The sequence below is a fragment of the Mesocricetus auratus genome, unplaced genomic scaffold (genome assembly GCF_017639785.1).
Source record: "Mesocricetus auratus isolate SY011 unplaced genomic scaffold, BCM_Maur_2.0 Super-Scaffold_100004, whole genome shotgun sequence".
NCBI classification, from domain to species: domain Eukaryota; kingdom Metazoa; phylum Chordata; class Mammalia; order Rodentia; family Cricetidae; genus Mesocricetus; species Mesocricetus auratus.
The window spans coordinates 58,785,985-59,895,321 of record NW_024429189.1 but is presented as its reverse complement, the minus strand read 5'-3'; the positions used below and the strand labels follow the sequence as shown (position 1 = coordinate 59,895,321).

General features: G+C 45.3%; 25 protein-coding genes, 3 long non-coding RNA genes, 3 other non-coding genes and 3 pseudogenes across 163 annotated transcripts; 16 read left to right on the top strand and 18 right to left on the bottom strand.

The window, feature by feature from the left end:
* Positions 1-93,751: 93,751 nt before the first annotated feature.
* LOC121140428 lies at positions 93,752-98,825 on the bottom strand. Its single transcript, XR_005877259.1, has 2 exons — positions 98,579-98,825; positions 93,752-95,021 (listed from the first exon to the last, which is right to left on the bottom strand). It is a non-coding gene; the product is annotated as an uncharacterized LOC121140428 (long non-coding RNA).
* On the top strand, positions 97,076-99,970 carry LOC121140429. The gene is made up of 2 exons (XR_005877260.1): positions 97,076-98,370; positions 98,822-99,970. It is a non-coding gene; the product is annotated as an uncharacterized LOC121140429 (long non-coding RNA).
* A 33,407-nt stretch (positions 99,971-133,377) lies between these two features.
* On the top strand, positions 133,378-175,392 carry Creb3l1 (cAMP responsive element binding protein 3 like 1). Its single transcript, XM_005064904.4, has 12 exons — positions 133,378-133,503; positions 156,027-156,255; positions 162,658-162,839; positions 164,884-164,962; positions 166,942-167,099; positions 167,683-167,832; positions 167,979-168,037; positions 168,185-168,253; positions 170,559-170,658; positions 171,406-171,532; positions 174,182-174,449; positions 174,672-175,392. The coding sequence occupies exons 1-12, from the start codon at positions 133,402-133,404 to the stop codon at positions 174,706-174,708; spliced, it is 1,560 nt and encodes a 519-aa protein (XP_005064961.1). The 5' UTR covers positions 133,378-133,401; the 3' UTR covers positions 174,709-175,392.
* A 5,670-nt stretch (positions 175,393-181,062) lies between these two features.
* Dgkz (diacylglycerol kinase zeta) lies at positions 181,063-222,827 on the top strand. 17 transcript variants are annotated; one of them, XM_005064907.4, is made up of 31 exons: positions 181,066-181,637; positions 210,665-210,773; positions 211,031-211,126; positions 211,386-211,460; positions 213,443-213,499; positions 213,782-213,850; positions 214,809-214,880; positions 214,970-215,086; positions 215,165-215,236; positions 215,497-215,592; positions 215,810-215,892; positions 215,991-216,051; positions 216,138-216,251; positions 216,337-216,477; positions 216,935-217,013; positions 217,169-217,224; positions 217,345-217,407; positions 217,500-217,573; positions 217,655-217,766; positions 218,094-218,293; positions 218,536-218,636; positions 218,737-218,816; positions 218,904-218,973; positions 219,094-219,134; positions 219,691-219,830; positions 220,571-220,602; positions 220,846-220,889; positions 221,375-221,495; positions 221,567-221,600; positions 221,803-221,902; positions 222,121-222,827. In XM_005064907.4, the coding sequence occupies exons 1-31, from the start codon at positions 181,426-181,428 to the stop codon at positions 222,235-222,237; spliced, it is 2,838 nt and encodes a 945-aa protein (XP_005064964.1). In that variant the 5' UTR covers positions 181,066-181,425; the 3' UTR covers positions 222,238-222,827. The 17 variants fall into 17 exon arrangements, with proteins under 17 accessions (XP_021087406.1, XP_005064964.1, XP_012976360.1 ...); XM_013120906.3 differs by lacking the exon at positions 181,066-181,637 and adding an exon at positions 190,653-190,843 and having other exon boundaries at positions 211,383-211,460; XM_005064910.4 differs by lacking the exon at positions 181,066-181,637 and adding an exon at positions 192,498-192,891.
* Positions 222,828-223,153: 326 nt separating this feature from the next.
* On the top strand, positions 223,154-225,685 carry Mdk (midkine). Of its 2 annotated transcripts, none has more exons than XM_040745855.1 (5): positions 223,154-223,643; positions 224,131-224,207; positions 224,350-224,517; positions 224,594-224,755; positions 225,374-225,685. In XM_040745855.1, the coding sequence occupies exons 2-5, from the start codon at positions 224,132-224,134 to the stop codon at positions 225,397-225,399; spliced, it is 432 nt and encodes a 143-aa protein (XP_040601789.1). In that variant the 5' UTR covers positions 223,154-223,643; position 224,131; the 3' UTR covers positions 225,400-225,685. The 2 variants fall into 2 exon arrangements, with proteins under 2 accessions (XP_040601789.1, XP_005064611.1); XM_005064554.4 differs by lacking the exon at positions 223,154-223,643 and adding an exon at positions 223,782-223,886.
* Chrm4 (cholinergic receptor muscarinic 4) lies at positions 225,681-236,250 on the bottom strand. The gene is made up of 2 exons (XM_005064914.4): positions 233,376-236,250; positions 225,681-228,176 (listed from the first exon to the last, which is right to left on the bottom strand). Exons 1-2 carry the CDS (start codon positions 233,822-233,824, stop codon positions 226,721-226,723), a joined length of 1,905 nt encoding a protein of 634 aa, XP_005064971.2. The 5' UTR covers positions 233,825-236,250; the 3' UTR covers positions 225,681-226,720.
* Positions 236,251-238,111: 1,861 nt separating this feature from the next.
* Ambra1 (autophagy and beclin 1 regulator 1) lies at positions 238,112-434,597 on the bottom strand. 7 transcript variants are annotated; one of them, XM_040745845.1, is made up of 19 exons: positions 434,401-434,594; positions 390,758-391,011; positions 390,137-390,195; positions 389,330-389,513; positions 388,051-388,223; positions 385,713-385,779; positions 384,299-384,445; positions 382,989-384,025; positions 355,086-355,172; positions 350,082-350,258; positions 337,007-337,087; positions 336,169-336,269; positions 282,193-282,303; positions 271,411-271,599; positions 270,439-270,593; positions 256,276-256,415; positions 246,711-246,803; positions 245,600-245,793; positions 238,112-239,626 (listed from the first exon to the last, which is right to left on the bottom strand). In XM_040745845.1, the coding sequence occupies exons 2-19, from the start codon at positions 390,890-390,892 to the stop codon at positions 239,130-239,132; spliced, it is 3,627 nt and encodes a 1,208-aa protein (XP_040601779.1). In that variant the 5' UTR covers positions 390,893-391,011; positions 434,401-434,594; the 3' UTR covers positions 238,112-239,129. The 7 variants fall into 7 exon arrangements, with proteins under 7 accessions (XP_040601779.1, XP_040601775.1, XP_040601780.1 ...); XM_040745841.1 differs by having other exon boundaries at positions 382,989-384,445; positions 434,401-434,597; XM_040745846.1 differs by lacking the exon at positions 355,086-355,172.
* Positions 416,864-416,978, top strand: LOC121140592. The gene has a single exon (XR_005877516.1). It is a non-coding gene; the product is annotated as a small nucleolar RNA SNORA31 (small nucleolar RNA).
* On the top strand, positions 434,585-440,433 carry LOC121140426. Its single transcript, XR_005877256.1, has 2 exons — positions 434,585-434,721; positions 439,681-440,433. It is a non-coding gene; the product is annotated as an uncharacterized LOC121140426 (long non-coding RNA).
* Positions 440,434-442,910: 2,477 nt separating this feature from the next.
* Harbi1 (harbinger transposase derived 1) lies at positions 442,911-457,989 on the bottom strand. 6 transcript variants are annotated; one of them, XM_040745837.1, is made up of 4 exons: positions 456,583-456,755; positions 456,165-456,328; positions 453,963-454,764; positions 442,911-443,562 (listed from the first exon to the last, which is right to left on the bottom strand). In XM_040745837.1, exons 3-4 carry the CDS (start codon positions 454,630-454,632, stop codon positions 443,156-443,158), a joined length of 1,077 nt encoding a protein of 358 aa, XP_040601771.1. In that variant the 5' UTR covers positions 454,633-454,764; positions 456,165-456,328; positions 456,583-456,755; the 3' UTR covers positions 442,911-443,155. The 6 variants fall into 6 exon arrangements, with proteins under 6 accessions (XP_040601771.1, XP_040601773.1, XP_040601774.1 ...); XM_040745839.1 differs by lacking the exons at positions 456,165-456,328; positions 456,583-456,755 and adding an exon at positions 457,779-457,989; XM_040745840.1 differs by lacking the exons at positions 456,165-456,328; positions 456,583-456,755 and adding an exon at positions 457,511-457,739.
* Positions 457,032-495,362, top strand: Atg13 (autophagy related 13). 10 transcript variants are annotated; one of them, XM_013121892.3, is made up of 19 exons: positions 457,032-457,228; positions 457,785-457,835; positions 476,250-476,331; positions 478,307-478,387; positions 478,988-479,107; positions 480,670-480,716; positions 481,694-481,834; positions 483,665-483,705; positions 484,339-484,435; positions 484,781-484,879; positions 485,455-485,545; positions 487,237-487,335; positions 487,992-488,102; positions 488,419-488,555; positions 489,652-489,766; positions 490,138-490,215; positions 490,593-490,709; positions 491,135-491,263; positions 493,693-495,362. In XM_013121892.3, the coding sequence occupies exons 3-19, from the start codon at positions 476,263-476,265 to the stop codon at positions 493,768-493,770; spliced, it is 1,650 nt and encodes a 549-aa protein (XP_012977346.1). In that variant the 5' UTR covers positions 457,032-457,228; positions 457,785-457,835; positions 476,250-476,262; the 3' UTR covers positions 493,771-495,362. The 10 variants fall into 10 exon arrangements, with proteins under 10 accessions (XP_012977346.1, XP_021087468.1, XP_012977330.1 ...); XM_021231809.2 differs by having other exon boundaries at positions 457,721-457,835; XM_013121876.3 differs by having other exon boundaries at positions 457,032-457,364.
* A 2,526-nt stretch (positions 495,363-497,888) lies between these two features.
* Arhgap1 (Rho GTPase activating protein 1) lies at positions 497,889-538,868 on the bottom strand. Of its 2 annotated transcripts, none has more exons than XM_040745834.1 (13): positions 538,845-538,868; positions 515,863-516,034; positions 515,558-515,653; positions 506,875-506,962; positions 501,797-501,928; positions 501,542-501,628; positions 501,304-501,402; positions 500,905-501,012; positions 500,742-500,818; positions 500,513-500,590; positions 499,965-500,093; positions 499,683-499,786; positions 497,889-499,540 (listed from the first exon to the last, which is right to left on the bottom strand). In XM_040745834.1, exons 2-13 carry the CDS (start codon positions 515,993-515,995, stop codon positions 499,352-499,354), a joined length of 1,320 nt encoding a protein of 439 aa, XP_040601768.1. In that variant the 5' UTR covers positions 515,996-516,034; positions 538,845-538,868; the 3' UTR covers positions 497,889-499,351. The 2 variants fall into 2 exon arrangements, with proteins under 2 accessions (XP_040601768.1, XP_040601769.1); XM_040745835.1 differs by lacking the exon at positions 538,845-538,868 and adding an exon at positions 519,561-519,682.
* Positions 519,668-525,455, top strand: Znf408 (zinc finger protein 408). Of its 2 annotated transcripts, XM_013126695.3 has the most exons (6): positions 519,668-519,776; positions 520,026-520,166; positions 520,467-520,744; positions 521,469-521,530; positions 521,701-521,960; positions 523,899-525,455. In XM_013126695.3, exons 2-6 carry the CDS (start codon positions 520,121-520,123, stop codon positions 525,392-525,394), a joined length of 2,142 nt encoding a protein of 713 aa, XP_012982149.1. In that variant the 5' UTR covers positions 519,668-519,776; positions 520,026-520,120; the 3' UTR covers positions 525,395-525,455. The 2 variants fall into 2 exon arrangements, with proteins under 2 accessions (XP_012982149.1, XP_005088078.1); XM_005088021.4 differs by lacking the exon at positions 519,668-519,776 and having other exon boundaries at positions 519,783-520,166.
* Positions 533,904-546,606, top strand: F2 (coagulation factor II, thrombin). Of its 3 annotated transcripts, none has more exons than XM_040745831.1 (14): positions 533,904-534,002; positions 534,358-534,521; positions 535,103-535,127; positions 535,330-535,380; positions 537,881-537,986; positions 538,081-538,217; positions 540,461-540,778; positions 540,998-541,111; positions 541,188-541,443; positions 542,091-542,258; positions 542,669-542,842; positions 543,051-543,232; positions 546,145-546,215; positions 546,348-546,606. In XM_040745831.1, exons 1-14 carry the CDS (start codon positions 533,924-533,926, stop codon positions 546,486-546,488), a joined length of 1,986 nt encoding a protein of 661 aa, XP_040601765.1. In that variant the 5' UTR covers positions 533,904-533,923; the 3' UTR covers positions 546,489-546,606. The 3 variants fall into 3 exon arrangements, with proteins under 3 accessions (XP_040601765.1, XP_005064977.1, XP_040601766.1); XM_005064920.4 differs by having other exon boundaries at positions 533,905-534,002; positions 541,188-541,314; XM_040745832.1 differs by lacking the exon at positions 533,904-534,002 and having other exon boundaries at positions 534,227-534,521; positions 534,991-535,127.
* A 2,979-nt stretch (positions 546,607-549,585) lies between these two features.
* On the bottom strand, positions 549,586-644,063 carry Ckap5 (cytoskeleton associated protein 5). 5 transcript variants are annotated; one of them, XM_040745823.1, is made up of 45 exons: positions 643,958-644,063; positions 619,459-619,552; positions 614,070-614,263; positions 611,908-612,114; positions 607,157-607,328; positions 606,023-606,155; positions 604,683-604,783; positions 602,159-602,272; positions 598,875-598,979; positions 596,497-596,586; positions 596,226-596,390; positions 595,244-595,372; positions 594,156-594,338; positions 591,559-591,672; positions 591,193-591,303; positions 589,369-589,461; positions 587,708-587,893; positions 586,855-586,949; positions 584,237-584,294; positions 584,022-584,147; positions 582,789-582,928; positions 582,188-582,362; positions 580,799-580,912; positions 579,367-579,495; positions 578,327-578,521; positions 577,500-577,635; positions 572,698-572,786; positions 571,657-571,782; positions 571,192-571,341; positions 570,698-570,901; positions 570,375-570,510; positions 569,652-569,845; positions 565,785-565,957; positions 565,542-565,565; positions 564,028-564,201; positions 563,679-563,799; positions 558,830-559,009; positions 557,532-557,719; positions 556,865-556,940; positions 555,196-555,384; positions 554,976-555,113; positions 554,485-554,568; positions 553,727-553,886; positions 550,666-550,817; positions 549,586-550,284 (listed from the first exon to the last, which is right to left on the bottom strand). In XM_040745823.1, the coding sequence occupies exons 2-45, from the start codon at positions 619,513-619,515 to the stop codon at positions 550,042-550,044; spliced, it is 6,123 nt and encodes a 2,040-aa protein (XP_040601757.1). In that variant the 5' UTR covers positions 619,516-619,552; positions 643,958-644,063; the 3' UTR covers positions 549,586-550,041. The 5 variants fall into 5 exon arrangements, with proteins under 5 accessions (XP_040601757.1, XP_040601759.1, XP_040601758.1 ...); XM_040745825.1 differs by lacking the exon at positions 643,958-644,063 and adding an exon at positions 643,728-643,844; XM_040745824.1 differs by lacking the exon at positions 643,958-644,063 and adding an exon at positions 637,086-637,136.
* LOC121140603 lies at positions 570,036-570,145 on the bottom strand. The gene has a single exon (XR_005877527.1). It is a non-coding gene; the product is annotated as a small nucleolar RNA SNORD67 (small nucleolar RNA).
* An 8,174-nt stretch (positions 644,064-652,237) lies between the features above and the next one.
* Positions 652,238-705,395, bottom strand: Lrp4 (LDL receptor related protein 4). Of its 4 annotated transcripts, none has more exons than XM_040745829.1 (39): positions 705,145-705,387; positions 693,004-693,150; positions 691,107-691,223; positions 690,739-690,852; positions 690,229-690,345; positions 689,605-689,733; positions 689,258-689,377; positions 688,802-688,927; positions 687,481-687,606; positions 687,156-687,290; positions 686,650-686,775; positions 686,119-686,349; positions 685,058-685,214; positions 683,358-683,575; positions 683,023-683,199; positions 682,494-682,616; positions 678,854-679,062; positions 678,658-678,739; positions 677,552-677,657; positions 676,126-676,327; positions 673,955-674,144; positions 673,737-673,868; positions 672,267-672,407; positions 671,920-672,006; positions 671,644-671,815; positions 670,666-670,828; positions 670,326-670,551; positions 669,675-669,978; positions 668,208-668,426; positions 667,908-668,042; positions 667,054-667,162; positions 664,138-664,282; positions 663,812-663,925; positions 663,285-663,420; positions 660,665-660,732; positions 659,306-659,393; positions 656,973-657,114; positions 655,895-655,953; positions 654,452-654,586 (listed from the first exon to the last, which is right to left on the bottom strand). In XM_040745829.1, the coding sequence occupies exons 1-38, from the start codon at positions 705,194-705,196 to the stop codon at positions 655,909-655,911; spliced, it is 5,430 nt and encodes a 1,809-aa protein (XP_040601763.1). In that variant the 5' UTR covers positions 705,197-705,387; the 3' UTR covers positions 654,452-654,586; positions 655,895-655,908. The 4 variants fall into 4 exon arrangements, 3 of the variants coding, with proteins under 3 accessions (XP_040601762.1, XP_040601763.1, XP_040601764.1); XM_040745830.1 differs by having other exon boundaries at positions 655,895-655,950; XM_040745828.1 differs by lacking the exon at positions 655,895-655,953 and having other exon boundaries at positions 652,238-654,586; positions 705,145-705,386.
* A 12,898-nt stretch (positions 705,396-718,293) lies between these two features.
* Positions 718,294-878,866, top strand: CUNH11orf49 (chromosome unknown C11orf49 homolog). Of its 3 annotated transcripts, XM_040745820.1 has the most exons (10): positions 718,320-718,445; positions 750,156-750,295; positions 750,484-750,586; positions 788,523-788,653; positions 852,317-852,401; positions 870,463-870,548; positions 872,897-873,092; positions 873,664-873,773; positions 876,468-876,531; positions 876,781-877,507. In XM_040745820.1, the coding sequence occupies exons 3-10, from the start codon at positions 750,507-750,509 to the stop codon at positions 876,953-876,955; spliced, it is 927 nt and encodes a 308-aa protein (XP_040601754.1). In that variant the 5' UTR covers positions 718,320-718,445; positions 750,156-750,295; positions 750,484-750,506; the 3' UTR covers positions 876,956-877,507. The 3 variants fall into 3 exon arrangements, with proteins under 3 accessions (XP_040601753.1, XP_005064982.2, XP_040601754.1); XM_040745819.1 differs by lacking the exons at positions 750,156-750,295; positions 876,781-877,507 and adding an exon at positions 878,595-878,866 and having other exon boundaries at positions 718,294-718,445; XM_005064925.3 differs by lacking the exon at positions 750,156-750,295 and having other exon boundaries at positions 718,294-718,445.
* Positions 747,283-748,180, bottom strand: LOC121140422 (40S ribosomal protein S2-like). Its single transcript, XM_040745821.1, has one exon. The coding sequence runs from the start codon at positions 748,156-748,158 to the stop codon at positions 747,283-747,285; it is 876 nt and encodes a 291-aa protein (XP_040601755.1). The 5' UTR covers positions 748,159-748,180.
* LOC106021682 lies at positions 748,344-748,650 on the bottom strand (annotated as a pseudogene).
* On the top strand, positions 792,311-794,269 carry LOC121140423 (60S ribosomal protein L23a-like). The gene has a single exon (XM_040745822.1). The coding sequence runs from the start codon at positions 793,693-793,695 to the stop codon at positions 794,125-794,127; it is 435 nt and encodes a 144-aa protein (XP_040601756.1). The 5' UTR covers positions 792,311-793,692; the 3' UTR covers positions 794,128-794,269.
* LOC106021685 lies at positions 822,485-826,431 on the top strand (annotated as a pseudogene).
* Positions 860,741-861,115, bottom strand: LOC121140424 (annotated as a pseudogene).
* On the bottom strand, positions 878,796-891,570 carry Arfgap2 (ADP ribosylation factor GTPase activating protein 2). 4 transcript variants are annotated; one of them, XM_021231861.2, is made up of 17 exons: positions 891,417-891,570; positions 891,131-891,249; positions 890,523-890,595; positions 889,225-889,356; positions 889,063-889,143; positions 888,049-888,130; positions 887,779-887,835; positions 887,159-887,200; positions 886,763-886,842; positions 886,212-886,348; positions 885,995-886,126; positions 882,324-882,452; positions 882,110-882,244; positions 880,858-880,984; positions 880,609-880,702; positions 880,392-880,510; positions 878,796-879,961 (listed from the first exon to the last, which is right to left on the bottom strand). In XM_021231861.2, exons 1-17 carry the CDS (start codon positions 891,486-891,488, stop codon positions 879,941-879,943), a joined length of 1,632 nt encoding a protein of 543 aa, XP_021087520.1. In that variant the 5' UTR covers positions 891,489-891,570; the 3' UTR covers positions 878,796-879,940. The 4 variants fall into 4 exon arrangements, with proteins under 4 accessions (XP_021087520.1, XP_005064979.1, XP_012976807.1 ...); XM_005064922.4 differs by having other exon boundaries at positions 886,763-886,815; XM_013121353.3 differs by lacking the exon at positions 887,159-887,200.
* A 591-nt stretch (positions 891,571-892,161) lies between these two features.
* On the bottom strand, positions 892,162-900,713 carry Pacsin3 (protein kinase C and casein kinase substrate in neurons 3). 6 transcript variants are annotated; one of them, XM_013122250.3, is made up of 11 exons: positions 900,545-900,713; positions 896,926-896,989; positions 896,610-896,700; positions 896,305-896,461; positions 895,451-895,686; positions 895,195-895,350; positions 893,979-894,154; positions 893,745-893,865; positions 893,444-893,589; positions 892,965-893,086; positions 892,162-892,670 (listed from the first exon to the last, which is right to left on the bottom strand). In XM_013122250.3, the coding sequence occupies exons 3-11, from the start codon at positions 896,661-896,663 to the stop codon at positions 892,555-892,557; spliced, it is 1,284 nt and encodes a 427-aa protein (XP_012977704.1). In that variant the 5' UTR covers positions 896,664-896,700; positions 896,926-896,989; positions 900,545-900,713; the 3' UTR covers positions 892,162-892,554. The 6 variants fall into 6 exon arrangements, with proteins under 6 accessions (XP_012977704.1, XP_005064987.1, XP_021087539.1 ...); XM_005064930.4 differs by lacking the exon at positions 900,545-900,713 and adding an exon at positions 899,976-900,131; XM_021231880.2 differs by lacking the exon at positions 900,545-900,713 and adding an exon at positions 899,976-900,128 and having other exon boundaries at positions 896,926-896,985.
* An 18,886-nt stretch (positions 900,714-919,599) lies between these two features.
* Ddb2 (damage specific DNA binding protein 2) lies at positions 919,600-944,761 on the top strand. Of its 2 annotated transcripts, none has more exons than XM_040745816.1 (10): positions 919,600-919,912; positions 921,977-922,113; positions 922,774-922,965; positions 937,921-938,066; positions 939,288-939,387; positions 939,470-939,647; positions 939,922-940,049; positions 943,745-943,909; positions 944,049-944,094; positions 944,366-944,761. In XM_040745816.1, the coding sequence occupies exons 1-10, from the start codon at positions 919,786-919,788 to the stop codon at positions 944,407-944,409; spliced, it is 1,263 nt and encodes a 420-aa protein (XP_040601750.1). In that variant the 5' UTR covers positions 919,600-919,785; the 3' UTR covers positions 944,410-944,761. The 2 variants fall into 2 exon arrangements, with proteins under 2 accessions (XP_040601750.1, XP_040601749.1); XM_040745815.1 differs by having other exon boundaries at positions 919,603-919,912; positions 939,907-940,049.
* A 108-nt stretch (positions 944,762-944,869) lies between these two features.
* On the bottom strand, positions 944,870-953,397 carry Acp2 (acid phosphatase 2, lysosomal). Of its 2 annotated transcripts, none has more exons than XM_040745814.1 (11): positions 953,377-953,397; positions 952,404-952,499; positions 951,762-951,848; positions 950,400-950,552; positions 950,202-950,300; positions 950,033-950,122; positions 949,455-949,587; positions 948,596-948,678; positions 948,379-948,485; positions 948,101-948,276; positions 944,870-945,760 (listed from the first exon to the last, which is right to left on the bottom strand). In XM_040745814.1, exons 3-11 carry the CDS (start codon positions 951,840-951,842, stop codon positions 945,627-945,629), a joined length of 1,056 nt encoding a protein of 351 aa, XP_040601748.1. In that variant the 5' UTR covers positions 951,843-951,848; positions 952,404-952,499; positions 953,377-953,397; the 3' UTR covers positions 944,870-945,626. The 2 variants fall into 2 exon arrangements, with proteins under 2 accessions (XP_040601748.1, XP_040601747.1); XM_040745813.1 differs by lacking the exon at positions 953,377-953,397 and adding an exon at positions 953,079-953,243.
* A 2,551-nt stretch (positions 953,398-955,948) lies between these two features.
* LOC121140647 lies at positions 955,949-956,051 on the bottom strand. Its single transcript, XR_005877564.1, has one exon. It is a non-coding gene; the product is annotated as a U6 spliceosomal RNA (small nuclear RNA).
* A 5,568-nt stretch (positions 956,052-961,619) lies between these two features.
* Positions 961,620-970,717, top strand: Nr1h3 (nuclear receptor subfamily 1 group H member 3). 9 transcript variants are annotated; one of them, XM_021231934.2, is made up of 10 exons: positions 961,620-961,689; positions 962,889-962,968; positions 963,828-964,010; positions 964,827-965,093; positions 965,480-965,688; positions 965,794-965,973; positions 966,151-966,250; positions 969,701-969,814; positions 970,033-970,127; positions 970,342-970,717. In XM_021231934.2, exons 2-10 carry the CDS (start codon positions 962,926-962,928, stop codon positions 970,486-970,488), a joined length of 1,338 nt encoding a protein of 445 aa, XP_021087593.1. In that variant the 5' UTR covers positions 961,620-961,689; positions 962,889-962,925; the 3' UTR covers positions 970,489-970,717. The 9 variants fall into 9 exon arrangements, with proteins under 9 accessions (XP_021087593.1, XP_040601746.1, XP_005064991.1 ...); XM_005064934.4 differs by having other exon boundaries at positions 961,630-961,757; XM_013122422.3 differs by lacking the exon at positions 961,620-961,689 and adding an exon at positions 961,774-962,070 and having other exon boundaries at positions 970,050-970,127.
* A 1,046-nt stretch (positions 970,718-971,763) lies between these two features.
* Madd (MAP kinase activating death domain) lies at positions 971,764-1,016,895 on the top strand. 50 transcript variants are annotated; one of them, XM_040745779.1, is made up of 37 exons: positions 971,764-971,918; positions 975,294-975,435; positions 976,385-976,981; positions 977,519-977,822; positions 978,317-978,448; positions 978,841-978,954; positions 980,509-980,589; positions 983,956-984,134; positions 984,456-984,691; positions 984,835-984,991; positions 986,937-987,040; positions 987,124-987,314; positions 987,668-987,792; positions 988,163-988,302; positions 989,213-989,314; positions 990,792-990,851; positions 991,202-991,304; positions 991,996-992,182; positions 992,278-992,428; positions 992,677-992,883; positions 994,522-994,575; positions 995,535-995,635; positions 997,111-997,182; positions 997,462-997,620; positions 1,000,218-1,000,320; positions 1,000,775-1,000,837; positions 1,001,085-1,001,205; positions 1,001,310-1,001,415; positions 1,002,884-1,002,994; positions 1,007,591-1,007,698; positions 1,010,933-1,011,097; positions 1,011,345-1,011,417; positions 1,011,535-1,011,641; positions 1,013,542-1,013,550; positions 1,013,735-1,013,804; positions 1,015,578-1,015,624; positions 1,015,928-1,016,895. In XM_040745779.1, exons 2-37 carry the CDS (start codon positions 975,377-975,379, stop codon positions 1,016,030-1,016,032), a joined length of 4,803 nt encoding a protein of 1,600 aa, XP_040601713.1. In that variant the 5' UTR covers positions 971,764-971,918; positions 975,294-975,376; the 3' UTR covers positions 1,016,033-1,016,895. The 50 variants fall into 50 exon arrangements, with proteins under 50 accessions (XP_040601713.1, XP_040601710.1, XP_040601697.1 ...); XM_040745776.1 differs by having other exon boundaries at positions 997,111-997,194; XM_040745763.1 differs by having other exon boundaries at positions 987,668-987,921; positions 988,190-988,302; positions 997,111-997,194.
* Positions 1,016,896-1,018,131: 1,236 nt separating this feature from the next.
* Mybpc3 (myosin binding protein C3) lies at positions 1,018,132-1,034,680 on the bottom strand. 6 transcript variants are annotated; one of them, XM_040745757.1, is made up of 35 exons: positions 1,034,536-1,034,680; positions 1,033,323-1,033,589; positions 1,032,617-1,032,733; positions 1,032,429-1,032,536; positions 1,032,194-1,032,342; positions 1,031,816-1,031,933; positions 1,031,377-1,031,425; positions 1,031,188-1,031,217; positions 1,030,979-1,031,032; positions 1,030,639-1,030,641; positions 1,030,348-1,030,359; positions 1,030,007-1,030,170; positions 1,028,995-1,029,127; positions 1,028,758-1,028,760; positions 1,028,528-1,028,652; positions 1,028,343-1,028,448; positions 1,028,094-1,028,260; positions 1,027,620-1,027,785; positions 1,026,994-1,027,100; positions 1,026,805-1,026,834; positions 1,024,687-1,024,826; positions 1,024,403-1,024,483; positions 1,023,755-1,023,914; positions 1,023,179-1,023,283; positions 1,022,904-1,023,092; positions 1,021,888-1,022,022; positions 1,021,602-1,021,769; positions 1,020,411-1,020,499; positions 1,020,060-1,020,255; positions 1,019,744-1,019,883; positions 1,019,422-1,019,581; positions 1,019,190-1,019,326; positions 1,018,717-1,018,903; positions 1,018,493-1,018,530; positions 1,018,132-1,018,412 (listed from the first exon to the last, which is right to left on the bottom strand). In XM_040745757.1, exons 1-34 carry the CDS (start codon positions 1,034,558-1,034,560, stop codon positions 1,018,520-1,018,522), a joined length of 3,831 nt encoding a protein of 1,276 aa, XP_040601691.1. In that variant the 5' UTR covers positions 1,034,561-1,034,680; the 3' UTR covers positions 1,018,132-1,018,412; positions 1,018,493-1,018,519. The 6 variants fall into 6 exon arrangements, with proteins under 6 accessions (XP_040601691.1, XP_040601690.1, XP_040601688.1 ...); XM_040745756.1 differs by lacking the exon at positions 1,034,536-1,034,680 and having other exon boundaries at positions 1,018,132-1,018,306; positions 1,018,401-1,018,412; positions 1,033,323-1,033,782; XM_040745754.1 differs by lacking the exon at positions 1,034,536-1,034,680 and having other exon boundaries at positions 1,018,132-1,018,306; positions 1,033,323-1,033,782.
* Positions 1,034,681-1,037,693: 3,013 nt separating this feature from the next.
* On the bottom strand, positions 1,037,694-1,070,638 carry Spi1 (Spi-1 proto-oncogene). 2 transcript variants are annotated; one of them, XM_021231955.2, is made up of 5 exons: positions 1,070,525-1,070,638; positions 1,053,866-1,053,962; positions 1,040,007-1,040,194; positions 1,039,078-1,039,243; positions 1,037,694-1,038,363 (listed from the first exon to the last, which is right to left on the bottom strand). In XM_021231955.2, exons 2-5 carry the CDS (start codon positions 1,053,891-1,053,893, stop codon positions 1,038,044-1,038,046), a joined length of 702 nt encoding a protein of 233 aa, XP_021087614.1. In that variant the 5' UTR covers positions 1,053,894-1,053,962; positions 1,070,525-1,070,638; the 3' UTR covers positions 1,037,694-1,038,043. The 2 variants fall into 2 exon arrangements, with proteins under 2 accessions (XP_021087614.1, XP_005064995.1); XM_005064938.4 differs by lacking the exon at positions 1,070,525-1,070,638 and adding an exon at positions 1,056,371-1,056,649.
* Positions 1,070,639-1,082,460: 11,822 nt separating this feature from the next.
* On the top strand, positions 1,082,461-1,092,447 carry Slc39a13 (solute carrier family 39 member 13). Of its 10 annotated transcripts, none has more exons than XM_040745751.1 (11): positions 1,082,461-1,082,543; positions 1,083,339-1,083,544; positions 1,086,066-1,086,374; positions 1,088,412-1,088,525; positions 1,088,747-1,088,937; positions 1,089,319-1,089,420; positions 1,089,521-1,089,610; positions 1,090,603-1,090,653; positions 1,090,872-1,091,004; positions 1,091,120-1,091,219; positions 1,091,295-1,092,447. In XM_040745751.1, the coding sequence occupies exons 3-11, from the start codon at positions 1,086,074-1,086,076 to the stop codon at positions 1,091,386-1,091,388; spliced, it is 1,176 nt and encodes a 391-aa protein (XP_040601685.1). In that variant the 5' UTR covers positions 1,082,461-1,082,543; positions 1,083,339-1,083,544; positions 1,086,066-1,086,073; the 3' UTR covers positions 1,091,389-1,092,447. The 10 variants fall into 10 exon arrangements, with proteins under 10 accessions (XP_040601685.1, XP_040601684.1, XP_021087624.1 ...); XM_040745750.1 differs by having other exon boundaries at positions 1,082,462-1,082,543; positions 1,083,409-1,083,544; XM_021231965.2 differs by lacking the exons at positions 1,082,461-1,082,543; positions 1,083,339-1,083,544 and adding an exon at positions 1,084,157-1,084,496 and having other exon boundaries at positions 1,090,872-1,091,000.
* Positions 1,092,448-1,095,572: 3,125 nt separating this feature from the next.
* Psmc3 (proteasome 26S subunit, ATPase 3) lies at positions 1,095,573-1,101,352 on the bottom strand. Its single transcript, XM_005064943.4, has 12 exons — positions 1,101,045-1,101,352; positions 1,100,740-1,100,823; positions 1,100,125-1,100,250; positions 1,099,500-1,099,604; positions 1,099,346-1,099,408; positions 1,099,067-1,099,204; positions 1,098,136-1,098,279; positions 1,097,878-1,098,026; positions 1,097,064-1,097,160; positions 1,096,748-1,096,893; positions 1,095,868-1,095,949; positions 1,095,573-1,095,751 (listed from the first exon to the last, which is right to left on the bottom strand). Exons 1-12 carry the CDS (start codon positions 1,101,126-1,101,128, stop codon positions 1,095,641-1,095,643), a joined length of 1,329 nt encoding a protein of 442 aa, XP_005065000.1. The 5' UTR covers positions 1,101,129-1,101,352; the 3' UTR covers positions 1,095,573-1,095,640.
* Between the last annotated feature and the right edge of the window lie 7,985 nt (positions 1,101,353-1,109,337).

Sequence of the window (1,109,337 nt, the reverse complement as noted above, 5' to 3'; positions counted from 1 at the left end):
GCTTTTCGATTAGATAAATCTCTATACCTGTGCGTTTGTAAAATGGCGGCAGCTAGTCCTGCATTGGTTAGGGGTCCCCCAGCTCCCTGCACACTCTGAGCCAATCTTGTAAACCTTTGCTTTTGCGAGGGGCGATAGCCGCTCGACATTCCTGGGTTGCTTGTTCATAGACAAGTTGCTCAATCAGGGGCATAGCTTGTTCTGAATCACCAAAGATGCGACTGGCGGCCTCTGTCATTCTGGCCACAAAGTCTGAAAATGGCTCTTGGGGTCCTTGGACAATCTTTGTAAGGTGTCCACTGGACTCTCCCCTTTTGTGAGGGCCTTCCATGCTTTAATAGCGGCGGCCGACACCTGACCATAGACGCCCCAGATGTAGTTGGTTTGATTAAGGGCATGTTGACCCTGACCTGTCAGCATTTCAAATGTCCACTGCCTCTGATTCTCATCTTCAGCCGTGGCATTAACTCTAGCTTGTGCCTGGGCTGCATCATACCAGAGAGCCTTCCATTCCATGTATTGTCCCATGTTGGGAAGCACTGCTTTCACTGTCGTTTGCCAGTCAGTGGGAGTCATGGCAAAATTAGCAAGCCTTTCCACCTGTAATGTGGTAAAGTTAGCATTGACCCCATAATTACGAACGGATTCGGCCAATTCTTTAATTTGATTGTAATCTACGGGGGTATGTACTCTTCCGCCTTCCACATTCTCGAATACTGGAAAAGCCATTTGTATTTTTCTCCGTTCCTCTAAAGGTAAAAAGGAGTCAGTACCAGTATTCAGCCGAAGCTCATATGGCGGAGGCGCTGAGGGGCGTGAGCCCGCCGGATTTATAGGCGGTGGCCTCACATTCATTTTTGTTTTCAGTGGCCGGTGTCTATCAGGGTGATATCTTTTTTCCTCATACCGTGCCACCTCCTCCTCTAGACCACCTTCTTCGCTAGAATCCAGAGTGTCAGAATCAGAATTATCTAGCTCCAAGGCTTCTAGCTCTACTGCAGGGTATAGACTAGATTCTGGCTTTTTCTTTTTCTTAGATTTGTTAAGGGGTGAATGATAACTCCCTTCTTTCTCTCCCCTTTCTTAACTTCCTGGGGAGGGCCTTTTTTCTTAGACATGTCTTTTCTTTTGCGAGCTCCCATTCTCTCACTCCGTTCAGTTTCTGACATGCTATCCTGAACTTCCTCTAAGGTTCCCTGACTTTCTATTATAGCAGGGTGACAGGCCTCATCCTCCAAGCAGTTTTTAACTAGCTTCCAAATGGCTTTGGTACCTAAGCAGAGATCTCCTTCTGCATGCTTCCTGTCTAGTTCTTTACCTAGCTTGTTCCATGAGGCCACAGTGAGGGACCCGGAACAAGCATACCATGGTGCCACTCTATCTACCTCCTTCACAAAATTTTGAAGTGTTCGTGGTGCAATTTTAAGATCTCTTTGTTTTAGCACAGTCTGTAAGGCTGTAACCACTGACTGTGACGACCCCATCGCGCTGACAGCTTATCTAAAAACGCGCTCAACTCCGTTACCAGACTGACAGCACCAGACTGACAGCACCAGACTGACAGCACCAGACTGACAGCGCCAGATGGACAGCGCCAGATGGACAGCGCCAGACGGACAGCGCCAGACGGACAGCGCCAGATGGACAGCGCCGTTCTGTCAGCACCAGCCACGATGAAGGAGAAGGACAAACAGGACTAGCACCAAAGCCTCCACTGACCCGTCCCACGGTGATGACAAACTAAGGCCAAAGTCGAGAAAAGGGTTGTTCAGGATAAAGCATACCTCTCTGAACCTACGTCCCTGCAGTTCTGAATCCGCCCCGTTTTCCGAGGGGTCTCCCGCGGCGCCGGCGATGTTGAAGAGTTCCCGGGTTTCGGCACCAGATGTCCCGCGCTACCGTCTCGCCAGCAAGAACGACGCAGAACACTCGGATCCTTCTGCAGTAAAGCTTTAATGCATCTTGAGAGATAGATGATCAGCTTCTTAGAGGGAGACCCCAAGCTAAGAAACCCAGCCCCTTATATAAGCCTAGGAGCTCCGAGTGAGATGTGTAGAGCCGGGATTGGTGGTTTGCACATCACCCCAGATGACGTCACGGGAGAGGCACAGTTTAAACGGTTAACTCCAACTGACAGCGACAGTTAACTCTAACTGACAGCGACAGTTAACTCCAACTGACAGCGACAGTTAACTCCAACTGACAGCGACAGTTAACTCCAACTGACAGCGACAGTTAACTCCAACTGACAGTGGATGTCAGCGCCATCTTCTAACGGCAATAGCGATAGCGAGGGCGGCTCCTCACAGCTGTGTACTGTAAACCCCACGTCCTCGCTCAGTTTACATACCAACCCCGCCTCCCACCTCCTTGTTCAGCTGTATGTAATAACCCCACATCCTTGTTGCTGTGTATAATAGTCCTGTCTCCTATTCAGCTGTATGTAATAACGCCACCTTTCCGTTCAACTGTATATAATAAACACGCTGAGCTTCCAGGGCACGTCAGCTCCTCCATCAGAGAGTCAGTCCATTTGAGCGCAGCTTTCCTGTGTCTGTGTATCTGACCTTCCTTGGTTGCTTTGCCACTCCAGTGAAGTCAATACCTAGAGCTGGAATGACAGAGCAGGGCTCACTCACTACAATGAGCCTGGCCTGACCCATCCTTATTATTGTTTTACAGTACTCTCAAGTCATGGTCTCAAGCATTTAAGGCAAGAGCTTGAATCACTGACGCATTATTAACTTAAGCAAAGTTCACACTTTATTCAAATGTCCCTAGTTTCCACTTATACTCCCTTTGCAGGACAGCATATTGTATTTAGTCATGATGTCTCCTCTTGTCTCCATTAGGCATCTCTTGGCTGTGCCATTTTCTCAAACTTTCCTGGTTTCAATGACCTTATACTTGTTCTTCGACAGTTTCATACATATCAACAATGAATGCCTTTTGATCCCGTGAGTCCCAACTCCTCTCCCATTCCAGGAGCACCGAACTCCTCCAGGCAACCCCAGAACACCCTCTCCTAGCACGTCTTCTCCTTTATTTTGTCAATAACCCACAGAGTCCAATTTATTCTGCCTGTTGGAACTTGACATTTTTTAAAAGATTGATTGATTGACTTTCTGTGTATGAGTTTTGCTTGCACGTATGTATGCATGGACCTGATGAGGTCAGAAGGGGGTTGTAAGAGCTCCTGGAACTGGAGTTATACATGGTTGTGAGACACTATGTGAGTGCTGGGAACTGAACTTGGTTCCTCTGCTAGAGAAGGAAGTCCCTTAAGCACCGACCAAGTCATCTCTCCAGTCCCAGAGTCCTGACAGTTTTGAGAGTACCCCAGTCAGGTATTTTGTTATATGTTTCTTACGACTCACCTGGGGCTGTGAACTGGGGACATGGGGGGGATTGCAGAGGCAACTCTTGAAGATGGAAGTTTCTGTCCTGTCTGGTTTTGCAGCCATTTAGCCCCAAATAAACACACAAAGACTTATATTAAGTATAAAACTGTTTGGCCAATGACTGGCTTTTTACTGTCTTAATGATTAACCCATTTCTATTGATCTATGTATTGTCACAAGGCTGTGGCTTACCCATAGTCCAGCATGTCACTCCTTGGACAGCACAGTGACTCTTCCTGCCCCCTCTCCTTCCTCCCCCCAGCCTTCTCCTGGTCTGGTAAACCCCACTTATCCTTCCTGCCTGGCTATTGGACAATCAGTGTTTTATTCATCAACCAATAAGAGAAGCATATATACAGAAGGACATCCTCCATCAAACTATCCTTTCCCTCACAGGCTCTCAAGGTCACAGTCTACCAGCATCTTTCTGATGCTTGGGTGATGCTCCTTAGCTTTCTCTGTGGGGTGCTACTTTGCCCCTCCCATGCTGCTTGCTCTGGAAGGAAGACACTGAGGACAGCCCTCCCTGGAGTAGGGACTTAACTGAACCTGCAGCAATTATTTGACATCTTCCTCAGTGGGAGGTTTCCCTCAGCTCTCTCACTCATATTTATTCACTCAATCATGAATTCCATACTATACAATACTGATTTATCTTGCTGCTCCAGCCTCCCACAGTAGGCTTTGGAGTGCTATCATTTGGCTCCTGAATCCCTTCAACATACTCCTGTCACTGTGGGGTGGGTGCCTGACTGAGTGTTGCTCCCTTACTTCCTGACATTACAAGATGTAGCAGTCACCTTCCTCTCTTCAGTCATTATCCTAGAACCAGGAGTCGATTCAGTTTTGATAATGGGAATCATTTCCGTGCATCTACCCCCCCAACACTTTTTTTTTTTGAGAGAGGGTCTCATTATGTAGCTCTGGCTTGCCTGGAACTTACTAGGTAAACAAGGCTGGCCTTGAACTCACAGAGGTCTGCCTGCCTCTGCCTTCTCCAGCCTTTCCTACTATTTCTACAATGACATCCATTTTGAGGAATGCATAAATAGATGTAGTCACTTGCTGTAGGAGTTGTGAATGGACAGAACCTGGAACCAGGCAAGGCTAATGAGTGGATTTAGACAGAACCAATCTTTGTCCAGCAGGTCCACTGGCCTCCTCTGGAATTTTGCACTGAGTGGAGCTGGGTAGTGCAACTCTCTGTAAGTCTATTTGCATATACAATGAAAAGTTGCAAACCTGGCTGTGAAAACACACCCTAGCTGACCGCAGTGAGCACTGCTGAGGATACAAGCGGGAACGTAAGCGGGTAGAACCACTTAACAGTTTCCTGGTTTCTAAAGCTATTTTCATTTCCTCAGACTGTCACTTCCAGTCCCAGGCACTTAGGACAAAGAAAATTAAGTCCACAAAACATTAGCGCACCATATTTACAGCAGCATGATTTTCAATAACCCCAAGCTGGATCCACCCAAATCTTCATCAGTAAGCAAATGGACGAACAAATTGTGGTGGATCCAAATAGTGGAAGACAGCTCAGCAGCATGAGAAGGAACTCCCGAGGCATGCGATGTCCTCGAAGACTCTCAGCAGTAACGCGCTGAGAAAGAGGAGCCAGGCACAAGAGAACACAGCAAAAACGACAGCATGTATGGGACCTGCACAGCTGCTGCAACTAGTCTGCAGCTACCAGTGTGGGGCGAGGCAGGGTTAATGGGGCAGATGGATTACCAAGGGGACTTTCTGTGGAGTCTTAACTGTGTTTCTGGTTACATAGGCTTCAAAACTGTTTGAACTATATGATTTAAAAAACAAACAAGGAAAGGATCCCACCATGTAACCCAGGCTGACCGTAAACTCATGATCCTCCTGCCTCAGTTGCCCCAAGGCTGAGTCACAGGTATGTACCACTTTACCTGGTTAAATTGTCGTCTTTCTTTCTTTCTTTCTTTCTTTCTTTCTTTCTTTCTTTCTTTCTTTCTTTCTTTCCTTCCTTCCGTCTGTCTTCCTGCAGGTGCATTTTAGCAAATGTATATTATAGTTCAGTAACTTTTTCGAGTGTACATGTGTGCACATGTGCTTTCATACATGTTGGAGTGTAACAACCCTCGGTAGCCATGTCTGTCTTGTTCATTTGTTCCTTTGTGGTTTCTTTGTTTCCCTGTTTTGAGACAGGGTCTTTTGCTGAGCCTGAGGTTCTGAGATTAGGCTAGGCTAGATGGCTAACAAACTACAGCTTCCATCGCTCCAGTACTGGAATTATAAATTTATACCTCCAAACCTGTCTTTTTACTGGGAGATTGGGTACTCATGTTCACATGGCATGTTCTTTACCATCTGAACTATCTCCCCAGCCCTCAGGAAAGTTGATTGAAGAAAAAAAGGCTGTGTACCTGTATACACACCCCAAACATAATAAATATATTAATTTATACCTTACATTTATATAAAAATGTGAATGTATCTATGCATACAATATATACGTGCACACTGAACTATAATATACATTTGCTAAAATGCACCTATTTGAATAAAAATTCAAATAAGAAAGAAAAGAAGAAAGTAATATATATATATATGTATATATATATATATTTTTTCCTCCTATGGAGGAGCAAGGCTTTTTCTGGACATCCCTAAGCAGAACTGGCTTAAACTTCTCCAGCGCAGTTCGCCTCTGCTCTTAGACCCGACACAGAGTTTGTTAACCCCAAGATAAACCTGGTGAGCCTGAAAATTACAGATGATCAGAATAGAGTGAAAAGGAAATCGCTGCTAGCCTGAGGCTCTATCAGCTTCAGGTGTGGCAAATTCCAGCGAATTGCTTGTTTTGTGTCTTTACATACATATGGAGTGAACCACTTCTCACAACTGCTCTTTTTTTTAAAGTGTGTCTGTCTGTGTGTCCGTCCGTCTGTCCGTCCGTCTGTCTGTCCGTGTCTGTCTGTGTGTCTGTGTCTGTGTGACAGCTCCATGGCATGCTTAGCAAAGAATGAAACAACTTCTCAAAGGAGTCAGCACTCTTCTATCATGCTGATCCTGTGAGTCAAACCAAGGTTGTCAGGCTTGGCAGCAAGTGCCGGTACCCACAGAGCCACCTGGCCAGCCCTCACATCCCTTCACATTTCCAGCGTCTCAAGGTCTCCAGCCCCAGCCATCCACCTCAGCAGTTCTTCAGACTTCACGTTTTAAAAATGTGCTGCTACTCCTGCCCCCATTGCCACCCTCACTGGCCAGACGACCCCAGCAGGGATTTGTCCAGAAAACCTGTCTGAGTTCCCCACAGGTAGGCTGTGAGTGACAGTTTTGTTTAGACCTATTAAGAAGAGTGCAGAAGATGGGGAGGCTGGGGGGGATGGCTCAGTGGGTAAAGAGCTGGCCACATGGGGGCCTGAGTTCTGATCCTAGCATCCATGTAAAAAGTTCACTATGGAGTGGGGGTGCTGGATGCCGGTATGACACTTTGTAATATGGTGCTGGGGACAAGACCCAGGGTTCCATGAATGTCTAGGGTCACAAGCATCAGTCCAATCTCTATCCTTAAATTTCCCCATATAACAGGAGATTCAGAAAAACCCTGGCAAGCAGATGCTGAGCTGGACTGAGAAGCTCCCATGAATAAACACATTCACACACACTCCTTCCCTCCACAAACACTACAGACAGAGACGAGGGATGAAGAATCATATTGTGTGCAATGTACTTTCAATAAACACAACAGTTAAAATTATGAAAGTGTTCAGTGCTGGGGATTGGCAGAAAGGGGAAAAAACAAAACAAAACAAAAACCAGGAACAGGCTGATTCTCCCATGCAAAGGGGCCAGGGCTGGTCCTGAGCGCATTAGCAGCCCTCTCAGATACTGAGTCCCTGGAAAAGGAACCGGACAGCCCCGTGGCTGCCTCATTACCAGACAAACGTAGAGAAAGTGGCAGGTTAGGGAAAAACAAGAGTGATTAAGGAATGAGAGAATCCATGAGTAAAGATGAAGAAATAATTACACACAGTTCAGCTAACTCATAAATCAAGGGTGATCACTCCATTTATAAACACAGCAAGGTGAAAAGAATCAGAGAGAACGATGAGCTATTTAATGTGCATTTTAAAGTGAAACAATGGCTAGAATTAAGTGAGTACTGAAAGCTGAAAGTCAGGAACAAGCGATCCACCTCCCGAGGCAAAGCCCTGTAGAGGCGGGGAGCCGGTTTACAAGAAAACTGGACAAAAATCTTACTGAAGGTGTGGTGGGGAGGGCGGCCTGCGCTGGTCCCAGTGGGAGTTTGAGACTGATTTCTGTTTTCCTCAGCTCCCCCTACCCCACCCCCATCGCCGGAAGACAGGATGGCAATCCAAGGAGGGAACCGATGTCAACAAACATTGCAAGGTGTCATAACATAAACCAGGCTGGGTTTGACCTGGGGCTGTGGCAGAGGAGCCTAATTATCCGAAGAAAGCAGCCCCAAGGCAGAAGCAGTCCGGGACAGCACAGCCCCTAAATACCTTTCCCCTGGAGCCCTGAGGGAGATGCCTGACTTCTTTACCCAACCTCAGCCATGGAAGCGTTAACTGCAGGCAACCACAGCCTCTCCACTGCAAGCTTCGGTTGGGGACAGACAGGCCCCTTTCAACACTGAGTCACTTACTCCAGTGATGGTTCTTGTTTGTTTTTCTTTTTTGTTTTGTTGGAGAAAGGGTCTCACAATGGCCTTGAACATGCTAAGTAGCTGAGGATGACCTTAAACTTCTGACCCCCCTGCCTCTACTCCAAGTGCTGAGATTACTTACTGGCTTGTGTGCCTGCCAACTCTATTGGTTTATGGGGCACTGGAGTCTCAGACACACTAAGCAAACACTTTACCAACTGAGTGGTACTCCCAAGCTGGAGGAGTTTTCTTTTAATAATATTTGAAGTTGCCTTAGAAGACTGGGCACTGTTGCCCAGATGGAAGAAGACCAGGGTTTCTGTCTTTTTGAGATAAAAACATTTTGCCTAACCTGTGAAGAACCATTGTTTTCATTAGAAATGTTTAAACTTACACATATTTATTTGTGTGTGCATAAATATGCGTGTGGGACTCAGAGGGCAATTTCCGCAAGTTAGTTCTCTTGAGGGTCCTGAGGCTTAGCAGCAAATATCTTTTACTGGCTGAGCCATCCTGCCCCCTCCTTTTCTGTTTTCTTTCTTTTTTCCTCTGTCCCTTCCTCCTCTCCCCTCTCCCTCCTCTCCTCCTCTCAGCCTCCTTCTCTTCTCTTCCCCTCCTCCCTCTCTCCTTCCCCCTCCTCCTCTTCCTCTCGTGCTCTTCCTCTTCCTCCTGGGCCTCCTCTGAAACCTCCTTCTCCTCCAAGAGCTGATGCTTGTCCTGAAATTCTTCATGGAGGGAAAAGGGTCAAATGGAGCTGGAGCTGAGAATCAAATGTAGGCTTAGGAAATGTCCAACATAAACAGCCCTGACTTACATGGATCAATTTAGGATTTTTCTGTTTTACAACAATGTGCTGAAGGTGGTGGTTGATGCCTGTAATCCAAGCACTTATGAAGGCTGCCACAAATTCAAGGTCAGCCTGGATAGAATGACACCTTGTCCCCCCCCCCAAATCAAGGCAAGAATGGAATACTCATATGTTGGATTTGTGCATATGTATGTATCTGTATTTGGATGTGTGTCAGTGGGTGTATATGCACATATTGTTGGGCCCCAGCCCCTACAGTGTCTCTGTGAGTTGCTTGTCAGCCAATAACCACTGTTCTCTAGTCCTGGTTTACAGCCCCAGCCTTGCCCCACTGGCATCAACCTCTAATTATGAAAACATGAACTCTTACACCTGGGATTTCTCTACTGTGCTGTAAGTCTGTATACAAGGCTGCTCCCTCCTTGCAATACACACACACACACACACACACACACACACGTACACACGCACTCACGCATTCTCTTAGCACAACATTTAAATCTCCAGGCTTTTGTCGGATACCTTAGATTTGCTCGTGGCACGGGTGCCACACGTATATATGCACAAGAATGACCTTGCATGTCATTCTTCAGGGCCATTCATCTTAGTGTGGTGTGGTGTGTGTATGTAGACATGTGGGGGGAGTACATATGTGTACATGTGCATATAGAGGCCAGAAGTAAACCTTGGGTTTAATTCCTCAGAAGCCGTCTACCTTATTTTTCCAGACAGGGTCTCTTATTGGCCTGGCGTTCACAGATGAGGTTGGCTGGCTGGGCAGTATGCCCAGGGACCCACTGCTCCCACAGTGCTGAGATTACAGGTGCCTGTCTATTTATAGGGGTCCTGGAGGTGAAACTTAGGGTCCTCTTGTTGGTGCAGCAAGCACTTTACCAACTGAGTTGTCTCCCCAGTCCTGTACTTCCAATTCTGAATTAAGAGTTTGTCCTAAGCTGGGCAGTGGTGGCGCACGCCTTTAATCCCAGCACTCAGGAGGCAGAGGCAGGGGGATCTCTGTGAGTTCGAAATCACCCTGGCCTACAAGAGCTAGTTCAAGGACAGCCAAAGTCACAGAGACCCTGTCTTGAAAAACCAAAAAAAAAAAAAAAAAAAAAAGAGTTTGTCCTAGGCTAGTCATGACAATGTATCTTGGCTTGATCACCCCAGATCAGGAGCATGACCATCTGAGACTCCGAGTGTGCCATGTCAGCTAGGATATGATGCAGGGGCACTGGCTGCATCTTCTAAATATGATCTTTCTCAACATGGAATTGTGCTGGCTATTTTTATGTCAACTTGACTCAGGCTAGAGTCATCTGAGAGAGGAGAACCCCAATTGAGAAAATGCCTCCAAATGATAGAGCAATAGGCAAGCCTGTAGGGCATCTTCTTAATTAGTGGTTGATGGGGAGACCTGAGCCCATCAGGGATGGAGCCACCCCTGGGCTGCTGGTCCTGGATTCTGTAAGAAAGCAGGATGAGCAAGCCAGTGAGCAGCACCCCTCCATGGCTTCTGCATCAGCTCCTACCTCCAGTTTCCTGCCCTGTTTGAGTTCCTGTCCTGACTGCCTTCAAAGATGGACTACAGTGCAGAAGTGTAAGCCAAATTAAACCCGTCCCTCCTCAATTTGCTTTTGGTCATGGTGTTTTTCCACAGCAATAGTAGCCCTGAGCCACAACACAACCCTATCATAAGTTAAGGAGCCTCTGTGCTTTGGAGGGGATTTGAAAGAGGAAGGTGGCTCCTTCTCTTGAACTGAACCTCAAGAAAAAACAAACAACCCAAAACAATAGATAAGCAGAAAAAAAACCTAATCAAGCTTGTCTTACAAGTCCACTGGGACCTTAACTCCAAGTTTCTTACGTTATTATCAGTGTTCCATAAAGGTTCAGCAATTAAATAAATATAAGAACGATGTGGAGGAAAGAAGACCCTGTGGGAGACTAAGCTAAATAAAGCACATGGCATAAATTATAAGCTTATTGAGGGCAGGAGCCTTGTCTACACATTGCGCTCAGTTTTCTCTACACAGTACTCCAAGCATTCAAGGGATAAATGACTCCTGCCCCAAAGTCAAGCATTTTAAAATAGCGCCAATTCCCACAGGCTGTGCTTTACTCCTTTTTCAATTTCTCTCCTTACACTCGTAGTGATTTTCCCCTCCCCCATCAAACAAGCACTCCAAGTTTCTCATCTGCCATGCATCTCAGAACTGCCTGTTGGCTTTAAATGAGCTAAGGGACACACTATAAGGCCAGCTGTGGACCATTAGGCTCAGCTTTTGAGTACATGGCTGAGGGGCCTGACCGGAACGTGCTGGAAGCCTCAGCTCAGCGTCTTGGGGGCCACCTTTTATGTTTGTGTTTGTTCACTGGACCAGCGTAGATGACAAACACAGACTGCGGACAAGGCCCCACATAGGCCAGCGAAGAAGAATGACAATCCACAGGACTCTAGAAGCAGAGGCCTTTCGGGCACGCAGGGTACACTACACAGAGCCACCGGTCCAAATAATGTTTCAGTTAGCAACAGATTTTAAGCAGTCCCACACGATTACGTGGACAGAGTGCCCATGTGTCAGAATGAGTGTGGGTGAAAACACTAGGAGCTTGAGTTTCTGAAGGGACTTTAGGTTTCTGTAGGGCAGGGTTTGGCACTGGAAAGTTAAAAGAAATTCCTCAGTGCACAGGATTCTTACACACAAAACAACCCCTGTCTGTCTCAGCAGGCAGACCATATGCATGACATTCGTGCAAAAAGATTTTTTTAAGGCTTTAGAACATTTGAAGAAAAAATTTAAAAAATCAGTGCACCTGAGCCAAGCCCTCTGGCTGAGCTGGGTGAAGTCAGTCCTCAGATGTTTATGGGCAAGTTCTTTATGGGGACACTATGCTAAGCCCTGGGGACACAAAGAAGATGTGGTCTCCACTCTGAAAGTACAGCCCAGGCTGGCCATCAAGATGAGCACTATAGACAAAGGGGATTTGCAGAGGAGGATATAGTCTGGCAGCCAGCCAACCCTTGAGGGGCTCAGCTCCCACAGGCTTCCAGTGGCCTTCTAGAAGCTGTCTGTTCTCCACCTGCCTATTACCTATTAGTCAGTGTATGGAGGGAAGATCAGAAAGGAAAGGCCATTCAGTGGCCAGCAAAGGAGGAAGAGGTTCCTGCGAAGATAGATGTCATTGATCTGCGTTTCACAATGGTAGCAAATTGGCTGGACGACTGTAAAGGCATGACATTGACCAAGAAAATTACAGATCAAGAGCTGGTCATAGTGCAGCATTACAATAATCCCATGGGAAGCTGAGGCAGGAGCATCCAGAGCTGTAGGCTAGCCTGGGCAACATATGGAGACACAGGATAACAGAGAGAGAGAGAGAGAGAGAGAGAGAGAGAGAGAGAGAGAGAGAGAGAGAGAGAGAGAGAGAGAGAGAGAGAGAGAGAGAGAGAGAAGAGGGAGGGAGGGAGGGAGGGAAAAGAGAAATCAGAGGTCAACTTCATCTATGTACTCAGAAGAGGACGCTCTAGAATCATGTTCAGCAATGTTGAGGATAACCTTTTTGTACACTATGAAGATGTATCTATGCCAAGGCACCATCTCATTATCTCATTGGTTTAATAAAGAGCTGAACAGCCGATAGCTGGCAGGAGAGGATAGTGGGACTTCCAGAGATAGGAACTCTGGGAAGAAGAGAAGCGGGGAATTTGCCAGCCAGACGTGGAGGAAGTGGGATACACAGTACTGAGCGGAGGCAACGAGCCACTTAGCAGAACTCGGATTAATATAAACGGTTAACTTAAGACTTAAGAGCTAGTTGGGATGCCGGGCAGTGATGGTGCATACCTTTAATCTCAGCACTCAGCAGCAGAGGCAAATGGATCTCTGTGAGTTCGAGACTAGCCTGGTCTACAGAGCAAGTTCCAGGACAGGCTCCAAAGCCACACAGAGAAGCCCTGTCTCCAAAAACCAAAACCAAAACAAACAAACAAAAAAGAGCTAGTTGGGAACAAGGCTAAGCTAAGATCCAGCTTTCAAAATTAGTAAGAAGTCTCTATGTCATTATTTGGGGGCTGGCGATCCAAAGAAAGTCCAACTATATTTGGTGCCCCATGTTTGGCACCAAATGTTTTTCTGTCAGCTTAGCAACTGCACCTGGATCTATTGATATTTTAACTACTGTCTTTGTCCCATGACCCTACAGGCAACACTCAACTACTCAGACCGTGTCCTGGCATGATTTCTGGTCCCATTGACACTAGTTTGGCCACAGCCACCAAATACAGGTTTTAACTAAGTCTCTATTGTTCTATTTACCAATAAAGGCTCAGGGGTCAGATACTGGAGTGAAAACATGCTAGCTCAGAGAAGCCGAGAAGCAACCAGCTGACCTTCCTTTTTTGCCTGAGTCCCAGCAAAAGAACCTCTTTCTACTCTTCCCAAACCAAAAAGGACGGAGAATCTCTAAGTCCCTCCCTACTCCTTCCTGTGCTTACCTTTCTATGAGTATTCCCAGTTGCTCTGTCCTCTTTGTGGCTAATTCCTGTCAACTAGTCGCCAGCTCTACCCCCAGATCCAAAGTTAATTTTATTAACACAGTTTCAGAGTTTCACAATGCAATCAAATATCCCACAACACAGCAATGTTTTAAAGAAGTACTATATCACGATCAACTTGTGCTAAGTATAGAAATGGCAGTGTGATTAAACAATGGAAAAGCATACTAGCTGGTGTAATGGCACTTACCCGTCATCTCAGCATCCTGAAGCTTGAAGCAGAATTCCCAGTTTTAGGTCAATTTGAGACACAGAGTGAGTTTGAGGCCTGGACTATGTCTCACAAAAAAGAAATAACGATTTATAATTAGCCACATTCGTACAGACAAAGGAAAATAAAATCACGTGATTAAATGACCACAGAAAAAGAACATTTGCTTTCCTATTACCAATTCACCCTATTCCCGGGCCTCGAGAGAGGGCTCAGTGGTTGAGAGCACTTTTGCAGAGGCCTGGGGTTCAGTTCCCCAGTTCCCAGCACCCACATGGCAGCTCACAACTGGCTGTAACTCCAGTCCTGCATGGTGCACAAACATACATGCAGGCAATACACACATATAAAAATAAATGAACCTATAAAATTTCTACCTGGTAGTTTTTTAAATGATTGTAAATCGTGTGTGTGTGTGTGTGTGTGTGTGTGTGTGTGTGTCTGTGTCTGTGTGTCTGTGTGTAGGTATATGCGTGTGAGCGCCTTCAAACTCCCCTGGAGCTGAAGTTACAGCCAGCTGTAAGCCACCTGACATGGGAGCTGGGAAATCAACGTGGGTCCTCAGCAAGAGCATTACATTCTCTTAACTACTCAGCCCTTTCTCCAGTCCCTGACAGAATTTTTACAAGAAAAAAATCATGGTAAGTGTGAGTCCCCAAAATGAAATTTTAGGACCATCCCTTTAAAACCAGGAACAAGAGAAAAAGTCCACATCAATCCCCTCTCTCCTGGGGTGAGTCTATCTAGTGCAATAAGAAAAGAAAATCTTTTTTTAAAAAAGATTTATTTATTACATGTATAGTGTTCTGCCTACATGCCAGAAGAGGGCACCAGATTGAACTGTAGATGGTTGTGAGCCACCATGTGGTTGCTGGGAATTGAACTCAGGACCCTTGGAAGTGCAGTCAGTGCTCTTAACCTCTGAGCCATCTCTCCAGCCCCAAAAAAGAAAATCTTAAGTTTGGGAAAGGAAGACATAACAGTGACTTCTATTGGAGTTAGTGTAAGTATTTAAACATGATCAATTTTGTACATAAGTTGCTAGAATTAATTTTAAAGTTTTTAAATTAAAATTTGACAAGGTACATGGAGAATAGAAAATAGTTATATGCCCCTTAAGCAATCAGAAAGCAGAGTTTTGTGTTTGTTCTTTTTTGTTTGTTTTTGTTGCTGCTGTTGTTTTGTCTTGTCTTGAGACAGGGCTTCTCTGTGTAGCTTTGGAGCCTGTCCTGGAACTCACTTCGTAGACCAGTCTGGCCTTGAACTCATAGAGATACACCTGCCTCTGCCTCCTGATGCTGGGATTAAAGGCATGTGCCACCACTGCCCAACAGAAAGCATAGTTTTAATAGCTGCCATTTATAGAAAGTACCAGTAATTAAAGTGTTTAGGAACCAACATGATATAAGATGCAGAGGACCTTTGTCAAGAGAGATAAATTAGCCTCATTGAAAATATGAAACAATATTTAAATATGTAGAGAAAAGAGCTGTGTGCTTAGATTAAACACTGTAGTTTAAAGGAGTCACTTCTCTTCACATTTATCTGGATTCAAGTAGAGTTCAGTCAGGCATCCCAAAGTGATTTTTGAGTAATTGGACAAGCTGATTCCAAAGTTTATATGGAAGGATGGGATCTGAAAAGTACCCAGGGCTTTATCGATAAAAAGAATGAGGTGCAAATCGAAACTGCAATGAGCTAGATGTGGAGGTGCACAGCTGTACTCCCAGAACTTAGGAGGCTGAGGCAGGAGGATGAGTTGGAGGAACTTGGGCTACATAACCAGAACTTGTCTCAAACAAACAAACCACAATTCATAGTAAGATTCACTTACCGAAAATAGAAATACAACAAGCTCTGGTGAAGGCTTGAGGGAAGGAATTTTTTTACGATGTTGATATGAGTGTAAATCGACACAGCCATTATAGAAAACAATATGGACATTCCTCAAAATCCTAAGAACTTCCATATGATCCAGCCATTCCAGGCTTGCATATATAACCGAAGGAAATGGAATCAGCTTACCAAGAAATACTGTCATCCCCATGTTTACTGTAGCACTTTGAAATCACCAAGATATGGAAAGAGCTTAGGTGCCATCAACAGACAAAGAGATTATGAAATATATACACAATGGAGTATGCCTTAAAGAATAATTAAACCTCACCATTTATAGTGAAATGGATGAAACAGAAGGACACAGAGTAAGAAAAATGAGTCGGATATGAAAATTGGGTAGTGATGATTGAGGGTTGGGAAGAATGTGAGAGTGGTGTGGGTAAGGGGAGATTGGACTGGATCAATACAGCCTGGATACATGTATAGACGTGTCACACTAAACCCCACCATTAAAACACTAATACGATGGCGGAGAGGCCTGTCCTACTACACATAAAAGTCTATAAGCCATAGTAATCAATCCAGTATAGAAGGTACAGAGTGAACAAATGGGTCAATGGCAGTAAGCAAACTGCTTCAAAATAGAAATAACCACACACATATATGGATACCTGACCTGGTGGGCCATGAGGAATAGAATAGGTTATCCAGTGAATGGTGTCGACAACTTGATATTTTTATGGGAGAGGCTGGTAGAAGATTGATTTCCTATGTCACTTTATCCAAAGTGATTTCTGCAGGAATTAAAAGCAAAAGTTGGCAAGGCAATGCTTTATAATTACATAACTTGTTGCTGTGAGAACCAGCCTTCAGCAGCTCAGGAACTGAAGGGAGCCGCAGAGTGGTGGACTAATCACTCAGTTTGACTCTTCTGTCTGAGGGAGTAAAACTCAATTCTCTGGGGCTGGCAAAAGGTGGAAAGACATACGTACATACTAGGGTCTTTCTATCATCTCTTTATTTCTTTTCTTACCTCTATCCAGATGTATTGCTTCTGTCCCTTCTTAATTTTCCCTTACAGCTTATTTACCCCAGCAAAATCTTTCAAGCAGCATAAAAATTACAATGTGGTTACATTCTATTTCTAACTGAATAAATGTTAAAAAACACATGTTTTCATATCCCTTACATGATGAAACATTTTATATATTATTACGGGTGAAAAATAAATCATACCCAAGAACCCACATACATTCATAGATTAACAGGGTGTAAGCAAGCAAGTTCTTTTTCTGAGAGGCTGCATTTTGCAGTTATAAAGTAAGGATCAATCACTTTATTATTTATCTCAAAAGGTAATCTTACGAAAAATCTTAAAAGAATACAAATCTAAGCTTTTATGTATGAAAACTATCAGTCATCTCTAGTTTAAGTTCTCAGGGTGCATACCTACTCAACAGTTTTCTTGTTGTTGTTAATGCATTTCAGGAAGTTGAGGGCAGAAATGGGTACTAGGAATTAATCATCACCTTGGATCACCAACTCATCCTAGCAAGAAAAGTACATCAACTAGCAATAGGTAGATTGCAATTGTTTTGTTCTATGACCTCAATGAATCCCTCACTCACCTACTAAAAGTTTACCTTCCTAAACTTTAAATTGTTCCCCAATATTTTCTACCTCAAAGCCATCAACAAAACATCTCACCCTAACCTTACTAACAATTCTACATGTCTAAATTCTTTCTAAGGGTGGTGGTTGAGTCACTAATCTGCTCCAGCAGCAATGCTTGGAAAAAGTCAATCACTATTATTTTCAGTACCAGTAACACTGCCCAGTGAGGAGCTAGAAACCCCTCAGAGTTTTCATAGATTATAAAGGATGTGGTGACCACTAAGGCAACAGCCAGAGCTATGCTCATTAACAGCATGAGGTCCTCAGGACACATAATCCTCAGGGTTTTGCCTCCCCAAGGCTAACTCAGGCATGGCTCTGTCAACTGCCCAGCTGTGTTCCACGAGTTCCAAAGCTGCCTGTTGGTCCCCTTGCCTGACCCCTGACAATAATTTATATTATGAACATTTTTTTTCGAGACAGGATTTGTTTGTGTAGCCTTGGATGTCCTAGAGCTAGCTCTATAGACCAAGCTGGCCTCAAACTCACAGAGATCTGCTTGCCTCTGTTTTCCAAGTGCAGGGATTAAAAGCATGAGGACCTGAACTTGGATTCCCATAACCCACATAAAAGCTGGATGTGATAGTGTGCCCCTGTAATCCTAGCATTGCTACCACAAGATGCAACAGGAGAAAGGACTGACCTCCCTATCAGGCCATGGTATGATGTACACACATGCGCAGATACAGTGTGTGTGTGTGTGTGTGTGTGTGTGTGTGTGTGTGTGTGTGTGTCTGTGGCAGTTTCTATAAACTCGCAAATGAGGCCAGGAATTTCAGCCTGTTTTCTTCATAATATATAATACAGAAGAGAGTACCTGGCACATGGTAGTTGTTTAATAAATATTTATTAACTCAACAAAATTCCACAAATCAATAGTAAAAATACCAGCAACACAATAGAAAAATGAGCAAAAGATTTAAGCAGTCATTTCACAAAGTGAAAAAAAAAAAGCTGGTCAATAAACATACCAAAGGAGGCTCGAGTTTATATTAATAAACAGAGAAACGCAAAATCAGACCAAGAAAGAAGATATTAGTTTTCATCCAGAAGACTGACATGACAGCCCTGGCAAGGCTGAGGGGCAGAGGGAGCTCCCAACACACCTGCTGGCTGCAGTGGCAATTGGAGCAACCTCGAGATTATCTTGTAAAGGTGACCGTGTACCCAGCCCATGTTTCCATTAAGGTATTATTAGATTTATAATCTGGAACAATGCTACTCAAAGTGCAAGGCATGGACAGGTGCCAGTATGTGAATGATCTTACAGAAGCATAGAAATTCAGACTAATCACTAAAAAGAAAAAAAATATCAGTATATAACAGCCTGACATGCTACATTTATTTTTACTCTTTAGATACTTTCATCCCTGTGATAAAATACATATAACTTTAAATTGACTGTTTTAATCAGGTAAAGCATATTAGAGGCACTAATTATGTTAATATTGTAGTGCAACCATTCCTATTATCCATCTCTAGAACGGTTTCTGTCTCCCCTGCTCCTAAATTCCATAGCCAATAACTCATCTCTCCTTCCCCCAGAGCCTGGCAGTTGCCATTCTCTCTTCCACTGTAATTTGGATTACTCTAAGTGCCTCATACAAGTGGTATTATACAGTATTTGTCCCTTAGGGGCTGTTTTATTTCACTTAGCATCCTGTCCTCAAGACTCCTGACACTGTCACACTTCCTTTGCAAAGATGAACCAAATTCTATACCACATTGCATTTTTACATTTATAAATCTTATTTTAGTGTGTGTGTGTGTGTGTATGTGTGCACGTGCGCATGCGTATGCACACATGAGCGAGTGTTATGGCAGGCATGAGGAGGTCAGAGGACAACTTTGTGGAGTTGGCTCTCTTTCCACCCTTACATGGGATCTGGGCATTGAACTCAGGTCATCGACCTTTGTGGCAAACTGTTTCCCCCACTGAGCCATTACATCACCCCACACCCTGCATCTTACATATCCATTCATCCACCAATGGACACTTTAGTTGCTTCTTCATGGAGTCTGCTGTGGAAATGTTGCCATGCCGTGTTTACTGAATTACAATTCACATAAATTAGACATAGTAACTAAAACTAAGCTCATCTTTGATGGGTTTTGGTTTTCTAAAATTTCATTTTCCAAGCAGTTAATTTTTGTTACATTTCACAAAAGGTATCAGTCTGTGACAGATTGTGAAACTGTTCAAATCCACCATGGATAGTAAAGAAACACCCCACCCCCACAGCAAGACCTTTTAAACTTTTCCAGGAACCATCAAATGAAAAACTCTCCACATCCCAACTCCAGAAATTTCTGCTTCTTCTTTTCTCATTTATTTAGTGTGTGTGTGTGTGTTTGCAAGAGCATATATGTGGAAGCCAGAGGTTCGTTGAGAATCATTCCCCAGGAGCCATCCACCTTGCTTTTTAAGGCAGAGCCTCTCCCTGGTACCTGGAACTCACTAATCAGGCTAGGTGGGTTGGTAAGGGAGTCTCAGGAACTCACCTGCCTAGTGATGGTCAGCACTGGCCACCACATCTTTTTATGTGGGTGCTGAGGTTTGAACTCAGATTCTTCTACTTGTACAGCAAGTACTTTACCAACTGAGCTGTTTTCCCAGTCACTTCATTTTATTAAAAAAATCTTTACATGATCTATTAAAGTTATCTCACCACCTACTAAAATTTATCAATCCCAGAGAGAAAACCAATGCTCCTCAGAAATTATTGCTCAGATAGATCACAAACCACGTAAAAGAGTATTCCTATCCTCCTATTCATAAGCAAAACAAAGAAAGAACAACCTAAATGTCCTTTAGTCGGAGACTAAATAAGTAAATTGTGATAAGGTCATCTAGTGGAATATTATGTGGGCCCAATCACTACTTACTGAATGACTTCCTAATATGCAGCTGCTAGAGAGATGGCTAAGTTGTCAAAGTGCTTGCCATGCAAGTGCAAGGATGAGTGTTCGGATCCCTGGAACCCACTGCGCCAGTGGGTGTGGCAGCACCTCCTAATTTCAGAACTTGGAAGGCAGAGACAGTTCTGCCCAAAGCAAGCTGGCTACCTAAGCAATTCCACTGAGCTCTGGGTTCAATTTTAAGACCCTGACTCAATAATAGAGCAGAAAGCAATTGATGGATAGTCCATCAGGCCTCCACATGCATTGGGACAAATGTGCATATGCACGCACATAAACACACACACACACACACACACACACACACCACATACATATGCATGTCAATGAATTAATGAGCAAATAGATGTAAAAATTAAGTAGAGCCACTGAGAATGTCTAGATGAATCTTACTAACATGTGATGTAAAAAAAAAAGTCACTGTTAAACTCTGTATTGAACACAACTGCGCACAGATGGTGTGAAGATATCAAAAGCAAGACAGTCCACACAAAATTCAGGACAGTGCCCTGGGGGAGTAAAACAGGGGAGGAGCTCACAGGTAGCTAGCGGCATTGGAATGATGGTCAATTAGCTATTTATTGTCTTAGTTACTATTTATTGTCTTAGTTACTATTGCGGTGATGAAACAGCATGACCAGAAAACAAGTTGGGGAGGCGAGTGTTCATTTGACTCACACTTCCACATTGTAGTCCGTCACTGAAGGAAGTAAAGACAGGGCAGGAACCTGGAGTCAGGAGTTGATGCAGAGGCCATGGAGAATGCTGCTTACTGGCTTGTTCCCCTTGCCTTGCTTGGCCTGCTTTCTTATAGAACCCAGGACTACCAGCCCAATGATAGTATCACCCACAATGAGCTGGGCCCTCCCCATCAATCACTAAGTAAGAAAATCCCTTATAGCTGGCATTATGGAGGCATTTTCTTAATTTAGGTTCCCTCTTTTCAGATGACTAGCTTGTGTCAAGTTGTCACAAAACTATCCAGCATAGCTATTTACAAGCATCCATATTATTATGTTTGGTACTTACATATACATATGTTCTTTTAGCTAATCAAGCATTTAAAACAAGTTGCAGTCATTTATGTTGTGTGCATGTATGTGTGAGCATCCTGGTGGGTCAGAGGACAATTGTGGACATTGATTTTCTTCTTACACATGTATATCAAACTCAGGTCATCAGGCTTGAGGGCAAACCCCTTTACCTGTTGAACCATCTTGCAATCCCTCAAGCAGTTTTGTTTTGTTGTTGTTATTTTTATACATATAAATGAAGTAGATGAAATTAGAGAACAGAGAATTGAATATATATCGAGCAAGTCACCTTGATACACTAAATTATACATTGATACACTAACATATCAATAAAATAGCATTCCCTATGGCTGGGTGGTGGTTGCACACATTTTAATCTCAGCACTTGGAAGGCAGAGGCAGGCAGTTCTCAGTGAGTTCAGGCCTGCCTGGTCTACAAAGTAAGTTCCAGGACAGCCAGGACTGTTACACAGAGAAACCCTGTCTTGAAAAACCAAAAATAAATACATTTTAAAAAAAGCATCCCCTAGTTTTCTACAAGACTGTGTGTGTGTGTGTGTGTGAGAGAGAGAGAGAGAGAGAGAGAGAAAGAGAGGGAGAGACAGAGAGAGAGACAGAGAGAGACAGAGAGAGACAGAGAGAGAGAGAGAGAGAGAGAGAGAGAGAGAGAGAGAGAGAGAGAGAGAGAGAGAGAGAGAGAGAGAGAGAGAGAGAGAGAGAGAGAGAGAGAGAGAGAGAGAGAGAGAGAGAGAGAAACTTCTAAAAAGTATTTAAAAGTCAGGTTAACAAAGGTGCCTAGGCCAGGTCTTTAAATGGGAAACATTGTTTCCCTTGCAGAGTAACTAATTGCTTTGTACTCTTCTAATTCCTACCCAGCAGCCCTAACCAACCACACTTCAACTGCTTCTCTAGTGTGGTGGTTTGAAAGAATATTGTCCCCATAGGGTCACAGGGAATGGCATTATTGGGGGGTGTGGTCTTGCTGGAGTAGGCGTGGCTTTGTTGGAGGAAGTATGTCACTGCTACTGACTGAGGTTTCAGAAGCTGAGGTTTCAGGCCTAGTGTAGCATACAGTCTATTCCTGCGGCCTGATGATCAAGATATAGAGCTTCTAGTACCTTGTCTGCCTGCCCGCCACCATGCTTCCCGCCATGACCGTACGGGACTAAACTGCACCGCACTTTTTCTTTTCAGTCACAACCAGCTCACAATGCTCAGCCTAGCTTAGGCACATTTCTTGCTAGCTCTTTTAACTAAATTAATTTAACCTGTTTCTCTTTATCTACTTTTTAAAAATTTATTTAACTTTATTTTATGTGCATTGGTGTGAAGGTGTCAGATCCCCTGGACCTAGAGTTACAAATAGTTGTGAACTGTCATGTGGGTGCTTGGAATTGAACCCCGGTCCTCTGAAAGAGCAACCAGTGCTCTTAACCTCTGAGCCATCTCTCCAGCCCCTCTTTATCTACTTTTTGCCTCAGGGCTTATTACCTTTCTTACTTCTGTATATCTTGCTTTCACAGCTTCATTTGTGTCTGGCTAGCTGGTGTCTGGCTGGCGGGAGTCTGCCTGACTTCTTGCCCTGGGCATGTCCCTCACTCTCTCCTCCTTCTCTCTCATTCACCTTGAGCCTAGACTTCTCCTATTTATTCTCTCTCTCTCTCTGCAAGTCCTGCCTACCCTTTTCATGCCTAGCTATTGGTTGTCCAGTTTTTTATTAGATCAATCCCGTGCATTAGGCAGCCAAGGTGAAACAAATGTAATACATCTTTACATAATTAAACACAATCCTTACATCATCAAACAAATGCAGCAAAAACAAATATAACACATCTTTATGTAGTTAAAATAATATTGTACAACTCTAAACCTCTGAACTGTAAGCCAGCCCCAATTAAATGTTTTCCTTTGCAAGAGTTGCCATGGTCCAGAGGCAGGAGGATCTCTGTGAGTCCAGCATGGTCTACAGAGCTAGTACCAGGATAGGTTTCAAAGCTACATAGAGAAACCCTGTCTCAAAAAACCAAAAAAATAAAAAAGACTTGCCATGATCATGATATCTCTTCACAGCTATAAAACCTCTAAGACACCTGGCTGTCAAGGATCTTAAAGTTCTAGACTTGGGTTTGGAAGGAGGCAGTAGAAGTGACCAGAGATGAGAGGGAGAGTAGCTGTTTCCAGAACAGTGAGTGGTTGAATGAATGAATGAATGAGTGAGTGAGTGAATGAATGAAGCACTTTGCTAAAGAATAAGTGACTTGCAGTGAAGTTGAGGATGCTGTACCATTCCTGTCAGCGTGGATGTGTGTGATTGTTTTCAGCTAGTCTCACTGAGGATCTTACCTGGATCACAGCGATGGCCATGGCCTCCCAGAAAGCACCTGTAAACTGAAGGGGAAGGTGAGATGAAGTCATGGTAGTGGGAAAGCAACTGGTGTGAATTTTAAACATTTTTAGATTTGGCCTGCATTTATGTCTGTGTACTGTGTGTGCCTGCTGTCTGCAGAGATCAGAGGAGGGCGTCAGGCTTCCTGGAACTGGAGCTACAGATGGTTGTGAGCTACCATGTGGGTGCCAGGAATGAAACCTGGGTCTTCTGCAAGAACAACAAATGCTCTGAACCACTGCTCCACCTCTCCATTTCCCTGGCTTTACAATTGAGAAGGAGGAGGAGAATGGGAAGGAGGAGAATGAGAAGGGGGGTGAGAATGGGAAAGGAGGAGGAGGAGGAAGAAAAGAAGGAGCAGGAGGAGATGATGATCTTGAGAACTGGTGAAACCCGTCCTGACTAACCAGTAAGCTGGTACACTGGTTAGTTTTAAATGTCAACTTGCCACAACTTAGAATCACCCTGGGGAGAGAGCCTCAATCAGGTTAACCTGTGGACATATCTCTAGGGAATTGTCATGATTGCTGATTTATGTGAGAATATCTTATCCATTGTGGGTAGCACCATTCCCTAGGCCAGGATCCCCCAGAACTCCAAAGAGCAGGAAAAGCTGAGTAGCAAGCAAGCATGAGTGCGTTTGTTTCTCTCTGCTCGTGACTGTGGATGTGATGTGACCAATTGTCTCAAGCTCCTATGTCTATTAAGTTCTGTACAATGATAGACTGGAACCTGGAACCACAAGCCAAATAAACCCTTTCCTCCCTTTAAGATGCTTTTTAATTACAACAGCAGAAATGAGAATAGAACCGATGGTTACTGTGATTTGCCTCACTTTATCCTAAGCGTGAAATATCTTCAGCAGTGCTCAGTGGTTAGCAACAGGGAAGGGGGAGGCACTGCCTGGATTCAGTTCTAGTCCCTGTACTTCCTGAGTGATGCACTCCCTCCAAATCCATCTGTGGAACCCTGACTTGGTGGTATTAGAAGACAAGGTCTTTGGTAGGAGAAAAAGTCAAGAGAACGGAAGCCTCCAGTGGGATCCTCCAGAGAATCCATCAGTGTAGGAAGTTCTTGCTCGGTCTCTGCTCCATGAAGAAACAGAGAGGTCAGCCTCTTGCAGTTCAGAAGTGGGCCTTCACCAGAGCCCGACCATACTGATCGCAAATTTGTATCCCTTGGAACCGTGAGAAATAAATCCCCATGGTTTACACGCCATTCATCTTATTACATTTTGCTATGACATCCTAAGTTGGCCTGATACTGGGTAAGCTTGGACAGATGACTCACCTTCTCTGTTCCTCAATTTTTCTATCTGAGAAATACAGACAGCGAGATAGCTAATTCACGGAATCATGACAACGAATGGTTGAGTTGAAATTCATAAAGAGAACAGTGCTGGGCACGCAGCAAGGCCCCTGTCCATGATCCATGTTGCTAAATATACTCCTTACTAGGTTCACCAATGCTTACTTACTTCTGAGTCTGCCTGCCCTTACACATGGTGTTGGTTGTATTGGGATGACTCAGATTTCCATTGTGGGAAAGCAATTTCTGCTGATTCCCATGCAAATCTCCTAAGAAGCCTCATCTTTAGGGAGCTTGCTGTAAGTCCCCTAGTTTAACACACTTAAAATCATCTATGTTGATGTCTTCCAAGATGAATGCTTTTAACATACATGATTCCTGACATGCTTCCTATATAATGCCAGTGTCTTATAGTTACTTTGTTGTAACAAAGTACATGACAGAAGAGAATTTAGGGAGGAGAGGTTTCTTTTGGCTCAAAGTTCAGGGAATATCGCCAGTTATGAAGAGGAAGGTGGTGGCAGTTTGATCCACGAAGGCAGGAACTTGTAAGTACTCATTGTTTGCATCATGGCGCATGAGGAAGCAGACAGCTCAGAACAGAACTGGAAGGGTTATCATCTTTAAAGCCCACTTTTAGGAACCCATTGCTGCTAGCTAGGCCACAGTCTCAAAGGTTCTGTGACCTCCCAAAATAGATCACCAGCTGGAGACCAAGCATTGAAAGGCATGAGCCTGTGGGGACATTTTACATCCAAACCGGAATAGTCTAGCCCAGCATTCTCTTTTCATTCTCGCCGGCGTGCTTCCTTCCATTCCTGGTTCCTGACAATAGCCTCCTACCAGATTTTCCCGCTTCATTTCTGTTTCTGCCAGCTCATCCGCGGTCCTTGGAGAACACAGTAAATCTTCCTCAAACAACCCTTTGGACGCCATCCCCACTCACGGCTCAGCTCAGAACCCCTCCCTTCCATCATGACTGCATACAGAGTCAGTTCAGACTCTAGCTGACTGTCCAAGACCTGCAGACTTGACTCAGCCTTGTTCTCTCTCTTGATCTATCTCTACTTGTCTTTTCAAACTCCTTTCCCCCAGCCAATGGGCTCGTTGCCTCCTCCGGGATCATGCCTATGCCCACCCAGAGAGCATCATTTTCTCCACACCCAGGTCTGGAATGCGCTTCTTGTTCCCCAAGGTCTGGCAAAGGGACTCTCAAGAGTGAGAAAAGGGCACCAAAATGGAGACTGGGAAGTAGCAAAAATAGACTGGGTGTTTTTAAATTGTTCTTTGCCTTGGCAGCGATCCCGGGCACGGAGAACGATTCTCTTCCTCCTCCTTCTGAGGCATCAGAGCACAACTGGGCTCTGGTTCTGTTGCTTCTGAGATGGGGAAGTTCCTCATATGTTCTGGGCCTCAATGTTACCCATTGGCAAAAGAAGGATGATAACATCCAGGAGAGTGGGCATGGGCATATGCCCCCTCACCATTCTCTCAGTGGCAAGGACCCCTTTCCAGAAATTGCCATAAGATTCTTTGACCAAAAGATGATGGGTTTCCCAAAATGCTGTTCTCTCTGTGCGGGCAATTGCCTTCAGGATACAAAATCCTGGCATCCCCTGTTTAGATTGAACAGGGCCAACCCAGCTTCTGACCTCCCACAAAACCGACTTCAGCTTCTGTGGTGACTGTTAGCATCTCTCTCCACCCAGTCCAGCTGCTTTTCCTTCCCCTCACGGGTATTACTCTCCAAACTACTCCTCCTTAAACTGCCTGCACACCAGTCCCTGCTTGGAGTCGGTTTCCCAGGAAACCTGACTTACCACAGTTGGGTGACCTAAAGGAAAAAGTTTCCAAAATGGCATTTGGGAGCTGTATAGCTTGCTGGCTGAGTGGTACTGAGAGCCACTACTAGAGTATGGGGGACACGGGGGGGGGGGGCTGGCACTGTATTATTAGGATGTCCCCTAACGGTACATAACACAGGTGGGAGCCAACGCACTTCGGGGTGCAGTCCGCCAAGCCTTGGATGTGTCTGCATACATAGTATGTGTAAAGATTAGAGTGAGGGGGCTAGGGGATGGCAGCAACACTGGCTCATTCAAGAAAGACAATAAAAGGCCAAGAATGATTAATTGCTGATATAAGGCAAAGTGTAAACGCTTGAGGGCATCTTAGGCAGCATATGAAGGAGGTGTCATCTGCACCAGAGGGCAGAGAAAGCTGAGGACCAGAACTTAATTGTAAGAAGAACTGGGCTCCGGGGGAAGCCTGAATTCTCAACTCTAGCAGTTTGCAGGCCGAGGTCAGGGACCCAGTTGGAAAGAATGGAGCCCCGAGACTGTAAGGAGGTGACAGGCAAGGTATCAGTCACGTTGGCTGTCGACTGGAGGTTCAACAAAGACAGAACATCTGCTTCCAAGATCGCTCTGGTGGCTGCTGCAGGCCTCAGAGGAGCTGCCTTTGAGCTCTTCCTGCAGTTGGGGGAGACCCTGGGACCTCCCCATGAGTGCTGAGCTCCCTCTCGAAAGCAGCTGGTTATGATAAACAGTCAAGACGAAGACACAGCCTTTCATACTCTCATCTGAGAACTGCCATCCCATAGCCACTGGCATATTTTATTCCATGGAAGTTTCCAGACCCACACCCCACTTAAGAGAGTGAATGTCAGAGGAAAGGGATCCTTGGAGACTGTCAGAGAGTCTGCCTGTCACAACCTGGTAGACCTTTTGAGGTTCCAGAGACACTGTGATCAATACTTGTCAATACTGTTTTAATGACAAGGAAGGCTGTGAGCTTCCAGTGGTGGTCCAGGGTGAGAAGGAACTCTGTGGATGGTGCAGCCTGGGTCACAGGTGGCCCCAAATATTAGCCAGCAGCATCTGTACATGGAATGACTGCACAGTCAGAGCTACCAATTCCCGTCTAGTCTCTGCCAGACCCACCAAGTCATAAAGTTATATGGACTTAGACATACCCCATCCTAAGATGGAGATGATACTCTTGTTATAGTTTGCTTTCTACAGCTGTGATACAACATGGACCAAAAGCAGCTCGGAGGAGGAAAGAGCTTATTTGACTTCCACATCCGTGTCATGGTCCTGCTTGAGGGAAGCCAGAGCAGGAACCTGGAGGTCGAAACTGAAGTGGAGGCATGGAGGAACACTGCTTACTGGCTTGATCCTCCTGGCTTTCTCCGTCTGCTTTCTTATTCTACACAGGACCACCTGGCCAAGGTGACACAGTCCACAGTGAGCTGTGCCTTCCCACACCAATCATTAGTCAAGAAAATGCCCCCACAGACTGGCCTACAGGCCAACATGACGGAGGCATTTTCTCGGTTGAGGTTCTCTTTCGCAGATGACTCTAGCTGTGTCAAGCTGACTATTAAATAAATAAATGGCCATCGGGACCTACCCCGAGCAGACAGTAAGGGCACATATAAACTGCATGAACAGGTGGTCACGCTACTGCACCACCGGCCACTTGAGTGCCAGTCCTCTCCCTCGGCCCTCACAGATGGCTGCATGGGAGCCTCCACAGACAGCTAATGAAGAAGGTCAATGGCTGAACGTGGCTCACAGATGGATCAACGCAGTATGCCCAAGAAAACTGCAAACATGGCTATGGGGTTCCTGCTCCACTCCGTGAGGGAGACACAGCGTTGGGGGATGGTTATAAACGGGGCCCCTTAATATGTGGAGTTTTAGACAATGCACCTAGTATATTAGTCAGGGTCTCTAGAGGAAGAGAAAAGATGAATAAATATACGTTATACAGAGTGGTTTATGCAGCTGAGGAGATAGATGGCTCATTGGTTAAAGACACTGGCTGCTCCTGCAGAAGACCCCGGTTCAGTTCCTAGCACCTGCCAGCACCTAGGTGAAGTGCACGTGGCATCTCATAACCATCTGTAACTCCTAGTGATCTGATGCCCTCCTCGGGTCTCCATGGACACTGCACTCACATAGTGCACATACACACATGCAGGCAAACCATTCACATATATAAAATGAACATATATATCACACAAAATAGATAAGGCAGTTGCAGGAAGTGCTTAGAGAAATAATGAGGAGTTTCTTAGATTGGCTTATGTCAGTAGTTTTCAACTTGTGGGTTGTGACTTCTTTGGGGGTCAAACGACCCTTTTACAGAGAATTGCCTAAGACAATCTGCATATCAGATATTTGCATTACAATTCTTAACAGTAGCAAAATTACAGTTAAGAAGTAGCAATGAAGTAGTTTTATGGTTGTGGCCACCACAACATGAGGAACTATCTATCAAGAGGTTGCAGCGTTAGGAAGGCTGAGAACCACAGCCTTGCACGATAGTGACCAGGTTGTTCAGCAATAACTGTCTGCACACTAGAGAGGCAAAGAACCTGGTAGGTGCTCAGTCTATGAGCCTAGAGGCCTCAGAAGTCCCCATCTGGTGCTGAAGTCTTGAGGATTCCTGGAAAGCTGCTGGTCTTTAGTCCATATTGAAAGGTTTAAGAAACTGAGCTCTTATACCCGCCAAGGCTGCAGCAGCAGCAGCAGCAAGAGAGTAGATGCATTTCCCAGCAAGAAGAGAAGGCAGACAAACAGTACCACTTTTCCCTTTGACTCATCAATTCTTCTTTATGTCTCAGCCTGCTGGAAGGAGTCCTCCACTGTGGGAGAGAGATCTTCCCATTTCAGTTCATTCTCCTGGAAAAACACTCACAGAGCTGCCTAGGGGCCTGACTCTTAGGAGAGTTCAGATCCAGTTGTGTTGACCATCAGATTAAGCATCGCACTTCACCATCTGTGTGCAAAGGAAAACAGCTAAGAGCAAGAATGTACAGAATCCTAGGCAGGAATGGTTGGCCCAATCTGTGGTCCAAGTCCTAGAAGGAAAAAGATGGGACAGGATAATCTGGGAAAGAGGCAAATAGGTGAATCTATGCATGATACAGGAGAAACTTACAGGGCTAACACTCAACCAGGGGAACCAACCCGGATCAGACACCAAATCATAGAACTCATGGAGAGTGGAAGAGCGAGGCTGGGTCACCAATTCTGGTAAAATGATGCATGACTAGAGTAGCCACAGTGGCAGGGATAGAAGCCGTGAGCAAAGAACACAGCAAGGCTGGGTCTACTTACTGCTGCCCACCAGCAGCACACACCATTGCTAAGCACTTCCATGACATATATATTGGTTATTTTTCTGTTGCTGTGATAAAATGCCGTGATCAAAAACAACATAACAAAATATAATTTATTTTGGTTTATGATTCCAGAGGGCTAGAATCCATGATGGTGGAAAAGCATGGCATGCTGATTGGAGCAGGAAGATGGCAGACCACATTTTTATCTATTTACAGGAAGCAGAGAGCAAACAGAAAGTCAGGCAAGGCTATACAGCCTCAAAGCCTGCCCCCAATGACACACTTCCTCCAGCAAGGCTCTGTCTTCTAAAGATACTACCTATCTACCATTCAGCATTGAAGTTACAGGCATGGGTGATGGGCACTGAACTCAGATCCTCATGGTTGCACAGTAATCACTTTACCAACTGAGCCATCTTCGCAGCCCTAAATTATCTTTTCCTTTGAATTTTTATTACATCCATTGATTGATTGATTGTGCATCCCTGTGAGTTCACGTGCAAATGCATGCACTCCTGTGCATTCACTATGACACTTGAGTGGAGGTCAGGGGACAACTTGCAGGAGTTGGTTTTCTTCTTTCACCATGTGGGTCCCAGAGATCAGACTCTGGTCTCCAGGCTTGGTGGCAAGTGTGTTTACTCACTAAGCACTAAACCATCTTGCTGGCTCCCTAAATTATGTTTTAAAGGTGCAGCTCAAGCATCTACTTTGAGATGATGTCCTGCAAAGATGAAATTCCACCTTTAGGACACAGTTCAGACCCAAAATCATATATTATATGATTCTGTGCCCTAAGTAGGTAGACTATATCTGGAGACAGCTAGTGGAAGCAGGGATTGCTCTATTTGTCAGTACTCCCAATGGTCTCAGCTCCAGAGGCCCAGTAGCTTTGGTTCTCCAAGTTTCCTCCTATCAGCAACACAGTAAACCAATTAAACTTTAAGCTTTCTGTTTAGGTGTCTGTGCCAGGGGCCATCAGGCAAAGAAAGGTGTCACCTAGAAGGCAGGAGCAACTGACCGTAGCCATCAGCAGGAAGTTGGACTGTTGTAAAATAGTTACAAAGAACAATGTAGTTCGACCAGAAGTTTCCCTGGGATCCTTTCTTCAAACTCTCTGTCCAGTGTGGAGGTAAGTGGACAAGCACACCAACCACAGCCTGAGCCAGGCCAGCAGCCGGGCCAGCAGCAGTACCAACCAAGAGAGAGAGGAACAGGCGACAACGCGGAAAGTTGAATGGGGATTGTTTCTCTTACCACCTCACTCTTTGATGTCTGCTCACACTGAGAGTCTTGGAGCCACATCCAGAGGACGCCGACATATGTTTCCAGCATGTGGATGTGAACGGGGATTGTAGTGGACACTGGGGAGGACACACTGCAACTGCATGTGGATGTGACCGTGGACTGTAGTGGACACTGGGGAGGACACACTGCATGTGGATGTGAACGTGGACTGTAGTGGACACTGGGGAAGGACACACCGCATGTGGATGTGAACGTGGACTGTAGTGGACACTGGGGAGGACACACCGCATGTGGATGTGAACGTGGACTGTAGTGGACACTGGGGAGGACACACTGAATGTGGATGTGAACGTGGACTGTAGTGGACACTGGGGAAGGACACACCGCATGTGGATGAGAACGTGGACTGTAGTGGACACTGGGGATGACACACTGCATTTGGATGTGAACATGGACTGTAGTGGACACTGGGGAGGACACACTGCATTTGGATGTGAACGTGGACTGTAGTGGACAGTGGGGAGGACACACTGCATGTGGATGTGAACGTGGACTGTAGTGGACACTGGGGAGGACACACTGAATGTGGACGTGAACGTGGACTGTAGTGGACACTGGGGAGGACACACCGCATGTGGACGTGAATATGGACTGTAGTGGACACTGGGGAGGACACATGCTTCCTTGCCCCTCCCAAGTGGAAAAGCTTTTGTTCTCCCATGTTCCAGAAGAGTTCCTTGCTAACCACTCACAATTCAGCTCCTCTCCTGGCACTGCCCTTAGAAGCCAGAAGTCAGAAAGAGGTGTTTTACCCAAATTTGTGCCCATCCCTGGAAGAAGGACTGCATTCAAGGTTTGTTAATGAAGAGATAGTTTAGCCCCCTGAAAAGTTAGGACAGCTCTAAAGAGCCATCCTGAAAACAGAGCTGCTGAACCTCTGCTGTAATCTTTTGACACTTCAATATTTCTACAGAACCTAACACTTCAACATAAAGCTGTTATAACAATTCAGTGAAAGGAATTGGAGAGATGGCTCAGAGATTAAAAGCACTTGTCACTCTTTCAGGGAACCCAGGTTCAGTTCCCAGCTCCCACATGATTGCTCACAATCATTCCCAACTTCAGTTCTAGAGAATCTGAGTCTCTATGTGTCCATTACACAGAGGTGAATGTGCCCACTATGTGCAGGTTGCACGTGTATATGCCCATTGTATGCAAGTGCAGGTCCCCATCAAATGCAGGTCTTTGCCTATTCATGCAGGTGTGTGTCTTGCATGTAGGTGCAGGTGCCCATCACATGCAGTATGTATCTATGCATGCACACGCAGATGCTAGATATCAACGTCTGGTGTCTCCCTGTATCTCCACATTATTGTTTGAAACAGGTCCCTTACTGAACCTGGAGCTCACTATTTCAACTAGATTGGTTGGCCAACAAGTGCCTGTGGTCTACCTGGCTCCACCCTGTGTGCTAGTCAGTTTTATGTCAATTTGATGCAAGTTAGAGTCATTTGGGGAGCAATCTCAACTGAGAAAATGCCTCCATGAGATGGGTAGTAGGCAAATCTGTAGAGAACTCTTGAATAATGATTGATATGGAAAGACCCAGCCAACTGCAGGTGGTACCACAAAGGCAGGTCCTGTGTTCTATAAGATGCAGGCTAAGGAAGCCATGGAGAGCAAGCCAGTTAGCAGTAATTCCTCCACAGTTTCTGCTTCAATTCCTGCCTCGAGTCTCTGCCCTGACTTCCTTCAGGAAGTGTGATGTGGAACCATAAGCTGAAATAAACCCTTTCCTCCCCCAATTGCCTTGGTTATGGTGCTTTATCACAGCAAAAGAAACACGAAATAATACGCACATACCACCATACCTGGCTTCTACCTTTTACATGGGCACTGGCTCCAAACTCAGGTCTTCACACTTGCACGGCAAACACTGTACCCACCCATCCATCTCCCCTGAGCCCAATTGTTCTTTTTTTTTTAAATCTTGTTTTGAAGCAACTTTAGAATCACAGTAAGTTGCAAAGAAATGTTCAGGGAAGCCTCACGCAGCAGCCACCCAGTTTCTCCTTGTTGTTATCTCACAGCAGCACTGAATCAAACTAAGAAAGTGGTAGGTAATGCTCCACAGGATTCACTGTTTCATTAGCTTTTTAAGTTAATAGAGTGTGTGTGTGTGTGTGTGCGCGTGTGCGTGTGTGTGTGTGCGTGTGCGTGTGTGTGTGTGTGTGTGTGTGTGAATATGTGAGCATTGCCGAGCTGTCCCTACCGCCAAGGTTCTCTACTGCTTCATCACCTCAGGACTCTCTGCTGTTGCCCAAATTTTGATACACTCATCCTGTCTCCATCACCCCTAAATTCCTTTCCACTTTTAGAACTTTGACTTTTCTAAATGTTTGTATTATATATGCTACCTTTTGGACTCATTTCTTTCCCTGGGTGTAATTTCAATTGTGTTCACCCAAGTTGGTGTATATTATCAACCATTCATTTCATCCTGTTGTGTCTGTGGTGAGGATGTACCATAATCAACATAACCATTCATGTCTTTGGCAACATCTGGCAAGCTTCCAGCTTTCTGACTATGATGCACAATATTGATATGAATATTAGTGTATAAAAAAAGAAGTCTCTTTTCTTGTAATAAATGCCCAGGCAAGCAATTGAGGCTTTGTATGTTAAATCTGTTTTTAGCATTGAGAATAAGCTGTCACAACATTTTCAAGAATGGCTCTACAACATTACATCCCCATTAGCCATGGATAAGTGACTGTATTTATCAGCATCCCTACCAGCATTTGATGTTGTCCCTACTTTTCATTTTATCCTAACTCACTAGCATGGCTATCTGAAACATAGAGCAAATAACACTTGTTTTGTTTTTGCAGCACTGACATGAAATTTTATTTTAAAATAAAATTATGGAAGTGTTGAAAGTAAGCAGACTGGATGGAGAATATTAAGTAATAGTTCTAATGCCTCTGCAGGTACAAAAAGCCATGATTTAATGCTTTAATATGTGAGTTTTGGAAGCCCTCCCATTTGTGTTATGGATTAAGCAAAATTTTTATGGGCCGGCCATTTGACTTATGAAAAAAAGGTGGGGAGCAGTAACTTGTGAGATGGGCCAGTAGTTAAGAATGCACGCTGGAATTCATACAGGAATGCACACAGGAATTCAATTCCCAGATTCATGTTGGATGGCTCACAGTAACTTTAGTTCCAAGGGATCCAGCACCCTCTTCTGGCCTCCATGGGCACCTACACTCACATGCACTTACCCCACACACATGCATGCAATTAAAGATTAAAAATAATTCTTAGAGGCAGGTGATGGTGGCTCACTAGCTCAATTCCAGCACTCAGGAGGCAGAGGCAGGTGGACCTCTGAGTTCGAGGCTAACCTAGTCTACAGAGCGAGTTCCAGGACAATCAAGGCTATACAAAGAAACCCTGTCTTGAAAAAAACTAAATAAATAAACAAATAAATAAATAAATCTTAGGGTATAATGACCCACACTTTTAATCCCAGCACTCAGAGGAAAGAGCAGGTGGATCTTTGTAAATTTGAGGCCAATCTGATCGACATAGTGAGCTCCAGGACAGCCAGAGCTACGTAGTGAGACCTTGTATCAAATAATAAGTAAATAAATCTTAGAAAATATTAGAAACAATGAATCCACAGTAAAATTGTAGAAAACATAACCTTGTGCTGGGATAGGTTGCTGTTTTCTTTCAAGACATGTTCTCTCTTATCCACTGAGCTAGAAACACCACACATGCAGGGATCCTGTCTTCAGCCTCTCAGGATTCAGCATCTGATATATCAGTAGACACTTGAGGGTCATGTGCATGTGTGTGTGTGTGTGTCTGTGTGTGTGTGCGTGTGTGTAATCCTGAAAAATCCTTGTACCCAGGTACCATCATGGACTTCTGCATTGCAGGCCTCTGCTGGACTAAGCCAGCCTCCTGCTGTCCAAGATCTGGAGGAATACCTTACCACACTGACTTGACACATCTTCAGTCTTAGACAGGAGCAACTGTGGCACAGGCAGAGGCTAAGTAAGCCTGCATACCAGGTCTTGTCTTCTTGATATCCCCTCTTGGACCCAAGCCACTGTACAGTAGACTATCCAGGATAACCTTCTTGGTAAAAAAACACCATATGTAAATGTGCTAGAGATACTACACACAGAGAAAGGTACCCCAGCAAGTACACAGCTAAATCCAGGCATGGAATGACAGCTGACATGTTGAGCAGGACTTCTGATGCACACTGCATCATGAGAAGTGAATTTTTACTTCTTGGCAATGGAGAACAGTTACACGGAGTATGTCTAGGCTAGAAGAAGGGCATCCGTTAGCAGCCCAGCCAATTGATCCAGGAAGACAGATTTTGGACAGTAGAGAAAACATAGATATAACTAGAAGAAAAGGATATTTATGCATGAGTTCAAGGTGTTTAAATTAAGGAACCATGGCATTCATCAACCTAAAATACTTTAGGATCATGGGAGTCACTAATATGTGTTCCAAAGGTTGCCTTTCTTCCTTTCCTGGACCATGAAGACATCACTAAGCAAACACAATGAAAGGTCTCCCAGTGCAGACTTCCTGGGAACCACTAAGCAACTGCTAGCACAAAATGTGTAACTGTTTGTCATCTCCAATCTCTCTCATCCTGTTATCAATAAATGGACTCACCTCATCTGTTATCAATAAGTGGACTCAGAGCTTGAGGGGTTTATTTACGGAGCTGTCTCAGAGGTAGTAAGTGGCAGAATTAGAATTAAAAGCCAAGACTGCCAAAGAGGTGTGGAATCAGCCATGTCATGTGCTAGCCTTGTGATATAGTTTAGATAGGAATTTAACCTGTCAGGAACTTGGTTTCCTCATCTGCAAACAGGGATAAGGTTTCTATATCACAAGCTGCCATGTGAATTCAATGAGTGCCTGTGTTCTGTGTTCCACATGAAGATGCTGACTGCCACCACTCACCAGTTCAGTGGGAGAGAGAGAGAGAGAGAGAGAGAGAGAGAGAGAGAGACAGAGACAGAGACAGAGACACAGAGACAGAGACACAGAGAGAGACAGAGACACAGAGAGAGACAGAGACAGAGGGAGGAAACATCTGAGAGAAAAGGCTTCCTGTGTTCTGAGGCGAGAGTGAGCACTCAGCGACTTGCCTCCAATCTGCCATCTGTAATGTGTCTGGTCATTTCATCATTTATCCAAACATGAAAATCAGGACTGAGCACATGGCAAGCTTGGCCTTTGCAGAATGCTCTCTGCAAAGCAAGGAGCTCTTTTTCTTTTCTCGGTTTGGACACGTTCTCTCTGACTAGGATACATCCATAGCATCCTTAACAGTCCTGGAATCTCCTTGTCTCTTTTCTAAGATCTTAAGCAGATCCACAAAGCCCCGTTTCTCTCACAGCCTTCTCAGCCTGAGCCTGATACGTTGAGTAGACCTATTATGCATAGAGCACCCACTTACCCCATCTTGTCTTCATGGGAGAGGGTCCCAGTCTCACAGGAGATCAGCCTCCCATAATTCTTCTCTGCTCTGAGCTGTGTTCCTTGGTTTCACGCAATAGAAACAAACCTTGTCTGATTTGATGAGGAAAAGGTGGATCAGCTCACAGAATCAAGAGCTACTGAGAAGCCGGGCGTTGGTGGTGCACACCTTTAATCCCAGCACTCGGGAGGCAGAGGCAGGCGGATCTCTGTGAGTTCGAGGCCAGCCTGGTCTACAAGAGCTAGTTCCAGGATAGCCTCCAAAGCTACAGAGAAACCCTGTCTCAAAAAACCAAAAAAAAAAAAAAAAAAAAAAAAAAAAGAGCTACTGAGAACAAGTTAGGCAGAAGTATAAACAGCTTAGATGTCCTGGAAGGGGGGTAGTCTGCCATCTTATTATGGCCCTTCCTCTTCCTCCTTGCCCTCCTCCCCCTCCTCTTCTTTGACAGAATTTCATTTTCACGGGCTGGCCCCAAGCTTGTTTTAGAAGAGAGCATGCCCTTTGACCTCTTGATCTTCCTGCCTCCTCCTTGCCAATTGGGATTGCAGGTATGTGCCACCATGCCTGACTAGAACGCTGAATTTTGCACAGCCTTTGTTCATCTTCTGCCGCTGTAACTGAGATTCCTCATCCATGAGTCACATTGGTTTGGCTTGAATGAAACACCATCTGCCCTCTTCTTTGTCACCTTGACTGACAGCTAAGCAAAGCCTTCAATCAATAAAGGAAACTCAGACTGTCATCGAAAGGAAGGTGGAGCTGCACGAAGCTCAAACACACCCCATTTCTCCCCATTCACACAATGTGCACAGCCAAGATTTGAGTTTGTGGGACTGTACATTAAGCTGTTGCACACAGCACCTGACTGGCTGAAAGACTGACCAGCTTGTTCTGGCAGTACCATTACTGTGGACTCTGCGTCTTAGTCTGGACATTAGAGTACTCCATGTCCTGACCAGCAGGTTATTGTGAGCATCAGAATGGAAACCATTCACAATAGCCATGAAATCAGCGTCGGTGTCTATCATGAAGAAATTGTGACAATCACACACATGCACACACAACCCCCCATACACACACAAAAGGAGTACTACTCAATCATAAAGAAGAATGGAAATCTTGCCATTTGCAGGAAAATGTGCAAAACTGCCCATGATTGTGTTACATGGAGTGTGCCAGAGTCAGAAAGACAACTATTGAATGTGGAATCTGCTTGAAAGGGGGCAGGTAATGAAAGTAGAAAGGGACTATTAAGAAAGAGGGTGAGGATCAGAGGGTGTGGGAATGGGGGGGTGACCAAAGTAATATGCATATATGAAAATGTCACAAAGCAACTCATTAGTTTGAACAGTTGGTATGTATCAATAAAGCATTGAAATAGATAATGTACTTGAAGCACTTAGGAGGTTATAAAACATGCAAACTAGTGGAATAGTATTGGCTTTTGGGCTTTGTAGTATTTTTAAAGATCGTATCACATGGACTACTTAACCTGAGATTGAATTTGGCCAAAAGCAGTTTCGCTCTGACCTTAGCGGTCAGACAAACAGCAGTGAAGCCAGAGTAAGAGAAGTGGCCCCTGCAGGTGACCCCATGGATGGGCAGTCTCCTTTCAGCCCATTTGGCAATGCAATGATCTTGAGGAACGATTAGGCTACAGTTCATAGAGAGTTCTTCCTAACTCAGGAAAATCAACTCCAGCAAGAGCCAAGAAATGGAAAGCTGCCAGAGTGTAGGAAATAGCTGTTTGGAAGAACACGTCGGATATTCAATATGCAACATGAAATTGAGTGGCAATGTAGCATGGTCGCTCAGCACACAGCTTTGCATCAGGGAGACCTGAGTTTGAACTGTAACTGCGTCTCTGGCCTCATCTATGTAAGTATGGTAATCGTCCATCCACCAAATGCTGTACAGAGACTTACACATTTCTGCCACTGAGTGAGCAGCACAGATTTAAAACCCCTGCCCTCCTGGGCCTTCTGTTCTGGTGGAGAGGGAAGACATGAGGTTTTAAAGGTAAAACATATGGTGTATCGGATAGTGGGGGAAAAATCAAGCAGGGAAGGGAGCCAGTGGAGTGGCTAGGCAGAGTTACTGCTATCTATACTGGGATTAGAAAAAGCCTCATTGAACCTAGAGCTAAAGGAAGGGAAAGGCTAAATTAAACAGAGGAAAGACTGTTCCAGGCAGTGGGAATGGCAAATGCAGAAGTAAAAAAGCACTTAGAAAATTCAAGGAGCAGTAAGGCAAGATGCCAGGGAGGAGGGAGGTCTTGCTGTAAGACCAAGTCAGGACTGGGCACAGGAACTAGCGGGTAGCTGTAGGCAAAGGGCCTCTGAATTCCACGATCTCCAGTACACACAGGCTGGGCTTGGTGGTGCACACCTTCAACCCCAGCAGTCAGGAGGCAGAAGCAGGAGGATCTTTGAGTTCACGACCAATTTGGATTTCAACCAGCCAGGGCCACAAAGCAAGACTCTGTCTCAAAAACTAAAGCAAACAAGTGAACAAGCAGCTGGGTACCGCAGCATGCACCTGTAGTCACAGTGCTGGGGAGACAGAGACCGGGGATCCCCAGGACAAGCAGCTGGGCATGGCAGCATTCACCTGTAATCACAGTGCTCCGGAGGCAGAGCCTGGGGATACCAGGGCTCTCTAGCCAGCAAGCCTAGCCAAATTAGTGCATTCCAGATACAGTGAGAGACCTTTTTAATCAAAAAATAAAGTGAGGAGGGCTGGACAGAGATCTCAGAGGTTAAGAATGCTTTCTGCTTTTGCAAAAGAACCACGTCTCGGGGCTGGAGAGATGGCTCAGTGGTTAAGAGCACTGACTTCTCTTCCAGAGGACCCAGGCTCAGTTCCCAGTACACACATGGTAGCTCACAGCTGTCTGTAACTCCAGTTCCAGGTGATTCAACACCCTCATATGGGCATACATGCAGGCCGAACACCAATGCACATAAAATAATGTAAAATAGAATAAGATAAAAAAGAACCAAGTTTGGTTCCCAGAGCCTACATCAAGCAACTCATAACTACCTGAAACTCCAGCTCCAAAGGGATCTGACACACTCTTCTGACTTCTATGGGCCCCTACACACACACACACACACACACACACACACACACACACACACACACACTCTGCTGGAGATGGGACAGATATAGAGCTTCCTATTTTAACTTTTACTTGGAGTGACACGGGCACTGGAGGATCTTGACCCGGAAAGTAACACAACTTGGTTATTCCAAGGTTACTTGTGTTGTGTGTAAAGACAGGAAGGAGAGTGATAGCAGAAGCTGGGGAGACTTCTGGCTTCTGCTCTAGGCTGCAAAATGTTTGGAAGTTGCCACTCCATCCTCACAGCAATCCAGGGCTGAGCAAACCAGAAAATCAACTACTCTTCCTAGCTGTTGGAAAAGAGGTCACGGGGCAAACTGCCATCCCTAAGACTTGGAGAGATACCCAAGTGAAGACAGAATCAGGAATCATGGGGCTGTCCTCTGTGGAACCCAGCACTCGGGTAGGAAAACCAGAATAGTAATTGCTGGAGGCTCAGCGTGGAAAAGGCTAATTTAAAAGCCTGGGGAACCCCAGGCACAGAAGAGGTCCCTATAGGTTTCCACAGTGAGCACTAGAATTTAAAACCCTGTTGCAGGAGCTAGAGGGATGGCTCAGTGGGCAAAAGCACTTGCTGAATAAGTATGAGGAACTGAGTTCAAATCCCCAGCATCCATGTGAAAAATCTAGGCATGACTGCATGTTTATGTAACCCCAGCCTCTCGTCATGGAGACGGTAGGATAAACAATAGCTTAATAGCAAGTGGGCCTCACTGCCAGGATGAGCTTCAATGAGAGACCCTGTCTCAAGGCATTAAGGCACAGAGCTAAAAAGAAGACACACTACATACCCTTCTGGCCTTCGAATTCATGCACATGTACCCATATACATGTGTGTACACACACATGCACATGAAACAAAACAAAAACACCCATTGCTTCTGGCCTGGAAATTGGACATTCTGAAATAGGCCCAAGTACCCTGTTCTTAGTGAGGTCTATCCCCCAGATAAGCTGTTCCCCAGAGCCTGAAACACTGAGGTTCAGGGAAGGGAAATACCCAACTTCAGCTCACCCTGGTCATTTTTTCTTACCTAAGGGGACAGGGTTATAAGAAACATTGTAAAGCCGGCACACGGACTCACTAAAACACTGAGGCCCAGTCACAGCACTGCAGAGCTTCCCCTTCCCTCCAACCTTACCAGCCCAGTGCTGATGACACTTTGCCCCAGTCCTTTTACCCAGTGCATCCTATCAGGCTACACCTGAGAGCAGCTGCTACTGTTACAAAGACCAGAACTCAGCTCCCAGCACCCACATAGTGGCTCACAACCTCTATAACTTCAGTTCTAGGGACACCCTATTGTAGCTTCCGAGGAATGGGGAACATACGTGATGCACATCCATACACGCAGACAAAACACTCACACAAATAAAATGATTTTAAAGCTTTTAAAAATATGCTAAGAACTCTAATGGGTAAACAGCATGCAAAACAAAAAAGACAATAAAAGCAGAGAGAACTTCCAAAAAGAATAGAAGATAAACACTGGAAGTCAAGAACAGGGTCTTCATTTATGACAGATTCGCAAGTAGACCAGGTGTGGATAAGGAAGGAGCCAGGCTTGACGGCATTGCCATAGAACTTGAAAACTGGAAAGCAAAAACAAAAATCAAACAGAACAGAGTGCCTAAGAGCTGTGGGACAGCTACGAAGGGTAGGACCTATAATGATGGAGACGCCAGAAGGACGACAGAAAAGAGTACGAGAAATGTAACTGAGGATTTCTCCACAATTGTCAAATATCAGACCACAGATTCAGGATACTCACAAGATAAATGTCACAAAAAAGTAAGTAAACAAAGTGTTTCATGCCAGTGCTGTCAGCACTTGGGAGGCCGAGGCAGGAGGATCACCACAAACTCAAGACCAGCCTATGCTACTGAGACTCTGTAAAAACAAAACAACAACAAAAGCCCAGAAAAACAAAACCTCCAAATAACAACAACAAAAAGAAATGAAAGTCTCAACACCTCAGGGGAAAAAAATACAAAAACCCCCGAAGGTAAACAGAAGAGAAATGAGTCTTAGAGAGAAACAAAGATAAGAAATATATCCAACTCCCCTACGGAACTATAGAAGCAACCCTAGAATTGTGGACTCTGAACAATTATCTTTCAGAAGTTCAGGACAGGGCTAGGAAGACCCTCAGTTGGCAGAGTGCTTGCTGAGCAGGCATGAGAAACTGGGTTTGATCCCCCAGAACCTACATAAATAGCCTTATATGGCAACCTGACAGTGGTCCCAACACTGAGGAGGTAGAGATGAACCTTCCTGGGGCTCACTGGTCATTCAGTCTAGCTGAATTAGCTGCCTACATACATAAGGCTAGAGGAGGGTATGCAAGTTGCTGGAGAAGAACTCATCAGTAGTCTCACACAGCTGTGAACCCTATGAGTTGCAATACTAACCTGCCATACGCGGTGAGTCGGGGGGAGCGGCATAGCTGTTACGGAGGTAACCAAGCCTTCTCTGTTTAGACTGAAGCTTGCTCTACAAGAGGGAACTCATGCCGGGTACTGTAAAACCTAGTCAAAAACCTCATGGCTGGGGAGATCATAGACCCTATGAAGAAACTCACTACTGTTCTTTTGTAATTTGACAAGACATCAAACTGCCTTCTAAATGTTCATCATTATAAATAACCTTGGAAAAACCTTACTTTTGACCTTAATTAGAGAAGCTTCTCTTTGCAGTGAATATCAGTGAACATCGGAACTCGTGGTTGATCAAGGTACTCAGAGAGACTGCTTAGTGCTCAGCCCTAAAAAGGACATTCATAGCACCCCTTTAAGGTTCAGGGGACATTGCAGAAGAAGAGACAGAAAGAGTGTAAGACCCAGAAGTCTGGGAGAAGGGTTGTGAAAGGCTGTCTTCTAGGCAGTATACAATTACTGTAATTATGATCTCACATGGAGCATGTACTAGATTGCACCCATCAAAGGTCAATCATGGATTGGAGAGGGTCTCACAGGGTCCTACTCCTCCCCACCAAACTGTTGACTACTGATGGATTCTAAGGGAAGGGCCCCCGCTGTCTTCAATTGTGTAGCCAACAGAATCAAGTGCATGGCTGGGGCATGAGTGGCCAAATTCACCAATTAAAAGACAAAAATTTTAGATCTGGGGTGGAGCTCAACGGAAGAGTGCTTGCACAGGAAGCACAGTACTCTTGGCTTGATCCTCAGCACCAAATAAACAGTAAACAAAGAAGAATTCTCTGAAACTGTCTGAAATGTGGCAAAGACAGTTATCGGGGATCACAGATATCAAGGAAACAAAAGGGTGTTTCATGTTTAAAGGGTCAGTTTTCTAAGAAGGTATCAATCCTTAATATGTGCCTACCAACTGAGTGCAAAACACATAAAGCAAAAATGGGTAGATTTGTAAGGAACAGAGCCAGCAGACAGGCCATCAGCAAAGATGTCATTGACTCAACACCACCATTGATTCAATGGTTATAATTGATATGATTAACAATTTCATCCAGCAACCACAACCACATATATTCATCTCAAGTTCATATAGAGCATTCATCAAGGTTAGCCACATTCTGGGCAACAAAACACACCTCAACAAATTTAAATTTAAATATATGTGTGTGAATATATATATAATTATATATCTACTCTCAGAACCAAATGCAGTTGACCCAGAAATTTTTTTAAAAAGAGAAAGGTTATTGGAAAAGTTCCTTAAACAAGTGGGAATTAAATAACATATTTGGTAATACATGGATCAAAGGAAAAAACCTCAAAAGAAATTCTAAAAATTGTTTGAACTAAATTATAATTAACATACCATCTATTAAAGTTGTGGGATGCAACGAAAGTAGTACCCCAAGAATATTTATAGCATAGCATGCATAGAAGAGAAGAAAAGGAAGATCTAAAATCAAACATCTAATGTTCTACCTGAGGAAGCAAGGAAAAGAAGAACAATTTAAATTCAGAGTAAACAGAAGGAATGGACCAGCTAGATGACTCAGGGGGTAAGGACACTCGTTGACAAGTGTTTATTATTAAAGACAGAGCCTTTTTGAGATAATCAGAAAGAACCAACAAAAGATTCCCATAATCAATAAGGGATAGCAGTTGAGCCGGGCGGTGGTGGCGCACGCCTTTAATCCCAGCACTTGGGAGGCAGAGGCAGGCGAATCTCTGTGAGTTCGAGGCCAGGCTGGACTGACAGCCTCCAAAACAATACAGAGAAACCATGTCTCATAAAAACCAAAAAATAAATAAATAAATAAACAAATAAGGGATAGCAGTCAAGGAGCGGGACACAAGGTTAACATACGAAAGTCAACTGGGCTTTTAACCACAACAGACTAGTGAACCTTGATATTAGAAACACAATAGTAATAATACCAACAGCTCCAAAATAAAGTATGTAGAGATAGAACTAATGTAATGTGAATAAAACCTACTTGAGAAACAGTACAAAACTCTCTCAGAAGAAATAGAAGCTGAACCAAATGAATAGAGAGATAGTCTATGTCCATGAAATGGGAGACTCACCATTTTCAGGTTGTCAATTCTTCTCTGTTTAAACTGTGTATTCAGCACAGCACTGACAAAAAGACAAACAAATTATTATGTCTATACAAAATCAACAATAGGTATGTTTGGGAGCTAAAGGTCTCAAACAGACCGTACAATATTAAAGGAAAGTAGAGCTGGTGTCCTGTCCACTTTGGCATGTTGTTGGTGTCATCCTTGTTCAGCGCATGTTTGGGCAGTCATGTTGAAAGATCTCTATAGGTATGGCTTCTGATATTATGAGGAGACATAATCCACAGTAAACTTCCTGATCTCCTGGCTCTTACAGTCCTTCTGCCCCTTTAATCACAATACTCTCTGAGCCTTAAGCATGAAAGTTTTGTAGGTGTATCCATTGGGACTGGGCTCCACAACTCTACATTTTGACTGGATGTGGTTTTCTGCAGTGGTCACTATCTGTTGCAAAAAGGAGTTTCTTAATGAGTGATGAACACTACTCTTATCTGTGGGTATAAGGACAAATGTTTATAGATTGTTGTTAGAGGTTATTTTGGCTTAGTAAAGTAGTGGTTATAGATTCTCTTCTAATAACCATGACTTAACTATCACTGAGTAGTAGTTAGCCAGGTTTCCTGTACAAGCATAGTCTTCCTCTCATTGAGTAGGTGTTAAGTCCAATTAGAGAGGTGTTACTAATCACCAAGGTATGTGTTCCTCTACTGCACCATTAGAGCTATCATGTCATGCTGGCTGTTAGTGTGGCTCACAGGTGTCATAGCTGGGTAAGACTATTAGTCTAACACAAGTTAGAAGCTTGCTTGGTGCCTCCTGGTACCATGAATGACAACCTTGGTTTGAACAATGACTTTTTAGATATAATTCTAATGGTACAGTCCATTAAAAAATAAATGATAAGATGTACTTCATTAAAAGGAAAGATATCAAAATGTCAAGAGAATGATGGCTTGGAGGAATTATTTGCAAATATATCTAATAAGGAGTTGCTGTAAGTAATACAAAAAGGATATACATGGGACTGGAGAGATGGCTCAGCAGATAAAAGTGTGTATCTCTGTTACATTGGACCAATGTCCTATGCACCCATGTCCAACACCTGGCAACTGCATATAACTCCACCTCCAGGGGCTCTGACACCTTCCTCTGGACTCCATGTACACTTGCACTCACAAATGCACAGACACACATGGACATCACTTAAAAATAAAAACAATTTTTTAAAAATTTAAAGAATATTTAAAACATACAAAACATGGGCTACTCTTGACCTTAGTCAGAGAAGTTTCTCTTTGGAGTGGGAAGCAGTCAATGGAAAGAGATTCTTCTGAACGCCACACAGTCTAAATGAGGTATCCATATTAACCCCACCACTACCAGGGCTCACACTGTAGAAGAGGATATGGAAAGAATATAAAAGACAAAACATGGGGTGGCGTGCTATGAAATGCTGTCTTCTGAACTTGACATAGCTGTAATAACCATGAATTCACAGCAACTGTGGTTACTTGTAACATGAAAAATAAATGGGCCCAGTGATTGATATTGGGATTTAGCCTGAAGATCAGAGAAGCAAAGCAGCTGGCCACTAGCTTCTTACCTCTGCCTCAGGCTGAAAGGACTGATCCTTTCTCCACGAGCTCTCACCAAGCTCAGACTGTAACCTCTCCTCAGCGTGACTGGAGACTGAATACCTCTACTCTTCAGTGTGGCTGGAGAATGAATGTCTCTCTCAGACCTTGCTTCTGTCTTATACTCTTCCCTAATGTTGGGATTTAAGGTGTGAGCTATAATTCTCTTTTAGACTTATTCACTCTTGTGTAGATCTGGGTGGTCTCGGACGCACAGAGATCTGTCTACCTCTTAATCCTGAGTCCTAGGATCAAAGGTGTGTGCCACCACCTCCTAGCTTCTGGCTGCTAGGATCAAAGGTGTATGCCTGACTTCTATAGCTTGTGGCTTATTTTGCTTTCTGAATCCCCAGTCAAGCTTTAATAAATAATAAATAATATATCACTACAGTTATTTCTTAAGACCAACACAAGATCAAGCCAGTCAATGTCCCAGTCTAGATGGGGCATGGATAACCTCCAGGTTCCACCACTTACTGAGGAGCTAATGACAGTGAATGGTTGTTCAGGTACAAAAATATTCTCTTTTATCTGTGTTTGTTTGTTTGGTTTATTAAGACAAGGTCTGTCTACATTACCCTGACTGTCCTAGAACTCACTATGTAGACCAGGCTGGCCTGGAACTCAGAGATCTACCGGCCTCTGTCTCCTGAGTGCTGGAATTAAAGACATGAGCCACCATGCTGGACAATGAGAGAATCGGTCTTTATTTATGAGATTGTGACCACTTGTAGGCTTCCCACACTCCAGTGGACAGCATCAATCCCATGCACCTATGAGCATTCCTAAGAGGACTTAGTGGGTTGTTAAAAAAGAAAACATAAAGTTAGGAGGGAGGGATACTGAGTGGCATGGGGAAGCTGAAGGAGGAAATGTGGGTAAATAGATTTCATTATATGGTCAGGGTTCTTTCTCTAAGGATCTAAACTTAGAGAATGAATATATGTATGAATGGTATTGATTAGACTGGCTTATAGGCTGTGGTCCAGCTAATCCAACAATGACTGCCTACCAACGGAAGGTTCAAGAATCCAGTAGCTGTTCAGTCCTTGAGGCTGGATGTCTCAGTTAATCTTCAATACACACCAGGATTCTGAGGAAGTAGGCTCTAAGGCCAGTGAAGGAGTGGACTAGCCATCAAGAGTGAGAGCAAGCAGATAAGGAGAGCAAGCTTTCATCTTCTGCATCCTTTATACAGGCTGCCAGCAGAAGCCGTGGTCCTGATGAAAGGTAGATCGTCGCCCCCCCAAAGGGCTGGATTAAAGGTCTATCTCTTCATTCCAAAAGATCCAGTTTAAAAATGGGCTTCCCATTTCAAATGATTTAATTAAGAAAAAAATCCCTTACAGGTATACCCAGCCACTTGGGTTTAGTTAATTCCAGATATAGTCAAGTTGATAATCAAGAATAACCACAATATTCAAGTATGAAATTCTAAAAAATAAATATTTTTAAAGGGAAAATAGCTCTATTGTAATGGAGGCTGTGATGTGTGACTCAGTGGGTAAGAGTACATGCTGTACAATCATGAGAACCTGAGTTCAAATCCCCAGTACCCACATAAAAAGTCACCCAGCCCTGGTAGGCAGAGACAGGAGGACTGCCAGAGCTTGCTGGCCACCAGCCTAGCTAAAGATTCAGTGAGAGGCCTTGTCTCAAATGGAAAGTGATAAAGCAGGACACCCTACCACTTCCTCCAGCCTTCAGACAACACTGCTGCTACCCACACAAGTGCATGTGTGCATCTATGTATACCTGCACACAAGTATGCATACACCACACACATACACACCAGTGTAGGCCAAAGGCCTTAAACAGCTCACCAAAGAATATGTGCTAATGCAAACAGCCACGTTTACTCCCTCTCCTTTGCCGTTAGGGGAATGCAAATGAAAGCAACCAGCAGGCTGTGCACCACTACACACTTAAGAGAATGGCCAGAGACCAGAATACTGACAACACCAAAAATGTCAAGGATGTGGAGCCATGAGAGCTCCACTTATTCCTGCTAGGAACCCCAAATTGCAGAGCCAGACTAGAGCAGGAGTTAGCAGTTTCTTTCCAAACAAACGGACTCTTACCATACATACACTCTAGGAATCACACACACACACTCTTCGTACTTACTTAAAGGAATAGGAAGTTTGCAGGAAAACCCGCAGCAAAGGGTAGAGAGACAGTCCGTGGTGGAGGTCCTCGCTTTGGTCCCTTGTGCCTCCCTGCCACCCTCCACCACACAGGCATATGAACATGCCTTCACACACATACTCATGCTTACACATAGGGAGAAAAATCTGCAGAGACAGCTGGGGCTACTTTAATGTTCATCAAAATCATGGAGTGACCAGAATGTCCTTGTTTATGTGACCTGGTAAATAAACTATGGCAATGGAATAGTCAGTGCTGAAAAGAAATGAGCCCCAGGGTATCTGATACCTTCTTCTGGCCTCCAAGCGCCCAGGCATACACATGGTGCACAGACTTAAGACAAAACTCCCAAGCACATAAAATGAGTAAAAATTTAAATTATACTTAAAGAAATGAACTACTAAAATCATGAAAAGATTCAGAGGAAGCAATTGTGTATGACTTTTCTGGCTAGTTTTATGTCAACTTCACATAACCTGTAGCCACTTGAGAGGAGTGAACTAAATTGAGAAAATGCCTCTAGAAGATAGGGCTGTAGGCACGCCTGCAGGGTGTTCTATAAAAAAGCAGGCTGAGCAAGGTGTGAAGAGTAAGGCAGTGAGCAGCTCTCCTCCACGGCCTCTGTGTCAGCTCCTGCCTCCAGGCTCCTGCCTTGTTTGGGTTCCTGTCCTGACTTCCTTCAGTGATGGATTACTTTCTGGAAGCATAAACCAATCAAACCCTTCCCTCCCCAGCTTGCTTTTGGTTATGGTGTTTCATCAACACACAACCCTAAGCAATTGCTGTGCAGTTATAGCAATAGTAACCCTAAGATAATCATTAAGTGGAGGAAGCTAACCTGGAGAGGCTTCTTGACTATATGACTCTGGAAAAATAGAAACTAGCGAGCTAAACAAATGGTCAGTGGTTGCTAGAGGGAGAAGTGAGAGAGGGAGGGACAGGGGGAGCATTTTAGGGATTCTTTTTGGCAGTGGAAATGTGTTAGTGATGCTATGATGGCAGATGTGTGTGAGTATGTTTTCTCCTCCCACAGACGGTGAGACAACCAAGAGTAAACTGGCCTTTGATGATAATGGAGTGTCGAAGCAGGGTCTTTGATTGCAGTGAACACAACCATTCCGGTGAGGTGCTAACGAGAGAGGCACACTTGTGTAGAGGAAGGGGCTTGCAGGGAATCTCTACTCCTCCTGCTGAGCTAGCTGGGGGACTGGGTTTGCTGGCAATGTCCATAGCATCAGTCACTCAGGAGGCTGGGCCAGGCGGAGCCATTGAGTCCAGGAGTTCAAGACAGCCGAAGTAATCTAGTGAGATCCTATGACAAAATGCAAACCAAAACAACAACCAAAACTGGAAGGGTGATGCAGGAACATGTTCGTGAGTTTGAAATCAGTGTTGACTCTGTAACAAGTACCAGACTAGCCAACTACTACACATGGAAGGGGTAAACGGAATAAAGGGACCAGGCCCTTACTCAACCCCCTGCTTTAGTAACCATGACAGGCTATAGAACAGACACATAGGCCTCTGAATCAAGGAGATCCCAGATCCTCTGGCCTCCCAGAGTCTAGGGCCAACCAGGACAATGCCATAGAAACCACTGACCAATGAGAATAATGGGTACACAGGTCTTACACACCAAAAACATGACTTTGAAAAACTAGCAGCAGACAGGGGACTTCACTGCCTCTGGAGGCTGCTGTGTCAGCTTGCCAGAGGGTGTCCCTGTCATGGTTGATGAACTATCATTAAACCTTGCTTTTGCAGTTTAGTGGGTCTGTCTTCCTGGTGGTCTCTGGGGACTTTGCAACTTGGGCACAGCACATAGTAGCACAGTAATATCTGTCTTAAACGGAGGCCCCAGTGTGCCTCAGCGGGTAGGTAAAGTGCTTGTTGGGCAAACCCGAGGACCTGATCCAGTCATTGGAACATACACAAAGATAGACAAAGAAAACTGACTTCACAAAACCATCCTTTGACCTCCACATTCATGCTGTGATGCGCACATCACACATTCAGTAATACATTTTAAAAATTTTTAAGACTTGCTATGAGGCTAAAGTTGCTTTAAAAATAGTTGTTTGATTAAAAAAAATCCAGGTGAGAGATGATGGTGGTTTGAGCAAGAATAGTAACTGTGAAGTAAGGGAGATGATTTCATTTTGGTTACATTTTCAAAAGAAGAGTCCAGAGAAGTAGTCAGCGTATGGGATGCTGGCTGTAAGGGCAATGGAAGCTCCAGCCTGGATCACATAAGGCAATAGGAAAAAAGGACCTAGGGCTGGGGGTCAGTGGTAGGGTGCATGCTTAATTAGCATACACAAGGTCCTGGGTTTGATCTCCAGCAACGACACACACACACACACACAGTGCTAAGCACATAAAAATATTGATTTTATGGTTGGTGTTGGAGCTATTAATCCCAGCACTCGGGAGGCAGAGGTAGGTGGACTTTGTGAGTTCGAGGCCAGCCTGGTCTACAGAGCGAGTTCCAGGATAGCCTCCAAAGCTACACAGAGAAACCCTGTCTCAAAAAAAAAAAAAAAAAAAAAAAGAGTGCTGGCAGCTTTTGCAAAGGACCCAGGTTTGGTTTCCTGCACTCACATGGTGGCTCACAAACCTTCTGGAACTCCAGTTACAGCGGTTCTGTTGCCGTCTTCTGGCCTCTGAGGACACCTGGCATGCGTGTGGTACATGCATGCATACATACAAGCATATTGCATACTCATACACATAAAAATAAAATTAAGTAAATCTTTTGTTTTGGTTTTTCAAGACAGGGTTTGTCTGTGTAGCCCTGACTGTCTTGGAACTTGCTGTATAGACCAGGCTGGCCTTGAACTCACAGAGATCCACCTGCCTCTGCTTCTCAAGTGCTGGGATTAAAGGTGTGTGCCGCCGCCGCCGCCACCACCACCCAGCAATAGATCATTTTTTCAAAAAAATATTTATAAAAAGTATTCTGGATGGTTTGCTGGTGGGACATTGGAGCTTGGCCTCCAATTCTAGGTCCTCCTGAGTCAGCCTCCCGAGCCCTGGGGTCCCAAGTGTGTATTGTGCCATCATACCCAATTCATACAGATAAACATCACACACCAAAAAATAAAAATAAAATTTCCAGAGAGAAGATGGCCTTCTTGAGGTCACATGCCAACAAGGACAGGGGTTGGGTACAGGGCACACAGGGTACCAGGAAAGGCTGGCTAATTTCTGCCAGCTCCTAAAAGCACTCTTCTGTATGTTCTGCCTTCTTGTCAGCATCTCGGGTCTGGAAAGAGCAGATAAACTGTGTTCAGTACAGAGAAAAACAAGAATGACTCATCCTGAGATGAGTACAAAATAATAAAGCCACAGGTAACACTCTGTAATCCCAGAGACGAGCTAGGCCAGCTTCCTTCCTGCAGCGCTGTTTACCTGAGGCCCAATCGCTGCCAGACTCTGGCTGAAGCATTCCTACCATGTGTTTATTTGTTTAACGTGTACACATGTGTGTGTCTGCATGAGTTTATGTACACCATGTGCATGCAGGTGCCCCAGGGGGCAGAGGAAGAGGTTGGACTCTAGAGATGGAGTTACGGGACAGTTGTGAGCTGTCTCATGTAGGTGCTGAGACCTGACTGGGTAGAGCAGTAAGTACTCTTAGCTGCTGAGCCGTCTTTCTAGCTACTCCTATCATTTTTAAGCCTTGTTTGTCCATGGATATACATGCTGAAACGTCTCTATTTTCTCTACTTTGCTAAAGCAAAGTTGGTATTACTGCATCCATTTTACAGATGGGAAAAGTAAAGTATAGATAAGGAAAACGTTAGAAAACGAGTCTTAGGTATGGGCTGGGCCCAGGCTGTGTGCTACATTGCCCACGTACCGTCTGCCACACCGCACCGCCTCACCTCTGCATCGCCAATGACAGTCGGCCTTGCTGAGCTCCTCTCCGTTTCACAACCGTCGATCAGAAATGCCCAACCTACCTTACAAACGAGGAAATGAAGGTCTAGAAAACTAAAGAAAGCCACTAGGGATCCCTTAGCTGGTGAGCTAACATACAAGCAATGTGGTCTCAGGTCCCAGGCTCCAACAGCAGCATGTATTCCTAGCAATAATTCCAGAAGCCTTACCAGAGGTGCTGGGGACATAGTTTGGTTACCTAGCATGCACATGCCATGCGTTCCGTCCCTAGAACTGAAGAAATTGCAGTGGCACACACCTGAAACCCCAGAATCTAGGAGGTCTGAGGGTCTGAGGTCAGCTATATAATAAATTGGAGACCAGCCTAGGATACACGATATCCTATCTCAAAAAAGGAGGGGTGGGGGGAGTGACAGAAAATCTCCAGCCATTGTAGTTCACACCTGTCATCCCATCATTTAGGAACCTGAGAAAGATCAGGAATGTGAGGACAACCTGAACTACATGAATTCAAAGCCAACATGGATTACAATAACAAAGCCTGTGACAAAAAGAAATAGTAACAATTCACACTCCTTTCCTGAGACCACCACCTGCTATGGTTTACATTAGAAGTGTCCCCCTGCAGGCTCATGTGAGCTGACCAACTGGTTCTGCTTTGGAGGGGTTATGAAACCTTTGGGATGGATGACCCAATGTGCCATAAGGGCCTTCCAGGTCAAAGTTACTTTTCTTGTTCCCTGTGGAAAGACACCTTACAAGAAGCAAGTGAAGGGAGGAAGGACTTGTCTGGGCTCGTACTCTGAGGACACAGGTCATCTCGGTGGGAAAGGCATGGTGGCAGAGTGGTCTTACTGTGGCAGCGAGGGTGTGAGCATGTGGCCACACTGTGTGCACGGACGGGATGGAGAGATGAAGCCGTTGCTCAGCTCCCTTTCTTATTCGTTCTTGTGCCAGAGTGCAGCCCACATTCAGTGTGGATCTACACTCCTCAGATAATCCTGTCTGGAAACGCCTCCACAGACACGCCTAAAGGTGTGTCTCCCAAGTGAGCTGAAAACCAGTCCAGTTGGCAGTGAGGGTCAGCTGACACAGAGGGCTGTGCTTCTAGTCTCATTTCTCTGCCGCCTGACTCACCAAGATGTGACTAAAAATCTCTGCAAGCCCCCATCACTGAGCCACCCCAGTCCCTTTGCTTCCCTACAGTCATGTCCCCAAAGTCACCATGTCCTCACAGTCACCATGTCCTCACAGTCACCATGTCCTCACAGTCACCATGTCCTCACAGTCACCATGACCTCAGTCACCATGACCTCACACACAGTCACCATGACCTCACAGTCACCATGACCTCACAGTCACCATGACCTCACAGTCACCATGACCTCAGTCACCATGACCTCAGACACCATGACCTCAGTCACCATGACCTCACACACAGTCACCATGACCTCAGTCACCATGACCTCACAGTCACCATGACCTCACACACAGTCACCATGACCTCAGTCACCATGACCTCAGTCACCATGACCTCAGTCACCATGACCTCACAGTCACCATGACCTCAGTCACCATGACCTCACAGTCACCATGACCTCACAGTCACCATGACCTCAGTCACCATGACCTCACAGTCACCATGACCTCACACACAGTCACCATGACCTCACACACAGTCACCATGACCTCACAGTCACCATGTCGTCACAGTCACCATGTCCTCACACACAGTCACCATGACCTCACAGTCACCATGTCCCCACAGTCACCATGACCTCAGTCACCATGACCTCACACACAGTCACCATGACCTCAGTCACCATGACCTCAGTCACCATGACCTCACAGTCACCATGACCTCAGTCACCATGACCTCACAGTCACCATGACCTCACACACCGTCACCATGACCTCACAGCCACCATGCCCACACCACCAGGGAAAACCATACCACTTGAAACTGTGAACCAAAACAGACATCTCCTCCTCTGAGCTGTCCTGTCAGGCTCTTTGTCACAGTCGTGCGGGAAGTAACCAACATACCATGATTTCTGCTCTGCTGAGTGACACTTTCATGTGTTTTCTATACACATGTATACATGTTTTTAATAAAAATAAGATCATATTATGTTTGCTTTCAACCTATCCTTCCCACTCTCTCCCTTAGTAATATGCTGTCAACATCTTTCTGCTTTAATTACTTCCTACAACAGTGACTGTTTTGCTGTCTTGGATTGTGTCCCTATTTGAGAATCTCTAAGAAGTATACATAAGATTTCAGAAATTCCCTGAGCCATGGACCTTGGCTGAGAGCCCTAATATTACAATATCATTTTTAATGTCTGCATGACATTCCGTCTCCGAAGGATGCTGAGTAAGTTCTGAGACCAGTTTTAATCAGTCCTTTCTGATTGGACATTTAGATCATTTCCAGGTTTGTTTTTTTATTGCTACATACAGCACTGAGGTTACTACTTGTATGGATAAATCTTTGAGCTTAGCTCAGTTTATTTCCTTGGGATCAATTCCAAGAGTATGGTCATTTTTAAGACGTTTGATTGTGGTGTTTTCTGTTAATTTATTTATTTCGTTACTTTATGTGTGTGTTTTGCTCACTGTAGTTGGAAGTTTTTTGTCTCACCCCACCCCACTGGACTGGTTTCTCTCCCACGCTCCAGGTCCCCATAGCCACTTATGAGATAACTACTCAGAGGCTAATGTATCAGTTACAATTGTTTGGTCAATGGCTCATATGTATTATTTGCTAGCTCTCTCTTATTAATAACTTATTTCTATTATTAAGTATATTGGCACAAGGCTGTGGCTTACTGGTAATGCTCCAACATGTTACTCCTTCTCTGACTACATGGCATCTCCCTGACTCCTTCCTTTTCTCAGCGTCTTTATTTGGATTTCCCACCTAGCTATATTTTGCCTGGCCATTGATCAAAAACAGTTTTATTCATCAACCAATAAAAGCAGCACATATTCGCAGCATGCAGAAGGACATCCCACAATCACTTCCCATTTTCTGTCTAATTAAAAAAGGAAGGTTTTAACTTTAACACAGTAAAATTACATATAGCAAAACAGTTATCAAGCAAGAATTACAGTTACAATATTTAGTCTATTTGCTTTTGGCAAAATTAAAGAAAATACTCTATCATCTATCTTATCTTTGTGAGTCTAAAGTTTTATATCTAATTTATCTTTTATCATAACTAAGGAAAACTATAACCATCTGTATTCAACTCCATCAAAGACCTCGGAAGGATATCATATTATCTATGTAAACAGGAAGTGCATTGTAAGCAACTTCCAAAAGTCTAGAAATGACAAAGACACCTGACTGCCTGGACAGTCACCCAGAGTTCCTCTGCAATGTTGGTGCATCCATCTTCAGCCTACAGGCCTAGAGTATCTGGCAGATTTTTCAATGAGGCAGGAAATTTGAAGATCTGCTTTGCCTTGTTCTGGCAAAGTTCATCAGTTGCTTTCTTCTGTGTCCCATAGAATGTGTTGGGGCCCATTGCTACTGACTCCATTCCATCTTGACTTAAAGTCAGAGAGTTCAAACCAATGCTTGCTCCTCAAGGTTAAACAACAGGATGTTTGGCCTAAGGTGTGGCTACTGGATTTCTTGACCCTCAAGACCAAATTACAGGATGTTTGTCTTAGGGCATGATTACCAGATGCTTTGAGAATTAAGGAGGTAATTATGTTTGTTTGTTCCTTGTATCTTGGTAAGGAAGTCTTTTGACCTCCCCTTTTGCTTGGAGTACATAAGGGCTATGAGTAGTAAACTTGGGGTGTCAGCAGTGTTTACTGAGAGCCCTCCCAACTCTTCTGTCTTCTGTCTCTTTTCTCAGTCTTCTCTCCATTTCAGTCGCAGGTTGGCTGGTTTCCTACAAGGATGTCAGGCAGATTCTTCCATGAAGCAGGAACCCTGAAAGACTGTCCCATCTTGTTTAGCAGGCATTTTCTTGTGGGTCCTGCATGTCCAGTTTATACAGCATACAGTCAAGCAGTTCAGGCAAGAGCAGTTTCTTGCCCAATTGGCTAACTTTTGCCTTAAAGAAAACAAACTCCATATGATGTTCAACTTTGTTGAAATAGATTGGAATTGCCAGGAGCAGACATGTCTCAGTGCCATGAAAAGCCTAAGTTCTTAAAACATTTTAAATGCCATTTTAAAGTGTTTGGAACATTACCTATCATCTGAAATATCTCTGTATATCTAGAAAACCTAACTAACATGACTGTAAGTTTGACTATTATAGATGACTATCTATTAATCTGTATTTCTTAATTATACATTACATTTTTAATGAGCTGTATAAACATAATACCTTAAATAAGAGTATAAATATATACAGAATAACAAAACTGTCCTTAAATTTGTATCAGTAAACCAAAACCCATACCAATGTAAAGTATTCATTTCTCGGTCCTCCACCGTGTGCTTCCAGAGGTCAGGTGCTCTGGAACTAGAGTTGTGGGTGCTGTGAGCTGCCGTGAGGGTTCCGTGGAAGATCAGCCAGAGTCTAAAGCGCCGAGTCATCTCTTCAGCTCCGGTTTTGTGCCTTTTTAATGCTGGCTAGGAACTTTTCTTTCTCTTTTTGCTGTCCTGGAGGCAAGGATTTCTCCTGGTCCAGGTTGGGCCTGTTGGAACTGTTGGCTTTCCCTCCTCAACACAAATCCTGAAATCTAAGTTGCCCAGATTTAGCCTAAATTTTTTTTGGTTTTTGTGGGGTTTTTTGTTTATTTGTTTATTTGTTTTTCAAGACATGGTTTCTCTGTGTAGCCTTGGCTGTCATGAAACTAGCTCTGTAGACCAGGCTAGCCTTGAACTCATAGAGATCTATCTGTCTCTGCCTCCCATGTGCTGGTATTAAAGGCATGTGCCTCCACCGCCTGGCACCTAAGAACTTTTTGAGAGAGGGATCTAAGTATTCGTTTGTTTTTGTAGCAGGTAAGGAGGGCATAGCATGGTACATATGTACAGTCCGAGACTGCTTCTAGGAACCAGGACTCCTACCAGGCTTGGTAGCAAGTGACTTTACTCGCCCTCTCCCTCCCCCCAGCCATTGCTTCACCCCTAAGACCTTTCTTTGAAGATTTCTTTGCTCTGCCAGAAAAACCACCATAGACAATTTAAAAAAGAAAAAGGGAAAAAACAAAATAAAACCCTTTTGTTGATTTTCATTTTTAAATTGTAAAGTTTTGGTACCCAAAGCAAATGGAAGCTCCCTTTTACCCATGGTGATGCGGTAATGTGGCTGTTCCCTCAGCCCTACTTTTAGACAATCAAATCAAATTTACCAGAAGGAGGAATAAAAAAAAAAAACTCTGAAGTTCAACATAAGTTATGTGCAATGGAGTTTATAAGGAGAAACCTGCACATAATGGGCACTTGATAAATGTCTGTTGAACTCTGCTGCAAGTTCAAGACACGCAGCCTAGAGGAAAAGAGGATGCCAAGTGCGTGTTTAACTGCAAAAGCTTTCATTAACTGCGGCAGTGTTAAATACAGTAGGCACTAACGAGGGGAGGGTGACCTGAATACACCAGAACAGAGAACTCCAAATGAACTCTGTGAAGTCTTGAAACAGTCCACTGGCTTTCCCAGTAACAGATGTAACCTTTCCGGTTTTGTTTGGCTTAGGCAAACACTGCAGTAAATTCGTCCTCCGTGAACCCATGAAGAGGATACGCTGGGCAACCAAGTTTCCTGGTGGGATTTAAAAGTCATCAGGGAGCTGGATGTGGTGGGTACACCCCTAACCCCAGCTCTCAGGAGGTGGCCGTAGAAGGGTTTCTCTGAGTTTGAAGCCAGCCTTGTGTACATAGCAAATTCTAAGGAAAAGTGAATAGAATGCAGTGGTTTGAAAGAGTGATCCCCTGTAAGTCTACAGTTAGCTGCTATTTGAAAGGAATTAGGAGATGTGGCCTTGTTGGAGGAGGTGTGTGCCTGGGGGCAGGCTTAAGGTTCCATCCTCCTTAGGTCTCTGATTCCTGCTTGTGGACTGAGATGGAGGCTCTCAGCTGCTGCTCCCACACCACGCCTGCCCCCCGCCGCCGCCGCTGCTGTGCTCCCTCCGTGGTGGTGATGGACCCTTGTTCCTCTAGAACTGGCCATGGTGTGTTACCAAAAAAGAAAAGTAAGGCATATTTAAAAATATCAAGAAATTAGCCAGGCGGTGGTGGCGCACGCCTTTAATCCCAGCACTCCGGAGGCAGAAGCAGGCGGATCCCTGTGAGTTCAAGGCTGAGCTGGACCGACAGCCTCCAAAACAATACAAAGAAACCCTGTCTCGTAAAACCAAAAAAAAAAAAAAATCAAGAAATTATTATTTATTGAATTGGCCATGTATCTCAATGGGAGAATTCTCACCTTACAAAAACAGTTGTTGCCCCCACTTTATTTAAGACAGGGTCTCTCTGTGTAGCTCTGGCTCTCATGAAACTCAATATGTAGACCAAGCTGGCTTCAAACTCACAGTGATCCACCTGCTTCTGCCTCTCAAGTTCTGGGACTTCACTACAGTCAGGCATGTAGAAAAGATTTTATTATTTTTGTTTAACTCATGACTGTCCTGTGTTCCTGGACATCTGCTTCAGAGAGACCCCTCCCTCAGTCATCGCCACATGAAAGCAAACACCGAAGAAAGCATCCTGCTCAGAGAGTGGGATGGGGGAGGGAGGGGCAGGAGCTCCGCAGAACTCATCTCTCAGCTCAGGAGTCTGAGCTACTTTCTGTTTTATGTGACTCAAGAATATTGAGGAAAAAAAGTGTCTCCTTCTCGCAGCCAGGTGGCCGGTAGAACAGACTATGAACCCAGGTGTGTCCTATGTCAAGCCCACACTGCTTCTCCAATCCAGGGGTAAGAGGCCCAGTTGAAATGGCTCCTAAGTCCTCACTTCCCCTTCTCTGCCTTCCCATTCACCTGTGTCTCTCTGCCCATGTCGTCTACCAAGTCACCACTGCAGGCATGGAGCAGCACCTCCTCTTTGGGGACACATGACCCCAAGTGACCTCTTTAATGCTCACCCCTAGACTTACAAACTGTAGGGGACACAATTACCAGCCTCTCACTGCCTCTCTGCAAACAGAAAGACACTGAGGCTGGGAGGTGCTTGCCCCTCAAGCATGAGCTCCTGAGGCTGGATCCCCAGTAATGAAAATTATAAGGACAAACAAAGCAGAACAACAAAAAATGGCCCTGGTGGTCTCACATCTGTGACCACACCACTGAGGAGACAGAGGACTCTTTCTCTGAGGCACTCAGGCCAGCTAGCCTCACTGAATCAATGAGCCCTGGGTTCACTAAGAGATCCCGTCTCAGCCGCCCGGTGACGGGTTGGTGGCACATGCCTTTAATCCCAGCACTCGGGAGGCAGAGGCAGGCGGATCTCTGTGAATTCGAGGCCAGCCTGGTCTACAGAGCAAGTTCCAGGACAGCCTCCAAAACAATACAGAGAAACCCTGTCTCGAAAAACCAAAAAAAAAAAAAAAAAAAAAGGAGAGAGATCCTGTCTCAACCAAATAAGGTAAAGGACATTGACATAGCTCACTGGGTATGCACTTGCCACACAAGCATGAGGACTCGAACTGAAAAACATAGAATCCACGGTGGAAGGAAAGATCTGATAACCTGAAGTTGCCCTCTGACTTTTAAACACATGCTGTAGCATGTGCACAGCCACATTCACTCACATACACACATGTGTACACATATATAGCAAACAATAAATAAAATAATGATCAAAAACTAAGGAGGAGAGTAACTGAGGAAAACACCCACCATCAACCTCTGGCTGTCACATAAACAGGTCCAGGTGCTCAAGCACGTGTGTATATGCACAGACACAAATAAGAATAGATTAATACTGAAGGGGGAGCATGAGCCAAGTCTAAGCCCCAGCCTTTAAGAAATACCACTCTAAAAACAATAATCTAGTAACACGGCGACAGTCACCTAGGCCATCACTGCTCTTTTAGTAAGGTTTTTATGTGTGGGTGTGGTGTGTACCGTGTGTGCAGGGCCCATGGTAGCCAGATAAAGTGTCCAATCCCCTAGAACTAATTTTACAGCCCATTGTGAGCTGTCATGTGAATCCTGGGAACTGAACCTGGGTCCCCTAGAAGAACAGCCAGTGCCTCTAACTTCTGAGCCATGTCTCCAGCCCCTGCCCTCATTGTTATTACAAGTCTGGTAGCTACCATCAGTCTCTTAGAGTACCGTGTACTGTTCTAATCTAGAATGTGTTAGTACTGAAAAAGGATGGATTACAAGAGAAATTTGCAAGAGCCTCCAGAGTACCAAGAAGACTAGAGGCTCTGCAGTCAGAGACCAGAGGGTCACTTATCTTTCCCCGTCTGTGAAGAGGAAGAGAGTCAAACTCACAGAGTCCCTGACGTGACTGCATGAGACGGCACACTGTCGGAGCAACCCTGCCAGCACTTCCCTTCCTAAATAATACGGGGCAGTTGAAAGCTTCCGTCTATTTTTAAAGATCTCCAAGGAAGGAGACCATAGCATCCCTGGGTAGCTGGTGCCTGTGTTTAAGAACCCACTTACATGATGTGTGAATATAGCACAGAGGCCCACATCCAAGGAGGCTGACAAGGCTGGGAGGCATGCCAAGCAGCCTGCTGGACTGCCACCATCCCGTACCTTCCCCCGCCATATATATATATCCACATATGTATATGGATATATATATATGTATGTATGTATATATATATGCACACATGCTTAGCCATCCTTCTCCAGCCAGCCTCCAGTTCCCTGGTCTGGAAGCTTTTCAATCTCCTAACCACTCGAACACCTGTTGAGTGTGACACTCTTCAGGTATTTGCCAAAAAAGACTGGTACCATAACTGGTGAGTTAATTCATTAGTTACTTCAAGACCTACATACAAAATGTTTTCTGCATCATCAGTGTCCTAGGTACAGGGCATGCGACAGTCAAAAAACCCACGGGTCCCTCTCCTTACAAGGCTCACACCCTTGCGAGGGAAGGTGGGGACAGAAAATGAATACATAATGTGTCAAATGATGAAAGCCTCTATGGAGGAGCTGGAGAGATAGCTCAGTGGTTAAGAGCATGTACTGCCCTTGCAAAGGACAGGGTTCAGTTCCCAGCACCCGTGTCAAGCAGCTCTAACTCCAACTCCCAGGGATGAGGCACCTCTGACCTCTGTGGACACTCTCACTCATGTGAACATACACCAATAGACACACATATACATGTAGTTTAAAATAAAGTATTAAGTGCTGTTTTGGGAGTGGAGAGGACTGTTCCATACAGAAGGGATGACCTCCATGAGGAAGGCACGTTCCAGAGATTGAATGGACTGAGGGAACATTTGCATCTCACTTCTCTGGAGAACCACAAGCTGTTGGGGGCCAAGGGCAGGCTACAGGTGCACTCTGGGCTCAGGTTTAAGGCCCTGAGCCCACCACACCTTAGCTGAATGACAAGTGTCTAACTTTCTGGAGTCTCAATCTCTTCCTCAGGAAAGGGAAGTCAGGACAGTGTTAACCTCATAGTACTGTGATGTGTCATGCGGGGTTGGCCATCAAAAGAAGGCCCTCCCCGATAGGAACCATCTGTTCCTCCTATTCCTCCCTGGGGAAAGGGAGGACAAAGAGACAGAGACACAGGAATGTAAGCCTTCTCAAGGCTCTCACAGCATCTCTGGCCATGGGTCTACATGGTCACGTCTTCTTGCAAAGCACACCAAGAACCACCAGGTAAGCCTATTGTCTTTTTGCACAATGGCTTCCCTTCAATGACCCATTTCCCCCTATCAAGCATCACTGGAAAGGACACAGTCCTTTCCTTAATGATTCTGTGATCTTCTTAAAGTATGTCTTTCCAGGCTCTATAAGACTCAAGCCTCTGCCCGGGCGGTGGTGGCGCACACCTTTAATCCCAGCACTCGGGAGGCAGAGGCAGGAAGATCTCTGTGAGTTCGAGGCCGGGCTGGACCGACAACCTCCAAAAGAATACAGAGAAATCCTGTCTCATAAAACCAAAAAAAAAAAAAAAAAAAAAAAGACTCAAGCCTTGTAACACTCAAGAATATTCTCCACCCTGAAGCAAGGCTGCAGTCGGCATGGTGCTCATGCCTGGCAGTCTGCCTCTAGGTCTAGCAGAGGGCAGGCACTTGGGAATTCTGTTATGAATGAAGGAATGTTGGAGCTCACTAGCTTCAGAGGGCAAGAGACCTTGAAATGCCAAACACCCCTTTCAGGTTGTTAGAGAGAACTGTCAGGAAAGCAGAAATTTCTGGAGTCTACCCTCATTAAGAAAATGAGGATAGAGTGAGCAGTGGTCAGGAAGCCCAGACCCACCCTTTGGAATTCCATGGTCACTATTCACATCGGAAGATTCTATTAGTTGTTTAAAGTCTCAATGTAGCCCTGGCTGGCATAGAACTTACTATGTAGACCAGGCTGGCCTTGAACTCAGAGATCTGCCTTCCTCTACCTCCTGAGTGCTAAGATTAAAGGTGTGTGCCGCTACACACGGATGAGAATCCAATTGATTGATGTGTGTGTTCTGTGTGTGTCTGTTTGGAGGGGAGTACACACCTACATGAACGTGTGTGTATCCACCAAAGGGTAACTTGGGGATTGTTCCTTGGGTGCCAGCAACCTTATTTTTTGAGACAGGATCTCTTCATTGTTCTGGAGCCTGCCGATTATGCTGGAGTGACTGGCCCGTGAAACCCATCACTGGGACTCTAAACTGACATCACCATGACGGGGTTCTGGAATCAAGCTCAGGTGCTTGTACTCCCCTGGGAAACACTATTGGCTGAGCTGTCTCCCCGGCTATTCATCTTAGGAGCTTGCTGGTATCCACTGTTGTCCAAGGTGTGCAGAAAGAAGCATCTGATTCAGGACAGCACACCTCAGATAGGATTCCCAACCCTAAAGCCTCGTGCTCAGAGATCAGGGTCTTCCTGGGTCAACAGGACAGCTGGCCACAGAATCTGGTGGCCCTCACATTTAAACTGAAAAACTTGAAATCCACATCCGGTGTGGGAATGGGTTTCCTCCCTGTGGAAGAGACAAGCGGCTCTTGGTTTCAGGGAAAAGCCTGTTGTGATGGCAGTTAAGAACAACCTCTCATTTCCCAGTCCACAGAGGGGAGTGTGACTCCCTGACATGCCCAGCTCTGACAGCTAGTTTTGCCACACATCCTCCGGTGCCTGGAGGCTGCCCCACTTCTTTTCGCCCCTTCTCCAGAAAGCCACCCTCTTTTCTCACTGCTCCCCAGGAGAGTTCTAGGGTCTCTCAAACCCATCAGTCAACTGGCAAGGTCACACCTTGTCACTCACTCCCAGGCTTGCCAGTCTCAGAAGAGGCCCTGGTTTAGCATCGTCATCTGTGCCGTGTGTTCCTTTTTAAAAATTAGCTTTGTTTTTAGAAATAGAATCACATGTATTCCAAGCTGGCCTCAAACTTGCTATGTAGCCACGGATGACCTTGAACTTCTAATCCCCCTGCCTCCGTGCCCCCAGCGCTAGGATCACGGACATGCACCCACACAGCTGGTTTTGCGTGGGGCTAGAGACGGAAGCCAGAGCCTTGTGCGTGCCGGGCAAACGCTCCACTAGCTGAGCTAGATCTCCCCAGTGCCTTTCCTAAACAGAAAAACCCGTGTCCTTCCCTGAGTTCTAATTTACAGCTGACAGCTCATTGAAGGAACACTCACTCAGAGAGAACGGATCCTGGGCCCTGGGCCCCTCAAGGGTAGCGGTCTCAGACCTTCCTGCCCACTCTCTTATATGAGTCAGACCCGGAATCACAGGAAAGGCACTCCGTTTTTCTAAGGGATAATAACTTTGGTTGACTTGTGATAGATTGAACTTCCAGCCTCGGAATGTTAGCACACATAGCTCTCTAAAGAGTGGCGGGGCCTTGGAAACCTTTTCTCTAACTTTCGGCAAGTCTCGATGGCAGAGCATGTTGTGGTGTCTTAATTGAGGCCATTTGTCAAATGCATAATTAAATGTGATCAGAATATGTAGCTTTGTGTGTACTTTTTAAATATCCTTTGTCTGACCATGTGATCTGACTTGGGATTCAGGGGACAGATCCTCTAAGAAGAGTGTACTTTGTCTTCATATCTGGCAGCCTTTGCTGATGGATTCAATAAACAGGCAAGCATGGAGGATAGGAAAATATGTTTTGTACTATACAGACGCAAGCATTTTCCCCCACCATCATTAGCAATGATAATTGGATATGGGGAGGGGCTTTCCAAATGTCAGTTTAATCATGTCTTGCCTTGTGGCCAAGGATTTCCTCTGCTGTTATGACCAAAGACAGAGCCTGGCTGTGCTCCCTCAGACTCTGCAAGGCCTAGTTCCTGCTTCCTCTAATGTCTGTGCTCCAACACTGGCCCTCTCTCAGCTTACCAAGTTCAGCATCCCCCTCGGTCTCAAGACTTTTGCACATGTCTTTTGTCAGTATGCTAGCTAGTTCCATGCCAGTTTGCACAAGCTAGAGTCATTTTGAAATAAGGAACCTCAGTTGAGAAAACGCCCCCACCAGACTGGCCTGCAGGCAAACCTAGGATGCATTTTCTTGACGGGTGACTGATGTGAGAGGGCATAGCTCACTGTGGGCGGAGCCATCCATCGCTGGTCTGACGGTCCTGCGTGCTGCAAGAAAGCAGACTGAGCAAGTAATGAGAAGCAAGCCAGGAAGCAGCATCCTCCATGACCTCTAGGTTCCTCTGGGAGTTTGCATGTAATTGACCCCCATAAGCTCATAGGAAGTGGCTTTGTTGGAGTAGTTATGGTCTTGTTGGAGGTAGTGTGTCGCTATGGGGGCAGGCTTTGAGGTTTCATTGCTTTATTCAATGTCACAGTCAACTTCCTGTTGCCTTCTGGTCAAGATGTAGCCAACACCATGTCTGCCTGCACACTGCCATGCTCCCCGCCATGATGATAATGGACTGAATCTCTGAACTGTAAGTCACCACTGCAAGGAAATGTTTTCCTTTACAAGAGTTGCCACTGGAATGGTGTCTCTCCACAGCAATAGAAATCCTAAGATAGTTCCTGTCGTGAGTTTCCTGTGTTCCTACCTTGACTTCCCTTCATGATAGACTGAGAGCTGAAAGAGGAAACCAATTCTTTCTTCCCAAAGTTGTTCTTGGCCTTGGTACCTGAACCGCAGCCTAGGGCAGTCTAGAACACCTGATCCCACCAAACCCATACTCTACCCTTACCAGGTTGAATCTATTTATTTAGACGGCATACAGAGAGACCCTTTTTCAGAGCAAATAAACAAGGGTACAAAAGTATAAAATAAAGCAAGCAGATACTTCTCAAAGAGTACATGAAAAAATTAGTCAGCATCTTTAGTCAAGGAAATATAAATCAAAACTATGTTGAGATGATGGAGAAATAACATATTCGGTAAAGTGCCTATCAAGGATGGGGACTTGTGTTTGCATCCCCAGCACCAATATAAAATCCATGCATGGTGACAGGCATCTGTGACCCCAGTACTGGGAGAGGCAGAGGCTAGTAGATCCAGAAATTACTGGCTAGCGAGCCTACTTAACCAATAGGTCCTGGGTTCAGTGAGAGACACTGTCTCAAAAAATAAGGTTGAGGGGCCAGGGAGATGTCTCAGAGGTTAAAAGCACTTGCTGTTCTTACAGAGGACCTGAGTTCAGTCTCTAGCACCCACATGGTGATTCACAACTGGGGCTCAGATCCTGGGAATCTGATTCCCTCTTCTGGCCTATGTGGGAGAAAACACATGGTACACAGCCACACATATAGACAAACACTCATACAAATGAAATAAATTAATTAAGATATAAAGTGGAGAGCATCAAGGAAGATACAAGATCTGGAGGCTGGAGAAATGCCTCAGCAGTTAAAGGTGCTTGTGGCTCTTCCAGAGACCCTAGTTCCCAGCACCCACACTGAGCAGCTCGCAACTGCCCGTAATTCCATCGCCAGCATATTTGATGTCTTCTGGCCTCCATGGGTACCCCACACATACACATAGGTAAATAAAATAAAGTTTTTTGTGGATGAAGACAAACAATATCATCCTTTGACTCACACACACACACACACACACACAAGCATGCACACACACACCAATAATAATAATAATAATAATAAAGATAAAAAAGAATCAAAGAGAATGGTGAGAATGTGAGGGAAAGAGGAGCCCTATGGACTGCTGCTAGAAATATAGACTAGTTTAATCTATGGACAGCTGCTGGAAATATAGACTAGTTTAACCTATGGCTGCTGCTGGAAATGTAGACTAGTTTAACCTATGGATATCAGTATTGAGTTTCCTCAAAATTCAAAACTAAGGCTGCATAGGATCCCAACAAAATCAAGGTCAATACTAATAGAAACACAATACTAGCTGGGCTGTGGTGGCAGGTACCTCTAAATCCCAGCACTTGGGAGGCAGACCTCTTCGAGTTACAGGACAGCCAAGGTTACACAGAGAAACCCTGTCTCAAAAAACAAAAGAAGAGGAGGAGGAAAAAAGGAGAAAAGAAAGAGAAAAAAGGAGGTGGGAAAAGGAAGAGAGAGAGTTTACTGAGGCAGCGTACACCATCGCCGTCTGTGGAGCCAGCTTATAGCCCTAACAACACTAAATGGATGAAGAAGACGCAGTGTGTATACACAATGAAATACTAATTGGCCGTGGAGAACAAAGCCACGCGATTATCAGGAAAACAGAATGAGGTAGGGGTGGTGGAATTGTGTTAAGTGAAAAAGTACAGACACAGAAAGGTAAGTTCTACTCAGTCTCTCTCCCATGTGGAAATTTCTAAAAGCCAGCCTGAGAGTAAAATGAGGACAGGTGGGAAAGTAATGTTGAATTTGTTAAGTGAGAGCTGTGTGCATGCATAGGATCCCCTTAATATGTATGATTAGTACCCATTCTATTTTTTAAAAAACAGTCAATGAGAAAAACAAATCTGACCAAGGGTTGGTGTGGTGTCAAAAGCAGCGGGGTGGTGAGTGCTACATACAAACACAGGCCGCAGAGGACGCCTGGGGGGGGCAATAAAATGGAGACCTTGGTGAAATGACGGAGCAAACCATGTACGGTCACATGGAGACACTGACTATTCTAGAAAACAGGAACCAGGAGAGCAAAGACCCTGAGGAGGAATGAGCTTGGCAAATGCAGCCCAGGAAAGCGGTGTGGCTACTGGCAGATGGGCAAAGAGGTTCGGTTAGATGGCACGGAGACCACTCTTTTGAAGAATTTTGCCATAAGATGTGGAGAGATGGGCAGGAGCCAGCAGAGCAAACAGCTTGCCATGGAAGGTATTCCTGCTGTTGGTTGTTTGTCTTTTAACATGGGGAGCATTTCACCACACACTGAAGAGAAGCCTCCAATAGGGGCTGGTAGAGAGACAGTCACAGTTAAAGCCCTTGGGGGTGATGGAGAACCAGATTCAGGGCCAGGGGAGAGGTGGACTCTGGCCAGACAGAAGCACAGACGGTGTGTAATTTGCTACAGGAGTGAGGGAGCCGAAGGTACTGAAGCTGAAGGTCATTCGGCTTAGTGGAGAGTCACACTGAGTGTGGCAACAAGCCTCCGTGTCCCAGCACCCCTACGGGGACATGGGAGGCAGGGAGCAGAACCCACAGAAGCTCCTGGGCTAGCCTTGCGTACACACCAGAGCACAGCAGACCCTGTCTCAGACCCCGTCTCAGACAAGGAGGAAGATGAGGGCTAGCACCTGAAGCTGTCCTCTGATGCCCACCCGTGCACCATGACACACGCATGCCCACACTCACACATGAACACACAAAGATTTAAAAACTCTGTGCTCAGCAGGAAGCATGCAGGAGAAGGGTGCAGCAGTCAAGGAGGGAAGGTGCAGCCAGTCACCCTGCAGGAGGCAGAGCGTACAAGTCACAGAGGAAGGCTCGCCCACTGGTTTGCAGACTCCGTTGCAAACCAAGACCCATCTGGATGACAGTGAGTGCTTCTGCCAGCCACAGCCTGTGGCCAGAGTCAAATGGAAAGCTTCTGTCCCGTTGGCTTCACCAGAGCTGTATTGGGGCAGGTGAGCGGAGCTGAGCAAAGTGTCATGAGACAATTATGATAGTAGGCCGTGGAACCCAGGCTGGGTGAAGAAGAAGATTAGGCCTTGAATCAGGATGGACCATGAACTAGAGGTGAAGAGCCAGCAGGCTGAAGGTGCCAGTAGGGCCAGGGAATTGCTGGAATGGAGTCTGAGGGCAACGCAAATATAATAGTGGCATGACTTCAGAGGCACCATGACTCTGGTTAAGGTGCACTGGATGAATGGGTTACGAGGGAATCATTGCATTGAGGAACCCAGAAACCGGAAGCCCGGTGATAGATGGACATCTATGTGAACATTAAAATCATCCTGGCAATGGAAAGTCAGGAAAGTCAGGAAAGGAGGGAGCAAGGTGACCAAACTGTCAATAAACACATTAGCAAGATGTAGGCCAAGAGACACTTCAGCGACATGTTCATAGGATTGCTTGGTTAATACTAAGTCAGTTAAAACCATACCTTTGTTTTTGTTTTTGTTTTTGTTTTTTAGAGATAAAAACACATTTAATTTTATTTCCAGTTTAAATTTAGATAAGAAACAAGGTTGCTTCACAAATCAGTTCCAGGTCCCTTTCCCATTCCCTCCCTTCCTCCCGTGCCCTCCCCCCCTCCCTCCCCCCCCTTATCCCCCTCATTCCCCCAGGGAGGGTGAGGCCCTCCATGGGGGTGTGCATAATCTGTCATTTCATATAGGGCAGGGCCTATACCCTTCCCCAAGAGTTCAGGGTGAGAGTGCACCTCACATTGTTCTGTGGGAGTCCAAAGTCCGTGTGTATACTTGGGATGGGTACTGATCTGCTGCAAAACCATACCTTTAAGGGTGGGCTATGTACACTTGTGTTACTGTTAACCTCAGCGTCTAGATAAGTACCTGAAAAACCTCATTGAATGAGTGAGTGAGTGAATGAAGGAATGAATGAATGAGTAAATAAATGAATGTTTTGGGGGAAACAGAGATGAGGGAATGAAAAAGCCAATAACTTGCTCCTCCCCGAAGTCCTAAACTTCAGAAATGATAGCCAGTGGTCATTAAGCTAATGCCAAAGTTCAACGTCTCTAAGTGCCAGGCCCTGTGGCTGATGCTCTGAAAAGGGGTGAACTATGAGTGTAGCCTGGCGATTTCAGAAAGTAGGAAGACGTGTCAACAGGCAAGAACACCAGGGAAGCAGATAGAAATATGAGAAAAGTGCTCCCGAGGTTGGACGGCCTGGAGGGGAGGGGAAGGCTGTGCGCACAGATAGGGCCTGGAGGGTGAGGACATCAGCCACGAGACCAGAAGTCAGGCAGAAGGCAGCCTGAATGCTTGTATAGAGAACGGACCAGATGAACGGGAGCCTGAAGCTACAGTAAAATGCCAGTCTGGAGAGAAGGCTCTGTGGTTAGGAGCAGCTGCTGCTGTTACAGGAGTCCAGAGTTCGAGTCCCAGCACACTGGGAAGCTCACAACCACCTGTCACTGGAGCAGAAGACCTAACGCCCTTTTCTGGCCTCTCGGGGCACTGTATTGTACATGTGCAAATGTGCATGCAGACACACATAAAATAAAAATGTAAAGCGGGGTGTTGGTGGCGCACGCCTTTAATCCCAGCCCTCGGGAGGCAGAGGCAGGCGGATCTCTGTGAGTTCGAGGCCAGCCTGGTCTACAAATCGAGTTCCAGGACAGCCTCCAAAACAATACAGAGAAACCCTGTCTCGAAAAAAAAAATGTAATAAAATAAAAATGACCTTTATGTATGTCAACTGATTTGTGACAAGGGAGTGAAGATAATTCAGTGTGGGGAGGGAGAAGGAATAGTCTTTTTTACAGTGTTTGACCCCTGGGAAAGAAAGAAGGTGGACACCTATCTCACCAGACAAAACAATTAATTCAGAATTACTCAGAGATTTGCTCGTGAATGCTAAAACTACAAAATGCCCAGAAGGCAGCATAGGTGCCCATCTTCCTGACCTGGATTAGGCAAACGCCTGTTAAATATGGCACAAGAGCTCACACTAAAAAGAAAAAAGTGCATGAGCTGGACTTCATCAGATTCTAACAGATCAAGGGAGTGACCCCGCTACAGTGGTGCACACTTGGAATCCCAGTGCTGGAGATGGGGAAAGGAAGGCTGGCAGTTCAAAACTAAGACTGTCTGCACAGAGAGTTGGGCCACAGAGATAGCTCAGCAGACGCTCACTATGCAAGCCTGAGGGTCCTGGAACTCACGTCATGGATGTGCAGCATGCATCTCTAATTCCCGAACTCTTGTGGGGTGGTGGGAGACAGAGAAGGAGAGCTGGCCAGGAGCTCACAGGCCACCGAGTTTCGAGTACATACTACAGAAACAGAGAGGCTCTGCCTCAGAGTCAGGATGGAAGGGTGAAAACCAACTCCCAGAAGCTGTTCTCTGACCTCCACATGTGTGCCATGGCACAAGTGTGTGCAAATAAATAAATAAATAAATAGTAAAATACATAATAAATGAAATGCACCAAATGTAACTGCGTTGGACACACTTGTGTTTTTCATTGTTGTTGTTTTCCCGTTGGTTGGTTTTGTTTGATTTTTGTTTGTTTGTTTGTTTGTTTGTTTGAAACAGGATTTCTCTGCATAGCCCTGACTGTCCTGGAACTCACTTTGCTGATCTCGAACTCAGAGAGATCTTCCTGTCTCTGCTTCCCAAGTGTTGGGATTAGAGGTATGTGACACCACTGCCTGGCTGGTACACACTTGTAATATTGTAATACTAGCACTTTGGAGTGGAGACGAGAGGATTGTGAATTTGAAGCCACCCTGAGTCACAAAGAAAGTTCAAAGCTAGTTTGGGCTGCATAGTGAGATCCTGTCTATAAACAAATAAGTAAATAATTAAATAAAGCAAAGGATTTAAACAAATATTTCCCCAAAGATGTACTGATGACCAATGAGAACATGAGAAGACACCTGGGGAAGAAATGACTGATGCCATTATACTAGGGAACTGTAAATGTAAACCATTTTACACCAAAATGGCTATTGAATAAAAAAAAAAGGCAGACATTAACAAGTGTCAGGGAGGATAGAAAGAAACTAGAATCTTTTTGAATCATGAATGGGAATGTAAGCCAATGTAGTTGCTTTGGAAAACAGTCTCTCAAAAAGCCAGACATTGAGTTATCATATCACCCCAAAAGCCACTCCTAAATACAGACCCAAGAGAATTGAAAACATATATCCATGCAGGCATGGTAGCACACATCTGTAATTCCAGCATTTAGGAGGCTGAGGCAGTAGAAGCTCCCTGGGAGTTGCAGGCCAGCCTGGGCTTTGTAGTGAAACCTTGTCTCAAAAAAGGAAGAGGGAGATGGAGGAGGAGAGAGAGGAGATGGAGGAGAGAGGAGGAGAGAGAGGAGGAGAGAGAGGAGGAGGTAGCAGCTATTGCCATGCAAAACTGGCAACCAGACTGTGGGCCTAGAGCCCACCACATAGAAGAGGAGAACTCCACAAAAGTTCTCTGACCTCCACATGCACACGTGTATGCGCAGGCACACAATTAAAAAGAAGAAAACACATGTCCATACAAAAATTATACATAGGTGTTGTTAGCAGTGTGAATTATAATAGCCAAAAAGTTCATCAAGTGAATAAACAAGGTGTGGCACATCCATTCAACAGAATGTTTGCTGCTCAGTAGTAAGAAAGAACTCGTCCATGCCATCACATGAATGAACCTAGAAAACATTCTGCTACAAAAAAGAAGCCACGCACAGGAACACATATCCTTTGATCCTCCAAAGAGTCCGGAATAGGGAAGTATATCACAGACTAGAATATTGGCAGTTGACAAGGCTGTGGCCAGGGAGGAATGGGGAGTGACTGCTAATTGGTAGCAAGTACAACTTTGTGAAGATATTAAAGCCACTGAGCTGTACATATGAAAGGGCGGGTTTTTTAGATGTGCATTGGTGTTCTGGCTGCATGTATGTCTGTGTTAGGATGTCAGATCCCCCGGAGCTGGAGTTATAGACGGTTGTGAGCTGCCATGTGGGTATTGGGAATGAAGCTGGGTCCTCTTGAATGACTCTTAGCCCCTGAGTCACCTCTCCAACCCTGAGAGGGTGGATCTTATGGTATTTGGGAAGGTAGTATGGGGTTGTGGTGTATGTGTGTGTGTGTGTGTGTGTGGTGTGTGTGTGTGTGTGGTGTATGTATGTGGTGTGTGTGGTGTGTGTGTGTGTGTGTGGTGTATGTGTGGTGTGTGTGTGTGGTGTTGTGTGTGGTGTTGTGTGTGGTATTGTGTGTGGTGTGGTGTATGTGTGTGTGTGTGCGGTGTGTGTGTTTGTATGTGTGTGTGTGGTGTGTGTGTGTATGGGGTGAGATATGTAGGGGTGTGTTGTGTGTGTGTGTGGTGTGTATTTGTGTGTGTGGTGTGTATTTGTGTGTGTGTGGTGTATGTGTGTGTGGTGTCATGTGTGTGTATGGGGTGAGATATGTAGGGAGTGTTGTGTGTATTGGGATATGTGGATGTGGTGATGGGTGTAGGTGTGTGTGTGTGTGTGTGTATGGGGGGGTGAGATATGTAGGGGTGTGTTGTGTGTGTTGGGATATGTGGATGTGGTGATGGGTGTAGGTGTGTGTGGTGTGTGTGTGTGTATGGGGTGAGATATGTAGGGGTGTGTTGTGTGTGTTGGGATATGTGGATGTGGTGATGGAATAGGTGTGTGAGTGTGTGTGTGTGTGTGTATATGGGGTGAGATATGTAGGGGAGTGTTGTGTGTGTGTGGTGTGTATTTGTGTGTGTGGTGTGTATTTGTGTGTGTGTGGTGTATGTGTGTGTGGTGTCATGTGTGTGTATGGGGTGAGATATGTAGGGGTGTGTTGTGTGTGTGTGTGGTGTGTATTTGTGTGTGTGTGGTGTATGTGTGTGTGGTGTCATGTGTGTGTATGGGGTGAGATATGTAGGGGAGTGTTGTGTGTATTGGGATATGTGGATGTGGTGATGGGTGTAGGTGTGTGTGTGTGTGTGTGTGTGTATGGGGGGGTGAGATATGTAGGGGTGTGTTGTGTGTGTTGGGATATGTGGATGTGGTGATGGGTGTAGGTGTGTGAGTGTGTGTGTGTGTGTGTATGGGGTGAGATATGTAGGGGTGTGTTGTGTGTGTTGGGATATGTGGATGTGGTGATGGGTGTAGGTGTATGTGGGTTTGGTGTGATATGTGTGAGTGTACAAGAGTGTGCACACATGTCAGAATGCAGGTGAACAAGCCAGTGCTCACGCATGCAGAGGCCAGGGCAGGAGTCATTTGTCTCTGCAGTATTGTCCGGAAACATGGCATCTCACTGAACCAGAAATCCACCATTTCAACTAGGCTGGCGCTCAGGGAGCTCTTCAGATCCCCTTGTCTCTGGCCCCTTAACCCGAGTTATAGGTGCATGCTACCATGTCAAACTTTTGTCACTTGGGTACTGTGGATTTGAACTCAGGTCCTCAAGTGCTCTTACCCACTGAGCCACCTCCCCAGCCTCTTATATCTCAAGCTTTGAAAGGTCATTGGGGTTACTGTGAGATGTGAGGGAAGTGAATTAGATCCTGAGGACAGTAGGAGGCTCGGAGCAATCACGATGGTGAAATGGGCACACCCACGCCCGTGATGGTGAAATGGGCACACCCACGCCCGTGACGGTGAAATGGGCACACCCACGCCCATGATGGTGAAATGGGCACACACACGCCCGTGATGCCATCACACAGAGGATGTCACTTCGTTTATCTACATGTTCGTTTGTGTTTGTGCTCAGACTGTATCTTATTTACAATTTGGTATAAGGCTGGGATTTTTTTTTACCCTCTCTTTTACCAAAAACCTATTCTGAACATCATTTAAAAATAACTTTCTCATCTAATTATAGTAGTGATTTATTGTAGAAAATTTGGAAAATATAGGAAATTACGAAGAAAGAAGAAAATTAAAATCATCCATAATCCCTCTAGCTGGAAGTAACCACTGTGAGCATCCTACTGCTGTTGATTTCGCCTCTCCTCCTGCGAGCGAGCGCCCTTTTTAGTAGCTGTTCAACAGGCACACGGCATCAAATTACTTCTATTGTAATGTAGTTAGATGATTTCTAATTTTTTCTTATGTAAATAATGATGTAATAAATAAGCTTTTATAAAAGCATGAAGCATTTTCATAGATGGGTTATTTCCTTAGCTTCTCAGAAATGAAACTATTGGGTCAAAGGCTGAATATATCTAAATTCTTAGTATGCATTCCTAAATTGTATTCTAAGGGGTTTGGCAAGTGGAACTTCTGACGGTGAGTCAGTGTCCGCTCAGCAACAGCCTCACCAGCACTGAGAAGTACACTTTTTTAAACTCCCTGTTATTTTCATTTTGGGTCTTTTGTGGTTAATTGCTTATTTTTGTCTTGAGTTTGGAGACAAGGTCTCACTATGCATCTAAGGCTGGACTACCACTTGTGAGCGGTGCTTTTGCCTTAATCTGCTGAGTGGAGGATTACTGAAGTGTGGCTTCCATTTTATTTTCACTCTAACAGAAGTTTCATAAGCAAAGGAAGGAGAGACTGAGTTTCAAGGGACCAGGGTGAAGGTGATGTTGTGTTTGTCTGTGAAGGAGAGACGAGTACCTGGCAATGACAGTGGCAGTAGATTTATACAATTGAGATTACACAGGCGCTGAGTGTGTGCTCGTGAGTGTGCGTGTGTGTGCGTGCGTGTGTGTGCGTGTGTGCGTGTGTGCGCGCGCGTGTGTGCGTGCGTGTGTTGTGTGTGTGTGTGTGTGTGTGTGTGTTTTCAGGCAGAGTCTCTTTACACAGCAGCTCTGGTTGTCCTGGAACTCACAAAGATCCCCCTGCCTCTGCCTCCTCAGCTCCTCAGTAGTGTGATTGAAGGTGAGCACCACCACAACTGGCTCAGACATTTCTAAGGAAAATGGGAGTTTTTTGTTTTTTGGGTTTTTTCTGTTTTGTTTTGTTTTTCGAGACAGGGTTTCTCTGAATTATTTTGGAGGCTGTCCTGGAACTTGCTCTGTAGACCAGGGTGGCCTCGAACTCACAGAGATCCACCTGCATCTGCCTCCCGTGTGCTGGGATTAAGGGCCTGCGCCACCAACACCCAGAAAAGTGGAGTTTTGACTAAGGCAACCAGTGCAGGGAGGAAGGGGGAAGTGTTGAGGTTGCCTCTGGAGGTATCGGGGCACAGAGAAGATCAGGGTTAGAGGAAGAAAGGTGCCCTGTTTGCAACCTGTCTCTTCAGGTAACCAGGGAGGTTCAAGAGGAGGCTGGAAATGCTGGTCCCAGGCTGAAGTGTGGAAGAGAAGGGGGATGCTGGGAAGAGAAGGGAGGATGGTCATGAATGAGATCCCAGGGGAGACAGGAAAAGTGTGGAGAAAGCTGCTTTGCGAGCAGCCAGGGACCAATAGACAGTGTCCAGGTCAAGGGAGAAGCTTGAGAAACGGGAATGTGGGATTAGAGATATGGCTCAGCAGTTACTCTTGCAGAGGACCCAGGCTCAATTCACACCACCCACATAGCTGCTCACAACCACCCACAACTCCAGCTCCAGGGGCTGCAATACCCAAAGAGCTCTCTAACAGGCAGGAGAATGGCAAATATGGTGCCAACAGGTTTTCACCTTTCTCCTGCGCCCCCCCTTGCTAAACTGTAGGATTACACGGCTAAAGCTAGCCGCCAAGGTCCAGTCCCTCATTTGGCCACTACTGACTCATTCCTGAGACAAAACAAACACTTTCTGACTTTGTCCAATGCAGTGGCAGCCCCCTCCTTTACCCCTCCAGCGTAATAAGCGTCCTTCATGCTGAGAGGCTGGTGTCTGGCTGTATTCTGAGTTGACTCCAAGCAACCCCAAGTGCCTTCTGGCCTCTGGAAGTGCCAGCTCGCACACCATGCAAATATACATGAAAGCAAAATAGTCACACACAGGAAACAAAATAGATAGATAGATAGATAGATAGATAGATAGATAGATAGATAGATAGATAGATGATAGATAAAAGGATTTAGGGGGAAAAAAGAAATGGGATGTGAGCAAAGCCCAGGGCTTCTGGAAGTCAAGCAGGTGGAGGTCAGCTGGAGCCGGCCTCAGGGAGGGCCCTGGGGCGGGAATCCTGGACCACATCTGGGAAGGATGCTAAACTGAGAGTGTGAGGACAGTGGACGCCCAGCTACAGGGCACTTCCTACAGTTTCTCTCTTGCTTCCATCATGGCAAGAGCTGGTCTACACCTTGTTCCCTGCTCACCTGAGCCCACTCTGGGGCCTACCCCGGGACAGTAGCAGTGAACAGGGGAGGCGCTTGGGAGTGAGTCTGCATGGGGCGGCACATAACTGCAGTAAGCAACAAGCAGAAAAGATGGCTCAAGCAGTCTTTTGTTTTGTTTTTCCTTTCATGGAAGAAGTTAAATGTATGCAGTTTAAAAGACTCTGCCGTAGGACTGCTGAAATGGCTAAACAGGAAAGGCACTTGTTGGCAAGCCTGACAATCTGAGTTCAACTCCCAGAATTCACACAAAGGCGAAAGAAGAAAACCAGCTACACAAGATGCCCTCTGACCCCCACATGTGCACCGTGGCATTCAGACACACACACGCAGACACACACACACACACACACGCAGACACACACACACACACACGCAGACACACACACACACACACACACACACACGCCATTCTTGAAAATCTTTTAATGACTGTCTCATATTTGAGACTTTAATTCCTGCCTTTGGTGTGTCTGTGTATGTGACGTAATAGTGTGAGTTGAGCCCCCTCCCCAGAGTTTCTTTGCCGTGTCTTCACATGGTGCGTAAACAGCTGCATAGGCTACTGGCCCACAGATTTGGTTTAGGAATGTCACTGATTCATGAATTGCGAAAGGGCAGGAATGAATGGCCTAGACATTTTCTAGAGCTTGCATTAGTTGCTAAATTACCTGGAATGGTCAGATTTAGGGAAGAAAGACTGAATCTGACTCTCAGTTCACGGTCACATGACCTTTGTGCTGGATGTGGGGTGGTGATGGGGTGCTGTTCACTTCATGGTCAATCGGCCTACCAGGAAGCAGTGGGAGGTGCAGGCTGGAGCCAGGGGTGATGCTCCTGCTGCAGACTGACTTCCCCCTGTTGACCCCACTTCCTGAAGTTCCCTCAGCCTCCCAACACAGCCACATAAGCCTGCGGACACACACCATTCAGTCCCTGTCAAGGTCCCCTCCTCCAAAAGTCAGACTCTGCTCCTCTGAAGATCATCTGAGGATGATGGTCCATCGAGCTGGTGAGAGGGACACCAAGCACCCCTCCCCCACCAGAGCACAGCACACAAGCCTCCAGTTTGGGCCTTTGCCACATGCCAATGAGTTCCCACATCCCCATCCCCCCTACTCCATCTGCTCTGTCCATCTGGCCACTGAAGCCCAGCAATAGACCAATCCAACACTTCCGCAGCTCAATACCAGGCTCCTTCCTGCACACAGTAGGTACTCAGTAAATAGCTGCTGAATAACTGAATGAGTTCCCACTTTAAAGGTGAAGAAACATCCCTCCTCAACTCTCAAGCACAGGATGGTTGGCATTCGTGGTGTCTAACGTTAGCCCTGGTGGTGGGAGCGTGGGGACCTGAAGATGTGTTATTTTCAGTAGCCAGGCATGGGGGTGTACTCCTGCACACCTGTACTCCTCATGTCTGGGGGGTGGGGCTGGGAGATCAGGAATTTCAGGTCATCCTTAACTAAGTAGTGAGTTTGACGGAGACCTAATTCTGTCCCAAACAAACAATTGGTTGGGCTGGGTGATAGCTCAGTTGGTCAAGTGTTTACCTGGTAAGGATAAGGGTCTAAATTCAATCCCTAGAAGTCATGTTTTTTGTTTTTGGGGTTTTTTGTTTGTTTGTTTGTTTTTGTTTTTGTTTGTTTTGGGTTTTTTTGGTTTTTGTTTTTGTGATTTTTTGTTTTTGTTTTTTTGTTTTTTTGAGACAGGGTTTTTCTGTGGCTTTGGAAGCTGTCCTGGAACTAGCTCTTATAGACCAGACTAATCTCGAACTCACAGTGATCCACCTGCTTCTGCCTCCCGAGTGCCGGGATTAAAGGCATGTGCCACCAACTCCCGGCAGAACCCATGTTTAAAAAGAAAAACAATCCAGGTTTGGCAGCACAGCTGTAATTCCAGTGTTCAGAGTAAAAACTAGTGAATCCCTGCAACTTGCTGGCCTGTCATACTAGCCTGCTTGGTGAGCCTCAAGCTCATGAGAGAGTGTATCTCAAAAAAAAAAAAAAGAAAGAAAGAAAAAGAAAAAGAAAAGGAAAAAACCAACAAACACCAGACCTTGAGCAGAGACCCACTTCCCCTTCTGCCTGGGAGTTGGCAGCTGTAAGACAATGTTTACTAAAGACATGTTTACTAAAAACAATACAATGCCTGGGGGCATTAAGTTCCTGGAAAAGGCCTGCCCACAGAAACCACCCTGAGCTCGACCTTGTCCAGAGACTAACCGCCTCTTCTGCCACGCCCAGATCAGTTTCTGGGGTCAGAGCTGAACCAGCCAGGGTAGAGGAGAGAGCAGAAGCTTCTCTGGTGGGAGCCTTTCTTAGGAAGATTTCTTGAACCTTTTTTAGCCTGCTTAAAGTTTTCTTTACATCATTGAACGAGTCTCTGTGTTGTCAATCCCCGACACCCTCCACACGTTCTCGGACACAGGCCGCGCAGCAGACGCGACAATTGGAGGTCCTACTGAGATCGTGAAAGCGAGGTAAGTGGACGGGGTCGTCCCTTTTTGCCAGCTAGGGACAGATGGAGGAAAATAGGAAAAGAAACAATGGGAAATAGTCCCTGGAAGTTTAAATTACAGTATCACGTAAAAAAGTTGCTTGAAGAACAGGGGACTACAACCATGGCAGGCTTTTTAAAATGGATTGAACGAGGGAGCCCATGGTTCATTACTGGGGAAGGCTTAAATGTCCCAGATTGGGAGGATGTTTGCTATGATATTCAGAGAGCCGGGTGTTGGTGGCATACGCCTTTAATCCCAACACTCGGGAGGCAGAGATAGGAAGGAATGAGGCCATCCTGGTCTATAGAGCAAGTTCCAGGACAGCCTCCAAAAGGATAGAGAGAAACCCAGTCTCAAAAAAAAAAAAAGAAAAGAAAAGAAAAAGAAAAAGAAATGAAAAAAAAAAGGGTAAAATAAGAAATAAAATAAAAAATCTCCAGTCTTCCACCTGATCCACTGAGGTCAGGAACGTAAAGGGGAACTGAGAGATCTAAAAGGCTAGCCAGTAAGGCTATGTGGATGTGTTAAAAAGGGGTACCAAGCTAGGGGTACCGGATTAAATCTCCAGGCCTTCGCCTGACAAAGGTCAGGAAAGTAAGGGGACCATGAGAGATGGCCCTCAATTGGAGGGTGGATTGTGTAAATCTTAAGGCTTTTTGCATGAGGGAATATCCTGGGTTGAAAGTTGGATTGAAAATGGGTGAATAGCCGGGCGTTGGCAGCACACGCCTTTAATCCCAGTACTTGGGAGACACAGGCAGGCAGATCTCTTGAGTTCAAGGCCAGCCTGGTTTACAGAGCAAGTTCCAAGACAGCCTCCAAATAATACAGAAAAAAAAATTGGTAACAAGCCAGGCGTTGGTGGCACACGCCTTTAATCCCAGTACTCGGGAGACACAGGCAGGCAGATCTCTTGAGTTCAAGGCCAGCCTGGTTTACAGAGCAAGTTCCAAGACAGCCTCCAAATAATACAGAGAAAAAAAAATTGGTAACAAGCTGGGCGGTGGTGGCACACGCCTTTAATCCCAGCACTTGGGAGGCAGAGGCAGGCAGATCTCTGTGAGTTCGAGGCCAGGCTGGACTGACAGCCTCAAACAATACAGAGAAACCCTGACTTAAAAAAAAAAAAAAGGGAAAAAATTGTAACAGTAAAGAGGTACTGGTATTAAGTAAAGAAAAAGAAAAAGACAAAGGTATATGGAATGAAAAATTGTAGTTTACATTTAAATTCTATTTTGTGAGTCATCTCTAAAAACTTTTGGCCAAAAGCTTGGCCTCTCTACCTTGCATCTACAGTTACAAGGAGTAGGTACAGCTGTACCCCATGACTGTAGCTCAAATGGAGGAATGATAAAGAACATACAGGACTTTTTAACCCTTTTAGTTCAAGGATTGGCTGGAGTTGTTCTTTTACATAGATTTCAATTAAGGAAGCTTCATTGCAACAGACTAATCATGACCTAGGGAAAAAGGATGACTGAAAGATGCATGTATGTTCTGAATGTATGGTGTGGCCACACCGGTATGTATGAAATGTGATTGTGAATGCATGAGTGTGAACTGCTTATATGATTAAAAGGATACTTAAATCTCTTCAAAAATAGTTCAGAAGCTACATAGATTGCTTTATATATAGCTAAAAGGAACATCCAGCCAGTCTGTTAATGTTTTAACAGAAAAATTTAAGATACAAATGAGGCCTTGTCAGCTAGTGAGAGCTCTACAGGTTAGATTGGGAAAGACTGCTCACAGACTTCAAATAATTTTAAAAAGTTACTTGGACACAGTATAGTTTACAATCTTTGAGTGATTTTCAGAAGTTTTTGGGAAATATTTAATGGATATGTCCTTTTTAATGGGCATCTACAAATAATCTAAGTAGTAATCCCAATTTACCTAGATAGTCAACCAAGGAGGGTAGACAAATCCTTCTACTATTACGGTCCAGCTTCAACAGTTCAAAAAAAATTTTTTTAGAAAATAAAAAGGGGAATAATGTCCCCAGTCCCCATATGACTCATCAAATAATACACTCCTCATTTAAAAATTTTATAATGTGAATGCCAGTGAGCTTCAGACAGATTCTGGCATGATGGAACTTGAGCAACCATTGCTCAGGTCAAATGGAGACATCCATGCACTAGACAATGGAGAAGACCCTAATTTGGGGTCGAGGGCATGTTTGTGTTTTCTTGTAGGAAAAGAATAAAAGCTTCGGCATGGAGCAGAGAAAAACTGGACCTGAGACCATGGGAGTCTACCTAAGCCAGTTTGAGTGAGATCTCCTAAATCAGTGTCCCTGACCCTTGCTGTCATCGAATCTAGAGCCCAAGAAAGAAAGAAAACAGTCGGTTCGAGATTTCCAGTTTCTCAACAGACCTGCTGCATCAACCTTCCGGACCAATGAGTTTTCATCGTGAAGCCAATAGAGAAAAAAGGACCCATTTAAAACATTTGGACATTCGTATGGACTGTGATGAGGGGCAAAAGCCTCTTTTCAGTAATTGAACAGGACATGGTCACTTGAAATATCAGACTTGATGGTTCCTGTTTCTGGAATCACGACTAGGCCAGTGTATTTTTCTAGAGAGATGCAACTTGTCCTAATGCGACAAAAAGGAGACTTTGACTCAAGTCGCATAATCAGCTGACGTTAAATCAACAAACTGCATCACCACAGGAACAAATTGGTGCTCTGTGGATAGTGCAACAAGCCTATTGTTCATATTTTTCATAATGCTACATGTGTAACATCAATGATTGTACCTAATGTATCTGTGCAAGTGCACTTTCTAAATGCTTTCCTGAGCAGATCTTGGAACAATTGTAAACTTCATCAAATTGTAAATGTAAATCACATGCGGGTTACCCTTGTAACAGAATGTAAATCACGTGTGGGTTACCCTTGTAACAGACGAAGGCTGGTAGAATGTTATGGCCCAGATCTGGTGATGGGTACGGTGATGGAGAGGCGCTATGTCAATGGGGGTCCTGGAAATGGTGGCAGTGGCGGTAGGCATTCTGGCTTTATGCCGGGCTCAAACGTGCCTTGTTCCAGAGGCAAGAGATCCGTAACCAAGTATTGCTTAGCCTAGCCCATGGCAATCCCGATAGCCATGAAGGTTGGTTACAGATGATTTAAAGTTGGGGTGCTCTGATGACGGGCCACCTGTGGGAAAGACCCCTCCCACCTAAGACAGGGGTTCAAGGTCCCCCAAGGACGGGAAAGGGAGGGTGACCCTACTTGACCTAAGCCAGGAGTGCCTCATTTAAAAATAAAAAGGGGTGAATTGTGGGAACACCAGACCTTGAGCAGAGACCCACTTCCCCTTCTGCCTGGGAGTTGGCAGCTGTAAGACAATGTTTACTAAAGACATGTTTACTAAAAACAATACAATGCCTGGGGGCATTAAGTTCCTGGAAAAGGCCTGCCCACAGAAACCACCCTGAGCTCGACCTTGTCCAGAGACTAACCGCCTCTTCTGCCACGCCCAGATCAGTTTCTGGGGTCAAAGCAGAACCAGCCAGGGTAGAGGAGAGAGCAGAAGCTTCTCTGGTGGGAGCCTTTCTTAGGAAGTTTTCTTGAACCTTTTTGGGGCCTACTTAAAGTTTTCTTTACATCGTTGAACAAGTCTCTGTGTTGTCAATCCCCGACACCCTCCGCACGTTCTCAGACACAGGCCGCGCAGCAGACGCGACAGTGGACAGCACCTGAAAAACAATAGGAGAGGCCTTTGCCTGATCTTCACAAGTATGCCCACATGTGAACATGCAGGTAAGCACACACACACACACACACACACAGGAATGCATGCACACATGTACACAATAGCATATACATGTATATACACACATAAAATTTTAAAATAATAACAAAGCTTTCTGACTTGAGAAATGTTTAAATGAGATTTAAAACTACGTACTTTAACTGAGTTCATTACCCCGCCCCCAACAGTAGGGCATACTTCATCGTTCAGACAAGGATAGCCTTCCCAGTAGCGATTTTGTTCTGGTCCCCACTAGCAGACCTTGGGAACTGAGAATGCCGACCTCACATCAGAGCTTTCCAACTTCATTTTGGTGTGTCTCAGAGTGATAACCGTACTTAGAGGGAAGAGTTGTGTCGCGTCTGCTGCGCGGCCTGTGTCTGAGAACGTGCAGAGGGTGTCGGGGATTGACAACACAGAGACTCGTTCAATGATGTAAAGAAAACTTTAAGCAGGCTCCAAAAAGGTTCAAGAAAACTTCCTAAGAAAGGCTCCCACCAGAGAAGCTTCTGCTCTCTCCTCTACCCTGGCTGGTTCTGCTCTGACCCCAGAACCTGATCTGGGCGTGGCAGAAGAGGCGGTTAGTCTCTGGACAAGGTCGAGCTCAGGATGGTTTCTGTGGGCAGGCCTTTTCCAGGAACTTAATGCCCCCAGGCATTGTATTGTTTTTAGTAAACATGTCTTACAGCTGCCTACTCCCAGGCAGAAGGGGAAGTGGGTCTCTGCTCAAGGTCTGGTGTTCCCACAGAGTTGGGTGTGCTTTAGGATTACAGGGATGTGCTCCCGTAATCCTAGTACTTGGGAGATAAAGGTAGTTCAAGGTCAGCCTCTGCTACTTAGTGACTTCCAGGCCAGCCTGGGCTACATGAGGACCTGTCCAAAGGGGAAAAACAAAACAAAAACAAAAAAAAAAAGTCAAAGAGCACGGGAGACATTTTATTCTACTTTCTCTTGACCCCAGAGTGATTTATATCACTGTGTTGAACATGTTTTCTGGTGTTTACCTTCCTGTGTCTATAGACAGGCGTGAACCCTGCCTACTCTTGTCATGTACCAATGATGAGTAGCTTTTCTCCTCTACCCAATGGCTATGACTCGTGCAGAAATTAACAGCTAATGTTTTCCACAGTGGCACTCTCTCTCCCTCCCTGCCCCTACTCTCCAACCCAGTGCCTGTTGCATCATGCATGCTAGGTAAGAACTCCACCACGGAAGCCCTTACCCTTTCTGGGGAGCGGAGGGGGAATGGAGTGGAGTAGGGGGTTGGAGGGATTGGAGGACAGGAGGAGGAGGGGAGGGAGAGGGAACTGGGAGAAATGTGTAAAAAATTTAATAAAAAAATATTATTAAAAAAAGGACTCAACCACTGAGCCACAACTCCAGCCTGAATATTTTTTGTTGTAACTGAAATCAACAATGAACTATGTTTTTAAGGATTTATTTTCTTTGCAATTTTGCATATACGTGTGTGTTTGTATACCTGTGGCTGCAGCTACCCACAGAAGCCAGAAGAGAGCATCGTCCCCCCACCCCACCTCCCAGTACTGGAGTTATAGGTGGTTGTACGTCACCTGATCGGGATGCTGGGCACTGAACTCCAGTCCTCTGCCCAAACAGTCTTCTAAACTCTTGAGCCTGCTTCTCCACACCCTGGGCTACTGGTGGTGATAGTTTGGCTTTGTTGTGGATTTTTTGCTTGATATTCTGGATGTCAAACAATTGTCTTAGACTTTGCAGCAGCCTCAGTATTTCCACCCACCACGGAATTTGGGTCATTCACCCGGGCCATCTTTTCTCCAAGATCTCCCATCTCCCTCCATCCCCTACAGTCCAGGCTGGCTGCTTCACTTTCTCATGTCCTAAGGCTTTCTTTTGTTACTTGCCCAGTTTGGGGTTCCCTGTCAGCCTCTTTCTTGATTTATTCCCAGAGAGAGAGAGAGGGCAAGTCTTTTGAGGAACTGCATGTTTAAAATTCCCTCCTTTTCCTTGCGGTACTTCATTGATAGCTGAACAGAGAACAGGATGACAGGGTGGAAGGTAGGGGTATCTCAGGGTCAGCCTCTGCTATTTACTGAGTTCCAGGCCTCCTTCTTGGGGTTCTGGGACTTCACACTACTTTCCTAAATGCTTTTGTGGAGCAGTCTGAGGCCATTGTGAAAGCTGATCCTTTAGGGAAAAAAATCGGGACTGTACTTTTGGGGAAGCTTTTAGGACCCTTGCCCTTGAGTTCTGAAACTTCACAATGGCCTTGGTGGTGTCTCTTCTCTTCACTGTGCATCGTGAGACTCAAAGGGCTCTTCAGTTCTGGGGAAAGTTGCTGTATTACTTATTTCAATTTATTCTCAACTCTTCGTCTCTGTTCGTTCCTACTGAAATAAGGCAGAGTAATAGAGATACTATTTTAGAATTACTGGCCAGGAAAAGCCTTTCTGATGAAGTGACATCTTGGCAGAAAGATATATATGCATCTTCTCACTTCTGTGGAAAATTATTTTTCTTTTGTTCCTTGAATGGTATCTTTTCTTTTTGTCCATTTTTATTTTAGATAGGGTCTCATCTCATGTATTCCAGGCTGGCCTCAATCTCAATATGTAGCCAAGGATGGCGTCAAAGGTCTGACCCTCTGCCTCCATCTCCCTGGCTTGGAGGCGTGTACCACACCTGGCTGGAGATGAAACTCAGACTTTTAGCCATGCTACACAGGCATGCCAGCCACTGGGCTGCATCCCAGCTCTCTTTGTCCACTGTTTCTAGTCTCTTTCTCAACACAGAGCTCTCCTCGTATGGCTGGTGAGTCCTGGCTTAGCAGTCTAAGAGAGGGTGATCCTAGAATCTGGTGGGACACCCCTGGGTCTGGGTGACAGTGGAGGGTTTGCCACCTGGTGCCCTCTCACTACTCAGAGCTGACACGATTGGAATGCATGTAGGCTTTTGCACCAACGGACAACATCCTCAGGGTTTGCTAGGTACTGGCTCACAGAAGCTTCTAGTCTCCCACCAGGGAGCAGAGGGAGTCTGGTGGGAAGAGATACCACCATGCATGCATTCATTCGTCATTCATTCATTCACTCAGACTTTGGTTAGGTTGCCCCCACTCTGTTGTCAGGGATCCTCTGAAAGTCCTAGGCCCTTCTAGGATCCAGGTAAGACACACTTGTTACATTCCAATGTACACATCTCATTTCCAGTCTGTGGTTTCTTTCTACCGCCCCACCCCCAACAACGTAGCCCAGGTTGAGTGGGGAGGGCAAGATGGCTCAGTGAGTAGAGGTGTTTCTTACCAAGCTGGCAACCTGAGTTGGACCTCCTGAATCCACATGGTGAAAAGAGAGAGCCGGCACAGACAAGTCTCTCTGTGACCTCCACAGCCTGGGGCATGTGCTCAGAGCCCACTTTATAGAAGAGGAAAAAATAATTAAGTAAATTTGCAAGAAAACCAGAAACACCCTCCACACACACACACACACCACATATACAAAAACACAAAATTGTAATATTTACCAGAAACACTCCCTAACTCAGAAATGGAATAATTTACCAGAGTACCCATACACACACACACACACATACACACCACATATACAAAAATACACAATTGTAATATTTACCAGAAACACTCCCTAACTCAGAAATGGAATAATTTACCAGAATACCCCTACACACACACACACATACACACCACATATACAAAAATACACAATTGTAATATTTACCAGAAACACTCCCTAACTCAGAAATGGAATAATTTATCAGAATACCCATACACACACACCACACACACACAATCACACACAAATGTAATATTATTTTTTAAAACATTTTTTAATTTCTTGCCCAAAATGGCAGAGTTGGAGCCCTCTGGCCCCCACTTGCAATCCTGTGCCCTCCTTGAGTTTGCTGTCCTTCCTAGACCTCGAGCAGGAGCAGGAAAACCCTCCTGAGCTTCTCACACAAATGCCTCTCTGGCCTGTGGGGCAGTCTGACCGGCTGGTCCTTTCTGGAGAGGAACCATAACCATGAACTGGCTATTGTTTCTCAGCAAGACCTGCAGTGTTCATAGCGAACTAGACAGAGACCATTTTCTTAGGACAGAGTCAAAACAACAAATCCACCTTCAAATAAACCTTAAGCAGATTACCAATTAACACCCAAATGTATTTAAGCAGAAATAAGTTTAATTGTCTAATTAATTTTTCACCAATTAAGTCCATTTTTTTCATGTTACATTTTTACATTGCTCTGGCAATGAAAGTAATTGGATCCCTTTATAACCATTTTCCACTTCCTGGTTTCCTAAGTAGCTCAATGTCTCTGTCTATAGGAGACATAAATCGCCCCAAACTGGCCACATTGCAACTTACCAAGTTCATAAAGGAATCCTATTTGGAGGGTAAGGAAGTGGGGAGACAGACAAGATGCAGAGAAGATGTGGATGGTCCAGAAGAAAAGGCACCCATGGGGAACCCTGAAATGGTCCCCAAGGAGCCCTGCCACCTGGCATCCACAGCCTTGTGAGGTCCTTCTCAGTGAGTGGAAGCCGGGCCTAATGACTTCTCTAACGAGCAGAACACAGAAAGACTGATGCAATGCTGCTTGCAAGAAGAGATGATACAAAGATTGCATTTTTTTATTTTGTTGTTGATGATGTTTGAGAAAGGGTTTCTCTGTGTAGCCCTGGCTGTCCTGGCACTCGATCTGTAGACCAGGTTGACCTCACACATCTGCCTGCCTCTGTCTCCCAAGTGTTAGAATCAAAGGTGTGAGCCACCACCCAACCAACACATTTTTTCTATATTCTTTCTCCTCTCATTCACCATCTCAAACTCTCTTCCCTTCATCCCAATCACATTATATGTGTGTGGTGGGGGGTGGCATTAGAGTGGAGGTCAGAGGTCAGGCTAAGTTGTGACTCTTCCCCTCAACCATTACACACCTTGTCTTTTGAGGCAGGGTCTCTCACTGGTACTCACTAATTAGGCTGGGCTGGGTGGCGATTGAGCTCTAGAGATCTACCCATCTCAGCCTCTTTAGTCCTGGAATTACAACATCCCTCCACACTCGGCTTTTGTTTTCTTTTGTTTGTTTTGAGACGCCGTCTCTCTACATCATCCTGGCTGTCCTGGAAGTTGCTATGCAGACCAGACTGGCCTCTAACTCGCAGAGATCTCCCTGTCTCTGCCTCCCAAATGTGCTACCACACCTGGCTCATGCCCACCTTTTTTATGTGGATTCTGGGGCCAAGCCACAGAGCAAGTGCTTTAACCCAACCCCCAAGTTTCTGAGTTTGTGCACATTCACTGAATCCCTTAACCCTCTCTCTCTCTCTCTCTCTCTCTCTCTCTCTCTCTCTCTCTCTCTCTCTCTCTCTCTCTCTCTCTCTCTCTCTAGACAGGGCTTCTCTGTGTAGCTCTAGCTCTCCTGGAACTCACTCTGTAGATCAGGCTGGCCTTGAATGTACAGAGATCCGCCTGCCTCTGCCTCCCGAGGGCTGGGATTAAAGGTGTGCACCACCACCTTGTAAGCTCTCTAACCTCTTTCAATTATTGGTTTCCTGTCCTGTAAAGTGGGTGTTCTGAGCACACATACCCAACAGGGTTACTGTGAGGTTCAAGGAGGAGACCCTTGTGTCTACATCATTTCATTTCTATCATATCTCAAATAAAATAAAAGAATGCACCCTGTGAACTGATCCTGCACACGGGGACGCCATGCCAGCATTATTAAAGCCAGCTTACTTTATGATTTATTAGAACATTGTTTAACTCAATACCAATCTTGGATCAACCTTAAATAAACCATATGTCCTTAAGAACTCATGGGTTTTAATTAGTTTCTTAATTAGCATGTGAGAAGTTTGCAAGCCTGTTCGCTTTGCCGTCCAAATCTGAAGAACAAGCGCTGTATGACTCTCACATGGGAAGCTGGGGTTGAGCCCACAGGCCGTTGAGTTAATGACTCCCAGACAACTCTGCATTAGTGACACCCCCTCCCACCTGCTCTACTAGCCCTATTCCCCCAAGCACCGCCTCCTGAATCCTCCCTTTCCAACCTTTGATCCCCACATTCTCTAACCAAGATGCTCCAGTCTGTCAGTAACCTTTCCCCCCTCCACTGTGCTAGGCCAAGTGCATCCTTCACATTCACTCATTAATCCAGTATCCATGGACAGTGCATCTAGAAGCTAGCTCTGCACAAAGATGTCAAGGTTAATCAGATCCATAGGCCTCTAACAGACAGCTTCCTTCAGCCTCAAAAAAATTCAGCAGAGCCGGATGAATTGTAAGAAATGGGCAACCTTTGTCTAAATCTCGAATCCCAAGCACTGTGTGATCTTGGAGAAGTTTGTTCACCTTTCTGTGCTTCCCTTTTCTCAACTGAAAAAACAGTTGTAGAGATAACAACAGTTAAGAGTTTTTAAAAGATTTGCTGATTTGTGTATGTATATGGGAATTTTGTCTATATATACAACTACACACCAGAAGATGGCATCAGATTCTATTATAGACAATTATGAGCTGCCATGTGGTTGCTGGGAATTGAACCCGTGTCCTCTGGAAGAGAGCAGCCAGTGCTCTTAACTGCTAAGCCATCTCTCCAGCCCCAGTTAAGATGGTTGTAAATGCTTAGAACAGCATCTGATGACCTCAAATTTCAGTTGCTCTTATATTCAGTCTGTAATTTATTGTCTCTAATACCCATCTTCCCCTGGCCTTTCCACCCATGGCTAAGAAAGGCAGGCCAACACAAACTCCTAAAATATTAAGAGGTTGTTCTGTGTCCTTTTTTAATAACTCAGTCATTCAGTTCTTGATCAGGAACTTTGTGGTTAACAATGCTGTGTCTCAATGTTGGGTTAGATATACCCCAAAGCTGAGGCCTTGCTATGTTCTCAGGAGTTCCTTGTTTTCCTAAGGAACCATGAGACAGTATCATTCTCCTTACAAATGCTACTGGTCTATGCTTTGCATGACCCACCCATCTCCCCATAACTCCATCTCCCTACACCCCCATCTCCTTGCACCCCCATCTCCTTGCGCCCCCATCTCCCTACACCCCCATCTCCTTGCACCCCCATCTCCTTGCACCCCCATCTCCTTGCACACCCATCTCCCTACATCTCCATCTCCCTACACCCCCATCTCCTTGCACCCCCATCTCCTTGCACCCCCATCTCCCTGCATCCCCATCTCCCTGCATCCCCATCTCCCTACACCCCCATCTCCTTGCACCCCCATCTCCCTACATCTTCATCTCCCTACACCCCCATCTCCTTGCACCCCCATCTCCCTGCATCCCCATCTCCCTACACTCCCATCTCCTTGCACCCCCATCTCCTTGCATCTCCATCTCCCTGCACCCCCATCTCCCTACGCTCCCATCTCCTTGCATCCCCATCTCCCTGCATCCCCATCTCCCGACAGTTCCATCTCTGGCCCACCTCTTTCTTATCTTCATGCTCCTGATTTCCTGAATGTCTTACCATCCCCCAAACATGCTACTCTGAGCCTAACCCCATGATGTTAATCGATATCCAGCAGAGGGGCCAGGCTGATTTAACAGATCTTGGACGAAAGATGGTGGCAAGCTGTGAGCTCTTTCAAGCCTTAAGCAATGGCTGTTGAAACATACAAAACAGTGCTGGGAGTTGCCCTTAACTCACTGGCTGTGAGTCACTGGACAATATAGCTGATTATCACCTGGTTATGATCAAGAAAGATCTGAATACTGAAAAGATGGGTCAGTGGTTAGAGCACTGGCTGCTCTTCCGGAGAACCTGGGTTCAAATCCCAGCACCCACATGGAGGCTCACAACTATCAGTAACTCCAGTTCCAGGGGATCTGATGCATGTAGGTGTGCTGAAATTGACCTGTCCACACAGACATCCTTAGTAGACCCAACAGTCTTTTTGCTGTGTCCAATTACAGCAAAACCTTAGCCTGGTGTGGTGGGGCACACCTTTAATCCCAGCACTGGGGAGGCAGAGGCGGGCTGTGCTCTGTGCTCCAGGACTGCCTGATTTAGAGTGAGTTCCAGGACAGCCAGGACTACAAAGAGAAACCCTGCCTCAAACAAATCCAAAGTGGGGGAGGGGGTGAAAGACTATCTGGAAGCAGCATAAATGGCTACTATTAGGAGTTAAGTAGATGGCGGCTTATTCTCGAAGCCTAGTGATGCGCTGCCATGAAAAATCATCTCCTAGAAATTCATGTTGACTCTTTCTAGCGTTCTCGACATACACTAAGAGGGAAAAACAGGTTTCAAAACAGTGCTATGCACAGAATGATCCTGTTTTGTGATAAAAATATAAATGTTTATGTATGCAGAGAAAGATCTGGAAGGGCCCAGTGCCTGTTTCTGGGTGGGTGGAATTTGCATGTCTCTTTTTGTTCCTTGTACTTTGTATGTATTTTGTGATTTTTCTATAATGAGTATAAATTACTTTTGTAGTAAGAAAAAAAATTGTAACTACCAAAAATTGTTTTTCTGATTGTAATACATTTTCGTTGTAGAAAATTTGCAAAGCCTCAAAAGTATAAAAAAAAAAAGAGAGAGAGAGATAATTATGCATCTTGTTCTACCTAGAGAGTCAGCTAACATTTTGGTAAAATTCTTTCTAGTGTTGTTTCTAATGCAAGTATGAATTTTTAAACTACTGGAGATCAAATTAAATTATAGTTTAAAATTTTGCAATTTTTTACTAAATTGTGAATATTTTCCAAAGTTATTTCAAATTCTAAGTATTACATATCTCATGGTGGGCTGGAAAGTCAGCTGTCACATGGCAGAAAAACTAAAACGTTAATGGCCTCCAACCACAACACAAAATATCTTAAAGACTTCCCTAAGCTCTCCAGAAGCCTCTGTCTCATGAAATAGTTTAAAATATTCCACATTAACTATTTTAACTGTAAAACTTTGAAAAACCTTTTTCTAACTGTGCTATTGTTTTTTTATTTTATTTATTTATTTATTTATTTTTGGTTTTTACGAGACAGGATTTCTCTGTATTGTTTTGGAGGCTGTCGGTCCAGCCCAGGCTTGAATTCACAGAGATCTTCCTGCCTCTGCCTCCCAAGTGCTGGGATTAAAGGCGTGCGCCACCACCACCCGGCTCTAACTGTGCTATTGTATTTGACTAAACACACTCATTTAGCTCACAACTGGCAAACAAGTCTCTTCATTTACAATTGGTGATAAATTTCTCAGTAATTATTATGCAAATCTGGGCACTCTTGAAAACAGAGAAGAATCCAATCTACAGGTTGTTTTTAAATCTAGAGAAAACATCAAGGAACTGGGCGTGGTAGCTCCTACCTTTAATCCCAGAATTCAGGAGGTAGACAGAGCCTAGTGAATCTCTGTGAGTTCAAGGCCAGCCTGGTATACATAGTGAGTTCCAGGGCAGCCAGAGCTACATAGTGAAACCCTGTTCAAAACAAACAAACAAGCAAATAACATTAAGGGCATATGTCTGACATTCTATCACTCCAAAGAAGGAAAAGGGGGACAAGAGGATTGTCACACATTCAAGGATAGCGTGGGTCTCAGGTTCCAAAAATAATCAAATATTAATGAAATTAACACAATATCATGCTTTGTAAACTTCTTTTTTTATTTATTCTTCTCTCATATATTACGTCCAGACCACAGTTTCCCCCCTTCTCTCCTCCTGCCCCCCCCACGCCCCCACCCTCCATGCCTCCTTTCTCATCAGAAAAGGGCAGGCCTCCCAGGGATAGCAACCAAACGTGGCATGTCAAGTTGCAATAAGACTTTTAGCCAGACATTCTAGCTTTAAATATTTTCTTTTTGTGTTTTGGAATCAGTAAGCTTTCCAGCCCTCACTGAGGAAGCACAAAGCCCCAGTTTCCTCCAGGAAGGAGGTGTCCTTCTCCAGGCCTCTGGCAAGGCTGTCAGAAAATGCCAGAAATGTCCAGGGAAGGGAGAAGCCAGGGTATTCAGTACAGTGGGTGTCTCTGAGCCAGACTCAAAACAGAGTGTGCACAAACAGGACAAAGTTCTTAAGTAGAAGCAAAGCTGAGGCGAAGGAGAGGAAAGAGGAGAGGGGGGGAGGGGCCAGGCAGGCAGAGCCAAGGGAGTTGATGGAGGAGAGGAAGGGACCATTCACGGATGGCTTGTTCATACCTTGCGCTAAGCTAAGGGTTTTCAGTACTGTGTCTCATTTGGCTCTTACTCAGTACTCAAAACAGAAAAGCCAGGTGTGGTGGAGCCCACCTTGAGGCAGAGGCAGTTGGTCTCTGTGAGTTCAAGGCCAGCCTGGCCTACAGAGTTCTAGGTAAGCTAGAGCTACACAGTGAGACCCTGTCTCAAAAAATCTAAGTTATCGTTTTACAGATAGGACTCCTGAGGGTCAGAAATGTTATGTCATTTGTCACACAGCTAGAAAGTAACAGAACTAGCTAACCTGAGGTTGTTTCTCTGTCGTGGGGCTTTTCCTAACACAGCTCCTACATCTAGAACAGACTTGAGGCCAGAAAAGACCTCTGAGGTCAGCTCAGGCTCCTGACACAGCCCCCCCCCCACACACCTCCCCAGCCCCTGTTTCCGGTTTACAGGGTCAGCATCGAGAATCACAGTCACAGTGCTTGCTGAATGAATGAGCTGTGAGTGTGCCTCCCTGTGGAGCAGTCATGGACCAGGCAGGGACAGCAGCCTCTAGATATCATCCCTGAGTCTTCCCCCCCTCCTATTCCCCCAGCAGGCACTGTTTGTGTGTCACCAAACCCAAGACCACAGCGACAACAGCAAGAGAGACAAACACTCCCTTGTGACTCTGTACGTGCCTCTCAGACACCATCAAATGCAAACTGCACCCCTAGCTCCTGAATAGAGTGTGATGTTGTTGAGATTGTGTGCACGCCTTTAATCCCAGCACTCGGGAGGCAGAGGCAGGCGGATCTCTGTGAGTTTGAGACCAGCCTGGTCTACAGAGTGAGTTCTAGGACAGCCTCCAAAACTACACAGAGAAATCCTGTCTCAAACTCTCCCCGCACCCCCAAAAAATATTAAGGGTCAAGTTTCGGTTTTTTCTTTTTCTTTCTTTCTTTTTTCTCTTCATCCCCTCTTTTCATTTTTTTAGTGTGTGTGTGTGTGTGTGTGTGTGTGTGTGTGTGTGTGCTCACCTCTGCATGTGCATGTTGGAGGCCAGCAGTGAGACCCTGTATTTAAAACTTAAGTAAAAAGAGGGTTGGCAGTGGAACTTAGCAGTACAATGCTTATCTATCAAGCTCAAGGTCCTGGGTCAGAACCCAGTACCACAAAAAAATTTTTAATTTAATTAAAGGAAGTAAAATGTAAAATGTGCTCAGTTTTAACGGAGTTTTGAGCTTATAAACACTGGCCATGAGGTCCCCAGTAACCCTGACAGATTGGTGTCTTGTCCTGACCCACAGCTGAGGCCCTGAGGCTGACAGGGTTAGTGAAGGGGTTCTAGCAGTGAGATCTGACTGGATGGCTCTCTCCTCAGTCAGCACACACACTCCGTTGCTGCTGCTCCCTCCGGTACAGAAGGGACAAAGGCCATGTGTGCCCTGCGTGAGGTGGCCCTGCAGTGTGTCTGTGCTCTTTGGGTCCCTTTCCCAGATGTCTGTGTGAGGAAAGGCTCAATTTCCACAGGGGCTTTTTGAGTCCCGTCCACCTTCTCCTGACACACGTCCCAGGCCTTTCTGGAAAGAACCTATGCCAGGAGTGCTCATGGCTGACGGCTCACTCTGGAGGGTTCTTATCACAGTGAGCTCAGTGAAGACACCTGCTTTCCTCCTGCAGGGATGAAGCCCTGAAATAACAGACCTCCCAGGATGTTCATCGTCATCAAATACGGCTGCCCAGAAACGGGGGGCCCTTCATGCAAACTTCAGGCTGCAGGCAAAGGGAGTCAGCCAACTGCTTGAGCTCACCTGGTCTGCAGGTGACTTACAACTGGTGGTATTACGTTGTAGGAGGCTAGATCCACTCTCCTAGGTCTTGTATTCTGGCAAAACAGTACACATCTATGTCTGCGGGGACATGTACCTTTGGGAAGCTCTGTTTAAATAAATGCCTTTCATGTCAAGGATCCCAAAGACTTTTCAATGAGTAATTAATGAATTTTAACCATAAAATCCTTGCCCCATAAAAAACAAGTTATTGTCTTCATTTTACAAATAGATCAAAGGTCATGCCGTCAGTGCTGATGTGGGAAACAGACGAAAGAATTTTGTTTTGCTTTTGTCCTAACAGCAGCTGCCTGGGACCGGCTCCAGCGCTGCCTCCTTTCTGCTCTCTGACTTCTGCAACAGACACAGGACTGGCCTTTATGTGTCCTCTTAAAGGCTGGGCTTCTATGCACAGTTCACAAGCTTTGATATACCTGGAATTTAGAAAAGAAAGGCAGAAGAATGTTATTTGATGCTTTTCAGAGTTCGCATTGGAACCAAGCCTTCATTTTGGGTCAAATGCCAATAAAAGGAAAGAAAAAGAAAAAAGGGAAAAAACTCGGTCACCACATCTTTAGGAGTATTGCTTTTATTCTGTCTCTGAAAAAACCTTTCCGTTAAAACTAATGACAGTGTATCTTTAGTGACCAAAATGATTGTCACTATTTATCGAAAGCTAAGTGTTAGGTATTTCATTTTTTGCATATTAATATCACAAATACACATGATGTATTTACTATTTATTCCTTTTGCAGGGCTATAACTGGACTCAGAGATGGAAGATGACCTGAGAAGAATGAAGGAGAAAAATAGAAAGAAAAATCATGAAGGAACTTAAAAACCATTGGATGCATGCTCTGGGATCAAAGCACTGTGTGTCAGTTAAATAAAATATCACCAGATCCCTACTCTCAAGCATCTGAGGGGAAAAGCTAGAGGAAGGAAAGAAAATACATAAATAATATTAATAATAATGATGATGTCAGTTATCAACACATTTCAGTCAAAAGAATTTATTGACTTGCCAGCATGTATTAATATTGTACTTATTACAAGGGACAGTCCTTCTTCTCATGGACTTATTGTCTAATAGGAGAATCAGACATTCATCAAATAATCACATCAATTTAAAATTGCAATTGAATGGAATAAGACACCAAATGGGCCACAGACTGACAAAGGATTAGTACCCAGAATATATAAAGAACTCCTACACATAATAAGATATGACCAATAGATGCACTGTCAAATAAACCAATGGCCAATTTAAAAAGAAGAAGAAGAAGAAGAAGAAGAAGAAGAAGAAGAAGAAGAAGAAGAAGAAGAAGAAGAGAAAATGGCCAATAAACAGAAAGTATGCTCCTGTCTCTCTCACTTGTAAACAGGGAATTGCAAATTAAAACATTGAAATGCCATTTCACACCCATCAGCTTGGCAACAACTTTAAGGTTTGACATTAGCAAGTGTTGAGGGTGTGGAACATGGGGGAATGCTCACAGAACTGTGAATCAGTACAACCCATTGAGCCATGCCCAACAACGCTGCCAGGTTCCGTGTCCTGAGCCCAGAGGCTCCACATCCAAGTATCTACTCAAGTCTGCTTTCACTCCAGGGAATGGGATTTTTTAAAAAGCTATTAGAGCATTGTTTCTAACAGAAAAATAAAGTGAAAATGAGCTAAATATCTTCCAGAAGGAGGCTGGAAAGTAAAGCGTGCTGAATTCACAAACTGGGCCCCTCATCAGCCTAGGAAAGGTAAGATCCAGAAACACATACATTAATGAGGGTTCATGCTTGCCTAGTCGAAAAAAAGCAAGTTACAGAATTATATGATCAGTCTAATAGCATCTCTTCAACGTTTAAAATAATTCCAGGTGACTCCTTCGAAGTGCCTACAGGCACCAAGATACGGAGTAAAAACACAAAAGCAGGCATGGGAATGCAGCATCAACGCGCCAAGGTGATTCTGTTAGGAAGGCACAGAGATTGGTTCAGAGGACTCTGTCCAAATCCAAAGGGTTTGTCTCCTTTTAAGAAACTCTGAATTGAATAGGGGAAACGTTAAGTTTTAACAGAGGGGAAAAAAAGGGTGATACAGTGTTCGTAAGCTTATAAATGCAGTTTTTGAAAGCTTTAGATTTTTTTAAATTGGCCTTTGACCTATCAAAGGAGTGCTTGATAGGTTGGGGTGGGGTGGGGAGAAAGCTGGTTGTGTGTGTACGCGCGCGCGCGCGCGCACGCGCGGGGGGGCGCCTTAAGATGGGGGAGGCGAGTGAGGAAAGGAAAATGAGTGGAAAGGTGTTCCAGGTGAAAGAGTCAAGCTCTGGGAAGAAGGGAGTGGAGTGGGGGTGGGGAACAGACATTTGGCCACCTAGAAAGGTCATGTGTTTCCTCCGAGCTTGACAAAATCGTGGCCCAAAAACATTTGACATAGCCGGAACAGGAATAGGAGGAGCGGACACCCTTGAAGGGCGGGGGGGGGGGGGGACTCCTGAGTTCAGGAGAATAAGAGGAAGGTGGCGGGAGGCGGAGTAAGTACTGAACTCCTTAAATAGTGCGCGACCCAGGCAGGATCTACACTGGGACTGGCTTGTGAAGTGTTAGAAAATGGCAGACCTGCGCGCCCAGGAAGATGGGGAGGGCCTGGAGCGCCAGACCTCCCTGCCGAAGCTGCAAGCCTTGTGCTGACTGGAGTGCAGGAAGCTCGCGGCCTGCAGGAAAAGGGATCTGAATGAGGCAGGAGGACAGACTCAGATCTTACAGAGAAACATGTTAATAGCCAACGCAGTGGACGCACTTTACAAGGTCACAGACAGAGTGGCTTTGGCTGGAGTAGCCACTGCTGGGAAAAGCATCCAGGACGCATTTCGAGTGATCGTGTGGGCGGTGTCACCTTCACTGCGATGTAGAGTAACAGGGATAAATAAGATGCGGCGAGTTGGAGATGCGTGCATGGCAAGCTAAGTGGACCTGCGGGGCGTCCTCCCAGCGCTGCGGGCGAATGGGAGGCGCCAGAGACCAAGGAGGGGTCGGTCAGAGCCAGCGCGGAGCGAGCAGAAACTGAGCTGGGGCCCTGCAGGATGATGAGGAATGGGTTTCTGGAGGATGAAGGACCGGGACAGGGAGCATGCAGAGCAGCCTCCAGGAGGCTAGCAAGTACGCCAGGCTGGGCGGGGCCGGGACACCCGAGCAGGGGTTGGCACCTCCAGCCTCTCGGGTGCGCCCCGCAGCGGCAGGCACCGGGCCGCGGACCCAGGCAGGCTCTCCCTTGGTACCTCGGAGAGCTGGGCACCAGAGCAGCTGGAGTTCGGCTCTGAGTACCACCCGACCATCCCTACTACCACAGGCGCCGGGCGAGCGCAGGCCGCGCCTCCGGGGCCCGAGGGCCTGGCGACGTCACCAAGGCTCTGACGCGCGCTAACCCCGGCGCGGGCTTCCTACCGGCAGGTCCGAGTCCTTGAAACCCACCACCGCATCCTTGGCCCTCCTCCCGGAGAACCTAGATCTTGCTAATTCGGGAAGACTCTTAGTTCTTCAGGAACTGATAAGGACGCGAGCTAATAGTTTATATATAAAATAATAATAAAGATTTTTAATAATGCCAGGAAAGAAATACCCAGACCCAAGAAACAGACTAATAATAACCAGCCAGCTAAATCCCTGCTCCCGTGCTCAGCACTCTAACGAACAATAATGACGACAACAGCCATAATAGCCACAGTTTATTGAGCGCTTACTCTGCCACGGCAGTGTTAAGCGCTTTGCAGGCAACAACCCTCGGAGGTAAGTACCGTACGATCCCCATTTTGCAGGAAACCAGAGCAGAGAGGTTAAGTAGCCTTCCCTAGGGCACACAGCTAGCTGGTGTCAATGCCAGAATCCCAACCTAGGCTGGCTGTTCTCGTGTAATCCTCAGGCCAACCCGTTAAGATCGGGAGCTTTCTCTCCATCTTAAAGATGAGGAAAACAAGGCACATGGAAATTTAAGTACCTTGCCCAAGGTCACCTAGCTGGATGAGGCAGAAAGCGAACCCAGGGCTCCTCTCTGTCCGCAGAACCCTCGGTCTTGACCATAGGCGATGCCACTTCCAAACCACCTCCGACCGCCCCGAAGGCTTCTGCCCGGGTTCCCGGGTGGCAAAAGCAGCCTCAGGTGGGTTTGGGTAGGTTTCTGCAGCCTCCGCTCTGCTGACGAACCAGGTGTCTTAGAGCAGCGTCCTTGCTCTGCCTTCAGGCGCAGGATGGGGATGCCTCTCCTGGAATCCAGTCCCAGACCAGGCTGCGCGATCACGGAAGGGACGGAGCGGGGGCGGAGGCAGCAGTAGGGATCCGGAGTCCCATTTGACCAGCCGTGGGGCCAGGCTCCAGATTTGCCCCCCGAGGCCGGCAGAGGGCGCTGCCGCACGCGCATGGAGTTTCACTACTGTCAGCTCTGCCTATGCACACCTTGCAATGGCTTTTCTTCTTCAGGTGAATCCCTCCATCCCCGATCTTAGACCTGCTTCTTTAGACTGAGCAATTGCTATCCCTTCAAGGCTTCCCAAGCCCCAACCGGCTCGCCCTTGTTCTGTAAAGGCATCCATTCCGTTAAAAAGCCTAGGTATTCCAAATTCAGCGCGGTCTGGCCTCCCCTTCTGGTGAGTCTGTGAGAGATGTAAAATGGAGGTAGATCCTCCACTTGAAATAGATAACGAATTTTCTTTCCTTTCCAAAACGGGAAATGAAGACTATAGAAGGAGCCGACAGTTGAAACGGTCTATTTTCATAATAGTCACCGCCTATTGGTCGCTCCTTTTGCTCCAGGACTTTTTAGACCTTGGCTCGCTATGGCCTGAACATTGTGAATCATGATTCCCATTGATGTAAATCCCGAAAACTAATAAATAATGAGACCAGGATTTGATCCAGGAGCTCTACACTTAAAGCCACATTCCCAAAACCAAAATGCACAAGTGGTTAATCCCAGCACTCAGGAGGCAGAGGCAGGAGGATCTCTGTGAGTTCGAGGCCGGGCTGGTCCGACAGCCTCCAAAACAATACAGAGAAACCCTGTCTTGTAAAACCAAAAAAAAAAAAATGCACAAGTGGACAACTGATCCAAAGGGGTTGGTTATAACCCAAATCTAGGGTGCTTAGCAAAACCCTACCATGAATGGAGTTTGTCCAGCTTTTTTTTTTTTTTCCCTGAGACTGGGTTTCTCTGTGGCTTTGGAAGTTGCCCTGTCCTGGAACTAGTTCTTGTAGACCAGGCTGATCTCGAACTCACAGAGATCTGCCTGCCTCTGCTTCCCCAGTGCTGGGTTTAAAGGCATGTGCCACCAGTGCCCGGCATTAGTCAAGCTTTCTGAAGTCCTCTTTAAAATAAAGGCTAAAGGTACCATGAGAGAGTCCACTGGAGTCTTTTTTTGCTTAGTCTGGAAGAACATCCAATGTGGCTCATTCACTTTCTGTGTCTGGGCTCTGAAGAAATAATAGTGGGTCTAGGAAAGTCTGAAAAACACAGAAGGGAATGGGAAAACCCTTTCTGTGGTTTTTACTTTAAATCAAGTCTCGTTTTGCTATTTGTGCTATATTTTTAAATTAATGTGGCTCTCCCCACCCTTGAAGTTGGCACACAAATAGCAAAAACAGAAGGAAAGCCAGCTAGCAACTTTAAATGTGGTTCTCAAAAAGGAGGGACCTGACTTAAAAAGGAAATGGGAATTAAATGAGGTGTCTTGGTGTCTCAAAGACAGACTTTCCACGAGGAATTTCAATCATGGCCCTTAGAACAGGCGCTTTGTCTGGGGCTGGGCTGGGCTCCTATGAAGAGACCAAATCATGCTTTCCTACTACGCTTGCATCTCTGGCCATCGGGGTCTAAGATACAGTTTTCAGGGGGGAGTTTTCTGCTCTCTTGATCTGTAACTTGGACCCCTTACTTTTCCAGAGGTTTGTTTTGGAAATCCAAACCAGGTGAGGCTACCAATGATCACATCACTAGGTGTGGCTATGTAGAATGACTGCTTGACTATAGCATTACCAGCTGGTGGCTTTTCCAGACAGGGAAAGCAGTGCAGAAAGGAGCTCATGAAACTTGTCACTTAATAGCTGTCCCTATTGCACTATGTCTTTAAGTCAGAAGAATTAGCCCTCTTCACCCAAAACAGGAGGCCCCAGGTTGTCCTCAGCTGCCTCCTGCAAAAGAGTGGGTTTCTTTGTCCTTCCTTCTGTCAGTGTATTCCCTCCATAGACATGTGATGACAGCCTGCAGCCTTACTGATGCTAGGGGTATAGCAAAGACCCCAGCGTGAGCCCAAGGCTACAGCTTTCCTGCCTGGCTCCAGGATATTAATAGCCTGCTTCTCCAACTGCTGGCTTGTGACTCCCATTCCTTTGGCTCATAAGAGTGTTGCTACTCAGCCTGAAACAAATCGGGTCATATTTATGAAGCACGTATTACAATGAAAATCCCAAACTGACACAGTATTCCACTGCTGACAGGAAAATGCTACTTTAAACAGCATTGGCTGTTGGGACACATTGGATAAAGCTTACCAGGCTTTCAGTCATTTTTAAAAATCGCATCTTGGAATTAAGTGAGTCACAATAATCAGAGGAAGGAAGAACACTGGGCTTTTGTTAACTTTCAAGATTATTCAATCAAAATATACTTTCAACATCCACACCCTTAAAAAGACAGAATACTTGCTGGGCAATGGTGGCGCACGCCTTTAATCCCAGCACTCAGGAGGCAAAGGCAGGAGGATCTCTGTGAGTTCGAGACCAGAGCCTGGTCTACAATGCGAGTTTCAGGACAGCCTCCAAAGCTACAGAGAAACCCTGTCTCGAAAAAACAAAAAAGACAGACTACTTAACGTAAAATGCCAGGTTTTTTTTGTTTGTTTGTTTGTTTTTCTGGAAAATCTATCAACATTGAGCGATCATGGCCTTGACCTATTTTTAAAGATGAAAAGAACTGGAGGTAAGATTCAGACCGTCCTTGAAAATTCCTAACCGTACTCTTAGTTTGTGCTAGGATTGGCAGCCGGGGTATGCGTGCGCGCTAGGCAAGCACTACCTACTGAGCCACATTCCCAGACCCCCTAGTGTCCTTAACATTCCACTCCCCAACCCTTCCAGATGCTGCATCATTTCCTTCCCTTTGAGGAAGGCAGCGGGACTAGAACCTGAAAGAGTAGGGAGAAGCGAGAGGCACTTTTTTCTTCAGTCAGGAGCGCTTGGGCCATTTGAGTCAAGGAAACTATGTAGGCGCCGCCTATGCGTGAGTGTATGGTTCTGCATTCTCAGTCTGAGGCCCCAAAACTCCATCACACTGGGGCCTGCGATATGCCAAAGGTAGACCTGTCTGGGAAGGACTATGTCTTCCTGCAGAGACGTTCAGAGTGGCCAGGGGACCTCCTTTCTAGCTCAGGGTTGTCTGCACGTTCAGCTGCCCAGGGTACAGAGCTGGAAACTCTCCCAGCGCATTCCTGCTGGGAGCTTGCCAAGCCCTTTGGGGAACCGTCTGCAGCGCTTAATCTGGGGAAATGAGTTTTGCACTTTCACAGAGTGTGAAATTCCTCAGGGGCATTCTTGTACTCGGAAAGAGAAATCAAACCCAGCTCCTTCCCTCAGGGTCCTTGCCGTTAAGAAAGTAAACCCAATACAGTTCAGCGGGTCCTGCCTGCGGCCGGCCGCGGGTTGGGGCAGGAGCAAGAATCCCTTGGATATCACCCTGACCCGCAAGCTTGAGATTTTAGGGCTTGTGTTGCTGGCATATATACACAGGGAGGGACAGACAACTCGCCTAAGCCACCAAGGAGGAGCTCAAAATCTCGTTATCTTCCTAGAAACCTTGGCGGCCAGGCCGCCGCTTGCTGTCTGATGCAACAGTTTGCAACGCGGTTCCGGGAGTGGAGGCCTGCGGTGCGGCACACAAGCTCCGCCAACGCGCATGCGCAGACTGCGCCTTGTCCCGCCCCGCGGCGGGAAGCTTTTCTCCAGATGTGCGGGGCGGGGATGGGGGCGGAGCCAGAGGCGCAGAGACCTTTGGCAGCTCGCGCCTGCGATCTGAGCTGAATTAGACTTCTCCGGAGGCATTGGCTGACTGACCCAGTGATCCAAAAAAAAAAAAAAAAAAAAAAAAAATCAGAGAGGCCGAAATCCGAAATCGCCACAAACGTGCCTGGAGAGAGAAGTTGAAGAGCTGGCTTTTGAGTCGGCCTCCCTTTCCGAGCCTCCGGATCTCTGATGCCTATCTTGCCCTGAACCTTTTATTTGCGGGAGGGAACATGTCACGTCAATATGTTGACAAAAATTGGCAGCTATCACGATTGTCTCCCATATCCACATTGGTCCTGTATTATAGATTTTAATTGACTTTTATTTTATTAACTGTTTCTCTAAATTAACTTTAAATTGATTCCCTTTTTTATGTATCCTTGCCCTAAGCAATAACATTAGAGAAACCACAGACTGAAAATAAACTCAGAACTACTCAAATAAAAAATGTTTTTGTTAGCTAAAATTGGCTTACCTACCATATCGGGTGTCTAGCAGTAATAATGACCGTTGTATTAAGACTTTGTCAACATTCCCGGGAATACTCTAAACACTGTACACATTCTGTCATCTTGTGATGCCTTAGGAAGTGGTTGGTTTCTAGATTTTTTACAGAGAAAAAAAGGAAGGCCCAGAGAAGTTAAGAAATTTTCCCGAGATCACAGAACCAGGAGACAAACTCCATTAGTCTGATTCCAGAGCCTCCCTTCAAAAGCCCAATACAAGAACCCAAGGATTTCTGCAAATTTCACCCCTCTTTCAAAGTCAAGCTTAAATGTCAGGGTCTAAATGAAGGCCTCCAGGAGGCTCACCTTAACCAGATTGCAGTACTAGCTCTGCGCTTAATAGCTATGATTGAGCCTTTCCTTGCCTTAACTGCAGAATGACCATAGCAATAGCGTCTTTCTTCTTTCTTTTAAAGACTGGTTAATCTATGCAATCATATCGCCTTACAGTTTTCTTTGTTTTTATTTTATGTATGTGAGTATTTTGTCTGTATGTATGTCCGTACACCACTCTGAGACCAGAAGAAGGCGTCTTATTCCCTAGAACTAGTGTTGCAGATGGATTTCAAACTGTTGTGTAGGTGCTTGGAACTGAACCCAGGTCCTCTGGAAGATCAGCCAGTGCTCTTAACTGCTGAGCCATCTCTCCAGCCCTAGTAATAGTTTCTTCCCACAGTTTTGTTTTCATTTTGTTTTGTTTCGAGACAGGGTTTATCTGTATAGCCCACCCAACTGTCCTGGAATGAGCTCTGTAGACCAGGCAGGCCTTGAACTTACAAAGATTGGCCTGCCTCTGCCTCCTGTGTGTTCTTCCCACACATTTGATCTGACCAACTCGGTACTCATTTCCCAGCCTAGAAGACTCTTCTTTAATGGGCTTCCTTTCTTCTAAGGTGAAGTAGGTTTCGGGACTCCACACCCAGTATGTTCTGACTTTGGCGCCTGTGTGGCTTGTGGCAGTTAGCACCACTGTGCTGCGATGACCTGCTCCCACACTGGACCAAAAGCTGCTCCAGAACACAGACTGTGCTGGTTTGCCTCTGTATCTCCAGTGTCTCTCTCTCAGAACAAGAGACATCAGGTTGAAAAACCAGAGTGAAGGCTCTTCCTTCGCAGTCCCAGAGGGATGAACACACACACACACACACACACACAGAACACACACACACACACACAGAACACACACACACAGAACACAGGAGGAGCCTCTAGCCAGTCTGAGGCTCCTTCCCCAGGTATTACGACTCCAGAAAATCAGTGGGCTAGCTCTGCATCCCTACAGGCTTTTGGCTAGTGACACGTAAGAAGCAGAAATGATGACAAGGGCAAGGATCCAAACACTGGAGTCTCTCAGCCCCCAGGTCCCCGCTGCTCTCCCGCTGCAGCGCGCCTGAAGCATCAGTTGCTTAGTAGGTGCTGTGCGGAGTCCATCTTTACAGCCACAGGAAACCCCACCCTGCTCACCTTAGTGAGGAAACGGAGAGCCAGAGACACTTAGCTGCCATTGGAGGTCCACCCAGGGATTTAAACTGTCTGGAATTAAACTCCAGAAATAAGCTTTTAACAAATATGTAGAACTATTCCACTTTCCAAAATTCACCTCATGCAGCCTTCTCCCCTACTCCAGCCTCCTTGGAAATCCCATAGGGGCGTCCAGTTAGTCCTCACCTCATCCCTACAAACACCCCCTCCACTCGTCAAGGGTTAGGACAAGGTTGTCTATCTTTGCTTTTTCATTTTCCTCTCTGAACCAAAGTACCCCATAAATCTATAATTTCCCCCAAAGAATCTTGTGTGTGTATGCCAGTGTGTGTGTGTGTGTGTGTACATGCATGCACAATGTTTGCACATACATGGGTGTGCATGTGGAAGCCAGAGGTTAATATCAGGTGTCTGCCTCAGTTGCTCAATCTCTCCACTATTTTTTCTTTTCTTTCCTTCCTTTCTTCCCTTCTCTCTTAATTTGTTTCCATCTTTTTTTTTAGTTGGGGTCTTAAATTGAACCTGGAGCTTGCCATTTTGGCTGGAGTGGATGGCCAACAAGCCCCCAGGATCTTTACCCCTAAATCTAGGACCACAAACGCATTCTACCACAGCCAGATTTTTACTGGTGCTGGATAGCCAAACTCGAGTCCTCATGCCCACACACGCAAGCACTTGACCCGGCAAGTTATCTGTCAGCCCTTTTCCACTCTCCTCTATTGACCATGTAATCCATCAGAAATTCCACCTACCAATCTGGAAACTACATATCCCAGAATGCTGCTCTCTCCTGGAAAGAGAACAAAAATCCTATGTCAACCATGTGTCTCCTATTTTGGGGTCGGAAAATTTGGTCACTAGCTTGGATAAAGATTGGTATGCCCATAGACTTAATTCTTCTGGCCCCAGGCAGACATGGACTTCCCAGGCCTCGAAGATCAGGGGAGGGGATAAGTTATTACAGCAAACAGAACCTTCAATTAGAAGCATGCATGAAGACTTGGCACACAGCTTCTGGAAGAGTGAGGGAGGACCCCAGTCCAGGAGGCCTAGTACCACCAGAACCCCTTCACCCTCTTCACTTTCTTTCTTCCAGATTCTTCTCTTAATTGTACCACTGGGCCACTCCCTTGTCCTCGTCCCCACCCCCATACCCACACCCATGCTTTAACCATTTCGTATAAAATCCAGCCCACCAGACTGAGGTTTCCTTCCACCCAAATGTTATTTTCAGAAGGAGCCATTGAGGTTGGTGAGTAATTGCAGCGTTGGACCTCTGCAAGCCAAGCTGAAAATAATCAGCGAGGCATACGGGGTGGGAAGAAAGTGGTACCCTTCCACTAAAGAGTGGGAGAAATCCAAACGGCTGAGTCAGAGAGAGGCAAGCGCCAGGCTAGGCCGGCCGGGCTGATGGCCTGAAGTTCAGTTAAGGGGAAACCGCCCAAGGTGGGCCTTCCACTGAGGCTCCATCCAAGGTGGCTCCTGGCTGCACATCACAAGTCCATATTTCTTGTGACAGCCACTATGCTTCTGCTCTTACTCACTTGGGCCATCGCAGCCAGCAGGCCACACTGGAACTTGACTGTGCCAGCTGACTAGCCTGTCTCTCCAGGCAGGCTTCTCAGCTTCAACACTATTGACACGTTGGGCTGGCTAACTCTTTGCGGGGAACTTCCCTGGCCTGGAAGGATGTTCAGTAGCATCTCTGGTCACCCCTCCTTTGATGCCAATAGCATGCACACAATCAGTCATGACGATCAAAGATGGCCAGTGTGTCGCTGGTTCAAAACCACTCATCTCGTGGGCCTGGATCCGAATTATCAGTGAACTCTTATTTCCAGGTGCAGCTGTGAATACCCCAAGCCCAGTGTGAGTACCTACTGTGTGCTAGGTTCTGTCCTCAGTTCTGCGACTAGAGCAGGAAGCTAGGCAGACATGGGTCCTGCCCTCAGGAAAATGACAGTCTTTCTGGGACAGCAGTCACTTTCAGGGAGACATATGGAAAAGAAAGACAAGAATCTAGAAAAGGGTTCTGACCCAGATTATGGGAATCAAACGAGGCTCTTGGAGAAAATGAGGATTTAGCCAGCTGGAGATGGGGGAGGGGGAGTCTGCAGAACAGAGATAGAGTTCGGATGCCTTGAGAGACAGCTGTACATTTAAAGAGCCCAGAGAAGGCTGCAGCGGACTGGGTTTGGGACAGTGGGAAGGCGTCTTCTCCTCTCATCCCCCAAACTTGCTTTTCCTGTGTTCTTTTTTCTGTGTTCCCAGCACAGGCATGTAAACTCAGGATCATATTTAACCATCTTTCAACCACCACCCCCGCGTCCTTACTCAACCTCTTCAGTCAACTGGTTACCAAGTTGTGTCATTCCACCACGAGATAGAATGCAAACTGTCTCAGAGCCTCCATTCCCCCAAACCCTGATGTGATGTAGGCTGTCTTCTTACTCACTCAGATTCATGAAATAGCTTCCTGACGAGTCATTCTCCGGTCCCTACCTCGGAGAAAGACATGAATCTGATCACATCTCTCCGTCTTGACCCTCTTGACTTCCAAAATCTGGTCACACAGCTTGCCTTCTTCTGGGGGCTTTTAGATGCCCCTCCTTGACCAATGCCAACAGGCCTCTAGCTTGCTGCACTCTGACTACACAAAGCCACTAGTCACACCCTGAGAGCCTCCACACCTCCACAGTTTTCTGCTCTGTCTAAACACCCTTCACAACCAAACATTTGTGAAATTCTTACAAACAACTAAGACCCGGCTGAAAGACACTCTCAGCACTCTCCTCCTCTCTGAAGATGCTTCTCTCAGTTCCCGACCTGTTTTCACTGGGCATTTTATTACTCTTATATGACACTATGTGGCCCGTTGTCATGTTGGCCTACAATTAACTCTTTAAACCTGTCCCTTCCTTTGGGGTCTGAGGAGCTCATAGGCAGGTACTGAAGTAAACTGTGCTGGTGACTGACTATGGAGTGATTGCTCCTCCTCTCAGCTTCCTCAGGGAGCCGAGGAAATGCAAAACTCAGTGTGTGATTTCCAGTAGCAGTTAAGCTGCTGCAGCAAGCAGACAGACCCCTGAGCCTCCATAGACATGACCCTTCACATAACTCAAGCATGGGCCCCCAACCCTATCAAAGCCTTGACTGAGAAACTCAGGCCTGAGTTAGCTAGTGTGCACCAAAGACTTCCTAGATCCACAAATATTCATCCTCCCCTTCTTTAAGAATAAAACTGGGGGCTATGGATACTGCTCAGTGGTTGGAGCACTGGCTGCTCTTCCAGAGGACCTGGGCTCAGTTTCCAGCACCCTTGTGACAACTTGCAACTATCTATGCCTTCGCTTCTAGGGAATATGACACCCTCTTCTGGCCTTCTTTGGTACGAGGCACACAAAAGGTGCACACACGCACATGCCCACACACACACACACACACACACACACACACACACACACACACACGCATAACACTCATGCACATAAAATAAATTTAAAAAAGAATAAAACTGAGTTTTGACTGAGCAGATGGCTGGTTTGGTGAAAACTACATTTTCCAGACTCCCTTGCAGCTGATCGTGGACATGCATCTAAGTTCTCACAAATGTACAATGAGTAGAAATAATTGTATTGTTTCTAAGTTGTGCCCTCAAAGGGAATGTATGCTGCTTCCCAAACCCTTCTCTTGTTTTTCTCCCTGACTAGGAGGTGACAGATATTGAATTTATCTCTTCAGAATTAAAAGGGAAACTTTATACAGATGACGGTTGAGCCTCCCATCAGTCTTGAACTGTTTTTATCTAAACTCCTACATGAGGCAGACATCTTTTTTCTGTTTTGCTTGTACTTCTGTATTCAAAGGCAGCTTTTCCAATACTCTGTAAACACCTGGCCCTCCAGCTCTGAGGAAGGGGCTCAGGACCGAGCATGTGCACTAGTTAGGGCCAGTAAACAGAAGGGAAGTACGGTGAGAGCTTCTAGAGCTAATGTTCTTGTGTTTATGAGAGTTTCAGAGAACACCCTTCTCTCTCACCAGACACTGTTGAGTCTGGAACAGCTCCAGCCTGCGGACAGAACTACATATGGAGGAAGGCAGAAAATGACGGCACAGTCCAGGGGTGAGCAGAGGTTTCTTTCCGAAGGGAAATATGCCCATGGACAGTAGGAGTCTGCCTACCAGCAAGCTCTTGGCAGGTGGGAGTGGTCATGGGAGCAGGACATAGCAAGGCCTTGGTCCCAGTATGTGCTTTGTAGGTCACATTCATTCCCTGCCTCTCTCTACTCGACACCTTGGAGACAATTTTCACACCTCAGAGCTCCTTGCCCACTTACTTCTGACTGGAATTACTCCACGGAAGGTGCTAGAGGAAGATGGAAGCAGGAAGGTGAACAGTCTGGTATTTTTCCCAATCCCTGGGATAACTGCTCTTGGTGGCAGCCCCAAATATTGAGCTCTTGGGCTACCACCTCTTCCCTTTATGCAGCCTGAGGGGCAGAGAGCTCACAGCTACTCATAGCCTGCCTGCCCTCTCCCCTCAGGCCTTCACTTCCTTTTAACTTGTCAACCATGCCTTTCATTGAACCTGGACTCTTGTGCCCTAACTGGACCCTGCCTGTCCCAGATTGGTAGGTTGCTTCCTACCCTGCTGGATCTGGGCAGAACCTTACAGGGCAAAGTGCTAGGTAAACACCACATATGAGGGTGACTAGGCCCTCATTCTGCGACTAGGCCACCACAGTACCCCATGGGTGTTCACTCAGGAGGTCACACTGGTGGCTTCCAGACCCCATGGTGTTCCATACCTGAGTCTTGGCAATAGGAGAGTCTGGGATGCCTTCCTATTCATTGTGTTTTACTTCCACTCACATTCTCCTAGCCTTAGTAAGAATCCCAGCAGGGCTACTTCATATCTGTAGCATCAGAAAATAACGTAGCCTCTTGGTACTTCAGTTCTTCATCAAACTGTGGAGAAGATTGTCATGGTGGTGACTTATGACAACTCTAGGCACATTGCCTGCCATAAAATAGTCAGTCAATGGGACCAGCCACCAATGATGATGATGATGATGATGATGATGGTGATGGTGATGGTGATTGATGACGATAACAGCCCGGGCAGTATGACAGACAGCAGTAGCCTACCTCTGAGAATATTCAGGAAGCAGGGACAATGGAGGAAGGGAGCCCAATATGCGGTCACTAAACTGGAAGTGCAAAGACGTGGGGTGTATGAGTCTAGGCCCACGTGCTGGTCTCTCCACCCCATGGACTGGCTCCATTTCCCCGGCATCTCAGACTCATCTGTACATCTCCCTCCACCCATCCTCCACTATCCTCTGTCTCTTGTTGCTTATCAGCTGCTGCCACATCCCCATCAGTGCTCAGCAACCCAGGAAGGAGACAGAGGCTCTGTGGCTCCTCTGCCACTAGAGACCCCAAGACTGGATCTAAGGCAGGAGGGGCCTGAGGGTAGACACCAGCTTCAGGTGTCCTGACCTCACATTGCTGCTGCTTGCCTGAAGAGTGCACCATGCATAGTCACTTGTGGGACACCATCGTGTTTTGTTTAACCCTCAAGTCACCAGACAGACAAGACATGCTCCTTTGCTGGCACTGTTGATAGCAGTATCCCAGGGTTTGTTTGTTTTTTAATGTATTAATTTTCAGTTTTTGAGACAGGGTTTCTGTGTAACACTTCTGGCTGCCTTGGAACTCACTTTTCAGACCAGACTAGCCTTGAACTCACAGAGATCCACCTGCCTCTGCCTCTGCCTCCACCACCACCTGCATCATTCCAGTTCTATAAAGGCATTAATCTTTGGTGATGTTAAGGAGCCTCCCAGAGGTCACACAGACTGAAGGTGGCAGAGACAGAATTTTAACCAATCTAATATGATGAGAGATGCAGGCAAGCTAGGCAGTGGTGGCGCACGCCTTTAATTCCAGCACTCCTGAGGCAGAGGCAGGTAGATATTTGAGTTCAAGGCCAGCCTGGTCTACAGAGTGAGTTCCAGGACAGCCAGGGCTACACAGAGAAACCCTGCCTCAAAAAACAAAACAAATGCAGGCTACCCAGAAGGACTTATTGTGACTCTCAGCCTGTGGCTATGCATGACAGTCAGTCCATGGGTGCTGGCATTTGAAGCAAGGAGGTGAGACCCAGTCTGCCTCAGTGAGGCCTAGTCGGTCTCAGGGACCATGCCAGATGTCAAAAGGGCAGAGGATTCGGCAGGTCAGGTAGGCCCAGCACTGGGTCAGCTACTCTCATCCCCTCTCAGTCCCGGGAAACTATTTTCCTGGAGAGCAGGCTGTGAACCCTGAAAGTCTTGTCCTCTGCACACTCAGGAAAAGACAGACACCCTCGAGTGTCTCATCCCCAGACACCCATCTCCTGGAAAGGTGTCTCCAAATGTCCCAGTCTTGCTGCAGGCTGAGTCTCTCTCATGACAGCACCACAGGATGCCACTATCTGGTGTGATATCAGCAGCCCCAATCTGGGAGTCAGGATCGATCCCAACCTGGCTGACTGGAGCCAGGAGGCCATGGACAAGTGCATTCATTTGTTCTTCTGCGCTCTGGTTCCTCCTCTGTCCAGTGGCCTTTGTATGGGCAGGTGTCTGATAAATGTGACAGAGTCCACCTCCTTCCTTCTGGGTCCTCACAGCCTTCCCTGACCATTTAATCACCGTTGGAGGTGGGGGTACTCTTTCCCAGAATTCTCCCCACACTGTGGTCTCTGGGCCTGCAGGAGACGGTGGTTTCCCCATCCTCTGTGGCCTGCCCAGGACCAGCTCCCCTGAGAGCAAAGGGCTCAGAGCCGGAGGCACAGGCCCCACCCTGAGTGTAAACACTAGTTGGGCACCGGCTGACCTCAGGAGGGAAGTGCTGGCTGCTCGCGGCCTCTCCCACTGAGGTTCCAGAGGAAGTGCCAGGCTAAGCTGGCGCCCTGGCCCCAGGCTGCCTCCGTCCTGGAAATAGTCACTAAGAGCCAAGTCTCTAGCTAAAGGTGGACAGAAGTTAAAAATTCCTAACCATGGCTTACCAGGCCTGATCAGGAGCACCCATGTGGACTGTCCCCTTGAGTCAGGTCTCTCTAACTGACATAGTTTCTGTGATCATATTCATAAATGGAATTCATAAATGGAATCTGCTTATTTCTTTAAAATACAAACCTTAGCGACATGTAATAAAATATTAGTAGTTTTAATGTTGTGTTTTATTATTGTCTGTGAAGTGCTTTTCTGTACTGATAACATTTCTTTAAGTAAAAGTGTTCCTAAGTAAATAAGAGAAGGGGCAGAGGTGCAGGTGAGTGGTGAAACACCAGCCTAGGACAAGGAGCTTCTCCACACTGAGGTAAAACAAGACAAGCATAGTTTCGCTGGGGATGAGAGTCACAGAAATGCATACTGAGGCCTCTCTTCTAGAACCAGGCCATTGGTGTATTAATATATTTCCCTGTAGCGTATATTTATGCCATGTTTTCTTTTTGTGCAAGAGAAGAAATCATCGAGCTGGGAAGAAGCAGTTAGGAGCACACAGGGTTCTTGCAAAGGATCTGAGTTTGGTTCCTAGCATGCACATTTGACCTACAACCACTTGTAACTCCAGTTCCAGGGTGTCTGGTGCCCTTTTCTGACCCCTTTGGGCTCCTGCATATACATGGTGCACATAAACTCTCACAGGCACACATTCATACGCACAAACACACAATCAGCAAATGAATTCTAAAAGGATTCATGTTTGCAAAGCCACTTCTCCTTAACAACATATGTTGAACAGTTTCTTGTGCTCTGATTTACTCAGGTATGCATCTTCTAAGGGAGTTTTCCTGGTGCAACCCGAAGGCTCTGATTCTATTTAAAAACAGACAGACAAGGTCTCACTACACATCCCAGACTGACTGAAAACCAGTTTACTCTCAGGTGCCGTCCACATTCTTCTCCTGAGACAGAGTTCCTCACAGACCCGATGATTGTCAGTCAGGCTAACGTCGACCAGCAAGCCCCAGGATGGAGCTGACTCCACCCTCCCAGGGCCAGGATTGGATTGCCAGCATACGCCACTGCGCCTGGCTTCTTATGTGGGAGACAGGGACTGAACTCAGGCACCTGACGCTTGGGTGTCAAGCCCTTTACCAGAGAGCCACCTCTCCAGCCCTGCTGATAAGGTGTTTTTACGACTGAGATTCAGGTGGGTCATAGTAAAATCACAACATGCACTATGTATCCGGATCTTTGCTTACTTAGAAAGTAAGTCTACATTTGCTGTTGAAAAACTAGAAATAGAGATAAATAGAAGAACATGTGCACCTCTGTAACCTCACTTCCAGGAAATAGCGTCTGCTGGTATTTTCACTTTTAGAATGTCTATCTACTTTTAAAATAAAAATTGGGGGCCAGCCAGATGGCTTGATGGGTAAAGAGCCTGCTGTGCAAGCCTGTCAGTCTGAGCTCTCCTCATGGGGCCCACAGAGAGGTAGAAAGAGACAACTAACTCCAAAGTTGTCCTCTGTCCTTTCCATGTGGGCTGCAGCGCAACACACACACACACACACACACACACACACACACACACACACACACACACACACACACACACAGAGTAATAATAATAAATTTAAATTAAACTTGCCGAGTGTGGCGGTACACAACTTTAATCTCAGCACTCAGGAGACTGAGGCAGGTGAGTTTCTGTGAATGCAAGGACTGCCAAGGCTACATTGTGAAATTTTGTCCCAAAAAAAGAAATACAATTTATTATTACTACTACTATTAATAGAAATAAATACTTCTGAGAGGAAAAAATCTAAAGAGACCCCAAGCTGCCCGCTGCATTTCGGGCTCCCACCTAATAGACCTGAAGACAGGATACTGCCTCTTCCTCCCTTCTCTCCGTCCTGCATGCTTTCTTTTTCTATCTGTCTTCTTTTTAACTTTGGCAGGGCCTCACTCTGTAGCCTACTCTGGCTTTGAACTCTCAATCCTCCTTCCTCAGCCTCCTGAGTGCTGCGTCTCACCACGCCCTGGCAAACCTGCTTAGGGACTGAGTTTCTTCCTGCTATCAAAATGTATCCCTTTAGCAACAAGGGCCCTGCTTTGCCCGTTGCAGGAGAAGTTGCAGACGTGGACAGGACCTGGCAGACAGGACCACCCAGGAGAGGCAGTGGAGAAACATGGAGTGTGAAGGACTTGGGGTGCCCATTCGCTCTACAAATGCCATCAGGCCCTTACCTTGGTCACATCCTTGCTAGGCCCTGAGAGCATCTCAAAGAAGACATGGTCCCCACCCTCAGGAGTTCAGGTAACTAAGTTCTCAGGTGTTAGCTCTTTACCATTTGTCTACGGTCCTGCAGCCTGCACCTCTAAATCTGAAACTACAGATGCTACTGGACTAGAATCATTCAGTCTCCTCAGACCATCAGGGAGCCATTTAGGGGAAGAAATATCCGTCAAGGCTCCTGGAGAACTTTAAACCAGGCAGTCTTGGAAGCTCCATCTATTGAGGCCAGAACTTGACCCTAACGGAGCCATCCATCGGCAGTCACAAAACAACAGAGACACAGAGCACACTCAGTCCTGAGCTTCACCCTTCAGTAAGTGACCTTGGGCAATTAATTCACCTCTATTAATCCCAGTCTACTCATCTGTGAAACAGGGGTAACCATATGTGTTCTGCTTGAAATTAAACATTAACGTGCTTGAAGCAGTGTCTGACAAGCCAAGTATGCTACACATCACAGTTACTAAATGAACTGAAACTCATTTAAACCATCACTAGGTAAGACGTTACAGTGAGGAGCTGAGAATAAGATGCACAGGATATTGCATTCCATCAGACTGCTGGTAGGTGTGCAGTCATTGCTGTCATCGTCACCATCAGCTTCTGTGTGTTATTTGAATTCCAGGCCTCAGAATCGATGCAGTCTATCCACCATACAACTTTAAGAATGGCAGCCATAGCCGGGCGGTGATGGCGCACGCCTTGGGAGGCAGAGGTAGGCGGATCCCTGTGAGTTCGAGGCCAGGCTGGACCGACAGCCTCCAAAACAATACAGAGAAACCCTGTCTCATAAAAACCAAAAAAAAAAAAAAAAGAACAGCAGCCATAGACTTTGGGGCTCCAGAATGGGCTTCATACCCACGCTTAGTGCCTGTCCCAGCATGAAAGAGATTCCTGGCCCCCAACCCCTTCCAGAAGGACTTCCCAGTGGTAGGCAGGTTGGACACGGATGCATAGTTTCAACTTTCTGCATTTGGGAGGGGGTGTGGTCCAGGCCTGATTCGTTTACCCAGCCTTAAGGGTCAGAAAGCCGTGGAGACTCCAAGGCTGTTGCTGTGAGGTGAGAGGGGACAAGCAAGGTCTCTGCTGATGATGACGTTTCCAAGTGCTCACGGATGGCTCTGTTGCCATGGAGACACTGAAGGTACTGAGCAAGCTGTCGCCTCTCCTGAGTCGTGAGTCAGGTTCCATTTTATTTATTAAAAAATAAAACCAGCGCCCTGACCTACAGAAGGCAAAGTGAAGCTCCAGAGGCAGGTCGAGATGTCTGCTGTCTGGGGAGATGAATCAGCTGAGTCTCGCACAGTACCGGGGTCTCCTGACGTCAGCCAGTCCCTAGAAACATTCAGCAAAACATAGATGGGGTGGCAGCGGTACAAATGGTGGCCTATGGAAAGCACAAACAGAAACCACACAGCCGAGTGGAAATTGTGTAGCAGGGACCAGGCCTATGTTCTCAGCTCTGGCCCGTGGGGACTCTGCCCTTTTCAGATACCGGAGTCCCCAGACCCCAAGGAACTCACAGGCCAACCTTAGACAAGTGAAGGCCAGACTTGACCAGGAGATGACCAGACTGAGCTGGGCCACCCACATGTGACACAATAGGAGTGTCCTCCCCATCCAGGTTGATTCTTCTGAGAGGGACAGACTGCTGGAAAGACAGGCAGGCCACAGAAACCCTTTGAGGATCTTACTGTAGGGGATGTGCCCTTCCCCCGGGGCTCCTGCAGAGGAAGGATAGGCAATGAGGACTTCAGCCTCCATGGGCATTCCTGATGACCCTCACCTTGATCATCATCTCCTGGGAGGATCCTTGTAACACTAAGTGACACAGGAACCCACCTCTGGACTTGGAACCAGTTCCAGAATCCTAGACCTGTAGCAGAAGGGACAGGAAACCTGCTCATTTGTCTGGATTCACTGTTGATCCCAGAGACTAAGTAGGAGGATTTTGTTTCTTCCTCTCCCCGTGACGTTGGAGTGGGCTCTCCTCCTAAACCAGCCCTTGACTCCACCCACTGTCTTCACAACTGCAGACAAGCACAGAGAGTGCTGAAGACAGGACAGCTGGGTTTCAGCTATGTGACTGGGTCCCCCTTCCCGATATGAAGAGGTAACAACAGAATAGTAGCAGCATTGCCACACTAGAAAGGTTTATTTACAATACAAATGGCAAGCTGGGCTTAGTGACTCATGCGTGTAATCTCAGCACTCTGGAGGTAGAGGCAGGAGGATTGTCACACATTTTTGGCCAACCAGGGCTATAGAGTAAGACCTTGTCTCAAAAGGCAGAACGAGATAAAAAGCAATGTCCATTGTGTGGCAGTGTCCCATTTGGCTTCGTGCGGAATTGTGTAGGGTTCTGTTCTGGTTTTTATTGCTGTGAGGAAACATCACGACAAGAGCAAGCTGGGGAGGAAAGGGGTATTACACTTCCATGGCACTGTGCATCACTGGAGGAAGTCAGGACCCACTCTCAGACAGGGCAGGAATCCGGAGGCAGGGACTGAGAGAGAAGTCAAAGAGGGTGCTACCTCCTGGCTTGCTCTCGATGCCTTGCTCAGCCTGCGTTCTTATAGAACCCAGAACCACCAGTGCAGAGGTGACCCCACCCACAATGGGGTCCACCCCCACCACTCACTAATTAAAAAAATGTCCTCCAGGCTTGCCTGCACTCAGATCTTATGGAGGCATTTTTTTCAACTGGGGGTTCCCTCCTCTCAGATGACTATAGTTTGTTTCAAGTTGGCCTAAAACTAGCCAGCACAATGCCCTTAGAGTGGCCTACAAGGTTCCACAAGACCTATGGGTTGGCTGCCCACTCCAGCCCTGTATCTCCACACCCTCCACACCTGAGTAAACTTCAGCCATAATTTCGGAGGTGGGGTGGTGTTTTTGTCTGTTTGCTTTTGGTGTGTGTGTGTGTGTGTGTGTGTGTGTGTGTGTGTGTGTGAGTGTGTTTCTTTTTGTTCTGATTATCTTTTCTTTTTTTTTTATCAATTTAAGAGACACCTGCTTATCTTTTAAGACAGTCCCAAGAGCCCTGACCAACTGGAGAAAGGGTTCAATAGTTAAGAGTACTTGCTGTTCTTTCAGAGGACCTGGGTTAAATCCCCCGCACGCATGTGGTGACTCACAACTGTCTGTAACTACAGTCTCAGGGGATCTGATTTCCTCTGGCCTCCATGAGCACCAGGCACGCACACAGTATACACAGACACACATGCAGACAAAGCACCCCTACACATACATTACATACATTTTAAATGTTTTTTAAAGGACTTTAACCCTCTGGAACTGTGTCGAGCAAAGCATATCCGCCTTTGAACTACCTGGGCCTCCCCATAAAGACAACTACCACTTGATGTCCAAATATCGGCAGTCCATGTTGGCGACCCTTCTCAGCTTGTTAGGTTTTATTTTGTTTTTACTTTCTTATGCATGTGGATATGTGTGTGCTCACAGTGTACATTTACGTGTGTACATGCAAGTGTGTGCACATGCGTATGGAGACCAGAGGACAATCTCAAGTACTATCCACCTCCTATCTCTCACTGGCTTGAGGCTCAACAAGTAAGTTGACTGTCTGGCCAGTGAGCCTCAAGAACCCTCCTGTCTCTGCCTCCCCGGGGCTGGATTGCAAGTGTATGTCACCACAACTGGCCATTTTATGTGAATTCTGAGAACCAAGCTTGGCTCTTCATGTTTGCAGAACAAATGCTTTCCTGGTTGAGTTTCTTAAGGCTAGTGGTGATTCTAAGTAACCCGCTGCCCTGAAACATGTCCGACTGCCACAATCAGAGTTGACTATGACTAAACAAAGACAAGAACTCCATTTGCAGAGGAAGAAGATGAAAGCCAGATAGGAACAAGAGATGTGGTTAGAGAAGAGTCCAGAAATCTCCCATCCAAGCTACCGTGGACCATCATCTATGCACAAATCAGTGTGTATACACATCAAATACCGAGCACTGCACTGTGTCCCGGGGCGTAAAGGAGTTGCAACCTCAGGAATCCAGGATGATAGGCGTGTAGACAACCCCACACCTTTCACCACTAGATAAAGACGTAGGAATCCCCGGCTCCTAGTCAATGAGAGTGGAAGGAAATCAGTTGCTATGGTCTAGATGTTTGGATCCTGTCTTACCCCCCCAGGTAAAATTCATATGTTGAGTCAGTCACAGTGCCATGCATGCATAATCCCAGAACCTAAGAGGTAGAAGCAAGAGGCTCAGGAGTTCATCTTCTGGTTCATAGCAAGTTCTAGGCCAGCTAATAAGGCTAATAAGACCCTGTCTCAAAAAGCACAACCCCTGCAAAAAAATTGTATGCTGAATCTTCAAGATGGTATTAAGAGGTTACTGGGAGCTGATGAGGTAATAAAATGGTAGTGTAAGCCATGGTGAATGGGGTTTGTGCCCTTAGGAGAGGTTTGAGAGAAATCTGTTCCTCCCTTGCAGGCACAGAAAAAAAAAACAGACTAAAAACAAACAAACAAAAACATCTATGAACCAGAAAACAAACCTTTGAATCAATTGGGTTCTTAACTTGGAGGTGTGGCCATCAGAGATAAATTTTGATGTCTAGAAGCTGTGCGGTCTCTTTTGATACAGCAGCCCAAATGAACTATCTCCACATCTCCATTCCCTCTCCCCCATCTCCTGAGGTTAATTTCCAGGCCAAGGCAGCTGTGCTGTCTGCATGTGTTGTCAAATCAGAACACGCACAAGACAGATGACATAACCCTACAGATTAGGACAGGTGATCACAGGAAATGTCTGAGCCTCCAAGCAGTCAGGCCAAGGGCCAGGCATAGAATAGAGCCACGAAGTGAGAGTCACCTGACACTGCGCACGCATGGCCCCTCCACTCTAGACCTCACCTGAACCGCACCAGCAACAGCAGTTTCTTTGCCTCCCACTTCCCACAGATGAGAAGTGGGGCCCAAACTTGCTGATAAGCTCTGCCCCCTCTGCTTGGAGTGTGAGATCCTTTCGTCAGCTGGATCAAGCCAGGCTCCTGCTCAGACCTTCTAAAACCTCCCATCAGCCCAGAGTCAAACCCAACTCCTTAGCAGAACCTCATCCAACTCAGCTACTGGTCCCTCATTAAGCCCATTTCTTCTCTCCATTCATCCCAATCCTGCCCTCCGTGTACTGGTTTTCTAGATGTGCCTGGGTGATGGCAAAGTCCTTCAACCTGCCCTCGCCCTTCTCTTATTTTTCCAGAGCACTATCTAAAAGGGTACCTGTCTGTCTCCTGCCACTCAGGTCTGCAGTGGCTAGCCCCATCATTCCTGATTTGCTCTTTTTCTATATAATATGACAAACTGGGCATGGTGATGCATGCCTTTAATGCCAGAACTTGGGAGACAGAAGCAAGCAGATCTCTGAGCTCAAGGCCAGCCTGGTCTACAGAGCAATTTCCAAGGACATTTGACCATTTGCTTATGATGGGCCCCTCATACTAGAACGTGAGAATAGAAATATGCTCCTTTTGTTCACTGTGCTACCCACAAGGCAGAGAGAGTACTTAGCACATAGTAAAAATTCAGTGTGGTTGCCAGGCGGTGGTGGTGGCGGACGCCTTTAATCCCAGCACTCAGGAGGCAGAGGCAGACGGATCTCTGTGAGTTTGAGACCAGCCTGGTCTACAAGAGCTAGTTTCAGGACAGCCTCCAAAGCCACAGAGAAACCATGTCTTGAAAAACCAAAACCAAACCACAACAAACAAGCAAAAATCCCCTCAGGATGTCCTTGTGACATGAATGAGTGAGCGGTCCTTTTAAAAATAATGCCTACAGGGGCTAGAAAGTTTGCTCAGTGGTTAATAGCACTTTTTGTTCTTGCAGAGGATCTTGGTTCAATTCCCAGCATCCACATGATAGCTCAGAACCATTCATAATTCCAGTTCCAGGAGATCTGATGCCCTCTTCTGACCTCAGGCACCAGGCATCCATGTGGTGCACAGACAGACACACATGTGGTCCAAACACTCATATATATATAAAATAAGATAAATAAATATTTTTAAAATGATGCTTAAGGCCATTCGTTTGTAAAGATTCAATAATATTTAAAAGGGAAGATAAACTGTTCATTGTGCTACATGCCTGTAATCCCAGTGGCTTGGGAGAGTAAGGCAGAAGGATCCTGGTTTTAAGGCCAGCCCAGGCTACATGGCATGACTCTGTCTCCAAAAATTAAATAACTGTCAGTGAGATGGCTCAGTGACTAAAAGCACTTGCCATGTAAACATATAAACCGAAATTCCACCCCAGAGCCCTCACACAGAATCTGAATTTCGTGTACTAGGAGAAAGCACTCCTTCTGAAGCAGGAGATGCTCCCAGAAACTTCTGGGCCAGCTAGCTTGAGGCACACAGCACAGAAAAACAAGACAGACCCTGTTTCAATAGAGGAACGCAGACTCAGCATTCTCAAAGCTACCGTCTGATCTGCACACTGTCAGCTGCCACCACCATTGCTATTATTGACTTTAGTTTTGTTCGTTGTCTTACAAAAAGATAATTCTAAAAGCAAATTACTGGGCTATGGATACAGCTTAGTATTAGAGCACTTGCCTAACATACACAAGGCCTGAATTCAATTCTCATACAGTGGATGGATGGATGGATGGATGTCATATAATCCTCAAGTCTCTACTATATAGCCCTCTACTCCACTTTGGGGTTCAAGTAGCAACCCCTCCATATCCCCATGAGTTAAGCGACAAGCCTTTGTCCTGTGTGCTGAGGTCACCCTCAGGGCCTGTCTCTGATGGTCAGGAGACCTCCAGTCCTGGCCTGGGCAAGGGGCTGTGGGCAGAGCCCAGACAAGGCCTCAGAAACCCAGTGATTACCCCCTAGAGCAGGTCCCACATCAAAGTTGCTCTGAGAGGGGCGAGGCCTCTAGATAAATGAAAGATTAAAGAAGACGTGGTCTCCACAGGCCACAGGGAGAGGCAGCCCACAAGTGGCCACAGGGGGGAGGCTCTGACAGCTCTGGCTGTGCCCACTTTGGAGGGCAAGAGTGAGGTACCCAGACTCCAGATCCAGGAAGGGAGACTTGAGGACAGGTAACTTGCATGGACATGAACTCCTATTAGTTCAGGTCAGCCTTTCCTCCCAGCCCAGAGCTGCTACTTAACCTTTTTCCCAGTCAGGCAGCAGCCAGGAGGCTCAGTAGCCAGACCCTGGGTCTTGCAGAGATCATGGTCATTGGGTTTGGTCATTGGGGTTTGTGCCCTTCAGCACGGGAGCCTGTAATGAGGAACTCCTGGCCCCAGCCTTCCTCCCCAGGGAAGGTCTGTAATTAGCGCAGGAGGCCAGGCCGGGGACGCTCAGACAATGTCATTTGAACCAGGATGAGACAGGACTCAATTGCTAGTCTCTACTTTTTTTTTCCTGGTGCAATTTCATATATAAAATTCTGGCAAGCTTAACCCTTTCCTGTTTGGGCCTTGGTGCTGAGATTTCAGCTTGGCATACCATCCATTCTGAGACCTAGTCTTTGCAACCCCTGATGTTCCTACACTCCAGTGGGGACATCCCGCACATCCACCAGCCATCCTTGCAAGTCTTCACTGAGCCAAAGGTGAATCTCCCCACCAGCAAGGAGAGTCCATTCCTGAGAGGTAGAAGGTGCATGCTAGAAGCCATTATTGGCAAATGATCCAGTGCAGGATAGAACAGATTAGATGGTGAGGACCAGCAAGGGTATGGAAGAGTGACCGAGTGACCGGCACGCAGCGAGCACTCTGTAAATAGGTTCTGGGGGAGCCATCTTCCTGAGACATTCTCTGCCATCTGAGCAGGTGGCTGAAATCGCAGGGAGAGGAAAGGTGAGAGAAGCTGCCTTAGGTGGTGACAGATGGGAGAGCAATTGTGACCAGAAGGCAGAGGGTGCTGCTTCCTCCATCGTGTCCCTGAGGCACTTATTCTGAATCCCATCACTACAGTTCGCAACAGACTACAACCTGCCTGGTGCCCCTGGAGTGTGAACAGCTATGGTGTCTCTTCATCGCTGCTCTCGGGAGCATCCGTACTGAGATGAGATACAAAAGGTACTCAGTGTGTGCTAATTGGAGCTGAGGCAATCGCTCGGTGGTCAGAGTGCTAACCTGTCATATACAAAGCCCTGGGCTGGATCGACACATCACATACATCAGGAGGCGCACACCTATAATCTATGCACCCAGGAGGTAGGGACAGGAGGATCAGAAGGTCATCCTTAGCTACGTAGGGAGTTGGAGACCAGCCTGGGCTACATGAGACGATACCCTTAAAAAAAGTGTTAATTAGTTAATGTCAGGCTTCAATAAAAGGATGTATTTTTACAACCATCCCCAGAAGGGATTTGGAGTGTGGCACCAGGACATTGAAAAATACATCAAAATCTGTCTGGCAGATAAAGAGCTTCTAGAAATCAAATAAGATCAGACCAACCACTAAATATATATATGAATAGAGTCTGCAGACATGAAACAATTTGTTCTAAGACATCTGAAAAGATACTCAATTCTACTCAAGAGAAATGAAATTTAAAGCCTGCTGAATTCCAGCACTCAGAAGGCAGAGGCAGGCTGATCTCTGAGTTTGAGGCCAGTCTGGTCTACTGAGTGAGTTCCAGGACAGCCAAGGCTACACAGAGAAACCTGCTGGGGGTGGGGAGTATGCTGGGCAGACAGCTGAGATGCTTAATGGATCAAAGCACTTTGCCAGGCAGACCTGATAGCCTGACTTTAATCCCCAGATTCCACAATGGAGAGAGAGAACCAACTCCCAAGGGTTGTCCTCTGACCTCCGTGTGTGCCTCAGCACTCATGCACCCCCCCCTCTCTCACACACACACACACACACACTCACACACTCTCTCACACACACACTCTCTCACACATACATACTCACACAGACACACACACTCTCTCTCTTTTTAATTTCTCACGTTGTCTGCATGTATGTCTGTGAAACATGTGCTTGCCCGATTCCCAGAAGTCATAAGATGCATCCAGACCTCCTGGAACTGTCTACAGAGGGTTATATGCCACACATGGGTGCTGGGAATTGAACCCAGGACCTCTGGAAGAGCAGCCACTATGCTTAAACACTAATCCATCTCCCCAACCCCAAAATAAAACGTTTTAAAGAACCAATTGGAGCCAGATGTAGTGGCCTTTTAATTCCAGCATTCAGAAAGCTAAGGCAGGTGGATCTCTGTGAGTTCAAGGCTAGTCTGGCCTACATTGTGAGAACCTGCTTCAAGAACAAAGTAAAAATGAAATAACAAAAACAAACCACTGGAAGGCACCTTAAAATCTGAAAAAAAAATATAAAATTCTGATGACTTTCTGTTTGAGAGACTAGATAAGCCAGTAACTCCATCCATTGCCACTGGGGGTATAAACTGGTCTAGGATACTCGATATTCAAGAACACCTTTCAATAGTATAAAGGCAGGTTCTCTTTGACTCAGTCCTTTGGCTTCTGGGAACCTATCCTATGAACAAGCAGAATTTGAGGAAGTCTATCACTACATCATTGTTTCTTAGAGTGAAAAACTGGCAACCATCCAAATATCCACCAGCCGGGGACAGGTAAATACATTATGGCCCATTCATGCAATGGGTGACTGTGCCACAACTGCGGAGAAGACATTCTCTGTGTGCAAATACAGGAAAATCTCCAGGACAGATTGAAGGAAAACAGCAAACATGCAGTGTGTATAATAACTGGGGGCAGGGGTCCCTTGCCTCAATCTATACACATGCATATACACAGCAAAAAAAAAAGCCTAAGAAAGTGATAAAACTGTTACATGTTCATCGAGGAGTGAGATCCTTGTAGGTCGCTACAAGATGTAGGATTCGGAGATGAGACGGTCACTCTTCATTATATTCCCTTTCTACCTCTGAGTTATCTCAACTCGTTTATCTACTCAACAAAATGTAAAAAAAAAAAACAGTCAAGTGTTGTGATACACACCTTTAATCCTGGCACCTAGGAGGAAAGGTAGCCAGATCTCTGGAAGTTCAAGGCCAGCCTGGCTTATGTATCAAGTTCCAGGACAGCCAGGAGTATATAAAATAAAACCCTGTTTCAAAACATTTTAAAAATCAATAAAACAAAGTAAAACGCCTCTACCCAAGACCAGGTTTGTCTGTTTCATCTCTCTTGGTTGCCTGTGTGTGGTTTCCCTTCCTTGTTCCCATTAGGTTCTCTGGAGAACCTGGATTCTAGTAAATGGTACTATTGTTCTACCAACACATGCCTCAAGAGCATGGACTAGGAGCTGGGTGGTGGTGGCGCTCGCCTTTAGTCCCAGCACTTGGGAGGCAGAGGCAGGGGAATCTCTGTGAGTTCTGTAAAGCAAGTTCCAGCACAGGCTCCAAAGTTACAGAGAAACCCTGTCTCAAAAAAACAAAAACAAAACAAAACAACAACAACAAAAAAGCATGGACTAGGAAATCAGATTAAAGATGCTGTGTGACTTTAGAGAAGATAATGTATCTCTCTGAGCCTAGAGACAGCAGTGTAATTTCAGTGTCTGCCTCTGTGGGTCGTAGTAAAGTACAAATGAACTTGCCAGAACTGCTCAACCCGTCCTTGGAACATGATGAATCCATGCTGTGAGAGCACACCCAATTCAATGCTTGTATTCCTTGCACTGCTGTTATTGGACTGCTGGCATTTGCTGTATTGACTCTAGGAGCTCCTTATGGATTCAGAAGATTAAGGCACACATTGCACCCTGGTAAAGCCCTGGAAGGCAACAGGACCACAGTAAAGGGAAGTTTATGAATCCCCCTTCACACGTGTGCACGCACACACACACACACACACACACACACCAAATTTCTGCTCTGCACCATGCATGTTGATGTCTGAAGGCATTCCATATTGAAGACCTGGGGCTCATCTAGACAGCTCCCCAAGAAATCATTGCCCACTGGTGCTGAATCTCTGCATTGTCCCCTGAGCTATCAGAGATTGTCCCTCTCTGAGACACATCAAGCTGCTGCAGATAACTGACACTCCCATCTGCTCTGGATGGGTTCATTCTCCCTGACTTCTCCTGAGTCCCCAGGCTGCGGGCTACCTGCATAGAGCCAGTCTCCATGAGGAAGGGCTTCACTGGGCATAGTGGTACATGTGATCCTAGCGCTCAGGAGGCTGAGGCAGGAGAATAGTGATTTGAGGCCAACTTAAGGTACGTAGATATCTATTTATTTTTTAAAATAGGCTTACTATGTAGCCCTGGCTGTCCTGGAACTCACTATGTAGACCAGGCTGGCTTTGAACTCACAGAGATCTGCTTGCCTCAGCTTCTGAGTGCTGAAATTAAAGGTATATGCCACCAAGCCTGGTTCGCAGCTGTATTTTTAAGCAGACAGGCAGAAAGAGAGGCAGGGAGGGAGAGGGAAAGAGGGAGGGACGGAGGGACGGAGGGAGGGAGGGAGAGGTATTTCCATTTCATAGCACATGGAAGGGTCTCCCTGGGAAGCCCTGAGTCCTCTTCTGGTGAGAAAGAGACTCCAGGTGGTTGGCCTAAGAGGATGGCACAACACTGACTGAGCTACAGATTGTACACAGTGGGCATGGGCACCGCACCTTACTCTCTGAATACATGATGCCGTCTTGCCACACCGTCACAGACAAACATATCCATTCCATCCATTACTCCCTACGGAATTGGTGCCCTCAGTTCTGGGTTTCCATAAACATCTCTCAGAACATCTGGAAAATATATTTGACTCTTTAGATGTTATTGTTGTTGGGTGGTTGGTTGGTTGACTCAATATTTTGAAGAAAAGGCCCCATGTAGCCTAGGCTAGCCTCAAACTCACTAAATAGCCAAGACTGGCCTTGAACTCCTGATCCTCCTGCCTCTGCTTCCTGAGTGCTGGGATCACAGGCATGTGCCATCACACCTGACTTTAGAATATGTATTTCCTTTTTATGATGATTAGCAAGGCCAAGCCTGCTGAGTTTCTGTTTGTTCTATTCAGCAGCAGAGGTTAGGGCTAATCTCTAAAGATGAGGTATGCCCAAGGTGCATAAGGTATCCTTGATGCACATTCGACGAAACCTCTGCCTGGACCTACTTCTCCAAGGGTAAAGTCTAGGTGAACACTGCAGGGAGGTAAAGGCTGCATCTGCCAAGGCCTTGGGCCCCTCCGAGCACTCCAGGAAGACTCCTGATTATCTGTAACTTGTCCAATCCTAGAGGTTAATGCAGCAGAAAAATGACATTAAGATCAAATTTCCACCTCTCCTGTTTAATATCTGGGCGGCCTTGTACAAATATAACCTCGCCAAGCCTCCCTTTCTTCATCAGCGAAAGTAAAAACACAGGTGTCTCTCTGTCTCACTGCTAAAGATGTTGGAGAATTGCTGCAGACGGCAGAATCTGATGGGCTTTGTTGTTTAAAAGATTTATTCTTATTATTTTCAGCTGTTCTTATGTGGGGGTTGAGTGCATGTCTGTGTGAGCAGACGCCCCCAGGAGGCCTGAAGAGACCACTGGAGCATCTAGAGCTGGGATTCTGGGATTACAGGCAGATTTGAGCTGCCCACTGTGGGTCCTCTGTACGAGATATCTCTCCAGCTTCAGATGGTTTTTAATAGACAGAAAATGACAAGGAAAAGAGAGACGAGACTAGTGTAAGATGAAGGCAGAGTATAGTCAGTGTGTAAACATGCACCCTCTGGTGGTGCATGCCTTTAATCCCACACTCGGGAGGCAGAGGCAGGCGGATCTCTGTGAGTTCGAGGCCAGCCTGGTCTACAGAGCGAGTTCCAGGACAGCCTCCAAAGCCACAGAGAAACCCTGTCTCGAAAAACCAAAAAAGAAAAAAGCATGCACCCTCAAAGGGTTCTGTTGCACAAGGCAGATCTCAGCAAATTCAGCTCAAAACTTCCATGCAGTCAAGACGACAAGGAAGGAGACATCCGGGGCTTCACGATTCATTTGATTAAACATAGACCCAGGCTCGACAGAAACAATCTTGTGCGGGCCTTCTTAAGTCCAGGTAAGTTGCAAAGTTGGGATGAATGTTATAGGCTTGGAGGAGATATCTCTCCGTAGAGGTCATGGCATCATCTGTGTTCTTGGGGGTTACAACAAATTTAAATGCTTGACAATGGCCATCAGAGTGACTGACATTCAATAAGTGCTTTGTACCTATTTATTTCTTCCTCCCTCCTCCCTCCCTCCCTCCCTCCTTCCCTCCCTCCCTCCCCCTTCCCTCCCTCCCTCCTTCCCTCCCTCCCTCCTTCTGCCCACTCTATCTTCCCCCTAGAAGAATTGTTGTTAGACCTTACAGACAAATGAGGATTCTCCACTCACTGTTCAGCAGCTTGTCCCCTCTGGACTGCTTCCATGTTAGGACCTGTGATTCTGTGTGGGAGCCCCTGTAAACTTGGCTGTGTCCGCTGATCTTAGGTCTCAAGAAACCCTCACCCACCCACCAGCCACCTGGGCTCAGCCTCCACCTCAGCACAGACATAAATCCCAGAAGCTCTGAAGCTGTGGCTTCCTCTCATTCCCCACATAGCTCCAGGCTGCTCCCTCCGACCACCACATTCATGGAACCCAGCCACGTGCAAAAGCACAATTAATATTCCACTCAGTCTCCCCCAGCCCTGCTGCATGTTGGGAGAAGACGGGAACCAGATCTGCAGCCACACACACTGGCAGGAGCACGTATAAAGAGGTGAGAGCTGGGGCCTCCTCCTTCACAGGCACACACACACACACACACACACACACACACACACACACACGAGTGCACATGCAAATGCTGAAAATGGCAGAAGCCCCTCGCTTAGGTTTAGGACAGCGCCTTCCCGACCGTGGCTATCTTTCAGCAATGTGTGCGTGTGACAGCACACCGTGGGTCACACGCTCAGCTTCCAGCTAATCACAGCACTAGGATCCTTGCACACAGGGTCATATTTGTATTCTGGAGAGAGGGAGCTCAAGTCAGCATTGCCTCCCTCTTGGAGGAAACCAGAATCATCCTGTATTACACACTCATTTTGCGGGGAGACTATGGCAAGAGCTGGTGTCACCTCCTCTGCTCACAGGCCCTGCTGAACTGTTTCTGGACAGGATTCTGGTGAAGCCTTTGATCTGAGAGCCTGAGATTACCTCTCAGTTTCCTGGTTACAAGCCACTTCAGTCTCACTAGAGTTTGGGGAAACTGAGGCCTGGTCAGTGTTAGAGATCACAGGCAGAGGCAGGACCTCCAAGTCTCCATACTCTTGCCCTTCCTCTTAGACCCACAGTTGCGGCTCTGCAAGCCCTAGGTGGGGCAGGGTTTCTGGGGAGTGTCCCTTATGGGACAGGAGGAAATAACCGGCTCTGTTGATTTTTCTCTCCAACAATTTAGACTTGGAGAGTAAGGCGGCTGGAAGAACCAGAAGGTTTCAGTGGATGTCTTTGAGAGACTGAGTCAAGTGGTTGACTATACAGCATCTAGGAGAGCTGGGACAGGTGGTGCAGGGGAGAGTGAATTCAGAGCTGCAGACCAAAAAGGAAGCGGTGGCGCTGTTCCCAGGGCAGCGGGCAGACAGGGAGCCAAGGGCGGACTTGCCTCCAGTCCAAGATGGGACAGTAGAGCAGAAATCCAGCAGAAAAAAAGGAAGTCAATTACCAGGAAAGGTTTTCTTAGTCCTCAAAGAATGTCAGCCTTCAGAGACTTGGAAAGAGGGAAAAGACCTATCTTTAAGGCCGTTCTGTTCATCCCAGCAGCCTGTGACTCACAGGCTGCCCAAGATGCTAGCCCACTCTCCTCTGAACTCAGCCTCCCCTCAGTGAGCAAATGCAGCTCTTCGGATGAGTGGAAAGGCCGCAGGCTAACAGTCCCAGTTCTGCCTCTTGAGATAGGAACCCAGGTGTGGCCCCAGGCCCCAGTTACCTAGAAAAGGAGGGAAATAAACTCCCTGGGACTTGCTTCCTCATCTGCACATTAGGCATGATGACAATATCTTGTTTCCCTGAATCTAAGGTGGCACCAGTGTTATGAAGAGCCATTATCTTTAATACATTATTAGGGAGCTCGTCCACCGACTAGACTGTGACGTCATCAGTTAAAAGACTTCAGAGGTGTTAACGTGTGCAAAGAAACAGGTAAGTCAGAATCAGGAAGCCCCAGAACTTGTCTTACAAGGTTGTCTCAAGAATTAAACCGAATAACACAGCTAATATACTTAGTGCCTGACACAGAGGAAGACGTCAGTAAATGTCAGGGGAATGTGTGGGTCAGGATGGAGGGGGGCAGGACACGGGCGGAGAGTGGTGTAGGGAATGAGTGCCAGGGTTGGAAGCCACCCTCCCTTCCTGGCAGGGTGCCACTCCAAAGCTCCAACTCAAGCCCCTATAGGGGACAGAGGAAGAACAGCAATGCAACCCATTCTAGGGAACCACAGAGAACAAAGGGCCCCCATCTGCACCCCGGAAGTCAGCCTAATCTCCAGGATGAATATGTTTTCATTCCCCAGAAGTTCCTGTTCAAGTGTGCCAAAACGTTTTTCCTTTATGATCCAGGCAAACAAGGCAGGTTTACTTTGGGTGACCTTCTCACCACCACCCAAGGCCTGCCAGCCTCGGGTAAACACCCACTTTCCACCCTCCAAGTAGCTCCTGGTAGGAGTCTAGAAAGAAGTCAGAGTACCTAGGGTCAGGCTTGGCTTAGCTGTCTGGGTTTCCAGGTCCCCATTTGGATGACCCCAGAAAGACCCTAGGAGACATCAGTGTTTTGTCCCCCATCTGACACATGTAGAACCTGAGGCTCAGTGAAAGACAGTGACATTCCGGAGTATCTGTATGACAACACACATATGCGCACGGACACACACACACGCACACACAGGAACACACACTCGCGCATGCACACACAGCCTGGCAAAAGTCTCACTCTCCACCTGACCTTCAGTGCCTGGGACAGACAGGAGGCTTATCTTTGCCCTTTCCTCCCATGCGTCACTGTCACTGTGTAGAGATGTCATTATGCAGGAGGCTTCACAGCTGGAGCAAGCACAGCAGCCAGGCCTTTGCAGGAGGAGCTGAGCTCAGTGGTGAAGGGTTTACCTAGCACTCACAGGTGCTGGGGTCCACCCAGGCCAGGTGTGCTTCGGACCACCCCCTCGCTGGACTGGGGCGGGGGAGAAAGGGTCTGCTATCCGAAGGGTTTTCACAGACTAGAGCCTCAGTGTAAAGGGCAGAAGGGATTTGTGTCCATCGAGGGGCTCCGCGCTCACCTGCACCACTGCCTGTCCCACCCCATCAAGCCTTTCTTTCCCAGCTGCATCGTGTTCTCCCAGTGCCTGGAATATTTTTCCTTACATTTTGCCCCTGAATGTCCTAAATTCATGATCAGGATCCCAGTTTGCACTGCTCAGAGAGAGACCTTCTTTACCCACACAGTCGTGGCAAACCATTTTATTTCTTCACAGTGCTTTGCAATGCCTCCTAGGATTACACCCCCATGGGTCTCAAGTACCTAGACTAGGGGGTGTTAGAAAGCCCCTGTGACACTTACAGGATGTGTGTGAGTGGCCAGGCACTCTTATCTGTGCCATTCCTTTTATTCCAGGAAGCTATGCTTATCCTTTGTTCCAGGCTCCCCTTACCCTTCTCTTCTTACCCCCCTCCCCACTTTGCCCCCAGCATTTCTCTTGGGAGACCTTGCTTCTCAGACTCCATTGGAGGTACCGGAACCAGAAAACCTCCCCAGGATTATTTTCAATGGTTTCCTAGGGTGTTCACCTGGATAAGAATAAGGAGAGACAGGGCACTTTAATCCTACTTATCTAAAACTATATAATCTTCCCCAATCACTTAAATGGTACCTATGTCTCTAATTACAGAGCAGGCTGGGGGTAACACTGGCACAACTTCCAGCCAACCTCAAGAAAAGGGACTCTCTGCCCCTCCTGGGAGCCCACAGGGGTTCTGGCTCAGGAGCCAGGACTCCAGACACCTGCTGCCACAGACCCATCCATGAGAGAGTCTTGTCTCCCCAGACAGGGACACTCCCCTTTTCCTGAGAAGGGTCAGTCACTCCTGTTTTAGTAATGCTCAACTGACCCATGACCCCACTTAACTCTGTCCACCACTGTGGGTAGAACTGATTTCTTTCGGGCTCAACCTAACTTTTCAGGGTAGCGTTGGGAGAGAGCAGGTTCTGGAACATAGGCTCTGAGACCAGTTTCTCAGGAACAAACTCTGTAGGAAGCCTTGAAGCCAACAGTCATGTGACAGGCCTGGTCATAGCTTCACTGTCCAGAGCTAAGTCATCTGGGTCATGAGATGGGAGTCTTTCTAGCCTGCGTACCAGCTCTTGGCTAGCAAACAGCTTTAGTCTCAGCTGGTGATTTTCAACAATAACTACGACTGAGCTGTGATGATATCTCTGCTTCTTAAAGACCTTTTAGGTCCTGAGCTAAACACTCAAACAAGGAGGACACACGTAATCCCTGCCATGACTCTGGGCAGGAAACAGTGGACCCAGCCCTCTAGGGAGTGCCTTTCTGAGCCATTTTCCCTATTCAGGTGCCGAGAGGTTGTTTATCAACCCTTTTAAGAGATTAAGTTGTCGAAGCAGCAGGCTACTCAAGTAATGCGTCCAAGGGGCCCAAGTGTCAGGTGACTGGACCAGCACTTTGGCTCACCAGACTCCAACATCCTGCTCTAAAGAAATCTAGAGGCTTAATGGTGAATGAGAGACTCTACTCATCCCTTGCTGTTCAGGCAGCCCCTCTGCCTGCAGGACAGCTGGGTTTAGTGTTTGTTCGAGGGGTTTTGGAGCCCAGCAGGGTCCCAGTCAAGTGAGTGTCCCCGTGTCCTGAGTATATTTAAGGATGGTTACTGCTCCCATCTGGGACTTCAAGGAAGGCTCCCTGGAGAAGGAGACATGGAAGATGAGGGCTTGGTGATGAAGAATAAAGAAGCTGCAAGTTGGGAATTGAGGTGTGGTTCAATTGGTAAAGAGGCAGAAGGCTCCAAATGTAATCTCCAGAACTACATAAAACTAGGTGTTACTGGGCACTGATGGCACAGGCCTTTAATTTCAGCATTCAGAAGACAGAGGCAGGTGGATCTCTGTGAGTTTGAGGTCAGCCTGGTCTACAGAGCAAGTTCCAGGACAGCCTCCAAAATCACAGAGAAACTCTGTCTCAAAAACAAAAACAAAAAAAGCTGGGTGTGGTGGTTCATACATCTAATCCCAGCTGGGGCTACAGGAGGTCCTGCCCCACAAAAAGAAAGGTGTGTGTGTGTGTGTGTGTGTGTGTATGTATGAGTGTGTGCAATCCCCATTGTGGGAAGATATTTTGTGAGTCCTGGGAATGAAACTGAGTCCTCTGGAAGTCATCTTGAGTCATCTCTCCAGCTTCAGGGAGAGTTTGACAAAATTTCCTGCCTTTGTTTGGCTCAGGGTTTAGTAGCAAGCTAGAAAAAGCTCAGCATGCACACACAGAAACAAGAGGATCTCTGTAAGTTCAAGGCCAACCTGGTCTACAGAGAATGTTCCAGGTCAGCCAGGGCTACATAGAGAGATTCTATTTCAAGAAGAAAAGAAGAAAAAATGAAGGAAGAGGAGAAGAGAAAAAGGAGGAGGAGGAAGAGAAGAAGAAGAAGAAGAAGAAGAAGAAGAAGAAGAAGAAGAAGAAGAAGAAGAAGAAGAAGAAGAAGAAGAAGAAGAAGAAGAAGAAGAAGAAGAAGAAGAAGAAGAAGAAGAAGAAGAAGAAGAAGAAGAAGAAGAAGAAGAAGAAGAAGAAGAAAAGAACTTGGCTTCCTAGTCAGTCTTCAGTTTTTGGAATCGTGGCTGGTAAAGCCTTCATAAGCCACCCAGGCTTCACGAAGCTTACAATTTCCAGGATAGTTTTGCCTTCATCCCCTTATTTGAGAGTTCAGAAAGCTGAGCCTGCCAAGGAAGCCTAACTGAAACATGTCTCTTTAAAAGAGGGAAGACGATGCCACAGCCACGCCCCCTACTCATTAATATTGAGTTATCGTGAATATTGATGTGGGGGCGTGGCGCCCGGGCCAGCTGGGCTAACCAGCCCGGAGTTCCAGGTTTCAGACCCAGGAAAGTGACAGAAGCTGTGCCTAGGACGAGACCCAGAGAGATCGCTGCGACCCGGCAGCCATCCAGTCTCGGGGGAGCATTGAGCTCCCCCACCCCCGGTTCCCACCCGGCCCGGGGGGTTCCTCCAGCATCGGCCCCACCCCCGGGGTCCCCATGGAAGCCAGCTGCGCCCCGGGAGGAGCTGGAGGAGGAGTCGGCTGAATGCCCACGGTGCCTTCGGCGCCACTGCCCTAAGGCCCCCCAGCGCCCCCGACCCGCGCCACCCCCGCCGCTCCTCCCCCGGGGCTCGCCGGGACCTGCCCCCCGGGCCGTCTGCCCGGCCCAGCCGCAGCTCGGTGCGGGGATCGCCGCCGCCCTGGAGTGAGGAAAGCGGAACCCGAAGGGGGTCTTCTGGAACCCGGCGCGATGGATGCCGTCTTGGAACCCTTCCCGGCCGACAGGCTGTTCCCGGGATCCAGCTTCCTGGACTTGGGAGACCTGAACGAGTCGGATTTCCTCAACAATGCGGTAAGAACGAGAGGGTCTCGGTTCCCCTTTGCCCATAACTCTCACCCCTCTCCGCTGCGCTCCTGGAACCCCGCAAAGATCCCTTAGAGTCAAGGAGGGGGCTCGGCTCAGGGTCTCCTGGACGGACACGTGCTTAGGGCTTTAGGTTGGGGCATCTAGGTCCCTGGATTCCCCTCTAAGACAAGGACCCTACCTAGGCTCGCAGCTAGCGCCCCACGCCACTTCTGAGAATTCAATCACAGAGCACGTTGGCCTCAGGCTTCTATGGGAAAGGGACATGGAAGCATCGAGACCACCCGAACCTCGAACATGAACTCAAGACACACCAATCCCTACCCCCACCTCCACCCCCACCGCGGGTGCCACACACTGCCACGGTCTTCCATCCGCCCTCCACCCACCCCAGGGTTCTAGGACCAGATTGGGCGCAGAGTGGAGGAGCTCTGTCCTGCGTCCTCTTTAGGGCCTCGGCGGCTCTGAGGCTGTGTCTCCGCTTGGGGGCGCACAATGGAGCTTTCCCAGGCCAGAGGCCCGAAGCTTCTTGGGGGTCCGAGCCAGACCCAGATACCGAGCCAGACCCAGAAACTGAGGAACACTGTCCTGACCTCCCGGGAAGGGAACTGAGGGTGGTGGGTCAGGGCAGCACCGGGTGACAACGTTTCAGGAGACTATTTTTTGTATCTCTTGGCCACTGTGCTTCCTGTCCCTTAGTTCCCTGTGGTTCTGCTGAATTTGTCTCTCCTGTGGCTTCAAGACTGCGACAGGCTGTGAAGTTGCTTTCCCCTCCTCTTCTAAGGAAACAGATTCTCTCTTCGTTCTCTCAGCCCTTAGGACTCGATGGGAGAAGGGCATGTCTTGGGGGAGGGGAGAGAGTGGGTCCCATCCTGAAGAAATGTGGACTGTGGGAACCCACCGCCACCGTGAAATGAACCATAGTTTACTCCCCTCCACCCACACTCACCAGAAGGCTAAGCACACGGGGTTCCCACCTGTTAGCATTGACCTCCTGTACTAACAAAAACTTCAGCAGGCAAAGGCCAAGTCCTTGAAGGACTTAGGTGTCCTGCACTTGGCCTAGAGTGTCCCAAGCAGCTTGATTGATGTCACCATAAGTCAGGAAGTCATAAGGTGTCAGTCTCCCAGGCCTTCCCCAAGCAGCTTGGCCAGGTCTTGCTGTCTGAGGAAGGCTGTTCAAACCTTAATCTCCCATGTCAGATCAAGGGTTTAGGAACAATGGGAACCGTAGCCTCGTCCTACCCGTTTCTCCTGTGAGCATGGGCCACGCCTCTGTCTTCCCCACACAGGCCTCCGTTTCTTCATCTATAAGAGGAAAGCTGAACCAATGTTTTTCTCAAGGTGGTTCTAGATGTTTCCCAGGAGCAAAATAACAGAGTTTGGAGGGTCAGAGTGAAAGAAGTCTGTTGGGGCCCAGGCTCCTTGAGGCCCTCCTGCAAACGTGACACAGCTGGGACAGACTGAGCTGGGCTTTCTTCTCAGTGAGCTGTACATCCTGCCTTCCCTGCTCACAGCTGCTCCTCTGAGCCCTGCTCAATGCGGGAAAGAAGCCCTGATAGGCAATGGGACACCAGAGGGCAAGCATCTTATCTAGACCAGGGTCAGACAGGCGTGGGGGAGGGGTTTCTAAGAGGACAGAGCCCCTCCCCTGGCTAGGGATTGAGAATTCTGGAGGTGGCTATGGTTCTGCCTCAGCTAGTGGGACAGTTCAGCCTAGTGACTTCTTTTCTTTGGGGCCTTGATTTCCTTATCAGGAACTGGAGACCATCTTTCCCGGTAGCATTATTCTAAGGATTTGTCGAGATTACCATAAAGGTGAATGCAGCTTAAGGCCTGGCAAAGAAGAGACCACAGTTGACTTCTTCCAGGCACTGGATTGGGGAGGCAGAGAGAAGCACTCAGCAGGGAGCTGTGTGTGACCTTGAGCAAGTCCTATTCCTTCTGGGGGGGGTCTTCTATTTCCATGCCTAGGTTCCTTACCGCAGCAACAAACACCCCAACTTCCTCTTCACTCTGCATAAAGGAGAGAGAGGGTTCTGGGGACGAGGATGGGACGAATGTGTCTATCTCAAGAAGGAAAGTTGCATCTTCGCTGTCCTTAAAAAAAATCCCAATGCGGGCCATTAACGCTGCATCGGGACCCCATGTAACTCAGCCTCACTAAAGCAAAAAGGCAAAGCTAGCTCCTCCTGACTGTGGCTGAGAAGACCTTGCTCCCTCTGCTAGAGATGGGGTCAGACCATGTGAACACGTGGAGTGTGGCAGGTGTGCCTAGAGGTGGCTGAGTGCTTGCCTTGCCCCTGGGGAGGCCCTCCTGCTCTTCCTGTGGTGCTGCCTGTGCAACTCTAGAAGCACCCCTGAGAACACAACAGCTGTCCTTCCTCCCAAAGATGTAGGGCTTCTCCTCCTCCATCCTCTCCGTCTTCCCACAGCTCCTTGAGCTCTCTTGCGTTGCACGCTATTGTCCTCCAGCCCTGTGCGTGCAAGAGAGAGTCTGGGCACAGATAACAGGGATGGAAGAGCAAGAGGAGAGAGGGTCTGTGTGTGTCGTGTCTCTTTCCTCTGGCCAGGAGAAAGGGATCTCTCTGGTTGCTCTCCAGGGAACTGACTCAAGAGTCCAGAGAAACCCCAGCTGGGAGGTGTGGGGAGGAGGAAGAGGGGGGGTTCTGTTGTCTCAGAGGGGAGCAGCAGGAAGTTGCAAGGATATTTGCTCAACACACCCATGCACCTCAGCAGCTGGGGAGGCCAGGTTTGGGGATGAGGGGACCCCAGGACCAGCCCGGAGGAAGGGCTTAGGAGGGGGTGAGGCTGATTACTGCCCCCCAGACCTCCAGCCTGACTTCTGTGAGAATGTTAAAGTGGAGCCAAGAGGCCCCCACCCCCAGCCTTTGGAGGATTTGGGGAGATTAGAGAAGTATGTGTATTTGAATGTGCCTGTGTGGGTGGGCTTTTTCAGCCTCCACAGTGTGTGTGTGTGTGTGTGTGTGTGTGTGTGTGTGTGTGTGTGTGTTAATTCAAACAAACAACATGGGCCAAGGCACTATGGCCTAAGAGGAACCCATCAGAAAAGAATGAATAAAGAAAATCTCATTGGGGAACTAAAATCTCAGAGCTCTTACTCAAAAGGGAGAGCTCTCCAAACACGCCACCAAAACACTGAATTTGGAGTTGAGGGTTTGCTTATTTTTGCTTTCTTTCCTCCCCCACTTTTGAGGAAACAAGTTCCTGAGAGCTGGGACTTCATCTGTCTCCTTGATTCCGGTGCCCAACAGCTCCCTACAGGGTGTGGTTCAACCACTGACAGATGCATGCATGCATGAATGAATGAATGAATGAATGAATGAATGAATGAATGAGTGAGTGAATGAATGAGGAGAGAGAGAGAGATTCAGGTCAGGCTCCAATATTTTTAGTGTGTATGTGGGGGAGTGTGCAGGTGTGTATTCGGGCGTGTGGAGTGAGAAGACAGACCTCTCAGAAACACCACCTTCCTTTTGAGACAGTATCTATCTCTCACTGGCCTGGGGTTCACCAATTAAGCCAGAATGGCTAGCCAGCCCCAGGGATCCTTCTGTCCCCACCTCCCTGGCACTGTGATTCAAAGTGTGCACCACTGGACCTGCCTTTTCACATGCCTTCTGAGAATCAGGTCCTCAGGCTTGTGTGGCAAGGACTTTACTGACTTATCCATCTCCCCCAGACTCTCTAAGCTTCAGAGAAGAAAGTGGAGGATGCTAAACTCACCTGCTCCCAGCCATCAGAATCCTGCAGCCAACACTGCCTCACGGCTTTACAAAAGCCATCGCCATGATTTCCAAAGAGTAGTGATTATTTCCAGCCGTTGTCATACTCTGCCCTAGGTCCCTGCAGGCGCTAGTCCAGGACAGTCTAGAGTGAGCTGACCCATAGGGAATTTGAACCTCCAGCTCTTGTGCCAGAACTCGAGCCTGGCTTGTCCTGAGTCTTCTTTCTTAGGTTGTTCTAGGCCTCTTAGAGAGAGCTGCACTCGGCCACCTTGAGCTGTCGTCCTTTTGCGGGGCCACCCCAGGGCCTTTGCACCTGCTGTCCCTGCCACTTGAATCGCTCTGCTCCAGACCTCCTGTCCTCCCACCCCAGCTCCCGGCTCTCAGCTCAAATGCCTGGGGCCTCTGCTGTTCTCCTTTGGATTCCTCTCCTTTGGATCCCAGTTTTGCAGCTGTTTTATTGACTTTTTATATATTTCCTCCATGAAAGAGTTCCATAAAAGCAGAGACCATATTTTACACATTGCCGTAAACCTAACATAATATTGTGACGCAAAATAGGACTGACTATAGTAAAATTCTACAATAATGTTAAAGCCAACCTACCATTTTCAAATTAGGTAAAACGTGGAGTTATGTGTTTGTAGAGTCGGTGAAAAGTGATATATTTCTGGTGGGCGGACCTTTCACTAACAGCAAGAGTAATGGCTGCACATCAAGCTGAGAACGCCCCGCGGGAGAGGGCTACCTGTTGCTGAGCCAGCCCCACAGACATGGAGATCTGCCCACTTTACCTGAACATGAGGCAAGATGTTCTTCATACTACAGAGGATTTTGCTCTGGTCAAGAATTTACTGTATTTATAGAGAAAATTCCTTTAAGGGAAAGGAAAAGTGTTAAAAAAAAAAACAGTGAGAACAAACCAGACCTGAGTATTTAAGAGGTACGCAGGAAATTCCAGAAGGGCCCTGGAGCCTCAGGGTCCTGACCTGGCCAACTCCGAGTGTGGTGCATATGCCCACAGAAGCCTTACCGGCCCCTAAGCCTCCCTGTATCTACCAGGCATTCTTTTTATTATTCATTAATATACATACCCATTCCTTTGATGGGTTGGTGTTGGAGAAGCATGTTGGCGGATCCTAGGGCTGCCTGAGTGAAAGAGACCCACCCAGGTCTCCAGCTACCCATAGCTAAATGAGAAACTGAGAAACAAATAGCAAGGATACCACGCTCTGCGTGGCTCCCCAGACTGACCTAACTGGGCCAGGGAAGAAATGAAGAAAGGACGATACATGAACACAGAAAAGCTGGGATTGGATGGGTTGGCTCTCTGAGGAGAAACTGCAATACCCTGGAAGCTCACCGTGTTTATTATATACAGTTATCGGGGAAGCAGAGATATTGCACACAGATGAACAAGGAGACAGGGTTGTTACATACAGCTGAACAAGGAGGCGGGATTATTATGTACAGCTGAATAAGGAGGTAGACTTAGTTAATCTTGTAGGAAAGCAGTCTTCAGGCTGCAAACAGCCAGGTGGAGTACACTACACTGGATATTTTCTGCATACGTTATTAACATTCGTACTCTGACCCAAGGAAGGCTTTGCCATCCCTCTGAAACTTACCTGGGAAAGACTTTGACATTCCCATGGTGCTGAGGCATTTGAGTCCTTGACATGGCCATGTCAACAACATACATTCACCCAGGACTTCACTCTCTTCCTACACATGGACACTGACAGACACCATGATGCAGCAGATCTTTGTGGGGAATAAGTTAAGAGGTTTTGCAAGGTGATCCTTCACCCCCTCCCCAATGTCTCTCACCCCTGGTGGTGAAGGTGCTATTGAGAAGCAATTCAGTAGGCAGCATAGCTGTCTTCTCTACCCTGAGCATCCAGTCAGCATCTCCACCCTCTATGCAGATGAGGAAAAGGGGCCTTAGAGAGCGCATGCAACTCTCCCAGGCAAGAATGCTCCAGGGAATCTGAGGGCAGAGAGAAATAGCTAGACCAGTTCTCTTGCACACTTTGTTTTATGTCCAAAAGGTCCTCCCTACATTCTCTCCAGCTGCCATCCTTAGGGCACCATGGATACCTGGAGTCTTAGAGACACAGCTGGATCCCCTGGACAGTCCCCTCTTCCCCTCTCTCTATGTCCACTCTGGGTTCTCCCAGTCCTTTGGGGAACTCGTACCTTTGCTCTCTAGAGGACCCACAGAGGACGCCTCCCACCTTGTGTCCTCTCCTCCATCCACGTACCTCTTGCAATCCCTATACCCGGGGCCTCCTGGAGCGCCTCTCTCAGGGACCTGGCTTGCCCTTGAACCTCTCTCAAGAAACCAGTTCCAGATGTTGGAGAACAGGCTGTTCTTCTGGAAGTCTCAGCACTCCAGGGGGGCAGAATGGAGGAGGAAGATTTGGGTGGAGTTGAGTCAAGGCTATGAGCATTGCTTTGGCTGGAAGTCTGTGTAACCCCCTTGAGCAGACCCTGTGAAGCCACAGTCAGTGGCAGGACCCTGAGCCAGGAACAGGAAAAATGTGGAGGTGGGAACGTCTGGTTCAGAAGCTGGGAGGAGCAGAACATGGTCCAGAACCTTGACCTGCAAAGGAAGTGTGCCGGGAATACTAGTTTCCCTGCAAAGTCAAAGCCCTTGATTCCCTAGTACAGGACACACCATATCATCAATGAGATTAGCTTGACTTTGAGTTGTGAGTGGATTCCCCTGTTGCAGGCTCAATCTGCTTCTCCCCCAGCTCTCCGGAGACAGAGCACTCAGTGATGCTTCCTTGGCCCTTGGCTGTTAGCCCAGAAACCATTTCACCCTTCACAAAGAGGCTGACACATCTGAGCAGGGATGTGTGGTCTGACATAACAGCTGGACAGCAGCAGCCACTCCCTCCTTCCCCTTCCAAAAGAATAACAAAACTGAAAGCAGCAGAGACATGAGGCAGGCCCTTAAGGCCCTCCTGGAGAGCCTGGAGGTGGTTCTCAGGCAGTGACTACAGAGCTCAAGCCGAAGAAAGCTGTACTCAGCCTGCTCCTGTGGGTTCTGCTCTTCCTGAACCGTCCTCACCCTTCAATCACCTGATTTCTCAATTTACCGTGTGATCTTAGGCAAAGCCCTTTCCCTTTTCTGGACCTTGACATTGCTAAACCAGACTAAGGGTTTCTTGAAAGCAGAGGGTGACTTCATTAATTTTGACTATTCTCTAGTTATAGCTATAATGCTTAGGAGATATGTATTTACACTATAGGCTGACAGATGGATGAGTGGGTGGGTGGTTGCATGGATGGATGGATGGATGGATGAACGGATGGAGAGAATATTGAAAGAAGAAAGTAAAGATGATTGAAAGGAATAAAGGAGGGAATGGATGAGTGACTGGTGAGAGGAAAAAAATAGTGCAAATAAAGGTTGAGTAGGGCCGCAGTGGAGGAGGAATACGTACGTAGATGGATAATGAAAGAAAATACCATAAAACCTCCAACTTTGATGGTCCTTTTAAAAATATTTTTATTCATCCATTTGTGCATATATGCATGCATTCAAGTATTGAACCGTACGTCTCACCTCAGCCTTTCCCTTTATCATGATGGCCTTTGGGGTGTGTGTGTATGTGTGTGTGTGTGTATGTGTGTGTGTGTGTGCATTACATGTGTGTATCTATGCATGTTCACATTTGTGTGAGCACACATGTATGGACATGTATGCACGTGTTGACATGGAGTGTCCTTCTCCACCTCCGTCCAACTTCAGTTACTGAGGCAGGGTCTTTCACGAAGCCCAGAGCCCACCAGTCCACCAGCCTAGCTAGTGATTTGTCTCCACCTGTGGAATGCTGGGATTGCAGGCTTACCACTGTGCCTGCCTCACTTTTATGTAGTGTGGGAGATCTCGACTCATACTTCATGCTTGTGCAGCAAGTATTTTATCCACTGAGCCATCCCCAGCCCCCAGATGACTTTTTCTAATGTAAAATACTAGAATATAAGCAATATGTATCTGTGAACTCTACAGTATAATAGAAATAGCTACCTGGGAATCTACCAGCTACCTTTAGAAACATCTGGTCTCCAAAACTGCACAAGTTTGGTTAAGAAACAAGTGAAATTCTCAAATCTACTCACTTGGACAGCAGCTCCAAACCCCAAAAACCCTCAGACCAAGGGATGGCAATAAGGCCCAGTCTATACAAACAACTGGTTCAAAATCAGGTGGCAGAGAGCTGGACAGGTCCTGGGCAGCTGGGCTATGCCTGAGGTGAGGGTGAGGTGACCATCCATGGTCAGCTTCTGTACTGAGGTGAAGGTGAGGTGACATCCATGGTCAGCTTCTGTACTGAGGTGAGGGTGAGGTGACCATCCATGGTCAGCTTCTGTACTGAGGTGAAGGTGAGGTGACATCCATGGTCAGCTTCTGTACTGAGGTGAGGGTGAGGTGACCATCCATGGACAGCTTCTGTACTGCTAGCTCTAGGAACAAGCTTGACTGTCCTCAGCTGCCAGGACACCTTCCTGACTCCTTCAGACTTATTTTCTTCCTCCCTAAAGTCAGGAAGATGGTCAAAAGTAGGGTTCTCATGCAACCTCAACTAGACTTTCTCTCTGTGTGTGTGTGTGTGTGTGTCCTCTCTCCCTCTCTCTCCCCCTCCCTCCAGCTCCCTCCCTCCCTCTCTCTCTCCTCTTCCCTATGTCTCTCCCTTCCCCTCTCTCTTCTCCCCTCCCTCTTTCTCCCCCTCCTTCTCTCCCCCTCCCTCTCCCTCCCCCACCCCCCACGGCCCCGTGTATGCCATGTGAAGGTCTACAAAGACCCAGTGTCGGTTCCCTCTTTGTACCATGTGGAGTCCAGGGATCCAACTTGAGTTGTTAGGTTTGGCATCAAGCATCCTTACCAGCTCAGCCATCTTCCTGGCCCTCAACTAGGAAAGCACAAAGCCTGGTGCAAAATATGCCCTCTGTGGAACACTGCTGCTGTCACTGATTGCTGCCATTGTCTGAAAAGAAAGACGTTAGCACTTGGCCACTACCCTGGGGAACAGCCCACCTTCCTCAGTTCTGTGTGGAAGCCTTTTTTATGTATGTACTGAAGACTGGACCCAGGGCCTTGCTCAAGCTAGACAAGTGCCCTACCATTCAGCTGTATTTTAAGAGAAGGTCTCTCTAAGTTGTCCAGGCAGGCCTTGGACTCACTCTACAGTCCCCGCAGGCCCTGAACATGTGATCTCCTGCTTCACAGGCCTGCGATACCAGACCTCCATAGAAGGCCTTTTCTTTGGGTTAAGCCCCTCAGAGCTCTGTGTTCCTATGTATCAGGATATACATAGCCTGGAAAGGAACAAAGCTGGGGCCCTGAGTGGAGACTCCGTGTCTGGAGTCAGGGCTGAGTTCAAATGTGACTTGTCCAGCCATGAGCAGCATGAAGCTGGGGGATGCTTCTCTCTGTGTGTGCCTTGGTTTCTTGGTTTGTAACGTAAGGCTCTAATAGTACCTACTTTATTTCCTGAAGCTTAAATGATACCCTAAAGGCAAAGATGCAGACAGGGGCTGGCACACACAGGTTCACCATTATTATTATTGTCAACTGTACGGTGAGGAATCCCACTTGGTCTCATGCTCAGGGGCTCTGTTTAGAAGGAGACTTGGATCCCATTGTGCACAGAGTTCAGTACATGGCATTAATCGGTAGCCAGCAGCTTGCATGCTGTGGTAGCACAGCAGAAATAGAATTCTTGGAGCTAAATGACCCAGGCAGGTTTCCTGGAGGAAGCAGCATGTACGTTGTGTATTAGAGGAGGGAGGAGTGGGGATGAGAAGATAAAAATAATTCCAGGCATAAGCAAAGGAAGTGACAATCTTACTAGTTTAAGTGAGGAGAAGAGGGACCTGCTATCTTAGACCTTTGATATGCTGCTAGGGAGCTGCCAGGGTTTTGGTGGTGGTGGTGGTGGGTTTTGTTTTGTTTTGTTTCCAGCAGGATTCAGGGAGTCAGTGATAGTTCTGGCCTGGACAAGGTGATGGCCCCAGCAGCTTTAACCTTTCTTGGTGCTGGAGGTCCAGAGCCCATTAGAGTATGTTAGCTATCAACCTGTCTGAATGGTCAGGCGACAGAGCACTGGCTTTCCCAAACGAAGCCCAGGGTAGCATGAGGCAGCAGTGAGCAGGGTCCTTCACCTCTCCAGTAATCACAGCCCCACTCCTAACTCTGTGACCTGATGTGACGCTCCCCTGGGACAGGAACACCAGTCCCTAGTTCCTTTGGCCCTTTCATCACACCAGGACCCAAGACAGCTCCACCCTTGCAGGGGGATAAGCCATCTCTCTTTAGGGCTGGGGTCTCTCCCAAGTCATGCCCTGTCTCTTGACCCAACCTCAGGACTCTAATGGCATTATCTTTCCTGTCCAATAACTCCAATGTTAGACAATGCATGTCCCTGTGAAGCTGGGGACTGGAAGGATCTGAATCCCATCCTTGAGCCAAGCCCAGCCTGGCACACCACCCTATTGGCTCTCCCAGCCCTCAGCTGGGACAAGATGCCCAGAGATCTTCTCCAGAGAGGACGCCCAGCCCTACCCTCTGCCTTCACCCCTCTCCAGCACTGCAAATCAGTTCCACATTTGGGGTCTGGCATGCTGTATCCACCCAGAACTCTCCCCTCCCAGACAGCCTGGGCTCCCACAAGGTCAACCCAACCCATGGGGGTCTGTGGAGAAAAGAACCCTTGCCTTTGACAGCCCCTGAAGAAGACTGAGGGGCTGGACTGTGGTGCGAGGATCGGAAGGATGCCAGGCTCTCCAGAAAAGGATGAGAAAGGGTAGGGGGTAGGGCCGAGGCCTAGCCCCAGAAAGCAGATGCAGGGTGAGGGAGGGGTGGGGGTGGTGAGGGAAGCTGAGAGGTAGTTCCCAGCTCAGCACATTCCTGAGACATCTGGCTGAGCTGGAAGAGCCCCAGCTGGCCTGGAAGCTGCTCCAGTTTCTTTACTCTGATGTCAGGCAGGACCCACACTCCCCACCCCTCACAGAGTCCTACTGGCCTGGAGTCCATGAGACTCAGTTCTGGGGCCCCTCCGATCCAAGACCCCAGCACCAGAAAGTTCCCTGGTGCAATAGAAGGAAGAGTTGGCCTGACTAGGGTGCTGGGGGTCACCATGGAAGGCTGAGGACCTACCCATCTGACTGACTCAAGAAAGTCCTTCCATTGGCAGTGGTGGCTGTCGCCTTTAATCCCAGCACTCAGAAGGCAGAGGCAGACCGATCTCTGTGAGTTCAAGGCCAGCCTGGTCTACAGAGTGAGTTCCAGGACAGCCAGGGCTACACAGAGAAACTGTCTCAAAAAACCAAGGAAGGAAGGAAGGAAGGAAGGAAAGGAAGGAAGGAAGGAAGGAAGGAAGGAAGGAAGGAAACCCCTTTCTTGGCTTTATGTCAGTCCCTCCCTTTCCCTCGGGAGGAAGAGAGAGATGTATAATGCTGCACTACGTGGCTTGCCTTGAGCTGTGTGACCCTGAGCAAGTCCACTCCATCCCTGCCCCTGCAATTTTTTCACCTGCCATGGCTACATTGAGTGGGTATCTTAGGTATTCTCTGCACTGTTGAAAGCACTCTACAGATGTTTTCTCCTTCACTTCTCCTAGCAACCTGGTGCTGTAGATAGAAGTACCCTGCTTCATAGCTGACTAAGACAGACACTTAGAGAGATGAAGTACCCCTGCTCCATAGCTGACTAAGACAGACACTTAGAGAGATGAAGTACCTGGCACCGGCTACACAGCACATAGCAGATAAGGCCTGTCTGTCTCCTTGTTCATAACCTCTGAGCTGCATCACCCTGACAATAATAGGAGGCGGGCCTTACGGTGCTTCAAATTATGATTCCTTTTGGCTAGAGCGATGCTCTTCAAGAAGGACAAGGGTAGGCATTAGTCACACACTGGGTGGAGAAAGAAGGCAGGGCAGCTGGCTTGGGTGCATAAGCTGGGTTAGGAGTCTCCCCTTGAGGGCCTACAGAAATCCAAAACCCCAACACTGAAGCCATAGCCTAATTCCCAGGAGAACCCAGGAGTCCCACACCTTCCCAGAAGGATGGGAGGATATAAGGAGAGAAAATGCCACTTGTTCCAAAAATAAAACCTGAGGACAACTCAGACAGGCTGGGCCTCGAGGAAGCCAGAAGCTGAAGAGTGAGTATGCCGAGGAGGGGGAAGAGGCCAGGAGAATTGCAGCCAGAGCCAAGTGCTAGGCTCCAGCCTAGAAGACCTTCCAGCTGGTCAGGAACCAAAAAGGAGCAGATCCAGCTAGCTGACCAGCAGGCCCCGTATATACTCATAGACCTGCCTCTCCAACACTGAGTGGGGTCTGTGTACCCTACATAACTTCTCTGTCTTGGCTTAAACACAAAAAGGTCTTAGGCCAGAACAACGTGAAAAATAGTATAACACACCACCACCCCTTCCCCCAGGGAGGAACCCAAGGAGGGAGTCCAGGCCAATGGAAACTCTGCCTGGAGCAGGAGTGGTCTGGCAGCAGAGCAGAATTCAGGACACTCATTCCTAGATGCTGTACTGCAGAAGAAGGGCCCTAAGTCCATTAACTTGTTGACACATGCCTTCATTCACCCACACAGCTAGTCTCCAAACACCTGCATTCTCCCTGAGCATGCAGGCATTGGATACACCCAAAAGAACTGAGCCCAGCAGGCTAGGCACAGGACCCCATGCCTATAATCCCAATACTCGGGAGGCTGAGACAGGAGAATTGCAAGTTTGAGGTCATCCTGGGCTACATATCAAGACTTGGTCTGGAAAGTGGATGAGGGAAGGATTGCACACAGCCAGTCAGAGGCAACGTGAATGGGTCATTCCAAGCTACCCTATGGAATTTATGGATGGACATTGAGCAGGGGAATGACATGATTGTTTTAGGGTCTAGGCAATCACAACTATAGAAAGTGATCACACTTCCAAATACAGACCTACTTCCATGTCAGAAAGTCTTTCTGGAATGGGAAGCTGGCCTTCTTGCTCATCTCTCAGTCTGCAGAGCTGAACACAGTGAGAATTCAGTAAAGGCTGGACGAAGGTGTGTGTGATGGGTAATGAGGGTGACTGCTTGCCTTTATTCTCCAGAGCTCCGAGTGCCAACTCCAGCACTTGGCTCTCAGTGTCCTGAGCTGTCCCGAAGGCATCCTCTATCTAATACACATGCTCCAGCCTCTCCAGTAGCCAGACCGTAAGCTCTCATGCCTCAGTGGTGCTGGTCACAGCTAATCTGAGCCTTGGGCAGTATCCTCACTGCTATAGCTTCCTCCTGGCACCCGCATAAGAGTTGGGCCACAGCAAAGGGCTGCCTTGTCAGATGATGGATGGGGTTGACTGGGAACCTGAGGATCTGTGGTCTAACCAGGGCAGGTTACTGGTGACAGGAGGGAAAGGTAGATGACTAGATGACCAGGCGGAGGACTGCAGAGGTGGTCTATGCCCTTCTTTTTTTTTTTTTTTTTTTTTTTTGGTTTTTCGAGACAGGGTTTCTCTGTATTGTTTTAGAGGCTGTCCTGGAACTCACTCTGTAGACCAGGCTGGCCTCAAACTCACAGAGATCCGCCTGCCTCTGCCTCCCGAGTGCTGGGATTAAAGGCGTGCGCCACCAACGCCCGGCGGTCTATGCCCTTCTAGGACCTTGCTTGGCATAGAAGTAGCCTGCAGTGGGTGCCAGCTTACCCACTCTCTTTTTCCAGCGTACACTGGCACGAAAAAAAGGCTCCAGTCTCCACAACAGCCACTCCTCCAATACCAGCTGCTACTGTCCCAGCCCCAAACAAACCTGGGACTCCCAAACCTCTTGCTTGGGCTCACGTGATTCGGTCAGCTCAGGCACATGGCCTAGTGGGCTTTTAGGCCTGGGAGCATGTGAGATGTGGCATGTGACCATGTGTCTATGTGAGCCTGTAAGGGATGACTTCACACGTGTGTGTTTCTTGTGTTGTGTTTCTTATTGTTTTGGTTTTTGAGCTAGCTCACTTTGTGTAATCCTGGCTGACTTTAAATTCACAGAGATCCACCTGCCTCTGCCTCCCAGGTGCTGGTATTAGAGGTGTGCATTGCCACACTTGGTCCTTGGTGGCTTTGTGGTACTGGTGATTGAGCCCAGGGCCCCGTGCACACTTAAATGCTCTCACCCCGAGCCACATCCCAAGCCCTGTGAATTTCTGTCCATCTCATCCCGTCTGGTAAATGTCCTCACTGAGCTGTGACTGCCTGTTGTGTACACCCGTGTAAACTGGGGTGGTGTAGTGTGCATATGATTGACGCCGTGCAATACAAGTCTCAGTGCATCGGCTGTGGGCATGGGGTCGTCTGCATCTCTCATTTGTCATGTCAGAGAAATGGAGATTTCCTGGGTGGAACCCTCCCCCGTCACCAGGTCTGTGTCGCAGTGCACACATAAACAGGTGTAGACATGTGTACTCATCATGCACTCACAGAAGCATCCCTGTTTATTTGGACTTAGGTTGCATGGTTAATAGGTCAATAAGGGAAAAACAGGACAACTCAGCACTCTCCTTCCTTGACTTGTAGAAGAAAGGTTGATAGTGAGGGTAATTAGAATTACAGACTCCCTGTAACTCTCACACCTGCCCGGAGGGCTCCAGGAAGGGTTTACCCCTTCTAGGCCAGAGAAGCTAGACAAAGACAAACTGACTCTTAACTGCCCCCTAACACCTTACTTCAGGAGGGACACAAACTATAACCCAGTAGAAACCTGGGCAATCCACCTAACATTGCCTGGGCCTCAGAACAGAGCCGGGTAGATAGATCTCCTTCTGGGGCCTCCTGAATTTGGGCCCAATGTCTATTCCCTTTTGCCAGGCAGCCAAGAGCCTAGCCCTTGAAGACAAGTTCTTAGTCTCCTAGGGCCCCCAAAGACCTGGATGGCGATGGCTTAAGGACAAAGAGATGTCCTGACAACTGGGGGCCCAGGAGCCCACCCCTCTCTGCAGTCCTGGCTGTGTGCACCCTCACCCAACTCCCACCCACACTCACAGCGGTGACTCACAGCGGTAGCCCTTGGGCTTGAAATGGAGACAATTATCTGGTGGTCACTAGGCAAGTAACCGTCCGGGAATGTATGGGTCAGTGTGTTAGGGGACGAGAGGCGTCTGCCACAGCAGCCCTCCCCGGGAAGAGGGGAACGTGAGAGAACTCCCCTCCCATCTCTTCCCAGAGCTCACTCTCTCAGAAGGAATGTTCGCTGGGGATTTCCCCCACCCCTGATCCCATAGCTTAGTCTGGACCAATTCAGGTCTCCCTACCCAGCACAGACGCAATCTGTCTGGACCAGGTGTTGGGGTAGAAACCAGGACTGGGTGCAGGCGTCAGAGGACGAGGGGCTTGGGGGAAGGGACGCACGAGTGGCAGTTAGCGCGTACTCCAGCCGGTCGCTGAGCCCAGATACCTTTTCTGTCTGCACTGACCCCTATGGGAAAGGTTAAGGAAAAGGTCGCGTAAAGGAACGAGAGTGGTACAACCCTGGGAACGTCCCCTCTCACACCAGGGGCTGGTGCCTTGCGGCCCCTCCGTGCTACCCACTGGTAAGATTACTGGGAGAGGGGGTGGGGCAGAGCTAGAAGTGAGTTGCTCCCTCCCCATTCGCCTCTCATCACGGGTGGCCACGCGACTGATTAGGGTCTCCGGATACCGCAGAACTACCATCTCCGCTCTGCCCCAATCACAGACCAAGACCAGGCTGTACTCCCCCCCGCCTCAGGCAGGCTTCCCGGTCTAGAACCCTGCTCTGCGCAGCCGCGCTCTGAGCCAGGCGGGCGGTGGCTCGCTGTCTCCTCTCATTGGCCAGGAACTTCTCCTCTCTCACCAATGAGCAAGCGAGATTCCCGCGAGGGGCGGGGCCCAAGAGGCCAGTTTAGCCACGTAATTGCTGCGCGGGGCAAGCTGGACCCCTTATCCACCTCTAAAATTTAAAGGGCGGGCGGTTGAGCTGCGGCTCCAAGGGGAGGAGCAGCAGCCGGAGAGGTGGGGTGCGGGCCCGAGAGCCAGAGGCCTGGGACCTCTCCTTCCAGAGAGTAGAGCCGGCGCCGGCTGCGCGTGGCGGCCGAGAAGGAGCTGATATTGGCACTAGTGTAGGAAAAAGTCTTTGAGGAGGAGGGAAATGTCTCCTTCCCTGGCTTCCCACTCTTGTTGCCTGTATGAAAAGGCACCCCCGAAGGCTGCCCACCCTAACAGAACACTGCTCCCCTCAAACGTTGGCATGAGACCCTCTATGAACTCCTGGCCACCGGCCTTTCTTCCCCAGCTCCACCCCCAATTTCCATCAGACAGTCTAAATCTGATTCTTGTGTGTCTGTGTTAGCGGGGTGGGGGTGGGGGGCTGGCTAGCGAGAGAGCGTCTAGGGCCAGAGCTGGGGAGGTCTGAAGTCTCTAGAGAGGGCTTTGCGGGGATGGAGGGAGAGAACACAGGGGGAACCCCCCCCCGGGCGCAATCCCAGAGTGGCGGAGACCCCCGCCCGAAATATTGACTACTCACTGTGTGACTATGGTAAATGGCTTCCTCTCTCTGGTCCTTAGCTTTCTCATTAGTAAAATGGGTTGAGGGACATGGACCATTAACTTTCTCAGGTTGTCTGCTTCCTGCTGTCTCGAACCATAACTGATCTGTATGTCCGAGAGGTCAGACATCAAACAGAAACAGGCTACAGTATTCAGTGAGCAGCTACTGGTGGCCATGCTTCCATGAGAGACAGATGAGTCTAGGTGCGATGTGACACGACCCCCATCCTCCCAGCACTCCAGGAACCCTGGAGGACTGAGCGCGGAGCGTCCTCCACCCCACCCTGCCTGCCCCTTGGCCGCCCTCCTCTTCTGCTTGGCTCCCACGGCTCGGGAAGCTCCAGCAGGCTGAGCTTTGGCTGCTGTTTCTAGCAGGTGGGGTGGGGGCGCCTCATAACACCCGGCCGACTGAGGCCCCTTAGCAAGTTCCTTTGGGTATCCCCAAAAGGGGGTCATTCTCGTTCATCTTCCTGAAACTGGAAACTGCAGGGACCCCTTTCCCAGACTGGAGGGTGCTGGCTCTCCTCTTCCAGGCCCCCGGGAAGGGGCTTGGCAAACCCTTATCGCCTGCGGAGCAGCTGCTGGAGAAATACTGTAGCCGCTGACTCACGGCTCTTCCAGCTCTGCGCAACCCCCTCCCAGGGGCCCCACCGCAGCTTTTGAGAGAGTTCCCCACGCACGCCGAGTTCGGCTGGAAGGAAGCGCCCCCAGCTGGGCTGGCCTGGTTCTGCCGCAGATGTGGACCGCTCAGTGCTGGCTGGGCATGATGGTTGTTGGTGATGGAGCATATACCATCCTAAAGCGTTTCTGTGTGGATTCTCGGTTGTAGAGACATGTTCAGCCCCTGATCTCTCTTACCGCACCACCCAAGCGCTCCTGAACAGCTAGTCCACCAGCGGTCTTGCTCTGAGACGCAAGGCTCTGCCCCTGCATCTCTATTGAATGAGTGTCTGGCAGGTGAACAGGGCACAGTCGGGCAGAAGTCAGGCTATTTCCAAACAGGAAAAGGTGTGTGGTGACTGGAGAAGATCTGGGTAGTAAGGACCATGGACAATTTCTGGTTTTGTCTGGCAGCTCCCGGGCCCCAGATTCCCTATCGTCAAATACCTTTACTCCTTGGGGAATGGTGCCACTTAAATGAAATGAAGGCAGGAGTGGGTCGTGGCTCTGTTGGTGAGGGTGGCTGCCTAGAATACACAGGGCCTTGGGTTCCAACCCCAGCACTCCGTGGAGGCAAAAGGATCAGAAATTCAAGGTCATCGTGGTTACAGAGGGGGTGGGGATATATGAAAACACTTTGGAAGATTTAAATAAAAACAAATGTTTAAATGATTCCTGGGAGAACAGAAGTGGGAGGGCAGACTATACCAATGGCGTCTCTGGATTTGTTTTGTCCTGGAGTCTCTCACCTTACTTGTTCAGAGGAGACACTCAAGCCATCTCCCTCTGTAGACTCTAAGCTCACGCCCAGCGTTTAGAGGCTGCTGTTTCATAGTAATAACTACCAAGTGTTGAGCACTTACTACCCACCAAGTGCCGTTCTGAGAGCTTCGTGTGTATTCATTCTCTTTATCTCATAATCATATGAAGCGAGTACTAAGCATGTGGCCCACACTTGATCCCCGTGGCAATGCTGCAGGTGGGAACTATATTTCCCTCTTCTGGATGAGGAAACTGAGGCACAGAAAAGTTAAAAAATCAGCATGAAATGGAGCTAAGAGTTGAAAACAAGTTTACATGGTTGCAGCTCATTCGTTCCTGGCTCCTCAAAGACAGTTCATCTGGTGCTGAGCCTTTTCCTGAAGCAGAAGGCACTGGACACCCCTGCCTCCTAGGGACAGGCTCCTAACAGTTCAGGACACAGAAAGCTGATGACTCGACATGGAGCCAATCCCACAGAGCCAGCACTTTGATTGACCAGGTGGCAATGCAGAGCTGAAGCAACCCCCACCCGTTCTCATTCAGCCAACCCGCAAAACCATTCATGAACAATAGCCACACTGTGTTGCACATCTATGACTCATCAAAGGGAAAAAGCATCTACTATGTGTTGACCCTGGAGTGTTTTATTAATGATATGACCTTTGTTGACTTATGACAGTTTGAGAAACTGTCCTAAACCCTTACTCATATGTGGCTTAATTCCCACAATAACCTTAGCAAGGGAAACTATTATCAGCCCCATTATGTACAGAGGAGGTTAAAACATGGGTTAACTAGGGGCTGGAGACCTGGTTTCGAGGTTAAGCGCTCTGCCTGCTCTTCCAGAGGACCCAAGTTCAATTCCCAGCACCCACATGGCAGCTTTTTTGTTTGTTTGTTTGTTTGGTTTTTTTCGAGACAGGGTTTCTCTGTATTGTTTTGGAGCCTGTCCTGGAACTCGCTCTGTAGACCAGGCTGGCCTCGAACTCACAGAGATCCCCCTGCCTCTGCCTCCCGAGTGCTGGGATTAAAGGCGTGTGCCACCAACGCCCGGCTAGCTGTTTATTTCTGAGAAAGGAATTTGACATCTTTATCAAGTATATGCATAGCTGAAGTTAATATTTTGCCAGCTTTTTTGCTTTGGTATGTGTGGTGCATTCTGATCCTTTCTACTTATTTTGTATTTTATTCTGTACTATTTTTTCTTAAATTATGGTCATAAATGCCCACGTGAACAGGGGGCCAGTGTATATAATTTAGATCTTACAAAGCACTTGCTTAGCATACAAAGCACCCCAGATGAAAATTAAAATCATGCTTTACCTGTGTGTAGAAGCTTAAAGAGCTGATTGGTGGAAGCGGCTTGAGCTGGCAGAGGAAACGGGCTGGGGAGAGGGGTCGTGGGGACAGGCAGTGACAAAGGAGTGGGAGCTAATGTTTTGTAGCACAGTGGGGCTGCTGTGGTTGACAACGATTAATTATATGCATCAAAATAGCTAGCAGACAGCATTTTCAGTGCTCCACCAAAAAAGGATATGTGTTTAAGGTGATGGATATGCCCCATTAACCAATCTGTGCATTGGCACATGTAATGAAATGTCAAAGTCTGCCCCACAGATATGTACTATTATTGTGTGTCAAGGAAAATTTTCTAAGTATATTTTTTAAGTTTTGGTCATGGCCCACTAAATTGATTTTGTAAGCTATTAGTGAGTCACCCCTTGCAGCTTACACAAATGGAGTCAACAGCTAGAAGGATCGAGGCCAGGATTCAAACCTCAGTGAGATGACTCCACAGCCAGGCCTTGGGATAAAGTACAGTTTGGGTAGGCGTGGCCGGTGCCTGAAACTCAAGAGACTCAGATCATGAGGTTTTTTGTTGTTTTTATTTTTTATTTTTTTATTTTTTTGGTGTTTACGAGACAGGGTTTCTCTGTGTTGTTTTGGAGGCTATCGGTCCAGCCTGGCCTCGAGCTCACAGAGATCCTCCTGCCTCTGCCTCCCGAGTGCTGGGATTAAAGGCGTGCACCACCACCACCGCCCGGCCAGATCATGAATTTGAAGCCAACCTGGACTACATAACAAGACCCTATCTCAAAAATAGACAGGGGGCGGGGTGGTGGTGGTGCACGCCTTTAATCCCAGCACTCTGGAGGCAGAGGCAGGCGGATCTCTGTGAGTTTGAGGCCGGGCTGGTCTGACAGCCTCCAAAACAATACAGAGAAACCCTGTCTCATAAAACAAAAAACAAAAAACAAAACAAAAAAAACCAGACAGGAGAGATGGCTCAGAGGTTAAGAGCACTGGCTGCTCTTCCAGAGGACCTGAGTTCAATTCCCAGCAACCACATGGTGGCTCACAACCATCTATAATGAGATCCAGTGCCCTCTTCTGGCATGCTGGGATACATGCAGATAGAGCACTGTATACATAATAAATAAATCTTAGAAAAGAAACTGCTCCCCCCCCCAAAAAAAAACCCAGACAGGAGGGCTGGAGAGAGGGCTCAGCAGCTAAGAGTACTTGTTGCTCTCGAGGCAGGCCAGGTTTAATTCTCGGTGTCCATATGGGAGCTAGCAACTGTCTGTAACTCTAGTTCCAAGGGATCCAAAGCCCTCTCTGGCACCTCCTTCAAGGACACCAGGCAAGTACGGAGTGCACGTACATACATGCAGGCAAATCACCCACATACATAAGCTAATTTACATAAAAAGGCAGGCAGGTGGTGGTTGGGGAATAACCAGAAAGACTTGGTCCTGAAACCTGGGCTAGGAGTAAAAGAGCAGATGACAGAGACAGACAGTGGAGCTGGGCAGGATCAGGTGGGGTTTTGCTCCCGTTAGGGCTGTAACCTGAAATCTCAGTGTGTTTGTTATGCACAGCACGGGGAGTCGGGGGAGGTCAGCTAGTCTGGGAAGGAGGGGTCTGCAGGTTTCTTAGGGAGCAGTCTTAGAATGTAACATCTGGAGGAGGAAGCCACAGTCGCTAGTCTTTGTCCACACTGATCAATAACTCATAATTGCTTAAACCCAGACTCCATAGAAAAGCTTTACACTTTCTTTTGAGCCTTTGTCCATTGCCACATGGGACTCAGGTCTTGAAGTCCATGCCAAAATACACATTCAGTCAGGACTTCACTCACTCAGGGCTGTCTCTATTCCTACTTCAGTCAGTAACATTCATGAGGACCTGAGTTAAATCCCTTCAGCTCCCTTGAAAGGGGCATGGTACCTCATGCCCATAATCTCAGAATGGGAAGGCAGAGACAGGAGAATTGCAGCAGGGCTAACTAGCCTAGCCCACTTGGTGAGTTCCAAGCCTGTATCAAAAATCCAGGTGGTGGGAAAGGGGAAGGGGAGAGGCTGGAGAGATGACTCAGCAGTTAAGACCACTGGCTGCTCTTGCTGAGGGCTCCAGTTTGGTCCCAGTACTCATATGTGGGCTCACAATCATCTGTAACTCCAGTTCCAGGGGACCAGACTTCCATGGGCAACGGGCATACATGAGGTACACGGGCATACATGTAGGCAAAAGACTCATATATACAAAATAAAAACAAAGAAAAAATTTTAATCTAGGTGGATGGAACTGCAGGCTTCCAAGGTTCCCTGTGACAGGCAGCAAAACTTGGGCTCTTGTCACATTACCTCTGCTGCCTGAGTCTATTTTCCAGTCCACCCATGTCCTTCATAGGCATTATTTGTGACTTTTGTCCTGTCTGTCTGTTGGCACCCCTCCCCAGGTGTGTGTGTGTGTGTGTGTGTGTGTGTGTATGTGTGTGTGTGTGTGTGTGTGTGTGTGTGTGTATGTGTGTGTGTGTGTGTGTAGGCCAGAGGGCAACTTGATTTTTCAGGTTCCATCCACTTTGATTTTTAAAAATGATTTACTTGTTTTTATTTAATGTATGTGAGTGTTTTGCTTTCATGTTTGTATGCGCACTATCTGTGTGCTTGGTTCCTATGGGTCAGGAGAAGGCATCAGATTCTCTGGAGCTGGAGCTACAGATGCTTGTGAGGAGTCACCATGTGGATGCTGGGAACCAAACCTGGATCCTCTGCAAGAACCGCAAATGCTCTTAACTGCTCAGCCATCTCTCCAGACCCTAATTAAAAATAAACAAATACAAATGTTAAACGTGAGGACGTTGATGAGATTGTTCAGTGAGTAAAGTCACTTGTCTACATGCCTAGCAGTCAGAATTTACTTCTACAATCCCACATAAAGAAAAGAGGAATGGGGGGCTGGAGAGATGGCTCAGTGGTTCAGAGCACTGCCTGCTCTTCCAAAGGTCCCAAGTTCCATTCCCAGCAACCACATGATGGGACACATGTGTAATGAGATTTGGTGCCCTCTCTGGCCTGCAGGCACACATATAGGCAAACACTGTGAACAACCCCTCAAAGTTATCCTCTGACATCCACACATATATATGCTGTGGTGTGCAAGTCTACATACCCTATGATGATGACAATTGCTTTTTTGAGAAGTGTCTCTATATAGCCCTGGCTGTTCTGGAACTCACTCTATAGACCAATCTATCCACAAACTCACAGAGCTCCACCTGCCTCTACCTCCTGAGTACTGGGATTAAAGGGGTGTACCACTATGCCCAGCAATAAAAAATTTAAAAAGAAGAAAAATGAGAGAGGAGCTGTTGAAGTTGGTCATAGGGAGAGTGGTGGTGACGTAACCACATGAATGGCAGGGAGAAAAGAATGAAGGGGTGACTATCACAACCGTACCCCCTCTCCAAGCCAAACTGAGTTTTCCCCTCCCTCCCCAGCACTTCCCGGAGCACCTGGACCACTTTGTGGAGAACATGGAGGACTTCTCCAATGACCTGTTCAGCAGTTTCTTTGATGACCCTGTGCTAGATGAGAAGAGCCCTCTACTGGACATGGAACTGGACTCCCCTGCTCCAGGCATCCAGGCTGAGCACAGCTACTCTCTAAGTGGGGATTCTGCACCCCAGAGCCCCCTTGTACCCATCAAGATGGAGGACACCACCCAAGGTAAGATGAGCAAGAGCCCAAGAGGGAGGAAGTTTCTGGGGGGACCAAAGCAGCCCAAGACTCCCAGGGCATCTGCCTACAAAACCCTTCCAGCAGGGTGCAGTTCCTGACCTTTTGACCCCCTGAAATCAAAACCACTTGGCCATTTCTAAGGGCATGCCCTGGCTTCAGTCAGCAATCAGTTCACAAAGATTGGTCCTTAGGCATCAATGTCACTAACAGCCTGTTCAAATGTAGAGCCTGGGGCTGCTGGGGGTGACTTAGGGGCTAATGTGCCTGCCACTCAAGCCTGAGGGCCTGAGTTTGGATCTCCAGCAACCACATAAAAGCTGGTAGTGGTGGGTCCTGTAACCATAGGGCAAGTGCATGGAGGAAAAGAACAAACTGGGAGACAGGTAGATCCTAGAAGCTTACTGACCAGAGAACTTCAGATTCAGAGAAACTTTGCCTCAAACAACACTTTGGAGATCAATAGAGGAAGACACATAACAGCCACCCATCTCTGTCCTCTGTAGGCACAAACACACACACATGAACATGTACCGGTGTCCCCTCCTATACATAAAATAAAATAAAATAAAACCTGGCTGTAGTGGTGCACACCCTTCATCTCAGCACTCAGGATAGAGACAGTCAGATCTCTGTGAATTTTAGCCCAGCCTGAGTTACATAGTGAGTTCCAGGACAACTAGAGCTACATATAGAGACCCTGTCTTAAAAAAACAAATAAAATAAACCACAATAATGATAATAAATGCAGAGCTGCAGCCAGTCCAGCATGGTAGTGTGTGTTGGTAACAGCATTTGGGGCTAGATAGGGTGGATGGTAAGTCTGAGGCCAGTCTGGTCTGCATAGTGAGACCTTGTCTCCAAACACATAAACTACAAACAAGTGAGGGCTGGAGAGAAGGCACAGCCACTCCTTCTGGGTAAGAGCTCTGGCTGCTCTTCCAGAGGTCCTGAGTTCAATCCCCAGCAACCACAAGGTGGCTCACAACCATCTGTAATCAGATCGGATGCCCTCCTCTGTTAAGCAAACAGACATGCAGGCAGGGCACTTATACATAAAGAAATAAATATTTTAAATGAAATTCAGTTACACAGGAGACTGAAATAGGAGTATAGAAGGTTCAAAGTCAACCTGGATACCTTAGTGAGATCCTATCTCAAACTTACCAAAAGAAAAAGTGCCTGGAGATAGTGGAGTCATGGTCCATGGTTCCCTACTCTGTAGAACACACTAGATTCAATCCTAAACAAACAAAAACCCAAATTGCATCCCCCACTCAGCCCCACCAAGTCTGAAACACTGTAGATGGGACCCAGCATATCAGGGATGCTGAGAACCACTGATTTAGAGCCAATAGTGGGGTAATTGAATAATAGATGAAGCTTGGCATGATGGCATAAAAACCTGCGATCCCAGCACTTGGGAAGCTGAGGCAAGGAAGATTATGAGTCTGAGGCCAGGACTGGCTACATAGCAAGTTCCAGAGCAGCTTTGGATTACAACACAGACCTACCTCAAATAATGACCATAACTACAAAAATCGTCATCCTGAATACGGACAAATTACAAAGAATCCAGAGTCTCCCATCTCCTTATACTAAGACAGGAAGGTAGTCCTGGTCCTGTCATTTTTCACTGAGCCTCTTTTTAAATTTTATTTATTTTTGTTTTCTGTCTATGGTTGTTATGTTTACATGTATGTATGTTAATCACATCCATTCAAAACGGGTGACAAACTCCCTGGAACTGGAGTTATAGACTGTTATGGGCTGCCATGTGGGTGCTAGGAATTGAACTCTGGGTCCTCTGAAAGAGCAGCTAGTGCTCTTAACCACTGAGCCATCTCTCCAGCCCCCAGATCTGTCTCTTAACCTCTAGAAGACCCAGTATCTCGGTATTCTTTGGGACCACAATAAATGTGTGCAGAGTATTCTGTTTCCATGGTGCCTATAGGTTCCCTGTTTGGTTTTACCTCACATTTGACCCATAAGGGAAAGACTCCATGAAAGTAGAGCTGTCTGGTTCACACTAGCAAACAGATACAGAATACAGTGCTAGAGCTAACCCTCTGGTTCTACTCTCTGCTCTTGCTGTCTTCCAGCCTTGGGAACAGCAAAGGCTGCTGGGTTGAGAACTCAGTAGGATTTTATGTGTGACCTGGTATTCCCATTAGCTTATGGGTGACCTTGAGTAAAGTCTTTAACTTTTCTGGACTTCTATTTCCTCCATTATAAGATGAAAATAGGAGCTAGAGCCAGGCGGTGGTGGCACACGCCTTTAATCCCAGCACTTGGGAGGCAGAGGCAGGTGGATCTCTGTGAGTTCCAGGCCAATCTGGTCTAGAGTGAGTTCCAGGACAGCCAGGACTGTTACACAGATAAACCCTGTCTCGAGAAACCAAAAAGAAAATAGGGGCCAGATAGATGACTCCAGCTAAGTGTGCATACTGCTCTTGCCTAGGACCTGAGTTCAGTTCCCAGCACCTGAGTAGGACTGTACACACTGCCTTGTAACTTAGCTTCAGGGAGACCTAGTGCCTCTGACCTTGAGGGTAGGTACCTGCAGTCCCACACAGTACTCCCACTCAGACACAGACATAGACATAATTTAATTTTTAAATCTAGGGGGAAAGTCTTTTTCTTTTCTTTTTTATTTTTTAAGGTTTATTTATTTTATGTGAGTGCTCTATCTGCATGTACACCTTTATGCCAGAAGAGGGCATCAGATAGATGGTTGTGAGTCACTATGTAGTTGCTGGGACTTCTGGAAGAGTAGCCAGTGCTCTTAACTGCTGAACCATCTCTCCAGATGAAAATAATATATACCTGAGAGTTCTGGACATGAATGAAAAAAAATAACCATAAATTTCCCATCTCCAGGCCCACGTGGGATATACATCAACAACCAGCCACTGGTTTTGGGGGGGAACATTAAAGTACCATTAATCTAGGAGTGGCTAGACCAATGAATGGAATTTGTTCATCTTCCTTTCCAGGGGACAGTGGCCTTGGGTGTGAGTTCTTGATTGTTCCATCTATTAAATGGGGAGAAAATGGTGCCTTCCCAGAGTCGTCGTTAGCTCATGAGCATTGGGGTCTTTGTCCTCCCTGCCAAGAAAGAGTTGTAGAAGGGTCCATGGCTTGGGACTGCTGAGATCCCAGATGCTCCCCGCACCTCAGCATCTGCCAAGTTCCTGGACCTCTGGGAGGTCTCAGACTCCAGCCTGGGAAGAGCAGGCATCTGATTTGGGCCCCTCTCATCCCATGACAGAGTCTCCATCCACCCTGCTGGCTGGCTCAGCAACTCTGCAGCCACCAAGGTCTATTTTTAAAGCAATTTGTCTGTGGCCCTTTGCGGGGGCAGCCTCCCAGTCAGCTTGGCTCTGTAATTTGAAAAGACTGTGGGTGTTCCTGGACCCTGGGGCTGCCTGTGGCCCAGGGCTGGGTTCTCAGTCTCCCAGCAGGAAGGAGCCTGCCCTCTGAGGTGGGACCAGGCAGCCTCTACCCATCTCCCCACCCATAGCAGACCTCAGAGTCCCCACCCTTCCCCCCCCCCACTCCTGCAAGCTGACCTCCTGGCTCATGCCTTACTGCTGCTTCTGCTGCAGTACTCCCTTGGAGTGGGAGACACCCGTGGCCCACCAGAAGAAAGATGAGGCATGCCAGCCCTTCAGCCCAGGTGAGGCCAAAAGACCCGCTCCATGACTGCATGTTAGGAGGTGGACTCTGCCATGGGAAAACCCAAGCATCCTCCTACTTCCATGAATCCCCATCACGGAGTCCTGTGGACTCACCCTTTGAACTTCGTTTCTGATGTCATGTGTGGTGGCCACCATGGAGAAAGCTATGGGTTCCATCCTCAGCACCAGCATAAGCTGGGCACAGTGCCCCACACCTGTAATCCTGATGCTTGGGAGGTGGAGGCAGGAGGACCAGGGTCATCAAGGTCATCCTCAGCTGCATAGCAAGTTCAGAGCCAGCCTGCACTGCTTGAGACCTAAAAAACAAGTATGTAAAAGGGGCTACAGAGACGGCTCACTGGTTAAGAGCACTGGCTCCTCTTCCAGAGGACCTAGGTTCAATTCCCATCACCCACATGGCAAATCATGACAGATCACAGCTGTCTGTAACTCCAGTTCCTGGGGATCTGACACCCTCAGACATACATACATACAGGCAGAACACCAATGTATGTGAAATAATTTTCTTAAAGCAACTTTTTTCTTCCAAGTCTTTCCTCTCTGTTCCCACTGCCTGCTTTGTCCAGGTCTCATCTTCTCTCTCCTGGACTGTTTGGTTCAACAGCACCCCCCCCCATATACCTCCCTGCCCATCTTGTCAGTCCCTGCCCCCACACCAGGAGATATAGCCAATCTGTTTGCTCCTTTTACGCAATTCGGTTTCACAGCTCACATGCAAATCTGAAAGTGACAAGCAACTGGGCAGTTCTTGAGGCCCCCAAATCTATGAAATTGATAATCTGGGGGTGTACATGGATGCTACTGCTTTTTGTAGAATTCTCTATATTGATTTCATCAGAACAGGAGTTCCTCTTAGCCAGCCTTCAGTCCATCTTGGCACAGAGGGTGGGGTGGAACGGTTCATGGTGGCTGAGTAGCAGTCGAAAGAGCCAGAGTTATTGTTGTAAATTGTTTAAAAAGTGGTGTGAGAGAGAAAGACACCGTGCAGCAGAGTTCAAGCAGAGGGGTTTTTATTAGGGAAAAGGGATTGTGAAAAGGGGAGATGGGAGGGGGAGACTGGACTCCAGGAACAGGAGCAGTGGAAGAGAGGAAGGAGGGAGGGACAGACAGATCGAGGGAGAAAAAGAGAGGAGGATGGGGGTGGGCAGGGCCTTTTTAAAAGGGAACACAGTCAATATGCACAGGTGGTGCTCTTAGTGGCTGCAGCTGAGGGTGTATCCTATCAGAAGTCCAAGGGCAGGCCAGTACAAATCCCTAAATACTAACTGTTACGTCTTTTAAATGACTAAGCCAAGGATTGGGCTGGAGAGATAGCGCAGAAGTTAACAAGCCCTTCGTCCCAGCACTCAGGTGGCACGGGCGGGCAGCTCTCCTCGAGTCTGAGGCCAGCATGGTCTACAAAGAGAGTTCCAGGACAGCCAGGCAGGTTACACAGAGAAACCCTGTCTCGAAACACTGGTTGCTCTTCCAGAGGTCCAGAGTTCGATTTCCAGCAACCATATATAAGGGCATTTGATGCCTTCTTCTGGCAAGTAAGCATATATGCAAATAGAACACTCATATACATTTAAAAACTACATAACTATATAGTAATAATTTTTTAAATTTTTTATCTGCAATACTTAATTTTTATTTATTTATTTATTTATTTATTTGGTTTTTCGAGACAGGGTTTCTCTGTGGCTTTGGAGGCTATCCTGGAACTCGCTCGGTAGACCAGGCTGGTCTTGAACTCACAGTGATCCGCCTGCCTCTGCCTCCCGAGTGCTGGGATTAAAGGCGTGTGCCACCAATACCCGGCATCTGCAATACTTAAATTTTTTAAAGATTTATTTATTATGTATACATTGTTCTGCCTGCACACCAGAAGAGGGCACCAGATCTCATTATAGATGGTTGTGAGCCACCATGTGGTTGCTGGGAATGGAACTCAGGACCTCTGGAAAAGCAGCCAGTGCTCTTAACCTCTAAGCCAACTCTCTAATCCTTAACACAATTTTAACATAATTAAACTAAATTCATGAATTCCAGCATGTTCAAACCCCTCTGTGGTTCCTCATCACGTTGGGATAGAGGGACATCTGCAGGACAGCTCCCAAGGCTGGATGTTAGGTGTCTTCCTCAGTCCCTCACCCATTAGTTTTAGACAGGGTCTCTTACTGAACCTGGAGCCCACTGATTGGCTAGACTGTGTGGCGAGCGAGCCCTGAAGGTGCTCTTGTGTCCGTCCCTCCATCACTGGACTGATAGGCATACGCTGCTGTGCCCAGCTTTTTATATGGGTGCTGGGGATGTGAACTAAGGTCCTCATTCTTGCACAGCAAGCCCTTTTGTGGGCTGAGCCATCTCCTCGGCCCTCCTTTCCTCATCTTAAAGATGAGGAAGCTGAGACTCGGAGAGGGTAAGCTGCTTGCCTAAGGTCACACGTCAGCGGGTCAGGGGAGGTCTAGGAGCTGTGGTCAGTGAGTGAGCACTGTTCAGTGAGCATTTAGATACAAAGATGCTCTGGCCACTTCTGGTTCCAGCCCACCCATCTCACTTCACCAGAGTGCCCCAGCTTTCCTGGCCACACCCAGATGGGCACTCCGACATCACTCCTCTGTCTGGGGTACTCACCAGCAAGCAGAAGTTGGTCAGAGCGCTCTGCTCTGGGAGCCCCTAACCGAGTCCTTCCCATTTCACCTTCCCCCAGATGTGGAGCGTGGAGCGTGGGCACTGGGACACAAGCTGTGCTCCATTATGGTGAAGCAGGAGCAGAGCCCGGAGCTGCCTGTTGACCCTCTGGCTGCCTCCTCTGCCATGGCTGCTGCCGCTATGGCCACCCCACCACTGCTGGGCGTCAGCCCCATCTCCAGGCTGCCCATCCCTCACCAGGTGAGCCTAGGGACTACTGATGGGGCTGAGGGGAGACAGAGGGGAGTGACACCCAGAGTCCTGGACTCCACCCCAGGACCCCATGAGCTACGAACCTTGGGGACTGAGGGCTCTCTGCCTCCCACAGTGACCACCCCTTCACCATCCTCCAGTAGGCACAAACAGCAGTGACCACCAAGCATGCTGGGCCCTCCTTGCATGCAGAGAAAGCTTGCAGGGCACCAGGCAGGGCTGAAGCTAGTTTTGAAGTCAAGGGCATCTGAAAGGGAAGGGAAATAGCCCAGGGTACTTCCTTGCCTGTTAAATTTCAGGATTTGGAGAAAAATCAAGATGTAAATGCAAAAAAATAGTGTTACATTTTAGTTTGTATTTAGATTAATAAGCCATGCTCATAACAAACCCTACCTCCACTTCTAGAGTGTATAGGTAACAGCACATTGTCTTCTCTCTTTTTTCTTCAGCTTCCTTCCCTGTAAAAGGTGCAAGTCACAGGCCTAAAATTCTATAGTTTAACAAATAAACAAACATTAATTCCTAGGCAGGAGCGTTGCCTCCTGCTGGCCACCTGGGTTCAAAGTAAGCAGTCATAAGCAAGAAGGTCACCCTTCCTGCTCCCAAGGCTGATGGACAGCCAGCTACATCCTTAGAGATTCCAGAACTGGCTCAGCCAAAATCAGGGGGAAGGAAATGGAGGCTCCCAGGAGTGAAGCCCCAAATCACAAAGTCAGAAATCTCGAAGCTGCTTTCCCAGCTTGGCCTGTCAGACCCTGGAGTGGAGGGTTTCCACTCTAACCAGTGCGGGGCCAGTCTGTGAGGTCATCTGAACCACTGGAGTGCCTCGGCCACTCTCCATCAGTCCTCTCATGTCCCCTCATCTGTAGGGGTGTAGACCAGGGAGTGGCCAAGCTCCTGGACACCTGCACTCCCCTGACTCGTCTTCACTGTCCTACGTTCAGCGCTTTCCCACACAGTGTGGTGGTCTCTGCTGCCAGCAGACCCAGTGGGGAGAGACAGTCCCGAGAGCCACACCCTCCTCACTGAAATCACCACTTACGTGCTATGTTGGTGAAGTTCACATGTACAAAACCACGCATGTTCCTGAAGCCCTTTCTGAAACAATGCTTTGGAATTTAAATAAATAGGAATACATGCTTGTTAAGAACACACATCTGAGCCAGGCCTTGGTGGCACACGCCTTTAATCCCAGCACTCGGGAGGCAGAGGCAGGTGGATGGATCTCTGTGAGTTTGAGGCCAGCCTGGTCTACAGAGCAACTTTCAGGACAGCCAGGGCTGTTACACAGAAAAACCCTGTCTAAAAAACAAGCAAACAAGCCGGGCGTTGGTGGCGCATGTCTTTATTCCCAGCACTCGGGAGGCAGAGGCAGGCAGATCTCTGTGAGTTTGAGGCCAACCTACAAAACAATACAGAGAAACCCTGTCTCGAAAAACCAAAAACCAAACAAACAAACAACCAAACAAAAAAGAACGTACATCTGGTCTCACCTGTGCCTTACTTAAAGCCCCTCAAGGGCTCTCACCGCTTCAAGCTTCCTTGTGTGAGCTCGACTCCCATTTGTGCCCAGGAACCACGTCACATTTTAGCTTCTCTGAGCCTCGGCCAGTTAGTTCCTCCTGAACTATTGTTCTCATTCATCCAACAGTTGCAGTGGGACTAGCATGACCTCCTGTCCTTGTGGCAACCACACACCAAGGCCTGCATGGCTTTCTTAGCTGGTGAAGGGGCAGCCTCTACATGGAAGGTGGCATGGCCCCAGGTGCCACAGGAACCATCATGCTTCCTGAGAGTCAGTTCTCCCCTACAGTGTGTAGCCACCATTCTCTGCTCTTAGGTGTAGTACGGCTTGTCCAAGCATGAGAACTTGCCTCTCTGTTCTTTCTGGGCTGAGCCCAGGACACCCGAGACCAGCCATTGTTCCAAATATGCAGGGAAGAGCTCCAGCCTGAGGGAGGGAGAAGGGTGAGTAATATGATAGGATTCTTCCCCTGGGAAGGTGATGGAGCTGAACCTGTGTCTTCCTCAGGCCCCAGGAGAAATGACTCAGCTGCCAGTGATCAAAGCAGAACCCCCAGAAGTGAGCCAGTTTCTCAAAGTGACACCAGGTAAGTATACACAAGAGACTCTGATCACAGACAGGAAGCATCCTACTCCCTTTGTCCAGACCATCCCTGTCCCTCAAAACTGCCACTTCTCATCCAGATGGTCTCCCCTTCCCAGTCTCTCTCTCTCTCTCTCTCTCTCTCTCTCTCTCTCTCTCTCTCTCTCTCTCTCTCTCTCTCTCTCTCTCTCTCTCTTCTCTCCCTCCCTCCCTCTCTCTTCTCTCTCTCCCTCTCTCCCTCTCTCTCTCTGCTCCCTCTTTTTCCTCCAATCCTTCTTTACCCAGCCTTTAACTGTCATCATTCCACCAGCACCACTCCATTTGCTGATCCTTCTAACATCCACTCATGAACTGAAGGCCACTTTATAGTCACCAGTCATCTTTCCATCCATCCATTCATCCATCCATCCATCCATCCATCTATCCATCGCTTACTCAACCATCTACTCATCTATTTATCCACTCACCCATCTACCCACTTACCTTTCCAAATATCTGTCCATCCATCCATCCATCCACCCATCTGTGTATCCAACTATCCATTGATCTATGAATCTATCTATCACTCTACTACCCACACATCGATTCATTCATCTCCACATTCATCCATCCATCCATCTAACTAACTAACCATCTGTATGCCCATCTGTCCATCAAACCATCCACCAAACATTTCATAAATTCATTCATCTATCCATCTAACCATCTACCTAAACACCCACCCATTTATCTATCCATCCAACCAAGGTTTATTGGATACCATCTTAATTGTCCCAGGCATTGCCAAAGCAAAGAGAGAAGACAGTCTCTGTACCAAGTAGATCGTAGAATTCCTAGGGTCACAGACTCAGCAGTGATATGGGTGTGCAGATAGCAAATCCACAGGGAGCCTGTACAGCCCGTTGGGCCAAGAAAAAGGGTAGCAGAATTATTCCAATCCCACCACATTAATTTGTGAATACTGATTCAACATCTATATACATGTGTCAAGGCCTGGGCTAAGTACCATAAAACTGGACATATGAATAAGGTACCAGTGGTGCTTACATGTTGAAGAGAAGCCAGAACTCAGACAAGGCTTGAGAAGGGACTTGTGTTAAGACACCTTGCACCGTGGAGTTCCTAAAGCATTTCCCCCACTTACTAGCTCACTGCACCCATGCAGTTTGGAGCAGAGTCATTTCAACCTTATTCAATAGATGAGGGAAGTGAGGCTGGGGAGCTCACAGACCACATGTATTGGAGACATTACAGTCAGGGCTTGATCTCAAGTCTGTGGACCCGAGCCCAGCATGCTTTTCAGAGTGGGATCCATAAGAGACATATAAGCATCAGAGGAAGGAGAGAGGCCTGCTGTGGTGCCAACCCGTGCCAAACCCCACACTCCATGGCTGTGGAGCCCAGGTTTCCACACCTAGAGCTACCTGGGAGTAATGTGCCATCCCCGGAACTTTCCCAGCATCTCTGCTAGCTGCTGAGCCTGAGACCCCTCTTTCTGATGCTCGCTCCCTCCGTGTCAGTCTTCCTGCCGCTCTGGCCATGAAAGGGTCAGTGTGGAGGAGGAGCATCGCTCCTCACTGCTCTCCTGCAACCCCAACGCCGACATCCTGTCCCTGAGACTGGATCAGTATTTAGAGTCAGGGGAAGGGGAGGACACTGGTCACACTGAGTCCCCTGGATCTGCTTGGGGACCTTAGTCGTCCCTCTGGGCTTAGAGAGAACCTGAATCTTGCAAAGCCACAGGTAGGGGAGCATTGAGGTTACAGGGGCTTCCTCTGAGTTGTCAGAGATAGGCAATACTCAGCAGTCATCTTTCTGTGTGCCAGATGTCTTCCTGGGACTGTCAAGGGAGGGCCTTCTGATATCCCAGCTGAGGTTAAGGGCCTGTCGGCACATTTCCTTTGGCCCATGCTCAGCTGAACTCACAGTGTCAGAGCAGGCATGCGGTGCAACCCTACTAACCTAACCCTCTACTTTTTGCAGAGGACCTCGTACAGATGCCTCCAACACCCCCCAGCAGCCATGGCAGTGACAGTGACGGATCCCAGAGTCCCCGCTCTCTGCCCCCCTCCAGCCCTGTCCGGCCCATGGCCCGCTCCTCCATGGCCATTTCCACTTCTCCGCTCCTCACTGCCCCTCACGTAAGCAACTAGGGATGGGCTGACCCTGGAGGTGAGATAGTGAGTAGGTTCACCCGTGCCCTGATCAGGGAAGGCGTCAAGATGCCCCATGTCTGAAACTTATCCCATCAGATAACAGGGAAATGCCCATCTGGCAAGTGAGAGGGGGATTTTTCAGTTCTGCCTCAAGATGACTAGAAATCAAAGGTAGAGAGACAAGATCCCAAAAGACCTAGAAGCCACACTGTCACGGAGCTGAGAACCTGACATTTCTGAGCCCTGGCAGTGGCCCAGGGCTGTCTCCAAGGAGCACTGTTTGGGGGCAACATTGAAAGAGACCTCAGCCCTGGGGGGCATGGATCCTCCTCCTAAATTGAGGTTGTGGGGAGGGACCTGAGGGAGGTGCCGTTTGGGGAGGGCCTGGGCAAATGACCGTGAATTCTAGTATAGGACAGGGAAGGGGCCTCCCAAAGCCATCCTGACACCGGATGCATGTTACTGGGCCTAACTCAGATGCTCCCCCTTTCCAAGGAGTAACTGAGGTTCAGAGAGCTGAGTACACAGTAGTTCTCAAATCTGAACCCCAATGGCCTGTTTCCTTCAGAAGCTACAGGGGACATCAGGGCCACTGCTCCTGACAGAAGAGGAGAAACGCACCTTGGTTGCTGAGGGCTACCCCATCCCCACCAAGCTCCCCCTCACCAAGGCTGAGGAGAAGGCCCTGAAGAGGGTACGCAGGAAAATTAAGAACAAGGTAAGGCTGAAGCCATCGCTACCCTAAGATTCTGGGGACCTTTCCACTGAAGGGTCCTCTGTCCCCTGGTGACATCGGTTCTGAAACTGGGGACCACCTAGGAAGTGGATGCATGGTAACCCTTGTTTTGGAACTCCCTCCCTTAGATCTCCGCCCAGGAGAGCCGTCGCAAGAAGAAGGAGTATGTGGAATGTCTAGAAAAGAAGTAAGTGTTCCGGAATCGGCAGGGCTGGGACCCCAGCCTGTGTGCGGTGCTCAGTCAGAGGCCCCGCTGCAGGCAGAGGCTGGAGTGGGGGGGGGGGGGCAGGTGAGGCTTGGGAGGCCTTCAGCCTGTGCCTGCTTGGCCTTCCAGGGTGGAGACATATACATCAGAGAACAATGAGCTGTGGAAGAAGGTGGAAACCCTAGAGAATGCCAACAGGTGAGTGGTCGCCCCCTGTGTCCCACCTATCCCACTGAAGATGGTGGCTGGCTCTGGGAGGCAGGAGAGGAGAGAACCAGGTCAGGATGATGCTCCAAAATGTTCCCCAAGACTGTCCTGCCAGCCCCTGGGCTCCCAGCTGTCCTTAACTGCCCATAACTCTAGACATCTGGCAGGCTGCTGAGATCTCAAGAAAGGCTATGCAGGGCAGAAGCTCTCCAGATGTGCTCCACCACATCAGCATCGCACTGTCTCTCAGCTTGTTAGAAACGCTTATTCTCTCTTACAGGGCATGGCTGGCCTCGAACTCACAGAGATCCACCTGTCTCTGACTCCTGAGTGCTGGGACTCAAGGTGTGCACCACCATGCCTGACTCATGCCTGGCATTTTCACACTGGGATCCAACTTCAGATCCTCAGGCTGGGGTGATCACTTCCCCGCTAAGCCCTTTCTCCAGCTCCCCAACTGCTTTTTTAAAAGCAGCCTGGGCAACTGCATCGTACTTTGTTTGATAAGCATTGATGCCAGGGACCCTGCCTGACACCTGGCATGTAACCTGAAATCACCACCCTGGGCTCTAGGTTCTTGCTTCACTCTGCTATTTCTTGTGAACTCTGGGCCTCAGTTTTCTTGGCACCAGAGATATGACAGAAGTGGCTTACAGACACAACGACTGTTGTGTTGCATTAAAGAATGCTTACCTGGCTGGCGGTGGTGGTGCACGCCTTTAATCCCAGCACTCGGGAGGCAGAGGCAGGTGGATCTCTGTGAGTTCGAGACCAGCCTGGTCTTCCGAGCGAGTTCTAGGACAGCCTCCAAAACCACAGAGAAACCCTGTCTCGAAAACAAAACAAAACAAAACAAAAAAACAAAAAAAAACAACAACAACAAAAAAAAGAATGCTTACCTGGCTGGACAGTGGTGGTGCACAACTTTGGTCCCAGCACTCAGGAGGCAGAGGCAGGTGAATCTCTCTGAGTTCAAGGCTAGCCTGGTCTACAATGTGAGTTCTAGGTCAGCCAAAGTTACACAGAGAAACCCTGTCTCAAAAAGCCAAACAACAATAAAAGAATGCTCACCTGCAGATTTTGCCCTCTTTTTAATACTGTTTCGAATTCTAGATAGTGCCCTGAGCTATGAGCCCACAGAAGTGTTTAGTATTATTTTCTAGACGTGATTACAAAAACATAAGCAACAGCGTTTAGTGGGAACCTAACGCACGACCATCCCCCAGCTATGCTGAGAATTGAACCCAGTACCTTTGTGCACACTAGACAAATGCTTTACCGAGATACTAAGTGCTCTCGTTTTGTTTCCGATTTTTTGTTTGTTGGTCTGTTTACACTTTTCTTAAAGTTTTAAGTTATGTTTGTTTGTTTGTTTGTTTGTTTGTTTAGTATGTGTGTGTACATACCATGGTGTACCTGTGCAGGTGAGAGGGCAACTTACAGGGTTTTTCTGTGTTGTAGCTCAGCCCTGAACTTCCTATGTACCCAGAAAAGGCATCCTCCTCTTCTGCCTCGGGAGACCCTCGCTACATTTTTCTCCTTTCCTTCCTGTGACCCAGTTTCTCAGGCAGAGCCCAGCCACTGCCCTGATTGGCTTAAAGAATCTGCGACTCCACCCCTACTCCCAACCAGGATAGGGGCGGAGCCTTCAAACTTCATCTAGCTACCTCTGCCTCTAACTATCGAAGACCTTTAGGGATATTTCGCCACCTGCTGTTCACTTTAGGAACTGCATAAGCCCAGTTGAGTGGAAAAGTGCAGTATTAACTGCTTAACACTTGTGTGTATATCCAAAGGATTCAGTCCTGGGTAGTACCCAGTTCTTGGAGATTGACATGGAAGTCTACAATTAAAGCTAAAGTGTTACAGGTATTGCACTAATAGTAAAAACAGCAATAAAATTAACATAAACAATGGCTACCATTTACTGACTTCACTACCACTGTGCCAAGAGTCTTTCTGGTCAAATCAGGGTGCTGTGGGGTACAAAGGAGGCAAGTTTATGTGTCTGTGAGTGGTTTTGGGTAAGAAAAAGAAATGTAGCCTTTCCTGGTAAGAGTCAGGACACTCCCTATGTTTCTCCAGGGTGACCCAGCTTTCCACCATGAGGCAGGCCCCAGATAGCCAACCAGGCTGCAAAAGAGCCAAGCAGGAGGTGACCTTTTGTGTCTTGACTAAAATGGGCACATAAGCATGGAGGCCCAGCCGAGAGAAGGGCAGACCCCCTTAGGAGAGGACAGGGTGTAGACACGGTTGGCCTGCTTGGTCCCCCTGATGACTACTGTGCCTTCCTCAGGACCCTGCTCCAGCAGCTACAGAAACTGCAGACTCTGGTCACCAGCAAGATCTCCAGACCTTACAAGATGGCGGCCACTCAGACTGGCACTTGCCTCATGGTAGGTGCTGCTCCCTAGCACAAGGCCATATCGGGTAGCTCCTCTCAGGGCCTGCTCTCTGGGACAGTAAGCAGAGCCTGAAGGGGCCAGTGGCCTGAGCAGGCCGGTCCTAACAGATGTGAGATGGGTGCCACTGAATGCAGTGAAGGGCAGGTCCTTGGGAAAGTGGCTTCTTCGGATGCGGGGAGGGTGGTTCTTTTGGGAATGGGTGATGGGGAGTTCCTGAGCCCCCAAGGGACACCTGGGACATGCTAGGCCTCTGTGTGGCCCTCTTCCATTAGTCTGTCTCCTCTCCAGTGCACACGTGTAGCCTCTGAAACCCTGAGGGCAGGACCTCACTGGAGCTGCCCAGGAACTCTTAGCTCCTTCTTGTCACCTTCCTGGGGCTCAGGCTGAGAATGTGATGTGAGGATATGTCCCTACCCTGGTCACAGTTGCGACCCTGCCTTTCCCCTTCCCCTTCCTTCCCTGACTTCTCTCCCCTGTGGGTGGAAACCTCATAGAACCCTCCCTGCTGGCTCGGATACTGCTTTTCATGCTCCTGGGGTCCAGTCCAGGGTGACTGAGCAGCCTTCGCTTTCAGGAGGGCAAAAGACTCACGTCTAGGAGGCAGGCAGCTCTGGAGAGGCTTTCTTGGGAAAACACTGAGCCTTTAGCCTCCAGCAGTTTGGGATGAGGAGAGACGGGGTGGTCGGTCTGGCAGGCCCTCCCTGCCTCAGATCTGATGGCTGCTCTGCCCCCTACTAGGTGGCAGCCTTGTGCTTCGTCCTGGTGCTGGGCTCCCTGGTGCCCTGCCTCCCTGCTTTCTCTTCCGGCTCAAAGACTGTGAAGGAAGATCCTATTGCAGCTGACAGCGTCTACACAGCCAGCCAGAGTGAGTCTTTCTAGAGTTCTGGGTGGGAGCCAGATACAAGAGAGAAGTCACGCCAGATGTACCGGCAAACACCTTTGATCCCTGCACTCAGGAGACAGGGGCAGGAGGATCTCTGTGAGTTCAAGGCCAGCCCAGTCTACAAGGGGAGTTCCAGGCCAGTCAGGGATACATAGTGAGACCCTGTCTCAAAAAAAGTTTGGAGGGCTGGAGAGATGGCTTAGGGGTTAAGAGCACTGGCTGTTCTTCCAGAGGACCCGGGTTTGATTCCTAACCACCCATGTGATGACTCACAGTCACTGGTAACTCCAGTTCCAGAGGATCCAGTGACATCTTCTGGTCTTTGAAGGCACCAAGCACACAATTGATGTGCAGACACACAGCAGGCAAAATGTCCATACACATTACAAAATTAGAAATAAATAATTTTCAAATAGTGAGGTTGGAAGCAGGACAGTGGCGGCCTAGCACTCGGGAGGCAGAAGCAGGGGGATCTCTGTGTTCAAGGCCAACCTCCTGGTCTACAGGGAGAGTTTCATGACAGCCAGGGCTATACAGATAAACCCTGTCTCAAACAAACCCAGAGAAAAAGACTGGGGTTGGTGTTATCTCATTCTACACTTTAATTTTGCAGATAGAATAACTGAGCTGAGGGACTATGATGCATTTAGTGTTAATGGTGGAATTGGGACCACACTCTAATCTGCCTCTCTGAGATCCATTGGTGTGACTGGGAGGAGCCAGCCTTAGAGGTCAGTCAAGCATTCTAGGCCTAACTCCGCCTATGAGGGTGGCAGTGGTTAGGATGCATTGACTAACCCTGTTTGTGTTTTGGTACTGGGACAACACAAGAGTGTCCACCTCCAGTCACTTCTAATGTGGCAGCGACTGCCCGACACACAGAATTAAGAAAGATTCTGAGTCACACAGGACCCATTGCTAGGTGTCAGGACTCTGCTGGGAGCGCCTACCCCTGGCGAGAGTGGTAGTGGTGTTACCGGTGCCACCCTGTAGAGTACTGTGCGGTCCGATGGTGCAGAAGCAGTCCCAGCTGGTACTGCTGTTGACTGGTTGTGTGATGTCTTGGGCTCTCTAGATGTTGATTTCTGGAACCCAGAAGCCGCTGTCTTTATATGCACAGTGGTTCTGGTGCACAGTAGGTGAGCATAAGCCCTGCCTTCAGGACTAGCTCCTGACATGAGCGCAGGAACAGCAAGGGAGAGCGTGGTTTTGGAGGCAGAAGTCGCCTCAGGTGGGCCCATGGAGGAACTTGCAGGCCCTGCTTCATACGCCAGAAGCGTGAATCAGACATGGCAGAAGAGAAAGAGGAAACAGAGAAGAGGTCAGAGAGAGGGGAGAGCAGGGAGGAGTGTGTTAGGGGGAGGGGTACCGCAGGAGGATGAGCAGGACACTGAGGGCCTGGAAGGGAGGAAGAGGAAGAGGAAGGGGATTGGAAGCCACCCCGGGGAGGCTGTGATGGGTAGGATGGGGGAGTGCCTAGACTCTGAGAGGCCCGAGGGAGGACTGACTACACACCAGGGGGGGTTGGCGCGATGGACCCACGGAGGGGAAGCAGGGTGTGAATGAGCCTCTGGAGTGAGTGCAGCACAGGGCAGGGCATGTCTGAGGAAGGAGGTGGCTTGTTGAGCAGGCTGGTTTCCGGACTGCAGAGTCATACAATGCCAGGGGCCGCCTTTTCCATAGATTAGACCCTGCAGGGGAAGCTGGGAGGCAGCCAGCAGACTCTGGAGTCAGGAAGCCAACTCTGGGGACCCTTGATGATGAGCTCTGGGAAGCAGGGCTTAAAACACCTTACTTCCAAAGCTTCATGTGAGATCCAGTTTGCTGTAAGTTGAGGATTTTTGTATAATGTCTGGCACAGATATCCAACAAATGTCCATTTTCCTCACCTTGACTTCTCTGAAGAGTGAACTTACCTAGAAGTGAAAATAAAAAGTTTCCCTTAAGTATCCCAGTAAATAAGTGGCATGGTAGGATTAGAACCAGCTCTCAGCAGGTCCTGAAGGTTTAGGCCTGTGATCCCGGTTTCTCAGGTCAAAACAGGGAGAGTTCAAGTTTAAGGGTTACCCAGTCTATGAAATGAATTAAAGACCAGACAGAGCAACCCAGAGAAACCCGATCTCAATAAAAACTTGGGAGAAAGAGAGGCTGGAGGGTGGGAAGATGGGCAAGCCAGCTCTAAATCCTGATGGTAGAGTCTTGGTGTAGCAAGCCTGAAGGTCTGGGTTTGATCCTTAGTACCACTGAGGGTGGGGGGGTGGGGGAACCCCAGTTTTCAGTAAGCAAACCAGCAATCTTCTCTTAGAAGTGTTGCATTTTTGTGATTGTGTGACTTGGCTGAGCACAGTTTCAATCCCTTACACTGTAATACTCATTAAATCTTTGAATCTTCACGAGGTTGGTTCCACTATTCCCATTTTACAGATCGACAAACTGATGCTCGGCAAAATCAGAGTCGAGTGTGTGACTAACCTGAGATCACACAGCCAGGAATCCTTAGGGCTGGGATTAAGAGTCAGGCCTGTAAGACTGCAGAGCCTGTACCCTTCAAGTCTAGCACATGAATAGGGCTATCTGAGCAGAAGAGAACCCTAAGGAGCACCTATGGCTCACCTTGTTCTTTTCCCCCAGTGCCCTCCCGAAGCCTACTGTTCTACGACGACGGGACAGGTTCGTGGGAAGATGGCCGAGGCGCCCTACTGCCTGTGGAACCCCCAGAAGGCTGGGAGCTCAAACCTGGGGCCCCAGTAGAACCAAGGCCCCAGGACCACCTCCGACATGACTATATGGACAGCACCCATGAGACCATCAAGTACTTGAGTGAGACCTGGCCAGAGGATGCTAATGACAATGGCACCAGCCCCAACTTCTCCCACCCCAAGGAGTGGTTCCGTGACAGGTGGGTAGAGGCGCAGGCTCCCAGGCGGCTGCACTACCCTGAGACACATCTTCCCAGAGGAAGGGCATTCCCCGGGGGGAGGGGCATTCCCCAGGGGGAGGGGCATCTTCCTGGGGGAGGAGCATCCTCTCAGGGAAGAGGCTCCCCGGTCTAGACCCAGCTCACAGCTGACTTAGGAGCATCTCAAAGCAGATTCATCCCTGAATTGTCTTCTCTTCCCAGGGATCTGGGCCCCAACACCACCATCAAACTCTCCTAGGCGTCTCCGACACCCAGGACACAGGACGGACACCCTGGCACCCAGAAGAGGCGTTCTCTTGCTCACTGACCCAGACTCAGCGGCCACCCTGCCCTGGGACCGTCTGCCCCAGGAGAAAGGGTCTTTCTTCTCCCCGGCTGGAGTCCCGCTATGTCCCCAGACATTTGGACTGCTCCCCTGGGCCAGCCACTCTGTTCCCACTTTTCCCTCCACAATCATCCGTCCTCTCCAATAAACCACTCACTGGGCCACTCCTGTGCCTTTTCCATAGTGACCAACACGACCACTGTTCCCGGCCCCCTACACACACACACACACACACACACACACACACACACAGTCACACACACACACAGTCACACACCCCCACCTCCTACTGTACAGAGATCAAGAACAGAAATTGTTTGTAAATAATGAACCTTATTTTTTATTATTACCAATCCCCTAAGATATTGTATTTTACAAATCTCCCTTCCGTCACCTCTCCCTTATTTTGTATTTTATGAAGTTAGCGCAGGCTTTGCTACCCCTTGTCCTGGGACAGAGGGACACCCCACCCTCACCAGGCTTCCCCATGCCGCTGCCCAAGCTGCTGGGCCTTTCTAATTGCCAAACTGCTCCCTCCACCAGCTCAGCACATGCTTTAAGAAAGCAAAATTAAAAAAAAAAAAGATTCAGCATCAATCTTGACTTTGTGCCTTCTTTGCTAGGGGTCCAGGAATAAGATGAGGAAGCTTATTTTATATTTCTGTGGGGGGTAGGGAAGGGCGCCTGGTGAGAAAGCCTGTCTGTCTGGAGACTTTTGTCCAGCCAGTCACTGGATTTGGACTGGGTAGCTTAAATCCAATACCAAGAACTACATTAAAAAAAAAAAAAGCAGCTGGGCGTTGGTGGCTCACGCCTTTAATCCCAGCACTCTGGAGGCAGAGGCAGGCGGATCTCTGTAAATTCGAGACCAGCCTGGACTACCAAGCGAGTTCCAGGACAGCCTCCAAAGCCACAGAGAAACCCTGTCTTGAAAAACCAAAAAAAAAAAAAAAAAAAAGCTGGCCAGTGGTGGCACATGCTGTTAATCCCAGTACTTGGGAGGTAGAGGCAGGTGGATCTCTGTGAATTCAAGATCAGCCTGGTCTGCACATCGAGTTCTGAGACAGCCACAATTATTACACAGAGAAACCCTGTCTCAAAAAAAAAAATCAATGCAGTGTTGTACACCTGTAGTCTCAGCCAAAATGGGAGACAGGACACAGGAGAATCTCTTGGAAGCTCAGCTCGCAAGACAATAGCATACAGCAAAACAAGAGAGACCCTACCTTGAAAGTCAGAAGGCACAGGGCATGGTGGTGCAGGCCTTTAATACCAGCACTGTGGAGGCAGAGGCTGGTGGACCTCTTAGTTCAAGGCCAGCCTAGTCCACATATGGAGTTCAAGGCTACACAGTGAGACTCTGTCTTAAAAAAGAAACAAAAACTAGAAAAAGTCAGAAGGCAAGAGCATTTCTGAAAGTTGTCCTGTGACTTCTACATGTACAGCATGGATGCAAGCACACAAGCACGTGCAAAAGAAGAAGACATGGAGGAAGAGGGAGAGGGGACCTAAAGCATATAAATCTGTACATCTAAGGCTGAAGAGAAAGGGCTCACTGCCGAGGTCAGGAAAAGCCAGCATCTGGGTGATGCCAGAGGCTTGGGTCCACAGACAGCAGAGGTAGGAACTGAACACCAGGGAGGACCACAGTGAGGAGGAGGAAGCAGAGTGAAGAAAGAGACTGAGACAGAGTGAGGGAAAGGAGAGGGGATGGAAAGTGAGTGTCCAGAAACAGAGAAGACAGCTTTGCTGGTGACGGAGCAGGCAGAGGCAGGCGGCTCTCTGAGTTCAAGGCCAGTCTGGTCTACCGAGCAAACTCCAGGACACCCAGGGCTACACAGGAAAAACCCTGTATTGAAAAAAAAACAAAACAAACCAACCACCCCCCAAAAAAAACCTGAGAAAGGAGAGAGAGAGAGAGAGAGAGAGAGAGAGAGAGAGAGAGAGAGAGAGAGAGAGAGAGAGAGAGAGAGAGAGAGAGAGAGAGAGAGAGAGAGCGCAGCTTTAAGACAGGGTGGGGTGGCCAGAGTGCCACATGCAGCTGATGAGAAAGCAGAAGTGAGAAGGTCACAGTGCCCTGGGGAGGAGCTCGGGCAGAGGTGAGGTGGAGGTGAGAAACGGGAGGGATGGAAATAAAGGCTGGGAAGATGGATGGGGGCGGGGACAAGGAATAGAGCAGGATGGAGGGGCTACCCAGATAAGACCAGGAGCAGTTCAGGCTGTTTCTCACTCAAGGGGAGACTGACCGTGATTATTTCTAAAAGACAGACAGCAGAAGAAAGGATAAATGGTGAATGGGAGCCAGAGTGTGGGGGCCAGGGGGCGTTCTTGTACCAAGAAGACGTGGTAAGAAGGGGCAGATGTTCTATAGATGCAGAGCGAGGGGGGAAGGAAATTGAGGGACCTTTAATAACTGTGAGGCTTGGGCTAGGGCAACAGGGAGTACTGGCATGAAATGAAGACAAAAGGACAACTTGGGGCAGTGCCATAGAACAACAGGGTCTCCCCTCCCCCACTCTCCCTGTCACTCACTAGCTTTCCTGTGTTGCAGTCTCCTGTTCCTCACTCACACGGAGAACTGTGCAAATAGTCCTAAGAGAACCCCTCCCCTCTACGCAGGGCCCAGAATGAAACCCAGGGCTTTTGTACCAGTGTTCAGCCCATGACCTACATTTCCCTAAAGGTTTTTGGTTTGTGTTTGTTCATTTGTTTTGAAATAGACTGTAGCCCTGACTGACCTGGAACTTACTACAAAGGCCAGGCGGGCCTCAAACTCACCAGTAGCTACCTGTCTCTACCCCCTGAGTGTTGTGTTAGAGTGTGCACCACCACACTTGGCCAAGCAGGGCACTTTACAGATGAAAACAACAACAAACCAATGTTCGGGGCTGAAGAGGTGTTCAGCAGTTAAGAGTGTGTGGTGGTGGCATGGTGGCACACCTTTCATCCCAGCACTGGGGAGGCAGAGGCAGGCGGATCTCTGTGAGTCCAAGGCCAGCCTGGTCTACAGAGTGAGTTTCAGAGCAGCCAGAGTTACACAGAGAAACCCTGTTTGGAAAAAAAAAAAAAAAGGGAAAGAAAGTGTGCTGCTCTTGCAGAGAACCTAAGTTCGGTTCCCTCCCACCTCTCCTGATTTCCACAGGCTCAGGCACTCATGCACAGAGGGCAAGGGGAGAGGGAAAGAGGGAGGGAGGGAAGGAGAGAGAGAGAGAGAGAGAGAGAGAGAGAGAGAGAGAGAGAGAGAGAGAGAGAGAGCAAGGTTCAAAGAAATCACCTCTGAGCCAGCCGTTTGAATACCAAAGCTGCTATGTAAACACGTAAACTCAGGTCTACTGGCTTCACCACAGTTCCTAGCTCCCCTCCTGTTCCCCCTTCCTCCTCTATGACCATACAAGGGACTTGACTCTCAGGGTTCCTGAATCCTGAATCTGGGGTTAGCTCCTCACGCAGGTCTATTTAAGATGTTTGCCCAGCTTGAAGGTTAATCCCTTCCCCAAAGTCACCTACAGACTGTGTTTCCTCTGGTGTGTCCTGCCCTTAAGGGGGTGTATCCAGCAACTGAGCAATAGTTTCACATTTTGTTGTCAGTCCTGGCAGCTGGCATCCTGCTTTGACACAGACCGTGTGACAGCTTTGACAATGCCAGTTATCCTGACTCAGTGGCCACAACAAATCCTTTGTTATAGCTAGACACCAAAGCTCTGAAAACAGGGTGAATAGATGAGGGTGAAACCATAAACAGAGATGGGCCAAGCAAGGCTCTAGACCCAGGAGAGCCAGACTGGATCAGGAATCATCGGACCAAAACGGACACCTATCTGGTGTAGGTAACAAGTAACCTGTGGGTCTCCCTGGACATGGAGGAAATAGGCCAGGACACTCAGCTTCAAATCAGTCCAAGTTGCTTGGTCATCCGAGTGGCTAAGTACATGGTCTCTGAAGGATGTGCCCTAATCTACCTATTGTCTCCAAGCCCCACTGAGCTCATCTGTAAAATGGTACCCACCCTCCTAAAGCTGTTTGAGAAGTCAATGAAAACTTGCCAGGAAAATGCTTAGTGCCAGAGCCATTATGCAGTAGACACCAGTAACTGTTCTCTGGGTGGGCTGGGACCGGAGGAGTAAGATACAAGGACAAAAGGCTGCCGAAGGTGGTGAGGCTGGCCAGGGAGAGCTTCATTTTTCTCTTCTTGGGAAGGAAGCCAAGCCCTAGCTTAAAGATAATGCAGCCAGCAGCTAGCCCTAAGTAGGGAGGTGTGTGGATGATGGAATGAAGCCCATTTTAAAAAGCGCTAAGTGGGGGAAAGCTCTGCAGGAAAGAGCTAAACAAAAACCCAACCCAGGAACCCAGCAGCTAGGCAGCTGGCGAGTGAATGTCAAACCCAGCCAGCACTACCATAATTCATGGTGTAGGAGGCTACTCTGGGCCAGGTTGCTTGGAAATCAAAGCCCAGAGTCCTAGAAGGGAAGGCTCAAGGGCAGCTGGGGTCCAAAGGTGGGCTTCCCATCCTCCAGCAGCAGCGTTCTTTATAACTTGGCTTTGGGGAGAAAGCAATCCTTTGTGGCCAAGGAAGTTTAATCTAATTCCTTTATCCAAAAGGGGCTTGCTGGGCCACTAAGATGTGGGAAGCTAAGTGGTAGCAGACCTTTGGAAGTTTATAGAGCAGAGAGGAGGGAGGGTTTCCTTTCCACAGCAGCGGAGGAAAAGGACATGAGTGCTGGTACCAGAGGCCTGGGTTTAAATCCAAGTGCACTGCCACTCATCATGAACTATTTTGAGCAACTAAATCATTGAATGTCATTTCTGGATCCTTCTCTACAGCATGGAGGAAGTGATAATACCTACCACCCAGGGATGTGGTTAGGGATAAATGAGATGGTCACTATTGCTAGTGGGGATGACGACTTTGGAAATGGACTTTGAAGGAAGGATGTGCTTCCCGTATGAGAGACAGAGAAGAGAACAGACTCTAGGCAATGGGTAACCTAAGCAAAGGCATAGAGCAGGACAACCACAGCCAGGATGGAGAATATCAGAAAATCCCAAGCAGCCCAGTCTCTACCTATGTGAGTCTGGCTTCTCCCACTTTCCCACACTCACAGCAGGAAAGACAGAGACTACTAGACATCTGCACAGAGGCCAAGGAAGGCTAGGAGGACGCCACTCACCTGGGTCAACCGAGGAGCCATTTTGGAAGAGAAAGCTTTTAAGGGAGCCTCAGAATGTAAAATCTACACTCAGAAGTACATTTCAGGTAGAGGGGACAACCTAAATGATGCTGTGAAGAACCAACCAGTTCCAGAACAAAATGCCTAAGAGGAAACGGCTGGATGGAGCTGGATGGGGCTGGACGGTGGGATATGAGCCTTGAATGCCAGGCTGGAGTATAGGCAAAACATAGCCATTAAATACTGCATGGAGGGGGATCTGTGGTCATAGGTCAACTTCAGCAGGATAAAGTCTGGGTCACAAATAGACATTAGATCTTAGGACTCACCCAGGATCTGCAATGGTCCAAATGAAATGTTCACTTAGTGAACACCCCCAAGCCCAAGAGGAGATAGTATAAAGGCAGGCATGGAACTAAGAAGCCAGGGAAACCCAAGAGGAACCATATGGAAGCCTCTAGCTCTTTTTGGCCCCCTGCCTCCTCCCCTCTCCTAAAAGCTTCTGTCCTAGAAGATACTGATTTAGCTCTCTAGGATACCCTGAATCCAGCAGCTTAGAGGACTTCCGGGAGGCTGAACATCCCAGGGTTGAGAGCTATGGCTTTACACACATCTCACTTTGATCCAGCTTAAGCCCTGGTCCTGAGAGCTCTAGGCCTGGAGACGGAGTTCCCACAATTCCGAGATGTACCTAGAGATTGATGTAATCTGCATGTTTCCTGTGCCCCTTCCTCAATCCAACTTGATCTCTACTCCCACAGCACCGACAGGGTTAAAGCTGCCTCGTGTCACCGCCCCTGTCCCCCCCCCCCCACCTGCCTACAGCAACAGCGAATGCAAAGCCGGAAAACGCGGGACAGAAGGGGGGGGGTGCATCACTGAGGCTGAGTGACAGGTGGAGCTATGATTGGCAGGTGCCGTGTAGCCGGTACCAGTGCCAGGGCAGGGGCGCAGAGGTAAGCCGGGGCAGCGTCCGGCACCCAGGCCTCGAGTACCCAGCGAGGTTGGTGACCGCGGCCGGCTGCACCGGTCTCGCTCTCCCGGGACCCCGGGTCGGTCAAGCGGCGCTAGGCGACGCCCGCCCCTCGGACCCCACGGTTTGCCAGTGTCTCTAAGTGACACTCTGGTGCAGGCGTCTGCAGCTACAGAGCTCCGACTAGGCTTGTCCTGCGGCTCCGGCCGTCCGGGGTTCACTCCGGCAGCGCTCCACGCAGCATCCCTACCCTTCCAAGGACACAGTCTCCCCAGGGCTCAGGAGCATCTCCGCCGGCCTTTCTCAGGCGCGGCGCCCCTCAGCTTCGGGACCCTGTCGTCTGGGCGCAGCGTCGCAACTGACGTGCAAGATCTATCTCCTCTTTGCCTTTCTCCCTGCCCGGCGCCCCCTGCCCGGGAGCGCTCGAGACTCTGAACTTTGGTGGGATCCCTGCCAGGCCTCGGGAGCACGGACGCGGGCCGCTGAAGGATGGCGGAGGGGCCAGGGGGAGGAGGACCGCACCGGGAAAGGGCCGCCGGCGCCCGGCCTGTGGAGGAGGAGGTGGTGCGGCGACGCTGCCGGCGAGGGGAGGAGGCGGAGGTCTTTCAACCCTGGCCCGAGGGTAACCGAAGTGTGGCTGCAGGACCCCTAGTGGAAGAGCGATTCCGCCAAATGCACCTCCGAAAGCAGGTGTCTTACAGGTAAGGAGGATGGGGACCGAGAGGGCATGGCGCGGGGACCACCCCGAAATCAGCACTGAACTACCAGAGTTCACGATGCACCCACCTGGCGCCTGCCTGGTTCTGCTGTAGGGGCTGGGAATTCAGAAGGGATGCAGGGGTACCCTCCCTTACCGAACTGTGAAAGATCTGTTCGTTCAGCATCTAATTACTGAGTGACAATTGTGTGCCTAGTGCTGTGTCTCTGTTCTAGGAGAAAGTCCACCAAGATTAGTCCTTACAAATCTCTATGTGCTGGGGAGAGGAGAGATGTCTTCTGGTCTTTCTCCAGAAGAAGCAAGCAAGCCCTGTGCATTCAGCCTCCCTCCTCTGGGCCCTCCTGTGGACTGTCCCTGTGCTAAGCACAACTGATGGATAGGAAGTGCCCTCTGCCACAACAGCTAGAAACCGACCGCCCAGAAATGGGGAAGGCCACTCCCACCAAGCCCCCTGTGTCACAGGAGGTCTACATTAGCATCCACTGTCCAGACACCCCACCCCCATTGTCCAAACAACATATTAGTTAATCTATCATCTGCCTATGTAAGATCTCACTTCCCTGGTCCTGCCATCTCAGTTCAAAGAATCCCCTGTCAGAAACAGCTGGAGTGGGTCCCAGAGGCCATTGTAATGACCTGGAGTGAGATGTTTGTGAGAGAGTGTGCTGTTCCTCACAATAAGGGTGGTCCCCAGGTGGAAGGGAGGAAATGGGCACACCTAGAACTTGCTTCCCCCATCAAGCCTTGGCACAGAGTGACTTTCTTTGGAGGGTCCAGTAAGGACATCCCAATGTGCATCTGCATCCCTTAAAGCCATTAACCTGATGGAAGGAGACAAGTCTACTGGCAACCACAAGGGGCTTGGGTGTGTCTGACACTGCCCTGGTTCTCCTCCGACCTCTGGGAAGAAGGATCATAAAACTGGCCCAGCCCTGAGAACTGAAAGGGCCTTAATGGCTATGAAGCCATTAGGTCTCCATCACTCGAGGGAAGATGGAGAGGGAACTATCACCATCCTGAAGTGGGATGCTCAGAGGAAATGGTTAGGTTCCCAAGGGCCCTACCTGCACTCTGAGAATCATGAGCATACTTGGCTCCATTACCAAGCTCTTCCAGAACCCTGCTAAAAAGAAAGTATCCTCTGCTGGGGCCTCTAGTTGAGCTAGAGGAGTTCCTGAAAGTGCCTCTGGGGGTAGAGCAGACCATGCAGAATCCCGGAAGAAATATTATTGATTCGGGAGTCAGGAGATCTGATCAAAGAAACACATGCTTAGCTGTCTGGGCTCATACAAAAAGCACCATATTAGGATTTTCCCTAGATACAAGTCAGGGAAACGTAGCCTGTCTGCTGGAAAGCAGGCCAGGCACGGCTAGAGGCCTGGAGAACCGTGAACCCGAGAGCATCGTTAAAAGACTGATACACAAGATGCTCTGTGATGAACACACATAGGGTGGGGAAGAGCTGTAAGGACTGAAACTCCCCCATGAAGAAGCTCCTCCATGGGCCAGCACGGAGGCCCCAAGCCATCAAGGATGCAGAGCAACCAAGTTGGGTCTCTTCTGAGGACTGTACCAGGGCAGGACCCATTGTGCGGATGCTCTTCACATGCTGAGGTCAGCCAGGCGTCTAGTCTTAGCACTAGAGCTGGGCAAGGCACTAAGGCAAGGAGAGACCCCAGGTAGAGGCCTGGAAGGAGGAAGCAGCTCTGGGCCCTTTGAGCCTTTGGAGGAGGAGGAGAGGGAGGGGGAGACAGAGGAAGCAGCTAACAGCCATGTGGGAGGTCTTGAGAGGCCTGCTGGCCGGTGCTGCCATTGTCCCTGGGCTCTCAGGAGCTCAGGCGTCTACTGTGGCCCTTTTTCACATCCTCTGCCTGCCACAGTTCCATAAAGCTCTGGCTCACAGCTAACCCTCCAATCCTGCTGTGAGGAGTTGCTAAGAAAAGCAGTTGAAAGCCCTTCACGGAGAGAAAAGGCTTTCAGGCAGAAGCGGGGGGGGGGGGCATGGAAATATGAGGGCAAGAGAGGGGGTGCAGGCTGAAGCAGGACAGAGGCCCGGCTGCTTCTGAGGCAAGTGAGGACCACAGGGGCTTTCAGCAGGACCAGCAGAAGCTTCTAGGGAGGAGGGGCCTGCTGGGAAGAAGCTCCTGTCGTCTCCCAGTGTCACCCTCCCAGCGTCACTGCTGGAACACAGAGCCGGTTAGAACTGGAGTGGGGAGGTTTCTGTTTGGGTTAGAAAGGACCTGATTTCCAATAAATTCCCATCAAAAAGAGCAGGACAGAACATAGAGCCCTCATGCCGCACATCTGTGTCTGGGTTGGGGATAAGGTATTCCCCAAACACTGGCAGGAGTCCTAACCAGTTAGGGTTGGGTTCAAGAGACTTGGAGTGGTAACCCAGCTAAGGAAGGCAGCAGGGTGTGAGGGATGCCCAGTTTGTTGTCCGTGGGCTTCCTCTAACTGTTATGCCTAGTAGTTACCAAGCCAGACCACCTGGGCATGTCATTTCAAATGAATTTTTAAATGTTTTTTAAATTTATGTATATGTGTGTGAACCTGCACACCAATTGGGGTATAGAATCCTAAAGAGTCCAGAAAAGGGGGTCTGATGCCCTGGAATTGGATTTACAGGTGAGTGTAAGCCACAGCATGTATACTGGGAACCAAACCTGGGTCTAGGACAAGACCAGTAGAAGCTCTTAAGCCATCTCTCCAAGCCACATTTTTAAGGCTCAAGTTGTAGCTAAATGGCTGAGTGCTTGGTTAGCATGTGTGGCACTCTAGGATCAATCCCTGGTAAGACATCAAGAAAAACAATGAAACAATGGAGTAGGGTTTCTTAAACCCTACCCTTGGGCTGGGTGGTGTTCGTGGACGCCTTTAGACCCAGCAGTTGGGAGGCAGAGGCAGGCGGATCTCTGAGCTCAAGACCAGTCTGGTCTACAAGAGCTAGTTCCAGGACAGGATCTAAAGCTACACAGAGAAACCCTGTCAAGAAAAACAAAAACAAAACAAAACAAAATCCTTACCCTTGGACATCCTCCTCTGGGCCAACTGGAATTAGAGTCTAGATCTGTAAACCTCTCCTATAACTCTGGTAGTTCAGCCAGTTTGAAAACCACTAGTCTCACCTATGGAGAAGTCAAAGAGAAAGATTCTGGATAAAAAGAGTAGAACAGAGATGACTTGCTGGGTGTGGCTCACAGCAGGTGTCCCTGTACCTGCTGTCATGGCTGTGGAGTTCTGACCCTGCCCATACACTGCCTGACTTGGACTACGGGGCTCAGTCTTTTTCCTTGACAAGAGGATCTTGCACAAGGCCAGACGGTAAATATTTTAGGCTTTACAAGTCATGAGCTCCCTCCTGTCACAGCTACTCAGCCCTGACAGTGGTACAAAAGCAGTTGTAGACAATGTGTAAACGAATAAGTGTGCCTGGCTTCCTCTAAAGCTTTACTTACAGACCCTGAACTTTACACTTCATATAATCTCACTGTCACTGAATATTATTCTTTGGCTTCTTCCTGTTTCGAGAAATGGAAAAACCATTCACAGCTCGCAGGATCCTATACAATCAGGCATTGGGCCAGATGCGGCCCAGCAGCCAAGCACTACCCCTGAACCAGTAGATGGGACTGCACACCTGTACTGGAAGCCCACTAATGCACCCATCCACCTCAGCACAGAGACATAAGGTGTGGATCCTGCATCCCACTGGCTTGGGGGCTGAGAGTCCCAGCGCCTTCTGAGTTGTGAAGCTTTCACCTCTAACCCTGTTTCCACATATGGAAAATGGGAACAATGATACCCACTTTATAGTGTGGCTTGAAGGACGACACAGGCAATGGACATACAGTTCCTGACTCCAGGGAAGTAGTGAAATGCCAGCTAGATCTTTCCTAGGGTTGGACCGGTTAGGGGATTCCAGGAAGGATGGTGGAAGCTGCCTGTGAGCAATGCCAAGTAGTGGGAACTGAGGATAGCAAAGCCAGCCGACGCTAAGAGCAGGAACTGAGCGTGTCCCAGCCCCCACTGCTCCCTTATCCCTCCACCCTCCCAGGACGCTAGTGGCGCCAGTTGGCAGGGAGGGTGCCCCCCGCGGCGGGCACACAGCCGCGGGGACACAGCTCCTCGAGGGAGGGGCACCTGATCCTACTCTCCCTGCTGCTATTTACCAGAAGCTAAAAATAACTCTGGAGTGACTGGGAGATGGGGCCGATTTGTAATTTAAATAGCAACAGGATAAAGCAAGAAGCTTGCGAGAGATCACATTCTGTCCCGAATTAAAAATGCAAAAACCGGGGGCAGAGAGCTGAGCTGTAGCAGGGGAGCCAGAGGAAGCCGGAAGTTGGGGGTCCGTCCATTTTCCTTCCTTTGTAAGAGCAGGAGCCCAGGCCATGACCGGAACTCCTTCCTCCAGTTGGAGGTTCTCGCAGAAGAGGGAGTGAACGGCCAGGACCCGCAGAGCCAAAGGCGGGAACAGACTCATTCTAAGGCCTTCGAGTAGCAGTTGGCAGTCCGGAAGAGGGTTTCATCAGACTTCATTTTGACATAAGGAGTTTGGGATGTGTCCCCAGCACACCCTAAGCTATTTGGGTATGTCCAAGGTTGCTAAGAGGTAGCTGTGGTCTTGAGGAGGTTCCCAGGGGTGTTGGGAAGAAGTGAGGGCATCAGAAAGTCTCTTGTTTTTGTCGATACATATTCACAATAGGGCTTTCAGAAGAGCCCCTAAGGGCCACCGCCCAAGGACAGGGGTCCATGCAGGCTGGTAAACCTCTCTAGTGGCATGGAAGGGAGCGGGGAAGAGACTAGGATTAGATTCCAGGCTTTTGAGTGCCACAGATGACCTGGGAACGAGGTGTGCAGAGTAGAGCTGGAGTTCCCTCAAGGTCACTGACACAATCTAGGAAGCTTCAGAGGAGTTAAGCAATGTCTTAAGACCACACAACAGGAAATTTAATCTGATCTATTTCATTCCAAAGCCCTCAACCTCGTGGGCTTCCAAGGGTCTGGCCTGTCATTGGAGGTGACCTTTCTTTGGGCTCCATACCGAGTGCTGACATCTGGAGGGGGTGTGGGGGGGTACTGACAGTTTTCTCTGTATTTCAAGCTTGTGACTCCACCAGGGTGTGGGAGGATTGTCAGGTACCTTTCTGTCCTGACCTAGGGGTTTTGTATAATCAACTGGGGGCAAAAGGGAACTGTCTCTAGAGGCAGATCCTGCTGAAGCTAAGAGAGAACCATCCAAGCTCCCCTCTTACCTTCAATGTGGGGATCGGGAGGGAGCCAAAGGGTGACTTCCAAATGATGATGGTCCGAAGAGCTGCCTTTGACTGCTAAGCGCCCATGCTGGGGCTGTACCCCCTGGCCCAGGGGGAAAGTCCCACCCCTTCCATGTCTACACTCTGTCTGCTCACAGCTTCCACGAAGCCACCCAGGGGGAGCTTCTTCAAATCCCATCTGTCACCAACAGCACTGGGATGGATACACAGTAAGTTTGAGGTTACCATGGGCAACAGACTGAGACCTTATCACTCACTACAGGGGTAAGGGCATAGCTTAGTGTGGTAGAACAGTAGCATGCAAGAGGACCTAGGTTCATACCCCGGGACTGGAAAAACAAATATATAAACATCATAAAATAGAATAGAAAGGAATCAAGTCTTAGGTTAATGGGATGAAGTGCGAGTAAGGGACTCTGTCATGAGCTCTTTCCACTCTCAGCTCTGTTGCTTGGGTTGGGGTCTGAAGGATGAAGACTCCAACTGACAAAACGACAAGGACCACCATGACAGCAAGATAGTACAATCAGCATACTGCTCAGGCAGGAGGAAAATCAGGGGTCAGGTCCACTATTGAGAGAGCATGAAAAAAGCAGGGAAATTTTGTTTGTTAAGCATCTACTACAAAAGCACACCCTTGCATAATGTAAGCTGAAAGAAAACCTCCATAGGGAAAGTCTGGTCAAGGAGGTAAGAAAGCAAGAGAAGTCTGGATACAAGAAGCCTGAAGGTCAAGCCAAGGAGGAGGCTTGGCAGGTTTTGAGGGCAGGGGATGTCCAGGTCATGGGTTGAGCATTTGGTGGCCTGGTACATTTCTTTTCCCCAGCTCCCACTTGCTCATCCAGGCCACAGAAAGTGGAACACCTCATCCTCAGGGGCTTCAGCAAAGCCCAGAATAATTTCCTTACCCAGATTCCTCTTCCTGTGTGTACCTGGGTGTGTTCTGAGGGGTCCCCAGCATCCCAGTGCTGGCACATATCCTAAGAACTACCAAGGGCAGATATCTTCTAGTCCTGTACACCTGTGCCTCCCAGCCTTGTCCTCCCCACCCAACCTGCTGCTATTGACAGCTTTGTAGTATGAGCCCCAAGTGGCCCTGGTCGCATAGTCATAGTTATCCTGCAACTCAAAGCCTCTGGCCGCCTGGCTTCCCCTCCAGGAGCACCATTTCCTGCTCTCTGCTGTCCAGATGGAAAACAAGCCCAGCCCCATTTCCTCTGTTTAACTGCTAGAGCTCCTTGCAGAATGCCTGGGAGAGGAACGCTGGGCCTTGCCACAGCCTCCTTCTAGAATAGACCTTGGTCTGGTGGGTCAGGTCTCTGAGAGGCCACACCACAAAGAGCCTTTCTTGAAGGACTCAGAGGGGCTATGTTCCTGTTCAAGGGACAGCAACTGAGAAAACGGGTGCAGAGAATGACCATGCATTCAAACCTTAGAGAGGCAACAAGAGAGCTTAGACCTGTGATTGTTTTGTTCAGGTTTTTGTTTGTTTGGTTTTTGTTTTTTTTTGAGACAGGGTTTTTCTATGTAGTCCTGGCTGTCCTGAAACTCGCTCTGTAGACCAGGCTGGCCTCAAACTCAGAGATTCACCTGCCTCTGTCTCCCAAGTGCTAGAATTAAAGGTGTGTGCCATCACCACCACTGGCTAGATTCTTTTTTTTTTTTTTTGTCTATTTTTTGTTGAGAGGTTTAGATTCGTAATCTCAATACAAGAAGATCTTAGACTAGTAAGATTGGCAGCTCTGTGCCTCTGTTTCTGCACACAGGCTCAGAGAGCAAAGATGCTTGCTGTAAACCTAATGCCATGAGCTTGATTTTCAGGATTCACATGCTGAAGGAGAGAACCAACTCTCACAAGCAGAGTCTTCTGCCCTCTACACATGTGGTACAAGTACACACACACACACACACACATGCACATGTACAAGCACACAGAAATAATTGTAGTTTTGTGTGTACGTGCTTTGTTGTTTTGTTTTTAAGACCAAGTCTTACTATGTAGCTCTGGCTGGCTTAGAACTTGCTATGTAGAAAAGGCTGGCCCTCACAGAGATCCACCTGCCTCAGCTTCCCAAGTGATAAAACTAAAGGCATGCACCTTCACACTCAGTTTCATTTTTTTTTTATTTACAAAGAGGAAAATAACAAGCTATACCTCATAGGGTATAATTAAATAATTCAATGAGATAAGTATATATTCAGTAAGGTTTCTGACATTGAAGTGCTTATTAGAATGAGTATTAATTATTCAAGGTATGCATTCCTCAGGTAAGTTATTGAAAGCTACCATGTTCTAGTCACAGGAATACCAGGGTAAAGCCCAGGTCAGGTAGCACTGTCAGCAGACTCTGCAGCGTTCATGCTTGGTGAGCTGACACTGCTTCTGTCCTCAAGAAATTCACAGACATACACACAACCAAAGAACTAATGAGAAGGCTGAGTGACTCGAGTTCTTGGGAAAGGCTCAGCTCCGTCCCTCAGACAGCCTGAAGCTTTGGCCCTTACAATGTTTGCTAAGCCTCCAGGGTAGCCTTGATCTCCGGGCAGTCTGGCCTCAGGGGACTTTTCCAGACCTTCCAGCATCCTCGTGCCTTCCAGTTCTTCAGCCATAAAGCCTCTTGCTTTACTGAGCTTCACTCCACATCCACAGATGTCGCATGGTCCACGCTCATGATCCTGATCCGTTTGGGTCTATTCTCAAATGTCACCTCCTTGCCTGGTCCCCGATTATCACTCTCTTCCCCCTTCATCATTTCGCATCTCTCTCTCTCTCTCTCTCTCTCTCTCTCTCTCTCTCTCTCTCTCTCTCTCTCTCTCTCTCTCTCTCGCCCCTCTCTCAGTTGCACATCTCATTACCTGGCATGCATGGAATGCTTGTTTCCTGACTGTTTTCCCCTACTGGGCTCAGTTCCGTGAAGGTAGAACTTGCTTCCTAGCTCCCTGCTCTAATACAGTGCCTCATGCATAACAATGCACCAATAAATATTTCCTAAATAGTATATAAACTCTTTTACCTCTTAATTCACTTACAACCCAACGAGTCCAATTTATAGTCCATTCTACAGATGAGAAAACTGAGGCTCCCCAAAACTCTCTGACAGACGTATTCACTGGTTTATTGTTTATAGCCTTGTTCCTAAAAAAAAAAAAAAAAAAAAGTAAAGTGACTGTAGAAGATTTATGTCTTGGTCCAGGTCACACTGCTAGCAGATGGGAGAAACTGAACATTAACTGGCCTCGTCCAGCTCCCTCCACAGCCCTTTTCAATACACCACCACGCTGTGTGCATAGTTCTGTCGTACGGTGTCGTGCATACAAGATGCTAAGAGAGCCGGATACAGACAGGCTTGGTACCCTGGGGCCAGCGAGCCTGGAGCTATGTCATAAAGTAAGAGACCTTAACAGGTTCAAGAGATGAAACTCAGAAGTTGTTTGGAAAGGAAAGGCATACTGGAGCTGGGATGAGATTCCAGCCCAGGCAGGTCTACTGGCTGCCTGGCAGCTTTTGACTCTTGCTTGGGGGTTGTCTCTTGACTGCTAGGCTGGGCTTGTCCCCACCTGCCCCCTGCACTCCCGTGCAGCTCTGTGCCCCTGGCCAGTCTTCTGCCCCAGTCAGCGGAAGGCGCCGACAGGCCCTGTGGTCCTAGGCTTCGGCCTCCGGCCGGCCTCTAGCAGCCGCCCCCGGCCCCCCCCAGTCAGGAAGTGCGGAAAGAGGAAGAGAGTCGCTGGGCAGGATGAGCGCACCGGGGGCTGGCCACAGCGCTGGGGGAGGCTGCGATGCGGCTGCAGCTCTGGGCCTCGCGAAGGTGCTGGGGACGAAAGAGGCCGAGCTGCCGGGGGCACTGAGGCAGATGTGGCGCTCCCGCTCCTGGGACGTGCCACAGATCCCTGCTGAGGTTCCCCAGACACAGTAGGTACAAGGGTGGCCTGGGTTGGGCACAGATACCTCCATTTCTCTATGAACTTTCTCTCTGGTGTGGAAGGATGGGTGGGATCACCCATCCGTTTCCCAGTAGTTCCACGGAGCCACAAGCACCAGAGGTGTGAGGACAATGCTGATGTTTCCAGGCTTGCGTGGAATACGGCTTCTCTCCAGAATGGGAGTAGAGAGAGAATGGCAGGGGTGTCAGGAAAGAAGCCCTCCCAAGACTGTGGTACTCAATGTGATACTACAGTTTTCCCTGTGCCATCCAAGACCTGCGTAAACTCAGCAGGATCTTCAGCTGCCCCAGTTTGTGCCACAGAGCTTGGTGATAACCACCCGAAGACCTCCTCAAAGAACGCATATATGCCCCAGGAAGCCAGGGTCCGGCCATCTTCCTATCCACCCAGACCCCCGTGGCTGGCTGGAGATCTGGAGTCCAGCGTCTCCATGCCTACGGGAAACTCAGTGTATCAGAGAGGGTGCTGGACTCTGGGTGTTGGCTGTTGCTCAGAATCACAGGCTTGTTGGTGGGTCACAGCCCCCTAAGCTTTGGCTGTTTGTGGTAGGCTCAGCATGGAAAACAGGCTGCCGGAGCCCCGGAGGAGAGGGTGAAAGTGAGGGCAACACAGGATGTGGCTTTCTAGAACAGAGGGCAAACTTCCAGGGCAGGCATTAGGGCGGCATGGTTTGGAGCAGAGGTAGACCAAGGTCTCTGGCTTCTAGGCCTCCCTGCCACAGCCCTGCGGTGTCTAGAGGCCACCTGAGTTGTGGATCCCCAAACATGTGTGATGGTGTGTTTCCTGGTGACTGCTGGTTCCACTTGGTCTCATTTCTGGATGTGTGTATGAAAGAGAGATGAGGTCCTGTAACCATTGCCCTCGGAGATATCTGTCTAGGAGACATTTTGTTCAGTGCATATGTGAACGAATGTGTAGGTAGCAGTGCTGTCCTTATGCACATTTGAATGTGTAGGAAGTGCATGGGTCATCCCTGTGGTATGACCCATCAAGGGTTGTTGGACGTTGTGCTGGGAAGAAGTCCATACCTTTGAGTGTGTGCAGGACTGAAGCCATTGTGAGCAGCTGTGGCGGGATGACACTGAGGAATACTGAAGTTCTTTGTGAGTGTGTGCAGGTCACTGAAAGACTTTGGTATCTTGGATGTGACAGGAAAGTGTGAGTTGAGTAACGACTGAGGGTAATTAGATGTGAGGGGGCGTGTCTGCTGTTGCAGGGAGAGCTTTGTGTGACTTTTGTTGGTGGGTGTGATATGGAGAGGCAAGGGGGTAACAGTGGCTGTGTGGGTGCGAAAGAGCAATATATAACTTGTGGATGCGGGAGAAGAGGTGGTGACAGGCGCCCTCGCGGGAGTACGCTTTGATCATGTAGGTTGTTTGGTGGAGGAGGACTAAAGGGAGCGGGAGGAGACCGTACATCTGGGAACAGCTTGAGCGGCACAGGCCAGGAAGTCAGTCCCATCTAGGCATGCTGGCGGCGGAGCTGGGGGTGGTACCTTAGTAAGTCCCGCCCCGAGGCCACCTCGACGGGCTTGAGACCCGGCCTGAGGCCGGCAGAGGGCGCCGTAGGGCGAGTGCGGCTGTGCGGCCGAGGGGGCGTGCTCGGCGGCGGGCGGGCAGGCAGAGGCCCGGCCAGCTATGCGGGGTCCTGCGGCCGCGGCTGTCGGCACTTCCTGGAGCGGAGGCCGCTTCCCCGGCACCTGGGAGTGGGGCGCGGGGACGCGCAGCACAGGGCGGGCGGAGCGCGCGCTCGCCATGAGCTCGGCAGGCGGTGCGGAGCGGGCGTGCTGAGCCCCGGCCGCCGGCCCGGCATGGGCGTCTCCCGCGGGCCCACCGCCGGCCGGGGCTAGGGCCGGATGGAGCCGCGGGACCCCAGCCCCGAGGCTCGGAGCAGCGACTCGGAGTCGGCCTCCGCCTCGTCCAGCGGCTCCGAGCGCGACGCGGGTCCCGAGCCGGACAAGGCGCCACGGCGCCTGACCAAGAGGCGCTTCCCGGGGCTGCGGCTCTTCGGGCACAGGTGAGCGGGGCGGCGGCGGGACGGGCTGTCCCGGCGTGGGCATCCAAGTGCCTGGCACAGTCGGTCCGGGTGGTGCGCGAGCTGGCACCGGCTGTGTCGTGCGCTTCGTCCTTAGTGCCTGGATAGTGTCAGCTCCTAACCTTCCCGCAGGGAGACAAGAGTGACCTCAACTCCTTGACACCAGCAGTCAGGAACCCTACGACTGGTCACCACTCTTTTTGACGGTCTTCCTGAGCCTCCTTTTTACCAGCGCGGTGGGGGCGGTCATGCCGCCCTTCGTGCTTCTCTGGTACCTGCCTGCCAACTACCACGGCTTGGCATCTGCTGATTGTGGTCACTGTGATTTGCCATGGCACATGTCTGTCCCCAGGTCACTGATTAAATTACACAATGTTTTAAACTTCTTGGGACTGTTGGTGCCTAGCGTTTTGCTCTAATTTCCTCTTAAATAGCATGAAGATACCTACTTCTCCCACACCTTCTTCTAGCTCTTGCTTTGGAAAGGGGCTGTAGTTTTGAGTTAGGGTTGGCTGTTCAATCTTCATCTTGCCCCCCTCTCCAGACATTCTCTCACCGTATTGTATCCGTGACAGAGCTTTGACCACGACTGTGCTGAGAAATTGGGGGAAGGGTGCAGCCCGCCGCATGTGTGCTCACCTACACCTACCCTGAAAGCTTTGGTATAAGGTACCACCCAGGAGTATCCCACCTGATCTCTGATCGGTTTTCTTTCTGACCTCTGAATTTCTGTGGTGGCTGAATAGCTTGCAGCCAATCAGCTAAGGACCCTAGAGCCTTAGCTGACTGGACTCTGACCTCTTGGACTCTGCCCAGGACCTCCCTCTTACTTTTTGTGGCTGGTTTAAGGCTTTGCTGCATTTGGCCCCTTCTGAGCTTTGCCTGGGCTCTTTCCAGGGTAGATTTACCTGCTAATAACCTGTGTGGTTTTCCTCTGTTGTGGGGGTGGTGTGCCTGTGGTGCTGACCCATGCCCTCTGCCTGGCTCTCCCTAGCCAAGGCCCTGCTCTCTGCACCTGCAGTGTGTTGCTGAGCACACACCACACACAAGAGATCTGGATCCTTGCACTGGCAGATGGAGCTCGGTGGGCTTTTGTGAAGCCTCTCAGGCTTCAGTATCACATAAGACAGGGCAGGCAGGAAAGCTTCCAATACCTCAGTCTTGTTACTCAGCCCTGCAAGATCAGAGCAGTTTACACCCAGCTCTGCAGGATGTAGCCTCCAGTGTTCACAGGCTCCTGAGGGGGAGGGAGGGGCTCCTCTGAAGGCTTCCTGTTGCTGCCCTTAGGGCACCAAGTGTTGAGTGCTTCTGACCTGTGGCTGTGCCCATTTTGAAGAGCACACAGGCTTGTGGATGCAGGGATGAGCCTTGAGCACGTTCAACAAGAAGAGCAAGCAGAAGTGATGAGTGCCTTTATATAATTCTCTAAAATATGCAGGATAGATTCGATTTTTCCATTTTTATAGGTGAAATAAACTATCAGAGAGGGGAGCCATTTGCCCAGAGTCACACAGCACATAAGAGGCCAAGACACACAGCCATTTACACTCAGGATGGTCTAATTCCAAAATCTACATTCTATACCGGAATTCCAAACACACCACAGAGGCCAGGAGAGCTACAAGATGGTCAGATTCTTAGACCTTACCATTGGCGTGTCTGGCTCTTTGGCTCTAGAAGTGAGCCTGGGCGTTTTTCTAGAATACACAACTGGAGAGACACAGGGTCACACCACCCTGGGATGGGAAGTGATCCTCTAGGGTGCTTATAGGGAGGAAAAATCAGGACGCCTCTAGAGGCATGGATGCAGTGGATGTGCTTTGGAGCACTGTACCAGGGCAGCAGTGCTTTCAAAGACTGAAGACACTGGGGGTCATAGTGGGTGAAAGGGCTCCTTTGGCAGACTTGGGTGTTTAGGATCTGTGCCCAGTGGGGCTGGCCTCCTTTCACTTCACTCGATGGCCAGGTGGCAGGATGAGTAGACATTTGGAATAGTGCCTCTGCTCTAGGTTCTGTTCTTTTAACTAATACTGCTCATGTAGTTCTGCCCCCTTTGCTGGCTGCTGCTAAGTCTAAAGTGCCCCAGATAAAACCATCCCTCCATCTTTCCCAGGCTCCATGCTCATTCATAACCCAGCTCTTATTTCTTCTTGGACGTTCAGCCTCTGCATTTTACCACACTGCTTCTCCTACCCCACTTACACTTAACCCTTGGGGCTGATGGTACTCATAAGTGAATGGTCCAGAAGACACGGTCATAGATGACAGCCTGATGGGTGGGGACTGCTGAAGCAATGTTGAAATCTGTATCTGGACCTTGGCTGGCTTGCAGAGTCCACCAACGCTTAGCAGTGTCTGCTGTGGGCTTGGCAGGGTGGTGGTGACTGGGCCACACACGTGTGCCACTTGTGGTCAAGTCAGGAAGAACAGTGTCTGGTGTCTCCCCTCAAGCCTGCCCCTGCCCCCCATGCAGTTGGCATCACTGGGTGGGGGTCTAGGGAGCAGTTTGCCATCTCCTCCCTCTTTGTAGGCCAGTGAGACACAGAGCTGAGCTGTGACTTCCTCAGTTTATAGATTCTTCCCATCTCCAAGTCCATCCCACTCCACTTGTTCATGCTGGGAACTGTCAGCCCCTTCTTACAGGAGGAGGGGGTCTGCTATAACCCAGGCTGTCCGGCTGTTCTCCACCCGAGTGGACCTAGTGGCATCTTTACATGCAGGCTCTCTGAACCCAAGAGTTGATCAGTCTCTGGTGGGAGGACAGTTTCCCAGAACCAGCCAGATCCAAGCAGAGGGAAGGACTCACCCCCTGGCCTTTTGCCAGCAGCTTGGTCCTAGGCAGGTCACTTAGCTTGTTGATTATTTGGTTTTGCGCCCCAGGGGCATCAGAAATTTCCTGGCACCACACACGTTTTCGACAGAAGGAGCTTTGGTTGTCCAAGCCCCTGGGAGCCCGTGTGTCTGCTCTGCCATCCTAGCCCTTCATTAGTCTCAAAGTCATAAGCTCCCGGAGGGCAGGGGACACCTGCGGAGCAAGCTTGACACAATAGGTCTCATTTAGAGGCCATGCCACACGGGCCTGTGAGCCTAGTCCTGAAGACAAGGCTGGCAGAGGTGCCTGCAGCATGAGCAGAGACAGCCCCTGTTTGGGGTGGTTTTCAATGAATGGAGAGACACACTGAGGGATGCCTCTCTTTCCAAGGTGAGAACCCTGTCTGTGGCGCCAGGATGTCTGGGGGCAAAAGGAACCTCTCTGAGTGAATCAATTGTCTTGCTCAGGCTAGTGCTGGGAACAGTCCAGGTGGCTGTAGAAGCCCTTGGGTTCTCGCCAGCTTGGGGAAGAAGGGACCGCAGTGCCTTAGCTGGGGGCACCCTGCTCTTTGCTCCCCTCTGCCATGTGCTCAGATATGGAGCTGGCTCCTGTGTAAAAAGAAGGACGAGTTCTCTTGGTCCCTGTCACATGGACCAGTTTCTGGCTTGCTGGTCAGGGGAGGGAATGGGCCTTGTCTGTCTGTCATTTTGTCACTGTGGCAAAAGTAAAATCCCAGCGTGCGGACTGACCAGGATTTGTACTTACTATGAGAAAGTGTGAGAGAGAGAGAAGGTGTCCTTTCAGTCAAGGACCGAGGAAGGACTCTGATCCCTGAGCAGAGAAAGCCTAGGCTTGGGAGCTGGGGTTGGGCATGAGAGCCACAGCCAGCCTTCATCTTCCTGGAAGTCTTTCCAGAATTCTCCACGTTCCCCCAGACAGAGGGGAGGAAGTTGATGGGCAGGCTGGCTAGCTTTGAAGCTTGGGCTGAGCTGGTCTCTTCATCTGCCTTAGAGGGCCAAAGGGCTTCAATGTTCTTGAGCTGCCCCAGGGACCTGCCAGTAATATCTGTGACCAGCAGGGGACCAAGACTACTGTGGGGAGGACAGCAGGCCAGGAGAATTTCCTTTTGCCGGGCCACTTGCACCTGCTGTGGGTGGACCCATACTCCTTCTGCTGGTGAGTTACCTGAAGACTCTAGCTGCCCAGTGAAGCCAGTAACCAGGGGTGTGTATTTCCATATCACTTGGCTCCACCCTTCTCTGTCCCTGAAGGTTGAGGCAACCGTGACTCAGCCAAGGTCTCATAGCCAGCCAGGGCCATGTTCATTTGCGTCACATTAGGACCCCAAGGCCTACCTGCTTTCTGAGATCCTCACCCAGCCCTCGAAACATGCCGCCCACCCCCTTCCTGCCTCTGTCAGCTTAGGGAAGGGACCCTGTGTTCAGGAAGGTGAAATACTACTCTTGCCTCTAGGCCAGTGGCTCTCAATCTGTGAGTCCTGACCCCTCTGGGATTGACTGACCCTTTCACCGGGGTCCACTAAGACCATAGGAAAACACAGAGATTTATATGATTCATCACAGTTAGCAAAATTACAGTTATGAGGTAGCGATGGAAATAATGGTTGGGGTCACCACAATATGGGGAACTGTATTAAAGGGTTGCAGCGTTGGGAAGGTTGAGAACCAGGGCTCTAGGCTCGCAGTTCCCCTCCCTGGAGCCATTCCTGTGCTATTGTCTCAGTCACTACCTCGTGTTTCATGTAAGGTCCCTAGAAGCCCTCAGAGTGTCAAGGTCTCTATAGTGTGGCTGTAGTGTGGTCTCCCACCCTCTCGGCTCTCAGCCCAGAGCCTGGCTGGCACTCATGCCCAGGTGGGAAAGCCTAGGCCAGAGCATAGACCAAATGCCTGATGCCTTACCCTTGCCCCTGCCTCAGCCTAGAGCAGGTTAGAGCAGGTTTGTGACACCTCGAGCTGTCCACAGCAGGGAGGGTGTGTGAGAGAACTGAGAAGAACACTCATGCTGTCCCTCTCCACTCAGCTGTGTCCAGGTGAGTGATACCCAGGCCATCTTTCTTCTGGCCACTAACGGGTGCTATAAGCTCATAAGCCCTTTGATTCCGTAGAACGACTCAACAGTGACCTAGGAGGTTTTGCTTCCATTTTATAGATGAAAAAGACCAAGGCTCAGAAAGGTCATGAAGTTCACCCTGGAGCTCAGCCCAAAGCCTACCCTGCTTATTAACCCTCCCCTTTGTGTACCCTACAGAGCCTCAGATAGTCTGTGGGTTTGGTGAGAGGTTTGGACCTCACAAGAGAGTTGCCATAAATGCATGAGGTGCTCTGCCCCCGGAAAGTGGCCCTCAGGGTCCCTTCAGCAGGTGCAGCTACCTGTAGAAATCCTGGTAGGCAGCCTGAGCCTGAAAAACATCCATCGTGATTCTTAATGGCCGGACCTAGAGAAGAGGGGTACATCTGTGATCTTTTATTAGGTGCAGGGGAAAAGTATTCGGAAGATGGGTTCAGAGGACCCTTTGATAGCCTGGGTTCAGTGAGTGGACTCCCACTTGTACCCAGCACCCTCTCCCTCTACTTGCAGAAACCTGCTCCCCCTCCCTTCTGGCAGAGTGCCAATTTGGAGCTCCCACAGAGAGGCCTCTCCCCTGCCAGGACTGAACACCATCATAGCACATGCCAAAATAGCTGTCTGGGAGCCTGGGCCTGCACCACCCACGCTCCAGCATCTTGCGGGTTAACAGCTTGCCTGTCTCTCCGCCCCCCTTCCCTAGCTTGCTGACATTTTACAGAGAGAGCCGGGGGTGGTTGTGAAAGGGGGCAAGTTGGTTCCTGCTCCCTAGGCCACATAAGACAGCCCACTGATACAGCCTGCTGCTGCCCACCTACCTCTGGAAGGCATCCCATAGGAGAGCCCTGCCGTCTGACCTGCTGGGAGAGCAAGGCTGAGGTCTGCCTGTTATGCCACAGTATGAGTGACACATTGTTGAAACCAGACAGGGGAGACCAAGACAACACTGGGCAGCTGGCCACCCTCTCACAGCCTGTTTTAGTTTTGGGGGCGTTGGGGAATGAAGATGGGGGTTGAAACAAGGTCTCATTCTATAGCCCAAACCTGCCTGGAATCCATGGCTATCCTCCTGCTGTAGCTCTTGAGTGTTGAGATTAGAGACATGCACTACCACATGCAGCTCCTCTGGAAATCTTTTAAAGAGACCAAGACTCCTGTAAGCTGGCGCTAGGGTTTGTAAACAGGCGCTTGTGTTCACACAGTAGACACTTTACCAACTGAGTCATTTCTCCAGACTGTCTGTTTTTACTTGATTTGAATGGCGTGCCTTAGTTGGACATAGTGGTACATGGATGTAATCTTAGTCTTAGACCTTGGAGGCAGGGGCAGGAGGATACAGAGTTTGAGGTCAGCCTGGGCTACATAATGAATTCTAGGCTAGATAGCCAGACCATGTCTCAAAAAAAGGGGGGGAAAAGATAACATTGGGGGGGGTGTTGGTTTGTTTTGTTTTGTTGTGAACCTCTGTCTTTAACCTCCCAAGTGCCTAGGTATGAGCTGAACATTTTCAGTTTTTCATGGTTGCTTGTGCCCACCAGAGATTGCTTCTATGTGTGGCTCCCTGAGTGTCCCTCTCTACCAGTGTTCTGACCCTGGCCCTTGTCTCTTGACTTAGATAGATGTTACCAAATTGTCTTGCTAAGCATTATCCTAATTTTTAGGCCTCTGGAGGTATTTCCTTTCTTGAAAGGCTCATTAAACTGAGGAAATATTTACCACGAACACTTTCTCTTTCTAGCCCACAGCAATCCCTAGAGCCTCTGGAGCCCCAGTTATCAGATGGGAAGACTGAGGCTCAGACAGGTGAAGCACTTTATTTAGCCTGAGGTGGTAGAGCTGGTCAGAAACAGAACTCCAAACCTTTCCAAACACATGGTGGCTGCTGCCTTTGTTCTGGCAGAGTTCTTGCTTTAGCAGTAGGAAAAGCCCGGGTAGCAGTGGGCCTGGGAACCAGGCAGGGGTCTAGAAGCTGAGAGCTGATTCTGTGCTGTGTTGTTTTGTTTTTTGAGACAGGGTTTCTCTGTGTAACAATCCCGGCTGTCCTGGAACTCACTCTGTACACCAGGCTGCTTGAACTCACAGAGATCCTCCAGCTTCTGCCTCCCAAGTGCTGGGATTAAAGGCGTGCGCCACCACTGCCTGGCTTGCGAGCCGATTCTAAGCATTCTTTGACATTATAGTATAGGAGCCATTGCCCACTCCATGTTCTCAATGGCTTTCCTTATGAAACGCCAGACAGAGGGGCTGGAACCCACAGAGTCACAAGGTGAAGGCGGTGTGAGGTTAGGGGGACTGTGTTGGATATTTTGGACTGGGTAAGCGTGTTCAGAGGTTATGAGATGTTAAAATTTGAGTGTAACTAGGGGGTCCATCTCCAAGCAGATGGGCCATTGGAATTTGCTGCAGACACTAGAGAAGGCAATGGGTGCAACAAAGGCGCCCCACTGGGAGAGCTGGAGGAAGACACATCAGCATTGCTGTTGGGATCAGCCTCAGGGCTCAAAGCACAAGGTTTGTCTACCCAGTGCTAGCAGCAGGGCCTCAGGAGGAGCTGGGCAGCCAGCCTGAAGCCATCTGCTGTCAGCCTGACAAAGCTCAGGAGGGACCATTCAATAGCCCTCTCTTCACTCTTCAGACCATGCCCAACACTTGGGGATTACTAGTGATACAAGGCCTCAGGGTCTGTAGTCTTGTGGGGAATGTAGCCTTGCAGGTCAGTGCTGCTGACCCAAAAACCAGGAGAGGTTCTGAGTGTGGGAGCAGCTGACCCCCTCCCCTGGGAGATGGTCCTAGGGAACACTTCTGGCAGACACAGTGTCTGAGTCAACTCTTGAAGGTGAGAAGGAAGAGCAGAGTTTGAGGTCAGTATGCAGAGGATGTCCGATTTCCACTGTAGAGACTCCCGTTATAGGTGCCAGCCATAGAGGAATTTGTGTGCCAAAAGCAACCAGAAGTAGCAAACATGGCTTTTCACTGAAGCTCTGCCACTTAACAGCTATAGGCCTTGGGCTAGCCACTGAACTCCACTGTACCTCACTCCCTCATCTGTAATGTGAGGATAGACCATGGGGATGAATAGTGCCAACTGTTAATTCAGTCAGCATTAATAGGGTAGTATTTGCCTAACCTGGTATGGTAGTGATTGCCTGTAATCTCCAGCACTAGGGAGGTTGAGGCAGAAGGATCAGAAGTTCAAGGACATCCTGTGCTAAATGAGACACTGTCTCAAATAAATAAATCAATGATCAAGTGAAGTATGTATTTGTTAAACATATAAGAATAGGAAAATGGGCCAGAGAGATGGCTCAGAGGTTAAAGGTGCTTGCTCTCAAGCTGGTGACCAGAGTTTGAGCCTCAGAACACATACGATAGGAGAGAGCCATCTCCTGAAAGTTGTCCTCTGATCTTTACATGTGCATTGTAGCATGATGATGCATATGTGCCCACACACATTCAAGTGAGGGTCTGTGTGTGCTCACACACAGTACATGTTTTTTATTGTTTTCAAAGGAAAAGAAATGAGAGGGAAAGCTGTTGGTTGCAGGCCCAGGTCCTGTCGTTTGTCAGTGGGGAGCAGTCATGCATAAGTGAGTGCTTCCAAATGGTTCTGGGGGCAGCATGGGGCTGAAGAGGAGACTAAAGGAAACAGTTGGCCAGTTGTTGCTGCTTCTCAGGAGCCCAGCAGACCCTGAGGTGGGTGTTCTCTCAGAACATGAAGGAAGAGCTGGGGACATTTCACTAAGGAATTCAAGGTCTGGCCTAGCCCCCAAGCATCTGGGGGTCCCCTCCTCCCTTTGCTGTCTCTGTTTTAAGGAAAGCCACAGAGAATGTGGAGTAAGCCGTAGGCTCCCCAACCTGGAAAAGGGCCTCCAGGTGTCACTCACCGGATCTGGATCTCCCCAAGAGGAGAGGAGGTGGCCATTAAAACAAAGGCCAGTTACCATTCTCTTGTGCCCAAACAAAGAGAAGTGGCCTGGGCCTGTGGCCAGCCATTGGTGGGGAACGCAGGAGGAAGCGCTTCCCATCCTGAAGACTCTGACCCCTCCCCCACGGAATTCCCTATTCCTTCCTCCTGAGCTGATGCACAGTAAACATAGCCCCTGCCAGCCCTGTGCTGGGCATACCACACCCTGATATACTCACTGGGTCCCAGCCCCCAGGAGCTGGTTGCCTGGTGGAAGAATAAGGCACGGGGACCTGAGAAAATAGGCCTTCCCGGGTTTCTGTGGCTAGAGAACCAGACAGGTGGTCATCTGGAGTGGGATGGCTGGCTGGGCAGCTGTGAGCAGGTGGACTCTAGGTGGCAAGTGAGGAAGGCTGGCAGGGAGGTCAGTGTTCCAGGCAGAAGGTATGTCAGGTGCAGGGACACAGCACTGAAGGTTGGCTCCCTTATAGTTTCGGGTTAGTGCCATCGTGTAGGATCCACATCTGCCAGGCTGTGAGAATTCACTCTGAGTCAGTGGTTCTCTAAGTGTGGTACTGCAGACTGCGGAGAAAGCGATTGTCATAGGAACCCTTTCTGAGCTGCCCTGGTGTGCGCCTGTTCACTGTGCTGCTGTCAGCAGAGGCAGATAGGAAGCATTCAAGCCAGTAAGGCCCCTACTGTGTGCTAATGTTTCTCTAGAAAAAAGCTGAGAGAATTGGGCTGGGGAGATTGCTCACCCAACCTGCCTAAGTCCTAGATTTGATTCACAGCGCTCCATAAAGCAGGGGTGGTGGGCGGCACGGCTCTGTAGTCACAGCACTCAGAAGGTGGCCACATAGAGCTTTGAGGACAGTCTGAGCTGTGCGCGACTGGCTGAGAGAGTGATGGAAATTGGTGATTTTACATGCTGGATGCTGCAATCTAGCCTTGAGGAAGCTGAAACTGGAGGGTGATGTTTAAGACCAGCCTGAGATACACACAGATCCTTGTGTTTGTGTGGTTAGTATTTTGTGTGATGAAGTGGAGTTTAACTAAGTTACTTTTGTTGCCAGCCAAACTACAATGTGCTAAAACTCTCAGCTAAGTCCAGGCTGTGCTGTTAGTGGCTTGGTCATTCCCCTATTTTTGAGACTGGGTCTCTCTACTACATAGCCTTGACTGTCCTAGATGTCCTAGAACTCACTCTGTAGATCATGCTGGCTTAAACTTCTCAGAGCTCTGCCTGCCTCTGCCTCCTGAGTGCTGGCATTAAAGGTGTGGGCGTCTACATCCAGCCTGCCAGCCGCAACCTTTGTACTGAGCACCTGACAGAAAAACTAGTCAGACTCCAGACAGCTTTCCAAATATGAATGCGGTGAGCCTACACCTCAAAAACAGTGTCAACATTGGTGGCCAACAAGAAACTGGTGAGTTTTGAGAAGGACTCAGAATTTTGGAAACTTTGTATCTACCTTCTGCTGGAGGGAGGGGCTTCCTAGGACAGGAAACTGTTGAAAGCATGAAGATAGCAAAGGTGATGTTCTTTTGATGTTCTGTGAGGAAATGTGTCAACCTTTGGAAAGTCTGCATAGCTCAGTGTCACAGTATACACTGACACTTGCTGTTACAAAATGCATTCTAAAGCTGGGCAGCGGCTTTTAATGCCAGCACTCGGGAGGCAGAGGCAGGCAGAGCTATATAAGTTCGAGACCAGCCTCGTCTACAGAGCGAGTGCCAGGACAGGCTCCAAAGCTACACAGAGAAACCCTGTCTTAAAAAACAAACAATGCATTATAGCCCTGTAGCAGTGCAAATCTGTGTCCCTGCCTGTTCAAGAGGTTGAGGAGGATGTTCACTTGAACTTAGGAGTGCCAGACTAGCCAGAGATACCTAATGAGACCCCTATCTCAAAGACAGGTAACCCTTCACCCCCGAAAAAGAAAAACAAAACCTTACAAGACTTCAGGTTCAGCCACATAGTGGTGATGCACACCTTTAATCTCAGCACGTGGGAGGCAGAGGCAGGTGGATCTCTTAGATTTGATGAGCCTGCTCTACAGAGTGAGTCCCAGCTACACAGAGAAACCCTGTCTCAAAAAACCAAAAAGGAACAAAGAAAAGAAAGAAATACCACTTGTCATATTTTCAAGTGAGACCATAGAAGAATAGCCACAATTACCTGGAGCCTTGGTGTGCTCTCCGTCCCTTCTCTAGCTCCACATGGCAAGGTGAAGTGCATCCCCACATGTTCCTCCGCCAGAATAACCTGTGGTAACTCTGCAGGGGTGAATGCTTCATAGGAACCAGTGCTGTTTGAAAACCAGACGTTAGAGTTGCAGAACCATAAAACGAGCCAACAAGATGGTCAGCAAGTGAAGCACTCGCCTCCAGGTTGGACTGTTGGATTTGACCACCGGGACTCACATAGAGGAAGGCGACAACTGGCTCACGTGGTGTTGGCTCTGACGTCCACATACACTGTGGGACTCGCAAATACACACAAAACACATGTGCTTTTTAAAAGTTAAACGATGCCTTTGCACAGGTTCTTTATTGTGTTTTGTGCAATATTGTTTGTCCTCCCTCCCTCCCTCCCTCCCTTTCCCAGAGACAGGTTCTTCCTATATAGCCCTTGCTGACCTAGAACTCACCATGTAGACCAGGTTAGCCTTGAACTCAGAGATCTACCTACCTCTGCCTCCAGAGGTTTAATTTAAATTGTAGTTGGTTAGATGTTAGAAGGCCCCAGACAAAATTATTTTGGGAGTTTCAGTAATTTTTTTTTAAGAGTAGAAAGTGGTTCTGGAATCAGGAAGTTTGATAGCTGCCATTCCCTAGTGAGCATGGCAGGAACATGAGCTGGGGAGGCAGGTGTTGGCAGGCCAGGTTGTGACACCAGGTGACCTCCCCTAAATATTCTTTAGCTGGCGTGAACCCAGGCACTCAGAAAGACTCCTGGCCCCTTTGATAGGGCCAGAAGAGCCAGGCTGTGGCGGCCCAGCTCAGCTACTCCTGAGACAGGAGTCACAGGCTCCTGGGAGTCTGAGGTGTCCATCTGTTCAGCAGGGACAGTAAGCCTCCTGCACAGGGGAATTACCAGTCTCCTGGCTAATAATGCTGGTGAGAAAAGGCTGTCTAAGTTGTGAAACACTCCATAGATAATTATTTTGTAGTTGTCTTGTCTGGAACCACTATGCTTAGCTGCCTAAGACCCCATAAAAACTGTCCCATACAGAGCACAGTAAGTGATTGTCCCCCTTTCCTTAAAAGGGACCCCACTCCTACCCTTCTGTGTACCTTGTCTCCCTTTTCCAGACACGGTATGGGCTAGCCTGTTACTCTGGGAGAGTGCATTGATGCTGTCACTCTGCCTAGCTTGGGACTTGAGGAAGAGGTGCCAGGAGGCCAGGCTCCTGTGTCTGTTCGTGGCCACCGCCCACTCACCCACCGCCTGCCTGCCTGCTGTAGGGCCAGGAGCCACCACTGGGAGAGGAAGTGCAGTCGGTTACCAATTGGGCTATTTTCATAACGGCTGTCTCTGTCTCCGGCTTGAGGGAGGAGGGTGGGGAGGGGGAGGGGGCAGAGGAGCAGCCGCTGCAGCTAGCTCTCCAAACTAGGACTTGCTCAGTAGAGTCCGACAGCCAGAGCAACCTGGAGCAAGAGCCGAGGCGCCTGGGACCCCAGCCCCCCACCTGCTTGTCCACCTCTTGCCTGCTGCCTTGCCTTCCAGATCAGGTCAAAGGGGGACTCCCCTCTCTTCCTTACCTCCTGTTCTCTCCTACGACTGTCTGGGTGGATTTGGGAAGGGTAGATCAGGGTAGGCCCAGGTACTACCATCCCTAGATGAGGGCCTCCTCTGCCAGCCCTACCCCTATCTGTTAGAAAAGGAACAGGGCCTGGAGGGCCCACTAAGTCTGGGCAGAGTCTGAAATGGCTGATTGGCTATCAAGCCACACTCGTGTCCTCCAGTCCTGGCCCACCTGTTCTATGTGTGCTGTCCTTGTTTTGTTTGGGCAGAGTCTCTTTAGTGAGGACACTTGGTAAAGTCAGCACCCTGCCTAACCAGCTCAGGCAAGCCTAGGTGAGCAGGCTGCCCTCCCAGCCTTTTCTCCTTCCCCAAACCTGGGGTTGTAGGAGCTGAGCGACCAGGGGTGCCTTCTAGCAAGCAATCCCCCTGACCCAGGGGGGCCCTCTCTCTGGGACTTGTAGAGTACAGGTGCCCTACCCCAGGCCCAGCCTTCATGGGACAGAGGTCTGTGGGCCCTTCCCGTGGCATGACGTAGCCACTGTAGCAGGACCCATCTGGTGTCCTGTGCAGGTTCCTCTGGAGGCAGAGGATTCCCTGAGGACCAGCCTGTTGCCAAGTGCAGAGGGCACTCCCCTTGAGGAGCAGACACCCAGGTGCGTGTTGTTCCTCATGTGGTGAGTGGTGGCCTGGTACTCTTGCTTCCTTTCCTGGGCTCCCACCCCTGCTATGGGCAGAGACAAACCTCAGGAGGTGGCCCGACCATAGGCCCTGAGGTTCTTTCATCCCCAGGTCTGCCAAGTAGCACCGGCCTCTCCGTGCTTCGTCTCAGTGTCCCTTGTGCTGGCCTCTGAAGTTGGGGCATGTGACCCCATCTTGTGCATGGGAAAGTAGATTTGGAATGGCTAGGTGATCTGCTGAAGGGCGTGGTGGCAGATGCTAGGTTCTAAAGTTCTAAAGTTTGTATTTATTTACAAACATGTTTCATGTAGCCCTAGCTGACATTGAACTTGCTGTGTAGTCCAGGATGACTTTGCTGTGTAGTCTGCCTCTGCCTCCCAAGTACTGGGGATTACAAGGTCGCACCACTATACCAGGTTTTCCATCACCCCCTTCCTAGCTGGTGGCTGAGGAAGCCCTGGGGTCCATGAATCAATCCCATGGGTAACTCCTGCCTTAGCTTGGCGGCTGCAGGTCTGCTCAAGGGCGCATGGCCTGGTACCACCATGCCTGTCTCCATCATGGCATCCCCCTCTCTCCCATCGACTCTGTCCCGTCCGGATCCTGGGCATCAGGTGGAGATTAATGGGGTCCTCTGAGCCATCTTTTTTTTGTTTTGTTTGTTTGTTTTGTTTTGTTTTTCGAGACAGGGTTTCTCCATATTGCTTTGGAGGCCAACTCACAGAGATCCGACTGCCTCTGCTTCTGAAGTGCTGGGATTAAAGGCTTGCACCACTGTGCTGGGCTTTATTATTATTTCTATTTCTTTTTAAGACAGTTATATACTGTAGCCCAGACTAACACGGAATTCGCATGTAGCCTAGGTTGGCATCAAACTTACAGCAGTCTTCCTGTCTTAACCTCCCAAGTGCTGGGAAAATAGGCAGGAGCTGCCAGGCCCAGCCCAGCCTCGGCCTCTGATTAGATCCTGGAGAAGCCTCTGCAGAGATAGCAAGTGAGGAGTCAGGCCATCTTGGGCCAGTAGACCAAAGTTTCTATGGAGATGAGATGAACAGGAAACATGGGACCAGCAGGAGGGGCTGTGGGAGGCCAGTGTTGTTTGGGGATGGTAGTGTCTGGCAGGGGAGCTTGTCCTAAGATGCCAAAAATTCTTAACAGTCTTCTTAGACAAACAGGGAAACGGAGGCCCAGGGTGTGTGCTCATGCATTGACTTGGCTTTGTGCTCCACGGGGCGGCTGCACCCGGGCAGCTGAGGAAACCTTGTACAAGTGTGTCCTGGAGCACCCCGGCAGTGGGGTTCTGCAGTTGTGCGTGTAAGCTGCCGTATGTCCTAACAAGAGCTGCTTCCTTCATGCAGGTCTGGGACAGCAGGGAGGCCCAGCCTTTACCACTGCCCAGAGTGGTAAAGCACCTCCCCCACACCCACTGTGGCCTTTTGTTTTCTGGGTGACACTAGCATCAGGCGGTGTGATGTGTCCGGGTGACTAATCTCCTCCAGGCTGGGCAGCTGTCACAGTGGCCTGAGCAGAGTGATGGGGAAAGCTGACACCCTAGGGAGACCTGGCAAGTGAGGCAGCTAGACCTGCAGGCTCCTCTTCCTGGGGTAGAAAGTGGACCCTAACCCAAGTAGCCCTGGGCACAGGACCTGCACTTTGCCACTGGTTGGCTGTGTGACTCTGGGCATTCTCTTACCACTGTGAACCTCATCCTTCTTTGTATAATGAAGCTGTTGGTCCTGCCTCCCTCAGAGTCTGTGGTAGGATCAGTGAGGGGTAGAGGGTTTACCCCAGGCCTGCCACAGGGTAGGTGCTGGTAAATAGGATGAGTATTAATATTATGGGCCCTTTCTCTAACCCATCTGCCCTCCATCCCAGGGTCCAAGAGGACCTTGTACTCCACCCGCCCCTGGGGACAGGTCCTGGGTCTGCTCTATACTGTCTGCCTGTGGGCTTTGTGTATGCTACCCTTTTATGCCTTAGTTTCCTCATCAGGCACTGTGTGTGTGTGTGTGTGTGTGTGTGTGCGCGCGCTCGCGCGCACGCGCGCGCGTGCGCCCACGCACACGTAGTGGACTCAGGAAACGTTAGCTGGATGACCCTGACTTTGGGAGGAAACTGGCCCTCTTCTGCCAGTGTTTCTGGAACTCACCTCATGTCCAGTCCCGGTGTTGTTTTCCAGTACAGCTACCTCCCTGTTCACTGATTGCAGGAGTTGTCTCCTGGGCCCACTTCCTTCTCTGTCACACTCTATACTGTCCCTGAAGCTACCTGCCCAACCCATGGCAAGGATAGATGGAGGGTTGAGATCAGGGGCTACATAATCAGGTGGGACTAATGCCCCCCCCCCCCACTACCCTCTTTCTTGCCTGTTGATGGTTAAGAGCACCTCACCTCTGTTCTGGACTTCAGCCAGGCCCTCAGTGGGCAGAAATTGCCTGCCAACCTAGTAGTACTCCTTTATGCTGTAATTTGTTCCATGGCTGTGACTTGGAGCTACCAACCTCAGCTGACTGGGGGCTTCCTGCCATTCCTCAAGTATAGAAGAGATGTGAGCAGAGGAAGCTGATCCCAGTAGCCTGGGAAGGAGGATAGAACAGGGAAGTAGGTAAAAGAGAGAGCCTCTGGAGAGCTTGCATGGCCTGGCATACACACCGAGAATGGAGACCAAGGCCCCTGCCCTCGCCTCAAGATTAGAATTGAGTCTGAGGCTTCAAGCTTTGGAGTCCAGGGACAGTGTGACGCACTGTGTCCTTCTACAGGAAGGCTTAAGGAGTTTTCAGGCTTCACACCTTGGGCTGTCCATACTCTTCTGCTCTTCAGAAAGGTGAATGATGAGACGGAGCCACTCAGTACCAGGAAGTTCTTAGAGATGTGTACACATGGCATACAGAATTCAGAAGGCTTTTCTTGTAGCCTAAGCCTCTTACTGCATCCCCAAGTTAAGACAAGAGCACTCTTTCCTGGGTGGGTGGGTGGGTGGGTGGGTGGGTGGGTATGCCTTTCCAACTCTCTAAAGCCTGGTTTCCCAGTGTCTGAACCCAGGTTGGGACTGAGTATAGGGATCCTATCAGGACTGAGGTCCTTTGCGGAGAAGCCTGAGTCTGTCTGTCTGTCTGTCTGTCTGTTTTTGTTTGCTTAGTTGCACTGTATCCCAAGAGAGGAACCCAACCTGTTGCTTCTGGGGCAAAAGGGAGTTCAGATGAGAGAGAAAGGCTCCAGGGTCCTGTGGTCTAACCTAGGCAGAGTCTGGTTCCCAGATAGCTCTTTGTTTTCATTTCTGGCAAAGTCTCTGTAGGTTGTAGTCCCTAGGCAGATAAATCCCCATCTCCTGAAAACTCCTGGGTTAGAATTTGGGAAATTCTAGCTGGGAACAGTGTCTGCTCTCCAGTAGCTGTAAGCCTGGGCTTGCCGCTCTTCCTGGTACCTGCAAGCACTTTAGTGGAGATCAGAGTGCCCTCTCCCTAGCACCTAAGTGCGCCTTCTTTGCTCAGCTCCTGACACTCCGAGTCTGTGTGCCCAACAGCCCCTGGCATGGAGACCTTCTTTAGGAGGCATTTCCAGCGGAAGGCACCAGGTCCCGGAGAGAGGCTGCAGCGGTCCAGTGGTGTGGGGCTGCCCACAGGCAAGGCTCGACGCCGCTCCCCTGCAGGGCAGGCCTCCTCCTCCCTGGCCCAGAGGCGCCGCTCCAGTGCACAGCTCCAGGGCTGTTTCCCCAGTTGCGGTGTGGGCACCCAGAGGGCCAGCCGCAGGCGCTCCAGCACTGCACCCCCTACCCGCAATCCCCGCTTCGTGGTGGATATGGTGCCCACCCTACAGCCTGCCACTGTTGGGGCCCAGCTTCTGGGGGCACCCCTGCTATTGGCTGGGCTCGTGGGCATGAAGGAGGAGGTGGAGGGAGATACCAAACCAGGCACCGGGACACCAAGGTCCTCCTCACACCAGGGCACCTGGCCGTTGCTTCCCATGCCCCTCTGCCTGCGCAGAGCCTCCTCCCATCTGCTTCCTGCTGATGTGGTATATGGCCATACTCTTTGGGGCCTGCATGGGCACTATCGTCGCCTCAGCCAGCGGTGGCCCTCAGGCCAGCACCCAGGTCTTGGGAGCCGAAGCCAGAGAGCCTCGGGCACTACAGCAGGCCCCATGGTACCTGCCCGCATGCACCCACTGTCTCGCAGACGCCAGGTAGCTCTAAGGCGGAAGTCAGCTGGACCCCAGCCCTGGAACACCCTGCTTATGTAGGTATAGCAGCGGTCAGTAGGGCGTGTGCTGTAGCTTCCTTGGGGCCTGGCTCAGAGTGAGGACTTTGAAGCTCTGCCTAGCCTGGGGGTGGCCCACTTGGAAGAAGCTCTGGGTATCACGTGGAGAAATGGCCTGAAGAGCCTCGGGGCAGCTAAGCCCCTGTGGGCTTCTCTATCTTGTACTTTGTGGGAGTCTCGGGAGGCAGCTTTTCTGGGTAGCGGGGAAGGAAGTAGCGTCTGTCAGCAAGCTCCCAGAGGCCCTGGACCTTCAGTCATCCTCCTTTCTGTAGGAAAGCCATCACCAAGTCAGGCCTCCAGCACCTGGCACCCCCTCCTCCCACGCCTGGGGCCCCGTGTGGTGAATCTGAGCGGCAGATCCGGAGCACGGTGGACTGGAGTGTGAGTATCTGTACTAGGCAGGGCAGGAAGCTCGAACACTACTCAGGGCCCAGGGCTTATGGGCAACTGGGAGAGAAGCCCACATGTCTGGGCAGACTTCCAAGGGGGAGGCAGCAGCCTTTGAGCCAGGCTTAAAGCAGTTTGGAAAAGGAGAGGAAAGATTGTGGGGGCTTATAGCAGACTTTGTCTTGGGAGGTGGATGATGGGTAGGGTTGGGCCAGCAGTTAAGCACTAAGCCTGCTCATCCCATGGGTTAGGAGTCAGCAGCGTATGGGGAGCACATCTGGTTTGAGACTAACGTGTCGGGTGACTTCTGCTATGTCGGGGAGCAGTACTGCGTAGCTAAGATGCTGGTGAGTGATCTTGGTGGGACCTGCTGCCCCCTGGTGGTGTAGACCTGCAAGGCAACAGCTGCAGCCCTTGGTAGGCACTGCTCTCACCTGGTTGCACTTGCTGTGGGCTGCCCCAGGGGGAGGGGGAGGGGTTGTCTGATGACAGGTGCTGGGACTGGAATCCCCATACATAGAACATACTCTCTGCTTGCCCTGAGGTGGCATCTAGGGTGGAGTTTCCTGGTGCCTCAGGGCCTCCCCTCTTTCTGTCCTGCAGCAGAAGTCAGTGCCCAGAAGAAAGTGTGCAGCCTGTAAGATTGTGGTACACACCCCATGCATCGAACAGCTGGAGAAGGTACGTGTAGCTGCTCAGCCTCTTGTGCCCTCCTCTTGGGATACCGAAGCTTTCTTGATAGACACACATGTGTCTCCATGCACATCCGTGTTACACAAGCACAGCTTGCCAGGAAAGACCCAGCAAGCACAGTAGCGAAGCCCCTGGGTCAGATGCTGCATTTAACCCTGCCTCTCCCCGTTTGTTAGCTTTTGTACCTTACTCTGTAGAACGAGCATGGCCTAGAAGTGAGGTTCATTGAATATTACCTAATGGTGGTGGCCAGTGTGCCGTTTTACTGCCTAACATCCAGAAGAGCCATTGGGGGCTGGGGCAGTTGTAATGCCCTAGCTTCAGTCTCCAGTTCCAGAAAATAAAAACACAACAGCTGGGCTGGAGAGATGGCTCAGCGGTTAAGAGCACTGACTGCTCTTCTAGAGGACCCAGGTTCAGTTCCCAGTACCCACATGGCAGCTCACAACTGGCTGACTCCAGGGTCTAGCACACTCACACAGAGATACATGCAGGCAAAACACCAATGCACATAAAATAAAAATAAATTATTTTTTAAAACCACAACTGTCAAACTTGCGAATGCTCAGCTCATCTGTGACTGGGTCCATTTGTGTAAATGCTGCCTCTGTAAAGATATTTCCCAAGACCATTTTCCAAGCAAGCATGTCTTTTTTTTTTTTTTTCCGAGATAGGGTTTCTCTGGTTTTTTTTTTTTTTTTTTTTTTTTTTGGTTTTTCCAGACAGGGTTTCTCTGTAGCTTTGGAGGCTGTCCTGGAACTCGCTCTGTAGACCAGGCTGGCCTCGAACTCACAGAGATCCGCCTGCCTCTGCCTCCCGAGTGCTGGGATTAAAGGCGTGCGCCACCAACGCCCGGTTTCTCTGTATTGTTTTAGAGGCTGTCCTGGAACTCGCTCTGTAGACCAGGCTAGCCTCGAACTCACAGAGATCCACCTGCCTCTGCCTCCAGAGTGCTGGGATTAAAGGCGTGCGCCACCAATGCCCAGCCCAAGCATGTCTTTGGAAAAGGGGAATGTCAGGCCAGGTACCGTCAAGACAGGGACTGGGCCTGGTATGGAAGGTACAAACTCTTGTTTTCAAAGTCCAGGCCGTCATGTGACAAAGTCTTTAAGAACAGAAATGCCCCCAGCAAGGCTAGTTTGGGCTGATTTCTCCAGTCCCTGAGTTATACAGTGAGGCTTTCCTGTGACTCTTCTGAGACTGAAGCAGACACTGTTGGGGAAAGAAAAGTAGGAATGTATCCCTGGCTGGGCATAGTGTGGCATGCCTGTAATCCCAGCATTTGGAAGGCAACATTCTCTTCAAGTTCAGAGCCAGTCTGGTTTACGTAGAGTTCCAGGACAGTCAGGGCTGAGTGTGAGAGTGTGTGTGTGTGTGTGTGTGTGTGTGTGTGTGTGTGTGTGTGTGTGTGTGTGTGTGTGTGTGAGAGAGAGAGAGAGAGAGAGAGAGAGAGAGAGAGAGAGAGAGAGAGAGAGAGAGAGAGAGAGAGAGAGGAGGGAGAGGAGGGAGAGGGAGGAGAGGAGGGAGAGGGAGGAGGAGAGAGGAAGAGAAGGAGAGGGAGGGAGAGGGAGAGAGAAGGAAAATACAGCCCCATCATGGAAGGTGACCATGAACCTGGGTTTAGCACATTGGCTGAGGGACTCCAGGGGTCAGACTGTACAGCCACAGGGAGGATTGGTTCCTGCCTTCACTTGACCTGGGAATGCTGGAGGGTGAGAAGTAAGTAAGTAAGATGGGCAAACAGTGCCCCCACAGCGTAAGGAGTCCCACCCCCACCCTAGCGTCTCCATCCCTGAGTCCTAAATAAAAGAAAACAAGAAGAGGAAAGACCACTTCTGAGATGGGCACCCCTGCTCCAAGGTGCTCCTGGGATGACTTGGGACTCGACTTGCCTGTGAGCTTGACTCTAGGTGACCTTGTCCAAAAAAAAAAGGCTGTGACGTTTTTCTGATCACTGCAATATTTCACAGATCAATTTTCGCTGTAAGCCATCCTTCCGTGAATCAGGCTCCAGGAACGTCCGTGAGGTAAGAGTGCAGGACAGCAGTGAGCAGGGAGGCCCAGGCTCCTGAAGTCCTGGGGAGTGCCACCAGGGGGTTCAGCTTCTGGGCTAAGGTTTTGGGGTTACCCAGAGAGAAAGTCAGCTGTCCTGACTGCAGAGGGGTAGGGTTCAGCCTTCCCTCAGACCGTGGAGAAAAGTCTTCAGTCCCTTTATCTGCCTACACGGTTATGAGAGGGCTTCTTGTAGACTTAGAGTGAGTTCAGGGCTGTACCTGTGTAGCCCCTCACTCCTTTCTCCCCTCCCCCAGCCAACCTTCGTAAGACACCACTGGGTCCACAGGCGGCGCCAGGATGGCAAGTGTCGGCACTGTGGGAAGGTAAGAGCGCTGTCTGAGGGCACCAGCTACATGCTGCCCGCTGGCCCTGTGTATTCAGTGGGACACTGACAATAGCTCCAGAGCGAAGTCTCGGGTGTTTGCCTGTGAGTTAAGCAAAGGAGGGAAGATGATTTTCTTCTGATGTGGGGTATCTGACCTTTGAACTTGCAAGAGACCCTTTGAGAACTGTATTGACTTCTCACTAATTAATTCAGTAGTTTCTTTCTTTCTTTTTTTTTTTTTTTCTTTTTCTTTTTTTGGTTTTACGAGACAGGGTTTCTCTGTATTGTTTTGGAGGCTGTCTGTCCAGCCCGGCCTCGAACTCACAGAGATCTGCCTGCCTCTGCCTCCCGAGTGCTGGGATTAAAGTCATGCGCCACCACCGCCCAGCCCCGTAGTTTCTTGGGAGCTGTTGTGTTTGACATCCTGAGCTAGGCAGCAGTCGCTCTGCCTCCTGAGGACAGTGACTTGTGGCCTGACTGCTGGGGACATCTTCCCCACACAACACTGTTGCTCACCCACTGCTGATCGCTTCTCTGTCTCCCTCAGTAAGACAGGCTCTCAAGAATGCGGGCTCATCCCGCTTTTGAGAATGCTTCACGGACAGGGCACAGATACGATGGTTCAGTAAGGAGGCAGCACAGAACTTTCATGAGGCCTGTCTAGGTCAGGGGGCAGGGAGGAAGCCTGAGTTAGGCAGATCTCCAGAGTACACTCGCAGCACTCTGCAGTCAGCTGAAGTTCTTGTGGGCTCTTTGCCAGGCTTCCCTGCTCTGCCCTTAGGCCTTATTTTATATTTTGAAGTTTTGGGGTGTGCGTGCGTGCGTGCGTGCGTGCGTGCGTGCGTGTGTGTGTGTGTGTGTGTGTGTACGCACACATGCACATTTTCCTGGGTTGGGAGGGGTTGGGGGCAGCAGCATAGCCACCTTGTGCCCTAGTCACCGTGTCCCACCCACAGGGCTTCCAGCAGAAGTTCACCTTCCACAGCAAGGAGATCGTAGCCATCAGTTGCTCCTGGTGCAAGCAGGCTGTAAGTGGCCTCTGTGCCTGTGCTGGGCTTCTGGTGGGTCCCCAGTCTCATCCTGGCCTGGCTCAGCCTTGCTAATGACTATCTTCCAGTACCACAGCAAGGTGTCCTGCTTCATGCTGCAGCAGATTGAGGAGCCCTGCTCCCTGGGGGTGCATGCAGCTGTGGTTGTCCCCCCCACGTGGATCCTACGGGCCCGGAGGCCCCAGGTGAGTCCTTTACTCTTAGTGCCTCTCCCCATGGGACCCTCCCTTCCCATGTCACCCACACGCCTGATTCCTTTGCAGAATACCCTCAAGGCCAGCAAGAAGAAAAAGAGAGCATCCTTCAAGAGGAGATCTAGCAAGAAAGGACCCGAGGTTAGACCTGGGCTGGGGTGATTGGGCCCAGGAACTAGAGAGGGGAATCTTTCTCTCTCCAGGACCTTTGGACCATACTGCCAGTTTAGCCTGGCTCAGGTTGGGCTCTAGGGGTCTGAGGAGGTGGGAGATCAACTTAATGAAGTTGTGGACAGGGCCATGTCGGGTCTGCTACATGAGGGTGTGCTCACTTGTGGCAGGGGCTGTTAAGTTTGGCTCTCCAGGACAGGAAAGCACCTTACAGGCTTTCTGTCCCCCAGGAAGGCCGCTGGAGACCCTTCATCATCAGGCCCACCCCGTCCCCCCTCATGAAACCCCTGCTGGTGTTTGTGAACCCTAAGAGTGGGGGCAACCAGGTAAGCATGAGCTTTCTACCCACGAGCCACGGGTGAGGAGGTAGCCGGTGCTACCCACGGGCCTACAGTTGTTGTCAGCCACCATCTGGGCCTTCACCTGAGAGGACACGGTCTCACCTCACCATTTATTATGTTAGTTCCACAACCTTATCCCCTCTCTGTGCCCTGACCCCCGTTCCTTCATACCTCCCTCATTGTCCCTCGACTGTTCCTGCAGGGCGCTAAGATCATCCAGTCTTTCCTGTGGTATCTGAATCCTCGACAAGTCTTTGACCTGAGCCAGGGGGGACCCAGGGAGGCGTAAGTTCTCCAGCAGGTTCTCTGAGACACTAGGGGCTTGCCTCGTTCTAGCTGTGTCACATGTCTCCTGACTTTGTTCCTGTCCTCCCCTGGCCTAGGCTGGAAATGTACCGCAAAGTGCATAATTTGAGGATTCTGGCTTGCGGGGGTGATGGAACGGTGAGTTCTGAGGGTGTGTCTCGGGCTTGACGCACTACTCCCCCACCTGGGGCCTGACTGACCCACTTTGCTCTGCCCTCCTCCAGGTTGGCTGGATTCTCTCCACCCTGGACCAGCTGCGCTTAAAACCACCGCCCCCTGTGGCCATCCTGCCCCTGGGTACTGGCAATGACCTGGCCCGCACTCTCAACTGGGGTGGGGTAAGTGCCCTTCAGAACAGGGATGCCGGGAGGAAGGGCATCCTTGGACCACAGGGAAAGCTCAGTTTCAGCCTCCTCCTACCAGGGTTACACAGATGAACCTGTGTCAAAGATCCTTTCCCATGTAGAGGAGGGGAATGTGGTACAGCTGGACCGCTGGGATCTCCGAGCGGAGCCCAACCCTGAGGCCGGACCCGAGGAGCGAGATGACGGAGCCACTGACCGGGTAGGTCAGCCAGGGCTTGGGCGGGTTCTCAAGGACCTGGCTGGACAACTGCTACCTGGTTCTGGGCAGCTGAATCCCCAGGTTTTCACATTCCAGCCTCTTTCTGTCCCAGGAGCATACTGGTAACATTACCAGGTGGTTTCTTACTCAGCCTCCTGGCGCATGCTAAGTGAAGGCGGCCTCCAGCATGCCCGGCTCTGCCCTAAGTCCCTATTCCTGGGGTTGGTGCAGTATATGGCATGTGGGGATACAGTGTTGTAAGGGCCCAGCAGATCCTCCAAGGAGCTGCCCTCCCCTTTCAAAGCTGGAAGAGTAGGGCCTCCCAAGCAGTGCTGCAGGGGTGGATGGGGAAACACATTGTTTACTTGCCTTTAAAAGTAGATGGCCTGAGTAAGGGCCTTGGGAAGAGCTGACACCCAAGTCACCTCCTCATTTCTACACCTTGACATTTTTCTAGCTGCCCCTGGATGTCTTCAACAACTACTTCAGTCTGGGCTTTGATGCCCATGTCACCCTGGAGTTTCATGAGTCTCGAGGTTAGCATCCTCCTACTAAAGGATCCTTGGGAGGCCAGGGCAAGAGTATCCCAAGGAGGGCCAGACCTTCCTCCCTTAGTCTTCTTCCCCACCCTAGCCTGCTGGGAAGCAAGACCAGCAGGTCGACTGACATCACCACCCCCTGTTTCTACTAGAAGCCAACCCAGAGAAGTTCAACAGCCGTTTCCGGAATAAGATGTTCTATGCTGGGGTGAGTCTGGGGCCAGCCAGCCTCCAGCCCACTGTGTGCAGTTCACAGGAGCCCCGTGACACAGTGGTGAGGGAAGACCCCTGTCACAAGTTGATGACAGACACCTTCTGTCTCCTACAGACGGCCTTCTCTGACTTCCTGATGGGCAGCTCCAAGGACTTAGCCAAGCACATCCGAGTAGTGGTGAGGAGGGCTGACTGACACAGCGGAGGGCCCAGTAGGAGGGAGGCCATCCGGGTACGTGTGTTCTCCAACCCTCCCTGTCCTGTGTCCAGTGTGATGGAATGGACCTAACCCCCAAGATCCAGGACCTGAAGCCGCAGTGCATCGTCTTTCTCAACATCCCCAGGTGAGGAAGCTGGGCTCCGTGGGCTCTGCTGTCCCACCCTGCTGAGTCCATGCCAGAGCCCATCTATTGCCCTCCTGGTAGGTACTGTGCAGGCACCATGCCCTGGGGCCACCCTGGGGAGCACCATGACTTCGAGCCTCAGCGGCATGATGACGGCTACCTCGAGGTCATCGGCTTCACCATGACATCCTTGGTGAGTTGGTCCTAGTCCCAAACTGTCTCTGTCCTTCCCTTCACGAGCCGTGGTAGAGTGGTCACCTAGGCACCTTTCTCGGCCTAAGGCTCCATGCCCTCTGTTTCCTAGCTGGACAGTGACTCTCAGCCTCCTTCCTCAGGATGTAGCTGAGGGCGTTTTTACTTCCCATCTGATGCGGGAATCGTCAGTGCCTCTGTCTTGTCCATCCATTCTGCCTTCTGTCTGGGGTTCCCTCTTGTGCTATCCATAACCTCACCAGAGCATCGCTGGGAAGAGCAGAGCTTGCCCCTCCCACCGCCTGACCTGAGCGTTCTGTGCCCACAGGCGGCGCTGCAGGTGGGTGGTCACGGCGAGCGGCTCACCCAGTGCCGAGAAGTGCTGCTCACCACGGCCAAGGCCATCCCTGTGCAGGTGGACGGTGAACCCTGCAAGCTTGCAGCGTCACGCATTCGAATTGCCCTTCGCAACCAGGCCACCATGGTGCAGAAGGCCAAGCGCCGGAGCGCCGCCCCACTGCACAGCGAGTAGGTCCTGCGTTAGCCATCACGGGCTGGGGGCCTGGGGTCAGGCGCCGCTTTACTTGAGTTTTGGTTTCCTGACCGGCAAAGGGGAACTTGTAGATGAGAGAGCAGTTACTTAGCATGCATGAGGCTCTAGGTTGCCCTGGCATCCAGAATCAACAGCTTTGGGACGGAGGCAGGATGCCCCTCTGAGTACCTGGCCTTGTTCCCTTGCTGAGTTCCCTGTCACTGGCCCCACCCTGCAGTCAGCAGCCAGTTCCCGAGCAGCTGAGGATCCAGGTGAGCAGGGTCAGTATGCACGACTATGAGGCTCTACATTATGACAAGGAGCAGCTCAAGGAGGCCTGTGAGTGGCAGCAGGGCTGGGGCAGGGAGGGATGGACAGCTGCTGGGCTGCCTGCAGACATGCCGCAGGGCCATGCAGCTGAAAGGCCTCTGTCCTGCAGCTGTGCCTCTGGGCACCGTGGTGGTCCCTGGAGACAGTGACCTAGAGCTCTGCCGTGCCCACATTGAGAGACTCCAGCAGGTAAGCCGTGCGAGCAGGAGCAGGTGGGACACCTGGTCTTCCATCCCAGACTGTGGCCCACTCTGGCCTTTGCTACTGTCTCCACAGGAGCCCGATGGCGCAGGAGCCAAGTCCCCGACGTGCCACCAGCTGTCCTCCAAGTGGTGTTTCTTGGATGGTGAGTCTGCCTCGAGGGCCAGTTCTAGGCAGCCTGGGCTGTCCTGCTGGTCCTCCTCTGGGGGACCCTGGGCTGGGACAAGGACAAGGACGTGCTTCATGCTCAACCATCTCTCTCTAGCCACCACTGCCAGCCGCTTCTACAGGATCGACAGGGCCCAGGTGAGCACCGCAGGCTTCTCCAGCCACAGCCAGTCTCTGTGCCCCCCACTCAAACCTGGAGGCGAGCCTCAGGGTTAGCGGCACAGCCAGGCATGCTTACCACAGCCCCATGGCCGTAATATACTCACATGCCTGTGGCTGTGGATCACATGTCCCCACCCTCCAGGAATGCACAGGGATGGTGCCAACAGAAAAAGCTGGCACACCCAGAAAAGGCTTTCTGGGTGGGTGGAAGGGAGGGCCTGGAAGCACAGTGCTATCCAGGGAAACAGAAGAAAATAGCCAGGGCTGGATCACCTGGCCCTGCAGTGGGAAGTGGTTGTTGAGCTGGTGAATGCCGCATGGAGCCGGCAGGGACCAGGGGAAACAACCGTGGATGTGGGCGGGAAGCAGGACTCCCACTCTCTCTGCTGCCTCCCCCTGATGTTCCTGCTCTGAGAGAGGCCTCCCTAGGTCTGCTGCCTTGCTTTCGGCCCCTAAACCCCGCCCTCATTGCTGGGGACTAAAGGCCATGTGTCTGGCACTGACCCTCAGTTCTAACCCCTCCCCCCCACAGGAGCACCTTAACTATGTGACGGAGATTGCCCAGGACGAGATTTATATCCTAGACCCTGAGCTGCTGGGGGCATCAGCCCGACCTGACCTCCCCACCCCTACCTCCCCGCTCCCTGCCTCCCCCTGCTCCCCCATACCCCGGTGAGTCTAAGAGCCCCCTAGCCACCCCCTAAACCCTGTCTGTTGGCTGCAGGCTTGGATCTGGGTCTTTAGTCGCAGCATGAGCGCTCAGGAGCCCCAGGCTCTGTCCCTCTACCGTGGTGCTCCCCACCATCTGCGCCCTCCTCCCCCTCTGCACTCTGCTGCCTCCAGGCCTGTTACTCAGAGTGCCTCAAAGTGCAGGTCCAAACAGGCCACTCCCCGGCCTCGAACCTCTCTTCTCAGCAGCCCTTCAGTCCCAGGCCTCTTGGCCTCTCTGAGCCTAGCCTCTCTCCCTGCCCTTACTTACCACAGTGCCTCAGCCCAGGTCCCTTGAGGTCCCAGACCATCCTCTGGACTTTTGCCCCTGCTGCCTCCCACTTGCCCCTTCTCAGACACCCCCAGCGTCAGCTTGGCTTTTCTCTCTCAGAGGAATTTTTTCCAGGAATGCCACCTAAAGGTTGGAAAGTGTCCAGTGTTCAGTCCCCAGCTGCTTGGTCACACTGCCCTGTTGTGTTTTAATAGCGCTTCCAAATTCCTTATTTATTGGTTGGCTTGTGTCTCTGAACTAGGATGTAAGCCCCATGAGGGCAGGTCTGTCTGGCTCCTGCTTGTACCCCACAGTGTGTGATGTGCAGGAGGCACTCAGTCAACTTTAAAAAGCGAAGGCCACCATGGTTGGGGCCAGGGAAGGTGGTCAGCTGGGTTGAGCGGGGCCACAACTCACCCTGTTCTATTTGTAGGTCGCTGCAGGGAGATGCTGCACGGCCTCAAGGTGAGGCCTCTTCCTTCCCCTGGTGTGTGTGAGGGAGGTTCAGTGGGGATAGGGTCACATAGAGTTGACAAGCACAGCCATTGAGGCCCATGTGATCACGTTCCTGTACAAGCCCAGCCTTGAGCATGTATGCCCCAGCAGGCTCCTTCCATGGACAGTGGCCCAGCATCACACATACTGTTCACACATGAAGCCATGCCCAGCATCACACCTCAGGGTCTGATAGACAGATGTTCTGTGCAGGTGAAGAGCTGATTGAAGCTGCCAAGAGGAATGACTTCTGCAAGGTACTGGTCATAGCTTAGCCTTGCCCCTTGAGCCCCTGGGTGGTCTTAGGCTCTTGTCATCTGTCATCAGCTGGTCCTCCTGTCCAGGTGACTTATTACTAGGGGCTACCTCACCCAGTCTTCCTTCCCTGGTACTTAGAAAGGGGTCAGTCTTAAAGGAACCAAGGCTTGGCTGGCTGTGCATTTTAGGGGAGTCCCTCACATGTAGGATGATAAAAGACTTGTGTCTCTAATGACACCCAAAGAGACCCTCAGAAGCCGGGTGTGGTGGTGCATGCCTTTAATCCCAGGACTCAGGAGACAGAGGCAAGGGGATCTCTCTTGAGTTCAAGGCCAGTCTGGTCTGTGTAAGTGAGCTCCAGAACAGCCAGGACTACATAGAGAGAACCTGTCTCAAAACAACGAAAACCCTCAATGGCTCCTAGCGTGTAACTTGTGTGAGCCTGTGCCTGGGTCCATGCTTGTGCCCTGCCCATTGCCCTCAGCTCCAGGAGCTACACCGAGCAGGAGGTGATCTCATGCACAGGGACCAGCAGAGCCGTACGCTCTTACACCACGCGGTTAGCACTGGCAGCAAGGAAGTGGTCCGCTACCTGCTGGACCATGGTGAGCTGTGCTCCTGGGGCTGGGTGGGAAGGGGGGACTGTCGGGTTCTTAGTACCCTTTCCCTCCTGCAGCACCACCAGACATCCTTGATGCTGTGGAGGAGAAGTGAGTATCTGGGACATAGACCCCGGGTTCACCTCAAAACCACCTTCCCTCAGTCCCAACCATTTGGTCACCCAGAGTCCAAGAACCCTTTCTGGCCAGCATGGGGCACCCCTCCCCCTCTGGCCAAACTCCTTTCTGATGGCTGCTGGGAGACAGCTGGGCAGAGGACTACAAGTGTCCACAACCAGCCCCTGCTTCCCAGCGGGGAGACCTGTCTACACCAGGCAGCCGCCCTGGGTCAGCGCACCATCTGCCACTACATTGTGGAAGCCGGGGCCTCCCTCATGAAGACAGACCAGCAGGTAAGGTGTCTGGCGAGCACAAACCCACCACCCTTTGCAAAAATTGGGGGCAGGGCTAGGAAATTTGAAGCTGCTCTGAGCCAGCACAGTCCAGGCCCTGAGAAACCTGAGCCAGTAGGGGAAACCTTGTGACCTGTGAGGTTATCCCTCCCCCACAGGCTGGGTAGAAGAGCCCTTGCCCTCCCCTAAGGCCTTGGGGCCCCTGTCCTCTTCTCCAGGGCGACACCCCCCGGCAGCGAGCTGAGAAGGCTCAAGACACAGAGCTGGCTGCCTACCTGGAGAACCGGCAGCATTACCAGATGGTCCAGCGGGAGGACCAGGAGACTGCTGTGTAGTTAGGGACCGTGCATCAGCGGGAGGACACTACCAGAGGACCAGAACTCCTCTCCTTGCCACCTCACTGCCACATTCCTGCCGGGTGGCCATGGGGGGACCCTGCCCCAGGGAAGGAGCCCCATGCCACCCCCCAGAAGCCACTCAGATCTAGGGCTGGACTCAGGAGCTGGACTCTCGCCTGTCCCTGGGTTCATGGGGAACAGGAGACTGGCTGGGCTGGCTGGGTCCCTTCAGGGCAGACTTCCCCTCACCACAGCTGATGGAAGGACAAGCCAGGGGAGCCCAGCAGCGACAGGGAGGCCTGCTGTCAGCAGGCTGCTTGGGAGCCACCTGGTCCTTTGGACTGTCTGGAGGCTTCTGGGTGCCTGGCCCTCCTATCTGACCCACCCACTCTGGGCCTCCCTAACTCAAGAGCCTGCTGTATTCATCTGCCCGCTGCCCTGCTTGGCACCTCCCCTGGTGATCCTCATGTACCCAGTCATTTCATTTCGGACTGTATGGCCTGGGGCGGGGGGGGGGGTGTGGGGCTACCACGGTGACTTGTTTACAGCTGGGTGTGACTCAGTAAAGTGAATTTTTTTTCCTTGTTTTCTTTTTTCTTGTGTGGGTCTCTGATAAGCAGCGTCATATGCTGGGTTAATTTAGGAGTGGGGGAGTGGCAGCCGACATCTCAGACAGTTGTGGGGTCCCTAACTGCAATGAATGTGCCCGGCTCCTGACCTCTGCCTAGCAGCTTAGGCTCGCAGGACCAGAGGCGGAGCTGATTGCCTCTGCTTCCCGCTCCCGCTGGGATGATAACAATGAAAGTAAAAGGTGGGCGGGGCCAGGCGTGGGTTCTTTAGTCCCTTGGCCCTGTGCCCTGGAGCAGTCCCCTCCCCCTGGCCTGTGCTGGGGATCTGGTGGAGGTGAGCCTGAGGCCCCAGGGTCAGGGGTGGGCGGTCATCACCTCCGGCAAAGCCCGGTCTGGAACTCCTCCCGACAACCTGTGTCAGCTACAAGGTTTACCAAACTCAGGCCTGCGGGCCTCCCCTCCCTCCTCCAAACCTGCACTAGAAAAAGGGTCTTGAGAGTTGCTCGCCCCCGGACACCTGGGGTTCCGGGTACCCAGCTCCCGGACACATCAGAGCCCTTCCTTGCCCTCTGAGTGAACTGATCCCTAACAAGTCGGAGATGAGCCAGGCGTTGCAGGGAAGGGTCGCGGGTGCAGAGGCCTCCCGGGGCCTGTGACGCCAGGCGAAGTGGTGACCTGAGAGCTGTCGCGGCTGCGGGAGAGGAAAAGGGACAGAGGAGGGCTGCAGGCAAGGGGGAGGAGGTAAATGCTGGGGCTCCAGAGCCGGTGAGAGGACTTGAGCCTCGAGTGGACGGGCAAGACGGGGCCCCGGGGCCGGAGACCCAGAGATCAGAGGTGAGGGGCACAGGCGCAGGAGCCCCGGCTCGGCAAGGGGAGGGAGGGGAGGCGGGGACTAGGGGGTCTGAGGAGGTGCGGGTTTGAGGGGAGGGGGCGGGTCCTTCCATGGGGTGGGGGGAGGGGCGGGGGCCCATGTGACCGGCTCAGACCGGTTCTGCAGACAAAAGGGGCCGCAGCGGTCTTAGCGGGACGGGACCGGCGTAGCGGGAGGGAGCGAAGCATCGCACCAGCAGTGAGCGAGTGAGCGCGCACAGTAGCCGTGGCCTCAGTGCCTCCAGGCTGCTGCCACCAAGGGGGGCTGAGGCCGGGGGTGGGGGGCGACCCTGAGGCCCGGGATAGCGGCTTCAGGTCCTCTCCCGTCGCCCCCCTTGTCGGCCCGACCCTTTGGGCCTGGAAAGTGGGCCAAGTCGGGGTGGGAGGTCTTTCCCGCGGTCTCCAGCGGGCAAGGGAGTGAGCGAGAAACTAACGCAAGCCTTTCCTTTAGGATGCAGCACCGAGGCCTCTTCCTTCTAGCCCTTCTTGCCCTCCTGGCACTCACGTCCGCTGTGGCCAAAAAGAAAGGTGATGGGGTAGGGCGGGCTCGGTGGTCAAGGAGAGGCCGGGGACGGGCAGGGGGCAGGTGAGGCCGCGTGACCCAGGAGCTGGTCTCCGAGGGAGTCTCCGGGCACGCCACGTCCTTAACTCTGCTCCTGGCGCCTTGTAGACAAGGTGAGGAAGGGCAGCCTGGGGAGCGAGTGTTCCGAGTGGACCTGGGGGCCCTGCACCCCCAGCAGCAAAGACTGCGGCGTGGGTTTCCGCGAGGGCACCTGCGGAGCCCAGACCCAGCGCATCCATTGCAAGGTGCCCTGCAACTGGAAGAAAGAATTTGGAGGTGAGGTGGGCACAGGAGGGCGGGGGGCAGCCACGGCGCTCCCCATTTCTCACTCCATGGCCCACTCTCCCGTCAGCCGACTGCAAATACAAGTTTGAGAGCTGGGGGGCGTGTGATGGGAGCACTGGCACCAAAGCCCGCCAAGGGACCCTGAAGAAGGCTCGCTACAACGCCCAGTGCCAGGAGACCATTCGTGTGACCAAGCCCTGTACCTCCAAGAGCAAGTCGAAGGCCAAAGGTCAGTGAATACGGTGCAGTTATGGACCTGGCTAGTGACTTCCTGCCATCTCTTCAAAGCACTCTTAGAATTGGGAATGGGCAGGCACCTGAGGGCCACTCCACGAGGTGCTAAACCCTCTCTGCCCGAGTAGGAACTACTCTTCCTGTTGGCTCATCCGACCTGGGTTCCTGGAAAAGGCTTGCCTTTGTCACCTGAAGAGGTGCTGTTAGGTTGGGTCAGGGAGGAGTTCCCCGTGCCCGTAAAACTATAGGAAAGATGTCCCAAAGGGCCATGCTGCTGCCTGACCCACAAAAGCCATTGGGGCCAATGGGGCAGAGGTCGATCGGCCCACCTCCCAGGTGAGGGTCATACTCGGATCCTGACTGAAAATAGAAAGCTGAAAGCCAGGCATGGTGACGCTAGCCTGTAATCTGAGGGCTGAACAGTAGGACTGCCGTGAGTTGGAGGCCATGAGTGAGGGACTAAGAAAGGACTTGGTGTCACAATGGCTGCCCTTGCAAGTTAACTGGTCAAAGACCACTAGGGGGCAGAATTTTCTCTCCTTAAAAGACGTACTTCACTGTTGTGGGTGGGTCTCAGCCCCGGTCACAGACGCGTTTCTTTCTTGTTTTCCAGCCAAGAAAGGGAAAGGAAAAGCCTGAGGTCGGGACGCTGGAGAGCCTCTGACCTTACCTGGGTCCCGGAAGGAGCCTTCCTTTCAGCGGGCCCAAAACATAACCAGTGCCTTTTGCCTCTCTGTCAGCTTTGCCAATCACGCCTCTGCTCTCTCACGCCACACCAAGTGCCCAAAGTAGGGAGGGACCAGGGATTCTGGGAAGCTTGCGCCTCCCCACAGAGGGATCCGTTCCCAGCACCCCATTTTGTTCTCCCCGCCCTGATACCTGTTACTAAGAAATGAATAAAATGAGCTCACATTTTTTTCTTCAATAAAAGCTTCTTTTTTAATATATAAAAGCCCCTTCCCAGGGAGTTTGCCATGGAATTTTGTTGGGGGTGGTGGTGGACTGAAGGGAGTTGAGGGTTACCAGGAAGTGCTCCCAACAGCTCATGGAAAGAGCAGAACATTTATGAAAATGTCTTCCAGAGTCCTCTGGGTGCCATCTCTCCCAGGGACCGGGTTAGGGAAGAGAACCCAGATTGAACTCTGCCTCTTGCGGGTGCCTGGCTTGCCTCCCCTGCCACTGAGGCCTGCATGGGTCACCAAGTTCACACATACACACACTTTTTCTTTCCTTGGGTCCTCCGTCGTGCAGAGGTAGAGGGGAGTATTGTCCGTCATCTGATGTGTGACCTAAGAGGCTGTGTTCTCGACAGTAAGGTCCACCACTCTGACTCAGTCTTGGTCCCCTGGAGTCAATTAGCTTCTCGGCTTGGCTTCCCAGATGCCCAATCCAGCTGTGACTAAAGTGTCAAAGGGTACCTCAACCCGGCTTTCCCCCACCCAGAGCCTGGCTGAGCAACTATGGCAGGGAAATCTCTCACCCTGGAGTGGGACCTGGGGGAGGGGAAGGGCTGAGCCTACATGCAGGGGGAGGGGTGCAGGGAGCCAGAAAGCACCGATTACAGCAGAACGGGGTACCCCACCCTTCCAAGCCTGGCTCCTTTGATCCTCTCGAGATGCCCCTGACCTCTGCTCGCCTAGCCATTCTGCCTCTGCTGATGGTTGGCCTTGACGGAGCAGCTGCCTACTCCAGCCATTGTCCCCATCTTCCTGAGACAGGACGACAGAGAGGGGACAGGTGGTGCCAGTTCGCACCCTCCCTGGGCGGAGCCTCCTGGGTTTCAGTAGAGATCTGCTCTCCAAACCTAGCAAAGAGCCTCTTGTGCCTCTCTGTCTAAGAGACCTGTTCTCTTTAGCAGATGCTCAGAATGGGGCCACCTACTCTCTCCTCCACAGCCGGTGAGCCCATGTGGTTCCCCGGTACACTCATGACACCAGCACCTCCTAGGACACCTGCCCGTCTACCTGGCTGTGCCGATGTTCCGATACTGGCACAGCAGGAGGTGTCGGAAGGTCTTTTTGAAAGTGGCATTGCAGAGTGCATAGCAAGCAGGGTTAATGGTGCTGTTGACGTAGCAGAGCCAATAGCCGATGGACCACACCCTCTCAGGGATACAGCTCTGGCAAAAGGTGTTCACCAGGACCATGACATTGTAGGGTGTCCAGGTGAGGATGAAGGCGAGCAGAATGGCAAAGATGGTCCGAGTCACTTTGCGCTCCCGGGCCGCCATCTGTCGCTTCTTGCGCACCTGGTTGCGAGCGATGCTGGCGAACTTTCGGGCCACATTGGCTGCTGGGCGCATGCCAGCTGGCGTGGCGGGTACAATCTCGATGGCTGTCACACACTCATTGCCTGTCTGCTTTGTTACAATCTGAATCTTGGACCATTTAGAGGCTGGGTTGAGGGTTCGTGGCTGCAGGGTAGGGGCGGGCAGGGCTGGCGTGGCCTCTGTGGTGGACAGTTCTGTGGGTGGCCGTTCCTTGGTATTCTGGGTGGCACTGCCCGAGCTAGACTCATTGGAAGTGTCCTTGTCGGCCACTGGGCGTGGAGGCGGGGGCAGGGCTGGCGGAGGGGCCTCTTCTAGCTTCCCGTTGCGCAGTTCCTCTCGAGAAGCGCCCCCTGGTGGAGGTTTCTTGATACTCGGCTTCATCAGGGGGCTCTTGAGGAAAGCCAGCGTCTTGGCCTTCTTCTCCTTGGGACCCTCAGGCCGATGCTTGTGGACTCGACTGCGACTTGCCAGTGAGATGTGAATATACAGCACAGTCATGATGACCACGGGCAGGTAGAAGGCAGCAATGGCTGTGCCAAAGGTCACTGCCGGGTTGGACAAGAACTGGATGAAACACTGGTTGTCAGGCACCGTCCTCTTGCCCACCACAAACTGCCAGAACAAGATGGCAGGGGCCCAGAGCACAAAGGACAGGACCCAGGCAGCAGCGATCATGAGGCCTGCCATTTTAGTCGTGCGGCGGGCGGGGTAGGTGAGGGGTTTGGTGACGCAGAAGTAGCGGTCAAAGCTGATGATGAGAAGGTTCATGACGGAGGCATTGCTTACCACGTAGTCTAGAGCCAGCCACAGGTCACAGACCACTGCGCCCAGGGGCCAGTAACCCTTGATGATGTACACGGTGTAGAGGTTCATTGAGAATACGCCTATGATAAGATCGGCACATGCCAGGCTGAACAGGAAGTAGTTGTTGACTGTCTGCAGCTGCCTGTTGACCTTGATGGACAGCATCACCAGGATGTTACCCACAACCGTCACCAGGCTCAGCGAGCCCGTCACCGTGGCAATGAACACCATCTCCACTGTCTCCAGGTGGTTGTGGGATGCTGTGACCAGCCGCACAGACTGGTTGGCTGAGCTGCCATTGACCGGGGTGAAATTCGACATGCTGGGTACGGGCAGGCAGTGGCTGCAGGAGGAAGGAGACAGGGAAGGGGTTACGATGAGGATGCGGGGTTACGCAGAGGCTAACTGACATCACCGTGGCAGGAGGAATTCCATCCAGGAAAACGTCAGGGTTCTCTAACCCACGGCTCCTCAGTTTTCACTCCCTTAGCTGAGAGCCTCACAGGGGCCGAGTGCTGTGGTCAGCCCGGGGCTGAGGTTACGGGAGCTAAGGAAACACATGGTTCCTAGCTCAGAATGGACAAGAGAGAAACGTGAGGGGGAAAAAACCGCAAAAAAGGAAAAGAAGGCAGAGTGAGGGTGAGGGCGGTGAGTCAGAAGACGGGCCTCACCCTGCCAGTGAGCACGGGCCTCTCCCGGGAGATGATGGGACGGTGACAAAGAGGCAGCCATGTGAAGAGCTGTGCCACATGGCTGGGATAACGGCAGACCCAGTGACCTGGACAGGCCAGTGTAGACGGAGCCCAGTGACCTGGACAGGCCAGTGTAGACGAAGCCCAGTGACACGGGCAGGCCAGTGTAGACAGAGCCCAGTGACCTGGACAGGCCAGTGTAGACAGAGCCCAGTGACCTGGACAGGCCAGTGTAGACGGAGCCCAGGAAAGCAAGGGGCAGCGGGAGGCGTGGTCCCAGAGGCTGGGAGGGGGAGACCAGAGAGAAGTGTTCATTTGCTCACTCAGTCACGTCCTTCCCCATCCTTGCTCCTTGGGCACTGAAGATGGTACCAAGGTCACACATGGCAGATATATACCACACACATGTACCTCTGAGCTACATATTCAGTTCTGCTTGGTCATTTCTTCTCTTTCTTTCTTTCTTTTCTTTTTTTTTTTTTTAGATAGGGTCTTACTGTGTAGACCAGGTTGACCTCAAACTCAGTTTGATCTGCCCACCTCTGCCTCTAGGTCTGGAATTAAAGGTATATACCACCATATCCAGTCACCTGTGCATTTCTGAACTGAACATCACCAAGCTCCAGAGACTTGTTCTCCTGTCCCTACACCCCTACCCTGCAGACAGAGGCAGTGGTGCAGGGGTGTGCATTAGTAGCTGGCACCAATCGTATCAAGTCCCTCATAAACCTGAGGCGGATATTGAGGAAACAGGCGCAGACGTGTTAAATAGCCTCTGTGATTATTTAAATAAATGGGGCTCCATGCTTCCTTGATGTCTGGTTGCTGGTAGAGTGCATCTGGGGAGCAAAGACGATGGTCCTAGAGCTAAGACACGGGATCTGATGGTTCTAAGGGTTAGGAACGTTACCCACGGGACCAGAGGAGGCGAGGCGAAAGCCAAGCCCCCCAGAGAAGGAAAAGGAATGGTTCGATGACTCAAGTTCAGCTTTGCCTCCCCAGCCCAGTCCCAGGGGATGAGTGGACAATGCAGGCCCAGCTACAGGCTGTCAGCTCCCCAGGGCTCCAACCGCAAGAAATCAGAAACCTAAAAGCAGGCGTGGAAGCTCAACCTGACTTCCTAAGAACCAAGACCAGTCTAACCTCCCTGGTGGACCCAAAAGGTGAGGGAATTACCCCAGAGAGAACCCAGAGTCAGCCTCCCAGACAGCCCCACAGGGAGGATGCCCCACAGGGAGGATGCCCCACAGGGAGGATGCCCCACAGGGAGGATGCCCCACAGGGAGGATGCCCCACAGGGAGGATGCCCCACAGGGAGGATGACCCACAGGGAGGATGCCCTACAGGGAGGATGACCCACAGGGAGGATGTCCCACAGGGAGGATGCCCCACAGGGAGGATGTCCCACAGGGAGGATGCCCCACAGGGAGGATGTCCCACAGGGAGGTCTGGCAAGGCCCCTCCCCGAGTCTGCCTTTCCTCCCACCAGGCTCCCTACAGCTCTCTCCCTCCCCTTCCTCTTCCATACATGTGAGGGAGGCCCACGCCCAGCACGCTGTGCCCGGGCTCAGCCCAGCCTCCTTCACACCCGCCAACACACAACCATTCCACATACGCACACAGGCCCATCTCATCCATACGCAGGTTGTATACGCAGTTCTGTGTGTGTGTGTGTGTGTGTGTGTGTGAGAGAGAGAGAGAGAGAGAGAGAGAGAGAGAGAGAGAGAGAGAGAGAGAGAGAGAGAGAGAGAGAGAGAGAGAGAGGAAAAGAGGGCACAGCAGCCGGATGTGGAGGAAAAAGCACAAATCTACAGCCTCGCTCGGTTCAACAGGAGGCCAGCAAGGTCGAGCTGTACGATCTAAGGAGGGTCATCTGCCCTCTGGTACTTAGCTCCCTCATTTACAAAATAGAGGATCTTGTCCCACCACAGCCTTTGAATAGCCAGGTGATCCAGTTAGCGCCTCAGCTTGCTCTCCAAGTGGAAATGGCACTGCAGGCTGCAGACACATGCCAAGCTTGGCCCCGGTCCTCCAGCCCAATCATAGCAGGCACTGGACCCTGCCTTCTGGCTTCAAAGTTAGCTTCTCCTGTGTTAAACCCTTGGGTCAAAGGAGGACAGGAGGAGAGGGGGTAATGATACCTCCAAGGTCACCCAAGGAGCCAAGGGCAAAGGAAGACCGTCCTTTCAAGAGTTTCCACAGGGCTGTTCAGCTCTGAGAGCCTCCAAAATGGAGCCTCAAGCGTCAGCCTCTGAGCCGGGATACTGGTAGCACAGAGGCCACCTTTCCCGGGACACTCACTGGCAGGGGCAGAGGTAAGCCAAGGAAAACCCCACTTTAGTCTCCCAGGGCCCCAACAGAGCCAGCAGCCAGCAGGATAAGAAGGGGTTTGGGGTGGGAAAAGATGTGTGATAGGAAAATACAACATGTCTTGTTTATTGAGTGTTAACTTGAGTCAGGAGTCCCTTGTTGCTTTTCCTATAGATCATCACGTTTAATGCCTATAGCAGCCAGAGAAGGTGTTGCGCTATTGCTAGCCTCATCTTACAGATATAAATGTCCCCTTCTGTAGAAGAGCTTCATGCTGATGAATTTGATGAAAGTCATTCAGTTTGTAAGATGGGGGTGGGTTGGGATGCTAATCCACACCAGAGAGAAGCCCACCAGATGCACCTTAGGTGCGGAACCCTCACACCCCATCCAGCTCCCTCACTAGGATTTGACCTTTTGTCCTCCTGGCACCAGAAACAGCCTTGACAAGTAAGTGACCAGATGAATGGTGGGTGGCTTGGTCTTCTCGGGGCCCTGCCAGATGCAGACTGGGTAAAATTCAGTTTTCTCAACTCGGTCCCAGTTTTCTTTCCGGGACTCTCTGATTCTCTCTCAGACGTTCACACCGCAACACCCGCGGACACAATTTTCCCCGGAATCCGGACCCACTAGGATCTGGGAAGGTAAGCAGCCTTCGCCCTGACCTGTGCGCGCCACTAGATGGCAATGTCGGTCCCCGGGTGCTAGCTCCGGACCTCGAGACAGGTTCACCATGTCCCCAAGTCCCAGTGCAAATCGCGAATACAGAAAAGCCTCAGGGCAGGGCTTCTCCTACAAGGGACCAAAGGCAGGGGGACACCGACAGACTTCGTGGCCTTAAACTGCCACGAAGATTCCCTAGGTTCGGCCAGGGGCTCGAGGATGAGAAACTTTAGGGCGTCGGGATTCCTTCCACCAGCACCTCGCAAGGCACCCATCAGGGAATGTGTAGGTGGGAACGTGAGTGCAAGTTCTGTTTGTGTATGACTACCCGAGAGCGCGAGTAGACACTAGTAGCTTCCTGCATGTGCCAGTGTGTGCACCGCCACGCCTGGATACCGGTGCGCCTTTGAGCGCGTGAGCGTGCCACGCCATGTGGACACGTGCGTGTGCATGTGTGTGCAAGCCTGAGGTGCTCACGGCTTGGGTCGGTCTACCTGCGAACTTGTGTGCTGGACCATTAGCGAGTGACCAGCCACATCAAATACCTATGGCGGGAATCTCCCGGCTTGCGGGGTGGCGAAAGGGTTGAAAAAAGACCAGAATTTTGGCTGCGAGGAAACCCTTACTTTGAAACCATGTCTTAGCGGCCCGGGCATTCTCAAGAATTGAGAGCGCACAGTCCCAGCGCTCGACTTACGTCGAGAAGCCGCTGTGGTAGTCGCCCAATCGAGCCGTGAGGGTCATGGGGCTCAGTTCGGAGTACCCCATGCATTGAAGGCAGGGGCAGAGCCTTCAAACGGGGAGCCCAGTCGAGGCTTGGGTCGAGTGTACGATTGGTCTCCTTCGCTCTTCAACCTGCACCCACTGGAGAGGCCCTGTCTAGTCCCATCAGCCAAAATAGGCACCGAGTTCCCAAGCTGTGGAGTCAGTGTACCTAAAGGGCCACCTCAGGGCTTACCCTTGGCCCACCTCGCATCTCCTCCATGTCTGGGTCCAGGTCGAAAGGGCCAAGGCTGTCTGATGCCCCGCCCTCCCATCAACCCCCAGCCACGCAGTTCCTGTAGTCTCTGGGCGTGGGCACTGTGCTTCAGCGGGTCCTCGAGCCCCTTCCCCTGCTGGGGACGACGGGAAAGGGTGCTCTGGGCGCCCGTGGGGATGGCTCGTGGGGTACGTTTTCGATTACTAAGCGATCACTTTAGGAAAGCTATGGCCCCCGATCTGTCCCTGGGGTGAAGAGAGCCTATGTACTTAAGGGAAAGGGAGAGGGGCGCAGGATATTGGGCCAAGTCATTGTGCCCAACACTTCCTCTGAGAGCTAGAAGGGTGGGGGACCCGGAGACTATCTCCCGGGATGGGTAAAAGCAAGGGTTAGTCCTGGAGAGGGGGAAGGGTGCCAGGAGAGAACAGGGGTATTTTCCGTCGGGGCTCAAGGTCGCGTACAGAGGACTCCACGGGCTAGAGCTTGCTGGCAGATCCGGGTGGGCCAAGGTGGGAAGGGAGGGCAGAGAGACGGGCGGGAAAAGGGCGCTTTGGGGCTTCATCTTCCGGCGCCCTATAGAGCAGCCAACCGGAGGGAGTGAGGGAGTGTGGGTCCTGACCCGACGGCTGCCCAGCTTTGGGGCTGGGGCTGTGGGCTCAAACTCTTCTGTCCTAGCCGCCTGGATGATCACCCATCTCTGGAGGCGCACCTGGAGAAACCTTTCAGGACCCGGGATCCTTCTTCCAGAGGGGTCTCCCACCCCTAAGCTCTCCGCCCCTTCCGCACCGTGCTCGCCCCTTGAAGGGTCTGGGACTCACCTCTGGAGACCCCCAGAGGGTCCCGGGGCCTCACCTCCTCGCCTTGCATAGGAGCCCCTCACCCCCGCGGAGTTACTCACCAGCTGCTTTTCTGTCTTGCTCTGCTGCGCGGGACAGACGGCGGGACAAGCCAGAGGGCTCGGGAGTCGGCGGGGTGGGTGACTCGGCCGTGGGCCGGGGGCGGGGACGGGGTGCCAAGGGGCGGCCCCTGCTTCGCCTGCAGCTCCCGGCGCTGTGGCTCCGACTCGCGCTCACGCTCGCACTTTTCCCCGAGCCGCGTGATGTCACAGGGAAGCAGCCAATCGTGGTGGGGACACACCACCCTCTCGGGGCCGGTCACCCAGCGGCGACGCGCGGGGGTCAGCACCTGGAGTGTCGGACACCCTTGATGCTTGCGCCCCTCCTGGGAATTGGTCGGCGACTGGGGGCTCCAGCATCGAGGGCACCACCCCCAGTCTCCTGGGCGGATTAGCCTCGGGCGCTGCCCTCCGGGCGGGGGAGGGGGTGGAGGGGCTGTCCGCGTTGTCATGGGGACAAGGCGCCCCCTCGCGGGCTTGGGAGGAACAAGGCGGCCAAGTCTGGCTACGCGCCCCGCCTCAGCCCTAACCACACACTCTAGACCCCGAATTGTTTTCGCGCCTCTCCATGGCTTCGGCCCCTTGGTTGTCCGGCTTGCGGTTTAACCGCGGTCTTGAGAGTTTGGTCCCAACAGGAAGTGGTGTGTGGCGGGGAGGATTCGGCCAACATGCTTCTGTTGGCCGCCGGGCAGCCAAAAGATTGGAGCCGTCGGGGCCTGAGAAAGAGAATGAGAGAAAGGACAGGCGAGCGTCTAAGGTGGCAGAAGACCAGGTCCCTTTCCAGGCCCGGAAAGGGTCGCGCACCAGTTGCGAGACCGAAGATGGCACGAGCCTCCTATCCAGCCGCGACACGAGGAATGAGTTCACCGCTGCCTACGAGGAGAAGCCCGGTGCCCAAGGTCACCTGGGACAGAACAGACCCCCAGGGCGACCCGGGTCTCCCAGACCTCCTGCAGCACACAGTATTAGTGAAGGCCCCAAGTAGGCAGATTCAGGACCTCGGACAGCTCTGCCGTGGCCTGGGCGCTTGGGTCGAATTGCGGGCATCTCGCACCAGCGCTTGTTCTTCCTGAGCCAGCCAGAGTTGGACGCGCCCGTCCGCGCCTGGCCCCGTCACCCACAAAGCTTCTTGAGTGTCAACAGCCGACTAACCTTAAGCCAGCTGACTCCTTTTCTTGGAAAAACAACTTGAGTCCCGCCTCTCCTTTACCCTCTCACAAGGACCGGTAGGGACTCCCGAGGGGAGTGGCGGTGGTGGGAATAGCTCTGGAGAAAGAGGTAGGGTGTTTTCAACAGAGAAGGGGTGGGTACCTGAGCTAGAGCTGGTGAGATGGGGTTTCTGGGGCAGGCTTCTCCATGCTGAGGGGAGGTGGAGGTCAGCTCTGGTCAGAGTTGAGGGCTAGAGTTGGCTGGGCGGGCCGGTGTGAGAAGCCGTCTTCCTGCCCATGGGCGCTTTAGTCTCCCATGACCCTCATTAGGGAAGATGAAGAGTGCTATTGCTCTTGCCCCAATCACAGACGAGAAGAGGCTCAATTGATTCGTATGACTTTGACTTCTTCCACTTTGCCACAGCCCTCTCCCTAGGGCCCAGGAGCAGAGCCCTTCCAGGATAGTGGAAGTGTTGTGTATGGGAGAAGGTGGACCGTTAAGCAGTCACATGAGGAAAGCAGCTGGGCTTGTGAAGGACAGGAGGTTCCAGAAACCAGAAATGCTTCAAGCACAGTCAGCCAAGTTTACAGGCCTTTACCTTGCCCACCCGCATCTCGGCACTCTCGGCACTCACAGACGAACCTTGGAAACTGAACCGGAACTAGGGGACCCAGTTGAGTGGCTCTGCTCCTAACGGCCTCTGAACATTTTCCTTATCTCCGAAGGGACTGCCAGTCTTTGCCTTGCAGGCACCACGCTTGTGTTGTGTAAGGGGCCCGGAAAAGGTTTACCACTGAGGAGGCTCTCCCTGGGTGTAGACTTCCTAAGGAAAGGAACTGGTGTGCAGACAAGCTGGTGTGACCTGCCCATTCTTGGCCAGTCAGTAGAGGTGGATAAGGCATGCTCACATTTGATAATTGGACTGCTTTATCCCAAGCCCTCTTCACATTCTTGTTCCCAACCAACTAGAGAGCATGTCCAGATCCCACTCAGTTTCCCGATGCCTTGACTTTTGTGTTGGTGACAGTGGCTGTTAGTCATATGGTCTAAGGTAACTGAAGTAGTCACCTGAGGTTTTTTTGAGGGGCAGATTGTTCCCATGTAACACATAGTTTACACTCAAATTCAATCTCTACTGTCAAACTAAGTCATACTTCTTCCTGTTTGCAGTAGTAGTAGTAGGTGGGAAAGACCATATATGTCGGGGGCCATGCAAGGGGACCAAACAGGAAGCACTGGAACTCATGGAACAAGGTTGAGCAGTTGGCAAAGCCCCAAGGACCAAGTGTTCTGAGGACCACATGCTGTTACTGAGCACAACTCTGATTGTTGTCTTCATGGTCACCGTGTCCCTCATGATCTATGGGTTGTATGAAAAGTCTCAGGGGTTTCTAGCTCTCACTGGGCAGTGTTACTGGCACTTACAACAGTGACTGACTTTTTCCAAGCATTGCTGCTGGAGCAGATTAACGATTCAACCACCAACCTTAGAAAGAATTTAGACATGTAGAATTGTTAGTAAGGTTAGGTTGAGATATTTTTGTTAATGGCTTTGTGGTAAAAATTCTTGGGAAACTAAAGTTTAGAAAGATATACTCTTCAATAGTTGAGCAAGGGATTTGGAACAAAACAGTGGCAATCTACCTATTGCTAGCTGATGTACTTTTCTTGCTAGGATGAGTTGGTGACAAAGGTGATGACCAATTCCTTGTACCCATTTTGGCCCTCAGCTTCCTGATATGCGTTAACAAAAAACTGTTGAGTGGGTATGCACTCTGAGTACACTAGTGATGACTGATTGTTTTCCATATATAAAAGTTTATATTAGTGATTCTTTTAAGATTGTTTGTAAGATAACCTTTTGAGATAACTGAGAAAAATGCCTTATTTGCTTACACCCTGTTAATCTGTAACAAGTTGCTTGGACATGAATGTATGTGGGTTCTTGGGTAAAATTTGCTTTTCATTCACTTATAATACATAAAATATTTAATCTGCCAGGTGGTGGTGGCACACATTGTTAATCCCAGCACTTGGAAGGCAGAGGCAGGAGGATCTCAGTGAGTTCAAGGCCAGCTTGGTCTACAAAATGAGTTCCAGGACACCCGGGACTGTTACACAGAGAAACCCTGACTTGAAACCCTCCCCCAAAAGTTTAGTGATGTAAGGAATATAAAAAAAAAACATGTTTTCTTTTTTTTTTTACTTATATTCATTGTAATCATTCACTAAAAAATAGATTGTAGCTACAATGTAATTTATACAGCTTGAAAGATTTTGCTGGGGTATATAAGCTGTAAGGGAAAAATTAAGAATAGATAGAAGGAATACATCTGGATAGAGATAAGAAAAGGAAGAGATGAAAGGGAGATGACAGAAAGACCCTAAAGGTAGCTAGGTAGGGGTGTGTGTGCGTGTATAAAATTTCCCCTTTTTGCCAACTCCAGAATTAAGTTTTGCTGGACTTTCTGGCCCCAGAGAATTTTTACTCCCTCAGGAAAGTCAAGTGATTAGTTCACTGAGTCAGTGACCCCCCTCAATCCCTGAACTGCTGAAGGCCAATTCTCACTACAGCTATAAGAATAGGCTTTGAGCTGGGCGGTGGTGGAGCACACCTTTAATCCAAGCACTTGGTAGGCAGAGGCAGGCGAATCTCTGGAGTTTGAGACAGGGCTGGACTACAAGAGCTAGTTCCATGACAGCCTCCAAAGCCACAGAGAAACCCTATCTTAAAAAACAAAAAAAAAACAAAACAAAAAAAAAAGGCTTTGCAGTAGGGTATCCCTCTCCCTTAAAGGAAGGTCAGTCTCATATCTGTGCTCTGTGAGTTGGAATGGTTTGAGACTACAGGGCTGAAAGTAACTTGAAGCAGTCCCTTAGTGCACTCCTACAAGGGGAATCAAAGCTCACGAGAGTCGAATCCTTGTTCTAAGTCACAGTTAGCCAGTGTCCACTGATACAGCTCATACACTCTTTAGAAAACGTGTGCTCCTATGGAACCTCAGTGTTGGCTTGCCCATTTATGGTTTTGCCTCTGTTGTGACAGAACCATTTTCACCATCCCCACCACCACCTCCTTCCAGTATCCTACCTGTGGTAGTCCAGGTTGCTGGCAAATGCCCCAGAGTTACTCAGCTTTTCCATTAAAGAGGTTTACATTAAGGCCTCTCTCACTTTCTAAAGACCATGGCAGGGCAGGTCTTCCAGCTAACCATGGCACCTTTAAGGATACTTGCAGACAAGCCTACGGTCTCCTCCCAGCTGCCCAGAACCTGCTGTAGTGGTCTCCAGGACTGGAGAGTGCAGCTTTTCGTCATGTAATCATCACTCAGGCCCACAGTCCTGAACAGCTAGCAATCAGGATGACTTCCTCCATCCTTCCTGCCTAGCCAGCTGCCACTGAGAAGCTGCCCCGTCTGCATCAGGTCCTACGAAGCAACCCTCAAGCTGACTTGGGTTAATGCGTTGGAGAGGACTCCACTCCTAGGTCCACTGAGATGCCTATGGAAGTCCAACTGCCCAGTTTGATGCCTTCCACACCCCAGTCCCAAACCTTCCTCCGTCTCCATGGAAACAAACAGGAGCCTGACGAGGGGCATGTCATCATTTTAATGATGTAGATCTTTGGTGTCCCCCTCATTAGCAGTAGACTATCCCCTCTCCTCCCACCACAATATTTCTATGATGAGTGACAAACAGAAAGGAAATCACATTTTCATACTAAAAACAAAATGATCAGAGCCTTGATTTCTCCACTAAAAACTACACGTACAGTTCAGGATTCCACATGCAACACCTCAGATCACAGAGCAAGACCCCACATTCTGACCTGGAATCTCTCCCTCCAGCCTTGGGCTGGCTTTGGCCTAGGCTTAGGTAATACTGACACCTATAGGTGCTGCATGGAGGGCTTTGGGGTAGGGTGGGGTTGGTGGACAAGCTGGGGGTGGGCCAGCCTACACCCCCACTCCTCAGGACCTGCCCACCACCGTTGACTGCACCCTGTGTCAGGCAAGCAGGTCGCTTCCGTCACTCCACAGGCGTCCCCACTTGTAAGTATAGGAAGTCCCCACATGGAAGCTGCGCCCAACTTTTATGTCTTTGTGTGCTGAGAGGATAGACAAGCTGGAACTCTAGAAGACTTAGAGTCAGAAGCAATTGGGAATAGGGGTAGTCTGCTCCTTTTCTCCTGGTGGCTGTGTCCCCAGGTTGGGAAGGAAGAACTGCTCTACTGTTCTGTCCAGGATGGTGTGCTCTACATCTGGAAGACTTCACTCTTCTGGGGCACCTGCCCAGGGCCGAGTCCCCTAGGCCAGTGACCCTAGGAGAAAGGGGGATTTGTGGCACAGATACCCACTTGCTTCTTCATTCACACCAGGCCCAGCAGTGTGGCTCTTCTGGGCTTCAGATCCTGGAGGGCTCTAGTCCCCCAGGCCAGTCTTGCCCCCTTAGACTGCCTCTTATCTACTGGCTCCATGCCCCACCCCCTGATTCTTCCTGTTTCCAGATGCAGGCATCAACTCTTCTGTGTGTACAGTTCCCAGCCAGCTGTGAGGTTCAGCTTCTATTCAGTGGCTTGAGGGGAGGCACCAGTGCCTGTTTTGGATTCTACCGGTTCCGTGGCTCCCCACTAGGGCCTGCAGCTTCCCCTCTGCTGTTGCCATCACCCTCAGGAAGGTGACTGTTATTGGTCACATTGCAGTGCATGGTTGGTCCCTCATTGCTGGCAAGGGGGACTGGAACGGGGGTAGGGGAGGAAGACGGCGGGGCTGGCTGAGGTGGTTCCCTCCCAGAGGTACTAGGCTGGTCCCAGGAGGCTGTCCGGGGGCTCAGGCCTCGCTCTGTCAGCTGCCCAGGTTCTGAGAGCAGTCCCCGAGAGGTGGAGGGCTGGGGTGAGGAGGTACGAGCAGCCCCTGACTCCGTGCCTGTCTGGGAGCTGCGGTGAATGCGGTGGCTGACGATGATGTTGTTGCCGAAGCCACCCATGGAGGCCATGGTGGTGCTCTGTTCTCGTTGCACCACAGCTGTCATGCCACCCTCAGCCATTAGCCTCTGGATCCGACTGAGGGCATCTTCCCCACTGCCAGCATATTCGGAGCCCTCCCCTAGAAGATACAAAGCAGAGCAAAGAAGGCATTAGTTGCTGATCTGAGCCTGAGTCAGGCAGCAGGAGCCAGCAGATGCTCGAGGATTCTAGTCGAAAAACAGGAATAAGAGACCAACATCACCACTGTGAAAATTGGGAGCCATGAAAGCAGGACAAAGGTCCTAAGTATTACTGTTCCTTCCTTGTTTTACCTGGGAGGAAGCGGCCAAGGCTACTACTCATCTGTTTCAAGGCAGAGATGGGCCTAAGGCAAGTGCTTACCTTTAATTAAGCCTTTCAGCCCCATGCAGAGTGCAGGTTGCTTTGAAAGAAGGCAGAGAGGACTGAAAAGCTTGCTTTGTCTATTCTCTCCCCATCTGTGATGACTTTCAGACCTGGTCCTGGAGTGGGATATGTGCCCTGCAGGGTGTGGCTCAAAGGCAGTCTGCCATGCTTTATTTCAGCACTATCTTCCTTTAGCTGTGTTGTTGTTTCTTTACTTCCTAAAGCCTGGCTTTAACTGTTCCTTAGAAGTCCTCTCTCCTGTCCTCTACCTTTATGCATGGGTCACAGCTCTCCCTGGGATACATGTCTGATACCATAGCTGAGAACTGGCTGCCAGTCTGGGCCTGTGAGTCCACCCTGCAGCTCTAAGTAGGGGAAGCATGGGTCTGTTCCCCAATGAGACATGGACATTCCCTGCAAGACAGACAAGATCTGGGCTCAAATCACACAGCTCTACCATTCATTTGGTGCTGGCTGGACTTGGTTAAGACTCTTAGCATGTGCATAGTGCTGGAGAGGAAATGAGAGCCCACATAGCAGGGCAGCAGCAGTAGCTCTGCCCAAGACTTCCCAACTCCTCACCAAGCTCAGCAGCTCTGGTCAAGGCTCCCACCTGTCAGACACAACTCCACTGAGTGCTGATCTATCTCCATTGGCAAGATCCTGTCCAGTTTTGGATTCTTTGGTTTTGGTGTACTCATGGATGAGTTATTTATTTCAAGGTTACTTGTCAATAGCTGTTTTTACAAGGCTTTCTTTGTCCCCTGCCCTGCGTCTGTTATGGCTTGCTTGAGTCAGACTTCCAGGCAGTCACTTTTATGACTTAGCTGTGTCTGAGATCCCATCAGATCCCCCTTGCATGAGACTTGGCAAGTACTTGCCCATGTTTTCCCTCCAGGTCCTGACCCGTTTTTCTTAGTACTAAGTAGTGAGGATTTTACCCAGGCTTTGTCTCTTAGCCAGTTGGCTTTCCATGAGGTCCCTGGGAAACTCTGCTCTTAACCCCCATGATGGCTGCTCTCACCTACTCTATCCTGAACAGTTAAGCTTCAGCTTTGCACACAAAAGACTGAGAACCTGAAGGGCTCTGAGTCCCAAGGGCCACACCTTCAAGCAGCAGGGCATGGCAAGAGGGATGACCAACCTAGGACCTCAGTGTCACGAGACAATCCCCACTGCTTCCCAAGAGCTCTCTGGGGACCTCGCCTGCTCCTTGGGGGTCTGCAGTGATCTTACCTGGGTCCTGTGTGCATTGAGCCCATCATGTCAATTGTGTCTGCTCACCTCCCAGAACATCCCAGTGGTTGTTTCCAGGGAGGGAAAGCTACCTTGGAGCCCAAAGGTGCTATACAGCTCAGTCCCAGAGTGCCCTGTGGCCAGCACTCAAGTCTGAGATTCTGTCTCCTTCAGCTGTCTGCCCACAGTTCTGTATGCCCCACCCTAAACCCCACACCTCTGATTCGGCTATTTCCTAATTTGGTCTCATCTCTCTTCCCAGCCTATCTCCATGTTGTTGCCATTACTATTCTAATGCTTAGTTAACTGAGCTCTGGTTAAGTCCAGATCTTGCTCAAAGCTCAGGAGTTCCAGAGCTTCCAAAGTCCCTTTGACAGTTGAGGGCCTTCTGACTAGGCCCTAGCCATTTTCTTTACTAAATCTGCCCAGCTCTGCTCCCTGCCTGTGCATATTGAGACACATTATACAGGCTCTCACCTATCCCTTTGGTCTCAAGTCAACTCGGGCTCAGAGGCCAAGATACATTCTACATCCTTCACTCAAGAGTAGACGCTACAGCACTTGGAGCTCTAGTAGTGCTACATACTTCTCTCTAGCTCAGTTACTAGAGGCTACAACATCTCTTGCTGGATCTACCTGGAGGTTTATTCATCTCTGGGCAGTGTAACACATGGTCTGGGATGAAATACTTATTTGCTGAATGCATGTATGGATGACTAAAAATGGGCTCCCAGGCTGCATACAGGAGCTCCAGCTTCAAGGCCACTTTGATAACTGGCTCTTACTCTGCTTCAGACGAAATCTTTATATGTCTGTTTACCTTATGGACTAGCCCTATGAGGAATGAGACATAGTAGCTTCATCACGTGATTCTCTTTCTAAAACTTTTGGGTTGGGCAGTGGTGGTGCAAGCATTTAATCCCAGTACTCAGGAGGCAGAGGCAGGTGGATTTCTGTGAGTTCAAGGCCAGTCTGGTCTACAGAGTGAGTTCCAGAACAGTCAGGGTTGTTACACAGAGAAACCCTGTCTTGAAAAACCAAAATAAATTAATACATAAACAGGTAGGTAGGTATAATAGTAATAATAATAAAAACCTTTGGATTCACAGTGCCTCATACAATGTGAGACATGGTGCATGCTGAAAAATAATGGATGGGAGATTCAGAGATATGCGTAAGACTGGCTTCTGGGGCTGAGTGTGAATGGCCTTAGCTTAGAACCCTGAGCTGTGCTTGTCTCCTAGAATGCTAATCCGAGGCTAAGAGTCACTGGAGGCAGCTGGCATATTCTCAAGAGGAGAGAAACACTGAAGCCCAAGGGATATAGATCCAGGAGCAGCAGTGACCACAGTGGGTAACTCTGCTGCCTCCTCCCCATAGCTGGAGTATTTCTTTTAGAGTTTGAAAAACAGGAGAATGGTTTAATGCTGTTGGCAGACTGTTTCCTTGGCAAGTTCTAAGAAACATTCTGAATGCAGAAGACAGGTGGGATCAGCAATTTCCCACAATGCCCTTCAGCTGCATTTAATTTTGGGGGTTTTATTCTCCAGAAGAGAGGAGGAAGTAAGGACCGTGTACCTTCCCCCACCATTTCCCATGTGTGTGCGCCCATGTACGTGCTGTGTTCCAGTTCTTCCATAATGGTACTTGTTTTCCCCAGGCTTGGGGCCTGAGCTGTGGCTGCTGTTCTAACTTCTGTCTTCATATCAGAAAGAGGCCCAAGGCAGAGCCACTGAGTAGTCCCAGAAGTAGGGAGGCAGGGCCTCCCTTGGTTCTATTCATTTGTTCTATATACTTCTGGTATAGGTATGCTTTGTACCACTGCTGGGAGCAACAATGAGCTCATCTCATTTTCTGAGCTGCCTCCTGTTCAGAGTGTAGGGCAGCTTGTGGCAGAGTCACATTCGTGTCCTAGTGCAGCTCAAACTTCTTCTTCTTTTTCTTTCTTTTCTTTTCTTTTTTTTTTTTTTGGTTTTTCAAGACAGGGTTTCTCTGTATTGTTTTGGAGGTTGTCCTGGAACTCGCTTTGTAGACCAGGCTGGCCTGGAACTCATAGAGATCCACCTGCCTCTGCCTCCCGAGTGCTGGGTTTAAAGGTGTGCGCCACCAACTCCAGGCTCAAACTTCTTGATTAAAGCCTGAGAAGCATAAAAGAAAGATGAACAAATCCCCCTGTGGAGAAGTAGCTGAATGGCTGTCCGTCATTTGGAGAGGTGGAAGTGCAGGCGATTGGGCCAGGACTGCAGACATGTGCTCTACCGCTGAGCTACATCACCAGTCTTGGAGCTTAAGAAAAAGAAAATCAGAAGCAGGCTGGTGCTGTTGGGCTTATACTAAGTAAGTAAGGGTGGGCTACAGGACAATGATTACTATAGTCAGACCTGGTTCTCAAACTATCAAATAAGCTCAGGCCCTGGTGGTAGAGTGGGGGGAACAGCCAAGCCCAGAAGGGCTAACCTCAGCTAGACTTCTCCTATGCATGCTCCTGGACACCTGGTTACTGGTTCAGTCAATACAAGGAGCCTCCTTTGTCTGCCTCTGGATGAGAAAGTGTGGACAAGGAGAACCCTGACAGCTGGTCTTCCAGCAAGGCGTCTGGCATCAGCACCATGGGATAAACACCTGGGTACAAGGCGCCAGAAGAGACAATAGTGACTAATTCTTCATCCCCTCCTACAACCCATACTTCCACTTTTGTCTGTTTTTGAAAGGGAATACTATCCATGGGAAAGCTGGGGGGGGGGGGGTGTCCAGAGTTCTGAGAGAAGTGTGCAGGGCCACCCACAGAGCATCGAGCTGTCCCTCACTACTCTGTCAGGACTTCTGATGCTGCTGCTCACTGGCCTTTTTGACTAGCCCCCCCCCCCCCCATTACCTGCTTTGCTTTAAGAAAGCCAGGGAAGGGAAAAGAAATGAGATTTCCTAGAGTGTAAAAAAAGACAGTTTCTGTCGCTCTGCCCACTCTAGGTCCCCAACTCTGAAACCAGAAGAACTGAACTGCAGTCTAGTAGCAGCAAGGCAAAGACAGGGTCCTTTGGGAGGTGAGACTCCACAGGGTACGCATCTCCTCAGCAGATGTGCTCACAGAGACACTGCTGTACTTCACCTTTGGAGGGCCTCTCTCTACCTGGGAACCCTAGAAACAACCCTGCCCATGCAGCCAGCAGCCTCAGTTCTCAACATGTGCTAGGCTGTCCTCAAACACACACCTGCTGGTGGACCTCTGTCCACGTGTCACAGTTTTAACTCAGTGCTCTTACACATGCTGAAACACTGCTGCCAGCCCATTCTGACAAACACAGCTGGCCTGAGGACTCAGCTTAGGGCCACCTCCTTGGAAAGCTTCCCTGGCTCTTCCTTGGCCCTCCTGAGGTCCCCATCACACTGATGCTGCCAGCTGCCTAGCTGTCAGCTCATTCTTAGAATCTCTTTCTTGTGGGTAAACATCCAGGACACTGCCTCACCAGGTCCTCTCAGAGGCTACTGCCTTGCTGAGAGAAGCTTTTTCTGGCTCTGCTGGGGAAGCAGTGGTTCCCCAAGCAGTTAGGACTCAGACTTCTTGTAATGAGCTTCACAGACTCCAGGGTGGCTCAGAACTCACAAACCCCTGTAAAAATGGGCCTGAACAAAGCAGAATGCAACTTCATCTGTCATCCCCTCACTGAGACTCAAAGCTACAGCTGGGAACCTCAGCTGACATCGCCAGCTGCTCATGTCCTCAGCAGGGTTTCTACTCCACAAAGAGCCTTGGATCTTAGATGTAGGAGATGGGCTGGGCTGCAGACCAAAAAGGAGTTAACTCTGAACATTTCAGTTCATGGCAGGGAGATGGAAACTGCCCCACAGAGAGTTGCAGTAAGGAAAGCCGTTTCCTGACGACAACATAAGCAAATTTGTTACTCTTAGCCTGATGCACATCAGGGCTCCTCCTTCCATGGTCTTTCAAGAAAATGGCTCAACCAGACCTAAAAAAGTTTGTTTAGATGCTGCCTTGTTTGGAGCTAGGAGCAGCATGGGGGCTGGAGGTAGGAGGTAAGGAGAGTGAGAACAGCCTGCTTAACAGAGCTGCTTATGGTTCCAAAGTGGCTTGAGCCCTACCACTGGGAAGTGTTAATTGGTTCTTTAAAGTGTGAGGCCAGCAGAGAGCCAGGGCCGAGACAGGCAGTGTCATACCTGAAGTAGGTGAGAGGAAGGACTGCTGGTATGCCCAGATGTAGCCACAACAGCATCAAAACACTGGTCCAAGAGGAGCACTAAGACAGCCTTGCTTGCAGCAGTCCTAATATGGAGAGAGAAACTAGAGGCCCAGGGTACCTAGCTCAGCTCTGGAAGGGGCACTTCCTATGGAATCTCACTTTCCATGCACACTCTTTGGTAAACAGTCTGGGTCCTCTAGGAACACAGGTCTAACTTGCCCTGAGAAGGCAGGTTTCTAGTCACATGCCCCCTGCTAGCAGTTCAACGCTCCCACCTTCACCAGGACCCGAGGATGCTGTCCCTGGCTCCTCCTCTTCTCTCTCAGTCTGTGTTTCAGCATTTTGCAACTGGAGGGCCAGAGTCTGTGTGCCCTGAGACGTCACAGAGGTGGTAGGGTTCCGAGGTTGCAGCCCGATTGCATTCATCAAGCCCATGTCTCTGTCTGTCCGCCATGTGGCTCGACTGGTTCTAAGACAAAAAAGACAGACTGAAGTTAGGAGGCCTTTGGACAGGCCAGAAGACTTAAACTCCACACCAATTCCAGTGCCACAGCTTAAAAAGGGAGGGCCATGACACTACAAGTGCCCTCCTCATGGTGGCTATCAATAAAGAACCTTGTAGGTTGGGAGTATAGCTGCCGACAAGTGAGGCCCATGCCCAAGGCCAGTGACCCTCTTTCCTCCGATATTCTCCAGACACAGACTTCTAGGATAGCCAGGACAGGCAGCAAAGCTGAGTCCCCGACTTTTAGCGTCTTCCGGGATTACTGCTCCAGCCTGTGCCCTGTGATTCCTACAGGAAGCAGGACCTGCCTTAGGTCTCCAATTGAGCAGTATTTTGTTTTTACAATGCTCCAGGTCTCATTAGTGGTTGAAGTGAAAAAGCAAGATCAGAGCCAGATTCCTATTCTCAGTGGCTCCTGGGCTACAGCCATTGGCAGCTTGATCCCTGTGGCCCTAGGCATCTGAACATATCCAACTCCATAATTCTCTATGGGCAACAAAGAGTTCATGGGGCAGCATTTTTCTCTCTCTTCTTACTGCAAGTATGCGCAGACGCCATGGCCAGAATGAGAGAAGGTATGTGTTCTATGATGAGACTCCAAGAGCAAGGGTTTTATATTCTTTTGCAATTCTGTGATGTGTGTATCTGTGTGTGAGTGTGGACGTGTGAGTGCCCAGAGACTAGAGGCATCAGACCCCCTGAGAGATGAGGTTGCAAGTGGTTGTGAGCTGCCTGATCTATAGAGGTTGGGAACCAAACTCAGGTACTGCTTAAGAGCACTATGCACTCTAAAAGCAATCCTTTTAGCCCCTGAAAAGCTGTTGTGGTTGAGGAAAGACTCAAAGACCCTCAAACTCAGGAGTCTTCTGACATTAGCTTACCCAGGCCGCTCGCTGCTTCTGCTGTTTGAGTGGACGGTGAAGACCGTCTCATTTAGCTGGTCCCAGTAGTACTCAACACCAGAGTTTAAGGCCCTGAAGATCCATTGGGAAAGGTGAGAAATAGAAGGTGAGAGGTGTTAGAGAGATGATTAACAATTCTTGACAAGTTCTGGGCTTGGGGACTGTGGCGGGGCACATCCTGTACCTCTTCTGGAGAGACGAGGTTCAGAAATGCTCCCTCATTAGGGTGCTCAATATTGGAGCATGTAGTAGTAGTCTGAATGTAATTGACCCCCATAAACTCAAACGGAGTGGCACTATTAGGAGGTGTGGCTTTGTTGAAGTAGGTATGACTTTGTTGGAGGAAGTGTCTCACTGTGGAGGTGGGCTTTGAGGTCTCACATATCCTCAAGTCATGCCCAGTGTTTTAGTTCCCTTCCTGTTGACTACAGGTCCAGATCTAAGAATCTCAGCTCCCTCTCCAACATCTGCCTGCACACCATGATGATATTGGACTAAACCTCTGAAACTATAAGTCACCTCACTAAATGTTTTCCTTTGTAAGAGTTGCCATAGTCATGGTGTCTCTTCACAGCAATAGAAACCCTAAGACAGAGCATCTCAGGCATTTTGAATATCCCAATGCCTTCAGTATGCTTCCCTTAGAGCCAAGCGGCAATAGAAAACAATACCAGATAGGCAGCAGGTTCCATGTAGTCTTCAGACCTGCAATAGTGAACAAGAGGCTAGAGGCTAGATCGAGACTTACTGGAAAGACATGTACCATGCACAGCTGCCAGAAGGGACTACACAGTCTTCAAAAGCAGAGGCCCATGCCCTGAATCCTTTCCTATTGCCAAGGTGCCACGAGGAGGAATGGAGATAACTCAACATTCCTATCTGCTTGGAGCTGAATGGCCATACCATTTTCTTTTCTGGACTTATAGCCTCATTGGCCAGGGTCAGCAAGAAGGGAGCAGTAGTTCAGGCAGACCTTCTGCAGTGTTCTACCTGCTGAGGTCCCTGGGCTGCCAACTTTTATTAGGCAGCTTCTCCCCATGCCAGAGGGAAGCAGTGGTCACTTTATCTCTCTTCACTGACTTGTCACCACAAGCTACAGTCCTGGATAACAATGTAGATCCCTAAACAGACCTGCTGCTAGGGACTCAGTAAGACAAAGTACCTATCTAGCATGCATAATGCCCTAGATTAAATCTCTAGCACCACAACACAAGACCATTTTGCTTTTGAAGATTCCTCCCTATATAGACAAAATGGCAAATACTTACTTTAGTGCTAGCAACTTGAGAGATAGAAGCAGAAGGATCAAGAATTGAAGGCTAGCCAGGAGGCAGTGGTACACGCCTTTAATCTCAGCACTTGGGAGGCAGAGGCAGGGGGATTTCTGTGAGTTGAAGGCCAGCCAACTACTACAACACGAGTTCCAGGACAGGTTCCAAAGCCTGTCTGGAAAAACAAAAGAGAGAGAGAGAGAGAGAGAGAGAGAGAGAGAGAGAGAGAGAGAGAGAGAGAGAGAGAGAGGGAGGGAGGGAGGGAGGGAGGCAGGGAGGGAGGGAGGCAGGGAGGGAGGGAGGCAGGGAGGCAGGGAGGCAGGGAGGGAGGCAGGGAGGGAAGGAGGGAAGGAGGGAGAGAGAGAGAGAGAAATATTGAAGGCTAGACTAGGCTATGTGAAACTCTGTCTCACAAAGCAAATAAACAAAACATTAAATAAAGACCCTTCTCTGATAACGCATTGCCTTGTAGCAGACACTATGGTTCAGAATAAGGTGCTGGTGATTGCTGTGAAGTGTGGGGACAGGAAGTGGTAAGGAAGAGGATTTGTCTTTAAAGATTTATTTGCTTTTGTTTTATGTGTGTATGTCAGTACTTGCAGGTATGGATGTGCACCAAACGCATGCTTGGTGCCTGTGGAAGCCAAACAAGGGTGTTTGATCTTCTAGAACTGGAGATACACATTGTCAGTTATCAAGTGAATGCTAGGAATTGAACCTGGATCCTCTGCAACAAAAGCAAGTGAACCCATCAAGACATGTTGGTGCAACCATTCTCTGATTAGATTTAGTCTACCCCATGAAATGTAATCCATACCTGACACTACTAGGGTAGCCACAAACCTGAGACTGGATAGGTCATGGGCCTAGAGGAAAACAAACACTATTGTTCTGTTAAAGTAACACAACAATAAAATGGCGCCTAATGACATTCTCCTATACCTATAGATCAGTGCTTTACTCTGCCATCATCAGAGTAGCTTCTTGCAGGAGATGGTGATTAACAGAGAGACCCACAACTAGACAGTGTCCAGAGAACCAGAGACTTCTGCAGTACTCCATCTTAAATGGGATGTCTTCATTAAAGCCCTCCCTCCCCTTAGGGCTCAGAGAGCTCTGCAGAGGAGGAAGAGTGTAAGGGCCAGAAGTGGTGGATGACTTCAAGGAAACAGTATCTTGCAGACCTCACAGGAGTAATGCACAAATAAACTCACAGACTGTGGTAGCATGAGCAGGGTCTGTGCAGGTTGGAGCTAGATGGGGTCCCAGTGCTAAGAGGGAAAGTGGACATGTCTAACCAGGAGGCCACCTGCAATTGATACCTGCTTGCAAAGGAAAAATTGATTTTCTACATGAAGCTAATCACACTCCAGGGTAGAGCCCCATGTCCAGGAATAGTTGGCCAATATAAAACAAACTCAATGGTATTTTTGTATACTTTTGTTTCATATTGCTTTGTTTGGTTATAATTTTTTGTTTTTATTGGTCTTTTGCTTGTATATTCTGATTTTTATTTATGTCGTTTTGTATGTGTATGTGTTTTCCATTTTTGTTTTGCTTTTTGTTTTTGAAGAGAGAGAAAGAAAGGGCATGGAGAGGATCTGGGGTGAGTTGGGGGAGAGGAAAAGTAAAATCAGAACATATAAAAGATTTTTTCAATTAGAGGGGAAAAAAGGAACAAGTGTTCTTAACCACTGAGCCATCTCTCCAACATCTCCTAAAACAAAACATTTTATATTTATTAAATATTATTAAACATTTAGTTAGTGGTGTGTGTGTGTGTGTGTGTGTGTGTGTGTGTGTGTGTGTGTGTATGATATGGTACAGCAGGCTTGGTCCATCAATCTAACCAAACAACAGTTTGGAGTTCACTAGTTACATCCAGTAGATAGCTTAAGTGATATCTAAAACATCTCACAGTGCTCCAGAAACCCACATATTGAAGAGCTTGGGCTAGAAGAGCTCTGTTCTTCCAACTTTATATTCTTAGTTCTAACACCAGGATGGGCCTTAACCTATTAGAACTATGGTCTTACAAGAAGAGGGAGAGAAGACTCTTAGAGACACGGTCATGGCACAGTGAGATGGCAGGCAACTATAAACAAGGAAGACAGCTCTGATCTTGGCATTCCAGCTTCCAGAACTGGAAGAAAATAAACATTTGATGTTTAAGCTACTAGGTCTACGTGTTTTGCTAAGGTAGTTTAAGCAGATTATGACATATTCTAGCATGTCAGTTTGCAATCTGGGTCCTGTGTCACTCTCCTTTGACAACAGGACATTCCCAGGGAACAAGAGATGGAAGTCAGCCAGAAGAAGGCGGGTTTGGAGAGAAGATAAAAGGAGCTCCTTTTTCAGTCCTGGACTGCAGTGGGAGTCAGGGCTGCCTTGTGTAGAAGGCAGCAGAATTGGGGAAAGGCCCCAGATCTAGCTGCACAGAGCCTGTTATTCTGGGTAGATGTTTCACCTGAGAGAATGTTGGCTTCCTCTTTCTCTGCTCTCCTATCTGCATGCAGATCTCATGGTCACATGACTCTTACTCAGGCCTCCTTTTTACAGTGTACACTTTCCCTCCTTGAAATAGTTATTTCTGTGGGGCCTAATTAGGCTACTGGAGGGCAAAGGCGAGAGACAGCCTTTTATTAGGGAAAGGCAAATTTCCAGAAGCAAACTGCAGAGCCTCCCAAACAGCACTTTCTGGTGAGCAAATCCTGGCAGCATTATGTCTATGTGAAGTCAGCTGCCAAGAAGCATTTGATTTACAAACTTGTCAAGATTTATTGACAGGTTGCAATACCATGTGGGGCTCTGCCAAATCCCGCCTCTGTAATTCCTGTTACTCAGGGCTAGTTAGTGACAACAAACTGTTCACAACTAACCTACAACAAACCATGAACCGTGTAACCAGGAACCTTCTTCCTATCTCAGAGCAAAACCTTTAGAAGAACCAGTCTTTTCTGGGACCATCAATAGGATGCCAAGGGTAAGGCTGGAGGATCTTGAGTTTGAGCCCTGGCTATACTGCTGTTTCTGTGGCCAGTGAGCCTGACAATGGCAAGGCAAGTCTTGGATTCAATTTCAAATCTGGGTACTATACTGTACTGTACTAAATGATCAGAGCTGAAGATACTCTCTCTGGTGACTAAATGTCACTGATTCTGCCTTTAAGTTAAAAGAATGATTTGCAGTCATTATCTTTCTTTCTTGGGACTTGGTATGGACGAAGGAGTCACTGCCCTGGGTTCTTTCTGGGAGCTAGACAAACATACAAAGGCATAAAGACTGGGAAGGTCAACGGGAGGCAGTGTTTCCAATGGGCTTCGACACAGCACCTGACTCTTCAGCAGCCTCTCTCAGCTGTGCTTCGGGGTGTGGTTCAATCAGTCCCACTGCTGGAACCCTCCTGGACTCCTTGGTAGAGCGAAGAGCCAGTCTTGCTTTCTCCATGGTCCCAAGGTTCTGTCCACACAATCTGTGGCTCTGAGCTTCCTAACTTCTTGAGAACACTCCTCATCTGTGGGGCTAAGGGTTGTCTCTGAGGACCATTTCCAGGAGGACTGACATTTATCTGTACCATCTCTACAGTGAGGGAAAGAGCTGGCATCTGGCTTTCGTGAGGATGGAGTCACTGTGGCAGTTCTGGCTCCCCTTTGCATTCCAAAGTGTGCATTTCCCCTGCTTGGTTAATGCTTGATTATAATTGCCATTTACACTGGCAGCTAGCTCCCTCTGAGGGACAGAATTGGGGTTTTGTAAGGAGTGCCACCCTTGGCCAAAGTTCTAGGTGCTCCATGCTCAGGCACTTTTCTTCTGCCAATCTCTAGTCTGCCTTCTGAGCTGACTCTGGAAGCAGTGGTCTAGTAACACTTCTCTGCATCCTCATTAGCAGGGAAAACATGTGAAGTCAGTGGTCCTTCTCACCCCCTGTGAGGATCAGTGGTGGTGGCCGAGCTGGCATCACCAGAGGCACAGCAGCATGCAGCTGTGAGGTAGTGAGGTAACCTCATTACTAGGAAGGTGGCAGGGGATGATTACTGGACTATTGGTCACCATGGTGTGATAGCCTGGTACAGGGACAGTCTTTTCACTTGTCCTAAGAGTTCTTTCCCAGGGTAAGATGGGATATTCTTTAAAGCCTTTGTCTACTGTCAAGTGGGGATTTACAACCACCAAGAGATACCCAAGGAGCTTGTTCCCAGTCTTTGTGCTGGCAAGAGTGCTGAGGCTGAGACAATGGAGGAGAATCAAGACCAGCATTGAGAGTACAAAATGCAGTGCAGCTGCCTGTGCCTGGACAAAGGCAGACAACCACCTGTTTTGGGGGAGGGCTGCAATCTTGGTCCAGCTGGTGGGCTGGATTCTGTGCCCTTGGGAATGGGTGTGCCAGGGAACTACGTCACCCAGGACAGGCAGCAAGCCTTAAGCAGCTGCCTATGAAACAGAAAGGCACCCTAAGCTCCTGCTTTTCTGTTTTCAGTGTAGGCACGAGGCCTATCATAACTGTCAACACTCTGGCTTACCCTCTTATTTTCCAATGAACCAATCACCTGATTCGCCTAAACAGGACCTTGGGAGTCACAAAAGCATATGTGTGTTCCTGTAATATACTTCTATGCAGGAGAGAATATGTTAACTTTCTTCACAATCAGAGAAACAGCAACTTTTATAAAACACATTTATTCTGTGTACACGTGTGTGATGCTCATTGGAAGTCAAAAGGACAACATCAGGGAGTTGATTGTCTCCTTCTCCCATGTGAGTCCTGGGGAATAACTCAGGTCATCACACTCAAAGGCAGGGCCTTTACTGTCTGGGCCATCTCAAAAGCCTTGCTTTATTTTTCATTTTTTTGAGACAGAGTCTTGTTACCTAACCCAAGGTAGCTTCAAACTCAAGATAATCTTGCCTCAGTCTCCTGAGATTAGAGTCATGCGTCACTATGCCCACCTACAGAGGAACTTCTTTTGATGGGGGCTAAATATCAGTTATAGGAAAGAGATCTGGATTGGAAAATCTAGAGGCCCAATTCTAACAGTGATTTGTTCTAAAGGAGGCCTTAGAAATTGATAATTTTCTTATCTTGCCTGAAGTAAAAATAACAGATGTGAAGGTGGTTGAGCTTTAAGCTTGGCACAGTGGAAAGAGCCTGTGACGTTGAGTGTGAGGGAGTCCAGGCTACAAGGTATGTCAAGGTCAGCCCTGGCTACACAGTGAGACCTTGGGAAAACTTTGAAGAACCTAAGACAAAGTCTCATCCATTCCAAATTTATAACAGACCCTAAATCTCCTGCTTTAAGGCTATGGGATCCCAAGAAATCAGAATAAATAGAAGGCTGATGGGCTAAATTACCTCCAGTTGGCCTAGGAGGGACTGGCCCATGGCCCAGTGCCCATTTTACTTAGGGAAGAGAAGAGGCTTGAGTTTCCTAGGAGCCCAGGATGGCTTAGGCTCAGTGAGACTCTAGGATGCTGACAACAACATATGGGGAGAAGAGAGAAAATAGAGGCCAAAGCCACCTTCATGTTTGGCTGAGGAGTCTGTGACTCACACCAAATACGTGGGCTAGGGTTTGAGACATGACATCTGGGAGGAGGGATGACAACAAATTGGGTTAGAGAGTGCCTCTGGGAGGGTAGATTACTTTGTAAAGGAGAGGACTCGAGTACTTTGCCAGGGACAAAGGTGAGTGTTGAGAGCCACGGATAAAACAAGACTGTGGAAGAATGAGGTCTCTGAAAAATAGGAAAGAGAAAGTCCTATAAGTATAGTGTTGCTATGAATAAAATTATGGTCCAGAATCCTATACCAATTTTGGAAAAGATGTCTACTACATTTCTCTTAGGAATTCCTAAAAAGAAGAAATAAGATAATAAACATGTTGTTTGGGGAGAAGAAGTATTTGAGTACCCACACAGACCCTAGACTAGGGACAGCACAGAGAAAGGGCAGAAAGTGACAAGTCCAGATTCTGGGCTAAAAATGGCACTTATCAAAGAAGTAGGCTATGCTCTGGAAAGACACAAGGAAGAAGTGAGAGAGGTTTCCTGAACACAGAATCTTAGGAGCAAGTAGCTACCAGAACAAGGCCCCTTCCCTGCTCCAAAACCAGCTTTACTGGGTCAGACTTTTTAAACAGCAGCCTCTCTTTGGGAGGGTATCCAAATACTTCATATGGAATGAAGGCACTACTGGTTCTAATGAACCAGGTTTTCTCTCCCAAGTGCCACTGTACTAACTTAGTTGAGAGCTGACAGGGTCAGCCAGCAGTCACCTACCAGACCACAAGAAAAGATCCAAATACATACTCAGAAAAAACACCAAGGCTCCATCAAAGCCCAAATAAAGGCATCTGGAAATTGGGGATGTAGATTAGTTGAAGAATGCTTGCACAGTAAATTAATATGCATAGCCCCGGACTCAACCCCCAGTACAGCATGAACAGGGTGTAATGACACACGGCTATAATCCCAGCATCTGGAAGGTGGAGGCAAGAGGATCAGAAGATCAGAAGTTCAAGATCCTCCCTGGCAATATAGAAATTCTGAGATACAGAAGATCTTGTCTCCAAAATATAAAATAAATAGAAATAAAGATAATGTAGGTATATCCAAATGCCAAAGACTTTGCAAGACAAGTCACAACATGTAGTCTGGTGTGTACAATACTCTAGAAAACTGCACCAAATAAAGAATAGAATTAGGGCAGCCTGGAGGCAGAAGTGGCATTTAGTCAGCTGGCTCCCCATAGTGCTCCACACAGCAATCAGCCTGATCTTCAGTGAAGCAGGGCTTCACACTCTCCATTTGACTGAGTCTAGAAACTGATAATAAGGCAGGCTGATTTCAAGGTCTTGAGTAAGTGCTCGGAGAGACCTTTATCACCCAAAAAGCCAGAGGAAGGGAAAAGGCATCATTAGGACAGAAGTGTCCTTGCTCCTCTTCTCTCCCTTGCTTCATCCAGATAATAATCACAGTGACTTTAAACTGAGCTTTCCAATCTGCTTTCACTATTGAGCTAGAGCTTCAAGTAAAAAGGAACAGAGGCAGGACACAGAGACAGGCTCTTAGAGATCAGTAGTTTGACCAATGCTTATTTTATTTTATTTTTTTGAGACAGGGTTTCTCTGTATTGTTTTGGAGGCTGTCCTGGAACTTGCTCTGTAGACCAGGCTGGCCTCGAACTCAGAGATCTGCCTGCCTCTGCCTGTGCCTCCTGAGTGCTGGGATTAAAGACATGCGCCACCAATGCTCGGCTGTTTATTTTATTATATATTATAAAATATAATATTATAGATCTAATATAAATAATAAACATGCTATTTATAATTGTATTAAATATAATACATAATAAAAATTTTATGCGTGTTTGTCTGCATGTATGTATATGTGCCATGCTTATCTTGGTACCCATAGAGATCAGAAGAGGGAATCAAATCCTCTGGAACTAGAGTTACAAATGGTCATGAACCACCATGCTAATATTGGGAACCTAACCTGGGTCTCTACAAGAGAAACAGTGCTCTTGATTGCTGAACCATCTCTCCAGGTTCCCAAATTGGGGTTTTAACAAGACTGTTTTCAATTTTATTCCCTAAGTTAATGTTTGTTGCATTTATATAAACATGAGATCACTTGTTGAATTTTTTCCAAGAAAGGTTTTAAAAAGAACCTTTGATATCCATTCTTTTGTCTGAGGGCACTTTACAATCACTAGGGAAATACAACACTGTCTAGATTCAGGAAAGCAGACTATCTGGTATCTGGATTTTTTTGTGCTTTTTTGGCAGTGCCAGAGATTGACCATAAAACCTTATATATGCTAGCCTCTACCACTGATCGGCATTCTCAGCCCTCTGTTACTTTAAAATTGGAGCTCACTATATAACCCATGCTGGACTTGAACTCATGATCCTCCTGTTTCATCCTCCATAGTTGGGTTTATAGGGTACCACACCATACCTAGCTACTAAAGCAGTCTTTTGACAACATTTGGAATGAAGAGCTAACTCTAGCCTGAGAGAAGTAGTAGCCTGGGAAATTATGGTGAGGACAATATGAAAACACAGTAGGCCTCTTCCCTGTGTAGTTGAGGCTAGTTTTAAACTTTATCCTTTTGCTCATGTCCTTCATGTACTACCTCCAGTACCTCTCTAGCAGGATTTGGACTGTTCTTGTAAAAGGCCCTACCTGGTTGGTCAGACCCACATGTGAGCACTGCTTTGTGTAGGCCTCTGTTCAGCTAGTGCCCATACCCACCCCCTTGAGGAACTTACTCTGGTCGGCAGATCACCAGGTCTCCTTTGTTGGTGCCATAAGCCAAACCAAGCCCTGGCTCAGGTAGCCATCGGGCAGAGTTGATGCTGACATGTCTCCGCTGGTCAGCAGGCATGGGGTAAAGGACGTTGAAAACTCTCTGGGTGGGAGACAGAGAAAAGAATGCAAGGAGAAACAATTCATTACCAAAAATAACAAAACCCAAGGAAGATCAAATTAACTGCAGGGAGGGGAGGAGACTTTAGGCTGGAAATGGTTTGACTTTAAACTCATCTAAGACCCTGGGAGTGGGAGTGGGAGCCCTCTTACTTTCCAGACAGCTAGGTCTCTTCTAGGAGCACACTTAACATTCTTAACCCTCTCAGCACTCCTTATCCCACTGCTCTGACATCAGGATCAGAAAGGCCTCACTTACAACCCACCATGGAAAGGAATGGCCATACTTTCCCCTGACCAGCATATCACCAGTGAAAGGCAACCTGTGCTGGTAGTATTGTTACTATGGAAACCCCAGAGCTTTCACAGCAATGGGGAATTGGAGGTGATAGGGGGGCGGGAGGGGGTGATAACATCAGAGAACATTCTTAATTCATCTAATTAAAAGTACTGTTAAAACTGCTATTGTTCAGGAAACCCAAAAGGTATATTCAGATGTGGGGAGCAGGGCAGAGGGGAATCTTCATCTTGCAGGCCCATGACTTCCTTCTGGCTTATATAAACCACCATTAGATCCATCGTCTCTCTCAAAGGCCGATCCCCCTTTTAGGGACTTCAGTTGTCTTCCCAGAAGCTACATTGTCTAGAGGGTGACCTGGCTTCATCTAGATTTTGGGCTGAAGGGAAACCCAGTGACAAGGTCTCTGACACTGACCTGAGAATCAATTCAAAAGCACCTCTGGTCAGAGGTTGGGACAGGGAAGAGAGAAATGAAAGACAGGGCATTTACTTGAACTTAACTTTGAACTCTGATGCAACCGCTTAACAACTTGTCTAGATTGTCTATGTGACATTCTATCTCAAAAAAGAAAAAATGAAAAGAAAACTGAGATGCAATGTGCTCTCACTGGTGCACTTGCACAGCACACCAAAGCCCTGGATTTCATGCTGAGTACTACAAATGGCAGGGGAATGGGGGAGGGGGACACGGAAATGACCATCCAACCACCACTAACAACAACAAAACACATTCAAAAAACTAGGAACATTTAAGAAATGAGGGAAATAGAAATTACCTGGCATGGCATAAGCTTATAAATGGTAGCTGTTGACACTGTTTCGAGGAACCTGCTTTTAGGATCTTTAAAAAGGGCCTGTGAAAGGGCAGGAATTGAGACTCCTCATTTCTGTTTGCTTTTGTTCTCACCTTCTGATTTTAAACTGTGAGGTGGGGATGGGTTTCCTCTGCCTTTACTTGCTTCTAGGGATGACAGCAGGGTAGTTGAGAGTATGGTTCAGAGAGCAATACATGTATACTGAATTTAAGGTGATTTGATAATTAAAAATTATTATTTTGAAGTTGAGGTTTTGCCCAAACTGCTCTTGAATTTTTAGGTTCAAATGATCCTTCCACATCAGCCATATGTAATTTGATAATTCTTTTTCTTTCTGTCTTTTTTTTCCCCCTGAGACAGGGTTTCTCTGTGTAGCCTTGGCTATCCTGGAACTCCCTTTGTAGACCAGGATGGCCTCAAACTCAGAGATCTGACTGCCTCTGCCTCCAGATTTCTGGGATTAAAGGTGTGTACTACCATATCCAGCTGATAATTATTTTTTCTGATTATTCTAATAAGAAACTAAAAGGGGGAGAGAAAACAATATGCTCAAAATATTTTGTATGAACACTTAAAAAATTTTAAAAAGAGACTAAAAGAAACAAGTCTTGTAATTAAAAACTTGGGTGGTGCAGCCTTGTAATCCTAGCCCTTGATGCTGGGCAAGAGGACCTTGGTTTTGAGGTCAACTATATGGTGTGACCCTGTCTAAATGCCCCACTCCAAAGAAATAAAAATCCAACTAAGGATTTCTTCCATAATCTGCTCAAAGCAAGTAGTCTTGGATTTGAGAATATGGATACATGTGCCTTGGGTACCAACTGGAAAGGCCTTCAGGAAGACAGTGTCTACAATGCATGCACATTCCATATATTACCAGACAAACACAGAATCCTGACTGCTGTCAGTAACTTTTTAGAAATGTGTCTTAATAGCTTTGGGTACTATTCTAGAATCGTTTTGCTAAGGTCCTCAGGTTGAATGAGCCTTTACTCATACAGAAATGGCTTTGGTTTGAATCCTAGCTGTGCTTCTTAGATAAAGAAACTCCTGGCCTGGCATGACAGAACAAGTGCTGGGATTCTAGCACTTGAAAGTTGAGGCAGGAGGATCCGAAGTTCAAAGCCATTCTAGTTCAAGGCCATTTTGAGACTATCTTGAAACAAAACAAAAAAATCAAAGGCCACAGAGATGGCTCAGCCAGCAGAGGAACTTGCACACAGGCCTGATGACCTCCATATCCTAAGGTGTCAAGAGACAAGTGACTCCTGAGAGCTGTCCTCTGACCTTCACACATGCCATGGCATAAGTGTACCAACACACACACACACACACACACACACACACACACACACACACACACACACACACACGACTAACAAACAAAACCCCAAGCTAAACCAAAACAACACCGATGAAAAACCTCCTGTGTTGGACTGTTAAGATGGACCAGGAGTTAAAAGCACTGGCTGCACAAGGGCCAGGGTTCAATTCCCAGCATCCACATGGTGGCTCCCAACCACCTGTACTCCAGTCCTGGGATCTAACATTCTCTTCTGGTCTTCTTTTGATCTGCTTTGGGAATAAGACATACATGTGGTACACAGACATATATGCAGGCAAAATACCCATACACATTAAGTAAATATACATATTTGTTAAAAAAAAAAACCTTCCTGTGAGATTCAACTCAAAAGAATTAGCCAGGGCTCACAAAATTTTCTATCTAAAATCCAGCCCAATGATGTCAGTACAGTGGCACATACCTTTGTAATCATAGTGCTTAAAGGAGAGAAGCAGGAGTATTTCTTCAAATCTGAGGTGAGCCTGGGCTACATAGGACCTTATCTCAAAAAAAAAGAAAAGGGAGGGGGGAGGCCCACAGGAAATTATGAACTTCAGTTCTATTCATCCAGAATATGGCTGCCTGGCCTGTGGATTAAATTCATACCAACATATTTGGCAAGAGCATTGCATTCATTCAGAGCTGCTGATGAGCACTTGGCATACCTGGTTGATGACTTAACAGGTGGCAATATAATTATTTTTTTCTCTGTTCCTAACCAAGTCTTTTCCTTTGAATAAAGAAATGTGGGGGCTAGGGACATGGCTTGGTGGCTAAGAGTGCCAGCTGTTCTTGAGGACCCAAGTTCAGTTCCCAGCATGCATATCTGGTGGCTCACAAATGCCTGTAATACCAGCCCCAGGAAATCTGGCATCTCTGGCCCCCAAAACACATGTACTCACAATGTGCATACCTACACACAGGCATACATGCTTATGCATAGTTAAAAATACAGCAGAATCTTAAAAACAAACCAAAAAACCACCAAGATAATCAATGTTGTCTTTTCTAGTCTAAATACTCCATCATAAATACAATGCAGCATGTATAACAGGACAGCTTGGTTGTAATCACACAATGTGGCTAAGACATTTACTCTGTATAAGGAGAATGAGAGTATATTTTTAGTAAGGTAAACACAGGGAGGAAGCCCTGGGGTCAGGCTTGTGCAGCTCTGTAGGGCTTCACTGAAAATTTCTGATAGGAATCTCAAATAATTAAAACAAGACAAACCTCTCCTAGAAAATTTCCAGACCAGGAAAAGCAGCAAGCACATCTACTATATGTCACAACTTTACCTTTAATTGTTGTTGCTGCAGAAGGATTAAACAAATATCATCAATTTCCTTCTTACAATAGCAACTTGCTTTGGGGACAAAATTCCCCAAAAGGCCAATATGGCAGGTTAACCCATTTTAGGACAGACAAGGATTAGGATAGAGGGACAGTAAAAGAACTAATAATTAAAGGTGGAGACTCCTTAGACCTTACTAGCCAGGTCACAAGAGTCATGGGGATGTGGATTTGTCCACTGTTTCTAGCCTATCGTTCCCAAGTTTGAGTCCTTGGGCAGAGCTGAAGGGGCAGCTCCAAGGCCTGGCCACTTGCAACATTTGGTGATTAGGCTAAATTCTAATTGGTGGGAGGAAACCTGAAGAATGCCCTGTGAATTGCAGCATTCCTGATCGGCTCTTGCTTCCTCACCACACTGAAGAATGAAGGTAAGGAGAAGGGAGATGAGCACAGACAACCAGAGGGAGGTGAACACCTAGAAAATGTAGGTGCATGGGATCACTGGCTCTTAGATATGTGTGCAACCCAAGGGCCCTTCTGCAACAAGCACCTGGCACAATCTAAAGAGTATTAGGGTTTTCTACCTCTTTCCTTGGCCAGAGCTAGACAGCTCTCAGTGTACCTCATGAGAGGAAATGCATCTTCCAAGTTGTCAGCCCTGGAGATGAGAAAACTATCTGAGCAAAAATTTCCCCAATACTAACAGAAGGTTAGGTAGCTCCAGCTACTCCTGAACCATGTATGATTTCAGCCATTAGTCTATATAAACCAGAGACCAGGTTGGCTGTGAGGCTTTTCCAAAACTGCAATGGGGACTACAAGGGGGATCAAGTTCATCTGCACCGATAGGGCATCTCAGTGTAGGTAGGGGACAGTTTTGCCTCAGCTAAGGTTCCACAGATACAATTTAAAGAAAGGATTCCAATGTGTGAAAAGTAAAGCCAGCAGACTGCCAACTTCCATGACCCCATGACAAAAGTGACTTCCCATGAACTAACTACACTACAGAATTCTAGGACACTGGAAGAGAATTATGAGGACCTAGGGACCCCAAAGCAAGGCTGAATACAAAACAGAACCACTGACTCCTGTCTGTAAAGTCCTGGTTTCACCTGCTTTAGCTGTAGCTAATGCCACAGGGACTAATAACACATCTCTCCTCCCGAAGTACAGCAGTCTCATTTTGTCTATCACCTATAAAGGGAATGAGAATCAATATGATAGAAGGAACAGATTTTAGCATCCATTCAGTCTCAGCATATCACTAGGTCAAGTCACCAAATCTTCACGGTTCTTAGGGAGTAGAGGAAGATCATATTTCTGCTTCCACTTCTAGGGTACAACACAACCCCTCCATGCTTCCCTCTTAGGGTCCTCTGCTATGGGATAATGTTCTTGTATACTATAAAGATTTGTCACTCATACTGGTTTAATAAAACAATGATTGGCCAGTAGCCAGGCAGGAAGTACAGGCAGGGCTACCAGACTAGAAGAGTTCTGGGAAGAGGAAAGGCAGAGATGAAGTTGCCAGCCAGACTCAGAGGAAGCAAGATGAGAATGCCTTGCTGAGAAAAGGTACCAAGTCACGTGGTTAAACATAGGTAAGAATTATGGGTGAATTTAAGTGGTAAGAGCTAGTTAGTAATAAGCCTCAGCAATAGGTCAACAGTTTATAATTCCCCAATTGGGAAGATGTCAAGTTTGAGGCTTGCTCTAGAACTCTTAGAGAAGCCTAGGCTCTAAAAGCCTATCCCAAAACACAATACAACACAGGAAAAACATGCTACAGTCTTCAACAAGATCCCTTCTTTTCTAATGCATGTCAATGAAGCCCAGGCCTTTAGGCCCAGTCACAAACTGCACTGCTCAGAACCAGCAGTTAAGAAGCTAGCAGAAAAAACTCTGTGGTTTTATGTACATCATCTGTGAAGCTGAAACCTTGAGCTTGCAGCGATGGCTGGAGGTCTAGTGCAGCTAGGAGGTTTGCTTTGCCTTAAGACCACTGAAGCTGGTTTGAGAAAGGAAAAGAGAGGCTAGAAGGGCCCTGGGAGGAGGTGAAAGGCACACCATGGTGCCCAGAGGAAGAAAGGGCAGTAAGGATGGAAAACCCATTAGAAAGCATGGGAGGCTTTAAGTTTTCATAAGAAAGTGATTAGAAGAAAACCAATTCTCTATGAAAATGGGAAAGATTAGTGGAAAGTAGATGGCAAGAAACAGTTGATTGTTGCACTGAAAATAGATGGGCACACTTTATCAAAGGCCAAGAAACACATATTCCAGGGCAGGCAGGGGGCGAACGATATTGTTATTTTACATTTTGGCACAGGTCTGACCTTGTTATACAGCCTAACCTGGTGTAGATTAAATTTTTCCTTTATACACTGTGTGTGTGCATGTGCTTGCATGCATGGGTGTATGTGTACATATTCATGCATGTTATGGCACATAAGTGTAAGTCAGAAGCTAACTTGTGGGAGGCAGTTTTCTTTTTCCATCATGGGGATTCCAGGGATTGAACTCAGGTCATTAGGTTTGTTGTGGAGCCTACTCAATAAACCATCTTGCTGGCTCAAGACTTTTTTTTAAAAAAAAGACATATATATATATTTTATTTGCACACATATGCATGTATGTGCAGGTGAGTACGACTGCACATGTGTGCATACATGAATATGTCATGTGTGTTTGGATGCCCTCACAGGCCAGAAGAGGGTGTTGGATCTCCTGGATTGAATTCACAGGTACTTGTGAGCCATCTGACATGGGTACTAGGAACTGAACTCAGGTCCTCCTAAAGAGCAGCAAATGCTCTTAACTGCTGAGCTATCTCTCTAGCTGTCGTCCCCCCCATTTATTACTTATTTGTGTTTGCGTGTGAGCTCTAATAGGCTAGAAGAAGACATCAGATCCCCTTGAAACTAGAGCCACAGGTGGTTGTGAGCCATCCAGTATGGCTCTGGGATCTGAACAATGGTCTTCTACAACAGCAAAACGTACTCTTATACCAAGCTAGTTAATTTTTCTCTTTTTATTTGGTCAAAGCATGAATAGCAGAATCACAAAAATGAACAAGAAACTCCCTATTTTCAGAAGGAAGATCCTTATTACTGTCTTTGTTCAACGTGGTTTACTGTGTACACTGATGGTGGTTAACAGACTGTATGTGCACGTAGGGCTGGGGAAGCACATAGCATACAGAATTCAATGTAACACACACTCATGAAGCCAACAACTCATGTTTCCTGGGGAAGCACATAGCATACAGAATTCAATGTAACACACACTCATGAAGCCAACAACTCATGTTTCCTGGGGAAGCACATAGCATACAGAATTCAATGTAACACACACTCATGAAGCCAACAACTCATGTTTCCTGGGGAAGCATATACAATAAAGATTTTGGAGACAGAAGTGACAAGACCAGTCAAGAATCAGGTCTGGCATGGCAGGGCATGCCTGAAATCCCAGAACTTAGGAAGCTAAAACAGTAGGTTCCTGAGTTCAAGGCCAGCCCAGGCTATATAGTAAGGTGGTCTCAACCACAACCCCTGCCACTAAACAAACAAACAAAAACAGCAGCAGCAGCAAAGCATTAGACTGAGAAGCACAGAGGTCTCTATTCACTGCTGTATGCCAAATCCAGCAAAGTAGCTGAACCTTGACAGAAAAATTCTGAGATGTCCTAAATTTAATTCAAAGAGTGGAGGGTAGAGGAGGGAAGTGATGAGAGACATTAATCAGACACACTGAAAGACCTTCTTTTCACATTCCTGAATGTATATTGAAACCATGACTCAGTTCTTATACATGGGACATCAAGGTTATCTATCTTGACTACATAGAAACACCCCTGGCCACTGATCCCTCCAATCCAGATGCAACAGCCACTTTCTAGTTTCACAGCATAATTCTGCCCCCAATATTTATAAATATAGGTTCAATGGTGGTAGAAACATACCCTGCCTCCCCTTTCACTACTAGCGACTGAACCCAGGGCTACTCACATGCTAGGTAAGTGCTCTGCTATGGAGTCACATCCCCAGTCTAAATAAATTCTTATTTCAGAGCTCCCTGGGTCCCAAGAGTTTCAGTTGAATGCCTACACGAGGCACAAACGGAATTCTTTTGTGAACAGTCACACAGCTCCGATGAGCCCTCTCCCCCTGACCCTCATCCCGCCCCAGTGTCCTTTTCTTATTTTGTTTTTAAGAGACAGGGGGGGGAGGGGGAGGGGGGGAGGGGGATGGTGATGGCAGCAGTAGCAGCAGACATCTAGCACTTGGGAAGCAGAGGCAGATGAATCTCTGAATTCCAGGCCAGCCAGGTCCTCGGAGCAAGTTTCAGAACAACCAAAGCTACACAGAGAGACCCCTGTCTTGAAAACAAACTAAGAAAAGGACACTGGGTGGGATGAGGGTCAGGGGAGAGGGCTCATCGGAGCTGTGTGACTTGAATGAACAGCTTTGATGGCGGTTCTAATGTTATTTTTAATTCTGTATTTTGTTCCCCCTTCCTCTGACTTTTAAATTGCCCCCCCCCTTTCTACAATGCTCTGAAGAAAGGAACTTCCTGAGGATAGATGCTTTGTGCTACATCACAGAAGTCAACTTTAAGATAATTGCAGCGGAAGCAGCTTTTAATCAACTGACAGGCAGCTTTAAGGAAATTAATGAGGACAGAAACTTGGGAAGGAGTAAATCATTTCTGACAACAAAGCCGTTTTGCTTCTGTCCCAATCTCCCCTTGAAGAAATGGTACCCTTCTAAAATATAAAACTAAAGGGTCTGCAATTTCAGTATTCCCCACCACCAACTAAAGACCTGCTTCCCTAAGATTAAGAAATAGCTAGGACCCCTGGGCCTTCTGAGCACTCTTCACTTTTGGAAATTGAAGCTTTAAAATCCAGAAGTACAGAGATGAGTGTGATTATACCACAAGGCAAGGGAGGGGAAGATCTTAGTGAAGATTAGACACATTAAAATAAAAGTGGGATGGTTCAGAGGAGCATATATCTAAGCAGTTATATATAAGTGCTGACCAGGACTGATGACATCAGGTACCCACCAAGATCTAGGATCTAAGTTACAGGAAGATGATACTCTGCACAGTGTATCTTTGCAATTGTTCATCTCTGTTGTTGTTGCTTATATTATTTTGCTTTTTGAGTCAGGGTCTCATATAGTCTAAGCATGTTTTAAACTCATTAAAATATTCTTACATTTATGAGAGTAAGAGAGAGAGTGAGAGAGAGAGTATGACATGGTATATTTGTAGAGGTCTGATAGCACCTTTTGGGAGTCAGTTCTGTTCTTCTATTATGTGGGTCCCAGGGCAGGGCCAGACTTAGTGGGAGGTGCCTTTACCTGTTGAGCTATTTCATAGCCTTGAACTCTTGATCTTCTTACTTCTACTTCTGAAGTGCTGGGTTCAGCTGTGCACCATTCCTGGCTCAGTTCTAGTCTTTAAGCTTTCTAAGGCACTATCACTAGGATGATGTCTAGCAAGACCCAGAAAGTTTAGGATATGGAATATCCATCAATTTCTTAATTGTTTGGAATTATATGAAACATGGTTAATAGAGCCATAGAAGTAAACCAGAGAAGAATTCACTACTTAACAGCAGAACTCATGAAACCAAGAAGGGATGGAGTGTGACTCAGAGGTAGACTGCTTACTTTGCATGTGCAGACTGTGAGTTCTGGGTCCAACCTCTAGCTAGCACCACAAACAAATGAAAAACACAAACAAAAATTTCTAGGGCTGGGGATAAAGCTCAGTGGTAGGGTGCTTGTCTAATGCAAGGCCCTGAATTCTATAAAAATACAAACAAGCATTCTATTACATCTTCCACATTGGTAACTTGTCTGGGCAACATTCAACTCTTAAATATAGCTTTACTGTATAAAGAAAAAAATTTCAATAAATGGACTGATATTTCCCTAAACAAGTCAATTGATGGTAGAGGAGGTGGTGTGTCCTAGAGCCTCCAATGTGCTGAGAATCATGTTCCAGTTCTTGTGGTGTCGGGGATGGAGTCTGGTCTTGCTCATGCTAGAAAAGCACTCTACCACTGAGTTTTAGCTCTAGACCATTTGTTTGCCTAAAATCTCCATCTGTTGGGGGAAGGAAGCATGACATGTTAACTCCCATTTGGAAGACACTAATCCTTGTAGCTGAGAATGCCTAGCTCATCTCTTTTCCTTGAGGCCCCAGCCCCAGCCCTGACTTTGTATTCTTTCCCTAAGTAACATAGGGATTGTATGACACAAACTAGAAGAGCAGTTTGGTATATGAGTATTTCTGGCTTCATTAGTAATTTTGTTATTATGCTTTCACTTGGTTACAACCAAAGTTATTATAATGTGCAAGTTGACACTATTTTAGAAAATTAATTGCAGTTTTCTGTTACAATATTGTGCCTTATTCCAATTAGAAAATGAAAGCTGAGCAGGAACACAGGCAGTTTAGTGTTTTGGGAATTCAGCAAAACTTCAGCTCAGCAATCTCTAAAAGCCTAACTTAAAACAAAACAGAAATTAACAAAAGCCCTCACTGGCTCTAGTGAAGGGAATCAAAACAGCAAAGAAGACGGAGTCACAGAGCGCAGCAACACCAGCTTCGAAGTTCTCACTGGTGGACAGAAAAGGGAGGAAACAGGAGCCTGGGCCGTCCCTCCTGCTCTGCCAATTATTAGAATTACAAGGAGTCTCAGAAAGCAGAGAGGAAACACTAGAAGAATCCTATGTCCTAGGAATAAGGACAAAACTGAAAATGACTCAACATGAGGAAGCAAAGACTTGACGAAGATTAGACAGGTAAGAGAGAGGTGTGGAGAACAGCAACAACCGAAAACAGTCAGGAGGTGAAGCATAGGCACTCAAAAGGATGAATGTGGGCCTCCTGCCACGATGGACAGAGGTCAGCTCTGAGACCAGGCTGGACTGGGTGGCAATGTTGTTAAAAGTCGTTTTGGTCTTTATCAGCTCTATTCTACCAAGCTACACCAGAAGTATATATAAACAGCTGAAGATATAAAGGAAATAAAATTGTCTTGTAAAATCTCAAGCAAAAGGGCAGGGTGATGCCAGGTGGTGGTGGCCCATGTCTGTAATCCCAGCACTCGGGAGGCAGAGGCAGGCAAATTTCTATGTGTTCGAGGCCAGCCTGGTCTACAGAGCAAGTTCCAGGATACCCAGGGCTACATAGAGAAACCTGTCTCAAAAAAACAAACAAACAAAAAAAGCCCACCTCCCTCCAAAAAACAAAACAAAACAACCAAAAACCAAAAGACCGAAACAACAAAAAGAAAAGCAAACCCACCAGATATGCACTATTGTCATACCTTTTAAATACTTTTTCTTTGGAGACAAGGTCTCATAATAGACCAGGTTGACCTCAAACTCACAATCCTGATTCAGCCTCTGAGTACTTGGGATCACCAGAACTCATTCTCTTCTGACTGTGCATCTAAAGTGAATCTGCATTTAAGAGGACATGTGTGTTACCCAGGAACTATAGTTCCAATGTCCAAGGACCACTGTCATGACTCACTAATCCAGAGGTATGAAGAACTGCTAGAATAAGCACACCAAGGCTAGTAGCAATTAGCAATTAATTTACAGAAGAGAATTCATAAGGGATCTTATAAGAGATCATCTGGGAGAAACATCACTTAGTGAGAAATAAAATAAATCAATACTCCAGAGGATTTTCCCTTGGGAATATCTGATGGTACAACACATTCACCTCTTTGAATATTATCATAGTGAATCCAGAAGTAATTCCAAAGATGAGGGAATACACGGCAGAGAAGCTCTAGGCTCCTTTACCACACACACAAGCAAGTTTCAAGGGCAAAGCTAACTTTCAGACAGAGAAGCACCTATGCAAATCTATGCACAGAGGGAGAGACTTCAGTACATTCAACAAAATTCCAGCACTTTAAAGGATGACATAGCTCAGCTAAAGGAATGCCAGGTTGCCTTGGGTATGTGAAGCCCTGAGTTCAAAACCTAGCAATGCACATGCACACACACACACATAGCCTTCTTAGCACTGAAGACATCAAACACCAGCAAGCAGAGTCAGGGGATGTCAGATTGAACAAAATCCAGTTGAAATACCTAATCCTCTTGGTGAGAGGATAGCTTCCTAATGATATTTTTCCAGTCACTTCAGTTTTCTCACCTAATGATAGATAGTACTTACTGAGAATCAAAAAACCTCATTGGGGGTTGGGTGGCATGCTCAGAAACAGCTGTTTGCATAGGCACACTGCTGGCTAGCTGCCATCAGTCCCTCGGCAAGACAGCAGTGGACCAATGGATCATAGTATCCCCTCAGCAATATCCTCCAACCAAATTCCCTCAGCTCCAGCCTCACATGACAAAAGACACCTCAGTTTTTGCTTATATCTATTTGACCTTAGGTATTTCTGGATCTTTACAAAAAGGATGGAGAGCTGACAAGCTTTGCCTAGGACCTGGGCAAGAGGTATGGCTTGAAAGTAGATGGAGATGTCTATTAGGCATTACTGCAATAAAATCTATAAAGAATTTTATTTTTTAAATTAGTTAGAAGAGCTGTTGGGACCAGGACGTAGATGGTTAAAAGCAAACACCAGGTGCTTTTACTGTCTGTGTAAGACCAGCCAAAGAATACTACACTAAAACTCCACTTCAGCCTCAGATACCATAGTCTTCTCTTTCTCATCCATACAGAGCTTGAGCACCAGAATTCTCCTGTCATGGTAGCAAAAGCAGAGTGCCTTTCTGCTGCACCTTTCAGAGGTTTTCAAGGATGTCACTGGTTCTCAAAGTTACCACCTGAAAATGATAAGGGGTAACGATGCTTTATTGAGATTCTCTTTTATCCATTTAGTTTCTACTTGTATTAGGTTCTCTACTAGGTACTTAGATTTCATAAGAGAAAACAAACATGGTCTCTGCTCTCTGAGGAGCATATAGAAACAACTGCAGGTTGGTGAGATGAAGATTAGCACAATGGTATGTACTCAGCAGAGGGGAGAGAACAATTAGTTCTATAAAGACAGGTGCCAAAGGAGAGGACAAACTTGAAGGCAGCTGGAGATCTGGAGAAGGAAAACATCCTAGGATTTAAGGTGTCCCGGTAAGAAAGAGACTTATCAGGTTCAGGGAGTTTGGAAAGCAATTCAGTACAGTCAGCCAAGAGATACTATATACAACTGAGAGACCAGAGGAAGTACATATAGGTCGGTAAAGGAAAGACTACACCAAGCACATCCTTCCATCACTTGGCATGTCATAGTCTTATCTCTAATTATTTACTTGACGACAAATGTCTCCTACCTCAAACATTAACAAGCCACTACAAGCACAGCACTAAATAAAGGACCCTGGGAACTATACTCAGAAGGAACTTACACTGAACCTAGCTGGGTCAAACCAACCACACACAACTAAAAGGAACAACAAAAAACGAAACAAACAAACAACCCCCCCCTGCAACCACAAAACTATAAATGGTACTGACTATATAAAGTACTGAGTAATTAATTCACTGGTTCTTAGGTCAGAACAGAGCTTAAATACTATCTAATTAGAAGTGTTCAAATGCTTGATTCCCCTTGACAAATCCTAGGTAAATAAGCCCCTACAGACATGGGAAGTTCAGTCAACCACACTAGTCAGGTTGAGTCTAGCAACTAACTAACTAACTAACTAACTAACTAACTAACTAACTAACCAACCAACCAATTCTTGTATGGCTTTCATGGCTATACAAGAGAAGGATGCCTTAGACATGGGATGTTGGTAAAATGGATGTGTGACAATTCAAAGCTACCCAAAGCCTCTGGGCAACCCAGCTTATAATCTTGGCGGTGACAAAGTTCCTGACTTGTGTTTGTTAGTGCTGGGGAGTCTCTCTCACACACTAGGCAAGCACACTACCAAGATATAACTTCTCATTGTCTGTTTTATTTTAAGGCAGGGTCTCATTAAGTAGCCCAGATGGCCTTGAACTTATAATCTCCTTGTCTTGGCCGCCTGAGTAGCTGAGATGATAGAACATCGTAAACAGGCACTGTCATAAGTTCCTGACTTGCAATAGTTCTGATCTTTTAAAGGAGAGCTATACTGCTCATGGGCTACCTGGACTGCAGCATTTCTTTAGGATCATGATGGTGCTGGTCCTGATTGGAGGATCATATTACAGCCCCTCAATACCCTGCCTGCCAAGTTTAGGAGAGATGTAAGTTTGGTACTCACCCTCATGGAGGTCTCGCCACCATGGGCCTGTTGCAGCCTGAAGACCTGGGCTACCATGTGCTCTGTGGAGGGGTGCAGCAGGATCCTTCGTGAGGCCAGGCCCACCATTACATACCGGCCCATTGGAGACAGGCTTACAGAAATGGCATTGGGACCTGAGGGCCAACACAGGAGAGTCACATTTCCCAGAATTCTTGCCATCCCATGGAGACAACTTTTATGCAGTCCTTTCTCCTTTTCTCCAACTTTTCTATTTTTTTTAATCGTGCTCAGGTAATCATCTAGGGTTGCAGTGAGCAACAACAGGAAAAGGTGTGCATGCAGTGAGTGAAGTTCAGTGCACACAGCACTGCTGAATATTAGTTATGGCTCTTATATGGCCTGATTCACAAGGCTGCTAGTATATCTAAGGACTGTTCTGAAACAATGTTTATAAATGTTTTCCATCATTAAATAATATTTAATGCAGTTTTAAAGCTAATGTATGTTATCATTGTGCAGACACTTAAGCTACTCTTTAAATAAAATGGGTGTAGACATCCTTGTATGTAAATCTTTGTAGTTTTCTGATTATTTCTTTAGAAATGCATATTATTTCCTTAGGAATAAAATTTTTGGATTAAGAACATACATATTTGGAAGGTTTTTAAAACACAAAGCCAAATTGCCATGCAGTATATGTTTGCCCAGCTCTCCATGCCACAAGTAAAAAGCCCCTTCCTTCTTGCTGCCTTTGTAATAGATGTACACTGGTCACACTACTGTGCCAGGGAGAACTCTTACTGTGACTCTTCTGTAACGCTATAGCCAGGATTCCTGAAAGGCAATCTTTCTTTGGCCTGTGCCTCAGTGAAGGCAGAGGTAGTATATAACCAATTACTCTCACCCATGCACGCCATGCCTCACCTACGAATGCCTATGCCAAGGCATCAGCGTCAACTCTGCCATTAGGTTGGGCTTCCTATCCCTTACCAAATCGCTTGGTGTAGAGCATTTCCCCCAAGTTATGGGGGGCCAGGGAATACACTGCCAGGATGCCTTCATCAGGAAAGCCCCTTTGGCTGCTTGGGATGAAAGCTGCCAGGAGCTGGCCATCTGCAGAAATGTCACAGCTGGCATCATTGTAGATCTTGCAGTTCTGTACCAGGACATTCACGGAGGCTGCATTGGACAAAGAAAAGAAAGGGAGAAGTTTAAACACCATGCTGTTAGAAATTCTGAGACTAAGATGTTGTTGGGCCTTTTAAAGGGTGTGAATTCTCTTTAGAAATGGGCAAGCTGCCTTACTTAAATTAAAATGTTGGGAAGCAGGAACCAGGAGCCAGGAGGTAGGAAGGACCTGTGCATCTACCACTTAGTAGGAACTATAGGACAATCCATTATCACCACCACCAGCAGCTGGGTCTTAGTTCACACTTGATTAGGTAAGGAAAAGGTTACCAACAAAAGCCCTGAGAGCCACCCCACTGCTGTCTTCCTTCCTTTTTTTCCTTTCTTTCTTTCTTTCTTTCTTTCTTTCTTATTTTTTTTTCTAGACAGGGTTTCTCTGTGTAGCTCCAGCTGACCTAGAACTTGCTCTGTAGACCAGGCTGGCCTCGAACACACAGAGATCCACCTTCCTCTGCCTCCCGAGTGCTGGGATTAAAGGTGTGTACCAGCTCCACTACTGTTACTGTTCAAAGTATGACACAAAGATAAATGAAAACACAAGTCTGATTCTAAAATAAAGGGACACAGGCAGAGCACAGGACACAGGCACCAACCCTTCTCAGAATCTGCTATGTGATCTCAGAGAGAAGGAAGTCATTTCAGAAACTTGCATCTATCTCTCCAGGAACACTAATCCACAACTCCACATAGAGGAAAAAGAAAAATAAAGCCAGGCTCAGATCAAACAGTGGGAGTTCTGTGCTCTTCTCTCTGGGTCTCTTAGACACTATGAACCAACGTCCCCAGGCAGTCTTTACCTATGTCTACAGTTACCAAGAATAAAGCACTGAGCTGGCTAGGTAGGAAACTGGACCTGCTGAGGCTAGAGATGGGGAGGAGACCCCACTCGGACGGGACTAATGAGATATTAGTGTGCTAGCTTTGGTTTGCACTTGAACTCTCTGTGTTTGCACTGTGGGATTCCCTGCTAAGGGGAAATGGTTTATCCTTGATGTGAGGCTGCAACAAAAGGGTCCACCTACCACCCACACAAGGAGAACAGTAGGACACAGGTAAACAGGTCAACTTCCCAAGTGTTGTTTCACTTAGCTCTACTCCATGTGAGCTGACTTTATACTTGTTCTCTTACTTGAAAGAGATGTCCACCACTAGGGGTAGTAAAGTTAAAAAGTAAGTTAAGAGCAAAGCCAGGCCAAGCTTAGCTGTCCTTATCAGATCTACGTAATGTATTCCAGTAAGCCAAAATATAGAAGAGATGGCAAGGGAAACCAGTCAAGGAAACAAAAGATGGTTTTGAAGACTTATGGGACTGGAGATTGAGAGTGATTTGTAAAACTGTGTTTGTTCCCCTTTCCCTGTGTGTTGCTAACAGAGCTACAGATATAACAGAGCAGATAAAAAATGACATCAGAACACAAAGATTATTAGGCTGTGGTGCCAATCCCTGGGGGCTGACACCTACAGCACCATTACACATAAAACTGAGGCTGGTTCTGTTTGCTAACTAATAAAATAATGACAACCAAATACTACTGCTATCACCATTAGGCCTCTCTGCTGCTCAATTCCCAATCTACCATCTGCTCCAGCCTGTATGGCTAGATTTATCTAGTTAGCATGGGACCGTCTGCTCCTAACACAGGGTCCTAAGCCCTTTGCCAAAAACATGGCAATCTCCTTCTCTGGAACTACATGATTCCAGTCAAGGATAAGACACAAAATAATGATACAAAGTTTCAGTAGTGAATTCATTTTTTTCCTTTCTCTTTTGTTTTGTTTTTGTTTTCAAGACAGACTCTGTGTAGCCTTGGCTGTCCTGGAACTTATTCTGTAGACTAGGCTAACTTTGAATTTACAAAGATTTGCCTGCCTCTGCCTCCTGAGTGCTGGTATTAAAGGCCAACACCACCCAGCTACCAGTTTGCTTTTCTAATCTTGATGTAGACCTAATCCTCAGTAAGATACAACAAAATTAAGAATATGGACCTTTGCCACCAAAGGCAAGAATAGGTAATAACAAATATTAAGTACAAGGACTGGAGAAATGGCTCAGCAGTTAACAGGTCTTCCAGAGGACTCCAACTCCTGAGTTTGATTTCAGAACCCACGTGGTGTGGCTCACAACAACCTCTAATTCTAGCTCCAAGGGGTCTGACATCTTCTCCTGGCACCTGCATGCTTATAAGCATACATACACAAATACATATGAATAAAAATAAAATAAATCTTAAAGATGTTAAGTAGGACTTGAGAATAGGAAGGCAATATAGGATGCTGCAGACTGTTTTGCACAATTATCACTGTACCTATACTCAATGTCCCCAACACACATGATGGCTCATCTGTCTTGTTGGTACAGAGATCTAGCTTTTATATACTAACATGCATTTTGGGTAAAAACAGAAGTCTACAATGAGCTGGCCCTAGTCTGTACCCCCAGCTACTCAGAAAACTGAGACAGAAGCATGGCAAGTTCAAGGTTTGCCTGTGCTACAGAGAGTTCAAGGCCACCCTTGACAACTTGGTAAGACCTAACTACAGAAAGTAACAGAGAGGGATGGAGATATCACAGTTGCAGAACACTGGCTGTATACATGATACCCAGGTTCAATCCCATTACCACCAAGAGGTGGGGAGGGACCATAAAGACGTTAAACTACTAACATCTTTTACAAAGTACCTAACTGATTATAAGGATGAGAATGGGGAAGAAAATAAGGTTTATCATCTGGAAAGCTTTGGGCTCAAAGCCTGTGAAAACTGGGCAGACGGACAAAAAGCATTCTGTTAGTCTCAATTCCAAGCCACTATGTTTGTGTGTGTATTATCTTATGATTCCAAGTCAATGGTCACATCTCAAATTTCTCTCCCTCTTCCACCTCCACTAAATTTCATCACAGTTCCTGGTCACTGTAGTGAGCTCAGAAAAACAGCTAGTGATCCATTTATCTGGGCTTACATTGCAACCCTTGTAAAGGCATGTGGGCAGGCACAGAGGAATATGGCAGCTCCATTATAAACAGCACCTGGCAGTAGTTTTACAATTTTATTTTTATTTCAAAGCTCCAGTTAGCAGCTTACATTTGTTGTTTGTTGCTTAATAATTTCCAATGTGGAAACAGAAATAATTATAATGGTCAGTGGTCACTACTTTAATTCATGTGTGCAGCTTGCCCTCACAAGGCTGAAATTTCAGAGTCAATACACAAGAACAGTTCTTGGACCACTGCTACTTTTCTTGGGTGGAGAAAAGTAATGCTCCAAAGATAAAGAACAACTTATACCTTTTTGGAATCAGCAATAAGGTAAGTAGCTAGGAAGAAAGAGGTGAGTGAAATTCAGCCTGAGCCACTGTCAGCTTGCAGAACTGGGAACCGTGCCGATGCTCCATACCTCACTCTGCCATGGTAGTTCACTAACTGCAGCAAGCATCAGTGACCTTGAAGAATGATGGGCAGAGTCTGAGAGCCTGCCTTCCCAGCAAGGCCCTAGATGTCTCTGATGCTGTGAGTCTTGAACCACAGTTGAGAACTCAGCAATTGGCTGTCCCTTAGTGGTGAACAGGAAAGGATGATGGAACAGCTAGCTTAAGAACTGGGGATGTAACTCATAGGAGAATGTTTACTTTACATATGTTAGGCTTTGAAAGCAACCCTAGTACAGAAAGAGAATAAGCAAAACCAAAACCGCTTTAGAGGTTCAGGGGAAGCCAAACACAACAGTGTACATCGGTACTCACTGCACTGGGTTGGGGTGGGTAACATAGGCAGAAAGAAAGAAAAGAAAAAACAAAAACAAAACAAAAAATCTAACAAGTTCAAGGGCACCTTCAAGGGGGAAAAAGTGATGAGGAGGATAGCAAGAAGCCATGTTTTAGATTCTGCAATACAATATTGTCTCAATTAGAAATTATTTCCAAGTGAAAATACCTTAGCAGGGAACAGGAGGAACTAGAAATTCTGCCTGAAGAAGCAGATGGCTCTGCCTTCCTATCTGATCCATAAATTATAAATAAAAACCTTGTACAAAGATCCATGGGTAGCCTGTTGCTGTCCAGATGAGGCCATGGGAGTGACTTGCAGCTGCAGTATTTTACAAATACATCACACACAGATTTGGAAAACCCAGGAGGGTTTAAATCAGAAGCAAATTTCCTCTTGGCTACATCTCTGAGTCCCTCCAATTACAGCATCAGATCAGAGTCCAGATGGCATTATAAACACACCTTACAGGTATCAGTTACCATGTCCTGTGTCTGCCACTGAATCTTAAGGTCTCTGCCTCCAGGATACCTTAGTGATCAAAGCCATTCACCAACGTAGAGTTTATTCTCAAAAGTCAGAGTGAGCTGGTTATGATGGATCACACCTTTAATCCTAGCACTTGGGAGGCAGAGGCAGATGGATCTCTATGAGTTCAAAGCCAGCCTGGTCTACATATTTCCCATGGTAGTCAGGACCAGGGTATAGAGACTTTGTCTCAAATTACAAACAAAAAAATCCCGAGTGAAATTTAATTGGCTTCCCCCCCAAATAAAGTAGCATAAAAAGCTTACATGAGGGGCTAGAGAGATAGATGGCTCAGTGGTTAAGAACACTTGCTGCTCTTCTAGAGGGCATGGATTCAGTTCTTAGTGTGTGTGTGTGTGTTTGCGCGCGCGCACGCACACACACACACACACACACACACACACACACACACACACACACGTCAACTTATAACTTCCTGGAACTCTAGGTCCTGGGGATCCAGCACCCTCTTCTGGCCTTTGCAGACACTTAAACACACAGAACATATACATACATAGACACACACATAAATAAAAATCTGCATGGGGTGAAGCTTTACTTACCAAGTTCTAAGCATCTAGCAGGTAAGAATTCATTAGATCCCTAATCTCAACTGAAAGAAAACAAGTAGCAAGAATCATCAACTTAAATCAAAAAAGAAGGTTAAATGAGGTGCAGAAAGGTACCTGCTGAACCTAAAACTAAGGGTCAAAGGCTTCTAGGCAGGGACATAGCTTTAAAACCAAAAGCTGCCCTCTAGTAGGAGGCAGATAAGTTGGAAAAATGAATCCTACAGCAAATCAAAGTCCCAGTTTACTGACTAAATCCATCAAAAGTAAAAAATCAAGACTATAACTATACATGTGTGGTACAGTTAAAACAGCTAAAAGTAAAAACTAGGAACCTGCTGGGTGTTATGGTTCATCGCTTTAATACCAGCAGTTGGAAGAGGTAGGCAAATCTCTGTGAGTTCAAGGTCAACATGGTCTACACAAGAGAGCTTCAAGACAGCTAGGGTACCTTGTAGTGAGATATTCACTCCCACATCTTCCACCCTCCCTCCACCTATAGTGCTGACCATGCCTGTTTGGGCGTGGCCACAGGTGAGGACTTGACAGAGGGTAGGGCTAGGTCTGGGGTCTGGAGCCCAGTTTGCACTCTCTCTCTGTTTTCTGGTGGTGTCACCGAGAGCAGTCTGGTGTGGATCCTTGGAGCAGGCACTTGTGGCCGCCATCTGTTTCTTGTGTAAGTGATTTCTTCCCAAATAAAATTATATTAGCCTATATTGAGTCTAGTCCAGTAAATCTTGATCCATACATCCATAGTACATATTAATACCTACCCCCAAATAAAGAGGGCTTTAATGCTCATGTTGAAAGCATGGCAGTTGGTCATCTGGAACTAAGTTTCCTAGCAAATCAAAGATTTCAATGTATAAAACTAAAATATAAAAGTGGGAAATGATCCTGATGACACAAAGCCTAAGAACCATAAAAGGAAAGGCGTATAATTTTGACTTAAAATAAGTGCTATGACAAAAATAACCTTCAACAAAGTCAAAAGAAAAATGACAAGAAACTCCTATTATAAGTTAATTTTCTAATTTATTAAAAAAAACTTCTGCAGAATTACTAAGAAAAAAAAAAACAGTAACATGCAGAGAAAGGGGTAAAAGCACACGGGCAGCCAAGATAAGGCAGTACCATCAAGGATGTGCAGAAACATAAATGGTCTCATAGTAGTCTTTAGCCTACCAAATCCACAAATATCTCAAACTTTGGTAACACACTTCTTCAGCAACTGTTTATAAGATCGAGCACTCTGAAAGATTATGGGATTGGGGAGGTAGGGCAAGTATGGTGGCTACCTGTAATTACAAGCATTCAAACAGGCCAAGGCAAGAGGACTGCTCTGAATTTAAAGCCAGTATTAGTTAGAATGAGAACTTGTTTGGCAGGGGGGAGGACAAACAAAACCTATAGATGAGATTATTACTTGGCACATTCTGTATAAAGGGTGATAAGACAATATCTATCAAACCAACACATGTACCTTACTTTTCTTCCCTGCAGCTGTATTTCAAAGTAGTTATCTTATTGACATGAACATGCAAAAGACAATCTGTAGCAGTTGTACAGCAAGACTGGAAATACCAAAGCCCTTCAACAGGACACTGGTTACAACGAATTACTAGGTAGCTATTTTTTCAAAAGAGAAAAGGGTGCTGGGCAGGGAAGGAGGAGGAGTGGCAGCTGTGGGGGCTGCTTACACCAGCAGCAATAGCACAGCAGCTGCAGCTGCCACTGGGAGTGATAGCTCATGCCTATAATCTCAGCACTCCAGGAAGCAGGGGCAAGAGGACTGCTGCAAGCTCCAGGCTAACCTGGGATACAAGACAAGAGGAACTAGAGACAGCTCAGTGTGTAAGAGCATCTGTCCTTTTATAAAAGCATGGTAACTTGACTTTAAGTCCCCAGCACCCAAGCAATATGCTGGTCATGGAAAGGTGCACTAGAACCACAGCATTACGAAGTGGAGACACGAAGATCCTGAGAGACTTGGCAGAAATAGTAACTGTCTCAAGGCAGTAAGAGGGAAAGCAATAGAGAAAGACTATTGACATCTTACTCAGGCCTCTGTATGCACGTAAGCACGCACACAGAAAGAGAAGTGCAGAGCGTATTATATAGCATGTTTCATTTGGATAACATAAAAGGTGGAAAGCACTATTCTGCATTTGCATACACATAAATACAGTACTTTCAAAAGATGTAAGCACTGAAACTGATGGCGGCTACCTACTGAAACTTCTTTTTTGTTTGTTTTAGACAGGGTTTCTCTGTGTAAAACTTCCTGCTGCCCTGGAATTTGCTTTAAATAGACCAGGATGGCCTTGAACTCACAGAGATCTGTCTGCCTCTGCTTCCTGGGTGTTGGGATTAAAAGCATTTACCACTTTGCCTGGCTGGAAACCTATTATTGTATATCCTTAAATAAGTTTTGAGTGGCGACTATATTATCTAATTTAAATAATAATAAAGTAAAAATCAAAATAACTGTAAACTAGGGCCAATATGATATGGGTTAGAAATCTACAGATGAAAATGCAAATAAGTTTTCAATAAGGGAAGGGCAAACTGTATTGGATTCTTTTTTTTTTTTTTTTTTGGTTTTTCGAGACAGGGTTTCTCTGTGGCTTTGGAGGCTGTCCTGGAACTCGCTTGGTAGTCCAGGCTGGCCTCGAACTCACAGAGATCCGCCTGCCTCTGCCTCCCGAGTACTAGGATTAAAGGCATGCGCCACCAACGCCCGGCTCTTTTTTTTTTTTTTAAGATTTATTTATTTATTACAGATACAGTGTTCTGCCAGAAGAGAGCACCAGATTAAATTGTAGATGGTTGTGAGCCACCATGTGGTTGCTGGGAATTGAACTCAGGACCTCTGGGAGAGCAGTTGGTGCTCTTAACCTCTGAGCCACCTCTCCAGCCCCTGTATTGGATTCTTAATAGAGGTGAAGAACAGATTAGTGTATCAGCCAGCAAGATGGCTCAGTGGGGAAAGCACTTTGCCTCACATGCATGATGACTTGAGTACGCCCCCAGGACCTCAAGGTGGAAGAGAATTGATTCCTGAAAGCTGTCCTCTGACCTCTACAGGACTGTGTGCATGTGCACATGCCTGCGTGTCTGTGTGTGTGTGTGTGTGTGTATGCAAGCACATAAGCAGAGTAATAAAACAAAATAGACGATTAGACATGTGGTTTATAGGTACTTAGAATAAAATGGATGGTTGTTACTTAGGATTCACTAAGAACAAAGCATGAAAAATTAACCTCATTTCCCTGATAGGAATACTAAAGCTGGCATTCATGAAATGATAAAAATATCTTAATTATTTAGAGTTATCTATAAACTTTTATAATACTTTAAAACACTTTACATGAGACAGAAAACAAGAGCATCACACACACACACACACACACACACACACACACACACACACACACACACGCACACACACACACTTATTTATTTTGGGGAGAGGAGTTCTTGAGACAAGTCTCTGTGTAGCCCTGGCTGCCTCGGACTTGTTCTACAGTTCATGCTGGACTTGAACTGAAGAGATTTGCCTGTCTCTTACTCCCAAGTGTTGGGATTGAAAGGTGTGTGCCACCATGCCTACCCATGTGTATATTTTGTGTGAATGTATATCATGTATGTATGGATGCCCTCAGACACCAAAAGAGGGCATCAGATCCCCTGGAGTTATAGGCACTTGTGAGTTTCCCATGGTGCTGGAAATGAAGTCTACTCCTCTGGAAAATTAGCAAGTGCTCTTAACTGCTGAGTCATCTCTCCAGATCCTGTCTTTAACAGGGAAGAGCTTTAGATGTGAAGACCAAGTACTAATAATTCATGTTCCAAAACTGCTACAGGCAAAGTCCAAAAACATGCCACAAGGCTTAATGGAATTTCCTGACCGATTCACCATTTTTGCTAGTAATCTGGAGGAAGACTGAAAAAGGATGTTTATCAAATTAGCAGGCGATCCCTAAGACCGAAAGAGGACAGCAGATCAAAGTTCACAGAGATGCTGCAAGGCAGGAACCAGAATTGCAATGACAGGAAGGTAATATAAACTGGCATTAGTTTTCAAAAAATCCAAGCCACACACAAGTAGAGAATGGCTGAATTTTGGCTTACTAACAATTATCAAGGAATTTTAAGTTATTGCAAATCCAACAGTAACTGTATTATGAATTTTCTGATCTGTTTTGCTTCACCCCACCACCAAAGTTAAAGGGGGAGGAAGAGCAGATTGGAAATCACATTAGAAAAAAAAGGAATCTACAGAAATTTGGCCTGAAAGGCAAGATGTAGTGGTAAAGGGCATCGGACAAGCCAGGCGGTGGTGCCGCACACCTTTAATCCCAGCACTCAGGAAGCAGAGACAGGTGGATCTCAGGAGTTTGAGGTCAGTCTGGTCTCAAATCAAATTCCAGGACAGGCTTCAAAGCTACAGAGAAACCTGGTCTTGAAAAATAAAACAAAACAACAACAAAACCCAAAATAATAGCAAAAACAAAAGGCAGCAGACAGATGATATGATGATGCAGCAGCAGATACAGGACCAATGAGATGAAGTAACATCAAAGGAAAGAAACAATGGTAGCTTGGTACAAGCAAGGATGGGGGCTGGAGAGATGGCTCAGAGGCTAAGAGCACTGATTGCTCTTCTAGAGGTTCTGAGTTCAATTCCCAGCAACCACTTGGTGGCTCACATAATGAGATCTGGTGTATAGGCAAATATGCAGACAGAACACTGTATATGTAATAAAAATAAGTAAATAAACTTAAATAAAAAGAAAGAAAGAAGGCCGGGCGGTGGTGGCACACGCCTTTATCCCAGCACTCGGGAGGCAGAGGCAGGCGGATCTCTGTGAGTTCGAAGCCAGGCTGGACTGATAGCCTCCAAAACAATACAGAGAAACCCTGTCTCATAAAAACCAAAAAAAAAAAAAAAAAAAAAAAAAAAGAAAGAAAGAAAGGAAACATAACAGTGATGGTGAGGCGATCATTAGAGGCCAACAAGCAAGGGCTGACTACCACTTCCCAGAAATGCGTAAGTCTTATATTAGGCAAAGGAAATGTCTACAGTGCTGAATAATCGGGGCCATAGGACATGGATTTCTTTAAAAGGAAACATTTACCAGTCAGAAACTTTTGTAAATAGGGTATTAACCATAGCGCTCATTTGGGTTGTTGAGATGTGGATTTGTCAGTAAGTCTAAAATCACTACACTTTTTTTTTCAGGGTCACAGATTCAGCTCATTCACTCTTTCTTTCTCTTAGCTCCATCTATCTTTTTTTTTTTTTTTTTTTTTTTTGGTTTTTCGAGACAGGGTTTCCCTGTATTGTTTTGGAGGCTGTCCTGGAACTCACTCTGTAGACCAGGCTGGCCTCGAACTCACAGAGATCTGCCTGCCTCTGCCTCCCGAGTGCTGGGATTAAAGGCGTGCGCCACCAACGCCCGGCCCTCCATCTATCTTTTGGTCTCTATGAACTTCTCCAAAATTTTCTCAGGAGAGATGGACTCTGGACATTTTCCCTGTACTGTTTTCTGAATTGCTTAACTAGTAGCTGAGGATATAAGCTTAGAAATAGTGTGTGGCTATCAACAACTCCATAAGAGATGTACAGTCCAGTGCTACTTCCATTTGTTTTTGGTTTTTAAAGTTCTGTTTCAGTAGAAACACATCTCACCCACTACCGCTACAGTTTTACATTGACTCACCATTGCTGATTTCTGGAAGGTCAAACTTAGTGAAGTCCCACCACTGAAGCCGGTAGGTAGTATTGGCAATGTTACTGGCCACGGCAGACTGTCCATCTCCAATCACTGCCCCTGATGACAGAGAAGACAAATAGAGCACATTAGATTACCTTTCATTCCTTTTCTGTATGTTTCCACTGCAGAATGTAATGAAACACAGGAATTAGAGGGAAAAGGTGCAAGAAAGTGGAGAGATCTGAATGGCAAGTCACTGAGAAGAGAAACATGACACAACCTTTCACAAGAAACAATTCTATGTGGAAATGGAACCTCATTCATAAGCCTTTCCTGTATTACTTAATATGTCAGGTCCTGAATATACACTAAGATATGTTTATCATTTGAAAAGACAAATAGGTTTTCATACAAATGTGGGCAAAGGAATCTGAAAACAAAGAAAACAGAAAAAGAAGATGAATTTCAGTTCTGAAGGTCTTGGTAGCATGCAGTGATCTTTGGAGAAGCAGTTTCTCCTTTGTAAATGACCTTTTTCCTATAAAGGGGTGCTGGAGGAGGCAGTAAAGAACAAATGAGGTAATATTTGTTAATCTCTTTTGAAACGCTGGCATATAACACAGCAAAAATTTATGAGCCTACCTTTGTAGCATGAGAATACTTTTATTAAGGCAATTTTTAAAATAATTCCCCCCTCCAAGAACTTCCTTGAATTCCAGATTCACTTGTAATATTTCAGCTTAATTTTCCCTAAGATATACACTTCAGTATGACATTTTTTTCCTTGGTAACCAATTAAATAAAAAACTGATTTTTTAACAGGGTGACACTTTAATTTGCAGTTGTATTTCATTTACATGAACATGTCATTTCCTCCTCCTCCTTCTGAGGTGCATTTCATACACAACCACCCTTTTGATCAGACAGAACCAACCCTTCTTAGGAGAACAGAATCTCTGCGTGTAAGACAGGCTAGAAGGTATTCTCAGTTGCAGATCTGTTAGTGCTGACCAGCCTTGGGACAATGCGGTTTTATGCCAAGATGCAGCAGCATCATCTAGCCTTTACTCTTCAAATATCACTGTGAAAACATCTCTATTTGTTTCTTTTATAGAGCTACTTTTACCACTCTGCTGCTTCTAGTACTTCTCTACTCTTTCCTCAAATGATCAAGAGAGAAACTGCCCTCTAAACAACCATGAAATATAGGAAACTTACTCCTTTTCCTTTTATTCAGTGGCTGTAGGCCACTGTACCAGAAGATATTTTTCAGCCTTAGTTTATTAACAGTCCCTGTCTCAGTTTTCAGTTGTAAGAAAAGATACAAATAACAGTTCATTTCCTAGATGATGACACTTTTAGGTTATGTGGTTTCAACATGGCCAATACGAAATAAAAGCCTCTAGGTCAGGAAGACAGTTCAGCAGACAAAAGTGCTTACCATAAAAACCTGATGAACTCATCAATAATAATAAAAAAAGGTGGCTCGAGTAGTATCACCTGTAATCCCAGCCCTCCTACAGCAGCAGACTAGGCAGAGAGAATTGCATGGAAGCTCCTATACACAGCATAGCACCAGAAATAAGACCCTGTCTCAAAAATAAGGTGGAAGGAGGGAACCAACTGACAACGAAGTTTTCCTCTAACCACACACTTGTGCTCTGGAGTATGTGTGTGCTCTCATCTCTTCACCCCTCCCCACACATAAATAATAAAAACACAAGAGCCCCGTAAATTTAGTATAATCTCAAATACATGGATACACATTGTGTGCGTGGGGGGGGGAAGGGGAATAAAAAATGCCTTGGGAGAAAGATAATAAAAGTTGAAAAACACTATTGTAGAATAAACAGATAGCCCTAAAAAACTTAAAGTCTTGCAAAATCAAACATACTTCCAAGCAGTAAAAGCACGAGAGCATGAGAAACACAGCATTTGCAGGTGTTAATCAATGTGCCCGCTGACCTTGAACCCCTACTAATGACTCTGTGATTATACACACACACACACATACACACACACACACACACACACACACACACACACACACACACACACACACACCCCATCCCATTCATACAAGCAACAGGCACATTTACCCCTCCTTTAACACAGGAAATCTTCCTTCAATAACTGTATCTGGGAGCTGGTGAAGTGGCTCATCAGGTAAGCCACTTGCTGCTAGGGCCAAAGGCTGGAGTTCCCAAATTCACACAGTGAGAGAACTGACTCCCACAAATTGTACTCTGACCTTCACATCTGTGCTGTGGCATTCGTGTACACACACACACACACACACACACACACACACACACACACACACACACACACACACACACACAAGCGCATGAAGTAAAAGAAATGTAAGGGGCAAGAGGGGGAATAAGGGCCAATTGAGGAGTCATATGGAGACCTAATAAGGAAGAAGCTTCTTAAACCATATGCATATATAAAAGAAATACAAATGGAATCACCAAATAACAGGGAGACAAAGACCCAACTAGACATCTCTAGCCACCAAATGAAACCTGCTGCAAAAGAGTTACATCTAATAGAGCTGTTGGCCAAAGGAGCCCCATGGAAATCCCAAACAAGCCCGGCTATTGGCAAAGCTAGTGGTTGCTCTCCACAAACTGATAAGGCCCTACTGCCGAAGACAGCCCCTACATAACTCAATGAATATGGAGAAGTCGAATTGGTGCCTACCTAGGGCCCTCAGCCTACTGAACAGTGTTCATGCACTGTATGGCACTCTGCACGCTCCCAGAGGAGAAAGGTAAACACCAACCCAGCCACAAACCCTGCGATCTACAGTGGTACCTGCCTGCAAGACACACGGGTGCAGCCGTCGCACAACAGCTGCGGGAGTCACCACCACCATCTGCCTAGATTTAAAGACCACTCCATGAGATGGAACCCTAGACTGGACAGGCCACAGCCCTAGGGGAAAACCAATGCTACTGTTGTGTTAAAGAAACATAGCAACAAGATGATTCCCAACAACACTCTGCTACATTCATAGATCAGTGTCTTGCTCAGTCATCAGCAGAGAAGTTTTCTCCTGCAGTATATGGGAACAATGTGCAGAAAGTGAGTCTCACTAGATATACTAACCACACTAAAGGGCAGGCCCCACGCCCAGCAATAGATGGCTGACACAAAACAAGCTCAGCTGTGTTTTACGTTTTTGTTTTGTTTTTGTCTCAATGTTTTGTGTGGGTATTTTTCTGCTTTACAGGTCTTTTGCTTATATATTGTGGTTTCCAAGCATCTCTATATATGTGAATGTGTGTGTCTCTACATCTCTACGTGTTTCTTATACTTATTCTTTGCCCCCCCCCCCCCCATTTGTTTGTTTTGTTTTGTCCTACTCTAGTTTGTTTTTATTTTATTTTGGATGCCTGTTTTTTTTTTTTTGTTTGTTTGTTTGTTTGTTTGTTTTGATAAACAGTTTTTCTGTGCAACAGTCCTGGCCATCTACTTAGAACTCAATTTGTAGAACAGGTTGGCTTCCAACTCACAGAGATCCACCTACCTCTGCCTCCCAAGTGCTGGGATTAAATGCGTGTGCCACCACCGCCATCACCTGGCTTGGATGCCTGTTTTCTCTTTCTTCTTTCTTTCCTTCCTTCCTTCCTTCCTTCCTTCCTTCCTTCCTTCCTTCTCCCTTTTTTTTTTGTTTTTTTGTTTTTTTTTTTCTGAGACAAGGTTTCTCTATGTAATAGCCCTAGTTGTCCTGGAACTAGCTCTGTAGACCAGGCTGGCCTTGAACTCACATAAATTCCAGAACTCACATAAATCCCAGCATTCGGGAGGCAGAGGCAGGCAGATCTCTGTGGGTTTGAGACCAGCCTGGTCTACAAGAGCTAGTTTCAGAACAGCCTCAGAAGCCACAGAGAAACCCTATCTTAAAAGAACTGTGCTCAGATTTTCTTGGCCTCATTAATGACATAAGTCATTTAAACCATTTTACTTAGAAGGTCTGACACTTCCCTAGAAGGAATTACTCTTCATTTTGATATAGACTCCATTCCACTACACTTCCAAATTGCTCCCCAGGCTTGCAAATCTATTGTCTAGATCACTGACATCTTTAATAGCTAGTCTCAAATTGCTTTAGTTGCTTATCATTTCTTCTAACTTACTAGAAAAGCATTATATCTAACCACAAATGGAAGGAGGTGGTGAAGTGGTTTTCTTCATGTATGATGAACTAAACACTAGTTGCTATGAAAGAATGAAGAAACAAACAACATTCTGGGGAGAGGACTAGACCTACAACCAGGGAAACAGTCCAGGAATCCACATGCTAGCTTTGTAACTAGGAACACAATGATTTCGGTTCTAGCCCCAACTTCAGAAGCATTTTGTACAGTCCATGCTTCTGAAAAACAGCTGTGCAATAAATACACGTGTAGGGTGGTACTGTGAAGACTAGAGAGGGGTTCTCTGCCAACAGTACCAGAGCACTGCACAGAAACAGAGCTTGGCATCAGTGAGTCAATTTTCAGTGCCATGTAAATACAGATAGGGAGTGAAAGATGCCAGCAACAGATTAGAGTATTGTTACCAGGTTCTCTTTTGCAAGAACTGCTAGCCAACTAAGCCTGTCTCTTGGAAACGTGAGGAAGAAAAAGTATTGTCCTGTTAAAAAAAAAAACAACAACCCCCCCAATCCAAACCACCATTTAGCAGCTCTGGCTGAAGATGCAGGAAATGTGCCAGGGCCAGTTAATGGACTGTGCCGTGGGATATTTACAGAGGTGGGCTTCAGCCTCAGAACCAAATCCTGACAGACAGCTAAAGGATGTCTAAGGCATAAAGGTTTTCACATCTAATAAACTAGACTCAGTATTTTTTCTTAAAAATAATTTTATTTATTTTGGGCGGTAAGGTCTCACTATGTAGCTCTTGGCTATCTCAGAACTCACTATGTAGACCAGGCTGGCCATGAACTTATAGAGATTTGCCTGCCTCTGTTTCCAAGTGCTGGGATTAAAGGTGTGCACCTTAATTTCTGGCTTTATTTTATTTTTTAAAAATTTATTTTTGTTAGGAGTAGTGGTGCATGCCTTAATCTTAGGATTTGGGAGGCTGAGGCAGGCAAATCACTGTGAATTCAAGGCTAGCCTAGACTACATAGCAAATTTCAGAACAGCTAAAACTATATAGAGACCCTGACTCAAAAACACTTTCAAAAACCCACAAAAATGCATTTTTTAAAACTTTATGTGTTTGGGTATTTGTCTAGGTGAATATATGTACCCCATATATGTGCCTAATGCCTGTGGAAGACACTTTGAAAATGGAGTTGTCATGTAGGTACTGGGAACTGAATCTGGGTCCTCTGGAAAAGCAGCCAGTACTCATAACTGCTGGGTCATCTCTCTAGCCCTAGAGTCAATATTTCTTAACCTCCACACTTACTGGTATTCCAAGTCAGATCAATTATTAGGGAAAGAGGCTTGTGTATTGGTAGCCTCTCTGGCTTCCACCCATGAATACTGTCCCTCTACACATCTGTGACAGAAAATTCCTCCAGACATCACCAATGTTCCCTTCAAAGTATAACAAGTAAAGTACCTCATGTTGGAAAGCTCCACCCAACCCTGCTCCTCCCATTCTAGACCCCGCCCCCCCAAAGCCCACCATCCTTGGCCCCTCTCCCTGAGATGCTCAAGACCAAGGCCATGGACCCTGACCTGCCAAGTGGTTCTCCCTCGTGGTTTCTCCTCTTCCCCTAAGTCCACTAGGGAATGCTTTGCTCACTAAACCTGTCCTATTAATTTACTCTGATCTGATTTATTGTATTGGCAGAGAGACTTAATATTGAAGTGCAGAAACTTATCACCTGTTACACATTTCAAAGTTCATGCTAGATTCCTAGCCCTTCTCACCCCTTCCTGTCCCCTAAACTCCCTCCAGTTCACAGGCTTCCCTTCTCCAGCTACCCTTATAATTCTGTTATTCTCAATATGCTCTCTTTACGCTCTGCTCCTGCTTCTCTCATTATGTGTTCTCTATTCTCTATCCCCTGCTATCGCCCCCTCTCTTGCAGACGGATAGCCCTGGCCATGTCTAGTTTGCTGGCCATGTTCAGTCTACTTCTTTCTCTCTGCTCTGTACTCTTCCAGATGCCTCTGGGCTTTCTTTTATATCTATAATAAAAACTATGGAGCAGTTATGTCAGTTTATACAGAAGGAAATTGATAAAAGGCACAGGATGGTTGATGTAGATACTTCTTAGCAAACCATTTCTACCTTTGATTGGAGCTGGCTTAGAGCAGGATCTTACAGTTTGTACTTTGTTTTTATTATGGTTTCAGAAAACACAGGTGAGTCAAACAGACTCACTTGTGTGACTTTTTGTAAATTAATCATTTGAATCCAGGTTTCCTTATCTGTTAAAAAAAAAAGAGCATGTAATAGCTTGGCATGGTGATGCAAGTCCATAATCCCAGCACTGGTGGTATAGAAATAATATGCCTTCTCACTGAGAAATCACTCCATACACTTAGACATGAAGGAAAGCTCTTTACTAAAGCACCTCTGGTTAGTAGTGGCTAACAGCCCCCTAAAAGAGTTAGGCCTCCATTACAAGACTTTATTAATTTATATACATTTTAGGCTTATGTATTCCACAAACGCCATCATCCTTAAAACTCTTTTGAGTACCGGGCCCAGCTCACACTTCAAACTATCTAAACAGAGACAGGAGACTGTAAGTCTGGCCACTTAGGCAGCTAGGAGATTTACACAGCAAAGACATTACATATTGCCCGAATTATTTCAATTACATCAGTGTTGTTCTTTTTGAATAGTTGTTACCCAGGGCCACCCCCATTATGTTTTTTGTGATAAAAGCACAGGGAATTTAATGGCAGATCAGAACCTATCTCATGATGGTTGTGGCCATAGCATGCGCTGCCCATTAGAAGTATGTCTTCTGTTGTGGAAAGGCAAGGAGGCTTGATGGCTGGTCAGATATGGCAATTAAACATTTACATCCTAGCATCCTAAATTTCACATACTGTTAGCATACTAATTTATCTTTGAGGTATTTTAGAGACAATGTTCCCTTAAGTAAATTCTACTTGTGTTTCTTAATATCTCTTGTGCCAATCTATTTTTTTTTTTTTTTTTTTTTTGGTTTTTCGAGACAGGGTTTCTCTGTATTGTTTTAGAGGCTGTCCTGGAACTCGCTCTGTAGACCAGGCTGGCCTCAAACTCACAGAGATCCGCCTGCCTCTGCCTCCCGAGTGCTAGGATTAAAGGCGTGCGCCACCACCGCCCGGCTGTGCCAATCTATTAACACATCCTTTAAAACATCAATCCTATTACTGTGAGTTTCTTCTACATTATTCAGAAGGTAGAAACAGAAAGATCATGAATTTGAGGCCAGTCTGGAAATAAAAAACAAACAAACAAAAAATCAAGCAAGAAAATAAACAACAAACCTCTTAAAACTAAACAATAAAAAGCCCAACAACCTGATTTTCAAAATGAGCAAAGAACCTGAACAAACAACTCAATGAAGAAGTTGTACAGATAGTAAATATGCACATGGTTCCAGGCCAGTCAGCAGAGTAGCGAACTTAAATTACAAAGAGAAATTATTCCTCAGGTACCAGTACGACAACATTCTAAAGCAGTGATAACTCATATTGCTGGCAAGACCTGGAGTAACATTCTCTGCTGGTGGGAATGTAAATGACACATCTACTTTAGAAGACAGTTTGACATTCTCCTGGAAAACTGAACACACTCTTAACATATACTCAGTGACTGGGTAAAAGTGTGCAGAGGTTCCTCAACCTTGTATTCCTGTTAAGGTCACTTCAGGGTTAGCTAGAATTTGATGTCCTTGATAGAGGATCCTGTGGAAAATCACCCAACTCTACTCTAGACACCAGAGGTCAAGATACCCCAACAAACTTAGCTTCTGACAGTCTCTGCTTGTGCGAACATCCCCCTGCTGCTACTGAGTGAGGCAACAGAATGTGTTTTTTGCCTTTATGAGCTCCTTGGTCTAAATGTCTAATACACACACCCCCTCCCCAAAACCTAAGTACAGTCTTAGCCAGCTGAATAAAGACTTTCAATCGGCTATAAACTGTGTCTGACTGTCATCGCTGGTGGCTCCCTGTAATATAGATCCAGCTCTCCTGCTCTTTTGGATCTATTCAAAACTTATTTCCACACAAAAACCTACATATTGATGTGTACAACACTTTATTCACAATCCCCAGAACTTGGGCAAGTCAGAAGGTCCTTCAAGCTGGGTAGTAGGGGCATACAGCTTTAATCCCAGTATTCGGAAGGCAGAGGCAGGATTGGATCTACACAGTGTGCTTCAGGACAGCCAGGGCTGTTACACAGGGAAGCCTGTCTTGAAAAAATCAAAAACCAAAACCAAAACCAACAACAAAAAACTCAAAACTAAAACAAACTCTACCACGACAACCTGGATCTTTTAAAATTCAAGGCCAGTTGTGAGTTCCAAATCACCCTGAGTGACACAGTGAGCCTGTATGTATGTGTATAATATGATCACTAAAATATTGTGAAAAGATAGTAACTGTGTGCGTTATTAGTGAAAGAAGTCCAAAGGCTAAAAAATACATGATTGCAACTAAATATAACTAAAAACAGAATATTCCTAATCTGAAATGAAAAAACCAGAATGGTAGAATTACATATGTATACAACCATGCTCAGCTTCAAAATCTGAAAACTTTCTTTTCTTTATAATCTCTTAAATCTGTAACTTGTAGAGTACAGATGTTTGAAAGTCAGCAAGCAGTTAAAAATGCAGGCTGTTTTTGGAGTTCAATTCCAAGCACCCATAGCAGGCAGCTCATAATCTAGCAGGGAATTCAATGCCCCTGCTTTGGCTTCCACAGAGACAGACACACTTAAATAAATCTTTTTTTTTTTTTTTTATGAGACAGGGTTTCTCTGTATTGTTTTGGAGGCTGTCGGTCCAGCCCAGCCTCTAACTCACAGAGATCCGCCTGCCTCTGCCTCTGGAGTGCTGGGATTAAAGGCGTGCGCCACCACTGCCCGGCTAAATAAATCTTAACAAAACAAACAAACAAAAAAGTGCAGTATCAGATACTGGGACATTTTGAATTTTGAATATTTAGATTTATGGATGCTCAGTCAGAAAAGTCTAGAAGTACAAATATCACAGCCATAATAGTTACTGGGTGGGCCTCTAAGTCTTAAAACCTGCATGCATCTCTGCCTCTGTTTGTCTGAGACTCAAGTCTACTGTTGCTTAGAAAGGAAAATTTGGAATCTTTTTCCAAGACAGCTTCTTAGTCTATCTCCAAGATCTGTTCTAGGAACAGGAAAATGAAGAGTATGATTCAACAGTTCAGTAAGACTACTGAACAATGGGAATCATTAGCAAATCTATCAGAAAAGCTAATTTGGGGAGGGTAAAAAAGGGCAAGCTGCAAAGAAGGAAACGTTTAAATTACATTTTGAGTCCTACAAAATCTGTTTCATTGGAGATTGCATAATTTAGAATGGCCATGTGCTGCTGCTGGGAAAATGGAATAAGAATGGGGCTGGGGGTGTAGCTAAGCAGCAGAACTCAGTAGCAGAACCAAGCACAAGGCCCTAAGTTCCATCCCAGCAGTAAGAGGAAACAATGTGGATGGGGATGCAAGTGCACCACAAAATGACTCTTTCTGCCTGGCTGTCCATCATACAGGAGCTTAGAGTCAATCTGCTACAAGGTTAGTAAGGCAGGTCCAAGTGAGCAAATTCAACGGATTTTTAGAATTCTTTTTAGAAAACCATATATTGTAGAATCTTATTTACATGAAATACCTGAAAGAGGCAAAGCCAATAAAATGGAATGCACATTAATGGTTGCCTGGGGCTAGATAGGAGTAAAGAAAGGGAAAGGGGAGAGAGAAAAGTGGCTGTGAGTATCTATGGGTTGTTTTGGTGATAAGAATAAGTGGAGCTATATAGAAGGTATAAATGGTTGTTTTACTTTATTAAGAACCACTGAATTACATACTTAAAATAGAGTACATGATAGGTGAATCACATCTCAGTGAGGCTATTTACAAACTAGCTGAAGCCAGGCTTGGTGGTACACGCCTATAATCCTAGCATTTGGGAAGCAGAGGCAGGTGGATCTCAGTGATTTTGAGGCTGGCCTGGTCTACATTTAGAGTTCTGGGTAAGCCAGAAGTATGTAGGCCAAAATTAAACAAAAACAAACAAAAAACTAGCTGAGGCAGGAGAACCATGGGTTCAAAGCCATCCTGTGCTATTTGTAAAGAGCCAGGCTAGACTGTACATTAAGAGACAAAAAAAAAAAAAAAAAAAAACCAAAAAAGTCTTCAACATAAATTTCAGCCAAATTATTAAAGGTAGCCTTATTTTCAGTACCTGTGTATACTTCTTAATAACGCTGGTGGATCTAATCATCAAAGACTGACTGGATCATGAGTACTCTGACTTAATTAGTGGATTAACCTATTGATGGCTTCACATTTTGATGGCAATATTGGGAGGTGGTAGAAACTAGGAAGGGGGCCCTTCCTGGGAGCCTGCCTTGGATGGGCATAATTTGTTTCTGCCCTTTTTTATTTTTCTATCCACTGACGCCATATTGTAGATAGCCTCTTTTGTCACACACCTACCTCCATGATACTCTGCTTTGTCATCATACAAAGCAAGGGAGACAGCCAACCTTAAGTTGCAACATCTGAAACTATGAGCCAAAATGAATCTTTCCTCTTTTTAAGTTGTTAGCTCAGATGTGACAGCTATGGAAAATCTGACCAACAGTCTTCTTTACTAAAACATCATTTAAATACATTCCTTAAATCTGTCCTAAGAAAGGGACACCACTATGTACTCAGACACATTCTGTCACCATTTAACAAAGATCAAATAATTTCAGATGTACAATAAGGAAATGTTCTGGGAATCACAACACTGTGAATATACTTATATATAATATAGAAACTGTTTTACATTATGTACTTCATTTTTTTTTTTTGAGAGAGAACACTTCTCTGTAGTTTTGGAGACTGTCCTGAACTCTCTTTGTAGACCAGGCTGGCCTCAAATTCAGAGATCTGACTGCCTCTGCTTCCCGAGTGCTGGGATTAAAGGCATATGTCACCACCACCTGTCTAAAATATATTTATTTTCTAGACCATAAACCTGAAAGAATTCCTAATAGCAAACAAAACTTCCTCATTGGTAAATGTCACAAGTTCCCTGAGTTCCCACTCACGGTTCTGACACTGAGGAAAATGGCCAAACATGTATATACACATTTGTTTAGAATTAAAGTTTTATGAAGATGAAGCAAGGATTCATATAACCACATACTATTTAAATAACACAGGTCAAGGACTGTTAATATATTCACAGCATCAAATCAATTTTGCAACCATTGTTGCCATCTCTAATTTCAAGACATTTTTATCTTCTCTCTAAAACTGTACTCATTAATAGCCAATAACTCTTCATTCTGCCCCATTCCCTTTCTAGCCCTTAGAAGCCACTAATCTGTTTTTCCTCACTATACTTATGTTTCTAGTACATTTCATATAGTAGAAATCACATGGCACGTAGTCTCTTGTGTTTGACTTCTTCCATAGACATAACGCATAGACATGTGATAGTATGTATTAGAATATTCCCCCCCAACCTCCACCCCCGCCTCTCTGTTTTGAGATAGAATTTCTCTGTGTAGCCTAGTTGTCCTGGAACTCTGTAGACCAGGCTGGCCTTGAACTCACAGAGATCTGCCTGCCTCTGCCTCCCAAGTGCTGGGATTAAAGATGTGTGTCACTACTGTATGACAGAACTTCTTTTCTTTTTAATGGCTAAAATAATATGCCATTGTATGCTTAAAATTAAAGCTCAGGTTCATATGAGAATTAGACAATGCTTTTTTATTTTAGAGAAAACACATGACATGGAAACCCAGCAATCACAAAAGTGCTTGAGGGAAACGGAACGATTCCTTTGGAAGAAAAAAAGTCAACTTTCAAAGCCCAATTTTGAGAATATTACCAACAATTAAAACTGAGTCTGTTTCTCCACCCTGATGTCAACATAAAAATACAAGGAATGTTATGGAACATCATTTTAGCAAAACCCCAAAAAGGTAGCATATGGGTTTCTACAATTCTAGCATAGACAATGTTCTAAGTTAGGTTTTAGATAGTATATTGAATTTAGGCTGTTTAATAACTACTCAACTGGTTGTTTATCCAATGTCAAGATTGATCATTCCATAATACTTAAAGGGCAAATATTTTGTAAATACAGATTTAATAACTTACATGTACTTCTTTGCAGGAATTGTGCCCCTAAGTTGGTGAGTATTTATTGTGAATACTTTAAACTAAAGTCCCTGCTCTAAAGAACAAGGCCATAACACTCCACACCCAAAGTGAGGACTTCAGGAACAGAATGAAGAAAGGTATTACTGAAGCCAATAAAACAAAAACCAGTGTAAGGGCTCAACTGGAGACAAGTAAAGGAAAAGAGGCACTGAATATTTCTACATACCACAGCTTCATTCTCAGATACCTCAAAGAAGGATTGTATAGCTACAACAGAGTACAACTTTGAGGAGGATCAACAGGAGAAAGAAGAAACAAACCTGTCATTCACAGCAGTAGGTATTGCCTTCCCAGAGCCAGCATGTGATGGTTATTCTGTCTAAAGGTCAACCTCTAAGCACACTTGGAGGAATTATCTAAATTAGCATAGTCTCTGAGCATGCCTGTGAGAAGATTATCTAGATTAGGTTAACTGACTGGGCAGATGAACGTTAACTGTGGGTGGCATCATCCCCTGGTTTAGGGCTTTGGAGTGATTAAAAAGGAGGAATCTAGCCAAGCACCAGCACTCATCATCCCAGTTCTTGACTGTGGATGCAACATGACTAGCTGCTTCCAGCTCCTGCCGCCTGGACTTTCTAGCCATCAACTACTTTCTTGAACTATAAGCTGAAATGAGTTGCTTTTGTCAGTTTCATCCTAGCAATGGGAAACATAACCAATTCAGAGTGTAAGCAGTACCAAGAATCTGGTATTGGCTTTAAAAAAAATCATAGTAAAACAGAACATAACATAAAAACAGTTTTTATGTTAAAGTATATTCACCGTGTTGTAAAAAAATCTCCAAAACATTTTCATATTGTACATATGAAGTTTTGCAGCTATTAAACAATTTCCTTTATTATCCCTCACCAACTTTTACAACCATTACTTGATTTGTTTCTGTTTAGCTAGCTCACCGATGTAGAATCATAGGGTACTAGTATTGGCTTTTTAGAATATACCTTGAGAGAAGAGAGTAGAGAATATGTACACAAAGCTATTTACCCACATGACATGAAACTGTCTGCTAAATACAGCAAGGTGGTTAGTTCTGATTTGAAATCAAAACTCTAGAGAATTAGCATGCCCATTCTTCCCAGAAAACAGGTCAAACAAAGGAGGACTCATGCTGTCATAACTTGTAATCTACTGAAAGCCTGAGGTAATGAGGCTGCCATTTGACTACTGTGATTCAGTAACACTGTTCTGAAAGTACCAATGTCACCTGGGGTTCACCTGGGCAGGACAACTGGCAGTTCCTGGATCTCTGAGGTCTGAGGTCAAACTAAGGCACATTTTCACCACCACCTAGTAGTCCTACCTTCTTTCTATATGTCCTAATGAAACAATTAATTGCACTTACACTAATGATATAATTGGGGCAAGTAACTTTGAAAGTAGAATATCCATTTTGAAAGAAATGAGAATCATTACCTTTCTTCCACCCACAAACATTTAAGACAAAAACAAATAAGCTCACAAGAATGCATGCTCCTCTAACAATTATTAGGAACAACACTCCAAAAACCCACAGCATTTAAGGAAAATGGGGGAAGGGAAGCCTCATAAAAATATCCAAACAAAAAACACTTAGCAATCACTCCCACCAGGCAGGAATTTCCTCAAAGTCTTTACCTCTGATAGAAGATAAACAGGTTGTTAAAATTATTAAGACTCACACTACCACCCTTTTTACTTACACAACGTTTACAGCCTAGCATCTCCTATATTTAGGTCCCAGAGACAAAGGATACTGGCTTGGGGGACTGGTATAGACAAAATCAGGAGAGCGATCATCCTCTCATCATGCCTCAGTAGCACAAAGATAGAAAGGAGAGGCTTAAGAAATGGGACTGAGGGGGAAATATGAAAGGAAGATAAAGAATGTCTTGCTGATCCACTGAATAGCTCTCACCAATCATTTGTCTTGAACTCTGGAGACTCCTGCAGCTTTTATTATTTGGGGTAAGCACAGTGAGTGGAATTGGACCAGAGGGTCTTGGGCTTGTAAGCAGCAGGAGGCAAACAACCTTTATTGCTGCAAAGAGGATGCAGATTTCAAAAGCCTAAAATTTGCAATGAAGGGAAATGGAAATGTGCTGAACGTGGGTTTGACTGGCAGCTTTCCTCATCTGTCGATCACAGAGTAATAAACACTGGAAGATGGCAGAAATGAAGATAAATGCTTTCAGCAGCACCAGTCCCCACCCTCCCCTCCTCTTCCGCCCCCACTCAGCACATGACAAGAGAGTTAAAGCAAAAAAATAAATCAGCTTCTTAACCAACTCTTTTGTTAAAACTTTCCTTACAGGCCACCTACACATGAATTACTGCTCTATGAGCCTACATTCTCATTAGGGGGCCCAGTTTTTAGGGTGAAAAGCTCCTGTCAAATGAGAACCTGTACCTGTCAGGATACTGCATACACAGCCAAAGCAGCAGAGCCAGCATGCAAAAAAAGAGTACAAACAGGACAGACCCAGAATGCCTAAGCTTGCCCAACATTCTAATTAAAAGCCTGGCTCCCAGGGCCTCTAAGGAGAACAGTGTCATTTTACACTACCGCAGTACCCAGGGACAGAACTGCTCAGCAAAAGGGCCAACAAAGACCCTTGGAGCTTAGAGGCCAAACATGCTTCAGGTCAGAGCTGGGCCCCAGATACAACACCCAGTCTTGCTTCCTCACTTCACACAGAGGTGAAGGAAAAACGTGTTCACAGGTCATGATCTCACAAGTGTTCCGCAGTCTGGTCTAAAAGGAATATCATTCTGAGCCATGTGACACCGAGACCCCCACAGGCTCATATATTTGAATTTTTAGTTACTAGGGAGTGGGACTCTTTGACAGGATTAGAAGGATTAGGAGATAAGGCCTTGTTGGAAGGTTGTGACTGTTGGAGGAAGAGTGCCACTGCCCCTTCCCCACTGCCTGTAGATCTGGATGTAGCTCTCACAGTGCTCCAGTGCCATTTACTCCACCACACTCCCACCATGATGAAACCCAATCAAGTGCCTTCTTTTATAAGCTTTGCTTTGTTCATAGTGTCTCTTCACAGAAACAGAACTAAGACAAATGGCTTCTTTTCTTTAAAGTAAAACCAAACGGTTGGCAATTCCTAATGCAAGAGAGGTAGCATGTGGTAGGTAATAAGATGCCTGGGGCCAGGCGTGTGTGCTTGGGATCCTAGCACTATGGAAGTGGAGGTAGGATGATCAGAAAGGAGTTTAAGGCTAATCTCAGGTACATAGTAAATTAAAGAGCAGAGTGGGCTCTAACACTCCTACTTAAAAAAAAAGACAAACAAAAAACTCAAAAATACAAAAAACAAAACCCAAAGATAGCTTCAGATTCTGCAAAAGCATACTGATTCTGCTGAGTAGGCTTGAGTAGTACTGGTGACCAGAGAGGCTTTACAGACATCGAGAAGACACTCTGCCTACTGCATTAGCCAGTATTTTCCTTCAGATACCAGAGTGGGGAAAAAAAGAAGTTGTTCTAAAGTGCAGATATCCATCGGAAAATCTGGAGCAAAAATAGGAGAGAACACGGTGAGTGAATGGGTCAGTTTCACCACAGGCTGTTCACACTTGAGAATCGCCAGAACCACACATATGTTGTGGATCTTGGGAGAACAATACTTGATTTAAAATACTTTCTAATTAAAACCCACTGTTCAGTCATCAATACCAGGCACACAGCAGAAAAGCTTAGCAAGCCATTTCTGTGACACAGCCAAAGGCTGCCCCCTGAAAGTCAACAGGCTCTATCGGCCTCTTCAGTCTCAAACCCAAATAATACTGGGCACAAACCTGTATCTTGGATACAAACTGAGTACAAGCCAGCCAGGGCTACACAGCAAAAACCTATCTCAATAAAACCAAAAAGGGTCAGCAGGGCGTTGGTGGCGCACGCCTTTAATCCCAGCATTCGGGAGGCAGAGGCAGGTGGATCTCTGTGAGTTTGAGGCTGGGCTGGACAGACAGCCTCCAAAACAATACAGAGAAACCCTGTCTTGTTAAAAAAAAAATCAAAAAGGGTCTGGGGAGATGATTTGGTGGGTAAAGTGCTTGCTGCCAAATGTGACAGACCTAAGGTTCAGCTATCCAGCACTCGTGTAAAAAGCTATGCACGCCAGCACATGCCTGTAAGCACAGTGCAGACAGATCCTGGGTGCTCAAAGGCCTGCCAGTCTAGATGAAATGGAGAACTCAATGCTCAGTGAAAGACCCTGGCTTAATAACAATAACTAGTAATAAACAGTTCTTGAGTGATAAAACTGACTGACTTCTAGTTTTACTTACACACACACACACACACACACACACACACACCAAAAAGTCAAGACTCAAACCCCAAACCAAAGCAAACCAAAATAAGAAGAAAAACAAACACAAAAAGCCTCTTCCCAAAAGTGTCCTGAATCCTACTGGTTATTTTCACAACATGAAACACTTGTCATCTGTCTGGGTTCCTGGCTATCAGCAATCATATAGTTTGATTTCAAGTGATTCTCTGTGTGCACTTAGTCATCAATTTTTCAGTTGACATTAAGTGACTGTTTCTTCTTGAAATGGAGAACTACTTGGAGAGCAAGGGGTCAATTTCCCTTTCTTCTTCTTCTTCTTCTTCTTTTTTTTTTTTTTTTTTTTTTTTTTGGTTTTTACGAGACAGGGTTTCTCTGTATTGTTTTCGAGCAATTTCCCTTTCTAATATTAAGGGTCACATAGCTGGGTATGCTGGTATACTTGTAGCCTCGGAAGACTAAAGCATGTTCCATGGAGGTAATGAGTTGAAGGACTGGAAAAAAAGTCTTTGGCCCTAAGATCGGAAAGAAAGTCATAAATCTCAGGCTCTTTCTGTCAGTAGAATCAGATTAGTACCCTGAGATGCCTTTCATATGTCCAAGGAATTGGGCTCATATAGCCTAGGGTGACCTTAAACTCTCCATATAGTTGAGGATGACCTTGAACTGATCCTCTTGCCACCACCTGCCAAGTGCTAGGATGATAGGCATTACAGCATGTGCCATCATGCTCAGATTTACACAAATATCTCTTAAAGAAAACAGCAGATTAATGTGTCCTTCAGATTTCTGTCCCCTTGCCAGTGGTGCCAGGGTGGCCTCCCAAAACTACGAGCAAGTACTGTCTGCAAAGGAACTGAGTACAGCACTGGTGCCTGGGGACAATAAGTTCTATTCAACAGGAGCTGTTGGCCTTCATGATGTCTGGTAACAAAGAAATTGCTGCTTTCCCTCAGTCAGACAATCTTTTCAAACAGATAAAGATCATCAATTAAGTTATTGCTAGATGTGGTGGCATATATCTTTGATCCCAGTATTTAGGAGGCAGAGGCAGATGGATCACTGTAAATTGGAGGCCAATCTGTTCTACATAGCAAGTTACAGGCCAACTACAGCTACATGGTGAGACTGTCTTAAAAGAAAAACAAAAACAAAAATTGGAGCTGGAGATAAGTTTAGTGATTAAGAGTACTGTCTGCTTTTCCAGAGGAGCCAGGTCTGGCTCCTAGCATCCATATGGTGACTCACAACCATCTGTAATTCCAGTTCTAAGGGATCCAACATACTCTTCTGGCTTCCTGGGGCACCAGGCAAACATGTGGGACATAAACATACATGCAGGCAAAATATTCATACACATTTAAATAAATAACATATCTATGGGGAAGTTCCTCATATTCTGCTACTATCTACCCCAATGTGGACACTCTAAGAAAGATCTGTCTGGACACCTTCAAGGACAAGTGGTCACCTCTACAACCTTCTTGTTCTCCAACCTGCTGGGAGAATCAAACACTGATAGTTCTTTGAACACAAGCTGCCAAACTCTGGAAAAGTCCTACTGCTTATAAGGAGTAATTTCAAGAAACCTGCTAAAGGAGGGGAAGAGAGCAATGAGATAGCTTGGCGATATTTGTCACCAAGTCTGATGATCCTAAGTTCAATTCCTGGGACCCATATGATAGAGAGAATCAACACCCACAAATTGTCCTCTGACCTTTACACAAGCATGTGCACTCCTTTCCACACTAAAAACAAACACATATAGTTGGAAGAAGAGGAGTAAGAGGAAGAGGAGGTAGCAGAGGCAGCTACCCTTGTTTACTCAAAGCAGGACCCTAGCCAAATCCTGAACCTGGCTGTCCAGCGTCTCTTTAGGCCAACCCAAACTCGGTTACCAGCAGGTTGTGATCCTAAAGGTATTCACAGAAATGAACTTTTGCAAATGGATGTACTTCACTTCCTTTTATATCTACCTGTGCTAATTTACTTGTATCCGCCCTCATGGGTGGATAGCTTTGTGGGGTTCATTCCTACAGCCAACTTTATAGCATTTCCTTAAATGTGTCCTTTCCTTGAAGGACTATGTACCTTTAGCAGTGGTATTACTTTTGTTTAATTTATATTTTTAAAATTAAGTCCATGTACTGTATATTAAATTAATATTTGGGTTGTCTTTTGTAGTAAAAAAGCAAACAAAACAAAACAACAACAAAAAACCCAAAGAAGCCCAGAACAGAAAATGCTACCTTATTAACACTTTAAGTTATAAAAGATGGAATGCAACCATTCAAATAATTGATAGGAGCTGCCTTTTTGTGAAATGAGAAAGTCTAATTAAGGAAGTTCAATGAACTTCAAGTTTACCAGAAATTTATTTATTTAATTTGCCGAGGAGAGAAGAAGGCGTGGTGGTACAAACATATAATCTTAGTATTTGTGAGCCTGAGGGAGCAGAATATGAGTTCCAGGCCAGTCTAGGCTACCTAGTAGGACCCTGAAAAGGTAGGCTGTGTGTGTGTGTGTGTACATGTGCTATACTGAAGGTAAAAAATAAAAATCTCAACTTGCTGAGACAAGTAAGACAAATTGCTAGCAAGTGGATGCCCGAATGTCTGTTATATGTGCCTGTACAGGTGCTCGTGTTTTGTTTGTTGTTTTGCAGGAATGGGATTGAACCTTGGACCTTGTACACATTTCTTCCATCTTTAGAATTTCTCACAAAAAGAAAGAAGCAATAAGCAACTAGGAACAAAGGCAAGAGCCTTACAGTCTCCCACAACCTTCAGCCTTGCCCAGTAAGCTGTGGGGAGATAGTAATAAGCTAGAGTGACTATGAAGACGTACTAAATTCCCAAGCAGGCAGAAAGGCTATACTCTATTTACTTGGAATTCCTCACAAAAAGATTACACCCACTGAAACACATCTTTAATCTTCAAGTATCAAATTTATGCCACACGAAGCTTGAGCTACTGCCTTGGTACACTGTGAATGGCATACTGTCACGTGGGTTTTTTACAGCACAAAAGCTGAGAGTCTATGGCCATGGGCTTCAGGGCTTAAACTAGAAGTAGTCTGTCTGACTGACCAGATGAAACATGCATACACATGCCCGATCAGATGCTATCTTATACCATATAACATCTTACCTTGAAGACAAGGAAAGTTTATTTTAAACGTCAGGTTAGATAAATGTCGAAGAAAGCCTGGTGGCAAATTTCTATCTTTCAAAAAAGAGACATTTTATAAAAGAAGGCAAAAGGAGAAGATGTATTTTTGGTACCTTTTTTTCTACCAGGGCTGTTTATATACACCACTCAGGAGACATGACCTGCTACCAAGTCAGGAATCCCTGTGGATCATGGTATGGCAGAATCTGCCTTTTCAAGGCCACTCTTAGTTACCATAAAGAAAGCTGGAAACATGCAAACCTCTCTTAGAGTAATGGAACATCACAAAGGAATCTTATAATTCTAAATTATGGACCCCCACCTCTAAAAAACTACCTATTTCTCTGTACTCTATCTTTCAATGCTAGATGGATTATTTATATTTATTACATTATATAATTTAAGGACAGGATCTTCACTGTGTAACTCTGCAAGGCCTGGAACTTGCTACACAGACCAAGTTCACCTCAAACTTGAAATAATCCTCCTGCCTCTGCCTCTTATGTGCTGGAGTTATAGGCATGTAACACTATACCCAACTGCAAAATAGATTTATTTTATTATTTTTAGGCTTATTTACTTAATTTTATGTGTATGAGCATTCTGCTTTTGTTTTCTGTATATGGACCATGTATGTGGCCTGGTATCCACAGAGGTCAAAACGGTTTTGGATTCCCTGGTTGTGAATCACAATGTAGGTGTAGGGAACCAAATTCAGGTTTTCTGGAAGAGCGACAAGCACTCTTCACTACTGAGCCATGTATTGCCTAAGATGAGGAAGACCACCTGTCTGGTATTCAGGGTCCTCAACAATCTCTCTGAAACCTGCCTCCCGTCACTCACATTTATATTTTGGTTACACTAATTCTACTATGGATATTCTCCCCTCTCTCCCCTAGTAAATGCCTAGTAAAATTCTTTGATCTCTTAGCTCCTGTCTAAGGACTCTCATGCCCCTTTCCTACTAAATCTTTTCTAGCCTCACTACCCTGACACCATCTTCTCTTTGGAAGACCCACAGCATTTGCTTCTCTCTTACTCTGTTATATCCTTCTGCTCAAGACTCCCTGCCCAGGTGAGTACAATGCAACCTGGATAATATGGTCATGAAAAAATATCTTGTAATTAAATGAGCTCCTCCACTGCAAAATCATCCGTCTCCCTCTAGTCTTCTTACTACACACTTTCAATGTCAAATAGATTGTTTTTGATCCTACATGCATGTGCATGCAAGAAAAAGGAAAGGAAGAAGAAAGGAAGGAAAGAGAAGCTAGCTGTGATGGTGCATGCTTGCAATCCCAGCACTGAAAAGGCTGAGGCAGGATTACCATGAATTCTAGGATAGCCTGGGCTGAAGCCTAGGTTACTTTCCAACAAGTTAGATGGCAGGAGGGTGTGAGGGAAGGAAGAGAAAAGGGAAGAAATTGATGGTTTCATATAGGGGAAACATTCCAAGAATTAACTTCTTTCATAACTGCAGCCAAAACAAAGCTGGGGTGGGCAGGCTTCTCGCTGCAAGTTGGTAAAATGTGGAAGTTTCCTCTTGTGGCCTGTGGAGGATGCATGCTGAGAGCATGCCTTCTCTTTGTTGAACCTCTGCAGTGGCTTTTGCCTCAAGGCCAACAGGATTAGCACTGCCATTTCATGCTCTGAAAAGTCAGAAAAGGAAAGATGGGAGCTTTTCATTCTAGGAAGTGCCTAGTAGTCAGAGACAGTTCTGTTTCTGATAAGCAGGGATGCTGAGGTTAAAAAGCAAAATTCCAACAATGGTTAATGAAAGGTTTGGAAACAATGTACAGAATTAGGCAATGGGATCAACTCCAAGAAGAGAGGAGCAGGTGCCAGAGCAAAATCACAGCAGAGACTCAGCACTAGACATTTTCATGCATTCAAAAATTTCCATGTATTTAAAATGTCATCAGGAGGCCCTTCGAGCAGACTGATGCAGCAATTAGGAATGTAGGCTTAGCCTCTTGGCACAAAATACTCACAAACAAGCTCCTCTTCGAAAGTCACAGGGAAGTAGAAGGGAAAGCTTTACCATGAAGTTGAGCAGTTGCTACACTCTCTTCACTTTAACAGATAATTAACTAGAAACCTTTTTTTCTTAATGAGAGAAACTTGATTCAAATTCAACATCCAAAGATGCTGGATCCAAGTTAGGACTTCAAGAAGATCCAAGTAAATTAATGTGCAATCAAATACACTTTATACTTATGTTTGTGATGATAGTGCACTAGTTATATTTTTATTTTTATTTTATTTTTATTTTTTGTATTTTGAGGCACTGACATCTTCAGGTCTTATAGAAAAAGACATGATTCTCCCAGGGCTAATGTCAAGAGAATGCCTTTAATACACAAACCAACCATAGAGAGCCTTTAACCCAGGGCAAGGTATAGACTAACAACCTCTCTTACAGTTTAGGGTCCAAAATTATTGAAACTAATCTAATTCTAAACTTTACTCAGCCCACCTACTCTACCTCAATCATTTCCCCTTTGGTAACCCATGCTTTCCCCTTACTTCCTTTTGGCTTCCTGGTATTTTCCCAGGCGGCCCTGTGTTATGGGCTGTGTAGCACCCTTTTTCATTCCCTTGGAAATCCCTCTTTTGGGAACTGTAACAAACTATCTGTTTAGTGGGAAGAATCTCACTTGTTTTTACAATACTTGAATAAAATAAAAATATGCCCATTTACACACATATCCCTCTTCCCTCTTGCCCCAGGTCTAGTTTATGTAAACCTGGGCTCCAGCTCAAGAGTCAAGGATGCATGACAAATGGCATCTCTCTACAAAGCCAAGTGGTTGTCTAGAGAATGCAAAGGGAAACAGTGGAGATGGAAACAGAGGACATAGGGGTGAGATGCTTACTGATTCCTCATTTTCCCAGTTCTTTGCAGCAGAGGATTATGAAAGCAAGGCGGGATAGAGGAAGAACATTCAGAGTTGTTTACAGTAGTGATGTTATAGTAGTATTCCTCTGAAATACTATTTCTGAAATGCATACGTACTTTGAAAGATAGAAATTGCCCATATTATAGTCCATAAAAACAACTGACACACTGAGCCAACCAATGACAGTATCATTAGCAAAGAGATGAAGTCCTGGCCTTCAACCTCATTATGGCTGACAAAGATAGAGATCTAAACTAAAGTACAAAGTCTTGAAACATGTCCAGAATAAAGTATTTGTGATCACAAAACAAAACATTTTTTGGACAGCTGAATGAGAACTGAATATTAAATAGATATTCATCAAACACAGATCTGTGAAAGATGTCTATAAAATGGTAATAAGATGTACTCCTTGCTTATTGGAGATGAAAACCTAGTTAGGACGATAAGATTTCCATAAAAAACATTGCACACAAGAAATGGAGCATGAGAGTTCTAATGAAGAGACAGACAGCTAGAGCCACAGCTGTTTAGAAGGGAGTCACTTAGTTTTTGTCTCCAATTATCTCTCCCCTATTTTTTTGCAACAGGGTTTCTCTGTGTAGCACTGGCTGTCCTGGAACTCCCTCTGTAGACCAGGCTGGCTTTGAACTCAGAGACTGCCTGCCTCTGCCTCCAGAGTGTTGGGATTAAAAAGGTATGCTGGTTATAAAATCCCCTTTAAAAGACTTGGAGGTTTGGTTGTTGTTTTTATTAACTTGACAAAAGCTAGAGTTATTTGATAAGAGAAAATCACAATTGAGAAAATGCCTCTATATTGGTTGGCCTGTAAGAAAGCCTGTGGGTATCTAAAAGACTGTTTTTATCTTATGTGTATGGGTGTTCTGCTACCATGTGCCTGATGACCACAGAGGGTGCTGGCTCCGTTGGAACTGGAGTTACAACAGTTGCTAGCTGCATGTGGAAGAACAGCTCATATTCTTTACTGATGAACCATCTCTCTGTCCCCCACCCCTTTAGTTGACTGTGGGTCATTTTCTTGATTGATATGGGAAGGCCCAATTTTTACTGTGGACCCTGCTACCTCTGGGCAAGTGTTCCTTCTTGGCTTATATAAGAAAGCAGGCTAAGCAAGTCAGGGGGATCGAGCCTGTAAACAATGCTCCTCCATGGTCTCTGTTTCAGGTCCTGCCTCCAGGTTCTTATCTTGAGTTTCTGCCCTGACTTTCTTCAGTGATAACCTGTGACATGGAAGCATAAGTTGGTCATGGGTTTTATCACAGCAATAGAAACTAAGACAGTGGGAATGTAGATCAGTGAAGTATTTGTTAGTATGTTAGAGGCCCTGAGCTCAATTCTCAATATCATCCCACCCACCCCCAAATTACAAAAAGAATATAGGAGCCAGAAGTATTGAATCCTTAGCACTCTGGAAGGTAAAGGTTACAGGCTAGCTAGCCTGGGATACAAAGTGAGACATTCTATCAAAAAGTAAGAAAAGAAATGAAAACTAAGCTAAAAAAGATCTGAAATTAGCCAGGCGGTTGTGGTGCACACCTATAATTCCAGAACTTAGGAGGCAAAGGCAGGCAGATATCTGTGAGTTTCAGGCCTGGTCTACAGAGCGAATGCCAGGATAGCTAGGGCTGTTACACAGAGAAACCCTGTCTAGAAAAGCAAACAAACAACCCCCCCCAAAAAAAAAACCCTGAAATTATTATCCAGATAATGGATGTCTTAGTTAGGGTTTCTACTGCTGTGATGAAACACCATGGCCAAAAAGCAAGTTGGGGAGGAAAGGGTTAATTTGCCTTACACTTCCACATTGCTGCTCATCACTGAAGGAGAGGACTCAGGGAGAGGACAGAATCCCAGAGGTAGGAGCTGAGGCAGAGGCCATGAAGGATGCTGCTTACTGGCTTGTTTCACATGGCTTGCTCAGTCTGTTTTCTTGTAGAACCCACGACTACACCAGCCAAGGGATGGCACTATCCACCATGGGCTTCATTCTCCCCATTGATCACTAATTGAGAAAATGCTTTACATGGAGGCATTTCCGCAACTGAGGCTCCTTCCTCTCTAATGACTCTTGTTTGTGTCAAGTTGACATATAAAACCAGCCAGTAAAACAGGAAACAGAAATCCTTTGAGGTTTTATTGAGTAAAAGAATTACAAAGTAGACAATGTTTAGCTTTTGCTATTTAGAAATATGACCTCTCTATAGATTGGGCTGGCCTGGATTTCTCAGAGATCACCTTGGGATTACAGGCATGCACCACCACACAAATTTAGTTTTCGATCCCCCTCCTCCCAATACCACAAACACATAATCTTAAAAAAAAATATATATATACACATACATACATACATACATATATATATATTGGGTTTTTGAGACAGGGTTTCTCTGTGTAGCTTTGGAGCCTATCCTGGCACTCTGGTTTCTCTGTATTGTTTTGGAGGCTATCCTGGCACTCGTTCTGTAGACCAGGCTGGCCTCAAACTCACAGAGATCCACCTGCCTCAGTCGCCCCCCCTCCCCCAGTGCTGGGATTAAAGGCGTGGGCTCAAATTCTTGTATTTTTAAGTTTTTTTGAGGCAATGTTTTAAATAGCCCAGATTGATCTGGAACCCCTCAACTGTCTACTTCTACCTCCCAGGTGTGTTGAGATTACAGCTGTATTGCTACCACACATGGCTTTAAGACTTACTCTGACAAGAGACCGCTGCCCCCACCATCCCACACGGCAATGGGTGACAACTGCAAAAGCAGGTACGCCTGACACGCAAAACAGGGCCAGAAGGAGGCAAGCATACGCGGTGACCCAGCATTCTCAAGATACTGCAGGCCCCATGGCGAGGACCAGAGGGACTCCAACAGCCTTGTTGGAAAAAAAGCAGGAGCCCGAGAGAACACAGTTCTTTAATGTCACCCACTTTTTTGGCAGCATGTCAGCTCATGTGTCCATGGCAAGGGGAGGGATGCTCTCTCAGCCTGGACTCTTAGGGGAGGGCATGGACCCTGCCCTGAAGGAGATGACAGACTCTGGATATCCCGTGTGGAGGGAGGTGGGAATGGGGTGGGAGGCCGGGAGGGATGGTGGGGGGGTGCGGGAGGAGGGGAGGGAGAGGGAGCTGGGATTGACATGTGAAGCAAGCTCTTTTCTAAAACAATGTAATAAATTTTTTTTCTTGAAAAAAAAAAAAAAAAGACTCTGTAGCCCAGGCTGGCACCAAACTTGTCAATACTTCTGTCTCTGCTCACAGTACCAAGATTATAGGTATAAGCTTCTATATGTCTGGCTTCTTATGATATCTTTTTGTGTTAGCTGTTGTATTTCTGTTGCTACTGACTTTTCAATGTTGGCTATTACCTATTAGATTCGCATGATCCTATGGTAGATGAAATACATAGATACTTGATGAAGGGGAAACATTCTTTTTCTTTAATCTGTTTCCTTCTTATTCTTCCAAACTAATTAATCACTTTTTAAAAATGAATATTCATTATTTATAGCATTATATAAACCCAAACATACCTTCCTTTTTCTCTTGGGAACTATAAACAATAAATTACATTTTCAGTGGCAATATTTCCGTACCTATTGCCCTTGTATTTCCTTTCAGATACACTTTCATTCATCTACAGGTTAAAAAAATGTTCTAAGGGCTAAAAGAGCTGCTTAAACATTCACCCTAACAATGTACTTTTCAATTGTCTCTTCTAGCAATTTGAATTAGCTCTAAAATCACATTGGAGGGGAGGGACTGAAGAAGTTTTCTTAGCTCTTAACTAATTAATTAAAAAACATGGATTTAGAGTGATTATAGTGTATAAATACAAGACTTTATTCAAAATGTAAAATTTTATAACCTGAATTAGAATTCAATTATGAATAGCAATTTGATCCTAATGTTGGATCATTCAATTTACTTAAAAAAAATGGTTACCATATCTCCTGGGTACAAGCGACATGGAATGTAGCTATGTGACTTTCAGTCATTTGATTGGTTTTAACTGACAGGATATCCCTATGTTATCTAGGTCTGTCTTGAACTCCTGGGTTCAAGTAATGCTTCTGCCTCAGTTTCCACAGTAGGTATGGGTGAGTGTTACTGTTCCCAGCAAGTCGGTTCAATATTTCTTGAAAGAATGGTCACAAAGCAGTATTACCTTCTTTGAGTGTTTTTATGTACTATAAGAACCTCAAATGAGTAGAACATGATGGTGTAGGCCTGTAATTCTAGCACTGTGGAGGCTGGCACAGGAGGATCCCCATGAATTCTAGGCCAGTCTGGTCTACAAAGGTGTGCTAAAGGTGATGAGCATATATAATAAGCAGTTCTAGAAGAAAAAGAAAAGCCTGCATCTAGACCTAGTCACATATCATATTTATGAATCTGGCTTTGTTCTAATGCCTAACACTTTAATAGAAATTGCCCCAATGCTGAACTCTCTAGCTCCTAACCTTTCCCTCACTCTAAACTGGCATCATTTTTACAACAGACTTTTTTTTTCCTGTGAATGTCCTAGAAATACAATCATTACATTACACTGAAACAGGCTGTAATGGAAAATTTTACATCAACTTGACATAAGCCAGAGTCATCTAAAAGGAGGGAACCTCAATTGAGAAAGAAGCATCCACACGATCTAGCTGAAGGGCATTTTCTTAATTAGTGATTGATGAGGGAGCCCAGGCCCTGGGGTGTTGGTCCTGGGGTTCTATAAGAAAATGGGCTGAGTAAGCTACAAAGATCAAGCCAGTAGGCAGGACCCCTCCATGGACTCTGCATCAATCAGTTCATGCTTCTAGGTTACTCCCCTGTTTGGGTTCCTGTTTTGACTTCTGCAATGATGGACTACAATGTGGCAGTGTAAGCCAAATAAACCTTTCCTCCCACACTTGTTTTTGGTCATGATATTTCATCTCAGCAATAGAAACCCTAAGACAGTAAGTATGAGTAAAGAAACTGAGGATGACTCTGAATTCCTTTCTACTCTCCTGCTAAGTTCTGAGGTTACAGGTGTGTACCACAACACCTAGTTTTGTTTTGTTTTTAAACTAGTTTATTGGGGCTAGAGAGATGGCTCAGAGGTTAAGAGCACAGACTGCTCTTTCAGAGGTCTTGAGTTCAATTCCCAGCAACCACATGGCTGCTCAGCAACCATCTATAATGAGATCTGGTACTCTCTCTGGCCTACAGGCATATATGCAAGGAGAATACTGTAAGTATAATAAATAAATCTTTTAAAAACTAGTTTATTTAAATTTATGTTATGTGCATTGGTGTGAAGATGTCAGATCTCCTGGAACTGGAGTTACAGACAGTTGTGAGTTGCCATGTAGGTGCTGGGAATTGAACCTGGGTCATCTGGAAGAACAGCCTTGTTCTTAATCGCTGAGCCATCTCTCCAGCCCCACACCTCATTTATGTGATTCTAGAGATTAAACTTGTGACGTCCTGAACCTAGTCAAGCAACCATTCTACCATCTGAGCTGTATCCTCAATCCAAGACAAGACTCTTTTTTTTTTTTTGAGGAGGGTTTAACTGTGTAGTGCTGGTTGTTCTGGAACTCACAGAGATCTGTCTGCCTCTGTTTCCTGAGTGGTGGGATTAAAGGAGTGTGCCACCAATGTATGGCCAAGACAATACTCTTGACTTGAGAAGACTAACAATCTAATAGGAGAACAGAAATACATAAATATCAAAATCAAAAGGAAGAAGATTCAGGCAGTACTTGTAATGCCAGTATTTTCAGGTAGAGACAAAAGTATTGACATTGAGTCCATTCTGGATTGCACAGCGAGTTTCAGACTAGACTGGGCAACACACCAGGACTTTGTCTACTAAACAAAAGGGTGGGGGTGATGGAGAGATGGTTCAACAGTTAAGAGCACTATACAGCACTGACTGGCTGCTCTTTCAGAGGATCTGGATTCAATTTCCATTACCTACATGGTGGCTAACAACTGTCTGTAACTCACCCTCTTCTGTCCTCTGCAGAAGGATGATCTTGGATTTCTGGACCTCCTGCTTTCACTTCCAAGTACTAAGATTACAAGGTCTCATTTATGTGGTGTTCAACGATTGAACTCAGGGCCTTGGGCATATTAAGCAGCACTCTACCAACTGAGTCCTGTTTTGTTTGTTTTTGTTTTCTTGAGATGGTTTTTGGCTCTCACTGTTTAGCCCAGGCTGGCCTAGAACTCATGCCATAGCACAGGTCAGGACGGACTTGCGGTGATGCTCCTATCTCAGACTCCGAGGGGCTAGGATAGGATTACAGGTGTAAGCCACCACACCTGCCTGGACAAGTTATTTCCTGCCCAAGGGTGTCTAGCATTGTTTAGATGCTCCTTAGCAACTACCTTTATTAAATTCACCTGAAGATGTCTCTTAAGGCAAGAAGGCCCTCTGACTGAAACTTCTAAACTTGGCAGCCCAGCTTGCTTTTGTCATGTAGCTCAGGTACCACAAACAACCTGGATTAGCATATAGAGGTAGCTACTTTGATTCCTTCTAGCTTCAGACAAACAGCTTTTCAAAGGAAGGCAGGGAACTTTAGCAGTTGTCCTTAATCCTGGAAGGAACATGGAAGTAAGCACACATTGTCACCTGTCAAGCAGACAGAGATTAAATGACTCACTCAAATAATTCAGTAAAATCACTGAGGGAGCTAGAATGAGAACAAATGGGCTGTCAATTTCTAGTTCATTTACTAAACACAAGATCAGTACTTCTAAAGGTTTTTTTTGTGTGTGTGTGTGTGTGTGTTCATGACATATAATTGGAAACTATATTTCTTAATAATTTATCAAAAGACAGGAAAAGACATAAAACAACAATAATAAAACCACAACCATTATTATAGTGAGACATGGCCCCACAGTCCCCATCTGGCAGCATGTTACTGAGCAGAACTGTTTTTTCTGTCCTGGCACCAGGTAAACTTCTTTTATGCTCTAGGAAACACAAGCTTGCTCTGTGGAGCCACTTATCACATATGCCTCCCAACTTTGTGTTCTACTCTAGAATATACTATGTGACTCCTTCAACCTCAAGATCAATATAATGCTGTACGTTTTAGTTAATGTTCCATTGCTGTGAAAAGATATCATGACCGAGGCAACTCTTACAAGTAAAACATTAAATCGGGGGCTTGCTTACAGTTTCAGAAGTTTAGTCCAGTATCATCTTGGTGGGGAGCATGGTGCCAGTATGCCGGCACTTGTGGCACTGTAACAGTAGCTGAGAGTGACATCCTATTCCACTGACCAGGAGGAAGAACCAGGCCTAACGTTGGCTTTTGGAACCTCAAAGCCCACTCTCAAGGACACACTTCTTCCAACAAGGCCACACCTACTCCAAAAAGGCTATACTTTCTAATCCTCAACAGTGATGACAAAGTATTCAAATACATGAGTCTGTGGTGGGCATTCTTATTCAAATTATCACACTGCAGTAAATTCCAGTAAAACTGCAAAAATCAAAGTTTGTAATAGGAGGTATGAAAAATGTCATGATGAAACCCTTTATTTTGGCAGTATTGGAAACTGAACCTAAGACTTCACGCAAGCAAGGTAAGCACTCTACTACAGAGCTTCAACCTCAGCCCTTGAAACCATTATGTATACATTCACTAAGGGTATGGATCTCTTGGAAATGGAGTTATAGACAGGTGTGATCTGCCATGTGGATGCTAGGACTTTAACTTGTTCCTCTGGAAGAGCAGCCAGTGCTCTTAACCACCAAGCTCCAATTGTTTTTTTTTTTTTTTTTTTAATGTGATAGAAAAACATTGTGCTAGGTTGTACAAGATGTCACCTTGCCCTCAACAAAGAAAAGCCTCCTCAACTATGAGGGTAACTTGTTAATACTTTTTCATGCAACATTAAGAGAAAATAAGCAACTGACAGGAGTGCCAAGGGCACTCATTAAAGACTATGGTCTTCTGTGTCATGTCAGAATGACAGCCTCTGTGATACCCAGGAAGGCACTGACCTCATCTCAGGAAACCAAAGCTGGAGGCTTTAACTCAGGTCTGGATGGTAGAAATTTCAGGTGTGATTAAGAGACACAGGGAGTCTTGAGTGATGGTTTATGCTTTATGCATATAATTGCAGCACTCGACAATAAAAAAGAAGGGAGAAAGGGAGGGAATGGGGCAAAGAGACAAGCACGAAAAAAAAAAAAATCAAAACCCAGCACTCAGGAGGCAGAGGCAGGCAGATTTCTGTGAGTTCCAGGCCAGCCTGGTCTTCAAAGAGAGTTCCAGGACAGTCTCCAAACCTACAGAGAAACCCTGTCTTGAAAAACCAAAAACCAAAAAAAAAAAAAAAAAAGAATCAAATCAAACCAGAGAGGTAATAAGATGCATTCCTCTAATAGTATGAATATTCCATTGATATCTTTGAGTAAACCCTGTTATAAAACAAAGTTAATCATCTTACTTGTCAGGGACATTGCAAGAGAGTGATATAATGATGTGTGTGGTGGGTAAGGAATCAGACAGATTCTGGACTTCTGAGTACAGAATAGCAATAGTAATTAAGCTCCTGAAAAGGCAGAGAAACAATAACTCAACCTAGAAATTTTCTTAACATATACATAAAGGGCTGGAGAGATGACTGAGGACCAGCATTCAGTTCCCAGCACCTACAGGGGACAGCGTACAACTGCTTTTCACTCTGGCACCGGAGAATCTAATGCCCTGTTCTTGCCTATGTGGGTACCTTCACACCCAAGCACTCACACAGACACACACTTAAATAAAAATTAAAAACAAATACACACATCTGAATATAATGCTGCATGCCTATAGTCTCAGCTATTCAGGAGGCCATAGCAGAAAGATTATTTGAACTCAGGAGTTTGAGGCCAACCTGAATATGATCCTGCTTCATTGTTTATATTCATATTACTGTTGTTATATTTCAGTTTTTCTGAGACAAGATCTTTTTTATTTGCTTTAGTTTTCTTTGAGGTAGGCTCCATGTGGCCCAAGTTGACTTAAAACTTGCTATGTAGATAAGGATAACCTTAAACTTAGGATTCTTCTGCCTCTATTGTTCAAGGCCTGGGATTACAGGCATATACAACTAACAGTTAATGTAGTATAATAAATAAAAGACTCAGAGACAGACATTAAGGTTCAAGCTTCAAGCTCAGGATTAGAGAAGCAAAGCAGCCAGCCACTAGCTTTTACCTCTTCATCAGGCTGAAATGGCAATCCTGTCTCCACGAATCCTCAGAGGCAAAAGTTCCTGTTTCATTCTGCCTTTTATTCCTTTTCCACCCAGCCATATCACTCTTATCACCTCCCTAGTACTGGGATTAAAGCTATGTGATCCCAGGTGCTGATCACCTTTGTGTGAGCTGTTTCTTTTAGGACTGGATCAATTTTCTGTAGTCAGTGTGGCCTTGAACTAACAGAGATCCATCTATCTCTTAATCCTGAGTAAGGGGATTAAAGATGTGTGTTACCACTGCCTGACCTCTATAGCTTGCAGTTGACTCTGCTTTCTGAATCCTCAGGTAAGCTTTAATAAATCATAAATAATATACTACCATAAGTTAAGAAAGAATAAAATTTTTTTGGAGACAGGTTTTCTATCTGTGTAGCCTTGCTGATCTGAAACTCACTTTGTAGATCAGACTGGCCTCTACCTCCTGAGTACACGGATTAAAGGCATGCACTACCACTACCTGGATGAAAATATTTTTTAATGGCTTCAGAAATAAGTAAACAAATAATTGCTTGAAGGTATATATTGCTATGCATATCTCAAATACAAATAGAGACCATGTTGTTTAATGCACAAGGTACAGACTGAAAGCATTCATTGGTGCTCACTCTACAGAGTTGATCCTATTTCTGACATACGAAGATTAGGTTCAAGGAAAGAAATGCTGTGCTGATCAATGATGACACCTAGGCCATATCTGCAAAACCCATACTATAGGTTCAATTCCAAGAAATGAAGGAACAAAGTGTTCTGTGGAGAAATGGAAAGTTTACAAATCAGCTTGAAAAGCTCCATAGAATTTTGTAATATGATGAAGACAACTGCATCATATTCCCTCAGGACCAACTGGAGTTCCTGGAGAGTAGATAAAGGAGAAAACTGATTGGGCAGATTGAATCTTTTACTTATTTTGGGACAAGGTCTCACTATGTAGCACTGGCTGGCCAGGCTGGCCTAGAACTCACAGAAATCTATGTCTCTGCGTCCTGAGTACTAGATTAAATTGTTTAAGTGGAGGGAAAAAAGAAAAGAAGGGTGAGTGGAAGTGAGGTGGAAAGAGAAGGAGGATGGATTCATTTCCGGTCCTTTTACAAAGCTGAATCAAACAAGTAACTTCAAACTGTAGCCAGGCTATCTGTCAGAGCCCAGTGTTACATATAATTTGTAATACAAAGCACACATTCATTTTGGAGCTCATAAAGTATCAAACTACCACCATCAAGAAAGCTAAGCAAACTACGTCCTATGCAAGGGAAGACCTGAGTTCCAGCTTCTCCCAGCCATTGCTATAAGAAAGCAGCATGGAAATAGGGAATGCTGGTTCATACTTATAACCCCAGCACTTAAGAGGTCAAGGCAGGAGTGGTATGAACTTGACACAGCCTATACATACTGTGACCCAATCTGGGAAAACCCATTCTCCAAAAAGAAAGCATCACAGCTGCACTGACTAGATATACAAAGGACCCTTGCCATAGTTTCCAGGAACTTTTCTTCTAATTCACTTCTGATAAAGGAGCTGTGGGTTATAAATGAGACCACAAATACAGGTTCACTTACAGACAATTTAGTAAGTGCTCCCAGTTAATTCTGTCAGTCTTCCTCCTACACAGAAATACACGTGGCCTCAAGGGGCCCAACCACCCACAGAGAGAGCTCTTTTGCACATCTTTTTACCCTCAAGCACACAGAAGTACAGGGCTATATCCTAGCAAACACCCAAGGAAAAAGAAAAGGTAGTTTCTCTGAAATGCTATGTCTAGAAAACCAGAACTACCTTCTTATTGGGATGTCATTTCTAAATTCAAATTTCTGTGAATAATAATAAAAATGATGTAAAAAAGATCTCTTATGCATGTTTCAAATCTACACATCTATATTTTTCCATATGCAGTGCTTTCCCTCATTATGGGTAAGGAAATTACAAAAGTAATTGTTCAGCATGAACTGTCAGGTTACTTAGCATTCCCAAACCTATTTGGGGTAGAACATTACAACAATGACCCATCACGACACAGGTTTTCCAGTATCTGTGCCTTTAGACTGTCCCTCTCCAATATACCAGGAACACAAGGAACCAGGTATATTGGTACATGCCTGTAATCCTAGCACATGGGAGGTTGAGACAACAGGATTTTCACAAGCTCAAGGCAATATTCTAGGCTATCTAGCAAGCATCAGGACCATTAGGGCTAAGCCAAGAACCTGTCTTAACAACAACAAAAACATAAAAAAAAATCCACAAGACAAAAGGAGACGTTCATTGTGTCTTGGAGTCTGACCTGTCCAGTCTATGTTTAGAAAGATGGAACCCCGCTTAGGGACAGTAAAGAGGCAAGTTTACTGACGAATGGAGGAAGTCAGCCCTCCTGCCAAATCCCATGTATGCATGTGAAGCCAATTACAAAGAACTTCCTGACTTAATCAATGCAAATTTATTATCTTTCTACTGTAGGTTTAAAGTTCAAACAGGGTTCCAAGGAGTTGGCAGGTCTTTTTTTCTAGGTGTCATGGGAAGAATTCTGTTCCAGATTCATATAAGAAACTGAAGCTTCTGGTTCCTTTCTATCAGCACAGAACCATTCCTATCTTCATTACTACATTTTACTTTTAACAGCTGACGTAATAAGAGACTATGCAGACAACCCAGGACAACCCTCCCGTGATGGTTAATTTTGACTGACAACTAGACTATGGAAAAAGATCTCTGGGCAGGCCTGTGGAGAACTTTATAGACAAGGCTAACTAAGGTTGAAAGACTCACCCTATAATGTAGGCAGCACCATTTGATAAGCTTGAGTCCTGGACTGACTAACAGGAAGAAAGGGAACTAAGAAGCAGCAGCATTCACTGCTCTTTGGTTCCTTGATATGGATGCAGTGTGACCAGATGCCTCAAGTTACCACCACCATAATTCTTTCCATGATAATTATGTCTCCAACTGTGAGCCAAAATAAACCCTCAAACTTTTATTTTATATTTTGTCAAGACAATAACTAGTACACTCCCCAATGTAAGACCTATACCCCCCCAAAGTTCCACAAATAACTTCATCATATCTGCAAAGTACCTTCTGCCACATAGAGTAGTAAGTAGCATTATGTCCCTTGGGGACGAGGACAGGTATCATTTGGAAGATCATTTGTAGAATCTAAGAATACCTAGCCACATTATCAAGTGACCATGAAGGACTGCTAAGAGGCAAAACCTACCAAAAGGACTGCACACACAGAATTATAAAGGGGCGGTGAATAATTTTAAGCCATTCAACTTTGGGATGATTTATTAATCAGCAAACTGATACAATGGCTGAGGCCAGACCATGTCCGAATGCAGTATAATTCTCAAGCCAATAACACACATCTTATCCTACTCTGCCAGTTTAACAAACATGACTATGAGGTCACTCAGTCTTCTGTTCTCTGATTCATAAAACAAAACAAATTGGTTGTACTATTTACTCTTGTTCAGATCTAAAATTAATTTCATTCATTATCTCAACCCAACCAGAGAGGGGCTTTTTGTTCCACAACTAGAAGCAATATAGATGAAAAAATATACATAAAAAGATTAAAAGCAGGGCTAGAGAGATGGCTCAGCAGTTAAGAGCACTTGCTGCTTTTATAGAAGACCCAGGTTTGGTTCCTAGCACCCACACAATGACTCACAACCACCTTTTCCAGGGACTCTAATTCCTTCTCCTGACCTCCATAGGCACTGCACACACATGGTGCAAATACACATATGCAGGCAAAGCACACATGCACATTTAAAAATGCACCTGTAGAAAGACTAAAAGGATGGAGCATCTTTTGACAGACCTAAAGCTGCTGATGGGAGGGGAAAATTCATTGCTACCCACCATCTCTCCCATTGTGCACAATGACCAGTGAGAGTTAAGACTGAAACAGGGGTCTCTGGCCTGTCATTAGTCAAACACATGCTTTAAAGAGGCACTATCTCAAATTTGCTGATACGTGGGAGTATGGAAAACTTCAGTGGCAGGAAAACACCAGTAGCAGGCTAATGTCCTCTTAGCTCTTTTGGCTGACTTCCCTGTGCCTGGGTCTTGACTATTAATTGAATGCTATTCAGATTCCATCTCAAAAACAAATGAGGATGGAGACCAGAGGCCTGCTTTCTCCAGACTGATAAGAGCAGCACAGTGCAATTATACCCGAATAGCTTTGTTTTGGAATGTAATCACCGCCCCAGCCTTCTTCCCAATGGGATGGCAACAGTGTAATTACCTCTTCAGGATTCATTGTTTGGAAATGTAATTCTCATACAGTCCTTCTTTCTAGGGGAAAGGAGTTACAAGAACAATCTATAGCTACAAGAATGTATTTCCTCAGGAGCAGTTTTGTGAGTCCAGCAAGCTATATTTGTTTTCCTAAAATCTGAGTATATATTTCAGCCTGTTTTCCTACCCGTGAAAAAAAAATATTATTCAAACATCAGTACAGTTCTGCTTGAAAAGTGCCAATCTAGAGTTGACTGCCTGAGTTCCAATTCTAGCTCTGTTAAGTATCTGCTTCTTTTGTTTCCTCTATACAAACAAAACAAAACAACAACAAAAACCCACCAGTAATAATAGTACATCATAGAAATGTGAAGATTAGAGCCGGGCGGTGGTGGCACTTGCCTTTAATCCCAGCACTTGGGAGGCAGAGGCAGGCGGATCTCTGTGAGTTCAAGGCCAGGCTGGACCGACAGCCTCCAAAAGAAAACCCTGTCTCGTAAAAAAAACCAAAAAAAAAAAAAAAAAAGAAAAAAGAAATGTGAAGATTAGTATATCAGGAATGCTTAGAATTTATGCTTGTTTGTCTGAAATAGGATCTCATGTAGTCTCAGGCTAGTCTCAAATGTATACTGATGATGGTCTTGAATTCCTGGCCTTCCTGCCTCTATCACCCAAGTCCTGAGATTACCAGTGTATGGCACCATGCCCACGATTATGGCTGGAGATCAAAACCAGGGCTTTATACATGATTAGTCAAACTCAACTGAGCCACATCCCCAACTCCTGTTTTGTTTTTTTTTTTTTAAAGCATGTTTGAAGCTAGTGGTATGAGCACATACAATCCTAACACTTGGGAAACTGGCAAGAAAATCACGAGTTTGGGGTCAGCCTGGGCTCCAAGACAAACAAAGTAGTTTGAAATATGATATTCTACAGTCAACAAATTTGGAAATATCATAGCTACGTTTGGGTTCCCTATTTTTTACAACCTCTCTGTCAGTTTGTCATGATGGGCAATGTTTATGGATAATTTCAATGCTACTACAAAACTGTCAAGAGACCCAGCCAGAATGAAATGTCACTCTAATAAGCAGGAGTGACTATACACATCCTCACTTTTTTTCCTCATTTTTTTATTTTTACGTTACTACTCAAAGAGAAGCTATCAACACAGTGTTGTAAAATCTTTCTGTGGAGAAGTCAGCAAATACTATAAAAAAACAACCATTTGCAATACGTGGTTAAGGCAAATTGTAGTGACAGTTCACCATTCTAGCCGTTTTTTTTTTTTTTTGATACATTTTTCTTTAAAGGTCTATTGTGCAACCCACTTCTAACTGGAAATTTGAACTTTCTAACTACTGTCAAAATTTCTCTCTGTTCCTTTATAGCCCAAACCAGTTAAATCCTTTATTATGGTAAATGGTTTTCGGGTTGCTGTTGTTATTGTGTGTGTGTGTGTGTCTGTGTGAGTGTGTGTTGCAGAATATGTCTTTACACTGTATGAAGATGTGTCATTATGACTGGTTTAATAAAGAGCTGAATGGCCAATAGCTAGGAAGGAAGCAGTTAGGCAGGACTACTGGAACAGAAAGGTCTCCGGGGAAAAGAAAGGCAGAGTCACCAGCCAGAGACGAAGGAAGTACGATGAGTAAAATGGAGATGAGGTAATAAGCTTGTGGAAGAATGTAGATTTAAAATATGGCTTAATTTACGCTGTAAGAGCTAATTAAAAACAAGCCTAAGCTAAGGCCAAGCTTTCACAATTAATTGTAACATGAAAAATAAAAGACCCAGAGACAGATATTGGGGTTCAAACTTCAAGGTGAAGATCAGAAAAGCAAAGCAGCCAGCCACTAGCTCTTACCTCTACCTCAGCTCAGACCAAAGGGGCGATCTTCAGACTGCTCCCAACTTCACTGCTCCTCAGATTCACTAAGACTGCTATGCTCTCCTCAACGTGACTAGAGACTAGTTCTCAGACTGAATGCCTCTACCTTTTATACCTCTCAAATCCTGGGATTAAAGGCGTGAGCTCTGATTCACTCTCTGATAGCCTAGGGTGGTCTTGGACTCAGAGATCTGTCCACCTCTTAATCCTAAATCCTGGGATTAAAGGTTTATTCCACCATAGTCTAGCTTCTATAGCTAACCAGCGTGGCTGCTTTGTTATTTTGATCTCCAGTGGCTTTAAAAAAATCACAAACAATACATCACCACAATTAATAAGTACATGTCTTTTTTTGTGAGCTGGCAGACCCAAAAAAATCCTTCTACGCATGTTGCCCAATTTCAGGCCACATATATCTACATTAGGCCTAAGAATGCTTTTTTAAAAAAAGTTCAGAACATGGAGTCAAATGCAGCTTCTTGATGACTGTGGTCTCTAGCGTAAGCTCAGCGGCAGCAGAGAGAGATATGGTACCAATCACTGCCTGCAGGCTGGCTGCTGACACAACAGTTTAAGATTTGTTAGAGACCTCTACAGGCACTTAGTAAAGCCAGATCAAGACACAGAAAACCTATAAAAAGCTAGGATATGTTTTAAAATGTGCTTAGAAGCTAAAGAAAGAAAAGAAGATGGGTACAGTCATAAAAAATAGTTTAAAAATAAGTTTTTAAAGAAAGAACAAAGCCGGGCATTGTTGGTGCACACCTTTAATCCCAGAACTCGGGAAGTAGAGTTAAGAGGCTCACTGTGAGTTTGAGACCACAGTGATCTACAAGTTCGAGACCATTGGTCTACAAGGGCTAGTTCCAAGACAGTCCCCCCAACAACAACAACAACAAAAAACCAAAAACCAAAAGCCAACCAACCAACCAACCAAACAAACAAAAACCCACCAAAACTAAAGAATAAAGTAATATAAAAATAATATGCCATGTAAAGATGGAAAATACACAGAGTGTCTTGATCCTGTATGTTATTTTGCTGACTTTGAATTTTTAAATGCTAATGTACAAAGAATATCTTTATTCAGAATTGAAGTCAAAATATACGTTGTGTTGGGGGAGAGGTTATGGCTTTGTTTCCAAAGGAAACAAAAAGTTATGGTTCCCTTCAAAGTTATAGAGATCAGATTTAATTGGGGGAGATCTTCTAAGAAGCTTGGCTGCAGACAAGAGGAAAAAAGACAATAAAGACTACAGGAGAGGCGAGATATATGCAGATCCCTCTACTATGGTAACAGCTCTAAGACTGGATGAGACATGATATGTGGGAACACCAGACCTTGAGCAGAGACCCACTTCCCCTTCTGCCTGGGAGTAGGCAGCTGTAAGACAATGTTTACTAAAAACATGTTTACTAAAAACAATACAATGCCTGGGGGCAATAAGTTCCTGGAAAAGGCTGGCCCACTGGAACCGCCCTGACCTCGACCTTGTCCAAAGACTAACCGCCTCTTCTAACACGCCCAGATCAGTTTTTGGTGTCAGAGCAGAACCAGCCAGGGTAGAGGAGAGAGCAGAAGCTTTTCTGGAGGGAGCCTTTCTTAGGAAGTTTTCTTGAAACTTTTTGGGGCCTGCTTAAAGTTTTCTTTACATCGTTGAACAAGTCTCTGTGTTGTCAATCCCCGACACCCTCCGCACGTTCTCGGACACAGGCCGAGCAGCAGATGCGACAATGATAAATGTTATTATCCACAGAATTCTCATGATTTACTACTACATGTCATCTTTTCATACAACACAGATGGAAATTTATATTACAGTTTGGTTATACAGTCCACACAGACTTATAAAGTTGACATGCCTTTTACCTGCTCAAACATAGGGGAAAAAATCACCTTTAGCCGACTTGTGCACATTACACATTCTATACTCACATTAATGCAGATATATATGTTACCCTTCAAAGTTTATCTTTTCAGAAAAGAAAGGAGCCAGACACCAATGAAGACAAGTAGCTCAGGTGATCCAATCTCTCACAACACCAACTCTTTTATAGTTTCCTCAAAATTCTGCATCCACAACTTCAAAGCTATCCAGTATCACAGACTATCCAGTTGAGACTTCAGATAAGCTCTGCACTTTCCCATTACACAGAAACTCAACAAAAAAATAATACACTAGCTCTCCCAGTACTTGACCACTATCCCGATTTTCTCAAGAGTCCCCTAGAGATGCTAGCACCCTCAGACAGGAAACAGTCTAGAGAACATGATGCTACATTCCCAAGAGGTAAGGTGGATGGTTTTTGGTCATTTTGTGGGCTATGCATGTTTGTCATCGTTTAGGGGGGTGGTTACAAGTTGTAGGTTACAATCAGGAAAAAAGCTGAACAAAGGAGATTAGATGCAGAGAACTCTTTCTGAAGAGAAGGGGGGATATACATAATATAGAAATGATGTGATAAAAGGGTAGATTGTTGAGTCTACTTTTGAACAATCACTAATCTCTATTTTACACTGGCATGGATATTTGTATACATTTATAAATGTTGATATAAATTCAAGGTTATTTTTCTTATATTGTATGTTTCTACCTTGTTTAAGATATTGTACCTATGTAGCTCATTTAAAAATGTAATGTAAAGTTTTAGTTCTTGAAAGCTATTTATGATAATAAAAATAAAGACAGGCTAGTAGCCATCCAGAACAATCAAACTTATAGTCATGTTAGGTATGTTTGCAAGGTCAAACAGATATACCTACAAAATATGGAATTTAAAATGTTTTTATAACATATGGATTTTCATGACACATTTGCTCTTGGCAGCACCAATTTACTTCAAAACAGGATGATGGGCATCGAAGAAGCTCCACATGGAGTTTACTTTCAATGTGTCAAACCTAGATATGTGGGCAAGAAACTGCCCTGCCTTGACTCCTGACAGTACACTGTCCAAATTGGACAATCAGGATGAACTTTGTAAGACAAGGTGGTACAGTCCTTCAAAATTCCTACTTTACTGTCAGATACTATAGGTCTGCAGGTCAAAGACGAATACCCCAATGTTGCAGAGGAACCTTGGGTGACTGTCCAGACAGTCAGCTGGTTCTGTCATTTTTCATAGTTTTGGAAGTTGCTTGCTCTGCACTCTGTTTATTCAGGTAATATTATATCGTTCTCGGGTCTTTGATGGGGTTGAAGATTAGTTATTCCTTAGTTATGACAGAAAGATAATTAGGTACAAAACGTTGGACTCACCAAGATTAGATAATGGAATATTTTCTCTGAATTTGCCAACTACAATGGACTGGACATTGTAAATATAATTCTTATGTGACAACTGTTCTTTTTTAACTTTATGTGCACTGGTATTTTGCCTAAGTGTATGTCTTGTGTGGTCTGAGGGTGTTGGACACCCTGGAACTAGAGCTGCAGATAGTTGTCAGCTGCCATGTGGGTGCAGGGAATTGAATCTGGGTCTTCTGAAAGAACAGCCAGTGCTCTCACTACTGAGCCATCTCTCCAGCCCCCTATAATTGCTCTTATTGTTTATCATTTTAGTATGCTAGAGTTAAAACCTTTCCTTTTTACTTAGACAAAAAGGGGGAAAATTGTGGGATATTTCTTTACACTATGTTGAAGGTGTGTCGTTGTGATTGGTTTAATAAAGAGCTGAATAGCCAATAGCTTGGCAGGAAGAGGTTAGGTGGGACTTCTGGGGACAGAGAGGTCTCAGGAGAAGAAAGGTGGAGTCACCAGCCAAGTGCAGAAGAAGGAGTATGGGCAAAATGGAGATAAGTAACGAGCATATGGAAGAATGTAATTTAAAAATATGGGTTAATTTAACTTATAAGAGCTAATTAAAAGCAAGCCTAACCTAAGACTGAACTTCATAACTACTAAGTCTATGTGTCATTTTTTTGTGAGCTGACAGCCCAAACAAAATCCTTCTACATGTGTGTGTATGGTTTGTTTGATTTTTGTTTTTTGAGACAGAGTTTCTCTGTGTAGCTTTGGCTGTCCTGGGATTAAAGGTCCAAGCTCCACAGTTGTTATTGTTCACTACTACCAGCTGGTTTTTTTGTTTGAATCTGCTATAATAGTTCTGAACCACAAAAGTAAAGAACATGAGTTTCTTTCCGGGTAGCTTTGAAGAATTCAGTCGCATAGCTCAAAACAAGGAAATGAAGGTGGGCCCCTCCTGCATGGCATACAGCTGCAGTAGATTGGGCTGATGATAAAATGGGGACTTACTTGTATCACCCTTAAAAAGAAACAATTGGAAGGGCAAGCATACTGGCATTGTTTCAGTAAATGACCATGTCAAACTACCTTCTGAACATATATGTTTATACCTATAGGCTAGTTTTGATCACAGCCTCAGTCAGACAAGCCTCCTCACTCCTCAATGAGTAGTATTAATTGCAGAGACTCATCACTGATCAAAGTGCTGAGAATAAGAAATAGTGAGGGCCCAGCTACAGATGGGTCATTTATATTACCTTCTCCCCATCCGAGGCTCAAGAAATATTGTGGAAGAATAGGTGAAAATAATGTAAGAGTTGCAGGATGGTGAGGAAAACTGTGAAATGCTGTCTTCTGGACATGGCATGGTTGATGCACACACAACTTGCAGTGGCTGTAGATGTCTTGAATAAGACATGAACAAGAATACGCCAGTAAAAATTCCAGCATGAGTAAAGAAGGAGCTCTTAAGGCTCCGATCCTAGCTGAGGGAAGAAGAACCACTTGTCTTTAGGAATATGACCACCACTAGTCTGCTCATGCTCCAGTGGATAGCTCCACAACCTTGCCCACATGGTGTGTACTAACTGGACTCAATGGGACGGCACTAAGAGGACAGGATTCCAGGAGGGAGACAAGTTTGTGTAGAGGGAGGAGTTGGAAGGAGGTAAAGGGGGTAGAGAACATTAAAATATATTATATAAAAATAAAAACTCCAAATAAACATACTGCATACAATTTTCAAAGATTAAAAACCTACACTTTGGGGTACATGAAAAGGGAAAATGTAACTTGACCCTGAGGTTTTGTGTGTGTGTGTGTTTAAGATTTATTTATTTTTATGTATACAGTATTCTGCCTGCTTATATCCCTACTGGCCAGAAGAGGGCACCAGATCTGATTACAGATGTTTGTGAACCACTATGTGGTTGCTGGGAAGCGAACTCAAGAACCTCTGGAAAAACAGCCAGTGCTCTTAAGCTCTGAGCCATCTCTCCAGTCCGTTTAAAAAGAAGTGGTAGGGGGTTGGTGAGAGGGCTCATCAGGGAACGGCACTTGATATTCAAGCCAGATGACCTGGGTTCGATTGGCAGAACCAAAGCAAAGGCAGGAGAGAACCTGATCTTCACCTCTACCATGTGCTGTGCACATGCACCAGCAGCATCGTGGTGGATACAGCAATAACAACAACAAATCATTTGTAAAACAAGCGGTGGGTAGTCTACATGGGCTGTTACCTTCCTGCATGCATACTTATCACTTTTGGGCAAAAGCTGATAGAGAAATTAGATAGCAAAAGGGTTGTTCTAAGCCCTTCCTGGATTTATAATGGATTTCTGCTCCCAGAGAAAGTTTAAAAATTAAGAAAAGAAAACAAAGAAATGAAGAATTCCCCCTTAGTTGGGCAGTGGCAATGCACACCTTTAATCGCAGCACGGGGGGGGGGGGGCAGGCGGACCTCTGTGAGTTCGAAGTTAGCTTGATCTACAGAGGGACTTCCAAAGCTACACAGAAAACCCTGTCTCAAAAAACAAAAGAAAAAAGAAATAGAAATATGGATTTTGACCTCATACTTGGGTTTTACCTTCTTTACATCTGAGCAGATTTCTAGGTCATTGGATTATTTGTTCTAGGGGATACAAACATACCAAAGCACATACAAATCATATCATAAACAGAGAAGTAAAGAACTCTGGAATTAAAGTAGGTAGTTTCAGGTTATAGGACATCATCAGCAAACACAATCAAAATGAGTAGTAATTCTAAGAAGTACGTGCCTTAGGATTTCTATTGCTGTAATAAAACACCAAGCATTTTCCTCTCAGGGAGGAAAGGGTTTATTTGGCTTACACTTCTACATCCCCAATGAAGTTGGGGCAGAAACCAGGAGGCAGGAACTGATTCAGAGGCAATGGAAGAACACTGTTTACGGACTTGCTTACCATGACTTGCTCAGACTGCTTCATAATAGCACCCAGGATTACCAGCCCAGGGGTGGCAACACCCACAGTGGGCTGTTTCCTCCCACAGCAATCACTAATTAAGAAAACGCCCTACAGGCTTGTTCATCGGCCAGTCTGGTTGTAGTGACATTTTCTCAATTGAGGTTCCCACTTCCCAAATGACTAGCATTTGTCAAACTGATATAAAACTAGCCAGCAAAGATCACAATCACTGGACTTAAGCCTTTATTTAGATCATGTTAGGTCTATGGAAGTTCCAGAGGACAGAGAACTCAAAATACAAGTCACCAATGGGGTCTCATCCAAACATGATGAAGTTAACTATTTTTAAAGATTTATTTATTTATCTATCCATCCATCCATCCATCTATCTATTATGTATGCAGTATTCTGTCTGCATGTATCCCTGTAGGCTAGAAGAGGGCACCAAATCTCATTATAGATGGTTGTGAGCCACCATGTGGTTGCTGGGAATTGAACTCAGGACCTCTGGAAGAGCAGCCAGTACTCTTAACCTCTGAGCTATCTCTCCAGCCCAACAATTTTTTTAAAAAGGAAGAATCATGACAAGTTTTTTTAAGTAGGAAGAAAGATGAAAAGTTGGACGAAAGGTTTGTAATGGTTACTTTTCTGTTGCTGTAGTAAAAACAGCATGACCAGAAGCAACTCATAGAAGAGTTTATTTTGGCTTATGGTTTCAGAAGGAGAATTCAGAATGGTGGGAAGACATGACAACAGGCAACAGGCATAGTGTGTGCAGCAGGAAAACAAAAGGTCACATCTTCAAACACAGAGAAGAGGAAGGAAGGGGAGGGGAGGGGAGTAGAGGGGAGAGGAGGCAGGAGGGAGAGACAGAGGGGGGGGATAGGGCAAGGCTATATACTTTCAAAGCCCACCCTCAGTGAGTTCCAGGCCAGTCAGAAAACTTCAAAAAGCAAAGTAAAACAAACAAACGTACAAATGTCTGAGTCCTAAAACCAGAGTGTCTGATTCAATTTGTCTGGGGTATATACTAGGAATTTGCATTTGTTGTAAGTTCTTAGGTAATGTTGATACTAACTGTGGATCCTATGTTGTCCTTGCTACATAGCAGCAAATAATTACACTTTTGAACAGATTATTTACTTCATTAGCACAGAAAAATGTTTTCAAATGCTAACTTTGTGACTTTGAGTAAAATAGCTACAGACAGCAGTATACACACTGAACTTTTAAGCCCTCCATTTTACCCACACATTGGTACCCTAGAGTAATCCCAGTATTCAAGGTTTGAGGCAGGACGATTATATATTCAAGGAAATTCAATGCTACTTAGTGGGTTTGAGGGTAGCCTGAACTAATAGTTCCTAGGTCGCCTTGGGATAGGGGTTGGGGAGAGGCCAGTAAGAATAAAACAGTAGTAAAGAAGACACTAATTTATACAGGGCCGAAATTTTATAATGAAACCTGAACCCAGAGAGTAGACCAGGCATAGTGGCACTCTGACAGCAGAAAGAGGAGCACTATGGTGAGTTTGAGGGCAAACTGAGCTACATTGTGAGCTCTAGGCCATCATGGGCTATAGAGCAAGACTCACCTCAAGAAAAACAACCTCCTAACCAGACAAACAAATAACAAAGCTACAACAAAAACCTCACATAGTAAAATAACTAATATCAACTGAGTCACACAGTATTATCCTATGTACTTCACATACATGATTTATTATCCCCTGTTTGAAATTCTGAACTTAGAAGTATTCTCAATTTCAGACATCCCTCCCTTGAATATGGATTATTAGAACCCAACTGAAATACAAAACTTATATTTCATGTACACATGGTCTAAAGGTAATTCATATAATACTTTAAATAATTTTATACATAAAACAAGGTAGTGTTTGTGGAACTCTCCCCTGCATTGTATATAATGCTCAAAGTGTTGGATTTTTGAGCATTTCAGACTTTCGGATTAGGAATGATTCACTTGTTAATTCATTTAACACTTAATTTTATATGCTAAGCCGTATTCTTAAATTTATTACACAGGTGAGAAACCTGAGTCCCAAAATTAAACAAATTACCTAAGATTAAACTGCTAGAAGGGGCAGAATGAATATTTAATTATAAATAGTCATGCCCTAAAACCTACCTGTGAACAGACTTACTCTGCAAATGGCAGTTATCCTTCTATGAGGCCCCACTAGAACAATGAATTGGGACACACAATCCATGCTTTTTATCAAATTAGAGTAAAAGTCATACAATAATTTTTTTTAGTGGCAGGGCCCAAAACAAATAAACAAACAAAACCAACCCCACAAAAACAACACAGAAAACCAAAATCAGGTCACTCCCTGGCTAGACTATAAACTCTCTGGAGGCATTTACTTCTCTATTAATACCCCAAGTACCTTGGAAACAACTAGCAATAAACATTTATAAAGTGCTGTGTATTTCAAAGTGACAGTACAAAAAAGACTCAGGAGTAAAGCCACACTAGGAAAGAGCAAAACTCAGAAGAACCAAGTCTGAAATATTAAAGGGACAGCAAAGTTTATTGACAAGGCCGATATTTTCCCCTAGAAAAGCCTGAAGAATACAGGGAATGAAGCATAAACACTTCAAGGCCAGTTGTTCTCAATAAGCACACCTCTCACTGGTGTTCTAAGAAGATTCTAGGGAGAGGCTGAGACAGAGTACTAAATGTAACAATGGCTATGCATACCAAAATAAGCAAAAAGCTTTACCTGGTGCTGGCCAGCAGCTGGGACTGTGTTCTCAAGGAGTGCTACATTTACTATTTCCTAGGCAACCAAGCCAGCCCTTTATCATCCTCACTTTCATCGCTGGAGCAGAAGGAAAGGTAATTGGGTTAATTATTAAAGCAGCACTAGTTAGTACCACCACCACTAACTGTCCATTTATCTGGGATTATAAACAGTCACCTTAATTGATGTTGAGTTGGAATGTGCTACTCACTTTACTTGCCTGGCCACAGGGTCCCAGAGGGGTACAAAGCAGAGAGAAAAAGAATACAAAATCAGTATTTCTTTCTATTTGTACTTCATACCAAGATGACCCAAATGTATTTATTATCACTCATCTTTCCCAGATTTGATAATTCAAGTGGAGAGCTGACACACAATGAATAACAAAGCAATTTGTTGTACTAGACAATTATGCTACTACCAGGTTGTTAAATTAGGATAATTCCTAAAAAATCAGAAAGCCCGAGGCCCCAGATGTCCACTGAGATTGACAAAAATAGACTAGAAAGACCCTGATAGGAACTCCCTAACAAACCAGGCAAGTGGAAGATATGTAGAGAGAGGGCACTGGTATTTTATAGGTAGTAAGAAGAATGCCAGCACTGGTAATACAATATCAGTAATTCTAGCACTTGGGCAAGCTGAAGCAGGATTGCAAGTGTAAGGCCAGGCTGGGCTCCACAGTGAGACCCTATCTCAAAGAACAAAAATAACCAAATGAGAAATAGTGTGTGGAAGGGGACTAGAAAAAAAAAGCTAATGAGGAAAAACAAATTATTGTAAACAAAGAGATAGCTCTTTCTTCCCCAAACTAGTCAATAAACAGAAGAATGTTAGGAACATAAGAGTCCATAGAGCAACTAGATTGTTGTGTCTGGAGTATCTCAGGATTTAACACATATGTCAATGACTGCACAACAGTGGGGAAAGACAACAGAGCTATGATGGGCAAGGTCTACCTATCTGTATAAATATAAATCTGTATAAATACATTCTAGTAAAATATTCCTTGGAAATCAGTAAAGTTATGGTAGATACTCATGTAATACAAAGTCAGTACAGGAGAAATCGGACCAAAAACAAGCAAACAAACACTAAAGACACAGAAAACAAACACCAAAAAGGCAGACAAAAATCCACAATAACAACTTTAAATGTGAATTAACTAAATAATCCAAAGAAAGAGATTGTCTGACTCAAGGTAAGATGTGGCGCCATTGAGAAGGCTCAGGAAGTAAAAGCACTCACTATGTGAACTGGAGAATCCAAGTTTGATCCCTAGAACCCATGGTAGAAAGAAATTACCAGATCCTAAAGCTGTCCGTTTACTCGGAGAACGTTATTAGTTGTATTAAACAGTGCATGGCACATGCAAGTCCACACGCACATTCACATATCATGTACATACAATAAATAACAAATACATTTTTAAAAATGAAGGTGTAACCATATTCCTTTCTTTTGTTTTTTTGTTTTTTTTTTTTTAATGTGTAAACAAGTCTGGGCCTTGGTGGCTCACGCCTTTTATCCCAGCACTCTGGAGGCAGAGACAGGCGGATCTCTGTGAGATCAAGGCCTGGTCTACAGAGCGAGTTCCCGGACAGGCTCCAAAGCAACACAGAGAAACCCTATCTTGAAAAATCAAAATCCAAAACTAAACAAAAAGTGTAACTAAAAGACAGTCATAGTGGCATACCCATGGGAGGCTGAGTCCTGGAGGCTCACTATGTGTTCCAGGGTAACCTAGGTTCAAGAGTAAGTTCCAGCCTGAACTACACAGTGAAACTATGCCGACAAACAAACATACAAAAAACAACTAAGTTGAAAATAAAGAATGGAAAAAGATAAATCATGTAATCAGAAACCATGAAAGAATTAGACTAGCTATACTAATATTAAAGTAGAGACATTTTATAGTATAGTTAATTTTAATTCATCATGAAGATATAAAAATTATGAACATATATGCATCTAATAACAATGTCAAAAACACTTTAATAAAAAAGTAACCAAGGAGAAATACACAATTCAGCAATAATAGTTTTTTCAATATCATTTTGACAATGGACAGATCGAGACCAAAAACCAACAATGATTTACAAAGCATCAACACTATTAACCAAGCATCTGGACTTCACCTAACACTAACAGAATACACATTCTGATCAAGCACATTTGCTATGTTAGCCTATATGCTAAGCAAAAAACAAGTTACAATAAATTTAAAATAACGGAAGTCATACAAAGTATGTTGTTCGTAAGCCACACCAAAATTAAATACGAGATTAAAAAAAAGGAAAATAGTCAACTATTTGGAAAAAGAAAAACACCCTAAACAACTAAATGAGTGGTTCTCGACCTTCCTAATGCGGCAATCCTTTAATACAGTTTCTCATGCTGTGTGACCCCAAGCATAAAATTAATTTTGTTGCTACTTCATAACTGTAGTTTTGCTACTGTAAATATCTGTAAATATAATGTTAATATTTTCTGATGGTCTTAGGTGACCCCTGTGAAAAGGTCAATCAATAACCCCCAAGGGGTCATGACCCACAGATTGAGAACCAAAGGATTAAAGTTCGAAAGGAGAAACAAAGATGACTGGGCACAAGGCCATCTCTAATCGAGTACATCTGACTAGATTCCAATGACCTGTGGGTAAGAGCAAGAAAAACCTGACACTTCCCATTGATTTTAATCAAAATAGTGAATTAAGTACATCAGACTCACATCTGCCAGGAACAGATGCTCATTAGGATGAAAGTCAAGAGGATTATGCAGGGCAGATAACATACCCTACATCATTCAGGCCCTATCTTCAGAAGATTTTTGTTCTTCAAGTAATTAAGAGGAAGCTGTACTGCGCCAGGACTTCTCATTTCACTTCTCTGAGGCCTCAAACATGTCAAAAACTATTATAAGCTTAAGAACCTTTTGGGAGATACTCCCTACTTGAATTCAAGCAATATGGCTCAGAAGATAGAAGAGGGTTCGGCAGACCAATTTTTTTTTTTTTTTTTTTTTTTTGGTTTTTTGAGACAGGGTTTCTCTGTATTGTTTTGGAGGCTATCGGTCCAGCCCAGCCTCGAACTCACAGAGATCCGCCTGCCTCTGCCTCCCGAGTGCTGGGATTAAAGGCGTGCGCCACCACCGCCCGGCTTCGGCAGACCAATTTTAATCTCCCAACTTTACCTCTCCATAGTACTACGCTAGGTAAATGATATACTTCTCTGAACTTTGCTCTTCTTCCCTGCCAGGTAGGAATGCTAACACAAACACCTACTTCACAGGGTTAGAACAATGATTTACAGAGACAGTGTAAAGGAAAGTACTAAGGACTACACCTAGTCTACTGAGGCAGTGGCTACATTCGTTTCAGCGCTTGTCTACTAAAAAATCAGCTAGGAGGGCTTTCTAGACTGGTACATGCGCTTCACCCCCAATACACATGTTAAAGATTCAATAGCACTTAAGGGTATGTATATTTCTTTAAGTATGCGTCCAGAATCTGTGTTGCCTTGGGTTGACAGGTGGTTTGAATCCAGTAGGAACGTACAGATTTTGAAACTGCACCAAGATTAAAAAAAAAGAGGTAAAGATGAACAAAATACTAGCACTCTGGTGCAATGGCTTCATTTGTCCCAGGTTCTAGTGGGAGAAAACAGATCGAAAGGATCTTAATTTCCCACAAATCTACTTTTACTGATGTTTCTGAATAGATTGATTGAGAGCCACTGGAGACTCATCTGCCACCATAGTACTGGTCACGACTCTAAAACTGCAGCTGTGTGCTCACTCTGTCCTTCTATATCTGCCATATTTCTTTGCAAAAAGCCAAAAAAGTTCTACTTATATTTGGAACCAAGAACTGAGCAGCACTTTAAGGTATGATCTAATGCCAAGACTCCAAGATACAGGAGGGCAGGGATTCAGTCTGTTTTGTTCACCCTGCAGTCCACTGCATGGACTGGACAATTGCAGAACAAGTGCTTGCCAAGTGTACCTGTTCTGCGACCATCACAGTCTTGTTCCAATCATATAAGAGAAAGTACCTTTCCAGGAAAATTGGGAATGTTTACTGTTAAAAGACCAATCAATTTCTCCTGCACTCTGAAAGCCATTATTATAGCACTTCAATTACATAGTCGCAAGTTTGATAAAAAGCAAAATATCTATATCTAGGAGAACAAGAAGGCTCAGAGATAAAGCTATTATTATGTATTAAGATTTCCCGCAGCAATCTCCACTTAGGTATAAAGGGTCATGCCTAGGAACCACTATTTAAAACAGAAAAAGTGAGTAAGAAAAAAACGCTTTGACAGTCAGTAAAAGATTCCTGGGAATCCTTTCTGTGTTAAGGTCTTGGCAAATGAATTCTATGCTGATGCTTTGTATTTTTAAAGTAACTGTGGGACAGCAGACTAGGAAAGTAGCTTAGAGTTGAAGTATTCAAGTCCACTGTCTGGGCTCAGTTCTACCTCTTCTACTCTCTAGCTTTATGGCTAAGGCCTGTCCACAGTCACCGGTATTCCCTCCATCATTCATTATATAACACCAGTTGACTCAGAACTATTGCAGGATTGAAACAAAACTTTTCGAAGGCACTTAAAATGCTTCCTAGTACATAGTAAGTAATACACATTCTAGTTTTTGTTGCTGTTACTATTAGCGCTGCAGTTTTCTAAAGGAAAGATAAAGAAAAATGACATAGCTGTTAACAGAATATGGATGGACATCCAAGTATCTACACATGATGACAGTTTCACAAGAAGTCACAATAGGCATGCTAATATTGCTATTGAGAAAATGGTATTAACGATGAATAGAAACAATTGCTAACTCAGGCATGAGGTTCAAGAGTCTAGATTTCCTTCTCTTGGTGGCATTTACAATCATTTGATAAATTCTCAATAGGTTTCAAACCTATATATAACCTAGAAAATGCCACTTACAGTCGAAGGCATCTGTAAGGACAACCAAGCCTGCAGTTGTCAGGACATTTGTTAGAAAGTAGGGAATGAAAAGTAAAGGTGAAAAATTACTAGAGCAAAGGAATAAAAGAAATAACTATATAGCTGTTATTTTAAAAAAAAAGCCTAATGTCAAGGAAACAGAGATTTTGCTGGCAGCAGAAGAGGAAGATGTGCCATGTGTAGAGGCAGATGTCTGGAACAAAAAAGGGAGCAGAGGAGCTCTTTGATATCATTGCCTGGTAGCAAGTGGTTATCTGTTACAAGCCTTCAGACAATCCACATAGCAGTGTCAGGCAAGGAGAGGTGCAGATTCCCTCTCTTAACAACTGGGGCCAGAGTCCTCTTCCGGCAGCTATCTGGAGACAGGCCCTATGAAGTTCTAGTGTCTGGCTGAGAAACTCCTGTGGACTGTAGGATTCTGGACTTTGATGTTAAGTCAAGGGTTTTACTTTGGGGAGGACCAGATTCCATGGCCTGCCAGTTGCCACAGTAGCAACATTAAAAATTCTAAAACAAAGCTGGCCTTGGTGGCTCAGGCCTTTAATCCTAGTCTCGGGAGGCAGAGGCAGGCAGATCTCTGAGTTCAAGGCAAAGCTGGTCTCCATGTTAAGTTCTAAATCAGTCATGGATAGATAGTGAAACCTTGTCTCAAAACAAAATTCCATAAATATTGGGGTTTTGGGTGTACACTTTCACACCTTTGATTTCAGCATTTGGGAGGCAGAGGCCAAATTCCAAGCCTGGGGTACACTGTGAGACTATGTTGCCTCCCTCCCCCCAAAAAAAAGAAAAAGGAAGAGAGAGAACCTAAAACAAAGCTGACAGCATGTGACACTCTCATAGCCCTCAAGTGCTATCTTCACACCAGTTGCTTTTCTACCTTTAACCACCACATGACCCAGATTTCCAAAAACCACAATGCCATCTTAAAGACCCCTTTAAGATATGCCTAATACAAATGAAGTTTTATACATTTTAGACATAATTTTATAAGTTGGCAGTGCAAGTGATGGGAAGGAGGGCAAAGAATGTAATGAGGAAATAACCATCACAAAAAAAAAAAAGGATTTCTGCTGTATTCCCTTTTTTTTTTTTTGGAGACTGTCCAGAAGTAGATGCATACATGTCTCAGAACATGGTCACATCATGCCTCAGAAACCCAAAGCGTGGGTCACTCATCACAGACCACCTCAGCATCACCTAACCAGCCTATTTTCTACCATGTGAGTTCTGAGCTGGCTCCACAAGTCTCTCCCCTCCTCCTTCCTCATGAGATTCCAGTGCTGGCAGAAGCAAAGGGGTGAGAGGTTTGTATTAAGCTCTTAATTAAAAATCACAGGATCTAGCTCATGAGTATCTCACCAACTGAACCATGAGCAAGATACCTTTATCATTTGATTAAAGCACAGTCAAGATTTAGTTACCTATATTAAGATACAAAAGGCTTTAGATTTTTTTCCTTCCTTCCAATGGTGGGGATGGGGGGTGGAGGATGGGGGTGGGGGTGGTGTAGTGGTGCATGCCTTTAATCCCAGCATTTGGGAGGCAGAGGCAGGCAGAGAGAGCTCAGTGAGTTTGAGGCTCAGTGGTCAAAAAGTGAGTTCTAGGACAGCCAGAACTATTACACCAAGAAACCCTATCTCGAAAAACAAAACAAACAACAAACAACAACAACAACAAAATTACTTTTCGTTCCCCTTTCTTTACAAAAGGACCGAAGGAAGTAGAACTAGGAAAGGAACAGTTTCTCATCCCTACTGATTCTTGTCTAGAAGTAAGAAACTGCACAGAGGGCCAAACAAACAAACATTCAGAAAGATGGTAGGAGACTATCATACAGTACAAGGGAAAGAGTAAGAAGTTTTAGCTTCTTGCCTTTCACAATTCCAAAACCCAAAGAACTGTTTCCTTACCTGCCAGGACTCTGTTAACCGAAGAGTGAGTAGCCAAGCCAGGCTGTCCACGTTCATGAAAAATCCCAGCATAAGGCAAGTACTCAGGCAGCAAAAAACGCCTGTAAGAAGGAATCACATGTGAAAAGCCAACTAAATACTACCGAATAACAAAGAGATACCACAGAGTTGCAAAATAATTGGCTAAGTAAGGCTAGGCATAATGATGTACAACTATAATCCTAACACATGGGAGGCTAAGGCAGGAGGATTGCAAATTCAAGGCGAGACTGAGCCCAGAACATAAATTGTAATGTAATATAGCCTGAAGGAACACTAACCTAAAAATCCACTGAAGCTCAAAAAGGTGTAAAAACGGATGTATCCTTTTGTAAATTTGTAACTCCTTATTGCCCCTTTTCTAAGTAAAGTAGCCAGGTGTGGTGGTATATGCCTTTAATCCCTGTATTCACAGGCATAGGTTGACAGATCCCTATGAGTTCCAGGCCAGTTACAGCTATATAGTGAGACTCTACCACAAGACTTCTACCTATGAGCAATATGCTCTTGGTGCCATATTTCAATGCACTGTGTCTAATTATCTCCCATGAAATGTTTAGAGGCATGACTAGAACACAGACTCATTAGGAAGTAATTCCATACATGGGTAATCCAAAAGCCAAAGATTAAACTAAGTTCTAAAGGTTTATGTGGTGTGGCTCAGTGGCAGAATGCTTCTCTAGCATGTGCCAAGACCCTGGGTTCTAGTTCTACAACTGTAAAAGCAAGTTAAATCAAACAAAAATGAAATCCTAGGCTTTCATCAAGGATCCTTCTATGCTTACAATCCAGTTCTTACCTTGGGACAAAGCGTCCAAGTGAAGGTGCAGACATTCGGGCATTTCGGGGAGCACGGTGCCTAGATCTGTCACCATTGTCCCTGGAGAAAACAGAGAGACTACACATAAGACAGTGACTGAAGCAGACTCATTCACCTGCCAAACATAAGTGCCTGCAAACAAAACTCCTACACTCAGGAGAGGCGGCCAAAGGCAGCAGTCTTCTGTTGGCTAATTCAGAACCCTCAAGCGAGCTCTGAAAAGACTTTCTTGAGTCAATGCGGTTTTTGAATCCCGTAGTATCTGAAAGTGAATTCAACTTTTCTTTAATTTTTCAGACAGGGTCACTCTAAGTCTTCGTTGTCCTGGAACTCACTATGTAGACAAGGCTGGTCTCAAACTCATAAAGATCCACCTGCTTCTGCCTCCAGAGTGCTGAGATTAAAGGCATTTGCCACCACATTTGGTTCAAGAATGTCTTTTTCTTCATTAGATCCCCTTGGCAGATAGAGAGAGACTGAGTTTGGGGGGCTAGATATATAACTCAGTGACACAGCCCTTATCTGTCTGGCTCATTCCTTAATATTACAAAAAAAAAAAAAAAAAAAAAAGGCAAGCAGACAGAAAGACAGGGACAAGAAAAAATTCTTAGTTCCTTCTTTGAAAAACTGGAAAATTGACAGTGATGAAAAATATTACAAATGAACTCCTAAACCAAGACAAATGAGCTTTTTTATTTTTTTAAAAGGTATTTTATTATAGATTATTGAAACAATAGTAATAAAATTAAGTACCTGCTAAGTTAGTTCAAATGTTAATGTTATCCTACTTAAATCTCTCTAGCTATCCCATGAGGTATTATTAGTCTGATTTTACATAAGGAAACTAAGAATCAGACAGGCAAACCAAGGTCACAGGCTAGAAAAAGGTTGAGGATTCAAGGAAGGGTTAACTTAAACCTTGGGCTCTTTTCACTGTGTTTCACTGCTTCCTACAAGGAAAGAAACTTCACGTGGCTTAAGTTTCCAACACATCAAAGAAACAGTAAGTCAAAGGGCACTGACTGGACCAAACAGTTAATTAGCTGCTTAGACAACTCCAGGAAATAAATGAACCTCTGAGAGCCTGATTTGGGAGATCAGAATTCTCTCTTTGGATTACCTTCAGATCAATGAGATAATCTTCAAACTAGTCCTGGAACCAAAGTTAAAGAACATTTTGGCTTTTAAGTGGCCCACTGGGACCTGTACCAGTCAGAAACAAAAGCCTTTAAAGGTTTTATGTTAGGTAGAATGGGCTTCTGAGCATTAAGCAAAATCAATACCAAGGCTATTGGAAGCTGATCCAGTATCAGTATTTGGGTTCCCCCCCCACAAAGAAAACATACACTGTTGTTTTCCTAAGATATTGTATTTTGTTGACTTGAAACTCTGGGGATAAAAGGAAAGATAAGGAGAGAGATATAAGATTACATAGGTAGTAAAAAGGAAGGTGGGGGGTAAAAAACAATTTATAAGAGGGATGGTTGGGAGTCTGGAAAAATGACTTACTGGATTACAGTTTGCCATGTGAGCATCAGAACTGGAGTTCTGATTCCCAGAACTCATATAAAAGCTGGGCTGGCATGGGAGCAGCTTGTAATCCTAGGAGGCAGACACTATGTAAGGAAAGCTGGCAACCTAGTTAGGATAGCCAGAATCGGGGAGTTCATCAAGAGACCCTGCCTTAACACATAAAGTGAAGGAGAAATCAAGGAAGATACTCAACATCAACTTCAAGCCAAGTCCACACTGCACCCACGTCCACATGCACGTCCACACAGGCACATCATACACATGTCCACATATACACATAAGCCACACACACATACATGCATGGACATGTACGAATATATCAGAAGTGGCTAGCCAATAAAATGCAATTACTGAAGAGTTCTTCACATGCACACAAACAAGCTGAATATATAACAAATAAGCTAGCTCTGAAACTAAACATGCTGCTACTTTTCAAATATATGGTTTTGGCTGTGACCAGTTAAGGAATTAATTTTAAAGTAAAACTAAAGTCATAACTTTTCATTATTGTGCATTTATCAGTGAATGTAACTAATTATCATGAAAGGAGTTAGAAAACATTTAAAAATTTTAAAATTCCTATGCAAGGAAAAACAGAGGCCCCCAGGCCCCAGGAAAAATGAAAGCAGCATTACAGGACAGATTCTGTCCCACGGCTCTGGACTGAGCTATTCTTCTAGAAACCCCTTGTGGAGTTGATACATGCTTCTTCAAGCCTACAGATCATCCCCTTCTATTAACATGGAATACTAAGGATTAGCAGCTAGGAAGGGCAGGGTACTACACAGTATTGGTAAGGTGCTGATACTTTAAGATAACATAAACCCTGGTGAGAGGACACTGGATGACAAGTGACAACAATGAGTGGGGAGAAGTTTGACTCCCACAATATATATCACAATCCTCTTCTTGCTGTTTTAAAGCCTAAAAACAGTATTTTTTTTCCAGCCTGGTGATGGTGGCGCATGCCTTTAATTCAAGTACTTGGGAGGCAGAGACAGGTGGGTCTCTGTGAGTTTGAGGCCAGCCTCGTTGACAGAATGAGTTCCAGAACAGCCAAGGCTACACAGAGAAAACCTCCCCCCCAAATCAAAACCAGTATCTTTTGCATTTTAAATGAAAAGGGGCTAAAATGGTAACTTATTGTATAAGCACCAACACACACACACACACACACACACACACACACACGTGCGCATCCCAATTGAAGAAAAAGGGAGAGCAGCTAAAATGTCTAATGATTATTGAAACATGATATATATAGGAAAATAAAAATAAGATATGGTGACACACATGTAGTGTGTCAGGAGACTGAAAGCCTGGGCTGCACAGTGAGAACCAATCACTAAAGAGAAACAGAGAGACAGACAACAGGCATAGTTGGCTCAGATATAAGCAAACTCTGAAATGGATGGCACCACAGGAAGACTAACATATAAGTGAGTAGAGATGTCTATGCTGGCCTTAGCATCTTGACTAAGGATGGGTAAGGAGGAGCTGAATAGCATCTCAATAACATGCAGATAAGCCTCTGAACTCAGTGTTAAGACTCTAGCAACAGGAAAACGACAGGACAAGAACAATTAGGGAAGTATGAAACGTGGGAAACACACAAATGAGATGCTGTCTGAGAGAGAAACCAGCAAAATCCTCTAAGAGAAAACAGCATAACAGAAAAGCATCTTAAATGTTTACTAACCAGGAAAAACCTTGAAAAGAAGAATGTGTCAAGGTAGCAATGATCAAAATGTCCAAAAGCCAAATTGGGTGACAAGAGGAGGAAAATTTGGTACAGTATACGAAAATCACCTACAAAGGCACAGCTCCAAATAAGTTCAAGGTGAGAAGAATAACTGACTTTACTGCTTATAAAAAGTGGATCTGGAGATGACTGAAGCTGGGAAAACAAATTTCAGTGCATGTGAGATTTGGGAGAAAGAAACAATGGTAAGAGTTTCAGGAAAACACCAAAGGAGTTAGAAACACTTAAAGTAATGACATATTCAGAAGACTAGGAGACTGCTTTTCACTCACTGCTAACACAAGGTTGTCAGAGAGCAAGATGCGTGAGTTAGAAGACAGTGAAATAAGTCAAAAAGAGACTGAATATGATGAGCAGATCCACAGTAGGTTGACCTTAGCAGTAGTGGAAAATTACTAAATACCAGCCGCTAACACAATATAGCTAACAACATTTTATGGAAAAGAAGTAAAGAAAAGAATATGCAAATATGTTAATGCTATCTCTCTATCAAAAAGGAATACTTTTTAAGGGAACACCCAAGAAATCCTCATCAATTTTAACAGCCGGAAGCTGCCTTTAAGTCAGCAGGACAGAAACAGTCTGCGTTATTAATGGCTTTTCCAGTAGTTGAACTCTGTGTATCTCTGATTAACTCTCTAAGGGGTATTTGGAAGGATAGATAGTGGGGGAAAACTAAAATTTTGCCAAAAAATGATTTTATAAAGAAACACCCTTCAAACAAGCTTCTAAGACAAACATTTCGTGAAAGACTACACAACTCCAGAACAGCGGAGAAACACAGTGGCAACTCTGCTATATGTCCAAGTCTAGGACTAGGATCCTCAGAGAAAGGCCACGATTTAAAGAAATGAAAAATACACCTACAGACTATTGTCTGAGCCCTGACTAGACAGTCAAGTTGTCATTATTCCTCAGTGACAACAGCTCTGACATGAGCCTTGAGGAATGAATCTCTTGCATCAAAAAGCTCAAAAGGCCATTGTCTTCTTGACAGTACAGTTGATTTGGTAAAGACTCAAAAACAAAAACAAAAAACAAAAAACAACCTTGTCTAAAAGCAATACCTTGTTTCCCTTTAACTCTGTTTGTATTCCTCTCCAGACAATAGAGGCCTAGTTTGCATTCCTGTCTCTGAATGGCACATTGACTGGTCAAGTCCTTTTCTTCCTAGCTGCTATTAGAAACTGAGGCTCAGTCTTTATTTCCAGGGATTGCACTTAAGTACATTTTAAATTTTTGTCCCAGATGATATCCCGTGTAAGAAGCCTAACAATGTAGGTCTCCAGAACAACATAACCTCAATTTTTCTTCAAAGAATACTAATATGAGGTAATTATCAATTTCAAATTCTTGTCCTCCCTTATTCTATCTCCTAATTTCATTTGCCTACATTATGTAAATAATTCATATTGTGCATTTTTTTTTTTTGGTTTTACGAGACAAGGTTTCTCTGTATTGTTTTGGAGGCTATCGGTCCAGCCTGGCCTCGAACTCACAGAGACCCGCCTGCCTCTGCCTCCCGAGTGCTGGGATTAAAGGCGTGCGCCACCACCGCCCAGCTTCATATTGTGCATTTTCTGATAAAACAAACAAATAAATCTAAGTGGCAATGCTTTTCTCCCTGTACCTTTTGACTGTTTAAATTCATTCCTTCTGTATTTTCCCATTTTTAGCCTAGGAACAATCTATATATATTCTACTTTCCTTCTCTTCATTTCTTCTTTTCCATTACCCAAAATAAATACTTACCTGTACTTTATTTGCTCATGGAAGAGTAAAATTTCTAAAGCTGCCAAGCAATGTTACACATTTCTAAGGAACAGGCCATAACCCTTGGTAAAGAAGTAGTATTTATATAGGTAGTTATTTTATAAATATATTGAGGCTTGACAAATATCAGATAGGCTTTTCCCCCTCTTCAGGAGGTCTCTTTACTTCCTGAGAATTTTCGCTACTCTCTCTTTGCTGAGTATGAAGGACAACCTTCTAAGGCAGTTAACACCAACAGAAATCCAAGAACCTTAGGGTTAGAAGAGTGTCAGTATGGGGGCTGGAGAGATGGCTCAGCGTTTAAGAGCACTGGCTACTCTTCCAAAGGACCGGGTTCAATTCCCCACACTCACATGGCAGCTCACAACTGTCTGTAACTCCAGTTCCAGCAGATCTGACACCCTCATACAGACATACATGTAGGCAAAATCCTAAAGTACATTAAATAATGATAAATAAATCTTAAAAAAAAAAAGAAGTGTCAGTTCTGTCCAATTTGCTTTACCATCAGACATCAGGACCTGGGGAAAAAAGACTTGTTCTCAAACCATTTCTCCTGCATCAGTACACTTGTCAAAGTAGATTCCTTTAACCAAGGATTTTTAGAGTTGGCTATCTAAACACTGTCTAAACACTGAATAACAGCTGCCCCCAATACACACAAGGTTTATATTTCCCAGCTAGGTGTCCTAAGTTCTCCACAGCCAGACTCAACCAAGACTAGAACCCAGACAATAGAGATAGCAGGTAATGACAAGAGACTCTAATTCCAAGCAATGCTGTTCTAGGGGTCAGCTGTTAACTTACAGAAATTTACTTCAATACTGTCTCCAGTAACAGCAATCAAAGATTGATGAAGCATTTTATTTGGTATAGTAGATGAGATGGTCATCTTCTCAAGAACATCCACAAATAGGCCTCAGTCTTGGAAAACATCAAGGAGGCTTGCAAAATGACATACATTTGTAGTGCTCCTACTCAGGGAAATCAGGTAGGTGGATCATCTGAGCCCAGAAGTTCAGGTTCAGCCTCAACAACATACAAAACCCAATTTTGAACAACAACAACAACAACAACAAAAAAATGACATCTAGCTAGGCATGGCAGTAAACACCTTTAATCCCAGCACTCTAGAGATAGAAGCCAGTCTGACCTATGTAATGAGTTTCAGGTCATACTATATACTAAAACCCTGGTTTTGTTTTTGTTAAAAAGGCATCTATGAAGAAAACACTAAGGACTTTAACAACAAATACTTAAAATCCAACACTCAAAATATCTCCTCTATATACCTATCACTACTCAACTAGTTCTTCTGTATCAGTTGACTTATGAGTCACATTACATCACCTTAACCAGGGCTGTCAGAGTTAGCTTCCTAAAGCTCATGTTTAATAATGGCTGCCTTTGATAAGCATAAAGTCAGACATTGCAAGCCTTGATAGTTCTCAATTTTCTGATCTTTCTCATATCACCAACACTCCATACCTCTAGTCAGAGATCTATTCAGGCTTCTGAATAAACCCTGTGAATCTGTTTCTGAGCTTTTGGTTGTCATTCCCTTTATCTAGCATCTCCTTCCCTATGTCCATTTCTTCACAGATTCATCTTTCTAAGTTCAGGGGCTAGGGAGATGGCTCAGTGGGTAAAGTATTGCTGTGGAAGCCTGACAACCCGACTTAGGATCCCCAGAATCCATGTAAAAACTAGATATAATTATGACCGGTCTGCAATTCCAGCATACCCCTTTAGGGAGATAGGCAGAGACAAGAGAATTCTCAGAAGTCAAGCTGGTCATGCAACAGGGAACAAAACTGACATTGTATCAAGTAAGGTGTAAGGTGAAAACCAATACATCCATTCAGTGGAATGCAACTCTTCCTCACCTTGTCACCAAACTCCATACAACTTAAAAACAAGTAAAACAAAAGTAGTTCTATTCAGTCTTCAAAACCAAGCTTAAATCATGGAGTGTCAAATTTCTCCAAAATCTGTTCTTTCTTCCCACAAAGCTGTCTTAATACTTTAATGGAAGTATCACAGTCTATCTTTTCACATTTTATTTACTTTGTATTTTATTATATAATGTGTATTGGTGTTTTGCCTACATGTATGTATGGGCACTGTGAGCATGCAGTGCCCACAGAGGCCAGTGAAGGTACTGGATCACCTTGAACTGGAGGTATAAACAGTTGTGAACTGCCATGTAGGTTCTGGAGGGGTCCTCTGGAAGATCAGCCAGTGTTCGTAACTGCTGAGCTACCTCTCCACTTAATATATAAAATTCTGATCATTTATTCTGTAACTAAAATGTTTTAATGTCACCCTCATAACAGGATGAAGCTCATCTTCTTGCAAGACACATAAGCCTCTTAATATCTGCGCGTCTCTGATTCGCAGGCCTCATCTTTTTACATAGATTTGAACTTTACAATGACACCTACCAAGAAAAGTCAACTGTCAAAACAACTATGCATCTAGTTGTTTTGTTTTATTCCCCCCTTCTAAGCTCAACTACAGAAAGACCATATTTTAAGACTGTTATCTAGCGAGGGATGTAGTTTAGTGGCAGAATACTTGCCTAGCAGCCTGCAAAGAGAACAACATCTGTTTGTTTGGTTATTTTTTAATTCTGTTCATTTAGTTGTTTTTTATTTATTTGTTTGTCTGTTTGTTTGGGTTTTTCAAGGCAGGGTTTCTGTGTATATCCCTGGCTGACCTAGAACTCCCTCAGTAGACCAGGCTGGTCTTGAACTCACAGAGATCTACCTGTCTCTGCCTCCTGAATGCTGGGATTAAAGGCATTTGCCATCATCTTCTAAAGTCTGTAAGTGAAAGGAAGAAACAAAGACAAGTCCTTTTTAAAATGATGTAGCCATCTTTCTCTCTCTGAAGATTTCAGATGGCAAAATCTGCACTTCTCTTTTTTGGCTACAGTTTACATATTTGTTATTAGAGATAAGTCAAGGAGTCTTGCAGAAATCCTGTAACTTCCTAGCTCAGAGGAGAAAGCATGAGCATGCACTACTGAGGATATGAGGCTTCCCTACTGGAACTTCTAGGCAGGACTTGAAGTAAATGTCTCACTCAGGATTATTATTTATCTGGTTTTTAACATATTTCCTTCGCCATGCGCTGAACTAAATCTGTTACATCAAAAGAGTAGAGGAAGAATAATAAAATGTAAATTAAAGAGAGGGGGGGACTAAACACTTATAGGCATAAAACAAAATAAATAAATCTTTTACAAGTATTTATTTAAAAAATAGTTTGATACGGTGGTACATACCCCTATAATCTTAGTACTTAGGGGGTTGCAGCAGGAGAATCATGAGTTACAGGCTAGCCTGGGCTACACAGTGAGACTCTGTCTAAAAATAATAACAAAGGAGCTGTTCAAGATCCAGTGGCTTGTGTAACAAGCAAGAGGCCCTAGGTTCAATTCCTAGTACTACTCCCACACTACCCCAAAAGAAAACAAGGAAGGGAGGGAGGGGAAACAACTTTAACTAACCTGAACACTACATCTTAAACTGAAAGACTAAGATTCTCACTGAGATTTTTCCCAGGCAAAAATCCCAAATACAGCCCTGTATCAAAACCAAGAATAAAGGAAGGGTGTATTCTCTTCCATGATAGGAACAATCTTTAAAGTGCTGAATATAATTACCAGTGGCTGTATATGTGGAGGAAGTATTTGTGGCTGATCTAATCTGAAGCATCTTTCGTTTTATCTGTTATTAACAAGTATTGGCTCAGGCTATCTATCCTTTGCTTCTTCAGATGGCTAAGCAGCTATAGAAAGAGGCAGGGAGGGCAGGGACATGAGCTGGGAAAGATTCTAGAATCATGATTAGAATAGCAGCCAAAAAAAAAAAAAAAAGGCACAAGACTAGCTAGAATCAAGGGTCACAGAGATAGTTCAGCATGTAAAAATGTTTGCCATAAAAGTCTGACATTGAGTTTGATTCCCCTATTCTACAGTAAAAGGAGATAAAAAAAGAGAACTGCAACTGTCTCTCCTTTTATCCCGCCCCCCACCCTTGAGACAGCATTTCTGGGTAACTAAACTGCCCTGGCTGCCCTGGAACTTATTATGTAGACTAGGCTGGCCTCAAACTCACAGAGATCTGCCTGCCTCTGCCTCCCAAGTGCTGGCATGCACCACCACTGCCCAGACCCTCTCTTTCCTTCCAATAATAATTTTTTAATTAAAAAATAAAGACTAACTAGAATAGAACTGTCTTAAACACACACACTGTTTCTCTTACAGGTCTTAGCAGTTACTGAACAAAGCACTTTTCTTGGATTTTCATTAAAAATTAAAATAAGAGTTTTGCTATGTTTATATAAATAACATCTACATTCAAGTAAGTGGTCTGAGCTCTAATACAGGCAGACAGTAATGTCAATGGGCAGACACACTTGTACCCTGCTTGTGAGCATTTTTATGCAAAAACAGCTGTCTGAGGGCTTCAGAAGACACCTACTGACAGCAGGTTTCTGGATGTACTGTTTGTACATTTTGATAACACTGGGTTCCTGCCATTTCAATCCTTACCACAGACAGAGATGAATGAATGGCAGGAGAAAATGTTTGCCTAGGAAGATGGTCACCAATCTAGACTACAAAAGAAAATTTAACCTGACCAACTTCCAAGGGCATCCTCCCTGAAGATAAATCTGAAAGGTCTTCTTCTATAATGAATATATGAAAGGACCCAAATATGATTGTACATCACTATTAAAGGACTTTACATCTGAAGACAATAAATACACTGATTTCTGTTCTCTAATCTGAGACCATCTCTAGTATGGTAATATCCTCAGTCAGAGAACAGATAAGATTGAGTTATTAACCCTGTTGTTTGGTCATTATAAAGATTAAATAAAAATTTAAAGTCATTATCTATTTGTAAATAAGCTACATTTGTATTTAAAGTATGGTGACTTCAGCAATTGGCACATATATAGATAAAGATATGAAGTTGTCACTTTGGCATACAGACTATAAACAAAGCTAATAACAACCATACACACATGAAAAACATACTATAGTAGCTGATACCTTTTATTCGATCAATGATAAAAGAGACGCAAAGAAAACATGATCTGGTTTTCTGGGGATTTTTTGCATCTGGATGAAAATTGCTCAAGAACAGTAAAATGGATCTATGACTTAGAAAAGGGAGAGTGGAAAGACCCATGTAAGGCCTCATAGGCAGGACTGTGATGTGCCAAGGAGATATGGAAACACACTATAACAGTGTCCCTTAATGGTGTCCTCTTAGGCAGACTCCTGATCACATAAACTTTACCCGTTTCTCTCTACTAAAGGAAGTATAAATTATGGCTATGTCACACACACACACACACACACACACACACACACACACACACACACACACACACCTTCCTCTTCCAAGAGACTCAGGTTCAATTCTAAGCACCTACATGGTAGCTCACAACTGTTTGTAACTCCAGTCCCAGGAGACTTGACACCCTTGTCTGGTCTCTTGGGTTACCAGGCACACAGTGGTACACATACATACAGGCAGGCAAACACCCATACACATAAGATAAAAATTAATTTAAAAAATTAACATTCTAGTTATAAATGCTAAGGAATAGGATCATGGCAGCCTGATAAATTAGAACAGAGGCTAAATTCCCTAATCTCACTCTCTCCTCTTCTGAGTAGTAGAGATTAAAAGGAGTAACTACAATCAGTACTCAGCTTAAAGGACCAGGAGGAAGAGAGAGGAGCTAGAAAAAGAAGGAACAATTGGCAAGTCAGTATCTACCCCTTTCACTAGAAGACCTGGACTACTCATGTTAAGATCCTTAGCTGCTATCAAGAGCAAGATTATGATTTGCACCAGAACTACCTTCCTCCAAAAGACAAACATCTAGGAAAAGATTTATGAGTGGGGCATTAGGGAAATTAGCCCATGGCTAATAAAAACACCTAGGGAAAAAACACTGGTAAGCTAATGAAGGAAAGGTAAAGACAATAATGTAAAATGAGGTCATGCTGAAGCCCAGGGAGATGATGAGAGCACAGGTGGGCTGGGGGAGCACACACAGAAGGCAGTCTGACAGAGGAAAATCGAGGGGGAAGAAAGGGGAGAGGGAGGAGGTGGCATCAGAAGAAAGGGAAGGTAAAATGAGAACAGAACATTTTAAACTAACCCAGAACTCCATTGTGAAGGACAAGTCACGAGGCAGAGTACTGCTGAAAGGCTTGATCCCCACATCACACCACTGGTAACAGATAATTTAGACTTCCAAGCATACATGGAAGAGGGTAGGCAAGTCAGAGTCCTAAATCCCAGAGCACTATAGGACAAATGAGCTAAAGTCACCCAGGTTTTTTAGTAGCACTGCAATGCCAGTATCCTCAGTATGTTTCTCTCTCTTCTCTACTCCTCCACCCCACACCGTGTGTATGTGTGTGTGTGTGTGTGTCTGTGTGTCTGTGTGTCTGTCTGTCTGTCTGTCTGTGCGCACAGTACTAAGGAGTCCAACACAGGACCTTACATACTAAGCAGGTGATAAGTCCATTGGCATGTATGTTTATAATGCTTCCTTGAATGGGCCCTGGTGCTAGAAAAAATTATTATATCTCCAGGACAACATGTGTCATCATAGGCATCTGTCTGGCTCCTTTCACTGTTATATGCAGTCATCTTGCCCAGGAGAACAGATAGGCAGAAAGAACCCCACGCTGAGAGCCAGACAGGTGTTGGGCTCTTCACTGATTGCTGACATAGGACCACCACACGTCTGCTTCATGCTACCCTTGCATTTACTGAACATTTAAGTCTTTTTCAGACCACTCTATGAATTCCTTTTGCTTCCCAGGATTCAACTGTTCAAGTGTTCAACAAAAGCATCAGAAGGCAAGCAGGCACAACAGTTATTCCACTTTATCATTTCTGGCAAAGATCGAGCATACCCTACAGCTCGCTCTATTGCAAGACAGCTTGTAGGGAGCTAACTATGCAGCTGACAAGATGCTGGGGGAGAAATAACAAGTCTTAAGATCCCAGGTCTACTAAGGCATGTCAAAAAGGGCAGAAGAGACTGTCATATTCCAATAATGCCATCAGGAAAAAGACAGGGAAATGTGTCTTTTTCTTTTGCATGTTAAAGAACGGCAAAACACAAAAATCAAAACAAAAGCCAAATGTCTAATTTGATACAGGGCAGAAAAACTCAGTTTCAGGCTGGCAGCTCAACAAATGGCTAGAAGGTCAAGAATAGAATGTCTGAGAGGCAAAATTCAGCAGTAGGTTGGAAAGCTTGGACCCTGGAGCTTGGGGCTGATTCTGTTCTCTGGCCTCATTCCCACCCCATTCAACAACAAGAGCAACAACAAAAGAAAAGAAAGGGAAAAAAGGAAGAGGCAGTGCCATCAGCTGCAGCTGCGGTTGCAGTGGGGGAGAGGGGTAGCAGCAGCAGAAAGCAGTCAATCCTCATCCCACTACATTAATCGGGCAGGTGACAGTCAAAGGGTTACTGGTGGGACCAGGAACAGGAAGACGATTAACTTGAGGCAAAAGAGTCAGATCTCAAGGAATTAGTTTATTCAAGTTATTGAGACAGAAGATTTACTTTAGGAAAACTAACACTTAAAATGAAACTTAATCTTCACATCTACTCCAGTTAAGAGAAAAAACTTCCTGCTTCCTTTGCCCTGTGACGATAGCCTAAGATAAGAATTTTCATCATACACACCACAAGGAGACACAAATGTGGCCAGGAGAGCAACAGCCATCCTTTCCCACTCAGGTCTGGGGCTCAATGGACTGCCAGAAATGGGAGTGCTCTGGGTCCCTGAGGCCTCTGCTCCTTATCCCAGTCATAGGTAACTTAGGGGTTTGGGAGCAAGAATGCTCACCACTGCTATAAAAGCAGTAGTCAACTTGGAAGCACTCTCAGACTGGGAGGAAGAGTAAGGAAGCAAACTAAGAATATACTTACTCAAAGTCCTCAAATTCCAAGTCGGTTCCCTCTACTGATGGACCCTGGTTGTCTGAGGAAGAAGAGGTGGAAGAACGAAGACGATTCTGTTGGTAGCGCATGGAGCGCTGGCGAATACTGTCTCTCCGTGAGAGATACTGGATCATCCTCTGGGCGTAGTATGCAGCAGGAGATAATCTGAGAGAGACAGAGATGGACAAACACAAACTAGCACTAATTTGGGGAAGACTGTGAAAGACAGTAAAGCCAGCTCTCCTATGGCATCTCCCTGCTGAGACAAACTCCGGATACACAAAAGATACAGGCCATTTTTAACTCACCTCCCAGGAGGTTTATGCTGCAGAATATGTGTACCAGACTATCCCCAATGCGTCTATTCTGAGATAAGGCAAATAGGCAGTGTAATCAGTCATCTTCTGGTCAAGTGTGGCCCCTTTCCAAGAGAACAGCACTGGGCCTTTCTTCTTTCTTAGGCTCTATGGAACCTGGCTTAGCTTTTCAGGGTGTCCTTAAATAGCTCTTCCTTGTTCCCCATCCATACACAAAATTTATGAAATGAAAGTGACCTTAGTAATCAAGTCTGAGCAAACAAGTCAAAAGATGATAACACTTAGATGATTAATGAAGACACCCATGGGTATCCTCTTTACCAGAACTTCCTTCTTCAAACACACACAGCTAGTTTTTAGCTAGCTCTTCATAATCATCTCTTTGAAACTGGTATCTCCTTCCCTCACAGATTAATCATAGGTATTTATGTACAGAAAAGTATAAAGGACAGGGATTGAGAGTTATTGTGTAGTTGGGAGAACAGAAAAAAGAATTTCCTATTCGTAGACTTACAACAATGGAGGCTACATCTGCTTTTCTAGAGTTCCAATAAACCATTAGACTAGACTCCAGGTGAAACCAAGGGCCTGTCTTAAAGCTTGCTACCAATTTTTAATATATCACACAATTCTACACATTCCTTCCTCTTCTTAAAGTTTTCCTCCATCTTTATAACATTGTTCTATAATTTGAGGCTACAAACTGAGAACATGTGAGAATAATGAAAAATATCTTATAATGTTAAGTGATTGCTAAGCCAACTGCAAGACTTAAAATTTGAGGAACACACAATGATTCAAGTCCTCTAGGAAATTATACCCCACAGAAATACAGAAGAATACAAATGTATACATGAGAAAGTTAATTTGCAATACTGTCATCATTCAGGAAAACCTGGGAAACAAGCCAGAAGCAGAAGCCCAGCAACAGATTAAATAAATTATATCTATACTGAGACACACTATAAAGCCATTACAAAAAATAAATTGGCTGGTCACAGTGACACAGGCCTATAATCTCAGCACTAGGAAGCTAGAGGCAGATGGATCAGGAGTTCAAGGTCAGTCTCAGCTGCAGTTTCAGCTATGAGACTCTGTATCAAAAATTTAAAGGGGGTATGTATGTGTGCAACAGTTATCCCCATCTGCTCATAAGGAAACTCTTCTAAAAGAAAAGTTTAAGGTAGAGAAAGGGTTATAGAAAGTGTGTGTTTGTGTGTGTACATATATTATATATAAATACTTCTGTATTTAAGAAAAACCAAAGTCATAAATCTAGAATCACAAACCTGAGAGTTTTTTTTAATAAAGTTTGGATATTAAAAGGAAAAAAGCTTGTTCTGCTTTTATTGAGGATATTGAAAAAACTGATTGAGAATAGTTGTATCTAAATGATAGAAAAATATTTATTGCTGGGACTATGACTGTAAAACTTGTAAATTTGAGGCCAGTTAGGCAACTTATATTAGTAAGAGAGTCATTGCATCTCCAAACAACACCCCCACCCCTGCAAATTGCAAACATCTTGCAGTATGACTTTCAGCATCTTTGATATTTTGTTCTCAGGAAGTCTACCTTACTAGGCCAAGAGGTCTTGTTAGTCAACTTCAATGGGACCTAAGGCTGTCATCAAAGTTATCCTTCAGGTAAGTCATCAAATGGAATTCCCAAGGAGCTGGTTGGTAATCATTAGAACTCAAAATGTTTCTGAGTTACAATATGCTAGACTGAGCATGTTGAATCCAAATTACCTTTGTACTGTGGGTGGGCATGGGATACACAGAAGTAGAAGCCTAGATCAAAATAATCAGAAAATATGAACTATTTCCCCAAAGCTTCAACTCATGGTATTTTCATTATTTATTTGGGTACCTGTTGCCAAGAATTCAATCAGTGAACACCAAAATTTGGACAAAGTCAGTGTTTTTGTGCTGCTTTTATTGCTACCTAATATATCAAAATCTTTCAGCAGTCAGGGAGTGGTGGCGCACACCTTTAATCCCAGAACTCCAGAGGCAGAGGTAGGCAGATCTCTGTGAGTTTGAGGCCAGCCTGGTCTACAAAACTACACAGAGAAACCCTGTCTTCAGAAAACAAAAACAAACAAACAAACAAAATCTTCCAGCAGAAATCAAACATGGATTAAATTCAAAGGATTAGACCAGAGAAGAAAATACATAACAGAAGAGAATTTTCAAGAGAAATAATCTGGAAGATATCATAAGTGACTTACAAGTGCACCCATTTCTCAGATTATATACAACCAGAAATAATAGAAAAAATGTATTGTTATTGATAATAGTAGTATAAATAATGTTGCTGATGATAATGAATAAAGGCTATCCTTTTAGCATTGCATTATTCAAGTTGTTTAATTTTACTACAGGAATTATCTAAACTATGAAACTACATTATTAGTGGTTACAAAGAAAGAAAGAAAGAGAGAGAAAGAAAGAAAGAAAGAAAGAAAGAAAGAAAGAAAGAAAGAAAGAAAGGATTCCTGACATCATAGACTTTCCCTCTTATGTATCTAGGGGGAAGCTAGGTTTCTGCATGCTTTAGAAAATGTCCCTTAAAAACCTTGATCTATTCATATAATACAGGACACAACTAAGAGGAAAAAGAAATGAAGCAGCCTGTGAAGAGATGATAACAAATGCCCTCCTACTGAGAAGCTGGCACAATCTCAAACACCCACAAAGTATCCCAAGTGAAAATCAAGTGTTTAAGAAGCCTTGCTTCTTGACCCTTCACTAGTAAAGAAATTAGAGTGGAATAAATAAGAAATTGTATGAAAGGATAACATCTATAACCTCTGCATTCTGAGGCAGGAAGATCACAAGTTTGAGGGCAGCCTTCACCTGCTGCACAATGAGGTAGAGGTCAGTCCAGGCTGTACATTTGGCCCTGTCAAAAAAAATGAATCACTGAACTTGCCTAGTCTGAAATTTCTGAGGATAAGATCCTACTGTTGTAGGAAAAGAAACGTTTCTTTGTTTTTGCTTTTCCCTTTTCTTTTCTTGAGACATACACTTAGTCTCTCTATGTAGTCCTGGTTGAAACTCCCTCTGTAGACCGGCTGGCCTCAAACTCAGAAAGAGATGCACCAATCACTGTGATTAAAGGAGTGTGCTGCCACGGACAACCTAAAAAGAAACTGTTTTATCACTAGAAGTTGTATTGAGTATTTTAAGGTTCTTGAAAATGTGAAACTTTTCTTTCCCTTTTCAAGGGCTTATATATTTTCCATAATTAGAGAGCCTGTAAGTGCCCTTGCTGCAATCACCATCTGAATTGCCTACCTATTTTTAAAGTCCTCATCTCTACTGTCTGGATCCTCAGATTTACTACCTCTAGGATAAGGAAAACAAAAAAAGTACCTTGGGGAGAATGTGCACTATCAAGAGAAAACTGTGGCAACAACAACAACAACAACAAAATCATTTACTATCCCTGGAGTCAATTTGGTGTCTAAAGGTGTTTCCAGGTAGACAGGAAAGCCTGAAAACTCATTTAGTTTTATCTGAGCTATACTGCTGGCTTTTCAAACCTACCACTGTAAAATATCCTTTTCTTTACAATATTTTCTGGTATTATTTAAACAATAATCAAGTTAGCCCTTTTCAGATCTCTAACAGTCATCAAATTCAGCTATGCCAACACAATCACATGGGGCTGCTCTCTACTGACGAATGAATATAACAACTCAATATTCTACCCTTAGTGTTGTTATCAGCACCATCATCAGCACTAAGGAATTCAAGATGGTCCCTTAAGCACATATGAAAAAATGCCCCCCCACTTCTAAAAATTTCAGGTCTAGGGAAATAAATATTTGGTTGAATGGATAAGTGAGGTTGCCATAAAAGCAAAAGAACCTGAGTTCAACTCTCCAATACCCGTGTAATGTGTGGGCATGGCCCAAGTACCTACAACTCCAGTACTGTGGAGTAGAGAACGGTAGATCCCAAGTATACCTAGATATGATGGCAAGCTTCTAGTAAGAGATACTGTCTCAAAACTTTAATAATAATAATAATGTGGAGAACAATAGAGGAAGACTCTAAAGTCTTCCTCTGGCCTCTGCATGTACCCACACCACAAACATAAATGTGCATATAACACACACACATACGCACACAAAGTCTTCAATAATCTTTCAACTATCTTCTAAAACAGTATAAAGCAAGCACTTCAGTAGAATGACAATTCATCTCATTCAATTATTCTTCCTTCATCTCTTCTTTTGGATAGTATCCAAAAACTGGCTTGATTTTTACCCTTTTGATATTCTAAATTTGTTTAAGTATTTTCCCTACAAATAAAATGTTCAAAACTTTGGCTCTCTTTTTGGCTGTCCATCTGATGGGCAATAGCCTCTTGAGCATCTGGAAAAAAAAACCCTAAGGCCTCCACAGGTACTCCCTTCGGTGCCCTACTGACAAATGGTGAGTCCCAAAGAACCAGAGCTCAATTGTAATCCTCTGTCACAGAGATGCTGTTCACTTACTTACCTGCAACAATTCCCAAACACCTGAAACACCTGCCTTAACCCTGTAACTGAAGAGTGAAAGAGCACCAGGACCAGAGAGGCACAGGTGGGGCTTCCCCCAACTTGGCAACCCCAAGGGCCGCCCCTCCCCCCTCCTAGTGCCATTTCTCACTTTGGCCTTACCTCGCTGGGTCTGGGTAAATTGGGTGCTCTCTGGATCCTGCTCCATCATAACGGGATAATGAAATGAGGGAAGACTCCAGCAGCCTCCTAGCAGAGATTAAAAAAATGGCAATAATCCCTGTCAATTACCAACTCAGAGGTCAATCATAAGGGAAATGGGGGGAGAGGTAAATAACATCCCCCTTTGCAGCCAGCTAGCCCCTATTATCCGGGGTCTTACCCTTCCAACAACCTAACTATATAGAAACATTAATAAATGAAAGCTACTACAGAGATCCCATACTGCATGTGACCACTGTATTATGCTGAGTACTGCTCTTCAGTGAGACACAAGCAAATGCATCAGAAACATCATCTCCTATCTCTTTACAGCACCTCCAGCAGACAAACAGGAGGCTAGAAGCTACATACAGGAAATGAGGCATACACCACACACTTATCCTGGCAATCAGCTCCCGTACACTATCAGTCCACATACCTCATTTTCCACTCTTTGTGCTCTACCCACACCCTTTTTGTAAGAAAGAGTATACATACCCAGGACTCGATTAATAATTGGCAAAAACCTTTCCTTCTATCATCCAGCCCCATCATAAGTTCAGCTGATAGTAACACATTTTATTAGGCAGTTTTTGGGGCACCATGCCTAAGCTTACCCACAAGATGCTATGAATTACTACTACATATACAAGAATGCTGGGACTAGAGCTTTAAGTATATAGGCCCATGACACACAACTGTTAAGGATTCCCATGAAGGCCTATCTAAATTCCCAAATGCTTTACTTCTCCATGTTGTACTACACAACCTTCCAGAGGCAAGGTAAGAAACAAGCACCTACTGCATCTAGCCATGATGAGCAATGGCTACTAGCAAACAGGAAGATTAGGATCCTATCACTCAACTGCAGTCAATTATTACCATGCTACAAGCTAGGTATTGCTGCCTTGTCTGATTTTGTAAAATCAGAAATCTGACTCTGCATGAAATTTCATTGTTGTTTTAGTGAACTTCCCCCTCTAAATACAACAAAGGCTATTTATTTAAATAAGACACATCCGATAACAGGTGTGGTTCAGGGGCTTCCTGGTCTACCATATTACTTCCCAACTCATACATGGTTGGCAGCCAGTCATACTCCTAGCAGAGAACACATCTCAAAGGAAGTGGTCTCAGAAAAAAAGTGCATATTGTTCCTCTCCAGCAGCATCTTGCCTGGCTCTCCCAGGAACAGGTCTCGGGCTCCCTGCCAGATTCTTCCTTAAACAGATCTGCAGGATAAGAACAGCAGCTACCCTTCTTTCCCAATTGAGTTAAAACAATTCAGTGTTATTAAAACCAGCTGGCTTTAGGTATAGTCATGGACAGTCACTATCTCAGCATCTGGACAACAATAGCATTACCAGTCACAGTAAGACAGAAACAACTGTTGCCCCATTACCTCAGCTTTACCCTTCCTGCCTGGGCAATCAAGCATTAAAGTATTTTTTGACCAAGACAAGGACCACCCACATGGCCACACTTCGAACAACAACCCCCCCAGCCCCCGCACCCAAATGGAAAGAATACCATATACCCAACTAAGAATAAAGTAATACACGTTCTCTCTGGCAATATCATTGTTTGCAACACAGAAATGTTATACTTTATTATTTTAAAACATACTTTTTCTCACAATCCAATATGTCATAAATTGGGATATAGCTTATGTGATACAGATTACTTGGCATATTTCTTTTTTTCCTTACCATCACAACAAAATTAATGGCATATCTAGGTCTTCTAAATACAAAATGTTTTTGATAGGTAGAGAAAGTGTGAAGCATCAATACATAGACTAGACAACAAAGAACAGTCAGTTTGTGAGAAGCTTATTGTATAGGTAAATTACTTCCTCTTTTTAAAAACTTACTTCTTAACTGACACATAAAAACATAAAATTGTACAGGGTACTATGTGGTATCTCAATGCATATATACACTATCGTTTTTTTAATCAGGCAAAACATGTTTATTTCCTCAGATATTTTATCATTTACTTTCCAGTTTTTTTTAAATATACAGTATATCATTTGTTATTATAGTCACCTCCTCTGCAACAGCATGCTTTTTATTTTTGTTGTTGACACAGGGTCTGTAATCCATGCTGATCTAGAATGAGAAATTTTCCTGCCTCTGGCCCTAAAATGCTGTGGTTACAGACATGTTTCACAAAATCCAGCAAAAACTTTCTGTTCTTCCAGAGGACCCACGTTCAATCAGCATCCACATGGCAGCTCACAACTCTCTGTAACTCCAAGACCTGACACCTTCGCACAAACATACATGCAGGCAAAACACCAATGCACATAAATAAAAATAGATAATTTTAAAAGCTCATGGATCAACCTATGTCATCTATACAGTACTAACAAAATCATTTCTCCGAGACCAGGGTGAGAACTGAAGAATGAAATCAAGGTCTAGGAGAGCTGTCTGTCTTCAAAACCCTGGAAGATTGTTCACTCTGATACTAAAGTGCTCTGCAGGTGCTGCTGAGAACCCCTAAGCTTTGTTACTCTCTTAATAGCTGCTTCGTAAGGCAGATACCCTTTGGTGAAGACAGAGTTCAGAGTGACCTGCTTCAGTGTGTTTGTGCAGAAAACGAACCTGATAAGTTAGGAAACAAATATTGCCCACTGCAAACTATATCAGGGCAGTGACAGACCTCAAGAGAGGAATGAGATGCTTATCAGAGATGCTAAAAGAAGATTCCTGAACTAGAACAGTCTGGATTAGACGACTTCAATTTTAGTGACTCCATTTGATATCTCGCATACTCCAGCTCCCACCCTAACTTTCTATTTTAATCAGGAAGGCTTCTTGAAATCAGAATAGCATCAAAATGTTAAGCTTTGTCTCTGGAGAGTCCTTGATGGGGGTTCTCTTGGAACATGCATCCCTTATGCCTACTTATTCTAGAATCCTTGTGTACCAACAGTTCCTCTGACAATGCAATGGGACTGGCTAACCAATGCTTGCACATTTGTATGTACATGCATACATACATACACACACATGTGTGAGATAGAGATTTTAATTGCTAATAGGAGAGACAGAGATTGAGATTTAACTGCTACTGCATGAAATTAAAAGATAAACAATGTTTCTCCACATCCACAAATAACGGATGAAACAGAAATTCTCTGAAAGGAATAAAAATAGGCCTCTCCAGTTGATATAAAATAAAGAATGAACTGGAGCCATGAGATGATAAGCAGACATCATCACTACCTCGCTTAAGATCCTCTAAGTATTTTCCCTCCTAGTACCAACTGTTTGCAGGGAGAAGGAATGGAAAACGGCATGAGTAACGGATGAGGGTAGCAGCTGCGCACCTTCTGCTCTGGTACACACAAATCTGACTTGACTTAATGATCTATCATGCAATTTGATAATGTGAAATCAGGAAAAGCTGAAGGAAGGTTCTGCCAAATTTGTTCAGGCTTGAAGTTGCCATTTCTTTCTGACTTACTTCAATTTGGAAATATTTTAGAGAGGTACCAAAACTCTGACAGAAACAAACAAACAAAACCCTCTTTTCTCTAACAGCTTGCCTACTTAATTCTCTATACCAGTTGTAATCTGGGTGAAGTACAAGGGCCATGTTACTTTAACTCACTGGAGACCAGGAAGAAAATACTATAATTTATTCTTTATATGTAGCCATGTATGTTAGCTACACAAGGATTATTTAAAAGCCTCACTGCTCTATCAAATTTGAAATTATTCAATATTTTAAAAACTCAATAGCCACAAATGTAAAAATATAAATATAACAACCATAATCAGCTAAAAAGAAGAATCATATTTACATATAGATGGAGTAAAGAGAGTAACAAAACAGATGTGGCAAAATGCAAATATTTACAGAATATGGGTAAAAAGGCATTTGAGAATTCTTTTTACTATTTTTGCAACTTTTCAATAAATTGAAATTATTTTAAAATAAAATAAAACCTAGCTATGGTGGCTGGCACCTGTGATTCCCAACCATTGCAAGGCCGAAGCAAGAAAACTGCTATGAGCTGACTGGGCTTCAGTGTGTGAGGCCCTGTCAAATAAATAAACTAAATTAAAAGCTAGACATAGTGGCTCAATTCTGTAGTTTCAACACTAGGAGGCCGAGGCAGGAGAACTGTTGTTGAATTGAAGACTAGCCTGGGCTTCAGAGTGAGATCCTTTCTCAAAAACAAAACAATTATAAAAAAACAAAAAATAAATAAAAATAAAGTCAGGCAATGTGGTGCATGCTTTTAATCCCAGCACTCAGGAGGCAGAGGTAGGAGGATCTATGTGTGTTTGAAACCATCATGATCTACATAGCTAACTCCAGGACAACCAGAACCGCATAGAGAGGTCCTGTCTCCAAAGACAAAAACCAAAGAAACCCAAACCCCCAAAACAAAAAAATACAACAAGATATAACCATGGTGGAGCACACAATAATATCAGCATTTAGAAATTGAAGTTAGAAGGATCAGGGTCACAAGACCCACCATGGGTCTACATAATGAGTCCAAGATTAGCAGGAAACCCTGTCTCAAAATGAAAATAACAAGTTAAAATATCCAATATCCAAGGGTCTGAGGATGTAATCCAGACAAAATGGCTAGGAGTAAAGGCACTTGCCCTCAAGCCTGGTGACCTGAGTTCAATTCCCAAGGACCTACATGGTCGATGAGGAAAAGTGACTCACAAGTTGTCCTCTAACCTCCACCTATGTGAAGGGACATGTATGTGCATATACATACATACAAATAAATGTAACTTATAAATTGAATCAATACAGAATAAACCAACAATCATCTTTCACTTTAAATTTAATAGACATTAGGATTTGCGAAGTAGAAAGTCTAGGCAGTAGTCTAGTAAGAATACACAAACCAGTGACAACACCTCTTTACAAAACAATTATACCCTAAGGATCCCTGTTGTCAGATTACAGAGAAAACCAATATCCTAAAACAACAAACATGTTCAGACCTTCTCTAACCAGTGTCAGAGCTGTGCAGCCTCTGCAGACAGAAGAGCTCACATCAGGAGCTAAGGTGCCACTAGAGCCCCATGCCTTAAGGGATAATTCCCTTGCCTTATCTGTGTGACATCTACTGTTTAAATTAGGAGCCAAATCCAAACCAACAGCATCCTCATGCCTAGAAAATCAAATTTAAATGCTGTAGCTTGGCATAGAAAGTTTTGCAGTGAAACTTCTCTTTCCTTTTAGATAGTCTATTCAGAAGTTTTCACACTTTTGGTATCAGAACTCCTTCAAAACCACAGAGCCACTAGACTTTTGTTTATATGGGATCTACTGATACTAAAACTTATTTGAAATTACAAATAATAGGAAGCGCATATACACAGCAATAGTGGTCAATTATATAATATCATCACATGTCCTGTGGTCTACAAATCCCCACCACACCTCTGTGAAAGAATGAGGTGAAAAGACAAAGGACATCTCAACATCCATAGGAACCACTAGACTTCTGGGTTTCCCTATCATATTTTGAGAATCCGTGTACTAGATAAACTTATACACTCCCTTGTTATTCTACATTTATTCTCTCTAGAACATTCCCTTGAGGCTGCCCATAAAGATCCTTCAGAACTCCACCAGTATTGTGGCACCTCTCTTAAGAGACTAAGATCTCTTGGGGTTGGTCATGGTGGTGCACACTTTTCATTCCAGCTTTAGGATGACAGCTAGATTTCTGTGACTTCGAGACCAACCTGGTCTACATTGTAAGCTTCAGGCCAGCAGTGTTACATAGACCAACTTAAAAAAAAAACAAAACACCTTCTCCTTGTGGTTATTTATAAACATGTCTGTGTCTGCTTTTAGACTTACAAGCTACATAAAAGCTAGTATTGGTTCCAAGTCATCTTTTTATCTCCATCAAAATTCACATCCTAATTAACATGTAATGGGAGACAAATAAATATCCAAGCCCATGAATCAGCAGGCAGTCTAACTAGACTGGGAAAAATACGAAAGGAAGCATATCTGATTGTTCTTTACTGACCCCATGAGTCTGAGACAAGATATGAGACTTTGAAAAACACACAGTAAAAAAATTCCTGGAGGAAGGTGGTTTTCAGAAACTGTTTACATCACCCTTTATCTTTTGGATCACTTAAGCCACGACATAGTTGTCCTATAAATAAGCCTGGTTCCTTGGAAGCTCATTAAATCATAAAGTCAGAGGCTGTCTTCTTGCCTAAGAAATGACCATTTATGCTCCTAGACTGTATGTTGCCACAAGATCTCATAAGGAAAGAGGGCAATATTTGGAGGGGGTAAAGGGACAGTAGGTCAAACAAACTTGGATATATCGTTGCTTGCTTCATTTCTTAATCTTGCTCTGCAAGCTCCAGATCTTGTCTCAGCGCATGCCCAGGATGTGAGATGACAAGTCCTTATTCTTTGTAAAAAAAAAATAATAATAATTGTGTGTTCTGAAATGACACCTCTATTATGATTTCCAAGTTGACATCTCTGATTTAAAGCAGAGGCATCAAAGCCTCCCTATTTCACACACTAGCAATTATCATTTAAGTTATCCAACGATAGGTATTCATCTGATCACTGCAGGGCCCCACAGTTCTAAGGGTGCACTCCCATTATGTGGTGCAGTTGCCAACAGAACCTGACAGACAATTCCTGTCCCTGTTGTGTGGACCAAAACAGGTTAACAGCTAAAAGGGTGATGGGGGTGTGGTGGGGAATCAGACATACTAGAGAAAGAGCTCATTTGTGGTATGGATCAGCTTTATTTTACTATGACCACGCATAAACAATCCAGGAGACTCAAAACAATGATTGTCACCAGAAAAGCACAAAGATTTCTTTACCAAACATTAGTGTATTCTTCAATACCTCTGGGCAGTAAGCAACGGGTAGTGAAACATCAGAGCATAAAGTAATATAGTACCAAAACCAAAGAGAATATAAACCAAATTTGTACCTGAGATAGTTTGAATGTATTTGGCCCCCATAAACTCACAGGGAGTGGCCCTTATTAGGAGGTGTGGCCTTGTTAGAGAAAGTGTGGTCTTTGTTGGAGGAGGCTGGATGACACACACTTTTTTAAAATACAGACCTTGAGACTGGAGGGCACACCTTTAATCTGAGCCATACTTTCTGTTGGAAGTGTGTCACTGTGGGGGCAGACTTTGAGGTCTTTTTCTCAAGCTTCATTTAGTGTGACAGTCAGTCGACTTCCAGTTGCCTCTGAGTCAAGATGTAGGACTCCAGCACCACATCTGTCTACATGCCACTATGCTCCCCATCATTAATCATAAATGGACTGAAATTGTAAGCTAGTCACCCTCAATTACATGTTTTCTTTATAAGAGTTGCTGTGGTCATGGTGTCTCTTCACAGCAATAAAAACTCAAACCAAGACAGCACCTAATATGTAATCATGGTCTAGATAAAGCCTTGCCTGAAAACTCAACCAGACACCTTTGGGAACATCTGACCCTCTGTTCTTTGTTAGTCAGCTATTTTTCCATACCTTTCAAAAATAAATGACTCAGTTGCTACAAATCCTCCACATGTTTTATATTTGTCAAACTTCAATCTATAATAAAAAAAATCACTTTTGTATACATGTACCTCAAACGCACAAAGTGATCTATACAGTGTCTCTGGGAACAGACCCCAGACCTGTTTTAAAATCAGGAATTTAGATCAGAGACGTTTTCACTAGATGCTACATGAGAGCAGATCTATAAACGAAACAAACACCTGACACACAGCCAGTTAGTTCTATATATTTACATGCGCATCCCACAAGCTGCAGCTGGAACATACCCTAATTTCAAGGCAACATAGACACGGAGGGAAGAGGCAGTGCATCCTAACTCATTCCCCTAAAATCATGAAGTGATTTACAGAATTTCACAATTCTGACGTCTGGGTTAACTTTATTCAGAATAATAGATAAATCCTAGAAATCTACCTCAAAGCCCGTTACTTCTACAAAGAACATGTTTGATAGAACCAATACCAAGAAACATGTAAATATCATCCAAGCTGTTTTTTCACATCTCTACTCTTAAACTAAATACCTAAAAATTCTTGACTAAGGCCAGTCATTAAAAAGTAACCACCAGGGCTGGAGAGGTGGCTCAGCAGTTAAGAGCACTTCATGTTCTTCTAGAGGACCTGGGTTTCATTGCCAGACTCATATTGTGGCTTAACCTATAACTCCAGTTCCAGGGGATCCAATGCCCTCTTCTGGTCTCCATAAGCACTAGGCATGCACAAGGTACACAGAGATACATGCAGGCAAAACTACCATATACATAAAATACAATGATCAAACTTTTGTTTTAAGTAGCAGGCCTTGACTTGACTGTTACATAGCAAAAACTCTAACAGGAAGAAAAATCTTAAAGCCCCAACCAAAAGGGCAACGAGAGGAAGTCCATGGAGCCTTACAGGAAAATGTAGAAAAAGGAAGCAGAGTGAGCTGGGCTTTACTAACCATCACAGAGGCAGCCTTCCCAGCTCAGATCTTCATGTAATGCATTTCTGAAGTCTGTAGAAACAGACAAGAGGGCAAAGACTCCAGCTGGGTCTCAATAGTCCATTGTTAGTCCTTGAGCTCACACAAAGTACAATCACTTTCTTAAATCTGAAGTCAGTTCTGACTGATTCTCTTGTGACATTTGACATTACTGACTTGCCTCTAGGGATGTACCACTCTGCCCTGCCACCCTGCTCTTGATTAGCAACTACCATGAGTCTTTCTGGATTCCACATATGAGAACCCATTGGAATGATTTCTCTACCATTTCCCTCTGCCTAGACAACATGAAATTGTCATAAGTGACACCTCAAGTACAATTAGTAGAGAAACTGCAATTTTCACTCCCTTCCTCTGTTCCTTCAAAGAGCTGCACATTAGCGTCCTCCAGTATATCAATCATACTACCCTGATGAAGGTTAACTCTGTGGACTCTGGAAGCCATTTCATTTCCAGCTTGCTAAAAATTTTGTAGCCCCCACTATAATTAGAACATGTAAATTGCTTTCTTTTTACTAGCACTAATGGCTATAATTGAAGTGATCTGAATGTCTACTGAATGGATACCTGCTTTTAAAAGAATCCTTATAAATACCACTTTATCCAGCTGTATTTTATTTAGGAAAATCACAAACAAAAGAAAAAAGACAAAAAGGGGAGGAGGAGCAATGAAAAGCATGATTCAAGACCACCAGAACCAGGGCTTTTGTAACTACATTAGAAGATATTTTGCAGCCATTGTCAGTCCCTTTCAAGATGCCTCATTAAAACAGCAGACAGATCAACGGACAACAAATCATGAACTACTTTACCAGTGTTTCTGGAGGAGGGTTCCCCAGGGGACACTTGACGATTTCTGGAGACATTTTTGGTAGTTGCAACTGGTTTGGGGGAGTGTTACTTATGTAACAGCAGGAATACTACTAAACACCCTTCAAGGCATGAGACAGCCTCCCACAATGAAGGATTATCTAACCCAAATGGCAAGAATGCTGTTGCTGTTAAACTTCCCTGACATACTTAAATGGTCTGAATCTAAGCAACAGAAAAATGGACACAATGTGGTATCTGAGTTTCAGAATCAGGCAGACATCAATTTCAGCTGCACCAGCTCTTATGCTTTGTGACTGTGAGTTTATTCTCAGTTTCCATATTTGATATTTTTATGAACTAAGAACACATGTAAGGCTGAGAATGTAGTTTAGTGATAGAGTGTAGTTGAATCTAGCATGAGTAGGATCCTGGGTTTGATGTCTAACATAAAATAAAAAAAAAGAAACAAACAATATTAAGCAAACAGTCCTATGAAGTCCAAAATTCAAACAATTTTTTTCTTCCTTGAATTACAACTACTATATGTCAGGAATATATAATATGGTGCCCATTTAAACCATCAAGTCTAAAAGGTGTTTTGTCAGAAAGTTATTTTGAAGACAAATACTATAAAAGTTTAAACATAGGTACATGAACCCTGAGAGTCACATGTACCACATCCAAATAAAACCTTGTAAGAGCAACAATACACACTATAAATACCAAGTTCTTGCCACTGGCTACATTATCAGTACAGTCTGGAGTATCCCTTATCTAAAATGCTTAGGGTCAGGAATACTTCTAAATTTGGAGACTCTCAAATTTAGGAATATTTACATAGACTTTATGAGTTAAAGAATCTCAAGTCTGATGATGACACACATCTCTAATCCCAGATCATGGGAAGCAGAGGCAGGCAGATCTCTGAGTTCAAGGCCAGTCTGGTTACAGGGGGATTTCCAGTATAGCCAGAGCCATACAGAGAAACGCTGCCTTGAACCACCATCACCCAAAAAAGTCTCAAATCTAAAATATGAAAAAAGAATTTTTTTGAGAAACAAGTTTCCCTAGGTAGTTTAGGCTGGCCTTTTACTAAAGATCCTCCAGAAATACATTAAAACAACAAACAAGTGTGATACCACATGCATATCTCTAATTGCAGAAGAACTGCTGGAAAAGAGGAAAGCTGACTAGAGTCATTGGCCAAGAAGGGACACTTTGAAGTATCTGAAAGTGGGTGACCTAGGACTCAGTATAAAGGAGAGTAGGGAAGGTTATATGGGAAGGTTTGAAAGGAGGAAAGGGAAGGGATAAATGTAATTATATTATAATCTCAAAATATATATAGCAAGTTCATACAACAGAGTTTTAAAATTAAGAGAAGTTAAAAAGGAAATGGTTAAGGAGACAGTTCAAGGGGTAAAATACTTGCTACACAAGCATGGGACCTGAGTTTGATACATCAGAGTCCTTAAAAAACAAAACAAAACAAAAAAACTGTACATGACAGTATGCATCTTTAATCCCTGAACTAGAGTGGTCAAGACAAGAAGATTCCTGGGGCTCAATGGCGAGCCAGTCTAGCTGAATCAAGCTCCAGGTTCAGTTGAGGGACTCCCTCTCAAAAATTAAAGTGAAGAACAACCAATACCTGAAATCAGCTTCTGGCCTCCATAAACATGGACACAACACACAAAAAATAAAAATTAAGAACATTCTCAACACATGGTACAACACAACAAAGATAAGCCTTTAAGATATGATGTTAAGTGAAATAAGCCAAGCACAAAAAACAATTCTTGTAGTATACTTACAAGAATTATATTAGACACTAGGCATGATGATACACACCTACAATCCCAACTAAAAAAGCTAAGAAAGAGGATTAGGAGTTCAAGGCCATCATAGGCTACAAAGTAAGACCCTGTCTTAAAAATAGGTATCTTGGAGTGGGGGGTGTAACTCAGTGATAGACTACTTGTCTAGCATATGTGATTCCCTCCCTAGATTCAACTTCCAGCACTAAAAAACAATGTATGTGTGTGTAGCCTAACAAGACTCACAAAACACAAGGAGAATGGTAGCTGCCAGGGACTCGTTGAACATAGAATTTAAATCATGCAAGATGAAACACTTCTCAAGATTATTGTGCAAGCCAGGCCCGGTGGTTCAAGCTTGTGATCTGAGCTATTCAGGAAGGTAAAGAAAGACTACAAGTTCAAGGACAGCCTGGGCAACCTCAAGAGACACTGCTTTAAAATAAAAAACTAGGGTCAATGAGATGGCTCAACAGGTAAAGGGGCTGAGCACAACAACCTGAGTTAGATCCCTGGGACCCATTTGATGGAAGGAGAAACTGATTCCCAAAAGTTGTCTTCTGACTTCCAAGTATGTGACACCATGGCACCCTTGCTCCATCTATCAAGATAAATAAATGCAATTAAAAAAATTTAGTAGTCAGGTAGTGGTGACTCACACCTTTATTCTCAGCACTAGGAAGGGAAGGAAGGGCAGAAGGATCTCTGAATTTGAGGCCAGCATGGTAAACAAAGAAAGTTCCAGGACAGCCAAAGATGAATGAATGAATGAGTAAATAAATAAATAAATGGATGAATAAGAGCTGTCAAAAAAAAAAAACCCTAATAGTTGAATAATGGTGAGTCACGCCTTTGATCCCAGCACTTGGGAAGCAGAGGCAGGCGGATCTCTGTGAGTTCCAGGCCAACCTGGTCTACAGAACTAGTTCCAGGACAACTAGGGCTGTTACACAGAGAAACCCTGTCGTAGGGTGCGGGGTGTGTGTGTGTGTGTGTGTGTGTGTGTGTGTGTGTGTGTGTGTGTGTGTGTGTGTGTGTGTGTGCGTGTGCGCGCAGAATATTTTCAAGGTTCCAATCCTCAGTACCATCTCAATCAATATGGCTACGTGCATATAGCTAATATTACACTATATACTTGAAAATTCGTTGAATATAATCTATGTCACATATTTGTAGAGGAGTCTATCAGCCTCCAGAACAAAAAGAAAATGATAACAAGCCACCTTACCAATCAAAGTGAATAAAAAGGACAGCAGAAAAGGAAGTTGCAGAAGCTGGGATACCCATGTGAACATGAGGAGAAAAAGGGAAGAGGCAGAAAGATGCGTGCTTACACCTTCTGATGCAGCAGAGCAAAAGGGCATAATGTCAACAAGCTCAACTATCAAAGACAAGGTCATAATTTCAACCTTGGAGTCTTTTATTAACACAATTTTCCACTTTTGCTCTCACATGATTTTAATTTCCTGGCAGGTAACAACCAAATCATGTGCCCATCCCTGTCAGAGGTGGTCTGTTCATAAATAGAGAATATTTTATGTAGTTTACTCACACAGTCCAAAAGAAGGTAGCTCTTATTCTATGCAACTTCACAAAATGGAGAACAGCTCACTCAAGTGAGCCTCATCCAGCAAATCAGCTTGGAACCCTCCCTTCTTTCCCCTCTGGAAACAGAGGAGGAGTCTGTTAATTGTTGCTATTAAAAAATCAGGCAGCTTCTTAGGTGAGGGTTGTCAGCATGTCAACCCACAGTCAGCAGGGAAGCCTCTGTGGCTCAATTAGGTAGGACAGATCTAGTAGGGGCAACCATACTAACATTCAGTGCCTCCCTTAGGCAGAACTGCATGGGGAAGCACGTAGAAAAATGCTACTGCACCCTTAATCACCAAAATGATGCAATGATCTCCACATAAAATTGACAAGTAGGAACCATGAAGTCAGCCTAGTGTGGACTAAGGCAAAAAAGCTCATGCCAAACCATATATAGTAGTGCCCATTTGTAAATCAAGCACTGGGAGGCACAGGCAAGAAAATCAAAGTCATCAACAGCTACACAGGCATCTGAGGCTAGTCTGGGTTACATGGAACCGTCTCAAAAGAGAGAAAAGAAAGACAAAGTCTTATGCTTTTCTCCAGCGTCCCTAAAATACCAAATTTAGGGAGGGAGGTAGAGGAAGCAATATGGAAACTTCAAGGCCAGGACAGGTATGCCTGCAATACCCGCACTGGTGAGACAGAGGACAGAGGATCACGAGTTTGAGGCCTTCCCAGTCTTGACTCTATAGCAGGCCTCTGACAAAAACAAAAAACAAAACAAAACAAAACAAAAACAAAGAAAAAAGAATTTATGTCTTGATTTGAGGAACAACCATTCAACTCCTGCTGATTATTGAGTGGAAATGAATATCAGTATTGCTATATTGCTATATTTTATGCTTTTCTCAACAAAATTCAGAATTCCAGGTTTATGTGAGAAATTGAAATTTTTTGAAACAGCTTAATGGCCAACCCTACCTTGAAGACTATTTGTCATCTCCAGATTAATTTCACAGACCCACTCACTGAAGCACTGAACAGATTCTGTGACTCTGTTCACAGAAAACATCATCAGAAAGGAGCAAAAATAGGGCCAGCGAGACAGGTCAATGGTTAGGGCATTACTGCTCTTACAGAGTTCATAGTTCCTTCCTCCCACTTACATCAAGCAGCTCACAACCATGTATAACTACTGTTTTAAGGGATTTGGCACCTCTGAACTCCACAGGTAGGTGGGATCATGCACACACATACACACACAAAATGTTTTTTTGAAAAAGGCAAAAACAAAATTACTGGAACACACCCACCCATCAACATACATATACACACAAATGCAAGAGAAATCCAAGAGGGGACTATTGCATATCTCTACCCATACAATAAGTAAAATATACTGTGCTAACAGAATCCCTTATACCTGGTATTATGATCTTGAAACACACTGCAGTGTATCCTTCAGAATGTTTCTCTGAATAGACAGTAGAGAGAAGGACTAGAAGGAGGAAGGATGAATACATGGGAAGTTTCAGTGTATTTTCAGCTCACATACAGATCTCACCATAGTTTCCTTGACACTCCATTCCCTGAGCTGACAGAACGATTACATCTTTTCAGTTTGGTGTACACAAACATATGGCCTGCTCTACACCATTCAGACTCAGAGATGGAAGAGGGATAATTTAGTTCAACCCTACCAGGTGCTAATCTGATCGGCAGTGAGAAAAGGGAAGGGCTGCCTGTCAGGCACACTGCCTGGAAGACCTAGAGACTCATCTCTTCCCAAGCTGCCTCAATGACACAAAATTCCCAAACAGACTTAGTGAGGCTAGATGAATGCTACAAGGTGGATAATACAAGAAATAAGAAATTCTCAGTCACTTATGCCTGCTCTTAACCATCAAGTCTCACAGTAGGTACTGGGGATACAGCTCAGTGGATAGATGTATAGGGAAGCTGAAGCACGATCTTTTATCCTGGGAGACACAGAGACCCTGTTTTATAACACACACACACACACACACACACACACACACACACACACACACACACACACACACACACCAAAAACAAACAAAAGATAGAAATCTACCATCTACAAAACTCAAAATATTTACCTTGTCAATGTTTATCTTGTCCTTTGCACAAAGTATGCCAACCCTAATGTACAGGAAGGGAAAAGATCACACCTAGAATTCAGACTGATTAGGAGGTAGGAATATAGTTTAATGGTAGAGCATCTACTTCTCCAACAGGGCGTTAGGATCAGTTGCCAGCATTTGTCCCCAAAAGTAAGGTGTTCATACTGGCATGAATCTGTAAACCTAAAACTTGAGAAAGTAAGTCAAGAGGCCAGCCTGGCTAGTTTCTTGCTATTTTTTTTTCTTTCTTTCTCAAAAACACTGAACAAGTCGGTGTGGTGGCACACACCTTTAATCCCAGCACTTGGGAGGCAAGAGGCAGGCGGATCTCTGTGAGTTTGAGGCCAGCCTGGTCTACAAAGCTAGTCCAAGGACAGCTTCCAAAGCCAAAGAGAAACCGGGGGTGGGGGGGTGAATCACTGAATAAACAAACCTCAAAGTAAGTGAATAGAAAAGGTGAGAAAGGAGAAAGAGTAACATCAAACTGTACCTCTCTTCCACTCCACTTATTCTTATATTCATATTACCAAAGAGCAATGGATTGCCTAACTAATCTGGCTGACACCTCAAATATCTAAGTACACTGTCTTATAATTAGCAAACATTGCCTGGATGTTCCAGTCATTTTATAAGACACAAAGACCATGTGGTCTGAATGTCAGAAATGCTATACTTTTCTCATATGAACATGTGAGTAAGGAAAGTATATAATACCTATATTCTTGACTTAAGCTTCTGAAAATCCAATGATGGGAGAATTTACTACTATGAAACTTCAGACTATGGAGCAAAAAGAATTAAGAGTACTGATCTTTGAAATTAATTCAATAAAATAAAACAGGAAATAAGGAATATTTTATGCCACCTTAAATTAGTGATACTGAACATGCTATAATTTTCATTTGCCATTAACAGTTATACTTATTGGTCCTGGCAATCCCACTTCTAGAAATTCATCTTCTGGAAACATATGCATGAACATACAAAAATGTTCCAGCAATACAATACAGAGACAGAAACCATCCAGATCAGATCACCAGGGAACAACTAACTATGACTAGAATATTGTGCCACTGTTAAAAAATATCGAACATGGAAACATGCCCATGACAGTATGAGAAGTAAGTAAATTGAAGAACAGACCAGGCATGATCTCATTTTCACAAACTGAGGGAAGAACTGTATTCATCTACATAGAGGACAATTGGAGTTACACAAATGGTTCACAGTGATTATCTTTCAGCACAGGCATCACAGAGAACTTCACATTTTATAACTGCACATTTCTGAAATGTTTTGTTTTTTGGGGGGGGGTTCAAGACAGGGTTTGTGTATGGCTTTGGAGGCTGTCCTGGAACAATCTCTTGTAGTCTTAAACTCACAGAGATCTGCCTGCCTCTGCATCCCGAGTACTGGAATTAAAGGCGTGCGCTACCACAGTCTGGCTATGTTTTGATTTTTTAACAAATAAATCTACATTAGTTCTTTAAGCAACAGAACACAGGCATTTCCACTTATGAAGCTTTGTTCTGTATAAATTTTCCAGGTTCTCCCTTCTGTATAATTATAATAATACATCTTCTGATTTGGGGATTGTGGAGTAGCACTGTTGAAGATGATTGACTCTCTCATTCATCCATTCAGCAGCCCTTCCCACACATACTCAAAATCTTCCTATTTTTCCCTTTTCCTTTTTTTCTTCTCCTCACTCCAGTATCGGGAATTAAAGCCAAGGCTTGACACTTGCTGGGCAAGTACTCTACAACAGTGCTATATCCCTGGCCCGTAAGCCTTTCTTATTCTGACAGTTGGTAGCTCTTGCCTACTGACTTTCACCAGCCTTAAAACACAAAATAATCTACAGATGTGTGAGCTGGCATAATTTAAGTTACCCCACTTTTTGGTCTATTCTCCACCAGCAGCCAAATAATCTTTTTAAACAAGGTCTTCAGGAATATGATAAAACATTTGCTTAACATGTAGAGGATGCCTTTGGTTTAACCCCCAGCACTAACCAAAAATAACAATAATATCAGATCTCTCTCTCTCTCTCTCCAATCTGAAGGTTTCTTATCAGACACAGGCAAAATCCATTAAAAGGCTTAGAGCCTATATAGCATCCCTGTCACTTCTGCAACATCATCTCCTATTAAACAGGGAGACATCTTTTTTTTTCCCTCAATATGTGTTTTTATTTAAATTAGAAACATGCATGCTTCACATGTCAATCCCAGCTGCCTCTCCCACTCCTCCTCCCTTGTCCCTCCACCAGCCCTCCCAGCCCCCACCCCAATCCTCATGTCATTCCCAGAGAGGGTGAGCTCTTCCTTGGGGGGGATCTCCAGAGTCTGTCATTTCATCCAGGGCAGAACCTGGGTAGGCCCTTCCCCGTGTATCCAGGCAGAGAAAGCATCCCTCCATGTGGAATGGGCTCCATGATGCTCTTCTTCCCAGTGTTGACAGTTTGTTTCTATAATTCCCTGAGAACACTGCTCAAATGTTATCCTATCAAACTTCCTCTAATCACTCTGTCTTAAGCTGCAACCATCCCCCATACCCTACATCCTTTTATGTTCATCCATTTTTCTCCACAGAACTTGTCACCATCTATCATTCTACCTACTTTTGTTTATTGTTTCTCCCATTAGAATGAGAATTCTATGTTGATAGTTAAAACAGTATCTGGTAAACCTAGTATCTATTAACTGAATAAATGGCCTTACCACCCTGATGCATGCATAAGTGAACAGAGATCTTAGTGTGCTTCACAAGCTTGTCATTCTGGGTTATAAGAGTTACACAAGGGAGTCTTCCCTTATCTTCAATTTCTTCCTCCAAGGTCTGGGTTTAGCTTCCCTTTGTGTCCCATAAACTATGCTGCTTAATTGTACCATAGATTGTGTTCCTGGTTCTCATTTTTTCCCAGAATGAAACAACTCAACGTTTGTCCATTCCCAAAATGAAATTCTCTTGGTTGACCGTTCTTTGTTCTGAACTGCCAAGCTTCTGAGTAATAATTCAAAAGTTTATTGTACCTTGAGTAAAAAAGACCACATCTTTACCAGTTGTTTGTAGAGCCAACCTTCTGTATTCTTAGAGATTGAGCAAAAAATACTATATAAGGATTCTGCATCCTCATAAGAAAATAGTAACATCAACCAAAACCTAGGATCGTCTCAATATTTAAAAGGCAGTCTGATGGACTGGCAAGGTAGCTCAGTCAGAAAAGCCACCTAATACCAAAGCTGATGACTTGAGGAAAGTCCAAAGCAGAAGATAGACATGAATCTCACGAATCATCCTCTGACCTCTGAGCACCCCATGGCATGTACATACCTCCCCCAAATAAACAAATACATTTGTTTAAAAAAAAAAAAAAAAGATGGGGCATAGGTACAGTTCAGTACTACACTACACATAGGAAGAGATCTTGGGTTCTATCTCCAACACTACAAAAAAATAAAACCGACTCATTATAATGATGTTCAGAACCTCTTCCTGCCCACCCCCAAACCAACGAAATACACACTTTCTCAAAACCTGAACAATCTACATCTGAACAAATTCAGTATTTTCACAAAAACTAAAAGAAAAATAAAACATGAACAGAAAACAGAACCTTTACACATTTAATTTTGAACTTTATCAAGTATATCTTCATTGAGATCACAAATATAGCCCCTACAATGGATTGCTCTGCTCCAAACAAAGTTGGGCTCAGGCCATACTGAACATCATCTGTTTGTTTGTTTGTTTATTTGTTTTGAGAGTTTCAAGTAGCCCAAGCTAGCCATCAAAGGATGACCCTGAATTATATATAATCTTCCCATTTCTATCTACTAAGGGCTGGAATTACAGATATGTACCACCACATATTTATTCAGTGCTGGAGATACAACCCAGGGCTTTGTGCATGCTAGGCAAGCATTCTATCAACTAAGAAATATCTTTAAACAGAAAAAATTTACAATAGCATTGACCAGCAGAGATAACAGTTATCACTGAGATGCTAAACACCAAGATCAAAGAATGCCCTCAGTCATCAGAGGGCAATCAATGTGAAGGGCATCTGACTAAATGCTAGAGACTTCTTACAGGCTTCAGCACAACCAGTAGATGATTAGGAACGCTGTACCATAGTGAAACAGAGGAACAAATTCAAGCCATCTGAGAGCATTGTGTAAAGTATATCTTTAAGTAATACCACCTCATTTATTCAACATGTATTTATTGAACCAAGGATTCACTATAAGATTAAAAGATATGAGCTGAACATGTTACACATCTGTAATTGCAACACTTGAGAGATGGTGGAAGAAAGATTATGAATTCAAGGCCAGCCTTAAGCTATTTTGAGACCAGAGTGAGACACATACTACTATGTCTCAAAAAAATGATGATGATAGTCAAGCAATGGTGGCACAAACCTTTAATCCCAGCACTAGGGAGGCAAAGGCAGGTGGATCTCTCTGAGATCAAAGCCAGCCTGATCTACAGAGTGAGTTCAAGGCCATCCAGAACTACAAAGAAAAACCCTATCACAAAAAAAAAAACCAAAAAGAAAAAGAAAAAAAAGTGATGACAATAAAAAGAATATGATATAATGGATCTTATCCTTTTTTAACCAAAAAGGGCAAACAGGATTAATATTTCACACTAAATTATAAGGAATGTAAGTTGGGTACCATGGTTCGGGTATGTAATTGAAACTCCTAGGGAATAAGAGAATAGGACAACATGGACTACAGTGAGCTTAAGGACAGCCTAAGCAAATTAGCAAGAAACATACTTTCTAGATAACCCTAATGACCCAAGTTCAATTCTTGGAAGAAAAGGAGATAACAGACTCCCAAAATTTGTCTTCTGACCTCCAAAGACTCACTATAGCATGTGTCCCACCCCACAAGCATTCATGCATGTACACACAATAATAACATAAAGATTATTTTAATTAAAATTAATTAATTAACAAAAAGACTGGAGATGAAGCTCAGTGGTTGAGGCTTGCCTAGTATACTCAAGGCTCTTGGTTCAATCACTGATATCACACACATAAAAAAGTAACACAATTTCAATTCAAATTGCTCAATTCAACTACTGAAAAACAGGTGGTATTCAAGAGATAGCAGACATTCATACATAATTACTACTTTTAGTGGGCTCATGACAGAGAGGTAATCAAATACACCCAAGTCTACATCATGTGCTTCTAATTCTAGTACTGGAAGGCAGAGACAGAAGAATCCTAAGAGCTTGTCCAGCCAGCCACTCTATCCAATTAGTTAGTTCTGATTTCATAAGACTTGTGTGAAAATGAAAAAGTAAGGCAGAAGCTGGGTGTGTGGTGGCTCACACCTTTAATCTCAGCACTATGAGACAGAGGCAGGTGGATCTTTATGAGTTTGAGGTCAGACTGGTCAACACAGTGTTCTAGACCAGGCAAGACTTCATAGGGAGACCTTACTTCAAAAAACATAAATAAATAAGGTGGAGAGTCAGGAAAAACTCACATAATGTTGACCTCTAGCATTTGCATCCACACATATGGACAGACACACAGACAGAAAAGAAAGGGGGTAAGAATAATTGCCTCTCACCAGTGAAATCAAGAAGTATCTAGTACCCAGGCAGCACAAAGGAAGGAGTGATTATCTGGGGCAGTCAGGGACGGTTTCTCCAAAGAAAGATAGATGAGGGCGCATGGGGGGCGGGGTGAGTGGTAGAGCCTGTGTACTATGTACACATGTGGTGGAGATCACAGGATAACTTTTGAGAGTTCTTTCCTTCCACTGTATGTTCTGAGGATTGAACTCAGGTCATCAGTTTTGCATGGCGTTTACCTGCTTTTAGCTTTGTATTATGTTCTGAATAACAAGTTGAGGATGTTCTCCATCTAAAGAAGCTGTCTGTTACAGTCTGAAAGTGAAACACCTTCAAAGGGTCCTTGTTTTTGAATAGTTGGTTCCTAGCTAGTGACACTATTTGGGACCTTCCAGACATGGGGCCTGTAATCCAGCTGACCTAGGACCTTATGAGTTCCAGCATGTTCAAGTTCCGGTCAAGGTTTTTGATTCCTGATGGGCACCATGTAATAATCAGCTGCTGTACACAATATTATCATACGGTGTGGCCTGTTGTTATGCCTTCTCCACCATGAGGAACTGTGTTCCCCAAACCATGAGTCAAAATAAGGTGTTTCTCCTTTAAGTTGTTTCTGTCAGTCATTTGGCAACAGCGCCAAAACCAGTTAGGTCACTGCACAAAAGAAAAGAAAGTTGGACCCCTTTCTAAATTGTATTTGCCTAATTTCTAGATTGCTTTCACCCTCTTGTAGACCTATAACTAGTTTATATATCAATTTATTTCCCTTTAGATATGGTGTTTGGGCTGAAGGCTCCATGGAAAAATCCCATGTAACTGACTGGAGTTGAGTGGCTCACAGAACATTAAGGGGCTTCAGCCTGCAATCTCCAAAACAACCTCTTATAAAAGTCTAAGAAACCTGAAAGTCCAATGAGGGTTATCTAACTCTAACCTTTTTGGTGTTTTAGACTAAATTTTAACTCTAAGGGCATCACCATGCTTCTTGGTCTTAATTCATCATCAGAAAAAAGTAAAGATCAAAAGGATCAGTTCTCAGAACACAACCTTTTGTTTTTAAGACAGAGCCTTAAATAAAGTGCAGGGGCTAGGGATGCAGGTCAGTGGTAGAGTGTTTACTCACCATTTAATAACCCCTGGGTTTGCAGCCCAGCTAGCTCAGTCAATAGAGCATTAGACTCTTAATCTCAGGGTCATGGGTTCATGCCCCACACTGGACATCAAAATGTAATGGAAAATTGTAGTAAGAGTCCACGAAAGCCCAGATAAAGGGAAGTCAGGTATTTATTGGGGAAACACTCACAAATAACAAAATTAGGCAGAAATGTGCCAAGATCCTTGCCCCAAGTACTGGAAGCTGCCATCCAAGCAGAGATCACCATCCAAGAAAATGAGAGAACTTGCCCCCAGTCCACACGAAATGACTGGGACCCTTTCCAGAAGGGGCTGTTCCTCAGACTAAATGAGTTCCCACAACACAGAACCATATAAACTGGGGTTGGTGGCACACACCTGTAATACAAGCACTTGGAGAGATAGGTACAGGAAGATCAGAAATTCATGATCATCCTCCCAATATATTAAAAGTTCTAGGCCAGCCTGGGCTATGTGAGATCCTATCTATAAACAAACAAGTGAAGGAAAAGGTATCCCTTTCAGGATCTCAGAGTTCAAATCTCACCTCTACTCAGTACCTCTTTGCTTAGTATGCATTAGTATGCATGAGGCCCCAGGATGAATCCCTAGCACTGAAGGAAATGAGAGGAACGGGGGAGGCTGAACTAGTACTTCTGGTTACTTCTAGTTTCAAAACACCATTTCAAGCTGTCATGGTGACATATACCTTTAATTCCAGCATCCAGTAGGCAGAGAAATATGGATCTCAAGATTAGCCTGGTCTACTTAGCAAGTTTCAGTCTATTCAGAGCTTAATAGTAAGATCTTGCCTCAAAAAATAAATAAATAGATAGATAGATAGATAGATAGACAGATAAATAAATGAATAAATAAACGGGTGGCATTTCAAAGGCCAAAGGTTCTCACAATGCCCTGATCTCCTAGACCAAAAAAAAAAAAGATGTTTCTGATGGTAAAAGGCTTACCACCCAAGGAGTAAGATGGAATCAGACTACATAAACAGCCGGCCCTCCTCTGCCCACAAGAAAAACGAGACACCCTATGAGCTGATTACTACCGCTCAGCAGCGCAGAGCTCTATTGGAATACAGATGTGCTTAGTAATACATTTGCACACACAGCAATTATCCCTGTAGCACGAAGAGAGCAAAACATATCTCCACAGCCCATTTCTTACTAGGAGGCCAAAAAGCAAAACCTTCCATCTTCAAGTACAATCACCTTTTATGAACTCCATGCACTTAGCAACAATAGTCACCTATAAAAATGGGCTTTGTTGTAAGATTTTACCTCCTACACAGACCATAAGAACACTTTTTTCTTCCCTGCCAGACAAACCTAGCAGGAGCAGCAGCCCAACAGTGACATCTGCTGGAAAACAGAAGCATGAGCTGGCACACAGGTAGACAATACAGCATCTTTAGAAGGCAGTTTAAATGAGGGTTTAGCTAGCACAAATTTATATTTGTAATTTATACCAGAATGCAACCATTAAATTTGTAAGTAATGGCTCCACTTTGACAGTGTACTCTTAAAATATTTCACAATATGCCTCATTTCTGAGCCAGCTGTCATTCCTCATAATGTACTATATTCTAGCTCAGGTAAAAGGATTCCCTAAGTAGTATCAATATCATTTTAAAATGAGAATTATGTATTATTTGCATGCCTTAAAAGAAAAAAACTTAATTTGTCACAAGGTGACAAGACTGTACACAAGTGCGTGTATACACATGTGTCCCCTAGTGCTGGGGATTGAGCGAGCCTCATGCATACTATGCAGGTGCTCTACTACTACTTAACTGCACTCTTTTTAAAAGTTTGATATCATTTAAGTTACAGCACAAACTGCTTTTTAATCACTAAGAGAAAAAAATATTAAAACAAAAGTTTCTGATAAATCCTTAAGAGTTTCTAGGATTTTAAAAGCCTGCCAATAAATGATTAGCCAATGACCACAAGATGACTCAGTGGGTGAAGGTGCTTGCTACCAATCTTAGAACCCAAGTTCATTCCCAGGACCAACATGGTAGAAGAGAACCAACTCCAGAAAATTGTCCTCTGACTTCCACAGGTGTGCCACCTACCCACACCCACACCCACACCCCAATATATAAGTATAATAAAAACATTATTAAGTCAGGCTTTGTAGTACATACTTTGAATCCCAGCACTCAAGAGACTGAGGAAAGCTTGATCTCTGTGAGTTCTAGGCCAGATTGACCTATAAAGATAGTTCCAGGACAGCCAAGGCAACACAAAGAAAACCCTGTCTCAGTGGGAGACAAAAAAGATGCAGGGGAATTTTCTCATATTAAAGATCATCCTGGGCTTCAAAGAAAGCCCATGTCTCAAAACATGTTTTTCAATGTTAACGTCAAGATGGCTCAATGGGTAACAACATTTGCCACACAAACCTGGTGCCCATATGAAGATGGAAAGAATACAGACTCCATAGAGTTGTCCTCCGACCTCCACACATCCACTGTGGCATGCACACACAATATTCTCTTTTAATTTTAAGAAATTATAATTAATATTTTATGTGTGTCATGTGATAGTTACTAACCACATCTGTCTACTTAAAGTAATTGAAATTAGGCCCAGAGGTACTGGCTCACACCTTTAGTCCCAGCACTAAGGAGGCAGAGGTAGGTGGATCTCTGTGAGTTCCAGGACAGCCTGGTCTACAGAGTGAGTTCCAGGACAACCTGATCTACAAAGAGAAATTCTGTCTGGAAAAACCTAAATAAACAAATAAATAAATAATTGAAATTGGTTCCTCAAAAACTAACAGTCACATTTCAGTTACTCAATGATCATATTGCTCATGGCTACTATGTTTACAAGCACAGATACATTTTCATCAACACAGAAAGCTTCACTGAGCCTTGTTCTGGAAACAATGAAGTATTTATAGACAAATTATATGCTATCTGGGTTTGGGTAGCATTTAGGGATATAGACAAAAGAAGAGGGGAAAAAACTAAAATGGCAGCTAGCTAATACTTGATGATTTTTAATATGAAATGATAAGATACATAGGAATTAATTTATTATTCTTTTCACTTTTATATTGGAACAGTTCCATAGTAAAAAAAAATTAAAAGAGAAAAATAAATAGTTCACTTAAAGCTAAGGTTATCAGGACAGTGAGATACTATCTCAAAAATGCTTAATTTAAAAATGAGTAAATGAGCAAATTAAAAAACAAAAACACTAAGGCACTAAGGTTCATCAGGCTGAAGAGATGGCTCAGTGAGTAAAAGGTACGTGCCACCATGCCTGATGACCTGAGCTTGATCCCCTGAACCTCACATGGTAGAAGTCATCCTCTACCCTCCACATGGGAACACACATATGTATACATACACACTCATAAATGAATGCAATAACAATAAAATGGGCCAGGCGGTGGTGGCATATGCCTTTTATTACCAGGTCTCAGGAGGCAAAAAGAGGCAAATCTCTGAGCTGTTGGCACTGGTTACTGGTCTGTAGCCAGGCTGGTTCTACAAAGTGAGTCCCAGGACAGTCAGGACTACACAGAGAAACAAAAACAAAAACAAAACAAAACAAAGCTAAAAGACAGAAGGAGGAGGGTAGCTGGAAAGATGGCTTAGCAGTTAAGAGAACTTGTTCTTGCCAAGGACCCAGATTCCTAGCACCCAGAGAGCAGTTCATAGCCATCCGTAACTCCAGTTTCAGGGGATCACGTTCTCTTCTGATGTCCATGGGCACCACCTACATACATAGCGCACATGCATGCCAAACATACATACACATAAAATTAAATAATCTAAAATAATAATAACAACAACAGGATTATCATATTAAGGAACATGCCATACGCTGACAACTGGATAAAGCTTTAGTAATGCATACTAGTTTAAATCTTCACTCTGACCTACTAAATGATATTTTCTTTTTTGTTTTTTGGAGTGTGTGGGATATTTGCGTGTGTACATACATATGTCCACATCCAGAAATCAGAAGTCCTGCTTTACTGCTTTCCACTTTATTCCTTTGAAACAAATTTCTCACTGGACCAAGAGCTCATAATTTTGATCAGCAAGCCCCCTAAAGTCTTGATGAGGTTGCAAGCATGCATACCACATGTACCTTTTTATGTGAGTACTTGGAATTTGAACTCAAGTCCTCGTACTTACATATGTGTTCTTAGTTACTGGGCCATCTTCCAAGCTCCAGTCCTAAAGGACCTTCAACAAGAAATTCTGACTTCTCTAAGGGACTCACTTTTCTTAGAAATTTAATACCTGCCTTGCACAAAGCTGTTGCAGAAATCAGAAGTTATGTCTCCCAGGTTCCCCCACCCTCTGTTCCCAATTACCTCAAAGCAAGCATATGGTGGTACCTTACATAGTAGGACCTCATTAGCTTCTATCTTTAATGCTCTGCATACATTAGGAGTTTATTTTAAGCCTTTTTGAAATTACTCAGTAGAGTACCACAAGAAGTACTGCTAACGCAAGATGTACAAACACTGACCAAAGGCTCAGTTATTTTGGAGGCAAGAAATGATAAGCTTCTAATGTCAGTAGTTGAAGACAGTCCTTGCCTGGCTGCTTTTAATAAATTCTGAGTACCAACAACATGTCAGGCCCTGTTCTTGCCTCTCAAGAAGAACAGGGCCCTTAAGCAAAGGTAAATATTCCAAGCTAGGAATTCAGAGCTTCTCCACAAAAACAATTGTTAATTTGTCTATCTTTGATGCCCAGCCAGACTCCCTGTCCCCATTATTATGCATGCATCATATATTTTCTTCTTGAGAATGTACTATTACCCTAAAAGAAAAAGGTCTTTCCTTCTCCAAGTTTTACCAATCTTTCATTATTGGACATTATATAGCTTTTGTTTTGGTAATAGTTCACTTTTGTTAACATTAAACCAGTTTTTTTCTTTTTTTCTGCTTAGACTCCATTTACTATCAGCACACAAAGAAGCACGAGATTGGAGATGGTGAAAAGGCTCAGTAGGCTAAAGGTGCTTACCACCACGCCTGATTTCACCAGAACCTACATGGTGTAAAAAGATAGCCAATTCCTGAAAGCTGCCCTCTGACCTCTATATATGTGCCCTGGAATACATACCGTCCTTGTGTACACAATAAATAATGATGTAATTTTTAAAAGTTGTACCAGATCACCTACACTTTTGATAGATGTAAATATGCCTTGCCACCATAGTAATACTGTATACCCTAGTGGGTACAGTGCCTAGTACAGTGTTGGAAAACACTGTAACCATTTCATTAACGTTTATTGACTAAATGACTGAATAAAGCACCCTCTAAAAATAACAAGTACACGATATGCACAATCCATATTCCCACCCTTCTTAGCTTATGCTAGAGAAATTTTAGTTGCTTCAGCAGAGGATATAATGTAGAGTGATATGCTGTTTGGCTCCAATATTATAGTAGTTAGTGATTACACTAGATTTGACCTTTACATAATTACAGAAAGAAAACCCTGATAAATCAAGATAAGTGTGCACATAACCATTCAGGGAAGATGAGGTTTATTACTCCTACTCTTCTTTCATGAGAGCTGTCTGGGATGTCAATTCATGTATGGAGAGGCCTTCCTTCCATGAATTCTTATCTTCCCCCACCCTGAGGTAAACAGCCATCTGGAAGGTCCATTCAAAGAATTTTGGAAGTAGAAGTGTATTTATAAAGCTCTTAGTTCAATCTCTACCACCACCAAAAACAAACCAAACAAACAAAAAACCCTAAATGGGCAGCTGAGGTGCTGTCCAAAAACATAAATCTGATTTAAAACAAACAAACAAACAAAAAAAAAAACACTTTCCTTGATGTACATATATTCATGCACGCATTTCTTCAGCTCCTTACTGAGCTGGTTCAAAACAATACATTCAAAGAAGAGGCGGCACAATGAGCTAAACAAAACATCTCTGGACACTTTATACTCTTAACAACCAGTCTATACCTATAATAATTTCAAAGTCAAAAGTTGAGGCAAGGAAAATCAATGATTCTATCTCCTCATGCCACTCTAACCCAATCTACACTCCCCTTTCAAGGCTAAAGTCAGAGTCTTGGGCTTAGACAAAAATAAACAAGTACAGCAGTTGACTCACACCACCAGGCCTGATCCTATCTCTGCACCACAGCAAGATTCCCCAAGATGATGCATGGGTCCTAGACACTTCAGATAAAGCCACAACATCACTAAGACTGAAGGACAATGGATAGAAGAGGAAGGAAGGTAGAATACAGGACAGCAGTTGCTTACCTCCTGAGGGAGTCTTCCTCAGAACTTTCTTCAGGCATGTCTTGATGTAAGGCCTCCTGTGACACAGTTCCAGATCTGGTGGACTGGGTATAAATTCGTTCCCAGTGGCCTGTTTCCTGGTTAAAGGCCACCCCCACAGTCCTCTCCTCTTGTGGACTAGCTGAGCTGCTCAACTCCAGCCTGCTGGAGCTAGGTGTTTGGCCCTCAGTCCGCTCAAGAGGTGGCAACTGGTTGCCACTTGGTGGCATGCCCTCAAAGGTGGTAGAGACATGCCAGGAAGAGTTAGCCTCGCCAGATGAATAGTTAGGTGTGGTTCTTTCCCAACGCAAGGTATCATTGTTGAAGGTCAGAAGATTATGGCAAGCACGGCATCGATTAAGGTGGCCCCGAGATAAGTTGGAGTTGTTCTCACTGCTGTGTGGGGTGGGCTGATGGGAAGGGCCTGGCCTCTCAGATTCAATGTTATTGTTGAGCATTTCCTGGGCCTGTTGGGTTTGGGGAGCTTCCCCACTCAGGCTCTGGTCCAGTTCCTGCAGCCTGTCATACTCCAAAAAGAAGCGTCTCAGGTCACATTGAAGCTCATGGCGAATGTTACCCGAGTTGTTTTGACTAGAACCATTCCCTCCATCTGACTCAGTAGCCAGCCCTGATGATGGAAAACCCCTTCCTTCTGTGGCTGAAGTATACACAGATGCCTGAGAGCCACCTTCCTGCTGTCTCAGCACAGACAGCAAACTCACTGAGGAGGCACTGGTCCTGGGTGGGGGCATAGATTCTACCTCAGAGCGTGAATTCAGAGTGAGTACTGTCCGGGTCCACTCAGAACCTGTCAGCCCAGGAGCTAGTTCTCTGTGATACCTAGAAGGATGGCTAGACAAAGGGCCCCCCAAGGAGCGACGGGTAGGACCCAGACTGAGGTTGCGGAGCGTGTTGCCCGCAGTGCTGCTCTGGACTGTACTGAAGGCAGATGGCCGGTTCAGGAGGCCCTGGTCCTGCTGCGTTGATGAAGCCTGCTCCGGGGGATGGAAGGGCTCGGTCTGTACAAAAGAAAAGGAAGGGGTAGTAGCCCTGGCAGAAGCAGGGGGGACACTGTCCTGGTGTGGCAAGAGGGAAGGAACTCGAGTGCCAGCACAGCGGCTGCAAAGGCACAGGATCCCAGGGTGCTGGCAGCACTCGACTGTAGTGGGGTAACTGACCCGCTGTCGGAGCCTGATGTAAGCGGAAGTCCTGGGACGCTCCGTGGAGGGCTGAGGGGGAGGCGGTGGGGGTGAGGGGGTAGCAGAATCTTGTACTGTGCTTTGCTCTCCCACCTGGATGCCAGAGGAGCGGGAGGACAGCATATGCAGGAAATTGTGGAGGAGAGGTGTCCGGCGAACTGGCTGTGATTGCAGGAGGGCACGCTGGCGGTAGTGAGATAATTCTGTTCCATCTATAGGAATTTCTGGTTCATCGTCACCCTGCAACATGGACCAGTAGGAGGAGACGGTAGAGCAGGACAATTAGGTAGAACCTCCAAACACATCAAGAGAAACTTAAAACTGGAATCATCCAAGGAGAACCGCCTCCATAGATAAGCAAAATCTTTCTCCCCATAAGGCACTTAAACTAATCAGCTTCAGGTTAAAAACCATCATATGGTATTAAATTATTCATTTCCAAATGGCAACATATCTGAATGAGTACAGCTGGCATAAAAATTATTTCATAAAAGGCATCTCTGTGACACAGAAGCAGTGAGGGGAAACAAAAGTTCAACCAGCCAGAGACACATGAGTGACATACATGATGAAGACAAGTTCGTTCTTTCTTTTTTCTTTCTTTCTCTTTCGTTCTCTCTCGCTTACTTACTTAAATTTATTTTATTTTATATCTGAGTGCATGTATTTAGGTGCACCACATGTGTCTGGTGCCCATAGATCAAAAGAGGGAGTCGGATACCATAGAACTGGAGTTACAGACAGTTGTGAACTACTACATGAGTGCTGGAAATAAAACCGGGAACCCTGATAAAACAAAATAGCAAGTGCTGAGCCATTTCTCCAGCCTCTGGTTATTTCTCTTTTTTTAAGATTTATTTTTAGGAGTTAGAGAGATGGCTCAGGGGTTAAGAATATCTGTTGCTTTTGCATAGGCTCACAATTGGCTGCAATTCCAGTTCTAAGAGATCTAATGTCCTCTTCTTGTCTCTGTAGTCAAAGCACACACACAGTACACAGACACACATTCAAGCAAATTATCCACACAAAATTTAAGACACATTATGGATATTATATGTGGGTCCCTCTCTGTGTACATGGGAATAAGCCAGAAAAGGGCATTGGATCCCTTGGAACTAGAGTTATAGGCAGTTTTCAGTAGCCCAACATGGGGGTTGAAAACGGAACTCAGTCATTTTTAGTAGCATTTAATGGCTGAGTCATTTCTCCAACTCCGACAAGGTTTATTTTTCATGATATAGTAACAAGGGCTAGAAAACTAACTTTCCTGTCAAAACTATGTCTGTAACTTTTGATGATAACATCAGAAATTTAACTAAAATATTGACTGGGGGAAAAATACCTACTGGAGTGTTAAGAATTAAAATATAATCAGAATTATATTTTAATAATAAATACAGTTATAATATATAATAGACATATAATAATAAAGTATAATATCAGAACTAGAGCTCTAGTGTAGGAATAACTCCCAGTTCAGATGGAGTTGGAACTGCTGGACTCTTACCTGCTGATTAGAAGGGTTAACAATTGCTGTCAGTAAGTAGTGTCCAAGTGGATCAAATCTCACTAGACTGAAACCACAAAAGAAAACAGAAAAAAAAAAACAAAGACCATGTTAACTGAGAAATGGATACTGTCAGATGACTCATTTCACACTTTCAAAACTCTTTCTTTTCTTTCTTTTCTCTCTCTCTCTCTCTCTCTCTCTCTCTCTCTCTCTCTCTCTCTCTCTCTCTCTCTCTCTCTCTCTCTCTCTCTCTCTCTCTCTCTCTCTCTCTCTCTCTCTCTCTCTCTCTCTCTCTCTCTCTCTCTCTCTCTCTCTCTCTCTCTCTCTCTCTCTCTCTCTCTCTCTCTCTCTCTCTCTCTCTCTCTCTCTCTCTCTCTCTCTCTCTCTCTCTCTCTCTCTCTCTCTCTCTCTCTCTCTCTCTCTCTCTCTTTCTCTGTCTCTCTTTCTCTGGATATAGTCTACCTATGGAGCCCAAATCAGATTCAAACTCACATATGTTCCTGCCTCAGATTCTTGAATGCTGGGATATATAAGTATATCACCACACCTATCTCGCCTTTCAAAAAATTTTAAAGACATTAAAATAAGGCTTATGTTGCTTCCTAATGTTTAGAAATAAGTATTAAGAAAAGGATTTCACTTTGATATTTTGCCTGCCATGTATGTCTGTGTGAGGGTGTCAGATCCCCTGGAACTAGAGTTACAAATAGTTGTGAGCTTCCATGTGGGTATGAGCCTGGGTCCTCTGGAAAAGCAGCCAGTGCTCTTAACCACTGAACCATCATCTCAGCCCCTCACTCTTTTTTTTTGTTTTTGTTTTTTCAAGACAGGGTTTCTTTGTGTAACAGTCCTGACTGTCCTGGAACTCACTTTGTAGGCCAGACCAGCCTAGAACTCACCGAGATCCTTCTGCCTCTGCCTCCCAAGTGCTGGGATTAAAGGTGCCAACGCCTGGCTACTTTTTCTTTCTTTTGAGACAGGGTCTTATACATTGCAGGCTATCTTACAAGTCAACATGTAACTGTAGATGATCTCAAACTGTTGATCCTCCTGCCTCTATCCACCCAGAATTGGAATTACAGGTGTGCACCAACCCACTCACCTTGTGTGGTACCAGGGATTAAACTCTGTGCTTCGTTCATGCAAGACAAGCCACTCTACCAACTGAACTACATCTTCAGGCCATGATTTCAGTTTTGAAAAACACACAGGCTTGCATCACACTAAGCAGCTACATTGAACATATATCTGTTCAACATGTAAGAGCCCATTTAAATGGTAAATCAGAACGCTTCCACACGGATTCAGGTAACCCTTCACACAGGGGTTACACTGACTGGCAAAAACATATGTACTACAGTGACAGTAAAGTATCAGTATCAAGTGATATGGCTAGAAACTGGAAAGTCAGTCTATATTCAGCCATAATACTGTCCAAAGCTCCCAAAGAAAACAATGCATCCAGTCTAATTTAGGCAATACATGTCTTGCTTTTGTAGTGCTTAGAACTGAGTCCAAGGCCATATATGTAATAGGTAAGAGCTGTACAATCTCACTAAAAGCCAGCTCAATTGTGGTTTTGGTATTTCTGGGTTTTTTGTTTCTTTCTTTCTTTGTTTTTCAAGACAGGGTCTCACTATGTAACTCTGTCTATCCTGTAACTTGCTATACAGACCAGGCTGACCTTGAAACCACAGAGATCCATCTGCATCTGCCTCCCAAGTACTGGAATTAAAGGTGCACATCATTACACCCAGCCTGGTAGTTTATTTTTTGAGACAGGGTTTTGCTGACTAGTCCAGAGATTCCCTATGCAGCCCATGTTGGCTATGAAGTCATGATATTCCTACCTTAAATACCAGATTCCTGAGATTTCAGATGTGTACCACCACACCTGCAAGCCACCAAGTGTGTTTTGATCTCAAAGGCCAAATAAGTATAGTCAGCAGATATGATACAAGTTTATATTTCTATTTTTCCATTTGATAAATATAAATAGCCAATAGTGAGCAATCAGCCACCAAGCTATGTAAAAACCACCCATATATTTTTTAAAGTCTTCCCAAAGGGTAACCCCACTGCAGACAGTTCTGAACCTAAATAAGATTCTACCTCATAACCCTGATTTGCAGAGATCACAAAATGAGGCCAATAAAGAGCAAGCAATAAACAAAATAAACTGCTTCTAGGCTAGTGGTGATAACAAACTACCCTGACAGGACTAATGACTTCCCTAAGTGGGGATAAACAACCTGTCTCCTGAAATGACAGTAGTTGTAAATGTTCTCTCATGGAAGTCCGGTGCCTGACATAGTTGATAGAACACAGCACTCACCGGACACGTTCCATCTCACTAGCTGTCTTCACCACAGCAAAGGGCTCCCGCCGACTCCAATCCCAGAAATGAATTTCATTGGCAGTGGCAATCAGTAGGAGCTGAGCCGTAGGATGGAAAGCCAAGGATGCTATGGCATTGTTGCTATCTGTGAACCAGCTTTCACTGCCACCCTGCAAATGAACCAATCCCAAATACTCTCAGATCATAAATTGCCAACAGACTGGGGAGTCCACTTCAAGAAAATTACATTGAAGAGCTAAGTATGATGACTCATACCTGTAAATAATCCCAGCTAGAAGACTGCCACAAATTTTGACAACAGACTGTTCTATATATTTCTAGGCCAGACTGGACCATATAGTGACACCTTCTCTCAAAAAAGAAAAAAGGAAAGGGAGAGAGAAAGGAAAAGAGAGAGAAAAAAGAAGGAAGGAGGGAAAGGAGGAAGGGAGAGAAAGAGGGAAGAAGAGAAAAAGGGAGAAAAGTCCTATATGAAGTTATATAGCTCAGTGGTAGAGTACATGCTGTATATGGATGAGGCCCTGGGTTTGGTCCCTAGGTCCTATCTCCATTTGCAGCTACTATCTTTATCAGAGCACAGTGGTCCATGCCTTTAATCCCAGCACTCAGGAGTCAGAAGCATGTGGATCTTGATGAATTTGGGGGTGCCCTTCTCTACACAGTAAGTTTCAGACCAACCAGAGTTATATAGAAAGACCCTGTCTCTAAATAAATGATTTCCATTTAAGGTAAAATTAGTTCTTAAAGGGCTTACTTTAAATATGTCTTCCATAAAATGATGTATAAGAACAGCAATATAGGAGTGCCAATAATTTATAAGACAAATATTACTGTCTTCAAGTCAATTATAAAGCCTCCTCTCCATTCCTGCTTCTGACACCTGTGAAAAGTCCAGCTTGGTGCAAACATACTGCAGAGCAACTCACTAGCTAGTCATTGAGACAAGCAGCATCTTGCTTTGATGATCATGAGTGGAGTACTCTAGGACAATGGAAGTTCATACTGAACTCATTTTAGAGTGTCCTCCTATACAATGTTAAATAGAACAGGTGGAAGAAGGCTTAGTATGTTTACTCTATAATGAAGTATGAACTAGCACGTCCATCCATCAAGTGAGCAATGACTACCAGATACTGAGATTACGTCACAAGAAAGTGGTTAGTTAGTTTCTCTGCCAGATCTAAGAATTCAATGACAAATAAGTCTCTGTGTCTAAAATACCAAAGAAAAGAAAGCAGCCCAAGAAAATACTTACATGTAAATCCCAAATCCTAACTTCCCCATCTAGGCAGCCAGAAGCAATAAGGCCAGAGATGGTGGGGTGAAAAGTGACACACCATGGAGTACGGCGGTGTCCAATCAAAGAGTGGACACACTTGCCAGTCTTAACCTCTGTAATGTAGATGTTATGGTTCACATGTGTGGACGCCAAAAGAGTCCTAGGGAATCAAAATGTAGGCATAATTAAGAAACATGTAGCAGGGAAACAAACTTTACCAGCTTTAGACAACAAAAATCTGACACTATTCCCTATCTACAAATGGAAGAAATTAAGACATGCCCGTTAGGCAATTTATCTATACACAACAGAAATATTCTGATTTTTAAAAGCTTCTGATTTCCCCACACTGTCCCCAAATGACACATAGTGCCTTCAGAGAGTAATTTTTCCATCTCAGAAATTCATCATGCCATTGCTGGTCAGAAAAAAGCAATGTTACTGAGAACCGAACCTTGACTTTCACCATTTTCTGTATAAGTATCATTATTCTTCTGGTTGGCATTATTTGTCTTCTTTCTTTCCATTTCGTGTGTGTGTGTGTGTGTGCATGTGTGCGTGTGCGTATATATACATCCAACAGCAAATAAGCAGTTAAGTACCCATGGCAGGAGTACCCCATTCATACACATGTAAATGCATATAACACATATATGCACACCTTCATATATTCATCCAGTGCTTCAGAAAATCTATATGGATTATCATGGATGATCAAGGTAAGCCAACAGTAGAGAAAGTCATGTCATCACAAATCTCAAGCTATAGCTAAGTATTCGGTACCTGTCTGGGCTGAAGGCCAGTAAGAAGGTCGAGCGTGGACTATCAGGCAGTTCTACTCTCTGGGAGAAAACAAATAAATAAATAGATAAATAAATAAATAAATAGGCAGACAGATAGATGGATAGCATGATTTATTTTTATTTATTTATTTTTTGTTTGTTTGTTTTTTAAGACAGGGTTTCTCTGTGGCTTTGTAGGCTGTCCTGGAATTCACTTTGTAGACCAGGCTGGCCTCGAACTCACAGAGATCCGCCTGCCTCTGCCTCCCGAGTGCTGGGATTAAAGGCGTGCGCCACCAACGCCTGGCTCATGATTTATAAAGTAGGGCTTACTCTAACTCTAAAGCACAGAATCCATTCTAGATTACTAGACTAAAACTATGAAAACAATGGTCAAGCTATGAATCAAGTTAAATCTAAATTCAGGAAAAATATCTACTCTACAGGAAAAACTATTTCTAGTCTTAGCTTTAACAATATAAACCAACTTCCCAAGTTAGCTATATCAAGTCTCACAAACAAGATAAGTTCATTCTCACTCTCTGCCATTAATCTACTTTAAGGTGCCTAACACTCTGTTGTCATCCCCACAGACCCTATGTCAAAAGTCCTGTTTTCTTACCTTGCCCTCCCATTTCATCCATCGAGTCTTATCTTCCACCAGCTCCTGCAGAAGCCGCTGAGCACCCATGGCACGAGTGCCCCGTTCTCGGCCCCAGAGGATCCGTACAGCATTCTTCTCTGGGACAACCTTCATGGTGCTCAGGAGCCACTGTCACACCAGGGATCAGAACTGAAGGAGCAAATAATAGCTCCACACACAGAAGAAGCTAAAATGAGGCCATTCAGGTCCTTGTCAGCTGTCCTCATGGAAATCTAAGGAATGAAGAATAATACCAAATAATGCCTATTCTGCACCAGAGAGGCTCCCATTGCAAATACAATTCTATCTCAAAGGAGCAAGTGTTCTTTTCCTATTTAACTATGGTTGCCCAGAAAGGAAACTTCTAGAATTTTTCTTTCAAAAATATTTCATCTTGTCATATTCCTTCTATAGTCCTACTTTACATATGAAAAAACTGAACATTTCTACCAAAACTATTCAGTTCTTATTCTTTTATAAGACAGAAAAAAATCTTTGTTCTTAATAAAAATGCCTAAAATAAATCTGCTTGGAAAACAAAATGTGTGGTTATGGGTATGGCCTAAGGGTACAGGCCCAGGGCTCAATCCCTAGCACAACAAAAAATAAACAGCTAAGAAGCTAGGGAGATGGCTCAGGGGGTAAAGGGCTTGCTGCCCAAACATTAGTTCAGATCCCTAGAGCCCAGGTAAAAAGCCAGGTACAGCACTACACTACCTGTATCCTAGCACTGGGAAGTAGAGACAAGTAGATTTCTGGAATTTGCTATCTGGCTAGCCTAACAAAACCAGTGAGCTCCAGATTCAATGAGAAGCCCCGGCTCAAAAATAAGGTGGAGAGAAATTGAAAACAATGCCTAGCATCTACCTCTGGTTTGAATTAGAGTGGGCCCCAAAACTCATATATTTGAATGCATGGTCCCTAGTCAGTAGAACTATTTGGGGAAGGATTAGGAGGTGTAGCCTTGTTGAAGGAAATGTGTTATTGGTAGTGAGCACTGAGCTTTCAAAAGTCAATTCTAGACGAGGTACACATGAGCTCACTCTCCCTGTCTCTCTGCCTTGTGCTTGTAAATCAGATATAAACTGCCTGGTGCCATGTTCCCCACCACGATGGCCATAGACTCAAGCTCTGAAACTGTAAGCAGGTCCCCAACTGAATGCTTTCTTTTATAAGTTACTTTGGTCATGTATCCCTTCACAGCAATAGAACAGGGACTATGGCAAACATGTACACAAACACATACACCATGTATACACAGCAAATAAACATAAATAACTAGGCTGGGGTGGAGCTCAGTGACAGAGCTCCTGTTTAGCATTAAACGCTGTATTCAATTTCTAGCACTATCAAAAAATCAGTAATATTTTAAAATACTTTGGAATACTAGGGCACAGTGACATAGACAAAAATTACACAGAAGAGCTGTGGTGGGGCTGGTGTGTAGCTCAGTACAGAATTGTAGCCTAGCATTTTTAAAGCCCTTGGTTTTGTCTTTAGCACAAGAAAGAAAAGAAAGAGAGAGTAAGAGAAAGAACAAGGGAGAGAGGAAGGAAAGAAGGAAAGGAGGGGGAAAGAGTTTTTTTAAAAAAAGGTATTTCTGGGTGGTAGCTTAATGTAACATTTTTTTAGACAAAATTCATATAGTTCAGTCTGCCCTGTATGTGGCTTGAACATCTGATCCTCCTGCCACCACTTCCATAGGGCTAGGATTACAAATCTGTCACCACGTCTAGTTATGGAGCTGGGAGCTGAACCCAGGGCTTCTTTTATCCCTAGGCAAGCATTCTACCAACCAAGTTATATCTCCAGCCCTTTGGCTTGATAATTTTAAGAGGTGGTTTCTACTTTCAGTTTTTTGTTTTGTTTTGTTTTTTTTGTTCAAGGCAGGGTTTCTCTGTGTAGCCCTGGCTATTCTGGAACTCACTTTGTAGACCAGGCTGGTCTCGAACTCTCAGATACCCGTCTCTGCCTCCCCGTGCTGGGATTAAAGGCATGTGCCTCCAAGTCCAGCTCTACTTCAGTTTTTTAATCAGGGTTTATATAGCCCAAACTGGTCTCAGATTCTTGTTCCTACTGTCTCTGCCTCCAAATAATGGGATTTTAGACATCAATAAGTCACTATACCTGGTTTCTTTTTACTTTTTAAATTTGCTTTTTAACTTCAAAAGTAGTAACTGTCAGAGTGGGTCATGGTTGCAGTTCTAAGGCTGAGACAAAATGATCAAGGTTTTGAAGATAGACCAAACTACATCACAATTCCAAGACATCCTGAGCTGCAGAGCAAGGCCCTGTCTTAAAACAGAAGGAGAGGAAAGTGGAAAGACGGCTCCGCAGGTAAAGCACTTGCAACAGAGACCTGAGTTTCATGTCCATAACTATTGTAAAAGGAGAAGGAAAAAGCCAACCCCACAAAATTGTTCTGTGACTTACACATGCACAAAATAAAAACTTTTAAACTAAAATAAAACAAAGGAAGAACTACTTATTATAAGAGTCAAACAATAACTTCCTCCTTCCATTTCTCAAAAAGCCGCAATCTAAAAAGCACACAACCAGATCCATCCAAATACAGACATAAGGAAAAATATTTATAGCTTGTGCTGAAGGAGTTTTCTTCCTGAAGTATAAAATGGATAAGGTCAGAAAGATTCCAGACTAAGGCAAGCCTCAAGTTCGTAGGCCTATAAAGTGAGTTCCCTACAAGTGTCAAACATAAAACTTTGACTCATTCTCATGCTACCATGCTTGGTTTTATTTTGTTTGCTTTGCTGTGTTTGAGTGCTAGGGCTTGAAGTCAGGACCCTAAGTTTGCTTGGCAAGTACTATACTACCACAACACACACCTAGCGTCTCATTACCAACTATTAAACCACATAAATATGTATACAGTGAAAATGTCAATCCAGAGTTGTAGGCCAACCTCCAGAGTAGGCTACAGCTCAATAACAGGAAGACATAATCTCTTTGCAGAACTCCACAACTCAGATTAGAAACAAAATTCTGGTGTGAAACTGCTCCAGGCTTCCCTTTGTTCAAACTAACAAATCCATTTAGTATTTCTTACCTTTTACTACTAACCAAGAAGGTTTGAGAAAAACAGTTCCTACCAGTTCACCTTAACTCTGTACTGAAACTATAATTCTTTTCTTTACCTAACATAAAGAGCTTCAGAAGAAATACTTTGAAAATCCTTTGACCTAACAAAGCAACACAAAGTACACTTAAGTCATTTATAATCTCAAAACAATGTGTGTGTGTGTGTGTGTGTGTGTGTGTGTGTGTGTGTGTGTGTGTGTGTGTGTGTGTGTGTGTGTGTGTGTTTGTAGGAGCACACATCAAGTCACAGGATAACCTGTAGGAGTCAGGTCTTTCCTTTATTTAACCATGTCAGTTCCATTAAGTAGCAAGTACCATTATCCCTTCAGCAACCCCACTGGTCCAGGTTCTTTCTTAAAAAATAAAATAAAATAAAGGGGCTGGAGAGATGGTTCACCAGTTAAGAGCACTGGCTGTTTCCAGTGGACTCTGGTTCAGTCTCCAGCACCCACATGGCAGCGCACAACTGTCTGTAACTCCAGTTCCAGGGCTTCTGACACCCTCACACAGACATACATGCAGACTAAACACCAATGAACACAAAATAAAACATTTTTTAAATAATCAAATTTTTTAAAAAATCTGCCGTTCAGCCGGGCATTGGTGGCACATGCCTTTAATCACAGTACTAGGGAGGCAAAGGCAGGTGGATCTCTGTGAGTTCAAGGCCAGCCTGCTCTACAGAGCGAGTTCCAGGACAGTCTCCAAAACAATACAGAGAAACCCTGTCTCAAAAAACAAAACAAAACAAAAAACAAACAAAAAAATCTGCCTTTCTCCTATAAATCAAAATGAAAAACAAAGTACAGTTTACAAATATTGTATAATCCAAAGAACTATGATATAAGATTAATTTCTTACAGGAATAAAAAAAAAGGAGTTCTTACAAATATCATCATTAAGACAACTAAAAAAAATAAGCATCAAGATTACTAAAAAGACCAGGCAGGGGAGGCAGAATTCAAGGTCAGTCTGCTCTACAGTGAGTTCCAGGACAGCTAGAGCTACACAGAGAAACTTGTCTCAAAATAAACAAGCAAAAAAACAAATAAATAAGAATATTTATTACCAAAAAGCATGTCTATCAATTTCCAAGGACCTAAACTCAAGAGTTCAAACCAGCAACATCTTACTGACTGGTGGACAGAACTTAGAGGCACCAAAACAATTACATCTCTCTCTAATATACGTACTGTTGTTTAAAAGAAAATGGATCTTTTTTGTTAGTAGTGGTATATTTGACCAGGGTTTCTCTGTGTAGCCCTAGCTGTCCTGGAACTCTTTGCAGACCAAGCTGGTCTTGAACTCAGATATCTGCCTACTTCTCTGTCTCCCAAGTGCTGGGATGGTGGCATGCCCCACCATGCCCCTACCATTCCTGACATGTTCTTAACAGCCATAAGATAGATTTTGCTGCATCCCTCACAACCAAAAGAAGCCAAATTAAACTAAAGTCAAATAGGTCTGTGCCTAAGGAGGCAGTGTCAGTCAGGTGTTTTTCATTGCTGTTTTTAAAAAGGAAGAAGAGGCAAATTTCCCAGTCTGTCCCTTACAGTAAAACAGACAGGGACACAGAAAGTCTAGAACAGCCTCTCCTCTAATGCCATTGTGAAGTTCCCCCAAATAAGTGCTTTAGTCATGAAAAGCTGCATACAAGTACAAGAAACAGGACATGACAAGAATATATATACAAAATCAATGTCAAGATTCTACCCCATTTACCTAAACATATAAAACTAATCACTCCAAAGAGACAAAGTGAAAGGAATTACCTTCACAGATTTACTCTGATATCTAATATGTAATTATATTTAACTGCTCTACACAAAATCATCTAAAATATAACACAACTTACTAAGAACTAAAAGTTACAGGTCCTTCTTGCAATTTGATCACCTACACCAACTGTTTTCTTCCACCTACTAGTTAAGATTTTGGCCGGGCGGTGGTGGCACACGCCTTTAATCCCAGCACTCGGGAGGCAGAGGCAGGCGGATCTCTGTGAGTTCGAGGCCGGGCTGGACCGATAGCCTCTGAAACAATACAGAGAAACTCTGTCTTGTAAAAACCAAGAAAAAAAATATTTGGGTGGTGGGTGATGGTGGTGCACACCTTTAATTCTAGCTCTCAGGAGGCAGAGACAGGGTTTCTCTGTGTAGCCCTGGCTGTCCTATTACCTGCCCTGTGAATTCAAGGCCAACCTGGTCAACAGAGCAAATTCCAGGACAGCCAGGGCTACACAGAGAAACCCTGTCTCAAAAACAAAACAAAATAAGACAAAAACAAAAATAAGCCGAACTATTTGGTGAGACTATTTCAAACCAACCAATCAAACCAACTGAGGGAGGGGGAAAAAGAAAAGACTTTGGGTAAGTCACCTAACTCCTTGGAGATTCAGGATCTTCCTCCTCTGCTTTGTAAGATTGCTGTAAGGCTCCAGACCCGTAAGGAGCTGTGGAAGTGCTAGGTTTCACTATTACTGTTGTCATTATTAGTGAATCCTCCTGAGTTCACGATGGTTCCCCTCACTAAACAATAAGGCCAACTAAACCCACAGGTGCCACAATTCCTAAAAATAGCAAATTTATAAGAAACATTTCAAAAGCAGTTAGCAAACAACAACTGTTAGCAAAGCAAAACATATTCAGGGGGAAAATAAAATGACTGTGTAGTAGCCAAGCAGTGTTGGCACATGCCTTTAATTCCAGCACTTGGGAGGTAGAGGAAGGTTAATCTCTGTGAGTTCCTGGCCAGCCTAGTCTACAGAATGACTTAAATTTGTTGTAGGGCAGTCCAGGCTACGCAGAGAAACCCTGTCTTGAAAAACCTAAAAAAAAAATTGTGTGGCCTAAATAATCAAATGCAACTGGAACTATCTCCACATTCATAAAATGAAGCAAGCAGAACTTACTATTCTCTAACATAATAGTAGAGAATATGTGTTTAGCATGCTAAAAGAACCAGGTTCAGTTCACAGCTACAAAACAAAACAAACAATAGAAGCAACAACTTACAACTACAACCTAACTAATAATTTAGACAGACAGACACACAGACACAGACACAGACACACACACACACACACACACACACACACACACTTCTTTAAAAAAAAAAGATTTGGGCTGGAGAGATGGCTCAGCAGTTATGAGCACTGGCTGTTCTTCCAAAGGACCAGGTTCAATTTCCAGCACCCACATGGAAGCTCACAAGTGTCTGTAACTCCAAGATCTGATACCCTCACACAGACAAACATGCAGACAAAACACCAATGTACATAAAACAAGAATAACTGAATTATTTTAAAACAAGATTTATTAGCCAGGTGTGGTGGTGCATCCCTTTAACAAAAGAATGTGGGAGGCAAAGGCAGGTGGGTCCAGGCCAACCAGGGTCTCAAAAGAAACCCTCTTTAAAAAGTTAAATTAAAAAATTATTTTAAATATGTCTTTGTGTGTGTGCAGGAGCATGCATGCAAGTAAGTGCAATTGCCAGTGGAGTCCAGAAGAGGACATCATATCCTCTGGAAGTAGAATTTGCTTGGAGCTGAAGCAGGAGGTTATGGGTCATCTCATAAGCACACAGGTGCTCAAAACTGACATTAGGCCATATGCAAGATTAGTATGTCCCCTTAATTGCTGATCTGACAAGCTGATCTTCTCTCACAGCATTTGGAGAATGTGATTCAGAAAATTAAGACCTCTTCAGTTGTTTGCAAACACATCACTCCAGCTCCCCATGGCCAAGAATGACCTCAAACTTCTGATCTTCCTGCCTCCACCTCCCCAATGTACCAGCACACCCAGTTTTCAGTGCTGGGAGTTAAACCTAGGGAGAGCTTCAAGCATGTTAGGCAACCACTCTACCAACTCAGCTGCATGCATCCCAGACCCCTGCTTAGCTGTTAATAGAGTTCCATTTCCTCATTTACTTAACTGTTATGTGTCTGCCACCTGAGTGTGTACATAAAGACAAATATCTAAGAATAAAATCAGCAATGAAATACTGAATCTAAGATTTAACTCTTGGGAAAAAAATAATAATCATTACCTGGGGCTGATGAGATGGCTCAGCACTTAGTGGGTAATTTAGCCAAGTCTGCAACCTGAGTTCAATTCCTAGTACCCACAAAAGCTGTCCTCTGACCTTTACACATATGCTATAACATTCACATGTGCAATCATATATACAATGCATAAATGATGTAATAAAAATTATAAATCTAGGCTGGAGAGATGGTTTAGTGCTTAAGAGTACCAGTGGCTCTTCCAGAAGATCTGGGTTCAATTACTAGCACCTACATAATAGCTCACAACTGTCTGTAACTCCAGTTCCAAGGGGTCCAATGTCCTTTTCTGACATACTCAGGCACAAGGTACACACAACATGTACTGACATATTGAGACAAAACATTCATGCACATAAAATTTAAAATGAGTAAGTAATTAAAACCCCTAAAGCCAGCTGGGTGGTGGTGGTGCACACCTCTTAATCCCAGCACACGGGAGGCAAAAGCATACAAATCTCTGGATTTGAGGCCAGCCTGGTCTACAGAGTAAGTTCCAGGACAGCCAGGGCTACACACAGAGACCCTGTCTTGAAAAAGAAAAAGAGAAAATCCTAGAACCAGGCTCACATCTGTAATTTCAGAACTCAAGACACAGACTGATAGACTGGAAGTCTTTAAAGAAGATTGGATCTTAAAAAAAAAAAAAAAAGAACAGGGGGGAAGGGGTAGAGAGATGACTCTGAAATAAGAGGACTTGCTGTTCTTCTAGAGAATACATGTACAGTTCCCAATTACCTATAACTTAAACTATAGGGCAATGGTTCTCAACCTTTCTAATGATTAAATAGTTCCTCATGTTGTAGTAACCCCCAACCATAAAATTATTTTCATTGCTACTTCATAAGTGTAATTTTGCTACTGTTATGATTTGTAATAGAAATATCTGTGTTTTCCATGGTCTTAGGTGACCCTCTTAAAGAGGCTGTTTGACATCCTCCAAAGGTTGCGACTCACAAGTTGAGAACCACTGCTCTAGGTACTCTGGTGTCTTCTGGCCTCCACTGATGTACACAAACCCACACAGCATACACTTACAGAGATAACATACGAAGACCAATAATAAAATAATCTCTTTTAAAAAATCTTGAGATGGGGGCCGGGCTTTGGTGGCCCAGGCCTTTAATCCCAGGACTCGAGGGGCAGAGGCAGGTGGATCTTTGTGAGTTTGAGGCCAGCCTGGTCTACAAGAGCTAGTTCCAGGACAGGCTCCAAAACAATACAGAGAAACCCTGTCTCGAAAAACCAAAAAAAAAAAAAAAAAGAAAGAAAAGAAAGAAAAAATCTTCAGCTGGTTATATGGTTCAGTAACTGTGCAGAGACATTCATGAACCTGTGGGTTGATGTCCAGTACCATCAAAAGAAAGATAAATTTTTAAAAAACCTAAGATCACTTGCATAACTAAAGTTCTCCCAACAATTGGAAAATTAACTACAAAATGTCAAGTCTTAAATTAGAGGCCTAAAAGTGGCCTACTGCTTTGCATAAACAACATGTGGGTGGAATTTCGACACACAAGTTTTTCTATAATTGGAAGCTTTGTTTTCATCAACAGGATCTTACTATAAGGTACATTATAGGACAATTCAAACGACACTGTATGAAACCAAAATCTAAAAAACAAGCACCAAACCCCTAGTAACCATACCTGTCTCCATACAGCTCTTACTGGTCTCTTATACTAAACTAAATTCAGAAGGGAAACAGAATTTTGGGAAACACCACAAATCAAAACTATAAACAAGTAAACAAGTAGCAAATTCTGAAGGCAAACTCACCCAGAAACAGGAAAACCATTATTATGAACTGTGTTTCTACTCTGTGTCGACTATAAAAGACATTTTAGGATGTGACAAAATATTAACTGTGATTGAATCTAAATGGAAAAGTTATATGTAATGTTTTTTAGTCATAATTTCTAAGTTAGCGACAGAATGGTATGTATGTATGTACGTATGTACACACACACACACACAGCAATAGCTTATTAAAACCTAGCTCTAACACTGGGGATGTGATTATCTCAATGCTATTACACTTTCCTGCTGTGCATGAAGTGGCACCAGAAAAAAAAAAAAAAACATGGGGGTGGGGAGTCAGCCCTGTAATTCCCAGCAGATGGGGGGGGGCAAAGTCTGGTGGATATCTGTGAGTTTGAGGCCACCCTGGTCTACAAAGAGTTCCAGGACAGTCAGAACTGTTACACGGAGAAGTTCTTAGGGTACTTGGGAAGTAGGATCAGAAGAATCAGGAGTTAAATGTCATCCTCAGCTACAACAATGAGGTTGAGATCAGCCTGTGCTACATAATACTCTGTCTCAAAAAACAAAACAAAACAACAACAGAAAACAGCCCAACTCCATTTCTCCATCATTTATTTCCTACTGATCACTATGAAGCACAGGCTAGTCTGATTTGCAAGCCTCTAGCCTCAGTTTAACCAATGTTCAAGTGTGAATGTGCACCACCATACCCTATCCATCATTTTCTTAGCATACTAAAGTTTCCTGATAATTATAATTACTTAACCTCCCTGTACCTTAGTTTTCTCATTCATAAAAATGTAACTACTATAGTAGTATACATCTTTTAACCAAAAGGGTTAAAAGATTTAGCATGTGAAAATTGTTCACTATTACATACTTACAATGTTTTGTAGAACAACAACCCCACTCTATAATGAAGAATAAAGCATAAATCTTAATGTATGCAACAAAATAATTTTAGATCACAAGATCCTGTAAAGCAAATTAAATTCAAAACAAATTCTAAGCTAAGTATGGTGTCTCATACATGTCATCCTAGCACTAAGGAGACAGCAAGGATGGGGAGAGACAAAACAAAAACAACAGGCTTCTCTGAATTATAACCCAAAAAACTGCAACTTCTCCCACCTCAAAATTTTTTATTTGCTTTGTGTGTGTATAGGGGGAGGGGTCATGCACACACATATGCAAATGCAAAATTGTTAGTAGACTTTCTTTGAAACTATGAACATTATTATATTTTCTCTAAAGACCCCTCCCCAGTACAGCTCCTTACAGCCCTCTCCTGTGCAGCTTTCCTAGACCCTAATTCGAAAAGCATGACTTTCTTCTTCTTCTTCATTTGCCTCCTCTTGGAAAAAAAAAATTAAAGAATGATACTAGATGGCCCATACCTGTCATCATGACAAGCCAAGCCTGAGTTACATTTATGAACAAAACAAGGCCTTGTATCAAAAAGAAAAACAGAAAATGAAACAAATAATGCTGAGAAAAAAATGAAAATCATTCTCTTGCTCCCTTACAAAAACTCAGGTACACATTACATTTTACCAAAAAGTAATCTGACAATGAGAAGAGATCATAAACTATTTCAGAGTATTTGTTTACATTGTATGAAGATGTGTCGCAGTGGTTGGTTTAGTAAAGACCTGAATGGCCAATAGCTAGGCAGGAGAGATAGATGGGATATCCATGGAGAGAGGAAGAGGAGTAAGAATCCAGGTACGCCGGGCGGTGGTGGCACACGCCGTTAATTCCAGCACTCGGGAGGCAGAGGCAGGCGGATCTCTGTGAGTTCGAGGCAAGGCTGGACTGACGGCCTCGAAAACAATACAGAGAAACCCTGTCTCGTAAAAACCAAAAAAAAAAAAAAAAAAAAAAAAAAAAAGAATCCAGGTACATCGATTATGCCAGACATGCCAGAGAGACACTGAAGAAGTTGGACGTGGATACAGAGCAGAGGTAACCAAGTCACATGGCAGAACATAATTTAATAGAAACAGGTTCATTGTAAGAACTAGTGGGACTAGCCTAAGCTAGTGACCAAGCTTTTCTAATTAGTGAAAAGTCTCCATGTCGTTATTTAAAGGGTTAGCAGTACAAAGATATGCAACAATAAAGTTTACTACATTTGGGGCCCAATTCATGGCATGTAAATCCACATAGGGTCTGAGAAAGCTGGGAAAAATCTGAGTGGGTTTGGTGCTCCTGGAATACAAAGGTGCCCCTCTTTTAAGAGGCCCTGCTACAGAGCACTTGAATGGGGTTTATGAACAGCTGGCAGTGCACCACTCAGTGGCAAGAGACTCTATAGAAAGACCTACCACAGCATGGACCCAGAAACCTCCCAGAGCTGGGGTGTTTAGACCAGCTAGCTCCTGGCTGGGCATCAGCCACCATGAGGCTAGGTTCTCAGGAACTGAGGGGGTCAGAGCCACCAGTGCAGAGTCATGCAGCAGAGGACCTAACAGGTTAAGGTATAGCTCATGAGGGCAGAAATATGCATAAAGTCAGATCCATGCCAAGAAAACCTCTGAACAAGTTACAGTGTGCTTAAAAAATGTGCTTTGATGCTGAAGAAAGAAAAGACAATGGATATAGTCAGTCATAAAAAAAATATTTTAAAATAATAAAGTGAAGTCTTTAAAGAGCATAAAGTAATATAATAGGACTACGCCACATAAGCATGGGAAATACCACAACTTAGGGTATGTGGATCATATATAGTGCTTTGTTAACTTTAAATATTTTAAATGATAATGTACAAAAAAGAACAGCTGTTGAGAGATATTGGCTTGGGGGGGTGACTGCTGAATTAAACCAGCCTATACATTTTAAAGATGTTTTAACTTTAGAATGGAAGTCAGGGAATTGGTTGCATTAGGGGAAAGGTTACACCTTTGTTTCCAGAGGAAACAAAAAGCTATGGATTTCTTCAAAATTAATAAAGATCAGATTTGATTGGGGAAACCTCCTGAAAATTTAGGTGACAGACATGAATGGGGAAAAAAACAAGAAAAAGTACAAGACAGGAGATATATAAGCCGATCTCTTGACATGAGAACAGCTCTGAGACTGAATGAGACATAATAAATCTTATTGGTTACAGAATTATTATGACTTATTACACGCCACCCTTTCATTTAACATGGATAGAGATTTATATTACAGTTTGGTTATACAGTCCAAACAAACTTACAAAGTTAAAAACTGCCTTTTACCTGCTCAAACATAGAACAAAAAAATCTTTAGCTGACTTATGTACACTGTCCATTCCATACTTGTGTTAATGCAGATATATGTTACCTTTAAAAGTCTGTGTTTTCATAAAAAAAAAAAAAAGGACCAAAGGTCAATAAAGACAAGTAGCCCTGGTGATTCAGCCTCTCAGAATGCCTCTGTTGCAGTTTACTAAAAATTCTGCATCCAGACCAACTTCAAAGCTGCTAGCTGAGATGGTCCAGCCTCACAGACTACTCCAGCCAAGACTTAAGATAAGCTCTACACACATCACACAGAGACTAAACAAAAAATAATGACTTGATCATTGTCCCAATTTCTTAGGGTCCCCGAAAGTTGCCATTGCTACTAGACAACAGGATGACCTCATTTACAAGAGGTGGGGTAGCTGTTTTTTGATCTTTCGGTGGGTTATGGATGTTTGTCATTATTTAGAGGTTTGGATGCAAGCTGTTACTAGGGGAAAAGCTGAGCAAAGGAGATTAGCTTTGGGGATCTCTTTCTGAAGTAAAGGGAGGGAGCAAAGTATAAGAATGATAAGATAAAGGGTAGATAATTAAATCTATTTTTAAAACAACTATTAGTCTCAAATATTTTACATTGGCATGGGTTTTTGTATAGTGATACAAATTTAAGGTTATTTTTGTTATACTATATATATGTTTCTACTCTTATTTAAGATTTTGTACCTATACAGCTCATTTAAAAATATAATGTAAATTTCTAGTCCCTGAAAGTTATGATTACAAACTATTTAGGGTAATTAAAAAATACAGGTTTGGGCTGGAGAGATGGCTCAAAGGTTAAGAGCACTGACTGCTCTTCCAGAGGTCCTGAGTTTAATTCCCAGCAACCAAATGGTGGCTCACAACCATCTATAATGAGATCTGGTACCCTCTTCTGGCCTGGAGGCATACATGCAGACAGAATACTGTATACATAATAAATAAATAAATCTTTAAAAAAAATACAGGTTAGTAGTTAGTCATCTAACAATCAAACTTACAGTCATGGAAGGTATGTTTTCAAGGTTAAACAGATATTTTAGATGTTTGATCTTCAAGCACTTCAGAGACCCACAAAATATGGCATTTAAGATGTTTTAATAACATAAGGCTCTTCATGAGAGTGAGACATGTCTGCTCCTGGCAGCACCAATCTACTTCAAAAAAGAATGATGGGTATAAAAGAACCTCCATATGGAATTTGATTTCTTTGTGGCAAAAGTTAGCCAGTGGGCAAGAAACTACCCTTGCTTTAACTGCTGACAGTATGTCCAAACTGGGCAAACAGGACACAAAAGAAGGCAACTGACGAACTTTGCCAAGATGAGGTAGGACAGTCCTTCAAACTTCCTGCTTTACTAAAAAGTCTGTCAGACATTCTAGGCTTGTAGGTGAAAGATAGATGCTCCATTGTTGCAGAGGAACCTTGGGTGACTGTCCAGACAGGCAGCTGTTTTTGTCATTTCTTATAGTTTTGGAAGTCGCTTGCTCTATTTCCTGTTTACTTAGATAATATTATATCCTTCTGAGATCTTTCATGGGGTTGAAGATTAGTTATAGTTACAGTTTATCTTGTTACCAAATTCAGAAAAGAAATTCACAAAAGAGGTGTAAAGTTTATAAGGTTGAGAAACACAAAAGCTCAAGTTGTTTATCTAAGATGTTTTAAGGTCTAAAAAGATATTTTTAGGGTGGTAATGCAAATTATGATAGAGAGTTGTTTAGGTACAAAACTCTGAACGCATCAAAATAGGAAAGATAATAGAGTAATTTCTCCAAATTTGTTAAATACAAATGGACTGGACATTGTAAATGTAACTCTTACTTGATAATTGTTTTTATTGCATATAATTTTAACGTATTAAGAGTTAAAACCTTTCCATTCTATTTAGTGAGACAAGAGGGGGAAATGTGGGATACTGTAGATTATATGAAAATGTATTGCTGTGATTTGTATAATAAAGAGCTGAACGAAGCCGGGCGTTGGTGGCGAACGCCTTTAATCCCAGCACTCTGGAGGCAGAGGCAGGCGGATCTCTGTGAGTTCGAGGCCAGCCTGGTCTACAGAGCAAGTTCCAAGACAGCTTCCAAAGCCACAAGCCACAGAGAAACCCTGTCTCGGGGGGAAAAAAAAAGTCATTCTTGAGTCAAGTGTGGTAGCACTTCAGAGGTTGTGGCATGAGAATGGCTATGAGTTTGAAGCTAATCTGGAATAGAGTTCAAGGCCATCCTGAGATGAAAGAGATAGAGAAAGGAAGAGGAACTTCATCCAACTGTGGTGCCACACGCCTGTAATACTATCTCAGGAGACTGAGGAAGGACGATTGGTAACCCAGTTTGAGGCCAGCATAGACTACATAATGAGACCTTGCTAGTAAACAAACAAGCAAACAAAAAGGCTACAAAGATGGCTAAGCAGTGAAGAACAAGTACTGCTCTTGCAGAGGGCCCAAAGTGGTTTCCAACACCTGCATGAGAAAGCTCACACCATATCTCTAATTCCAACTCTAAGTAATTGGATTCCTTTGGCATCCATGAGAGCTGCACTTAATGTGCAATTCTCTCTCTCTGTCTCTCTCTCTTTCTCTGTCTCTCTCTCTCTGTCTCTGTCTCTCTCTCTCTCTGTCTCTCTGTCTGTCTCTCTGTCTCCAGAAAAAAATCTTTAAGAAAGAAAACTGAGAGAGCTAACAATATGGGTCAGCAGGTAAAGGTGCTTGCTGCCAAGCCTGACAACCTCAATTCAATTCTCTGGACAAATGGTGGAAAGAGAGAACCAACTCCTGAAAGTTATTTTCTGACCTCCACATGTGTTTATAGCACATGCCCATGTCTCTATATATAAAAATAACAAAAACAGTTTTTAAACTTCTTTTTCTAGAAGGCTCTCACTGTGTGACTCTGGCTCTAGAACCTATTATATAGACCTCCAAGTCACAGAGATCCACCTGCCTCTGCCTTCCTCCCAAGTGCTGGGATTAAATGTACCACTAAGCTTAGTCTTAAAAAAAATTAAAGAAAATCAACAAAACAAAAAGCCGAAAGCACAGAAAAAAAATTGCTGCTAGAGCCTGCATCTTTACTGCACACTGCAACATAATTTACCCTGAATTACACCAATCTAATACAGGTGGTCTACATCTAAATAGAGTAGAAGATAATACTGAATCAAGAATCTGGCACTGGTCAGGCAGTGGTGGTCTTTAATCCCAGCACTCAGGAGTTAGAGGCCCAGCCTGATCTACAGAGTGAGTTTTGGGACAGCCAGGGGTACACAGAGAAACCCTTGTCTTGAAAAACCAAAACAAAAAAACAAACAAACAAACAAAAGAACCTGGCACAAGGCCAGGTGTACTGAAGCACTTGGGAAGGAGAATCAGATGGGTAGATCTCTGTAAATTCAAGGCTACTCTAGTCAACATAGGGAGCTCTAGGACTATAAGTGAGACCATGTCTCAAACACACACACACACACACACACACACACACACACACACACACACACACACACACACTAGCAGTTGGACTAGAGTAGCAGCTCAGGATAGAATAGTTTCCTAGCATATGCAGAGCCCAGAGCTCCAGAGCTCAGGAGGTTAGGAAGGATGGACTTGGCACAAACCAAGGATGGTGGCCAACACCTATAACCCCAGCACTCATGAGTCTGAGGCTGGAGAATTCCAAATTTATGGCTAGCTTGAGCTACAAAACTACATTTGTCTCAAAAAAGGGTAGGAGGGACACAAGCTGGGGATACAGCTCAGTGCAGTGCACTTGTTCATCATGCCCAAAGCTGGGTAAATCCCCAGCACTGCTAAGGAAGGAAAGGAGGAAAAGGAAGAAGGGGAGAGGAGGGAGAGGTGATAGTGGGGGGAGAGGGGAGGAAGGCATGGAGGGGAAGGAAAGAGAGGAAAGGGAAAAGAGGAGCACCTAGTACAAAGGTTGCTAACCAAATTCAAGAGCCAAAGAATGCACAGCCTCCTTTTCTCTTTCCTAACCCTTACCCCACGTGTTTTACATGTAAGTTCAGTCGAGGTTATATTGCAAGTGGCCTAACAACTTGACAAATTCTCTGACGATACAAACACCACTGTCATTTGACTCAAGTTGTGCTTACTAGAGCTTCTCCTTAAAGTAACTCACAATCGTGGCTCCTAATTCTGAAGCACAGGAAAGCTTTTGCTCAAAACAAAGTGTGCTCAAAACTGGAAATAGAATGCTGTAAGATCCAAATTGGAGAGTGACGATTTTCCTTACTCCCACTTACCTCAGAAAAATGAAGAAGGGAAAAAAAACTGGAATTTTATTGGAAATTATTCTGGGGAACTTGTGCTAAGAACAGAAGAACTCCTGAAAACTAGAGGCAGAGCAAGGAAGGATAAAGCCACTTAATTGAGAAGAAACTGAAGCTCAATTTTCTGGAGGCCAGAAGCTACCAAAAAGTAAAAGAAAGGGGCAGGAGATATGGCTTAGTGGTTAAGATCACTGACTGCTCTACCAGAGAACACAGGTTCAATTCCCAGATGCCACATGGCAGCTAACAACTGTCTGTAACTCCGGATCCAGGGGACCCACACCCATGGTAAAACACCAACACACATTTTTTAAAAAGTAAAAGAAAAAAAATCTATGAGACCAAGAAGTCTATCCTTAAATACACAAAAATGGCAAGAGATGTTCCTACTTGCAAGCAAAGAGGAAAAAAGGTAGCTTCTGATGGAGGAATAGCAAAGATAAACACAGCTTATCCTGGGACACAGGCCCTGAAACACCTGCCTCAAACAGACAGTCCTAACGTCTTCAGCAGCAATATACCCTGTATCCATCAACAACCCACTGCAAATCATGAAAGATCATATCTTCTTATCTTCTGCTAACCCACGGGAAAGAGTGCAACTAACTCTCCTTGGGGCACCACACAACCTCCAATTCTTAGAAACCCCTGGATCTAAAGCAATAGCATTGTGAAAAACTTTGAGAACATTAACCGAGGAATCCTTACCAGCCCTAGAACAGTTGGGGTTATTAAACAGACAAGTAAGAAAAACAAAGCCTGGAAGAAGTTAAGAAATTCATCTAGGTTTATCATATGAGTCAGGAGCCAGAGTAAGATTTGAATTCAGCCTTAGCCTTTAGACAGTATCAGAAGCAGACTTCCAAACCTTGGCTCAGTGGATACTGAGTTCACTGTTCTTCAATCTTAGAGTCAGCCCAGGTCAATTTCTTGGCTGCACAGAATAAGGAAAGAAAAAATTTCCCTTAAGGCTTCAGGAAAAGAAGTCAAAATATAGAGTTCTTAGGCTAAAAGAACCAAATGCTCCTCTACCCTGCCAATCAATTTCTCAGCCAGGCAAAATAAGGCACTGCATTTAAGAACCTAGTCATTTTTAGCTCTAACTAGAAGCAAAATTCTTCTTGCCCAACATTCCAAATTAAGAATACTTGGGGCAGACAAGATGGTTCATTGGGTAAAGGCACTTGCTGTCAAGTCCGACAACCTAAGTTTGACCTCAGAACCACATGGTAGAGGAAGACAACTGACTCCCTCCCACAAGTTGTCCTCTAACTTCTGCCACACACACATACACACATGAACCAAAATCAATACATAAATGTAATAAAGAAGAGGAGAGGGAAAATTACAAAAGCCAGTAGCCAATGAATATTTACTGAATACAAGTCAGCACAGTTCTAAGCACCAAAGATAGAACAGGAAGAAAAACATTGCTGTCTTTAAGAAGCCATGTGACATGACAACTAGAACCAAGCATTAACACTTAAGTACATTCTAGGAAGAAAATATACATGATAAGGGGGAAAAGTCACTCATACTTTTCAATACAAGGCAGTTGGAGGAGGCCTCTGAGATAACAATGGAATTTAGATGGCATCTTGAAGTAAAAGTATAAAAAGAGAAGTAAAAGAATATAAGGAAGAAAAAGCAAGTACCAACTGTCCTTGAAAGTTAATTAACATGTGTGAGGACCAGTAACTGCGATTAAAACACAACTGACAACAGAGAGAAAGAGCAGGCGGATACTAGGTTACCATTCCAAGATTTGGATTTTATTAAGTGTAATAACTTACTATTAAAGGATTTTAGTCAAAGAAATAACAAGATAATGGAAATTGGGACAAGGACAGAAAAATGTAGGACATGATAAGCAAATTGAGAAAATGTTCTGAAGAGACAGCTAAGAAGCTGAGCATGATGACAAACACCTGTAATCTAGAACTCAGGAGGAGGGAGTGGTGGAATGATCAGGAGTTCAAGATCAGCCCAGGCAATTCAAGACACTGTCTCAAAACACACAAAACAGGACTGGAGAGATGGTTCATTAGGTAAGAGCAAATGCTACAGAGGTGAGTTTAGTTCCAAGCATGATTGTTCTGCCTGTAACTCCAGCTGCAGGGGATCTGCAGTCTCTGGCTTCCACAGACATTTGCACTCACATGCACATATGCACAGACACACACACACATACACATAATTAAAAGTAATAAAATGGCCGGGTGTTGGTGGCGTACGCCTTTAATCCCAGCACTCGGGAGGCAGAGGCAGGCAGATCTCTTTAAATTCGTGACCAGCCTGGACTACCAAGCGAATTCCAGGACAGCCTCCAAAGCCACAGAGAAACCCTGTCTCGGAAAAAAACAAACAAACAAACAAACAAAAAACAAACAAACAAAAAAAGTAATAAAATGAAAATATCTAAAGAAATTGATTGAGTCCTAGAACCAGGATGTGGCAGCACATACCTTTAATCATAGCACTTGGGAGGGATAGTCAGGCCAGTCTGGTCCAGGGCTACACAGAAACCCTGTCTTGAGTGAATCCTAGAAAAGTATGATGGTGACTAATAATCTTAGGTGGCTTAAGGCAGGAATATTTTTAAAAAGTGATTCCTAGGCCGGGCGTTGGTGGCGCACACCTTTAATCCCAGCACTCAGGAGATAGAGGCAGGCGGATCTCTGTGAGTTCGAGGCCAGCCTGGTCTACAAAGTGAGTTCCAGGACAGGCTCCAGAGCTACACTGAGAAACCCTGTCTCGGAAAACAAAGTGATTCCTAGGTTTGTGGCTTAAGTCCCAAGTGAATACTGAAGCTATCTGCTGATGAATCTGAACCTTACTGGTGTGTGTGTACTACTAAAGGAGGAAGTAATAGTTTAGGAAGATTTTCTATTTTCCTATAAATGTGAGCCTGAGAAGACATGAATAATCCAGAAGAGACTTTTATATAATACTAAATTTGAAACAGCCTTCAAGGAAGCATCCTGTAGAGAATAAATATAGTTCAGTGGTAGACTTGGTAGAGTCCTTGTCCTGTGTGCTAGGTCTGAAGTCCAATATACAGTACCACAAGCCAAAAAATTTTTTAGAATAAAAAACATTAAAAAAAAAAAACTAAAGCCGGGCGGTGGTGGCACATGCCTTTAATCCCAGCACTCGGGAGGCAGAGGCAGGCGGATCTCTGTGAGTTCGAGGCCAGGCTAGACCGACAGCCTCCAAAACAATACAGAGAAACCCTGTCTCGAAAAACCAAAAAAAAACCACTAAAGTATCCTTACCTCGGAAATAGGATCAATATGAGTCTGAAAAGTTAGTTCAGTCCAAAGCCATTAAAGTATGAGGCCAAAGGACCATCCTCATAACTCATGCAAAAAAGGCATGGGGGTGCATGCTTGTAATCCCAGTGCTGGGAGGAGGACAACTGAGTCCCTGGGAGCTGTTGAGCAGCCTGCCTAGCTTAGTCAGCAAACCAAAGTCAGTGAGAGACCCTGCCTTGAAAAAAAGCATGGTGGCCAGAATAATACCTAAGCCAAATTTCTGGCTTCCACATGGATGTACATACATGTATGCACACACATATACACACAATCACACAAAATAGCAATATGAAATCATTCTATATATAATTATCTGCCAATTGATAAAGTTATAGAATATATTTAAAACATTACTTCACTTACTTCACTCTAATTTTTTTTTTTTTTTGGTTTTTCGAGACAGGGTTTCTCTGTGGCTTTGGAGGCTGTCCTGGAACTCACTTTGTAGACCAGGCTGGCCTCGAACTCACAGAGATCCGCCTGCCTCTGCCTCCCACTTCACTCTAATATTAACTGAATATTTGCCACATATTAGATAGCACTCAGTGCTTTTCAAACACATTTATTTTTCACAAAACTATTAAGATAGTTGTTGTTGTTATTATTATTATTATTATTATTATTATTATTATTATTATTCCCATTTCACAGATAAGAAAACTGAGTCTAGCCCGGTGGTGGTGGCATACACACTTTAATCCCAGCAGAGGCAGGTAGATCTCAGTGAGTTCAAGGACAGCCTCTAGTCTACAAACCAAGTTCCAGGACAGCCAGGACTGTTACAGAGAAACCCTGTCTCGAACGAGGGAGGGAGGAAGGAAGGGAGGGAGGGAGGGAGGGAGGGAGGGAGGGAGGGAGGGAGGGAAAAAAGAAAAGAAAAGAAAGAAAAAAGTATGAGACTTAGAAAAGTTAAGAAAACAAGATCTGGTAGCTCTCACCTCTAATCCCAACACTGAGGTTGAGGCAGGAGGATTGCTGTGAGTTTGAGGTCAGTCTGGGCAACATGCCTCAAAAACAAAATCAAAATAGGTTGGGGAACAGCTCAAAAATTGTCTGTCAGCACCTCATAAATCTACATATAGTAAAATATCCCTGTAATTTTGGAATGACACAGATAGATCAAAATTTCAAGTCATCCTTTGTACCTTAAACAAGTTTAAAGTCAGTCTGGACTGTATGAGACCCTATCTCAAAACATCAAAAGTTGACTCAGGAGATGGAGACAGGGAAAGAGAATATCTGAATATGACTCAGAACACAGTGAGCCATTGGATAACCTTAAGCAAATTGCTTGACACTCAGGCCTCCCCACCTATATATAAGAAAATTAACTTGGAGAAGCCAACCATTATCAGTCAGGTATGGATGTTTAATTAACATTTGTAATACATATACAGATCATTAGATCAGCAAGACAAAGTTGAAGCAACAGCAATGTCACCAGCACCATTGTGATGATGTGCAAATCACCAGAAAACACTGTAAATTATGAAAGCAGATGTGGAGCTGGCATCTGTAATCCCAGCAGGTGGAGATAGGAGGACTGGGTTTCCAAAGTTATCCCCAGCTACACACTGAGGGCAACCTGAGCTACAAAAAAAAAAAAAAAAAAAAAAAAACTGTCTCAAAAACAAATTTTTTTAATTGTACACACCAAGAAAGAATGTGAGTACCCTCAAGAGAAACTGTGTTTCTTTTGCCTTTATTTTTCAGTTAAAAAAATATACCTCCCATATAGCCCAACAATTGCATTTCTGGATACTTATTGTAAAGAAATAAAAAATTAAGTTGCATTCACACAAAAATTCAAACACAAAAGGATCCCTGGGACTTGCTGGCCAGCCTGTCTAGCTGAATCAGTGGTTTGAATCAGTTCAATGAGGAACCCTGTCTCAAAAACTAAGGTGGAGAGAGACTGAGGAAGACAATGCCAAATCTCACACACATATGTGCATACACACACACACACATCAATATGTACACACACATTAAAAAAAACTTGGACACAGATATTCACAGTTGTTTTATTCATAATAGCCCCAAAACTGGGAGGAAAAAACAGGAATCCTTCAACAAATACTGATACATCTAAACCAAGATTTATGAGGTTTTTGTTTGTTTGTTTGTTTGTTTGTTTAGAGACAGGGTTTCTCTATGTAACCTTGGTTGTCCTGGAACTCACCCTGTAGACCAGGCTGGCCTTGAACTCACAGAGATTCACCTGCTTCTGCCTCACAAGTGCTGGGACTAAAGGTGTGCGCCACTACCGCCTGGATCTCAATCACTTTTCTGTGTTTGATTTTGAGACAGTCTCACTAAACTCTCAAGCAAGCCTGGAACTTATCATCCCCTAGTTCAGCCTTCTGATTAACTGTGAGTGCAGGCCTACATCACTAGGCCCCATTTGTATAACATTATTGAAAGGAAAAAGGGAAATACGTTAGCGCCTGCTGGAGAGTTCTGATGAGTTGACAGTGTTGGAAGCTGACACACCTGCTCCTCTAATTGCTCTCTCCCAAGTCTCCAAACAAAGCTTTATTCTTATTTAGCCCTCTACATTGCCAGCTTAGATACTATAACTTGGAGACTAGACAGAGACTGAAGGAATCCTGATAGTAACAAAAATGACTTGTATCAATATCAATATTCAGTCTGTAAGAAAGTACTAGGATTTTTCAGGATGTGCTCACTGGGGAAAACTAGGGAAAGAGCCACACACAATGGATGGATGGATGGATGGATGGATGGATGGATGGATGGATGGATGGATGGATATCAGTCTTCCACCACTGCCTGGCTTATTTATTTGAGGCAGGTTTTTTTTTTTGGTTTTTTTTTGTTTGTTTGTTTGTTTGTTTTTTTGGTTTTTACTCGACAGGGTTTCTCTGTATTGTTTTGGAGGCTATCGGTCCAGCCCGGCCTCGAACTCACAGAGATCTGCCTGCCTCTGCCTCCTGAGTGCTGGGATTAAAGGTGTGAGCCACCACCGCCCGGCGAGACAGGGTTTTATTTACTATGTTTCTAATAAAGCTGTTATTCTGAAATGTCTGGCAGTGGAAATTCTTGAGCACAACTAGTCAAATCATGGATGTTTAAGAGTTGTGACTTGGGCACATACAAAATTCACCCATTGTTACATCTGTTCAGTTTCGAAACACAAACTAAGCTCAACTCTTTTGCACTCAATTCTTTAACTGCCATACTGCCAGAAACTTTTAACTACCATACTGAATAACAGCAAAAAAAAAAAAAAAAGCAAAAACACCAAAACCTTTTTTGTACAACTGAAGGTAAACATGCAATGGTGCCAAAATAATTTAATTTTTTAAAGTAACATTTATTCCTGGTAACAAGTTTTTTTAAATACACTACTTTTCTTCCTCCTAACTTTTATCAATCCTATATTCCTAAAGCCATAATGACTCATAGGACATGCAGCATGCATTCACCAAAGTTTTGGAGTTTTGTAATAAAATGTGATCATACATACCATCTATTACCCTTCAATCTATCTTTTATTTTTCAAACACTAAATCATAGAAAGGAAAAATATATGAATCTTTTCTAAGCACCAAGCAAGATGGCAGGTACAGGACACTTCCTGCCTGGAAAAAAACTGGCAGATGTTTACCATACTAATGTAGACAGTTGAGTGAGTCATTCTGCCAGAGTGAAAGACAGAACACAGGGGAAGAAATACACATTATATTTTAGGAGAAAATTGCAAGATGGGTCTGGTATGGTGGTATGCACCTATAATCCTAGCACTCAGGAAACAAAGGAGGGGGGATTCCTGCAAGATCAAGACCAACTTGGGATACAGAGTTCCAGATCACCCTGAACTACACAGTGTGACCCTGTCTCAAAAAAAAAAACAAAAAACAAAAAACAATGGACTGGAGAAATAGCCCAGTGATTGTTCTTCCAAAGGATTAGGGTTTGAGTCCCAGGACCCATGTGGCAGCTAACAACAGTTTGTAACTAGTTCCAAGAGATCTAGTGCCCTCTTTTGTCCTGTCTGGGCATGACACACATGTGGTGTATACACACACACACACACACACACACACACACACAGGAAAAATGTCCATTCATGTCAAATAATAAAAACTAAAAACAAAAAAAAAACACCACCATACTACACATGGTGTCTTACACCTTTAATCCCAACACTCAGAAGACAGAGGCAAGTGATTCTCTATGAGTTCAAGGCCAGCCTGGTCTACATACTGAGTTCCAGGCCAGCCAAGCCTACATAGTGAAACCCTGTCTCAACAAACCAAACAAATGTGTTGAGTATAGTGGTGCATGCATTCAATCCCAGAACTTCTGATTCCTAGCACTCATGAGACAGAAGCAGGAGGCTCTCCAGGCCAGACTGGTCTACATAAAGAGTTCCAGGCCAGCCAGGGCTACATAGTGAGGCTCTGTCCTATAATTAAAAAAGAAGGAATGGAGAGATGGCTCAGAGGTTAAGAGCACTGACTGTTCTTCCAAAGGTCCTGCGTGCAATTCCCAGAAACCACATGGTGGCCCAAAACCATCTGTAGTGAGATCTGGCACCCCCTTCTGGACTGCAGGCATATATGCAGACAGAACACTACATAATAAATTTAAAACCAAAAAAATAATAATTAAAAAAAAGAAAAAATGGTGCTTTACATACTCCATCTCTGTAAATCTCCTCCCAACCCATCCCTAATTTACAGGCTCAATGTGAAATCACTCGCCTATGATCACGCAGTCAATAAACGTTCAAGTTGAAGTTCAAAACTGCAAAATCAGTTTTCTTCCTTTCTCAGGTCTTTGTTCCCATTTAATCACAGAAGATATTTTAACAAATATTGTTCAGCACAAGCCTATATACATAGGCTTAAGTAGAGAGACACATATAAGCTGACTTTGACTGAACTTACTTTTATTTATCATATTTTTGGAGGACTTCATTGCTATGTAGGAAGATGACAGGGAACAAAGAATTGAAAACAAAGAGTTTTCAGTGTAGGGAAGAGACCACAGCTATGTACACTGAAACTTTTAACTGCCATACTGAACAACAGCAACTTCCCTTAAGGAAGTACAAAGTGCTGTGGTTTGAAGATTCCTGCCACTTTCCCCAGAGCAAAAAGACAATCTCTAACATTAGCTTCCTTCTAACTGGCCTGGTTTCAATTCTGTAAGCAGTTTCAATTTCCCTTCTTGATCCCTATATGAACCACTAAACTTGACAACCTCAATTAGGTGAACAAGCCTACAGGCTCGTGTCAGCAGAAAGCTCCGGCTCCAAAACAATGCTGTCATTCTGGGATGTCTGGCAATGGAAATTGGTCAAATCATGGATGTGTAAGAGTTGTGTGAGACTTGGGCACTCACAAAAATCACCCATTGTTATAAGTATTCAGCTGTGAAACACAGACTAAGCTCTTTTAACTCTTTATATGGGGTTCCTTTGCACTGCTGATACTTTAAGTCCAATAATGACAAGCAGAATGACATTCAAGTTTGCTCACTTCATCAATAGTAAGTGTTCTCACGAACAAACAATCATAACGACTTTGGGCCTCTTTTCTTCTGTTTTTGTTTTTGTTTTGTCACAGTCGTTTGTCTTTATAATGCTAGGGATTAAAACCAGATGTGTGTTTAGACAAGCATTCTACCACTGAGCAACCTCCCCAAAGCACACAGCAGTTTAAAGATTAACTTCATTAAAAACATGCTAAGCCGCCAGGCTGTGGTGGCGCACGCCTTTAATCCCAGCACTCGGGAGGCAGAGCAGGCGGATCTCTGTGAGTTCGAGGCTAGGCTGGACTGACAGCCTCCAAAACAATACAGAGAAACCCTGTCTCATAAAAACCAAAAAAAAAAAAAAAAAAAAAAAGTTGTCATTAAGTGCCAGGTGAGGTGAAACACATCTTTAATCCCAGCACTCAGGAGACAGAAGCAAATGAATCTCTGTTCCAGGTCAACTTGGTTCGCAAAGCAAGCTATAGGCCATCCAAAGCCACATAGTGAATGAGAATGAGATCCTCCTTCTCTCTCTCTCTCTCTCTCTCTCTCTCTCTCTCTCTCTCTCTCTCTCTCTCTCTCTCTCTCTCTCTCTCTCTCTCACACACACACACACACACACACACACACACACACACACACACACAAAGTTATTAATGGCTAGTGAGATAACTCAAAAGTGTTGCTATAGAGACCTGACAACCAGAGCTTGACTCCCAGAACACACAGTGGAAGGAGAGAAGTCATTATAAAAAGTTGTTCTCTTACCTTCACACATTCATCGTTGACAGACCACATATGCATACATACACACATTAAATACATAAATGTAAAATGCACTAGGATGCAAAAGAAAATAATCTCTGTACTTTCCATCTTTGTGGCTGCCCACACTGAATTGGGGAGTACATAAAAATAAATAATGGAGCTAGCGAGATATTCAGCTGGTAAAGGTACCCCGCCACCAAGCCTGACGACCCGAGTTTGAATCCTGAAACTAACATGGTGGAAGGAAAGATATGACCTCAGAAAGTTGGCCTCAGGCTTTGACTTGTGTGTTGTGGTTTGCAAGCCATCAACCTACCTTCATACACACATATAAACAGATTTAATTAACACGTAAAATAAGATGAAGTAAATAAGTAAAAGCTGCCATCAGAGCATCACCAACATTTCTGTAACAGCTGTTATCTTGTGTGTGTGGGGGGGGGGTGCTCTGACTTAGAAGCCTTCTGTATCATTTCAGACCTCTACAACCACTCTTGACTGGTGGGTACTGTTGGGCAGCTGAGATTAAAGGCAGTGATGGTGCACACCTTTAATATCACCACTAGGGAGGCAGAGACAGGTGGATCTCTGAGTTTAAGGCCAGACTAGTATCTAGAGTGAGCTCCAGAACAGCCAGGGCTACACAGAGAAATACCATCTCGAGACACATAGGTGGGTGCTGTCATTCATTGTCCATCTGTGGCCTCTGTGTCTGGAAAAGTATTCCCATACTCAGGAGTAGCCTAGAATTCAAAATCAGTGTTCATACTCTTTTGCTACAAGAGTTTATTCCCTAAGAACAGACCTATGACTATGGCTTCAAGTCACCTCAAACTTGAATATAACCCAGATATGTTTCCAATCTTTAGGGTGAAATTTAGCCTGGTAATTGTGTTATTTCACAATCTTTTCAATATCTGGTTGGAGAAAGCGAAGTCTTTTTTTTCCAAATGAAGTTTTCTTTATACAGAACAGGTTGAACAGTGTGAGAGTCAAAGCTCTTCCTAATTCTGAGATGTCCCAGGAATGGTCCAAAACTAGTATAAGACGGGAGCTCTGCTTCCCCATTGCAGTTCCACCACTAACCAGCTGTGCTCTGAGATTTGTTCTGTTTTGAAGATAGGGTCTCACTATGTAGCTCTGGCTGCCCTTGAACTTGCTATGTAGATAGACCAGGCTAGCCTCAAACACACAGAGCTCCACCTACCTCTGCCTCCTGGGTATTAGAATTAAAAGTGCACACCACCACACCCTGCCTGTGTTCTAATTTCACAAGAAACCACATTTTACTTTATCATATTGTTTACAAAAGAGATACCACCATTTTATAGATCTGTGACCAGTACTACATGGAAGAAAAATATATAAGGTCTAAGCAACATGGTAAATATTGATAATCACAGAACTCAGAAAGCTGATGCAGAAAGATCCCAAACTAGAGGCAATCCCAGGCTTTATCTCAAGATCCTTTCTCAAATATTAACTTTTGTCTATTACTAATAATGTATTTTTGTTTCTACACACATAGCTATAGGCCCATATAATTTTTTTCAGATAGTCTCCTTTGAACTCCTGGTTCCCCCTGCCTTCATCTCCAGATTATAGGCAATGCCACCTAACTGGTTTATACAGTGCTTGGGGATCAAACCCAAGTCTTCCAGTAAGCTAGAGAATCACTCTATTAACTGAGCTACACTGGCAGACCCCTCAACTAATTGTATGCAGAGACCAAATGGAACACTAAGTATCTTCTCCCATGCTCTATACCTTCTTTCTTTCTTTCTTTTTGTGGGACAGTGTCTCACAGAACACAGAACCCTTCAATTAGGCTGACTGGGTGACCAATAAGCTTCAAAAGTCCATGTGTCTCTGCTCCTACAAGATGGGGTTACAGAAAGAAGAGTGGCACCTTTCTTTTACATGAGTGCAAGAAACCCAAACTCCAGGTGGTGGTAGTGCATGCCTTTAATTCCAGAACTCAGGAGTCAAAGGCAGGCAGATCTTTTCTCTGTGAGATCAAAGCCAGCCTGGTCTACAGAGCAAGTTCCAGGACAGCCAGGACTATTAGAGAAACCCTGTCTCAAAAAACCAAAAAGAAAAACAAACAAACAAACAAACAAACAAACAAACAAACCCAAACTCAAGTCATCACACTTGCAAGGCAGGCACTTAACTAACTGAGCCACCTCACCAACCCCTCCAGCAATTTTTACAACAAAGAGATTCTCTAACCCAAGTAAGCCTGAGGAATAAGTTCATTGTCTCAGCACTTGATAGAGGAAACTTCCAAATAACACACTGTATGGAAGCTGTTGGTGATGGCTTTGATCTCTGTTGTTAAGGAATAATAATAATTCACATATAGCAGAAAAATAGTCTCCTTTGATAAGGGAAAGCTAGCAAGGTAGCTCAATGGGCAAAGGCACCTGCCACCTGATGACCTGAGTTCCAACCCCAAAATACATATGATAGAAGAATAGACTTTTGAAAGTTGTCCTCCACAAGTTCAACATGGCTCTCATACAGAACCCATCCCACCCCCATTATCATAAAAGGAAAAAAATTTAAGGATGAATGTTCATGGTTCATCAAGGATATAGGAGAAAAGATTCAGAATACCAATACTGTATTTCACCAGGCTTCTTAACCAATACTTATATACTCTCTCTTTCTTTCCTTCCTTCCTGTCTTTCCTCTCTTCTTCCTTCCCTTCCTCCCTCCTCCCCCCCCCAAATACAGGGTTTCAAATAGTCCAGGCTAGCCTCCAACACACCATGCAGGCAAGCTGGCCTTTAAATTCCTGGTCCTCCTGCCTCCATCTCCAAACTATATGTATTACAGACATGCCCAACCACCCCGGCTCAATTCACCTACTCTCTAGAGTGTGTGTGAATGGGGATAAGGAGGGTACATGTGAATGTGAAGACCAATGTCAGGTGTTTTTCTAACAGCTCTTCATTTTGGCTTTTTAAAGATTTATTTTTATGTGTATAATTTTTGGTTTTTGTTTTTTCGAGACATAGTCTCTCTGTAGCCTTGGAACCTGTCCTGGAACTCACTATGTAGACCAAACTGGCCTTGAGCTCACAGAGATCTGTCTGTCTCTGCCTCCTGAGTGCTGAGATTAAAGCTGTGCGCTGCCACCCAGCATGTATAAATGTTTTACTGTAAGTGTGTGCACAACATGTATGCCTGGTGCTCAAAGAGGTCAGAAGAGGGCATCAGATACCCTGGAACTGGAAATACAGGTGGCTGTGAGCTGAATGCAGGTGCTGGGAACCAAACTCAGGTCCTCTGCATTTTAGTTCTTGAGACAAGGCCTCTCAGAGAACCCTTGGTGTCCCAACTTGGCTTCACTGGCTGGCCAGCAAGCTCCAGGGATCGTCCATTCTCCCCATGCCCCAACCCACCCCAATGGCACAGGCCACTACATCTAGCTTTCACATATGAGTACTAAGAATCTGGGTACTCGTGCTTGTGCAGCAATTACTTCACCAGAAGAGTCATCTCCACAGCTCCAGTTCATGCACTCTCTGTTGATTATTTCTTTGAGAAAAAAAAGTGAAAATATACTCATTAAAGATGCCAGGTGAGAACCGGGCGTTGGTGGCGCACGCCTTTAATCCCAGCACTCAGCAGGCAGAGGCAGGCGGATCTCTGTGAGTTCGAGGCCAGCCTGGTCTACAAGAGCTAGTTCCAGGACAGCCTCCAAAGCCACAGAGAAACCCTGTCTTGAAAAACCAAAAAAGATGCCAGGTGAAACCCTGTCTTGAAAAACAAAAAAAAAAAACAAAAAAAAAAAACAAAAAAAAAAGATGCCAGGTGAAACCCTGTCTTGAAAAACAAACAAAAACAAAAAACAAACAAAGATGCCAGGTGAGCCAGGCGTGGTGGCACACGCCTTTAATCCCAGCACTCAGCAGGCAGAGGCAGGCGGATCTCTGTGAGTTCGAGGCCAGCCTGGTCTACAAGAGCTAGTTCCAGGACAGCCTCCAAAGCCACAGAGAAACCCTGTCTTGAAAAACCAAAAAAGATGCCAGGTGAAACCCTGTCTTGAAAAACAAAAAAAAAAAAAACAAAAAAAAACAAAAAAAAAGATGCCAGGTGAAACCCTGTCTTGAAAAACAAACAAAAACAAAAAACAAACAAAGATGCCAGGTGAGCCAGGCGTGGTGGCACACGCCTTTAATCCCAGCACTCAGGAGGCAGAGGCAGAGGCAGGCAGATCTCTGTGAGTTCGAGGCCAGCCTGGTCTACAGAGTGAGTTCCAGGACAGCTTCCAAAGCCACAGAGAAACCCTGTCTCAAATAAACCAAAGGGGAAAAAAAAAAAAAACAAGACGCCAGGTGGTAGTGGCACTCAGGAGGCAGAGGCAGGCAATCTCTGAGTTCCAGGCCAGCCTGGTCTACACAGTGAGTTCCAAGACAGCCAGGGCTACACAGAGAAACCCTGTCTCAAGAAACCAAAAATAAATTATTAATAATAATAGTAATAATTAAAATTAAATTTAAAACATAATAAAAATACTGTTTTGGTTAACTATTAAGCAGTTCTGCCCTGAGGTCACTAGGGATCTCGGAATGCCAACTTCACCATCTCCCTCATTTTTAAGTGAGTCTGTACCTACATCATTCTGAAAAGGTGATTATTAAATTTTAAGGGATAATATTTCAAAATCACCCTTGGCAATTGTCCAGTATCCTGTTGTCAGGAACTTCTAACATATAATCCATATCCCTTCTGTTGCCAATTAAAATATATTTCCTCTTGTCCTGTTCTCTATGGAAAGAGAACATCTGCTTAATACCACTTGAACAATATCCCTTCAAGAGACTATAAACTATAGAAAGTCCATTTCATACAGCTTCGTGTAAATGCAATATAGCTTTATATGGGTCACCTTACACAAAGAACATGATTAAGAGTCTTATATCCCTAATTCTATCACTGACTGACTCAAAGATGACAGGAAATGAAAACCACACAGATGCTGTGCTTCAATTATCCCATCAGTAAAATGCAAATAGTTAAAACCAGATTGCTAGAAGAACCTAGTTCCTCAAAAAGCAATATATGCAAGAGAATCTAGTGGAAGCAGGAAGATTCAAAGTAATCCTCTACAGAAAATCCAAGGCCAGCCTGGGCTACATGAGACTCTGTGTAAAGTTTTTAAAAAATTATTCTGAAGTCCCAGTTTTGGCCCACCCAACAACTCTCAAATCACATGCTCTAAGGAAGCTACAGATGTTTGTTGTGATCTCTGATTTAAGAAGAATCATTTTGGACTGGAAAGATGGCTGAGCACTTAAGAGTACCGTCTACTCTTCCAGCAGACGTGGGTTCGAGTCCCAGCACCCACATGACAATTCACAACCTAAACAACACCTTCTTCTTCCACCTGTGGGTACCAAGCACACATATGGTACACAGACAGGCAAGACACCCACACATACATATAAAATAAAAATTCTTTGTTTTTTAAAGAATCATTTTGTATTTAAGATAAGATCTCCTCTTGTTGCCTAGATTGGACTTCAACTTATAAATTAATTACAGGCATAAGCAACCATACCTGGTTTGGAAAGTAGTATTTTTGTTTTTGTTTCTGTTTTGAGACAGAGCTTGCTATGTAGCCCCAGCATACCTGGCACTTGCTACAGCACAGGCCAGCGTTAAATTCATGGTAATCCTCCTGCCTTAGTCTCCCAAGTACTGGGATTATAGGCATGCACCAATACATTCAGCAAGAATCTTTAACAATAAAACATGACTAATATATTGCCATAAGACTCCTAGGCATATAGTTAAATAGCTGAGAATATATCATACACATATAGATTCACAGCAGCACTATTTACACAAAAAGAAATGAAGGTGAAAAAAGTTCAACTGCTCAAAAAGGGTAAATGGATCAATCATGATACTTATACAATGGAATATTATTACTCAACCATTAAAAGGAATAAAGTACTGACATGGTACTCCTGTAGCTAAAAAAGCCTCCAAAACATTATGCTAATCGAAGAAGCCAAAGATAAAGATACAGTCAGTAAGTAAAAAGAATGCTAGGAGAACTAGAAGCTGGGCACAATGGCAAAGTCATTGTCTTAGCACTCAGGAAGCAGGGCAATGTCAGGTCGGAGATACAGTGAAAATCTCTCAAGAGAGACAAGGACAGAGAGAGAAAGAAAAGAAAAACAGCTATGCCTTTAATCCCAGCACTTGGGAGGCAGAGGCAAAAGCAGGAGGATCTCTGTGCCTTTGAGGCCAGTCTGGTCTACAGAGCAAGTTCCAGGACAGGCTCCAAAGCTACAGAGAATCTCTGTCTTGAAAAAAAGAAGGAGGAGGAGGAGGAGAAACAAAGAAGGAGAGAAACAAAAGCAATAAGGGAAAAAATAAAGGATGAACTTTAAGGTTCAAGACACACTGGGCAGGAAGATGAAAAGAAAGTTCAAAGATAGTAAAGGTTTAAAGTACATAGAAAGAAAAGCCTCTACCCTCCAAGGCCAACATTTAGTGATCGTGAGAATCATTTCTCACGCCATATGACAACAGTTCCTCCTACCCTAGCGCAGCCCCCCTCTTTCACAACCTCCTAGCAAGACAAAGACAAAGAACAAAAAAATGAAAGCACCAGCTACAATCAAATGTGAAGGCCATTTCCACTTCTTCCCTCCCATTCCTTTAACCCATTTCTATCTGGCTCCTGACCAGTAGTTCTCCACCATTGTTCTTACTAATATCATCAATGATCTGTGTTGCTAAACCCAACAAAATACAGCTGACTGTCTCTTCCTTGAAATGGGCTGTTCTCTGCTTCTAAAATAGCAGCCTTTTAGGTTTCCTTAGCTTCCTTAGGACTCAGTCCTGAGCTCCCCTCACCCTACTCTCTTCTCTTCTCTTCTCTTCTCTAGGGAGCTCATCCATTTCCTGGGTTATAAACATACTCTACCTACCAATTCCATCCAGATTTCCCTCCAGCACCATTTTCTGCATCAGCCCAAAGTCACTTACTCAAAGTCTCCATGTGTGCTTCACCAGCATATCATGCCTGGTGTGACTAAAGCAAAAGTCTTCATTCCGCTCTTCAATTCATCAAAAACTGCTCTTCTGCCTGTGTCCACGTGAAAAGTGGCGCCTTCATCTACCCAGATGCTCTCAGTAGAAACCTGGGCTCATACTTGACACCTCCTCCTCCCACAGATCTAGTACATCATTAGGTCTTGTTTGTCCTGATTCTGAAATACTATTCTAAAATATTAAAATACTAAATGTCTATTTACCATCTACAGTCTAGTCTAAACTATCATCAGCTTTTGCCTGGGCTACTAACTAAATTGCTTCCCAACTATGCTTCCCCCATTTCTTTCTTTCCAAACCACTCTTCACATGGAAGCCAGCACAATGTTTTAAAAGCATATATTAAGTCATGACATTCATTCAAAAGCAGGTCATGATAATGTATACTTGTGGTCTGAAGTCAAAGCCAAAAAACCACTTGAGTGAGCCTAGGAGTTTGGGCAAGCCTAGACAATATGTTGCAAGACCCCCCCACATGCCAAAATAAATTGGCCTGATGGTCTGGTGATATAAAATTCAGTACTCGGGAGGCAGAATCAGGCATGGTCTACATACTGAATTCCAGGACAGCCAGGGATACACACCTTTTCTTGGGGAGGAAAGAAGGGAGAAGAATCCTATAACCTAGGGGCAAGAACAGGAAATGATGGTACCAAGCTGCTCAAATCCTCAATATTAACTAGCTGTATACCTAGAGGAAACTGCTTCACGTCTGTCACCAATCGTCATACCTATAAAATGGTGAGATTAAGAATACATACAGCTAGCCAGGCGGTGGTGGCACACTCCTTTAATATCAGCACTCAGGAGGCAGAGACAAGCGAATCTCTGTGACAAGGTTTCTCTGTATTGCTTTAGAGGCTGTCCTGGAACTGCTCTGTAGACCAGGCTGGTCTTGAACTCACAGAGATTCGCCTGCCTTTGCCTCCCAAGTGCTGGAATTAAAGGTTGTGTGCCACCAATGCCCGGCGGATAGAGTGTATTTTTTAAACATTGATTTGAAACATTGAATGTCCACTTGTATAAGTGATGAGGATCCCATAATACTGGATTCATAAACTGGCTTTTGTTTGTTTCTTGTTTCTCAGGTATGGACTATTTTTTTCAGAAATCCATTACCCCCATTACTAGGGATTGAACCCAGGACCTTGCACATGTTGGACAAATACTCATCACTAAATTTTATCTCCACTGCTAGAATTATTTCTTGATTATAACTCAGTTTAAACCCTTACCTTTTCAGACTTGAGTTCATTTAGTGAATATTGGTCTTAGAACCAATGTATACTGAACACTCTGCCCAATGGCACAGGAAAGGTTCTGTGTCATTAATTCATTCTTTTTGTTTGTTTTTTTGTTTTTCGAGACAGGGTTTCTCTGTGGCTTTGGAGGCTGTCCTGGAACTCGCTCTGTAGACCAGGCTGGCCTCGAACTCACAGAGATCCGCCTGCTTCTGCCTCCCGAGTGCTGGGATTAAAGTCGTGCGCCACCAACACCCGGCTAATTCATTCTTTTGTATTATACCTTTATGATGTAGCTACTCTATTTTTGTTTGAGATATGGTCATGTTATGCAGTCTAAGCTGGTCTTCTGATCCTCCTGTCTCAGCCTCCTGAGTGCTGGGATTAGAGGCTAGCCATAGGTAATCTTCCCCGCTTCCCCCCAAGACAGGATTTCTCTGTGTAACAGCCCTAGCTGTCCTGGAACTTGCTCTGTAGACCAGACTGGCCTCAAACTCACTGAGATCCACCTGCCTCTGCCTCGAGAGTGCTGGAATTAAAGGCGTGCACCACCAACGCTCGACAGTCCTTACCATTTTATAACAAATACATTAATTATTCCAGTTTATCTAAATAGGTTTGGTAGCTCTGATTCTCCCCTAATACTATTTTTCATTCATTTAATCACCTTCTTCTAAATCATTCAGCTTGAACTGGTCCAAACAGCAAAATTCAGATGCTTACTAAGATGTTTTCTACCTTTTTACAAAGGAATGAATGCTCTATCCTAAAATAGACCTGGCCTGTTTTACTACAACATCTCACAAAAATTTGTCATCTCTCTTACATCTGGAACCCTGTTCCCAATACTGTTGCTTTCTAGACTTCCCTCACCCAGAAAAGATTCATCATTTGGTTAATTGAAGGGTACTGGGAGAAGGAAGCAGCAGATTTGAGGTTGTACCTCCCTGTTCCCTGTTAAATTTTTCTCCAAAGCTTCAACACTTCAAACTACGAATCACTATTATTTCCTCTCCCTGTGGCTGCTCCTCCTCCTCTTACAGAGTCTCACTATGTAGCCCTGGCTGGCAGGAAAGTCAATATGTAGACCACGCTTGCCTGGAACTCACAGAGATCCGTCTGCCTCTGCCTTCCAAGTGCTGGGATGAAATGCGTGTGCCACCATGTCTGGCCTGTTTATTCTTCTTTTGAAGAACATATATAATCTTCAATTGATTGTACTAATGGTTATGATAAGTACTGTCATAAATCAAGCGATTTGAAGTACTCTGCACAGTAATTTAATTCTCACAACTGTGTATTTTAACAGATGAAACTGGGATTAAGTAACTTGCCTTGAGAGCTACTAAATAGGGGCTGGAGTGATGGCTCAGTGATTATAAGCACTGACTGCTCTTCATGAGGACAGGGGTTCAATTCCCAGCAACCATATGGCAACTTACAACTGTCTAACTCCAGTTCCAGGGGATTTGACATCCATGGCAAAACACCAATGCACATGAAATTTTTTTTAAAAATATTTTTTAAAAAGAGCTAGTAATAGTAATTCCGAGATTTATAACCAAGCTATGTAGTTAACAGAAGCAGTAACAACAGGATGACACTAAAGAGTTTGAGCTGGATGTGGTGGTACTTGCCAACACTTGGGAGGTCAAGGCTGGATCACAAGTTCAAGGTTTATCTGTACCACACAAGAGACCATGACTCAGTGAAGGAGAAAAAAAAGGCTTGGAAAAGATATTTGTTTTCTACTGTTAGAACAAAAGCTCATGCAGCCTAAGATGACTTGGAACTTGCTTATGTATCCTGATCCTCTTGCCTGTACCATCTAAGTGCTGGGATCACAATCATGTACTACTACAACAGGTATTGACAGGAGCTTTTCCATGGTCAGCTAGACCAAAATTCTCCAGCTGCTTCTCAAATCAAACACCCATGTGCCCCACAGCCAGGAAAAACACACACTTTATTCAGCAGAGCAGAATAAACAAAAATGACAAAAAGTAAATTTTTCTCAGTCAGTTTTAAAAAGAGAAACACAATTTCAATAAGCAATAGTAAAACAACCTTTGCAAAATGTTTCTACTTTTTTGGCAGAAGGAACCCAAACAAGATAGAGGACATCCGCTGGGCGTTGGTGGCACACGCACCAACACTTGGGAGGGAGAGGCAGGCGGATCTCTGTGAGTTCGAGGCCAGCCTGGTCTACAAGAGCTAGTTCCAGGACAGCCTCCAAAGCCACAGAGAAACCCTGTCTCGAAAAACAAAACAAAACAAAACCAAAAAAAAAAAAAAAAAAAAAAAAGATAGAGGACATTCAGAGAAACCCTGTCTCGAAAAACCAAAAAAAAAAAAAAAAAAAAAGATAGAGGGCATTATTTTATACACATACAACAAGGACCTAAATTTTCCTTTCAATGTCAGAAGTCTACACCATCTATTTCCTAACCTGCATGTTTCAACTTACTCTCTGGTACAAATGCAGCTAAAGGCAAATATTCTGCACTCAAATTAAACCTCTAAAGAATATGTAATTGGAAAAAACTAACAAATGAGAAATAACTTCAAGTTACAAGTAAAAAAGTTAAAGTCATAATCAAGAATGCTAATGTCAAAACTAATGTCACCATTCAGTACCAGACAAATAGTACACATGCACCAGCCTTAAGTGAAAATTTCTAGAGTAGGCAGGCAGTGTGGGGCAGCCTGTAACCCTAACACTTGGGAGGCTGAGGAAGGAGGATCATGAGCTGGAGTTCAACTTGGACAACACAGTTAAGATCTATCTCAGAAAAGGGAGGGGGAAGATTTTCATTGTGATGGCAGGAAAAGAATTGATAAAATTATGATATCTTGACTGCAGCCTTTCAGGGAGATTATGGATGCCATGAAAGGAACACAAATGCTTACCTCAGTCCTTCATCTCTTTACCCATTTGTTTTCCTCAGCACTGTTTCAGCCTAAATTCCAACCCTTATCAGATTCCTAGTCAATTATACTCTCACTGGAATTAAACATATCGTTGATCTAATGTATCTAACGAGCTTTCAAAAAATATTTCCAGAAAATAGGCAAGCCTGAAAGTTAAGTGTTGAAACATAGTCACAACCAAAAAACAGCTTGATGAGGAGCTAGGGATATAGCTCAGCCGACAGAGTTCTTGTCTAGTGAGCACAAAGCCCTGATTTGCACTCCAGCACTAAATAGACCAGGTGTATTAGCTCATGCTTGTAATCTCAGGACTCAGAAGGTAGAAATAACATAATCAGTTTAAGGACATTGTAGACTACATAACACCTGTCTCAAAATGCAAAAACAAAACAAGTTTATCTAGAAGTTTCTTATCAATTCTAAAAGCAAAAGAGACAGAAAAAGTCAGAAAGTAGTTAACACTTACCAACAAACACAAAAACTAAGACTAAACTCCAAGGAGAGAGAGGTCTGCAGCATCCAAACCAATCACTAGCAGTTCCAAACACATGCCTGCCTACATGTACACTGGAAGGCAAAAATTCCATCACTGAACCACCAATGCTCTACATGCACAGTGGGAAGCTCATCCTGGGCTGGCTCAACTTCTATCTTCCTTGACTGCCACAAGGGTGCCTTGAAAGTAGAAAGACTACTAACCTAAATGGCATCTAAAATTGCTTATCTATGAAACACAGAAGTAACACATGAACACTTTTTAAAATATTTTAATAAAAAAAGTTCATGACTAATTATTATTAATTATTATCACATTTATTTGTTGGCAGGAGAAAGAAACCATAAATAATCCATACATTAATCAACATATATATGACAATTAAAGACAAGGTGCAAAAGCAGGTTCTCCCCTTCTACCTTGTGGGTCCTGGAATGGAACTCAGGTCATCAGGTTTAGTACCTTTACCCTTACTATCTTACCAAGTCTTTTTATTATTATTAATTTTGTTTGTTTTTCAAGACAGGGTCTCTCTGTGTAGCCCTGGCTGTCCTGGAACTCACTCTGTAGAGCAGGCTGGCCTTGAACTCGGAAAGTCTACCTCTGGCTTCCCAGTGTTGGGATTAAAGGCAGTCTCTGCTGCCACCATCACCACCACCAGGCTCTGTCTGAGTTTTTATACACAAATGCTAAGGAAAGCCTAACAGTGGTGGCACACACCTGTAATCCCAGCACTCTGGAGGCAGAGGCAGGCAGATCTCTGAAAGTTCAAGTACAACCTGGTCTACAAAGTGAATTCCAGGACAGCCAGAGCTGTTACACAGAGAAACTGTGTCTCAAGAAACCAAAAAGAGCCGGGCGTTGGTGGCGCACGCCTTTAATCCCACCACTCGGCAGGCAGAGGCAGGCGGATCTCTGTTAGTTCGAGGCCAACCTGGTCTACAAGAGCTAGTTCCAGGACAGCCTCCAAAGCCATAGAGAAACCCTGTTTCGAAAAAAAAAAAAAGAAAGAAAGAAACCAAAAAGAATGATACTAAGGATTGGAATCCTCGAGTCCTTGCTTACCCACTGAACCATCTCCCAGTCACTAATTTTAACTTCTCAAATGAAAAAAAAAGACAGTTCTGGTCTGTGTTTTTTATGAACTTGATACAAGCTACAGTTATCTGAGAAAAAGGAAGAGAAAATGCCTCCATCAGATTGGTCTGTAGGCAAAGCCTGTGGGAGTATTTTCTTTATTAATGACTAAAGTGAGAGGGCCCAGCCTCTGCGGGAAGAACCATCTTGGGATGTTAAGAAAGCAAACTGAGAAAGCCATGAGAAACCAGTAACGAGCTCTCCTTCAAGGTCTCAGCTTCCGTGTCTGCCTCCAGGTTCCTGCCTTGAGTTACTGTCCTGATTTACTTCAAAGACGGACTATGATGTGGAAGTATAAGCTCAAATAAACACCCCAAATTGTTTTTGGTCATAATGTTTTAGCACAGCAAAAGAAACTCTAACTAAGACACGATCTCTGTGGTCTCATTAGCAGAAGGAAGATGACAAAGGGAACATCATTGGATGTCATCATAAGATACACATTGTGCCACTGTGGCTTTAAGGGCCTCAGCCTTCACAAGTCAACCTGTTGCAAATGTAGCTGTTTGCCAGGCACAAGTGTGACTGGAGTGCCAATCAAGGCTAAGAGGTGAAACACTCAGGACTAGGCGAATAAGGCACTTAAATTTGTCTATTGCAGATTCAGACAAGAACTCCATAAAGGAATAATAGCTAAACCCTAGAGGGAGGTAATATCCAATTCCAAACATGTATCCTTTCTACATGCACTCATCCTAAGCTAGCTCAATCACAAAAAAGAAAAGGAAAAAATTTCTAATGCTCTAATTAACCTGAGAGTGAGAAGCTAAAAAAGAAAAACATAAATTATAATTCCAAAAATAAACAAACCAAGAACAAGAAAAGAAAACTGGAAGTCACCCAAAGCTAGGGCATACTTCTGGATAAGTAGGGATCATAACAAGAAACTGAAAGTACCAAGCTTATGAGGAACTGAAGAAAGAAATAAGGATAATGATGACTAAAGGCACTTCAGTTTGTTATACTATTGTGTTGGTTTGGTTTTGTTTTTGGTATGCTAAACCACGGGGAAAAATATTTATATCTTATACCAAAATAACTCTATCAAAGCTAAGACAAAAAAAACCTTGCTATGTTAACAGTACTTTTGTTTCTAATTTCTTTAAAAGTCAGATTGATAAGGAGATAAGTTATTGAGTTAAACTGTCCTATTCATGATGATACTGAATTAAGTCCATTAAAGTTTGGATTTAGCATTAATAAAGCAGGGTAAATAACTTCACCAAATTTCCTTCACACACACTGAAAATACATTACAAACTATACAGCATAAAAACATAAGCTTTTAGCTGGGCAGTGGTGGAGCAGGCCTTTAATCCCAGCACTGGGGAGGCAGAGGCAGGCAGATCTCTGTGAGTTTGAGGCTAGCTTGGTCTACAAAGCTAGTTTCAGGGTAATCAGGGCCACTACACAGAGAAACCCTGTCTTGAAAAACCAAAGGGAGAAAAAAAAAAGGATTTTGTTCTTTTAGTAAAAAAATAAGCAGTTTATTTCACTACCTGTGGTCCAGGTCACAGTCCAGAAAACATTAAAGACTTTCATCTTTTTTGTTTTGTATTTTTTGCTTTTTTGTTACTGTTGTTCTTTTCTCTTTCTTTCTTTCTTTCTTTTCTTTCTTTTTATTTTGGTTTTTCAGACAGAGTTTCTCTGTGTAGTCCTGTCTGTCCTGGAACTTGCTTGGTAGACCAAGCTGACCTTGAACTCTCTGAGATCTGCCTGCCTCTGTCTCCCAAGTGCTGGGATTAAAAATGTGGGCAACCACTGCCCAATTGTTCCTTTGTTTCTTAAGGCTGCCTTAGGATTTAACTCAGGCTGATCTAGAGCTCAGTATATAGACCAGACCATGCTAGAACTCACAATCCTCCTGCCTCAGTCTCCGGAGTGTTGGAACATAAGTATGTACAGCCACACCTATTTGAAGCCTGTATCTCTTAATTATCTAAGAACCATCTTACCAAAATATAGAATAATTCAGTCAAATTGTGAACATTTCTGAAATGTCAGGAGACAGCCCATTTGATGGATTCCCAAGATTTAGCTTCAGAGAGTGGTTCACACTGGTGTTCTCAGTACTTGAGATAGAAGCGGGAGGGAGGATCAAGGGGTCCAAGGTCATCCTAAGTAACACAGTAAATCTGAGGCTAGCATGGGATACAAGAGATCATGCCTCAAAAAAACAAAACAGCAGCAAACAAAAAGCACATAGGAATTAATAAGTAAAACTTTCAAAAAAAAAAAAAAACAGAGAAGCCTGATTCTCAGCCCGTTATCTCGCTCATCACCAAGTTCTTTATCTGCCTCAGTTCAACATAACCCTCCACTGATTATTTTTAACTTACTGATTTTTATTTTATGTGCATTGGTGTTGGATGCCCTGGAACTGAAATTACTGATAGTTGTGAGCTGCCATGTGGGTACTGGGATTGAACCTGGGTCATCGTCCAGTTGACCCCTGAGCCAACTCTCCACCTTCCCATTATTTCTTACAGAAACATTATAAAATGTTTCCAATCTTTTCTTTTTTTTTTTTTTTTTTTTTTTTTTTTTGGTTTTCGAGACAGGGTTTCTCTGTGGCTTTGGAGGCTGTCCTAGAACTCGCTTGGTAGTCCAGGCTGGTCTTGAACTCACAGAGATCCGCCTGCTTCTGCCTCTCGCGTGCTGGGATTAAAGGCGTGCGCCACCAACACCCGGCTCCAATCTTTTTCTTAATGATATACACAGCACTTTCCATTTCTTATTTGGCATTCATTAAGAGTCACTAAGATACCACTTACAACTACAAATTCCACGCAGGATATAAAGTCTAGTGAACAATGTTACTTCTGCCTCTACATTCCTTACTTTGGTATACATTTTTCCATCATAAAGTTTATTTCAAAGAATATATAATCTTAGTTTAATTATCCAATCTACTGTCTACACACAAGACAGTCTAGTGGGTCTTCACTAATCCCTTATAAAAAGTACCAAGGTCCTGGTAACTAAGAAATTGCTACTGATCAAAGGATTTGATGTTCATGGACCAGCGAAATGGCTCAGAAGATAAAAGAGGATTGTCGTCAAGTCAGACAACCTGAATTCCCTTGGGAATCGTGTGGTGAAAAGAGACAGCTGACTCCTGAAAACTGTCCTCCAACATCTACATGCATGGCATGGCATGCCCATTTCCAAAGAATGACAGACACACAATAAAATTAAATAAATAACATCCATTTAAGTCTCGTTGATCTCAGGGCTAGGAGTGTAGCTCCATGACAGAGCAAATGCATGAGGCCGGGGGCTCAGAATTCCCAGCACTACAAAAGAAGGAACTTTACACACACATCTAAAAAATTAGAGAAACAATACAATTCTATTATCATCTTTCTAAAATCCATTAAAAAGGCATCCTAAAATTGTGTAGAAACAGACTTTCACAATCTTTATAAAGTCACTCTCCTATGACAAATCCTATATACTGTGTAAACATAAGCCTAGAATGACCTCCAAGCCTTTCTTTCTTTTTTTTTTCAAGGAAGAATGACAGATTAGGATCATGACACTTGATCCAATGAAAATGAAATTAACAAAAACACTTAGACCTTAATGTTTCCAAGTTGGGAAAGAAAAAGAAACATTATGAATATCAAAAAAAGATTCATCTTCAATTTAATATCTATTTGAATAATTTCTATACACAGACTTCTGAACACTTGAATATGAAATGACTAAACCACTAACCAAATAAAAACAGCAAAACCGAAACTGTTTCAAAAGAGACTCCTTGAATTCCCTTTGGATACCTCCTAGAAAAGACCCTGACAAGACAACAACCAGAATTAAAAGTCTTAAGCGTCTCCCATGAGGCACTAAGACAACCCCATAACAGAAAGAATTCCAAAGAGGGCTGAAGAGTGGATCAGGAGCAATCAGAAGGAAAATGGAGGCGAACAAAATTATCCTTGCTACTTTTGCTAAAATGATACAAACTTCGAACAACCAAATTCAGGGGGGAAAAAAATCACTTGTTCCCTTAACTTCTGAAGCCTCCAATGACACAATATATATTCCTAAGAAGGAAGAGTTCCAAGCGATCAAATGAAAAAATTACCGCATGTAAAAAGTGACCATTTAAAATGGGAGAAAGAGTAGAGTGAACCGTTAAAGACAAAAAGAAACTAACAGTGCATTAAATGATTTGTCGGGACCGTAGGTTAAAGTCATGTCCTACACCTCAGCCTGTTCCCCCACCCCAAAAAGGCTAGAACCTGACATTTCGTTCCAAGGAGCCGGGGGGCCTTGTTTCACAACCCTCCACCTCCTCAAAGGGGCCTCGGAGGCTGCACTCAGGGGGGTCCCCAGAGCAACTGAGGTATGACATCCCGAGTCCTGACCTGGGAAAAGGAGAGAGGGAGTAGGGTCCAAGAGAGCTCAGCTCCCACAATCTAGGGGTGACGACACTCGTCCAGGACCCAACATCCCGTCTCTACAGAACTCGACCGGCATCCTCAGCATCTCAGATCTCTCCTTCCGGCTTCTTGCTGAGTTCCGGGCCGCCCTCCGGCCGCGCCCCCGAACGCAACCCCCTTCACTCCCAGCCGCCCGACCGTCCGCGCGCTCGCCCACCGGCCAGCGCCAAGGTCTCCTCCTGCCTGCAGCGGAAGGATGCCGGGCCGGGCCTCCCAGGCTCCTCCCGGGCCTACCTGCGAGACGGGTGAGAGCTCGGCCCGAAGGCCAGCGGGCACAGCGAACCACGGACGAAAGCGGCAAGAGGCCGCAGGAAGCGAGGGATCCGCTCGACCGACCGGCGGGAGAAAGCAGCAAGAGCCCGAGACCTCCGGGATAACTCAGTTCAGAACCTGGCACCGCCGCCGCCGCCACCGCCGCTCTGGAGACATCAACCAAGAAGACGCCGCAAAAGATCACAGAACACACGAACGCCCAGACATCAAAGAAAGAGCGCCCCAGCAATCGTTCAAGGAACTGCAGCAGAGTGCCGAATCATTGCTCAGCTCTTGATGCAGGTCTGGCTGCCGTCCTAGGCATAAATAAACAAATCCAGATCATAAACTTCAGCGTAGAATAAGCTATGTTTCTGCCATTTACTGTTGGTGGCCGGGTGTTTAAGTAATTTAGAGAACTAAAGGCTTGAGACCGGTGCACGACTGTAATCCCAGCATTTTAGGAAAAGGAGATATGAGCATTCGAAGTTCAAAGTCATCCTCAGAGTGAGCGCGAGGCCACCCTCGGCTATATGGGACTTTGTCTTAAGTGAAAAAAGAATTAGTCTTTTGTGAGCGCATTGATTGAAGATCAAATCATAGCAGAATAAAACTCATCTTAATAGTTCAAGTGCCTTACACTTAAGACTTCTCACTTAAGACTTCTCAACAAATAAATGGCTTGGTTCTTGGTTTCCTCTCAGAGCTGTAAAGTGCATGAAATGAGGGCCGAAATGAAAAAAACAAACAGTGAACAATCTCAATGAACACTCCAGTTTAGCTTTACAAGCAAATCCAAGAGAAGATGGGGAAACCTTAAGGTGGGAGAGGAAAAAAAAAGTTCCCGTATTGTTTTAAGTATCTCTGTCTCAGTCTGGCGTTGGTGGCGCACGCCTTTAATCCCACCACTCGGCAGGCAGAGGCAGGCGGATCTTTGTGAGTCGGAGACTAGCATGGTCTACAAGAGCTAGTTCCAGGAAAGCCTCCAAAGCCACAGAGAAACCCTGTCTCGAAAAACAAACAAAAAGTCTCTCTGTCGCCCTCTCTCCCTCTTTGTTTTTTTTTCTTTTTTAACCCTGCCTGTCCTAGTTCGAAACTCACAGAGATCCACCTGCTTCTGCCTCCCAAGTGCTGTAATTAAAGCCGTGTTTATTCTATTCTTTCTTAAAGAACACATATTTCTATTTTCTTACAAATATCTAAACCACAAATGTGCTTTTAATTAGCTAACTAGCTAGTTAACCAACTTATTTTTAGAGACAGGATTTCATGTAGCCCATTCTGGTCTTGAATTCTGTGTAGCCTGGTCTTGAATTCTGATGCCTTTGCTGCAAATTACAGGGATGCACCAACCTAGTTGGTTTGTGGTGCCTGAGGGATTGAGACAGCTTTCACGCCACTAGTTAGCCTGGCTGGCTTGAAACTCACCATGTAGCCCAAGTTGGCCTCAAGCTCAAAGCAATTCTTTTGCCTCAGCTTCCTGAGTGCTGGGATTATACGCAACCATGCCTGGCTTGCTTTTTGTTGTTGTTGTTTTTCAGACAGAACCTTGCTATGTAGTCCATATTGCTTCAAACTCATTATCTTCTTCCCTCTGCCTACCCCTGTAACTGTTGAAATTACAGGGATGTAGGGGCTGAAGAGATGGCTCAGAGGTTAAGAGGTCCTGAGTTCAATTCCCAGCAAGCATGTGCTGGCTCACAACCAACTGTTGTGAGATCTGGTGGCTTATTCTGGTGTACAAGCATACATGCAGGTAGAACACTGTATGCATAATAAATAAATCTTTTTTTTAAGGAGGTGGGGTGGTGGTGATGTACACCTTTAATCCCAGCATCCCAGAGACAGAAGCAGGAAGATCTCTGAGTTTGAGGTCAGCCTGGTCTACAGAGTCTCCAAAGCTACAAACCCTGTCTTGAAAAACCAAAAAAAAAAAAAAAAAAAAGAAAGAAAGAAAGAAAGAAGAAATTACAGACATGTGCCACCGTATCTGATTAATAGCTGCTTGTTTCTAACTATTGTACTAGCCAAATTCCATACTGCAATATTGTTTGTAAGTATTGTTCATGTGATAGGTATTTGTTACTCTTGAGAAAAGGCAGTTATAACATTACTATTTATGATTTAGCCTACTGGACATAAGCAAACAAAAAGAATAAAAGACTAGAAATGATGATACATACCTTTAATCCTAACTTTCAGGAGGCTCACAACTTTAATCCCAGTACTGTGGTGGCAGGGGCAGGTGAATCTCTGTGAGTTTGAGAGGCCACACCGGCCAATGTAATGAGTTCCAGGACAGCCAGAGCTACATAGTGAGACCCTATCTCAAAAAAAAAAAAATCCAGACATGAAACAAGGTACAGGTTTACTTTTCAGCCATATAAGAAATCCAGAGATGTATAGTTTAGAGTAAGTCAGGCTACATCCAACTTCTAAGACTAGGTTCCTTCTTGGTGCCTTTCAGTGTTCAATAAATGGCTTTTACCTGTTTCCAAAATAGCTATTGAAGACCAGACTTTGTATCCATATCCCTTACCCAGTCCAGTATCCATATTCCAGCAACCAAAGCTGAAAAAGCAAAGTTAAGTCCCTGTCATTGGGCACATCATAGGACTTTCCCAGTTAAATTCTACTGGCCAGAGCTTAGCTACTTAGCCACACATGTAGAACTTTGCTCTCTGGGCATGATATACTGTTGCCATCTTGAAATAAAGCAGCTCTAATTATCTGCATAAGACCCTCATTAAGATTTGGCCCACTGGTGGATAATGTCCCCTGGTGGAAAAGGAGGACTCAGGAGTCACTGTACCCTTCCTCTACTCAACGATGTAAAAATAGTTCATTGCTGGAGGAGGGCGGAGACTTGAGTGGTGTAGCTGCCATCAATTGCCCATGCTCCTGTGAGTAATCTCACTGTGTCTCCTGTAAGCAACCCTCAGTTAAACTCATTGGCTCCAGTTAGACTCGGGTAGAATCATTTATTTAGTCTGTTAGTCTGCCATTGATGTGTTATTCAGGATGAATAGGTGTTTTGTTTGCATCTTCCCAGGAATAGTCACGCAGCACCTGCTTCCCAAACAGTTGATATAGAGAATCACAGATGAGTTTCTGAGCAAATTGTACAGTTGCTGCTGTGGGTGATCAGACCTGCAATTGAAGCTAAGCCATATGAGGGTAGGGCTGGCCTGGGGGCAGTTCTGATATGGCCATCCTTCCTCCTGGGGTATGAAATGAAATGTCTTCTTGATATGGTGCTATTGCTTTGTCCCTGCTGTGGGTGATGTGACATGTAACTGAGCTGCTGCTCCCTGTGGAGTATTTGTGGAAGAATCCCTTGGTGACTGTCTTTAGGTCAGCGGTTCTCAACCTTACTAATGCTGCAACCCTTTAATATAGATCCTTTTAATACAGATCTTCATGTTGTGGTAACCCCCACCATAAAATTATTTTTGTTCCTACTTCATAACTAGTTTTGATGCTCTTATGAATCATAATGTAATTATCTGTGTTTTCCAGTGGTCTTATTTGATGCCTGTGAAAGGGTCATTCAACCCCAAAAAGGGTTGTGACTCACAAGTTGGTAACTCTGACCTGTATGGTAGGGAGTACATATCTCCTTAATAAATGAGGCCCAGTATAGGAACACTACTCTCCAATGGCTGACACAATAGAGAATATATATATATATATGCATATATATTATAAAAATTTATTTATTATGTATATAATGTTCTGCCTGCATGTACACTTATATGCCAGAAGGGGCACTAGATCTCATTGTAGATGGTTGTGAACCACCATGGTTGCTGGGAATTGAACTCAGGTTCTCTGGAAGAGCAGCCAGTGCTCCTAACTGCTGAGTCATCTCTCCAGACCAAATAGAGAAAATATTACAATCTCTGAAACTAGAACGCATGGAATGGGGTTGTAAACACACTGTGGCATCAGCTATATGTACTTTGTCGTAAGACATGCAACTGAGGTCCAGCTATCTTCTCAGAAAGGAGGTACCCACATAAGGGAAGACTTTCACTAGCTTCTAAATTATCAGGGAAATTTAGAGTAAGATGTGGCAGTGCATGCCTTTGATCCCAGCACGAGGGAGGCAGAGACAGGCAGATCTCTGAGTTTAAGACCAACTTAGTCTATATTTTGACTATATATTTCAGATCAGCCAGGGCTACATAGTGAGTACCAGTGGTTTTTTTTTTTTTTATGTTTTCAAAGCTGGGCAGTGGTGGCATACACCTTTAATCCCATCACTCGGTAGGCAGAGACGGGTGGATCTCTGTGAGTTCAAGACCAGTCTGGTTTGGTGGGGGGGGGGGGAGAGATGATGAGATGGAGTTCCAGTTTTCTGTTTCTTCCATAAGGGAAAGAGTACAAATTAGATTGTGGTAAAGACTGTCTTCTAAGATCTAAAAACTTAAAATCCATGGGAATAATTGGACAGTGGGGGAGGTGGGTAGAAGTAACAGAAAATCCCTGTGAGGCTCAACATTTAATACAGAGGAAAAGAAAATGTATGATTCAGCATGCAGACAATGGCCCAGCATAATCAGGAACTACTCTGCATCTAAACTGCCCAAATTGGGTAAGACTTCTTTAATGATTTATTTTAGCATGTGTATATGTGTACACCTCATGCTTATAGGTGCCCAGAGACCAGAAAAAAGTGCTTGAAATGCCCCCTGGAGCTGTAGTTATAGATGACTATGAGCCTTCTGATGTGGATGCTGGGAACAAAATTTTGGTCGTTTTGAAAATTGATTTTTCTTTCTTAATTATGTGTATATGAGTGCTGAATATGGGTGTATACATGCACACAAAGAAGGTGGAGGTATTGGAGCCCCTGGAGCTAGAATTACATAGAGTTATATAGCAAAACATCTGACTGAATCAGAGCAAGCCAGTAAGTGGCATTCCTCCACAGTCTCTGCTCCAAGTTCCTACACTACACTGACTCCTGTGTGGGATTAACTCAATGATAAGAGTATAAAGTGTAAAATGAAATAAATCCTTTCCCAGGTCGTTTTTTGGTCATGCTGTTTATCACAGCAATAGAAAAACACACTAGAACAAGAGGTGGGGGGACAGAGAGGGAGGGAGGAAGAGAGGGAAGGAGGGAGGGAGGGAGGGAAGGAGGGAAGGAGGGAAGGAGGGAGGGAGAAGAAAAAGAAATGGCTTCATCTTGGAGAAGTTTTTCTGAGTGTAAAATTAACCTTCAATTTGACAATAAATGACTGCTTGTTCTTACAGGTAAGTTGGTTGGCTCAGACTGAACAACAGAGATCAGAGTTGAAATCCTCGAGCCTCTAGGATTCTTCTAACACTGGAGAAGAACCTAATTAGAAACCCAGTGGGCAGAAGTTGAGATCAACCTGGGATGTGCTGATGTCCTTCTCTACACTGGCATGAACACCCAATGACTCATTATTGTGTTGGTTGTAACTGTTGTATTCTAGTAGGCTCTCCTTGTAGAGATACTCCCCTGAAGGTAGTAGGGTAATGATCTCCCAAGTTTCTTCCTGTTATAATGATCAGCTGGACACGACTTTCAGTGCTAAAATTGTGACAGCCCTGAGCAAACCAAGATAGTTGTCCTAAAAATAGACCTTATCACTGTCAATCACAGGGAAAGAATTTAGAAAGACTAAACAAGGAAAAATGGACTGAAGAATGTTAATTTTGAGTCTGTCATCTTTTATACAATTTTGTAAAATCTTGGTAGAATCCAGACAATAAAACAGGCCCAGGGATGTGGACACGCACACCGAGTTAATAGCTTCCTGTTTCTTTTCTTTTCTTTTTCCTAGCACTTAGAAGGCTGAGGCAGGCAGGTGGCAAGCTTGAAGATAATATAGGCTACATACCTTATGAAGGAAACAAAACAGTTTTTGTTAAGTTTTGCAGAATATGAAGTTATAGCTCCAAGTAGAATGCTTGCTTAGTGTGTGCTAGGTTCTGGGTTTGATTTCTCAGCAATAAATAAACAAACAAAACAAAAGCAAACATAGTGACACATGTCTTTAATCCCAGCCCTTGGGAGGCAGAGGCAGGTGGACCTGAGTTTGAGGCCAGCCTCATCTAGAGTGAGTTCCAGGACAGCCAGGACTACACAGAGAAACCCTATCTCAAAGAACCAAAACAAAACGAACAGGTGGCTGGGTGTGACCTTTAATCCCAGCATTCCAGAGGCAGAGACGTGGGTGGATTTCTATGAGTTCAAGGCCAGCCTGGTCTATAGACTGAGTTCTACCTCAGATATGGCTACAGTCAGACTGTCTCAACTGCCCCCTACAAAAAAACACACAGAACGGTACAGTGGCACTTGTCTGTCATCCCGTACTTGGGAGGCTAAGATAGGAAGATTGCTGAATTTGAGGTCACCCTGAGCTAAACCGTCAGTACCAGGCTAGTATGGCAGCATAATGAGATCTTATCTCAAAATAAATAGAAAAAAAATGTAGGAAGAACAAAATGTGATAAAGTCTTCCTGGTGTAATGCTCAAACTAGTTTCCCATCAACTATTTACCCTCCCCCCTCCAGGACCCCCTTGTACTGGTTGAATTCACTCTCCTGCCAACAAACCCACTCCTCACTGGGGAAGATAAGGATGAGAAATAAGATAGCATTTGGGATGGAAATAAACAGCAGACAATAATCCATAATTGTTTTTTAATCTTGAGGATGAGTCACTCTCAATTTCCACATTTCTCCTGTCATCAGCTGTTCACTTTGAAAATCACCAGATTAACAGTGCCAAAGGCAGGTAGAAAATGATCCAAGAGGCCAATTCAGAGGTGTCACATGACGGACTAGTGGCTAAGAAACTGGGAACAAGTCAATCCTCAAGAAAATCTCGTTTTAGTCCCAGCAAAGACACTGATGTGTGAACCTAATTCACACTTCTATTATCCCTATTAGGTTATTTTTACAACAGTGAAATTTTAGAACAAGAGTTGTTAGGGGATTATTTATTTCCTGGGAAGTTCTGCCTATCACTCTGCATATAATATTCTAAAGTCTAACTCCAGAGTTTATTTCAAGCCATGCTTTGAACTTCTGTTTTTTAAAGATGGGGCTCCCACTATGATCCAGGCTAGCCTGGGATTCACTATGAGGTACAGGTTGACTTTGAAATCACAATATAACCAGTTCAGCCTCCTGAGTGCTGGGATTGCACGCATAAGTCACTATGACTGACTCTGAGACCCTTTTTGTCCCCAGAATTATCTTCTGTTCAAAAGGATTACAAAATAGACTACATAAATATTCTCACACCATAGTCATAAGAAAAATAACCAAGGCAGGTCTAGTGGTATAGGTCTATAATAACAGCTACTCACGAGGCTGAGGCAGGAGGATTACAAGTTTAAAGCCTGTCTAGGCTAGTGAGTTCAAGGCCAGCTTGAGCAACAAAGTAATAAAATGAAAAAAAGAAAAGTGAGCCGGGCAGTGGTGGCACATGCCTTTAATCTCAGCACTCGGGAGGAAGATGCAAGTGGATGTCTGGGAATTCCAGGCCAGCCTGGCCTACAGAGCTAGTTCCTGGACAACCAGGCTACACGGGCAAGATACATCGGCATGTAAAGGTGCTTGCTGCCAAATCTAATAGGAGTTTAATCTCTAGGACTCACAAGGTGGAAGAAGAGAAATGACCCGCACAAGTTGTCCCCTGACCTTCACACATGTGCCATGTACCACACACATACAAAATAAATGATTAAGTACTATTTTAAAAAAAGAAATAGCATAGCTACATGTGACTTTTGTGAACTTGTGGGACTCTCTTGTTCATTGAACTTCCAGGGTCTTTAGATCCTCTGTAAAAGTGTAACCGTGGTATTTTATCTATATTAGAATTGCCTTCTTCAAGTTGACTCAGTCCTTACCCCCACTTACTCTTTATGACTCAAGGGCGAACTGGGACATAGAATTAAGATGTTTCCTCTAGGAACTAGATCCAAAACATAGTCCAAATAGTGCAGGCACACTAAGGATGGTGGCTTCCCACTGTCCTTAATGTCCTCTTCAAAACAATCCTGCACATGCAAACTAATAATTCCTTTCTCTTTAATTTTTTTCTTTTCTTTCTTTCAGCTATAGGGATCAATACCTCACACATCCTAGGCAAGTGCTCACTTATATATCTTCTATCATTCCTCAACTAAATTCATTCTTTCTTTTGCCTATATAGAGAGCAAAGGAGAGAAACAAAATCAGGGTAGCAGCCATGATGACTTACACTTGTAATCCCAGCACCTGGGAGGCTGAAGGAGGACTGCTCCAAGTGTCAGACCAACCTGGCTACATAGTGAGCACCATATGGAAAAACTGTCTCAAACAAACCAACAAGAAAGGATGAAAGGAAGGAGGGAATGAGAGGGAGGGAGGGGAGAAGGGAGGAGGGAAACAGAAAAAAATCAGGATCAACACTTTTCATTTGAGATCTCCAGATAATTGAACAACAACAAAATGCTTTGGATATGTGCTGCTTTCTCCTTTATTATGATTTTACTGTTGCAACCAGTGAACTTCAGTCTAGTTGACAAAGTTGCAAGGGCTGGTATACCTACCCCCACACCTTCTCCTTCTAAAACATTAAATGCTAGCTTATGACAATAGTGCACATTCAGTTACACTAGATGACAGACTTGGCCATGGGCTGGTGAGGGGGCAAGTTCTCATACTTCATTATGGAAAGTCTTCCTCCTTCCTCCACCTTGCACACTAACTAAAATGAGTGAGCATTAGCTCCTGCCGGATTCGGTCAGCCTCTAAGTCTAGGGACTCCATTTGCTCATACTCGCCCTCAGGTGGCTGTTCAATGGGTTCAGTCACTGGAGAGGACCAAACATCCATCCCGTGTTCCAGGGAAATGTTGTGAAGGACACAACAAGCCAAGATGATGTTGCTGGATTTCTCCGGTGAGTACTGCAGTGCTCCCTTCGATCCATCCAGGCATCGGAACCTAGAGCAGAGGGTTCGCAAAGTCTTCTCAATCACACTGTGAGTTGCAGAATGGGCCCTATTATAGCGATACTCCGCTGGAGTTTCAGGAATATGAAGTGGAGTCATGAGCCAGGTACGGAGAAAGAAGGAACTGTCACCTGAATGAAAGGCCAAAGAGAACATGACTGTGAATGGATTACAAACAAGAAGTGAAATCCCAGCACTAGGGAGGCAGAGGCAGGCGGATCTCTGTGAGTTCGAGACCAGCTTGGTCTATAGAGCAAGTACCAGGACAACCTCCAAAGCCTGACTGGAAAAACCAAAAAAAAAAAAAAAAAAAAGGAGTGAAATTCAGGCAGGATGTGGTGGCACATGACTGTAATCTCAGTGCTCAAGATGTTGAGGCTAGGAGGACTAACTTAAGTCACAGGCCAGTCTGAACTACACATGACACCTGTCTCTTGGAACAAAAATGGTGAATATGTAAGGAAAGACAGAAAAATACAACAGCCTTTGGTGCCAAAGCATGCCATACCATAATAACCAAGAGAAATATGCTGTCATAAGAAAGTATGAGGAGGGAGTTGGGCATTGGTGGTGCACACCTTTAATCTCAGCACTCGGGAGCCAGAAGCAGGTAAATCTCTGTGAGTTCCAGCCCAGGGAGGTCTACAGAGCGAGTTCTAGGACAGTCTCCAAAGCTACACAGAGAAACCCCATCTCGAAAAACCAAAAGAATAAAAAAATTAAAAAAACACAAAAGAAAGTATGAGGAGGGAACAAAGGAGATGATGGCTCAGAAGTTAAGAGTATGTGCTGGGGGCTGGAGAGATGGCTCAGAGGTTAAGAGCACGGACTGCTCTTCCAGGGGTCCAGAGTTCAATTCCCAGCAATCACATGGTGGCTCACAACCATCCATAATGAGATCTGGTGCCCTCTTCTGGCATGCAGGCATACATGGAGGCAGGATGTTGTATTCATAATAAATAAATAAATCTTAAAAAAAAAGAGTATGTGCTATTCTTTTTTTTTTTTTTACAGGCTTTGCTTTTTATTCCATCAGTGCTACAGGAATGTCTGTAAGTGAATTATCTCACATATTTAAAATATTTTAAAGCATGTAAAATACTCTAACTCATATAATTTAACCTGTCACAATCCTATATAGTGGTTATTGTCATTTTGTGTAACAATGCATTCAGAAATTAATTATACACTAATTCAAGGCTATTCGTCCAGCAAATAAGCACACCCAATTTCCCAAAACACAAAATTCTTCCTGATACACATCTGTTTAGCAGGAAGCAATTATCCACATATACATTTTTTGAGTATGTGCTATTCTTGCAGAGGACCTACATGTGGCTTACAAAGATCTACAAGGGATCATTACAACAATCCATCTCCAGGGAAATAAATACTTTTTTGGTCTCCAAGGATTCCAGGGACACACACATAGTACACATACATATATGTAGGTGAACTCTCATATACATTAAATAAAAATAAATACTTTCAAATAGAAAGCATGAACTACTACTGATTGGGTCCTGCCCCCTCCTTGAAGCTCATTCTCTGCCCATAGTTCTTCATCCCTCCCTCCCTTTTCTCCATGGTGGCAGTGAGGAGGGATGATGAATGTCAAGGCTACAAACCAACCCCAGTATAGGTGGCACGAACCAGTAATGCTTGCACTTGGGAGTCTGAGGCAGGAAGATGCCCAGTGAGGCCAGCCTGGCCTCAAAACATGTCTCAAAAACAATAAAGTGCATCACTGTTAGACGCATAAGGCAGTGTTGACTGACAATACCCTTGACTAAAACCAGTAAGAGAAAAGCTAATAGCGCATGAAATCCAAGTCTGAAAGCATCTGTGGGAATGAAGTAGAAACACAGGAATCAAATCCTTGGCTTTTTCTTTCTTGGGTTCTTATTTTTAGCCATGCTGGGGGTGGGGGTGCGGATTCAGGGCCTTGCACAAGTTAAAAGGGTCTGTGCTATAGCAATAGCCCTCAAAATTCCCTCTTTTTTTTTTTCTTTTCTTTTGTTTCAGACAGCTTCATGTAGCCCAGGCTGGCCTGGACCTTGTTAGGCAGCTGTGGATAACCTTGAATTCCTGATCATCTTTCTTTTACCTCCCAAGTGCTGGAACTATAGGTGTGTACACCACCATTCTCAATGAGTTTTCAAATTCAGAGATACTTTCTTTCATAGTAAAGGGTCAGACGTGGTGGCATTTCTCTTTAATCCCAGCACTCAAGAGGGAGAGCCAGGAAGATTTCTGTGAGTTTGGAACCAGCCTGGTCTATATATGGTAAGATACTGTCTCAGACAAACAAATAAACGACCACCACCACTCCCCCTCCAAAAAACATTCAAACAGGATATCAATTTTACACAGTCTCTAAAGAGTTCAAGAGAAAAAGAAATTCTAACAGGATATCTAAAAACATTCATGAAGAAAATTTCTAATTTTACTAATAATAGCTTTCATGTCTGAAAGCATGACCTAGGGATTTCACACCATTTCACAATGCTCTATCCTCCCAGTGCTGAGAAGAATAAAACCTGTGTCTGCAGTAGCCATCAGAACTCAGTGGTGCTGCATTCCTGGATACTGTATCACATAATTATGCTTTTGTAACAGAGAAGCTGGAGGAACATGAATATGATGATTCAAGCAGTAATAATGGGAAAGAATCAGAAGTGCATTCAAATAATAAAGAAAGCATTTCCTTTAAGTGACTTCCTTATCAAAGGATCCTGGGAAGTCCTAAGAAAAGCAAACAAACTGGGGAGCAAAGTCCTAGTTCAACAGCAATGTCTATAATGTTTAATTGTCCTGACTCATCACCTCACACAAACAAAGCTGCTCACACAGAGGCTTGGCTCCTTTTTTCCCCTCCAGACTGGGTCTCATTACATAGCTCTGTCAGAACTCTCTCTGTAGATCAGGCTGGCCTGGAATTCACAGAGATCTGCCTGTCTCTGCCACCGAATGCTGGGATTACAGGCATAAACTATCATGCCTAGAAAGGTGAAATGTTTTATAAATCCCAGACACTGGGCCCTGAGTACCAAAGTAAGCATTATATTCCTGATCTATCATCAGGTTCAGTAAATAGTCATATGGTTACGACAGAGATGGCCACTGTTCTAAAAATAATAAAAGACTTCTTCCATTTAGAAGCTTATGTTTCTAAGACTGGATTAGCTGAAAATAACTGAGATGTCTCACAAAAATTTAAGGTTTATATTTAGTTAGTTTTCTTTTTTGAGACAGCCTCATTCTGTAGACCTAAAACTCCCTATGTAGCTCAAGCTGACCTTAAATTCACAGCAATTCTCCTGTCTCAGCTTCCCAAGTACTGGGATTACAGGCATGAGCTACCACATCTGGCTTTCTTCCCCACCACTTCTGTTTTGTTTTGAATCCAGGGTCTCATGTAGGTCTGGCCCCTGAACTTCTGATACTCATCTCTACCTCTTAAATGTGGGGTTGTAGGCGTATACCAACTCCACTCTTCTTTGAACTCACTCTTCCTAAAAACTGAATTTTTAAAAATGGTGTAGAACAGGCTATGATAGTATACATGTAAGCCACCACTTGCAAGGCCAGTTTAAGGCCAGCCAGGGCAAAAAAGAGAGGGTGGGGGAGAAATGATGCTGGATCCCAGGTGGCTCAAAATAAAAGTATTTGACACAAATGAAAACCCTGAAGACCCAGGTTTGATTCCTGAAACCCATCTGTGAATGGAGAAAACTAACTCCTCCACATAAATATAAAAATGCTTTAAAAGGACATTATAAACAATAATGGAAGTAACATTTGTAACAGACTTAACAATAACACCTGTGGCATACTGAATTTCTACTATGTAGTAGGGATTGTAATGGGTGAAAAGCACTTTTGGGCTCAGAGTAAGACACCTTCTCAAAAAAAAAAAAAAAAGCCAGCAGCTGGACAGGATGGCTCAGTGGGCAAAGCACTTGCCACATGAGCCTGACAACCTGAATTCAATTCAGTTCCTGGAACTCACATAAGGGTAGAAAGAGAGAACCAATTCCACAGAGTTTTCTGACCTTCACACTAATGCTAAGGGATGTATGCACCCAACACTTAACACATCTCACACACACACACACACACACACACACACACTAAATAAAAACAGCTCCATACTCACTAGCTGCATCACTGGAAAACAGATACTCACGAGGGGATTAGGATCAGATGGGGAAGGGATTATAAATGCTTATGTGGTCACTCAATCACCCATAAGACATTCTGAGAGATCTTACCCAAAGCTGCTTAACAGCACTAGCCTAAGAGCTGAAGGCGTGAGAACTCAAGATGAACTGTTTAGAGAAGTGGTGTGTGGAGACTAGGAATTTAGGTGATACACCTATAGGGACAGCTAAGAATGAGAACGGGAAGGAATGGCTCAAAAGGATCTTAAAGTGGAGTGTAATGGAATGTACCTGTAATCGCAGGTACTTCAAGATGAGCCAAGAGGATCAGGCTCCTGAAGTCAATCTGCGAAACAGTGGGATGCCTGTCTCAGTTAAAAAAAAAAAAAGCATAAATAGTCTGTGCTTCCCAGTTTCCTCTTTTGTAAAAAATTATTGATATTATTTAGCTTTTGTTAAAGCCGGGTCTTTTGTTTCCCTGGCTGGCCTTGAATTTCCATGTAACACTAGCATTCAGGAGACAGGCTGGTGAGTTCAAGGGCAGTTTGAGACCAGACTGGAAGACACATGAAATCCTGTCAAGAGAAAAATAAAAGTACCAGTAGGTGTTGCATGGAACATCAAGCTGGAAATGCATCAGTGTGCTGACAGTGTGCCCTCTAGGAACTGGGGAGGTTTCTCTTTAATGGAGAATTTAAACATGAGAGACAGGTATTTCCTGAGCATCTGCTACATGTTAAGCACCTCACTTTGATCACATGCTATACAGATATGATTAGTGATTTTCCACTAATAGTGAGGTATTCCAACACTAGATAAATTTTTTCCCAGTAAGTTCTCACTATGAGTTTTTTGTTGTTTTTTTTTTTGTTTTGTTTTGTTTTGTTTTGTTTCTCCAGTCAGGACTTCTCTGTAGCTTTGGATCCTGCCCTGGAACTCACTCTGTAGACCAGGCTGGCCTCGAACTCACAGACATCGAGTGCCTATGCCTCCAGAGTGTTGAGATTAAAGGCATTCACCACCATCACCCAGCCAGTTAATGCTGTCACAACTCTGCCTTAGCATCTTTAATCTTTCATACATGTTTCTTTTTCTCCTTCTCTTCTTGAGACAGGATCTCATGTAACTTAGTGTAATGTACATTATACTGGCAAATTATCATATGCTACATTTGAGCTCATTGTAAAACTCACTTTAGCTGGGCGTTGGTGGCGCACGCCTTTAATCCCAGCACGCGGGAGGCAGAGGCAGGCGGATCTCTGTAAGTTCGAGACCAGCCTGGACTACCAAGCGAGTTCCAGGACAGCCTCCAAAACCACAGAGAAACCCTGTCTCGGAAAAAAAAAAAAAAAAAAGAAAAACTCACTTTAGAATGGAGGGTTCCTCCCCCAAATTCAGGCCCAAGTTGTCTCTCTGTTTTCCAAGTCTCCCTGTCTGGGGATGGGCTGCCTGCTCCAAACTTTGTGATATGAGAGAAAAGAACAGCAAAACAGCTCAAGAGTGAAAACATCTTGTTCTTGAATTGGCTGGAAGTGGAGCCATGTTAACAGATCTTTCTGTTATTTAGCCCATGATATAAAAGTGCCTACAGTGAGAAAGACAAGCTGGAGGAAGTTCAGCCTGGAAAGAAAGCTCATCCCAGAGGAATTTCAGCTGACTGCCTCAGTTTCCCCAGTCACTTTCTACACAATGTCTGTAAACCCCTGATTTAATGATATCACTCTCTCCCCCCTTCCCCCCCTCACACACACACACACACACACAATTTATCACTTGCTACTTATTCTTTCACTTTTGTTTGCCATATATTTAATAAACTCACTCATTTAAAAATGAAAGCATAGTTCTGGACCCCACAGAAGACCTAGGTTGGCCATAACATTAATGAGTAGCAGAGGGCTGGAGGGATAGCTCAGTCATTAAAGGCTAGGCTCACAACCAAAAAAAAAAAAATGAGTAGCAGAAACTGGTCTTGAAGTCACCTTCCTGCCTAATCTCCCAAGTGCTTTGTTACAGGTGTACACTGCTATGCCCGGCTCTTTCCTTTCCGTCTAGGTGAGAACTCCTGGGCTCAAGTGATCCCTTTTGCCTTAGTCTTTGCAATATTTGACACTACAGGCAGGAGCCACCATGCTCAACTCTAATGAATCATTCCACTCTTAAACATGATACATGGTGCAGGCATGGTGGAGCATGCCTTATAATCTCAGCACTCAGGAGACAGAGGCAGAGGCAGATTGATCTCTGAGATTGACCTCAGCCTGGTCTACAGATTTAATTCTTGGACAACGAAGGCACATAGACACCCTGTCTTGAAATCAAAACAAACAAATAAAACATAATGTGTTGTACATAATATGTTGCTTATCTAAGAGTAAACTTAAGGGGCTGGAGAGACGTCTCAGTACGTAAGAGCACTGGCTGCTCTTCCAGGGAACCTGAGTCTGGTCATCAGCATAGCTTCTCACAACCATCTGTGACTCCAGCTCTAAGCCATCTAACACCTTCTGGTCTCTGCAGGCACCAGACACACACAAGATGCACAGACATACAAAACACCCACACAGATAAAATAAAAAGAGTAAAGCTCAAATTAATAAAGCTCCCAGGCTCAAGGGTTTCATTGTTACTAACAGTATTCTTCACAGCTGCACAGTCACTTTGGTTTATACTGCTTGATGGTCCCATTCAGACCAATGAGTCAGCCTTTAAATAAGGCTTAGCAGATACGAGCAGAATGGAGAAGCAATTTCTTTTGTTGTTGTTGTTTTGTTTTTCAAGCCAGGGTTTCTGTGTAGCCCTGGCTGTCCTGGAACTCACTCTGTGGACTACGTTGGTCTTGACCTCAAGGATCCACCTGCCTGCCTCCTGAGTCCTGGGACTAAAGCTGTGATCCACCACCATCCACAACGAAGCAAGTTCTTACAATAAAAATTCTACCTCAGCTAGCCTGGGCTACATGAGACCATGTCCCCCTAAAACAAAACAAAGGAAAAAAAAAGGGGTCAGCAAGATGATTTATCCTGTAAAGGTACTTGCCACCAAGCCTGAAGACTTGAGTTCAATCCCTGGAACCCACATGGTGAAAGGAGATAACAATTCCTGCAAATTGTCCTCTGACCTCTACACATTTGCCATGGCAGTCATGCCGCCCCCATATATATATATATGTGACTAAACAAATTAATTGGAGCTGAGTAATGGTGGTGCACACCTTTAATCCCAGCACTCAGGAGGTAGAGGCAGGCGGATTTCTGTGTGTCTGAGACCATCCTGGTCTACAGAGCAAGTTCCAGGACAGCTAGGGCTGTTACACAGAGAAATCCTGTCTTGAAAAATTAAAACAAAAACAAACAAACAAACAAACAAAAGTTAGCTGGGTGGTGGTGGTGCATATCATTGATTCCAGCACTTGGGAAGCAGGGGGAAGAGGATCTCTGTGAGTTTGAGGCCAGCCTGGTCTACAGAGTGATTTGCAGGACAGCCAGGATCATACAGAGAAACCTGTGTCTCAGAAATAAAAAAATGTTTAAATGTTACATGGTCACAGCGGCACTGGAAAAGAGAGGCAAGATGATCATCTTAAGCCAGCCTGGGCTACAAATGACACCTGTGTCAAACATACAAACCTGCCTATGAGCTGTCTACTACCATTTTCATGTAGATATCCCAGCAATAGCAGCAGTGTTTCACATTTGGTACTTCGAAGTTAGTATATAGTGAATTTTGAAATGTACTATGCAATCCTCACAATAGGCATTACTGCCACTTGCCACTGGCTTTATATTCACCATTTTGAGATGATAGCAATTATTGCCCCTACTGGTTATACTATAATTAACAAGCCCTGCACTGGTATTTTGGAGAAACTGAGATTACTTTTACAGGATTAGTGTGTATGTTTGTGTGTGTTTTGAGTCCAGAGAGTTGAGGCCAGAGGTCAACTTACAGTGTTTGGGTACTGCCTACTATGTTGCTTGAGATGGGGTTTCTCCTTGGGCTGGAGTTCAGCTCCAAGATCTGCCTATTTCTGCCTCTCTAGTACTAGAATTTTAAGTGTGTGCCACCACAGCTGGCTTTTTTTTTTAAACATGAGTTCATACTTGAATAGTATCAAACTCAGGTCCCAGACTTGAATGGCAAGCACTTTACCACTGAGCTATCTCCCAAGTCTCTACAGCAATGGTTCTCAATTTGTGGGTCATGACCTCTTTGGGGATTTCCAAGACGGTTGGAAAACACAGATATTTACATTACGATTCATAACAGTAGCAAAATTCCAGTTATGAAATAGCAACAAATAATTTTAATTGGGGGTCACCACAACATGAGGAACTGTATTAAAGGATCACAGCATTACAAAGGTTGAAAAACCTACAGGGTTGTTTCTGTAGATACTATTGGCAATGCAAATTCTCGTGATCTTGTTTTTCTGTTTGATTTTGATTTTTGTCTTTTGATGAAGGGTCTCATGTAGCCTATGCTGGTCTTAAACATCGTATGTAAACCAAGAATGACCCTGAATCCCTGATCCTCCTGACCCCTCCTCCCACGTGCTGCAATTCCAAGCTTCTGTCACCACACATCTTATTTTACATGTTCATGAACATACAACCAAAGATTAATTCTTAAAAGTAAAATGAGGGCAAATAACATTTGTTAGTTCCAGAGAATGTGCTTTACTGTAATTATTACTCTTTAAAATTTGTGTGTGTGTGTGTGTGTGTGTGTGTGTGTGTGTGTGTGTGTGTGTGTGTGTGTATGTATGTACGTGAGCCCATCTGGGTTCAAGTGTCTTCTGGAGCTAAAAGAGGGTATGAAATCCCCTAGAGCTGGAGTTACAGGGAATTGTGAGCTGCCCAATGTGGGTACTGAGAACTGAACTCCGGGTTTCTGTAAAAGCAGGAATTGCTCTTAACCTCTGAGCCATCTCTCCATCCCCTTGTTTAGTTTTTGAGACAAGAGGTCATGTATCACAAGCTGGGCTCAAACTCACCTTGAACTTTTCTGATCCTCCTGCCTCTCTACCTTCTGAGTACTAGGAAATAGTTGTTATGCAGTGATGAGAACCTAACCGAACCCAAGGCTTTGTACTCTACCAATTGAGTTACTTTCCTAGTCCCTTATTTCATTTTTGAGACAGGGTCTCCCTCTACTCCCAGGTTGGTCTGGAACACGTTATAAAGCCCATGCTGGGAGTTGGAGAAATGGCTCTGAGGATAAGAGCACTGAATGCTCTTCCAGAGGCCCTGAGTTCAATTCCCAGCAACCACATAGTGGCTGACAACCACCTTGAATGAGATATGGTACTGTCTTCTGGCAGGCTGGGCATATGCAGGCAGAACACTGTATACTTAATAAATAAAAAATAAAGCCCAGGCTGTACCTAGAACTTCAGAATTCTACCTCAACCAACACCCAGCACTAGGATTACAAGCATATAAACACCCAGCTTAGATAGTTTTTGTTTAAAAATTTTTAACATTCCTTTAATTGTCTGGGTGTTATGCCTGCATGTGTATGTCTGTCTGTATACCATGTGCATGCCTTGTGTTTTAGAGGACAGATGGCATTGGGTCCCTTGAAACTGGACTTGTGGGTGTTAGGAATCAAATCCAGGTCCTATTTTGTGGGAAGGGGTTGAGATAGGGTTTCTCTGTCCTGACACTTGCTCTGTGTACCAGGCTTGCCTCAAACTCAGAGATCCACCTGCCTCTGCCTCCTGTGTGCTAGGATTAAAGGTGAGTACCACCACCGCCTGGCTCAGGTCCTCTTCAAGAACAAGTTCTCTTGGGCTGGAGAGATGTCTCAGAGGTTAAGAGCACTGACTGTTCTTCCAGAGGTCTTGAGTTCAATTCCCAGCAACCACATGGTGGCTGACAACCATCTACAATTCAATCTGGTGCATATGTAATAAATAAATAAATCTTTAAAAAAAAAAAGAACAAGTTCTCTTAACCACTGAGTATATATATCTCTTTATCCCTTAAATACTGATTTTTTTTTTTAATCATGGAGCAAAGGTTGAAGGTTCAGTGTTAGAATCCTTGCCTGGCATTCCCAAGCCTTGGGTTTGATCCCTAGTACAAGAATAATAATGAAAAGAACTGTGAGGGTGTGGTGGTATACACCTTTAATCCACCACACGAGAGGCAAAGGAAAGTGAATGTTTGAGTTCAAGGCTAGGCAGTCTCCATAGCAAGTCCTTATCTCAAAAAGTCTCTAAAAAGTAATAATAATGACAGGGGGAAAAAATGAATGCTCAGAGAGTTTTCACCTGAGGTTTCACAGAGTAAGAGAAAGGACAAAGTAATACTAGCAAATCTTAGATCTCACCACTCTACAGCATAACTTTTCTATGGGTATAAACTCAATATTTACACTTGCAAACTTACCAAGAAGCCAGCTACCTTTGTGCATCCCAGTTTCAAACTGACTGCTTAGAGAAGACTGCTGTAGCACAGCACAGTCCTGGAGGCTACCTGGCCAGCTCGTCTCCACAGTCATTAGTGCCCCTCTGATGTCACACACTACCAGACAGTTCAGAGAATGCAGACCCTTGCGGTTCACATAAGAGAGGTCTTCCGCATTGGGTGCCTTGATTGCCACGTGGATACAGTCAACCACCCCTATCACACCTGGCATCCCTGCCAATCCATAGAATTCATCCTTTAGAGACTGCATGGCAGCTTCGTCAGCTGGGAAGTGGATAAACTGGGAGGCCCTTTCCACAAGGGCTTCGGTGACATTGGCAACACATCGGCTCATGGAGGCTTGACTAATTCCAATAGCATCTCCCATCCGAGTCTGGAAGGAACCTGAGGTATAAAAGCCCAACGCTGCCAGGATCTGTGTCTCTGGGCTAATAGCCCTAGATCGCTGAGTAGGTCGTGAAAGACTTGCCCCCAAGAGTTCCACTAAATAGTAAATGAATTGTCGGGGAAATCCATACATGGACATCAAATATTCATCAGTCACATCATCCAACTTAAACCGGTCCAAGGTCCGGTGACCTCGGCCATACAGCAAGAGATCACAGTCAAGTACTGTTATTGGTATAGCCATAGCCAATGAGGATACACACTTATATCTGCTTGTTCTGAATTTCTCCAATGAAGAAGTTGGCACAAGAAGGAAGTGTCAGAATTCAATAGCTAGACCATCAGTTAAATAACTCTGGCATGTATAATCTTCTTTCTGAAAAGTAATTAAAAAAAAAAACAATTAGAGCGCCGGGTGTTGGTGGTGCACACCTTTAATCCCAGCACTCGGGAGGCAGAGGCAGGCGGATCTCTGTGAGTTCGAGGCCACCCTGGTCTACAGAGCAAGTTCCAGGACGGCCTCCAAAACAATACAGAGAAACCCTGTCTCAAAAACCAAAAACAAACAAACAAACAAACAAAAAAAACAATTAGAGCTGGATAGTGATAGCAGCAGCAGCAGTGAACGCCTTCAATTCCAGAACTCAGGAGGTAGAGGTAAGCAAATCGCTGAGTTCCAGGCCAGTCAAGGCTACACAGAGAAACCGTCTTAAAAAACAAAGACAAGAACAAAACAGAAAAATTAGATCATCCTACTAAAACCATACCAACTGATTCAAAACCTACAATACTTTTTCAGACATTCTTTTTTTTTTTTTTTTTGGTTTTTTTTTTTTTTTTGAGACAGGGTTTCTCTGTAGGTTTGGAGACTTTCCTGGAATTCTCTTTGAAGACCAGGCTGGCCTCCAACTCACAGAGATCCACCTGCCTTTGCCTCCCGAGTGCTGGAACTAAAGACCTGCGCCACCACCCCCGGCTAGCAATTCACTTTTTAACTCTGGATTTTCGACCGGCAGTGGTGGCGCACACCTTTAGTCCCAGCACTCGGGAGGCAGAGGTAAGCAGACGCAGGCACATCTCTGTGAGTTCCAGACCAGCCTGGTTTACAAGAGCTAGATCCAGGACAGGCTGCAAAGCTACACAGAGAAACCCTGTCTGAAAAAAGAAAGGAAGGAAGGAAGGAAGGAAGGAAGGAAGGAAGGAAGGAAGGAAGGAAGGAAGGCAGGCAGGCAGGCAGGCAGGCAGGCAGGCAGGCAGACAGACAGACAAAACAACAACAAAACCCTCTGGATTTTCTCCACTAACTCATCCATATGATAAATTTGGTCTGATTTGAAGACAATTGGAGTGGCTCATTTAATGCCTGGCATTTCAACTGAGAACAGCACAAGAGGTGATGGTGTAACTATTCACAAGCTAAAAGAGGTCTATGGCGGCCATGAAGCAACTAACAAGTCACAAACACCTAAACACCTTAAGGATTAGTCATGGAAGCTTGTTTTTCAAAGCCCTATGGCTCCACCTTGCAAGTACAAGACCGATATGGGAGTGCTCAAACCAGTCTAACTAAGAAGCAAAGAGGAAAGAAAAGAGTCCATGACCTGCCTGGGGACCTACACTGTCTGCTGTAACAGACTTTGCCTCTATCTCAAGAGGTCCAAATCCTGAGGCTGAAGGCTAGAAAGGAAGGAAGAATAGCCAGTATGAAAAAGAAGGAAAGGAGGAAGAGGCTGAGAGAAACAGATTTGGAACGCCTGGGTCACTTTTACAACCCACCTTCAAAATATCATTAAGGGACAGAGAGAGGGGTCCGAGAGCACTGGGGTGGCTGCAATGTCTGGTGAAATGCGTTGGTTCCTGAGACTCACATGGTGGAAGGAGACAACTGTCTGACGCAACTTGTCCTCTGACCTCCACATCATTGCCAAAGCACGCCCCTCCTCCAAAACATAAACATAACGTTCTTAAAGGGTGGAGGCAAGAGCATGAGGTCGAGACAAGCCTGAGCTACAAAAGCGCCGGTCAAACAACAACAAAAACAAAACAAACTCCCAAGGCTGGTCGGAAAGTTAGCATTCTGGAAGCTGGGCCGCGTGTTCCAGGACAGCTTGAGCTACATACAGTACATTCTAGGATAACCTGAGTTACAAAGCGAGACCTTGTCTCAAAAAAGCAAAATACCAAAGTCTGATACCAAAGTCTGACTGCTCCGACACCCTGAGTCAGCGAACGTTGGTCCCTATCTCGCCGCAGCGGCCGGGTTACCGGGAGCACACTGAGCCCTCCCAGCCAGGGCAGGCCCTCCTCCGGAACCCGCTGCGGCACTCGGACCGTCATGGTGCGCAACAACGGCTCCGCCCCCTCCGCGTCAGCGCCCGCCCCACGCCGCGTCCTCAACACCGCGGCCGCCGCAACCTGAGCTTCGCTGCCGAACATTCCACACGAAGCCCAAACGGTCTCGAGCTCGCAAAATCCCTCTCCATAACTTTTCCCTTTCTTAAGAGGATTTAAAATTGAGCAAAAGGATTATTTCTGGAAAGAAAGCAACTTTCATGGAGACTCTGAGGTGCGGAAAGACTAAATAAGACACCTGCGGTGTAGCGAAAGTGTAAGTATAGTTTGGCAGCTGCATTTCCCCCATAGCGCTCGCTCTCCCCACCGCCAGCACCGAAGCGGATGAAAACAAACACTGACGATGGCGGCGCCGGGGAGCGAGTGGTTGCTGGCTTAGGGCGGGAGAGATCGCTTGACGCGTGAAGAAGCAGCTCTGAGGAAAACAAGTCGACATCGGTCTGACAGTTTTCTCAGTTCTTGGAGCCAGGAGCCTCGTCAAGCGTGAGGTATCTCTCTGCGAGCTGAGCTGTCAATACCGCCCCGGAGCAAGGAACCCTCAGCCGGGAGGCGCGGTTGGCCGGCTCCAGGCCCTGGCCTCCGGAATGAGAGCCCGGAGCCACTCTCTGTGCCGTAGCTTCCCAGGTACTCACTTTAGGGGGTAATAACCCCCGGATCTTTCAGCGCCCCCGAGTGGGAGGTCACTGATCTGCGTCCTCTCGGCCACCTCCTTGTGAACGCCCAAGCCCACCAGTCGAGGTTCAGCTCCCTAGCCCCCTCATTAGGTTTACCTACGGAAAGTTGGGTTGGTGTAGACCCTGTTGGTTCTTCAGAGGTCCCAACCGTTACAGATGTACCTCGAAACTTGCTTGCTACTTTCTTAGCTCTTTGGGTTAAGTCAAGAAGTTCGGTTGGGGATGATTTGTAGGGCCGTACGTAATTCGGGGGTTTTCATTCAATCAAAAAAAAAAATGAGTGCCAAATATGTACTCCGCGTGTAGGTGAGGGTGACTGTTGACTAGTGAAAAGGGGAGCCAAAGTTCACGACAGTCTTCTTACCGGCAGTGGATCGACCTGTGGAAACCTGCGGCCCGTCCTCATTGAGTAAATCTCTGGGTAAGTGGCTAAGCACCTTCGTGGGCTCATCACTAACGCATCTCAGCTTTCAATTTCCCAGTCAGTCACTTAGCTCCCAGTTAATCTGCTCAATTCAGCCTTAACATTTCTTTTTGCCCTCCTTTCTCTCTCCCCAGTGAACGGTCTTACCACGTGGCCCCCTCCTGCGTTTCAGTTATCCTGCCTCAACTTCCTCAGTAGCTGGAAATACCGACCAGGTCTAGGTTGGGAGAGTTGATACAAGAGCCCAGCCATGTAGCTTAGGATGGTCTTGAATTCCTGCTCCTCCATCCCAGTCAAATTCTGAGACTGTCAAACATGTGCCACTTTGTCTGGCTCTTGGAATCATCCTAATTAATTTTGTATGTGTGTATTTATATGTATACATACATGTGTGCATTTATATACTAATAATACACATACACTGTATGTTCTTGAGATTGAACTTAGCAATTTGCCTTGTCTGCTACAGAGCTTATCCACAACTGATGATACCTCTGTAAGTGTCTGCATTTTGACACAGGGTCTCATTGCATATTATATCTGGCTCGCCTGGAACTCACTATTGTAGACTAGGCTAGCATTGAACTTGAGCTAGCATTGAAATGCAAGACCGGTCCTCTTGCCTCTGCCTTCCTAGTGTTGGCATACAGCATCATGGGCAGCCAAACAAACTTTTATTTGTTTATTTTTGCTTTTGTTGGTTTTGAGGCAGGGTCCTTCTGTACCTGGGGGTGACCTTGAACTCCTCAATACTGGGGTTATAGGTGTGAACCACCATACTCAACGATAAAGCTTGAGTTTAATTTTTTTTGTGTGTTTTGTTTTTGTTTTTCGAGACAGGATTTCTCTGTGACTTTGGAGGCTGTCCTGGAACTAGCTCTTATAGACTAGTCTGGTCTTGAACTCACAGCTATCTGCCTGCCTCTGCCTCCTGCATGCTGGGATTAAAGGTGTGTGCCACCATGCCCGGCATGAGTTTAAATATTTTAAAGGCTTGTATGTAAGTCATTACATTATTTCAAATTCATTTTAAATACCTATTTTTAACTGTAGAGCTCATGTGTATCAATTTATTCTCTGTCTTCTGAAGGTTAGTGTAGGCTTCATAGGCAAGTTCTTCTAATGGAGTCCCTTATGTGCTTTGTCACAAGAGAAGGGGTACTTCTACTTAGAAAAACAACTTGGTGAACATGAACAATTGATTGTTAGTACAAGTAAAAAGTCATAACAATTACAATTTGGAAAATGCTGCTTCCACTTTGGTTCGCCATATGTTTGAATAAAATGCAGAGTTAAGAGTCATTTTACCGCTGGGTGGTGGTGGTGCATGCCTTTAATCCCAGCACTCGGGAGGCAGAGGCAGGCGGATCTCTGTGAGTTCGAGGCTGGGCTGGACCTACAGCCTCCAAAACAATACAGAGAAACCCTGTAAAACCAAAAAAAAAAAAGTCATTTTACAGTCTTTGTAATTTTAAATAGTTTCAGCTCCTTCCCAGAACTATTAATATTGCTAGCAGCTCTTAAGTCATTTAAAGATAATTTAAGATGGTATTAAGATCAGATACTTGAGGCCCACCTAGTGTTGCACTTCAATCCCAGCACTTGAGAGGCAGAGGCAGGCAGTTCTAGGCCAGCCTGGTCTACAGAGTGAGTTCCAGGACAGCTGAGATACATAATAAGAACCAATCTCAAAAAAATTAGATACTATTTAAAAATAACTTAAGCATTTATTATTATATTTACCTTTAATCTATCTTTAGTGTGTTTGCACACAGGTTTGTGTGTCTGTGTGTTTGTGTAAACAGGCATGTGTGAAGGTCAGAGAACAACTTGTGGGACGGTTCTCTCTTTACACCATGAGGGTTAAGGGATCAAACTCATGTCATCAGCCTGGTTGCAAAGACCTCTACACACTGAGCCATCTCATCATCCCTCTAGGAATTTTTGCCCCATATATTTTGTCTATGTGTTACTTATTGTGTAAATATAAATGGTTATTATATTTCTAGAGATTAAATCTAATTTTTCCAGAAGAAATTCTGATTGTGTGTGTGCACTCCAGAGTACATTCATGTATGCTCTTGCATAAAGGCTTACACATATATACCAAGGCATGCACATCTGAAGTCAAAATCAGGTGTCTTCTTTTACCATCTTATATTCTAAGACAAAGTCTCTTGCCAAACGTGGTGCTTACTGCTTTGACTGGACTGGCTGGCCAACAAGCTTCCCACATTCTCCCCCAGGAATAGTTTAGAGAACATTCTTTATTGCCTAGCATTTACATGGGTGATAGGAATGTAAAGGCATGTCCTCATACTTGCATAGTAAAAATTTTACCCATTGAGTCATTTCTCAGCCAAAATGTTTTCACTTTTCCCCATTGTTTCCTTTTTTAAATTAATGTGCATTTTATTTGTTTCTCATAATTTATTTTTATTTCATGTGCATTGGTATTATGCCTGCTTATATGTCTGTGTGAAGGTGTCAGATCCAGCTTCGTGTGGGTGCTGGGAACTGAACCCAGGTCCTCTGGAAGAGCAGTCAGTGCCCTTTACCACTGAGCCATCTCTCCACCCTCTTGTCTTCTTTTAAAAAAATAATTGTTGGGGGTATATTCATGTCATAGTGAGTAAGTATGTGGAGGTCAGAGGACAACTTTGTGGAGTTAGTCCTGTCCCTCTACCTTTGTGTTCTAGGTATTGAATTCTAATCTAAGGTCTGCAGATTACTGTACAGCAAGTGTTAGTACTCAGCCATGTTGCCATTCCTTCCATTGTGACCTTATTGAAGTAGCACTTCTATTGATACTGAATAACTTGGAAAGCCATCAGATCTGATGCAAGAGTTTTTATGTACAGCTGGTATTTGTTGCCAAGCTTGATGACTTGAGTTTGATCCTGGGGACCAAGAAAATAAATGACTCCCACAAGTTATCCTCTAACTTCCACACGTGAAACTTTGTCTCTGACCAGCATCTCTTTTACAAGGGTGGGGTTGAACTTTGCATTGATAAGAACAAGGATTCTCTGGTGACCAGCCCTAGCCTAAGGCTGCATGGGCCCACACTAAGGTGCTCCGTAATATAAACAACTTTATTTGAAAAGCAAGACATTTCACTCAAAATTTCTAAAATGTTTCAAGCTCAGTGACATCCTGTAATAACTTAAATGTTAAAACAAAAAGACACCTGTAATCCCAGCACTTAAGCTGGTTTACGCAATATAGTAAGACAATTCCTCAAAAAAGCAAATCTGGCAGGAGAAATATGTATAGTGCCTGAAGATGGTTCAGTGGTTAAAAGCACTGCTGTTTGAGGAAACTCATATTTGATTCCACAAGGCAGCTCACTGTAACCCCCTTTCCAGGGGCTACATTACTCTCTTTATGGGATCTGTATGCACAAGGTACACAGGCAAAACACTTTTTTTGAGACAAGGTTTCTCTATGTAGCTTTGGAGCCTGTCATGGCATTGGCTTTGTAGACCAGGATGGCCAGGAACTCACAGAGACCTGGCTACCTCTGCCTCTCAAACGCTGGGATTAAAGGTGTGCACCACCAACGCCCCTCAGCAAAACACTTAAAATAGAAGTAAACATCACAGAAATCACAAAACTAATCTGGGTGGTGCCTGAAGTCCTTTAACCCCATCATTGGTAAATTAAGATCTAGATAAGATCTGGAGTTGAAGGTCATCCTCAACTGTTTTTTCTGATCAATCCCTGGATACCTTGAGAAACAAATGAACAAAAAAAAAGGCAGATGATGAAAGAGTTAGCAGGACTGTGCCATCTCCCCCGCCCCCAGATAGGGTTTCTCTGTATTGTTTTGGAGGCTGTCCTGGAATTCACTTGGTAGACCAGGCTGACCTTGAATTTACAGAGATCCACCTGCCTCTGCCTCCTGAGTGCTGGGATTAAAGGCGTGCACCACCACTGCCCAGCCTTTTTTTTTGTTTTTTGTTTTTTTGAGACAGGGTTTCTTCTCTGTATTGTTTTGGAGGCTGTCCTGGAACTCTGTAGACCAGGCTGGCCTCACAGATATCTGCCTGCCACTGCCTCTGCCTCCCGAGTGCTAGGATTAAAGGGGTGTGCCACCAACGCCCAGCTTGGAATGTGCAGTCTTATAGCTCCTTAAGAAATGGAATTTAGAGCCAGGCAGTAGTGAGTGGCACATGAGTTGAATTTATGAGTTCAGGGCCATCCTGGTCTACAGATCCAAGTTCTAGAACAGCCAGAACTACACTGAGAAACCCTGTCCTGAGAATTTAAAGAGAAATGAAATTTCAAATTAAGTGGTTTAGTAACTTCACTTCTGAGTGTATACTTAGGAGAATTGACAACGGTGGTTATGTCAGCATTGTTTAATAGAGTTAAAACAGAAACAACTCAAGCCAGTATATCAGTGGGTAAATGGATAAGAAAAATATTCATAGTAGGCCATATTATGTAATTTTTAAATTTTTATTTATATTTTATGTACAGTTCTCTGCATGGATATCTGCATGCCAGAAGAGGGTATCCAATCCTTTCACAGACCATGTGGTTGCTGGGAATGGAACTCAGGACCTCTGGAAGAGCAGCCAGTGCTCTGAACCACTGAGCCATCTCTCCAGCCCTTATGTAATCTTCAAAAGAAGAAAATTCTGAAGTAATCTGGCCTAGTTAGCATTCGTTGTCAGCTTGCCATGGCCTGGAGTCACCTAGAAAGGGAGTCTCAGTCTAGTGATTGTCTTTATCAGATTGGTCTATGGGAGACTTTTGCTTACTTAGTGAAATAGGTCTGTGGACTGCACTATCTCTAGGTGTTTCTGGGCTGTGCAAAGAAAGCTACCTAAGCATGAACTTGTGTATGAGTTAGCTAGCAAGCAGCATCTTCCATGATTCCTGATGTACTCCTTTACCAGTGAGTTCCCTGGTCACAAGCAATTACTGCACTTCAGGTTCCAGCTTTAAGTTCCTGCTCTGATTTTCAGTTTGGACTGGAAGTATAACATGAAATGCCTTCCATAGCTTTTTTTTTTTTTTTTTTTGAAACGGTATCTTACATGTAGCTCTGGCTGCCCTGAACCTCTCAATGTAGACCAGGCTGGCTGCTAACTCAGAGATCTGCCAGCTGGGATCTGGAGTTATTTGCCACCATGTCCACTCCCAGTGGCTTCTGGTCATAGCATTTGTCACAACTAACAAAAAGGAAACTAGAACATATGCTATCATATGAACAAACCTTTAGGACATTATGCTAAGTGAAATGAACCAATCACAGCAGATAAATGCTGTATCATTTCTACTTTAAAATACTGTATGGGGCCTGGAGAGATGGCTCAGAGGTCTTCCATAGGTCCTGAGTTCGATTCCCAGCAACCACATTGTGGCTCACAACCATCTGCAATTAAATCTGGTGCCCTCTTCTGGCATGTAGGCAGAACACTGTATTTTTAATAAATAATTTTTTAAATGAACATAGTAAAACCAACTTTAATGTGTTTTCTAGGCAAGCACTCTTGGATTTTGTTTTGTGTTTGTGGTGTTTAGGATAGAACTCAAGACCTTGTCATATTCTAGGCATGTGCTCTACCAAGGAGCTCTATACCCCAAACCTCCCAAGATGGTTTTTGTTTGGGGGGGGGGATGAGGTTTGAGACAGGATCCCAGTGTAACCCAGGCTAGTCTTAAATTTAGTATGTTTAGCCAAGGATGAGTTTCTTCCTACATCTACCTCCCACATGCTATGATCACAGACCAGTTTGTCACACCAGGGTTGTTTTTGTTTTTACAATAATATCTTGTTGGGATTATGGGTGAATAACCATGCCTGGTTCAATATGATATTTGGGGTGGCAGGTGGGCAGTGAATATAATATCCATGTTCTAGAACCTATGTGCAAAAGCCAGAGTAAGACATGGCCTTCTTCCTTTGTGGTACTCACTGAACCTGGAGCTCACGCCCACTGATGCTCCTTTTCCCATATAGCCCCATCCCCTCACAATTCTGGGATCACAAGGCTTACACAAGGCACATCCTTTTTACATGAGTAATGGGAATCTAGACTCCAGTCCTCGTGTTTGCACAGCAAGTGCTGTTAGCCACTGAATTATCTTCCAAGCCCCAAGGAAAAAAAAACATTTTATGCCATTTATACTTTACCAAAATAAAATAGAAAAAGAACACTTGTTGCTTTTGCAGAGGACCCTTTGTGGATTCCCAGTACCCATGTGGTGGCTCACAAATATCTGTAACTGCACTTCAGGGAACCTAATGCTCTTTTCTGATCTCTATAGGCACCAGGCATACATCTTGTACACATACATACATGCAGGCAAAGCAGTTCTACACATAAAATAGACAAATATTTTTAATTAAAAAATATGGGCTGGAGAGATGGCTCAGCAGTTAAGAGCACATTCTGCTCTTGCAGAGAGCCTGAGGTTGGTTTCTAGCATTCGTATCAAGTGGCTCACAACCACTTGTAACTCTAACAGGGGATCTGATGCCTCTGCCCTCCTTGGGGACCGGCACTCACATGTACATACCTCCGCATAGACATGAACATATACTTAAAAGTAAGATACATCTTGGGACTGGAGAGATGGCTTAGCACTGACTGTTCTTTGAGAGGACCTTGTTCAAATCCCAGCATGCACATGTAAAACAAGCTATTTAAAATTAAAATAAAAAAATTAAAGAAAGAAAAAAAAATCCCAGCACCCACATGCAACTCAACACTGTCTCTAACTCCAGTATCTGACACACTCACACAGATATACCTGGAGGCAAAACACCAATGCACATAAAATAAAAGTAAATAAATTGGGGCTGGAGAAATGGCTCACAGGTTAAGAGCACTGGCTGAATTCAATTCCCAACAACCATATGGTGACTCACAACCATCTATAATGAATCAAATGCCCTTTTCTGTCCTGCCTGCACACATGCAGGAAGAACACTATACACATAATTAATAAATCTTTTTTTAAATAAATAAGCTGGATTGTACTTTAATCCCACTACTCAGGAGGCAGAGACAGATGGATCTCTGAGTTTGAGGCCAGTCTGATCCACAAAGCAATTTCCAGGAAGCCAGAGCTACACAGTGAAAACTTGCCTCTAAAATCTGATAAAAGTAAATAAAAACTTATAAAGTAAGATAAATCTTTAAAAATATATTGAAAATTTAAAGTAATATAAATTATTATGTAATGGTATTCTGAAAGGAATTATTCAGTTTTTTGTTTTGTTTTTTTGGAGACAGAGTTTCTCTGTAGTGTTTTGGAGCCTGTCCTAGAACTCCCTCTGTAAACCAGGCTTGGTCTCGAACTCACAGAGATCCACCTTCCTCTGCCTCCTGAGTGCTGGGATTAAAGGGGTGCGCCACCAATGCCCAGCCATTCAGTTTTATAAATTAAAAAAACATGGCAGAGGTATAATAGCTAAATTTGATGTAGTGAATTTTTAAAAATAGAACAGAGGAACTGAAAGGGGAGATTAGAAAAAAAGAAAGATCATATATAATGTCTGTTCCTATGTTCTCATTTTATTCTGTTTTTGATGGGTTTGTTTTATTTTGTTTTTTCGAGACAGGGTTTCTCTGTATTGTTTTGGAGCCTGTCCTGAAACTCGCTTGGTACCGAACTCACAGAAATCCGCTTAAAAAAGAAAGAAAATAATTTTGTAGTCCCATCAAAAGTTAAATGTTGAATTTCTGTGTGAGCCTTGAGTTTTACTTTTAGGCATAGACCTAAGAGGATTTGAAATATTAACATAAATACTTGTACACTTTTTTAAAGCAGTATTAGTCTTAGCACCCTAAAAGTAACTCATGACTGGCAGTTGGTGACTAGGTAACTTCAGCTAGCCTGGACTGGCAGTTTTCTTGCCTCCACCTCCTGGCTGTTACAGGGATACACTTTGTTGTATGTCAAAACTTTTCCAAACACTACAGGAAATGTGATAAGATTGAGCCCAAGCCAGGCGGTGGTGGCACACGCCTTTAATCCCAGTACTCGGGAAGCAGAGGCAAGCAGATCTCTGTGAGTTCAACACTAGCCTGGTCTACAGAGCAAGTGCCAGGACAGGCTCCAAAACAATACAGAAAAACCCTGTCTTGGAAAAAAAAAAAAAAAAGAAAGAAAGAAAGATTGAGCCCAAGATTTATAATCTATAAACGTAGTCTCCTGTGGGCTATACTGAGAGATATGTCTCTAAAACCAGGAAAAAAGTAAATAAAACTGATACTGTCAGTTCAGGCCAACCTAATGTTAGAAGTATTTCCAGAGATGTTTGCTTGCTTGTTTTTGAATCGGGCTCCCAGTGAATCCTGTGCTATCCTGGAACTCACTGAATAGTTAAGACTGGCCTCAACTCTTAAGTAATCCTCCTGCCTCAGTCTCTGAAGTTCTGAGCCAACTCTCCTGAAAGATTTCAACTTATGCCGGGCGTTGGTGGCGCAAGCCTTTAATCCCAGCACGCAGGAGGCAGAGGCAGGTGGATCTCTGTAAGTTTGAGACCAGCCTGGACTACCAAGCGAGTTCCAGGACAACCTCCAAAGCCACAGAGAAACCCTGTCTCAAAAAACCCAAAAAAAAAAAAAAAAAAAAGATTTCAACTTATGTTTGTCATGGCACACTACGCAAATCTTTTTGCCACTTTGACTCAAGGATATCCTGAGGTGGAATCTTCAAAGTACTGCTAGAGCAGTCCTTCAGACTGCTTCAAAGCCTGTCTGACATGCTGGGGATTTAGTCTAATGTTAGAATGCTTAGCTAAGTAGCACAAAGCCCTGAGTTTGATCCCAGCACCAAAACCCCCAAAACATTACAAAAACAAAAATAATTGTTTTGAGATTGGTTCATCTCATTTTAGGGAACCTCTGGGTGAAAGCTAGTTAAGCACTCCAAACTGTTGTAGAATATTTGATGGCAAGATTTTTGTCTAATGATTGCAATTATTTATTGTTGCTTTATAAAGCATTTATGGCTGGGCATAGTGTCTTTTAATCCCAACACTTGGGAGGCAGAGACTGGCAGATCTCCTTTAGTTAGAGGCCAGCCTGGTCTACAGAGTAAGATCAAGGACAGGCTGGTCTACAGAGTAAGGTCAAGGACAGCCAGGAATACACAAAGAAACCTTGTCTTGGAAAAAAATGTGTTTTTAAAATATATTTTATTTATTATAATTGTGTGTGTATGCCACAGTGCATGTGTAGAAGTCAGAGAACAATTTTTAGAAGACTGTCGTTTCAAAGCATTTTGTATGCTACAAGTCTATGCATGTTTTCTATACCTTAGGCATCTCAAAATGTTACTTGTCATGAATTTATATTAGTGAAAATGTAGGGAGAATGTTACAAAACTGGAATTTTCTACTTAACAGCTAATACACTATTTTTGCTACTTATTATTTGTCTAAGTATCAAAGAAAGGTCTTAATTAATTGAGAGTACTTCTCAGACAAAAGCTCCAAGTGGCAAGTCATGGGCAAAGACTGAAGTATGTTCAATGATAGTGTACTTGCCTAGCAAGATGGCAGTGATGGAAGTTTCATTGGTGACTTGTACCCCAGAGTAGCTTTTTAGTTCTCTTATATGTGTTTTTTGTTGTTCTTTTCTGTTTATTTGAAACTGAGTTTCTCTGTATAACCTTGGCTGACCTGGAACTCATATAAACCAAGTTGACCTGGAACTCAGAGATCCACCTGCATCTGTCTGGGTGCTGGGATTAAAGGTGTGTGCTGCCGTGCCTGTTATAATTGAGATATATCACACATAGTTATATTCTACCTAATTAAGATGTATTAGAAACAGTGATGCTGGATCAATTTAATCAAATATATGTGAATGAGAACCACAAACATTTTTGAAAAATTATGCATAGTAATGGGTTATGCTCTTAGGGCAAAAAATTACTGAAAGGTGTAAGTAGTCCAGATAAACTCACACGTTGTATAAGCATATTACCAAGAAAGGGTCAAAACTTGAGAAGTAGTTGGAGAAGATTCAGTACAGGTGAGACATGGAAATGCTCTGTGATTGAATGGCCTTCATTTAAGCCAAGGAGTAACCCCAAACCCTGTAACTTTGGCCTAGTTCTCTTACAAAAATTATATTGTCTTAAAATTCATCTCTCAGGGACTCTCCATCTTTAATGTAGGTAGTCATTTTAAAAATTAAAATGTCAGCCGGGCGGTGGTGGCACATGCCTTTAATCCCAGCACTCAGGAGGCAGAGGCAGGCGGATCTCTGTGAGTTCAAGGCCAGGCTGGTCCAACAGCCTCCAAAACAATACAGAGAAACCCTGTCTCGTAAAACAAAACAAAAAAAAATTAAAATGTATTGGTCATGGTGGACTTAAAACATGGCAGTGGAACTGGAGAGGTGGTTCAGCAATTTAAGAGCACCAGCTGCTTCTAGAGGACCCAGGTCCTAGCACCCATTCGGTGTTCACAACCATCTGTAACTCCAGGTCCAGGGAATCTAATGCCCTCTTCTGATTTCTGTGGACCCTGCACACGTGTAATATCTAGATACATATGAAGTTTCAGAAAGCACACATACATGTAAAAATAAAATAATTGAAAATTTAAAACATGGGCAGTAACTGCATTCATAGTGTAAAATAATGAAAGTTAAAACTGTACATTGTAAGGAAGAAGACTCTAGATGGGTATCTGTGTTTGTTGTTGTGGCTTATTTGTCTTGAGCCCAGGCTGTCCTGGAACCCATGATCCTCCTGCCTCAGTTTTCCAGTGCTATGATTAGACTTTTCATAGCAGAAGTCCAACTTGTGTGCCTCTCTGTTAGTATTTCCAGAATTAAATGTTAAAGACCAATGTTCAAGAGAAGGGAATTGGAATCAGATGCTGTTAGGGTTGTATAGCTATAGACTAAGGTAAGTAACAGGTATTGGTGGGAAGGAATCAGATTTATTCAAGGGCCAATATTTTGTAAAGATAGTAGGGGCTGTTCCTCAGAGCTCCATCTTAGGGGATGTGCAATGGATGTGTGTAGAGAGGAGCAAGGTCAGGTAGCCAGCATGTCAAAGTAATTGCTCAATAAATAGCCTCTCATATCAAAAGAAGAGTCTCTGCTATAGGAAGGAGAATGTGACATTTATAGTGGGGTGATTGCAATTAACCGTCTGTTAATGATTTAGTTTCCCCAAGTGCCCTTATTTTAGGAAAGGCAGCATACATATTACTTGCACTTCTATTTGCTTGGCTGTCTTGTTTTTCAGCAAGTTGGAATTGTTAATTGTTCCTTATAACTAATATTGTCCTCAAAACCCTGACTGAACTAATAGAACTAGCATGTATCCCATTCTGGACTTGACTAAAGGTCACTACTTACCACATTCAGTGACTAAGCTCTGTCTTGAAGGTACCAGTAAGACCTGTTACCTTTTCAGAATCACTACCCAGTTTCTATGAAAGTCATCCTGAAGAGTTCATCAAAACTTGTGGCTCATAAACAGTCTGATGACAATGCTTTGCTGTAATTAGTCCCTCAGTGGTCTGCTTGAGCTTTACAGACTAAGCTTGCAGAATGCAAAGTAACCATCTTGTCTTTTAGACAAAAAATACTGGCTGCATTACTGTGATAATTGTGAAAAAAAAAAGCCTAACAAACAGATTTTCCACAGCAGCATTTAATAACTGACCATGGTAGTAAAGGAAAGAAGAAAAGTTCAGTTGGGATGTTTTTATTTTTTTATATTTTTTTAAAATTTTTTTTTTAGTTTTTCGAGACAGGGTTTCTCTGTGGCTTTGGAGGCTGTCCTGGAACTCGCACTGTAGACTAGCCTGGACTCGAACTCACAGAGATCCACCTGCCTCTGCCTCCCAAGTGCTGGGATTAAAGGCGTGCGCCACCAACGCCCCGCTTTATTTTTCTTTACTCTGTTTGAGTGTGGGTAGGTGCCGGTGGCACATGTGGGAAGATTGGCAGTCTTCCACTTGCACCTTGTTTGAGATAGGGTCTCTTGTTCAATGCTGCATTCTTCAGGTTGGTGAGCCCTTTGTTTTCCCGGGGTTCTCCTGTCTCTGCCTCTGTCTTCCTGTAGGAGCACTGGGATTACAGATGGATACTACCACCCCCAGGTTTACAAGAGTTCTTGGGATTTGAACTCAAGTCCTCACATCTGCCCTCTCGGCCATCTCCCTAGCCCCATGGCTCACCAAGTTTTGCTTTTTATTCTTAGGGTAGTCAAAAGAGCAAAACAAAAAATAAAACTACTGTCTGTCTTGCAAAGGCAAATTTAGTGTTTAGGAAGCAGGTGTAAGGAAGCAGCAGACACTGCTGCCCTAGAGATAGCTTTTTCCCATGGGGGATCAGCACCTTTTGAACCTCAGTAATTGTAGCTATCCAGTTGTGCAGAAAGTCACAAAATCCATAATGCATATACTGCTAGTTCTTGTGGCAAGAACATAATAACTGTCTCCTTGAGAGTAAAGAATAAGGGCAGTGTAAGCCTGCAGTGCATTTTTATCTCCTGTCCATTTCTGTATTGCTTCAGAACTGTGAGGTGGTGACCCCTGCTAAAGGACAACATTACAGTCGCTTACAGTTCCAGATGGGTTTTATTTTAGATCCACAATTGGACAGCTAGGAAATAAATGTTCTGATGAGCTGAGCAAGAGTGTTTATAGACAGAAAAGGGCTCAAGAAAGCAGACAGACACATACAAAAAAGATTTGTAGCTTCATTCTGAGCCCCGTGTTTTTGAAGTCATATCCAGAAATATCATTGCCCAAACCAATGTCATGGAGTTCTTTTGTCGGTTTCTTTCAGCACTTTCATAGTTTCAGGTCTTAAACATTAAGTCTCTAGCCCATTTTTATATAGTGAGACATAAGCCTCTGGTTTAATTTTATATATGAACATCTAATTTTCCCAACACTGTTCATTGACGAGACTGTCTTTTCCTTTTCTGAACTTTTTGTACCTTTTTCAAAGTCACTTGACAGGAAATGTATGGGTATATTTCTGGGCTTTTTATATTTCTGGGCTTTTTATTCTGTTCCTTTAGTCTATGTCTATTTTATGTCAGCACCCTACTGTCTTGATCATTCTTTGTGTATTTTGAATTCAGATCGTGTGATAATCTGTTTTTATTCTTTTTGTTCAAGATTGCTGTGGCTCTTCAGGGAGTTTTTCTGATTCTATACACATTTTAGAGTTTTTCTATTTCTGTGATTAATGTCATTGGTATTTTGACAGAAATTGGGCTGACCCTGTAGATCAGTTTGAGTAAGACAGTTTTTTGTTTGTTTGTTTTGGTTTTTTGAGACAGGGTTTCTCTGTATTTTGGAGGCTGTCCTGGAACTCTGTAAACCAGGCTGGCCTTGAACTCATAGAGGTCCATCTGCCTCTGCCTCCGCCTCCCCAGAGCAGGGACTAAAGGCCTGCACCACCAACATCCAGCGAGTAAGACAGTTTTAAGATTCTACTCCATGAACACAGAATATCTACTTACTTATGTCTCTTGATTCCATTTTGATTGTTTAATAAATTTCAGTGCTAAAATCTTTCACTACTTTGATTAAATTAATTCATAATAGCCTTTTTATAGCTGTATATAGGGGATATTCTCTTTTCCTATTTATATAGTTTGCTGTTGGCTTATAAAAGGCTATTGATTTTTGTATTTTGATTTACATCATGAAATTTTACTGGATTAAAAATTTAAATCTAATGGTTTCTTTGTTAAGAGTCTTTAGGGCATTGGTTCACCACTCTCCTAGTGCTTCAACCCTTTAATACAATTTCTCATGTTGTAACCCCAGCCATAAAATTATTTTCATTGTTACTTCATAGCTGTAATTTTGCTACTGTTAAGAATCATAGTGAAAATATCTAATACACAGGATAACTAATATGCAACTCCTGTGAATGGGTTGTTCAACCTCCAAAGGGGTCATTTTTTGAGACGGGGGTCTCTATAAAACCTTGTCATAGAGCTCTCTATGTGAACCAGGTTAGCCTTGAACTCACAAAGATCCTCCTGCTTCTGTCTTCAGACTGCTGGGATTAAAGATATGTGCCACCATACCCAGCTGTTCTTTTTTTTTTTAACTTGTAAACTTGTTCTCTGCAAACAAGAGTGGTCTTCAGTTTTGTTTTAGTACTAGGAATTAAATCTAGGACCTCACACATGCTAGTAAGCCCTCTACTACTAAGTCATGCCTAGGCTTCCTTTTACTTTCATTTTGAGATAGTCTCATTGAGTGCCCAGGCAAGGCTCCAAACAATCCTTCTGCCTTGCCTTCCAAGTTATCAAGTCATAGGTGCATGCTGTCATGTTTGGCTTTTAACTACTTCTTTGCCATTTTTGTGCATTTCCCTTTTTCTTTTTTTAAAATAATTTATTTAACTTTATTTTATACGAATTGCTGTGAAGGTATCAGGTCCCCTGGAACTGAAGTTACAGACAAGTAACTGGAATTACTGACAGTAAGCTGCCATGTGGGTGCTGGGAACTGAACCCGGGACCTCTGGGAGAACAGCGGGTGTTCTTAACTGCTGAGCCATTTCTTCAGCCCATCCCTTTTTTCTTTTTTCATGTTTTTGTGCATGTGTGGGAGCACATGTGTATGCATACATGTATATGTAAAGGTGTATGTAAAGAGTTTGATATAAGGTGTTTTCAATTACTTTTCACCTTATGTATTGAGGCAGGGTCTCTCTCTTTTTTTTTTAATTGAGCTATACATTTTCCCCCACTCCCTTTCCACCCTGATCCCTGATTCCTGCTCCCCACAACTACCAGTTTACTCATGAGATCTTGTCTTTTTCCCCTTCCTTGGTGGATCCATGTGTGTGTCTCTTTTAAGGTCCTCTGTTACTTAGGTTCTCTGGGGTTGTGACCTGTAGGCTGGTTGTCCTTTGCTTTATGTCTAATATCCACTTATGAGTGAGTATATATTGTATTTGTCTTTCTGCATTTGGGTTACCTCACTCAGGATAGTGTTCTCTAGTTCCGTCCATTTGAGTAAGGATCTCTTACTTGAACCCAGAGCCCATCGATTTGTCTAGTGCAGCTAGCCAGCTTGTTCTGGGAAAACAGATGTTGTTAAATCCATCTAACATTTATGTGGATTTGGATGGTTTTGTTTTTAATTTATGTGAGTGTGCATGTGTCTGGTGGGGGATATCCATGGATGCCGGAAGAGTGCCTCTAATCATTTGGAGCCAGAGATACAGTCAGCTGACATTGGTGCTGGGAATCCAAATTCCTGTCCAGCAGGAGCTCCTCCCCTCCCAACAGGGTTTCCCTGTGGCTTTGGAGGTTGTTCTGGTACTAGTTCTTGTAGATCAGGCTGGCCTCAAGATCTCACAGAGATCTGCCAGCCTCTGACTCCCAAGTGCTGGGATTAAAGGTATGCACCACCACTGCTTGGCCTACCAAATGCTCTTAACTATTGAGCTATGTCTCTTGCCCTGTGGATGATTGCTCTTATAAACCTGTTATTCCCTGAATTACAAAAATAATGGTGGTCATGAGGCTTCAGAAACAGGCTGAAGAAGCAAAACGTTTCTGTCTTTGACCTTTTGTTTTTATTTATAGCCCAGAGAGACTACTAAAATGACCATTTTTCTTGGGCTGAGATTGCTTAGTTGTTAAAGTGCTTGGTGAGTGTCCCATCCCCAGAACCTACATAAATATAGCTGGATATAAAAGGTCTACTTGTAATGTCAGAACTGCTGAAACAGCCATGTGGATCCCTGGGGCTTGATGGCTACCCAGCCTAGTCTGCATTGTGAGTTCAAGGTCAGTGAGAGACACTGGACTGTGTTAACTGTGTTAACATTGTCCTCTGGCCTCGCAAAGTTTTCTCTATTCTTTTGCTGCTATGAGACACTGCCCATAAAGAAATTCAGCTGCCTTACCTTGTATGGTAGGACTTCATAAAACTATTTATAAAACAACTCGCCCCCATTGCTGAAGGCTTCTAGCCCTCCGCCATCCCTTTTGTTTCCTCACCTAGTCTGCTAGCATTAGTTCACGCCCTCTTTATCCTCTTGCTCATTCATGTGATTGCACAACTTTCAGTCATGACTGTGCCATGAAGTCTAGCTTCAAACTGATGGTCTCTGTTTTCCCCTGCTGCCTATACATTACATGGAAGATTTCAGGTGCCTTCAAGATTTAGTTCCACCCTTAACCCGCCTTCATGGTCAGGGAAGGTAACTGCTGATGGGGTGGTTATTAATACTTTTTGTCTTAGATACTTTTCTATTATTGTGATAAAGTACCATGAGCAAGGTAAGTTACAAAGTGTTTAATTTGGAACTTACAGTTTCAGAGCCTGAGTCCATGACTATCATGTGGGGAGCATGGCAGTGGGCAAGCAGGCACGGTTCTGGAGCAGCAGCTGAAAGTTCACATCTTGATTTCACAAGTCTGCAGCAAAGAGCTACCTGGGAATGGCTTGGGCTTTTGAAGTCTCATACACACCTCCAAGAAGGCCATACCTCCGAATTCTTTCCAAACAGTTCTACCAACTTGGGGCCAAGTATTCAAACATGAACCTATAGGGACCATTCTCCTTTCTTTACCCATTTTCTTGAAACCAGTTCCCCTTTTGGCTTCTCTGTATGTTGTAAAACAGTGGTTCTCAACCTATATCAACCCCTTTGAGGGGTAGAGCAACCTTTTTACAGGAGTCATATAAGACCATCAGAAAACACAAATATTTACATTATGATTCATAAAATTACAGTTATGAAGTAGCTACACGAGGAACTCTATTAAAGGGTCAAAGAATTAGGAAGGTTGGGAACCACTGTTGTAAAATGAAATCTCATTAAATCTTACTAAATTTGCCAGGCAGTGGTAGTGTATGCCTTTAGTCCCAGCACTTGGGAGGCAGAGGTAGGCGGATCTCTGTGAGTTCGAGACTAGCCTGGTCTACAAGAGATAGTTCCAGGACAGCCTCCAAAGCCACAGAGAAACCTTCTGTCTTGAAAAACAAACTTACAAATTTGCTTTTCAGTTACCTCCTTGTAAGCGCTGACAACTGCGTGCCCTTTCTACAGTGGGCCTCTAGTCAGCTCTGCCTCTAGAGTGTCTCCACAGGCTGTTTCCCCCCAGGCAGTGCTGGAGCTGGAGCCTTGCCCACAGCTTGATTCTTGCCAAGGACCTAACTGGTTTCCTTGCTTCTCATTCTGCAGAATCAATCTGGGTTATACCAGTCAGTACTATTATCTCTCAGGTGAAGTGCTACTCCTGAGGGCTGGAGGAGGCTGTGTCTTTGGCACAGTAGATGCACATCCCACTGTGGTCTTCGCAATAGCTGTTTTACTTCCCTGTCCATTCATAGTTACAAACATCTTTTCTCTCTGCTACTAACATGGCAGTCATGCTCTTCTTTCCCCAAATATTTTATTCTTTATTATTTAGTCGTCTCAAACTAGTTCATACCAGTTCACTCTAGGATGGAAGAGAGGGTAGGCACCCATGGGCTTTGGAAATTTATGAACTTCCTCAAGATTTAAGTGTTCCCATATGAGTTTGTTATTCTGAAGAAAGAACTTTTCAAGTCACCAGTTTCTCAAAACAGATCTGGAGCCTTAAAAAATGAGATTGATCAGTGACCTTTTGAAGTAATGTAGATTAACTCATTTGTGTTAACAAAATTTCTCATTAAAATTAGGTAAATTCTATTTAAAGCTCAAAGTTTCAGAATCTGGCTAGGGTGATGGCTCAGTGATTGTTGGTGGTGCTCAGTACAGGATAGTGAAGTGCTTATTGTGCAAGTTTGAGAACTTGAGTTTGAATCCCCAGAACCCATATAAAGCTAGACATAGTCATGTAGATCTGCATGCCCAATGCTCCTATAGCAAGGTCACAGTGGAGACTGGAGAATCTCCAGAAGCCCACAGGCCAACTAGCCTGACAAGTACAACAGCAAACAGCAAGTGGAAGATTAGAGTTTGTCCTCTGACGTCTGCATGTGCCCACACTCACGTACACATCATACTCAAAACTTCAGAGTGAGTTAAATTGACCTCAGTGTTTCCTAGGTTCCTAGATATGGCTGTTTGTGTGGGATTCTTTTCTTCAAGAGATAGTGTTTTAATATTTTCTCCTTTGGTATCTTTTTTTTTTTTTCTCAAGACAGGGTTTCTCTGTATTGTTTAGGAGGCTGTCCTGGAACTCACTCTGTAGACCAGGCTGGCCTCGAACTCACAGAGATCCGCCTGCCTCTGCCTCTGCCTCCCAAGTGCTGGTTTTAAAGGCATGTGCCACCAACGCCCAGCTCCTTTGGTATCTTTAACTGAAAGAAATTTAAACTCTCCCACTCCCACGTGACTATTGTACAGCTAGTAGGCTCCCGTCTGTGCTCTGATGTGATCTGTTTTTAAAAAGATTAGTCACATTTGTCATCACTTCTCTTCTTTTATTCTCTTACAGGTTCCGATAGGCAATGGAAACTGATCTCAGTTCCCAGGACAGAAAGGACCTGGACAAGTTTATTAAATTTTTTGCACTCAAGGTATTGTGTCCATTCTCTTGGGCTGGGAACAGCTAGAAATATAATCCATGATTCTCCTTTAGAGAGCCTCCCTTGGAAATGTAGCATAACAGCTTGCAGCTTGCCCATTTTCAGGGATACTTCTGTCTGTTGTAAACCAAACTGTGAAGTGTGGGGGTGGAATTGGGGGTGTAAGTAAAAAGTAGCTTCCAATTTTCCACAGCTACTTGTTCAAAAAAACTTTTGTAAGGCTATCTGTAGAAATGTCAAACTGTTATGCCAGGTTATTGGCACAGTATTTTCCTTTGGGATGGGAACAAAGACTGTGAACTGGAATGGGCAGCCTTTTAGCATCTTTCCCACAGTTTCCACTAACACTAGAACTCTCAGTGTATTAGTTTCTTTTCTCATTGCCGTGACCAGATTTTTGACAGGAAACAAGGTAAGGGAAGCAGGGTTTGTTCTGTCTCACAGTTCAGAGGATGTAGTCCACTATGAATGCTGGAGGCTGCTTCCTCACATCACACTGGGTCAGGAAGTAGAGAAAAGAAAATTCCAGTGCTCATCTGGTTGACAGTTGTTTTGAGATAAGGTTTCACTTTGTAACCCAGGCAGACTTCAAACCCATGGCAGTCCTTACATCAGCCTTCCAAGTGTTAGGATTACATGCGTGAGCACTGCTGCATACGCCTTTTTACTGTTTCACATTGTTGTTATATATTTTCTGTGGGGGTGGGGGCACACACATTACAGCACTTGTGTGGAGGTCAGAGGACAACTTGCAGGAATCTGTTCTCTCCTTCCACCACGTGGGTCCAGGTTTGCTGGCAAGTGCATGATTAATTCACTAAGCCATCTTGCTAGTCCTTAAATGTCACTCTTCTGTGTGTGTGTATATAAACTTGTGCTCAGATGGAAATGAAGAGGATGTTGAATCCCTCAGAGCTGGAGTTAGAGGCATTTGTGGCATACCTGGCTCTGGTGTGGTGGGTCCTGGCATCCAACTCCTGTCCTCATGATTGTGCAGCCAGCATTCTTCACTACTTCAGCTTCCTTCCCCCTTTTTATTTGCTCTAATACTCTAGCCCATTGAGTGGGATGGTTCCACCCACATTCACCATCATAGACATACCCAAAGACATATTTTACTAACACTATGTAAATAATTTTTTGTTGTGCTCGCTTTATTTATCTATTTGTTTACTTACTTGCTTATTTATTTATTTATTTTTGAGGCAGGGTTCTTGCTATGTAGACCAGGCCAGCCTGGAACTCGTAAATCTCTTTATTTCTGCCTCCCAAGTGTTGGGATTAAAGGTGGGTGTCACCACCACCCAGCTTAATTTTTTGCTTATTTTATGACAGGTTTCTAATGCAAAAATTGACAATTAAAATTAACCATGCTAACAATTTTTATGAATTTCTTCTCTTTACAGTAAGTGGAAAATTCCAGTTCTAATTTGAATATTATGTTTTTCTGAATCTAAAAGTCATTTCTACCTGTATCATTCCTTCCTTGCAACAATTACTGTGCAAGCCACACCAACAATTCTGATGGTAAAATGATCTGGAAGACAGACACAAGCCACACGAGCAAAGCTGGGTGTATAATTGTGCAGTTCTTGTTTTAAATCTATCATGATGACCCAGATTTGTGTCAGTGGATATTTAGTAACATCATGGCTACCTACCATGTGCAGTTTTCCTTCTGCCATGTGAGATGACTCTACAGTATAAGTTTCAAACTGCTTTTTACTGGCTGACACCACCCTCAGGAATGCTTAGAGTATTGTTGTGTGCTCACTGTCTTTCTGTCTACTCTTATGCTTCTGCACCTCCCTGGGGTAGAATTATGACTTAGTAGAATTAGCTAGCCTTATTTTAACCCTGTTTTGGCAGAATTTTAACCCCATAAGGAGGTAAATCATTTTCTTTTTCTCTCTCTTTTTTCTTTTCATCTCCCCCCAAATCATTTTTATTTGCATTTTGTTTTCAGACTGTCCAAGTAATTGTCCAGGCTCGACTTGGTGAAAAGATTTGCACTCGTTCATCTTCTTCCCCAACGGGTTCAGATTGGGTAAATTCCTATTCTTTGCTAATGACTGTGTATATTGTGGTGTCTGTCAAGAGGAATGAATATAAAATGTCCTGCTGCCATGTAAGGTGTACTGCTTATGGAGTTGCTAATCAATTGACCCATTTGTATAGAAAGTATATGCATTCTTTATAAAAATTAGTCCCCTATTTATTTGGACCTTGACTTTCTGCTGTAACATGGCAAAATACAGTTCTTAGGAGATAAAATAGTATCTTGGTAGCTAATCTGTGTAATTGGTAATTATCCTTTTTGCCTAAAACTTGGGACTTTGGTGCAAGCTGCTCCCCATAGGGAAGGAAGAAATGGCTTGGTGTTCCCTTTTTTTTTATTTTTATTTTATGTGCATTGGTGTTTTGCCTGCATGAAGGTGTCAGATCTTGTTACAGACAGTTGTGAGCTGCCATGTGGATGCTGGGAATTGAACCTGGGTCCTCTGGAAGACCAGTCAGGGTTCTTTGAGCCATCTCTCCAGCCCAACTTAGTGTTCCTAATCAGCTAAAAGCAATACCTGCATACACTGCTCTGTGTTCCCATAATGCTCCTTGAGAAGGTTTCACACAGAAATCTCCTGGTTTTTAGTTCAATTTAGCAATCAAAGACATCCCAGAAGTCACACATGAAGCAAAGAAGGCCCTCTCGGGGCAGCTGCCTGCAGTGGGGCGCTCTATGTGTGTGGAGATATCACTCAAGACTTCTGAGGTAAGACCATGTTGGACTTGGTCATCATCCTCTGCTTCCAGATCATTTTTAGCTTTATTCATGTTCCTTTTCTTTATTAATTTCTCATCATTTTTTGAAGGAATTAGAGATGGGGGGCAGGGGGAACAAAACAGGGTATCTCTGTGTAGCCCTGACTGTCTTGGCACTAACTCTCTAGTCCAGGCTGGCCTCAAACTCGGGGATCTGTCTGCCTCTGCTATCCGGGTTCTGGAATAAAGGTGTTTGGCACCACCGACTGGCAGAATTGGGGATTTTTATTTAAAAAATTTTTTTTGCTATGCTGGGGGTTAAACCCAAGTGTTGCCTGTGTTCATAGAACACAATAATGGTATAAAGCTGAGGAATTATGAATTTAGTTTTTTCTTACCCACTTGTTCAGAATAATGCACAAAGTGATGGTTAGGCTAATGTTATCAGCTTTTTTTTTTTTTCGGATTGAGACTCTTAGTTCCAGTTTTAATATATGTACAGCCAAAGTGAGCATGAAACTGTCTCAAAAAGCAAAGCCTAGGGTTGGTAGGATGGCTCAGCAGGTGAGGTCACCAAGTCTGATGACCTGAGTGTGTTCCCTGAATACTGTGTGGTAGAAGAGAACCAATGCCACCACCACACTAAATAAATAAATACAATTAAAGAAAAAAGTTTTTCTTGTAGTGGTAGAAAAATTGGAAATATGTAAAAAAATATATGAGGCCTGGATAGATAAAATAATAGTCACTGCAATTTAAGAAAAGCGGTGCATGAGAGAAAGACGCCATTCAACAGGGTTCAAGCAGAGGGTTTTTTTGTTTGTTTGTTTTTTGTTTTTTTGTTTTTTTTTAGGGAAAGGGATAAAGAAGGGAAAGGAAGGGGGAGACCAGTCTCCAAAGAAGGATGGGAGGTGGGCAGGACCCGTTTAAAAGGGACTGTAGTGAATGTGCACAGGTGGTGCTCTTAGTGACTGCAGCTGAGGGCGTATCCTGTCATAACCCCAAGGACAGGCCAGTACAGATGCCTGAATACTGTCATTGGATACAGTATAGCAATGAACAGTGGCTAGTGTAGATTTCTGCTAGTGTAGCTGAGTAGTAGATTCATAGTGAATACCAAGCCTAGAGCTAATCCCCAGTACCACAAAAGAAAATAAAAATCAGGCTCTCTCAATCAATCTTTCTCCCTCTGTCTCCCCCTCCTTTCTGTAATTTTTATTTTATTTTATTTTGGTTTTTCGAGACAGGGTTTCTCTGTATTGCTTTGGATAGCCTGTCCTGGAACTGCTTCATAGACCAGGTTAACCTCAAACTCACAGAGGTCCGCCTGCCTCTGCCTTCCAAGTACTGGGATTAAAGGCATGCACAACCAATGCCGGGCTGTAATTTTTAGTTAGAAGGAAAATTCCATGATATGTTTGTTAAAAAATAGATAAAAACAGTATATATAGCATGATCCAACTTTTAGAAAAGCTGCTTTCTAAATTGTTCTTTTTTATGTATTTGTAGTCTCCAATATTTCTTATGATTGTATGATGACAATTCAGTGTATTTCTCCTGTCTCCTCTGCAGGGAGATTCCATGGAGTTGGAGATTTGGTGTCTTGAAATGAATGAAAAGTAAGTTTCTGTGTTGGGCTCCTTGGTGTGGTAGCTGAGGATAAGCAATGACATCATGTGAAAGCAGGCTTTGTTGTCAGCCACAGAGACACATTCTGACCCGGCAGCAGAGCCAGCAGGCTTTGCTATGATTTGCGTCATGCTTGGCTTCCAGCCTAGGCACAGAGATGACCTTCAGAGCGACTCACTCACAACTGGGAAAGGAGCAGCAACAAGGCTGCAAAGGATTTGTTGTTCTCTGATTAGGCCCCCTTGTGAGCTCCTGCATGGTAGTCTGTGGGGCAGCTATCTGGGGAAATCTCCCCGTACTGCTCTTTTGTACACACTATGATGGCTTGGAATGTTACCTCTTTCTCCTGTTGTGTCTTTGAAGGCAGATTAGCTCACCGCCTGTCTGAAGCTTGGGTTTTTAAAAAGAGCATGTGTTGGGCATGGACATTTGTTTTTCTTGAATAGAAAGCATCTGACAGGTTATCCAAAATTTTTGTAACAAATACATTTTTTTCTCCAAATTTTCTATATAGGATTAAATAGCTCCTAAGACAGAACCTTAAAAATAAACAGCTGATTGAGTATAATTTGCAATATCATTAGGTTGTTTCTAAGTGTACTTTTTTTTTAAGTAGATACAAACAGTAGGTTCTTCTGGTGCTTACCTATGTCTAATGTGAAAAAAAAAAGCATACTATGGCTTACTTCAGCAGTTTGTTGGTAGAGCTCTTCATTTTTTTTTTTAATACGGTTTTTCGAAATAGGGTTTTTCTATGTATCCCCGGGTGTCCTAGAACTTGCTCTGTAAAGCTCTGGCCTTAAACTCACATTGATCCACCTGCCTCTGCCTCCCAAGTGCTAGGATTAAAAGCGTGTGCTACCACCTCACAGTGATAGAACTCTTGAGTGTATCTATAATTTAGAATGTGTTTTGCAGAGTTGAAGCATTCCATAGCATAGGCTAACAGTGTCTTTTTCTTCCTCAGGTGTGATAAAGAAATAAAAGTTTCCTACACTGTATACAACAGACTGTCACTGCTGCTTAAGTCTCTTCTCGCTATCACGAGGGTGACACCAGCCTATAGACTCTCCAGAAAACAAGGGCATGAATATGTAATATTGTACAGGTAAATATCAAGGGTCTTGGTTTACTCACCAGTCCTTGCAGTGTACATAGCTGTCTGGCACTCACGTGTTCTGATTTTGTTTTCATACAGACAGTTGACTCTAGTATTGTTTCTGTAGTTTTGCAGCTTCCCTCATGAAGCCCAGCTTTTAAGACTCACCAGGCCCACTGTCCTTTTGTCTCTGTGCAGTTGCAGCTCCTGTTGAACGGTTGCTGAGGTCCTGCAGACATACATTTCAAAGCTGGAAAGGGAGTTTCAAACAAGCTTTAGAACTGGGGAGATGACTTAGTAGTTAAAGTGCTTGTCATGCAAGCATTGAGAACCAAAGTTCAGATCCTCAGAAGCCATGTAAATGCCACGTGGGCACAGCAGCCCTTCAAGTTAAGGCCAGCACTGGGAAGGTGGGGGTGGGTGTAGACAGGTTTTTCTTCTGGCTGCCAACTCACAAAAAAAAAAAAAAAACAACAGACATATTTATAAAAGCTCAGCTGATAGCTTAGGCTTGTCCTGCTAGCTCTTATGACTTAAATTAATCCATTTCTATTCATCTACATGTTGCCGTGTAACTCGTAGCTTTTACCTCTCCTGCATGTCTGGGTTTCTCTATATGGTCCTGGCTGACCTGGAACTCACTCTGTAGACCAGTCTGACTTTGAACTTACAGAGATCTGCCTGCTTCTGTCTCCCAAGTGCTAGGATTAAAGATGTGCACCATCATGGCCAGCAAGTGTTTTTGTTTTAAAGGAGGAAATTTGATACATGTGATATACGCATAAGCACAGTACTCCATGGAGAAGCCCTTAAGAGAACACAGAAAAGAAAAGCTTTCCCTGGAGTAAGAAGGAAAGCGGGCCTCTCGGAGGAAGTGATATTGAGCTGCACAGAGGCAAACACAGTCTTAGCAAGTAGAAATGCAGGAAAATGATCACTGACTACACATAGAGGGGACAGTAGCTGACCAGGCAAAGGTGGGTAGGTGTGGTATCAGAGCAGTCGTCATTTTATTTTGCATAATGGGCTTGAAGGGAGGAGTCTGGGAGATTAAAGTATGAGTCAGAGCTCCTGAATCATCCAAGAATGTTTTGTGTTGCACATTAGCTGCTGGTTTAGCCTTTGTCGAATGTAGTGCTGACTTGTAGAACTAGCATATTAGTGTGGAGGGATTGAAGAGACTTGGCAGTTATACTGAAATGATCCTAGACAGAGAATATTTGCAAAGTCATCCTTAACTTTTTTTTTTTTTTTTTTTTTTTTTTTTTGGTTTTTACGAGAAAGGGTTTCTCTGTTTTGTTTTGGAGGCTGTCGGTCCAGCCCAGCCTCGAAATCTGCCTGCCTCTGCCTCCTGAGTGCTGGGATTAAAGGCGTGTGCCACCACCGCCTGGCCATCCTTAATTCTCTTAACAATACCCTAACAACCTATGTCTTTTTGTCTCAGATGCCAGGTTGAGTGTTGAAAATTCCTAGACTCTCATTTGACTATAATAGATTTCTTTCTATTCTTCACTCATTTCTTATTGTGTCAGTTACTTTTCTTGTTGCGACCAAAAACACTTCAAGAAAGAACTTAAAGGCAGATGAGAGGGTTTATCAGGTAAAGGACTTGCTGCACAAGCTTGGGTGTTTGTGGAGGTGCTGCGGATGTCTGCCATCTCAGCCCATCTCCTCATCTCTTCCTTAGCCATCACCATATGGTGTTCATGCCCGAGGCTCAACTGAAGAAAAGTGTCCATGCAGATAAGGGAAGCGGGCATGCTTCGGCTGTTTCTCGGCATTTTAGACATAGTCTTTATGGAGAATGGGCTGTCATTTATTTTTCTTTCTTCCCTTCAGGATTTATTTTGGTGAAGTTCAACTGAATGGTTTAGGAGAAGGTATGTATGTATTCGGGCCAGAAACATTTGTAATGCTAAGAGCTGTACTAACTTGAAAGATGAACTCAGTTGCTACTTAGATTCATGACTAACCTTGTATAAACATACCATAGCTTCAAAATGTATAATACAGTAAGGAAAAGGTTAAGGAGCCTGGTCAGTTGTCAAAGGAGCTACGAGGGTTGACAGAATAATTTTTCAGAAGTTCCTGCAGGAATTCATTGCTTGGGTTTTCTCCCTCTCCTCTGTCTCCCTTCTCCCTCTTCATGATAATTAAGCTGTGTACTTTTGAACTCCCTACCCAGACCTTTTGTGGTTGTTTCTCTTTTGCCTTTTGGTTTGAATTGGGTTTTTTGACTTGTGGTATTTTTGGTTGGTTGGTTTTGTTTGCTTGCTTGGTTTTGGTTTTTGTTGTTGTTGTTGTTGTTTGGTTGGGTTTTTTTTTTTTTCAAAGAAATAGCCCTAGCTGTCCTGGAACTGCTCTGTAGACCAGGCTGGCCTCAAATTCACAGAGATCTGCCTGCCTCTGCCTCCTGAGTGCTGGGATTAAAGGCATGTACTACCGCCCCTGGGCATGGCTCGGGGTTGTGTCAGCATCGTCTGGGAAAAGAGCTGATATTTTCTCTCTTCTAGGCTTCCAGACAGTTCGAGTTGGAACAGTGGGCACCCCTGTTGGCACAATCACTCTTTCCTGTGCTTATAGAATTAATTTGGCATTCATGTCTACCAGGTGAGGAAGAGGCTTGGAGTCCATAAGAGCTGTAGCCCAACGATATGAAAGCTTCTGCTTCCCCAACCAAAGCTCCAAGACTACAACTACAGTTCACATTACTAAAAGCCACCCTTTCCAGAAAAGTGCAATTGAGAGTGAGAGAGCGTCACTGTCACACTTGGAGATTTCAAGTGTCCCCAAGCCAACCTGTCCAGAAATAGAGTCTGTGGTTTATATTTAGAGGCTGCACTGTTAAGGCTCTGGTAGACCTGCTGTAGCTATGAAGTGAGGGGCCCTCTGTAGACTTGAAGGTGACTGGGAAGAAATTCTAACAAATACTGCAATGTGCTTATTGCATTACAGGCAGTTTGAGAGGACCCCACCTATCATGGGGATTATCATTGATCACTTTGTTGACCGTCCCTATCCCAGCTCCTCTCCCATGCACCCCTGCAATTACAGGTAAGGACTGGGAGATGCTCCCCCAAGTGGCAGCTAAGCAAAACATCCACTGGCCATGTGGGTAGAAATGAAAAGGCTAGTTCTTTTCTTGCTATTGCCAATTTGGTACACCAAGGCTTGAGCCAGTGTCTCAGGAGCTTACTGAGTGTTTAGGATCAAGGCTGTGATGTCACTTTCTCTCATAGCAAGTTATTTGGAGACTACATAAATACCAGTAATTTGTGAATTATGAAAAATGGTTTTCGGGGGGGGGGGGGGGGGGGCTTGAGAGATGGCTCAGAGGTTAAGGGCACTGGCTGCTGTTCCAGAGGTCCTGAGTTCAATTCCAAGCAACCACATGGTGGTTCACAACCATCTGGAACAAGATCTGGTGCCCTCTTCTGGCGTACAGGCAGAACACTGTATACTTATAAAATAAAAAAAAAAAGAAAAATGGTTTTCGGGTTGCCATTTGGCCTTATGAACTCTGCCTAAAACTTGACACAACTGTAGGCCTTTTCTAACCACTGTTTGTATACTTTCTGGAGTTGGCTACCATCATGATAAAATTCATTGTCCTTCCTCCTCCGCTACAGAACTGGCGAGGATGCTGGAGTCACATACCCGTCAGTGGAGGACTCTCAGGAAGTGTGTACCACCTCTTTTTCCACCTCCCCTCCCTCCCAGGTAGGGAAAGGGTTGTGGGCTGTTGTGTGTATTCCTGTGGGCTTTAGGGAATGTTGTCCATATTTAGCTACAACCCCTTTGGTGATTGTGGTTATTTTGAGGAGTAACTGAGAGCCTTCTCAGCAGTAAGATTGCTTGTTCCCAGGCTAACCATTCTGCTGTCATCCTCAGATCCCTAAGCCTCAGTCACAGAACTCTACCGCATTCTGACACCAGACAAGCACTCAACCTGCAGGTGTTGACTTAGTTGTTCCTTTCGGGGGAGGGTCTTTAAAAACAGGGTTTCTCTGTGTTGCTTTGGCTGTCCTGGGACTCACTCTGTCAACATGGGTCCACCTGCTTCTGCCTCTACCTCCCAAGTGCTGGGACTAGAGGTGTGTGCCACCGCACCTGGCAGCACTGCTTTACTTAGTGGCTGACACAGCTCTCCATCTGCCTGTCCACATTCTCTGTCCAAGCATTTCAGCCATTAACTTCCCTCATTAGTGAGTCTAGAGTGGCAAACCCAGTTTCAGTAATGCACTCTGATGCCAGCATCCTCAGAGGATGCATCGCCTCCATCTGGTTTAATAGGCATGGATTGAGACCATGGCAAGCAGTCATAATCTCCTCTGACTGGATTTCATGGACACTTAATTATCCCCCAAACTCCTCATTGCCTTTTCCTCTTCCACTTGGACTTCAGGTTTTTGTTTTTGAAATGGTGACTTTGTTTATTCTTGGCTGACATAAAACACACTATGTAGACCAGGCTGCCTTCGAATGTTGAGAAGGCCCAAGCTTTTATTCTCAAATTCTCCCAACTGCAAGACTATCTGAATACACACAAACTGCACTCACAATCACTTCAGGGATGACATACGAAAGTGTGCACCTGAGCATGCTAACAATCTGGCCAACAAATTTTAGCTCTTTAAGCCTGTCCCAGGCTGGAGAGATGACTCAGAGGTTACTGGCTGCTCCTCCAGAGGTCCTGAGTTCAATTCCCAGCAACCACATGGTGGCTCACAAGCATCTGTAATGAATGGTGCCCTCTTCTGGTGTATAAGTATACATGCAGGCAGAGCATTGTATGCATAATACATACATTACAAAAAAACCTGTCCCTTGGGCGGTGGTAGACCAGCACTTGGGAGGCAGAGGCATAGGCAGGCGGACCTCTGTGAGATCGAGGCCAGCCTGGTCTACAGAGCAATTTCCAGGACAGCCTCCAAACAATACAGAGAAACCCTGTCTCGAAAAAGGGGGGGAGAAAAGCCTGTCCTGCTGGCTGAGGGTTTCCTGATTAAGCCAGTGTCCTCAGTTCTGAAGTTGACCTCCATTCTGCTCCAGGCCCTCCCCAGTTAGAGCTGTTCCCTCACTTCCTCCCACACCTTTCCAGATGACGACAGACTAATGCTTGGTTTGGGTTTCTGTTTTGCCATGTCATTCCCACTTGAGTCAGTGCATTTTCCAGCTGCCTGTCAAGGAGACAGGCTTGCAGGGCATGCCCTGAGATACATGTCACGTCTAAGCACCCTCCTGGTTGCTGCTTTGGGAAGCCAGCATGCCTGTCCCTGCCTGTCTCCTGAGTCGCCACTCTCTGTCCAGCCTCTCACTGCTGCCCCTTCTGGAGGTTTTTTCCCACTTTTTTCTCAAGTCCCTTTTCTTTTTTTCTTGTTTCTCCTGTCTCTCTGTGTGTCTGTGCACAGTGTGTGTTTACTGTCACAAAGGCACATTTTCAGACCCCTACTCCTGTGGTGACGGACACTCTGAGGGTCCCTATGGCAGGACTGGCCTTTTCCCATCAAGTGAGTTCATAATGGGAAGAAGGGGATATGATCAGATGGCTTCTTTCTACGTAAAAGAAAAAAAAAGGAGTACAGAGTATAGTTATTTGGTCTTCAACTGTTCTGTGGGATTATTTTAAGTCTTGGTAATTGATTTGAATAGGATACAGCCACAGCCCAGCAACCCAAAATAGTGGTTTTTATTTGCCCCTCCTCCTTTATGTGAAAAATACATGGAGCTATTTATATCAGGTTTCCAAATAAACAGTCCATGACTGGTAATCTTTCTCTTTTCAATATAAATAGGAGCCGTCCATCCCTGGGGCGATAGAGGTGTGATTGGAGAAGATAGTTTTAGTTTCAAAGGGATCTCAAGGACAAAGGAGAAAATAGGATGATATGGGAGATTCAGCTCAGGATTGTGCCCAGGAGATCTACTGAGCTGGAAAAAAATAGGAAACTAAGGAGCCAAGCACTCAGTGGAGGCCTTTGGGAGGCTCTAGAGCTAATCCCAGATCAAACAAGTCTCTGTTTTCTTAAAGAAAAAGGCCTGGCCCACCCTTGCCCCTCGGTCCACTGGGATCTGCTCCTGCCTTTCGGCTGAGTTCCAGCCTGAGTCACATGCTAGGTTCCCTTTTCTCCCTGCCTTTCCTCTGCCTTGTTTTTCTCTTGCTCAGCTCTCAAGCTCTCGCCTTTCCTATCAGCCTGCTGTCCTGGGCCTTGGATCGGCTGACCTGGCTTATCCAGTAGTGTTTACTGCTGGCTTAAACACTACACACACTCACCAGGTACCTTTCAGGGCGGGGAGGATCACGGGCTTCTCAGGGCTGCCTCCCTTCCTTATGGGCAACTAACATGACTTTCTGAGGAGGTGGATCCTCTGATCTCAGAAGGGAAAGAAAGACCTTGCCAGGGTTTCTCTCTCTCTTCCCTTCTCCCTCTGTAGTCATGACCACAAATGTCTTCCAGTAGCCATATCCCAAGAGAATTAAGGTCCAAGATGGCTGCCCACCTGGTAGAGGCATTGATGATGAAAAAGCTTATGAGGTTCACCTACTTCGTGGCACTGCTCTAGTTCATTTTGTCTTTCCGTTCCCTCCAAAGCTGATGGTTCCTGGGAAGGAAGGTGGAGTACCTCTTGTTCCCAACCAGCCTGCTCAAGGCACCCAGGCGGATCAGGAGAGAGTGGTGACTCACACACCTTCTGATGGGATCCACTGCGCTGCCACACCCTCTAGCAGGTAAGTTTCCATTATGGCTCTGCCATTGCTAAGGCCATCCAGGAACCTGAATACCCTGATACACAGACTCCCAAGGGGAAAGCCTTAGAGGTCTCTGATAAGAGTCTAATATTGCAGCTAGTATATGAGGAAGCTCTCTGGGTCTTAGCTGCTGAGAGGAAATTGCAGGGCTTTCTTAAGTTATTTTTACATTGTGTGTGCGCATGTGTTTGGCATGTTCCTCCACCAAAAAACTTTCTCAGTAGAGAAATTCCTGACGTACTTTTTCATTGGCACAGTGGAGTGGTGGGAGTAGAAATCTTTGGAAAATAACTTATTCTTTTCCTGTCTTTTCAAATGTTGATCCTGTTTCTCCCCCATCCCCAATCACATGATCAAAGGAAGATCTATTAGTCACTTAGTGGCCCTGTTTTCTGACCCTGGGCTCCTCCCCATAATGGGTAAAGCTGAAGATTGTGGACGCTGAATAGTGAGGGCTCTGAGAGTCAGGTCGTATGAACTCAGAAGCCTTCTCGGTGCTGGGATTAAAAGCATGTACCACAAAGCCCAGCTTTAATCCATAGGGTCTTATGGTAGTTTTAGTTCATCAGACTGATGGAGGCGTGCTAAAGAGACTGGAAAGATGGCTCAGTGGTTAAGATCACTGACTGCTTTTCCAGAGGACCCCGGTTCAATTCTCAGCACCCACATGGAAGTTCACAACTGTCTGTAACTCCAAGATCTGACACCCTCACACAGACGTACATGCAGGTATAACACACATAAATACACATAAAAAATTTTTAATAATTAATTTTAAAAGGGGGCTAAAATGTGAGGTGAATACTAACCTGCAGCTTTGTGAGAGCTGCTTACTGTGTCTGGCTGCCATGTGTGGTTGTCCTTGACATTTCTGATAGGATTTTATGAACTCACACCATTACAGTGTGACATCTCATTCACATATGTGGACATTTTAGTTGGTCCAGCAAGTCTACCCAAGCCAAAAAGCAGGCAGTGGTAACATCTGGACTTCTTGCCCAGGCTCCAGCTTCACAGGAAGGTGGACTCAGTGACTAGAGTTGTTCCGTGGTTTGAAACTTTCTCTTTCTTTTAGTGAGGACACTGAGACTGTATCTAACAGCAGTGAGGGACGGGCCTCACCCCATGACGTCTTGGAGACTATCTTTGTCCGAAAAGTGGGAGCATTTGTCAACAAACCCATCAACCAGGTGATTTTTCTGCCACTGCTCCAGTGGATGTCTGTGTTCTTAGAGTAAGGTCCCCTGCACCAGTGTCCTATGGGACTGCTGAAATTGCTTGCAAAATTTGTGTGTGCTAGCTTTCCTTTGAAGAGGATCAATAACCAGTGGACCCTGGGACTCGCTGTGCCTCATTTACTATGTCTAAGCATTCCCAACCATATTCCTCTAGTCCTCTGCTGTGAATGTATTTGGTTGGAGACAGGGAGGCAAAGAGGTCAGCGCAGCATGATTGGCCTAGCTGTGGAAAGCTGTTGGATCTCCAGGCTGCTGTCAGCCTGTTAGAAATAAGTATGCTAGGGGAAGTCAGGCAGGAACACTTCTCTCCTTTATCTCTTCAGGTGACCCTGACAAGTTTGGACATACCCTTTGCCATGTTTGCTCCCAAGAATTTGGAGCTGGAGGATGCTGATCCTATGGTGAGCCTACCAAGTGCCTACCAGTTTCCAGTAGCTGCTACAGTGGTCATCCTCCCCAGGCAGTCACTAAGTCCTCCATAGGACTTAAGCCAGGCTCCTTGGCTTATGGATTTGCAGCCAGCATTGTCCCCCCCCCCATTTGTTTTGAGACAGGGGCTTGCTACAAAGCCAAAGCTGGCCTGGAACTTTGTGTAACCCATCAAAATCTCCAACTTGAAGTTCTCTTGCCTCAGCCTTGGCCTCCTGAGTTCTGGGATTACAGGCATGCATTTCCATGCCCAGTGTGGCTGTATGTTTCTGCCATAACTGTGAGACAGCTCACAGTAATCCATATCCTACTCACAGAGTCTGCATTGACTTGCCTTATTCTGAATTAGGTGAATCCCCCGGACTCCCCAGAGACCACGTCTCCCCTCCACGGCAGCCTGCACTCAAATGGCTCCAGCGGTGGCAGCAGTGGCAATACACATGACGACTTTGTTATGATTGACTTTGTAAGTTACAGTCACTACCCTTGATCTTTGCTGTTCTCTGGAAAGTAAACCTAGAAACATCAGCTGCCTGTGAACAGATTTTCATTTCAGATGGGGTGGTGCACAGGCTGCAAGGGTACTCTGGGGAGACATTTGGAGTCCTGTGAACAGCAAGGCTTTTAGTGTCGTGTCTTTAGTTGAAATTGGGTGTGTGTGGGGTTTCCCAAAAGCCCTTTGCTTAGGAGGTGTTGGAAGGGAAGGTTAAAAGGAATGCCATCATCAGGCTAGAGTATAGGCCAGACAAGCAAGGTACAAGGACTGATGTTCTCCCTTAGATGAGTCTAGAAAACACTTTTCTTAGCTAATTCCTGAAACGAAAGAGTCTTGTTTTGATTTTTCTTCATGGTCCAAAGATGAACTAACTTGAGTTTGTGTTGTTTTTAAAGAAACCCGCTTTTTCTAAAGATGATATTCTTCCGATGGACTTGGGGACCTTCTACCGTGAGTTTCAGAATCCACCTCAGCTGAGCAGCCTCTCCATAGACATTGGAGCCCAGTCTATGGCGGAAGACTTGGTATGGAAACTCCTTCCCTCCCAGAGCTCTTCCTCTTGCCTCCTATCCTCATGGTGGCCATTCGTGTGCCACAGGCCTAGAACTTTCTTCCTGTTACTCCATCCTGCTCCTTTGCCTTCCGTCTTTGCTGAAAAGAAGTATGTTAGCTGTTGGTCACTTTTGGTCCCACTTGGCATATACATGGTGCCTGGCAGTTGTCTTGAATTGCCTTGACTCGGTTTTCTTTTTTACAGCACTTTAAAAATGTTTACTTACTGTGTGCTTGGCATAGGATGTGGCAAGAAGGGGTCATATTCATACCACAGCATATTTGTGCCATTCAAGATCAGAGGACTAATAGCCGGGCGTTGGTGGCGCTCGCCTTTAATCCCAGCACTCGGGAGGCAGAGGCAGGCGGATCTCTGTGAGTTCGAGGCCAGCCTGGTCTACAGAGTGAGTTCCAGGACAGCCTCCAAAGCCACAGAGAAACCCTGTCTCGAAAAACCAAAAAAAAAAAAAAAAAAGATCAGAGGACTATTGTGTAAAGTTGCTCTCCCCTTCTGCCTTTATCTGGATTCCAAGGACCAAACACATGTTAGGGTTGCACAATAAGTGCTTTTACTCATGAAGCCATCTCACTGGCCTTTTTCTGCATTTTCTCGGTGGGGCTCACAGTGCTGGGCCTGCTGTTCACTGCCAAAGGAACACATAGGTCCTGAGTAAGGGCCAGTGTTCTTGTCTTTCTTGGAGGGCTTCATTCTGCATCCAGCCCTTCTTAATTTCTGGGCCAGATGTACTGAGATAGACTGTGATCACCACATTTGTGCTTAAAGCATTCCAAGCAGAAGACTGCCCCAAGCAAACCATAGACTTGGGGCACTCATGCTACGACGTGATAAGGTCTTACTGTCTGAGGTAGCACTGCGTCCCCAGCAGAAATCTTGGGCCCCAGGAAGTGCTACTCTTAGTTTGCTTTATCAGGAAAGTGTGCCCAAGAATAACAGTGCAGGAAGAAAACTAGTAAACTAAGTTTTATTTGTGGTTTTTTTTTTTTTGTTTTTTTTTTTTTTTTTTGCTAGTTTATGTAGCCCTTGCTGTTCTGAAACTCACTGTGTAAACCAGGCTGGCCTCAGACTCAGCTGTTCTCCTGCCGTTGCTGAGATTAAAGGTGTGTGCTTCCATCCCTGGCCCTAAGTATTAAATGGGGCTGTCTAAACACTAAACTAGCACACACACATTCTCTCGCTCACTCCCTCCCCCATGTAAGGCAAGTGCTCTACACTGAGCTGCACACCCACACCTACCCCATTCTTCAAAACATAGCTAAAACTAAGTGCTTTAGCAAGAATCTTATAAAATGGGTTTTCATGCTGTCCCATACAGAAGGGAACAGTCCAAGTTTTGATCCCAAAGTGGGAAGCGCCTGAGCTTAGCCCTCTGATCACTGGCATGTACTCAGAAGGAAATGAGATCCAAGAGTTCTACTTGTGATCCCTTAGCCAGTGCTAGCTGAGGCTTGCCTTCTACCTGGACAGTGGCCACCAGACTTGCCTCAGTTGTTAGGGTGTCCAAACCACTTCAGTGTCTATCACACCAACTTTCCCCAGGCCCCTTGTGCATTGTGAAGGTCTCTCTTCAGTTTAAAGCCTTCTGGTGTAGTTTGTGTTGCTTAGCTCTGATGGAGGACCAGGTCTCTATGGCACTGCAGGACAAGCTGGCAGCATATGGTTGTCTTCCTGATTCTTTTGTAATGACTTTCAGCCACCCCACACCCCCAGCCAGTCCAAAGATGCAGGTGTCCAACCTCCCACCGACCTGTGTCAGACTTAAAAGTACAGTGGCTGCCTTGTCCCTGTTTTCCCAAGGCCTTTTGACTCCCACAAAGTACAGGAGGGTTCCCTTTTAAAACTTCCTCAGACCAAAAAAAAAAAAAAAAGAGAGAGAGAGAGAGAAAGCCGAGCGTTGGTGGCGCACGTCTTTAATCCCAGCACTCGGGAGGCAGAGGCAGGCGGATCTCTGTGAGTTCGAGGCCAGCCTGGTCTACAAAGTGAGTTCCAGGACAGCCTCCAAAGCCACAGAGAAACCCTGTCTCGAAAACCAAAAAAAAAAAAAAAAAAAATTCCTCAGTTCACTGAGCTCTAAAGATGCAATTTGATTCTAGTGTCTGCTCTGTACAAAGGATATTTCATGTTTTTTACTGTCATGTTTTTTGTCGTTGTTTACCTGTCTTGTGAGCTGTGGTTCACTTTGATTCATCAGGCTACTGTGCAGCCTAGTGACACCCCTCCAAAACTTGGAGGACATGTCTCCTCCTTCGTCCCAAAGTCTGCTCAACTGCCCTGCCTTTCAGCCAGCCTGGCACTGCCCAGTTGTCTCGCTTTTTCCACACTGGCAGACTGGCTGCCTCTCCCAGGCCTTCTGGAGTAAGCTCTCTCCTGTCCTTGCTACAGGACTCCTTACCAGAGAAGCTGGCTGTGCATGAGAAGAATGTCCGAGAATTTGATGCCTTTGTCGAAACCCTGCAGTAAAAGTGTCCTGAGTATCCATCTGCAGCATCCCCTTCCTGTGGACCCAGCAGAGAATTCCTCCTCCTCAGCAGCTCCCTGCTGCCTTCCTGTGTTTTTGGCCAGGTGAAAGGCAGGGTGGTTCCCTGTGGGACCTACAAGTCCCTGCTTTTGGACCTCCTGGTAGCAGTCAGGCCCAGTGCCAGACGTTGGGCAGACTCTGGCGTAACAGAGGAGCTTCAGCAGGGACCATCCTCAGCTGCTTCACAAAGGGTGTCATCCTGTTCTGTCGGCTCCAGCCTCCTGCCTGATCTGCTCTGCAGCTGACCCCTGCCTGCTTGTCCCTACCATCAACCACCTGACATTCCAGCTGGTGGCCGGGACACTGGGCAAGGCAGAAAGAGCAAGGAAACCAAGCAGGGCAAAGGAGGGCTGTGTCACCAATAGTTCCTGGACCACCCTTTTCTCCCCTCCTCCTCCCCCTCCTATCCCTCCGTCTTTCCTCATGAAAGTCACAGAAAGGTTCTTTCCTCCCCATCCTCTCAATTGCTGCTGCTTGGATATAGGACGTGGTAAATATTTATTACTTTCAGAGAAATCAGATATTTTGGGAGTTAGCAGTGTCACTGGGGAAGGAGGAGGTCCTCCTGTGAAGATTCCTCAGAACTTGTGCTGCTGCTCTGGGGATCTACTCTTGCATCTAAGGAGAGATCAGGAATGGGGCTAGCAAGGGCAGAGTACCCCCTCAAGCTGTGCCTGTGGAACTGTACTGACATCAGGGTTCCTTTACACACTGAGTGCATCTTCTCTTGTCACAAGCATCTTGACTGGCTCTATTCTAGCTGCCCAGGAAATCTCAGCTATGTTCAATGTGATGACTCCTCAAGACACATGGTGCCCAAGGGAGCATTGTCTGTCCTGTTCGAGTCCCTGAGACCAGAGCAGGACTGAGGAGCTATTCCCCACCCCTACCCCCAATTCCAGAGTCTGTATATGGCCCTGGGTTTACAATCTGGATTGGTTCCCTTTTAAGAAACCAAAGCTGAGCTTGTGGTTGACTTAAACCTTCAGGTATTGTTGCTTGAGTAATAAGTCAAGTGCCTCTGCCAGCCTGCCCTGTTCTTCTGGTCCCTGATTTTCACTGGCAACAGCTATTGTTCATTGGAGCAGGTGGCTCACAACTGCGTGCTAGTAATCTGCATGTTACACTGGAGCCTTTCCCCTGTGTATGCGTCTGCTGCCACAGAGAAATGTGCTCAGCAATGGTAGCCACATGACACTGCAGCCTTTGGATCAGGCAGATTTGCTCCCAGAGCCAGCACTGAGTGGAGTGAGAACATGGCTTTTTGGCATGGCTCAGCTAGTGGCCTCTGTAGGCATCAGCCTTTGTGTCCCAGACCTGTCAGAGAAGAGACCAGGGAAGCTGAGCAGAGCATCCTTCAGGGTGACCTGTACTCTTCAGCTCTGCATAATGGAAAAGGTAGTCTCTAGACCAACTCCTGCAGCCAGACTTGGGCTGGGACCAGGTAGCTATGAGGCCCCTTCCGTGCTTTGTTGGGAAATGAGAGGTTGGAAATATAATCAAGAGATTTCCAATAAAAGTTTTCTGTACTTTACAGTTTCCTATTCCAAATGTCTAAACAACCAGTCGGCCATTCTCACCTCTCTGTAGCGCTGGGCCACCATCAGGTTCCATAAGAAGGGAAGGGTGGAGCCTGAATTTCAGAAAGCCTTGAGTCTGTCATGGCTGCTTTGAGTCTTGGAGCTTGGCCAAGTACCTAACAGACTTGGCTCCCTAGAGCCTTGTATCCCTAGGGCCATGTGCTTGAATATTCAGTGACACAAAGTGCATGAAAAACCCTTGTAAAATCTTTAAGGGTGGGCTGTTATCACCACCATACCTGCAGGACATAGAATAGCCATGGAGAGAGACATGCAACAAGAAGTGGTGGCTGATAGAGTGAAAGGGGTTGTGTCTGAGCAAATGAGGAGTGGGGGTGGGGGACGTCAATGACCTGTGCACGTTCAACTACTCCATCTGACAGATTGCAACAAGGGTTAGGCCTCACCCACTCATTCGGCCCAGCTGTGACTACAGTCTTCAAATGTCTTATAGAACCAGCAACTACCTCCTAGTGCACATTGCAGAGTTGAAAGTAGAGCCCATGTACAGATGGTTCTAGATGCAAAAGTGAATTAGATAATTGCTGTATGCACCCCAGAGTCAAGTCAGGCCCAAGGACAAGAATGGGACCATCAGGAAATTCTAAGTTAGTCCAAGAGTAGGGCTGAAGAGAATGGAGTCAGCTCACTCTGCCAGTAAAAGCCTGGGTGCCTTTGTAAATTACATCTGATATAGGCTATAACATGAGAACACAGCTGTCCAGCTCTGGGTCAGAAACAACATCCTTGCTGAGCCACCTTTGGCTAGAGTCTCCAAAAATAGTGCTCAGCTGCTCCATGACAGCAATGTGTCTCATTCTTAAAACACCCTGTACCTGAGAGACCTGCTGTTGCTAAAGTTTTGTTTAGCAAGCACCTTAGTAACTGCACGGCCCTGCCAGGAGCCCAACCCAAATAAATAGCTTTCGCTGTCTCTGGCCCTGCTGTTTCCCTAGCTCACCGCCTTAAGGTTCCAAACAGTGTCACCCACCTTACAGCTGAGCCGAGCTAGCAAGAAAGGAAACTGCTAAAGTCTTTCGTCTCAAGGCACCTGGATCAAGGCCACAGCTGTGCACTGAAGCTGCTTCCTTGAAGCTTAAGTGTTTATAACCACCATCTTAACACTGTTAGAACCAGCAATTCTGGCTGGGCTGCCTGCCCAATAGGAAAAGCAGGACTATCCTTGCGCCACCATAACCTCATAGGCAGACATCTAGAACCTGCCCTCAAAAACCGTGACAGGTACAATTCTGTCCTCCCAGTTGCAAGCCATTGTCAAAAACACACATGAAAGACAAGTGTGAGCTAGGCAGTGGTGGTGCACGCCTTTAATCCCAGCACTTGGGAGGCAGATGCAGGCAGTTCCTGAATTCAAGGCTAGCCTGGTGTACAGATCGAGTGCCAGGACAGGCTCTAAAGCTACACAGAGAAACCCTGTCTCAAGCCCCCTAAAAAATTCAAGCCCTAATATAATTGTAAAATCCATCCCAATGACCAATGTTGTTCACTCTAGTTCTCCCTTTTAAGTTTCCCTCACACAATCAGCTAGGAGAGGAGACCCTTGCCCTATGATATAACTTAAGGTAACCAGTTGGAATGCTGCTGGTACAAATAGAATGGAGCACTGTCTTCCAGGCATAATCGAATTATCTTTTTTTAATGAAATAGATATGTATGGATATATGTCTGTAGAATGTGAGTGTGCTGGAGATTGAACCCAGGTCCTTTGGAAGAGCACCAAGTGCTCTCAACAGCCCTCTAGCTCCCAGCCCTTACTATTTAATCAGAGCAGCTGTTACTGCATACATGAGCCCTTTAACACAGTAGAACCTTAGGGTTAGAGAGATGTCTCAACTGAAGTGTTTACTACACAGGAGGATCTACATAAAAGGGGGAAGGAAAAAAAACAATTCACGCCGGGCGTTGGTGGCGCACGCCTTTAATCCCAGCACTCGGGAGGCAGAGGCAGGTGGATCTCTGTAAGTTCGAGACCAGCCTGGACTACCAAGGGAGTTCCAGGACAGCCTCCAAAGCCACAGAGAAACCCTGACTCGAAAAAAACAAAAACAACAACAAAAAAAAAACAATAAAAATAGTAAAAAGTTGGGGGTCTTTTAAAGTAGAGGGTCACAGTAAGAGGGAGTAGGTAGGGTCATTAAACCTTCTCTGAAAACCTACATCTGCTCACTGTTCACTATTTAAGTTCTGTCTCAGTTGCATGTAATCTTGGAAGGTACTAGACTTAAGTAAATAGAAGTGGAAGATTGACTGGAGAAAGGGTCCCATCTATACAGTTTCCCTTGCTGGGGTGAGGCTCTGATACAGCTGCTTGGGGAATTATTTTTCTTTGGACTTTGTTTATATTTCCCCAGGAGAATTAAGATGGACTGAAGAGGGAACTTCCTGAGGCCCTCTTTCTCAGCCACACACACACACACAAAGTTCTGACTTCGGGGCCTTACTTCCTATACAGCCAGATGTACATTTTCCACTTCCATTTTTATTTGTTTATTGAAATACAAAAAAGTGCAAATGGTGAAATACATGATTGGTGCCAAGGAAATCATGGTAAATGTGAACCCTGGATTCACAGTAAGAACGCCCCAGCTACGGGCTGAAAAGGCAGGGGCAGACGGAGGACTAGTGAGGTCCAAAGGCTCCTCAGTAAATGAAGTGTAGCACACTTGATACAAAAGGTGGGAGGAAGCAGAATGGCACGAGGCCTGGACTGACAGAAGCAGCCTTCAGGCACAACGGGCCTGACCCGGTGCAGGAAAAAGCCAATGAGGTCAGGCCTGCTGCGTCTGCAGGATGGTCAGTGCAGATCCCACAGTACCCAGTACCATCTCTGGAGCTGTCGTGCCTGGCCACACCTGGGGGGCAGGATCACTGCGGGTAATTCCCTATCACTAAGGGGCAGACTTCTGGAAGAGAGTCACAAGTTTTCATTAGGAGTAGAATGAAAGCTATCAATCATCACTGGGGCTCAGGCTTTCTGAAAGACAACAGGGCCCTGTGGCCATCATACTCCCTCAAGGGAGTTGCTATAACTTTCCTGACAGGGTGACTTTAGTAAAACTTATGCCTCTCTTAGGGGCTTCTGAGCCACAGTGGATCCTGAAGCACTGGCACCTCTGGTCACCACAGGGACAGACTCCACACCAAAAAGATGCATCCCAGCCATTGGCTGAGGCTCTGTGCACTTGAGAACAAAGAGAAGGCATGGAGGGCCAAGACTGCCGTTGCTGATATTCCTGACACTAGGGCTCTCCCTGGGAGTGAGAGGACCATTTTAGCAGATGTTCAGATTCTGAGTCTTGTTAGCCAAGATGCCAAGTGTGGCAGCAATGGGGGAATAGGACACACTGGGGGCAGTACCACTCGGGAAGGCAGAAGTGACAAGCCAACTCTGGTCTCGTCATCCCTATTAGCAGGAAGGGCAGGCATAGAGAACCTGCACCCAGGCCAACACTCCTAAAAAGCACAGCAACTGACCAGAAAGGGAGGTACCCAGCACAGTCAGTGCAAGCCAAGGAGCTCAGCTGTCCCATTTCCTAGCAATCAGGAAAGAGAGGACCAGCCCCCAATACCAGCACAGCTGGCAGTGATTTAGTCTTCTACAGTTGCCAGGGAAACAGGCAGGAAAGAGGAAAAGGGTTACTGGGGTTCAATCCTAGGAGAGCCAAGCCCAGTTCTGGAAGGCCCAGCAACCAAAGAGGCAGTGAGAGGTATAAGGCAAAGAAAATGTCTTACAATAACAGAGGCCTCCAGGGCTAGACAGAGGGAGAGGAGGAGTTGCCCAGTTGTGGGCTCCAACTTCCATCTTCTGGGGCTTCAGGGCCCCTTCCTAGGCAGGAGCCCTGGACTCTAATAAGGTTAATACCAGGAGGACAAGTCCAACTGAGGCTGCCAGAGAAGGGGCTGGAGGTGGGGGGGGCTGAGCTCAGACGCCCTGGACATCTGTGCTGGGGAACAACTCCCCTTGATGATCCAGGAGGAACTTAGTGAAGGTGTTGATGGGATTAATGGCCTTGAGAGTAATGGCAGCGTCCTTGGCCCACAGCAGGTTAGGGCCAAAGACTACAGCCAGGTTAGTGTTGGTCATCTTGTTCTGGTCACAGTGGGCAGATATCTGTGGAAGGAAATGGAGACTACAGCTAGACTCTATGACCCCCTGCCTCTTACTCCTAGCAACCACATCCAGAGCATCTAAGCAATGACAAACCACCCTCTCCCTTCAATAGGTGAGCAGTGGAGGTCAAGATAAGTCTCACCTGCACCAGGAAGGCAGTCAGGAAACGAAGCACCTGGTAGTTCTCCTCTGGCAAAGTTTGGAGAACCTGCTGCGTCACCTCCACCCTCTGGTTTTCGTCAATATCTGTGAAGAGTGGAGGTCCAGGTTACAGAGACATAGGACTAGCTCAGGAAGCCCAATAGGAGACTAGTGGGGAACCCCACCTGAACTTCCAGGGAGCAGCTTATGTACAAGCCTGCAGGGCAGGGTGGGTAGATGTATGGCAGAGGATTTGCATAGTTGGGGAGGAAAGAGAACTCACTGAGGAAGCCCACGACGTGGGGGTAGAGGTCAAAGGTTAGCAAGGGCTCAGGAAGTTCCCGAAGGAAGGTCTTGAGGATGACTGCTGGCAGGTGCAGTTCATTGTATTGGTCAAAGTCCACTGTCAGCCCTTCATGGGGTGAGAAAGGATGAGAAACACTAGGCCAAGCAAGAGGCCAGCAAGCCCCCCACACACCCCTACAAGCTGCCTTTTCCCAGGATCCCCTATTGCATCTGCCTCTTCTCTTCCTCTGTAATAAGGGGATACAGGCTAAGACCATCTGGAGAACACGAGGACACAAGTTATTCCTTGTCTCTAAATGATCTTGAACCCAAGGCTGCAGCTCCTGGGACAGCCAGGCAGAAGTAGGGTCTATGTGGTCACACCAAAGGACATGGAAACTTCTGGTAAGGAGAACCTGGGACCTGTCTTACAGCCCCTCACAGTTACAACATGCTCCATGCCCTCTCTTCCTCCCTCCCTCTCTTCCTCATACACATCACTGTGCACACACGGTCTGGACTAGCTCTATGGTCTGTCGCACTCACCCATGTTGTATTTCTGCTGCACCTCCCGTACAACCTGGGTGTTGGCTGATCTCCGGAAGATGCCCTCAGTGGTGAGAGCTAGGAAACAAGGGGGCCTGGTGAGTTTCAGAACTCTGGGTGATGATCACTTCCCTGCCATATCAGCCTTAGAGTTCCAGAGTTTCTCAAGAACAGCTTGGGGACAGCATGGCTTGGAAGGTCAACAGGCCTTGGGCACCATAGCACTCACCATGAGCCTGCAAGTAGGCAACTGTCTCCCTGAGCACGATAGGAATGGGCACTTGGTCTGGGTTTTTCTCCTGGAGGCTATGAGAGCAAAGGGGTGAGCTGGGACTCTGCATGCTGGTCCAGCCCCCATCAGCCCCAGACCTGCCTAACTTTAGCATACTCACTGCTGCAATGAGACCCCAAACTGCTGATTTGGCAGTGGGGGGCGTGGTGGCATGGGCTTGGGAGCTGTCGCAGGGCTCTTTTGTGTGGATTTGAGGAAGTCATCGTACCTGGGAGAGTACATGGAACAAGGGTTAAGCATTTTGACTCTGCAGTCTTGTAGCCAATACAGCCCTACTTAATGGTAACACAGTGGAAAACAAACACTAAAGAGATTCAGTCAAAACCTTGTGACAGAAATGGGGTTTGATTTGGCTCTATCTACTGTTGCGGGATCTTGACACCGCCTTATTTCCCGGGGGTCTCCAGGTTCCCACTCCCCAGTTTTCTCTGCCTCCCACACAACACACCCACAAATGAGCACACAGGGGCGCGCCTGTGAGTCCATCCAGCTGTCTCACTTGAGCACTTGGCGAGGGATCCCCAGCTGCTCCAGCTTCACGTGCTCACTCAGCTCACTCAGATAGTTCACATAGAAGATCTTCCGTCCAAACTTGAAACTAGAGGCAACGGGAAGACCTGGGTCAGGCTGGGCCCCACGGCAGGCCTTTGATCTCCCTGCTGACAAACATCACCCCAAGCTGGACACCCTGGGTATCCGCTTGGTGTGTGAGGGGTGCACTCCTGTGGCCTGCTCACCTGATGAGGGGCTTGAAGAGGATAAGAAGGGTCTTGATGAACATGGTTGGGTGTACGATGTACAGGGCCTTGATGTTTTTCTTGTACCTGCAGGACAGTTGGGGAGGGTGGAATAAGGGGCAGGGTTGCTGGGGGCCCTCCCTCCATTGACATGGAATAAGCTGCTGAACAACCCAGAACAACCCAGAGACCAGAGAGCTGTCGCCTAGAGCCACCATGCTAGGCTCTGATGCCCACCCCCATGTCCCAACCCACTTGCGGTCAAACTCCCGGTAGGCATCCCGTAGCCAACTGAGGGAGGGCTTGTTGTCACTGGTCAGGCCATGGTGCAGGTACAGCAGTGTGTAGTCACTCTCCACATACTGGTCCAGTGTGTGTTTCAAGTACCTTCAAGAGAAATGCCCGGGGCTGGGGGTGTAGCTCCATAGTAGAGTAACATGATCTATCAACACCCAACATCATAAACACATAAAAAGCCCTGTTCAGACCTGTCCTCTGCACTATTGTGACCCCTGTTACAATAGAAACCAGTACCTGCATTATGGCTTCCTTCTTTACAGACCCTCCCTGCTGTCATTTGGCTATGTAACCCACAGCCTCTTTCCTGGGAGGGGGCAGAGGGTAGGGGCTGGGCCTAATGGAGAAGTAAGTATGCACACAACTCTCATTTTGAACAGCACAATCAGTAGACCTAAGCTCCAAGCTGGGCTGTGCACTGCAGTTAAAAGCATTTAACATTTTTTTCTCAGGATCACCCTAAGTCAGTAACAAGGACAGTCACTGGTTATTGGTTAAAGCCTTTAGTGTCTGCCAAGTACTTCCAATACATTACCTCATTCTTCCCTCATAACAACTGAAGCTGAAGTTAACCCGTTTTACTAATGAGAGCAATCAGCAGAGGGCAAGTACTTAGCCAAGGTTTCAGTTTATGGCAGGGCATAGTGGTGAGGTGTCCAACTCCAAGACTGCATTCTAGACCTTGGACCAGTTTTGCCTTTTGTATGTGATTTGTGGTATAGTTTGTAAAACGCTGTGCCCCTGAAAGGACATCAGGATGGCCAGAAGGTCAGTTGTTCCAACTCCTCAGGAACCTATGTTTATAGCAGGGTATGTACCACCCCAGCACACATACACACATGTTGAACACACTGGGAAGTTTAGAAGTGACCAACAACAGGAAGAGGGCAGAAAGCCCAGGGTCAGACCTCTGACAGGATGGACAATCAGTCCCTTGGCTCTAGAAGGGATGCCACTCCAGGCTAGGCAGGCTAACACTAAGCACATCTGAGAGGAGGGAAGTGTCTGTCTGAGGGAGTTCCCAAAGACTTGACTAAGTGCCCAGATGAATGATCTGACCTAGAGACAGCAGCCTAATGACCAGGACCAGGGTGCAGAGCTGGGCCAGCACAGGTAGGCAGGGCATAAGTGCTAATGCTAAATTTCTTATGGATTCTGCTCATTATTTAAGAATAATTTAGCTCTTATCCACACTAAGCACTTTGTTGTTTACAAAGGACTGTCACATAATAAGATGGCATTTTACAGCTGAGCGGTGGTGGCACACACTTTTAATCCAGCACTCAGGAAGTAGAGGCAGGTGGATCACTGTCAGTTAGAGGCCAGCCTGGTCTATAAAACAAGTTCCAGGACAGACAGGACTATTACATAAAGAAACCCTTTCTCAAAAAACAAAACTGTAATAACAACAAGAAAAAGATGACGTTTTGCAATCAGGAAAATAGCAAAGATTACAGTAAAGCAGACACTCTAATCCATGGATGCATGCCATGACCTTTGGAGTGAAATAAAGTGATGCCTATCAGAAACTGGGCATGCTTACATTCTCTGACCGTGTAAAAGCAAGTTCAAGAATATTTACTAAGGAAATGGAGAGAAGCAGAAACATTCTTGTAGGAGACTGTTCATTCCAGAGCTTTATTATGGAAAAAACAACAAGTGAGCAGCCAGCAAATTGTCCAGTATCAGGAGGCTGGCTAAAGAAATCATGGGACATCTATAAATAGACAATCTCACAGGATGCCTCTACAGACAGGATTCATCTGTGAAGTCAAGCATCAGAATGGTGGTCATCCTTAAGGCAGACAAGGTCCCATTGTGTAGCTCAGGCCAGTCTGAAACTCAAAAGCCTTCAAAAGCCTTCTAAGTGCTGGAATTGCAGACATGCATCATTAAATTCACCAGAAACTGGGTGTAGTGTTATATGTACATAGTTCCAGATACTCAAGAAGCTGAAGCAAAAAGGTCACTTAAGCCTAGGTGTTTACAGTAAGCTTGGGCTACAAAATGAGAGCAGTCTTAAAAGAAAAAATAGTACACATTTTTTTGCTTTCATATATGTATACTATAGGTAAATATCATGTTTTGTTTTCTGTGGGCTTGGGGGGGGTAGGAAAGACATGGTTTCACTATATAACATGGTCTGTCCTGGAATTCCTATGTAGACTAGGCTGACCTGGAACACACAGAGATCCAGGTCAGAATGCTAAAAAGTTTTTTTTTTTTTTTTTTTGGAGATAGGGTCTCTATATAACCCTTGACTGTACTGAAATTCAATATGTAGAGCAGGCTGACCCAGAACTCAGAGATCCATCTACCTCTGCCTCCCAAGTGCTGGGATTAAAGGCATGTGCCACCAACGCCTGGGCGAAAAAACAAAAGGACATCAAAGGATATCTTTGAGGAATGTTTTATTCCCAGAAGATGAAGGAATTATCCAAGATATCAAACTAAATATAGAATTGCACATATAGAAAAAACACAAAGATGTAGCAAGATACAGTGGTTTTCTTTCTGGGTGTCAGATCTGTGAGACTTCCTGCATAACTACTTACATATTTTTAACCTCTCAAAATTGTAATACTCTAAAAAATGTATGATGGAATTCCATTATTACCCATAATATCTCTGTGAGGACACAGAGAACTCAAAGTTCATATAGAACTCAAAGAGACTTGCCTCCAAGCACATAGCTAGTTAAAATTCAGAGCTCAAATTTAACTGGTCTTCTGATTCCAAGCTTCAAGCATTTTTCCATTTCAACCCCCTAGATCTGGGTGGGGAATGAGGAAAAGCCAAGTCTGATGTAATCTGACTGAAAACAGGACAGACAGAACCAGTGGAACCACAAGTCTGGTCTCAGGAGGGACGATGACCAGGTGTGGTGTGTGAGGGATAGAGGGTGGGACAAGGTGGGGGGTGTCTGGGAAGGGAAGGAGGACCTGCAGCAGCAAACTGCCCAGAGCTTCTTGAGCCTGGAGGAAGACTCAGATAGACACAGCTTCCTCAGTAACTGCTCTTAAAAAGTAGGTGCTTTCAAATTACCTATGAGTTCCTCTCACTGGACCTACACCTGGCCACAAGTCTGCTACTTGGTCCATCAGACATGGCACAAAAGCTAGAGTGGGGGATTGTGACTCAGCCTCCTCAGGCTGAACTCTATGGTGAATATTTCTGGCTGGACACATGGTGGGTCCCTAACAAGACCCTGCTTGCTCTATTTAAGGAGCTGTGGAAAGAAGTCACAAGGCCAGAGAAAGACCTTACAGACTCACTACAAGGAATGAGCCTCTGCCTCTATCTCAGCAGAGACCAACAGAGACTCCACACTCAGGCCTTTGCCTTTCTTCTGTGGTCCTCAAGCCTATCCCTAAGACACAACCCTGCGTGTGCACAACATTAAGGATCTCAAGGAGCTGCCGTAGCTGATATACACATTTTATATTTAGAGAGTACTTTATACTGGTCAGGAAAAAGAACAAACTGAGGGTGATTCTGCTCTGTTTTTATAGAACACCCCACATGCCTTGACAGCACACTGGTCCCTCTGGCACCTAGTGCCAGCTCAATGTAAAAGGTCAGATGAGTGTCTACTTAACAGTGTGGTGGTATGAATGAGAATGACCCCATAGGTTCATACATTTGAAGTCACCAGAAGTGGAAGTGTATGAGGAAGATTAAAAGGATTAAGAGGTGTGGCTATATTGGAGGAAGTGTCATTAGGGGTGGGCTTTGAGGCTGTGTGTGTGTGTGTGTGTGTGTGTGTGTGTGTGTGTGTGTGTGTGTGTGTGTGTGTGTGTGTACGTGCCTGTGTATTCCTGCTGTTTGAAGATCTACTTCGCCAGCTCTAGCACAGCACCATGCCTGCCTACGTGTGACAATTCTCCCTTCCATGACGACAACAGACTAAACCTCTAAAACTAAGCATGTTCCCAGTTAAACTCTTTCTTCTATAAGAGCTACCTTGGTTATGGTGTCTCTTCACAGCAATAGGACAGTGACTAAGACAAGCAGTCTTTGGATTTATGCTAGGTGATATTTCTAACATACACATTTGGTTGCAGAAACCCCACAGGTACAGAAACCATTGAAACCAAACTTGGCAAAAAGTAAGATAATGTTAATTATGATTATAAATAAAAATGATTAAGAATCACGGGGCTGGCCGGGCGTTGGTGGCGCACGCCTTTAATCCCAGCACTTGGGAGGCAGAGGCAGGCGGATCTCTGTGAGTTCGAGGCCAGCCTGGTCTACAAGACCTAGTTCCAGGACAGCCTCCAAAGCCACAGAGAAACCCTGTCTCGAAAAAACAAAAAACAAAAAAAAAAAAAAAAGAATCACGGGGCTGGAGAGATGGCTCAGAGGTTAAGAGAACTGACTGTTCTTTCAGAGGACCCATGCTCAATTCCCAGTACCCACACAGCAGCTCACTACTATAACTCCAGTTTCAGGGGATTTTACACCCTCTCACCGATGCACATAAACTAAATTATTTTTTTAAAAAAGAATCATGATTATGCCCACTGGTGGTAGTGCATATCTTTAACCCAGCCCTTGAGAGGCAGAGACAGGTGGATCTACAAGTTTGAGGCCAGCCTGGTCTAAAGAGTAGGTTCCAGAACAGCCAGGGCTATATAAAGAAACCCTGTCTCAAAAAAAAAAAAAAAAAAAAAAAAAACAACCAAAAACAAAAGAATCACGATTACATCAGATATACTGTACAGTTGTACATATTTGGAAAGTATTTACTTTCCAAGATTATTTTCTGGTATGTTATCTCACTCCTGTCAGAGGCCACATGCTTCATTGTCTTCTTTGAAAAATGAGAAAATAAGGCTCTGCGATCCTTGCCAAAGTCATAGTCTCTAGGACTAGAAATCAGGTCTGATTCCTTGCCTAGTGTTCATCCCCACATCTAAGGGATGAGTGACAACAAGGAAGATAACCTGGTGCCCACGGTGAAGGAGAATGCGGAGAACGGCTCAGGTTACTAAGGGTCTGGAGCAGCCCCACCCTACTTCCCTGAAGGTACTCACCCCAAGAGCTTGCTGTGGTCCAGCTGATGGCTAGGGGGCATTCGACAAGCACTAAAGACAATGATCTTCCGCCCATATTTATCATCACCTAAGTGAGAAGAAAGATGAAGTACAGTTGGTGAAAAATGAACCAAAGTAGAAGGTAGAGCTTAAAAAATACTAACCTGGAGCAGGGACTTGACTGACCCAGGTCCATTACTCAAGGGCACGCTGGGTACAGTTTTTCCGGGGGAATTAAATTGGGACACCCCCCAAAAAACATTTTTTTCCAGACAGGGTTTCCCTGCATAGCTTTGGAGCTGTCCTGGAACTCGCTCTGAGACCAGGTTGGCCTCAAACTCACAAAGACCTACCTGCCTTTGCCTCCCGAGTGCTGGGATTAAAGGTGTATGCCCCTACCACTCAGCTTCCCACAAAAATTTACCTTGTTTTTTAAACCAGTCATGGTGACACACACTTGTAAACCCAGACTTTGTTGATAGAGTCATGAGGATCAAGTGTTCAAGACTACTTAATAGGTTCAAGGCCAGCTTGGGCTAGATGAGATACAGTCAAAAAAAAAAAAAATAGAAAGAGGGCTGGAGAGATGGCTCAGAGGTTAAGAGAGCACTGATTCCTCTTCCAGAGGTCCTGAGTTCAATTCCCAGCAACCACATGGTGACTCACATCCATATATAATGAGATCGGGTGCCCTTTTCTAGTGTGCAGGCATATATGGGGGCAGAATGCTGTATACATAATAAATAAATGTTTAAAAAAAAGAAAGTAAAACAGTAATAAACTCACTCTGAGGAGAGATACAGTGTTGAATGCCTTCAATCCTGGCACTTGAGAGGCAGAGGCAGAGACAGAAAAACTGAGTCTAAGGCCAGCCTGGTCTACATAGCAAGTTCCAAGATACCAAGGGCTACATAGTGAGACCCTGTGTTAATAACTAAGTAAATAAAATCACATTGAAAGAGTAACACCTGTGAAGACAGCGTACATTCATCAGTAGATAAACATATGTGGATGTAAAGCAGTTGGTAGAGTCCTACTTAGCTTAGTACACAGGAAACCCTGGGTTTGATCCCTAGAACCAAATAAACCAAAAGTATAGTAACAGTACTCAGGTGCAAGCAGGGAGATCAGAAGTTCAAAGTTATCCTAATCTACACTAGACAAATTTGAGGCTAACCTGAGATACAAGACAGTCTGTATCAGAAAAAAAGTATATTCAAGCCAGGCGTTGGTGGCACTCAGGAGGCAGAGGCAGGGGAATCTCCTGTGAGTTCAAGACCAGCCTGGTCTACAAGAGCTACCTCCAGGACTGCCTCCAAAGCCACAGAGAAACCCTGTCTTGAAAAAAAAAAGTATATTCATGCAACATAAGTTTGGTCATAAAAAGGAAGAAAGTACTAAGAGATGGCACAAATGAACCATGAAATATGCAAAGTGAGAACAACCTGGCACAACAGGGCAGCTATTACAGGATTTTCTGAGAGAGTAAGACAACTGTACTCAACTGTGGGTCACAACCCCTTTGAGGTCAAGTGACCTTTCACAGGGGTCACAATTCAGGTAGCCTGCATATCAGATATTTACATTACAGTTCACAACAATAGCAGAATTACAGTTATGAAGTAACAATGAAAGCAAGTTTTCAGTTGGGGAGGTTCACCACAACATGAGAAAATGTCTAAGACCACAAGTCCATATAGTCGCTGAGAGGAGGGGAAAGGGAAACACTGCTAAATAGGTATAGGGTTTCATGTGTATATGAACAATAAAAGTGTCTTGATGGGCTGAGACACTTGCCACCAACCTGATGACCTATTTCATCACATGGTGGGACCCACATGGCAGAAGGACCTCCATGTGTGTGCCATGGCTTGCACATACATGTGCATGCACACACACAAAATAAATGTAATTTTACTAAGAATTTTCTTAAGTGGAGCTGGAGAGATGGCTCAGCAGTTAAGAGCATTGCCTGTTCTTCCAGAGGTCCTGAGTTCAATTCCCAGCAACCACATGGTGACTCACAACCATCTGTAATGAGATCTGGTGCCCTCTTCTGGTGTGCAGGCAGAACACTGTATACATAATAAATAAATAAATCTTTAAAAAAAAATTTTCTTAAGTGCTCTACTTGGTGCATACCTGCAATCCCACCTTGGTGTTCCAGAACACCCAGGTTCATTTCCCAGCACCCACATGTCAGCTCAAAACTGTAACTCCAGTTCCAGGGGATCTGACACCATCACACAGACATACATGCAGGCAAAACACCAAATGTACATAAAAGTAAATAAATTTTAAAAATGTATCATTCCCATTAAAGATATTTTGAAGAACATGAAATTCAGGGGAGTTTGTGAAGCTATGGCAGAATCCTACCTAGGTATTTTCTCTCAGAGGTATTTGTCCCAAACATTTAACATGATGGTCAGGGGGCTGTCAAAAAGTCAAAAGGCTCTTAAGACACGCTATTGCCCAAAAATGAAATGCTCTTCCAGGGTCAGCTGAGACAGGGGTCCTTAGGAAAGCTCAGTGGTGATAAAGCCCCCATGTCCTAAGTCACCTTTCCAGAGACAACAACTGTACTTGCTTCATCTCCACTGCCTGAGAGGCAAAGGAGAAGCAACACAGCAGAGTAGAAACAGGCGGTACAGCCCGTTAAATGCAGGCAGTCTGCCTTCTGCTCCACTTCAGCCATAAGGCCATTCTCCCTTGGTGAGCCCACCATCCTGCTCTGTCTATGATGAATGTTGTGAAATATTAGTTTAAGGTGTGTTATATTTGTTTATGCTGTGGAATATTTGTTTAATGGTGCAAAGATGTGTTGCATTCTTTTATGTTGTATGTGTTTAACTCTGTGAAGCTGTGTTACTATACCTTTCTAAAATACCTTATTGGTCTAATAAAAAGCTGAATGGCCAATAGCGAGGCAGGCAGGAGAGAGGGATAGGTGGGGTTGCCAGGCAGAGAGAATAAATAGAAGAAATAGAATCTCAGGAGAAGAGAAGAGGGAGGAGGAAGAAAAGAAGGAGAGAAAGATTCCAGGGGCCAACCACGAAACCACATATCCAGCTATGGAGTAAGAAGGCAAGAAAGATATAGAATAAAGAAAGATTAAATGCCCAGAGGCAAAACACAATTAAAGAGAAATGGTATAATTTAAGTTAGAAAAGTTGACTGGGAGCCAGGCGTTGGTGGCACACACCTTTAATACCAGTACTGGGGAGGGAGAGGCAGGCAGATCTCTGTGAGTTTGGGGCCAACCTGATCTACAGAGTGAGTTCCAGGACAGCCAGGGCTGTTACACAGAGAAACCCTGTCTCAAAAAAACTAAAAGGAAAAAAAGAAAAGCTGACTGAAAAGAAGCCGAGCTAAGGCCGCACTTTCACAAGTAAGAAAAAGTCTCTATTTGGGAGCTGGGTAGCGGGCCCCCAAAGAGTAAAAACAAAAAGCCAACTACAATGGATCCTAAGGGCTGGTCCTTTTCAGAGTGCTCTGAAGCATCTCAGTCTTCTCTAGGCTGAGGCAGGGTTACTGGGAAAGCAGAGGCAGCTTCTCAAGTGTGCTGTGACAGCCCAGTCCCTAATGGATGAATGCCCAGACCCCAGCAGCCTCTTCACCCTCCTGTCTCCACCCGAAGCACTGTCTGGCTTTGTTAGGTCCAAAAGAGTCTGGTCAGGGTCCTCCAAAGAACTTCTATGCCAGTATCTGAGGTCCAGCCCACCCAGCCCAGAAAGCTCTGTCTTGCCTCTTAATCCTCCTTAGTGTCCAACTGAGGGTTATAAACACCTACTGCCCCCAACTCTACTTTCACAGCACACCCTTCCCGCTCATTCCCACCTTACAAAAACACCTGCAGACCAAGGCCTATAAACATTCCTTAAAATGGAAGCCAAACATGACAGCACACATGTGATCCTAATGAGAGACCAAGAATAGCAGACTCCCTAGGAGGCCGAAAGATAGGGAGTGGCCATGGGTAGGTAATAAAGGTGGTGAATTTCCAAGACAGTCAACTTCTTCCTCACCCTCCTGACTGGAGCTTAAAACTGAAGCCTTGGAGGCTTTTGTGTCCCATCAGCAGGCAGATGGAGCGGCTCAACAAGCTGGAGGCCTGCTCAGAATTCAACAGTTGTGGGCCAATCAACCATTCCGACCAACCCTAAATTCGGGGAGGAAAACTCTTCAGTCTTAAAAACCTGAGCCCTGGAGAAGACTGGAATTTACAGTTTTCCTGCTCCATCTGCTCTGCAGAGGCTCTTTTTCTCTGTGTGTCTGCTGCGTGTTTCCTCACTCCCAACAGACATGCTTCTTCAATTGCTGATTCTGTCTGCAGCTGTCTGCAGTCTTCCAGATTCCTCCACTGCCATCAGTCATGCTAGAGATTTTTCCTGCCTTTTAATTCTTTAATTGGCAGGAAAAAAAAAACAAATCTGATCAAGACCCCTAAACTGTATCACTATCAGTAGGAGGTAGAAGCAGGACAATCAGAAGTTCAAAGCAAGGATCAGCCACATAATAAGTTCAAGGCCAGGTTGGGCTTCATGACATCCTGTCTCGCTTATATAGACAGAACTTTCTCTGGACAGTTCTGTTCCAAAATGGCCACTATGGACCTGGAGGACTCAAAACACACACAACTGCCTCCACCTTCCCCCAAACAGCTGAGCTGGCTCTCCCCATGGCTCCCTAAGTTTCTACTGTCCGGTGTAAGTCCATGCTCTGTCTCCCACCGGCTCATGAGCAGCCTGAAGGCAGGGACTGTTTCCTATCTTTGACTTGGTCCGAGTCAGCCCACTCATGTCAGGCATTCAGTAAGTGCTGGTATCCTGGTGCAGTGATACACACCTATGATCCCAGCTATTAGAAGACCGAGGTGCAAGAGTCACTGGTGCCTACCAGTTCAAGACCAGCCTGGGTACAACAATAAGATCCCATCTCAAGTAATAAGTGCTAGTAGCCTTCACAAAGATGCAGGTCATATGACATGCAGTTTCACTTCTGAACTTGTATTTGATAGTTAAGTGACAAATTAGAGTGTGTTAGGCAGTAAGTTTCCTGAAGCTGGAGAAGAGGTTTTTCCAAACAGAATTGTTACCATGCAGCTGTATCAGCAACAGGTTTTTGCTTGTTTGTTTGTTTTTGAGACAGGCTGTCAATATGGAGCTCAGGCTAGCCTAAAACTGAAGCTCCTCTGAGTGATAGAATTTGGTATTTTTGTTTGTTTTTATCTTCTGTTTTTACAAGACAGTGTCTCATTATATAACTCTGACTGTCCTGGAACTTACTATGTAGATCAGGCTGGACTTGAACTCATAGAGATTCCCCTGCCTCCCAAGTACTAGGATTAAAGGTATATGCCACTATCCCCAACTTCCAAATTTATTATAGGTATGTGCCTATCACATCTGGAAGGAGGCAGGTCCACTTTGAAGGCCTGGGTGCCACCAGCTCTCTGGACTCTGAGGTGCGAGGGTTTTTTTTTGGGGGGGTAGCTGAGGTGGCTCAGAGCTAACTGCCCTCATTTACTTCCCGTTGGCTCTGTTGGGAAGGGTAAAGGAACACAGCAGGGGCAGAGACACAGGCTTAGAATGGCAACCCAGGCACACAATCTGAAGCTCAGAAATCCTGGGACTTCTGCAAAGGGAAGCATCACCTGCCTAGTTCCATGTAAGCAGAAGGAACGCCTGGAATGCAGGTGCAAGGCTGAAGTGGGGCCTGGGAACCTTGAAGTCATTATTTGAAGCTCCTACCCCAGGGATAAGGGACCCTCACTGGCTGGAAGGGTTGAGAACTGAGCCAAGGGAGAGGGTCTAAGAGCTCTGGAATGCCACTAAGAGGTTAAGGCTGCTGGCCAGGACCACACTGTTCTACCTCTCAGCTGGTCACAGACATGGGGAGTAGAAGCCTTTCACCCATTCTTTTGTGAGGAGCCCTAATAAACTCACTGGTTCACCAAAAAAGAAAGGAAACTATGGTCTACAAAATCCAGTACAGCCGGGCGTTGGTGGCGCATGCCTTTAATCCCAGCACTCGGGAGGCAGAGGCAGGCGGATCTCTGTGAGTTCGAGGCCAGCCTGGTCTACAGAGCGAGTTCCAGGACAGCCTCCAAAGCCACAGAGAAACCCTGTCTCGAAAAACCAAAAAAAAAAAAAAAAAAAAAAAATCCAGTACAAAGATACATGCTTTCTCTAGAGAAAGAAATTTACACCCTGGTGGCCCTAAGAGGGTCATAAAGGACTATGACTAGTTTTAAGAACTATTTCACTGGACTGTTAGGTTCCTTTTTATTGTTTTAATTTTCCCAGTACTGAGGCTGAAACCCAGTACTTGCAGTAGGTGAGAACTCTACCACTGAGTCAAACCCCAGCGTGTGCTATAAGCTTCTAGGGAATGGAGGGTGTCTCATCAAGTGGGTGTTGACTATGCCGCTGCTATAGTAACACACACTGAAAAGAGCCCAGGGAGCAAGGAGGTCAAAGGGTAAGTCAGGAGATGGAAGGCAAGCATAGGGCGAGGGACAACAGCCCTAGGGTCTAGGCCTTGTCCTCTGACTCCCCAGAAGTGGGGTCCCCTCACCAAGTCTGCAAGCAAGCAGGGTGGCTGCTACAAGAAGCTCACAGGAGGCCGGGTGTTGGTGGCGCACGCCTTTAATCCCAGCACTTGAGAGGCAGAGGCAGGCGGATCTCTGTGAGTTCGAGGCCAGCCTGGTCTACAAGAGCTAGTTCCAGGACAGCCTCCAAAGCCACAGAGAAACCCTGTCTCGAAAAGCCAAAAAAAAAAAAAAAAAAAGAAGCTCACAGGAACTCCCTCCCTGCTCTCAGAAGGGGTGAGAACTGACTCTTGCCCACCTGGCATCTGTGGTATCTCTGGGGTGCTGAGGAGAGCGCCTAACGAGGAAGGGTGTAGTAGGAAAAGCCTGAGAGCCAGGCCCTGCATTCCCCAGATACCAACCAGGGCCTCTCTCAAGGCAGCATGCGTGGTCATCAGCACCAGCACCGCTGCTCTAGCAGGCCTTCTGGGTACTGCTGACCACAACCTGCAGTGCAAGGACACCTGCAGGTTTCAATTTGTTGAATAGTTCTATTGTCAGGAATTTTGCAAGTCAGTTGGCATTATGTTGGAAGCTTGAAACCAGCTGTTATAGAAACTGAAAAGGTTACAAGTACTGGTGTTTCTGTCCCTTTCGGAAGAATCTACTGTTATCAGTACAACACTGCAAAGACCCTACTGGGACCAAGTCAAAACTGAATGAGGTCCATGACAGCCCTTGAAGGCAGGAACACCCACAGGCTGTAGAGGAGTTGGGAGCATTGCCTACTCTCCTTTTCATACCACTGGATCTTCAAACAAGCCTCAGCAGCAAGGCAGGCACACAGGCCCCCACAGCAGCATGCTGGCCAGGCCTTGTCTCTACTGAGAGCTTCCTGAGGCACAGCCCCTGGAGCTTTCTCCTGGGCTCTGGGTGTGTCGCCACACTACCTCTCATGCCTCTCAGAATCTCTGCTATTTCCTCCTTCCAACGCCACCACTAGCTCCCAACTTCCTAGAATGGAGCTGCAATTAAGCTGGTCCCACTGGCCACCACCAAGAGCCCTTTCTGATTCATAGAGCCAGAGGCCACAGCCAGGAAAGGCCAAGCACAGATAGCCAAAACTGACACCTACCTGGCTGCGCCCCCTCCAGCTCATCACATTCTGAAGAAACAAACAAATAAATAAAATGCTGCAAGACAAGGGGACACCCACAGAAGTGGGAGGACCAGCCTCCACCTGCTGTCTTCTGACTGACCATTAAGTCAGGAGGCTGTCAGGGTAGACATTAGACACCCTGACACCTCACTCAGATTCCAGGCTCAGACCTAAGCCAGAAAGGAGCTCTGCCTTGCTTCTGAGAGTTAAGAGAAACCATTCAAGACCCCCAACACAGACCAACATAAGCATCAGAAACACAGGCACCATGGGAATGCCTTAGACATTATGGGCTCTTCTAGGCCTGACAGCAAGAGCCAGCTCACCAAGGCTCACTGCTCCCCTGCTCCAGTCTCTCCTGGGGCTGGCTTTATGAACATAAGGGAAGAACTCCCTGAAGCAGAGACCCTGAGGCTTCCTGCACTCATTCTCAGCATGGCAGCACTTGACGTTCCAGGGAGCCAGGTGGCACTGTGCATTTTGAAGGAGGCTCTGCCCATTCCAAACTCCCAGAAGCAGGGTGTCATTATCCACATCTCCAGTGACTAACTGGGGAAAGCAGATATCAGGGCAAGGGAAGGGAAGAGAACATATGAAGAAAAAGACAAGGGCACTTATTCAGAGCAAATTATGTTCTAGCTCCCAGGAGGTTGGCGTACGAGCATCACAGTACTCCTCTCAACACTGTGAGGGAGGAGTTCAGAGAGCATAGTTGGATCAAACTCAACTTTCCAACTTCAAAGCTGTTAGGCCACAATGCCTCCCACATTAGGACTGCAGTGGGAGACAATGGAACTGTAGGTCAGGAAGCAGTGGCAGGTGACTATATTACATGCCAATCAAAATCAACCCATGCTCATAAGAGAAGTACATATGCCCAAGAGCAGACCAGAGATAGGCACAAAATGTCCGCTTTCTGGCGACAAGAGAGGCTGGCTTCTCTAAGCCAGGAGCACAGAATATGAGGGAGACACAACACTGGGTATGCTCACCTGCTACTTCCACAATCTGGTGCCGGGCGATGTCATAGTAAGGGTCATCCCACTTCAGGTGTGTGACAGGTTCTGGAGAGCTGCTTTTAGAGTCATCTGAGGAATATGGCAGAGGCAGAGTCACCCTGGGGGCTGGCCTAGCACCTTCTCCATGACTCAAGCTCTCTGGTCTGCCCCCAGTGAACTTATGTTCCTGGCTGTACCCTAGGACTAGTCTAGTCTCCTTGCCCCAACCTTACCCCCTGGAGATCCCCCAGCAGGAAGGGGCCTCCTCTCTGTGGTGTTGCCTGAGACACTGTGCCCACCTGACTTGGGAAAGTCTGGCATTTCATCAGAAGGCCAGTTCTTCTCATCAATGGAGGCTAGCTTCAACTGGTTCAGAGCTTGGCTGGTATCATCCAAGGTCAGATCATCTTGCAGTTCCGAGAGAGGATCCATGGCTAAGTCTGCTCCTTGCAGAAGAACTGGACGAGAAACCTGGGTGGGGAAGGGAGAGAAGGTGGGTGGGTCAAGCTTCTGTAATTCTTATAGAGAACCCTTCTGTTCCCTCCTTTTCTCTTCTGGCATCCTTGTCCCTATTCCTCAACAGTCCTCATCCTGCCAAGAGTTCCACAGAGATGGTGCCAGAAAAGGCAGCTGGGGCAGTGGATGGCACAGCCCAGCATCTTCCCTTCAGGTCCTCAGCTGGGCAGTAAGAGCCATGCCAGGTTTCACACTGCATATCAACTGACCAAGTAATGCAGTCCCAGTTGCCAAAGGGCATCTCCTCAGAGGTTGCAGAGTGCAGAAGCCTCGTGCCAGCAGTTACGGGGATAGACATTGCAAGAATCTGAGGAATCCAGGGGCTTCCAAATGTCATATCTGAAAAAGGCCAGCTGGGGCCCTGGCTGTTCTCCCCATCTATTCAGACCAGAGATGATAGGGTCCCAGGAAAAAAGGCCATGGCCGAGGTGCTCAGCTTGGTTTACCTGGGACAAAAACCAGTAGCAGGGGATGGAATGTATCTGCCAATCCCTGCACACCCCTTGCAGCCCTAAGGTTCCCAGGCCCTCTCTAACCCTGTAGGGGTTCCCAACAGTGGTTTCACTGTGGCAAAGTCAACAGATTACCTAAGGATGAGAGGGCCCAGAGGGAAAACGCTGCTCTTACTATCTAGTGCATGGAGATAAGGCCTGAAGGACAGAAGAGTCAGCACGGGAACCAGACCTAGGACCTGGCCAAAGGAGGTGGCACTTTCTGCTTTCGGCTCCATAAAAATACCTCCCTCGAGCTTACGAGATGGGTGAAGAAGGAGGTTTCAATCCAACACATTTGCCCAACCCTAAAGAAGCAGCTGCATTCCTGATGCCAGAAAAAAACGACATATATGGTCAGAGAATTAGCAGGGCAGATAAGAGGAGCAGAAAGGGCCTGGGGAAAGGAAGAAGAAAAAGGCTGCAGCATGAGACCCACGCTGTGGCTAGGAGGATCCTGACAACCTCCCCTCCCGCACACATTTCAGCCTAGGGCTCTAAATGGTGAACTAGTTCCCAGAGCCTGAGCAACAACTGCCTTGTTACCATGACAACATACTGAGTCAGGAGGAGATTGGTTTTGTGCTTTCCTTGCTCTTTCTCCTGTCCCTTGGCCTTACCCATGAATCCAGCTGGACACCAAAATATGGATCCCTCCCTAAGAACACGAAGGGCAAACCTCTCTCATTTGGGAATGCATTTCTCTTAGTGGGCAAATTTGCCTCTGCCCAGAGCCCAGATCCTCACTCCCACTTCACCCTCAGTCCTCCAACTAGATAACCTTCCATCTTGAGGAATTTGCCCCAACCCATCTTCTCTCCCCAATTCAACCAGGACGTTATAGGGCTGCTTCTCACAGGATCCTCTAGCTTAGTGGTTCTCACTCTGTGGGTCAAAACCTCTTTGGGGGCCAAACAACCCTCATAGGGACCACCTAAGACTATTGGAAAACACAGATATTTGTATTATAATTCATAACAGTAGCAAACTTATAGTTACGAAGTATCAATGAAAATAATTTTATGGCTGGGGGGGGTCTCACCACAACATGAGGAACTGTATTAAAGGGTTGCAGCATTAGGAAAGTTGAAAACCACTGACTCATTAAAGGACAGATTCCAGATCAAAACATCCTCCTGCCTGAGCCTTCTCTCCATCCCTATCATCGGCCAGGTACAGGAATTCCTTGACACCCCCACCTCACAGCTATCCAAGAGAAATCTTTTAGTACACAGTAAGTAGCTGGTATGACAGAAACAGCATGAAATCAAATATATAAAAACTGTCTTAAGAGTCCTGTCTCAACCAAGGACTGTAAAGATCCCAGGCAAGTGCCTTTCCTGTCTGGACCTTAAATTTCCTTATCTACAAAAGCCAAGGCTCCTCCCAGAAATATAACTCTGCAGTGTTCAGCAGCACTTGCACGGAAGCAAACAGGGTAAAAAGTAGCAGCTAGAGCTGAGCTATGTGTGAGGGAGTGAGGGAGAGGGAGACATAAGAAGAAAGCAGAACTGGACTCCCAGCGCTTTCCCAGGAACCTCGCTCCTGGCCCTTCTAGACCTTACCTCCTTCAACTCCCACACAGCCTCCTTCACAGCAAAACTAATTCCGGTAGTGCCCGGCTCCCTGGCCTCTCTCACTCCCTTCTGTTGCCTTCTCTGAGCCAGGTGTTTATCCGCTGTTTAGTGGGAGATGAGGGAAGCCTGGGAAGGGAAATTCTAACACAAAATGATAGAAATGAAATATATCAGCCACCTGTGAGACCTAGTCCACCCTGCAGAAACACTCTCAGATTAATGTTCTGAGCAGGTAAACATGTACCTTCAGAATGTGTTTGAAATAACTAGGCAAAGCCTTTGACTTTTACAAAACAGTCAAGTATCTCTAAAATTCTGACACTTGTCAACTTTTCTCTAAGAAAAATGAACAGATCCAAGAAATCTTGCATGCAATTTTAAAGGCTTCACAAGCCCTCTGAGAATTATTGCTTAAGAGCCTATTCCAAAGGCTAAAGTTATAGTCAGTAGTAGAGCACTCTCTTGCACACACTGGGCCCCAGATTCTCTCTGCAGCACAGAAAGACAAAGCCACCTATTCAGAACAATGCCTAGCACACAGTAGGCACTCCATCATTAGTTGAATGAATGATTTTTCTAAGTGGAGAAGGAAACAAACATTTGTGGAAAGCCAATATAGTGCCATAATCTGGGCACAAATCCACCTCACAACTGCACTACTAGTTCAGCATATGCTATCAAAGCCATTGACAGTTTGAGCAAACTGGGGGAGGGGTGAGCAAGTTGCTAAAGGTCATAGAACCCAGAGGCAAGATTTTTATCCACAAGGACCAGTTTGAGGTGGTCTCTTAGTGAAGGTCAACCTTTCAACAACTCTCACGTGACTATCAATCAAAGTTCACAGGGCTCAAGGAAGCGCCACAAAGGGGCATTCAGAACTTTTCATATCAAGGCAGAACAGAGATAGCAACCTGAAGTCACAGTATTTGCAGGCCTTGGAATCGGACTGCTGTGTGACTCCGGAAAAACAAAAAATCCTACATGACAGTAACTCAACTATTAACACGTTTGCATAGTCAAAAAAACAAACGACAGGTTGAGTGCATTTCATTGCACAAGAAAATGAGAAGAAAGCATGAATTATCCAGTGGCAAAGTCTATCACTTCCTCCTAATTTCTCGCTCTCAGTGCTTTCCCTGTCAGGGAGACTTCTCCCTCCCGCGGGTGTGTTCGGTATTGGCCTGTGCCTGGGAGAGGGCAGGAAGAAGTCAGAGAAAGTGGCTGTCTTCTCACTGCAGACACCGAAGCGGGGCAAGACCCCAGCAGCGGAGAGACCAAGGCCCTCAGGCCCAGTTCCACCCCCGCGCCACTGCCTCCGATTCTCCCCTTGAGGACCTAATCCCTTCAGACGACCGGAGCAGCTCGTTCCATTCCCCCACCACGCCCAGCGAGACCCCGCGCTCCGCAGCTCACCGCGCTCCGGCAATGCTCCCTCTGCCACGCCTGTCAAAGCTCGGCAAACATCCGGCTCCGAGGAAGACCGGGAACCGCCCCCTCGGGGGCCCTCAGCTCCCCAGCCACTTCCGCCACATCTTCCTCCTACTTCCGGCTGGCTGCCCGGTCCAAACATGCCTTTCCTGGAGCCCCGCCCACTTCCGGCAATCACCTGCCGAAATGCCCGCCTAAGAGGTTAGACAGTAGAACTAACTGTCCGGCTTGTCGCTCCCCCCCAAAGGAGGGTGGGTTGGGCATATTGGTTCCGCTTTTCCAGATACTGGAAAGTAGCGTGCCTCGGGAATCCTGGGTTCGTATCGTTCTCGGACAGACTTTTGTCTGACCAGTACTTCTAAACTCCCAGTCCTGTGGTCCAATGATGCATAACCATCAAGATTCTTTCTTCTTTCCTTTTTTTAATTTGGTTCTGAATTCTTTCTTGAGCGTAAATTTGGACGTCAAGGACTGTTTCCGAGAGGAACCGGGACAAAACGCTCGCTTCCGGCGGAGGGGTGGTGGCGGGAGCTCTCTGGTCCAGTATGAAGGAGGCGGAGGAGGTGCTCTTGGGGAAGACACTGCCGCTCCGTGAGTGACCTGCGATGTCTGCGACCCTCAGCCCGGGACTAGATGGCCCCAGCGTTTTCTAGTCAACGCCTCCTCCCTACATCCCTTTTTCTCTCTAGCCTGGGGTCCTGCCCCGGTGCCTTCCAATCATCTGGGGTCTAAGAGCCTAGGCTCCCTTCCAACCTTGCAGGGCCTGGGGTAGAGCCTTGCTTAGCCCTCAAACCGCTGAGGCATAGCTGACCTTGCACTTTCCTCCTGCATCTTTCCCCAAACCCACGCCCTGGTGGGCCGCTCCTTCACTGCCTTCCCGTCTCCTTGCAGCCCCCAAGCCGAGCCTGGGCCAAGACTCAGGATGGAGCCCTTCTGGAGAAGGCTTTGCCCAGGGCCTCAAAGACTTCCCGCCTGGTTCGAGCCCTGCCATACTTGCTCTAAAGACCCTCCCCCAGGGCTTGGCCGTGGGCCCCTCTAGCGCCAGGAAACAGCACTTGGGGGTCTGGTGTGTCGGAGAGCCCCTGCAGCGCGGACTGCATTGGGGACCTCTGGAAGTGGACTCCGTCTTGGACGAGAAAGGCGAGGGAGATAAGCCACCACATGAGGAGGTACTGAAGAATAGTGCGTCTCCTGTCTTAAAGTTTGGGGGAAGTTCATGTATTTCCTGACAGCTCTTCCAGTTTGTTAGAAGCAGGGTATTTAAAGCGCTGGGAAGTCATTTTTGTCCCTTTACTACAGGAGTGTCTTACCTAAGCTGCAGTAACGAAGGAATGCAGATGCAAAAAGTTGTGAGCTGAATTCCTAGGGTGTCAAAGGTCAGAAGCTAAGGGTACCCGGATCAGATTTGAGCCTCATCAACTAGTTAACGAAATTGCTTGTAAAAAGAAATCAATGAGCCGGGTGTTGGTGGCAGCACGCCTTTAATCCCAGCACTCGGGAGGCAGAGGTCAGCCTGATCTACAAGAGCTAGTTCCAGGACAGCCTCCAAAGCCACAGAGAAACCCTGTCTTGAAAAGACAAAAACAACAACAAAAAATGATTGTTGTTTTTCTGCAGGGTGTGGTGGTACATGCCCATTAGTCCCAGCACTCAGGCAGAGGCAGGTGGATCTCTGTGAGTTTGAGGCCAGCCTGGTTTACAGAGTGAGTTCCAGAACAACCAATGCTACACAGAGAAATCCTGTCACAAAAAAACAACAGAAAAGAGTTTCATCTTAGAGTTGGCCCAGAAAGGTTGCAGCCAGACTTGATTTTGTTTTGTTTTACTACTTGAGAAACACCCCACCGCCACTGCCAAAGGCAGTTTAAAAGGGCTTTCATTGTTTTATTCCAGAACCTGTCACTGGGCCAGTGGGGAGCCATGTGCACCTCGAAGCAAAGTTCGGCTTGGATCAGGTAAGTTACACAAGTGTGCATACAGACTATGCTTGGCTCGGGATGGAACCTGAAGCCAATTCTAGATGTCTGGTGGGGTCTTTTCCAGTGTGCCCTCCCAGAGGCGTGGCAGAGGGGTCAGGAGACCTGCAAGAAGACCTGTCAAGCCAGCTCTTGCTCTTACTTTGCAGTTTGGTGCAACGAGCTGGGCTGCGGCGTGATGGAAATGTGTGCTTGGCTTGGGCAGGGGAGGAGCCTCACCTGCGGGTGTGCCAGGTCGTGCTGCCAGGCTCTGAGCTACTGCTGTGCCCACAGTCACCCCCAGAGAGCCTAGGTGTCAAGCACCCCAGGCTAGAGGAAGAAGCAGCTGGAGCGGCGGTGGCAGAAGAGGAGTCTGCCCTACAGGAAGAAGTGGCCTCCCCACGAGAGGGTGCAGCAGAGTCTTGCACAGGTACGTGTCCACTAAGCTCTAGTTCAGGGTCATGGTGGCCACATAAAAGACTGAGGCCTTCTGGGCTATATGTGGCCCTATCTCAAAACAAGCAACCAAGGGTGGGAAATGCCTGGTTAGTTAAAGCACTTATGCACAGGCATGGGAACCAGACTTTGGATCCCAGCATCCTTGTAAAAGCTGATTGTGAGGGTGGGAGAGACAGCTCAGTGGTTAAGAGCACTGGCCATTCTGGCTGCTCTTCCAAAGGACCCAGGTTCAATTCCCAGAATCCACATGGCAGTTCACAACTGTATGTGACTCAGCCGGGAATTGGTGGCACAGGCCTTTAATCCCAGCACTCGGGAGGCAGAGGCAGGTGGATCTCTGTGAGCTCGAGGTCAGCCTGGTCTGCAGAGCGAGCTCCAGGACAGCCTCCAAAACAATACAGAGAAACCCTGTCTTGAAAAACCAAAAACATAAAAACAACTGTCAGTAACTACAGACAACACTCTCACACAGGCAAATTATCAAGCACACAAAATAAAATTAAATATTTTAAAAAATGAATACTAAACTGGGTGTGGTGATATGTTCCTATAATCCCAGCACTCAGGGCAGAAAGATCATCAGCCCAGGTTACATGCAAAACTCCAACTCAGAACAACAGCAGCAGATACTGAGCAGTAAAAAAGAAAACCTACTTTGAAAACGACAGAAGACATGAATAAACATTTTTCTTAAGAGACAAATGAGCTCATGAAGGTGAACATTATTACCTATCATAGAAAAGTTAAAATTGACCTAAGGCTGGGCATGGTGGCATACACATAATCTCAGGATTCAGGACACTGATACAGGAGGATTACCATGTGTTTCAGTCAGCCTGGACTATAAAACAGAGAAACTATAGTAAGGTATCATCATATAACAACCTGAGTTGTTAAAGTAAGAAATGGTGGTTATTGCCGGGCAGTGGTGGCACACGCCTTTATCCCAGCACTGGGAGGCAGAAGCGGGCAGATCTCAGTGTGAGGCCAGCCTGGTCTATAGAGGGAGTTTCAGGACAGCCAGGGCTACACAGTGAAACCCTGTCTCAAAAACACCTCCCCCCCCCCAAAAAAAAGAAAAAATATGATTATATTGATGAAGATAGGAAACTATACAAAGTTTCTCGTTTCTTGACATTGTTATACATTTAAAAACTTTAAATTTCTAATGGCTGTTTTGGGTTTGTTTGGTGTGTGTGTGTGTGTGTGTGTGTTTTGGTGGGAAGATGTCGAACTAGGAGATTCACCTGGTTTGGTCTCCCAAAGCTGGGACTAAAGTGTGTGCCGCCACCTGGCCGTTATTAGGACATTATTAATTCGGGTGCGTGGGTATTTTGCCTAAGTTTGTGTACCACATTGTACAGTACTTGAGGGGTCCATAAGAATGCACTGGATCCCACTGGAACTGGAGTTACAGAAGGTTGTTAGCCACCATGTGGATGATGAGACTTGAACCCTAGTCCCCTGCAAGAGCATTGTTCGTAATTTCTAAGCCGTTCCTCCAGCCCCATCTTGCCCTCTCTCATTCCCAGGCCCTAGTACCTTTCATCTTCCCAAACAGTACACCTTCTACTTTTGGGTCTTAGCCCCAGTTGGGCAGGGTTTTTCATTTTATTAACAAACTCAGCCCGGGAGGTGTGAGGGTCCAATCCCATGAGTGTCTCCAGTGAGAAGAAAGCCGTTACTCTAGAGTGGCCTCCGTCTAGGGTTAACAAGGTGGCCACCTTGATGTGTTTCCCCTGAGATTGGACAGGGAAGAGGAAGAACAGCTCTTGCCCAGGGAAGAGATGTGTGTAGGATTTTCCACTGAAGAGTAGGTGCCGGGCAAGAAAACACATGGAGTATAACTCCCCAGTAATACTGTCTGCTACCAAGCTTGGCTAACCCTTATACCCATCTCTTCCCTCAGATCCTGGTCATGAGTCACCCCATAGTATCCAAGGAGAAAATATGATAGGTTCTGAAACTGTAGCCCCAACTCAGAATCAACCTTTCAAGGATAGCCAACCCCTTGGCATGTTGCTTCAAAATGACAGCATGGATAAGGAGTTCCTGCCACAGACACCACCTGAACCTCAGGGCACCTCAGCTGCCCAGAAGAGTGTAGAGAGCCATGAAGCCAGTTTATTAACTCCCAGAGGGACCCAGGTGCAAACCTGCCCAGCTAAGAGCTTACATGTCCCCAGCAACGGATGCCTGCCTACAGTAAAGACCTCAGAACCCAGAACCCAGCTCCCTAACTTCCCTGTACTGCTCTGCAGCCCTCCTCACCCAGAAGAAAGCTCAAAGCAGGGGCGACGACACCGGTGTGGAGAGTGTGGCAAGGCATTCCTGCAGCTATGCCACCTCAAGAAACACACATTTGTTCACAAAGACCACAAGCCCTTCCTGTGCACCGAGTGTGGCAAGAGTTACAGCTCCGAGGAAAGCTTCAAAGCCCACGTGCTGGCCCATCAGGGCGTGAGGCCCTTCCCTTGCTCGCAGTGTGACAAGGCGTATGGTACCCGCAGAGACCTCAGAGAGCATCAGGTGGTCCATTCTGGTGCCCGGCCCTTTGTGTGTGAACAGTGCGGCAAAGCCTTTGCTCGCCGACCTTCCCTGCGGCTACACCGGAAGACGCACCAGATGCCAGATGCCCCTTCCCCGTACCCATGCCCAGTGTGTGGCCGGCTCCTGGCCACCCAGGGTTCATTGCGGAACCACATGAGGCTCCACACTGGGGAAAAGCCATTCCTGTGCCCACACTGTGGCCGAGCATTCCGCCAGCGGGGCAACCTCCGAGGACACTTGAGGCTGCACACAGGGGAGCGCCCTTATCGATGCCCACACTGTGCCGATACTTTCCCTCAGCTTCCAGAGCTGCGGCGCCATCTCATCTCCCACACTGGTGAGGCCTACCTGTGCCCTGTGTGTGGGAAGGCCCTCCGAGACCCACATACACTTCGTGCGCATGAGCGCCTGCACTCAGGGGAGAGGCCCTTTCTGTGTCCCCAATGTGGCCGAGCTTACACGCTGGCTACCAAGCTGCGCCGTCACCTTAAGTCCCACATGACAGACAAGCCCTACCGATGCCCTGTCTGTGGCATGGGCTATGGCTTCCCTCAAAGCCTCAGGCGGCACCAACTCAGGCACCAGCATGGGGTTTCCGCCAGCCCTTCTCTGCCCCCGGCTGCCTCTGAGCCCGCAATGGCACTCCTACAAAGTGAACCAGAATTGCTGGACACATGCAGCCAACAGCAAGCGCCCTCAAATGGGGGTATTGTGGAGGTTACCACCTCTGAGAACCAGGGAAAGTGCTTTGTGGTACCCGAGGGGCCCACCCCTTCCCCAAACCTGGTGCTGATCCATAAGGATGTGGGCTTTAGTGACTGGACTGAGGTGGTAGAGGTAGAAACTGGCACTTGACACCTTCCCTGTGTCCGCCCCACCCCGACAAGAGCTCTCCATAAAGACTTCCAGCAGATTATGTCTGTATGTCATTCTCTTTGGGTCTCCTGATGGGTGCAGGAACCAAGTTGACTGGCTCTTACAGCTGGGAAAGCTCAGCTGTCAATCCATCCGTCATATATCCTCTGTAGTTCAGATTTTAGTTAATTTTGGGTGCTTTTCACAGTATCTAAAGCAGTGGTTTTCAACCTGTGGGTTGTAGCCCCTTTGAGCATGGAACAACCCCTTTCACAGCCTAAGACTTAGAAAACATGCTTAAATTATTATTCATAACTAGCAAATTTACAGTTACAAAGTAGCAACAAAAAGTTAGGGTTGGTTCTCACCACAACACATTAAAGGGTTAAAATGCTAGTAAGGTTGAGAACTACTGGTCTAAAGGTTGTGAAAGCTGAATAATGTGGGTAATGGGTTGGGTGGATTTGTGTGCGTCTGTAGGCTTGGCCCACGGGAAGCTAAGAGGAATTACATAGTTTGCTTTGGCTGTGAGCCTTGTCAGTGTGAGATGTTGGGGATGGACAAACGGGTAACTGGGTGTGGCACACAGGTTGAATCCCAGCACAGTGAAGGAAGGGTTGCTGCAAGCTTGAGGCCATTGTGCGCTACATACAGGGACCGGTCTCAGTTGGTGGTTCGCTGAGCTGTGGGTGTGTCGGAAATTACTCGGGAGGCTGGGTATAATAGCTCACACCTGGCATCCCTGTCCTTGGAAGCATAAGCTGGAGGCCCACCTGCCCCCACTTTAGGAAGAAGACTCGTTAGATAGGAGTTCAGAGGGGCATGTTAATTGTTTGGTGTGTGATGTGGTCTACGTGCCACCCAGGGCCTCCCCAGGGACAAGAGCACACCTTGATGGAAGTCCAGGCTTTGTGTGATCTTAGCCATGTTGTAAGTAGTATCTTTTTTTTTTTTTAACAAATAAAGGAGTAAAGTGCTTTAAATATTCTGCCCACAGCCACAAAGCTACCTGTGGACAGAGTTTAGAGTCTACCTGTTCTACTTTATGCTGTAGGTAGGCTCCCAGTATCAGTACTATACTATCTTGGTTCCCCCTGATTTGGTAGATGAATGGGGGTGACTGCGGGGATGGAGATCAGGAGCCATCTCTAGTGAAGTGACAAGCAGAGTGAATAGCAGTGGGTAATGGGAACCTGCCAGAAGAGTTAGGTGCTAGGCAGAGGAAAGGACAAAACCCAGTGTTGCCACCTAAGAACAAGGTGCAGAGGGACCATGGTGGACCAGGGATGGTTATTGTGGGTACAACTGTTGATTGGTTTCATAAAGAGCTGAATGGCCAATAGCTAGGCCAGGGTATAGGCAGGACTTCTGGGCAGAGAGAGGAAGTAGGAGGTGAGTCTAGACCCCCAGGAGACTCTGAGACCTAGGACAACTTGGACACACAGAATGGGATAATGGTAAAAAGCCATAAGGCAGAAATGTAGATTAGTAGGAACAGTTAATTTAAGTTACAAATACTAGCTAAGAACAAGCCTAAGCTTTAGGCTGAGCTTTCATAATTAGAAGTCTCTCTGGGTGGTGGTGGCACATGCCTTTAATTTCAGCAGTTGGGAGGCAGAGACAGGTATGTCTTTGAGTTCGTGACCAGCCTGGTCGACAGATAGGCACCAAAGCTACACAGAGAAACCCTGTCTCAAAAAAAAAAAGTCCCCATGTCATTTGGGAGCTGGCTGGTGGGACAGGGAAAGACTAGCTACAGGGAGAAGACAGGTGTAGGTGGAAGTGAGTGACTTTTGGATGGGTGTGTTTTCTGGAGGCACAAGTGATGGAATTCAGACAGTTACTGAAGGAGCAATTATGAGTTAGGTTCCTGAGACTCAGTCCACATTTTCCATTTGTGGTGAGGTAGGCCTTGAGAGCTATGAGAAACAAGCAGTTGGGGAAAGGTGCCAGGTCACTTAGCAAATAGGAACCTTGAAAACGATGAGAGCAGCAAGGAGGCCTCAAAATGGCCAAGGTCATGAGGTCAGTCAATAGCAGAGCCAGGACTGACTGCAGACTCCTGATGCCTGGCCTAGTGCTCCTGCAGCTTCCATGAGTGGGATGTCCTTTCTTGGAAAGACTGATTGTTAGTGTTGTTTTGATTTGAGACAAAGTGTCAGTGCCTGGCTGGTGCCTGGAACTCATTGTAGTCCAGGTGAGCCTTGAATTTATAACAATCTTCTTGCCTTAGCTCCCCCTCACCAGATGTTGAGATTATAGTTAGAAGCCATACAACTGTCACGTGATTCTTAATAATTTGGTGTATAGAACCAAACACAAACTGGGTGGTGGTGGCACATGCCTTTAATCCGGCACTTGGAGGCAGAGGCAGGCAGATCTGAGTTCAAGGCCAGCCTGGTCTACAGAGTGAGTTCTAAGACATCCAAGGCTACACAAAGAAACCCTGTCCTGAAACCCCCATCCCCACACACAAAAGAACCAACCGTGACTGGAAAAAAAAATTAGAAATCAGTGAAATGATTCCTAATGATATTCTGCTATACTCACCTAGCTCTCCTATACTCATAGATTGGTGTCTAGCTCAATTGTCATCAGAGAGTCTTAATATGGCAACTAATGGAAATATGCAGAAACCCACAGCCAAAATTAGGCATAGCTCAGGGAATCCTGAAGAAGAGGGGGAGGAAAGATTGTCTGAGCCAGAGTGGTCAAGGACACCACAAGAAAACCCACAGAATCAACTAACCTGGCCTCATAGGGCTCACAGAGACTGAACTAACAACCAGGGAGCCTCCATAGGATTGACTAGGCCCTCTGATATGTTGCTGTAATGAGTCTCTGTCCCGCCAGTCAGCTTCTAGATCATGACATGAAGACTTACTAATTATGAAAGCTCGGCCGATAGCTTAGGATTGTATCATTAGCTCTTATACCTTAAATTAACTCATGTCTATATATCTACATGTTGCCACATATCCTGTGGGTTTTACCGCTCCTCCTGCATGTCTGCTCCCCCTGTGTCCACTGGTGACTCCTCCTTCTTCCCAGCATCCTCTGTGCCTGGAAATCCTGCCTAGCTATTGAGTATTCAGCTTTTTATTAAACCAGAGTGACACATCTTCACAGTGTACAAAATGATTCCACAACATGTTACAGCTGTGTAGCTAACAGTGGAGCAGGGGCTGTCTCTGATTCTTGTGTGGAACTTGGGGACCCTTATCCTCATACTGGCCTGCCTCATCCAGCCCTCAGCTTGACATGCCGCGTCTGGTTGACATCCCTGGGAGGCCTGCTCTTCTCTGAATAGAAGAGGGGGAGGCAGAGGAGAGGCGGGAGGGGGGAATGGAAGGAGGGAAAACGGTGGTTGGGTTCTAATAATAAAAATAATCTGGTGTATACTGTATATACTGAAATAGAATGCTTCTTGCCATAGGACAGATTCTCTGAAAGCAATGTTGGATACCTTTTTATAGATTCAAGCTATAGAACCCCAAATCAGAAAGTGGGGTTGAAGCTGGATATTGTGCTTTTTCCCTATAGCCCCAGCACTTGGGAGGCTAAGGTAGAAGAATTAAAGAGTTTAATCCTCAATTGATCTACATGCTCAAAAAAGAGGGGGTCCTACAACAATAAATAGGAACCCCATTTAGAGACATTAGATGCCACAGAGCCTTCTGACCAGAAAAGAGCCTGGTGGTGAGACGGACGGGCTCTGCGCTTCTTTTTTTCTTTCTCGATCTTTTTTCTCTTTTATTATTATTTGGGGGAAAGGTCTGCGCCTGCTGCTGTGTGCCTGTGGAGTCAGATGACAGCTTCACCAGTCAGCTCTCCTTTCACCTTATGAGAGCTCTGGGAATCAAACACAGGTATTTTCACCTGCTGAACCATCTTGCCAGCCCTTTAAAAGTTTTTTGTTTAGATTTTATTTTATGTGTGTGAATCTTTTACCTGCAAATATGTGTGTGTAGTTGGTCTGTGCCTAGTGTCCACAGAGGTCAGAAGAGAGTGTCAGAGCCTTTGGAACAGGTGGTTGTGAGATGGGTGCTGGGAACTGAATCAAGGTCTTGGGGCCAGGCCGTGGTGGCGCACGCCCTTAATCCCTGCACTCAGGAGGCAGAGGCAGGCAGATCTCTGAGTTCAAGGTCAACCTGGTCTACAGAGTGAGTTCCAGAACAGGCTGGAAAGCTACACAGAGAAACCCTGTCTTCAAGCCCCCCCCCAAAAAAAAGAACAACGAATGCTCTTAACTGCAGAGCCTAACCCTTTAAAAAATAACATGTCTTAAGTTTTTAGATGAAGGGAAGCATTACTGTGTGTCATCAGGCTTGTGCTGTATTGATGGTTAGTTTTAGTTGTCAACTTGACACAATCTATAGAGAATCTCAGTGGGGGATTGTCTAGAGAAAGTTGGCTTGTGGGCGTGTCTTGAGGGGAGGTTATCCTGGTTGTGTTGAGACTGAAAGGCCTGCCCACTGTGGGCGGCACCATTTCCGCAGATGGGATCCCTATCTGTGAGAGCAGATAAAAATGAGCTGAGCACAAGTGTGCATTGACCCATTGTTCCTGACCATGGATGCAATGTGGCCAGCTGTCTCAAGCTCCAGATGTGTGGCTGCACCTCAGTGATGGACTGTGACCTGGAGCTATGAGCTAAGCAGACCCTTTCTCTCCTAAGTTGCTTTTGTCAGGATGCTTTATCATAGCAACAGGAAGGAAGCTGAGGCACGTGGCAAGCGCCTTTGCCTGTTGAGCCACCTCACGGCCCCCTTTTGTTCTTTAGTTCATTTTCAGCAGGGTCTCACTCTGCAGCTGAGGCGGAAAGACTCCAACCTCTGCCTCCTAATCCAGATATTCACTCCATGCCCACCTTATAAGGTGACATCTTTTTACCTATTCACTAAACAGCACCCCCAAAGAGGGTGGCAGACAGAATAGGTGCAACGCCATCAGTTAACAGGGAATGGAAGTAAACACCTCAATGACACACTTACCCATTCATTAAATGCTTCTTATAAAATGAAAAGCATTGTTAAGGATACAGACAGCTGGAACCCTCAAACCTCATTGGCTGGAGTGTAAACTAGTACAACCATTTGGAACAGATGTTTAGTTACTTAATAATACTGTACCTACTTTGTGCCCAGAAAGTCCCATGCCCCGGGCATTATCCAACAGAAGTGAGTTACACAAAAACATGTATTTGCCGGGCAGTGGTGGTACACACCGTTTATCCCAGCACTCTGAAGGCAGGGACAGGTGGATCTCTGTGAGTTCAAGGCCAGCCTGGTCTATCAAGTGAGTGCCAGGACAGCCAGGGCAGTTACACAGAGAAACCCTGTCTAAAACAACAAAACCATGTCTTCAAGAATACTCATAGGGGCCCAGTGAGATGACAAGAGGTTGGAAGCACTTGCCATGCAAGCTTGACCTGAGTTCGATGCCCGGAACACACAAGTGGAAAGAGAGTTGAGTCACAGCAGTTGTCCTCTGACTTTCACACGCACACTATGGCACACGCCCATGTGTTTTCACACACACACACACACACACACACACACACACACACACACGCACAATCAAATCAATCAAATTAGAAACACCTGCTCATAGAGCCCCCAAACTGTAAGCTCATTCAAATGCTCACTAATAGGCAAATTATAAAAATAAATCTAGGTGTGGTGGCACACATGATTGCCTTGGGTTCAAGGTCAGCTCCAGCTATACAGGAAGACTTTGTCTCAAAAACAAACAAACAGCCGGGCGTTGGTGGCGCACGCCTTTAATCCCAGCACTCGGGAGGCAGAGGCAGGCGGATCTCTGTGAGTTCGAAACCAACCTGGTCTACAGAGGGAGTTCCAGGACAGCCTCCAAAGCCACAGAGAAACCCTGTCTCGAAAAACCAAAAAAACAAAAACAAAAACAAAAAAAAACAAACAAACAAAAAACCCACCTCAGCACCTACAGAAGGGACAGATTAGTAAAATATGCAATATCCATACAAAGAACTGCACATGTGATGAGCACGGATGGCTCCACAGAACCATGCGTGAGCTAGAGGAGACAGACACAGTGTTCAAAGGTAGACAACGCTGGTATGTGTCAGGATGGTGTCACTAGAGAGGGCAGCTGCAGGCTGACAGCAAGAAACTTTGGGGACTGGTCGGATACGGTGCACATGAAATATGGAATTAGGCAGGGCACGCCTTTAATCCCAGCACTCGGGAGGCAGAGGCAGGTGGATCTCTGTGAGTTCAAGACCAGCCTGGTCTACAAGAGTGAGTTCCATGACTGCCTCCAAAGCCACAGAGAAACCCTGTCTTGAAAAACCAAAAAAAAAAAAATGTGGAATTAAATGATTATGATTTGTAAATTTTTTTTTGGTTTTATGAGACAGGGTTTCTCTGTATTGTTTTGGAGGCTGTCGGTCCAGCCCGGCCTCGAACTCAGAGATCCGCCTGCCTCTGCCTCCCGAGTGCTGGGATTAAAGGTGTGCACCACCACCACCCGGCGATTTGTAAATATTACGCAAGCCTTATTTTAAGAGGCATATATGATATAGAATTACGCATTTGTTGATGGGGAAAGGGCCATCAGTATGGCTCCACAGTTAAGGCACCTGTTGTGAAACTTGACCTCCTGAGTTCAGTCCCTGAGTCTCACAGGTAGGCGAGCACTGCCCTCACACGTGTGCCGTGGGGAATGTGCACACACAAATAAATACATGTAGCTTCATGTTTTAAAAAGAGGCATATGTTTGTTGATTTGAGACAGGGTCTCTCTATGCAGTCCTGATTGTCCTGGAGCTTTCGATGTAGGCCAGGTTGGCCTCAAAATCATAGTAATCCTCTTGCTTCTGCCTCCCCAGTGCAGGGATTAAAGGCATACACCACACTCAAATGTATAAATTTTTGAAAGTTTTTTTTTTTTTTTAGCTGAGCAGCAGTGGTGGCACAGGTCTTTTTTTTTTTTTGTTTTGTTTTTTTTTGTTTTTGTTTTTGTTTTTCGAGACAGGGTTTCTCTGTGTAGCTTTGGAGGCTGTCCTGGAACTAGCTCTGTAGACCAGGCTGGCCTCGAACTCACAGAGATCCGCCTGCCTCTGCCTCCCGAGTGCTGGGATTAAAGGCGTGCGCCACCAATGCCCGGCTTTTTTTTTTTTTTTTTTTTTTTTTTTTTTGTACTGCTTTTTCAGAGGAACTAAGTTTGATTCCCAGCGCCCACAATGGGTGGCTCATAGCTGCCTGTCACTCTTGGAGATTTGGTGGGGTACCAGCACACACACACAGACATACCCATATACAAAGGTAAAAATAATACATTTAAAAAGGGAAAGCTATGTGGTGTGTGTGTGTGTGATGTACATGTATGAAAATACATGGAAGGGGGCTGGAGAGATGTCTCAGTAGTTAAGAGCACTGACTGCTCTTCCAAAGGCCTCTGATTCAATTCCCAGCACCCAGATGGCAGCTCAAAACTGTCTGTAACTCCAAGATCTGACACCCTCACACAGACATACACACAGACAAAACACCAATGCAAATAAAATAAAAATAAATAATTTTTTTAAAAAAGAAAGAAAATACATAGAAGTGAGCCACTCGGGAATTAAGCTAACTGTGGAAGACCCAGTCCCCAGTTCTCTGCCAACCGCGTTTCTCTCCAGACTGCACATGACCCCAAACAGCTAGCCTTGGTGAAGTCAAGGGTCCCTTAATTCCCGGGTGTACGTGCTCTTTGTCCCTCTGTTCTATTTAGACCCAGGACTAATATTTACCTTGTAAACAGGAAATGAGGGAGGGGGAGGGGAAGGCCCAGAGCTGCTGTGTAGAATTGGAAACCTCTGGAGGCTGGCCCGGTGCAGACAGGTTGGGAGGGAAGGGCTGTGTCAGGGAGACCCAGAGTCGTGGGCCAGCTCCTGTTCTGGGGCAGGAGACCGGAGAAGACAGCCTCCGTTCACAGCACCCGACAGGATAGCACCCTTAGAAGGGAAGAAAGAGGAGTCAACCCTGGCTGAGAGTCGCTCTGTCTCTCTTGTGGTTACCCCGTGCAATGCGGAAGCTTTCACCTGGGCACACCCATCTCCGTTCCTTACGTCTGCACGCATCTGCTAGTCAGTAGGTGCTCTACACTGACAGCCTCCCCTAGTTCTCACAGCGAAGTGTTATGCCCGGTGCGCAGATTAGGGGTCTGTGGTTCTGGTGTGTGGAAATGGAGAGTTCTGGCACCATGCCCGTTGGTTGGGACTAGCAGGATCTCTGGAAGGATTCGTGGATCCACGTTCTCCCACTTAATAAATGGTGGAAGGGGTTGGATGACAGTCTTTTCTATGTGATTTTCTCCCTAAGAACACCCATCCCGGGAGAACCTGTCCTCTGGGATGGCGGGGGGTGGACCCTAGAACTATCTACCCATTTGTCCCCAAGGCCCTGACCCCCTGACCTCTCCCTTGCCACTGATTTCTTCACGTTGGTTCAACATTAACTCAGAGAGAGTCGGGACAATCCCTCAGATTCCAGGAGCTGACACACTATGTTGCACGTCCGAGGCCTGGGGCTACCTGGCTGCCTGGCTCTGGCTGCCCTGGTTAGCCTGGTACACAGCCAGCATGGTAAGGGGCCCTTGGAGGCCTGGACATGATGGAGGATGTGGGATAGGCCTGTGGGTTGGGGTTTCCTGGCTAAGACCAGATAACACAGGAACAGTCAGCCCCCAGGTGGACCTCAGACCTAGCTTAGAGGAGTCGGGTGCATGGGGCAGGGAGGGGCGCCATTCCAGAATGGCGTGTGCACGGGGGCAACCAATGAAAGACCGGCAACTCACAGTGGCCTTCTGGGTACTTCTGCAGCCCCTATGTCCCCTCTTGGAAGCCAGCTGGCTAGGCCAGGTTTGCTTCCTACGCCTTAATGGCTAAAATAGCCAGGCTTTCCAGAGACCCGTTTCCCATGCTCCACCCGCCACTGCAGTGTTCCTGGCCCCCCAGCAAGCCCTGTCGCTGCTCCAGCGGGTCCGGAGAGCCAACAGCGGCTTACTGGAGGAGCTAAGAAAGGGCAACCTGGAGCGGGAGTGCGTGGAGGAGCAGTGCAGCTATGAGGAGGCCTTCGAGGCCCTGGAGTCGTCCAGCGCCACGGTGAGCCCACACTGGCTGCCGGGAGGAAGGGCGGGTGGGCGAGGAAAGGCCTGGACTCCCTTAGCAGAGGAAGGCAGGGTCCGTGGGTGACACGAGCAGGAGACATCTGGATCTTTCCTGCTCAGACTTCCACTTCCATTCTGACCCCCATCTCCCTGGGGTGCAAGATGGGCGCCCAAAGTCACCAAGACTGTAGCCCAGGCCTACACTGGGCTGTCACAGTGAGGCTCGTGACATCAAGGGACCTCTTTAGCTTCGGCAGTCGGCTATACTGGGGCTGGCTGAGTTGCTTGCTTAAGCCTTCCTGGCATTTCCGGCACCGGGGCTCTCTCTACTGCAGCCCATTCCTTGGCGGGGGCCGAGTGGGGATGGGGGGAGGGGGCTCTTCTATCTTCTCCAGCCTGGAGGACACCCGTTCATTCATGTGTGCTGGGGGACTCTCTCTCTTCACATTCTCTCCCTTTGGAAGCCAAAATGGGGGACTAAAGCCGGGCTGCGGTGGCGAGGGAAGGGCATAATGTCTACTAACAGAAGCAGAGCTCTGCCGGGCTGGAGTCTCACCCGCAGCCCTTGCTTTGCAGGAGGTGTTCTGGGCCAAGTACAGAGGTGAGCGGCCAACACGGTTTGCCCTGGGAAGGGAGGTTGGGGGACTCGAGGCAGAGACTGTCCTCTCCTACAAATTTTCCGCTGTATACCACACCCAGGGGTCCGTTCTCTCTCCTGTCTCCTTCCCATCTGTTATCCCTGCTTCTATCATCCCTCACCTGTCCCCACAGCAACACCTAAGGTGTTTCTGCTTTTTTTCCAGTCTGCGATTCAGCGAGGAAACAGCGGGATACTTTCATGGACTGTATGGAAGGTGAGGGGTGGACTTGGGTGGGTGAATGGTGGGGAACCCTGGCAGAAAAGGGAAACTGGTGACTGGTTAGCTGGCTGAAGTGGTGTCTCCGATGCCTGACGTTGCTTCTTTGTTCTGTGGTCAAGGATGTTTTTGCATGTGTCCTCATGTCTGGCAGTCAGCCAGACTGTCAGAGGAATGGAGGGATGAATGGATAATTAATTAGTCTGGGGGGGGGCTTGCTCTTCATGCCTGACTAGGCCCCTGTCCACCCTGTGTCAGAGCTCTGACTGGTTAATTCATTCTCCAACATTTTTTGTTTTGTTTTTGAGACAGGGACTCCTGTAGTCCAGGGTGGCTTTGAACTTGCTAGATGTTGAGGGTGACCCTGAACTCCTGATCCTCCTAATTCTACCTCTCCAGTGCTGGGGTTGCAGGCATGTGCCGCCATGGCCAGCTTCCATTCTCCAATGCTGCTAATGATTCCCTATTATCCACAGGCTCTCAGTCAGGAAATAGTTGCATCTGTGGCCTTGACTCTCTTCTAGACTCCCAAGCTCTCTTCCTACACTGACAGCAATCTGATCTGGACCCTGTCCCTACATTGATAGCGAGCTGGTCAAGTTCAGCAAACATGTCAAGAAGTCTCAACCCTTGCCTACTTTGTTACTTTCCCTTGGAGGAGCCAACACTCCCCACTGAAAACCCTGTGCTTCAGGGACTCCTCAGAGCCTTCAGGGAGAAGCTTCCATCCATAGCATTCTGAATATAGCTTTAGTCTAGCAACAGGCTCCACTGTCGTCAGGGAACCCCTAAGGGCCATAGCTTCCTTCCTCCCCCTCCTACTTCCCTCCCTCCCTCCCTCCGTTCCTTCCTTCTATCTCTCTCTCCTTCCTTCCTTCCATGGTCTAGGCTGACTTTGAACTCCTGATTTCCCACCTTTCCACCCCATGTAGCCTTGGTTGTCTTTTTTTTTTTTTTTTTTTTTTTTTTTTGGTTTTTTGAGACTGGGTTTCTCTGTGTGACTTTGGAGGCTGTCCTGGAACTCGCCTTGTAGCCCAGGCTGACCTCGAATTCACAGAGATCCACCTGCCTCTGCCTCCTAAGTGCTGGGATTAAAGATGTGCATCACCAAATATGTATGAGTGTTTGCCATGTACATCTGTATACCACTTATATGTCCTGGTGCCTGTGGAGGCCAGAAGAGAGCATTAGGTTCCCTGGAACTGGACTCCTGTGAGCTGTCATGTGGGTGCTGGGAATTGAACCCAGGTCCTCTAGAAGTTGCAGCCAGTACTCTTAACTACTGAGCCATCTCTCCAGCCCTCATACTTACATTACTTACTCAAAAAACAAATTGTGCTAAACCTTCAGTGTGTGCCAGGCACTGTTGTTGTGGGGTTTCTCCCACCAGCCTGGTCCAGCAGCTGCCTCAACCCCAAATAAGCACACGGATGCTGTAGTAGTTATAAAACTGTTGGCCAAATGACTAGGACTTCTTATTGGCTAGCTCTGTCTTTTTTTGTTTTGTTTTGTTTTTCAAGACAGGGTTTCTCTGTATCGTTTTGGAGGCTGTCCTGGAACTCGCTCTGTAGATCAGGCTGGTCTCGAACTCACTGAGATTTGCCTGCCTCTGCTTCCCAAGTGCTGGGATTAAAGGAGTGCGCCACCAATGCCCGGCCAGCTAGCTCTGTCTTAATTATTAACCCATTTCTATTAATCTATATATTTCCACGTGGTCTTGGCTTACCGAATGCCTGTCCTGTCCTATCCTCCTGGTCTACATGGTGACTCTGCTGGCGGGCTCTTTCTGCCTACTTTTTCCAGAATTCTCCTCATCCTAGTCCCACCTATCTTCCTGCCTCATTGGTCACAGTATTTTATTCATTAACCAATAAGAGAAACATATATACAGAAGGAAATCCCCCATCAAGGCACTGTGTTGGTGCTGGGTGCTGGGGCTTTCTTTGTAGGTAGGATCTAAGTGCAGATGAGCTGGCGTTGAACTCGGCATCTTGTATTTCAGCTGGCTGAGCTCTAGGGTTATAGAGAGGTGCCACCACACAGGTGCTGGGGACTTTAAGAGCACCAAATAGTTCTGGGATTTACTCACAACCTCGGGTAAACAGAGATACCAAACATTGAGGAACTCTTGGAAAAGCCAGGGAAGAGCAGAGGGACAGTTGACTTGTCAGTGGAATCAGAGATGACGTCCCAGAAGAGCTGTGTACCCTGGCCTTGTGGCAGGAGTTGGTGAACAAATCTGAGGGAATTCTAACCATGCAGGGTGTGTGCAAAGGCTACGATAGGAGGAGCAGGGAGACTGGGCCCAGCTGAGCATTGTGCCTGTCACCCGGTTGTCACATGGATGAAGTGGAGTGGATAGACCTATTGTAAAGGCACGTGGGTTACAGACGGTGGACCAGAGAGAGCCTGGAGCGGGGAGATAGACAAAGTGTCAACAGAAGATCTGGGGACAGTTCTCAGAGGCCGATGCAGACTCAGGTGTGTATCCCTATAGGTCACTGTGCTATGGACCTGGGCATGAACTACCATGGGACTGTGAGTGTCACCCACTCTGGTATCGAGTGCCAGTTATGGCGGAGCCGCTACCCACACAAGCCTGAGTGAGTGCTGGGCAGGCCTGTCTACCAGCAGACCCGGAGGGGGAGCAGGGCACACTCGGGACGCACAAGGTCCCTGCGCACCCTTCTCTTCCAGCATCAACTCCACCACCCATCCCGGGGCCGACCTGCAGGAGAATTTCTGCCGCAATCCAGATAGCAGCACCAAGGGGCCCTGGTGCTACACCACAGACCCCACTGTGCGAAGAGAAGAATGCAGTATTCCCATTTGTGGTGAGTTGGGGCCTGGAAGAGGTCTGTGGCCAAGGCCCAGGGGTCTTCAAAAGTCCTGGCAATCTTGAATGGGCATCCTAATGCTGGCCACCTTCAGAGCAAGTGGTTGTTACAAACTGAATGGGCCTGTTAACCAGGGCATGTGGGAGACCGGGCAGGCTGCCTGTCACCTCCTTTTTTTTTTTTTAACTTATGTGCAAAGTTTATTGGGAGAAGGTAAGGGAGTAAGCAAAGGGAAGAGAAAAGAGAAAAAGAGATAGAGAAGAGACAGAGAGACAGAGATTTGTCTGCCTCCTCAGAGAGGTGGCGGGAATAGAAAGCCTGTCTTTTCACCTTCCCTGTCTTGGTTCTCTCATGCTGTGGCTCATTTCAAACAACTTTTTGTATCCTGTCAAGGTTCTCTCCCCCAGGAAAGTCCTCCTAGATCACTTCAGTCACATGCCTTTTCCAAACACCACAGAGTAAGCATATAAGGCTCTGTCCCGGGTTGTGATTAGTTCCCATGGTTACCCAGCGCCAGTCACAATAATGCTGCAGAACCCACACCCTTCCCTGAGGAGCGTGCCACAACAAGGGTTTATTTCTTGTACCACTGAGGCCTGGCTGGGATGCTCTGAGCTCACTCACCTGGGTGCATGACTGGGCTGGGGAGAGTGTCCCGTCCATGTGTGCTGGGCCTGCAAAGTTACTGTGCTGGGAATGATGGGTTCCTTGCTCCACTTGTACTCCTGCTGGGGCTGAGAAGGTCCTTGAGAAAGTTCCTCCCACCCCTGGTGATGGCAGCCATGCAGAACAATGAACACAAGTGTTGTCTGAAGGCCCATTCAGGGTTGGCAGCCAGCCTGCCTGCGTTCCATTGGTAGCACTGGCCTGCCAATGGGCCATCGGTCACATGTGCCACATGGCCAAGGCCAAAGTCAGGAAGTGAAGTACTGTCCGATGTAAAACCAGGGTGAAGAGTACGAATATGAGCAGAATGGTGAGCTCAGACCATGGGCTGGTTCAGTGGCAGAGAGTTTGGCTAGGATGCACAAGGCCCTAGGTTCAAACACCCTACCCCCCAAAAAGAAAGGACTGTCTTGGCAGTGCAGAGCAGACCTATAACCCCAATCAATGGAGATGCTGAGGTGCAAGGACAGAAGGATCAAAAGTTCAGGCCCTGGACTGGAGACATGGTTCAGCAGTTAAGAGTATTTGCCTCTCTTGCAGAGGATCAGAACTCAGTTCCCAGCACCCATGCTGGGTGGCTCACAACTACTTGTAACTCCAGCTCCAGGGGATCTAATTCTCTCTTTTGGCCCCCTCAATCACCTGAACATGTGCAAACACACACACACACACACACACACACACACACACACACACACACACACACCACATCAAGAGACATGAATAAAAATGAAAAAATCTTTGTTTTAAAGTTAAGGCCTGTTTAGACAACAGTGAGTTCAAGGCCAGCCTAGGCAACTTAGTGAGATCTTGTCTCAAAGAGAAAACAGAGGGCTAGGTTATAACTGAATGGTAGAGAACATTCCTTCCCTAGCTGCAGGCTAGTCTCCTGTTCTTTGTCAGCTACATTCCACCCCAGACGGGTCTTAAAGCAAATCACCAATGATTTTTTTTTTGTTTTTTCGAGACAGGGTTTCTCTGTGGCTTTGGAGGCTGTCCTGGAACTCGCCTTGGTAGTTCAGGCTGGTCTCGAACTCACAGAGATCCACCTGCCTCTGCCTCCCGAGTGCTGGGATTAAAGGCGTGCGCCACCAACACCCGGCTATCACCAATGATTTTAAACAATCTTAACAAATGGGAAATACATTGTAGGCATGCTGAAATTGACCTGTCCACATGGACATCCTTAGTAGACCCTACAGTCTTTCTGCTGTGTCCAATTACAGCACAAAACCTTAGCCTGGTGTGGTGGGGCACACCTTTAATCCCAGCCCTTGGGAGGAAGAGGCAGGCCGACTTCTCAGTTCAAGGCCAGCCTGGTCTCCAGAAGAAAGAGTTCCGGGAGTGTTGGGATGGCCCACACCTGGTTTGTGCTGTGTGTTTTACATTCTCCATTCTCTCAACTGTCAGAGAAGATAGGCCTATGTGGCCTATTTGAAGGGAGGCTGCCGAGGCTGGGGGTGTTTAAGTTGCCTGAAGTCACACAGATGGAATCCACTGGGACAGGGATTCAAATCTTTCTCGAGTCTGCGTGTGGTTCCCCCAACTTTGGCTTCTGTATCCTTCCACGCCAGGCCAGGAGGGCCGCACCACTGTGGAGATGACTCCTCGTTCTGGAGGTTCCAAGGGCAATCCGTCACCCCCACTGGAGCAGTGTGTTCCTGAGCGTGGCCGGCTGTACCAAGGGAACTTGGCTGTGACAACACTTGGGTCTCCTTGCCTAGCCTGGGCCAGCTTACCAGCCAAGGGCCTGAGCAAGTACCAAGACTTCGACCCGGAGGTGAAACTTGTGGAAAACTTCTGCCGCAACCCAGATGGGGATGAGGAGGGCGTGTGGTGCTACGTCGCCGGGCAGCCTGGCGACTTTGAGTACTGCAGCCTCAACTACTGCGGTGAGCAGAACTCAGGGGCAGAAGACAAGTGGGTTCATTACAGCCTTACAGAAACCTGGCTAGGGGTAGGTCGTGTTTTCATTTCATAGATGAGTTAACGGAGGTCCTGAGAGGTTGTTGCCTGGTCGTCGAGGAGTACCTACACTCTTAATCTTGGAGTCAAATGCCCTCCAAAGCCCGTGGGGGCTTGGGAAGGTCTAAGTTCCCCATCTTTTACAGAGGAGGCGGTGGAAGAGGAGATCCACGACGTGGAGGAGTCCATTGGAGGGCGCACCACCGACGGGGAGTTCCACACATTCTTCGATGAGAATACCTTTGGCTTGGGGGAGGCAGGTGAGGCAACCGCGTGTCCGTGGGACGTGGGACTGCAGGGCAGGATGGACCCCTCACCATCGGCCTTGCTCTGCAGACTGTGGCCTTCGGCCTCTGTTCGAGAAGAAGTCGCAGAAAGACAAAACGGAAAAGGAGCTTCTTGACTCTTACATAGACGGGCGCATCGTGGAGGGCTGGGATGCTGAGATGGGTATCGCCCCCTGGTGCGTCCTGGACAGATCTGCAGGCCGGCGGAAGGCCTGCCCCACCCACAGCCGCTGCAGGACCTGGCACTCACAAGCTGGTTCCACAAATGACACTAGCACCCTCTACTTATCCCCAAAGCCATCTCAGTTAACTGGTTTTATTTACTAAGTCTCCTAAGTAGATAGATGGTGGAGTTGAGGCCCAGCGAGCTTAAGTGACTCACTCCCAGGCACACTATAATATAGTCGGGACTTGTACCCAATCTTCTGACTTCCGACTTGTGCTAAACTATGTGAAGTCTACATTTGAAGAGCTCTGGTCCCCTAGGACAGCCGAGTGGATCTAACCTGGAGGCGGCCCTCTTTCACTATCTCACAAGCTTTCTTTGTGTGTGTGTGGGGGGGGAGGGGGTTGGCAACAAGGTCTCATGTGGCAGAGACTGACCTTGAACTTGAAATCCTTCTTGTTTCCACCTCCCAAGTGCTAGGATTACAGGCTTGTGCCACCATCCTAGTCCAGTAGCTCTTTTTTTTTTTTTTTTTTTTTTTTTTTTGGTATTTTCGAGACAGGGTTTCTCTGTGGCTTTGGAGGCTGTCCTGGAACTAGCTCTTGTAGACCAGGCTGGTCTCGAACTCACAGAGATCCACCTGCCTCTGCCTCCCAAGTGCTGGGATTAAAGGCTTGCGCCACCAACGCCCGGCCAAACCATAGCTCTTAATCTAGGCTCTTTTTCCACTTGTAGAGCTGCTGAAGGGCCAGGCCCCAGCTCCTAACGTACTCTGCTTCCCATTAGGCAAGTGATGCTTTTCCGGAAGAGTCCCCAGGAGCTGCTGTGTGGGGCTAGTCTTATCAGTGACCGGTGGGTCCTCACTGCTGCCCACTGCCTTCTGTACCCACCCTGGGACAAGAACTTCACCGAGAATGACCTTCTGGTACGCATTGGCAAGCATTCTCGCACCAGGTATGAAGTTGGTGGCTGGGGTGACAGGCTGGGACCCGAGGGCCCATTAGGTGAGATGTGGCTCCCACTGTATGACTTCTCAGCATCCCCACTAGGAAAGCCCATTTGGGCAATGTCCTGACTCACTCCAGACACCAGAACGTGGTCCAGGTGGGAGTTGCTTTCAATTGTGACTCTGAATAGTACATGTGGTTTGTGCCCATTTATGTCTGCTGGCCTATATGGCTCAAAAGTCCTATGTGGATATCGGACTGGGAGGAAGCTGCCAGAAGGATGCCAAGGAAGATATGGTGGCTCAGTGGTCATCCTACCTTCCAGACTCCCAGGGCAGACTGTGACCTTCCTCAGTGAGCTGGGTATTCTCATGGGCAGGCCCACTACTCCTGACTTTTCTGTTGGGATTTGCGCAGGTATGAGCGGAACATTGAAAAGATCTCCATGCTAGAAAAGATCTACATTCACCCCAGATACAACTGGCGGGAAAACCTGGACCGTGACATTGCCCTGATCAAACTCAAGAAGCCTGTGCCTTTCAGCGACTATATTCACCCTGTGTGCTTGCCAGACAAACAGACAGCAACCAGGTCAGCACCAGGGCCTCTGCTGTGATTTGGCCTGGGGAAACATTTGCAGGTTGCAGTTTGGGGGCCTGGCACACATTTGCAGGTTGCAGTTTCATCGTGTGAATGCTAGGTTTTTGTATGTTGGTCTCTGGGAAATAGAGTTAGTTATCAGAAGGCTTCTAGATGCTGTCAGGGACAATTCTCACTGGGTCCCTCTCTTTCCCTAAAGCTTGCTCCAGGCTGGGTATAAAGGGCGGGTGACAGGCTGGGGCAATCTTCGGGAGACATGGACAACCAGCATCAGCGAGATACAGCCCAGCGTCCTGCAGGTAGTGAACCTGCCCATTGTAGAACGGCCGGTGTGCAAGGCCTCTACCCGGATACGCATCACTGACAACATGTTCTGTGCTGGTAAGCCTTATGTCTTGGGTCAGGGATACAGCTGGGACAGGGGTTGGTAGACTTGGGATGTGGTATGGGCATATACCTCAGCTTGTACAAATCAGACGACTCTAAGCAAGTGGCTGAACCTTTTGACAGTAAAAGGAAGGTAAAAGTTTCCATGCTTTGAGGTGTGAAGTTAGAGAGAGTGTGTTTGGCCTGAGGCCATTAATTCCTGCTCAATGCTCAATATATATAGCTCAGTGGAGGTCCTGGGTAGGGAGAAGGTTTTTATTCAGTCACTCATCACATACTTCTTGAATGCCTATTGGGTCCAAGGTAACATTTGAGGGTATACAGCAGAGACCCAAATAGGTGGTCCTGAGGAAGCTTCCTTCCTAGAAGGGGAAATGCCAATACATACAATATCCAGAGCACCAATTCTTGATAAACAGCTCTGAAGAGGAGAGGAGCAGAGTAAAGGAGACTTCAAGGGACAACATCAACCAAATACAGCGGTCAGAGAGTTGGAGAAGGCTTTCTCAGGAAGGTGGAGGCTAAGCTCAATTTATTTATTTATTTATTCTCACTATGTAGTCTTAGCTGACCTGGCATTTGCTATATAGTTCAGGCTGGCATCAAACTGTGCCTATATTAAAGCCATGCATGGCTCTGAGTTGCTTAGGTTTTTTTTTTTTTTTTTTTAAAGATTTGTTTTGTATGCAGTGTTCTGCCTGCATGTGTGCCTGCACACCAGAAGAGGTCACCAGATCTCATTGCACATGGTTGTGAGTCACCATGTGGTTTCTGGGAACTGAACTCAGGACCACTGGAAGAGCAGCCAGTGCTCTTAACCTCTGAGCCATCTTTCCAGCTTGGTTTAGTAGATATTTAACAAAACAAAAACCTTTGCTTTTTTTTCTGGGTTGGTCCACTATCCACAGTATGTCTGCTTCAGCCTCCTAAGTGCAAAGTGCACCACCATACTCAGCTTTTTTTTTTTTTTTTTTTTTTTTTTGTCTTTGTTTTTTGAGACGGGTTTCTCTGTATGGTTTTGGAGGCTGTCCTGAGACTCGCTCTGTAGACCAGACTGGCCTCAAACTCACAGAGATCCACCTGCCTCTGCCTTTGCCTCCCAAGTGCTGGGATTAAAGGCATGTGCCACCAATGCCCGGCATTACTTTTTCTTTTAAAACTTTTTTTTTAAGATTTGTTTATTTATTATGTATACAGTGTTCTGCTTGCATGTTAGAAGAGGGCACCAAATCTCTTTACAGATGATTGTGAGCCAGCATGTGGTTGCTGGGAATTGAACTCAGGACCTCTGGAAGAGCAGTCAGTGCTCTTAACCACTGAGCCATCTTTCCAGCCCTAAAACTTTTATTATTACTGTGGTGATGCAGATTAAACCCAAGGCTTTGAGCTAGGCAACTGCTCCACCATTAAACTATATCCCAGCTGACAGTCTGAAGATTTTGGGCTTAAGGCTCCCTTTGCATTTGGTATGTTAATAATTATGAGTTTTTTGCATTGTGATAAAGACTGTAATATTTTGACTTTATGGAATGTTATTATTAACCCAGTATTTTGTAATTATTTTGTTTCATTTGCTGTGTTATTTCCCCTGTGATATTTACTTTTAAAGGTTGTGTATTTAGGAGTTTGCATTTTGCTCTAGTGACTATCTTTGGGCTTATACTTTATCAAAATGCTAATGCCTTCCTTCCTTTCCAAGTAGTACCTGATGTTTTTCTGTTTTGTATTTTCTTGAGACAGGGTCTCTCATGTAACCCAGGCTAGTCTTCAATTCACTATGTAGTTAATGTCCTTGAACTTTTGTTACTCCTGCCTCACCCAACACTGCCCACGTAGAACTAGGACTACAGGCATGTGCTGTGCACCATCGGCCGGTTTAGTTCATGTGACTTCATGCACACTTCGAAATACTCTACTACATTGTATAGTGCAGGGTCATCATGGGTTCATGATGCTTCCACCTCAGCCTCCTGACTGCAGAAGGGCACAGGCACACTCAACCATTTTAACCTCACATTTCCCACTTTTCTCCATTTTCCCCATTTATTTTTGGTCTTTTGAGACAGTCTCATGCACCCCAGGCCTGCCTTCAACTCACCATGTAGCTGAGGTTAATCTTAAATGGATCCTCCTGCCTTTAACCTTTTAAAGGTTGATTTTACAAGTACACACCATGGCATCTGATTTTTTTCATTCAATTTTTAGGTTTTAGGTTTGTGAGTCCAAGTTGTTCTCCGCCCCCCATTATGCGTGGATTGGCTGAGGATTTTTTTTGAAATAGGGTTTCTCTGTGTACTCACTGTCCTGTCCTCCAAGGTGTCCTGTGTACTCTCTATGTACTCCAGGCTGTCCTGAACCCCATCCATGGAAGAGGCTGGCAAGAGATCCGCCGGCTTCTGCCTTCTTTTGGGATTAGAGTGTACTACCACCACCACTTGGCTCTTGAGGACATTTCATTCAGATAGTTTTGTAGTTGACTGTCTTAATCGCTAAGGTCTTTTGTTTTCCTAAAGAATCTATGGGTCTGGCAAGTTTCCCTGTTCATTCTGAGATTCCTAATTTGATTCTATTGGAAGCTTTGTTTCCATCCTCATCCCATATGTGTTTTAGACTATATAATTCAGTATATATAGTACAATGAGGTTTGGTGTTTCTGTAGTCTATTTATTTGAAGGTGTGGTTTGGGAGTACAGGAGAGGGCTATCTGTAACTTGGCCAGAGTGGAAATGGTGAGAAGTGGCTGGTATGGGGACAACCTTGGCAGTTAAGAGCCAACAAGTTTGCTAAAGGATTAGATACCTAGGGTGAAGAAATGAGGTCAAGATAATCATCTTGGGGTCAAGTGGGTATTTGTGGGCTTTAATACCCTAAGAAGTAACTCCTGAACCCTGCTGTTCTTCCTCAAGGTTTCAAGATAAATGACACCAAGAGAGGAGATGCTTGTGAAGGTGACAGTGGGGGACCTTTTGTGATGAAAGTAAGCTTCTCTAAAGGCCAGGGGCTGATGGGTAATCTCCCTGTGGTAGGGGAGTTTGGGGAAAAAAAAACAAACCTTGTTTCCAGCAACAGCCTGGACCTGACCTTTGGAATCCCCATCTTTCTTCCTCAGAGCCCTTTTAACAACCGCTGGTATCAAATGGGCATTGTCTCATGGGGTGAAGGCTGTGACCGGAACGGGAAATATGGCTTCTACACACATGTGTTCCGCCTGAAAAAGTGGATACAGAAAGTCATTGAACGATTTGGATAGATGTGGGGGGAACAGGACACCCACAATATGGGACCTTCATTGCAAAAATCACAGAAACTAGTCAAAAGTATTTTTGTGGTTTGTTTCTGTTCTCAATAAAAGTGACAGTTAAATTTCAGTGTGCCCAGTGCTGTTGATAGGCAACTTTTTGGACTGGGCTATGAAGAGGAAGTAATGCTTGCTGGACAGACAGAACTGCAAATATTTTATACACATATATATGATTTATTAGAGTGGTGTACAGGCTGCAATTTGGTTAGTTCAACAATGGGTATCTCTGGACAGAGCGGCCAAGAATCCAGCATTTGTTTAGACTCCAGGATGGATGACTCAGCTGATCTTCATTCTACACTGGAATCACTAGGAGGTTTTGATGCCAGGGAACCTGCCTCAGAAGCAGGATCAACCAGCGAACTTGCCAGAGAAAAGTGAGGACAAGCAGGGCAAAAGCCAAAGCTTCCTTCTTCCAGGTCCTTTTATGCATGCTGGACCAGAAGGTATGGCTCAAATTTAGGGTAGACTTACCCATTTCAAATGATCCAATCAATAAAAATTCTCTTCCAGGACATCCAGGACTACACAAAGAAATCCTGTCTTGAAAAACCCCCAAAAAAGGAAAAAAAATTTCTCATAGGCATGCTCATCTGCTTGTATTTTAGTTGATTCCAGATGACAACCAAGATTTTAGTCATCATATCCTACATCCTTCATCATGTCATGAAAACAGCATACACATGCCCCCAAGAGGCTCAATAGCACCTTTGAGATTATAGTTAGATTGTGAATGGACACATAGGCTTCTCACATGACCTGATGTTGTCTTCAGTCTTCAAGTGTATGCTCTGGCTCTTCTGGAACTCACTATATAGACCAGACTGGCCTTGAATTCCCAGAGATCTATTTTTACTTTTGCAGGGCTGGGATTAAAGGCTTGGGCTACTATGCCTAGCTTCTGTCTTCAGTCTTTGTTTTGTTTTTTGAGACAGGGCTTCCCTTGGCTGTGCTGGAACTCTGTAGACCAGGCTGACCTTGAACTCGGGAGGCAGAGACAGGCCGATTATTCACACTTGGGACATTTTTTTATTTTTTATTTTTTTGGTTTTTCGAGACAGGGTTTCTCTGTGGCTTTGGAGGCTGTCCTGGAACTCGCTCAGTAGTCCAGGCTGGTCTCGAACTCACAGAGATCCGCCTGCCTCTGCCTCCCGAGTGCTGGGATTAAAGGCGTGCACCACCAACGCCCGGCCACACTTGGGACATTTACAGATAAGAGGGCACCGCAGACTCTAACATGGGATGGTAAGTTTCGGCTGATGTCCCTGAGCTGCAAGGCAAGAGCAAAGACTGAAGGACAAGGGGTCATGCCTTTACCATTGACAACTTTGGTCAGCAATATACATGGCTTAAAGTGGGAGGGCTAGGGATGGTGACAGAGGCAGATGGATCCTTGTGAGTTTGAGACCAGCCTGGTCCAATTGTACTATGTTTCAGTTAGCCAGGGCTAGATGGTGAAACCCTATCTTGACAAATAACAACAACAAAAACCAAAGGTGGAAGGACCTCTATCTTTATCTCAATTCCCAGCCCTTCTCCTTCTCTGTTTGCTGAGTCTCCTTGTGAGTTTAGGCTAGTCTCCAACTTGAGATCCTCTTGTGTCAGCCTACCAAATTAAGACTATAGGCATTTGCCACTACTTTATTGGTTTTCCATATTTGATGAACAAGGGAACAGAGAATTAAGGAACAATTTCTTGCTTATTCTGTGGCTCTGGCTGACTGGAAAGCTGGAACGAAGTGGGTACAAGTTTTCAGTGACATTACAATACCTCAGCTACTCTGGGCTTTAGGGGGAAGGGTAAGAAAGCATTGTATTTTGGCTTCGTGGTGCACATCTTTAATACTAGCACTGGAGATGCAGAGGCAGATGGATCTCTACAGTTTCAGGGCAGCCTATAGTGAATTCAAGGACAGCAAGGACTACATAGTGAGACCTTGTTTCAAAACAAATCAAGAGTGCACTGTAATGCTCAGAGCACTGTCAACATCATTGTTGGGGTTATAAACTTTGAACACTTAGTTTTTAGATGAATGGTGCCATTCTTGACCTCACTTTCCAAATATGTCCTCCTATAGCAGAAGTCTCCACCTTCCCTGTAGGGAACACTTACCACTCCATGCTCCGCCTAGAGAGAAGCAAGTTTAATTTCAGGCAGCCTTGGGGTCACTGGAAAATGGTGACTGGGACCAACAGAGGGTTCACTTGATGGAAAATCAAGATTCATTTTCCTTCCATCTTTTATTGTGTGGAATGCCAGTTGAGTAGAAGGTGGACTCGAAAAGAAAGTTCTTTTGAGCTGTCCTGGAGCTTGCCTGACGTCTCCCCTAGAACCCAGAAACTTAGTCTTGAAGCAGTTTTTTTAACTATGGAGGCAGATTTATTCTGGAAGTTAATCTTCAGCTCACATTTTGTCCTCACTCAACACCAAGTATGGCATAATTAGTCTGGATTGAAAGAAGCTTAGCTATTCAGTAGGAAAACAGCAAACTGCTCAGATCTACCAGTGAACCCAATCCCCTTGGAGTAGGAGCCGCTGGCTCAAGTCAAAGCTTGGAAACAATCTCATGTCATTTGTACAGCAAAGTAGTGGGACACTAAATGCTCTTCCAACAACTGGAGGTCATGAACCAAGACCTCAAAACAAGGAGGGCTTTCTCTGCTCCTTGAGTTTGTATGTGGACAGCAGACCAGCAAGTGTCTCCTGTTAAAAAGGAGCTATAGCCCCAATCCCACAAATTAAGAAAAGTAGACCTCACCGGGCGTTGGTGGCGCACGCCTTAAATCCCAGCACTCGGGAGGCAGAGGCAGGCAGATCTCTGTGAGTTGGAGGCCAGCCTGGTCTACAGAGGGAGTTCCAGGACAGCCTCCAAAACAATACAGAGAAACCCTGTCTCGAAAAACAAAAAACAAAAAGGAAGAAAAGTAGACCTCAGCAAGTCCTAACAAGCCTTTCTCTACCTGGGCTCAGGACCTAGTTTTCCTTATATAGGTGACAAAAACAGGTGCCCAGCACTCCCAGACATGGAGCATCTTGGGAAATGGGTATAGTTAATGCAAACTTTATTTATAAAAGACTCTTAAATTAGTTGTCTCATGCCATGCATTCATACAGAATACAGTGTCCCTCCAGGGCTACAGAAGAAGAGCTCACAACTCAGAAGGAACTATTAGAAGAGTTTCTAATGGCTGAAAGCTAGGAAAAATTAGGACAATTTTACAAATGAGCCATCAAAACAAAACAAAAAGAAATGGAACCTAGTCTGAGCTGAGGGCGCAGCTGTGTAGAAGTCTGTACACTAACCTAGGCCACAGTCAGTCTTCTAGAGGCAGCGCTGATGGGGAGAAGCAGAGCATGTGTGACTGCGCCACCACTGCTCCTCCCCATCTGCTGTCCAACACACAACCAGTTTGTGTACATGAGGCCCGCAGTGGCCACTTCCCACTATAGGACTTCTAGATTAGTAAACTAAAGCTGCAAAGTGCTGAGGGATGGGCAGCTTCATTTGCGACTGCTCTTTATTCTCTCCAGTCTCTTTTTCAAGTCGTCAATGTTAGTTGTGGAGGAGGAGGAGGTCATGGTTCCTGCAGAGTGGGTCTGATTGGAATCCAGGTCTGAGTGCTGGTGCTGCTCGCGGGACTCCCGCAGCTGAGAGAGCTTGCTGTGGAGCATGTCTGTGGAAGAGGCAACTGGAGGAATTGCTGGTTTGGAGAGTAAAGAGGTCAGCGGAGGTCGGTCATCTTGCTATTGAGAGAAGACAGAGAAACACTGCTTCAGGGGAAGCAATCAAGATACAACTCTGGGGCTGGAGAGATGGCTCAGAGGTTAAGAGCACTGCTTGCTCTTCCAGAGGTCCTGAGTTCAATTCCCAGCAACCACATGGTGGCTCACAACCATCTGGTGTCCTCTTCTGGCATGTAAGCAGAACATTGTATATGTAATAAATAAATAAATCTTTAAAAAAAAAGAAATATGATTCTAAAGAGAACTAAATTATTAAAAAAAAAAAAAGATACAACTCTGCCTCAGCGTGTACCAAGGTCGAGCTACTTTGCTGTGGGCCAGCCTGTCCCTGACCTGCTTGTCACTGCTTTCTCTACCCACACAGAAAGAAAGGAGCAGTACCTTTGTGTTGTCAAGACCACACCGTTGTCGGAGAATTTTTAGCCTTTCCAGGTAGACAGACGGCCCCACTTCTTCTCCGTTTGTGTTACTTAGGGAGGATACTGTGCTGGTGGGGGTGGGCACACATGTGACCTCCGTCTGAGGGGAGATGCCTAGAGAGAAAATGGAGGAAGCACATGCAGACATCCGCATAACCCAGCTTCCAGACTGCAATGGCCAATCTGCTACCCAGACAACCAATTATTTCAAGGGCTTAAGTTATGATTATGTTTAGGAGCCGGGCATTGGTGGCGCACGCCTTTAATCCCAGCACTCGGGAGGCAGAGGCAGGCGGATCTCTGTGAGTTCGAGGCCAGCCTGGTCTACAAAGTGAGTTCCAGGACAGCCTCCAAAGCTACATAGAAACCCTGTCTCGAAAAAAACCAAAAAAAAAAAAAAAAAAAAACCAAGTTATGTTTAGTATGCAAGTCCTAGCAACAATAACAAAGGATCTACTGGGACTTAGTCATACAGGCTAGTCTCAAACATACAACCTAAACCTTGTTAGAACTTCAAAAATTGATACAACAGGGCTTTCTGCATAAACCTTGGTTATGTGAAGAACTGTACCAAAAATCACAGGGCTTACATGGACAATTTGAAATCTCTAAGATACTTCTAAGTATATAATGAGTGCCCAACTAAAAAATGAAGATACGTGGAAGAACCAGTTATGCTTGAACTGGATGACACAATAAAGATTTTTTTTCAAATCTATAGAGAACAAGGAGCTCAAAGGATAGGAACTACCCAACAATATTCTTTGAGAACAAGAATTCATCTCAAATCCTAAATTTCTAACAGTGATCAGTCATAAAATGCAACATGTAAAAGACCTGACTCACATGGCTGGGGAGCTGGCTTAGTGGATAAAGTGCTAGTCATGTAAGCATGAAGACTGGAGTTTGATCACCAGAACTCAAAATAAATGCTGGGTGGGCATTGTGCCCACCTAAAAATCTCAGCATGTAGGAGGCAGACAGGAGATTCCTGGAGCAATCTGGCTGATAGAATAGCTGAATTGGTGAGCTCCAAGTTCAAGTAAGAGGCCCTGAACCTAATTTATAAAGTAGAGAACAATGAGTGGTAGAAGACATCCAACATCATTCCTGGGATCTCACAAGCTCCTGCACCTAAACACATGCCCACATACATACACAAGCATACACACACACAAACCTAACCTGGGGCTGGGATATGGCTTAGTGTTACAGACAAGAGTGCTTGTCTCTGTGCTGGAGAGATAGTTGGCTAAGCTGTTAAGAGTGTTAAGAGCACCAACTGTTCTTCTAAAGGACCCAGGTTTGAATTCTAGCACCCACCCACATGACAAGCTCACAAATGTAACTCCAGGTCCAGGATATTGGATACCAATCCTTTTCTGGCCTCTCAGGGTACTGTATGCATGTGGTGCATAAACATACAGACAAAAGAATCATACACAAAATAAAAACAAAGCTTAAAAAGAAGCTGGGCGGTGGTGGCGCACGCCTTTGCAGCACTCGGGAGGCAGAGGCAGGCAGATTTCTGTGAGTTCGAGACCAGCCTGGTCTACAAGAGCTAGTTCCAGGACAGCCTCCAAAGCGACAGAGAAACCCTGTCTTGGACCACCCCCCCCCAAAAAAGCTTAAAAAGAAAGTTAGTTTCTCACATTCATGAGGTCCTGTGTTTAATCCTCAGCACCATAAAAGCAAAGCAAACTGGCAAAAACTTGCAGTAAATGTGCTGTTTAGGATACAAGTATCAAGTAAATGTTGAATATCACCAGAAAACTTTGGAAATGGGAAAAGGAGCCCTTCCTGTAGCCAGGGAAACTGTTACCTGGTGCTCTGTTTGCTACCCTTGTGGAATGACTCTAAACCAGTTGGAGAGTGGTAATTTATGGTGTCAAACCCAACTGGCTGGGAAAGCAGTGTCACTGAGAGCTTTGGCTGATTGAGACAGATGCAGAGAGAATCTAAATTACACACAGTGTACACTTTTGACAGGCATCAAACTCTAGAATGAAATATGTGGGAAGCTCCACTAAACTTTGAAAGAGGTAAACATAGGGCATTTTGACAGCTCTGCTCTGTCTTGAGGACAGGAACTTTTGCAGCTGGGTCTGTCTTTGGTTTAAAGCTGTGATCAATATTTTTTTTTAACTAGAATCTCTTCTGTCTTCCTTTTGTCTCTATATTCTGTAAGCAGTAATTTTCAGAGTGGCCTTTTTGGAACAATAAGTTTAAGTGTGTGTATGTGTGTGTGTGTAAATGTGCTGGGTGTGGGGACATAATGTTTTAATTTCAGCACCCAGGATCAGAGCAGGAAGAGTTAAAAGGCTAATCTACATAGTGAGTTCCAGGACAGGAGGGGCTATTTGGTTCACAAGTTTCTAACAACTCACTGGGATCACAGTATATAAACCAGATCTGAACAAGGACAAAGAATTGGCCAACAGGCTCCCTTAGAACCAACAGCATACCATCTCTATGTGTGCAGTGCAGGGGCTAGAAATATTTCAGTGGTAGAGTGTGTGCACAGCATGTGCAAAGCCCTGGCTTCATTTCCCACATAAAAAAAAAAAAACAACAAAATGACAAAGCCCAGTACAAAGGCTTTAAGGCATGTATATGTGCGTGCATTTCAGAAACAGTGAGGTAGTTGGTGGGGCTGGAGAGCAATACATGAAGTAGTAGGGGATCAGACATGGACATTGAGTTGTTTTTGTCTTCTGGAATACAGCTGGCAACTCCTGATGCTCTATGTGTAAATGATCACAGAAAAATGAGGATGGAAGTAGGGAGAACATCAGGAGGGCACTCGGCTGCAGCACAGGTATGAGTGGAAGGTAAGAAGAGCGGTTGAGTGGACCCTGTACATGGTTTGCAGGCAGAGCCAAAGAGCTTCATGGCAGAGGAGGAGAAGACCAAAAGCTTTAGGATTCACCAAAATAAGATAAAGTCGGTATCAACAAGAATGCCAGTGTAGGTAGCTTGCAACTACTTTAGCCTATTTCTGGAAGGAGAACAGGAAACCACACCTGTTGAAGTGGAAATACGGCCTTTGCCTTCCCTCTCCATCTCAATCACCCGAAGGCCCCTCTCAACATAACTCTGAAAGAACTGTGAGGAGTTTTTCAGAAATGGTTCAATGTCCGCATCTGAATATTTCTTCTTATATTCGTATAACTCTGCTAAGCCCTGGTAAAAAGAAAAAGGAAGAGATGGGGATGGATATAAGTTAGTGTTCCTTTTTCACAAACTATTTGGTTTAATCCCTTTCATTCATATTCTCTCTCTTCTCTCACTCCCATCTCTCCATCTCTCTCCTCTACCCTGAGACAGGGTTTCTCTGTGGCTTTGGAGCCTATCCTGGAACTCGCTCTATAGACCAGGCTGGCCTTGAGCTCCCAGAGATTCGCCTGCCTCTGCCTCCTGAGTGCTGGGATTAAAGGTGTGCACCACCAATACCCGGCTTCCACTCCCCCTTCTTTCCTCCTCACTTCATCCATCCATCCCTCCTTCCGGTTTTTTTGAAGACAAGGCCTTGGCCCACAACTTCCTATGTAGATCATATAGGCCTCAAAATTACAGCAATCCTTCTGCCTCAGCCTCTTTAGTGCTGAGATTACAACTGTGTACCACATTACTTGCCTTTCTGTTTATTTTTGCTTTTTTGGGGTCTCACTATATAGTTCAGGCTAATCTCCAACTTGCAATCTCCTATCTCAGCCTTCCAAGTGCTATAACTACTACATGCTATGGTACCTAGTTTCAGGCTTAACTTTTTCATCCTCACCTCTTTAGTGTTCTCTTTAGAACCAATCTTCTTAAAAATCTCAGCTAAGAAATCATTTACTTTGGCCTTTGAAGATTTTTCATCCTAATAAATTGAAAAACACAGAGGACTGGTTAAAGTTGAATTATTAGAACCAAATGAAGGATAGATACTAACAGAAAATATTTCACAGTATGGACCTTACTACTGGTATCATTCTACTGGTACAGAAAGCCCAAAGCTGCAAGACTTAGATCAGTAATACTAGTAGTCTGGTTATGAGAACTTCCAGTCTAAAGATTTCAACTCAACTTTGAGGATGAATTGGTCCATTTCCTCCCTGGTTAAGCAGAGCTCATAGTGGACTTACCTGGTGATCAAATGATGCTTTGGGCATGCGGTCACTACTTGAGAGTGTTTTGAAACTCTTAGGTAAAAATGGTTATAGGAACAAACCAAGAGACTGACCACTCCAATCCCTAAGATTTCCCCTTGGGAATCAGGCTACTCACTATTCGAGAGGCTCCCTTTTCTGTTTCCTTATCAGACTTGCTCCCAGTCTGGTCCATACTGTGCTTCATCATCCGACACAGGTGGGCCTCCAGCTCAGATTCATTCTTATTATCAATCATTGTAAGGTGGTCTAGAATCTGAAGGAGACAAGCACATGCAAATGCTAGCAATGCCCCTTCCAGGAAATTCACTCAGAAACTAATTGTTGTTCTCACTTACCTTAGGTCCTTTTAGTTTGCATAAGGTATGCAGAAGGGTCTTTAGAGTCCTTATCGGAAATTCACTTTTGCATTGCTTCAGTTTCTCTTTGGGAAAGACCTTCATGAAAATGTGGATGTCCAGAAGAATTCTGTCTAGGTTAATGCTGTTGATGGTATCAGGCAATAGTCGAACCATTCTCCATAGACACTATTAAAAATAAGAAACAAGGAAACGGAGGACAGCAGTTAAAAGCACTGGTTACTCTTCTAGAAAACCCAAGTTCTCCCAGCACTCACATGACAGCTCACACTGTCTGTTCCAGTGGATCTAATACCTCACAAACATACATGCAGACAAAAACACCAACACAAAATAAAAATAAATAAATCAGGGGCTAGTGAGGTGGCTCAGAGATTATTACAACCATCTATAATTAGATCTGATGCCCTCCTCTGTCCTCTAGCCCGAAGGCATACATGCAGAATTTGGGAAGATGAAAGGTAGACACAGTTGCCAGCGAGATATAGAGGAAGCAAGATGAAAATGCCTTACTGAGAGAAGGTACCAAGTCATGTGACTAACACAGATAAGAATTATGGGTGAATTCACATTGTAAGAACTTATTAAGACTGAGCAATAGGCCAAACAGTTTATAATTAAAAAAAAAAAAAAGATTCAAGAGGAGTGACTGAAAATTCAGGATAATTTATCACCATTTTTCTAAATTCCAGATTCTTTTTTTTAGATGTGTGTGTAATCTATGTGTATACCAACTTAGTGTGAGTGTGTGTGTGTGTGTGTATGTGGAGACCAGAGATGAACATTATGGTATTTTTCTCTATTACTTCCTATTATAAGACAGTCTCTCATGAACTTGGACCTTCCTGATTCAGCTAGGATGGCTAGCTAGCTAGCAAGTCCTAGGGATCATCTTTATCTGTTCTGAGTAGGTGCTGGGGAAAAAGTACGTTTAAATATTGAAATAAAAAATGGTTAAGCCAGGAGTTGGCTTAACCTTTAAACCTTTAAACCCAGCACTTGGGAGGCAGAGACAGGCGGATCTCTGTGAGTTTGAGGCCAGCCTGGTCTACAGAGCGAGTTCCAGGATAGCCTCCAAAACAATACAGAGAAACCCTGTCTCAAAAAACAAACAAACAAACAAACAAAAAAAACCACAAAAAAGTGTCTAAATTCTTTCTTCAGTTTTCTTAGTACCTGAGAACAGAGTAGATCAGATTGTTTAGCCAAATCTAATCTATGGAAGCAATATCCTAGATCACTACAGTACCAGAAATATGTTGGCAAGTTCCATGAAAGACTACATATATACCTAATTAAAGTTCTTGCCTTCTAGTTTCTAGAGGAAGGCAGGTCATGAATTTACTATGTACCTGAGCCTGGTCCTTATTTTTTGATTTGTAAGTGCTGGGATTATAGTTGTGAAGCACTGTGATGGCTTTGCTCTTCCTGTTGTTTGTAATGATTTTAGGGGGAATCCAGGGTTAGTGGTGCATGCCTTTTATCTTTGTACTTTGGAGGCAGAGGCAGGCAGATCTCTGTGAGTTCAAGGCCAGCCTGGTCTACAGAGGGAGTTCCAGGACAGCCAGAGAAGCTGTGTCTTGAAAAAAACAAAAAGGGAAGTGATTATATCTTTGAAAGACAAGAGGTGAAATCATTTCAACTTTACCTTCATAACAAGCTCTGAGAATTTGGGAGAAGTAGCTGTTGCTAGCAGGCTATCCTGAAGTAAAACAAGCAGGGCACTGGAAAAAGAAATAACATTAATAAATCTTAAATCTTCTACCCCTTCCACAGGGTTTCTGAGAGACAAATGTAATACGAGGACTATAACTAGTACATTTTACTGTCCTACCATAGAAAAAAGCCAGATATTGTTTTCAGCTGAAATACACTTGATTCATTTAGAAGAAAGTAATAAATCAATTTATTATGCAAACTTCAAAGTTACAATTGACTTTGAGCCTCTTGCTTCCACCTGAGTGGAATGCTTCTAAGTGCTAGGATTACAAGAATGTGCTACCATGCTGGGTTTTATTATTATTTTTTATTTTTCAAGACATGGTTTCTCTGTGGCTTTGGAGACTTGCTCTATAGACCAGGCTGGCCTCAAAATCACAGAGATCCACCTGCCTCTGCCTCCTGAGTGCTGGGATTAAAGGTGTGTGTCACCACCACCCAGGTATGCTAGGTTTTAACAACCTCTATGGTGCAAACTCAGGACTCTGTGGATACTAGGCAAAGACTGAGCCACACCCTCCACCCTGACTTCCTGATTTCTATGTGTAAACAAATGAGATGCTATCCCAAGCTTTTCTGATGAGGGCATAATGTACCTGAGGATATTGGTCTGGTCTGATTTCTCCAAAACCTTCACCACCAAGAGGTTCACAGAACGAATCACCTGTTGTCCTTCCTCAAGATCTTCAATCCGAGAATCCAGCATTAACGTGATCAGGCCATGCATCAAGTCTTTCAGTACTCCAGTGGAGGCCTCCCGGGCCAGGCTCTCTATCTGAAATAGCTATCCAGTCCTAAGTGTGTTAGGTGTGTTAGGGAGGTTAAAACTCAATATATGGGATAAAGAAGAAAAACACAGTTGGCATATTCTGGTGAATATCCAGCTATATTTATATATTGATATAGGCCTTACTGTGTGACCCAGATGGCCAATACTTTAAGCTTTAAATCCCAAGCGCTAGGATCACATGCTTGTACTAACACACCTGGCACAATTATATTGCATTTTTAAAACCCTAGAGCATCAAAAAACAAACAAAAAACCCAAACCAAAACAAAAACCCCCAACTGTCACATTTCAGTAATAGCCAGAATTAATTAGTATGCTTCCTTTCTGCTGTATTTTTGATGTACAATCATCTGTGAAAAGCAAAATAGGGCCTGCCTTGCCTGTAGAAAAAACTGGCAAGAAGCAGAACATTAGGAAGCAACTAGGTATTCTACTTTATATCTGAACTGTGGAGAGTGGAGAAAGCTCTAAATGAAGAAGAAATTCTTGAGTAAATGTATGCTGCTGACATGATCCACATATCAAAGATTCTAGCTCAGCCCTAGGGAGTGGCAAAGCTTGAGGGAAATGGCAAAGCTTTTCTTAGGGGTCCAAGTGTGGGTGTTGATAGTGTGTGCAGAAAATGTCCTCCATAGCTCCCCCTCAACCATGTTCACAGCTTGAAGACTGCTCCCCTATAGAGACTGCTCCTACAGAGATTAGTTAAACCTGTCTTCTTTATCCAGCCATGTAACTATCATAACTCCGATCTCCTTGTTTTTGTATGCAGCAACCCTACCTCTTTGTTCAATTCTATATAATAAATATGTTGAGCTTCTGGGATGCTGAGGTTTCCCCATTGAAAAGTCCAGTCACCGGATCCCACCTTTTCTATGGTTATATTTCTGTGTTTTCTTCATTCCCCTTCTACTCCAGTTGTGTTGGATGAGGCACCTAACAATCAGGTAACATTCAATGCAAAGAGTGAACAACTGGCTACAAGACTCATGGATAATTCTACCAAGTGGCACAGGTCTCACTCCAACATCAGCACTGATTCTAGCTTGAGAACCTGGGTGGATAGAGAGCACTAAGAGAAACTCCAGTTCTTCAGAAATGTCTTACCGAAATCATGTTGCCAATGATACAGCTATACAACTTGATGATTTCATCCTTGTCCAACTTCTCATCTGCCATATGTGTACTGTAGATGAGTCTTAGCTGCATGAAGGTTGCAATCAGAAACTGATCAATGTGGCCAGACATAGCTTCAGCTTTGTCTTCCTGCCTCAGGACCTCATCAATCTGATAACAAAAATTCCAAGCTGTAGTTTCCAAGCTTTATGAGTGGCAGAAAGACATTGTAAGACATGATTCTATAGGAAACTTCATTAGCAAAGCACTTACTTTGCCTAACTTTATAAATAACTAGTCCTTAGGAATTCAACTATTCAATGTATATCTACTGAGCAACTTAGCATTAAATGAATCAGTCACAGACTCTATTCTAAGAGGTTTACTGTCTAGTTCAGGGAATCAGCCTTATGCTTAAATGTTCAATTATTAAAATGAATTTTTTAGTACTTTTTAGACAGCCTTAATATTAGACCTTTCATTTAAAAAAAATCAAGAGTAGTAGCACATATTTGCAATCTAGGCACTTTGAAGGCTGAGGAAGCAAGAGGATTTTATATTTGAATTCAGTCTAGGATACAGAGCCATGTTCCAGGACATTCTGAGCTACAGAGTGAGACCCTGCCTTCAAACAAACAAAAATAAGATCCCAAAACAAACACTGTGTGTGTGTGTGTGTGTGTGTGTGAGAGAGAGAGAGAGAGAGAGAGAGAGAGAGAGAGAGAGAGAGAGAGAGAGAGAGAGAGAGAGAGGGAGAGGGAGAGGGAGAGGGAGAGGGAGAGAAAGAGAGAGAGAGAGAGAGAGAGAGAGAGGGAGGGAGGGAGGGAGGGAGGGAGGGAGGGAGGGAGAGGGAGAGGGAGAGGGAGAGGGAGAGAGAGAATACGCATCTTCCTACTAAGTTTAAGCTTATGATCCTGGAGTTTGAGCTGCAGTATTGTCAAACAAAAAATGAAAGGAAGTAACAAGCAAAAGATCCCATTTACTAGATGAGGCTTAGAGGGCTCAGATTATTTACTCAGTCTAAACCTAAAACTCAGTTTTCTCAAGTCCAGTGTTTTTCCTAGTACATTAGTTGTGGTGATGGTAAAAATGTTCACTCATCTCTTATATACTTATATAAGTATCTTCCCAGGGCCTTGTGTATGTTAGGCATATAAAACAGATTTTTATAATTGCATAAATAATACCGAGGCATATATACTCTATGTTGGTCTTCAGTAAACATTTTTAACAGGATTGCCATGCTGTACAATTCCAATGTGGCACCATTTATATACAATGCAAAGTGAATGATACCTTCTGGTATTGGTCTTACTTTCATTTATCTCTTCATGTATGCCTAGTTCATAAACATATTCTTGCATTTTCAGGGAAGATTATTTTCTCTTTTTTATAAAATTAACTGACATTAATAGGTAGACATACATTCTTTTACATTTATAGTATTATAGTCTTATATTTTCTATAATTATTATGCAAATAATTATACTGCAGTATATATATAGGTTTGGGAGGCACATTTGCTATACAAAGGTTATATATATTTTTCTGCACCAAGCCCCCCCCCCTTTTTGAAGACAGGGCCTCACTATGTAGATCTGGCTATCCTGGAATTCATTATGTAGAGCAGGTCCACCTCCCTCTGTCTTGGTGCTGGGATTAAAGGTGTTTGATACCACCGCCTGCCTTGCATCTAACATTCCAAGTGGGAAGTTATGAACATTTCTAAAGTCAAAGGAACAAACAACTCTTATTTTTCAAAGCAGAACAAGGAGCTGGAGAGACATCTGACCTCAGCAGTTAAGAGCACTTGCTGTTCTTGGAGAGGACTGGAGTTTGGTTCCCACATTTCTATGGAAACTCAGCACTGCCTCTAACACTATTTCCAAGAAATCTAATGCCCACTTCTAGCTTCTGTAGGCACCAACCAGACACACACATATGCTCATGCATATATGCAGGCAAAACACTCAGACACACACATAAAAAAGAAAATACCTTAAAACTATGGCACATGCCTTTAATCCCAGCACTTTGGACATAGAAACAGATGGATCTCTATGAGTCCAAGGTCAGCCTGGCCTACAAATCAAGTTCCAGGACAGCCAGAGTAACACAGAGAAACTTCATCTTAAAAAACAAAACAAAACAAAAAAACAGTGGTTCTCAATCTTCCTGCAATCCTTTATTATAGTTCCCTATGTTGTGATGTTCCTCAACCATAAAATTATTTAATTGCCACTTCTTAACTATAATTTTGCTGTTATATATTGGAATACAAGTATCTAAGATGCAATCCCTGTGGGTGGTTGCAACCACAAGTTGAGAACTGCTAAGGTAAAATTTAAAAGAAGTCAATATAAGAGCTTATGAGTTTACCAAAGTGTTCAGTCATTCCTTTACTGATGACTTTCCAGTATTTCCAGTTTAGACATTTACCTATTGTATATTACAATGAACAAATTAAAATCTTTGTGCATATATATCCTTACTTGTTTGTAATTTTATTTCTGGGTGAGATGAGATTGTCATTTCTTAGAGGAAGCATACTGTTTGCATTTGGTGGAGACTGAACTGAGAGCCTTGCACATGTCAAGCATGTATTGTACCAATGAGCCTCACTTTCAATCCATACAGTACTTTATAAATGCATTAATGCACCTGGCATGGCAGCACATGCGTTTAATACCAGTATGCAGAGGCAGAGGTATTTGGATCTCTTGAGTTCAACGTCCACATGGCTAATTTCAGAACAGCCAGAGACCCTGTTGCAAACAAAACTGCAGTAACAACTCATGTCTCAATTTTTTGTTTTGTGTGTGTGTGTGTGTGTGTGTTTTACAATACAAGGTTTTTTGTGTAACAGCACTGACTGTCCTAGAAGTCCCTCTGTAGACCAGATCTCTACCTACCTCTACCTCTCGGGTGCTGGGGTTAAAAGTGTACACCACCACACGCAACCCTCAATTTTATCCTTTTCTTTTTGTTATTTTTTGAGACAGGGTCTCTCTACATGGCTGTCCTAGAGTTCAAATACAGACCACACTGGCCTCCAGCTAACAGAGACCCACCTTGCTTCTGCCTCCTGAGTGCTGGGAAAGGCGTGCACCACCACCACCCATCCTTTCTTGCCCCCTTTTGATGAGACAGTCTCTTGTCACCCAGGCTGGCTACAAATTTGCCAGGTCACCAAAAACAGCATTGGACTTCCGATCCTCTTGCCTCCACGTACTAAGTACTGGAACTTCAGGCATACAAACCATGGTCATTTTATGTAGAACAGAAAATTTATCTGTCTCCCTTCCATTACTCTGAGTCTCCAGAATTCTTTTTTTTTTTTTTAAGTTTATTTTTATTTCATGTATGCCCATTTGAGTGTTGGATACCCTGGAACTGGAGTTACAGACAGTTGTGAGCTGTCACGTAGGTCCTGAGAATTGAACCCAGTTCCTCTGGAAGAGCAGCCAGTGCTCTTAACCATTGAACCATCTCTCCAGCCCCATCTCCAGCATTCTTATTACAAAGTAGTTGGATTAGATTATTGTTCTCATAGGACCCACTTGGCAGGAGAAGTAACTCTCATAAATTGTCCTCTGACTTCTGCATATGTGCTATAAACTGTCTCTCAGTTTCTCAAATTTTATAGAAATACACTTTATTGGCTGGGTAGTGGTGGTGCACACCTTTAATCCCAGCACTAGTGAGGCAGAGGCAAGCGGATGTCTGTGAGTTCAAGACTAGAATGGTCTACAGTTCGAGCTCCAGGTTAGTCAGGGTTAAATAGAGAGAACCCTGTCTCAAAAAGCCACAATATAAAAAACAAACAAACAAACAAATAAGAAATACATTTAATGTATATACTAGATAATTGCTATCTTTCTAATTCTGAATCATATAAACAGTGGTTTTTTTGTTTTTTGTTTTTTTTGGTTTTTTGAGACAGGGTTCTCTGTGGCTTTGGAGGCTGTCCTGGAACTCGCTCTGTAGACCAGGCTGGTCTCGAACTCACAGAGATCCGCCTGCCTTTGCCTCCCGAGTGCTGGGAATAAAGGCGTGCGCCACCAATGCCCGGCAAACAGTGTATTTTTTAATGTCATTCACTAACACTTTATACATACTGTTGGAATATGCAGAGTTCATTTTATTTTGCTATATATTTGTAGTTCCCTTCACATCTTGTTTTCTTCAAGATGCGGTTTCTCCGTGCAACAGTCCTGGCTGTCCTGGGACTTGATCTGTAGATAGGGCAGGCCTCAAAATTCACAGAGATCCTGTCTACCTCTGCCTTCCAAGTGCTAGATTACAGAAATGTGCCACCACCACCAGGTTCTCTTTTCTAATTGTAAGAAATGTGACTCCCATTTTTTTTGTAGTTTTTATTTAACCAGTCTGTATATAACCAATCTCCTATTTCTGTCTCCAGCCCTTCCCTTTTCTGGTTTTACTACCTTACTCTGAGCTAACATGGTTCCCCATTCACACCCACTGTCACCACTGTCTACCTCTTCCTTATCTATACCTTTAAAACTGAACTGTTAGGAAAAAGAAAAAAAATATATATATATATCTTCAAGAGCATTGGCTACTTTTCTAGAGGACCTGGGTTTGATTCCCAGAACCCATATGTTTACAAACAGCTTACAACTGTTTGTAATTCCAGTTCAAGGGGAATCTGATGCAAATGAAGACTAAGTGGCCCCCATGTTCTTAAAAAAAAAATCCAGAAAATACTGAAGACTGCCTGTATGGTTCAGCACTGTGACTCTGCTAGTGTGCAATCATTATTCTAAGTCTCTTCATCCATCAATGGAACTACTATTATGGGAAGTATTCCCATTACCTGTGTCAGAGCTTGGATACTTGTGTTGATGTCACCACTGGCTACTTGGGAGATAATGAAATTGATAGTGGATGCGGTATTACTGTGCATATCATCAAAATGTGGAGAAACAGCCCGGATCCTAGACAGCAGATCAAAAGAAAAAATTCAATCTGTATTACAAGACATCTCAATGAGTGGGAATTTGCAATTTCCTACAAGATCCAGGTTTTAGTAAAGATGTCACCACCAGCCAGGTAGTAATCAATTCAAGGAAGTCTTAAGGGCATACTTCCACAGTGGGCTCTTTTCAGGTATGTGCGGTAATGATCATCAGTTGTTTATATGTAAATGAAGAGGCTGAACTTACTTAGGTTCAGGAATAAGGACGGGTTCAAAAATGTCATCAAGTTTGTGCTGGACAAGTTCTGGCATTTCACATCGGACTGTACCATTGTCATTCTCAATCTCATCTAAATCCAGCTGGAATTCTCGGCGAACCATCTGCGATGCTTCTGGATGCCCACTCATGCCTCGAGCTTGGCTAAAGGAAGCAAAAAGAGGCTCCTGAAATAAGAGGGATTCCTTAACATAAAGGATACTGCTGGCAGCCTCAAAGCTTCAAGACAGATGTTCAACTTCTGGTTTCAGCCCCTCTTAAGGATTTAAGTTCTTGTGTGTAAGAAAATGTCTGAAGTAACAACACTGGTTCAGGATTATCCTAAGAGAACAGATCATTTTAATTTATGCTCACACTACTAGCTAAATGTATTATCTCTAATTAGCTAAAACTGACAAAACTTGTACTTCTATTCCACTCGGGGAAGAAAATATATATAGACTCAAAACCCACTACTATGAGCCGATGTATTAACAATAATGTAGACTGGGTGTTCCCTACCCTCTCCATGAAATTAACCAGTGTTTAAGTTCTAATCATAAGTATCTCATGCAGTTTTCAGTATACTTTATACTCTGAAAGATAGCCATTATGTTTGAAAGAAGTTACTCTTCTTAGTACAGGGTAAGGCTTTTCTTTTGTTTTGTGTTTTGGTTTTTCAAGATAGGGCTTCTCTGTGTAACTTTGGAGCATGTCCTGGCACTTGCTCTGTAGACCAGGCTAGCCTTGAACTCACAGAGATCTGGTTGCCTCTGCTTCCTGAGGGCTGGGATTAAAGCCAAACACAATCACCACACGGCAACAGGGTCAGTATTAGAAACTTAAACAAGCCGGGCGGTGGTGGCGCACGCCTTTAATCCCAGCACTCGGGAGGCAGAGACAGTCGGATCGCTGTGAATTCGAGGCCGGGCTGGACCGATAGCCCCGAAACAATACAGAGAAACCCTGTCTTGTAAAAACCAAAAAAAAAAAAAAAAAAAAAAAAAAAAAGAAAGTTAAACAAAATCCCCAAATTCAAATTGGTTAAAAATGTACTTGTAGCATAGCCCAAAATAGTGCTGTCTTGTTTAGGAGACAGTATTTTGAGTCCCTTAAGCCAATTCTGGGATGCACACATCTTATTAAATCTTATCTCAAAAACCTGAGCCAGGCATGGTGGCACATGCCATTGATTCCAGTACTCTGGAGAACATACACAGGTGGATTAATGTGAATTCTAGGCAAGCCTGGTCTATCAAGTGGGTTCCAAGACAGCCAGAACTACATAGACCCTGTTTCAAAAAACCAAAATACCACAACACCACAAACCAGGAACCTGAACACAACCAAATATCAGGAAGACTTTCATGGGAGGCCTGATATTTATGGCTACCTTCTGCTGCCCTGTTGTAAAAGCTAGTCACTCTCCAGAGGGGATGAATCCATGTCAGGAGTTAGAAAGATATAAGAGCCCTGCTAATGAGAAATTAGCAGGCAGTACTTACATCCTATAAGTTCGATACATAATTCTGTCCACGGAAAAGCAGTGAAAGAAGGCACAAGACCATTTAGAAGTGGTTTTGACACAAAGACAATGAAGAATGAAAGATTAAACATTTGCTTAGAAGACATTTACCCAGACACTTTGTCATGCATGACAATGACATAACTCAAGATTATGTTACAGGACAAGCTCTGAGCACACAAAGCTAAGTTCACAGAGCAGACAACTATCTATATTGACATACTTAAGTTTGGAGGACATGTCTTCAGCTGGTCCCTTGCGTAGCATGTTGGCATTGGAGTTTATATTCTGTGTGCGCTGAGGTTTCTCTTCAGCCTGTTTCACTGGTACAGCAGAAGGTCTCTTTGCTGACCGCTTTATTCTTTCCTCAAGCATGCTCATGTCCTTCTCTGAAAGCTGTAAAAATTCAAAGTATTAGCACACCCACTTAACTACAACACAAGTCCTAGTTGGAGGACTCCAGAATTATTCACTGCAAGCCCAGTATTCAAGAACAAGCTTTTAATTCTAGCACTGGTAGGCAGAGGCAGGCAGATCTCCCTGAGTTAAAGGCCAGCCTGGTCTTCAAATTGAGTTTCTGGATAGCTAAGGCTATACAAAGAAACCTTGTCTCCAAAAACCCAAGGGAGGAAAAAAAAAACAAAGGAAGTACTGGGTTGGTTTTGCTTGGCTTTTGTTTTTTTTTCCCCCAACACATGGTTACTCTATGTAGCCTTGGCTGTCCTGGGACTTGATCTGTAGACAGGGCTGGCCTCAAACTCCTGCCTGTCTCTGCCTGCCAAGAGCTAGGATTAAAGGAATGTGCCACAATCACCAGGCTTCCTTCTCTAATTCTAAGAAATGTTACTCCCATTTTCTTTGTATTTTTATTTAACCAGTCTGTATATAACAAGTCTCTTATTTCTGCCTCCAGCCCTTCCCCATAATGTTCCTTTTCTTGGCTTGGCTGTGACTCCTCACTATGAATGCTACTTTGCTTGGGGTCCTAACACTTTTAACAGGCTGGCCCCTTGCATAGATAGCTTTTTCAATATTCTTGGGAATTGAAGTTCAGCTACGTGTCAATGTTCTCTTAAGAACAGTTTCCTCATAATCCACCAGGCTGGATTCAATCCCAAACCCAGTCAGGTCTTTCTTGTTTTTAAGATTTTTATCTTTTTTTGAGGGAGGGAGGGAGTGTTTCAAGACAAGGTTTGTCTGTGTAGCCTTGGCTATCCTGGAACTCACTCTGTAGACTAGGCTGTCCTTGAACTCACATATATCTGCCTGCCTCTGTGTCCCAAGTGCTGAGATTAAAGGCTTATACCACCACTGCCTGGCAGATTTTTACTTATATATGTATAAGTGTTTGCCTGCATATATCTATGTGTACCACATATGTAACTGGTGTCCAGAGGCCAGAAACTGGGCTTGGATCCTCTAGAATTGGATTTATAGCTGGGCATAGTTGTAAACTTGGGAGGCAGAGGCAGGAGGGTTTCTGAGTATGAGGCCAGCCTGGTCCACAAAGCAAGTTCTAGGACATTCAGGCTGTTACACAAAGAAACACTGTCTTGAAAACAAAAAAAAAAAAAAAAAAAAAAAACAAAACTGAAGTTACATGATTGTGGGCCATTACCGGGTGCTGGGAACCAAACCAAGATCCTTTGTAAGAGTGCTGTGATTAAAGGGGTGAGTCATGATTGCCTGGCTTACTTACTACTATGTTATTTCTAAAAAGAGTTTCTTTGCATTTATTTATTCATTTGGTATGTGTGTGCTGTATATGTATGCACTCACACAAGCACTACAACACGCATATAAAGGTTATAGGAGAATTTGTGGGAACTGATTCTTTCCTTCTATTATGTTGGCTTCAGGGTTCAAACTCAGATATTTAGGCTTGGTGTAAAATGACTTTACCCACTGAAATACCTTGCTAGCCTTCAAATCAATAAATCTATCTATCTATCTATCTATCTTTTTTTTTTTTTTTTTTTGGTTTTTTCAAGACAGGGTTTCTCTGTATTGTTTTGGAGGCTGTCCTGGAACTTGCTCTGTAGACCAGTCTGGCCTTGAACTCATAGGTCCGCCTGCTTCTGCCTCCCGAGTGCTGGGATTAAAGGCATACGCCACCAACACCTGGCTTCAAGTCACTATATTATTAAGCCAACTACCATTAATATCTGCATAGTTATAATAACAACATACGAAAAGGACACAAAAGGAAATGTTAAGAATTATAAACAAAATGCTAAAAAAATTAGTGTAGTGATGATTGCTCAGTTGGTAGTATGCTTACCTAGCATGAGTAAAGCCTATAAAATTGAACATAGTGGCACACTAGTAATTGTAGCACTTAGGACATAGGGGCAGAATCAGAAGTTTCAACTCTTAGGCTAGGCATGGTGGCTGAGCCTTTAATCTCAGTACTGTGGGTGGAAGGTAATGGAAGAGGAGGATCTCTGTGAGTTCTAGGTCAGCCTGGCCAAAATATTGAGCTCAAGGACTACTACACAGAGAGACCCTGTCTCTAAAGAAATAAAAATAAAGAAGAAGTTCAAGGTATTCATTGGCTATGTTGTGAGTTTGAGATTGGCCAAACTATGGCTGTGTTGTGAGTTTGAGACATCAAACTATCTTAAACAAACAAAAAACCATAAAAAAATTAATGAAGTGCTAGCATGGGACTGATTCAGACCCCCAAATGTGAGAGTCAGTGAGGAGGCCTGGGCAACCTATGGGGCCCTGGGCAGTCGATCAGTGTCTATCCCTGGAATACAAACAGACATCGTGTGTCCATAACACAAAGAGGGATGCTCTCTCAGCCTGGACTCTTAGGGGAGTGCCTGGACCCTACCCTGAGTGAAATGACAGACTCTAGATATCCCCTATGTGGAAGGAAATGGCGATAGGGTGGGAGGCTGGGGGGGGATGGTAGGGGGTGCAGGAGGAGGGGAGGGAAAGGGAACTGGGATTGACATGTAAGACAAGCTATTTAAAATTAAAAAATAAAAATAAAAAGCAAAAAAAAATGTTAGACAAGAGACTGATGAAGAGCAAAAAAAAATCAAGTTCCTTTGTTTTATTGCTATTAAAAAAAAAAAAAAACGGTGTCTGGGCTGGAGAGAAGGCTCAAAGGTTAAGAGCACTGACAGCTCTTCTCGAGGACATGAGTTCAATTCCCAGCAACCACATGGTAGCTAACAGTCATTTATAATGAGATCTGGTATCCTCTTCTGGTATGCAGGCATACATGGAAGCAGAATGTTGTATATATAATAAATGTAAATCTTAAAAAAAATTGTCTACGGGCAAGACTTTTCACTTTCAGTTATTTGTAAAACTTCTGTTTTGTCCTTCACTGGTCATAGTATTTCATTTGATCATGGAAAGACACTGATTTAAGTACAGTGTAAAAATAGTGCTACTATAGAGTTATCAAAGGAAAGAACTGAGGTTATGCCACAATAATAACTGACTTAAAAGAAAGCAAGGAGTCAAGAGGCAGAACTAATGTGCTTGGAAAAGTAGCAGAATATGGTTGGAACTTAAGACTCTTTATCCCTTATCCAACATTGTTCCCAAGAGCAGACTTGTTAACTAAAATCAAAGTACATTAAAAAACAAACAACTCAGAGCAAACTGCCATACAGAATTTCTTTGTCTTTGGTTTTTCAAGATAGGGTTTCTCTGTAGCTTTGGATAGCCTATCCTGGAACTCGCTCTGTAGACTAGGCTGGCTTCAAACTCACAGAGATGCACCTGCCTCTGCCTCCCGTGTGCTGGGATTAAAGGCATGTGCCACCAATGCCTGGCATCATATAGAATTTCAATCCCATGCTAGCTGAGATTTCTTGATTCAAAAACAGCTCTCACATATTAAACAAAGTCCTGTAAATCTAAAAAAAAAATGATTTTCAGTTAAGCCCAGCAATATCCAACATCAAATGAAAAGTACCCAAATATAACTAGATTCTAGGGTATCGAGAGGCTAAGTTTATAACTGATGAAATGCAGGTAGAGTTGACATGGAAGGAAATCCAATACCTAAGAAATCTTGGAATACTTTTCACAGCATACTGATAAGGTATATAGAAACGTCACTCACATTTCCAATCAGTTTGAAGACCTGATCTCCATGTACATTATAAACTGTTACGATAGTGTTGAGGGCAGCATTCCGTACAGCATTGTCTCGGTCTCCTATGTGAATAGCTATCTCCTTTAATGCTTTTCCCGGGGTTGGCTGACAAACATTCATACCATACGACTCAACTAGGCAACCTAGTTCTTCCAGGCATTCTATTGAGGAAGAAAGAACTAGATTAACGAGACCCAAAAATGTTTGGTATAGTAGCTTCTACAAACTTTTCTTGCACACACATGAAGTACTAAAATCTTATTCTGGCCCATTCTAGATTTCTTTTTTCCTTTTACACTGTCATATACCAGTGAAACAATGGTGTTATAAGTGTTCACAAAAGGGTATACCTGTGAGTCAGATGGCCCCTGTGCACCTGATTTTGTCACCAGGGTGGTACTGAGTGGTGCCTGTATCACCTGATACTTGGCTCCACCAGTGTGCAACTCATCACTCTCACAGTATGATTAAGAAAGTTGAAATCAACAACACAGACACTGAAGAAATTTCATTGCTCATTTATAAATGACTGTTGAGATTCACTTATGCAAAGACTTGTACCTTAACTTTAATTTTGGGGGCTAGAAACAAAGTTCAGTGTAAGGTACTGACTGGTCTAGCAAGTAGGAGGCTCTGAGCTCCGGCCTTAGCAACTCAAGAAAAACAGCTGGACAGATAGAAATGCTTCACCTGCTCTCTGCTTAGAGTTTTTGGATTTGGTCCCTTCCATGATGAAGGGAAACATCTTGCTGGCTGGGTATACAAGGCACATCCGGTTCAGGATGGCACGGACATCTTTACGAATGACATCCTTTGGTTCTCCAACCTGGTCAACAAAAAAAGGATAAGGAACCTTTCTCAGTGCGATGGTTATTTCATGCATTACTGCATTTTGAAAGGATCTTGAGGGTGAATTGAAAGAAGGTACCACCATACCATAAATGAGAGAATAAAAGTGTAAAAACTTAAATTAGCTCAGAACTCAAGAAATCTCCAGGATAAGAACACATTACCTTGAGGATGAGATAGGGGATAAAGGAAGATGCTTCATTCTCAGTAAGATGATACTCTTCCTCACTCAGCAGAGTAAAGAGCAATTTTAAATATTCCAGTGCTTTCATTAGAACGCTTGTATTGGTGTCAAAAAACCGGAGGGTAAGCCATTTTAAGATAAGATCCAGGCAACCAATGACACCTTCTTTTTCACTCTCCAAGTGCTTAAGATAAAAACAAAAACCCCACAGGTAATTCTGTATGCAAATTTAAATTTTATCATGGCCATAGTTCTTAAATTTTACTGGTGCCCCAAAGAAAATCTAATCTAAGATTTTTAGACTTTTAATAGGATCCCCTAAATACACCATCATTTATTCTATCAAATGAGACAGCTCTACAGAGAACATTGTATTCTACATCTTCCTCAAGGTATTCAAACTTGACCATTTCAAAGTAATCGATATTTTCATATTCCTGAGACATATAGATATTTATCTATTTGAAGACTTACATCAACCATGACAGCCAGAGCTTTATTGTGATGCTGAAAGTCTGAGTGAAACATTTCATCTTGTAACCACTTAGCCACACAGCTAGACATTTGAGTCTTCAGCTGTTCAATATATTCATCACGTGGAGTAGTAAAATTCCACTTTAGCACCTGAGGGGAAAAGTAGGAAGGCAGTGAGAGTAAACAGTTCAACTAAAACAAAGTTGAGAGAGTCACCTGGCACAGCTGAAGGACTCAACTAATGGGATACTTTTTTGCTCCTTAGCCTGTTTTTTTGTTTGTTTGTTTGTTTGCTTGTTTGTTTGAGACAGGGTCTTGCCATTTAGTAGTGACTGATCTGGCACTGTATACAGAAAGCAGGCTGGCCTTGAATTCACAGTAATTTTCCTGTCTTAGTAGGCTAAATCCTTGATTAACAAGATAAAAACAAGCAAAAACTCCCAAAGATTCTTATTACTTCCTTACCTTTAATCCTTTTTCATCTCTCATCCTTTGCTCCTTTCCATTTGGAACAACAATAAAAATAGGTCCAGATTTGTCATCATCTTCCTTTAAGGTGGTTTTGCTTGGCACTTTCTTCCCTTGTGCACTCTACAGCCAGAGTTAAGAGAATATCGATTAGGCAGGCCACTTCTTTTTTTTTTTTTTTTTGGTTTTTCGAGACAGGGTTTCTCTGTGGCTTTGGAGGCTGTCCTGGAACTAGCTCTTGTAGACCAGGCTGGCCTCGAACTCACAGAGATCCGCCTGCCTCTGCCTCCCGAGTGCTGGGATTAAAGGCGTGCGCCACCAACGCCCGGCGGCAGGCCACTTCTAATGAACATATGCTGCTGCCTATCAAGAGAGCATTAAAGGAGCTAGGGAAATCTCTCTACAATATATTCCAACATGAAAGAAAATAATGAGTTCTGAATCTTTCATGTAATATGCTTTTGAATGAGACAGAGTCCTACCATGTAGATCAGGCTGGTCTTTAACCTGCATTTCTCCCACTTCAGCCCTGGACTTGATTACATATGTATACTATAAACATTTTAAATTATACTATGTGAGTCTTTGTTGGTTATTGAGTTAGAAAGGTATATATATATATTTGGAAAAATTGCTATTATCTCCAATTAGTCTGAGTCACAGACAATCTTTAGTTTTCTTCTTTAAAATCTTCAATATCTTTTGTTCTTTGTTTTGTTTTTTCAAGAGAGGGTTTCTCTGTATAACCTACGCTCTGTAGACCAGGCTGGTCTCAAACTCGGGGATCTGCCTGTCTCAGCATCCTGAGTGCTGGGCTTAAAGGCATGCACCACCACCACCCTCCTGTCTCTTCAATGCTATTCAAAAAAATGAAATCATTCAATCAAACAAAAGCCACAGAAACTTCTATAAATCCTTAATTTCATATTATCAAAAGCAGGAATGTTCTTTCATATGTACTATGACCTTTCCTAATGGAGTGACTCAGTGTACAAAATTAAAACAAAAGAACTATTTAAGTGTGGAAAGTTAACACACCTTTGCTTTGGAGGAAACTCCTGGAGCTTTAGCCTTCTTCAGATCAGGCTTAACTTCTGTGGTGCTGGAAACAGAATCTTCAACAGGTGCTTTGAAGGGGAAAAAGCGTATACTATGTTAAATTCCTATCAGTTATCCTAGATACATTAAACACAGAATGATTAAAAAACAACTCTGTAGCCTTAAATGTATCAATATGTAAATGATTAAAGTTTTTTTCCCTAGTCCTTTTTTCTCTTCAAGTTTCTCTTTAGAAGTTGGGCATAGTGGCACATGCCTGTTATTCTAGAACTTGGGAGATTGCTGCAAGTTTGAGGATATGTGATCTACATAGTGAGAGGAGGGAATGAGTAAGGGGATCCAAACTAAGGATATTTTGGGTGGGTGGGGGGAACCAAACTTGCAATTTTATAAGCTAATTAAAAACAAAAGCAAACAATAATAGAAATTTGAGATACTCTGCACAGGTGAGTAAAGTTATTCCTAAAAACCATAGGTTATTAACCTAAAATAAAACAAACAGGCAATTACCATTGTTCTTGGTTGCCCCTAAGACCTAGATTAGATGGTAAAACTTTAGGGCTGAAAACACCATATTATTCAGATGCAGATATAAAGAAATCATGCTGGAAGTGTGCCGAAACCTTCCTATTCTAGGAATAACTTGTATGGGAAAGTTTTCTTCTATGATTTTGTTGAATATATTTTCTATGCCTTTGAGTTGGACTTCTCCTCCTTCTATCCCTATTATTCTTAGGTTTGGTGTTTTCATGGTATCCCAGATTCCCTTCATGTTTTGTGTTAAGGATTTGTTGGATTTAAAATTTTCTTTGACTGATGCCTATGAAAATATAAGAGGCTTCCAGAACACCAAATTGACTGAATCAAAAATAAAAAAGTTCCCTTGCCATATAATAATCAAAACAATAAACATAAAAAATATTAAGAATTTCAAAGGAGAAAGGTCAGGTAACATATAAAGGCAAACTTATCAGAATTACACCTGATTTCTCAACAGAAACAATGAGAGCCAGAAGGTCTTGGTCAAATGTTATTCAGATGCTAAGGAACCACGGATATGAGCAAAGACTAGTTTACTCAGCAAAGCTTTCAATAACCATAGATGGAAAACAAGCTATTATATGATAAAACCAAATTTAAACAATACCTATCCACAAGCCCAGCTCTACAGGAAGTACTAGAAGGAAAACACCAACCCAAGGAAATCACCTACGTCTGCAAGAGCACAGGGAATAAATGAGCTTACAGCAGCAAACCCCAAAGAAGGGAACTGAACACACAATGCCATCGCCAACAACAAAAACAAAAATAATAGGAAGTAGCAATCACTGGTCATTAACATCTGGTCTCAATTCACATATAAAAAGACACAGGCTAACAGATTGGATATGAAAACAGAATGCATCCTTCTGCTGCACACAAGAAACACACCTCAACCAGACAGACAGAGTAAAGGGTTAGAGAAAAATTTTCCAATTAAATGAACCTAAGAAACAAGCTGGTGTAGCTATCCTAATAACTAACATAATAGACTTCAAACTAAAACCAATAAAAAAAAACATACAGAAGGGCATTTCATATTCATCAAAGGAAAAATCCATCAAGAGGAAATCTCCATTCTGAACACCTATGCCCCAAACACATGGGCTCCTGAATTTACAAAGAAACATTACTAAAGCTTAAATGACAAATCAAGCCCCACACACTAATAGTGGGAGACTTCAACACCTCACTCTCACCACTGGACAGAAGCTTAACAGAGAAATAAGGGAACTAACAGATGTTATGACTCAAATGGACTTCTCAGACATCTATAGAACATTCCACCCAAACACAAATGAATATACTTTTTTTCAACACCTCTGGAACTTTCTCAAAAATATATCACATACTCGGTAACAAAGCAAATTTCATACAAACAAACTGGAATGAACCCATGTACCCTATCAGATTACCACAGCTTAAACTTGGAATTCAACAACCCTAATTTCAGAAAGCCCACAAACACATGGAAAATGAACAATGATCAACTGAACTACCAATGGGTCAAGGAAGAAATAAAGAAAGAAATAAAAGACTTCCTAAATTTAATGAAAATGACCGCACAACATACCCAAACTTATGGGACACAATGAAAGCAGTGCTCACAAGAAAGTTCATAGCTCAAAATGCCTACATAAAGATGCTGGAAAAAAGCTGGGCATTGGTGGCACATACCTTTAATCCCAGCACTTGGGAGGTAGAGGCAGGTGGATCTCTGTGAGTTCCAGGCCAGCCTCGTCTACAGAGCGAGTTCCAGGACAGCCTCCAAAACAATATAGAGAAACCCTGTCTCAAAAACAAAACAAAACAAACAAACAAAAAAAGCAGCTGGAAAAATCCCATACTAGTGAATTAACAGAACAACTGAAAGCACCAGAACAAAAAAGCAAACTCACCTAGAAGTAGACAGCAAGAAATAGTCAAATTAAGGGCTGAAATCAATAAAATAGAAACAAAGAAAACAATACAAAAAAAAAATCAATGAGACAAAGAGTTGGTTCTCTGAGAAATTTGACAAAATAGACTAACCAAAAGACAGAGAGAATATCCAAATTAACAAAACCAGAAACGAAAAAGGGGACATAACAACAGTCACGGAGGAAGTCCAGAGAACATGAAGTCATACTTCAAAAACCTGTACTCTACAAAATTAGAAAACTTTTAAGGAGACGAACAATTTTCTAGATAAGTACCACATACCAAAATTAAATCAAGAACAGATAAATAAATTAAATACACCTATAACCCCTAAGGAAATAGGAACAGCTATCAATAGTCTCCCAATCAAAAACAAAACAAAACAAAACAAAACAAAAAAACCAAGCCCAGATGGATTTAGTGCAGAATTCTACCAGATCTTCAAAGAAGATCTAAAACCAATACTTAAAACCAATACTCCTCAAATAATTTTACACAATAAAAACAGAAGAAACATTGTCAAACTCTTTTTATGAAGCTACAGTTACCCTGATACCCAAACCACACAAAGACATAACTAAGAAAGAGAAGTACAGACCAATTTCCCTCATGAGTATAGATGCAAAAATACTCAATAAAATACTGGCAAACTGAATTAAAAAACACATTAGAAAAATCATCCACCATGACCAAGTAGGATTCATTCCACAGATGCAGGGATGGTTAAATATATGAAAATCCATCAAAGTAATCCACCATATAAAAAAACAAACAAAAAAAACCCCACATGATCATCTCACCAGATGCTGAAAAAGCCTTTGATAAAATTCAATACCCCTTCATGATAAAGGTCTTGGAGAGAATAGGGATACAAGGAACATACCAATACATAATAAAGGCAATATACAATAACCCAACAGCCAACCTCAAACTAAAGGGAGAGAAACTCAAAGCAATCCCATTGCAATCAGGAACAAGACAAGGTTGTCCACTCTCTCCATATATATTCAATATAGTACTCGAAGTTCTAGTTAGAGCAATAAGACAACAAAGGAGTTACAAAATGGAAAAGAAGCCAAACTCTCTCGCTATTTGCTGATGATAGTTTACATAAGTGACCCCCAAAATTCTACCAGCAAACTCCTACAACTGATAAACACCTTCAATAATGCAGCAGGATAGAAGATCAACTAAAAAAAATCAGTAGCCCTCCTATATACAGATGACAAACGGGCTAAGAAGGAAATCAGAGAAACATCACCCTTTACAATAGCCACAAATAATATAAAATATCTTGGGGTAACTCTAACCAAACAAAGTGAAAGACCTGTATAACAAGAACTTCAAGTCTTTAAAGAAATTAAAGATAGCAGAAAATGGAAAGATTTTCCATGCTCTTGAATAGGTAGGATCAACATAGTAAAAATGGCAATCCTACCAAAAGTAAACTACAGATTCAATGCAATCAAAATCCCAGCACAATTCTTCACAGACCTTGAAAGAACAATACTTCATATGGAAAAACAAAAAAACCCAGAATAACCAAAACAATCCTGTACAATAAAGAATCATCTGGGGACATCAGCATCCCTGACTTCAAGCTCTACTATAGAGCTATAGTAACATAAACAGTTTGGTATTGGCCTAAAAACAGACAGGTGGACCAATGGAATTGAATTGAAGACCCTAATTATCAACTCACACACCTATGAACACCAATTTTTGACAGAAGCTAAAAATATAAAATGGAAAAAAGGAAACATATTCAACAAATGGTGCTGGTATAACTGGCTGTCAACATGTACAAGAATGCAAATAGATCCATACTTATCACCATGCACAAAACTCAAGTCCAAATGTATCAAAGACCTCAATATGAATCCATCCACACTGAATGAACCTCATAGAAGAGGAAGTGGGATATACATTTGAACACATAAGCACAGGAGACCTCTTCATAAATAGAACACCAGTAGCACAGAAACTGAGACTAACAATTAATAAATGGTACCTCTTGAAACTGAGAAGCTTCTCTAAAGCAAAGAACAGTCAAAAGACAAAATGGCTCCCTACACAATGAGAAAAGATCTTCACCAACCCAACATCTGACAGAAGGCTCATCTCCAAAATATACAAAAAACTTAAGAAACTAGACATCAAACTACCAAATAATCCAAATTATCTTCATGGCACATAAAACAGATCACCACACCTTTAGCATGGACCCTAAATGTCTAGAGGAGGAGGTGAGGAAATTAAATGAAAAGAGTAACAGGCTGGCTGTGTTCTGAGTTCCTTCAAGTCATTTTCAAAGTTAGTACCTGGTGTAGGCTGGGATTTTGCTGGAGCTGACCCTCCCATTGGTTTGGACATTGTCTTAGCAGGTGCAGCAGGCTTTGATGGCATGTTAGCTTTGGCCTTTTCTAGCATGGCCAGTACTTGATCTTTAGAAGTTGGCTATAAAGACAAAGCAAATCAAAGTTGACATATGATACATTCATACTAAGATTACTAACAGGTCTGCTACCAAATAAATACCTGAGCTCCTACTTTTGATTTACCAATGAAGTTCAGGAGTAAGCACAAAGCACAAAAGTAGCACACATTATGAAGTCACATTCGAGTAACTACCATTCTAGAAGGTAATAATTTGCATTCCTATAAGTCATCAGACTCTTAGATCTACACTGCTAAAATTTTTATTTTTGCTCTCATTAGAATTTCAGACTGAAGCTGGACAGTGGTAGCACTTCCCTTTAATTCCATTGTGCAGAGTTCAAGGCCACCCTGGTCTACAAATCCAAGTTCTAGAACAGCGAGAGCTGTTACACAGAGAAACCCTACCTCAAAAAACAAAAACAACAAAGAAGGATTTCAGATTGAGCTGAGTGGTCAGTAGTGGCGCACACCTTTAATCACAGCACTCAGGAGGCAGAGGTAGGTGGATCTTTGTGTGTTCCAGGATAGCCTGGTCTACAGAGTGAGTTAGGACAGCCAGGGCTATATATACAGAGAAACCCTGTCTCAGGAAGAAAAAAAAAAAATCAGATTGAGTCCCATGGTAGGTTGTATGATCCTCTGCTTATATAAAATAATGTTTAATATTTTCATAATAGCTTTTAACAATGTTAGCCACAAGAACGAGTACCTTTAATTTCCCAGTAGCCTTGGCCATTTTTTCATATCCTAAATGCATCATAAAAAATGGCAAAGCATCTTGGGCCTTCTTTCGTACATCTCCATTTCGATCTTCTAGACAAGAATACAGATGAGGAATACAAAGGATAAGGTCTGTGGGAGTCGAACGCAGGGTAGGGAGTTTCTCAGCCAGCCAGCCCAGAAGCTGCCAAAAGAAAAAAAGATTAGTCAAACACTGTAAGTGAATAATTACTATTATTAATGTCATGCTTAATGATTTTTATTAGTTTCAGAGATTGAATTATTTTCTTCTTTAGTAATAGGAATGGAAAAAGCCTTCAGTCCTAGCATTCAGGAAGCAGGAACTGGTGAATTCTGCATGAGTTTGAGGCCAGCTGGTCTATACATCTAGCTCCAGGATAGTAAAGTCTACACAGCAATATCAAATCTCAATTCCTCCCACAATCTGAAATTCTAATGAGAGCAAAATCAAACAAAAAGATGGGAGAATGAGAGTGACTGCTGGCCTCTACATGTACACCCATCCACCCACCCAGAGAAGGAATTTAAAAAACAGAACACAGAAAGTGCTGGCAATTTGGCATCATCTTTATTTACTTACACAAAGTAAATAAAGTAAGCATAAAGTTTATGCTTTAGTTTATTTTTCTGGAAACAGGTTCTCATGTAGTAAGCCAAGTTAGCCTGGAATTCATTATGTAGAACAAGCTGATCCCCCTTGCCTTAGCTTCTTAAGTACTAGGAGTACTTACCATTTTTGGCTTTAAAATAAGGTTTGTTAAGCTGGACATGGTGGCACATACCTTTAATCCCAGCAGGGCAGAGGCAAGCAGAACACTTGAGTTCAAAGCCAGTCTGGTCTACATAGTGAGTTCCAGGACAGCCATGGCCACATAGAGAGATCCTGTCTCGAACTACCTGCCTCCCCTCAAAAAGGTATGTTTTAAACACAAATACATAGTTATTACGGAGGCCATCTAAAAAGATAAAAGGTATGAGTAAAATACACAATTTACTTATTGTACTAACCTCTTGCCTCAAGAAAGGATTTTCTTTCTTGAGTTCTTCAGAAAGATCTTCTCCCTCCAGCCATTCCTTCATGCCAGTCTGTTCTGCCCAAGCATTCACAGTTGCTAGGGCAGCAGCTCGAACGTTGTTCTGAAGTGAGAACAGAATGGGGCAAAAATATCAAGTACGGTTTAGAGGGAGGGGTGAACAAGTGGATGTTTCTTCTAACATCCCATGTACATACTTGAACCATCTTCTCTGAAACAGAAACTAGTGCTATGGTTGTACTAAAGGTTTCAAAAGAAGGTAGAAATAAAGAACACAAAGTTGGAAGAAGAAAAATCCTACACACTGTTAGGTAAAATAATAATTTAGGCAAATTTTTTTTTCTAAGACAGGGTTTCTCTGTGTAGCTTTGACTGTCCTGGAACTGACTGTGTAGACCAGGCCTGCCTCTGCCTCCAAGTGTTGGGATTTAAAATCATGTACAACCTCCAGGTTAATCTGGGCAAATAGTATGGAAGAATAATAAACATATTTTGCTTTCTAAATCTATGGAAGCTTTTATGTCGCTATCTGATAAAGAATGGAATTCTGTTAAGGACTTCAAATTGTTAAGGATTAAGCTAATTCTTGTAATCATAGAAAAGAAATACTTATGAATTAAAAAATAAATGCAATTTCTCAAATTAAGTGAATACACAAAAGTAAAGGGACATTAAAATATTTAGCATAGGGCTAAATAAAAAAAGCAAAAATCAAAACACTTGCAACCTTCAATGATACTTCAATGACCTCTAATATTGTCACTATTGTTACTAAAGAAAAGCATGCTATAGTAGTTCAGGAGTGGGAAGGATATAGAAAATCACTTCAACATCCAAATTTCATAGACTTACTCATTATCTCAGAACTTTTAAGCCAGGTGTGGTGACACACACTTTTAACCCAGCACTTGGGACACAGAGGCAGGAGACTCTCTTGAACTTAAGGTGAGCCTGGTCTACACTGAGCATTCCAGGACAGCCAGTGATACATAAAGAAACCCTGTCTCAAGAACAAAAATACAAAACAAAACAAAAAATACCCAAAACAAAAGAAAACCTTAATGATGTCATAATCCTTAATAGCAATAATTTACTGAATGTATGTTATATAAAACAAGCAGAAATAAAAGTGTTTCAACTAATTAATCAAATATATCAATTATTAAAATTCTGTAACAAAGAAATTTCATAAACTAAACCTAGAAGACATAGCTATTTAAGGATCACAAACTTAAATAATTATACATCTAGTTATCACATAAATTCTGCCTGGAAGTGAAGCATGTTGAATATTTTTCTTCTAATATTATAATCTTCTTACCTATACTCTAAAGCAGAGAATTTCCTTTAACACAAGAATATGGCTGACTTATTACAGAATGGAAGTATGGTGTGAAGATATTTACCTTGCTATCGCCAAGGACAGTAATGATAGGTATGCCTAAGTTCTTTACATGTTGCTTGATATTTGGACCCATGGCTACCGCCAGTTGCTGAAGGATATTCAATGTCTGCTGGACCTGAGGTAGAAAGAGCCAACACAGGTTCAAACTGTAATCAAATGCTGTTATAAGCCTCTGAACTACTTAATATATAGCAATACCATAGTACTGTAAGACAAACCTAATAGGATTATGAATAATTTTTTAGCCTCATATTGGGCACTGCACTTGTGTGCATACTTAAAACACATATACACTTTTTTTTTTTTTTTTTGAGATAGGCTCTTACTATGTAACCCTGGCAAGCCAGAGTGGCCTGAAAATCAGAAGTCTTACTGGCCTCTGTCTCCTGAGTGCTAGGACTAAAGGCAGGCTCTACCATGCTTGGCAAAAAATAACAATCTTTCAAAAAAACTATAGTACTAGAATTTTATTCTATAGTTTAAAAGATATTGACATAAAAAACAACAATTAAAATACAGAAATTAGGGCCATCAAAGATGAAATGGTAGGTAAAGACACCTGCCATCATGGCTGACAATTTGAGTTCAGTCCCAGAACTTTGGTGTGGTAGGAGAGAACTGAGACCTGCAAGCTGTTCTCTGACCTCTATATGCACTACCTTCCATCCAAATACACGTAAGTAATTACTTTTTTTTTATCATTTTTTATTTTAATTTTAAATAGCTTGTTTTACATGTCAATCCCAGTTCCCTCTCCCTCCCCTCTTCCCGCACTCCCCTTCCCCCTCTCCCTCCCACCCTATTGCCAAATCCTTCCACATAGGGGATATCTAGAGTCTGTCATTTTACTCTTGGTAGGTTCAAGGCACTCCCCTAAGAGTCCAGGCTGAGAGAGCATCTCTCTTTGTGCTATAGGCACATGAAGTCAGTAATTACTTTTTTTTAAAGCTAGAAGTTAAACAAAGCATGATGATGCATGTCTATAATCCCAATACTGGGAGGGCTTGATACAGAAGAACTGCCTGGAGTTTGAAAGTATCTTAGGAGACATAATGAGTTCAAGGCCATCCTGAATTACATAGTGAATCTCGATTTTAAAACACAAACAAAAAAGTATGAATAGGCATATTTACATATATTAAAATTAAAATAGTTTCACACAAAAATATTTAGTATTAGACTTCTGTAAAAATAAATTCTGATATTTAATAGAATTTAATTACTAAATTTGTATAACCTTGAGACACCTTTAAGAAATATAAGGAATCTTTTTGGAGCTTAAAGCATATAACACAATCACTCATTTTTGCTAGTGAAAATCACAACGAAAACGAACCTTCTATAGCAGCAGAGGAGGGTAAGAAAGCGAAAAGACACATGGTTCACGTACCAAGATTTTATTTGAATCATTGAGCCGACCCTTCAAGGCAGTTGGAAGTTCACCTATATTTGGTTGGATAAATTTTGCTTCATTGATAATACCTGCCACTTCATCTAAGCCTTCTTTTCTGATCTTCCAATTCTTGTCACCAATTTTAGACACCAACTCTGAAGTAATTTTGTCACTGAAAAACAGAAGGCATAATTTTAATTCTAGACTCTCAAAGCAAATGTCACCAAAATTCTCTATACTAAATTAAAAGGTTAGGATTTTAGTATAATGAATTTGGATACACTAGTGCACAATTAAAATATTAGCACTTAGGAAGCTAAGACAGGAGGACAGTGGGGTCAAGGCCAGTCTGTATTATACAGTGAAACCCTGTCTCCCTGCTCCCCCAAAAAGCCAAAACAAAGCAAACAAACAAACAGCTGGGGGGCTTGTTGGCACACACTTTTAATCCTAGCATCCTAGAGGCAAAAGCAGGAGGATCTCTTGAGTTTGAGGCCAGCCTTCTCTACACCTAGTGAGTTTTCATATGAGGTCTAAACCCAAACTCTGAAACAGTATAAAGAAAAAAAAAAAAACAATTTCTTAGGGTAAAACCTACCTGATCTCTATCCTTGGCAAAAGATCAACAACATCATTGCCCCCATCATCTGGTTCATCTCCATCTTCTACTTCATCTGCACCACTTGTACTGTTCTTAGAAATTCCTCTGGTTGGAGCGGGTGGGCTTTGTCCCTGCATCTACATAAAAGGAATAAAACTAATGAACTTGAAGAATGACAGTAAATACTCTAGAGAAGGTACTTAATGTAAAATGTTCTCATTCTAGGGCTGAAGAGCTGGCTTAGAGGTTAAGAGCACTGGCTGGTCGTCTAGAGGTCCTAAGATTGATTCCCAGCAACTACATGGTAGCTCACAACCATCTACAGTGGATTATGATACTCTCCTTCTGGAATAAAGGCATACAGGTAGATAGAGCACTCATACAAATAAATAAATAAATAAATAATTGAAAAGAAAAAATGTTTCTTTCTTTTATAATACTTCTTTTTGTTTGTAGCTATGCTTGAGATAGACTCCAGGACCTTAATGCATGCTAGCAAGTGTTCAACCACTGAACTTCATTCCTAACTCATAAAAAATTTACATACAGTATAATATTAAACATACTTTAATTGCTAGCTAGATTCTAATTTTGAGAAAAAAACAGCAAGTTATTTTTATGGAAAACTACTAGAACTTGACTTATCAATCACTAAGTTGTCTTTTGATTTCTATCCCCAAAACAAAAGCAAGCTGTGAACATTTACCATGTTCAGTCTGAAAAGCAGCCACTCTAGAAAAGGGTGGTGGTGGAGCATGCCTTTAATCCCAGCACTCAGGAGGCAGAGGCAGGCAGATCACTGTGAGTTCCAAAGCCACAGAGAAACCCTGTCTCAAAAAACCAAAAAACTAAAAAAAATAAAAATAAATAAATAAATGGATAAAATAATAGCTTGGGTCTTCTGGAAGAGCTCTTAACTAGTAGTTATCTCTGTAGGCTCTGTTTCTCTGTGTGTAGTTTGCTCTGGCTGTCCTGGAAACTTAGGTTCTGGTTTTGCTTGTTTTTTTTTCAGACAAGAGTCTTACTTTTCCAGACAAGGTAGCTGGAGCTGACCTTCAATGTTGTTATAGCCTAGCCTAGACTAATTCTGAAATAATTCATGATCTTCCAAGCTCAAAGTGTTTGAATTACATGTGTATGCATGCCATTAAACCTGGTTAAAAATTCAGTTTTAACTAATGTGAAATTCTCACGACTACCCATAGATTGTACCATTTTTAGAACCTTTACCTTTTCAAATTCTGCGTCTATCTGGGATAGGAGGGCAGGCTTTTCATCCTCAAAGAACATTCTCAAAGAAGGACCAACATATAGAAACATCACACCAAGCAAGGTAATGGCAGAAGTCCTCACAGCCTGCCAGAGAAAACATTAAGAACTTTCTAAACCAGAGCAGAATCACAAAAGTGGTTATAATGCTTCCACGCATGCTGGAGTGTACTCACTGGATTTGTTGCAGCGAGAGCAGTCTTCACATTGCTAATGAAAGCTTTGACATTCAACCTAGAAAAAAAACAAAGCATTGAGAACTAATAGTAAACAAATGAAATCTTCAAAATATTTAAGAGCTTATAAAATCAGACTTAAGGATTGGTTCCCATTGAATGAGTCTTCAGGTATCCTCTTTGCTAAATTTAAAGTGAGCTTTTAAATACTATCTATATGCTGATTAACCCTACTATGCTTAATGAAGACTCCAAAATCTACTCTTTAAACTTGGTCCTCTGGAAGGACACTGAGTGCTCTTTAACTGCTGAGTCATCTTTCCAGGCCAGAGAAGCAGAGCTGTTCTTCTACCTTTATATGGGTTCCAAGGACTAAACTCAAATCATCAGGACTTACTTGCTAAACCATCTTATTATATTGGTACCCTACATCCAGTATTAAACTCCAGAATTCCAGATTCATGTACACATCTGCCTTGGTCACATTTCAATTTCTATGTCTAGCAGACATCCTACATACACACTTATTCCCAAACTTGTGCCTTTAGTCTTCTGTAACTCATTTCAGACCTACATTTAAGTCTTCCAGCATTTCAGACCATCCTTGACTCCATTCTGATTCAATATCCTATTTAGTTCTATTTTCAAAATATATCCTAAGCATAGAATACTTCTGTAATTTTTTTTTCCAGACAGGCTTTCTCTGTGTAGCCTTGGCTGTCCTGGAACTCAGGGATCAGGCTGGCCTTGAACTCACAGAGATCTGCTTGCCTCTGCCTACCCAGTGCTGGAATTAAATGCATGTGCTACCATTGACTGGCTTGCAAACAACTATTTCTTGACAGCATTATTTGAACAACATATTAAGTAGACTCCCTATGTTTTACTATCTACCTTTGACTTCAGTCAGATACTCTTCTGCCAAAGTTTTCTATATCAAAATTTTGGCAGTCCTGAGAAATAAACCCAGAACCTCATGCATGCTAGGCAAGTATTTTACCAGCAAATTGCATTCTTGCCCTGCTTAAATTTTTTTTTCCCAATGTATTTTATATACTGAGGCTCCAGATGTCTTGCTCCCTTTCTTTTGCCCGTCTTATTTTCTACCACTCTCTAATCACATTTTACTTTAGCTATACTCGGAGAAGCATATACTAGTCAGTATTTTTTTGTTTATTTTTGAGACAGGGTCTCACTATGTAGTTGCCCTTGAACTCACAGCAATCTGCCTTTCTCTGCCTGTCTTTCGTGTTGCTGGTATTAAAGATGTGTGCCATCATTCCTGGCCCTTGTTGTAGCATTTTATAAGCTAATAAGTGGTAGGTATATCAAGTAAACAAATATTCCAAAACAAGGCACAGAGAAAGCAATACAATATAGCATCTAAACTCTTTTCCTTGACCCAGAATGTCTGGATTCAAGCCTTGGCTTTCCGTACTTTTAATGTCTTCATCTATAGAGCAAAGACAACACACTGCTGTATGAAAACTGCTCAAAAAGGTCCTGGATAACTAGCAAACACTGACAGTTCCAGGACAGAAAGCTACAGCAGGAGGCTTAAATATTTCCAGGAATCTAAGACTACCCAAGTCAACAAAAAGAACAGCTGTGTCCCCAGTGAGATGGCTTGAAGGGTAAATGTGCTTGCTATCAAGGTTGGTGACATGACTTTAAAACTAAGCAGTCACATGGTAGAAGGAAAGAACCAATTTCTGCAAGTTATTGTCTGACCTTATATACATCCTGTGGCATGCACACATGAATGTGCACACACACCCAACTCCCCACAAAAGAAGTTTAATTAGTAGGTCTAAATGTAATTAAAAAATAATGAACAACTATGTTAATATAAAAATGGCAGAGTGTTTAAGCAACTAAAAAATTTTATTGTAGCAATTCTGACAGCATTTAATCCAAAAAAGAGCCCTTTCAGGCACTAAACAACTATGAATTTTTGAAAAGTATCTGACTAGAAATACTTGAAACTAGCTTTTCAACAGCTAATAATAATTAAGGAAAAAAAGCTTTACTGTGTGACAGTTACTAACATTTAAGGAAAAAAAAATAACTTAAGAGACCCTTCTTTGGAGCATTGGGCTAGTAGTTAGTATGTTGAAGGTCTTCCCCAGAACCTCTAGATAGGCAGGACATAGGGGACAGCTAAATGCCTTAGCTAAGGCCTCTACCACCAAGCCTAAGGATTAGAGTTTGAGTTCCCAGAACTCACACAGTGGAAGGACAGACTAATTCCCCAAAGCTGTCTTCAGATTGTCACATGTATTTCGTGGCATATTATATGCCACTGCACATCCCACAAGACAGACACATACAACCTAAATAATCCTTAAATGTGTTAGTGTACACACACACACACAGAAACCATTTATATGAACACTTAAAAATATATACAAACTCTTTTTTTACTAGATATCAAAATGTATATCAAAATGTACAATATAAGTCAACGAAGACCTTTCAGAACAAACGTGCTTTTCTTTTATGTAAATTAGACGACCCAATTCTAGTTCTTCAGAAATTAGCAGAGATAGTAAAAACAAATGAAAACCAAAGACTTGGTAAAATATTTAACTATATTCCACTTTTTTCCCCTGACTTACCCAGAAAAACCAAATTCTTTTATTGCATTTGATAACCAATTTAGAGTTTCTGACTGATTCTTGGGATTCTTTTGTGAGAAGGCCATTGACATCACCTAAAACAATCGAAAACACCGTATCAGATCTCTATTTTCTCTCATATTTCTTACAGAAATAAATTATGATTCTAAGGCATATAGTACCAAATATGATTTTTCAGGTGTTAATTATATGGACCTATGATCAAAAGATTTAATTTACCCTAAAAAACAAAATGATGGTTTTTTTTTTAACGATTTATTTTTATGGTTTTGTTTGTTTGGTTTTGGTTTGGGAGAGAGGATTTCTCTGTGAAGATTTGGAGCCTATCCTAGCACTCGCTGTATAGTCGATGCTGGCCTCGAACCCAAAGAGATCTACCTACCTCTTTGCCTCCCGACTGCTGGGTATTTTTATGTTTTTATTTTATTTTTTGCACGCATGTACATCTATATGAGGATGTTAACAGACAGCTATGAGCTGACATGTGGGTGCTAGGAACTGAACCTGGGTCCTCTGGAAGAACAGTCAGTACTCTTAACAACTGAGCCATCTCTTTAGCCTCAGAAATAACAGTTTTAAAAGCATTGCTGTTGGAAACTTTTCATTTACTGATGATTTTGAATTACAATGTAATTAATGTCATCTTCTATAGTAAGTTGCAGGATACCATAATGAGACCTGTCCCAAAGACAACACCAAAAACAAATAAACAAATAAATAAGACCCACAGCATAAAACAACTTTACCTAAGAATTAACTGGAATTGGTAGGCCTAAATTAAAATTTGGGAAAAAATTGGGACAATGTAAGTAAAGAGCTCTGTGGAACTAACCTGTTCAGCTGTCCATGGCAACATACATGCTTCAGCTATTGCTGTCATAGCCTCTTTTGCATTGTTCCCACATTTAACATCTCCTATCTTGTCTACAAGGCCATCTAATACAATCTGAGCAGAAGTTTTAGAAAAATTTCCCTTCTGGGCGATCAAAGCAACTATGTGAAGCTTCATCTGCATCACCTGAGCAAGGATAAATATCAGAACATTATCAGGGAGTCAATGATCTTCAGTTACCAACCCATGTAGCAACCTGAAGATGTGATATCTGCAAGCATACTAAATGACAATCAAAAATTTAGACAACTGAATTATACAGGCTTAACAAAGTAGTTATAAAATACATTCACATAAATAATTTTTTTTGTTAAGACACATGTGGTGGTGAATATAATTGAAAGACTTAAGAAACTGAGGAAGGGGACAGTTTTCAATGCCAGTCTGAGGCACACGATAAGCGCCTATCTCAAAAAATAAACAGGGTCAGAGAAATGCCTCAGTTCCTAGGAAACTGCTAATTGCACAAAATGAGAACATGAGTTTAATTCCAAGTATCCATGTAAACAGCCAGGTGTAGTAGTGAATGCTTATGATGGGGAGACAAAGGCATGTGTTTGCTAGCCAGATACCCTAGCCTATTCAGTGAGACCCAGGTCTCAGAGACCTCATCTAAAAAGCCAAGTAGATAGATGATAGATCCTAAGAAATGACATCTAAGATTGGTTTCTACCTTCCATCTGTACATGAAAATATATAAATGTATACATACACATACACAATAAATCCCTTGCTATGGATCTAATATAGAAGAATATTGGCTAAAATCAGGCATTCTTTAACCTATCTATTCAGCTTCTGTGAAGATACTAATGTAGTAACAGAGAAGGAGGGAACTAAGGAACATAGAGAGAAAAGAAGGAGAGGATAGACAGAGTAGCAAACACGGGACTAACAAGATGCCAAAAATTAAACAAATACATTCTAAGATTATTATATGTACACTTAGTGATAAATCCTGTATCACGTTCTCTTTTACTTATATTTATTTTTTTGGTTTTTTTTTAAGACAGGGTTTCTCTGTGGCTTTGGAGGCTGTCCTGGAACTCACTCCGTAGACCAGGCTAGTCTCAAACTCACAGAGATCTACCTGCCTCTGTCTCCTGAGTGCTGGAATTAAAGGTGTGCACCACCAACACCTGGCCCTGTATCACTTTAAAAACTTTTTTAAAATTACTACTATGTATGTATAAGTGTGGGTGTGTATGTGTCATGGAGCATATGTGGGACAACTTTTGGGAATCAGCTTTCTTCTACCATAGGTTCTGAGGACCAAGTTCAGGGCATCTTTTACCCATGTATCATTTGTCTTTTCTTCCTTGATTTTTCCTGACAGGGTCTCACTATGTAGCTCTGGCTGTCCTAACTCACTATGTAGAGTAGGCTGGCCTCCAACTACAGAGATCCAACATCTGCCTCCCAACCACTTAAAGAACCATGTGATACTATGCCTCGTGTGTATCAGTTATCTAAACATCTCCCTACATTCATTTTTAAGAGTAATAATACTGTTAAACTCCTAATTACACAGGCCCTCTTATAGATTGAGATGACAGATATCATTTAAATAAAAGACATTAAATGTATATCTTTAAAGATACCTGAAAATTAGTTTCTTTCCATCCAGGTTTTTTAGCTAACATCCTCACTAATGCCTGGCATGGCATTTCAGTTCGCTCCATTAGTTCAACAGCCTATAAATAAAGTAAGACAAGAAAGTGAGAGGGTTATAATTCAAAGTGAAGAGTAGACCCTAAAGTCAAGTACATGGTTATTGCTTACAAATTCACATTTTAGGAATTCATAAATTTTTTCATTTGCCCAGTGTGTGCTATTATCTACTTATACATACTTTGTCTTACTTGATTTTCCTAAAAACAGTAAAGTAAGGTAGAAATTTAATATTAGATTTGTTTTGTTTTTTTGAGACAGGGTTTCTCTGTGTAACATCCCCAGCTGTCCTGGAACTCACTTTGTATAACAGGCTAGCTTCAAACTCACAGAGATCTGCCTGCCTCTGCCCCCCAAGTGCTGGACTAAAGGCGTGTACCACCACCCGGTTAATATTAAATTTCAAAGACACACAAGTTCAGTCGAAACTATAGGAGTGGAAGATGGAGGGCTAAAAGGTTCCTGTCTCAAATTTCACATTCCTTTTTCTCCATCTCTCTCATAGACTCAATCACAATATATTTTAAAATGAGCTATCATGCATCATTTCTGTGCTGACAATTCTCAGTTGTCAATTTGACAATATCTGGAATTAACTAAAACCCAAGAGGCTGTGCACATCTGTGAAAGATTTTTCTTTTCTTTCTTTTTTTTTGTTGAAACAAGGTCTCTCTACATAGGTATGGCTGTCCTGAAGCATACTATGTATACCAGGCTGACCTCAAACTCAAAGAGATCCACCTGCTTCTGTGTCCCACTCCCCCCACCCCCAGTGCAGAGATTAAAGGTGTACACCTGGTTTAAATTCTTTTGTTGTTGCTAGTTTGAGACAGCATCTCACTAATTAGTGTGAAGGATTGTTCTTAAATCATTTACAGTGGGAAGACATCCTTTAATCCAGATCTTTTGAGGTGGGACTGTCTACCTTTATTTAATGTGGGCCACACATTCTGCTGACAACCTATACAAAGGACATAGAAGATGGAAGCTTTGTTCTTTTTCTCCATCTCCCTCATAGACTCATAATCACAATACATGCTAAAATGAGCTATCATGCATCATTCCTTCTTGCCCTCATTCTCACTGTCATATTCATTCTTCACTAGCATTAGAGCCTATTTTTATTGAGATTCCATCATATATTGAAGAAATGCTAAGACAGCCAACCTCATGGATTGAACTAGGTTCCTGGACTTTCAATTAGTAGTTCATCATGGTTGGACTAGCTGGATCACAGCTAATAAACTACTCTAATACATCTCCTCTGTGTGTGTGTGTGTGCATGAACGCGCACACACAGACACACGGATAGACATTTTATACATTCTGTTCCTCTGAAGATCTCTAATATAATTTCAAAAGTTTGGACAGTTCCTTATACCAATATATATGTGTTTTCCATCAATAAATCATGATGACAAGGGAGTAAGTATAGAAATAGACAAAGATTGTCTAATTTAAGTGGCAACCCCTATTTGCTTATTACATTTAATAACAACTTAAAAGTTCATCTAAGCCTTATCATTAACAATAAGAGCCTAATTTTCTTGAAAAGTAGTAAGTTTCAAGCTTAGAGAAGTCAGAATGAGGGTGTTGAAAGATAACTACTAAACAGTTACAGAACAACAAAAAAGCCCAACCTCATCTTAAGTTTATACTATGAACACATCAATTAAGACAAATGCTTAATTCAGGACATTCTTTGTTTCCACATAATATAAATTTTACACTCTATTTCAACCTTGTACATATACCTTTTGGAATTCTTCTATACAGGCTAGCCTTTCCTTCCAGTTGCTACTGTCTAGAAGCTGAATACAGGTTGGAGGAAGAACAGCTGATGCCTTTTCTTCACATACTTCAATCTGTAAGATGGCAATGTCAAAATGAGAAACTACTAAGGAACCAAATGGCATGAATATAAAAGTTACCTAGCCAAATTAAAATAACCCTACAGGCACTGTACAGCATCTGAGTCTTCTTCCATAAAGGAAATCCTGTTCAAGGAAGTATCTATCAGTAGAGATCAATTTACTTTATGTTAAAGAATTCATCCATAGAAGACCTCCAATTCCCTTCAGGGCCTTAACTTTCTATGGTTTTTAATGTCTAATACTCACTGAGAGTTCTGGCTCCACTATTTCTTTGGTCTCCAATCCTTTCTTATTCTTTGTTCCAGTAGCTGCTGAACTTCCTGGTGCAGTTGTTTTGCCTTTCTTAGGTGGTCCACCAGCCTAAAAGAAAATTTTAAAACCACAAACCACTTGAAATTTTATAAAAGTAGTTTTTGTTTTTACATTTTTTGACTCTTGAAAATTTTATTAAAATGAGTTCACCTCAAATAAATATATTTATGGCCCACAGAATTTACCAAATGTCACACAGAGAAACCTAAAGACCATCCATGGATTACCTGACCGATATTCAGGTTGCATATTAAAAACCTCTAATTCATAATAATTAATCAAACAAACTAAAAAGGATGAACTAGAGCCTGGTTGGAGAGATGGCTCAGTGGTTAAGAAGCATTTGCTGCTCTTAGAGAAGACTGGTGCTCAGTTCTAAGCACCCACATCAAAAGGATAACTGCCTGAAACTCCAGCTCCAGGGGTACTGATGCCTATTTCTGGCCTCCATGGACTGCCACAACCTCACATACAAAATAAGTCTTAAAAATAAATAAACTGGGGGGGGGGTTGTGGAGGTTGGTGGGGGGTGGGGGAGGAGGGGAGGAAGAGGGAGCTGGGATTGACATGTGAAGCAAGATTTTTTTCTAATTTAAATAAAAAAAACATAAAAAATAAACAAAACAAAACATAAACTGGCAGTCAGGCAGTGGTGACACAAACCTTTAACCCCAGCACAAGGCAAGCAGAGGAAGCCCTAGGCCAGCCAGGGCTATGTAAAGTGACTCTCTCTCAAACAACAACAAAAAAGAACTGGAATTATACTAAATTTACAGATTAACCTGAGATTAACAATCTGATTTTTAATGCCTCTGATTCTATTTTTAAATTTTTAATTTATTACTATTGCTATTATGAGTGTCTGCACACTACACACAGGTGGAAGTCAGATAACAACCTTCAGAACTTCATTTTCTCCTTTTACCACGGGATCTAAGGACTGACTTCAGGTTGTCATTGTTAGTGGCAAACATCTTTGATGTGATAAGCAATTTGGCCAACTCTGTTTACTCTGGGAATTGTAGGGAGTACGGGTTGGAACAGGACGGATAGACACACACACACTATTTGAAGATCAGATGAAAACATGCAAAATTTGTTCTCTTCTTCAGACCTGGTGATAAGGCAATTAGACTTGGTGGTTACCTAATGAGTTATCTCTATAGCTTAAACTGTAAACTTAAAAAATAGTTCAAATGTTTATCACAATAAAGAGGAAAAAAAGGCATGTTATTACTATTTTTACTCCTAGTCAGAATTTTAAAGAATAAAATTTTTACATCTATGTATTATGTATGTATGTATGCATGCACGTATGTACGTATGGTGTGTGTGTGTGTGTATACCTTGTGTATGCACTTGAGTTTTTTCTCTCTTTCCACTATGTGAACACCAGAGATTGAATTCAAGTTATCAGGCTTGGGTAGGCATCTTTATCCACTGAGTCACCTTGCCAGCTTCCAGGCAGGTTTTAAAGAGAAAACTGTATTGTTGTAATACTATGTCTTTATTAAGAGATGTGCTATTTGCAATGTGGTCATGGAACCCATTTCTTGAATTAAATCATATTGGAAGAACAGCCACAAATACAAAACTGAGGCTCAATCTTACTAAATTCTATTTTTTTTTTTTTTAGATTTTACTATGTATACAGTGTTCTGTCTGCACACCAGAAAAGTGTGCCAGATCTCATTATAGATGGTTGAGAGCCACCATGTGGTTGCTGGGAATTGGACTCAGGAGCTCTGGAAGACCAGCCAGTGCTCTCTGAGCTATCTCTCCGGCCCCGAAATTCTAATTTTTGTTTTGTTTTGTTTTTGTATTTTCTAGGCAGGGTTTCTCTGTATTGTTTTGGAGCCTGTCCTGGAACTCGCTCGGTAGACCAAGCTGGTCTTGAACTCACAGGGATTCACCTGCCTCTGCCTCCCAAGTGTTGGGATTAAAGGCGTGTGCCACCAACGCCTGGCTTAAATTCTAATTTTTAAGCCATCTTGTAACACAAGTTCTAATAGGTCTTAATAATAAAAGCCTGGATGGAGTCAGATATAGGGGTAAAAGCTGAAAGATAAGAGAGATGAAGGAAGCCGGGCGGTGGTGGCGCACGCCTTTAATCCCAGCACTCGGGAGGCAGAGGCAGGCGGATCTTTGTGCGTTCGAGGCCAGGCTGGACCGATAGCCTCCGAAACAATACAGAGAAACCCTGTCTCGTAAAAACCAAAAAAAAAAAAAAAAAAAAAAAAGAGAGATGAAGGAGCAAGCCATAGCCATATCTTACCTCACCAACTTCCCAGCTGAAAAGACAGCCAGTTCCTGTTTTCTCCCACCTATAATCCTTTCTCCACCCAATCATCTCACTTCCTATCTGACAGTTAGCTAGTGTCAAGCCAAGTGTGGTAGCACACATCTGTAAACCCAGCACTTGGGAGACTGAGGCACAAGAAGAACTGTGATATCAAGGCATGCCTGGGCTACACAGTGAGTTTCAGACCAGCAAGGATTAGAGTAAGACATTGTCACAAAAATTTATTAACCTTAGTAGTTGGCGCTTTTTTTAATGGTCCTGGTTTGGGTACTGAAGCATCCTTTGTGTCTTTGTCCCCTGCAGCCCCTGATGTAGCAGCCCTTCCAGGCACAGGCTTGCAGTCTTTCTTTTCAGCTGCAGAACTGGCTTTCTTTCCATGAACCAGCTCTACTTTTTCTGAACACTCTTTGATCTAGAGAAAGCAATATGAACATTATTATGTTCAAATCAACTTTGAAACACAGCCATTACATTGTCACTTCGAAATCATTAAGCCAGAACTATACACAAGAATTCAGAAAAAATGTCAGGTAGTGGTGGCACATGCTTTTAATTTCTGGACTCTCTAGGCAGAGGCAGGCGGATCTCTGTGGGTGAGGCCAGCCCTGTCTACAGATTGAGTTCCAGGACAGCCAAAGATATATGGAGAAACCCTGCCTTGACAGTGTTTTTTGGCAACGCCCCCTCCCCCCAAAAAAAGGAGAAGGAAGGAAAGAAGGCAGGCAACTAAAACAATTCTTATTAAAAGGGTAAGTCCCCTGAAGTTTTTTTGTTTGTTTGATTTTTTTTTTTTTTTTTTTTTTTGGTTTTTCAAGACAGGGTTTCTCTGTATTGTTTTGGAGTCTGTCCTGGAAATAGCTCTGTAGACCAGGCTGGTCTTGAACTCACAGAGATTCGCTTGCCTCTGCCTCCCCAGTGCTGAGATTAAAGGCATGCACCACCACTGCCTGGCCTTGCTCTGAAGTTTTATTTCTTATCTTTTATTAAGTTCATCTTTTGATGATTCATACACATACACACATATACAATGCATTCTAATTCCTGGCACACTTATCTACTCATAAATCTCTTTCCCCATTACTCATACCACCCTTCATACAATTCCCTTTTCACCATTCATGCCTTTTTATATCATTCTTTGACCCACTTAGTTTAACCAGGGTCATCTGTGTGACCACAGGTATGGAACTATCCATTAGAACTTGGTAGGCTGAACTGAAGACAACGTCTGCCCCTCCTTCACAGTAGCCAATCATTCAACAGAAAGGGGTAAGTTTGCAAAAGGCAATACAAAGACACAGACTATTATAAACCTACCTTGTCAAGTTTGAGTTTGTCAACATCAGCTAAGAATGGGTTTACTGCTTTCTCACCAACCACCTTCAAAGCAGTACCCAGTGCTTCAAATGCAGCATCTCTGACTTCAGGAGCAGAATCATTGATGTGCTATACAGAAGTAAATGATATTTAATACAATGAACTCAGGTTATACTAATTTTATTCTGAACAATAGTTACTAGATAAGAATTTTCCTTCACAAGTTACCGAAGTTAAATGTAGATTTTCTTTTGTCAATTAACAGTTAATCTTTCACAATTCTTTCTAAGTTGAAGAGATCTTTGTTAATCTATTCACCAAGTAAATGTCATTTCTTTCATGTAACTTATTTTCTTTGATGCATATGAGTGTTTTGTCTGCATGTATGTATGGGTACCATGTGCAAGCCTGGTGCCAACAGAGGCCAGAAGAGAGAGCTGGAGCCCCTAGAACTTGAGCCACAGATGGTTGTTGTGAACTACCATGTAGGTGACAAGACCCAAACCTAGATTCTTTATGAGAGCAGCTCTTAACTGCTGAGTCATTTCTTCAGTCCCTGTAAATGCTTAAAAAAAAATACACATTATATGTATATATGTGTGTATATATGGATGTGTACAATGACAGCACATGTGGAGGTCAGAAGGCAACTTCATGGAATTGATTTTCTCCCTTTACCTTTAAAGGGAATCTGGGGACTTAATTCAGGTTGCTAGCAAGGCTTGTGAATCATCCTGTCAGCCCCAAAATGCTTCCTTTTCCTTTTTACCTTCTATCTGAAATGTCCTATTCCACTGACCCTTGAACATTCCAGTTTGACACTTACACTTGGCTCACTTGTTGTCCTTCAAAGGTAGAACATATCAGTTACCAAGAATTGGGTTCAGAGTGTCTGCTCCTTAAAAGATCACAGTCTACACAATGTCAAGTAGTCACCGTATCTAACTAGTAGAAAAAATATATATAAACTCCCCCCAATTACCTTAAGTAGAGCAGCACAAAAGGGCTTTAGTAAACTCTTCGGCAAGGTAGAAGCAGTGCAGTGACGGAAGCTCCTTGCAATAAAAAGTGATGTCTGCTGCTTGATGGTTGGATTTTTATTATCCATTACTGCTAAAACATCCTCACTGATGTTCTGTAGTGTGGTCTTTAGAAGAAAATGTCAATGAGCCTTTTTCAACTATAAATATTTACATCATTATAGTGACAACATTTATTAAGACAAAACCGTAAGTTTTATACTATCAACTTACAGTGAGGAAGATTGCATCAATTGCCTCCTGCAGTGCTTGTACTACTTGAGGCTTCTTCTCTTTGAATTTTTCCAAAATTGTTGGTACAACCTATAAAAGTGAACAGCAAGAATGATACTCTGACAAATAAGAAGTACTGTTAGGGCTAGAGAGCTAGCTTAATAGTTAAGAACATGCTGTTCATGCACAGGACCCAGGTTTGGTGGCCAACACCACATGGTGGTTCACAATCATTTGTAATTCCAGTTCCAGGAGATCCAATGCCCTCATTAGACCTCCACAGGCACCAGGTACACATGTGATGGACAGATGCACACACAGGCAAAACACTCAGAAACATAAAATAACAAATTTTAAAAAGAATGGCCATTCGTGGTGGGACACATCTTCATCCCAGCACTTAGGAGGCAGAGGCAGGCAGATCTGAGTTCAAGGACAATCTCATCTATAAAGCAGTTCCACGACAGCCAAGACTGTTCAATAGAGAAACCCTGTCTCAAAAAATCCTACCCACTCCCTACCCCAAAAGCAATAATGAATCACTGACAGACACTATAGTATGGCTGATCAAAATTGTCAAAATTAAGCTAAGTGAAATGAAACCAGTTATAAATGACCATACATTGTATAATTTTCTTTATACGGAATATTCCCCAAAGGAGTAGAAGTATTAACTGCCCTGCCATTTGTCTGAATGAATATTAGATAATTTTACAGAAAAAAACCAAACAAATTATAATGGAAAGATCTTTAAGGTAAACAGTAAGTTAAATAGAATGATTAACAAGTCAAACTAGAGGGTAAGGTAATCACTCAACCATCGCTTAGCAAATTAATAATCAATTTTGAAAGTAGTTTTTTGCCAGGCAGCAGAAATATCAGCACTCAGAAGGCAGAGGCAGGTGGATCTCTATAAGTTCAAGGCCACCATGGTCTACAGAGTGAGTTTCAGGACATCCAGGAATATACAAACAAACCCTGTGTTTAAAACCCCCCCCACCCCAAGTAGTTTTCTATCTTGTAACTACTTTTAAAATACAAAAGTAAAAATTCCTAATTAACTAACATAAAACTTATCAAAAGCATACCCATATCTCAGCTGAGTGTGGCTGTGAATGCAGAAAGCAGTGGCAGGTGGATAAAAAACTGATAAAATACCATTTCTTAGAATGATAACTCATTCTAATTAATTCAGACCAAATTTAGTGGCAACCAGTACCTGCCATAGTTAAGGGAAACATCTCAATTTATTAACCCTATTACTAAACATGATTGCTACCTAACTTATATAAATAAAATATTGAACAAAATGCTTTCATATTTCCTTATAACAAAACACTGAACAAAATGCTTTCATATTTCCTTATAAATTAAACTGAGACTATTACCTAGTATAACTCATATAAAATGTTTCAAGTATAGCACTATTATTTAAATAGAAAAAAAATGAAATATATTTCATGTGTTACTGCTTTCACTTACAGTTTTACTTTCCTTTTCCTACTCTCCCCTTGGGTCAGAGGAGTTGGAAAGATGACCCAGCACCTTATGCATGCTAAGACATTCCACTAGAGTTATAATGCACAATCCTATAGTTTTCACAGTTTTATTTTAACCTCATGTATTTCATAGTTATAAAAGCAAAGAAAGATAATAAGCAAACAAATCAACTATTTTAGGCTAAGTGTTTGATTTTTACATAAGCCTAATACAATTTATGAGGAGCTAGACTGAATATATATGAAACACAGTGATAAACTTACTTGTACAATACATAAAGATCTATACCAAGAAGTTGTTTTAAGATATAAAACAAACTAGCCTATCATTTCTGATAATATGATTTATTAAAGCTTGCCTGAGGGTTCAGAATGCAAAGTTAACCACAAGTCACAGTTGTCAGGCCATGGTGATATATACCATACTAACAAGCCTTAGAGCCAAGCAGTGGTGGCACACACCTTTAACCTTAGGACTCAGGAGGCACGAGTAGATGAATCTCTGTTAGTTCAAGGCCACACTGAGCTACACGAAACTGAGTCAGTTCTAAAGAGAAACAGCTCACACAAAGGTGATCTGAGCACTTGGGATCACATCCTTAATCCCAGCACTAGGGAGGTATAAAAGGAAGAACACCAAAGGATCTCATGTGGAGATTTAGTCTCCAGCCATACTGAGAGGCAGCAGTCTAGCACTTGCCTCTGAGGATTCGTGGATACAGGATCAGCCATTTTGGTCTGAGGTAGAGGTAAGACCTAGAGGCTTGGCTGCCATGCTTCTCTGATTTTCAGCTTGAACCCCAATATCTGCCTCTGAGTTTATATTTTTCGTACTACAGATAATTTTGCAGATTTATATGTACAAAGAATGTTACTTACATGTCCTGCATATTGTCCAAATTTCTTCCTTAGCCCAACAGCTAGGCCAGTAAGACATTTTGCTGCCAAAGCTACCAACATGACATTGGTGTCCTTTCCAACAACCTATAAAGGTAAAAAGAAAATAGTTATAACCCTGTAGGAAGGGGTACTAGAAATGAAAGTTCTCCTCAAAAGAATTCTTGAGGTAACAGAGGACAATGAGGGAGCAGCAAGGTTGAGTCAAGGGAAGAATAGAGAAGAGCAAGAAAAGAGATACCATAACAGAGGGAGCCATTATAGGTTTAAAGAGAAATCTGACACTAGGGAAATGTCCAGAGATCTATAAGGATGACACCAACTAACAATCTAAGCAGTAGTGGAGAGGCTACCTTAAATGCCCTTCCTCGATAATGAGATCGATGACTACCTTATATGCCATTCTAGAGCCTTCATCCAGTAGCTGATGGAAGCAGAAGCAGACACCCACAGCTAAACACTGAACCGAACTCCTGGAATCCAGTTGCAGAGAGGGAGGAGTGATGAGCAAAGGGGTCAAGACCAGGCTGGAGAAACCTACAGAAATAGCTGACCTGAACAAGGGGGAGATCATGGACCCCTAACTGATAGATGGGAAACCAGCATAGGACCAATCCAGAACCCCTGAACGTGGGTGTCAGTTATGAGGTCTGGGCAATCTATGGGGCCTCTGGTAGTGGATCAGTATTTATTTCTACTACATGAATGGACATTGGGAGCTCATTCCACATAGAGGGATACTCTCTCAGCCTAGACACACAAGGGAGGGCCTAGGCCTGCTGCAAATGATATGATAGACTTTGAAGATCCCCCATGGAAGACCTCACCCTCTCTGGGAAGCAGAAAGGGGATGGGAAAGGAGGTTGGTGGGGGCCAGGGGAGGAGGGGAGGGAGAGGGAACTTGGATTGACATACAAAACAAGCCTGTTTCTAATTTAAATTAAAAAATCTGAAAAAAAGAATTCTTGGAAGGTATTATGCCAACAGATAATCAGTTTTACAAGAGGAAAATCTGTAATTTTCTTCAATAAGGAATTTATAAGCCAACATGGTAATGCTTTGTTTTATTTTTATTTTTTTTAAGGGAAGGGAAAAGAAAGGAAAAAAAAGGAGAGAGAGATAGACGCACGGACTGGAATGTAACTCAGTGGTACAGTGCTTGCCTAGCATATGCTGAGGCCTGGTATCAAACACCAGCATCACAAAACAAGCAAAAACCAACACACCATACTTTCAAATCCCTGATACTCCAGTGACGCCATCTGGCTACCTGTACTACACAATGGTAGCAGAGAAGTTGGAATTCTACTGTCATTACTTTGGAACAAGAAAACAAAACAAACATTTCTGTAAGAAACGAGGCAATAGCTCTGTAATATTTATAACCAAGGAAGCACCAGTAGAAACTGCTGTAGGTACTGTCAAATCCCATTGTAACCATTCCTGTAATGGTTTCTGGTCTCACAGTAACCTTTTCAGCAGTTTATAATACTGCCTTCCTACAAACCCAAAACCCAACAGTTATCTAAATTCATAGGTAAGCATCAATTCAGCAAAACAGTAATACTTTGGTTTCTTCCTGGTAACAGTTTGCCATAGTAATTGCCCATTTCGTTGGTATTAAAATGATGTTTTATTTTAAAGTGCCCACAAATCCTAGTTTTGTTTTCCACTCTTTTTCCCAGTAGAACAACTGCTTTGAAATTTACCTAGTCCCTTAGTTCCATAAACAGAATGTTTCACTTGAGTCTCTGTATCAAAAAACTTCTAATATACAACACACATACTAATTTGGTGTCACAATTTTGGAGATGCATTGTATTACTTTTAAATTTAATTTTCTCGAAACTGAATGGAGTAGGCATTATCAGCTTAATTCTGGAAGCTTTAGAAACGAAATAGATTTTCCTTCAGGGCATCATCTAGCAAAAGTAGGGATTCAAATGTAGGCCTAGACAGACATTATAACCTTTGATATCATTATTAAGTTGCTCTATCTCTACACCAATATTGTGTGGCAACTCCATTTTCTTTCTAAGAGATGGGAGTACAGGCCAGATGATAGTGATGGATGCTTTCCCTACATACATGTATGTGCATCATGTGCATTCCTAGTGCCTGAGGAAGTCAGAGGAGGGCTCTGGATTCCCTGGAACTGGAGTTACAGTTATGAATCACCATGTGGTTGCTGGGAAATGAACCCAGGCAGGTCCTCTGTAAGAGCAACATGTGCTCTTAACTGCTGAGCTATCTCTTCAATCTGACATTCATAACCTTAATGGAACATACTGAAATATCCTTGAGCTAAACATGGTAGCACATGTAATTCTAGTATTCAAGAATGCTGAATGAGCCGGGCAGTGGTGGTGCATACCTTCAATCCCAGCACCTGGGAGGCAGAGGCAGGTGGATGTCTGTGAGTTCCAGGCCAGTCTGGTCTACAGAGTGAATTCCAGGACAGCTGGGGCTACACAGAGAAACCCTGTCTCAAAAAAACAAGAGCATTTGTTGCAAAGGACCCACATGGTGACATGGTGGTTCACAAACATATGTCACTCCAATTTTAAAGAATCTTCTAACTTCTACAGGCACTAAGCATATAAGTTACACACACACACACACACACACACACACACACACTCACACTCACTCTTTTGTAGGGCACCAGGTCCTTGTGTTCAAAGCCAGCCCAGCCAACAAATCTGGGTTGCACAGTGAGACTCTGTCTAGTAAAAAAAATATGAGTCTATTTATTTCAAGTATTGAATGGATTTAGAAGTAAGCAATGGACTCAGAGATACTTTAATGAATACCTTTCATACTCACTGTCACATTGAAAAATCTCAGTTTGACTAAGCAAATTATTCTTACAAGTAGAAAATGGAAGCAGAGATGGTAAAAAAAAAAAAAAAAAAAAGAACTATGCGGGGCTGGAGAGATGGTTCAGAGGTTAAGAGCACCGGCTGCTCTTTCAGAGGTCCTGAGTTCAATTCCCAGCAACCACATGATGGTTCACAATCATCTATGAAATCTGGTGCCCTCCCCTTTGATGTGCAGACAGAACATTGTATACATAATAAATATGTAAGTAAATCTTTTTTTAAAAAGAAAAAATATAGATGCCTCTGTTTAAAATATGAAGATTCTTTAAATGGCAATATTTTTGTGATAAAAACAAACAAAAAAAACCCAAACCTACTGGATTACTGATGGAAAATCTGTGGCCTGCCTGTTAAGACACCAACGATGAAGCTCTTCCCATTTACCTTCTTTAATGCTTTGACTAAATCAGCATAATCGCCTGCTTCCAATTTGGGGTTTTTCACTAGCACTTCTACAGCCTCCAGGGCTTCTTTTCTCTCTTGCCATTTTTTTGCCTCCTAAAAAGAAAATATAATTCACTGTAGAACATAAAATAGAGTTTGATAAATTACATTTCTTATGAGGGTGTATGGGGGGGGGTTGGTGGGAGGGCGTCGGGGGGAAGGGAAGGGATGGGAGAGGGACCTGGGATTGGCATGTGAAGCAACCTTATTTCTAATTTAAATTTAAAACTAAAAATAAAGAAAATTTCATTTCTTATACTCAACCAATTTAAAAACCTGGGTTATTTTGTTGTTTGTTTCAGAAACATTTTCTAAAATCAGTTAAAAACAAAATGGCGCCGGGCGTTGGGTGGCGCACGCCTTTAATCCCAGCACTCGGGAGGCAGAGGCAGCCAGATCTCTGTGAGTTTGAGGCCGGGCTGGTTCCACAGCATCCAAAACCCTGTCTCGTAAAACCAAAAAAAAAAAAAAAAAAAAAAAAACGAAAAAACAAGTTAATAAGTACCATTTTGCTCATAGAATTTTTATTCACATATAAAACAAATTTTCTATAGCCCTAACATAAAAAGAGTGCCATGGTTTTCCATTTTGTTTTCTGTTAAATAGATATCAAACAGAAAACAATCATTTGTAGCCCATCTCATAGCAGCACAATTGTGGCAAAGAAATCTCTATGTCATAAAATTTAAAATGCAAAAGAAGAATCACAGAACCAACAACCTACACTCCCCAGACCTGGTATACTAGTTTCTTGCTTTTGAGTATAATGCTGGTCCATGTTATTTTATGTCCATAAAGAGAATATACTTCACTAGAAACCAATAATCACTCAATAAGCTGAATGCTCATTATTTTAAAGAACATAGGACCCACAGAAGGCTACAAACTTACTCCTTTACAAGAGACTATAATCCAATTCAATTCAGTTTATCAGATATTTGGGTTTTTTTTGGTTTTTATGAGACAGGGTTTCTCTGTATTGTTTTGGAGGCTGTCGGTCCAGCCCGGCCTCGAACTCACAGAGATCCGCCTGCCTCTGCCTCCCGAGTGCTGGGATTAAAGGCATGCGCCACCAACGCCCAGATGTTTTTTTTTTTTTTTTAAGCCAAATTTGAAGCAAACTTTAATTAAATACTGGTTAGGTAGATGGGGTCTGTCCAGGTTCCCGGGAAATGACCTATCAGATATTTACTGGAAGCCAGTTGTAGTGAGGCACATCTATAATTCCAGCATTTGGGAGGAAGGGGTAAGAGGATCAATAGCCAGCCTGAGCCACATAGTGGGATCTTATCTCCTAAAACCAATGTTGTAGAGCAAAAAAATTTTTTTCTTTTCCCCAGACAGAGTCTGGCTGGCTTGAACCTGCAATCCTACTTGAGCTTCTCCAGTGCTGGGATCATAGATATGTGCCTTCACATCCAGCTGATTCAGTTTAAATAGTTAAGATGTGATCCCTCAAAAGATGATGCTTAAGGGGAGACCTAGAAGACAATATTGAGAGAAAAACATTATAGGAAGAAAGAATAGCACAGGTTAAGGTTCAGAGCTAAAAGCAAACAAACAAACCAATCAGTGGCCTATGTGCTACTAGGAGAAATACAGCATAGCATGTCTGAAACTGAAAATGACTAGAGATGTGGCTGAAAGGTAAATTGAGGTTTCAAGGTGTCAGACAGGAGAAAGAATGGCTATAAGATGACTTCAGACATCATCATCTTAAGACTTACAGAAGCCAAACTAATTGAGTTTCAATATGGGAAATTTTCAAAAATGATGCCAGTAATTACATTATAAAATTCGAAGGAGAGGAGACAAGAGCAAATGGTAGTGACTAGGGTAGAACTGTGTTTCGCAAATGGGGATACTTTTGTCTCTCTTGGCACATCTGGCAATGTTTGGAGACATTGATTGGCATAAGTTTAGAGGATGGTATTACTGACTCTAACGATATCTAGCAGTAAAAGCCACATATGCTCTAAACATCCGACGACGATGCATAAGACATGCCCACCAAGACAGTTTTCTGAAACAAACAAACAAAAGTTAAGAAATCTTGGTCAAAGGTAACTTTGAACTTGTAGGAGCCATTTCTCTTTTCCACTCAGGTTAATAGGCTCGGAAGCAAATACGTTTATGTGTTGAGCCATCTTTGCCTACCCAAAAAGATGAACACAAGAGATACTTAAAGATAAAACCATAGACTAAATGAGGAAAAAGTTGAAAACTTTGTTTTGACTTTTGGTAAGACATGTTGCTTTGTTTTTAAATACCATAATATGATTTCATATAGAAGTTTCATATAGAAGATAGTAAGGGAAGAAAGAAAAATAAGCAACTAAGTTACTCTACTAGGAAGATATGGAGGGAGTGGGGAGGTACACCAAGCAAGGGCTCAACAGAAGATTTTCTAATTTTACCTAAGTTACTATTTAGAATAAATTAAAGGAGCTTAACCATTACTTACGATTTTGTCATAAAAGTCTTTGGGAAGTTTGGAGAGGATCTCTACTGCTTCCAAAAGCTCATAAGCATCTATCTGTGGTACCTCATCACCATCATCACCACCTGTGAGGAAAAAACAAAAGAGAGCTTATTTTTTATTTATTTATTTTTTGAGCTGGCTCAGTGGCAAAAGCATTTGCTGTATCAGCTTGATGACCTGAGCCAGATTTAGGAGTGCCAGCATCTGCAATCTCAGCACCTACAGGGAGATGGAAGGCTGAGACAGGATAAGCTCATGGGCCACTTGCCTGGCTGAAGAGACTGTGACTTAAAATCAGGTGGAGTGCTAGACAGATGGCTCAGCAATTTATAGTGCTTGCAGAGGACCCAAGTTCAGTTCCCTACAACACAGTGGGTGGATCATAACTGATTTTAAGTTCAGTTTCATGAGATCTGATACCCATTTCTGGTACCAACACACGTGTCAGTTCTAAAGACAGACAGACAGATGTACACACAGCTTAAACTAAAAAAACTAAAGCAATTTAAAAATAATAACTTAGCTGGGCAGTGGTGGTGCACACCATTAATCCCAGTATTTGGGAGGTGGAGGGAGGTGGAGCTCTGTGAGCTCAAGGCCAGCCTGACCTATAAAGCTACACAGAGAAACCCTGCCTCAAAACAAAACTAAAGAAAAAACTTGAAAAAAAAAAAAGTAGAAAGGTGAGGACCAACAACTACAAGTTGTTCTCTAGCCTCTACCCATGTACTACGTACCTACCCATCACACACATACCCAAAATAAAAGTTTTTTCTTATCAGTTATCTTTTCATATCCCTGATAAAAGTTTTTAGAAATTTACTTTATATGTATGGGTGTGTTGCCTGAAATGTATATCTGTGCATTATGTGCATGCCGTGCCTGAGGAGGACAAAAGAAAGGGTTAGATTTCCTGGAAATGAAACTGCAGATGGGTGTGAGTCACCATGGTGGTGGTGGGAATCAAACCTGGGTCTTCTAGAAGAGCAGTAAATGCTCCTGATCACTGGCCGATCTATCTCCCCAGCTCCCAGGATGAAATTGTTACAGAAAAGACATCAGAGTTATTTATTTCTATTTAGTACCACATATGACTCAGATTTTCTCTCTCCCACCCCCATGGGGTTTCTCTATAACTTTGGAGACTGTCTTATAACTCTCTCTATAGACCAGACTGGTCTTGAAGGCATGCACCACCAACTCCTGGCTTTCAGATTTTATTAAAAGCAATTCTCTAAGATATGCCCAGTGAACATAATTTGTTGTGGCAGTAATAATTCTCACTAATTTTCGTAGAAACTAGTGTTTAAAAACTGGCTTACCTCCCTCTGTATCTCCACCAGCAGATTGTTGTTGTTCTAATTTAGCTTCTAGCTCTTGTTGGGAACGCAGAAACCGACTTGGCTTAGGAACACCTGTTGGTAGTTTGACCCATTCTTCTTCCAATTCTTTCAACTGCAAGGATTAACAAAATATTTAAAGAATTTTTAAATTTACATCCCACTATTAAAGAACATAATGCTTGTACTTACTGATCTATTGGGATTCACTTTCTGCTTATGTGGTATTAATAGGGAAACTAATAAAAGACAAATTTAAACTTTTAAAGTAGCATAAATCAAGTGGCTTTACCACACTGAAGATTTATTTCTAACCACTAAAACAAAATCCTTTTTTTTTAAAAATTATTTCTTTTATATGTATGAGTGTTTTGCCTTCTTGCATGCAAGTGTATTTCATGTATGTATGATGCATGCAGAGGCCAGACAATCCCCTGGAACTGGAGTCACAGGAAGTTTTAAACAGCCACATAGGGGCTATCTCTGCAAATGCCTTTAACCTCTGAAATAGCTCCTCAGCTCGCCAAGTCCATTATTTTTAGACACTATCACTAATTTAATAATTCAAATATGCTATATTATCAAAAAAGCTCCAAAAATAACTATGTGATAAAATTGTTTTTATCCAAGCAAGTGAGCTCTGCTACTCAACAGAATTTTAAAGGGATTTTTCAAATTGATATACATTTAATACTAGCAGGGCTGTGATAGTTTTGTCTAATAAGTGCAAGACTCAGGACTTCCTCCCTAGCAGAGAGACAGATAGACAGAGACAGAGAGATAGACAGTAATAGCAGAAAGTCTCTGCTCATGAATTTATTTAAATCTTAAAAATAAAAAATAATTTTTCGTAAGGATATTCACAATTACAAGAAAGAAGTATATCTCTATATTAACCTTATGCAAAAATCACCAAAGAAATCTGTGCCTTGGCAGGGCGTTGGTGGCGCACGCCTTTAATCCCAGCACTCGGGAGGCAGAGGCAGGCAGATCTCTGTAAGTTCGAGACCAGCCTGGACTACCAAGGGAGTTCCAGGACAGCCTCCAAAGCCACAGAGAAACCCTGTCTCGAAAAAACAAAACAAAACAAAACAAAACTAAAAATCTGTGCCTTACCTGGACAGAATTTATATTTTGTAATGGGTGTCTCAGGGCATCCCGAATCCATCGATAAATCTCTACAGCAATTAGTTTGGCTTCATCTCGAACAGCCTTGTCTCGAGATTCAAATAGTTTTGGCAACACTTTAATAATTGGCTTAAGTAAGATGATTTTGGAACCAAATTCACTGTAAGTGAAAAATTGGAGTGAAAACTGTCAATATGCCATGTTTCATTGAGCATATATTGCTCCTGGTGTGTTGTTTAAAGTCGTTAGTCCCAGAAGGATCTCTGTGAGTTCAAGACCAGCCTGGTCTATATAGTGAGTTCCAGGACAGCCAGGACTATGTAAAGAAATACTGCCTCAAAGCAAACAAACCAATCTATACAATCATATATTAATAAGTTAAATTTTCCTTAAGGTAACAAATGGGATTCACAACCATCTCTCTCTCTCTATCAATCCATCCATATACACATACACAAACACAGATTTAATATTTAACTATCGTTCTTAGATTATTTAGTAGTTAGAGCCCAAAATAATAGTAACATTTTAAAATGAATTTTCTTTTTTTTTTGGTTTTTGTTTTTAGCCACAGGGTTTTTCTGTGGCTTTGGAGGCTGTCCTGGAACTACCTCTTGTAGACCAGGTTGGTCTCCAACTCACAGAGATTCACCTGCCTCTGCCTCCTGAGTGCTGGGATTAAAGGTGTGCACCACCACTGCCCAGCTTAAAATGAATTTTCTAATAACAAAAGAAACATTTACTCAACCTGACAGATAGAGTTATGACAATGCACATTTCGTTTTTGTTTGTTTGATTTTGAAACAGGGTTTCTATGTGTAACGCCCTATCCTGGAACTAGCTCTGTAGACCAAGCTGGCCTTGAATCAACAGATATCCAACTGCCTCTGCCTCCCGAATATGCTGGGATTAAAGCAGTATGCCACCACCACCACCAAGTCTGATCTTATTTTTAACATTTATGAATAGCAAATTCTGGAACAGGAAGGATTCAGTTATAAAACAATAAATTTCAGAATGAGTAGTGGGATTCAAATATATTCATGGCTTTTCATTCTTTTAGTTTTTAAGAAAGGGGCCTACTTTGAAGCCCAAAGCACTATTGATGGCAATTCTCCTATCTCTGAATCCCAAGTGCTAGGAATTCAGATGATAGTACATACTATAGCTAGTTAATTCATGTGTGTAATTTATCTCACTTGCATGAATGTAACAAAACTGATCAACAATAGCTATTATAGCATACTACAGATTAAATTGTGAAATTATTTTCCCAGAAAGGCATATGGATACATTATATAGATAATATAACACGAAAATACACTAGATCTCTAAGATTTCCTCTAAAATGGATTTTATAAACCAAGTGTGGTGGTTTACACCTGTAATCACGTATTAACAGGAAGATCAAGAATCTGAGGTCACGGCTAGAGACATGGCTTAGCGGTTGGGAGCACTAAATGATCTTCCAGAGGACCCAGGTTCAATTCCCAGTACCCACATGGCAGCTCACAATTGTCTTTAACTCCAGGAATCCGCACCCTCACACAAACATCCATGCCAGCAAAACACCAATGCACACAAAATAAAAATAAAAAAAGAATCTGAAGCCAGTTTGGACTAAACAATGAGACCCTGTTTCAAAGTGGAGAACAAACAAAATAAAACCACTCTTTCAGATTTATTTTTTTGTGTATGAGTGTTTTGCCTGCATGTATAATTTGCACCATGTGTGTGTCTATTGCCTAAGGATGTCAGAAATAAGGGACAGATTCCCTAGAACTGGAATTATGGGCAGTTAGTTGTGGGTTCTAGGAACTAAACCTACATCTTCTGCAAGGGAACCAAGTTCTCTTCACCACTGAGTCATTTCTCCAGCTCCAAACAGACAAACAAACAAACACAGCCACTTTATATTATTAGAAAAGAACATTTTTTTCTTGTTTAGCTGACCTACAATACTAAAGGACAAATGAGAAATTATGATGCTTTTAAAAGTCATTTTGTTTGAGAATTATTTAATTTGGTGCCTGAAGAACCTAATACTCAGGATATTTTCCATGTTCATATAGTACAGACAACGGGAGGTAGATGCTTCCCTATAATACTACTTTAGGATGGGAATGTATATCAGTAGTAAAATTCTTGTCCACATGTGAAGTCTTGGGTGCAATTCCCAGTACCACTGGGAAAGAAACACAAAAGAAATACATTATAATGGTTTCATCTAATTCTTTTTGTTTCTCTATCAAGACAGAATAAAAGAGATGAAGCAAGTTCACATTGAAAATAGATACAGGAACAAAACAAAAATCTAATTTTGATAGTAAACATGATAGGAAAAAAAAGTTAGGTATCTTAGCACACACCTGTAGTTTTAGAACTTGATAGGTAGAAGGAGGAGGATCAGGAGTTCATGGTTATCCTCAGCTACATAGCAAGTTTCAGGCCAGCAGGACCTGAGTCCTTGATCAAAACACTAAGAATGAATGAATGAATGTTTAAAAGTAAAAAAAAAAAAGTCTCTAAGTCTGTTGTAGGGATGGTAAGGGTGTTTTTCTGGCTCCTAAAGCTGTCACTAATGATAACTTTAAGAGGCTATGGCACCTAAGCCTCTAAGTCCTAAAGAGCTACTTCACATTCTGAAATGTTTTAGGAAAAAACCCATTACAAAGATGGACTACAGATCATTATCAATAAGGACAGGGCTAGAGGTATGCTTTCCTAGGACATGGGAGTCCCAGATTTCTTCCCTAGACACTAAAAATAATAATGACTATACAGACACTACAGATAATTAATATACAAAGAAGATAAATGTAACTTATTCTTTCCTATCCTTATTCTCCCAGTCAGTTTAAAGGTAAAATTACTATATATAATAGTCTATACAGTAGAAATTCTTAATTCAAAGGCAGAAGATCACAGTATGATATATATTGCACACACACACACACATATACAGGCATACAAAATGAATAAAAAATTAGAACAATACATCTACTGGTAAAATCAGTCTGTAAGTTCATAAATTTCTTTTTCTATCTATCTATCTATCTATCTATCTATCATCTATGTATTTTTTTTAAAGAAACAACATTTTATTGAGTATACAGTTGAGGTTGGGCTGGTGATATCTAAAGTAATGCTTGTGCCTAATTTGATAAATTTCTAAAATGGCAAAAATGAGACAACTATTTACTATCGACAAAGACACATGCTGCTGGGTATGGTGGATTATGCTTGTTATCTTGACACTCCAGAGACAGAGGTAGAAGAAATGCCGTGAGTCTAAAACGAGCTTAGGCTACAAGGAGATACCCTGTCTCAAAAACAAAACAAAGCCAAAGGAAAAAACTCCACATGTCTACTATCCCGTAAAAGAGTAGAAATAAAGAAACTTTCACTGGGATGCCAAGATGGATCAGCGGGGTTAAAGCAGTTGCCTGACCTGAGAACTGACTCCTTAAAGTTGTCCCAATGCCTGTCCTCTCCGTGACACTCTAGTACTCCCTGACACTCTAGTACTGCTCTCCCACTCATGCACTGTGTACATATGCAGTAATAAACAGGCACAAGAGAACATAAATCAAGAACAGCTTAACAAAATTCAAGAATGCTGATACTTTCATATAAAATAAGCATGTTAAGGCAACACTGTCATCAAGATGTAAGTCATAAACCAAATTATAAAAGTTTCAAAGGAATGATCTTCACCCTAAGATTTCATTAGTACTATTTTCTAAAGTAGCTAATATTGGACAATAAGTGGAGACAGGATATGGGGCTGAAGAATTGCCTAGATTCAGGATGTAACCAACTGGTAGAATGCTTGCCCTCTCACTGGAAGAGGAGGACCTAGAGTCTACTTAATCAGAACTACTGATTACTGAAGTTAGAGCTCTCTACCAAATCTTAGCCACTTGTCTCTGAAAGGACAGTACACGTATAAAGAACTTCAGCGTTCAGTAAGAGTTCTAGGACTGGACACATAGCATATACAAGTTATTATTATTTTTATACCAAACCAACTTTAGAACAAGTTATTTTTGATTTTTACTAAAAAGGTCTCAAACAAAGGTTTGCTCCAACCAAACAACCCATGTCTTTATAGCTAACATAAATCTATTCTTGAAGCTAGCAAGAGAAAACTGCTTAAATATATTAAGAATGCTTTTCACAAAAAAAAAAGACAATTCTTAAATAGAACAGAAATGTTCCCTACTCACCTACAGTAGGAAGGAATTTAGAGAAAAACAAACCAAACAACATGCTTAAAGGTTGAAATTACAATTTAAACAGGGGACCTGCACAAGACTGAACTAGACTTACTGAATATAGGTGACAACGGTGTGGCTGGGACAATATATGAGGCCCATTCCATATGGAGAGATACCTTGCTCAGCCTAGATGGGGAGGGGGTGGGGGAGGTGTCTGGGTCCTGCCTCAAGGAGTTGATGGGACAGATTTAGTAGACTTCCTAGGGGGAGGCCTTACCATCTCCCAGGAGCAAGATGGGAGGTAGGGTAGGGAGTAAGTGGAGGGGAGCAGGAGGAGAGGAGGGAGGTGAAACTAGGATTGGAATATAAATAAATTAATAAATTAAAAGATATTTTAAAAATTAATATAATACACAAAAAAGTTCAACAGTCTCCATTTCTTTTTAAACCTGGAACTCAAATTCAGTTGGCATACCGAAGAACTGAAACACTTAAGAACTAAAACACAAAAAGTCTTACCTTAAGGCTTTCCTCAGTGTTTCTATACAGGCCACTATGATCTTGGGGTTCTTGTTATCCAGGCCCTTTAAGAGCTCTTCTTGTACAGGCTCTCCTTTTTCAATCTCTATGTACATGAGGCAAATCTCTATGCCCAACTCCTTGGCTTTGGCTTTAGGTTGGTTGAAGACTTTACTTACAACACCTGATACAACTTCTCCTGTGGTTCTGTAAATGACACACACACACAGATATTTAAGTAAAAAGAGATAAACCCTAAACAATCCACAAAAGACATACTGCTCTATAACTTCATTTTGTAAGTATAAAAAATTCAAATAGGAAATTTTTCCTAGACATTCCTTGCAATCTTTTTTGTTTTTCAAGACAGAATTTCTGTGTAACATCTCTGGCTGTCCTGGAATTCACTTTGTAGACAAGATCGGCCTCGGACTCACAGAGCTCCACCTTCCTCTGCCTCCTGATGCTGGGATTAAGAGTGTGCCCTATGACTGTCCCACCATTCCTTGTAATCTTACAATACAGAAATACACCTATCCTTGTAGACCTTCTTTAGAGTGTGTGTATGTGAGTCTGTCTTACATGTGGGGATACAAACAAACACTGTAAAGCAGGATTATAGAATGCTTGCTTTTTCAAATACTTAAGTTATTTTAGACATTTTATAAGATTTATTTATTATGTGTACAGTGTTCTATCTGTATGTATCCCTGCCCGCCAGAAGAGGGTGCCAGATCTCATTACAGATGGTTGTGAGCCACTATGTGGTTGCCAGGGATTGAACTCAGCACCTCTGGAAGAGCAGCCAGTACTCTTAACCTCTGAGTCATCTCTCCAGCCCTATTTTAGACATTTTAAAGAAAATTTATTCACACGATGGAGAGGATACATCTTTAATAAGGAAAGCCTCTGCAACTTTTTAGCAGAATGTCATAGTAACTTCATTGTACTGAGTATCTTGTAGATTAAATAAAGTCTGTAATTCTGGGAGCAAGAAGAACCAAATATGTTAGGGCTACAGGGAGCATTTGTCAAAAAAGCAGTTTCTTATATGAAAATAAAAATGAAATAAAAAAGCAGTAATTTTATTAACATTGGTTACAGTTAACCAAACTGTCAAATAATGATGTTCACTAGCACGGTCTCTGAAGTAAACACATCTTTCTTGTATAATTAAAGGTCTCAACTGTTTGTGTGTGCAAGTTCTTTCTCATGGATGGCATGAACACTAGACTTAGAAAAATCAAGTTAATAAAGTCCAGGAAAGTGAGTGAATGGAAACCGCTGGCATGTGGGTGTTGGGAACTGAACCTGGGTCCTTTGGAAGAGCAGCCAGTGCTCTTAGTCACTGAGTCATCTCTACAGCCCAGAAACTCCCATCATCCATAGTTGAAGTCAAATAGGCCAGGAAACACAAACTAGAATTCACTACCCCAAGAGACAAAAGGCCTTGAAGGAAAAATAAATGGTGATTATAAGTTTGTTTTTTACTAATTATTTTTTATATTTATTTTTTTAATGTGCATTGGTTGTTTTGCCTGCACGTATGCCTGTGTGAGGGTGTCAGATTTTAGAGTTACAGACAGTGTGAGCTGCCATGTAGGTGCTGGGAAATTGAACTCGGGTCTTCTAGAAGAGCAGTCAGTGCTCTTAACCACTGAGGCATCTCTCGGTCTGGTGATTCTAAGTTTTAAAAGAAGTTTTTCATAGTGCCCAGTAGTCTTCAGTGAGGCTCTCAAACTTCCTTTGCAATGACCTTATAGTAACTACTTCTAAAAGTTACTAACGTTACTTAAGTTTTGAATAATTCTCATCTAACAAGCGCAAAAGGAAAAACAGGGCCAGCTAGATGGCTCAACATGAAAAGATACCTGTTACTAAGCCTGTGGACACAAATTCAATCCCTGGGACTTACATAGTGGTCAAAGAAAGAACTGATTCCCACAAGTTGTCTCTTCTCTGACTTCCACATATACCCAAATACAGAGAAAAAACATTTATTCTCATTTAGATATTCCATGTGCCATTCAGACTAACTAAAGATAATGAAAGACTTTTAGTATATTTTAAAGTTATAACAGAGGCTCTATAAACACATATAAATTTATGTATGTATCACTAAACAGAGATGTTTACAGAATATTAGAAAAGAAACTACTTACTTTCCTGCAACATGGGCATTTTCAACATAGACAAGTGCAGCTTCTAGCCCTTTCAACTGAACCACAGCATTGGAATCAGTGACAAATTTTTTGATTAAGCCTAAGTATTTGGACCATTCTGGGCTTTTTTCATCCTTTATTTTCTGGAAGATCTTCAGAGCCTCTTCATACCCACTTAATCTTGCTTTCCACAACTAAAAGAAAATTGGCATTTTGAAACAAGGTTAGTGATATTATTTAGTAATAATCTGGAAAATACCAGAAAATTTGAACAAAACACTCCATAACAGGAAAAAAGAAAGGAATTTCAGAAATTCAGACAATTTACATGAAGGGAAGTCAATAAACAATCTGTTTTGTTGTTGTTGTTTGGAACAAGGTCTCTCTCTCTCTAGAACTCACTATGTAGACTAGGCTGTCCTACAACTCATAGAAATTCACCTGCCTCTGCCTCTCCAGTGTTGGGATCAAAGGCATGTGACACCATACCCAACTTCAACAAGCTTAAGAATATTTTGACAAGGCAATCTAAAAATGAATCCACAGCAGGGCCAGAGAGATGGCTCAGTGAGTAAGGACACTTGCTGTGCAAGTCTGATGACCTTAGTTTGATTCCTGAATTCATCTCACAATAAACTTTGAGAGAACTTTCTCAAAGGTGTCCCCTGACTTCCATTTTATGGTGTAAACACAAACATAAAAATTTTTTAAATTTAAAAATAAACTACAGACGGGCAGTGGTGGTGCACACCTTTAATCCTAGCACTCAGGAGACAGAGGCAGGTGGATCTTTGTGAGTTTGAGGCCAGCTTGGTCTACAGAGTGAGTTCCAAGACAACCAGGGCTGTTACACAAAGAAACTTTTTCTGGTGGTGGGGTGCATAATGTAAAATACAACTCTCAAGTCATTAAAATTGTTTCTCAATTTATATCCAAGTATTATTACTAACATAAAGGTCTCTCACAGGCTTATGTGTTGAATACTGGGACCCCATTTAAAATAGCTATTTTGGGAGGTAAGGCCTAACTGGAAGAAATGTCACTGAAGGGTTATTCTGTGAGTGCTATGCCTTGCCATGGTCTGTTTGTATAGTCTCATTTTCTGGTTTCTAACTGTTATAAGGTGAGAAGTTCCTGTACTATATGTTCCTACTGCCATGATCTCTGCCCAATGATTCCTTTGAAAAATAAATTCTCCTTTAGGTTGTTCTCTCAAGTGCTAGAGTCCCCTACAAAAAACACACAATCACACAAATAAGCTTAACAGTGTTAAGTTTTAAAAGAAGAAGGGACATGGCAATATGAAAATGTATAGAATAAAAGCCTCATTTTGTTTTGGCATTAAAAAGTTTACCCAAGGCTGGGTGATGGTGGCGCCTGCCTCTAATCTCAGCATTTAGGAAGCAGAGGCAGGTGGATTTTGGAGTTCCAGGCCAGCCTGGTCTACACAGAGAGGTCTAAGACAGCCTCTATCCCTATACACAGAGAAACCCTGTCTTAAAAAAACCAAAAAACAGATTTAAAAAGAAAAATTTTTAGACAAGGTTTCCCTACACAGTCAAGGCTATCTTTGAACTCAAAAACTTGCTACCACCTTTTCTTTCTTTCTCTTTTCTTCCTTCAATTTCATTTTATTTTTGAGGCAGAGCCTTATCATTTAACTATGGATGGCCTGGATCTCACTACATAGACAAGGCTAGCCTAGAACTCACAGAGATCCATCTGCCTCTGCTAAGGTTAAAGGTGTACGTCACCACATTCCGTTCTTGCCACCACTTTTCAAATCCTAGGCTTATATAAGCGTTATTCCTACTTTTCTAAAGAAAAAAAGAGAGGGCCAGGAATATAGTTCAGTTGGTACAGTGCTTGCCTGGCACGCACAAAGCCCTGGATTCAATACCCAGCACCACATAAAACCAGGAGCAATAAAGCATTCCTCTAATCCAAGCAAGGAGGATCAAAAATTCAAGGTCATTTTCAACTACATGCAGGGTAGGAGGCCAGTTTAGGCTACCTGAGGCTTATTTTAAGAAGGGAAAGAAAGGCCGGGCGTTGGTGCCGCACGCCTTTAATCCCAGCACTTGGGAGGGAGAAGCCGGTGGATCTCTGTGAGTTCAAGGCCAGCCTGGTCTACAGAGTGAGTTCCAGGACAGCCTCCAAAACAATACAGAGAAACCCTGCCTTGAGGGAAAAAAAGAAGGGAAAGAAAGATTCTGCTCATTCTTAGGGCAATAACCGAAATGATTTGGGAGAGCATAAGCAAAAGTTAGATTGTGGGACAACCAATTTTGTAGTTTAGACACTAAGAAACAATTAGGTGTTTTTCCTCAATACTACGTTACATCAGAGACAGAAATGGTACAATATATGATTGGAAAACAGAAGTTCTATATATTTGCTTAAATGTATTTTGTAGCAGATGATATGCTCATAGAAAAGAACTTTTCTTTTTAAAGATTTATTTATTTTGTATATGAGTGCTGTCTTCTGAAGGTACAACTTCATGCCCGAAGAGGGCATCAGATCCCACTATGGATGATTGTGAGCCATCATGTGGTTGTAGGAACTGAACTCAGGACCCCTGGAAGAGCAGTCAGTGTTCTTAACTGTGGAGTCATCAGTCCAGCCCCCAGAAAAGAACTTTTCCAAGGACAGAAAATTGCTTAACCTATTACAAGATCTTTTTTAAAGATCTTTATTTTTATTATTTGTGTGTGTGTGTATGTCTATCTGTCTGTCTGGAGTATATAAGTACACATCTGTCTGTCTGTCTTGAGTCGTGTCATGAGCAGGTGTCATGGAGGCCATAAGATTCCTTGATGGAGGCATCAGATTCCTTGAAGATGGAGTTACAAGTGACTGAGAGCCACCTGATATGGGTGCTAAGAACCAAACTCAGGACTTCTGCTGAAGCAGCAAGCTCTCCTAACCACCAAGCCATCTCTCCAACTCTGCTTTTAGGCATCTAAAATCAAAACTGAAATCCTAAACTTTAATTAAAACAACTATTAAGCCGGATTTTGGTAGTGCATGCCTTTAATTCCAGCACTCGGAAGGCAGAGGCAGGTGGGTCTCAGTGAGTTCAAGGCCAGCCTGGTCTACCGAGCAAGTTCCAGGACAGCCTCTAAAACAATGCTGAGAAACAAACAAAAACTATTAAAAAAGTAAAATAGCCAGGTATAGTAGTACATGCCTTTAGTCCCTGCACTCAGGAGACAAAGGCAGGGGAGTTCAAGGACAGCCTGGCATACATAGCGAGATCCAGGACAAACAGGGCTATGTAGAGAAACTGTGTCTCAAAAAAATAAAAAAGGAAAGAAAGAAAAGGGAAAATAGCTAACCTGTGCATTTTAAGTAGAAATTTATAAGGAAGGCAATGGAATTTTCTACTAATTGGTAGACATTTGTTTTAAAAACGGACAGACATGGCAAATCATACCTATAATTCCAGCATTCAGCAAAATGAGGCAGGAAGACTGTCTCAGCTTACATAGTCTAATTTTGTCTCTAAAATAATAAATAAATTTAAATATAAATAAAAGAAACTACAAGTATAGTAAGAGAAAGTGAAATAATTGAAAAATATAACTAGCCCCAGACAATACAGATACTGGAATATATATTATATATACCAGAGAATCTAAAAAATGCTAAACATCCAGGGCCAAACCAGACTGCAAATGCAAAAATTGGTTTTCATAAAAATACAATATGCGGCTGGGCGTTGGTGGCGCACGCCACGCCTTTAATCCCAGCACTCGGGAGGCAGAGGCAGGCGGATCTCTGTGAGTTCGAGGCCAGCCTGGTCTACCGAGCGAGTTCCAGGACAGCCTCCAAAGCCACAGGGAAACCCTGTCTCGAAAAACCAAAAAAAAAAAAAAAAAAAAAAAAAAAAAATATGCGAATGAAAAAGCTACCCAACTTGCCACATGTTTTTTTCCTTCTAAGGCCATCCTAAAACTCACTCTAAGAACTCAGAGATCTGCCTGCCTCTGCCTCTGCCTCCCAAGTGCTAGGATTCAAGGTGTGCCTCACAACTGCCTGGCATAATTTTTCACTTTTTAAAGATACAGGGCTTCTCTGTGTAGCCCTGTTTGCTCTGGAACTTACTCTGTAGGTCTTGAACTTAGACCCAAACGCCTCTGCCTCCCAAGTGCTGGGATTAAATGAAAAATGTTTTTATCAAGCTAGAGACACCTTATTTTGTGTTTATGGGGTGTGCATACATATGTGGTACATGGGGTGCCTGTGCAAATAAGGGTACACATGTGCCAGGGTGTATGTGTAGAGATCACAAAACAATTTTCAGAGTAGTTTATCTCCTGCTACCCTGTTTTTTTTTTTAAAGATTTATTTATTTATTATGCATACAGTGTTATGCCTGCATGTATGTATGCCTACAGGCCAGAAGAAGGCACCAGATTTCATTGCAGATGGTTGTAAGACACCATGTGGTTGCTGAGAATTGAACTCAGGACCTCTGCAAGAACAGTCAGTGTTCTACTTAACCTCTGAGCCATCTCTCCAGCCCCTACCCTTTTTTTGAAGCAGAGTCTCTGATGGGAGAGTCCTGCGTATACGTCAATAAAGCACTGTTGGCCAATAGGGAAGCAAGATAGGTGGGACTAGGAGTCTAGGAGGATTCTGGGAAATGTAGTGAAGAGGCTGGTCATCATGTGACTCCCGGGAGGAATGGACGTAAGGGGAGTGCATCCTAGCAAAGATAAGTTCTTGTAAAATATATATGAGCAATTATGGGTTACTAATCAAGTCAAACCTAGCCGATAAGAAACAAAGCAAACAGCCAACAGCTTCATAATTAACATAGTGTCTTGTGTGTTATTTGGGAGGTTCAGACAGCTTGGCAAGGCCCAGACGGCTGGTGGGGAAAACTAGATGTTACAAGTCTCTTTCGTTTTTTGCACTGCATACTCCAGGCTAGCCGGCTTTTGAGCTTCTGGAAGATTTGTATCTCTACATCTCCCTCCTAACCATCAGGTGCTAGGATTACAAATTCAAACTATGGCACCCAGCCATTTACATAGATTTTGGGTTTAGAACTTAGGTCTTCAGGCTGAAACAGCAAGTGTTCTTACTTACTGAACCATTTCCCTGGTGTTTTTGTTTTGTTTTTTGAGATAGGGTCATGTAGCCAAGGCTAGGTAAGAATTTGCTGTTACCAGCCAAATGGCCTTGAACCCCTGATTCCCCTGCCTCCACTTCCCAAGTACTGGGATTACAGGTGTACACCACTACACTTAGGTAGGAGACTCCTATTTCTAATGACATAAAATGTCACCAATGTTTTACATTCTAAGTAAGGTAATAATAGTATAACTGCTAACAAAACAAGTTAATGACAATAAAATTTAAGTTCTAGAAGTCTTACCTTGTGTTCACATTTCTGATCAACAGGTAGTTTCAACCACTCACTATCATCTCCCATTGTGCTTCTGGTTTTTTCTTGGAGTTAAAAGTAGTTCCTAGTCAGATAAAAGTAGATAGTAGATACTTGTTAACTAGAATAGCTAAGTAGTCTCTTATAACAAAAACAATTCTTCTTGGGTTATTATCATGCATTTATAAATAAGAGTTAAAAATTCTTTGATCAGATGTCTACTACTTAATTCTATTAATAGAACACTTTCTTCTTCTTTTTTTGGGGGGGGGTTCAAGACAGGATGAACTATGTGTGGCCATCCTCAAATTCAAAAATCTACCTGCTTCTACCTCCTGCTAGCTAGAATTAAAAGCATGTGCCACTCCAGCCTGGTCTACAGAGCGAGTTCCAGGACAGCCTCCAAAGCCACAGAGAAACCCTGTCTCGAAAAACCAAAAAAAAAAAAAAAAAAAAAGCACGTGCCACTACATCTGGCTAACAAAACATTTTTTGTGTTTGTTTTTGTTTTGTTTTGAGACAGGATTTCTCTGTGTAGCCCTGGCTGTCTTGGAACTCAAGCTATAGAGTGAGCTGGGACCTGGAACTCAGAGATCCACCTGCCTTGCCTCCTGAGTGCTAGGATTAAAGGAATGCACCACCACTGACCAGCACAGACATTTTCTTAATGAGAAAAAATAAGACCAATAGTTGAAGATCAGCCTCAGCTAAATTTGGTGAGTTTGAGAGCACCCTGGGTTACTTGAGACATGTCTCAAAAAAACAAAACAATAACAACAACAAAAAAAACATTATTTTTTTCAAGTGAGAAATATAACCAAGAATTTGAAGGAAGGATGGAGAGAAGGAGGGAGAGTGGGAGGGAGGGACAGAGGAAAGAAAGAAGGAGCTATACATAGCCATTAATAGAATATAGGAGACCAAAATATCACACCCCTATATCAACTTCTTTGGCATATTTCTATTTGGTTACAAAAAAAAAAAGTTCAGACACATAATAGCTCTGAAAAGCTACATCTTTTTATAAAAGAAATCTCCACACACAGAGGAAGCCTACATTAACAAAAGAGGAATTTGTTCACCTTTGGAGGTTCCCATCTGTCTAAAACAGGATACTGGATTTTCTCATAGATGAGAATAGTACTCCATACTTGGGTCACACACATATTGTTGCAGATGTCATCTATTTTTCAGAGAACAGTTTATCGGACTCTACTTGTGTAACCAATCAAGCATTATTTACTATACATACATCCTCTCTTCCCTAAAAATGCCAAGACTCTATTCATTTCTATAACTTAGAATGCTATAAAAATTTCAATCATTTTCCCTGTATGCCTTTCAGAAATGTATATTCCTTACTGTTAATTTGTATATTATTGGTTTCATATACTTATGTATCCAACCTTCAGAGTCTATAGACTCTCTCTCTCTCTCTCTCTCTCTCTCTCTCTCTCTCTCTCTCTCTCTCTCTCTCTATCTCTCTTTTGGTTTTTCAAGACAGGGTTTCTCTATGTAGCCCTGGCTGCCCTGGAACTCCGCTCTATTAGACCAGGCTGGCCTTGAACTCAAGAGATCACCTGCCTCTGTCTCCTGAGTACTGGGATTAAAGGCATGCACTACCACCCGGCTCTTAAATTTTCTTATAGAAAGTATTTACATGAGCCAGGCATGGTGATACACACTTGTAATCCTAGCCCTCAGGAAGCTGAGAAATGAAACCTTGTCTTAAAATAATACAAAACAACAGACTAGAATAGAACCTGGATATAGTGGCTCAAACCTGTAATTCTAGCACCCATGATGCTGAAGCAGGAGAATTACTGAAAGATAAAGACCAGCTTAGGTTATAGAGTGAGTCTGAAGTCAGATTATACTAGACTGAGACTTCTAGGAAGGAAAGAGGGAGGAAAAGAAAGAAAGGGAGCAGTATCATTACAGATAAATCTCAATACTACCTAGCTTTTTACCTAGTCCTGTTAAATACAAATCTAACCCATGCTTATACAACCTAGTAAAGGATTAAATCCATAAATTATTTGTTCCCTTGTAAATATTCTATATATTTAAACCTTTTTTGCTGCTGTTTTTAAGACAGTCTCATTATATAACCCTGGCTAGCACAGAGCTTGCTTACATAGACAGGCTGGCCTAGAACTCACAAAGATTCAGTTGCCTTCCATCTCACAAGTGCTAGGACTAGAAGTGTATAGCTTAAACCATTTAAAAAATATTTACTTTTATTTATGTGTCTGTGTTGGGGATGTGTGTGTCTCTGTGGAGATCAGAAGAAGGTGTCAGATTCCCTAGAGTTGGAGTTACAGACAGTTGTAAACTGCCTGACATGGGTGATGGCCTGAAATCAGGTCCTCTGGAAGAGCCGTATCCTTGAAACATCTCTCTGGCCTCATAGTTATTCAATTTTTAGCAAGGCTTATAGTCAGTATACGTTTAACAACTTTATGCTTTCCGTTAGGAACACTTACTTTTCTTGCTGATTGTGAAAATATGTTACTGAAGAAACTTTACCATTTACAATACAAAATACATTAAAAGCATTAAAATGAAAATTTACTACCAGTTAGCAATTAAAATGAGCACAGTATACAAATCACATAAAAAAGACAAGGATATTCCTTTTTTAATCTTCTGTGCTTTGTTTTTGGCCTAGGTTGCCCCTGAACTCACTATGTAGCGAAGGATAATCTTAAAATCCTGATCATTAAGCCTCTACCTCTCAAATGCTAACATTTTAGGTACATGCCACTATGCCCAGGAAAGGTCTTTTTTGCAAATGCAAATATTTTCATGTTTTTGAGAATATAACTCAACACTCACATGGCACTTCATTCTGTGAAAATACCACAATCAGCAATCTTACTAAGCTTTTAACTACTGAGACACCTCTGCAGCCTCTCAAAGTCCTTATACCGTATTAATCCACCTGTGTTTACATCAACTATGCGAGGGAAACCTCCCTCCCCACATGCTAGGTTCACAAAGATAACCTAAACAACAAAACTGGTACACAATGGGACTACACTCAAAGTCTTTTTTCTTTACACTTTATTCCTTCCCATCAAACAGAAGGAAACACTCCAGAAAAAAGTGCTTAAAAACAAAGACCAGGTCATAATAGTTGACTAGAATAAGCAGAGCTATATTTAAGAATTCTTCCCCAAATCTCCATGTCTGGGGAAAACAGAAGTATTTTGCAGAGAATTTGTAGAAACTCAAATTCAGCAACAGTGAACTAGGGTAATATTTTGGATTAAAGGAATGCATCACCACACCCAGCTTAAATCTGTATCAGGTTTTCTTCTTTTGAGACAGGGTCTCATAAATCATGCTGAACTTGGATGTAGAACAGACTGAACTCAAACTTACAGAAGTCCTCCTGCCTCTGTTTCCCAAGTGCTAGAATTAAAGGTGTGCACTACTATGCCCTGGTTCAATCATATTCTCTGTAACAAATTCCTATTATGCTCATCTAAATAAAGGTTATCACATCGAGTCTGTGAGCTGCTATCTCACTCACCATTTTGTTTGCAATATTTATATATGCTAGTCAAACTATGATTCAAAGGTTGGGTATAGCTCAATATTGGAGTACTTGTCTAGTATGTTTGAGTACTGTGTCCTTTTTAGCCCTGAAAACAAAGAATAGTTCAGAGTCATGTGTTTGCCTACAAACTACTTTAAGAGATAAGCAAACATGGAAATAAATATTTAGAAACTTGTGTAGCATCAATTCTAACTTCTTGTATTTATTTAGCAAGGCCTACATGTTGTGGTAGTTTGAATGTAATTGGCCCCCATAATCCCATAATCTCAGGGAGTAGCACTATTAGGAGGTATGGCTTTGTTGGAGTGGGTATGGCCTTGTTACAGGAAGTGTATCACTGTGGGGGCAGGCTTTGAAGTTTCATATACTCAGGATACCACTCAGTCAGTCAGTTGATTTCCTGTTGCCTGCAGAGATGTAGCACTCTCAGCTCCAGCACCACGTTCTGCCTGAACGCTGCCGTGCTCCCTGCCATGATGGACTAAACCTCTGAACTATAAGCAAGCCACCATAATTAAATGTTTCTTTTATAGGAGTTGCCATGGCCATGATGTCTCTTCATAACAATAGTATTAAACCCTAACTAAGACAAGTGTAAATTCAACAATGAAAGTAAAAGAATGTAGAGGGGGGCTGTGAAGTAATCAAGGGTAGACCTTGAATGTCCTTCTGAGTAAACATTAAACACTTCAGACAGTACTTAGAACAGTAAGTACTTAGAACAGTAAGGATTACATTTGTTAACAAATTTGTATGTTTCTTTTTCTCGGTCAGTGGCTTGTTTTTCAATTTATTGATTGATTAAATGACTGATGACTGATGGCAATGCCAGGAAAATTTCTGGTCTCATGCATTCTAGGTCCATTGAGCTACAGCCCCAGTCAAACTTGTATTTTCAAAGAGGGGCTGGAGACAAGACTTGGATGCTAGAGAGCTTTAACAGTACACACAAAATCTTGGGGTCAATCCTTACACTGCAAAATCCCAGTGTAGTGGTACAACTGTAATTCAGGAGGAACAGGAAACCAAGGTCACCCTCAACTACACAGACAGTTGCAGGTCAGTCTGGAATACATGAATCTCTCAAAAACAAAACAAGGACCAAATAATATAAATGCAAAGAATGACTTGAAAAACAGTAAAAAGAGAAGTAAAGGAGTCAGAAAGTCATGAAGAGTTTAAACGAAGGATGATGGTAGCCTGGACCTATGGGAAAAGTCATGTTCTAAGTACCCCAACATTCCTTTACTGAGTTCCAGTTAAAGGATGAAAATGGGAATTTTAGAGAAGCCGAGTTAAGATGTATGGTAGAGCAGTGTAGATGTAGGCAGCAGTTGGGGATTCAAGCTTCGAGTACCAAAGAGACACATGAGCTAGAGATTCAAAATTAGGAGTGTCAAAGACATATGTAACTAAAACAAGGAAAGGAAATGCCAACACTGAGGATGAGTGCATAGTGAGAAGACCAAGGTTAAATTAGCCATTTAGCAGACAGGCAGAGCTTGGGTGGTATTGCATCCCTACACTCCCAGGACTCAGGAGGCAGAAGCAGGAAAACTGTAAGTTTGAGACTACAGATCCTATTTTAACAAACAAAAAGGAACAACCCTCTAGTTCCAACAACAACAAAATGAAGAAATTCTACAGTTCACCATGTACAGTGCTACCCAGCACACAATCAATAAACATTAGCTAAAACACACACACACACATTCTCATTCTCTCTCTCTCTCATCCCCAAAATTCATCAAATTTCAGCTTTTGATCTTGAGAATATTTTTATGATCTTCTACTTTATCTTGGAATCTAAATTTTAAAAACTATTCTATTTTCAAAACCACTGCAGACCTGAAAAGAGGTCAGGGATAAGTTTCTTAGGTAACATGCTAAGTTGGTAACATATGTACAGAAGTAAAAATAATGATACTTTACCATGATTGTGTGGATTGTATGAGTTAGTTTACATAAAACTCCTGGAGTTCAGATACTTAGCATCTAGTTCAAGGGCTCAAAAATAAAATTTGTTATCATCTGCCACTCACAATTTGAAAGCATTTATTTCATTCTAAATTTTGACTTTAATTTAAAATTTTGCAGAATTCAAACACTCAAAGTAAATTTAGTTTTACAAAATTGCTTGTGATAATTTAATCAATAAATCAAAGTGAACATCTGAAAAACAAAGTGTACGTCACATAATACATAGACCCCTTAATAGTTTTATAGTCATTTTCTTTTCTTTCTTCTGTTTTTGTCTTTCAAGACAGGGTTTCTTTATGTAGTTTTGGCTGTCCTGGAACTAGCTCTAGAGACTAGGCTTTCCTTGAACTCAGAGATGCGTCTGCCTCTGCCTCCCAAGTTCTGGGATCAAAGGTGTGCAACACCACTACTCAGCTACTTTCTTTACTTTTAGTGGTGCGCTGGTCAAATAAATAAAACCATACCCCCTTTTTAGACATTCTCACTAGATAGTTCAATTAGCCTCCAAATTCACAATTTTTCTGATTCAGCTTCTCATTTTCTGGGGTTATAGGTGTGTGCCACCACATCTAGCTTTATTTATTTGCCATTAACGAGACTACAGGAAAGTCATAGTTTGTCCTCTTGTGCAAATATTAATTAACAATTATCATAAGGAAGACCATGCTCTGACATTCAGAATTTATTCAGAAAGTAATGAAGAAACACAATCTGTATAATTGGAATACTTACAGAACAAAGCCTCACAGTTTCACAAAAGGTCACAGGTTAAAGGTCTGGATAATCTCTCCTTAGAGAAATGAAATGTTTTACAATATATAGCACAAATTAAGACCAAATAAAAATAACCAGAAATAAAAACCTAAATATATATCAACTGATAAACAGATAAATAAATATGGTGAACTAATACGGTGAAATATTAGGAATACGGTGAAATATTAGGAATACAAGGAAACAAAATATAAAGCTTATAGCATGGATGAACCTTGACAATATTATGCTAAATCACAAAACTTTATAAAGTATGATTCCAGTTTTATAAAATGTCCAAAACACTTTTTTTAAAAGTAAGATTAGTAAATGCCTTGAACTTGAATATTTGAAAGTATTGGAGGAAAGGGTGTAAAAGTTGCTTTTGAAGATAAAAGAAATTCTCAAAGTATTTTTTTGGTTTTCTTGGGGATATGAGGGGGGAGTGTTGGTTGAATATATTAGGCAAGCACTCTACTACTAAGTTATATCCCTTGGCCTCTTTTGAAAGAATGGAAATGTTCTTAAATTGCGGTGATAGCTACATAAAAAGTAATGAAGTTTACTAACAAAAGTCTTGAGAGGATAAACCATGATGTCCTTAAGTTTAGAATAGCCCAAGTAACATATATAAACAAACAGCTATAATATAAAATATAATACACCATAATGTGGAAAGTGCCATAAACAAGGGCAAATACATCTTACAAGAATTCAGAGTGGGAAATTCTCAATTACAACCTCATGGTATTTGAACTCAATGATGAATGTTAAAAAAAAAATTTATGAGTATTAGCAGGGAATGTACTGTAGTAAACACCTGCGATTTCAACATTTGGGAAACTGAGGCAAAAAGAAGATTATGAGTAGTTTGAGGCCAGCATTGGCTACAAAGATTCTGGCTCAAAAAAGAGGAGGAACACGTGGAAAAAAAATAATTCAATATTTAGGAAACATTAAAGGCAGACAGAAAAGTACTAACACATTTGCAGAGACCTTCTAAGAGTAAAATCAAAAAGATTAAGGTCAGAGCATGGAGGGAAACGATATTTTTTTTTAAAGTCTACTTTAAAAGATACTAACAAAGGCCGGGTGGTGGTGGCACACGCCTTTAATCCCAGCACTCTGGAGGCAGAGACAGGCGGATCGCTGTGAGTTCGAGGCCGGGCTGGACCGACAGCCTCCAAAACAATACAGAGAAACCCTGTCTCGTAAAAATCAAAAAAAAAAAAAAGATACTAACAAATAGGAAAGTAGAGGTTTCATTTTGGGAGTGGTTTGTTTTCCGTTTGAGACATGGTTTTGTCTCTATACCTCCAAATTATAGACTGTATCACCATACATGATGAAAGTAGAGTTGTGATAGGAAATGATTACAGTATTCCTCCAGGAGGCAGGACTAAAGATCTTATCAACAGGAATGGAAAGAGTGGGCATGGACACTGAAGGGAGTTATATTAAAGAGAAAGAATCAGCAAGTCTTTGCAGCTAAAGGAGGTGAGAGCTGAGGGAAAAGTCTAATGCAGAGAAGGAGGCTCTAGTATCTAAGAGTTAGGGTAAAAAATGGTACCAATGAGAGAAAAACATGAGAGTTTTGAGTTATTTGTTTTTGGAGGAGTGAAAGAGAAGCTAGAAGTATGAGTCTGGTTTTAGACTACAGAAATGATCTTCAAGGGGGACAGGTGAGGAACACATTCAAATGGCACATGCCTTTAATCCCAGCACTTAGGAGGCAGAAGCAGGTGGATCTATGTGAGTTCAAGGTCAACATGGTCTACAAAGCTACACAAAGAAACCCTGTCTCAAAAGAAAAATTAGAAAAAGATAGGAACACTTAAATTTATTTAAGTGGCTAAAACTGTAACTCTGGATTTTATATACAAAAAAACACAAAGATGTTTATTAAGTAACTGTTTTGTTTTAAATGCTAACAAAAATCTTCTGAAAGATACATGATATTGTGACTCATGGTCTAATCTCTATAAAAATATTCAGAGATTTCAAGTGGTTCAATGTTCTCAAGAAATTTTACCACTGCCTGTAACTGAGGCAGAGGTTAATGAAAAGAATTTTGTTCTACCAAAGAATTATTCATCTTTAATATTGATATATCTAATATCTCTGAAGACCTCAACTATGACACAGTCTGTATTGTTACTAGTAAAGGTTTACACATAATTGCTTATTTTTTGACCTGAAATTAAGAAATGTTTACAATTATACATAAAAGCAGAATTTAGACTAAATCTCAAACATTCCCATTTTCAGTTTAGTGTTTTTTTAAATATTTTATTTATTTATTGTGTATACAGCCTTCTGCCTGCATGCCAGTAGAGAGCACCAGATCTCATTCAAGGTGGTTGTGAGCCACCATGTGGTTGCCGGGAATTGAACTCAGGACCTCTGGAAGAATAGTCAGTGCTCTTAACTGCTGAGCCATCTCTCCAGCCTCTCAGCTTAGTGTTTAAATAACAAATTTTCTTTTTTCTTTTCTTTTTTTTTGGAAAAAATGTGTAGCCCAGGCTGGCCTCAAACTCGTGATCCTCCTGCCTCTCTGCCTCCTTCAGCAAATCCTACCAGCGTGCGCCACCACAACTGGCCAAATTTTCTAATATATATGTTTGTGTGTATGTGTGTGAATGAGCATAAAAATCTGATCATAAAACACAGACCTCAGCAATCTAGTATTCCTACTACTCAACCACCTAAAAATAAGGCAAAGAGAGCTGAGCTTAGAACTTGTCTCCTACTTTACAGTGTATCTACTACTCTTTCCCAACTACCCAAATGTTCAAACGTGGTCAGTCTAGAATAACCAGAAAGCTGGTAAACAGTTTGGTTTTGCATTTTACTTGGAAAGAATTGTTGGCAGTTCAACTCTTCTATGGCAAATTTCCAAGCTCTTGACCTACAAAGCTCTTCACTATCACAATACAAGAGCTCTGAATTCAATGACCATTCCTGGACTCTCACTATGACTAAGAAAATGCTACTGCATAATCACAGTATGGGTCTGAGAAGCTTGAGGAATTCTGCCCACTCAAAGCACAACCTCTAACCTTCATATCTGTAGTTCCAGCTATTTGGAAGGTTAAGACAAGAGGATAACTTGATTCCAAAGGTTTGGGGGTCAGCCTGGGTATCACACCAGTGTCACCAATCTCAAACAAACATAAACCAGACCAGCAAGATGGTTCAGTGTGTAAAAGTATTTGTCAAACCTAATGACCTGAGTTCAATACCTGGGATCCACATGATGTAAGGAAAGAACCAACTCCTGTAAACTCTGTATCTACATATAGACTGTGACATCTACATGCTCACAACTCCAAATACATAAATGGTCTAAAAATTTTTAAAAAATCATAAATGATCACTGACATGCAATGATGTCATAGTAATTATAAAACAAAATAACGAATATATGTATTTAGATATCTTTACTCAAACCACATCTAGGAAGAGCAACTGGACTAAAAAAAGAGGAAGATATACAACTGTCATAGAATATTTAAGATCATTACCTGTCTAAGGTCCAAAAGAATCTCATCTATGTGGAAGTAACAAAAATGATGACACTTTCCTTCTAACAAACACACACCTTCACTGCCTCCAGATGTCTCCATTAACAAGAACAAGTATTGACTGTGTTCTCTGCATTGTTGCAGGTAGAAATTTGAACTGCTTCTCTAGTAAGCTATCTCACCAAACTTCAGCCACGGTTGCTTTCCTTGTTCTGGGATCATGACCTCCCACATATTCCCTCAGAAACTGAGACAGGTAAAGAGCTATATCATTTACATTGTGCTATTCTATCAGCAGGAAAGAGGGTTAGCTTGACTCTCCCTAATAGATGATTACTGTCAATGTTTCCAAAGGGGGTACTGGACACCAACACAGGCCTCTGGGGAGATGGAAAGCTAAAGCCGCTGAGAATTAGGTCAACTTTGAGAATTACTGCTCAGCACTACCAAGGAGACTGAAAACCTAAAGCCTCATGCGGGAGGCTAGCCAGGTCTCTAAATCCCAAGAACCCAAGGCCCATAGCACTAGATTCAGCTCCACCCATTCATTCTACTCCACCAGGTTAAACTCTGGTAAAAATCAATCCTCTCTTTACCCCAAGTAGGAGCTAGGCTGGGAAAAGTCAGGTCATGAGTACGACTTAAATACAACACATCCAAACAAACACTCTAGGACTGCTGGCACCACCCAGAAGTAGAGCTCTTGTCCCTGCTTTAGCACACTGCAGGCAGCATTGTTTTCGCTCCTTCCCGGACTTAAGACTCTGAAAGGCAGGTTAAGTCCCCTGAACTGTCCATCAGGACTTCCGGCCCAGCATAGGATGCTTGCCCCCTTTTGGTAGTCTGACACTTACGCTACTCTAGCAGGGAGAGGTCGGGGGCCCTAACGTCCGCCGATCAGCAGGAATACCCGGTAGCAGACAGGAGGCAGCCGCATTGGCAAGTCAGCTGCTGGGAACCGCCTCCTCCGGGGGCGGGGACAGAAGCACCGCTGTCAGAGTGCCTGCCCCACCCTCAATGCCCCTCTGCACGCCCACAGAATGCTTAAAGGGGCCCCAGCGTCCTTCACAAAGAGGCCTGCAGTTCCAGGATGCTACCTCCATCTCAAAGGTTTTCCAAAGCAGCATGTAAATCATGTAACAACTTGTAAGTTGCTCTCTGGTTTGATAGTAATACAGAAAAATGTCTAGTTTTTGTATTACTAGGAGATGGATGACTAGTTTTCAATTGAAGGGTGTTAAAAAATTACTGCAGGCAATAGTCAAACCATTAGAATAAATATTCAGATGTATTATGGAAGCTGCTTTTTCCATTAAAATCCCATTTCTCTCTTAGAACTAGCAATTCTTCAAACTCAGCACAAAGACACGGAAATTGCAGCAGCTTTCAATGCTTCCTCTTGCCCTTTCACAGACTTCCTTAGCAGCAAAGGGAAGGCTCCTAGGTAATTAATGAGATCAGATAGGTAGAAAGGCTAACAGGAGGCAAAAAAAAGGTAAAATAACTTTCCCCCTTTTGTGAATAAAAGATGGCCTTTCAAAAATTCACCAAGAATTCACTACAAGTCTATGTAAGCAAAGGAATATTGCATATAAATACAATTGGGATATAAAGTCATCTAATTTAAAAGGAAGTTCTTGATAAGTTTGTAGGGAAACTGCATTAATATGTGAGGGACTAAGCTGGAGTGATGGTTCAACAGCTAAGGATATTTACTGAACAAACCTAGCAACCTGAGTTCAATCTCTGGAAGCCACATAGAGATGGAAAGAAAGAGGTCTACAAAACCTCTGACCTCCACACAATACCATGGCACGTGCACCCTACCCTCAATGCACACAATTAAAATAAACTCTCAGGGAGTAAATACACGGTCTTTGAGATCTTCAAAGATTACCATTGCATATCAATTCTTTACACTGAATGAGAAAAAGACATTCCAACATTAAATTATTTTAATTTTGCAGAACTAGGGATTGAACAAAGGGTCTTATGTTAGGCAAGACCACTCGTTGGAGTTCTGTCCCTTACCTTCTTAAAAATTTAACTTCATATTTTGAAACAATGTTTCACTAAACCGCTCAGGTGTCCCATGAATTCTTTGTGTAGTCTAGGCAGGTCTTGAATTTGTAATCCTACTGGTTCAGTCTCCAATAGCTGGATTACAGACTTGCACACCAGGCCCACAATATAATTAAAACAAAACAAAACAAAAAACTACCCTACAAAGCTATCAAATTAGTGTGAGAATCAATGTCTACAATGTTTACCTATACACTAACATCTCTAATGTGAACAGGGATTCAGATAGAAATTTAGATTCAGAGGAAAAGCATGAAGACTGAGAGTAGACTCAGGTTACCCTTAATCTGAAGGTTTTAAGAAAATTGAAGAGAAACTGACTAAACAGTCAAGAAGTTTCTACATTTACTGACATTCCTGAATTAAGTAATCAAGACATTGTTCTAAGGCTCTGTAGATTAGTCTTTCTCAGCAGAGTCTTAAAAAGGTTTATTTTTACTATTTATGTGTATGTGTGTATATCTGTGTGAGTTTATATGCACCACATTCATGACTGGTGCCCAGAAAGGCTGAGAGACTATACCCTGAGATTAAGATCTTTTATTTAAGTCAGGCTTACTGAAAAATAAGATACAGTAAAATATCATAAAAATAGCCGGGCGTTAGCCTTTAATCGCAGCACTCGGGAGGCAGAGGCAGGCGAATCTCTGTGAGTTCGAGACTAGCCTGGTCTACAAGAGTGAGTTCCAGGACAGCCTCCAAAACCACAGAGAAACCCTGTCTCGAAAAACAAAAACAAAAACAAAAAACAAAAAAAAATCATAAAAATATTACAAGAATATAATCTACAGTAAATTTCATGTAACATACAGTTCTGAAAAACAGAAAGCTACATATCCATTACCACAAGCAAGAGCACCAACAGTTCAAAAATTCCCCTTGTGATCTTTATGGTTAAGGCCTTTCCTTCCTCACTCCTAGGCAACTACCAATCAAACTTTGGCTTTCCAACAGTGATATATAAATACTATTATATAGTATCTTGTCTTTTGAGCCTAGTTTGAGTTAATACAACTAAGATGAAAAGCTGGGGTTGTGGCTCAATGGCAGAGCTCTTGCTCATCATGTCTGACTTCCTGGGTTCTATACCCAGAACAACAACAAGAACAAAAAACAGATGAGTCTGGCAGTGAGTGGTGCACGCCTATATTCCAGCACTTGAGAGGCAGGGGCAGGCAGATCTCTGTGAATTTGAGGCCTGCCTGGATTACAGAGTGAGTTCCAAGACTGCCATGGATAAACAGAGAAACCCTATCTTGAAAAACCAAAAATTAAAAACAAAATAAAAACCCAACAGATCATTCATGCAATATGTTAAGTATGTATTAATCTTACAAGTAAAAGTGTTATAATTTTCCAATGTAGCTATATGAACTATTTTGAATCAATTTTGAGAGTTCAAATGTAAATGGGTTACTACTCCTAACTTCCTATTTATATCTGGTGTTATACCCAAGAAATGAAGCCAGTTCTCTGTGCAATTGTTAATGATTTATAATATGCTCTTTTTAAAAATCATTTTTTTGGGGGCAGTGTTTCTGTGTAGCCCTGACTGTCCTAGAACCCCATCTCTAGACCAGTTTGACCTCAAACTCAAGAGATTCAACTGCCTCTGCCTCCCAAGTGCTGCGATTAAAGGCGTGGGTCAACACCACCCAGCCATAGATGTTATTTTATGACAACTTCAAAAGAAAATACCAATGAAAACTACTCTTTCTTTTTTTTTTTAAAGATTTATTTATTTATTATATATAAAGTATTCTGGCATGTATGCTTACATGCCAGAATAGATCACCAAATATCATTATAGATGGTTGTAAGTCACCATGTGGTTGCTGGGAATTGAACTCAGGACTTCTGGAAAAGCAGTCACTGCTCTTTACCTCTGAACCATCTCTCCAGCCCAGAAAACTACTCTTTCAAATTGTATCTGAGTATCAACAACCTATATGGATCAACAAAACAGTACAGTTAGAACAAACCAAAAATATATCCTTTAAATATATTAGTCAGAGTTTTCTTTTCTTTATAAATAATTATTATTTTTAATTATGTGTAAGTATTTGTGTGTATCTGTGCTGCATATGTGAACATGCATGCAAGTGCCCAGAGAGGCCATTAGAGGATACCAGATCCCATCAAGCTGCAGTTACATATAGGCAACCATGAGCCACTTGATGTGGGTGACTGAAACTGAACTGTTGTGTAGTAATTTCCTCACAATAGAAACATTGCATCTCCCAAGGAACTTTCTTAACACAACTCAAAACAGTTGAGGGAAGTCCCTAAAACTGACCAGATTGACTAGGTCTCTCTCTCCCCAAGACAATAAGAAAAGTTTGTTGAGAATCACTCTCAGGCAAGTCAAACTGTAAGTAAGACTATAAGACCAGCCAAGCTGCCTTGAAGAGGTTTAGACCAACAGTCATTGGGAAAGGATACTTTCCAACCATGTAATTTTTAAGAGTTGTCATCTGTACTGGGTGGGCTTTGATGATGCAGCTGTCTTTCAGTCATTCTTCTCCTGTAAGGAACCCCTCACCCATATTCCTGTAAGTAACCCCAGTAAAATTCACTGGTTTACCAAGTTGAACTTTGGTATTGCCCATACTTTGGTCTGTCATGGGCTCATTAGCTGGGGTGAATAGGCATGTGTATAAGTATCCCCAGGGAAAGTCTTGTCACACAATATGCATTCTGGTCCTCAAGGAGCAAGAAGTGTTCTTAATCTCAGCCTCCAATCTGGTTTTTCAATATTCAGATGGGCTTTTCTATTGATTAAATATAATTTCAAAATAACATCTTCATATAGCAAGTCACATTAAACATCTTTATTTTTGGCTGGGTGATGTACAACTTTAATCCCAGCTCTTGGGAGGCAGAGGCAGACAGATCTCTGTTGAGGTCCAGGCCAGTCTGGTCTACAGGGCAAGTTCCAGGACAGATTCTAAAGCTACATAGAGAAACCCTGTCTCAAAACAAAACAAAATCTTTATTTTCCAAAGTGTAATTCTCTAGAAGACAAAAAGAAACTATTAATAAAATTTAAGAAACATAAAAATATGCCCCATGCTACAAGCAAATACTAAAAGCATTAAGAAAAACAGGGTCTTGCCCCAACTAGGACCCTAAGCAATAGTGGAGAGGCTACCAAGTGCTCGTCCCCTATAATGAGAATGATGACCACTTTAAATGCCATCCTAGAGTCTTCACCCAGTAGCTGATGGAAGCAGAAGCAGAGATCCACAGCCAAGCACTGAGCCAAACTCCTGGAATCCAGTTTCAGAGAGGGAGGAGTGATGAACAAAGGGGTCAAGATCATGCTGGGAAAACCCAGAAACAGCTGACCTGAGCAAGAAGGAACTCATAGACCCCAGTCTGACAGCTGGGGAACCAACATAGGATCAAACCAGGCCCCCTGAACGTGGGTGTCAGCTAGGAGCATTGGGCAGTTCATGGGAGTGAAACCAGGATGTATCCCTAGTGCACAAACAAACATCAGAAGCCCATTTCCCATGGAGGGATACTCTCTTAGCCTAGAGACACAGGGGAGGGCCTAGGCCCTGTCCCAAATGACTTGACAGATTTTAATGATCCCTCATGGAAGGCCTCACCTTCCCTGGGGAGTAGATGGGGGATGGGATGGGGAGGGTTGTTGGGGATATGGAAGATAGGAGGGAGAGGAAACTGGGATTGATATGCAAAATAAGATTGTTTCTAATTTAAATAAAAATTTTAAAAAAAGAAAACGAGGGTCTGAAGGGCAATGACATAGCTCAATGAGTAAAAGCGCGTGCTGTCATGTCTGATGACCTGAGTTCAATCTCCAGTACCCACAAGGTAGAGGGAAAGGAAAGAACTGGTTCCTACAAGTTGTACTCTGACCGACATACACACCAACAGATTATTAAAAACCTTTAAAAAGAAAGAATAAATAGGCCTAAAATTTTTGCATGTCATTGATAGGCATGTAAACTGCTGTATACGCTTAAGGAAAACATTAAATATTAGCAACCCATTTCCAATAGAATTGAAAAGATAACACAAAATGACATACGTAAATGCTAACAGGATTTAGAATAGCCTCAAAATTGACAAATACCCATCAACTAATAAATATGGCAAACAAATGTGGTATATCCATAGAGTATCGTACAATCATAAAAAGAAATAATAGTGGTACACGCCTTTAATCGCAGCACTCAGGAGGCAGGGGCAAAGGGGCAGGGGCAGATTCAACTGTTATGAAGTGTTATAAACTGATTGCTAGGGAATGAGAAGTGACTGCTTAGGTACAGATTTTTTTTTTCTGGTGGAGTGATAGAAACATTTTAGAATTAGACAGTAACAGTTAACATGTTTTGTGAATGTTAAAAGTCACAAAATAAGTTTATGGTACAGGAATTATACTTTAAGCGTTTACTAACAGGAGACAATCATTAAAAAGCCATGGCATACTCACTGAAGATATTCTACAGCCAGAAAATAGATATTAGTAGCTACATAGATGAATCTAACAATCCACAGTGGGGGGCATTAATTACTTAATATACGGTACAGCAACAGAAGGCCAAACAATGTGTCTGTCTAGAGGCATATTTATCTGTAGTTAAAAAAAAAAATAAGGAGAGGCTATTCTGGAAGTTCAGCATAGAAGAGGCAGGAAAGGGACTGGTGAAATGGCTCAGCAGTTAAAAGCATTTGCCCTTGCACAGGACCCAGGTCTAGTTCCCAGCACCCACATGGCAGCTCATCACCTTCTGTCCTCCACGGTTATCATATACTCACATGGTACACAGACACACATTCAGGCAAATCACCCATACAAGTAAGTAATAATTTTGTTTGTTTTCAAGCAGAGTCTCTACACAGCCCTGGCTATCCTGAGACTCACTATATAGACCATGCTAGCCTTGAGCTCACAGAAATCTGCCTGCTCTGCCTCCTTGGTCTAGAGTTGCATTCAGAGCATTAAACCCAATTCTTTTAATATGGTTATACATATTTGGTATAGATTTGATGGCAAATGAATCATAATAACCTTTCTCAAGACAGGGTTTCTCTGGGTAATACTGGCTATCCTAGAACGTGCTGTGTAGACCAGGTTGGCCTCAACTCAGAGATCCTCCTGCCTCTGCCCTGAGTGCTAGGATCTCTGTGAGTTCGAGCCCAGCCTGGTCTACAGAGCAAGTTCCAGGACAGCCTCCAAAGCAATACAGAGAAACCCTGTCTCAAAAAACCAAACAAACAAACAAACAAACAGACAAAAACCCTATCAAACAGGTAGGTGACTACTACTCCTATGCTAGCCCCAGGAAAGAACACATCTTGAAGAAACTATACAATAATCAACAGCTGTTTCTCTAACCCTGAAGATGCAACCCTAACTAGGAATGTTTCTGTTTCTATCAGATTTTTTTTTTTTGCTATTAAAACCTTGGTAAACTTTACAGTAAGGGTCCTAATAACTAAGGCCAGTCTGTACTACCTATTGTACTCTTGTCTACAAGCCGCCGCCTTCTGTTGCTGTCAAACACCTAAAGATACAAAAACTGTTTCTGCTTGCTTACCCATGCCGTCTACCCAGCAGGCCAAAAGAACTCCAGTTAGTTGACTGGTAACAATGTCATGAGAAAAATATCAAACACAGAGGAAGTAGAATTTTACACAGAAACTTTAAAAAAGTTTTCTTGCCGGGCACTGGTGGAACACACCTTTAAATTCCAGCACTGGTTGATCTCTGTGAGTTCCAGGTCACCTTGGTCTACAGAGCTAGTTCCAGGACAGCCAGAGTTGTTACACAGAGAAACCCTGTCTTGAAAAACAAAACAAAAGTTTCCTTAAAATCATCAAGGTCCTGAAGAGAAAGGGAAGACTGAGAAAATGCCAAAGATCAGAGGAGTCAAGGAAAGATTACTAAATGTAATGTGTTACCTTGGACTGGATCCTGAAACACAACCAGGGAATGAATAGAAAATCTGTTGAAATCCAAATGAAATTCAGTGGATTTTCTTCTTTGTTCATTTTTCAAGATAGAGCTTCTCTATGTAGCCCTGGCTGTCCTGGAACTCATAGATTCACCTACCTTTGCCTCCCAATTGCTGGCATTAAGGGGTGCACTACCACCACCCAGCTGAAATTCAGAGAGATGGCTCAGTAGAAGGCACCTGACACCACACCTGATGACACAAATTCAATCCCAGTCATCTTATCATCCTGGTAGAAAGAGAGAACCAACTCTGAAGGTTGTCCTCTGACTTCCACTTGCACATTATGGTATGTGTACCCAAACACATGGACCAGTGACTCTCAACCTCCCTAATGCTTCCACCCTTTATAGGTCCTCATGTTGTGTGACCACCACCATAATATTATTCCATTGCTACTCTATAACTAATTTTGCTACTATTATGAATCATAATGGAAATACCTGATATGCAGGATATCTGATATGTGGCCCACATGAAAGGGTCTTCAATCACTAAAGATGTTGTGACCCATATGTTGAGAACTGCTGACATAATTAAAACCATACCCTTGAAATAAAAGTAATAAAAATAGCAAGGCATAGTGGCACATACCTTTAAACCTAGCACTAGGGAGGCATAGACAAGCAGATCTATGAGTTTGATCAATGCTAGCCTTGTCTCCATAGTAAATTCCACACTAGCCAGAGCTATGTAGAGACCCTGTCTCAAAAAACAAAACAATAAAATATACTGTTGATTTCTTACCTTGACAAAAGTACCACGAGATCCCAACAAGAAGGGATTGGTTTTGTAATTTTTGCTTAAATTTAAAATGAAAATTTAATTTTTAAAAGTTTTCTTTTAACTATCACTTTTTTTTTTTTTTTTTTTTTTTGGTTTTTCGAGACAGGGTTTCTCTGTGGCTTCCTGAAACTAGCTCTTGTAGACCAGGCTGGTCCCAAACTCACAGAGTTCTGTCTCTGCCTCCTGAGTGCTGGGATTAAAGGCGTGCGCCACCACCACCCGGCTCTTAACTATCACTCTTAAACATCAAATGTCATGAAAAACAAAATATTTTTAAAAGCAGGAGCACTACATTACTACTAGAATGGTTAGAAAATAAATAAATGAAAGACACTGTTAAAAGTGTAGTCAAGAATGTGGAACAACAGGAAACCCCATTCATTGTTGAATCAAGTGGCAAAGCAGGATAGCCACTTTGATAGTTTCTTACAAAACCTAAACACAGTTTTACTATATGATGCAACAAATTTATTTACCCAAATGATGTAAAACCTAGGTCCATACATAGTCTAGAAAATGTTTATTAGCATCTTTGTTCCTAACCGCTAAAAACTGGAAGTGACTACAATTCTTCCCAAAGTGAGTAAATGTTGTATATTCATAAAATAAAGTATCATTCATTAATGAAAATAAATTAGCTATCAGGCCATGCAAAAATACCTAAGTTCCCAAGGCCCAGTGTGATGTTGAACACCTGTAACTTTAGCACTTCAGGGGTAGAGGCAGACGCATCACCTTGAAGGTCAGTTTTAGCTACATAGTAAGTTCAGTTCCAGCCTAGGTTATATGAGACTGTCTTGAAAAATAAACAAAAAATCTATATGACCCTAAATCTTACAGTGAGGTTAAAGAAATCAGTCTGAACACAATATTAAGGTACAATGATTCTAATTATACATGACATTCTGGAAGAGGAAAACTACAAAGACAGTAAAATGGCTGCCAGAGTATGAGAAAAGAACAAATAGCGAAATGCTGAGTAAAATTTTTAAGGCAGTAAAACTATTCTTTACTATTTTCTGTTGTTGTTTTTTAAATTCCTGACACAAGTAGCTATGTACCAACAGCACAAGAGAACACAGGCCCCACGCAGACAGAAGTCTGGGGTCATACCAGAGGGCCTTGGCACGTCTACACAAGTAACACAAATATAAATCTAAGAATTTTCTAGTTTTCTTAGCAGAAGACTTCTGAGCTAATCTGTTGAGATACTGTTCACATCCAAGGACACAGAACAGACACACAGTTATACACTATCTGTGTTTAATTTTATCCCATACAGAAGATATGTCAGTTTAGAGCACTTTTGTTCAATAGATTTTTTTTTTTGCCATTTACTTGTCTTTTGGTGCCGCTTTAAAGAAAAAAGAAACACTCACAAAGCCGTTTATTTAGTGTATATGTGTATACAAGTACACAATTACAGCATGCATATGGAGATCAGATGTGAGAGTTGGTTTTCCTTCCACCATGTGGGCCCTAAGTCTTAGTGGCAAGCATCTTGACCCACTGAACCATCTCACCACCCTGGCTTTGTTATTTAGACAAGGGGCATGTAGCCCAGACTGTCTTCAAACCTGCTAAACAGCCAAGAATACCCTTGAGGTCCTGCTCCTCATGCCTCTACCACCTAAGCACCGGCAGGTTTGCCACACCATGCCTAACTGACCTACTTTGTTCCAGGCACTAATATTATTTCATTTCTGTGAGGAATTCTGGCACAAACAAAACAACCTATTAATGAAACTGAGGAAAATGAGGTAAAAGGCACCAAGCCAGCTATTGTAATAGGAACTTAGAAAAATGCTTCTTTAAGGAGTTGTCATATGAACTGAGATGTGGACTAAGCCTGTTAACACAGGCTTGAGATAAAGGCAGAGTGGAGTGGGAGGTTCTAGACAGAGAACAGAAAAAGTGAAGGCGAAAAGGAGAAACTTACATCTTCAAAGTTCATTAGGTAGGCAGGCTAAGTGCACTGGTAACAACCAAAGAAGGGGTGGAGAGGTGGCTCAGTTCAGAGCACTTGCTGCTCTTGCAGAGGACTCCAGTTCTGTTCCCAGCACCCACAAAGTGGCTCACAACCACCTCAAAGTTCACTTCCAGGGGACCCAACACCATCTTCTGACCTCTGTGGCACCATATACACAGGAGGAACACACATACACGCAGGCAACACACATACATAAATAAATCTAAAAATTTAAAAAAACAACAACCTGAGTAACATCTCTGAGCTCAAGACCTAAGAATATAAGAATCATTTAAAACCTCAAACCTCTCTAACACTGACCACCAAGAAACAATCATGATGAGATTAACATCTCAATGTCTCCATTTTAAAGTTGGTGTGGTAGTGTCAGTCTATAAATTCCAGCATGGAGGTGGCAAAGGCAGGAGGTTTACCACAAGTTCAAGGCCATCCTAATCTACATAGTGGGTTTCAGGCCACCCAGGGTTACATAACACGAGTCTATCTCAAAACAAATACACAACTGCCATTTTTATCTCACCCTTGTCATACCACACAGCTGCCCATAAGGAAAACACTGTATTTTGTTTTGTTCTGTTTTTCGAGACAGGGTTTCTCTGTCGCTTTGGAGCTTGTCCTGGAACTAGCTCTTGTAGACCAGGCTGGTCTCGAACTCACAAAGATCCACCTGCCTCTGCTTCCCTGAGTGCAAACATTGTATTTTTAACCGACTCCCTAAAATATAACTATTCCTGTCATTCATATTCCCTATCTCTGGTAGACATACAAAGAGGGCAGAGGGCTCTACTTTAAATCTTCAATTTTTTTTAAGTCATTACTTTATATAGGATGACCATAAGAGCATAGACCCTGGCTACTAGATTGGACTTAAATTCAGGTTCTGTAAGTCATATGACTCTGAGAAAGTTGCATAATCTTAGTTCCCTCATGGGTAAAATTCTGACAAGAGTTAAAAAAGATAAAATGTGACACACGGAGATCATCCATTAAATATTAGCTACTGCTAGTAAATGTACTTCAGAATTTGCTTTCTTCAAGGCCTAGGGCTGAGTCACAGGAATATAGAAACTATAATTTGCTACAGTAAATTGTTTGAAAGATAAATCTGTTCAAACTCCCTTGGGTGCTTTTTTTCCTGGCTCACAAATGTGCTCCTTGAATCTAGAATAATGTGTAACATCCAGCAAACATTAATCTCAGTAGAGAACAAGATAGCCCGACTTTACTAGAACAAAGCTTTCATTTGTTCTTGGTTTTTTGCTGCTTTTTGAGACAGAATCTCACTCTGTGACCCACTTTGGCCTGAAACTCACTATGTAGCCCAGGCTGTTCTCATGCTCATAGCAATCCTCCTGCTTCAGCCTCCCACATACTGGAATCAGAGGCAGGAACCACCATGCCTGGCAAGTTTTCATATTCATCAAGAATTTTACCACCAGGACTGGAGAAACAGCTCAGAGTTAAGTGTACTTGTTGCTCTTGCAGAGGACCCAATTTTGGTTTCTGGCACCCACATATCTGCTTATAAATCATCTGTAACTCCAGCTCTAGGGGATCCAATGCCTTCTTCTGAAGTCTGTGGGGCGGGTACCTACATACATACATAAATCTTTAAAAAAAAGTTTTTAACACTATCCAAAGGTACTGTTAAATGAGTTTTTATATAATTTATTTTTATTTTGTGTGCACTGGTTTTGCCTGCATGTATGTCTGTGAGGTGTTGGATCCTGGAATTACAGACAGTTGTGAGCTGCCATGTTGGTGCTGGGAATTGAACCTGGGTTCTCTGGAAGAGCAGTCAGTGCTCTTATTCGCTAAGCCAGCACAGAAGTTAATTATTTTTAATTGCTTTTTTCAAGCCCGTGTTCATAATATTTTTTTAAAGATTTATTTCTTTATTATGAATGCAATACCCTGCCTCCATGTATGTCTGCACATAACAGAAGAGGGCACCAGATCTCATTATGGATGGTTGTGAGCCACCATGTGATTGCTGGGAATTGAACTCAGGACCTCTGGAAGAGCAGTTAGTGCTCTTAACCTCTGAGCCATCTCTCCAGCCCAAGTGTTCATAATATTAACATATTCATCTATCCATCACTAAAATTGAATTACCACATACCACTCTTCATAAATCAAAGTTGATGATTCAAACTTTAAAAAGTAAGAGAGAAAAGTATGTAGCATATTACTATGGAATACCTTTGTTTGCCACCTCCTTAAATGAACAGTATTAAAAAGTTGTGTAAAATTTTGGGACCAGAGAGGCAGTTTAAAGGGTAAAGGTTGTTTCCTACCAAGTGGGACCACTGAAGTTTAATCCCCAGAACCCACACAATGGAAGGAGAGAACTCTAGCAAGTTGTCTGACATCAGGCATGTGCACCCACCCCCACACACACAAAAAATAAAACATTTATGTGTATTGCCTGTGTACAAGTCTGTGTGCCACCTGTATACAGTGCCCATGGACACCTGAAGAGGGCGTCTGGCTACCTGGAACTGGAGTTACAGATGGCTGTGAGTAGGGTCATATGGGTGCTCACCCCCCAGGCTCACTGGAGGAACAATCACTGTCACAAAGTACTGAGCCCTATGTTAAAAAAAATTTTAAACAAAAACGTTGAGTACAATTTTACTACGTCGATTTTACTTACGCTGGCAACTAAATTGATTTTGATTTTTATACTAAACCTTACAGTTTGTCCAGTCCCTTTAATAAGTCTCAAATGGCTGTTTGCCTGATTTATATTCTTGCTCTTTGGGTCATAGAAGGACTTTCCAGGGTGATTGAAACGGAGAAAAAAAGGATTTCACCTTTCTAAAAATGAGCTTTCAGTTCTATAATTATGCATAACGTAAGGCAAGCATCCTATCTGGGCCAAGATTTAATGTCTTGGTTCCTAGGAGAATTAGAGCCGTGCATACATTTGGAGCAAGTTCTGCAAAACCTCTATTGATGCTGAATCAGAAACTCATTGTTAAGATTTCATCAACACGAATATATTCTGTAACACACAGCAGCCACTCTGGCAACATCTCTCTCATCATTTCCTGTGCAAGAAACAAAATGGGATGCATTCTATCTTGCCTGGCAATTATCACGACTTGGGTAGCTCTCAACAACAACGATTTGCTAAGAGCTTAAAAGTGAGAATCTCATTCACCTAGCTTCAAAGTGGCAAGGGCTGGGGTAACCTACACTACTGGCTATTGTACTGGTCCCCGAAACCTTCACAGCTGCAAAACACCCGAACTCTGCTGACACTTTCTGAGGGAAAAAACCAAGGGCGGGGCGATAAATGATCAGAATCGTTAAAAAAACAAAACCATCGCAGGTAGGGGACGCAGGTACGGAGCCAAGCCCGGGCACCACGCTCAGGTCCGGCTCTGAGGCGTCTAGGCCCTTCACACCCACCACAACCCTCCAGGGCTCTTGTTCATTCATTTGACAATTCCGCGAGGCGCACTCCACCAAGGGCCTGCTCGCTGGGCCCCCGCCCCAGTCTCGGACACCTCAGCCTCCAGGCGCGGCCCGGCGCCGCCCGCCAACCTCAGACGCTGCCGTAGCGCCCCGCCGCGCGCTCCGCTCACCTGAATCCCCGTCCGGGTCTCCGGCACAAGCGAGCGCCCACGCCCCCCGCCCTGCCAGCCGCGGGCTCTCCGGCCTCCGCCCCGCTTCGCCGCCTCAGACCTGCCGGGTTCGCGAGACCGCGGCGGCGCGCGTCCGCCGAGGGCCCCACCCGCGGACGGGGGTCGCCAGGCGCGCGCGACGCGGGGCCTCCAGGGTCCAGACTACTAGGTGAGGCCCACCTCCCACTCACCTCCGCCGGGTCAGAACCGAGGGGCCTGCTCTAAGCCGTTTAAAACCGCTTGGGCCGCCGCACACCCCGCAGTGTCCTCGCTGCTTATTGGTCCTCGGAAGACCGCCTCTAGCCCTTTCATTGGTCCGTTTGAAAGGACGGTGGGCACGCGCCGCCTGCGGTCTTAAAGGGGCAGCGCGGAGCTAGCTGCATTTCCTTGGGCTACTGCAGCCAATGGCTCCCAACGACTTCAGAACGAAGAGCGAAAGGTGTGTGGAAATCTGTGCATTCCCAGCCATCACCACGTTGCCTTTACCTAACTACAGATGTCTAAACTACTGTCAACATCTCTGCCTCTTTTTTTGAGAGTTTGCATTCACAAATATTGATTGTGCAGTTGTGTGCCAAGAGGGAAGGAAACAAGAGACAACTACAATGTAGTAGAAGGAGCCTCGAATGGAGGCAGGAGACTAAATTATACCCCTGGACTTCTTTTGAACAAATCACTTTTCTCAGTTAATGAGGACCTCCGTTTCCACCTGGAGGAAATGCAATACTTATGTTTTCCTCACAAATTTAATGTGAGGATTTAATACAACAAGCTGAGTGTCTAGGAATGGCCTTTATGAACTGCAATGCCTTCTGCAAATGCTTATTTTAAGAAGACAAGAAGAGGCTTTCATTTCATGAAATACGATCATCAAAATTCGATTTCATTACAGTTTACTTGTCTTATGGAGGGATGGTGGTGCATAACAGTCAGAGGATAATTTGCTAGGAGTTGGTTATCCGCTTCCATCAGATAGCTCAAATTCAGTTTGCCAGACTTGACAGCAAACACCTCTACCACCTGAGCCATCTTGACTGCTCTATTTTAGTTTTTGAGACAGAGTCCCACGCTTTAATCCAGGCTAGCCTGGAACTGGCACTATAGATCAGGCTGCCTCAAATTTGTGACATCACCCCACCTCCACCTTGCCAGTACTGGGATTACAGCATATGCAACACCATACCCAGATAAAATTCTTCCCTGAATCAATATCCAACATCCTATGAATATTAAGTTATAATATAATAATGATGTTTCCCTTACAAATTTAACATAAGGATTTATTATAATAAGGCAAAGAGGCAGTTAGATCTCTGAGTTCAAGACCAGCCTGGTCTACAAAGAGAGTTCCAGGACAACGAGGGCTACAAGGAGAAACCCTGTCTCAAGAAACCAAAATAAAATAAAACAAAAAGGTAAAGAAGAAGTTGTGAGTCTGGTAGTTCTAGGCACTCTAGGAATGAGTATGGAATTCAAGGCAAGCATCAGCTACGTAGTCCGTTAGAAGCCCACCAGGACTGCAGGAGATCACCTCAGAATAATATCTGGAGAAGTAAATGCTCAACTTCACTGTTAAATTTGAGTATAAATTTTTAGGAGGACACTTTTGGATCTACAGATTCTCTGGCCCAGTAATGTTATGCACATATACAAAGAAAAATGTGTAAAAATGTTACTGAGCCACTGGGAAGCTAGAAAAAAATCTGAAAATCGCATGGCCATCAAAAGAAAACCTTTTGCATAAATTATGGAATATCAAAAGAACATGTACAGTTGTTCAAAAGAATTTGATGGACCGAGCTGGGGAGGACAGCTCAGTGAGGGCAAGCATGAGGCCCTGGCTTGGGCTTCCCATCACCCGGGTCAAAGCCAGGTGTGGTAGTGTGCCTCTGTAACCCCAGCCCTGGGGGCAGGGCCATGTGGACCCTGCGGGCTGACTGGCTAGCCAGGCCAGACTAAACAGTGAGAACCAAGAGATCCTGCCTCAAAATAGGACAGAGCGCTGGAGAGTTGGCTCAGCAGTAAGAGCACTTTGCTGCTCTTGCAGAGGACCTGGGTTGGATTCCCAGCACCTACATGGCAGCTCTAAACCATCTGTAAGTCTAGTTCCAGGAGATCCAGTGCCCTCTTCTGAGTACCAGGCACACATGCAAGTAAAACACTCATATACATAAAATAATAAAATCTAAAAAGGGGGACAGGGTGAAGAGGACAAGGAAGACACCAGACATCTGACCTCCACATGGACACAATAGGAATAATTGCACTCACACACAGATGCACACATATGTATATGGCAGACACACACGTATGCTCACAAAACAGAATTTGACTATATTTGTTGGAGCAGAAAAGAAGAAATTTTATTATTTAAAAAGGCAAATTTAGCCGGGCGTTGGTGGCACACACCTTTTTTTTTTTTTTTTTTTTGAGACAGGGTTTCTCTGTATTGTCTTGGAGGCTGTCCTGGAACTCGCTTGGTAGACCAGGCTGGCCTCGAACTCACAGAGATCCACCTGCCTCTGCCTCCCAAGTGGCACACACCTTTTAATCCCAGCATTCAGGAGGCAGAGGCAGTTGAATCTCTGTGAGTTGAAGGCCAGCCTGGTCTACAGAGCAAGTTCCAGGACAGCCTCCAAAACAATACAAAGCAACCCTGTATCAAAAAACAAAACAAAAAGGCAAACTTAAGTGTATGTGTGTAAGTGTGTATATGCCTGAAGATGTTCATAGTATTCCTGGAATCACAAGAAGCTTAATATAAATGGAAATAAAGGGAGGAAAATTAGCATTTTACCAGTGATATGAATGGGGCAAGGGACAGGGAGAATGTCAATTAGCAGGCATAAAGACAAGAAAGTACATTATATATATGGGACTGAACTTAGGAATTTGAGGGTTTTGTTTGTTTTTGAAATTTTACATTTACTTTTTCTTTCTTGCTTTGTTTTTGAGACAGGGTTCTCACTCTACAGATCAGGCTGACCTTGAATTCAGAGATCCACATGCCTCTGGCTCCTGAGTGCTGGGATTAAAGGCATGCACCACCACCACCTGGTAGATTTCTTTCATTTATGTGTATGAATGTTTTCAGGAAGTCAGAAGAGGGCTTTGGATCGCCTAGTACTGGAGTTATGGATGACTGACAAAAGTCAGAGCTTAAGCAAATTAGTTAGCTTCTGAGTGAGGGTTGGTATCCTGGTTTGGAGTCTAATATAACAGCAGTGAAAAGGATAAGAAAAAATGAGTCCAAAGTGCTAGGATTAGAGCCCAGAGACAGGGAGGACTATTATTGCCCAGATGGAAGTGGGAAGTTAGGAGAGGCCTGCCCCAAGGGAAAGTAGGAAAGGTTAGTTTTATGTTTGTTTTCTGTCAAATACCAATGAGACATTCAAATGGAATCGTCCAAGAAGGCTTAGGAAATACCAATGGGAAGCTGGGAGACAAGATCAAGTCTTAAGTGGTATTGATTTGGGAGCTGCTTTCTACAGAGTGAATGAAATTACAGGGGGGAGAGAGCGGAAGGAGTAAAAGATAGGTGGTAAGAACAGAATTACATGTAAGGAAGGAGAGGAACCTTTGGAAAATGGATAAGGAATATGCAGAAACAGTCAAATACATAAACATATAGTTCATTGAAAAATTATCAAATATAGTCTGAAGAATACACTTAAAGGAGAGGCTGATAGCTACCTCAGATTTGCTCAGTAAAGGATGTGTGCAGCATGGGTGCTGGAGAGTTTTAGAACAAGATGGCAATTTTTTTTGTCTTCAACCTTATGTTGAAGGTGTGCATCTAAGATGTCAGAATCCATTCACTTATTCATTTGACAAATATTTATTGAATACCTATTATGGCGAGGGACTGTTTTAGGTATTTGGAATAGTCAGTGAACAAAACAGACACACACAAAAATTCCCTTCACTCAAGGAGCTTTTGCTATGGTGAGGAGACATAGATAATCAACACAAATAAATTAAACAGTATGTTCTTAGACTGAATTTTATATACACATGTATATGCGCGTGCTTGTAGAGGCCAGAAGTAGACATCAAGTGTCTTCTTCAATTGCTCTCCACGAAATTAAAAATTTTTAAATACATGGTTTCTTACTGAACCTGGAGCCCACCAATTTGGCTAGACTAGCTGGCTAGCAAGCCCCAGGGATCCTCCTGCCTCCAAGTCTCCGGCACTGGGATTGCAGAAATATATTATCATTCCTGGCTTTTTACAAATGATTGAACTCAGGGTTCTTCTGCCTGCACAGCAAGCACTTTACTGACTGAGGAATCTCCCCAGCCCCTTAAAGATATGCAACCATGGTTAGCCTGGAGCTTGCTGTGTAGATCAAGCTGGCCTTGAACTCAGAGAGATCTACTTGCCACTGCCTCCTGGGTGCTGGGATTAAAGGTATACACCACCACAGCCTGCTTAGGACAGTACTTTTTAAGGAAGTGGTCAGTTTAAGTTTATATTGAGATGATACTGGGCTGACTTAAAGGTGAAGGAGTTAGTCATGATTATATGTAAGAGTCAGGCAGAACCAACGGCTATACAAAAGCCCTGTGTTGAAGCACACACAGCAGGTTTGAGAAGCAGGGAAGCCAGTATAGCTGGAGCAGATGAATGGGAAGAGGAGGGGATGAATCTGATAGTGGAGGAAAGGAAGTGGCAGGACCCTAGGTCTTGTAGAAGCCTATATAGCATCTTTCCCGTAGCAAGTGCTCAGTGTTTGGCCAAAATCACCTGTGGCAGCCCAGGATTATCACTGAATAACACTTAAATTATTAGAGCTATTTGTGACTTCATCCCAGGGATGAACCCTCCCAAGGGTTCTAAACAAGAGTAGCATAGCACAGTACATATCAGGGATCAAAGTGAACACTGTATTCTTGGAACCAGAAACAGGAAACTCATGTCAAGTACTGTGGCTGCTGAGTAACTGTTAGGCATTTCTAAAAAGTCCATTAGGGTTGGAGCAGGTGCTCCTTCTGTTTATAACCACAAAGTGCATTCTGATTGAAGCATCCCAAGCCTGGGATGTAGATCCTTATTCCCAGCCTAAGAGGAACAGCTTCAGTGATTGAATTCCCTTTGCCTTCAGTCGAAGTGCTCCTGAATACTCCTCTGGAGATGATGGTGACACTAATACACATCTCAAGTGGCTCTGGGATTTGCGCTGTAACTGGTCTCCAAGATCATGAAGCCTTTCCTAGCTTACGCTCTGTCACAGTTAATAGGTACTGGTTAAATGAAGGAAAAAATAACCTTTTAAACAATGTCTTTACTTTCCTTACAGCCCATTTTTCCAGCCTCCAAAATGTAGACTATTCCAAGGAACTTTGACCACAGAAACATCAGTCTCATAAAGAGGAAGGAGGCAGAGGGAAAGATAGAAGTCACATTAGCCATCAACCAGCTCTTAAACCACAGGGAGGGGCAGGCTATGTGAGCTCTTGGCTCTTTATGTCCAACAAAGTGAAACAAACAAATTAGTTAGTTTAGTAACTAACTTAATCTTGGGCTTAAATTCAGAATCTTAGGCTGTCTGAGTCTGTTTTAACACTTAACTGGAAATAAAACTGTTCCCTATGCAGAGCAGGAGAATGATCTGGGAGACAAATAAATAGGCAAGCAAGGGAATGTTTGGAAACAGCGACTGACTGAACACTTGAGTCATTCTGTGTGAGGAGAAGCCATAGACTTTGGAAAAACAGAAAAGGGACCCAATTGTTCTTCCCCTCTGTTTGGTGGCAGTGTTGAGGCAGCAGCTCAGGCATTTGTGCACACTAGGCAAGAGGCCTATCACTAAGCTACATCCCCAGATCTTTGACACATTTCTTTTTTAATTATGTCCATAAATAGAAATCTGAGACCTCTTCAAATGTTAGTACTGTTTTCGCCCTTAGCTCTTGCAAATGCTTATCATCACTGCCTTTCAGGTTTCTTTAGGCCTAGGTTTGGATAAGTGTCAATTCATGTCACAAAGACCTTCCTGTCAGGCTCTGAGAGATGGTTCCATGGGTAAAGCTGCTTCCTGCCAGGACTGATGGTCTGAGTTGACAGGTCACAGAGAAGATTCCCATAGGTGGTCATCTGACTGCTATATACACATGGGCAATGTCGTGTGTATACACACACACACACACACACACACACACACACACACACACACATGTGCGCACACAATTCAGTATAAAAATCCTCTTCATTGGAACATCCTATACGCCACAGACCTTTTCATCTCAGGTTCCACCGTTTGTTCTTATAATACTGAAAGGCAGTGACCTCATTTGAATGTAATTTGCAAAAATGTAGTTAAGGCTAGTTTTATTTTTTAAAAAAATAGATGTATTTTAAAACATATATGTGTCTATATGTGCACTCTATACTTTCAATGCCCAAAAAGGCCAGAGCTAGATTCCTTGGAATTAGAGTTACAGGTGGGTGTGAGCTGCCATGTGGGTGTTGGGAACTGAATCTAGACCCTCTGCAGGAGCAGTAAGCACTCTTTAACTGCTAGGCTATTTGTCCAACCCATTTTGATGATTAAAAAATATATATTTACTTTTATTTTATATGCATAAGTGTTTTGTCTACCTACACCATATGTGTGCCTGGTATCCATGGAGACCAGAAAAGGGAATCAGATCCCCTGGAACTGGAGTTACAGATGGTGTGGGTCACAATGTGGGTATTGGGAATTAAGCCCAGGTTCTCTACAAGAGCAGGAAGTGCTCTTATAACAGAGCCATCTCTCCAGCCTGTTTTGTTCATTTTTGAGGACAAGTTTCACTAGCTCAGGCTGGCCTCAGAATGCTCCCATCTCAGCCTCCAGAATTCTGGGATCATAGGCACATGTAACCACTAGACTAGTTTGTTAAAATTCTGTGGTGGGTATGTGTTTATGTACGTACATGGAGGTCAAAAGTCACCCCTCATGAGCCATCCAGATCTCTCTCTCTCATACACACACACAGACACACACACACACACACAATTTTTTTTCTTTCAGTCTTGCAATTTGACAACTAGGCTAGGCAGTCTGGCCAGTAAGCCTCCAGGATCACCTATGAACATCTCTCCAATGCTGGAATTTCAAGTTTATGCCATCATTCTTGCCCCCCTCCCTTTTTATACAGGGTCTCATTATGTAGCCCTGGCTAGCCTTGAACTCACTAGATCAGGCTGGTCTACCACATCTGCCACCATTCCCTCTATGCCCCACAGAAAAGCAAGGTGTTTACTGACTCATCTTCTGCCAGTAAAGGGTTTAGGCTTTGTATCTGGAGAACTGGACAAGGAATTCTCAACCCTCCTCTCCGCCTTAAGAGTCTAAGATTGTTCTATTCTTGTTATGGGATTTTGTTTTCCTTTTAAAGAATGTTGGGAGAGAAAGGGTTTAGTTGTCATTGAACTATTTCATCAAGTTTTGTTTCTGGTTCACCTACCCACTGCCCAAACGGGGAAAATTATATATTGTGGTTTAGATCCAAATCTCTTGTCAATCAAACACAACTTTCTTACTTTTTTCATTTTTCTTCTACTTATTCTTTTGGGGAGTAGGTGTTGGTGAGGGTGCTGTGGTTTAGGTATTGGTGGTGCCTAATTATTGATGTTATTCTAGTAACAGTTTAGGCTTTAGAAAATCAACCATTGAAACTTAAAACCAAACTTTCTACATGTACATAGCATTAGGACTAGAAAGTTGCCTAATTTTTATAGGAATAACATGCCTAGAGAACCTGAGATGGGCTTCTTAGTGTCTTATTCTAGCCTTGACTTACAGTGGGTAAATTAAAAGAATAGGTTTTTGGTTTTTCAAGACAGGGTTTCTCTATGCAGTTCTGGCTATCCTAAAACTAACTCTGTAGACCAGACTGGACTTGAACTCACAGAGATCCACTTGCCTCTGCCTTTGGGTGCTGGGATCAAAGGTGTGGATCACCATGCCTGGCAGAATGTAGCTTTTTAAAAACGGGAGTCTTTGTATGTGTGGTATTGGAGATACAGCCAGTCCCATTCTGGGATTTTTTTCACACTGTGTTGGACAGATTTGCTGGTCACCGTCATTGCAAGGCAAAGTCAAGTTTTATGACATGGGAAACCTTAATGAATGAAAACAGAAGGAGAAGATTGATGGTATACATGCCATGACACTAGCTTCTGGAGAGGTCACCAATGATCATGACTGTGATCCTGTCTGGGCAGGCAGCTTCTGTCCACCCATCGAGCTGCCTTCAAGACGAAACCTGTCAATCGGGGTGGCATGCCAGTGAACTCTCTCACCTTGACCTGTGTTCTCAAGATGAGCTGAAACACCAACACAAAACCCACACCCTTTATTTCCCTTCATGGTTCACACATCTCTGAAGATGGAAGAGGCGATGTCCCCAAGTAGGTTTTCCACAGCATGGGTCTGCCAGATAGTGCAGGTGCAAAATTAGTCATGACTCCAAGTCAGCCAAAGTAATTAAGAAAAGCTAAATTTATATTAAATTATCATAAAGCCCTAAAACACTGAACATAGTGGTTAAATAACTCCAGAAAGTCCAATCTCTCCAGTGAGTAATGTTAAAATCATTACACATGAGCATGGGAAAATCACTTCCATTAGTTTAGGACAGAGAGATTTTTGCCCTTTGTACAGAGTAAATCAGTGCTCAAATAGATATTCCCTCAAACATGTCCTCCACATTCCGAACAGCCCAAGTGCAATAAGAACCTTGCCTCTTTCCACTCAGGAGGATGCCACTCCTCCTTTTTTTCTCCTCCTCCTCCCCAACTATGATTTTAAAGACTCAAATGCTGCCTTACTCAGGGTGAAATGTTCCTCTTAGAAGTGGCAATGCAGTTTTCTCAGTTGGTGTACTGGAAAAGGCCTGAGAACAAGGCGAATGGATTGACATCTGTCTCCTACTCCTATAACTGGCCAGAAAAGATTTGATCGGGTCCTGTTTTTCATGCATATGCTTGGCTGCTGATCTCTGAACAGCAATGACCATGAGAGATGTCTTAAATCAGGAAAGTTCCCCTCCATTCTTCGCTTCTGTCAATCTCTTTTGCTGCCTCGGTGTCTAGAGAGAAGTGCCTGGACTTGCTCTGGACTGGTTCTAACTACCTTTCTACTCCTTGCTCACCACGTTGCATCTTTGTTGGTCCCCCTTACCACTGGACTTTAGAGACTGACAGTGACACAAGGACAGTTTAGAAAAAGCACACCGAGACTCCCCTCTCTCAGAAGTGAAGAGCTAGGAAGAAATTTTAGGGCAGCACAAAAAGTCTCAGCTCTGCTGAGAGCAGCCCTTGGTGTAGAGGAGCATGAAGCAAGTGATGGCACTTTAGTGAGGCTGAGAAGAGCTGGCATGTGAGCTTTTCTACCCTAGAGCCACAGGTTGTGCCCATGAACTTGTGTCCCTGAGCACTTGAGAATGAACTCAAGAATTGCAGCCTCAAACTACTTCTCCTGAGCCCCTGGTATCTTGTGTCTCTCTAGTTGCTCTTCCTAGCCATTTAGGAAAATGTCTGGGCATCCTTTGGAAGGCTACAGAGTTGCTTCTCTTAGGATCCAAGAGAAAAGGAGACAAAGTCAGAATAGTGAAGCTCAGGTAGGATACTGTGCTTAATCTATGCAGAGCTTCTTAAATGTCTTAGAGGTCTGGTCTCCAAGGCCCACCCGTTGGTCTCTCAAGCTCACAACATGGTTAAAGGCTTGGGAAGAGGACTGGCCAGTAGCAGCACCGGGAGGGAGTTCCTATTAGTGAGTTGCCATGACAAGGGCCTCCAGTTATCCAAGGTAGAAATGGCCCCAGACATTCCAGCAGGAGAAAGAACAGCTTAAGCCACATCCACACTTCGCCTGTATTACAGCTCTGACAAAGCTGTGACTCCTGGGTGAGAAGAATGTCCACTGCCAGCAATGGACAAGACACCAGGGCTCAAACACCCCATAAAAACTTTTCATAATTACCAACACATGAGGCGGGAGGTTTCCCAAACACCCAGACCAGCTGGGGTGATTCTCCCTTCTTCTCTCAACCTCTATCCATTACCTTTTACCTGTGACCTCCAGTCCCAGCCCCTAGCAGGCCAGTTCACAGAGAAACCATCATGTCAGCTGTGATGGGGAAGAGTCTTACATCATCAATTGCGGTGGTGCTGCGGGCCAGGCACTGAGGGTGCCAAGGGAAGGGAAGACGGAGCTCTATGCTGACCAGGAATCATGCTGAACCCAGTTTCAGGGAGCCCAGGATAGAGTACAGGAGGTGAGGCTCATGGTAAACAGGTCTAAATTCTTGAGATGTGCCCTCATTTCTTGTCCCTGGGTAGTTGTGGGCTCAGGTGAGTAACAGGTTCTCTGGGGGTTTGGAAGCAGTTTGGAGTGGGAGGAGGAGGAAGATGAGCACATGGGAAAGGGGCCTGCTGTTATGTGACACAAATCCATAGAGGAGAAGGAGCAGGCAGGCAGGGACGAGAATGTGGGTACTTAGACCTGGCTCTCTGAGGAGAGCTTGTGTTCATGTTTCCAGCCCGTGTCTGGCAGAGAGCCCCGTCTTTCTGGAGTGGCTGCAGTGTGGACACTGCTACACTCAGACTGTTCTTCTTGCAGCAGCTGCTCTGTCTCCGTGTCATCTAGGGAGCCAGAACTGGCCTGGATGGACACCGTGTCTGTCTTCATGCATACATGATCCCGTAGAAGGCCCCCACGGGCGCTTCGAAGCTGCTTGAGGTCATCCCATTCAGCATCATCTCCAGAGAGGAGGCAAATTCCCTCTACAATTTTGATCTTCTCCTTGGTGTAATTGTGGTCAGGTCCACCCTGGGGTGGAGAATAGAGACACATAGTCAGTTAGCATCCTATATATGATTTCATGGTTAGCTGAAAATGGAAGCAGAACTGGACTAAAGTGGCTATGGAGGACAAAAGTCCCACAGACTAGTAGGTCAAAGCAAAGATGAGGTCCCAGCTAAGGGTAGCCGTGCTGATAATTACATAATCACAGAGGGAGGAGGAAAACCATGGCTTCTGGTCCTACATAGCCATTTACTAGCTATGTTATCTTGAGCAAATTACTTAGCACTTCTAAAACCCAATCTTCACATCTGCAGTGTAGGGGAATAACAGCATCTATAAGTCACACCAATTGTTGTACAGGTTAAATGAGGCAATTCATGGACTGCAACTGTTAGAGCACTGGACACAAGATACACTAAAACGTGATAGCTGTTGCTGTACTGCTACCATGGGTTATTAGTGGGACATCACGCCGACATAAGAAATCAAAAGCAATTCAGCATGCATTTATCCAGGGGTTTAAGTAGTATCATGTGCTAGTGTGTTGCATCATTCTTGTGGTTTATTAATGGGACATCATGCTGACATAAGTAATCAAAAACAACTGGCAAAAGCAATTCAGTGTGCATGTATTAGGGATTTTTATGTACTAGTTTACTTTGAATGATCTTTTTAATTGTGGTAGGAACATTTAGGAGGTAAGATTTGGGGAGTGAGATTTAGAAAAATCCTTGTATTTGTGTTCATAATATCCATCATTGAGATCCTGTAGCCTATAACTCTTTGGGGGAGGATACTCTGGACCTGATTCCACTAGCCCTGGGACCATCCCAAGCAACCTGCATCACTCTAAGGATAGCTCTGAGTTCTGCTCAAGTTTCTCTCTCCCTTCATGTATTCTTCAAGGGCGGCCTCACTCCTGACTTGTGGGTGATTCTAATTATCCTACTACTACTAGGAGCAAAAGGGCCATCATAGGTTGGGTTCCATCCCCTGGGGTAGAATCCATAGTCTCCAACCATTGCTTTCTGTTAGTAACAATTCAATTCCACATAGTTACTAAGGCCCTACATTAAGCAGATATTATGCTAGGTGCTTGATGATGGGCTCTGCCTTCAATCATGCAGAGAGACAGAGGTAGTTTGCAAGCACACACAGAGACTCCTATTCTCCCAGAACACCCTTCGAGCTGAAATTAGTGTGAGATAACACGCAGGCCCACTGAAAGTCCTCATCACAGAAATGCACTGGGTAAGTCGGGGAGTGGTGAGACACATAACAGTGGTAGTTCTGGGAACACCATTTCCTCTACACACAGAGAGCAACAGGTACCTGAAATCAGGAAATCAGAAGAGAAAGGGTGAAAGGCTGTCAGAGGGATGGAAGAGCTGCTGAGGAAGAAGCAGACAACAAAAGAAAGAGGTCACGCAGTTTCCTTTTCCTGTCTATGGCAGTGCAGGTGGGCTAGCCTGTGCTGCACGGCTGAGTTACACATTTGGACCTGTTTCTCAGTTCTGATAGTCTTCATTGTGATTCTTCTCTGGGACATCCCACATTCTAGGAACCCAAGAATCCTTAAGAGTCTTTCCCAGGAATAGAGGAGAGGTTTCCCATCCCCAGAACTGTAGGCAGCCTTGTGCATTATAGTGGCAGCTTTTTAAATACAGGAATCCCTGGATCCAGAAAGTGTAGGATTACTGTGTACAGTGAGGGTCCTGCAGGGTTGACTACTAAACACATCAGAGCAGACTGAAAAGGGCCTTCTTAGGGAAGAGCTTGAAGAAGGTTACAGGATTTTAGAAGGAATCAAGTTCTACTAGATTAGAAAAATCTGACATCTTAGACCTCAGATCCCTGCAGAAAAGGAACTATTTTTCATTCCTAAATCAGTAAATAATTTTGTAATGACTTAACAAAAAAATTTTAAAAATATATAAAATCTTCAGGTTTCTAGAAAAATCTCTTAAAACCTTAAGAGCAAGGATAAAAAAGCTAGCCCTTCCCAACAACAGGGGCTTGGATCAGTGATTAGAGAAGGAAAGAGTACAGGCTCTTGGATTTGGGAGTGTTGTCTAAAAAACTCCCTTGCTTTAGAGGGGTACAGCCCCAGCCCAGAGGGATGACACTCCATGAAGAAAAGCATCCATAAACCTGGAAAATCTGCTTCAGGGAGATAGATAGATACTCACTGCTTTCAGACCTAAATCTTCTAGTCTTGCCTTTACTATGGCCCCCCAAAGATTCTTTATCTCTGCAGAAACCAAAATTGCACTCAGTTTTATGTTCACTATAATTTCCAAAATGGTAGATTGAACAGCACACAGACCTTACTCATCAACTTAGGCAATTCAGTTATAATTCCTCTCTCCTGCTCCCCAACCTCTAGAAAAACCTAAATAAATATTGTTACCTCTTTCTTATAGCACAGTTGATTATATATGGCTGGTTTGGGAACTGCTTCAATTTTCACTTCCTGAGTGGAGGTTCGGTAGGAAGGATTGCTGTAGGTCAAGTTCCCCATCCCAGGATCGGTGAATTTGGATTTTCTGTGTCTTCAAAAGGAAAAATTAAGCAGAAATTAGTTGAGCTCTTTATAGGAATGATACCGGGGGAAGATGTAACCCATGTGGGAAGCAGCCTCTGTGTAGGTCCCAGTGACCGGCTCCTGGCATTGACACTCTTCTGAATTCCACCCCTCGAGTGTGGGCTGGAGTTGGTGACTCACTTCTAGTGAACCCATTATGCAAAAGTACTAGATACTAGATTTGCTTCCATCTTGAGTGATGCATCCTACCTCCCTTTCTCTCTTTCTTTAAAGAAACTGCCATGTTGTAAGTTTCTTTATAGAAAGGTCCCCAAGCAAGCAGCAGACCAATATCCCGTAAGAAATTGAATCCTGCAACAATTATTTGAGTAGATGTGGAAGGTGGTTTTTCCAGTCAAGCCCCAAGATGAGGTCATAACTCTGGCTGTTACCCAGATTACAACCTGTTAGAGACACAGTGAATCTGCATCCAGATTTCTATTCCACATGAACTGTGAGCCATGAATGGTTATCATACTCATTTTGGGTTACTTGCTAGGCAGAGATGAATCTTTGTTCTAATTCCATCCCTGTGACCTACTAGCTGGAATATGAATAGACATAACCTAATCTTTTTGAAGCTTAGATCTTTGTCTGTATAGTGAGGAGTAATACTTCTGTTACCAGGTGTGCTGGCTAGGTTTACACACAAGCTATAGTCACCTGGGAGGAGGGAACCTCAACTGAGAAAAATGAGTCTATAACAGTGGCTCTCAACCTGTGGGTCGTGACTGCTCAACAAACCTCTATCTCCAAAAATATTTACATTACTATACATAACAGTAGAAAAATTACAGTTATGAAGTAGCAACGAAAGTAATTTTATGGTTGGGGTCATCACAACATAAAGAACTATATTAAAGGGTCACAGCATTAGGAAGGTTGAGAACCAGTGGTCTGCAAGCAGACAAGCCTGTAGTGCATTTTCTTTTTAGTGATCGGTGTGGGAGGTTGCAGTTCATTGTAGGTGGGGACACCTCTAGGCTGGTGGTTTAGGTTCTGTAAGAAAGTATGCTGGAAGCCCAGTGTGGTGGTGCATCCCCTTAATCCCAGCACTTTGGAGGCAGAGACAGTGAATCCCTGAGTTTGAGGCCAGCCTGGTCTATAGAGAGTTCTAGGACAGAGAACCTGTCTCAAAAAATAACAGAGAGAGAGAGAGAGAGAGAGAGAGAGAGAGAGAGAGAGAGAGAGAGAGAGAGAGAGAGAGAGAGAGAGAGGAAGAGAGAGGAAGAGAGGAAGAGAGGAAGAGAGGAAGAAAGAAAGAAAACAGACTGGGTAAGCCATGAAAAGCAAGTCTGTAAGCAGCCTCTGCCTCAGCTCCTGCCCAGGTTCCTGCCATGAATTCCTTTGATTTTAACAATGATGTGGAATCAAAACAAAGCTTTTCCTCCCCAGGTTTTTGGTCACAGTGTTTCAGTACAGGGATAGAAATGCTAAGATTACCAGGTTTAATGGGATACTGTCCCATTAAAAGGCAAGTTCTATTATTATTATATTATTTTCTGTGGCAGCTGCATTATTAGATTATTATTTTCAATGGGGGCTGCAAAATTCAGATAGTTTTGTTGTTTGCAATGTTTAAAACACTGGAAAGAGCTGGGCGGTGGTGGTACATGCCTTCAATCCCAGAACTTGGGAGGCAGAGGCAGGCAGATCTATGTGAGTTTGAGGCCAGCCTGGTCTACAGAGTGAGTTCCAGGACATGCTCCAATGCTACACAGAGAAACCCTATTTTGGAGGAAAAAACAAACCAAACCAAAACCACTGGGAAGAAAATATATACAAAAAGGTACATTAAAGGATCCAAAATTGAAAATGACACATTGTGCATTCTCAAAGTGATTTCTAGAGAGCAATGCTATTTCAACTATGTTGAGGTAAAAAGTTGTATTGTGTGAAGGGAAGACCATTTCTAGTTCCAATGGTTTGAGGTAGAGGTGGTTATGGAAAAAGTCAGCCACTCCGTAATGAAACTGCTGAGGTTGTGACAGAAGAAGAGTAATTAAACCACTCTCTCCTTCTGCTACTCCAACCAGGAGCCCAGTGGTCAAACTAGGCTGTGTGGAGGGGTATTCAGCAAACTGTGAAGCTTTAAGAGAACCTAGATACGCTAACAGGGACCAAAGAGCATGCCACCCACACAGCAAGGCTGAGGTTACCTGTATAGCATCAGAGCTGCAATCACCACCAGAACCAAGAGAAGACTGAGGAGTCCACCGATGGCATAGCTGATGTGAAGTCCTTCCCCTAGGAGAGCAGAGACATACTGGGCAAGAACTGCTGACCGCCTGCTAGCCGTGGTTGGTGTGAGGGTGCCCTTTATCTGTGTGGGGCTGCATTTTGTCTGAGGATAGTGAAGGGTCGCAGAAGCAAGGGGCAGGAGATGGATGGGAAGCATCTCCAATACCAGCCTCAACACTTACTTACTATTGTGATGTAAGACAAGATGCTTAACTTCTAAGTGCACACTTCCCATTAGCTAAACATAACTAGTGGAAATTAAATGACAGTTCACATGTACAGATAGTAACTCCCTCCAATTTGTGATTTCTCTTTCTGGCATTCTAGTTACCTATCATCAATGACGGCCTGAAAATACTATTATATTTCAATGAGAATTAAAATATTTGTAGAGAAAAGAGCAATAATATCTATATAACTTTATTATAGTAGATTGTTATAATTGTTTTATTGCATTATTAATCACTGTTGCTAATATCTTCCTCGACCTAACATAAAAAGTAAACTTTATTATAGATGTTGTATGTATAGGAAAAACCATAGTGTAATAGGATTCAGTACTACCTGAGGTTTCAGGTTTATTGGTGAGTTTAGAATGTATCTTTCATGGATAAGGAGGCTGTGTTGGTTATTTTGTTTTGTTTTGAACTTGACCTGTATTTTTAAATTGGCCTGTGTGGGAATTTTCTAGATTAAAGATTGATGTGGGTGAGCCTATTCCATGGGGAGGGCAGCTCCACCCCTGGGTAGGCAGTCCTAAGAAAGGACTTACTTACAGAAAGCAGGCTGAGCCAGCCACGAGAAGCAGTAAGCAGCATCCTCCGTGGCCTCTGCCTCAGCTCCTGCCCTGACTTCCTTCAGTGACAGAGCCTGAGAGTTACATGGTCTCTGTCACAGCAATAGAAACCCTAACTAAGACAGGGCACTGTAGTACTCACACATACATATCCATGGTATATAATGCTTATCAAATGCCTGAAAGGTACTTTGTAAGTGGTGACTCCTGGGACTGTCATTTCTGTGGATGTAGTCAGTGAAAAGAATTCATCAACCCTGTAAGACTCCTCACAAAAGCTAGGGAAGAAATGAGTGGAGATTTAAGTCTATAAAGCTAGGTGTGTTGGTGGACCCACACCGTAGTTGCAGCACTTGAGAGACTAGAGGCAGGAAGATTCAGGGTTTGAGGCCAGCATGGCTTCCATACTAATAAATAGTCTGCTTCCAAAACAGATAAACAGAAGAATCTTTTCCACAGCAGTTCTGTTTTTAGGACCTACCTGGAGCAGCAGGTACAGCCTCATTGGAATGTACACAGAGGCCCAGCTGGGCATCCCTTTCAGAGCATCTGTGGGGTGTGAAAACAGGCATGAAAGCTTACAAGACTCAGCTACCCTCACTTCTTCCACGAAAGGAGGAAAGGGCTGTGAATAGGGCTTCAGGCTTGAAAGAATCTACTAGGAGATGGCTCAGCAGGTAAAGGCTCTTGCTACCACGCCTGATGACCTGAGTTTGACCCCTGGAATACACATGGTAGAAGAAGAGCACCAACTCCTACAACTTGTCCCTGACCTCGCATGTGCTTGAATATGCGCCCCCCCAATGGTATAAAAATGAAATGTATTAAACTAAGCACAGTGATATTAAACTAAGCATAGTGATACAGGCCTTTAATCCCAGCACTTGGGAGGCAGAAGTTTGAGGCCAGTCTGGTCTACATAGTGAGAGCCTGTCTCAAAAAACAGAGAGAGAGAGAGAGAGAGAGAGAGAGAGAGAGAGAGAGAGAGAGAGAGAGAGAAGTGTTTTTCAACTGCTATGCCATGTTTAAATAGGTTTTCAATTATGTTACCTTAAAAGTAGCAGTTTTAGAGTGAGCTAGACATAGTTCTAAGGACACCAATTCAAATCTTTCTTTCTTTCTTTTCTTTTCTTTCTTTCTTTTTTTTTTTTTTTTTTTTTTTTTTTTTTTGGTTTTTCAAGACAGGGTTTCTCTGTATTGCTTTGGAGCCTGTCATGGAACTCACTCTGTAAACCAGGCTGGTCTCAAACTCACAGAGATCCACCTGCCTCTGCCTCCCAAGTGCTGGGATTAAAGGCGTGTGCCACCAATGCCCAGCTCAAATCTTTCTTATACTATAAGAATTAATGGGAAATAGCTGCTAACCAAGCAAATCTGGTTAGTTATCACAAGGTTAAAAAAACCTTGTTTTTCTTGCCTCCACTCTTTCACAAGGGAATAAGCGAGACATCCAGAGGGAGTGCCCAGCTAGTGCACCTGCAATGCTCAGAAGGTTACTGGCATATTATGGCAGACAATTGGAGACACCTCCCAACAGCCTGAAGGAAAGCCCTACAGACAGCCCAGGAGCATCTGAAGCCAAGACACAATGAATCTTCAACTGGAACTCCACTAGGAAAGGCATGAGGAAGTGGATGTGGGAACAGCTGTAATCCCAGCACTTGGAGGATCCCTAAACGACATAGTGTCCCTGTCTGGAAAAAAAGTTCAGGTGGAATGAGAGGTGAGGTGGATAGAATCAGTATATATATGAAATTGTCAAAGAGTAAGTGAAAAAATGACAGAAATGATTGTTATTATTGTTTCTTCAATTGTGGGACACAAGCACATAAAAATGGCCTATTAACTAAAAAAAATAGAGGAGATTTTCTCCTTTTAGTACCTATGTTCTGCTTAGTTATATGGATGGGGTTTTTCTTTAAAGTTATATTCCAGCTAACATACTTAAATAATCAAGGCATTTATTATCACAGACTAGAAGGAAATAACAAAGGAGGCTGGGAGGTAACAGTGCAAGCCTTTAATCCCAGCCCTCGGGAGGCAGGGACAGGTGGATCTCTACAATGAGAGTTCCAGGACGGCCAGAAAAACAGTCTCGAAAAACCAAAAGGAACAAGGGGCCGGACTGGTGGAGGAGCGCTGGAGCTTGCTGGCCTTGACAACTGGCGAGCTCTAAGGTTAGGAAGAGACCATGTCTCAAAAAATAAGGTGGGAAGCAACTGAGGACGGCACTCCACATTGACCTGTGGGCTCCACATGCACATAGGAATGCCTATGTACATACACAGTTAGAAAAATGTCTGAGGAGGGTCCAGATGTTTCCCAAATACACCTAGGAGCGAGGAGTATAGCTCAGCAGTAGAGTACCTGCCTAGCACGTATGGAGTTCACTTTCCAGCACTGTGAAAACAACAAAAAGATTCTTTTTTTTTTCCCCCGAAACAGGGTTTCTCTGTATTGTTTTGGAGGCTGTCCTGGAACTCGCTCTGTAGAGCCAGCTGGCCTCGAACTCACAGAGACCCACCTGCCTTTACCTCCCGAGTGCTGGGATTAAAGGCGTGCGCCACCACCGCCCAGCGTGCTAACAAAAAGATTCTTAAGAAAATATAAGAGTAAAGATGATGGGTAACATTTCAAAGTTAGTGAGACGCGCACATGCTCACAGTTGGATGCTTGTTTTCTTTACAGACTGCATAGAACACAGAGTAGAGCAGACAGCATTTGCTTTAGATCATATACAATCTTAGCACTTTGGAGACACTGAGCTTAGAGAACTGATTTTGGAGCTACTGCTTCTGCTTTCAAAATTGAAATCAGGAGGCTAGGCATTAGTGGGTCTCTATGAATTCGAGGCCAGCCTGATCTACAGAGCAAGTTCCAGGACAGAGAAACTCTGTCTCAGGCATACACATAGGGGTAGGAGTAGAAATCATGAAGTAATCTACAATTTAAATATCACACCATGTCTCACATAATAAGGTCTGGTGGCTAATGATCTCTCATCTGCCAGATTATGAAACTGGGACAATGCTCTACTAGGAGAGCACGGTGATGTGAATCCAGACCCGCAACCGTGTACTGATGGACCTGCCCCTACTTACCTTCCTTCCGCTCCCTCCAGAGATGTGCGGGTCCTGGTGGTAGGAGAACGCAAGGTGGTGGGCAATGTGTTGGGTAACACTGGGCTCTTTTCACTCATGCTGGTGGCTCTGGGAATGGGTGGCGCTAGGCCAGGTACTGGAGAGAAAAGAGGATTGGAACAGGCTCCTAGAAACCTATATATAGTTCAAGAGTAGCAGCTAGAAGTCTTGAAAGAATCTTTGGGATTCCCTAACCTCAGGCACTCTCATTTCTTGCAGGACTTGGACTCAGTATTAGTGGTTCTAGATAAAACCGCTGGCTCACGATTAGGAATAGAGATGATGATCTGATGGTCTCTAGCAAGACATCAGGAATGCAGAGTTCTGTTCTAGTAAATGCCAGGGGCCAGACAAGGCCAGGTCCAAGCACTACAAAGCCCAAGCATCCAGTTCATTGACATTATCTCAGTATGATGCTACCTAAAAGGACAGAGTTGAGGCTGCCAGCCCCCTCCCTTTTCAAGGGCTCTGTTGTTCCAAGAACTCACCAAGGGAGCAGGGCTGACTGTCTGGCTCATCAGGACAGGCACACACAAAGTCAGAGGCTCTGGCAAAGCAGAGGTGGGTACAGCCACCATTGTTCACACCACAGGCGTTGGTCCCTGGAGACAAAGCAGATGTCTGGTCTGAGACAGAACAGGGTCTCCAAGTCTCACACTTCTCAAAGGGGAGGAAATCCAGGGCAATAGGGCAGGAAGGGGATAACTACAAGGTCTTCTTGTGGCTCCAATTATGTTGGTCACTAACAGTCCTTGTGGTGAGCAGAGTCAGTCTTGCTGATTGTGAGGAAAGGGCTCAGTTCCCAGGGACCCACCTGTCTGCCGCTGAGGGGACACCACGATGATATCCATGAGTCCTTCCACATTGGCCAGCACTGTCTCCTTGCTGCGGCCTGAGTACTTGTCGACACGCTGGATGGACTTGGTCTGCCAGTCTGTCCAGTAGATCCACCTGTCCTGCTACTCAATAAAGAACCCAGAAGAAGCATTCAGCAGCCGGATCCCAGTGCCACTGCTGTGCCTCAGCGTGTGCTCTCCTCTGCTGAAATGCCTTCTGTCCCCGATCCCCAGATCAATTCTACGTACCCCCAGATGTTCTGGAAACCACTCCAGATTCATGGAGTACTTCCCCCCTCCACACTGCTCTGCACCACGTAGCTACTCCACATGGAGTTTTGGCACTTAGTAGTAAATTGCTTGTGTTTCTACCTGCTCCATCCATCCCACTCAGTTTTTTTTGTTTGTTTGTTTGTCTGATTGATTGTTTATCTAGTTTGTTTTTGTTTATTGAAGCAGGGTCTTATGCAGCTCAGGTTAGTCTCAAACTTTCTATGTAACTGAGAATGGCTTTGAACTCCTAATCCTTCTGCCTCTATCTCCCAACTGCTGGAATGATAGGCATACCCCACCACACCTAGCTAAGTTTTGCTTTTTTGAGACTGAGTCTTGCTATGCAGCCCAGGTTAGCCTGGAACTCACTTGTGCTTCTGGCAGGCCTCACACTCAAGAACCTCTCGCCATCTGGGCAGTAGTGGCACATATCTTATCTTTAATCTCAGCGCTCAAGAGGCAGAGGCAGGCGGATCTCTTTGAATTCAGGACCAGCCTGGTCTACAGAGTGAATTCCAGGACAGCCAGAACTACACAGAGAAAGCCTGTCTTAAAAAACAAACAAACTAACTAACAAACAAACAAAAACCCCAAACCCCAAACCCAAAACAAAAGAACCTCTTGCCTCTTCCTCCCAAGTGCTAGAGTTAGAGCCATATAACACCAGGCCCAGTCCAATTCATTCCTTCAAGGACAAGAAAGTGCTTGGTCATCTGTGTCTATAGCACCTATACTCAGTCCTTAGTCAAATGAAAGAAGAGTTCACTACCCAGAAAATAGAAATCCAGAGGTTCATTTCAGCCTTTGCTGTTTTGGTCTTTTTGTTCAGTGCCCTGGCTCAAATCCTCTGCTTATTTCTATGGACAGTTTCTTGACCATGTATTGGTGGGTAAGGTTCCTAGCCAAGGTTGAAAGGGGACATGAAACATTAGTCTCCTCGATGGTAGAATGTTAGAGATTCTGGAGGACACTTGTAGATTGAAAAAATATATTCAGTATTAGCCTATCGTCAGGTAAACCTAGACAAAAACCTTTCTGACTAATAAAACCAAATATACAATACAAGGCTGGGCACATAGCTCTGCGGCAGTGCTATGTGGGGTTCAATTCCTGGCATCCAAAAGAAAGAGTGTAGGGCTGGAGAGATGGCTCAGAGGTTAAGAGCACTATCTGTTCTTCCAGAGGTCTTAAATTCAATTCCCAGCAACCACATGGTGGCTCACAACCATCTGGTGCCCTCTTCTGGCCTGCAGGCACACATGCAGGCAGAACACTGTATAAGTAATAAATAAGTAAATGGTTTTAAAAAGGAAAGGAAGAAAGAAACAGTGTAGAGTGGATGATGTTTGTCAAGCAGGCAGAACTTAAATGTCTGAGAATGTGTCCTAGACTCAGTCTTCCTTATCCTATCCCAAATTATCTTTGTCCTCCTTTTCTTTTCTTTCTTTTTTTTTTTTTTGAGACAGGGTCATATAAAGCCCAGATTAGCCTCAAACTACCTATGTAACTGAGGATTACCTTGAACTCCTAATCCTCCTGCCTCCACCTTCTAATTGCTGGAATTTACAACCTTATGCTACCACATAGTTCTCTCAAGTTAGCCTTCGGCATGGAACTTCCCCAAAATGACAGCTAAGAATAACTGAAATGGTTACATTCCATGGCTAATCTTTTTTTCTGAGACGGGGTCTTGTTATGTTTCCCTTTCTAGCATGGCCTTGAACTCACAGAGATCCATCTGCCTCTGTAAACCACCTCACCTGACTAGATGGTTAATTCTAGATTGTCAAACCGGAGGGAGGGCAGGTAGAATCACCATGGGAACAAACTCCAGGGGATGTCAGGGAGGTTTCTAGGTACATTAATTAAGATGGGAAGACTCAGTCTAACGTGAGTGGGCCGGAGTCCTGGCCTGAATCAAAAGGGAAAGGCAGATGGGTGGGCGCAGGTCTCATCGATGTCTGTCTCCTGACTGCGGATCCACCATGACCAGCTAGCTGCCTCCTGTCGCTGCCATCAGTACTTCCCTGATATTGTGAACCCTTGAAGTGTGAGAGAAATAAACTCTTCCTTCCTCAGTTTGCTCTTGTCAGGTGTCTTGTCAGTCATCAGTGAGTAATTAATAGAACACATTTGGTGTCTACCGTGTGCCAGGTCCTGTGTACACCTACTGCATACTTAAGGAGGATGTTATTATTGAGCTAATCTTTTATAGGTGACTACAGCCTACAGGGGTTCTGCGTCTTGTTTAAAGTTATCCAGTCATTTACTCAGGTAGGCATCAGACTCAATGTGAAGGCACTCAGACACTTACCAAATAGCTGACTGCCTAAAATCCCTAACTAACTTTAACAATGTGAGCTAAGAGCACAGCGGTAGTGTCAACAGTGGGATTTATCTGAAATGCATATTCCTGGGTCCGGTCATCACAAAGCAACTTCTCCATAGCCAGAGCCCCGGGACTTGCAGTTTTCAGCTCTGCAGCTGATTCTGTGCACCTCTGAGAACCATGCCTTCAAATGGTAGAACTTGGAAGTGCTGGGCCGGAATGGCCAAGTACTTGGAACCCTCAGGAACGCCTTAGCCAGGGAGGTCTAGTTACCTCTCTCCAGAGCCAGTACCTGTGTGAGGGCAAAGGGGTGGGACACGTGGCTGACCAAGACCTGCCGCAGCTTCCCATTGAGGTCAGCACTCTCAATCCGATCCAGATGTGCATCCACCCAGTAGATTCTGTAAAGAAAACGAGAAGGGGAGCAGATGGGTACAGGGGAACCCAGGTCTTCCCACAAGGGGCTATCTTTTCCTTCCCGAGCTGAACTGCCAGGTGCTGCACAGTCAGGAAACAAGCCTTCCATGTAAGTCCCAGCTGAAGAAGGAGGTGTAGCTCCTGGAGCTGCCTGCAGAGACACGGAGACTCCAGACATCCTAGAGGAGCCACCCCAGCCTTTCCTTTGGCAATCTGATCACCCTTTGGGTCCTTTCCAGAAATCTAAGCCCACATTTTCATAAATGGTTCTCAGAAGGAGAGCTCAGGCCATGTGGCCCTACCAACTCCACAGGTGACCTTTGTTCTTTTCCTCTGCGGGCAGGAAGGAGAAGCTACCTTCCTGGGCCCTTCACATTTCCAGATTTGTTGTTGTTTTTAATCTAGAGGAGGAATTGCCAGTTCCAGAGCCTGTGCTTCTTCAGGTAAGCAACAAACCTAAGAAGCAGGCCCTAATTGGATGTAGAAAATAGGAGACACTGTGTCTACTGAAGGTCCTCTAACCAACACTTTTAAACTGAGGAGACCAAACCCACTGAGGGTCCCGGGCTAGAGTTAGCACCTCAGAGCTAAGACTGTATTGTCTCATCGTCTCAGTTTCCTTTTCCTTGTCTACCAAGGAGCTTTCCATCTTTTCTTTCCCCCATGTCATCTCTGTCCTCCCCCTGACCCACCACATCTCCAGGTGGTTGTTTGGGACAGGGTTCTCACCTGCGGATATCATAGTCCAAGGTAAGGCCATTGGGCCAGCCTAGGTCTGTGTTGATGAGGACCTTCCGCTCAGAGCCGTCCAGGTTTGCCCGTTCGATCTTGGCAATGTGGCCCCAGTCTGTCCAGAAGAGGTACCTAAGACACAATAGTGCCATTGTCACAAAGCATGGGTAGATGGTGCCAAGAGATTGACAGAACATACTGGACACACCAATCAATTAATTTGTAAGCACCTTCAGAAGCATGTCTTCTATCAGGCTCTTCTAGCCTGGACCTCTTTCCTGCTAGACATGAACTTACCCCTTTCTGGGAAAAACAGCAATGGCCCGGGGCTCATCTAGACTGTTGTTGATTAGCACTTTGCGACAGGAACCATCTAGCCGAGATGCTTCAATGGTATTTCGGCCTGTATCTGTCCAATACAGGTTTCTGGCAACCCAGTCCACTGCCAGGCCATCAGTGGTCTTCAGCCCATGACCAATAACAGTCTCCATGTTGCTGCCATTCAGATCTGCTCGCCTTGGGAACAATACAGGGTTGCATCAGTAACCAGACTAACAGAAATAATACCCTGAAACTTATTGTAAGCTCCATAGACAGAGATAAAATACATTCCTCGGCACCCAGCATGATAGAAGCTCGGTACATGGAGGATGAAGGAGAGAGTGAATTTTTAGAGTGTTTCCTGCAAACTAGAAGTAGTACAGTGTAGTTCAGTGGTAGAGCACTGGTCTTGGGTTTGGTCTCTAGCATAAAGCAAAGCATAGATAGAAAGGAAAGGTTTGTTAAATCCCATCTGTGCTTTTACACAGAGACCTGTGCACCAGGGATAAGGATCATGTCCCAGTCACTTGGGGGATTTCTCTAAACTGTACATGCCACATGAGATCCTAATACACCCTCAGGAGAACAAAGACAAAGATCTATATATCCCATCTAAGAATTTCTGCCATGGTAAATCACTTGTATTGGTATGACATCATATTCTTGAGTTGTGTTGAAATAATAAAGAAAAGAGTAGCAAAAAAAAATCATTCAAAACAACTTTGTAAGGCAACATAAAACTTAACATTGGGCTAAGGTTCCTATACTACAATATAGATTCCAGCTTTTCATCTACCTTAGGGGATTCTCACTACCTGGAACTAAATGTGGACACTCCAGGTTCCCAACTTGATTTATATAAAGAGAGACAGACAGACAGACAGACAGATAGAGAGAAGCCCAGGCCTCAAACAAACTCATTATATAGCCAAAGATGCCCTTGAGCTTCTGATCCTTCTGCCCCTACATCTCTAGTGCCAACTTTAGACAGTGCTGAAAATCAAACCCAAGGCTTTTTGCACACTAGACAAGCACTCCATAAACTGAGCTACATCCTGTTTATTGTGTTTTTGAAACAGGAGAGTGCCATACTGTCCTGGCTGATCTTAAGCTCCTTGTCTTTCTGCCTCAGCCTCCTGAGTGCTGAGATTATAGGTGGGGAACCACCGTAAAACCAGCTGTGTTTTTATCTTTGTGAGACTGGGCCTTGCCCACGTTGGCCTCAAACTAGTGATCTTTCAATCTCAGCCTCCTGAGTAGCTTTACAATCGTTAAACCAACAAACAAGCAATAGAAGTATAGCGTGCTGTGAAGTAGTCAGAACTACGGCTCTGTATCTCAGCGACCAAGGCATCCAGTCTGTTTAGCTGTCAACGGAGAGCATAGCCTTACACTGTTGAGAATCAGGTTTGTATCTCCTGCCGGTTTCAGTGCTGCTCATACCTGATAACATCCAGGAACACATCGGTGTAGTAGACCTTTCCATCCACACTGTCGTAGTCTAGAGAGATGACATTGTTGAGCCCAGGAACAGGAACATGCACATCTGTGTGGTCATCCGTGTCCAGTGAGATACGGCGAATGGAGCCTCGGCTAGAGAAGAGCAGGTAGGTCTCTGGAGAGGAGTCACAGGTCTTTCCGTCTCCCTTCAGCTGGATGCCAGTGGGGCAGGCACAGGAGAAACCAGAAGGCCGGGGCAAACAGAGGTGGGAACAGCCACCATTTCTTGAGCCACACTTATTAAAACCTGGTGAGAGAGGGGCACGGAGCTTTTATTCCCAGCCTGGGAGGCTGGCAGATTCTATCAAGAAGGACCTAGTTGCTTATGGCTGACTGTTTGCTGCTTAGTGACAAGATGCAGTGTTAGACACAAGTGTGAGATAGAGCAAGTGTCTCCCAGGATTCTTTGGAGGTAGCAGCACCATAGACCTGTGGTACCAGCCATACCTAGAGGGACAAAAGACTTATCCTGGATGTGGGGCTTAGGAAGTCTCTCTGTTTGTAAGTAATTCTGTGCCCTGGCTATATCCTGCTATTGCCACCCCCCCCCAGAAATTCAGAGGCCCCAACTCAGAGCCCCAGGGGTCTTCTCACCCAGTGGCTGTGACCGGTCAATAGCTTGGATGTCCATGAGACCTGGAAGGTTGGACCTCACCAAGATGACATTACTGCCAGTATTCTTGTCGGCCCGGTGGATGCTTCGAGTCTGCCAGTCGGTCCAGTAGATATAGGAGTCAAGCAGAGTGAGGCCATAAGGGTGCTGTACTGGTGACACCAATGTATGCCGATTGGCACCATTCAGGTCAGCTGCCTCAATTCTCTGTGGAGGAGATTGCGGGGAGGTGGCTATTAGTCCACCAGGAGCCTTCACGGCAGATCCTGATGATCTCTTCCATCTTCCCAGGCTCCCAGGAAGCAGTGGCAGGGCTCTCACCTCAGTATGGGCGTCAGCCCACAACAATTGGGAGCTGGCCTTGTCCACAGTCAGCCCATTAGGCCACCCTAGGTTGTTGTTGATGAGTACAGTACGATCAGAACCATCCATTCCAGACCGTTCTAACTTGGCATTCTCCCCCCAGTCTGTCCAGTACATGAACCTGTTTGAGGAAGCATAGCAGCTGGTTATTCTAACAGCTCCTGCATACTGTGAATACCTGCAGTACATCAAACATATTGTGAGTTCCTGCAGTATGCCAGACGCTTCAAATGCATCACCTGACTTTGCAAGGGTGGGTGACAAGGTATGCATTTTTGCTGTCACCCTTGCTTGACAAGGGAGGAAGCTGATAAGGATCAGAGAGTTCAAACATTAGCTCCACAGTGAGGAAGCTAAGACATGTGAAAGAATTGAAATCTTGGTCTTTGTACATGTGTGTGCACTGTGTATGCAGGTGCATGTCCATGTGTGTACATATGAAGTTTGAGGCCAGAGGTGGATAATCCTCACTCACTTCCTACCTGACTATTTTTGAGGTACGATATTTCACTGAACCTGGAGCTCACTGGTACAGCAAGACTGGCTGGCCAGCCAGCCCCAGGGGTCCTCCTATTGCTGCCTCCCCAGGACCAGGATCATAGGCACACATCACTATAGCTGGCTTTTATGTGGGTACTGGGATTCCAAACTCAGGTCTTCAAGCTGTAGGGCAAGCACTTTACTAACTGACATCTCCCCAGCCCTTGACTCCTGTCTTCCAATGGCAAGGATCATGCTTTAAAGCTGAACACTATGCTGACACAATGAGAGCAGCTGAAGGGAGTGGAACAATCCCGGATCAGGGGTTAGTCTACAGTGACCTCCAGGGTTCTCAGTGCCCCTGTAACACATTTCCCACTGTGCACCTTCACCTATCCATAGTCCCAGCTAAGCTAGGTCCTCTCAGCTATCCAGAGCGATAAAGCCAGCTCTCACCCCATTTCATGGTATAGTACAATGGCACGGGGACTGTCAAGGTTCTGCCACACCAACACTTTCCGCATAGACCCATCCAGGTTGCCAACTTCAATCCGATTCGTTCCCGTGTCCGTCCAGTACACTTTCCGGCCGATGGCATCCACTGCGAGTCCATCTGTGGTCTGTAGACCTATAGGAAGTCAGAAGAGCACACTGACCCCTGCCTTAAGGCACATGGGCTGTTCCCCAGCTCTTTAGCCAGATGGGTGGCCCTTGCGTTGAGGCAAGGCTCACCTGTAGTGATGATGTCCTCGTGCTGTGAGCCATCCAGGCTGGCACGGCTGATCCTGTGTAGCGTGCTGTCAGACCAGTACACTTTTCCTGAGAGGGAAGGCTTGACTCAGCCCAGGCCCTGCCTGCCACAGTGGCAACCACAGCTGAGCCAGAGCCTGAGACATCAGGATATGCCAAAGACCCCTATAGTCCCAAACAGGAGAGATTGATCGAAGGGAAGGATTGTCATAGTAGGGCAGCACTTGGCAAAGACAGAAAGAGCAGAAGGCAAAGGTGAGAGAGAAAAGGGACAATGACAGCTTTTGATCAGACACAGAAACGCAGGTGAGAAGAGGAGTCACACAGACCTTCCAGAGGGTCCACTCCAATGGCAATGGTGTTCTTCATGGTCATGTTGATGGGCACCACCACATCAGCAAAGTAAGGGATATCCAAGGAGACCATGCGTACATCAATCCTCCTGGCGAAGATGAGGAAACTGTTCATGCCTGCCCAGGTGGAGAGAGAAGGAGGAGGACAGTCACTCTAGTAGAGCCACTAAGGCAAACTGAAGCCCAGAGCCTGACACTATTGGTCTGGTTGTGTGATGCTAGGCAAATTACTGAAATTATTTTAAGTCTCAGTTTTCTGTTCCATACAATGGGGATATAACAGGATGACTATAAACTTTTTAAAAAATGTACACACATAAAGCACTGAGCATTAGGCGTCATACACATGGCACAAATGGTACTTCTTTTTGGGAGAGCTTGAAAAGCGGTCTCATATGGCCCAGGCTGGCCTTGACCTCAGTGTGTAGATGACAAGGATCTTCAACTCCTGATTCTCCCAAGTGCTGGGATTACAGGCGTACATCACCATGCTCAAGGAAGAAGGGTTAGCAAGACGACTCAATGGATGAAGATGCTTGCCACAAGGTCTGATGACCTGAGTTCAGGCCCCAGGACCCACACGGCAAATGGAGAAAACAGACTACCTCCTCAAGTTGTCCTCTGGTTTACACACACACACACACACACACACACACACACACACACACAATGTTAAGCGTAAGCGAGGTAAAGAACAGTATTATAGCAGCAGCCCTCTTTGAAGGACCTTTTTATTACGAAGCTTAAGAAAAGTAGAAAAGGAGCCGGGTGTTGGTGGCGCAAGCTTTTAATCCCAGCACTCGGGAGGCAGAGGCAGGCGGATCTCTGTGAGTTCGAGGCCAGCCTGGTCTACAGAGTGAGTTCCAGGACAGTCTCCAAAACAATACAGAGAAACCCTGTCTCGAAAAACCAAAATTAAAAAAAAAAAAAAGAAAGAAAAGAAAAGTAGAAAAGGGGCCCAGAAAACTTTATTCACAAGCTGAGAGGCACTCAGATTCTTTAGCAAGTTGGAGTTCAAATGAAGTCTACCATACAGTATCCCCTAAGAGAAACCTTGACCCCTAACATCTGAGTAGCCAGGCCCTACTTCTGGGACACTCCAGAATGAAACATAGGTCCTGTGTTTCCTCACAAAAGTGGCACATCCTGTACCAAGTTTCTCTAGAAAGAAGGGAAGGGCCTTGGTCTAAACATATCATCATACTATAATTTTGCAAAAGATGAAACTGTTGAGACAGGACAATCTTTCTCATAAGCAAGAAGACCATAAGAAAACACAGAACCTGGTCTCCAACCTGTCTACCTGCTCCTCCACATCTCTCCCTTCTCGAAGCTCCCACTGTCTTCTCCTGGGAGACACCACTCACAGACTCTCAGACCATGCTGGAGGACTCCTGCAGATGAGGGGTAACCCCTTCTCCACCCAAACAGGCGATGCTTGCTCACCTGGTGAACATGTCTTGCCATCAAGCAGCAGGTTGATACCTGTGGGGCAGGTACAGCTGAAACCGCTTGGATTCGGGGAACGGAGACACAGATGGCTGCAGCCACCGTTGTCCACAGCACACGGCGTTGTCACTGTATAGGGAGGGGAACTGTCAATGGGGCAGGCTAGGGCATAAGAAGGCTGAGGGAGAAGCCAGCTGCTGCTGACGGCTGCTCACCTGGAGGCCTCTGGCGGTGAAAGACGTGGATGTCCATGAGATTCTCTAGGTTCTCCTGCAGAGTCTCCCGGTCTAACCCAGTCAGTCGGTCAGCGCTTTGTATACTTTTGGTCTGCCAGTCAGTCCAGTAGATGCGCTGTCCATACAGAGTCAGCCCAAAAGGGTGGGGTAGCTGACTTCCGATCAGCACCTGGCAGGCCCCAACACTGGTATCACACAACAGTATGGAGAGCAGGCAAGAACCCAGCAGGGTGCTAGGAAGCTCTGCGGCAGCAACATCCTGTGTGAATTCGACCTAGAGCTCGCCTTTCTGCTTGTGTCTACCAGTGTGTGCAGGCGCCTACCTAAGTGCTGTGTGATTACTGTAACATCGTTTGCAAACCACCAATGTGTCTCGGCTCAGATCACAAAGGGAAAATTAGCAACTTTATGGAGGGCACTACCTTGACCAAACAATCAAAATAGATATAATAATATTTTACAAAAGTAAGGGATTTTTTTCCTTTTTGAAATGGAAAGATTGGCCAGCAAGATACTCAGTGGGTAAATGTGCTTGCCACCAAACATGGTGACCTGAGTTCTGGAATCCACACGGTGGGATGAGAGAACCCTGTAAATTGTCATCTGACCCCCACATGTGCACTGTAGTGCATGTGCACACACACTAAGCAAATGGTTTTGTTTTAAATAGGAAGGTTAAGAAAGTCTGAGGGAGCCGGGCGTTGGTGGCGCACGCCTTTAATCCCAGCACTTGGGAGGCAGAGGCAGGCGGATCTCTGTGAGTTCGAGGCCAGCCTGGTCTACAGAGCGAGTTCCAGGACAGCCTCCAAAGCCACAGAGAAACCCTGTCTCGGAAAAAAAAAAAAAAAAAGAGTCTGAGGGAGTGACCAGAGTAGATGTTAAAGAGACACAGAGCTGGGCATGTTGGTACAGGCCTGTAGTCCCAGAATTGAGAAAGATGAGACAGGAGGATTGCCCACGTTTGAGGCCAGCTTGGGCTCCACAACAAGAACCTCAGAGAGCAGGAGGCAGGGGGAAATCACTATATGCAATGGATTATTCTAGATAGATATTGGAATAAAAGAGAAAAACTTAAAATTATTAAAAGACATTATTGAAGATTTTGGTGATGAAATTAAACATAGTGTGGATTATTCAGTAATATGCAAATATTATTTTAATTTTATTTATTTTGTGTGTGTTTGATAGAAGACAACCTCAAGTATGTGTCTTTGCCTTCCACCAGGGTCTCTTTGTTCTTCTGCTGTATAAGCCAAGAGAGCTGGTTTACAAGCTTCTGGGATTCTCCTCTCCATCTCCCATCTCACTGTGGGAGTCCTAGGATAACAGATACTAACATTCTGTACATTTTTTATATGGGTACCACGATTTGAACTCAGGTCCTCATGCTTATATCTCCAAGCTCAAATTTATCACATAAGGTTCTTATTCTTAAGAAATGTGCACTCCCCAGGCAGTGGTGCCACATGCTGTTAATCCCAGCACTCGGGAAGCAGAGACAGGTGGATCTCTGTGAGTTCAAGGCCAGCCTGGTCTACAGAGTGAGTTCCAGAGCAGGCAGAGCTGTTACACAGAGAAACCCTGTCTCGAAAAACCAAAAAACAATCAAAATATGCACTGGAATATTTTGGAATCATAGCCAGATGTCTCTAATTTAATCTCAGATGATTCAGAAAAATAATTGTGTCTGTGTATATTTGTGCATGTGTTTCTGTGTGTGGAGAGAAAGAGGGGAGGGAGGGAAGGAGAGAGGGAGAATGAGAAAGGTACAGGAAATGTGGCAAAATATTATTTCTCTTATACAATTGCCAATTTTTTTTAAGTTAGAAATTATAACAAAATAAACAACGGCAAAGGAGAGGCAGCTCAGTCATTGGTCTGGTGTGTACAATAGGTGGGTAATTATTGTTAGTTGCAACGGTATGAGGAATGTATGTGTGCCCAGCCCACAATCCACCCTAATTCCTAGTTTGCTTAAATAATCAGCCAGCAGCCCTGTGTCCCCTTAGCTACAGTCTTAGAGAAATGGCATCTATTCCATGCTAGTCCCATCCCTCCCGGGTTCCTCTAGCTCCTGTCAGCTGCCAGCTAGAGAATGCTGCCCCGGAGGCTTTCAGAGCAGTGAGAAGATACTTTAGTGCCACCTTTACCTTCCTCCTGCTGCCATCCAGCCCAGCAAATTCAATAGTCTTCATGCCGGCGTCAGCCCAGTACAGTCGCTGGGACCCATAGTCAATAGCTAAGCCATTAGGCCACGTCAGGTTAGAGGAGATGATGACTTGGCGGCTGGAGGCATCCATGCCAGCTCGTTCAATCTTGGGGCTTGCACCCCAGTCAGTCCAGTACATGTACCTGGATATAAGCAAGGGGGTTTGTAGACTTCCAGTTAGTACCCAGTGAGGGCTTCAGTGTGCTTTGCTGGGAGAGCACTTATTAGCATGTGAGGTCTAGGGTTCAGTTCCCAGCATGGAAAAAAGTATCAGTGAAGGTGAGAGTCCTCAAAGAGTTTTAGGAGTTCTGCCTCCAGTAGTTATCCCAGCTTCCTAATCATTGCCCAGCCCAAGCCTGAACCCAGAGCTGTCCCTGAAGACCTTAGATCTCCAATCACTGTCAAAAGGTACTTCAGAGTCTTGACAGGAGAGGCCAAGGCTGAACAAGTATATAGCAGAGGAAGCTGCCTTGGAAGTGAAGGTTGAGGGGGGGAAGGAGACTGAACTCCACATGCACCACCACACCAGCAAAAAAAAAAGTCTTTTTTGATCACGTTATTAAATAATTATGGCACATAATTCTATGTAACTATGAAGAAGAGCAAGGCAGGACATATAATCAAATGAGGATTATATGTAAGATACATGGCAAAACAGAAGAAAGAAAGACTCCCAAAGTAGATTTTTTTGTGCTGTGTTGTGTTTTAGACAAGATCTCATATAGCCCAGGCAGGTCTTGAAGTTGCTAAGTGGCCAACAATGACTTTGCGTCCCAGTTCCTCTTGCTTCCACCTCCCAAATGCAGGGATTACAGGTACTTACCTGGCTCCAAAACAATATGTCATTTTCCTAAAACCAAATCTGCCACCATCACCAATATTTGTAGGCATTTAGAGCAAAATGTATTTTGGAACAACATACCCTAAACTGTTAATAATAATTATGTTGGGAGGTAAGAATTTCATTCTCTATAAATTTAATAAGCTTTACTAATGAAATTACTTTTATAAGCAAACCACAGCAACAAAAAACTGTTTGTTGTTGTCATTTGTTTGTTTTTCAAGACAGCGTTTCTCTGTGTAGCTTTGGAGTCTGTGTCCTAGAACTAGCTCTGTAGACCAGGTTGGCCTTGAACTCACAGATACCCTCCTGCCTCTCCCTCCTGAGTGCTGGGATTAAAGGTGTGTGCCACCAACGCCCGGCTCAGAAAACTTCTTAAAGTAAATTTAAAATGTAAAAGATTTCCTTGCTAGAGAGGAGACAGGGATTTCACATCCCCTCTCTGCCCTTAGCACATCCACAGATCTGGCCTCTCTCCCTAATCTAGACTCCCAGGGAGTCAGGGCTCAAAAGGGACAGTACATACCCGCCCATAGGTTCTACCACGATGTCCCGAGGACGATCAAGGTTCTCCCAGATGAGTACGGTCCTCATGCTACCATCTGTGTTGGCCACTTCAATTCGGTCTGTACCTACCAAGGAATAAGAGCAAAACATTAATTTTAGTCTTGTTCTCCCTGACCTGCTTAGCACGCAGCTTTGTATACAGTAAGTGCTCAGCAAAGATTGTGTAGTGAATACACAGTGGATATTTAGTGAATGAAACTAAGAGAAGAAATTCAAGGAAGCGTTTAGTTTCTCTCGGAATAGCACAACTTTTTACACCTAGGAAACGCATTCTGTCCTATGATTCAAGGCAAGGACTCTCAAATCTCAGTGCACATAAAAATGAGAAGAGCAGCCAGGTGTTGGTGGCGCACGCCTTTAATCCCAGCATTCAGGAGGTAGAGGCAGGTGGATCTCTGTGAGTTCGAGGCCAGCCTGGTCTACAGAGCAAGTTCCAAGACAGCCTCCAAAACAATACAGAGAAACCCTGTCTCGAAAAACCAAAACAAACAAAAAACTGAGAAGAGCTTGTTAAACACAGTGCCCTGGGGCTGGAGTGATAGCTCAGGGGTTAAGAGTGCTGCTGCTCTTGCAGAGGACTCAGGTTCAATTCCCATCACCCACACTGGTGGCTCACAACTGCCTGTAACTCCAGTTCCAGAGGATCTGACACCCTCTACTGGCCTCCATGGGAATCTGTACACACATGGTATATATACATATACACAGGCACATACATATACATAAACAGATTCTTGCAATTAATTCCTCAAGATTCTGAGTAAGTCCAGGATCTGAATTTCTCAGAACTTCCAGGACAATGCAGATGCTCTTGTTCCAGACACCACATTTTGAGGAACACTGGTTTAAAGGTATTCCTTTTGTCTCCAAGTCTCTATCCCCACCAGGATTCATAGAAAATGCCTGTTTTATCCAGACATTAATGGAAAAACCACAGGTCATAAAGTCATCATTCAAAATGCCTCCTGGCACAGAAGAAGTTGCAATCTGGATATAATAAGTGCTGAAGCCTCATATGTATGCTCAGAAGACTCAAGCTGCCAGGCCACAACAGCCTGTACGTACCTGCATCTGTCCAGTAGAGTTTGTTGGTGACCCAATCAATTGCCAGGCCAGCAGGGCTCTCCAAACTGGTATCTACTACCACCTGGGCAGGAAGCAAAGCTGTATCACCCACTGCTCTGGAGCCCAAACTCCACCAAATGCAAGGGACGGGAAACACTTTCCCTCCTGGAGGGACTGGATCCACGCTGGGCCCTACCTCCTGTCCTGTTCCATCCCACTTGGCCCTGCTGATGGTGTCAGTGCTGACGTCTGTCCAGTACACGTGGTCATCCCGGGAGTCCCAGTCAAGGGCCACAGCACTGCGCACGTCAGCCAGTGGGATGACATCGTCGGACAGGTCCTCTGTGTCGAAGCTGATCCGACGGATGTCCATCCTTCGGGCAAAAAGCAGGAACTTGTCAAGACCTGATCAAAGGCCGAGAGGGGTCTCCTTTTAATGCTCTAAATCCAGTAACAGTGGCAGACAGATGCTCACCTGTGTGACACCTGGTTCAATCACACCTCCTGGGACTTACGGCCCTTTGCCCCCTACCCTTCACACTGCAGGTTGCCCTTAGGGACAGCACAGCCCATCCTGGTGGAATTAGACCTCACAGTCCAGTGGAAATGGATTGAACCCCACTGCTTAAGAGTCTATCGGCTTTACTCGAGGCATTTCCTCCTCTGACTTCACCATTGTCAGAGCCATGGCCTAGCCTACTTCTGAGACTTTTTTTTTAACACTTCTGAGACTTTTATTCTATTTCAGGCCTTCTGCGTTTTTGTTTCCCTTTTACTCTCAATCCTCCTGCCTCAGCCTCCTCAGTGCTGGGATTACAGACATGCTACCTGGCTAGAGTTTCTGTTTTTATTGTGTGTCCAGAATGAGCCTTCCGTTGGCTGTTCTCTTAAGAGTTGTAGCCAATGGTGACCGCTCACTAAGTTCCTTCCTGCCAGGCACTGGGCTTTATGCTTAGGAAAGCTGAATGCCTGGTATATACATAGTAATTTTACTCAGCCATAAAGAAAAACAAAATTATGGACCTTGCAGTAAAATGGATGGACCTAGAAATTATTACATTAGTAAGTAAGGTGACCAAACTCAAATGCTAATATATGCTAAATACCATAATACCATAATAAATACCATAATAAAACCTAATTATTTGTATGCTAATAAAAAAGAAAAGAAAAGCTCATCCCGGTGCCTTGTGGCACACATTATTCTCGCTCTCGTTTTCAGATGAGCATCTGAGGTTAGCAGAGATCAGGGGACATGCCCAGGGTCCAATGGCTGTGTACCAGAATTGGACTCAGCTCTGTACCAGCCTGGTCCACAGAGGGAGCTTTGGTCACCACACTACACAGCAGCCTTTTCATCCTCTGGGCCTCCTCTGGCTTGTCTCAATACTTTTCCAGTACAGTTAGCCATTGGTATGTGCAAGGAATTGATTCTAAGACCCCTGCAGATACTCAATTTATATAAAATAGATTAGTACTATTATAACCTGTGCATATCTTATATAATCTAAATAATCTCTGGATTACTTGTAGTCTATATGTATCTAGTAATGTATTTGTTTGATACTAGGGGTTCAATATGCAATATAACTCCCATTTAGATAGTTGTTATACTATATTCTTCTCTTATTTAGAAATATTGTGTAAGCCTTTATTTTTTATTTTCTATGTAGGAGTGTTTTGCCTGCATGCCTATATGTGTACCATGTGTATGCCTAGTGCCCTTGGAGGCCAGAGAATTCATCAGATCTCCTGGAACCAGAGTTACAGGCAGAATGAGAACTGAATCAGAGTAGCAAGTGCTCTTAACTGCTGAGCCATCTCTCCAGCTCCTATAGTTGACACAGGGCCGACAAGATGGCTCAATCGCCACCACACAATCTGAGCCCCATCTCTGGGCCCCACACAGTAGAAGAGGCCGGACTCACAAGTTGTCCTCTGACCTCATATGCACACCAGAACATCGAAACAAACACAAATAAATGGAAAACATCTTTTTTTTTTTTTTTTTTTTTTTTTTGGTTTTTCGAGACAAGGTTTTTCTGTGGCTTTGGAGGCTGTCCTGGAACTCACTCTGTAGACCAGGCTGGCCTCGAACTCACAGAGATCTGCCTGCCTCTGCCTCCCGAGTGCTGGGATTAAAGGCGTGCGCTACCAACGCCCGGCTCAGAAAACATCTTTGTACAGGTGATATATCTTCAGTACAGAAAGAATTTTATAATTTCCATCCACAGTTGGCTAAATCCACAGATACAAAACCTGACTATGTATTTCTCTGCTCAGAAAGGCACTTTCTGCCTAACTTTACCAAATCCCTCTTTCACAATGTGGTAAATCTTTGGGAGGAAGTGCCTGGAAGCACCTTGAATCTCAGTAAAATAACAGGAGTAACTAGGCACAAAAGAATGTATGGGAAAGCAGGTGGTGGTGGCGGCGGCGCACGCCTTTAATCCCAGCACTCGGGAGGCAGAGGCAGGTGGATCTCTGTGAGTTTGAGGCCAGCCTAGTCTACAGAGCAAGTTACGGGATAGCAGGACTACACAGAGAAACCCTGTCTCAAAAAAAAAAAAAAAAAAAAAAAAAAAAAACACAACACAACACACACACACAAACAAAAAGAATGTACAGGAAAAACACAATGTAATAATGGATTAAACTAGTTTTCCATACGTATTTGAATGAAACCTATGAATGTTTTTCCTAATCACTCTCTGGAAAGGGCCCGAGAATCTAATTTTGCCGTGTGTATGTCTGTATGTGTGTGGAATTGTATATGGATATGTGTGAACGTGCACACATGTGGGAGTTGGGCATTTCTTTCTACAGCTCTTTATTTTGAGACAAGGTCTCTCACTGAACCCAAACCTCACCAATTGGTTAGATTGGGTGGCATGTGAACCCCAGGGATTTGCCTGTCTCCAAATACCCCAGCTCTGGGATTACAGACAAACACCTCAATACCTGGCTTTTACATAAGTGCTAGGGATTTGAACTCAGAACCTCAGGCTTGCATGGCAGACACTTTACCAACTGAGCCATCTCCCCACTGCAACAATTTGATTTTAATTAGATTTAAGAAAGCCAGTGGATGCCGGGCGGTGGTGGCGCACACCTTTAATCCCACCACTCGGGAGGCAGAGGCAGGCGAATCTCTGTGAGTTTGAGGCCAGCCTGGTCTACAAGAGCTAGTTCCAGGACAGCCTCCAAAGCCACAGAGAAACCCTGTCTCAAAAAAAAAAAAAAAAGAAAAGAAAAGAAAAAAAGAAAGCCAGTGGATTACACAGCATTAATGATACAAAAGGGATTATCCTTGGACTCTTGTCAGTCATGTCATATGCCTGGCCAACTCCTTGCTGGACTCAGAAAAAGTCACCTGTGTACTGAGATTTCTAAGGCTGACTATGCAAGGGGACCATCATCTTTTACTTGTTGGTCACAGAACATCATTCGAGATCTCAATTGTGTTTCTGTCCTAATGGCACAAAATCTTCTTTGGGTCAGGCTAGAGGTGCAGATGTTGGAAACAATTGCCCTGCTGTCTAAAAGAATTGAACCTTCTTTCTGCCCAGACAGAAGGCGTCCTGCCTGGCAAGATGAAAGATAAGCTCGGTTGCAGGCGTTCATACAGAGTGGAGTCACTAAGCCTTCAGATGCTACTGCCTGGTTCTTGGTCCCCAACTTTGATACGGGAGCCTCAGCCTCTGAAGCCTGTCATGGACTCCTTGAGGAGCCTAGCTTTCCACTGTGACAAGCAATCCCTCCAACTCCTGTCTCTGTTCTTTATAACTGTCCTCACAAGGTACCTCCACTGTGGCTGGTGTCCCAAGCCCACTTACTCTGGGCACAGGCGTGGCTGTTGATCTTGCGGAAGCCAGTGGGGCAGGCGCAGGTGTAGTTCTGGCCACTGGGTAGACACAGATGAGTGCAGCCTCCATTGTTGTCCCCACAACGGTTTTTCCCTGCTCAAAGAGCCCAGAGCAAGATGATCAGGAAAGATTAAAAGTTTACAAAGATAGACCCCAGGCCAAGGGGTGCAGGGCTGAGCTCTCTATAAAGAAAAATTCTCTTATTATTTACACATCTGTTGCATATGCAAGCACAATTAGTACCTGACATATAGGAGATGCCCTATAAATGTTTGCATTGTATGTAAACAGTAAAGCCAATGAGCTCTGATGGTGTACCACCTGAAATGTCCAGCAGAGGGAGCAGCTAGCCCATATCAATGCCAGCTATGGACTTCCGCCAGAATTAATAGTATGTATTGGACAAGCGCAAGGATTCTCAGAGGCACCAGCAGGCACATCACTAGTGACAAATCTAGCTCACGCGATGAGTTGTTTTGTTTCGTTTTGTTTTGTTTACCTGCAGGCTGGCGCTGCGGGTGCAAGGTATGAATGTCCATGGGGAAGTGCAGCTTGTTACGGATGATCTCCTGGTTCTTCCCAGTGAACTTGTTGGCACTATTGATGCTCTTGGTGTGCCAGTCTGTCCAATACAAGCTGTCTTCAAAAACTGTGATGGCAAAGGGATGTGGGAGGCCTGGAGACAGTCCAAAAAGACCTTAGTCCACACATGGCCTGCCATGGCCCCTGAGCCCAGACCTGGCAGCTACACAAACCTCGCCCTCTGCCAAGGCTCCTGGGGGTAGGATTGGGGAAGGAGGAGAGAGATGAAAGAGAGCAGATCAAAGACCTCACCCTGGCTAATGACAGCCTTGCGGTGACTCCCATCTAGATTGGCCCTCTCGATGACGTGGTGCTTAGCATCCACCCAGTACATACGGCGACCGGCGTAGTCGATGGTGAGGCCATTGGGCCAGAAGAGGTGAGTGTCGGCAATGATGCGCCGTGCAGAGCCGTCCATGCTGGAGGCCTCAATGCGGGGAGTGTTACCCCAGTCTGTCCAATAAATAGTCCTGGGAAGAGAGGAAATTAAGAGGTAGGGCAGTGAGACAAGGCCTCACTGTATAGCTTTGGCTGATCTGGCACTCACTAGATAGACCAAGCTGGCTTCTAACTCAGAGATCCACCTGCTTCACTGAGTACCGGGATTAAAGGTATGTGCCACCAAGCTCAGCTTTGAAAGGAGCTTTAATTTGTTATTTATTTACTTAAGATGATTTTTCTCCCCGTGTTTGAAGACTAAACCCAAGGAATTAAGCCCAGAACCTAATGCCAGGCAACTGTCCTACCACTGAACTATATTAGCAGCTCTACAGAGTCATATTTTAAACATCTGGATTTAAATGTCTTGAGGCAGGGCATTTATTCATCAGGATTCTTTTTTGAGTGTCTGTTATGGAAAGGGCACAGTAGGCACTAGAAACAGAGTGGCAGACAAAGCAGAAGGCAATTCTCATGCTTGTGAGGTTGGCAGCAGAGCACAATGTACTAGCGAAGACAGACACGCTCCCCTCAATCTCTTCTGCTGCCCCATGGCAGACACGCTCCCCTCAGTCTCTTCTGCTGCCCCATGACAGACACGCTCCCCTCAGTCTCTTCTGCTGCCCCATGACAGACACGCTCCCCTCAGTCTCTTCTGCTGCCCCATGACAGACACGCTCCCCTCAGTCTCTTCTGCTGCCCCATGACAGACACGCTCCCCTCAGTCTCTTCTGCTGCCCCATGGCAGACACGCTCCCCTCAGTCTCTTCTGCTGCCCCATGGCAGACACGCTCCCCTCAGTCTCTTCTGCTGCCCCATGTCTTATGCTCCCTCTCCCACCCCTTATCTCTCAAACAATTGACAAACAATTGAAGGAGCTTCCAAGCCGTCCCTTCAGCTGGTAGCCTGGAATGTATACAAGCCAGAGGCTAAGAATTTCCATTTCAAGAGACTTCAATGCAAGAGAATTGTCTATTAATTTTTAAAATTATTCCAAATTACTGGTATCAATTAGCTCAACTACTAACTGCTTTAAATTAATAATAATTTCTAATTAGCCCTACTCTATGGTCTAATAAAAGAAAACTAAACAGTTCAAACTTGTCTAATTTGTATATTTTATCCCAGTTACAATGCTTCATTCTTTAGTCTTAGAACATCTATAAAAGCAGATGTTTGTTTATTTATATAGATCAGAGTCTCATGTGTGCCCAAGTTGATCTCTAACTATGCAGCTGAAGATGACGGTGAATTCCTGAACCCTCTGCTGTCACCTCCCAAATACATACATTTATATAGTTTGTTTTTAATTTACTGATTAAGAAATAAATGAAGGGAGCACGAAGAAATTGACTAACCCAAGGTGACATAGTCACTGCAGAGCCAGGACACAGGGGCATCTAGGGACAGTTGTCAGCTTCACTGAGGACGGTCCACAAAGTCTGGCCCAGGAGGCCTGAGAACAATCCCTACTGCTTGCAGGAGGAACTTAGAAGCATGAGACACCTACTTACCCCTCCATGGGGTGCAGTGCAATGGCCCTGGGTTTCTCCAGGTTCTGCCACAGTAATACCTTCCGGTGGGCCCCATCCAGATTAGCCACCTCAATCCTTGATGTCCCTGAGTCAGTCCAGTAGAGCTTGTCATGGACCCAGTCCACAGCCAGACCCCCTGGTGAGAAGAGGCAATGGATAGTGTTAGGGATTCACCCTAGGCAGGATTCACCCTGGAAACAAGGGCAAAGTTGTAAGAAGCCACTTCTGGGACCAGGACCTCGTGGTAACTATCTTACATGCGTCGGTTCATTTAGCCATCACAGCTCTGTGAGCTAGGTGCTATAATTTCCATGAAGTGGAAATGGAGAGAACTCAAGCATTGACTCGACCAGGGTCATGCATTTCTTCCTCATATGGCGGGGGGGTGACCTTGAACTCCTGATCCTCCTGCCTTTATCTCAGGAGTAAGTGCACCATCACAGGCTGGTTGCCTAGCAGATCCTAGGTACTTGATCTTTCCCTACCTCCCTGCCTCTCTCCCTGCCTGCCTGCCTGCCTGTCTCCCTCCCTGCCTTTTTTTTTTTGAGGCTGGTGCTGGCAATGGAACTCAGTGCCTTTCACAAGTAGTCAAGTATGCTCTACTACTGAGTTTTAACTCAAGCCCTGCCTACCAACTTCTCAGTCACTTAACCTGCTTGTAGGATAGCCTCCCATGACCAAATTAGCTGTTGCTTTTTGTTTGTTGAGATGGTGGAGCGAGGTTTTCATATATCCCAGCCTGACCTCAAACTGAACATGTAGTTAGGAATGACCTTGAACTCATGATGTTTCTGTTTCTACCATGTCTGATTTATGCAGTGCTGGGGGATCAAACCCAAGGCTTTACGCATTCATGCTAGGTAAACACTCTGTCAACTGAGCAACTCCGCAGTGGTTTTCCGTGTCAGAGTCCCACGCAAGATCTCCTTGGCAGAGGCATGCTGCAATGTGCGGTTGGTAAACCCTGGCCCGTCCCTTCCTTTCTACTGGTTTTTGCACATGGTTTCCCTGGCTCTGCACTTGGGGCCTCGTTCTCCTACCTGGGCTCTCTAGCCCAGTAGACACAACCTCCTCCACATTGCTGCCATTAAGGTTGGCACGGAGGATGCGGTCCAGGGTGACATCAGACCAGAAGACCAGCTCCCTCCGGTGATGAAAGTCAAGGGCGATGGCGTTCTCCAGGTTGTTGAGTAGCAGGGTGTATTCAGAGCGGTGCGGGAGCACCTGCCGGATGTCGATACGATTGGCAAACAGTAGCACAGGTTCTGGCCCTGGACACGGCATAGAAACAGAACCCCACTGGGCTTCAGAGCTACCAGATACCCATCAGCAAGCACCCGCAGGCCCTCAGCTGACAGCTGGGGCCCTTCGCCCTCCAGGGTATGTCCCAAGCTGCTGGCAACTGTACTGGAAAAGTAGAATTCTCTCCAGCCCCAGCCCAATCACCTTTTGCTTGGGGCCCAGATTGCAATTTGCAGGCATAAATCTCGACTTCTTAGGAAATCCCTCAGCAGTAGAGCACCTGGCTTCTATCTGTTCAGCCCACCCAGCCACGAGCCAACACTCCTTACCCAGAGCCTTGCAGCTGCGCCGATCCGGCCGTAGCTCATAGCCTGCTTCACACCAGCACTGGAAAGCCCCTTCGCTGTTGGTGCATCCCTGGCTGCAGTACCCCTCCTCAGCACATTCATTCACATCTGTGAGTACCAGGCAGGGTGAGGAAGCCTGCCTGCTGCCATCTTCCCACCCCTAAGCCAAGAAGCTGTTCTCCAGGTCACATCCCATATCCCCATCTACCGCCTTGGCCTGGTGGGAAACTGTTCAGCGGTTCAGGGCTTTGCGGTCATGCAGACCTGATTTCAAATCCCACCTGCTTACTAGCTGTGTGGCCTTGGGTAAGTTACTCACACTCTCTGCGCTTCAGTTTCCCCTATCTGCGACATGGGAGAAATGATCCCCGCTCCCCTGGGTCAGTGCAGCGATGAAGCGACCTCACGTCGCCCTGACAGTCGCACAGCCTCCTATATGTTGCTCCCATTCAGCATCCTGACTCTTCCCCAGTGCAGGCTCAGCTCACCCTGGCATGTTCTCCCATCCTCTGTGAGCCGGTAGCCTGTGTGGCAGGTACACTGCACTGCCCCTCGCACCGTCTGGCACTTCTGGGCACAGCCACCGTTGTTAACATTGCAGTTCTCCTCACCCGTCCGGGGCCCTGTGCCGGCCAAGCCAGAGTTGGGAGTTGAGCCCAGAATCCACCCCCGTCCAGCCAACTTGGCATTCCACCTGGACCACGAAGAACAGCTCCCAAAGCTGTGGGAGTCCCAAGGGAGGCCTCCCTTTGAACCCTATGGGCGGGGTCCAGCCACAAACCACGGCCAGGCCCACACACTAGAGACACTCACGACAGTTCTGCTGTGGACTTTCGTCACTGTTGTCACCACAGTCGTTGACCCCGTTGCACAGCTTCCTCTGCCCGATACAACGCCCGTTCCAACACAGGAACTGGTCAGAGGCGCACTGGGGGCTTCCTAGAAAGAGAGGGAAGGGGGTGGGGTCACAGGGGTGCAGGGCTTGAGTCCACAAGGGACTGGCCTGTCATTTCCAGGGTAAACTGAGTCAGGTGAGAGTCAAGGTGGGAGGGCTGGGGTCCACGGCAGGAAACAGCCCAGACAAGGCTGGCTGAGGTTCCACAGTGGATGAAACGGTATGCCTTCACACTCAGAGCCACAGTTAATAGGCTGAGGGCATAGACACAGAGATGGCCAGTCCTTCCCACAGAGGGGAAGTAGACACAGGACCGCCAGCTGGATGGCAGCCCTTCCTCCCAAGGACACAGCAAAAATGGGAATTTGAGCAGCTGGTTAAGACTCACAACCCTGACTTTGTGTTCAAGTGTATGAATGGATACAGTCAACAAAGCACCTGGATATTTGAGTGTGTGTGTGTGTGTGTGAGAGAGAGAGAGAGAGAGAGAGAGAGAGAGAGAGAGAGAGAGAGAGAGAGTGATGTGGTGTGTGATGTGCTATCTGTATGTGTTTGCAGTGCATGCATGTGACTATATAAATATGTGGGGGGGGGACACGAAGGCCCATATATGTACGTGCAGAGGCCAGAGGATATCTGATAACTTCCACCATTGTTCATTCTCTGTCTTACTGACTTGAGATAGGTTTTTCAATGAATCAGAAGCTGGTCATTTTGGCTAGTCTGGCTGGCTAGTGGGCTCCTGGAATCTGACTTTCTTTATCTCCCAGTGTTGGTGTTACAGGCACTCACAGACATGCCCACCCCCCTTTTTTTCTTTCTTTCTTTTTTTCTTTTGGTTTTAAGAAGACAGGATTTCTCTGTATTGTTTTGGAGGCTGTCGGACCAGCCTGGCCTCGAACTCACAGAGATCCACCTGCCTCTGCCTCCCGAGTGCTGGGATTAAAGGTGTGCACCACCACCGCCCAGTTCATGCCCAACTTTTCAATGTGGATAATAGGGATTTGAACTTGGGTTCTTGTGTTTGCACAGCAAGTTCCTTTACTCACTAAGCTACCTCCCCTGCTCCTGCACCTGGATTTGACCCTGCTCACTGGGAAAGGTAGGTAAAGTCCAGACATTGAAGAAGGAATGAAACATCATTTCTGGTCAGCTGAGAAAGAAACGACAGTGCTCTTTTCCCCTCTGCCACCCACTCTCAATACTGGGATAGGGAATGAGGCACCCTGGAGACTCCACCTGTGTTCTCACAGTTCTCTTCATCACTGTTGTCTGCGCAGTCATCTTCCCCGTCGCAGCGCCAGGACAGACGGACGCAGCGGCCTGACCGGCAGCGAAACTGTTCAGCTGTGCACATGGAGGTGGCTGGACAAAGCAAAGGCCTCTTGAAAGGCTGGCCCCACCTCAGCCTGAAACTCTACTCTGCCACCCAAAGCACACAGGCCACTCTTGTAGACGGTTGTGCCACAGAGTGTTACCTTCTTATGAATCAGGTGGCCCTTCCTCAGAGTGCCTTCCTGTCACCTGCTGGAAGACTGCCGTGGTGGGTCTATAAATCTACAGATTGCAGGGTGACTGGTATCCCTCTGAATATAGTGCCTCTGTGCAGTGTTCAACCTACGGCTGTTTAGTGTGTCTTCATGCTCTATCGGCCCCCTTAGTTCCCTACTGCCTTTGATGCTACCCCCAACTCACTGCAGTTGCGTTCATCGGATTGGTCATCACAATCTGCATCGCCATCACAGCGCCAGCCTGCGTTGATGCACAGGCCACTGTCACACATGAATTCCCCAGAGCGGCAGGGCTGGTGGGAAGCTGGGGGAACAAAGGTCTTCTGTCTCTGAGCAGTCTGTGCACAGTGCCTCATGGTGGAGCAGAAAGTCCCATCTCTTGCCCTTCCCAACACTCCAGCTCCTCCCCAGAGAGACCTTGGAATCCAGACACTACTCCCCTAAGCGCCGCCCCCAGCTGGCACCTGTGCCTGACATCGGAGGAGCTCCTCCAGCCTGGCGCCCCTCCTCCCGGCTGGCTAGAGCACTCACAGCAGTCAGACTCGTCCGACCAGTCTCCACAGTCATCGTCGCCGTCACAGTGGTAGATGTCCAGGATGCAGCGGCCATAGGCACACTGGAACTCCTCCAGATTGCAAGGGGGAGAGGGCACCGCTGAGGCTGGAAGGGAGAGCAGCCCTCAGGCCCCAGTGACTGGGGACAGGTGCCTGACTCTTCACAGGGACAAGCTGCACAGGCAAGGTGTCTTCCTCAAATATGTTTCAAGTGGGTTCCATTTGTGATGGTCCTACAGCTTGTGATCCAGAGGGAGTCAACCCTCCAAAACTGCCACTACCCTAGCGTAGGGCTCATGTATCTCAGGCTGGCCTCAAACAAAGATAACCTTGAAATGTTGATCCTTCTGCCTCTGCCTCCTGCCTGCTAGGATTACATACAGGGGTTACCATTATGCCCGACTGGTTTGTGCAGTGCTGAGGCTAGAACCCAGGAATTCATGCGTGCTAAGCAAGCACATATATAAGCCACGCCCCCCACTCCCCAGCATCACTCCTTTAGATCACATACTCCCTTGCCTGCTGTAAACAACCCTCATCTAGGAGACAGAGCCCTCAGGCATTGTCCCAGCCCCGCAACCTCAGGTGTAGGACCACTCACGGCAGCTCTCCTCATCAGAGCCATCTTTGCAGTCCGTGTCACCGTCGCAGTACCAGTGCTCAGCAATGCAACTCCCATCACTGCAGCGGAATTCCTTGTCTGAGCACTTGCGCATGTCTAGGGATGCAACGAGACAGGAGTCCCATAGGATCTTCTCTTACCATTCTCCTTTGGTGGTAGGAAAGGCCCCTATTCCTGATGGTGTAGACTGCAGGGAAGCCCATATTCCTGACAGTATAGACTGCAGGGGGGCCCCTATTCCTGACCGTGTAGATTGCAGAGGAGGACCATATTCCTGACCGTGTAGACTGCAGGGGGCCCCTATTCCTGACTGTGTAGACTGCAGGGGGTCCCTATTCCTGACCGGGTAGACTGCTCTGCCCTCCTGCCTTTTTTGGGCTGCAAACGAACCCTGGAGCAGTTTTGGGAGAAGTAGCCTGGGCCTTCTTTGCTGTCTCCTCCCACAGCTACTCCCACTCTGGACCCCTCCTGCCCCAGAGCCCCACTCACCGCACTGCTCATCACTGTTGTCACCACAGTCATTGTCACCGTCACAGTGCCACAGACTCCGGATGCAGTAGCCATTCTGGCAGGGGAACTCATCCTCCTCACACTCCCGGGGGGCTGTGGGCACAGACGAACCAGGCTGCCACGACAGAAAGCACAGTGCCTACACCCCTCAACAAAGCCTTCTCGGGCAGTCAGCAGTCCCAGTGCTGCCCCAGGACTCCTGAGGAGGTGACCACGCCTGGTGGGCTTGGCTGACCGAGAGAGGACGGAGGAGGTCAGAACAAAAGCTGAGACCCAAGAGCTCAACGGGCAGAAAATCTTATTCCAACAGAGCCCATGGAATTCGCCTGGCCCCTTCCAACACTCACGACAGTCCTGCTCATCAGAGTCATCTTCACAGTCATTGTCCCCATCACACACCCAGGAACGGCGGATGCACCTGCCATTGTCACAGTGGAAGTCCAGAGGGGAGCAGGTGGGCAGCACTGAGTCCAAGAGGAGGCAAAAGTGAGGCAGGCAGGCAACCCCGGGGTCTGACTCCAAATCACCGTCCTCGCTCCTATCCCTGCCCCCAGCAGATAAAGGCCCTAAGAAACTAGCTGTGAGAGGGAGCGGCAGAAGGGAACAGGAGGGTGGCAGAAAACATCTACTCTAAGACACCCAGGAAGCAGTATGAAAATCTCGGGCAAGAGAGAAGAGCAGGGCCATGGTGTAAGTTGGTAGATTGTGGCCTAACATGCATGAAGCCCTGGATTTGAGCACCAGCACCTCATAAAGCTAGGGGTGGAGGGGAACATATATAATTCCAACACTTGGGAGGTAGAAGCAGGAGGATCCTAAGTTCAGATCATCCTCTGCTACATATTCAGTGTGAGGCCAGACCTGAACTACATGAGACCCTGCCTCAAAAGGTACCAGGAGGGACACTTTCCCCCTCTTCTCAAGGATGATTGACACATCTGGGTTGCACTTGTCGAAGTCATTACTACCACGATGAGTGAGTCGCCTGTCCTCTCTGAGCAGTTGTTCCTTTGGCTATGCAAGGGGATAATTGCACAGCACCCACAGGTCTTTTGAGATAATGTATATGAAAGTGCTACATGAAAGGGAAGCATTTATTATTATCACAATTAGCTGAGCTGGTTAGGGTTAATGAGGTCCAGGTTGTAGCTTCGTTCTCATTAGACTAATTAGTCACCATCAAACGTAGATGCTATGGGCCAGACATGTACCCCTAAGTCCAGACAACTGGCTTAACAGTGAGATTTATATATATCCAAGACAGGACATCCTGGCCCATTGTCTGTCTATGACTATGCTGGAGGAAGGCACATTTAAATAGAATTCAAGGCTTTTTTTTTCACAGTGTGGGGAGGGGATTGAATCCAGAACTTCACACATGCAAGGCAAGTAACTCCACTACTGGTCACAGCCTCAGTCAGTCATTTATGTGTGTGTGGTACATATATACTTATTCAGGCAGATGCATGCATGCATGTCAACATATCAGGTGTCTTCTTCAATAGCTCTCTACCCTATTTTTAAAGTTTATTATTACTGCTTGGGGAGAGAGCTCGGGAGCCACAGTGCTCTTGGAGAGATCAGAGAATAATTTTCCAGAGTTGTTTTTGTCTGTCCACCATGTGAGTTCTGGGAACCAAACAGTAGTGAGGCTTGGTGGCAAGCACCCTTCCCTGGAAACCAAATAGTTATGAGGTTTGGTGGCTGGCAAGCACCCTTCCCTGCTGCTGAGCAGTCCCACAAGTGCTCCCCCAATGTAAGCGTTCTTTAAATGTATGTATGCAGCATACATACAGAATTCACAAATGCAAGGAGAGCTATTTAAAGACTATGTGTGGCTTCAAGGGTATTTTCTTTTATACTTTTTCCAACTTTTTTTTTCTCTTCTTTTTGAGACAGGGTTTCTATGTATAGCCCTGGCTGTCCTGGAACCTGCTTTGTAGACCAGGATGGCCTCAAACAGAGATCTGCCTGCCTCTGCCTCCAAAGTACTAGGATTAAAGGTAAAAGTCACAATGCCTGTCCCTTTACCAATTTTTCAAAGTGTGTTTTACGGGGATTATAGGCAAGAACCACCTAAGAGAAATACAGGTGGTTAAAGGTATACATGTAAAGGAGCCACACCTCTCTCCACATCTGTCACCCTTGCAAGACTGACCCCAGCTCTAAGCCAGACACAGGTGGGCACAGAACATGCCTCAGTCCATCTTTCACCACCTCCAGTAGCCCTGGGATGCTACTTACTACACCCATCCTCATCGCTGTGGTCCCCGCAGTCATTGTCTCCGTCACACTGCCACTGGGCGGGGATGCAGGTACACTCGCCGAGGGCACTCACTGCGCATGTGAAGTGGCTTCGGCCACAAGCACACTCCAGGTTGCTGGCTAGGCCTGGGCAGAAAGAAGACAGAGCAGAGGGCCTCAGCTCCTGTCCTCCCAAAGCCTGCAGGGGTGGGGAGGAGAGGAGCCTAGTCCAGGGGCAGTGAGCCACAGGGACAATGCAAGTGAGGACAATGCAATTAATTGTACTTTCTACCCTCTGCCAGGGCAGATGTGGTCCCAGAGTACCTTGAGACTTTGGGTTCATAGACAGCCCAGTTCTTCACACATCTCTGAAGGCCAGGAGACAAAGCCACCAAGGCTGTGCTTAGAAAGGGAGCAGAGGACAAATGGGTGCTACTAAGATGCCTCTATGTGTTCCCTTCAAAAACTAGTTTGAGAAATGGATACATCTGCCCCCATCGTGAACCCCAAGCATCAAGGGCAAGGGATAATAATGAAATCAGAACACTGGATGGAGCCTCTTATTATCAAGGAATCCACATGGGGGAGGCAAGAAGAAGTTTGTGAGCCCTGCCAGTCAGATTTTGCTTTTGAGGTGAGTGACAGGATCAAGCCACCTCAGGACAGAGTAACTGGACCCAGTCAGTGCCTTCCTGTCTGTGAGACAGACCACAGTCTGGAGGAAGGCTGTCGGACACAGCCCATCCCCCAACTTCAGCAGCTGGGCTTCCCTATTGAGCATCAAGCTATCTGCCTGGCCAAGTCCCATGACTGGCTGCTGTACCCCCTCCCCAGAGTACCCAGCAGGATGCCCTGGGATGGCGTGTGAATGGCTCAGTGCCCCTGCTCCAGCCTCAGCTGGAACAAAGGGTTCTTCCAGGGTCACTCTCTCCCCGCAGATTATTCATCTAACCCGCTGGGCTGCTGCAGCTGGAAGGAGGGGGCTGCCTTGTTGCTCATCCCTTCTCGAGCTCTCTTCTCTTCCTCCCATCAGCCGGGTCCTTCCTGCCTTTAGACTGGGCTGGACAGGAGGAGTCAGTGTTACACTGCCACTCCTGTTCCTTTCCAGTCTTCCTATTTCTCTCCCAAAGGTATGAGGTTAAGGCAGAGCTTCCTATCCTGCAATTGATGAATGAACACATGGATGGCCAATCAGCCTTTGGCATCTGTAAGCCTCTTGAGCTATAGGCAAAATGTATATTTCTGGAGCGATGGACCAGACTTCTACCAGGTTCTCAACTGAGGCCTGGTCTTCCCTCGACTGTCTACTGTAAGGGGTCTAGTTACCCCAGGAAAGAGAATTTCCTGCAGAAGACAAGGGGAGTCCTTTGAGGAGTTTGCATACCTCACGCATGCTTAAAGACCTCACTACAAGCCCAATACCCCTGTCTTTCCACAAATGCAGACCATAGGGTTCTTCCCCAGAGAAACTCAGAAGATTCAGTTGCCCAGGGCCCTAGCCTGCTCCTTCCCATTCCTAGAGAAATGAGGAGTAAGGGCATGGTTAAGACCTCAGGCAACAGAGCCTGGGGAACTGCATAAGCACCCCTTTAGGGAGTCCTGGCTAGATTCAGCAGCATGAAATATTCCTGGCACACAGGAGAAGCTGCAGGGAGAACAGAAGGTTTAATTAGTGGGCTTCAGCAGTAGCAGGGGAGTAGATTTGTCCTTCAGTAGACTAGTGGTCCTCTGAGCAGCTCGTGAGTAGAAGCCAGAGATGTAGTTAAGAATCCTAACAGTGCACAGGATGCTCCCTGTCCCTACTAACTGACCCCACAAGTCAATAAAGGTAGAGAAACACTGATAGTGTCATACAGCAAGCAACAGAGACAGACATGGAGGGAATAAAATGGAAGGACACAAAGGAAAAAAATGTAGATTTGGAGCAGACAAGCAGACCTTGGATTCCACCAATCAATTTGCCTCCCCTTCCCCCTCTTTAGTAATACTGGTTTCAAACCTACTAAGCCACATCCCAGACGTCTTTTTACTTTTTATTTTCATACAAGGTTCAGGGTTTCATTAAATTGCTGGCCTGGATTTACTCGGTAGCCTAGCCTTCTGCTTTGACATCCCAAGTAGCTGAGATCAATAGGCTGCACTGCCAGCCTTAGCTTAGTGTCTTAATATGTTACAGAAAATAGAAAAATAAAATAAAAGCCAGAATTAGACATAAAAATAAATGTGGAATAAATGAATTTTAAGCCATGGCATACTGAAAATGATTGTTAAGTAGACATGGGGAGGTTGGAGGTATGCAGCTGGGGACATTTTCCCAAAAGCCCTTGATTTGGGAATTGTTGAATGCCAGGGATGGGACAGCAAGATGAGCAGTTTCTTGGCAATCATGCAACGGAAACAAGTACAGAGGACTGAAGAGATGGCTCAGCAGTTAAAAACACCAGCTGCTCTTCTAGAAGTCTGGGTTCAATTCCCAGCACCCACGTGGCTCACAGCCGTTAAGTGGCCCCAGTTCCAGGGGATCTGACACCCCTCCTGATCTTCTTGGGCACTGCACAACAGGGTGCACAGACATACTTACAGGCAACATATTCATACACATAAAATGAAGATAAATATTAAAGAGAGAGAGTACAGAAAGCAAAGAGGGCCATCACCCTCCCCCCAGCCCCCACACTGGGCTGCGTGACAGCATGAGTTCTGATGTCCTGGTGCAGACCGCAGGAACACGGCATTCCATCGTCAGACATCAAGCTGCAGGTAGCTCAAGACACACAACTTCCTGCATGTCAGAGAAATGGCCGAAGTCAGAGCTGTGGCAAAGGTCAGGCAGCCACCAGTCAGACAAACCTCGACATGGGCATTCATACAGGAAGCAGACACATTAGACTCCAAAAGGCAGACTTCAGGAAGACAGCTTCCCCTCTGGAATCCCCAGAGATGGGATTCTGTCTTTTCACTCAAGGCTTGGCCATAGTCATAAAGGGCAGCTTTTTAACCCTTTTTGCATAAAAGAATGGAGAGCCAAGAAAGGAAACAAGTGTCTGTGGGTGGAGACTGCAGCTCTCCCGGCTCCCAGGGGCTTAGGCAATCGCCCCTTGGTCTCATGTTCCCCTACAAGTTCATGATCCATTATTCTTGGGATCCGTGTTAAGATGTCCATAGAAACTTTTGGTTTTTTCTTTTTTAAAATTTATTTTTTGTATTTTATATACACTGGTGTTTTGTCCACATGTATGTCTGTGTGAGGGTATCAGATCCCCTAGAACAGGAGTCACAGAGCCAGTGTCTTAACCCCTGAGCCATCTCTCCAGCCCCTGGTTTTTTGTTTTGTTTTGTTTTGTTTTGTTTTGTTTTGTTTTTTGAGACAAGGGTTCTCTGTGTAGCTTTGGAGTCTGTCCTAGAACTCATTCTGTAGACCAGAACTCACAGAGATCCACCTGCCTCTGCCTCCCAAGTGCTGGGATTAAAGGCGTGTGCCATCATTACCCAGCTGAAACTTCTTTTTTTGAGACAGGGTTTTACTGTGTAGCTCTGATTGGCTTGGAAACTTGCTCTGTAGACCAGGCTGGCCTCAAACTCAGAGATCTGCCTGCCTCTGCCTAACAAGTGCTAGCATTAAAGGTATGTGCCTCTACATCTGGCTTCAGAGAATCTTTTTAAGAGGTTAAGCAAAATCTCTCAACCCAGCTATCTTAGCCATTTACCAGTGCTTCCTTTTGTTTGGGAGAAGGCAAACACCAGGGGTACCAGTCAGACCCTCTATAAAATCATAGACAGCAGAGATCCCACGCTTTTGAGAAGCTAGTTAATCAAAAGTCTCTTTTTGCTCATCCTTAGAATGGGTATGAAAGCAGTTCTATACCAAGGAGTTTGGAAATGGTCCTCCTGCCTCTGCTTCCCAAGTGTTGGGATTACAGGTGTGTACCACTGTGCATGGTGGTATGCCAGCAAGCAGTCCACCAACTGAGCTGCATCTCCCAGCTCCTCACTCATGCCCGCCTTTTCCTGCCTTCCTTCCTTCCTTCCTTCCTTCCTTCCTTCCTTCCTTCCTTCCTTCCTTCCTTCCCTCCTTCCTTCCTTTCTTTCTTCCAAGTGACAGGGAATGAACTCAAGGCTTCCAACATGCTAAATATATCCTATAATGCTGAGTCACACCTCTTAGGCCTGCTCATTCTATAAGATGCCAAAGCCGCCTTTTTCTATCCACTGGCAGGAGTGATGAGGCTACAAACTTATTTGAAAGTCTATGACTACATCCAGACTGAACGGCACCTTGACTGATTTCAGCTCCTGAGGCAGCATACGCAGTAACAGCACATTCATGTGGCAAACAAAGCAGACTATGTTGAAAGGAACAGCAACATGGAGTCGCACAGAAATGGATCCAACGAACCCATCTACACAGAGTCTGGAGAGACCTCTATAGATACAGTGTTAGGAGGGTACAGCTTGCCCATCAAACATCAATAGTGTAGCAGTAATCATCATCATAGCCATCACAGAGCAGCAGGCAGCAGGAAGGTCAGGAAGCCAAGCTTTCCTAGCACTGCCCTACCTGGACATATTTGGCCCAGGCTGAGCTGTTAGTCCCTGTCCTGTGACCCTTTGTGTTGCCCACTTACTAGACCTAAGCTTCTTGGCTATTGGAATTGTGTGCCAGACAGCACTTACTCATATTCACAGTGTATGTGCAGAGCTGGATGTATCGGATGAGCAGTACAAAAGTCTGTTAAATGAATGAGCAATGCATGCCTGAGTCTCGTGAGAGCTGGAGTCAAAGCAGGAGAGAGGCCCTGAATGGTAGACCTAAAAGTAGCCAATGCCCTAGCTAACCGGTACTCAAGGGAACTTTACACTTCTCTTTCCACAGGCAGCTTCCTGGTTCTATTCAGGTGAAGCTCTCTCCCTCAAGAGCTCCTTTCCACACTGTACTCTCAGGCTGTGAAACTGATGTGTCACAACTAGACTCAATTCTGTCTTATGGCCAGCCTTACTAGGCCAATTCCTTGGTGACAAAAGGGACACACTAGATCCATGATTACAGGTTCCAGAAAGTTCAAGCATCATTCTTTCTTTTTTTCCCCTACTTTTAAAAATAGAAAATAAATTCGGTTTTTTAAAATATGTATTCATTGGGGCTGGGGAGAAGGCTCAGCAGTTTAGAGCACTGGCTGTTCTTCCAAAGGACCTGGTTCAACCCCCAGCACCTACATGGCAGCTCACAACTGTCTGTAACTCCAGTTCTAGATGATCTGACACCTTTACACAGACATACAATACATACAGACAAAATACCAATGCATATGAAATAAAAAAGTAAATAAACCCAATGTGTGCGTGCGTGCGCACATGCATCCTGCTTGTACATTGAAGAGGCCAATGACTCTTCTAGAATTAGTTACTAATAGTTGTGAGCTGCCATATGGGTGCTGAAAATTAAACCCAGGTCTTCTGCAAAAACAGTAAATTCCTAATCTCTGAGCCATGTCCCCAGCCCCAGAAAATACATTTTTCATACTCAGCACCCAAAGTTATGAGGCAGAAATATACAAAGTTAACTTGGGAACAATGCTTCCCAGAGTACAAATCCTGTTCCTTCTGGTTCCTGAGCGGTTCATCTATTTATATCCTAGGTTTTCATCAGGGAAAATGGACTAAAGAACTCTGACCACATATAGATGTCTTTAAAAATACTTAATTTCTGAGTGGTACTTGGCATAATACCTTCTACATACTATGCATCTTTTTAATAGTCTTTAAGACAGGGTCTTGAACTTGTGATCCCCCTGCCTCAGCCTCCCAAATACTAGTATTATATGTATATATCACCACACCCTGGTACATGCTAAGTGTCAATAAATGATAGATCTGGAGGTACAAAGGTCAGAGATAGAGTGAATACTTAGCACATTTAGGCCTTGGGTTTAAGTCCTAGTCCCCGCACAAATGAGTACTCAGAACAGGTGTGGTGGTGTGCACCACAGCTACTCAGGAAACAGAGGCAGCAAGATCCCTTGAGGCAAGAATGCTGGGCCAGGCTGGACAACATAGTAGAGATCCTGCCTCTTACAGTTAAAACTAAGGGGGGATGGGGAGATGACTCAGTGTGTTAAATACTTGCTACCCAAGCATGGGTCTGGATCCCTAGCACTCACGTAAAAGCCAGGTATGGGGTTATGCATTTGGAAGTGCTAAGAGGACAGAGTTTGACCCAGAGGACACACATGGTCGAAGGAGAGAACCAACTTCAAGTTTTCTTTTAGCTTCCACAGAGGTTGTCTAAGACTGTTGGAAATAACAGATATTTACATTACAATTCATAACAGTAGCAATTACAGTTATGAATTAGCCACTAAAATTAATGTTTGGTGGAGGTCACCATAACATGAGGAACTGTATTAAAGGGTCACAGCATTAAGAAGGGTGGGAATCACTGGTCTAAAGCCTTTCATTTTTACTGTCTCTCTGAACCTCAAGTAGAAACTTCTTGCTTCAAATTACTTGGGGTGGGAAAAATGGAAGGAAGAGATACTCTCCCCTCTCTTATTTTGCCTAAGCCCAGCATTTCCATTTGTTTCTAAAATGCTGCAGTCAAACCAACAGATTTCTCTTGTCCTCACCCATGCCCACAAGATTGTAGCAGTTGCGCTCCACAGGTTGGGGCTATGTGAAGGGAACATACATGGCCACCCTTACTCCCCTGCACCCTCCGTAGGCCTGCCTGACAGGAAGTGGAGCTGCTGGAGTGTGATCTCTGGAGATATTGACAACCTCACACGCAGCTTTCACTCCACTGCTCATCAGGTGTGTCTCCTAATACCTTATTTTATACCTGCCTGGCTTTACAGCCAGAGAGGGAGAAGAGGATCCCTGCCTGTCCTCCAAAAGGCACTGCCTGGATCCTGGAGCTCCCTGGCTACAGAAAATCTCCGGTGATAAATTATGCCCCAGTCCTTTGTTTCCGGCTTGGCTCAAAGCTCTGATCCTCAGCTCTGCACAGAGGTGAGGGGGAGCTCCCATAGGCCAAGTCAGGGCTTGCTGTGAGTCCTAGGCCGGCTTTCTCCAGCTGGGGCTCAGGCAGTGCCCCTCCCTCCTCACTCACCTGAATGGTGGGGGAGCAGTCATCAGAATTAGCTGACAGTCCATCCACTCATCTGCAGAACCCAGATGGGAATGCCTGCGTGCACTCAAAGAATGAAGTCTGCACGGATGGGCGGAAGCGGTGCCCAGGGGCACCTGGGATGTTTGCTTCTTGCTAAATCAAAGGCACAACAGAAAATAGACAGCCAGGAAGCTAAAAAGAATCAGCTTTTTTTAACGGCTGCTCTGGGTTACGGTCAACTTTCTGCAGTTCCCAGAAACATCACAACACTGGCACCAACTTAAAAGGAAGAAACAAAGAGACAAGAGGGGTCAAACTTTGGGGTGGAGGAGCTGGGGGCTGGGGGTGAGTCTGGGGCTGGAGACCCACATCAATTATCTCACACCCTGACAGGACTGCGGATTGAAGACTGGCTGTGAAGGAAGCAGGCTCCCAACTGCCCAGCCCCCAAATTGGGGCAATTACTACCTCTAGAGCTCTGGGGCCTGACTCCTTCCTCAGGCCAGTGGGAGGGACAGGTTGGAATTCTGAACTGTTCCAACTACAAGAGACCTCAGGCAACCCCTCTCACCCTGGGTCACAGCAAGGGTGAGAAGTTGTAGGGCTCACTTCTGACCTCTCAACAGGGATGTTCCCAAGGGAGTTCCTCCCTCTCAGGAGGAGGCTGGCTCCCTTGGCCTCCCTCCACAGCATAATAAACCTCTTTTCTGGAAGTGTGGACAGGACAGAGCTACAGTTAGGTTTCACTAGGTTTTCAAGAAGGCAAAAGAAAGGACAAGTTGTTTCACAGAGAAAAAAAGAGAGCGGTTGGGGGAAACAAGTTGAAGTGAATGAAGGACCAAGCCTCCTTTATCATATGTGATGCACAGTATAACTTATCTGGCTCCCACATTTCAATCCCCAAAACCATCACTGATGGATCCATTTAGGCATTCTTACTAACGAACAGTTGACATTTTTTCAGGCCTACACATACATAGCAGCTGTCATGCCGCTGGCTGGATAATTTGAACATTCTATCGTCTCTTAATTTTTACAGCCTGAAATTTTCATGGGTGAAGTATATTACCACTCCCCTTCCCCCACTCGATCCTCATTTGCAGATAAGAGCCCCAAACTTCAGGAAGAGCCAGCGTTTTTGCACAGATTCACCAAGAAGTATCAAAGCCGGGTGTCAAACTCACGCCTGCCTGTGCTTTCTCAAATACGGAGCTGGATGAGCAGTTTGACAGGCAAGTTTACTGAATTGGTGAACAAATGCCTATGTGCAGTGCTCATCTTGGGCAGTGCTCTTGAGTGCACCGGGGAGAATGAATCTGACCACACCAGCTCTAGGCTTCAAGCAACTGGCGTAGGTAGTCATCAGTGCTGTTTTTAGGGCCAAACTCAGGCTCTGTCAGCTAAACCTCAGCACCTAGTCCATCTTGGGATACTGAATCTCACTAGGTAAGGAGAGAAAGGCATTCACTGTTGGAGAGAAGATGGCCACTAAGATGCAGCCTGGGACTCACATTCAGGCATCTGTGACACAGCATGGCTACACTATGGCAAAAGATGGTGGTTAGCAACAGGCTAACAGACCCAGCTGACCAAAGACATGGACTTTCCTATAATTTGAGATAGGTTCAGTAATCAGATACATTTGTAGTCTCTGAAATTATTCTGTTCTCAGTCAAGAACCCCCCTTATATTGGTTATCTCTTTAAGAAGCAGCAACATCCCATCACCCTTCATCTTAGGGACCAAGACTAGTAGAAAGATTATGCAAAGAGCTACAAAGCATCCTGTCCTCTGTGACGTCCTGTGTTCTTTGCTGGCCTAGAGAATGAGCATGCCCAACATGCTTTGTGTCAGACATGGCCTGACTTAGTTCCCTTGCACCTGTTATTCTTAATACGAGGTGCCAGTTGCAAAGATGTCATCTGATATCCAACAGGGGACAGAAGAGGAAATCCAGAATCAGTGACAAGCCAAGCATCTTGCACAAGTCTAAGAGATCAAGGGCAAGGTCACTCAACTACCATGACAACCATGGTCATGACAACAACACATGGAAATAAGACCAGTCTCGGGATAAATTATTTTGAACTCATCTTCAGAACCTTTTTTTTTTTTTAATCTAACTAAGCACTCCTGGGCCAAAACTGTCAGTGTTCACTTCCCTAGAAAAGACTTCTAAGTGGTTTGTACACACTCTAGTCATAACCCACAGAGCATTTGCTGTTGTTAGCTTTAGTTTTAAGACGGAGTCTCATGAAGCCCAGCTAGCCTTGAACTCACACGGTAGGTGAGGATGACCTTGAACTCCTAATCCTCTTGCTTCCACCTACCAAGTACTGGGCACTGAGACGTTTTGTCTTATAAGGAAAGGGTCTTGCTCTGTAGTATGAGATGACCTCAAACCATGTAGCCCAGACTAACCTCACCCTTGCTTCAATGCTCTTGCCTCAGTCTCCCAAGTGCTAGCACTAGAGATAAGCCACCATGTCTGATTGTTCCTCCTTTTTTAAAAAAATGTGTGTGGGTAGGGTTTTGCCTGGCATATATGTCTGTGCACCACATGTGTGAAGTACTCAAAGAAGCCAGAAGGGGGTGTCGGATTCCCTGGAACTGAAATTACAGACAGTTGTGAGCTGCCAAATAGGTGGTGGGAATGAAACCCAGGTCCTCTGGAAGAACACCTAGTGCTCTTAACCACTGAGCCATCTCCCCAGCCACAGCCTTCTAAATTTTGAAGAATGAATTGTGATCTAAGCCAACACCAAATGGAGAGGCTCTAGGAAAACCTCCAAGGTCTAATAGAATATAAGTAAACATCTTGGTCTGCTGTTGAATTCACTCTAGCTGAGGTTGTCTAAGTAATCTATGCAGGGCAAAGCTCTTCAGAAGCACCTCTTCCGGCCCTGGACTTGGTGCTAGAGATCCTAGTGGGATTTGGGAGTGGGGAGTGGGGGATGGGGTGGCGGTTGCAGACTCTGCAACTGCTCTATCTCACTGCGAATCTGTCCTCTATGGGTCTCCAAGGTCGGTTCAGTATAAGGCCCTGCAAAGTGCAAACTTTCCTACCTCTGCCTATTCCGTGTGCACAGGAAGTCTCCTAACTTAGAAATTTCTATTAAACCTTTTCCTTTAAAAACGAACCAAGACAAGCCACCAAGAACACTCTAAAGCTTTTTCTGTAAGGCATAAAGAATTCTCTGCCCCTGTTCTCACCCCCATCCACTATGCAGATGTAATGTATGCAGTTTTGACAGCAGCTCTGGAGCAATGAATTCCTCTTGGCCAATTTCAGTCCGGAACCTTCCAGCTCCCCCTTCCCTGGGGCAGAAGGCGACAATCTCCTCTTTGGCTTTGTTGGTATCCGTTTTAGCCCCCACCTCACCCCCCTTTTTCCTAGTGCCTAGCTATTTCCCTTGATCTTTTTCAAAACTTCCTCCAGGGGGCCGAGAGGAAAGTTCCATCCCCTTCCCTTGCAGCCCGAAGGGGGAAACCCCCCAAAAGCATAGCTGTCCCTTTAAGGGGCCCATGTGGTGGGAAGAACAGTTACATTCCTACCCCAGTAGGGCTGCTGTCCCAACACGCCGAAGAGGCTACAAATAACCTTCGAGGAGAGAGCACAGGAGGGGGAGAGCGAGGCGCGAAGAGAAACTTGGGTCGGCCAGGCTACCACTCCTCGGAGAGAAAGGACTCCGTCGGCGCTAGATCCCACATGGAAAAAGCCGTTGAAAACCCACGCGTAGTTTAAATAACAGATACTAGAACTCTGTTTTGGATTCGAGAGCTAGAACAATCTTTAAAACAAGAGCCCAGACAGCTCCACACCCTGCCAGGCAAGTTCCGAAATCTGCACTTTCCACCCGAGCTCCTCCAAGTGAAAGAAAGAACCCGTGCACCGCCAGGGTCTCCAGACGGCTCTTTCTGAACCCCACCCCCTTGTCCAGCAGCCGGGAGAATCGGAAGAACTGGATCTCCCCCACGTGGAAAAGCCGGCGGCTGAATATGGTTGGAGTTCCAAGATCGATCTTTGATCTTTGGGCACAAACTCAGAGGCAGCTGCTAAATCACAGGGTGCACCCATGTTCCCAAGCGACTGCAGCGAGGCAGATTCCACTGGAGTCCTAAGTAGACACAACAGTTGCGTCCGGGCACCGAACACGTTATTAATAAGGAGCAGATGAAGCAGCAGTGCCGTTGCCATCCGCCCAGCTCCCCTGAGGCCAAGGCCCCACTGTATGGGCCCGGAGATTGCCTTTGGAAGTTCCCTAAGAACGTGCCCCCCTGCCCTCTACCCCGGCCAGGACGGATCTGCTGGAGCCTTCCAGCAGTTTCTTCCCAAATTTCCTTCCCAACCTCCTTTCCATCGCTGTTCCCCACCCCTCCCTTGGGGAGGATCCAGGGCAGGAAGCTGATTGGCCGCAGCCAGGAGAGGGAACCCAAAACTCTACTTAGGGGAGATGCTGCAAGCGAATACGACCAAAGACCCTAGGATAACCGGGTGTGGAGCTCGAGAAATCGCTTCCCAATTCCATGATTCCCGGATGCTCAAGAAACTCAGATTTTGCTGGGCCCCTCTCTGCAATCCACCCGGGATCCCACAGACCCTGGAAGGAGGACTATTTACAATTTATCGGTTTAGCGACCATCCTCCCCGCCTCCCTTTCTTTGCACACATTCATTCGCACGCACCAGGGACACAGAGCCCAGCCTTAACTTGAAAGGGAACCAGCCACTAGCTCTTTAAAGAGCAACGATAGAAGCCGAGCGAGCGTCTCCGATCCTAAGCCACTCGGCCCAGACCACAGCGGGGACGAGTCCCTCCACCACTGTCCCCTCTTGTGCTAGAAGAGCTGCAGGAGCTCCTCTGGCTTTCCTCCGCACGCTCTGCCAGGGTTACTGCTTGAAGTGAGCTCGAGGCTGGGATCTCAGGCCCCAGCCTTACGCCGTCCCGCTCCCGAGAGGCGAGTCCTGCAGCGGTCACACTCAGGGACAAACTTTCCCGATGGCCCGGTCGGCGCGGGCGCTGCGACGCAGCTTACCGTGTGCGCAGAGCAGGGCGCCAAGCAGCAGCGCGCCCCACCACCGCCTCATGGTGCTGCGGTCGCCGCCGGCGCTCCCTGCCGGCCCGGGGGTCCCGCGGGCTCCCACGGGTCGCAGGGGTAGAGAGAATCAGTGGAGGGTTCCCCAGGGGTGGAAAGCGTCCCGGGTCCAGCGCAGCCGGCGCGCCCTGCAAGTCGCCCTCCGGGCCGCTGCCGCCTCCAGTGCTGCCGGAGCCGAAGCCGCCCAGCCAGGGGACCGGGAGGGGGGGTGTCCCGAGCCCGGCCGCCCCGCCCCCCGCGCCTCAGCCCCCGCCACCACCACCGCGCCTGGTCCCGCCCCCGGCTCTGGCCCGGCCCCTTCCCGCCCTCTGCCCTCGCCCCCCAGTCCCAGGACCCCACCCGCCAGTGCCTCCTTCATTAGCCCTGGCTCCTACTCAGGCTGCCTCAACATTCCTAGCCTTCCTGAGAGAGCCCCTTATCTGTCCCCATTACTGCTACTCAAATGTCCCCAACTTAAAAAGAAAATTATTCCATTGGCAACTCTCAGCCCGTGTTGATTCTAGTTCTACACCAGGGAGGAGCACCCGTGCTGACCCAAGACGCCTGGGCATGACCCCGGCCCCCCCTACCAGTTTAGACTCCAGACTTTTATTGTAATGTCTCAAAAATATGCAAGGCTTGCGAGTGGGTAATTCTCTCGGCCTTTATTGACATCAAACAAGGGACATCAGGGGGCCTGCAATGCTTGGTCTAACTAGTATTCTCACTGTCAAAATTCTTATTCTCAAGTTTTTCTTGTACCCCGGCCCCTCCCCCGGTCTATGCAGTGTTGTTCTAGGGCTAAATAATTCGGCGACCTCTCCTTTTCATTTACTCATTTCCTGAGGTAAGGTTGTCTGGGTCCTGTCGCCCCAGTTCAGACATCCAGATTTGGCTCAGACAGACTCAGTTCCTCCTCACTGTCTGTAAATCAGCATTGTTAGCCTCTTTACCATCTTTGACTTTCTGATCCTGGCCAGAAAAGGGTGGGGGTGGGGGTAGGGAAATAAATCCGTGCTAGGGTTGCACTCTCCCAAGACCTCGGCCTTCCTGCAGCTTCCGTTTGTAAGGCCTTCCAGCAATATGAGATATTTGGATTACTACATAAGTTTGTAAACTATTCCCGATGTTATCTCCGTGGCCTATCCCTCTCCCCCATGCATACTAGTAGGTATTCGTTGATTTTGCTGCCTCTCGTGTTCCCAGGTTGTTTTGTTGATTTGTGCTTACACCCCCAACTTTCCCAAGGCCTGAGGTATCACTCTCCCTTCCAAGCTGATATGCCAACATCATCTGGTTTTCAATCTTTTTAGCCTGGATTTAGCTGAGAGGGAAGTAATTTAGTACAGTGCAAAGTGGATATTAAGAATTTTCTCCAAATGGATAGGTTGACATTTCATCCTTGCTTATTTTCCATTTTCCAAGACTTTCACTTTAAATTGCCCTCTTTGACCAAAGTTAACATTAAGCATACTTTGTGAAAGCTACAATAACAGAAAAATGTGATATTAACTTTTTTAGTTCATTCTTTATGCTGTGTCCCACACCACCCGCCTAGATGCCCGAAATTTTTTGCCTAGATACAATTTGGTTGAATTTAGCATCACCATGGTAACTAATGCCTAGATATTTTTGGCTGTGTAATTCTTCTTGAAGACTCAAGGCGGCAGTAGAATTAGATAAGGTTTATGTGGTTTTAGAACTTGGGAAACGGGTGGGTCTGTGGGTGTTACTTACCGTTCCTGGGTCTTTTTAGTCCAATGTCAAAAGAAAGAAAAGTGAAGACCGAATCCTCAGCCTTCCCCTACCTTCCAAATTCAGTTCGTGGTTGGTCTCAGGATTTCAGTACATGCTGCTTAGGAAGACTTACTTTTTAAACTTGATGAGAAAGACCTTGTGATTCTGGAGACCACATTTTGTTCCAAATGACAGCTAGGGACATGTGGTATAATGAATATGTTTGTCCCAAAAGAATTCACGACAGACATTCCCCATACTTGAAAGTCAAGGGATTAAGAGTTTATAAACAGTTTCCACTCTGTATGCAAAGGACAGGTCACTTTCCAGAGGAATGATTTGTGTTGTTTTTCTGGCATTGGAGAGCAAGCGGGGGACTGGCTGTCCCTGTCTCGCTCAGTGAGAGACTGCATTTTCAGTGTGCATCCCAAGTCCTTCAGTGTGCTTCGGCACAGGACTAGTGCACAGAGCCATCCTTGGCCGCTGTGAGTCACTGGGAATATCAATGGGTAAAAACTAACTGCATGCTTAGTCCCTGCCTGGGTCACCCCCTAGGGTGACTTAAGTCTTGGCTGTCAGAAACAGTTCCTATGCCAGGAGGAGTAAGCCATATTTATTTTTACCAGGCCTCTCAGACTTTCTTGTTTGGAGTGAGAGATCCTGAAAAGCATGCCAGAATGGGCTGTTTGTCTCTCTTTTATTGTCCTGTGGGACATGGCCCTAGAAAATTTGTAGGGAACTGCCAATTCCTGAGGGGTCTCAGAGGCGTTGGTTTCCTCAGAAACGCCATCCCCTTTCCTTCATCCTTCTAGGACAATTCAGGGAGCTGAATTTCCAAGATCACAATATTGCCTTGCATCACACCATCACTAATGGCCTTTTCAAAGGAAACAAGGGGGGTACTACGGAAACAATCGAGAAATGGTCACAATTTTGATCCAATTGTGGTGGTAGAATTCTTGCAACTCAGGCATCACTCAACAATTTAATTTCTAAGTACAAGTCTTCTAAAAGTGATAAAGGCCTGGAGCTTCACATTTTAAGACATTTGATCAGGGGCGACTTTGTAGGCATGGGGTAGTATCTGTAGGCATTTTTGAAAGTGGGCACCACTGGCATATAGTGGGTTATATGAAGCCAAATTTGCTAGTGAACATCCTATAAGAAACAGGACACTCCCCAACAAGACAGAATTACCAGCCCAACTAGTAAATGGTGCTGAGTTTGAGAAACTGTTTAATTTTTTTAGGTGTGCATTTGCCTTTGTGAGGGTGTCAGATCCCCTGGAACTGCAGTTATAAATATAGTTGTGAGCTGCCGTGTGGGAGCTGGGAATTGAACCTGGGTCCTCTAGAAGAGCATCCAGTACTCTTAACCACTGAGCCATGTCTCCAGCCCCAAGAAATTACTTGAAAAGATTGAGAACTCGGGTGTGCAAATGAGCCCCTGTTATCTTTGTGAACTCACTAACTTGTTGAAAGCAATGCAAATGAAGGCGGAAATCCTTACAAATTTTCCAAGGGCGCTGAACTTGATGACTTGCACTTGTAATCTCAGTGCCTGGGAATCTGATGCAAGAGGACTGAAGAATGTGTGGCTGATCTGTGTTACATAGTGGATTCCTAGGCTAGCTTGGACTACGGTGTAAAATCTTGTCTTAAAAAAAAAACCCATAAAGCCGGGCGTTGGTGGCGCACGCCTTTAATCCCAGCACTTGGGAGGCAGAGGCAGGCGGATCTCTGTAAGTTCGAGACCAGCCTGGACTACCAAGCGAGTTCCAGGACAGCCTCCAAAGCCACAGAGAAACCCTGTCTCGAAAAACCAAAAAAAAAAAAAAAAAACCCATAAAGATACAAAAACAAAAGAGAACAAAGCTAGGCAATGGTGGCACATACATTTAATCCCAGCACACAGAGACAGAGTGTGTCTGAAATCAGCCTGGTCTACAGATCCAGTTCCAAGACAGCCAAAGGCTACACAGAGAGATCCTGACTCAAAAAACAAACAAACAAACATGGAGCTCAATGGAGAGACGCAGTTTAGTTAGAAGTTTGAGGAAGGTCTGTTAGAAGTATTGACTCTGAAAGAGTTGTCAGACAGACCAAGTATATAGCTCAGTATATAGCACTTGCCTACCATGCATGGGGCACTGGATTAGATCACAACAACCAAGAGAAAAAGGACAAAGAAAAAGCCATCAGGCTAAGGTATGTTCTTCTGGGGTGGAGGGAACAGTATGTGCAAGGTACCAGAGCCAGGGAAGAATTCATAGGCTTTATGGAAAAGTATCACCGGTTTCAGAAATGACTCAGTGGCTAAGAACACTGTCTGCTTAAGTTCAATTCCCAGCACCTACACCACAGTCGTAGCCATCTACAACTCCAGTCCTAGGGGATCCAAAGTCCTCTTCTGGCTTCTGAGTGCACCAAGCATACGCAAGCAAAACATTCATATACATAAAAATACTTTTTTTAAAAAACTGAAAGGCATCATAAGCAGTAATGGCTAAACTTTTTATCAAGGTTTGGGGGAGGTGTTGGTTGATTTTTTATCAATTTGACACAAACTAGAATCACTGGGGAAGAGGAAACCTCTTTTTTTTTTTTTTAACTAATGATTATGAGGAAGGCCCAGCTTCTATGGGCAGTGCCCCCTAGGACAGGTGGTCCTGAGTTATTTGAGAAGGCAAACTGAGTTAGCCAGTGTTCCATTCTTCTGTGGTCTCTGCTTTAGTTTCTGCCTCGAGTTCCTGCTTTGGCTTTCCTCCACGACTGACTGTAATCTACAAGCCAAGGAAACTCTTTTGTCCCCAAATAGGTTTTGGTTAGAGTTTTAGTTCAAGAAAGTAAATTGGACAGAGGCAACTACCAGAGACCGGGAACACTGGACTTTTCAGAGGACAGTATCTCTGCAATCCTTAGCTGTTTGTTAGTTTGTTTTGTGGGGATAGGGGTCTCTCGTGTAGCTCCTGCTAGTTGAATTCATCGTGGAACCGAAGATGACTTTGAACTCCTAACCCTCCTGCTTCCACCTCCCAAGACTGCTGGGATTGCAGGCGTGTGCCACCTTGTCCAGTTTCAGCTGCTGTGCCGCTTGGCACCATTTCCAGTGCCCGCATTTTTCCCCCTAGCTCAGCAGTGAAATCTGAGCCAGGACCTGGGGCCTATGGCTGATTTTATGCCCTGGCCTAACTTGAGGCACACCCTGAAAGGTGGGGCTCCGCAGAAACATTTTTATCTCCTGCAAGCTTGATATTCACACACCTGACGCAGATAAATAGAACCTTTGCAGAGAAGAGCTTGCTTATGGTAGCAACAAAGATAAAACTAGAGTAGTGAATCACTTCTCGGCCTTTTGGCTAAGATCAAGTGTAAAACTAGAGTGGTGGACAACTCGATCGATAAGCACATGCTTGTTTAATAGCAAATACAAGTCAAAATCCATGTGAATGGTCTCTGTTTCCACGTGTGGCCCATTAGAATTTGTGCTCCGTGAAGCAACCATAGTGGTTTCTTTAAAAAGTCAGTCCTAATCATGCCGTGTCCTAAAACCCTGACTTCTTACTTGCCTTGAGGTTCTTCATGAGCCCAACACTGCCTACTTCTCCCTTCTGTTCCCGCCACAGCGTCATCCCTTCAACTCTGAAGCAAGCCATCATTGCTGTCTTAGAAACTTTGCACGTGCTGCGTCTTCCACTTCAAATGCTGTTCCCCTACTTGCATCCTCTGGCTGGTCTTAGTTCAGCCTGGCCACCTTCGAGATGCCTTATGCTGCCCCTGTGACATGGACTCACGCACCCCCCCCTGCTTTATTTCCTCTGCAGCACTTACTGTTCTTTGATATAAGGCTTGTCTCCTTCCAAGCCACTGAATAATAAGCTCCAATGGTGTGGGATCTTATTTATTTTATTCTCTAATGCCTTAGAATTGTGCCTGCCACATATGGTTCAACGCTTCTTTCTAGTTAAATGAACGAAAACCAGATGGTCTGCCAAGTATGGGAAAAGGCAGAGATTAGTAAGATAGAATCCCCAACTTCAAAGATGCTCAGAACCTGATGGAGAGGAAAAGTTGCAAATCAGTGATCTTGTGGTGGAAGTATGTACACAAGGCTGTAGAAACAGACAGGAGGCAATCCGTGGGTGTGAGGTAGCTGGACACTGACTGGGGGGATGTTTCTGCTGGGTAAAGAGAGGAGATGACAGTGAAAGAGATATAATCCAGATGGGAGAGATGGCATAAACGAAGTCATAATGAATCCAAAGTGGCTGTCACACTAGAAGAATGATGGATAGGCTTTTGTGGCTAGGAAAACCAAAGCTGCCATCTTAATCAGCTATTGCTAAAAACTGTTCCTGGATTACATATCCCCTACATAGTTTTACCTGTTTGCTCACTGAACATTTACAAAGTTCTTGCAAAATATAAAGCGAAAGTCTTCTTTTTTTTTTAAAGATTTAAAATGTGTATTGGTGTTTTACCTGCATCAATGTCTGTGTGACACATGCATGCAATCTGGAGGAGACTAGGAGAAGGCCTCAGAGCCCTTGAACTGGAGTTACAGAATGTTGTGAGCAGCCATATGGGTATATGGGTACTTGGAATTAAACTCTGGTCCTCTGGAAGAGCACCCCTCGCTCTTAACCTCTAGCCATCTCTCCGGTTCCAAATTCTTATTTTTGAGATCCACTTTTCTGACGTGTGTGTGTGTGTGTGTGTGTGTGTGTGTGTGTGTGTGTGTGTGTGTGTGTGTGTGTGTGTGTGTGTGTGTTGCCATGGTGTACATGTGCAGGTCAGAGGCTTCTGGGAGGTGACTCTTCTTCCATCAGATAAGTTTCAGGGATTGGCTGAATCAGGTTGTCAGGCTTGGGAGCAAGCACATTTCTCTACTGAGCCATCTTGGTGGACTCAAGAAACACTTTTAAAGCATGGAAGTAACAGGGACATGTTTGAATGTTACAACAGTAACTTTTTATGATAATGCAAAGGCTAGCTTGAGGGGACAAAATCAACACAGAGACTTCAGATTTTTGCCTGAAGATTTGGAAGCTGGAAACCCTCAGGTCATGCCCAACATTGCTTTAATACAATTTAGAATATTCTCTCCATTTCCTGAACTAGTTCTCTTAATGTGTGTGTGTGTGTGTGTATATATATATAGCATGCATCTTCCTGTTTGTTTTGTGAAGTGCTGCGAACTGAACCCAAGGCTTCCCACACATTAGACAAAGCACTCTGTCAACTGACTACGTGCCCAGCCCTCTGGTTAGGTTTTGATGTATTCCATTTTTAGTTTTATTATTTATTTAAAGATGGAATTTCTCCATGTTTCCCAGTCTGGTTTTAAACTCTTGGTCTCAAAGGTTACTCTGTCCTAGGCTTCTAAAAACCTGAGGCTGTAGGCATGGCCACCATAGACAATTAGTATCTTCTATCTTTTGGAGGGGCATCTTTATTAAATGAGTTGGTTTTATGAACTGTTTGCTATGAGACAACCACAACCAATGGATTGAATGACCTTTGTTCTTTTCAAACTTACAATCTATAAGAAAGCTAATGCATTCAACAGGCATTTATTGTACACCTGCCTTCTGGAAGACACTGTACACAGACCTGGATGTTTAGAGATAAATGAAGACATACTTGGCCTTTAAGGAATGTATATTCTAGCAGAAGACTTTAAAGAACAGCACCAACAATAATAACTTTGAAAGGTGAGGTGGTATGTACCTGTAATTCCAGCTCTGGGGTTGAGACTAGGACCATCTGATTTCAAGGTCAGCCTGGGCTACACAAGGAAGCCCTGTCTAAAAGGCAGAGGAAGAGGAAGAGAAAGAGGAAAATCTGAAATTCCTCCCCATTTCAAGCATAATAAATCAATTTTTGCAGCCCTTGAAAATACAGAGCAAGAAGGTAAATGCCTCTAATTGTCTTTGAGTTCCAGTTAAATTTAAGCAATGCCTTTTTTATCTACTTCCTTATGAAACACCAGTAACTCACTTCAAAAACAATTTATTTTTATACTTTTAACTACTTACTTATAAAATACTAGTGATTCTTTTTTTAAAAAGCTTTTTTTTTGTAATGTGAATTTGTGTTTTGCCTACATGTATGTTTGTGTGAGGGCGCTGAATCCCCTGAAACTGGAGTTACAGACAGTAATGCACTGCCATGTCAGTGCTGGGACTTGAACCTGGGTCCTCTGGAAGAGCAGCCAATGCTCTTAACCACTGAACCATCATCTCTCCTGCCCTACATTAGTGATTCTTAAATACCAGAGCTTAAGAACAGCTCTCTCTTTCTTTCTTTCTTTCTTTCTTTCTTTCTTTCTTTCTTTCTCTCTTTCTCTCTTCTTTCTTTTTGTTTGTTTTGAGACAGAGTCTCACTATGTAGCTCAGGCTGGTCTCAAACTAGCAGAGATCTGCCTGCCTCTGCCTTTATAAAGCTGATATTAAAGGAATGTGCCACTACTCCTGGCTTGAACATTTATTTTTCTTTGAAGATTCCCCAGAACTATGGTCTGTTGATATGTATGGCAACTGAAAGCAATTAGATAGCATTTTTTAATGTAAACATGTTCATCTTGGGCAGTGGCATCATGCTTAGCCTCCACTTCGTTTTGTGCAAGCTATCTTTTAAGAAGAGCCCAGTGGCTCAGCATGCATTTTGTGACCAGCATTTCTTAGTGGCTATTTTGCCGCTAGCATCTTTCTGCCTGGTGAGCTAATAAAAAGCACATCCTAGGTTCTTGAAACTGTTTTGTGGCACAATAATTCAACTTGCATTTCTTCTCTCCTTGTTGATTCCCTAGGTAAAAAACCATGTCTTTACTTTTTTAGAGTCTTCACTCTTCTTTCTTATCAGTATCTTCCTAGGTTATTTACAGAACCAACTATGTCTATTAATTTTCTCTTTATGCAGTAAGTGGGTTGACAAATCAGCACATGGGGACGTGGATGCGTCTCCCGAGTTTTAAGCTTGGTGTCTCCACTCTACCCCACAGGAAGGACTAGTTCTATTGTTTGCCCCCTTTTAGTTTTTCAGACATGCATACAATGTACCTTGATCCCTTGACCCACAATTCTCCCCTCAGACATCACCAATATGTCCTCTTCCGACCTTAATGGCTTATTTTATTATTTATTTTTGTAACTCACCAAGTCTCACTAGTGTTTGCTGGAATGTTGTTCAATGGGCCTTGAGCAGGGAACCATAGATGCAGTGAGTGCAACAGCCATGTCATGTCTAGAAGACCTTATTTCACTGCTTTTTTTTTTTTTTTTTTTGGTTTTTAGAGGCAGGGTTTCTCTCTGTATTGCTTTGGAGCCTGTCCTGGAACTCGCTCTGTAGACCAGGCTGGTTCTAGAACTCACAGAGATCCCTCTGCCTCTGCCTCCCAAGTGCTGGGATTAAAGGTGTGTGCCACCACCGCCCGGCTATACATTTTATTTTTAAGTGTGTGTGTGTGTGTGTGTGCATATATATAAGTGCAGATGCCTACAGAGTCTAGAAGAGGGTGTTGGATAACCTGGAGCTGGAGTTATAGGAGGTTGTGCGCCTCCTAATGTGGGTGCTGGGAATTGAACTCAGGTCCTCTGCGAGAGCAGTACATACTCTCAACTGCAGGACTACCTCGCCCAATCTTATTTCTATTCTTAAGAGTAATGTGTGGCCGGGCATTGGTGGCGCGCGCCTTTAATCCCAGCACTCGGGAGGCAGAGGCAGGCGGATCTCTGTGAGTTCGAGGCCAGCCTGGTCTACAAGAGCTAGTTCCAGGACAGCCTCCAAAGCCACAGAGAAACCCTGTCTCGAAAAAACCAAAAAAGAAAAAAGAAAAAAAAAAGAGTAATGTGTATGTTTCACTGAAAAATTTCATCCATCATGTAAGTGTAGCTAAAATCTGTTATGTAATCTGTGAACAAAGAGAAATCCAAAAAGCAGTGACTTCCTCTTGGAAAAGCAAACACTATCCAGAAGGCCATCATACTTATCATAGTTCATTTTCAGTTCGTAATAGATGGATAATTTGAAGAATATAGAAAAATATAAAATAAGGAAATATAATCATTAATTCCACCACTAGGAAGGGCCAACATTATTTCTGTGAAGCCCCCAATATTTGAGGCTCTAGACTAGTAGCCTTCTGTCCTTTCTATGTTTCCTCACTGTTTGGAACACTCAGAGTGGAATACTAGCTTTAAGGATAAGGATTGTTGGCTTGTGATGGTGCACACCTTTAATCCTAGCACTTGGGAAGCAGGGACAGGCAGATGTCTGAGTTCGAGCCCAGACTGGTCTACAGAGCAAGTCCCAGGACTGCCAGGGCTACACAGAGAAACCCTGTCTCAAACAAACAAGGGTTGGAGTGATGGCTTAATGGTTAAGAGCACTGACTGCTCTTCCAGAGGCCCTGAGTTCAATTCCCAGCAAACACATGGTGGCTCACAATCATCTATAATGGAATCTGATGCCCTCTCCTGCCACAAAGGCATACGCGCAAATAGATCACTCATATACATAAAATACATGAAAAAATACATCTTAAAATAAAAGAATTCTTCTAAAAAGTTCAACAAAACAAAAAAGCATAAGTATCCTTGGGACTTTAGTAGAAGAAATGGAACTGTAGGAAAAGCCTACAAATTTCTCCAGAGATGACATCTTGTTCTTATTTAGCTTTCTTTGAGTCATTAACAGTCAGGCGCCACTGGTGCTGAAACTTATCATTATTATAACCGCAAATGGGTTAATGCCCAAACAAAGCTATATTCTTGGGGTTGGTTCTCAGCTTCACCACACAGACCCCAATAGCAGCACCCTCCAAGTCCCAGGGTGATGTTCCACAAATAAGAGGATGTCAAATGTGTAGCCTGGATTCAAAACTTTCTTCTTTCATCTGGGAGCTCCCAGTTGCTGGCAGGACAGAACAAAAAGAAAAGTAAATAAATAAACACCAACCCAACAATCCCTAAAAAAAGAGATCATGTGGTTTAGTGGTCAACCCTCTCGCCTGGATGTTGATATAGTTGAGATCCAATTCCAGCCCTCCCACGGAGTAGACAGATGATATTAGACAAGTCATTTTTGTGACCCCATGCCTCAGTTTTCCTACTTAGAAAAAAGGGAATTGCCTTAGTTTTCGTGAGGCAAAATATATGAAATTATCTGCAAATAACTCCAGGTTGCTGGGGAGTAAGATAAAACTATCATCTGTAATAATTACCATCCTAGCATTGGTGTTGTAGCTCAATTGATGGCTTGTCTAGCATGGATGAAGAAAGACCCTACATTCCATCCCAGCTCCAGATAAAAGAGTTCATGGCTCATGCCTATAACCTCAGTACTCCAGAGATGGAGGTAGGGGGATCAGAAGTTCAGGGTCATCTTTGGCTGCCTAGTGAGTTACCGGCAACCCTGAGATAGGTAAAACCCTATGTTAATTTTTTAAATGTATTATCACTTTATAGTATAGTAATAAGTCCAAGTATAAAATCCACTAAATTTCTGTATGCTCAACCTGCATAGAGTACTGTTGGAGGAAGAAGACAATTATTTTTAATCAAATTTGTAAGACTTCATATCAAATGCCAACCTAGCAAATTCATACCTCAGGACACTAAAAACACTGCTCCAACCTTGGTTCTATCCCTTTCTCCTTACCACGTCCAGAGTGACTCACAGGGGCCTAGAATTGAGACATACATACAAATTTCAGGGAAAGAGAGAATTACAAGGTCTGAGAGGCTCCTTGTTGGAGGAAGCCAAGAATAGGCCACTCAGAACTTGAGAGAAGAGCCTTCTTTTCCTTCTCCCAGTGTAGGTGGTCTGCGGGATTGCCAGTCACTCCTTTGATGGCATAAATTTTGTTTTCTTTCTTTGTCACAAAACCTCTCCTCTCTCAAAACATCCTCTTGTTGAAGGGGGAGGGCCCTTACTTTAAAAAAAAAGTGAGGACTTTTCCTGCTACCATCAGATTTCAATGACTGCTACGGCTCTCTTTCCTTTTGTTCTGAGAGAGGAGCAAAAAGAAATATCTGGTTATTTAAAAACCAATGAATAGTCTCTCTTCTACTAAAAGGCTACAATTTGTGCAAGGGAGGGGGGTAATCTAATAAATGCTCTAGTTTCTGATCTATTTCCTTTCTAAAGTGTCTTTGTAGGAAAAAGGACAGCCACTTGGGCAAAGTATCCAATAATAAGGGATAGGAGTAGAAGTAGGGTCTAATAATTGAAAGGAATTTCAGAGGAAATGGCAATTAACTTATAGAGGACTTAATGAATAGTTTTAAAATTTACATTTCGCTGGGTGGGGGTGGCACACACGCTTTAAAACAGCCCTTTGGAGCCGGTGCTGGCGCACGCCTTTAATCCCAGCACTCGGGAGGCAGAGGCAGGCGATCTCTGTGAGTTCAAGGCTGGGCTGGACCGATAGCCTCCAAAACAATACAGAGAAACCCTGTCTCGAAAAACCAAAAAACAAAACAAACAAACAAACAAACAAACAAAAACAGCCCTTTGGGAGGCAGAGGCAGGCTGATCTCTGTAAGTTCAAGGCTAGTTTGGTCTAAATCAAGTTCCAAGCCAGCCAGGGTTATATAGGGAGGCTCCCCCGCCACAGTACCCCCTCTCTCCACAAACATTTGTTTGGGGGTAGGGGACACGTGGAGGTCATAGAACAAGTTTCAGGAGTTGGTACTCTTTTTTTTTTTTTTTTTTTTTTTGAGACAGGGTTTCTCTGTATTGTTTTGTTGTTTTGGAGACTGTCCTGGAACTCGCTCAGTAGACTAGGCTGGCCTTGAACACAGAGATCCGCTTGCCTCTGCCTCCCGAGTGCTGGGATTAAAGGCATGCACCACCAACGCCTGGATAGTACTCTTTTTGTTTTAAAACCATACGGGGCACCTTGGATTGTACTAAGCGACCAAAGATGGTGTGCCGTCTCACTGGCCCTTCGTGAGTACCTCTTGTGTCTAACCCTGCTGGGGGCTAAGAGGCACATCCATGACATGATCCCAAGAAGCCGCCAAGATACAGTGAGCACTTTGTAACAACTTAAGAGAGTAAATACTGAAAGTGATTAATAATAGGTAACGAGATTTCAGTGTTCTGCGAGGTCATACATAATAATTATCACTAGGATAAACAGAAATTATGAAATCCAGAAACTGGATATGAGTCGCTGACAGTAATTCTTTGGCATCACGAAATATTACACATTCGGAGATTCACTTCAGAGATTTAAAACAGGTCCTAAAAATAGAAATTTAAAAACGAAACAAAACAAAACAAAAAACCTCCAAGTGACAGCTTCCGGAACTTGTGTGTTGGGCTCCGTGTTGCCAGACGGAAACTGTTTACGTGACACCCTCTCCGCCTTCTATTTCTCCTCTGGCCGCATGGGTGCCATGGCAACAGAGACAGACTGTAACCTGGATTCCGGAAGCCAGAAAGCTGGAGCCTGGAAACTACCCGGTCAAAGGATGCTGAGTCCCGAGCGCCTAGCTCTACCGGACTACGAGTATCTGGGTAGGGGGCTTCTTTCAGCTTCGGGAAAGGAGTGACGAGTTAGGCAAGGAGTGGGGAGGAGACAGGGGCGGAGCCTGAATGGTAGTGGGTCTGGATGGAATGGGGAGGGACAGAAGGAAGGGGCGCCAGGGCCTGAGCCTGTAATGTAGGGACAAACAAGGATGAAAAATAACATTTATGGAGTAAAGAGTGTCTGAACTATATGGACTAGCACTCAGGCAATGAGGATTGCGTTCGAGGTAGTACAAATTAGAGTCTGAGGCCCTAAACAGGGCTGTTACTGATAGGTTGGTACTGGAGCAAACTTGTCATCTGAAGTGACATCAGTCATTTTGTGAATAGTTTTGTTGTCATAGTGCGCTGTTATTTCGAGCTTTTCTCTTTCATTAGAAACTGTGGTGAGCATTTTGCACTCAGCATTCTTTCTTTGGATCTTATTAACAGACTTAGAAGGGGTTACTGTTTTCTACTTTACAGATGGAGAAACTAAGGCTAAAGAGACAACTTGCATAAGACCACACAGTCAGATAGTAGTAGGATCATATTTGCTCACTGCAGAACTTGACGCTTGACCTTGCTTTTGGGCCAAGGCTGTGGGTAGTAAGTACTGCACTTTGTTAGGCACCTTGCAATGAGTGAGTGTGTAAAGTGTTTACCTAAATGCACACGCAGGCACTGAAAAATTCACACTTAGATATTTAGAGGAATTTTAAGCTTGTAGAAGATTGATCCACTAGCAGAGAGTTCTTTTTATCCTCTATGTCTTCTATTTAGCTGGGTTTTGTTTGTTTGAAGACAGGGTTTCTCTATGTAGCCCTGGCTGTCTTGGAGTTCACTTTGTAGACCAGGCTACTCTTGAACTCAGAACTCAGAGATCTGCCTGCCTCCCCAGTTCTGGTATTAAAGACATGCACCACATCTGCCTTACTTATATTTAGCTTCTATTATTAATATCTTATGTTAGTGTAGTACATTTCTTACAATTGAATATTATCTCAGTGTGATTACAAAAAGCTTATAGTTTTTATTGGGATTCACTCTTTGTGTTGTACAGTTTTCTAGACTTTTGACAAATTCATATTATCATATAGTCACTATTAAGGTATAAAACAAAATAATTTCATTCTGCTAAAAATCCTCTGTGCTTCACCCATTTATCCCTCTCCCTGGCCCCATCCCTTTCCATCACTGATTTTACTGACTTTAAAGTTTTGCCCTTTTGGGAATAATTGGAGTCATTCTGTGTATAAACTCATCAGATAGGCCTCTTTCACTTATCAATAAGTATTTAAAGATCCTCTATATCTTTTTGTGGTATGATGACTCATTTCTTTTTTCTTTCATCATTTAAAAATTTTTTTTTCAAGATGGGTTTTCTCTATGTAGCCTTGGCTGTCCTGGAACTCATTATGTAGAGCAATCTGGCCTCGATCTCACAGAGATCCACCTGCCTCTGTCTCCCTAGTGCTGGAATCAAAGACATGAATCACCACAGCTGGCAGAAGATTACATTGTCATAATCAATCATATGATCTATTGCTTCAAAATTACTTTTTAAATATAACGACATTTGTTTTGGGGGATGGAGAGACCTGAGTTTGGATCCATCACCCACAACATGCAGTTTATGACACCTGTAACTCCAGCTTCAGGGGATCCCAGGGCCTCTTTTGAACTCTACAGGCACATACATATACATAGCAGATACATACATACAAACAAATTTTAAAAAAAGAAGAAATTTATAGTAAAAAGACACACACACTCCTTTCCCCTCGTTTGGCACATTCCACAGAGGTAGCTGCTGCTACTGGTTTGCTGGCTTTCTGTGTACCCTTCTGGGGATTATTCTGTACTGAAAGAACATGGTGCATACCTGAAATCCCAGCACTCAGAGGGCGGAGGCAGGTAGATCTCTGAGTTCAAGGCCAGCTTGGTCTTCAGAGCAAGTTGCAAGACAGTCAGGGCTGCACAGAGAAACCCTGTCTTGAAAATTTTTACACAACTTTTTCCCACTTAATGCATCTCAAGAATAACTTCTGTATCAGTAGAGAGTTTTGTCTTTTTTTTTTTTTTTTTTTTGCTTCCTTGTTTGTTTTTCAGATAGTGTCGTATATGCAGTCCATGCTGGCCTCAGATATACTATGTAACTGAAGTTGATCTGAAATTCCTGGTCCTCTTGCTTGCCTTGCTCCCAGGTGGAGACCTTCCAGAGGTAAAGTCCTCTCAGATTGTGGGATGGCAGGTATTCACCAAGTCCTCTAAGTTGTCATTTCTTTTAAACATTGCTTTTAGCTATGTGGTACTTAGATAATTTATTCAAAATTTAGATAATTTTATGTTGATAGTGAATTATTTTTAACCTTTTTTTGTTGTTGTTGGTTTTTGTAGCTTTGGAGCCTGCCCTGGAACTCTGTAGACCAGATTGGCCTTGAACTCACAGAGTTCTGCCTGCCTCTGCCCCCAAGTGCTGGGATTAAAGGCTTGCATCACCACCACCCAACTATTTCTAACTTTTTATGATTACTAAATATACCTCAGTGAGTAACCTGCAATTTTGTTCTTTTGTTTGTTTGTTTGTTTTTGTTTTTCGAGACAGGATTTCTCTATATTATTTTGGAGGCTGTCCTGGAACTCACTCTGTAGAAAAGGCTGGCCTCGAACTCACAGAGATCTGCCTGCCTCTGCCTCCTGAGTGCTGGGATTAAAGGTGTGCGCCACCAATGCCTGTTGAAATTTTGTTCTTTTGTGTGTGTATGTTTACAAGGATAAATTCCACAAAGTGGAATTGGTATATCAAGGATATATGTGTTTGAAACATTGATAGATATGCCAAATAGTTCTTCACAAGGGTTTTTTAAATCATTTAAACCTGACATTAGCAATATAAGAAACTGCCTGTTTCTGCACAATCTTGCTAACATTTAAAATTTTTTTCAATCAGTTAAGCAATGATCTAATTTGCATTTTAATTATCAAATGTCTTTTCATCAGGCTTAAGGACTACTTGGTGAAAGATGCACACACACACACACACACACACACACTAAATACAATAAAATAAAAATAGTCTTAAGTGGGTAAATGTGATTGCTATTGAGTTTGATCTGTGGAACCCACATGGTGGAATGGGAGAATTGACTACCATGAGTTGTTCTTTGACCTCTACATGTACACTGTGTACAGTGTTCACTCTTTTTGGGGGGTGTTTGAGACAGGGTTTCTCTGTGGCTTTGGAGGCTGTCCTGGAACTAGCTCTTGTAGTCCAGGCTGGTCTCGAACTCACAAGAGATTCACCTACCTCTCTGCCTCCCGAGTGCTGGGATTAAAGGTGTGCGGCCACCACTGCCTGGCTCAATATACATTCTTAAACAAAAATGCTGATACATACAGACACATACATGAGGAGGCCTGGGGAGAGGGAAATTGAGTAATTAAATAAGTAGAAAAACAAATCAAAAAAGCCCTGACAAAATGGATGGCTCCTGAGAAATGACAACAGAGGCTGACCCTCTGGACTACACAGTCTCACGCATACATATACCCACTGTGCCACCTCCCCCATATATGAAAGTTGTGTTCATGAAAAATAAAAATGTGATAAAACAACTTCACATTAAACCTGACACTGTCTGAATAGGGAATTGTGCTGGATGAAATTGGGATTAAAGCCAAACAACTGAAATCTAGTAGGCAGTATGTTGGGGTCCAGGTGATCAAGAGTGACTGGAAGTCATGGCTCTTTACCTAGTGACAGCTTCTCAACTGTTTGCTGGATTTGGTCAAAAAGGCTATGTTATTGGTGACATTCCTAGAATCCTCTTTAAGTCTGTTAAAGCAGATAGTGTCTTTCTTTTGGCCTTATCCATAGGTAAGAAGGAAAGGCCAAAAACATACATTTTAATTATGGAAACAGTATTAGAGCTGAGCATGGTGAACATACATTTAATTCTACACTCAGGAGACAGAGGCAGGAAGTATGAAGCCAGAGAGAATTCCAGGTCAGTCAGGGTTGCATAGTTGAGACTCTTCCCCCAACCCCAAAAACAAACAAATCCAAACATGTTTATTAATCAGCCAAACAGCTATAGTTATTGTCTTAGTTAGGGTTACTATTGCTGTGATGAAACACCATGACCAAAAGCAACTTGGGGAGGAAAGGTTTATTTGGCTCATAGTTCCATATACCAGTTCATCATCAAAAGCAGTGAGGACAGGAACTAAAGCAGGGCGGGACCTGGAGGCAGGAGCTGATGCAGAGATATTGAAGGGGTACTGCTAACTGGCTTGCTCTCCCTGGATTGCTCAGCCTGCTTTCTTATAGACCCCAGGACCACCAGCCCAAGAATAGTACCACCCCCAATGGGCTGGGCCCTCCACCATCAATCACTAATTAATAAAATGTCCTACAGGCTTGCCTATAGCCTACAGCTCCTTATGGATGCATTTTCTCAATTGAGGTTCCTTTCTCAAATGACTTTAGCTAGTGTCAAACTGATGTAAAACTAGAGTTATAGCACAGATAATTTTGTACCTACTGCATAACAATGTTTACACCTAAATAAAGATTTTATGTATTTTGCTCATTTACCCACTACTCTATGAGCTGTGAAATATCTGATCATTCTAGTACCTTGTCGGTAACTTGGGTTTTTGCTATTTAAAGTATATGTCTCAAAGGTGTGGCATATTGGTACACTGCTGCTTTGGGGAACAGAAGTTGCTCTCTTTCTAAGTCGTATATGCGAAAGACTGATTTAGTGGCAGTGTTGATAGTCTGTGAGCAGATTTATTGTTTCAGGACACTTGAAAAATTTCAGTGTTCCCTGGGTGGTGGTGGCGCATGCCTTGGAAGGCAAAGGCAGGGGGATCTCTGTGAGTTCCAGATCAACCTGGTCTCCTGAGTGGGTTCCAGGATGGTCACCAAAGTTAAACAGAGAAATCCTGTCTCGAAAAACTAAAACCAACCAAACAAAAAAATTTCAGTGTTCATGGAAGTCAACTACCCACTGTCCATGAATCCTGGACAATTGTTCCTTTGGTTCTGTTGTGTGGTTAAAAGTCCTAATTTGCATCAGGACATTCATACTTTCCTGAGAAAAGTCATGTTACTCACTGACTTCCTCATGGGTTCAGCAAATTGGGTAACCACTGAAACACATTTATTTGTACCTAAGAACTAGCCCTGCCTATTACAACATGATCTCTCAAAGAGACATGCCATTTTGAAGCATTCACTCTCAATGTAATGACCATTAAAAAGCCACTCCCTAGCAGCTGGGCATGGTGGCACATGCCTATAATTCCAGCACTGGGGTTGTTGAGGCAAGAAGATTCTGAGTTTGAGGCCAGTTGGGCAACATAGTGAATCCTTGTCTCAAAGATTATTAAAATGAATTAATAAACAAGTAACATTTAAAAGCCATTCTTTATAGGTTAGACCATCCTTCTTGATTTAAGATTTTGAAACCTGCTTTTTAAATTCACTTTGACTGACTTTTACAATTTACAAATTCACTTGAGTGTATTGGCCTAGAAAAGAAAATACACATAGAGAACAAAATATTATAGGCAGGAAAGTCGTGGCACTCACTAAAACAAAAACAAAGACAAAAATCTACAGCTGAGTCCCCCTGGGAGGTACATTTAGAACCTCTCTTTAGGATTATGGCATTGGGGTGCAGTGACACATCTAAGTGAATGCCTCTAGCTATTCCTATTCCTGCTAGCTAGGGATTGCATTTGAGTTTCTAAAGAAAGAAATTTTTCCTCGTGTTGGGTAAACTGATTTCTTTCCACATTGACTTGGTGAACTTGGAACCTATATTCCTAGCCTGATTTAGGGTCCCAAGCTAAATGGGATGTCCATGTTGGCAGTCATTGTGTTGCCATCCAGGCTGAAGAGAAGGCCTGGTAAGGCCACGATGAAGAAGGATAGAACCTTCTGTGTAGACTTCAGAGATTCCTAGCCATATGAAGGCTACTTGGTGGAGGCATATGCCAACTGCTGAGTTGGGTGTGGAGAACTCTAGAGCTGGAGGGAGCCTGTTCTGGACTAGACTCACAGAGCCACCTAAGTGCTGACCTGAGAGTGAGTATGAGGGTGGGAGGTTCTTTGTCACTCCACCTAATTGTGGAAGTGTGTGCTTTCTCTTGTGCTGCAAGCTGGCTCTTCTGCTTTTGTAGAACCGGTTGGTAATGTGGTGACATAATAGCTATCTCTAGGAAATCAGAAATCAGAGGTCGCACTCCTCCTTTTGGTCTATGTGCTTAAAAGAATTACAGCAAATTATGGAGTTTTTTCTTTAATATGTCATTAAATTTTTTTGTTACCTTTTAAAAAATGCATGTGTTAAGGAGGTGGGTGCATGGGTGTGGGTAGGTGTGCAATCGTGCACATGTAGGGTCAAAAGCTAGCTTATAGGAGTCGGTTTGCTCCTTTCACCATGTGGGTCGTGGACATGCATGCACATACATGTGTGCATACGAACACATACACACACACACACACACTGATAGCAAATGGCTAGTTAGTAAATGGTGGAAATAGGATTATAATTGAGCAATCTAGTTCATGTCCACATGGTTAAATTCTGCTGTAAATATATTCAGTGACTCCATACAAAAGTGGGATCCTCAACTATTACATAGACTTACAGGATCCTTGGAGTGAATTCAGTTGACTCCAAAGTCCTTATTTAATATTTCTGCCCATGAGGGGGCATCCTAGGAATCAGGATGGATCAACAAATGCCAATATTCCAGTTCTCTCTTGTCACTGGACTCATACTCAGGGACAGGCAGTGAGGAAGGTAACTTCTAAGCATTTGAGAGTATCCTTTCATCAGTAGTGGTCATTGTACTTTGGGGAGCTGGTGTGGTTGTGAAGAATTTGCCTGCACTCTCTGTGTCCTGGTTTTCTTCGTCTGCGAAATGTGAGTAGTTGAGCTGGTTGTGGTAGAGCATGCCTGTAATCTCAGCAGGATTGGGAGTTTGAGGGTAACTTGCACTACAGCTGGAGGCCAGCCAGGGTACTAGAAAATTCGGCCTGGGGCATATAAACATTTAGAGCAGATCTTGGATGCCACATTTGTGTCTACATTGTGAGAAGAGGGTATGTGGAGAAGAGGAACATATCCTCTCAGAGTACCTGGGCAGAGTAAGTAACAGCTGTTGTCACTACACCATTTAAACAAATAGAGTGCCCATCCATGGCAACCATGAAAATTGGCCTTTCTGATTTCCTACTGTGGGGAGAGAAGGACTAATTTACACCTTTCTCACGTGGTGGTCACACTCCCCGCATGTTCACCTCAGTCATTGACTGGGCCAGACAGACCCACTTGGACGGGAGGTGTCTCTCTGGGGTGTGGCTTTGGTTGAGGACTCCCTCTTCACCAGTCAGCCTCCCTGCCCTCTCCTTTATTCACAGCAGGCTTGCATCATGGCCGAGAAGCCTTCCAGGCTCCCCTGCCCCCTTCTCATTTTGGGTTAAGGTATTATCTCCAGAGCATCCCTTCATGTTTGCTCCTGTTTGGGTGTCTGCTTCTCAGAGTACTTGAGCTAAGACAATATCACAGTCATTGATACAGCGCTTTCCAGCCATGAAGTTGATGCAGTTTCTCTAAGTCTTGGCAAAGGTTCTGACGTGGAATTCATTCAACTTGAAAGACTTTTAAGTATTTATATTTTTTTGCATTTGTTGATACCATAAGATGAAATTTATTTGTCTGACTGCCAAACATATTAGTTTTTGCTTTTGGAGGAATCCTGATAAGTTTATTTTTGTTTCAAATGTAATTAGTGAGCCTTCAAACCCAATACTACACTATAGAACACTGGTGCTGAAATTACCTTCAGAACTCAAAGTATTTAGGTTGTTTCAGAAATGAAATGAAATAAAATATGGGTATTACACTGATTGTAAATCTTTGGAAACCAGATTAATGTAAAGCAAGTCACTTTAGAATAGCTATAGAGCTATTCACAATCACCTCTTCTCCTTCTACTCCTTCCCTTCCTGAGTAACCTGAAGCAAGCCCAAGTGTAAAGCTTCCTCCCACATGCATTTGGAGATGGGACACACTCTTCAATGAGCAGAACACCAAGGGGCAGAGAAATAAGCACCATGTGGAGTGCACTGCATGGTTCTGGAGCCAGCAGCTCTCTTGGCTCTTTCCCAATTTGGTCAGCAGCTTCTCAGTCATGGCAGGGGCAGCAGGCAGTTGCCTTGGTGGACTAGTTCAGGAATGTGCCCTTTGGAAGTAGTTCCTGGAAATTCAGCCTACACCCTCTTTTCCACCCTTCTGAGGGCTCTGTAGCTCATTGTTAGGGGGAGCGGGAGGAGCAGATGAGTTCCAAGACTTGTGGTTTGTGACCCTTGGTCACCTCCAGTTCTCCAAAATAAGTTGCAGTGATTTCATTGTTACTCTAGAAAGAGTTCTTTAAAAATTTCTAACCTTGTTTATCATTTATATATTCAAGGGATAATAAAGTCTTCCAAGTTCTGTCCAAACGTTGGCAACCATTTTTCTTTTCCTTTTTCTCTTGCATACATACACTATTTGCCTAGGGAAGCTGAGTAGGTACCTGGCGTTTTCAAAGGTACTTATAATTCAGAAGAGGCATTCATGAACCTCTGTTCCTGTTCTCATCAGTTACCTTGGTTTCCCTCTTGGATCCTTGGTTAATGTCTGTTTCTTTTTAGAATGTAAGCCATGGGGCAGGCTTTTCTCAGCATCTCCAAAGTTAGTATAGTGTTTGGCCCAAGTGAAGTGCTCAATTGTTGAATGAATGGTTTGCTTCAAGCAGCAGAATACATTTAAAAATAAATGAGAGGAAGGAATCTAGTTTAGCAAGCAGTTACTGAGTCCTACCATGTGAGGAGGCATTTATGTCCCCACCCCGTTTTTGATGGATCAAAAAAAAAAAAAAAAAAAAGGATGAGTGATTAAAATCTGCCCTGGATGCTTTTGGCTTTAAACTCTGATTATACCTAAGCTCACTTTCTTGGTTGATAACAGTTTCTACACCTTGGTTACCCAACCATAAGATTTAATCAGTGTTTTAAAGTTGATATTTTCAGAAGGAAAGAAATGTTGAACAGTTTGAGGGCATCTCCAGGAGATCCTGCCCTTAAGCTGTGTGGGTGCTATGCCTTGACTAAGAGGAGAATTACCCTTGTCAAGTAATCCGGGTCCTCTTTCTGGCTCTGGTGAACCTTGTACCAATTCCATAGCAGCCGTAGGAAATAGCTCATTCTATGATTGGAATTCCAAGTCAAAACACATTTATCTGAACAGAATTTTAATGATTTATCAAAGAGAGTAGGGATTTTCCCAAACACATTTGAATTTACCAAATTGCTGATCCCATTAAATACGCTCTTCTTAAGCACCTTTCTTTAAACAAAGCAATTACTGCTTAAATCATCAAATATATTTTTCATCAAAGCTTTTTGGATAAGTTTTGTTTGATTAGCAGGAGACCACTAAAAATAAATATTGTTTAAAAAGGCACGTTCTGTAGCCCATTCTTTTTCTTTATTGAGTTAGCTTTTAAATGTTCTTCTTTGGACAAAGTAGGAACCTTTTCCCTGGCTGTCTATTGTGTAGCCCAAGGTCTTGCTAATACTGTTATCTGATCTCAGGATTACAGGTGATCATTACTCAGATTCAGCTTCTGTAATTGCAAACAGAAATCTGCTTGTGCCTCAGTTTGTCACCAGGGGTCTATTAAACTCAGGCATCTCTCACCTGGGATAATTCTCCGAGCCCCCAGGAATCAGACACAGACATCTGGCAGGGACAGGGCTGTGCAACATATTTTGTTATTTTGTCTTTGGAAAGCATCTCATGTAGCCCAGGTTGGCCTTGACTTGGATACACAGTTGAGTATGGCCTTTAACTCCTGATCCCTTCTATCTCCACCTCCCAAGTGCTCTGGTGTCCAGCTCCCCATCGCCGCCTTAGGAAAAAAAATCTTGTGGCAGAATTCATCCTGTGGCCAACTTACATACAACATTCTCTAAATGGGAAAATTATGTATTTTAAAATAGGCATGTTTGAAACAATGAATGTGAAATGTACCAGAGGCCACATGTCTTTGGCTCTGCTTGTCAAATGGAGTGGCGTCTGCCAGAACCACTGGACTCGGTGGTTCTCATGCCCTAAAGTCCTGCAATTGACAGATAAGTAGACGACGCACAAAGAAGTCCACCCTGAGAAAGTGAGTCTGGGCACTTGGGCTGCCCTCCTTTTTCTCTCTGTTCAGTTCTTCCCAGCTTTGCCCCTTCTGTTTCATCTTAGATTTCCAGAAAAGAAAAAAAAGATTAAATGTGTCTGGTATTTCAGCATGTTCTCTGCTCAGACAACATGAGGCTAGCACCCAGGCCACTGTTCAGCCTGTCATATGGAAGGAATTGCCTTTCAGAGGAGATTATAATTGTGTATGTAGCCACACAAATGCACATTCTGCCTGGAGGAAAATGCAGAGAAGAGGAGGCCGTATGCTGCCACTCAGGTCTCTTTGTGGAAGGCTACATAAGAAGCCCTTACATGCCATAGTCACCTCTTTTGGGCTTAATGAGTCATCTTTGTGTGTTAGCTACTTAAAAGAAAAAAGAAAAAAGGAAAGAAGAAATGCGCTCTCCCTAAGTGAATTGCTTTTATTAGCCCTGCAGCTTTGTCTTAGAGTTTGAATATTCCTGATGACATCATTTACAATGCTAGTGCACAGACAAAAAATTCAATTTTTGAGTATCCAGACAAACTTAAAGAGACAAATTTAGAAAAAACGATACCAATACTCTTTATAAACAGTGAACACATGAGCTTAAACAACATGTTCAACCCAAGTCTTTTGAGAATGTGATATATTGAAAATTGACCATAGCAAAAACTAAAAGTTTAATGCCTTTTAATTATATACAGTTCAGACTTGAGTTTGTGGTCTTGTAATCCCAAACATTACTTTCAGCTAATGTAGAAAATATGGGCTCACTTTATGAATAAATTATTATGCTCTTTGATCTGTAGGGTTTTACCTGTGAAAATGTGAATGACAAAAGGAATAGTGCCACCTAACTTCATAAGAACTTGGAGAGACTCAGAAGATCCTCATGGGGAGTTTTTGTAGGGAAGGTGCTTTGTAAATAGAAAATTCTGCTATTGTTTTCATTGATCAAATTTCCTCCAACAAATATAGTTGATAAGAGCTACCTCATGCCAGGCGTTGGTGGCACACACCTTTAATCCCAGCACTCGGGAGGCAGAGGCAGGCGGATCTCTGTGAGTTCGAGGCCAGCCTGGTCTACAAGAGCTAGTTCCAGGACAGCCTCCAAAAGCCTCGGAGAAACCCTGCCTCAAAAAAAAAAAAAAAAGAGCTACCTCACAAAGGCAGAGAAGATGAATTAATATAAACCAGGAACCTTGAAAGCGAACCATTGAATGAGACCTAAATTGTCTTTCCTGATAGTCTATAAACCATCAGACCTGCTGTTTAGACACATGGTTGCCTTATTAAGTCTCAGATAAAGTGAATACTTGGCCATTATGCAGAGGATTATGAACATATAGGTAAATGAAGATGAGTTAGACCTTCAGGGAGAGCAGCTCTGCTTTTTTTCTCTTCAAAGTTATACTACAAATATTTTCTGAGTCTTGTTAATGATTTCCTTTTCTGGACATTGGTAAGTTTTGGCCTTTACTCTTCAATAGATATTTGTTTTTTAAATCTCATATTTCTAAAGCAGCAACAAATTACAACAAGAAGTGGTTGATTGGCCTTGCATTGCGAATTTTTTTCTTTGTCTTAGTACGGTGAGAGAAAAGCACTGTGGTTGAAGATTTAACAGTAGGTTCACCACCTTGAAAGTTCTCAAACTCAGCCAATTAATAACAAAAAATCAGCTTTTGTTTTAGATAAGGGTTAGGGTTTATTTTATGGTGTGCTTTGCCTGCATTTGTGTGTATGTGGTGTCCATGGAAAGAGCATTGGAACCCTGGAATTGGAGTTATGGATGGTGTGACTTACCAGGTGGACGCTAGGAACTGAACCTGGATCCTCTACTAGATCATCAAGTGCTCTTAGCTGCTGAGCCATTTCTCTAGCTCTTTTATTTTTCTCCTTTAGGCTATAATATAAGGCAAGCATAGTGGCTCAGCAGTGCAGCTGCCCCAACACTGTACTAAGTAAAAGTGGGCTCAAATAGGCATTCTTGCTGACCAGAGTGACTCAAGTGTCAGGAATAGAGAATTATACAACCCTGTCATTTGATCTTCCCAGGAGGCTAATCTTACTTTTCCTTGTGGAAATAGATTTAGGGCATGTAACTTGTCCAAGGTCACTTAGTGAAATATGTGTGGAGCTGAAGTTTGAATGAAATTCATCTGACTCTGTGCCTTTATCCTTTATCCCCAACACTGAGGAGGCAGAGACAGGCAGATCTCTGTGTCTGAGGCCATCCTTGTCTACAGAGTGAGTTCCAGGACAGCCAGGGCAATACAGAGAAACCCTGTCTTGAAAAAGAAAAAAGAAAAATAAAAAACAGAAAGAAAAATAATAAATAAATAAATTTATCTCACTCCAAAGTAGTATTGGTAGGTACTTAGATTTCTTTGAAGTTCTATTATTTCTGAAGCGTTTTTCCTACTTAGTCCAGTAAATATTTTTCCTATTCAGTTTAGTTTTTTTTCCAGTAAAGATTTAAGTATCATCAGACTGACTGATATTTAAGAATGTGTATATACATATACTTGTGTGCATATGTCCTGGCCCGCAGGACACTCAACGTGGGTCTGGAGGACACCTAGGAAAAAGATGGGGGGGGGGCAGGGGACACAAGGACGGACGCCAAGACAAGAGTCTAATCAAGGCGACAACTTTATTCATCCCAAAGGGATTTATACAAGGGAAGGGAGGAGGGGAAGGGATGGAGGATGTGCTGTAGCTGTGATGAACCCGGCAGAGCAGAAGGCCAATGGGATGGGTAGGGCATCCTGTGTCCTCTGGTAACCTAATTGCAGACTCTAACTTTATCTTTCACCTTCTACCTTCTATTAAGCCTACACCCTAGATAAGCCACAGGTCTGTTTCTGGAATTTGGCAGGTAGCATGGTGGTCCTGAGTCACGTACTTTCTATGAGGGTCTTTTCTTATGAGTACGTGAGGCAGCCGTACCTGGTTGATGGCCGGAGGTCCCTGACATGCATACAATAATAACTAATGAAAAAAGAGGCCATGAATTGGAAAGAGAGCAGGGAGGGATTTATGAGAGATTTTGGATGGAGGAAAGGGAAGGGGAAATGTAATTATGTTATAATATAAAAAAAGATTTAAGTATAGAACTTCAATTTATTTTTTATAGAATATATTATATGTTCCCTAGATTTTTTGGTAAAATATATAAGAATATAACTCAGCTTTTGATATGCTGAAAATGTCATTGTGTGTGTGTGTGTTTGCGTGTGTGTGCATTCACACATATGCTATCATGAATATGTGAAGGCTGGACAACTTTGTGGAATTGATTTTCTCCTTCCACCTTTATTTGTATGGTGTTTGAACACTTGGTTCCCAGCTGGTGGCGCTGTTGTGGACCCTGTGAGAGGTGGAGCCTTGCTTGAAGAAGCGTATTGCTGAGAGCTTATAGCCTTGCTCCACTTCCAGTTCACGTTCTGCATTTACAGTTGAAGATGGATTTCTCAGCTTTGGCTGCCATGCTTTCCCTGCCATTATGGATTCTCTTCCTGGAATCTTAAAAGCCAGAACAAACTTTCTTTCATAATAAGTTGCTTTGGGTCATGGTTATTCTATCACAGCAACAGAAAATAATTGTTACCAGAGAGTATAGTGTTGCTGTATAGAACCTGTGTTGTTGTTTATTTTATTTTATTCTACTTGGAAGCCTGGAAGACAGTAGTGCTTTGTGCTGAGTGTAGTAAGGACGTTGGAGGCCCTGCTCAAGAGGTTGTTCCTGTGATATTTTGTAAAGAATCTGGCTGCGTTCTGCCAGTGTCCTAAGAACTTGCCTGAGGCCAAGTTGAAAAGACAATAGAACTAGTTTCTTCAGAACAGCTTAGTGTCTGTGGCATGGTTTATCTGATGCTGGGGATCAAATCCAGGGCTTCTTGTATGCTAGGCAAACCCTCTACCAATTTTTCTCAAGTTAGTGACTTTAATTTACTTTTCCCCTACACATTATGATAATTATTTCTCATTTGCCTAATTTCAACTTTCCAAAATCTTAGGCTCTTATTTATCCCATCATAAAAATCTACATCTCTGTATGGCTGAGGAGATGGTTTGTTAGATGGAATGCTTGCAATGTAAGTGTGAAGACTGAGAACAGGAGTGCAGATTTCCAGAACCCATGTAAATGCTGGGTGGGAATGGCAGCCCACCTGTAATTCTAGCGTTTGGAGGGCCATGATATGGGATCTCTAGATCAAGCTGGATAGTTACAGTAGTGGAAACAAGGAGCTCCATGTTCAAGTGAGAGACCCTGCCTCAATGAATAAGGTAGAGAGCCATTAAGAAAACTCCCAATGTTAGTCTTAGGCCTCCACACATGTGACTATGCACCTGAACACACACATTTGTATACATATGAACACTACATACACATGCAAGAAAACTGAATCCCCAGCTGTCCTCTTTTATTGAGATAATTGATCTATCATGAGATTTATCCTTTTAAATTCAATTTAATGTAGAATTTAATGTTTTTTCACTATGTTCACAAATTTGTACTACCTCTATCATGATATAATTCCAGAACTTGTGTGTGCATACTGTATATGTGTACATGTGTGTACATGTTCATGCAGGTTTATATGTACATGTGTATGCTTGTGTGTCAAGACCAGAGATTGATCTTGGGTATCTTCTACTATAATTCTCCATCCTATTTCTGTGTCTCCATGTGTATGTGTTTGTATGTGTGTGTGTGTGTGTGTTTGTGTGTGTGTACACGTACCACTGCATGCACGAGGTCACAGAACAGTTTTCACCTTCCACCATGTGTGTCTCAAAAGGGATCAAACTCAGGTTGTCAGGGTTGGTGGTAAGTGCTTTTACCTATGGAGTCATCTTTATGTGTAGGGCTTTTTTGTTTGTTTGTTTTGTTTTTGTACTCTTTGGGGGCCTGCTACCTAGCTCCCAAAATAATGCATGATGACTTATTCTTACTTATGAGTGTCTGGCCTTAGGTTGGCTTGTTTCTAGCCATTTTTTCTAACTTAAATTATCCCATTTATCTTTACATTTTTGCCTCTGGGGTTTTCACATATCTTTATTCTATATATCCTTCTTTTTTCTTTCTCTGTGGTTGGCTGTGTGGCTGTGTGGCTGGCCCCTGGCAACGTCTTGTCCTTTTCCTTTTTTGCTCCTGGCTCTTCCCTGGATTTCTCCTATTTATTCTCCCTGCCTTTCAGCCCCACCTATTTCTCTTTCTTCCTAGCTATTGGCCATTCAGCTCTTTATTAGACCAATCAAGTGGGTTTTTTGTTTTTGTTTTTAAGTAATTTATTTATTTTATTTGCATTGGTGTTTTGCCTGCAAGTATGTCTGTGTGAAGGTGTCAGATCTTGTGGTTACAGACAGTTGTGAGCTGCTATGTGGTTGCTAGGAATTGAACCTGGGTCCTCTGGAAGAGCAGTCATTACTCTCAACTGCTGAGCCATCTCTCCAGCACCCCTAATCAGATGTTTTAGACAGGCAAAGTAACAAAGCTTTACAGAGTTAAATGCAACATAAAAGAATGTAACACATTTTTGCATCAGTAAACAAATATTCTACAGCATAGCATGAATGTAACACATTTTGAACTAATATCCCATAACACTTACCAGCCTTATCCACCTTATCTTTTGAGATAGAGTCTCTTCCTGAGCCGGAGCACACCAGTTTGCTAGGCTGACTGGCAGGTGTGCTCTGGGCAAATACCTGTCTCTGTCTCCCCATAGCTCAGTGCCATGGTAACATATGTGCATGATCACACTGGCTTCAATGTGGATGCAGGAAACCTAAACTTGTGTTCTTGTTTTTGCATGAAAAGCATTTTACTGACTGAGCCATCTTCCTACTCTCCCTAACTCCAGAACTTTTGTCATCTGACAACCACTAATCTACTTTCTATCTCTGAGCTTATCTATTTTGGATACTTCTTTTACAGTCTGAGCATGTTTTCAAGGTTTATGCATGTTGTGGAATGTTTTCAAGACTTCATTCACTGTTACAGCCGAGTAATATCTGGGTGTATAGTATAACATATTTTGGGTATTTATTCATCAGTTGCTGGATAACTTGGATTATTTTAACTTTTTGAATATTATAAAACTATTGTCTAAACCAAGTTCTTAGAGATTTATAAATTTTTTTATTCTGAGGGTTTTATAGTACTGGCTTTACTTTTAGGCCTGTGGACCATTTGGGGTTATTTTTATGTGTGGTTTGAGGTAGGAACCAGGTATAAAGCTGTGGTTGTTGAACCTAACTGACTGGATGTGGGATGGCAGTGTAGAACTGTTGAAGATTTGGACTGAAAATAAATTTACCTGTCCTGGATGAAGTAGACTACTTAAGCAAAGTAAGTTTTCTGAACAGAAATTTCTGGAAGAATTTCAGGGTGTTTTATTCTGGACAGCACTGGCCATGGGTTAGAGATAAGCTGCTTGCTTTGGCTGTCTCAAAGTTCATGTCCTGCTTCCCTTTGCTCATTTTCCATTCTAGGTTGATTGTGAGGTTGATAATGTATGTGGGAGTATTTAGTAATAACCTTTCAGGAACAATTAAAATATTTTTGTTAAAGTTGTGAAAGTCATTATCCTGTTCACTAGACTGTGAGCCCTGAGGACAGGAATGTGTGTCTTCTGCATGGTGTCTGACATGCCATGTCTTCTGCATGGTGTCTGACATGCCACGTCTTCTGCATGGTGTCTGACATGCCACGTCTTCTGCATGGTGTCTGACATGCATGTCTTCTGCATGGTGTCTGACATGCCATGTCTTCTGCATGATGTCTGACATGCCACGTCTTCTGCATGGTGTCTGACATGCCATGTCTTCTGCATGGTGTCTGACATGCCACGTCTTCTGCATGGTGTCTGACATGCCACGTCTTCTGCATGGTGTCTGACATGCATGTCTTCTGCATGGTGTCTGACATGCCACGTCTTCTGCATGGTGTCTGGCATGCCATGTCTTCTGCATGGTGTCTGACATGCACCATTGTAGATGAAGTTTCTGTCCCGCCTGGTCCCTCAGCTGTTTTGCCCCAAATAAACACACAGAGACATAATATTTATAAACTGTTTGGCGGATGGCTTAAGCTTCCTACTGGCTAGCTCTCTCTTAATTATTAACCCATAACAATTTCTACATGGCCTTATCTTACTGGAGAAGGTTCCGGCATGTTATTCCTTTGACAGCTACATGCCATCCTATCCTTTATTTCTACACGCAATAACAGGCTAATGGACTTTCTGGTTGGATACTTGATAGTCTGATTAATCTGATCCCTTCATTTATACTTTCTATAAAAAATTATATAGTTCAAAGAAAATAGGAAGGTGTGTATGGTAGCTCACATCTTTAATCCAAGCACTCAAGAAGCGAGGCAGGAGATTGTCACAAACTCCAGAGTGAGTTCTAGACCAGCTTGTACAACAGTCTAAGATGCTGTCAAAATATAAAATAGGGGCTGAAGAGATAGCTTGGTGGGTAAGAGAGTTTGCTGCTCTTTCAGAGGACCCAGGGTCAGGTTTTGGCACCCATATCATGGCTCACCTGTAACTTCAGTTCCAGGGGGTATTATGACTTCTTCTGTCCTCCTTGGGCTCCTTCACACACATGGAGTGCACTTAAATACATTCAGGAGTCATACACATATACATAAAATACACATCTTAGAAAAACACCTAAGTGCCAGGTGGTTGTGCCTCACGCCTTTAATCCCAGCCCTTGGGAGGCAGAGACAGGCAGATCTCTGTAAATTCAAGGCCAGCCTGGTCTACAGAGCGAGTTCCAGGACAGCCAAGGCTGTTACACAAAGAAACCCTGTCTGGGAAACAACAGTAACAACAACAACAAAAACAAAACAGAAAATATCCCACTTTAAATAAATTTAAGAAAGAAAGTTATTTTTCTTTTGAGGATAGAGTGGAGTGGTATATTCCAAGGTGTCATACAAGACTTGGGCTTCTGTTATCCTATTTATCCTAGCTATAGATTTGGTACTTTTCCTTAGAATCCATTGGGTCTGAAGAAACTTTTTATCTCTTCAGGTAAATAAGGGACATCACTCATTATACATTACATTGTTCTATTTAGGTACTTTCTAGAAAACTTTCTAGAAAAAGATTTTGCTTGTATTTTTTTAAGGTTTATTTATTATGTAGTATTCTGTCTGCACATATGCCTTCAGTCCAGAAGGGGGCGTCAGATCTCACTACAGAGGGTTGTGAGCCACCATGTGATTGCTGGGAATTGAACTCAGGACCTTTGGAAGAACAACCAGTGCTCTTAACCTCTGAGCCATCTCTCTAGCCCTTTGCTTGTATTTTATAATTTAATCATATGACCAAAACAGCTACAAGAGAAACTAAGAAATGTGATCGTTACATGAATGTGTGTGTGTGTGTGTGTGTGTGTGTGTGTGTGTGTGTGTGTGTGTGTGTGTGTGTTGTGAAGGGAAAATGATTTATAAAAGAAAATATCACCAAGAATGATGGCACATGCCTTTGTGTGTGCTTGAGAGGCAGAGGCTAGCCTGGTTAATGTAGCAAGTTCCAGGCCAGCAGCACAATAAAACCCTATCATCAATAGTAATAATAAAATAAGAGAAAATATCCATAAACTTACATAATCTATGGTAGAGACTGGTATTTAAAAACTCTAGCAATGTCTTTATCCTTAGATACATATTCCAGTTTGTATCTGGAGATTTAAGGAACAAGAGGTAAAATAAAAGAGAATATATTTCCATAGAGAACTAATAAATTATTTTGAATAAAATTAAAATTTAAAGTTTCTAGCAGAAAACAAAATCAGTATTTATTTATTTAATTAATTTATTGTTTTTTGAGACAGGGTTTCTTTGTGTAGCTTTGGCTGTCTTGTAACTACCTTTGTAGAATAGACTGGCCTCAAACTCACAGAGATCCACCTGCCTCTGCCTTCCAAGTGCTGGGATTAAAGATGTGTGCTACCACCACTTGACCAAATCAATATTTGTAAAAAGAAATATTTACTATCTCATTAGAATATGTGATAAAATTATGAGAAATATAGTAGTAAGTAAAGTTTTAAAAGGTGAAAAATGAAAAAGTAAAGAATCGTAGAAAATGGAGAGGTTGTTGGGCTTAGTTTGAACCCTCTGTGTGCACGTGTTTTTAAGTTTCTTTTTCTTTAGCTTTTTTGATCTCCAAGGAATCACAATGTTCAGTTTTGTCATGATTTGTTTACTTTGTTCAAAGAAAAACTTCAGTATTATGATTATACATGGAAATACAGAAAACTTCAAAGTCATATTTAAATAAACCCAAGAATTCTGCATCCTGAATTAAGAGGGGCAGAGTAAGGACTCTCTCTGGTTTACTTACTGGTAAAATGATGGGAGTTGAACAGTATGAACTGAGAATCCTGCATCTTAAGCTTTTGTGATTTAGGAGCAGAGATGAAGCAGTAATACAGTGTGTGACTGCTGCACCCAGCTTTCCCTTATCTGCAGACCTCATGTAGTACTGAACCCTGTACTTACCATATTTCTGACTGCAGTAACCGAGACCATGGAAAGCAAAACTGTGGGAATGGAAGGAGTACTGTGCAATTCAGAGGCCGATGGGATGGAGTCTGTGGCGAGGCTTAAGTGATTTCCTGGTAGAGGAACAGTGTGTTGGAGGACAGGGAATTTGCAGGTTGGGGGTTTTAGTGGCCGTCATTATGTTGTTGCATAAACTTGAGGGGAGTGGTAGGAAAAAAGATAAAAAGAAAACAGACCATCGTAACTAGGGAAAGAGATGTGTGTTCTAGTGCCATTGTTTCCTTCTTTTCTTTTTCATGTAGGTGGTGAAACCCCCAAGAATCTATAAAGGATTTTAGGAGACTCTTGGATGCTGTGTACAGACTAAATATATCCCCCTTTCTATGCTAAAACATCTGCATCTTAAATTGGATTTTTATCACAACCTAAGAAAACCACCTCATCTTTTTTTGTGGGGTAGGTGGTTAGTGTTTGGGAACAGAGTCTTTTGTAATAGTTGACTGTCCTGGAGCTTACTATGTAGTCCAGGCTAGCCTCAAGCTCTTGGTGTACCTCCTGAGTACCGGGATTATGGGTATAAGCCACTCTGCCCAGCTCCAAAGCCACTCACTCTTAAAAATGAACAATAAATCTCCAGATGATGAAAATGGAGAAGGAGGGCTAGCCTGGTGGTTTTGCAATGCCATATATGGCTGGGAGTTTAGCTCAGCGCTACAGCACTGCCTATCACATACCAGACTCTGGTCTATTCCTCATCCCCTCAAAAAAAATTGTGTGTAATAAAATGTGTGGAGTGGTGGGGTTTGAGCCTTGGCTTCCATTATTATCTGAATGTCCTTGGATAATTATATAACCTCCTTAAGCCTCAGTTTCCTCAGATATAAGATGGGATAGACATCTGCTTTCATTTGTGGTTGTGAAGATGAACTGAGACAACGTAGGCTAAGCTCATCGTGCACGGCTTTGGCACATAGTAGCTAAGCCTCCCCTATAGGTTTTTATTTTATGGTCTTGACTGTATGCTTCACTTTAAAGGACGGAACCTCACAAATCCTTCAGAGAACTACTTAGTGATGTGCACACTTGAGAAGACCACATCTTCTGAAGTGGCTTGTTAGAGGTTCTTTCCCATGCAGATTTGCGAACCAAGTGTGTAAAAATCACACACTGCACTTGTTGCCTGGCAGCACGTGTCCCTGAGTGGTAGTACATGGCTTGCATTGTAATGTTACTAGTGCTGGGGCCAGCTGGCTGGACATGTACTGCCACTTGGTCTAGGGACTCCATTCCTCAACAAAATAGCAGTCAGCACTAGGGTTAACAGAAAATGACAAACCAGGCATGGATGAGGGAGGCGCCAGCAGAGCAGCGGGGCGTCCTTTGATTTACTTCTGTTATTTGCATGTCTTTCTTGTGATGTCTGTGAAATGTTCAGAATGACAAAGTTTTTAAAAGACCTGCTGACTCCGCCTGGAAAATGTGAAAAACCTCCCATTTAGTGACCTATTATGTCCAGCTAGCGTGCGTTTTCTATATCTTTTTCTTCATTTTTTATTAATGCAAACATTTGCATGAAGACAGAACCCTTGCTTCTTAAAGAGTTCATCTGCTCCTGCTGCTCACTGGCCTTGCCATGCAAGAGCACAACAGAACCTTTGTTATGCTTTCAGCAAAGCTGTTTATGGACGGTGGCTTACTGAGCACTGCTTCCTGTGCTGTGGACTTCCATTCTGTCTAAAAAGAAAATAGTTTTAGCAGTGAAAAGAATTTGGACTTTCTTTTATTCAAGTCCTGGATGTCCAAATGACAAGTAGCCCTCAAATTTGTGAGGAACTGGTAATTGCATCGAATGCAGTTTTTCACTTTACCTTGAACATAATGAGGCTTTTAGTAACAATAGAAGGAACAAGTGCTTTCTCACTGGAATAGAGAGAAGGCAGTAAAAAGGCAGTATGAAGAGTGGTTGAGAGGAGGACAAAGTGGCTTCCTACAAGAATCCTAATATTGTAGTAGAGTGTGTTTTGGTACTGGGTATTTCCCACCTGGGAAGCACAGGCCTGCGGTGTTTGCATTGAATAAAAAGCAGCACAGCTTATGCAGTCAGTAAACATTTGAATGATTGCTGTGCGGAAGATGCCGAATGACCCTGAATGTTAAAGGGAATAAAAGATAAGTGAGTCATGATACCCGTCCATTTTTAGGAACAAGAGGTCTGACAAAATGTGTTGCATGTGGGTAGCAGGAATAGCCTGCATCCAGGAGAAGGTGCCAGGGACACATCTAGGATAGGTGTTAGGTGGTTCACAAAATGAAACATTGTTTGTAGCTAGAAGAGAATTCGGGCACACTTTCTGAAATTAATAGATGGATGGCATTTGACCTGGGCCTGGTGGGAATGCAGGATTGGCTAGTACAACCTTCCTAAAAGTAATGAATCAAGGATTATTGGTTTGGTAAAACGATCCAATGTATATTTTTGTAGGGTGTTTTATACCGTTAATGTAGATGGTATGCTAAATGCTAGCTTTTGTCTTGTAAGTGAAGTAAACTGGGGCCTCCCTGTCTAGCCTGTGCTGCTCAGTCATTCATCCCATGTGGTTTTTGTGCACTTTGGCCTGGGCCTCTGGGGCATCTATAAATATCTACAATGGCCTCATTTGCTTTTGTAACAGAAATAGAAATGACTGGGATTACCAAGCATTGTTACAGCCATATCCATGAGCAGACTGTGGACAGCTCTTAGTGGGGATTTGACAGGTGAGCCTTCCATTTGAAAACAATGTCCATCTTTACACAGAGGCCTTCTCCATATAAGGCGAAAGGGCAGGAATTCTAAGCCACTGAGGTTTAGCTAACTTAAATGAGACTTGTCTAGTTGCCTTTGTGGGGGAAGTGAGAAGTTGTTACTGTTATGTGAGTGCCAGCTATTAAAAAAAAACAAAATAATGTAAAGTATCAAGTATATTATAAAGTTTTAAGTTAATATCTTATGGCTATTATCACTAACTTGAATTAAATCTCACATTGCCAATGTAAGAAACTCTGTGAATTTAATCATGATCTATAAATTGCCCTTCAAGAACTACAAGTTTGGATTACTATATAGGACAATTCATTTTTATCCTGTGGCTTTACTATTCCTTGCCTGGTGTAACATCGTAAGTGGCATACCACTGTCCCAAGGATTGATAATTTACAGGGTTGGGTTGGGGTTTGAAACCTAAGACCTATCATGTTTTCTGGAAAATAGATTTATGCATGTTGACTTGATAACTGCAATTCCTCTATGGGTAACTGTCTTTTCAAAGTTTTTGTCATGACAGGCACTACTTGGCTCTCCAGGGGTTCTTTAGTTGTAACTGTGGGAAGTGTAAATGCCATGTTAGAGTCCTCTGGTGTTCAGGAGTACATTCTGTTATGATCAGCTAACTGAGCACTCCCAAGCCTGAATCTCGATGGAAACCTCCTTAAATTCTGTAGTTTCTGGTATTTGGAATTGCTGGACTCCAACCTACTAATTCTGTATTATGAGATTTAGTCTGGAAATGCTGTGGCAATGGAATTTAAGCACCTGGCCTTAATTGGCATCCTCAAAATATATTGCCAGTTTCAGGGAAGGAGAAGGGAGAGGGGAGGATTAATGGCTGGTTAGAGACTGTTTGAGTGGAGGGACTCTCAGTTCTGTGTATCTGTTAGCTGGTACGATACCTATTTGGACTGAGTGAAGCAGACTTTAGTTTTTTATTCTCTACTTTACGTAGAGTTCTTTAGTCACCTCTTGCTTTCTGGTTGTCACAGGTGATGTTAGCTCCTGTGTTGTGCTTTGTCTGCTTCTGGCGTGCCTTTGGGTAATTGAGTGTGACTAGCTATGTAGCTTTGTTCTGGTGGTTTGGCTACATAGAGGCAATGCATTAGTTTTGTCTGTTTTATAATTAACTATTAATGTAAAAGATTGTTATTTAGTTTGTAATTTGTTCTCAGAGTACTCCATTTGGTATATATAATACTGCTTTTCTGGAGAGTGGTGGCTAGGGAACCTCTATTTCAGCCTTTCCTGTGAGCCAGCGCCCCACAATTGCACTAGGGTGACTCTTTAAGGGTGGCTGTGTTGTGAAGTCCAGACCAAAAGCCTGAGTTTAGAGTCTGTCTTCATAACTGACTAGCCTTTAAGCCTTTTCAATTACAGTTAGTAAAAATATGAACAGGATGTTAATAGGAGAAATACAAAACAAACCTCCCATTAAAATATACACAGCATTATTTGGAATCAATAAAACTAAAAGGCTGCAGAGAGTGGTGATGTATGCTTTTAGACCCTGAACTTGGGAGGCAGAGGCAAGAAGATCTTTGTGAATGCATCCCCGTCTTCATGGGGAGTTTCAGGACAGCCAAGGCTCCATAATGAGACCCTGTTTCAAAATAAACAAATAAGGAAACTAAAAGTAACAAAAAGTATTTTATGTTGCTAAAGCAATATTTATGTGAAAGCAAATATTGCTGAGGCCAGGAAGAATATAAATTGGAATTGCCATTTTTTTTGTTATTTGTTTTGGTTCTCAGGCAATTTCAGCATGGCCTCCAGCTTACTATGCAACTGAGGCTTGCCTTGAGTTCCTGACCCTTTTGCCCTCCCCTCCTAAGGACTGGGATTATAGGGCAGCTTGGAATGGCCACTTTGTTGTTTGTATCTGTAAATGAGAAGATAGATGTATTCTATAAAATGCCAATTCTGTTTTGATGGGGCTACTTTATAGTAAAAACTCGTGTACATATGTGCAGGGAAATATACAAGAATGTTGGGGGCTGGGGTTTCAGCCAGTTTGTGCCTACTTCACACAAAGCACTGGTGTGATCCTCAGTATTTAAGTGGGGGTGGGGTGGGAGTGGGAGGGGATGAACACAGTGCAATTTGTTACAGTAAAAACACATTAAGACAACTTGAATATATATCAGTAGGGAAATATGCACATTTGGGATGTGCCCAAAGGGTAAATTGATTATGTATTGTTTTATGAAAGTTAACCAGATATCAAGTGGGAACAAGGTGCATTCAGTTTTTGTCATTTAGATAAAAACAAAGCAAAACCAGAGTGTATATTTCTAGATATTTTAAAAATATTGGTGGCGCACGCCTTTAATCCCAGCACTCGGGAGGCAGAGGCAGGCGGATTTCTGTGAGTTCCAGGCCAGCCTCCAAAGCCTCAGAGAAACTCTGTCTCGAAAAAACCAAAAAAATAAATAAATAAAAAAATATTTTATTAATGGCAGGAGGTGATGGCACACGCCTTTAATCCTGGTACTCCGGAGTTTTTTTGTTCTCCGTCATGTGGGCTTTCAGTATTATACTCAAAAGGTCAGGTTCTGTGGCAAGTATCCCTACCTCCAAGCCATCTTGCTAGCCCTTGTTTCTGTATTTTCTGAAAGCATTCTTCTTAGGATGGGAATGCAGCTCAATTAGTAGAATGCTTGCCTCACATGTCCAAAGTCCTGGGTTTCACAAAACTGTTTGTGATGGTGTGTACATTCAGGCTCAGCATTTGGGAGGTGGATACAGGAAGATCAGAAGTCCAAGGTCATCCTACATAATGAGTTCAAAGCCTGCCTGGACTACCTGAGACCCTTCTCAATAAAAACAAGGAAATTAGAAAAAGGAATGAAGGAAGACTGCCTCTTAAACTGAAGAGAAATGCTATCCATTGACTAGTCTGTGTCTTGTCTGTCATCTGAACCCATAAACAAAATTAGAATGTGAATTTGAAAGCCTAGAGATAAAAGCCTAGATGCGTTTAATAAAGTTTATAACCTAACTGTCTGTTTTACCCATATAAACACCTTTCCTAGTGTACACAATGAAAAGCTAATGAACATGTTAGAAGGGACAAATGGAAGATTTGGGATTTTTCTTATTTTGTTCTCCTCTCCTTGTTTCATTGAGACAGTCTTGCTATGTAGCCCTGGCTAGTCTTGAACTTGTAACAATCCTCTTGCCTCAGTCCCCTGAGTGCTGGAATTACAAGAGTAAACCAACTTGTTCTTTACTTTGAGTGGTAGTGAAGTCGAATGGAAGAACTTCAGCTTTAGGGTCAAACCTAGGTGTGAATCCTAGCTCTGCAAGTCATCCAGACTTTAGCTCCTGACCTCTCTCTGTTGCAGAAGAAACTGTTGCCTACTTCACTGAGCTACATGGGAATGGGAATTAAATGTGATAGTTTTTCTCATTTCCTCATCCCCTTTGGTCAAGGGCAATTGGTTTAGTGTAGGATAAGATCAAAGATGTTGTTGCAGATGATAAAATGTTTTCGCAGAACACACTGTTTCCTAGGACCCAGATAATACTGAGAAAGATGGAAGATAGAGATATTAGACTTAGAAGTCTGGTAACTTGTTAATCCATTTAGCTATTTGTTTGTATTTCACATGATCATATATAGGACGATGTTAGTAGTTTATAAATGACATTGAACTTGAGACCTATAAGCAGTTTACATGACAGGCTGGTGACTAAGCAGACTTAGTTTTCACATTTATTTGTGCTACCCAGCCTTTGAGAGCTCAAAGAACAAAGAGTACTTCAAAAAAGTTCTGGAATGAAAGGAGAAAATCAGGTTTAAGGTAGAATATATTCATACATACACCCTGCCTTTTCCTACACTACTATTCCCTTGTATTTATTGATAGCGTGTATAGTAACTCATTAATAAATTCCTGGTAAGACTTGCTTATTCAAGTGTTGAGACTGTTCTAAATGATAATTTAAAAGTGAAAATGGTGTAACTAATGTTGTAGGTGGAAATTCTAGACCCCTCAAGCAAGAATTTCCAAATAGGCTCCCTTATCATTTAATTGTGAAATAAATAGCTAGCACTTTGATGGTATTTATGTTTGGGAAGAGAGTAAAAGGAAACCATTTTGGACTTTCCCCATGTAAATTAGGGTTCTCTGAGTAATTAGCAGTTAATAAGTGAACACTTCCCTCAATTTTAAAAGCCATAGTTAAAATGGGTATATGATTATATGAATTATTATAGATATAAAATCTTTTTGTCGTTGTTTGTTTTTTGAGACAAGTTCTCTTTACACAGTCCTGGCTGCCCTGGAATTCACAATACAGATCAGGCTGTCCTCGGACTCACAGAGATCCACTTGCCTTTTCCGAGTGCTGGATTAAGTAGTTTTTTATCAGACACATTTTTAGTCCCAACCATTTTAAAGCAGGAGCCACGGTGGTATAAAGAGGTAGAACTCGGAGGCAGGTGGATCTCAGTGAGTTTGAGGCCAGCCTGGTCTACAGTCCAGGGCAGTCTCCAAAACTATACAGAGAAATCCTATCTCAGAAAAACTAACCTAAAAAAAAAAAAAAAAAAAAAAAAGAGAGAGAGAGTGATTAGCATAGTCTGAGTCAACACAATCAAGACGTTTCTGGTCCACAGTTTCAGTCACTCCCTTGGTTCATATAAGGATCAGGCAGTGTTTACTTATACTTAAGTTTACTTGGATCTTTCATTTTAGCATGATGAAAGTATAAATGACTATCTTAGACAATGCTATCTGATCATGACTTTTGCAACTAGGCATTAATGGGGATTTCAGGCCAGTGAAGCCTTATTGGTACGTGTTGGAAGACTTAATCCTGATCGTGTTGTGGAAGTCACAGCAAAGCAGAAGAGGAAAAGCCAGCCTGAAATGCTTCTCCTTCTCCAAAAAAGGCAGCTCATGTGCCCAGATAGCTTTCCCCTCCGGGGGGTGCAGGTGTGCTGTTTGAATTCTTTAATCACTCACATAAATTAAAGCTTATTCCATTGCATTTACAAACCAGTACAAAGCAGCACTCTCCACGTTTATGGCTGGGCAAGAGCCTTGGACTTGAGTCTCATTGAAGTTTGATCAACTGTGAGGATTTTTCAGGGCTGGGTGGTGCACTTAACCACAGAGTGCTAGACTGATAAGAGCTGCAGGTGAGGAAAACAGGAAGAGCAATCAGACAGAGCTACACTTGCTCTTGGCTGGTCGGAATTCCCACCGAGGAGCCTTTCCCTCCTGTCTCTGTGGCTCTTTTTAACTCCTACCCTTAGCCCAGATTAAAGACAGCACCAGCGCTTTCTAGTTCCACTTTGTGACCTTCGAAGGGGTGGGGTGAATACTTTGTAGTAGAATGAATGGTTCTTGGTAAGACACTTGGAGATCTGAAGACAAGTCCTGACTTCACACAGATGCTGGTTGGTATGCAGGCAGGGACAGGACAAAAAGGTGCTCACACACGTGACACTCATGTGTGTACATGCATGCCCACAGTTCATATGGACGGGACTGGATCCCATCCCTCAGGTGATTTTGCTGCACTCGTGCCTTCTGTTCTGGGTAACATGAAGATAACTTTGCTTCCATGGCTGACTGTAGGTGTTAACGAGGAGGCGTTTTGTGAAGAGCATGGATGCTTGGACAAGACAAACCTTGGTTTGAGTCTCAGTTTCTGTTACTACTAGCTCTGTGATCTTGAGCAAGTTGCTTTGATTCTTTTTTTTTTCACATTCACTAAAATTTTATTTATATTTCCTGTATAAAAGTGTTTTGAATGCAGAGAAACCCTGTCTTGAAAGACAAAAAAAGTTTTTGTAAATATGTGTACTACATACATCCAAAGGCCAGAAGGTGACAAGAAATCCCCTGGAACTAGAGTTAAAGACCCTGTGAGCCAGCTAGTAGATGTTGGGACCAAACCAAGGTCCTCTATAAAGAAGCAAGCTCTATTAACTGCTGGGTCCTCTATAAAGAAGCAAGCTCTATTAACTGCTGGGTCATCTATAAAGAAGCAAGCTCTATTAACTGCTGGGTCCTCTATAAAGAAGCAAGCTCTATTAACTGCTGGGTCCTCTCTGCAACCCTAACATACACATTTTTGTCATCATGGTTTCTAGAACTTTTACAAACCTTTATAAACAGAAACTGTACCCATTACATATAACTCCTAATGGGTCCCTTTCCTAGACTGGCAACCAATATTACTGCTCCTATTCCATTTTTTTCCTTTTTTTTTTAACAGACTTAATTCACTTTATTTTTCTTGTATGAAAACCCTTATGTGGTGGCCACAGCTGGAGCCTGGGTCCTCTGAACAGAGACTCTGGTGTGGGCTTTCACAAGATGGTCCGTGAATTCCTGATAAGGAGACTTGGTGAACACAGTCTCTTTCCAGAGGTCAGGGGTCAGGTAGCTGTAGGTCTTGGAGATGGCATCAAAGGTGGCCTTGGCAAAGTTGCCCAGGGTGGCAGTGCAGCCCCTGGCTGACGTGTAGCAGTCATCAATACCAGCCATCATCAGTAGCTTCTTGGGCACAGGAGCAGAGACGATGCCAGTGCCTCTGGGGGCAGGGATGAGACGCACCAACACAGAGCCACAGCGGCCTGTCACTTTGCATGGGACAGTGTGGGGCTTGCCAATCTTGTTCCCCCAGTAACCTCTCCGCACAGGGACAATGGAAAGCTTGGCCAAGATAATGGCCCCCCTGATGGCTGTGGCTACCTCCTTGGAGCACTTCACACCAAGACCAACATGACCGTTGTAGTCCCCAATAGCGACAAAAGCCTTGAACCTGGTGCGCTGGCCAGCCCGAGTCTGCTTCTGTACGGGCATGATTTTTAGAACTTCATCCTTTAGAGATGCGCCCAGAAAAAAATCAATAATCTCGGATTCCTTAATGGGCAGGGAGAACAGATAGATCTCCTCCAGGGACTTGATCTTCATGTCCTTAACCAGGCGGCCCAGCTTGGTGATGGGGATCCACTCCTTGTCTTCGGCTTTTCCTCCACGAGCCCGGCGGCCTCGACCACGGCCTCGACCATGACCGCGGCCCCTGAGGCCACTGCCGAAGCCTCCGCGGAAGCCGCTGCGGCCGCCTAATCCCGGGCCCCCAGGTCCTCCGGGCCCTCCCGCTGCACCGGCGTCATCCGCCATTTGGTGTTTTCCCGAAGCAGAAGAAGCTCCTATTCCATTTTTTGATTAATTTTTTTAATAAAGGGGTTGTGGACCAACGAGAAAGCTTCTATATGTTTAAGCCTTCTTGTTCATGTGTGACTGAGTTTACTGAAGGGAAAGGTAACAGAAAATGGGGTTGGATAAAGAAAAGTTAGACATAGAATTAATGTGGGTCTTCCATCCACAGCCTTAGCAGCCCTGCCATGGATCTGCCCGGTTCTTTTGCATCAAGAAGTTAATCTTTCAAGCCATTTCCATGTTGTAGATCCTCCGGCATGTTTCATAGCTCTCCCGCTGGCTGCGGCGGCAGGGCTTCTCATAGTAGCGCCTTTGCTTTATGTCTTCAGTAAGCCCATCAGTTGTGAGGACTCTGGTCACGGTCCTGTATGCACCTTCCACGTTCCCCTCCTGAACCACCACAGTCCTGGCAATGAACTTCAGGTGTTTAGCCTTGACTTTGCTTTCAAATCTTCATTCTCCAGGACCTACAGACTACGGCCCCAGGACTCCAGGACGCCTGCTTTAATTCTTTTAGTCTCAGCTGTCCTGACTGTAAAATAGAAGTCTACAAATACTTATCAGAAGATGGTGCTAATATTAAATGAAATAATGCATTACAACAATTAGTATATTACCTGGCACATTGTTCAATAAGTTGGGTAGGGGCTCAAAATTGGTAAGTGTTATTTGTAATATAGGAAACCAAGTGTCTGACTGGAAGATAAATATTAAACAAGTACAAGCCTACCCCCCTACTGTCTGTTTAAAAAAATTCTCCTTTTTCTGCCCCCTAGGATGAAAATACTTTGATTCTAACTACTATAGAAACACTCCCACTGACTTGTAAGTCCCTGGAGCTAGGGAGGAGAAACCTCAGTCAGGATTTGCTTCTAAGTAGAAGCTCTTTCATTTCTACTATGAAAAGGGGGGAGGGCATACTGAATTTTTGTCTTAGTCTTAGGTGCAGGTAAGTCGTCAGAAGCCAGAAAGCCCAAGGAAGGAAGGGTTTTGTAAGATCTGTGTTAAGTGGGTAGAAGAAAGGAAGGGGAATATAGTGGTGAGAATGTGACTGTGTTTTTATATTAGTCTGGCTATGTTTTTCTTCTCAGTTTAATGTACTTGATTACGATGATTAATATTTTGAGAACAGTGTTAGATTTTGACATGTATTTTACAGCTTTACTCTCAGGCCTGGCCTACAAGCATCTTCTTTTTTATTCTTTTTCCTGTTTGTCTTTACTATAGAATTCAATCACATAGCTTTGTACATTAGAAGCCCCAAACAAGTGTAAGTTAAGTACGTATTCAAAATTAAGCTCCAAAAGGTAGCCACTCAAACCCGGGTCTTACCAACTTTAATGTACTACTATTACACTGAGCACAGAGGCACATACCCTTAATCCCAGCTTTGGAGGCAGAGGCAGGGAGATCTCTGTGAGTTCAAGGCCAGCCTGGTTTGCATAGTGATTCCAAACCAGCCAAGGCTATATAGTGAGATCCTGTCTCACAAAAACAAACAAAAATAAATGTATCTCTGTACCTCTCTATCTAATCTATCTTTACAAGACCATGTTTTTGTAAAAATAAATTTTAATTGTTAACATTATTATTGTTAATTATTGTACAAAATGATTTTATTGTGACTTTTCATATACATATGTTTATCATGCATTGATCATATCTGAAAGGTTCAGGCGTTCCTATCCACCCTCCTTTCTTCTATCCTTTGTGTCCCTCTCCTAACAGTCCCTTTGATACTTGTCTTTCCATGTCAAGCTTGTTTTGACAAGATGGTGATTAGTTCATACATTTCCCAGTAACAACAAATTCAGGCTGTATATATCTAATAAGTGTAGCTACTAAGTTCTTGCTGTTTTCCAGGGTTAATAATATACACCTGTGACAGCATTGAAATTTTCCACGTTCCTTAACCTTTTCCGTGACTTTTTAAAATTAGAGATCTGAATTTTCTTTAGGATCAGATCAACCGTTTCCTGGAATATACTTTTGCCCGTGCACAGATGGGATAGGACGGAAGATATAGAGGAAAGGGGCTCAAGTTCTCGGCTGTTGAAAACAAGACTGGAAGGTGGTGCTGACAGCCGGCCCGGGCTCAGTAGGTCATGTCTTACACTCATCTTTTCCCCCTTTGGGGTCATAGCTCAGCAATGGCCAGCAAGCTGTGTCTCTCTAGTCTAAACCGCTCCCCCAGGACAGAGATTACACCTTGACTTGCATGGCTTCTCATTGGGATTGTTTTTTAATCTCTCCCATTTTTCCTTTCTTTTTTTTTTCTGTTTGCAGCTCAGCGACATGTCCTCACGTACATGGAGGATGCAGTGTGCCAGCTGCTGGAGAACAGGGAGGATATTGGCCAGTATGGCATTGCCCGATTCTTCACTGAATAGTGAGTACATGAATGCTTTGCTAATTGGGCAGGCCCAAAGGAGGTACTTGGAAGCAGGCCGGATACATGAATGGGTGATGAACATAGGCCAGCTGTGATGACATAGTAGCAATGACTCTTGGTTGGGTAGGTTGGTTGAAGGCTGACCAACATGTGTAGGAGCAAGAACATGCCTTTGATGCAGCTGCTTTGTTCAATGGTGTATCTCTTGAATGATCAGGACTGTAGTAGTTTTTTTGATCCAATAGGTGTGTTCCTTTAGGTTCCTTGTGACTTTTGTTTGTTGGTTTTCCCTTTTAAGGTTAATTTATTTTTAAATTTTATGTGTGTGAGTGTTTTGTCCTCATGTATATCTGTGCACCTTATGCTTGCCTGATGCCCACAGAGGTCAAAAGAAGTTGTCAGACCACCTGGAACTGGAATTACAGATGGGCGTTGTTGTGTGCAAATTCTGAACCCCAAAACCACCAAGAGACCCACGCTGATGCAAAAACAAAGAGTCTTTTATTATTAACGAATTAACCGCGTTAACTTGGGCCCTTTGTCTCTCCAATACAGTGGCTGGCGTGAGAAGGACCCAGAGAAACCGCCAGGTGGGGAACTTATTGGGCAGCATAAGTGTATACCGGTATGCAACAGTCTCAGGATTGGTGCTCTTTCGGGCTTGGTCGACCTGTCTTGTGTTGATTGGTTAACTGATTGTTATGGCCTATAGGCCCTCCCAAGGCACTGCTATGCTCTTCATGTCACTGTTATGCCACTTTTAATGTAAAGTGCTGTAAAGCATGTCAGCTAACTTCTGATTGGTCCCTTGCCACATGGAGGGTATCTGACCTAGGGCAGCTCCTACAAGGTCAGAAGGATGGAAACTAAGAGCATGTGCTGAGTCAGGGGCCTTTGTCTTTCTAGGTCTTTTCTGCAGCCTGTTGTGGCTGCTAAAGCAGGGGGCTGGGTGAGGGTCTGGTTCCTTCAGTGTGAGTCACCATGTTGGTGCTAGGAGTCAACCCGGAGTCCTCTGAAATAGTGGCCAGTGCTCTTAATCACTGAGCCAGCCGTCTAGTCCCATCCCTCTTATACTTTTTTAACTTTCCCCTTTATTCACAACACTTACTCTGATTTCCTTTATTTGGTGATTGTTTTCATGGCTTCTTTTTCTCATGGTCTTGTTTGGTATATTATACCTGTGTGCTTTTCTTTTCACGGGATGTTGTACTATTTGCATAATGATGATATATTTTTGAAAGGCCATGCTTTATTGTAAAGTATACATTGAGTATACATGATTGCTATTTTGAGAATATTAGCAAATCATTTTTAAGCTAATCACCTAAAGCATTTTAATCTTCATGAAAGGTTATGCTAAAGAAATACAAAGCTGTATTATGTTTACTGGTTATTTTATGTTTACTAGTATTATTACTAATATACCCTTACTATTGTATGTAATTTTTCTTGTGTTTTTGTAACGTTCTAAGAAAGGGGACTTAATCTCTGCCAGCTTCCTTTTAAGGCAATTCAGAACTGAAGTCCATCTTCCTTGACTACAAAGGTATCTTTTTCCACGGTCAAGTCTCCAGAGCCTCTTTGGACACCAGACCACTGTTCCAACAGCCTAATGTGGGTGTAATTAAAGGAATGTTTGACTCTCCCTAGTTCTTTTGCTGTGTTAGAATTCTCAGAAATAAAATTGGTGGAATGTAGGTTTCTTTTTTCTTCTTAATTTTTCTTTCCTTTGTTTTTCCTCCCTCCCTCCATGTCCCTCCTTCCCACCCCCCTCTTTCTTTCATGTATGGTACTATGGATAGAACCTGGTGTCTTATGTTAAGCAAGCACTTTACCAATGAACCACTTTCCCAGGCTTAACATCTACATGTTTTTTATGCATTGGAGTCTTTAAGTTTGGGGGAGATAAACAAGTTTCTTGGGAAGAGAGTAGTCTCTTCACCCAGTCTTCTACAGGAGGATGAAATAGAGACAGGAGACTTGCTTGTTCTCTTGGTGTGGGCTGACAAGAACAAGGTGGGCATGGAATAAGGCCTGAGGTTGCATAGCCGTGTTTGCCTTTACAGAACTGATAAGGGTCGAGTTTCTAGGCCATTTAATCTGTACTGGCTCCTTAGCAGTTCTTTGCCAAATGAAATGTGACTCTTGTGGGGGAGTGCTCTTCCTGGCCTTCTTTCATTCCCCTGCCCCCATCCCCTCTATAAGTCTTTCCATTATTTTACTGGTTTCTTGTGGATAGGCATTTCGTTTCCTCTTTGTTTTCCCAGCTTTAGTGTGGTATGCACTAGTATGTCAAGGTATTGGTAAGTGTTAGTAAACATGTCTTGAATCAGTAACTACATTTTAAGCTTTGTCTATTACTTGTCTATTACTCTTATTCTTGATCCTCTTATACTGTTTTCTTTCTAACCCCATCTATTGTTGATTTCAGAGAGTAAAGCTCTATACTTTTCCCTTCAAGAAATGTTGTATAATATGTCTAGTACTCCAAAAGCTGTACTGGCCTGTGTAAGTGATACTGAGCTCTAAAGAGCCAGTATGCTGTTGACCCTTGATAGGTTTTGAGTTTTTTTTAATTTAATCTACTAAAACACTGTTGAAAAAAATTAATTTTTTCATAATACTGGTAGAAATCTAGTTGCCAAATGAGATGTTCCTTGTTCTCAGAAAACAATTTCTATAAGGTATGTGGATGGCACATACCTGACACTTCTACAATTCTGGCTCAAGGGAAGTTATTTTGATATGTGAAAAGTGTACCAACATCAAAGCTATGAAAATGTTTTTAAAAAAAAAAGATGAAGTCTGTGACACAATGGGAAGTAGTAGGGGGGCATTTGGAGACCCAAATGGTAGAAGCTTCTGGTTTTACTATGTGAATGTGATTTATCTAGAGAAAATGCTCTCATTCAGGGACAGTTTTATCGTGATTCACGAGAGAAGATCACTACTCTCTCACGAAGCTGTGTTCTGTTAGCTAACCTGAGCAGAGTTCTGGACGCCAGTCTGAAATCGCCTCATTTTTGAGATGAGTTAGACAAAACTTGATGTACTATACTAATAATGATGACATAATGGCAGTTTTTAAACTCATACTGCTCCAATTCTTTGAACTAGATGTGATTGCTAGCCCTATTTTATTGATGGGGTCTCCTCAGTTTAAAGGTTAAATGCTTCAAGTTCAAAAGCTAGTAACTGTCAGAATTAAGAAATCAAGCATTTTCTGCAATATTATCGTCTACTTTTTTTTTTTTTCAAGACAGGGTTGGTTTCTCTACAGGTGTGGAGACTGTCCTGGAACTCACTTTGAAGACCAGTCTGGCCTCGAACTCACAGAGATCTGACTGCCTCTGCCTCCCAAGTGCTGGGATTAAAGTCATATGCTACAACTGCCTGGCACCACTAAAGTTTTTTTAGTCTCTGATTGTTTGAACTCTCCCTGGGAGCTACATCATCCAAGCTTATCCTGTAGCCTTGTCTGATAACCTCAGTTCATTGAAATTTAAGTATTTAGCATTAGCGTTTGAGGAGATCAATTAGAGCTGTCTTTAAACAACAGTAAGCCTGACTGTTTTGTTTTTGTCATCATTTTTCAAGACAGGGCTTCTCTGTGTAATCTTGGCTGTCCTGAAACTCACTCTGTAGACCAGGCTGACCTCAAACTCAGACATTTGCCTGCTTTTGGCTCCCGAGTGCTGGGATTAAAGGCGTGCGCCACCACCACCCATCCAACTCTCTAAAAAGCCTGTGATCTGTACACTCCCATCTTATCAAGTCTGTGCTTTTCATCCATTGAGTAACAGGAGTTTCTCATGGGCCTTTCTGCTGGTTTGTTCTCTTGCCTGTGATGTCACTCTTGATTGCTCATGTTTTCAAACAAGTCTATAAGGGAAAGGTTTCGAATGAGGGGTTCAAGAGGGACACTGAGGCAGATTGATGGGAACGTGGAGTTTATCAAAAGAGTTATTAACTCCATGGACAAAAGGGTAGCAAGGGCTCTGAGCAGAGTTCAGTCTCCTTCATCAGAGACAGAGAGTATTGCTGAGCCTCTGAAGAAAGGAGGTCAGCTCCTACTTAGCAGAAATGGGAGTCTGTTCTTTCACCTTTCTGAAGATAGTTGGCTTTATAGCACAAGCCTGTAGCCTGGTTCTCTGATACCCACACAGGATACAGGGAAATGGATGGGGACAAGATGTGTAACAGCCAATACTCCCTTTGATGTAAACTCACTTACCCATAAGCCTTTTAGCTAGGGACTCACAGGACATTATCTCAGGAGGATGCCCTGTGGGAATCTATGAAAGGGAAGGCTGCGGTGGCCTGAGCAGCAGCTGGATTCTGACATTACATTCTTATGTGGTATCCCAGCAAATCTTACTAACTGTAACACTGTGGCTGCCCACCACTACGTGTGTCTCCAAGGCTGAACACTGAAGAACTTGAAAGCAGGAAGGTCCACCCCAGGGGGTCTTCTGTGCTGTATGTAATGTAATGTTTACCTCTGGATGTTGTCCTCCAAACAGGAAGGGTGAAAGGAATTCATATTGAGGTGCTTCTCTGAGAATAGACCAGGTCAGCACTGGGTCAGTCTCTCTGAAGACATGTGTCCAAGGAAATGAGGTGAAGTTGCTGGGACTTAGAGACCGCAGCAGTGTGACCAGTTCTTGTGGGAAGGATAGAATGAGAACTGTGGCTTTTCACGATATTGGAAAATAATGAGGAGAGTAAAGAACAGGCTGAAATGTGAGAATTGCTATCAGGATTAGGGACCATTCCCCCCAGTAAGTTGATAGTTACAGCCCTGTGGCATCAGGGAGCTTGACCTCCACATCCTAATATAGGAGAGCAACACTCTGTGGTTCTGGCCATTGCGACAGAAGGCCTTTTTGTTGCACTTTGTTTTGTTTGTTCTCATGGTCAGTTTTGGTTTTTATGAAGTTTAGATAGTGACTGGTTTGGTTGCAAGGGAATTTTAATAAACTGGTAGTTTATTAAAACTTCTTTAGATTTATTTATTTTTATTTTATATGTATCAGTGTTTTGTCTGCATGTATGTATGCATGCATATACTGTGTGTGCACCTAGTGCCTGTAGAAGTCATAGGAGGACATTGGATCCCCTAGAACAGTAATTGTAGATGGTTGTGAGCCACCATGTGGGTTCTGGAAGTAGAGCTTGGATCTTCTATAAGAGCAGCAAATGCTCTTCATTGCAAAGCCATCTCTCCACCTCTGATAGAGGTTTGTTGTAAAGATAAAAATCATAAGCCAGCATTGTTTAAATACCCATTTTATTTAACTCTCCCTCCCCAAACCAGCTGGTCAACTCCAAACTCTGCACCTCCATGTCTGATGTCAAAATGTTCTCTCTATCTCCAACTCCATTCGCTTTGTTGACTGAAACACACCTCTTTCTCTTGAGCTGCTTCCACTCCCTGTTAGCAGCTTTCCTAGTCAGATATCTCACAAAACTCTGTCATCTCTGACATCTTGGGGTCTCCAAGGCAATCCAGGCTTCAACTTCACAGCTTCACACAATGGCCTCTGCACTGACACATGTCTGGCATCAGTGACTTTATTCCATAAGTCCTTTCTTCTATCCTAAACCCAGAATCACATGGCAGAAGGTGCCAAGTTCTGCTGCTTGCTGGGGCTGGAACATGGCCCCTCTTGCTCAGTTATATCTTCCCCAGCTTTCTGTCTTTTACTGCCTAAGCTTGGCTGTTCTGAAACTTGCTTTGTAGATCAGGCTGGCCTCAAATATCTGTCAGCCTCTGACTTCCCAGTACCAGAATTAAAGGTATGCTCCATCACACCTGGCTCTAAGCTTTTCTTTAGTTCTTTTTCACAAGCTGGAATAACTCTTAGCACCTCTGTCTCCCATGCTCCTACTAGTGTGACCCATTGGGCAGTGCTTAAAGCACTCCACTGCTTTCCAAACCCAAAGTACCTAAGTCCAAATTCCTACAAATAGTCACACAGTCAGGCCTACCATAGTAGTACTCCAATCCTTGGTACCAACTTCTTTCTGTTTAGGGTTTTCATTGCTGTGAAAAGACACCATGATGATGACAACTCTTACAAAGAAAACACTTATTTGGATGACTTGCCTACAGTTTCATAGGTTCAGTGCACTATCATATCAGGGAGCATGGCAGCATGCAGGCAGATGTAGTGCTGGAGTAGCTGAAAGTCCTACATCTTGTAGGCAACAGGAAGTCAAACTGTGTAGCACGAAAAATAAATGACCCAGAGACTGATATTGAGGTCCAAACTTCAAGCTGAAGATGAGAAAAGCAAAGCAGCCGGCTACTAGCTCTCACCCCTAGCTCAGGCTTATGATGGTAAGAGCTGTAGCTGATAAACACTGTGTGCTAAGCAGTGTTCTCAGTATACACTATCATTTAATTTCCACATACTTATGAGGTAGCATAAAATATTATTCTCATTTCACACATCTGAAAATTTAGATACATAAAAGTAACATTCTGAAGGATATACAGCTGTTAGCCATAATGAGATAAATAACAAGAAAGTAACCAGGGTAATATGATTTATAGGATGCCTTGAAGACAGTTGGAGAAGACATTGAGAACTATCTCATCAAGAGTAGGTAACATATTTCACAGAGTAACTCCCTTTCTCTTTGTCTACCTTGATTACCTGCTCTGCCTGTGTCAAGAAAGACAATTTCATTTTAGTTTTTGTGCTTCTGAGTTCTTGGCAATGGCTGTTTCAGGGAACAAGCCAAGGCACATGCCCTAATAGACTTACTGTCTTAGCAAAGGATGGTGGCCTCCCTTGTGCCTTGCTCACATTTGATAAGTAATAAAGCAGTCAGAAAAATTATTTGTGTTATCTTTCATGTAGAATAAACGTGGAAACAGGAGATTTTCTTTGTCATGTTTTAAGAAATGAACAATTTCATTCTAAGACATAGTCAGTAATCATCAGAATTCAATTGGGAAGTTGGATGCTTTTTTGGATTACTGTCAAAAAGTTTCAGAATCAAATTCCTTCTTTATTGTCCTGATTAGAATAAATCCATGAAATGTGAGTTTTATTAATTCACTCATAGAGGAAAAATCCCAGTAGTACATATTTATAAATCACTGAATACGTCATTGTAATGAAAACAATCCATTACTAGAAAATACAGAATGCAGGGGCTGGAGAGCACTTACTGTTCTTACAGAGGACCTGGGTTCAGTTCCCAGCAACCACAGAGCAGCTCAAACTGTCTAGAACTGCATTTCAAAGGGACCTAATGCCCTCTTTGTGCCTCTGTGGGCACTGCTAGGCACCATACACATGACATAATAAACACAGATGTTTTCTTCTTTTATAAGACAGGTACTCCAAAGCCTGTGAACAGTCTAGAACAATCAGGGCAAAAACTTACATTTCTAAAATTGTCAGATTTTTCAGACTTATTCAGCATCTCCCATGTAATCGATGCTGTTTTGACTTGCCCTGTGCCCATGGTAGCAGAGGAGCAAACAACTGGGGAACAAGAAACACATCAGAGACCTCCAAGCTCGTGGGTATGCATCAGTGATGGACTTAAGCCTTCCCCGGCCCATTGCTGCCCATGATTTCTCTACCTACTGTTAAATGAAGTCAGAATGTGGTACAGTGAGGTAATGGTGACTAATCCTGTTGTAGGCTTCTTCAAAAGGCAGTGCTTCTATCCAAGATCTGCCCCTCCTGCCTTTTTTCCATAATTCAGTTCTTAACTAGAGTTGACACATTGTAACTGAAAATTATCCATTTGAATTGTCAGCAGCTGGCTTCTCAGAGACTCAGAATTGCTGGGAATAGAGTTTGTCTTCAGTTAAAGCAACACTTCTGTTAAACTGCCATTTGTGAAATACACAGAACTTTCTGGTTCTTTTCTGCATTAGCAGAGGTGTGCTATAGCAGAAGCAGTCTGGTGAGTTGTGTCACAAGATTCTATCTGACACTGAAAGATCCAGAGTCCTTGAGGATACAAGGGACTACCTATTTTGTAAATCCAATATTTCTTTTTCAGGCCCTTCATGTTATCCTTACAGGAAACCATCCAACAAGCAGCACTTGACCTGGTAACTGAGGAGGCAATTTCATAGCTCATTGGTTCTGTAACTCATTGAGAGGTCAGAGTCAAATGTTACAAAAGTAGTAACTGACCCTATTTTCCTCTGTCAAGAAGGACCCCGTTACCTCCTCATGCCCCCCCCAAGTTAAGAGAAATTGAACTGCTAGGAAACCAGTAATAGGAAATGAACACTGAAGTTCTCCTAAGACCTGCTAATAATGGTTGTCTTAATGAGAACTGCTTTAGCAAAAAAGCTGCTATAAAATTTAGGTGTAATTCTTCACATTGAAATAGTTCTCCCTAAAGAAGTAACTTTATTTTTTGCAATCTATAAATAATTTAAAGAATTCTTACTTAGTCCAAGTCCTCATACTCCCTCTCTCTGCTAATTCCCAGAGTACCCTCTGGTAATCAAGTAGACACACATAAATATGATCCAACAAATCTGCTGTACTATTAATAACATAAAATAGCCCATCAGAAGTTAACAAATGTGTTTTATCACCTAGCAATTTAAATTCTTCTGTGCTTTTAATTGTCTCCACAACTTCGCCAGAACTCTGCAAGCTCTCTGGTGGTGGGGTAGCCGTGGCAGGAGAACAGGAAAGAATGACATCTGGCGCTTTAGGCAGCTTTTCATAAACTAGGATGGGGTAGCAGGGACAGAGGACAGTTAGGATGCTCTTCCCTGAGAAAAAGCAAATGAAGCCTCCCTGTGCTGCTCAGATTTACTGGAGCCTTTGCCCACAGCAGGTGCTTCTGTATCCAAGGGCCTACCCCAAACAAGTTGTTTTTCAGGGTCCATGGGAGGAGTCAGAGGCAGCCTATTTCCTCCCTGAGGTCAGAGCTGTGATTCCTTTCTTCAACCATCAGATGTGGATGCTGTCTTATCAGAAAACGCTTGTGAATTTATTTTAGAGTAGTAGATTCCAAGAATGCTGAGTTCTGGGGCTGTGGCAGTAGAGAATACTATGATGACAGCAGTTTGGCTAAAACATTGTTCCTACGTGATTGTAGAGGTTCCAGAAACAGCTTTGAATTCCTCCCTTTGTCTTCTTTTCTTTATGAGGTAGGGTTTCACTATGTAGGCCTGGCTATCCTGGACCTTGCTATGTAGACCAGGCTAGCCTGGAACTTGCAGCAATCTTTCTTTTATGCCTTTGCTTCCTAAGTGCTGGGATTACAGGTGAACTTCATGATCATGCCTGGTTTCATTGCCTTGTCATTAATGCCATCAGCAGTAAGTATCTTGGTTAATGTCTCTGGTGTAATTTTTCCATATCTAGATTATCACCAGGAATGGTAATGCCTGTGTCATGTGATGTGAGCAAGGCAAATAACACAGCAAGTATCTAGCTGTATCCAGTTAGCCTTTGTTGTGTTCCTTCTGGTCTAGCTGCAATTTGCTTCTTCTGCTTTTTGATTTCTTGGAAAGTAGTAATCTTCCTCTTCTCACTCTTTTTTTATGTGCATTGGTGTGAAGGTGTTGGGACCCCTAAAACTAGAGTTACAGATAGTTGTGAGCTGTCATTTGGGTGCTGGGAATTGAACCCCAGTCCTGAGGAAGAGCAGCTAATGTTCTTAACCGCTGAGCCATCTCTCCAGCCACCCCCCCCCCACAAACACACTCTTTAAATAGCATCAAAACTGAATTGGTCTCAAGATTGAGGACTCTGTTATCTCCTGTTTTGTTTTTGTTTTTTAAGACTGGGTTTCTCTGTATAACACCCCTGGCTGTCCTGGAACTTATTCTGTATACCAGGTTGACCTCAAATGCATTGAGATCTGCCTGCCTCTGCCTCACAAGTGCTGGGATTAAATGTGTGTGCCACCACCACCTAGCTAGCTCCTGTTTTTATAGTGCTTCTTCCTCACCCTACATTATGTTTAGTTTTGGGAGATCCAAACAACTGATGATTTTCACATGACTGTTGGTCACTCAGTGTTAGCCGCTTGATTGGTCATTTGGATAACTGTCTAACAAAGCTTTTCTTTCTCTCTCTCTTTAAATGATTTAGTAATTTTACTTGTCCTGTGTATTGTCGTTGTGTCTCTGTGAGGATGCCAGATCCCCTAGAACTGGAAATACAGATGTTGTGAGCTGTCATTCGAGTGCTGGAAATTGAAAGTGGGTCCTTTGAAAGAGCAACCAGTACTCTTAACCACTGAGTCATCTCTCCAGCCCTCTTTCTTTCTTTCTTTCTTTCTTTCTTTCTTTCTTTCCTTCCTTCCTTTCTTTCTTCCTTATCTCTCTCTTCCTTTCTTTTCTCTTTTTCTCTCCCTCCATCCTTCCCTCCCTCTTTTTTCTTTTCTTCCTCCTTTTCCTCTTTGTTCTTAACTTATCTTCACTGTCTACATCCAGTTTCTTCTGCCTCCTAAGATTAAAAAGATGTCAAGGTGTAATGGGAGACTCAAGTCACTGCTTGTATGGTTTCTCCTTTGTGCTCTAGCTGTGAGTATTCAGGGTAATGGAAAGCAGACCGTCTCCACTGAGGCCATTGCTCCTCGTGCTGGCAGTCACACGCCAGCCTCTGAGCAGTTGGAATGCATCGAGAAACCACAGAGCCCAGAGAGATCATTATGCAGTCAGTTCCACACAGGGGGGATCTATTTACACCACACAAGCTGCAGTTTACATGTGTGGGTAATTGTTTATCTGCACACTCTCATACTTCACCTAATATGTAATACACTTGCCCTATCAAGAGGGTTTAGCTAAGTCCTGCTGTGTCCAGATTGCCCTGCACATCCACTAACTTGATATAAGAAAAAAGGGATACTATGGGAAATTTGATGTCAAAACCACCTTTTCAAGAGTGTTTTTCTTAGTCCAGTGTGATGTTTAGAATTTTAAGCCAAACCGTCTCTTGCACATTTTCCTGACTAAACATTTTCTTCATTCCTTTGCTTTATAGTAAGTATTGTGACAGAGCATCATGTGTTCTCTGTATCAGTGGGAGTTGCCTATAAAGAACTGTACTCTGGGAGAGGATAATGCTCACAGAGGAACAGGCAGCTGAGTACACTATTGGCTCTGCTGCAGTAACATTAAATCATGTAGACTAGTATGCTAGGAATTGAAAACAAGGAGACAGAATGGCAGGTAGTAAAGTAGGGCACTATGGAGGAGCCTTTCTTTATTGAGAAAGACAAATAGAATTTGGATAAGGAAAGAAGAGAACTTCTATTTTAGTGTGACATGAAGGCATGGCAGTGTTAAGAATATAGGCTTTAATGTTTGAAGACCTGTCAGTGTGATTTGGGACAGATTGCTTAGCTTCATCTATAAAAGAGTGGGATTCATACATAAAAGTAAGTTTGTTGCCAAATTGTTGGAGGATTAAATAAGATAATGAATGTGAAATGCTTGGTGTTGCCTAAATTGTAATGGGTGTTAGATAAGTTTTAGTCAGTTAGTATTGATATACATTCATTCTCAAGTATTTACTGAGCACCTGTATCCTATCAGTGTTCTAGATACTAAGGATATATCAGTGAATAAAACAGATGAGAAATCCCAACCGTCACGGAGATTCTATTCTGAACTTGTTTTTAAATTTTTTTAGGTTTGTTTTATGTGTATGTGTTTTGCCTGCATACATGTATGTGCACCATGTACATACCTGGTGCCTGAGGATGTCAGATAAGGGCATTGGAATCCTGATGGAGGTAGGGATGCTGGTGAGCCTCCAAGTTGGTGCTGGGAACAGGACCTGTGCTCTCGAAAGAGCAACAAGTGCTCTTAACCAGTAAGCCATCTCTCCAGCCCCTGAAATTTGTTTTGATTCCACCCCTTTTTATGAGTGTATAATAATGTTGGAATTATAAAAACCTTGCAGAAATAATATCAAGCCCCCTCCCTCTATTCTGCTCCATCACTGTTATATCGTCTGTAAATGGGATGAAACTCAGGATCAGTATCAACCAGAGTGGTACATCTTCCTAGTGTGAGCACTGCCCTGGACTGGATCACCAACACTGAAAAGCAGACCACTAACTATAGTTCTCATGGGATTTTCACCTTTGTTTGAACGTCAGTTTCTTCCTATGATAAAGTATAGATTGACAGAATTTTTACCATCAACTATTGTCTCGTTTTGACTATTCCTGTTGAGGGCTGCACCTTATTTTTGCTCCTTAGAGTATAGCCTTTTTTTTTAAATCTCTGGCTGTGTTTTAGATATTTCTTTTTGGTCTTTGGGTTTTGGCAGTTTTGATATACTTTGAATAAGGTTGCTTTTTAATAATGTATTTAAACTATTTGTTGTTTAGTGCTTTTTAACCCAGTAGTTTGATGTCTTGCTTTTTTATATTTCTTTTTTTATTTTGTGTGTATGTATGTGCATGTTCACACATTCACGTTGTACACTGCATGTATAGAGATCAGAAGACAGCTTGAGGGAGTTATTCCCTCCCTTCACCACGTGAGTCCCCAGACTGAACTCAGGTCATCAGGCCTGGCAGCAAGCACCTTTACTCACTAAGTCATCCTGTTGGCCATAGCTTGATTATTTATTTTGTTTTGTTTTTAATAAGATTTGGTAACTCTTCAATTAGAAGCTATTCAAATTTACTTGGTTTTCTCTTTAGTCTTACTTCTTTGGTGATTCAAGTTATACAAATGTTAGACCTGTTCATGGGACCCTCTGTCTCTTATGTATTTTTCTGTATTTTGTCTTTTAGGTTTTATTTTGCATATTTTATTTTCTGGTTCATTAGTTTTTTCCTCATTTGTGTCTAAATGCTATTAAGTCCACCTACCAAGCTTAATTCTATTATTAAATTCTTCAGTTCAGTAATTTCCACTTAGGTTGGGGTATGGTGCCTCATGTTTGAAATCCTACCATTCAGGAGTCTTTGAGACAGAAAGATAGTGATTTCAAAGCCAGTTTGGGCCCTACTTTGAGAGGCAGTCTCAAAACCTCAAAGTCATTTTTCCCTAAGTGGTTCTTCTTGTTACTGTATTTTTTTATCTTGTTTTTATTTGCTTGAGCACGGCAAAGCATGGGTGTTATAGAATCCATATCTGGATTTGCTGTGGGATTATCTATGTCATCTCCTGTATATCCTTTTTTAAAATTCTGTCATTTTACCTTGTAATATATGTCCCCTCTAGTTGAGTGGGCCTCATCGGATGAGAAACTGAGGAGACAAGAACTTAGAATGATGTTCTTTCCTCTCCTCAGAAGGTTTGTATCTGCTTTGGTAGGGTGCTAGTACTCCTGGGTTACCTTAGTCCCATCAGGTTTGCAATGATTTGAATCTAGGCATAACCATCCAGGAGAGCTGATGTCTAAGTAGCTCTCCAGTGAGCAGAAGAGCAGCCTCGATGTACCCTGAACTATAGCGCTTTCCATCCAAACCTTAAAAAAATCATCTGAAACCTCAGAAATTTAAACTTTAATTTAAAAATATTAACCTATAAAGTGGCAGCAAGCATGTAGTACTGTGAGATGTCTAGTACAGGCATAACATGATATGAACAGCCCTGAGATTTCTACTATTAACAAAGTCACAAGTTCTACAGGAATCTATGTTGACACTCAAAGTTAAAGGAAATACTGCATCTCAATTAGAAGGTAGTAAAAATATAGAAAAAGTTCTTATTCAAGTTCGTGGATTTCTTTGGAAACCTTGCCCATGGGGATAAGTGGCCACAAATGCTTGGCTCATTTCTCTGGATTTGATTCTTTCATAACCGGGCCTTGTCATTCTTCATTGCCTTGACAACAGCCCTCTGATAACTTTAAACATATGTCTCTTACAAGTACAAGGGACACCATGAAAGGGGAAGAAATAGCCAGATGGGTGAACAAAAGAGGGTAAGGGAGGAGGAAGAGAGGCAGTATCCTAGAATTTAGATTTTTTAAAAAAAGATTTATTTATTTATTATGAATACAACATCTTGCCTCCATATATGTCTGCACCCCAGAAGAGGGCACCAGATCTCATTACTGATGGTTGTGAGCCACCATGTAGTTGCTGGGAATTGAACTCAGAACCTCTGGAAGAGTAGCCAGTGCTCTTAACCTCTGAGCCATCTCTCCAGCCCTAGAATTTAGATTTAAAACACACACACACACACACACACACACTCACACACACTCACACACATAGACACACACACCATGGAAGTAGATGGGGGCTATTTAGAGGCAAGAAGGAGCAGTGAGGAGGAAGATGGGATGGATTAGGAAGGTACAATGATTATATATGTATGAAAGCACTATGAAATGTATTGTTCTGTACATTAACTATGCTGGCTAGTTTTATGTCAAGTTGACCCAAGCCATAGTCATCTCATCTAAGAGGAGAGAAGCTTGATTGAGAAAGTGCCTCTATCAATGTATGCAAGCCTGTAGAGCATGCGATTGATGGGGAGAGCCAAGCCAGTGTGGGTGAGGCTATCCCTGGGCTGGTGGTCACAGGTTCTATGAAAAAGCAGGCTGAGCAAGACATGAGGAACAAGGTCGTAAGCAGCTCTCCTCCACAGCCTCTGCATCAGACCCTGCCTCCATGTTCCCGGCACGTTTGAGTTGCTGTCCTGACTTCCTTTGTTGATGAACAGTGATGATGAAGCATAAGCCAAATAAACCTTTTCCTCCCCAAGTTGCTAGGTCATGGTGCTTCATCACAGAATAGTAACCTTAACTAGGACACTGGCTTAAAGATTAATAGAAATGTGGGGAAGGGAAGAGCCATATGCTTTTAGTAATTTGTTAATTCTTTCTTAGCCAGGAGGGTTAGTTTGAATTACCTATTCTGTCTCTACTGAAAGAGGAATTCCTTTAGCATTTGCATCCTAGTTGAATATTATTATATTCTCAGAAATAGGAATATACATTATAAGGGGTTATTAAGGAGTTTAGTTTGATTTGTGAAGGACCTCACACAAGCTGAAAATGCAACAAATAGGAAGTACATGATTACAATAAGGATAAAGTCAATTGAAGGAAGTTCAGTTGTATTGAAGAAAAAATAAATAAACTTCCTGTCTGATCTTCTTTTAATTTTTAAAATTTGGTAGCTATGTGGTAAGCCTAACTCTATGTAAATAACTGTGCCAGGCATGGACCTCAAGGAACTCATGGTGTGTGAAGATGCTAGAGATACACGTACAGTCCAAACAGGGTTAGAGGCACAGGACTGCTGGATAAATTCTCCAAGTGATTATACAAAGCTAGGAAACAGTTCACAGAGAAATGACGTCGATCTTAGGACTGAAAGAGTACACAGAATGTCAGAGAAGGAAAAGAAGATTCTTCTTCCCTCCCTCCCTTGCTCTCCACCCCCGCCCCCTTTCTTTTTCTGACACAGTCACATAAAGCCCACTGAACTCACTGAGGATGACCTTGAGCTTGTGACCTCCTCTCTCTACTTCCCAAGTGCCTGGTTTACAGGGGGGTGTCTCAGTTAGGCAGCGCCCTTGATCAAAGCTAGGACTTAGTGGATGGCAGGCAAGCACTCTACCAGCTGAGCTATAGCCCGGCCCAGACCCAAGATCTTATTGACAAATAATATTCATGTATTTTTATTATTATCACATTTATTTATTGGAAGGGGGGTGCATGCCATAGCACAAATGTAGTGACCAGAGGACAACTTTCCAGGATCTGTTCTTTCCCTTCACCGTGGGTTCCAGGGATTGAACTCCGGTTATCAGCCTTGGCAAGCAGGTACCTTTACTCAATGAGCCGTCTCACCTGCCCGACATTGAGATTTTGACTGTTGAACATAAGGAAGAAAAGTGGCCATTAAGATGATGGAGATCATATTAGGTATGATCTCAACAGCAGACTGGCTTCCCACCTCCACCTCTTTCTCTCTTTTCCTGTTTTATTTTGTTTTTTTTGGGAGAGTTTCATGTAACCCAGGCTGGCCTTGAGGATAACCTTGAACTTCTGACTCTCTTGCCCCTACCTTCCAAGTTCTAGATTACAAACAAGCCTGTGTCACCATGCCCAGGATAGCTTTGCTTTAAAGAGCCACAAGTTGTACCTTTTTTTTTCCGTAGTAAGAGGCGTGTGTGTTGTTGTGTGTGTCTGTGTATGAATGTGATGTAATCTTTGTGTGTGTTTGTGTGTAGATGTTTGAGGATAATTTCACATAATATTTATTACCTAGGAGGTACTATCTCATGACTCTTGCCAGTTTTCTAAGCTTGGTCCTTCAGCTACATCTGGATTTTGTGAATTCTCTTCCAAGAATCCAGGTGATTTCTTTTGCCTAAAAGGGACAGATTTAGTTTCTATTGCTTGCAACTAAGAATCTTCACTGTTGCCATCATTATTAGTAGTTGTAGTAGTGGAGTTTGTTGTTGTTTTATACAAAATCTCACTAAGTAGCCCTTGTCTGGCCTAGAACTCATGGAGATCCAACTGCCTCAGCTTTCAAAGTACTGGAATTAAAGGCACACACCACCACATCTGGCACATTCATGACTCTTAAATATAGATTTCATTCTGGCTTATTTTCTTCTAATCCCCTTCCTAAACTCACTGTCCCGATTTTCTAACTGTACCCTTCATCCATGACTCTTCGAAAGAGTGTATTCAGTTACCATATGAAACTGAATTCTCATAAACATTGTGTAGCAACGACTTTCATTTTGTTTTGGAAAAGGAAGAAGGATGATTGAATTGTGTCTTAGTTAGGGTTTCAATTTCTGTGAAGAGACACCATGACCACTGCAACTCTTCTAAAAGAAAACATTTAATGGGATGGCTTACAGTCCATTATCATCATTGCGGTACATGGTGGCGTGCAAGCAGACATGGTGCTGGAGAAGGAGCTGAGAATTAATACATCTTGATCTGAAGGCAACAGGAAGTAATCTGAGACACTGGGTGTGGCTTGAACATATGTGAGATCTCAAAGGCTGCCTCCACAGTGATGCACCTCTTCCAAGGCCAAGCCTGCTCTGACAAAGCCACACCTTCCAATAGTGCCATTCCTTTGAGCTTATGGGGGTCAGTTACATTCAAACTACTACAAATTGTTATTCGTACATAAATAAAATATTTGGAATTTGATTGGTGGCTAATGCCTTCCCTGGTAAAACCTTTCTTCTCTCAAGCTTCTTGTGATCCCTAGGAAAGTCTTAAGAATTGCCAACAAAGAAGATCTAATATTAAGTATCAGAAGTTTTTAGGAAATGGCATCTAATTAGTTTCCCTGGATGGGATTCTACCTGTTTAATGGTTGCTAGATTGTTGGTAAAAATACAACCCCTAGAGCCTTATAATATTGCAATATTTTCAAAAAGGAAAAATGAAGATAATAAAACTAATTCTTGAATGGTGGCAGAAGTGGAGTTGAAGCTTATTTTAGAAATTTTAGTCATTTATTAGCTACAATTTTCCTCAAAATCACAATTTCTGTATCTCAAATTGATTTTGTAAAACAAACACCAAAAAACCCTGTAGATGATCAATGACTTATTTAAAATATTTCATTACATTTTTCTTTTGAAACTGAGAACTGTGCCAGATGTTGAATTTCAGAGGTCAGTGGCAAATAGGAAGATGAATGGAAGGAAGACAAGAATGTTAGTATTTAGATCGGAAGAGGGGCATTTAGAAATCTTGATTTCTTTTCTTTCTTTCTTTCTTTTTTTGTCTTTTGAGACAGGGTTTCTCTGTGTATAGCCTGGGCTGCCCTGGAACTTGCTTTGTTTACCAGGCTGGCCTTGAACTCACAGAGATCCCTCTGCTTCTGTCTCCTAAGTGCTGGTATTAAAGACTTGAGCCACTACACCTGGCAGAATTGTTGATTTCCTAATCGCCTATGCTGTTTTTGAATCTCAAGGAAAATAATTGATTTCAGGCAGAAGGGACAACATTGCTCTCACAACACTGCTATAGTTTAGTCAAGCCACAGAAGACAGTGAGGTTTCTGTATGAGCATGATTTCAAAGACGAGAACTACTCTTGTGCTTCTTTGGAATGGTGGGAAGGAGAAACTGAACATTGTTTCCCAGATGCAAAAGCTTAAACATAGACCATGCATCCATCCTTACCACTCTTCTTTTGTTTCCCCTAAATTGTGTATTTTAGGTTTGCTTTTTGTATGACAGAGTCTCTTTCTGTAGCCCAGGCTGGCCTTGTACTCACAGTAGTCCTCTTGCCTCAGTCTCCTGACTGCTTAGATTATAGGAATAAACTGCCAAACTCAGATAACCTATGAGTCCACAACCTATCTACAATATAAGACTCTCAAAAAATAAGACAGCAAAAAAATATATGTATGTATGTATGTACACACACACATCTATCTATCTATCTATCTATATATATATATATATATATTAGCTAGGTACAGTAGCATGGTACAGTCCTCTAATCCCAGTGGCTAAGAAGAAGACCAAATTTGAGGATAGCTTGAGCTATGAAGGAGGAGGTTCTACGATAGTTTGGATTGTATATTGAGACTCTACCTAAAAATAAATAAGGAAAGAGAGAAAGCCATGATGATGATAGGAATTGGTTAACAGATAAGACTAGATTCACTATGAAAGGTGTACCTTTAGAATTATGATGATACTGTCTTCTCTGAGGACCCTCCATTTAGATGATGTGTATAAGAGGGAGCAGATTCAGTCATTTCCCTTCTGTCCGTCATAGGATAAGAAGGGAGGGAGAGTAGTTCCAGTGCTAAGTTGGGTTCTCTTGGGTCTAATATTAAAGTTCTCATAAAAGGTTTAGAAAGAATTCTTTTGTATCTTGTAAATTAGAAGGTACTTGGTATCCTCTTCCCTTTTTTACATTTGTTGTGGGACATTCACCAGAGAAGAAGGCACAGAAATGGGTTTAAACCAATAGAAAGTCTTTGTCAGCCAGCCAGCAGACTACACTGGGTGTTTGGGATCCCAGTGTAGTCCCACGTCTTTCTCAGGGTGAGCTTTTAAGCAAAAAAACAGTGCTCTGGGTTGACATACTGTGGTTAACTAGAACAGTTAGCTAGAAGCAGAACTACAGAAGCTAAAAAGCAAGTTAGTACTTTAAAAGACTTTCCCAGAACTGTGGACTTCGATGGATTAGGCTTTTGTTTTAATTTTGGCAGGTGGTGCTGTCTGCATGCTGAATTTTACAGCCTGAATGGTACTTTCATCATGGAGTCAGTTGTTCTAAGGTCTGTGGGCCTACCAAGGTCTGGTGCCCTGTTACAATATTGGTGCCAGTTGGGCACAATGCTAATTATTATGTTTTTTATTCTCTATTTCATGTTTATTGAGTATTTACTTTGTGTCTACCTTTGTGCCAGGTGCTAGGATGGATTAAAAAAGAATGTCACATGCTTTGCCCCCCCGAAGACCATGCAACTAATAGGAAGACGTTTTGGTTACAAGTTCCAGAATCCAAATTTAAAATGGCTTTAAGGAAGGAGAGGCAGGGAACTATCAATATACAGAATTTAACTGGCTTTTATAAACAGCCCATGATAGACACAGCCTTGATCACAGGCTCAATTCAGCTACTAAAGTGGCATTACTCGACATCTGTTTCCGCTTCTCTGCCATTTTCCTGCTTTCATCCTCAAGGTGGCCACTAGCAATGTGGGGCTTACACCCTGAGTACAGGATGATAATGCCAAAAGAGACTCTCTTCCCACTCTAAGAACATCAACCTGGGATTGACACATACCCATAGTTGAACCAGTTAGTGACCAGGTGAGGAGCACACACGCGTGCGCGCGCACACACACACACACACACACACACACACACACACAATTAAAAAAAGATAGACAGATACTCTGCCACCAAGCTATAGCCTGAGTCTTTCCCCCTTTCTTGAATGGATATCTTTTGTAGCTATCCTCTCCCAGTATCATTGGTATACATGTTAGATATCACAATGGAATAGTGATATGAACTATATTTGAGGTGCTGTACCAAGAAACTGCACTAGACGAACTTCATTTAAACCAGGACTTGATTTTTTTAAAGTTTTTTTAAGTAAATATACAAAATAACAGCTTTTTATGGCATTTTCATAATGTATATCATTGTCCTGTGCTCATATTGCTCATCCTTTGATCCATTTCCCATTTCTCCCCTTCCTTCTCCCAAATACTTTTCTTTTTAGTTTCATGTTACACACACACACACACACACACACACACACACACACACACACACACACACACACACACCTAGGTTCCTCATATGAAAGAGAACATGAAGTTTGCCTCTTTTATATTCCTTTACACTCTCCTCTCCTAACATAGTTCCAGGCTTGATGTTTTATGACAGGATCACTGAGTTGGGGTTAATACAGAATGCCATCAGATTGACAGATTGAGTTATAGTTTGCTTTGGGGAGAAATGGATGGCCAGAAGGCAACTGTGGCAGACTGTATCAGTGTTCTAGGCTGCTCTCCCTGTATGCACATCCAAGTCACTACACTCCAACTACAAAGGGTGCTTAACTCCTGCTCTTCTGGATCTAGGACAGACACATCTTGTCCTGTAGAAACCTAGCTCCTCTATTTGACTGACAAAGCCTTCATTTGCTAAAGATAAACTTTGTACTATTGACGGTCAGTCGAATAAACACTGGAGAATCTACGTTTGTCTTTAGTTATAATCCCATCAAGCTAGCCCATTAATTGCAGAGGATGGGAACTGGAAGGCATTTATTTGGCATGTGACAAAGTATACTGGAGGAGAGAAAAATATCCCTCAGATAGTTTCATGGAGATATCTGAGTTTTCAGATTTTAGTTGTAAATAATCAGATTAATGTGTTTAAATGCCTTCAATCACTCCTAAATCATTTCTTGTTTTACATCATGCTTACAAGATTTTAGAGATAGCTAAAATAGTAGTTGGGAAATTCTGTTGTGGATTAAGGATCCTTCAAAAGCTTCACTCACTAATGGGATGAGTATTTGTGGCAATAGACAGGCAAACATGGGCTAGCTAACAGAGTATGGCATTCTGTGTCCTGTGGTTACCATTTTCTCTCTCTTAGGAGGGATGTCATTTACAGGCACTGTATGGGGTGTTCTGTCTTTGTTTTGCAGGCTTTCTATGAAAAGTATCATCCAATAAATAGCAGGTGACATTAGGTGATAATGCCGACTTTACTGTGGTGCCACATTAGGCTAGCCAGCGGTAAGGATTGCTCTTTGGTGGATGCATCATTTCTGCTAAGAGATTACTGCTTTTTTGCTTGGGGTTTTTTGTTGTTGACCAATTAGAGAAACTAACTGCTTTATTGATTCTGACCTATTCTTGTCATCATTGGCCCTAAAGGCCAATGTCATCTTGTGAGCCAAGAGCACCTGGCTGTTCTGAAAGCTGCCATCCTCAGGGATGGATACTCATCTCTACCAAAGCACTTTTCTGGGTTTTTTCTTTCTTTCTTTTCTGTTTTTTTTCTCCTTTTCTGAACACCTTCAAGCATTTCTGCACGGCTGCCCACCCTCTGCTATTCTACCTCCTCCTGCCTTACTGAATCCTGAATTTCCCAGCTCACAACTGTAAGAAGGGGCTTTATTTCAGAGTAGAAAGGGGCCCCCATATGTGGCCTATTATATCCATATCAACTTGCTTACCCTTTTCAAACAGCTATTGTCTTTTAATAGGGTCTTGCCTGGCAGGGGGAGTCCTTAATTCCTGCCATATAAGAATGGACAGCTTGAGTTACAGCGAGCTGCAGTTTGGTACTCTGATCAAAAGGCTTCTGTTGTTTTTAGAGGGTTTTCCCCCTCTCTCTCTTTCTTTTTCTATATCCTGGACTAATAATTCAGCACAGCAAGGTCATTACAGGCTTTGAATTGAGAGCTGAGAGTGTTAAATTACTGACCTAGAATAAAAGAGATCTGGGGGGCTCTCAAGAAAGATAAAGGGATCCCGGCTAGAAAACTGCAAGCCCAGCAACCTCACTTCTTAACAATATTATTTTTTTAATCCTCTCTGTCTCCACAAGTCTTTTCTGGGACAAGGAAAGAGCTCCTGCCAGAGAAACTGGGTTAGGAACTCAGTGACATCTTCTGGGAGTTGTGGCCTAGGTGCTGGCAGCTCATGGATGCCTCTGTCCTTTTGGTCATTCCATTGTGTCAGTGTTTCTCTTTCTCCTGCCTTGTTCTCTCTGCCTTCCTCTGTTTCTGCTTCTCTATCAGAGTCCTGATGACTGGGGAAATAATAGCCGAACAGTAGGAGTTTATTTGGCTTCTGGTTCTAGAGCTATGGTTCTCAGTCTTTCCAATGCTGCAACCTTTAATACAGTTCCTCATGTTGTGCTGACCCCAGCCATAAAATTATTTTCATTGCTACCTCATAACTGTAATTTTACTACTGTTATGAATCATAATGTAAATATCTGTGTTTTTCTATAGTCTTAGGCAACCCCTGTGAAAGGGTCATTTGACCCCTAACTGGGTCATGACCTGAGGTTGGGAACCACTGTTTTAGAGGCTGATCAGTCCAAGATTGAGGACCATATATCACCGGGGGCTTTTTGCTGCATTATAACCAAGAGGAGACACCACACTGGCGAGAGCTTAAGAGTTTTGAGACAGAAGCAAAGAGGAAAAGCTGAACTTGCCCTTTTGTAACCAACATACTCCAGTGATAACAGCCCTCATGACCTAGTTAACTCCTTAACTTTCCAGCTCTCTGTGGTGGTGTGTGGTAATTAGACATCAGTGTCAGTGTTGCAGGGCATCAAATTATAGCACCCCTTAGCCAACAAGTTAGCTTTTGTTAATATGTTTATACCATTCCAGATGAAAGATAGTATATTTTGAAGAGATTTGAAATACAAAAATATACCATTTAGATCCAAAAATTTTTTATCACATTTATTTATTTGAATGAGGGCATATATGTGTGGAGTCAGTTCTCTCTACAGTGTGGATCCTGGGAATCAAACTCAGTCATCAGATTTGGTGTCAAGCAAGTCCCTTTACTTACAAAGCTGACTCAATAGCAACCCTCTTCCCCCACCCCAGTATTTTAAAAATATTTTACCATCTCAATTCAGCTTACTTCAAAACCAAGGTGTTACAGGTCACATTTGTAATCCCTGCATATAGGAGGCTGAGGCAGAATTATCGTGAGTTCAAGGCCAGCCTGGGGAACACCATATGACCTTGTCTCAAAAATAAAAATGAAAATGCATTACATATTTTATAATTTATAGCTATATCACTTTGTAAATAGCAATTCTCCCATACTTTTAAATATAATTTTTAATTGATTCTTTGGGAATTTCACACCATGCACCCCAATCCACTCCTTTTCTAGTCCTTCCATATCTGCCCTTCACCCTTGTAACCTCTCCCCCAAAAGAAAATTAAAAAGAAAACAAAACAACCTGAAACCATCTTGCCAAGTCATCTGGGCAGCGACCTGGAGCACAGCCTCCTCTCCTGGCAGCCGCAGCCGTCACGTCTCCTCCAGTCCCGCTTGTACCCTCTGCTCCTCCATCTTTCCCACTTCTCTGTCACATAGTCCATTGTCCTGGCATTGGAAGCTGGGGTGTGTTCATTGTTTAAGACCTCTGGCTTCTGCTGTCATCAGTCCTGGACCCTAATTGAGACTCCTCTCGGATATCCTGCTATTGTCCAGAGTTATGGAGAAGCTGTGGCTATGGTTCTGCAAGACCAGCCCCTTCACTGGCTGCAGCATTCCATAGATGGGGTAAGTGTTGGGGTGGGTCAGTTCAAGGCCGTGCATCTGGGTCTGGATGGTAGCTGTGTTGGTCAGCCAGAGCTTCCGAAGGTGCCCCCACTGTGAGGTGCAGGGCTAGCTGTTCCACTCCTGTGCCATCAGGGCCAGCTCTCCTGTGCCTCCCCAGTGAAAGATGTGACCAGCTCTTCCAAGGTTGGTGAGGGGTGGGGCCAGTTTAACAGCCCTCAGACATCAACATGGCTTCAGGCAACAGCCCAGACCAGAGACATCCATGTGGCCTTTGGTGGTAACCTGGGCCTGGGATATCCAGCTGTGATAGGACTATGGACCTAAGCATGGCCCAGCAGCAGCACTGGCCCAGATGTCACCATGGTCTCAAATGGCAGCAAAGGCCACCCATATCAGTTTGGTCCCCAGAGGCAGCAGCCCTCTTTCCCCTAACATCAATGTTCTCTGCGACAGTCCAGAGGACTGACATTCCAGTGACCCTCAGGGGCAACATGGGCCACTGACAACACAGACCCAGCTCAGGTGGCAGTGCAGGCTCCTTACCACAGCCCAGGAACTGCTCTGCTCCTCTCTCTCTCCATCTCTCCACCATGTCCCCTCTCTCTCTCCATCTCTCCACCATGTCCTCTCTCTCTTTCCATCTCTCCACCATGTCCTCTCTCTCTCTCTCTCCATCTCTCCACCATGTCCTCTCTCTCTCTCCATCTCTCCACCATGTCCTCTCTCTCTCTCTCTCCATCTCTCCACCATGTCCTCTCTCTCTCTCTCTCCATCTCTCCACCATGTCCCCTCTCTCTCTCCATCTCTCCACCATGTCCCCTCTCTCTCTCCATCTCTCCACCATGTCCTCTCTCTCTTTCCATCTCTCCACCATGTCCTCTCTCTCTCTCTCTCTCCATCTCTCCACCATGTCCTCTCTCTCTCTCCACCGTGTCCTCTCTCTCTCTCTCTCTCCATCTCTCCACCATGTCCTCTCTCTCTCTCCATCGTGTCCTCTCTCTCTCTCTCCATCTCTCCACCATGTCCCCTCTCTCTCTCCATCTCTCCACCATGTCCCCTCTCTCTCTCCATCTCTCCACCATGTCCCCTCTCTCTCTCCATCTCTCCACCATGTCCTCTCTCTCTTTCCATCTCTCCACCATGTCCTCTCTCTCTCTCTCCATCTCTCCACCATGTCCTCTCTCTCTCCACCGTGTCCTCTCTCTCTCTCTCTCTCTCTCTCTCTCTCTCTCCATCTCTCCACCATGTCCTCTCTCTCTCTCCATCGTGTCCTCTCTCTCTCTCTCTCCATCTCTCCACTATGTCCTCTCTCTCTCCATCTCTCCACTATGTCCTCTCTCTCTCCATCTCTCCACCATGTCCTCTCTCTCTCTCCATCGTGTCCTCTCTCTCTCTCTCCATCTCTCCACCATGTCCTCTCTCTCTCTCCATCTCTCCACCATGTCCTCTCTCTCTCTCCATCTCTCCACCATGTCCTCTCTCTCTCCATCTCTCCACCATGTCCTCTCTCTCTCTCAATCTCTCCACTGTGTCCTCTCTCTCTCTCTCCCCATCTCTCCACCATGTCCTCTCTCTCTCCATCTCTCCACCATGTCCTCTCTCTCTCTCCATCTCTCCACCATGTCCTCTCTCTCTCCATCTCTCCACCATGTCCTCTCTCTCTCCATCTCTCCACCATGTCCTCTCTCTCCATCTCTCTACCATGTCCTCTCTCTCTCTCTCTCTCTCTCTCTCCATCTCTCCACTGTGTCCTCTCTCTCTCCCATCTCTCTATCACATATTTGTTCATTGTAGCGGCATCTACCTTCTGGAGCCCTGGTGAGGGACCTGGACGGGCACCTGGGTATCCTCCAGCCTTCTCGGGGCCAGGAAGCAATTCTCCCATACTCCAACAAGAAAAATGCCCCACTGTGAATGAATTGGACATCTCCATCTTATTCTATACTGGGTCTTCTGAAGAAAATTACTTCCATTTCTTCATACCTTGCCATAACTGCTATCTCCTATATCCATTTTTATACTTATCTCTAAAGCCAGATACTGTGCAGATCCTCTGGAAAGTATTCATCTCCTAAGACTAATATTTTTAGAAAAATCAAACTTTCACAGATTTGATGCAGAGCAAATTAATAATACACAGTTTTACTAATTAAAAAATAATGGAGCCCAGCATGGAAAAGAGAAAGTGGGCACAAAGTTTTACCCATAACCAACAGCCAATTGATTCCTGCTGGGAAATTGAATATCACTTTTTTACAGTGGAGTCACACTGGGTATATCAATGGCACGCTGGGGCTGGGCCATGCTCAGGAGGTGTTGGCCAACACAAAGTGGACTCCATGTTTTTGGCATGTGTTTGTTTGCTTGCTTTTTAGAGAAAGAATGTGAAGTTGGCTGGGTGGGGAGGTGAGGGGGATCTGGAGGTATGATCAAAATATACTTTATGAATAAGATTTGTTAAAAATCAGTAATAAAAACCAAAACCAAAATGTCTGGCCTGAATTTATATAGACTAGGAAATGATAAGATTTGGGCTAGGCTACTGCTCTGCAGCATGTGAATGTGAGCATCTGATCCTTCTGCCTTCACTTCGTGAATTCAGAGTGCTGGGTTAGAGCCATGAACCACCATTCTCTGTTTTACGTGGTGCTGGAGATCCGATCCAGGGCTTTTTTTGCATGCTAAGCAAACACTCTACCAACCGAGCTACATCCCCAGCCTGACATAGTCGTTTTTGTTTCAGATCCACTGTAAGATATACTTTGATTGGTGCTAAGGAGATGACTCAGCTGGTAGAGCTTGCTGTGTGAGCATGAGGACTTGCTCCTATGTCTTAAAATAAAAAAATTAAAAATAAGCCCATCATGGTGCACACCTGAAACTGGGGAGGCAGAAACCAGGAAGCTTATGGGGCTCTCTGGCCAGCCAGTCTAGCTGAATCATGGAGCTCCAGGTTCAGTCAAAGACCCTGTCTCAAAAGATAAAGGTGGAAGATGATAAAGCAAGACACCCAACATCAAACTTTGACCTAAAGTGCACATGTATACATATACCTGAACATACATGAGCATGTATACACTAAGCGTACACATATAAAAATATTTTGTTAATAATTTCCATATCTCATTTTATCAGGCAACTGTGCATAGTTGTACAACTATGCATATAGGGTGTTTGACATCAATATCTTACCCTTTTTTTATTGTGGTAAAAATACATGACCTTGTCAGGCAATGGTAATGCATGCCTTTAAGCCCAGCACTCGGGAGACAGAGGCAGGTGGATCTCTGTGAGTTTGAGGCCAGCCTGGTCTACAAAGCGAGTTCCAGCACAGCAAGGCCTACACAGAGAAACCCATAGAAAGCATAGGATTTATCACTTTCTCCTCTTTTAAGAGTACAGTTCTATGACATTAAATGCTTTCAGAATGTCCTGTAACTCTCATCACTTGAACTTTTCATTTTCTGAACCTGAACTCTGCACCCATTAAGTGCTAACTCCTTAGTCCCTCCTATCCTTTAACTCCTGGCAACTACCATTCTACTAATGTGTCTATAGCTTGACTATTCTATGAACCACATCTAGTGGACTCACTAATATTTATCTCTTTGGGACAGACTTATTTAATTTAGAACAATGTCTTCTAGGTAACCCATACTGTATATATTAATTTTCTGTTACTATAAAATATATAAAGAGGGCTGGAGAGATGGCTCAGAGGTTAAGAGCACTGACTGCTCTTCCAGAGATCCTGAGTTCAATTCCCAGCTCACAACCATCTATAATGAGATCTTGGATGTCTTCTGGCATCCAAGGCTGAATGCTCTATATATAATAAAATAAATTTTAAAATTTAAAAAAAAATATATATATAAAGAGTGGATGTTTCTTGTGGGCTCCGTGTCTGGAAGTTTCAGTCCATGTTTCATTGGCCCCATTGGGCGGTGGCAAGGCAACAGGAACAGTGGCAGAGAAGTGCTCACCTGTGGCCTGGATGCAGAAAGAAAGGGAAAGGAGAGACTGGGTCTCTATCATGCTGCCTAAGAAGATCCCACATTTTGTTTTCCATTTTCCCACCAAGGAGTCCTGGGGTTGCCTCTGCTTTTGGATTGTGGGTATTATACTGCTCTGAGCATGGATGCACAAATATGGGCCTGTGTCTCTGACTTCATTTCTTTTTAAAATTTATGTATTTATTTTTTACATTCCAATCTCAGTTCCCCCTCCCTCCTCTCCCCCAATCCCTCCACTCCCCCTCAATCTAACTTCATTTCTTTTGACTATGTACTCCTAAGCGGAACTACTAACATACACAATGATTCTATCAATATTTTTGCTTTCTAAGACATGTTTATAATCATTATTATTTGTGTGTCTCTTGCTGCTTATCTTTTTTTAATTTAGAAAAAATGATTTTTCATTTTACATACAAATCCTAGTTCTCCCCCTTCTCCCGCCCCCTTCTTCCTTCTCACCTCCCACCCACTCCTTAGAGGGGTAAGGCCTTCCTCGGGGGAAGCAACAGAGTCTGGCATACCAAGTTGAGGCCCCTCCCCTAGTATCAAGGCAGAGCAAGGGATCCCACCATAGGGAATGGGCTCCAAAAAGCCAGTTCACGCACCCAGGATAGGTCCTGGTCCTACTGTCAGCCCTCCCCCCCTCAACAGATCAGTGCTGGGTGTGGTGGTGCACACTGGTAGGATTTGCTGAAGGAGGTGAAGGCAGGAGGATCATGATGAGTTCATGGGCTACACATTTTTAGTAACAAGGTGGCTTAGGGGTTAAGGTGATGGACTGCCGCTTATCTTTTAATTCTTTACTTAAGTACGTCTCTTTTTATTAAAGTTTGGCAGGAAAACAGTTTTATTTTGCTTTTCTGTGCTGTGAAATAAATTCTGGGCATTGTGTATGCTAGATAAGCGTTCTACCACTCAGCTGTTAGCCATTCCCAATGATGAAAAGTAGTGGGCAATATGGTTTTCATGAGGTTTGTTTTCTAGATGTGATTTGTTGGTGGTGGTGATACAGAGTCTCCTAGCCCAGGCTGCTCTTGAGCTTCTGAAATAGCTGAGGATGACGTCATGCCTCATTCTTCTTCCACGTTCACACCTTGAATGCTTTGTGATTTTCAGTCGGTCTCAGCAGAGTATTGAGAAATGTCTAGGCTGGCAATGTGGATCAGTGGATAAAGGCACCTGCCTCCAAGCATGACAGTCTGAGTTCAATCTTGCCTGGTGGGAGAGAGAATGAACTTCCACACACATGCACAGGCACTCACACCTGGGCACCCTCACCTGTATACTCACAGAGACAATCACAAATAGATAAATTAATAAATCTTAGGAAGAAAGAGGAATGAACAAAGCAAGTAAGATTGAAAAGGGGGTATGTACCTTTAATCCCAACACTAGGGAGGCAGAGGCAGGCAGATCTCTGTGAATTGGAGGTCAGCCTGGTCTACATGAGTTTCAGAGCTACACAGATCCTGTCTTAAGAAAGAAAAAAGAAAGGAAGAAAGAAAAGAAGAAAGAAAGGAACGGAAAAGGAAAGGAAAAAAGAAAAGAAATTAATAAAATTTAATGAGAAAATAATGAATTTTTTTAATGTATTCAGAAGAAACTGATTATTTTCGTAGTACAACACTGAATCATTGAGATAACTACTTAATCATGGCCTGTTAAAGTTAAAGTTAAAGAAACTTTAACCAGAGTGGGTGCCTGAAAGAAGCTGTTCATTTTTTCAAAAGTGAGACCAACTCTGGAGTCACTAGCATACACTAGCAGATAGAAGGTGACTCTAGCAATAGCACAAGCAGGGCATAGAGGTCAGTGACACCGGGAAGGAGAGTGGAATCAGCAGCAGCCATCCTTCAGGGTTGTCATCATTTTGAATGTTGAATCAAATCTTGTTAACAAGATTTGGCCCATTACTAATGTACTCATTTGAGGATTGTTTTTCTCACACAAACTCATGTAATCCTGAATAAGAACAAAATATGATGGTTTAGATTGACTAGACTTTGAACCAAGAGATCTAACAATTTAATACTTCCAGTTTTTAAACAGGGTGTTGCTGAGGAAGGGATTTAATAATATCTAAGAGCCTCATACAAACAGTATTGGAGGGCCAGAGAGATGGCTTAGTGGGTAAAGGTGCCTGCTGCCGAGCCTGATGATCTGAGTTCAGTCCCTGGAACCAACATGGTAGAAGGAAAAAACTGACTCCAACAAGTTGTCCTCTGACTTTCACAAGTATACTGTGGCACACACACACACACACACACACACAAATAAATAAAAATATAGTATTGGATTTTCAGTGAGATTTTTAGATGATAGTAAAGGAAACATTGGGAAACTTTTGGGGTATTCTATTAAGAACAAAAAATAATCTAAAAAGACCTAAAAGTTATAGCTACAGACACGAAAGAAATAGGATTAAATTTACTTAAACTACTAGGGAAGTGTGGTGGTGCACTGTAATAGTCCCAGCTCTCAGGAGACTGAAGCAGCAGAGTCTCAGGTTTCAGGGCTGCTTGCACTGTGTAGATATGCAGCTTAGTGTTAGAGTGCTTCTCTGGCATGTGCAAGGCTCTGTTTAATCTCCAACACATCCAAAGAAAAGGGTTTTAGTGCAGGACAGAGACCAAATACGCAGTTTGAGGACAAATTCAAGACATTATGTTAGTCCTGATTTGAAGAAGCTAAAGAACAGGCAAAAAAGAAAGGAAGAAAAGAGAAACGAGAAGAAGAAACATTAGATGCACAGTAGGTGATTGGTAGGAAAATAGAGAAAAGCCGTTATGAGGTCTGGCTGAGAAGAATCCCATCAGAGGGGACTTGTAGGATTTGCGGATGTCTGAGGATCTCTTCTCCAGCAACAATAAACATGGACAAGGAGAGCTGGGTGACAAAAGAGATGTGTGTGTTAAGACAGAATGAAGAGAAGAGAACAGGTGACAGGGCTAGAAGGTGCGCAAGACAGAAGCGAGACTTGCACAGCAGAGTGTCATGCGATGCAGCAGAGTGTCATGCGATGCAGCAGTGTCATGCGATGCAGCAGAGAGTGTCATGCGGTGCAGCAGAGAGTGTCATGCGATGTAGCAGAGAGTGTCATGCGATGTAGCAGAGTGTCATGCGATGCAGCAGAGAGTGTCATGCGGTGCAGCAGGGAGTGTCATGCGATGTAGCAGAGTGTCATGCGATGCAGCAGAGAGTGTCATGCGGTGCAGCAGAGAGTGTCATGCGGTGCAGCAGAGAGTGTCATGCGGTGCAGCAGAGAGTGTCATGCGATGCAGCAGAGAGTGTCATGCGGTGCAGCAGAGAGTGTCATGCGGTGCAGCAGACAGTGTCATGCGGTGCAGCAGACAGTGTTATGCAATGCAGCAGAGAGTGTCATGCGGTGCAGCAGGGAGTGTCATGCGATGTAGCAGAGTGTCATGCGATGCAGCAGACAGTGTTATGCAATGCAGCAGGGAGTGTCATGCGATGCAGCAGAGAGTGTCATGCGATGCAACAGAGTGTCATGCGATGCAGCAGAGAGTGTCATGCGATGCAGCAGAGTGTCATGCGATGCAGCAGAGAGTGTCATGCGGTGCAGCAGAGAGTGTCATGCGGTGCAGCAGCGTCCTGGAAAACATGCCAAGGAGAAACAGTCTTTGTCCAGGTACTTCTTCACAGTTAGGGAGTTTCCCCAGAGAAAATGCAAAACACAATTACTTTGAATTTCAAGTGAAATTAGGCAAAGTTCTAGAAACACTGTTACCGAACACTGTTTTAGAGGCCTTGGGTAAAAGGATCTAAGACCTAAGAAGACAAAGAATATTTATGGCAACCTGATTGTAAAATATAGCATGTGAAAAGCATTTTTTTTTTGAGGCAGGGTTTCTCTGTGGCTTTGGAGGCTGTCCTGGAACTCACTCTGTAGACCAGGCTGGCCTTGAACTCACAGACATTCACCTACCTCTGCCTCCTGAATGCTGAGACTAAAGGTGTGCTCTACCTGGCATGAAAAGCATGTTTAATTGCCGCAAAGTTTATACTTTAAATTTTCCCTTTGCTATAAAGAGTATAGACTCAGTAAGCTTTCCTGAATGTTTTGTGTTGATTTCCCATGCTGATGTGCATGCTATCCCTGCCACACTTGCACTGAGTGACAGCCCTATAAGAGAGGTAAGTGTTCCCTCGCACTTATGCTCACAGGGAAGCAGCTGACACTCCTTCTTGCTTCTGTGCTAACATTCAGCGGGAAAGGAGCTGAATCAGTAGATAGTCAGCAGCGCACTATAACAGGCTTTAAGAAATGTGTTTGGGCCAGGCGGTGGTGGCGCACGCCTTTAATCCCAGCACTAGGGAGGCAGAGGCAGGCGGATCTCTGTGAGTTCAAGGCCGGGCTGGACCGATAGCCTCCAAAACAATACAAAGAAACCCTGTCTCGTTAAAACAAAAAAAAAAAAAAAAAAGAATGTGTTTGGAAGCCTGAAGACTTCAAAGTTTGAAACTCTGGTAGGTGGGTGTATGGTGCACACTTGTAATCCCAGTACTCACATGCTTGAGGCAGGAGGATTGTGAATTCAAGAACATTATGGGACCAGCAAGATGGTTTAGTGGGTAAAAGAGTATGTGCAATCCTAATGATCTGAGCTCAGCCTCAGAGCCAACTTTAAGACAGGATAATTGCCGGGCCAGCCGACCTGGAGTATGCAGTGAAAGGTGCCTTCTGACCTGGGCTACCTTTGTGTCAAGGCACTCCTGTGCTCATACTCAAACACACATCATACACACATGCCACCATGCACATAACAGATAAAAATGGAGGGAGAACATCCTGGCCTGTATGGTGAGACTCTGTCTTTAAAAAGATAAGGGAGGCTAGTAACCATTTAACGAGCACATACTGCTCTTGCAGAGGATCTGGGTTTCGTTCCCAGTACCCACACTGAGTAGTTCACAACTACTATAACTCTAGCCCCACTGGATCCAGGGCCTGCCCTCCTGCCTAAGGCACCTGCACTCATCTCATACACGCATACATACACACAATGAAAAAGAAAGAAGAAAAAGAAGAAAAGCTAAGCTCTTGCAGGGATTTGACTATTATAAACAAATACCCTGGGCTGGTGGGATGGCTCAGTGGATGCCGGTGCCTGCCTGCTGCCATGCCTGATAGTCTGAGTCCCATTCCTTGGACCCATATGATAGGAGAGAACCTACTCTTACATGTTGTTCCCATGGGACTCAGCAGCACGCACACATCCACACATACAAAATAATCAGCATAAAACAGTAGTGAGCCAGGGTCTTGCAGGAATGCTCACTCTCAGAAAAGCAGCATGTGAGAACTAAGCTCCTTGGCCTAGTTTTTCTCGGGAGTTGAGCTGTATGGGAAACAGACCCCTCTATCCTTAGCAACAGGCCTATTTGAGACAAGTGCTCTATTCCACTTCTATTTTAGGAAGATTCTTTATGGGATCTGGTGGCTGCTTTTAAAGTGACCAAGGAAAGAAACTAGGGCTTTACCTTCTCCTTGCATAGACTTTTAATAGCTCTTAAGGCCATGGGGTCGAGTTAAGTGAGTTAAGTTTTTCTCTTCCTACTGCAGGAAAATGTATTGCTAATACTGTGGTCTGAAAATGAACTCTGATGTGATAGTTACTTTGGCAGAAAACAAATCTTGGTTTGAAATGCCAATGCTTTAAGCTGCTGCTAGAGTAGGCTCATCTAGGTCTTTCAATATTTCAGAAACTATGAACTGCCATCTGCCGCAGTAACAACTGTTTCCCAGATTGGATCACCTACGGAGTGATGGAGGATTGATTAGTCCCTACTGAATTTCTTCCAACATTTGGGACTATTTTTTTTGTTTTATATTACATAGTACTTATTTGTGTATAACAGACACATGGGAGTCAGAAGACAATTTTAAAAATTTTTTTTCTTTTTCTTTCCTTATTTGTTTGTTTGTTTGTTCATGGTAAGATCTATGTATCCCTGGCTAGCTTTGACCTCACTATGTAGACCAGGCTGGCCTCAGACTCACAAAGATCCACCTGCCTGTGCCTCTCAAATACTGAGATTAAAGATGTGCACTGTGCTGGGCATTGGTGGTGCACGCTTTTAATCCCAGCACTCAGGAGGCAGAGGCAGGTGAATCTCTGTGAGTTTGAGGCCAGGCCAGCCTGGTCTACAGAGTGAGTTCCAGGATAGGCTCCAAAGCTACACAGAGAAACCCTGTCTTGAAAAACCAAAAAAAAAAAAAAAAAAAAAAAAAAAAAAGATGTACACTGCACTACCGTGGAGTTGGCACACACCTTTAATCCCAACGCTTGGGAAGTAGAGGTAAGCGGCTCTCTAATTTCTGATTTCGAGGCCAGCCTGGTCTACAGAGTGCGTTCCAGGACAGCCAAGGCTACATAAAGAAACCCTGTCCAAAAGGAAAAAAAAAAAACAAGGGAAGGAAGATGCACACTACCAGAAGACATCTAGCTGAAGTAAGTTCTCTATGTAGCATGTGGGTCCTGGGAACAGAACTCAGGTCAAAACAGTTTTGATGTAGATGCCATTACTTACTGAGCTGCCCAACTGTGTTTTATTCCAGTTAGACTCCTTTATTGTTTCAGAGAATGCACAGTCAGTGAACCCTACAATTCTCCTGATTCATATCTGTACAGAAGCTCATTCCAAATGCACTACATATTAAAATAACCTTTGTGGAAATCCTCTTTGTACACAGGATCATCGCTCCCCTTTCCCCTAGTAGGTACACTGCACATTATAACAGAACAGCAGGTAATAATAGCAGGGCAGTAAAGTAGAAAGTGTTAGAAACACAGTGGCTGAATTCACATCTACAAAGGTCTTTGTGGCTCCGTAGAAGAAGCAGTGGGTCTGAGGCGGCTTCTGCTCGTGTGCTGTCTAAACTGCTTCAGAGTTCTGCAACCCAGGCTGAGTGGTCATGCTCCACTGACTTCTCTCATCAAGTTACCATTGCCAAATTCTGTAGCAGATAGGCAATGCAAAGAAAACATTTAAAAGCTTTAGGCCTTGTCTGAGCTTCACAAGGAAGGAAAGAACAAATCCAGGAATTGTTACTTCAGGGACCAATTTGTACAGAGGAACATACCTTTGAGGTTTGCCAACTTTTTGAAGAATAAAACTCCAGTCTTTCAGAAAACCCCCAACAATGGAAAGAATGAAAGAATTTTCATAGTGAAATTTGAATACTCAGGGGTTCATGCTACACAGGAATTCAGTGAGTGCCTGTGACATCATCATGATATCAAGATGGAGTGCAAAGTCACCCAGTGTATGACCTGGTCTAGGCTAGAGTTTTTTCCTGGGTGAGAGGGAAAACCTCCCACTCAACATACACCTGTGCATGTAGAAATGTTTTTTCTTGGTTGTCGTTGGTGGTGCACACCTTTAATCCCAGCACTGGGGAGGCAGAGGCAGGCGGATCTCTGTGAGTTCCAGGCCAACCTGGTCTACAGAGCCAGTTCCAGCACAGGCTCCAAAACAATACAGAGAAACCCTGTCTTGGAAAAAACAAAAAACAACAAAAAAAGAGATGTTTCTTCTCTGTTTTGGGATATGCAAATCACTGAAAAACAATAAGTTATTTTGCATATAGGCTACCTTGTATTTTCTCAACAATGTACGAGGGCCCAGCCCCAGTTTCTTAAACTCTTCACCAACATCTCTTTCCTTCTCTTTTTCCTTCTTTCCTCATAGACAATCCAGTAGATATGAAGTAGTGCTCCATTTTGATTTGTATTTCCTCAAAGTTTAGTGATAAATTTTTATATTTTGTTTTTCAAGACAGGATTTCTCTGTGTAACAACAGTCCTGGCTGTCCTGGAACTCACACTGTAGACCACGCTAGTCTTGAACTCACAAAGCCTGCCTCTGCCTCCTGAGTGCTGGGATTAAAGGTGTGCATTACCACAAAAAACTGATTAGTGATATTTTCAATATTGATTCTTCCATTTTATTTTATTGAAACTTTATTATACTGGGTGATGGTGGCATGCGCCTTTAATCCCGACACTTGGCAGGGCAGAGGTATCTCTGTGCCTTTATTACAAAGAACCTACAAATAAAAGATATTATGCAGTGAAGTTAACCAGACCCAAAGTCTACCCCTCTCAGTGAATGTCTATACAGCGAGAGAAGCCATTCTGAAGCTGAGGAGTTTCACATTGCCTTGTGTGACCTGAGTCATCCCTGGAACCCACATGGTAGGGAGGAACTGACTACACACGTTATCCTCTCACCTCCACACGTGTGCCTTGTCACATACATCTCCTGCCATCCCAGATAAATGAATAAGTAAGTAAATAGTAAAAAATTCAAATAGAGTAAGTGTATTGTATCATCAGAGACTCATAAATGGCATATGATGGGCCTATGTTGCATTGGGGATAGAATCTCAACATGACTATTGCATTTGAGATAGTGTTTAAAACTACATCAAGGGGCTAGAGAGATGGCTCAGTGGTTCAGAGCATGTACTTGCAGAGGGCCCAAGTTTAATTCCTAGTGTTCACATTAGGTAGCTTATACCTGCCTGTAACAGCAGCTCCAACAGCATTGAAAACCTTTGGCCTCTGTGGGCACCTGCAGTCATATGTATGTGTATGTGTACACACACACACACACACACACACACACACACACACACACACACACACACACAATAAAATTTTAAAACTATACTAAGGATGCGATTTCACCATTATTAGTTCCTTTGCAGTTTAGACCATGACCTAGACACTAACTTTCTGCCCTGAGTGTAAAACATGTGTTGGGACTGTGGGAAGCTGTTCTTTGCCTGATAGCTTCATAAATTTAGGATACAACATTATCATTTTAGACTCCATTTGCTGGAAATGTGGTCTTTCCCATTCTGTATCCTGGCTCATTTGCTTTATTTTTTATTTTCCTTGTGTAAGATGACAATGGTACTGCCATAAACTTCATGGGTAGACTAACCCTTTCATAACTTTAAAGGCCTCTCTTCTCCACCACACCTTGTCAGAGGTTCTCAGCTGGCCTTGTAGTGTGTTAAAAGTTGATTTCTGTGGTAGTTTTCCATGAGAAGAGTATTTAATCTGGCTTTTCATCATAGCACTGTTAATATTAGAAAGGCTGATTTTATCCTAAATGGTAGCATACTCTTAAAGACAGTAGACAGTCTCCTCTGAGGGGAGCTCGTCTGTGAGAAGGGAAATGGACTAGATGGCTCTTGAAATGTTTTCTTGTTCAGTTCAGTGATCCATATCCTTCTTTTAGATGGCCATTAAATGAAAAGTGGAATTTGGAATTACTAATGTCCCCTTATTGTTTGCTGCCTTCAGTTTAGTGTCCATTACCACAAAAATGAACATGCTTTACATTTGTCATTTTCCTGTTAGGGAATTAGTAGTTTCTGGAGATGGAAGACTGCCCTTGGTGGTGACGATTACTGGATAATTTCCTATTCTCCTATGGAACTTCCATTTTTAGATTACACTGGTCTCTACAGCCTCTGTTTCTTTGGCAGGAAAACCCAAAGGCAACAAAGTACATTTTTTCCTGCTATCCCTGGCCCAGTTTAAACAATGACTCACATGGGCCCTGGGGCTTTGCTTCACATTTTCATTTAGGGGCCACTTCTACCCTTGCTCTAATTAGTCTCTAGCGTTCCTTTGGAATCCTTCCTATCCTTTGACACACAGGATGTGCTTCTGTGGTTATTGTTGGGGTACACACAGTACAGTACTACCCCTAAGACAGACAGATAATCCAGGTCTGTCCTCAGCCATGTCATCCTTGTAGCAGCCAGTATAGGTTGGGCTAGTATTGAAGGATGTCTTTAGGGAAGTGAGGCCTGCTCAAGGCATTTGCAATGTCAGGTGAAGTGAAGGAGAAGTATTCCTCCGGAAGATACAAGTAGCAGTTTCATCCAGGTAAAGACAAAAATGCTTTATTAACCTTAAAATTTCCTGGCAGGCACATGGCAGAGATGGACATGACCTTTCAGAGGTGCATGATTGTACGAAGGCTTCTTTTTAGAAGAACTTCATCTAGTCTATAGTTGATAATTTTTCTAGTGGAAAAAACAGATACCCACTCGGTTGTTCACCAGTAGTTCTCTCTGGTTTTACATTTCACTCTGGTTCCAACCTTCTGAATTTCATCTAGTGATGAATTCTTCATTTTTCTCTTTTCAGTTTTAACAGTGTATGCCAAGGAACTCACATTCTCTTTCGGGAATTCAGCTTTATACAAGCCACACCTCACAATAGGGCATCATTTTTACGGGCCTTCTGGAGATGCTTCCGAACTGTAGGCAAAAACGGTGGTAAGTCTAATTAACTGTTTTCCCCCATTTCCTACCCTCCCCTTTTCTATCCTTTCCAAACATTTTACTTTCTAAAAAATAATATTTATGGCGGGGTAGTGTTGGCTCATGCCTTTAATCCTAGCACTTAGGAGGCAGAGGCAGAGGCAGTTGGATCTCTGTGAGTTTAAGGCCAGCCTGGTCTACAGAGTGAGTTCCAGAATAGCCAGGACTGCTTCACAGAGAGACCCTGTCTCAAAACAAACAAACAAAATTATGTATTGTATTTATGTGTGTATGTAGGTTTCAAAATTTAAGGTGTTTGGAATGTACATTTGGAGGTTATAGTACGCATTTGGAGATAACAGTGAACATTTGGAGTTGTTTCTCTTCTACCATTTGGGTTCTGGGGATTGAACTCAGGTCATCAGGCTTGTTAGCACGTGCCTTTTTACCTACTGGTCCAAATTGCCAGCCCACATCTGTTTTTATTATGGTCCTATAAATACGGCTTGACTGTAGGCTTTGGAATACCTTATTTTGATAAGATGACTATCCTGTGTCAGAAATATAATTAGCTATCATCACAATGACACCCATTAATAACCAAGTACAGTTCTGAACACATGAGGTATAATAACTTGCTTAACCTTCACAGCTGCTCTCCCTGCTGGCTGCTGTAAATCCATCTTACAAATAATGAAACAGGACCAGAGAGCTAAGTAACTTGGAAGGTTACATAGCAAATGACAGGCCCAGATTAATACCCTTGCAACCTGTCTCCAAAGCTCTTGCTCTTGGCAAATATTATATACTGTGTAATAAGAGGAATAGAGTAAAACAGAAAGACTGCATTCTTCACAGTTTCAAGCTTTGTGGCAGGTTCCTATTACATAGGCACCATTTCTACAACAGTAGTGCTCTCTCTCTCTCTCTCTCTCTCTCTCTCTCTCTCTCTCTCTCGCATCTTCTCAATATGTCTAACTCTTCCATCATCACTATTTTGTAGTGGTTCTGCTCAGCGATCTTTGGTCGCACTGTGCTTTGTTGGGGCCATGCCTGATGTCTGTAGAAGACACTGGACTTCACACTTGAGTGTTGCACATCCCATCTCTCTCCCTCTCCTTGGGCCCCACTCTACTTCAAGACAGAATATTGAAATTAGGAAATTGCTAACCCTATGGTGGTCTCAAAGTGTGCAAGAGAAAAAATTGAGTTAATCACTTGAAATCAGAACCTAGAAATGCTTAATTTTAGAGACGAAGGCATGTCAAAACCTGAGGAAGCCAAAAGCAAGGCTTCTTCTATCAACCAGCCGATTGGGAATGTAAAGGAAACATCTTGAAGAAAATGTTCCTGAGGGGAAAAACTGTTGAGCTGGACACAGTGGCACATACCTGTAATCCCAGTACTTAGGAGGTTGAGATAGAAAGACCATGAGTTCAAGAGTAACCTGTGCTATATAGCAAGATATCAAAACACATATGGGGGAGAGGAGGCTGAGAATTAACTCAGTGGTTAAGAGCTCTTGTTGCACTTGCAGAAAACCCGAGTTCAGTACCAAGCATCCACATGGCGGCTCATCATGTTAGAGTCAGTGAGTGGGCACAGTGTTCAGCTGTTTTCTTTGAGTTTACAAGCTCCCACTCCCGTGCTGTTCTGAACCGTTCTCTGCTTCTTTATGTATGGCCACTGAAACCTTTAAAAAGTGATCCAGTACCAAATTAGATCATTTCAACCATCCTAACAAACAGATGATGTGGGTATTATTTTGCCTACTTTGTAACTAATCAAATTGCTTAACTTGGGTGACTCCCTGTAGAGAAGTTCACATTCGTGCTCTCAGATGTGTCTTTCTTTCTGGGTACCTCTCATTCTCTCTTATGCTTCATGCTTAGGCCTATATTAAATTAAAATCATTAATAAAAATCTGGACTCTAAGGAAGAAAGGGAATTAAATAAATAAGTGGAAATTGTTTAACTTGGAGGAGGGTTGCACAGTTGGCTCCCTGTCAAGCTGCAGTCGACCTAGATTCGCTGATGTGCTCACTCAGTGCTTTTTCAACTGTTTTTACTTTGATTGCTGCTTCATTGACATGTAACCCTAGAGATCGCTCTATCTATTTTCTTGTCACACAAGAAGTATCTCGTGTATGGGCAATAGTATCTGTCCCTTTACAGAATGAAAGCGAACTAGTCCACTAGCCTCCATGTAAACACCCACACACTGTGTGTAAGTGAAGTCTGTACTATCACAGACTCTGTCTTTGCCAATCCTTTCTTAGTCCCTTGGTCATTCATCAGAGACTCATTGAGGATCTGGTATGCTGAAGAATGTTGGATGGTTTTGGTGGTATGGCATATGGAGATAACTATGGAAAACAGCCCAAATACCCTTATTTTTTCCTGATTTAGAAGTAGGGCCTCTTCAAGAAGTCACAAGGGATTCATATAGCATTTGAACTCTAAGCAGATGTGGATTTCTTTATCTTTCTAATCACAGCTGCCAGTGATATGTCCAACTGCTGAGGAAAGCACATCCCAAATTCTTTCTGATGCTCTCGGACCATAAACAAGACTTAGATTTCAGACTGGACACTCATTTCTAGGCTTCTCAGTTATGCAGCTTCTGATTTCTTAAAGTCCAGCCGCAAAGTTTGTGTATAGGTGAGCCTAAAATCTTTCTTGAAACACTTGTAATACCATCTCGGCTTCTTCCAGGAAACTTTGGAACACCTTCCAGAGTGTGTCAGTTCCTGGTTTTAATCTGGAATGAGCAAAAGCTCTTGGAGGCAGAGCTTGGAGGGAAAAGATTTATTAACCCCTACCCCAGTTAAATGCTGGGCTCTGATTCAGCTGAGCTGCACTATGCTCGTCTTCTGTAGATAATTCCCTGAAAGCATCCCATTCGTATTTTAGCATTAACAGGAAGAGGCTAAACCTTCTGGGAGGTAGGAAGGAGGCTGGAGTTCCAGCGCAGCAGTTCTAAACGAAGCCACCTGTAGAAAGAAACTAAGGGAGCTGACTCCTCCGGCCAGAAACATTTTCTTCCAGTTTTTAGCAAGTACAGAGATTCAATGTCATTTCTGCACGACTGAGTTCTGAATGATGCTAATTTCCCTGTGACTGAGTTTCAGATAATCTCATGAACACTACAGTAAGCCTCTTGCTATCTGGGCAACTTTAGACTTTTGGAAGCAGAAAGATCTATTCAAATGTAAAAGACCTTTAAAATTCATCTCCTTGCTTTGCTATTTCTTTCACTGTGGAGAGATTAATCTGAATTTTCTGAGCCTGGAAAAGACTGAAATTCGTTTGAAGTTAATCTTTGCTTCTGTTTGGGAGTATCAGTCCAAAGAGCTTTTGTTCAGTTTCTTTCAATAATATAGCTAAAGGCTTTGTTCTTTACAAGCAGAAATACATATTTGACATATATTTTCAGTTGATAAAATAACGGTAGGTACTAAGAAGTGTACTAAGAATCATGACACAATTACTGAAACAACTGTTGTCATACACTGATTGCCAGCCAATGGTGACTGTGAGATCCAAGAAGCAGTTGACAAGGCTGGCCTCCAACTCACAGAAATCTTCAAAGGCGTGCACCATCACCACATGTCATTTCCTTTCCTCTTCTTTCATTCTCTTTTACTTTATTATTTATGAACTTATTCATTTATTTATTTTGAGACAGGATCATAGTAGCCTTTGTTGTTTTGAGAAGGGGCCTCAAGTATCCCAGGCTAGTTTCAAAGTTCCTATGTAGCCAAAGATGACCATAAACTCCAATCCTACCTCTGCCTCTCAAGTTCTAGGATTACAGGAGAGAGATATGCAAATAGCATGGCAGTGTTCTGGAGTTTCAGAGGTACAGATTGTAGCTTAGGGAGGCCTAGGTGGCTAGACTTTGCAGACTAGAATAACACTGAGACAGGTTGTTCAGGGATATGAAAATCTCTAGCTACAAATTTTGCACATTTTATGAGTTTAGAGAGAGACCAGAAAACAGCAGGTTAGACATTCCAGTCAGATGGGAAGACCTCAAAATATGCCTGGTTTTTAATGGGTAAGAATCTCAGCAGTTTAAAAGCAGAGTACTATGGAGTGTGGTGTAGTTCATTGGTTTAGTATATGCCTAGCATGCACAAGGCCCTGGGTTCAATTCCAGCTCTGAAAACCAAAAAGCAGCAACACATTGATCTGACCTGTAAGAAACTTAACTGTATACATACCATGTACAGTCGATGCTATTTTGAGGGACTGCTTGAGAGGTGGCTCAGTGGTTGAGAACACTATAGGTGTCACTCTACAAGAGGATCTGAGTCCAATTATCAGCACCTATGCATGTTAGGCAGCCCATTACGGCCTGTAATTCCAGCTCCATTGCAATCCATCACTTCTGGCCTCCAAGGGCACCTTGCATGCATATACTCATACCCCCCCACATATATACATATAAAAATAAAAACATATCTTAAAAAATGCCTGAGACTAGTGTTAACCCACCTTCAATCTCTTTTCTTTAAGTTAGGGTCACTAATTCAACCTGGGTTTTGTTGGCTGCTTTTTGAGAAAGGGTCTCTTGTAGCTCATCTGACCTTGAACTGAGTAGGTAGCCAAGGATGATCCTTCTATCTCTGGCTCTTCAGTGATGGGATCTCAGGCATGCACCACCAAGCACGTTAAGCAGTGCTGAGGATAAACCCAGGGTCTTGTGACTGCTAGGCAAGCTCTCTATCAACTTGAGATGCACCCTCAGCCCTGGGAAATCTGAGGATTAGACTTGGTGATCTAAGCAGTTCTCAAAAGGACAAACACTGTGTGATTCTCAGTACAACTCCTTACATGATGTACTGGCAAATGGGAATTTTGAAAGCATGAGGATGTGAAATGATTCCTTTCGAAAAGGATAGAAAGTTCATTCTGACTGGGGTTTAACCTGTAAGAGGAAATCTTCATTGCAGATTGAAAGGAAATAATGCTGAATGCTTATTACGTGTCAGCCAGAGAAAACTGTTGTACATATATCCAGTTAATCATCAAAGCAAACACAAGTCAGTATGAGTACTACCCCTTTGCACATTAAGAAAGAGGCTTTTCTCGCCAAGATGATGCTGAAAGCAAAGAAGAAAGCTCCTGCCCCTCCCAAAACCGAAGCCAAAGCGAAGGCCTTGAAAGCCAAGAAGCCAGTGCTGAAAGGCATCCACAGCCACAAAAAGATCAGCACGTCACCTACCTTCCTGAGGCCCAAGACCCTGCAGCTCCAGAGGCAGCCCAAACACCCCCAGAAGAGCGCACCCAGGAGAAACCACTATGCCATCATCAAATTCCCCGTGACCACTGAGTCAGCCATGAAGAAGATAGAAGACAACAACACGCATGTGTTCATTGTGGACGTCAAGGTCAACAAGCACCAGATCAAACAGGCTGTGAAGAAGCTCTGTGACATTGATATGGCCAAAGTCAACACCTTCATAAGGCCTGACGGAGAGTAGAAGGCGTACACACAGTTGGCTCCTGATCATGATGCTCTGGATGTTGCCAACAAAATTGGGATCATCTAAATTGAGTCCAGCTGGCTAATTCCAAATACACACTTTTTCACCATAAAAAAATAAAATAAAAAGAAGAAACTGAAAGAGGCCTGGCGTTGGTGGCGCACACCTTTAATCCCAGCCCTCAGAAGGCAGAGACAGGCGGATCTCTGTGAGTTCGAGGCCAGCCTGGTCTACAGAGCGAGTTCCAGGACAGGCTCCAAAACAATATAGAGAAAACCTGTCTTGAAAAACCAAAACCAAAGCCAAAGCAAAAAAAGATACTGAAAGAGAATCAAAAGCACATTCTCAAAGGTTTTAAAAATTAACTATTATCATTATTAGTTCATGTATGTGCATGAACACCCATGTGCACAAGTGCTGGGTGGAGATCAAAAGAAAACTTTGTGAGTCAGTTCTCTCCTTACACGTTTATGTAGATTCCAGGGATCTATCTCAGGCAAGTGCCAATGAGCCATCTTGCTGGCTGGCCACAAAGCTTTCTAAGCAGCGCGACTCATGTTCACAAAGGCCATGTTTGTAACACTCGCTGGACTTCCTAAGTGCCTATGACCCAGTTATGTGGATTTCATGCATCCTAAAAAGAAATGCGTGCTTTCTCCTACAGTTGGTTGAACCCTATCACTGACAAGTGTAGGAAAGAGTGCCAGGCAGTTAACTAAGGCCAGAAATGACTGTGGATCTGGAGAGCTGTTTAAGGAGAAGTCTTGACAAGATGTGCTGATTGATTAGGTGTGGGGTGTGGGAAAGAGGTAAGAATGAATGCCAGGGACTGGGGAGAGAGACGGCTCAGAGGTAAAGAGCATTGGTGCTCTTCCAGAGGACCTAAATTCAGTTCCTAGCAGCCATATCAGGTGGATCACCACCACCTGTGACTCCAGCTCCAGGAGATCAGACACCCTCCCCCAGCTTCCACAGGCACTGTACTCACACACACACACACACACACACACACACACACACACACACACACACACACACACATACACACACAAATATGTCTTAAAACCATGAACAAATGCCAGGATCTAAAACATTGCCAGTTACCTCCTAGGAGGTAGAGGTAGGATAGAAGTTCAAGGCTAGCCTGGGCTTCATAAGACCCAGTCTCAAGTTAAAAAAAAAAATACATATATATATATCCAGTTTTATTCCTTCCTTTTACCTTTCTCTTCCCCATTGTCACTATGCATTTCATCTTGAACTTTGTCTTCATGGTCTAGGTGGATTCGGTCTGTAAACATTTGTTTATTACAGTATTGAGGCAGAAATTCTTATTCTCATGTAGTCTGTGGTCTTGTAATCAGAGACTTAACAAAAATCCAACTTTTAGACTTTAAACTCTAGGAATCAGAATTTCTCATTTGAATTGCATGGTTTTTAAAATTCTGCCAAGTTTTCTAAAATATTCACCATTGTGCTGGGTGGTGAGAGGGGACGTACAGACGATGAGCTCAGCTAAAGCTCTGTCCTGACTTTCCTTGACTGCTCTCCAGGCAGCAGCCCCTACCCTCATTTCCCCAGAATGAAGGGAGACAGCAGATACAGACAGCAAATTCCTGAGATCCTACTCACTATTTCCCCTTCTAGGTAGTCCTCACGTTTTCTCTCCTTTCTCATTTTCATTTCTTTAGAAATTTTGCTCTAGGAAAGAAAATTGACACTGTCTTTCGCCTCGAATTTTCACCTCCCTGCCTTCAATAACTTAGCTTTTCCCTTATTTAATTCCTCCATTTCCGTTATTTGGGTCTGCCACACATGTCACGCAAACATTCCTGGAATGCTTTTGTCACGTCTCCTCTCCCACTCAAACCTCCTCACCCCCAGATCACAAGACCCTGGAATTGCTGAGCTTTATTCTTTCAGGTATGGCTTTAAAGATCAGCTCCCTGATGGACCTTTGCTAGGCCACCCTTCCTTGTTGGAGGAAGTGTGTCACTGCGGGGGTGACTTTAAGTTCTTTTGCTCAAGCTTCCTTCAGTGTGACAGTCAACTTCTTGTTGCCTCTGAGTCAAAATGCAGGACTTTCAGCTCGAGCACCACATCTGCCTGAAGGTTGCCATGCTCCCCTTCATGATCTTAATGGACTGAATCTCTGAAGCCGTAAGCAAGCCACCTTCAATTAAATGTTTTCTTTATAAGAGTTGTCATGGTCATGGCGTCTCTTCACAACAACCTTACACATAAAATTTCAAGTGCAACTTCACTTAAAGAATGGAGAACCCTCCCAACACCGTGCCCACATTCCTTCAGGGGGACAGATCATCAGGGTGGAGCTGCAGCTGCTCCAGTTAGGCAGGGCATGTGGCCGCAGACTTACCGCACCCCTAGCTGCCCAGCTTCACCTCTTCATGATTCCTGCTTGGCCTCTCTGAGTTTGCTAGTGTTGCCAGAGCTTTTTGGCCCCTGCATAATCACTGAAAGGCAGAGTTATACTCTCAGTTCAGAAGATGGGGAACCAAAAGCTATTTCTCAACTAGATTCTCATTTCTTTTTCTCCTTGTTAATATGGGGTCTTATAAAGCATTATCAAAAGATATCTTAGAAATAATTGCACCTCGAACTTAGGGCTAGTGCTTTTTAAAGAAGGGAGGAGGGTGTGCATGTGTATGAGGAGGTGTACATGCATGTGTGTACGTGTGTACACATGGAGGTCAGAGGACAACCTCAAGTGTTGTTGCTCAAGCACCTTTTGTTTCAGACATAGTCTCTGAAGTAGGCTAGGCTAGCTGGCCAGCATCCACCTGTCTCCATCTCCTATTGCTGAGATTGCAAGTCATACCATATACCTGGCTTTTTTTTTTTTTTTTGATGTGGGGTCTGGGGATTCAGACAGACTTATATCCTCATACTTGCAGCCATCCCAACCCTTATTTTTTCTGTTTTTTAAGATTTATTTATGTATTTATTTCTTTTTGTTTTATTGAGACAGGGTTTCTCTGTGGAGCTTTGTAGACCAGGGAGGCCTCCCTCGAACTCACAGAGATCGGCCTGCCTCTGCTCCCAAGTGCAGGGATTATAGGCATGTGCCACTATCGCCCAGAAAGATTTTTGTTTCTTTGTGTGTGTGTGTGTGTGTGTGTGTGTGTGTGTGTGTGTGTGTGTGTCATTCTGAAGAGGACACCAGATCCTGTACAGCTGGGGTTATAAGAGGTTGTGAGCTACCTGACATGGCTACTGCCTGAACGTGGGTCTTGTGGAAGAACAGCAAGTACTCTTAACCACTGAACCATCTCTCCAGACCCATGGTTTTATTTTCACTGTGGCAAAATATATATAATATTTGTTACATTAACTATTGTTTTATATCTAGCTCTGTGACATTGAGCATATTCTCACTGTTTTGTTACCACCATCCAACTCTAGAACTCTTTTCAAGTAAAAAACTGAAACTGTACTCACTAAACAATGACTTCATTTCTCCTTCCTAACCCATCTTTATACTTCATTCCTAACCTATTTGACTGTCCTAGTATTGTACAACAATTTCCCTTTCATGGCTTTTTTTTTTTTCATTTAGCCTTATGGTTTCAAATTCACTTGTGTTGTAATGTGTTTCAGAATTTAATTATTTTGATGGCTGAACAGTATTCCACTATGGATAAACACCATATTTTGTTTATCTGTGGTTCTTGTTAACAGACACTTAGATGCTCCTGCATTTCCACTCATATGGGTAATACTACTAAGCACACAGGCACAGATATCTTGGTTGAGTCCTTGCTTTTGGTTCTTCTAGACATGTAAGTAGGAGCTAAATTACTGCTTAATTTTGGTAACAGTAATTATTTTGAGTAGCTGCTTTACTTGTTTCTATAAAGGCTGCTAGTGTTGCATTTTTCATTTTTTAACTAGCAATGCAGGAGGCTCCAGTTTGTTCATATCCTGTTTGTGTGTACATGTGTAGAGACCAGAGGTCAATTGCTGCTCTTGATGTATTTATTTTAATCTGTGTGGATCAGTGTCTTAGCTGCATGTATATCTGTAACTCATTAATCCGTAATGTCATCTACTATGCTGAATAGAAGTGGCAGAAGCAAGCATCCTGCCCTATCCCTAACCTTAGAGGAAAGGCTTTCCAGGATCTGCTTTTAGATAAAAGCACAAGGAAACTATAGCTCATGCATACAAACAGCCTCCAACACTGGTAGATTTGTCTTTAACATTCTGGTTTCCATTCTAATCTTTTTTGTTTAATTATTTGATAATCCAGATGTTTAAAAAGGAAGTGGTAATACATTTATTTTTGTGTAAAAGTTGAATTTATCACATTCTTCAGTGAAGAATGTTCACTTTGGAGAAAACAATGAATGATTTTTTTCAGCTAGTTAAAAAAGACTTTATGGTTTGGGGGCTGTGGAGATGGCTCATTCAGTTAAAATCCTGCTGTGTCAGGATGAAGACCTGAGTTCAGTCCCCTGCACCAATGTAAAAAGCTGGGAGTGGGGATACATTTACAATCCCTGTGCTGGGGTGCAGGTACCAGTGGATGCTGGAGCTCACTGACTAGCTGTCCTAGCTGAATCAGTGAGCCCCAGTCCCACTGAGAGATCCTGTCTCAAAAATCAAGGTGGAAGGTTCCTAAAGTTGACCTCTGGCCTCTACATGCATGCATGCATGCATGGATACATACATACATACATACATACATATATACATACATGTACATGCATCTGTATACACTTGAACACATACATACACATACAAGCACTTAATGTTTAAAGAAAAATAAAAGTATCTGTCTGTTTTTTTCTCTCTCCTTCCCCTTCATTGTCATCACTGGCCAGACAAGTGATTTAACTCTGAGCTACATTCACCCCCAGCCAAAACTCAAAGGATCATAGAGACTTGTGTATGAGTAGCAGGCTGTTATGGACTGGGTTGTGTCCCCTTTTAACTCCTAATCTGAAGTCCTAAGATCTTTGTATTTAATAATAAGTAGTAAATAATAAGTTAATAGTAAGTTATAGTTAATAATAAGTAGTAAAGTTAAGTGAGGTCAAGACTGTAGGTTTAATGCCTTTATCAGCTCCTGTCCACTCCTCCCTCTCTGCTGTGAGGACAGATAAATCTACCAGCTAGGGAGAGGTCCTTCATAAGACACCAGCCCTGCTGGCACTTGGATCTTAGCTTTCTAGTCCACATAGAACTTGAGGAAAATGTATTGCCAGTTTGAAGCCTCCAGTCTCTAGGATTCTTGTGGTAAGCTGTGCTCACTAATCAGCATGGCACATGCTTTTCCTCATAGTTTTAGAAAGTAATTTTGTTTTTCATGCACAGTCCAAACCCTGTTTTGATACATCACCAACATTTTATCCCAAGTTGTTAGTATGATAACATGTGTCCCTGCCTTATCAAATTGTATTTAATGGGTTTACTTTAAGATAGAAATATAGCCAGGCCTGGTGACGCATGAGAGGCAAAGGAAGAAACTGAATTCACAGCCAACCTGGTCTACATCTACATAGCAGCTTCCAGGTCACCCAGGGCTACAGAAAGAGACTGTCACAAAAAAAAAAAAAAAAAGAAAGTGACAGAAATAATAGTAACCTCTTATTTGTTTTTTTTTTTTATTCTTATTCTCACCGCTGCCTTATATCAGTCAGAAAACTTAAGTAAAAGCAGGATGAGTTCTGGGAGCTAAGGAGTCAGCCCAGTGTCTTAGTGCTTGCCCAGAATGTTCAAGGAGTTCAAGGACCTAGCTTGGGGGTGTAGGTAGGGAAGAAAAACCAACCAAACAAAAACTTCTTACAAGGATGAATTCTTACTGGTTATGGTGACTTATACCTGAAATCCTAGCTCTCAAGAGGCAAAGACAGGAGGATCAACTGCTAATTGAAGGAGAGTGTGGGCTACATATTCAGGCCAGCCAAGGCTACACAATGAAATTTGTCTCAGTGGATGGATGGATGGATGGGGAGGAAGGAAGGAAGGAGGGAGGGAAGGAAGGAAGGAAGGAGGGAGGGAAGGGAGGGAGGGAGGGAGGGAGGGAGGGAGGGAGGGAGGGAGGGAGGGAGGGAGGGAGGGAGGGAGGGAAACTCTAATACAATACTGATGTAAATCTGCTGTAAATGACTGGAAGGTTTGCAATTTAAAGGCCTTGGCCCTGAGAGAAGAGTCTTTAACAATTAAGGTGACATTGTCTGATAGCATTGGGAAAATCCTTGTGCAGTATTAACTGTTCATGCTGACCTACTTGACTTTGTAAGTTTTGTGTTTATCATTGCAGTCATAAATGTGACTACATTTTTCCTTGTTGTTGGTATCTTGACATTTCGATAGTTCTAGTTTATAATTTCCAAGTATTTTATACAGTAATATGTCTCCCTTCTGTTTGCTTCCATAACCAGATCATCCAGAAACAAGATATAGCTAGATACAAAGATTTTGTGTAATCATGTCCTTTATGCCATTATATCCCTAGATGAAAGGGAAAGAGCTTAGGATGTTTCTCAGTGGTAGAGCACGTACCTGGGTTCGAGAGGTCCTGGATTTGATTCTAGCACCACGACTTAGAGCAAAACAAACAAACAAGACATAGAGCAGTTAAAAGCTTCCTAATCTGAGATACATTTGCAATTTCAAATATGTGTATTTATAGCTAAGGAGAAGCTCCATAAACCAGTTGCCCCATAAACCCTGGTTGGTAGTGACTAGAGATTAAAATTTACTATGCAATTTATTTAGTGTGCATTTGTACTTCTTGAGTCACTAGGACTGTAGTTACAACCACAGTACGCCAAACTAAAATAAGACATATACTTTTTGACGCCACACACACTCAGACAAGTGCTCTCCCACTGAACCATATTTCCAGCCATGTAAATTTTATAGATTTTAAAGAAAGCTGTGATTGTTTGTTTTTTGTTTGTTTGCTTGTTTTAGGAAGAATCTCTCTACCTAGTCCTGGATGTTCTGGGACTCACTATGTAGACACAGATGATCTCAAACTGTAAAGATTCTCCTGCCCCTCTGCCTCTGCTTTATAAGTGTTGGGATTAAATGCATACACCCCCAAACCTGGTTAAGAAAGGTGTTTTTTTAATTAATTTATTTTATTTCATATGTATTGGTGTTTTGCGTGTGTAAATATATATATATATATATATATATATATTTGTGAGAGTGTTAGATTCCCTTGAATTGGAGTTACAGACAGTTGTGAGCTGCCATATGAGTGCTAGGAATTGAACCTGTGTCTTCTAGAGAGAAGCCAGTGCTGTTAACTGCTACCCCCAGAAAGGGTTTGTTTTTAATAAGAATTGAAATTAAGTCTTCATAGAACCTTAAGGGTTCTATGAAAAACTCCAGGTATTTGTAGGGGGAATATAGTATGAAAACAAATCTATTTCAACCCTAAGTATACATATTAAAAATTGAGGTCAAGTTCTCCCAGTTAAGCTGGGCATTGGTGGCGCATGCCTTTAATTCCAGCACTCGAGAGGTAGAGCAGGCGGATCTCTATGAGTTTGAAGCCAGCCTGGACTACAGAGTGAGTGCCAGGACAGGCTTCAAAGCAATACAGAGAAACCCTGTTGGGGGGGGGGTGATGTCTCCTAGTTAGCTAACCGTAGACTCTAAATTTGGCCTTTCTGACTCTCAGCCCAGTACCCTTATCAATATTATGCCTGCTTCTAAATGGACTTCAATATATGTTGTGACTTTTAGTCTCTGAGATGACTGTATCATTTTCTAGCCCGACATGTAATCACAGGAGTTAAGGCATAAGAATACATTTCAATTTCTCGTGATGGTCTGTCTGACATTGCTACGCAGATAAAGGAACAGCAAGTTAGCTACTCCAGAGTTTACGGTTTATTTTTTGAAGACAGAGTCTCGTGTATCCTTTGCTAGATTCATACTTGGTATGTAGCTGAGACTAGCCTTAACCCCCTTATCCTTCTGCTTTTACCTTAGTTCTTTACTTTTGAGTCTTGGTTCCTAGTACAGAAAGGAGGACAGTACTTGCTACCCTGTACATTCCATGTTGAAGGATGTAGGATGCAGATCCTGAACATTAAAGAAAATGCAACCAAGAGGTTTTAAAGCATTAGTGTGAACTGTCAATTTTAACTACAGTGCTGTTTAAAGCCACCTCTACAATAGCTCTACCAGAGCTTGAGTGCTAACCTCTTAGGCCTCTGAAGTCTGCTGCTCTCTCTCATGCTTTTGTTAGAAAGAAAAGTAAATGACTAAATTGAGTTTATCCACTATGAATCAAAATAAAACTAACTTAGGTTAAAGTTGTCAATTTAATAAACCATACTCAAATTTGATTGTTTTGGTGGGTTTTAAGCTGGAAGTATATAAAAGCAAATATAGTGTTGAAAATTTAATCTTTTCCAGTTTTATTTTACTTGGCTTTAAAACATGTTCTTCATGCCCACTGCCACCACCTGACCCTAATTTACAGCCCTTCTTTAGAACTCTAATTACACATCTTGGGTTGTTAAAAAGACAGATTCCGTGTGATCCCATCTCCATGGGCCTGGAGCTTCATCCTTTAACAAGCGCTTCAGGTGGTGTTCAGGTTCACTGAGGTGGGAGCTGTGGAGGGGCTTTCTCCTTGCTTTCTTTACCCCAGTCCTAACACTGAGAAGTGTTTTCAACTTTGGTTATGAATTCAGATCACTTAGGGAGAGTTTTAAAACCCTGACACCCAGGCCCCACCCCACACCAGTTAGTCAGAGTCTTTGGAGCTGACCCAGGCATTTTCAGCTCTCTGCAAGCAGCTGTAATGCTCATCACAGTCTGAGAACTGGGCTGAAAGATGACTCATCTTGCTGTCCCTGCAGAGGGCTCGTCCAGCACCCACACAGTGGCTTAGTTCCAGGGCATACAAGAGACCCTCTTATGACCTCTGCAGGCACTAAGGACGCACATGGACACATACATACATACAGTCAAAACACTCATACACACAATAAAGAAATAAAATCTTTTAAAAAATGTAAAGAGTTGGGCTGGCAAGATGGCTCAGCAGATAGAAGTCCCTGCTGTCAAGCCTGAAGACCTGAGTTCAATCCCTGGAACCTACGTGGTGGAAGGAGAGAACAGACTCCACAGGTTGTCCTCTCATCTACAAATAAATAAATGTTAAATTAAAAATGTAAAGAGTTTGAGAACTCCTGACAGACTCTTCGTTTTCATTTCATTAAAAATTTTTGTTATTGCTGCTGTTTTTGTATTTTGAGACACGGTCTCACTCTATATCCCAGCATGGTTTCAAACTCAAAATCCACCTGCCTCCATCTCCTGAGAGCTGGGATTATAGATAGGTGCCATCACACCACACAACAAAAACAGCTATTTTTTTTATTTTTGTTCATTTGAGACAGGGTTTCTGTATGTAGCTCTGGAGGTCCTGGAGCTTGCTATGTAGACCAGAGTGGCCTCAAACTCAGGGATCCTCCTGTCTTTTCCTCCCAAGTGCTGGGATTAAAGGTGTGTGTCTCTATGCCTGGTAGTTTTTCCTTCCAAGTGCTGGGATTAAAGGTGTGTGTCTCTATGCCTGGTAGTTTTTCCTCCCAAGTGCTGGGATTAAAGGTGTGTGTCGCATTTTTAGACAGGGTCCTGCTTTTTAGTTTACGCTGGCCTTGAGCTGGTGATCTCCTGGCCTCTGTTGCCTGTATGTTGAAACCATTGGTGTGCAGCATTGCATCCGACCTACACAAGACCTCTTCTAAGTGTAATTCTCTCTAACACAGCTCTACCTTGCCACTCCAGAACATCAGTAGTTGTACCGCCTGCTGAAGAAGTAGGAATTCTGTAACCACCTTTGGGGTCCTCACAACCCCAACACCTTCCCAGCCTCATGAGAACACTGACTCGCCTCATACACTTATCGTGTTTGTCCCTTGCACACCTTTTAATATCCTGGTCCCTCTAGGTGGATCCTTGCCCCGCTTTTGCTGTACTCCTGCCATGTTTAAGCAGCCTCAGCTCGAGAGGGCCTTTAAAAGTTCCTTCAGTGTCCCAGCTCCCCCCATGGCTTCATCCAGCCCACTCTACCTTTAACGTTCTACTGTACATTACACTTAATACTGGCAAACAAATAGCTCTGTCCTAAAATAAAGGACTTGTGATCTCTTTCCTGTATCCCCATCTAGACTATAAGTTTGGGTTTTCATTTGTTTGTTTTAGAAACTGCTCATTACATTTTAAACTTTTGTGTGTGATATGGGGTGAGTGCACAGCGCGCATGTGGGGCTCAAAGGACAACTTGGAGAAGGGGGTTCTCTTCTACCATGTTATCTCAAAAATTGAACTCAGGCCCTCAGGCTTGGCAGAAAGTGCCTTAACCCTCTCACGGACCCCTAGACTGTAACTTTGTAATATCAAGCTGCACTAAAGAGGACTTCAGAATCAAGTGTCTTTAAACCTCGGTTCTCCTGTCTGTAAAATAGAGAGTATACTGCTTCAGCACTGGGAGAATTTATCTGGATAGTGGACCAAAGTACTTAGTAATCCCAGCACATAATACTGCTCCATCGGATTCTGTTGCTTTTGTCATCGTGATGATCATTGTTTGATCGATGGAGCTCTGAGACTGCATATTTTATTTCCGAATCCTCGTTCTGTTCCTTGCTTACTGTATGTGCTTGATAAATGCTGGGTATGTAAATCAATAAATGTCTGCTGTGCCATATTTATTTACAGCCCATTTCCAATTAGTTCAGTTTGTCTTAGAAGGAGCAGTTCAAATTTTAATTTAACCATCAAATATAGACAGAAAGTGGGGTTTGTACCAGAAGCATTTACCATCGTCTTTAAGTGGCCAAATTCCCAGCCTAAGGAGAAGACAGTGACTCTTCTCTTCTGCCAAGAATGGGGAAGAGCCTCATGAGCTGTTTGCTGTTTGTTTGTTCCTGTGATAAACATGCCGTGACTTGGAGAAGCACAGGCTTCCCCGCAGGCAGGCTGGGGTTGAGGAGTTGCATGTCGCAGCAGCCAGGGAGAAATCCCCTGCTTCTTAGGAGAGGCTCCTGCAGGGACTCAGCTAAGCCCATTGGAGTTTTGCTGAGTTATTTACCAAGATGAGGGGGCTGGGTGTGGCTGGACTGAGATTCCTCTCGGGAAGTCACTTGAAGAAGCTCCTGCATTTCCTTGCCTTCATCTTCGTTCTCTGGCTTTGGTGCAAGGGTGCAGTGAGTCGCACCCAGTTGGCTGCTGTTCCCAGCACACTGAATTCTTTGAAGCCAACTGTTGAAGCCAAGGATTCCTGCCCTGTTCTTTCCCCCCTGCCCTGATTTTAAAAACACTTCTGGGAACTTTCATGTGTGGTAAAAATGGAAGAGAAGAGAAGGGAAGAAAGGGAGGGGAGAAAGATGAGTGAAAGAAGTTGGTGGGTTACAAGCTACTTTTTTGGATTTACAGATTATTCACCATTTATCAAAAAACCTGGTATGATGAATTTTATGTGGATGAATTACACAGAGTAGGCTCTGCCATCCCCACTGGTGTTTCAGAGGCAGTTTGAGTGAGTGGGACTAACCCTGGGTAGGTTAGTGCGCGCCTAGTGGCTGGCTGGTGATAGAGCACTTACCTAGACTGTGCGCCCGAAAAACAAACAAAAGCCATCAAGTAACCAATATCTTTTCAAATGGATGATCAGATGCACTTAACCATGTTGTAATTATAATGGGCTTGGTGGTTACAGTGTGAGTAGTCTAAAAATTAATAATTCTAATTTTTAATCTTATTTGGCAGGTTAATTGGTTGATAATTGCTCAGAAGTTCATCTCTGCTTTTTTTTTTTACTTTTTATTTATTCTTTGTGTCTTTCACATCATGCCTCCCTATTCCACCCATCTCCCCCCACCAAAAGAAAACAAAATAAAGTTTAAGAGAAAAAAGGAAAATGGGGATCTCGTCATGGAAGCAGCAGTATGACACAGTGAGTCACGCAGTATACCAACCCCTTTATCCATACATTTTTACACACAGTTCACCACAAAGAGTCATTTATCTGGTTTGAGGCCCTTGGTCTCTGCTACACCATCGATGCTGGGTCATCACTGAGACTCTTCCTGGACATTCCGTGTCGTGGCGATCTATCATCCTTGGGTCTGCAGGACCGACACCCCACCCCCACCCCCTGTTCCAGCAGATCACAGATGGGGTGGATGTTGGTGTGGGCAAACACGTAACCCTGGTTCTGGGCCTGGGTAGTTGCAGGGCTGGTCAGACCCCCAGCTCTCCCTTGTCTAAGGGGCGGGACTAGTTCTTGGGCTTTCACATCCTCGGATCCCTTCTCCCACCCACACCTACACCAGCAGGGAAAGTCTTGCTGGGTTACCCAGGAGAGGGGTAGGGACCACCTGCAGCTGATGAGGAGCGAGGACAGTGTTGCACTATTATGACCTCAGGGCCAGCTCTTCCACGTGCCTCAGGTGTTGGGGGCGCATATCCCCACCCCCTGCTCATGCAGCCACATAACAAATAATGGGGACTGCTCACCCGTGCTCATGCTAACAGCATCGGAGCTGGCTCACCCACACCTCCACCAAACATCTTTTTTCTTCCTTCCCATCCTTTCTTCTTTTCTTCCCTCTCTCCTCCCTTTCTTTTCTTTCTTGGAACCCTGCCCTTTTTTTTTCTTCCCTTTCCTTCTACATGAAGATAGTTTCACTATGCAGCCTAACCTGCCTTAACTCACTGCGGAGCCTAGGCTGTCCTCCAACTCAGATCAGCCTCCTGAGTGCTAGGATCATATACATTTACCAGCACACCTGGCTCTAATTTTAAAATAAACCCAAATTTAGGAAATGTACAATGGGAGAGGGCAAATATGTGATAACTTCTAGGCAGATACTACAACACCTATGTTTAAGTTACAGAATAGTTGTGCCCAAATTCTGAACCGCCAAATCACCAAGAGGTCCATTTTGATGCAAAAGCAAAGAGTCTTTTGTGGTTTAACGAGCTAACCCCATTAGCTCGGGCCTTTGGGTGGCTGGAGAAAAGACCCCAGAAACCATGAGGCAGGGATCTTATAGGGCAGCTCATAAGGAGAGTGTCTAGGGGTATGCAATAGTCTCAGGATTGGTTTGTGGTGGAGAAATTTGCTCTGTTACCAGGTTGACATAAGATATCTTTATTTTGAACCAAGTATGGTAGTGCCCACCTTTGATTCCAGCACTTGGGAGGCAGAGGCAGGTGGATCTCTGTGAGTTCAAGGCCAGCCTAATCCACAGAGTGAGATCCTGGATAGCCAGAGCTGTTACACAGAAAAACCCAGTCACAAAAAACAAACAACAAACAAAAAAGATATCTTAATTTTGATATACTTCAAAAAATTAAGTTTTTCCCGCATACTGACTCTGAAGTGATATAAAAAAAACTATGGCTGTTATTAACATTTCATTATTTCAACATATTGAGGATGGAAGCCTTTGTCCATGTGATCTCTTTGTCCATGTGATCTGTCATTTCTGCCATCTCAAGTAAGCCAGGGTTTTTTGTTTTGCTTAATAGTTTCTTGACTAGTGGTTAATATCTCTCTGTGCTTTATGCCTATTAGAACAATCAAAAGAAGGGCACAGGAACAAGAAGGGTCAAAATTTCTATTTAAAAATGCATTAAGGCTGGGTGTGATAACACAGACCTTTAATCCTAGTACTTAGATGGATCCCCATGAGTTTGATGTAAGCCTGGTCTACATTATGAGTTGCAGGCAGCTAGGGCTACGTAGTGAGACTCTGTCTCAAAACTAAATGATAACTAAAAAAATACATTAACATGTAGACTTTTCAAGCAATGGATTCAGGCCTCACTTTTTCTAGGACATTTATAGTACATACCCTTTACCAAACTCAAGTAAACTGTTGGGCAAACAAGTCTTTTGGAGAACCATGTGTTTGATTGTCATAAAGCTTTTCATTTTGAGTTTGTATAGTTATTAAGTTCTTTAATGTTCAAAGCACTGTGCTGAATGAAAGGCATGCAAAGAAACCATTCATTTTTTTTGTTGTTGTTGTTCATTCAACAATACCATAGAGTGAATCCTCTGGGCCAGATTTTACTTCTAAGTGCTGATGTAAAAAAGGATATGGAAAATATAATTCTGTTCACAGAGAATTCACAGTCTAATTGAAAAGAAAGCACTGTGTAAATAATTACAGGCCACCGGTAAAAGTAAAAAAGCAAAACAACAAAAAAGTGTTTATTTGCTCTCCCTGTAGATCACAATAAAATTATTTCAAAGGAGGAAAATGGATCTAACAGCAAAAGGAAAGAAATCAAGCCAGGAAATGATGTTAAGTGGATTGTAGGAGGTGGGCAACAGATGGCGTAGGACAGACAGAGGCGACTGGAGAGATGGCTCAATGACTAAGAGTGTTTGCTGCTCTTGCAGAGCACTGGGATTCAGTTGCCAGCATTGGGCAACTTATAGCTGTCTGTAATTCCAGCTCCAGGGAATCCAACACCCTCTTCTGGACTCCAAAGGTGTGCACGCATGCACACACACACGTGATCTTTAAAAAATTAGATGGCTTTAATCTTCCATAAAATCAGAGTGTCTGCTGAGAGTTAGGGTTTGGAGCAATGGATTAGAGTGGAGACCTAAGAATAGGAAATGCCTGAGTAGCTAACATAAGGAAACAGGTACAGTGGACGGGATGAGGGAATGGCCTGTCTACCCAGTAGCCAAGAGGCTCCAGCTGAGGTAAGGGCGTGCCAGGGTGTGATCAAGCTGGTCAGTGTGATTTGGGGACTTGCTTCAGGACTGAATGTCATGTCTCCAGAATGCACACTCACCATTGTCCTGGCAGGAACAGCATTTCCTTGGATGTCCTTGAGAGATAGTCAAGAAAAGTTGGTGCTCAGGAGTACTAGAAAACAGTTTTTCTCAAGGTGCACTGTAGTCCAAGTCATTCCAGGGACCTGTGGGAGAATCCTGGGCCAGGAAAAAGACATATACTTAAGAGACTTGGGAGAAGCAAAGCAGTTTACGATCAAAAAGATCCATGGCTGCCTGGATTTCTAGACACAGATCTGAGGGTGGGCACATGCTAGAAAACATCTGGAGTCAGGAAAGAAGACAGAAGAGAAGTGACATCATTCAGGATTACACTGGCGGCTGTGCAGCCAGATGGAAGACATAGATAAAGTGTTTCTGAAGCAGGTCCCAAAGCCAGCTTGAGTCAGGAGAGCATGGCCATAGAGACTTCAAGCACCAAGACCCAAGTTCAGCATCATTTCCTTCATTCATTCTTTTCCCCGTTTGTTTACGCTTTTCTGGTAAAGTAACACCTGCTCATTGTAGAAAAGGAGCACTACAGAGAATGTAATGAAGCAGAGTCAGCACCCGCACACCTGCCGCCTGTCAATCAAGTGCCTGCTCGCTGTGGCTAGTGTTTTCTGTTTACTAGTCTCCGTGTAGTACAGATCATGCTGAATACACCTCTCTGTCTCTGTCTCTCTCCCTCTCTCCCACTCTTCCCCCCCCTCTCTCTTTCTCTGTGTAGGTATAGGTGTGCATAAGTCCCAGCATGCACGTGAGGACCAGAGGGCCTTCCACCCTGCTTAATACGGGGTCTGTTATGCATTGCTGTGTATGACAAGCTTCGGAGGATTCTCCTGTCTCTGCCTCCCATCTCTCTATAGCCACGCATAGCTGTACATGGGATTTGGGGATTCAAACTCACATCTTTGTGTTTTCATAGCAGGCACTTTATGTATTGGGCCATCTCCCCAGCTTCTGAATACACATTTTTGGAGAACCTGCTTTTTAACATGGAAGACCTTTTTTCATATATTTTTCTTATGTATCAAAAATATACTTATATATCTTAAATTCATTTTTTATTTTTTTAACAATCTTTTTTTAACATACTAATCCCAGTTCCCCTCCCTCTTCTCCTCTAGTTCTCCACACCTCCCCCCACACCACCCCCCAGTCTGCTCTTCAGAGAGGGGCCTCCCATGGGGAGTCTGTCACATCACCAGTTGAGGCAGAACCAAGGCTCTCCCAGCTATATCTAGGCTGAACAAGGTAACCCTCTATAGGGAATGAGCTCCGGAAAGGCAGTTCGTGTACTAGGGATAGATCCTGGTCCCACTGCTGGTGGCCTCACAAACTGCCCATTTGTTTTAAAACTCAAATCTTTAGCCTTCATGTTACATTCTTCTTTTAGGCAAGAGAAATGAGATGGATATCTCAGTATACTTATGAAAACAATTCCAGTGTTTCCTATTTACTGCCATTATTTGCATTTTTCTGAAAGTAGTAATGATTAGGCAGGAGAAATAAATGAGGCATAAAATTTTGAAAAGGAAAGAGGAAATTACATAGCTGGCGGTGATTGATAAATCATCTTTAATAGCTAAGAGAATCAAATTATATATATTATGAATATTCAAATTCAGCAAGGTAGGTGGTCAAAGTATACTAAAATCAACACTTTTTTAAAAGTAATGTTCATATCAACCAGCAAGAAAAGAGCTTGTTTTCAATAGTAGAAGTGGGTGAGCCGGAACAGCAGCACACACCTCTGTCCCAGCTGTTAGCAAGGCTGGCACAGGGGAATCAGAGGGAAGGGCTGACCTGGGCCACACACACAGACCCCACGTCAAAAGAAGTAAGAGGATAAAATACTAGGGATAAAGCTGCCAAGGACCTCCAAGAGGAAAGTGAAGAGAGCCCAAAGACTGCTGAGGAAGCTGAAGGCAGCCTGGGCATGTGAGAGGGATGCTGTGGCCCTGGCCCTGGAGACAAGGCTTCACAATCATCAGAGTTCTTCATTCAGCAGGGAGTTAACACAAGTTGGAAGTAGAAAATGTCAGGATTTGGTATTTGATTTGATGGCTTATTTTGCTGAGACAAAAAGTGTACTGGAAAACCAGGTAAACTAGAATAGCTGGAAATGCCCTGAGAGATCGTGGTATATTATGTTATATTATACTATATTATATTATAATCTATTATAAGGCCATAATGATTGTACTAAATAATTGCTAGTCCCAAGTCACCATTCTTGCTACATTTATTTAATGATTTAATCCTCACAACACCTCACTTGAATTAACTTTCTCAAGCTCACATTGCTAGCCAGTGGAGTTTGAATTTGAACTCAGAATTTAATTAAATACTGGCCACGTGGACGGGCTCTGGCCAGGTCCATACCCAGGTTCATGGAAAATGGCCCAGAATCACAGTTTGTAGTGGCTTAAGAAGGAAAACCCATAATTCATTGCATTTCCCATCAGGTCCAATCAGGGGCAAACATGCATTCTGACATACTTCCAGCCTATATCCAATCAGGGGCAAGCACACATCCTGACGTATTTCCAGCCTGTGAACCACCTGCCCATATGTCATCAAGTACATCTGGTACAACTGGGTCAAACAAACTTGTTTAGGGGAATGAAAAACATGGCTTGTTGTCTCCCATAAACAATAGTCTCCAGTATTTCAGGAACTGTCTGTCCTTGGGCAAGGGGCTTGCAGATCAGAGGCATTTTTGTTTCATGGATCTCTAAGGCATAGGAATTAAAGCTTATAATGTAACTTTGGTTCTGACATGTCCATACAGCTAATGCCAATTACAGATACTTCATATAGTGGAATCATATACTACAGAGACTTCTGTGTCTGACTCCCTTTATTTAATACTTTTAAGGTTTTGTCCATGTCATAACACAGATCAATACTTTGTTTCTTTTTATGGCCAAATAATATTCCATACGTTATTTGTCCATTCATCTAGCACTAGGTTGTTTCTACTTTTTGGCTATCCTTAATAATGCTGTTTTGAACATTGGCAAACAGATTTATATGTGAGTGTATGATTTTATTTCTCTTGGGTATAAATGTAGGAATAGAATGCTAGGTCATTTGAATTCTGTTTCACAGAACTGCTAGACTATAGCTGTGTGAAAGATATAGTTTCTTTGCATTCATACTAATATTTGATATCTAAAAACAAGTTTCTGCTTAATAAGATCATTAAAATAAAAGATAAGGGCTGGATGTTGAGTTGGTAGAGTGCTTGCCTTGTATATGAGAAGTCATGAGTTTGATACCCAGTACCGTGAAAACTGGACCTGCTGATGCATACCTGTACACATACACATCTTAATGCATAAGAATATATAAAGAACATCTACCAGTCAATAATATAACGACAAAAACCAACTATTAAAAACTGAGCAAAAGAGTTTATGAGTCACTTCACAAAGGAATATACATAAAAGGCCAATATACATTCCAAAAAGTTCTACAAGTTTCTTTGTAGAATCAGTATTTTTGTTTTTCAAGACAGGGTTTCTCTGTGGCTTTGGAGGCTGTGAGTTCGAGACCAACCTGGTCTACAAGAGCTAGTTCCAGGACAGCTTCCAAAGCCACAGAGAAATCCTGCCTTGAAAAACAAAACAAAACAAAAAAATGACACTTAGGTGAGTAGTGTAATATTAATCAAATAAAGGAAGAAAACAGAACACTCACTTGTATTTCAGTTTAGGGTTTTTTTCCCCTTGTCAAAAAGAATGTTCTTTGGACTGGAAGGTAAAGTAAACACTGGGTTTGGGGACTGAAATCAGCATAGCTGTTGTTGTAATAGGTCACCACCCTTCTTCCAGTGAGCTCACTGTCTGTCACTGGATTTTCAATCCAAGGCCCTGAGGACTTGGAGATAGGCTTTGAGAAAGTGAGCCTCGGGAGGAAAGCTGGGGTTCTGTGGGGGGTGGCTGAGACCATTCAGAAGGTTGGAGCCAAGGAGCTAATATTTAAAGTCACTCCAAAGACTGAAGCAGACAATGCTGACGTCATCTTAGCTGACTTCCATTACCTGAGCAGCAGCAACAGGTTGTCAGTACACAGAAAAGGGTGTTGTAGCCACTTGTAGTTTGTCAAGGTGTAGAGAAGAGGAAGAAAAGGAAAGAAGGTAAGGTCATTGCAATCCCAGCTCTTTTGTTTCTTAGTAAAATCACACTGGTAAATGATTTACTTCTGTAAGCCAAGTGGCCTTATCTGTGAAGTAGAAATAACAAGAGCATACTTCATAGCGTAGTCCTAAGCATACAATCAAATAATGTGTGACTGTTTATCACATAAGTGATTACTGGGAATAGAGAGATGCTTCTGCTGTCAAGAGTGTATATTACCACCCACACCAGGAGGCCATAGCCTGTGACACTAGCTCCAGAAGACCCAAAGCCGCCTTCTGGCCTACGTGGGCACTTGCACTCATGTACATATATTTACATGCAGACACACACACATACATATAATTTAAAAATAAAAGTAGCCGGACATAGTGGTACATGTCTTTAATCCCAGCACTTAGGAGGCAGAAACAAGAGGATCTCTGTGAGCTCAAGGCATCCTGGTCTACAGAGTGAGTTGAGTTCCAAGACAGTCATAGCTACATAGTGAGACCCTGTCTCAAAAAAAAATAATAATAAATATATAAAAACAAAAATAAATAAATAAAAGTAGTTATTTAAGCAGATTAATGTGTTTATCAATATCAGTGATAACGATAAAAAGTAAGTCTCACTACATAGCCCTAGCTGGACTTGAACTCGGAGAGACCTTCCTGCTTCCACCTCTCAGATGTTGGGACAAAAGGCTAGCACCACTGGGTCTGTTGTAATGACAATAACAAGCAGAGGGAACATGGGCTGAATGACATGGTCAGAATGAACAGTTGTCCTCAATGTGTGCAGATTGATGGCTTCTTGACACGCTGAAGGCCTGGAAATGTAATTCTGAACTACTCCTGTAGCCAATGTTTTTTGTTTGTTTGTTTGTTTGTTTGTTTTGGTTTTTTGAGACAGGGTTTCTCTGTAGGTTTGGAGGCTGGCCTGGAACTCACAGAGATCTGTTTTTGTTTCTTAATTCATTATTTTCATAGTAAGAGCCTCAGTAGCAGGCTAATTAAATTGGGGTCAATAGCTAATAAAGTAATCGACAGAACAAAATAGAAATAGCACAATATAGAGCGAGCAATGTGGTCCTTGTGCCACGGCTCTACTGCTGTTAGCAACACGGCTGTAATAACTTGCTCAGCCACATGAGCCTTTGTTTCATCTTTGGCAGAGAGGTGAAAGCACACTATAGTTATCTCTTGTTGCTTTATAATTTCCTGTATAACCTGGGGAGTAAAATAGTAGATAATTCTCTTAGTTCTTAGTTTCTGATAATCGGGACTCCAGGAACATCTTCATTGGATAGTTCTCACTCAGGGTCCCATAGGTTGAAATAAGTCATCTGTAATCCCAACACTAATTTTAAAATTATGCCTATTTATTTGTGTCTGTGTGTTTATGTTTATGTGCATATGTATGTGAGATGATGGACAACTTGTAGACTTAGCTCTCTATTTCTACCATGTGGGTCCCAGGATCGAACTCAGACCCTGAGGCTTGCAGCAAGTGCCTTTACTTGCTAAACCATCTTGATGGTCCCCAATTTGTCTTTCTGAGTGTCCTTTTTTCTTGTTTATTTAAAAAAATGCCACAGCTAGGACTGAAGATTGCTCAGCAGTTAAGATTGCACACTTCTCTTGCAGAGGACTAAACTCAGTGTCCAGTGCCCAAATCAGACAGTTCCCAACTGCCTGTAACTCTAGCCACCAGGGAACCAGCTCCTGGACTCTCTCTGCAGGCTTTGCACTCAAGTACACATGCACAAAAATGTACACATATACACATAATTAAAGCTGATCAAAGAGTTTTTAAAGTGTCACAACCAAGATTTACTAGTTCATACACCTTCCCTGAGAACAAAGAGGAATTTTAGGGGAGATAAATGAACAAACAAAGAACTGTTGTATCAACAGAAACTCAAGTAGGGAAGCTAACATTTTGATGGTAAACATTTAGAAGCAAGAACTCATATAGCTAAATTCCTGCATAATTTAGATTTTATTCATGCTACATTTGTATCCTTGTGCATGTATATATAGAGTCCTTCATTAACCTAAAGCACTGTCTAACGCTTTGTTTTTGGGGGGGTTGGTTTGATTTTCAAGACATGATTTCTCTGTGTAGCCCAGGCTGCCCTAGAACTCATTCTGTAAAGCAAGCTGGCCTTGAACTCTAATATCTCCCTACCTCTGCCTCCCAAATGCTGGGAATAAAGGTGTGCGCCACCACTTCCTGGCTACTCTGTCTGATTTTTGTAAATAAAAACATAAGAACTTTCCCATTCCAGGTGGACAAAGTAATTTCCTGGGCCATTCTGATAAGATCACTGAATTAAAGACATCCTCACACCTTAAACTGGTTAATTTACTAGTGTCTTGATTTGCATTAAACACTGGACAGACCTTCTGACTAGTGTCTGACGTTGTTGAACTCTCCCTAGTACCTCACCAGCAGAGCAGTCAAACTTCTAAGATGTGCAAACATAGTCAATAATTTGAAATGAGTGAGAATAGCTCCTAAGCTACCAATTTTGAGAGCCAAGTTACATTTTAAGTTTTAATTACTATGCCTTAGAGATCTATGAAATAAAATGCCTCTGATCTGCAAGCCCCTTGCCCAAGGACAGACAGTCCCTGAAATGCTGGAGACTGTTGTTTATGAGAGATAACAAGCCATGTGTTTTTCATTCCCCTAAACAAGTTTGTTTGACCCAGTTGTACCAGACGTACTTGATGGCATATGGGCAGGTGGTTCACAGGCTGGAAATACATCAGGATGTATGCTTGCCCCTGACTGGACCTGATGAGAAATGTAAAGAATTACGGGTTTTCCTCCTCAAGCCACTACAAACTGTGATTCTAAGCCATTTCCTAGGAACCTGGGTATGGACCTGGCCAGAGTCCATCTACCTGCCAAGTATTTAATTAAGGCTTGCTTCAAATTTGGCTTTAAACTATGGTAGTGGTCTTATTCTCTATCAGGGTAATTAATATCAGAGTTATAATAGGTGAGACAGTTTCTCAGAAGTTTCACCAGGAGCCTTGACTAATAAATGCTCAAGCCACAGCCCTGGACTAAGGAAATGGCTTAGTGGGTAGAGCTCTTGCTACACAAGCATGAAGACCAGAGATAGGGTCCCCCCCAGCACACTCTAAGAGCCAGACATGGCAGCACACACCTGTCATTCCACACTAGGAGAGGGAGACAGGTGGTCAGAGGTTAGTCGGCAGCCAGCGTGGTTGAAACAGTATCAGCTCAGTTAGAGACCCTGTCTTAAAAAATGAGATGGAAAGTGTATTTGTTGTTTTTTTCTGTTACTATGATAAAAACCATGACTAAGGCATCTTATGGATGAAAGTTTATTTGGGCTTATGGTTCCAGGTGATTAGAATTCAGTGGCCAGGCAGCAGGTACCAAGGTATGTTGGTTGGAGCAGCAGGCTGAGAACATACATCTTGAACCACAAGCATTAAGCAGAACATGCTGGAGTTCAGTTCCAGCAGGGTTCAGGTCCCAAAGAGGAAGTGTGGAGTTAGTGAGGGAAAGGAGGAGACTGACACAATCCCTCACAAAATTTCCCAAAGGGAAAGGCATAAGGGAATTCTTGTAACACATAGTGAGAATCATTAAAATGAAAGTAAAAGGGTCCTGGAGAATTGTGATCTAAAAAGTCAAAATACTACGACTTTGTCAAGCAGCAATAGTTGCCATGCTATCCATGCCAAGAAAGAGCACAGTAGAAGTAGGTGATAATAGGTTTTCTGTCCCCCCAATAATAGGTTTGCCCACCACCACAGTAAACAAGATCAAGCCAAATTGAAAAAGTTCAAGAACAAGTTTATTTGAGCAAAGTAACTCCCATGTGGGTCCTCCAGTCCCAGACATGGAGGCCATAGAAGCTGCACACTTGAGCTAAAGCAGGGAGATTTATATAGTGTGACGGTGATGGGCAATGTGTCCACCATGGTCAAAAGCTGAGTGCTTTAAGCAGGGACTTGGGCTGCTGGCACCTTCAGGGATGGAGCTGCCACTAGCTGCTAAGAATGCCAAACTGGCCGTGGTGGCGCACGCCTTTAATCCCAGCACTCGGGAGGCAGAGGCAGGCGGATCTCTGTGAGTTCGAGGCCACCTTGGTCTACAAAGCTATACAGAGAAACCCTGTCTCAAAAAAACAAAATACAAAAAACAAAACCAGCACATTCCAGTAAATTGCTGACTACCAAGATTTTGTTTAACAGTCTATAGTAGCTCTATTTTGAAGAACAGTTGTTGTCAGTTCTCCCATTTCTTAATTTCTGCTAATATTTTTGCTGTAATATTAGTGGTTTTTGAAGTTAGGCAGGCTATTTTAGAAGCCTTTCTTGGTAGTTCAACAAGTCCTGGGACAGGTAACAGAAAGGCTGCAGGAGCAGCAACTATAGTGGAGTCTAATAGATGGAAGGAATCATGGAATTTTCAGAAAGTGCTCTTGTAATTCTATTAACAGATTGTAAAGATTTGCTGAGTAAAATAGGTGTAACACATCCTGTCCCACATAAACCCTTATATCCTACTGGGGGTGCAGAATAAGTACTGTTTTCACAGAAAAAAGTTCATCCTAAGGGCAATTGTTTACCACAGGGAAAGTTGTGATAAGAAGTGGAATAAGAAGGGACATTTGTGCAATCAAAACTTAGACAGTGGAGGAAAAAGATATTATCAACGGAACATCAGATACAGTCTTTAAAACATTAGTGGGTGCATGGTCCATTTTGTCCTCTGTTATCCTTGTACAATTTTCATAAGAAACCCCTGTTCCATATAAATTTCTTTTGAAGATCTTGGGAATAGAGAGATCTCCTCTGACACAGAAGGACTTTTCTCCTTCTCTTTTAGTTTATATTCCACATTATTAGTTACAGACGGTGTTACTCTGGGTATGCTAAACTCAATTGAAGTGATTAGTGAATTTTTCCCTCCCTTCTTATTTTAGTGCACCTGTAATTTCCATTATCAGAACCCTTTAAAGAATATTTGATAATGCTGAAGTCTGTGTTGTTATTTTGGGATTGGTCAGTTACATTAGTCCATCCCATGTATCCTCCATCCATCTGGCTAAAGACTATTTGTTCTCCCTCTTTTGTTCAAATATGGACCCTGGTGGATAAAGGCAATCTTTTGCATGGCAAGACAGTATCTGGTATTTCCTGTGATAGGGGAGCTTTTTGTTTTCCCTGTCAAGATGCATTTAGGTTCTGTTTGTGTAGGTTGAAAATAAAACAACAAACTGTTAGCCATAGAACAATTATGATGCAAATTTCAGCAGTAAAAACACGGAGTTATGTCAAACAGTCAAACTTTAGAAATTTTGAATTTGTTTTGTTTTTCGAGACAGGGTGTCTCTGTAGCTTTGGAGGCTCTCCTGGTACTAGCTCTTGTAGATCAGGCTGGTCTCGAACTCACAGAGATCTGCCTGCCTCTGCCTCCCAAGTGTCGGAAGAAATTTTGCATCCTTTTTCAGTCACTTTCCACCTCTGGCAGTTGGGCACCTCTTCTGTGGGTTCCTCGGATGCCTTCCTGGGGTGTGAGAGATGAACCCAGGCAGAATACCAGTTACTTTATTAGCAATAGGATTCCGAAGGAGAATCACATAGTAAGGTCCTTTCCATCTAGGTTCAAGCTGGTCAGTTTTGAAGCTGCAGACTAATACAACGTCTGTGGTACCCAACAGGTGGAAAAGCCTGGACCTGAGGGAGAATCATATCCAAAGTTCATTACATTCTTTTTAAGGAGTCAGAGATTGGAATGGGGCAATCTGATAACAGTCTGTTATGTAACCAAGGGATCATGGGAGATGGTCTCCCATATACTGTTTCATAGGGGTTAACTTTTCTCAATGGGGGTACATCGAACTCTGGGAAGGGAATAAAGCAGGAGGTTAACCCAGTGACTACTAGTTTCAAAAGTATGTTTAATTAAAATCTCCTTTAAAGTTCTATTCATTCTCCCCACTTTCCCTGAGCTCTGGGGATGATACATAGAACAAAGTTACCAATTTTTGTAAAGAGACTTAGAGAGCAATTGAGATAACTTGGCTGTGAAGACCAGGCCTTTGTTGGATCCCAGAGATATGGGGAGGCCAAATTGGGGAAAATTTTCCATTATTAATTTCTTACCTAACACTTGGGCCATTTCTGTTGAGGATGGAAAGGCCTCTACGGAACCTGTGGTGGTATCTACAGAGACCAGAAGATATTTGTAGCCATACAGTCCTAGCCTACTACTGTATCTGGACTATGCTGGCCTTCGGGAAGCATGTCCTTCTTTGCATTTACCTTGGCACAGGTCAGGCAGAAGTCTGAAATGCTCTGAGGTTTTTCTCCGTGTCCAGGTAGCCAGACATGAGGGGAGATGAGTTCTGAGACCTTCCTAGGTGACAAAGTGCATGGAGAAATGCAAGCCAGCTTTGGCCCAGTACCTTTGGCATGCAAATTCTTCCATCAGGCAGGATCCACCATCCACTTAGGCTCTCCTGAGCCCCCAAGTCAGAATATGACTTGATCTCTTCTGGAACTTCTTCACTGAGGCAGAGTGGGCGCAGAGACAGCAGATAGTTCCAGGACAGTCTGGGGTTAGGTTCCTTTCAAGCAGCCTCTTTGGCATCTTGATCTGCAGGGTTGTTACCTTGAGTTTGGGGACCTTTGTCTTCTTTATTTCCTGGCCTGTTCAATTGGTAGCCAGATGGCCTCTGGCACCTGGACAATCTCATATTTATTTTTAATGATCTTTGCCTCTGAGGTGAGTAAGCCCCTCTATTTATCTGTCCATGAACATGAGCCATGGCACAAGTATAGTAGCTGTCTGTGTAGATGTTCACCTTTTTCTTCAGCCCATCTTAAAGTCTGTGTCAGAGCAATTATTTCTGTTCTCTGGGTAGATGCACCTCTGGGCAAAACTTGTGTCCATATGACCTCCTCTGGCCTATGACCACAAACCCCTGCATCCCTGGTTCCTTCTTGAATGAAGCTGCTGCCATCCATACAGAAATGTGCATCTCTGGTAGTGAGAGGAACCTTGGATGACATCCAGCATCTCCAGGCAGTCGTGGATGGGCTCCTTAGGGTCTTCATCAGGCAGCAGGGTGGTGGGGTTAATGGCCAAGGATTCATCAAAAGTCAGCCTGTCCTTATCTAAAAAGAAGGGCTTGAATGGGCATTAAACATCCACTAGTGGTAGCATCTCTCAACAAGGCTTCCACAGCATGTGGCACTGTTACAGATAGAATATGTCCCAATGTGAGCTTGTCAGCTTCTCTTACAAGAATTTGCAGTGGCTGTGTTGGCTCTTAAAAGAGAACTGTCCAGCCGGGCGGTGGTGGCCGCCAGCACTTGGGAGGCAGAGGCAGGCAGATCGCTGTGAGTTCGAGGCTGGGCTGGACCGACAGCCTCCAAAACAATACAGAGAAACCCTGTCTCGAAAAACCAAGAGAGAGAGAGAGAGAGAGAGAGAGAGAGAGAGAGAGAGAGAGAGAGAGAGAGAGAGAGAGAGAGAGAGAGAACTGTCCAGGTGCTACAAAATCCAATCTCTTTGAGATGTAAGCTATCATCAGCCTTTTCCAGGAACCCAGGTTCTGAGTCAGGACTCTCTTGGCAATGCCCTTGCTTTCATGGATGCAAAGATGAAGGGACTTGGAGATATCAGGGAGAGTTAATGTGGGGGCCTGTATCAGGGCTTCTTTTAAGTTCTTAAAGGCCTTGTTCATGTACCTCAGTCCAATCCAAAGTGGCTTTATAAGTCCTTGTATGTATTATCTGTATGGTCCAAGACACTAATTCATACTGGAACACCCAGGTGATAAGCAAAAGCTAATTTATGCTTATAATTCATCTTCTTAATAAGCGAAGAACATTTCTGATACATTAGAGACACTAAGCCTGAGCTGTGTAGTAAGACCTGGTCTCAAACACAATGAGGTTTAGTATGGAAACAACTTTGCACGTATCTATCAGTGCCATGAAAAGTGATGCTTCACGAGGCTGACTCCAGTGGAGACTGAGACTTTCTCCTCCGTCATTTGTGCTCAGATCTTACCACTGTGTTATAGATGAATGGGTATGTTCCAGCCTTGAGCAAAGGGCTCATTTTACAAATCAAATGGGAATATATAAATATAATATAGTGTGTAAATGAGAATTGAGTTAAGAGGATAGGGGTGTAGCTGAGGTAGAGTGTTTCGTTGTCTGATCCCCAGCACCACAAATAGAAGATAGATAGATAGATAGATAGATAGATAGATAGATAGATAGATAGATAGATAGGATAAATGATAGGAAGGCAGGCAGACAGAGGAAGTGACAGACAGACAGAGTTGGAAAAATAGCCTGCTAAAAAGGTTGGTGAAGAAAAAGAATTAATGGCACTGGCAGGGGGATGGCTCAGGGGGTAAATTACTTGCCACCACACAAGCAGGAGGGTCTGAGTTTGATCCTCAGCACTCATGTAAAAACTGAGCACAGCAATGAATACCTATAATCCCAGCACCAGGAAGGCAGAGACAGGAGTGTCCTAGGGCTTCCTGGCCAGCCATTCTAGCTGAGTAGGTATACTCCATGTTCAGTAAGAGACCTTGTGGATAAAGTGCTTGCCATGAGGACCTGAGTTCAGATCTCTAGAACCCATATAAAGCTGAGTGTTTAATAAGCTAAATTAAATTTAGACCTAATACAGTAGCAGAGGGAATAGTGAGAAAAGATTGTTGCCCTATTTATTCACTCTTCAGCCCCCAAATCTTACTGAGTGCTTCCTTATGCCAAACACTGTTTTGGTGCCATATTTGGAGAACTTAACAAAGTCCTAACCATATCCTACAAAGCTTGGTCAAACAATCCCTAACAGTGAGTGTTTAGTTTGGGCACTATGTTTTACCGAGAGGCAAGGTAACAACAGTAGCGAAGAGCAGTTTGAAAACACAGCTTTAGTACTAGTTGTATACATTTTTGTTGAGTGATCTTGGCAAGTTCCTTAAGCTCTTGGAGTCTGTTTCGTCATCCGTAAGATCAGGGCAAATATGTTTAGCCTCATAGACGGGAAGAGACTGAAATGAGGTAATTCCATGCATGCCATGATTCTTAGGAGGCTGGGTCTCATGATCATACCAGGTATTCTTCGTGTTCACACCCACAAAGGAAGCAAGGAGCCTTTGTGGAAGGAATGGGTGTGTTTTATCTTGATGGTGATTGTGGGAGTTTCACAGATTTGTGCAAGTGTCCAACAGCATCAGATTATACATATCCATACATGTAGATTTTGTACATCAACTATAACTCAATAGGGTTGACTTTTTAATTAAATATGGATTAAGAGTCCTTAGTTATTTTAGTCCCATTGCAAGCACTCTAGGCTCTATGGCTAGTGGCTTCTAGTCTATTGGACAGGGCTTTTCTAGATGGTGCTGAACAAAGATATCAAGGAGGAAATCCAGGGTAAGAAAACAGTCAGGCTGATGAGGCAACTTCTAACGGCAGTTCTAAGCCTGAGGTGCATGGGTTCTCTAAGTCCATATTTTTTATTTTATGTGTATAGGTGTTTTGCCTGCATATTTGTTTTTGTGTTCAAAGAGGCCAAAAGAGGGCATTAGATCTCCTAAAACTAGAGTTACAGACAGCTGTGAATTTCCATGTGGGTACTGGGAATGGAACCCAGGTCCTCTGGAAGAGCAGAGTGCTCTTGACCACTGAGCCATCTCTTGAGCCCCGAAGGTCCTGTTTTTTAACAACTAGCAATAGCAGGGAGAAAGTTTCACTGTGGAATAAAAGAAAGGTAGTTCTCAAAGAAGTAATACTGCTGTTATTTGGCAATATATTTTATTGGTATGACTTTAGAGTTGCTTTTCCTCAGCTCACCATTCAAATGAGAGACATTTCTAAGGAGAAATGGCCAAGACTGTCAGTCATTGAATCTTCTTTTTGAACTTTACCATGATTTGTTTAGTTCAGCCTGAAGAACCTTTGGTAAGGCTTTAAAATCACTGAGGGGACAATGGGCCAAGCTGGGCAGATTGTTTAATGGCCTGAAGAGCTAAGTCTAGTTCAGCTGCAGTATTTGGAGGAACTCAGCTACGAACTTTGCTCCTTCGCCCACCCTGTCTCCTGGTTTACTTCTCCCAATCAAAAGGAAAGATGTTTACATGGTGTTTGATATACTGGAGCAGTAACTGAGGATTTGAAACTCCTTTTCCCCCTTGGAGCCCGTGTGATGCTTGCCTCTTTGAAGCTTACAGATCATCAATAGCAGGTCTGCCAGATGATGTAGTATGTATTTTGGCTTGTGATTGAGAGAAATATATGACATACACCTTCAATCCCAGCACTAAGGAGGTTGGGCAGGCGGATCTCTGTGAGTTTAAGGCCAGCCTGGTCTACAGAGCGAGTTCCAGGCAGCGTGAGCAACACAGAGAAACCCTGTCTGGAAAACCCAAATAAACAAAAAACAACAAAAGGACCTAGAGGGGCCACTGCCGCCTATTGTTTGCAACTCTGTTGCTTTTCTTTGTAGGAACGTTCCTTAACAACTTAACTGCTTAGCAACTACAGATGACTTCTTTTGATACTCTGAAGGATCTCAGAGAAAATGAAGAACCTATCTGGGCCATGGCCAGAGAATCTAGAACTTAAATAAACATCCAATGATGTTGAGCCGCAGGTTGTGGCCTTAGCCACCATGTCAGTGAATGACTGGTTAAAGAACCCCTTTTCTGGCTTGTTTAAAAACACATCATTTTTCATTATGGTAAAATATATGTATAAAAAGTTAAGCATAAAATATAAGTGCATTTGTGATCGCTATCAACCCCAAATTGAAACTTTCTACCCACTAAATTAAGGCTCCTCATTTTCCCTTCCCTCCAGCCATCTATCCTACTTGAAACTGAATTCACCTTTCCTAGGTAACTCACACAGTGAACAGTAATTGGTTTTTAAGGAAAGTCTGTTTTCTGGCCAGGAGGCACAGATGTAGGTGAAGGAAAGCAAACAAGAATTAGGTGCTTTGAGAAGCCAAAGTCACATTCACACTGACTGATTTTTCTCAAGCAACAGAAAATTGTATTATTCATAAACCATGGAGTCATAAATATTCCTTTACCCCATTTAGCATTTATTAATTATACAAAATAATGGGTTTCATTATGATACTTTATACATATGTATAATATCATGGTATCTACACTCTTCCTCTACCTCCAAGCTGACTGCTTGCTAATTACCTAACTAATTAGAAGCCTTTGCCAGCAAGCTTGGAGGAGTGGGGCCCCAACCAGCCCTCTCTAGGGAGCTGTTCTCAAGTGGTGATCAGAGAGATGAGTTGCAGTAGAGCCCTCCCTCCTACATCGCATTTCCTCTCCCCCTAGTCTGTGAGGACGGTGGGATGCATGAGCAGGGACTGGGTGTTAATACTGGCAAATGTTTTGAGTGCTTCAGGTAAAAACGTTTGATAGGTAGTCTTGCTTCTTATTTGGCTATCTGCCCATGAAGATTAGTCTTCCCGAATTTAAGGCTTTCCCCTTTGGCGGTACTGGGGGTTGAACTGAGTGATACGCACATTGAAGCTATGTGCACCCTCAGCCCTCGATTCACTTTTTATTCCGAAACAGGGTCTTACTGAATTTATTTGACTAGCCTTGAACTCATCCTGTAGCCCAAGCTGACTCTGACCTTTTAAGTTCTCCTGCCTCAGCCTCTAAGTAGCCAGAATACCAGGCCCTTCTAGCAGGATTGGCCAAGATCACCTCTCTGCAGAGCTGTGTAGAACCAGGTGGAGAGAGCTGCTGGGTTTATAAAGCAGTCGTGGGCTTGGGCAGTGCAGGGAGCACACAGCTTAGTCCCAACACTGAGAGCAAGTGGCAGGAGGGTCACTGCAAGTTCCAGGGTTCCAGGCCAGCACAGGCACCTCGTGAGGCCCCTCTTCAAAGGGAGGAGGGCACTGGTGCTGTCATGTCTCCTGGCTGCATGTCCCAGTTCACTGACAGTGCTGACTGAGGTCACTTCTCACAGCCAGGATCTCAAAAGATTTATTCCTCATACAGCAGTCAGTGGGAAATGTTTTTCTTTCACCTCTTTGAATTTGTGAAGAGATGGAGAACGAACGGTCGTGTGCTGCTTGCCTGCTCAAGTTTTGGTGTCTCTGCACAGAACCGCAGTAGAGAAGACATCTCTTCTCTCTTTCCTTCCTCTTGTTTTCAGCTTTGTGAGAAACCTTATCATCAAAAGAGGCAGTTAGCAATATTACCAACAAGACAGGAATTCCCATGTGTTGTTCATTGGAAATCTCAGTACTCTTGTGGTCAAGAAGTCTGATGTGGAGGCAATCTTTTCAAAGTATGGCAAAATTGTGGGTCCCTCTGTGCATAAGGGCTTTGCTTTTATCTAGTATGTTAACAAAAGAAATGCCAGGCTACTGTGGATGGAGAGAATGGCAGAATGATTGCTGGTCAGGTTTTAGATATTAGTCTGACTCCAGAGCAAAAAGTGATCCAAGGGAAAGCAGGTGTGAAACGATCTGCAGCACAGATGTACGGATCCTCATTTGATTTGGACTATGACTTTCAGCAGGATTGTTATGACATGATGTACAATTACCCAGCACGTGTTCCTCATCCTATTGCTCGAGCTGTGGTGCCTTCTAAATGCCAGCGTGTTTAGGGAAACACCTCTTGAAGAGGCAAAAGTGGATTCAACTCAAAGAGTGGACAATGGGGATCCTCATCCAGGTCTGGAAAGTTGAAAGGAGATGACCTTCAGGCAATTAAGGAGCTGATTCAGATAAAACCAAAAGTGGATTCTCTGCTGGAAAGCCTGGAAAAAATTGAAAAGGAACAAAGCAAACAAGCAGACTTGCCCTCCTCCTCCCCAGTAGAGATGAAGAATGAAAAGCCTGTAGAGGAACAGAGCCGTGCTCTGTGAAAAGAGATGAGGCTAACGTGAAGACGGAGTCTGAGGCCGGAGGAGGGTGACCTGCTGGGTAGTGATGATAATGAAGATGGGGGGATGACCAGCTGGAGTTGATCAAGGATGATGAAAAAGAAGCCAAGGAAGGAGAGGATGACAGAGACAGCACCAATGGGGAGGGTGACTCTTAAGCACATAGCGGGATTTAGAAACCTATTCTGTTATTCATTTACCTAGGTGCTTGTGAGAGATCCAAGTAACAGCGGATCCTCTCCCTGTCTTCTGCACACTCTCTCTGTTCGCCCTCTCCTCATCCTTCCTGTGTCCATTGGTTCATAGTTGCCCCGCGCCTAGTTCCATTTCACTTCGTTTGATGCTCCTGAGTAGTAGTTTTGTCTTACCCAGTAAGTTTTTGCTTTAATTTTATACCTATTTGACTTAACAATAAAGAGACACATGGTTTTAAAAATAAATAAATAAAATGCTCTCTTTTACAAATTTCCTTACTTTTATGTGTGTGTGTGTGTGTGTGTGTGTGTGTGTTTTCTCCCACTGTTCATTAGTCTTGGCAGCAAGTGCTTTTTCCCACTGAGCTGTCTCACAGGTCCAGACTCATTTTCCTTAAGGCCCAAGTATGGAGTTTGGAACTCTTGCTGTTTGGGGGTTTTGCCTTAAGATTTACTAGCTGTTTACAAAAACAACAACAGCTAAAACCACTGGCTAAAGGTATGTGCTCTGATATTCCCCTTGTCTTTGGATGGGTTTAGGGTATTCCTTCTGGATCTTGGCAAAATGTTAAAGCATTTATCACATCCTTAGCTCCTCTTCATCTCTTCAGATAAAAAGGGTTTCTGTTGCAGTGTAGGTTAGATCACATGGCACAAGTGAATTAAAGATGATACTATTCAGTACTGGCCACATAAACTGCATTACCCAATGCCCTTCCCTTCTCATCTTTAGCAGAATAGATACTCGCTATGAGGAGTGGATTAGGTACAGATCTGTTTGACAGCATGAGATGACAAGTTGTCTCTTGGAATCACTCTTTAAAAGAAACATATTGTGTTTTATTCTAAGGGTCTGGTTTATTCTTCATACTGATTTACTTGGGGGAATAAGGAGGATCCTAAGCCTAGTTTACAGAGAAGAGCCCTTTTAGGTAGTATTTTTTATCTGGCTCGCTAACATCTAATTCCTACTCACTTGTGGCAAACTTTTAAAGATGTGGTCAGTTCCCATGACGGCTAAATATTTCTCATGTTGCTTGAAGACTGTTTGTGGGAGGTCTTGATTCAGGTTTTTGTATTTCCTGAGGAGCACATTCTAGTTTAATGCCTCTCATCCAATCGAGGAAAGGTGGTAGAGGTTGCATTAGAAAGGGGGAGGAAGAGGAGAAACCCCTTGCATTCCTTCTTATACAATTCTCTATGCTCTTGTCTCCAAACTTTGCTTGTGAAATAGTAACATGGAGAATAGCACAGAATCTTTCTCTTCACCATTGTGATGTACTTTTCTTTCTTTCCCTTTTTTTTTTTTTTTTTTTTTTTTTTGAGACATGGTCTCACTCTGTAAACCAGCATGACCCGAAACTCACAGAGATCCACCTGCCTCTGCCTCTTGAGGGCTGGTGTTACAGGCATACGGCATGATGTCTATCCTTAGAGGCTCACTTAGCACCCCCAACACACCTTTTCTGCTTTCTCTTGGCAGATGGAGGGAAAAAAAGGTGTTGGCAGAGGTAAAGCAACTGTTAAAACATTTCTGGTGGAGTGTGATCAGAAGACATAGGATTAGAAACCCCTGAGCAACCTCTTAGTGTAGAAAAGGTGTTTGCATGTTTGTAGATCACACCATGACCTACATTAAGCTACCTAATGCGCATGCCACCATGTCTCTGCCTGTGGAAAGGGAATAGCTGTAGCAATCACTGCCTTTCTCAGAAGTTTAAGAAAAATTTAATGAGATAATGAACTCCATTCTACTCAATTTTCATACAAGGGAGCATATTGTTGACTTTGAGGAGAACAAAGTACTTGGGGGTCTTTGCAGGGTCTAACAGTCTATTACCTCGTCCAGTGTGCAAATAGGACTATTGTAAAAAGCTAACCCTCTGCCAAGAAGCCATTTATTCTGTGGCTAAATCAAGCCCAATGAGGGAAGAGGGAAAGGATTTTGATCTCTCCCTTAGAAGAACTATCATTAACTAGATAGACACAAAGATAGCTTTTCTCTCTCTTGAAATCAGAACAGAAGTGTAATTGTGTTTGATGTTCACTTTGAAAGAATGTTAAGTTCAATCCTAACACATAGTAAGTCAGATACTACCTCCTTTTTTTTCTATCATAAACAGGACCTCACTCTTTAGCCCAGGCTAGTATTGAACTTACAGCAGCCCTCCTAACTTAGCCTCTTATTTTGTTTGTTCATTTGTCGTTTTAACTTATTTATTTTTATGTGCATTGGTGTTTTGCCTGCGTGTATGTCTATGTAATGGTGCCAGAACCCCTGGAACTGGAGTTATAGACAGTTGCGAGCTGTCATGTGGGTGCTGGGAATTGAACCAAGGTCCTCTGGAAGAATGGCCAATGCTCTTTTTTTTTTTTTTTTTTTCGAGACAGGGTTTCTCTGTATTGTTTTGGAGGCTGTCCTGGAATCGGCTCTGTAGACCAGGCTGGCCTCGAACTCACAGAGATCCACCTGCCTCTGCCTCCCAAGTGCTGGGACTAAAGGCGTGTGCCACCAACGCCCGGCTGAATGGCCAATGCTCTTAACTACTGAGCAATCTCTCCAGCCCTCTTGAAAGTCAGGATTACAGGTGTGAGTCACCACATCCAATATCTTCTCTTGTCTTCCCCCCCTCTTTTCTTTTTCTCCTCTCCTCCCTTCCCCTTCACTTCTCTTAGCTTTTTAAAGTAGGATCTCATACAATTCAGGCTGGTCTCAGACTGGCTATGTTGCTGATGATGGCCTCGAACTCTTGATTGTCATGCTTCAATATCATCCAAATACTAGAATTTCAGGCTGTGCCACTACATTCAACTAGAACATGGATTCTCAACTGGGGCAATATTATTTCCAGCAAGGCAAAAATTATTTCTTTAGCAATAAGGGGGGTTATAGTTTGGCCTTATAAGTATGGGCCATTAAAACTTCACATGGGTGGGCGTCTAGGAAACACATGTCTAATGGGGTTGAAGGTGAAGGTGATGCAGAAACTTGAAGAGCATTGCTTTAGTCTACAACAGCATGTAGATGTCCAAGGAGTTTTTCCCTGTGCCTAGGCAAGCTGCAGATTGTCAGGGCTAATGCAAATTGCTATTGATTATTACATCCTTCTAAAAGGAACTGAGTTCAGAGAAAACTTAAAAGAAGATGAAATTTGTCCCCTAAGGGGTAATGATTTCAGACAAACAACTCAAACATAAAACCTACCCGTTAGAACCAATACTTCATGCTTAAATAAAATGTGGTTAAATCTTTAATGTAGGAGGTTTCTTTCTTCTCTTGCCTCTTCAGCCTTATGGAAAGGAACACCAAGGGAGGGATGATCTTCAAAGTGCTTCAAAGAAGAAGCCAGATCTGGAGAAAGAAGAGGGTGTGGCCCCCAAAGGCAGGACAGGCATAATTGTCTAAACAGTGACAGGAAGTGGGCAGCATGGGAAGAGAATGGAAGTGGACACTTAGGAGATGTTGCTGTTGTTGCTAGTGCTACACACATTTATACCTCAGAAGTAGGTTTCCTTCTGTCCCCACCATTTGTCTTCTGTAGTTCCAAACTAGGAATGGGCAAGTAAGGCAACTCAACATTCACTCATTTAGGACTGTAAAATTTGGAAGAGGCCTATAGCCTGTTAGGGTTAGCAACCCTGAAACAAGAGGATACAAAAAATAGTGTCCCTACTCTCTGATGTCCCCCTGTCCAGCTTAACCAGCTGTTCTCTAGTATACCTATGTAACTTGAAAAAGAGAGATGGCAACAATTTCCCCACGCCTTTCCATTTGACAGGCATGCTTGGGAATATTCTCTCTCCAAGCTATGTATGACAAGCATTGCCACAGGCACAGGGCTGCTGTGCAAAAATTCACCCAGTCCCCACCAACTGATCTCTTAGATCATATTAGAAAATGGGATGACGTCTAGAGAGGCCTTCAGTCCTTGACACCGTGTGGCCCACTCATCTCCACTCTTATATCCAGTTCCCAAATCTGACATTGTCCCTCTGCAGCAGCTCTCAGATCCCATGGGTTGATGTAACCCAACCTCATAACATCGTGGCCAGCAGCTGGGCCTCTCTCTCTCCCCATTACATTGCAGACATTCTTTTCACATCATTTTGTTCTTTCTGCTGCATTCTCTCCACTTGGCCTCATTCCCTCTGTGCAAACTTCTGTTTCAAGGGCAGGAGTTTGCCAAGGAGATGCTGGCAGAAGGAGTCCCGTTCCCCACTTTCTATCTGAAGAGCCCAGTGTCACTCATTAGCATATGAGAAGAATGGTTGTAAATAAACATCAAATGAGGTTAACGAGCTACAGCACATCAATATTAATGAAGTCCACCTCACAGACTCAAGAGGTACTAAGGGCAATCCCAAAAAAGCAGTGTTATAAAGCCCCAATTGCTGGGCAAGGAAGGTTAGATTCAGCCTGTTTGGAATGTTTGTCATTTCATGACCCCAGGAATGCTGCAAAGGAAGGCTGTCTGATATCAGATCTATGCTTGCAAGCCCCCCTTGCATTCAGATCACATCTGTTTGTCTCAACAGGTGGCAGCCTAGTAGACCAGAGTCTAGGATGGGAATATCCCAAGTCAAAAAATGAGGTCTCAAGAATTCTAGCCATTGAGCTCACATTATCCTTTAATCAGTAACTCATCGAACCCAAACTCTTGTTTATAAGTCCTAAAGGAGCACGTAGAAACCGGATAAACTCAGCTCAATGAATACATTCTTGTGTCATGCAGTTTATGGATTCTCCCGCAGAGCCATGTTTGCTGTTGTGCCTGTAATTAGAAGTCAGGATGGTAAGCACATTGATGGTTTGTCGAGGATTTACTGTGTCCCAGGCACTATCCTAAATGGTTCAGGTGTATTTATATACTTCTCACAGGAATCCCATGAGCATACTCTCACTTTGCAAATGAGGAGGTTGAAGCTCATTGATGTCAAATAAAGTGCCCAGAACCACACATCTGCCAAATGGCATGTGTGTGAGCTCCAAGCCAAGCCCATGCTCGGTCACTGTCCTCTGAGGCATCTTGAGCTCAGTCACTAGAGCAGTGTTAGTCACACGGACTAACATGCATCTTCTCTTTCAGATACATGTCCCTCCCTGCATGAGAGACCAGAGTCAGAGGCTTCAGAACATGAGTTCTCAATCTGTGGGTTCAGACCCCTCAATAAACCTCTTAACTTGAAAAAATATTTACGATTCATAACAGTAGCAAAAATACAGTTAGGAAGTAGCAACAAAAATAATTTTATGGTTTGGGTCACCACAATGTGAGGAACTGTTTTTTGGGTTTTGGGTTTTTTGTTTTGTTTGTTTCTTTGTTTGTTTGTTTGTTTGTTTTCGAGACAGGGTTTCTCTGTGGCTTTGGAGCCTGGCCTGGAACTCACTCTGTAGACCAGGCTGGCTTTGAACTCACAGAGCTCTACCTGCCTCTGCCTCTCGAGTGCTGGGATTAAAGGCGTGTGCCACCATCGCCCAGCTGAAAGTGTTTTTTTAAGATGAAATTTGTATTAAATTTGCTTTTCTTGGTAATATGAATTTGAAGTCAAAATAAAAGGATTTGTATATGTTTGTGCACTCAGTCATATGCTGGGTAATATTGATTCTGATTTATCCACCTTGTGACACCAGCTCCTTTTATGACTAGGCATATACCTTGCATGAAGTCAATGGTAATAAAACAGAAGCTGCCTGCTCCCCCAACCCAGTGACTTCTCTCAGCCTGGATTTGTAGCCTCAAGTACAATGTTTCAGCAGCTGAGAGCCTGAGTTATTACTTCAGGTTCACTATCAGCCTCCATGATTCCTCTCAAAGCAGGGAAAAGTGCCTGATGCCTCATCACCTGGCTGTTAGGAGGAGTTCATAGTAAAAGGACAAGGGCAGGCGTTGCCCGCCTTCTGTCTTACTTATCCAAGGCCCTCCTAAAGTTCACTTAGCAGAGCTTGCAGAAATGTTTCCACAGAATGGCACCAAAGTCCACCCTTACAGGAACCCTTCCTGCCACCAAGGTAACCGGACTAGGAAGTCATTGTAGCTGTGCCTTCCTTTCCCAGGCCTGTGGCTGTCAACTTGGCTCAGAAAGAGGCAGACTGATGACTCTGTCTCCTTACCCAGTCACACTACCACACAGTTCTCATTTGAGCCTGGTCACATGGCTGTGCCTTCTGGTGGCTGAACAAGGATACGCTGTTTCCATTCTTAGCACTCTGGGTTTGGCCTGGCCATCCTTAGATGAAACCATTGGGACCCCCAAACCTTGAAGTTTTTCCAAGGACAAATTGCATGCAGAGGTGGAAGGAAGAGCCAAGCTGTGCAGTGGAGCAGCAATGGTGTGCAGTTGGGATGCTTGCAAGAGCCAGGGGTTAGTTCATGGCTGCTCTGAATACCCAGGCACACCAGCAAACTCAGTTAATAGGCTGTTTATTCTTCAGCATGTTCCTTCCATCAAAGGCTCTGGATGGGATTATTAAAGAGGGTTTGGGAGAGCTCCCTGGAACCCTCCTCCTGGGCTCCGCTCACTGAAGAGGAACGATTGAGGTCTTTCATTTCCTGGGCAGCATCCCTCTTGCGCAGTGCTCACTGCAGCGGAAAGGTCTGTGGAAGCTTTGTTAGAAGCAAGCCTTTTGTCATGACGTCCATTACCTACAGCACCTTGGTCTGCTGACTCTAATCGTTTAATGTTCTTGCCTTGAGTTGTCTGAAACTGATGAATGCAGTCCCTGTTATCTCAGCAAGTGGTTTTGTTTGGGCTTTTGGCTCTATTTGACTCCAGTTCCATGTTTGGACAATGTTGTTATTTTTTTTAAATCATTGTTCAAATGAAATTTTCAAGGAGGAAAGACATACTCATCTTCACTACATGTTTTCTAATTCCACTGGAATTAAAGTTTCTTTAGACCTTGGGATTGAAGTACACATTGAATTATGAAAGTAAACTGAATCATGAGTTATTTCCTCTAATCCCACTCCTGCAACAGGGATATATATTGTAGAAGGGGGCCCTGATTCTCCACAATCTCTCCTAAATCCCCTTCAGTAGCAGCAGGCTGGCCATGAGTGCCCACTATTCCTGGATCTCTCTAATGGTTATACTTGCCCGTATCTGGAAGATATCATCCTCAGGCCTCCTCTGACTGCTGTGTACTGTGTGCACACACACAGTATGGATCCACACCTCGCCAGGATCTGTGAAGGCACACAGACTTCTCTCATCATCATAGATAGTGTAGCTGGAACACCATGGGTACTCATGAACACCGAGCAAGCCTAGTACAAATGACAAGCAGTAGTTTTGAATCTGGCACAACCCTTAATTGCTACAGCCAGAGGCCAGTAAATGAAATTGGCTCATACATCTGAGAGCTCCAGAAACTTTTTGGCATCCTGTAGCCAGTGTTCCACCAGGGAGATACACCTTTGGGGCAGTGGGAGTCCATAAGACACTGTCCCCTCTCTTCTCTCCCAAACCAGCACAGCTGCTTGGATAAAGACTGTTTGCCACATACTTACTGAGACTAAGATATATATGCACACCCTGGCGTTCAGCCTGATTCCTTCCTGGAAGTCCATCTGTTTATCCAGTTCCAAATCCCAGGAGGCAGTCACCAAAAAGTAAATAGTGAAAAGGGACAGGGTTTTTTCTTTCTTTCTTGATAAACATGTTCCAATGAACAAAACAGATTTTGCGAACACATTCCATCTAGTAAATCTTACCCACACAGCTGTGTGAGAAGGACTTGAGGATCGAGAGATGTGGTGCAGGAGGAACTCGGGACTTGATTAGGACAATTCCAAAGTTCAGTACTGCACAAGATAGGGACACTACAGTTATACCGCTCTCCCTCTCTCTCTCTCTGCCTTTTCTCTCCCACTCCCCCCTCTCCTACTCTTCTCTCCCCACTCCCACCTCTAACCTAGGACCTGTGATAGGCTTTCCACAGGTAAATCTCTGGCTGTGAATATAAGTGTCTTCAACTGCAAAGCCAGACTCTAAACTAAGAGAGAGGACTGGGCACAAGCATGAGGACCAGAAAGTCCCCAGCACCTACATAAGATCCATAAAGTCTGACCTGGTGCCGTGTGTCTATAAGCCTAGTGCTTGGGGGAAACAGAGACTGGCAGGCAGATCTGGGAGTTCACTGGCCAGCCAGTCTAGCTGATTTCAGTCTAGCTGATTTCAGGCCCAGTGAGAGGCCGTGTCTCAAAAAATTAAAAAGATAGTGATCAAGGAACGATACCAGAGTTACCCCCCCACATACAATAAGGGTAGAGGTCAAAAAGAAAGATACTAGACACTAGAGGTTTACCTCTGGGCTCCACATTTGTATCAAACAAAATAAAACAGAATTAAATAAAAAACCAGAAAAGCCCAGTGCTCTATACACAAAGAAATGGTCAGGAGCCAGAGATACTTGTTGCTTTGGTTTGATCATCACACATTGCATTTGTGTGCTGGGTCACCCATCACACTGTGTCCGTAATACACACCGCTAAAAATAAAATAAGAGACTAGTGTGGTAGAGCGCACCCATAATCCCTCCACTGAGAAGCCCAAAGTAGGAGGATCACAGGTTCAAGGGCAACCTAGACTACACAGTGAGAGCCTGTCTCTAAATAAATCAATACAATGAATAGGGTTTTTTGTAAGCCTTGCTCCTTAGAGGGCATGTCGGAACCCTCTTCCTTTCCTCGTGCTCCTGCCTCAGCCACTGGAGCTGCTCTGCCCTCTGGAGTTAGACAATGGGCAGCGGTCCATCTGGCCTGTCTCTGCTTCACATCCATCCTTCTGGCTAGGAAAGTGAGGGACTGAGCTCAGATCAAGAAATTGGATCCCGAGGATCAGGGACAAGCACGAGAAAGTGACCTTGTGCCTCAGAGGCGGCTGGATGTGTGTGTGTCTGTTCAGTGTCGAACTGGCTCACTGAACCATTCAGGAGTTGTTTTTTAAAAATGTCCTCCTCAGTCCTCATTTTCGGGTCAGATGCTTTGGATAATCCAGTGGAATTCTCTCTGCTTCGCTGCTGGCTGTTGCCAGATACCGAGAGCTAAATCCTGTCAGCCGGAGACTTCAAATGCTGATGCGTGAAGCAGTGCTGCAAATTGGCGCCCTGTGCTCATTCACGCTGACCGCTTTGCCAGCTAACCATGGAAGTAGAAGGGGACAGCATGGGGAAGTACGGTTTCCACTTCCCGTACCTTACCTTTACTGTGGGGACAGTGTACCTGGCCATGTCCCCATCCTCCCCATGGCAGTAGACCATTCTAGTATTTGGTAAGCCTCAGTTCTGTTTCTTTCAATATTATCCCATCTCAGGCCTGGTAGAGCAGTTTCTTCAACAGATTGCCACATACCAGGGACGACCCAGCATCGATGTTAGAGTGGGAATGTAGAGAGTGACCGCCCTGTGACTGACTCCCTGTCTTACACCTCCCGTCTTCTCCCATGACCACGCAGGGTCCCTACTACCTGCTTTTACTATATGTAAAAGGCACACCTCTCTTTTTACATTTTATCACCTATCACTTCCTAAAAGTATTTCGTCTTTTGTTGTCTGAATCCCCACACATACTAAAATAAAGGTACTCTGAAAATGGGAATTTAGGAACCCCATCCCTATGGAGGGATACTATTGCAGCCCAGATACAGGAAGGAGGGCCTGTGCCCTTCCCCAAATGATGTGATGAACTTTGATGATCCCCTGTGGACGACCTCACTATCCCTGGGGAGTGGGGGGTGCTGGGGGTTGGTGGGGGCATGGGAGGACGGGAGGGTGAGGGAATGGGGGCATGGATATGTAAATAAGAGTGCTTCTAAAATAAAAGAACAGTAATCTCAGCAGCTACAAGGTAGAGGAAACAAGAGTTCAAGGGCATGCCAGACATGGTGACACACCTTTAATACCAGTATCCAGAAGGCTGAGGCTGGTGGATTTCTATGAGTTTGAGATCACTCTGGTCTCCATGGCAAATTCAGGCCAGCTGGGGCTACAGAGTGAGACCCCTGTCTCAAAAAATAAAAAAGTTCAAAGCCAACCTCAGCTGTATAGGAAGTGTAGGGCCATCTTGGACTACCTAAGACCCTTCTCAAAAAAGAGGTAGGGAAGCTGGTGTGGTGGAGCATGCCTTTAGTCTCAGCACTCCCGAGGCATCGGTAGGAAATCTCAGTATGTGTGAGGAAATAGTAATGGATAAAAATAGACCAAATTTCCCTAGCTCTTTTTTTGTTTGTTTTTGGTTTTTTTTTTTTTGAGACAGTTCTCTATGTAGTCCTGGAACTCACTCTGTAAATCAAGCTGGTCCTGAACTCACTGAGATCCTCCTGCGTCTGCTTCCTCAGTGCTAGGATTAAAGGTCTGTATCACTATGCCCAAGAAATAGTGATTGTTACCATTAGGAAATGGGAAGGGTAAACAGATACATTGTTGGAGGAAGGGAATGAAAAGGCGGTGTTTCTTATATTGATTTAGTAATGCCTTAATTACAGATTGAATGTGTTGAGTCGGGGTTTGCCTAAATTGAGTCACTTTTCATTTCTTCTAACTCAGACCAAACTGCTCCCTATTGAATAGGTTAAGTCAGGGTTACACAGACCAAGTGCTGCAGACTTCCTTGCCAAGCTGGCATAATTGAGGCCACGGAGGATGCCCACTTCCAAATTTCCACTGACCAGTGCCTGGCTTTGCCTTCTCTAGGGTAGGAGCCAGAAGAGACTGGCTCACTTTAGAAGCACTTCAAGCCGAGCCTGTGTGTCTCCACCCAGCCTTCTTTAGGCTCCTGCCTGTCTCCAGTTCCAAAGAAACTTCATTCCCGTCAACAGGTTGGGAATCCTGCACTTCCCTCCGTAGTGAAGGCCATGGAGGACTCATGGCATGCACCTTACTGCTGTCAGCTGAGAGACTTCCTGTTAGGCTGGCAGACAGAGCTAGTTTCCTCAGAAGTCCTTCACCAAAGATGTCTTTCTAGAAGTTACCCCTTTGTTCTGGTAGGCATGATCAGCCAGATGTTAAAGATGAAAGAGCCTCCATAAGGGAAGGGGATCATTTGCCCCCTCCATGCAAGTGCATTCATGTTGCTAGGCTGGCTGGCATTCTCCCTGGCCGTCTGTACTCTTTATTATCATGACTTTGTGGTCTCGCTGATATTAGAATGGGTTTCAACTGCTGTCGGGGTTGCTTCCATTCTGCACACTGCTTCCCTTGCTGCCTCACAACTCTTCTGTTGTCTCAGCTTTCAGCCCAGCCCACCCAGTCCACACCCCATTCCCCTTGTCTTTTATTGCTGCGGTGTTGACTTTGCCTGCCGCTCTTAGTTCAGTTTTCTGAGCACCTGCAGAGAATTAACCATCTCTCTTTGCTGCTGGGGATCACCAGGCCTTTGATCTGTTTGATTTCTGTACTTCTGGAAATGCTGAAGGGCTCTCTAACTCCACCAAAGTACACAAAGGTGCTGTAATAATCCCTCAGCCTGACCTTGTAGACTAGCTCTGCTTAGAGACCAAATGCTACTCACATAAATACACATGGAAAGAACACTGATTACCTGTTTACTGTGTACCAAATACTGTTCCAAACTCTTTTTTTGTTTTGTTTTGTTTTTCGAGACAGGGTTTCTCTGTAGGTTTGGAGACTGTCCTGGAACTCTTTTTGAAGGCCAGGCTGGCCTCGAACTCACAGAGATCCACCTGCCTGTGCCTCCGGAGTGCTGGGGTTAAAAGCGTGTACTGCTACCACCCAGCCTCTTCCAAACTATTAACATGAATATCTCATTTTATCTCTGCTTAAAGAACATCCAGGAACTGGCCCTATTTATTTCTATACCCTTATCTCTTATTGCTTTCACAGGATCTGCCTGCCTCTGCCTCCAGAGCAGTAGGATTAAAGGCATGCACCATCACCACCACCACCACCCCGTATAAATAAATAAATCTTTAAACAATAAAGGTGATGAAAATAAAACCTGAGAAATTTGCAGTATGGTTCATGCCTGCCATCTCTGAACTCTGAAGGCTAAGGCAAGAAGATCATTATGAAATCAGAGCCTTCCTGGGATACACTGTGAATTTTAGGTCAGCCTGGGCTACAGAATGAATTGTAGGTCAGCCTGGGCTACAGAGTAAAGTGTTGTGTCAAACAAAACAAAGGGTTTAAGTAACTAGCTTGCCCTAGATCATTCATTTTGCAAGCAGCAGAGCTGAAATGTAAAACCAAGACTAACTCCAGAAAACATACTTTCAACCACTGGGCCAGTGAGCCTTTTTTAAATATGCATTTAAAATCAAGACTCAAACACATCTCCTGTCACTTCGTCAGGTTCAGGATACAGGTGCACCAGGAAGCAAACTCTGAGCTGCACAGGGAGAGACTCTGTTGCCTTTAAGGATTTGACACCAACACAGAGATAGAAGTCACTGCTGGGTATCAGTCCTTGTGATGGAGAAGAGCCAGTAGTTGGAGTCCATACCTTCAAGACTTGGTCTAAGGGCTGGAGAGATGGCTCAGAGGTTAAGCCAGTGGTCTTAACCTCTTCCAGAGGTCCTGAGTTCAATTCCCATCACTCACATGGTGGCTCACAACCATCTATAATGAGATCTGGTGCCCTCTGTATACATAATAAACAATTAACTAAATAAATCTTAAAAAAAAAGACTTGGTCTAATAGAACCTGAGAGTCTTCCCTGACTCTTCTTCTAGACAATGTATAACATTTGTGAAAACCTTGTATTGTGTAGGCTTTAGTTTCTTCGCCAACAAAATGAAGACAGCAATCACCTATTTGCTTGAGAGCAGAAGTCCAGACCTGTAATGCTTTGATTTCCAAGGCTGTTTGAAATCATAAAGTCACAAAGCAAAGTAACTTCCAGTACTAAGAACAGCAGTGGCATGATGACAGGACAGATAAGTCAATACTTCAGCCAGACACAAATGACAGGATGCTTAAAAGTGTATGCTTTGGATTAAGGCAACTCCCAGTTCCAAGCCTGTGTAGTTTGTCAGCTATGTCACCTGACAGATTACATGACTTCCTTATAGCTACAAGTGACATAAGGAGGATAGTGCTCACCTCACAGACTGCCGTGATGGGGCACATGAGAGGAATGCTAGACAGCAGAAACAGATCACTAGCACCTTGAAGGGCCTTAGAGACATGTGAGTTCAAAGGTAGCCTGAGATCTCTTCATCCTTAACTCATTTAGTCAGATGAATTAAATTTGTATGTGAAAGCATATAGCCGGGCGTTGGTGGCGCACACCTTTAATCCCAGCACTCAGGAGGTAGAGGCAGGTGGATCTCTGTGAGTTCAAGGCCAGCCTGGTCTACAGAGCGAGTTCCAGGACAGACTCAAAGAAAGAAAGCATATACTGAGAGATTTCTCTCATGGGTTGAAATACAAAGACTTGTAAAGGCAGGCACAAGTGTCACTTGGGGGTAAAGTAGCAAGAACATTCTCCTCTTCACCTTTAGCTGATTGTGGCCATGCAGGAATGCTAGCCTAGCACAGCAGGTCTTCTGGTTTTAAAAGAGATAACCGAAGCACTAGATATGATGGCACAGACTCAGAGTCCCACAAATCAGGATATCTGGACCAGACAAAAACTTAAAGGGACAGAAAGGTATAAAATCATGCATACTTTAAAGGGCATTTAATGAGACAGGATAATTGGCTCAATGGTTAAAAGGCCTGGATGCTCTTCCAAAGGACCCAGGGTTTGATTCTTAGCACTCACAAGGCAGCTGCAACTCCAGCTCCAGGGAATCTGTTGCCCTCTTCTGGCCTTCAAGGGCATTAAGCATGCATGGTACACAAATATCATGAAGGTTGTGGGCAAACACTCATACACTTAAAATAATTTTAGGTTCTGGGTGGTGGTGGTGCATGCCTTTAATCACAGCACTTGGGAGGCAGACACAGGCAGACCTTTTTGAGTTTGAGGCCAGCCTGGTCTACAGACTGAGGTCCAGGACAGGCTCAAAAACTACACAGAGAAATCCTGTCTCAAAAACCAACCAACCAACAAACAAACAAAACAACAATAATTTTAGGGTCTGGAAAGATTGCTCAGTGGTTAAGAACACTTGCTGCTCTTGCAGAGGATCCAGGTTCAGTTCCCAGAACACACATGGTGGCTTACGACCATCTGTGAGCCCAGCTTCAGAGGACCTAACACACTTCTGACCTCCACAGGTACCATCTATATCTGTCTATATATATAATAAATAGATATAGAAAATGTTTGCATATATAAAATGCTCATACGCATAATAAATAAGTCTAAGTGTTATTAGTAAGATAATTAAAATTTTAATTTAAAAGCTGTGTTACACTTAATCTAATCAGTTATGATTGTTTATATGTGAGGCATGATAGAGGAAGAACTGAGTTTCAAAGAGTGGAAACCTAATTAGAAGCCCTCCATCAATAGAAGCAAAACTCAGTGAGGAAACAAGACTTGTTTTTGAGAATTTTTTCATTAAATAAATAATGAGTGGGCTCATCCTTTGATACTGTTGGGTATTCTCTCTCTCTCTCTCTCTCTCTCTCTGTGTGTGTGTGTGTGTGTGTGTGTGTGTGTGTGTGTGTGTGTGTGTGTGTCTGCCAGACCCAGTGAAAGATAAGGATCAAGGTTCAAAAACAAACAAAAAACAACCTGCCAGCTGTGGTCCTGAGATGGGAGCGCTATGATTCTGTTCATGTTTTTATTAAAATAAGGCAAGTGGTTCACTCTCATTACAGGCAAAGGATCATTTACTGGGAAAACCATACTTCAAAAACAAAGTTGATGGCTTCTAGGAGCTGTAACTGCTAACTTCAATTTCGTTCCCCATCCTGTCCCCAGAGAAGCAGGCCTTCTTCCCTCTCTCAGCTGCCTCTGTTCATAGCCATACACACATAATTACAGACAGAGAGCATTGCATGTGCCCACAAAAGACAGGACACAGCAGGAAATACAAAGGTGGATTCATCTGAAGAGTTGTGTGTGTTTATCCATTCCAGCCCTCTTCCTACTTCCTGCTGTTTCTGATTCTAAGTCTGTTTTTAGGGCATGGTAGCCATAAATCCGTCTTTGTTGGTGGAAGATAGTAGATTCTGGTGGCAGAGCAGGCCATGTTCTTTATAAATACGCCTACAAGCTGGCAGCAGCCTTCCCCTACTTGCAACACCCATCGAGAACCAAAGAACCTGGGTTGTTGCTTTTTATTTTTAGTCTGTCTCAGTTCAGCTGCCCTCAGTGAGTAATCCCACTAGCCACTGCTTCTGTTTGTATTTATTTAGAAAAGGAGAATGCATTTTAAGCAAATCAAATGCAGAATCAGGCCCACTTGTTGTTTATTCTATGGCTGTCTCCAACAGTGGAAAGCTCAGGAAAAATAACTTGCTTAGATTTTGTTCTCTGTAGCTTTCTTAAATTCTCATCAGACAGTTTTGCTGATAAAAGGTTCATTGTAAAGCACTTGGGCAGAGGCAGGCAAATCTCTGAGAGTTCTGGACCCGTTTGGTCTACATAGTGAGTCCCAGAACTGTTGGAGCTACATAGTGAGACTCTGTCTCAAAAATAACAAAAAAGAAAAATCCATTGTGCCAGCCTGGTTTGAAATTGGAAGGAAACGGCAGTTGAAAGTACATGTATGTCAGGGGCCTGGAGAGGCTGCTCAGTGGTTAGAGTACTGTCTCCTCTTCCAGAAGACCTGGCTTCAATTCCCAGCACCCACATGGCAGCTTACAATGGTCTGTAACTCAAGTTCCAAGGGATCTGATACCTTCCCACAGACATTCATGCAGGCAAAACACCAATGCACATAGAATAAATAAATGATTTTTTAAATGTTTGTGTATAAATTAATATACCTGTGTCTAGTCCGTTAAAATTATAGATGTGGGTTCATAATGGCTTTAAAATGTTTATTAATATTATTATTCCATCTCTGGTTTTTTGTTGGCATTCAAAGGGAGAAAGCCTAGGCCAAAGACAACAGAAAGATGGAGTGATCTTTGGCAGATTTAAACATTACAGCAAAAGTAGCGCTTTTAGCATATCTGTCTACCCAGTCCCCTCCTGTGTTAAGCTATTTTTCATCATAAAAGAAAGTAAGTTTCAGTTCCCACGGAGGGAGCTACAGGCAAAAGCAGAAGGATGTGGGAGAGAAAAGTAGGCTGTGTAATAGGAAGGGCATGCTCTGAGGGCTATATGTTCAGTTTCATCCTGGCACTACCCTTACTTGGTGATTTTTGTACCTCGATACCCCTGTCTATAATGGGTGCTGAAGTTGGAGCTTGGTGGGAGGGATTTGCCTAGCATGGCTATGGGCTCAGTCCCTAGAAGTTGCACAAAGGAGAGTGGAAACCATGATCTCACAAGGTTGTTGTTTATTTCCTGAAATTTTCATGCATGAACACAATGTGTCTTGGTCACAGTCATCCTCAACTCCCTCCCTCCCTCCCTCCCGCTCCCCACCATGCTCTCCCAACATATCTTCCATCTCTCTCCCAACTTCATGGTGTTTTGTTTTGTTTTGTTTTTTCAGTAAATCCAATTAGTGCTGCCCACATGCACATGGATATGGAGTCGTCCATGGAGGCATGGACATGCTATCAATGACTGTCCTCCTCCCCCCAAAAGTGACTGTCCATCCCCAAGAAACCAGCAACTGCCAGTAGCCCCTCTAGTGGAGGTGGGAAACCATGCTGGAATTTTTAACTCTTGGTGGTGTAGGGGTCTCCACCAGCTTCTTATTGGGATTAAAATGATACTGCACAATTACGCAGTCTCTACAGATATGAGCCATCAGCACTAGGGAATGGGGAACAGAGGACTGCCAGTGCTTTGGCTATCAAAGAAAGTGGTGTGCACCTGCCTCAGCAGGAAGTCTGTAACTCATCAATAAAGAACAAAGGCATGATAAAATAATCAGGAGATAAGGAGTGGAGTTGGTTCAGCCCCACAGGCCTGAGCTGAAGAGCTTCGATGAATCGTGCCTTTTGTTAGGCAGTGCTATCCCGGCGGTATGCCGCCAAAGCAGGGAAGTATTAACAAGAGTTGTGGTTCACTGCTGGTCACTCTCTCTAATCATCAGTCATCTTTAGTCCTCTCAAAAACTCAACATGATCACTGTTAGAATTGTCATTACTCATGCTCATGTCGTTAATAATGCACTCATAGGGCCAGGCGGTGGTGGCACACACCTTTGATCCCAGCCCTCGGGAGGCAGAGGCAGGTGGATCTCTGAGTTTGAGGCCAGCCTAGTTTACAGTCAGATCAACACAGAGAAACCCTGTCTTGGAAAAAAAATGCAGTCACAGGTTAGAGAGATTGCTCAGTGGTTTAGAGCAATGACTCTTCTTGCAGAGGACCCAGGTTCAATTTCCAGCACATATATAGGTATCTCACCACCAGTTCCAGAGACTCTGGTGCCCTCTTCTGGTTTCTCTTTACACTGTATTCACACACAAACTCACACATAGGTACACACACATACACATCATTCAAATAAAAGAAATAGTGCAGTCAGAGTCATTATTCACACTCATTTCTTCTTCTTCTTCATCTTTTTGTAAGATTTTTTATTTACTTATTACAGTGTTCCAACTGTATATGTGCCTGCATACCATAAGAGGGCACCAGATCTCATTACAGATGGTTGTGAGCCACCACATGGTTGCTGGGAATTGAACTCAGGATCTTTGGAAGGGCGGCCAATGCTCTTAACCTCTGAGCCATCTCTCCAGCCCTATTCACATTCATTTCTAAATTGACTTGCTTGGTGTCACTTTACTAATCAAGGAACAGCCAGGGTTTGGATCTCAGTGGGCTGATTCAGCAGCTCTCACATTCAGTCAGACCACTCAGAAATTAGGGACAGTAGTGTTTAGGCTGCCTTTAGTAAAACTTTGGAGTTTCTGTTATGGTAGTTTACTTTTTTTTTGAAACAGGGTATCATTCGATAGTTCAAACTGGCCTTGAATTTGTGAGTCTCCTGCTTCCGCCTCCCAATGTTTCACCATGACCACAGCAAGTCTTATAAAAGAAAACATTTCATTGGGGCTTTCTTCCATTCAGAGGTTTAATCCATTATTGTCATGGTGGGAAGCAGGGCAGCACACTGGCAGGCATGGTGCTGGAGACGTAGCTGAGAGTTCTACATCTGAATCCATAGGCAGCAGGAAGAGAAAGACACTGGGCCTGGATTGGAAAACAAAAAGCAGTAGTCTGACTTAGACCGCAAACTCTCAACAGTCCTATCTGAGGGCCAAAAGTCAGAGCAGTACCTCAAGAGTCTAACTCAGTGTAGGGGATTCTTGTGTAGCAGATCAGGCATGTTTCAAGCCCCTGGTGGTACATAGAGATGGCCATAGTTAACCCACAGACCTGACCGCATGCCAGGACACGTGTATATACTCTTAGATTGAAAATGCCCAAATACACCAGGTGGTGGTGCACGCCTTTAATCCCAGCACTCGGGAGGCAGAGGCAAGTGGATCTCTGTGATTTTGAAGCCTGCCTGGTCTACAGAGTGAGTTCCAAGACAGCCAGAGCTACACAGAGAAACCATGCCTTGGAAAAGAAAAGAAAAAACCCACATTTCTTTATATTTGTATCTGATACAAACAGGTCCTGGGCAGTTGCTTTTGTTCATCCTAAACATTGCCACAAGATGATTGCTTTGTCTGATTTAATGCTTTGCCTAGAACTCCACTAGCCAAACAGAAATAGGCTAGCCACATTTCTCACTTGGTGCTGTGCTTAGCCTTAATAAAATATAACAATAAAGAGTCTGGCTTCCTGCTTCTCTTTGAACACACTGAATAGATACTCTGGGGAGTAGTGTCTTGGCAGAGGCCAGAGTTAATAATGGCTCAAGTATTATACCCCACAAGTGTTGTTGGAAGCCATTTCTTCTCATTCCTTTTATAGGGTCATTTCCCTTTCAGTAAACTAATTATCATTTCCCTCCATTTATAATATGAAACAGCAGTGCTGCCAAAGAAGATAACATTTAGGAACACAGACTGTTCTCTTCTAGACTTTGCTTGACAGCTACGGGGCCCTTAAGACGTTAGCGATCTTCCTGTGACTGTAGTACCAAGTGTTCCATGGAGAGGGAAGCTGTCAGATGCCTCCCCCACCTCCTCACTTCCCTTTCCCTCCTCAGCAGAGTAGGACTGAGAAGTATTTACTCAGCTGCGGCCTGGTAACAAAGCCTGCATACCCTAGGGATGGGAATGGGTGATGTGGTCATGCCCCAAACTATCCATGGCCTTCCGAGCATCTCTTGGCAGAGCATCCTGGCCTAGGGTAAGTGTCATTTAGAATGAGCTTTCATAGCTCCTGCAAAAATGCACACAAAAACAATTGTAACTGAAAATTGAAGAGTCCACTCATGGTCTGTGGTGTTCTCTGGCTTCCGTGGCAGTTTCTATTGAAATCATGCAGCTAACCAGCTAGAGGTCATCCAGCCCTCCGGGTTTCCCGTGGCTTCTAAGCATTTCATTATCTCTAGTCCTGAGCCAGCATTAGCTAATGCAGTGGACACACAGGCAATTTACACAGATGAGTTCAGATAGAACCTATTGTATCCCCACACTTCAAGGACTAAAAGTCCTGAATTCACTTACTCAGAGTGAGACAAAGATGTACCCCAAGTCCTTCCATCTGGCATCATTCTGCTGCTCTGTGGTGATGGCTCTGGATCTGGCACAGGCACCATTTCCCAGGCCTGAGTCCACAGCCACATACCACCACAGTTCTTGTGAGAAAATGTGTGGACACACATGGTGGTCTACAAAGAGGATGTAGAAATGACTAAGCGACCTCCACAGAGCTTCAGAGGCAGGAATTTGCACAGCAAAAAGGCAGGACAGATATAAAAAAGCCTTCCTTCTTTTCCTACAAATAAGACCAAGTTAGCTGTTGAGTACATTGAGTATCAGCAGTTAATTGACTAGGTTAATTTTCTTGACTAAAATAACCTTGTCCACCAGTCTCTAGGATTAGGGTACAGATATCCAACAAAAGAGTATCTTGAACCTGGGTGCTGCTCATCTTGAAAATGTTCACACTGAAGTTTAGAATGAAGTGCATTTCTGTGAGGTGACCCGTTGACTTTCTTTGGTTTTCATAGTAAAAGTGGCCATTGGTTCCTTTGAAAACATTTAAGCTAACTGAAGTGAGCCCTTGGTGAGAAGATTCTAGGAATCAATGCACTACGTACAAGTGGCATACCTGCCATGATTCGTTGTTTTTACTGAGAGTTGTAGTATCCATGACTACATGGATACTTGCAGCTTCTGGATTCCCTCAAGTACCCATTTTCAGAGTGCTTCTTATCGCTGGAGATCCGCCTTCTCTGCAGTTACACCTTGTCTTAGTTTCTTCTCCTTTGCTGTGATAAAATACTCTGAAAAGGAGCTTAAAGGATAAAGGATTGGTTACTTGGGTTCACAGTCTGAGAAGGATACAGTCCAACATGATGAAGAACTGTGGTATCAGGAGCAAGAACAGACTGAAACCAGGCTCTAAACGTCAGAGCCTGTCCCCAGTGGCATACTTCCTCCAGCAAGGTTCTGCTCCTAAAGGTTCATACCTTTCCCAATAGTGCCACCAGTTGGGGACCATGTGTTCAAACACATGAGTGTATGGGGAACATTGCACACTCAAACCACAGCACGGTGATCATAACTCTATCCCTGTGACACACGACTTTATTCATTCACTGCTTCAGCATATACTCACCATGCTAAAGCCAGAATTTTCTGGATGTTGTAGTTCAGGCTACATTTCAGGACTTCAAGCTTATTTTTTAGTTTTATTTTGTTTGATTGTTTTTTTTTTTTTTGAGACAAGGTCTCTTTAGGAAGCTCTGGCTGCCCTGGAACTGACCATGTAGACCAGTTGGCCTTGAACTCAGGGATCCACCAGCCTCTACCTTCCAAGTACTGGGATTAAAGGCCGCCATCCCCAGCCCAGAACTTCAAATTTAAATCAGCTAATTTTAAAGCAGTACTATAGTTTTAAATAATTAGCCACTTTGCTAGGCATCATGTGTATAAATAACCTCTTCTGGCTTTTGTTTTGTTTACAGCATTTCTATCAGGTAGGTACTGTGCTATGCATACTTTTAAAAAAGGAAGCCAAAGCCAGGGAAGTTGCTAAATTCTAGAACCAGGTTTGATGTCGTGGTACCTGGTTTCAACGTCTAAGCTCTGCACCAATACAATTGCCCTGACTGACTAGTATCCCTGTCCTGTGGAACTGGCCTGCCTCAGGGGAGTCTGTCAGTCACCTGGCATCAACAATGCTATCATCAGAAGCTAAGGCTTACATAAACCAGCTGGATTCCACCTGGTAGACTTAGGTCTAAAGAACAGCTTTCTAAACCATCTGTTTCCTTGGGACAACAATTGACCTCCCAGAGCAGAGTTTCTCTATTTCTGAAATAGTGATGGCAAGTACTAACAACACTCATGGTGGGCCAGACATTGGTCTACGCACTTAAACATTTCATACATGGTGAGACTAAGGAATGGAGTTACTAATTATTTTGAAATCAAAAAGGCAAAGCTGGAATTTACTTCTGATCACTCTAATGTTTGAGCCACAGTGCTGTGCAGCCTCTGGAGATGATAGAACTAAAGTGTCAAGCCTCTCTGGTCCTGGGCCAGGTACCCACTTGGCAACACTAGTAGAAGATTTTGAAGAGAGTTCAGCAATTCTGACCACCCATACAAAGAGAAGCACCAATTTGTGGAGAGGGTTCTGATTTTGATCTTACATGAAAGTCTTTGCCTTTGAACTTTTCAGAACCTGCTGGCTGAGTGCTCCTAATTGTGGGGGATTCCTTTAGAGAGGCATCCGCAGGCACATACCACATTGCTTCCCTTCCCTGCACCTGTGATGCTCAGGCTCGCAGGTGGGTGGGGTGAGAGCTTCGAGGCAGCCAGCAGCACAGGTGCACTGCTCGCTGTGGGCGTCCTCCCTGCCGGCTCAGCCTAGCCAGCTCCAGCTGCTGAGCTGAGCCTCACTATTTCCTGTTTATGGTAATTAGAATCTTTTAGTCTCAGTTTCTTACAAGAAAGACTCCAATTCACAAGGATTGTCTCCTTGATCCAGTTCACCTGGACCTGGTTATTGCTGCTGTTTGTTTGGGGTAGGGAGGTAGGGGAGACCAGTGCCTGAGCCTTCCCGCATCTGATTGGTTAAGACTAAGGTGCTGAAGTGTTAACCCGGTGAGCTCTGCGTTACCTCCTGGTTTTGAATTCCAGTTCCACCCTTGTGAACACACAGTCTGAATTCGTGTGTCTGTGAAATGGGGATAAAAATAGTGACAATTCAGCCGGGTGTTGGTGGCACTCGGGAGGCAGAGGCAGGAGGATCTCTGTGAGTTCGAGACCAGCCTGGTCTACAAGAGCTAGTTCCAGGATAGCTCCAAAGCCACAGAGAAACCCTGTCTTGAAAAACAGGGAGAGAGAGAGAGAGAGAGAGAGAGAGAGGGAGAGGGAGAGGGAGAGGGAGAGGGAGAGGGAGAGGGAGAGGGAGAGGGAGAGGGAGAGGGAGAGGGAGAGGGAGAGGGAGAGGGAGAGGGAGAGGGAGAGGGAGAGGGAGAGGGAGAGGAGAGAGAGAGAGAGAGAGAGAGAGAGAGAGAGAGAGAGAGAGAGAGAGAGAGAGAGAGAGAGAGAGAGAGAGAGAGGAGAGGAGAGGAGAGGAGAGGAGAGGAGAGGAGAGGAGAGGAGAGGAGAGGAGAGGAGAGAGGAGAGAGAGAGAGAGAGAAGAAAAAGCATGTAAATCTTGAAGAGCCAGGCCATAGTAAATAGTGAGCACAGAGCAGAACTGGAAAACCATTCGCTCCTGTTACTGTTGTGCTTGTAGCACAAAAAGACTGCAGGAAACTCTTTGAATTTTTGGAGAGAGTGCTGAAAGCCAAAGAACCCAGTGTGCACAGCAGCCTTTGGAGTTAACAAATACCTGAGCAAGGTAGGGCCCTTCCACCTCTGGAGCTCTTGCTGAGACCACGGCATCCCTGCAATGCTGTGCCTGGGATGCAGGAGACACGGTCAATATTAAACAAGTGGGTACAGAAGAGTGGAATGAGTTTACCCAGGCAGCCTGACAAAGACTATCCAAGCCTGAATGCTCTAGATTAAAGCAAATGCACCAAGAAAAAAAAAGTCACCTCAGAAGTTGGTTTCCTCTCCTCGCCTGTCTTTAACCCCCAGGATTTGAAAACAAACCAAGGCAACTCCACAAGTGTTTGATGTTGCTAAAATCCAGACATTCTGCTAAGTACTGTAGAGATAGCATCTCTTCTGACTTGAATCCTGAGAAGTGAGCACAGCCGGCCCAGCTTACTGCAGAGAACCTGAGATGGAGCGAGATGAAGCAGTTTGCCTGACTGAAGGAGCCAGGGTTGGAAGCCGAGCCAGCGGGGCAGAGGTTGGGTTTTGGAACCAGGGTTTCCACTTGCAGTACGGCATCTGCAGAGGTGCAGGGTGGCCCTCCCTTGCAATTCCCTGACTTTGATATTATCTGACCACTGCTGTTCGATTGTTTTTCTCTGGGTCTCTTCCTATGACTGCCTTCCTCACGCAGCTCTGGGGAGAGTCCATTCCAGAGGTGGTGGGCAGGACATCGCTGGCTCTAGTAGCTTTAAGAGCCTTTGTTACATTACAGCGGTACTAAGTAATTTATATAAATTATATATTTGAACTGTGTCAGTTAGAGCAACATAGCTCACAAGCATGAGGACCTGAGTTCAATCCCCAGAACGGATATAATTTCTAAAAAATTTACAAACTTCAAAAAAAAGTTTGCCAACACCTGAGGAACAATACTCAAGGTTGTTCTCAGTGGAGAGGCACGCGCGCGCGCGCACACACACACACACACACACACACACACACACACACACTGGACATATACAGAGAACCTAATAAGGAGCTGGGGTGGCTGGGCATTGGTGGCCCATGCCTTTAATCCCAGCACTCAGGAGGCAGAGGCAGATGGATCTCTGTGAGTTCAAGGCCAGCCTGGTCTACAGAGCTAGTTCCAGGACAGCCTCCAAAACAATACAGAGAAATACTGTCTCGGAAAAAAAAAAAAGGAGCTGGGGGTGTACCTCAAAGGTAGAGCACTTGTGTAGTACGTCTAAGTTTGACCCCAAGCACCTTAAAAGCAAAAAAAAAAAGAAAGAAAGAAAGAAACTACACAGGAACTCAGCTCTGGAAACCAGGAGGCAGAGATTAATTCCTCTCCTTGCTGTTTTCTTCTAACTTGTCACCATAGACATCTTCCCGCTGTCACCATAGACATCTTCCCAAGGTGACTATCCAGGTGATTTGAAATGAATACTAATCTCTGTGCAGTCTTTGGCTGCACTCCCAACAACAGTGTCAGAGTTTAGCATAGAGAAGCGCTTGATGATTCCAAGGCAGCACTCTGTTGGAAAGTGTCCTCCTCCGCCCATCACTCCTGCTCCTGGCTCCAAGTGGTGACACTGAAGCTATTGCTACTGTGCTTGCATATAACTCCTGCCACCCTGCCTGGGGCCAAATGAGTGAGAAAAGACTGTGCAGCCCAGCATGCCACGGTCAAGGCCGCAGAAACCTTCTTGATCCCCTGACCTACATTGACGCTGAGTCTGTTCTTTTGGTGCCCCAGCCTTTGGCACTGTGGTTATTTTAACTCTGTGCCCCCACCTTGAAGTGAGCTTTGATGAAAAAGTGGTTGGAGCCCAGGCCTGACCCTGGAGATTTGGGGATTTTGTCTTAGAAAAGTATCTAGCAAACAAGCAGGGGCAGGAGATGTGGATTCCTGTGGCCTGGGCTAACTTGGGTCCAAAGAAACCACATGCCTGTGATCATCATCATCACTCCCCAGTGTAGACATCCTCTGGCTCCCTCCTCCCACTTAGGATCCTTGCAGCCGGGCTGCTCTTGCTTCCCTGTGCCTGTGGCCTTCCATGTTTGAAAGCCTTTGCTCCTTGGGAATTCTTGAAGACTTGTTCTGCCCAACTGATCCAGAGTCTTTTAGTTGTAGCACAGGCTGCAGCAAAACAACTGAGAAGCGTAGGTGCGGTTCCTCTCTCAGGACACTGTGACCCTTTTTTTTTCTTTTTGTTTTTTTGTTTTTTGAGACAGGGTTTCTCTGTAGCTTTGGAGGCTGTCCTGGAACTCACTTTGTAGACCAGGCTGGCCTCGAACTCACAGAGATCTGCCCGCCTCTGCCTCCCGAGTGCTGGGATTAAAGGCGTGTGCCACCAATGCCCAGCCACTGTGACCCTTCCTAAGATTTACCCCTTTGCAAATCTGGCCCACAAAACTCCGGGCTCATCCCTCCCACTGAAGATCAGGAATTATTTGTTTGCCACAACTATATATCTTGGACCTTTGTCTTGGCTTCCTATAACAATAGGATGACCAGATATGTGTGCAGATACCCAAAGAAGTCAGCCTGCTGCAGTCCTGGGGAGCAGAGCACTTAGGTCTGTGGTTTCTGTGCTATGAGCGTCTCCCCACTCTTCTCCCCCCACCCCATCCCACCCCAGCTCTGAGCAGACAACGTTTGCCTCACTGCCTGTTGATATTTTGTAGATGGCTTTTTGGGCATGCAGTGGCTAATACTGCCATGCCGGAGACTTTGGACAGACTCAAACAGCTTTGCATGACTTGTTCACCCACAGTTTGGGAGTCAGGGAAAACAGGGTGGAAGGCTGGTGAAGCTGTTCTCTTGTTTCCTCTCTTCACTCTGATCCAAATGCTGTAACTGGTGCTTCATCCAGGGGTGGCTTGGTAGAGATACCGGTCCTAAAATCTCATCTCTTGGACCAGCTGTGGTGCGATCCTTTAATACCAGCACTCAGGCGGCAGAGGCAAGTGGATCTCTGTGAGTTCGAGGCCAGCTTGGTTTACATAGTTCCAAACCATCGAGAGCTACATATTGAGACCCTGTATCAGAAAAAGGAAAAGAGGAAAGAAAAATCTCACTCCTTTACACTGACTTGGCTTTCAAATCACAGCAGTATTGTAACAAGACTGGGCCCAAAACCCATGAAATGACCAAAAGGTGGACAGTGACCTGAACTGCAGTCCTAACTCGCTCCTTTCCATTGCACTGCAGACTTGCTGACCATGAGGGAGTACCACTGTCTGCTGCAGTTACTGTGCCCAGATTTCCCCCTGGAGCTCACTCAGAAGGCGGCCAGGTATGTATGTCCCAAGTCAGAGTTTTCAAACCAGCTGCACTCTGGTGAGCAAAGTTTCTCAGAAAAACCAGAACAGCATGTCTCAGAAAAGCCATTAGATGCTTTGATCCCAGCACTCAGGAGGCAGAGGCAGGCAGACCTCTGAGTTCAAGGCCAGACTGATCTCCTTCCAGGACAGCCAGAGCTGTTACACAGAGAAACCCTGGGGTGGGGTGGGAGGGTGGAGGTAGGTGGATTAGGAGAGAAACCAGAGAAACTGGCCTTCAAGGTTTGTCCACAGTTGTACACTTTCTGTTTCTTAAGGGAAACCAAATGGTCCTTTGTGGTTTTCACAGGGAGCCTTGGGGTCTGAAGACAGTGTCTGAGGGTAGTGAAGTAAAAACAGAGGGCCACACAAATGCATGTAAACACACACACACACACTCTCTCTCTCTCTCTCTCTCTCTCTCTCTCACACACACACACACACACACACACACACACACACACGCATGCTCGACAGAGGGAGGGGGAGGGAGGGAGGGAGGGAGGGAGGGAGGCAGGGAGGGAGGGAGGGAGGGAGGGAGGGAGGCAGGGAGGGAAGGGGAAGGAGGGAGGGAGGGAAGAGGAGGATATTTTGAGGAAAGAGGAGCAAGAGTGGGTGATAATTTATAATCCAGAGGTTGAGGTCAAGGCCTGGAAAGGCATGGAAGGACTAAGCCCCAGCTGAGGGACAGATAGTATGGTGTACACTAAAAGAAGGTTTCTGAGTTTGAGGTTAACCCAGAACTGTGGGGTAAGCACAGGGTGTTAGGGGCACCTAAACCCTTGTTTGGTTTTACTGTCACTCACATTTTTTAACCAAATGAAGTAGTTGAACTATACCAGAATTAACTTAATCATTTAACACAAATGTGATGTAGGTTTGCATATTCAAGCTGAGCAAAATATCTTATTTACTAAAAAGCACCCAGTTTCCAAAACGAGTCCTATTAAAATCATTTGTCTTCATTGTTCCACTTCAGTTTACATATTTCAGTTATGCCTGTCCTCATGAAAAGATTCAGCCCAAGAGATTGGGGGTGGAATTCGTGCCTTAAAAGTCAGGACTTAAGAATAGAAATATAACTCTGATAAGGCGAAGGATCTGGGCCTGGTGGAGCATACCTGTGATCCTCTGAGCACTCCAGGGGAGACTAATGCAGGAAGGTCCAGAGTCCAAGGCCAATGCCAACCTTGGTTCATGTGAGACCATGCCTCAAAAGGCGGGGGGGGAGCAGCCACTAAATGTGTGGTCCCAGAGAGCAGGCAAGATCCACACATCCTCATTGCTGCTGAGTCCATCAGTCAGCATCATCCTGCTGGGATGTCTGCTGAACCAATGAATGTGTGGATAGATGGAAGACGAGTAGTTCTCACCTCCCATTGGACCCCATTCTAAGTGACAGTAAGAGCAAAAGCCACCACCTCTTACACCCAGTTGTCCATTTGCTTATTCATCAAATGCTTCTCTTCTGATAGTTTTCTTGAGGGTGGGGATACAATTCATATGCTTTTCTCACTTAAAGTGCATAATTGTATGGCTTTTAGAATTTTTCCAGAGCCACGCACCCATGACCACAGTCCACTTTAGAACATTTTTCTTACCTTCAAAAGAGATCCTACACAATTTAGACTCTGCTCTCCAGTGTCTCATGTCCCCAGAGCTAGGTGAGTGAGCACTGCTCTGCTTTCTGTCTCTGTGGGTTTGCCTGTTCTCGGCATTTCAACTAAATGGAATTGGCCAGTTGATGATGGCACACACTTGGAAGCCGAAGCAAATGAATCATTGTGAGATCAAGGCCAGCCTAGGACACATAATGAAACCATGTCTAAAAAGAAATGTACCTCAAATAATGGAATTATACTGTAACATATGGTCCCTTGTGGCTGGCTTCTTGCTTTTTCTTGCTCTCTTTCTCTCTCTCTAGCTTACTCTCTTGATTTTTGTTTTTTTTGGGGGTTTTTTCCCTTTCTTTCTCTCTTTCTCTCTTTCTTTCGTCTTGTTTTTGTTTTTGAGACAGGGTCTCTCTATATAGCCATTGATGTCCTGGAACTCACTATGTAGACCAGGCTGGCCTTTAACTCACAGAGATCTACCTCCCAAATGCTGGGATTAAAGGTATACATCACTGCACCCTGCAAATTTACTTTTATTATTTGTTTGTTTGTTTTGTGGAGTGAGGGGACATGCATTCATGCTGAAGCATACATGTGGATGTCAAAGAACCACTGTAGGGTTCTTTACTTCTACCATGTGGGTACCAGGGATTGAACCCAGGACCTCTGGAAGAGCAGCCAGTACTCTTAACCCCTGAGCCATCTCTCCAGCCCCTTCCTTTCCCATTCTTGGTAGTATATGGCAAACTCATTGGACTAAGACACAGCTTTGCATTTGCCACACCCATTTCTCCAGATGCTTCTAACAATCAGATTTGTGTAAGCACTGCAAGATTATAAATAATAGGTTATTCTAGACCACAAATCCTGGTCTAGATGACTCAGCAGTTAGGAGCACTGCGTAGGCAAGAGGACTGGAGTTCAGATCCCAGACCCGCATAGCAAGCCAGCATCCCACAAACACCTGTAACTCCAGCTCCCAGAGATCCTTGGCTCTGTTAAGGCCTTTATATGTGCACATAGACACACGAACTGCATATATATGCTACAGATACCCTGTGCATGTGTGGTGAATGAATGAATGTATGAGTAAATGGATATGTGACTATTCCTTGTACACCATTTTACACACACATAGACAAGATCTTTATTTTAAAAGTTTAAAAACATGGGCTGGAGAGACGGATCAGCCGTTAAGAATATTTGTTGTTCTTACAGAGTACATGGGTTCAATTTCCTAGCACCCACATGGCATCTTACAGTTGTCAATAACTCCAGTTTCAGGGGATCCAATGCCCTCTTCTGACCTCCACAGCCACCAAGCATGCAAGTGGTACACAGACATAAGTGCAAACAAAATACTCATACACATTAATAATAAATCTAATTTTTTAAATAAATAAAAGTTTAAAAACAAAAATGAATTCTTTGTTACGACAGGTCTTACTATGTAGCCCAATATGATCTTAAAATTCTGATCTCAAATGTTGGTAAAAACCAAAATTCTTAATGCCATGGCATGAATATATACTTTGCACAATTATCAATACAAAGAGGCTTCTGAGCCGGGCGTTGGTGGCGCACGCCTTTAATCCCAGCACTCGGGAGGCAGAGGCAGGCGGATCACTGTGAGTTCGAGACCAGCCTGGTCTACCAAGCGAGTTCCAGGACAGCCTCCAAAGCCACAGGGAAACCCTGTCTCGAAAAACCAAAAAAAAAAAAAAAAAAAAAAGAGGCTTCTGTGCACCCTTCCATTATGAGGAATGAACACATCAGAACCAGCCATACCAACAGCAATATGAGGGGATTGTGAGCACACACGTACAAATAACAGGAGCACCAGGGAGATCCACAGGGGAGTGACTGCAAAGTAAAAATGAATTCAGACTTCAGAATTAGGTTTCTTCCCTAGGAGTGAGTGTCAGGCTTCTCTGTCAGCCTCTGTTCCTCAGTGACATTCATGCCACACTCTACTCTAGCTGTGTGTACTGGAAAACTGCAGCTACCCCAAAATGCCTCTGGACTGTGAAACTCTTCTTGCTTTGTCCTGAAAGTCAGACTGCCAGCATCCCCATCCAGGGGCCCAGGCTTCTGACCAGTTACAGATGTGGGTGGTTAGTCTGTAAGGCTGACTCCTTCGAGAAGAGCAACTGCCCTCACCATCCACTGCCAGCTTACTTACTCAGGGCCCTGAGGCCTGGGGACAGGCTGCAGGAGGCTCCAGTCTGTGGTGATGCATATGGAAAAGAATGTAATCCACAGGCAGCTGTGAGCCAGAGCCTGAGCATGACATGGCATTTCCACAAGTGCCTGTCTTAAGGGCAGCAAGTATTCCGGCCAGACCACGGGGCAGCAGGTGTGAGCTAAGAGCACAGGAAAGAGCTAACACTCTCTACAACTGCAGCCCAGCCAGAGACCCGCTTCCACCTCAGTGTTCGTTCAGGAATGAAAAAAGCTAGGCCTGTTATCCCCTCTGGTCACCAGAGCATCTCCATCTCATCATCTTCTAAGCTAGGAAGCTTTCCGGATGGCTGAGAGCACTTGGTGATGCTGAGCACTTGCATAGCATGTGTGAGGCCCTGGTTCAATCCTCGGCCCTGCAAAACAAGAGCATGTGATTGGAGCCGGACCTCTGGATTTATTAGCTTGTGCCCTTGAGAAAATTATTTCTCTGAGCCTCACTGTCCTTATTTGTAAGGTGGCAATAATAATTGTCTGTAATGTGCTTAAAATAATGCCCTGCATGGAGTAAACTTGCAATATCGGTTAAAAGTAGTATCATTTAAACTTAACCTAGAGGAGCACAGGTTTAGAAAGAGGTGGATGTGTGATGTGGGAGCTGGAGAGATGGCTCAGTGGTTAAGAGTGCTTACTGCTTTTGCAGAGAACTCAAGTTAGGTTTCCAGTACCCATGTCAGGCTGCTCTCAGTTGCCCCTAATTCTAATTCCATGATCCAACGCCCTTTTCTGGCTTCCATGGGCACTACACTCACTTGCACATTTAGGCACACTGAATGCACATAATTAAAAATAACAAATAAAACCTAAAAGGAAGAAGAAAAAGGTAAATATTGGCCCACCGGAGCCCATTTACTGAATGGCAATAAGAATCTCCCTTAACTGTGCTGAGCCCTGTTTCCATTTCTATAAAGTGAGAATAATAATAACTGTAGAGTTTTTGTGAAATTTCAGTGACAAATATATTAATTGTTTAGCAAATTCACTAAATATTAATTTAAGTCCAGGGCTCAGGAGGCAGAGGCAGGCAGAGCTCTGAGTTCAAGGTCAGCCTGGTCTACAAAGCAAATCCCAGGAAAGCCAGAGCTAAACAGAGAAACCCTGTCTCAATAATAATAATAACAACAATAATGATAATAATAATTAATGAAAACAAACACAGTGGTGCATGCCTATCCTCCTAGTATTCAGAAGGTGAGGCAGGAGGATCAGGAATTCAAGGCCAACTTGAGATACAGGACATATTATCTCAAAACCAAAACCAAAATGAAGTAAGAGTATATAGTATATCAGTAAGTGAGTAGATAATTCATTGTTATGATAATGTTGACATTATTACCAGATTTTTTAATGTAGCCTGGAGAGATGGCTCAGCAGGTAAGAGTACCGCTGCTCTTCCAGAGGACCCAGGTTCAGTTTCCAGCACCTATATGGCGACTTCCAACCACCTATATAATTTCAGTTCCAGATCTGATGACCTATTCTGGTCTTTACCGGAAATATGCACACATGGTGCACAGACATGCAGGCAAAATATCCATGCACATAATAGTAATAACAATAATTAAGGTGGGTTTTTATTTAAAAACAAATCAAAGTGTTCTGATTTTTCCCCCTTCACAACACTCAAAAGATAATGTCTAACAAGACACCAAGGAAAGACAAGACCACACCTGCTTAGCCTTTGCCTCTGTCCTCCCAGCAGAACCAAGGGGACTGTCACCTATAAGCCGTTTGAAGCAACACAAGATTTGGAAACTCCAACCCAAGCATGGATTTAAAGCAGTGCTCCTCCTCCAAACTAGCATCAGAATCCCCTGAGGTGCTTCTTGGACTCCAGGTAGTGGCCTAAGCCAGAGTTCAAGAGTTCTAGGGCAGGGCTCCAAAGGTTCATGTTTCTAAAGTGTCCCTGATGATGTGGATGGGCTGGGAGCCACACTGGAGAACCACTGGTTTAAAGTGTTACCCACAGGCTCCCTCTAGCATTTTTGCCTGGCCTGGATTAAATTGCTTACATTCCCTTCTCTGTTGTCATCTGAAATGCTGTTTACATCTCCCTCACCAGAGACCACACCTCTCATCAAGAAATCTGCCCCGAGTAGGAAAGGCACTGCTGTCATCATTGCTTTAGGAATAAATGCAGGGAGTGCTCCAACAGCACAAGACTCATAGAAAGTCCAGTTTTAGACACAGTCACTTATATTCTAGAAAGTCCCCGAGTCATGGTACAGCCTGATAGGTGCTAGAGCCACACAGCCCTTGGGGTTCAAATGCCAGGTCCTTCGCCAGCAAGCCTGTGGTCTTATTCAAGTTCTTTAACTTTGCCAGAGATGGTGGTTCGTGCCTAGAACCCCGATAGTCTCCTGAGAAAGAATAAATTCAAGTTCAGCCCAAGATACACAGTGAGTTCCAGGCCAGCCTGAGCTACATAGTAAGACCGTATCTCAAAAAACAATTAGTTAATCTCTTTAAGTTTGTTTCCCCATCTATAAAATAGAAATGATAACTAATAGTTAAGACTTTAATGAGATAATCCATGTAAAACCCATGTCATATGCCCCAATAAATTACCAATTTTTTTTACACTTGACTTTAGCCCAAAGACTGAAAAGTGATCAGATTATCAGATTTTTAAAATAATAATGTAGGGGCTGAGCGTGGTGATATACACTTTCGATCCCAGGAATCAGGAGGCAGAGGCAAGCATCTGGGCGCTGCTTGGAAATGCAGGTCTAGCTATTACAACTACAGAAAACCCTTTTAACTAAATCAACTCCAAGTGAATCAAAGACCGTAGTGTAACGTCAGAAGCTCTTAGAGAGAACAGTAGGGGAAACACAAGCTATAGATATAAGGATGACTTTCGGGATAGGACTCCAGTCTGCCAGAAAATAATGGCAACAGTTGACAAATGGAAACCAGGCATAGTGGCCCATACCTTTGATTCCATCACTCTGAAGGTAGAAGCAGGCATATTGTGAGTTTGAGTCCAGCCTGGTGTCTATAGTGAGTTCCAGCTCAGCCACAGCTACATAGTGATACCCCGTCTCAAAAAATTGTTTTTAATTTAAAAAAATTTAAATACATATATAGTATAGTGAATGAATAGTAGTATCTCATCCCTGTACTCATTCTTCAAGTGTTTGCTGAGTGTTTGGTATGAAGTAGCAAAAGAATTCTTAACCATGCTACAAAAAGCCCAAACCCAATGAGCAAGGCAAATGGAATTGTCCGCAAACAAAACTGTTAATTCAGCAATCAGTGTTCATCGAGCAAGGGTGCCACTCCTGCTAGACACTGTTCTGGGCACTGCTGCTAGAACAGTAAGCAAAAAGTCCTTGCTTTTGTGGGATGATATCCCAAAGAGACGGGAGAGGGACCATCAAGGAAGCAGATATTTCTCAATGGCAAGTTGAACCCTGGCCTCAAATGTCAAATGCTAACTACTAGACTAGGGGTTTTCAATCTTCCTAACGCTTCAACCCTTTAACACAGTTCCTCATGTTGTGGTGACTTCCAACCATAAAATTATTTCGTTGCTACTTCATAGCTGTACTTTTGCTACTGTTATAAATCGTAATATAAATACCTGAAATACAGGATATCTGATATGGGATACTCCCCCAAGGGGTCACAACCAACTACACTAGAACAAGGAATTAAAATATAAATGTCTGTTCAACAAAAGATACCATCAGCAAAATTGGGGACTGGGGCATGACCCAGTAGCAGAACTTAGCATGCACAAAGTCATGAGTTCAGTCCCCAGTACCATGGACTACAAAAAAGCTGAAGTTGGTGACATATGCTTGAAATCCTAGCTACATAGGAGGCTATGAATGAGGAATCCCTTGAGCTCAGGAATTTGAGTTCTGTCTGGTAATATAATAAGATCCATGTCAAAAGTAAACAAAGCCTGGCCTGGTGACATAGGCCTGTAATCCTAACTACTGAGGTTAGGTAAGGGGATCACAGGTTCATCAAAGCTTGCCTGGATTCATGAGTGAATTCAAGGTGAGCACAGCAATTAGTGAGACCCTATCTCAAATGACAAGGGATGAAGAGGGCAGGATGTAGAGAAAAGGCCCTGGGGTCAATTCCTGGTACTATTTGCATTGTTGTTAAATTGATCTAGGCAATGTGGTGCACATCTTTCATCCCAGCACCCAAGGCACAAGGAGGCAGACCTTTGTGAGTTTAACAACAGCCTGGTCAGCTGGGCGTTGGTGGCGCACGCCTTTAATCCCAGCACTCCGGAGGCACAGGCAGGTGGATCTCTGTGAGTTTGAGACCAGCCTGGTCTACAAGAGCTAGTTCCAGGACAGGTTCCAAAGCCACAGAGAAACCCTGTCTTGAAACACCCCCCCCCCCCCCGAAAAAAAATGTTTTTGAAAGAGTAGAAGAGAATATTTGTTATGTTAGACTTCAGAAGTTTGAGAACTTTCTAGTTTTTTTTTTTTTTCTGCCTGCACAACGTTTATTGGGAAACGGGGGTCAGTACTTCTTGGCCGCCTCCTTCCGCATGGCCGCCAGCACGTTGCTCAGCTCCTCCCGCTTCCTCTTGGCGCGGATGTGGGTGCCCACCCGCTTCTTGATGAACTTGAGCGCGCGCTTGTCCTTGGACACCTTGAGCAGCTCCATGGCGAGCCGCTCGTAGGGCGCGAAGCCGCACACCTCCCAGATCATGTCCCGCACGAACTTGGTGTGCTTCGTGAGGCGCCCGCGCCGCCGGCTGGCTGACGTTCTTCGTCACCTTGTGGCCCTTGTTAAGGCCCACGGCCATGGGGTAGCGCAGGGCCATGGCTGCTCCTCTCCGATGGCGGCCGCGACCGAGAACTTTTTAGTTCTAAGAATGTTTTACTTAGGCTAGGGCAGTGATAGCATACACCTTTAATCCCAGCACTTGGGAGGCAGAGGCAGATAGATTTCTGTGAGTTCGAGGCCAGGCTAGTCCACAAAGTGAATCCCAGAGTAGCCAGGGTTGTTACACAGAAAAACCCTGTCTCAAAAGACCCCCCCCCCCCAAAGCCGGGCGTTGGTGGCGCACGCCTTTAATCCCAGCACTCGGGAGGCAGAGGCAGGCGGATCTCTGTGAGTTCGAGGCCAGCCTGGTCTACAAAGTGAGTTCCAGGACAGCCAGGGCTACACAGAGAAACCCTGTCTCGAAAAAACCAAAAAAAAAAAAAAAAGACCCCCCCCCAAAAAGAATATTTACTTGTATTTACTTGGGTGTGGTGGCATATACACTTGTAATCCCACCTGGCAGGAGGATCAGAAGTTCAAGGCTAGCCTTGAATACATACCAAATTCAAGGCCAGCCTGAGTCACATGAGACTGTCTCAAAAACCAAAAGAACTTTTAAAAGTTGAATTGAAGAACACAGGTGTTATGTTATTCTCTACAGTAATCTGAGAATTTAAGTACTTCTCTCAAATGAAAAGGGAAAGTCAGGGTTTGACTACACAGAGTAGTGAGAGGGCCAGAGAATTCCAGGCAATGTGTACAAAGCAGCTAGGCTTTCCAGTGGTGGAGCCTGCAGAGAGACATGTGGAGAGCAGGAAGAAGGAGATCTTCTAGGCTGCACACATTAAGTTCTGGCCTTTACCTTCCCCAAATCTGTGTGGCAGTCCACCCAAGACTTCAGGCTTCTCGGCGGTGCTGGGATAATGGGGCTGTTAGTTGTCTGCAGAGAAGCAGCAGAGGCAGGCCTGAGTCTCCAGCCCTTCTGCAGACAGGTACCAGAACTGACAGCTAACAGCAAACGCAGGGGCAGAGGCCCAGAGGAGGGTATTGCCAACACAGAGTCCAGGGCTGTGTTTTCTTAACAGATAAAGCAGATGGCCCAGAACCTGTGTTCAAGATTCAGAAAGACCTGGATTTGAATGAGAGCTCCTTAGATTCTAGCTTGTGATCTTGGTTAGCTTATGATGCTCTTCTGAATCTCTGTACCCCTGTAAATGCGCTTACTGAATGTATCTCACAGATCAGTACTAGCAGACAGGGCTCAGCAGGTAGAGAGGCATCTGCTGCTAAGATGACACCTGAGTTCCATCTCTGGGACCCACATGGGAGAAGGAAAGAACTGGCTCTCTGAACCTGCCCTCTGACCTCTAGGCATGACTGTGGCATGAGCTGTCCCCCTCCATATACACAAACACGTAAATACGATTTTAGTCAAAAGATAGGAAAATGGATATTAAGCACTGTTGTTATTAATATTGCCCTGGGTCAGCCGGGCGTTGGTGGCGCATGCCTTTAATCCCAGCACTCGGGAGGCAGAGGCAGGCGGATCTCTGTGAGTTCGAGACCAGCCTGGACTACAAGAGCTAGTTCCAGGACAGCCTCCAAAGCCACAGAGAAACCCTGTCTCGAAAAACAAAGAACAAAAAAATATTGCCCTGGGTCAAACTTGTCAGGCCCTCAGGGTAGATGGGATCAGAGCTCCCTGAAGGTTGGTGCCGAGGGAAACCTGTGGCCTCCCTGTCCTATGCCTTTTGAGGGCTGGACTGGGGCAGTATGTCTCCCACACAGCCAGAAGAAAGAGACCCAGGAACCCTTCCCTGCAGTGTGCTCCCTGACTGTGGGGTCAGGTCCCCACTGGTCTTATCACTGTGCTGTCCTCACAGCCCTGACATTAAAACAGTCTGCCAGGGTACCCTGTTAGCACAAATCAACTTGGGGACACGCTTCAGCTGTCCCAAGGAAGGACACTAGTCACATGACCTCTCCAGAGAGGTATAGTCATGTAAAGTAGCTCTCTTTTGGGGCCTTGGCTAAGAGCTGGTTCCCCCAAAAGTGGGCTGGAAGCTAAATAGCCAGCTTCCGGCTGGCAGCCTCTCCCTGGCTTCGGAGCTGGCCGCGTTTACTTCCACTGAACCACTTTTATTTGCTATTTTAGGCTCTTCCGGCACCTTAACCCAGAGAGGCTCCTCCTGTTGACAACACCTCACATTCCTGAGTGCATATGCAACCCTGGGCAAAGAACATCCTCGTATTGCATTTCTCAGTGTCCTTTGCTCTAGAAAGCATGTTCATCTCTTCTTTGTGTATGAAGAAACTGAGACACAGAATTGAGACCAGTTGTAGAACTGAGACTTGATCCCGAGTCACCAAACCTAGAGTTTCAGGGAAAGGGGACTAGGGGGTGCAGAGGAGTTTGGCGCGCCAGTGAGTTAGATCTGCAAGCTTGGCACCCACTTCCCTCCCAGCCAGCCAGCTTGTCCCAGCTGGTGGAAGTCAGCAAGGAAGAGAGCAGCCAACCCCCTGGGACTAGCTTGGATCCTGCCAACTACGCTTTCTTCCCAGTTGCGTGCCCTGGACTCCACCCTCCACATGGTTCTGCTCAGAGTCAGTCTGAACCAGAGCATCTGTGTTTCTCCCCAGAGGCCTTCTCTCTGTCCTGGAGGCATTGCCTGCAGGGTCCCTCCATGACCCAATAGATTTGTACAGACTCCTGTTGGCAGCAGTTCCTTGCTGGCTCCACTTCAAAGCCAGGGTGGCCAACCTCCTCCAGGTGTCAGAGGCAGCTGGCATGTTAGCAAAAGGCCTCTGGCAGGAAGGGTACTGAGCCAACGGCTGTCCACTGGAAAACAGCACATGTGGATGGCCTTGTCTCAAGGAAGGTTCTGGGGAGTTCTGGGGTGACGAATCTGAGTTCAAGATGAAGGAGTTGTCTGTGCAGATGTACAACTTCAGATTGTCCCTGTCAGGAAAGACAAAAGCAGGGTCATAGCTTCCGGCCTGCCTTTCCCACAATCCTGCTGGAGTTCAGAGCAAGAAGCGAATGCCCAGTGTGTTCATGGCTCAGAGCATCTGTTTGGAGATGGACAGTCCTACATGTGGTGTTTGTGTCTGTTTTGTTTTGCCTTGATTTAATTTGTTTTTTTTTTTTTGAAACAGAGTCTCATTATGTAGACCAGGTTGACCTTGAACTAACTGTCCCATTGCCTCAGCCTCCAGAATGCTAGGTCTACAGACACATGCCATCACACTTGGCTATATAGATTGGGTTTTGTTTTTTATTTATGGTTTTATTTTATGCATATGAGTGTTTTGCATACCACAAGCATACTTGGTGGCTGTGGATGTCAGAAGAGGGCATTAGCTCCACTGGGAATGGGTGATCGGAACTGAACCCAGGCCCTCTGTAAGAGCAACAACTTAACTATCTAAACCACTTAGCTATCTTTCCAATTCCTTATTTTTAAAAATCAAAAAAAGATATTTTTCTATTTTTAAAAGTAAGGGTCTGGAAAGATGGTTTGGCAGTTAAAAGCCTGTATTGTTCTTGCAGTTAAAAGTGTGTATTTCTCTTGCGGAGGACCCAAGTTCAGTTCTAAGAAATCATATCAGGTAGCTAATAGGCCACATGTAACTCCAGCTGTAAGGGATCTGATCCCTCTGACATCCACAGTCTGGCTGTCTCTGGCTGTCACACACACACACACACACCATTAAAAATAGAATAGAGAAAAAGCAAACATTTACTTAGCGGGGTGGGCGGCATGCCATGGTGCACATATGGAGGTCAGAGGGCATCTCGTGAGGTTAGTTCCCCTTCTATCATGTGGGTCTGGATTATTGACCTCAGGTCCTCAAATTTGGCAGTAGGTGCCTTTAACCAATTAGTTATCTAAAAGCACCTTCCTGTCAGTTTTGTAGAATCTTCTGCAGCCACAGCCTCTGGACAACTGGCTCTTCTCCTACCTGAACCAGTGCTAGCAAGAATAGCAGTAGTTCTACCTGTGGCTGGGACAGCTGACACTGTCAGGGCTAAAAGAAGCCCTTTGGAAATACAAACCTCTCAACTTCTGCATGAACATCTCCAGCAATGAGCAGCTCCCTGCTTCACAAGTCAGCCACGGCCGGGCGTTGGTGGCACACGCCTTTAATCCAAGCACTCGGGAGGCAGAGGCAGGCGGATCTCTGTGAGTTCCAGACCAGCCTGGACTACCAAGGGAGTTCCAGGACAGCCTCCAAAGCCACAGAGAAACCCTGTCTGGAAAAAAAAAACAAAACAAAAAAAAACAAGTCAGCCACAGTCCCAGCTTGGAAAAGTCCAGTGCTTAGCTCTAGATCTACTTGCTGTCCTCAGAGGCAGCCCTGTGAGAAGCAGGTATAACATGACTTCCTCCTAGCTCCTCTGCCAAGCCAGAGCATCTAATGCAGCCGTGTGGCTGATGTGTTTTTAGACTCCCTATCATTGTGACCTGCTTCTCCAGGACTCTATTCTCCTCCTTACTGGACTGTCCACAGAATGCAGGGTGCAGAATGTGGCTTTCACCTGGCCAGGAGCAAAGACTAGGGTAGTGCGACCTTTCTCCTTGTTCGTGCATTCCTTCCTTCAGTGGTATTTCCTTAGTGAGTGCCTGATGTGTATTATTTGGCAGATCTTACAGTCCAGGGGCAGAGATGGTCCTTCCCCATGGTCTCTTTCCTCAACCCTTAGCTGGTTAATCCCTCTACTCTGATACCTCACATCCTTCTTCCTACCTGCTGCCCATCAGGTCTTCTCTACATCTCCAGGAAGTAGAGAGGAAGGAAACCTCCTGAACCTGGTTCAGCTTGTGACATCCAGTGCACTACTTGCAATAGAAAAGCCTCTCTCCTCTTCACACATTGCCCTGTAACCCAGCATCCTGTCCCCTAGAAAGAAGGTCCTACCCCTGCCTGCCTCCTCCACTTGCTCACTGGCATTCCTGATTCAGGTATCAGTTTCAGCCAAGAAAATGTCAGGAACAAAGCCAAGTCTCCCCCCACTGAGACTCCACTCTGCCATACTGAGCCATCTTCAAAGAGAGGCTGGTCTCTCTTCCTTATCTCTTCCTTAACAGTGCCCATGTCAGCCAGGCAGTAATGGTGTATGCCATTAATCCCAGCACTCAAGAGGCAGAGGCAGGCAGATCTTTGTGAGTTCAAGGCCAGCCTGGTCTACGAAGAGAAACCCTATCTCAAAAAAGTAAAAAAAAAAAAAGTATGTTGATGGAGGGGATCATTGCCTTCTGAGCATCATGGCCACCCTTAGGTCTCATGGTGCCCAAAAGAAAGGATCAAGAAATGTTTCTGGGGGTGGCTGGAGATCTGACTTAGAGGTTAAGTGCATTGGCTGTTCTTCCAGAGAACCTAATTTCAATTTCCAGCATCCACATGGCAGCTTACAACTGTCTGTAACTCCATTCTGGGGGATCTGGCTCCCTCACAGGGACATACCTGTAGGCAGAACACCAATGTACATAAAATAATAATAAATAAATTTTTAAAAAAGCCGGGCGTTGGTGGTACACGCCTTTAATCCTAGCACTCGGGAGACAGAGACAGGCAGATCTCTGTGAGTTCGAGACCAGCTTGGTCTACAGAGCTAGTTCCAGGACAGCCTCCAAAACAACATCGGGGGGGAGAAAAAAAAGAAAGAAAAGAAATGTTTTTGGCTGAGTGGTGGTGGAGCACATATTTAATCCCAGCACTGGGGAAGCAGAGGCAGTTGGATCTCTTAAATTCAGGGCCAGCCTGGTCTACAGAGTAAGTTTAGGACAGCTAGAGCTACACAGAGAAACCCCTGTCTTGAAAACAAAACAAAACAAAATAGAAGAGGATGAGGAAGAGAAGGGGAGGAGGAGGAGGAGGAGGAGGAGGAGGAGGTGGTGGTGGTGGTGGTGGTGGTGGTGTTTCTGGCACAAGCATGACTAGTAATTCAAATGTAAGCCCAGTTCTTAGAATCCCAGGGGTACTGACAACAGACTGCAGAAAAGATTCAAGGGCCAGATTTCTGTGCCCAGCACTGCTTCTGTGAGCAACAAACAGATAAGCTCCCACTCCCAGTGACTTTGCTCCTGGGCAGGTGACAGGCACACATTCCTGATCCACAAATTCTTCTGTGCAAAGACTGCTCAAGGTGTTTCCTCCTAGAACAGCAAAGCCATCCTGAAAAAAGCAGCACATTCCTGGAGTAGATAAGACCTGGGAGGGGAAGGGGGGAGGGAAGTGCTGGCCTGGATGTAAAATAAATAATATATATATAGGAACTTTGTCTCTCTGGCTGTTAGGTCACAGTCCCAGCAGCTAGCTGCACAGCAGGGTGGGTGTGGGGTTAACACACACACACCCACCACACACACACACACACACACACACACACACACACACACAGCTTGTGTGTATTTAAAGTTACTTGTACTTAAATAAACCCTGAAACTAAACAATAAAAGGAAGCTAAGGTTCTAATCAAGAATGGCTAGAGCGATGGTTCAGTGGTTAGGAGTGTTTGTGGCTGGCATGCTGGGGAGATAGCCAAGTGGTTAGAGCACTGGCTGCTCTTCGAGAGGACCCTGGTTCAATTCCCAGCACCCACATGGTAGCTCACAACTGTCTGTAACTCCAGTTCTAGGGGATACCAATGCATATAAAATAAAGTTAAATAATTTTTTTAAGTGCTTGTGGCTTTTCTAGAAGACCTGACTCTGGTTCTCAGCACCCAGGGCTCACAGCTGCCATAACTCCAATGCCCAGGCTCCTGTACTCACATGCACATACGTACACACTGACATAACTAAAAAGAAATGTCTTTTAAAACCCTCTGACATGCCGGGCGGTGGTGGCACACACCTTTAATCCCAGCACTCTGGAGGCAGAGGCAGGCAGATCTCTGTGAGTTCGAGGCCAACCTGGTCTACAGAGCGAGTTCCAGGACAGCCTCCAAAGTCACAGAAGAAACCCTGTCTCGAAAAACCAAAACCAAACAAACGGAAAAAAACCCCAAAAACAAAAAACCCTCTGACAGAAAGCTGGAGCCAGTTCTGAGGTGAGACAGGGTATGTAGTTTTGTCCTGTATGTAGCCTGGGTTAGGGAGCCTTTTCCTAAAATTCCAGAGAATTGCTGGCAGGGTCTGCTTGGAGCTTCTGGGAAGCAGAGTCTGCCTCAGGAGCTGATGGGGAAGAAATGCAAAGAGAGGTAACTTCTGGAACTAGCAGTTGTGATGACTGAGCATGTTTTCAGAATACCAAACACTGGTTTATATATTTGTAATGGGCTGATTTTATGGTATTTTAATTATATCACAATATAATGACAAATCAACAGCATTTGTGGTCTTTGAAAACTTCAAGGCACCACCCGTGGTTTCCTGGGGTGAGGCTCAGCCCAGTGCTCTCTCTCCTGAAGTCATTTGCTTTTGGCCGAGAGCAGCAGGCACTGGCCTCTACCTTCTCTCCTCCTGAGGTGGCCCGTCCTCCCTGTGTGTTCCTGTGTGTTCCTGAAGTCATTTGCTTTTGGCGGAGAGCAGCAGGCACAGGTCTCTCTCCTCTCCTCCTGAGATGGCCCGTCCTCCCTGTGTGTTCCTGGTGGAGCGTCTTCTGCCTCTGCAGTGGATAGCCACTAACCCCAGACCTTGTCTCTACTCCCTCCTGTCCAGATGTCTGAAGCGGGCTCACTCTGCCTCCCTCAGCCCCCACCCCCATCCCACTTCTCTCCTTCCCTCTCTCCCCACCCCTGCCTGCCACCCCCTCCCTCCCTCAGGTTATTAGAAGTCACGGGAACCTTTTGGTGCTTTTCGTTCCCCAGCCACTGGTGAGGGACCTGAGTGCCCCCTTGCAACATTGCTACTTCCCACTCTGGCCTCAGTTTCCCAGCTGGTAGTGGAGGCAGCTTTCCTTCTCCCCAAGAGATGCATAAGAAACAGTTACAGCCCTAGCATATATATGGGAAAGAATATACATAAGCTCCAGAAGCTAATGTACAAGCTACCGAGTCTCATGTGCCTTTTGTTATTTTTAGAAAGGGTCTCTGAATAGCTCTGACTGTCTTGAAACTCTCCATGTAGACCAGAGTTCTACCTGATGCTTCTCCAGGGCTGGGGGATAAGGCACGCACTGGGTTTCTTCCTTCTTTTAAAAGAAGCAGTGGGACCTTTGGTGTCACACAAACTTACAAGTTATATTTGTATTTTCCTAAGATGACTCCTTTGGGATCAAAGCCCCCGCAGGTACAAAAGGAAGTAACAAGTCCAACCTCTTATGGTGCTATGGGGTGAAATTTAATAAAGGTAGCTAAATACGGCCTGTAGTGCCCAGTGTGGAGCAGGGCGCTCTATTATTGTTATTACAGTTACCTAGGAACCCCTCTCTGTCTTCAGGAATATAACCCTAACCCCTATCTCTAACCCTGCTCCTAGCCCTGCTTTGCACAATTCAAAGGAAAAGCTCGTACTCAAACAGTATCCTTCATAAGGTCCCTTCTCTAGAGTAAATAACACTGACTCTCAAGCTGATCCACTTGCCACTTTGGAGACCCTCTGATTCAAGGAAGTAGAAATTTAGAAAAATACCCCAAAGCAAAACTGAACAATCTAAAATAGAAAGAAAAAATAAAGACGAGCCAGAAGGGCCCTGTCAGAAACAGATTGGAGGCCCAGCTCCACTCCAGCAGAGGAGTTTGGCACTCTGCCTGGCACACGGCTGGAGCCCAGCAAGTGCTAACTTCCTTCTCTTCCTGTCCCCCTTCAGCTACATCCCTGAACAGAGTATGAACATGGCCTTGGTGTGATCTCTTTACCAGTCAAATGGTTTCCCGAGAGTGCCCAGCAGGAAGAGAGGAGACAGGCTCTTACAGTGGCCTCTACAGCACCGCTGGCTGATGTGACCTCTCTGACCCTCTCAAGTGAAGCCCACTCTCCCTGCCCCCAACCTATCCTCCATGTCCCAGAGTAGAGGTGCCTGTCACTGCTCTGGCCATTTGGTAGCTTGTTAAACCTCAGCACCACTTGCCAAGACCCCTTTAAACCCCTTGGCTGTTCTTTTTTGCCTTTTCTGAGCAGCAGTATTTATTCAGAACTAAATGGTCCTCAGTAGAGGATGAAAGGACTTACTGCTTAAGTATATGAAAAGAAGTCTTGGCTGCGTTACAATCGCACCCTCTCTCTGCCTCCACCCCACTCTGCCCATGCTCCATTGACTGGTGCCACTGAGACTGACCTGGGAGCCTGCCCTTGGAGCAGGGTGCTCAGTTCGGTTCAGCTGATGGAGAAGTGAGGTGACCATAGGAGGAGCTTGCTTTAGGACCCTTTTCCCCAATATGCTACAGCCTCAAAGGAGACTGGAGGCCTAGAAACAACTTGTGTATAATCTTTTTCCCTCCTCGAAGGCACACACACGTGAAATTCTCTGTCTCTGATTCTCTCCCTCATCACCTCAGGATCGTGCTCATGGATGATGCCATGGACTGCTTGATGTCTTTTTCAGACTTCCTTTTTGCCTTCCAGATCCAGTTTTATTATTCAGGTGAGAATGTTCTAGGCCCCATGTGGCTTTTGTCAGGGACCATGTCTCCCTTTCTCTCCTCTTGTCTTTTCCATCTGTGGGCCTGGCACACACATCGCCCCCCCCCACTTCCTTTATAGTATACTTCATTACAACCCACTGACAAGATGTCTGATTTGCACTGGTGGTCACAATATTCAATCTGCAGAGCCTGCTTCCTCAGCCTCATAAAGACACTGAAGTTTTTTTTCTTCCATTCAGCAGCACACACACACAAAAAAACCTTTAAGTGACAGCAGCAGTAAGGATATCAATAGCATTCATTTATTAAAAACATACCGCCTCCCAGGTACGGCACAGAGGATTTTAATCTGTTCACTGGTCCTAAGAGATAAGCTGCAAGAGCTCAGACCTGTGCTCTTAGCCACTCCCTTAGCCCTTGTCCATGTGTGTTTACCATACTCACAGCTTTTAATAAGCATAGACCAAACCAGGAACAATGGTGCATGACTGTAGCCCAAGCTACTAAAGAGACGGAGGCCCAAGGATCACTTCAGTCTAGGAGAGCAAGGCTACCATGGCAACATAATGAGACCTCTATCTCTAAAAGACCAAGAATCTCTTCTCTTTCTCTCTCTCTCTCTCTCTCTCTCTCTCTCTCTCTCTCACACACACACACACACACACACACACACACACACACACACACACACACAGGCTCTGTCTCACTTCCACTCTGCTCCCCTTAAGCCCCTTCTGACTTTAAATGGAATAAAAATAGATAAATATAAATGTATACAACTCATACACCAAATTAGTATAGGATTTAGAAATTGCTGTATACAGGGCTAGAGAGATGGCTCAGTGGTTAGGGACACTAACTGCCCTTCCAAAGAATCCGGGTTCAATTCCCAGTACCCACATGACAGCTTACAACTGTCTGTAACTTCAGTTCTAAGGGACTGACACTCCCACACAGACATACATGCAGGCAAAACATCAAAGCACATTAAAAAAAGAAAAAGAAAAAGAAATTGCTGCATCCATAAAGAAACTTTCTTAATGGGTGCTGTTCCAGTAAACAGAAAGCTGCCTTTGGAACTGGAAATAGCCTTCTCGCCAACCAATGCCCTGGTCAGCTTTGGCCTCACTTAGGAGTCACACTGTTTACTTGATTGCAGCCCAAGAGCTATTCAGGCAGAAGCTGGAACCTGGGGTCAAGCCACCTGCTCCTACCAGGGTTAGCATCTTATGACTCACTTCTTTGAAACTCTTGAACTTTAGGAAGAAGCAGCCATGTTTTGGAGAATTCTCTTCTCTAACACACACACTGGAGGAGGAGGAGGTGGGGAGAGAGGGTAAGTGGGACAGAGACAACAAGCCATAAGTCACTGTTTACCAACAATGGTGAGACTAAAAGCTGGGAAAACAACTTCAAATGAGTACTAGATTAGCAGTTTACAGAGTCCTCTCTTCCTCAACGGTATTTATTTTTCCTTTTTTTCAAGGTATTTTGAGTACACTAAAAAGTTTGGGCAGTAACAAAGATACTTCCTGCAGTCTCCAACACACTTTCATGAAGCAGATAGCTCGTGAAATGGAGCGCGCGCGCGTACACACGCGCACACACACACACACACACACACACACACACACACACACACACAAACACACACACACACCCAGCCGGATGGTGGTGCACACCTTTAATCCTAACACTCAGGAGGCAGAGGCAGAGGCAGGTGGATCTCTGAGTTCAAGGCCAGCCTGGTCTACACAGAGAAATCCTATCTCAAAAAAACAAAATAACGGGCGTTAGTGGCACACACCTTTAATGTCAGCCAGCACTCGGGAGGCAGAGGCAGGCGGATCTCTGTGAGTTCAAGACCAGCCTGGTCTACCAAGCGAGTTCCAGGACAGCCTCCAAAACAATACAGAGAAACCCTGTCTCAAAAAGAAAAAAAAAAAAAAACACAAGAAAGAAAGACCAAAATAAATAAATAAAAACATACTTAGAGCATTTACTATGTACCAGGCACTAGGACAGGAGATGTCAGTAGGGTATGATCCCTGCCTTTGTTCAAGGTTCTTCCATCTCAGCAAAGAGACAGATAATTACATAGCAAACTTACCATTGGGTAAATGATTCAAAAAAGATAGGGCGCTCTGCAGGTGTGCAGTGGGGACCCCATCTAGTCTAGGAACTGCCCCAGGTGGAGCACATAGGAGCGCTATGTCTCATGAGGGCAGCAGACAGTCTCTCTGGGTATTTTGGCATCGAGGCTGAGTTGCTGAGAAGGGGGATGTGGTAAAGAGATAAAATATGGCCTCCTTACCTAAACTGTCCCTTCCTACCCCTATGGTTCCAGAATTTCTGGACAGTGTGGCTGCAATCTATCAGGACTTGCTGTCAGGGAAGAACCCCAATACAGTGATTGTGCCAACATCATCCAGTGGGCAGCATCGCCAGCGACCTGCCTTGGGTGATGCCGGTATGCTGGATGGAGTAGAGGCATCACTGTTCTATCAGCGCCTGGAAAACCTGTGTGACCGCCACAAGTACAGGTGGGACATGGGCAGAGGCCCCACCTCAGTTCTGGAGACCGGGCTGCTGGTCTGGGAACAATCCTCAAGCAACATATTTTGATTGGTTCAGGATTTATTTCCAGGGCCTAGGATGGTCGTGATTTGAAGACAGCCCTCTGCCCCCAAAGCAGGTGCTCACTTACAAAGGAGCACTGTCACTCACAAAAAACTAGTTACATGTGACTTGCTTCCTAGGGAAAGATGAGCCTTGGCTTCTTGAAAAGGAAACACTGTTCCAAACCTTCCCATGGAAAGGAGAGGTTAAACTTAGGGATATAGCCTACTGGCAAGGAGCTGTCACTAGTAGCTATGTCCTCTTCCCCTCTCTTCTGGATTCCCTGTAGAAGCACTGGTTATTGGGCAGGGATGCGGAGAGTGCATACCTAGCATGTTCCATCTCTAACCCCACCAACTGAGTACACCAGCCCATGCTGTCTGCAGTCTGAGCCCTGTTCCCGCCATGCATGGTCTCCCAGCTTGGAGTGTCCTGGAGGTGTGGGTGAAAGCATGGCACTTAGGCTTTAATCTGGTCTCTGCACTTCCCTTCCAGCTGCCCACCTCCAGCTCTTGTCAGAGAGATCCTGAGCAATGTCCAGAGGCTGACTTTCTATGGGTTCCTTGTGGCCCTCTCAAAGCATCATGGAATCAACCAAGCACTGGGTAAGCAGAGCTCACGTGACCTCTGTGCTCCTCCCAACCTAGGTAGCAGCTGGCCTCCAACTGCAGAAATGGCCTACAGGGGTAGGAGAGCACTCTCTGATTCTCGGGCCACCTTCTGCCCTGCCCCAACATGAATGAGCTGCTGCTGCTGCTCTACTCCCTGGATAGGCCTGCCCAGCCCCTCCCTAGAGAATCCTGGGCTCTGTTCTAGGGAGTGGCCTGTAGGTTGGGCAGATGCAGGGCTATTTACCCAGTGGCTTTGGAGATTATATATCAAAGTGACCTGAATCCCATTTAGAAACAGGGCAAAGGTGTGTCTGGGACGTGTTTTTTCTCAGGTGGGAAAACAAGAAATCTGATAAATCTGAAAAGAGAGAGGGGGGGGAGGGAGGGAGAGAGGGGGGAGGGAGGGAGAGAGAGGTGGAGACTGGTCCAGTTTTACTGCCTATCGTGTTGTTGTTCTTTAATTCTCACTGGCTGGCCTCCACCCGCTGCACTCCAACCCCTGTGCACAGCCACTCCTCTCCGCCAGCAGGCTACTCTCGCTGGAGGTTTGTTGTTTTGGTTGTGTTGAGACAGGGTTTCATTATATAGTTCTGTGTACCTTGAAATGTACTAAGTAGACCAGGCTGACCTTGAACTGCCTGCCTCTGCTTCCCAAGGCTGGGACTAAGTATGTGTCATAAAGCCCATATCCTGCTGGAGTTTAAAGGATTTACTGAGTCCATCTTTGCTCGGAAGGATGCCCTGTGTGAGTAGATCGTGGTTCCTGAGAAAGACACAAGGCATTCCTCCTCCCTGTAGCAGTTGAGGGAATAGGATCAAGAGAAAGACAATTAACATTTGCTAAATGCCCAACTCAGTGGGGCAGGAGCTGTGCTGGAACCATTATGCTTATTTCTGTACACACACCTGCCAGAGTTCTGGGGGAGACAGGTGAGCTCAGAATGCTTGCTATCCAGAAGCCTAGTTACTGAGTCAGGGCCCTGTTCAGCTAAGTGAGATTCATAACCAGGGTTGCCAGCTGGACTGGAGCTACAAAAAAGGCCAACTGGGAACCAAAGTCAAGAGCCAGTGGGGACTCTACAGTCCAAGGAACTGGTCACTTTTCTACCTGTGACAGCTGCTAGGGGAAAAGAAAAAGCTAGTTAGCAACGATCGCAGCCTGCACTAATCTAATCTCCTCTCTACTCTCCAAAAAGAAGCTTCAAAGCCGACAGTGGTGGCGCATGCCCAGTGCTGGGGAGGCAGAGGCAGGCTGATCTATGTGAGTTCGAGGCCAGCCGGGTCTACAGTGTTTCAGGACAGCCAAGGCTACAGAGATAAACCCTGTCTTAAAAAACAAAAAACAAAGGCGGATCTCTGTGAGTTCGAGGCCAGCCTGGTCTACAGAGCGAGTTCCAGGACAGCCTCCAAAACAATACAGAGAAACCCTGTCTCGAAAAAACAAAAAAAAAACCAAAAAAAAAACAAAAAACAAAGCAAAAACAACAACAAAACAAAACCAGACAAACAACAAAAAAGGACCTCCAGTTCACTCTCAAATTCTAAGGGACAAAAAGAACCCTCACACACTTTTTCCTAAGTGCTAATTAATGACTCGTGCAGAATAAGCAGCAATAGAAGGCAGAACTTGGAAATGCCCTGCTTGAAGTTTGTGGAAGAGATCTCTTTGTCCCCAACACACCCCACAGAATGATGAGGCATAACCTGCAGATGTAGTAGAGTCAGGAACAGGCCCAGTGCAAGACACTAGGACACTTTCAGTCTCCAAAGCCCAGCACCACTGACTGTCCAGCCCTGTTCCTGCAATAGTTTATGGTGAGAATCTCCCTCTGCAAATCTCAGTCTCACCTGGAGGTCTGTTTTTTTTTTGGGGGGGGTCCCCAACTAGGAAAAAAACCTGATTCTGAAAAAGAGCAAAAAGAAGAAAGTTTACGTGGGGGAGCACCCAATAGCAATTTTTCTTTCTGTTGCTTCTCAAGACGGAGCTTCTCTGTGAACAGTCTTGGCTGTCCTGGAACTCACTCTGTAGACCAGGCTGGCCTAGAACCCACAGAGATCTGCTTGCCTCTGCCTCCCAAGTACTGGGATTAAAGGCATGAGCCACGCAGAAGCAGCAATTTTAACACGTTTCTACATACCCCACATATGAAGGGATGGGATCAAGGAAGGGCAATTACATACATACACTGGCTATTTTCTTTTTTGGTTTTTGGAGACAGGGTTTCTATGTATTGTTTTGGAGGCTGTCCTGGAACTCATTCTGTAGACCAGGCTGGCCTCGAACTCACAAAGATCCACCTGCCCCTGCCTCCCGAGTGCTGGGATTAAAGGCGTGCACCACCATCGCCCAGCTACACTGGCTATTTTCTACCCTTGGATTTAGCCCTAGGCCATTTCTCCAGCCCGGCGCCTGGAGCCTCGAGAACTAAATACCCAGTGCTGGTCACAAAGCACATCCTATCTGGGAAGGGGCTCGATACCTGTCTGGGCTTAGCTGTCAGTCCAGCCCCAAGGAAGGAAGGGAACGTGGTGGGACTCACTAGATGTATAAAGTAGCACTTACTGTTCCACAGGGACTAACTTACCCTGGTCAACAAGCTGACAGACATGAAAGCCAAGACAGAGTATCTGCTCCCTTGAAGGACGCTTATGCTGTTTTATAACTGCCCCAAATCCCTTATCTTCTAGGAGCTTTGCCTGACAAAGGAGACTTGATGCATGACCCAGCCATGGATGAGGAGCTGGAACGGCTGTAAGTGTCAAATGGGAAGATGCTGCCCTCTTGTGGAAGCCAAATCTGTTAGAGGTGACTGCGCCCCATTGTAGTGACACAGCACTTATTTTTAACACCCCATATCGGTCAGAGAAGCTTGTGCCCAGCAGAGAACAAAGGTACCATAAGTCCTTGGGGGTCTGCTAAGTGCAAGAGTTAAGTGTGGAGGGCCTCATCTCTGAACAAGAGACTTATCACATCACCCTCTGGGCTTCTTTCCTTCTTCAGGCTGGTCCAGGTCCCAGGCCTGGTCAACTCCATCACTGCCACTTCTGAGGCCAGCTGCCTGCCCTCCCGAACCCCTCACCGGGTTGGTTCCCCATGGAAACCCCTCCATCGCTCCCGCAAATTGGATGCAGAGAGCGATGGCTCCACTGAAGAGACAGATGAGTCTGAGACTTGAATCTGAAGGGTCCCATCTGTACCTTGCTCCTACCCACCCTGCTTTTGCTGCCCTCACCAGACTTCTCCAGCATCACTGTGCCACCCTCTGCTGGAGAGATGGGTGAATAACAGTCCTCCAGCCAATTCAGTGATCCCAGCAATCCCTTAACTCATGCTCTCAGCTTTTGACAACCTGTTGGGCCCTAAGCTGAATACTGTACCAAGGGCACTTCATCTCTGGGAAGGGTACTGGCTTTAGCCTTTTGTTGGCAGTGCTGCTTATGCTTTAAGTGCAGTGTCTTCTCAGTCAGTCAGCCATGATCCTCCTAGTGAAGGTCATTTTCCACAACAGCTCCCATAGAGGAACATGAATTAGTAACACAGGGTCTTCATGGTCAAGGGTAACCCCGAGAGCACATGATGGGAAGACTACCAACTGTGGCCTTCTGCTGGAGAATCAGCCACTGGCTGGAATAAGAGGGAGGATGGGCAAGAATTTCACTTTCAAAATTGGCTTCAAGTTTGTAATAGTCAAGTCTGTGAAATGAATAAAGTCCCTTGTCTGTGGTAAGCAGTGAGTCTAAAACCAGTAGGCTACGGGGAGGGGAAGGGCAAGTGTGACTCGGATGCTTTTCTGACTGCATGGGATGTGGGGCTAGGGTACCATTCCAGCATGGAGACCTGCCTCAACTGCTGCAGATGAGGGCAGCCATTCAGAGGTGTGCACACCGGAAATGGCCTTCAGCAACATCCCAGGGTGTTCAGTCAGGACCTCATCACCTGTGAGACCCTGGCCACAGAACTAGAGCTGCACAGCTACTGCACCAGGGTTTCATTAACCATTTGTAAGACCTGCTGCCAGGTCAGGGCATCAGAGATACGCACAAAGCAAGCCTAAGGTTTTGGAGCAGAGGCTGGAACAGTGCAGAGGTGATTTACATCTTTCTTGAATGAGGTAGATCCTCCGCTGCCTGCCCCAAGTAAGGCCAATGTCACCACTTACTGGACACATAATTTCTCTCCATCCTTCCCCATCAAGACCTGCCAGTGGATGATTACAAGTGGTTTCCAAAAAGCCCTGTGGTGCCAAGCCTACCTACAGGCACCTGAGTGAGCCCCTGAAAGGTTTCTCAAACTCTGGTGTGTACCAGAACCCTTGGGGATAGTGCCAATTACTAAGCTTGAGTCCTACTGGGGTTGGAAACTGAAATCTGTATTTCACAAACACCCCAGATGATACCAAAGCACTGGAAATCACTGGTTTAGAATTCTATGACTCCCTTTACCTGTCCTTTTTGCCCTCCAATTCCCAGAGTGGTTTATAACTGTACAGTGTTGAGGAGTCCCAAGGATAAAGTGGCCCTATAAGGAAAGCGGTTTACATACAGCATCTAACTCTTCCAAAGTCTGAATCTTTAAAATGCTTTTTCAGGCCAGGCATTTTAGTGCATGCCTGTCATTCCAGTGCCAGGGCCAAGACAGGAGGATTACAAGTACAAGGCCAGTCTGGCTATGGACACACTGTCTAAAACAAAACAAAAACAGCTCCATTGAGAAACAGGTCCCAGTCTGCCTCCTGCGATGAGGTGCAGAACCGCTGAGGACGCAGACAAACGACAGGGCCAACTAACACCACCTCTTTCCTCCACGTGCAACAGGGTGGTGAGGTCGAGGCTGTACCGGACCCCGCGGCAGCACAGGGGCAAGGAGCCAGGGGCCTTTGGCTTTCAGAGAAGAGACAAGCTGGAGGCCCTGGAGAGAGTGCCCTCAGCTTTGGCACCAACGCCTAATCCATATCGGTGGGAGCCCAGAGAGTGAGCGGAGGGCCACTGGGCAGGGAGGCAGGATGGAGAGGACACTGACCCACAGGGCCCCGTGGGGGCTTTATTTCGACACCACTTTGTTTCAATACAAACAGTGCTGAAAGAAAGTCATGTCCCTCTGGGGAGGGATGAGGGAAGAGTGGTCTGTGTTGTTTGGGAGCCCAACCTGCAATCCACAGGTAGGGTTGGGCCCAGACTGCCAGCATGGCAGGAGGAGATGGCACCAAGGATGACACAGTGCATGGCCCAGCTGCCAGAGGATGGGGCCTGCAGCTGCAAGTCCTCAAGCTCTCACTGACTGGTGGGGTGCTGTCCAGGACCCCTAAACCCAGAGTGATGCAAAGGATGAAAGCTGAGCTCCAGGGGCTTCTTTCTTTCAGAGCCTCAGCTTCCTCAGCCAGTAGCAGGTTCACAGCATCCAGGTAGGACCACAGATGATACCCCACCATGGGTGCCAAGCAGGACACAAAAGGATAAGATCTCAAGCATAGACAGGGTGCTATGACCCACAACAGTGGTAGATAAGGGCTCCTGGACACCGAGGCAGAAGTCAGCCTCCAAGGGACAGTGGTGAAAAAGAAGGTTGCTCAGGCCTCCAGGCTGATCCCAAACAAACCCAAGCAAAAGTTCTAGCCCTTAGTGAATTACCAGGGTCTTTCTCCTAACCCATCCTCCCCTGGAATCCATAAGAGGCCACTGACAGTAAGCTGTGGCAAGTCCAGTACTTCTCCCTGAGGGCTGATACAGCACAACTCTTGCTAGGCCTCCCGTGTTTCTAGAAGATGAGGAGGCCCAGACCTCCAGACCACCTACATGGATCTTAAAGCCTGCAGAAGACTCATGCCTTCCCTACTTGGGGAAGAGCTAGACCCATAAAGCCATCCTGATGGAACTCCTCCCCCACTCCCAGTGCAACAGGCTAAGTAGCAGCAGCTTTGGGACAGGACAGGAAGGAAGAACACTGGCATGGAGAGGAGAGTGTGAGGGGTGAGGACAAGGACTCATGTGCAAGCAAAGGACAAGGGCTGATGCTGACCATTCCCCTCGCCAAGATCCTCCAAAGCCACCCAACTCACACCACATACAGAAGTCAACAAATGCCCAGTTCCACAAGGCAGACATCCCTGGCCTGGGAACCAGGGTTCTTGCTGTCACCACAGGCCTGAGCCATGGAGCCTGGATCAGTAGGAACCGTAGCGATCCTAAGTGGGGAGAATGAAAACACAAAGTCAGAGTCTCTAATCGGTAGCAGCTCCCCAGTAATCACAACACCTTCCCTGCATACCCCACAGAAGGATAGGGCAAGCTGCTGCACAGGGCTGGGGACCCATGTTGAGAGTATGTGATAGAAGCTGAAGTGGAAGCCACCTAGGTACTAATGAAAAGGAAGTCTTGTCAGATCGCACAGAACCTGGGAGGGAAGAGGAAGAGTAGCAGAAGTAACAAGCTAGGCCAAGTCACCTTAGGGAGACGCTCAGCCCAAATGTAGGGATGGAAAGCTGCCCTGCCAGGAAAAACAAGCACTCTCTACAGCTGCTGGTGGCTACTCAGCAGTGTCTGGATGCAGTAGAAGGCAAACCTCCAAGCATTACCTTTTTACATTTCTTCCCAGGCCCAGCAGCCCAGCCTCACCTGTAAAGAATTCATCACACCATTGGCCAGCACTGCCATCTTGCCGGCCACAGACTTGACACCCTGCTTAAACTGGGCAATGTCAGCTGTAGGAAGTACATTCCCCAGAGACACAGTTCCTGTAAAAGCAAGGGAAGCAGTGATCAAGAGCCCCGCAAGAGCCCTTCCCAGCTACAGGGCCTTCAGCTATGCTCACAAGCCTCACTTGGTGCCCTACCTCCTCCATGAGCTCCATCCATGTCCCCAAAGAGGTCTGAAGAGCTGATGGCACTGCTGCCCGAGAGCTGCTGTAACCGGGACCTGGCTTCATACTGTGGAGAAAAGGCAAGGTGTAGGGAATCTTTTAGCCAATGGTAAAGAACCGATTTATGCCAAACCGCCCTATACTAAACCCAAGGACAGGCAGGGAAGAAGCGAAGAAGCTCAGGCTGTGGCCTGCTGCTATCAAGCAAATAACTTCACTAACCTCAGAATCCACCTCGCGACCAAAGAACATGTCAGATGAGATGGCTTTGGCTCCTGCAAACTTCTCACGAGCTTCACTGGACTCAGGACCTGAGCTCCGGCTCTCCACTTCCCTCCGACTGGTGGTTCTGTGGGCCAATGCAGAACATCTCTGTCCCTTCCCATTATCACCAAGGGAAACAGAGTTCAGAGACCAAAAAAGCACCCATAGCTTTCTGGCCATGGAAACCATGTCTATCCTGTGACATGGAGAACTTTTCTCCTAGTGAGTACCCTCCAAAAGATTAGCAAGAGATCCTCTCCATTTTCTTTACCAAAGCCAAGGCAAGAGCCTCAGTTCCCTCCACTAGATGGAGTGGGAATATGGTCTGGAGGGCTTAGGCTCCACACTACTGTGGCTCAGTAAGGTACAGAAGATCCCATCATCACTGCTGCCATCCTAGTCCTATTGGGAATCTGAAGTGACAGTCTGTGTGCCTGGCTTACATCCTCTCTTCTGCCAGGATTATTCAGTGCTGTGATCACTCTCTTAGAATCATGCTAATGTGGATAAAAGGGTCATGCCACTCCACTGACAATGCACAGGCTCTAGGCTGGGGGTTTTACAACCCAGTGAAGTTATTACTACTGATGTCCTATTTTACAAATGGATTATCTCTAGTAACTTGCCAACAAAACATTGTTTCTGAACAATGGGATAAGTTGGTTTGTTTTTGCTTTTGTAATAAGGGCCTAGAGAGATGGCTCAGTGGTTGAGAGCACTGTCTGCTCTTCCAGAGGACTCAGGTTCAATTCCCAGCATCCACATGGCAGTTCAAATCTGTCTGTAACTCCAGTTCCAAGGCTTCTGACACTCTCACACAGATGTACATGGAGTCAAACACCAATGAAAATAAAATAAAAACAAATTTTAAAAAATAGGGCCCAGCAGGTGGAAAACATGGGTTTGATCCGTAATAATGCAATCAATCAAACCATGAAGGCTAGAGGCTACCTTTGGAAGGGACATCAGAACTGAAACAGAAAATCAGGCCCTTCTACCGTTAAGTAGATCCCAAACTAAAAGAACTCCCAGGCTGGTTGTGCTAAGCACAGTCCTGTCTAATGGATGATCACTAGCTATATGTTGGTTATTTATACTTGCTAAACTTACATTAAAAAAACACAAGAAATTCAGTTTCTCAGCTGCACTCAACTAATCATTTCCATCCCTGCACCAAGTTCTGCAGACAGCACTGCCCTGCCCACACTACCTTTCTGAAATAGGCCGGATGCTGGAGATGGTTACTTCAGGTTCCTTCTCTTCTACCCGGTCCATACCCCAGGCTGCATCTGAATCCCAGCGGGAACCAAAAGTTTCTCCCAAGGAAAAGGGGTTGTCCTTGTACCTAGGAAGATAGCAGAGTAGCTCGGAGAAACCTGAGTTGGAACACAACAGGCAAGTCTATGCCCTAGAAACAGCCTTACTTTGGGGGTCCAGAGGCGAAAGTTCCAACATCATCAAACAAGTCAAGCTGTGAACGGGAAGACTTTGCACTCAGCGGGGTTTCCTGCTCAATCACCTGCATCTCAGACAGCACAGAGTGGGAAATGGAGCTGTAGAGAAAGCACAGCAGGCCAGAGGCAGTAATGAGCATCAGTGTTCACTGGTCAAGAGCAGCAGCCAGGCTGATGGGTCTGTTCCCCAAACAGTCTAGCCCCTTGTCTGTACAACTGCACTGGTCCAGTCCAGGTACTCTGAACCTGTGTGTAATGACCTGGGAACATACTCAGAAATGTTAACATACTGGCTTTGTTCTTGCAAACAGCTTTATCCTAGACAATGGCTATGCACACCAAATGATGAGTGTTCACTCTCCATTCTTTCCTTTTTGGTTTTGGTTTGTTTTTTCTAAGGAGACTGGTTATGTGACCCAGATGTACCTCCTTCAACCTTTCCAGGGATGGAATTACAGGAATAAGCCACCATGCCCAACTTCATCTCTATCCTTACACAAAGCCTTATAAGCACAAAGCAGAAGATGAAAAACACCCAGATGATCCTCATGGAATCACAGCAAGTCCTTAATCACTCTGTCTCTTAGAAAAGAAAAGGGATGAAGAGGAAGAAAAAGGAGAAAGGAGGAAGGGAATTTCCTAGGGTCTGGGCCAGGCACCAAGAACAGGCAGAACAGCCCAATGCCTCACTCCTGTCAATGGTGGGGGGGAGGAGAGAGAAACAGGCTAGAGTAAAGGCTCAGAGGTTAAGGGCACTGGCTTCTTTCCCAGGAGACTCATGTTTATTCCTATCATCCACATGGCAGCTCACACAGAGTCCCAGGTAATCCAATGCTCTCTTGTGATCATGTGGTACACAGACATACATGCATAAAAAACAAACACAATAAAGTAAAAAAGAAAACACGTCCAGGTGTGGTGACATGTGACTGTAATCTCAACACTAAAGAAGGCAGTAAGAGCAGGTGTTCAAGGTTATCCTTGGCTATGTAGCTACCTTAAGGCCAGCCTGACTCCAACAAGTTGTTCTCTGATCTTCACATGTGTGCAATAGTACATGCAGGTCCCATATTAAAGTTAGTAAAAATGCAATTGTAAAAGATTTTGTCACCAGGTGGTGGCACACGCCTTTAATCCCAGCACTCGGAAGGCAGAGGCAGGTGGATCTCTGTGAGTTCGAGACCAGCCTGGTCTACAGAGCGAGTTCCGGGACAGCTCCAAAGCCACAGAAAACAGATTTTGTCAGTGCTGGTAAGATTACTCAGGGTAAAAGCTACAAGTCCGATGGCCTGAGTTTAAGCCCTGGAGCCCATACAGTGAAAGGGGACGACGCACACAAGTTCACAAGTTGTCCCAGACTTCCACCACGCACACTGAAGCATGCACGTACCCACACATAGAACAAAAGTAAATATAGTAATTTTTCAAAAAACCTTACACACTCATGTTTTGAAAACACCATCAAAGTGATAGGGTGGCACACGGGAAGTAGAGGCAGGAGGATCAGGGCTTCAGGTGCCTTCTCAGCTACGTAACAAATTGGAAGCCAGCTCAGGACACATGAAACAAACAAACAAGAGAGCCTAGTGGTAAAAAATACTGAATTTAGCAGGATGGTAGCTCAGTCTTTAATCCCAGCATTCAGGAGGCAGAGGCAGAGCATATACATCACTAATGAGTTCAAATCCAGCCTGGTCTACCAGGTGAGTTCCAGGACAGTCAAGTCTACATAGAAAAACCTTGTGCCAAAACAAACAAACAAACTACAATTGAATTTCGAATCAAAAAGGCAATACATTTGTCAGCTTCTGGGTTTGCAGCTTTGAGGAAGCTGCTTAGTATCTCAATCTCATCTGTACATTAGTACCAAGACCTCCTGCCTATGACTATCATGTCTAATAAATTTCTCATGACAATAAATCCATGCCTCCTAACAAGAGAAACCAAGGCATGGTCTACTCAATGGCACCAGCAAATACTCTTTATTATTATTCTTTTCTTTTTTCTCTTTTGAAACAGTCTCCCAGAGACCAATCTGACTTTGAATTCCTATGTAGCCAAGGATCACCCTGAATTCCTGATCCTACTGCTTCCATCTCCTGAGTTCTAGGATTGCTGGTGTATGTCATCATGCCTGGAGATACATTTAGCCCCAACTAGCCTTAAACTTGCTATACAGGCAAGAATGGCCTTGAACCTCTGGCCTTCCTGCCTCAAGTGCTGAGATTATAGATTTATACCAATGCACCAGTTTTATGTAGTGCTGAGTTTTGAACACAGGGCTTTATGCATGCAAGACAAGCACGCTACCAACTGAGCTACATCCCCAGTCCCCAGATATTCTAATTTTTAAAAGACACTAATCTAGAGCTGGAGAAATGGCTCAGAGGTTAAGCATACTGGCTGCTCTTTCAGAGGTCCTGAGTTCAATTCCCAGCAACACGATGGCTCAAAACCATCTGTAAAAAAACCCAAAACAAAAAACAAAAAAAGTAGGGCGGTGGTGGCGCACGCCTTTAGTCCCAGCACTTGGGAGGCAGAGGCAGGTGGATCTCTGTGAGTTTGAGTTTGAGACCAGCCTGGTCTACAAGCTAGTTCCAGGACAGCCTCCAAAGCCACATAGAGAAACCCTGTCTCAAAAAAACAAACAAACAAACAAACAAAAAATCTGTAATGAGATCTGGTACCCTTTTCTGGCCTGCAGGCATACGGCAGAACACTATATACACAATAAATAAACTTAAATAAAAGAAAAAGATAAAAATCTAGCTGGGCAGTGGTGTGTCATGCCTTAAATCCCAGCATTCGGGAGGCAGAGTAGGTGAATCTCTGAGTTCAAAGCCAGTCTGATCTATAGAGCGAGTCGCTGGACAGCCAAGGCCACACAGAGAAACCCAATCTGGAAGAACCAATAAACAAACAAACAATCTTTAATTCCAGCAATTGGGAGGTAGACCGAAAGGGATTTCTGTGAGTTTGAGGTCAGCCAGGACTACACATAAGGCCACCTCAAAACAACAACAACAACAAAAAAATAAGAGCACTATTACTGAAACCTCTGAATAATAACTTTAAGTGCTTCAGAGGGCTGCTCTGCTTTGCAGGAAAACAAACCCAGTAGTTCTGAAACATTTAATCCCAGTACTCGGAAGCAGAGGAAGGCAGACCTCCAAGAGTTTGAGGTCAGCCTGATCTACAGAGTGAGTTCCGGGACAACCAGCGCTACACAGAGAAACCATGTCTTGAAAAACAAAACCATGACTTCCCCAACCCAGAGGCATTTGAAATGTGTGGGGCCACTTGAGTTATTAGAGTATCTGGTACTACAAATGACATCTAGTGGGCAAGGACTAAGGAAGCAAAAAGCCCTGAAGTTCTCAGGTGGTCTTGGAAAAAAAAGAACTGTCCAGTCATGAAGCAGCCTCATCAGGAAGTGCTATCCTAGCATGGAGTGAAACAGCACCTGTTCCTTCCTGTTCACACAAACAACTAACACATGTATGGGATAGTCAACCACTGTGCTAGTTGCCTTAAGATAACAAGGAAGACTAAGCAAGGAACACTGACTTGCTAGGTAGGGCCTGTCCTGGCTCCCAGGGACAGAATGGCATTTCTCTGACATACCAGGGCCCAAACCTCACCTTCGGGACACCAAGCCCATGCCCAGCCTTTCAGCCTGCTCTCGTTTCTTTCCTTCAAGGTTCTGTAATTTTTTTTCTTCCTTCTTGCGATCAATCTGGAGCTCCTGGTAGGCCAGACGCATGGAGGCAACCCTAGAGGGAATGAATATTCACAGCTACCATCCATGCCCCCTGCTCGCAACCCCCACACAAGCCAGGGTACCAAGTAATTACGCACATGGACTCTTCTGCCTGTTTCTTGGCATCAGCTGCCTGCTGCTCCCGGAGCTTCTCTGCCACCTGGGCCTGCCGCTCAATCTCAGTAAAGCTCTGGTTACTCACCTTCTGAGCTCCCAGGCCTTTCTTGGCACCCAGCTGAAGAGAAAACCATGTGGTGTGGGGTTTTACCAGCCATCTCCTCTGCTCCCTCCCCAGTATGGTCACTGTGGTCACACCCACAGTGAAGGGGTTCTCCTTAGAGTCCAATGGTTCTGGTAGAGCTGGTTAGGAGGAGCTCCACACAACCCCCACACAGGTCTCAGGAATGAGGACAGCAGTTAATGCTGACTGGGGCCTGCTAGGTGCCAAGCACTCTAAGTACTAGATGTGCTTCATCTTGCTTACTGCCCAGCAGTCCCTTTAAGAGGAGTATCTTTAAGTCCCTTTAATAAACAAGGTTAAGATAAGTTAGTATCTTTGCCAATCTATAGCCAGCCAGTACACAGGAAAAGCTGAAGGAGTCCAACACCAGCTCTCAACCACCCTACAGTACTGCCTCTCCCCACCTACCCCTTTCTTAGCTGCTGCTGGCTTCTTCTTGCCAATAATGGAGCTTTTCAGTTCTGTGTGAGGAAGAGGGTGGGCATGAGCTAGGACAAAGGAAGGTCAGAGAACATGGCTCAGTCTACACCATGCAGCTTCACAGCAAGAACATCTAAAAAGAATTGCTTCAGACGGGAAGGCAAAACTGCCAACACCAGTTCCAACCAAGACTGTTCAAGCCAAAGACAGACAAGGTTAGGGGAGCTTCCTGATGCCCCAAAAGTAGCATTAAGAGCCTAGAACTGAAGCACCAAAGAGTACCCAAACCAAAGTGAAAACTGTTAATAGGGGAGCTGCTGAACAGCCTTAGCTCCTAGAGCAGGGAGCAGCAAGCAGGGGACAGACTCCCAAGCCACTGGTTACCTCTGGCAGAAGAGGCCCCTTTAGCTGACAGATACATGGACTCTGGAGGAGAAAAGACTTGTGGCTAACAAGGGTCCACCCAGGAGCTTCATAAAGCTCCACAACCCAGAGGCCTGCAGAGTCTATTTCAAAGCTGTGCCAAGCCTTCTCAGAGACTCAGCTGGACAGTCACTCCACTGGCTTCCTGCCCCAACCCCCAAGAGTCAACAGAACAAACCAAGGTCAGCAGAGGGACTGTTTACCCTAACCAAGTCTGAAGGCCACTCAAGAGTAGGAAAGGGCTGAACTTTGACAGGACAGTATTGCTTCTAGCCATGAGCAGTTCAAAGCTATCACCACACCTCGTGAAATGAAAACAGGTCAGTCCCACCTAACACCAGGGACAGGTATGCAGTTCCAATCCAGCCTCCAATACTTTGGCTAGATCCAACCACACACTCAAAATGACAGCCATTCAGGTCTGTCAGCTCAAAGGTCCTAAAGTCGGTCAGAACTTCAATTCTAGTTCCTACCCAAGAGGGGTCAATGTGCTCACTTCACATGACTAGGCAGTAGAGATTTAGAACACATACTTGAGGCCCACTCTCTCCCAGCCTCCCCACCCTTGCCAGCTGTCATACCCAGAGAAGCTTGGGGTGAGGTTCCAAGGAGGTCAGTGTTAGGGCCATGTTCAGGTTCTGTGAATGCAATGACAGGAGTTACATACATTAAGGAGGTAGTAAGAGTCACTGGCTTTCCTCCGCTTCCCACCAAAACATATATGTCCATCCCTTCCTCCGAGGACTAAAGTGAATCCCATTCCACCCAAGGACACAGGGAAACCTTTTCCCAACTCCTGTGTCCTTGGCTAAGTGTCCTAAACACTTGGTTGAGATCTGGGCTAAACTCACGTGCTGGGATACTGCTCTCTGAAGATAAGGCTGGTTGCTGGGTCCCTGAAGTCTCAGTGTCTGCTGTATCCCAGACAGGGGCCTAAAAAGGAAGCCAGATCCCAGAAGGCTCAGTGAGCCCTCCTAAGAAGCTATACCTACCTGTAGGTAGGAGGCATAGCTTCCAGCTATGAGAGAACACTGGAGATCAGCAATTACAATCAACAGTACTCAAGGAAAATAGCATCTTCAACTGATAGCCAAGCCATTCCTTTAATTGATAAAGCATTAACAACTCTTACATACTAACCATAACCAGGCACAAATCCGAGGGCTATAACAGATTCAGTCAGTCACAGTAGGCTCTATGAAGTAGCTATGTCTCCATTTTAGAAACTGAGGTTTTGCTGGGTTAAGTGACTTGGCCACATCAAAGGAATACCAGCAAACAGAGATGCTGAGATGTGACCTGAGACTCTGACTTCAATGCCCATTGCCAACAGAGTAGAAGGCTTTCTTAAGATGGGTCACGGGAGCCAGGAGATGGTGGCGTATGCCTTTAGTCCCAGCACTCAGGAGGCAGAGGCAGGCAGATCTCTGTGAGTTGGAGAACAGCCTGGTCTACAAGAGCTAGTTCCAGGACAGCCTCCAAAGCTACAGAGAAACCCTGTCTCAAAAAACAAAAAACAAAAAACAAAAAAAAAAGAAAGATGGGTCACGGGAGAAGGAATCCTCATTGTCTTTCCCACTCCTGCTCAGTTTTGGAAAATCTGGATGTTTTAGGGTCCCTGAGACTTCCTGAGATTTCAAACTGCTCTCTACCTCTAGGATCCATGTCTAAAGAGGATTCCATTATACTCCCATAAGTAGGAGGAAGAGACTTCTAGTCTACCCAGAAGGCAGTAATTAGCAATTCTGAACCACAGACATTATCTGAGATATCATACCTAAGCAAAGAATTTACATCACCCTCACAAAAGGTATAGCCTTGGCAAGTAAAGCATTTATCAAAGAAAATGACCCTGTGGAACTCACCTGAGTATGTTCTGTGAAGAAATCAGAGTCTTTCTTCTCTGGAGAGTGACTAGGAGCATTGCTCATATTGTCTATCCAAAGCTGGAAGGAAGGAGACACTGTGAAACTCAGGGCTGTTAACACCTCCTGCCCATCACTCCTAAGCCAGGAACAAGTACTTACATCAGTGCCATGCCTAGCTAGAGCTGCACTCCCTAACTGCCGGATCTTCTCTCGGTACATCTGGGCAGCTCGGCTATTATACTTCGTGTTAGCATCATTGGCCATACATCCATGTTGGCGAAAAAAAGCAGTCTAGAGAGAAAAAAAGAATGTAGCATATATGTACAAGTACTCTCAACAAAGAAAATGGTACTCACATTACAGGTGACACCTTAATAAACAGTTGGGTTATTGTTTATACAGGATATACATTACTGACACCAACAAGTTTTCATAGAAGTAAAGGTCTTCCAAAATTCCTTAAAAAAATAAAATAAATAAAACAAGTTGGGTAGTGGTGACACACGCCTTTAATCCCAGCACTTGGGAGGCAGAGGCAGGCGGATCTCTGTGAGTTCAAAACCAGCCTGGTCTACAAGAGTTAGTTCCAGGACAGCCTCCAAAGAGAAACCCTGTCTTGGAAAAAACAAACAAACAAACAATCCACTTTAATTTTCATTATTATGTGTGCACCACAGCATGTGTATGGAGGTCAAAGGACAACTCTGTGGAGTAGATAGCCTTGCACTTTATGTGAGTTTCCTGAATTGAACTCAGGTCCAGACTCACTCATACAATTCATCTCGCCCTCCCTCCTCCAAAAGAACACCATGCCACCTCCCACATGTGCTCTGAAACAAGGAAATGAGGTTTAGGAGACTGAAGAAAGTATGCAACCCACGATAGCTGTCCTTCCTCCAGGAGTCCACAAAACCCCAGTGACTGTGCAGTCTCCACTCACTGGCTTTCCAGTTCAGATCAGTTTGTATTTAAGCCTCTTTGAAAGAAGCTGTATATACAGCTGGGAGGTGGTGGCGGTAGTGGCGGTGGTGGTGCACGCCTTTAGTCCCAGCACTGGGGAGGCAGAGACAGGCAGATCTCCGTGAGTTGGAGGCCAGCCTGGTCTACAGCATGAGTTCCAAGACATCCAGGGCTGCTACACAGAGAAACCCTGTCTCAAAAAAACAAAAAGAGAGGGAAGGGGGAGAGAGAGAGAGAGAGAGAGAGAGAGAGAGAGAGAGAGAGAGAGACACAGAGAGAGAGAGAGAGAGAGAGAGAGAGAGACAGAGAGACAGAGAGAGACAGAGAGAGAGAGAGAGAGAGAGAGAGAGAGAGAGAGAGAGAGAGAGAGAGAAGCTGTGTGTGGTGGTGTTAGAGAGCTGAGAACTCTCTGAACAGAGAACACACTCCAGAAATCACAGAAAAGTTAAGTACCCAGGCAAAAGAATGGGGGTTGGGAAAGACAAAAGAAGCTTTACCGCATTAGCATTCCCGCCGACCTGCATACACCTCAGCTGCAACCAGCTCCAGTTCGAATCCAACTCTGTGGACCTGAGCACAAGGGCTGTGTGTCACCTACCATCGACACCAAAACAAGCTTCCCTGTCAAGTCTACACCTGTCATTTGGCCTCAGGCTTCTGTGGGTGTCCAGGAAACCATCAGTCACTGTCCCATCGCCTCCTCTCTTCGCTGTTTGAAATCTTTGCTCTTCACCTAACCCAAAGAGTACCAATTATTTCTAAGGAGATTCGAAAGGAGGTCGACCTCTCGGAAATGCAGGCACTCTTTTCTAAAGGTGGTCAGAATCGCACTGGAGACCTACTGAGTCAATCTATCTGCAATAACAAGGGCAATGCATCTAACTTCTCCCCTAAACTGATGCTGAGTCTCAGGCTAACCGTGAGAAGAGGGGGTGTTTGGTCCAGACTTTATGGCTACAAGCCCACAGAGGCGGTTCGCCCCCCGCAATAGGCTAACAGAACTCCCGCCAGGAAGTATCCAAACACCGAATTCAAGTGGCGGCGTCCTTTCCCCCTTGCTGACCACACAGCCCCTGTGGAAGCGCAGCACTCACACAGAACCTACCTCACAAAGCTGAGATGGACACCCAGGGAGCGATGCACTCCGGAGCAATCAATACACAAAAACACACCGTACGTGATGCTGGCCCAACTCGGACTCTTGGCGCCACAATCGAAACATGCCTAAGTGGAAAAGGCGACAAGTGAATGATTAGGGCCCAGAGTCCAGGCCCAGCGCTTGAAACCACAAGAAGACCTCCCAACTTCGCCCCCGCCCTCCCTCCGGCCCCAGGGGACAAGAGACGTCTTCTCCGCCGACGCCAGGACCCATGTCCCTCCCGCTCAAGCACCTTGTTGGTGGGAACTGAACGAAGCCTCTTAAAAAGAGTCTGGATTTCGGTCTTGCTCGGCTCCGCCGCCATTTTCTCTCCTTCCCAGACACAACCGCGACCGACAGGTCGCGCCGCGGGCCAATCCGCGTCGGAGAAGGCGGGCTAACCGCGCCGGTCACGGCAGAGCTCTGCCCCGCCCACGAGTGGAGTGATTCGACCAGATCTGGACCAATGAGCGTAGGGTAGGACTGAAACATGACGTCAGCGGCCAGGAGCTCCACAATGGGCCTGAGAGTGAACGCCGCGCCTCCCCTGGCCAATCCGCAGCCGGAGCGGACGACGGCTTGTGGGCTGGCCCAAACTTCCTCGGGAGTTCCTGCTGGACGCGGAGGTCGGCAAATCGCAGAGCGCCGGGCTCCCGATGACGGGCAGAAGGCCACGGCCACAGCCTCTGATGAGTTGCGGATGGATGAGTAATGATTAACATTCACCCTAGTACTCCGAGTCCCATCGGGAAGACACTGGCAGGGCTCCAGCCCAGCTCCCAATTCAGCAACCTGTCTGGAGCAGAGGCCCGCAACACAACATACGCGATCTCAAGTTCCTTCCAGTCCAGATTACAGTCCTGAGATTTCAGGGCATACACCAGGAGACAACTGCCTGCGCAGTCCCAGCTCCACAACACACGCTGGGCCCATAAGCCTCCTCCATGACTTCCACCAGCTTCAAGAATGGGGTGTCAAAAAATGCTCACAACACTTGATGGGTTTTTATTCTTGGTAAAGTTTAATACACACTACAAGTCACAAAAGAGGGTGCTGCTAGCCCCAAACTACATTCTCACCAACCTCACCCCAGGAACTCCCAAACAGTTTAGGAACCTGATACCCTACTCCTGGGATGACCCAAATGCGGAAGGGGGAGGGGAGGCTCAGTCACCTCTGTCACTCCAACCTCCCTTCCTGCCCTTAACCTAAACTCTGTTGGCCTCTTTCTAGACACAGACCCCTCCCTTCATGGGTCTTAAGACATCTTCCCTCCTCCGGAAACAGGGGCAGCAGCAGCATATGGTTCAGGGCCCTCGGGTCCAGCAGTCCAGGCAGGCTTGAGCTTTGGCCCAGGACAGAGAGGAGGTGCAATAGGGCTGTCAGGACACTCAGGCACCCACACATTCTACATAATTGGCAGGGTACAGACCAACGCGGCCACTCTGCAGCTGGCCCTGGCACCAGCCCTGCTCATCCTCCTCACTCATCTTCAGCAGCTCTTCCCCTGAAGGAAGATAGATTGGTCACTGCCAGAGGCACTGGCTTCACTGCTCTCAAAACTAGGTCAAGGACTGAGGGAGATGGGATAGCATAAGGGTCAGGATAGGACACAGCCAGCAAGCTACCCAGCCCTAGACCCCAGAAAAGCAACCGTCAGGTCCCAGCTGGCAGGACCCGAACAACCCTGGAGAAGGAAGTCTTTAGCATTCCTTTTCTACGTCCCTGCTCTAGCAGGTAGGACAGGAGCTGAAATTGAAAGAAACGTGAAAGCCCCACACACACACATACACACACGTACCTGCTCGGAAGCTCAGCTCATCAGCTTCCTGGCCAGCATAGTCATAAAGCGCCCGCACCCTCACCCCAGTGGCAGCCTTCCGGGGACTCTCCTCATCTGACCAGTCCTCATCCTGACCACTGCTAGAGAGGGAGACACAAGGGGACAACTCAACTCAGGGGACAAGACTGATCACACAGAGCTCCAGCCAAAAGCTTTGCCACTAGGAGGAAAGCTAAAGACACAGAAGAGAGGGAGCTAAATGGACACTCACACCACACATATGCCCCCCATGACTGCAAATGCAGGTGCAGCTCTGTGCACGGGGCTGTTATACAGCCAAAACATAAGGGAACGTGATGACTAATGGCAGATCTGCGAGACGGTCGTATTAGCTCTCCCAAGATGGCCCTCAGGTACTGGTGTGAAGGGAGAGAAGTAAGAGGGGACCAAGCAAGTGACAGAGCTGTTTTTGTTTCGGCCAGGATCCCGGCTCTCACCCTGGAGATGCTGGACATGCTGGGGACTGGGGTGGGAGCGCGGTGCCATCTCGTGTAGGTACAATGCTGGTCAGAGTAACCTCATCAGGGCTCCGGCCACCCTTCTCCTTCCGGCTGATTGCTCTCTGTGTATCTAAGGACCACTCCTGTGGAGAGAGTTTCGTGAGTCAGGCTTGACTGTATCCAAGGTGGCAACAGGGCCATTTGGACCACCTTCACTTCCTTATCTCAAGCCATCATCTTCTCGGGGCCTACACTAATCCTACCCACCTCCAAGTCCCGCCCAGCCTGTAACACCTGCCTCAAACTGTGGCCAGTTCATGGCCATGCCAGGCCCGTGTGTGCTACGCCACCAGCGCAGGTCTTCCTCGTCACTAGCAGCCTCAATGCCCTGCTGCAGGTCTCGATGGAGTTCATGGAACCTATGAGGCATGCAATCAGACAGGGACGTTCAAGCCCCTGGAATTCCATTCAGCCCGGCCAGAACCCAAAGGAGGTCAAGGGAAGCCTCCATCCAGTGTGCAGTGGGCCATACTTGTCACTGCTGGAGAGGTCAAGGTGTTGATGCAAAGTGAGCAACATATCCTTGAAGAAGAGAAGTCGCTGGCGCTCAGCAGCCTGGCAACTCTCAAAGGCCTGCTCCATGTCCTCCATGTAACGTGGAGTGTAGCGATTTAGCTCTGCCAGGCTCTGCTCATATTGGGCTTTCATCTGGGTGAGAGAGAAGGGAGGCAGTGAGGACAGACTGCCTTCCACTCAGGAATGCACCAGTCTTCACTGAGCACAGCCACAGGCTCGACTTGGAGCAAGCCACCGGGAGCAGTCAGGCCTGAAACTCGCTTCCTACCCTCAGGAACTGACAGAAGCAGCCTAACAAGGGAAGTAACATTCAAGTAGACACCTATAGGAATCTCAAGACTGAGAGAATTCAAAGTAGGCTTCTTGGAGGAGGTGTTACAGACATGACACCTCTTAGAGGGGATAGGATGCTAGAGGGAAGGACACTCAGGGCAGGGGACAGAATATGCAATATGAGAACTGATCCCAAGCAACTAAGGCTTCAACTGCCTGAAACCCCACCATTACTCTCCTGAGTAAAAAAAGAACAAACAAACAAAAATCGCATTCCTCTCCTGGACGCCCTTCCAGACCCACAGACTTCTCTGTGCATACACAAGTGTGTGGTGTGTGTACATGCCTGTGTGTGCATGCGTGCATGTGTGTGTGTGTGTGTGTGTGTGTGTGTGTGTGTGTGTGTGTGTGTGAGGTCAAATGTCATCATAGTATGCCTTCCTCAGCCCTCACAGCCATGAGACAAGCTGGCCATTGAGGTCCAGGGATCCAGCTATCACATCCATTACCAACACACACACCCTTCCATTGTGTCCCCTCTACTCACTCCAGCTGCCTTGCCTGGCGCTTTACCTCCACAACAAGCACTTCACCGGCTAAGCCACCTCCCCAGGCCCGAGTGCCTCTTTTAAGTTTGTCTGTTTGTTTGTTGAGACAGGGTCTCACTACAGTAGCCTTGGTTGGCCTGAAACTACATGTAGTTAAAGTATGAGCCTCTATATAGGCCAGGCTGGCCTCAAACAAAGAAATCCACCTGCCTCTGCTTCCTGAGGGCTGGTATTAAGTGGTGCACCCTGACACCCAGCCCAAGTTCCTGTTTTAAATAACCATGTCAAGAAAGAGCAGGAAGAGCCTAGGGTCTGGAAAGGCATTCTGGAAGCTCTGCCACGAGGCTGTACCTTCTCTGCCTCCTTGGTGCATCGCCCCACCCGCTCCTGCAATTTTCGAAGCTGCTCCTGGGACATGGAGCTGTCGGCCTTCGCGTGGCTCTCCCGGGTCTGGGCTGTCTTCTCATCCTTGCGTGCTGTGTGGTAGCTCTTTTTAGAAGCCTCAACCTAATACACACGAAAACATGTCTGGATCCTAGATGCCACACCCTGGTCCCAGGCAGACCAGAAGGCGCCTGCCGCCAATAGCCACTGCCCTCACTCTCACCTCCTTCAGCCTCTTTAGCCAGGGCTTCTGGGCCTTGCGGAAACCATCCTCCGCAGCCCGGCTTTCCCGGAAACCACCCAGCACTGGCCGGTGGAAAGCCCCTCGCTGCCAGGTCCGCACACGCTCGCTGTCTGGACCGTGCAACTTCTCCCTCACCTCCAAGTGCAGCTCACTCAGCCGCTCAGCCGCAGTGAAGAAGGCATGCCAGGCCTTCTCCAGAGTGCCATACTGTGGGCCTGCAGAGGGATGAGCTTGGGCCAGGCGGGGTGCGATCTTAAATATAAATACCCCCTCTCCCTGTGTCCTGCTCTGGGGGCCAGACAGAGGCATGGTAGGAGTGGGGGGTCCAAAGTTGAACAGCAGCAATGTTAGGTGCTGCATTAGGAATGCCTACTCTGTGCCCTGACATGAGTGATCTCATGAATCCTTGCCTCCACTACTACCATGGGAACAGTGTCATTGCCAACCCGGAACAGGCAAAACAAAATAACAAAACAAAAAACTAAAGTCTAGAGAAGTCAAGTTAACTTGTCCAAAACATCATATCCACAAATGCAGCCAAGAGTAAACACCCAGGTCTGCCACACAAACTGCGTGCCTGGGATCTTTCTACCCAGTCGGAAGCCCACACTCCACATTTAGCTCTTTCTAGCTGTGTGGCTTCAGCCAAGTCCCTTCTCTGATTTTCATTTCTGCTCTAGAAAACAAGTGGAGGAGTAAGAAAACAGATTCCTCTTGTCATGTATGCTTGAGGTCCTACATCCCTAACACACAAAACCTCAAGAAGCAGAAGCCACCCTGAGGGTCCCACCCTTACAGCCTGTGCTGTTTGCTAGGCCTGCATTCTGGCTCACCCTTCTCCACAGCACCCCTCCACTTGCGGGCCCAGTCAGCCAGCTGCTGGGCGTAGGCTTTCTCGATGCGGGCTCGTTCTTGGAAGCAGCTAACCAGGTCCCCACACAGCCTGTGCCCATCTTCAACCCGCTGCACCGTCCGTCTGTAGTTACCAGCCTGGGACATGTGGGAGGGATAGCTTTATCGGGGAGAAGGCTCCTCTCCAGCTGGGCTGATGGTTAGGCTCCTCCACTGGATAGGTGGCTGAGCCCAGAGTGAGGGGGACAGTTTACTGCCACTCCAAAGCCAGTCCCCAACTGCTTACCTCCCAGAAACTGCCCCCTAAGACCTCCCCTCCAGCGCCGTCTTCTGGAGCCATGGTGTCCCTGCAGCACGGAATGGTGGCAGATGTGGAGCTGGGGAGGGCAAGTAAGCAAGCAGAGTAGTGAGACTCGTCTGGGGCTGGAAAAGGCTTCCCACAGTCCAAAGCGATGTCCCGCACCACTCCCACCACCCAAGGGACTGTCAGCAAGGACTGAGCAACAGACGGTCTCCAGGAGGAGGCAGGACAGGGGCAAAGACAGCTCCCAAGCTCCCCTGCTCCCTCTGGCTTTATCCTTCCCAGTTCACCCTCTACATACCTGGGGTCTCCAGATCACTTCAAGGACCTGTGTCCAAGTCTCCAGGCTGTCACTATGACTCTGCCTTGAAGTTAACAAGAGCACAGAAAGGGGTAAGGGTTGGGAGCCTCCAGTGTTCAGGGCGGTGCCCAGCTCCCCCAATATAGCAACTGCCGTCAGAAGTGGCAGATTCCAGGCTGAGAATGCCAGGCAGGTCACACGATCCAGCAGGGGATTAGGTGACAGACAGGAGTAGGTGGTGGGCAGAAAGCCCCACACTCCTACTGTAGATGAAGAGGACTCCCGCGCCTTGAATGACAAGGCAACCCCATGAACGAAGCAGCCCAACTGAGTAGGCACCCAGCTCATAACCCCAGCAACTACCTGTGCTGACTGAGTGGAAAGAGAGCCCGCGGCCTGGGCGCTATCATGACCAGGAAGTTTTTGGACAACTATGCTGGACTGTCCTGAGGGAGCCTCAGCTCACTCTGAGGTGGAAATTCCCCCACCTGGTCATCGTCCATGCTATGACTGATGTAAAACTCAAAGTAGGCAATGAACCAGAAACATTTGAAAGAGCCATCAGCCAAAAGGAGACACTTACCTGCCCCCTACCACCACCACACAACATCCAGGAAAGTCTCAAAGGGTCCTAATACAACAAACAATTCTGTCTGCCCTCAAGAAAGCTCAGGGTGGGGCTTCATGAACAGCCAGCAAGTCACACAGCCAGTTAGAAGAACTGGGGAGGAGGACAAGGTGAATTTTTACCCCAATGTCTCTCTCTCTCTCTCTCTCTCTCTCCCTCAGTGACTAGATGACATAGTGACATGCATCCTGCTGACTCTAGGCAAGGTCTCAGTTCTCCCTAGTACCAAGTGACTCTTAGTCCATAGAAGGAAATTGCTTTCTTCTCTGAGATAGCCTACAGCCTAAGGGACAGTGGGTCAAGAAGACAAGAGTAGATTCCACCCACCACAGCAGGGCTCTGTCATAGTGCACTCTCTAAACCGGTAAACCTCTACTCCCTCTCAAAACTCAGATGGGGACATCATCACTCCTCCATCCTCAGGGCTCCCATGACCCCTGTGATCCCAGCCCCCCCATACACTCCATAGGTTGTGACTGGACCTGTCCCTGTCCGCAGTCATGGAGGGACTTCTGCAGTTCTAGTTTGTGTTACCCCAGGCACTGGAATCAGTAACAACAAGGGACTGGAGGCATAGCTCAGGGGTAGAGCATGCTCCAGGCCAGAGGTTCCATCACCAGATGATGTCCCATCTGAAGACCAGAAAACCTGCAGGCTACAGCAACCATGGAAAAGCCTGGCCCAAGCTGACTTCCTTTCTCTGCTGGCAGGAGGTGGACAAGCCTCTCTCCCTGAAGCATACAGGCACGAAGATCCCAGGACACAGAGCAGCCCCCCCCCCCCCATCCTAACTAGCTCTTCACCTTGTTTCCTCTTGAGACAGCCCCACTTGTCCACAATGGCTTGCCAGCCAGATGGGGAGAGAAAGAGCAGTAACCATAAATCATCTGGCCTTTGGAGCTGTCCCAGTGAACCATCCAGGACCCGGGGCCCCTGCCTACTCCAGCCTCCCTGCTCCCAGATCCCAGAAGAGCTGCCCCCCACCCATTCCCTCTCCCTGGCCTCAGAACAGAGCAGGCTGTGTGTGTAAGGCTGGCACAGCTCCTTCAGGCCTCACAGAGCAAACACAAGCTGGATCCCCAGGCACAGCCAGGCCCGGCACCCCAGCCTCATCTAGCTATGGGGGTGGACCTGGCACCTAGGTCCCTGTTGAAGAGGATTGGCACCTTGTGCCTCCTGACATTAGCAGAGACTCAAGTCTGAGTAAACACACTCTACCACAGCAAGAGCTCAGAGAGCAAGAACAGGTAGTTAAAATCTTTCCAGCCCAGGACCTCCACCTATCCAGCTAGAGAAGGCTTCTAGGACACTGGCAGGGTCTTTTCTCAGCTGCTAGTGCTGAGCTGGGAGTTCTGGGCTTCAGGATAGCACCCTCCCTCCCCACCTGAGCTCCAAAGGCTTAGGCCTTGCTTGTCTCCTACACATAAGCTAGCCCCCACCCTTATACAGGAGCTGGGGACATGGGCCTGGGAGACAGCAAAGCCACCCTGCCCTGCCCAGTCCTGTGTCCTGAGTCACACAGGCTTCGCCCAAGGGCTTCGCCAGCAGCCTCTCCCAGTCAGCCTGTAGACCGAGGATTGAAGACGCAGAGGGGGTAGTTGCTGATCCACAGAGGGGCACGTAGAATCAAGAGACTGGCACAGCCCTTTAGAGGGTTGGGGGAGGGGGTGGCACAGAGAGAGGGGGAGGAGGCAGGGCCAGGGAGGGGCATAACAAAGGGGCATTTTTGGAAACCTGACCTACCGGCTGAGGTGCCTGCTCGCTAATGACGCACTCCTAACCTCGAGCTTCCATACCAAATCTCTGAACCCAGAGGCTGCCGGTCTTTGGCCTCCACCCTTACACACAGCGCCACCCGACAAACCACCTCCCGGTCCCAGAAAGCACGGTGTTGAACAACTCCGAGCTGGTGGAGCCAGCCACACAGACAGGCATAGCCAGGCCTAGACATGGAGGCTCTAGGACTTCTTGGACAAACTTGTTGAACTTGGTCTCGGTGGGGAGGTGGGACCAGCTGGTTACTGCAGAGGGGAAGGGGCGCTGCCCGCCAGGGCTAGCCAGGCGGTGGACTACAGATGGTGGCGTGAAACGGGGGTGGGGGGGGACAAGAATTCGGGCTTTCTACAGAGGCCCCTTCTAGGGCTTCAAGATGGGAGCAAGGAGAGCAGTTTGGGACCCTCTAGGAGCCCCAAAAGATGGTATGCTCTTCCAGCCTGAACGCCCCATTACCCCCTGCTGGTGCGAAGAATCGCCTCATTGGCGTAGGAGATGAGATGGCCTTGTGCTCAGTAGCAGCCAATGGCCGGGGTCTCCTGAGCGGGAGTCCGTCCGATTGCCAACTTCAGGAGCCGGAGGACCAAAGAGCGAGCTAGAGCCACGGCACTGCCGCCGCGTCCCCCAGCGTCCCCTCCAAGGCACTCACCGCGTCCTCTCAGGGCCCCTCGGTGGGTGGGGGGATCCGGCCACGCTCGGTCCAGAGTCTTACCACTCCCCGGTTCGGGCCACCGCCTCCTGGAGCGAGCCGGGCCCTCCCCCGGGAAGCCCGGCCTCCGGGCCCGCCCTCTCCGCGCTGCCGCCGCCCTAACCCCACCAACAGCATCCCCGCAGCGGGGACTGCAGGCATCCCGGCGCCGGGTGGCCCTTGGGGGGCGGGACTTAGGCTCTGCTCCTGGGTGCAGAGCGGGAGCCAGCAGTCTAAGGTGGCGCTGCGAGGCTAGCAGAGACCTAGATTTCAGCTTGGCCGCTCTCGACCTTTGCAGAGTTTGAGAGGCGGGTGGGAGTGAACGGGAACCTGCACCCGCATCACTGGGGTGGGATGCGGGGACAATGCTGCATTATATTCTTTTCTAAGAGCATCTTTCTTAGAAGTTAGCTCTGGGGAGGCTCACAACATTAGGATTCTGAAGTCAGAAAACGTGGCTTAGAGATACCTTCAGCGGTTTGCCCATGGTTTGTAGTCTGGCAGAAGCGAGACAGTAAAGCCAAGCCTACCTAGCACAGCTCTGCTCGCAGCTCTAGCGCGCATTCTTGAGACCTGGGACAGACACGCGGTTGGGGTGGGACAAAAAGCACGAACTCCTATCCCTCCTTCTTCACAGTCCCAGATTCTGTGCCTCTGTTCGTCCTTAAATCCCTTGGTCTCTTCACCTCCTTGTCCAAAGTAGACTTTCTCCAAATCGTCACGATACCACCCCACCCTAAATAGATCCTTCTTCTTCACTCCCCCACCCCCAGCCTCTCGGGATTTCAGAGCCTGTGGGTCTGTTATTTATATCCACTGGAGCGGTCCAAGAATGTTCCGAGGCTGACCTAATCGCCACCTGCTTGGCTTCCCCGCCCCTCCTGCTCTCTCCTGAGCCTGGTGACCCAGCAGCGGTGTCCCGCGCCCAAGAGGCAGGAGGGAACGCGGGCCATAGGGGTCGCAGGCCTCTGGTGCTCAGGGGTCCTGGAGCTACAATTCGCTCTGGGCTGGAGAGCCCAGGAGACCGCCCCTAGGGGACCGCACGCACTCTGGGAAGCAACAGGCCTAGCTGTTCTCTTTCCAACACGTACATTTCCAACCCAGCCCCCCTTCACTCCCTTAGAAGTGTGAGTACGTGCGCGCGGATTTTTAAAAGACAATTTTAAAAATAGCAAAGTCGTGTTGTTTCTAAATGCGGAAGGAATCATTGACGCGTTCCTTGCTCCGTGGAGTCGGCTCACAAAATGGGAAGGGGGGCGGGTTTCTGAGGATGATTGTAACTTAGAAGCAACACCAGCCGCTGGAGGCTGACTTTGGAGCGAGAAAACTGTCTCCCTTAGTTGCCTGTGCTGTTACAAAAACGTGTACCACCTTTGACCTGAGGACTCTGGCCGGGAATGGGAAATCTCGATCTGAAACCTAGGGATGTGGTTTCTGAAACCAATTTTAACACTCACTCACTCTCTCAGGGCTTGGACAAATCTTTTTTCCTTATCTATTTCTGCCTCTGTAAAACCTGACGAGTAACCCAGCTGACCTTCCACTGGGCTGTGTGCCCCAGCTAATTAATTATTGTAAAGCAACTGCAAATGAGAGGGACTTGGGAAACGTCTAATCAGTCATAGTGGTTTGCATTATTTGGAATCAGTTAACATCCCACCTAGCGCCCGTGGGCGTTTAGGCATCGAGACAGAAAGTGTGAAAATACAAGAATGAAACTAATTATAGAAACAGCCTATTAAAACCTCATTAGGAATAAAGTTGTCAGTCAGGCTCCGGGATGCAGGGTAAGTCAAGATATGGAGACTCAGGAAACAGGGCCGTTCATCAGGCCGCAGGGAGAAGTGGATGTGCCGTGGAAAACATCTGGCTTCCCCTGGGTTCAGATCTGGAATCAGAAGGCAGAGATGTTGCAGCTGATCTTAATTGTCCCTAAGGTACTGGGAGGGTTCAAAGGACAGAGCACATCGGACTGTAAGTGAAAGGAAACAGACATGTGCTCACCCTACTCCCAGCTACTACCAGCCCAGGGGCTCAGATTTCTATGGCCAGAGCCCTTAATTACTTTACACACTGCTTCATCCATGTCATCCCCCAGTCTGAACAGTTCAAGATGAGAAGCCCAGGACCAGAGGGCCAAAGACAGAAACCAAATGAGAAGGAGTTTGGCTCAGAGTATCAGGTGGCAAGTTGATCTACAGCCAGCTTTTAGGGCACTCACAGACTCACCTTGAGTTTCTGGAATGTCCTAACCACTGTGCCTTCATTTGTTTGTTTGTTTGTTTATTCAGCCAAGAAAACATTTGGATTTTTGCTATATGCTAAACACTATGCAAGATTCGGGAGTATATAGAGAAATAAGGCTGAGACTTACATTTACCACAATGATGAGATATGGATAGAAAGTCCCAAGAGAAAACAGAGAAGGACAGTTTTCCACAAAGGCATGACCCTTGGTTGGACTTGGTGAGTAGGAATTAGTCATGTAGAGAGGCATTCAAGGTGGGAGCAATAGGGTGTGCCAAGCTCCAGTGTTACTGGTGTATGAGTCTCTGACCTAGAAACTCTACTTCTTGGTATCTATCATAGACAAATATGTACATATAGAGACAGAATGTTGGTATAGCAGGATGTTGGTATATAGTACAATTCGAAATCCAAGAAAATGAGATACAAATGCCCACCAGGAGGGAAACTGCTGAATAACTAAAGCTATGGATTACTCTACAACAATTCCAGAGAAAAGAAAACATACTTTTTGTTTTGTTTTAGTTTTTTCGAGACAAGGTTTCTCTGTGTAGCCTTGGCCGTCCTGAAACTCACTATGTAGACTAGGCTGGGCTCCAACTCACAGAGATCCACCTGCCTCTGCCTCCTGAGTGCTGGGATTAAGTGTGCTGCCACTACTCAGCATACAAAGCTTATTTTTTTAATTAAACATTTTATTCGTTATTCGTTGGTGGAGCACGCCTTTAATCCCAGCACTTGGGAGGCAGAGGCAGGTGGATCTCTGAGAGTTCAAGGCCAGCCTGGTCTACAGAGTTAGTTCCAGGACGGCCTCCAAAGCCACAGAGAAACCCTGTCTCAGAAAAAAAAAACAACAAAAAAAATTTTATTCGCAGTGCTGTAGGTCAGACTCAGAACCTTGCTTGTGCTAAGCAAATGCTCTGCTCCTGAGCTCCACCTCAACCATATGAAGATCTCCAAATACGGTTAAACGGGAAGAAAAGTGTGGGAATGCTACTCAGAGAGGAAATGCACCAGACTGATTTTGGAAGCCATATGTGGGAAAGAAGTCTCAAATTGACATATTAGAGGATTGACAGTGACAGGCAGAGGTGTGGCTCTGTGGTAGGAAGATTTCTCAGAACACAAAGACTTGTGGTTAATTCCCAGCACTGAAAAAAAATTAATGTCCTTACTGTGTAAATTCTGCAATTCTGTTTGTTTTATGAGACAGGGTCTCATAGCTCAGGCTGGCTTTGAAAGCTGGCAAGACGGCTGATGCCGGCCTCCACCTCTCGAATGGTGGGATTACAGCAGTGTGCCAGCAAGCCTAGATAAATTCTATAATTAAAATGAAAACTGGTGAGGGACGGTGAGTAGGGTTTGTGTCTGAAACACTGATGTCCAATAGAATTTTGTGCAATAGTACAAAGGTCCTACTGCTGTGCTGTCCAATTGGTAGCGGACAGCCACATATGGCATCTGGGCCCTTGGATCATGGCTAATGTGTCCAACAACTGAATTTTATTCTTTACTTTAGATAGGAGATAGGTCATCCTGTGCTACCAAAGCTACTCTCAAAATCCTGGGCTCCGACAAGTCTCTTGTTTCAGCTTTCTGAGGAGTTAGGACTAGAGGGGAACATCTCCATGTCAGGCTTGTCCTTTTGTCTTTTCTTTGTGTGGGGGGCATGGAACCCAGGGCTTTACACATACGAAACATACGCTCTACCAGTGAGCTGTATCCAAACCCGGATTTGCCCTTTGGAAACCTAATTCTGGAGGGTGCAGCACAGCACACAGAGGAGCGCAGGCCGTGCTTGGGCTCCTCTGAAGGCTGCCTTGTTTCTCAAGTTTCTCTCAGCCTCTGGACATTTCCTGAGAGGGAGCTGAGTAATGCATCCTGATTTAACAGCTCTGCCTTTAAGATCTCAGGCAACAGCAGGCAGAAAAACTGGTCGGAGTTTCTGTGAGGGTTACCCTCATTAGAGGAGACTGAATCCCAAGAAGAACAGAGAGGAAACGCAAAGCAGCTGCCAAGTGCAGACGCTGGCTCATGGCAGAATCTCTGCAAGTACCACAGACGGGAGAGGGTGGCCCGGAGGCTGCCCCAGTGTCTTCAGCTTCCAGCTGTGTATGTCAGGGAGGCTTCTGCTGAGCAAGTCTGTCTTGGTGGCTAAGGAATGGTAGCTGATGATCCTTTCATTTAGCACATTTTCTGGGAACACCCACAGTGTGTCAGATAGCTCCCGGGTGCTCGGCCCTCAACGGGAAGAAGGCAGACACAGCTCATGACTCCCTGAGACTTTCCAGTAAAATAAAATAATACATATTTTACGGGTAGGGGTAAACATTTTAAATGGGGGAGGGGAAGAGAGCGTGGGGCTGGGAGAACAGCCGAGTGGTGGTAGAGTGTGTTTAGCACAAGCAATGCCTAGGGCAGAACAAAAGTGTGCTATGTGTTAATAACAGATGGAGCCTAATTTCCACTGGAGAGTGTGGGGAAAGACTCTAGAAGCATACACTTCTCTTCCCCAAAGACCCAAATGTCAATAACAGCCACGTGCGGAAAGCATGTGTCCCAGAACATTCCAGGGAAAGGACTGGTGACTGATGCTTGCACAGACCTGAAATGGGACCTTGACATTCTGGAAAGAAGGTAGACAGAGATGGAAGGCCACAATACCCACATACTGACAAGCTTTGTGAGTTTCTTCCTAGGCAGGAGGTCTGGGAGCAACGTGAGGGAGGAGCGGACTGACTGGTCTTTTTGGATGCTGGACAAGGAAAGGACTAAGGAATCAGCAAACAATGGCCCGTACGGCCCACAGGCCAAAGAATGTTTTTAGTTTTGGGGTTTTTTTATGATTGGAAAATAAAACTCAAAAAAAATCCACATGGAATTCAAATTTTAGTGTTCAAAAATAAAGTGAGCCTTGCTCACTTATATACAAATTGTCTCTTGTCATTTTCAAGCTACATTGGCCGGAGTAGTATTTCCTTCTTGGCCCTTTTCACAGTGAAACTAGGTGACTGACCTGTGGACTAGAGAGAGCCTAAAGGCAGGAAGTTCAAATAGAAGGTTACAACAGACACTAGGATGAGAAGATAGTGGCTTCCCTCCATCTGGATGACAGTGGAGCCATGAAAAGTGGATGGACCAAAGAAGCAATTCAAGGGAAGAGCTTCCAGAATTTCCTAATGACACTTGAGAGACTGAGGCAGGAGGACGGACCATCCTGGCTTGAGACCTACCACAATGAACAAACAAGCAAACAAAGGTAGGAGTGGTGGCTCGTGCCTGCACTTCCAGAACTTGAGAAACCAAGAGAGGACACCTTTCCATACAAATCCAAGGCTAGCTTCTTCTACATAGCAAGATCTGGGCCATCTAGAGCCACACAATAAGACCCTATCTGAGGCTGAGAAGGCTGCAAAAAGAGGGGGAAGGGGACAGAAGGGAGAGAGGAAGAGAAGCAGAAGAGAAAGGATAATTGAGGATGGATTGAAGCGATGAGATACTCTTCAAAACGACACACAACGTGTGATGCTAGAATAGGACCTTAGCAACACTTGGCAACACGCGATAAGATGTATAGCTTAGGCTGGGCGTTGGTGGCACACGCTGCAGGGGATCTGATGTCCTCATCTGGCCTCTGAGGGCACTGCACTCACATGCTCGTACCCACACACATACATAATTTAAAAACAATAAAATAAATCTTCAAAAACTTTTTCTCTCATGTAATACCTTCTGACTGCAGCTCCCCCCTCCCTCCACCCCTCCCAGTCTCCCCCCACCTCATCTCTCCCCCAGATTCACTCCTCCTCCGTTTCCCTTCAGAAAAGAGCAGCTCTTCTAGGGTTATCAACTGAGCACAGCATAACAAGTTACAATAACACTAGGCACTGCTGTACAGTGGTGGCACACGCCTGTTTCAAGCCAACCTGGTCTACAGAGCGAGTTTCAGGACATCCTCCAAAGCTACAGAGAAACCTTATCTCAACCCCCCCCCTCAAAAAAAGGCTAGGGACAAACCATCATATCAGAGCTGGGCAAAGCAACCCAATAGGAAGAAAAGGATCCCAAGAGCGTTTAAGAGTCACAGACACCCCTACTCCCACTGTTAGAAGCACAAAAAAAAAATCAAGATAATAGCCATTACATATTTGCAAGAGGTTCTGTGAGCCCTGCTTAGTAGAGTCTGTGGGCTGTGTTCTCTTGGTGTTCTTGACCGCTCTGTCTCCTACCATTCTTCCTCCTACTCTTCCTTGGAGTTCCCAGATCTCTGAGGGGAGAAACCTGATGGAGATCTCCAATTTGGGCTCTCTGTACTTAATGTTTGGCTGTGGGTTTCTGCATCTACTCTATCAGCTGTTGGAGTAAGCCTCTCTAATGACAATTGGGCTAGGCATCAATCTATGAGTATAGTAGAATATCATTAGGAATCTTTATTTATTTAAAACATAGGTCACTGGGCTATCCAGCCTCCAGTTACTGGTCATCCAGGCAATGTTGGGTATGGGCTCCCTTTCGTGGTGTGAGCCTCAAATTAGACCAGTCATTGGTTGGCCATTCCCACAAGTTCTGTGCCCCCATTTTGCCAGCATATCTTGTAGATTGTAGGTTGAAAGTCTTTGTGGCTGGGTTGGTCTCCCAGTCCCACCACTGGAAGTTGTCTGTTTACAGAAAATGGCTGGTTCAGGCTCCGTGTCCTCCATTACAAAGAGTCCTTGTTAGGATTGCCCTCATAGAATCCTGGGAGTTTCTACTGCACTACATTTCCACATTGCCCTCCAAATGCCCTCCAATTCTAGTTGTCTCTCCCCACACTCTCTCCTTCCATCTCCCCTCCAACCCCATCTGGTCCCATAATCTTAAAAAGAATAAAGAGAATGTGTGTTCGAATTTCACGCATGGACCACCATTCCTGGCTCTCGTTGTCTCATTTTAAAGTCACAAATTTCATCTGCAAGTTCCTTTTTCTAAATAAGTTAGAATTCAGAGGCTCTGGGGCATAGGATGTACACACATCTTTCCAGAAACTAATCAGTTAAACCACTATACAAGGCTTCCTCGAAAGCCAAGGCTGCCTGTCTTGAAATGCTCATCAAATTCTTCTTGAGTTTTAAAAACAGGCAGCTTTCACGAGTTTTCTTCATGAAATTTTATTAGTGTGCCTCTTTTCATAATGGATCAGAAACCCTTGTGCTGCCAATTCAGAGGTGGCTTGGTCACCTAGACTGCCTATGATCATAATAAAACTTCCCAGTTCTGAGTTCATGTGAAATAAGGCATAGTTATGAAGGAAGGAACAGTAAATGAGTCTGTGAGCCAGATGGGTGGTAAATGTTTGTATTCTCAGAAATTGAGAGGTAGAGATAAGAGCATCAAAATTTGAGGCTAGGCTTGTCTATATAGCAAGTTCAAAGCCCATCTGGGCAACATATGACCCTGTCTCAAAATTCAAGTAAACAGAGGCTAGAGAGAGGGCTCAGTAGTTAAAAGCACTACCTGATTTTCCAGGGGGCCCAGATTAAATTCTCAGCATCCATGTGGAAGCTAACAACCATCTCTAATTTCATTTAGTTCTAGGGAATCCCATGCCCTCTTCTGGATCCCTTGGACACAGTATGCACACGGTGCCCAGGAATGTGAAAGCAAAACATCCACATACATAAAATAAATCTGAATAAATAGTGTCTGTATACTCACTCAGAAGTTCACATTTCAGGAGGACATATGTATATTTGCAGAAACACCACTTGTTTTAGTTTCTTTCTTAAAAAAACATTTAAAAATTTTTATTTATATGAATGTATGTGGTGTCTTGTAGAGGCCAGAAGAGGGATACTTCAGAGCTGTAGCTACAGGCAGTTGTAAGACACCATATTTGGGGCTAGGAATTAAACTCAGGTCCTCTGGAAGAAAGAGAAGTGTGTGGTTTTTTTTTTGTTTGTTTGTTTTGTTTTGTTTTTTGGTTTTTTTTTTTTGAGACAGGGTTTCTCTGTGTCTTTGGAGGCTGTCCTGGAACTCACTTGGTAGTCCAGGCTGGTCTCGAACTTACAGAGATCCGCCAGTCTCTGCCTCCCGAGTGCTGGGATTAAAGGCGTATGCCACCAACGCCCAGCTACAAGAAATGTTCTTAACTGCAGAGACATCTTTCCAATTCTTAGTTTCTTCTCTATTGCGATGGCTAAATATTCTGGCAAAAGCTGTTGTAATTTAAAGAGTGGTACAATCTCGAAAAAGATGTCATACACAGGGTTCAAGGGAAGGGTTTTTTTAATTAGGGGAACGAGATCATAAGAAGGGAAAAGGAGATGGGGAAGACTGGCCTCTGGGGACAGGATCAGTGAAAGAGAGAAAAGAGAGGCAGAGAGAGAGATAGAGAGAAAGAGAGAGAGAGAGAGAGAGGCACAGAGAGAGAGGAGGAGGAGGATGGAGGTGGGCAGGGTTTTTTTTTAATAAGGGAACACAGTGAATATGCACAGCCTCTTAGAGGTTGCAGTTCAGGATGTATCCTCTCAGAACTCTAAGGGCAGGCCAGTACAAATGCCTAAATACTAACAAAAGCAACTTAAGAGAGAAAGGGCTTCTCCTAGTTCACAGTTCAAAATACAGTCCGACGTGGTGGGGAAGTCAAGGCATCAAGACCCTAGAGGCCCAGTCCTCAGGTGATTCTATCTGGATTCTGTGAGGTTGACAAATGACACTAACCACAGGACAACCAGGCTAAAGGCTTCACCAATAAGAATCACAGCTAATTAAGCAAATCACTCTTTTCTCTGCATTAAGAATCTTACCTGGAGTGACTTTGGCAAGTTTTATTGTCACATGGTCTTGGAATTACAATGTCATAGTAAGGTCAGGAGTCAAATCAGGGCAGTGGAAAGACAGAATTTGGAGGAATGTAAATGTAATTCTCCCAGCCCTAATAGTGTGTGACTCATCTCCCATGGGAAACTGGCTCTTAGCTATACCGCAAAGAAACATTTTTCTTTCTGTTATTTGGAATTTCTGCAGTCCTTGAAAGAGAACTTTAGGTCCAAAGAGTAGAAGGCATCACAGAATTCAACCCCTGCCATGATGGCTATCCTACTGCTAAGTCCCTCCCCACCACACTTCAGAGTGACCTGAACTTTGTATTGGTTAGTTTTTGTTTTTTTTTAAGATTTGTATTTATTATGTATACAGCATTCTGTCTGCATGTGTGTCTGCAGACCAGAAGGGGGCACCAGATCTCATTACCATATGGTTGCTGGGAATTGAACTCAGGACCTCTGGAAGAGCAGTCAATGCTCTTAACCGCTGAGCCATCTCTCCAGCCCGTATTGGTTAGTTTTATGTCAACTTGACACAAACTAGAGTAATTTGGGAAGAGAGATTCTCAAGTGGAAAGAAACCTCCATAAGATTGGCCTATAGACCTGGTGTTGGTGGCCCATGCCTTTAATCCCAGCACTCAGGAGACAGAGGCAGGCAGATCTCTGCGAGTTTGAGGTCAGCCTGGCTTACAGAATGAGTTCTAGGACTTCCAGAACTACACACAGAAAAGCTTGCTTTAAGAAAATTGGCTTATAGGCAAATCTGTCAAGCATTTCTTGACTAATGATTAATGTGGGAGGGCTTTGTGGTGCCAACCCGGGCAAGTGGTATAGGAAAGCAGGTTGAGCAAGCTATGGGGATTGTGCCAGTAAGCAGCGTTTCTTCATGGACTCACTTTCAGTTTCTGCTTTGAGTCCTGACTTTTTCTTTTTCTTTTTGGTTTTTCAAGACAGGGTTTCTCTGCATAGCCCTGGCTATTCTAGAACTCACTCTGTAGACCGAGCTGGCCTCCAACCCAGAGATCTGCCTGTCTCTGCCTCCCCAGTGCTGGGATTACAGGTGTGTGCTACCACTGTCCCACTGCCCTGAATTTTTTTAATGATCTACTACCATAGGGCCATGTGTGCTGAAATAAACCCATTTCTCTCAAGTAAGTTGCTTTGGGTAATGTGTTGTGTAGCAGTTTGTGTGAAGATTGAAACAATCCATCTTTCATAGAAGCTTCTCCATACAGAACAACTCACAACAGCTTCTGAGCTGGTCCTAGTGTCACATGCCTGTAATACTAGCAGAGACAAGTGAATTTCTAACTTCTCAGGCAGCCAGGCTACACAGAGAAACTCTGTCTCGAAAAACAAAACAATATATAACTTCAAGAAGACCCTGAAACTGACCAGATTAAAAAATTCCCTTCCTTCTCAAAATAAGAAAAAAAAAGAGGCTAAAAGACATTCTCAGATAAGCCAAACTGCCTGGAAGAGGTTTAGTTCAACTGAGTCACTTGGAAAGGACACTCATCAATCTGTTGATTTGCTTACAGGGTATCCAAGATTCCCAGCCTGGTGAGCTGTCATCCATGCTGGGTGGGCTTTGGTGATGCAGCTGTGTTGGGGTCATCTCTGCTCCTGTAAGCAAGCCCTCACCCATATTGCTCTAAGTAAGCCCAATAGAACTCATTGGACTTTGGTGGTATCTGTACTTTGGTCTGTGATGGGCTCCTAATCTAGGGTGAGCAGATGTGTGTGTTGCATCTGCCCAGAGAAGGTCGTCACACAACATCATGGTGTTTTATCACAGTAATCATAGAAAACCTAAGACAAATCTGAACTTGTTATATAGCAGCCAATCTGAATTCTTAATCCTCTTGCCTACATCTTACAGGTATGCACTACCACACCCAGTTCTTGTGATATTGGAGATCTGATCCAGGGCATCACGCATACTAGGCAAACATTTTGTCCACCATACTGTAGCTGTAGCCCCTGGTGAGGCTCTGAAAACCACTGAAGAGCTTCTCCACCACTTTTGTCAGGCCTCGTAGTAAAGAACACTGGACTAACTAGTCTTGTGTGCCAGTTTGACACAAACTAGAGTCATCAGAGGAAGGAGTCTCAGTTGAGGAAATGCCTCCACGAGATCCAGCTGTAAAGCATTTTCTCATTTAGTTATCAGTGGGGGAAGGCCCAGCCCATGGTGGGTGGTGCCATCCCTGGGCTGTTGGTGTGGATTCTATAAGGTGGGTTGAGCAAGCCATGGGGAGCAAGCCAATAAGCAGGACCCCTCCTTGGCCTCTGCCTCAGCTCCTGCCTTCAGGATCCTGCCCTGTTTGAGTTCCTGTCCTGACTTCCTTCACTGATGAATAGCAATGCTGAAGTGTAAGCCAAATAAACCCTTTCCTCCCCAACTTGTTTTTGGTTATGGTGTTTCATTGCAGCAACAGAAACCCTAAATAAAACAAACACCAAGTTGGGTGATAATATAAAAACCTCTATTTGCAGACCACTTAACTGTTTGTAAAGTACTTCACACAGATTATTTAGCACTGAGGCTATTGCTATGCAAATCTGCCTGAAGGAGTTTCCTGGCACACTCACCATGCTATTTCATGGCAGAATATTAAGTTAGTATGTGGACAGTGCCTCACTCCCTAACAGTAAAGACTGAAGGTGTTCATTTATTTTTTGATTTGGTTTTTACATAGTGGTCTAATGTTTCCAAAGCTACTCCAAATTGTGTATTTTCCCAGCCCAAAATGTACACTCACACACACACACACACACACACACAATTTAATTACCACTAATGCATGTAAATATATTTACTTACATGCCATGTGAATTTAGCAATCTCTTAATATAGTTTTATAAATCATGTACAGAAATGGGCAATTCAAAATGGTCTGAGAAAAGATGAAGGGAATAAAATATAGAAAATATAGTCTTTTAATTGTTACTTAAATGTACCAACTATTTTAGGAAGATTGCTTAAGAAGCTTTTTTTTTTAAAGATTTATTTATTTATTATCCTTCCTCCATGTATGTCTCCACATACCAGAAGACAGCACCAGATCTCATTAGAGATGGTTGTGAGCCACCATGTGCTGGGAATTGAACTCAGGACCTCTGGAAGAGCAGTCAGTGCTCTTAACCTCTGAGACATCTCTCCAGCCCATAAAGAAGCTTTTGTTAAGCCGGGCGTTGGTGGCGCACGCCTTTAATCCCAGCACTCGGGAGGCAGAGGCAGGCGGATCTCTGTGAGTTCGAGGCCAGCCTGGTCTACAGAGCGAGTTCCAGGACAGCCTCCAAAGCCACAGAGAAACCCTGTCTTGAAAAACCAAAAAAAAAAGAAGCTTTTGTTTCAGATTTTTTTTGTTTTTTTTCTTAGTTCTCTCTCTCTCCCTCTCTCTCTCTCTCTCTCTCTCTCTCTCTCTCTCTGTCTCTCTCTCTCTCTCCCTCTCTCTCTCTCTCTCTCTCTCTGTCTCTCTCTCTCTCCCTCTCTCTCTCTCTCTCTGTCTCTCTCTGTCTCTCTCTGTCTCTCTCTGTCTCTCTCTGTCTCTCTCTGTCTCTCTGTCTCTCTGTCTCTCTCTCTCTCTCTCTCTCTCTCTCTCTCTCTCTGTGCGTGTGCGCTGGTTACAAACTCACTATGCAGCTAAAGAGACCTTGAGCTCCTGAGCTTCCTGTCTTCATTCCCTAATTGTAGAGGCCAGGGCAGGACTTTAATTGTCCTTTCCTACGCTCTGACTGTTCACTTGAGACTGGGTCTCACGGAGCGGGAAGCTTGCTGTTTCAGCTGGCCAGAGAGCTCTCAGAATCTGCCTGTCGGAGCCTTTCAGTGCTACTGGGGCTGCTAGATGCATGTTTGGCCATATGCAGTTTTCTGCCTGTCGGAGCCTTTCAGTGCTACTGGGGCTGATAGATGCATGTCCGGCCATATGCAGTTTCTTGAATGTGGGTGCACTACAAGTTCATACTACAAGCAAGTACTCTCACTGACTGAGCCATATCCCCAGCGTTTTTTGTTTCCCTTTTTTTTTTTTTTTTTTTTTTTGGTTTTTACGAGACAGGGTTTTTCTGTATCGTTTCGGAGGCTATCGGTCCAGCCCAGCCTCAAACTCACAGAGATCCACCTGCCTCTGCCTCCCAAGTGCTGGGATTAAAGGGGTGCGCCACCACCGCCCGACGTTTCCCTTTCTTTTTATTCTCTGTTTCTCTTATTCTTCCCCCTCCTCCTCTTCCCTGCCTTCTTCGCCTCTCACTGGAGCTGCTTATATGTCCTCAAACTCATTATACTCTGCATCAGCCTTTTCCAAATACTAGCATTATAGGTGGAGAAGCATTTTTTTAAACTACATTTTCTAACTTTTGGGATAAAACACTGTAAAGTCTACCTGAGTCTAAGAAGACCATATTTTGATACTTGATTTAATAACTGCCATATCTAGAAAAGTTTATGCAGATCCAAACTGAAAGTCATCATTAGATGTTCTTCATATATTCATTAATTCTTTTTTAAAGCTGGGAAGAGATGGCTCAGCAATTAAGAGAATTTGCTGGACTTGCAGAGGACTGGTTTTGGTTATTCATAAGCATCCATAGCTCCAGCTCTAGGGTATTAGCTATCCTCTTCTGACTTGTAAGGCACCAAACATGTATGTGGTGTACATATAAACCTGCAGGTAAAACACTCAAATATATAAAATAAGGGCATGTAAAAAATTGTGTATGGCCGGGCATTGGTGGCGCACGCCTTTAATCCCAGCACTCAGGAGGCAGAGGCAGGAGGATCTCTGTGAGTTCAAGGCCATCCTGGTCTACAGAGTGAGTACCAGGACAGGCTTCAAAACAATACAGAGAAACCCTGCCTCAAAAAACCAAAAAAAAAAAAAAAGTGTTATGTATATGTATAATGACCTCAGCTGTCTTCCTTGGGAGCCATTCACCTTGTGTTGTGAGACAATAAGTCTATCATTAGGACCAGGAGCTTACTAGTTAGGTAAGGTTGGCTGGTCAACAAGCATCAGGGAGCCTTCTGCCTCTGCTTCCCCAACACTGGGATTACAAGAAAGTGCCAATATGCCTAGCATTTTCTGTGGGTTCTGGGGATCGGAATGTAGGTCCTCAGGCTTTCACAATTAGTGTTTCACTGATGGAGCTATCATTCTAGTCCCAACTAGAAATTTTTCATCAGGGCTGGAGAAATGACTCAGCAGTTAACAGCACTGGCTGTTCTTCCAGAGGTCCTGAGTTCGATTCCCAGCAACCACATGGTGACTCACAACCGTCTGTAATGACATCTGGCACCCTCTTCTGACCTTCAGGCATACATGCAGACAGAACACTGTATACAAAATAAATAAATAAAATTAAAAAAAACAAAAAGAAAATATTTCATCAGGCAGATCTCCATGACTTCAAGGTCAGCCTGTTCTACAAAGCTAGTTCCAGGACAAGTTTTAAAGCTACACAGAGAAACCCTGTCTTGAAAAACCAAATGAAAAATGCATATTTTTAATAATTGGGATAGGGTGGCATACTCTTTAATCCCAGCACTCAGGAGGCATAGGCAGGCAGATCTCTGAGTTCAAGGCCAGCCTGATCTACATTGTGAGTTCCGGGACAGTCAGGGCCACACAGGGAAACCCTTGAAAAACAAACAACAAAACAAAAATTCAATAAGGCTGGGAATACTGGCACATGCTTTAATTCCAGCATTTGGGAATCAGAGGCAGGTAGGTGAGTGTGAGAACAACCTATAGACATGGTAAGTTCCAAGTTAACCAAAGCTATCTAGTGAAACGCTGTCTCAAAAAATAAAATATTTTCAACAAAAAATTATTCAAAGAAAATTTCAATAAGATGGCTAGTAGATTTTTTGCCTTTAACATCGGATTTATTTTCCCCAAAATTATAGTGTTTAATCTAACATGCAATATTCCCAGAGGGTAGAATTCAGGCTCTCATTTAATATTATTATGAAGTTGTTCATATTTGGACATTTAAACATGTACTAGAGATGCCAAACAACAAGAATTCTGGATGCTTGAATTTTCTACTCAGCCTGTTTCCAGTTCTTTAGGAGGAATTTGAGTTCTCTGCAAGCTTTGCGGAATGCTGGAGCCTGTCATTTGCAAACCACTGGCTGCAGTCAGTGTGTGTGGGAAGCCTACAGCAGCATCTGTGTGGATCACAGGAGACTTTGCAGATTCAGCAGGGTTTGAATTCATAGACAGCCTGAGCAGAGTTGGAGTCGTGTACCAGCCTGCACCAGGACAATGGTTCCTACCAGATGAACACCTCCCACAGGTGGTCTGAAATCTTGCTTTTTGCTGCCTATACAGCAACTCACAAGATCACAGATCTTAAACCTGGGAGGGAACCAACAGCTCTAATCCTTATCCTGTCAGCTCCTGACAAGGAGACTAAAGCATAGAAGAGGGAAACGTTAGTTCCTAGTCAAAGGCTAAGTACAACTTTCATCCTGCTGTGCTCTATTATCTGTTCTAGAAAACACTCCAAAGAAGTCATGCATTGTTGTGCAGGTCAAAGAAATGAGTATTATTTAGGGCTATACCCATGGTCTGCCCAGTTTCCAGTGTGAGCGAACACGAGACCATGATTTGCTGCAACCAGCAGCTTTTGAAAGAGCTGCTTTGTGTTCTCCTACAGTAAAAGCAGTATTGCAAAACACACACACACACACACACACACACACACACACAAAACAAAAAAGCGTCTATAAGTGGGTTTTATGGCCACAGCCTGAATCTGGAACAATTCTACACCATATCCCTTTATCAGATTAACATCTTGAAAATACACATATGAAATACACTTGTCCATCCTGCACTTGGTGGCTCATCAGCTGGGAATGAATGACATCAGGCCACTAGGCAGAAGTTTTATTGTGAAATGAGGAAACAAAGCAAACTCTGGGTTAAAGGTGCTCAAAACCTGAAACCTGAAACAGTGTTTTGTTGGTGTGTGCAAGACGGGTTGCAATTGCTCACAATTAGCTTTATCAATCATGGAAAATTTCTCAGTTCTAAAAACCAGATTCTGGGAAAACATGTCACCAAGTGTTTCATTTGCCTGTGAATCCAACATGTCTCACTATTTCCTTCTGGTCTTTGTATTTCTCGCTCCTTCTGCCTGGAACACCCTCCCCATCTCCTCTACACAGTCAAGATTTATCTTCTTTTACAATTTTGCATATCATTATTTTATGTATATGGGTGTTTGTCTGCATGTGTATCTGTTAAGTGCCCAAGGAGGACAGAACTAGAAGTTACAGATGGGCACGAGTGCTGGGAATTGAACCCAAATTCTCTGGAAAAGCAGCCAGTTGCTCTTAACCCAGGCTAGCCTCCAACTTGCTATGTAGTAGAGGCTGGCCTTGAACTCATGGCCCTCCTGTCTCTACCTTTCAAATGCCAAGATTACAAAATAGACAATGAGTTCAAGGCCAGGCTGGATGACCCAAGAACCTGTCTCAAAAGGGTGGCAAACAAGATAGCTTAGTGGGTAAAGTACCTGTGTTCAATCCCCAGGAACCATGGAAAGGTAGAAGGAGAGACCCAACCCCACATTGTCCTCTGACCTCTGGTCATGCTCGGTGGAGCAGATTCACTCACACACAATTATCACTGAAAAATTTCTATTTTTAAAATTTTTATCTTACCTGTATGAGTGTTGTCTAGGTTTGTCTGTGCAGCACTTGAGTGCCTGGTGACCCCTGGAACTAGAGCTACAGACAGTTTGAGCTTTCACATGAGTGCTGGGAGTCCTCTGGAAGAGCCCAGTGCTTTTAACAGCAGAGTCCTTTCTCTGGCCCTAATATTACATTTTTAGAAATTACCCCTTTTGTGTATCACTCTCTCCCCCCCATTCTACGTTCAGCCTATTACATTCGACAGTCCTTGAACTCTGGGTTTACTCTTCTTCACAACAGAGGATGCATATTATAGGGAAGGTGTTAATCAGGATCTGGAGGTGATGTGAAAATCAAAGAAAGCAGACAGAAGCTTTCTCCAGAAGCAGAATTGTTCTTGTGATCAGAGCAACTGAAGGGCTGCAGCCTTCTCCAAGGAAATGAGACTGCCCAGTGGCCTGGGGGCCTCGACATTTTATAGGATAGGAAAGCGGGAGCTTTGGGGATGAAAGGGTCCATCAGCAGGTCAGTTCCCCTGCAGTCTGGAAGGGTTTGGTATGCGTCTCCTTATTAGAAGTTTCCACGGTGCTACCAGTCAAGTCAACTGTCTAAGTTTCTGAGTCCACCTGGGGCTTTTAGGTAATTGAGCCTTCAGACGATGGGACATGGCTCTAAGAGGGTACTAATGAGTATTGGATGCTTTGTGGGAAGAGTTTAAGGAAGTAAGGCTTTGCTCTGGAGTGGAGAGTTTGAGGAAGTAGGTGTAATCCTATGGTTGCCTATTCACAGTTTTAGAACATGCTACTCCCAAATGTACCACTTTAGCATGATGGTTATTTTGAGCTGAGGGTACTTTAAACACAGTGAGAAAGCTTCTAATCACACACATACAGACACACATCCATCTAAAGTCAAACCTCTGAGAAAAGTATTCCCTCCTTGAACCAGAAAGATGGCATTCTCTTATGTTTGTTTGCTGTTACTTTTGCTTTTGGGTTCTGTTCATTTTGAGACAAGGCCACACTGTATAGCCTACTCTGGTATGGAACTCATGGTGTTGCCTAGGCTAGACTCAAACTAGAGCAATTGTTCTGCCATGGCCTGGATGGGATACAGGTATATGCCCCCCGCCATGCCTGATAAAAAAGAAAATAACATCATACACCCTCCATAGTAGAGCTGGCTCTGTAGTGGGGAGGAAGGCAGGGACATGGACAAAATAAGATTGACTTCTAGCCCCATTGGGAACCACCTCTTGGGTGCAGTGTCCCTGTCTGGGACGATGGGAGAGGGGCAAGGTTTTGGGTGGGAGTGAGCAGAGGGGGCACAGGACCTCCTGAGGCCGCAGCTGTCCTGCTCACTTCTAAGGGCCCTGTTTTGAGGTTTTAACTTATTTAAGTTAGGTAAGGCAGTGAGGGGGAAGCACCACGGTCCTCCCTGCAGCCTCCATGGGGAGGGAAGAGGGAGCTCCTTTATTTACATTGACTTTCTCTTTTACTCTTCCCCTTCCCTTCCACTCCATTTGGGGCCTGGGGATTTTAGTCACCTCTCCATCTGGCCCCCTGAACTATCTTTTCTTTCTCTTGATTCTAACTTGTAAATAAAGAAATTATCGAAGTTTTGAAAAAAAAAAGAAAATAACATTATAGGCTAGGCGGTGATGGAACAAACCTTTAATCCCAGTACTCAGGAGGCAGAGACAGGTGAGTGTGACTTCCAGGTCAACCTGGTCTACAGGGTGATTCCAGGACAGCTGGAACTATACAGAAAAAAGCTATCTTGAAAAACAAAAGCAAAAACAAACAACAAAAAAGAAAGTAACATTATAAACCAGATGTGGTGGCGCACACCTTTGATCCCAGTGCTCTGGAGGCAGAGGCAGTTGGATCTCCGTGAGTTCCAGACCACCATGAGCTGTATGGTGAGACTCTCCCTCTCTTAAACAAGTAGGGCGTTGGTGGCGCATGCCTTTGATGGCAGCACTCGGGAGGCAGAGGCAGGCGGATCTCTGTGAGTCTGAGACCAGCCTTGTCTACAGAGCGAGTTCCAGGACAGGCTCCAAAGCTACAGAGAAACCCTGTCTCAAACAAAACAAAACACAACACAACAACAAAATCCACACAAGAACAAAACAAAACCAACAAATAGAAAAGATGAACATTCTTATTATTGGAGACTGATAGCACCCTGAAGTGGACCTATAATAAGGCTATTAAAATTACCTTTATTTTCCTTCATAATCTTCCCAGTTACTTACTTTTCTTAAGGGTTCATTTTGATTGATTGACTGATTGATTGATTGATTGATTTTTTTCAGACAGGATTTCTCTGTGTAGCTTTGTAGAACAGGCTGGCCTAGAACTCACAGAGATCCCCCTGCCTCTGCCTCCGGAGTGCTGGGATTAAATGCATGCGCCACCACCGCCGGACTGGATCTTTATTCTTTTGTTTTGTTTTGTTCTTAGGGACAGGGTTTCTCTGTGGCTTTAGAGCCTGTCCTGAAACTCGCTCTGTAGACCAGGCTGGCTTTGAACTCACAGAGATCCTCCTGCCTCTGCCTCCCGAGCGCTGGAATTAAAGGCGTGCGTCATCAACGGCCGTCTGGATCTTTATTCTTGTTAGGATATAAACAATTTAGTTTTATCAGGCCCAACACACAGGCGACACTGCTGGTCTTACGGAGTTAAAATAAAACAAAAACCTCCCAATAAATAAAACACGCTCCACTCATTATCCCACATGCCCCGCCCCCGGAAGAGGCGGGGCATCCAGGGGCGGGACTATCTTGCGTGGGCGGGAGAATCTGGGGCAGTTCCGGGGGCGGGGCGGACTCCACGGTAGCCGTCCCGAGGGGGCGGGGCGGTTCAGGGGGCGGGGCGGTCCTGAGGAGGCGGGGCGAGGCTAAAAGAAAAGCTGCCCTAGGAGCGTTTGGCGCGAAGTTGCCGTAGCCGAGAGCTGCCTGCGTCGGCGCTGTCTCGTGCGTAGACTCTTCCTGTTCTCTCCTCAGAGGCTTTTTAGTCCTCGCTTCGTTATTTTGCCACTGGGCTTGGTATCTCTTCACGGAGTACACCATGACTCCCAAGAAATGCCCAGAATCCCAGAAGTCCCCCGACGTTGCGCTGCTCCTCAAGAGCAAAAGCCGCAGAAGTCCTCAGGAGCTGGAGCCCGAAGCCAAGAAGCTGCGTGCACAGGGTCCCGGTACGGCCTGCGCTGCTGCCTTAGCTTTCCGGTGGTTCAGGGTGCTCACGCCAGAGGCCGAAGCTGGGAAAAGGGGTGCTGTGCCTAGGATCCTGAACAGTTGCAGGGCTCTGTCACCTCAGGCTCTGGTTTTATTTGGGAGGTCTGGGGTTCGAACCCAGGCCTCAAGTACGCAAAGCGAGTGCTTTGCCACTGAGCTGTACTCGTCAGACTGCATTTTATTTACCAGTTCGTTGACATCAGAGAGTTTAAGTTTAACCGCCCCCCACCTCCACTCCAGATGACAGGAAGAAGCAGATGAGCTCCATCTTTATAGACCCACAGTCCCCATTTTCCTCCTTTATTACGGAAATTTTACTCATGTACTTTTTCAAAGTAATCCTACCTTTCTTAGCCCCACGGTTGCTGAATTTCCTGTCACTGTTGGCCTTGGGTTTCAGCTGAGAGTCTGAAATCCCCTCTCCTTCTTTTCTTCAGAAAGCTTATTCTCAGAGGTTTACCAGGGCTTGAACCTGGGGCTGTAGGAATGTTCTAAGTTAATGGAGTGGTTTTTATCCATCAGAAGAAAGGAAAGTTGTCAAGAGAAAGGACCTACAAGGTCCACTAATGGGGTTTGGTGACTCAGAATTGCGTTATTCTTATTATACTCTGATCTACCTCCCCCTCCCTGGAAGCAACTTAGTCAATTTAGACCTTTTCTAAACCCTACTGGATCCTTGTTTCCCCATAAGTAATAATTGCTCTTATTATATTATTATTACTTTTTTATGGAGGGGTGTAGAGACAGGGTTTCTCTGTGTAGCTTTGGAGCCTGTCCTGGAACTTGCTCTGTAGGCCAGGCTGACCTCGAACTCACAGAGATCCGCCTGCCTCTGCCTCCCGAGTGCTGGGATTAAAGGCGTGAGCCACCAACGCCCGGCCCCTCTCTTACATTATTTTTTAATTTAATTTAATTTTTACATAGTGAGTTTTAGATTTATTTATTGTGAATACAACATTCTGCCTCCATGTGTGTCTGCACACCAGAAGAGGGCATCAGATCTCATTACGGATGGTTGTGAGCCACCATGTGGTTGCTGGGAATTGAACTCAGGACCTCTGGAAGAGCAGTCGGTGCTCTTAACCTCTGAGCCATCTCTCCAGCCCCCTCTTACATTATTTTAATATAGGATTAAACAAACATCTTTCCCAAGCAATTACTTCTATGCTATCCTAGAAATTTTGGTATGTGATTTTAAGATTGTCCCTCAACTCCTACTAATTATGTCATCCCACACAAGAAAAGTCTGCAGTGTACTTTGTTGTGTATCTGTTTAGTTCAGCTCTAAGAACTCTGCATTTCTAGGTTTACTTCAGAATTACTATTTGGATGCCGGGCGTTGGTGGCGCACGCCTTTAATCCCAGCACTCTGGAGGCAGAGGCAGGTGGATCTCTGTGAGTTCGAGACCAGCCTGGACTACCAAGCGAGTCCCAGGACAGCCCCCAAAGCCACAGAGAAACCCTGTCTCAAAAAAAAAAAAAAAAAGAATTACTATTTGGGCCGGGTGGTGGTGGCACTCACCTTTGGTCACTTAGGAGGCAGGGGAAAGTGAATCTCTGAGTTCGAGGCCAGCCTGCTCTACAGAGAGAGTTCCAGAACAGGCTCCAAAGCTACACAGCGAAACCTTGTCTCGGAAAAATGAAAACAACAACGAAAAAAGTATGGTAGAATTACTGTTTTTTGTTTTGTTTTGTTTTTCCATTTTTTGAGACAGGGTTTCTCTGTATTGTTTTGGAGCCTGTCCTGGAACTCACTCTGTAGACCAGGCTGGCCTCGAACTCACAGAGATCCGCCTGCCTCTGCCTCCCCCAGTGCTATGATTAAAGGCTTGCGCCACCAATGCCTGGCTAGAATTACTGTTTGGAGGAGTGTTTGGGGGAAGGGTTATTATTATTTCTTTTCTTGAGTTGAGTGAGACTCAGCAGTGCATGGAAAGGCTTTTAGGAAATGATGAGACAGATTGGCTGTACTGAATGTCCTGAGATTATGGAGAGGAAAATGTGCATGTGTTCTTTCTTGGCAGTTTCTAGCAGGAAATGTCAGTCGTGCTGCCTTTTGGCAGAGTTGTCTAGCCTGCAGATCCCTCCACGGAGTAGCAGTATCATCAGGGATCTTTACCAGCATAAGTTGGGCAAAGCCAACTGGCCATCACTACAGCAGGTGAGATGTTTCCTGTCTGAGGTGCTCAAAGGGTTTCAACTAGATAATTAGATAATAAATTGGTTTGGCAGATTGACAGAATGGTCAGGTCACCCAGCTATGATGACTGGCTTACTGAACACTCACTCAGGCGAAAAGGTTTTGCCCTGTAAACATCACAGGTGGGATGCGTTCTGCCTCTTGTTTCTAGGATCAGCTCACATATATTGCAGACATTCCAAGCACAAGGCTAGGGAAGACTTAATCTTAATGTTTACCCATGAAGAAGCCAGAGAGTAGAGAGTAGAAGTTTACAAAGACTTGAGTTTAATTTTTTTTTGTTTTTGTTTAATTTTTAATTTTTTGTTTTTGTTTTTGTTTTTTGAGACAGGGTTTCTCTGTGGCTTTGGAGGCTGTCCTGGAACTAGCTCTTGTAGACCAGGTTGGCCTCTGCCTCCCCAGTGCTGGGACTAAAGGCGTGCGCCACCAGTGCCTGGCCGAATTTAATTTTTATTATGTTTTTGAGACAAGATCTCACTATGTAGCCTTGGCTTGCCTGGATCTCTGGATGTAGACCTGACTGGCTTCAGTTTTACAGAAATGTACTTGCCTCTGCCTCCTGAATAGTGACATGAACTTTAATTCAGTGAGTTCAGATTAATTCTATTTTCTTTGTATTAGGGTCTCCAGAAGTCCTTTTTGCACTCTCTGGCTTCTTACCGGGTATTCCAAAAAGCTGCCCCCTTTGACAGGAGGACTACGTCCTTGGCATGGCATCCAACTCATCCCAGTACCCTGGCTGTGGGCTCCAAAGGGGGAGATATCATGATCTGGAACTTTGGCATAAAGGACAAACCTATCTTCATTAAAGGGGTAAGTGGTTCCAGGTGCCAGATGGTTGCAGTTGCACTATAAAACTGTTTATTGGAGACATAGAAGGAATGTTGATATCTAGGAGCAAGATAGTTGGAAGCAAAAGTGAGTGGGTATTTTCAAACTTATAAATAGTAACAAAACACAAATATGTTTTGGATGCTGGCCTTTAAAATATTAAAAGGTATAGACTAGTCATTCATAGAGTTTCTATCCCTTCTTCCTCCTCCTCTTTTTCTTCTTCTTCTTTTTTTTTTGTTTGTTTGTTTTATGAGACAGCAGCGTTTCTCTGTATTGTTTTGGAGGCTATTGTCCAGCCCGGCCTCGAACTCACAGAGATCTGCCTGCCTCTGCCTCCCGAGTGCTGGGATTAAAGGCATGCGCCACCACAGCCCGACCTTTTTCTTCTTCTTAATCTTCTTTTTGAGATAGAGTTTCACTATGTAGCCTTGACTGGCCTGAAAAGCACTATGGAGACCAGGCTTGTCTGGAATTCACAGAGATCTGCCTGTCTCGGCCATGCCCTTCTGTATCCCTTCTAACTTAATCTCATTTTGACTGTCAATCTTGTGTTCGTTTTTTCATTACTGTGACAGTACCTGAGAGAAATTATTTAAAGGGAGAAAGACAGTTATAGAGGTTTCATTCCATGCTTGGTGGCTTTAGTTTATCTGGGCGTGTAAGCATCATGGTAGAAGAGTATTGCAGAGCAGAGCTGCTCATCTCAACAGTCAGGAAGCAGAGAGACATAGATTGTAATGGTTAGGGGTAAGTGATACCCTTGAAATGCATGTCCCCTGGTAGTCTGCTTCCACCAACCAGATCCCATATTCTACTAGCCCATTTAGTTTGAAACCCATGGATAATTTTTTTCTTTAGCCAAATTTAATTAAAAATTTTAAATTTACTTTACATACCAACCATAGTTTCCCCTCCTTCCTTTCCTGTTCCCTCCCCCAACTCCTTTCTACACCCTCCCCATCCTCTTCTCAAAAAAGAGTAAGGTCTCCTATGGGAATCAACAAAGCATGGCATATCAAGTTGAGGCAGGACCAAGCTCCTCCCCCCTGCATCAAGGCTGAGGGAGGCATCCCACCATAGGTATAGGTTCCAGAAAGCCAGCTCATGCACCAGTACAGATCCTGGGGTCCTACAACAGACCAAGCTACACAACTGTCTCCCATATGCAAAGGGCCTAGGTTGGTCCCATGCAGGCTTCCTAACTATCATAGGGTCTAGAGTCTTTGAACTCCCATGAGCTCAGGTCAGCTGTCTCTGTAGAAGCCCATCAATAAGTTAAAGCAGTGATGAAGTTAGCATCCTCATGATGTAGTCACCTTTCAATACCATCAGCTGGAGACCAGACCTTCAATACATGAGCCTTGGTGGAGTGGGCACAGTTCATACTTCTGTTCCTCTTGTTTTTCCCTTTGGCTGGAGTTATCTTTTCTAGTTTTCTTGAGACTGGTTCCCACTTACAGTTCAAGTCTTTGCTTAATCTGCCTGTTAATTTTTTAAATATTTTATTTATTTGTGTATGAATGCTTTTCCTGCATATATGTATGTGTACCACATGAATACCTGGTGCCTTCAGAGGCCAGAAATGATCATTATCTCTTTTGGAATTAGAGTTATAGATGACTATGGGCTGTCATATGAGTGCTGAGAACCAAACCTGGGTCTTCTTCAAGAATAGCAAGTGCTTTTAACAGCTCAGCCATCTCTCCTCCTAATCTGCCTTTTAATTATTCCATTATTTATTTTTGACACAGGGTTTCACTATGTAGCTTTAGCTGGCCTATAACTAAGTAGACCAAGTTTGCCTTGAATTTATAAAGATCCATCCATCTGCCTCTGCCTCAAGAGTGCTGGTATGAAAGGCATGCACCACTACACCTGGCTAGATTTGCCTCGTTAAAGAGGAAGTAGCACCCTACCCAATCATTCCTAGATAACTGCTCTGCTTCACATGTCCCCCAAATATTTATCAGTATTTGAAATACTGTATTTCTCTATTTTTGTCCATTGGAAAATAATCATGATGGCAGGGATCTCATCTTTCTGCTTTATCACTATATCCTCAGGGCCTATAACAGCCTTTGACCTAGAATAGCTGCTTTGTATTTGTTGAATGAATGAAGGGCTTGAAGTATAGCTAGACAAAGGGATATAAAACAACTATCAATGCCAATGTCAAATGCTCTAGAACACAAAAGAAGAGCCCCTGTGAGGCTTCATGAATGAATGAGGAACAGTAGTTAAATAATCAGGAACGAGCCGGTTGGTGGTGGAGCTTGCCTTTAATCCCAGCACTCGGGAGGGATAGGCATGCAATCTCTGTGAGTTCTAGACCAGCCTGGTCTACAAAGCTACACAGAGAAACCCTGTCTCAAAAAACAAAAACAAAATCAGAGAATGAGGAAAGGTATGGTGTTGTCAGGTGTCCTGTAAAATTTGAAGATTTGGTGGAGTTTTTAGGTGTTTTGTGGTCCCACCACTTGCCCCTGCTTCTTTCTATTGGTAGGGCTCAAAGGCAAGCCTTCTACCGCAGAACTGCATCTTGACACTCCACCTAAGTTTTTATTGTTTACTTTGTATTTGTTTGGTTCCATTTGGAGGGTTTTTTGTTTTTTGAATTTGTTGTTGTTTTGTTTTTCAAGACAGGGTTTCTCTGTAGCTTTGGAGCCTGTCCTGGAACTTGCTCTGTAGTTCAAGCTGGCCTCGAACTCACAGATATCCTCCTGTCTCTGCCTCCCGAGTGCTAGGAGTTTTTGTTTGTTTTGAGACAAGGTCTTGCTGTATAGTTCTAGCAGGCCTGGAACTTTCTATGTAGACCAGGCTGGCCTCGAACTTGATGAGATTGCCTACCTCTGCTTAATGAGTACTGGAATTAAAGGTATGTGCCACCATGCTTGGCTATTTGATTTGTTGGAATAAAGGGTCTCATTTTTGCTTAGGCTGGCCTTGAACTTCCTGTGTAGCTAAAGATGACTTTGAATCCCCAACAGTTCTCCTGTATTCATCTCTCAAGTGTGGAATTATTGGTGTGGGCTAACATGTCCACTTATGAATGGTCTAAGATGCTAAGGCTTATCTTCAATTGCTGAGGTATTGACTCTCTAGGACATTTACGTTTTCTGGCTGGTAGCTGACATTGGAGAATTATACTATAAAAAGTTTCTAGTTTTAGAACTTAAGTAAAAAAAAAAACTCCATAGACCTCAAGAAGCAAAATGGATTGGAAATGAGGAGTATATAGTTAGTAATAAAGAGATAGTTTAATGCAAAAATGTAGATCCTGAATTTTTGGGTGTAATTTTTTTCCTTTTTCAAATAAAGCTGAATATATGGGCTCTATATGTGCTGTATGGTTTTTGTTTTGTTTATTTGGTTTGGATTTTCTTTTTTTAAGGCAGATTCTTACTATGTAGCCCGTGATGGCTTGGAACTTGTTATTTAGACCAGGCTAGCCTAAAACTCACAGAGATCCAACTGCATCTGTGTCCAGAGTGGTAGAATTAAAGGTGTGTACTATCATGCCCAACTATTATTGTTTGAGGTCAGATCTGCTAGTAGTCTATACTTGGATTCCCTCCTCTTTCTTCCTTCTACTTTTAAAAAGTTCCAAAGTAGATATAACATCAAAGTACCATTTTTAAAATTTTGTTTGCTGGTGGGTTACTTTTTGTTAGTTTGTTTATTTTGGAGACAGGGTTTCTCTATATTGTTTTGGAGACTGTCATGAACTGGCTCCCTCAGTAGACCAGCCCGGCCTCGAACTCACAGATACACCTGCCTCCCGAGTGCTGGGATTAAAGGCGTGTACCCCCAATGCCCAGCCCCCATGCCAGTTTTTTGTTTTTGTTTTTTCAAGACAGGGTTTCTTTGTCTAACAGCCCTGGATGTCCTGGAATTCACTCTGTAGACCAGGCTGACCTTGAACTCACTGAGATTCACCTGCCTCTGCTTTCCGAGTGCCGGGATTAAAGGTGTTTGTCACCACTGCCCAGCTTTAAAATTATTATTATTATTATTTTTTTTTTTTGGTTTTTCGAGACAAGGTTTCTCTGTGGCTTTGGAGGCTGTCCTGGAACTCACTCTGTAGACCAGGCTGGCCTCGAACTCACAGAGATCCGCCTGCCTCTGCCTCCCGAGTGCTGGGATTAAAGGCGTGTGCCACCAAGGCCCGGCTTAAAATTATTTTTAATTGTCTTCAAATACACATACAAATTCCTTAGTAACAGCTATATGGTAGACCAGGAGTCAAGGTCTGAGATGGGTGTCAAGGAGACAAGTAGAGAGTTTAGAAGAAAGACAGCCAGGCAAGTACTGGGTGGGTAACAAAGAAGGGGAAATTTAAATTTAAGCCAGAACAAAGAATTCTGGCAGGAGATTCCCCCCCCTCCCCCAGGAATCTAGGACATGAGAATACAGAAATGTGGTTATACCTGGAGGTGATAAGTAGTAGTCTAAAATATTCTAGGGAACAGCATCCTGACTGAAAGGAGAATGGCAGCTGCTTTGAGTTTGTGCCAGACTAACCCTGTGTTGTTTCCACACATTCCTTCCCCCACTTTTTTTTTTTGTAGAAGAGAGTGTTGAAGATCTCCACCTATGCTAATCATATCTCTATCCCTGAGCCACACCCTCTAGCCCCCTGCATCACCTTTTATTATACATGTTGTATGTGTATATTATTATATATGCATAGAACTGAAGTTTCCTTATACTACCATGGAGATTGGTTTGAGCATTTGAATTTTGTGCTTCACAGGGAGCTAGCTTGGAGAAGAGAAAAGGTATGCTGGTGTTTGTTTCCCCCCAGTTGTAGAAAGTTGACTTGGGAACAGGGGTAATAGCAGAGCCATGTTTTGTCACTTCAATAATCTTGGCTCTGATCTTAATCTCTTTCAAACCCTTTGTGAGGAACTATGCATTACATTTTCTTTTTCTTTTCTTTCTTTCTTTCTTTTTTTTTTTTTTGGTTTTTTGAGACAGGGTTTCTCTGTGGCTTTGGAGGCTGTCCTACAACTGGCTCTTGTAGACCAGGCTGGTCTCAAACTCAGAGATCCACCTGCCTCTGCCTTACCAGTGCTGGGACTAAAGGCATGTGCCACCAACGCCTGGCTACATTTTCTTTTTTTAAAGATTTATTTAGTATGCATACAATGTTCTGCTTCCATGCCAGAAGAGGGCACCAGATCTCATTATAGATGGTAGTGAGCTTCCATGTGGTTGCTGGGAATTTAATTCAGGACCTCTGGAAGACCAGAGGTTCTTAACCTCTGAGGCATCTCTTCAGCCTCCCCTCATTACATTTTCAAAATGAAGAAATCTTCAATGCATTCTTGTAAAATTTATATCCATTTTACAATTCAGGTAATAGAAGTTTAAAGATTTGAGTAAATACCCTAAATCTCCATTTTAAATATTTCTTACACATATACACTATTATACAGATCCATTCATTTCTTCTAGTATTAGCACGTAAATATTCTATCATAGAACTTTGCAGTTGACTTATTATGTCAAATATTTCCCCAGAATGTCATATTACACTAGTACCCAGGTTGACCTTGAACTCACTGTGTAAGGATGACCTTGAACTTCTGATCCTCTCTGCCTCACTCAGGATTGCAAGCATGTGTAGTCATACCTGCCTCTGTGATTTTAGTTTATTTCCTTCCTTTCTTTCTTCCTTCCTTCCTCCCTTCCTTCCTTCTTTCCTTCTTTTCTTCTTATTGTCAGTGCCTTTTGTTTTACTATTAGTGTAATGTTGACCTCATAAAATGAGTTGGGAAGTACTCTCTCTGCTTTAGTTTTCTAGAATTTGTAGAATTGATACTGTTTCTTCATTAATTCTGTGTGTGTGTGTGTGTGTGTGTGTGTGTGTGTGTGTGTGTGTATACACATGCATGTGGATGCTCACTCACATATGTGTGGAAACTGGAAGTCACCCTTGGGTGTTTCTTCCTCAGTCACTTTCCACTCTAATTTTTGACACAGTCTCTCACTGAACCAGGAGCTCACCAATGTGGCTAGGGTGGTGGCAACAAGTTCAGAGCTACATAATGAGATCTTGTCTCAAAAGGAAAAGACAAAAACAACAATAACCCCCCAAAAAAACTATTATTAAATATATTTCTTTCTATTCTTGTTCCTGTCTTTAGGAGCTATTGATCTGCTTTCTATCCCTATAGATTAAATTTTCTTGAAATTTCTTATTTTTTGTTTTTGTTTTGTTTTTTTCAAGACAGAGTCTCTGTATATAGCTCTGGCTGTCCTGGAACTAGCTCGCTGTAGACCAGGCTGACCTTGAATCCAACCCCTTCTGATCACCAGGATGCAGGTGACACACATACATTTATGTAGACAAAACACTCATATGCATGAAGACAAAACAAATCAATCTAAAAAATGTACTTTACATTATTAAACAATGGAGACTGGATTGTAGCTTAGTAAGAGTAGCTTAGCATCCATAAGGCCTGGGATTCAATGCCTGATCACCCCTGCACACCTGTAAAAGATTCCCAGTTCTGGCCTCAGGACTGTTGGTTCAAGACCAGCTTGAGCTATACAGAGACACCTGGCCTCAAAACACAAATACTGTACATGTATGTTTCTACTTCTGTTTAGAATATTTTGTATACTGATGTAAATTAAGGTTACTTTTGTCATATTGAACTATACGTTTCTACCTCTGGTTAAGATTTTTTTAATATATTGTCACAATTTCGAGGTCATTATCCTTATACTGTACATCTGTTTACAGATTGTTTATTTTTATAATGTGAAGCTTTCGTCTTTAAGCTAGATAGGTTATTAAGAATTACAGGTTTGAGGGCTGGAGAGATGGCTCAGCGGCTAAGAGCACCGACTGTTCTTCCAGAGGTCCTGAGTTCAATTCCCAGCAACCACATGGTGGCTCACAACCACCTTGAATGAGATCTGGTACCCTCTGCTGGCCTATAGGCAGAAGGCTGTATACACAATAAGTAAATACAAAAAAAAAAAAAAAAGAATTACAGGTTTGAGCCGGGCGTTGGTGGCGCACGCCTTTAATCCCAGCACTTGGGAGGCAGAGGCAGGCGGATCTCTATGAGTTCGAGGCCAGCCTGGTCTACCGAGTGAGTTCCAGGACAGCCTCCAAAACAATACAGAGAAACCCTGTCTCGAAAAACAAAACAAGAAAAACAAAACAAAACAAAAAAAAAAAGAATTATAGGTTTGAAAAAGAATTATAGGTTAATAGTCACCCATATTTGTCATACTTCTAGTTATGTTAGTTAGGTTTTCTAGATGTATGAAGATGTATCCCATATAAATAGGTATCTTCAAACACTCCAACAACTTAGAGAATATGGCATTTAAATGTTTTAATAACTTAGAATTTTGTTGATGTGAGACATGGCTGTGCCTGGTAGCACTGATCTACTACTGAGGATGATGGGCACTCCAATATGGAGCTTGTTTTCTTCTTGGCAAAACTGGCCTATTGGGCAAAGAACTGTCCTCCCCTCAACTGCTGACAGTAAGCATGCTGTCCATTCCAGACAAGCAGGATACATGGAAAAGCAACTGCTGAACCTTGCCAAGACAGGGTAACACAGTCTTCACATGTTCCTGCTTCCTGTCAGATATTCTTCTAGGCCTATAGCCAAGTTGCAGAGAAACTCTGGGTGACTGTCCAGGCAGCCAGATGTCTCTGTCATTTCTAGAATTTTATAAGTTACTTGCTTGCACTTCCTGTTTACTCAGGTAATATTACTTTCCTTCTTAGGTCTTTGATGGAGTTGAAGAGTAGATAGCTATAATTAAAATCCTCTCATATCTTAGCTAAGGGTATATTAGGTACAAGACTTGGACTCTTCAGGATAGGACAGCTATTGGAGTAATCTCTGTAATTTGCCAATTACTTATGGTCTAGACATTTAGAATGTGTTTCTTACTTGATGTTGTTCTTGTTGGTTGTAGTTTCATTTTTATTTGTGTTATTACCTTTTCTTTCTTCTGGACAATACTTAATAGTTGTTCTTATAGTTGTATATAGTTTTTTTTTTGTTTTTTTTTTTTCCGAGACAGGGTTTCTCTGTGGCTTTGGAGGCTGTCATGGAACTAGCTCTTGTAGACCAGGCTGGTCTCGAACTCACAAAGATCCGCCTGCCTCTGCCTCCCGAGTGCTGGGATTAAAGGCATGCGCCACCAACACCCGGCTATTGTATATAGTTTTATGTTAGGATTAGAACCTTCTTAATTGGAAAAAAAGGGGGAAATGTTGTGGGCGCTCAATCTGTTGAGCCAATGGCATTTAGGGTGACTAGCCCTATAGGTGTGGTTTTCTCTGATACATGACCAGATAAGAACTGAGGTGGGGGAGTTCTCACCTACCCCCTGTCTCTCTCTGTCTCTGTCTCTGTCTCTCTTGGAAATGGAAGGCTTCCTGAGGTATTTGGTGACCTGATCCAGAGCTTTCCCCATCCTTCCATGGTGGACGAAGAGGTAACTGTCACTTCCATGGTATTTTATGAGTGTGTGATCCCCATTTCATTCCTTAATAAATAAGTCTTCTTCCCAGACATCTGTGGGTTTCTTGCTCTATCCTTCCTCTGTCTGAAGAAAGTCCTTTACTGTTTTCTGTAATAGAGATTAGTTGGTGATGAAATCTTTCCATTTCTATTTGCCTAAAAAAGAATTTTGCTGTATTTTAAAAGAAGGTGTTTTTTAATTATTATATATAGAATTCTAGATCATAATTTTTAGAAAATCAGGTAACTTTTTACCTTTATTTGTTGTTTGTCTGTGAGAAAGAGTGCTTGAGTTTATGGAAATCAGAGGGCAACTTGTAGGAGTTGGTTCTCTCCACCATGTGGGGTCTGGAGATTGAACTCAGGTCATCAGTCTTTGGCAGCAAGTGCCTTTATCTACTGAACTGCCTCACTAGCCCTAAAATTACGTTTTAATTGACAAATAAAAAATTGATATATTTATATTGCACAATGTGTTGTTGGTTCATTTTTCTTTCAGTACTTCAAAGATGCTTTTTTTTATTAAAGATTTACTTTTACTATTTTGTTTTAAAATTATGTGCACGTATGTGTGTTTGTATGTGGGTATGTGTATATGAGTGCAGGTGCTCTCAGAGTCCAGAAGGCATCGATCCCCTAGAGGGAGAGTTACATGCAGGAGGTTGTGAGCTGCCCAAGATGGGTGCTGAAAATCAAACTCAAGTCCTCTCCAAGAGCATTTAACTGCTGAGCCATCTCCAGCCCCTTCATAGAAGCTTTCGAGTGAGAAGTTTGCCACCATTCTTTTAAAATATTTCTATATGAATACTTTTTCTGGCTCCCTTAAAAATAATTGTCATGTAACCCATGCATGGTGGTACTCTAATGAAATCCCAGCACTTGAGAGGACCAGGAGTTTATGACCAGCCGCAGTCTAAAGACTGATTTGGAGGCCAACCAGGCTACATGAAACCTTTCCTCAAAAAATAAATAAAATAAAATAAAAGGAAGCCAGTGGTGGTGGTGCATGCCTTTAATCCCAGAACTCAGGAGGCAGAAGCAGAAAATATCTGAGTTTGAGACCAGCCTGGTCTGTACAGCAAGGAAAAAAAAAGGAGCTGGAGAGATGGCTCTTCAATTAAGAGGACCCTGGTCAATTCCCAGGACCCACATGGTGTATCATAACCTTCTCTAACTCCAGTTCCAGGGGATTCAGTGCCCTCTCCTGCATGCAGATAGTACACAGACACATGCAACCAAAGCACCCAAACACATAAAATAAAAGTAAAATAAATAAATCTTAAAAAGAAAAAGCCCAGGGGCTGGGCATTGGAGGAGCTCACCTTTAATCCCAGCACTTGGGAGGCAGAGGCAGGCGGATCTCTGTGAGTTCGAGGCCAGCCTGGTCTACAGAGTGAATTCCAGGACAGCCTCCAAAACAATACAGAGAAACCCTGTCTCGGAAAAACCAAAAAAAAAAAAAAAAAAAGAAAAGAAAAAAGAAAAAGAAAAAGCCAGGCAGTGGTGTACACTTTTAATCCCAGCACTTGGGAGGCAGAGGAAGGTGAATCCCTGTGAGTTCAAGGCCAACCTGAGCCTGGTCTAGTGAGCAAGTTCCAGGACAGGCTCCAAAGCTACACAGGGAAACCTTGTCTCAAACAACAACAACAAAACCAAACAAACAAAACCACCCCAAAATAAAAATAAGACTAACAAAAGATTGGGATGCATTTCTTAATTTTCCAAGTTCTGCTTGCAACTCCAAGTTGAGCTTCAGTCTCTGGGTTTATATTTGTCACCAAATTTGGCAATTTCCAGGCCACTTTTCTTCCAATAGCTTCTTCCCCCTTTGCTCCTCCTCCTCCTTGTTCTCTCTCCTTTCTACTCCTTTCTACTCCTTTCCCCATCTGCCTGCCTCTGCCTCCTGAGTGTTGGGATTAAAGGTATGTGCCATCATGCCTGAACTTATTTATTCATTCAAAAATATTGTAGTCAATATATTTTGTTGTTTTTCTCTTCTCTCAATTTCTCCCCAATTTTTCCCATCTTCCTATCTATACAACTTTATTTCTCTCTTTAAAAAGAAACAACCCCTCAAAAAACATACATACAAAAAACACCAAAAAAATGGAAAAGTAAACAAGCAAAAAAACAAATAACAACAACAAGCTCAAATATTCAGGCATAGTGGTGCATGCCTTTAATCCAGCATTTAGGAGACAGAAATAGGCAGAACTTTGTGAGTTCAAGGCCAGCCTGGTCTACATAGTGATTTCCAGTCCAGGACTGCCAGAGCTATAATGAGATCCTGTCTTAAAAAAAAAAAAACCTGGCAGTTATGGTGCATGCCTTTAATCCCAGCACTTGGGAGGCAGAGATAGGTGGATCCTTGTGAGTTCGAGGCCAGCCTGGAAATACAAATCGAGTTCCAGGACTGTTACACAGAGAAACCCTGTCTTGAAATAAAAAGAAAAAAAAAAAAAAAAGAAAGAAAAGAAGCCAACCAAATTAAAAGGAGACAAAAAGTCTACAAAAGTAACACTTAATTCCTTCTGTGTTGGCCACTCACTCCTGGGCAGGAGTCCTGCCCTGAAGTGTGGTTAGTATTCCTAGTAGATACCCTGTGTATTAAGAATGGTTTCAAGTTGGTTATACTGTCATTTCACAGACTATAATCATAGCACTCAGGAAGCAAAGCCTGGGCTAGATAGTAAAAGCCCACCTCATCAAAACAAAATCCAACCCTTCTCATTGGATGATGGGATTATAGATTGCTTTGAAGATTTTCTCCAACTAATTTCTGGTGTTTTTATTTCCTCTAACTTCATGTGATCTTCTCACATAAGTGTACACATTAATATTCAGCCACAGACTGGAAGAAGTGCATGGGAAAGTGCGTCCCTGGTGCTCTTCCACATTGACAGTCTATCTGCCCATCTTACTGAGACGTGGAGGCTATTGTTCCTCAGTCTCTAACCTGGAGATACTCTCCAGCCGTAACCTGGCATAGTTGCAGAAAGACCTCATTACTTTTCCATCTCTTCTTGTCTGCCTATTATACATGGTCTTAAAACTTGTTTCATGTGTTTTGTTGTGTAAAGCATCAGGATTATTTGATTCTAGTTGTGTAAAGCATCAGGATTATTTGATTCCTGATACCAACATGGCTAGAAGCAGAAATCTACATTTACTGTCATAGTTTATCTTAAGATTTACATGTTTTTTCCTACTTGGGCTGGTGAGATTGCTCAATGGGTAAGGAGGACAGGAGTTCAACTCTCCAGCAGGTGGCATTGTACCCCACCTATAATCCCAGTCATGGGAAGCAGAGACAGATCCCCAGAACGTAATGAGTTCTAGGTTCAAGTGAGAGACCCTGCCTCAATAGGTAAAGTAGAGAGCAATAAAGAAAGATGACAACATCAACCTCTGGTTTCTGCACACATTTGTGCACACATGTACACACAAAAATTAAATATTTTCCTACAGGCAAAGTAAGGGATATATATATATGCATCCATCACCTGGAGGCAAAGACAGGAGAATCATTTGAGCTTGTAGTGAGATCCTCTGTATTTTTGTGCTTTGTTTGGGACAGGGTCTCATTATGTAGCCCTGACCAGCCTAGAACATGCACACAAACACTCAAATACATAATAATGAAGTAATAAAAACTGCAGCTCAAGATTTAATTTTCCCTATATAATCTTATTACCTACATATGAGAAGAGTTTCTCTTTTTGATGAAAGTTTGATTTCTTTCTTTACCACTCTAGCACTATTTACTCCATTCTTTCTTTGACATAGACCTCTAGTATGTTGGTAATTATGTGACTCTGGCACACATCCTTGTCATTTTCTTTCTAAAATTTTCATTTAAGATAATCTCACCAGGTGATGGTGGTGCACACCTTTAATCCCAGCACTTGGGAGGCAAAGGCAGGCAGATCTTTGTGAGTTCGAGGCCAGCCTGGTCTATAGAGCGAGTTCCAGGACAGGCTCCAAAGCCACAGAGAAACCCTGTCTCAAAAAAAAACAGTAAATAAATTTATTTTCAATAAAAATAAAACAATAAAAATTTTAGAAGTGCACAAGAATTCCAGTTCCTCCAAATCCTCACCAACATTAGTTATTTTATGTTTATTTGATAGTGGCATTGTAAGGTGTGTGAGGTGATATCATTGTAGCTTCCTTTGTGTTTCTCTAGATGGTGTTGAGTTTCTTTTCATATGTTTGTTGGACAGCTGTGTGTCTTTTTAGTTGGATATTTGGGGGTTCTTGTTGTTTAGTTATGTTTTTTGAGTTAATAGCTATTATAATGTCTATAATTGAAACTTAACGAAATTCTGTCCGTTTTTTTTGGAAACAAATTCTCATTGTTTTAGAAATAAGGCCCAGGATTTGGAATTACAGGCACATGCTACCATGCCTGCATGCTGGCTTGATTAGTTTCTGTCTCTCTCTCTCTCTCTCTCTCTCTCTCTTTAAGTTTTTCAAGACAGCGTTTCTCTGTGTGGCTTTGGAGCCTGTCCTGGACTGGAACTTGCTTTGTACACCAGGCTGGCCTCGAATTCACAGAGATCCACCTATCTCTGCATCTGCCTCCCAAGTGCTGGAACTAAAGGCATGCGCCACCAGGCCCAGCAATTAAGTTTTTTAACATTTAAACCAACTTGCCTTTGGGAATAAATCCATCTTAGACATAATGTATTTAACCTTTTGAAATAATCATTAGATTTAGTTTGCTAATAGTCTTCAGGATTTTTTTTTTGTGTTCATTATAAAATTTCCCAGTAATTCTTTTTTTTGTTATAAATTATGTTCAAATTATAAATTATTAGAAATTATTTCTCTTTTTAGTGAGTGGGTCATTCAAGATTGGCATCCTTCCCCCCCCTTCTCCTTCTCTTTCTTTACCTTCTGAATAGTTCAACCCAAAAATCATTAGGTAGGGGCAGGTAAGAGAGACATTGTTCACACAGCAGGGAGGCCACAATGGCCTGAGACCAACTTCTGGAGCCCATTAACTTGGGATGGGTGTCAGTATAGGTAGTATTAGAATGGTAGCTTAGCAACAGAATCAGAGCCCAAACGGGGTAAAGAGGCCATTCAGCAAGTAGGAGAGGGGGATGGGAGCAGTGGTGATGTTTTGGAATAGTGAAACCTGATCAGTTAGTGGGAACAGTAGATTGTCTTACTAGCAGCAAAGGCTTGGACACAGGGTTATAATATTCTTACAGCTGGGAATGGTGGTGTGCACTTTTTTTTTTTCTCGAGACAGGGTTTCTCTGTATTGTTTTGGAGGCTGTCCTGAAACTCACTCTGTAGACCAGGCTGGCCTTGAACTCACAGAGATCCACCTGCCTCTGACTCCCAAGTGCTGGGATTAAAGGCATGCGCCACCAACGCCCAGCTGCCTGTTTTTTTTTAATTAATTTACTTATTTATGTATATGTGTGTCCGAGTGTCTGTGTATGTCTGTATGAGTGTATGCCACATGTATGGGAGTGCCTGTGGAGGCCAGAAGAGGGCATTGGATCTCCTGGAACTGGAGTTACAGATCATTTGAGCCATCCTACGTGGATGCAAGGAACTGAACTCTATTCCTCTAGAAGAGCAGTACATGCACTTAACCACTAAGCCATCTCTCTAGCCTCTCTAAAAAGTGGTTAATAAGGTTAAGCCACAGGGGTGGAGGGTGTGTATAGTTGGGGGTCAAACTCAAGGCCCTGTGCTTCCTAGCTAGTGCTCTAAAACTTACTGTACCCCCAGGCTCTCACAGATAGATCACTTCCTCCCTTCCAAACCCCGCCACTTTTCCTCTCCTGAAAAAGAGCACACTGACTTCCAGGGGCCGAATTTAAGCGGAAAATGTGATAAAGTAGGAGAGCGAGAGGGAGTTTTTTGTGTGTGTGTGTGTGGTTATTAGGACATTTCTGAATCTTAATTTTAGGGGTGGCAGGCTATTCAATGTCTGTTTGTGTTGAAATTCACAGAACTGTGTACCAGGCCAGTCATATTTACTACCTCTTAATGGAAAATATGGAAGTCCAAATAAAGCCTTAAAAAATAGAGTACATGGGGCTGGAGAGATGGCTCAGAGGTTAAGAACACTGGCTGTTCTTCCAGAGGTCCTGAGTTCAATTCCCAGCAACTACGTGGTGGCTCACAACCATCCATAATGAGATCTGGCATCCTCTTCTGGCCTGCAGGCAATATTTGCAGACAGAATGCTGTATACATAATAAATAAAATCTTTAAAAATAAATAAATAAAAAATAAAAATAAATTTTAAAGAAGTTAAAAAAACTATTTAAAAAAATAGAGTACGTTAGTGTCGTATATCCAAGCTGACCTTGGTGTTCCTGCCTTAGTGCTGTCTGTGTGCCCAGGCCTGGTTCCTCACTGGTAGCCCATCACCACTCACTGGCTTTTCCTTCCTTATTAGATTGGAGCTGGAGGAAGCATCACTGGGCTGAAGTTTAGCCATCTCAATTCCAATCAGTTTTTTGCTTCCTCAATGGAGGGAACAACCAGGCTGCAGGACTTTAAAGGCAACACTCTCCGAGTTTATACCAGCTCAAACTCTTGCAAGTGAGTAGTTTAACTAGTAGGGGAAATGGCTTCCATGCTTTAGGTGCAGTTCTGCAGAGGACATACCCAGGCCATTTCCTTTACTCAGGCCAGGCACAGGGAAGACAGGGGCATTAGCACCGCTCCTTCTCTTCCGTAGACTGACCTCGCTGACTTTGGTCCAAGTGGGTCACTGCACTAGGAAAGTGTTCTGGATCCTCTGCTCTCTCCATGAGGAAAGGTTTAATCACTTCTGTAAGTCATGCCCATATTGAACTAGGCCTTTGCTTTCACTGGACAAGTCGACAGGGCATTTCCTTAGAAAGAAAGGCATTTACAGAGTAGAGCAGGAATGAAGAACTGAAGTTTAGTCCTGTATGGTGGTGGCTCACACCTTTAATGCCAGCACTGAGAGGGAGGGGCTGGTGGAATACTGAGTTCAAGGTCAGCCAGGGCCTGTCTTAGAAAGAAAGGAGAGAAAGAAATGCAGTTTTATTGCCCTCCATTTTCTGGGGTGTAACGGCCATACTGTTTCCTTGGTGAAAATGTTAATGGGTAGAAGAAGCCTTTCAGAACAAGTAGCTGGAGAAATTACAAATGCAAGTCACTTCTCTAGCCAGAAACATGGTTCTGTAAGAGATGAGTGAGGGTATGCAGTGGGTCTAAGCATCTGCAGTACTGTCCCACGAGGCTGAGAACACCTGGACTCTAGTGAATCAGGACCCATGAAGCAACCTCTTCTCAGTCTTTATTCTCACATAGCTCTCAAGAGGAAAGGTTCCTGGTTGTCTTCGGTTTTTCCCTAAATGCTCAGCAGGGGGCAGATGTTCACTTCTAGCCATCTGTGAGCAGAGCTGGACAGTTCCTGTTTGGTTTGTCATCTCCTTTGGCCCAAAGAGTGAAGAGTAGTGAGTGTGAGGACAGTAAGTAAGGCCTCTTCAGAACCTGGGCTGTAGGGAGCCAGCTAGCCTTTGGATTTGCTTTACGACTCTGGGTTTGGCTGTTTCAGGGACTAGCTGAGGATTCTGGGTCCAGCAATCACTGGACAAATTTCTGAGTTCTGTCACCCTCACCCCTTCTTTGTGCATGGTAGACAAGGCTAAGTGCCCCTCTCCGAATCTTTACAGCAAGACAGTTACTCATGATTCAACAAATATTTATTGAGTGCCTGTTAAGATACTGGAGCTGCAACAGTGACTAGACAGACCTGTCTCAGCCTCACAGCACCCTCTCCCCCTCTAGGGTCTGGTTTTGCAGCCTTGATGTTTCTGCCAAGAGCCAAATGGTGGTCACAGGAGACAATGTGGGACACGTGATCCTGCTGCACACAGATGGCAAGCAGGTGGGTACTATGTGGCCCACTCCCATCCCCCAACCCCCCTTTTGGTTCTGTGTCTCCACCTGAACCAGACTTTTCTCTGCAGCTTTGGAATCTCAGACTGCACAAAAAGAAAGTAGCCCACGTGGCCCTGAATCCCTGCTGTGATTGGCTTCTGGCCACAGCCTCCGTAGATCAAACAGTGAAAATCTGGGACCTGCGCCAAATTAAAGGGAAAACCAGCTTCCTCTACTCACTGCCTCACAGGCATGCTGTCAATGCAGGTGTGACATCCCAAACCTCATCTTGCTGATGAGCCCGGTCTTTGTTGTGCCAGCCCCCAGCTCAATCCTTACATCTACTAAGTTCATGTCTAGGTCCCTTTCTGGCTGACTACTCCTTTGACAATGGGGTTTCTACATTATTTTTGTTCATAGTCCAGATTGACCCCTCCTACTTTTACCTAGAGGGACTGGGACTTCGGAAGGTCAGGATATCAGGGGCTTAGGGTTCCTTCGGCTGAAGGGCTTTTCACTTTGTCAGCCTGTTTTAGCCCAGATGGAGCCCGGCTCCTGACTACTGACCAGAACAATGAGATTCGGGTTTACTCTGCCTCCCAGTGGGACAGCCCCCTGAGCCTGATCTCCCACCCACACCGTCACTTTCAGCACCTCACACCCATCAAGGTGAGTGGCAAGAGGAAGGGGTCTTTCCAAGTTGGGGAGAGGGTCACATATGCAGCCTACAATCTCAGACACTGTCTTTCCCTGACACAAAAGTCCTTTAATCCTTTGGCTCTATCTTCTCTTTATATCTCATTTCTGTAATTCCACTGAGAGTTCTCTTTTTGAGGTGGGATCGTACAATAGCATTGGCTAACCTGGAACTTGCTCCATAGACCAGGCTAGTCCTGACCTAATAGAGATCACCTGCTTCTGTCTCTCAAGTGCTTTGTATTAAAGGCAAGCACCACCATCCACACCAATCACCCCACTGAGTTTTCCTAGTATATCTGATAAGCTAATTTCCTAAACTTTTCATCCCAGTATTATCTTACTGTGGGCATTTTCTATGAACTTAATTAACCCTTTGTTCTGCCCTCTGTTTCAGTTACCCATGTATGCAGCTGATCGATAAACCGACCTAACCTTCTTGGATTATCTTGCAGGTTTAAGTGGTTCCTAATAATAGAAATAAAGACCCTTAGTTTCCCAGTTTAGACCTTGGTTTCATCTGTAAGAGAGAATAGTATCTAACTGATAGGGTTTCTTGAGGATGAATCAGGATACATAAAACACTGGACACCATGCCTAGCACTTGGTAAGTACTTAATAAACAACGTGGTATCCCACATACTTCAAATCAAACCCCAAGTAAACAAATTTAAATATTCAGAAGGCAGAGGTAGGCGATCTCTATGAATTCAAGGCCAGCCTTGTCTACAGAGAGTGTTCTAGGACAGCCAAGGCTACACAGAGAAACCCTGTCTTGAAACAAATGAACAAACAAAACAAAACCAAACCAAACAAAAAAATCAATTCTTTTGAAACCAGATATTGTGGCATATGCCTTTAGTCTCAGCACGTGGGATGCAGAAGCAGTGAGTCTATGTGAGTTCAGAGCCTGCCTGGCCTACCTATTGAGATCCTGTCACACACACACACAAGGATTTTTCTTGGTATATTGCTCTGTAGTAGAATACTTACGTATAGCATGCACAGTGCCCTAGGGGAGGGAAGGGCATGTGAAAATATCAGGCGTGGTGGCGTACACTGGTGATCCTAACATCTTGTGGGTAGAAGCAGGAGGATCAGGAGTTGAAGACCAGTTATTGCTCTGATAGGCTGTGTCCTCATCTATCCCATGTCTAGTGATGCCAGTGTCTACCTGTGATTTTTTTTTTTGCAACTACTTCTAAGCCACTGTATGTACCAATTCTCTTAAATATTATTTATTTAATGTGTGTGGATGGATGTGTTATCTGCATGTATGTTGGTATACCATGTGCTTCCTGGTGTCCTTAGAGGTCAGAAGATGGCATGGGATCCCCTGGTATGGGAGTTACAGATGGCTGAGCTGACATTGTAGGTTCCAGGAAACCTATGTCCTCTGAAAGAGCAGCCAGTGCTCTCAAGCATTGAGTTGTCACTCCAGTCCAGTTGTTTCTCCCTCTTCTTTTGATCTTGTCTTTCTACCTTCAAAACTGCCTTGAAGTCATGCATGGAACACATACCTATAAACATCACATTTTGGGTTGAGGGAGGATTGCAGGTTTGAGAATTGCCTGGGTTATATAGTACAACCCCTGTCTCAAAAAATTCACGGACTGTTTTGAAATTAGGAAAAGCCTATCCAATTCTGTCTCAGCAATAACTGACAGATTTGTTTTGAATAATGTGAACCAAGGAATGCATTTTTTTCCTTCCTCCTTCCCACAAGGACTTTACACCCAAGTCTTTGTTATGTGTGGATAGAGAAGATTAGAAGTAGAGTCACTTCAGAACCTACGTCCTATTTGGTATTGTTTAGTAGAGGCTTTTTTGCTTTGCTGTAGGCTTATCTCTTAGGTTAAAGTCTCAACAAAGCTGATGTGAAAACATTTGTTAAGAGCCAGAGGTGTTCAGTGGTAAAGCCCTTGCCAAGGCCCTGAGTTCAGTCCCCAGAATTGCAAAAAAACAAAACAGCAACAAAACAAAAATGCCCAAGTTGGTATGACCTTAAGAAAATGCAGGAGAGGAGCTGGAGAGATGGCTAAATGATTAAGAACATGTGCTGCTCTTGCAGAGGACCTGGGTTCAATTCCCAACACCTACCTGGCAACTCACAAGTGCAGTTCCAGATGATTGAGTACCCTCTTTTGGCCTCTGCAGGTCCCAGGTACACTTGCAGTACACTTACATACACTCATCCACATTAAATAAATCTTCATCAGATAGTGTACACATTTTTTTCTCTTTTTTTCCACACAGGGTTTCTTTATGTAGCCCCGGCTGTCCTAGAACTAGTTCTATAGACCAGGCTGGCCTCCGAACTCACAGAGATCCACCTGCTTCTGCTTCCTAAGTGTGTGTGCTGCCTCTGCTGCCACCACCACCCAACTGGTAATGCATTTAATTCCAGTAGTTTAAGGCCATCCTGATCCACAGAGTAAGTTCCAGGATAGCCAGGAATACATAGAGTAAGACACTATCCAAAAAATAAAATATAAGCCAGGCAGTGGTGGCCAAACACCTTTAATCCCAGGACTTGGGAGGCAGAAGCAGGTGGATCTCTGTGAGTTTGAATCCAGCCTGGTCTACAGAGCGAGTTCTAGGATAGACTCCAAAGCTACACAGAGAAATCCTGTCTCAGGGGAAAAAAAAAAAAACTCTACTTATTAAGTTTGTGTGTGGGCCGGGCGTTGGTGGCGCATGCCTTTAATCCCAGCACTCGGGAGGCAGAGGCAGGCGGATCTCTGTGATTTCGAGACCAGCCTGGACTACCAAGTGAGTTCCAGGACAGCCTCCAAAGCCACAGAGAAACCCTGTCTCGAAAAAACAAAAAAAAAAAAAAAAAAATTTGTGTGTGTGCCTGAACACTCATGCCACAGTGGACAAAGTGGTCAGAGTTTGTTTTCCCCTCCTACCACATACGCCCAGGGAATCAAACTCAGTTTTATCAGGCTTGGTTGGGGTCAAATGCCTTTATCTGCTGAGTCATGTAGCCAGCCCTTATGTTTGTTTTATATGCAGTATTGGGTTCTTCTTAGCCTATTAGTGGTTAAAAAAATAGGGGGAAAATAAGCACATACATACCAGTGTTTGTGTGTGTGCGTGAGTATACATGATGCTGGGATCAAACCCACAGCCTTGTGTATGCTATGTAAGTACTTTGCCACAGAGCTAGATATCCTACATAAAGAATATTTTAGCAGGATGTTTTTGGTGCATGCCTTTAATCTTGGTGCTAGGGAGGCAGAGGCAGGCGGATCTCTGTGAATTCAAGGCCAGCCTGATCTACAGAGCAAGTTCCGGGACAGCCAGGGTTGTTAAACAAAAATCCAGTCTCAAAAAAACAGAAAATGTTTTGTGTGTGTGGAGACCAGAGGTTGACATCAGGTGTCTTCCTCAATTGTTCCCCACTTATTTTTGAGACAGGATCTCTCACTGAACCTGGAACTCACTGGTTTGGCTGAATTAGATGGCTAGCAAGTTCCAGGTATTCTGTCTCCACCTCCCCAGCTGGGATTACAGGGGTACCATGACAAGATTTTTATGTGGGTGCTGGGGATCCAAACTCAGGTCTGCCTGTGTAGCAAGCCCATTACCAAATGAGCCATCTCCCCTGGCTTCAAGAATACCAACGTCTCTTTACATTCTGACTTGACCTCTCCATTTCCTAGGCAACCTGGCATCCACGGCACAACCTCATTGTTGTGGGCCGATACCCAGATCCTAATCTCAAAAGTTGTGTTCCCTATGAACTAAGGACAATAGATGTGTTTGATGGAAGCTTGGGGAAGATGATGTGTCAGCTCTACGATCCAGGATATTCTGGTATCACCTCGGTGAGACTTGGACCCTCAAACGGTGATGGGAGGAAGCAGGGAGTCGAGCTACCTTTCTGATGAGAATTAATCCCCATGCACCCTTCTGCCTGTGCACTGCCTTCACCCCGACTTCACACTGATACTCTTACCTCTGCAGCTCAATGAGTTCAACCCCATGGGGGACACACTGGCCTCTGCTATGGGTGAGTAGAAACAACTGTATCTCAGACTGTCTAACATTTCATTTGAGGCTAAATCCACCCTAGTCCAGCCCTGTTCATTCCAGGGCACTAGGCAGTAAAGATATCTGGGAGACAGTGGTCTCTGGGCCAGATCACTCATCTGGCTTTATTTTGGTCATGATGATGTCAGAATTTCAGGTTACTATCCAGTCTGCTAACTCCTCATAACAGCCCCAAGACCTGAGACCAGTAACAGAAGGTGTCAGTCAGGCTTCTTGTTTTTTTTTCCCAGGTTACCATATTCTCATTTGGCGGCAAGAGGAAGCCAGGTCATAAAAAGATCATGAACACCTGGACCCCACAAATGCAAAGAAGTTCTGTGAGAAGAGGCAGCTATGTTAAGGGACCAGAAGTTTCCAACTCTCACAGTTGGAGTAGGGACACTTGTGGCATGGGATACTGTGCGACTAAGATACTGGCATGTTACTGCTCTAGATTTTGCTCCAGAAACTAAGAGTAAACCATTGTCCTAAGGGTCCCTGCTGTGTTTAGCCCGGAGCCAAATTTATCCTAGAGCCAAGGTACTTTTCTTTTTTCTAATGTGTGTGATAGCAGAGTAACCAGGGAATTTTTAAAATTTATGTTCAATCTTGACATGGCCAATAAAAGCATATCTTTTGTACACCAACTAAAAAACCCAAAAGCCAGCTGGGCTTCTGAGCAGACCTAGTACAACCTGGTAAGAGTGTTCCTTGGATGTCAGAAACGGGAGAGAAGAAAGGCACAGAGCCAGCACTCACAGTCAAACCTTCATTTTCTCGGAGTCACTTCAGCCCTATTTTGGGCCACAGTCAAAAAGTCCAGTTCACCACCTGCATTTACTTCAGGTCCCTGAAGAGCCCAGCCCAGCTGAGGGAGAGTCACTTCATGATGTGTCTTTCTCCTGCCTATGTCCTCCCACTTATTCAGGTACAGTACATATATCTTTCAGATCTGCCTGAGGCACCTGCTCAAGCCAAGGGTTGACACTAGCAGTAGCTTCAGCCACAAGCCAACTTTGCTGTTAGATGATCCAGTTCCTCGATAGCCACATTTTATGCTCCCAGTGATTTGCAGTTTTTGCCTCTAAAAAAGTACCAAGGGACAATGGCCTCTAAGCCATTTGCCAAAGATGTGGGCTAGAAGACAAAGAACAAGGCTTGGTGGAAGAGCTAGGCAGGTCAGGTACTGGCTTCTTCAGTTTTGTTCTTTATCCCAGGTCCTGAGTGAACCCTGAATGCTAGTCTGTATCCCAGGTCCTTAGGAAGTATAGAAGAGGCAAATCCCATTGGAGAAAGCCAGTGTCCAACACAGCACATGGTAAACATCAAGCATGTAGATGGTGAGTCACAGGTGTCATGCGTCCAGCTGAGCCTCACTCATTCATTTGGGCTTAGGTAATCAGGGAGGTTAAACCCAGGGACTCCTGTCCATGGACTGGAATCAGCAATAGTCAGGAGCAAGGACTCAGCCCACCTCCCCTAGGAGGCAGAGGGAAGGGGACTGAGTGGTTGTCAAGCATGGTCTTCCCTGTCTGCGACATGGTGGTAGCCAGGAGGCTGAGCCTGCATCCGGAAGAGGACAGTGAGGAGCAACACTATTAGAAGGAAGAGGATGGAGCCACAGACAGCCAAGGCCACAATCACCTCTGGGCAGGGGAGGGAAAAAGAAAGATAACATTAGTATTCATCCAGCAAATACATATACTACCCCACGTGAGGTACTGTTTTAACAAAACATGGATATACAAAGGTGGTGAAGACAGTCTGCTCTTATGGAGTTTACATTCTAGAGAAGAGACCCAGTAAAGAAGCATCTGGTGGTAATGACATCTTAGTGTTGCTATATGAGCAAGATAAGTTACTCAGAAATCACCGAGGAGTCAACTGCCAGGTGTTGGTGGCACACACCTTTAGTCCCAGCACTCGGAAGGCAGAGGCAGGCGGATCTCTGAGTTTGAGACCAGCCTGGTCTACAAGAGCTAGTTCCAGGACAGGTTCCAAAGCCACAGAGAAACCCTGTCTTGAAAAACCAAATTAAAAAAAAAAGAAAAAAGAAATCACCGAGGAAACAGAAGCAGAGACCTGGGGTCAAGAAGTAAGACAGATCCAAGAGTAGAGTGCCATGGGGGGGGGGGAGGACAAGCGAGCCCTGATAGCGGATAGGACTGGGGGTCTGGATTCAAAAAGAAAGTATCATTGGAGCAGAGTAAGCAAGGGCACTAGGAAACAGGAGATGACCAGGCCAAATAGAGGCTAGGTGGTCATGGCAGAGACCTTGGGGATTTAGTGTGTGATTAACACACACACAACATTTAAAAAAACAAACAAAAAATGTCCCAAATAACCCAGACTGTTTTGATACTGGCTGTGTAGCAGAGGATGACCTTGAACTTCGAACCCTCCTCCCTCCCCCTAAGTGCTGGAATTAAAGGTGTACACCACCACACCCTGTTTATTCAGAGCTGGGGATTGAAGTCAGGACTTCTTCCCTGTGTGTGCTAGGCAAGTGCTCTTTCTACCAACCACCCTACATACACCTCTAACCTCCATTTATATTTCTTAAGAAATTAACTCTGAGCCGGGCGTTGGTGGCACAAACCTTTATTCCCAGCACTTGGGAGGCAGAGGCAGGCAGACCTCTGTGAGTTTGAGGCCAGCCTGGACTACAAGAGCGAGTTCCAGAACAGCCTACAAAGCCACAGAAAAACCCTGTCTCGAAAAAAAAACAAAAACAACAACAACAAAACAAACAAACAAAAAAATTTAACTGTGCTGTGTTGAGACTGATAGGGACAAGAATAGAACCAGAGTGAATGTTAGGCTTTTGATCAGTTCAGGCAAGAACTGACGTTAGACCGGAGAGGCAAGAACTCAGTATCTGAGAAGTTGAGCGGACAGAATCTGCTAGTGGACTGGGTGGTGGAGTATGAGGAAGAGAGTGCCTAATGCTAACACTGTTCAACTATGGGACTGATGTAGCATCTATTAAATTGAGGACTGTAAGACGAACAGGCAGATCCGAGGGGAAGAGGCGCTGTTTTAGACAACTTAGATGCCTCACTCAACATCCATGTAGAGAAGAGGCCTCAAGTCAGCAGTAGCTGGGGAAGAGTCTAACTCATGAATCTATAAGTCATACTACACAAGTGGAACTTAACCTACCATGGAGATGAGGTAGGGAAGCCATGGGACTGGATGAGATCCCTTGGGAGTCAGGACAGATAGGAAAAGAGCTAGAGACAAGTCTCAGGCCATTCATTGTTTAGTGAAGAGGAAAAACCATAAGGAAGATGTAGTCAGTGAAAACCAGATGTCATGGAGATTTTTGTTACTGTTGCAGTGCTGGGTAGGGGAATGAACCCAGGGTCTCATACATGTTAGCCATGGCTTCTACTGCTGAGCTATGTCTGCAGCACTCAGAAAACATGTTCAAGCAAGGAGTGACAGCTGCTTTGCAGTGCTACTGAGGTGGGAGAAGTTGCCTAAGAATCGGTCATTTTGGCAACAGCTTCACTACAACAAAAAGGTGACACATAATTGTTTAATGTCAGTCTGAGATAATAAGTCTGAGGAAGTAAAGCCAGAACGTAGGTAACTCTTTGAAGGATTTTATCCAAAGGGGTCAGAGAGATAAAGTGAGTCTCAGAAGCCTTTGTTAAGCTTTGCAATGGGAGTAATCCAGTGGAGAAGGGAACATGTTCCCAGGGAAGGGGAGAAGAGACTGACATGGAGTACTAGCCTACATAAGCAGGTAAGCTGGTAGATGTGGCAGGAGAATGACAGGTCTTTCTGGTGACTCTTATTTTCTCAGGGATAAGAGTATCACCTGGAGGTGAAGGATATATAAATATACTGTTAGGATTGAAGAGGCTGTCCAGGGAAAGGCAGGAAGATGGCTGAAAATATGACTGCTCCCTGAAGATTTGTGAGTGTGATTTTGCCCCTGACCCAGAACATGATTAGCACAGAAGCAGGTGGCAGCTCACCCGTGTCTGCAGTGTCACTTGCCAGCTGGCACTCCTTCTGCCAGTCCTTGGGTATGACAGACTCCGTGAGGCGAAGGAAGTCCTGCAGTGGGCAACGGTGAGGGCAGCCAGGCAGGATCAGAGGCCAGGGTGCCTTCTTACTGTCATTCCGAAAGTACATCTCAACTGAGAAATTCCTGAGAGTTGACAGGAGGCAAGATGGGAGATGCTCACCGTGCCCATAACCGAGAGTCCCTCTCAAGTGGCCCTTTAGAGGACACCCAGGCAGTTCCACTCACCCATTATCTTCCCGATAAAGTTCAAATATGTGGCAGGAAGCATAGGGGGCTTGTTTCCCATTGTAGACATTCAGTGCCATTTGGAGAGCAACCAGGGTAGTATCATGCTGTAAGGGAGAGGTGCTGCCCATAAGACTGTTTCCTCCTCTACGTCCCCAGGAACTGAGTCAGGGGAAGGGGAAAGTGCTCAGCTCCTGTTGGGGGATTTGGAGCTTACCGCGGAGTAAACCAGAAGCTTAGGGAATTGAGAGGTGGTTGCCATTTGTGTCAGGTTCTTCAGTATCTGAGCCAGCAGGACTCCTGAAGAAGAGAAATCCCAAGTGTCGGTGCCTTGAACCATCACTGATCTGCTTCTCTCATCATCTGATCACCAACCCAGAGAACTGTTCCAGTTCATGGAGACCACACTGAAACACTGCACTGCCAACTGCCAAGAACTGTCAAGTTTACATAGGACACAGATAAAGTTACTAGTATTTAAACTTGAGCTCAGAGGCCCGATCATGACTGATTTAACAGTATGAACACAGTGTAAACGTAAGACTTGCTCACAGCACACAAGATGGTGGTTCATGCCAGAGCAACTGCTGCATGCAGGCTCTGAAAACTACTACACTGTCAAAGGTTGAGAACGTATACCCTTGAATGGTTAAATGAAGTAACTGCACATAGGCTACCTTCAGCCTTTTCTCCAAAGGCCTTAGCAGTTCTCTGGAGGGAGGCATGCAGTTAGGAAAGAAAGGGTCTTCTGACATGGGCGAAACACAAGAGTGAGCATGGCAGCCCAGGTGTGCACACCTTTAATCCCAGCACTCAGGAGGCAGAGGCAGGTGGGTCTCTGTGATTTGAGACCATGCTGGTCTGCATAGCGAGTTAAGCTGGCCTGGCCAAAGTCACATACCTGTGACTCAGGCTAAATGTCAGAGAACTGGGAGATCTGGGTGACCAGTGGGGACGGCAAAGGGGAGAAATCGCAGAGGATTATCTTAGGCAGAACAGTGTGTGAGAAGCTCCCACGGATTTTCAATGCTGGAGAGTTTTGGGGAGGGTAGTGACATGCTGTTTGTGTCACTCACCACCCTGAAGCCGGGCCTTCTGTACTTGCTCGTGGATCCCGAAGAGGAAGAGGAAACTGAAGTCCTTTAGATGGCTCAGACGCTGCACGGTTTGGGGTGAGGCCCAGGGCGGCAGGAGCAGCCCGTGTGTTTGCTGTGTATCGCAGCAGGCAGGTTAGCGCCCTAGGCCTAGGCCAGAGCCTCTCCAGGGGTGGCTTTCCTCCCCAGGTGGGGAAGGTGCCTGTGTGTGTGAGGGAGGAAGAGGAGAGCAGAGGTGAGGCAGAGGGGCCATTGCACGCATGGCAGACAGCAGGGCATTGGAAAGGAACCTCGAGCATGAAGAGCAGACTCAGCAGAAAGAGATCTCACAGCACTGAGCTCTGGATGGAGAAGGGTACAGTGTGCTGACAACTAGTAAACCATTTCCCACTCTGAGGTTCTTTTCACCCATGAGGGAAGTTCCCAGGTTACATAAGCACTGGCTTACTGGGCCTTCCCAGTGGGGATGGCGGTAGCCAAGCAACGTGCTCTACTGCCCTAGAGATATGGACCTGCTGAGGAGAGAAGAGCAACCCCAATAGGCACCCTGATCCGCTCACCTCACAAAAGAGTGTGTCGTACACATTCCAGATGGTCTCTAGGGTCAGGTTCGTAAGTCCTGTTTCATTGGCCACCATGTCCAGAAATTGCTATGAAAAATGCATCAGGAGATCAGTACTGTTCTGGGCAAAGAGCAATCTGATGACTCACACCTTGGCCCCCACTTACTGCATTCTGAATACTCTTGTTCTGATACTCTGGTGTCTGCCGAGTCTCATTCTGCAGCTGCTCATAACGGGGACATGGGCCCAAAGGAAACTTTAGCAACTGCAAATTAAGGGGGAAACAGGCAGAGGAGTCTGGGGATCAGTAGGCCTATAACAGTTGTCCCCCCACTACTTCTTAAGAAGGGCTGGCCAGTCTTACCCTGTCTTCAGTGACGGGCACAGTGTGAACAGGGATAGGTTGCCATGAAATGTTAGCACTGAAGCGCTGTACTTCACTGGGAGGGAAGAGTCCAGCCAGGTTGGCCTCAGCACTCATGAGAGTACGGTCAAAGTCAGTGCTTCGCACATAAATCTGTAGATCAGCAACACAAATCTCTCTGTGTGTAGAAGCCCTCCTCACTAGAGCCCCAGGGAGAACTGTTCTGGAAGGCTACTCAGCACATTATAAACTTAACATGCATACACAGCCTCTCTGGATCTTCCCCGTTCCTCAAGACCCCAAACATTCAGCTATGAGCTATCACCACTATATAAAGAACTCAGTCTGGGGAATGGCTCTAGTTCACACACTCCTTCCTGTTCATCAAAAGCAGTCATTTGTTAAGTTATCTGGGGGATTTTAATAACTGAATCTCCCATCCAGACCAGAGTCCTTGTCTGGCATAATGGTACACACACACTCCTAACCCAAGACCCGGTCTCACTATGTATGTAGCAATGGCTGTCCTGGAATTCACTGTGTAGACCAGGCTGGCCTCAAACTCACAGTGATCCACCTGCCTTTGCCTCCAGAGTTCTGGGATTAAAGGTATGTGCCTCTAATTCCAGCCTGGTACACACTCGTAATCCCAGAATTTGAGAGACAGTACCAGGAAGATCTCTGAGTTCAAGACTAACCAGGGCTACATAGTGAGAGCCTGTCTTAAAGCAACACCCCAGAGTCCCAATGGCAGATACCACTCCTCACCACATTCCCTTCCCCTTTATAAATGGGGGGGGGGAGGAACAGAGAGAGGTGGCTTGTGCAAAGGGAGGAAGAAAATAGGGAAGGGCAAGCTGGGTCTTTGGGGAACAGCAATAGGTAGAGGATTAAGACAGCTGAAAGCAGTAACCACAGAACAGCTATCTCCATCACTGGGGTAAGCAGAGGACCTCAGGCGCCAGCACATTTGCCAGCTTTCGCTGCCCAGTGCTCCACTCTAAGCTCCGAGAAGACAGAGATCATAACCATCATATACCATTGTATGAAAGCGCTAGCACAGTGCTTGCCCCTTGGATGACAGCAAATGTCTTGGATAGAAAGCCTGCTGTTTCACAGTTGGAAAGCACTTTAGCAGACCTCTCCTTATGCCTGAGTTAGACCTTTGGCCAGCTTTGTCTCTTCCCAGGCAAGCAGAGACAATTCAGACTCCAGAGCAGTATTCTAGACAGCTCTCAGTTGTTTCCTCCAGGGACCAAAACTTCAGGAGGGAAACTAGAGTGCCTAGCCTCACCCTTACATTCTCTAAGTATGAAGATTATCCAAAGACCCCATTCTTGTTGATCAAGCTCCCAGTCTTACCTCCTGCCGGTGGTAGGAGGTGTTCAGAAAGCTACTGTAGCGCTGCCGCAGAGCCTGACCTAGCTCCCAGTGCTGTAGCATCCCCTCCTGTGGGCAAACATGAGGGTTAAGAAAGTCCAAAGGAGAGCCAGGCGTTGGTGGCGCACGCCTTTAATCACAGCACTCGGGAGGCAGAGGAAGGCGGATCTCTGTGAGTTCAAGACCAGCCTGGACTACCAAGCGAGTTCCAGGACAGCCTGTCTCAAAAAACCAAAAAAAAAAAAAAAAGAAGAAAGTCCAAAGGGAAGAATGGCTCATAGACCCTATGGCATTTAGGCATTCTTCCCTTGACAAGGAGTGAGTTTGATCCCAGAATTTAAGTGGTCAGTTGTGAATGACACTGTCCTAGACATGGAGTATTGTTAAGAAATCTGGTCGTGCTCAGAGAAATAGCTCAGTGTGCTTTTTGCAGACAAGGTCCTGTATCTGATTTCCAAAACCACAAAAAAACAAAAACAAAAAACCCAGCAAAATGGACATCTGGCCCATCTGAACCTATGTGGGAAACTAGCAGTTTAGGGAGGCTCAGTTTCTGTGCTCCAGACGCGACCCATTCTACAGCCCATCCCAGGGCCTTCCTTTACAGGTTGACTTCTGACCCACCTTGGTTAGCTGACCAAACCCCTGGGGCCACTTCTCTTCCTGATAGGGGTCCTTAGGATATGTCTTCACTGGTGAGCGATCTCCATGTCGATACAGCTGAGTAAAGAAAACGGTTTGTCTACAGATCAGAAGGGTCTTCTGGTTAAGGACAGGGCCCACCTCTACCCATGTCAGGAAAGGACATCTCACTCTCTCTGGAAGCCTTTCCACTAAGCAATGAAAAAAAGAATCCCAGTTCAGGTTTCTAACAAGGCCATGCAGTGTAACTCGAAATAATAGGCAAAGCCAAAAGCACAGGTAGAAAAGAATAGTGCAAGCAATGCACTCTGGGGGAGGAGGCGGGCAATGACTGGGGAAACAAAGATCATAGAAGTCGTCTTTATGGGTGACTCTCGGCCTTTTAACTACATTCCCATCCTTGGGAAGATTCATCCCAGGGAAAAATAGCCCCTAACATTACTTGGTCGCCCTGCCCTGCAAAATGACCTAGGGCTCCAAATCAATTCTCAATCCAGCCTCGCAGCCCACCACGGGCCAGCGGCTTCCTAAACCAGTTCTTTCTCCTTGAGAAGTCAGACCCCAGACCCCAGAGCACAAGCTCTGCCCCTCCCTCTACCAGGCGGCCTTCGCCCTTTCAGCTTTGGCGAACCCGTTGGTGACTCCGTCACCCATTACCAAGGTAACAAAGCGCAGACTCCGGGCCTGTGTGGGTGGCATCACCGTTAGGCATATGCCAAGAAGAAATTGGAGAAGAGCTGCCTGGCTCCAACCAGACTGTCTGCCCGCCATCACCGTTGTTGGCTGTGCAGCCAAGGAGCCGGAACGCCTTGGGCGGTACCTGCTGCAGACGCCCGGATGCATTCGTATGGACACTTGCCGGAAGTGTATTCTTCGCCATCTTTCTAGCGGCGGGCGGGGGGTGTGAGAGAGAAAGTCTGGCAGGCAAAGGCGGAATTTGGGAGGTAATACTCACGGAGAAGGTTTACGATCGGCGGTGATGGGCGAACTTACGAATGTAGCGCGATATTCCGGACAGAAAAGGCTTAAGGACCTTGTCAGGCTCTCCTCTTCCTCTACCAGGCTGGTGCTTGCCCTGGGTAGGGTCTTAGCCTGGAGAGCGAGCGCCTCCTCTGAGGCGTTATTCCGGAGCCTCAGCTGGTGCAGAATTGGGGTGAAATGTGGGGAAGTTTAGGGCATCACTTTGTACGCCTGTCTTCTGTGTATAGTTTTGAGCCTTGGCTCTGACAGTTTCCCTAAGTGGTCTTGTTTGGGGTGTTTGGCGCTGCATGTAAACAGCCCTTGGGAATCCCTGTGTCTGATCCAGTCTAGTCCACCATTCATTTCCTGAACAAACCTTTAGTTTACCTCTCACTGCCCAGTTTCAGTTCTTTCTAAATTAAATTAGGCTCAAAACATCATGGTTTCTCTCGGGGAAGTTGGGTTGTATAGGATGATCAGATTTCCCAAATCCGCTGCATCGAATTCCTATGGGAGGAATTTCAGACAACGGGGGCAGTAGTTTGATGCAGGCATATAAGTGTGGAATTTCCACAGAATCAGAGGCAGACACTAGCCTTTAGGATTTAGGATCAGATAGCCAGTCTGGTCTCCAGATATTGTGACTCCAGACCTTGTAATGACACTGTCAGATCTTAGACCCTTGGTATGCTTTGATGCAGATCTTCCTACTACAAGCAAACTCACCTCAGATTATCCGCCAACAACAAACTGATCAGAATTATTACTGTCCCAGGACTTCAGATAAAATTGTGTACTGACTGACTAAACTTTACTTTCAAAGTCACCTTGCAAAGACTGAGGAGTGAGCAGAATAAGAAGGCTTGAAAACTAGGTTCTTACTAAAAAACAAAGCAAACACACACACATAAAATTCAAGGCTCTAGCTAGGTGGTGGTGACACACGTCTTTAGTCCCAGCACTCAAAGAGGCAGAGGCAGGCAGATCTCTGAGTTCAAGGCCAGCCTAGTCTACAGAAAAAGTTCCAGGACAGCTAGGGATACACAGAGGAACCCTGTCTCAAAAAACACAACAACAGCCGGGCGTTGGTGGCGTATGCCTTTAATCCCAGCACTCGGGAGGCAGAGGCAGGCGGATCTCTGTGAGTTCGAGGCCAGCCTAGTCTACAAGAGCTAGTTCCAGGACAGCCTCCAAAGCCACAGAGAAACCCTGTCTCGAAAAAACCAAAAAAAAAAAAAAAAAAAAAACACACAACAACAACAAAAAAACAAACTATAGCCAGGCGTTGGTGGCGCATGCCTTTAATCCCAGCACTCGGGAGACAGAAACAGGCGGATCTATGTGAGTTCAAGGCCATCCTGGTCCACAGAGTGAGTTCCAGGACAGCCTCCAAAACAATACAGAGAAACCCTATCTCGAAAAAACAAAAACAAAAAACCAAACTATTTTCTGTGTGTGGGTGTTTGACCTGTATGTATATCTGTGTACAATGGCCTGGAAGGCCAGGCCAGAAGATGAACAGCCATGTGGGTGCTGGGAATAAAACTTGATCTTCTGGAATAGTAGCTAGTTCTCTTAACAACTAAGCCATCCCTCCAGCCTTTTGTTTTGTTTGTTTTGTTTTGTTGTTTTTGTTTTTCAAAGCAGTGTAACCCTGACAGTCCAGGAATTCACTCTGTAGCCCTGGCTGGCCTTGAATTCAAGAGATTCCCCTGCCTCCGTAGTGCTGGGATTAAAGCACAAACCACCACACCCAGCGACACACCCAGCTAGTTCTTTGTTAACCACAGGTTCCCTAGTTCTTAGCTTTCTTAACCACAGGTTCCCTTACAAGTCACATGAAAAATTAGCCCTTTCTCCAGAAAACGTGTCCAAACATGAACATAAAATACAATTTTGCATATAATCTTAAGTGATTCACAATGATCTTCCATAGGCTTATAAAATTAGGAAGCCAACCCAGAGAGAAAGAGAAGTGATTTGCTAAATTTACACAGTTTAGAGAATGGATTGAAATTCAAATTTGCTTATTTTTGTTGTTGTCTTTTGAGACAGGGTCTCATGTAGCCCAGGCTAGCCTCACACTTCTGATCCTCCTGCCACCACCTATGAACACTGGAATTTCGAGTGTGCACCCAACTCCAAAGTCTTCTTTCCCTCCCTTTCTTTCAGATAGGACTAGGGTCTTGCTTACCTCCTAAATGTCCAAACCATATGCTGCCATGCCTAGTTTTCTGCTTCGTATATAATTAATCTGTTGTTTATGTTTTAAATATCTATTTGTGCGTTGCATGTGTAGAGGTCAGACACAGCTCTCAGGAGTCCCTGCTCTCCTACAGTGAGACTGAGCTCAGATGGTCAGGGTTGCCAGCAAGTGCCCTTCCCTGCTGAGCTGTCTCACCAGTCCACCCCCATAATATAAAATGCACTGAGCTGTGGTGGCACATGCTTTTAATTCCAGCAATCACAAGGCAGAGGCAGGTGGATTGCTGAGTTTGAGGCCAGGCTGGCATAGTGAATTCTAGGACAGCCAGGGCTACACAGAAAAATCCTGTCTTGAAAAACAATAAAATAAAGAATGCTTCACAAATTTTCTTGTCATCTTTTTGCAGGGACTATGTAGAGCTCTCTGTATTGTTCCAATTTTAGTGTATGTACTGCCAAAAATAACACTGTAATGGACAATTTCTTACCATCTGTTCAATCAGGCTGCATTGGTAAACCATATAGGGTAGCCCAAAGTACCTTGAGTTTTATCAGAGGAAACCTTTCACATAAGTGGCATCAAATAAAACATGACTTACTAAGGCTGGGTGGTGGTGGTACACTCCTTTGGTTCCAGCACTTGGGAGGCAAAGGCAGGTGAATCTTTGTGAGTTCAAGGCCAACTTGGTCTACAAATAGAGTTCCAGGACAGCTAGAGCTGTTTTGCAGAGAAAACAAACAAACATGACTAACTGATAAGAACATATTAGTGGGGAGTTGTTTTGTTTGTTTTGAGACAAAGTCTCATTTTGCAGGCTAGGCAAGCCTACGACTTAAAATTCTCCTGCCGCTATTTCTCTAGTGCTGGTATTATAGGCATGTTCTCCACATGCATCTCATGGAATTGTTTTTTTGTTTTTGTTTTTGTTTTTTTGTTTTTTGTTTTGTTTTGGTTTTTTTGGTTTTACGAGACAGGGTTTCTCTGTATTGTTTTGGAAGCTGTCGGACCAGCTGCCTACCTCTGCCTCCCGAGTGCTGGGATTAAAGGCGTGCGCCACCACCGCCCATTGAAATTGTTTTAAGATTATATTGTTATCCTAGAACATGGCAGATTGAGGCAGGAAGATCAGGAGTTCAAGGACAGCTTCGGTTACATAGCAAGTTCAAGGCCAGGCTAGGTTACATGAAACCCTGTCTTGAAAAAAAAATGTTAGTATAACTTTCCCTCTGCAAAATTATCCATGCAATGTGCTTACGTAATGTAAATGTTTAGCTCACCAAATAGAATAAAAATCTATTCGTTGTCTTTCTTCCCCCTTGCTCAAGTATGTCTATCTACACCCTGTCTGTAAGCATCTGTGTAGGAGGATTGGTGAACCAGTTGTTATTCTAGTCTGTGTGAAATGATTCCAGGATAATATTGACACTGCACATTAATGGTAGAGCCCACAGCAAAGCTTTACTTCCGAGATTCCTCAGCCTTTGTATTATTTTCTACAGATGATTTGAGGTTATTTTCATCTTGGTTCCTTACAGTTGGGGTGGGGGAAGACATCGTGTACATGTAAATATTCATGGACCTATTCCAGACCAAATAAATTAGTTTCTGAACAATCGCTTTACCTAGTAATGGCAGATGCAAACCTAAAACCACGTGAGTTATCTTTTTTTTTTCTGAGTTTTGGAGGCATCCTTGTAAAATGGGATAAAGTAGGTTTGTTTATTTTATTTTAGTTTCAATTTGAGCATGAGCTTTTTTATTTATGTATCTGCATGTGTGTATGCACATGAGTGCAGGTGCTCATGGAGGCCATCAGATCTCTGGAGCCAAAGTTACAGGGGGTTGTGAGCCACCCAACATGGGTAGGAGGAACTGAACTTGGGTCTTCTTGTAGGAGCAGCAAGGGATCTTTTTTTTTTTTTTTTTTTTGGTTTTTCGAGACAGTGTTTCTCTGTGGCTTTGGAGGCTGTCCTGGAAAGTCCAGGCTGGTCTCGAACTCACAGAAATTCGCCTGCCTCTGCCTCCCGAGTGCTGGGACTAAAGGCGTGCGCCACCACCACCAGGCCCCTTCTCCTAAGATTTACTGTGAGACATGGTACATACACATACATGCAGGCCCTCACACATACACATAAAAATAAATAAAGACCACTGGATGGGAAAATCTACTTATTGTAACTACTGTTCTATTTTCTTTAGAATGCCCCTTTGCCAGGTATCAACTTTTCAATAGTTTTGCCATATACAAAATGTGGAGTTTTTTTGTTTTTTTGTTTTTTTTTTTTGGTTTTTACAAGACAGGGTTTCTCTGTATTGTTTTGGAGGCTATCGGTCCAGCCCGGCCTCGAACTCACAGAGATCCGCCTGCCTCTGCCTCCCGAGTGCTGGGATTAAAGGCGTGTGCCACCACCGCCCGGCAATGTGGAGTTTTATAGTGAAGAACTATTCTTTTTTTAAATTCCCCAGATAAATAGTTTAATTTGTGAAGCATCAAAAAAAAAGATTTACTGTGAGAATACATGAAATGATAATATATGTAGAATAAATTATGCAGAAAAGCCTAAGTAAATATTGCATTTCTTCTTTGTGTTCTACCTTCTATATCATGTCTAAACATATGAGGTTAGGAAATGGGTTCCTAGATTCTTTATTTTGTGATAGGAGATGGGACAGAAGTCAGCATGAGTGGGTTCCCAGGCTTCTGGAAGATGGTTCCCTCACTTTCTACTCATCTAGAGCACTGAAAGAAAGATCCAGAGCAGTAACTGCCCCAGTCCACCTCTGCAAATCTTACTCTATGGCCTGCTTAGTGGGAAAGATTGCCTTTGGGGGAGTTATTTACTGGTGAATGCTGCTGCTTCTAAGCCTAGAAGTGACCTCTGGAGGTTTGGAGTAGAGGAATCAGAGATGTGACTTGTAGGATTCCCCAAGGACGATGCTTCCTGTAAGTTAAGAAAACCCAGGGAAGGCCCACAGGACTGGGATGCCTTGGCCTTAGCACTGTGGATTAATGGAACTGTGGGTTAATGGCACTGTGCCATGAGGGTGGGCTGGTAAAGTAGGACGTGTGTGCTTCAACTGTTGATCACCTGATTAGTTGCCCTGGCTTGGGCAGAAGTCCCAGTGGTCAGTCGCTGGAAAGTCTGTGGAGATGCCATCCCTTCTCCCCCTGTAACCTGAAGGCGTGGGTAGCCGTGGTGGCCAGGAACAGCTAATGGATGCTGAACTGCGCTGCCTCCCTGGCTTAGGGAAGGACCTTCTTGTTCAGCAGCTGCCTTGCCTGGGTCTGTGGACTCCAGCTTGGGCTAGTGGGGTCTGGGATGCACCCTGGGAAGTGGTTAGGGGGTCAGGGGAAGGAGTAGGATAAGGGATGGATGGGGGAAGACTTTTTTTTTTAACCCCTAGAAAACATGTCACTGGGCTTGAGGCCAATGTTACATCTCGATTTCCTTGAAATGAAGTGTGTCAGGGGCATCTCTGAGTGTGCTACTGGGTAGGAACTTGGGCTAGGGAGAGCTGGATACCTGATGGGGTGCTGGGCCCGAGCAGTCCCGAGCTCTGCGGCTGCTGTCCTTGGTGACTACTTGCCAGGATGGCAGGTCCTTGGGAAAGTAGGGGCAGGAACACATGGGGAGAATGGAGAGCCTTGTGCTCATGATTCATAAGTGTCCAGGCCAGGGTGGAGGCCTTGTAGGGGATGACCTTGTGCTGAGAAGGAACAAGAGCAAAAGCCAGAGGCAGAAGCTGAAGATGAGGGCTGCCAGAGGGGCTTTTTCTGAATGTGGAAAATGAAGACATGGGCAGATTTTGCAACACTCCCACAGCCTGCTGTCTTCTTACACGTGTTCCCAGTCTCCGCCTGGTCCCTTGGCTCACCCTGTGCTTCCTCTCATCTTTCACCAAGTCCCTTTTCTACTTCAGTTTTCTCATCCTTCCCCCACCCTGTTCCTTCTGTCCCGCCCCCACAACCATGGTCACCCTTTCCCCGGTTCCTCTGCTCCCCCCCCCACTGCCCTGTTCATCTCTGTTTTGGTCCCTCTGGCTGCTTGTCCGGTCCCTGTCCTATGCTTTAATGTGGGCCCATGGGAATTGGAGTTCACAGCAAAACAGGAAGGGCCTGTGAGCAGAAAACTGGGGATGGGGCAGGGGTGAACAGCCTGCAGTAACCTCAACTCCTGCTCCTCACGTCTGAAGTGAAGCATCTGCAGAGCTCTGTGGCCCACCAGTCCTGAGGGGCCCACCAGCCCTGCGGCCCCCACCGGCCCTGCTGCCCACCAGCCCTATAGCCCATCTCAGAACTTTTCTTCAGATCTGAGAATGCTCTAGACTGGAACACAGGAAGAAAAGATCAATGGGTCTGAAGGAGGGACATCTGGATTCTGACCTCAGCTTGGCCACTAACGGTGTGGTCTTGGTCTCAAGCGAGCATCAGTACACACTGTAAAATGGAGTAATTTACCCTTTCTGCCTCCCTCTTGGAGTTGCTCTCAGGAACCAAAGAGATAGGGAGAGGTTTGTCTATGGAAACAAACAATCAAACGGTCAACAATCTGGTTCAGGGAAACACTACAGGAACCCGGAGGGTGTTAGGACAATATGCGTGGGGGACCTTAGCGGACTCCATGGCAGGAGAGGGTGATCTTCGAGGCAGGGGACAAACATGCCAGGCAGACATCGTAGTGAGACCTTTTACTAGGAAGGGGAAGGGTGGGGGGAGAAGTAAAGAGACAGAGAGGACAGAAGAAAGTGAGACAGGAAAAGTCCCGTCTGCCCCAGGCCAGCAGCAAGAGGGTCGGGGTCTTTTTTTCAAGACAGGGTTTCTCTGTGTATCTTTGAAGCCCATCCTGGCACTTGCTCTGTAGACCAGGCTGGCCTCAAACTCACAGAGATTCGCCTGCCTCTGCCTCCCTAGTGCTGGGATTTAAAAAATGCCCTGCTGCCACCAACACCCTGCTGGGTCTTTCTTTTAAAGGTGTTATTATTATTATTATTATTTTTTTTTTTTGGTTTTTCAAGACAGGGTTTCTCTGTATTGTTTTGCACCTGCCTGCAGACTACTGCAACCATGGAACCCTGGGCTGACCAGGGTACTGCCTGAATGCATTCTGCCAGGTGACAGGGGCACACCAGCATAATGTCTGGATCCTGACAGAGAAGAATGGTAACATTGCCCATCCTTAAACAGTACCGTGGACACATTGTGCTGATTTTTATTCTCATATTGATCTTGTGTGGCAGGCAAAGCTGTCATTATTACTATCCCCACTCAAAGATAAAGAGAGGTTTAAAGACATTACTTTGCTCAGTCAAGATCACACAATTGAATGGGGGTAAAGTTCAGCCAACAAGTGCTTTCCTAGAATAGGTAAGTAATATCCTGGGCTATAGCCCTAGCACTGAGGTTTGAACCCAGAACCCAAATGAGAAACGATTCTGCTAACAAGTATGGGATAGAAGAGGGATGTACTTTTGAGTTTTTGTTTACTTATGATTTAACAAACAGAAACATATCTACTGTGTTTCCTCTCTAAACTAGAGGCTGATCTCCTTGGGAGAATAAATCAATGAAACATGATGTGTTCCTTCAGGGCTGAATCTCCTGTCCCAGGCAGCAAGGCAGGAAAGCTACGGCTAGAGATTCTGTAGATCATGACACCACCCCAAAAGGAACTGCTCCGTAAATGAGGCGACCTGCTTATCTTTGGAGATCTATGATGGGCGGGCCCCTGGGCTGCTAGCATCTGCTCCTCTCCCAGGCCTCCCTCTCCGGGCCTCTTCCCTTCTCCGCGGCCCTTTAGGGCACACACACTCAAACTCACTGGAAGGCCCGGCACCTGCCTGTCTTCACCCTTGGAGTTCTACCGGCTTGGCTCAGTCCTGGGGCTAGTGGGGAGAGCTTGGCGCCTTCCCAGAGGCAGGGGAGGAGGGAGGCTGGGAACACAGGCTGGGCCTTGGTGTCGCAATTCCGGGCCGTGCCGGGACCTTTGCTCCGCGAGGTGTCTATGGGGGGAGGGGGGAGGGAACGCTGACTCTGAAGGCTGCTGGGATTAGGGTGGGGGTGCCTGAGAAACAGCCCTTCTGTACGAGCATAGAGCCTCCAGGGTGAGGAGAGGAAGGAGAGAGATGGAACTGGGACGGTCTGCGGGGAGTCGCCACAGTCTTGGGAGAGGGTAGGGGACAAGGTGGCGCCGGCTAAGGGTGGCCAGCTGGGGAGGAGCTAGCCTGGTGGGGAAGCTACCTCTTGGGCGGGGGCCTAAGGAGGCTAAGGACTCCGAGTCGCCGGTAGGAAGGACCCCTTGGAAGTCCCTCCCCTCAGGCCTTTCCTACTTTACTGCTTCTCCCTCCTGGGCCGTGTGCGCTCAGCTCTGCTCACAGACTGCCCGCTGCGGCCTCGAGGGCCCGGTACTGCAACACCCTCTTCTCCAGCAAGGGGGCTCCAGAGGCTGAGCAGCCTGGAAGTCTGGTGGCCTGGAGAGTCGTCTGGTCGGTTGCTGAACAGTGGGACAGTGGGACAGTGGTCCAAGGCCTCTGTCCTTGCATCTGGGGTGGGGAGGGGTAGGATGGGACGGTCTCTAGGGAGAGGAGGTCCAGTACTGGGAGATTCTTGGGATGAGAACTTTACGCTGGAACTTCAGAAATGGCAGGGGAAAATATTCTAGTGAGCAAATTCAGGGTGAGTCTGGATCCAGTCCTGCTAACTTTGGCTCCCTCTGTTAGAGCAGAGGAAAGGAGCCTCCGCAGACCCTGGAGGTGGGCCAAGAGACAGACAGAACAAAGCTGAGACCTCAGACAAGTCAGGATTCTGCTCTTGGCGCTCCTGCCTCCACCTGTGTGGCTATAGGCAGTTTCCTTAATCTCTTTGAACTTTCCTTATCTTTAAAATGGATTTAAGAAAAGTCCTGATAAACTGGGCAGTGGTGGCGCATGCCTTTAATCCCAGCACCAGCGAGGCAGAGGCGGAAGGATTTCTGTGATTTTGAGGCCAGCCTGGTCTACAGAGTTAGTCCCAGGACAGTTAAAGGCTACACAGAAAAACCCTGTCTTGAGAAACCAATATATATAGTCCAGACAGGCTGGAGGTATAGTTCAATAGCAGGCCATTTTCCTAGCCGGCATGAAGTCCTGGGTTCAATCTCCCAAACTGAAATAAATATAAAAAGCCGTGACTTCATAGGGATAGAAGAAGGCTTCACAGGCTAACACAGGAGAAGTAACTGTCAGCTGATAATATGAACTCTGATAGAAGGTAGCACAAGAGCTGAGGCCTAGTTCTGAAAGTGTAACCTGCGTCATTCCTGCAGGACAATGTCTTGGTAATGTCCAGGGTTCCAGGAAGAGATGTCCTTGTGGCTGGAGGCGCCAAGGCCTGCTGTTTGTCCTGGTAAGCGGCGTTTTTCAAACTTTCTCCCTGAGACTAGGCCTCTGGCTCCTCTCTCACCTCAGGAATCAGCCCCCTTCACTGTCTGGATCCAGCGCTTCTTAGAAACACAAGCCAGATCTATTCTTAATGTTGCTTGCGTCTTTCTCAGACCCTTTGCCCTGCTTCTAGTGCCTGCTCCGGGCAAGTCCCATGAAGTCCTCAATCTGGGTTTGTTTCTGGGGAGAGCTGACATGTCTCAGGCTTGGCTCTAGCTTTGTAAGTTCTGTCAGATCTAGGAAATTGATGTTCTCCCGCACCCCCAAGGGAACAAAGGTTAGCATCTTCATTTAAGATTTAGGTGTGCAAAGTACTGCAACTGACTAGTCCTAAATTCCTCGAAATCCTGGAATCTGAAAGCATGAGCTGGGGCTTGGGTGCCTTCTTTTTTCATTTGTTATTTTATTTTATTATTATTATTATTGGTTTTATGAGACAAGGTTTCTCTGTATTGTTTTGGAGGCTGTCGGACCAGCCGGCCTCGAACTCACAGAGATCTGCCTGCCTCTGCCTCCTGAGTGCTGGGATTAAAGACATGAGGCCACCACCGCCCAGTTTATTTTATTTTTTGAGACAGGGTTTCTCTGTGCAGTGTGGCTATTCTGAAACTCACCATGTAGACTAGGCTGGCCTCCAACTCAGAGATCCCCCTGCCTCTGCCTCCTAAACTCTGGGATTAAAGGTGTACACCACCACACCCACCTAGCTTGGCTGCCTTCTAAGGGTAGAGTTAAGTTTATAGTTTCCCAGCCAAGACTCTTGGGGATGGAGTCTGGAGAGGACATGAACCCACCCTCACTCTCTGTGCCTCTTTTGGGCTCAGACTCTGCAACAGAGTTGTGGAAGGCAGAAACCCAAGATGCAAGAGACCAGGGAGGCAACAGCTGCATCCTCAGGGAAGACACTAGGATGTCCCAGCCTGCTGGAAATGCTTTGAGGATGGGGTTGGAGACAGCAGAGCCCACAGCTTTGCTCCCCAGGGCAGAGACCTTTCCAGAACCTACAGGTAAGAAGCACTCAGATTTGGAGGAGGTAGGGGCTCCCTAGATCTGGGAGGCGAACTCTGGGGCCCTTTGTCTTTTTTTTTTCCTCCCTTTGTCTTTAATGTCACAGTTAAGTCCAAAAGCTTTGGGTCAGCTGGTCCTGAGTGACTTCGGTGTAAATTTTATCTGTATCTAAGGGGTTTCTGAGCCTCAATTTCCTTGTTTGTTATTTGAAATCAACCTTATGAGTGTCTTAAGAATCTGTGCTTATGAATAGTTCATATAGCCGGGCGTTGGTGGCCCACGCCTTTAATCCCAGCACTCGGGAGGCAGAGGCAGGCGGATCTCTGTGAGTTCGAGGCCAGCCTGGTCTACAGAGTGAGTTCCAGGACAGCCTCCAAAACAATACAGAGAAACCCTGTCTGGAAAAACCAAAAAGAATAGTTCATATAGTACCTAGTACATAATAGTCCTTGATAAAGGACAATAACTTTTATAACAGATTAAGCCAGGCACTGTGGCATGCCCCAGTGATTCCAGCTACTCTGTAGGCTGAGGCATGATCACTTGAGCCCAGGAGTTCAGAAGTTCAAAGCCAACCTAGACTCTATAGTGTAAATCTGAGATTTGGGGGAGAGAGGGAGGGAGGGAAGAAGAAGAAGAAGAAGAAGAAGAAGAGAGAGAGAGAGAGAGAGAGAGAGAGAGAGAGAGAGAGAGAGAGAGAGAGAGAGAGAGAGAGAGAGAATCATTCAGTGAAGGGAAGGGAATGAAGAGTCCCCAGCCAGGAGTGATCAAGGAAGGGGGACATAGACATTAAGCCTGTGTCTGTCTGTATCCAGAGCTTCGTCCACAAAAGCGGAAAAAGGGGCCGGCCCCCAAGATGCTGGGGAACGAGCTGTGCAGCGTGTGTGGGGACAAGGCCTCTGGCTTCCATTACAATGTGCTGAGCTGCGAGGGCTGCAAGGGATTCTTCCGCCGCAGTGTCATCAAGGGAGCACGCTATGTTTGCCACAGCGGTGGCCACTGCCCTATGGACACCTATATGCGGCGGAAATGCCAGGAGTGTCGGCTTCGGAAATGCCTCCAGGCAGGCATGCGTGAGGAGTGTAAGTGTCCAGAGCAGGAAGTGGGGAGAGCTGATGGGAAAATATCGATGCCCTGTTGTGAAGGCAGGCAGATGCTGACTCCTGCAGGGAGTGTGGATTAAAGCTTCCTTAGCTGGGCATAGTGGTGCATGCTTTTAGTCCCAGCACTAGGGCAGCAGAGGTGGATCTGTGAGCTCAAGGTCAGCCTGGTCTACATAGTGAGTTCCAGGACAGACAAGAGCTGCATAGTGAGACCTCGTCTTGAGAAACAAACACAGAAAAAAGAAAGAAAGAAAAAGAAAATGCATTTGTTTCTGGGGCATCGAGCTATCATCTCCTCTACCCCACCTCTGCCTCTTTTTCACACTTGCCCCTACTTCCTACCTCACATCTGGCCCTGTCTTCAGGTGTCTTGTCAGAAGAACAGATCCGCTTGAAGAAACTGAAGCGGCAAGAAGAGGAACAGACTCAAGCCACATCAGTGTCCCCAAGGGTCTCCTCAGCTCCCCAAGCCCTGCCACAGCTCAGCCCAGAGCAACTGGGCATGATCGAGAAGCTGGTTGCTGCCCAGCAGCAATGTAACCGGCGCTCCTTTTCAGACCGACTTCGAGTCACGGTACCTGATGGCATGGGGAGAGGTGGCTGTGCCTGAAGCACCAGCTAATTTCTTGACATCTGACTCACAGCGGTCTGTCTTTTCCTTCCTTGCACCCCCCGGTAGCCTTGGCCCATTGCACCTGACCCTCAGAGCCGGGAAGCCCGACAGCAGCGCTTTGCTCACTTTACAGAACTGGCCATCGTGTCTGTGCAAGAGATTGTTGACTTCGCCAAACAGCTCCCTGGCTTCCTGCAGCTCAGCAGGGAGGACCAGATCGCCTTGCTGAAGACCTCTGCGATTGAGGTGGCTGGAAAGGGGATGGGATGAAGGGAGAACCAGAGTAGGGTTATCTGTAGGGGACCTCCAGATATCCAGCCTGGAGAGTCTTAGCCACTGGGAAAGGGAATCAGCCTCCTTCCAAGGGCTACGCACCAAGACCAGCCCCTTCGTGCCCGTTTGAAAGCTGCTGCTTGTGTGCAGGTGATGCTTCTGGAAACATCACGGAGGTACAACCCCGGGAGCGAGAGCATCACCTTCCTCAAGGATTTCAGTTACAACCGAGAAGACTTTGCCAAAGCAGGTGAGATCTAAGGTAGCCTGGGGACTGGCTCTTTCCATCAGGGGCCCATCATGATTAGAGAGCTGTGGGCCTGAGGTTTGGGTGACTATACAGTGAGGATACTACTTGTCATCCCAAGAGAGAAGTTTGGGACGTTGATCAGTCACTTCAACTGCTCCAAATGGACCTCTGTCCACTGACGCATCTGAGGGGGTTGTGCAAGCGTCTTCTTGGAGGAGATCAGGCAAAGCCCAGAAGTGGCCTTCATTTTTGCTTTCGTCAGTGAAGCTCTACTTAAATCTGCATTGTGTTTCTGCTTAACATTGGAAAATATTGTGTAGCTAAGAAAAAAAATTCAAAGTCCACTGCATCAGGTCTTTTAACAGGCAAAAAGCAAAAAACCCTTTTCAGATAATGCTCTTTAAGGATTATGAAGGGTCACTCGACCATTACTCTCTTTCTGTCCTTCTTCCTGTGGGCTGAACAACCAGAATTGAAGCATGACAAACATGCAGAATGGGAGAGCTGTAGGTTCAAATCCAGTGTTTTCTCTAAGAATTGGTTCGAAATTGGTGTTGAGTCTGGTGCTGCTCCCAGCTAAGCAGTGGGGGTCTCTTATGCAGCTGCTGTGATGTCTCTGAGACTGGGACTGGGAAGGATGCAAGTCTGGAGGGGTAGGGCTGGAAAGGATGGCAGAAGTCTGGAGGACACTGAGGATGTGGCAGCTGAGAGAGCAGGCTGTGACACAGTGTGGCTGTTCTCAGGACTGGTAGATTCTGGTTTCCAGGTCAGAGTTCAGAAAACTTTCACTGGCATTTGGTGACTCGGGCCAGCCCATGAACCTCTTGTCACAATGTGGGCTTTCTAGGAAGGCCTCCCTTAACTGCAGGGAAGGGGAAGACTGTCAGCCCCTGCTGCATTGCTTTGTTTTCTGAATGTCTAGGTACTTAGTGGGTAATAGGGTGGCTCTATCCAGCCTTAAAACACAGCCTTGCCGGTCCCTCTTTTCTGCCAAACACCTTTCCCTCAAACGGTTGCTAATTTAGACTCTCTTTATCCTTGCCTCTGTCAGAATACCCTCTTTCCTGAACTCTTCTTTGTTCCTTCAGCTCTTATGGGATTTGTGCTTTCTGAATCTGTACCTATTTATAAGATTTCTTTATTTAAGCAGTTTTGATGTCATCGTGTTTTTCGTTTCTCATTTTATCGGTGTGTTCTTGGGGAAAAGGAACAGAAGGCTCTTTTTATTTTTTCTTCTCTTTTTAACCATTTTTTAAGGTTTGTCTATCTTGTTTCTCTCTCTCTCAATGTGTGTGTGTGTGTGTGTGTGTGTGTGTGTGTGTGTGTGTGTGTGTGTATGTGTGTCCTACTGTTTCTTTCCCTAGAGGCTCTGTTTTGTCAAGTCTCCCACCCCCACATCTACTACCATATGCTGCACACAATGGCTGACTAATGATTCGAACCAATCTCATTTGAGGGGTTCCTCCAGCAAGCATTAGCAAACCCACAAAAAAGCACAGCTCAATTCTAGAACCTTCTCTTTTTCTTTGTATGAGGGAGCGTTTTAGCATCTTTTAGAGCTTAAAATTTCATCAAGTAATGCTTTATAAAATGAAGCTGACCTATTGACTAGATAACACACAACACGGGGCAGACATCAGGATGAAAGCACAGGAAGTGACTCATCAAGAACCCTCAAATGGAAAAGTATAGCAGATGGTTGCTAAACGAAGTCTGAGAAAGCCTAGAAAACAGTGTGGGGCTGAGACATTGACAATGTGAAGGAAGAAATGTTTGCCAGGTGCCTAGGCTACAGGTCAGGGGTTATTGCATACTCCTTGTCTTCCCTGCAAGAAGACTGGTTTATTACTGTTGCTGTTATTGTTTTAAATGGGGGGATGGATATGCGGATCAGTGGTTCCAGTCCGTGGGCTGGAGAAGTGGTGTACATCTGTAACCCCTGTGCTGGGGAGCAGGCAGGGGTAGGTGGATGCTCAGGGCTCACTGGCCAGCCAATCGAGATGAAATAGCTTGCTCCAGGGTTAGTAAGAGAGCGTGTCAAACAACTAACGTAGAAAGCAATAGAGAAAGACACCTGAGGTTCACTTCCGGCCTCCACATGAGCACAAATGGGCACATGCACCCCCTCCCCACATATATGGACAGACAGACAGACACACACACACACACAAGTTCAAGGCCATCCTTAGCTACATAAGGAGTATGAGGCTAGCCTGGGGTTATATGAGACCTTGTCACAAAACAACAACAACAACAACAAAAAAACCCCAAAACAAAACATAAACCAACCAAACCCCAAAATGAAAACCAAGGGAGAAGCCAGGAATGGTGGCACTTGTCTTTAATCCCAGCACTCGGGAGGCAGAGGAAGGCGGATCTCTGTGAGTTTGAGGCCGGCCTGGTCTACAGAGCGAGTTCCAGGACAGCCTCTAAAACAATACAGAGAAACCCTGTCTCGAAAAATAAAAAAAAAAATGCAATGAATACATAGTAGATATCATATATGCATTTATTATTCTAAGAAGTTTATAAAGTGATCTTATTATCTCCAGATTACAGGTGGCGACTCTAAGGCATAGACAGTCACCTGGCTTAGTAAGTAGTAGATTCAGGGGAGTTAAATCTTGGCAGGCTTGAACCGCAGTCCACACCCTCAGCCACATTGCTGTATTCTATCCAAGATGTGCTATATCAGCTGTAACTCTAGTATTCAGATAAGGCCATTTGCCAGCCAAAAAGGGCTTCTTTATAAGCAAATTAAGAGATACCTCCATTTCTAGAAACATGACATCTTTGAGAATCCTAATAATATAATTGTTGTTTAATTCAACCCTTTTTGTGCTAAATCTTCTGCATGTTTTATCATATAACCATCTGTATTAGTTACTTTTTTCAGTTCATTGACAAAATACCTGTCGAAGGTAACGTAAAGAAGGAAGGGTTTGGACCTGGAGAGATGGCTTAGCAGTTAGGAGCACTGGCTGCTCTTCCAGAGGACCTGAGTTCAACTCCCAGCACACACATGGTCACTTCCAACCACGTATAATGGGATCTGATGCCCTCTTCTGTCATACAGACATGCATGCAAATAGAGCACTTATATGCATAAATAAATAAATCTTAAAAAAAAAAGGAAGTTTTGTATTGGCTCCTGGCTTGAGGGTGTGGCCCATTACAGGGTTAGCAGATGTAGAGCAGTGGCCCTCAACTATCCTAATGCTGCCACCCTAACTGTAATTTTACTACTAACTTATCAATTGTAATGTAAATATTTGATATGCAGGATATCTTCTAAGCGACCCACAGTTGAGGACCCCTGATGTAGATAGTCACATGGGATCACACACAACCCAGAAGCTTGTCTCCTAGGTGATTTCAGAGTCTGTCAGGTTGAGTTGGAGGATCTGCTCCCAGCTCCTGCCACAACCCTCCGTCTCCCTTCTTCCCCAGGGCTTCAGGTGGAGTTCATCAATCCCATCTTCGAGTTCTCCAGAGCCATGAATGAACTGCAGCTCAACGATGCCGAGTTTGCTTTGCTCATTGCCATTAGCATCTTCTCTGCAGGTGCGGGGGAGGGGCCAGAGGGAAACTGAGTAAGAGACTTCCACCCAGGAGGGTTGTAGTCCCTCCAGGGTAGGAAGCTCGGGTGTGGAGGACCCTGCTGTGTAACCTGTGTGTGAGAGAGGTTGGGTGGGATGTGTCCCTATTTGGGAATTGTGATTTGGGGTATGGAACCAAGACCTTGGCCAGACCTGCTCCTCAACTTTGTTGGTGACCTATAGACCGGCCCAATGTGCAGGACCAGCTCCAAGTCGAGAGGCTGCAACACACGTACGTGGAGGCCCTGCATGCCTATGTCTCCATCAACCACCCCCACGTGAGTCTCCCCGGTGCCTTTTCTTCTGCTCCTCAGGCCCGTTTTTCTTTTTTTGGTTTTTCGAGACAGGGTTTCTCTGTGTATGTAACAGTCCTGGTTATCCTGGAACTCACCCTGTAGACCAGGCTGACCTCGAACTTACAGACTACCCCATCTCGCCTTCTCTAGAGAAGAGCAGCAGCTAGTCTCTCTCTCTCTCTCTCTCTCTCTCCAGGACCGACTGATGTTCCCACGGATGCTAATGAAGTTGGTGAGCCTCCGGACTCTGAGCAGCGTCCATTCAGAGCAAGTGTTTGCACTACGCCTGCAGGACAAAAAGCTTCCCCCGCTGCTGTCTGAGATTTGGGATGTGCACGAATGACTGTCCTCTGTGCTTTGGGCCCCACGGCTGAGGCTTACAGACTGCTTCCCAGAGGTGGAGCAGACCGAGAAGGGCAAACATTCCAGCTGGGTGAAGGAGATCCTTGCATGGCATTAAAGGAGAGTCAAAGGGTTGGGTATTTTGTGGCTGCTGGGCAGTTGGAGACCTACGAACGTGTACCATCTGAAGACCTTATTGACCCAATCAAATAAACTATTTAGGAAGGCCACTTTGCACAGGGTTCTTTAGGGCCCTGCCCATCTTGCCTCTGCCACTTCCTGTTTATCCCCATAGGGCCCCAAAGTAATTCTCCACTATCTTTCTGCAGCTTGGTTGTAACTGCCTCAGGGCTGCTTCACCAATAGGTCTGGCACTTGGAACAGGAAGGCCAAGATGAATACAGAACTAGGGAAAGCAATTTCCTCATCGCGGGTGGGGGTACTGCGGTAGAGGAATCCTGTGTTCATTAGGATTTGCCTCCAGACTAAGGAGAGGGGCGAATGACAAGTGACAGCCTCTGTTCACTAGGCCCACGGCGTGAGAGACTCGCTTAGGCTTAGATGCATCTTCCCCTTTAATGAGCCAGGTAGGAGCAGGTGCTCTTACTGTCGGGGGAGGAGTCGGGTCTCCAGCAGTACACTTCACGTGTGTATAACGTCTTGCTTTTGACATTGGCATCTAAAAAGGAGTACAGCCTTAAAGACCCGGGGCTGGGTAATACTTCCCTTCGGGCTCGTTGGCTCGAGGAGGATGACCGGTGTTTGCGTTGTCAAAAGAACTGGACTCCATTTCCCAGCGGGCACCGCGGCACCGCTCTCGATCCCCTACCTTGCTGTAGGTGATACCCTGGCAGCGCCAACCTGACAGTGCCCCCGCCACCCGGAATTGGTAGAGTCCACCGGCAGACTAGTTGGCTTTCCTGCCTGGGCGGCTGGGCACGTCCAAGCAGCGTGTAGGGGGAGCCAGATGAGGTTTGAAGAAACTGTCAGGAAGTGTTAGGGTCAGTTTATCTTAAGGAACTACCTTCAGATTAAACACTGTTTCGTCAAGACGTGCTCTATAACCGAGTCCAATTAAAAACTGTTTGAACAACCAAAACACAGTGTATTCCTTTGGGTCCCCCCTTGGCACCTACCGGCCCTGGGCCAGCCCGGTGCTTCCCATCGCGTTCCCACTCCCACAGCGATAGGTGTGTGCGTCGCCGCCTTCCTCCCTGCGCTCGGTTTGGTGCAGCCCCGTTCCCCGGGCTGCGAATGGTACGGCCCCGGCCCCCTCAGCCTCCCCTCCCGCATCAGGTCGGAGTGGTACGCGCCCCCCGGTGCAGACGCGGAACTGGCGCCCGCTCGCCGCGGCGTCGAGCTCGGAAGCGAAGAGCTCTCCGCGGCCGGGAGACGTCAGGCGGGCCTGGCAGGTTCCTCTGAGCTGGGGAGGTAGGGGAGCGCCCGCCGCTGGGACCCCTGGGTGGGTCTTTGAGGGGAAGCGGCGCCGGAGAGGAAAGCGGCTGCAGGAGGAAAGGGTCTCGGAGGCTGCCCTGAAGGAGCGAGCGCGAGGGGGCGTGGAGCCTGCTGAGAAAGTGGGGCGTGAGGACGGGGGGTCGAGGCGGGGCGCCCGCGCTGCCGAAGGGCTGCGGGCTCTCGCGGAGCTCCGCTCCCGGGCGGCTAGCGGTGCGGGTGGGGGAGAGGAGCTGTCCAGCAGGTGAGGGGGCGGGCTGAGCTGTTCAGCCCCGGGCCCGAGGAAGGCACCAGCTCCGGGCGCCTGTGCGCGTGCGTGCGCACGCCTTATTTTTGATTAGCGTTTGGAGAACCACGTTTGGTTCTCTAATGTATACATATATACACATATATATATATGTATATATACATACATATATATATATTTCATCCTTCAGTGTTGACTTGCTGAAGACTAGACACACCGTTTATTCTTTGCTGCAACTGCTCCCCTATCCATCCTCCTCGAGCTCGATTCTTCCTCGTACTCTCTCCTCCTTCCTCAGCCTTAACCATCGCTGGCTTCATTGCTCCAGTTCTCCCCCACTCTGGACCAGTCTGCTGATGAGCTTGCAAGGTCACTGCCTGGGGAGGAGGAGGAAGGGGAGGAAGCCTCTAGTGTGCTCACGTCAGGGAAGATGTCATATCGTCCTTGGGTCGGGTTCCTGTGGTTTTTACTATGAGATCCTGCCCCAAATGAGGGACGAACCCACAGGGTTCGTAGTGTGGCCATTGTAGGCTGAAAAGGCATAGATTAACTAAAGGTCCGTAGATTCTAGACGTGAGTGGTGATGTAGGATTATAGCAGAAAGGATGTAGGATTATAGCGGAAAGGAATGTATTTAGAAATTTGAACTATAGCAGGACAGGAGCTAGGGGCTCTGGATTAGTAAATGAAATTGAAGCAAGAGGTAGAGCCTGCGCCAGGTTGGCTATGAAGACCACATGAGTTATAGGTGGTGGTAGTGTCTGTGGGGAAGGCAGAGAAGGAGAACAGCCTTGATTATCTCTGTAGTCTGAGTATTCGAAGTCAGTGGCTATAGGAATTACAACTAAAACTATATCCTACCACTGCTAGCTAGGATAGTCCCAAGGTCTTGAATTCTTGCGGCTCTGAAAGGAGATGAAGACTGTAGATTATGGTAATTGGCTTGAGTTGGGATAGGGGCTTCATGTCACCGATGCTAGAAAGGCCCCCATAACTACTTAACCAGAGAGAGAGCTAAAGCACTGCTTTTAGGATTTTAGCCAGAAGATGATTCTGTTTTTCAGTGTAAACCTCTATTTAAAGACTCAGCCTACAACTCAGGTCCTACAAACTCTGTTTTACGATCAGATGCTGTAAGTAGGCCTTGTTTATAGCTAGATGTTTCTATATGGAACACATGACTTTTACCTATATCCCACTTCAGAGCTTTGTTTCTCTTAGGAGGAGGGGAGCTCAGCTATGTAAGGATGACCCACTTCTGCAATATGCTCATGTCAGTGGTAGCTGGGAGAATCCAAGGACTGCATGACTGAAAGTGTGACATGCTCAGGAACTTGGTGGTGAAGAGTTATTTCTATTAAAAGCCGCAAGTGGGGGAAAATCAAACAAACAAACAAACAAAAAATAGAAGTGGAGATAATGTGAGTCTTAGTAGGTGCTGTCAATGGAATAAGGGTCTCCAGGTTACAAAGAATGAACTGTTATGGGCCATGGCTGACTTTGGAGTAGCAGCTGCTAGCACTGTTCGGTCACCAAGCAGGGGAGGGGCTATGATTCTGCTATAAATAGTCCTGGGAGCCTGAGTCGCTATGGAGACAAAACTGAATCCTATTACCTATGGGTCCTCTATTGGGAGCAAGGGGGAAAGAGGGAACAGTATTTTGAGGACACCAGAGGTATTGTAAATAGGTCTTGTTTACGAGAAGAGGAGGTGAAAAGAACTCACTATCTAAATCAAATAGTGTCCTCGATATTTCAGGCAATGCCTGTCTGCAACATGGGAGTGTACACAGCAAATGAAGTGGAGTGTATTTAGGTGTGTTTGTGTGTATATATGTACATACAGTGAACATGGTCTCAGGGTGGCCATAGCAGAAACATTTTGGAACACCTGAAATACCCTATACTGGAAGGAAACATTTTAATTCCTATATGAAAACCTAATAGAAAATATAGATTCTTTAAAAATATATTTGTTTAGTGTGTGTGTGCACATGCACGCACGCACGCGGGCGCGCACGCACGCACACACACACACACACATATGCACTCTGTAAGTGCAACGCTGAGAAGAATGACAGTTTCCCTGGAACTAGAGTCACAGGCAGTTGTGAGACACCCAATGTGGGTACTCAAAACTGAGCCTAGGTCTTCTGGAAGAGACACCAATGGTCGTAACTGCTGAGCCATTTCTCTGGCCCCAGGAAATAATTTTTAATATGTTTATAAATTCCCTTGAACACTTCCCCTGTACTTGCAGAAACCCTAGTATTTTCAGTCCCTAATTCATAATCTCTGTAAGATAGAGAAAGATCAGGCTTCCTGGGAATATATTGCTTTGTGGACTCCAATCCCGAGACCAGATTCCACAAGAGCTATTGGTTCAGCACCAAGGGCAGAGGTAATAACTTCTGGCCCCCTTTCTAGCTTGAACTGGGAAAACTGGTCAGAGATAAGACAATCAGGACATAGACGTTCTTCATGTGAGATCACATGAGCTAGAAAACCCAGCTGTTGTTACTGTCTGAATGCAATTAACTGGAGAGTCCATACGATAGTTACACATCAAGCTGAAAGCCGCTTAGTGAGACAGAGTAATTAGGTTTCCATCTAGACGGAAAGGCACAGATTAGTGCTGTTCAAACAGTCTGGTTGATCTTGATCACCCCTGAAGTATTCCTGAAAGGGACTTTTTTGTTATCATAATTATTCTGTCTAGATTAGGCTGTCTAGGACTGTTTTTTAGAAGCAAAGCTCTGGGAACTAGGCTGGAAATGAGCTAGTTAGTAGTGTTGAGCCATTATTTCTCCAACTCCTCTTCCTTCTGTTTTTGTGGTGCTAAGGATTGAAACCAGGGCCCTGTGCATACTAGATAAGGGCTCGACCACTAAGCTACACCCTCAACTCCTATTCTACTTGAAATTTGACTCTCGGAGTCTGTTCGCCTCTGGGAGCCCACAAGCCTAGACAAGTGTCAAATTCTACCCTGCCTGCTGCAGTGGAAGACCTTCTGACCTGTGCCCCGACTGAGATGGGACTGAGAGGGACGGCCGCCTTAGGCACAGCGGTGCATATTTATCAGTACTTTTCCCCTATTGAATTTTCAGATTGCATCAGAATTCCTCCTGGAACACTGACTTCTTGCTCAGTGCCCTGAAGTTTCTCTGCGATGAACTGATAAGTTGGAACCATGGTGCAAAAGAAGCTCTGCCCTCGGTTACTTGACTATCTAGTAATCGTCGGGGCAAGGTAACCAAGAAGGCTGATAATGTCTTGTTCTCTGAGGCAGCCACAACGTCCTCAGTTACTCCCAGACCTTATTTTCATGTTGCTTTGCCTGTCTTACTCTTCCCTGTTGTTTTACCCTGCTGGGAACACTGGTGTCGGTAGGGAAAGCCATACAGCTGGGTGGGTAAGAATATCAGTCTGGACAGAGACAACAGAACTCAGCTTTGTTTAGTTTTGTTTGAGATAAGGTTTCTCTGTATAGTCCTAGCTGACCTGGAACTTGCTGTATAGACCAGGCTGGCGTCAAACTTAAGAGATTCACCTGCCTCTGACTCTCAGATGCTGGTACTAAAGGCATATGCCACCATACTCAGTTCAAAACTCAGCTTTCAGCCCACATCTTTGGGTAGGTGAAATGGCTCAGTGGGTAATAGTGCTTGCCACCAAACCTAAGGAGCTGAATTAAATTCCTGGGACCCACATGGTGGAAGGAGAGAAATTTCTCCTGCAAGATATCCTCGGACTGCCACTTAGGTTAATAAGTGCTGCTGCCTCTCATAGGTTAATACATGCTAAAATTTTAAACTCTTTTGTACTCTGTGGCTTTGAGCACATATACTCTTTATAGCCAAGTCTTCATAGTTTGCAAAACAGAGAAAATACATTTTACTCCTTCTCTGTCTGCTTATATTCTTGTGACAATTTGTTAGCAAAGGCACTTTGAAGGGTACTGATCATCTTTAGGTGGTATTGATGATTTTATTGTTGAAACTTTCAAGATAGTGTCTTCATGACACTGCATACTTCAGTCTGCCAGTTAAACTTGGCAAGCAGTCCCCAGATGTCCAAGATCCTATAATTAGCTTACTTTATCTGAAAATATCTTTGAGCTTTATTTGTTGATTGTGGCTAATGTGTGATAGTGTGTCATATGCTTTTGGGCTGCTGAGTGTGTCTTTATGTCCTTCAGGCACCCAAGCAGTGATAGTGTGGCTCAGACTCCTGAACTGCTGCGGCGGTACCCACTAGAGGACCACCCTGAGTTTCCCCTGCCCCCAGATGTGGTGTTCTTCTGCCAGCCAGAGGGATGTCTGAGTGTTCGGCAGCGGCGCATGAGCCTTCGAGATGATACCTCTTTTGTCTTCACCCTAACCGACAAGGACACGGGAGTCACCCGTTATGGCATCTGTGTTAACTTCTACCGTTCCTTCCAAAAGCGAATGCCGAAGGAAAAGCTGGAAGGTGGAGCAGGACCCCGTGGGAAGGAAGGAGCTCATGTCACCTGTGCCTCAGAAGAGGTTGGCACTGAGAGCTCAGAGAGCGGCTCAACCCTGCAGCCTCCTAGTGCTGACTCCACTCCCGACATGAACCAGTCTCCTCGGGGCAAACGCCACGCAAAGGCGGGCAGCCGCTCCCGCAACAGCACCCTGACATCCCTGTGTGTGCTCAGCCACTATCCTTTCTTCTCTACCTTCAGAGAGTGTCTGTATACTCTCAAACGTCTGGTGGACTGCTGCAGCGAACAGCTGCTAGGCAAGAAACTGGGCATCCCACGAGGTGTACAAAGGTATGGCTTGCTGCTCATACTCGGAAGAGAGGGGAAACATTCAGATATTAGTATGATTAGTCTGTGCTCCTTTAGGACTATTTAAATAGTTTGGTCCCTAGTAATCTAAAAACTGTAGTTATAGCGGGCAGTGGTGGCACACGTCTTTAGTCCCAGCACTTGGGAGGCAGAGGCAGGCAGATCTCCGTGAGTTCAAGACCAGCCCAGTCTACAAGAGCGAGTTCCAGGACAGGTTCCAAAGCCACAGAGAAACCCTGTCTCGAAAAACAGAAACAAAAACAAACAAACAAAAGACTGTAGTTATATTTCAAGAAATGCTGAGGAGTTTGATGTTTGATGGTGGACATGACATTAGTTCTGTCACGTAGATCTTTCTACACCTGTTTTTGTCATCATATATACCCTGAGGTCCCCTCTGAGATTAGAGAGTGGGGTTTCCTAATAGTATTCCTCTTCCAGTTATTATAGTGCTTTTGTTGGGTTTCAGCAGGATCAGCTGAATGTTTCTGTGTTTGAGTCTTGCTGTGTGATCCTCAGGGACACTATGTGGCGAATCTTTACTGGGTCACTGCTAGTGGAAGAGAAGTCAAGTGCCCTTCTGCATGACCTTCGAGAGATTGAGGCCTGGATCTACCGGTTGCTACGCTCCCCAGTACCTGTCTCTGGGCAGAAGCGAGTGGACATTGAGGTCCTACCTCAGGAACTCCAGCCAGCTTTGACGTTTGCTCTTCCAGACCCCTCTCGATTCACCCTCGTAGATTTCCCACTTCACCTTCCCTTGGAACTTCTGGGTGTGGACGCTTGTCTTCAGGTGCTCACCTGCATCCTGTTGGAGCACAAGGTGAGAGGGGCCGCTCTGTAGACCTTTCTAGGGAGAGAGCTATACAACCTGTTGGGAGCTGGATCATGAGTTTGTTGAGGCTACGAGCTGTGTGTCCTTTTCATCTTTCTATTTCCAGGAGGTAATGTGGTGTCAGGGATATAGCAGGTATTTGGTAGACACGAGTTGAATTACAATATTGGTACCATGTGGAATGCATAGTTGAGTAATCCTTGGTTACACTAATTTCATTCTCTGGGGATTTCAGTAGCTCTCTTGTGGTGTGTAGTCCTAGGAAAGGGAGCGGCAGAAGTAAGAGAGTTGGTTCAAGGGAGGATTACTACAATATTTTGGTTGCAAGGTGACTGACAGAGCAGGGAATGGAGCCATGGTGATTGTGGAGATAAGCTGCAGCTGTAGGCTTGGCGAGCCTGAAATCAGATTGGAGTTCTAGGAGCTGTTTCCTAGCAAACCTTGTTTTACACGGTGAGTGATTTCTGGTGTGGCCGTGGCAGGTGGTACTACAGTCTCGAGACTACAATGCACTCTCCATGTCTGTGATGGCGTTTGTGGCAATGATCTACCCCCTGGAGTACATGTTTCCTGTCATCCCACTGCTCCCCACATGCATGGCATCGGCAGAGCAGGTGAGTCTCACAGGGGCTTCCTGCTGTGACGTCCCTGGCTTCTCGAGGGCAGAAGCACAGGTCCTCTGCCCCCGGTAACTCACTGGTCTGACGTTCTGGATGAATTTGAACTGGTTATATGGTAAAACTATGCTATTTGTACTTTTGTTTGTTACAGTTAGTGATTATAGACTCCTGGCTACGGTGCTATAGGTATTAATAGACTGAAATATATTGTTACCTTTCTAAAATCTGAAAAGTTATAAATTTTGCAATACATTTGGCTGCAAGTATTTTGTGAAAGGGATTGTCTGAATTTCCTTTTCTAGAAAAATTCTGACTTGATTGAGTGCTCACAATAAATTTTGTCAAATTTTGCCTTTGTTTCTTATTCTCTTTTATCTTTTCCACAGCTGCTCTTGGCTCCAACCCCATACATCATTGGAGTTCCTGCCAGCTTCTTCCTCTACAAGCTAGACTTCAAAATGCCTGATGATGTGTGGCTAGTGGATTTGGACAGCAATAGGGTGAGGCATTGAGCTAAAGCATTAAACAGGATCATGTTCTAGACACAGTTATGTGTGATAACTTCTTTTTGGATTATTTCTATTACAACACACATTAAAACAAATTTTTTCTAATGTTGCTTTGACTTTATTAAGGAGATAGGCCATTGGCTATAGAATTTAGTCTCTCCTGATTTAAGATCTCCTTCCATGTGCTACCAGAGCCACAAGACTGCTATTTTCATATATGTCATTATGTAGATAATCAGGTAATAGTTTTCCTATATGTTTTAGTAAGAATGTGTTTCTCAGCACACATTTAAAACTATGTTAACATTCTGCAATGTGAGTATATTAAAACTCTTGTAGAAAGTCTACATTTTGTTCATTATTAAGTTTTAGAAAATAGAATTAAGTGTAGGGACGGGCCAGCAAGGTGGGTTTTAACAGGTTCAAGCCTTTGCCTCCAAGTCTGACAACCTGAATTCAGTACCCAGGACCCACATGGTAGGAAGAGAGCATTGACCTCTGCAAGTTGTCCTCTGTCCTCCATACATGTGATGCAGGATGCCTTCTCCCTCCAAACACAAACACATGTTAAAAAAATAAATAAAAGTAAGTGTGCCTGGCGGTGGTGGCACACGCCTTTAATCCCAGCACTTGGGAGGCAGAGGCAGGGAATCTCTGTGAGTTCGAGACCAAGCCTGGTCTACAGAGCGAGTTCCAGGATAGGCTCCAAAACAATACAGAGAAACCCTGTCTTAAAACAAAACAAAACAAAACAAAACAAAACAAAAAAACCAAAAAAAGTAAGTTTGGGGGCTAGAGAGATGGCTCAGCAGTTAAGAGCACTTGCTGCTCTTTCAGAGGGCCTGAGTTCAATACCCACATCAGGTGGCTCATGACCCTCTCTAACTCCAGCTTTAGGGGACTTGATGCCTGCATTCATACATATAATTAAAAATAATGGGCCGGGCATTGGTGGCACACGCCTTTAATCCCAGCACTCGGGAGGCAGAGGCAGGGGATCTCTGTGAGTTCGAGACCAAGCCTGGTCTATCGAGCAAGTTCCAGGACAGACTCCAAAACAATACAGAGAAACCCTGTCTCAGAAAAAAAAATAATTAAATGTGAAGAAGAAAGTATGACTTATAATCCTATTATCCAGAGATGGTCACCAATGCTATTTAGGCTTATTTATTTATTTCTTTTTTTTTCAAGATTTATTTATTTATTACGTATACAGTGTTCTGCCTACATAGCAGAAGAGGGCACCAGATTAAATTGTAGATGGTTGTGTGTCACCATGTGGTTGCTGGGAATTGAACTCAGAACCTCTGGAAGAGCAGTCAGTGCTCTTAACTTCTGAGCCATCTCTCCAGCCCCAATTTATGTGTATTTCTTTCCAGGCATGTGGATATGGCTCATGCGTGTATACATATCTCACGTACATATAGGATGGCATTATAATATTGCGCCTATCAAATCTCTGTGCATGTTACTTACTTTTATGTAAGCAGAGCTCCTGGATAGTTCCTCTTAAGGTCATGTGTTTTTCTCTGTTCTCTGCTGCAGGTGATTGCTCCCACCAATGCAGAAGTGCTACCTATCCTGCCAGAACCAGAGTCATTAGAGCTGAAAAAACACTTGAAGCAGGTAGGTGAGAAATGAAAGAAAAGCAGGGGAAGGGTCAGCAAGATGGCTCGGCAGGCAGTGGTGCCTGCCACTAACTCTGACGCCTGGGTCCCACGTGGTAGAAGGAAAGAACTTCTTCCTGGGAGACGCTCTCTGAGCACCACAGATGTGCTGTGGGGCACATGCACCCACACAGGTACACAGACCCAACACAGGGTACATTAGAAGGCCATAAAATGTGTAAATAGAGGAAACAGTAGATGACATAAGGGTCCTGTAGGAAGGGAGCAGGTCTAAGAACCTTCATGTGGAATAGACTTGAACAGGCTTAAGGAGAGATATACCCAAATTTTGTGTAGCAGGATGAATCTTTTTTTTAAAGGATTTGCTTTATTTTTAATTTATTTATTATGTATTCAGAGTTCTACATGTGTGTCTGCTGGCCAGAAGAGGGCACCAGGTCTCATTACAAATGGTTCTGAGCCACCATGTGGTTGCTGGGAATTGAACTCGGGACCTCTGGAAGAGCAGTCAGTGCTCTTAACCTCTGAGCTATCTCTCCAGCCCGAGCAGGATGAATCTTAAAAAGTTCTTTCTAATTCATTGTTTGCTCTGTCACCCTGTAATGTACATGATGGTATATGTATGCTTCCGGTCAGCTGTGGTGGCTCTCCCCTGTAATTCCAACACAGACTGATGAGGGAAATTGTGAGTTTGAGGCCAGCCTGGCCTACATGGCGAGACAAACTCAACCCAGACAAGCAAAGCCAAAAGCACATTCACTCTCTGTTTCCTCATGTTGGCCACTCTTTGTCTTTTAGCACTCCTTCAGTCCTGCAGGGTGGAAGTTAGAAGGCTGCACATCAACTCCAAAGTCCCTATAGATACCCTTTCTAAAATATCCCTTTCTTTGTGTAATCCTATCCACCCACTTTCTATTGATTTATTGTTTTTCTTCTGCATGCTACACACAGTACCTGAAGGTAAAGCATGACGGGGCTCCATTCCCTTCCCCTGCTGTAGGTGTTATGTAGGACCACCAGTAGATAACAGTGAGTCCCAGTCTCGTCTGAAGGCTCGTTGAAGTCTTTTTTCTGTGTTGTCTACAGTACCTAGTAGTTCCTCCAGAAGCTAGAGTCTAGATGGCACTGAGTGGAACTAGAAGCTAGAGTCTAGATGGCACTGAATGGAACTAGAAGCTAGAGTCTAGATGGTACTGAGTGGAACTAGAAGCTAGAGTCTAGATGGTACTGAGTGGAACTAGAAGCTAGAGTCTAGATGGTACTGAATGGAACCGGCTCGTTCTGCACCATTCCCTTCACTTGCTTCATCCTTGCTGATGTAATATGATACCTTGTTGCAGCAGAGCCTGGTGAGGGTTCCAAGTTCAGAAAGTTTAGCAAGTTCATTTTGTTCAGAAAGTTTAGCAAGTTCATTTTTAAAAATACCTTTCTTCCTTCCTTCCTTCCTTTCTTCCTTTCTTTCTTTCTTTCTTTCTTTCTTTCTTTCTTTCTTTCTTTCTTTCTCTCTCCTTTCCTTTTTTCTCTTTCTTTCTCTCTTTCTTTTGTTTTGTTGTTGTCGTTTTGCAAGACAGAGTCTCAACTTTGTGACTCTGACTGTCCTGGAACTCACTATGTAGACCAGGGTGACCTTGAACAAACGGAGATCCCCCTGCCTTTGCCTCAGTGCTGCGTTGAAAGGTATATGCTACTCTGTGACTGGCTGGCTGCCTGCTTGGATGTGTTTTGATTTATTTATTATTTTTACAGTGTTCTGTCTGCATGTATCTCTGCAGATCAGAAGAGGGTACCAGATCTCATTATAGATTCTTGTGGACCATTATGTCCATCTCGCCAGCCCCTATGTTTTTTATTCTTGATTACTGCTTAAGAATGGCTAATGTGGAGCTGTCCTTGGCACACACCTTTGATCCTAGCACTTAGGGGGCGAGGCAGGCAGATCTCTGTGAGTTTGAGGCCAGCCTCAAGGGTATTTAATGGAACCTTGTCTCAAAAAGAAAGGAGTGAGAGAAAAGAAAGAGAATGAGAGGAAGAAAGCAAGAAAGAGAGGGAGGGAGAGAGAGAGAGACAGAGAGAGAGAATGGGAAGAGTATGTGCTATATTAATTTATGCCCATTTACTACTGTTGTAGTCCATGGACCAGCAGTGTTAACAACACTTGGCCTTAAACCACAGAACCACCCAGATGTACTAATTCCAAATATATTGTAACACCAACTCAGGTGATTCCTAAGCTCACCCACATTTAAAAACACTGATGGTTTAGATAAGTGATTTTCTTTTTTTTTTTTTTTTTGGTTTTTTCGAGACAGGGTTTCTCTGTAGCTTTGGAGGCTGTCCTGGAACTCACTTTGTAGACCAGGCTGGCCTCGAACTCACAGAGATCCGCCTGCCTCTGCCTCCCGAGTGCTGGGATTAAAGGCGTGCGCCACCAACGCCCGGCTTAGATCAGTGATTTTTTTCAAAGTGCACCTTGGAGTCTCTTTGAGGCTCATTTAAGTTGGGAACTTGAGACTTTATTTTTGTTCTGTTGTTTTGTCTTGGGGTTATTTTCATAGTTGTGATTGTCTAGGAGAGGCTCTGGGTTTTTGTTGTTGTTTTTGTTTGTTATTGTTTGTTTGTCTGTTTGTTTTCGAGACGGAGTTTCTCTGTGTAGTCCTGGTTGTCCTGGAACTCACTTTGTAAACCAGGCTGGTCTCGAACTCACAGATTTGCCTGCCTCTGCTACTTGAGTGCAAAGACTAAAGGCATGTACCACCTGGCAAGGCTATGGGTTTTTTATGTCCTTCTAAGTAGCTCTGTTTTTACAGTTCACTTGTTCATATTTCTTTCTTTCTTTCTTTCTTTCTTTCTTTTTTTTTTTTTTTTTTTTTTGGTTTTTGAGACAGGGTTTCTCTGTATTGCCTTGGAGCCTGTCCTGGTTGTTCATATTTCTATATGTTTTTCAGTTTGAAAATCACTTCCTGGCTAAAATAAATGGAAATCTTTGTCTTGGACTTCAATTTTTCTTTAAAATGCCTTAAGCTTGGTTGATTAAAATGGACAGCTACATAATTCTGGCTATTTTCTAAAAACTAAATTATTTGGATGCTTTTTTTTTTCATATATACATACTCTAAAATGAGTTGGAAGAAGACTTGTTTTTGTTTTTTGTTTTGTTTTGTTTTGAAGACAGGGTTTCTCTGTGTTGCCTTGGCTGACCTGAAACTCACTCTGTAGACCAGGCTGGCCTTAAACTCAAAGAGATTTGCCTGCCTCTGCCTCCCGAGTGCTGTGATTAAAGGTATGCATCACCATCGCCTGGCTGAGCCAAGGTTGGCTGCCTAAGAACTTGTCTTATGTGATCAGGACTTTTTGTTGTTTCCAGGCCCTAGCCAGCATGAGTCTCAACACCCAGCCCATTCTTAATCTGGAGAAATTCCACGAGGGCCAGGAGATCCCGCTTCTCTTGGGAAGGCCTTCTAACGACCTTCAGTCCACACCTTCCACTGAGTTCAATCCACTCATTTATGGCAATGATGTAGATTCAGTTGACGTTGCAACAAGGTAACACCATGAGTTCCTAAGTTTGTTTCTCTGCTCTCTTGATTTTGGGGGAGACCACTTCCAGAGCCAAATTTACTTTATTTGTAAAATGTGCGTGATATTTGGTTATATTTCCTACCTTAGCAAAAGTAAGTAGAAGAAATAGTTCACCTTCTCAGCATGAAGAGAAAGGATGATGGCTCTTTAAGATGTCTCCCCATGATGGTGGTTGAAACCTGTTAAACGATGGTATTAGGAGGTGGTCTAAGACCTTGGATCATGGCTATCCTAAGGATACAGGATATGGGTCTTGGATTATCTCACCACCCCCTTCTTTCCCAGAGTGGCCATGGTACGTTTCTTCAACTCTGCTAACGTGCTGCAGGGCTTTCAGATGCACACACGTACCCTGCGACTCTTCCCCCGACCTGTGGTAGCTTTCCAGGCTGGCTCCTTTCTGGCCTCACGTCCCCGACAGACCCCCTTTGCTGAGAAACTGGCCAGGACCCAAGCTGTGGAGTACTTTGGAGAATGGATCCTGAACCCTTCGAACTATGCCTTCCAACGGATTCACAACAGTGAGTCCACCTGCTCTCTGCTCGCCCATTGCCTTTGCCCCTTGGTGTCCCTCCCTCCTTTGCTTCTTCCTTTCCTTTTTATTGCTTTAGACTACCCACTTTCTTCTTTTCTCTACTGCTCACTATTTTTCCTCTTTGGGTAGATATGTTTGATCCAGCCCTTATTGGTGACAAGCCAAAGTGGTATGCTCACCAGCTGCAGCCCATCCATTATCGCGTCTACGATGGCAATTCTCAGCTGGCTGAGGCCCTGAGAGTGCCACCTGAGCGGGATTCTGATTCTGACCCCACTGATGACAGGTGAGCAGTCTCTCGTTAGTTGGTTTTCTTCTTTAAAAGAGATTATTTATTTTGCTTGCTTGCGTGCGTGCGTGTGTGCATGTGTGTGTGCGCGCGCGCGTGTGTGTGCGCGCACGCGCACACGTGCACCTGTCTGTCTAGCGAATATATATGTGTGGATGTGCTCTCTGCTGCGTGTGTAAGATAGAAGAGGGCATTGGATCCCTCAGAACTGAGTTACAGGAGTTTGTGCCACCTGTAACTTGTTAGGTGGGTGCTGGGATCCAAACACTGGTACTCATGATTGTGTGACAAGTTCTCTTCACTACTGGGCCATCTCTGCAACCTGTGTCTTCCTCCTCCTCGTCTCCTTCTCCTACTTCTTTGAATATGTTAAATTATTATTTGACAGTTTCACACATATATGCAATATATCTCACTTTATCACTCAGCTCGCCCTCCTGCTTCTCCCTTCTTTTTATTTTGTTTTTGTTGTTCTTTGCTTGCTTGCTTTTGTTTTTTGAGGTAGGATTCCATGTAGTCCAGACTTACCTCTGACTCCTATGCAGTTGGTGATGCCCTTGAACTTCTGGGGTTATAGGTGTGTACCACCATACCCAGTCTATGTGATACTGGGAATCAAATCCAGTGCCTCTCTCCTGCTAGGCAGGAACTCTGCCACCTGAGCTACAAACCCAGTCCTTTGGTAGGTTACTTTTTGTGAGGTTTGGTTTTATTGTTTATTTAATTTTTTATTTTATGTGGTTAAGTGTCTTGTCTGATGTGCATGCCTGTTGTTCATGGAGGGAAGAAGAGGGCTCTGGATCCCCTAGAACTAGAGTTACTGTAAGGAGTCTTTATCTCGTCAGCCAGCTCCCAAATAATGACACAGAGACGTATTATTAGTTACATAAGCTTGGCCTTAGCTTAGGTTTGTTATTAACTAACTCTTATAACTTAATTAACATTTCTATTAATCTACATTCAGTCATATACCACCCATCCTGCTTCTTCCATGTCTCCTGGTGTCTCTTGCATTCCTAGATTCATCTCCTACTTCCTGTCTCTCTGCCTGGAAGTTCCGCTTATATCACCTGCCTGGCTATTGGCCCTTTATTAAACCATTCGCAGCAATATATCTTCACACAGTGTACAAATGTCCTACAACAAGTTGCAGATATTTATAAGCATCCATGTGGGTGCTGGGAATAGAACCTGGATCTTCTGGAAGTGCCTGGGTTACAGCATAAGCCACCATAATCAGCTCTGATTAGTTTCCTTGACATCTGTATTTTATCTTGTACTCTGACCTTGAGTTAACTGTCCTCTCCTTTGTGTTGTTCTAAACACTTACTGTGGATTCTTTTTTTAAATGTGCATTGGTGTTCTGTCCAAGTGTATGACTGTGTGTTACAGACAGTTGTGAGCTGCCATGTGGGTGCTAGGAATTGAACCTGGGTCCTCTGGAAGAGCATCCAATGCTCTTAACCATGGAGCCAGGGAGACCTTCAGTCTCCCTGATTGTGGATTCTTTGGTCGTCCCCTTTCTGATTTACTTTGTTTCTATCTTATTTTGAGATAAGGATGACCTTGAACTTCTGATCCCATTGTCTCTACTTTCCAAGGTTTGGTATTATAGGAGTACACTGCCGTACCTGTTTTTTACAGGGTTAGAATTGAACCCAGGCCTTCCTGCATGCTAGGCAGGTACTCTATCAGTTGAGCTATATCTTCAGCTTCTTTTCTTTAAAAAAAATTTCAACAATTTATGTGGGGTGTGTGTATGTGTGCGCGCTTCTGTAGCCCTGTGTGTATGTAGAGATCAGAGGACAACTTGAGGGAGTTGGTTCTCTCCTACCGTGTGGGCCCCAGGGATTGAACTCAGGTTGGCAGTAAGAGCCTTAGCGTCCTGTGTCATCTGGGCCAGCACCCTCTTCCTTCCTGTTTCATCCTTTTGACTTTGCAGTGGCAGTGATAGTATGGATTATGATGACTCAAGTTCTTCTTACTCCTCCCTTGGGGACTTCGTCAGTGAAATGATGAAGTGTGACATCAATGGTGACACTCCCAGTGAGTATGCTTGGGAAGACTGGCCATTACTAGGCGGGGATTGGGTTGGGGGTCTACGGTGATCGCTGCCTGTCTCTCGGTAGATGTGGATCCTCTGACGCATGCTGCCCTGGGAGATGCCAGTGAAGTGGAGATTGACGAGCTGCAGACCCGGAAGGAGGGCGAGGAGCCCGGCCCTGACAGTGAGACCTCTCAGGGAAACCCTCCGCTGCGCTCGAGCTCCAGCACCACGGCTAGCAGCAGCCCTAGCACTGTCGTCCATGGTGCCCGCTCTGTACGTGAGGACTTAGGGGGTGGATGGTGAGAGGATGTGGCCCGTCTGTTAGGAAAACTTCACCACAGCTCTTTGTTTGCCTCTTCTGTTCTTCCCTCTTTTTCTCTGTAACCTGACTGAAAGCCTCTGAGATGGAGCTTGTCCCCAGAAGAGGGCCATTGGACTTCCTTTAGGCTGTCACTGTTATCTGCCTACATAGTCTATAAGTCCAGAGATCAAGAATATCATAGCTTTTCTCCCATACATTTTATAGGCTAGGAATCTGAGAGATCTGGTCTGTTCACTGAGCTGAGACGATGGGAAGGCATCGCTGGGTATCAGGTGACCACTTTTTATTTAATGTGACCCCCTAGGAACATGCTGATTCTACAGAGATGGATGATAAGGCAGAAGCAAGCAGCTCCAAGCCCCTTACTCCTGTGCCTCCCAGCATTTGTAAATCTACTGTGGACAAGAGACAGACAGAGACTGGAGAGGGGTCAGTGAGCCAGCGAACCTATGACAATCCGTACTTCGAGCCCCAATATGGCTTTCCCCCTGAGGAAGATGATGATGAGCAGGGGGAAAGCTACACTCCCCGATTCAGCCAACATGTCAGTGGCAATCGGTGAGAGCCTGGGAATCCTTTTTAGATGGGGGATTAAAGGACCTCACTGCAGTGACCCCGGGAGAGGGTTGATCAGAAAGTCTGAATGACAACTCTTGCTATTCTGCCATCCCCAGAGGGTAGTTTTTTGAAGTAAGGACTTAGGAATTATGGGGCAAGAACAACTGCAGTGTAGCATAAGGCCCACTCCCAAGATTAGGTACCCCTGCCTGGGACTCATAGGTGCCACTGTGCATTCAAGGGCTCAAAAGCTGCTGCGGCCCAACAGCTTGAAGCTGGCAAGTGACTCAGATGCAGAGTCAGACTCCCGAGCAAGCTCTCCCAACTCCACTGTCTCTAACAACAGCACCGAGGGCTTCGGCGGCATCATGTCTTTTGCTAGTAAGTACCTCAAGCTCTCTCGTTCCTCTACTTCATTTTCATTCTGGTACATGTTGCTTAGAATTTGAGATGTAGGGCTAGGTTGACATTAGTCCTAATTCAAATCATTTGGGTGATACTGAATGAAATATTTTTAAATGAGCCAAAAGAAACACCAGCTAAATTAGTCAATAAATATGTATATATGTTTGTATATAGAGTGTATGCTCACATGCGCACATACGTGTGCACCAACAGGCCACAGCATGAATGTGGTGGTCAGAGGACAACGCACAGGAGTTAGTTCTCTCCTCCCCGGTGGCTCCTCATGACCAAACTCGGGTTGTTAGGATTTGTAGCAAGTGCCTTTACCCATTGTGCCTTATTGCTAATCCACTTGCATATGCATTTCAGACAATATAGACAAAAATTAAACATTAAATTATAAATCATGTGGTTTTACATATACTTTATGAAAAAATTTAGTCAAATTTGTGTTGGATCTGCTATCTTCTTTGCCTGGTAATGAACATGTTTGAAATATATTTACAACTGGTTTTCATGCTTACTTTTAGCATATGAGGGCTCGAATCACTTATAGACTGTAGATTGACTTGGGCTAGCAAGAGCCGCCATAAAGGATGACTGTAGTTGTAGGTGTCCTTAGGATCCAGGTAGGAATATCACTTCAGATCAAAAGCATATGAACCACCAGCTTTCATGCAGTGTTAGCAGTAAGTGAGACTTGGAGATTTACTGCGCTGGCCATTTCTTTTTTACCCTAAGTTACACTCATCTTTTCTAAGGTAGAGCAGAGATTTTCTGATGAAGCTATTGGGAGAGAGGTGAAGATGGTGCAACAGTTACTGTACTGGGATGCTGTGGATGTTTGTCCTGTTAACTCACGGCTCTCACACCCTCCCCTTTGTAGGCAGCCTGTATCGGAACCATAGTACAAGCTTCAGTCTTTCAAACCTCACACTTCCCACCAAAGGTGCCCGGGAGAAGACGACACCATTCCCCAGCCTGAAAGGTAATCTCAGCCTTTCTTTTGTCAAACCAGGTCTCTCTGAGACATGTCAGACGTATAGGTGTTTGTCAGGAGTCCTGTGTACCATGAATCATTTGACTTGGCTGTTGCCTCATAATTGCTTATCATGGCTTTCACTGCACACCATAGGCGCTAAGTGGTTGCAGATAGAAATCATCTTTGTAGCTAGAGGAGGCCCTGTTATATCAGTAGGACAGTAGCAGCGTGGGATTACCCCTGCTCTGTAGAGGACCTTATCAGAAAGAAGTATATGCTAACACAGGGATAATCAGCTGCCCTCAGTCATCTTTGGATTCCCACTGCATGAACTGGTCCCACAGGAGGATATTATGGACAGTCTGGCCATATTTATAGAATCTAGCCATTTACTATGGCTTCATGCCAACTTTTGATCTGTCAGTGGTATTGATTGGCTTTTAGTGTCAGACTGTATTTTTTTTTTTTTGGTTTTTCGAGACAAGGTTTCTCTGTAGCTTTGGAGGCTGTCCTGGAACTCACTCTGTAGACCGGGCTGGCCTCGAACTCACAGAGATCCGCCTGCCTCTGCCTCCCGAGTGCTGGGATTAAAGGTGTGCGCCACCAACGCCCGGCCTGTATTTCATATTCATCTATGATCTTTGTAACTTGAGGGGCTTTCCTCAATTTAGTTTGACTGTTGTATCTTATCTATGGATATTGTGCTGAAATATTTAATTATAGTAATAAGTACAGTGAGATGTAACTGTTTTAAGTCCTCTTCCCTGAACCTTCCTAGTAATAAAATTATAGACATGGACCACCCATCCCATCCAGCTAGAGCTATCAGGAGCCTCAGGAATGTCCTTCAGTGAGACAGAGTTGTGGGGCAGATGGATGAAAGCAGGTTAGAGTAGTAATACTAGTGATACAGAAGACCAGCTAGTATTGCTACAGTGAATCCTCAAATGGATGGATAGACTAGGGATGGAAAGGTGCGTTAGCTTCCCGAGCTTTCATCTGGTGCATTTGAAGGGAGAGTAACTGGAGCTCCTCCATTGCATGCAACGCTTCGTCTCATGAGCTGCTCTTAGCCTTTCCACCCATGCCCCATCCTCACTGCTGCACCCTTACATCCATGACAGCATCTGCTAGAGGTCTCCTCTCTGTGGGTACCCACAGCCCCTCAGGATCCCTGTGCTAGATACTTCACAAAAACCAGTGTCCGTCTTTCGTGCATGTGCCTATTTAGTATCTGAAGGCCCTCTGTGTCGTTTTCCTTGCCCCTGGCTTTGAGAGGTCCCAGGCCTAAGAATGGGCTTTCTTAGAGCCTTGGTTATCTCTTGATCACTTGGCTTCCAGCTTTGATGTGCCCAAGGACCAAGGTTATTTGCACTTTCCATGCTTTGAGAGAGTGCTCAGGTGATCTGACTTACTGCTCCATCAAGGGGTACAGGGGTCCAGGTATTGTGGTGCACCTACTAATTGTGTATTTTTGTCCCAGTATTTGGGCTAAATACTCTAATGGAGATTGTTACTGAAGCCGGCCCTGGGAGTGGTGAAGGTGGGTCTTCCCTGTGAGCTGTGCATGACTTTCCCCCCCAGCATCTTCTCTGCCTGCCTGAGGGCCTCCTCATGGAGCAAGTGGCGTCACATGAGTGACCTGCCTTGCCTACCCCCAAGACACCCATGCCGCCCATGGGGCATGCTGCTGGTGCATGTGGAGTGGCCTGAGTCTCCATCCCAACCTCCTGCACATTGCCATGGCCGCTTTCTACCTGTGTGGGATGTTCCGGTGCCACCCAGCCCAGACCCGCTGGAGAATGGGTGTGGACAATGGCAACCTGGTGTATGATAATGTGAGCCCCCCGACTATGCCAATGATGTGTCTCATTCCTACCTTCCCTACTGTAGGAAACAGGAGGGCCTTGGTGGACCAGAAGTCATCTGTCATTAAACACAGCCCAACCGTGAAAAGAGAACCTCCATCACCGCAGGGCCGGTCCAGCAATTCTAGGTAATAAATGGCAGAGCAGCTTTGTTTAGTTTTATTTTTTGAGACAGCCTCATGTTGCCTACCATGCTTGCCTCAAACTCAGGATATAGCTGAGGATGACCCTGAATTGATCTCTATTTCCAATTCCCAAGTGCTTGGGTTACAGGCTTGCACCACCACACTCAACTGCAGAGCAGTTTTAAAGCTCTCAGGTGAGGTAATCTGTCTTTTTTTTTTTTTTCTTTTGAGGGATGCTTGAGATTGGGAGGGCAGCTCTCAAGCAGTAGATTTAACTTTTTTGTCAGCACTTATTTTTTTGGGGGGTAGGGTCGTTTTGAGACAGGGTTTCTCTGCATTGCCCTGGCTGTCCTGGAACTCACTTTGTAGACCAGGCTGGCCTCAAACTCACAGAGATCCACCTGCTTCTGCCTCCCAAGTGCTGGGATTAAAGGCATGCACTACTCCTGACTCACTAGGACTTCCCATTTTTAACCAGTCCCCAGGCAACAGTAGGGGTTTACGGTGTGGAGAAAGATGAAATTGCAGGATTTTTGGGAGTTGGCAAACAAGATTGTTGGGGAGACAGGAGTGTGGTGGCCATTTTGGAGACTTAGCATTATGCTTTGCCCTGGTGTAAACATCCTGTCTGGTGAAAGAAGGGATGCTGTGCCAAGGATCAGATGACCACTGAAGTGGTTTGTGGGCCCTGTAGTGAGAACCAGCAGTTCCTGAAGGAAGTGGTACACAGTGTGCTGGATGGCCAGGGAGTGGGCTGGCTCAATATGAAGAAGGTGCGCCGGCTGCTGGAGAGTGAGCAGCTCCGAGTCTTTGTACTGAGCAAGCTGAACCGAGCGGTGCAGTCGGACGACGATGCCCAGCAGGATGTTATCCAAGACGTGGTAAGTGTTTGGGCTAGGGAGTCAGAATCAACTGGGCAGAAGATCGTGGATGATAAAGGAAAGATACTAGCTCTGGGTCCTGGCTGTTGTTGCAGGAGATCAGTCGGAAGGTATACAAGGGAATGCTAGACCTCCTCAAATGCACGGTCCTTAGTCTCGAGCAGTCCTATGCCCATGCAGGTCTGGGCGGCATGGCCAGCATCTTTGGGCTTTTGGAGATTGCCCAGACCCACTACTATAGTAAAGGTAGGGATCCTACTTGTTGTCTGCTTGTCATTTTCCAGTGCCACTCGGCTTCCTGCTACTCTTTGGATTGTTTTCTGGTATGTTTGCATGTAGGAAATCTTTTCCTACCATGAAGAATAAGCTTTTCCCCCTATGTCACTAACAGTTCCACATCCCCCTCTATTCTGGCTTCTCTCCTCTCGTTTTCCTAACTTGATTCCTTTATGATGGCTCCTTTAGCCACTGTCTGTATTTGTTCCTTTCCTCAGAACCAGACAAACGGAAGAGAAGTCCAACAGAGAATGTAAATACCCCTGTTGGCAAGGACCCTGGTCTGGCTGGGCGGGGGGACCCAAAGGCTATGGCACAGCTAAGGGTCCCTCAGCTGGGTCCTCGGGCACCAAGTCCTACAGGAAAGGGTCCTAAAGAACTGGATACCAGAAGTTTAAAGGAAGAGAATTTTGTAGCATCTGTTGGTATGTATCATTGCGTTTGATATGTTAAAGTGGTCCTGGCTTCTTAAATATATTTCCTTTCTCTCAATTCATCCTGACTTTGTCTTCCCATGCTTGCTTTTTAGAGAGGGAGGAGTTTTTTGTCCATTTCCAGTAGTATTTTCTTGTACATGTCTGTCTTCCTGCTTACTCTAGCTGCCTTACCAGCATCTTTGAGTAATAATGCAAGTTTGCTTAGAGACCCTTGTGATGCAGTGTAGGGAGTCAGCTGTATTCTCTGTCCCTTTTTTATTTACATCTGAATTTCTTCACATAGAGAAGACATGTTTCTGGAAACTGTTAGGAAATTTATAGTTACATCTTTGGGAAGTAAAACTGTGACTATCTGGGTCTCTGCATCCAGCTCCCTGCCCCACCCGCCCCATCCAAACATTGTCTGGAATGTGCTCCTTTCTGGCATGTTTGGGTCCTAGGCTCCAAGGCCATAGATTTCTGAGCAGGCTCTTCTTTCTGTCTTTCCACCCCAGACTCAATTAAAAAGTTGCTGTGTCTGGTGTTTCTTCATCTGCTCTCTGGTGTCACCTCTTTGACTCACTGCTACTTGACCTTGAGTCATCTAGGCTACTTTCTTTTTGGTTCTAGGTTGCTGGTCTCTATTCTGTGCTGCTAAACTGATATTTCTTTGCCATGGTCTCTAGCCCATATCATAAGTTCTTATAGGAATGAACCAGCTCTCTTCTTAGGACATCTCCAGGTCTCTGGTTTGCAAATATTCTCCTAGAAGCAGTAGTAAAGCTTGGCTTTCTCCTGCCTCATACAATGTTCCAGAAAAAAAAATGTATGTATATATATATATATATATATATATATCTGTTGTCTTGAAAGTCTTGAATCTTCTTGAACAGGTTAATTCCCTACCAGGATCTCTATCATCTATCTAGGAAATGAAGAAATTATACTAAATAAACTCTGAAATTCCTTCCAGGAAAGAAAGAAAAAGCTATGATTGGTATTCCCTGTGCTTTGTTTGACTGAGAAGCTAGTCTTGGCCATTTTCTGTTCTGTTACTTCTACTAGAAGCATTTTTTCTAGATAGTGACTAAGACTGGGTCTCTTGGTTGAGCAGGCAGTAGTTCTGAGGGTAAGTTGGCTGATTGGTAGCAACAGGAAGATTGCTAAGTGAATAACTGATCTGGCCTCTGTCCAATCCAGTGTGTCAATTTCTCCTCATGTTTCTGAGGTTCTTTGACTGCTTGACGTGACTGTCTCTTATCTGTAGTTTGTGAGCATGGCTCCTGTTCAGCTCGTTTGGCAGTGAGATCATGGTGTGATGGGAGGCCACTGGTCTGTCTCCAGCCTGCCTGGGGTCCAGTTTCTCATACAAAAGCAAGTGGTTTCACGAAGAGTCCTTCTAGCTCAAAGACTGCAGAGTGTTTACATCAGGAATAGGATTAGAAATGTGTAATCTTCACATTGGGATGGGGGCCAAAAAGTGGATCTCTTGATTCCCCAACCCTACCCAAATAAAGGTATCTTTGTGCCTCTTAACTGCTAATACAACGTCTGATGCGGAATGAGCTGGGTGGGTGGGGTCTCTGGTTCTTTGACACGCCTCTGACTCTCTGTCTCTCTCTCCTGCTTGCATTGCATCTGGGGTAGAATTGTGGAACAAGCACCAGGAAGTGAAAAAGCAAAAGGCTTTGGAAAAACAGAGTAAGGAACGAATGCCCCTTCCTGTCCCTCAGTCTCCCATACCTGCCAACTTCCCAGGCCCAGTTGGGGCAGGCTCCCTTTGTCAGCCCCACCCCAAATTTGTTCTTGGGTGGCATTTGGAGGAAGAGTTGTAAAGACAGGACAGGGAATCTTGGGGCAGGTGGTGTGTGACTCCTAGGTGTATGGCTGGTAAGCTGCTCCTTACCCCTCCCTTCATCAGCAATCAGGTGTCTACTGTGTAAAATACCTAAACCTTGGTTTTCTGCTGCTGTGTAGCTGGTGGGGCGAACTTCTGCTGATACCTCCCTCACCTTTAGGCCTGTGGGTGCAGTTGGCAGAGATGGTTGCTGTCCCTCTGTGTTGAGTCTGTAGCTTCCCAGCTCTCTCTAGTGGCTTGCCTAGGCACACATTCTTGCTTTCTGTTCTTCTGTCCTTCTGCCATACCGTTTAGGGTGGGTGAGTTAAAATCAGAGCTTTTTGTTTTTATTTATTTATTTTTGTCTCAAATATAGTTGGGGTGGGGTGGGGGAAGGCAGTACCCAGAGAAACAGTGTTTCTTTCTTTTGCCCTAACCTTTTCTGGCCTCTTTGGACACCTTGGTCAGGAATCACTGAGCATCCTGGGAACACTTTAATAGTGTCAGGCACAGTGGGACTCTGACTTTGGATGCCATGGACTGGGGTTTGTTTGTGGGATGTTCTGTGTTAGGATGATTTGCTCTGGATTTTCTCAGGTTGAGAAGATGGTGTCAGAGACCCGGGCCAGAACTAATGTACTACTTGGTTTTTAAGGCTTCTGGGACTTCCTCTAGTGGGTCCCAGTGCTGGGGAGGGGCAGCCCCTGGGAAGTGACTGGGATGTGATGAACAGGTCTGCAGCATGCTCTGCTGCTGTCCCACTCCCTTCACCAGCCTGCCCCAAGCTTCTGTGTGCTGAATAACAGGCGTCTTCCCTACTCAGGACCGGAGGTAATCAAGCCTGGCTTTGACCTTGGTGAGACAGAGGAGAAAAAGTCCCAGATGAGCGCAGACAGTGGTGTGAGCCTGACATCTGCTTCCCAGGTTTGTGACAGCCGCCCTGAGAACTGTCAGAACTAAATTACTATTTCAGATACATATACTATCTGTGTGTGTGTGTGTGTGTGTGTGTGTGTGTGTGTGACAACCGTCCTGAGAACTGTCAGGACTAAATTACTATTTCAGATACATATGCTATCTCTGTGTGTGTGACAGCCGTCCTGAGAATTGTCAGGACTAAACTACTATCTCAGATACATATATACTATCCCAAGTGTGTGTGTGTGTGTGTGTGTGTGTGTGAGAGAGAGAGAGAGAGAGAGAGAGAGAGAGAGAGAGAGAGAGAGAGAGAGAGAGAGAGAGAGAGAGAGAGAGAGACAGCCGTTCTGAGAACTGTCAGGACTAAATTACTATTTCAGATACATATGCTATCTCTGTGTGTGTGAAAGCCGTCCTGAGAATTGTCAGGACTAAACTACTATCTCAGATACATATATACTATCCCAAGTGTGTGTGTGTGTGTGTGAGAGAGAGAGAGAGAGAGAGAGAGAGAGAGAGAGAGAGAGATAGAGAGCTGTCCTGAGAACTGTCAGGACTAAACTACTATCTCAGATACATATATACTGTCCCAAGTGTGCGTGACAGCCGTTCTGAGAACTGTCAGGACTAAATTACTATTTCAGATACATATACTATCTGTGTGTGTGTGTGTTTGTGTGAGACAGCCATCCTGAGAATTGTCAGGACTAAACTACTATCTCATATACATATATACTATCCCAGGTTTGTGATAGCCTTCCTGAGAACTGTCAGGACTAAATTACTGTCTCAAATACATATACTATCTCAAGTGTGTGTGTGTGTGTGTGTGTGTGTGTGTGTGTGTGTTAGCAGTGGGAATTAAATTCAGGGTATACATTCTAGGTAAAGATGACCATTAAGTTATACCATTAACCCTCAAAATACTTCTTACAGTTAACAAGAAGAAAACAATCTTAAATATAACCAGTAATAGGGAATAATTAAATAAATATAATAGAGTCGTGGAATGTAATACTATCAATTGTGTTTTCAAAAATTTATCAACACAGTATGATTAAATATACATATATACATATTATGAAATACATACGTATATATGAAATACATATATGGGGGTATCATACTGTGTAGCCTTGGCTGCCTAGAACTCGCTCTGTAGACCAGGCTGTCCTTGAACTCACAGATCTGCCTGCCTCTGCCTCCTGAGTGCTAGAATTAAAGGTGTATGCTACTCTGCCAAATTTCAATTTAGTTTTTAAAAAGTATATCTAGAAAAGGCTAAAAGACTAACAGGAAATATACTAAAAGTAGAGGTTAATTTGGGTAGTAGATTTATGTCTTATTCCTATCTCCTTATTTTCTTTTGTTTCCACATGAGTATGTATTTACTTAATGTGTTATTTCATTGTGTAAGTTACATTCCAGCTAAGAAAAGACCTTTCTACAAGCAATATAGGTGTCCCCTTGTTTTATTTCAGAGGATGGATCAGGAATCTGTCATTGGTGTGAGTCCAGCTGTTATGATCCGAAGCTCGAGTCAGGATTCTGAAGTTAGCACCGTGGTAGGGGTACCACATTGGCTTCTTTGTGGGTGGGGTGTGGCTCTCTCTTTGCAGGGCTCTTTCCCTTTGGAGGCTGTTTGTTCTTAGTCTCAGGCCAGCTTGAGTCTCATAGGTGTGTGCACAGAATGTCACTCATCTAATAAAGAAGAGTTTGGGGAAGCTGTTGGACATACCTGAAAATGATTATTTTTATGTAGTATAGGATCCTAACTGGCATTGGGAGTCCGTCTCTAGGGACTGTCCCTTACTACTGTTTGTCTTTTCCAGGTGAGTAATAGTTCTGGAGAGACCCTTGGAGCAGATAGCGACCTCAGCAGCAATGCAGGTGATGGGCCAGGAGGAGAAGGCAGTGCTCACTTGACAAGTTCTCGGGCTACACTGTCTGACAGTGAAATTGAAACCAATTCTGCCACAAGTACCATCTTTGTAAGCTTTATTTACTAACAGAAGACTGTTTCTGTAATGGGAAAGGAAGGTGGTTTAGTGTAGAGTGAAGAGTCAGGAGACAATGAGAAGAAAGTGGTGCTGGAGCTGTGATTCGGTGGTAGAACCCTGCTGAGCATGTGCATGGCACTGCAGAAGAAAGGGAGGGACTCGCCATAGTCACCCAGCGAGGCTTGCTGCAGCTGTGATGACTCCCCCCCACACAACCCAGACTGGCCTTGAGCCTATGATCCTTCTGCTTCAGTTTCCCAAGTGTGGGATTGCAAGTGTGTGCCCCACACCCACATGAAACAAATCACTCAGTTCCTATCTCACCGCTCTGCTTTGCAGCAAACACCTGCTCTTTAGACAGAGCTATCTACTCTGATACATATGCCACTTTTTAAGATGACAGTGGATATCCTCCACAACAGCTTTTCCGTCCTTTTGTCTATAGAGGAAAGTGGAGGATACACTCTAAAGGAAGTCATACCCCCACCCCCACTGGTGCTTATTTGTGTCTCTAGGTCCTTCAATATGTCTGTGCCAAGTAGAGCCAATGGAGGCCGAGATAGAGTTAAGAGTTAGCAGGGTCACTCAAGTTATGGAGTTTAACTCTCTGAGCCTAAGGAGACTAGTTTTTTTTTGTTTGTTTGGTTTTTTTTTTGGATTTTACGAGACAGGGTTTCTCTGTATTGTTTCGGAGGCTATCGGTCCAGCCCGGCCTCAAACTCGCAGAGATCCACCTGCCTCTGCCTCCCAAGTGCTGGGATTAAAGGCGTGCGCCACCACCGCCCGGCACAGAGACTGTTTTAATAAGAGTGTTTAAAGATCCTTTAAAAAAAAAAGTGTTTAAAAGATCCTTCCAAGCCAGGCAGTGGTGGTGCACGCCTTTAGTCCCAGCACTCAGGAGGCAGAGGCAGGCGAATCTCTGTGAGTTTGAGACCAGCCTGGTCTACAGAGCTAGTTCCAGGACAGCCTCCAAAGCCACAGAGAAACCCTGTCTTGAAAAACCAAAAAAAAAAAAAGATTCTTCCAGCTGGATGTGGTAGCTCATGGCTCATGCCTGTGATCCTCCTCCTCGAGGGGAGGTAGAAGGATCTTAAGTGTGAGGCTAGCCTGCTACATGGTAAGATCCTGTCAAAAAATGGGTGGGGCCTGGAAGATGGTAAAGGCTCTTACCTGAGTTCCATCCTTGGAACTTCATGGTAAAAAGAGAAAACCAACTCCTAAAACGTGTTCTCTGGCCTACACATGCATGCCATGGCAAATCTGTAAATCCCCTCCTCAGCCACACATGTGAAAATTAGTAAGTGTTACTTTAAAAGTCTTTTAAATCCATTTAGGGCTGGAGAGATGACACAACAGTTAAGAGCACTGGCTGCTTTTCCAGAGGACCTAGGTTCAATTCCCAACACCACATGGCAGCTCACAACTGTCTGTAACCTCCATTCCAAGGGATCCAATGCCCTCATTAATACATATATGCAGGCAAAACACCAATGCAAATAAGATAAAAATAAATCATGAAAAAGTTAAATCTTTTGAAAAATTCCTTAATTGTGCTTTGATTTTGGATGTTAAAACAAATATGAGTGTCACTCTGGTGGGGTGCTGGTCACTTTGGTGGGGTGCTGGTCAGTCACTCTGGGGGGTGAAGGTCACTGTGGGCCACTTTTTCTAGTCCTTCCTACCACACAGCCTTACCTGTCCTGTGCTGGTGAACAAGGGGGGTTTGTACAATTGAGGTGAGAAAGGTTACTTAAATTTCTTGGCTCAACAAAGGCTTTTCTTGTTTGATTTGTGTGTGTATAATGTAGAAAGTAATGGAAGGAGACTCCTGATATTCACTTGGGCCATCATGTACTCAGGCACTTGCACATATGCACACATTAAATAAATAAACAAGTTAGCAGGGCTGGAGAGATGGCTCAGTGGTTAAGAACACTAACTGCTCTTTCAGGGGACTCAAGTTCAATTCCCAATGGCAGCTCACAACTGTCTCTAACTCTAGTTCCAGGGGACCTGACACCCATGGCGAAACACCAATGCACATAAAATGAAAATATTTATGAAGAAAAACAAGTTAGTTAATTTAATCATTTCTCCAGTTCTGTGAGGTAGATATTATAATGTTCCTATATAGACAAGGAAAATGATCCTTAGGAACTAAAAAATAAATAGTAGGGATCTGAACCTTGGTCATTCTGACTTCAAACTCTGCATTCTTTCTAAAGTGCCATGCTACTACAAAAACTTTACCTTGTTTTGTGGGGTGAGGGTATAAGACAGGATCCCAGGCTGACCTCAAACTTGCTATAAAGGACCTACTGATCCTCCTTTCCTGCCTCCCACAAGATGGATTAGAGGCAGGCACAGCTCTAATAAAGGGAATAAAGGGAAGTCACAACGAGGTCTTCATTTCTTGCTTTAGGAAGTAGTAACAGGGATTATCGGGATGACTTTTAGCCAAACACAGTATCAGAGACAAGGGTGATTGTGTTGTTAGTGGATGATGTCTACTTAGTGTGTGAGCCTTTCAGTGAGGTACCTGGTTTACTTTGTCTCTATCTGGCATCTGACCTGCCTTGTCTTTCTAGGGTAAAGCCCATAGCTTGAAGCCAAAGGAGAAGCTGGCTGGCAGTCCAGTTCGCTCTTCCGAAGACGTAAGCCAGCGAGTCTATCTCTATGAGGGACTACTAGGTAAGAAATAGACTGGCAAGGCCCCTTGCATTAGAAGAAAGCTGGGCTCAGCCATGGGAGAGGGTAGCACTGAACAGCAGCTGCTTGGCTTTCTGCTGATATAAATTCTGCCCTCAGATAGCATTTCAAACTTCTTTTTAATATTTATTTATTTCATGGGGTGGCATGTGCTGTGCACACATGTGGTGGTCAGAGGACTTGTGGGTTCTTTCCTTCCTCCTCCCCCCATGTGGACTCTAGGGATTGAACTCAGGCTTGACAGCAAGCACCTTTACCTACTAAGCCATCTCACCAGTCCAAATAGCATTTTAAAATCTGAACCAAGGAATCTGTGGGATAAGCAGGGGCTGAAAACTTGGTGAAACTGGGTTTTGGTATTAATCAACAGGCTATGTCTTTCTGTCTCATTTCTTTCCTCTTGCTACCATGTCCCTTCCTGCTTACAAATTGGCAGGAAGGGACAAAGGATCGATGTGGGACCAGTTAGAGGATGCTGCTATGGAGACCTTTTCTATAAGTAACTGCTTTTCTTTGTGTGATGTGTTCATTCTTCCTGCTTGGGAAGGGCTGAGCCTCGCTTGGAGGCCTCTGGGGTTGGTGGCAAAATATATTAGATCTGGGAGAAAGGTTTGGTTTCCATTGCCCTGGAATTTAGAATGACCTTGTTTTATCTGGGGCTTACTATCTTTTCATTTGGCAACTATATTCTTTAAATGTTAAATAAGCCATGCCTCCCACCCAAGAAATAACATTATTCTACACAGGCAAAGAGCGTTCTACTTTATGGGACCAAATGCAATTCTGGGAAGATGCATTCTTAGATGCTGTGATGTTGGAAAGAGAAGGGATGGGTATGGACCAGGGCCCTCAGGAAATGATCGACAGGTACGGGACTTAGGAAAGATATGAAAATATCCCTCTTTAGTTCTTTCCACTGTGTTTTGTGGTCTCCCACCTGAGTTGTAACTTGTGCCTCGTCTTCTGCTTAGGTACCTGTCCCTAGGAGAACATGACCGGAAGCGCCTGGAGGATGATGAAGATCGTTTACTGGCCACGCTGTTGCACAACCTCATATCCTATATGCTACTGATGAAGGTAATGTGGATTTTGCTTATGTCAAGCTGTCACTGATGCCAGAAGGGCAAGACTTGTTGCCTAAATTCTGGAACAGTTGGAAACTGTCAAAGTATCTGACTGGGTCTCTCTTCCTAACTAAAGTCCAAGGCCTCTCTGCCAGCTTACCCAGTGTCCATTTAACTGAAGCTGCCAGACTTTTGTTAATGACTGTTACAGAGGTAATGGATTATCACTTGGTACTTGTCTACTTTCAATTTTATGTGTGCTCTCTTGGCTAAGTTGTTTTAGGATACAGTAGAACTCCCCTTAGAATACAACTGATTGAATTCATTTTTTCCAGTGTATATTATAAAAACTTCAGGAGCTCAGAATTTATTTTCAGTGTCAGCCTGTTGTCATGAATAATTTTCTATCGCTGGAAAAAGCTGCCTAATAAGACATATTATTCATGCCAGTAAATAAGGCCCTTGGGAAATAGAGGCAGGAGGATCAGGAATTCAAGGCCAGCCTTTGCTGTAAGTTCAAGACCAAATAAAATTACTTAAAATCTTGTCAAAAAGAAAATATATCCACTATTACAAAATAATGATAAATCCTAGTTTGAGTTGTCTATGTTTCATGTCTTTAGCTGTGGAAAAATGTATTACCAATCAGAAGAGTTTGCTGAAAGAGAATGGTTTGGGTTGGTGGTGGCAGGAAATAAGAGCCTCCCTGAGTTTCTCCTTGTCTCCCTAGCTCTGACTGTGAAGGGATCCATTGCCCAAATATGGAGATGGTGCTTAAGCTTTTTGACTTGATTGGTCTTGTGTCTTAGTTAAGTTTCTGTTGCTGTTCTAAGCATGAGGGCCAAAAGCAACATGGGCACAAAAAGCCTTTGTGTGTGTGTGTGTGTGTGTGTGTGTGTGTGTGTGTGTGTGTGTGTGTGTGTGTGTGTGTGTGTTTTGGTTTTTTGAGAGAGTGTTTGGGTAGCTCTGGCTGCCCTGGAACTTGTTGTGTAAACCAGGCTGGCCTGGAACTTAGAAATCAACCTGTCTCTGCCTTCCAAGTGCTGGGATTAAAGGCGTGGCCACCACCTCCCAGCTCAGCCTGCTTTCTTATACATCCCAGGACGAATGCCCAGGGGGGGCACTGCCAACAGTGTGCTGGGTTCCTCACATCAGTCATTAATTTAAAAATGCCCCTCAGGCTTATCTACAGGCCAGTCTTATGGAGACATTTTCTCAGTTGAGAGTCCCTCTTCCCAGGTATCTCCAGCTCATGTCAAATTGACAAAACCTAACCAGCATTTCTTGTGTTATAAGGTTTCTTCTATGCTTGAATTCCACAGGACAGAATACACAATTGAAAAAGTTTCGTCGTAGTCAGTGATACAGTTTTTCAGAATTCCATCTCTCAGATAGATATGCGGAAATAAGACTTTTTTTGTGTCTGCCTCAGTTGGGAAGAGAGCAGATCATTTATTAAGACCCCTGTCTTGGCTTTCCAGGTGAACAAGAATGACATCAGGAAGAAAGTCCGGCGCCTAATGGGAAAGTCCCACATTGGTCTTGTATACAGCCAGCAAATCAATGAGGTGCTTGATCAGCTGACCAATCTGGTGAGCATATCAGACCATCCCTTGGGCCTCTTCTGTTCTGCTTGTCATCCTTCCCTATTTCGGAGTTTCCACATGGAACACTGCTTGCCATGTCACTATGCAGTCCAGGTAATCCCTGGCTTTGAGAGTGGGGCAGAAGGCCAGGTGAGGTTTTAGCCTTCTGTTCAGTGTTGGGACTCTCAGGACTCCAGCTACCATAGTATCATGGTTTCCACATAAGGTCTGTGGATGTCTGGGCATCTACCAGATGAAATCTGTTCTCATCACAACACTAAAATGCATCTTTACAAAACAACAACAAACAACAGGGTTTTTCTGTGTAACAGCTCTGGCTGTCCTAGAACTCGATCTGTACACCAGGCTGGCCTTGAACTCACAGAGATCCGCCTGCCTCTGCCTCTGCCACCTGAGCACTGAGATTAAAGGTATGTGCCACCAACGCCCAGCTAAAATGCCTCTCTTAACTGGTTAATATTTGTACCAGAACTGCAAAAGTAGTCCTGTACAGACTGTTGGCACACTACTATCATGACTAAACTGTGTGAGTCCTACCCTCACATCCATGCATTTTTTTTTTTTTTTTTTTTTTTGGTTTTTATGAGACAGGGTTTCTCTGTATTGTTTTGGAGGCTGTCGGTCCAGCCTGGCCTCGAACTCACAGAGATCCGCCTGCCTCTGCCTCCCGAGTGCTGGGATTAAAGGCGTGTGCCACCACTGCCCGGCCTCACATCCATGCATTTTACTTCTTTAAAAATACAGTTTTATAAACTCGGCATGGGGGCTGGAGAGATGGCTCAGAGGTTAAGAGCACTGACTGCTCTTCCAGAGGTCCTGAGTTCAATTACCGGCAACCACATGGTGGCTTACAACCATCTACAATTCAATCTGGTGCCCTCTTCTGGCAGAACACTGTATATGTAATAAATAAATAAATCTTAAAAAAAACAAAAAAAAACAAAACTCGGCATGGTGGTGCATGCCCTTGATCCCAGCACTCAGAAGGCAGAGGCAGATGAATCTCTGAGTCCGAGGCCAGCTTGGTCTACAGAACAAGTTCTAGGGCAGCCAGGACTGCACAGAGGAACCCTGACTCTGAGGGGTGGGGAAAAAAGACAGTTTTGAGTTGATAATGTGGCTTAGTAGGTAAAGGCACTGGCTGCTAAACCTGGCAACCTAAGCTTGATCCCTGGGACCCACGTGGTAGAAGGAGGGAACCGTCTCCTGCAAGCTGTCCTCTGATGTCACATGAACTTCATGGCACACACATGCCCTCCCCCCACACACCTACTCACACACCCACACCTACACACAAAATGATCGAATGAATTAATAAGTAAATAAAATGTAATTTAAAGGCTAAAGAGTTGGGTCAGTGGTTAAGAGCTCTTGTTTTCTTCCAGAAAACCTGGGTCCAATTCCCAATGCCCACATGGTAGCTCACAACTGTAACTCCAGTTCTAGAGGACTTAGTACCCACCCTCATCTGACCTCCAAGAGCACCAGTCATGTAACAATGCACATAAATACTAACACACATTAAATAATAAAATCCAAAAAAATTAAAATAAATAACATCAGTTTCATGCTGAATACCAGCAATCCTATTACTCAGATTGATTTATTTATTTTAGCCTGAAACTGTGTTTTACAATTTTGAAAAATTTTTATTATTTTATGTATCTAATCTGGCTATGGATGTCTGTGCAACATGTGTGTTCCTGGTACCCAAGGAGTACAGAAGAGTGTGTCAGATCCCCTGGAATTGGAGTTACAGTTGGTTGTTAGCCATCATGTGGGTGATGGAATTCAAACCCCAGTCCTCTGAAGAATAGCCAGTACTCTTAGCTGCTGAGCTATCTCTCTGGGCCCTGAAACTGACTTTTTAAAACTGACTTTTTAGTTGGGTGGTCGTGACACATGCCTTTAATCCCAGCACAAGACACATATGTGTGCCCATGTATACATGCAGGCAAAACACTCATACACATAAAATTAAAATAAAATAATAAAAATTGAAAAGCCACTTTCACTTATGAATGCCCTTGACAAAGCAATGAAAAACATTGCATTTATTAAATGTTAACCATCGCTTATATGTCTTTTTAATAGCCTCTGTAATGAAATGGGATGTGTACATAAAGCATTTCTGCTGCAAACCCAGTGTGTTGGCTTTTGTGAGGAAAAGCAGTCTGTGACAGGTGAAAAGCTAGCTCGGTCCATGAAGCATCATTTCCTCTATGACTATCAGATTGAGTTGGCAAACCTTTTTTCTAAAAGCAATACGGTGAACCAGTTCTTTGAAGATGAACAGTTGACAATGTGTGTTGTCAATGATAAGAGCAAATTTTTAAGTAAAAATGAGAATTCTGGAAAAACTGTTTTTTTGGTGTGAAACTTTCCTTTTTTTTAAAAAAAACAGAGTTTCACTATATACTTCTGGCTAGCCTCAGAGTCACAGATATCCACCCACTTTTGTCTCCCAAGTAGTGAGATTAAAGGTATATACCCCTATGCCTGGCCAGCTTTCTAATATTTTAAGGCTTTTCTAATGAGTTGATGATGTAATGAATGTGATTTTTAAATATGATATAATGAGGTACTAATATTTGGTTAGTATCTTTCCAATATACTATATGATGTTACAAATACAAATAAGGGTAAAAGTTACATCAAAAACAAAAATGTGCCAGGTGTTGGTGGTGCACGCCTTTAATCCCAGCACTTGGGAGTCAGAGGCAGGCGGATCTCTGTGAGTTCGAGGCCAGCCTGATCTACAGAGTGAGTTCCAGGACAGCCTCCAAAACAATACAGAGAAAGCCTGTCTCGAAAAACCAAAAACATTGCAGCTCTAATAAACTGCCACTTCTCAGCTGCCACTGATAATGCTGCTAACCCCAGTGCTCAGGAGGCAGAGGACAGTTGCAGTGAGTTTGAGGCCAGCCTGGTGTAGAGATCAAGTTCTAGGTCAGCAAGGCATAGCAGCAAAGACTACACCTGCTTACCTGAAGAGGCCTTTAGAAATCGTCTTTTTCCAATGCCCACCTGCAAAGTCACATTTTCTTTATGTTCCTTAGCTAAGCCACACACTCAGTATCTTGAGAGCGAAGCAGGTATGATAATTTAGCTGTTCTCTCTGTCTCCTTATTGACAAAGCATCTCAGTAAGTAGCAGCTCTGACTGTCCTAGAGCTTGCTATATAGACCAGGCTGGCCTCAAACTCACAGAGATCCTCCTGCCTCTATTTCCCGAGTGCTGGGGTTAAAGGTGTGTGCCATCACACTCAGCTACATTTATTTTTTTAGACAAAGATGACTCTTTTTAATTGGATTTTTATTTGTTTGTGTGCATGTGTGTTAGAGGACAAGCCGCTGAGTTCTCTACTACTATGTGGATGCCAGAGGCCAAAACCAGGTTGCCACGCTCCTTTGCCTGCTGAACTATCTTGCCAACTCTTATTTTATTTCATTTTGTTCTATTTTATTTTTGAGACAGGTCTCACTATGTAGCACTGGTTGGCCTAGAACTCTGTGTGTAGACCAGGCCTGCCTCTGCCTCCCAAGTGCTGGTATTAAAGGCATGCACCACCACCACTCAGCTGATCTTAAACTTCTGATCCTCTGGTCCCTGCTCTCAATGCAGAGATGACAGTGTACACCAGGGTCAGCTCCTCCATGTTTATTGCTCCTTCCTTTTTCTCTTTAATGGTGTTTTTAATGTAGCCCAGGCTGGCCTCCAACTTGTGATCTCCCTGCCTCAGCCTCTTGAGTGTGTGGCACCACGCCCAGCCCAAGAATGAAACTTTCTTCTAAACCAAATATTAAGGAGATTTGCAAATCATTATTGCTGTTATTAGGATAAATATATATATATATTTTTTTTGTTTTTTCGAGACAGGGTTTCTCTGTGGCTTTGGAGGCTGTCCTGGAACTCGCTCTGTAGACCAGGCTGGTCTCAGACTCACAGAGATCCACCTGCTTCTGCCTCCCCGAGTGCTGAGATTAAAGAAATCTAGCCAGCCACTGCCTGACTAAACCAAATTATTTTTAAATGAATTAACGAAGTTTAAAATGTTATTACTGTTTCTAGAATAGTGGGTATAACTATAACTCACATAAACAGATGTTCTTTGAGGTCTTCAAATTTTTGTTTGTTTGTTTTTCAAGACAAGGTTTCTCTGTGCAACAGCCCTGGATGTCCTGGAACTCACTTTGTAGACAAGGCTGGCCTCAAACTTACTGAGATCTTCAATTTTGAAGAGACATAGGGACCCTGACTCCAAAAAGTCCTTGGGCCTTCCCTATGGCCATTGGCTAGCAGATAGATTGTACTAAGTGCTGGGCATGGTAGCCCACGCCTTTAATCCCATCACTCCTGAGGCAGAGGCAGACAGATCTCTGAGTTTGAGGCCAGCCTGGTTTACAGAGTGAGTTCCAGGACAGGCAGGGCTATACAGAGAAACCCTGCCTGGGGTGGCGGGGTGTGAGGGGATTGTGCTAAGGAAACTGTTAGGAATTTAATTGCTAAGTGAGGCATTTTTATTCAGATCTGTGTGTAAGGGCAGCTTCTGAATTTCTCTAAGCATCTCTTTTCCCTCAGAGTGGACGTGATCTCTCCATCCGGTCCAGTGGCAGCCGGCACATGAAGAAGCAGACGTTTGTGGTACATGCAGGGACAGACACAAATGGAGACATCTTTTTCATGGAAGTGAGTTCTAGTTTCATGTTGGAGAGCCAGAAGAATATTTCAAAGACACAGGAAGCTTCTAGACCAATGAATGCTAGATTTTGTTTCCTACTTATCATTTATCCTCACAATCCATTTATCATTAATTTATCAAGTTATTATGCAAATAATTAAATAACTAGATGGTTCTTCACCATTTCTTTTATCAATATTGGATGTGTGACATAATTGCATTGTCCATGAATCAGAACACTAGAAAATGATATACTTGGGTGGTGTCTGGCATGTATTCTAATCCCCACTTCCATTGTTTTCTACTGTCCTAATCCTTTCATTCTACAAGTAATTGTTGTCTCCTTTGCATCCTCCAGGAGATTGTAGGCAGGTAAGCAGTAAGATGTGAACATAGCCAGGTGGTGGTGGTGGTGGTGGTGGCGCAAGCCTTTAATCCCAGCACTCAGGAGGCAGAGGCAGGCGGATCTCATTGAATTGGAGGCCAGCCTGTCTACAGAGTGAGTTCCAGGACAGCCAGGACTATTACACAGAGAAACCCTGTCTCAAAACAAAACAAAACAAAAGATGTAGACATAAATTATTATTTTCCCCTTTCTCATGGAAAGGTAGTAGATCAGTGTACACTAGAATATATTGGTCTGGGTTATAGTAGTGTGATTTTACCTTGTTTTTTCACTCAGTATTTCCAGATACTTCTTTATGATAGGATAAAAAGAACTTTTTTGTCTTTTCTTTCTTTCCTTTTTAAAAACTTTTACATTTATTTATATGTGTGTGTCACAGCATGTGTGTGGAGGTCACAGGACAGTTTACATAAGTTGGTTTTCTCATCCCACCGTATGGACTTGGTCTCAGACTCAGATTCAGGTCTGCAGCCTTGGTGGCAAACCTCTTCTTTTCTTTTCTTTTCTTTTCTTTTCTTGCCTTGCCTTGCCATGCCTTCTCCTTCCTTCCTTCCTTCTTTCCTTCCTTCCTTCCTTCCTTCCTTCCTTTCTTCTTTCCTTCCTTCCTTTCTTCCTTCCTTTCTTTTTGAAACAGTGTTTTACAGTATAGCCATAGCTGACCTGGGACTCACTGTGTAGACCAGGCTAGCCTCAAACTCACAGAGATCCAACTTCCTCTGCCTCCTGAGTGCTGGGATTAAAGATGTGCACCCCCATGCCCAGCTTTGATAGTTATTATTCTCAAGCATGTTCTAACATAGATTCCACCCATCAGCAGTTATTTTGCTGGAGAAATTCAGTTTCTGCCTATAGGGCATCTAGACTCTGATGATCACATCTCCTTGAACACTGACACATTTCTCAATTATTTGTATTTCTCATAAACTATTAGCCCAGTAGAGATGCTTAATTTCAGATTCAATGTTTTGGCCAGGATATCTTCTAAATATGTATTTACTACTGTGGCTTCATAGGTTCATTTCTCTGTGTTTATAGGGTTCATTTGTATCCCCTTTTAAGTGCATGGGGGTGTTTATGACACAGGGTCTCACCCTAGCTGGGCTGTGTGACGTTTCCATGTTAGCCCTCAGCTCTGAGAAACAGCTAGCCAAGTTCTGATGTTCTGTGGGGATATATTGCTTCCTTCTCAGCCACGCTGCCATATGCACTCCTGCTTCAGAACAGGGGGCCGTGTGTTCCTCCTGCACTTCTGACTCGGGCACCTGTGTAGGCGATGTCGCCCTTTGCTACAATAAAGACTTAGAAGGAGTACATGCCCAGTTTGGAAGAATGGTGTTTCTGGTCCTGTATATGAGATAACCAGAAAAAGAGTGGTCAGGAACAGAGAAGAGAGGCCTTGGATGGAGAAAGATTCAAAAAGCATCAATATGTTAACAATAATTATATATAGTAATTTATTTATTATTTGTGTGTGAATGTATGTGCTACCACATGTGCATGGATAACTATGGAGTTGGTTCTCTCTTGTCCCGTGTTTATGTGGGATTGGGGGATCAAACTCAAGTCTCTGTGTTTGCTCAGCAAGCACTGTTACTTGCTGAGCTATCTCACTGCTAATTATTGGATTTTTGTGTCATAACCAGATTGTCACAGTAGCTAACTGGGTGCTTTCTGTGTGCAAGTGCTCTATTGCTGAGCTATGTCCCCAGATCTGTACCTGGCTTCTGATGCACATGAACAACTTTATGCATATTGTGCTAGGCATAGTGGTGCACTCCTTTAAACCCATCACTTGGAAGGCACAGGCAGGATGAGCTCTGTGAGTTTGCAGCCAGCTTGGTCTGTATATAGCAAGTTCCAGGATAGTCAGGAGTATATAGAGTGAGCCACTATCTCAAAAAACAAAACAAAAAGGAAATTTATGGATTTTTTTGTTTGTTTTTTCGAGACAGGGTTTCTCTGTATTGTTTTGGAGGCTGTCCTGGAACTCGCTCTGTAGACCAGGCTGGCCTCGAACTCACAGAGATCCACCTGCCTCTGCCTCCTGAGTGCTGGGATTAAAGGCATATGCCACCACCACCCTGCTATGGATGTTATTACACTTTTAATGTAGTTATTACTGTCAGCGGGCCCCTCCTTAGCCGTGAGAAGATATCAACAGAAGAGCTGGCTCAACATGATGTAACTAAGTATGGCAGAGCTAGGATCTCAACCCTAGCAGTATGACCTTAGACCTGCTCTTACCCAGCATGCCACAGTGTCTCTACAATAACTGAAACTATCTGGCTGAGTTCACCTGGAGGGGACTGTTGAACAAGAAAAGTATAGGAAGGGGACCTTGCTTCTTAGCATTTATCATTCTATATTCAGTAATTTTTATGTAATAACCATTGTTCTTGTATCACTTATATAATTATAAAAGCATTTTATAGGAGTAGAGAAGAGCTAAGGGTAGAAAATTTACTGGCTCCAACTTTTTCTCCTTGGTTAAGCCTGCCCTGTGTTTGATATCAGAACTGATTTCTCCACATGATTATAAGGTGGAGGCAGGAGATCCACTTGGGATCTTTGGTCTAGAAAGCAAGTATGAGGTGGCACAGTCTGATTTGGACAATGTGCCTGTTTGTACACAGGCTTCTTTCAAGAATCCATTTCTGTCAGTAATACTTCTAACAGCCAGTGTGTCCAGTGGGGACCCTGAGTATTGGGCAGAGGATATAAACTAGGGCTGCTCCTAGGGTCAGTCATGCCCTCTTCTCCCTGTGGGACACGTGTAGTGTGGCCTGGGGTGGGAAACACTGACAGAGCCCCTGATCTATGCTCTGCATCTCTCCAGGTGTGCGATGACTGTGTGGTGTTACGTAGTAACATTGGGACAGTGTATGAGCGTTGGTGGTATGAGAAGCTCATCAACATGACCTACTGTCCCAAGACCAAGGTCTTGTGTTTGTGGCGTAGGAACGGCTCTGAGACCCAGCTCAACAAGTTCTATACTAAAAAGGTACTCGGGTCTCTGTTTGAGCTGGGGGTTGGACAGGCATTTAGGACTAAGTGCAGAGTTTCTCACTGGAAAGTTAAAAATCCAAAACCCACACCTACAGCCTCTCTTTGGCTTCCAGCTCTCTTGTGGAATAACTTATGCTGGCCCTGAGTCCTGGCATTGCCCTTAGCCTCTGATAGTGGTAACCTAGGGAACACAGAGCCCTGAAAGGGCTCCTATTACAGGCTATCCCCTCCCTGTGCTACAGTGTCGGGAGCTATACTACTGCGTGAAGGACAGCATGGAGCGTGCAGCCGCCCGGCAGCAGAGCATCAAGCCCGGTGAGGAGCTGCCCGCCCCCACAGAGCCCTCCTCCCGGCTACAGAGACCTGCTTACGAGGTTGGGCTGTGGGACTCCCCACCTCACCAGCTAGCTGACACCTCCCTCCTTACCACAGGGCCTGAACTAGGTGGTGAGTTCCCTGTGCAGGACATGAAGACTGGAGAGGGTGGCTTGCTTCAAGTCACCCTGGAAGGGATCAATCTCAAGTTCATGCACAACCAGGTAGGCACAAGCAGCAGCACGAGGCCTCCTGGCCCTGGTGTTTTGCCTATAATAAGATCAGTTTCCAGGCTCTTGGTGCTCTCCCAGTGAGCAAGAGCGAGAGCAGAGCCTTGGGCCAGAGAGAGGTGAATGGCTGGAGCAAGAGAGAAACCAAAGGGGAGGGCGCAGTAACCTCGGTGAGACCACCAGGCTCTGAGCAGATGCAGCAGGGAGCCTGTGTTGAGAACTGGGAAAGAGAGTGAGGCTTGCTGGCTGTGCTGCCCAGCCACTGCTCACACAGTGTGAGTGGGAGCGTCTCACTCGGCCCCTCTTGCGTGTCTCTGCCTTCCTGTACGCCCAGGGTGTGCTTTGCTTGGTGGTTTGCTTTGAGAGTCTAGAGTGGCTGATCTGTGTACTTCTAGTGTGCCTGACCCCTGTGTGTCTGTATGTGTGTGTGTCTGTCTGCCTGTCCTCTCAAAGTATGGGTGTTTGCCTTTTCCTTCTGCTGACTCTTGTCCTTTCTCTCCCTCTGGGTGTCCCTCCTCTGCCCTGCCCCACAGGCCTCCTGCCCTCCCTTTGATGGGGGAGTGCTGCTTCAGGACCCTTCTTTACTGTGATTCCACCCTAGGAGCTGACGTCTTTTTCCTCTTGGTCTTTTAACACAGTGCTACTTTTTCTCTCAGTGGACTTTCCTTAAGCTAATTCCCTCTGAGGCCAGCGCATCATCCCAGGTCCGTTCCCGGCTCTGACTCCTCCCTCACATAAGTGCCTTTCCTCCCCTCCCCTCGTGTCCCCAAGGCTCTGAACTAGGTCCCAATATTGATATCCTGAAGCCCCTGGCCAAGCAAGCAACAGAAACTCAGGGGAGGCGGATATCTGACTTCGATGTGGCTTTGTCCTTCCTTGCCAGTTTAGCTGGGAAGTTTAGATACATTACGAAATAACTAAGTGATTGCCCAGATATCTGTCATGTTCTTCTATTAGTATATTTCCAATCTGGGACCTAGTGTGGCAGGATATCCATGAAGATCTGAGGGGTCGTGCCTTTGTCCTTTTTGGACCATGAAGGTGTTGGAGAGGTGGCCTCTGATCTCCTTTCAAGGCTGCCCCCTCCCAGGGAAAGATGGACTCTTAGACACCCAGACACCCTGCCCACCTCCTTGTCCAGCTCTGTGTTCCCCATCCCAGGCCTTTCGCATTAACAATTCCACACCGTATCCAAACTGCCCTGCACCGGAAGGCTTGGCTCCTAAAAGTAGCATCCTACAGAGAGTAATAGTGAAGGCTGACTTACATCTGACTCCATGGTCTGAATTGATAATGGAGCACTGGCTTGTGGCTTGACCCAGCTTCTGTCATACAGCCTGCAGTTGGGATGGACAAAGCTTTGGCTCTCACAGCGTGGTTATGCAACTTGGAATAACAGATGGGAAAAGCACAGACTTGGAGTCAGAATGTCCTTGGATCTGAGGCCCAGCTTTATTCATGAACAATGAAATGTTCTGATCCTATTTCTTTCCCATCTGTAAGATGGAGACAATGCTTTAGACTGTACGAGGTAGATACAATTTTGTAAAATGCCAAGTCAGTGCTTAGCACATGATAGCTGTTATTAATGTTACTGCAAACTTCTTGGGAGGTCCTGGATCCCGTGTCAAGGAAGATAAGATCACCTCCCACCCTAAGGACAGTCTGAGGGGAGCTTTGCACCCGTGCCAGCCCTCTGCGCCGGAGGAGGATGTATGGAAGGGTAGCGACATGATGGGCTGAGTCAGAGACCCCTGGGCACCGTGTCCTATGGGTGCTGCCCTAGGCAGAGGGCATGGGTGGGCATCCCAGGCCAGCGGAGGAGCCTTTGGGTTGGGTTTGACCATTAAAACTAATGCCTTCATTTCTCTCCCATGCTTTCTCCTCCGGCCAGGAGCGGAAGGTACTTGCCCTTTCTGCTTTCTTCGCTTCTTAGCGCTTTCGACTGTGTGTGTGTGGATTCTTATGTCCTCCCTTTGGGAACTAGGTTTCCTTGGGGGGCATGGGGCTGTAGCTGGGAGAGTGGGCTCTATGGGGCAGGGGTGGAGCCTTTGGGCCTTACGCCCCCCTCCCTCCCTCTCTTGCAGGTTTTCATAGAGCTGAATCACATTAAAAAGTGCAATACAGTTCGAGGCGTCTTTGTCCTGGAAGAATTTGGTAATTACACTATTTTGCTCTTAGGTCTGGACTCACATGGCAGTAACTCAAACCTTGGAGCTCCAGAGGAGGGACTAGTGGGGACAAAAGCCTCTGCAGAGAGGGCAGGAGGAGCGAGAGTGACAGGGAAGAAAGAGCCCTGTGAAGACAGAAGGGAAGGATGAAGACAGGATAGCCAGTGGTCCTGAAGAGCAGGGAGCCTTGGACAGGTTACCAGCCTAGGACTGGTACTGATTAGTGCCCTTTCCTGGTTTGATCAGCCAGTGGTCAGAAAGTTCTGGGGCAGAGCAGACTGGGGACCCTCAAGCTCTGTTGTGTCCATGTTGCCTGCCGCCATGTCTCTAGCACCCCAACAGTGTCCACCCAGCCTCCTTGGCGCCACTCTGGGTCCCACCTGGTCTCTGTTCTGGAGGAGAGCATGAGGCATCACAGGCAGACTCAGCTGAGGCCAGAGAAGCCTGGTGGGCCTCAGAGGCAGAAGGGGCAGGAGTGTCTGGGAGCGGGAGCCAGCCCCAGCAGCACTCAGGGATGGTGTGGGGTCTCCCCCGGGCTTTGAGCTCCTGCTGTGTGTGCTGCACTCTTTTGTGCCCCTCACCGCTGCTATGAAAACCTTCGTTCTCCAGCAGGTAAAGTGACCTCGGCTCGGCTCGTGCTGCCTTTCCCCAGGCCCCAGCCTCGGACCCTGCAGTGGGTGGGTGGGCTCCTTTCAGCCAACCTAGCTGCTTCCACGGCCGGTGGTCTCCCCTCCTCTCCCACTCTTCCTCCCCAGAGCCCCTCCCCCTTGTGCTGGCTCACTGTTCTGAGTTCTCTTCACTGTGCTCCCTTCTCTCTTTTGCCAGAGAGATACTTGGGGAACTCTTCCAGCTCAGGAGAATGATCTGGGGCTTCTTGCTCTGCCTTTGATGAGTGTATTTCATGCTAACACTGGGTTCCGGGGATTCTACCTCCCAGGGTCAGAAGAAGGTGTGGCCAACTCTCATTCTGCGTTTTCTGCCCCCGCCCCGGGGGATGCCATGCCCTCCTCCCAGTCTCACTGATGGCTGAACCTGGGGGACCCTACTCCTTCCTCTGGCCGGGCACAGTCCCTGCATGGCTGGGATGGGGTCCGAATCTTGCATTCTGGGCTGTGGACATGTGTGTATTTGCCTGACGCTCCCCCTACCTCCACCTGGGTGCCGTCCTCGCCTGTCTCTCCTCTCAGTGCGTCTGCTCCAGAGCCCTCTGACGCTCTCCCTCACACGGGCAGACCCAAGACCCTCCTACCTCACAGGGAAGGACACCTCCAAGTCAATGATGGGTTTAATATTCTGCTACCTCATACAATCTTATGACCCTCTGTGTGGGGGTTGTGGGAGGGAATATTTATCACGACTAGATTTGTGTGCTCTGGTGACAAGGATGAGTCCCTGAGCTCTCAGCAAGGTGAGGCACAGGCTAGAGACCACTCTCCTCCCTACTGCAACTCCTCACAAGCCCTGGACAGTGGCTGTAACTGGGCTGGAGAATGGCCAGCTCTCCACCTCGGGCACCAAAGAAGTGTGTAGATCCCAGCTGTTAAGTAAAGAGCCACGACAGACTCCAGATGTCTCTTTGTAGAGTCTGCCTCTGGCTGGACAGGGCAGCCTCTGCTTGTCATAGCCGAAGCCATTGCAGCTACTGTGAGGGGACACAGGGAAGGGGAGCCCGGTACTGGGCGCTGCCACCTGGGGGAATATGGCGCTGTTGCTCTTAGTTTTGAACTTTCTGTTTTGTCTCTTGCCCGTCCGGTTTTAGTTCCTGAAATTAAAGAAGTGGTGAGCCACAAGTACAAGACCCCAATGGTGAGTGCGCGTCAGCCACAACAGGCCGGAGTGCAGAGGGCCCCGGGAAGTCGCACGGGAGGGGTGGGCCTCATGGGGGATTGGTCTAGAGCCGCTGGCTCAGCTCCATGAAATACATCCTTCATCCTGTGAGATGTACTTGTGCTGACTCCTCTCCCATGAGAGAAGCTTCCAAAGACGTGCTTGAGGCTCACTCAGCCCAGAGGCCTGTGCTAGTGTTAGGGCAGGCCTTGCACTCTGGGCTGAGCCTCCACCCATGCCGGTGTGGGAGTCTCAGTGTGGCTGATCTTCTGTTCCCTATAGGCCCACGAGATCTGCTACTCTGTGTTGTGTCTCTTCTCGTATGTGGCTGCAGTTCGTAGCAGCGAAGAAGACCTCCGGGCCCCACCTCGGCCTGTCTCTAGCTGATAGAGAGGGTCACACAGCTGGCCCAGCCCAGGGGTCACCCTCACCTCTTGCTGCTCTTCTGCGCCAAAGCTGCTGTGACAGAGAAGGGGATGGTGTGTGTGTGTTCTCTGCAAGTTCCTCCCCACGGTTTAGCTGGTTTCATTTTATGTCTGAATGTGTCTTTGTGTGTGTGTCTGTCACGGGGCTAAGCTGGTCCCATTACCTTCTCTTCCTCTAATAGCAGACAAACCTCCTAGCCCCTCAGGGCTCCAGAAAGTGTGTCTGTGGGGCCACTGTGAGCCCACCACTGAGTGTCCTTGAGACGCCTGCACTGTGGTTCCTTGTCCTTGTCCTTACTCCCTCCAGTCTAGGGCTCTCTTCCCCATCCTCTGTGACCTGACAGCTCCACTCTGGGAAATGAGAGATACTCGGGGCCAGCCTTCCTGGCTGAGTGCTGGGCAGGAGGAGGAAAGGCGGGTTCAAGGGAAGCTGGAGTAAGCTGCTTCCTCACACAATTCCTGAACTGGCTGCAGGCCATGCTGCTGCCTGCCCCAACTCCAGCGGTGAAATAGTGTTCCCGAGGGGCTGCCATGCGCTCAGTTGGGATTTTTACAGCGATCTTCCTGGTCTTTGGCATGAGATGACAGAGGGGTGAGGGTGATGGTCTTCCAGCGACCACCAGCTACTCCGCCTAAGAGCCAGGGAAGGGTGGGTCACAGCCAAATTGAGTCCAGCATGTGTGCCTGTCTGTAGGCAGTGTCTCCTGGCTTCAGTGCCAGGAGGAAGATATGGACTGGACAGGAGATGAATGTAAATATTTCAGCTCTGCATTATTTATAGACAATGTACAGCTGTGTGACGTGAAATAAATGTCCTGAACTCTTGTGCTCTCTGGCTGCCTTGCATTAAATGATGCCTCCTCTCAGCTCAGGTCTGAGGAAGGCTGTTCCTAGCTCACCTGCATCCAGACTCTGGCATCCTGAGGACCTGCTCCAGCCTCCTCCTTTCTGGGATTCCTGGGGTGCCAGGGAGGGACTTCTACCACACCGGGGTTGTAAAGGGTTGGGTGCTCAGGCCACTGGGGGGGAGGTGAGTTGGGCATCCATGCCTGAACAGCCTAATAAAGAAGCCACAGAAAAATGCAGGTGCTGCTCCACATTCCCTGTACAGGTGTGAACAGGTGTGAACAGGTGTGAGCGGGTGTGTACAGGTGTGAGCGGGTGTGAGCGGGTGTGTACAGGTGTGAACGGTGTGTGTACCAGTGTGAACAGGTTCTGATGTGACCTGGGCCTCCCATAGGGCCTGCGGTCAGGACTCTGTCTATGCTCTAGGCCAAGCGTGTGTCTTATGTTGAGTAGAACTCAAAGTAGTAGTTCAGGTCCAACCTTCATGTGCTGTCTATACCATGGGAAACCCTGATACTCTGTGGGCAGATACCCACCACACCACCATGATACTTCCGAGACCTGTTAGCTACCAGATTCTCTGGGAAGGACGACAGAGAAGGTTCTAATCCCCTGTGTGCGAGCTAGGTGGAGTGTCCCAGGTGAGACGTGGTCATGAGCTGTGGGCTCAACGGGGTCTTTTTATTTATTTATTTATTTATTTATTTATTTATTTATTTATTATGTATACAGTATTCTGCCTGCATTCATATCTGCATGCCAGAAGAGGGCGCCATATCTCATTACAGATGGTTGTGAGCCACCATGTGGTTGCTGGGAATTGAACTCAGGTCCTCAGGAAGAGCTCAGGTCCTCTGGAAGAGCAGTCAGTGCGTTTAACCTCTGAGCCATCTCTCCAGCCCTCAATGGGGTCTTAATGCCACTGGCGCAGTACAGGGCTCCACCACTACCCCCTGCTCAGCGGCTGCCACATGGTCACTGGGATGAGGCTCATGCCTATGCCTACAAAGGAAACTGTGGCTGCTGAGGCTTTCACACTCTCCTCACCTGAAGACTGAATATGGGGGCGTGTGGGGTGGAGGGGAGCCTGACACCCTTTGTAGTGCCAGTTATTGTCTCACAAATACAGGACACTGATTTGGAAAATGGCGTGCCTGCTGAGATCCAGCACATGCCTGTGGAGATGAGCGCGTTAGACAGGAAACATCAGCTCTCTGTGACTGCACTGGGCTTTTATTGCCTTATACAATGAGCCAGCCAGAAGGGCCTGTCCCCAGTCACCATTTCTGAAGACCCCCAAAGTTAACAGCTCTCCTTGGGAGCTGTGAAGTCAGCTTCTGCAGAGTCCACCAGACCTCCCTGGTATAGCTGCTGTCCAGTCCTTCCCAGCCTAAGAAGAGCACACAAACACTTGCAGTAACAGAAAGGCTGCTCCTCCAACTCCCTTCTGGACTTCTGGCACATGGGCTGGCATCCATTTGTACCTGTAACACAGGCTGCCTTGTGGGTGAACCGAGGCCCCCTGTGCTCCTGACAGCCACCCTAGGCGCTGGGTCAGGTGGGCTGGAATACATACCTAGTCATCTCTGGGAAACCATCCTGGTCACTGAGGAACTGTGAGAGGAAAGGAGACACGCATGCGGCTGTCTAGTCTTCCAGAAGCCGGGCCCCACTGAGCATGCCAGGGCCAGTGCGCTAGCAGCCTGAGGTGCTGCTGGAGCTGGTCCAGCAGAGCCCAGCCCAGGGTCCCTGCACCGCCCTGCTTTCTCCCAAGCCCTCCTGGCCCAGCCGGCTTCTCACCTCGCACCTCCAGACGGCACTCACACTGTGCCTCCCCCTGCAGGTTGGTGGCCCTGCAGATGTAGACACCCCCATCATAGGGGCAGGGCTTTCTGATCTCCAGGGTCAGTACTCCCTGCTTGCTGAACATGCGGAAGCGAGCATCTTCTCCCAGGTCCAGGCCATTCTTGAACCAGGAAATCTTGGGCTGTGTGTCAAGGAAACAGAGGGAGAGAAGGAAAGCGTCGCAGGTGATGGGGGAGTTGGTGGGAATTCAGAGGGACTAGTCCAAGTTCCCACGGGAGCACAGACTCGGCCCAGGACTGAGAGTGAACACAGAGCTAACAATGAGGGCGTAGGCCCAGTTCAAAGGGAAGACTGGAAGATACCCAGAGACAGAGAAAAGACAATAAACAAGCTAGGGAGAGGACCACCCAAAGGGAGCCTAGGACACTAGCCTTCTGTCAGTCTAGCCCAGGACCTTAAGTCCCTACCTTAGGACTGCCCCGGACAGCACAGCAGAGGACAGCGTTATAGCCTGCAATGATGGAGCGGTTTGCCAAGGGCTGGGTGAAGCTTGGGGCCTCAGAGAAGTCCAGGGCCTTGTACTTGGGTGGCTCATATGTGATGCCTGTGGGTGACAAGTCTCGGTACTAGGAAGGTCACCCCCAGCTAAGCTCCCTTCCCTTCCCCAGCTTCCCCACAGTGGGAGTGAGGGTGCATCACCTGGTCTTGGAATAAAGACAGGCTCCTTGGTGGCAGCGGCTTTGTCACTGGAGCCCACCATGTTATGGCTGAAGACCCGGAAGTAGTAGCCATTGCCAATGATGAGCTCTGATACCACACAGTGAGTGCGACGGTAATGCTCCAAAACAGTGAACCACTCCTGGGGGATGTAAAGGAGGGGGCTCTTTGAGGGACCTTTGCCTTTCCTGGGTACCCATTGTGCCTCCACCCCTGCTGTGGCGGAAACCAGATTAATCCGTTAAGCAACAGGAGGGCTGCTGGACCTAGGACAGCATGTGGAGGCCCAGGACCCCAGACTCACCATGGTCTTCTTGTCGGCTTTCTGCACAGTGTAACCCCAGATCTCCGTGTTGCCATCGTCTTGGGGTGGCTTCCACTCCAGAGCCACATTGAAACCCCAAGTCTCAATGATCCAGATATCCTGGGGAGGACTTGGCTTGTCTGCAGGAGAAAGATCTGATTGGATCACTGCACATTCTGAAGCTACCTGAGCAGGAGCAGGGGGATGCTAGCTTATGGGAAGTCCCCCTCCCCCGACAGCCGCCTTCTGCTGGGGCTCTGAGCTGGGTTCCCAGGCTCAAGATCAGGAGACAAGTGTGTTGAAAGGGGCTGCATACCCACGATCTGTAGGACTAGGGTGGCCTTGTCCTCCATGTTCTCAATTCGAACTGTCACTTGGTAGGTGCCTGAGTGGGTGCGGCGGGCAGACCGGATGAACAAGATGGTGTCCGTGGGACTGTTTCGGATGCTCACTTCATCACCTGCCAGGGGCTGCCCCTCCTTGGTCCAGGTCACTTGAGGCCGGGGTTTGCCCTGAGGGAGGACGACCAGCCCAACCCTGAGCTTGTCTCTCTGCAAGGACTGGCACTACACCAGCTGTTTGTGGTCCTGAAGCCTCAGGGTGCACAGCCCCCATGAGATCCTTCCATTGTGGTTCCACCCTTGGGACATGGATGGGAGCAACCTACCTGGAAAGGGATGAGGAGATTCACGGGCTCCCCCACCTTCTTCTGGATGGTCTGGCGCAGGTGCCTGGGCAGTTGGAGCCGTGGTCGTTCTGTGGGTGGAAAAGGGGCAGTTTAATAAGGACCCTTCTGTAGCCCCAGCTCTAAGGATCCCCCAGGTCCATTCTCTCTTGAGGTAGGGCCCAGAGCACTGTAGCTGAGAAGAAAGCTGCCCTGGGCTGGACCTTCCTAACCCCATCAAACTCCAGGGTGCTCAGCACTAGATGCTGTCTGCTGAGCCTCCGGATAGCTCTATCATTTTGTTTCATTGTATGCATGTGGTTTTCATCTTTTTAGATGTATTTATGTGTATGAGCATATTGTCTGCATGTGTGTGTGTGTGTGTGTGTGTGTGTGTGTATGTGCCTACTGCTTGCAGAGGTTAGAAAAAGGCATTGAGTCCCAGTCCCCTGGAACTGGGGTTATGAATGGTTATGACCCATGCATATTGGTTCTAGAAACCAAGCTCTGGTCCTCCACAAGAACAGCAAGTGCTCCTGACTGTTTAAGCATCTCTCCAGCCCCTTGCTTTGTTTCTGAGGAGGAGCTCATAAAGCCTAGACTGGCTGTAAGTCTCTCATTCTCCTGCCTCCACCTCCAAGTGCCGGGATTACAAGCATATGCCGCCATGCCCAGATTCACTTCAAGAGGGTAAGCAACTTATTCTAGGCTTTTGGACTCCCTGCCCAGTGCTGTTTAAATTTGTCACTCTTTTCCAACCTGGAGAACCAACCCTTCTACTTTTGTTGAGGTAAGGAGCAGAAGGATGAGCCAAGTCAAATGGCACACACCTTTAATCTTAGAGGCAGAGGCAGTCTGTAAGTCTGAGGCCAGCCTGGTTGGTCTACAAGTTCCAGGACAGCCAGGACTACACAGAGAGACCCTGTCTCAAACAACAATAGCAAAACCACAACAGAAGAAGAGGAAGGGGATCCCGGATCACTCTGACCCCCGAGAAGCCTCACTGTTCAGTTCCGTAGACACTACCTACGTGCTGGAGCTGAGCCCCAGGACACGGCAGCCATGGCCTGTATTCTTCCTGGTGCCTTCTGCCCATGCCCCTGCCGGTGCCCACTGAAACCCATGCCTCTGACAGGGTCTCCTTGATTGGGAACGGGTGATCAGTGGCAGGTCTCATAGCTGAAGGGTACTCACGCAGTATCTCCTGCACTGTCACAGGCTCCTTGGTGATGACAGGTGCTCCGGGTCCTGCCACATTGTGCGCCCTCACTCGGAACTGCAGCCGTGCGCCAGTGGGCAGGTCCTTCACCAGCAGCGAAGTGCGTTCGGTCAGCCCCTGCAGAGCGGCCACCCACTCGGAGGCTGGGTGTGGGGATAGATGAGAGAGCGTCAAAACGTCACAGCGCACCTCACCCCCACCTTCTGAGGGCTCCCCAGGGCCCAGCAGGGTGTTGGGGTGGCCCAGGGACGGGGTTCTCACCGCCTTCCTGGCAGTACTCCACGCTGTAGCCGTCCATGCCGCCTGCACCCACACGCTCCGGGGGCCGCCACTTGAGTGAGACTGTGGTATCGGACACATCCTCCACAGTCAGGTGGGTTGGCTCCCCGGGGGGACCTGGAGAGAGGCAGGCAGAGAGGGTGTGAGTGAGCGAGACTGCACCACGCAGGGTGACTGACACGCATGACCAGGACCTGGCTTTTCGCTGGTCTCATAGGAAGGCCTTCCCCTCTGCTGGCTCCCAGGCGTGTCCAGCAACATTTGGCCTGCATTAAAAGCCGTGTCTCGGGATTGACTTATAAACCAAGAGCAGCTACAAAACAGGGACACAAAAAAAGGAGCGAGAGAACACAAGGATGCAGAAAAGACTCGCCCGTCGGCGTAGGAGGTGCGAGAAGTGTAAGGAAGCCAAAAGCCAGTATGAAACGTGGGATTGTCCTGGCGATGTGTGATTAGGTGAATGGCACAAACTAGAAAGTAGCTCCTTGGAAAAAGGGAAGGCGGCTGGGCCTGATGCATTGACTCTTGCAGAGGACTCAGGTTCGGTTCCCTGCACCACATCACATGGTGGCGCCGTCTCCTGTAACTCCAGCTCTAGGGGGTCTGCCGCCCTCTTGTGGAGGTGGGGGCAGGTGGCACATGCCTAATTGCAGCACTCAGAAGGCAGAGGCAGTGGATCTCTGCGATTGAAGCCAGCCTGGTCTACATAGAGAGTTCCAGGCCAGCCAGGGCTACATGAGTAAAATCCTGTTTCAAATCGTGGAGGGATGGGACTAGCATTCACCAGAGTGTCCGTTCTATCAGTGAGGTGACCCTGAGGCCATTTAACTTGTCCAGCCTGAGTTTCCTCATCTGCAGGACAATGTAGGTTACCTAACCCCTGACAGCACCAGAGCCCAGGCATGCAAAGGCCTGACGCTGAGGCCGCCTATCTCTGCAAGGGTAGGGCTACCATTTGCCCCCTTGGCCCAGGAGTGCTGGGGGTCAAGCGTGTTCACCAATAGGCATGAAGGGCTGAGAGGCAGGGCTGGGCCTGGACATCCCCACGGCATTGACTGCGTAGACTCGCATCTCGTAGGCCACACCCTCGATCATGCGCCTGGCCTCGTGGCTCCGCCCCCGCAGCAGATCGAAGTTGAGCCTCATCCACCTGTAGCTCTTCTTCTTCTTGCGCTCCAGGATGTATCCTGAGAGAGGAGACAGAGCTCGGTCTGTGCCCGGCCAGCCGCTCGGTGGCAGCTGCCCATGGTTGTCCCTGTGCCCTGGCACTCACCCAGGACGGGCTGCCCACCGTCATAGGCGGGCGGCTCCCACCGCACAGTGCAGGAGTCCTCGCCCACATTGCTGATCTCGGGGGCTGCAGGAGCGTCCGGCACGTCTTGGCGAGGAAGAGGCACCGCGTCAGCTATGTCCAGCTCAGGGTCTGACAACACTGCTCACCCCTTCTCCTCGCCACCCCAACCAGTAACAGCCATCTGCTCCCACCGCCGCCAGAGCCAGAGCAATCCAGAAGCATGTCATGTCAGCATCCACCGCCTCAGTTACGGCTGCACACTGTCTGTCTGCACCTCGTGGACCAGCTCCAATCAGCTGCATCCTCCTGACCCCACTCAGCCCTCGGTGATTACCCCATGCTATTTCTCCCAGAGAACTATCAACGTCACAGACAGTGACACTGCCACACACCCGTCTCCCCTTCAAGCAGGGCTCCTCTCAGCCATAATAAAGGTTCCAGTCATCACCGTGGCCTGCTCTAGAGGGCCCTGCGATAACTGTTGAGTAAATGAGTGAATGGACCGACACGCCCTGGTGTCCTGTGCTCTCCCGCCTGGGCCTCTAGTTGCCTCACCGATGACCTTGACTGTGAGGTTGACCTGGTCCTCGCCCACGGGGTTCTTTACTGTGACAGTGTAGACACCTTCATCTTCCTTCTCTGCCCCTTCAACTGTGAAGACGCTGCGGTCCTTAGTGGTTTCCACACGAACCCGGCCCTCAGTCTCACACAACAGCTGAAAGAGCGAGAGTCAGGCGTGAGCCTGTACAGTCCTTCAGTGAGAGGGGAGTTCAGTACAGGAAGTGGTGAGGGCAGAGCCTGGGTGGGAACTACACTGTGAGAGTGACTAGTTCAAAATTTTCAATATGCTGCCGGGCGTTGGTGGCGCACGCCTTTAATCCCAGCACTCAGGAGGCAAAGGCAGGCGGATCTCTTTGAGTTCGAGACCAGTCTGGTCTATGGAGCGGGTTCCAGGACAGCCCCAGAGAAACCCCGTCTCGAAAAACCAAAAAAACGAAAAGAACAAGGAAAAATTATTAATAAAAAGAAGAAAGGCAGGGATGCAGGAACCATCCCAGTTACAGTGACTTCCTAGCAAAATCAACACCAACACGTTGGTGCAGGGTCTGTCAGGCCTCTCCCTACGTATGCCGTTCCTCAGGGTGGACACTGCGTGTGTAGAGAAGACTGAGGACCATGAGCCACACCTGACTCCAGCCTCACCTTCTTATCGAACACCCACTCCTCCTCTGCACCCTCGTCTTCCGGGGCACCGGGGGCAGCCCCAGCTGGGGCCTTCTTCCCCTGGGGAGAGAACAGGCTGGAATTAGGGGTAGAGTGCTGAGTCAGCCTTCCTTCCATGCCTCCACCACGCTCTGCCTCCTGGTCAGTGAGGCCTCTGCGCTCCCAGTGACGGGGTGGGGTGGAGAATGGAGCTGAGCTTGGCACTCATCTGGTCCCACACATCCGTCATACACGTAGGGAAACCGAGGCAGGGACCACAGTACCTGAGTGACAGACTTCTGCCAGATCACAGTGGGAGCAGGGTCCCCAGAAATAGGGACATCCAGGCGTAACTTGTTCCCAGCAACAACCACAATGGTGTCTGGTGTGCTGCCGGGACAGTCCAAGTGGATCTTGGGAGGTTCTGCATGGAGGAGCAGACTTCAGAACAAAGGAAGGGGTCCAGGCCCACAAATGTGGCAGAAGAGGGACACAGGTCACTAGGTGGGTGCCCGAATCTCATGTCCCTGCCTGTTGGTTTTTATCATTTCTTTCATATACAATAAAAAGCACAAATTTCAGCATAGTTAGTCATGTAGGGTTTTTGTTTTAAGACAGTGTCTCATCAGGGTGTGGTGACACACGCCTTTGATCGCAGTACTCAGGAGGCAGAGGCAGGTGGAGTTTGAAGCCAACCTAGTCTACAGAGTGAGGTCCAGGACAGACAGAACTATATAGAGGGACCCTGCCTCAAAAATAGATAGATGGATGGATGGATGGATGGATAGATGGATGGATAGATAACATAGTCTTGCTAGGTTGGCCAGGGCTAGTTTCAAACTACATCTTTCTGCCTCAGCCTCCTGTGAATTGTTCAGGGTCGATGGGAAGACATGGAGAGCAGATCGCACCTCAGGGTGGTACCCACCATTATGATCACAGCATGTGCCATTAGGCCGGAGTCTTACCACCGTGTGTGCACATGCGTGGCAGGGGAGGAGCATGCACGGTGAGCATGTGGGGGAGGGGCATGCACGGTGAGCATGTGGGGGAGGGGCATGCACGGTGAGCATGTGGGGGAGGGGCAGGCACGGTGAGCATGTGGGGGAGGGGCACGCACGGTGAGCATGCGGTCCGAGAACTACTTTGTGGGATCAGCCTTTGCTCTCCCTCCACCTTTATGTGTGGAAAACCTTTCCTCCCTAAGCTTTCTCACTGGCTCAGCCATGAGATTCTGAACAAATGTATAAGCCTGTGTAACTGCCAATCAAACGAGATCTAGAACTTAAAACCGTGTCCTGAAAGTTCTTAGGGAAGTCTATAACATTCTGGTCACCAAGTACCACGTCTTACCCACTGTGTCTGGGAGAATACCAGATGTCCCACCAGAAAAGGGGGGTGGCACACAAGTCAGGAAAGTTTTTGTTAAACAGGCCCAAGAAAGCCTTTACCTCAAGATTTTGGGGCCTTCAACACACTAGCTCACCTTCTGAGCCAATAGGTGGTCAAGAACACTTTGTCACATGAGTTAACAATATTGAGTGAACTCACTTTAAATAGCACTGAGCTGGAGAAAGCCCTGGACTGAGCTCATCTGAAATTAGCCTGAGTTAGGATTCTGAAATGCCTGATTAAATCTTTTGGTTTTTTGTTTTTGTTTTTCTAGACAGGGTTTCTCTGTAGCTCTGGCTGTCCTAGAACTCGCTCTGTAGACCAGGCTGGCCTTGAACTCAGAGATCTGCCTGCCTCTGCCTCCCGAGTGCTGGTACCCAAGGTGGAATCTGGATTCCACATCACCCCCACACATGCACATAAATCCACCTCACGTACACAAATGTGCACATGCATAAATTCGAGGTCACAGAGATTATGATCGTCCTATGTGTGGTGGAGTTGGGTTGTATGGCTACATATGTCAACTTGGCACAAACTATAGTGATTTGAGAGGAGGAAACCTCTACTGAGAAAATGCCTCCATAAGATCGGGATGAGGGCCAGCCCATAGAGCACTTTCTTAGTGGTTGATGGGGAGAGCCCAGTCCATTGTGGGTGGTGCCATTCCCTGGGCTGGAGGCCCTGGGTTCTGTAAGTAATCAGGGTGAGCAAACCATGAGGAACAAGTCAGTAAGCAGCACCCACAGCCTCTGCATCAGCTCCTGCCTCCTGTTTGAGCTCCTGTCCTGGCTGCCTTCAGTGATGGACTACAGTGTGGAAGAGTGAGCCCAGTAAACCCTTTCCTCCCCTAAGTTGCTTTTGGGTCACGGTGTTTTGTCACAGCAATAGAAACCCCAAGCATTCCAAGGTCTCTGCCATCCCTGGGTCTGGAGTGGGAGGGGTTTGGCTGGGCTGAGCTGTGGGGAAGGAGACAAAGTTGAGATGGCACAAAGAGCCCCGAGACTCACCCTGCCTGGGCACAAAGTCAATCTTGACCTCTGAAAGAGAAGAAAAGCAAGGAACAGTAAGAGAAGGGGAGGGCCCAGCCACAGGGCACCCTGGGCTTGCCCCCAGCTGCGCATGAGCATACACAGACTCGCTTGAACATGAGCACGCACACACACACATGCATGCGCACACGCACAGTGCTAGCTCACCCATGAAGTGGAGCTTGGCAGACAGGTTGCAGGCAAACCCTTCAGGCACAAAGCTGTAGTCGGCCTCATCGGCAGGTGTGACGTCGTCAATGGTCAGTTTGTGGACCCTGAAGGGCAGCGAAAACTCAAAGGACCCCTACTGGGTCGCACAGCCCTGACCTCTCTCTCCACACACCCCCAACTACAGGGGACTGAGTCTTACCCTAGCTCCTTGAGGTCCTGACATTTTAAAATGCGGTTTCTCTGTCTGGTTTCGTGTGTTCCAGCTGCCTCACGTGTCCTCTGAGGTCAGCAGTGCAGAAGTGATGTCTGCACGGGGGCATCCCCATGGCGGGGGCCTTGGAGACAGGCAAATGCCGATCTGGGTAATCTCTGTGAACTGGAGCCCAGCACGGCCCCCAGAGGCTCTGGATAGCCAGCACCGCCTCCTCAGTGGCCTCCTGCCTGGCCTTGTCACAGCTGGGGCAATGGCAGGGCGCCTGGCCCTGTGTGTCTCCACACCCTTTGCCTCTGTACCTGTGCCCTGTGAGGTTCCTCTCATGTCTGACTGCTAACGTCTTCCTCTTCTTTCTCTCTCTTTCCACCATGAACTGTCTGCCTCCCTCCGCAGCCTCTTTTCCACTCACCGCCCTATGTGGGACACCTTTATGCGGCTGTCAGGCACCAGCTCCTTCCCGTTCTTCAGCCACACGCCGCGCACGTTCTCGTCCGAAACTTCACACTTAAACACAGCCTGGTCTTTGGCGCCCACTGCCAGGTCTGCGATGCTCTGGTATACCTCCAGTTTCTTCTCTAGGGAATGCACAGAGCCTATGAGGAGTGTGGATGCCGCGTGGACCTTTGTGGGGACATTGTGGGCTCGCAGGCAGTGGTGTGCAGCGCCTGGTCAGGTATGTGCATTTGCGTGACATTCATGTATGCCTACACTCGGGTTCAGGATGACACGGACCAGGCCTACCTGACCCCCATACACACACCCTGTAGTGCTCACTTCAGCACACCCATTTTACAGATAGGAAGATGGGGCTCAGGGTATCAAAGACTGGCCCGAAGCCTCTTCCCTCCATGCGGCCGGTCAGACTTGGGCTGGGGGCCCTCACCTTGCACGATGAGCTCAGCCAGTGCCTGGCTCCCGCTTGTGCGTACTGCGTAGTGTCCCGCATCCTCCAGGGTTGCCTCGTTGATGATCAGGTGGTGTTTCTGCCCATCCTTCTTGAACCGGTACTTGAAGGTCTCCTCGCGAGTCAGCTCCACCCCATCCTTCAGCCTACCAGACATGGGACAACGTCTCTTCTGGACCCACGTCCCCATCCTCCAGCCCCGCCTCCCACCCACTCTCCTGCCCTCACCATTTGACTTGGGCTCCTTCTTCCGATACCTCACACTCAAACTCCACACGCTGTCCCACCATCACCAGCTGGTCTTCCAGGGCCCGTGTGATCAACACCGGGGGCTCTGTGCAGTGAGGAGCAGCGTGAGGGCTGTTTCCCCGTGGCCTCGTTTGTTCCCAGGGTGCCTCTGGTCCCCGGCCCACCTTTGACGAAGAGCTCCGTGCTGCATTTCTCGCCCCCCACGACACACTGGTAGGCTGCATCATCAGCCAGTGAGCACTGGCTGATGGTCAGGGTGCGCTTGGTACCAACGGACTCGAAGATGTACCTGAACAGGACACAGAGCACATCAGGAGGGCCATGGAAATGCCTCCTGGCTTGGTGCCCTTCGCAGACCTCATGCCTGCTTCAAGCTGTGGAGAAGGAGACTTACTTGCTGTGGGACGGAAGGGGCCGTTGCCGTGTTCCGCATAGAAGGAAGTGATAGAGACAGAGAAAGAGACACGGGTTAGGTCAAACGTCCTGGGATTAGAACCTGAGGATGGGGAGGGGATGGGGGAGATGCAAATGGGAACCAGGAGCCAGAGTCAGGGAGCTCTCACAAAAAGAGACAGGGCGGTGCAGCTGTGCCCTACCCCAGTGCCCAGGACTCCGCCCCGCCCCACCACACCTGCCACTCATTTGGATCTCCTGTCCGTTCTTCAGCCACTTGACCTCAGCATCCGGGTCGGCCAGCTCCACAGTAAGCCGGATCTTGTGGCCCTTGTTTACCTGGTAAGCAGGCTCCAGCTTCTTCTGAAAGGCTGAACACCACACCTCAGCCCAGCCACCCCCAGGTGTCCCCAGCCACGCCCAGCCACGCCCAGCGTCCACACTTCCCCCAGGCAGCAGCCACAGCTTCCTCCATCTCCCTCTCCCTGCTGTGTGTCCCTGCCACACCGTCTGGGTTTCTGTGGTGCCCCTGCCTTCTCATCTCTGTTTTCTGTCTGTCCATCCCTTTGTCTGTCTCCTCCCTGCCTTCCTTCAGGTTCTTTCTAACCGCTCAGGTTTGGGCAGGGTTAGAGGTGTCCCGCGAGCTTGTCGTGAGAACTAGGAATGTGACTCATGCGCCTCCGTTCGTTAGTGCCAAGCCTCATCCCTACCGGCTTCCCTCCCTTAGTACTGTCACTGCCCAGTCCTCAAGGCCATTGTCATAGGTCTCGGGTTACAGGGACAGAGTGTGGCTCAGGGAGGCCACTAGCTGCTGATCTGTGGTAAGGAGTCTGGAGCCCAGGCCCACCTCACAAATGCCTTCCCTTGCAGCCATGCTGGTAAAAACAGAGCTGAAGGACTGAGCAAGCTCTCACATCCTCAGGCTAGGCCTGGAGACGGCTGCAGAGGAACACTGGTGCCCAGTGCTCTGGGGCTTCGAGGGAGTTCCTTGGGACTCTGCGCCTCAGTTTCCTCCCTTATCAAAGTGAACTGATATTACTCACTGAATGGTGGTGCTGTTGCAAGAATTAAATTAGGTAATTATGTAAAACATGCCCTACCTTCTTGCTTAACTGGTACTTTTTGTCTAGTCCCCAAGGGCTCCCTCTGGCCACCCTGCAGGCTTTTGTGTGGCGCTCTTGGCCCAGCAATTGTCCTGTGTTGGGAGCTGGCTGGCACGGCCTCCTTCCCCACGCGTGGGAAGGGCTAACCTGTGCTCTTCTTTTCGTCATGCTTCATGCCCTTGAGCCTCTTCAGCATGCCTCGCAGGTCTGTGACTCCGTGCTGGAAGGCGATGCGCTCGTACTCTGAGGGCGGTGCCTGTCTCAGGATCTCCCACACGTCCTCCTCAGCAGGTGCCTCCAGCTTCGAGTCCCTGCGCCCCACAGCCCACCGGGAAGCTCAGGAAGGTCCCTCCTCGTCCCTTCCTGGGGCACAGGGTGAGCGCCTGCCTCTGCCCCTTTCCCTTCCCTCTCCTCCCTTCCCTTCTTTTCCATCCCCTTCCTCCCGGTCTACAGGCCAAGGGGTTTGCTGCAGCTCCCTGGATACTCACCTCCGGAAACTGCTGCTCCAGGTGAGGAAGAAAGACAGAGACGCATTAGAAGTCTGGGCACCTCCTGCCAAGACTGGGGTCTTTCCCAGGGCCTTCGCTTCCTCCCTCTTCCTGTTACTGTGCGCTACCCTTCAGGGCAGGCCTCCCACTCTTCTGGTAGAGTATGGGGGCCACCCAAGCCTCAGGAGTGTCACTCTGAGGTGTGTGTTTCACCAAACCCGGAAGAAAGAGTGCGTACATCCCCAAAGCCAACACCCTTTTGCCCTCAGAGCCCCCAAACCCATTCCTTACTCTCTGGGCAGGAGCAGCAGCAGGAGTCATGAAGGGCAGATAGGGAGACAGGGAAAGAAGGAAGTGAAGTCAGGGCTGGGCAGGACCCTATGGCTCCAGCTTTGGGGGCCCTCTTCCAACTTCTTGGGGTCCTTAGAATCTACGGAAATGATCTGCTGTGGACTATATGGGGCTTTGAGGTGGTACACCAAGAATGGATGTCAGGACAAAACTCCTTTCCACACTGGGGTCCTCCCACTTGACAAGGAAAGCAGCTTCATCTCATGCAGGGCCACATGGCTGGGAAGCTCAATGCCATGTCTTACTCCCTGCCCTTAGAAGGTGTGACCCAAGGACCTACCTCTTCTTCAGCAAGGAACTGAAGTCCAGAGTCCCAGCATCTTCATGGCTGTCACTACGGAAAGGGGACACCATGAGGCTTCATGGGAGAGCTAGAAGGGCTTGGGGTGGGATGGAATAGGAGGAAGGGACACAGCCAGATGGGGCGCCCACTCATCGCAGAGACACCTGGAGTCTATGCACGGGACAGACGAGGACAAGAACGGGTACCTGGTTCGCCGACCTGCTCCAGCCAAGCTCCTGTGGGGTTAGACAGTGTCTTCAATGACCCGGGAGCTGCTTTGTCTCTGCCCCTCACAGACGTCAGCTCTGACCCCCGCATGTCCCTATCTAAACTTCACGTGGCCTCGACCCTCTCATGCTGGCCTCCCCAGGCACTGGGGAAAGAGAGGCACTCACGTGCGGCGGAAAGCTGATCTGAGGTCCAAGTCTCCAGAACCCATGGCCTCTGTTTACAAAGAGAATGAAGTGATGGGGTTGCCTGGAGGGGGCCACAGGACTCGACCTTCTCAACCTGTCGCATGCTCCGTGTCCAGTGAGGCAAATCTGCCATCCCAACCTCTCCACGGCAGCTTCCGCCCGCCTTCCCGTCCACAGTCACGCTGTGTGGCAGGCACGCACACACCCGAAGCACAGACCTACCCTCGATTTGCCTCCCCGCCTCCCAGACCCTGGAAGCACGGATGTCGTTCACACCCCGGGTGATTGGCACGGGACGTGTGGTCAGCTCTGCTAGCCATGGCTAGTCACCCTCTTTAGTGTTAGGAGATAGACGAGCCCAAGGGACCAGGACCCTTGAAGACCATAAGACCAGATCAGACCCCAGGGCCTCTCTCACCATGGACTGTGAGGTTGAAGTTACAGCTGTCAAACTTGTCCTTGGTCGACACCTCACAGCGGTAACCCCCAGCAGAAGTGGCCTGAGCGTCTGTGATGTGCAGCTCGAACAGGTAGACCTGTGGGCAGGGGGTGAAGGAAGTCAGGGAGAAGAGGCCCTGCATTCCTAAAGAAAACGGGAGCGGCAAAGCCCGCCGACCTCGCCTCTCAGGGTTAACACATACAGAGCTTCTGAGCAAGTACAGAAAGAATCCACATCTCGAGAGCCAGGGAGACGGCCGACTTAGGAGCTGTGTTGTACAGTGTACAGCTGGTCCAGCTGGACACCCCGGCTCTGCCCCGCACTCCGGGCTCGGCCTGCCCTGACCAGGTGTCCTACCTTGCTGGCTCTGTCGTAGCTGTCGTGCAGCTGCAGGTGCTGGCCCACCTTGCTGCTCAGGTCTACCCACTTGCCCTTGAACCACTTGACCACAGGTGGTTTCAGGAGGCTGGCCCCAGCCACACGGGCTGAGAAGACAATGCTGCCCCCTGTAGGACAGAGGCGACAGGCTGAACTTGGGGTGCTCTGGGGCTTCCTTCCCAGAACACCCCTGAGCGCAGAAGCCTCCACTCACCCACAGTCACCTCGCCATCCTGTGGCCGCATCAGAAAAAGGCCAATAGGGTCATCAGGGGCTCCCTGACTCCCTGGGGCTGAGCCTTCCGGGGTTACTGAGGCTGACCCTGAGAAAGAAGGCTTTTGAGACCGGTCCTGGGACACCCTCCTCCCACTGGCCTGTCCCACATTGCCCAGTCCCTTTCACCTTCAGGATTTGAGATGTTTTCTTCCAACTCAGTGGCTGGAGCCGGGACTTCTCTGGGGGCTCCAGGGGCCTCTGCAGGGGTGGGAGCAACTGCAAGCTCAGCCTTCTCCGGAGGGGCTGAGGTGGGGGTGTGGCATGGTTTCTAACCAGGGACCCCACACACACCCTCTCTCGGACATCAGACCTATGTCCCACGGTGCCTAAGATGCATCTCACTTGTGAGGCGCTGTCCCAGATGCTCTCAGCCACTGGGCTCGCACCGAGAAGAGACACTGCCTGCATCTCCTCCTCTCACCCCCACACCCCACCTGGTCCATGTCCAGATTTCTGCTCTGAACAGCTCTGAGCTCCATCTGCTGCCCTCTTCCAGACTCTGGCCTTGACCCAGCACCCACCCCACCACCAGGCTCTTAGGGTTCCCCGCCAACGCACATAGCTATCAAAGTCGTTGTCTGGGTGTGACACCACCGTGGGTCTGCTACAAGAGAAAGCTCTTCCCAGGTCGCCCTTACGTTTTCCCACCCCCATGGTTCAGAAAGGGCCGCAGCCACCACTAAGCCATAGAGATCTCGGTGCAGAAGAGGGGAATGATGGGCATTTTCAGCTTACAGAATAGCCAGGGCAGAAAGGCGAGCAGCCAGAGTCACTCCCTGCTCAGGGCTACGGCTAAGGTCCCAGCCCTGGGGAGCGGTCAGCAAGCTCCTACCTGCCTCTGTGACCTTGAGGTCAAACTTGACCTTGGAGGAGCCGGCGATGACCGCATAGGAACCCTGGTCGGCAGGACCCACACCTCGCACCGTCAGCGTGTGCCGCTTGCCCTCGGCTGCCAAACTATACTTGTCGCTGGCACTGATGTCACCGCCGTCACGCTGCCACCGCACCTTCACGCCTGCACGCTCTGTCTCGGCCTCGAACACGGCAGCAGCGCCCGCGGTCACCTCCACCGACCGTGGCTTCTTGTTGAAGGCTGACACTGAAGAGCCGGGTGGAGACTGAGGGGGCTGGGCTCCCTGGCACCCCATCCCTGACACCCTTCCTCAAAAAGACTGTGGTAAGAGCACTCTGAGCCTCTCAGTAATGCCCCGACGACTCTGCAGAGTAGGTGCAACCACAGCTACTTCTCAGGTGAGGGGAGGTTAAAGCCGAGTCTATAGCCCTAACCACACAGGACATTCCTACCTTGGATCCCCTCTCCCTCCCGTCCGGGAACACCGGTGGAAAGCCCATCCCCCTCTCCCACCATGGGGCCCTTGGCAGACACCTCCACCCCCCACTCCCCTCCCCTGCACTCTGCCTACTTGGAATATGGCTAAATTTGTCCTCTGAGGACTTCAGACTAAGAATGAGCAACTGAGATAATGCTTGCCTGGGAGCAGCAGGGGGCTGGGGGTTGGGGGTTGGATCCCTGCCCCCAGTGACCTCTGCAAGGGCGCAGGCCTGGCCAGGCACCGGGCTACAGTTTCTCTGTTCTTAGCCTGTTCTTTTCAGAGAAGAGGAAATGTCCCCCTACATCTGGAGTCAGGCGCACGTACCTAGGGTTCATGTGGCAGACCATGCTGGAAAGGATCGCCCCCTCACCCCACTACACTGTACATTTGGAAACTGAGACCAGAGGGTGCTGAGAAGCTCAGTGAGCCAGCTCCGTGGCAGCTTAAATTTAGGTTCCCTGATCGAGGACCCTGGCTGGAGAAGAAATGGGTCAAGATAGAATGGGTTGTTGACCTGGGTCCTTCCTAACATAGGGAAGTCACCTCTCAGTGGCCCCGGCATGGGAGGGATGGGGAAAGAAGCTGAGACCCAAGAAGACTATTCTGTCCCTTCCTGGACCTAGAGGCCTCATCCTCATCATGGGGGCCCTGCCCCCAAACTATGTTCACCCACCGCCCCGGGTTCATAACCAAACCCGTGCAAGGAGCTACCTGTTTTCTTCGCTGGCTCGGGCATCTTGAGAATGGTCGCACCAGGCACCAAGCAGGTAAGGCCGCCCAAGGAGGATTGAACAGTGCCCGGTGTTCTCACTATTTATGAGAACCGCCCCCTCCCCATCCCTGCTTATCTGCCTCCTGCCAGCCACCTGCTAAATATAGACAAATTCCATCCAGCTGAGGTATCTCCATGGAGAAGATAGAGCCACTTGGTCCTCTGGCTCCGCCTTTCCCTCCCCTCCCCCAACACGATCGGATGGCTTCGCCCTTCCAACCCTCTGTGGACCTCCGGGGTAGCTCCACCCCCGTCTGTGAACCCACCCAGTAGAAAACTACCCTGTAGATGAGCTCTTGGCCTGTGTCACCCACAGCTAGAGGGTCAAGGACACACGTGCTGGGGGAAGGTGTCGCGGGCTAGGACACTGCTCTCTTGGCTTGCAGAGCCTCGAGACACATTGCTGCAGCACAAGGGGCAGGGACTGGCCTTGGACCATGGGATCCAGGGTGGACTTACTCTAGGGTCAGTCACGGAGGAGACACAGCTGGAGCTAGTGTCACCACAAGGGACGTGCTAGGCCTGCAGGTGAGCATATGGGAATCTCTAAAAGAGCTCCAAAGTACAAGGCAGAAGCAGAGCCAACTCTCACCGGCGGCACAAGGACTAACCGAAGACTGATGGCGGAAGATTCTGAATCTCCCCATTTCCCACCCCACTCCCACCATTCTTGCCCGGTGACTGGACCCTTATTCACATCAGATTCATCAGGTGTTACAGAGAAGAAAAGGAAAGTATGGGGATCCCTATCAAACAACACTAGGGGAGTAGATTGTGTATCATCACAAGCAAGGGGGTCCATGCATAAGCGCTTTCTATGTAATAGAAACTCACCAGCCATGATTTCCACCCAGCTTCGCTTTAAAGCCATACCGCCTGCTCTTGTGTGTGTGTGTGTGTGTGTGTGTGTGTGTGTGTGTGTGTAAGCTATTAATGTAATCTAGGTTGGTCTCATGACCATCCTCCTGCCTCAACCTCCTAAGTGCTGCTATTCCAGGCATGCACCACTATGCCTACCTGAGTCTTCCGGGGAACTGGCGTGGGGCTGGAGAGATGGCTCTGAGGTTAAAAGCACTTGTTGCTCTTGCAGAGAATCCAGGTTCCATTCCCAGCACCCACATGGGACCTCACTCACAGCCATCTGTAACTCCAGCTGCAGGGGAACCTGACAACCTCTTCCAAACTCTGCAGGCACCAGGAACACATATGGTACACATACATAAATGCAGGCAAAACAGTTGTGTGTGTATATATATATATTTAAATCTAAACATGTTTTTAAAAAACTGATGCTTGGGAGCTGGAGAGATGGCTCAGTGGTTGAGAGCACTGGCTGTTCTTCCAGAGGACTCAGGTTCAATTCCCAGCACTCACATGGCAACTCACAACTGTCTATAACTCCAGTTCCAGGGGATCTGACACCCTCAAGCCAATGCACACAAAATAAAGTTAAATAAATTAAAAAACAAAACGACTGATGCTTGAGAGACTCCAAGAAGATGACTCAAGTTGATAAAGGTATCTGTTGCCAAACCAGGTGACCTGAGTTCAATCCCTCGGATCCTTTGGGGGAAGGAGAGAACTGACCCCTGCAAGTTGTCTTCTGACCTCCATATACATGATGTGGTATGTGCACACACACACACACACACACACACACACACACACACACACACACACACTAAATGAATTAGAACATAATAAAAAACAAAAAACAACCAGGCAGCGCTCCAGAGGAAGAGGCAGGTGGATTTCTGTGAGTTTGAAGCCAGCCCGATCTACAGACAGGGTTCCAGGACAGGCTCCAAAGCTACAGGGAAACCCTGTCTCAAAACAAACAAACAAACAAACCAACAACAAAACCCATTGCTCATCTGCCAGGTGGTGGTGACACACGCCTTTAATCCCAGAACCTGGGAGGCAGAGGCAGGTGGATCTCTGTGAGTTTGAAGCCAGCCTGGTCTACATAGAGATTTTCAGGACAGCCAGGGATATTATACAGAGAAACCCTGTCTTGAAAAAAACAAAAGAGCAAAAAGAAAAGAAAGAAAGAAAGAAAGAAAGAAAGGAAGGAAGGAAGGAAGGAAGGAAGGAAGAAAGAAAGAAAGAAAGAAAGAAAGAAAGAAAGAAAGAAAGAAAGAAAGAAGGAACAAACACCCCATTGCTCTACCACAGGGCTATCCTTAGCTCATATCCCATAGCCTTCTCTTGAGGCTCTGCAGTCTGACTACGGAGCCCTAGTCGAAGAATGCACAGGTCCAGGAGGTGTGCAGGGGTCTTTCCCCCTACAATCACATCCCTGGGGTGTGTGTTTCCCGAGATGTGCAGACTGCTTTGGGAAATTTTCTCATTCCCTGTCTGCCACCATGCCTACACCACCTGCATGAAGCAAGATGTTCCCAGACATCCCTTGTGTGCTGCCCGGGGGAGCAAACTCTGAAGCAGAGGCTGTGCAGGAGGCTCCAAGGGTTTGCCTGTGGAGCCTGTGAAGAATGTCTTGTGGCTAAGCTAGAGAGGTGGTTTAATCAGTAAAAGCTAGACTCATAAACACAGCGACCAGAATACAGCACGGTGCCTGGAGCTTTGGCGGTAACTGAAGCATTTCCTCTTCCAGATAGGCGGAGCTTCCAGCATGCACTGGAGGGATAGACAGCCCTGGAATGGACCCGGTGTGGCCACTCCGCAGCTGTGTGACACTGAACCAGTTATTTAATTACTGCGAACCTCAGTTTCCTGTTCTAGAAATGGGGAGCTGCTGGGCCCCTCACCTCAAAGGTGCTATACGATCAGAACATCTGAGCTATTGCTGTGGTCTACCCACCGCTATCTCCTCTAACTCAGGAGATCATGAATTCGGCTTCACTGAGACTTGAACCCCCTGCTGCAGAGAGCCTTTCAGTATGACCCTGCTCCTGATTAACAGCCCCGGGACTTGTTTCACTAGGAACAACCTCAGTGCGTCTGTGGTCCCCATGTCTCCAGTCCAGCTTTGGCTACATGTCCTCTGCACAAATGAGAAGAAAGACATCTGTGCACAGGGTGTGCGCCCTGGACCAGGCACACACAAACTCTTGAATGAGACTCTGCGCTGGGAGAATAGCTGAGAATAATTTTACTTCTCTTTGGGAAGTTAATGGGTGGGGGCGGTGGGGAGAGGAAGAGCCTTAAAAAGAGCAATCAGTATACAAAGACGCCAGACTCCCAAGGAAGCACCGTGGCCACTAAGCCAGGCTGACCCTCTGGTGGGGTCCGAGGCCCAGGTGGCCCTTGGGCCGGGCTAGAATCCTGGTGGGAGGCGAAGCGAGGCGGGACGGGCCAGGCGCGGGAGGGCGAGGCCGGGCCCCCAGTCCTGCCTGGCCCTGGGAATGTCCTCCCTGTGTCCGGGCCCGGCGAGGGGTTAATGCTATGGCCGGCGGGGGCCGGGGGCCTGGCGGGCTCTGCGGGAGATCAGTGGGGCGGGAGGCGCCGCTCGGCCAGGCTTCCGCGGCCCAGCACCTCGCCGCTGAACTGGTAGGTGAGCTTCTTCTTGACTTTCTTCACCTCGCCGGTCTTGCCGTAGTTGCGCAGCGCGCGCGCCATCTTCTGGTAGGTCATCTTCTTGCGGTTGCCCTTCTGGATGCCCCAGCGGTGCGCCAGCGCCTCCTTGTGCTTGGATGAGAACTGGAAGGTGCCCTTGTCCTTGTCCACCCACCAGATGCTGTCCTTCATGTCGCCGCTGCGCAGCAGGTCCAGCAGGAACTGGTAGAGGCGAATCTTCTTCTTGCTGCCTGCGGGAGAGGGACACTCAGGTGGGGTGTGGACGGACGCAAGGCCTTTCCAGGAACCCTGCCAGCAGCTCCTCCTGACCGCGGTAGGAACAAGCACACTCGGACCGACTCCCACTCACTTACACACCTCTCTATGTATACGTGTCTCTGCATCTACATGTCACACGTATCCACACATACATACATCTATATCTACTCTCCCATATCCACATGCCTATGCAGAGGCCCTCACATATAGGCACTCACACACTCACACTCACACAAAATGCCTCTCACTCACAAGCCCTCGCGTGCTCCAGACCTCACAAACTCACAATCCATCACACACTCACAGGCCCACACACACTCGCAGAACCTTACACATATCCACGGGCCCTCACACAATCATAGGCCTTCACATGCTCACAAGCCCCACACTCACAGACCCGTACACACTCAGGCCTTCACATACACACACAGTCTCCATTCACACACTCACATAATACTGTACACACGCAGACCCTCACACTTTGGAGATGCCTGTTCACTCCCAACACAGACTTAGAGACCTGTGCAGAAGAGAATCATCCGCAACAACACACACACACACACACACACACACACACACACACACACAGCGCTGAAACATGGCTCCTCGGCTGGGTGGCCTTAGCTAGGGATATGCCAGGGTTGTAAATGCAGCCAGGACCAGCTGGCTCAGGGGCTGCACCCTACCTGTCTCCCCATGCAGAAGACCGGGTCCAGGCTCCAAGCCATCAGCCTCTCCATCAGACACCTCCAATGGGGGACTCTGCCTCTCGCCCTCCTCCTCATCTGAGCTCTGCTGGTGGGGCGGGGACAAGGACTGGTAGGGGAAGCACGACCGGGACATGTAGGAAACCTGCAAAGGGAAGGAAGGGTTACAAGTCAGGAAGGGAAGCTGCAGGGGGGGTGGGCTGAGTGAGGGGAGTGCTGGGGCGTGGCCTGCAGGGGCAGGAAGACTGAGAAGACTCCTCTGGACCAAAACTGAGGGATGCAGGTCATGATGCAGCGGGTTGTTAGCTATTGAGCCTACCGGCCTTCCCACCGCAGCCTTTGGTTTAGAGCAGGTACAGGTACGCTTTATTCTCACGCATGCCAAGGGGACATGTGGCCTCATGGTGGACTAGGAATGGAGGGACGCTGGGAAGCAGTGAGTTGGTTATAAGGAAGTGAGTGACGAATCAATGAAAGGGAGGTAGAAGTCAGTGAGGGGTGGCAGGGTCACTGGATGGGGTTAGGGTCCCTGGAGCAGTAATGAAGATTAATGAGGACCCCGGAGGTCAGTAGAGGCCAGCATTCAGTGACTCAGATGCTGGCTTCATGAAGAGAGTTAACAGGGACTGTGGTCAGTGGGACCCTAAGGGCCCGCAAACAGGAATGGGTAGGAGAGGACGGCTGGGGACTGGGGGTCCCATGGGGTCTGTCCATCCTCTGTGAGATAAAGGTGTGGGTTCATAAGGTCAATCGGGAGGTCAGCAGAGCCGTTGGGGTACCAGCTGCCGTTGGTTCTGTGGAGCAGGAAGCCACGTTGAGTAAGAGCCTGTGTCAGCTTCCTGTGAAGCTTCCATGCCTCACCGCAGGCCTGGAGGTCCTGGGGACAGAGGACAGCCAGCAGCACGCACCTGGTGGCTGAGGCTGGCGTGGGGCGTTGGCATGGAGGTGTCGAGGACGTGCATCTGCTCCAGCTCCATGTGCCGGTAGAGCTGCTGCAGCTGCGGGGCCTGCACACTCTGCAGCTCCGTGAAGTGGTTCTCAGGGAAGCTCTCGAACTCGCTGTGGACGTGGTGTGTGGGGAAGTCCCAGTAATGATCTGTGGGGACAGCCAGGGAGGAGGGGGTGAGCCAGGGTGCCAGGGCAGGTGAAGGACACAACAACACAAAATAATCATTCAGACGGAGCTGAAAGTTTGCACTGATCAGCTTGTATAATTTCATGTGCTGCACTGCTCTACAGAAAGGACTCGGGCTTAGAGAGGTTCCGGAGATTAAAGTCCTTAACAGTGGTAGAGCCTGGTCCTGGGTCTCCAATCATGCCCCGTGTTGTTCTCAGCAACCATTTTATCCTGGGAAAATGCCGCATTGTTGTTGGGAGAATACAAATGAGCTCACATTCATAAGGGCTTCTAGACCCAGAGCAGGCCTTGGAAAAGTCAATCCCTGCCTAAGTGACCTTCCAGGGACTCCTCACTACCTAAAGTCACAAGCATGGGTCCTTGTCACATGATCAGGGTGTGACAGCAAAGTCACAGGGCTGACATTTCTCACACACCAGAGTTTGCCCAAATCTATGGCGCTGCTTCCGTAAAGTCACAGCCAGAGACAGCCACACCCAGGTTCCCAGGAGGCTGAAGGAACAGATTTCCCCAGAAAGCCCCCGTGGGTGTCTGGTGTCTGTGGCAGGGTGGACCCAACTCTAGGAAGCAGCCACATAGCCCTGGGAAGAGCTATAGTGTGGTTTCTCAGGGCACTTTTTCCAGGAACAAAAGTTGCTGCCCATCTGAGGGACTCCTTGGGCACAGATTGCGGTCCAAAGGAAAGCATGGTATGGAGCTATGAGATGGCAAAAGCTCTTACTGCCATGACGACCTGAGGTCGATTCCCAGGACCTACAGAATGGAAGGCAAAGCCAGCTCCTGTAAGCTGGCCTCAGACTTCCACATACATGCCGTCACCTGTGCACATGAATATATCAATAAATAAATCTAATCAGAAGAAAGAAAACATGAGAATGTGGTATGAAGAGAGGGATTTCCTTATGTGACCTAAAGAAGGAGTGTGGAAGGTGCCGGACCAAGGCAAGTCCACCAGTAGTCACGCACATGAGCATGTGTACATGTGTGCACATACAGGCACACACATGAGCATGTGTACATGTGTGCACATACAGGCATGCACATGTGCATGTGTACATGTGTCCACATACAGGCACGCACATGTGCATGTGTACATGTGTGCACATACAGGCACGCACATGAGCATGTGTACATGTGTGCACATACAGGCACACACATGTGCATGTGTACATGTGTCCACATACAGGCACACATGTACATGTGTACACGTGTGCACATACAGGCATGCACATGTGTATGTGTACACATGTGCACAGGCACACGCATGTGCGTGTGTACATGTGTGCACATACAGGCATGCACATATGCATGTATACATGTGTGCACATACAGGCATGCACATGAGCATGTGTACATGTGTGCACATACAGACATGTACATGTATACATGTATGCACATACAGGCATGCCTGACTATCATCTTCCTTCTTTGTTTTTGTCTCTCACACAAACACATCCTTACCCACACGTGCCCTAGGAAATGACATATGCTTTCCAGTTATGTAACAGGTATCACAGGACTCTTTTTAAAATTACATTTATTATGTATTTATTGGGGGCAAATATGTTGTGCATGTGTGGTCAGAGGACAACTTTCAGGAGCTGGTTCCCTCCTTCCACTGCAGGGGTCCTAAATTACACTCAAGATGGAGGTAGTAAGTGCCTTTATCTACTGAGCTGCTTCATCCATCCTTGTTGAGACAGCGTCTCACCCAGGCTGGGTTTGAACTTGTGACCGACCATCCAGATTTAGCCTCTTGAGGTTCAGGTTTACAAATTTGGTTTTTTCCTCATCCTGCCCAGTAGTGCTGTGCTGTGTGACCTTAGACTTGTTTTGTTTTTTTCTTTTCTTTTCTTTTGTTTTTTGTTTTTTGTTTGTTTTTTTTGTTTGTTTTTGTTTTTCAAGGCAGGATTTCTCTGTGGCTTTGGAGGCTGTCCTGGAACTAGCTCTTGTAGACCAGGCTTGCCTTGAACTCACAGAGATCCGCCTGCCTCCGCCTCCCGAGTGCTGGGATTAAAGACGTATGCCACCACCACCCAGCTAGACTTGTTTTTTTCCACTGAGCCTGTTATTCCCCACTTAAGAGGTAGTTACTAAGTTCTTGTTCCCATGCAACATCTTTGGAGCCAAGCAGCAGGGCCCACCTCTAGGAGTCTGTATGGAACAGGGAAGAAAAAGCATGTACCTTGGATCTGCATTCAAACCCTGGCTGTAACATTTACTGCTGCATGGTTCTGGACCTCAGCTTCCTCATCTGAATGGGGCTGGTAATTTATACCCATCTTCTGTATATACCGTGAGGGATGAGTGACTGAGTTACACGATGCCTGTGCTTAGAATAAACCTGGTGCAAAGGAAGAACCCTCGGTCTCATCACGCTGGGTTAGTCTGCAGAGCCTATGTTAGCACACCTGCAATCTCAGCAAGCAGAAAGTAGGGGAGAGAAGACCAAAGGCAAGCTGGGCGCGGTGGCGCACACAGGCAGAGGCAGACTGACCCCTGTGAGTTCAAGACCACCGATGCCTGCACGAGTTCCAGGCTATGTCTTGTGCCAGGAACAAAGGTTTGAAGCCCAAGTCTAGAAAAATACCTCAGTGGTTAAGAGCACTTGCTACTATTACAGGGAACAGGGGTTGAGTTCTCAGGACCCACATGGCAACTTACGACCTCCTATAACTGTAGCTCACACACACACATACACACACACACACACACACACACACACACACAAAGAGAGGGAGAGAGAGAGAGAGAGAGAGAGGGAGAGAGAGAGAGAGAATAAAAATGTTTTTTAAAGATTGAGGCCATCTTTGGCTAGAAAGCAAGATCTTATCTCAAAATAACAACAAAAAGGCTAGGGCTATATATAGCATAGTGGTAGAGTACTTGCCTCCCATGCACAAAGTCCTGGGTTCAAGACCCAGGACCAAAAGCAAAGGTCACTAACCCTGGAAGGCTAGAGCAGGGCTCTGGGCTTGGCTTGCAATCCCAGCTTCCTGTTCAGCAGGTCAGCTTCAGCTCCTTCCCAGCCATTGCCATTTATTTGCCTTCCCTTGCCCATCCCCAGTCCACTCCCGCTCCAGGACAGGGACCCCGAGTGTTTGCAGCTCTCTAGGTGTGAGCTCAAAGGCTTCTGGCTAACTCCGTGCAGCCCGCCACACCTCCCCTAGCTCACTGTGCTATCTGAAGCCTAGGGCTGGCGTTTCCCAAAGCTGTTGTGGATAACAGGAGTGTGAAGCATTGTAGGCAGAATTCGAGACTCTGCCCCCTGCTCTCCGTCTCCTCAAGGCGATGGCCAAGGCTCCCTGAGCTACAACCATTTCAAAACCTTTCTCCTTGTTTTGGGTGTCCAAGCAATTATGTAACTAGCAGTCTGGTAGGCAAACTCATTTCAAATATGGGTCCCAGAGAGAACGTTCAAGAAATCATTCAGAGAACAAAGGTTAGCCTTTCGGGCCGGGTGTTGGTGGCACACGCCTTTAATCCCAGCACTCGGGAGGCAGAGGCAGGCGGATCTCTGTGAATTCGAGACCAGCCTGGACTACCAAGTGAGTTCCAGGACAGCCTCCAAAGCCACAGAGAAACCCTGTCTCGAAAAACCAAAAAAAAAAAAAAAAAAGGTTAGCCTTTCGGGCCTTCTGAACCTCATTTCTTGTGTCTTACTCTATAGCCCAGGCTGGCCTAGAACTTACCATGTAGTCTAGCATAGCCTTTAATTCATGGCAATCCTCTTGCTTTATTGCAGACTTGAACTATCTCTAGACAACTCTCTCTCTCTCTCTCTCTCTCTCTCTCTCTCTGAGAGTCTCATGTAGCACAGGCTAGCCCCAGACTTGCTGTATAGCAGAGGATGATCTTGAAGCCTTGATCCTCCTGTGTCTACATCCCAGGTCCCAGGATTACCACCACAAGCCAGCACACCTGGCTTGGACAGCTCTTCATGAATGCAGTGTCTAACTTTGTTTTGTCCCTTTATTGTCCCACTTTACCTACTGCCTAGAGGTTACCCATACACCCCATTAACATGATAGTCTTCAGACACTATCATCATGTCATTTGCGTATCTGGCGGCAGCCTGGCGTCCACTTTCTACAGCCTGTGGGCATCCATCATGCAGGAGGTCTCAATGCTTGATAGGATCACTGATGTTAACTTACGTGCACCAAGCATCATGCTAAGAACCAACCCTCTTTATTTCTTCAACCCCTACTCTAACTCTGAGGAGGTAGAGGCTAGAGCGGGCCTTTCCTTTTAACAGTTAGGAAGCTAACATCCTGCCTTTAATCCAGCACTTGAGAGGCAAAGGCAGGTGGATCTCTGTGAGTTTGAGGCCAGTCTGATCTACATAGCAAGTTCAGAACAACCAGGGCTACATAAAAATTTTAAAAAGAGAAAGAGAGAGAGAAAGATAGGAAGGAAGGAAGGAAGGAAGGAAGGAAGGAAGGAAGGAAGGAAGGAAGGAAGTACTTTGTCTCCAGCAGCCACTGGTAGGGTGATGTCATGTTCCAAATCCACTTTTGTGTAATTCCAGAGAATGAACTCTTACTAAACTGTGCTATTCTGGACATCAAAGCTATTGATGTAAATATGTTAGCTTTAAATAAGACCTGTGGTGACCCTGAAAACCTCTACTGACACTGCTTCCGTCTGTACACACCTGTACATCCAACCATTATCCACGTGTCTAGTCACCCATCACAACCTCCATCCACCTATCAGCTGCTTGTAACTCACCCAGCCACCCAGCCAAACAATAGCCCACTTTTTTCTTTCTGACAGGGTCTTGATATATGACCTAAGCTCCCTCCCTCCCTCCCTCCCTCCCTCCCTCCCTCCCTCCCTCCCTCCCTCTCTCCCTCCCTCCCTCTCTCCCTCCTTCTCCCTCTCTCTCCCTCTCTCTCCCTCTCTCTCTCTCTCACTCTCCCCCCCTCTCTCTCTCTCTCTCAGTCCCAGACAGGGTTTCTCTGTGTAGTTCTGGCTGTCCTGGAACTCACTCTGTAGACCAGGTGGGCCTTGGACTCAGAGATCCTCTTACCTCTGCCTCCCAAGTGCTGGGACTAACAGCGTGCAACACCACTGCCCAGCTGATCTTTTATTTTTCTCTCCCCAACTCCCTATTCTTACTTAGTTGTTACTAGAACAAAAACAAGGTGATATTCAGATTACAAAACCTTAAGGGTCACTCAGATGACCTTATCCTCAGAACAGAAACCCCAGCCTGAAGCCCAGGGCTATTCCCAGAAGAGTCAAAGTACTCTCAAAACAGAAGACTGGGGACTGGAGAGAGGGCTCAGTGGTTAGAGCACTCACTGTCTCCTAAAGGACCTGAGTTCTGCATCCTGTTCACCACGCAGCGTCTAGCCTGGCACAGAAAAGACACCTGCTGTGTTTATTAGACGGGATGTGAGTGTGAGTGATGGACGCCTTGGTAGGTGGAGGGAAGGACAGTCGCAGAGCAGGGGGAGTGGCTGGCTAGAGGGTAAACTCCAGCCCTGTGACTGCGGTTCTCTAAAGACTGACAGCAGCAGCAGGAAATGCAAGTGTTGCTAAGATATAAGTGCTTGTGCATTGTGACGCTGCTGCCGCCATTATGGAAGGGAGCAGGGCAGTTCCCCAAAGAAAGAGGGGTTGAGGAGATGACTCAGTGGTTGGAACACTCGCTGCTCTTCCAGAGGACCTGAGTTCAGTTCTCAGCACCCACGTCAGGCAGCTCATAACTGCCAGTACTCCGGTTTCAGGGTATCTGGTGCCTTTGATATCATGGTACCTGCACTCATGTACAAATACCCACACTCACATGTCTACTACACACAACTAAAAACAATAAAAACAGCCTGGTATAATAGTGCAGAGTTTGAGCCTAGCCAGGTTTACATGGTGAGTTCCAAGCCAGCCAGGGCTACAAAGTGAGACCCTGTCTCAAAAATAAATAAATAAATAAATAAGCAAACAAACAAAACTTTAACACACACACACACAACTATCATAGAACCAAGCAAATTCATCAAGGCCATTTGTGAGGGTACATCCAAGAATATAAGTCAGAGTCTTAATGAGATTGTGTAAACCCATAGTCATAGTAGTGTTATTCACCACAGCCAGAAAGTAGAAACAGCAGAAGTATCCATCGACGGATGAGCCATTAGTCACAGTGTAGTGGTCTGGGTGGTGAGTATCGCTGCCTTCCAAAATGCCCTATGCTCATACAGTGGGGTATTATTCAACCTCTAAAGAGAGAAATTCTGGTATGTGCTACAACGTGGATGAATCTTGAGGACATTCTGGTAGTGAAATGAGTCAGTTATAAAAGGAAAGTTATAGTTTGACTCCACTTCCCGGAGAGACTAAAGTGATGAAATTCATAGTGACAGAAAGAGAGCAGAGTAGTGGTGGCGCACACCTTTAATCCCAGCACTCGGGAGACAGAGGCAGGCGGATCTCAGTGAGTTCGAGGCTGGGCTGGTCTACAGAGCAAGTTCCAAGACATCCAGGGCTACACAGAGAAACCCTATTTCAAAAGGGGAGGAGGGAGGGAGGAAGGAAGGAAGGAAGGAAGGAAGGAAGGAAGGAAGGAAGGAAGGAAGGGAGGAAGGAAGGAAAGAAGGAAGAAGGAATAAAATAGAACATAGGCTGCCAGAGGCTGGCAGGTTGGGGACAGGGAGGTGTATAATCAGCACAGGGTTTCAGCTTGGCAAGATGAGTTCAATAGACAAGGGTGATGATTCATAACGACACAAATGTATTTTTTGTTTTCTTTTGTTTGAGATAGGGCCTAGTAACCCAGACTAGTCTTGAACTCATTTAGACCTCGAGCTCCTGATCCTGTCTTTGGTTTCCCGAGTGATGGAACTATGGGCACGAACCACCATGCCCACATTCCCAGCCTTCGTGAATGTATTTTACTGGCGCCCATCATTTTCTTGAATGATTCCGTGGTGGCCCGACAATGGCACGTGCATCTAAGCCTGACAACCTGAGTTGTATCCCCAGGACCCATATGACGGGAGAACTAACTCTGATCTTCATGCTGTGGCACGTCCACACACATGTTGGCAGGCAGGCAGGAGATGATGGGTGGATGGATGGATGGGTGGAATTTTAAAAGATTGGGATGGTAAATTTTACACTATGTGTATATTTGTGATACCTTCAAAACTTCTGATATGTCTCTTTTGTTTGTCTGTGTGTTTGTGTGTGTGTGTGTGTTGCATATATGTGCATATGTGGATTAGTATGCACATGCAGAAGCCAGAGGGGGACTTCAAGGGTCTTTCTCTATCACTCTAAGCCTTTTTTCCCCTTTGAAGCAGTCTCTCCCTGGTCATGGTGATGCACACTTTTAATCCTAGCGCTTGAGAGGAGGCAGACAGATCTCTGTGAGTGCAAGGCCAGCCTGATCTACATAATGAGTTCAAGGACGGCCAAGGCTACATAGCAAAACTCTATCTCAGAAGAAGGAGGAGGAGAAGGAGAGAAAGAGAAAGAGAGTCTCTCACTGAACCAGACATTCACTCGTTTTGACCAGGCTGGCTGGCCAGAAAGCTCTCCAGATGTGGCCCTCCTGCTAGGGTCTCAGCCATTGGTAGCTGTCCCTGACTTGTTATGTGGGTCCTGGGGATTATGAGTCAGATCCTTGTGTTTGCACAGCAAACAGTCTTGCCTACAGAGTCATCTCCCCAGCCTGACATTTATTCCTTTTTGTCTCTGTTGCCACTACTCTTGCCCGAGCCTCCATTGTGTTTTGCATTAGGAAAATGATAGAGCATTGCCTGTTCTTCTAAGCGCCCTTCACCCAGATCCCGTCCTAGTCTCCCTTCCACCTGCTGCCTACCCACCAACCAACAGGACCATTTAAAATTACTGCATGTGGTGGTGCACACCTCTAATTCTGCCTCTTGGGAGATAACTGGTTTGAGGTTAGCCTGAGTATATGGTGAGACCCAAGAAAGAGGTGGGGGGAGGGGTGTGGAGAGGTAAGGAGAGAGGGAAAGAAAGAGAACTTTCAGAGAGAAAAACCGTAAAAAAGAAAATTTAAAAAATCTAGATGATAGCTAAGTGTGGTAGCACATGCCTTTAATCCCCACACACAGGAGGCAGAGGTGGGTAGATCCCTGGGTTTGAGGCCAGCCTGGTTTACAAAGCAAGTTCCTAAACAGCCAGGAATACACACAGAAACTCTGATTTGAAAAAACAAAAACAAATGAACAAAAAAAAATCTAGAGTATAAAAAAGAGAATGGTGTCAGATATAAGAAAAACTGTAATAGCTGGAAGACAGTAGAGAAATGCTTTCAAATTGCTAGCAGAAAACAAGATTTTTTTTCACTCTAAAGTTTGACATAGCCAAACTGCTGCTTGCCAGGTGAGGGCATGGAATAGATGGGGAGAGAGACAGAAGCATAGCTCAGGCACAGCCCACTTCCCACACGGCCTCTGGAGCTCTGGCAGAACACCTGCTGTAAGACCTGTCCTGGGCTTTTTGTATATAGTGATTCACTCTGTGCTAATAATAGTCCTGAAAAGCGGGCTTTATAGAAAAGTTAAGACACAGACAAGACAGCTAGCCTAACCTTCTGGGCTCTGACTGCCTCTCAACAGTACTGCTGAGAGACACAGGGCAAAGGCAGAACTGGCAATCAGAGGACATCTGTGGCTCAACCAAGTGTCATAGTCGCATGATCATAACAATGGGCATCGGTTCAAATGAGTTACCATAAACAGTGGGAAGCCTATAGAAATGTGACCTTGTGTGTTGTGAGTGTCTGTTGTTAAATGTTTCTCTTCAGCCAGGCAGTGGTGGCACATGCCATTAATTCCAGCATTTGGGAGGCAGAGGCAGTGGATCTCTGTAAGTTCGAGGTCAGCCTGACCCACAAAGTGAGTCTCAGGACTGCCAGGACTACACAGAGGAAACCCATCTCGAAAACAAAAACAAAAAAGTTCCTCTTCACAGCCTGCGTGAACAGGTTACATGTCTCAAACTGGAAGACCAAACTGACCCATCCCTGCTCAACAGCTAGAAGGCTGTCAGAAAAATTCAGTGTCTGTGGCTGGGGGGCTCAGTGGATAAAGCCATGGACACCCAACCATGAGCACTCTGGCTCAACTCCTAGTACCCACATAAATTCTAGGAGAAGCGCAGCCACCTGCAATCCCAGTGCTCTGAAGGAAGGGACAGGTGTTCTCCGGAGCTGGCTGACTAGACACACTAGCGGTATCAAACACACAGAAAGAAAGATATACCACGGAATTTCTGCAAAATCAGTGCCGTCAGCAGCGGGGAGATTGGAGACTGAAGGCTTTGCTTGACATGCTGGATTCTTACGCTGAGGCATTGAGCTTTTAAGATTTATTTTTTATTTTATGTGCATGAGTATTTTCTCTGCATGCATGTCAATGCACCATGTGCATATGTGGTGTTCATGAGTTACAGACAAGTGTGAGCCACCACATGGGAACCAAACTTGGGTTCTTTACAGGAGCAGCTGGAGCTTTTATCTGCTGGACCTTCTCTCGAGTATTTGTCATTTTCATAGTTAAAAGCCAAGTGTTTAAAATGTATTTAAGGCTAACAAGATGGCTCCCACAGGTTGTTCTCTGACCTATACACACACACACACACACACAGAGTAAATATAAAAATATAAATGTATTTACATCTTCACTGCACATAAGGTTATTGAGATCATATAGTTGCCCTGCTGAGAACTCTTGGGTAGGATTATTGCAGCTTACTGGTGGAAGGCTGGCCTAACAAGCATGAAGACACAGGATACAACTTGTGTCTCCTCCATGGCCTTCAAGCCTTTTTGATCGGCCTCTTGATGGTCACTTTGGCTTCATTTTGTCTCCTGGTGATCTGCAGCCCTGTGCCCTCTGCTGAGGGCTTCCTGCTCTTGAATTTGTCATTCTCTGTCCCCATCTACCTCACATGCATGATCCCTTCTCTTCACTCAGATGTCAGCTCAGCCTCTCAAAGGCTTCCCTGACCATTCATGCGAGCAAGGCTCTGCCCACTGATGAGTAGAGGAGGGGACATTTAAATTGAGTGGCAAGTGTTAGAAGAATGGATGTGGGTAGGGTGGGTAGATGAGAGGATGAACAGATGGGTGGGTAGAAGAGTAAATGCATGGGTGAAGGATGGATGGATGGATGGATGGATGGATGGGTGGATGGATGGGTGGGTGGATGGATGAAGGATGGATGGATGGGTGAAGGATGGATGGATGGGTAAAGGATGGATGGGTGAAGGATGGATGGATGGGTGAAGGATGGATGGGTGAAGGATGGATGGATGGGTGAAGGATGGATGGATGGATGGGTGAAGGATGGATGGATGGGTGAAGGATGGATGGATGGGTAAAGGATGGATGGGTGAAGGATGGATGGATGGGTGAAGGATGGATGGGTGAAGGATGGATGGATGGATGGGTGAAGGATGGATGGATGGGTGAAGGATGGATGGATGGATGGGTGAAGGATGGACAGATGGGGGTGGGGGGTGGATGGATGGGTGGATGGGCAAAGGATGGTTGGCTGTCATCCAAGTCAGTAAACAGCGACCTAGATGACCTGTCACAGAGACCTCTGTCCTTCTCCCATTCCCCCAGCTCAGTAGTTCTCAATCTGTGAGTTGTGACCCCTTTGGGGATAAAATATAAGATATCATATATATCAGATACTTACATTACAATTCCTAACAGTAGCAAAATTACAGCTATGAAGTAGCAACAAAATAATTTAATGGTTGAGGGTCACCATAACATGAGGAACTGTATTAGAAGTCACAGCATTAGGAAAGCTGAGAACCACTGAGGGCCTAGCAGTTTGTTTGGGGTACAATCATGCTAGCAACATGTGCTGAGTTTCCCCCTGTCCTGTTCTCAGCATGGCACACACAACCTCATGGAGGACACATGTCACCTCATTGGCCTTCTATCATTCTGAAGTGCTTCCACGATCTCAGATCTGCAGAGCAGGTCTGTTGCTTGCCTCAAAGTGGAACCAAGAATGAAGCCAGGTCCACCCCAAAGTCTTTTCACCAAGCATCACTTTCTTAGAACATGGACACCGAAGACAGACAGAAATCAGTGGACGGACATGAAGGACAGAAGACTTTTCTCGAGTCTTCTCTAGTAACTTCCCGTAAGTATTAGGGACAGCACCATTGCTCAGATGGGAAATGATGGCAGAGGTGGGGAATGGACAGGGAACCCAGAAACACAGGGGAGTGTCTGAAGGAATTCTGGGCTCATGCCTTAAGTAGAATTCCATGAGGAGCACCAAGAGTCATTCATATAGCCCTACCCAGATACAAGGAACCCACTTGGGACCCTGAGCCAGAGAAACCCAGGCTTCCTGTGAGGTGCTCCCCCATCGTCCCAGCCCAGTTCCATGTGGTTTCTAGATATTTGGGCAGCTGTGTAAAGACAAAACTGAAGTAGCCAAAGATTTGAAGGAAATGCCTCCAAACCCCATGGCCTAAACATGGGGAAAGCAGCCCAGATGAGAAAGAGGCTCAGAGCCCTGCTGTGCTTGCTAGGCCAGTGCCTCCAGGGGGAGCCCTCCTCAAGCCCAGAGGGACCTTGCTTGGCCCTCCAACTGCCTGCTGGAAGGGTGGCTGTGGTATCAGTGTCACTGAGACTTAGCCCTTAATCCGGGTGAGGGGAACAACTTGGGCTAATGTAGGATGAGAAAGAACTATGTCATCTGGATGTCACCCAGGGAGTGGGTATTTCTCAGACACTTTGAATACATTTTAAGAACAAAAGAGGGCATTTGAAAGCCCTTCTAGAACTACGTGTCTGAAAGAAGCTCATGCCCTTGAGGTGGATTTACCTCCCCCTAGGGCACACTTCCAGGAAGATTTCATGCTGGAGGGCAAGTGAAGAAATCGTTCTCAAGGTATGGCGGCCGTGCATAACGCCCCGAACTGTGTGACAGCCCTGGGTGTGGCTGTCAGGTGTGAGGTCTCCCTCAGCTGTGTCTCTCTGCATTTCTCTGACCTTGAGTCTCCAGATGCAGCATGCAGGATCTGGAAGCCAAGATCCATTTCTAGTGGCCTGCTACCTTCTCACCCAGGTTCCAGTCACTAAGGATCTGATTCCTCTCCCCTTCACTTGCTGCAGAACAAGGCTGGGTTTGAGTGGACAGCTGGGGCCAGGTTTCTTCCCTACTTCCAAAAGAATCGGGGGCCTTGGCGTCTGCCCAAAGCGGATGGTCAGAGGCTTTCTCTTGACCCAGCATTGTTCAACCAGCAGGGAACTGGAGAGATGGCGGTACCGATTGGTGGCCCTTCTGGCATCTAGCAGGAGATTAAAAAAATGTTGCTAAGCCTCTTATGAACAGAATTACTAAGCTCCAAATCTCAGTAGTGGCAACTGAGAAAGGCCACCAGCCACACAGTAAGGCAGGTAGGCTCACTGAAGGGAGTTTTGGACCTGGGTGACCTTTGTACAAATAAATCATCATCGTGACAGTCATTGTGAGGCCTGTGCCTGCCTAGGGCTGAACTGAGAGCCTAGCAGTGAGGGCAGAGTGGGCTGGGGAGACTGTAGCATCAGGACACAGTGTTGTACGGCAGAGAGTGCAGGAGGAATGTGGGTGGATCCGTGTGGACCAAATGATGGCTGGAATCCTATGTGAGCACGTGACAAGAAAAGAGAGGAAGAGGTGGGGTTATGGTCAGGAAAAAGAACCAAGCACGGGGTAGACTGTCTGGGTAGAATCACCTGGCCTCGTCAAGTCACTCAGGCTCCTGACCTATCTTCACCTGCACAGGTCTAAGCCAGATGGGATCTCAGGGTTTGAGAGGAAGTGGACCAGACACCCCATCCCTAACCCAGAAATGATCTCCAGTTGATAACAGCTCACGAAGGAAAACTTGGTTTTCTTCAGTGGAGTCACTAGGCATATAAGCAGTAGAAACAAACAAACTCAATGGTACCTCTGCAGGGGTTTTGTCTCACAGTGTCTGGGCCCCCCCCCTTTTTTTTCAGCTTATGGTCTTCCGTGTTTGTGAATGTGTGTGTCTCTTTTTTGTTGTTGTTGTTTGGTTTGGGTTTTTGAGACAGGGTTTCTCTGTGTAGCCCTGGCTGTCCTGGAACTCGCTCTTGACCAGGCTAGCCCTCACAGAGATAGTGTCTCTACATTTATATGTGTTTTTTGTGCTTTTTCTTTGGCCCATTTTTTCTGTTTGTTTAATTGTTTTCTCCTATCCTGGTTTGCTTGTTTTATTTTACCTTATGCTTAAAATGCCTATTTGCTTTCTAAAGAAAGAGAGAAAGATAACGTGCATATTTGGTATTTGGATGATGGGGAGGTAGGGAGAATCTGGGAGAGTTAAGGAAGGGGAAATCACAGTTAGAACATACTGTATGAAAATAAATCTACTTTTAAAAAATCCCCCAGAATCAGACAAGGTAAATGAGAAAGACATGAAATCTGCCCTTGACACAGGGAAGATGTTCAATGATAAGGGCCAGGACAGAAGCGCTACGACACAGGGATGAGGTGGCTGCCTTCATCTTATTCTCAGAATCCCAGGTAGCCTCAGGAGTCGTCTCTCCAGCCCCGGGCATACTCAGCACCCAGTCCAGGCTGGGATGAGGTATGGGGACAATGTACTCACCGCTGTGACTGTCTCCATCGCTGCTCATAAAGGAGTAGTAGTCTTGTGTTTGGCGTTGATATAGTTCAGGTTCGTAAGCAACGAGCTCTTCCGATGGCTGCGGAGAGAGGAAGGTATCAGGGCCTGGACTGTTGAGGACACTCCAGCGAGATTTTCAGCTATGTTTGAAGCCCACAACCTCCCCTGCCTGAGGCACCTGGGAACAACCCAGCCACCGCTTAGAACCCAGAGTGCTCAGGTATACAGGGGGTTAGGCAAAGGCAGGAGGTTCGGGAGAGTGTGATAAGGCAGTGGTGGGATAGTGAGGTCAGAGGTCAGCAGGTCAGGGGTGAGGAGAGGGTGCAGCCCCTCCTCTCTTCTGCTTGTCTCCATAGCATGCTTACACCCAGGCCTGTGGGGACATGTTGCTCTTTCCCACGCACCCTTCCCCCAACTGTGCAGATACTCCTTGTGACGCACTTATACCCAAACCCATATGGGGACTCACTCTCACAGGTGCACACACTCACTCTTGGGTTCCTGTCTGTATTTCACACACAGGCGTGCTCACCCTCTCGTGAGCCCCACATTTCATACAACTCTTAGGACCGGTCACACTCATAGACACGCCACTGTGCAGCCACCCAGCAGGCATACATATAGACTGACACACATGTGCTCACATAGGATTCCAGCCATCATTTGGTCCACACGGATCCACCCACATTCCTCCTGCACTCTCTGCCGTACAACACTGTGTCCTGATACTACAGTCTGTCTCCCTCACTGCTAGGCTCTCAGCTCAGCCCTAGGCAGGCACAGGACATCACAGTGACTGTCACACTGATGATTTATTTGTACAAAGGTCACCCAGGTCAGTTTGTCGAGCCAAGGGACAGAGGGCCTTGACTGTCCCTTCTCCCTCAGTGTCTTTGATGGAAGACTCCCTGCCCGTTACTGTCTGCCCCTCTCTCTCTCCCCCCTCCTCCTCGTACTCGCCTTCCTGCCTTTCTTCCCTCGCTCCTCTGTCTTCCCTTCTCTTCTCCCTCTGCCTCCTCCATCTCCTTCCCACCCTCTCTCACTTGCTTGGGCACAGGGATATGAACACCGAGCTTTCCGGACAGTCATCCGGCTTCTCCCCACCCCCGCAGAGTGTGCCCAAGGATTGCACAACAGTTACTGCGGCCTCTGGGGCTTGCTTGGTGGGCCGGTGCAGCCTTGGGAGCCCACCCACTCAGGAGACTTGGATGGCCTCCGGGGCTGGAGAGAGAGGCTAAGGAGCTGGTGTAGGAGCTCAAGGTCCTCCTCCCCTTGCCTATTTCTGCCTGGTGTTCAGGAGAGAGAGGTCAAGGGTCAGGGAGAGTGACTGTGCTTGGGGCAGAGTGGACGCTCTCTGGGACAACTTCTATTGCCCCAGCACCTTCTCCATCCCGGGTGGGGAAGGAGATCAGGATGAGGGTGAGGACAGTAAGTCTGGCCAGCCCTGTCTCCTATACGGTGAGGGTGCCAGGAGCTACCCCCTTCCCTAGGTTTCCAGGCAACACACTGGGCCCGGCCCTGTTGGGGGACGTTGGCTATGATGTCAGGCCTGGGGTGCCTCCTAGGGCGCTAAGGTCGGGTGGGGTAGAGGAGAGATGTGCCTCTAATTCGGGAAAGCTGAGTCAGGTGGGCAGGCACTGCTCTGCCCTTCCTCATTGTCCCAACACCTCCAAGGACAGGAGACAGTCAGAGGGTTGTCTGGAGGCACTGTGACTGCGGTCTACCTAAAGCTGCCACTGTCACTGAAAACAGGAGATTTGCCCACCTGCCGTGCCTCTGACTTGATCCACCCTAACCGCCGTCAAATACTCAATCTAGGTCCTGCTCCAGCACCAATCTCAGCCCCAGACCCATCCTTCACCCAATGTCTTCTTGAGCCCAGCCCTGGCCACATATCTAGCTGCCATATTTCTACCGTATGCGCTGCTCCTGCCCAGCCCTGGCCACTGCCCCAGACTCGCGGGTCCATGTAGGCCCAAAGCCCAAATACTTGGATAAACAGCCACTCCTCTATGCCAGGCCCCAAACGGAATGTTGGGGACCCATGGGTGACCCAGAGTTCTGCCAGCCTTTGTCTCAGGAGCCCACGGGTCATGGGTTGAAACCTTTCCTGTTGCCTCCGGTGGCCCCTAGGCCAGTCCAGATCGCCTTATCCATGGCCTCCCAGTAGCCGCCCTCACCGTCTTCACCCCAGTACCCTGTCCTAGAGCTTGGCCTGCCACGGAGCCCCACCTATAAATAGATGTTCAGGCCCCACCGATCACAGCCCCACCATGGGGCCAGCCGGCAACCCTCAGCCCGCCAGGGCATGCTCGAAGGAAGCCAATGGCCCCTCGCTGGGTCTCAGGCCAGCAGCTCCGGGGAGGAAACACCGACTTCCCACTGATAGGGAGCCGGAGGGCAGCGGGTGGGTTGGTGGGTTAGTGGGCAGATGGTCACACATCCCAGGGCCCCAGGCTGAGCAGGTAGTGAAGCCCCAGTACTCACAGGGGGGACGAGGGGAAACCCTTCCATTTTGCACGCCTGTAACATCCAGCTGAGCTCCAAGTTGGTCAGATCCCCTGCCTCGGTGGGGATCAGTGCGGATCCCCTCAGGACCGGGTGCCCCGTCGGGGGGCTGGACGGTCGTGGGTCAGACGCAGGGCTCAGGCCTGCCCCCTGAGCTACAGGAGCCCCGGGTGAGCCCCCTCCCTTGACATTGCAGGGCCAGCACAAGTTCCTGATTTTATCGAAGGGCCTGCCACTGGGAGATAGTCCCCTTGGGGTGACATCACTGCCCCAGCCCGTTTGCATAAATCTCTTGCGCTACAGGAAGTCTCTGGCCGGCTGGGGCAGGTGGTGCTCAAAGGGCTGCCCTGGGAGGTTCTGGGGCCAGGCCCCCTGCCCGGAGGAAACTGGGGCTGGGAGGGAGAAAGGCTAGCACAGCCACCCAAGCCTCTGTTGGCCCAGTCACCAGGCCTTCTGAGGTTGCCCACCATTCTTTCAGCCCAATAATAACAATGTTTTCTCAGACCCCTACTGTGACCGAGTCATCTCTTGGGGGTCAGAATAGTGACAGCACGGGGTCCCCAATTTCTAGGGTGAATCTGGAGGGTGGAGGACTTTGTTCCCAAGGTTGCCAGATTTGACTCTTCCTGTAGGCCTTGTAATCCCTGCTAGGTCTACCTAAGCCAGTCAGGGCCCACGGGGGAGCTTGGGTCTAGCACCTTGAATCTCTTTCCTGCTGCCTCAAGTGGGCTTCCCTTCCACCTGGGAAGGGCCTTGGCTTTTCATATCCTCCCCTCCCAGCTAAGTACCACAGCTGCTCCCAGGTCCCTAGAGACAGTGTTCCCAGCCAGGGTTTCTCAGGGTCCCCACCCCTGGATGCTAATATCCATCTGGTCTTCCTAGTTTATAGCTCCTCTTTGTATGTTCACCCTCTTATCTGTTTTCCTCTCCTTACCTCTTTCCGATTGTCTGCTCGCCCCTCAACCCATCACACCAGCCATACATTCGCTCATCTGTCTGCTCATCCAGCACCCGCCTACACATACATCTCTTCACCTAGCCTACATATCCATTCATCGTCCCCCCATCTTTCATCTCCCTGTCTGTCTATCCATCTACTACTCCACTTCCATCCGTCCGTCCGTCCACCTACCCACCTATCCATCAGTCTGTCTACTCATCCACTCATTCACCCCCCACCCATTCACTTATAATATCTACCTATCCATTCATCCAGCCACCCAGCTGCTATTCACTGATCTGTCTGTCCACATATCTATCCGTCCGCGCATTCATCGTCCCAAAGTCAACGGAACTGCAAGCTCTATGCTGAGTCCTGGGAACGTAAAAAGGTTTCCTGCCTTTCAGAGATCCAGTGTAGAGGGCAGAGCAATGAATAATAAGGTCCTACACGCTCGTGTGCACACACAGACACACACACACACACAGACACACACACACAGACACACACACAGACACACACACAGACACACACACGCGCACACACGCACACACACGCACACGCGCGCACACGCGCGCACACACACACACGCACCTCTAGTGACTCTGCTGTGTTGAGGGTCAACTTCTTGATCATTCAGTTTCCTCTTGTTAAGCTTTAATCTCTTGTTCTATATAAAAGCTAGCCCGACCCCTCCTCACATCCCAGTGGTTTCTCACTGTCAGCAAAAAGCCGGAGGCTCCCTCGTGTGCTTTTTTGTATCTACACTTGGGACTCCCCACAGGGTCCAAATGACACATCCTCAGAACCCCTAGGAACCAGACTCAGGCCCCTCCCTAAGATGAGGGAGTGTAAAACTGTACCAGCCCTATTGTAGTTCCTCACTTCCTCATCAAAAAGGCCAAGCTCAGGTGATGAGATTATAAAGGGAGAGTGGCCTGGGACATGAGACCCCAACCTTGTCTGATACGTCCTTTCATTAATCCATTGTTTTGGATTGATTTTATTAAGGCCTTGCTTAAGGTATCCCTGGCTAGCCTGGAGCCAGCTGCATAGACGGAGCTGCCTTCAAGTTTGTAGTCACACTCTCAGCTTTGCCTGGACAATGCTGGAATTCCAGGTATAAGTCCCCACGCCCTGACCTCTTCCTTCCTTCCTTCCTTGCTTCCTTCCTTGCTTCCTTCCTTCCTTCCTTCCCTCCCTCCCTCCCTTTCTCTCTCTCTTCCTCCCACCCAGTCCCTGTCTCCTGCTTTGATAGGGTCTCTAACCCAGACTGAGAATGACCTTGATCTTTCGATCCTCCTGCCTCCACTCCATAGTACTGAAGATGTGAGCCACCACACTCAATTGCCCAGTTTATACAGTGCTGGGGATTGAACTCAGGCCTTCAGGCATAGGCAAGCAGTCTGTCAACTGAGTTTCATCCGCAGACCTTGACTTGTGCTTATTCATTTGTTCATCCATCCATTTTAACATTTTACGTAGTGTCTTCTATGTGCTGGGCCTATAGAGTCACACAAACATGAATGAGGCCTGTATGGCCCCCGGGAGTTCACGGGACTATAGGGAGACATGCAAACAGACTGTGGGGCTTGGGGGACAGGATGCAAGAGAGAGAGGCAGTAGGTACATGTAGGAACAAGTCATTTAGTAAGTGTCACTGAAAGGACATCCTGGGAACAGTGTGCAAGGGATATCACAAAATGTGTGCCTGGCTGAGGAGGCAGCCTGAGCAGAGGCAGGGAGTTAGGAAAGAACCTGGAGCAGTCCCTGCCATCGCTGTGGCCAGGAGAAAGGTATGATGGGAAGGCAAACACCCTTTTGTGCTAAGCCCAGGAGCCTGGGCTGAACACAGGGCAGAGTTTCTGCTGGTTCTAAGCAGGTAATGTGAAGTGTGATCACAGACAGGAGGCCAGGTAAGCTGTGTTCCCAAGACCCAAGGGCCTCCGGGAAGAGAAACATATTCTATTGTCCTGGGTCTGTCCAAACCCAAGGATCTGGGTAAGCAGTTCATAAAAGAGATCCAAGGGTGGCCAGAGAGATGGCAGGGTGGGTAAGAGATGGGTTGCTCTTGTAGAGGACCTAACCCAGGTGGTGGCTCACAGCTGTGTGTAACTCCAGTCCCGGGAGATCTGATGTCCTCTTCTGAGAAACACGGTACACACATATACATACACATAGGTAAAACACTTGTCCACATAAAATAATAAAATAAATCTCAAAAAAAATTTAAGAAAGAGATAGCTCCAGGGTGGTCGGAAGATGTCTCAATCCTAGAGTATGCGCTTAGTATTCGCAAGGTCCAGAGTTCAGCTCCTATGACAAAACAGACTTCGTGGGGCCCACACTAAAGCTCTAGAAATGTGTGCACTGGCTCCCACCGTCTGGATGACAGTATTCTGTGGCTGAGTGAGCCTTCCACTTCTCCTCCCAAAGGTCCCCCCAGGCCTCTTCTCCTCTCACCTCCGGGGACCTGCTGTGATTAAAATCCTAGATCCCAAGGAAGCTCAGGCCAAGCCTTGCACCTCACAGGGGGAGCCCAGGGCCCACAGGAAGACATCTAGCCTGACTCCAGTCTCTAAGAAACAACTGAGACCGCATTCACTGTGGTGCTAAGCAGGGGGCATTCAGGAGGTTGAGTTAGATGCATCCTCACAAGATGTTCTCAGTTTGCATTGTTTACCAGGATGCAGTCCTCTAATCCCGTCATAGGTTGTTGGGTATCAGTTGATGCTGTGATAGTTTTAAATCATGAGCAATAGAGGAAATCTGCTAATGAACAACCCAAGTTAACAGTGCCTTTAAAAAGGAACTTGGGTGAGGTAATAACTCAGTTGGTAAAGTGTTTGCTTGCAAGTATGAGGATCTGAGTTCAATCCCAGCACACACATAAAAAACCCGGCATGGTGGTATATCTTATAAACTCAGCATTGAGGAAGTAGAGGCGGGTGGGACCACCTGACCAAATCAGTGAGTTCAAGGAAAGTGAGAGATCCTGTCTCAACAAACAAGGTAGACAGTGTCCTGGGAAACTACCTGAGGTTGACCTCTCCTCTACATACATGCACACACATGTACATGAGTGTGTGTACACATACATGCGAACACATGTGCGCATGCACGCGCGCGCGCGCACACACACACACACAGACACACACACACACACACCAGGGAAAACTGTTGGTTTAGGGGTCTGTTCTCATTATGGATGTCTCCTGTGATCTCATGGGACTAAGGCAACAACCTGTTAAGGTAAGGGCCAGGAGATCTGTGACCCAAGCAGGTCACACAGCTTGTAGGTAGAGGACTGGGCTCTGGGCAGGTCCAGGTTTTCCAGAAGGAGGAGGAGGGCTGGTACTGCAGGAAGGGAAAGAGAAATAAAATACACAGGTCAAAAGAGAGAAGTGAGAGACAGGCAGCAGGCGCCTCAGGTAAGGAGGGAGGGAGAAGAGGGGACACAGAGGAACAGAGGAAGATGGGGGCCAGGGGTGAGGGGGCCTCAGAGAAGGAAGCACACCCCGGCCCCTCCTCTCCAGCAGAGAGGGTCCTGGACTTCCTGAAGGTCACTAGGTGCCTCTTGCCCGACTCAGGAAATTGGTTTGGAACAAAAAATATTGGGACCTCCAGGGAACAAAAAAGAAAACAAAGTTTTAAATTGTCTTTATTTTGAGTTGATAATGCAGACGTAGATATAGACTTGAAACGGCGTATCCCAGATTCTCCTGCGCAGCTGCCTCACCAGTCACATGACCCTCCCTAGGATCGTGGTTCAGTCCTGTGCAGCGTTTACCCAGAAGGTAGCAGCACACTGTGTTTGTGATGGTGTGAAAGAGAAACGCTTTCAATAGAAACTCTTGGTGAAAGCCAGGCGTTGGTGGCGCACACCTTTAATCCCAGCACTCGGGAGGCAGAGGCAGGCGGATCTCTGTGAGTTCGAGGCCAGCCTGGTCTACAGAGTGAGTTCAAGGACAGCCTCCAAAACAATACAGAGAAATCCTGTCTTGAAAAACCAAAAAAAAAAAAAAAAAAAAAAAAAAAACAGAAACTCTTGGTGAAGAAATTCAGACTTTGAATGTCAACCTTTTCTCGGCCAAGCAGTACGCAGCCTGAGACTCACTCTCCTGTGGGTACTGCTGACCTATCATCAGCTGATCATGTGTGCCGACATGGCTGCTGAGCCAGGATGGGAGGCAGGTTAAGTACATCCCATGCGTTGTTTGAATTATGCATCTGTACGGGGTAGTCATGCGCACGCGAGTGCAGGTGCCCTCAGATTTCAGAAGAGGGTTTGGGTCCTCTAGTACAGTGGTTCTCAACCTCCCTATATAGTTCCTCAAGTTGTGGAACCACATCGTTTCTTTGCTACCTCATAACTGTGATTTTGCTACTGTTATGAATCGTCATGTAAATATCTGATATGCAGGATGTCTGATATGTGACCCCCAAAAGGGCCAAAAGCCACAGGTTGAGAACCCCTGATCTAGAGCTGAAGTTACAGGTGATTGTGAGCCACCTGATGTGGGTGCTGGGAACTGAACTTTGGCTCACTTCAAGGGCAATACACACTCTTCACCGGCAAGCCATCTCTCCGGTCCTTTCTTTTTTGGGGGGGGGCCGAGACAGGGTTTCTCTGTGGCTTTGGAGCCTGTCCTGGAACTAGCTCTTGTAGACCAGTCTGGTCTTGAACTCACAGAGATCTGCCTGCCTCTGCCTCTGCCTCCTGAGTGCTGAGATTAAGGGCATATGCCCGAGGCACTTCTTTGGGCGGGGCGGGTTTCTCTGTGTAGCCCTGGCTGTCCTGGAACTTGCTCTGTAGAGTGGGTTAACATCAAACTCAATAGATCCTCCTGCCTCTGCCTCCAAGTGCTGGGATTAAAGGCGTGTGCCATCGTTGTCTGGTACGCATGCATTTTTTAATTAAAACATATCGTATGTGTCTATGAGTATTATGGGAGCAGGTGTGTGTGTCATAGTCCAAGTGTGGAGTCCATTCTCTTCTACCATGTGGGTTCCCAGGATTGAACTTAGGTTGCCAGGTTTGAGTAGCTAATGCCCTTCCCTGCTGAGATATTTTGCCAGCCCTATTAAATGCATTTTTGACCTTCAGCATTTTATATGATTTACCAGAATGTTGCCTGGCAATACCAGAAGAAAAGAATGTAGTTTGCTTAAAATAAAATAAAAAACAGGGCAAGTGGGATATCTCAGTGGTAAAGGCACTTTCCACCAAGCTTGACAACGTAAGTCTGACCCCTGGGGCCCACATGGTAGAAGGAAGGACCGGCTTCCACAAGTTGTCCTCTGACCTCTACACACGCGCATGGCATGTGTGCACGCCTCCACCCCAATGCCTTGATGCACAAACACTAAATATGCATAATTATTTAAACGTATTTATTTTGTTGAGATAGTGTCTTGTTATGGTTATTCCCAAATCCCTGGGCTCAAGTGACCCTCACTCTCATAAGTAGCAAGGACTGCAGCTGAGGGCCTACTGCAGTGTTAGATAGAGTGCTTGCATCGAGTTTGATTCCCAGGTACTGAAAAGCAAAGCAAAACCAACTAGCTAGGCTACAAATGTCACCACACCCAACTGTGTGTCTGCAGATTAGGGGACACCATTCTTAAACAGAGTACATAAGATATTTACATGCAAAGACCAATTGTAAAGTTAACACCTAAGAAATCATTACCCAGGTCAAGACATAAAACATCAGGGCTGGGAATGGAGCACCGTGAAAGACCCAGCTCCCTCTTCTTTTTGATACTAGGGACTGAAATCAAGATCTCATGGATACTGACAAGTGCTCGTTCTGAGTTACAGCCTGGCCCTGTCTGCTCTTCCTTATAAATATCTCAAAAGTAAGTTTTACTTACTTACTTACTTACTTGCTGAGACTATATGGATCTGGTTAGCCTGGAACTCAGTATGTAACCCAGACTGACTTTATAATTCACTCATTTTCCTAACAGGTTTTAATTTTTATAGGAAACCTGCAGAAACTTCGAGCATTGCTTCTTTCTCCCACGTTGCAATGTGTTGTTGTGCTGCATTTCTGGAGAGTGTCTTGTGGTCACAGTTTCTGTAAGCAGGTCCTTATTAATTTGGGTTATTTATAGACTTTTTTTTTCTGGCCTTGAACTCACAGGTCTTCTGTTCCTGCTTCCTGAATGCTGCAGTTATAGGCTCTCAAGGTTCTGCTCAGTCTTTTGCTGTTCTAACTGGGACTGCAGCCGAAAAAATACCATAGTTTGAACACAAGCAGGGCTATGTGTAGCAAAATGCCTAAAAGTTGAATTACGAGGGTCAAAGGGCAACGTGTTTTTAATTCTGAGAGAGGTGATAGACAGATAGATACTACCTGTTTCCCTTAACTAAATTGTACCTATTTATCATCTTCTTAGCAGCACATGACAGTACGGCCCCGCCACCCTGGACGAGAGGGTGGCCTGCAGAGTGACAGGGGCATCAGGCAGCTAGTGGTTGTGTATCCCTTTGCCCCCTCTGGGCTGGTGGCTGATAGGGGTGCGCAGGGTGCTAATGCACTCACAGAGTAGGTCAACAACAGGAAACCTGACAGGATTCCTAAACTAGAGACAAGGCATGACCCCCAAGCTCCCTGGCCTTTCTCCTCAGCCCCAAGGGCTGAAAAGTGAGGGAATTCTCCTTCCCACTTCCCTACCCACACGTCCCCGGGAGCTGTGACCAGATGCATGTGAAAACTCAGGTCTCGTCGCCAAGGGCTGGGAAAGCTGACCAAAAAGAGCTGAGCCCATGCACTGAAATGGCCGTCTTGCAACTTCCTCTCATGGTTGAGACACTGGGAGAGGCTCCTGGGGCCCCAGCCCCAGCCTGTGTTGCTTGGGCCCCTCAGAGCTCCCCAAGCTTTGGTCACAGCACCAGGCTGACTCTTGAGAACATTAAGAGAGTCAACAGATACTTACTTGGTTCTCTAGATGCCAGGTGACCAGAAGAGGCAGGGACAGAGAGATGGTAAACACAGCAGATGGAAGACTTTGGTAGAAGCGAACAAGCCTTCCTATGGAGAGAGCACGTAGCTGGGAAAGGGGCTCAGATGCTGGGGGTTTGAGGTATTAAACGGGACAAGCAGGGCAGATGGGCAGATTTGAACAAGGCCTGGAGACAGGTGATGGAATGAACCCACTAGGTTCCTGGGAGAAGTGTTCCAAGCTGCAGGGCCATCCAGGGTCAACACCTCAAGGCCACCAGACCTAGGAACAGCAGAGCAGCCCCAAGAGTAGAACCTGTGGTCAGAGAGGAGGGCAGATGAAGCGGGGGAGGGAGAACTGGAGTTTGATTCTGATCGTGGGGCACAGTGGCAGGTCAGTCTCACTCATCAAAATCCATTGCTTCCCTTACTATCCTCCTGGTATCAGGCAGCTGAGGCTCTGAAAGTGGCTTGCATCTTGAAGAGTTCCTCAGTCAATCCAGAACAGAACAGGCAGGAGGAAAAGCCTCCAGGAAGTGCCTTTTAAGTGCTGTGAGCAGTTGGCAGTTATTGAGCGCCTGCTGTATGCCAATGTTAACTCATTCTGCCTTCCTGTGGGTCTATGAGACAGGCCTTATCAGTACTGTTTCTCAGGTAAAAGAAAGGAGGCCAGAGAGGCCAGGGCTGTGCACAGGGCACACAGATGGCCGGTGAGTGGGACCAGAGGCACCTGCAGCTGAGTAGGGCCTGGGCCTCTTGTAGCTGTCCCAACTCTAGAGTTCTTTTGTCCCTTCCTCCCTGAAAGTTTTCCTTAGCTCTTGCCTGTCCAGAGCTGAAGCCCACACCGTGTTGGGGCCTCCTATCTGGGAGTCCAACTAGCCCCACCCCCATGCCAGCCAGAAGCCACTACTCAACATTCCCAGAACCTCTTTCTCAATCTCCCACAGGCGTTGCTCACAGGCTACCCCCTTCCACACCCTAAAGAACACTCTCTTCCCAGAGCTTCACTCCTCCGGACTGCCCTTTTCCAGTTTGCCCTATCTCTCCCAAGCCTTAGTTTCCCCTCCTGTTCTGCTCCAGCCCCCGGTCCCCTAAGCACCAGTGACCAGGAAATACAAATCTCCAGATCAGCCAGCCACATGCCTCTGACTCTTATTCTACCCCGGCTCCTGCTGACCAGGCCTGCAGATGCGGAGCTCACCTCCTGGCCACATCACTCAGCCTCGGGTACCTCAAACCCACCGCCACCCACAGCGACTTCCGTCTGTTCACCACGGGTAGCACCACACCCCCAGCTTGCTCACCGGGGACGGGAGCTGCTTCCCCACTCAGGCCCCCTCCTCTCTGGAGCCCCCTCTATCATCCCTCCCAGTGCTCCCCTGGACCTTTCCCCCCGGATTGGCTGTCAAGTTCCTTCCCCTCTCTGGAGCTCAGGCTCAGCTAGCTGTAAAGAGAGGCGTCAACTAGAACCACTTCCAGCCTTGTTTCCGAGACTAGAAGCCCATACAGTGCCACCGCTGCTTCCTGAGGCCTGCGGAGAACAGGCGCACAGCTCAGAAGCACTCAGCATGACTCCTGTCCGTGTCCCTCATCTTCTACATGGCTGAGAGCAAGGAACCTACTTCTAGGGACCTTGGGCTCTTCATCCCCAGATGCGAGAATTAATTGACGCCTCTGGGTATGGAGTTGGGGGTTTCTCAAGACTAACTGAGGTAGTGAGCACACTCTGTGTGGGACATACGAGCCGGGCATCCCAATCTGGGGAGGAAGACTTAGTCGCGTCTCCAGAGCTCAGCCTCTTGCTAAGCCCTTAGTCTTTTGAGATCCTGAGAAAGGCCGCCAGAGCTGGCAGAGAAGAGCTGGGAGATGGCCTCTCTGTGCTGTTGGACAAGTCCCCTACGGCAGTGTCTCTGAGCAGTCTGTGCTCAGAAAGGGAAGGCCTGATCTGGAGCAGCGACCCTGTGACTGGATGAGTGGGCTCTTTAGAAACAGGGAAAACTAAGAATGAAAGAGCTCCCACTGTGGGCTCAGCACGCCCATCATTTTAGTAAGCCTACGGGCAGGAGTTCCTTCCACTTTGTAGATGAGCAATGGGCTCATTTGACGCCACACAAGTGGAAGGGGGCAGGCTCATCCCCCCTCAGATTTCATGTTGGCTAGGAAGGTGGCGTGTTACCTGAGGTTGTGTGTTTGCGTTTTTGTGACGGGGTGAATGAGGGCCGCTAAGTGAGGATTCTGAGTTCTATTTCCACTCTATGGGGCCTAACGTCAGTACACAGGCCTCCCCGCTTGGGTGGGAGAGAGCCCAGTACGTTGGGCCTTGAAGGAGTTAACTTTGTGAGGGGCCTGAGTGAATCAGACACTCCGCAGGCTGCAATGGAAATTCCCTGTGCATGGCATGTGGTCACCCAGAAAAGGGAAACGGTGCTTTTCGGAGCAGAGGACAAAGGGGGCTGGAGCCTGGGAGCAGACGCCTGCCGGGGTGGGGCCGGCCAGGGTATTACACACAAGGAGACCAGGCCTACGGCTCCGTCCAGGCCCATGGCTCCGTCCAGGCTCTGGAAAAAAAGGAGGGAGCTGAGGGCTGCCAGGCCAGGCCTGGTCGTGCAGCGGTTGTGCCGAGGGCCTTGGTGGGCGGGTAGGAATTCAGCAAAGTCTAGAGCAAAGAAAGGCACCCAGGCCACAGGAACCCCGAAGCTGAGGCATGGGGTGTGACTCAGCATGGATAGCCCATCTGCCTTGCTTTCCTGTCAGACATGGACCATCCCAAGAGGCCCCTCTCCTGTACCCCCTTCCCCCACGCCAGACAACACTCACTGCTCCTGGCTTCCTCCCACGGCCTTCTCTTGAAGCTCTTGGGATTTTGTAGCTCATGTGCCTTCCCCGGTATGGTTTTTCCAGGGTCAAAGAATGAGACTCACTCCAGAGACACTGGGTACCTGGCACGGGGCCAGCGTGGCATAGTAACTCAGTGTCTGTGAGGATTCTGAGAACTGGAGTCTGAGGCTCAGAGAAGCCAGGCAGGACTCAGCTGATGGTGGAGAAACCAAGTTCAGGCTAGAGCCTTCCTCAGCCAGGACTTGGGGAGAGAGGACTGAGCGAGAGAGGGCCAGGGACACTGGGCACGGGCACGTGGCCAGGGAAGGTTAGCAGGCTCCATGGTCTAAGGCTCACAGCTGGGGAATGTCTGTCCTGCCAGGAGACTGAGGAGTGAAGGGGCAGGCTTGAGAGGCAGGACCTCAACCTCTGTCCTGACACTTTCTAGCAGCGTGCCCTTAGAGCCTCGGTTTCCACTTGACGATGGATAATGCGATTGTTATGTCTCCAAGACAGACAGACAATTGTGAACTGTGAGCCTCTGTACCAGTGTGGGGAGGCTGTCTACCCTCAGTAAGGGTTTTATTTGTTTTTGAGACAGGGTCTCATGTAGTTCAGGCTGGCCTTGATCCTCTTGTACCTTCTGAGTGTTGGAATCACAAGTGTGTGCCACCACAACTGTTTCTATGGTGCTGGGGACCAAGCCCAGGGCTCTGTGCCAGACAAGCCCTACCTACTGAGCTCTCTCAGCCTCCGAGTAATGGTTCTGTGTTGCCAGTGGTTTGTCTTTGGAGCCTTCTAAAGTACCAACCTGCCCACTAGTTCCTAAACAGTGCTGGGATCACACAAATATTTGTGACCCTCACAGGCCTGGCCTGAACCCCAACTTCACAGAGTAATGGCCAGGTCTTCCTGCAGAGAAGCATGTTATGAGGGCCCAGGGACTCCAGTACCACCCAAGTCCACTAAATCTCTTGATCCCAAATGTCCACCGTGAAGGTTAAGAACGGCCAGAGAAGCTGCCCTTGGGCAGAGGCCAGAAGCACGGTGGCGGCCATTGAGGTTGGACCTTCTCCAAGCAGAGAGGGAACCGAGAACTGAGGGAATGTGTCTATGCAGGCCAGGGTGGGCTGGCGCTAGGAAAGAGCTCTTTGGAGCTCTGGTTGTTGTGGTCCTGGGATGACAATAGACCCCCAGGAAAGTACTGGGGGCCGGGGGGAGGTTAGAGGTCACTGCGAGGTGCTTGCAGGGAACCTAGAGCTGACCAGGCAGGGAGGTTGGGGAGCTGTGCGGGGGACGGAAAGAGGAAGCCACGCGGAGAGGGGGCTGGGCCAGTGGGATGGAGTGGGAGAGGGGGCTGGGGGTTGGGGCCACTTCGGCCGCCCACTACTTCACTTCTCCCGGTTTCGGTTTGTAAATGGCTGCTGGCTCTGGCGCCGCACGGGAGGAATGTGCCCTGTCCCTCTATGACCTGTGTCCAGTGAGGCTCGGGCCCTGGCAGATGCATGAGCCTGAGATTTGAGGATCACAGGCAGCCTTTGGTCGGAGTGGGTGGATTCTGGTGGGCCCAGCTCTGGGCAGTGAGACCTGTGGTCACTGAGGTAATGCAGCTGGACCGGAGGAGCCGCGGAACTTGATGACCTGGCCAGATGGCGCTTATTTATAACTGGGCCTCCATGGCCAGGGCAGCTGCTGGGTCGCCAACTCAGCACTAGGGCAGGCCCAGCACACGGAACTGTGAAAGCCAGGCTGCTCCGATGCCTCTTAGCCTGAGCCTTGGGGTCAGGGGACTCCAAAGTTTCTTCAAATGGGACCGCCTCCGCTGTGATTGGCAAATCTGGGGGTCGGAGGGGAGCTTCCTATGGGGTACACATCTCAAAACATCCCAGACCAACAGGGTGGCTAGCTGGCGTGGTTCACAAACTGGTGCAGGGACTCAGCCTTCTGGAAGCCTGCTTGCTCTCTGTAGGCCCCAAACTAAGCAGAGTCATCCCCTGCTGTTCTCGAAATACCAGCTCATGAGCGAAACAACCAGCTTCGGGAAGAGGCAATGTCAACCTCAAGGCCTGCCCCCAGTGGCAACACCCCATCTCACCCCTGGCAAGCAGGCTGACAGCTGGGGACAGGAATGGATCTCTCCCAAGGCTCTTTCTGATCATGTCATATGGACCTCTATCCCTTCAGGAGATGGGAGCCCTGCAAGTGACCACTCATCTTCTAAGGAAGGATGTTAGGGGTGTCAAACTCTTTCCTAACGTCTGCAGGGATACAAGTAACCTTCTGAATCAACTAGATACCCACTATTGTCCCTCTGTCCCAATGTCAAACTTGGTCCTGGTGGGTCCCATGCACCTTACCCTCTTCCTATCTCTGCAATTTCCCTTTCTGCCAAGGTCTATGCCAAGTCCCACCTCTGGGGGGCTCAGCTTCAGTGCTGTCCCCAAAGCTGTGGCTCTGGGGATATGAAGGTCAGTGGATGTTGGAACTAGGACCAGTATAGGCTAGGGATTTTTCATCTCATGGCTGCCATGACACTATACAAAACCAGAAACCAAGGACTGAATATTGGAAGAGGCTGGCAGTGGCATTTAGAGAGAGTAAGAACGAACTAAACTCAGAACCATGTGCCCTCACCCCCAGCCTAGCGCTGTCACCCCTAGGTGCTGACCAGCTTGTCAGAACCATGGCATGCTTGACCTTTCCCTTTTGACAGAAGATATTGGGCAAGCCAAGACTAGGAGTCAGCGTGGGCAGGAGACTCATGCCCACCCACTGCCCAGATCTTTCGTTGGAGGGTGATAGGCCCCTCAGTCCCTTCTGGGCAGGGTCAGTGTGCCCAGCCTGGAGCCGCCCTGGCTGCAGCTGCCCCTGTTTCCACATCGGCAGCAGCAAGGCCGGTGCCTGAGAAAACAGGAAGCGCCCGGTCACCACAGGAAGCATGTGTGCACTGGCTCCCCACCCCCTGCCCATTGCAAAACGCCAACAGCCCTATTACCACAGGCACCACACAGGAGCTGGGAGAAACGCTCCTGCCACCAGGCCTGTGGAGGAGCAGACATAGACCCTGGCTTGCATGGGCAGGGCTTAGGGTGATGTCCCACTGTGACCTAGAGGAACCTAGACTTTTCTGGGCCCTCGGAACTGAGGTCATTTTTCTTCAAGGTTCTCAGCCCAGGACACAAACTGGTCTGAGCCAGGCCAACTGTGGCTGCCCTTAAATCAGAATCCATGTCTCACATATGGTATTTGAGACGCCTGGCCTTCAGACCCTGACCAAGACTCTTAGCCGTGAGCCTGTTATCCCTGTCACCCCAGGAAGCCTGCTGCTGTTGAAGCCAGAGCTGCCTCGCCCTCTGCCCAGACAGTATACTGCCCACCCTGGGGAGGCCAGGGCTCCTCCCATCCTACCCTGCCTGCCGGACTCACCTCTCATTCCTGGTCCCTGTGCCCTGCCCTTGGAAAGAGATGGCAGTCCAGTGAGGCCGAGGCCCGGGGCCTGGGCAGGCCTGTGTTCCTCCAGCCCCGGGGGACAGCAAGGAAAAGAGAAGAGAGCAGAGCATTTCATGGCTATAATAAATCAAAGGGGGAAGTCGGAGCAGGAGAAATAACAAACTTCCCTAGCCTGGGCACGGGGACCTGCCAGGCAGCAGCACGGGCACCCTGTAACCTTCCCTCCTTCCTCCTGCCTTCTCCAGCTGGCACCCAGAACTCTCGTGAAGCCTAACTCCTCACCTGCCAGGAGTCTACTCCCCAGGTATCTATCCACAACCCTCCTCACGGCTCTCTGGGCCACACACCCCTGACCAGAACACTCAGGTCCCAATTTCCTCCTAAGAGGCCCAGAAATCCCCAGGCTGTGCGGCTGTCCCGGAGGCACAGCACAGGTCAAGAAGATGGGTGGCAGAGCCACCACCTCATGGGACAAGGTGAGAGGTGGAGCATCCCGAGAACTGTCAACAACATACCCACGGCAGAACGGACAAATGGAGAGAAAATGCTAAGGCTGGGAACAGGCAGAGCTGGCCCTGCACTGTGGCAAGAGGCCAGACCTTTACCGAGTTCTCGTCCATGTTCTTCTCCCAACCCCCAACTGCCGGGAGTCCAAGGTGTAGACACAAAATATTCACAGAGTGTAGCCATGGTGTCTCACTGAACGGCCCGCTTAGGCAAAATCCTGGAAGGGGGAATTCTTTTATAAAAGAAGGGCCCCTTCCATCTTAAGAAGGATGAAGCCAAGCCGGGCGTGGTGGCGCACGCCTTTAATCCCAGCACTCGGGAGGCAGAGGCAGGCGGATCTCTGTGAGTTCGAGGCCAGCCTGGTCTACAAAAGCTAGTTCCAGGACAGCCTCCAAAGCCACAGAGAAACCCTGTCTCAAAAAAAAAAACAAAAAAAAAAACAAAAAAAAAAAAAAAAAAAGAAGGATGAAGCCAGGCAGAGGTGACACATGCCTTTAATCCCAGCACTCAGGAGACAAGAGACGGCGGATTTCTGTGAGTCCAAGGCCAGCCTGGTCTACAGAGCTAATTGGAGGACAACCAGGGCTACACAGAGAAACCCTGTCTTGAAAAACAAAACAAAACAAAAAAGGATGAAAACTTGTATGGAATTGTAAGATGAGGTATTTCGTATTTTTTTCTAGTTTTGGGATCTCCTGCGAGCCACGTCTCCACGACCAGGGGGCCCTCTCTTCTGCTCCGTCTCCACTGCTGAGGTACAGGCCAGGGGGCACCAGACTCCTCCACTGAGGCCTTAGGGTGTGGCAGACCCCCTCGTATCCAGTTCGCTCTCACTGTGAGCCACTTCTCCCAGGCCCCAGTGTCACAGCGATGTCTAGACAGCTGCCAGACTGGAGCTCCTGGAAGAGAGTGGCAGAGACTGACGTTCTTCGTCGCCTCGATTTCCTCCGCCGTGTCACCAGCAAGCTTGTCAGGCAGTGAGCCCTGATGGGGTGCAGGCTGTAGAACCAGACAGACCCTGGGCCGTGTGTCATGTAAGAGCCCTGATAAGTGAATTCATCTGCCTGAGCCTCAGAGTCCAAATGTGGAAAAGGAGGAATGCTTACTTCAAAAGTTTGCAGTGAGGGACAAACAAGGTTTGGAATGGGGCCTCTGGTGATCCTGTGGCCAGTATCACACCACAGTCTCCTTCCTGCCTCCTCCCAGAAATCCCCACTTCCTCCCTCCACACCTGACTAACTTAGGTGAGAACCCTGGCTCCCTGTTCTTCTCTGAGCACCCAAGGGCCCCTGGCCTTGCTCTGACCTTCCCTGGTCTGGGAGAATGCCATAGCCGGGTCTCTCAGCCCTCAACCAAGGGGCTCCCCTTGGGAACAGAGATCAGAGACCCCAGCTTCTGCTGTGGGGCCCCCGTTTCTCCTCACACTTCTCGCCCGCCACGTCTATTTAGAGGGCCTGCGGCCTTCAGCAGCCCATTTGCACATCAGCATCTTTGGTCCTCGAAGTTGTAAGATTAACCCCATTTTAAAGGTGAGAAAACAGAGACCCAGAACAGAGGACCCTGAAAGCAGGTGACCTAAGCTGCAAGGGTTGCTGGCTGAGTCCTGGAGCCCAGCAGCCCAGGACAAATCCAAACAACTCACGGGCAGCTCACTCTGTTTAGCGAATAACTCGGAGCCTCTGGACCCCCACCACTGCGAGGTCAGGGGTCATCTCTTCCCAGCTCTCCACTTTGGTCTCCTGCATCTCCTGATCCTGCCTGGAAGATGCCAGAGTTGGGGAAACTCTCTCGTGTCTGAGAGAGCAGAGATTACAAAATCTAACCTGAGAATTGAACATAGTGATACACGCATGTAGTCCCAGCACTTGGCAGGTGGAGACAGGAAAATCAGACAATCAAGGTCATTTTAAACTGCACAGCAAGTTCAAGACCAGCCTGGGCTACGAGACATTTTATTAAAAACAAAACAAAAACAAAAACAAGGCTTGTTTGGTAAAGGCACTTGCCACCAGTCCTGACAACCTGAGGTCAGTTCCCACCACTCCCATGGTGGAATTTGAGAACTGACTCGTGCAAGTCGTCCTTTGACTACCATATGTGTATCATAGTATGTACTTGTGCGAGCATACCCACATGACAACACACACACTCTCTCTCTAAATGTAGTGATAATAATTTAAAAACAGAATTTGAGGCCAGGCATGGAGGTGCACATCTTTAATCCCAGCACTCAGGAGGCAGAGGCAGGTGGATCTCTGAGTTCAAAGCCAACCTGCTCTACAGACTAAGTTCCAGCACAGCCAGGGCTACACAGAGAAACCCTGTCTCGGGAAAAAAAAAAAAAAGACAAGATCAAAACCAAAACCAAAACCAGAACCAGAACCAGAACCAGAACCAGAATGTGGAGATGTGGAGCAGCCTCCTGGATTCAGGGACCCCTTTTGCCTCCCCACCTTGGACATGTTCCAGAGAACAGCAGCGTGTAACTCTGGCCAGTGATTCTCTGCCTTCCCAATGCTGCAACCCTTCAATACAGTTAGTTCCTCATGTTGTGTGACCCCAACCATAAAATTATTTCGTTGCTACTTCATAACTGTAATTTTGTTACTACTATAAATTGTAATGTAAATACCTGTGTATTCCGACAGTCAAGGTAACCCCTGTGAAAAGGTCATTTGACCCACAAAGGGATGGTGACCCACAGACTGAGAACTGCTACTCTATAGGGTAACAGGCTGAGGGAGGCATGTTCCTAGGACCTGGACTCCAGGCATTGGCCTCAAACATGTGCAGATCTTTTTGGTTTGTTTATTTTATGTTATGTGTGGATGCTGTGCCTGCATGTATGTATGTGCACCACATGCATGCCTGATATCTTAGAAGCCAAAGGAAGGCAACTGGACCTCCTGGAACCCTAGTTACAGACTGATGTAAGCTACCGTGTGGGTGCTGGGAACAGAACCCAGGTTCTCCGCACGAGCTCCGGTTTGTTTTGATATGGGATCTGTCTATGTAGACCAGACTGGCCTCCAACTTAGATCTTCTGATTAAAGGAGTGTGCCACCATGCCTGGTCTCATTTCTGTGACTGAGAGCAGTCCCTGAGGAAGTAACTCGGCCCCTACAGTTGGGAGACACAGGAGGAAGGTGCCTAGCCTGGCCTGGAAAAGTCGTGCACGAGGGCCTGACTTCAGGAGCCTCTGATGGCCCTCTCCCAGCAAGCTCACTCAGCTTCAGAACAGCCGGCCAGCAGATGTCACTCCCACCTTAGCGGCAAGGGGGCGGGGAAGCTCCTCCCCTTTACCCCACTATACCTGCGTGGGCCATGAAGCCCCTCCTGTACAGCTCCAGTTTGGTTGCATTTCACAGAGGAACCGCTTAGGGCCGGGAACCCTGAGTGACAAGGTGGAACTTTGCTGGGCTGTGGCTCTTGGTACTCACTGGGCTTGGGGACCACTGTCTGGGTATAAAAGGAGTTCGGAGCAGCTGCAGCAATGCCTTCCCTGCTTGTCACCCTTGCACCTCCCTGCCCAGTCGCCTGGGTTGCTGGTCTCTGCAGCTCTTCGAAGCGGCGGATCAGCCCCGCGAGGCATTTCAAGGAGGCGCTGCCTGAGGAAACAGGACGTGGCCTCCTGTCCTAGTTTGTACTCCTTTTAGCCCTAGGAATGGCGTCCGCCATTCTGTGTTTATGGTTTTGTAATCTTTTCCTTACCCTTCACCAAAAGTTGTAAAAAGCTGAGGCCCTACAAAGTCTAAACCTGCTTGCTGTCGCGAGTTTGGTAAACCCCTTTCCTCTCCATACAATGGGGACCAATGAAGCCTGACAGTCAGGAAGGCGTGGCAAGGCCAGTGATGGCTTCGGGGTACCTCGGGCCCCCAAATTAAGGCAGCCCCAACTTAAGGGGACCTTCAGAGGGCATCCAAGCCGGCCTCTTCCATCCCACAGCGCTGTGGGGGAAGTAAGCTCCTACTTCCCAGCTGACAGAGCCGAGGTGGGGCAGCCTTGCTGTCACTTGTCACTTGTCCAGAGGCAGGGAGCAGGGTAGGCCCCATCCCCCAACGCTCCCTTGGGTGGGTCCGGCTCTGGGGCAGGTGGGGTCTCCTTCGCCCCACCGAGGCTCCGCCCCCGGTGGTAAAGGGTGCGGGGGTGGGACCATCTGCGTCCCCGCACTGTCTCGCCGCAGGGCCGACCCGGGCCTTATCTGCTCGGACAGTTTCCGCCCACCCCTCCCCGCCCCGCCCCGCCCCCACCTCCGAGCGCTCGACCCCAGGGCCCTGGGGAGTCGGAGCCGCGGCGCTGCTGCCCAGCGGAGCGGAGAGCGCCGGCCCCCAGCTGGGCGGCGGAAGTGATCACCCCCCTAGCAGGGACCCTTCCTGCCATCCTGCCCAACCCAAGCCCACAGGGGCTCCCCAAACAAGACTGCCTTCACCCCCAATGGGAGGATCCCCCAAAGTCCCGAGGGGCAAGGGAGCGGCGAGGGTCGTCAAGATAATAGGGATTCTGACTGGCACAGAAACACACAAACACACACATACGCACACACGCACACATGCACACACATTCCCGCCCAGCGACGCCTCTGCCCAGTGGTGGGAGGGAAGAGAAAGGCGAAAAAAAAACCGGAGAGAAAGTGAACAGAGAACCACAGACCAGCGATGTGTGCTCGGTACCCACAGGGAGGGAGCACACGCCCCACAAATTCATACAGCATCCTTGCACAGTCAGAAAAAGATCAAGGAATCCAACAAAGACACCTACAAAAGAGGAAAGGCATCCCGCCTTTAATACCATCACTCAGGGGACAGTAGCAGGTGGATCTCTGTTCTAAGCCAGCCTGGTCTACACAGTGAGTTCCAGGACAGCTAGGGCTACACAGGGAAACCCAGTCTTGAAAACAACAACTACAAAGGAAACACATACATTGCACATACATGGTCCAGCAAACACTGAAGGGCAAGGAGGGAAACAAAGACCATGAGATGCTGTTTTACTCCATTCTTCAGGCAAAATGACCTAGCCTACCAAACACGGTGACTGAGTCCTGACTCAGGTAATCCCTGCCAGGCAAAACAGACTGGATATGCTGTAGTGAGCTTTAGCTAGTCTGGGCCACAGCATGAGGCTGTCTGGACAAACAGCAACAAACGAATAACCAAATCCCCCAAAATAAAACCAAGTACATGCCCAGTAGACTCAAGACCACGGAAAGGGTTAAAACCAGAGTGGCTATGTTGCTGCAAGACAGAGCCCAGCCCAAACAGCTACTAGGAAAAAGCACCCGCCTTCCCTCACTAAGCTAAAGCTTAGCCAAGTCATAAGCCAGCCAGCATTAAGGTCCAGAAGCTATTACTGCCTGTGCTCCAAGACCATTATTCCCAGCCACGATACCAGCAGCAAATGTCAAGATAACCATTGACAGAGAGTGGAAAAATCCATGCCAGTGGATTGGGCTCAGTGCAGTATATGAATAATCCGAAACTGCACAGAACATCACAACTGACTTAGTGCCACAGTGTGTAATGAAAAAAGCCAGTTCCCAAAGAGAGGTGCCGCATAACGTCTTCATAAACAGCAGTGCTGGGTCCTCCTTATGCTGTTTCTACTAGAGATTATCCACTCAAAGACTCAACTGAATGCTGGAAAACTATTAGAACTCAGAAAATGGGGTTAGTTAAAAGGTATCAAAGGAATAGATTAGATTAATTTGCCTTCTTGGGACTGGAGAGATGGCCCAGTGGTAAGAGCACTTGTTGATCTTGCAGAGGACCTCGGTTCGGTTCCCAGCACCCACATCAGGTGGCTCACAACCACCTGTGACTCCAGCTCCAGGGGACCCAATGCTTCTGACCCCCTCAGGCACCTGCTTGCACACAACTCATGCAGGCACACATGGATATTCAAAACTATGAATATTAAAAAGTGATATTGGACATAGTGGTGCACACCTTTGTTTAGCCTCAGCTCTTGGGAGGCAGAGGCAGGCAGATTTCTGTGAGTTTGAGGTCAGTCTGATCTACATAGCAAGTTCCAGGACAGCCAGAATTAAGTAGAGAGACCCTGTCTCAAAACACAAAATAAATAAATAGTAAATAGTAAATCATTTTCCTTCTTGTTTGCTACCAAATTTTTCAAAGCTTAATGTCAAAGATTCGTTTAAAATATTCTCCCAAATGGGACTAGAGAGCAGGTTCAGCAGTTAAGAGCAATTACTACTCTTACAGAGGCCCTGGGTTTGGTTGCCACACCTACATCAGATGGCTCACAACTTCTTGTAACTCCAGCTACAGGGGGAGCCAATGTCTCTGGCCTCCTGGGCACCTGCATGGACATCATGTACATAAACTCACACAGGTACACACACATGTACATAATTTAATAGTTGTGCAGGATCCATACAAAAACAGTTGTAAAACTATCTAAATAATTTTTAAAAGCCTTAAAATAACTAACTTATAAGGAAATGTTGAATCAAACAACATTTGTTTGATGTGTGCACACCCACACCCATATATATGTTTTAAGAACTTTATAAACAGAAAAAGAGATGAGCACTGAACATACCTGTAATCCCAGCACTGAGGAGGCTGAGGAAGGATTATCTTCCAAACCTGCCTAGGATTAATGGTGAGACCTTGTTCAGAAGGAGACAGAGAGAGAGAGAGAGAGAGAGAGAGAGAGAGAGAGAGAGAGAGAGAGAGAGAGAGAGAGAGAGAGAGAGAGAGAGAGAGAGAGAGAGAGAGAGGAGAGAGAGAGACCAGTGGCAGAATTTTGCTTGGGATGCATAAAGTCCCAGGGTTGGATTCCCAAAACAAACAAAACAAAACCAGAGTGCTAAACATCACAAAATTCTGATTGCTTCAAGAAGGAGACAGGAGACAGGATTGTGTTCTACACATGCAAGAACATGTAAATAAACACAGAAATTAAAGACCCTGAAAGGAGGGTGTTGGTGGTGCACGCCTTTAATCCCAGCACTCAGGAGGCAAAGGCAGGCGGATCTCTGTGAGTTCAAGGCCAGTCTGGTCTACAGAGCAAGTTCCAGGACAGCCTCTAAAACAATACAGAGAAACCCTGTCTCGAAAAACCAAACAAAAAAAGACCCTGAAAGGGTCAAGGTGACTTGCATAAAAACATAATGATTTCACCCCAAATTAGCACACCTGGGGCAGGAAATAGAGACATTATTATATATATTTATATCCATACAGGCAAAGAAACTGTCTTTTCTAGAAGGCTGCGGCATTAACAGGAGAGGCCTGTGGGAGTAAAGGACCCCAAAGACTCAGGCACAGAGAGCTCCAGGATGGATACTTAGGAAAACCCCAGAGAAGAAGTCTTAGAAACAGGCTGAATTTGGTTGTTGTTTTGTTTTTCTTGAGACAGAGCTCCCTGTGTAGCCTTGGTTGGCCTAGAACTTGCTATGTAGACCAGGTTGGCTTCAAACTCATACAAATTTGCCTGCCTCTGCCTCCTGAGTGCTGGGATTAAAGGTCATCGTAGACAGCTAGGCTGGATTCTGATAGAGAGAGATGAAGTCAGGGTAAACTGGAGGTTTCAGCACGGGCAAAGGTAGAGGCTGGGCTCGAGGAGAGGCCTGGCCCCACGTGGACCAGTGGCTGAGCCTGGAAAGCTCTGCAGTTCTCAGAATGTGTGCCTTGGGACTCAGAAACGAAAGCCTCCCCAGAACTCTAAACCGGCAGAGTTCACTCTGAGAACCTGACCCAGGACAGACTCCAGAGAGGCAGGTGTACCGTCTGTGGCCAGGGAACACCAGGCTGAACCACATTCCAGCTGCAGTCCAGGGCAATGACATCCCATGGCATGCCACTGCCTGCCTGCTGACCCACACAGAAGGCCGGTGAGGAGGAGGGCTGCTTCCTCTCAGGAGGTCACACTCTTAACCAACCCTAGTGCGCAGCCTTGGGGATCAGGTGGTCAGGGCACCGGGGCAGGGCGGTCCCACCCCCACTTCATGTGTAGCCTGCCCAGGGATGGTTCCAGCTTCTGAGTTGCAAGGGCAGAGGCCTAGCTGGCTGCCATATGCTTGGGTAAAGGTGTGAAGTTAGAACCAATGGGAGCAGCTCCCTAAACCCCAGCTGTCGCCTGGCCACACAGATCCACGGTGCAGAGGTTTGTGTGTCCATCACTTAGCCCAGGAAGCCCTTAGAGTCTTTGATAATCGGATAAGCACCAGGAAATGTTCATATTTCTCAGCAAGAAAGGACAAACCCACCTTGTTTCTTTTTTTTTTTTGGTTTTCCGAGACAGGGTTTCTCTGTATTGTTTTGGAGGCTGTCCTGGAACTGGCTCTGTAGACCAGGCTGGCCTCAAACTCACAGAGATCCGCCTGCCTCTGCCTCCCGAGTGCTGGGATTAAAGGCATGTGCGCCACCAACGCCCGGCTCCACCTTGTTTCTTGATGCCTCTGCTCTTTTAACATTTTTTTGCATATACATAAAGCATATAAAACTATGCATACAAGCCGGGCGTTGGTGGCGCACATGCCTTTAATCCCAGCACTCGGGAGGCAGAGGCAGGCGGATCTCTGTGAGTTCGAGGCCAGCCTGGTCTACAGAGCGAGTTCCAGGACAGCCTCCAAAGCCACAGAGAAACCCTGTCTCGAAAAACCAAAAAAAAAAAAAAAACTATGCATACAACAAATATCAATATCTAACCTTTGGACTGGAGACATGGCTCAGTGGTTAGAAAGTTTGTTGCTCTTGCAGAGGACCAGAGTTCAGTTTCCAGCACTTAGGTCAGGCAGCTCTCAGCCTATAACTCCGGCTCTATGGGATTCAGCCCCGCTCTGCTGGCTTCTTCAGGTTCCTGCACACAAGCCCCCAGCACTACAAGCACAAATAATTTTTAATGTAACCCTCATGTAAATCTTCCCATTGCTGGGTCCGTATGAGTGTTTCCAAGCATTTACTCCTCACCATAATCCAGTCCAGAATGAGAGTGGTGCAATCTGCCATCCCAGAGTCCAGAATGGGGGGGGGGAGTTCAAGAGCAAAGGGTAAGCCTTGGCTACATAGGAAACCCAAGGCTAGCCTCATCTACAGGAACCCTGTCTAAAAGTCAAATGAAACAAAACACCCAAAACCACAACCTGTCCATCACATTCATCTGTTTTATAGATAAGGAAACTGAGGCATAGGGAGTTAAATAATTTGTCCCCGGAAACAAGTTTTTTTTTTTTAAGAAAGGATATCACTATATGTCTTTCTCTGGCCTCAAACTCAGAGACATGCCTGGTCTGCACACATAACCCATGCATAAAATTTTAAAAAGAATGTCTTTTTTTTTTTTTTTTTGGTTTTTGGAGGCAGGGTTTCTCTGTGGCTTTGGAGGCTGTCCTGGAACTAGCTCTTGTAGACCAGGCTGGGCCTCACAGAGATCCGCCTGCCTCTGCCTCCCAAGTGCTGGGATTAAAGGCGTGCACCATCACACCCAACTCTCTTCTCTATTTTCCATTCACTCCTCACTACATAGATGCAGAGCCCTAACATTTCTAACTGCGTATACGTATATGATTTTCCTTTTTGTCATTATTTGAAGATAGCCAGTTGTAGCAGATGGACCGTCTGCATCTGAGCTCTCTTGCACTTTGCCTGGAAGGTGCAGGCAGAGGGAGTTTACTGGTGATGACTTTGCAGTGCTGGGAATGACTCCGGGGCTTGTTGCAGGCTAAGCAGACTTTCCGCTACTGAGACGCACATCCTGAGCCCACAGGACCTTTAAAAGCTATTTGTGCTTCTGATTATATTATGTGTAGGAATGTTTGTTTTATCTGATGTATGTGCACCACGTGTGTGTGTGTGTGTGTGTGTGTGTGTGTGTGTGTGCCTGAAGAGGCCAGAAGAGGGCGCTGGGTCTCCAGAAACAGGAAGTCCACCTGCCTCTGCCTCCCAAGTGCTGGGATTAAAGGTGTGCACCCCTACACCTGATTTAGAATAATGTAAAAAGTTATAAAATACCCAGATGTTGGCTAGCCTGAGCTAGAAAGTGAATTCCAGCTGGAGCTACTTAGAGAAACCAATAGTAACAATAAGCTGGGTGTGGTATGTGGTGGTATGGGTCCTGAGTCTGGATTATGCTGGGGGAAAGATGAGGGAAGAGTCAGGAGTTGGAGACTGCTTTTGGCCACAAGTGTTGGCCCTGGGCCCTGCCATAAGAACCCAGCTAGGTGCTAGCACAGGCCTTTAGTCCCAGCTCTTGGGAGGCAGAGCTGTAGTGGTTATGAGCCAACTGCTGTGGGTGCTAGGAACTGAGCCTCGTCCTCTACAAAAACAGTCAGGGTCTTACCACTGAGCTTCCTCACCCTCCCCAACAAGCTTGCCTTTTTATGTATGCTCTGGGACTTGAACTTAGGTCTGGACGCTTGTGCAGCAAGTGATCTTAACTGTTGAGCCATCTCCTTAACCCCAAATCAACTTTTGTTTGTTTGTATTTTGAGACAGGGTTTCTCTGTGTAACATTCCTAGCTGTCCTGGAACTCCCTCTGTAGACCAGGCTGGCCTTGAACTCACAGAGATCAACTGTCTCTGCCTCCCAAGTGCTGGGATTAAAGGTGTGTGCCGCCAACGCCCGGCTCCCAATCAACTTTTAAAATATATATATGGAGGAGGAATGGATCTGGGGAGATGAAAGGGTAGTGGAGAGGGAGAGGAGAGGGAGGAGGGGAAGCTATGTTCGTGATGCAATATATAAGAATTAAAAAAAATTAAAGTGGGCGGTGCAGCTCACGCCTTTAATGCCAGCACCGGGGAGGCAGAGGCAGGCAGATCTCTGCGAGTTCGAGACCACCCTTGTCTACCGAGTGAGTCTCAGTCCAGTCAGAGCTGCAGAGTAAGACTCTATCTTGAAAAATTAGAGACAGGGTCTCACTACATAACCGTAACGTGCCTGGAACCCACAATGCAGACCAGGCTGGCCCTGTGCCTGGGTATGTGCTCCACATGTGTGAAGAGCTCCTTAAGATCAGAAGAGGGCACCAGATCCCCTGGAAATGCAGTCACAGACGCTTGTGAGCCATCATTTGAACCGGCTCAGGTTCATCATTGGACACTGAGCTCAGGTCCATCCACCCAGGATCAACTTTTTAACTTTCCCTACCAAAGCCAGTGTTTCAAACAATGCACCTTCCACCTGAAGACCCCGCTCATGATCCAAATCCACATGCTTTCTTCTTTCATTCATTGGGTTCTGTAGGCGGACCTTCCAGGCCAGGTGGGAAGAAAGTAATAGCAAGTAGTATTTCTAGCTGGGTCTTGTTGTGCCCATCCTGGGTGCTCAGGAGCCCCTTGACCTCTAGAGACAGGAATGCTGACAGTGTTATTGTGAAATCATTTGCATATTGTGAGGTGCTTTGCATAAGATGACATGATTTGCATACTGGGAGGAAGATATCTTTCAAGTTCCAGTGTGGCATCGCCAAACATCTCCTCCTGGCAAAGACTCTGACTGGGCATTCTGTTTCAGAACTTCCGTAAGAGCCCAGAGCACATCTGGGGAGATGGTTGGGGCTGGTGAGGAAAGCCAGACAGCAAGCATTGGAAAGGAGCTGGCAGTCTAGAAAGCACAAATGTTAAGAGTATATCATCTGGGTGTGGTGGCGCACTACTTTAATCGCAGGATTCCTGAGGCAGAGGCAGGTGGATCTCTGTGAGTTCAAGGCCAGCCTGTTCTACAGAATGAGTTCTAGGACAGCAGGGCTACACAGAGAACCCCTGTCTTGGTGTGTGTGTGTGGGGATATTAAGTATTGTGGATGTAGCTGATAGCTTGTTACCTGGCATGCACAATGCCCTTGGTGTCAGCCTACATAAACCTGGTGTGGAAGTCTTACCTATAATCAAGAGTCCCGAAATTCTAGGTCATCTTCTGCATATCAAGTTCAAGGACAGTCTAGGATGAGACCTTATATCAAAAAATATAAATAAATAAACCAGGAATGGTGGCACACATGTCTTTAATCCCAGTACTGAGGAGGAAGTGGTAGGCAGATCCCTGTGAGTTCAAGGCCAGCTTCATCTACATAGCAAGTTCCAGGACAGCCAGGGCTACATAGAGAAAATCAGTCTCAAAATAAAATAAACCAATACACAATGAACAAACATATATGTAACACACACACATGAGGTAGGTGAGGCATCAGCGGTAGCGTGTGAGAGTTCAGTCTGCTCTCAGAGCACCCAGAGGAAAAGTGGCCAGACTCAGATGTAGAGGGCTGCCTTAGGGGGTGAGTGCTAATGAGACCAGAGACTTGAGACCCTCTGCTACAGTCTGCGCAGGGGAGTTCTCATTTGGCCTCCACTGAATGTTTTCCTGCGCCTGCTGCTGACTAATTCCCAGGAAAGGATGCAAAGGGGATTTTAGGCCACGCTTGCACCTGTGTTCAGGCTTCGAAATGAGGCGGCTACCACCCTGGGTACATCTGAGTTGAATTCTGGTTCTGCCATCTGAGTGGCTGCCCAACCCTAGGCCAAAAGTAAGTATCCATCTGGAGGGTAAAGACGAGGATTTGGTGACATAACACTAATTACTGAGTGGCACATAGTGGATGTTCAAACAGTAAGAGGCTACACTAATCAGGGAACTAGAGTAATTATTGCCATTAATTGCTCAAGTAGTCCATGAGTTCAGGCCCAGCTTGTGTAGGGTTAAGAGAAGCAAAGCCCTTTGTGCCCAGGTTTCGAATTCCAGGGCACAGGATCTAGAAGCATGCATTGGACCTCAAAGGGTTACTGTCCTGGAGACAGTGGCCTGAGGTTCCAAGTGAAAAACCAAAGCATAAAAATAATTCGATGAGTAAGAATAAAATTCCCTCTTCTGAGGTACCGGGGCCAGGCCCCTCCTTGTGGCAGGCACTTCCCCTTTCCCTAGCTCATGGAGGAGCCAGGCCCTCTGGCTGACTCAAGAGAACCACAGCCAAGCTCTTATCCCGGGACGGAGCGGTCTGGCATCCACGCGCGCCCTCGTGTGGCCACTGCTGGGACTGCATCCCAGAAGGAAGACAGCTGCCAGTCTCAAGCCCGGCCGCCCCGTTAATCGCGGTCCCCGCGTGGCAGCCGCCCTCATCCTAGTTTAGCTTGACTAAACGCGGTGCCCACGGGGCTACCCACTTCCGTCCTGCCCTCTCCGCAGCCCCGTAATCCGGCCCGAGCGGAAGTGCGCTGACCGCGCGGGTCCCCCACGGCTAAGAGGCGGAAGCGCCCCCCCGCCGCCGCTCCGTCTAGCCCCCCGGAGCCGGGCGCGTCGGGTTCCGGACTGTCCCGGGTGACGTGGCTGCGCGCCGGGGGTGGCTCCGGGCCGGGGGCCTAGTGGCGGGGCCGGGCGAGGCAGAGCCGGGGCGGGGCGCGAGACTGCAGCTGGATGGCCGGGCCCGCCCGGAGCTCAGCAGCTGCCGCCGCCGCCACCTCTGCCATCGCTGCCACCGCACGGTGAGTGACCGCTGGACCCTCAGGCCCGCGCCCGGGGCGGGATGGACCGTGTTGGTTCCCAAACCGGTGACCGCTCGTCCAGAGTCTAGGACCTGCTTCTGACTCTTCCTTATCGCCGTCGTCCGGCACTCTGCCCCTCATCTCTCCCGCTGCCCCGTTTCTGGTCCTCTCTTTCCACCAGACACTCTGTGGCTCACTTTCTTGACTCTCCTTTCCTCCGTTCTCTCGCTGTCTCCTTTCTCTCCATACTTCTCCGCTAAACCCGTGGTCCCCTAGCCTCTGTATGACCCGCCAAGGACTTGACCTGGCTAGGGCCTGCCGTGGTCCCAGTGAAGCTTCCCTCCCCCCCCTTTTTTTTTGGTTGTGGTGGTGGTGGCTGCGATGGCTGTAGGGGGTCTCACTAAGGCCTGAAGGTCCCAGACATAGGCTTCTACTCCACCAACCAGAGCAGATGATTTCTGTCTTCACATTCATTAGCAGATGAGGGAACTGAGGCAGTCAAGGTCATAGTCAGTGTAAGACAGGGCAGACCACGCTTAAACTTCCCAGATTAACTTCTTGGTTGGTTGACTCATATCTCCATCCGGTGATCCGTCTGCAGGGCACATTCCTGCTGGGAGTGCTCCAGGCCTCCTCTGGCTCACAGGGGTTATGTTCCCTCCTCCGCACCACAACTACCTGTAGTATCAAGCTCATACCTATAGCTCTGCGAGGAAGGCAGTACCAGCTCCATTCCCTGATGAAGACACTGCCACTCGGAAGGGACTACAGGAGTTTCCCACAGTCAAACGGCTTAAAATCTAGATCATCGAATTAGCCACAAGTCACCATAACCTGTGGCTTAGCATCTCTAAGGCATCTCTTTTTTTTTTAAGATTTATTTATTTATTTATTACATATACAGTGTTCTACCTACATGCCAGAAGAGGACACCAGATTGAATTGTAGGTGGTTGTGAGCCACCATGTGGTTGCTGGGAATTGAACTCAGGACCCCTGGAAGAGCAGTCAGTGCTCTTAACCTGAGCCATCTCTCCAGCCCCTCTAAGGCATCTCTTATGGCCCACTTGTCTCTTGGTACCCAAGAGATCGTTTAAGGGGACAGGGTCTGAACCACTGCTCAGTTTCCACACCTGTGCTCCTTGGTGCCGCCCCATCAAGCTAATGAGTGCTGGCCTTAGACTCTGGAGTGTCTGCAGAGGCTCATCCTGGCAGCCAGGCCTCTCCTGGCAGCTAGAGACACCCAGCAGGGATGGGCCCTTCGGTGACTGAAGGAAACCCAGCCAGTGCCTCACCCAGTCATTAGGGAAAGTTTAGCCTCAGGCGGACGCATTGACACAAGGGCTGCAGCCAGCTCAGAAGGAAAAAATGTGTGGTTCTTGGGAGAAGTGTAGAGGAGCAGAACCCCTTTGCTCTGGACACCCACCTCTGGGATTCTGTGTCCTCTGTAGAGCAAGCAGGAGGGTGACGCCATGGCCGCTTGAGACAGGGTGGGGGGGGAAATGCTGGGCTTCCTAAGTGGGAGTGTGGTCTAAGCAGGCAGCTCACATCAGCCATCTGTGTTTTCTAGCACCTGGCATGCCTGGATGTCCCTGCCTTGGCTGTGGTATGGCAGGCCAAAGGGCCCTCTTCCTCACTTTGCTTGTCTTGGAGCTTCTGGGAAGGGTCGGAGGTTCTCAGCCAGCCCTCCGGAGCCTGGGGGCTGCGGCTGCCTGTCGCCTGGATAATAAAGGAAGCGAGTCCTGGGGGGCTTTGCTGAGTGGGGAGCAACTGGACACCTGGATCTGCTCCCTCGTGGGCTCTCTCATGGTTGGGCTCAGTGGGGTTTTCCCCTTGCTGGTCATTCCCCTGGAGATGGGGACCATGCTGCGCTCAGAAGGTGAGTGACCCTTCAGTGGCCCTGAGAATCAGCTAGAAGGGAAATGCAGGGTCTCATGTATCAGGTACACTATGTCTGGCATGGAGAGCAGTGTCACCTTGGTCCTGTGGGAATAAGGTGTACATATTCACTTGTTCATGCATGCATGCATCTGTTTCTTATTTCATTCAGCAAGCATTCCCCAGATTCAGTATGAACAATGGCTGGCAATATGGCTGCCACACTACCTGGCCTCAAATCCTGGCCCTGCCACCCACCAACTAAGTAATACATGGCAAGTTACTTAACCTCACTCTGCGTCAGTCTGCCAGACTTTAAATAGGGATAATAAAGTTGAGCATTGGTGGCGCATGCCTTTAATCCTAGCCCTCGGGAGGCAGAGGCAGGCGGATCTCTGTGAGTTCGACCAGCCTGGTCTACAAGAGCTAGTTCCCGGACAGCCTCTAAAGCCACAGAGAAACCCTGTCTCAGAAAAACCAAAATAAATGAATAAATAGGGATAATAAGTCTGAGCATGCACTTCAGTCGGAGAATGGTTGCCTAACATGCTCAAGGCCAGCACCCCCACACCCCAGTGACACTAGTACTGCTACTAAGTTGTTTAGATGAGGCACTTGGAGGATTGCCTGGGGCAGTGGAGGGGCGGGTGTTTACAGGCTGGTCTGGAGGTGAGCAAGTGCTGCCTCCCCCCCCAGTTTTAGCTAGTGGTGTAGAGGCTGGGATGTAGCACAGCTGGTACCCAGGAGTTCAAGCCCCAGCACCTCGTAAAACTGGATATGGTAGTATATATTGAAAATCCCAGAGCCCAAGGCAGAAGAATCAGAAGTTCACAGTCATCTTTAGCCATATAGCCAGGCAGAGGCCAACCTGTGCTACATGAACCCCTTTCTCAAAATATAAAAAGCATGCAGGGGCTGGAGAGGTGGCTCAGCTATGAGCAGTACCCATGCAGGCTATGCAGAGCTCTGCTCTTCCAGAAGACCCAGACTCAATTGCCAGCTCATGTCAGGCAGCTCACAACTGTCTGCAACTCACATGCATGCATTTAATTAAAAGAAAAAATAAATCTTTAACAAAGAAATAGAAGGGCTGGTGAAATGGCTCAGTGGGTGCTTGCTCTGCAAACCTGGCAAACTGACTTCATTCCTGAAACCCATGCAAAGATGGAAGGAGAGAACAGACTCTCCAAAGTTGTCCTCTGCCCTCCCCGCGCGCACGTGTGCACACACACAAACACACACACATGCACGCATGCACGCGCACACACACACTAATAAATGAATAAACACTGAATACCTTAGCCTTTTGCTATCTGCCATGCTCAGGAACCATTCAATAAATTAGATGGCTCCTGATAGCTGCTACAAGTTGTGAGCCAAACCCTCCTGGGATCATACCATGCAACAAGTGTTCCACTTCAGACAGCCAGCGGATGGGGTAGCTTGGGGAATAAGGCAGGGCAGGGCCAGTCCAGGATGCACTTGGGAGTGTTGGCTACATTTTACAAGTGCTGCCCGGCTAGCTTGGAAAAGGCAGTGTCCCCGGGGGTCCCCTGTCTTCTAGGCCTCGGTTGTTTTGTCAACTGATAAGCACTTCTGAATCTGGATGTGCAAGCCGTAAAAGTCCCCAAGTTTCTATAAGTTTTCTAAGGTGGCACTGGCTGAGGAGAGCAATTCCCATTTAATGAACATTTGCTTTATTCTTTGTTTACTTCTGACAAGATCCAGTTTATACATGGGGAAACTGAGTCTCAGAAGTTACCTTCTGGATGCCAGCAGATGGGCTGGAGAGCTGGAACTTGCCGGGGTCCTAGCCCATTTCTTAACCAATACGTGGTCGTCAGTGAGACAGTGGTTCTCCAGGCTGTTACATGTTCCTTCTGAACACTCTGCCCTTGCTGGGCCTCTGGGTTGAGGAAGAGCTACCAGAAACGCAGTAGCCTTTGGAAACGCAGTAGCCTTTGGGAGCTTGTAGTCTAGAAATGGGTGAGCTTGGGAGCAGACGCTCAGTGCAGGACCTCACATCTCTGCTTTGCAGCTGGAGCCTGGCGTCTGAAACAGCTGCTCAGCTTTGCCTTGGGTGGACTCCTGGGCAATGTGTTTCTGCACCTGCTGCCAGAGGCGTGGGCCTACACGTGTAGCATCAGTCCCGGTGAGTGAGACCCCAGGACAGAATAGGAGTGCCCAGGGTTAGCCTAGGTCCTGAAGGCTCTACAGGGGCTGGGGGAGGATATGAGAGATCCAGGAGCCTTGTCTGAGAGGGAAGGTCTAACCCTAATGCCCTGGCCTCCCCGGGAGCCCTAGGGCCTAGCTGCTTGTTCAGCAGATGCTCCCCATCCCCAGACCCTCCTCCCTGAACTAGCCCTGTTCTAGGTCCCATTCCAAATGGCTCCCTTCTAGCCACTGGCTTGGCATGGCCTGTTAGTGCTCCCCCTGCAGGTGGTGAAGGGCAGAGTCTGCAGCAGCAGCAGCAGCTGGGGCTATGGGTCATTGCTGGCTTCCTGACCTTTCTGGCATTGGAGAAGATGTTCCTGAATAGCAAGGAGAAAGAGGGCCCCAGCCAGGTGAGCCACAGGCCCTACAGCCTGAGTATATAAGTTTTGTTTTCTTTTCTAAAGTAAGTACCCAGGGCCTGGAGAAGCCCAGGGTCTGAGTTAAGTCCTCCAAAGGTACCTCCTGACTGTCTTCCCTGAGAGCCATGGGAGGGTGGACCACTTCTTTAGGAAACCCATGACAGTGACAGCATCAGCCTCTGAATTAGTTTGATCTTATAGCCAGATAATGACAGCAATGTGGGGTTGAGGTCTGGGGAACCTAGCTGATGGATCAGCAAAATCTAGATCAAAGAGGTATTCTGTGTCTCTTGTCCTCCTCTCTTTTTCTGTCTGCCTGTCTGAGTGGGGGGCATCTAATGTCACCTCTCTCTCTCCTTCTTCTGGCCGTAGGCCCTCAGCAAAGACCCCACTGCTGCCGCGCTCAATGGAGGCCACTGTCTGGCCCAGCCGGCTGCAGAGCCCGGCCTGAGAGCCGTGGTCCGGAACCTCAAAGTGAGTGGCCCATGAGGGCCCCCTCCTGCAGCTGCAGAGCTGAATGGCCAGCTCAGCTCTGTCTGTCGGGCTCAGCCTGGCTTTCTCTCCCCTCACCCAGGTCAGTGGCTATCTCAACCTGCTGGCCAACACCATAGACAACTTCACTCACGGACTAGCTGTGGCCGCCAGCTTCCTTGTGAGCAAAAAGGTAAGCGGGGCAGGTAGATTCTGGCATCTGTGGTGGGAATGATACCAGTGTCTGCCAATTTGATCACCTCCAAAACAGTCTCTGCTTCTCGCTTTTGTTAACAGCCTTTATGAAAGCCTGTCCCCATCCCTCTGCTGGGTGCTGCTCATGTCTTCATTGTTCCCTTGACCTTTATTGTCCTCCGAGATTTATTTTTATTTGCATGTGTGCGCTGGTGTCACATTTGTGAGCTCTTGGAGGCCAAAAGAGCCTCAAGCTGGATTTGGATCCCCTGGAGTTGGAGTTACAGGCAGTGGTGAGCTACCTAATGTGGGTGCAGGGAACTGAACTTGAGTCCTCAGGAAGAGCAGTGAGCGCTCTTAACATCTGCCCCCCCCCCCCATGGCACCTGCTGCACCATGCTGCCGTTCTTGTTGCCTGGACGTCTCTATCAAGCTCCTAGACTTGGCCCTGCCCACTAGTAGATGCTTCTCCCCTCCCCTCCCACGGTCTTGTGTTCCGGCCCCAGGGGTCTGTCCACCCTAACGCTGGCTATTCTATTCGCTGTGCGCTCTTCCTGGAATGCTCTTCCTCGCACTCAGAACAGCTGACTCCTATCCCTCGGGCCTTACTTTACATGTACTTCCAAGGGGCCTTTGCCACTGTCGTCCCCCAATTAAGCACCTGTCCTCCAAGGCACCGTCTGTATCTTCACAGCACTGCTCCTCGTGTGTGAAACCACACAGGTGTTTGTTTCGCAATACTGTCTGTACCGCCGCTAGGGGTTGCCTGTGTGCCAGTGTGCTATGTGGCCAGCACACCTGTGGATGACACACCATGTTGCAGTGTCAAGGCTGTTAGTGCTGGGAGGCAGGCTCCTTGTCTCCTTGAGTCACTGCTGTCTTTCCAATCGCCATTGTCCCACCCAGAGGATTCATGTTTGCAAAGGGACTGGGTATGGGGAAATCTAGTTACCCAGCAGAGGCATCAAACTCGGACTCCCATCTCTGCAGATTGGGCTTCTAACCACCATGGCCATCCTCCTGCATGAGATCCCCCATGAGGTAAGTGCCCAGAGGGTGACCTCGAGGTCAGAGATCCTAAGGTTCCCATGTTGAGCATGGGTGCAGAAGTGGCCAGGGCTTTGGGGTGGGCCTGCCCACAGAAGTGGGTAGAGAGGGGTCACAGCTTCACTAGATCCTGGCCCAGGGGCAAGGTAGACAGGAGGAGGCTGGGCGTTCTCGTGGTCTGGCTCTGGGTGACCATCGGGGCCTTTCCTCAGGTGGGCGACTTTGCTATCCTGCTCCGGGCTGGCTTTGACCGATGGACTGCAGCCAAGCTACAGTTCTCTACAGCCCTGGGGGGCCTCCTGGGGGCCTGCTTTGCCATCTGTGCACAGTCCCCCAAAGGAGTAGGTATGAGTGGTCACTAGAGGCACACGGGCCAAGTGCACCCGTGCCTGGTGTCCCCTGGAGAGGGTGGGGTCCATACAGTCCCCTGGGCTCACCACCAGCTGACCCTTCCCTACAGAGGGAACAGTGCTCTGGATCCTGCCCTTTACCTCTGGAGGCTTTCTCTATATTGCCCTGGTCAATGTGTTGCCTGACCTCTTGGAAGAAGATGACGCGTGGTGAGTGACCTACTGGGATGGCCAATGACGGGACCCAGGAGGGACTACCTTGTCCACCGCGCCCGTGCACCTAAGTCCACCCTGTCCCAACAGGCACTCCCTGCAGCAGGTGCTGCTGCTCTGCTCCGGCATTGTGGTGATGGTGCTGCTTTCGCTCCTCGTTGAATGACCATTCCTGACAGACCACTCTGCATAGCAAGCAATAAGAGAACCGACTTGTTCTGTCACTTTGTGTGTGAGGCAGAGGGTGGATGCTCGAGCCAGCCTCTCACTGGACAGAGAGGGTGTGTGGTGTGCATGTGCAGCCGGATGTGTGAGAGAGAGAGAGAGACCGACACTGTGATCCCTGTGTGCAGAGTCCAGAGCCCAGAGTAGCACCTGCCCAGCCACCCCACTGTCATCTAGCAGCAAGGAATGACAGCACTGGTGCCAGCACAGACCTCACTTCTTACCCAAAGAAAGCAGCCCAAGATGCCCAGGGCCACAGAGAACCAGAGTTGTCCCTGCTGGGCCTCTAACCCAAGAGTAATCAAGAGTCTGATCATTCAGGCCCCAAGCACCTTAGAGGCAGAGGCTGCACGAATTTTCTCTGCTGTCCATTTCCCCGACCCTTCCTACACCGCCTCGACAGCCAAAGAAAAGGGAGGTGGGCGCTTTGCAGCCCCCCCTCAGCACTGACTCCTACCCCACCCAGCCATGAGCAGGCAGCCTCTCAAAGGCCTCCTCCTGGGGGGGGGGGCAGCCTGGGCTCATGCTTCCCAGCAAATACTCCTGGCCTCACAGGCAGCTCACCACCCCTAACCGCCAAACTGCAGTCTGCAAGGCAGCAGGCAGGTCTCAGGCTAGTCTCCCAGTGCAGCTCCAGGATGCTGCTGCCAGCACAGGGTCCAGCAGACATACCCGACAGGGAGAGCCTTGCCGCCCTTCCCTGCTCAGGCCCCAGTCCTTTGGGTTGAGAGGAAGGTGGGGGTGGTGAGGGCTCCACACTGTCAGTGCTCAGGAATGTGAACTGGGAGAATGCTGAAGCCATAATCCCCAACTGTTTCCCTTGGCTGACGTCCAGGTACTCAGCTGGCCCACTCTCCAGCCAGATTCCAGCCCTGCTGCTCAACTGTGGGTGTTAGAGGTGGCCACTGAAAAGTCTGCGTGATTCCATAGCAGTTATACTGTGGTTCATCTTATCTGTAAATACCTGTTCTATAGATATAAATAAATATTACCTAGACTGCGCCTGTCTCACATACTAGCGGGGTGCTCTGGACAGATCCACTACACATGCTGTGCATCTCTGAAGGTTTCCTATTTCGATGCCTGGTTCACGGTTAGCCTTTTATCCCATTAATGCTTGAATACACGTCTGAGCCTTCATCACCATCACTGATCTTACGGACCTATAAAGCTAAGGATATTTACTTCCCTGTTTCCCCTCAGCAATCCTTAGCAAGTGAGTTAGGACCATGAAGTCCTCTCCAGCTTTGACTTCAGTGGGATGATAGTTCATTTAAGAGAGCCAGGTGAGCCGGGCGTTGGTGGCACATGCCTTTAATCCCAGCACTTGGGAGGCAGAGGCCAGCCTGGTCTACAGAGTGAGTTCCAGGACAGCCTCCAAAACAATACAGAGAAACCCTGTCTAGGGAAAAAAGAGAGAGAGAGAGCCAGGTGTGGTGTCACACTATAATCTCAGCATTCAGGATGGAGGCAGACGGAACTGGAGTTAAAGTCCAGCCCAGGCTACATGGAACCCCATTTTGAAAAACAAGGGAAAGAAGGGCATGGGGGAAGGAGCACTGGGTGTAGTAGTAACACGTCAGGCTAACAGTGAATTCAAGGCTGGCCTGGGCTCCATGAGACCCTATCTATGTCACTTGAGCATCCTCACAGCACCCAGCTCCCAAACATAGACAGGAGGAAAAAGGGTCCATACTAGGCCCCCTTCCTGGCTGCACCATGGCCATCACACCAGGAGGCACTGCTGCTCCACTAGTAGCTACAGGAAGAGCTTCCCACTCTTCCCTAACCAACGAAGCAGCCTTCAGCAGCCCACTGGCTGGGATAAGCCATCTGTGCAGAGTCTAATGCAAGTAGGTGGGAAACCAAATCAGCTGCCGCCTTAGCTGGGAATGCTCAGCTGTCAGTGTTCTACCAGCTCGTCAATCCCAGGGAGATGTGGCGCACCTGGCTGACATCAGTAAGATAACTGTCCAGGGACCTCAGGAATCAAAGGTCCAAGCCCAGTTGTCTTTCCTGTAGCAGGTGCTCAGGGCTGCCACTGTGGTGTGAAGTCCTGCTAGCACATGCCAAGGATCAACGTCCACCACTGCACTCCACCCCAGGGGTGTAGAAGGGGCTCTGCACGGCGAGGAAGCCCAGAAAGGTGAGGGCGGTGCCTGCATTCACTTGGCTCATGGCCAAGAGCAAATTCTATCTCGCTGGAAAGGAGGGGGCAACTAAGCCTAGGTTAGAGGACAAAATCAGAAACACTTCAGCTGCTCAGCTCCTGGAGCAAGACACAGTCAAACCACCATCAACAGACAGCATGCAGTCTCAGTGAGTCAGCACATGTGGGAGGGAAAACTAGAGAGCTGGCAAGGTGACCCCGTGGAGCTGACAGTAGACTGGTATAGTCATGTCTGCTGGGACTCGGAAAGGGAAATGCAAGGGATTCTTTTTTTTTTTTTGGTTTTTCGAGACAGCGTTTCTCTGTATTGTTTTGGAGGCTGTCGGTCCAGCCAGGCCTTGAACTCACAGAGATCCGCATGCCTCTGCCTCTGGAGTGCTGGGATTAAAGGCGTGCGCCACCACAGCCCGGCTCTTTTTTTAAAAATATTTTATTTATTTATTGTGTATACAATCTTCTGCCTGCATGCCAGCAGGGGACACCAAATCTCATTCAAGGTGGTTGTGAGTCACCATGTGGTTGCTGAGAATTGAACTCAGGCTCTCTGGAAGAACAGTCAGTGCTCTTAACTGCTGAGCCAGACCCAGCAAGAGATTCTTACTCTTTTGCAATAAAGTAGAATTCTGAATTTGAAAGGCCATTCAGGGCTGCCAAAGCAATAGCTCAATGAAAATTGAATGATGGGAGCCAGGCAAGGTGGCTCGTGCTTTTAACCCTAGCACTAATCTGAGACCACAACCAGAGTTCAAGGCCACCCTGGTGTACATAGAAAGCTCCAGGCTACCCAAGACTTCATAGTGAGACCCTGTCTCAAAAGTGCTGATACACCACCTCGTTATGCCTTAAATGCATCTGTAAACGGTACACCCAGGCCAGTGAGATGGATCAGTGGGTAAAGGTGCTTACTGGGCAAGCTTGTTAATCTGAGTTCAATCCCTAGAACCCAGATAAAGGTGGAAGAAGAGACTGACTCCACAAAGTTGTCTTCTGATAGCCACACTTCTTGACCACATGTGCATGCACACACAAAAAGTAACAACACATGAACTCTACAGTGGCTATCCTGATAAAAAGTATGCATTAAGACCTCTACAGGGGCGGGGATGTATCTCAGGTAGTAGTGTTTGCCCAACATAGACTAAACCCTGGATTCTATCGTAGCACCACTGGGAATAGTGAGGCCTGGAGAGATGGCTCAGTGGTTAAGAGTACTGGCTGTTCTTCCAGAGGTTCTGAGTTCAATTCCCAGCAACCGCATGGTAGCTTGCAACCATCTATGAGATCTGGCACCCTCTTCTGTCATGCGGCATACGTGCAGGCACAATATTATACATAATGAACTTTTAAAAAGGAGAGGGATGGTGGGACATGCCTGTAACCTTAGCACCTGGGGCAGCTTGCATAGGGCTGGCAGACTGAAGGCTGGGGCTCCAAAGGGCAGGGCAGACAGCAGAGTGAGGTTGGGGGAGAGCAGCATGATGCACAAGGTTAGGCCTGAATGGCTTTCAGCATAGATTTCGCGCAAGGTTACTTTGTGAGCCAGAAAAATGGACTGAGAGGCTAATAAGACCTGTGGAGAAACAGGACACCCACAAGCTAGGACACTGGGGTTTATTTCAAGAACCAGAACAAAAACTAGAGCATTGAAATGCAAAATGGGAAATTCTAGCTTCTCTTTAGGGTCTTCCTTCTGGAACTCCAAGGCCACAAGCCCCTAAAAAGGTCAGAGCTGTGGCGGGGAACAGGGGAGAGAAGACTTAAAGATATTTAGACAGGGGACTGAAGAAGACTCCAGGCAACAGCTGTGCCTTCCCTGTCACAGGGCCTCACCCAGACAGCTGGTTTGGGGCCCATGGCTATCTGGGATTTTTGAGGTTGCAGATACTGAGGAAAAGACCTCCTCCATACATGCCATTCCCACCCAGAGTCCACAGAGGGTAAGACAGACAGACAGGTGGCAGGGAACAGAAAACATCTTTTATTATCAGCTTTAGCCCACAGAGCAGTGGGCAGACTGGAGGTCCTAGGCATAGTACTGCAGGTTGGCTTTCTTCTTGGCCTGTACCTCTAAGATGCCCTCCATGTAGTCCTCGTGGGTAAGCTCCGTAGCACCCCTGCGTAGTGCGATCATACCCTGCAGCCAGGACAGGTATGAGCTAGGGTGCCTCCCTGCACCCTGAGCCCAACAACCAAAGGCCTATCCGAGGGAAGGGGAGGCTGAAACAACCCACCCGTCCCTTGACCACTCACCGCCTCCACACACACGGCCTTGCACTGCGCCCCATTGAAGTCATCAGTGCAACGGGCCAGCTCCTCATAGTTCACATCAGGACTGGAGAAAGGACAGACACCACAGAGCTTGGTTACTCATGGGAGGGAACGGGAATAGGGAGATGTTCTACTATGCACCATCAAGCAATAAAGTCAACGCCCTTCTGCTGGCCGGCAAGTCTACCCACCCTGACATTTCTTCTCAGTATAAAATAAGGAGTTGAGGGCTGGAGAGATGGCTCAGAGGTTAAGAGTCTTAGCAGCTCTTCCAGAGGACCTGAGTTCAATTCCCAGCAACCACATGGTGGCTCACAACCATCCATAATGAGATCTGGTGCCCTCTTCTGACGTGCAAGGATACATGCACACAGAGCAATGTATACATAATAAGAGTTTGAGATCAGCCTAGTCTATAGAGCGGGTTTCAGGACAGCCAGGGATACACAGAGAAACCCTGGCTCAGGAGAGAAAAAAAAGACATCATCATGGCCAGTTCCCAAAGTGGACTAATTAATTACGGTGAGTTTCAAATAACAGAACATGCTTAGAGGGTTAGGCCACCTCTGAAAGTTTTACAGGTCTGAGCTCAGATCACCTGTCTGGTCCTGGTCAGATTCTCCTAAGCCAGGCTGGGGCTGTGGAGGTTTATGCATCTTCAGACAGGAGGATGAGGAGCAGGTGACTAAGTACCATAGTACCAGAAGTAGGGTTTGAGCCCCAGCAAAACTCTATCTCAGGCAGTGGAGGAGAAATGCAGGCTATGTGCATGCATAGGAAGGGAAGGGGTGGTCAGAGGCTGAGGAACCACAGAACAGGAGCTGTGAGAACCAAGGATCCAAAAACTGCTATTGCAGCTGACCTGACATTCATCTTCCGTGAGTGGATCTGCATGATTCTGGCCCGGGCCTCCTCATTGGGCATTGGGAACTCAATCTTGCGGTCCAGGCGCCCTGAGCGGAGCAGGGCAGGGTCCAGGATGTCCACTCTGTTAGTGGCTGCGATTACCTAAGGAAGAGGGGGAAGCAGCAGCTTGAACTGATGAGCAGTATATCCACCCACAGGCACAAGCCATGGTTCTAACAGGAGGCAGCCAGGGTGTGCGAAAGACAGAGTCCCAAGTCTGTCAGTGCCTGAGCCGGGTCAGCCAGCTGCTGAGCTGTATTTTCTTTACTCACCTTTACTTGGGTGTTGGGCTGGAAGCCATCCAGCTGGTTCAGAAGCTCCAGCATGGTCCTCTGCACCTCCCGGTCCCCTGCCTTTTCACTGTCGAAGCTGCAGTGCACAGGAGCCCGAGATGCCAGTGACATCACGGCATAAGCACAGGCTATTCCAACTTGTCCAAGGAAATGGTTGCCTCAACTTGAGGCGCCCAGCCCAGGGACTGGCACAGAGAAAGGTGTCACCAACACTTAACTGCAGCATTCAAAGCTGGCAGAGGCTTCTGGGATCAGATGCTGGGCTGATGACAGTGAGCAGAAACAGCCAGGGCTAGGGCTGTGGTTCTGAGCAACGCATGATCCCACAAAACTTTGCTCAGAAACACCTAGGTCCAGAGAGTCAGGAACCCAGGCAGCCAAGGAAGGGTTCTTGAGTCTAAAGACAATGGCGGGATAACTATCCAGTGAACAGGAAGGAGCTGAAATCAGACACTGGGGGTTGTCCCGGGTGTCCCAGGTGGGGCAGAGTGAGCCTGGAAGAACAGGCCACACAAACCCACTCTCATGCTAAGGAGAGATGGGGTGACCTAGGAAGAGCTTTAAGTAGGATCTCTGTGACAGACTTTGAATATATGTGAGGTGACCAGATTTCTCTTTTGAGAGCAATGTGGTAGCTGTGACAACTTAGGAAGCAGAAAAACAGAAGAGTTACTACCCAGGGAGAGCAGGAACAGGATGGGAAGAGCTGGAATTTAGCTGAGCTGGGAGTTGAGCTCCCACCACAACCCCCCCTCTCCCCGGGAACCCTTGGAAGTCCCTAGCACTCCCTTACCGCTTGGTACCAATGGCATCCAGTTCATCAATGAAGATGATAGATGGTGCCTTCTCCTTGGCCAGGGCAAAAGCATCACGAACCAGCTTAGCACCGTCTCCAATAAACATCTGCACCAGCTGAGGGCCTGCCAGCTTCAAGAAGGTAGCCTGACAGAGCGGGGACAGATCAGCAAGGGCACAGGAGGCTCCAAGAATCTTCAAGCCCATTTCACACAGCTCCACCCCACCCTTCCTCCTCACCACCCGCCGCACACACCTTGGTCTGAGCTGCACAGGCGCGGGCAAGCAGAGTCTTCCCTGTACCAGGCGGCCCGTACATCAGCACTCCTTTAGGGGGTTGGATACCCAAGTTCTCAAACTTCTCTTTGTGGTTCATAGGCAGGACAATGGCCTCTACCAGCTGCCAGGAAGAAGTCCTGGGTGAGGAGAGTGATGCCCTGAGGGATCCCACAACCCTAATCTAGTTCCACACGTCCTACTCTAATGCAAAGACACTCTACTCTCCTAAGCCACTCTAGAACAGCAAGATAGGACACTGGGCTGGACCGGGCTAGGCACACGACTGTCTAGTAAAGAACTGAGTTCAAATCTCTAGCACCCATGCAAAGATTCAGGCATGAATACAGGCCTATAACCCCAGTGCTGTGGAGGCAGTCAGGAGGACCCACTGGGGTCTGCTGCTCACCAGCCTAGCTCCAGGTTCACTGAGAGACCATGGCTCATAGGAAAAGGTGGAAAATAGCTAGATGGTGGTGGTGAATGCCTTTAATCCCAGAACTCAGGAGTTCGAGGCCAGCCTGGTCTACAGAGTGAGTTCCAGGACAAGCTCCAAAGCTTGGAAACCATGTCTCAAAAAAAAGGAAAATGATAGGCATGTATGTATGTACCTATATATGCACTTACACCACACACACTGACAGGAAGGAGGGAGGGAGGGAGGGAGGGAAGGAGATAAGACACTGTGGCAAGACCAGGAGCCTGAGTAGTTTTTGCACTGGCCCTTTCTGTGGTCTTGGGCAACCCCTCCAATCTCTGGAAGCCAGGCTGCCAGCACCTAACCCTACCCTTTTTCCTCCTAGGCAGCCGTCTACAATAAGGGAATACAATCAGGTGAAACAGGTGAGAATACAAAGGCTGGCCCGGCTCTGGCATGGCCTCGCCCCTCCCTCCCTCCCTCCCTCCCTCACCTCCTGGATCTGCTTGTCCAGGCCCCCGATGTCACTGTACTGCTCTGTGGGCCGCTCGTCCACTTCCATGGCCTTCACCCGAGAGTCGTACTCTGTGGGCAGGGTCTCCAGAATCAGATACGAGTCTTTGTTCACACCCTGGGGACAGAGCACACAGCCTCTGCATCTGTCCCGGCTCTGCCTGATGGCAGAGTCACAGACTCCAGACAGGACCCTGCAGCAGTGACCCGGGGCAGTGTAAGCAGCGCTGGAGAGGCCCCGCCTGGGCTCAGCACTCACCACCAGGTCTCCTGGCTTCAGCTTCTCTGCATCCACCAACCCGATCACTGGCAGGAAGTATGTCTTCGGGGAAAAAGCACAGGCAGTTTTAGCTGCTTTCCTCACTGACTCCCCATGCTGCCCCCGCCGTGTATCTGCCCTGAGCCAGACTTACCTGTCGTGTGGAAGTTTTAATCACAGCACACTTGCCCTTCCTCTGTGAGTCCAGGTCGATATTGGCACCATCCTCCTCCTGGTCATTGGGATCAACGTCCAGCAACTAAAAAGGAAAATAAGCCCAGTCCCTTGAATTTCCCAGAGTCCACTGCTGTGCGGGCCAAAACAATTCCCCAAACTCACAAGGTCCTACTTCACGCCCCAAACTAGCCTTAAGCTTAATAAAACATATCTGAGCTGTGCGGTGGTGGTGCACCCCCCTTAGCCCCAGCACTTGGGAGGCAGAGGCAGGTGGATGTCTGTGAGTTTAAGGCCAGCCTGGTCTACAGAGTGAATTGTGAATTTCAGGCTACACAGAGAAACCCTGTCTCAAAAAAAACAATAGGTAAATGAATACAAAATGAAATATGGTTGATATGCTATAGGGCTGACAAAATCTTTGGTTTAGGTGCTGCTTCTGTTTGCAAAGTTGATCATGTCTGTGCAGGCCTAGGTTTAGGAAGTGGGTGTCAGGAGGTCTAGGTCTAATGGAGTTTGTTTCAAAGCGTGTACCAACTCTGCCCCCATGGGCCCCATCCAAAGATGCCTCCAAGCCAACTGAGTCCCCCTCCACATATACACACCTCAATGACATTGGACACGAGGTATGGCAGCGTTTTGTTCACTTTGATTTTCTCACTGTTCTCTTTGATTTTGTCTTTCATGGCTTGGAGTTCATGGGTGACTCGTAATACTTCACTCTTCATGATCTGGGATAAGAGAAAACAAAATGTTCAACCCTGATTCAGCTTTGCATTAGAGCCCTGTTACTGATGAGGTCAGACTGCCCATGAGACCCATCCAACCAGGTCTTTCTGAAGGCCCAGCCTGTGTCCCAACTGCAGAAGTCAAGACCGGAGGCCAGTCTGAAAACTTGGTGAAGTAGCTGTGGAATTGGGGCGGTGCTGGTGAAATGGACTTAGTAAACAGATTGGTGCGAAGTCTTATCATGTAGCCCAGCCTGGCCTGTTATGCGGATCCTTGAGACTACTTTGAAGATCTCCTTAGGAACTATCTGGTGGCCCCTAATCACCCCGTCCCTTCTCCGCTTTTAAGGGTCAGTTTTCTTTCTTTTCTTTCTCTGGTCCCAGGAGATAGGCCCCAGCCTCCTGCATTCTGTAGGAGAAAGTGGAGGTGTCTGGGGTTGGCAGGCTGAGTCTTGTTGGGGCTTCGCCGCCTGCACCGGAGCCAGGGCCCACCTTGATCTCACTGTCCAGCAGTCGTGTGCGCTGGACGATCTCTTCTGTGGACATCTTGAGTACCTCCTCCCCAATGCCATCTTGCTGTTTAAAGAAAGGAAGAAGACGTATTTACGGTTACTACGGGCTACCCCACGTTCCCCCAGCCCCCTCTCAGCTGTTTCCAGGATGAAGTCGGCACCCAAGAAGCTCTGTGCCAGTCCGAACCGGACCTGAACTCCCAGCCACCTCCTTCCCAGCCCTCCAAGAATGTCTGGCACTCTGGCCCAAGCTCCGGAACGCCCCTCAGGTCCCCCAGCACTCACCTCGGCTTCATCCCACACAGTCGCCATCTTCTCCTGCCGAGTCACTGGACTCTCGGGCGTCGGCAGCAGATTCATTTCCTGCATGAAAAGGCCGAAACTGGGAGTGCGCTCGAGCCCCTGCGGGAGCCCAGCGCAGCCTTTCTCAACTCCTTCTCTCCACCAGTGGCGAACTTCACCCCCGATTCCTGACTCGACAGAATTAGCTCCGTCTCCAGTGCCGAGCGAATCTGCCGCTCGGACTCCGCGAACCAAACCGGGCCCCAGGACCCGCCCCGTGGCTCGCCGGTTGCTCCGGTTTGTGCGGCAGCGATAGGTGGGTTGCTATAGGCGGATGCGCGTAACAGAGCGGGGCCTGGTGCGCAACCGGAAGAGGCAGGAGCAAGGCGGGAGTCGCGGGGTCTTTCGGGAAATGCAGTTTTAACTTGGAGGGTAGCTGAAAAGGCTTTGCGGAGGCTCATCATGTTCAGTCTTAGGATCTGGGTCAACTTGGAATTGGAAGATTTGTAAAATGCCCTGCATAGAAGCGTTCTCCTTTAGTCCCAGCACTCGGGAGGCAGAGGCAGGCGGATCTCGAGAGCAGCCTGTGTTACAGAGTGAGTTCCAGAACAGCCAGGACTACACAGGGGAAATCGTGTCTCGAAATAAAAAAACAAAAGAAAGAAGAAAAATTAGTAAAATGGCACTGCCTCCCCAACCATAAACGACACATCTAGCCGTGTGCAAAGGACCAGAAAAGAGGAATGCCATGCCGACTTACGCCACGTTCTTTTTTTTCTTTTTTTGGTTTTTACGAGACAGGGTTTCTCTGCATTGTTTTGGAGGCTGTCTGACCAGCCCGGCCTCACAGAGATCCGCCTGCCTCTGCCTCCCGAGTGCTGGGATTCAAGGCGTACGCCACCACCGCCCAGCTCTTACAGCTGTGTACAACCTGCACCGCCCCCATTACTGAAGTGAAACAAAGTTTTTTATTTATTTTTTTAAATATTTTATTTATTGCGTATACAGCCTTATGCCTGCAGGCCAGCAGAGGGCACCAGATCTCATTCAAGGTGGTTGTGAGCCACCATGTGGTTGCTGGGAATTGAACTCAGGACCTCTGGAAGAACAGCCAGTGCTCTTAACCGCTGAGCCATCTCTCCAACCCGAAACAAAGTTTTTTAAATTACTGTTTTATCCTGTGTGTGTGTGTGTGTGTGCGCGCGCGCGCGCGTGTGTAGGGGGAGTGTGAGTGGAGATGCATAGCTAAATCAATTGGCCTGAGATTCTTTTGTCTCCCGAGTGTGGGTTGGTATTTACATCGGTGATGGAGATCAGATCTCAGGCCTTATGTTCCCAATACTGTGAAAGTAAGCGGTTTACCCACTGAGCTGTATCTCCACTGCATAGCATAGAGAAATTGGCTGTGCCATAGAGAACTGGCACAGGCCCTGAAACCTAGGATGACAGAGGAAGGTGGATCTCTGTCTGAGTAGGAGACCAGCATGGTACACTCAAGGAGTTCTATGCTAGGCAGCTTACAATGACCTGCAACTCCAATTTTGAGGGATCTAACTGCTTCCTCTGGCTTCTTCAGACACTGAACATATATGGTACACATAAATCACATAGGCACCTGCACACATACATTAAATAAATAAGTCTTTTCAAAATGAAACTGCCAAGCTGGACAGTGCTTGGGAGGCAGAGGCAGGTGGATCTCTGAGATTGAGCCCAGCTTTGTCTATAGAGTGAGTTCAGAACAACCAGGGTTACACAGAGGATACCCTGTCTCAAAAACAACAACAAATAAACAGAAGGAGAAACTGCCAAGAATGATGGCACATGCCTATAAGTCTAGCTTCTGGGAAGCTAAGGCAGAAAGATTGCTGTATATCTGGGGCCAGCCACGGTACAGTATGAGTTACAGATCAAGCGTGAGGACAGGCTCCAAAGATACACAGAGAAATCCTGTCTCAAAAAAAGGAAAAAAAAAAAAAAGCCGGGCATTGGTGGCGCATGCCTTTAATCCCAGCACTCGGGAGGCAGAGGCAGGCGGATCTCTGTGAATTCGAGACCAGCCTGGACTACCAAGCGAGTTCCAGGACAGCCTCCAAAGCCACAGAGAAACCCTGTCTCAAAAAACCAAAAAAAAAAAAAAAAAAAGAAACCTTATTTCAAAAAACTTAAAAACAAACAAACAAACAAAAAAAACCACAACTGACTCCAGGATGGAGATGCCATTCAGGCTGTACAAGTCAGCACACAGACGGCACCACCTGCAAACTAAAACAAAGCCTAATCCATCAAAGTCCATATAGTTTGGGGGAAGTCTCTAAATGTGCTAACCTTGCTTTTTAGCTTCTGTAGTTCTGCTTCTGGTTAAATGTTCTAGTTAATTATAGTATGTCAACACAGAACATGTTTTTTGTGCTTAAAATCGCACCCTGAGAAAGTCTCAGCGCTACACTGGGATCCCGAACACCCAGTGCAGTGCTTGGCTAATAAAGATTTCCATTGACTTACAGCCATGTCCATTGACACTGCCTGTGTAGTTAAGAGCAGGACTCAGGTCTACAGCGCTTATTTTATGTCTTCACGGTGACCTTGGTGAGCAGGGTAGATCTCCTTTGAAGATTTATTTATGAGTATGCGGTTGGTTTTTGCCTATGTGTATGTCTGTGTACCTCATGCATCCAGTGCCCAAGAAGGCCAGAAGAGGGCATCAGATCCCCCTGGAACAACAGTTACAGATGGTGTAAGCAGTCGTATGGCACTGGGAACCAAACCCAGTCCTTAGCAAAAGCAGCAAGTATTCTTAATCATGAACCATCCCTCCAGCCTCTCCTTTGAACAACATGAAACTGATTTGTTGTGCTTGTGCCTGTTACGAAAGAGGATCTCTCACTAGTTTGAGATGAATCCTGTGCTCCTGTGTTATCTTGATGGAAGTCACATAGCTTATATTAAAAGTCAAGATACCGGTCTGGAAAGATGGCCCAGAGGTTAAGAACACTGGCTGTTCTTCCAGAGGTCTTGAGTTTAATTCCCAGCAACCATAAGGTAGCTCACAACCATCTATAATGATATCTGGTGCCCTCTTCTGGCTGTAGGGGTACAGGCAGAACACTATTTAACACTTATAACAAAATAAGCTTTAAAAAAACAGTCAAGACATCATATGCTGTCTGATTTTGGGGGCTATTTGTGCAATGGTTGTCTTGAAATTTGGGTATCAGCACTTGCAGTTGACCTTTCAGATAAAGCACCTATCAGCAGCATGTGATTCTGTCCTGTGGACAGCTTATTGCCAATCTGAGATAAGCACACAGGCCCAGAGGGCTGGGTGAACCCAGGGTCATTCAGTGAGTCACTGTCAGAACTGGGCCTATTGACTTCAAACAGGGCCAGGAGTTTGAGGCCAGCCTGAAAGTTGTAGCAAAAGTTTGTCTCAAATTAGAGAGGAGAAAAAAATGGGTGGGGGGAAGAGCTCGGGAGATAGCTCAGTGGATAAAATGAATATCATGCAAGCACGGGGACTTGTGTTTGGATCCTCCAGTGCCCATATAAAAAGTCGCCACAGTGTGTGCCTATAACTAGGGAGGATCTGAGAGTGGGCAGACAGACAGATCCTGGGGGAATCACTGGATATTAGATCACACTGTGAATGCTGAGATTACATTATTTACTGGAAAACCTGTTTCTAGTTGTTGTGTGACAAAACCCTAGCACATACCTTTAATCCAAGAGCTTTCTGCTTGAATACTGCAAACAGGATTAAATAAAGTCAGCATAGTTTAAGAGGTGGAGTATGAAAGAAACCAGCTGACAAGAAAAAAACATAGAGAGCAAGTGTCGGCACGGCATTCCTCTTTTCCGGTCCTTTGCACACTGCTGGATGAGTCGTGTATGGTTGGGGAGGCAGTGCCATTCTAATCTTCCTTCTTCCTGAACATAACTCCAGTAGCACAGACACTGAGAGCAACAATTAATAACTGGGACCTCCTGAAACTGAGAAGCTTCTGTAAAGCAAAGAACACAGTCAACAAGACAAAATGGCTCCCTACAGAATGGGAAAAGATCTTCACCAACCCCACAACTGACAGAAGGCTCATCTCCAATATATACAAAGAACTCAAGAAACTAGACATCAAACTACCAAATAACCCAATTAAAAAATAGGGTACAGATCTAAACAGAGAATTATCAACAGAACAATCTCAAATGGCTGAGAGACAACTAAAGAAATGCTCAACATCCTTAGTCATCAGGGAAACACAAATGAAAACCATTCTGAGATTCCATCTTACACTGATCAGAATGCCCAAGATCAAAAACACCAATGACAGCTTATGATGGAGAGGATGTGGAGAAGGGGGAACACTCCTCCATTGCTGGTGGGCATGCAAACTTGTACAGCTGCTGTGGAAATCAGTATGATTTCTCAGAAAATTAGGAATCAACCTACCTCAAGACCTGCAATACCACTTTTGGACACATTCCCAAAGGAGGCACATTCACACCACAAGGACATTTGCTCAACTATGTTCATAGCAACGTTATTTGTAATAACCAGATCTTGGAAACAACCTAAATGCCCCTCAAGTGAAGAACAGATAAAGAAAATGTGGTACATTTACACAATGGATTACTACTCAGCAGTAAGAAACAATGGCATCCCAAAATTCGTAGACAAATGGATAGAATTAGAAGAAAACCATCCTGAGTGAGGTAACCCAAAACCAGAAAGACAATTATAGTATTTATTCACTCATAAGTGGATACCAGACATAAAGCAAAAGATACCCAGCCTACACTCCATAACCTTAACGAAGCTAGAACCCTCTTCCAGAAACAGATGGAAGCAGATGCAGAAATCCACAACTAACCAATGTGCCAAGCCCCTGGAGTACAATTGAAGTGAGGGAGGAGCGATAATATGAACAAAGGAGTCAAGACGATGATGGGGAAACCCACAGAATCAGCTGACCTGATGGAGGGAGAGTCTGACAAAGGAGGAACCTGCATAAGACTGAACCAGACTTCCTTAATGTAGGTGACAATGGTGAAACTTGCAGTGGGTCTAAGATCTAACACTAATGCACAAACTGACTTAGCGGAGCCCATTCTATATGGAGAGACACCTTGCTCAGCCTAGACACAGGGATGTGTGGGGTGGGGAGGTACCGTGGTCCTGCCTCAACCGATGATGGGACAGACTTAGTAGACTTCCTAGGGAAGGTCGTACCCTCTCTAAGGAGCAGATGGGAGGTGACAGGAGAGTGGGACGAGTGAGGTAAAAAAAAAATATGCAAGGGGCGAGATTGCTCATCAGGTAAAGGCACTTGCTGATGACCTCAGTCTCGTCCCCAGGCCCCACATGATGGAAGCAGAGCACTGACTCCTTTAAGTTGTCCTCCATGTGTAAGACTTACAGGACAGAACGACCACCACACCACACTGAAGACAGAAGACAAGGCTTTATTGAGGTCCAAACTCCGAGGCTGTCTCTGAGAGATGAGAGCAGCCCCGCAAAAGTGAGGTTGGGTTTTTAGAGGATGGTTTTAAGTTGGGGCAGGGGTGGCAGGAGAGCAGCAGCAGGGGTGGGAAATGCTGCAAATAAACTGTTGTAGACAGAGACCCCCTCCCCAAGACAGAATCTCTCTGTGTAGTTTTGAAGCCTGTGCAATGGAGCTCACTCTGTTGACCAGGCTGGCCTCAAATCACATAGATCCGCCTGCCTCTTCCTCCCAAATGCTGGGATTAAAGGTGTGTGATACCACCGCCTGGCTGTAAACAGAAATTCTTGAGGAAACCTCTGGGCATTAGGATAATAGTATTGGATCTCATTCCTGAGACACACAGAAAATAGTTTTTATCTCCTTGAAGGCACTGGTTCTCTCTCTCTCTCTCTCTCTTTTTTGTTTTTTTTTTTTTTTTTGTTTTTTCGAGACAGGGTTTCTCTGTGGCTTTGGAGGCTGTCCTGGAACTCGCTTGGTAGTGCAGGCTGGTCTCGAACTCACAGAGATCCACCTACCTCTGCCTCCCAAGTGCTGGGATTAAAGGCGTCACTGGTTCTCTCTTAAGCAGGTACTTGGGCCAATCTAACATTTCACATACAAAGAGGCATGTATATGTACTAAGTAAATGTAAAAATAAATACATTAATACCCATTTTATGAGGAAGAACTTGGAAACTGTAGATATTCTACTAACCTTTCTTTCTTTCTTTCCTTTTTGTTTTTTGAAACAGGGTTTCTCTGTGGCTTTGGAGGCTGTCCTGAAACTAGCTCTTGTAGACCAGGCTGGTTTTGAAGTCACAGAGATCCACCTGCCTCTGCCTCCTGAGTGCTAGGATTGATGGCACGTGCCACCACCACCCCACTCTAAAGTTCTGTGGACAGAACTTTTGTGCCTCTCAAAACACTTGTGTTGAGGTCCTAGCGCCTGGTGTGATGGCATTTAGGGATAGAGTAGTTGGAGTTAAATGGGGTGGGGCACTCACAATTCGATTAGTGCCTTTATAGGAAAAAGAAAGGGAGAATGCCACTCCTCTGGAGCAAAGACAAAGGATTATATAAGCACCCAGTGATAAGGCAGCGTCTTGAATATCCTGTCACTTCAGCATTTATGTCTCCAAAGCTGTAAGCAAAAAAAATTGTGGTTGTTTGCAATGCCATTCCCAGCTGGGTGGCGGTGGTGCACACCTTTAATCCCAGCACTCAGGAGGCAGAGGCAGGCGGATCTCTGTGAGTTCAAGACCAGCCTGGTCTACAAATCGAGTTCCAGGACAGTCAGAGCTGTTACACAGAGAAACCTTGTCTTGAAAAACAAAAAACAGCAACAACAAAAACCACCAAAACAAACAAAACCCAAAATGAAATAAAACAAAATAACCACCATTCCTTTGTATTGTGTGACGGAAGGTCTGTGCTAATTCATCACCACCAGTGGGCTTTGAGAGCCCTTCCAATTGGCTCATATGTCCTTCTGAGCTAGTCTCATCTCCCGTTCAGTTCCCTTCATTTTCCAGAATAATAGATTCCAGTCCTACCATGTACTTTCCATGGTCCAGGCCTAGAACAGGTTGTCCCCCCCCAAAGAACCTAGTTTGATTTAGGAGCATGGTATTTAGAAGTCAAGATTTGGTGCTAAACATGTCCCCCTACTATTGGATGTCAGTGCTCCAGGCTGCTGGATGCACACACAGCCATCTAGACTATTTTTTTTTTTTTTGGTTTTACAAGACAGGGTTTCTCTGTATTGTTTTGGAGGCTGTCGGTCCAGCCCGGCCTCGAACACACAGGCCTGTGAGCTGCCCAGTGTCGGCACTAAGAACCAAATTCTGGTTCTCTGCATGAGCAGTATGTGCTCTCTCCAGCCCCTAGCTATATTTTCTGAAATCTAGGAGTTTACACTGTTGAATATGAAATCCAATTTAACACTACTGCATCTCCTCCTATATTTGTATTTCTTTTTTTTTTTCTTGTTTTGTTTTGTTTTTCAAGACAGGGTTTCCCTGTGGCTTTGGAGGCTGTCCTGGAACTCCCTTTGTAGACCAGACTGGCCTCGAACTCAGAGATCTGCCTGCCTCTGCCTCCCAAGGGTTGGGATTAAAGGCGTCCACCACCAACACCCAGCTTATTTTTGTATTTCTAATTCTTTTATATTTGTAATCTAGCAGTGAGAAAATGGCTTCCTTAATATGCTTACCTACTGCCGGGCATTGGTGGCGCACGCCTTTAATCCCAGCACTCGGGAGGCAGAGGCAGGCGGATCTCTGTGAGTTCGAGACCAGCCTGGACTACCAAGTGAGTTCCAGGACAGCCTCCAAAGCCACAGAGAAACCCTGTCTCGAAAAAACAAAACAAAACAAAAAAATATGCTTACCTACTGTGCCAATGCTCTTTCTGTTTTATTTTTGTTTTCTGAGACAGGGCTCCTTGTGTAGCCTTGGCTGTCCTAGAACTAGCTCTGTAGACCAGGTTAGCCTCAAGCTAACAAGAGATTCACCTGCTCCTACCTTCTGAGTGCTGGGATGAAAGGTGTGTGCCACCACCGCTGGCTGGTCAACCCGTCTTTATATAAACATGGGGATGGTTGAGCGAGCATGAGGACCTGAGTTCGTTCACAGCATCCGAATACAAAACTGGGGAGGGAGACAGGCAGGTGCCTAGGGCTTGCTAGTAAGGCAGCCAGCCTAGCTGATCTGGTAAATTCCAGGTCCCAGTGAGAGACTTTGCCTCTTGTGGTGGCCAGAAACACTTGTATTCTGACAAGAGAGTGCCACTGCACTCACACACTTACGGCAGCTGTG

Coding starts and splice junctions, on each gene's coding strand:
- Creb3l1 (XM_005064904.4), top strand. CDS start 133,402: ATGGATGCCGTCTTGGAACCCTTCCCGGCCGACAGGCTGTTCCCGGGA. Junction 167,833..167,978: donor GCAGGAAAATTAAGAACAAG/GTAAGGCTGAAG, acceptor TCCCTCCCTTAG/ATCTCCGCCCAGGAGAGCCG. Junction 171,533..174,181: donor CGTCTACACAGCCAGCCAGA/GTGAGTCTTTCT, acceptor CTTTTCCCCCAG/TGCCCTCCCGAAGCCTACTG.
- F2 (XM_040745831.1), top strand. CDS start 533,924: ATGTTGCACGTCCGAGGCCTGGGGCTACCTGGCTGCCTGGCTCTGGCT. Junction 537,987..538,080: donor CGCTACCCACACAAGCCTGA/GTGAGTGCTGGG, acceptor CTTCTCTTCCAG/CATCAACTCCACCACCCATC. Junction 541,112..541,187: donor CTTTGGCTTGGGGGAGGCAG/GTGAGGCAACCG, acceptor CTTGCTCTGCAG/ACTGTGGCCTTCGGCCTCTG.
- Psmc3 (XM_005064943.4), bottom strand. CDS start 1,101,128: ATGCAGGAAATGAATCTGCTGCCGACGCCCGAGAGTCCAGTGACTCGG. Junction 1,099,409..1,099,499: donor TTAAAACTTCCACACGACAG/GTAAGTCTGGCT, acceptor TTTTCCCCGAAG/ACATACTTCCTGCCAGTGAT. Junction 1,099,205..1,099,345: donor TGAAGCCAGGAGACCTGGTG/GTGAGTGCTGAG, acceptor CTCTGTCCCCAG/GGTGTGAACAAAGACTCGTA.
- Nr1h3 (XM_021231934.2), top strand. CDS start 962,926: ATGTCCTTGTGGCTGGAGGCGCCAAGGCCTGCTGTTTGTCCTG. Junction 964,011..964,826: donor GACCTTTCCAGAACCTACAG/GTAAGAAGCACT, acceptor GTCTGTATCCAG/AGCTTCGTCCACAAAAGCGG. Junction 965,094..965,479: donor GGCAGGCATGCGTGAGGAGT/GTAAGTGTCCAG, acceptor CCCTGTCTTCAG/GTGTCTTGTCAGAAGAACAG.
- Lrp4 (XM_040745828.1), bottom strand. CDS start 705,196: ATGAGGCGGTGGTGGGGCGCGCTGCTGCTTGGCGCCCTGCTCTGCGCA. Junction 688,928..689,257: donor ATCCGATGAACGCAACTGCA/GTGAGTTGGGGG, acceptor TGCTTTGTCCAG/CCACCTCCATGTGCACAGCT. Junction 671,816..671,919: donor CGAGGACATCATCACTACAG/GTGAGCCTTGCC, acceptor GACTTCCTATAG/GTCTACAGACCACAGATGGA.
- Znf408 (XM_013126695.3), top strand. CDS start 520,121: ATGAAGGAGGCGGAGGAGGTGCTCTTGGGGAAGACACTGCCGCTCC. Junction 520,745..521,468: donor ATAAGCCACCACATGAGGAG/GTACTGAAGAAT, acceptor GTTTTATTCCAG/AACCTGTCACTGGGCCAGTG. Junction 521,961..523,898: donor TGCAGCAGAGTCTTGCACAG/GTACGTGTCCAC, acceptor CTCTTCCCTCAG/ATCCTGGTCATGAGTCACCC.
- CUNH11orf49 (XM_005064925.3), top strand. CDS start 718,316: ATGGGTGCCATGGCAACAGAGACAGACTGTAACCTGGATTCCGGAAGC. Junction 788,654..852,316: donor AACTGTAGGCAAAAACGGTG/GTAAGTCTAATT, acceptor ATTGCACTGCAG/ACTTGCTGACCATGAGGGAG. Junction 870,549..872,896: donor GATCCAGTTTTATTATTCAG/GTGAGAATGTTC, acceptor CTATGGTTCCAG/AATTTCTGGACAGTGTGGCT.
- Slc39a13 (XM_040745751.1), top strand. CDS start 1,086,074: ATGCCTGGATGTCCCTGCCTTGGCTGTGGTATGGCAGGCCAAAGGGCC. Junction 1,089,611..1,090,602: donor GCTTCCTTGTGAGCAAAAAG/GTAAGCGGGGCA, acceptor CCATCTCTGCAG/ATTGGGCTTCTAACCACCAT. Junction 1,091,220..1,091,294: donor TTGGAAGAAGATGACGCGTG/GTGAGTGACCTA, acceptor CGTGCACCTAAG/TCCACCCTGTCCCAACAGGC.
- Ambra1 (XM_040745841.1), bottom strand. CDS start 390,892: ATGAAGGTTGTCCCAGAGAAGAATGCTGTACGGATCCTCTGGGGCCGA. Junction 384,446..385,712: donor TTAACCCTTCTAATCAGCAG/GTAAGAGTCCAG, acceptor TCCATGTTGCAG/GGTGACGATGAACCAGAAAT. Junction 271,600..282,192: donor CCTTCCAGAAATCAGCAATG/GTGAGTCAATGT, acceptor TGTCCAATGCAG/CCTCCGTGAATGTCCTGGTA.
- Dgkz (XM_021231743.2), top strand. CDS start 209,668: ATGGAGACCTTCTTTAGGAGGCATTTCCAGCGGAAGGCACCAGGTCCC. Junction 215,237..215,496: donor CTAGCAAGAAAGGACCCGAG/GTTAGACCTGGG, acceptor TCTGTCCCCCAG/GAAGGCCGCTGGAGACCCTT. Junction 217,014..217,168: donor GGAGTTTCATGAGTCTCGAG/GTTAGCATCCTC, acceptor TGTTTCTACTAG/AAGCCAACCCAGAGAAGTTC.
- LOC121140422 (XM_040745821.1), bottom strand. CDS start 748,158: ATGGCGGATGACGCCGGTGCAGCGGGAGGGCCCGGAGGACCTGGGGGC.
- Pacsin3 (XM_013122250.3), bottom strand. CDS start 896,663: ATGGCTCCAGAAGACGGCGCTGGAGGGGAGGTCTTAGGGGGCAGTTTC. Junction 894,155..895,194: donor GCACCAAGGAGGCAGAGAAG/GTACAGCCTCGT, acceptor TCTCTCACCCAG/ATGAAAGCCCAATATGAGCA. Junction 893,087..893,443: donor GCATGTCCAGCATCTCCAGG/GTGAGAGCCGGG, acceptor CTCCCTCTCTAG/CAGTGGTCAGGATGAGGACT.
- Ddb2 (XM_040745815.1), top strand. CDS start 919,786: ATGACTCCCAAGAAATGCCCAGAATCCCAGAAGTCCCCCGACGTTGCG. Junction 919,913..921,976: donor GCTGCGTGCACAGGGTCCCG/GTACGGCCTGCG, acceptor CTTTCTTGGCAG/TTTCTAGCAGGAAATGTCAG. Junction 940,050..943,744: donor AGCACCTCACACCCATCAAG/GTGAGTGGCAAG, acceptor TCCATTTCCTAG/GCAACCTGGCATCCACGGCA.
- LOC121140423 (XM_040745822.1), top strand. CDS start 793,693: ATGAGTACTACCCCTTTGCACATTAAGAAAGAGGCTTTTCTCGCCAAG.
- Madd (XM_040745758.1), top strand. CDS start 975,377: ATGGTGCAAAAGAAGCTCTGCCCTCGGTTACTTGACTATCTAGTAATC. Junction 984,992..986,936: donor TCTGACCCCACTGATGACAG/GTGAGCAGTCTC, acceptor TTGACTTTGCAG/TGGCAGTGATAGTATGGATT. Junction 1,000,321..1,000,774: donor TCTCTATGAGGGACTACTAG/GTAAGAAATAGA, acceptor ACAAATTGGCAG/GAAGGGACAAAGGATCGATG.
- Chrm4 (XM_005064914.4), bottom strand. CDS start 233,824: ATGACAACGCGGACAGCCCCTCCACCCCCTCCCCCGCCCGGAGGGCAG. Junction 228,177..233,375: donor GCAAGACAGAAAAGCAGCTG/GTGAGTAACTCC, acceptor TTCCTCCTGCAG/CCACTGCCTGCCCGTACCCA.
- Mdk (XM_040745855.1), top strand. CDS start 224,132: ATGCAGCACCGAGGCCTCTTCCTTCTAGCCCTTCTTGCCCTCCTGGCA. Junction 224,208..224,349: donor CGCTGTGGCCAAAAAGAAAG/GTGATGGGGTAG, acceptor GGCGCCTTGTAG/ACAAGGTGAGGAAGGGCAGC. Junction 224,756..225,373: donor GAGCAAGTCGAAGGCCAAAG/GTCAGTGAATAC, acceptor CTTGTTTTCCAG/CCAAGAAAGGGAAAGGAAAA.
- Ckap5 (XM_040745823.1), bottom strand. CDS start 619,515: ATGGGAGATGATAGTGAGTGGTTGAAACTACCTGTTGATCAGAAATGT. Junction 580,913..582,187: donor ATGATTCAAATAAAATCTTG/GTACGTGAACCA, acceptor TTTCTACCTCAG/GTCCAGCAGACATTGAATAT. Junction 550,285..550,665: donor GTGGTCTTGACAACACAAAG/GTACTGCTCCTT, acceptor TTCTCTCAATAG/CAAGATGACCGACCTCCGCT.
- Arhgap1 (XM_040745834.1), bottom strand. CDS start 515,995: ATGGATCCTCTCTCGGAACTGCAAGATGATCTGACCTTGGATGATACC. Junction 515,654..515,862: donor GCCAGACTTTCCCAAGTCAG/GTGGGCACAGTG, acceptor CATATTCCTCAG/ATGACTCTAAAAGCAGCTCT. Junction 501,013..501,303: donor ATCCCTCGCCAAGTGCTCAA/GTGAGACAGCTG, acceptor GTACTCTCCCAG/GTACGATGACTTCCTCAAAT.
- Spi1 (XM_005064938.4), bottom strand. CDS start 1,056,415: ATGTTACAGGCGTGCAAAATGGAAGGGTTTCCCCTCGTCCCCCCT. Junction 1,053,963..1,056,370: donor GGTTTCCCCTCGTCCCCCCT/GTGAGTACTGGG, acceptor CTCTCTCCGCAG/CCATCGGAAGAGCTCGTTGC. Junction 1,038,364..1,039,077: donor TCTTCTGCATGGGGAGACAG/GTAGGGTGCAGC, acceptor CCTCTCCCGCAG/GCAGCAAGAAGAAGATTCGC.
- Atg13 (XM_040745833.1), top strand. CDS start 476,263: ATGGAAACTGATCTCAGTTCCCAGGACAGAAAGGACCTGGACAAGTTT. Junction 479,108..480,669: donor TATCACTCAAGACTTCTGAG/GTAAGACCATGT, acceptor TCTCCTCTGCAG/GGAGATTCCATGGAGTTGGA. Junction 488,103..488,418: donor ACACTACACACACTCACCAG/GTACCTTTCAGG, acceptor TTCCCTCCAAAG/CTGATGGTTCCTGGGAAGGA.
- Harbi1 (XM_040745839.1), bottom strand. CDS start 454,632: ATGGCTATACCAATAACAGTACTTGACTGTGATCTCTTGCTGTATGGC. Junction 443,563..453,962: donor CAAAGGTAGCTGGCTTCTTG/GTAAGTTTGCAA, acceptor ATCCATTCACAG/TCATGTTCTCTTTGGCCTTT.
- Acp2 (XM_040745813.1), bottom strand. CDS start 953,192: ATGGCGGGCAGACAGTCTGGTTGGAGCCAGGCAGCTCTTCTCCAATTT. Junction 950,553..951,761: donor CCTCCTACCACCGGCAGGAG/GTAAGACTGGGA, acceptor GCTGATCTACAG/ATTTATGTGCGAAGCACTGA. Junction 945,761..948,100: donor AAGTGACACTGCAGACACGG/GTGAGCTGCCAC, acceptor TCCCCTGCCCAG/AGGTGATTGTGGCCTTGGCT.
- Mybpc3 (XM_040745756.1), bottom strand. CDS start 1,033,638: ATGGGGTGCCAGGGAGCCCAGCCCCCTCAGTCTCCACCCGGCTCTTCA. Junction 1,027,101..1,027,619: donor AAGGTGTCCCACATAGGGCG/GTGAGTGGAAAA, acceptor GCTGCCCTTCAG/GGTCCACAAACTGACCATTG. Junction 1,019,582..1,019,743: donor AAGCCGACAAGAAGACCATG/GTGAGTCTGGGG, acceptor TACATCCCCCAG/GAGTGGTTCACTGTTTTGGA.
- Arfgap2 (XM_021231861.2), bottom strand. CDS start 891,488: ATGGCGGCGGAGCCGAGCAAGACCGAAATCCAGACTCTTTTTAAGAGG. Junction 887,836..888,048: donor AGAGAGCAGTATCCCAGCAC/GTGAGTTTAGCC, acceptor TTGCATTCACAG/AACCTGAACATGGCCCTAAC. Junction 880,703..880,857: donor GTCGCGAGGTGGATTCTGAG/GTTAGTGAAGTT, acceptor TTTTCTCCACAG/TATGAAGCCAGGTCCCGGTT.